This window comes from Macaca thibetana, chromosome 6 (assembly GCF_024542745.1).
Source record: "Macaca thibetana thibetana isolate TM-01 chromosome 6, ASM2454274v1, whole genome shotgun sequence".
NCBI lineage: Eukaryota > Metazoa > Chordata > Mammalia > Primates > Cercopithecidae > Macaca > Macaca thibetana.
Window position 1 is genome coordinate 168,683,989 of NC_065583.1, and position 1,153,433 is coordinate 169,837,421.

The 1,153,433-nt window shown below is 40.3% G+C and overlaps 4 protein-coding genes, 2 long non-coding RNA genes, 1 other non-coding gene and 1 pseudogene across 14 annotated transcripts; 3 read left to right on the forward strand and 5 right to left on the reverse strand.

Annotated features, from left to right (window-relative positions):
• Nucleotides 1-1,174: 1,174 nt before the first annotated feature.
• LOC126956064 (uncharacterized) lies at nucleotides 1,175-145,914 on the reverse strand. The gene is made up of 5 exons (XR_007726229.1): nucleotides 145,501-145,914; nucleotides 132,975-133,106; nucleotides 45,671-45,853; nucleotides 37,982-38,023; nucleotides 1,175-1,617 (listed from the first exon to the last, which is right to left on the reverse strand). It is a non-coding gene; the product is annotated as an uncharacterized LOC126956064 (long non-coding RNA).
• A 3,664-nt stretch (nucleotides 145,915-149,578) lies between these two features.
• LOC126957826 (U1 spliceosomal RNA) lies at nucleotides 149,579-149,741 on the reverse strand. The gene has a single exon (XR_007726982.1). It is a non-coding gene; the product is annotated as a U1 spliceosomal RNA (small nuclear RNA).
• An 89,539-nt stretch (nucleotides 149,742-239,280) lies between these two features.
• MTRR (5-methyltetrahydrofolate-homocysteine methyltransferase reductase) lies at nucleotides 239,281-270,621 on the reverse strand. 6 transcript variants are annotated; one of them, XM_050792938.1, is made up of 16 exons: nucleotides 270,555-270,621; nucleotides 269,713-269,867; nucleotides 268,839-268,992; nucleotides 266,221-266,374; nucleotides 264,362-264,479; nucleotides 261,407-261,785; nucleotides 256,448-256,570; nucleotides 254,560-254,713; nucleotides 253,602-253,690; nucleotides 251,101-251,281; nucleotides 248,995-249,037; nucleotides 247,498-247,684; nucleotides 244,564-244,682; nucleotides 243,467-243,559; nucleotides 243,176-243,358; nucleotides 239,281-240,496 (listed from the first exon to the last, which is right to left on the reverse strand). In XM_050792938.1, the coding sequence occupies exons 3-16, from the start codon at nucleotides 268,965-268,967 to the stop codon at nucleotides 240,352-240,354; spliced, it is 2,097 nt and encodes a 698-aa protein (XP_050648895.1). In that variant the 5' UTR covers nucleotides 268,968-268,992; nucleotides 269,713-269,867; nucleotides 270,555-270,621; the 3' UTR covers nucleotides 239,281-240,351. The 6 variants fall into 6 exon arrangements, with proteins under 6 accessions (XP_050648895.1, XP_050648893.1, XP_050648894.1 ...); XM_050792936.1 differs by having other exon boundaries at nucleotides 270,529-270,612; XM_050792937.1 differs by having other exon boundaries at nucleotides 268,839-269,020; nucleotides 270,529-270,612.
• Nucleotides 270,622-270,712: 91 nt separating this feature from the next.
• Nucleotides 270,713-280,546, forward strand: FASTKD3 (FAST kinase domains 3). Of its 2 annotated transcripts, XM_050792942.1 has the most exons (7): nucleotides 270,713-270,785; nucleotides 271,625-273,080; nucleotides 273,748-273,833; nucleotides 276,732-276,906; nucleotides 278,058-278,127; nucleotides 278,448-278,562; nucleotides 280,166-280,546. In XM_050792942.1, the coding sequence occupies exons 2-7, from the start codon at nucleotides 271,649-271,651 to the stop codon at nucleotides 280,259-280,261; spliced, it is 1,974 nt and encodes a 657-aa protein (XP_050648899.1). In that variant the 5' UTR covers nucleotides 270,713-270,785; nucleotides 271,625-271,648; the 3' UTR covers nucleotides 280,262-280,546. The 2 variants fall into 2 exon arrangements, 1 of the variants encoding a protein (XP_050648899.1); XR_007726227.1 differs by lacking the exon at nucleotides 280,166-280,546 and having other exon boundaries at nucleotides 277,949-278,127; nucleotides 278,448-278,476.
• A 12,077-nt stretch (nucleotides 280,547-292,623) lies between these two features.
• Nucleotides 292,624-312,801, forward strand: CFAP90 (cilia and flagella associated protein 90). The gene is made up of 3 exons (XM_050792947.1): nucleotides 292,624-293,332; nucleotides 307,878-307,994; nucleotides 311,415-312,801. The coding sequence occupies exons 1-3, from the start codon at nucleotides 293,186-293,188 to the stop codon at nucleotides 311,592-311,594; spliced, it is 444 nt and encodes a 147-aa protein (XP_050648904.1). The 5' UTR covers nucleotides 292,624-293,185; the 3' UTR covers nucleotides 311,595-312,801.
• A 517-nt stretch (nucleotides 312,802-313,318) lies between these two features.
• On the reverse strand, nucleotides 313,319-742,837 carry ADCY2 (adenylate cyclase 2). Its single transcript, XM_050792931.1, has 25 exons — nucleotides 742,541-742,837; nucleotides 725,351-725,548; nucleotides 620,060-620,221; nucleotides 509,712-509,861; nucleotides 448,910-449,058; nucleotides 443,887-443,998; nucleotides 441,088-441,215; nucleotides 434,207-434,365; nucleotides 433,242-433,374; nucleotides 431,677-431,853; nucleotides 428,105-428,148; nucleotides 423,800-423,880; nucleotides 418,181-418,250; nucleotides 415,227-415,324; nucleotides 398,740-398,824; nucleotides 384,304-384,441; nucleotides 374,820-374,939; nucleotides 368,774-368,943; nucleotides 357,824-357,908; nucleotides 352,446-352,604; nucleotides 340,125-340,271; nucleotides 337,797-337,904; nucleotides 327,573-327,687; nucleotides 320,940-321,064; nucleotides 313,319-316,773 (listed from the first exon to the last, which is right to left on the reverse strand). Exons 1-25 carry the CDS (start codon nucleotides 742,748-742,750, stop codon nucleotides 316,621-316,623), a joined length of 3,276 nt encoding a protein of 1,091 aa, XP_050648888.1. The 5' UTR covers nucleotides 742,751-742,837; the 3' UTR covers nucleotides 313,319-316,620.
• Nucleotides 392,140-433,296, forward strand: LOC126956066 (uncharacterized). 2 transcript variants are annotated; one of them, XR_007726233.1, is made up of 4 exons: nucleotides 392,140-392,199; nucleotides 395,612-395,793; nucleotides 396,158-396,293; nucleotides 432,906-433,296. It is a non-coding gene; the product is annotated as an uncharacterized LOC126956066 (long non-coding RNA). The 2 variants fall into 2 exon arrangements; XR_007726232.1 differs by lacking the exon at nucleotides 432,906-433,296 and adding an exon at nucleotides 421,322-421,656.
• A 103,210-nt stretch (nucleotides 742,838-846,047) lies between the features above and the next one.
• Nucleotides 846,048-850,037, reverse strand: LOC126956054 (endogenous retrovirus group K member 8 Gag polyprotein-like; annotated as a pseudogene).
• Nucleotides 850,038-1,153,433: the final 303,396 nt, after the last annotated feature.

The window sequence follows — 1,153,433 nt, forward strand, 5'->3', positions numbered from 1 at the left end:
ATAAAGGAGATCATCCTCTATAATGTGGATGAGTTTTATCCAATCAATTGATGGCAATAGGAGCAAAAGTGAGGTTTCTCTGAAGAAGAAAAAATTATGCCTCAAGACTGAAGCACCAGCTCTTGCCCTAGAGTTTTCAGCCTGCTAGCAAACTACTCAACAGATTTTAGACTTGGCAGCCCCTGCAGTTGCACAAGCCAATTTTTTCACACAGAGAGATAGAGAAAAACATAGAGAGTGATAGAGAGAGATAGAGATAGAGATAGATAGATAGATGCCAATTTTTCATAGAGAGATGATAGATAGAGCCAATTTTTTCATAGAGAGATAGACAGAGATAGAGGTAGAGATAGAGATATAGATAGGCAGATAGATAGATAGATAGATAGATAGATAGATAGATAGATACATACATACATACATACATACATACATACATAGATAGATACAAGTCAATTTATTCATAGACATAGAGATAGAACAATAAATTAGATAGGTAGATGGATGGATAGACAGATAGTTATTAATAGGTAGATACCCTAGTGATCTTGATAGAAAACAACACATATTTATTCTCTCACACTGTCGATCAGGAATCACCACTTAGTTCAGTCCTCTGCTTCTGGGTTTCACAAGCTATAATCAGAATGCCTGCTAGTACTGTGATCTCTGAAAGCTCATCTGGAGAAGGATTTAATTCCTTGCTCATATGGTTGCTGGTGGCATTCAGTCACCTGGGAGGCCACCTCAATTTCTTTTCCTGTGGCATTCCCCATAGGCGGCTCACAACATGGTAGCTTGCTTCTTCAAAGCCTGCAAGGAAGAGCCTCTCAGTAAAACAGATGTCATAGCTTTATGTAACATAATCCCATACACGTAATCATGTATATATTAGCATCTTTTCCAGGTTCTACTCATTTCAAACTAGTCCTACTCAACTCCAGGGGAAAAGACTGCATAGGGAGTAACACCACGCGGTGAGAAGGAAAAGGGGCCACCTTCACAGTACGTCAGCCACAATAAGTATGGCATCTCTTTGGTTCTCAAATTGATACATAGGCCCTTGTTTAACTCATATAAGAACTCAGTTTTCTAAAATTATTATTCAAAAAGTCTTTAATCTTGTAATCTTTTAAAACAATAAAGGATCTATGTAATCTGTATTTACTCAGGATTTTTGTCACAACTCACTCTTTCTTTTGTGATACTGTTAATTACATCATGTCGCTACAGATTGTCTTGCAGTTAACCAGATCTAGTCTACAAAACCAGCAAGATACAACTCATCACAATGGGTTTAAACATCAGTTAGTTAGGCAATACTTGTGCATGCATGTGTCCACATGTTTACTCTTTAAAGTTTTGATGGTGAATCAATACTTATTAAACTTTAAATACAGGCGTACCTTACATTTTATAACTGTTTTGCAATAGTAGAAAAATCTCAGCAAGAGAAATAGAGTGAAATTAGGTCCACATTATTATTTTTGAAAGGCTGATTTGCTTTGACCCTTTTTAGTTCAATCAGTAGAACGACACCAGTATTCACTGAATTGACATGACAGTATTCATAGCAGCACCATCCACATTGGAAATGCCTCTTTGGGGAAATTGTCCCTAAAGAAGAAAAACCTTTGTTTGCAATGCATACATTTCTAATTTTAATTTCACTTAAAAAAATAAATTATAAATTATATAATGTATATTAATAAAGTCTGTTATGTTTATTATGATATAGTATGTTTGTAATTTTAAGTAAATCATATATAATATTGTATATTCATAAATATATTTAATATATAAGATAATATAATATCTAACTAACCAGAAGAAAATCAATCATAATTTAATGCTTCTAAACATAATTTTAATTTAAGAAGCACTAATAAATCTACAAATAATTTTATATCATCACATGATTGCAAGAGATGATAATTTTATATCATCACATGATATATCAAGAGCAGGAAATTATTTTCACATTTACATCATTCACATAATTAATTAAATCTGAATTTGATGCATGTTAGAAAGTACCCTGGAGGTATGAAAAAAATGTCAAGATCTAACACCATTTCTCATGGCTTGCTATAGTAGAGCGGTTGTAATAAATAAATAGAAAAGAACTACAAGCAAAGCAATTTCTGATCTAGTGAATTACAGGTGATGAATAGGATGCTGGTCACTCTAGGTAAGGTTTGAAACAAGTCTATTTCATTGTAACCTATCTTAAGAATACTTAGCATTTTAGGTGTCAGCTGTGTAATTCAATCCTCCCATTTCTCAATTTATTTTGTAATATATTTAGTGAACTGCTGAAAAGATCAGAAAAATCTGATTATCGCAAAGACATAAAAAAGGCTGAGAGAGCAATGTATTTTTGATATCATGTCAGATTTTACTTTTACTTCTATTCTATGAAAAAGAATAAATCCAAAAGCTATTTAAACAAAATTAATGGAACATAGTTTCAGCCTGAAGTCTCTGGAAGATCCTAAAGAATGTTATTGGCTTTCTATCTGTTCATTGTCCCCTTTTGAATTTTACCAAGATGAAGTAGAGGCTTGAAATAGCACAGAAAAAAATAGAAGTAAATGCACAAACCTGATCTCTTAGGTACCTTGAAAATTAACAGCAGGAAGATTTAATTTGTTCAAAGTGGATTATGGACTCTATGAAGGCACAATTACTAAGAATATCTTTAGGGATTTGTTTTAACCTTGTGATTATGCTGTAGGATTTCTTGCCTGCCTTAACCCTAAAAGAGTTCCTTGTGGGAGGGGTACCTGAGTTGATCTTTGCTCCTGTTCACCTGCTGTAGTGAGTGGATGTCCAGTGTATAGGAAGGAAAAGTGCAGGATGCTGATGGTGGTCAGGGAGATCTTCTATTCCTGAATCTGTTTGTCTTCTTTTCACAGCAACTTGGTGAAAATCCAGGGACTTGCAGACCCACAGTAGACAGGTCTGGCAAAGGGACACACGCTGTTCTGCTAAGCCAATGCCCCAAGTCCCAGTGCCAATCCCTGAAAAACTGGAACAGATCATGTGGATAACATATGTGCTTGGGAGGGAGGCAGGCCTGGGGAAGGCTGAGCTGTTCCCGTCACACCTGTCCCTTGTAGGCTGGCCTGTGAGTCTGGGATCACTCTGAAATAGAGTGTTAGTTCCCATAGCCATATATGCAACAATTTGATAAACAAAATAGAATAGCATTGGCTTATAACCCAAACTAAAAAAAAATCCATAAGTCTCTACTGATAAAAATAATTCAATAAATAGATAAATGGGGGAGAAGGGACAAATCTCTTTTTAGTCTTTTTTGTGCAGAAGAATTTCAAATCATTTCTGTAGATACTCTGCTCTCAAAGAAGCAGTACGTCAATCCCATCCCTTAAATGTGTGCTGCACCTAGTTACTTCCTTCATAGGAGTTCAGTATGGAAAGTGGAAATAGAGTAAACTTTACAGTAGGGAAATTAGATTAACACTACAGTAGCCAGATGATCAAGGTCACTATCAATCAGTGGTAGTAAGTCATGTTGATAGGCTATATGTTTGATATGATGTGGTGAGAATGGCACTTTAATTCTCTTTAATCATGAGCAAAATACGAGAATAATCCCCGGAGGAACATTTTACAAAATACCTAATCAGTACCCCTCAAAACTTTCAATGTTATCAAAAAACAAAAGCCTGATTAATGGTCACATCCAAGGGGACTCTAAAGAGACATGGCTGCTAAATGGAATGTGGTACCCTGGGTGGAATTCAAGAAAAAAAAAAAAAAGAATATTAGGAAAAAAACAAGGAAGATAGAATAAAGAATGAACTTGATTTAGTAACAATGTATTGATATTCCATTAATTGTAACAAATATACCATACTAGTGCAAAGTGTTAATAAGGGAAACTTAGAGTAGGATATATGGAACTCTCTGTGCTAGCCTCACAATTTTTCTATAAATATAAATGAAACTAAAAAAAAAAAAAAGGTTGATTACCTTCTTAAAAAGTCAATCCTGGGAAAGTAGTCCAATCATCCAGAAAAGAACAGCAAAAAAAGACTTGATGAGCAGCAGCATTGTATTTACCTTTCTGTGACTCAGCAAAGTCATTTTCCATTGGGCATAATCTTGAAAAACAAATAAATAAATGTAGAGTGCACTAAAAAGCAAGAGGGATAATGAAGCTCGAAATGCTGCCTTTTTTCCTTGTAAGGCCAAATTCCAATCCATATAACAGCAGACAGGTGCACCTCATTGAGGGCAATCAAATTAGGTGATGTACCTTTAGTACGATAATCCTGACCTACGGACCATTTATTTATAATCGACTGAGAGCATCAATCCCTAATCAAATTCAAGATGAGGCCAAATGTGTAAAATCTTCTTTGCACTTTTGACTTTGCTAAAAGAATGATGCTTTAAGTGCCCTATTAATTTGGAGTTCCATCCCAAAATGGAGTCATCTGGGGTAAATAAACTATGCAATTTGAATAAAAGTCAGAATTGTTTCTCACTGGGGGCTCTCACTGCTGGGAATGGAGTTTTATAATACTAAATTGAGTTTATGTCGAATATTTATCTGGTATACTCAGCTTATCTTGATAATATTACTTCTCTTGAATGTGCTGAGAGGGAGGGAGTGGACCAGGATGAATTAACCCCATTTAATGCATTGCTGGCACACAATTGCTGTCCCAGCTCCTGCATCCTGCTCCTTTGTTCTGTTGCCCTGTCTTCTGAACACTCTCCAGAACCATTGTTGTGTGTGCCACTGTGTCTTACCTTGTGTGTGAAAGCAATAGGTAATATGTAGGATGGCATGAAAAATGGGCAGCGCATTAAATTCTGATAGGATTTTCATAGTTATCAGGCAGATTATGGTCATTCCTCTTTCAATCTTCTATCCTCTGGCCTCATTAGGTTGATGTGAAGCCTCCATTTCAGCCACGCCAGGCTCCTGCAGCCATGCCCTCCCATCATCCTCATTATCACCACTCCCATAACTTTTTGCAACTTTAAAAGCTGTGAAGGGTATTGGTATGATCATGGGCTCCTTTTTCTTAAAGATGCAGGATCTGGACCAGTCACCAGCTGTGTTGCTTGGGATAAGGCAGTTAACCAAACTCAGTTGCCAACAATGCTGCTTGACAGTTGCTAAATAGAGCCAACATTAGCTTAGTTTTTTATTTTATTTGTATTCTCCAGCAGTATGTCCAAATGTAAGCAGTTTCTAAAAGTCAAATAATTGTGACTGTCCAAAGATTCATCAATAATTTTTCTGCCACTCCACAGGAGGTTTCACGTGTCTTGATAAACATTGACAACATCCTAAGAATTAGCAATGCTTGCAACCATCCCCACAGGAGGAGGCACAAGGTGTGGCAGGGCAGTGCCTGTGCTGAGGTGAATGTCTGCACCATTGACTATCCATGGTATTTCTCAGTGGAGTGGTCCACTTCTGTGGACTCTGACAGATCGTTGGAGAACTTTTAGGAAGTTGCTAAATCATTTTCAGATCTCTGAAAGCTTATCACTTATGTCATTTCTTGTTCTATATACATTAAAATCAGCCTTTTCTATTTTCCAAAAGTAAAAATAATACAGTTCTGTAAATAACATATCATATTTTAGAAAATAGAAAATGCCAATTTTAGTATGTAAATTTATTAAGATACCATAAAAGTAATGATTAAAGGGCATAAAAAATGTACACCTCAAATTTTAACCTCTGTATATAGTGAATTTCATTTTTGCACATATCCCCATATGTATATATATGTGCATATAATTCATGTCCTTATAATAAAGTGAACTAAAAATGTTGCCTTCATTTTTTCAATAATTAGGCTATAGACTTTTTCTTCTTCTTACAAAATTTTATCAATTATTATGTTTACACTGTGTAACAGTTGCTAGGACTTAACCATTTCCTGATGTTTAGAGAAAAACTGCGGTTCAAGATTTAGAAATTTTCCCTAGAATGCTCCCAGTCAGAACTGGCACCACATTTTCCTATTTCCATACATGCTTTAGGGCCATCTTTATTGCCACTTTAATCAACATATTAAAATATGTTAGTTTATCTCTGAAATGCAGCTGGCAGTATTTCTTGTATTGCTTGGAGCTGGTGGTTTTTGCTAACTGTTTCCATTTCCCCTGCAGTGTCTCTGAATTTTTGTCATGAAGAGAGTAGAAGTACAGGAAAGGTTAGATCCATGTGATGTCAAAGCAATTGCTATTCAGGTGCCATCCCTGCCTCATTAGGAAGCTACGGCTTCCCTATGGCTCTGTGCAGATGGAGTGCTCTGTCCTGTAATGCTTCTCTCATGTTAATATGCAGGATATTATTAATCCAGAATATCAGCATTAAAGTATAGTAAGAGTACTTTAGTTGTTATAGTCTAATGAAGGGTGGTATACTGCTACTGTAATAGCTATGTTTCACATTATAGAGGTAAAATCCTGGTGGGGCAATACTTTAATAACCAGTAACCATTATTATGAAATTATGCTATTATCGTTTGCAATTCAGTGTCTAAAATTGCTGGGCTTCTTGCAACATCCAAATTCTTAGTCTCTGCCATTGCATTTGTTCGTTTGTGTGGATTGGTTGGACTAGAAATGTCTCTAGCTGAAAATGAAGATGTGGCTTTATTTGTGGACATGAGATCAGCTTGAGTTGTTTTGCTTCACTTTTTTCTCGGATAGCAAACTGTTGATTTTTCTTGCTCAGTCATGTTTTGGAAATACACAGTTTAATTGCATTTATGAAACTTAATCTGACTTTATCATACTTAACAAAACAATTTAATAGTTGTGTTAGTCCATTTTCACACCAGTATATACTACCTGAGACTGGGTAACTTATTAAAAAAAAAAAAAAGAGGTTTAATTGACTCACAGTTCTGTATGGCCGGGGAGACCTCAGGAAACTTACAATCATGGTGGAAGGGGAAGCAAGCACCTCTTTTCACAAGGCAGCAGGGCAGAGAGCAAGGGAGCAAAGGTGAAGTGCCACACTTTAAAACCATCAGATCTGGTGAGAACTCACTACCGTGAAAACAGCACGGAGAACGGCACGGAGGAAACTGCCCCCATGATCCAATCACCTCCCACCAGGTCCCTCCCCCAACATATGGGGATTACAATTTGGATTACGATTCGAGATGAGATTTGGGTAGGGACATAGCCAAACCATATCAATAGTTTAAAGTGCTTCTGTCGATATTATCAAGGGCAGGCAAAAATCCTTACCAGTGACTGGAAGAGTGAAAGAAACCTCCAGCTTTACTTGTTAGATACAAGGTTACAGATAGTAAGACCTCAAAGGGAAACCAGACAGTGAAAGGAAACAGTAGCAACCGGGGAACTGGGAGGCATCATCTTGAAGCAATGTAGCCAGACTTCTCAGTGAGTGATGTTGACAAAGGTTTGGGGATGGCAGAGGGGACACTTGCACCAGGCCACGTTCTCAGAAGTGCTCTATAGCCTGGAATTAAGTTCCACGCAAGGATTCATGCCCAGGACATGCTGGCCAGTGGAAAGTCTCCAGTTGTCCTTCCACTGTTTGTATAGATACACTCCAAATTAAACAGACTCCAACTCTCCCAGGCCCTACCTTCTGGGGAGAATTCTTCACTTGTAAAAATTCTTCACTTGTAAACATTGATTATTACTGGGAATCCTCAGCCCTCTTCTGCCACAGTCAGACTTGCTTCGGGTACCTGCCACTTCATTTTAATCTTAATTGTATCGACCAAGCCTTCAATTCACATTTGTGGTCCTGTTTGATCCTGATTCTCCAAAGCTGAGATCTTAACACACACATTCTCTGCCCTGGATTCCTCGTTCCTGTAAGGAACTTGGCATTATTCTCTCTTTGTCTGTCATTCAGGCATATTTCTCCAATTCCTTGTTTTTTACATTTTTTTGTTTTTGACATTTTCTTCCGTTATTACATTTTTGTTTGTTGTTTAGATTTTTTTATTTTGATGAACCCACATGTCTTCTCCTATAAAGCTTTTTATTAATAATTAGAAAAGCCTTTCCTATTTCAAGATTATTTTTAGCTATATCATGTGTTTTTCTAATATGTCTATGGTTTTAATTTTTAAGTGACTTTTGATACATCTGGAATTTATTTTAGTATGAGTGGTGAGGTGTGGATTCAAGTTTTGTTTTGGAATAGCTAGGGAGTTGTCTTGATCACATTTATTTACTAACCCACATTTGCCCGCTGATTTAAAAGTGAAACTCTATTTTGTTTACAAAATTCCTATATTTTTTAGCTTATTTCTAGATCCTGAATTATGTTCTATTGATTGTTTAGTCTCTTTGTGCCTTGGTGTCAGTCACACTTTCTTTCTTTCTCTTTCTCTTTTTTTTTTTTTTTTTTTTTTTCTTTTATTCTAAGACAGGGTCTGGCTCTGTTGTCCAGGCTAGAATGCAGTGGCACAATCTCAGCTTACTGCAACCACTGCCTCCTGGGCTTAAGCGATCCTCCTGCCTCGGCCTCCCAACTAGCTGGGACCAGAGGTGAACTCCACTATGCTTGGCTAATTTTTCTATTTTTTAAAAGATGGGGTTTCGCCATGTTGAACAGAGGGGACTTAAACTCCTGAGCTCAAGAGATCTGCTCACCTCAGCTTCCCAAAGTGCTGGGATTACAAGTATGAGACACTGTGCCCAGCCCACACTATTATAGTTAGTGTTGCTTTCTATTAGGTTTTTAATACCAAGTAGAATTAGTTCAGCTTTATTACTCTTAATTTTTGGCACTGCCCTACATATTCTTGCACACTTATTTTCCCAAAGAACTTCAGAATCGACTTATGTATGTGAGAAAATAATGTTGATTTTACATTCATTGGATGAGCACTGAATGTTCATTGACTATATGTATAGGCTAATTTATATAAACAGGCTTCTTGGTACCTTGTGGATCAGGTTTTTAATTTTCAATCCAGGTTTAGGATATTCATTGTCATTTACCTTCTGCTGTGTCCTTCAGTATAATTTTAAAGTTATATTTCTCTGCATTGTATACATGCTTTGTAAAGCTTATGTTATTTTGTCTATGTCTGTTATTCTTATAAATACAATATTTTGTGTCATTACATTTTCTAGCAGGTGCCTGTGTTTAGTTAAACTACTTATTTTATAGTAATTTTGTATTTACCAAATTATAGAATTCTGTAATTGATTTTAAAAGTGCTTTTACTTGATTCTTTTATATTTACTCTCCATACGGTCCTGCCTCTCATAGCTACTTAAACCTGAAATCCATTACTTATTTGTGGGTTTTCCAATATATATGTAACATAGGTTTCTTTGTTTTCTAGCAACTATTATTTTTATAGCTGCATTAGTTTGTGAGACTACCACTTATTTTCTGCTACATAAATTAGAAAATTGAAATTTGAGGGAAACTCATTAACAAATGATTATTCTCTTCCCTAGTTATTGCCTACCACAAAGGAGTGTTGTTAGAATTAAACAGATGATTTCTTCAAATTAGTTTTGATTGATACAGAGAACGGTTCCACATAAGTACTAAGAATTAGGATAAAGATTTATCTCAGTATTCAAAAACAGAGACAGATTATAAACTAAGAATGTTAAGTGGACCTGTGTGTTTGAAGAACTGATGTTGTATCTGTGAAATGGAGATTTAGGCTCTCCATAAATGATAGAGATTAGTACAGCACGTGCAATGACATGGCTTAGAGCAAAAGTCAAATATGTACTCATAAAGGCTATGTTTTTCAAAAAAAAGAAGACACAGCCAAAAATGCATGTTGAGTTTTGTGAGAATGAGCATTTAGCAGCAGGACACATAGAAATGTATTCATAGTTTGCAGGCTTCAGTAACACTAGCAGATGCCACTCTAAGCATTTCAGGTGTAAAGTGTTTCATAAAGGATTTAGGTCTTATATAATAGCTGAAAATTAGGAAATCTGCCACAAAAATCAGGGAACCTGCCCCTGGACCTCTCCGCCTGAGACTTTGAAGTGAGTCGTTCTCAAAAATCCCATGGGGATGCTTCCTTGGTGCTTAGGATTCCCTGGGGACCTACTCGCTCCCTCAGATTAGCAAAGCAGATGGCTTCCAATCTCCCCTCTGCCCCTGCTACCTTCCCCACTGGCCCCAGGAAACTGTAGTGACCCTGGTTTCTGCCCAGCAGTCCAGTTGTATCTGAATTTCTCTCTTTGTCAAATTCTAACCTGGAGCCATTCAAGAAAAGAGATTTGGAGCATTCTATTTCCTGGCCTTGCTGGCAACATAGGGAAGTTCTTAGAAAATGCAGTGGTCCATATAAGTTGACCAAAGAGAGGGCCATAAATGCACCTAATAACATGATGTGAGAGACTCTGGTTGGTGTGTGGCTTTACTGCACACGGTGACTCGGGGACCATGGTTAGTTCATCTTATGCCTTTGTTAGGTGTGGTGAATACCCGAGTTGCCGGAGGGGAATCTGTATGGGCCTGCAGCAACTTCAGTTCTTACCTCCTCGGAATAAAGAATTTGACTGAGAGGCATAAGGCAGAAAAAGAGACCAAGGCAAGTTTCTGAGCAGGAATGGAAGTGTATTAAAAAGCTTTAGAGGCTGGGCATGGTGGCTTATGCTTGTACTCCCAGCACTTGGGGAGGCCAAGATGGGCGGATCATGAGGTCAAGTGATTTAGACCATGGTGAAACCCTGTCTCCACTAAAAGTACAAAAATGAGCTGGGTGTGGTGGCATGCACCTGTAGTCCTAGCTGCTCAGGAGGCTGAGGCAGGAGAATTGCTTGAACCTGGGAGGTGTGAGCCAAGATCACACCACTGCACTCCAGCCTGGCATGACAGAACAAGACTCTGTCTCAAAAAAAAAAAAAAAAAAAAGAAAGAAAGAAAGAAAATAAAGAAAAAAAAAGCTTCAGAGCAGGAAAGAAAGGAAAGTACACTTGGAAGAGACCCAAGCAGGGACCTTGGAGGTCAAGTGTGGCATTTGACCTTTTGACTTGGGGTTTTATATGTTGGCCTACTTCTGGGGTGTTGCATCCCTTTTTCCTTCTTTCTTTCCTTAGGGTGAGCCACCCTCATGCACGGTGCCCCCCTTGCACCTGGGAGGTGAGCATGCGCGGTGTGTTTAGGAAGTTGTATGCGTGCCCACCTGAGGCTTTCTTCCCTTTTCTGGTGGAATGCCCCTGGAAGGTCATAGTCATACTCTGCCATTTTGTATCTTAATGAGCATGCTCGAGCTTACTTGCCCATTTCCTGAGATTTTACTGGAAGCTGCTGATTACCAATTTCAAGTATTTTTATCTATTGGGAAATTGCCTCTCTCTGGCGCTGACTGCAACCAATTATCATTTTAGAGAATCAGTGTGACAACTGCTGGACCATCAGGAAACTGCCTCTCCCTGGTATCAGCTGTGACCAATTATCATTTTAGAGAGCCAGCGATAACTGCCGGACCATCATCTGATGGTGGCCTGACATTCCCGGTTGGCTGGGTTGTGGGGAGCCCTTTACTGCCCCACTCATGCCTGACTAACTACCTGCTATATTACCTTCCCCATCCCCTTGGGCCTGAGTCCTCTACATCATTCAGCAGACGGTGGGTGGTTGGAGAGTTGAGTGATGTACCTGCTTTTCAGCTGCCTTGGGCTAGAAGTGACCCTATCACTTCCACTCACATCCAGCAGGCACAGACAGGTTCACATCCCCATCTGGCTACAAAGGGGGCTTGAAGGTGTAGTGCCTGATGTGAAGCTACTCCCCAGTGACCATTCCATATGATAGAAAAGGGGACAGTGACACTGGTGCATAGAGCCTAAGAAATAAAGAATCAAAACATAAACATTAAAGTCCACTTTGATATTACATTTTTAAAAATTAATCTTGGGATTAATCTTGGGATCAGTACGCAACATGAAATAATACTTTCTCAACATAGTTTCATGCTTGATATCTTAGATTGTTCCTAATATTTAAAACATTGTATTCTATACTTTGGAATATGCTTGAGTTTTGTACAGGACAAAAATATTGGCTAAAAGAAACCTAATTTCATTACATGTCTGAATTAAACTAAGGTATTATCTATCTTTTGTTTTCTGTTGTTGTAATTCACATTGGTCATAAGCCCACAAGGAATGGCCTTAGTGTTCTAAATCTTTTAGAGAATCATACCTCATAAAAAGTGATGAAAAGGTATTGAAGTCCCAATGAAATACACTTATTATTCATTATATCACACATAGTAATATTTACTTAAATTTCTACAAATATGTGTACCTTCTGTCCCTGTCCTTGGCTATTAAAGTAAGACTTTTGGCTCACCCTATTTGGAACAGTCTGTAGTCACCCAATACATTGTGCTAGGAGTGTTCTGTCATTAAGGAGAAAATAAACAAGTGCTCTTCTGAACCAACTTCTATTTAAGTCACTTAGCCAAGAGATTTTCAGGAGTTGACTTATGCCAGGAAAGTGCAATAACTTTTATCCCTAAAAACAGTTTGACTGAATATTAAATGAATTAATGTTTATTTATCTGCCTTTGGCCTAGGATTTCTGAAGCCAGATGTTCTCATCTCTTGCACTTAACAATGGCTGGTGCATTTATTTCAGCGAATAGAATGGGGACCCATGCACCTGACCAAAGGGATCTTAAATAGACATTCATCACGATAATGCAGTTGCCTTCTTTGTCCTTTACAATCCGTGAAATTCAAACCAGAGTCACATCATTGTCATCATCGAGTCACCTACAAGATGAGTTTTGAGTTAAGTTTGAAAATCACACGAATTTTTACAGTGGAAAAAAAAATTGTTACAGAGATTCATGTGTTTCCCCAAAATGCCATTACTGCTTAAAGGTTAATTAGTTGTATTATACAACTCTGTTTCCATTGAGCTATTGCCTTATTAGACTCAACTCTGGGTACCTGCTTCAACTATCTCTGCCCTAGTGACTGTCTTCCATGTGTTTGAGGTTTGAGTATCTTTAGCCAGAATTTCAGCACCGTGTGAGGCAGTAGCTACACCTGTGACAAGGATATTTTATAGATCATATATTTTCACACAGTTTTTTTCTTTCTAAAACAAGCTTGGCACAAAAGGGCTCACAACATAGGCAGCATTACCATAAAATTTTAAACAGAGTGTACTTAAAACTTCATAAAACCAGATGATGATAAGAATAGCACATTTTCACATAATTAGAGATTTACTACGGTATTATAATTTCATTTCCACAAAGCAACCTTTCATACAAAGGGTTTTCAAGCATGTAATTATGAAATGCAGTTCAAAATGCCAAGTGGAAGTGGCATGTATAGAATTTCTGAGTAGTCACGTCAGGCACAGTCTGAGCTTATGGGAAACTGGGAAGGGTTATAGCACTTGGCACTCTGTGGGTCTAAAAAGGAAGCCTGGAATGACAAAAGAAGTAATAGAATGTAAGTGAATTCCTCCAAGTGGTAACCTAAAGTGAACCTGAGTTTCCTCTGTGAATGTACAGACCTGTCATAAGAGTGTTGCTGGGGCATCGGCCCCTCTGCAAGAGTGTGCTGCCATGTGGAGCCAGTTCCTCAGTTACTACCAATTGTGCTTGACAGTCAAAGTCTGTCTCTCAGTGTGTACTATCATTAACAGCTGTGACGGGTTGCATTGTGCTGAATCCCCTCAACATTTATCTTGAAGTCATAATACCTATTATCTCTTTTTTTATTTATTTTTATTTTTATTTTTTTGAGACAGAGTTTCTCTCTTGTTGCCCTGGCTGGAGTGTAATGGTGCAATCTCAGCTCACACAACCTCCGCCTCCTGGGCTCAAGGGATTCTCCTGCCTCAGCCTCCTGAGTAGCTGGGATTACAGGCATGTGCCACCATGCCTGGTTAATTTCGTAATTTTTTGGTAGAGACAGGGTTTCTCCATGCTGGTCAGGCTGGTCTCGAACTCCCGACCTCAAGTGATCCGCCTGCCTTGGTCTCCCAAAGTGCTGGGATTAGAGGCATGAGTCACTGCGCCCGGCCACCTGGTACCTCTTAATGTGACCTTATTTGCAAATAGAGTCATTGCAGATGTAATTAGTTAAGATGAGGTCATACTGGAGTAGGGTGGCCCCTAACCTGATATGACTTATGTCTGTACAAAAACAAGTTTGGACACAGACAACATACTGGGAGACATCATGTGAACATGGAGAAGAGATCGGAGTGATGTTTCTAAAAGGCAGTGAGCAAAAAAGATCGCCAGCAAACTACCAGGAATTCAGAGAGTGCATGAAACAGAGTCTCTCTCTCAGCTCTCAGAAGCAACCAACTCTGCTGACAGCTCCATCTCACACTTGTAGCCTCCAGCACTGTGAGGTAACAATTTTCTATTGTTTAAGGCACTCAACTTGTGGTATTTTGTTATAGTAGCCTAGAAAACTAATACAATAGCATGCCTGCAACTAGAGCTATTCACGTTTAAGTAAAAAACTGCACTTTTAAATGAGCATGACATAATAGTTCAACAAAAATGTACTTGAGTAGCATTAGGTTTTGTGCATTTGCGATCTAAAATCTATCGGACAAGACATTCTGTCATTGCTCGGCATGTTTAACTTGGTCCATTAAGTCTTCGTGGATATTGGGTAGGTGAAATTCCATGAATATTTAAGGTATCTCTGCATTTTCTTGCTGAACTATGGACAAATATACAATTACTGAAGATGAGCAATAATGTCTAAGTTGTGCCCTCTTAGTTCCAAGATAGCAAAGCTCTTAGAAGATTAAACTATGTGATATGAAAACCAAGACAAATATGATTTTAAAGAAAATTATATAAGATTATTTTATCTGTGAATTAACAATAAATATTCATATTTTATTCACTAAAGAATGTCTCTTACCCATTGATTATCCTATTGGAAATGAAATAAATAAAAACAAATTGTGAAGGAACAATGTACATAATATGTGTGGTTTCCTTGAACCTGTCTGAAAAATTGTTTTATTTTTTGTTGATTTATGATCAGAATTTGGAAGCCTTTGCCTGCATAAAGACACTAAGCTGTTGTTGTGATTAAAATCTCTTTAATATTACTATTGATTGACATTTTCACTGAAAAATATTTTTAAAATGCAGAATTGCATATAATAATGATTTAGAAGACATGGGTATTGCCCTAAAATTGTAATTAAAAGTTATAACTTTATATTTTACAGAGTAGTTTTACAATCTGGTAATGTTGCCTCTCTCAAACCAATTAATTTAAATGGACCAAAGTCCACAAACAGATATACAGACAGTGCAACTCAACATATAAGAATTCCGTATAATGCCCATTCTGCATTGAGATAATTTGTATAGTGACAGAAAGTGGTTTAGTGGTTGCCTAGGGCTGAGGATGAGAATAGTGTGGGTGGTAACTGTCATTGGGTACAAGGCCCATTTGTAGGGTGACGAGGTGGGCTGATAAATGACCCGTTTCTTAATGTACACCCACTTCTAAATCTCCAGGGTCTGTTACTTTTATCTTAAATGGCAAAAGATGTAATTAAATTAAGACTGTTGAAATGAGATTACCCTGGGGTTTTCTGGTGGATTCTAGATGCAATCATGTATCTCTTTATAAGAGGTAGATTGAGGGAGAATTGACACACACACGATGGAGATGGTCATGTGAAGACAGAGCAGAAAGACATTAGTAGATTCTAGCCTTGAAGATTTGAAGGTTGAAGCGATGCCACCATAAGCCAAGGAATGCCCACAGCCACCAAAAGCCAGAGAGGTAAGCAGCAGATGATCCACCAGAACCTCCAGACAGAGCATGGCCTTGTCACACCTTGACTTGGGCTCCATGAGGCTGATTTGGACTTCTGGCCTCCAGAACTGTGAGGAAGCAAACTTCTGTTGTTTTAAGCCGTCAAGTTTATAGTGATTGTTACAGCAGACCCAGGAAACTAATAGAACTAATGAAAATGTTCTAAATTTTATGTTGGGATGATGGCTGTACAACTCTGTAAATACATAAAATTTATTTAGCTGTTCACTCAAGATGGGTAAACTTTGTGCTGTGTAAATTACATCTCAGTGAACCTGATTTTTAAAAGGATTTAACAAGCATATCAAAAGATTAAAATTTTAAAATGTTAGGTAAACTTCTTAGCTATTGGATGTTACTGCAACATAGCTGCAAATTTTTCTCATAATTTAGTTTTTCTTCCACTCCATTTATGTTTATTTAGGAATACTTTCATTCCAGAATTAAATCTAAGGTGAGAGTACTCAATTTTATTTTAAAGCAATGTTGAACAGCATAAATGTCGTTCAGCATAGAAGTTCAACAATCAGAAAATGGAAGTCATATTAAACTTTTAATACACCTGTATGAAGAACAGGTGAAAAACTCTCAAAAATTAATATTAAGACAATAACAAATACTTTTAATAAACAAGATTGGGAGGCTGAGATGGGCAGATCCTGAGGTCAGGAGTTTGAGACCAGCCTGACCAACATGATGAAACCCCGTCTCTACTAAAAAATACAAAAATTAGCCAGGCCACCTGGTGGTGGTGCACACCTGTAACCCCAGCTACTCAGGAGGCTGAGGTGGGAGAATCGCTGGAACCCAGGAGGCGGAGGTTGCAGTGAGTGGAGATAGCACCACTGCACTCTAGCCTGGGAAACAATAAGACTCCATCTCAAAAAAAAAAAAAAAAAAGAAGAAAAGAAAAATATGTGGGTGATAATTAAGCACAGGAAAAAATGCCCAACACCATTATATAGAAATGTTCTGTTTCTATTTTGGTGGTGTTTCCATGACTACATGTTTGACAGAACACATTAAACCATATTCCTTAAAAGCATGACTTTTACTGTGTATAAATTATGCTTTCAGAAACCCGATGTTCAGGGAAACTACAAAGCATGAACTATCTTTAGAGGATGACAGAAACTAATTTATTATCTTAAACACTAAGTAAAATAAAGAGAAATAAGCATTTGTCTTGCCTTTCCTATATGAATGACACCACCGAGCAACTAAATTGGAGATAAGGAGAGGTATTTAAAGAGTATTCCAACTAACAAATACAATATAAATAATAGAACTGGTGTGTCATCCTTTTGTAAGCCCAATGGATTAATGATGGAGACATTAAGCAGCAATGGTGCTGGCATCAGTACAACACAGACAATCAGATATAAACTTCTTTCTAATGAAAGAACATAACTCCAACAGCAGTCTCACCAAAGGAATGGTACTAAAGATGGCCCAGATGCCAATTTTTTTAGAAATAAGGAAGACAGAGGAGCAGGTTGACGGACAGCCACAGTGTGCAGGCAGCAGTCCTGAGCTGAGGGGAAACTCTGAAGTAAATGACCAGGATGTTCAACAGGAAGGTTGTAAAGAAGAGGGAAGGATGAAATGGACAAGAGTAAGCTGCAGTGACTTCAGTGATAAAACAATAAAACAAGGTACCTAAAAAAACGACTGCTACAAAAGTCACCATAAGAGTTACTTCTGGGAGACCTGTATCAAAAAGTGGTTTGAGTGAGAAAGACGGTTGAATTAATTCTCGGATTTTAAGATAAATAAATGTATACAAAATGTAGTATTTCAAATCATATCCAGACAATAATAATAAAAGGTATTATTTTCATATAACCTGTTAGCCCTTTGTAACATAAACATAGTAGAATACGATTTTTTAATTATTTATTTTATTTTATTTTGTGAAACGGAGTCTCACTCTTTTGAAAGGCTGGAGTACAGTGGCACAATCTCGGCTCACTGCAGCCACTGCCTCCCGAGTTCAAGCGATTCTCCTGCCTCAGCTTCTCCAGTAGCTGGGATTACAGGCGCATGCCAACATATCCAGCGCATTTTTATATTTTTAGTAGAGACTGGGTTTCACCATGTTGGCCAGGATGGTCTCAATCTCTTGACCTCGTGATCCACCCGCTTCAGCCTCCCAAAGTGCTGGGATTGCAGATGTGAGCCACCGCTCCCGGCCAAATAAGATTCTTGTTTTCACTTTGAACAGCCTGTTATTGCCCATTTCAAGCCCCTCCAGCTCTTTCTTTGACCTGGTGATATCTTCTAAAATTCCCGGTTTATGTGGATTCACCATAAATCAGATTCACCGAAAGCAATTTTCAAAGTTTGTGAGGACATTAAGATTTCCAAATGAAGCTTTTAAAAGTTTTCGTTTTGTTTTGTTTGTTTTTAGTTTTAGGCGATGTTAATTGAACATCCATTGAATGTTTGGCATGTGACATCACATTCGATCTTCACCTGTGGGGATTCAGCAGGCTAACGATGCAGCTGGTGGGATTTTCGATTTCATGCACAGGAAAATAAACTCAATAGGAATCATTTTTGCATTGATAACTGCATTTGAAACCACACCATTTAGAGAGAAAATGGCCTAATGGAGCACATTTCTGGAGCATATTTTTGGTGGCACTATCTACATTTAGTAAATGTAAATATTTATTGCAGCACTCTTCACAACATTCATTTATTTATTGCAGCACTATTCACAAGAGCCAAGACATAGAAACAACACAAGTGTCCCTCAAGGGATAAATGAGTAAAGGAAATGGGGTCCATACACACAGAGGAATACTATTCAGCCACAAAAAGAACGAAATTCTGTCACTTGCATCAACATGGATGAACTGGAGGACGTTTTGTTAAGTGAAATAAGCCAGGCACAGAAAGACAGACACTGTGCGGACTCTCTCATTAGTGGCATCTAGAGAAGGGATCTCTCCTGGAAGTAGAGACTGGAATAGTGATTACAAGGCTGGGGAGGATAGGGGGTAGGGCAATTAGGGAGAGATTAGCCAACTGGGACAAAGTTACTGTTAGATAGGAGGAATAAGTCCTAGTATTTGATTGTACAATAATGTGCCTATGGTTAACAATATCGTATATCAAAATTGCAGAAGAGAGGATTTGGGATGCTCTCACCACAAAGAAAGGATAAATGTATGAGGTGATGCCTATGTGAGTCACCCTGATTTGGCTATTCCACAATGTATACTCGCATTCAAACATCACATTGTATCCCATAAATAGGTTCAATTATCATGTGTCAATTAAAAACAAAATTAAAAGAAGAGGCGCTTGATGAAAAGGTGCTTCATTCTGTTTTAAAATCTGCTCCAGTGAACCTCCATCACTGGCTCTACCATAACAACCTGAGACTGTCCTCATTCTCCCTCTGGTCTCACCTGCCGTCACAGCTTTGTCACTCTGGCATGTGATAGCACAGCTTGCAAATAACTGAAGGCCATTCACCCCATTTTCCCTTTGGCTAAGCCCCCCGCCGACCAAGCTCATTCAACGCTTCTTATGGGAAGTAGTCTATTGAAAGAAGTGACCTCTAAAATTTTCTGTAATTTTAATGTTTTGTATTTAAAGGAAGATCTTTACATCCTATGAATTATCTCTAACTCTGTTACAGAAAAGACCATGGTGGGGCCGGGGGAAGGAGGGGGCTTGCTATAGTAGGACTCTAACCTTCTCAGGTCTGTGTCATATTTATCTTGGGCTGAAAATAATTTCAAATTTTTGTTAGCCAGAGTTTGGCTTTTGAAAAAATGGAAGAATCTTATTATAGCTAAAATATCTTAGCTGATATTCATTCCAGGAAATGTATAGAACTGCAGTGGTGTTTAATTTTATTATACTACCAGCTATTGTTCCTTTCTCCCAACACTGCTACTGAAATAGGAAACATTTTCCCCATTCCCCTCAGTGGGTGCAACGAGGTGTGGCTCACTTCTTTGGTGCCCACAGGTCAAACCCCTAAGGGGAGCATGCACACGGCAGGTCACAGGGAGAATTTCTGGGCTGCGACCCAATGGAATTGTCTAGGGCTGAGTGTTTACAGCTCCCGAAGCCCCAGTGGATGTGGGCTACAGTGGCTCTTTCAGCTTAGCCCTTTGCAGGCAGCTTGTGTTAATGGACCCAACTAGACCCTCTGCCTTATCATAAGGACAGAAAGGTTCCTCTATCCCAGGGTTCTTGCCTTAGTGTACCAGAAAAATGGGATCACACATGGGCTTGGAGAATGAGTACAATGTTTTATTGAATGGCGGAAGTAGCTCTCAGCAGATGGATGGGGAGACAGAAGGGGGATGGAGTGGGAAGGTGGTCTTCGCCTGGAGTCAGGCTGCTCAGTGGCCGGGCTCTCCTCTGACCACTCTCCACCATATTTCCCTTAGTGTCCACGTTGTTCCACTATCCATGGCCTGTCGGCATCTGTATGTTCTTCTGCCACTGTGCTCCTCTCAACATCCAGCCACTTGTGTGTGTGCCCGCCACGGTCTCAAGGTTTTTATAGGCACAGAAGAGGGGGCGTGGTGGGCGAGAGTGGTCTTGGAACATGCAACATTTGGGTGCGAAAACAACAGTGCATGTCCTCATCTAGGTCCATGAGCACAGGACCAAGAGTGTAGCCCTTGACAGGGACACAGCCCCCACCCCAGCACTTCTCTGCCCCCATCCAGTATCATGACTGAAAATGTAACTAAGAAGTTAATAGCATCTACTGAATTTGGTTTTTACCAGGTAATACCTGGCAATAACAGGTATTTAGCATGTGTGAACTGTTTTATATGCATTTTCACATTTAATTCTCAGACAACCTTGATTTCAACATATTTCATCTTTGACAGAGAAATAAGCTTAGTAATCAGTGCAAAATCATTTAAATAACTAACAAGCAGGACAGGAATTCAAGCCCAGGTCTAGGCGTCTCTGGAGTCTACCTACTTGACATTGTGCAGTTTGTCTCAGGTGTCTCAGACATTCGAAGCTCTGTTTAGATCGATTCTGAATCTGCCTCAGTGTGGGATAATCTTCATGGAAGTCATTAAAGCTCACCATAATGTCAGGTATGGTATCCTACAAATGGGGGTATGGAATTACACTTTATATTATTTAAATTTTAAAGCTACCATTGTAGCTGTCCATTTGAAGTAAAGAAAGCAAAGCACCCTTTGAGATTGTGAACGTTCTCACCTGTGGGTCTGTTGTATGAGATCCAATCTTTCTGTGATTCTCCCAGAAGGAGATGGACCATGATGCTGTTGGCATGCTCTAGGGCTGGGGATCAGGAGGATTTTGAGGAGGAGGAAGGCCATGAAAAGTCTGAGTTCTCATCCTCCCAAGTTCAAGTGGACCTGATGCGTCATGCAGACAGGGGCTGCCCTTTATTTCTCCTGGGGGGCAATATGGGGATTGGGGGCAGCAGGAGGTGACATATTAGCTTGCCATGGAGGTCAGCCAGAGTACTGCTTCTGCACATTAAACGTAATTGGAAGTCACTCCCCTGCTGTATATATCAGAAGTTATCTTAGACAGATGTGAGCAAATCATTACTGGAGAGGTTGTTGTGAAGAGGTGGGGAATTTCATTTTTCTCTCATTTATAGGCAAAAAAAAAAAAGTTTTATTAGTGACTGGTTGGGAGTTTTTAATTTTTCTATGAATCCTCTAGGTGGTAGTTCTGTACAATAATGGGAAATAAAAGTATTGACCTTGGGGATTTAGTCTATGTTCCTATTAAATTACTTTCACGCTTTTGCTTTAGGGAAGTTCCACAAGCCCTTTTTCTGAGTTTTTGATACATGCTGTATTTTCCTTTAAAATTATTGTCTATGTTGCTAGTGCTTAGGACACATTAAATAGGAGTAAAAGCTTCCCTATTTCCCATTGCCAGCTTCTTGCTGTGTTCTGATCGTGTGGTTTGGGAAGTAACAGAAAGGAGATGTGCTCACTTGAGAACAGAGAACAGTAAACTCGCCCCAATCCTCACAGCAGGTTAGTGTCAGGCTGTGGGTGGAAGGCAAGGAACGCCTGTGCCAGCGGCTCTAAGATGCTTTCCTTCCTCCGCAGAGCTACGTTCTCAGGTCTGTAGACCTTGTTCAAAGCTGTCTGGAGAACAGATGCCGCTCCGGAGAGAGTGCTGCCTTTGCTTGCCTGTGGGAATTTCTCCTTTCGTTTAATTTAGAAATGGGGCACGCTGCAGTGGTTCCGTATGGAACATTAAAATCCACGAGCTGTGAAGCATGAGATCCTCTGCCTCATTCATCACTGGTCTTCACCACCATCACTCTGACAAAGAACATCTGTTCAGGAGCTGGGGGGTCCAACATCGCCACCTCCCCAGGCCAGTGGGAGAGCCGCAGGCCTGGCTCTGGACAGGCCCAAATGAGACCTGAGCAGTTTCCTTTTTGTAGCAGGTGTTTCTGAGCTGCCATTAGTGTGATAACTTAGAAATAGAGAGTAAAAAAGGCAAAGAGAAAAAGTGACAAACCCTAACTGCTTGCTGAGTCTCCTAACGTTCAAAACTTAATTAGTCATTGTTGTCACTGATATTAAAATCTATGATTTCTGTGGGACTGATGTGCTATTTAAGCTAAGATTGCAGAGGGTTTCATATCAGAGGTGTCACACCCTCGTGAAAAATAATTCACACATGATGATAAACATTAAAACATCCATATAATCACTCTGCAAACTGCCACTTCTCATCACTGGAAGTTGTCAAAAAACAACCAAAAATGGAGGTGGGGGTGGTGGGAAAGAATACCTAAAGAGCTCCAGCTAAGATTCTAATTTATCCTTATTTTAAAATGATACTATATTTTTATTTAAATGGGGCCAGGGGAAGAGGGCAACTATCACATCCTAATTGGAATTCGGATTCTTAGAACTCAGCCAGGATACAGAAAACACGAAGGACAGATTGCAACTAATGGAATGGGGCTGCTGGAGCCATGAGGCCCACCCTGTTCACCGAGGAAGCGAGGATGCACCTGGTGCACTCACCCATGCTGGGACTTGTTCCAGAGGAACAGATCAGGCACGGGCCAAATCCTCTCACAGAGGCCATGATAGGAAGGCAATACCGACATCTCTTCCAAATGCAGAGAATCACACAACTGCAGAGGCCCTAGTAACCCAGCATAGAGTTCCTCACCCAGAATATAACAGAAGCATCCATGTACTCTTTGTAGATGAATCTGAACAATGACTTTTTTAAAAGGCAATGGCGTAACAGCCAGGTGTAGCTCTCGAGGCTCACATGACAAAAGATAAGCCTCCAACACAGTATCTTCCAAGGATCACAGAAGGGCCAGGATGCAACGTCGGAGCTGACCGTGCCTATTTGCGCCCACCTCAAAGATCCTGATGAAAGTCAGGGGCCTGCCTTCCACAGAGAGGAACCCTGGCCTTTTGTGCTGCAGTTACGATGTCTGTACAGGAGAGGTGAGGAGATGTGGCAAGCCTCGGTCAAGTCATGACCTGGAGTAACCAGGAGATGGCTTTGCCCCACAAAAAGACCATTAAATTAGTTCCATCGTGTTCAGAAGCAAAAGACACTCTGCATGTGATTCCTCATTAGATCCTCACTGCAGTCTTAAAAGTGAGCTTTATTATCTGCTCATGACCAAGAGGGAACTGAGATTTTGAGAGACTAAAAAGCTTGCCCCATATCACTCAGCTGAGAGCCAACAGAGGGAAGGATCCAACTCAAGGTGTGTCCGGCCCCAGAGTTTAATTTCTGCCAGCAACTTGTATCTCCCTCTGTAGAAACTTGGTAAAGGTCGTGTCTCCATGGTGCCTTTTCCCCAGTGGTCCAGAAGGCAACTTTCTTCACCCATAGAACAGCAATCGCTCCACTCATGTTGAACACATAAAGTAGTCAAGGTGTCAGAAAACAGGAGAGAAAGAACAGCAATGCGTACAGAGGGCCAAAGGCTCCCACATTAAAGCACTGGGGTAATCAGTCCCAGGTTGAGGAACAACAGGAAGCCATGTTTTGCAAGCTATAGGTGCCAGGCCTTTACTTCAGCTGCTGTGAGCTACTGGCATTCTCAACTATCTTTTCTTGGATGCGATGGTTAATTTTATATGTCAACCGGGCAAGGCTACAGTGCCCAGTTGTTTAGTCCAATAACAGTCCAGATATTGCTGTGGAGGTATTTTTCAGGTGTGATGAACAGTTTATATCAGTAGACTTTGAGTAAAGTAGATTGCCTTCCATAATATTGGTTGGCTTCATCCAATTAGTAGAGAGAGAAGGCCTTATGAGCAGAGACTGAGGCTTCCCGGGAAAGGAGACATCTCCTCAAGATGGTAACATAGAAATCCCGCCTGAGCTTCCAGCCCATCCTTCTGGGCAGTCATAGAGCATGTCCCCTTGAACCTCCCTCGAATTCCATTGATATGATTTGGCTGTGTCCCCACCTAAATATCACCTTGAATTGTAGTTTCTATAATCCCCATGTGTCATGGGAGGCACCCGGTAGGAGCTTATTGAATCCTGGTGGCCATTACCTCTATGCTGTCTCGTGATAGTGGGTTCTCACAAGATCTGAGGGTTTTATAAAGGTATTTCGCTTATGAGGATGTCTCTACAATGCACTTCTTTCCACACTCTTTTCTTGGAACTGGAACCGGACAACACAAAAAGTGAACTCTAATGTAAACTTTGAATTTAGTAATAATTTATCAATATTCATTCATCAATTGTAACCAAAGTACCATGGTGATGTAAAATGTTGATAACGGAAGAAAATGAGGGGAAGAGGGTTGAGAAGGAAATAGATGGGAGCTCTCTGTACTCTCTGTATGCCTAACACTGCTCTAAAAACCAAGAGAGGCCCGGCGTGGTGTCTCACCCCTGTAATCCCAGCACTTTGGGAGGCCGAGGCGGGTGGATCACGAGGGCAGGAGATCAAAACCATCCTGGCTAACACAGTGAAACCCCGTCTCTACTAAAAATACAAAAAACTAGCCGGGCGTGGTGGCGGCACCTGTAGTCCCAGCTACTCGGGAGGCTGAGGCAGGAGAATGACGTGAACCCAGGAGGCGGAGCCGAGATCGCACCACTGCACTCCAGCCTGGGCGACAGAGCGAGACTCCGTCTTAAAAAAAAAAAGGAAATAGTTCTCTATCACATAGTCACAAAGTTTAGTAAGTATAAAATATGAAAAATAACTGGTGAAATTAATCCTACCAGAACAGCATTTGTAGGGAACCAATTATTCAAAATTTATTGTGGGTGAAACAACTCCTGCGCTGGATTTTTTTAAGGATCCAGGAATATATTTCTATCAAGAGAGACACCTGTCTTGGGCTCTGCATTTACAGCTGGGGGTGGCAAACTGAGGCCCATGGGCCCAATATGGCCTACTACCTGTTTTTATACAATCTTCAAGCTAAGATTTTTTAAAATTTTAATGGCTTTAAAAATCTAAAGAATAAAAATATTTTGTGACACATAAAATTTTATGAATTTCCAAGTTCAGTGTCCATAAATTACTTTTACTGAAACACAATAAAGTACCCTCATAAAATGTTCAATTTCACCTCTCAGCCCACAAAATCTAAAATACTTCCGATTTGTCCTTTTCAGGAAAAGTTTGCTGGCCCTAATTTAGAGGGTCCACTGTATTATAAAAACAAAAATTTATGAAAGAACATATGTGCATCTTTCTCTCAAGGTCCCACATTTAGGGCAGGTCCAGTGAGAGCAAAACTCTAAGCATCTGCTTATATTACTAACATCAGTGACGCCCAGGGAAACATTTCTCCGCAACTGTTTATATCGTCGAAACAAAAGCACTTATGTCTTAATTCCACGGAGTTTTGAAGTTTGTGCTCCCAGAAGGGCTTAAAACAGACAGTGCTTTGGAGTATGGTATGGATTTGGAGAGTAACAACATCTAGGAAAAGAAAAGGCAAATGAATAATCTTGCTAAATCTTTCCTCTTACATACATAGCATAAACACAACAGACATTTACACACAAGGTATCATCCCAAGTAATGTGGATAATATACTTTCTTTTAGTTGGATTCAAGTGTGTAGTTGATTTTGGAAGTACCCCTAAATTGGCAAAGAGTTGTAATTTTCATATGGCACCTGAAGAATATTTTGCAATAATAAAAAATTCAAATACTCTTAAAATTATATAACCTAAAATATTCTTAAATTTGTGTAGTCTACAATTTTGTTAAATGTGTTTAGTCTAAGTAACTAACATGTTCGAAGTATGACATTGATTTTTTACCTTGGCAACCATTATTGGAAAAATCTTTATCAAGACAGCAGGTAGGAATACATATTGAATCAATATTAAAAATATTTAATATTAATTAAATATTAAAATCCATTTACCTTAAGAGGAATTGCCCAAAGATGCATATGCAGTTATTTAATTGCAATACATCACAGCAAAACTTGGAAAGATCTCAAATGGCCTTATATAAGGGAGTGATTTTAAAAAGTTTTGTACATCTGTACAATGAAACCTAGTTCCAGCAGCTGGTAGGTCTGTATTGTGATAGGGTTAAGCGCAAAGGAACATCATTCTAGAGCATGGAGATGGGGCAGGGGGGTGAGTATTGCTGGAATGATGCTTGCTAGAGAATGTACCTTAACCTGAGTTATTTAGAATGTTTTTTAATCAGGGACATATTTTTAAGTGTATTTTAGTTCTGGAAAAATACGCTTATGTGAGCTTAGGTTGATCAGTCAATAAATCTGAAATACTGGGTTAGAATTAGAAAGTCATCTTGTACTAAAAACGGCCCATTTCTCCCCTAGCTGTTCTCTAGTCTAATCTTCTGCCCGCTTTTTACTTCTGAATTGCATGAGAGATTTGTGGAATACCATTAGCTATGGCTGAGGAATTACTTTCACACTAAACTCTTGTTCTTAGTGCCTTCTAACTTCTTGAAAATATTAGCCAAAAACTTCTCTAGCTGTTTTTGAGCCAAAGACAACTTTTACTGGAAAAGCTTAGGAAGAAATAAGATCCCCTTTGCTCCTGTTAGCTATTTATGCATAAATCAAAGATTTTTAATGCATTGAAAGAAAAAGAATGGCATTCACATACATTTTTATTTATGGCTAACCTGAAAGGGGTTTTGCTAAATACCCCCTTAACTTGACATGGTTTCAGGTAAGCAGAATAGAACAGGAGTAACTAAAACGTTCCTGTGTTTCTGGCTTCTCTGTATATGTGGAACCACAGTGTGAGTCTTTTCATATGCAAGTATCATTCTCTAGTATGTGTTTGTTTATTTTTAATGAAAGCAGAAGGCCATGTGATTTTTCTCATATTTTTGTATTATTTCTCTCTCTCTCACTTTGGAATTTATTTAGTTCTAAATAGGTAATGCAAACAAGGTACAAGACTTCAATGAACAGAAGGGCAATAGTGAAAATTAACCTCTTCCACCACCCATTCCTCAGGCCCACCTCCTGAGTCAGGTGACAGACTGGACAAGCTGCGGTGCATCCTTCCAGGTGTCTTCCCCACAGGTGCAAGCACGTGTGCACATACAGCAGACTTCTGCTGACTCACGTGGATTTGTGTCTATTTTGCATTGCAATCCCCAAGGCTCAGAGGGCTTTTGCCAAGATGTGAGTTCAAAGAGAAGAACCATGCATGTGTGACCATCTGTGTGCTCGAGATCAGTTTCTTTATTATCTTATCAATCAGCTTCAACCAGACACCATCACCATGAGCCTTCTCAATAAAAGGAATGGCTCCGTTGGCTTTTACTGTGCCTGCCTGTTCACCTTGGAGGGAAAAGCAACACTGGATACCAAGACCCGCGTGAACCTTGCCCTCATATTTCCATACTTGGTAAAATCTGGAGGCGTGGTCTTCTGCCCTTGTGCCCAGCAGTCATTCTGAGGTCTCCAATTACCCTATCCCAGGCCTCCACCATTTGGACTCCAAAATAACTTATCCATGAATCCTACAAGGGAGCCAGAATGTGCACCCCAAGACACAGAGGAACTGAATGGCCAGTAGGGGTTATCGTCGATGGCAGCAGAGACTGGCAGGATTGCACCATGTCAACAAATAAGGGTCTAGTTGACATTTCCCATCCATTAATCCCCTGAACCTTCAACCAGAGAAGTTAGGCTCTGCAAAGATAAGGGGAAGGGAGGTCCCAGAACAACTCTATAGTCCCTTCATTTCTCCACTCACCAGTGCTGGAGTGGGAAGGAGACGAGTGAAAGAGCAGACCCCTCCCAAGTGTAGGTCCCTGGAGCCACCAGCCTGGCCATGCATAGGGGAGAGAGAAACTTTGGGATGAACATAAGATTGGGATTTGAAACTGAATGGATTTCTAAAAGCTAGTGGATATGGTCAAGATGGAATTAAAGAAACTGCTACAAAATGGTGAAGGAAGGTTTGACATAGAAGAGTTACCGGCAGTGGCTTCGGAAAACAAAGCCACACCACAGTCACCCCTTATCAGATTCAGACTGTTCACTATGTGCGTCCATAATCCACGACTTACGAGGTAGGGACAGGTGGATAGGTAGACAATTGATCTATTGTTTTTGTCAATTGATTTAACCCATTTCTCAATTTATTTATTAAAATGCTTTGATTAGAGAGTGTAGACCCAGGTGCATGATCAGATATGTTATTATAGTCTTTGAAAATTTATTGTCCAGAAATACAGGTCTTCTTCCTTCATTTTCCCTTCTTATGTGCTACACTCACACGCACACACATGCATAAGAAATACAGCTGCACCCATCAGTATGAACCACCCTGTTAAGAAGCAGGTTAAGAAGTCTGGACATAGCCAAGGAAGAGGCGCAGATGGGATTAATGTATGGGAGACACATGATGTGATGGGAAGACGGATGGTGCCTGTCCTATGGGTCTCTGGCAGATGGACGGTGCCTATCCCATGGGTCTCTGGCAGATGGATGGTACCCGTCCTATGGGTCTCTGGCAGACAGACGGTGCCCACTCTAGGGGTCTCTAGCAGCAATATGGGGTGGAATGGAGACCAGGTAGTCAAGTGTGCCAACAAGAGCAAACACAGTGCCCATGGTGACAGGGAAGGGCAAACGACCTAGAAAATGACTTAGGAGGCAGCCTAAGCACAATTTGAGACTAAATGGATGTGGGGATAGAGGAGGAGGGTACTAGGCGGGAGGTTGCCAGTGTCTGATCTTGGCAGACTATGCATCTGGATAGAGAGATGGTGACTTAGTCAGGAGAAACAGACTCGTGGAGTTTCTAGAAAGGGGGAGTTTCTGGCACCCACCACATATCTTGAAGGACCAAGGGTGTTGGATGTGTAAATTAATAATTAAATTCTAAGACCTCCACTGACTGAATGGAACGCTTGTGGCCAAGAGGACCCCAGAAAAACCTCGAAGCTGAGTTCCAGGCCATGATGGGATAGGATGTCAGACAGGCCTCATTATGCCCCTTCCCTTTTGCAATTTAGGCCCAACAACCGAACAGCATTAATGTTACAGGAAAGATCCTAAAACGGACAGAACAGACTCTTCGTGACTATAAGACACCAAATTATAAACAGAACCTAAGGCCATACCAGGCAAGGGTGAAGTCATGCACCCTGCCTTTAAAGAATAAACTATGTTCTAATCGCCAAGAGGTTTCCCTTTTTCTCCAGAAGTTAAACAAGCACTGGCCTCAAGGTGGGCAATATGAAAAAACTCTGAGGCCCCACCAGATGCTCACTAACTCACCCGCTGCTCCAGCAGCCATAACTGCAGCTTTGATTGGGCAAGAGAATGATTTCAGTAACTTTCTCCTAAATAGAAGACCACAGAGCATGGACTGCTGCTGGCTGCTTTACAGAGATTATGCACTTTTGTGCCTTTGTGTTCTGAAAAAGATCTTTTGACAAATAGGCCTAATTGCAATAGGTTTAGATGTTAAGTCTCCATCCCAGAGTGAACATGGATCATTTGTTCCATGCATGTTGGTTTAATACACATCCTTCATGACCACCTTCACAAATATTCATAGCTCCTCCTGTAACCTGTCCTAGATGTAGGTTTAGCCAACTCATTCGGCAAAACAAATCTCGTATCCCAATTCCTTCTCCTTCAAAGTGCCTATCTCTGTGCTTCAACCAGAGGCCGTGCTTCCCAGCCTACAGGACAGCCACCTTGTAGGCTGCAACTCTAAAACAAGTTTATAGATTGTCTTTTTTTTGAGATGGAGTCTTGCTCTGTTGCCCAGGCTGGAGTGCAGTGGCAAGATCTCGGCTCACTGCAAGCTCCGTCTCTGGGGTTCACGCCATTCTCCTGCCTCAGCCTCCCGAGTAGCTGGGACTACAGGTGCCCACCACCACACCCGGCTAATTTTTCATATTTTTAGTAGAAATGGGGTTTCACCGTGTTAGTCAGGATGGTCTTGATCTCCTGACCTCGTGATCCGCCCGCCATGGCCTCCCAAAGTGCTGGGATTACAGGCGTGAGGCACCGCGCCCGGCCAATTGTCTTGTGTTTTTTTTTAGTTAACAGATGTAATAGGCAAAGCCCAGGGGAGAGGCCTAGGTGAAACTCAGGGTGAGGGTGCCCTGAGCTGAAGGTGGGAGATGACATGGACCAGGAAAACAGCCAGGTTTCAGAGTGGTAAACTGTGAGCACCGGCAGAGGCCTGTGAGAGCTACTTCTCTCTCCATATTGTACAGCAGAGTTATTTTATATTCAAAGAGTACAGCCGGAGTGTTTCTGAATCATGGTGATAAAGGATTCCAGCTAGCCAGGCTTTCCTGAGAAGTTTTAGTCATTATCATCATTGTTTCTAGATGAGCTGAAGATAAGAGTAGGTTTGTGCTTGGGGTTGAAGAAGAGAAAAATTCTTAACAAAAAGAATTTCTGAAAAATGAAGAAAGTGATGCCATTTTTATTTTGATTCATTAAAAACAATATTTGGATAAATGACTTTTCAAATCATTGTCTTTAAACATTTGAGCAGGTGCAGAAAAGAATAAAACATCGCAATTTATGAAGGGCAAAACTTAAAAAATAAAGCCAAAGCCATGCATACATCCAAAAGCAGTGTTTGTTCTTGGGCTTCCCTAGTCATAGGCCAGTAGGAACGGCTGCCATACTCAGAAGGGCTTCAACGCAGCCCACCCCCTTGCATTTTCCATCAAAGGAGCAACTGTCCCTGCAAACACACCTCATAAGTCACAGTCCTCTGAATCATCTGCCTCTCTGCCAGCTCAATCACAGAAGAAAGCAGAGAGACTACGGCACCACATTCCTCCAGGGGGCCACTAGAGACAGGCACAGTGCTTTTGGTGGAACCACAAGCTCAGGCACCACTTAGTCGGTTGCCCTGGGTCCCAGCCCCTCCACCAGTCTCTCTGTATGGAGGCCCCACCGTGCTGCCTGAAGCCAGGCCGCCTGCCATGGATTGAACTCCCAGCTGCCCCAGCAGACCTCCTGTGCCCCACTCTCCTGCCCTCACTACCTGTAACCCCTCTGCCTTCCTTGCCCCAACTCATTATCCTCTCTTTAAATGACACAGAATAATCAATCTTAGCTGCAGCTATTATCTCAGTGTTGTATCTGACCATCCACTGTTTTTTGTGTTGGAAGTTAGAGAGCCACTTTGCATAAACCTGCAGCGTGATGGCTGTTTAGAGGAACACCAGTACCCTGGTCATCTGACCCTGCCTAACTCCTCTGGCCCCACCTGCCACCCCCATGCCCTCCCCTGCACACTGTGTGCACTCTGCTCCCTTGGCCTGGAATTCCTTCCTCCCACTTCTCCACTTTCTACCTCGGGGCAACCCTCTCTAGCAAGGTGGGGCCATGGACCCAGCCTGGGATGGATGCTCTCTCCTGTGCTCCTGCATAATATCTCTGCCTAATAATAAGTCACAAAATAAACAAATTGAGAGAACAGAATGGAAAGAGATGCCTCTGTGGGACTAATTATGGAAAACACAATGACTCTCTGCCAGTGCTGGAATAACGGTAGATAAACAAGACAGGCACCCTCAGTGAAGCAAATTAGGTCCCCCACTACACCCCTGTGGAGCTGAAGGAGAAAGTTTTCTGCAGGAGCCTGCAAGGTGCAGAGCCCATGATGCCTGGAAGCCTGACAGACCCAGGGCACAAGGAGGAACCGACTGACCCAGCAGAGTGCACAGTTTGGAGACAAAAAGCAAAGTTGGAGACTTAGGTTTTCGGTTCTGTGGCAGTGGGGACAATGCAGGCTGAATCCCCAGAACCCTGGGGTCTGATGTGTCTCTGGTCTCTGTACTCAGGGTGGGATGAGGGGCTGCAGACACCTTTCTCCCTCCGAGGCTCTTGATCCTAAGCCTAAGGTCCCCAGAGTGTTGAGATGCACGAGATGCAGGTGTAAACCCACTCTTGCGTCTGACTCCTGGGGACGGGAGCTTCCAGTGGGGCCTGGGACTGCATGCCAATTCCCCGAACTCAGGGCCACGTCAGGTACATGGTGGGTATCACCAGAGGAATGGTGAATGAACAAATACATGAGCAAAAGGAAGAATAATGAATGATGCTCATCACACCCTCGGGAGAGGTGGTGCCTGCAATGCTGGACAGAGGTGCCTGGACAGGAATGCTGGCAGAGTCAGTGTTTGAAGCTGATGATGTTGAACCTCCCTGCCCAGATGCCGGCTTGGTGACCTCAGGCAAACTGAAAGAGAGTCTGGAAGAGTTTAACTAACGGATGAATATCTCCACTATGAGGTGTGGCAAGCACCACTCAGAGGGTGTCTTTCAATGCAGGGGAGGATGTGACCAGCCATTCTCTACAGCCTCTTTGGGTGAATATGTGCCAGGGCAAGGGCTGCTGTATGTGCTAAGGTAAACTCTGCACTCAATATCTACAACAATACAGCAATACAGAATATCCACACCAAGGTAACAATAGAGAATATCCACACAGCAATACAGAAAATCCACAGCAATATATAGAATATCCACAGCAATATATAGAATATCCACAGCAATACAGACTATCCACAGCAATACAATACAGAATATCCACAGCAATACAGACTATCCACAGCAATACAATACAGAATATCCACAGCAATACAATACAGAGTATCCACAGCAATACAACAATACAGAATATCCACAGCAATACAGACTATCCACAGCAATACAATACAGAATCCACAGCAATACAGACTATCCACAGCAATACAGAATCCACAGCAATACAATACAGAATATCCACAGCAATACAGAATATCCACACCAAGGTAACAATAGACAATATCCACAGCAATACAGAAAATCCACAGCAATACAATACAGAATATCCACAGCAATACAATACAGAATATCCACAGCAATACAGAATATCCACAGCAATACAATACAGAATATCCACAGCAATACAGAATATCCACCGCAATACAACAATACAGACTATCCACCGCAATACAACAATACAGAATATCCACAGCAATACAGGAACAAACCTAACTCCACTCATCCCCATCTGAGTCTTCATCTTATTACCATGACAACTTACTCCATAATTTTGTTGCCAAACACATGATTAAAAAAGAACAGGACAAGGACTTTACCTAGTAAAATTGAAAATAAATCCTCAAAAGTACAAAGTAAATAGTAATCTAGTATCCAAAAGAATTAAAATTGTAACTTAAAAAGTTAATTTAGTGGTGAATAGATTTTTAAATTCCTAATATTGTTAAAGCCTTTACAAATTAATATTGAAGATACAAGTTCTCAAAAAATACAAAATCAAAAGTTAACAGAAAACAATATTAGCTTGCTCAAATGATATTTTCTGGGCTTTGGAATATATCCATGCTTTATTTTACTTACAAAGGATTTTTTGAAGTCTTGCTCTTTGTAAAACAATAGAACCATCCAGAACTGAAGAATAGAAATTGCTCCTTCACTCTCTCCACATCACACAGCTAGTGATTTGCTTTCTCTTCCCCCAGAGCAACCACTCTTAACAGCAAGCATATTTCCATATGAATAGATAGTCTATATATATAGAAAAAAGATGTCATATATATCTTATTTTATAAAAATAAAATCACTTTACAGTCATAGTAATGCATAAGAGTGCATTCAGCTATATCTCATTCCTTTTAATGTCTGTGTGGTACAACATAGTGTAGATATACTTAAATTTTTAACCATTCTCTTATTGACCAATATGCATGTTGTTTTCAATGTACCATTAATACAAAGAAGGTTGCGAAAAATGTTTTGCACATATGCCTTTAGGGCACATGGCGTGATGGATAACAAAAGTAAAAGTGCTGTTCACATGATATGCACACTCGATATTTGAAAGGCATTACTGCATTGTTCTTTAAATAGTCTATGAAATGCTATTCACAAATGAAAGTCCCCATTTCTTCACTGCTTTGTCTTCATATTTATCAGTTTATTTTTTACCAAGGTGATTGATATCTATATATGTATGTATATATAATATATACATACTACATATATTATTGATTTTTATAATTTGCATCCCTGATTACTGTGAGATAAGGCATTGTTTTATAAATATATTAACATTTTGTTGATGTGCTTGTTTTTACTCTGCACACTTTTCTATATGGTCATTTATCTACTTTGTTGAATGTAAGGGGTTACTCATTCATTATGGACCTTCAACTTTCCCCGTCATATGTGCTGTGGGTATCCATTATATCAAACCCATTCTTGTAGTTATATCTTTGTGGGTTTTTTCAAATTATATCTTTGAATTCTAAAAGTTGAGTGTTATACATTCAAATTGGATTATCAATTTCTCCTAGTATGCCATGCCATGTACTTTTTGTTTCGAGTATTCAGAAACTCTATTGGTAGCGATAGAATGAATTATCTGTGTTCTTCGTGGACTGTAATTTTCACCTCCATTTGTCCCATTTAATATTTTTCAACTGGAGTTTTGATTTTATAACTGCCAGGTTATCTTTTTATTAACCTATTCCTGATAGATTTTTTTTTTACCATGCATTTACTTTTTATAAAGGAGAGTTATTGAAAGTATAGTCTCTGGAGTCAAACTCATGGGTCAGTAATTGTGCTTAGCTCATAATGTCATTTTGAGGATTAAATGAGGTGATCCATATAAAAAGATTAGTCAAGTGCTTCTAACATACTCAGCATATATTGTGTCATTGTATTTTTGGTATGTGTCCTTGTAAATGGCTTTTAGCTGTGTTTTTATTTTGTCCAAAACTGGCAATAAACCTATCCCATTCAAATTCATTGTAAAAAAAATAACATTTAGCCTTTTCTAGTCTTCCATTTGACTCACATTTAGGGAAAAACCATTTAAACACACTTTTTAATTAACATCAGTAATTAAACTGTGTGTGAAGCCTCTCTAACTTGAACAAGACAAATCCATCACATGTTCATATTCATTAATTTCTTATTTCTCATATATTTTAAAAAATCACTTAGAGCATCTCCCTGTGATTTCTTCTAGTAATAAATGTCTATCAATGGATGAATGGATAAAGAAAAGGTGGTATATATACACAGTAAAATGTTATTTATCCCTGAAATAAGAATGAGACCCTGTCATTCACAGCAACATGAATGAAACTGGGGGAGAGTATGTTAAGTGAAATAAGCCAGGCACAGAAAGACACATACTGCATGATCTCTCTATTTATGGAAACTAAAACATATCATCTCATACAAGTAGAGAGTAGAAAAATAGTTTCCAGAGGCTGGGGAGTAGGGGGTGGGGAAGGTAGGGAGAGATTGGTCAATGGGTACAAAGTTACAGTTACATAGGAAGAATTAAGCTCTGGTATTCTATTACACAGTAGTAGGGTGACTGGTTAACAATAATTTATCACATATATCAAAATATCTAGAAGAGAGGATTTTGAATGCTCCCAATGCAAAGAAATGATAAATGTATGAGGTAATGGATATCTCAATTACCCTGATTTGATCACTGTACATTGTATGCATATAATGCTTTGAAATATCACATGGACACCAAAAATATGTAAAATTATGTGTCAAATTTAAAATCACCTAGAATTTTAATTATAAATTATTTTCACAGTATACTTCTGCATTCTTGGGAATTGTTTCTTATCAACTGGGGTTTACATTGTTTACATTGTGGCTACATTATCCACAGTTTTGTAAATTGTGAAGGTGTAAATACTTTTTGAAATTTATCACCCATTTTGAATACTGTGTTCAATTCTAAATTCTGTTATTTTCCTCTCTGTGCTATTATTGGCCTTAGTTTGCTCTTCTTTTTCTAACTTTTTAAGGTTAAAACTTGAATTATTATTCTGAAACCTTTCCTTTCTAATATAAGCATTTAAAGTGATAGTACTCTTCTAAGACTTGTTTAACTGCATTTCACAAATTTATATGTTTGTCTATACTGGGGGTGGCAATTTTTTCTGTCAAGAACCGAATATTAAATATTCTAGGTTTTTTAGGCCAGGAGTCAACATTTTTAAAATTCTATAAGTACTAACAAGAGAAAAAAATTTCACGAACATTTATTGATCTAAAATAATATAAGAATCATTCAGCTAATTATTTTGTAGGTTCACTGATGAAAAGAATGAAATTCTGATTTGGGGAATAATCTTTCTCTTTGGGGGATTCTAAGTGACATGTCATTATAAATGAAAATAAGAGCTTGACATTAGTTTGTTATGTTGTGAGAAGGTGAGAGAAGTTGATTTGAAATTGTAAGGATTGTGGCTAGGACTCAGGATGGGAAATGGAGAGAAGGAAGTAAGTGCACAGACACCATACAGTCCAGATGCTTCTCCCATGCAGTCACTCATTCATTCAACAAACGTCTATTGAGAGCCAACCATGTTCCCAGCACTCTTCTAGGAACCTAGGATATGCCAGTGAAAAACAGCAAAGATACCTGCCCTCATGGGACTCACATTTTGCAAGATGATGGAAGGAAATGTATGGGTCAAGGTACAATAGTCACTCGGTTTCATGCTTTTGCATACGGCTAGGGAGCTATCCCAGCACCATTCGTTGAATAGGGAGCCCTTTCCTCATTGCTTATTTCTGTCGACTTTGTCAAATATCAGATGGCTCATTTCTGGGTTTTCTATCCTGTTCCAATGGTCTATGTGTTTATTTTTGTACCGGTATCATATGGTTTTGGTTACTTATAATATAGTTTGAAGTAAAGTAACATGAGGCCTCCAGCTTTGTTATTGGTGCTTTCAATTGCTTTCTCTATTCAGGCTCTTTTTCAGTTCCGTGTGAATTTTATAATTTTTTTTCTAATTCTGTAAAAAATGATGTTGGTAGTTTGGTAGGAATAGTGTTGAATCTGTAGATTGCTTTGGGCAGTATGGCCATTTTAACGATATTGATTCTTCCTGTTCATGAGTATCAAGGTTTTTCCATTTGTTTGTGTCATCTCTGATTTCTTTGAGCAGTGGTTTGTAGTTCTTGTAGAGTTCTTTTACCTCCTTGGTTAGCTATATTCCTAGGTATTTTATTTTCTTCGTGGCTGTTGTAAATGGGATTGTGTTCTTGTTTTGGCTCTCAACTTGAATATTATTGGTGTATAGAAATGCTACTGATTTTTGTACATCGATTTTATATTCTGAGACTTTACTAAAGTTGTTTACCAGTTCCAAGAGAAGCCTTTTGGCAGAGTCTTTAGGGTTTTCTAGGTACAGAATCATATTGTCAGTGAAGGGAAATAGTGTATATTATATTGAATTAAACTAGATCACTTGTAATAGTCTCAGATTTAGAAATACAGAAAAATTTTTGTAAATAAGTGAAAGTTAGAAATATGCATATAAATTGTAGCTACAATTACTGTAGGAGATAACTAAAATAATTCATAGCAATTCATCCTTAAGCATATTTTACATGAACTTAGACAGACATTTTGGGAAAACTTATCATGGGATCTTTGAGGTATTTTTATAAAATTAAAAAGTAATTTATGCATTATCTTAATTTGTTGTTAGAGTATAAATGGCTATAGAAGATAAATATAATGGTTTCGACTGAGTCTTTGAGTTGCCTCTTTATTTAGAAAACAAAATTCAAACTTTCAAAATTTGTTTGTTTTCATTAACCAACAATCAAAATAACTTATTGCCACGTTAAAATAATAAGAAATAGGAAATTAAATTAATATGATACTTTACCTGATACTGAGATTGAGATTAAAGGACAATAATTTATTCACCCTATGAAGAAAGTGAATATAGAAAGATCAATGTGAAAATCCCTGCAATTCTTAAATTAATATCACGAATATTATAAAATAAGATATAAGGTGGGATTATCATTCTACTACATACAGTATTCTTTGGGAAATACTCCACAAAAATTAATTCACAATTCTAAACTGAACAAACATACTGGCTTTCATAAATTTATAAGTATTTTTTATCATAAGGCTTTTTCCACATTCAGCCATATTTTTATTTTGTTGAATGCAATGTTCTTCATAACAATTATGTAAAAGAAGTATATCATAAAATAGAAACAGTTATAATAACAGCATAACTACTTTCGTTCTGGCTGGGTATGGTGGTTCACGCCTATAATCCCAGCATTTTGGGAGGCCAAGGCGGGCAGATCACAAAGTCAGAAAATCGAGACCATTCTGGCCAACATGGTGAAACCCCATTTCTACCAAAACACACACAAATTAGCCGGGCATGGTGGTGCACACCCTGTCATACCAGCTACTCGGGAGGCTGAGGCAGGAGAAGTGCTTGAACCTGGGAGGTGGAGGTTGCAGTGAGCCGAGATCGCACCACTGCACTCCAGCCTGGCGACAGAGCAAGACTCCATCTCAAAAAAAAACCAAAACAACAACAGTAACAAAAACTAGCCTTCTACAGGAAACCATATATTATTACACAAAATGATCTGTTTAGGCTCATGATAGGAATGTCTTCAGAGATTATCGTTTGAAACAGAGCAAGTAATCTGCAATATTCCGCACCAAGTAAGATACATGCACACCCCAAAAATAAATCACCTGGGGCTTACTGGAAAGATCATTTTGGCTTTAAACAATTTCCTTTCTATTTAGCAACATTTAAAATTAAACCCAATGTAATTATAGTTAAAATGCACTTTTACTTAAAAGTTAATATTATTTTTGAAATTTTTCATTCTTTTTAATTGCGTAGTATTATGCTTTCTTTAAAACACTGATATGGTTTGACTCTGTGTTCCCATCTGAATCTCATATTTAATTGTAATCCTGAATTGTGGCTGTTGTAAATGGGATTGTGTTCTTGTTTTGGCTCTCAACTTGAATGTTATTGGCGTATAGAAATGCTACTAATTTTTGTAATCCCCATGTGTTGATGGCAGGACCTGGTGGGAGGTGATTGGATCATGGGAGCAGTTTCCCCCATGCTGTTCTTGTAATAGTGAGTGAGTTTTCATAAGGGGTTTTATAAGGGGATCCTCGCTCTTCCCTCGTAAGCGGTCTCTCACCTGCCGCCATATAAGAAGTCTTTGCTTCTCTCTCACTTTCCCCCATGATAGTAAGTTTCCTGGGACCTTCCCAGCCATATGGAATGGTGAGTCCATTAAACCTCTTTCCTTTATCAACTACCCAGTCTTGGGAAGTTCTTTATAGCAGTGTAAAAATGGACTAATACAAACATAAAACAAAATAAAATTTTTTGAAAGATAAAAACATATGCTGTCAATTCAGTTTCTTACACAGAATTGATAGGATGGCTGAAGCCTGGAAACCTTTCTCAGACTTCTGAAACTTCCTCAGGTAACAGCCCTTCTTGTAACTGTTCATCTGGTCCATAATCAGCAAATTTCTTTTTTGGGTTCCTAAGATGAGCCTGTGCCAGATACTGGGTCAACAAGACATAGCAAGACCTGTAGTGTCCATAGATGTTCACAAAACTCTAGGTGAATTACAGGATATCATCCAAATTAAGAAAATAAATACGGCCCCATGTGATGTAAAGCCTGCATGCTGGGCTGGGTGGAAGAATGAGGGGAAAGATGTTTGGAGGAGCCACAACCTCTTTCCAGTGTCTATTCTGGGCGAGGCCTTCAGCAGAAATGAAAGCAGGAGGTAGAAAGTTTACAATAGAAGATTTGGAATTAAAAGAGATTTTAGACTTTGTGATCTTTTGAGCCTTTGTAGGCTCATTTTCTCAACATTTTATACATATTAATCTTTGAATATTCATAAATGTTAATAAATATTTGTGCCATATTTATTACAGCTTTAATAAATATTGTTTTTCTGCTTGGTTCTTCCTTTCTTTTTTTTTTTCTTTTTCCTTTTGAACTCACCTCCTCTCACCTCCATTCACAGTCTGTCATCTCCAGTTTTGGATAAATTAATGAGGTGTGGCCAGTCAATCTTCTACTTTCTGTGTCCATTTACAGAGAGCTGAATCATAGCCAGACCTCCCACGAAACCCATACCAAGCGCTGGCCTAATTCCCTGTGGAACCTAAGGGAACCAAAGCCTTGAACCCAATCTTACCCCGAAGTCAACCCCTACGTGACACCAGAACAACTTCATGACGTAGGAGTAGTACATACTCAATTAAAAGAAAAGGCAGCCCAAAAGAATACTGTGTCACTTCCAGTGCCAACACAGTCAACTATCACGGTAGCCTGTGGCCATTCAGGGAATATCACCGTTCTAATGAAAAGACTTTCTGGTTAACTGAAAATCAGGCTTCATGGGGGAATGCAGGTCCAGCAAGACTGAAGCTATTAACCCTCAAATTATAAGGTTAAAATTAATAAATGTTTTCACTGGTCAGTGCTGTTTAATTTTTGCCAAAGGACAATGAGTAGGGGAGGCATCAGGAGCTACAACTTCAATTTCAATGGCGAGAATAACATTGAAATTAGGAGAGGGTGGTTTTCAAGGAGTTCTGTTCTCATAACTTACCTCTTCATGAAGAGACTCAGGGGCTGAACCAGGAAAAAGCATTCACATGTGATCCACATGGCCCCCTGGGACTCTGGCAGATGTGGAGCAAGTCATTTTACTAATAGCTGGGAACAAGTCCAGAGCCTCAGGAAGAAGTGACAAAAGTGACAAAACCCTCATACCCTGAGATGTAAATCTGGCTACTTTCCTTTTTTTTTGAGTCAGAGTCTCACTCTGTCGCCCAGGCTGGAGTGCAGAGACTGGATCTCTGCTCACTGCAAGCTCCGCCTCCCAGTTCATGCCATTCTCCTGCCTCAGCCTCCCAAGTAGCTGGGACTATAGGCGCCCACCACTGAGCCCGGCTAATTTTTTGTATTTTCAGTAGAGACGGGGTTTCACCGTGTTAGCCAGGAAATACTTACTCTTATATTGGTTACATGTTGAAATGATAATGTCTTGGATATATTGAGCTAAATAAAATATATTATTAAAATTAATAGAGCCTATATCCTTTTAATTCTTTTAATGTGACAACCAAATACTTAAAAGTGTGGCTCACATTATATTTTATTGATTCACATATATCTAAACTAACATCCTCATTTCACAGAATAGGAAACAAGGAAAGAAACAATGTTTTGGGTCCGAACTTAGCAGTGTTCCAACTGAAATCGACAATGTCCAGTGCCCAGTTGCTGCACTTCCTCCTACAATCATGACCCATGACATCACTGTACGAATAACTTTCTCCAGAATCCAAGTGGAGAAATTATGTGAAAACTGACCAGAAAAGGTCAGCAGAATAGACCAGACTTATTGTGTGTTTTCTTACTCGATATTCTTAGTACCTTTTCTCTCCTAAAACTCTTTTTTTTTTTTAATTTCTAGTTTTCTATATACATTGTAAAGCAAAAAGAAATAGTCATTATCCACTATGCCACATTTTCAAAAGACACTGAATTTTCTATAAATGTCTTCTGAATCTCAGCTTTAATAAAAAGAGACTCTTTCACCCTCTTATTGTCAGAGTTGCTACTCTCTGCTGCACATCAACTTGCAACAAGTCTATAAATGAATAGCACAAAAATGAGGTTCCTGGTATTGTCTGTTAGGTTCAACAGTCCCTGAACTCTTCAGAAAATAAAGAAATTTAAAAATCCCCCTCTAACACCAGAACACACACAAAGACAATATCCCTTCAGGAAAGTATTTTTGATTGAATGGCCTTGTTCTTAGCCTAGTTACACACCAAAAATAGTCTAAATAGCATGTGGGATGAGAGAAGTACCACAAATGACCCTCAATGATCCAGAAAGACCTGAGCTCTTTACGTCAGAGGCTTCTCTGCTTCTAAGGAGATAACACGGACACCTAGAGATAGAGGGTGGGAATCACTTGGACTTCTGAAAATATGCCTGTGATGAATCAAAGGCCAAGGACCTTTGGAGAAACTGACCTTGCTTCAATTCTTGTATGAACAACTAATTGTTCACGTTCTTGTCTTGCCTGGATTCTCTTTCTAGTGTCCTTAATGGAGTGGTTATTTCATGTCAGTTGGAAAACAAAAACAAAAACTCCTGGTCACATAAGATAGTTCATTCTGTTTTCACAAAAGCTCCAAAAATTAGAAAGTTTTTTTTAAATTAGAAAGTTCTGCAAATTTATTACTCCATTCCAGATGTAAAATCCTGTTAATTCTCTCAAAATCATATTTAACTTCAATTGTTTCATGATACTATATAGCATTAAGTTTTCCACTCGATTTTAAGTTCTGCTTATATTAACCAATTGGCAGATTAATTGAGCATTTACTGTAGAGATTTCACAGTAAATATAGAAGAAGCCTACACAATGGGATTAAATACAAATTCTGTGTACAAATAAAAAAACTCTTAACTAGAAAAAAGTGAATTTATACTATTCATTCTCATGTGTGTGCATATACACATATCCACACGTTTGAATGAGTAGCTTACTTTATAGGCTATATATTCTAAAGAGTGATATATTGAATGCTAAAACCCTCTTCTCAAACATCATCAATTGATTTCAAAGGAGGGACAGCCCTAGATAAGATCTCTCTAGACACCTCTGTATCAACACATGAGTGTCTTCCTGTTCTGTGTTGCTCTTTACTGCTTCCAAATCAAGCCCCTCCCTCCATCCTGGGCCTCCTTAACTTTGAATATCAGATATCAGAATACACTGCATGATACCCATTCTGTTATTGCCTTCTACCAACCCCCGGGTGCTAGCCCTTTACTATTTGACAATTAACTCTTGGCTCAAAACAACTCATAATTTCTCTCCCCAACACCACCCCTGCCATCACTCTTCAATATCTAGAAAGATGAACTTTTCCATATAAACTGATATTTCAGTCAATTCTTTGTTCTCTTCTCCAACCATCTTCTGCTCCACACTAACTCAACACTCACTTGGATGGTCAAAATCTTGATCTTTTTACCAACTGCTGCAATACCTTCCTAATCACAACTTTGGGAAGGCTATCTCTAACATCTACCCTCCCAGATTTCTACCATATTCCCTCTCTAGCCCCACTCCAGAAATCCTTTTCCTTACAAGGACCTCAAGTCTAGTTCTCCTCCCATCTCTTCACTGTCTAACAACCGCTGTCTCATGCCCTCTGGTCCTCTGTTATTCATCTTAAAATCTGGGATTTTTCACTTTAATCAAGGTTTTCATCCACCTTCCAGGTCTCTCTATACATGCTTCCTCAAAAGAAAAACAGCAACCACAACAGGAACTGAAAAACACAACTCTGCTCCAGTGTGGCTGAATGTGGCTGGGCAAAAACAAACAAAACAAGCTGACTGTTCTCATTTTGAAGTCATAACTTCTAATATCCAGTGACTTGTCATGCTGCCTGGTAATCCTTGTACATTTCTTTCTTCCATTTGCCTACTTACACCCTTCTCTCTTTTCTTGAATCGCTCTTCCTCCCTGTATCCTGGCTCTCAGTGGAAGACCTACTTTCCTTTCACTGAGAAAAGAAAAGCAATCTGAAGAGGTCTTCCACAAAGCTTCATCTTCCCACCCATGTGCAACTGCGCCCCATATGCTGGCTTCTCTGCCTTCTCTCCTGGAACCACAGATGGACTGTCCCAAGGCAAATCCTCTTGCAAGTAAGCTGCAGCCCATTTCCTCTTTCCTAACCATGGACATTGTTCCAGCACTTCCCTCCTTTCTCTCCTGCTTCATCAATGTTCCTCTATATATGGATCACCTCCATTAGAATATCAACAATCTCTGATTTCATGCATATTTAAAAATATATAACTGTCTCCTGGCTCCACATTCCTCCCTAGGTACCAGATCATTCCTCTGCCTCCAACCTTCCTGATCCCACCAAAGTCAAGTTTTTGATGCCACCTGTTCTTCATCAAACCTGCTCTTTCCAAGATCACCATTGGGCTCCCTGTTGCTAAATTCAGTAGTATAACATGAAACTTACTTTTATTTAATTATACTTTATTTAATTATTATTCATTCTTTCCCCAAAATGCATTTTCCCTTGTCTTCCAGGATACCCATCAACCTGCATTTCTTTTGTTATATCTTAATGGAAAAACTCTTCATTTCCAGTTCCTTCTCATCTCAGCCTCTAATTCTTCAAATCCCTGAGGGCTGCCCTGGAGCCTCTTACTTTTCTTTCTACACTCACACATTGGGGATCTCATTCGCACCCAAGCCTTTAACTACTATCTACAATCTGATGACCAAGAAATGTATCTCAAGCCTGGGTCTCTCCATGGAACACCCAATTGTAAATCTCACTATCTTCTGAGTATCTGTACTGATAGGTATAACAGGCATCTGAAAAACATAACATGTTCAAAGCAGAAACCCTGATCCCCCTAACACACACACACACACACAAATAATTACTCCAGAATTCTCTCCTATTTCAGTAAAAGACAAGCCTATTTTTAATCAGTTGAACCAAAAACCCTGGAGTAATCCTTGTCTGCTCTCTCTCACACTTACTTGCAACCCTTCAGCAAATGCTTTTGGTCCTAGATGGTGAATAAATCCAACAAATCCACCCCCAGCACCTTCTCCAAGCCCCTACTCTTGCTTTCTTGTGGATCATGGCAGTAGTATAGGAACTGGTCTTCTGCTACATTTGTTCCTTGAGTGCTGCTCTTGACACAGCAGCTGACGTCATCCTCCTTACGAGTAAGTCAGATCATCACACACTTCTTCCCAATACCTTCCAAGTCTTCACATCTTGCTTAAAGTCAAAAACAAAGTCACCGTAATGGCCTTCATGGCTTTCTGTTCCTTACAGCTGTTAGGTACCATCCTCCTGCCCTGGGCTTGCGTTTCCCCAGGCGCACTAACCTCCTTGCTCTTGTTGGAAACAGCAAGCACTCTCCTCCCTTACAGGTTTCATACTTGCCCTGTCTACTGCCAGGACACAACTATGTCTGTATGATTTGATGCATGAAGGTGCTCAGTGGCCACTCTTTGAGTGAGGTCTTCTCCACACAATATGAAAGAGTGACTCCTGCTTTTATCATACTCTGTCACGCTTATGTCACGTTCTTTCTATTACATTTACCAGGAAATATGTAATATATGTGATTATGTATTTTAATATATTATATATGCATTATATATGTATAATATATACATATAATGTATCATATATGGTACATATGTCAAATATATAGGTTACATATATAACATGATACATATAGATAATATTATTTTTTATGTTTAGTATCTTCTAATTAGAATTTTTTTTTCTCCACTAAAATTTATTCCCCACAATAGATTTCAGTCAGTTTGGTTTATTGCTAAATCCCCAGCACTCAATAGTTTCTGGCATGTGTAAAGCACGTAGTAAATATTTGCTTAATTAATCAGTCAATCCAAACCAAATTCTTATCCAGTTTATGCTTAAACCTAGTGAACAGATAATAACTACCTTTTTAGATAATGTATTCCATCCCTAGAGAATTCTGCTGGGAACTTGCCGCATGAAATCCAGCATGTTGACTTCTGATCAGCGTTCATATGTCTGTCTAATACAGTCACTCTGAACAAGTCTAACGTCTCTTCCTCCAGATTTTTCATAACAACTATCTTCATTAAGGTTGTGCAAGGAATTCTGAAGAGAAGACACGCAAAAACAAGCAAATTTTTAAGCAACGTAATGCATATGATATGACATAGCTCCTGCGGTTATATTGAGAACCCTCTTCTTGCTCTATAGCCATTGTCTGGGGTTGATCAGGAGGTGACACTAATGTTCTCAAAATTCTTTTTAAGTTAGCTTATAGTCAATTCTCTTGGCTCACTGGAGGTTTCTGCTGAATATTGTCTGAAACAGTCTTTCTGGCCAATTAAAATGCAACAGTGGTAAATGTGAAGCCTGTGTCTGAAAATGGAGCTTCCATAAAATATGTCAGTGACAGTGGTATTAAAAGAAAAGGCAATAGTAACAAATAATTGCAAAGAATTTTCAAAGTTTGGGACTCCAATAAAAATTTACAAAGCCATGTAAAGCCATGGGGTAGTAATTAAAAGTCTAGTTTCAGGAGCTAGTTCTCAGTATTTAAATTCTGACTGTGTCCCTCAATGAGCTTGTTAGATTTCAGAATTATTATTTAACAGTGAGTTATGTATGCTTACCATTTTATCCATTTTTGAATGAGGGTCCATAGCAGTTACTCTATACTTTCTCTACCATCGTATGTCAGGTGAGTGGTGGGGGAGGGAAGAGAGGATAGTCTCAAGGTCTGCAGACGGAGAAGTGCTATACTCAAGGACTTTACCCAGGGGACACCTGGAGAGCCTCATCCACACCTGAACTGGAGGCGGATGATGAGATTTAGGATTTTAAGCTGATACTATAAAGGGTTGAGACTTTGGGGAACTTCGAGGGTGATGAGTGTATTTTGCAGATAGAGGAACAACATTCCTGGGGGGGGGGGGCGGGGAGGCAAAGGGTGTGATGTGACAACCAGCTCCCAGATGGCCTCCAATAATTGCTACTTCCTAGGATTTATGTCCTGTGTATTTCCCTCACACATAGAATCAGGGCTACCCTGTGTGGAGAATTCTGTGAACAGGAAAGTACATAACTTTTGAGGCTACATCATAAAAGGCACTATAGCTTCTGCCTTGGGCTTTTTAATTGCTTAGTCTAGAAGCAATTAACATCCATGATATGAGGCCACTCAAATAGTTCTGTGGCAGGTCCTCAGTGGAGAGGAACTAAGGCTGCCTGTTAGCCATGTGAGGTGCTTCCAAGAAAGCAAATTCTCCAGCTTGGCAAAGCCTCCCATGACTATGACCTGGTTAAATGTTATACTACAATGATACAATAGCATTGCCCTATAGCAAGTAGGTACAGAATAACTGTCTGATGGTGGAGAGTTATTGAAATTTAAAAAAACCAGCTCAACACACATCTATTCAGCACCTATTTGTGGCAGGTGATATTATAGAATAGGACGTGTTCCTTGCTTTCAAGAGTCCATTGGCAGTGTCTGGGAGACAGACCTAGTCACAGGAGGTCATTAAATGTGCTTAAACAGAGGTTTTTAGAGAATATTATGGAGTAGATGTCTACGTCTAGTAGTTAGAAGGGCTCCCTGGGTAGGTTATGTTCACTTTAGGCCTTGAGGAACTAGCATGATGGTCTTCTGCATACGGACTAACCTAGGTTTTTGTCTACACAGCCTGGGAATAGGAGACTGACTTTACCCAAAAAAGCTGGCGCTTTAAGGCTTTGCAAGAAGATAGTGTTTGTGCTTAAGCAGGACATAGAAAAGGGGATAAAGAGTTTCTAGAAAGGAGGAACAGCAGAGAGCAAGCTCAGAGGCTGGAACATGCTCAGCATTTTGAGGAAAAGACCCTCCTGTGGATGGAGCATGAGGAATCAGAGTTGGAGAAGAGAATGGAGGGAGTCAATCGAGGTCAGGGTGAGTCCTGCAGCAATGGGGCCTGAAGCCACGTTTACAAAATGTGCGCATTTTCTGTATTTCTGAGGCATCACCTGAATATTTTTAAGTGGATATTTCAAGGTCAGATATGAGTTTAGAAAACATCAGTTTGACCTTGAGTGGAAGATACAATCAAGGAAAATGAGATTAAGGGGGTGATATGGTTTGGCTGTGTCCCCACCCAAATTTCATCTTGAATTGCAGCTCCCATAATTCCTATGTGTGGTGGGAAGAACCCAGTGGGAGGTAATTGAATCATGGGAGCCGGTCTTTCCCATGCTGTTCTCGTGACAGTGAATAAGTCTCATGAAATCTGATAGTTTTATAAAGGGCAGTTCCCCTGCAGACACTCTCTTGCCTGCTGCCATGTAAGATGTGCTTTTTGCTTCTCCTTCACCTTTTGCCATGATTGTGAGGCCTCCCCAGCCATGTGGAACTGTGAGTCCATTCAACCTCTTTTTCTTTATAAATTACCCAGTCTCAGACATTTCTTCATAGTGGCATGAAAATGGACTAATACAGAGGGAATGAGAGTCAATTCTACCCTAATACCTCTGACACTCCTTTAAGTGAGAAAGGATGGACGTCAGATACCAAAGCAATGAGGACAGAAACAAGAGGACAAGTCAGAGACGTACACAAGGAAGCAATAAACCAAAGAGTACGCCATGAAAGATGTAATGGGCCCTATTCTTCTAGAATAGTGAAGGGTTCACTATTTTTACTGTGTAATTACATAATAGCATATTTCCCTCCATTTTTCAGTAGACAGTAGACCAGTTACCTAGAAATCATAGAGCTACTGGTTTTTAGGCTGCCCAGGTTTAAAAAGAAACTTTCAAATGGACTAAAGGATTTAACCCATATTTAGGGCTGTTTAATGCCCAATGAGTGGCCTCACTATCTTGAAAAGGGATAATATATACCTATGTTTTTCTTCACTTATTTGTCCTGAATTTACATTTAAAAAAATAATCTGGGCTGGAGTGGATTTTATGTTTCAGTGTTTCTCATTCCTCTCACTCTTCAATGTGAATATTCTGAGTAATTTCTTTCTAGGGTATGTGTTCATCACTGGAGTCCACTGTGGGAGGCAGAGGTGGGCTTGAAGCCGAAGGCTGGTGTCAACCTTGTCCAATGCCCTAAGACGTGCACTCCGTCCAGCACCCACCAGCTCCTCTGTCCATCCTGCTTCCCTCCAGGACTGTCTCTTCCTGGATAAACCCATCTAGGAGAAAGAACTGCAGCTGCTTGATGACCCTGAGTGAAAGCCAGTGAAAAGTAAAACAAAGCACAAATATTTATTTTTTTAACTTTGAGGATGATATCATATTCTAAGTGTTCGTAGCAGAAACCACAGCACTGATCTCTCCAATATTATTAGCAAATAAGTGTCCAGAACAACAATGGGATAATATGGAACAGCTAAATGTCAAGGTCTTCCTCAGCATTCTCAAGGCAGGCTTTGAAAAAATAATCTGAGAGCACAAAGGGCCAAGATATACCTCTCATTTGCCCTCTTGGGAGGTGCTCCTATAAACAGATTTTTTAAAAACAGGTCATTTATAAATGCTCCTATAAACAGATGCATTAAACTTTGATTCAGAAAACCTGATATTAAGCTCTAACTATGTTAGTGGATTTCTGCAGAATCGAAAATAGTCACATAAGCTGAAAAATTCAAAATTTTGTAAAGTAAATAGTATTTATTGTAGTGGCCACAACCCCAGGCATACAAGAAAGAAAATGTACAACATTATATTTCTATACCTAAATGGTCTCAAGCCCAGCTCCTTCATCATGTCAGAGAGTGTAATATAGCATGCACCAGGGAAAACCAGTCCTTCCTTTTAAAAGGCCCTTTTTCAGAATCTGTGCCCTCCTTCTCCTCAGGGTAGAACTTACACCTCAAGCTTCACAAGGAACCTGTGTGTGGGGTTGGAGGTACAAGCTACATCCAAGAAGTTGCCTTGTGTCATTTCCAGCGCATTCTCTTGACCACTCAGGCAATGCCACCCAGTGTGGGAGGGGACTGCCCAAGGGCAGGAGGCTCAGTTCACCAGGCCGTTTGGACAACTAGCTACCAGGAGGCTAGCATTCACAGAGTAAAGGGTGGTGGACAAGAAGAAAGCTACCACAGTGAGGATGTGTAAGGGGTGTGGGGATTTGAGTCCTAGTCCTTTTAACGAGAGGGAGGTTTGTGACACAGCAGACAGGAGCAGTGATGAGGGAGAACCTGGCTGACCCCCACCGAGGGGATGCCACATAGTAACTGAATGTCAGTGTAATTTAAAGAGGGAACTCATCTAGTTTCTGTAATACATGTTAATATTGGATTGAGGAGAAAGGGGGAAACACAGGCACTGAGATTGCTATTTCTTCTAAAGAAAACACAATTATCGACTGTACCCCCGCAAACGGCTAAATGATGCAAGTATTTCTCTGGTACCATAGATTAAAATTAACAGTAGGGGGAAATAACAGGAACGATTGTGTTATCACAAGAAAAAGTGTGGCCAAGCTTATGCTCAGTCAATGAGAGCCTTAAAGAATCACAGCGATAAAAGAAGCTGTCAGCTTATTTATTTGGAAACCAGAAGTGTGACTTTACCTTCATTACAGATAAGGAAGGCATCCACTGGGGACATGGTAACGGATGCTGCCCATTGCAAAATGTCACAATGAGTGGTCTGTTCTCCCTGTGACCTTGTTCTGTGGTCATAACTGGATACGGGGATCACTTTGGAATCCTCAAAACCCCCGAGGCCTTGTGTTAAACCCCACGAGTATTCAGAGTCTCACAACTACGAAGCTGAATGTCGAGAGAAAAAGACAGATACCAAAAAAATGGTCTCAAAGTACCTCCTTGTTTAACTTGGCCGCCAGACAAATCAGTTCATCTCCTGTAGAAGGAAGCCGCCAGCTGCCGGTGGATACAAAGCAGCTCTGTGATGGTTGAAACCAGAAAAGAAAAGCGCCCCCTCCGAGTGTCATCACAGGAAGGAAACCTCTGTGGGCAGCAGGAACAAGTGCAATCCCTGGAGGAGAGCCGAAGGTGCCCGAGGCCCCAAGAAGGGCAGCGTGCGAGGCTGGGTGTGTGACCTCAGCCATGGAAGGGCCACCTGCCACTGGGGGGCTCGGGTGTTGGGCCTGTGGCTGTGGAGGGAAAAGCGTAGGCCACTTGCTGGAGCTGGGAACGTGCAGTGATAAGCAGTAGGACAAGAGGACTGTGACAAACAGACACAGAAGGTAAAATCGACTGAGTACAGGCTGATCCACAGGACTGTGTCCAGGGAGAGGCCTCAGGGTGGATCTGGAAATGCAGGACGGGTTCATGAAATCCTCACACACTGGCCACATATTCAAGGAGGGTGCTGTTTACTTGATTGTTTGTTTGTGCTGGTCCTGAAAACCTGACATGATTTGTGCTTATAAATGGGTGTTTGCCGTTGACTACAACTATCTTGGAGTAATTTAACAAACAACAATAGGTATCAGGGCAGGTCAGCGCATCTCCACCTGAAAGACAAAGGAAAGCCGTGAAGGCAGGGCGGGTAGTTGTGGCTCATGGTGCTCATTTCTCTTTTTACAGAAGTCCTCTTTGTGCTGAGTGAAGAGGACACTTTGTGTCACCTCCAGGGAAGGATGTACTGGGGTCCCAACTTCCCTTCAGGGTCCAAACACCCTCATTCCTTAGCCAGAGCATCAAGCATCAAGCACCTGACTGGGATGGCACATTAGCACGAAACCCCACCTCCCGCTCAGGCCCAGCAGCCTCAGGAGAAGATCTCAGGTTAGCAGGGCACTCGTGCTGTAAGAACAGGAACTGTTCACAGAGCCAGGGAGAGGTGATCAGAACACACAAACTCACTGCTTCTGATTGCTTTAGAACCAAGGCCCTTTGTCTCATAATAATGAGGTATATTTTTGAAGGTTGCCAGGACTCACAGAACGATGTAGTGGGTGGTAGGGGGACACAGCACTTGCCTAGGGCCCTCCAGATGCGGTTTCTAGACACTCGGTAAAGTGATGGCCTTGGCTAGTAACTCCATCCACTGGGATTTCATCCTCCTAAAAACAAAACAGGGTTGAGACCAGCAGATCTCTGTCTGACCTTTGTGACTTTCAGATGAGAAACCAGTTGATCAGGATTGGGCTGAATGTTGCTGATTTCACCTGTTCATCCTTCACTTATTCCATATGTCTGTAAGCCTGGAATGTGCGGGAAGCTGGGGTAGCAGAGATCTCAGGATGTTGCTGCGGCCCTAGGGCAGCCTCCACCACAATAAAGAAACAGACACACAATCGCTTTTCATAATGTTGATATAATGAAGGTAACTAAGTTCAAAATTTATCAGAAAAATGTGACCTCTGCCTGCCACCTCACAATTTGAAACATCTAGGACCATGGCCATAAAAGAGTCCACACCCAAAACCACTTATAACAGCTGGGTACTTGGAGCCAAAGTATCTCTTCACACAGCTCCTTCTGCTCAGGGCGCCAAGGGAAATCAAGAAATAGTTCCTCATATGAGCAGGCAAAATTATACTCTTTTTCCCTTCTCTGCTACACTTTTGACGGGTTATTAAACCCTGAGATAATTATAGGATCCAATTCAGAAATTAAGACTTCTAAATAGTACCCTCCAAACCTGAAACGAGACTTTAATAAACATCTGACAAACGCTCTGAATGACAGCCAACATTTTTCCCACCATCGATATGCGCAGTATCACATTTCCTTATCGCATCGAGGCAGGAGGTGCACAAGTGAGAGCAGTTGAGGTTCCAGAAGTTTAGTTAATCTTCTCAAATTCTTCCCTCTGATACACCGTGTCTACAAATTTCACACTTGGGTTTTTGAATTGGAAATGCGGTTCTGTTTGTTGAAACAAAGGACGCCAGCTCCCACATGGTTCGTGCAGAGGGCACGTTACTTCCCGGTGAGCATCGGACCTCCCACCAATGGTCAGCCCCAGCAGCACAGCATCCTGAGATGAACCCAGCCAGCTCCCTCATGGCAGCTGCTCCAGCAGCTGATGCTCAGTTTCCTCACCGCCCAGCTCTGCCCTGCGCTGCCTCTGCTGCCCCTCTGGCTTGTAAGCTGCTCTCTGCTGGCCTGTTTCCTGCTTGTTCTGCTGTAGGAGGCACCACTCTCCGCACAGAGTCAATGAGGGGTGACCATCACTCAATCCATGGGCAAAAGTGGAGGGAGAGACCTCACTTCACCAAGAAATCCACACTCGACTGTTATCAGATCATCATGGAGAGATTCAAAAGTCAAGGTTAACTGTAAGTGTCCCAGAAGGTCAGGTTTGAGAACCACCATCTTGCAATAAACAGGGAGGAGCCCCGAACAGAGCAGCATTTGCTGTGCTTAATTCGCCTGACGTAGCTGGCATGATGGAGAGTCCTGGAGGCTGAGGCTTGAGCAGAGCTCTCACCCCATTTACTCCAGCCGGGAAGGGCAGGTGAGGTGGGGGAAAGGCTTGGACCGCACCTCCTTTGCCTGTTGTGGAGGCACAGCAGAGTCCTGAAGGGATGGCTCCTCATTCCCAGTTGGGAACCCCTTTGGCCTGCCTGGGACCCTGTTCCTGGCTTTTCCCTCCATCAGCTGGGATGAGAATGTTTATCAAAGAATGCTGCTCACATGGCTTTCAGAGGTCCTTGAAGAAAAGCTGTTTTCTACATTGTACTCAATATTTACTGCAAGAGCAGGATCGCTTGAAACTTAAAGCAGAAGACTGACACAAGACTAAATTGCACAAGCCATTTCATTCCCAAGTGTCCCAGCAAATACACATCTCAAGTGCCCGATGTGAGAAGCTGTGCGTGTAGTGCTGATGCACGTCCTCTCCAACCTTTAGTGCTCCTGTGCTAATGAAGGATATGTGTTCCTGTGCTCCTGTGCTGAATGCAATCATTATGGTAATGAGGAGGTAGACAGCGCAACCTCAGCTTCCCTCTGTGTTCAACAGCGTCCAACAGGGCAGGCCCCACATGTGCTGAGGCTGAGACTCAAGGCTGATGACTCAGCAGAGCAGAGAGTGTGTGTGTGTGTGTGTGTGTGTGTGTGTGTGTGTGTGTCACAGAGAGAGATTGGATGTGTGTATGTTTGTGTCAGATTTCTAGTGCATGTTTGTGATCCTGTGAGACTGTCAATGTACCTTTGTGAGTGTTTTGTGAGAGTGAGGCCGTGTTTGATGAAAGCATGTGTGACTGTGACTGTGTATGTGTGTTCTGGGAGATGCAGAAGTAAGAAGAGGGATAGAGAGAGAGCCTCTTACACACTTTTCCCGGGAAATAATGGACCCTGGAATTTCGCCCAGTCCATGGATGTGTGTCTTGCTGTGAAGCCTCACTCTGACCCCAGAAACTTGGGAAATTGACATGGTAACCCTTCAAAATGAAAAATGAAATCCCTGTAAACACAGTGCTCCCAGTGATCCTGCTCATCCGTGCCCTGCAGGGCCTTGATCTTGGTGGCAGCTCTCAGCTTGACTGCATGGGTTCCCTTATCAATGGGAAAAAAGCCAGCTAGAAATATTGTACAATCTTCTTCTTACTTTATTTTTCAGTCTGTCTTTTCAGTCCTTTATACTTTCAGAACATACAATGTAGCACTTCAGGTAAAAAAAAAGAGAGAGAGAGAGAGAAAGAAAGAAAGAAAGAGAAAGAAAGAAAGAGAAAGAAAGAAAAGAACAATTTTAAGTTATGTTTGAAAGATAATGAAATGATTTAGAAAAGCCAATTTGCTAATTTTAGATTCTGCTTTCACACACCTATTAAAGCAACTTAAGTAACAAAATCAGCATAAAGGCACGGAGATTTCTGAATTAGCTGTTTCTGTTTTGCCCTGAAGAAATCCCCCAGAGCTGGGCACTGAGAGCTTGTTGGAAGCTCTAACCAGGGGTCTCAGCTGCCATTTGCCACCCTCGTAGGAAGAACATTCCTCCCCCTTCCCTGGGGAAAGCGACTCCCAGAAGGTTTTGCTGAGGAGCAGGGGGAGGACAGGGCTAGACAGCCACCCCTTCTGCCAAATATCTCTAAAGAAACAAGTGGTGACAGCTTGAGTCCCCCAAAACAGCTTCTTTCAATCCAGGACTTTCTGTAGAAGAGGTAAACGTGTTCACTTAGGGAGCAAGCAACCATACAGAAGAGGAAGACGGATGCAACTATTAGAACATTCCACAGACAAGAACTTCAGGCAAGGAGTCAGGACTCAAAGCTCCGTCTTCAGGCTTTTGTCTTGAAGTGTGATTCAAGTCTTTATAAAAATATTTTCATCCCTTATGGAAATACTCATTAATTTTTTGGGAAAACTTGCTTTAACCCTGAGCACTGAGGAGATAAATTCATTTTAGGAAGCTTGTTTGCCACAGATTCTTCAGACCCAAGGAAGAGCTGCCAGTGGTATCACGTTAAAGTTGGTTGAGTTCTTCCAACAATGATGCTCAGTTAAGGCCCCAGGCAAGCAGGGGTGGAGGCGATTTTATCTTCTACCTACAAGTGCCTTGTTCCATTCTGTGGCACTCTACAGTGGCTGCTGCTGCTGCTGTTCTGTAGGGAGAAAACCTAAAAGGAGAAGAGACGAAGCTGAGACAGGGAAATTTGTCACTCCTAAACTGTGACCTCACTGTGACATTTTCCTTTCTAAAAAATGAAAATAATACCTGTTCTTCACTTCTCAAAAAAGACGTTGCAATGACTGTGAAAATTGGAAGAACTGTCTATGATTTGTTTCTTCATGGATTTTCACTTTTGTGAACTCTCCAGTTTTAAGATTAAAGACAGAACCAAAGAGAAAATATCTGGTAGTACTGTGAAAAGCATTTTACAGTCATTTCTAACATGTACAGTGGCCAAGATATTTTCGTTTCTAAAATGAGCGGCATCTGCAGAGAGACTCTTGCCTTGAGCTTTTCCTAGTGACTTAAATAGAGACCCAAGATGTCTAAAACCTCTTAATTGAAGAATGTGTGTGTCAGGGGACAAGGGGAGTGACATTCCAGATATTTGTGACACCTCTGGAAAATTATCTTAGTCATCTGTAGAAGGCCTCTCTTAATGTTTCTATACAAACACCCACAAGCATGTCCTAGTTTTCCTTCAGCCTCAGAAAAGCACGCAAACATTCTGTAGCATCAGGCATATGCTACAAAGCATTATGAGGGAAAGAAGACAAAACAGAGATTCCACATTGATAATCAGTGTGTTTTCCATTATTAGGTCACGTATATTCAGATTATCACATTTCTGTATTGCTTTGTAATGATCATGCCTTGAATCCAGGGAGAAATGCATCTTTTTCAATGCAGCTGAGAATAAGCATCTCAGTTTAAGCTGGTTTTCATTTGTTATTCATTGAAAAGAAAGCAGTTGTTGGTTTTTAATAAATGTTAAAACCAATCAATAAAAAGTAAGTTGAACTTACAAAATGGTCCATTCAGGACTCATAGAATATAGATGAACTAAAGTGTTTTTAGTAAAGTGCCTGAAAGATCCAAAAGATTTTGTTTCTGGAATGTCTGGAGATTTAAAGCACAAGGGCTAGAAAAGAAAACAAAGGAAAATTCAGTTCAGATTTATCAACAACATGAAGCCAGGAGACAGGAAGTTGGAAAACAAGCAAGCTAATTACCCATCAATGAATAATAAATTAGACCGCCACTAAACAGAACAACATTTATTTAAGTCAAAATAAAAATAAAAGTACTTCTTACGTTACCTGTAATGTTGCACAGCCGTTTTAGTTTATTTATGTATTCACTGGCTTTATATTATTTTGGAAAACAGAATATTGTCTCTCTATATGCTGAAACAGGAAGGTGCATTTGAGGATTTTAGGAGGATATCATGTGTTGCCTGCACTCAGAAAAGAACATTGCCTCTGAGGAAAAAATTGCTGCTCTTAAATTTGCTGTTGCATTTTTTAGCTAAGAAGAAAAGATTGCTTAGTGGAAAGGGAACAAGACAAGGCTGAGATCCTCCGACTGCTCTAAAAGAAATTTTAAAATAGAGTAATTGTAGGTAGTAATTTCAAATAATACAAAATATTTAAACTCTTGTTCCAGTAAAAGTGTCTTCCATTTGTAAAGATAGGATAGAATTTTGAGTTTAAATTGCTGAAAATTAGTTAATGTTGAATTGTTTTTTAAATACATTGAGAAAGATACATGTCCCATTTTGTGTCCATTTATTTAGATGTTCTCTGTTTCTTAACCCATACACATTTATTTCTTATATATGTATGTATTCTATACATTAAATATTTGATGTGCATTTTATAAATAGTATATTTAGATATATACACGTCCATACATGCATACATAAATATCTGAAAGAAAGATCATTAAATTTTTCTGTGTACTGAATACTGATATTTCAAGTGATTTGTTTCTTTTTTGTGCTTCTCTGTGATGTAAATGTCTTCGTAAAATCATCACGTATTTATCTATGTCACAAGGAAAAATGTCAGACATTTTTATTAGGGGAAAAGTGTAACTGCTTAATGTGTGAGAAACAGATCTGACTCTTTCTCCTGTACATCCTCCTCTATAATATAATAGACTACCTTAGGGCTTTTAAGAAATGAAATACCTTTCTCACCCCTAGACACCACCTCCATTTTAAACTAATATGGGAAAACTAAAATTATTGTTGTTTCAATTTTATTTCTTTATAGTGAGCCACTGTATTTTTTAAGAGCATAAACCATAGTGGGCTAGAACCAAATCATTCACTGTAGATGATTCTTGCAAACTGGATTGTTGTCTAAGAAGCAAATTCTGATCCACACAAGATAGATGGTTCAATATCAGGGCCAGATGCTAAGCTCAACAATTCAAAAATCTTCATTTAAATCAATCACTGAAGAGCAAAAAAGCCCCCAACACACACATCCAACTCCATAGGATGGCTTTGGCTTTTCTTAGCACATGGTGAAAATATTTTTTTAAAACACAAAATCCTTAAAAGCCTGAGAGGTTTTAGTTTGTTTAATTAACTGCCAAAGCTGACACCAGAAATAGGAAAGTTCTCCTCATCACAGTCTGAGTTGGAGGCAAAGCACTGGAATTAAGGTCAATATTACCAGCACTGGTTAAGCTGCTTTTATCTTTTTCTTTTTGCCTTAGTACATTCTTTTTTCACAACTGTTTGCAATTTTTGTTCAAAATAAAATGCTGCTTTTTCTCATTTGCTACGAAATCTTTCTAATTTAAGATAAATTCAGGGCTTAAAATGAATTTAATTTCTTCTCACGCACAGATTAGTGAAGGCAAAAACTGACAAAAGTGCAGCACTAAAGGTTATACGAAAAGGAATCACAAAAAGAAAATGACAGGAGGAAATATTAAATATGAGAAAACCTGCTCTGAACAAACACGGTACGTTGATATCTTGGTTTCATAGCATTTCCAATACCAACAATAAAACTGTTGTACAAGGTGCCTATAATATTTTGAAAGGAAGTCAAAGGATTCAGGCACAATGGAGAGAAATCTCCATTGTGATGGAGGCTGATGCCCTTGGTGTTGGCGCCGGAACTGGCATCAGGGCCTGGGTCTCAGCATCCCCACCTCTCAGAGGATGCTCGTGGTTGTTCACCCAAGGGCCTGACATCAGCGGGCTGCGGTCATGGTGAGTGACGTCATCCAGGGCAGGAGGAGGGTGGACCTTTGGTACCAGAGTCACTTACAGGAATGGGAACACACAAACCAGTATATGTGTAACACAGACTATCCCACCCAAGGGTTGGGTCTCGGAAGGGTTCCCCTACAATCCACCCATTCCCCCTCCAGGGACTCTGCATCAATAGAGAAGTAAATGGACAGATGCCCCCTTGGAGCATCACCCTCGTTCCTGATGACGACCTGTAGGGCAGACACACTGGGCAGCAGATGCCCCCAAAGAGGACAGGGACAAGGCTGAGCAAGCCCACCAGCTCCTTCTTCCAGAGATCCAGCTCAGGCTCCGGTGAGGAGGCTGAAGAAAGCAGCACTCACACAGGAGCTCCCTTCCCAGTGGGAGAATCGAGGTGGGCCCAAGGCTTTCTTTTCCCCCCTAACATACAGGCATTAGGGTTAGACGCCCCTGATGTTGACTCTCACCCACGACTTACAACGTTGGCTGAGAACCTTGCCTGATTCCCACAAGATTCCCTTTTCTTATACACAGAGGGGGAGCACAATTAAATATGTAAAATATCTAGCAGATGCTTAAGAAATTGAAGCCAATATAGAAATTATCACGCAGTGCCTATGCAAGTTTTAATCTTGCACCAAATGTAGTCATCTTGTTTCACTGATAGCTACTCATGCGTAAACATCTGTCAGCCTATGGTTGCCGCCACACGGCCCCTCCACTCTGCCTGTCTGTGCGGATGCTAACAGAAATCAAAATTCCTAGGCAAGGATAATGGAGCCCTTTCAATCAAATACAAGCAAGTAAAACTAGTCTATAGCCAGATTTCACAACCCCTCCCGTCGGAAAAAAAAGACCCTCTTGTCAAGTCCACTTTCTTATTATGAACAAATGTGCTGCCTTTATCCGCCTTACGGGATGCAACCATGGGGCAGCCCCTCTTACCTGTCCCCCTGGATAGTCTCTGGTCACTGGTCCACTTCTTCCAATCTCTACCCCAGCTAATCCCGAGGGATTCTTCCAAAAATGCAAATCAATTTAAGATTTCTGTCTGCTGCCAGTCAAAATCTAAGCCTTGCATAACTCTTCAATTTCATCAGATGCAGTCACCGCCTGGAATCCTGGGCTCCAGCCATGCTTGTCTTCAGGAGGGGTCAGTTTCTGGCCTTCCTCTGGGCCTTGGTGTCCTCTCCTCTGCACCCTGTCCTCCTCCTCTGACCTGGTACACTTTTACCACTTTGTTTTTGTTTTTGCTTTACCTAACTGAGTATCATCAATTCCCAGATTAGAGTGACTTTTTCAGGAAAGCATTTCTTCACCTCCTGGTGCTGGAATAAGTACTTTTATTCAAGCCATCATTTTGCATGTGACACTATGCTATAACTTACTTTTCAGCCATCCCTCTCACTAGACTGGACACTCCTCAAGGGCCCAGAAGGAATCATTTCATGAGCATTTTCACTGCCAGGCACAGGGGAGAGAGGCACAGGGTATGTCTTGAGTAAACATTTATCCAAATCCACTCAGCATTGAATGAATGAATGAATGAATGAATGAATGAATGAATGGGATGTAAGTATGCGACTGTACTTTAGTGACTCTCTGCTGTTCCCAATCAATATTTCCATGTTCCAATCACTGCTTTTCCCATCCGCAGGTAATCTATTTATAATTTTTGTCATTACCCTACCCCTGGTTTATTCAGAGGTTCACTCACTCCTCTATATGGAATGGCCAGAATAAGACTCACACAGTCTTATTCTGTCAGGGTCACTGTTGGTCCATCATGGTGCAATTGGTAGACATCTCAGTGTGAAGATTAAAACTTGCACATAGAGTGAGACTCTGTCAAAAAAAAAAAAAAAAAAAAAAAAAAAAAAAAAAAAAACTTGCAGAATCTACTTGGTGAATTCCTTTGAGAACTGTTTCTTTTAGAATTTCTTCCTCATAGATTTCTCTTCTTTGATACACTATTTTTAAATCCTTCTCTCTGTATATCATAATTTCTCTCTTTTTTGGTTTGATTAATGTCTACTAAGCCTTTCACTTAGAGAGTTTCAGCTATTTAGGACACAGCCAATACCTGGGAAGATTTCTTCCTTTTGGAAGGACTGTCAGCACCACTCGCAGAAGGCGAGAGGAAAGAAATGCATGACTTAGACAAGTTGTGCAAGGAGAAGGATGCAGTGTCTCCCAAGGCACTTTTCCTTTGGTGTTTCCACATCCTATCTCTCCACAAACTATGGAGGTAAAGGGAAGCAATGGAGTGCCTCAAGGAGAGGAGCACCTAGGTGAAAGGAAGCAGGAGACAGAGGCTTTCATTCTGGGTGCTTTGGCCTTCCTGTCCTATTTGGTACCAAAATGGTGCATCTTACACTTGCACCAGACCAGTTCATCAGGTCGTGTTCCAACATTGACCGTTTGGGCCTACATTGAAAATAATAAGTGAAACATGCATTTGCTGGACTTGCCAGTTCTGTCTCCCTGAGGCCTCTGCACCGATGTCCACAGGCAGCTAGTGGAGTTTGCAGAAATCCTGAACCTCAGTAATTCATCAACGTCTTCCCATCATAGAGAATATTAACATCTCTTCTCATGATAAGTGATCTTCCCTCACCTAGCACCTTTGACCCCATTTATCTTACCTTGTAACCTCAAGTTTTGAAAGCTGTGTGAGCTGTTTTTCCCTTTCCATGGCCCCTCCCATGAGCATAAAAACGTACTCGATTTCTCACCGTCTTAAAAATAATGATTTCCTCAGCTGTATCCTTCCTTCTCCTTCTTATACAGTTGACCTATTTCTCCCCTTCATTCCTGTCAACTTTCCAGATTTCTACAGTCACCATATGGAGTATCTAGTATCTCTTCCCTTCCATTCATTGACCAAACTGCAAATCACCTTTCTTTTTCTTTCTTTCCTTTCCTTCTTTCCCTTCTCCGTCCTCCCTTCCTTCCTTCCTTTTTTCCTTCCTTCTTTCCTTTCCTTCTCTTCCTTCCTTCCTTTCCTTCCTTCTTTCCCTTCCCTTCCCTTCTCCTTCCTTCCTTTCTTCCTTCCGTCCCTTCCCTTCTCCTTTCCCTTCCTTTCCTTCCTTCCTTCCTTCCCTTCCTTACTTCCCTTCCCTTCTCCTTCTTTCTCTTCCCTTCCCTTCTCCTTCCTTCCTTTACTTCCTTCTTTCCTTCTCTCCTTTCCCTTCTCTTCTCCTTCCTTCCTTCCTACCTTCGTTCCTTCCCTTCCCTTCTCCTTCTTTCCTTCTTTCCTTTCCATCCTTCCTTTCCTTCCTTCTTTCCTTACTTCTTATCCCTTCTTCCTTCATCTCTTCCTTCCTTCCTTTTCTTCCTTCCCTTCTCCTTCCTTCCTTCCCTTCCCTTCTCTTCTCCTTCCTTCTTTCCTTACTTCCTTTCCCTTATTCCTTCCTTCTTCTTTCTTCCTTCCTTTCCTTTCCTTCCTTTCCTTTCCTTTCCTTCCTTTCCTTTCCCTTCCCTTTTCTTCCTTCCTTCCTTCTTTCCTTCCCTTCCCTTTCCCTTCTCTTTCCTTCCTTCCTCTTTCCTTTCTTCCTTCCTTCCTTCCCTTCCCTTCTCCTTCCTTCCTTCCTTTTTCCTTTCTTCCTTTCCTTTCCTTTCCCTTCTTTCCCTCCCTCCCTCCCTCCCTCCTTCCTTTCTTTCTTTCTTTCTTTCTTTCTTTCTTTCTTTCTTTCTTTCTTTCTCTTCTTTCTTTCTTTCTCTCTCTCTCTCTCTCTTTCTTCTTTCTTTCTCCTTCTTTGTCTTTTTCATTTTTCTTTTTATATAGAATCTCCCTGTTTCCCAGGCTGGAGTGCAGTGGCACAATCATGGTGCACTGCAGCCTTGAACTCCTGGACTCAAAGTGATCCTCTCATCTCAGCATCCCAAGTAGCTGGGATTACAGGTATGAGCCACTGCACCCAGCCTCAAACTGCAAGTTCGGTAATTCCCATCTGTCTTTTGAAATCATCTCTGCCAAGGTCATCAGTTACCTAAGGTCATCAGTTACCTAACTATCATTTTTTTTTTCTTTCCATTCAGGAGACATTTACTAATCTAGTTGTTAGGTTGTTATTACTAGATTACTAGATCATTTCTCCAGAAGAGTGTTGGGGAGATAGGGTACATGAAAAATCATAGTACCGGATTACATGGTTTCTGCCTCTGAGGGGCAAACAATCATCTGCACAGCCAAAGGGTAAACAAATAATGACTTCAACTCTATATAGGCTCCCGACCACTGAGTAACCACAGCTAGGTAAGGGAGGCAGTCAGTGAGACCAGCTTAATGTCCTCACAAGTTCTCTTCACTAAGGCATAGTGATTTTTAAAAATATTTACTATCTCCTTATGGGTTTACTCTTACTGCAATTCATTTTTATGAATCTTCTCTTTGGCTTTCATTTTGAAAAACAGTTTGATGTTTAAGCAGCCAATCCTGCAAGGCTTGTGTTCTCACAGCTGTCAAGGGACTGAGTCCAAGTGTTAATATGAATTTGCAATTATCATACAGGGGAGAAATGTGTATGTTGCCAGAAGTATCAGAATACCCTCATAGCAAGATCTATTTTAAAATTTATTGCATCATGGTTTTTTCCAATTCACTGAATATTTCCCAGAGCAGAAATAAATTTAAATGTGATTATTTCTTAGAATTATCTGTTCACCACCAAAACACCCTACTTCATTTAATCTAAAATTGACTGCAATTTAAGCTGTAATACACATCTTTTATGAAATGCTGTAGTGTGAAGCAAAGCTTAAAGTATCACAGGTCGTAAGTGATATTGTGTGGATCACCCCAGCATCTGCGTGCCTCTGGAGAGCCAGACAAACCCCCAAGATCTGCAGCTCTGAAGGTAGAAATCAGTTAGTGAGAGAGAAAGACAGAGATAAAAACATTTTTGAATCAATTTTATTCTCTCTACTTTCTCTTTTTGAGAGAGAGCTGATGTGTATAGCATTCATAGGTCACAACTTCATTACAGCAATAAAAATATTATGGAAAAAAGATGCACTCAGGTTTAGAAAACCAGGTTACTTATTAGAGTTCAATAAGCTACCTTGATAGAGCTTGTCTTAACTTTAAACTTGGTGTTTCTAATAAACCCAAAGTAAAGTACAAAATGAGAAACCCACTGAGGTCTGTGCCAATGAGCCAAAGCTAGAAAGCTGAAATTAGAAGGTACCCGGGGAACACCTCTACCATGCAACTGAGAACCCCTGATGAGAGAGAGAGGAAGCCAGGGTACCAGGAGGGGCCCAGAAGGCTCCTTTCAAAGGATTGCTTTATACCAGCAGACGGTCCATCCACAGAGGAAACTAAAGGAAAGCCTCATAGCAACCACAGATTTGAAGGCCTCCCTTGGAAGGAAGAGGTGACTTATTTCAGCCTGCTCCAAACTACAAAATAAGTTTAACTTTGACAGAGTAATAATTCACTTAAATAAATGCACATCTAAAAAAGATTTCAAAGCCTTGTGTTTTTCGTTTTGTTTTGTTTTGTTTTTTGAGACAGAGTCTTGCTCTGTCGCCCAGGCTGGAGTGCAATGGCATGATCTCAGCTCACTGAAACTTCCTGGGTTCAAGCAATTCTCTTTCCTCAGTCTCCCCAGTAGCTGGGACTATGGGTATGTGCCACCACGCCCAGCTAATTTTTTTGTATTTTTAGTAGAGACAGGGTTTTACCATGTTGGTCAGGCTGGTCTTGAACTCCTGACCTCAAATGATCTGCCCAACTCAGACTCCCAAAGTGCTGGGATTACCATAGCTCTCTCAGGTCTCTCTGATTTTATGATTCTATCCAACTACAATTTTGGAGGGAGATAATAAAATCACCAAATATTTTGGGGACAAAAAGCATAGACATGACATGCTATAACAAGGAGTTGGCAGTTGTTTTGGTAAAGGGCCTGATAACATTTAGTATTTGCAGGTCATGCCATCCCTGCTGCAATTGTTCAACTCTGCTGCTGCAGCAGAAAAGCAGCTACAGACTATATGTAACATAGGTGTGGCTGCATTGCAATAAAACTATCTACAAAAACAGATTTGGCCTGCAGACCATAGTTTGCCAATGTTGTTTTATAATATTAAATTGTATTCTGAACTATATGTAATTATCAGCAGAATCCAAAGCCTGCAGTTATTTATGGTACACTCTGGCCCACCTCCCAGGTGGGCCATGCGTAGATGCAGCCTCAGTGGAAGCTCAAAGTCCACCTTAGGTAGGTGACAATCACCTTCCACTCCAGTCCACTCAGCACCACACAGAACCATAGTCAGAATCCCACATTCTGCTCTTAGGTTCAGAGACAAGGCCACACTGGAGAATGTTCCAATGAGACCAACTACAGCTGAGACAGCTGAGCCACCTTTGCCAACTGAAGAAAAGTGGAATGTAAGACAAGAAGTTGAAGGCAGCCAGCACGTTAGCCCCAGGAGCAGGCACCTAAGACATATTTTACCTGAATCCAAGTTTCTAGCAAATCCTAACATGAAATGATTCTCATTTATATGCAGGACAGTTACTTGAAACTTTGGGGAGGTGAATTTTTTCTCAATATAAGGGAGATGTTGACAAAAATTAGAGTTGCCTCGCAATGCAATTGGCTGCCTGCGGATGTTTCTCTTTCACTCATGGTGCTGCATGAAGACCAAACTAGTACTCTTACATTAAACTAATTGAATGGTTTTGATGGTTTTCTCTACTTTTAAACCAAAACTTAATACATTTTGTCATTTTGGATTTTCTTTCTGTTTTACTTCTTTTTCTTTCTTTCTTTTTTTTTCTTTTTTAAATTTAGGCAAAGGTCTCTGATATGTCCTAGAGACATTTTCCCCATTGTCTTGGGATTAATGTTCAGCTCCTCCTTACTTACACAAAATTCTGTGGCCAGCTTAAATTTCTCCTCAAAAGAAGGGATTTTCTTCTCTATTGCATTGTCAGGCTGCAAATTTTCCAAACTCTTATGCTCTGTTTTCCTTTTAAAACTGAACATCTTTAACAGCACCCAAGTAACCTCTTGAATGCTTTGCTGCTTAGAAATTTATTCTGCTAGAAACCCTAAATTATCTCTCTCAAGTTTGAAGTTCCACAAATCTCTAGAACAGGGGCAAAATGCCACCAGTCTCTTTGCTAAAATATAACAAGAGTCACCTTTGCTCCAGTTCCCAATGAGCTCATCATCTCCATCTAAGATCACCTCAGCCTGGATTTTATTGTCCATACAATCAGCATTTTGGTCAATGTCATTCAGCAAGTCTCTAGGGAGTTCCAAACTTTCCCACATTTTCCTGTCTTCTTTTGAGTCCTCCAAACTATTCCAACCTCTGCCTGTTACCCATTTCCAAAGTTGCTTCTACATTTTTGGTACCTTTTCAGCAGCACCCCACTCTACTGGTACCAATTTACCGTGTTAGTTTGTTTTCACGCTGCTGATAAAGACATCCCTGAGACTGGGCAATTTACAAAAGAAAGAAGTTTATTGGACTTACAGTTACACATTGCTGGGGAGACCTCACAATCAATGTAGAAGGAAGGCAAGGAGAAACAAGTCACATATTACATGAATGGCAGCACGCAAAGAGAGAGAGAGCTTGAGCAGGAGAACTCTTCGTTTTAAAACCATCAGATCTCATGATACTTATTCACTACCATGAGAACAGCTCAGGAAAGACCTGCTCCCATGATTCAATTACCTCCCATGGGCTCCCCCAGCAACAGGTAGAAATTCAAGATGAGATTTGGGTGGGGACACAGCCAAACCGTATCACCGAGTAAATCAAATGAAATCCAGTATGACTGGTGTGGTTATAGAAAAAAGGAAATTTGGACACAGAGACCAATATGAAGACACAGGGAGAAGGTGGCAATTTATAAGCCCAGGAGAGAGGCCTGGAACAGATCCTTCCCCCATACCTCAGAGGGAAACAACACTGCTGATACCTTCATCTTGGACTTCTAGCTTCCAGAACTGGTGTTTAAGACCCTAGTTTGTGGTCTTTGTTACAGCAGCATCAGTAGATTGATACAGATGCTGAACAATTTACCCAGAACTTGGAAGATCAGAGCCTCATAGATGCCCAGCTTATCTAACAGGTGGGATGTTGGCATTATTTTCCCCAAAGGTAAGATATTATTTTTTCAACATAAAACTGTCCTTTTTGTTGTTCCCCAAGGCTTCACATAACTACTTTGCCCATTGCTTTAACTTTTTTTTTCCGCTACACTCAATGATTCTTTTTCTTTTTCCTTTTTTTTTTTTTTTTTTAACTTTAAATTTCTGGGATACATGTGCAGAACTTGTAGGTTTGTTACATAGGTATATATTTGCCATGGTGGTTTGCTGCACCTATCAACTCATCATCTAGGTTTTAAGCCCTGCATGCATTAGGTATTTGTCCTAACGCTCTCCCTCCCCTTGCCCTCCATCCTCTGACAGGCTCCAGTGTGTGATGTTCCCCTCCCTGTGTCCATGTGTTCTCATTGTTCAACTCTTACTTATGAGTGAGAACATGCAGTGTTTGGTTTTCTGTTCTTGTGTTAGTTTGCTGAGAATGATGGCTTCCAGCTTCATCCATGTCCCTATAAACTATATGAACTCATTCTTTTTTATTGCTTCATAGTATTCCATGGTATATATGTGCCACGTTTTCTTTATCCAGTCTATCATTAATGGGCATTTGGGTTGGTTCCAAGTCTTTGCTATTGTAAACAGTGCTACAATAAACATACGTGTGCATGTGTCTTTATAATAGAATGATTTATAACCCTTTGACTATATACCCAGTAATGAGATTACTGTGTCAAATGGTATTTCTGGTTCTAGATCCTTGAGGAATTGTCACACTGTCTTCCACAATGGTTGAACTAATTTACACTCCCACTAACAGTGTAAAAGCATTCTTATTTCTCCACAGCCTCATCAGCATCTGCTGTTTCCTGACTTTTTAATAGTCTCCATTCTAACAGATGTGATATGGTATCTCACTGTGGTTTTGACTTGCATTTCTCTAGTGACCAGTGATGATGAGCTTTTTTACATACGTTTGTTGGCCTCATAAATGTCTTCTTTTGAGAAGTGTCTGTTCATATCCTTTGCCCGCTTTTTGATGGGGTTGTTTTTTTGTTGTAAATTTGTTTAAGTTCCTTGTAGATTCTAGATATTAGACTTTTGTCTGATGGATAGATTGCAAAAATTTTCTCCCTTTCTGTAGGTTGCCTATTCACTCTGATGATAGTTCCTTTTGCTGCACAGAAGCTCTTTAGTTTGATTAGATCCCATTTGTCGATTTTAGCTTTTGTTGCCATTGCTTTTGGTGATTTAGTCATGAAGTCTTTGCCCAGCCTTTGTCCTGAATGGTATTGCCTAGGTTTTCTTCTAAGGTTTTTTATGGTTTTGGGTTTTACGTTTAAGTCTTTAATCCATCTTGAGCTAATTTTTGTATAAGGTGTAAGGAAGGGGTCCAGTTTCTGTTTTCTATATATGGTTAGACCCATGGCTTTAACTTTTTAAGAAGTTGACTAGGATTTAGAATATATAGATATCCCCCAAATGGAAAAGTAGGATGATCATATTCAGAAATACCTTTTTCTAAGTTAACTTTTCTGTATCCAAATATCTCTGATTACAGGTATCTTATGAAACTATAGTTTGGAGAATCAATGATCACTTAAGTAGTCTTCATTATTGGTTTTTGTTAGTTTTTTCTTTACCTTTCACATTATCCTTTAATGAGGCTTTGTTATTGATGGATAACTAATTGACCAATAGAGCGTCCTGCTGAAAACTTGCCGCTTTTAATCTGGTGAAATCTCCAGATGTTATACTTCACTTTGTCACTCCAAGATAATTCAATCATATTAGTGGTTATTCTTATAAGCCATTACAAGGCATCAATGGCTTATATATTTATAAACCACTATTTAAAAGCTTTTGGTTATAATGGCTCACCTGGTAGAGTGCCACGGAGTTTAAATTCTCTATATTATTTAGAAAGGAAATCCATCATTGCAGCACTATTTACAATAGCAAAGACATAAAATCAACTTAGGTGCCCATCAGTGGTAGACTGGATAAAGAAACTGTGGTGCATACACATGATGGAATTCTACACAGACATAAAAAAGAAGGAAATCATGTCCTTTTCAGAAACATAGATGCAGCTGGAGGCCATTATCCTCAGTGAATTTATCCAGGGAGAGAAAGTCAAATGCTGCATATTCTCACTCACAAGTGGGAGTTAGGCTTTAGACACAAATGCGGAAAGAGCAGACACTGGAGACTCTTAAGTGGGGGAGATGGGAAGTGGGGAAAGGGCTGAAAAACTACCTATTGGATACGATACTCACTACCTGAGTGATGTGATCATTCATATCCCAAACCTCAGTGTCACACAATGTACCCATGTAACAAATCTGCACATGTACTGGCTGGATATAAAATAACCAAATAATCAAATAATGAAATAACCATTTGACCAAAATGCTGATAACATGGACAATAAAATCCAGGCTGAGGTGGTCTCAGATGGAGACGAGCTCAATGGGAGCTGGAGCAAAAGTGACCCTTGTTATATTTTAGCAAAGAGACTGGTGGCATTTTGCCCCTGTCCTAGAGATTTGTGAAACTTTGAACTTGAGAGAGATAATTTAGGGTTTCTAGCAGAAGAAATTCCTAAACAGCAAAGCATTCAATAGGTTAGTTGGGTGCTGTTAAAGGTGTTCAGTTTTAAAAGGAAAACAGGGCATAAGAGTTTGGAAAATTTGCAGCCTGACAATGCAATAGAAAAGGAAATTTCATGTTTGTGGAGAAATTTAAGCTGGCCACAGAATTTTGTGTAAGTAAGGAGGAGCTGAATGTTAATCCCAAGACAATGGGGAAAACGTCTCCAGGGCAAGTCAGAGAACTCTGTGGCAGCCCCTCTCCTCACAGACCCAGAAGTTTGGGAGGAAAAAATTGTTTTGTGGGCCAGGTCCAGGGTCCCTCTGCTGTGTGCAGCCTAGGGACTTGGTGCTCTATATGCCAGTCACTCCAGCTGTGACTAAAATGGGCCAATGTAGAGCTTGGGCTGTGGCTTCAGAGGCTGCAGGCCTCAAGCCTTGGCAGGTTCCACATGGTGTTGAGCCTGCCAGTGCACAGAAGTCAAGAACTGGGGTTTGGGAACCTCTGCCTGGATTTCACAGGATGTATGGAAATGACTGGATGCCAAGGCAGAAGTTTGCTGCAAGGTTGGGGCCTTCATGGTGAACCTCTGCTAGGGCAGTGTGGAAGGGAAATGTGTGGACGGAGACTTCACACAGAGTTCATACTGGGGCACTGCCTAGTAGAGCTGTGAGAAGAGAGCCACCATGCTCCAGACCCCACAATGGTAGATCCACTGATATCTTTCATCATGCACCTGGAAAAACCAGAGACACTTAATGCCAACCCGTGAAAGCAGCCAGGAGGCAGGGTATACCCTGCAAAGCCACAGGGCAGAGCTTCCCAAGACCATGGGAACCCACCTCTTGCATCAGCGCTACCCGGATGTGAGACAGGAATTCAAAGGAGATCATTTTGCAGCTTAAAGATTTGACTGCCCCATTGGACTTCTGACTTGCGTGGAGCCTGTAATCCCTTTATTTTGACCAAGTTCTCCTATTTGAAATAGCTGTATTTACCCAATGCCTGTACCCCCACTGTATCTAGGAAGTAACTAACTTGGTTTTGATTTTACAGGCTCATAAGTGGAAGGGACTTGCCTTTTCTCAGATGAGACTTTGGACCACGGACTTTTGAGTTAATGCTGAAATGAGTTAAGACTTTGGGGGACTGTTAGGAAGACACGATTGGTTTTGAAATGTGAGGACATGAGATTTGGGATGGGCCAGAGGTGAAATGATATGGTTTGGCTGTGTCCCCACCCAAATCTCATCTTGAATTCCCATGAGTCATGGGAGGGACCGGCGGGAGGTAATCAAATCATGGGCCGTGTTTTTCCAATGCTGTTCTCGTGATAGTGAATGAGTCTCACAACATCTGATCATTTTAAAAAGAGGAGCTCCCCTGCACAAGTTCTCTCTCTTTGCCTGCTACCATCCACATAAGATACGACTTGATTCTCCTTGCCTTCCACCATAATTGTGAGGCCTCCCCAGCCATGTGGAACTGTAAATCCAATTAAACCTCTTTCTTTTGTAAATTGCCCAGACTTGAGTATGTCTTTATCAGCAACATGAAAACATACTAATACACTCTGTAAAAATTATCTCTCCAAATAAGCTCACCTTCTGAACTGGCAGGGATTAAGGCTCCAAATAGCACTTTTTTTATAGGAGATACAGTTGAAACCATCACACCTTTCCTGGAACATGGGAGTCTTACTTTATATCTAAGGATCTTTATCAGCGAAATAGGATCTTTATTTTTGTTCAGGACAGCTCATTTCCACAATCTCTCTGTCACATAATTAGACTTGACAATGCAGGGTGGCTTCCTGAGCTGTGGAGAACCATTTCATCACATGCATTCTCAGGCATTTGTGATGAGTCTATCAGAAAAATAATGTATAAATCTTCAGATAATTCCAAAGACCTCATGAAATAAAGTCTGCCTTTGACCCATCAGGAAAGACACATGTTCTCAGTGCACTGCAGTTACAGAGTTGGGGCTAATATGCCTTCAACATCTGCATTCCTGTCACACATGGTGACTGCTTTCAGCCCTTGTAAAATCTTAACTAGATGTCACCTGTACAGCACCACAGAAATAGCTCAGTAATAATGTGGCTCGACATTTCTCAGCTCTGCATGAACAGCAGCCACCCATCAGCAGGCAGAAATTGGGAGCTGAAGAAAACGTGCAACTGAGAATCAATACGGGTCTCCTTAAGTGCCCAGACTCATTAGGAATTGTCTATGCTGACTGCAGTTCATCCCACTTGACCACATCTACGTGAGCAGAAACATACCCATACACTCAGAAGGAGCCCCTGGCTAACACATTGATTCACAGCCCAGGAGACAGGAGGCTGCACTTCTGTTTGGTGCCCTATTACCACTCATTCAACACAATCTTTTATTAGCACTTCCATTTTTAGTTATTGAAACAGAGCAATCAGACTTTTAAAATATTGATGAGAGAGTGATGTCATGTTTTCACCACCATCTCAGATAGTCAAAGAACATTTTAATGAAAATACAAGTATTTAAGAATTGTATCAAAGCTTATTTTCTTTTCTGGAGTTTAGGACTAGAGAGTGAGGCACTATTGAGGGTTGAATTGTATCCTCCAAAAGTTATGTTGCAGTCTTAACCACTGGGACCTCTTAACGTCACCTTATTTGAAAATAGGGTCTTTGCAAATGTCACCAAGTTAAAATGAGGTCACACTGCATTAACCCTTTCTGTGTAGAAAAAAAAGTGCAGCTCACTGCCAGCACTTTATAATTTTACACAAACACTGTCTTTGAGGTTGAAGCAAATCTGACTGATTTTCAATGTGAAAATAATCCAGTCAGAAGTCCAATATGACTGGTGCACTTATACTCAAAACATTTCTAAAGATAACTAACGTCAAATGAATCTTCAGTCAACAATGGTTTAAGAACGGTGTTAACATCACAAGTAGGAATGCTACGTTTTCTAGCATTTGACATTTTCAGCGATCAAAAATTACTACACGTTGTAAATGGAAACAGCACTACTAAAAACAGAATGCTATAAATAGAATGATGTCTTTTGTTTCCAAAGCCAATATTCTAGAGTGATGCAAAAATAATAATAAAAGCGAGATATTTTGTGGTAAAGTTATCTCATGGGGAGTAAACACTGCAGTCACAAGTGTGCAGGCAAGCATTCTCTAGACACATGGGAAAACGGTTACAGCGAGCACTAACCCAATGACTGGTGTCCTTCTATAGCAAGAAAATTTGGACACAGAAACACAGAGAGAATAATGCCCTGTGAAGACATAAAGAGGGACAGACACAGGGGGGAGAATGCCATATGGTGACAGAGATAGACCTCGCAGTGATGCAAGCCAAGGAAAGCCAAGGACCATCGGCAACCATGAGAAGCCCGGCAGATGTAAGAAAGGAGCCTCCCCTAGACCCCTCAGGGACAGCACGTCCTTGCCAACATCTTGATCTGGGACTTCAAGCATCTATACCTGTGAGAGAATAAATTTTTGATGTTTTAAGCTGCCCCAGTTTGTGGTCATTTGTTTCAGCAATCCTGGGAACCTAATACAGGCACTAAGATGTTATTCATTTAAAAAAGGAATCATGAGTCCTTCCTGAGCTAAGTACATGAAAAACACCATGATGAATCAATCATGACTCTTTCCTTGAGGAGTTTACCATTTGGTTGGGGAAATAACGCACAAATCATTATAATGCAGATAGAAAGTCACATTGCTTTTAAAAGATACTTATCAATGCAGTTCCATTCTGTTACCTCTGAGCCTTCATTATGGAGAGTGAAAAAATAGACTGGATTCAAGGCTTCACATTGCCATCCCCCTGAATCTGAGATTTAGGATTTGGGGCATATATATGTGGGGCAATAAGTGTGGGTGAGAGGAAAAGATTGTAAGTTAAAACAGCAGGTCAGATATCATCTCTAACTATTCCTGCTTCTAGACTTTTCGGGGAGAGCCAAATTGTCTCATAGTAGATGCTTGCTTCTTCATGGAAGCACACAGCCTCAAGAAAACCAAAGCATGGTAGTTATGCTGATATCAGCCTGCCCGCTCCTCATGATGTCTGCCTTCTCTCATCCTGTTAGTGACCACTCCCCAACAGCACATGGGCCTGAGGTGGGACTGGCAATCACTGTGTTTTTTCCCAACAAGAGGAGGAGAATGGCTACAATGGAAGACACAGCATTGAGAAATGATCCAAAAACATGTGTCTGGGTCTTGCCCGAGATTCCTATATGGAATTTGAAGGCAGAGAAGTTGTCTCTTCCCTGAAAGGATAAGAGATCTAGGGTACCAGCTGCTGTTTGCTCTCAATATGGAGAAGGTCTATCTGAAAAAAGAAGCCATGCACAACCAACCAAAACCATGATAAAGGAAGAGGCAGATTTTTGTGTACCCAGACCCAGCAACACCAAAGTCTGATCCACCCGTGCACTTCTTGGCCATGTAAGACAACATACTCCATCTTTTCAGCATGGCTCCTCCATCAGAATGAGCCCCAATCTTCACAAATGTGTGGCTCTGTTAATGAACACAGCCTCACTGGCCATTGCGTATCACACCACCTTGTTTATACCCTTGCACAGAATCTCATTCTTTCATAAGTATAACATTCCAAATTTGGGGAAAAAAACCCAATGCACACATTAATTTATTTTAACCACTAATTGCAGTATATCTATCATCTATCTACCTATAAGTAGATTCATTTAAATATAGACATATCCTAGTAATGCAAGGTTAGCTTAACACTGAAATGCCAATCAGCATAGTTTTCTATATAGATGAAATAATTCATCAATAGAAAGAAAGAAAATCATTATAGTCTCAACAGTTTAAGAATAGGCATTTGACAAAGTCTAACATCTATTAATATTTTTAAAAACATCAATAAAATAAGAATATAAGTGAACTTCCTCAACCTGATACAATGCTTCTACAACAAACCTATATGTAAAATTAGAATTAATGGTGAAACACTGCTTTCCTCTTAAGAGCAGAATCAAAAACAAGGATATTTGCTCTCAGTACATTTATTAAATATCCTATTGGAAATCCTAGACAATAAGTCAAGAAGTCATGATAAAGGAAGACAATAAGTCATGCCATAAAAATTAGAAATGCCATAAAAATTAGAAAATTTGGGAGGAAGTCTCTAAGATGGGCCTTTCCCAAGATCCCTGATCCTGGCACTCATGCCTTCATCTAATCCCTCTCCTTGAGATGTGGGCTGGGCTTACCCAACTGATTCTAGCAAACAGAATGTGACAGAAATGAAAGAATGTCACTCTTGATATGAGTTCTAAAAAGATGGCAGCATTTGCTGGGCAGTCTCTGGCTCTCTCTCTCTGTCAGATCACCAGCTGCTATAGCATGAAGTCACCCAGGAGGTCTGCTGGGTGACTTCATGCTATAGTCATGCTATAGTCAAAAGCTCCACATTGCAAGAAATCAGGGCCTGACAGCCACCATATGAATGAGTTTTGAAGTAGACCTTCTGGGGCCTGGAAAGAGCCAAGTGAGTATGCTTGGAAGCAGACACCACCCTATCCGAGTTTAACCTTCATATGAGACCACAGCCCCAGCTGGCAGCCGACATGCAACCTCATGAGAGACTTTAAGCCAGAGTGACCCAGCTAAGCCACATCCACATCCCTAACCCACAGAAACTCTGTGATAATAAATATGTCATTTTACACCAAATTATGACATTTTATTTGAGGTAATTTTAATGCAGCAATGAATAAATCAAATAGGTAAGTGTACAACTGTCTTTATTTGCAGAAGATATGACTTCTATTGAAAGAAACAAAGTAATCTGTGAAAGAGATGCTAGAATTAATACATGAGTTATGCAAGGTCACAGGATGCAATATCAATTCTATTTCTATATACTGGCAACAAAAAAAGAAATTAAAAAATAAACATTTAAAGTAGAATTAAAAACATAAAATACTTAAGGATAAATTGACTAACCTATGTGCAGAATATGTAACTAGAAACTACAAAACATTGCAAGAAAAGTTAAAGAAAATCTAAATAAATTGGGAAATACATCATGTTAAAAGAGGAAAAGAATAAATAGTGTTATGATGTCAGTTCTCTCCAAATTACCTATAAATTCAATAAACTTTCTGTCAAACTATGATCAGGCTTTTAAAAAAAAACTTGACAAGCTGATTCTAAAATTTATATGAGAATTAAATGACCTAAAATTGGCCAAAGGTTTAAGAACTGGATGGAATTTTTATGGCAATATTTCAATGTTATAATTTCTTTTTCACCCAAGTGCTGTATAAAAGTTTTGTTTTGTTTTATTTTGTTTAGATTGATTTTTGTTGTTGTTCTGTTTGCATTGTTTTGACCAAACATTATTTCATAGTGGAAACTGTAGGCAGAGAATATGGCTAGAATTATTTATGCTTTGAAAATCTACTGTAATTTTATAGTTTTAATTTTTCCATGAAAATAACTTTAAAAATGTATATACTGGATTTTTGTTATTTAATATAGTGCTATAATTCAAGCCATGACTAGTGCATTTCTGTAACAAATTTTCAAAGGGAGACAATACTTCAAAATCAGAAACGTTCCTAAAAAGGGAAGTTATTGATTTTTCAAATACTAACTGTGGGCAAGTCTAACTGTGGGCATCTTGTAGTGGTTCTCCCTTACATGATCTCTTATGGGCTGAAAACGTGCTCCCCCAGACCCCCATGTTCCTAGGCAATCTCATTTTTTCCAGAGTATCTCTTTTTAAGGGCCTCTCTCCTAATGCTCTGCAGACAGTCTACTTATGCTTTTGGTCTTCTATGTGGCATTTTATCACTTCTATCAAAGCAAGGGGATATGTTTCCCATTTTTATTTAAATGATATACAAGCACTGTCTGAATAATAATACAATATTTTAAAAATCTTTTGGCCAGGTACGGTGGCTCACGCCTGTTATCCCAGCACTTGGGAAGGCCGCGGCAGATGGATCACGAGGTCAAGAGATCGAGACAATCCTGGCCAACATGGTGAAACCCCATCTATATTAAATATACAAAAATTAGACAGGCATGGTGGTGCATGCCTGTAGTCCCAGCTTCTTGGGGAAGCTGAGGCAGGAGAATTGCTTGAATTCAGGAAGCAGAGGTTGCAGTAAGCTGGGATTATGCCTCTGCACTCCAGCCCGGTGACAGAACAACAACAAAAAAATTAAGTATTATGTTTTTCTATTGTAAAGGAAAGTGTTCACAGTCAAGTTTTCTTTACATCTTTGGCCATAAGAAATGGAATTCTGTGTCCTCTATACAACCATCTACCCTCCAAATTTTTCTGGCATTTCTTCCTAGCTTCTTTAACCCTGAATTGGCCTATTTTGTGGCACCTTCCCCCTCCTCTCTGGAATATGAAATTTCCTAAGCCTCTGTGATGGTATTGCTCTGTTTCTAAGCTACTAACCGGGCAGTCATGCAATCATGTTACTAAATTCACTCTGAGTTTTCATGGCTTTCTTTCTTCCCACTTCACTTCCTTCTGTATGGGTAAAGCTCTCTGCACGGTTGTACCCACTGTCTCAGTTATGCCACATTCTCAGCAGTTGGAGGCCCCTGTCTGCCAAGCACTCCTGCCTCTGTTGTGCAGTGATGCTCCATGAGCAGGTATCTTGAGAGGTGGAGGAGGCTTCAGGGCTTTCTGATTCCCACTCATTTTCTTACAGATCAAATGCCCCAAGTTGCCTTTAATCTTTACTTATTTTGTTCTCATTTATCCCCAACTGGAACTATCTAAAAGGGTTGCTATGGGGTCAAAAAATAATGACTACATAGAGCAATGAAATTTGGCCAAATAAAGGGGTTTTTAAAATTTTATATTCCAGTTCTTCCTGCAGTTTCCTTTTCCCATCAGGACTGAGGCCACAGTAGGTGTACACTCCTGCCTGATGCCCTCCCCTGCAACCTTCTGCTGGTGCCCACTGACTCCTGTGGACTATTGACTCTCACACTTCCCTGTGAGCTTCTGAATCTGCACCAGCAAGTGGCCAGGTAGCCACTTGAGACTGTTGGATTTTTATCAAACTGTAATATTCAAGGGTATCTCTATATTCACCTTCATCAAAGAGTACTATAAAACCATTCAGTCTCTGCCAGGTTCTGAGCAGAGAGAAATCTATGCCTTCCTCTCTCTTCTTCTCTGTTCTCCCCAGACAACTGCATTCTTATACAGTCAGCTTCGTGATCCCTGCACCAGAGCATGGGGCATACGCTTAAGTATATCAAAAAAAGGAAATCAGAGGCTGAATGCATTTAACGATTGTTGTGTCGAACCATTCCTTTCAGGAACTTGTTGCCCAAATCTTATCTAAAGAGAGTGACATCATTTCAGCATCTGAGAGTGCAGCACAGATGTTTAAGGATCCAAGGAGCAGGAGTGAGGGATAAACAAACCAACATACTCCTATCTGCAAGACTTCAAAAGGCAGCTGCAGAAACCTTGAAATGCCCATCTGTTCAGACCTCTGTTCTTCTACCAACACCTTTCTCACCAGCAGGATCTGCCTCACAGTTTGCAGGGTTCAGTGCAAAGTGGAAGGTAAGGCCCTTGTTTAAAGAAGTATTTAAAAAAATCAACATACAGAGAGAAAAGCATTAAACCAAGCATGGAGCCACCTGTAATGCACATATCACATTCCCATGAAGCTGGTCCCATGAAGCTAGTCAGCATAAAAGAACACACAAGAACAGAGCAAAACTTTCTGCTGTCCCATTTATTGTTCACCTGCCAATCTGTTGCAGGCACTTATTGGCATTAAATAAATTGCTCCCCTTATTTTTTTCTGAATTTGTATCTATTGTACATTGTCAAATACATTCATCTCCATTTGGGTAAAGAGACAATTGATGCAAATCTTACAATACCACAGGTTTTCCAAGGTACTCACTATGGTCTAAAAATTTGTGTCCCCCTAATATTCACATTTTGCTATTCTAAGCCCCAAGTTGATAACATTAAGAAGGACTTTAGGAAGTAATTAAGTCATAAAAGCAGATCCCTCATGAATAGGATTAGTGCTGTCATAAGAGAAGCCTAAAGGAGCTCCTTCACCCCTTCCGCCATGTGAGGATACAGTGAAAAAGTATTCTTTATGAACCAATAGGTGGCCTCACTGAACCGGCCCTTGCCTTGATTTTGATCTTCGCAGACTCCAGAACTGTGACAAATAAATTTATGATGTTGATAAGTTACCCAGTCTAAGTTATTTTGTTATAGCAGCCTGAATGGACTAAGACAGTATCTTCATTCATCAAAGATTCTCCCTTAATTGCCTGTTTACCTGCAGCAAGATTATCATCATTGTTTATCAGCCACAATGAGACCTCTTAAACTCTAAACATAGTGCTCTGGAAAGCAGCCCTGACTGTCTTTGAGGTTTGGTTGCAACAAAACCTCTCCCCGCTTTCTACTTTCTTAGCACAGTCATTCCAAAACAGGGTAATTGCTGCATGTTTCCAGGTCCTCCCTGAGAACACAGTCAACTGTAGAGGATGTGGAGAGATGTCAGCATCACCTAGAACATTAGCCTCCAACACACTTGAGTTAAAGCAGGCACTTCCCCTGCTTTTGGTGAATCTTAGCAAGAAAGCAATTTTCTGTCCAACAGCAGTGTTTCTCAAAATCTTCCCCTTAAATTATCCCTTGAGGAAAAAGGAAAGAAATGGACCACTGACATATGGAAGTGTCGGTGCAGCTTCAGAAAAAGTAAAATTCATATTTAAATCTTCATGTTTCACCTGTAAATGTCATGTAGATGTTTATGTTACTACCTACCATATTGTTTATAATAATAATATTTTTAAGTAATGCACAAACTTTCATCACATAACCTGCAAGAAAAATTGCTGACATTTTACCTTCCTGTATTTTCTGACACGTGTGTCTATCTTTTAGAAATTACAAAACTAAAATGTGAACAAGTTTAAGAGTTAAAAATTCTAGGGAGGACCCTGATATTTGAGAGTCCCCACACTTTTTTGAACTTTACATAAAAAAGGATCTTACAATAAATATTGGAGCAGAAATGCCTTATACTTCTGGCAGGGAGAGAGGAAAATGGACCATTTTAAAATATGGCAGAGTATTCTGTTTTTCTTAACAAGGCCTTCCCTCAGAAGAAACTAGCTAACCAGATATAACCTGCTGGAGTTTATCAGAGCCTAGCTGACCTCAGGGAAAAGAAATGCCCAACTTCAGCCCTCTTCTAGGTATTCTGTTCCACCTAAGAGGAAAAACGGTGGAACATAATAATCACATATGAATATCTCTGTTCAGAGGTATAGGTGCACTGAAAGATTGAAACCTAATTACAGGACTAGAGAATGCATCACCTCCCACCACAACTTACCACCACAACTTACCACCACATTACTAAAGGCAGATTTACAGCAGTTAATTATACCCAGAATATCATGTCCAACTATCAAGAAAAAATTACGATACACATTAAAAGACAGAAAAATAGAGTTTAAAGAAATAGAATGAGCATCAAAACCAGACTCAGCTATGGCAGGGATGTTGAAATTATCAGACCAGGAATTTGAAACTGTAATAGTTAACATTTTATGAACTCTAAGGGATAAAATAGATAGCATGCAAGAACAAATTCACAATCTAAGCAGAGAGATGGAAATAATAAGAAAGAACAAAAAAAAGGAATGCCACAGAACAAAAACAACGTAACAGAAATAAAGAACATTTTTATTGGCTTATTAATATAGTAGACACGACTAAGGAAAAAAAAAACTCTGAGCCTAAGAATGTTTCAGTAGAAACTTCCAACACTGGAAAAAAGCAAAAACAAAAAAGTCTGAAAAAAATAAAGAACTTCTTTATGGAAGAGGAAGGCAAGATGGCCTACTAGACAAAGCCAGGAGGAACACCTGCCACTGAGAGACCAGGACATCAGGATAACTGGCACACTCTGAGAAGATCTTCAGAGGAAAGGCATTGCAAGTAGATGAAGGGTGGATGCAGATGCTAGACTGAAGTAAGGATGAAGCTGGGAACCCCACTTGGGGCTACCAAGCACCAGGACACATTCCTGAACACAAATGACTCCTGTGAAAGAGGTGAGTTGAACAGATGAAGAGTGGTTTGCTTTCACCAGAGACCTCTAGAATCCTAACAGCAGGAGACCCTGCAACACCCACAGAAACTTGAGTTGGCAGGCAGAACTGCTTAGAGAGGCGTAAAGGCAAAACTCCAGCCAGTGTGGGGCCCAGAGTGTTTTGGTACAGGAGCAACTGCAGTGTAGCATGGCCTGGGATGCCCATCCCACAAGGCTCACCTTCTCTCTTAGGAGACTTTAAGCAAACTACTTTTGTAAGTAAAGGAAATAATAAGATCCTTTTCAGACAAGCAAATGTTAAGGGAATTTGTTACCACTGGGCCTGCCTTACAGTAAGTCCTGAAGAGAGTGCTAAATATTGAAAAAAACAAACAAACAAACAAACCAAAAGACTGTTGCCAGCTACTACAAAAACACACCTAAGTACATAAACCAGTAGCAGTATAAAGAAACCACACAAACAAGTCTGCATGGTAAGCAGCCAACAGCATGATGACAGGATCAAATCCACACAGATCGTTACTAACTTTGAGTGTAAATGGGCTAAATGCCCCAATTAAAGGGCACAGAGTGCTAAGTTGGATACAGAAGCAAGACTCAACAGTATGCTGTCTTCAAGAGACCCATCTAACATGCAGTGACACCCATAGGCTGAAAATAAAGGGATGGAGAAAAATCTACCAAGCAAAAAAACATGGGAAAAAAGTGCAGCTGCTGGTCTAATTTCAAACAAAACAGGCTTTAAGCCAACAAAGATAAAAGAAGACAAACAAGGGCATTACATAGTAAAGAGCTCAATTCAACATGACCTAATTACTCTAAATATACAAGCACCCAACACAGGAGCACCCAGATTCATAAAGCAAATTCTTAGAGATATATGAGGAGACTTAGATAACCACACATAATAGTAGGAGACTTCAACACCCTACTGAGAGTATTAAACACATTATTGAAGCAGAAAACTAACCAAGATATTTAGGATCTGAACACAACACTTGATCAAATAGACCTAATAGACATCTTACAGAACTCTCTACTCCAAAACAACAGAAGACAGGTGGATCTTGGAGAATAACAGTGGATTATCATAACCTTAACCAAGTGGTGACTCCAATTGCAGCTGTTGTACCAGATGTGGTTTCATTGCTTGAGCAAATTAACACATCTCCTGGTACTCGGTATGCAGCCATTGATTTGGCAAATGCCTTTTTCTCCATTCCTGTTCATAAGGCCCACCAGAAACAATTTGCTTTCAGTTAGCAAGGCCAGAAATATACCTTTACTGCTCTGCCTTAGGGGTATATCAAGTCCAGCTTTGTGTCATAGAGAGCTTGATCGCCTTTCACTTCCACAAGATATTACACTGGTCCATTACATTGATGGCATTATGCTGATTGGATCCAGTGAGCAAGAAATAGCAAACACAGTAGACTTACTGGTGAGACATTTGTGTGCCAGAAGGTGTAAAATAAATCTGACTAAAATTCAGGGACCTTCTACCTCAGTAAAATTTCTAGGGGTGAAGTGGTCTGAGGCCTGTTGAGACATTCCTTCTAAGGTGAAGGATAAGTTGCAGCCTTTGGCCCCTCCTACAATCAAGAAAGAGGCACAATGCCTAGTGGGCCAATTTGGATTTTGGAGACAACACATTCCTCATTTGGATGTGTTACTCTGGCCCATTTATCAGATGACCCAAATGGTTTCCAGTGTTGAGTGGGATCCAAAACAGGAGAGTGCTCTCCAACAGGTCCAGGCTGCTGTACAAGCTACTCTGCCACTTGGGCCATATGAACCCTGTAGATCCAATGGTGCTTGAGGTGTCAGTGGCAGATAGGGATGCTGTTTGGAGCCTTTGGCAGGCCCCCATAGGTGAATCACAGCAGAGGCCTCTAAGATTTTGGAGCAAGGCCATGCCATCTTCTGCAGATAACTACTCCCCTTTTGAGAGATAGCTCTTGGTCTGTCACTGGACTTCGGTGGAAATTGAATGTTTGACTGTGGGTCACCAAGTCACCATGTGACCTGAACCGCCCATCATGAACTGGGTGCTTTCTTACCTATCTAGCCATAAAATGGGTCATGCACAGCAATATTCCATCATCAAATGAAAGTGGTATATATGTGATCGGGCTCGAGCAGGTCCTGAAGGCACGAGTAAGTTACATGAGGAAGTGGCTCAAGTGCCCATGATCTCCACTCCTGCTACCCTGCCTTCTCTCTCGCAGCCTGCATGGATGACCTCATGGGGCATTCTCTATGACCATTTGGCAGAGGAAGTAAAGACTAGGGCCTGATTCACAGATGGTTCTGCATGAAATGCAGGCACCACCTGAAAGTAGACAGCTGTAGCACTGCAGCCCCTTTTTAGGACACCCTTGAAGGACAGCAGTGAATGGAAACCTTCCCAGTGGACAGAACTTTGAGCAGTGCACCTGGTTGTGCACTTTGCATGGAAGGAGAAATGACTAGATACGCGATTATATACTGTTGGGCTGTAGCCAATGGTTTGGCTGGATAACCAGGGACTTGGAAGAAGCATGATTGGAAAGTTGGTGACAAAGAAATTTGGGGAAGAAGTATGTGGATCAACCTCTCTGAGTGGTCAAAAACTATGAAGATATTTGTATCCCATGTGAGTGCTCACCAATGGGTGACCTCATTAGAGGAGGATTTTAATAATCAAGTGGATAGGATGACTGGTTCTGTGGACACAACTCAGCCTCTTTCCCCAGCCACCTTTGTCATCGCCCAATGGGCCCATGAACAAAGTGGCCATGGTGGCAGAGATGGAGGATACGCATGGGCTCAGCAACATGGACTTCCACTCACCAAGGCTGACCTGGCTACAGCCACAGCTGAGTCCCAAATTTGCCAGCAGCAGAGACTAACACTGAGCCCTCGATATGACACCATTCTTCAGGGTGATCAGCCAGCTACCTGGTAGCACATTGATTATATTGGAACTCTTCCAACATGGACAGGGTAGAGGTTTGTCCTCAATGGAATAGACACTTACTCTGGATATGGGTTTGCCTATCCTGCACACAAAGATCCTTCTTCTGCCAAGATTACCATCCATGGACTCACGGAATGCCTTATCCACCATCATGGCATTCAACACAGCATTGCCTCTGACCAAGACACTCACTTTACAGCTAAAGAAGTGTGGAAGTGGGCTCATGGTCATGGAATTCACTGGTATTACCATGTTCCCCATGATCCTGAAGCAACTAGATTGATAGAATGGTGGAATGGCCTTTTGAAGTCACAATTACTATAGCAACTAGGTGACAATACTTTGCAGGACTGGGGAAAAGTTCTCCAGAAAGTCGTGTATCCTTTGAATCAGCATCCAATATATGGTATTGTTTCTCCCATACCCAGGAGTCACAGCTCCAGGAATCAAGGGGTGGAAGTGGAAGCGGCACCACTCCCCATCAGCCCTAGTGATCCACTATCAAATTTTATGCTTCCTGTTCCTGCAACATTACATTCCACTGGCCTAGAGGTATTAGTTCCAAAGGGAGGAATGCCGCTGTCAGGAGACACAACAACAATTCCATCAAACTGGAAGTTGAGATTGCCACCTGGAAGCTTTGGGCTCCTTCTACCTTTAAGTCAACCAGCTAAGAAGGGAGTTACAGTGTTGCTGGGTTGATTGTCCTGCCCCCATAATTCATTCATCTCTCACTGGGTCACTTCCACAAAATGTGAGAACTATAGGAGCTACAAAATGAGATTTGAGTTGGGACATAGAGCCAAACCATATCAGCAATTAAGAAAAGAGTGTATTGAAATATTTAAAGTGTTTAAGAAAACAAAAAACCACCAACTAAGAATTCTGTACTTAGTGAAATTATCCTCCTGAAGTGAAAGAGAAAGACTTTCTGAGACAAAAACAATTTAAAGATTTTCTTTGTCAGCAAACCTACCTTACAAGAAATGTTAAAAGAGAGAAGAAAAATAAATATCAGAAACTCTGATACTTATTTTTAAAAAGGAAGAGCATTAGAGAAGCACAAAGTGAAAATAATATATAAAATGTTGTCTTATTGTTATTTGATATAGTCTATAAAATAATCTGTTCGAAATAATAATAGCAAAAACATATTTAATTAAGCATGCATATACATGCTTATGTATGTTTATGAGTAAGTAGGAAATAAATGACAGCAATCTTAAAAGAGATGGTTATACAGCTTGACTCTGTGTCCCCACCAAAAATCTCACCTTGAATTGTAGTTTCCATAATCCCTAACTGTCATGGAAGGGACCCAGTGGAAGGTAATTGAATCATGGGGGCAGTTACCTTCGTGCTGTTCTTGTGACAGTGGGTGAGTTCTCATGAGAGCTGACGGTTTTATAACGGTCTTTATCCCTTTTGCTTGGCACTTCTCCTTCCTGCTGCCATGTGAAGAAGGACGTGTTTGCTTCCCCTTCTGCCATGATTGTAAGTTCCTGAGACCTTCCTCCCCCGCCTTGTAGAACTGTAAGCCAAAGACCTTCCTCCCCAGCCTTGCAGAACTGTAAGCCAATTAAGCCTTTTTCCTTCATAAATTACCCAATCTTGGGCAGTTCTTTATAGCAACATGAGAATGGACTAACATAGATGGGAAGGAGGAATTAAAATTATTTTATTATTATAAGGTACTCACATTACCCTTAAGGTGTCATAGTGCTGTTTGAAAGAGAACTTTGATTAGTTGTAAGTGTATATTGTAAACTCAAAGGCAACCTCTACAAAAAGGAAAATTTATGAGGGGTATAACTTGTATGATAAGAAAAGAGACAACATTGAATTATATAAAATTTCCAGTTAAAACCACAAAAGACAGAATAAAAGACAAAAGTAAGAACAAAGAATAAGGGCAATAAATAAAAAGGAGTAAGAATATTATAGATATTATTCAACAATATAAGTAATCGCTTGACTAGATAAAAAAAAATCTACAAAAAAAAAAAACTATAGGTAACATCATATTAATGGGGAGAAACTTGAAGTTTTTCCAGTAAGATTAGGAACAAGGTGAGAATATTCTCTTTCAGCACTGGTTTTCAACATTATACTGGAAGTCCCAGCTAAGAAAGTAATACAAGGAAAAAAAAATAAAAAACATATTTTATATGGGTGTGGTGGCACATGCCTGTAATCCCAGCTACTTGGGAGGCTGAGGCAGCAGAATTGCTTGAATCCAGGAGGTGGAGGTTGCAGTTAGTTGAGATCGTGCCACTGCACTCCAGCCTGGTGACAGAGCGAGAGTCCATCTCAAGAAAAAAAAAAAAAAGGCCATAAAAAATAAAATATGTATCGAGAAGGAACAAATAAGATTGTCTTATCACAGATACATAATCATCTGTGTATAATTTTTTTTAAAAACTAGTTTGCAGAATATAATGTCAAATACAAAGTCAATCACTTTGCTATATACCAGCAATGAATGAATAGAATTTGAAATTAAAAACACAATATCACTTATATTAGCAACCCCACAAATGAAATAAGTATAAATCTAAAATATTTGCAAGATCTATATGAAGAAAATTACAAAATTCAGGCAAAATAAATCAAAGAAGAAGTAAATAAATGGAGAGATATTCCATGTTCATGAGTAGGAAAACTTGTTATCAAAATGTCAGTTCTTCATACCATCATCTATAGATTAACTGCAATTTCAATCAAAATTCCAAGAAGTTAATTTTTGTGTATTGACACACTAGTTCTAAAATTTATATAGAGACGCAAAAAAAACCAGAATAGCCAACACGATTTTGGAGGAGAAAAACAAAGTTAGAGGATTTAAGCACCTGATTTCAGACTTATTTTAAAGCTACAGTAATCAAGACAGTTAAATATTAGCCTAAGAATAGACAGATAAATCAATGGAGCAGAATGGAGAGTTCAGAAGTAGAGCCACATAAATATAGACAACTGATTTTTAACAAAGGAGTAAAGACAATACCAGATAGATAAAAGACAATCTTTTCAACAAATGATGCTGAAACAATAGGACATCTTCAGACAAAAACAAAAACAAAATTCCTGAATCTAAAGAGGCATTACACTCTTCCCAAAAATTAACTCAAAATGAATAACAGACCTAAACATAAAATTCAAAACCCCAAATTATAAAACTCCTAAAATACAATACAAGAGAATATCTAGACTATCCTGGGTTTGGTAATGATTTTTCAGGTACATCACCAAAGGCACAATCAATAAAAGAAAAAGTTGAAAAGCTTTACTTTATTACAACTAAAAGTTCTGCTCTGAGCAAGACAGTCAAGAGAATGAAAATAGAAGTCATAGACTGGGATCAAATATTTGCAAAAGATATAGCTGATAAAGTACTGTTTTCAAAAATAAAAAAATTAAAACTCAACAATAGGTAAACAAACAACTCAATTTAAAAATGGGCCAGTCCAGGTGCCATGGCTCACACCTGTAATCCCAGCACTTTGGGAGGCCGAGATATCAGGAGATCGAGACCATCCTGGCCAACATGGTGAAACCCCATCTTTTCTAAAAACACAAAAATCAGCTGGGCGTGGTGGCACATGCCTGTAATTCCAGCTACTCAGGAGGCTGAGGCAGCACAATCGCTTGAATCCAGGAGGCGGAGGTTGCAGTGAGTCAAGATCGCACCACTGGACTCCAGCCTGGTGACAGAGTGAGAGTCCATCTCAAGAAAAAAAAAAAAAAATGGGCCAAAGGCCTTAACATACATCTCATCAAAGAAGATATACAGATTGTAAATAAGCATATGAAAAGATGCTCTATGTCACATACCATCATGGAGGTGCAAATTGAAATAACAAGATCCCAGCACATGCTTATTAGAATGACCAAAAGTCAAAACAGTGACAACACCAAATGCTGGTGGAGAGGTGTAGCAGCAAGCACTCTCATTCATTGCTGGTGGGGAACATGGTACAGCCACTTTGGAAGACAGTCTGGTGGTTTCTTATAAAATTAAACATACTCTTACCATATGATTCAGCAATCATATTTCTTAGTGTTTTTACAAAGGAGTTGAAACCTTATGTTCACACAAAAATCTGCATTTGGATGTTTATAGCAGCTTTATTCACAATTGCCAAAATCTGGAAGCAACCAAGATGTCCTTCGGAAAGTGAATGGATAAATAAACTGTGGCAGATCCCGACAATAGACTATTATTCAGGGCTAAAAATTAGCTATTGAGCCGTGAGAAGACAGAGAAAACTTAAATATTACTACATGAAAGAAGCACGTCTGACATTCTGGAAGAGCCAATACTATGGAGACTGTGAAAAGCTCTCAGTGGTTGCTGGGTTAGTGGGGAGGGGGGAATAAATAGGCAGAGCACAGGTGATTTTCTTGGGCAGTGAAGCTACTCTGTATGATACTATAAAGAATGGATACATACCACTATACATTTGTTTAAATTCATAGAGTGTACAAGGCCAAGAGTGAACCCTAATGTAAACTGTGGAAGTGAACTGATAATGATGTGCCAATATAGGTTTGTCAAATATAACAAACAACCACTCTTTGGAAGATGTTGATAAAGGGGGAGGTTCTGCATGTATGGGGATAGGTTGCATACGAAAAATCTAAGCATCTTTTATTATAACTGCTCTAAACAATTTAAGTCTATTAAAACAAAATTTTGAAAACTTATGGGATTAAGTTTCTTTGTTTCTCTTACTAGAAAAAGACATTTTAAGTGACAGGTCAAAGATCCATTTATCAGTCAATTACAGTTTAGTATGAATAAACATAGAGCTTTTCTTAAGTGAGAATGCAAGTTCTCTTTAACCCTTCTGGTTCAAACTGACTCTCACATCTCCACTTCTGGTGAGAGCTTGCCCAGCATTTGAGTGATCTTAATACTCACTTCAAAGAACGTCAACTAGAAAGAATCATTAAAGTCACTTTAATGAGGACCCCATTTCCATTACCTTCTGTGTGGGCTGCTGATGTGCACTTTTGCTACGAAGGATAGCAACCTCACATCTCCATTAATGTGAGCAGATCCAGTTCCTTCATTCTGAAGCCTGGTTAGATTTTATCTTTGTACCTCTATGTCTTCAGCCAACTTCATATCGGATTCTGATTCTTCCATCTAAAACTGATTTCAGGACAAGTTTCATTTAGAAATGAAAGACTTTATTTTAGAGATATAAAAATTTAGAGTATTGGTTTAAATTCAGAGATGAAAATAAAATATGTGCAACAATATTGCCAGAATCACAGAAAAATACAGTCTTTCTGACTAGAAAAAAATATTACTGGTAATAATAATAGTTAAGACCAACACAAATGAATTGTTGGGTTTACTCAGCGCGTCTCATACTGCAATTGCCCACTACACTCAGGAAATTTCAAAAGCAATGCAAAATCCTTCTTCTGGTCAGAACAAGAAATATGAGTCCCAGCCTCCTGCCTTGTTAGGGAACAGAGGGGACTGCTCTGAGGTCATGAGAAGGGTATTTGGTTTCCCACCCCACTGTGCCATAGCTGTTTTAGGACCTCTGCTCCTTCCACACTTTGTCTACATAATTAAAAGCCAAGTGGTGCTGATACCTCAGATTATGATGGGTACAAGGCTCAAAATCAAACTAAGATACTTTATGCTTAAATTTATTTTAAACATCCACATCAGGGTGCTGTGCAAACTATAGCTTATTTCTTGTCTCTTCACTCTTGCTTTTTCATTACTATTCAGTTTTCCATTCCTGATCCATCTTACCTTTTTAGAATGCCTAAATTCTCTAACGAATTCATCCTGGGTAATGTAAGGTATGTGAAATATGTACATAAATATATATATATATATGCACACACATATATATACACATATATATTATTCATGTTAGTAATTGTATTTTCACACTAAACTCTTATAAGAGAAAAGATCTGAACTCATCAGGTGATTACCAACATTGTTGCCATATAATTCTATCGGATCAGGGAAAATCCCTAGAGAAAAGAAATGGGAGTAAAAGGAGGATTTGATTCGTACTCAAGAGCTGTAGCCACAGAAAATCTGTCATTTATTCAACCTGTATTGAACTTGTACTTCTGAAGTGTGCATTTAATGTAAAGTTTTCAACTTTAAAAATGGCACATAAGGCAAAAAGAAATAGCCATATTTAGATATGGATGAATGCTAATCTGTTCATATGTGAAGGTAAATGCTTATGAAAAAATAAAAAGTATTTGAAGAACCATGTGTGACAGTGCAAGGGGTTTGCTCTGCTTCTTTCAATCTCTGCTTTCCCACAATTTCAGTGTTTGTAGCAGCAAGTGTTAGGTGACCTCAGGTCCTCACTTGTCCTTCAGTCAACAAAGGATAATAACAGTTGCTTGAAAGTCACTCACAGGACATTCTAAAGATTAATGAGAAAATGTTCCCCTGCTCAGTGTTCCTCTGAAAATGATGGTATCAAACTGGAAGGCGTATTGTCTCATATCCTGAGAAGAAAAATACGCAGAAATAAAGTGTTTGCTCCTTGAATGAATAGAAAGTTCTGCCATATATTTGGGCAGAAAGCCCTAATTTTTAAAGTACTGTGACTGAATAAGTTTCATGTTTGAGAAGAAGCATTTCTCCAGATTTTCATACTTAAATTTCTCATTGTCCTCTTCTGATAACTTGGAAATAAGCATTATTTAAATTTATAACTGATGCCAGAAAACTAGAAATCATGCTGAACATTAAATAAACATATGTTTATATCTGTGGATTGGTATATCTCATATAGTTCTGTTTAAGGTTGAAAACTCAATGTTTGAGGTCATTCAAATCCTCTGCATTATAATGTGATGGTCATTACATTATGATTTTGATGATAAATAATTTTATAACATACAAAATTCATTTTGTACAAAAAAATTCTTGTTTTTTCATGTCTTGGTTATTCTAGTTATTTAATTGGCCATCGTTTTCTCATGTTTTGAAGTCAATTATAATACATTATATCTGTGAAAGAATTTCAGGTAATTTTTGTATTTCATGGGGTTTTGCTAATACAAGAAAAATTTACATGAATTGGGGCCATTATATTTTGCCAACAGAATCACAAATTAACATATCAAGGCCGACTAAATTAACTCTTCAAAATTAAATGTGCTTTTGCTGTTGTTCATTTGCTTAATTCTACTCCACTTAATTAGTCCTGCTGTCTTCACTCATATCAACACTCCCTTCCCCATCTACTCTAAATTCTTAACAGCAAAGTGGTTTGGCGTTTACCAAGTGCACAGTCAACAATATTTATTTATCTGTTCAGATGTAAGAATAAATGCTTATGAAAAAATTAAAAGCTGAAAAGAATATTCTTTGAAAATATACCTTTTTCCCAGATATAGTGCATAGATTTTAAAAAGGCACAGGCTCTGATAAAGAGTTTAGGAGATTCTTGAAACACAGTAAGAATAGGACTTTAAAAAATGAAAGAATTAAATGTTTGAACTGCACCTATCTTTGTGAAAATGATTCATAAAGTGAGATATAAGATATTTGAGAACTGTGTCAAGAATAAAACCACAGAATAAAAATGTTAGGTACTCTTTTACGTCCATTTCAATGGCTGTTTAAGAAATGGCTGCTATAACCAGAGTGAAGTTTAGAATCAGTTTCCTTATAGATGCTGCACAATTTATGTGGCCACTTATCATTACGAGAGCATAAACAAATAATTATTTGAAGAAACATGTATTTCTGAATGATTGTCAGAGGAGCTCAGGAGGAGGAAAAGCAATATCATGGGGTTTGAATTTGAGGGTTTCTCAAGGTTTGCTGCATGTTAGATCCACCTGGAGAATTTTTAAGGTAACACTGATTGAGTCTGTCCCAGAGACACTGATGTGGTCATTGCAGGGAAAGCTGGGATGTAGCATCATTAAAAATCTCCCTAGGTGATTTCAACATGAAGAAAGTTTTGAGGTTTATATTTAGTTCAGTTCACATAAATTGAAGAGTCACATTCCCTGGTCTATATATTTTCTTGTTCTAACACCAAGGCTCAAACGGAGCTGCCATTTATGACTGGATTTTGGCAGAGGTCTTCTGTGTCCCTCATCCACTGTTCTCATCTGGCTGAGAATTGTTTCCCAGACTTGAGCTTCTTACACTTTTGTGGGCTTAGGAGCCACCTGGGGATGTTGTTAAAGTGCAAATTCTGTTTCAGGCGATCTGGGGTGAAGCCCACACCTCAGCATGTCTAACAAGCTCCCATGAGATGCTGCTGGGTGGATGGTCCAGGAACCACATTTTGAGTGGTCAGTAACTAGACTTTATTTGCTTAATGATTCTTCCTTCCAAACACCATTAAAATTTCTTTTGAATGCATTTGTATTGTGGGAAGAGAAGAGAGATTCAATAAGCTATCAATATATAAACCTCCTCACTAATTATTATAATGTGGATGTTGTCCACATTGTTTCTTACTGTCTATGTGCAATGCAAATATATCAACGTTCTCATTAAGTTCTGTCATTTGTAAATCAAATTAACAGGGCAGACTTCTTGCCTGAGAATTGTAATGGTACCCATTTTTTTAGGACTATGTGATGACATTCTGTACTATGATAACTGGTAGAAATTTCAGTCCCAGACTCATATGTGCAAAAAACATACTTTTATTTTTCTGTAGCACCGCTTAGTGTGGACTCTGAGTTACCAGTTAGCCAGTAGAAAGTTTAGCGCTAGCTCTTGGCTGGAAGTTGGGGGGTTGTGGGGACAGGATGCAGCTTTGAGTGCTAGGGCTTATCCCACAGCTTTGGACCATTCTCATGTCAAGACACCAAGAGTTGGGGAGTGGAAACTAAGGGTTCCTTTATCAGTCCATAAAACAGTATGCCATAACGCAGGAGCTACAGGCATGGGGCAAAGGCAGAGGGCTAACTACATGTGCAATATGCTTTGATTGGCTGATTGATTTACTATGCACTATGGGAAACATCCACTCTGGTAATTCACTCAGCCAATTTTTATTTGTAGATATATAAGATAATACTCCATAAAATAAACAATATGGTGGCCATATTTCATCTGTGAGCTTTTTGGCCAGTTTCTAGGTAGGAGAATATGTATATGCAAAGGGTTTTGATGAGAGATTATAAATGCGTAAGTATTCTTACACAATGTAAGTGCTAGTTCCAACAACCTCCTGCCAATGCTTCTACCTTTTTTTTTTTTTTTTTTTTTTTTTTTTGAGATGGAGTCTACCTCTGTCACCCAGGCTGGAGTGCAGTGGTGCGATCTCAGCTCACTGCAACCTCTGCTTCCAGGGTTCAAGCCATTCTCCTGCCTCAGTCTCCCAAGTAGCTAGGACTACAGGCGTCCACCACCATGCCTGGCCAATTTTTGTATTTTTAGTAGAGACAAGGTTTTACCACACTGGCCAGGCTGATCTCGAACTCCTGACCTCAAGTGATTTACCTGCCTAGGTCTCTCAAAGTGCTGAGATTACAGGCATGAGCCACTACACCCGGCCACTTCTACCATTTTTAATAAATTTCTCTAACTGGATAAATTTTAAACTATTACTATTTAAATTTCAAACTATTACCATTTAAATTTCCTGTTGGAAGTATTTCCCATTCATATGGCTTGCTTCTTTTTTTAACTATGATTTTGTCTTTTAATTTGGAAGGGGTATTTCTGTTATGTGGCAAGTATTTGTCTTGATTTATCTATTGTTTTAAATCTTTAATGACAAAAGATTTTTGAATGTTTAAAAATGAATTAAATCATCTATTTCTACTCATGTTTCAGTGCTAGTGCCTGCTTAGAAAATCTTCCATTACCATCTTACAATATAGGAAGCTAAATTTTCTTCTAGAACTTTTATCTTTGACATGTAACATTTAAATCTTTAATCATTCTCTAATACTTGTTTCCTCACCTTGCACCAGCATCAGTTATCCTCATTCTTTCAAGTCTTTGTCAGTCTCAATATTTTCACTTGCATTTCTGAGGCACAGCGTCCCTCCTTAAAGGAGAACCACATTTTATCAGAGAAGGCTCTGAAAACCACCCACTGAAATATGGGGCAGATTAACAAGGTGTTAAACAGAGATGAAAACACTTGGATCGGGTAAAAGGAGGATCAGAGGAATCGCAAAATCTGAGGAGCTTGAGATTGGTCTTTAACCCATTTATGCCTAGTGTCTCATTATTGGGATGCTAACCTTGTGGGAGTTGTTTTTATCTTACTGCTCAAGGTCATGGGCCAAGGTCTAATTTTTCACACATATAAAAATTGCAAACTCCGGCATAATTAGGGAGGAGAGGACCTCTGGAAGAAATGAGCAAAAGAAAGGAACTTACAGCAGCTTCTCTCCCAAGAAAACTATATTCACAGAGTCACCGGCCATGAAAGGCATGGTGCAGGGGAGATGCGAGAAGCTCTGCTTTCTGAGTTGTTGAACTTCTAGATTGCTGAGTGTGGCGTGTGAAAGCATGAGGGGAAAGATAAAGAGAACTATGAAACCAGCTTATAGAGAATCTTAAATGCATAATTAACTATTTCAGCTTATTTTATAGCCCAAGGACAACCATTGAAGGATTGCATACAGAAGATGATTCTTGCTGCAGGAAGCAAGATCAGTGGTGCAAAACCTGATTTTAACATGAGAAGACAATGAATTCACAGCTTCCATGTCACTAATTCTTTAAATTTGCACACGACAGTCTGAATTGCAACTGGCATTAAAGAAGAGGACATATTTCCTACCTAAAATGAGACGTGATCTCCGAGGAGAAAGATATGCATGAAAGACAACAGCACAAGGGTTGAGAGAACAAAGAATCTTCCGCTCAAGAAAATAAAGAAAGAATTCCGGGAAAGGGAGCAATGAGTACATGAAAGAGATTATTTCAAAGAGGTTGATGAATAGATGATGGAAAGATAATGTATCAGATACATATTAGATAATATATTTAATACATATTAGATATATATAATGTATATGTAATATGATATGTAATACATATGGATATTATATCCACATATACTTTCTGTGGATGTTATAGAAGTTAGATAGATAAGAGAAAAAAAGTTATAGAGGAAAGAAAGCTTATGACACATTTTAACAATCACCAGTTTTTAACTCAACTGGAATAGTGGGGACTAAATAGATAAATTAAAACGAGGCTGTAAATGGCCTTAACAGCCCAATTAAGGAAACCTACCTCTATAATCGCATGACCTAAGGGACTTCCTCCCCTCTGTTCAGAGGTCAGCCCTTTCCAGGTCATAAATGGGAAGAGGGAAGAGTGTACTGTGTGGTTCTCTAGAGATACCACCTCCGCTCCTGCTCCTCAGGTCCACAGCCCCTCCCGCCCTCTCTGGGTCTCCTGCTCCTCAGGTCTACAGCCCCTCCTGCCCTCTCTGGGTCGCTGCCCTCCTCCCTGGTGCTGCTGCTGCTCAGGAAGCCACTCCTCAGCATAGATAAAGGTAGAGAGGCCTCGCCTGTCCCCACCATTCTTCTTTTACTGTCCGTAGCACCACCCGCCCAAGGCTTTACATTTGGGCCAGCATTCATGGAAGTGTGGGGTCCAATTGACCCAGGACAATTCCCCAGTTCTGAAGAGATGCTTTCAAGAAGCCAAGACCTTTCAAGGCATTTTCCCTGTGGGTCAGCTCAAGTTCTACTAGTTTCTCTTGTTCACTTGTCCATAGCTATCTGAGAAAGGACACCTGCTCAAACCTCTAATGGGCCAGTCTTTACCCACCTCTCTGGAATGGCACTTAAAACTCACGAGGGTGGCTTTGCTCATGAACCATCTCCTCTCAGAAAAGTACATGTCGATATCTTTGGCATCCCTGGTACCAAGAATGTTCCCGGAAGGGATGTAATGCTCTCCAATTCCAGCGGCAGAGCCCAGGGTTGCACAGACAATCCGTGAAACAGGTGGAGCCACTGCAGGTTTCTCACCAGGGAAGGGACATGATCCAACTGGTATCAAACAGAAGAATTTCCCAGTTGCAGTGTGTGTCACAGGCTATCAGGAAGGCGTTTCAGAATGAAGTGATTTAGGAGACTGTAACCATGGAGCAGAACTAGAATGAGCACCAGGGGGTCCATCTGGAATTCGGTATGCTCACTGGAGCTACAGGTGTTGGTATTGAGAGTCAAGTCATGAAGACCCCCCAGCTCACTGTTGGGGACAGGAACCACTCACCTATGCATCAAGATTCATCCTGCACAGACACTGACTGCTGACCCAACCCCGCTGCAGCCTCCCTGCCACCTGAGGGCCACTGGCCCAGTCCAGACAAAAGCCTTGGGCCCCACTCTTGTCTGCTGTACCTGCAAAAGTTCCTCATCCCAGTGATACTTGTTGTCTTGTGCTCATCTCTTCCTAGCATTGCTAAAGGGGGCTGTTTCATGAGCCTAATACATCTCTTGACCAATGTGAGAACACAGGCACCATTTCTGGCTTATCTGGACCTGAACACTCCACTCGCCTGTTAGAGATAATGACACGGCCAAATAATAAGTGAGGTTAGTAAGCTTTACTTCTTCTGTCATGCCTGGACAGCAGCTCTGCCCAACATTTTTCTTCTCTATTTTTTCTTTTCTTTTTTCTTATTTAAAAAAATCCTTATATCTAGGGGACACAACCATAGCATTTGATCAGTGTAAAAAACCTTGAAATTATCTGATTTTGTTTTTGAACGTGGCCTTTGGGAGCCAAGGACACACATCACACAGGGACCTTCCATGAGAGGAGCCACATCTGTTTGATTCATTTTGGCCTTTTGTTTGTAAGAATCTAAATAACATTCTAAGAAAATAAGTTTTTCAAAAGTAATGATTTCTTATTTGTCAACTAAGGGACATAACTAGCATTTACTTTTTTTTTTTTTTTTTTTTAAATTTATTTATTATTATTATACTTTAAGTTGTAGGGTACATGGGCATAACGTGCAGGTTTGTTACATATGTATACTTGTGCCATGTTGCTGTGCTGCACCCATCAACTCGTCATTTACATCAGGTATAACTCCCAATGCAATCCCTCCCCCCTCCCCCCTCCCCATGATAGGCCCCGGTGTGTGATGTTCCCCTTCCTGAGTCCGAGTGATCTCATTGTTCAGTTCCCACCTATGAGTGAGAACATGCGGTGTTTGGTTTTCTGTTCTTGTGATAGTTTGCTAAGAATGATGGATTCCAGCTGCATCCAAGTCCCTACAAAGGACTCAAACTCATCCTTTTTTATGGCTGCATAGTATTCCATGGTGTATATGTGCCACATTTTCTTAATCCAATCTGTCACTGATGGACATTTGGGTTGATTCCAAGTCTTTGCTATTGTGAATAGTGCTGCAATAAACATACGTGTGCTTGTGTGTCTTTATAGCAGCATAATTTATAATCCTTTGGGTATATACCCAGTAATGGGATGGCTGGGTCATATGGTACATCTAGTTCTAGATCCTTGAGGAATCGCCATACTGTTTTCCATAATGGTTGAACTAGTTTACAATCCCACCAACAGTGTAAAAGTGTTCCTATTTCTCCACATCCTCTCCAGCACCTGTTGTTTCCTGACTTTTTAATGATTGCCATTCTAACTGGTGTGAGATGGTATCTCATAGTGGTTTTGATTTGCATTTCTCTGATGGCCAGTTACAGCCAACAGACACATAACTAGCATTTTCTTGTGGGCAGAAATGCATATGAACAAGAAGCACTAACTTAATGAGATACCCTGGAAATCACAGAGCTTGAGGCTTGGTTACCATGGAGATACTACCCGCCTCTCGCCTGCGGCACATTTGTGACAATAAAGATGAACTGTTGCTTTTGTACTTTGGTCCTTGGGTAGACTCTATCACAGAGAGCCAATGCTCTTGATTTTACACAGAATAATATGAGGATAAAGCATTCCCTTGCGGGGCATTATCCTCAGAGATTTTGGTTTACTTAGTTTCTGGGCCCAGAACACTGAAATATTTTCTAAAGCTTTCCAGGTGACAATAAAGTCCATTCAGGGTTATAACTTTCTGACTTAATGTGAGATAGGTACTTAATGGCAAGCAATTGTTCCAAAGCCTTTTCTTTTAAATCAGTCCCCAAACTAATTTTTAAAATAAGGCAGGGAAATTCAGATTTGGGGAAGATGGAGTAGACATTCTTTTTTTCTATTTCTCCAGCTGAGTACAACTGAAAACTCCACACAGTGTACATCAACAAACATGGAAAGACTTTGAAGAAAGCACAGCTAGTGAGCATTAGCACCAAGGGAGGACACAGTGATGAGTTCCCTGGGTTATTTTTTTTGTTTTCTTGTCTCATAAATTCAAGACTGGGACATAGAGAAGCCACCACTCAAGAAACAAAAATAGGCATAGAAACAAAAAGCCCCAGATAAAGCCTGCTCTCTCCTACCAAAGGACCAGGAAAGGGGTAGCTTAGCAGGACTGAAAACTCTTAGATGATAATTATTCTACTATGAACACCACAGAAAATACTGCAGCCCTACACCCACCTTCTCCAGCAAAAGCCTAGACTTCCACCCTTGCTGGGCTATAATGATGTGCCCCACACCAGAGCAGGGAATATCACAGAAGGTTGAGTGGAGGTTTTCATCTCTGCCAAACAGTAAGGGATTCCCCTATGGTGGAAGTAGAGGCCATGGGAGAACCAGAACTTCCACTATTACCTGATGGTACCAAGATGGCTCCTCCTCCTCACTAACATGGTGTTAAAGAAGGCTGCCTGGGAAGTCAAAATGTTCACCATCAATCAATGGTGATGGGGCCGTGCACCTCTACAGTCAGTGGAAGCTGTATGTGAAGTGATAATGAGGCACCTTTTCTACTTCCCGCCCAGCAGAGACTTGGCAGGAAGACTGGACTCCTAGTCTTATCCCCTACATGCCTCTCTTTCCTCACCATTTATCATGGCAATAGAAGCCAAGTGGAAAACCTGTATTTCCAGCCCCACCAGGCAGCATTGAGAAGGTACTGCTATCCCCGTTGAAGTGGTATCAGAGGAGATCTACTAAAACACACTTTAAATAAGAACCAGAGTCTTACAACATAATACCCAAAATATTCATAGTTCATTGAAAGTTATCTCATGAAAAGAATCATGAAGAACTAAACGTGAATAAGAAAAAAAAAATCAGACACAAACATTGGGATAACATAGATGTTAGCACTATCTGATGAGGATTGTAAAACAGCCAACATGAAAATGTTTCAAAAAGCAATGACAAATATGCTTGAAACCAATGATAATATTAAAAGCCTCAGGAAAAAAAATAGAAGATATAAAGAAAAACATAGAAAATTTTAGACATAAAATTCAATATGACAAAGTTTTTTTTTTTTTTTTAATTGGATGGGATTGATGGCAGAATGGAGAGAACAGAGGAAAGAGTTAGTGTGCTTGAGCATACAGCAATAGAAAATACCCAGTTTGAGTGGAAGAGAAAAAATAGACTGGAAAAAAACTAGCAGAGCCTCAGGAACATGTGAGACTACAACTAAATCTCTAACACTCATGTCACTGGAGCTTCAGAAGCAGAGGAGAAGGGGGAGTGGAGGTGAAAAGTATTTTTTTTAAAAAAAGGCTATATTTTCCCAATTTTGGCAAAAGAAAAACATCCATAGACTTAGGAAGCTGAGTGAATCCCAAAAATAATAAATAAATGTAAAAATGCACACCAGGACGCATTATAATCAAACTTCTGAAAACTAAAGAAAATCTTAAAAGCAAAATCATACAATGATTCATTTTTCACTAAATGAAAGCAGCCTTTTAATCAAAAAACATGGATGCCACAAGAAAGCAGTACTTTGTTCAAGTGTTGAAATAAAATGATTGTCAATTCAGGATTTAATATCCAGCAAAACATACTGTACCTCAGGAATTAAGATGAAGTCAAGATATTTTTAGATGAAGAAATTTGTCACCAGCATAGTTTTTCAAAAATAAAGACTAAAATAATTTATCTAAGAAGAAAGGAAATTGTAAAAGAATAAGTCACAGAAAATTGGGAGAGAAGGAAGAATACAGTAAAAATAAAAGATGAGAAATGTAAAATGTTCAGGCATTACACAAGAAGGAAGGAAAAAATGGAAAAATAATAAACAGAATAAACAGAAAAATTAAATGTTAGACTTAAACTATAACACAATCATTATATAAAACATTAACAATTTTATTAAATTGTATTACATATAAATGGTCTAACTACATTAATTCAGAGACAAAGTTTAGAAGCATGGATTAAAAATGTGACATAACTATGTGCTATCTATAAGATATTACCTCTAATATAAGAATACATGTAGGTCAAAAGTAAAGAAAAAAAAAAAGGAAAAAGATATGCCATGCAAACAAAAATGAAAAGAAACTGAGTGGATAAATTAATATAATAAAGTAGACCTCAGAGCAAAGAAAATTATAAGGACAGAGGAACATTATGTAATGATAAAAGGATCAATTCATCGAGAAGACATAGCAATTCTAAATGTGTATGCACCAGCAACAGAGTTGAAAAATGTATAAAGCAAACACCAGTAGAATTAGAAGTAGAAAAATACAAATGCACAATCATAGTTGGAGATTTCAACACTCTTTTCTCAATAATTGATAGAGCAACTAGACCAAAAATCAGCAATTATATAGAAGAATTTAACATCATTCATCAAAGGGATCTAATCAACATTTATAGGACATTCTACCCCAAAACAGTAGAATATGCCTTCTTTTCAAATGCCCATGAAACATACACTAAGAAACCATAATATAGGTCATAATACAAGCCTTAATAAGTTCAAAAGAGATAAAATCCTACAGAGGGTGTTCTGTAACCACAACAGAATCAAACTAGAAATTAACAACAGAAAGAAAGAAAAATCTCCATACATTGGGAAACTAAAGAACACTTTTGTTTTTGTTTTTTAAACAAAGAATAGCTCTGTCTCCCAGATTGGAGTACAGTGGCAGGATCACAGCTCACTGCAGCCTCAAACTTCCTAGCTTAAGAGATCCTCCCACCTCAGCCTCCTGAGTAGCTAAGACTACAGGTGCATGTCACTATGCCCAGCTAATTTTCTTTTATTTTTAATTTTGTGTTTTGAGGTGGAGTTTCACTCTTGTTGTCCAGAGTGCAATGGCGCAATCTTGGCTCACCACAACCTCTGCCTCCCGGGTTCAAGAGATTCTCCTGCCTCAGCCTCCCAAGTAGCTGGGATTACAGGCATGCGCCACCACGCCCAGCTAATTTCGTATTTTTAGTAGAGATGAGGTTTCTCTGTGTTGGTCTCAAACTCCCGACCTCTGGTGATCTGCCCACCTTGGCCTCCCAGAGTGCTGGGATTACAGGTGTAAGTCACTGCACCCGGCCTCTTTTTATTTTATTGTTTTATAGAGACAGGGTTTTGCTATGCTGCCCAGGCTAGTCTTGAACTCTTCTGGGTTCAAACATTCCTTCCACCTCAGCCTCCAAAAGTGTTGAGATTACAGGCATGAGTTACCAAAGCCTGGCCAGAACATATTGATATATAATTCACAGATGATAAAGAAAGATGCAAAAGAAATTAAAAAACACATTTAACTGAAGGAAAGTAAAAATATAACATATTCAAACTAGTGGGAAACAGCTAAGGCAGTGCTGAGAGGAAAATTTATACTACTAAATCTTATACCAGAAAAGAATAAAAGTCTCTTCAGTTATCTAATTACCCGCTTCAAGAAACAGGAAAAAGAATAAAATAAACCTAAAACAAGCATAAGAAAGAAACAATAAAGATAAAAGAAATCAATGCAATCTCAGAGAAGCAATAAATGAATTCAGTGAAACAAAAAAACTTATTTTTAACAGATTAATACAATTGATAACCCTCTAGCAAGGCTGACAACGAAACATATAGAGAAGACACAAATTAACAATATCAGGAATGAAACAGCAGAAATCATTGTAGACCCTGAAGACACTTGGAGGATAACAAAAGAATGCTATGAACAACTCTACCTACATAAATTTAACAACTTAGAAGAAATGTTCTAATTCTTAAAATAAAAAAAAAAAACTACTATAACTCAAGGTATAGGAAATAATTTGAATTGCCCTATAACTAGTATGAAATCTAAATTCATAATTTTAAATTTCTTCTCTCAAAAAGAAAGGTCCAGATTCTAATAGTTTCACTAGAGAATTTTACTGAATATTTAAGAATGAACCCACATCCTACACAATCTCTTCCAGAAAATAGAAGAGAGAACATTACCCAACCCATCACTATGAAGCCAGAAATACCTTTATACTAAACCAAAGACAGTACCATAAAGGAATAGTACACACCAATCCCCCTCATGGATATAGAGGCAAAAAAAATAGCTGAAAGAATGTAGCAACATACAAAGGGAATTACATACCATAAATAAGTGGGATTTATTCCAGGTGTTCAAGAGAGGTTTATTAGTCAAAAATCGATCATGAAGCAGAATGCCTAGAGGCGCGTCAGAGCCCAGAGGAGTTAATGATTTTACCAGAAGCCCTGAAATTTTAGGACAAACCCAGATGGTCCAAGCATCTAATCACTAACAAATTTTCAACTTGTAAAATGAAGGGGTTAAACTGGGTTATCATTAGGTTCCCTGCCAACATGCATTTTGGGTTATCTGTGTGACTGTCATTAGAGACTTCACAAATATGCATCTTCTCCACCCTCTTCCCAGTAGATGACAGGGCTGAACCTTTTCTCCCCTTTTAAAAGTGGATGTGGCCAGCCATTGATATGTGAATGGACAAGGAATATTTTACTGTAGATTACAAGCTTTCAGAACCAATTCATGACTTGCCCCATTTCCTTTTACACACTGTGGCAACTGTGAAAACATGAACTGAGTTGAAGCTTTCGTCAGCGTGAACCTTGAATAACTATGAATGGCAGAGGATCCCTGCCATCCCATCTTGGAAAACTAGTATGAGTTAGAAATTAACTTAGTTATCTTTAGCCACTGATGTTTTTAGGATTATTTGTTACTTTAGTAAAACAGTTCATTCTGACTGATACCTTATAATCCACCTTCTGAAGCTTAAAATATTTAGTGCTGACTGAGAGGGATTTGGGATAATATATGATGATAATTATGATTTTGAGAGGGTAAATATTTTATTTATTAAAAACTTAAATAGGTTTTTAATGTGTGGCAACTATAAAAATGTATTTATGACTTCACTTGGTGACTGAGATTTATAGATTTCAGTGTGTTCCTAAATTTTCTGACTCTGAGGCTGAGAACTGACAATATTACCTTCTTTTGGAAATATGTCTCTAAAATGACAGCAGACAAAGCTGTAGTGAGAGCTAATTTTGCAACTCAGTGGTCAGTGAATTAGACTTCAAGGAGAGACTTCAAGGAGGAGAAGGTTCACAGAAATATAATAAAGTCAATTTTCCCCTTTGGGATTATCTTATTAGGTTTAGCATTCTATACTTGAGATTTGTTATAGCCAATGCTTATGGCAATGAATTAGATTATATTCAATGGGATAATATGCAAAAAAATTACATGAAGAATTAAAATATCAAGATTATTTAGCACAGCATTTCGCTAATGGAAATACATGACTAATAAAAATAATTATCACATAACAGAGAGATCTATCTAAGGCTCTTTAAGCCCAGAGATACAACATATCCACCAAGAGATGGAAATAATCTAAGAGAAAAAAAAGAGACACTATTTCTAAACAGTTACTAAACAGTTTCTGAAATTGTAGGAATCTAACTGGGAAGAAACTTGAACTTTTTGTAAATGGAGAATCAAAGCCTCCCTAAGCATATCTCCTGGCTACTGTCATCCTGGCTTGACTTGAATCAAAATCACAAGTGTTCTGTGTCTAGGCAAGTCTTTGATCAAAGCTCTACCTAGTATTCTTGTCATTTCTGGTATGATTTCTTATATTTTTGCCTCTGGTTCATGCGTCATAAAGCAGGACATTGAAACGCTAATAAGTCTTTGGCTGAACTTCAGAATCACAGCAGTGACAGCAGCAAACATACCCTGCCTTTGTTCTCTTTCTTGTGCTGAAGATACTAAAATATTCTTATCTGCCAGAGCCAAATCAGAATTCTAACTTGCCTGATAGCTGGAACTGCATCTTTCTTTTTTATTATTCTTAACAGTGTGTACTTGTATTGAAGAATTACATGATAAAATAGATGGAAAAACACTGTTTGGTATTCTGAGAAAGATTTAGGAGTGAAAGTAATAGTCACTGAGGATGTAAAGTTTGAAGTAATAGTGGACAAGATAGGAAACATGAACACGATTAGGAGATATTGGCAAGATCTTGAAGGTTGAAGTGCAAATACAGTTTCTTGCGCAAGGACAGCTGGATGTAGAGTCTCAATCCTTTAGTGGAACGCTGAGATAACCACTTTCGGGTTGTTGTTCAATCATTAATATCTTGGCGAAAACCCAAATGGAATGTCTGCAGAAAAGTCTGGTGAAGGCTATTTCCAACATTTGTTACAGATGTCCACACATGTCTTGATTTTGGTATGTAGTTCTTCTGTCCATACAAGCCACGTGTTGAAAACATGTTGGGTCTTGATGCTCATCCAGACCCTCTATGTGCTAGGATTTAGGATAGAAAAATCAGCAAGGCATGGCTCTTACTTATAGCTTACTACTAAGAAACAAAACAGTTTACCATTAAAAGCAAATTATTTATAGTTTGCCATTAAAAGCAAATTCCTTCTCTCTTTTGATAGCTTAGCAGAGTTCAGCATGCAAGAGATTTCTCAACAAAAGAAGAGGCTATCAGACACTGTTCACCCTTCCTGAAAAAGCCACTTCTCAAACTAGGCATTGTCTACTAGTAATAGTCAAACAAGTGTTCCCTGTTTTCAACCCTATAAATTTGAAGAGTATCAAAGGGATGGAGGTGTTGTATACTGGCAGGCTGGCCACCACAGGCTATGAAGACTAAGATGTGGGATGGTGAGAGCCCATGGATGTGCTGTATTCGTTTTCAGCTCCTACGGTCTTCCCCAGTAAATCCCGTGTTCTAGCATTACTATGTGCTAGTGGTGTCTGACAGTAATCCCTATGTAAACTCAGGAGGGACACAGAGAAGTAAACAACCAACGCAGGGGGTGTTAAGGTAAAGAAAAAGCAATATTCTCCTTTTATTGCACAATGAGAACAAAACACTGATTTCATCTGCAATCTATGAGATGAGTTCATGGAAGTTATGGTCATTAGGCTGAGCCCTGAAGGACAAGTAGAACTGGATAGAGGCAGAGAGAAGACATTGGGGTTGACAACAGGGGTGTGAGAAGGGTGCTGTGTGCTTGGTTGGTACTATGGTCTGAATGTGTCCCCCTAATATAACCTATGTTAAAACTTAATCTCCAATGTCATAATATTAACAGATGGGATCTTTAGGAGGTGATTAAGTCATGAGGGTGGAGCCCGAGTGAATGGGATTAGTGACCTCATAAAAGAGGTACAAAGGAACTATTTATCCCTTCTATCTCTTTTGCCATGTGAGAAGACCTAGAGAGCACCATCTGTGAGGAATGGGTCTTCACCAGACATCAAATCTGCCAGTGCTTTTATCTTGGACTTCCCAACCCCTCTGGAACAGTTAAAAATAAATTTCTATCTTTTGTAAATTACCCAGTCTAGGGCATTTTATTATAGCTGCACAAACAGACTAATACAGGTAGTGAGAAACCCGGTGGATCTGGGATGTACATGTTTTTAGTAGACTGGCTCTTTGCAGAGAGCAAAGGGCACAGGAAATAAAACCTGCATTGGTTTTTCCCACAGTCCTCCTGGGAACACTCGTGTCAACAGCACAGTTATCAATAGGGAATCCAGAACAGCTGAAATGCATCTGAGATCTCTTGGAATATTTTTTCACTTCATAATGGTTTTCCACCTCTCCTTTAAAGCATTGCTTCCTTTAAAGGGGGCAGCCTTGAGCTTCTAAATATTGCAAGCACTCTGTTAAACATATATTTACCTCAATGGACACACTTTAACCATTTTCATAATTTTGTTTAGTAATCAATGATATTAGATCCCACTTCTCTTATAACCATTGGCTTTGTAAAGCTTAGGGTTTGAATTTGTTGATAAAGTATGTCTACAGTCATTAGCATCAAGGGAGAAAGATTAGTTTCCTTTAGAATTTCTAAGAAAACACCTGTGTTCAGACACTACATAAAATACATCATTTCTCTAGGACATTGCATACTACAAAATTGTAAAGTAAGCCTTATTGATGTCACTGTTAGCAGTATAAATACAGGAAAAAATGGGAAAAGTTATCCAATTACTTCATCGTAGCTTTTTCTCAAAAATGCACATATGGTTAACATGTTAGAATTTTAAATTTCAAGAAGAATTCTAGAAGTCAGGTGTTGACAGCTGTAGGTCTGAAAATAAAAATCTTAAAGACTGAGGTCAGGTCAATAATATAAATTTTATAGGAGAACACAATTTGAAATATTTTAATTTCTGCAGATAGAGCATGACTTGGTTAGAAAAAGTAGGGGCAGGCTTATCACATTAAATTAAAAATGGGTGTAATGTTCTTTGCCACACTCATTTCAACGGCTTTAATTTTTTAAATACACAGCTGACTTTGACCTTCCCAAATATCCATTCTCAGAAGTTGGGGTAACTAGTTTTTCCAAATGGGCACTGGTAGGGCAAGGGGTAAGCATTATAATTTTTACCACAAATTTCTGTAAACAACTTTCAACCTAGAATTCTACATACAGCTTTAACATGACGATGAAACAAAGACATTTTAGGGCTGGGTGCGGTGGCTTACAGCTGTCATCACAGCACTTTGGGAGGCCAAGGCAGGTGGATCACGAGGTCAGAAGATCAAGATCATCCTGGCTAACACGGATGAAACCCCGTCTCTACTAAAAATACAAAAATTAGTCAGGCGTGGTGGCGGGCACCTGTAGTCCCAGCTACTCGGGAGTCTGAGGCAGGAGAATGACGTGAACCCGGGAGGCGGAGCTTGCAGTGAGCCGAGATCGCGCCACTGCACTCCAGCCTGGGCGACAGAGCAAGACTCCGTCTCGAAAAAATTTTAAAAAAATAAAATTATATACAGCAAAAGCAAAAAAAGCAACGCATTGCCAGCAACCTGTATCAAAGAAGTTGAAGAAATTTCTTCAGTTTGAAGGATAATAACACTATGGAAATTTGCATCTATATGAAGGAAGGTAGAATCATGGAAATAGTAGTTACATAAGTAAATGTATCAGAATTTGAAACATTTATTTCAAAGCTCAATAATCTATTCTTAAACTTTTTAAGTTTTAGAGGTTTCTTTGATTCATAGAAACCTTTTGGAATCCGCAGAGGTTCACAAAGAGCTTTTGTTTATATAAGTTATAGCTGCTAGTACATTTAACATATTAGGAATGAAAACAGAGAAATATATATTAAGGATAACAAGAATTTCATATATGTTTTAAAAATCTTTGAACATAAATATAACTGTCTTTTTAAAAAAATACTAGCAAAAAGAGTGACACTATATCTTTGCAAATTTCTTTAATGTCTGACTTACAGGAGGACAGTTAGAGTCTCCTGTTTTTGCATTCAATCTGTTATAATACCATATGTTATGTAGCCTCTGAAAAATGCAAATATATGGTCTGATAGCTTGAAAGTAAAAATGTAAATAAGGTATTCTGAAATAGTTTCAACCTCATAAACAACAGAAAAGAGTTTTAGGGGTTTTAGGGATTTCAAGTATCATAATATAAAAAAAAAAATTTAGATAAAAATAAAGAAACAACAACAATAATAATATACTTTGGAGTTTAAAGCATATGTAGAAGGACAAAAAGCACATAGAATGGGAAGGAAGAAATTGAAGTACAATTTTGCAAGGTCATTACACTCTGCCAAAGCATTATAATACAATTTAAAAGTTAACCACCATAAGTCAAAATTGTATATTAAAACTCTAAGACAGTCATACTAAAAAGAGTAAAAAATGAAGAGAGTTATAGCTAATAAACCAAGAGGGAAGATAAAAATGAAATAACCAAAAGTTAATTACTTGATCCCCAAAAAGTAAAAAAAAAAAAGTGAAAAAATAACAATAAACAGGGTACACAGAAAATAAATGGCAAGAAGAAAGGTTAAACCCCAAAACAGTAGAAATTGCGTTAAATAAAAATTATGTTAAAAGTCCAGTTTAAAATATACACAGTACATCAGAATTTTTGTAAAAAGCAAGGTATTAAAACAATATTCTGAGTATAAGAGATAAGTGTTATATAAAAACATGGCAAAAGTATACCAAAAAAAGATGTATATACCATTGTAAATACTAACTATAACAAATTCCAAAAGATATACTGAAATTAAATAACATTTTCAAGACAACTATAAAAGATATTTAAGTAATGATAAAAGTTAATAAATCAAGAAGATTAAATGCTATATATTTGTATATGTATATCTATTGCAGAGCTTTCACATACATGAAGAATAAACTATGTCAAATAAAAGTAAAAAGATACAAGTCTACAACGGTAGTGGTAGATTTTAACAGTTTATCTCCTGTCAGATTGAAAACATTTGAATAATCCAGTAACACTATCAACTAAAGTGACCTAATTTACTTTTATGAAACACTTTTACCCCAAAAGAACAGAATATGCATTTAAGGGCAAGAGTGACTATAACATCGTTTTCAATAAATTTGAAAGATTGAAATTACATAGTATATGCTCTGTGACCAAACAACACCTAAATTAGGATTCACCAAAACTATCTGAAAATTTTCCCAAATATCTGCTAATTGAACAACAGAATTCCAAATTTCACATGAGTCAAAAAATAAATCACAAGGAACATTAGAAATGTTTTAATAAATGAAAAATAAATTAATACATATTAACCGTATGCAATGCAGCTGGAGCAGAATTTAGAAGAAAATAATATCTTTATCTCCTAATATGAATAAAAATAAAAGATTTAAATCACTGACCTAAGTTTATATCTTAAGAATCTAAAAGAAGAACAAGTTAAATGTGAAATAAGTAGAAGGAAGAAAATTATAAATATGAGAGCAGAAAAAAATAGAAAACAAGCAATAAAGAACAATAAATAAGTCCTGATTGGCATGTAGGCAGCTTGCAGGTCATTACCCCATTCCAACAAGTAAAAACCTAAACAAATGGAAAAATCACCAACTCTTCTTAGATCTGTCTTAGAAGTAAGGTAACAGGGCAAGTGCTGCCCCTAATATTGTAGAGGCAGAAAGATGAATACAGAGAATCAAAACTTTCCAGATCAGAAGCTCATTAGCAGAAATCTCTACAGGAGCTGGTACTGGCTTAGAAATACCCAAACTATAATTAACAAATTGCTGGAGATTTAGAATGGGCAAGGCTGAGACGTGGAAACAGTCATAGGGGCCTCCCACATTTTTATGAGTTTTATCTCCAAGACCTCTGCCATGGTTCTCACCATGAAAATCAGAGAAAAATCCCCTCCTGCTTCAGGCAGGGCAAAAAGCAAAGGAACCATTGTGCCATGATGCAGGGCATTCTTTTCCATTTAACAAAGCCAGCCTTCAAAAGAAACTATTGTAGGCACAGCCTCATCTATTGTAGTTTTATCAGAGACTGACTGGCCTGGAGAAAGGTAAATACCAAACTCTACCTCCTTGTAGCCATCCTGTACCCTCTAAGGAAGAAAAAAAAAAAAAAAAAAAAAAAAAAAAAAAAAAAAAAACTCTGAACAGCACTGTTGAAGTTCATAGCCGAGGGGCATAGGCTCACTAAAAGACTGGGAACTAATGATGAAACTGTAAAAAGATTTCCCCATATTTTACCATTATATTATTCAAAACCTATTTGCCACAGTTCCATTTACACAGTCTATTATGTCTGCTTTTACATGAAACACTACAAGGCATACTGAAAGAGAGGGGGAAAAAACACTGTTTGAAGAGGCAGAACAAGCATCAGAACCAGAACCAGAACCAGATACAAAATGAATAGTGGAATTGTCAGATGATGAATTTAAAGCAACTGTGATTAATATTCTGAGGTCTTCTAATGGGTAAAGCAGACAGCAAAACAGAAGGGCAATGTAAGCAAGGAGATGAAAATACTAAGAAAGAACCATAAAGAAAGGCTAGAGATGAGAAACACTATAACAGAAATAAAGAATACCTTTCATGTGCCCACTGGTAGACTGGATACAGCTAAGAAAATCATCTCTTAGCTTTATGATATGATAATAAAGCCTACAAAACTGAAAATCAAAGAGAAAAAAAAAAGACTGAATAAAATGGGCCAAAATAAAATTCCAGAAAGAGAAGAAAGAAAGGAATGGAAGAAATAGTTGATACATTAATGCCTAAGAATTTCCTCCAAATTAATGTCTGAGACCAAGCCACAATCCAGGAAGCTCAAAAAACACCAAGCACAATAAATAAATAAAAAAACTCTACATCTAAGTACATCATATTCAAACTGAAAACATTAGTGTCTTAGTCTGTTCTCACGTTGCTAATAAAGACATACCTGAGACTGGATAATTTATAAAGGAAAGAGGTTTAACCGACTCACAGTTCAGCATGACTTGGGAGGCATCAGGAAACATAATCACAGCAAAAGGGGAAGCAAACACATCCTTTTTCACATGGCAGCAGGAAGGAGAAGTGCCGAGCAAAAGGGGGAAGGCCCCTTAAAAAACCATCAGATCTTGTGAGAACTCATCATCAGGAGAACAGCATGAGAGTAACTGTCCCCATGATTCAATTACCTCCCACTGGGCCCCTCCCATGACACGTGGAAATTATGGGAACTACAATTCAAAATGAGATTTGGGTGGGGACACAGCCAAATCATATCAATTAGATAGAGAAACAAAATTGAAAGACACTAGAAGGAAAAAAATCACCTTATATATAGAGAAGCAAAAGTAAAAATTGCATTTGATTTCTCAGAAACCATGCAAACAGTATGACGGTGTAGTAAAATATTTAAAATGTTGAAAAAAAACTCATCAAGCTACAATTTTGTGCCTTGAGCAATTATCCTTCAAAAACAAAGGAGTCAAAATTTTTATCTTTTTATATCATGTATTCCTTAACAACATATCATAGCTTTATTTTTTAATGTTTTGACTTTTAGCCTCCATACTAAAGGCATGAATGATTTACACACCACCACTACAGCACAAAAGTATTCTAAACTTAACTATATATTTAACTCTACCAGTGAGTTTCATATTTTGTTATGTTCTTAAGATATCCTTTTGTTTTCACTTGAACAACTCTCTTAAACTTTTTAGGTAAAGCAGGTCTAATGGTGATGAATTCCCTCAGCTTTTGCTTTTTAGGGAAAGACAATGTTGCTCCCTCATTTCTGAATAAAAACTTGGCTGAGTATAGCATTCTTGGCTATCAGGTTTTTTTTGTGTTTCCTTTCAGTACTTTGAATATATCCTTAAATTCTCCTCTGGCCTGCAAGGTTTGCTGAGAAATCCACTGATAATCTCATAGGAATTCACTTATATGTGACATGTTTTTGTTTCTTCTTGCTGTTATTAATTTAATAACATTCTCTTTGCCTTTGACTTTTTACAACTTGATTATAATGTGATTAAATCTGTTTGGGAAACTTTGAGCTTTACGAATGTGAATTTTATATCTCTCTCAAGACTTGCAAAGTTTTTAACAATTGTTTTATTAGATAAGTTTTCTGTTTCTTTATCTGTCTCTTCTCCTAGAACTCCCATACTATAAATAAGTGTTCACTTAATGGTGTCCTGTAAGTCCATTAGGCTTTCTTCACTCTTTTTCATTTGTTTTGTTTTTTTTTATTTTACCCTATGACTGAATGATTTCAAAGGACCTGTTTTCAAGTTTACAGATTCTTCTGCTTGAGCTAGGCTACTGTCAAAGCTTTCTGTTGAATTTTTATTTAATTTTTTATATAATTAATTCTTTTTTGTTATTAATTCATTTCTTTAGCTTCAGGATTTCTGTTTTATGGTACCTATCTCTTTGTTAAATTTCTCATTAACATCATGAATTGATTTTCTGATGTCATTGAATTGTACATCTGCATTCTCTTGTATCTCACTGACTTTCCTTAAGCATATTATTTTGAATTCCTTTTCAGACAATTTATAAGTTTCTGTTTCAGGGGGTTGGTTACTAAGAGAATTCTATTTCATTGGTGGTGTCATATTTTCTTTTTTAAAAAACGCATTTTTTAAAATATATACTTATTTATTTATTTACTTATTTTTGTAGAAATGGGGCCTTGCTATGTTGCCCAGCCTGATCTCAAACTCCTGGCATCAACTGATCTTCTCACGTTGGCCTCCCAAAGTGTTGAGATCACAGGCATGCACCACCATGCCCTAGTCAGTTTTCTTGACATTTTGTATTGTTTTCTCTCTCTGGTGATATCTACATACATGAAAGATGGATCCCAAATAAATACACTAACAGTATGCCTCAAGGAACTAGAAAAAGAAGAATAACTAAACATAAGTTGGCAGAAAGGAGGAAATAATAAAGATCAGAACAGAAATAAATTAGTGAGTAGAAAAAACAATAGGAATATTATTTTTTGAAAATATAAATAAAACTGATAAATCCTCAGCTAGACTAAGACAAAGAGAAAAAATACTCAGATAAATAAGATAGAAATGGAAACATTGCAACAGATGCCTCAAAAATAAAAAGGATTATAAAGGACTGTTATGAACAATTCTATGCCAACAAGTTAAATAACATTGAGAAAATTAATAAAACCCTATAAAAATACCACTTACCAAAAAAATCAGGAAGAAATAGGAAGCCTGAAATGATAAATAATAAACAAAGAGACTAAAGAAATAATCAAAAACTTCCCTAGATCAGATGGCTTCATGCTAAATTCTACGAAATATTCAAAGAATAATTAATACCAATACTCCTACTTCCAAAAAATAGAGCTACAGGAAATACTTTCAAAAGCACTTTATAATGCCAACATCACTCGGATACCTAAGCCAAAAACATCCCAGGCAAAGAAAACTATAGTCCAATATATCTGATGAACATTGACGCAAAATTTCTCAATGAAATGTTAGTAAACCAAACTCAACAACACATCAAAAAATTATACAGCATGACCAAGTGGGATTTGTCTCTGGGATGAAAGGCTGATTTAACATATGGAAATCAATAAATATGATACATCACATTAACAAAATGAATAATAAAAACTACATGCTCATCTCAATTGATGCAGAGAAAGCATTTGACAAAGTTCAACATCCTTTCTTGATAAAAACATTTTATTTCTATCTTCAAACTATCGTACATAATTTTTATCAGTAATTTACTATAATTGCTGTTACAAATTTTCAAACAACCTTGTTCCCAAATTTTTGCAAACTTCTACTACAAATGTTCTTTCTATGTGAATTTTAATTTTTTGTTTAATTTTAAAATTATTATATATTTATCATGTTATTCTCTGTTTAAAATCTCCTCCAGACATAGGATACATCCCAAATGTTATATATAAGACACATGGCCTTTTATGACATGGCCTTATTTTATACATATTATTTTGTTTTTGTCCTTTTTTGCCCTGTCTTTCCTATGCAAGTCACAGAATGCTATTAGCCAGCTTCAAAACTTTTAAAAGTGTTGAAGTCATATAGACTATGTTATTTAATATTAAATTAAATTAGAAATAAGACTGATATCTAAAAAAATCCCAAATATTTGGAAATATTTTGAAATTAACAATACAGTTTAAAATAATCTACGGATTAAGAAAGAACAAAGGACATTGGAATATTTTGGATGAAATGAAAATGAAAACATGTCAGCATTTGTTGGATACAGCTAAAGCAATGCTTGCAAGAATCTTTATAGTACTAGAGCTTACATAAGAAATGGAGGCCAGACAAGGTAGCTCATGCATATAATCCCAGGACTTTGGGAGGCCAAAGTGGGCAGATCACTTGAGGTCAGGGGTTCAAGACCAGCCTGACTAACATGGCAAAATCCCATCTCTACTAAAAATACAAAAATTAGCCGGGCATGGTGGTGTGCACCTGTAGTCCCAGCTACTCGGGAGGCTGAGGGTAGAATCTCTTGAACCTGGGAGGCAGAAGCTGTAGTGAGCCGAGATTGCGCCACTGCACTCCAGCCTGGGCAACAGAGTGAGACACTGTCTCAAAGAAAAGAAATGCAAAAGATATGAAATTAATTATCTACTACAAAAACCTAGAAGGAAAAAGTAAATTAACCAAAAATAATGTAGAAAGTAAAATAAAATCGAAATAAACATGATTAATCAATATAAAATAAACAAATAAAAATCAAGGAAACCAAAGCTAATTCTTTGAAACAATTAATGAAATTAATAAGCCTTTAGTTAGAATGATTAAGAAAACAGGAGAAGACACAAATTGCTAACATCAAGGATGAGAGACTGGACATCCTTACACATGCTACAAATATTAAAATAATAATAAGGGAATATTGTGTCAATGGAATTTTATGTCAATACATTCGACAATTTAGATGAAATGGAGAAATGTCTCAATATATTTCTGTATTAAGGTGACACAAGCAAAAATAGAAAATCTCAACAGTCTCTTATTTCCTAAAGGATACAGATTTCTGCCCTGTCGGATCCACCACTCTCCTCCCACTTTCTCCAGTTAACCCTGCTGCCGCAGCTCAATTCACTAATCTCAGTTCTGAAAAAATAATCATGTTCCCCAATGTAGCTATAGCAAAAAGCTACCAACCTGTCGTCATCCTTCTGAAAGTCCACACAAGAAGTTCAGACTTTTTAAAATAAAATGAAGACCTTTAGTTATCAGATAGGAATTGAAAGTAGTGATGCTGTATTATTTCCTAGATAAGCTCCCAAATCACCAAAAAATAAATAAATAAGGAACACCTGGTGTTTGTTTCTCATTATTTCTTTCACCCACACATAGGAATGTGTGTATGTGTGTGTGTGTGTGTGTATATATATATATATACATATACACACACACACACAGGGATATATACACACACATATATACATATATATACGTATATATACACACATACATATATATTTAATGTTTATCTACCAGCATCTTTGCATCTTTTTCTCTATTTTTCTTCCTTAATAGATCCTGATTTTATTGGACATAATGCTCCCCAGGCATCCTGAGTAATTTATCAGAAGCTGATTCCACTTTCTTTGCTTCCCTCCTTCCTAGGTCCGTTTGCTCAGTTGGTATGCTCCAGACACCAATATGCTTCGAAATTTTATTTAAATATTAACTCAATACAATTCCTAATTTCAGGTATGGCCCCCAGTCATCTGAACAAATCAGATTTGGCTCCTCCGTGTGGTTTATAACTGGCTGCAGAGTGGAGATGATAGTTTAGGCCAACGGGATATAAAGAGATTCGCCACTGGCTGCAGATGAAATTTCTCCTCATTCTCCTAAGAGAGTGTCCAGGAACAGTCATCTTCATGCCCAGGTATGAATGAGGAATCCCCTGCATCTTAGCAGCCCCCATCCTCAGGAAAGCAGCCCTAGGAAGACCTAGATTGTAGACCAGAAAGCCTAGAGGGGAGGCAGAAAATCTGGGTCCTTCACTAGTCCACTGAGCAATGAGACCCGTCAGCAAGGCCAGCAACACCTTGGGCCTCCAGGGCCTGAACCCTGGGCTTTCTTACTACTCAACACAGTTAGGGGTGGCTTCACACAACTGAAAATACCACAAATATTTCACAGAAGAGAGAATCAGGTTGTTTATAATTCAGTAACAATGTACGTTCATAAAGAGAAGCACCCACTGAACTAAGTCCAGGAAGTTTATGTAAATAGGGGACCTGCTCACGAGACCAGTTCACCTTTTAATTATAGACAAATTTGTTATTTCTCCTTTCTGTGATTTAGCCTTTCTTTGGTTTTAACACTCAAAATGGTAAGAAAAACTACTTCATGGAACTCAATGAATATGTAAACGACTGGCAATACCCACACGAAGTCCATTATAATTAAATTTATCATGCTCCTAGCTAAGTCTGATTCATTATGAGGAAGTCAGTTTTCAGATGGTTTTAAATTAACACTAGAATAAAATATTAGTCCCTGGTTCCTTCCTGTGCAGCACTATTAACAGTCAGCCAGTCGCAGTGATTTAAATAGTACTCCATTAGGAAGTTAAGCCAGAGGAATGCCCCTTCAGAAGTCAAAGAAAATGAAATAACTTGACACGTGCATAGCCCTCTTTTACACTGCATACCAGCAAAGTTCCTAGATGAATATGTTTACATTATAACATCACAATATGTTGATTCCTGTCTGGTCGGAGTTCCAAGGAACTTATTCTGCAATCTTCCTTCCCAGAGTCACTGGTGAAAACTCTACATCTATGGAAGGGATGCTGGGTTATAAAGTTATTTCTGTGGGCCTGTTTGAAGAAATTAACTCAAGCATAGCAAACGAAATGCTCTCTCTTAGGACTTTATATCCTGAGCAAGTGACTTCAGATGATGGAACCAGATGGTGACTGTATTATTCCTAGAGGAAATGACGATGTTGTGCTGACCAAAATCTTCCCATGGCATGACCTTTGGTCTGCTCACCACTGTCCAGCCTACCTTGATGCCTGTTCAGTTCTCAAGCATGGACTTTCAGTTTTTCCTTCAAGCACATGAGAGGGTTCCAGTAAATCCCATTTTGTATTAAGATGGCCAGAATCAAATTCCTCTGTTAGTAACCAGAACGTGATTTCCACTGACATTCAGGCTTCTCCCTTTCCTCACATTCTCAGAAAACAATTATCATCTTGCTGGCATTCCAGTACTTTCTTCTGTACTGTAATGGGAGCAAAGAGGAAGTAAGAGAAGTTTTACTGGTGTGTCCAAGGAGCATTGCGGCAAGTAAAGTTGATCCTGGTACATCCAACTGGGTAAGACAATTGTTTTGATCCCTGCCATTTCCACTATGCACCTGGTCTTGTGACATCTCACTTGAACAGTGCCCTAGGATGTTGTAGTGAGATTTGAACCCTATGGCTTTGAAGCCAGTCAGTCCTATTTTTAATTTCAACCTTTGTCCTTGATAGTTTTACATTCTTGACATCTCTAATTCTCATTTCTTAAAAATGTATATGTTACTGAGCTTGCTTATTGAAAAAATGAGAGATGCTGGAGGTAGCAATTGGGACATCTGTGTGCACCATAAATGGTACATATTATCATCATCACCAGAGTGCTCCTTCTTCTAATCTCTCCCACTCTGAGCTTGCTACACACTAATGCCAGAGGAACTGAAGTCATATTACTTTTCTGCAGAACAGTACAATGGCAGAAGCTCATATTTTGAAGCTGACAGGTCTGCTTTAAAATTTGGACCTGACAACTTCCAGCAGAGTGAAAATTCAAGCATCAATGGAGTTCAAAAGATTGTTTATTACCAATTAGCATACACTTAATATATTTCAGCTTCAACCACTTTTCTGCAAAAGGGATATAAACTTACCCTTCTCAAGAGTTGAAAGAGTGAAATTAGACAATATTCTTAACACCCAGCACCATGATTAACTCATAGTAAATGTGCAATTTCCATTCATTTTCTCCTTCTCTTCTTTTTCTTTTCTTTTTTCTCCTTCTAATTCTTAAAAAAATAAAACAAAATCCACTCAGTCCTCAAATTCCTGCTCAACTTGCATCTTAGTCAGTTCATGCTGTTATCACAAAGTGCCCAAGACTGTGTGGCTTATAAACAACAGAAATTTATTTCTCAAAAATCTAGAGGCTGGAAGCCCAAGATCAGCATGCCAGCAGGGTCAGATTCTGATAAGAGCTCTCTTCTTGGCTGCCGACTGCTGATTTTTTATTGCTGTCTCACGTGGTGGAAAGAGTGAGCTGGCTCTCTGAGGTCTCTTTTATAGGGACACAAATACCATTCATGAGGGCTCCACTTTTTACATGGTTTGGATGTCTGTCCCCTGCAAATCTCATGTTGAAATGTGGTTCCCAATGTTGGACATGGGGCCTGGTGGGAGGTGAATAGATCATTGGGGTGGATGTCTCATGAATGGTTTAGCACCATCCCCTTGGTGACAAGTGAGTTCTCACTCAGTTCACGTGAGATCTGGTTGTTTAAAAGTCCCCTTCACTCTCTCTTGCTCCCTCTGGCCTCCCCCGGGCCATGTGATACACCAGCTCCTCTTTTGCCTTCTACCATGACTGTAAGCTCTCTGAGGCCCCCACCTGAAGCAGATGCCAGCACCATGCTTCCTGTACAGCCTGCAGAACTATGAGCCAACTAAATCTCTTTTCTTTATAAATGACCCAGGCTCAGGTATTTCTTTATTGTGATGCAAGAACTGAGTAATACAACTTTCATGGCTTCATCACCTCACAAAGGTTCCATCTTCTAAAATTATCACCGTGAGGGTTAGAATTTAACATATGAATTTGGGGGAGACACAAATGTTCAACCATAACTGCTTGGCTCCAGTTTAGCCTTCCACCTCACTTTGAAATTCCCTAGTAATGAGTCCGCCTGTCTCTCTGTAGCCATTTCTGTGCATCTTCCAATCTCTGTGCATTATGCCCCCCATCCTTGCCTCTGTCCTTGCTTCTCTCCCTCCCTAGAAGGCTTTTCTCCACCCTCAGCACCCAAGGATCTTGGCAGCCCAATTTGCAGCCTACGTCTTCACAAAGTCATCTCCCTGCTGCAGCCTCCATGAGGTCTGCCTTCACTGCCGAGCTCACTCTGTCTGTACGGCTCTTCCTCAAAGACTGTCTTGCCCTTACCTGCTGTCCCACAGTGAGGGCCAGCAATTCACTTTCAGGTGTCTGTTTTCTCACTGGCTGGACACTAGGCTTCTTGCAGGAGGGAAGGAGGCACAGTATCACACCCTCTCACACAGTGGCCACAGCAGCTTAGGGGCCCCTCTCTACCCACTGATGTTTTCACTCCTCATCTGTGCTCCGGTGGGAGACTGGATAAATTAATTCATCTTCTCTCTGATAGTTGGACAGAATGATCAATATTAAAGATGACATAAGGCCGGGCACGGTGGCTCACGCCTGTAATCCCAGCACTTTGGGAGGCCGAGGCAGGCAGATCACGAGGTCAGGAGATTGAGACCATCCTGGATAACACCATCTCTACTACAAATACAAAAAATTAGCTGAGTGTGGTGGTGGGTGCCTGTAGTCCCAGCTGCTCAGGAGGCTAAGGCAGGAGAATGGCGTGGATCCGGGAGGTGGAGCTTGCAGTGAGCCAAGATGGTACTACTGCACTCCAGCGTGGGTGACAGAGCAAGACTCTGTCTCAAAAAAAAATAAAATAAAATAAAATAATTAAAAAATGACATAATTGAAAAAGACAAATTTTATAAATTTAGATATGTAATTTATGAATAAAAAAATGAACTTCTCAGATGAATATTATTAATCCTCATTCTTATTATTTTCAGAACATAAATTATTGTACAAATGAACCAAAGAAAATGAATATTTTGGGCATCTTCTGGCTTTTCTAAATTTCAACAGATTTTTGAGGAACAGGTAGTGTTCTAAGTTCCTAAGTGGTGATTTCTGAGATTTGGACATTTTTATGGACTATTCATCACCTCGTGATTAGAGAGGTTGCAAGAGTTGTTGCTAGAACACGGTGAATCTCAGCTCTGCAACTTGCCAGGCATGGGATCCCGGCAAGGTAGGATCTCATCCCACCAGCCGTCTGGGAAGGAACCAGTTAGCACAATCTGGGATGCAAGATGAAAGTGGTGTGAGGGTGCTTACCCTTCCAATTCCAAACTCCAGGCTTGGGGCCAAGACTCTTGTTTAGGTGAGGGAGACTGGAAAAGGGGGTTTCTCTTTAGGCCTGTTAAGGCCCTCATGGTTTTATTCTCTAAAGCCACTTCTAGGCACTTGATTAATCTGAACCAGCTGAGTGATATCCAGCATCTGCAGTTCAGGCCAACTTGATGAGTAGTGGTTCATTGGAGAGGAAGGTTTTGATAAAATAATCTCTCAACAATAATCATCCGTAAGGACATTACCCCACATTGACACTATGCCAGTATGGAAGAGCACTCCCATCAGAATGATGATAAATTATCAAGTTAACTTGCTACATCCTTTGGATGCTGACAAAAGATACACAACTCCTAGGTCAGAAACAAAGGACTTTATGACTCACAGTATTGGCAACAGCAGGATCACTACCACAGTCCCACTAGCACCTAAAGCCACAAATCCCACTGGGTGATGCAGAAGTCCAAGTGGAGCTGCATGGGCAATGGGGTGCACAATAGGAGAAAAACTTTGAGCTTATGAAACCTGCTACTTCTATGTAAGCTGAAACAAACCCCATCCTGTGTCACAGAAAGAACACTTTCAGCAAGGAAGTGTAGTAGTACATTCTTGGCTGCATATTTTCTTTCTTCAGTATTGCAAGTTGCATAAACAATCCTGAGAGGTGGTACAGGTGAAAGAATAGTCAAGACATTGAGATTTTGGACCACTCAGCAAGATATGTAGGAGTGAGAGAGGCTCATGGTGAGCTACCTCCCAACACTGTCCACCAGGAAAATGCTACCTCCCCCACCATATGCCAAAACTTACCCATGGCCAAATCATTTTGTGGCCAAAACAAGGACAAGACTTTATTGCAGAAATTCTTTTTTTATTATTGGAGACAAAAGAAATGGTCATTTGATGAATTTAAAACTGCAGGAAATGAAAAGCAAAATGGCCCCATTTAAAGATATTCACTGCAACTTTTGTCACAGTATAACTAAATTTATTCCAAATTTTGCAAAAGAATTATTGGAAAATTTATTGTTTAGTTACAATTATTATTCATATAGCATGAATTTATTAGCAGACAAGTCTGAAAAAAAAATAATATAATGACTTGTAAGAAACAAATTGAGAAGTCTTGGTTTAGTAAAATGTAATCACAGCCTGGACTGTCATGAGATACTGTGCCTCAAAACAGTTTATATATCAAAATTGACAAGCAATTGTTTTATCCACATATTGCTGTTATCAAATATTTATAATTGAATTATTGATGCCTTTCAGTTGCCTGTATTGAGGAACACATCTCATAACTAATGAAAAATTTTAAAACACAATTAGAAACTATGACATAAATGCTTTAACAGATTTTTTTAATACTGTAGTTTTATAGAGGTGATATTTATAGCTTAAAATAAATTCTGAATGTAATACAGTCAGATGTGTGACTTTGAAAATTGCATATGTAAATGTTAATTTAAAGTGTATTAGTTATAGGAAGAGCACATACTGATATGTTAATAGCTACATAGCTGTGAAACAGTAAACATGAAATTCCTTCCCAGAGGTCTTGCAGAAATCTTGCTGACTCTGTCTGAGAGCACAGAACAGTACCCTTTTTATTTTAATAAAAAGGAGGCAGTAATACTATATGACACAAGTACATAGAACATATCAGATATTGTTCTAAGGATTTTATAAATGTGGTAGATAGAATAATAGACCCCAAAGATACCTACATCCTACTCCCTGAAACCTGTCAATAGGTAATCATACATGACAAAAGAGACTTTGCAGATGTGATAAAGATAAGGATCTTAATGTAGATTATCCTGAATTATCAGGTAAGCCCAATGTAATTATACAGGTCCTTCCTTATAAGAAGAAGTCAGATTGGACATCAGCAAGATGGGAAAATCAGACTTTCCAATGCTCTTTCTCCCACAGAAAAATCAATTTGAACAACTGTCCATGCACAAAAATATTTTCAAAGAGCTAATGAAACCCGGTGAGAGATTATAGTACCTAAGTGTAGCTGTGAATAACAAAAGACTCACTGATGAGGGTAGTAAGGACTGTTGTATATTACCTGCATCACCCTTCCCCAAGCCCCGGGCAGCACAGGCGGAAGAGAGTTATTAATGCCATCTTCGGAGTGGGAAGTGAGCATTAGGCTTTGCCTCAACCTTAACACCAGGCCTGCCCCAGTAAAACCCAGCACTGGCCAGGTCCCCATGACCCAAGATGCCTGGCCTCAGACTGAGCCTTGAGGCTAGACCCAGTGTCAGGCCAGATCCTACAGCCCAGGCTCCTGGCCTTGCCAGTGGGCTCACTCTCTGGACCCACCCCTCTGCCAGGCTGGCATCCATGGAACCATCCTCCAGAAAGGACACTGTGGATACAGACTCCAGGCCTACCCAAAACTAGATGAGCCCCTTTGGCCTCAGGATCCAGGCCTACCCCAGATCCAGAGCCAGGTCAGTTTATAGAGCTCCAGGCTTTGGTTGCACCCCAGTGCCAGATCAGTAGCCCTGAAACAGGCACTAGGCCTGCTTAATGGCAGGTGGGTCCTAGTAGACCCACACTCCAGCAGACTGAGGGTCCAGGCCCATCCCACTTGACCTCAGTACTGGGCTGATGCCCATGAACCCAGGCTCCAGGACCAACCTTGTGGACCCAGGTTCCAGGCCAGCCAGTACCCAAGCAAGCCCTCATGAATCTAGCCTCCAGACCAGCACCTACATACCCAGCCTTTAGAGTAGACCCCATGAACTCAGGCTCCAGGCTGGTCCCCATACCTCAGTATCTAGGCCAGCCTCTGTGGGCTCAGGCTCAAGGTGTGTCTCATTGGATACAGGTGCCAGGTCCATCCAAGTGCCCAGCTGGCTCCTGAAGACTCAAGCTCAAGGTCTATCTCAGTATTAGGTCAGTCCACCCCAGGCTTCAGGAAAGTTCCCACGTATACAGTCAAAATCCCTCCCTTCTCCTTGCCCTCCACCCTGGCCAGTGCATTCAGGCTCCAGGCACAACCCCACAGACCCAGGCACCAGGACCACCTACTTCTTGAACCAGGTATCAGGTACGAGGCCACATCTGAAGACTCAGCAGCAAGCCTACCCATAGAACGTAGTAGACAGCCTGCTTAGTATCTCTGGACAAGCTGACTGGTGAAAGGGGACTTTCCCTGAAAGAACAAGTCTACAAAGACAAAAAACAGTCCCTACTTCTTCAAATGTGCAGACAATCATACACAGCTACAATGACAGAGAATAATCAGGGAACCATGACACTACCAAAGGAACAACAACAAAAAGAGCCAGTAAATGAGCCTAAAGATAGGAAAATTTGTAAACTGCTTGACAAAGAATTCAAGATAATTTTTTTAAGAAAGCTCAGTGAACTTCAAGAAAATATAAACTACTGAACAAAATCAGTGAAACAATAAAACAAGAAATTTAACAGAGACATTAAATTATTTTTTAAAAATCAAACAAATTCTGGGACTGAAAAATCATATTGTTAATGAAATAAAAAACACAATAGAGATTATCAAGAGCAAAATTAGTCAAGCAGAAGAAACCATCAGTGAACTCAAAGATAGGTTGGTTATTTGAAAAGATACAGTTAGAGAAGAAAAGAGAATGGAGACAGCTTGCAGAATTTATGTGACAGCATAAATAGAAAATATTTGAATTATAGGCATTCAAAAAGACAAGAGAGAGACAAAGAGACAGAAATGTTATTTTTGACATAACAGTGGAAATATTCTCAAAATCTGAAAAAAAAAATCTATTAATATCTGGGTACAGGAAGGTCAAAAGTCTCCAGCAAGATTCAATTCAAACAAGACAACACTGAGACATATTATAATCAAACTGTCAAAAATCAAATAGAAAAAGAACATTCTGAAAGCAGCAAGATAAAAGAAGCATATCACATGTAAAGTAGTTCTAGTAAAGCTAGAAGTCTTAGTAGAAAACTTATAGGCCAGGAAAAAGTGGACTAATATAATCAAAGTGCTAAAGGGGGTGGGTGGAAACCCTGCAAACTAAGAATTCTGTACCTGACTATGCCGTCATTCATAAATAAAGGAGAGATAAAGTGTCTTAGCTCAATTTTTGTTGTTTATTACAAAATACCAGAAACTGGGTAATTTGTTTTTTAAAAAAATGAATTTATTATCTATATTTGTGGAGTCTAAGTTCATAGTTGGGGGGCACAATGGGTGATAGCCTTCTTGCTTATGGGGACTCAAGAGTCCCAAAGCAGCACAGGGTGTCACATGGTGAGGCAACTTAGTGTGCTACCTCAGTTCTCTCTCTCCTTATAAAGCCACCATTTCTCCTCCTGTGATAACCCAATAATACATTAACCCACTAATTTGGTCATCTACAAATAGATCAATCCATTTAAGAAAAGAGAGCCTTTATGATCCAATCACATCTAAAGACACCACCTCTCAATACTGCCATGATGGGGATTAAGTTTCAACATGAGTTTGGAGAGTGGGCATTTAAGCCATATCATTCCACCCCTGGTCTCCAAAAGCTCATGTTTTCGTCATATGCAAATAGATTTATTCTTTACCCGTAGCCCCAAAGTCTTAACTTGTTACAGCACCAACTCAAAATTTCAAAGTTGGAAATCTCCTCTGTGAGTACATGAAATCAAAAGAAGTTATCTACATTTCAGATACAACGGTATAACAAGCATAGAGTAAACATTCCTATCCCAAAAGGGAGAAATAGGCAAGAAGTATGGGGTAACAGGCCCCAGGCAAGTCCAAAGCCCAAGAAGGCAGACATTGGGTCTTAAGACTCCAGAATAATCTCCTTTGATTTCATGTCTGGCATCCTCTGCACACTGGTGCAGGAGTTGGGACCCCAAGGTCTCAGGCCACTATGGCTTGAGTGCACCCAGCTCTCTCAGACTGGCATTGCATGCTGGTAGCTCTGCAGTTCAGTGGTCTTGGTGGCAGCCCTCCTTCTATGATTCCATTAGTCATTGAACTAGTGGGGACACTCAGTGGCATCTCCAATCTCACATATCCACTCAGCATTGCTTTAGTAGGGCCTCTCTTCAGTTTCTTCTCCCCAATGACAAGTCTCTGCCTGGATCTCAAGGCTTTTGGTAACATCCTCTGAAATCTGGGTGGAGGCTGCCAAGCTTCTACAGTGTTTTCTTTCTGACAGCCTGAAGAATTAGCACCAGGTAGATGCCACCAAAGTTTATGACTTGTATATTTCAGAGCTCCAGCACAAGCCAAACCTTGGACTGCTTGGGTGACAGCAGAGCACTGTGCCAACATGTGGGTAGTAGAGTTCTGAGGCAGCCCTGGGTAGTAAGCCTTAGCCTGTGCAGAGTACACCAGGGCTGCCCTCTGAAATCATTCTGCTTTCCCGGGCTTACGGAACTGTGATGGGACTGGCAACCTCAAAGATCTCTAAAGAGCCTCCAGGGTCTTTCTTCCATTGTCTTGAAGAATAGCACCTGGCTCCCTTCTATCCATGCTAATCTCTTTAGTAAATGACCTCTGGGTTATACCCTTGATTTCCTCTGCCAAACATGCTTTTTCACTTTTTTACAAGGCCAGGCTGAGAGTTTTCCAAATCTTTCCATTCTGGTTCCCTTTTAGTTACAAATTCTGTTTTTAAATCATTCCTTTGCTCCAGAATCTCAGCAAAATTAGCCAAAATTAGTCATGCAGCTCCTTCTATATTTTGCTTAGAAATTTATTCTGCCACACAGGAGAATCACTTGAACCCAGGAGGCAGAGGTTGCAGTGAGCTGAGATCGTGCCACTGCACTCCAGCCTGGGTGACAGTGTGAGACTGTGTCTCAAAAAAAAAAAAAAGAAAAAGAAAGAAAGAAATTTATTCTCTCAGATACCCCAGTTCATTACTCTCAAGTTCAGTCTTCCACAAAGGCCTTGGACATGGACACATCTTAGCCCAGTTCTTTCCTAATTTATAACGAAAATGTCCTTTACTTCAGTTTCTAATACTTCTTCCTCAGTTCCATCTGAAACATTGTCAGAATAGCTTTTACTGCCCATATTATTCTTACCACATCCACTTACTCAGTTTCTAAAGAGTTCCGAACTTTCCCTGGTCTTCTTGACTTCTGAGTCCTCACCAGAATCTAGGCTTTTTCTAGCCTGCTCCTCTTAATTCTTTCAGTCTCTGCCCATTACCCAATTTTAAAGCTGCTTCTCCATATTCAAGTATTCATTATTAGCAACATCGCCACTCTTGGTATCAACTTTCTGTCTTAATCTGTTCTGTGTTGCTTATGACAGAATACTTGAAACTAGGTAATTTAAAAAGAAATTGAATTTATTTCTTAGAGTTATGGAGGCTTGCTTGTAAGGACTCTGTGTGGTGTCCTGAGGCAATGCAGGGTGTCACATTGTGAGGCAGCTGACTGTGCTAATGTGCTAGCTCAGGTTTCTCTTCACTGTCTTGAAAAGCCACCGGTTCTTATTCCATGATAATCCATGACTATTACTCATGAATTAACATATTAATTCATGAGTGGACTAATTCATTCGCAAGGACAGAACCTTCATGATCTAATTACCCCTTAAAGATCCCACCTCTCAGTATTGTCACATTGAGGATTAAGTTTCATTGTGAATTTCTTTTTTTAGGGTGAGGACATTCAAGCCACAGCCAAGGCTTTCCCAGACAAACAAAAGTTGAGGAAGTTTATCACCAACAGGCTTATCTTACAAGAAATGCTAAAAGAGGTTCATCAAGCTGAAAGGAAAGGACGTTAATTAATAACATAAAAACATGTCAAAATATAAAACTCATTGGTAAAAGTATGTTTTTAGTACAAAAGTTAAAAAACAAAACAATTAAAAATAATTATAACTATAATTTGTTAAAGATATATAAAAAGATACTAATTATAATGTCAACATAAAATGTAGGGGAAAAGTAGAATAAAAATGAAAAATGTTGAGTTTTTTCATGTGATCAAAGTTAAGTTGCTATCAACTTATGATGGGTTGTTATAACTATGAGTTGTTTTATGTAAGCCCTCATGGTAACTGCAATGTGCAAACCTGTTGGTAAATAATAAAAGATAAAACAATAAAGAATCAAGGCATACTACTAAAGAAAATCATCTAATCATGAAGGTAGCAAAAGAGGAAAAAAGGATTTACAAAACAATTAACAAAATGGTAATAGTACTTATCAATGAGTATCTTAAATGTAAATGGATTAAATTGTCAAAACTAAAGACATAGAATGGCTGCATGGATAAAAGAAACAGGACACTGCTATATATCGTCTACAAGAGATTCTCATTACAGTTAAGGAAATACATAGACTAAACATGAAAAAAAAATTACACAAATAAAAATCAAAAGGGACTGGAGGTAGCTATACTTACATCAAATGAAATTAAAAACCTAACATTACACCTCAAGAACCTAGAACAAAAAACAAACTAAGCCCAAGGACAGAAAGAAAAACTGAACACCATATCAGAAATAAATGGTACAGAGACTAGAAAAACAATACAAAAGGTCAGCAAAACTTTGAGTTAGCTTTTTGTAAAAACAAATAAAATCAACAAACCTTTAACTAGACTTAAAAAAAAGGGGAATAGTGAATAAAACTGCAAATAAAGAAGAGACATTACAGTTGATACCAACGAAATACAAAACTCATAAGAGGTTACTAGGAACAATTATATAGTAACAAAATGGATAACCCAGAAGAAATGGATGAATTCCTAGAGGCATACAACCTACCATAACTGAATCATGAAGAAACAGAAAATATGAACAGACTAATGAGTACGGAGATTGAATCAGTAGTAAAAAGGTTCCTATCAACAAAAAGCCCAATACCTATTGACCTCACTGATGAATTCTATCAAACATTTAAATGACCAATGTCAATCTTTCTCAAATCCATCCAAAAAATTAAGAAGAAGGAATATGTCCACTCATTTTACCAAGCCAGCATTAGCCTGATAGACAAGTCAGATAAAGATACCACAAGAAAAGGAAATGGCCATACATGATGGCTCACATCTATAATCCCAACACTTTGGGAGGCCAAGATTGGAGGATCATTTGAGGCCAGGAGTTCAAGACCAGCCTGGGCAGCATAACAAGACCCCATCTCTACAGAAAATCTTAAAAATTAGCCAGACGTAGTGGCATACACATGTGGAACCAGCTACTCAAAAGGCTGAGGCAGAAGGATCACTTGAGCCTGAGAGATTGAAGCTATAGTGAGCCATGTTCATGCTACTGCACTCCATCCTGGGTGACAGAGTGAGACATTGTCTCAAAAATAAATAAATAAGTAAAGTAAAAGGAAAAGAAAATTATAGGCCAATATCCCTGATGAAAATAATCTTGAACAAAACATAAGCAAACAAAATTTAACAGCATATTAAAAAAAGTCTTTCACCATGTTCATATTAAATTTATCCCAGGGATGCAAGGATGGTTTAACAAATGCAAATCAATAAATGTGATATACTACATTAACAGAATAAAGAACTGTGATTTTATGAAGTTTATATATTGGCTCTCATTCTTAATTCCTCCTGTAATCCCTGTTGTTTCTTAAGTTACTAAAACAATAAGCATATCTTTCATAAAAGTATTTGGCCTTTTGTCCTTGTTTTTGAAGCAGCTATAGAACAGCTTCAGAGCAATAAAAGTGAAAGATAGTCTTTAGTTACAATTTTGGGGCATGTAGGCCTCAGAAGCATGCCTCAAAAAACAAAATCTTTCTTTGACCTTCTCCTGTCCTCCTTTTTCTTGCTTCTTTTTTTCCCCAGGACAGGGCATAGGAACTAAAAGCATGCTCTAATCTTCCCTTGCCTTTCTGTCTTGGAGCTGGCATAAAGAAATTCTTTTTCTTGCTTCTTTTTCTCCCCCAGGACAGGGCATAGAAACTAAAAATACGCTCTAATCTTCTCTTGCCTTTCTGTCTTGGAGCTAGCCATAAAGAAATTCTCTGACCTTCCTTGTCTAACTGTAGGTCATAAGACTCCCATTCCAGAAGGCGTCCTGCTCCACACCCTAGAGGAAGGAATGATGCACAGAAAGGCCAAGAAGAATCCAGACAGGTCTTGCTGTGTTTTCCCACTTGGTCTATTAGTAGTAGATCATACCCTGTTTGGCCAATCACATCTCTACACAGTTGTCTATCTTCAGTCATGCCTGCCCCATGAAGTCTCCATTAACAGCCAAGACGACAGGGTACGAAATGCTTCCGCGCAACTGAGCTTTTGGAGACTTGCTGAAAGGTAAACAAGAACTCATCCACAGGGCAGGAGTGTGGCGCACCCCAGTTCCTTGGAAACAGAAGCTCCTGTGCTCCAATGTCCTTCCAGACATTGCCCTATGTTTTTCTTCATCTGGTTGTTTACTTTTATCTTTTAAAATATCCTTTACAATAAGCCAGTAAATTAAGTAAGTGTTTCACCAAGGTTAGTGAGTCACTTTAGCAAATTGTGTCTAAAGAGGGTTCATGGGAACCCCTACTTGAAGCATTTGACAGAATTCAATATCCATTTATGATTTAAACACTCTCAACAACTTAGTGATAGAAGGAATGTACTTCAAAACAATAAAGGAAATGTGACAAACTCAACCAACAACATCATACTCAGTGGGAAAAAGTTAAAAGATTCCTCTAATACCGGGAACACGACAAGGATGCCCACTCTTGCCACTCTTATTCAACACATTTCTGGAAGACTTAGCCAGTGAGATTCAGCAGGAGAAAGAAATAAAAGGTATACACATTGAAAATAAACAAGTCAAATTTTTGTTTGAAAACAAACAAGTCTATTTATAGATGACATGATCAAATACATAGAAAAACCTAAAGATTTCACCAAGAACTGTTAGAACTGATAAATTAGTAAATTAGCAGGATTTAAAATCAGCGTACAAAAATGAGTACCTTTTCTACACACTAACAAATAACTATCTGACAAAAAAATCAAACATTCCTATTTACAATATTACCAAAAAACAAAAAAAATACTTAGGAATAAATTTAACCAAGGAGGTGGAAAACTTGTATGCCAAAAACTATAAACCATTGATAACATAAATTGTAGAAGACACAAATAAATGGAAAAATATCCCATGATCATGTATTGGAAAATTAATATGTTAAAATATTCATACTACCCAAAGCAATCTACAGATTCAATGTGATCTCTATCAAAATCCCGATAATATTTTTGTATTAATAGGAAGAGAATCCTAAAATTTATATGGAACCACAAAATACCCCAGATAGCCAAAAACATCTTGAACAAAAAGGAATGAAGCTGGAGACAATATACTACCTAACTTCAAAATATACTACAAAGCTATAGTAATCAAACAGCATGGTACTGGCATAAAAACAGACAGATAGACCAATTGATAGACTGAAGAATCCATAAATAAATCCATACATTTAAGGTCAATTGATATTTGACAAAGGTACCAAGAACACACAATGGGTAAAGGACAGTCTCTTCAATAAATGATGTTGCAAAAACTGGATATCCACAGGCAGAAGAAGGAATTTGGACATCATGTTCAAAAATCAACTCAAAATGGACTGTAGACTTAAACATAAGATGTGCAACTGTAAAATTACTAGGAAAAATCATAGGAGAAAAGCTCTGTGACACTGGTCTAAGCAATGAATTTTTAAATAGGACTCTAAAGGAACCAGTAGCAAAAGCAAAAATTAACAAATGAACTTATAACAAATTGAAAAGCCTCTGCACAGCAGTCAACAATCAATGGAGTGAAGACAACCTACAAAATGGGAGAAAATATCTACAAACCGTATATCTGAAAAGCGATTAATATCCAAAATATATAAGAAACTCAATAGCTAGTAAACAATCTATTTAAAAATGGGCAAAGGTCCTGAATAGACATTTATCAAAAGAAAACATACAAATGGCCAACAGATGTTTGAAAAAATGCTCAACATTACTAATCATCAGGGAAATTCAAATTAAAACCACAATGAGCTATCACCTCACACCTGTTAGGATGGATATTGTCAAAAAGACAAAAGATAAGCGTTGATAAGGATGTGGAGAAAAAGGAACCCTTGCACACTATTTGTGGGAATGTAAGTTAGTTCACCCATATTGAAAACAGTATGGAGGCTCCTCAAAAAATTAAAATTAGAACTCCCAAATGATACAACAATTCCACTGCTGCTATACATCTAAAGGAAATGAAATCAGCATGTTGAAGAGATATTTGCACTCCCATATTCACTGCAGCATTATTCGCAATAGCTAAGACGTGAAATCAACCGGAGTATCCACCAAAGGATGAATGGATAAGAAAATATAGCATACATATGCAAGGAAATGCCATTCAGACTTTACAAAGAAGGAAATCCTGTCCTCTCTGACAACATGGATGAACTTGGAGGACACTATGTTAGATGAAATAAGCCAGAAACAAAAAGTCAAATACATGTTGTCACTTACCTGTGCATCCAAAAAACATTGAACTTGTAGAAGCAAAGAGTACAATGGTGTTTGCTAGGAGCTGGGGTGGGAAGCATGGGATGGGGGAGATGTTGGTTGAAGGACACAAAATTTCAGTTAGATAAGAGGAATAAGTTCAAGAAATCTAGTCTATAACATAAAGAATAAAGTTAATAACAATGTGTTCTTGAAAATCACTGAGAGAATTAAGTACTCTCACCACAAAAAAATGGTGTGTGAGGTAATGCAAATGTTAATTAGGCCAATTTTGTCACTCCACAATGTAGACATATTTCAAAACAAATCCTTCTTTCTCACATCCCTCACATCCAGTTCCTCAGCCAATCCTTTCTGTATGACACCAAAATAGACCCAGAATGTGATCATTTCTTATGACATCCACCACAGGTCCATGATCTAAGCACTGCTGTGTTGAGCATAGCATCAAATAGCAGTAGCTTCCTGACAGCTCTACTGCTCTGACTGGCCTTGCACAGACCCCCTGCCACCTATTATCCACAGAATGGAGGGGCCCCTTTAAGATCTAAGTCAGGTCCTGTCCCTCCTCTATCAGCTCCCATCACTCAGAGTAAAACCAGATCCTCCACACCCCAACCCACCCCTCTGCCAGCTGACCTGGCCTATCTGCCTTAGCCCATATCTCCTTCATGCTCTCTATCCTTTCCCTCTGTCCTAGGGAGGGCACTGGTTTCAGTTCTAGAACCCACAAGGCAGTTTCTATTCTTAGCTCTAATGATGAGCTCAATTGTGTATGCCCCAAAATTCATATGTTGAAATCCTCACTATCTCAGAATATGACCGTATTTGAAGACTTGACCTCTAAAGAGGTAGAGTTAAAATAAAGTCTCCATTCAATATGACTGGTGTCCTTATTAGAAGAGTGAATTTGGACACAGACATGCATAGAGGGAAGACTCTAGGAAGACAAAGGGAGAAGACACAGGGAGAAGAAGGCATCTACAGGCCAAGGAGAAAGGCCTCAGAGCAGACGCCCTGCTAACACCCCTATCTTGAACTTCCAGCCTCCAGAATTATGAGAAAACAAACTTCTATTATTTAAGCACCCACTCTCTGATTTGCTGGGACAGCATGAGCAGGTGTATACAGGGCCTTAATCCCCCTATGTCCTTCAGGTCTTTGTTCAAAAATCACCTTCTCACCCTGGCCATTCCTGAACATACTTTCCACCCCTCTACCTCTGAATGTTCATGCCTGCTTGCCTCATTTGTGTTTACTTCAAACTTGTGCATTGACCCAGACTCTCCGTGGGGCCAGCTGCAGATGTGATGGGAGTCTCTCAACATTTAGAACAACGTCAATGATATCTATGACTCATCTGGAACGTGCTGGGAGCCAACTTTTGTCCGCATGATTCACATAAATTACAACCCTTAACATCCTTATAAGGTGAGAACCCTGTTTGCTCTTGATTTACCAATGAAGAGAATGAGGATCATGGAGGTTAAATAGCTTGCCGAGGTTGTACAGTTAGTAAGAGGTAGAGTTTTTCCCTTATCCACTTTTCCCAGACTCCTGTTCTCTGGCTCTAACCATGTAACAGCAACAGCACACTACCCTGTACCTCAGGGACATGGCAGGTGTTGCTGCATAGGTCCAACAAATCCACCGCACCCGCTCAGGGCATTCCCTGTCACTGTGAGAGTCAACGGTGTGCCAATTCACCAAAATGTTCACCACAAATCAGAAACAGAATTATTTAGAGCAATTTAGCCATTTTTGAGATGGTAGAAATAACCTAATTGCTACATGTTTGTCATTAATTAATAAAATAGTTAAAATAAGGTGCCCCATATTGAACCAAATGATGCTGTTTGTGTTTACTAATTTACCCAGTATCTCAAGTCAACAGGACCTGCAAATACAGGACTAAATTAGCCTAGAAACATAATTGCGTCTGACCCTGAAATGACCTTTGCAAAAATTATAACTGAGGAAATTGTGAAAGTGAAAGACTCCATCTTGCTTCTAACCTTTAAGCTGTCTTTGTTCATTCTTGGGCATCAGCCAAACTAATCTTGGGAAGGAATTTAGTTTATAGTTTGACTCTGAAAGAAAACTGATAATAATCCTTTCCCAAAAAGACTCCTTTCTTGCCTGGGGACCAGTCTGCTTTTGTAGGGCTAACAAATTAGCTACAAGATTAGAAATTAAGGTTTAGGGGTCATGCAGCCTCTGGCTCTAAGAGTCTGAACCTCCCCAGATTGCTCCTGGGGATAACATCACTATTATAAAACCTAATATCAGTGCTTGAGATATTTTGCAGACCCTGCACTTGATGGATCAGTTGACACCACCCAGACCTGTAATTTGGCTCAATATTTTCTGCAATCCCACCCAGGAACAGAAGACACCAAGGAAACCTAAATTCAACCACCTATGATTCCATCCCCAACCCAACCAATCAGCACCCATTGGACCATTACAACCCTCTATATGTTTTTACTATGTATATGAAAAAAATATCGAGTACTTACTAAAAATTGCAGTCCAAGGCACGTGGTTTTGTTGGCGTGTAGGACTGCTCCACACAATGACTCAGAGCCCAGGATCGTTTCAACTCACAGCACACCCATCCCCAGGGCTTCATCTTCATCTGCATCCAGCCACTGTAGGGAAAAGAGTGAAGAGGAAGGTCACACATAATGCTCAGAAGCCTTGGTGTCACTTCTCATGTCCCATGGCTGTGACTCCCTCACCAGGCAGCACACGTCCAACAGCAAAGGAGGCTGGAAAATGCAGCTCAGCCCAGCACCAGGACACTGTGCCATTTCCATGCAAGGTGACAAGGAATTTCAATGACTGCCTGGAAGGTTCTAACACAGAATAAGGTAGAAAACTGATTACAGGTCAACTGGGACTGCCAACTAATTTCAGAGTTTCACAGACCTATCCACCCAGTCATGGGTCATGACCAACTGGGGCAGGCCTCTGGACTAGAGCCACCTGCCCAGGTAAGACAAAGCCTAAACCAGCAGAGCAGAACTGCCTCCCTGCAGGCAAGCTCACACCCCAGAGAAAAAAAGGGAGGTGCACAGTCAACAGTGACATTCTTCATTAACCATCAATGCGGTAATTTCATAAATCCTAGTGCGGAGAGAGGAAAGGGGGACAGACATCAGCATGTTACAATAATTAGGCTCTTTCCACACAGAAGGAAACATCCGAGCAGGAAAGAACAGTTCCGCTCTAATATCATCTTTCAAGGACAAACCCATTTTCTCCTATTTCCAAGGTAACTGACTCTCCAGGCAGAAGCAGTCACTCATTCCTCTGTCTTCCTTAAAGTCGTGGATTCTCCAGTGGAACTCGCCCTGCTTCCGTTTTGTCATACACATCTGTTTATATATTCAGTATCCCTAAATAGACTGTGCCCTTATGAAAAAAGGCTCTTCATCTCTCAGCATTTTGCATTATTTTCAGTAGCTAACACTTTGTCCTTATATACACTAAAATCTTAATGATGAACAAATACATGATTCAAAGGTGTAAAATAAGCAAAAAGTAATTGATTTGTATTTATGACAAAAGCATGGGTTTCTTTTTCCTTGTGGCACCATGAATTGCATACTCCATACATTGATTGCTACTAGAGAGAAAGTCCAGGTTAAAATTCTTCTCATGTATCAAAACCTGAAAGATATGGAACCAGTTTGGAATCTAACAAGGCAGGTCGATTACAAAGATGGAACACAAAGCCTGAGCATTCCAGTTTCGCTTTTGGATTTTTAAAATGATAAACCAATTACTCAACAGTTAGATTAGTAAACCGCATAACATAAATTGTTCACAAGTTTTTTTAAAGTAAATTTGAATATTTTCTGTTCTTGAATAACTCATTTTATTCAATGTTTAAAACAATGAATTATTAATGTGACTGAAATTATTTTCATTAAAAGGCAAAGCTTCCAAACACCTTTTAATCCCAGAAGAAGTAAATTATAGATCTGGCATTTGTAAATTCTAACTTTAAAAATGTATATATTCATTTTGTAGAGCTCAGAACATTTTGAGTTAAAGCATTAAAAGTAATATTCTCTCTTCCAATTAGGAAAAGTCAGTTGTTGGAATAATAAATTACCACATATCATTTCAGAACAAAATAAGAATGTAAACTCATGACTTTGTTATTCCCCTTTGTAACATAATTTTGAAAAGGAAATATGTCCACTACTAATAATGGTAAAATTACTTTGTTTTTGCAACTATCCTTAATTATCCACTCTGTTTACCAGGAAAGAATCTACTGGTCTGACCTTGGAAAGGCCCCTCTTGGCTCCCTCAACAGCTTATGCACGTCTCTGGAATTGCATCCACCACTTCATTGACTCTATTAGTCCATCAAGTCCATCTCCCACATCAGGCAGAAGCCCCTCAAGGGTGGGGGCCATCTCATCCAACCAGCATGTTTCCTTGGGGATGACGGATAGTTCACAACTGATATTCCTCAAACTAAGTAATGGTTCCTTGTGGCCTGCACGCCCCTCAGCCCAACAGCCCAAGCCCTTCACAATCTCCTCACTAGTTTCTCTTAGAGTACAATATGGGCATCCTAAGACCACAGAAAATCCTCCTACCTGGGCATTCCCATGTCTCAGCTCATGTCCTCCCACTTTCCAGCTCCCTCCATTCGAAGTGGAGCAGCCATATTACTCCATCATGAAGCCTCGTTCACAGACAGAGGTAGCATTCCCATCTGCTAATCTGTGATTGCCTTCTGTGCTTCTTTTTATTATGATATTCTCCATTAGAATGGGCTTCGTGTTTACATATGGCCATGCTTTTTTCTTTAGACTTAACGAGAGGTTACTTACGGACAATACCTCTGGCAGTACCAGGACATCACTCGACACACTAGCCCATATGCTACAACTATTTCTTGAATTGAGACAATTTCCTCAGTAAACTGATAATGTAGAAACAAGAATGATCTTCCTAGCATTAAAGTCCTCCGTACTTAGAAGCACCATGCCAGAAGTGATTTAGGTATCACCACAAGTTATGTACCTTTGTAAATTACCATGGGGGAACTCATTTGCGTAATCATCCCACTCTTAGAGTGCAAGTTCAAAGATGCCACAGGTTATCGATAATATTTCAACTTAGTTTGAAATATTAAATTACTATTAAAAAGATAATAGCCAATATTTCAAGAATCTAAACTTCATAGATTCAAATAAATTTCAAATAAACTTCAAATAAATTTCAAATATATGTAATTTTAAGTAGTAGTTACTATAGTTGAAGCTAGAAATACTTTCTTGAAAAATCCCATAGTGTATCCAAAATGAAATCAACTTGAAGATGCCATTTTATCAAATTCACAAATTAAAACATGATGAAACAAATATCAAATAGTCCCAATGCTGACTAAAACACAATACCAACCTCTCCCCAAGAATATTGCATAGAAAGAATTTTCAGGGTTTAAAAATGAGTGAAATAAGCATGATCTACTTTAAACCCTCCAAAGTTCAGTTACACCTAAGTAAACTTTTAGAAAGCACCCTTTTAACCTCTGTTATCTTAGAAATGGCTGAGCCCTGCTAATGTAGGCAGTCCTTCAGAGGACAGTTGTTGCAGCCATAGAAACAAGACAACTACAAGCAAAGGGAAGGGGCTGGATTAGGGACTGAACTGCGTCCACCCAAAGCCATAGGCTGAAGCGCTAACCCCTAATGTGACTGTATTTGGAGAAAGAGTCTTTAAGGAGGTAGTTAAGGTTAAATGAGATCCTATAGGTGGGACCCTAATCCCATAGGACTGATGTCCTTATAAGAGGAGAAAGAAATATCAAAAAATCTATGGGCCTGTGTGTGTGTGTGTGTGTGTGTGTGTGTGTGTGTGTGTGTGTCTGCCTCACTCTCTCTCTTTCTCCCCTCCTCCTCCTTTTTTTTTTTTTTTTTGAGACAGGGTCTTGCTCTGTTACCCAGACTGGAGTGCAGTGACACCATCACAGCTCACTGCAGCCTCAACCTCCCGGCATCAAGCGGTCTTTCCACCTCAGCCTCCCTAGTAGCTGGGACTACAGGCATTCACCACCATACCCAACCAATTTTTGCATTTCTTGTTGAGATGGGGTTTCACCATGTTGCCCAGGCTAGCCTCCAATTCCTGAACTCAAGCAATTCACCTGCCTTGGCCTCCCAAAGTGCTGGATTTATAGACATGAGCCACTACATCTGTCTTTCTCTCCTCTTTCTTTCCTCCCTCCCTTTCTCCTTTTCCTTTATGTGCTTCCTTCCTCTCTCTCTCCCCCTCCCCCTCCCCACTCTCACAAAAGGCCATGTGAGGACACAGAGAGAAACCACCAACTGCAAGCCAAGGAAAGAAGCCTTATCAGAAACCAATCCTGCCTACACCTTGATCTTGAACTTTCAGCCTCCAGAGCTGTAAGAAAACAAATTCCTGCTGTTTAAACCACCCAGTCTGTGGTATGTTATGGTAGTCCAAACAGAATAATACAGGCTGTTTGATTACCTCAATTCAAGCTTGTTTCACATCTCATCAAAACTGATGATTGTCATTCAGAAAAAGAAATGAATTAATACAGAAAAATAATTGTAAATTAATTGCAAAATGGTAAGTATTGCTAAGGAATGCTTACGAGGGTCATTGTAAACATAGAAATTTGTGTGATGTGAAGACTCTTTGTTAGGATGTCAGTGTCTTTATTGGAGAAATTAATTTGGAGGCACAAAGGGTTACTCTCTGAGGTCTAATATTCAGTGGATCAGTGGATCAAGTGTTGCTTTGGAGTAGATCATAGATACCCGACTTCAAATCTAATCTTTATATTTATCTGTTGTGTGACCAAAAGACAATTTCCATAATTTCTTGAGCCTCAGTTTTTCTCATTTCTACAAGAAGGAGATAATTCTACCTCTCTCCACTGCTGGAAAGACTATATTGTATAGGAAGAATCTAGCAAAAGGAATCATTACTATTTTTCAGTATTTTTTTTTTTAGCATTTTGCAGGCTTCCAGCATGCCAGAATTTGTAAAAGCTCTTCTGGAAATAGATATTGCTGTGGGGATTCTCACTTCTCTATTTATTAAGGTAATCAGAATATTGTTTTGATAGTAGGATCAAAAGATGAATTAAACTCAGGGCAGTACTTACTCAATGACAGGTTATCACTATTGATATAAAGAATATGACTAGACATGAACACTGGTCTTGAGACCAGAGTCTGCCACTTTTCATGTAACTTAGGACAAGTGATTTTATTTCTGGCTTCAAGTTCCTCCCATATAAAATGGGGACAACTATCCCTTCAACTTCACAGCTGTTTGTGGGATTCAAAGGCAATAAATAAAAGCATTCTAAAGTTTTTCTAAAAAGAAATTAGAGCCTAACACAAAAGAATCATCAGGTTTTCATGGAATCTCATTCTATAGTGACTGAGGACACTGCCCCATGTTCCAAGCAGCCAATATTTAAAGGAACAACACTAGGCCACGTGCTAGGCACAAAGTCCATGTCTAGTAACCAAAAGGAATTTGGTTCCTGCCGTGAAGGAGATTTCTATCAAGCAGGGCAGACAGATAATAAACACACAAGAAAACTAATATATTCATTACTCCAAGATATGAAAGGTCCTATTAGTGAAGAGATTGGACAGCCATAAAAAGAATACCTGGGGCAGGAGGACTGATTTAGACCAGGAGTCCAGGACACCTGGCAGGGTGAGGTTTATGCTGAGACGGGCAGGAAAGATGGAAGTGAGACAGGGAGAGTGGAAGAGACAGCCTAGGCACAGGGAGGAGCTAATGCCACTGTCCTCAGATAAGAAGTCATCAGGGCTACACCTCAGAGAGCAAAGGGGCAGCGACATTAGGAGACACAGGAAGAGGGCTGGATGAGGGAGAGGCAGCACCAGGAAGAGCACGTAAGAGGTTCTTTATTTGAACCCACATGCACGGGCAAATCTTATTAGAAATGTTTTGACAATTCTTCCTTTCTCTCAGAAAGAGTAATGTAATCCACCAATTTCACAAAAAGAAATGAAGGCAAGGCCTTGGTTGGTGCTAAGAGAGAAATCTGATTCGGGTTTTACTCAATATTAGTTATTTCATTGTCCTATCGAATTTCTCTAATATTAATTGCATCTGATAAGATTGTGTGATTATACTTCAGCCTCAAAATCATAAGTTGTTTTTTGCTTCTGGTATTTTTCTGAAGTTTCCCTACATGGGCCACTCCTAAAACAATTTATATTTTATTCCTTCAATTTAAGTTACAATAATTATTTTAATTATACCCTACTTTTATTTTGTAGCCAGTATTTTGGTTTCTTTTTCTTTTGTTTGCCTTTACGGGAAGTACACTATTAGTTTACCAGAAAATGGCAGGTTTCTATAACCACAACACAATAAAAATGCCATTTTAGCCTTTTTTTTCCAAGGACGGCAATTATAAAAGGAAACTTTACACTATAGTTATACCAATAAAACCATACAGGGCTTCTCAATAAAATGCATCACAATTTGGAGCTACAAAGCTTTTAGGTTTTGATCATCACCACATTTCAACTTGTCATCTCCTCTTCATTATTAATACCCCCTAAATTCCTTTCCTTCAGCCTTATCTGCTTTCATAATTCTCTATTCTCAGGGCTGGCAGGGAGGAAGGATGGCTGCTCTCACTGGGAGCACACAAGCCATCTGTAATCACTTATCCTGTAGGGGAATTTCGCTCAGCAATTGGTTCTGTAAATCCCTTTCTTTACAAGATGTGAAGTGATGGATTCATTTTGTCATGCATCTTTCATTCACTCATGTATACATAAAAATAAATTTGTAGTTTACACCATTACATCAATATAGTAGTGCCATTTTTGAATGCTGTTAAGAGTATTAGAGATGCTATTTCCACCAAATCTGTATGAAAAAATACTGAGGCCAGGCACAGTGGCTCATGCTTTTAAGCCCAGTACTTTGGGAGACCAAGTTGGGTGTATCACTTGAGGTCAGGAGTTTGAGACCAGCCTGAACAACATGGCAAAACCCTGCCTCTACTAAACATACAAAAATTAGCTGGGCCTGGTGGTGTCCACCTGTAGTCCTAGCTACTCAGGAGGCTGAGGCAGGAGAATCACTTGAACCTGAGAGGAGGAGGTTGCAGTGAGCCAAGAGTGCACCACCGCATGCCAGCCTGGGCAACAGGGCAAGACTCCATCAGAAAGAAAAGAAAAGAAAAGAAAAGAAGAAGAAAGGAGAGAGAGAAAGAGAGAGAGAGAAAAGAAAGAAAAAGGAAGGAAGGAAGGAAGGAAGGAAGGAAGGAAGGAAGGAAGGAAGGAAGGAAGGAAGGAAGGAAGGAAGGAAGGAAGGAAAAAATACTGATAACAACAACACTAGTAAGATTATATATATGCATTAGTTCCCTTCTCTAGAACTTGAGGTGTGACTAGAGCAGTAAGTAATTAAGAATCAACTTGTTTCAGGGAGATGAGCGATGTTCACCTCTCTAGTACTCGAATGAATCTTCCTAAGGTTGAAAGAGATGCTTCCAACTTCCAAAAAGCTCTGGCAGTGACCTTGCTGGGACACCAAGTCTCCCGTAGGTGCTCTCTCCTGGAAAACAGATAATTTGACCTTGTGTCTCATGTTTCCAGGCTGTTCAGAACCAACTGTACCTTGAGCTACCTGCATATAGTCAATGGTGTCAAAATAGTTTACCTTCTCTATGAGCCCCTAAAGTTCATGAAACTTTAAGGACTGAAAACACATGGGCATTTTAAGTAGTGCCGGTTCTATAGATAATACAAAATTATCCAGAGAATACATTTGGTTTTGTTTTCTCATATATAAATCTCTGTCCTCTATACAGAATAACACAATTATGAGGAGGAAAAAAAACATTGTTTTAAATCCCCTTTCTATAATGCTGCTGCGAAGTTTACGTAAGACATCTATACCACGGGGAAGGAAGAGTTGTTAGTAGACCTATTCCACAGATGAGGAAAATAAGGAGAAAAAATGGTAATTCCTCCAGGGTTCCAGAGCTCACACTTAGCAGAGTCAGATTCCAGCCACCCCACGGACTCCCAGTCCTGGTCTCTTTAACATGAACGTCCTGACCACTCCATACTGGCTATGGGCCCATGGGCCACTGTCCTTCCATGCCAGGAGCTATTGCACATTCTGTGGACTAAGGGATAATGAATGCATGAAAATCATGCATGTATTACATGATATTCCTGTGGGCATTTTTTCCTGTTATTTGACTTCATATTGAACTGGCTGCATTTAAAAATAAATACATAAATAATAAAAATTTAAAAACTATCATCAGTGTATTTTCTTATTTTGGGTCATTGTGGATTAGCTTGCTGCAGACCAACTCTTCCACCAAGAACAATTAGAAAGGCCTCGAAAAATAAAAATAAATAACTTGTTTATGTACGCCTTCAAAAAATGGCCACTTTTGTGATTTTCTTTCTGTATGTAGTTTCATCAGTTTTATTACACTGACTTTGGTGTGTTTTTCTTTATACATAGTTGATTTAGGATTTATTGAGTTTTAATCTGTGGTTTGATATCTCTCAATTGGTTAAAGTTTTAGGCCTTAATTCTTCAAATATTGATTCCCCCCTCCTTTTTTTCTCCTCCCCTATTATACAGTGCCAGTTCCACATGTACCTTTTCACCATGTCCCATATCTCTCTTAGGCTCCTATCTGTATTTTCAAGGAAAAGACTTCTCAACATAAAAAAAGAGAGGTCAGAAAACCTGAAAATGCAATATTCAGAGGGTTGAAAGAAAATAAATGTCACTTTAGATTTCTGTACACATGAAAAGCATCATTTATAAACAAAGACAAAATAAAGACATTTTCTAACAAGTAAAACCTAGTAGAATTTGTAACCAAAGGACACTTCCTAGAAAAAAACAATATTATCCCAGAAGGAAGGATAAAGACAATGGGAATAATAAAAAGCAAGAAGAATGATAAATATGTAGGTAAACCTAAAGCATATGGACTTTATAAAATAATAATGCATTTGCTTTGAAATATCTAGAGAATGAAATACAGGGCAACAAAGGTACAAGATATGAGAGGGAAGTAAGTAAATGGAGTTAAAAGGTCTGAAGATCATTGAAAGTAAATAGGAATTCACACCAGACTTCATAAATAATGGATTCATGTTGTAAACTCTGGGTAACTACTCAAAATAGAAACTGTATACATTAAAATTATTATTTTATTAAAAAAAAGCAATGAAAATATTTAACAAAAAATAGTCATTAAAGAAAAGGAGAAATATAGAACTGATGTTAAAAATAAAAAAAAACTAATCAGAAAATGATACATTTTTAAGCACAAGTATATGTTATTACATTAAGTATAAACCAATTACATACTCCAAATAAAAAAGTTTGGCAGACTGGATTTACAAAAATAAAAACAAAAATGTAAAATATCTTGCAACCTTTTTCTGAATCTGAGAAATATTCAGAAAAAATCGTTTGAAAACTTTCTACCAATATTTTGACAAAACCCTTTGAAAATAGAAATACAATGAAATTTTATGTGTTAAAGATTTACTTCAAATAACTTAAAAAGGAAAACATACATAACAAGAAACTGTTGAAACTTTGCCCTTAGATCAGGGATGATGTATGAAACAAACTTTTCTTCAGTGTTGTATTGGAGGTCCTAGCCGAGGCAATAATACAAGAAATTTAAATAAAACAGGCTTAAAGATTGGAAAGGAAGAAATAAATCTGTCACTATTTGCAGAGATCACATTATATACTTCTGCATATATTTATAGACATTATGTATATATTATACATATGCATTTATATATTATGCATATATTAGCAAAGTTTATGGATACACGGTTCTATTAGTCGGCTAGGGCTGCCATAACAACATATCACAGACTGGGAGGCTTAAACTATTGAAATGTGTTGTCTCACAGTTCTGGAGGCAAAAGTCCAAGATGGAGGTGTCAACTGAACTGGTTTCCCTAGAAACGTCTCTCCTTGGCTTGCAGATGGCCATCTGCCTGCTGCTACTTCACATGGCTGTCCCTCCATGAACACTTAATTCCAGTGTCTCTTTTGTGTCCAAATTTCCTCTTCCTCTTCACATTAGTTCTACCAAATTAGAGTCTCACCCATATGACCTCATTTAACCTTACTTACTTCTTTAAAGTCCCTAAATTCACATACAGTTATGTTCTGAGATATTGAGTATCAAGACTCCAATATATGAATTTTAAGAAACACAATTCAGTCCATAATAAAGATCAATATGCAAAAACCTATTATATCTCTGCATACAACAATTAGAAAATAAAATTTTAAAAATATTGCTTATAATAAGACATAAACCCTGAAATTGCAAGGAATAACTGTTACAAGAGTTTTGTAAGGCCTCTGTGTAGAAAATTATTTAACATAATTAAGAGAAATTTAAGAGGACAAATAAATGCATAGATATACCACGTAAATGAGCTGAAATGCTCGATAGTTTAAAGATCTCTATTTTATTCAAATTGATATATGTAATCTCAATTAAAATTCCAGCAGGTCTCTATAGAGATTTAAATTATGAAGCAAAAATCCATTTGGAAATGCAAATAGCCAAGAATAGCCCAGATAAGCTTGAACAAGAATAGCAAAGTTGAAAGAATTTTTAGAAAGATGTCAACTGACAGAGATAAATAGAGCATGGACTGTTATAGGATCTAGAAACAGACCCACACATAAATGGACATGTAATTTATTCAGAAGCTGGTACTGCAGTGTTGTAAAGAACATCATGATTTATTTATGATTTTGAATAAATTATAATGGCTAAAGTGGATATTCACAGTAAAAATAATATGTTGACCCCCACTTTATACAATGGACAAAAATCCCTTCGGAGTGGATTTTATATCTAATTCATAAAAGAACAATAAACCTTCTAAAAGGTAATATACAAGAATATATTTTAAGAACAGGCAAAACTTTCTAAACAGAACACAAAAAATTTAACTGTAAAAGAAGATAGTGATAAATTACATTAAAATTATGAACAATTCAATATCAGAAAGTAGAAGTGCAAACCAGAGTGAAAATGTGTTTTAATATGTATACTCAACAAAAAATGCATATGCAGAATTCTTTGACATCTCACAAATTAATAAGTGAAAGATAGATCAATGGATTAATATGAATTTAAGTTTCCTTGGCACCTGAACCAAATAATCAGAAACCAATCATTGTAACTCTTTCTAGTAAAATAAAAAGTGGAAGATACATGAAAGTTACAATGCAATCAGAACTTCTAAAATGTAAAGTAATAGTTTTATAAAGTCCTTCCGAAATGCAGCTTGTTTTTATTATCTTGCACTTTTTACTCATTATTTTTACATTAAATTACATGAATCAAAAAAAAAACTTTTCCAGTCATTTTCATTCTAAGGCAAAGTAGGGTTGCTAGACCATAATAGTTTATTCTTTTGTTTAATTTTTGTTCATTATATTGCTATGGTTTGAATATTTGTCTCCTCCAAAACTCCTGCTGAAACTTAATTCCCCATCTGGCAGTATAGAGAGGTGGGGGCTTTAAGTGACCACAGGTCATAAGGGCCCATAAATTAATTAACCCATTGGGTTTTCACGGGAATGGGATTGGGGTCTTTTTAAGAAGAAGAGAGACCGCATGCACCCGTCACCATACAATTGGCCCCTTTTCTTTATAAACTACCCAGGTTCAGGTATTCCATAATAAGCAACAGCAAACAAAGACATATGTATTTCTTTTTGAAACCACTGTTTATGTCAAACTCTACCAGCTGGTCATAGAAATGGCAAATGGGAAAAAAATAAGTAGTAGACAGATAGGCCACCTCATATTCAGAGGGAAGATTTTTTATATTTTCATTCACAATCATTTCTAAAATTCTGTAAATTAAAAAGATGGTGTATTTTTACAATAAATATAGAAATGTTCAGGAGAAAAATATCTCTAGATTAAAACAAAGCACAAAAGAAAGAGACTTCATCCCCTTCCAATCTATTAAAGTCTGCAAGCTATAATGAATTCATTTTCCTATTCTCTGCAATGATTATTTCAAATATTTTCACTTCTAAAAGCTCTCTATTTTTCAACAGCAGCCCCTGTTTCTAACTTCTTTGAGAGATCAGCCATTGATCTAGCTCAGATTTGTATTGCCATTCTACAAACTCGCCTGCATTTCATTCACCATTTTCTCCTTTTCTCCTGTTAACCAGGAGCAGGTGCCTCAGGTTTGTTTCAGCTCAGCTTTTCCCCAGGTACCATGGAACTCATCCATGCCAGCTCTCCATCATTAAGCACTCCGGTCTATAAATTATCTCCTTTCTACTGTATATTCAATCTATCTTCTGTGTATACGCATCAGCATTAAAAATTGTTTTAAAATCTGTCTGGCCTGGCGCGGTGGCTCTCACGCCTATAATCCCAGCACTTTGGGAGGCCGAGGCGGGCGGATCATCTGAGGTCAGGAGATCGAGACCATCCTGGCTAACACAGTGAAACCCCGTCTCTACTAAAAATACAAAAAATTAGCCGGGTGTGGTGGCGGGTGCCTGTAGTCCCAGCTACTCGGGAGGCTGAGGCAGGAGAATGGCGTGAACCCGGGAGGCGGAGCGTGCAGTGAACCAAGATCGCGCCACTGCACTCCAGCCTGGGCGACAGAGCGAGACTCCATCTCAAAAAAAAAAAAAAAAAAAATAGCCAGGCATGGTGGTGGGCACCTGTAATCCCAGTTACACTCGGAATGCTGAGAGAGGAGAACCGCTGGAACCCAGGAGGCGGAGTTTACAGTAAGCTGAGATCGCGCCACCGCACTCCAGCCTGGCCGAAAGAGCAAGACTCCATCTTTATAAAAATAAAACCAAAAAAAGCCCTCTGTATCCTTCTCATTACTCATGTAACTCTTTCTCCCCACCAGAAACTTCCTTAAAACTGCTACTTTGCTCTCTCCATTTCCTCACCCCCACCTGCAACTCAGTCCTCACCTCACTCGAGTCTCTTCTGCCCCAGCACGAAGTAGCAACCGCTCTCCTTAAGGCACCCAGTGATCCCCTGCGGCTGTATCCAACAGTGTCTCCACATCTTTCCCCGCAAAATGGATTCTGCTCCTTCATCCGCGATGTCAACAAACAAACGGCAACATGTTCTACTCCGTTCGCGTCAGAAGTCAAGCAAGAGACGGCCTGTGGCTGGAGCCCCGTAGAGAGTGTGGGTTCCCCACTCGGTCCTTATGGAATTCTGCTGTTTCCACGGGCGACAGATCGTGTGGCTTCAACGCCAAACAAAAGTTCAAAGCTTTTCCAAGTTGGTCAACTGCCTAAACTTAAATGCGGGAGTTGGTATTTCTGCTGGAAAAGCAACTCTCCACACACCTCGGACAGGACCAGAACCTTCCGGTTCCCTTCTCTCCTCAGAGCCCACGGGAAACGGGGGAGCCTGACCCTACCTGACCCGGATGCAAACGTGGCCAACGACCCCGGGGCCAGTCAGGACTCCTGAGAGTCTGAGGCTCCCACATGGAACGGCATAGGATGTCTCCGCCTGCTTTGCTATTTAGTGGCCAGAGCCCGCCCTGTCCCAGGGTCCCGTGGCCTCACAGCTGACTGGGCTGAGGACTCCCCGTCTCACCCGGAGCTCCCCAGGCCTGGATTCTGCCCTGACCCCAGCCAGGGTCCGCGAGGCTCCACCCTCCCGCCTTGGGGGCTCCACCCAGGCTGGGCCCAGCGTAGCGATGCCCGGACCTCCTAGATCCACTCTCTCCAGGTGATGAGCCAAGGCCGACCTCATCTCAGGCTCCCTAGGCAGGTGCCCGGTCCTAGAGAAGGGCTCTCTGCAGGGGCCCCGCCCTCCGGGGTCCTGTCTTGTGCTAGGTGGAAGGCAGCAGCATGGGACGTAGAAATTCCAGAGACTCCAGCTGCTCTGCTGGAAAATGGAATTGAAAACATTTTGCGCGCTCGAGAGAACTATCTGCCCATGAAAGCTTTTTGTAGTGACGCAAATTATCCCCTCCAATTCCGGGTTAGGGGTGTGCAGAGGCAGGGGAGCCACCGTCATATGCTCCAAATTCTCCTAACGATGGAGTGAACATATTAGGGACTTTCTTCAAGTAAGAAGTGCAGGGGCACCGTCCAGGTGCTCAGCGAGCTGAGCTCCTTCTGACTTCTTTCCACTCCTGCAGAGGGATTCCAGCCTCAGGGTCACAGAGGCACAGTCCCTGCTAGAGAAACAGCACCGGGTTTAACTGTAAGGAGGGCCGTCTCCGGGGTCTTCAGCCCCCATTTCACGGATCAATTAATGACACTTATAATGAACATATGGATCGTATACATATTACTATATTAATTATATATTAATCTATTAATTAGGCAAATATATTGATATATTTATAATAATTTTATAATAACAACTGACCCTTATTAATAAATTACAAGTAAGACCCATTTGCCTTTTTTTTTTTTTTGAGACAGGGTCTCACCTGGAGTGCAGGGGCACCATCGCAGCTCACTGCAGCCTAAATCTCCTTGGATCAAATGATCTGTCCACCTCAGCCTCCCAGGTAGCTGGGACTGTAGGCACATACAACCACACCTAGCTCATTTTTATTATTATTATTAGTAGTAGTAGTAGAGAAGAAGTCTTACTATATTGCCCAGGCTGGTCTGAAGTGATCCTACCACCTTGGCCACCCAAAGTGCTGGGATTACAGGACTGAGACACCGCACGGCCCATTTGCTTTTAAATTGTTGGATAATGTAAAGAAAGCATGGAGAACTCCCACTGTTGAAAGTTTTAACATTGCACGTTTCACTTCATTAGACACAAAAATGCACTTCCAGATCCTTCTTCAGGAAGAACTCACTGGTCAGAGGCAGGGAGTGGGGTCAGCAGACACCAGGTCCAGCTCTCAGCCCTTCCAGGGTCAGCCTCAGCTGCAGTGAGCCACCCTGCCCATGGCCACCCCATTTTTTGGGTGCCTATATCCAGAAGCTGAACAGGTGGGAAGCAAAGCCCTGAGCTTGCTGCAGGACGACTCTGCCATCAATTCCCCACCCCGGTTGCCCATCATGCAGGGAGACTTGGTGACATCACACCTGGACCTTACCTCTGTCCAACGCTGCCTCCTCCCTTTTGCTTCACAGGTGGTAGAGCAAATGAACATCTTGCCCCTCAAACGTCATCTCTTGCCCCTCAAACATCATCGCAGGGTCTGCACCCAGGAAAATCAACCTGAGACACAATAGCACTATTATTGTGCATTGTTTTCCATTTTTATTTTTCAGATAGTTTGACAAAAGTCTTTTTAAACAATGGAAATAATTTTTAGAAAACTATGATCCATTTTTAGAAACCTTTTACAAGAAACAATTCCAAAGTAATTACTATATTTCTAAAATAATTCTTTCTTCTTTTTTTTTTTTTTTTAGATGGTGTTTCACTCTGTTGTCCAGGCTGGAGTGCAATGGCACGATTTCAGCTCACTGCAACCTCCACCTCCAGGGTTCAAGCGATTCTCCTGCCTCAGCCTCCGGAGTAGCTGGGATTACAGGAGTGAGGAGAGATGGCCTTGGTGGTCCTCCTTAGGCTGGCAACATACAGATGCAATTGTTCACATACCAGCTTCTCATAGCGCTACCAAAAGTCTTCAATGCCTGTGGGTTTGTTTCATATCTTGAACTACTATTTTAAATAACTCTGTTATTCAATGTCAAATCAAAAGCCATTATTTGAATGGCTTTTCATGGGGGGGACTTTTCTGTGGTTTTTTTTTTCAAGTTGCCTACTTTCACCTCTTCAGCTTTTAATTTTGCATGTCTTTTTTTTCCCCCATGAACAGTAACTGGGCCTCCCATGCCAAGAAGCAGGGAGAGGCACAAAATTCCTCAGAGATACTGTGTATTCTACCTCCATGACTTCCACACACCATTCTTAGAAATAGGAGGTGAGTGTGAACAAAAGGAAAAGGCAAAATATCACTCACATCTGACCTACATTGTATCCAATAAGAGTAAAATTAGTCTCATCTGATAGTGAAATTATTGTATGATTCTCGAGATTGTAATAGTCTTTATAAATATATCTTGTTGATGATTTAAAATAACTAAATTAAATGTGTATAAAATATTATATTAATACAGACCAACTCCTTTATTTCCCATGAAATCTGATAGCCTAGTTCAGATTGCAGAGTTAGGTTGGCAGTTGGGCAAGTTATTGTCTCCAAGAGCAATTGCACAAATTTATAATTCAGGTAAAAATTGGCCTCCATTTCATGCTTCAATTATCAATGTTCACTGATCCTTGCAATTTGCAATAACAGGCAAAATAGAAAGTCGTTTGCTCCAGTCATAGGACAGTAAAGAAAACTCCAAGGATGCTAGTTCTTTCTAATAAGGGCATTTATACAAATTTTCTGGGGAAACTTTAATGCCATCTCTCCTTTTCAATTAAATAAATGAATAAAGGAGAAAAATTTACTAATTTATCCTGACATTTTTCTATGTGCACTCCTAATGTCCAGTGATGATAGAATATCAGTGGAAAAGAAGAATGTGTGTGTATATATGTGTGTGTGTTTGCATATACATGTGTATGTGCCTGTGTGTGTGTATGTGTGTGCATATGTGTATATCAGTTACTTTACTGTTATGCCCTTCAAAAGTGCCCATGGCTGAATTTTTGTTGGTGTCTTTTATGATGTTTGCTAAGATTCTTTGCATTTTATTTTCCCTTGCAGTATTTTAGACTTGGTACCCGTTAGGGTTTTCTTAAGCTGCAAGTAACATAAACTTGCAAAAGTGAGTTATCCAAACCCCTTTTCCTTCAGATAAGTGAACACTAGAGGTATACAGCTATGGATAGAAAATGGAATTCCAAACTGTCCCCAGTGAACCCAGCCCCTCTTGCTTTCTTGCTCTATGACCGTCGGGTGTGGTGCCATCCTCATGCTCACAGGATGGCAGTTTTACCTCTAGGCATCACATTTGTATTCCAGACATATGAGAAGGAAAAGGGGCCAAAATAGTGGTTCAGCTCAATCTGTATTTTTTTTCTTATTTCTTTAACTAGGGGAAAGTGTAAATGCAGTTCCCTACTGCCACAATCATGCAGTTGAGTTTATCGCATGTGGGAAAATGACAGGGGTCAGTGCATGTGGAGTGCAATAGATAAGCTTTACCCTGGGAAAATCAACTTTGTGATCATGAGGTCTCCCCTGCTAAGTGAATCTGTTTCTTTTGATCTGAAAACAGCAGTTTTCCTAGGAGTCTCACCCAAGAAAATTAAGATTCTTGTTGACCAGAACTATGTCAAAAGATCACCACTAGATGAAAGGAATCCTACAATATTGAGACTTTTAGTTGGACATGTAGCTAACCAACCAACATAGGAGTGTCCTTAGAAATGAACTAAAAGTAGTGATAAATACTGAATTGACCAATCACAGTGTCTTCCACAGTTTTTCTGTGGTTAGAATATGTTTTCTACATGGAAAATGTCTACATTTTTCTATGGTTGTTATATATTCATTTGTTACTTAATAATTGGCAATAGGTGATACAGTTTGGCATGTCCTCACCCAAATTTCATCTTGAATTGTGGCTCCCATAATCCTCATGTGTGGTAGGGAGGATCTGGTGGGAGGTAATTGAATCATGGGGATGGGCTTTCCCATGCTGTTCTTGTGATAGTGAATAAGCTTCACAAGATCTGATGGTTTTATAAAGGGCAGTTCCCCTGCACGCACTCTCTTACCTGCCACCATGTAAAACCTGCCTTTGCTCCTCCTTCACCTTCCACCATGATTGTGAGGCCTCCCCAGACATGTGGAACTGTGAGTTCATTAAATCTCTTTTTCTTTATAAATTATCCAGTCTTGGGTATTTCTTCATAGCAGTATGAAAATGGACTAACACACTGGGTATGGGTTAAAGATACCTGTAATACTGCAATTCATAATAGTTACGGGGCCAAGAGGAGGGAGCCATGATCTTCAGGGGAATCCTCAAACCCTGGCTGACTCATGTGTGGAAGAGCCACAAGGTCCTCAGATGAGGCCCTGGGAGTAGCTCCCATCTTCTGCCTGGGCTATTGCTGTGCTCGCTGGGTATCATGGTATGAGAGTGAATGGCAGGAGGGCAGACGTGAACAGGGAGAGAAAGGGCACAAGAGTTGCAGCTGGGGGGGAATGATGCACAGAAACCACATTGAAAGTCCCTCCTTTGGTTGCAGTGAGCTGAGATCGTGCCACTGCACTCCAGCCTGACGACAGAGTGAGATTCTGTCTTTAAGAAAAAAAAAAAAAAGAAAAAGAAAATCCTTCATTTGCACTGAGCTGGAGATAGAGCATCCCTATTCTCCTTGATGTAGTGTTTATCACAAAGAAGCACATCTTCCTGAAATCTTATAATCAGAACAATGTCTAATTTCTCTATAGGACACTGATAATCCCAGAGAGACCATATGATGATTATTAAAAACACAAAGAATACCTCTACCATGTGCTGGATACTGAACTAGAGCATTGATCCTGCAGTAGGGGCTGCGTTGGGTTCATTATCTACATTGTCTAACTTGACCCTTGTAACCCCTGTGGCGCAGGGATTATTGACCCTATTTTATATATTTACACCGTGGACAAGCAGGTCTCCAACTGACCAAGGGCCACTTGGTTGCAACAAGAAGTGAGCTGTCCTGAGAATAATGTCCATCAGAAGTACAGGAGAGACAGAGATACCCACAGTGTTTGAGCCCCTGGATCCAGCCATATCTGAAGCTAGACTTTTCTGTTCTGTGACCCAGTGCCTTCTCTTTTCCCATAAGCTAGTATCAGTTTGGTTTGTCTGTCAAAGGATCCTTCTTTACATTCAACATGCATCTCCTTCTTCATCATTGCTACGTGGGCAACCAACCATTCTGATTCAGAAAATGCCTTTGCAGAGAACTCCTCCTCGAAGTGTTCATGGCCTCAACAAGCCATCCCCAGTGTAGGGAAAAATAAGTCAAATACAGCTACTATAAAAAACAAAATGTGCACAAACACACCCACACACATCTTTCAGACATCAGAGAACTCTCCCAGCCAAGGTCTGCATGCTGATTTTTGAAGTCATGATTTGAAAAAACAAATGACTACTCATTTTAGATATAAAATAAATCTACTCACCATCCCTGCATAGTATTCCATCAGCTTTATCTTCCTATCAAATCAAAACAAATCTAGATTTTACAAGAACATTCCAAGTTACATTACACTGTTTTGTTTCGGGGAAATAAACATTTTCAGTCTCTGAGGATACACATAATCTTTTTTCCACATGGCATTCCTGATATGATCAGGTGAGACTGCACCTATATTCTATCCCAGGAACAACCGTAAAGATGAAAATCCCAGAACAAGCACTTTTTCCTTGGGCAGAGCTGAGAATCCTGCGTTCACCTCACTGTGATGTCCTCTCCCTCTTTGCTATCCACTGTGGGCATGAACTCAGCTTTCTCAGCACTTTTCTTTCATGCAGTTTCTTGATGCAATCAACATATTTTCTCTCTAAAATGTCCCTTTAGAAACTCTGACAACTCCTGGAACTCCCCAACCTGGCACGATTTTATGTTACCAAGGAAATCACTTGCCTTATAGGCATAGCCCACATTCCATACTCCATACACACATAATAGCAGGTCTTAGGTCTCGGGAAGGTAATTTAGTAGCATAAGTTGAGGCTAAGTGGATTTATATGTATATAAATTGATGCTGAGTTCTTTTATCCCATGGCTACTTTTCCAATATTATTCCGCTGTCATAGAACCTTAAATCCAATGAAATGAGTCTCATCTCCCCTCCTTTCCACATCTATGTTTATGATCAGATGAAAAGAAACACACAGCTTTGGTTTTCTTCAAGTATTGAAAGTATATCACTATCTTTCATGATGACTGAAATATATCACTTATTTTCCTTCTAACCATAATCTCCTCTGTTAGGACTTCACATGTCAAGGTTAAAATTAACAGCAGATTTTCAGGCTACTTGTGATGAGTTCTATGCCATACTACCACTGTTAAGAGCGGCAATTTAATTAAATTGCTGTAATAAATTGTCACCATTCCATTGACACTATTGAAACCACATTCAGTGATTTTTTGTTTTGTTTTTGTTTTCTGTTTCTTTCCTCTAAACTTGGGGTAGAAGAGTTTTGTGCAACAAATTATTATATCATGACCAAATTGTTCTTTTTTCCCATAAGGGGTTCTATGCATTATGGCCAGTCAGAGGTCAGAGATCTGTTCTTACAGATTTTGGTGTGTTTAGGTTGGGAGGACAAAGGGGAAACATATATTCAGAGGCAAAATTGTCAGACTATGGGGCATTGTCTGGATTTGTGAATTCGTGCTTTATCTAGATACGGCCACTGAGAAGTCTCTGTGAGCCCCAAGTGAACATTTATGGGTGGGAAAACCACAGATTCTTCTAAGAATTGTGACCATGAAGATGTAATTATTGGAGGTTCAGCAGTTTCATAAAAGCAAATAAGATCCAAGAGATTGATAAGGCATAGAAAAATGTCTTCATATGAGAGAGAAAGAAACACTAAAAGGAAAATCCTCAGAAATCTAGACATGAATAGCACAAATTCAATACCCATTAAAAACACTAGAATGAATCATCAAATATTCCATTTATATACACTTCCACAACCACGGGGGACTAAGCCAAGAAATCCACCAGGCTTTGTGAAGGGTCTATTCAAGAGCCCAAACCAATTTCGCCCAGTGTATTGTGACACATTGGAAGGATCAGGGGAAGGAAGAGAGAGGACCTGGCCTGTTGTGAAAAGCCCTTCCTGTGGCTCTCTCTTGGACAAGTTAGAAAGTTTGCCCTGTGGGATCTTAGAAGACAAACAACCAATACATTGGTTTGTAAAGTTAACTGACACTACAAACCAGTAAACTGGAACGTAAGCCAGGCATAACTCCCATCGATGATTTAGTAAGAAAATCATTCGTAAAATAAGATGAATTTGAGGCTATCAATGATTCCATTAAAATTAAGAAAAATAGAAACATAAAGTAAGCTGTATAAATTTAGCCTGAATCTCTGCAGATGTATTACTTGATGATTCATTGATTTTATATTTAATCAAATTATTGTATTGTTTACCTGATTCACAATCTTTATTGAATAATGCTGTGGAAATAAACAAAAGCCAACCAAATGAGAACAAGTCCAGGCTGTTATTCTTTACTTGCTAGAGCAAGAGAGTCAATCACTGTTACTTGTACTTGGCAGACTCAAAGGCAGGCAGAGGAGAGGGAGAGCTTCGTAGTGGGAAAAGGGAAGGTCTGGAGAAAGTCCTGATTGGAGGCTGTTGGCTTGGGGAAGCTGCAGGGGGGATTACCTGGAATCCAGGCACTCAGTTAGTTAGGGGTGCATATTTGGCTGTGTCTGATTGATCCTAAATTGGAAGTGGGGTCACAAATTTCCAAAGCTGTCAGTTATTAGTCAAGTTCTGGTCATTTGGGGTCAGTTGTTGCAGGGATTATTGTTTGTTTTGCTGGATTGTTTGCCCAGAGATCCTGGTCTGACACCCTGCAAGTCTGGCTTAGCTAGATAACAGGTTAGTTTCCTGGGCTGGTTGCTGCAGATCCTGGGTCACAGTTCTATTTTTATAGATGATCGGACCATTGTCCCTTGGTGTATTCAATCTTTTACTTCCCTATGACCAAGAGTGACGTGTACAGTCCATTATTTTATTTAATCTCATTTAATCCCAATATGAAGCTTTGAGAATTCCTGTTTTATAGAGAAAGAAATCAAGGCTTGATCAGTTCATGTACATGTCCAACCCACACCAAACGAGTGCTAGGGTTGGTCATCAGAGTCCAATGATCTGATCCCCTAAGTTCTGGACAGGCACATATTCCTTTGTCCCAAATTCTCCCTGGTGAGGCTGATGATAACTGTGGTATTTGGAAGTGAAGAGGCAACTTGACACCTGTTTCTCTCCATGGTTTATGTTTCCAATTCCATTGGAGATTTTAAGCACACTGTTTCAGAAAATTATCACTCTGAGTGTGGCTTTCTCTCCAGGAGTTTAAATTAACTTCTATAGTAGAGGGTAAAGCTAAAAGTCCACCAGGCCAGGCAAGCAGCCTTGTTATGTGAGTCTCCTTGAGTAGAAGGCCATCCATACATGGGAGGAGTTTGTATCTGCCTAAAGGAAGAATGTTCCCATCCCAACTCCTAGCTTTCTAATTAATTTTACCAACACTGCACTAAAAAAATCAAAACTTCTAGGCAGAAGTTTGTGACTCCAGTTCAAATTTCTGCAGTAAAATCAAGCCAGAAATATGCTAACTTAAAAGTTGGATCTAAAGTGCAATTGATTAAGAAGAATTTGAACAATTCTTAATGTACCTCCTGGATAAATACATTTTAAATTCATATCCTTTAAAAGTCAAATAATTTGACCCATATATCAAAATAATAAGAGCTACTTATGACAAACACACAGCCAATATGATACTGAATGGGCAAAAACTGGCAGCATTCCCTTTGAAAACTGGCACAAGACAGGGATGCCCTCTCTCACCACTCCTATTCAATATAGTGTTGGAATTTCTGGCCGGGGAAATCAGGCAGGAGAAAGAAATAAAGGGTATTCAATTAGGAAAAGAGGAAGTCAAACTGTCCCTGTTTGCAGATGACATGATTGTATATTTAGAAAACACCATCGTCTCAGCCCAAAATCTCCTTAAGCTCATAAGCAACTTCAGCAAAGTCTCAGGATACAAAATCAATTTGCAAAAATCACAAGCATTCCTACACACCAATAACAGACAAACAGAGAGCCAAATCATGAGTGAACTTATATTCACAATTGCTTCAAAGAGAATAAAATACCTAGGAATCCAACTTACAAGGGATGTAAAGGACCTCTTCAAGGACAACAACAAACCACTGCTCAATGAAATAAAAGAGGACACAAACAAATGGAAGAACATTTCACACCCATGGATAGGAAGAATCGATATCATGAAAATGGTCATATTGCCCAAGGTAATTTATAGATTCAATGACATCCCCATCAAGCTACCAATGACTTTCTTCACAGAATTGGAAAAAACTACTTTAAAGTTCATATGGAACCAAAAAAGAGCCCACATTGCCAAGACAATCCTAAGCCAAAAGAACAAAGCTGGAGGCAGCATGCTACCTGACTTCAAACTATACTACAAGTGTACAGTAACCAAAACAGCATGGTACTGATACCAAAACAGAGATATAGACCAATGGAATGGAACAGAACAGAGCCCTCAGAAATAAAACCACACATATACAACCATCTGATCTTTGACAAATCTGACAAAAACCAGCAATGGGGAAAGGATTTAATAATGTGGAAAGCATTTAGTAAATGGTGCTGGGAAAACTGGCTAGCCATATGCAGAAAGCTGAATTAGATCCCTTCCTTACACCTTACACAAAAATTAATTCAAGATGGATTAAAGACTTAAATGTCAGACCTCAAACCATAAAAACCCTAGAAGAAAACCTAGGCAATACCATTCAGGACATAGGCATGGGCAAGGACTTCATGACTAAAACACCAAAAGCAATGGCAACAAAAGTCAAAATTGACAAGTGAGATCTAATTAAGCTAAAGAGTTTCTGCACAGCAAAAGAAACTACCATCAGAGTGAACAGGCAATCTACAGAATGGGAGAAAATTTACACAATTTACCCATCTGACAAAAGGCTAATATCAAGAATCTACAAAGAATTTAAACAAATTTACAAGAAAAAAATCAAACAACCCCATCAAAAAGTGGGCAAAGCATATGAGCAGACACTTCTCAAAAGAAGACATTTATGCAGCCAACAGACACATTAAAAAATGCTCTGCATCACTGGTCATTAGAGAAATGTAAATCAAAACCACAATGAGATACCATCTCACACCAGTTAGAATGGCAATCATTAAAAAGTCAGGAAACAACAGGTGCTGGAGAGAGAAATAGGAACACTTTTATACTGTTGGGGAGACCATAAACTAGTTCAACCACTGTGGAAGACAGTGTGGCAATTCCTCAAGGATCTAGAACTAGTAATACCATTTGACCCAGCCATCCCATTGCTCGGTATATACCCAAAGGATTATAAATCATGCTGCTATAAAGACACATGCACATGTATGTTTATTGTGGCACCATTCATGATAGCAAAGACTTGGAACCAACCTAAATGTCCATCAATGATAGACTGGATTAAGAAATTATGGCACATATCGACCGTGGAATACTATGCAGCCATAAAAAAAGGAAGAGTTCATGTCCTTTGTAGGGACACGGATGAAGCTAGAAACCATCATTCTCAGCAAACTATCGCAAGGACAGAAAACCAAACACTGCATGGTCTCACTCATAGGTTGGAACTGACATGGGGTGGAGGAAGGGGGAGGGCTAGCATTAGGAGATATACCTAATGTAAATGATGAGTTAATGGGTGCAGCACACCAACATGGCACATGTATACATATGTAACAAACCTGCATGTTGTGCACATGTACACTAGAAGTTAAAGTATAATAAAAAAATTGAATGAAAGATGATAATTGAAAAATCATTAAAAACAGTAGTGCAATAAAAATTGGAGAGTATCAAAATTCTAATTAAATGCACTTCTGAAGTTTGTTACTACCACAGGATTCTACCTTTTCAAAGGTGAAAGTGCTCTATTCTATGTTACTGCAGTGGGTCTATAGTTGTATTAGGCCATTATTGCATTGCCATAAATAAATACCTGAGACAAGGTGGCTTAGAAAGGGAAGAGATTTAATTGGCCCACAGTTCAGCAGACAGTACAAGAAGGGGTGTGGACCTCTGCTTCTGGTGAGGGCTTCAGGAAGCTTACAATCATGGTGGAAGGCAAAGGGGAGCAGGTATCTCACATGGTGAGAGCTGGAGCATGAGAGGTGGGGAAGGTTCTGCACACTTTTAGACAACCAGATCTTGCATGAACTCACTCAGCACCAAGAGGATGGTGCTAAGCCACTCATGAGAAATCCATTCCCATGATCCAGTCACCTCCCACCAGGCCCAGCCTCCAAAACTGGGGATTATATTTCAATATAAGATTGGGAGGGGACGAATATGCAAGCCATATCAGTAGTCACTACCAAATGAAAGATTAGGGATGCCCAAATGGAATTTTTAACTTATGCAAACTATTTAAACATTGGATTCCATTTTTCTATGTGTTTACATAACAAAATTAAAAAATAATTTTTCTTTACTTAATTGTAAAATATTCTGGGCTCCATCAAAGATGTCTGAGTGTTATATTTAACAGTGTTGGGGAATATGATGCTGCAATGTAAATGCAGATCCACAACTGGGAAGTCCAATGGTCTCCAGGTTGCTCCCGTGGCATCTACCCCTGGGAATCACCAGGGATAATAGATTCAATTTGAATTCTGTTACCTATGCTTTAGATCATTTTTTAATGTTATGGTAAAGACATTGTCCTCAGTAAATGCTAGGGGAGACTTTTTTTTAAGTAGGATTGCATTCGACTCAAGCTTTCATCCTCATTAGTCCAAGAAATAAATGAGAGCTGCATTGCTGGGAGAAATTCTGGTTAGCTTTGTGAGAAAAAAATCACAGGAAGGTGGACAAGAGGTCAGTACAGATTCCAAGTCCCCAGAAGGCCATAACATGACAAAGGTAAGACATGAAAGAAATGAAAATCTTAGCACCTACATGCAGTTAGGTTCCACCAACCAGAACTCTTCCAGGAAGGAGATAAATATGCTGGATTTGAGAGCCCCTGCCTGCTTCAGTGGAGGGTGGGAGAGAAGAAATAAAAATGAACATCAACAATAGGATGATCACATGTCATATTTCCCCAAGATTTTCTCAGTTTATATGAATAGTCCTGGCATAATTATCATTCGTGCCAAAAGTGTCCTGGTTTAGGCAATAAGCTATGTAGTTAACAACTAGGGGTTCATTCTATTCTTAATGCCTGACCAGCTTGCATTCATCTGTGTTTCCTGGTGTCTCTCCACTTAAGTGAAAATGGATGGAGGTAGGGAAATGCCATCCTAACATGAAGCAGAAATTTAAAAATACCTCTGAGAGAGAAAAAAAATGTAGACACTGGTTGCTTAGCACAAATCTAGAACCCTGACTGCTTTGATTCTGAGCATAGTTATTGATATTGTTTGACTCTGTGTCCCCAATCAAATTCATCTTGAGTTGTACTCCTATAATCCTCACATGTTGTGGGAGGGACCCGGTGGGAGATAATTGAATCATAGGGGTAGTTTCCCTGGTACTGTTCTTGTGGTAGTGAATAAGTCTTACAATATCTGAAGGTTTTTATCAGGGGTTTCCACTTTTGCATCTTCCTCATTCTCCCTTTGCCTGCTGCCACCCGTGTAAGATGTGATTTGCTCCTCCGTACCTTCCACCATGAGGCTTCCCCAGCCATGTGGAACTGTAAGTCCAGTTAAACCTCTTTCTTTTGTAATCTGTCCAGTCTAGGGTATTCTTTATGAGCAGCGTGAAGATGGACTAATACAGTTATCCAGCTTGTGAAGGGCTGACTTTTCAAATGACCCTTGTCTACCAGTGCTCATGAGAGCTATAAGGGGTAAAACCTTGCTTACTACACCAATAGCTGATTCTTCTATATTTGGGGGATATATTTACAAGACTTCCATGATCTGATTCATAAGCATTCTAGACTTGGCTGGAATTACTCAGGTAATTTTTGCCCTAGGGTCCTGGGAAATCATCCTCACAACAGTTTCTTCTTCATTATATTAACCTTTGTTGATAACAGAACAAAAGCCCAATAACTTAAAGCTCAATTTGGATAGTACAGATATAGAGACATAGACACATCTCCCTTTGGAGAGAAAAGAAACACTTTCCTTCTTCACTTTTTCCCTCACTCCTGCCCCTGAAATCCTTTACTTAATTTAAACTCTGAAATGATTATCCCTGATTTGCTTCAGTGGCTCCCGTTCTGGTAATGGCCACGTACCTCATATTGGACTAGCTCACCTGAAGATGATTATGTAAACTCTGAACAAAATAAACAGGTAGTTAGTATGCTAAAAGCCCAGACTTCACCACTATACAACTCATCCATGTAACCGAAAACCACTTGTGCCCCTAAAGCTATTTACATTAAAAATTAATTGATTAATTAATTTTTTTAAAATCCAACTCTTTAAAGGAACTGTAGGACAATCAAAAGGAAGGCAAATACTAGATGGATAGGCACATGGAAAAAAGAAGTGGCACTGTATGTGCCTCCAATTTCCTCATTTTTTTAGTTTTTTTGTGTGAAAGGGAGCCTCAGTAAGCTGCCAATGACATGACTATAATGCACATGAAATCCTGCTGCCTTAATGGCTTGAGGAATAAAAGCATGGAGATTAGGGCAACTACAGCAGCTCGAAAATGGTGAGAAAAATAGCAAAAAAGAGAGCCAGAGATAGGCAGCCCCAGATTTGGGATATAAACTCTACACAAAGTTCTTTATGGGCTGTGAACCGTTCATGGGCAGGCAGATCTCAAGTAGCACAGCTCAAGTTATAAAAACTGAATTATCTGATGCCCCCCTATGAGGGAGGCAAAATTTGGAGTCTGAATCCAGTCAAGTTGACTGCCTGCTAAAGCAAAGACTCAACGCCCTTCAGAGGAACATAGCAGAATAGTCTGTACATCATATTATTCAAAATGACTAGGAAACAGTCCAAAATTACTAGACATTAAAAGAAGTGGAGAAATGTGACCCATACTGAAAGGAGAAGGTGGTCAATGGAAGCTTCATCCTCACAGATTTAAGAAGAGAAAGTAGCCGGGTTCAGTGGTTCACGCTTGTAATCCCAGCACTTTGGGAGGCCGAGGCAGGTGGATCACGAGGTCAGGCATTCAAGACCAGCCTGGCCAACATAGTGAAATTCTGTCTCTACTAAAAACACAAAAAATTAGCTGGGCTTGGTGGCGGGCACCTGTAATCCCAGATGCTCAGGAGGCTGAGGCAGGAGAATCACTTGGACCTTGGAGGCAGAGGTTGCAGTGAACTGAGATCGCACCACTGCATTGCAGCCCAGGATGACAGTGCAAGACTCCATCTCAAAAAAAAAAAAAAAAAAAAAAAAGAAAAGAAAAGAAAAAAGAAGAGGAAATGAAAAGATGCAAAAATACTTAGCTAAAACCATGAGGTTCTCTTGCCTAGAACTGCTAGATGAAGCCCTCTGCCTCAGTGTTCACATCACTTACTTCTAGTTTTCAAAGATCCACTCTTGAAGAGTTCCATTTCAAGGCCTCATCTGTTAATGCATTACCCTTTACTATCAGCAGTGGAGGAGAGGAGCACCATGCTTGGATAGAAAAGGAGAGAGAAGGTGTTCTGTTTCCCTGGTTAAGAAAGCTTGCTTTGAACCTGGCTGGGCCTGATGATATGTGGTATTTGGAGAGCTGCTGGAGAAGAACTCCTGAGTGATGGTGATTCTGCAGCTCATTTACTAAGCCTCCCTGAAAAAGACTTCAAAGGCAATTGAATTTAATCCCATCATCTAAAATTTAGTCCCAGCAAAGTTCAAGGTTGCATACAGTCATATAGCTAGTTACTTTTGGTTATGGGACTGGACCATTAGAACAGTATATTTTGCTCTTCAGCAATCTTCTACTATTCTTTTATTTACTTTTGACACATGTTTCAGAGCATGTCTACAATGTGCCAACAACTAGTCTGGGATCTGAGTATTAACATAAACAAGAAAAATTAAATCTCTGCCCTCAATCTGCTCTTTACGTTCTGTCTCCAAAGGTGCTCTTCTTGAATTAGAGTACTAAAAAGTGACTGTTAGACCCTTATCTCTTGAAATTTTTTAAACGTAATTTTAAAATTATTTTTATAAAGGCTATTTGTTAATTTTTCTAATGTAATATTTTCTCCCCCTGATTAATCCATAAGATCTTAAATAAAGCTAGACGTTTCCATAGGAAAAATAGCTGCCGCTTAACCCTTTCCTATAACCTGTTGCCTGGCATCATTCCTTTTCCTGTATGATGCTTCGAGCTGTTGTTGGTCTACGTATTTTCTCTCTCATGAAGCAATTTTAATAAATATCACAAAGTACAGTGTTTGAAGTGGTCTTTATTTCAGAGTAAAACATACAACATCTCTAACTTACCTTCTTCCTATTGCTTGTGGGCAGCATAAGAAATTAAATTATTGAACAGAACATAACTTCTTTTTGAAATTCCTTTAATGCTAATATTTATGGTGATTTATGAAAATTTACCTTTTAAATTTAAAAACATAAGATCCTAAATGCTTTCATGATTATTTCTCTTCTTTTTGTTGAAACTTGGTTATGTAAATGACATCTGTCATTTCTGCAGCTCACCATCCCTCACCCCTTATTTTAGCAATGGCTTAAAAGATCCCTTCCTTCGTTGTATCCATGTGAAACAAACCATAGCAATCATCCCACTCACTCTGGAATGAAATCCTTAAGCAGAGGGGCATGCAAGACCAGCACATCACAGAGAAATCCTTCAAAATACTGAACCTGCCAATTATTTTCCTTGTTCATCTCATTATCTAAATCATAGCCCTCTAAAAAACTTCCTTTATCCTTGATTTAATCAAGTTAATTTCTATTTTTTGAAACTGAAAAATCTTAGTTATCCTTAAATTTCTATTTCTTTTCTTAAACATTATTACTTAAAGCCAATGCCAATATGACTTATAAACGTGTCAACTTGAATTGAATGAAACGAAGACATTTAAAATAGGTGAATTTACCTTTGTAACTTAGTAAGTATAAAGAGGAAAATTCTTTGCAATTCTGCTGTATAAAAATGATCACTTGTTTATGGGCAAAACACTGCACAAATGTTGAATATTTTATAAAGATCCTTACTGATTCCCCAGCTAAAACAAAACTTCTAAAGATTAATTAAGTAACAAAAGTGGTGAGATTCCTCAAAATATCTATGCAGTTGCCACCATTACTACTGCTGCTAAAGTGCTGTGAACTAAATTAGATCATTTATTCATTATCTGCCGCATACTTAGTATTACTCTAAGTTCTCTGAGGGTACAAAATTGAACACTTGCCCACAGGCTCAAGGTATCTTCACCAAGTAAAGGGGAGGAACAGTATAAAAGCAGAGACATTAAGTTTTGTTTTCATGTTGGAAAGAACATTTTGACAAGTAAATATGTACATTGGTTTTTATTTGTAGGATACAATTAGAATAGATGGAGGAGGCAATGTTTGGAAAGACTGAGTCTAAGAAAGAAGAAATTGAGGTTTAATGAGTCCAGCTGCACATGATCGTGATGCTACATAATTTTTGACAAACTTATGCATACAGATTGACAATATCCCCATGGCATATTTCATTAGCATGAGAAAATTTAAATAACAAAATATTAGTTGTATTGTTTCAGATCACATAGCTACATAGAGATAGAAATGAGACAATCTCTTAGACCTCTGGTTAAAAATTATATTCTTAAATTATGCCATGCTTCTCAAGCTTGAATACTGTTTGAACATGTTCTGAAGAATAAAATAATTCCCAAAATGAACCAAATATCCTTATTACTGTATTTATATAAATGACGGCAGCAATATGCTACAACAAAGCCATACATAGATTTGCATTACGGTGCTTCAATATCCATATGTGAGATAACATTGTTTTAATCCTCCCAAACTATAAAACTGGATTGCCACCATTTAAGGCTTTACTTCTTTCACTGTGCACTTGAGTTGGAGAAGAGTTTTATTAACATCATTTTGCTGACTCTTCCAGTCTTTTCATTCTGCATGTATTCATAAAATAAAAAGAGCAAGAACTCTTTTTCCCAATTTAATCAACCATAGAAAACACTCTTCAAGTTCTCTTCAAAAAGCCGTTCCTTTCCCTGTCTGACATCTCACTGCTCAGTCATCAGATCCGATAAGATTAGACTTCGGCTCAAAAGGGCACCCAGAAGCCCTTGTGAAGTGCCCTCTTAGTGGAGGCGCTCTGTACACATAGAAAAGACAGAGATATGTATATATTATGCCAAGAGCAGAACATGCTCTACTCTGTGCTTGGAGTTTCAGCTAGAAATGTTGTGCTTCATCTATCTCAGAGGCAAGCAGAGACCCCTGCACGGCAGGAACTTGGACCCTCAAGAGCTGCCTCTGATATTAGACCTGATAGACGCACTCTCCAGAGGGCAGAACAAGCATCTGGCTTACCCTTCGCCCAGACTTTCATTTTTGCTAGAGAATAACACAAGTATATTCATTCAGCTCCTACTTTTACTTACTCTTTTCCTTAAGCAACGTTCATGAATGTGCTTTCACTGTTTAATTCCATGTCAGTAAATTGTAGCTATTTCCCTGTACTTGGAATTTTCAACGTAATTTTTTAGCAATATTGCTTTATTTATTAGAGTTGCTGATATAGGGAAAGTAATTTCTCATATGCATATTCTCGTGTTCCCCCAATCCTATGGGTTAATGAGCCTCTACTTTTCTGTGTCAGCCGTAGGAGCACAGCTATTTTATTCTCACTTCAGTGAAGCTCCACTGCCACCCACACAATGTCCTCCCTTTAGAAGCGAGTAACTTTGCACGTTCCTGACACAACCCTAAGTTATTTCAGTGTTGACCCAAAATTAGCAGTTCCATTAAAAATTAACTCTGACCTGCTGCTTCTTATTCAGTTGATTTGAAGGCAGTATTGTGTATGCATTCTACAATCGTATAAAAACATATTTGCATGGGTTTCCTCTTGCTGTCATAAAAAACATCCACAAACTTAGTGGCTAAAAACAGCACCAATTTATTATCTTACAGTTTCAAGAGTCAGAAGTCTAACATGGGTCCCACTGGACTAAAGTCAAAATCTCAGCAGGGCTTCCCTCCTTCTGGAGGCTCAGGACAGGAGCTGGCCCTTGCCTTTCCAGCTTCTAAAGGCCACCTGCATTCTTTGGCTTCTGACCTCTTCCATCTTTGTAGACAGCACTGCAACATCTTCAAATCTCTCACTCTGCCTTCTTCGTCCACCTCCCTCTTCCACATTTAATGTCTCCTGTAATTTCACTGGACCCCACTTCCAAGCAACATAGGACTATCTCCTTATTTTAAGAGCAGCTGATGACCGAACTTCATTCCCTCTGCAACCTTAATTCCCCTTTGCCACATAGTACAGCATAACTGCAGGATCTGAGGATTAAGACGTGGACATCTTTGGGGGCCATTATTCTGTCCACCGCCATCTAGGTTGCTGCCTTTGGCTCTTCTTATTTCTGTGTGCAAGTTAATGTGATTGGATTCACTGTTCAATTTCATCATTATGTTCTTTTGCATGCAACCAAGTTTACCAAATAAATGTTTCTTTTCAATAGTAACCACAAATTGCAATAACTGTTGTTATTTGTAAGCTGCTTCTCACGACACATCTTTCAATGTTTCCATTAGACTCAGATTTCTCCCACACTCACTGACTTCATGTTTCATGTAGATTAGATTTTCCCACGTCAGCTGCCAAGCACACATTTCCATAGACAATAACATGAGACACAGAGAAGATTTCAGGGGTAAATTTTAATGCTGTTCTAAAATGATGGTTCTTATGGGTTCTTCTAAGGCCGATTTAACTTCACTGTATCATGATTTACTGGAAACAGTGATATATAATAGAATAAGATCCGGCTGAACACCCTGAGTGTCTAATCAGGTTGATAAGGATGGATGCTCTTGGCGTTGAGGAAATCTGAACATTAATTCCTCAAAAAGTGTGATGAAAAGCTTTCTTTAACACCTCATAGTGTCCTTCCTTTTGTGCATAGTTATGTTGTTATCTTCGCTATGGGAAAAGCATACCATTTTTCCTAAGCAATACCGTAAGCGCTGCCTACTTCATTGTTATGGAGTTCTGCCTTCCTTGACAGATGAGTTAACAGGTTTTCCAGTCCTCTGAATTTTCATATCTGTTTTCCATTACTCATTTTCTTTTCTTTCAATTTAACAAAAATCCCAAGATTTAAAATTCCGTAATTAAATACCACCTTATCTACAGAAGTCACGACACTGTTCACCATGGTGCCACCACTGGCTGAATTTGATCCTCTGTGTCTGCAACGTGCTGAGTTACACCAGTTGTCACAAAATGCCAGTGCACATTTTATGCACATGTAAGTTTTGTGGAGATTGGGATTTTTATAACACCATTTCAATATACGGCATGATTGATTATTAAAAGTAGAAAAGATTAACATTCTCTTGGTATTTCTTCATTCACTTATTTATTTATTATTTATTTTTAACATCAGTAATTAAAGCACAGACCTTTTTACATTGGGATGGACATCAGAATAAACAAAACAAAGTCTCTCTGTAAATAAAGAAAAGTCTAAAAGAGGAAATATTGGATATTATATTTAGGGAAAAAGTCATCCACAGGCTAAAGCTGCCTCTTTTCAGTTAGCTCTTTCATTTCCTAAATTCTGCAGGACCACAAAATGTGGTCCTTCGATCAAACATGGTGGGTATCCCCAGTGGAAATGGGTAAAGATCACTGTAGTAGGGAGGCCAAAAAAGATTAACTTATGTTTGAAGGTGACCAAGGTCAAAGGTATCGTTTTAAAATCCAACTTTAAATAACCACTTTTGTAAACGTTCATAAAGTTTTTAAATATCTTAAAGTATGATTAATTCGTTAATGTTTGATTTATTTCAATAGATTCTAATGCATAGGCTCACACCATACCCATTATATGAGGAAAGTCTACATTTTAAGCGAAGCAATGACTGTCTGATAGCAATGACTATCTGGTGAGCGCAAAAGTAATTGCGGTTTTTTCATTGTCGGAATTTGCCGTTTGATATTGGAATACATTCTTAAATTAATGTGGTTATGTTATACATTATTTTAATGTGCATTTCTCACTTGATGTTTTTCAATAATGGCTTATACTTGTTTTTTTATGTTCATTTTAGACTATAGGAACGATGTTAGACAAAAAGCAAATTTAAGTGCTTTTCTTATTCAAGTTCAAAATGGGTCATAAAGCAGCACAGACAACTGGCAACATCAACACCACATTTGGCCCAGGAACTGCTAATGAACGTACAGTGCAGTGGTGGTTCAAGAAGTTTTGCAAAGGAGATGAGAGCCTTGAAGATGAAGAGCATAGGGGCCAAAGTTGACAATGACCAATTGAGAGTAATCATCGAAGCTGATCCTCTTACAACTATACAGGAAGTTGCCGAAGAACTCAACATCAACCATTCTGCGGTGGTTTGGCATTTGTAGCAAATTGGAAAGGTGAAAAAGCTCAATAAGTGGGTGACTCATGAACTGAGTGAAAATTTTTTTAAAAAATCGTTTTGAAACATCATCCTCTTATTTTACACAACAACAAAGAACCATTTCTCAATGAGATTGTGACGTGCAATGAAAAGTGAATTTTATATGACAACCAGGGATGACCAGCACAGTGGCTGGACAGAGACGAAGCTCCAAAGCACTTCCCAAAGTCAAACTTGCACCAGAAAATGGTCGTGATAACAGTTTGGTGGGCTGCTGTCGGTCTGATCCACTACAGCTTTCTGAATCCCAGGAAAACCGTTACATCTGGGAAGTATGCTCAGCAAACCAGTAAGATGCTTCAAAAACTGCAAGTCCTACAGCCAGCACTGGTCAACAGAAAGGGCCCAATTCTTCTCCACAACAATGCCCAACTGCACATGGCACCACTAATGCTTCAAAAGTTGAACAAATTGTGCTGTGAAGTTTTGCCTCATTCACAATATTCACTTCACCTCTTGCCAATCACCACTTCTTCAAGCATCTCGATGACTTTTTGCAGGGAAAATGTTTCCACAACCAGCAGGATGCAGAAAATGCTTTCCAAGAGTTTGTGGAACCCCAAAGCACAGATTTTTATGCTACAGGAAAAAACAAACATTTCTCATTGGCAAATATGTGTTGATTGTAATGGTTCCAATTTTGTTTAATAAAGATGTGTTTGAGCCTAGTCATAATGATTTGAAATTCACAATCCAAAACTGCAATTACTTTTACACCAACCTATAGAATTGTGATGGGCATCCATGCTTGAAATCAGTATCCACAGGTGGAACTTCCCTCCCATACTTGAGTTGCAGGAGAGCACATAGTATGACATTAGCCCCTTCTAATAAGCAACTTACATCGCTTTGCAGAAATCAAAAGATGTGACATAAGATCTTCCTTCTACACCTGCCCTGGGAAGCTGGCTGCCTATTCTGAATTAGATTGTTACTTTTCACCACTCCTTTGGAACTCGCCAAATGTCTCCCTTGTGTTCTTACATAAACACACAATACATTATGACTCCTAGAGAACATAATCTCTGATTATCGTTGAATCCTAAATAGCTAACATGATAACGCTTTGCCCATGGTAGAGCCTCCACAGTGGCTTCTGAATATGAAGGGTCAGTTCCAGGATTTTCACTGATGCTTTTAATCACCATCCCTATCCTCAGCAGGGCAATAGCAGCTCATGAACAGTTCCTTTGTATTTAAGAGATAAAATTCTTCCAGAACATGAGGGAAACAATCTTAGTTTTAGTTGTCATAATACACAATTGTGCACTGTGGACCTGCTTTCTGCTTTGTTGATAAAATACACTTGGTACAGCTCACTAGGTTTTATTGATGGCATATCTTTATTTCAGTACTCCTCTCTCTCTCTCTCTCTCTCTCTCTCTCTCTCTCTCTCTCTCCCCCCCCACATATACAGATAGACATATAGATGTGTGTGTCTACATCTGTGTGTGTGTATATATATGTATATACACACACATAAAACCTCAAACCAACATATCTGTGTGTGTATATATACATACACAGATATATATATATAACCATATATATATAACCATATATATATATATATAAAACTCAAACATATATAACTCAAACCAACATCAAGTGCAGCAGCACTCCATGAACCTGGGCATAACCCAAGGAGATGAGTAGATTGATACCTGTCCTTAATTCAACCAGAAGATGGGTCTTTTCTGCAGGCAGCAGGTATAAAATTGAAGACAGTATCAAGCACGGGTCATGGCAAATGGGCTTCTGCAGCTTCACACAGCTCAGAGCACTTCATTCCCTTTGCATAGCTGAGAGGGGGGCTCAGGGACCTAAGTGACACTGACAGAAGGCAATCCATATGGACCCTCGCACACACAGAATTTTCCAACATGTGTGGGAACAAAAACCCACTCAGGAGACTCCACCCCAGGACTCTGCACAGGAGGCAAAAGCAGCATTTGGCCATACCTCAGAAGTTGCCGGCCAGCCCTGCCCCTGCCCTGCCCATGTCCCTGCCCCAGTGAGATCTGCCACCTAGACATGCACTTTGCCCTCCTGCTTCAGGTTCCTCGAGGATGGGAGGAAAGGGCTGTCACTAGATTAGCTCTGAGTGCAAGTCAAGCTGTGGTACTTTGTTCATTCAACATATTAAGGACAAATACAGGTCATGCTGAGATTCATAGCATTGTGAAGATATTCAAGGATTTCGTAATACAGTAAAGGATGTTCCTCTGTCTAGGAAGACAGATAAAATAAGACATTTGCTGCTGTAGCCAGAAGGTTCCTGTGATTGAGGAGCTCAGGATGATCATAAATGACTGTATGACTGCAGGAGTACAAAGTACAGAGTGTCCCAAGATTTATATTTTTCTCCAGAGAGTTTACAGAAACCAAGGTCCATAGATCTTATTTTTGAAAGAGACAAATGGGAGGGATGTGCCCCTCACACAATCTGAGGCATCAAGCAGTCATGGGAACAGAGTTGTGAATGCAATGTTTGTTTGTTTTTTTATTTTATGAAGAGAAACAGTTTTTTTCCAGAGAAATTGTATATCTGCTTGAATACAGGGAAAAAAAAAATCATAAGGTGACAGAAATCAAAGAGGAAATATCACTTTAAAACACCAAAATGTTTTATGCTGATTTCACCAAAGATATCACTTTCCTAAAGATTATAAGTTTTATAAACCTCTCATTGAAATTGTTTTCTTTAATGATAGAAATTTCTAAAATCTATAGTGTATAAGTAAACTATAACATAAGAGTAAGCTACAGCGTATGAGGGAGCTACCTGTTCATCACATTCTTCTATGGCCCATTCATTGATGCAGTACATTGCATTGGGACTCCTTTGTGCCAAGACATTGCTCTGCCAGGCACTTTAAAATTGTGTGTCTCCTCAGTCTTTCCTTGAGGAGGGATGGTCATAAGACATGGTGGACACACAAATATTCACAAAACAGCACAGTGAGAGATAAGTACTACTGAAATTTTTTCTCAGTCTGCCTAGTTTATTTTAAAGCATTAACTCTTGCTGATTTCCTCAAAAAGTCTGAAGAACAGAAAAGTATGCATGATATTGTCAGAGGCCTTTGAACCAGAGCAACTCTGTCTCGAATAGGAGGTGAGCAAAATAAGGCTGAGACCTACTGGGCTACATTCCCAGACAATTAGGCATTCTAACTCACAGGACGAAATAGGAGGTTGGCACAAGATACAGGTCATAATGACCTTGCTGATAAAAGAGGATGTAGTAAAGAAGCCAGCTAAAACCCACCAAAACCAAGATGGCGACGAGAGTGACCTCTGGTCGTCCTTAAGGTTATACTCCCACCAGCACCATGACAGTTTACAAATGCCATGGCAACTTCAAGAAGTTACCCTATAAGGTCCAAAAATGGGAGGAACCCTCAGTTCTGGGACTTGCCCACCCCTTTCCCAGAAAACTCATGAATAATCCACCCCTTGTTTAGCATATAATCAAGAAATAACCATAAAAAAAAAAAAAAGCAACCGGTGGCTCATGCCTCTGCTCTGCCTATGGAGTAGCCATTCTTTTTTTATTTTTCGCACATTTAAAAAGTAGGATTTATCCTAAGGATGCAGGGTTGGTTTAACGTTTGAAATAAATTAATGTAACACACCGTATCAATCTGATAAAAGACAAAAACCATGTGATCGTTTCAATAGGGAAGGTATTTGACAAAATCCAACATCCTCTTGATAAAAACAGTCAACAAATTAGGAATAGAAGGAACTTCCTCAACCTGATAAAGGACATCAACAAAAACCCACAGTGGAGCAGCCATTTTTCATTCCTTTACTTCCTTAAAAAACTTGCTTTCACTTGACTCTATGGACTTGTCTTGAATTCCTTCTTGTATGAGATCCAAGAACCTTCTCTTGGGGTCTGAATCTGGACCCCTTTCCAGTAACAATATTGCTCCAAATTAACCAATGAGAACACAGCCCAAGTCCCCAAGGGTGGAGTCAGCAATCAGGAAGTACAAGTATTTACTTCTTTCCAATACGCCAAGCTATTCTTACAATTCGTGGGAGAGAAGCATTATTTCCAAATGTCAAGATTAGGAAGCAAAGAAAGCCTATTGAATGCTTGGCTATTGACTTGAATTGGGATGAACAGGTACAAAGTCTTTCAATGTAGTTGAGGGTGTTGAGCAGTTCAGATAAGCAAAAGAGTGTGCAGAAGGAGGGACATGGCAAAGTGTAAGGGATGCTCAGGCTACTCACTGAATGAGGCTCCTGCAAAGTCACAGGTAGAGGTGAGCCTGGAGAGCACTGCAGCATGTGTCAGAGCTGCACCGGCAGCTGGAGTTTGGACTTGGAAAGACTTTCTGCAAAAAAAAATTTGAATCATTGGAAATATTTAAGCATGAGGGTCACTGATGAAACTGGTAATTTAGAAAGAGTAACTTAGAAGCCTGTAGTACACTTATTTTGAAAGAATCTCACTGGTCTGGGGTGGAGGGAAGTGGGAATTAGTGAGAGTAAGAAACTCAGTTCTAACTTTGAAGCACAAAAGAAAGCTTATGAGTTTGCACACACAGACACACACATGCACCCACCCACACACACACATACACAGACACAGTCCAGACATGCTGATTCCTGAGCTCAGGTACTAAAACTACATCATCGGAAATCTGCCCCCGACCTGCCACTCCCACCTCCATTTCTGGGTTCTGCCTTCCTCAGTGGTGGTTTCTTTCTTGGGCACATTGTCTTCAAGGAGTAGGCAAGAAGGGTCTAGCAACTGCAAGCTCTTCCATGTTTGTCATCCGGAAGCTCACAAAGGGAGATATATGTTCTCTCCCAGTGACATTCTCCACCCCTGAGAAAGGACTCAGGTTGGTCCCTATAGGGTCTCAGGTCTCACGGAATCCTGGCAGATAGGGGTAATCAGATAAACCAGCTTAGATCTCATGCAACCCCTGTGACGGGGGAGCCAGGCAAGGGCCCAAGATTGACAGCCTGCTTTAGCTAGGTTGGGGGTAGGACCTGGTGACATGACAAACTTCCCCTAATGTCTGCAGTCTAAAGCAGCAGGCAGGCCAATGCCCACACGGACAATTCATCAGCAGACTCTTCTCTGGGCCCAAGAGGATGCAGTAGTCATCCTCATAACCTTTACCAGACACTGACAGAGCAAAAGAGCAGCATAGCAAAGGACATCCTGGTTCTTAAAACTCCCACCATGGAGTAACATGTGTCACCCCCACTCATATTTCACGGTCAGAGCAAGTCAGAAAGTCACCCTCACTTTTAAAGAGGCAGATTGCAATCTCACCATGTTCTCAAGAGGAGCCAGGAAATTGTCTAAGAAAAGCACTAATGACCCCCACGCAGTGCCCAGAATCACAGAATTTGAGAATCACGCTACTAAAAGAAAATACTATGGCACTGCTAGGTCAAGCACTGTGCTGGGAGCCTCACTGCCACACAGTTAGGAGAATAAGGCTATAGTTCAACTGTCATGTGAGAATGAGAGAAGCCAGAAGTGGGATGAAGAAGTAAGAGGGAGCAAAAATGGAACTTACATCAAAGGAATAATCATGAGGACTTAGAAACAGGATACAAAAAAAAAAGACAGAAAATTATAGTTAACACTGGGGATTTTTGTTTAGCTGCTATTTTTTTTTTATTCATTTTTGTACTGATGCCTGGAGAGGATGAGATATTGTAAACAGAAACAGAAAAATCAGGATTAGGAAGCATTGAGGAAAGGAGGATTATCAGATGCAAAATGTCTAGAAGGCAGATGAAAATGTGACTCTGGAGTAGCCTACAAGGTCACTGTCATAAGATTTTCTATAGCAGTGACTATTGTGGCTAATTTTGTCTTCCCAAATGTGTATATTGAAGTTCTAAAGCCCCCACCCCAGTAACTCGCAATGTAATCATATTTGGAAACAGGGCCTTTAAAGAGTTAATTAAGATAAAGGAGGTCATTAGAGTGGCCCCTAATCCAGTAGGACTGATATCCTTATAAGAAGAGGAGATTAAGACACAAACCTGCAAAGATGGAAGACGATGTGAGGACACCAGAGGAAGAGGCCATCAGAAGCCGAGGAGAGGGCCTGCTAACATCTCGATCTAACCCTGCTAACACCTGACCCTGCTAACGCCTGACCCTGCTAATGCCTTGATCTAACCCTGCCAACACCTGACCCTGCTAACGCCTTGATCTAACCCTGCCAACACCTGACCCTGCTAACGCCTTGATCTAACCCTGCTAACACCTGACCCTGCTAATGCCTGACCCTGCTAACACCTGACCCTGCTAACGCCTGACCCTGCTAACGCCTTGATCTAACCCTGCCAACACCTGACCCTGCTAACGCCTTGATCTAACCCTGCTAACACCTGACTCTGCTAATGCCTTGATCTAACCCTGCTAACACCTGACCCTGCTAATGCCTCGATCTAACCCTGCTAACACCTGACCCTGCTAACGCCTTGATCTCGGACTTCCAGCTCCCAGAATTGTAAGAAAATAAATTTCTGCTGCTCAGGTCACCTAGTTGTTTTATTTTGCTATAGCAGCCCTAGCAAGCTAATACAGTAACTTCAGAAACAATTTCCTGAAGGCCAATTTGGAGTTTGAAATAAGACACTCCTAATTTCATATACCACCAATTTGCACATTGCCACAGAAACTGTGTGGGATATCCTGAGGCCAGGTGCAATTTAAAGTTTCATTAATGCTTCTCTGAAGTCCACTGTGCCCGCATTGTTTGCCCTCATGCTATGTGTGACTCAAATTCTGCAACTTATATTTGCAGAAAAAGAGAAAGTGGACAATTGCCAATCCGAACAGGTAGACAATTCCCTGAAACATGGCAGGTTGATGGCAAAATGAAGATAATACTGACAACTCTCATCCGTGTTGCAGAAAGTATTTTCCCATTGAGGATGCAACAATATTTCTGGCCCCACGTGTGCTCCCCCATTCATAGGTGGATGGTTTTTCTCCTCCCCTTGAACCTGGCAGGCGAATGAATAGGACACAGTCAAAGTGGTGCACACGACTTCTGTGCCTGTCTCTCTCACCTTTCAGATGCTCTCCTGTGCAACCCAGTGACACACCGTGAAGAAGCCCTGGCCACATGGAAAAGCCACATGGAGATGTTTCAGGCAAGAGGCCCAGCCAGGGTCCCGTGTGAAAGCCCCTCATGTGAGTTAATGAGACTTCAGGCAGTTCCAGCCCCCAACCTTCAGCTTCCCAGGCTCATGCTAAGAATTTCCCTTCACTACTGTTGTTCAAGTTCACCTCTGAGTGTTGGGGGAGGCCCCTTCTCCCTTTTGGTCTCTGCCCAGCACCAGCCTACAGTCTGGAGGAACAGCAGCTCTGAGACCAGCCAGGAGTTCTCAGTGTTCCCGTGAGTCTGAAAGCAGGAGCGTTCTCCGGGAATTTCCACACTCTGCATTTTGGCCAGAGGTCATTTATCCAAGGAGAATGGCAAAGGGTCATCTTGTTTGTGGGGATGCAGGGGCACCCTCTAAGGGCTGCCAGAAATCACTTGGGGAGAGTGTCCTTGGGGGAACGGACTGATGCTCCATCACCAACTTGGAGACTTACCTAAAGGGATGCACCAACTACATCCTTATTTCATACAAGCATGGCACTGCTCCACAGGCAGGTAGGGTGATCTCTGAGTAGAGATGGTTTATGCCATTTCTACAGACAGGGCTCCCCTTATTCTAACTATATGGGCTCATCATCTCAGAGTTATTCAACATGCTAGCTGGCATTCACCAATAAGCCTGGCAAAGATGAAACATTGAATCTCTCTAAAGCTACTGTTGCACTTGGAAATAGGTAATTTGACATACTGTTGATCAAGTGAACTTTGCCAAAGAGCAACTTAGCAGTGTCATCAGAAGCCTGAAATGGGTGCTTAACTTTGACCTGGTAACTTTGTTTACAAGAATGTGTCCTTAACTCAGCATGGTGTCCATGTCTACCAGACATTCATAACAGTCTTGTTTTAAACAGTGACTGCTGGAAACCACCTCCATTTCCAAAACTGAGAATTGGCCCTCATATAAGGGAACTTACAGCTGCTGAAAATGACAAAATAGAATATGTAAGAGCATCTTGCATGGAAAAATGTGCTTGCGATAATGTTAAGAGAGAAGGAACTGGTGGCCGAGCGCAGTGGCTCATGCCTATAATCCCAGCACTTTGGGAGGCCAAGGCGGGTGGATCACGAGGTCAGGAGATCCGAGACCATCCTGGCTAACATGGTGAAACCCCGTCTCTACTAAACATACAAAAAAATTAGCCGGGCGTGGCGGTGGGTGCCTATAGTCCCAGCTACTCAGGGGGCTGAGGCAGGAGAATGGCATGAACCCTAGAGGCAGAGCTTGCAGTGAGCCGAGATTGCGCCACTGCACTCCAGTCTGGGCGACAGAGCGAGACTCCTTCTCAAAAAAAAAAAAAGAGAGAGAGAGAGAAGGAACTGGTTATGCAGCATTTTGAATCCACATTCTACCCTGTTTATCCTAAAAAACATGAGATCAAAAGGCTTGCAGTTACCACTGGGTGAAAGGATAGCACGAAATGTGTTGCTCTTTGTCTTCAAATTGTCCATCCTCAACGTCTGCCTTCCTTACAGGCTTGATTTTCTTCGGGATCACAATAGACCGAGGCAGAAAACTCCATTCCCAAACTTCCTTGAAGCTAGGCGTTCTAGTCAATGCAATGAAGCGGAGGCAGCTGCGGATTTCTGAAAAAGTCCTGGTGTGGTGGAGGACCACCCTCTCCTCATTTCCTCCTATGTCCCATCCCTCCCTCTCTCCCTTCCCGGAAAACACATAAAATACTCGGAGACGGGGCAGCCATCTTTTGACCATAAGAAAGAAAAACACTCTTTAAGAAAGCAGGGGCAAGAAGGTAAAGGTAAAAGGAATGCTGGTTCTTGAAGACATTGCTGAGCTGGCCTGGATTCATTAAATGAGAACTAAAACCTGCTAAGCCTGCATTTCTTGGGTTTCTCTTAGAAACTTAACTTTTTACTTTTTTTTAATATTTTTTCTTTACTTTTCTTTTTTTTTTTTGACAGGGTCTTACTGTGTCACCCAGGCTGTAGAGCAGGGGTGCAATCATGGCTCACTGCACCGTTGCCTCCCTGGCTCAAACAATTCTCTGACTTCAGCCTCCTTAGTGGCTGGGACTACAGCTGAGCACCACCATTCCCGGCTAATTTTTGTATTTTTGTAGAGAAAGGATCTTGCCCTGTTGCCCAGTCTGGTCTTGAACTCCTGGGCTCAAGGGATCCACCTGCCTCAGCCTCCCAAAGTGCTGGGATTACAGGTGTGAGCCACCATGCCCGGCGTATCTTTATTTTTCAGTGTTTTAATTGATAAGTAAAAGTTGTATACATTTAGCATGCACAGCATGTTGTTTTAAAATATGTATACATTGTGGAACTGTTAGTCAAGCTAATTAGCACAATGCATTACCTCACATACGTATCACTTTGTTTTATGGTGAGAACATTAAAAAACCTGTTCTTAAAAAAAAAAATACAGGCCAGGCGCGGTGACTTGTGCCTGTAATCCCAGCACTTTGGGAGGCCAAGGCGGGTGGATCACGAGGTCAGGAGATCGAGACCATCCTAGCTAACATGGTGAAACCCCGTTTCTACTAAAAAATACAAAAAATTAGCCAGGCATGGTGGCAGGCGCCTGTAGTCCCAGCTTCTTGGGAGGCTGAGGCAGGAGAATGGTGTGAACCCTGGAACCTGCGCCACAGCACTCCAGCCTGGGCAACCAAGCAAGACTCCATCTCAAAAAAAAAAAAAACAAAAATAGCTAGGCGTGTGGCACGTACCTATAGTCCCAGCTACTCCGGATTCTGAGAGAGGGGAATCACTTGAGCCTGGAAAGTGGAGGTTGCAGTGAGCCATAATCCCACGACTGCACTCCAGTCTGGGCAACAGAGTAAGGCCCTGTCTCAAAAAAAAAAAAAACTAAAAAAAAAAAAAAAAGATAAAAAAGAAAATAAAATCTATTTTTCAGCCATTTTCAGTCAAAAATACATTGTTATTCACCATAGGCATCATGTTGTACAATAGATGGCTTTGGTTTATTCCTCCTAAAAGGAATTCTGTGTTCTGTCATTTGTGAGAACATGAATGAACCTGGAGGACATTATGCTAAGTGAAATAAGCCAGGCACAGAAATACAAATACTGAACAATCTCATCTATATGTGGAATCTGCAGAAGTTGAACTCATCAGAGCAGAGAGGAGAATGATGGTTACCAGGGGCTGAGGGGATGGGCTGGTGGTGGGGCAGGGGCTGGGGAGATGTTGGTCAAAGGATCCAGAATAACATTTTAAGCTAACGATAAGTTATACAATTATGAATTTTACAATATAAAGAGTCAGCTTTAAAGGTTTTCAATAAATATGTTTCTGTATTAAAATGTTAAGAGGCAGAAGCAGACAGAAGCAAATAGAGAACATTTCTGACCATCCCCATGTCATTAACCAGTGTCGAGTGTGGGTTCCGGATATTCCCCCTTCACCGGGCCATCGTAGATGTCTATTTGCTTCCCCTTCCTGATGAAATAGATGATCCAGGTTACACATTTTCTCTCATTAAACTTCATCTCAGTTTGTCTTCTCAGCTTATTAAATTCTTCACCATTCTTAAATGAGTCCAATTTATTTTTCAAACTGTAACATGGAATTCTCCTGATAGCAAATGTTTGTATATTTGCATGTTTGCAAAGCATTTTCATATATATTGTTTCATAGGATTGACATTAAACCAATCTACTTACCAATATTTGGGATTTTTGTTGTTGTTGATCGTTTTCATCTTCTGGTTCTATTCACATTCTATAGGCTGAGTCACCTTTTCAGGTAAAGAACTTTACCCTTCTGATTTCTGATATCACATCATCTTTAAATGTGTAATTCCCTATTGCCCTGAATACACATACACACACACCCTTATCCCACACGGGTATTATAACCATGTTTGCCACATCCACATTTTTTTAAGAAAGTATTTATCACAGTAAGAGTTCAGATATACATATGCAAAGGCCTTCAAACCCGCCTACTAAAAATATTTTTATAACAATGTTAAAATACAGTATTTGCCTAAATATCCTTATCAAATCTTACTGACATTTTAGGACCTTATATTAAGTAAGTACCGCCCAGAACAGCGTATGGTAGTTGGAAATAAAAGTAGGCATTTCTGTTGGTTTACGAATGGTGACGTTTGCTATTTCCAGGTGTGTTCGCTGTCAACTAGTTGGAAAACAATGAGGACAAGCTTTACTACTTGTCCTAGGAAAATAGAGGTATTTTAGCAAAAGCCTTTGAGCTAAACAAAATGTAAAAACACCACTTTAGCAACACTATAAAATTACCTTTAGAAAGCCAGAAAATATTTTGTTTTGGTTCCCCAAAAAATGCACTTGTACCCTTAGCATCCTTTCTCTCTCTTTCGTTCTCTCTCTTTCTCTCTCTCTCACACACACACACACACACACACACACACACACACACACACACACACTTCCAAGCACTGATATATTAGCATTTATTCTGTCTAGGGAGCTGCAGGCTGTGCAATTAGGTAAAAAGCCTCACTGGGCTCCCTTTAGGCTTAAAGCAGCTCATTTCTTTGATATCAGTTCCATCTCCAACATGCAGCGCTCCCTAAACCCAAGACTGTAAGAGGCTTTAAGAACTAAAAGCATTTTCACCTTCACACTGATTTCTCCCCAGCTCCCCTCTGCCTTGTCTCTCACTTTCCCTCACCCGCCTCCTTCCGCGCCTTTGCCAATCATCTACAGAGTCTCTCCGTCCTGGACATCGGAGGAAAGCCCAGGTCTTCAGTCTGAGCAAAGCCATGTCCAGTCATTTAAAACAAAAATGTACAGTTTCTCTCCTGCCACATTTAAAATGTGTTTTATTTGTATAAATGTAAAGGAAACAAGCGCAGTTTTGTGACATGGATATATTGTGTAGCGGAGAAGTCTGGACTCATAGTGCCATCTTCACTGGAAAACAGTGTGGTGATTTCTCAAAGAACAAAATGTAAATGTGATTCTATCTGGAAATTCCACTGCTGGGTATCTACCCAATGCAAAAGAAATTGTTATATTGAAAAGATATTGGTGCTCATAAGTTTATCGTATTTCTTCCTAAGGCAGGCAGTGATCTGTGTAACTGCTGGTCACTGTATTCCCATCCCACGAGGCCCTCCGCGCGGCTTGTGGCTTAGACAGCTGAGCTGAAAAAGTGGAGCTTTGTAAAGTACAAAGTAGAGTCTCTGGGGCTTCAGCTGCCTTAAGACAAAAGAGTCAAAGACAAGAAAGGGTCTAGTCCCTGTGAAGATTTTTGGGGTGAGCAGCTGAAGAAGAAAAATAGTAGGGCGTGTGGTCCTTAAAACATAACCCAAAGATGTCTTAAAAAATATTTATAAACATGCTAAGAAAGTGTTTTCCAAGTCTCCCAAAGACACATAAGAAAACAATTATTCAAGAAATTTTAAACATGTACATCCTAAATAATTCCACAAAGAAATGTTATTTTGACAAAGTGTCTATAATTTTATGACACAAACCAATTATTTTTGCTCTATTGCTATTTCTGAATATTTAGTATTATACCACTAGGCTGATTAATTACTCACATTTATTTTATCTGACCTCATAGATTTAATTAACCCTTTCCTTCCTTCACTCCTGACAGTCGCATACCTGCTCCATGCATATTCTTCAAATACTTGTGAATTAGTGGAAAACAAGTAGATATCTACATATGCCTCTGAATTGTGTTTAAATGTAAATGATATGTATAAACTTTTCACTACAGCTAAGTGTTTTGAGTTTGAAGTTATTTAGTTCAATGAAATTGCCAATATTCTAAAGACTTATTTCAAATACTATAAAAATTCCAAATTCGTCTATTTGCAATTTGAGTCCCGCTGATGGAAACATCTCTGTGGGAAGTGCCAGAAGATTCGAGTTCTAGTCATTTCCTAACTGAGGGTCTGGAGTAGAAACATGTCAGTTTGGTTTGTTAGTTTGTTTGTAAAATAGAGATGAAAATATTATCTTCTCTAGTGTCCCATCCGAGGTTATTCTGAAGCTAACAGGAAATGACGTAGAAGAAATCTTAATAAAATATAAAGCCCTAAGCTCATGTGAAATACGGCCACTATAATCCCAATTGCTCTTTTTTTCAAATGATGTACCTTGTGTCCAACGTACAAATTCTGATGCACAGCCATGTACGGGGATTAAGAAAAAAAAAACACGGAGAGAATTTTAAATTAAAGGTCCTGTGTTACATCTTCATCAATAAGAAAATATGTATAAAAGTCAAATTCCCTTGGCCTTTTGACATGATGTTTGCCTTTGTCTACCTAGCTGATCCTGCCTTCCCACTTTTCTGATAATAGTGTCAAGATTTCCATGGAATGTTCAGGAGCAGAGAACAGGTTCCACTCCTGGACTTTGAGGGTGAAATAACTGCCTTTCGGCAGCAGGTGCAGAGGACGGTGTGGATATCAGGAACACTGTCTAGTTCTATCGTCCCCAAGGTTGGGCGGCCCCACTGAGAACAGAAACAATGCAGAGAGCACAGCAGGAGTCTTGGAGAGTGAAAGTCATGAGCCCAGCTTCAGCAGGTGTGCATGTGACTGAAACAGAAACCGCTGGAACCTCAGTCTTGGAGCGGATAAATCTCTTCTGCTCTTGCCAGTCTCAGATAGACATTTTTGAACTTGCAAGAAAGAAGGAAAAAGATCCTATCTAACAGGCATCTTGAGACACTAGCATTTTTTTAAATAAACATACTCCTTTTGGAAATGGTCTATTATGTATCATATGGTAGGTTAATATGCTTCTGCCACTAAACTTTAATAGGTTACATCCTAAATTCATACAAATATGTATAAGAAAAATTTCCCAAATGCCAAATAGAGAGCTATATTCAAGGCCGTTTGAAAATGTGATTGGCAAAATGATGTTCAGAGTCATAAACAATTAGGATCATCTAAATGTCCCTAGAGGGGAAATTTGCAATGAAATAGCCTCGCTTGTCCTCCCAACTTCTAATGCCAAGGTGTGCATCAACTTGCCAATGCAGAATGTGCCTGGAGAGGTCCTCCCCAGAACTCCTAGGGCAGCAATGTGGCTCCATTTGCATTCTCTGAACTGGCAACTTTTACATCCCAGCCACAGACACAACATATGGAGAAAAAGGTGCCAAACCCCTTCCTACCCAGTGGAGAAGAAAGACACAAATTTTTTAAATTCCATGGGATTTTTCCAAGCCTTACACATACAGTCTGTATACTCAGTAGGTGATTTTCGCACACTCCCTACCTTTTCACTTTGCTGCTGTCTATTACTTTATTCGACTACTGGTCTCAGGCCACGAAGAACGATGCTGTGATAATGGCAGGTGATGTTGCTAGCAGTTACTTTGGACATGCTCCTTCAAGGGACTAAGGGATGTATGTGTGTATTTATCAGGTACCAATGAGAGTTTCAAACAAATGATGCACAAACAGCTAAACCGTGGTTCCGCATAATTCAAAGCTTCAGCAGTCAGTCTCTAAGACATTCCTAATGTCTTATGGAATTTTATTTGAATCGTTGCAATTCTCTCAGTAAGGCAAAAAATTAGAGCATGATAAATCCCCAAAGCATTCTATTAAACCTTCCCACAGAAAGTTATTATGCTTTTGTATTCTGTACAATTCATCGAAACTTCTGACATACCCTTTTAATTTTAAAATATTTGTTTGTTGTTTTCCTGCAGCTCATGCATTTATTTTCTAGAATTAGGTTGTGTTTTCTCACTTGCTTTTGTTTCAAAAGGGAAGTGGCTTTATTGTTTCAAGTATCAAATAAGCGAATGCTCAGGAAAGAAAACCACACATTTAAAGTTATTAAATATTTCATCTGTCTTTCTAGTTTATGCACATATATGCTGATATACATGTAATTACAAAATGGATGGCAATACAATGTGTATAAAATGACCTTCCTTGTTTTAGATTCTTTTTCCTTTAATTTTGAGACAGGGTTTCACTCTGCTGCCCAGGCTGGAGTGCAGTGGTATGAATATGATTCACTGCAGCCTCAACTTCCCAGGCTCAAGTGATCCTTCCCAACATAGCACCCCAAGTAGTGGGACGACAGGTGCTCACCACCACACCGGCTAATAGTTTTTATTTTTATTTTAGTAAAGACAAGGTCTCACTGTGTTGCCCAAGTTGGTCTCAAACTCCTGTGTTCAAGCATCCTTCCTGCCTCGGCCTCCAAAACTGCTGGGGTCACCAGCGTGAGCCACCTTGACTGGCCTGTTTTAGATTCTTGAGCTAGCTGATAACATCCATTTGCCAAAGCCTGCTACTCTCTTTAGCCTGCACAGTGTCTTACTCTCATACTTGTTCCTACCTAGGTTAAAAGCATGGTATGGCCACTCAGATAGCAATGGGCTTTCTGTTTTATTGCCTTGTATCCGTTTTCTTGCAGTTGGCCCTGGTCCTTCAATTCTTCACAATCTGATTTCTGAGGCCACTCCAGATTCTTTACCACCTGCCTTCTTGGTGTACTTGTTAGTCCTGTTGGCTTTGGCTCTGACCTTCTACCTTCTTGAGTTCTTGAGAGAACTCACTTTGCCCACAGGGCTCAGAACCACAGCCTGAAATGGAATGTGCCTAACCAAATTTGTCTATCTTCAATCTGAGTTCAGCTGATGGAAATATCTCTGTGGGAAGTGCCAGCAGATTTCAATTCTAGTCGTTTCCTAACTGAGGGTCTGGAGTAGGAACAAGTTAGTTTGGTTTGTTAGTTTGTTTGCAAAATAGAGAAGATGAAAATATTATCTATACTCTAACGTCCAATCGGGGGTTATTCTGAAGGATGATGTAGAAGAAATCTTAATGAAATATAAAACCCTGAGCTCATGTGAAATATGACTGCTATCATCCCACTCACTCTTTTTCATCAAATGTATGTGCTTTGTGTCCAACATACAAATACTGATGCATAGGCATATGTGGGGATAAGAAAATATGGGGAGAATTTTTAATTAAAGGTCCTGTGTTTCATCTTCATCAATAAGAAAATACAAAAGTCAAACCTCCCTTTGCCTTTTGACGTGGACTAATGCCGTTGTCTATCCAGCTGATCCTGTCTCCCCATTTTTCTGATAACAGTGTCAAGATTTCCAGGGACTGTTCGGGAGGATAAAACAGGGTCAATTCCAGGACATTGGTGAAATAGGTGTGCCTCTCTGCAGCGGGCACAGAGGAGGGCAGGGCTATCAGGGACATTGCCTAATTCTAGGGTCCCCAAGGTAGGGCAGCTCCCCTGAGGACAGAAACAATACAGAGAGCGCCGTGGGAGGCCGCGGGAGTGAGTGATGAGCAGAGCTTCAGCAGGCATGCATGTGGCTGGGGAAGAAACCCTTGATCCGGGATTTCTGGCTGCCTTGCCCAGGGGCTTCCAGAGACTGCTCCAAGAACAAGGACCCTCACCTTTGCACATTGACTCCTATCTCAGGTCCTGGCCCTGTAATCTGTGACTCACCATGTTTAGGTTCTGACACCAGAACTAAGCATTTTACCAAATAATTAGAAATGAGATGGAAACAAAAAGATATCTGAGGTAGGACCCTAGTTTCCTAGGAATGTTGTACAAAACTACCACAAATCTGGATGTTTAAAACAGGAGAACTTTATTTTCACATGGTTCTGGAGCCTGGAAGTCTGAAAGTAACGTGCCGGCAGGGCCATGCTCTCTGTGAAGGCTCTAGGGGAGGATCCTTCCTTGCCTCTTTAAGCTTCCGGTGGCTTCAGGTGTTCTTTGGCTTTTGGTAGCATAACTTTCATCTCTGCCTTCATCTTCATATGATTTTCTTCCCTGTGTTTATCTCTGTGACCTCTCGTTTTCTTATACAGAAACCTGTCATTGAGTTTCAGGGGTACTCTAATTCCAGGAAGAGTTCATCTCAAGAACCTCAGCTCATTACATCTTCAAAGATCTTATTTCCACATAAAATCAATTCCAAGGTTCTAGATGGACATAAATTGGGTGGGGAACAGTATTAAGGCTACTACAGGCAGCAGTGTATATTTCCATCACCACAACTCTGAACAGATTTTGCAGAGTATAAGATGAAATTAAGGTCATGTCTTCAAAAACTTTTTGTCTGAATTTCAAAGCTGTGTTGCAAATGAAGTCAGCATTCCATCCCAACCAATATGGGGATACAGAATATCATTCTCAAAAGAAGACATACATGTGGCCAACAATCATATTTTTTAAAAAATCTCAACATCATTGACCATTAGAGAAATGCAAATCAAAACCATAATGAGATACTATCTCACACCAGTCAAAATGGCTATTATTAAAATCAAAAAATAACAGATGCTAGTAAAGTCATGGAGAAAAAGGAATGCTTATACACTGTTGTAAATGAGTCCAACCATTGTGGAAGACAGTGTGGTGATTCCTCAAAGACCTAAAGACAGAAATACCATTCAACCCAGCAACCCCATTACTGGGTATGTATTCAAAGGAGTGTAAATTATTCTATATAGACATATGTATGTGTATGTTCATTGCAAGCCTATTCACAATAGCAAAGATATGGAATCAACCTAAATGCCCATCAATGATAGACTGGATAAAGAAAATGTGATAGCTACATACCATGGAATACTATGCAGCCATAAAAAAGAATGAGTTCAAGTCCTTTGCAGGGACATAAATGGAGCCGGAGGCCATCATGCTTAGCAAACTCATGTAGGAATAGAAAACCAAATACTACCTGTTCTCACTTATAAGTGAGAGCTAAAGATGAGAACACATGAACACATAGGGGAGAACAATGCATACTGGGACCTATCAGAGGGTAGAGAGTGGGAGGAGGAAGATCAGGAAAAATAACTAATAGATACTAGGCTTAATACCTGGGTGGCGAAATAATTATGTACTACAAACCTCCAAGATACAAGTTTGCCTATGCAATGAATCTACACATGTACCTCTGAACTTAAAAGTTAAAACTTTACATGAAAAAAAGAAAATTGAAAGGAGCTTGCAAAAACTGAAAAGAGAAACTAAGGTAATAGTTCAATGTTTCACAAAGGCTGGTCCTGGCATAAAGCTAGATCTGTTCATTTCTAGTCCAAAAGTCTTTATTCAAAATTGCCCTCTCCAAAATTAGCTTTCCATTATTTTCAACTTTATTTTAATTTGATATGTTAATATAAGTCAACTAAATGAATGTCAGAAAAATGACTCTAGACTTGTTATCTTTCCCCACGTGGTCATCATTCCCTCTGCCCCCCTGAAGTTGAGGCTTATCTTCAGTTCTCTTTTATCTAAGCCAGATGCTGGAAAGTGTTCAGAGCCCCTTAGAGAGGAAGCGTGGGTTTACTAGTCTATGTAGGGGTTAGTCATATACTTCTAAACCCCAAATCATGGCTTCAATCTTCAAAAGGTCTTTCTCCTTGGTTGTATTTTTAAAATGCCATTATCAGAAAATTCTGAGAACTTACATTTTTTATTTCTCATCAATGCAAAATTTCTATAAACCCATCATTTCATAATTTCTATGAAGCCAAGAGTGATTTTCATAAGGCTTGATATTTAAGAAACTACAATTCTTCATAGATTCTGTGACCTTGAGTGCTCAAAATCACAAAATAGAATACTTGTCTTTCTTCAGAAAATAATGTGCATTTTCTTACAAAGTACGTTGATTGTTATTGGCAAACATTTGGCAAAATAGCCTCTGTAAGTTCAAAGTCTTTTTACAAAACTCAGCAATTTTTAACATGATTTGTCCCTATTGATATAAAAAGGGCACTTACTGACTAAACAGTAGTATTGAAAAATACTAGTTATATTTTAAAGAAATCGGTGTCTAAATTCTTAATATGTGATACATGTTTCTGTAGAATTATATAAAAATTAAATGTTTCAGTAAGACCTATTGGAAACTAACTGTTTTAACAAATAGTTCAAACACATGGTTTGCAAATTCTTTCTCCCTTTGTGTAAGTTGCCTTTCTGTTGATGGTTTCCTTTGCTGTGCAAGAGCTTTTCAGTCTGATGTAGTCCCACTTGTCTATTATTGTTTTTATTGCTGTGATTTGGGTGTAAAAAGGGTTATAACGGTGGGTCTATAAGGGGCTAATTTCAAAAATATGTAAGAAACTTTTACAAATCAATGGCAAAAAACAAACAGCCCAGTGAAGAAGTGGGCAAAGGACTTGAACAGACAGTTATCCAAAGAAAACAAGAAGTATATGAAAATATCATCGACATCATTCATTATCAGAAAAATGCAAATCCAAACAACAATAAGATAACATCTCATATCTGTTAGCATGGCTAGTCCCAAGTATTACCCTTGATGCAATACCAACGTCTGCCCACCTTCTGTTAAAGACACTTTTGCCCCCAGTGGTGGATGCCTCATTGTGGGACAGTATTATACTTGCCTCTGCCTAGACTCCTGATATCAATTCTAGACTAATTTTTGTTTGTTCGTTTGTTTGTTTGAGACGGAGGGTCGCTCTGTCACCCAGGCTGGAGTGCAATGACATGATCTCGGCTCACTGCAACCTCCATCTCCCGGGTTCAAGCGATTCTCCTGCTTCAGCCTCCTGAGTAGCTGGGATTAATGGCACACACCACCACGCCCGGCTAATTTTTTTGTTTTGTTTTGTTTTGTTTTGTATTTTTAGTAGAGATGGGATTTCACCATGTTGGTCAGGCTGGTCTCGAACTCCTGATCTTGTAATTTGCTCACCTTGGCCTCTCAAAGTGCTGGGATTACAGGCGTGAGCCACCACACCTAGCCTAGACTAGATTTTTTAATCCACTTTATTGAGCTATGAATTACATAAAATAAAAGGTACAATTTTAAGTGTATAATTCAATCAGCTTGCATTGTTTACATTTGTGTAACCACCATCACAGTAATATATAGAACATTTCCATCAATCAAAAATAATTCCCTTGAGCTTCTTTGCAATCAATATCTTCTCCTCCACAAAACACTGCCCTGCTTTCTGTCACCATAGTTTTGCCTTTTCTGGAATTTTTTATAAATTGAATTATACTTCAGGTAACATTTGTGTGTCTGGTTTCCTTCATTTAGTACAGAGCTTTTGAGATTTACCTGTGTAGTTGTGTATATATGCAGTTGTTATTACTGAGTAGCATTCAATAGCATGAATGCATAAAAATTTGCAAATCCATTTACCTGTTGATAGACATTTGGGTTGTTTCCAGTCGGGGGTAATGATGAAGAAAGCTGCTATCAATGTTCATATAAAATATTTGATGGATATATGTTTTCATTTCTTATTTACTAAGGAGCTAGTGGAAATCACTGGGTTGCATGATAACTTTCTGTTTAGCTTTATAGGAAACTGCCAGATTTTTTTGCAAAGTGGCAATATTATTTTTGCATTATTGCCAGCAATTTATGAGTTTCATTTACTCTGAATTGAATCCTTGCCAATTCATGTCATTGCCAGTATTTTTCATTTTAGTTCATGTAGTAGTTGTGTAATGGTAGCTCATTGTGGTTTTAATTTACATTTACTTAAAAACTAATGATAATATATTTTTATGTACTTATTTTAGATCTGTATCTCTTCTTTGGTGAAATGTCCATTCAAATCATTTGCCTATTTTTGAATTAGATCTTTGTCAACATATTGTAGAGTTATGTTTTATGTATATTCCAGATACAATTTCTTTAAAATATGTTCCACAAATATTTTCCATCTTTGGTTTGCCTTTTCTTAACAGTATCCTTTGATTTTTTTTTAAGTTTTCATTTTAGTTAAGTTCATTTCATTATTTTATTCTTTTATGATTTATGTTCTTTGTGTTCTCTTTAAGAAATATTTCTTAAACCAAGATCACAAAGATGATCTCTTATGCTTTCTGAGTTACAGCTCTTGAATTCAAGTTTGTGATCCATTTGGAGTTCATTTTCTTGTATAACATGCAGTAAACATCAAAGTTCAACTTTTTGCATATGAATACACAACTGTTTTTTTACTGCTTATTGAAAAAAACTGAGACGTTTTCCCACAAGGAATTACTGTGGCTGCTTTGTACCATGTATGAGTATATACATGTGGATCTACTTCTGAACCTATAACAGGAACTTGTAGTTTCTGGTCTTACTTCCCCTGTGATATTGTCAGACATGTTTCTTTTACCTATGTTAAAACTCCACAATGTTATTTTATTTAAACACTCAATTTTCTTTTGAAGAGTTTAAAAAATGACAATAATATCTTGCATTTTTCCCACATACTTACAATTTCCAGCACTCCCCCTTTCTTTGTGGAGGCCCATATTTCCATCGAGTATTTTTTCCTTCTTCTCAAAGAACTTGCTTTAACTTTGCCTTTGGTACAGTTCTACTAGCAATGAATTCTCTCAGCTTTTGTTTGACCTCGAAATTTTTAAAAGCCTTTATTTTACCTTACTTAAAGACATTTTTACTAAAATTAGAGTTCTACCTTGACAGATTTTTTTTCTTTTAGCTGCTTCAAAAATATTTTCTCCGTATTCTTCTGCTTTACATAGTTTCTGAAAAGGAGTCCGCTGTAATCTTATCTTTGTTCTCTGTACAAAATGTGTTTGTATGTTTGTTTCTCTAGCTGCTGTAAGATATTCTCTTTATCATTACTTTTTAGAAATGTGATTACAATGTCCCTTAGTGTGATTTTTCTCATTTTTCTTCTGCTTGGATTTTATTGACTTTCTGGGATTTGCAGGTTTATCATTTACACTAAATTTGGGGAATTTTTGGCCATTTATTTCTTCAACTATTCCCCTCATTTTGTCACTCCTCTGAGGCTGCAATTAAATATAATCACTTCATGCCAGTCATGTATGTTCTGTTCATTCTTTTTCTGGTCTCTTCTCTAGACCGAGTTCTTCATTTCATGTGGGATAAATTAAGAACTCCAAGCCCAAGCATGTTAAGGCAGGAGCCTCTGCCACACGGGTACTAGATCCCTAAAGAGTGAGCAGTGGGCATGGTGGCTCACACCTGTAATCCCAGCGATTTAGGAGACCGAAGCGGGCAGATCACCTGAGGTCAGGAGTTTGAGACAAGCCTGGCCAACACGGCAAAACCCTATCTCTACTAAAAATTCAAAAATGAGCTGGACCTGGTGGCCATGCCTATAATCCCAGCTACTCAGGAGGTTGAGGAACAAGAATCACTTGAACCCAGGAGGCGGCAGTTGCAGTGAGCTGAGATGGTGCCACTGCACTCCAGCCTGGGGAACAAAGTGAGACTCCATCTCAAAAAAAAAAAAAAAAAGACAGTGAGTAGATTTTTTTTTAGTCCTTATATTCTGGCCTTATATAAACAGGTTTAATTCTAGTCTCTTCTCACCAAACTCAAGAATTCTTAATACTCTCCTTGTAGGAAACACTGAATATCTAGTACTCAAGACAATCTTTGTTTCTGATGTCCCCACAGAGGTGTTCCACTCTCATGTTCAACATGCTCAATACCCACTCAGGTTTTAGATGGAAATCTCCACTCGTTTTAGGTACCTGTGGTTTTATTTTTCATTATTGCAATCTCAGCTATGCATTTTTATTTTACATTAACTATAATTTATTTGGCATTTTTCTGTATTTGGCATGTGTACATTGCTGAGAGGTTGAGGAGGAAGGCACTGCATGTTAGTGCCATCTCCCACAGACTGGAATTCTCATGGTAGCATCTAAGGGAAATGGTCCCAGAGACTCGTGGTTGCCATGGTTACTGGAAGGTCCATTGAACAAGGAGCTTGGTTCTATATATGAGTTGCCGTGTGCATTTACTGAAGAATGTCATTTTTCTCAGTATTCAAAATAAATGTAGTATCTCTTTATAGCAAAGGTGGAGATCTTCTGTGTCTGAAAAAGAGAATATACAGGAAACTCCAAAGTTTCATGTGCCTAGGTGTTGAGTACTCTGCATGAAGATCACCCTCCTGATACTGTCCTTGTGTAATTAAACACAACTGTAGTAAATTAAACACAGAAAAAAAAATGATTTCCTTGACATAACCTCAGTACAGTCTACCTTAAGTCTAATTAGCAAAATCTTCTGTTTTAAGAAACAATTTAGTTTAAAAGGTTTTAGGCATTTTTTATGTTAAAGTGTTAGCTATCATGACTTTTTCTGTAGTTTTTATTTTCTTAGAACCATTCTTTGAGTGTTACTAGAGTGGGCTACAGGAAAGTGGAAAGCTTGGATCTGGGGCATGCTGACAGCAGTACTTTGGAGGTGATGTAAAAGCAACGTAGGCCGGGCGTGGTGGCTCAGGCCTGTAATCCCAGCATTTTGGGAGGCTGAGGCAGGTGGATTGCCTGAGGTCAGGAGTTCAAGACCAGCCTGGCCAACATGGTGAAACTCTGTCTCTACTAAAAATACAAAAAAAAATTAGCCAGGCATGGTGGCAGGTGCCTGTAATCCCAGCTACTCTGGAGGCTGAGGCAGGAGAATCTCTTGAACCCAGGAGATGGAGGTTGCAGTGAGTCGAGATCGTGCCATTTACTCCAGCCTGGGCAACAAGAGGGAAACTCTGTCAAAAAAAAAAAAAAAAAAAAGCAGTGTAGACCAGCTTTCCTATGGGAAAGTGTTTCAAAACCCATCTTATCACAAAAAGGTAAACTCCATGTGATTTAGGGGATACAGTAATTTTCTCCTAAAGAAACGAAAGTTGGCAACCTTCTTTCTAATGCATCCATTTGAAAGTTAGACGTATTCTCTTGGTTTTCCACTTTAGGCTGTCAAATTTTTGTAGACATCGGTGTCCAGGTCTGATAAGGTGAATGCAGGATTCAGACGATTCAGACATGCCCTGGATTTTTCCCTCAACCCCTTCCTCTCCCTTGTTTCCAAGCATCTAATCTTTTCTTTCTGTTGGCAGAATTATCCTTGCCAAAGCGAGAAAAATTCTGTGTCCACCTGAGTTGGGTAATATCTCATTGTTGTTTCCAAATGACTTTGATAGTTTCTCACAAAGGATGACCTTCAAAAGCTCCCCAAATTCTTACACAGCCCAACGGTAGGATTAGGTGTTTCCTGGGTCCCATTTTAATTTTACTACACTGGCAAACTGTGAAGTTAACAGTGATGAGTGTTAAGATAAACAGGACAGTTGGTTATTTTCTAAACACTGAGCACTGGCCTCCATATCCTGAGCTGCAGGCTTTGCAACTTGACATTTGCTGACGCAGACAACAGAGGACCCATCTATACCGAAAAGGCGCAGTCTCCCGCCCGAGGGAGCTTTCATTCTCTCAATGCACCTATCATCTTTCTCTGGCGCTGCAATCACAGAACCTTTTCCGCCTGGTTGTGCTATAGTCATTGCCTGCGGATCTATGAATGGATTATCACTTCCCAGGGATGGCTTCCAGGGTGCAGATTCTTTCAGAAGCAGCAATTTGATGGGAGGTTTCGATGGGTGCTGGCAGCCCCTGGCCCATGGGTAATGGAACAGGAAAAGCACATCCCTCCCACCCCATGGCCATACCAACTCTGCCTTTAACTGTTCTACATATTTGTGTTCCACAGAAATGTTTTTATTTCAGAAAGAAGGAAGCTCTACAACATAAAACAAAAGTTCAGTGAAAGCCACTTGTCTGCAGGAGTGAGAGCTGCTTTTGTTTCTTTTTGTTTTGTGACAAAGGTAGACAAAGTCCTCATCATGAGGTTCTTTCAGGTCTAACTCTTCTCTTTTCTTCATGCCTCTCTCCACAGAAATGCTCTGTTCCTGTCAAACTCATCTCTTTACCACCAACCACTGCAACATGCCGCATGCGATCTCACTGCCTTTCATCCACTAATACTCTTTCCTTTACATAAAAAGCATAACTATTGATTGTCAGCATCTGCTCTTCAGGATTTGCTCAACTCTTACCTTTTCAGGAAAGTAGCCAATTATTTCTCTCCCATGGGGCTCCCTCGTGATCCCCATGGCAACTTCACAACAAGGCCTTGAGGATACTCCTTGATTGTTACTTCAGAGCTGTACCCAGTAGACTTAGATCTTCTGCACATCATTCCCCATCTAGCGCTTCACACGTGAGAATACTCAGCCAAGAGTAGGACAGTTAGTCATTAGTAAATTCATTTAAGCCTGCCGAGTGAAGAGTAGGGTAGCTAGTGATTCATAAATTTGTTTAAGCTTTGCAAAGTTTTACTTTTCACATACATACGACAAATGACTGAATTTTCAGAAAAGTATCTTTCTCTGAGACTGCCTTTACCAAGAATAGATCCATATTGAGATTCAGCTGCTGTGAAAGGTTTGACTTTTGCAAAATTATGTTTATCCAGGTAGGTGCCAGTCCCTCCCCAGCAGTGAGACATTTGGATGCAGTCAGTTGACCTGATTTGATAAATGCCTTCCATTTTGTGAAGACAAGAAGAAATGGATGATGAGAAGAAAAAAGAAAAGCACTAAACTTGGGCATTCCTTAATGAATGCCCGTCACATCTCAGCGTAGGCATTTCTTAGCCTTACTAAAATCCTTTAAAAAGTCTATCGCGCTGGTTCTTAGTAATCCAGTCATTTCCCGTGTGATCTCCACTTTTATGAAAAGGTTTTCAGAACCTCTGTACACATGCAGTGATTCTATTATTGTGTTCAAGGACAAATCATCCCACATTTGTCTGCAAACTGCACGTGGTTATGTGATGCTGTTCTCCCACGAATCCAGAATTCACTCATGCACATCCACACTTCATATCCAGTGTACACGCCAATGTTCTCTCACCCGGCTGCCTCTGGGAGAGTGGCAGGAAGTGGGTGGGTGGGTTGGAGCACTAGTGCTCATGCAGCTGAGGGCACCAGCAGGCTCACCAGGATGCACCCCAGTAAACGATCTCAAAGACCTGAGTTTCCCTTAAAGATCAAATAGCTTAAGAAATTACACTGCTCCTAGTTACCCACTCACTCTCCCTCCAGGTTTCCCAGGGCACAGGAAGCCCACACTGGTGGTGTAATTCTGGCCATGGTGTAACAGTAAATTCCTAGGGTCTCTGTTTTTCTAACTGTGTTGTGAACTTCTTGAGGGCAGATCACTGGAATCTTTTACTTCCTTGTATCAACACTGCATCTCTTGAATTACTAAAAGTTTGTGGGTTTAAACGGACTCTGCCATTTCTTGGCATACTCCAAGCTAGAAGCAGTGAGTGTTTCAGCATGTGTCAGTATGGTTAAGGTGGCAGAACCAGATGTAAGATCATATTTTCAGTTCACGTTGAGACTTGCACGTGTGACTCCATTTTACACTGCTCCAGGCACTTGGCTGGCACTAGTTGGTTTTCAAATTTCCCCAAATTTATTCAGGTCAAAAAACCACTCAAAAGCAGAGCAAAGCAAGGACCTCATAATTGATGACAGCTGGTCTTGCTCCAAGCATTTGGCCTTTTTTTTCTATATTATTCTTTCCTTAAAACAACTTTAATTTCTCTCCCTGTCTCTAACCACAGATGTACATTTCCCAGGTGCTGCCGTATGCTGTCCCCAGTGAGGTCCAGAGCTTCTCCTGGGAGGCTGAATGGATGGAAAATGCCCCAGCCTGGCCCCAGCTTAGAGGATGCGTCTCAGGTGCACTGATGCGTGCATGATTATTTTACAATGTGATCCTGATCCCTGGATTACAGCTGGGTTTCAGGGAGCTTTCTAGTATTTCCCTTGGTTCCCTCTGGCATAAACAGCACTGTGCTCTCAGAATTGGCCACCCTGAAACCTATCCCTTCTCCTGGCCATTAGAAAAGGAATTGATACACTCAGTCGCTCCAACTGCTAACCTTTAGATTCTAGGAGCTGGTTGTTGAATTCGAGACGGCTTCCCTCTCACAGACCTTTGTAAAATAAATGGTTGCTCTTGCCTATCACCTTATGTATGGATTGTATCTTTTGTCTCTTGTGAGGGAGTTAACAAAAGCCTTTCAAATCTAGAATATATTGTATGCCTATATAAATCATGTCTCCTGAGCTTTCTTTAGCCACTTTTATATCAACTTCAAAAGTTTAGGAATATATTAATTTTATAAAAATCGGCATTCTCAATTTTTAATTTTTGTTAAATCTCTGTTGGCTAAGGATTTACTTGAGGTTTCTTTGTCCCTTTTCTTTTGTTCCCACTACTATTAGAGGTCAAAATTAATCATGTCCACTGGAATCATACTCATCCTAGACTCCCCCTTCTTTTTAAGCATTCCATTCTTCACTGGATTTACAATTCTCATACAAAACCTGTGAGTGACATCTTTGGATGTCTTTCATCAGGATCTATAGTGCAATCACCAGGAGGTCTATATGTTGGTCCCTAGAGTTTATTCAAAAAGTAGCACCTGTATTTTAGATGGACATCTGGTCACCCCAGGGCATAGCTCCAATGTCTCACAGCCCAGCTCTCATACCTGATCATATCCACAATAGTAAGGACTGTTACTATTTAAGCCTGCCAAATGAAGAGTAGGGTAGCTAGTAATTAACATATTTGTTTAAGCTCTGCAAAGTTTTACTTTTCACATACATACGACAAATGACTGAATTTTCAGAAAAGTATCTTTTCTGGGGTAAAATTTTAAGAGTTCTATTCAATTTCAGGCCGGGCGCGGTGGCTCAAGCCTGTAATCCCAGCGCTTTGGGAGGCCGAGGCGGGTGGATCACGAGATCAGGAGATCGAGACCATCCTGGCTAATATGGTGAAACCCCGTCTCTACTAAAAATACAAAAAATTAGCCAGGTATGGTGGCAGGTGCCTGTAGTCCCAGCTACTTGGGAGGCTGAGGCAGGAGAATGGTGTGAACCTGGCAGGCGGAGCTTGCAGTGAACCGAGTTCGCGCCACTGCACTCCAGCCTGGGTGACAGAGCGAGACTCCGTCTCAAAGAAAGAAAAAAAGAAGAGTTCTATTCAATTTCTTATCCAAGGTCATGGAGTTCAAATATCTGTAAGGAAGATTAGGCACTAGGGGCTACTTAATTAGGAAATATCCATTACAACTCAGATCACCCTCCCTGCAGCCTATGTGTCATGCAGACTTGTCCAGCAGGCAGAAAGTTTTGCACTGGAGCTGCCCTTAGGACAGATGTGGGAGGAGGAGGAGGACTGTACCCTTCCTCACTACAGTCTCTGTCTCTGGCATAGTCAGCATGCACGGTTGATTCCACACTGTGCTATCACAGCTGGAGAAGATGTAGAAAAAGACACACACAGGCTGGACCCCTCTGCTGTCCACGATTGAAGCCTCCAGAGGAGGAGGCTCAGGTTCAAGTTAGTGGGTGAATCAGAGTGGACCATGATGGCCCATGGCCATCCACATGTCCTGACTTGATGGTGCTTGGGCACAGGCCTCACAAGTCCTGAATGGCTTAGGTGAATCTCCTCTGCTCCTCCCATCCTCCCAAATGAGATTCCCCATTCCAGCCTTGGCAAGAAGTGCATCAGCATCCACAGGGCTATTACTGACGCTCTTCTGGGGGTTGAGTAAAAGAGCAAATCAAGAAAAAAACAGAAGGAAAATGCTTTGCCAGAAATGTTTCTGGGTGGAGACACCCCAGAGAGTACAAGGGTTAATTTAGACTGTATCTTTTGACCCCAATAGGTCAGGAGAGCCTTATGAAAAAGGTGATGCATTCTCAGTTTTCACTCCCAACCTGATGACCATAGACAGCTCTTAGACTGCATTGACCTACTGCAAAGCCATTCATTCATTTCAATACTGGGAATACAAAGGTGAGAGGGCCGGGCAAGAGAGGAAGAAGACAGCAAGGATTGTAGGGCAAGAGTGAGGGCTTCGAAGGACTGCAAGGGTTAAGGAGGTGATAATCTCTGAAAGGCCCTGTGAATGGTGAGCAGTAGAATGAACTACATGACATCTGGGAGCCCGGAGCTCTAGGAACTCACTGGATGTGTATTTTGTCCCCATCAGTGGCCACTACCCAGCTCAGAACCCCTGCCCATTTCCTTCACCACCTGTCAGAGTCAGCTTCCTCCACCTTATCACCCTCCCCTCCCACTGGCCAAAACCCTGAAGGGGCCGATATATATCACTTCTACATTCTATCAACAATAAATTGCAAATGAAAGAAAGAAGGAAGAAGAAAGGAAGGAACGAAGGAAGGAAGGATAAAGTCTACAAACTCTTTAAAATTACTGCTTGTATCATGGGAAAATGCCAATGTCTGTTTTGACATATTTTTAGAACTGGCAGACTCATTTGCTTAGCAGTTTTCTACTAGGAGTTGATGACATTTGAAATGTTGGATAAGAACAATAAAGCTGTGTTTTCTGTAGCTTGACTCAACACACCAAAATGGAAAATGTTAAGATATTTAAATTCTGAAGGATGGGCTTGGGTTTTTTGACTTAATTAATGGTGTGAAGTACAAAATGTTGTTTAATTAATGCATTGAGATTTTTAAATTATAGAAATTTTCAGGATTTATAGCGTCTCTTATCACTTAAAACATTTATGATCAAGTCAAATACAACTACTTCATCTAAAAGCAAAAGTTATGAGACCTATAGAACTATCACATGTTAACATATAAGAGTTAAATATAAAAGTGTTCCCAACCCTCCTTGTTTTCTTGTGTAGAACAGGCCTAAAATCTCTCAACCTATTTTTTTTTTTATCATTTTAGTAGATAAATTTATTATTTTAAACATTTTAGGAGAGAACTTGTACAGAAAACCCAAATCTTTCTTTGGGAACTCAGATACAGGCTCCAGAGTTACAGACGACATGCCCATGTTTCTATCTGGAAAGCCTTCGAGCCATTACCAAAATTTAGAAAGACAGAACTACTGGTTTGTTGGAAAAAGTCCAGGGGTAGTTACTGCATATTTAAGAAAGAAACACAGAATAACTAGAAATCTTGCATGCATTGAACAAGCTAAAAAAATTACATTTGATCTTATTTGAATCCTTTCTGTTTATACCCATCTCTCTCCCCTGGGCTACGAACAAGGAGAACCTCTTCCTTTAGCATTCTGACAACCTTTCCAACTCTCTCCCCTGTCCAGTTCTCCCCATCTCAGAGACATGGCTGTCCCGTGAGCCCACAAATTCTTTTACAGAAACTTTAAGAGCTCTGCAATGCTCAGAATTATGTGATCATTTCCTGGTTCTAACTATGATTTCCGGGGTACAGTGAGAACTTCATGTTTCCACAAGGAAGTTTATGAAAAACCAACTAATGAGAGAAAAGCAATTTCAGATTTTATTTTTATATGTCCTACAGAAATAATAAATCAATTTTATTCCAGAAAAATAAAACTAGTCTAGATATTATCTTAAGAATGATTTCCTCTTATATTTGACTTTTACTGTGATCCAGCGAGTGCACGCAACCATTTTTGCTATCCTGAATAAGCTGGGCTACAGGAGAAAATTTAAATGGAAACTTACATTATATATTTCAAGTAGGTACAGACAGAAATTTTAGATTATATTTCAAATTGTATTTCGGGAAAAAATGAAGCAGATTCTATTAAAATTTACATGTAAAAGCATCATATGAAACCATCATTTCAGAACATAGATCACCAGAGTTGCAAAGGAAGTTTCAAAAAAAAATTGCCAAAAAGCAAATTGTGTCAGGACACACTTCTTCATCCCAATTCACCTCTAAACTGACAGAAAAAAATGTAAGCTGTTATTCAAATTCTTCAAAATGTCAATATTTTATCACCTGGAGTTTAAGATATAGTTTAATCACTATAATATGCTTGCTTCATTAGCTCATATAGCTGTAGGTTTGGACATTTTCTTTTCTTTTCTTTTCGCCTTCCTTTCAAGAGGGCCTTTGTGCACACACGTATGTATGAGTGTACGTAATATTTTTAAAGGGATTATGAATATTGAAATAAAGCTCTCACTCAAAGGAGTGATTTTCCTTAGTCAGACATGTTTGTATTCTATGTGTGGTGATTGATAGCAGCAATTCAGTCAAAACAAAGCAAGTTTATGCAAAAAAGAATGGAATTCAGTGTGCTGGAGAGAGGGTGACTATAACCCAACTCAATACACCATTCCTCAAGAGGATCTGTGTATTTGTCCATTCTTGCATTGCTATAAAGAAATACCTGAGGCTGTGTAATTTATAAAGAAAAGAGGTTTAATTGGCTCACATTTCTGCAAGTTGTACAGGAAGTATAGTGGCTTCTGCTTCCGGGGAGGCCTCAGGAAACTTATAATCATGGTGGAATGGGAAGGGGAAGTAGGCATATCTTACATGGCCAGAGCAGGAGCAAGAGAGAGAGCAGGGAGCCACACACTTTTAAACAACCAGAGCTCGTGAGAGCCCTATCATGAGAACAGCACCAAGGGATTCATGAAGGACCCTGCCCCCAGCCCCTGCAACAATGATCTGGTCATCTCCCACCAGGCCCCACGTCCAACATTGGGGATTACAGTTTGACACGAGATTTGGTGGGGACAAAGATCCAAACCATATCAATTTGACACCAACTCCTTATAAATGGAAAACCTGGCCAGCTTTCCCTGTCACACATTCCCTATTGCCATGGACATCACAGAATGATCATGAAGCTGGGTGCTCCCATTCAGTTGGCGCCATGAGGGCCTCCCCTCAAGGGGCCTTAGCATCTGAAGATCACACAGAACACTTTCCAGGGCTTTGCCCAGAGGTCATGTGCAGTCTGGCTCTGATGAATGCCCTTCTTAAAGGTTAACATGGATCTTCAAGTAGTAATCATGCCTTAGCACACCTGGGGAGACAGGGGACTTTGAGTCTATGCAAAGTAAAATGCTATTAAAATTTTTCCTAAATGGTACGATTAATTTCAAAGCTTGCCTACAATTAAATGAGACAAACAAAAACATTAGAATTTTCTTATTTTTCTTCCTAAAATATTAACCAGATAGAGATGAAGGGGGTGCAAAAGGAAGAATTGCTGCACTATGAGCTATGAATTTGTTTTTTAAGACAAATAGGTTTGGGATCTAGAAACTGGCAGTGCACTAACAGCAGTGGAGAACACGACGTTTTCACTTCTATGATAATAGCTAATGTTCTCTTACAAACAGGGTTGCTTTCCTCCTAGTTGAAGTTTGAAGCAGGTGTGAGCTGATTTCCACTAATTGGTTGGGTAACCCCACCCACCCCTTCTCTGACTTCCATAATTGATCGTATGTGGCAGGTAATGAGCTCCCTGCCTGGGCTGTGACAATTTGTGTCTTAAACTGATTTCTGGAAACAGTGTTTCTGTCAGGTGTCATTAAGCAACAAACTGAGATATAGACCTGGACAGTTCTCAGGGAGCATTGACCAGTAAATTCATGGACAGAAGAGATAAAAGTGACGACCACGAAAAATTTATATTTCTCATGTCTAATGGCAAGATATTGAATAACTATAAAAACAAGATTTTCAGAACTGGGAAAATGTATATTGTGCCCAAAGAACCAGTGAGAAAACTCAGCATTCAAACCAGGCAACAAAATTGTATTTTTTCACTTAAATAGAGGACAAAGGCAAAGCTATCTCATTCAATGAAAGGTTTATTGGGGTTAATAGACTGAATTTTTCAAATAATTTTTGAGACAAGTGAGGTCAGTAACTTCTCACACATTTATCAAGGGTCGAATTTGGCTTTGGAGAACATCCAATGACAAAATGAAACTATTCCAAATAGTTACATCACAAAATAGGCAACAGAAATTTAACACAGAAAGAGGCATTTAGCATTTCATGATATCTTCAGAAGTCACATGAAGTGGTAAAACACAAGGGTGTTGTCACACATCTCAAAGAATTCCACATTGGACTGAATTTACACATATTTTTGCAGGTGATAGAGAATTTCAGTGTTGAATCCAGATGCTCAGATTGAAGCTTAGTGTATCACTTTTAAAAGTGCCTAAGTTCAAGTTTGATGTTGGTCAACAGTCACTGTATTAGGAGAAAGTAAAACTAAGGGTGAGCTCTTCTGTAGATTTATGAAGCAGTTTGAAATTGACTTTAAAAAATAAAAATCAGGCAATGCTCTAGGTGACTCTCATTTAGCCCTGTACCATATCTATGCCAGCTGTCACCAGCCTGTGTCTGCTTTTTTCTGGACCTATGGACTTGTCTGAAGAGAAACGGTACACATTCCAGTTTCCATAGTCATCATGCTGACATTCCTAGTGTGTACTGCAGTGGTTTTGGAAGCTGTTTGTTTATTCATTTGTTTGTTTTGGGAAGGTGTAAAATTAGAGTGACATTGTATTCTGGGATGCTGAAGACTGGATTAACCTAAATTCTCAATACCCCCTGCAGCTCTTCTGGCACTATGGTGGAGAGTGCTGATGGCTTCATTGTTCATTTTCTATTCTGAATTCAAAGGGAACTATAAAATCAATTTTCTTTAAAGTACATCCAATCAATCCTCTGCTTCTAATTGAAACCAGTAACATCCAGGTGAAATGATAAACCATCACCTTAAACAAGGCACTAGCAAATTCTTGTAGGAAGTTCAGCTGTCTACACTTACAGAGAGGAAAGCCAGCAATGTGATCCTCTTAGCAACGGGTTAGAAGCAGAGTTCGGATTTTCCAGAATCCAGATCTCCCTCTTACCTTATGACTCTTTATCTAACATTGAGCCATTTTAAGTGTTTCACGTTACATAGCATCAAATTGCCAAACAGTTGAGAAAGAAAGGGAGCACATTTGAACAGCTGACCTGTGATGACTAATTAAATAAGAGGTGGAATACAATTTCTTGTCTGACCTACATTTTAGTTTAATAAATATCATAGAGTGGTTTTTTGCCACTAGCACTGTGTAAAGAATTTGTACTATTTTTCTGTTTTTCTGGTGTGAAAGTGTTCTTGACAGCCAGGCGCGGTGGCTCCCGCCTGTAATCCCAGCACTTTAGGAGGCCGAGGTGGGCAGATCACAAGGTCAGGAGATTGAGACTATCCTATAAATGGTGAAACCCCGTCTCTACTAAAAATACAAAAAATTAGCCAGGCGAGGTGGTGGGCACCTGTAGTCCCAGCTACTTGGGAGGCTGAGGCAGGAGAATGGCATGAACCCAGCAGGCGAAGCTTGCAGTGAGCTGAAATCGTGCCACTGCGCTCCAGTCCAGAGCGAGACGCCGTCTCAAAAAAAAAAAAAAAAAAAAAGAAAGTGTTCTTGACTAGCTAGCTTTATCTTGTCAACATAGTACAATAAGTTTATCTGAACTAGACCTGATATCAACTCTTATCATGAGTAATAAGCTTGATTTTTTTTTAGTGGGTGAGCTAATATGATCTTTAGAAAAGACTACATGATATGACATTTACTAGTAACTGTACAATTGGTGTCAATCTCTAAATTAGGTTTTTATTAATCTCTAAGTCACTTTTCTGCAGGAACCGTATTTTCAGGAGAGAGCAGGTTTTTATTCCTGATGTTTTTATACCAAATTTCTGAAAATAAACTAGAATAAAATTGACTAAAACATTGTTCCATCTGCTCAGAGAAATGTATAATTCATTTTAATATTAAGCTCATTTAAAAAGTGTATAAAATATTGCCATTTTAGAAATCACTGCCAACACTTCAACATTGCAGAGAGGCAATCAGACTGGGAGAATGCATCAGCTTCATTGCTTTTCAGTATCCAAAAAGAAGAGAATTAGGATTAGAACAATATATCTTCTTTGGTCTTATAGTTTCAAAGCAGATAATTTGAATGCTTTAGTTCAGTATTTATTGAGTTACAAACATTTCTTAAATCAACTATAAATCTATTATTATTCATGACCTGGATGGAGAAGCACAGCAGAAATAAATTCTAAAATGGTGCCTTGTCTGCAAATATTGTATCTAACATGACAACGCATTGTCCAATATTTAACATTACGGTCTGTGCATTTCTCAGGTCAAGTGACTATTACTCTATTTCCCCCATTTCACACCCACTGATCAGAGAAGCAGGGGACTCAGAATGTTTTTCTGGCATCTGACATAGATGATCTGCTGATTGGTAATCAAATATTGACCACGTTGTGTCCAGAGAAATCACAAAGTACACCATGAACGCATAGATGTACTGGACAGAACCAATGCAATCATTTTAAAAAGAATGACGAAGGTTTTCCACATGAATTGATTTAAGGTTGCCATTGGAATACTCTACTTATGCAGAAATGTGCTACTAAAGCTGTGGGATTAAAGCGTGAGCCTCCCAAATGGAGAACAATTTGAGTCAGATGTAGTTCATCATATCTGCTAGTGGTACCTGTTACCTGCTGTTTTGTACCCCATAACCATCTTTTGAGGCAGTAATGCTGAACTCAGGTAAAAGCAATAAAGATACTCTAAAAATCCGTGTACACACACACAAAAAAACATGGAACTGTAAAAGACACCTTGGTGCTGAAGAAAGTTGATGGCCATGGGGCCAAATTCGTGCAGGAAGTGGTGTGACAGTGTTGAAGAAATGTTCCTGATTTGTTCTGAAAGTTAGAAAAACATTTTCAACTGTCCTAAGGATATCTGTAAATCCAAACATGATCAAGCTTGCACCTTCATTGTGCGTTAAGAAAGTATTCACACAAAATGATTAGCCGAGTATAGACGATATATTTTGAGGTGAAATTTCCTTGATATTCAATTGTATGCCAAAGTATCCCCTTAGATGGCCAGGTGGGGACACGGAGACCCCCGCTGAGACTTTGTTCATGACTTTGATGGCATGACCCACTAATTCCACCAGACACTCCAGTGGGAACATTCAGCAAAATAAGCTTCGACTCCCGTGATTTTCATCCTTTTGCTGATAAATAACGAATTAAGGACACTCTTAGCTAAAACTCTGGCACTCTGGGCACTTGATCCTGGCAGAGTCCAAGGGTCAGACCCATGGACCTGTCCAGTGGGTCACGGTCCCTGGGAACTGTCCATAGCACTCGCTGGGGTGACCAGGTCCCACCTTTCCCGTCACCCACTTCTCTGACCATTTCCTCCATTTGCTTCTTTTCTCTTGGTGTCACCTGTGAGCTGAGGGGGCCAGACCCCTGGTTCATCCCAGACCACATGAATATGAAAGGACCTTCTCTAGGGACAGAGGTTTCTCCCCAGCAGGGATGCCCTCACACGCATTCACTGTTTATAATCTCCTTTCAGTTCCTCTAGAGCCTCAGCCCCACACAAACACACACATTTATTAAATGTTCTTTTTCACTCCAATATGCATGCTAACTCTAGCGAGAATCTACTTAACCAGGCTTAGGGAAACATCCCTACAAACATGAAGAAGCTGAGATGCCTCATGTAAGTCATAAGAAGCAGCAGCATGGAAATATACTCGGAGTGGAATGCGGAGTTCTGGAGGGAATGCCATGAGCCTGGAGACTGTGGCTCTTCTGTGTGGCGGAGCCTGCCCCAGTGTCCCTGAGTTCCTTAGAATTCACTGAGTCCACATCATTTAGAGGTGACAAAGCCCCAAGTTTCACCAAAGCCACATGTCCCTGGAGCTATGGGGAAGGCCACACACTGTGCAGTGTGCAGGAATTCTGTCCTTCTCCTTCCTGTAAACTGTCAGTGCACTGTAAAATCAATATTAGATGGTGATGAGTCTAACCTCAAGAAAGTACCCTGAAGAGCACTGGGAGTCACTTTCAGAGAATTTAAATGTAAGACTAAAGCCAGCTTTCTCATGAAAACCAGCCAATCTTCAACTGTATTCAGAAACAACCATAGAAATTAAACTGTGATTAATGTCATTTGACATCAGGTTCCTCTTAGAGGGATTAAATTACTTGGTGAAGTTTAAAAGTATTGGTCTTTAATTGCATTTCTTTTAGTAAAAAGAAAGATAAAAAGAAAATTAAAAAGTTATACAGAAATTATAACTGTGACAAGTGTTCCCAGAAAGTTTTGGCAGGAACCCCAAACATTCCAGTCTAAAGAAGAGATACGTTATAAAAGAGGTTCCAGTAGAGGTGGTAGATAGCACAGCATATGCCCTCCACATGACGGTTCATGTAATAGCAAGAGGAGGAGTGTGAGGCATGAAAACATGAGCAAAAGCTATAGAGTCATAGGAAAACAAAAGTTCTTCCACACTGGTGAGAATATAGCTTAGAATATAGCTAAAATTGTTCTAAACCAATCGCTCTTCTGCTAATTGATCATTTTAAAAGGTAACAACAATGACACACGACTACACACCCACTAGGATGACTAAGTTCCAAAATATTGACAATATCAATTGCCAGCGAGGATGTGGAGCAACAGGAACTCTATTCATTGTTGGTGGAAATGCAAAGTCATACAGCCTCTTTGGAAGACAATTTAGTACTCTCCTACCAAGTTAAACATAACCTTATTATATGATCCAGCAATAGTGCTCCTGTTGGTTTTCCCCAACAGATTTAGAAATGTATGACCCCACTAGCATGCAAATGTTTACAGCCACTTTTTTTCATAATCACCAAAAACTAGAAGAAATCAAGATGTCTTGGTTATGGATCTGTTTGTGAGAAATTTATCTCTTTTTTGGGGGGGGAACCTCTATGAACAGTGTTATCACACTTTGAAATACTTACCAATGATCAGTTATGATGAGACAGGAGAGTTCCCTGGTTCCCCTCACAAGGCATGCAATCCCTCACAGGGGCGCTGCCCTCTGTTCCACCTCCGTGAGCTCAAACCCCCTTACAGGAGGGGGACCACACAGACGGGAAGGTGCAGGAGCTGGGGTGAGTGCTTTGGGCTCTGGCCCCGCAATAGCATCTGGGTTGGGTGCCTAAAACCCCAGTGTTACAATGCTCTTTCAGCTCTGCCTTGCAGACAGCTTAAGTGTTAACCAGCTCTGTGACCCCTCTGCCTTTCTGCAAGGGCAGAGGGCCAGTGTGACAGCTTTCTGTATCCCGAGCTCTTGTCCAGCATCCTGGAAGAATTGGGTCACACAGGGACTTGAAGAGTGGTGAATGTGGGGGCTTCATTGAGTGGTGGAGGTGGCTCTCAGAAGGATGGATGGGGAGCTGGAAGGGGGATACAGTGGGATCTTCTCCTAGAGTTTGACTATCCAGCAGCTAAACTCCTCTCTGACCATCCCCAGCCGAGCTCCTCTCGGCGTTCATATGCTCCTCCTCTTCTCTCTTTCTCTGCTGCATCATTCTACTGTTCATCTGCTTGTCTCCTCATCTCCTCATCTGCTTCTGGAGCCTGGGGTATAGGATAGGAGACGTGGAGGGCCAAAAGGCAACTTTTTGGGCACAAAAACATGAATGCCTATTCTCAGGGCCACAGGTATCCAGGCTTGAGGGTGGAGCATTTGCCGGTGACCCACACTCTTCTACCCAGTATTTTCCTGTCTCCTGTCTGTATCAACGAGACCACGAGGATCATGAAAACCCTCACTTGCAGATACCTTGACATACCTTGGGATGCCGTTGCCTCCATACAGAGGAAATGAGGGTGGGTGAACTTAGTGGGCAGGAAGGTAGCACTGAGAGCTGAGCAACTCCTGCTTCCCTGGCTCGGGTGCAACAAGTAACAGAGGAAACCAGGAATCACATTTCGTACGGATCCAGCGGACTCCAGAAAACCAGCTTTACATAGCACTAATGCCCTCGGTAGGGGGTGATTGCCACAAATTAGTTTCACTGGGGAGATGGAAAATAAAATACTAATTTTCATTAATATCAGTTCTTTCAATATTTTTAACATGAAAAATACATGTTGCTTTTAATTATATTTCACTGTTTTCAATACTTCCCCTAATTGGCATCCATAAATAGTCAAGATTTTTCTTTGCAGAGAAAGAGGAGGTGTGGAGTCTATCCAAAAGCTAAACAAGTTGTTGGTTATTTTACAGGCTCTTCAGGATGTCACTACGGACCAGACAGGTGGGCTTCCAGGCCAACAGCATGGCAAGGAGCTCCCTGGAATGCCATGAAATCCAAAAGTCAGAGTAAGACGAGTTTCGCAGCAACCTGCAGAACACGTCCACGCTCCATTCTGCCTGCGCCTCTGCTCTGCTCCCTCCACTGGCAATGGCACAGAAACTGCACCAGGAGCAAGGCGGGGTGCCTCACAGTCTACCTTAACTTCTGCCGGTGTGAACCGGGTGCAACACCTGAGCTTCCCCAGGCAAGATTGAAACACACAAGCTGCTTCCAAGAATTCCACAGTGTTATTCAGACAGAGGAATATGGGAGATCCATGGTGAATAACTGTGTGGTCATGTTTATTTTCTTCGTTTTATCAAATGCCACTAACCCAAGCACTCCTGGGGTGGGGATGAGGGGAATGGATTCTCAGACAAAATGCCTGTTACCTCGAATTAAACATCTTGAATATTCTCAATCAAAAGTGAGAAGATGTCCTATTCCTAAAGTCTTTTTCAAATAAAAATAAGACTATTCCAAAAATATAAGACTATTATTTAAGGGAAAAAAAAAAAGCTCAAGGAAACAATCCACTTGTTAAAGGAAACTGGTGGAACACAATCATCAACTTCACGCTGTGACCTGCAGTGCTTCCCGTGGCTCCTCCAGCTGTGGTCCTGTATTATAGACTGGATTGTCACTCTGCCATATGTAATTTTTGTTGCTTTTAAAGGATGCGATTTTTGGCAAAGATGGGCACTCACGGCTTGAAGTGTGCTTGCAATATATCACTCTTCACCTCTGAAGCCTCGGAAACATGGGGAGGCACTGAGCATATTCTTAGGGCACTGGGAAATTACGAGAGATGAAAAATATAAAGGCTCCTAGAATTCACTGGAATTCATCAGAATGATCGAGACCTAGAAAGTAGGCGTTAGAAGAGGTGTTTCTGTGAGATGTGGCTTGAAGTATTTGCTTCTTTCCCCTAGAATCGTTTTATTATTAAACTCCTAGAAAAAAAAATGTTAAAAAAAAATACCCAATAAGTAGACTTTGAGAAAGAGACTGTTATGTTAGGACTCAAGTTCTCTCCAAAGGTTCTGTGATGCTAAAATGTGCTTTTCCATGGCGTTTTACCACAGATTCTTCACTCCAATAACAACTTATCATCCAGTAACTGAACTGGCAAACATTTTTCTACTTCTTCCACTCTATTTTTCTGCTTTTGTCATAATATTTTCAAGAGAAGCTAAGCATTATTTATTACAATAACAAACTCAAGAAACTCAGCAAACGCTTCATTTCCAATGAAGAGACACTTAGAATGTTACCAAGTATTACCCCATGAAGTTCTGTAGACATATAAGTAGATTTCTGATTATCACAGAGAGGTACATTCATCAGAGTTCCTGAAAGACCTTCTTCAGCTAAATTCCTCCTATTCCAAAAGTCTGAATTAGTATTCATTTGTTCCATGTGCAGTTTGTTTGAAAAGTGGCTATTGTACCTATTTCTGGATGTAACCTTCCTCATTCGTGATGATAAAGTAAGCTGAATTTTCAAATCGTTACACTCTCACAGGTGGACGGCAAGTATTGGGAGGAACGGAGGATGATGAAGACGGTTGGCATAGGCCAGCCATGTGATGGTGGGGACTGAGAGGTTCATGAATGATCAGGGGACAGGTCAGTGCCACCGCAGTCTGCTCCCGTGGCAGCAAGACTTCTGATTAACTCAAAAGGCTCCAGCATCCCAAGAGAGAATTTACCATCCAGATTCATGGAGTGACCACACAGCACTCATGTTGGAATCACATGTAGCCAAACCCATTTCAATTGTCCTGGAAGTTCACTTGGAAAGTTCTCAAGACCTCTTCCTACAGAATGTGGGAGCTCCTTGTAAAACGCGTTGCTCTTTCTCCTCCTCACCTCCGGGAGCCCAGTTCTGAGGGGCCATGAGCGCTGTGTGAGTCATTCACGATGCTTCACTTCAGGACTTTCGCTGACTTATGTGAGGAGCTGATGAATTCTTGACCCCAGTTCAATCGGAGGCCCTGGGAGTACAGGCAAACTAGTAGGAAGAAACTTTAATTACAAAAGGAGATGATGTGGGTACAACAGAAGGGGAAATCACAATGCTCCCTACGGATTTTAAGGGAAATCATCAAACGAATGAGAAAATCCTATTTGGTTTACCTAGTCCAAAAGAATTCCCTTCATCCACTGCTGTGAGAGGGGAGGTTGGATGCAGCCTTTCACGTCTCTTCAGGTTTCCTTGCAGCCTTGTGTGGAGGCACAAGTAAGACTACCAGCTACCCTTTGCTGAGCACGTTCACCCATTTAAACCCTACAGCAAGCTGGAAATACACAGCCTTTCATCTGTGTAAAAGATGAAGACACTGAGACACAGGAGGCCAAGTACCTCACCTGGGGCCATTTTGATAAGAAATGGCTGCAAGGCATCTTGTTCTAAGCCTCCGGCTATAACCAAAACATGAAATCCCTCAAAGAAGACCCCAATTTCATGAGCACTTAAGTGTCATGCACTGTTGAAGGCATTTTATAGAAATTACCTCATGAAATCCTCACAACACTGTTGTAAGTGAAGGTCGTTATCCCCAACTGATAAAGAAATGGAGGCCTAAAGGGTGTGAGCGTCTGACCCACGTTTACCAAGGTCGGCCAAGTCCAAAGCTGATGTCCTTCCCAGCCCTTCTTCCTGCAGACTAGGAGGCTGGCCCCCCACACAGAATTCCTGCTTTGAAAACTAGGGATTTAATTGTCCAATGGGGAAAAACTTACAGAGCACACCACCTCACACCAGAAATGGGAAGCACCGCCTGATAGTATGCGAGGCACTTTTACTGCACTGGAAAGAGATCTGAAGGTGTAAGTGAGAATGATACAATTGTTGTCTCAGGCTGCCATCTAGAGGCAGGTGCTGAAGTGACACCCTCCCCTCCATCCTGCCGCCTTTTCTCTGACCCTTGGGACAGGGAAGCCACAGTTTGGGACTGAGGCAGAGCTGGACATTGGACCATTGCCCAATATGAGGCAGGTCTTTATTTCTTGCTTTTCCTTTGTTCCTTTATAATCTATGTACCCAAAGTGACACACCATGGTTTCAAAGGCTCCCCAAAGCTAGAAAGGCAGTTTTTCATAAGGGGAACCCTTACCTGTCCCCAACTCAGCCACCAGCACCACCCCTACAGAGCTTTGCTGAAAGTCCCCACATTCACCTGCCTTCTGTGCACACCTGGCTGCCACTGACGCTGCCAACTCCTTACCTTGATGGCCTCCACCGAGTCGTACTTGTCCAGTTTGTTGGTGTGGTTGGTTATGCTGGTGTTGAGGGGAGCAGGAGAGACGGGGTGGATGACAGTCCCATTGTGGGACTGCTGTTGGTGCTACTGCTGTAGGTGTAGATGAGCAGGCTGAGGATGGAGCTTCTCAGCCCCACGTGATCATGTGGAACACGCTGAACCCTGGGGGGACAGAAGCAAAGTGGTGCAGGCTCCCTTCCCATCCCTTCCTTCCCTTCCTCAACAATTCAGCCTTTGGGTGCAGAACAAGGCAGGTATGTGAGAAGGGCTGCCCTAGCTCAGGGGCCTCAGCATGAGTAGCAAGGTGAGAAGCCCATCCACAGAGAGGAGCAGCCCAGCAAGAGATGTGAAATGCCTGCTGGGCATTACTGCAATGGCAGGCAAGTCCAACTGGACGCAAAGAAAAACCTTCAGGGATCTCAGGACAATGGAAAGGGCTTATAGGTTTTCCCCGGCACCCAAGGCCAGGGGTGTCTGCATCTTACCCACTCCAGCCTCCTCCCCAGGGATTCTCCCAGCCACCTTCCCTGTGCTTGTGATCCCCACCACCTGGAAGAGACTTTGTCCTGCCAGTGCCAGCCATGGGGTTTGATGTCAAAGGGTCACTCGGCCACTCTTCACTGAGTTCCCACCAGGCTTCGGTCTCCAGGGCTCTGCTTGAATCCGTCCTGAACCTCATGTAACCCTGCAGTGGCCAAGAGGCCCCACGGGAAGCTGAGCCAAAGGTCAGGAGATGCCTCTCTGTGGATGGGCTTCTCACCCTGCTACTCACGCTGAGGCCCCTGAGCTAGGGCAGCCCTTCTCACATATCTGCCTTGTTCTGTACCCAAAGGCTGAATTTCTGAATTGTTTAGGAAGGGAATGAAGGGATGGGGAAGGGAGCATTTCCTGACCTTTGGCTCAGCTTCCCTTGGGGCCTCTTGGCCATTGCAGGGTTACATGAGGTTCAGGACGGACTCAGGCAGAGCCCTGGAGACCCAAGCCTGGTGGGAACTCAGTGAAGAGTGGCCGAGTGACCCTTTGACATCAAACCCCATGGTGAGGACCTCACCAGTGCTACTGGCAGAGGTTGATTACCCCTCTTTGTCCCTAAACCCTGAGCTTTTCCCTCAAAGTTGTGCTCCTTGGCTGTTCTAGACACCGTGTTCCAGGAACCCATGACTTTGGAGCTGGATCTGCCCCCTCAGGTGCACAGACACTATGAAGGGAGGCTGCCTTCCCTCTGACTCGCTGTCAGGCAGAACTCACAAGACAGTCCTGATCACTGAAGTCCCAGTGGACAATGCAGTTCCTAGCACAGGCGCCCAATGTAGTCAGCACTAAGGGCTGGATCATCCCGGATGATAACACTAGAACATTCCACAAGTATCACCCACTCCCTGACAACCACCTCAACTTTTCACTTGCAGCTTAGTTGGTCAATGGTTTCAGAATCTTTGGCCTTTCCTGACTCTGTGATGAAGCCTCTAGGGCTGGAGAACCCCCAACCTGGGACAGCCAGATAAAGTATCCAGGGGGTATTCCAACAGCAACCACTGGGACTTTAACTGTAACACTGAAGCTGTACTTAGATAAGGAAGAGCTGATTTCACACAAGTTCTTACTTCTCTGTATTTCAGCTGCTAGCGCTCCCCAGGGTCAATGCCTTGTACCGAAGGAAATACTTCCTGCTGCACTGATAACTCATGTTTCATTATAACATAGGGAAGATGCATGACGGTCTCCATATGCAGATACTGTGTCATTAGTTAAATGAATCATTCCAGCAGGTGCCTGGGAAAAGCTTGGGCCAGCTGACATCTTTATGATGATTATATAGTCTTTGTGTCTCATGCAACTAAAAATAGCTCTCTAAGATGAAAAATGTCAGTGGAAGCACATTTTCTGCCTAGAGAAAAATAGTGCCCATTAAATCATTTTTGAATCTGCTTGAACATGTTTTTTTTTTTTTTTTTTTTTTTTTTTTTTTTTTTTTTTTTACCATTATTGGCCAGTAAGCAGGGATGGAAACCATCCTGTTGGTTAAGCAAAGTCTGATTTTTCAATAAACCAAAGAAAGTCTACGTGTCTCCCTAAGCATCCTAGAGCAGCTTTGTCAGATAATCGCTTGTTTTTAACCTGTCGGTTCTAAAATAAAATCGATCCGTTCTCCCATCTGCCTATTATGTTGATGTGTCAATATCAGCATCCTAAAGAGTTAAAACATCATTTTTGAAGATTGCAGAGTAATTACATTTTCTTTAAGTTTGATCAATATCAACATGAATTGGATAATCAGTTGGCTCTCCTGGCTCTGACACACAGAAGCAGCATTTTAGGATGGAAATGGGGTTTGTGTCATTTACCTGGTGCTCAAGGCCCTTGAGAAACTCCCACCCTTTAACCTAGACAGGGTCGACCAGAGCATCTGTGTTGCTAACAGTAAGCCCCTCTTCTCCAAGTATGGTTGACACACAGGTGAGCACTTTCATGGCACACAGACGGCACCGACTGAAAAGTCCAAATTGATTATGGATTTGAACCAAATAATGTGGTTTTTTTTTTCATCCAAGGTTGTAGAATGCCTCTCATATGTAGGTAAATCTTCAAGCTCCATTAAAATTGAGTTCATTCCAGAGGACTAGAGACTTGGCACTGACCGTCATGGACCTGCAATGCCAATGGACATAAATGCTTCAATTCTGCTTCACTCCAGTGATATTTCAACTAGGTATTATCTAGCCATCAATTATTTAAATACACATATTTACAATTAATATACATGTCACTTGGGGTCCATGGAGTGTCTCCAGTCTCAATTTTGGCCACGAGACGAAGAAACAATTTACAAAATATTTAAAAAAAGAAATAATTAGAAAATACCAGAAAGTAAGTAGGGAAATAACTGACCTCCACATGTCCTCTCTCCTAAGTCCTGGATCTTGCTACAGATTCTTCTGGGAGAACAAAGAATATGGAGGGATGATGACATTAGTGCTTCTCTTTAAAAATACCTAAGTAGTTTTTATTTGTACTTGACTTACAGTTCTAGAAGCTTATTTTATGACTAAAAATTATAATCTTAAGCCAGGTGTTGAATATTTCTACTTTGGGTTTTATGCGTGTTTATTTGTACATCTGCTTTTGGTCAGGAATACCTTGAGGGAGGATGTGAGGAAGTTGCCTAGCACTGCCCCTTGGGCCAAAATCATGGCACTGGCCTCAGCCAAGTCCCCATGCTTGCACTGGTTGCCTAGTAAAATGCACACTTCCGGCTGTGAAGCCTGGACAGTGCCTGCAGGGGTGGGCACTGTTTCTGCCTCAGCTCTTTGGTTTTATCAAAGCTGGTGTTGTCCCATTTCCTGCACAGATGGACTAATCCATGAGAGCTCAAAGGAAGTCACCTGAACAAATAAAGTCCCTCTTCAGGAGCCTATGCATGCTCTTTGCCATCCCAAATACAAAACCCACGGCAAACTGCCAGCGACAGGACACATCTCCTACGTGCTTTAGCCCTCAAGGGTAACACACCATACTGCGAGTCTAGAAATCTTTTTCTTTTGGAAGATGAGAATTGAAAATGGGTCATGAGCTGGGCTCAGTGGCATACACCAGTAGTCCCAACTACTCGAGAGCCTGAGGTGGGAAAATCGCTTGAGTTCAACATAGTGAGGGCCCGTCTCTAAATAGAAAAGAAAGATCACATCCTTACAATTTTATTCCAACACTGGGGAAACTCTCCAGAAAACTGGTCTGGGTAAAGATTTCTTGATAAAACCAAAAGTGCAGGCAACCAAAGCAAAAATGGACAAATGGGATCACATCAAGCAAAAAGCTTGTGCATAGTAAAGGAAATGATCAACAAAGTGAAGAGATAATCTACAAAATCCATCTGACAAGGAATTAATAGTCAGAATATATAAGGAACTCAAATAACTTAGTAAAAAACAAAGAATCTGATTTTAAAATGGGCATAGATTTGAATAGACATCCATTAAAAGAAGACATACAAATGGTCAACAGGTGCATGAAAAATTGGTCGCTATCACTAATCATTGGAGAAATGCAAATCAAAACTACAAATCACTTATAAATCTTACTATCTCCAATTGATATGTCTGCCCTCACCTAGAATAAAAAGCACACAACTAGCTTTCCATGGTGTTTGCAGAACACCAGTTGTAAGAAAACACTAGTTGTAAGAAAAGAGACATTACCAGAGAGAGAGAGAAGGCAGTTTCATAATGAAAACATGACAGTTCACCCAAAGGAAATAACAATCCTAAAATTTTTTGTATATAATAATAAAAATATGCATTTTCAAGATGCATCAAGATAATAAACCTGGTAAAAATGAAATAATTAAAAGATTAAATCCACAATTATAGCTGGAGATTTCAACACCCCTTTCTCAGATATTGATAAAACACGCAGACAGAAAATCAGTAAGGATATAGAAGGTTTGAACAACACCATAAAACCAACTTGAGCTAATGAACATTTATGGAAGTTTCTATACAAGCACATTGTTTAAAAGTGAACATGAAACATAACCAAGATAGACCATATTACAGGTCATAAAAGAAGTGTCAAACATTTCAAAAGTGTTTTATTATACAAAGTATGTTCTCCAACCATGAGAAATTAAATTAAAAATTCGTAACAGAAAGATACCAGGAAAATCCACAAATATTTGTAAAGTAAACAACATACTACCAAATAATACATTAAGCAAAGAGGAAATAATAGGGAAGATTAAAGTACTTTCAAATAAAGTCATGATGTATCAAAAATCGTAAGATGCTACTTAAGCAGTAATTAGAAGGAAATTTATAGTGTTAACACTTACATTAGAAAGGTTTTAAATCAGTTACTTAAGCTTCTGCCTTAAGAAACAAGATTTTGTTAAAATATCATATTAAACCCAAAGTAAATGGAAGATAGGAAAATATAAAGTTAAGAGTAGAAATCAATGACAGATGACAGAAACACAATAGATAAAACCAATGAAACTAAATCCTGGTTATTTAAAAAGATAAACAAAATTGATAAACTTCTAGCCTGACTAGTCATTTGAAAAAAGAGAGAATCCATCACAACAGAGTCTATAGACAGTAGAAGGATAATGAAGAAATATTATAAGCAACTTTAGTCAATAAATTTTACAACTTGGGTGAAAAAGACAAATTCCTTTTAAAAAAAACTAATTCAAAAAGAAATAAATTGTCTCACACTGCCAAATCTTATTCACAAAGAAATGGATGACCTGAATATCCCAATACCTATTAAAGTAATTGAATTTATAAATAAAACCCTTCCCACAAATAAAACTCTAGGCCCAGGTAGATTCACCAGTGAATTATATCACACATTTATGGAGGAAATGATACCAATTCTACACAAATATTTTCAGAAAAAGAAAGAAAGGAACATTCCCCAGAACTCATTCTGTGAGGTCAGTATTATCCTGATTAAGAAAAAAAAAAAAAAAAGAAACATTACAAAATAGAAAACTACAGGCTAATATATGTCATGGAAATAGATACAAAAGTTATTTTAAAAAACATTTCAAATCAAATCTGACAATATGTAAAAAGGATGATATGATGGCCACATAGGTTTATCTTGTTTAAGACAAGGTTACCATATTATTCAAAAATTAAGTCATTTAATTTACCGTATCAACAGACCAATAAAGAAAACCCCTAGGCACATCTCAATAAATGCCACAAATATTTAACAAAATCAAACTTCCATTAATGGCAAAGATTCTCAGCAACTTAGAAATAGAATGAAGCTTCTGAAACTGGGTAAAGGGAATCTATGAAAACCCTACAGGTAATATCACATGCAATGATTAAAAAATGAATGTTTTCCTCCAAAGATCAAAAACAAGTAAAAAAATCTGTTCTCCCCACTTTTATTCAACATTATACTGTATGTTATAGCCAGTGCAATAACACAAGAAAAAGAAATAAAGTATGTGAAGATTGAAATAATAAAGTATAATTTTCTTTACTTGCAGGTTACATGATCATCTATGTTGAAAATCTTAAGCCATTTAAAAAACAGCAACTATAACTAATAATTGAGTTATCATGGTTACACAATAAAAGGTCAATATACAAAAATCAATTACATTTCTATGCACCAGTAATGAATAATTGGAAATTGAAACTTTTAAAAATACCACTTAAAATCACATGGGAAAAAATATTCAGATAAATTTGACAAAAACTTTGTAAACTGTGTATACTAAAATTTATAAAGCACTGCTGAGAGAAATTAAATGTCTAAATAAATAGAAAAATATCCTGCTTTATGAAGGAAAGACTCAATATTGTAAAGATGTCAATTGTCTCCAATGCAATTAAAACTAAAGTTTGAGAATACTTGTATTTTGTAGAAATTGAAACGCATTATTACAAAATGTGTATGGAAATGCAATGAACCTAGAAATATCATATTTTATAACAGGAGAACAAAGTTGGAGAATTACACTACTTGATTTCAAAATGTTGTAAAGCTATAATAGCTAGTTTTCTATGGGCATAAAGATAAACATAGAAATCAATAGAACAGGGTAGAGAATTGAGAAACACAGCCACACTCTACAGTTGATCTTTAAACAACACAACTTTGAACTGTGCAGTTCCACCACATGTGGAGTTTCTTCCACTTCTACCACTCAAGAGACAAGACCATCCTCTCCTCTTTTGCCTCCTCCTCTTATTTGTATTGAACATGAAGGCAATGAGAATAAAGAGCTTCATAATAAGAGTCATAATGAAACTGATAACGTTTCCAGTCAACAGCAGGCTATTAGTAGTTAAGTTAGGGGAAGTCAAAAATTATATGTGGATTTTTGACTACATAGGGAATCAGCACTTCTAACTTCTGCATTTTTCAAGGGTCAACTATTGATGAGCAATTCAAATTTGACAAAGGTACCAAGGTGATTCAATGAGGAAAGTCTAATTGTTTAAAGAAATAGTGCTGGAGCAACTGGATATCCATTATCCACATGCATAGAAAATGAACCACAATTCTTACCTTGCATAATACATAAATATTACCTAAAAATGGGACATAAACTTAAATTTAAGAGATAAAATTATAACATTTCCCAAAGAAAACATAGGAGAAAATCTTAGAGATCTTGAGCTTGGCAAATGTTTTTAAATAGAACCCAAAAAGCACTAACAATAAAAAAAAAAAAAGGGAAAAGAACATTGGACTTCATTTAAAGATTTTTCCTCTCCAAATATGTATTAAAAATGAAACTGTAAGCCACCAAATGGGAAAAATATGTATTTGATGAAAACTTGTATTCTGAATATATAAAATAAAACTCTTACAACCTAATGATAAAATATAAAATATAGAAAACAGTTTTGAATGGACACTCTACCAGAGATGATATATGAATGGCAAGTAAACAGCTGAAAATAAGCTCAACATCAGTAGTCATTAGGAGAATGCAGGTTAAAATACAATGAGATAAGACAACACAAACATTAGAAGAGCTCAAATCAAAAGAGGTTGAGCAGAACAAGTTCTGGTGAGGATGTGAAGCAAAAAAAATAAAAAATAAAAATAAAAACCTCTCATAAAATAGCATAACCTCTTTGGGAAACACTTTGGAAGTTTCTAAAAACATTACCTTCACGTGGCCCAGTTATTCCATGCCTAGGGATCTGCTGAAGTAATAAAAGCACATAGTCACACAAATTCCTGTACACCAAAGTCACAGCAGCTTTATTTGAAATAGGCAAACACTGGAAAAACTCAAATTTTCATCAAAAAGTGAATGAATCAGCAAATCATGGTATATTCATACAATAGAATATTACTCAGCAATAACAAGGGATAAACTACTGATGCATGCAACAACATAAACAAATTTTAAAACACTTATGCTGACTGGAAGAAGTCAGAAAAAGGAAAGTACATAGCATGTGATTCAATTTATAGAAAGTTCTAGAAAATGTAAAGTACTCCATAGTGACATAAAGCAGACCTTTGGTTGTTTGCAACAACAGGGGTATTGAAGTGATGGAAAGCATGTGTTTCAAAGGGTCAAAAAAGTTCTTGATGTTCATTATTTCAACTCTGTGATGCGTAGATGTCAAAAGTCACCATATTGTGCACTTTAAACACGTGTAGTTGATTGTATGACAGCTATCGTTCAATAAAGCTGTAAAAACTGTGATTCAATAACTGTTACGGATTGAGGTATATCCCCCTTCCAAGGTGTATACGTTGAACTCCTAACCCGTGGTACTTCAGAATGTGGCTATTTTGGAAGATGGGTGTTTAACGAGGTAATTAAGTTACAATAAAGTCATTAGGGTGTCCAATATGACTGGTGTACTTATAACAACAAGAAATTTGAATACAGACATATACAGAGAAAATACCATGTGAAGATACAGGAAAGGACATCCATCTGCAAACCAAGGAGAGAGGCCTCAGAAAAAACTAACCCTGCTGACACTGATCTTCTGTGCTTCCAGAACAGTGAAAAAATAAATTTCTGTTGGTTAAGCCACCCAGCCTGTGGTAGTTGTTATGACAGTCCTAGCAAACTAATACAATAACTTACCTAAACTTTTAGAATTCAACAACATTTTCTCTTTCCAATGTCAAGTAAACATAATATTCCTGTTAAGGGAAAATGAGGAATTGATCAAATATTTAACAAAAGTTATAATACTAGTAATAAGAAGGGAACCATTTGCCTAGAACTTTATAATTTTCAAAAATACACTCCCATATCTTTTTTGTCTCAATAGAACATTTGCTGGCAGTTTTTGTATTTCCTCCATCTATACTACGAGTTAACACTTGTATAACTCACACACTAAGAAACAGAAGACCAGAGATGGAAAGCTCCAGTTAATAGAGCTTGGCTGCCTGGATGTACAGAGGAAGATCAGGGTCTTGTCAAGATGGTGTCACTTGTTGAGATGGTGTGAGAATAAATGGCTTGTCAAGATGGTGTAAGAGCCAGACTTGGAACCAACTTTGTGATTTGAGGTTCCTTGGCTTTTAAATATATATATATATATCCAGTGACTTTTCTATGGAAATAAGCCTAAGTGTTCACGTTCCCACTCATTCTAGGATCATGCACATTAATGATCTCACACCAGGAAGCTGAGGCATGTAAGCTTCCCTGTAGTATTTCAGTGTTTATTCCCATTCATTTTTCAATACTTACACCAATTTGTAAGTGATCTAGCCTAATAGTTGCCCTTATCCAAACTGCCCTTCTAGTTTTGTAATGAATTCCCCCAAGCAAAGCAGCTTTGCAGTGATGTGGAGAGACTAAAGCTGTTTGAAATGTGAGCAGAATGAGCGAGCCCGAGAGGTTTATGTGGGCATTCGTAATAGAATCCAGTTCCTAAATCATTCTCACATGTGTGGTTCAAAGTAAACATTACACAATACCACTATCATCTCCAATTTAACTGCCCTGAGGGCTAAATTCCGAAAGCCAAGGAAATAGATACTTCTATTATTAAGGTAAATTGAAGACCTTCATATACCTCTTCAATTTTATGCTTACTCCATTTGCAAAACTGCCTGCTTTGGGAACGTTTTCACTTATTTCTTCCTTCATCTCCTAGAATTATTTCCATTTGTCTGGAGGCTGGCCTTTTATTCCACTGAGATCCCAGACACCTGCAGGATAATTACAACCAGCAAAAAGAACCTCATCTTCATGGACAGGGCTTTGTTTTCTGACACCTCTCTGAAGGCTCCTCCATCCTTCCCTCTCCTATTCTAACCCCTGTCTCTGCCTTGACCCTGCCACAGCTTGGGATGGGGCCTTGTCACCTTCATCCCTTCTACCTGGGCTTCCCACAGTCATAGGCTCTTTAACCCAGAGCCTCACGGTCATATGAGTACTGTTCTGTGACTATGGATACTGCATTTGACGTCTGTCAGAGGGAAAGCTCTGTGAGGAGAGGTACTACACTCACCACAGTGACCTCAGCTCCCAGCATAGGCCTGGCACACACTAGAAATACCAATGGATGATTTTGGAATAATGAGGAAACGAGAGTTAGCAAATTGATCTTCCTTGCTGCCAGAGCACACCATTAGTTCATTCCATTTCTCCAGCAAACATTTTTGGGTAACCCACAGTGCACCACTCACAGGGATTATGAAGACGCAGTGCTACGGTCCAAGCCGAAAAAGAACTTTAGAGTTCAGCGAGGTAGCCTCCTGTGAACATTGTCAACCCAGTATGGTCACTAGGTAGTGGTCTGGTGACAACAATATGCAGTGGTTAAATCAGCCAGGTACCAAATGAACTGGAATCATGGCAGCTACACCAAGCAGCCTCTCCTGGGCTGAGTTTTGAGGGATGGGAAAATTGGCCAAGCAGACAAGCAGAAATGGGGAATAGAAGTCATTCCAAACATTGGGTACGATATTTAAAGGAAACGGAAGCCTGAAGGTGTGGCATCTTTTTCAGGAGAAACAAGCAGCTTTATGTTGCTGAAGTCTCAATAAATTGAGACTAGGAGTAGTGATAAAAGTGGCTGAAGAGACAGGCAAGGACAGTAATTCTCAATATGTTTACAGTGTGACTTATCTAACAATTTAGTATCTAATAATTTATCAATTAATATAATTGTCTCCCACCCTAGACTGTGCATTCTTTGTGGAGCACCTAGCAAGGAACAGGTTTGTAACCAGGGGTCAGTGAGCATTTGCTGAATGGAGGGAGGGAGGGAGGGATGGATGGATGGATGGATGGATAAATATGCATATAAAACTAAAAACACACAGGTCCCAGCTTTGTAGCTGAGGCTCCCAATAACGTTTCTGTTTGTACAGCTACATGGCTCCTCCTAGGGTGCCTCTGCTGATTTTCTCCAGCCTCAGGAGACTCTTCCTCTGCCCACCCAGCTTTCCCACCCAAGCTGATGCCAAGAGGTTGGAAAAGTCACCAAACTGCTCTTTCCCAGCCCCAGTGGAAGGATTCTTTCAAGGGGGGCTGAAAGGCAGCCCATGAGTGGCTTCATTAGATTCAGGTCCATGCTTGTAAACTGGAACAAGGACAGGTGCTATGGGAACGTGAGGGTGCCTCCACTCAACTATGCCTCCTGCCATTCCAGATTTGATTCCTCATTGCCATCAATAGAATGTGCGGATTCCTCCAGATGCTCGGGCGCTGTCCTGGTCCAGTAGTGCAAAGGATCCCTGTCCATCTCAGAGACACTCCATTAACATCAACCATTGGTTGCCTTTATTTTGGTGGATTTGGCAGTCAAACCAGAACATTTTTGATGCAGCCTCAATATCTTGGCCCCATAGCTGTTCCTTCACACCTCCTCTTGCTAAACACAAACTGCCCAAATAAAGACTGATAAACCCCAGAATATCCTTCTTCTAAGAATAATCTTGGACTAACTATTCCAGAAACTAGCTAAACTTAGGCTGACCCACTCACTAAGGCTCTGTAAAATTTCACCTCTCCTTCTCCAAGGCAGAATATTTCTAGGGAGTAGTTTGAAGCCTTGGTATCCTGATTAATGGTTTATATTAACCATGCTCTGTGCTCTGGTTGATTTTCATCCACTGAAGGATGCATATCCCATATTGAATGTGTTCTGTGTCACATAGGGAAAACTGAGAGACAGGGTTCTAATACAGATTTAATTGACTTGGGACTTTGGCTCAGGTCAATTCTGAAGCATTGAGGGAGAAATTCAGCCCTATTTATGTGCTATTTAAGTTATTTTAAGAGAACCAGGTCATTTACTGCTCAGTAGGGGAGTATTTTGAGTTTCTCAGCTATAATACTTTGATTAGCCAACAAGTGGAACTGTAGAGTTAATATTCGAGGGAGAAAATGGGCAAGAAATATTTTCCATTCACTTTCCCCTTATTTTTTATATTTCACATTCAATAACTTTGTCCCATAGAATTTCAACATGTGTTAATCATTGGATCTAAAATTATTAAAGCACATCAATGCATCACTAAGGACCACACATGACTGCCTAATCACAGTTTGTTCCCAAATCTTACTAGATCAAACCACATTCATCCTCTGGTATTTTCCAATCTAACTCCAAATGAAAGCATCTTGAGTCAGTCTCTCTTGATCATTAGTTAATAAGGCAGAAATGCAGGTGAGTGATAATTTGCTACAGCTATAGATCATCTGTCTGTAGTTGCTATTAAGTATGAGCGCAAATAGGAAAACAATTTGTGTATGTGGCTGATATGGTCTGGCTCCATCCCCACCCAAATTCCATCTTGAATTGTATCTCCCATAATTCCAATGTGTCGTGGGAGGGACCTAGTGGGAGGGACCCAGTGGGAGGCAATTGAATTATGGGGACACGTCTTTTCCATGCTATTCTTGTGATAGTGAATAAGTCTCACAAGATCTGATGGTTTTAAAAAGTTGAATTCCCCTGCACAAGCTCTCTTCTCTTGTCTGCTGCCATGTAAGGCATGCCTTTCACCTTCTGCCATGATTGTGAGGCCTCCCCAGGCATGTGAAACTGTGAGTTCAATAAAGCTCTTTCTTTTGTAAATTGCCTAGTCTTGGGTATGTCTTTATCAAACAGCATGAAAATGGACTAATACAGTAAATTGGTACCAGTAGAGTGGGGTGCTACTGCGAAGAAACCCGAAAATGTGGAAGCAACTTTGGAACTGTGTAACAGGTAGAGGTTGGAACAGTTTTGAGGGCTCAGAAGACAGGAAGATGTGGGAAAGTTTGAAACTCCCTAGAGATTTGTTAAAAGGCTTTGACCAAAATGCTGATAATGATATGGACAATGAAATCCAGCCTGAGGTGGTCTCAGACAGAGATAAGGAACTTGTTGGGAACTGGAGCAAAGGTGACTCGTTATGCTTTAGCAAAGAGACTGGTGGCACTTTGCTCCTGCCTAAGAGGTTTGTGGAACTATGAACTTGAGAGAGATGATTTAGGGTATCTGGCAGAAGAAATATCTAAGCAGCATAACATTCAAGAGGTGACTTGGGTGCTGTTAAAGGCATTCAGTTTTAAAAGAGAAACAGAGCATAAAAGTTCAGAAAATTTGCAGCCTGACAGATGTGATAGAAAAGAAAACCCCATTTTCTGAGGAGAAATTCAAGCAGGCTGCAGAAATCTGCATAAGTAACGAGAAGCCCAATGTTAATCAATGGGGAAGATGTTTCCAGGGCATCTCAGAGACCTTTACAGCAGCCCCTCCCTTCACAGTCCCAGAGGCCTAGAAGGAAAAAATGGTTTTGTGGGCCCGGGCGCAGGGTCCTTCTGCTGTCTGCAGCCTAGGAACTTGGTGCCCTGCATCCCAGCCACTCCAGCCATGACAAAAAGGTGCAAAGGTACAGTTCGAGCCATGGCTTCAGAGGGTGCAAACCCCAAATCTTGGCAGCTTCCACATGGTGTTGAGCCTGTGGGTGCACAGAAGTCAAGAATTAAGGTTTGGGAACCTCTACCTAGATTTCAGAGGATGTATGAAATGCCTGAATGTCCAGACACAAGTTTGCTGCAGCAACAGGACATTCATGGAAAACCTCTGCTAGAGCAGTGCAAAAGGGAAATGTGGGGTGAGTGCCCCCCACGGAGTCCCCACTGGGGCACTGCCTAATGGAGCTGTGAGAAGAGGGCTACCATCCTCCAGATCCCAGAATGGTAGATCCACTGACAGCTTGCATCATGTGGCTGCAAAAGTCACAGGCACTCAACCCTCCCATGAAAGCAGCCAGGAGGGAGGCTGTACCCTGTGAAGTTACAGGGGAAGAGCTGCTCAAGACTATGGGAACACACTCCTTGCATCAGAGTGACCTGGATGTGAGACATAGAGTCAAAGGAGATCATTTTGGAGCTTTAAGATTTGACTGCCCTGTTGGATTTTGGACTTGCATGGGGCCTGTATCCCCTTTGTTTTGGCTAATTTCTCCCATTTGGAATGGCTGTATTTATCCATGCCTGTACCCTCATTGTATCTCGGAAGTAACTAACTTGCTTTTGGTTTTAGTGGCTCATAGTCAGAAGGGACTTACCTTATCTCAGATGAGACTTTGTATGGTGGACTTTTGAGTTAATGGTGAAATGAGTTAAGACTTTGAGGGACTCTTGGGAAGGCATGATTGGTTTTGAAATGTGAGGACACAAGATTTGGGAAGGGTCAGGGTCAGAATGACATGGTTTGGCTGTGTCCCAACCCAAATCCCATCTCAAATTGTAGCTCCCAGAATTCCCACATATTGTGGGAGGGACCCTGTGGGAGGTAATTAGTAATGGAGATGGGTCTTTCCCATGGTATTCTCATGATAGTGAATAAGTCTCACAAGATCTGATTGTTTTAAAAAGGGAAGTTTCCCTGCACAAGCTCTCTTCTCTTGTCTGCCAACATGTGAGAAGTGCCTTTCACCTTTCACCATGATTGTGAGGCCTCCCCAGCCACATGGAACTGTGAGTCCAGTAAACCTCTTTCTTTTGTAAATTGCCCAGTCTGGGGCATGCCTTTATCAGCAGCATGAAAACAGACTGATACAGCAACTAAGTCCCTAAGCTGTAGTGGGTCTTGTGACAGTAGCTCACATATTTTGCAGAGAAACTTCTTACAAAGAAATGACAACTTTCTCACTTCCCCTTGAAAATACTGAAGCAAAATAAAAACTTAATAACCTACAGATATGTTCTGAAACAAAGGCAGAATTTAACTGCTCTTATACACAATGGAGTCATGATCTTTTGTTAAAGTCATCCACCTGGAAAAATAAAAACATGATTTAGACCTTTTCTGAACCTGTTCTTTGCCTGTTAACCTTTAGAAAATGAATTAAAGCTGTGAAAGGTGCTGAGTTAACTGCTACTGAATCAAGGACCATGGAGACAGATGTCTGCTCTGGAACCATGTGATGAGCTGGGCACTTGCCAGGAGAACTAAAAACATATCAAAATGACCTTGTTGTACATTAAATGCTTCTCCAAAATTCACAGCACACCCATAAACCTGGTGTTTCTCCAGGAACATTTGTAGAAGTGATAGTAGTAATAGTAATAGCAGTAACAGTAACACAAATATGCATACACTTTAAATGCTTATTTTGTGTCTGATATAGCTCTAAACACTTTACATACATTAAATAACTAATGAACCACTAAAAATTCCTACCCATTTAGGTTAATACGCCTACCGAATTACAAAGGTTGATAAAGATTTAGTAATTTCCTCAAAATGAGGACAATGTTACAAAGGCTGTAACACCAAATCTGCAAATCAAAGTTCTTGGTTACGGTAAGGCCAGTAGACTGAGAGATACAGGAAGCATTACTAAGCTTTACTCCTTTCTTTGTTTACCCAGAGCCCAGCTCAAAACACAGGAAGGATTCTTTTCAGAGAAAATGAATTAGTGTGGATACTGTTTTGAGTAGCACTTGAAGCCTTAAGTCATACAAAGTCTCCAGGCTTTTCTAAGCCAGGTTCATCATACAGTGTGAGAGGGAATAAAAGATGTGTTTTATAAATAAGTACTGAATTTGGCCTTGGCTTATATTTGAATATTTACACCAAATATTAGCTTTAGTTTTTATACATATATATAGACATTAAATAAGATAAACATTCAGAAATTAAAATGCAATTCATATATTCAGAAGTACCATCATATATATTCGAATTTGGTGTGATTAAAAAAGATACTGGAGAGTCTACCTTGCAAAACGATAAAGGAAGTTTAAGATGCCAAACAATCAAGAAAATGTACTATTTAAATGGTAGAAACAGTGAAAGGGAAGAAATGTTCTGTTTTCTAACTTCTGCATTTTAATGGAGTAGAAAAATATAGGATGTTAAGAAAATATTAAAAATTTTTAATGTTTTTCTATTATTATTTTTAATGAAATTCTTCCTGTAGCATAATAGAAAGCTCATCACTCAGGACACTGTGTTATTTATTATGATGATCCCATGTACTTCCTCTTTCAAAAGTCATGCTTTGGGTCAGCAGTGTTATCCATAACACGTTTGAAACCCAAGCAGATCATGGTTTATCACTCACATCCGTTATGTGACAAAATTCTTTTCAGTAGTAATTATGTAATGAAACATATATTAATAATGGTGGAAAAGAAACAGTTAGTAAAAATGTTTACAGTCATTAAAAAGCACAGCCAGTAAAACAGAGCCGGTAAAAATCTTTAGTCAGTTAAAAAAAAGTTTTACTGAACTTCATCTATGTATATATCATTCCAGTTAAAAATAAAAAATAAAATAAGTATTATAATTTAAATGAAAGCTTCCCATTCCAAAATGGTGGTGTAGAAGCAAGCTGGCCTCATTACCTCCTCCCCACAGAAACCCAGAAACAAATACACAGTGCCAAGATTATCACCAGTAATATTCCAGGACTCAGATATGAGAATGAGACAGTTCCTGGGGTCACAGAGAAGTAAACAAATTTTAAGCAGAAAGTAAGGGAATCAGACTTCCATATTCATAATGTCCCTCCACCCAATCTGCCCATCACAAATGGAGAGGTGAAGCCGGCTGGGCTTCTGGGTGGGGCTGGGACTTGGAGAACTTTTATCTAGCTAAGGGACTGTAAATGCACCAATCAGTGCTCTGTGTCTAGCTAAAGGTTTGTAAACGCACCAATCAGCACTCTGTCAAAACAGACCAATCAGCACTCTGTAAAACGGACCAATCACCACTCTGTAAAATGGACCAATCAGTTGTCTATAAAATGGACCAATCAGCAGGATGTGGGTTGGGCCAAATAAGGGAATAAAAGCAGGACACGGGAGCCAGCAGCAGCAACCTGGTCGGGTCCCCTTGCATGCTGTGGAGGCTTTGTTCTTTAGCCGTTGGCAATAAATCTTACTGCTGTGCACTCCTTGGGTTCGCACTGCCTTTATGAGCTCTAACACTCACTGTGAAGGTCTGCGGCTTCCCTATTGAAGCTAGCAAGACCACAAACCCAGTGGGAGGGAGGAACAACTCTGGACATGCCATCTTTATGAACTGTAACACACACTGGGAAGGTGTGCAGCTTCACTCTTGAAGCCAGTGAGACCACGAACCCACTGGGAGGAACGAAAAACTCTGGATGTGCCACCTTTAAGAGTTGTAACACTCACTGTGAAGGTCTGCAGCTTCACTCCTGAAGTCAGCGAGACCACGAACCCACCAGAAGGAAGAAACTCGGGACACATCTGCACATCAGAAGGAACAAACTCCTGACATACCATCTTTAAGAACTGTAACACTCACGGCGAGGGTCGGAGGCTTCATTGTTGAAGTCAGCAAGACCAAGAAGCCACCAATTCCAGACACAAAAGCATGTGGAAAATGTTCCCTCAATATACAGTCACTACACTGAAAAAAGTGACAACAAGGTGGACAATCAGTTTCCCCACCATTCAGGGCTCCCTAGTGGGAGACCTTTCCCTTTTGCCCTCAGAAACCATCAGTAGTGTCTGAAGGAAGAAATATCGCTGAGAACAGCCAGAGACAGAGAGGGAAGGTGGAACTACCATCCCTAGGCCTTAAAATTTTGCTGTGTAATTTGGTCAACGAAGACACTGAATCAGAGTGGTTCTTCAGTAGCATCATGCTGTAAGAGGTTCATTTCACAGGTCCACTGAGTGTGAACTCCCAGCTTTCTCATACTACTGGGATAATCCCTTTGAAACCTTATGATTTGAGATAGGTGGTACGCTGATTGTTTACTAGAACCAAGGCAAACTTAGTCTTAAGGTGTCATCTACTGCTGAAAAGGAGGCAGCAACCTAGTAGGGGAAAAAAAGAAAATATATCAAAAGGTAAATTACAAAGGATCTCTAAGAAAACATATCCAATAAAAAACAAAAATGCCAGAGAAGACTAGAATAAATAATTCTTCAACGAAAAGACACAGATGTACATCCAACAGAAACAATAGCAGATAACCATGATCTCTTCTAAATGGACAAAGCAAGGAAAAAGCAACTGACCCTAATGAAGTGGTGATATGTGAACTCTCTGACCAAGAATTCAAAATGGCACTTTTAAGGAAACTCAGTGATATTCAGAATAACACAGAAAATGGGTAATCCTAAAGAAAGGAAATTAATATATCAAAGAGATATCTGCCCTCCCATGTTTATTGCAGCACTATTCACAATAGCAAAAATACAGAATTAACCTGAGTGTCCATCAATGGATGAATGAATAAAGAAAATATAGTATATATACATAATGGAATATTATTCAGCCATAAACGTGAAATCTTGTCATTCTCAGCAACAGAAAGACAAATATTGCATAGTCTCACTCATATGTGGGAGCTACAAAAAAGTGGATCTCATGAAGATATAGAGTAGATTGGTGATTACTAGAGTCTGGGAAGGGTAGAGGGAAGAGGAGAATGAAGAAAGGTTGATTAATGGGGACAAATATACAATTTGTTAGAATAAATAAAACCTAGTGATTGATAGATCAGTAGGGTTAGCATAGTTACAATAATCTATTAAATATTTCAAAATAGAAGGGAATAATTTGAATGTTTCTAGCATAAAGAAAAGAACAATATTTAAGGTGATGGATATTCCAGTTACAGTGATTTTATCCTTACAAATTATATGAAGGTATTAAGTTAGCAGATATAGCCCCCAAAATTTATATTTATTTGGATAAATTTAAAAAAATTGAAAGATAAAAAGCCATAAATTATTTTTAATTGCACTAATGTGTTTTTTGGGAAAACAAGGGAAACTTACACCTACATATTGGTCTTACACCTTAGTGAATTATATTAGTGTCTGCTTTTGATCTGTAACTTATGCGTACTTATAAAAATTAATTTCTGTATATTCAAGTTCTATGGATGTATAAGAATTTATCAGCTTTCTTCACTCAAATTGAATTGAAAAACTTACTTCTTAAATTTTAATTTTGAAAAGTTTTTTTCACGTGGAGTCATAGATGTATGAAGACTTGAAAAATCTCTTGAGTATGAGGATGAGTTTTTCAGAGATTCATAAAAATCACATTTTACAATAAGCTCCAGAAATTGAAATACTGTTCATGTTTTTCTTTCTTCAGGGTGGATTATAATAGTTTTCAAACATCTCTGCAATAGAAGAAATTCCCCTAAGATATTTTCACCAGAAAATTCATCATAAGTTTGTATTATACCAGGTGAAAGCTTCCAAAATTTTTCTTCTCTGCTAAAAGAATATGGGAAAATGGGCTAATATTAACGAACTTGAGAATGCTTCATCCACTGCTTTAGAACTATCTAGTTTCTAGTGGAAATAATCAAAATATTCAACACATCCTGCAATTCCTTCTGCTACTGCAAGGCCAGGCGTTGCTGTTCTTTTCCCTAATATTCTTCCCAGGAATTTGATTCTTCTTTTTTCTGTTTAAATGTCATTGACTTTTTTGTTGTTGTTGCATAGTTAATAATTTTCTACACAATTTTTGTGTGCTGCTCTTCAAGGAACAATTTAAAATCTTGAGTTTCACTACATCATTTTTAGAGCTGATTTTGGCTGTTTGCAAATATTTTTATATCTGACTTACTTGATTGACAATTTCATATCAGAAAAGAAGATAACTCAAAAAAAACTGCAGCAGAGGAAGAAAACTGAGAAGAAACTCTTGTGTCCACATTAACTTTCAGAATTCACTGCCCTTGAAGTTGAGACAGACTTTCCAACATTTGTCTGTAGTGCATGCAAAGCTTCATCGTGAGCATATCATAACATCAGGGATGGTCTTTTCACACTTATAAACCACATTCTGAAGCATTTTTCATCTATGAGGTGAGACTGAAAGAAATAAACGTTTTCCAAATGTTTAAACAAAAGTCATCATGAGGAAATATTCAAGTGGTCACACACACAGTAACAGAACTAAAGTAACTCCATTTGTATTTCTTTGTGTTGTTTATAATTTCTATGCTATCATTTTAATTTTGAATCTACTGGTTTAAACGCACAGGGACTGGAGACACGGACTGCACCAAAGCAAATTCTATCAATTCTGAACTCTTAAAAATGTCTCTCAAAAACAAATCCATGAACTCTCATTCTTTGTTCATGGGAATGTAAAATGAGACAGCTACTTTAGAAAACATTTTGATAGTTTCTTAAAAATTAAAAGAAAAACTTAGCATATGATCCAAAAATCCCACTCTGATGTATTTATCCAAGTAAAATAAAAACTTACGTTCATGCACAAATCTGCACGCAAATGTTTACAGTAGCTTAATCGTAATTGTCATAAACTGGAGGCAACCAAGGTTTCCCTCAATAAACGAATGGAAAAATAAACCACTGTACAACCATACAACAGAATAGTGCTGAGCAATAAAAAGGAACCAGATATCAACTCACACAACATGGGTTAACCTTAAATATATTTCACCAAGTGAAATAAGCCTGACCCAAAAGGCTCAATGTTGTATAATTCCAGTTATATCACACAGTCTGGAAAAGGCAAAACTATGGGCATGGAAAATAGCTAAGTGGTTGTCAGGGGTTCTCTGATATAAAGAATTATGACTTACTGGAGAAATGGTTGATTCTTAACACTGGGACAGGTAAAAAACAAGGACAACCTGGAGCATTTTCGACTATCAAAAAAAAAAGTGCTGAAAAAATGAAACAAATTATACATATCTCAAAACATCATGTATAAACAACATTCATATATATGCGAAACTTAAAAAAAACAAAACTAGTTCTGCAACTGCAAAGCCTTCAAGATTGTGGCCCAGCCAAGGATGTCAGATCTCATCGTCATCAGCGCTTCCTTGTTTCCCTTTCCATTCCCCTTAACAAAATGGCTTGGCCCTCCTCCCCAACAAAAAGGGAAAGCATGGCAAAGGAACACAACAGTCACCCTGAGAGACATCACATATGATCATTCGAGCAATAAAATAAGTAATGCAGTATTATATTATAACCCAAAGTATTAAATAAATATCCATGAGTCCATACTTCCAGAAATACATGTTAAAATAAACAAATAAATTGGGAGGAGGAACAGCTCTTCCTTACAGAAGAATTACAAATTATACATGTAGATCGTAACCCGTCCAGGAGCTGCAGCTTAATTTCTCTTCCTTTGAATGTGGGCCGAACTTAGTGACTCATTTCCAAACAACGTCACATGAAAAGGGAAAAGAGTAACCTCATAGTAGAGAAATTGGCAGATACCACCTTAACCAAGATATCAGGGTTGAGATCCCTAGTGATTAATCATATTATACCATATACTCCATGATATGAAACACTGAGAAAAAAAAAAAAAAAAAAAAACTGCTAGCGTGCTCTTCTCAAAACCCAGAAACCCAATGTAATCATGCGTAAACTTCAGACAAACCCAAATAGAGGAACCTCCTACAAAATACCTGATTGGGGCTCTTCCAGGTCATGAAAAACAACAAAAGATGAGAAACTATCACAGACTGGAGAACACTAAGGAGGCGAAAGAATGAAAGGCAAGGTGATATCCTGGATGAAATTCTGGAACAGAAAAATGTTGGTGGGAAAAGTGAAGTAGGAATAAAGTCTAGGGTTTAACTTTTAAAAATCCCATGAAAATTAGTTCTACAATAATATCATTATTGTGTGGTTTAGTGAATTATTTATTATTTGATAAATTGGCTAAATTATTGTGATTCATCGTATTTAAATCACATTTTCAAACTAGATTTTCAAATTCAATAAACTCATTTTTTAAATTTTGAAAAAGTAACGTAGGAATCAGAAAACAAATTGTGTTTGCAATAATAAAATTAACAAAAGATGTGCAAACCCTGTATGGATAAGACTGTAAAATCTTATTAGAGGACACTGCAAAAGATTTAATGAAATGGAGAGCAATACTGTTTTCATGGATAGCAAGCCACAATATTTCAAAGACTTCCATTCTTCCAGGTCTATTGATTCCAGGCAATTCCAACTTAAAAATCTCATCAGAATGCTTTAATGAACTTGAAAAGTTGATTCTAAAATTTATAAGAAATAATGACAACCCAAGATAATCGACATACTCCATACTACTCAAAGGAATCTACAGATTCAATGCAATCTGAATACTGACGAAATTATTCACAGAAATAGAAAAAAAATCCTAAAATTTATATAAAACCATAAAAAATGCCAGATAGCCAAAGCAATCCTCAGCAAAAAGAACAAAAGCTCAAAGCATCACACTGCCTGACTTCAAAATACATTACAAAGCTATAGTAAACAAAATAGCATGATACTGGCATAAAAACAGACACAGAGACCAATCAAAAAAGAATAGGAAACCCAGAAATAAATTCACACGTTTACAGCCAACTTGTTTCTGACAAAGGCACCCAGAACATACACTGGGGAAAGGACAGTCTCTTTAATAAATAGTGCTGGGAAAACAGGGATATCCATTTGCAGAAGAATGAAATTAGACTCCCTCTCACCATATACAAAAATCAAATCAAAATGAATTAAAGACTTGAATCTAAGACCAGAAACTACAAAACTACTAGAAGAAAACATTGGGGAAATGCTCCAGGACACTGATCTGGGCAAAGATTTTTTGTGAAAGACCTCAAAAGCACAGGCATCCAAAGTGAAAATAGACAAATGGGAGGGATTACATCAAAGTAAAAAGCTTCTGTGCAGCAAAGGAAACAATTAGCAGAGTGAAGAGACAACCTGCAGAATGGGAGAAAATACTTACAAACTAGCCCTCCAACAAGGTATTAATAACCAGAAGATAAAAGGAACTCAAAGAACTGAGCAACACAAAAAATAAATAATCCAATTTAAAATGAGCAAATAATTTGAATAGATTTCTTAAAAGAAGACATACAAATGACCAACGGGTATATGAAAAATGCTCAACATATCATTAATCATCAGGGAAATGCAAATCAAAACCACAGTAAGATATCATTTCACCCCAATTAAAATGGGTTTTATTAAAAATAAGAAATGCTGCTGAGGACATGGAGATCTCCTACACTGTTAGTGAAAATAAATTAGTACAGCCACTATGAAAATTGCATAAAAGTTGAAAACTGTGTAAAGTTTCCTACAAGAAACATCTGCCCTCCCATGTTTATTGCAGCGCTATTCACAATAGCCAAAATACAGAATCAACCTAAGTGTCTATCAGGGGATGATTGGATAAAGAAAATGTGGTGCATATATATCAGACATAAAAGAGAATGATATTCTGTCACTTGCAGCAACATGGATGGGACTGGAAGACATTACGTTAACTGAAAAAAGCCAGGCACAGAAAGACAAATATCGCATAGCATGTACTCTCTCATATGTGGTAGCTAAAAAAGTTGATCTCCAGGAAGTAGCGCATAGAATGGTGTTTATAAGAACAGCCAAGACACTCCTTCAGAAGAAAAATAAGGCTCTGTAAGTTTATGGTGTCATTTTACTATTGAGTCATAACTGACATTTGTTACGTATATTTAACAATGTGTATTTACACACATGCATTTTGTGAATAAAATAGTATGATATGGCCAGGTGCCATGGCTCATGTCTGTAATCCCTGCACTTTGGGAGGCCATGGCAGGTGAATCACCTGAGGTCAGGAGGTCGAGATCAGCCTGGCCAACATGGTGAAACCCTGTGTCTACTAAAAATACAAAAACAGGCTGGGCGTGGTGGCACACGCCTGTAATCCAACTACTTGGGAGGCTGAGGCAAGAGAATCACTTAAACTGGGGAGGTGGAGGTTCAAGTGAGCCGAGATCATGCCACTGCTCTCCAGCCTGGACAATAGAGCAAGACTCCCTCTCAAAAAAAATAAATTAAAAAAAAAAAAGTATGACACTTTTTTTTTTAAATTAAAGGTAATGGACTTGGGATTCCAACAGATCTGGATTTGAAAGTCTGGCTATGACATTTACTACCCCTGACCTTGGAAAAGACAGTTAAACCTTCTAAGCCCCAACTGCCTCATCTGCAAACTAAGAATAATGACACATCTCATGGAACTTCAGTTATGACTCTTAAGAGACCTGCAAAAGTTTTCTGACATTGTGTCTGACATTGTGTTGAACACGGGGTAGTTAGCTCCTCTGATAAGGAATGAGCGTGGTGGAAGTGGGCAGACCCAGTGAACTCCTTGGTTCTGAAGTGAGCTTGTTATTTGACCGGACCACTCCTTCGAATAGTGAGTTACACGCACCAGAACACTCGACATAATAAATAAATCCTGGAAGAGAAACTGATCAGACAATAAAATACATCAATCTACTTCATTGAAATCCAGTTTCACATTCTCTCTCACACTAAAATAATAATTTTATACATAAAAACTTTCCTAACCTAAAAAAAAAAAACACATCACAACCTCTAGTCATAAAAATTTAATGGATGCCAAAATCAGTATTTGGATTTCCATCAAATGTAAGCCCACCACATTTAAAAAGCAAAATGTTAGCATTAAATAAAACATACATGAAAGCCTAGAATTGATTTAATGTCAGTATAAGTAATGTTAAATTAATTTACTAAATTTATTTACTCTCCATCGCTTTACAGAAAGTTCATTACCCATGATTTAAAGGATATTTTTTCTCTTTATTCTGTAAATGTGTATTATTACGTTGATTGATTTTTAAATGTTAAATCAACCTTGCATACCAAGAAAAACCTCACTTAATAATGCAGTATCTTTTTATATATTACTTGACTGAATTTGCTAATATCTAGATTAGAATTTTTACATTTCTGTTTATAAGAAATAGTAAATTACCTATATTTTTATTTTCTTGTAATGTCTAAGTTTTTTTAATAAGTAAAAATCGTATATATTTATGGTATACAAAATAATGCTTTGATGTATGTACAGATTGTGGTACCTCATCTGTAAGTTTTGATATGGTTATGCTAGCCTCATTAAAATGATTTGGAATTTAAAAAATATGTATGTATTTTACAGAAGGGTTTAACAAGGCAAGTTCTCTTTCTTTCCTAAATATTTGGAGACCACCAGTGAAGCCATCTGTCCTAGGGCTTTGTTTGGAAGGTTTTAATTCAATATTTAATTTTTAAATAGGCATAAAAATTAAAAGTATTGGTTTTCTGTTTTGCCTGTCAGTTTTGCTAAGGCGAATTTTTCGGAGAATTTGTCCAATTCATCTAGATTTTCAAGTAATTGACATAAGAAAGTTGATTATATTTTCTCCTGATTTTTAGTAAGTCTGCAGGATGTGTCATAATGTTCCTTATTTCATTCCAGATATTGGAAATAGGCCCTTTTGTTCTGGCTTATTTTTTGCTAGGAGTTTATCAATTGTATTAATCTTAACCAACTTTTATTTTGGTGGTTTTCTCTATTGTACTTTTCGTTTTTTGTATTTTATTGGAGTCTTCTCTCATCTTTTTCTACTTCTCTATCCGTGGTGCTTAATTTGCCGGTCCTTTTCTAACTTCTCAAGATGGGGCCTTTGATCATTGACTTTTAAGCATTTTTAAATTTTATAATATAAGCATGTAGCCCCATAAATCTCCCTTAAAGCACTGCTTTAGCTGCATAATTCAGATTTTGGTATGTCCTTTTATTCTTCATCAAAATAATTTCTAATTTCCCTTGTGACTTTTCTTTGACTCATGGAAAATTGTTTTGTGTGTTGCTTCTTTTCCAAATATTTGAGGATTATTCTAGTTCAATTTAGTTACAGACTTCTGGTTTAAATCTCAGAAAACATGCACGGTAGAGTTGTTATCTATCTTTTTGAAAGCTGGTCTGGCCGGTTGCGGTGGCTCACGCCTGTAATCCCAGCACTTTGGGAGGCTGAGGTGGGCGGATCACGAGGTCAGGAAATCAAGACCATCCTGGCTAACATGGTGAAACCCCGTCTCTACTGAAAATACAAAAAATTAGCCAGGTGTGGTGGCAGCGCCTGTAGTCCCAGCTACTCGGGAGGCTGAGGCACGAGAATGGCGTGAATCCGGAGGCGTAGCTTGCAGTGAGCCGAGATCACGCCCCTGCATTCCAGCCTGGGCAACAGCGTGAGACTCCGTCTCAAAAAAAAAAAAAAAAAAAAAAAAAAGACAGTTGGTCTATGCTGGTGATTACTCAGCATAAACTAGATGATAATTTCCATTCTGAACTTGTTGACTTTAGAGTTGTCATTTAGGTCCAGCTGGCTAATTACATTGTTAAAAACCTTCTTTTGAAGGTTTCCAGAGTATTTTATCTGCTTGTTCTTCCTGCTACTAAGAGTGGTATGTTAAATTTCCCAGTTTTAATTTGGGTTTGCTTTTTTGTCCTTTTAGTACTGACAACTTCTGTTTATATATTTTGAAACTTTGTTATTAATGGCATACATAGAATTTGCATGTCTTCAAATGACTTACAGTCACTGTGAAAATATCTCTAGTACTATTTCTTTCTGTGAGTCTCCTTTCTGTGATAACTACACCTACTTTCTTGTTTGCGTGGCATATGCTTTTCCAAATTTGCAAACTTCCTGTGTCTTAAAATGTGTCTCTTCTCAACATATTGGTAGGTTTGCTTAACAAATTTTCATTTGAGTTGTTTAGTACAATTACATTTAACATAATTACTGAATGCTTTCAGCAATATGTACTTGACTTGTATAGGGCGCTCCCTGTAAATAAACCTGAGAGGTATAGATTGATGGGATATGGCTGTGCAGAAAATGTTGTATTAGCTGCCTAATTTTTGGCATATAATGCAGACAATATTTGGCATACAATATAGACATCTCATGACCTAAATGGCTCCTTTTAAAAATAAGTGATACCCCATAAGCAATGCAGGAATCGCATGGTAAATCTTAGTTAGGAAGGACCTAATGCAGCAAGGAAGAACTTGGGGAATGGGTAGGCAGTCCTCTTAAAATTTCCTGTACCTTTGATATTAGTCAAGCTTGAGAATGGCTAACATTTCTGACTCATAAGTCTGGTTTAATAATCTGATCTTTTGTATTATCTCAATTCTTTAAGTGGTTGCCTGCTTCAACTACCACCACCACAATAATCCCTTTAGAAGGTAAGCTAGCCATGTGCCTCCTCTTGTTACAGGTAGTTAAGACAGGTATGAGCAGGGCAGAAGAGGGCTCTCCCACACACTAGGAATGTTGGGTAATGGTTCAGCAATTATCACAATGCCTCTCTAAAAGTGATAAATCGTGTTTCCTGATGATCTGCACCTGTTGCACTAAAGTGTTAATTGCAGACACCAGGGAGAAGCAACTTCCTGGGCATGCACATTAAGAGACAAAATTGCAGTGAATGACCTTCAGGGGCACTCCACAGGAAAAGGGAAGAAAGTCTCAGGTGGGCATGTGCACAGCTTCCTAAACACACTGCGGGTGCTCACCTCCCAAGAGTAAGGGGGGCACTGCGTGTGTGGGTAGCCCACCCTAAAGGAAGAATCATGGGGAAAGTGCCAGCCTATAAAGTCCTAGCACCACTGTTAAACAGGGCACTTGACCTTGGTGCCAGGTTGGGTCTCTTCCAAGCATACTCTCCTTTCCTTTCTTCCCTGCTCTAAAGCCTTTTAAATAAACTTCCACTCCTGCTCTGAAACTTGCCTTGGTCTTTTTCTGCCTTATGTCCCTCAGCTGAATTCTTTCTTCAGAGGAGGCAAGAACTGAGGTTGCTGCAGACCCGTACAGATTCGCTGCTGGTAACTCAAATACCTTCCACCCTTAACACTCTGACCAAATGGATTTGTATTCATTTAGAGTAAAAACCAAAATGCTATGATGATCTGAAACCATTATCAGACCTCCCCATTTGTCTTCTGTAGTCATCACTTACTAGTTTCCCCCTTTGTCACTCTGCTCAATACCCGATGCCCTCCTTGCTGTTCCAACTTGCCTGGCAGTTCTGTCACAGGTGTTTGAACTAGAGTGACTCCATCTTGAATAGGGTCAGGACAAAATGAGACTGAGGCCTGCTGGGCTGCATTCCCAGGAGGTTAGGCATTCTAAATCGCAGGATGGAAGGTCAGTGCGATTGGTATCACAAGATACAGGTTGTAAAGACCCTGCCGATAAAACAGGATGCTGGAAATAAGCCAGCCAAAACTTGCCAAAATCAAGATGGCAACAAGTGACCTCTGGTAGTCCTTACTGCTCATCATACGCTAATTATAATGGATTAGCAGCACCATGACAGTTTACAAATGCCCTGGCAACATCCAGAAGTTACCCTATAAGGTCTAAAACTGGGAGGAACCCTTAGTTCTAAGGAAATCCCCACTTCTTCTTGGGAAAACTCATGAATAATCCACCCTAGCATATTATCAAGAAATAACCGCAAAAATAGCCAACCAGCAGCCCTCGGGGCTGCTCTATGCAGCTGCCATTCTTTTGTTTCTTTACTTCTCTAATAATTTATGGACTCGCCCCAAATTCTTCCTTGTAAGAGATTCAAGAATTCTCTCGGGGTCTGGATTAAGACACATTTCCGGCAACCATTCTATCTCAGGGCCTTCGTTCTGACTTTTCCCTCCAGAAGATACTCATGATGACTGGCTCCTTTGTCTTTTTCAAGTTTTTACCTTCAGAGACTCCCTATGAAGTCACCCCAACCCTCCAAGACTGCAGGCCACACATCCCGTTTACTCTTGACTTGTCATCCTCCATAGCCCTTATCACCTTCTCAGACCCCATGCAATTCACAGATTATTTTATGTCTCTCCTCAACGTGATGTAAAGCTCCCTGAAAACAAAGGTGTTTTAACTATTTTGGTCACTGGGTACACAGTACTTTGTGAAATAGATGAATGAATCCTCCCCCGGGTATTGTTTCACCTGAATTCCATGTGTACATTTAATAATTTAAGCTATGAATCATCTGCACATGTTTAAAATGTTTCATTGTGGCCTTGGTGGGTTTTTTCGTAGTTCTTTTTATTACATTAGTCAGCGAACAAGGCTTTATGGGATTTGTTGAGTTTTCCTTTATGGCTTAGTTCATGGTCAATGTTTTAAAATGGTTCAAGAGTATTTGAAATCAACAAGGGTGCCCAGTTTGTTGGGTGTGGCATATATTATCATATAGCTTGCTGTGAAATCCAAATGCTTTTTATTTTTTATCTGGTAGTGTATGACTCAATAGAACAATTGTTTCAGTTTAAAGTGTAACTCACTTTAGAATAACCCACAAACACTGTAAGTCTGAACCACAGAACGGAACCGTCTAGGTGCAGTGAGCGTTCTAATCAGAAGTCACATTGCAGAACTGCCTACCACAAGCTCTTTTGTTAATTTTATCACTGATCCGTATGAAGACTGGCTATTAAAAATAATGAGTGCAATAGTGGCTTGTTAGAATAACAGGTTAGAAAAGGTCCCTCACTGCTAACTTCTCCCCACCCCTACATAAACAAGGTTAAAGACTTTATCTAGCAAGGCCCTAGGCTGGTGCCTGAGGCTTACCTCTGAAATAGTATGTCCAGTCACTAGGTTAGAGGATGGTTCATGGTAAGGACAAAATTTCGCCCCTGGAGTAGTCACATCCACGTTGTCACGCACCTTGAGTAAACTCTTCCTGCAAGACGTGGTGGAGTGCCTAAAGAGACAGCTGGAACTTCATTAAGCTTAGAAACTAGGTTAGTCCAACTGTTTTGTGCCCGATGACTAATAAATCACAGATACTGAGATAATACATTTAAAAAATGATAAACGTATCTGTATATACAGCAGCATTTATAACGAAATGTATTTTCACTATCACTGGCTGGTAAGGCTGCAGGGAGCAGCTGAACGATACCCACCTAAAACATAGATAATCTAGCAGTTTCTAGACATAACTTGGATGCTGTGTATAAACAAATTGGCTTAGGTCAGTTTCCAACACCAAGTTATGATTGACTATTTGTCAGTTTCTTTTTATAGATAAAAGTTTTGGGTCATGTAATTATAGATATTATTGGTAGGTGGACACAAGTTCTTGATTGTTGTATCTTATTAATAAGGAATATTGTTGTCTCTTTTAATGTTTTCACCTTAAGTATATCTTGGCTGATACATACAACTTACACATATAATTATGCATGTTACACGGTACTTGCTTAGTATATGTTCCTATCCCATATTTTTAGATTGGCTTCTATTATAAAATATATAATAATGAAGAGAAGAGATTAAACAGCCACAAAAATTTACATTTTAAGATTATGCCATTTCTTTCAGATCTTTATTTCTCAAAAGGATCAAAAACCTTCAACAGAAATTTTTTAAATGCCAAGCTATCAAATAAAAATACAACATATACTAGAACAGTGGAAAAAGGTTATCATAATCCTTTGTTATTTTGTTTTGTTTGGGCAAATTATAACAGAGAATTAGACACTGGGAATCTAAAAATACAAGGATACTCCTCAAGTCAGTATTTTAGGTACAGGACACAGCTCGAGTGGTATCAAGATAAAGAGTGTGGGAAAACCCAAAACTGTGCCAAGCAGCAGAAATAAAAGAAGTTTGAAAAGAGAAGAAAAAGGCTGTATCTTTTTACTAAACTATGTACGTTCTGGTACCTGTAAATTGAATGTAAATGTTCCCAAATTCTGAAATTGTGACTTAAAAAAAAGTAATGGTGATAGATAAATCATATGTCAGAGTGAAATTTTAAAATACATTTCATATTTCCAGCATCATGAAAATAAATCCCTTTGTAGGCAATTATCCTAAAATATTTTTTATCAGAAATATAGCTTTAGTAACAACCATTTGACAGTTATATAAACATGTAACAGATGTGCTCTACATGTGTAATTTAAGTACATTAATATGAGCATTCTTTACGGGTATACATCATACAAAAATAAATCATTTTCATACTTTTTTAAATGTTGGCACTGTAAGTTCACACGAATGAGCTACTCAGTCAGTCTCCCTATTTCAGGAAGCCTTTGCATGGAAGGACAGAGTCTCTGTGAAGTTCTCCGGGAAGTCAAGGAGGCACTGTCGGGGACTGAAGGCGGCCTCAGCTCAGGAGAGCCCACAGGCAACAGGGCAGTTCGGGGAGAGTCACAGGCACAGGAAGGCCATAGATGGAAGACGTGTAAAATCAAATCAGGAAGTTTTGTTATCTTGTTAAATAATCCAATCCCCACTCCATCTCCTCCAAGATGTGCTAAAAGAAAATTTTCTTTTGAAAATTTAAAGTCCTGGCACTAGTAAAACTGACTTCTAGTACTTTCAGTGAAAAAAGCTTAATTCTCTTTAATTTCTGGTTTTATGACCAAATATCCTGAAGATAGCGTTTTTCTTCTTTTAAAGTGGCCAGGGTTTTCATTGCTTCTAGTTTTTCAACTCCAATCTCTTTGCTTATTATTTCCACAAGGGCATCATGTACATCCTTGGCCATATTCTTAGCATCTCTAAAAAAGAAAATAAGATGATTGTTTACAAGCAGGCATTTTTACTAAATCCTCCTTAATTCACAAGTCTAATTCCCTTTGACTGTACCACCATAGTTCTTCCCTCCCTCTTCTTGGAACATCTCACACAGACCTCCCAGCCTCACTCATGCCCAGGCCAGGCCTTCATCTACGGTGACTGTTGTAGGAGGCAGAGCTGACCACACGATTCTACAGATCCCAGTCCTCCACAGGCTCCAGGTCCCGACAGTAGGCCAACAATTTCCTAGGTGTCAGAGAAGCATCTGAGGCCCCGCTTGGTTCCGGCCCACCTGTTGGCTCGTCTCTCATTCCCTGCCTTCAACTCTCAAAGCACACAGTAGACTCGTACTCCTGAAGGGAACCAGATCTCTTGCACACTTCTAGGTCTTTATGCACATACAATTAGTAACAGACACCTTTATTGAGGACTTAGTATGTGCCAGGTCCTTTTGAAGTGCTTCTACCTCTTAACTCTTCAGTTTACAAGACAGGGGAGGTACCCCTCCTGGGTGCTCTTGCAGTGCTCTATGGAACACTTCCGACGTTAGAAACGTCTGTTTATGTGCAGCTTTCTCACCAGGGAGTAAGTTGTTTGAGGGTAGGAAGTGTAACTCACTTATCCTCTGATACAGTCTGGATGTGTGCCCTCTCCAGATCTTTATATTAAAACGTGGTTCCCAGCGTTAGAAGTGGGGCTTGGCAGGGCGTCTGGGTCATGGGGGCGGATCCCTCATGAACGGCTTGTTGCTATGCTCGCTGTAAGGAGTAAGTTCTCCCTCTGCTTTCCTGAGAGATCTGGCTGAGAGTGTGGCACCTCTCCCTACCTCTCGCTTCCTCTCTTGCCATGTGAGGTGCCTGCTCCCCCTTTGCCTTCTGTCAGAGTGGAAGCTTCCTGGGGTCTTCACCAGAAGCAGGTGCTGGCACCATGTTTCCTATACAGCCTAAACCATGAGCCCATTAAATCTTTTTTCTTTCGTCTCAGGTATTCCTCTATAGCAACACAAAAACCGATACATCCTCGTATCTATCGACATCTGAATGTGCCCAAGCACTCAGCCAGCACTTGGGTGTTTGCTGAATGAAGCAAAGTGTCAGACAAGATTCCACTATGTTAGGAACTGAAAATGTCCTGGCCCCTCACAGTGACATTTCTTGAGAGGTGTCTGTGGTGGCCGTCTCACCTTTCTCAAGAGGCTCTCCCATCCGCTTCTCCCAGGAACTTATACCCCACAAGCCTGCTCCGCTGTCTTCTCCCTTGACACATCAGCAGTACAGGCTCCCTCCCTGAGACAGCACCCTCTTGGCTTTGGGACAATTTTGCTTCTTTGGTGGCTGTTCCTTCTGTCTACTTCATTCCCGCTTCCCTGATAGGCCGTCAATGTTCAAGTGACCCAGAGTTTCCTTCTGAGCCCTCTGACCACTGCTATTAATGCTTCCAAGTGCATTTCACCAATGTGAAAAGTAAAGCACCAATGATTGGGAGGAGTTATTTCTGGAATAATGTTTTAAAAGAGTCTGGACATTTAAGATATTCTCCAAGTTCTCAATTACCAGTTATCTGTGATCTGTACAATTAACTCTGCCTCTACTATTTAGAGGTGCATCTCTAAAACTCTGTATTTGACCACCGATGGCACTGTCCTCGCCAAACAAAATGCAGACTAAATACTTCATTAAAAGCTAAGGAAAATGTAAACCAAAACAATGTCTAGAATTTTTGCCCTTTATCGACCTAAAGCAATGTTTTTCAATTAGGAGTCAAAATCTATTGAAAGGACATGAAATCAACTTAGTAGCCAAAGCTAGCTTTTAAAGCGAACTAAATAAAATGGAAGAGAAATGATCAGAATGTGTTATAAAAACTAAACAGAAAATGTTAAGTTTTGTTTCATGAAACTTGTTTCAATTGTATTTATACATATGTTCTGGGTCAGGATGCCAGTATTTTGTCTTCTGCATTACAGTTGAAAAAAACAAAAGAACCTGACTCAGAGAATGTGTTGAATCCCAGGAATGTATTTGGATGAAAAAGTGAATTTCTTACTTCAAAAATTCTTTTTCACTAGCAGAAATTTTTTGAGTCTCATTAAAATAAGCAAATAAGTGTTAAACAATTTTTCTACGGCAATTATGGGTTTCTGTAACAGATTTTGCCTCAGAAAGTAGATCAAATTTAGTAACACAGAATGTTTCTGGATTTTTGTCAACTTTATCACCACGAATTATGCCTAGAAGAGAAAGAATCCTAGTATCCACATTCTCAGGGTCAAAATCATACTTTTTCTTTCTTAGTTATTAACAGTTCATAACAGCACAAATCACCTATTCTTATATACAACAAAATCAATCTGGAGATTTCAATTCACATGATTAATGTTGTAACATGAGTGTAATTTTCAGAGGCGAAAAACAGGTATGTAAATGGTACCAAGAATGTACAATGTAAGCATTAACTTTCACCACTATTTACCTGATAATAACTTCTGGGCTAGTAAATATGTCAAAATCATTTCAGAACTGTTATTTCTATTCCTGTACTTAAGAATCAAATGTCTTATCCCTACATATCTAGATTATTGGCTTCTCAGTCCTTTGTTTCTTCTACAGACATCACCAATGGCCCTCTCCTACCCGACTTAGGCACGATTAACGACTCACCCACACACATAAATACAGCCGTTCTCGTGGAGGAGGATTCTCACCACCTCCTGGCCATGAAGCTGGATGTTGTCTTGCACATACTTTGCTGTGGCTTCCTCCTCCCCAACAGGAGCATCTCTTGAGAAGGAAACCTTTAGATGAGTTAAGATTCCATGCTTAAGGAAATGTCTGAGCTCTTTTCTGAAATATAATATATAATGGATCACTAAAAGGTTGTCAAGTTGAAAAACTCTGAGAATTAGAATTGTACACTCAGTGGTTGAGTACAATACTGGGATTGTACAATACCTGAATAGATAATCCCTATCCTTATGCCTGCAGCCAAAAAACAACCACACTGCTCCAAAATTTCCATCTGGGTGTTGTTCTTGGAGTTTCTCTCTAAGTAGGAAAAAAAAAGTTTAGGTGTGTGATATAAGGAATATGTAAAACCAATCTCTTTCATTAGGAACTATCACCAACAAACTCAGATTTGTAAAATCCACCTCTGCAGTTGAACATTCAGTCATTTAATTAGCGTTTTACTCTCCACAGGCTGTCATGGCCACTCCAGCAGGCACCACGCTAGGCAAGTGTGTGGAGAAGCGGCTACATACGATGTACACAAAATGAGGACAATTCAAAGTATCACACTGTGAGATCCAGAGAGGGTTCTACACTCAATAAGATTAATGGCAATTTTATGAATACATGAACTCTTACTATGGAAAAGTGGCACAGGGCTGTGAAAGGCAGAATGTGTCAAGTGTCGATGAAATGATGAACACACCGATGAGACAGAGACAGCTGTGATGACGCTTTTGCTTCCTTAAGGAAAAACTGAAAACGAAGTAAAATCACTGTCCAAAGGACAGGACTCTACTGAGGACTAGTACCCAAGACTTGCGCATTAGTTCTTAAATATAAGCAGAAGTACAATTTTATTTTACTTATTTCATATCAAATAATTCTGTTCTGATATAAAGTTACACTTATATTCTGCTGAAAATTACTGATGTTTGAGTTTAATGTTGAAACTTTTACTATAATTGGATCTGTTACTACCAATTTTATCCAATTAAGGGATAGATACAACAGCTGCATATCATCACAGTACGAAGGTAGGCCCAATATTTGTCCCCAACCACATATGCTATAAATCACACTGTAGCTGAGAAAGGAAATAATAAAAGTGCCACAGTTAAAAAAGGAAGTTCTAGTACAAAGCAAAATCTCTACTACATTGTGTGTTTCCTTTTCCCATGCTGACAAATGTCATCACACACTGAATAATAATTTTTTATATAAAAATTTTACAATCAAAGTCCAATATCCTAAAAACGACTAAAGAATTCAAAACGGTTCCTCAGGAATATATTTTCCCATTAGCCAAAAAAAGAACATACCTATGTTGTAGGAACCCAATAAACGGTGCTATGCCAGTTCCTGGCCCCACCATTATGATGGGGATTGAGGGGTCATTTGGTAAGTGGAAATAATTTGCTGTTCGAGGAGAGATGGATATCTGAAATATTAAACCAAATGTGGTAAGCATGAAAGAAAACCTAGGAAAGAGTATATAACCAACACGATCTTTGCTAAACAAATCAGAAAGGGAAAATTCCCATCAAAGAAACATCACTAAATAGCAGCATTAGATTTTACTGAAACCATGAGCACATTTGTCACTACAGAAAGAGTTTGTCTTGCAAATTTTTCTTTTCTATTGAAATAAAAAATGTTTTAAAAAATGATAGGCATTGTGTCTTTGAGGTGGAACACTAAATAGACAATGATCAAATCATGTTTCTTGGTCCATGGATAAGATCTGCTTTCTGGTGGGCAGACAACAGTATATATTATGGAGAAAGGTATCCTAAATATGAAGACAATAAAGATTAGCATCACGATGAGGTTGAAAAATTTTAAATAAAAGTCAGGCACCTTAAAAAGAAATTAAGGGGCTGCTCCAAATATTCTAGAGAATGGTGCTGTATTTGCTATTCCGGGTCCAATACTACCCAGAATTATTTTTGTCATAACTAAATAAATCATATAACAAAATCTTTTTGTTAAAATTTCAAAATATATTTCTGAATCAATCTGAGTATGTTTCACTTCCAGTTTCACTGACATATGCAAAAGTCATAGTGAGTGGTACCGAGGTTTAAGAATGACAGGATTCCCCTCCACCTTGCCTGGCGGTGTAATTGTATACATTTTAACTTTTAACTCAAGGACAACTGTAGAAGTAATGAAGAGCCTGAACACCATACCTTTTAAATGAAGGAATGGCAGAGCTGTGTCTCATTATTGCTCTTACTTGGGAATGAAACTAGTTAACATTACATTTGCCTTATTCGCTTCATTCATTTAACAGATTTACTGAATCTGTTAAAAGACAGACATTAGGGATACAGAAATGAACAAAACAACACCCCTGTCTTTATGGAACTGACATTCTAGTGAGAGAAAAAGAAAATAAACATACACATTACCACGTATATCCACAGAATGATGGGTAATGACTTCCTAATGTCTTAGGAAGCAAAATGACACAGGGTAAGGAAATGATGGGTGTGGCAGTGAGCTTGTAATTCAAACACCAATGCCAAAGAAGGCCCATGTCTACAGTGAGACCTTTGATCACGATGTGAATCAAGCTAGTTAGCCATGCCACAGCATATTCCTGGCAGAAAAGACAACACATGTGCAAAGGTCCTGTGACAACAGCACACTTTCTATGTTTTGGGGCTCTCTTCCTCGAAGGCTGTGGTGCTGCTTCACTTGGGGGTCTATGTGGAGAGAGTATCACGGCAGCTGGGAAGAAGAGAGACAATCTATGCCACACCCACAGGCTTAGTGCTCCTGCTTAGATGTGGCAGATGTCCTTCACACAGCCAGGCTGAACACCAGTGGCAGGGTTAATCTGTGAACAACTGTACTATCTGCCGTAGTAGGGCAGGGCATGTGACACGTCTTGCAAAGGTCAACATTCTCTATAATTTGTAATAAAACATGGCACAAGCACAGGGAATTTCAGATAGTTTTAAATTATATCCTTCACATCTGCACTTCTACTGCATATAGATTGGACAGTCAATAAAAATCTGTTAAAATGGGGAAGGAAGGAGGAAGACAGGGAGGGAGAAAAGGAGGAGTAGGTGAAAGGCACCCATGCTTAGTGTTTATGATACGTGATGGACACACATTGTTTTTAACGTTCTGGAGATCATCTGCTATCTTTATACAATCACCATGTGACATATACTTGTATATCAGTACTATAATATTTCTTCTCAAAAAAGAAAGTTTCTATAAGGTTTCTAGTATTTTGATGTATAATGAATATACGATGTATAGTGAACACAGTAAAGCGCCTCTCTGTTCCAGGCAGCAGACTGGAAAAATAACACGTTAAAGGGCAACTTCAAGCAGCAATCATCCCTCATCCTCTCAAGTATATCCCAGGAAGTCCTAATTCCCCCTAAGGTCTATGAACATTTCGCCTCTAATAACTTAAAGAAACCAAACTTGTCCTAAGACAACATTCCAAGTGAATCACTGATTTCTTCATTACCATGAAGAAAGAGGACTTCATGATAAAGCCTGAAATGTTGCTTTATTTCAACCATTCTTGTGGACAACTTTAAACTGTTCCCTACACACATGGTCTCGAAATTCTGCTGAGTGCCATATCAAAACATAAAAACAGGTGTCACTAAGTCCAGGTGTAAAGTGTCCACAATCTGTTGAGAAAATCACATAACCTTTTACTCCTAGGTGTGGTAAAAGTATTTACTGAATTTGTGCCATTCTCAATAATGGCACAAATTCAGATTTCAGACGCCACAGATAACAAAAGGAGAGAAACAGGGATGTGGGAATCCTACTAGCCAAAACTGGACAATATAAAATTAATCCTTAGTTGCCCTCAGACTCCCATTGTAAAACTACTTATTTGAGAGGCAGTATACACCTTAAACATAAAATGAGACTGTCTCTCATCACCCCCCTTAGATACTTCTAGACTCTTCTCCACCCCTCCCTAGGCCGATGTACGAAGAATATCAACATAAAAGGTCCTCTTTTCCATGAATAGGACAAGCTAAGACCGTACTATATAAAATTCATGCTTGACATATTCAGAAAATACACACACTAGTTAGAGAGTAAATGGAAGTAAACAGTTTCTGCTCTTGCAATAGAGATTTTAAAATTCAAGAACAGCATAAATGTTCTTATGATAGTAATGAATGATGTGGGTGAGAAATAGTTTTTTTCTAATCAAACAAAGAGTATGAGTTAACAATGTTGAGGTGAAGGTACTAATTTCTTACCTTAGGAGCCACGGCTTTCCTGCTGTCTTCATGGGATGCATATGTGTTTGGCTGAAGAACGGAAGCAACCAACAAGGCCAGCCAGCCTGTGCACACTCCCTTCCGCAGAACCTCTGTTGGGGCAGTAGACAGAAATTCCACAACGTTGAAGACAAAATGGAGCTTCCCTGGGTGAAATAAACTTGAGCTGCAAAGATACACAGACAAGTTTTGAACTCGGTATCAGTATGACTACACACATGGGTCAAACCAATCCTTTTTTCACTCAGTTTAGAAATATTTCCTTATAGGCTCTAACCTACCTTCCAAGTCCTCATAGAGGAAAGCTATCATTACATAATTAAAAACTTCCCCCAACCCTCACACTCTCACACCATATATTTTGTGTTATTCAAGAAAGTTTCCAATTTTATTTGCTTGCACTAGGACTAGATGAGATTTATAAAAAGTAATATGCCCTAAGGATCTTCATGTAAAAGACTCATTCAGTCAATATTATAAAGACATTTTACCATGTGAAGAAATGGGGATAAATTCTAACAAATATCCATACATTATGTACCGGTAAGATCACAAAACTTGCAAGTGACTGAAGTATACACCCAGAAAAGAGAAAACTAAAAATTCAAAGTAAAAACATCTTTAAAAGACATCCCTACAAAAACAGATTTCTTTTCACATTACAGGGTATATAATGCGAAAGAACTTGAGTTCATTCTTAATTCCTTTTTCAACCAAAAGAATGGCGCACTTTCTTGTATTATTATTAATGAAAGGCAAAACAGTGAGCCAGACGGGAAAACGGCAGAGGCTATGCAATGGAACGAAGGCCAGAGGGAGAATGCTACAAGTCAGTGCTCATCAAATGTTTTTTTGTTATTGTTTTTTGAGACGGGGTCTCACTCTGTTGCCCAGGCTCAAGTGCAGTGGCACGATCTCAGCTCACTGCAATCTCCACCTCCCAGGTTCACGCTACTCTCCCACCTCAGCCTCCCGAGTAGCTGGCGCCCGCCAAATTTTGTTTTTGTATTTTTAGTACAGACGGGGTTTCACAGTGTTAGCCAGGATAGTCTTCATCTCCTGACCTTGTGATCTGCCAGCCTCAGCCTCCCAAAGTGCTGGGATTACAGGCATGAGCCACCATACCCAGCCTCATCAAATGTTTTATAGTGGAACTTTTCTGTCTCCCCTACCTTCTGCTGCCATTCAGTGACGGGGGCTGGGCACACCAACAGAGGAAGCATGTGGAGGAGCCTGAGACTCCTAAGTGGGCAAACAGTGCTGGGCCGTCAGGAGCCACCCAAGACGTTAAATTCTATGAAGTCCCAGAGGACAGGAGCTCTGTGATTCTTCTTCTGCTTTATTATGCCTGGTACTGTCTTCCATAAATCAGCTAAGTTTTCACTGAATAAATTAGTAAATCTAAGGATTTGGAAGTCTGAGTACCAAAAGATTTTGGACAATGATGCTATATATTATGTGAATGAATATTAGTACCTTGCACAAGAATATGGTCTGGGTTGGAGTTTAGGAAGATGTTCTAGAAAAAAATAAAAACAAGCAATTATTAATTCACTACTACTGAAAATAACCTTACCTAAAAAATAAAAAATCCACATCTTATTTAGAATACTCAAAATAAATCATGTTCTAGTTTTAAATCATAGTTAAGAGCATGTATAAATTCTTTGTGTTCAAGTAAAATATTACTATTTTTTTCAATTCGTAAAGTTAAAAACGAGGTAAGACGCATTTCCTTACTCTTGTCAGTATTTCTATCCAAATGCTAAATTTTGAAAGCAAAGGCTCCTAGGAATGGGTCCATGAGGTGGCTTCAGAGGCGAGGAGTCAGCAAACTCTTACTAGGTATGTGCAGTTTTCTGCAGGGAGGTGTCCAGTTTTCAGATTTAAAATAAAGTCATGATCCCAAAAGATTAAAGGCTACTCTTTCAAGAATTACTAAAAATACTTAGGCTTGAAGATTTTCCATCTTACATTTAAAATAATTAAAGTGTTTGGTTTTTAAAAAATCATAAAAAAAACTCAGTGATTTCAAAACACACAGGTATTCTTTCAAAAGCAGGTTAAATAATCTGTATTTAAATATTGAACTATCCACTAATAAACTTCGAAATGTTTTATGTTTTGGTATGTTTTATTTTTAGCAGTTACTTAACTGAAAATCTGAAAAGGTCTATGTATAATGGCTTAGAGTTTTAAACATCAAAATAAGGTTTAGTAGGGTGTTCGACTTAATATTAAGCTTTAGATATTTTAATTTTTCTTAAGAAAATTAGAAAATAATATAATTTTTTATAAGTCCCAATGACTTTAATTTTTTTATATAACTATGTAATATGTGGTATTGTTACAAACATTCTAAAAGGTAACAAAAAATCTACGAAAAGAATTGAAATAAAATAGTATATGATAAGAGAACTTTCCACTACTACTTAGAACTCCCCATCCTGTGTTCTGTCATCCTAATCCTGCTGATGGTTCCAAAGACTTCACTGGAGAGGGTGAGAGGGCCAGCCTAGGACAGGATGGCGAGAAGAGCGGCCTCATTCAGCAACATGGTCTTACCATTTTGGGGAGGTCCTAAGTGGAAAGAACACTAAGAAAAAGGAGGAGAAATCAGGCCCTGACTTGCAGAGGAGGGTGCCTTTAATTGTACTGGGCATCGAAAAGGATCTTGCTGGCCTAAGAGTAAAAAGGACAATACACATTTTGGTGTCACCAAAGAAAAATGCAAATGTTAAAGGCATGACAACTTACCACTACGGGAAAGGAGATGACAAAATTATAAGCACAGGAAAGTAATAAAGGCTTTGAAGTCCTATAAAGCACCCAGTCTTCACCCCAGTAAGCATTTTCAATCCCGTCCCGAGAGCCACAGAGAGGCCCCCGGACATCGACTGCTCAGGGAAAATGCTTAGGTCTCTTCTGTTGGAGTATGAGGACTAAAGAGTCACTCTGGGCAAAAAAATGGGTTACCTTTCATCTGAAATGGGATGGTTCTCTGCCTGGCAGTACCATGAATATGTCGACTTGCACTGGTACGACACAGGCCCCTTTTGCTCTTGAAGGACCCTCGATCTGGACTGGCTCAGATGGGGGCATTTCTGCATTCTGCACACAGCACAGACTGCATCAACCTCTATCAATTCAGTATGATGTTCATTAGCTTTGAAAAAGGTAACTTTTTAATAGAAAGCTCATTTTTAGACATTTGGCTAAACAACCTTTCTGAAAAAAGTTAAATTAGAAAAGATGCTCAATTCTGAGGCAAAAAAAGAGAATAACAAGTGACTCTATTAAGAGATAAAATGATAGTGACACTGCTGGAAGGAAAAAAAAGAAAAACCAAAAGTTTGGAAGGGGAATTGTGTGACTTCTGGAAGGGCACACAGATGTCACAGCACCCTGAGAACAAGATACAAGATGTTTACTTACCAATCACCACCATTCATTTAGATGTATTCTTTATGCATCGAATATAAAGGGTAAGACAAGAGCAGCAAATTTTCTTTACTACAGAAAGGTGGCCCGCCTGTCAGTGCACGAACAGCCACCACGGTGCTTGTGAAAGCAACTACTCACCAAGCAGGAGACTGAGTGGTGGCTGGCAAGAAGGGAAAGCGAGGAGGAGATCCAACAAGCAGGCGCAGGCATCTCGTACAAAGCGGCTATAATCGGCTGCCCCTTGTTTACTGCACAGCTCCTGCAGCCTGCGCTTTTCAGCACTGTCACTGGTATAGTCCACAAGGGCTCGCAAAAATGCCTACAAAAAGGAGCCCGCCTTAAATTATGACATAATTTGTGGGTAGAGCTATTAGAATACTCAGTTCAGTGTCTGCCTGGGGATGCGCCCAATTACCCAAGAAAAAAATGAGAAAGCCACTAGGAGCTATTGTCAGGAGGAGGGAATTTAATTTACCATTTGCTTTAATGTTGACCTGTTAGAAAAATTTCACAATGTAAATAAATAAATAAAAATAATAAAATTCTGAATCCCAATTTTCAAAGTCTAAACTCCTGAACAAAACATCAAACTTGCTAATAAGAATTTTTTTTTTATTTTCAAGCAATTACAAGCTATTAATTACATGCATACATAGCTTATTTCTCAAGGGCTCCTTAGGAACAAAGCACTTCAGTTATTATTCGCATCAAATGTTATGTGAAATGCTAATGGGTACTGCTACTTTAAATTCCATGGCTCAAGACGATTGTGTCCTGGACTTCCTTAACAGGGAGGACAAAATCACTGTTCCCAAAGGAGTCACAGGTTTCCAAAGGTTTAGCTGAAGAATCTCTGTCTAAAACACCAAGACACTAACAAATTACACCAAATGCCAAACTCAGTGTTGAACAAAAACAAGGACTCAGGAAACGCTGCTGAATGGACGCCCCAAATCTCTGCTTAGACTTTTTGGAAGATAATAAAAAAATCTACCAATAACAGTTTGTAAATTCTAAAGCCAATACAATCTTCTAAATTAAAAGCTAAAACAGTGACAATTTTAAATCCTTTAACATACTTTTTTCACTTTAGAACTACGAAAACTTTATGGTACTAAAACAGGAAATACTGCACTGTTTTTGGAGAGCAAGCTGACAAACCTGACAAACATTGTTACAATTTAAAATGTAAATATTTTTAAAACAGCAATTCTACTCCAAGGAATTTGTTTTACAAATATACTTCAAGTAAGTGTCCAAAAATTAATACAAAAAAGTTTGCCTTTCTTTTTTAATAGTGAGAAAGCGAAAATGACTCAATTGCCCATAATTATATCAACAAATAATGGTGTATCCATAGTATCCATTAAAACTCTTTCCATCCTGAAATATACAGATTCTTGATTTAAGTTAAAAAGGTAAGTTATAGAACAGCACATACAATATGGATCCCCATATTTTCCTCAGGAAAGCAAAATTCAAGTGTTAACTCTGAGGGTTTGATTATAAAATACTTTGGTTTCCTAGGTTATTTCTGTATCCAGAATTTTTCCAATGAGCATACTATTTTTGGAAAAAAAAAAAACCCAGATATACATATATATACACACAAATATATACACACACATATATACACACACACATACATACACACACACACTTTACACATATTTTAAAAGCAGTAGAGCTGAACCAAAATTGTGACTTAATCGGTAAGCTTTCATCACAGTAAATTAATTCTAAATTTACTCAAATTACATCTCAAGTTGATTACCAGGAAAGGAAGATAGAAAAATATATATATATACATATATGTGTGTGTGTATATATATATTTAGAGACAGCTGAGCCTCTCTCTAAAGTAGTTTACTCATCCAAGACTAGAAATGCGATAAACACATTAATAAATGACACAAAAACCACACTGGGGAGATGGTGGCCTAATTACAACACTCTCTATGCTCACTGATGATACAAGTGTGGCAAGGGACATGTGAAAAATTTTAGCCATTAATGGCCACTTCAGGGAACTGGTGAGAAGAAATCAGTTACAAGTAGTTTTAAAAAAACAGTTCCTGGTACAATACTGACATCTAGTGGATTGTTCTACCTCCAAGTTCATCTAAAAATTGATTATTACCTACCAAAACCCTTCCATTTTTCCTGAAGCATTCTGTTACAGCAATAAATAGTTACATAGTATTACACAAAGGAGATCTTAACAACTGTAGGAAGTTGCAAGTGGTGGTGGTGGGGAATCCTAAGCTCTCATTAGCTTTCTGTCACCAATTACAGCAGCAGCAGCAAGGTGTAGCTGGGTAACACAAGGTCAACTGCAGTCACCTCCATCACTGTGGAATGTGCTACACAGTTAATGACTAGTAAAAATAAGACTAAGAAAAAGCCCTATTTAAACAACTTCATTTCAAACAAAAATTTAAATGCAAATACAACATAAAAAGATTTGTATATGATAGTTATGATGATAGCACACACCTGTGAGAACTAATATTAAAAACATGCTATCAAGATCTTATTTTTTAAGACTGCAAAGGACAGATTCTAGATTTGTTTAATCAATCCTAAACAAAGCTAAGCATATTTTAAAATAGTTAACTGAAGAAGAGAGAAAAAAATACCTTTTTAGGAATTGCTCGGATTTCAAGACACCAGGTAAAAATGAACTGGAGAGAACATCTCGCAGGTATATGCTGGGGTAAGGCAGCTCCTTTCCAGGTAAAGACGAGAAAGGGGTTCATGACATAGAAGATAAAGAATAAAATGTTTTACACATTCCCCAAAACACAATTACTGTAGTACTTTACAGCACATCAAAGTGCAATACGACTTGTGGCAATGTTTATTCAGTCAAAAAAATTCCCCAAAATGAATACAGTGAAAAAAACTCCACCTTACAAAAAAATAAAAATAAAAGACTATAAATTCAAGATAGGCCATATAAAAGAAAGGAAAATTATTTAAAATTAAGAAACAAAAAGCTAAAAAGATAGCAGTACTCCATTAGCATTATTACTCTCAAAAAATCAATTTAGAACTAATTCAAGATTCTAAGTAAATATTTATTTTTCAAAGTATAAATATTTTATACAATAAAATAAATATTTTATTTATTTATTTATAAAATAAATAAATTTATAAAATAAAATAAATTTTAAAATATTTATAAAATAAATTTATTAATAAATTTATAAAATAAATAAATAAATAAAAGCAATTATTTTATACAATAAATGAGCAAAAACAAACATACTATGAGAAGTAAACATAATAGGAAAAGAATTTTTTTAAAAAAACCTAGGCCAATGCTTCTCAAAAACTACATTTACGCTCATTTTTCATGTCCACAAATGTCCAATAATCAGAACATCCATTATCTTCTTATTCAGTGTAATTAACATGAAAGTTAAGAAACTAGCAATACCAGTGTATGCCTATGTTCCTGGACCCTGATGCACAGCTGAGCCCCAGGCATCTGTGCGGCCACCACACAGGACACTGAACCTTAGAGCCACACTCTCACCACCAGCTCCAGTCACTGGCCCACAACACCCTAACGTCACAGCAGCAGGGCTGTACCTTTCTTCTTTGTGTCTGTCTTTATTTTCAAAAGGACATAGTGCTCTCTTTTATCTTCAAGCTGCAATCTTTGGAGTAGGCTTTGTACTTCAGAATCACTGTTAGGACAGATTACGCTGAAGGCATCTCCAGGCTGATAGGAAAAATCTGTTTTCTAGAAAAGAGCCAAAATGAAAAAAAAAAAAAAAAAAAAAAACCCATTATATGTGTTACATAGTTTAAGCTATAGGGTAACAAAAATGTAGTTTTCAATATTATGATTTTAATACATGAACTCAGAAAGAAAATAGAATTTCAAAAAAAAAAACCCAAAAAACACAATTTTAAAAAGTAAGCCCAACTAACCAAATAAACATACTTTCATTATTAGCAGTTACTATCAAAAAGAAATCTGGCAGTTATCCAGTGTTTTGCCTTTTATCATTGCATACTTAAAGAACGGAAGTCAGACCTTCCTTGTTCTCTACAAAGTAAGGTCCTATGGAGTTTTCAATAACCTGTATAAATATAAAAATCCCTCGTATAAAAACATACATGTACACACACATGAAAACATACATTATGACCAAAAGAAATTAATGATGATCAAAAGCATTGGTTTTCAATTTTCTTCTCCTTACTTCACTCTTTTCCTTTTGGGGACAGGAAAGGGTACTTTATTTCCTTAAGTTTAAAACATTACACCATCTGGCTTGATACTGGCTATGAGCAAACATGGGCTGAAAAAGCCACCACTTCCCAAGTCAAGTCTATTACTAGGCCCATTGCCTCTAAGCCCTAGAGTGGTACAGATGCAGGCTACGGCTCTGGGAAGGAGCCTCTCACAATGACACAAGCTCACATTTCTTGCCAGCAAGGGTGACAGACTGGATTAAGCACAGACCAACCCTTGCCTCTTTATGACAAAAATGTAAAATACCAGAACAAAAAATATTTTGGTGTACATAGTACTAATATTTATAGATGCAAAACCGTTTAGTTTTGACACATTATATTTGTTTTTTTCTGTTAGGAAGTTCAATTAAATCTACAGACTGCCTTAATGTGCCCTTGCTTTTCTGAAAGAACCCAGTTAACCTCTCAAGACTTTGACAAAATAAAGGGTTGAGCTAAATGACTTTGAAGAGGTACTCAAGCACTTATTTTAGGATTGTCGATCAGTTTCTTAACCTAAGGTCAATGGATTCCAGCAGGGTGTGCAGGGTGGGCAGGGGGCCCATGGACGGGGTGCATAGAGACACATCTCAGTCTAAAACTGTATGTAAATGTTTCTACATACAGTGGGCCCTCCATATCCTCAGGTTCTCCATCCTCAGAATCAACCAACCCTGGATGGAAAATATTTGGGAGGAAAAAAATAAAAAATAACAGTAAAAATAATGTAAACTTAAAAATACAGTATAGCAACTACTTACATTGTGGTTACTGTAAGTAATCGACAGATGACTTAAAGTATAGGGGAGGATGTGCACAGATTACATATAAATACTATAACATTTTATATAAGGGGTTTGAGCTTTGAGGATCTGGATATCTGAAAGGGATCCTGGAACAAATCCTTCAAAGATACTAAGGGACAAGTGTAATCATTTTTCGGTAGACCTCTTGTTATATAACCAAGCACCACGCAGCTCAGCGCACGTAACCAAGCACCACGCGGCTCAGCGTACTAACCAAGCACCACGCGGCTCAGCGTACTTAACCAAGCACCATGCGGCTCAGCGTACCTAACCAAGCACCACGCGGCTCAGCGTAGGCAACCAAGCACCACCCGGCTCAGCGTACGTAACCAAGCACCATGTGGCTCAGCGTATGTAACCAAGCACCACACGTCTTTCTGCACATCTTGACAATATTACTGTGCTGAGAAATAAATTTTGCAACTTACTGAAATGTCCAATTCTACCAGCAGAGTGGTTTTTATGGCATCGTTCGTAGTAAGTTGAACTGCCTTTGAAATTGGAACTTGAAAAATTGGATCTGCTGAAGTCACAGATGCTTGGCTTTCCTCCTTTAGAAACAAATGGGACAAAATGTAAGTGCAATTTTCAATTATACCCTTCTTTCGCTTAGTGACTATGCAAGATCCATAGGGACTTACAAAATCTCCTGGCTACTTAGTATTCATTTCCAAGGTAAATGAGTGCAGACATATGGAGCTAGCTTTTCAGAAGAGAAGCTTGATTCTATTTCAAACTCTTTATCTATTAGACATTAGAATTTCTGAAACACACTTAGAAAATACAAAATACTGGCATTTTCACATAAAGATCTAGTAGTTTTCCTAATAAACTATGTACAGGGAAACAGTATGTATGCAAATGTTTCAGGAAGGAGAGGAGATCTTAAAGGATGTGAAAGATGTTTAAGAATGCAACGTGTGAAAGATGTTTAAGAATGTATGTGTGTGTGTAGATGGTCACAGGAACTCCCTAGTGTGGGGTAATGCTGTTCATACGGCTGCTGAAATATGGCTTGTGAAATATGGCTAGTGTCACTAAGAAACACAATTAATTTTAACAAATGTTCATTAATTTAAATTTAAGTAGCTATATGTGGCTAGCAGCTCTTGTACCAGATATAGTAGGTCTTGGAAAACTGCAAAAAATCCCAATTCTTTATAATACTCCCTACTCCTTTTCTATATTCCTAAGTTTAAAAACAAAATATTTTAACAGTACTAGTCAATTAATCATGGATAAGTGGCTATATGGGAAAGCTGGGATGAAGGTCAGTTCTGGGTGTCTGGGGTGTGGGGGTACTGAGATGTACCCCTAAGAAGACTGCCTTCTGCAAAGGCTATGGCAGTGCTGATAATGACAATCTCTGCCACCTGCAAGAACCACTTCAGCATTCTCACGTCACACCTTGCCCCTGCCCACACCTCCTTTCAGAGGCAGCCCACATCCAATGTCTAATCAATGACTACAAAGGTCCAGCCTCTTTGTTCCAACTCAGGACAACTCTGAAGACCCACCAGCTCCAGAGAACCCTGTGGGATTGGCTGAGGCCTTTGCTGAGACTGCACAGCAGCTCAGCTTCTTTCTGTGCCCAATCCTGCTTCCATCCCTCCATGCCCAAAGATGATGCTGTCAAGAGGATGCCCTAAAAACATCTCATTGTTTGACTCATGGAACCAGACTGTGACAGTCAGTGCCAGGGTAGGCTAGGAAAGATGCTAAAATGGAGTCTGGAGCTGGATCATCTACCTGGTTGACAATGAGACCACCACACTAGTGAGAGAGCAGACAGATGGTACTAGCACACAGCAACAATGCAACCGTAAGTAGCAGGGAGAGCCAGTGGAAGCAAATGCATTACCTTGCAAGATCCATCAGGTGCTTGAGAACTATGGAGAAATAGTAGAAGAGAAGACTGGTGGGACTTGGGGGGGCTACTGCTAAACTTCAATCATACTTGAAAAAAATGCAAAAAGCTTAAATGATGAATCAACAATTAAGAAGTAAGTATAAAAGCCAGGGGACATCCACAGGAGCTTAGAAAGACACAGTCATCTCATACAGCTCATGACAGCAAAGGCAGAGAAAGCCAAGGACTAACTGGGAAAAAAAATCTTGAATACCCAGATTCCCTTTAAAATCTTGACTACCCAGAAGCCCTTAAAAATCCTGACTACAAAGAATCCCTTAAAGATCTTGACTACCCGGATTCCCTGAAAAATCTTACTACCCAGATTCCCTTGAACTCTTTGAGCCTGCAGATGCGGCCAGTCCTTCCCATGAAGAGTAAGAACTCCCTTCTCACATCTGGATGGTGCAGGGACCTCTGCCCACAGCATATGCCTGTGCCCCCACTACCACACCCCATCCCCTCTCCTGGTTGCTAGACCAATAACTGGGGTTGTTGCGACACCTTCAGCCACTAAAGCACTGGGCCAGTGAAGGAAGGTAAGGGCCTAACCCCTAAGGAAGTATAGGACAGAGCACTATGCCCCCACAGGAGCCAGGAGAGTTATGCACACGACAAGACAGCTGAGGTCCTAAATTGAGGAGGGCAGAACACAGATGCAAAAAATGAGCAGCTCAAAAAGGCACTGGATCAATCCTTACAATGAAAAGAAATCAAGGAGACATGTAAAGGGAGCTGTAGGCAGCTGCTCCAATAAAAACCACCCTTTGCCCTGTTTCCAGACCAGCAACCCACTGACTGTAGGAGAGAACAGGTCCCTAGGAGGAGGGACTGTGTGACACTAGAGAAACTGTACTTGGCAATGGCTTCTGCAGTCCTTCTCCCAAAGGGGAAATGGACACTGGGCTAAGGGGAATGTGCAGGCATTCCAGGGTCTGTGAAGAGGGGGTTCAAATGAATGTTGTTACCCAGGGACCCAAAGCATCAGCACAGCTCGTCTGTGACAGCAAGGCACATGGGGGGCAGGCGGTAAATGGAGTCCTGGCCCAGGACCCCCAGTGGCCACTCAGCAGCTGGCACAGGGCAACACCGAATTCTTGGCCTCTGACATAAGATCTATCATCATGGGGAAGGCCAAGAAGCAGTCTCTGAATTTGACGCCATCCTCCTCCCTAAACACCGAGATAGAACAAGACAAACAAAACAGCATCCTGAGAGAAATGACATCCTTAAAAAGCTGATGGACACAGGGGATGGTCTCTCATATCTCCATTTAATTCACCAGTTTGACCACTGCAAAAACCACACAAATCCTGGGGGATGACACTGAACTACTGGAAACTCAAACAAGTAACAGGTCCGCTGTAGCCTCTCTGCAAGCTGGTTTTCCTTGACAGAGTAGACTAGCATGGCCTCAGGTACAGGGACAATGATTTCGTCAAAGTGCTCCTTCCCAACCCTATCACTAAAGAGGATCAGAAACAGTTCACTTTGAGTTGGAACAATGTATACATTTACAATTATGCCCCAGGGCTCTCATAAGTCTGCCTGCTGTTATGAGTCTGAATACATGTGGAACACCTGCAAAGCACCACACTAACCAGCTTACTCTATCAGGGCTGCATTGTGCTATCAGACTGAATGAGCAACGAGAAGTGGTCAGAATACTGGAGTCCTTGGTAAGACCCATGCCCTGTGCAATTTAAGGGCTTGCAATGTCAGCACAATTTTTAGGGTTCTAACAGTTTGGTGCATGTCAGGACATCCCCTCCCAAGTAAAGGCCACACTAGTGCACCTTGTACCTCACTTCTCCTACAGAGAAGCAGAATCACTGCTAAGCGTCTTTAGGATCTGTGGATGGCACATCCCATACCTGAGAGGACTGCTGAGACCCAAATACCAGGTGACAGAAAAGGTCACCAGCTTTGCGTGGGGCCCAGAGCAGGAGAGGGCTCTACAGCAGGTGCAAGTGACGGTGCTTGTTAACAGGTCCTGCCGCTCTACCACACAACCCAGAAGACCCTCTGGTGATAAGAGGTAATACTTCCGCATGGGGAAAGGTACCATACGGGGCTGACTGAGGCCTCTGTTGAGACTGCATCGCAGCTCAGCTTCTCACTGTGCCAAATCCTGCTTCCAACCCCTCTGTGCCCCAAGGCGATGGTCCCAAGAGGATGCCTACAAAACATTCTTTTTTTTCCCAAGTCTTTACTCTCTCAGTATATTATTTCATATTTATATTGTCTCCCTTAAATACTTCAGATTTGTTAAATCTTTTAACTACATTATTTACAACTCAAGTCTATTTAATGACACTTTCTATTAAGAAAAAACCTAGAAACCGTTTTTTTTTTTTTTTGAGACAGAGTCTCACTCCGTCGCCCAGGCTAGAGGGCGGTAGTGCGATCTCGGCTCACTGCAATCTCCGCCTCCTGGAAAAACCCACCAACTCTTAACAGATCTTCCTCCTAACTTAAAACTCCTAGTCAGATGAATGAGTACTCGCTATCCCCACTGGCATGAACTGATCCTGTCTCTGGTGCATCACTGTACTCTGCTCCCACCAGTCCAGGCATACGTTGTCTGTTCCCAAACCAGACTGAGACACACTTACTGCAATTATCTCACTAAACACTTCACAAAATAATAAAGTACAAGTGCAAAAACAATAGCCCATAGTTGTTTATACACAAAATCATACTTGTATGACAGTTTTAGAAAGACACTATAAAAGATGCTAAAAAAAACTGCTATCATACGAGGTGTCTACAAATAGTGCTAACATACAAGACGGATGCTGCATCCAAATTATTTCTTAAATGTCTACATCTGTCTTCATTAAAAAAAGAGAACAAGACACTAAAACTGGCAATAACTGCAGTAAGGCTGTGGTTTTTGTGAGAAAAGTCCATGTGGAACTCCAAACAGCCACTCAACAGAAAGGACTTAGCTCTGGAAACTTATTTTAAGCAGGTTAGAAAAAACTTCAGAGTACCATACACTGACTATGGCGAGAAATTAGCTATCATGCAACGTGATACTCAACTAACTGCCCATACAACTTACCTCTGCTTGACTCATCTAAAATGAGAAACCAAGCTGTTAGTTCTCCAAAATAATGACGAAACTGAGTTCTTAACTATTTACTTCTTCAAATACAGAAGTAATAATACAAGACCTTTTGTAATACCTGGGTGGGAAAACTTTTACTGGAAGGGGCCAAATGCCTTAGGCTTTGCAGGCCCCTGTGGTCACCATTAACTCTGCCATTGTAGCTCAGAAGCTGTCACAGACACTACCTAAACGAAAAGGCATGGCTGTGTTCCAGTGAAATCTATTTACAAAAGAAAGGTGCTGGGCCACATTTGGCCAGTGAGCCATAGTTTGTTGACCTCTCTTCTAATGTAATAATTTACAAGCCCAAAGCAAACATTCATGATTAAAAAGCATCCACAGCATAAAGAAAAACTTGCTTACCTGGCCAAGAGACTCCTGCAGATGTACCTGCAAATATTCTGGGGGTAAAGCAGGAACATTCAGAGAGGCTTGTGAGAGTGGGGGTACCGAACGGGTAAGTGAGGACTCAAAGTCTTCAATTAAAACATTGGATTGGTTGCTGTTCACTGCATTTTGCTTCAAAACCTCAGAATCCTTTCTTCCTGAATCATCGAATCTCAGAAGCTCAACTTGTGATTCAATGTGTAGCAACTCTGACTTCACAAGGTCTGTCCTCGAGGACGCAGGTGATGCCACCGGGGCTGTGCCACTTATCTCCTCTTGTCCTCTGCTTGACCTAAAATGCTCTCTGAGGGCCGGCCAGAGTCCAGCAATCCATGGCTCAACCACAAGTTCTAAACTGGACAGTAAAAGCAAAGGAAAAACAAAACAAATGCCTAAGTTCTCCATCTGAACGCAGAACAGGATAATGACAGTCTGTCCATTTGGCAAAGTATGCACTTGTTAGAAACACTATGAAGACCATTCGGAGTACAAAAAATGCTTCATGATTAAGTTTTAAAAAGCAGGATATATTATGTGTTCATTAGCGTCTGAAAACATGAGTATGTATAAAGATAAAAGAAATGAAGAGGGACAGGAAGATATTCTAGTAATAGGATGATAGGAATAGAATTCCTCTTAACGTCCCAGAATTCGTAAACTTTATCTTAAGAAGATATAATTTTAAATAGGCATACTAATGCTAACAGAACTTAACCAAAATCCAAGCCCACCATAATGCTGCAAATGCTCATTCCATCAATCAAATGCACCTTTTTTTTTTCTGCCTAGCCGATTTACTGATGTTTTTCCTACAGATTAAAATATCACCAAGAAATCACTACAGATTAATGCCAAGTCCTTGGACTAAATAAATAATGCCTTTCTCTCAGTCCTGAACTATTTTATTTATTTATTTATTTTCATTTTAGTAAAATTCCCAGGGAAGCTGACAACAGGAGAAAAAAAAAAAGCAACCATCCTTTGGGAAAGTTGAATTCATCATAAATAGATTGTTTTAAATGTGGCAGTCCACCTATTAACAAATGATGATAACAACAGCCATTCCCTGAACAGAGAAGTAGAGTCAGTGGATAAGACCGTGTCAGGGCTGTGGAAATAACACCACTTTCAATCACAACTGAAAGGAGGTTCGATTAAATTCTAATTCCTAAAGCGAAATGAGTATTAAGAGGATGCACATTTCAGGGCCGTGTCCCATCATGACTCAGGCTGTCATTTCACTGTGCTCGGTAAGTGCTCATGTAGTACACTGCTCAAAATGTGGTTAGATATTAGATCTGCCCCGAGGAGCCTTTGTGAAAACAAGTTTATAAAATTACAGGTTCAATAATAACAGCTACATTTAAAATATCACTTTCATAACTCAGAAATATTAAGGTGATAATATGCGTTAACCATGAAGAGAGCTAACGTTCACTAAGTGTTTACTACATGATGACAGGCACTCTTCTAAGAGGACAACATGTATTAATCCGTTTGATCCTACCACGAAGCTTACACAGTAAATAGATTACTGTTATTTATTGCATAGAGGCAAAAACCGAGGAACAAAAAGCTTAAGTAATTTGACCAAGTTCTCAGCCGGGAAGTGGGGGATCAAGGATTTGAACCCAGGTATTGGACTCATGCGTGCATTCGTAACCCCATTTAGTGTGGTGGTATGTACATCAAGCAAGAATGTCTTGAAAATATCTTTGTTTCAGAAAAAGGAAAAATTGAAGTAAGGTAGTTAGGTTGAAAAATCTAAGCAGTGTAGTCTACTGAAATATACAGTCAAGCATTTTAATACTGACACCAATAAATCAACAGAGAAAATGAAAGCCTTTGAAGAGAAGTGAAATATAGATGAGTGATGGGCCTAATGGTAATGGATGACACAAGCTTTACATTAACAGTTAAACACAGCCCATACAAGACTAAGCATTTAATGTCAATGAGCTTCTGGCAAAAGAAAACTCAACATAAAGGTACAGAGCTAAAAGTGAATTCGCAAAGAAATGTCACAAAGCTTTGTCACAATCAGGAACAATATGTGTACTGGGGATGTGGAAAAAACCCACAGCAGCACAGCTAAAGGGAAAGATGGAAGAAGTGGGCACGAGGGTGAGTTCGGCAGAAATAGAGTATGCCGAAAAGCAAGACATTTGCTGAATTTGTCATTTTCTCATAAACAGATTGTTCAGTAACATAGTGAGAGAAAATTAAATTAATACATGGACCTAGTAGAAAAAAATCAAGGGTGTGTGCTTTTATCTGGCTAAAATAGTTACAGGCTAAGTAAGTTATAGGACAGTATCTGTAAGACCACTGAATAAACACATCAGGATAATTTGAAAGGTGCCACACTGGGTGAAATACTGACTTGTAAAAACAAGAATAAAAGTAATGAAAAGATAAAGCATGTGTCTGTAAACGTTTGATTGGCATGGTGGCAAATGGCCGTTCAGAGGGTAAGAGCACGCCAAGCAATGCAGCCTACAGTGCAGGCCCACAGACCCATGCTCTCTAACGGCGAAGCGTGGCTCACCAGGCTCCCTCCATGTAAAGAGCCCAATCCAAAGGCTCCGTGTGCACGGCAAGGAGAAGGGCATGCACGATTCAAGTTGCTAAAGAACAAGCTGATTTCTGCAAATACCTACACTGTTTAAAATAAAGATAACTGTACTGGGGTACCTTTTCTAACTCTTGCCATTAGCACACACTGAGAAGGATGAGACAGACACAAAAGAAAATCAGCAAAACAGGTAAATTAAGCTCTGGCTGACCCTCTTGGGTCCCAAAGCTAAAAAAGCTAACAAAAGTAAAACATGAGGAAAAGTTCAGTGTTAAATGAAAAGCCAACACGTTTTATAAATGAACTTTCATCATGTACAGAGGGCTTACTGGAATACACAGAGAACACTGCCTTACCCTACACAGTCATCTGCATGTCCAGTGTCATAGAAATGCCGGGCTCCAAGCTCTTGAAGTCGTTTGTCAATTATTTTCCCCCCATTGCAAAAGTAGGTGTATTCTGAATCACCGAGACCTAAAGAACCCGAATACATGATTAATGCACAATCAGGTTTAAATTTAAGGACATAAAGAATAGGTAAATAAAATATCTAAAATAATACTATTCCATGCTCTTTTGAATGGAGTAATAATGCACAGCCTCACATTTTATTCTCCTTGAGTAATACTATGCATGCAGATAGCTTTCTTCTATTTTACAATATAAAAGTACCAGATACAATGAAACAAATTACTTATTGGCCACTGGTGAAAGAAAAGGCTTCACATTTTCATCTCCTTGACTATGTATAAAAATATAGAAATCTTAAAACAAGGATCAGACAGGTTGCAAAACCACAGTATCTGTTATCTGTACGTTTTTTCTGATACTGAGCAGGGGTCAGCCAACCACAGCTTCTGGGCCGAATACCACCCACCGCCTTTCTTTGTAAATAAAGTTTTATTAGCAGACAGTCAAGTCCATTTGTGTACATATTATTTATAACAGCAAGAGTTGAGTAGGCCTGCAAAGCCTAAAATATTTACTATCTGGCCCTTTATAGATAGAGTTTGCTGACTCCTGATATAGAAAGGTACACCTGCCATATAAATAACCACAATAATGATGTGCTATAAATGTTTCTGTGCTGGGGAAATTAAGAATTGCTTCTATGTCTCATGGCTTTAAAAAAAAAAAAAAAAAAAAAAAAAAAAAGCTTCAATTCCTCAGCTGAGTAGTCACCTCCATGTTCTTTCTCTACAAAAGGGTGAGAAATCAGTGGTTCCACGCTTGGGCCTAACATTGACTACAACAATGGGATAGGCTTCCGCTCCTGTCCTTTCTGGATTTTTAAACAAGTACATGTTCTCTCTCTGAAAATACAGAAAGTACAAAAACTTGAGGTAAAAACAATTATAAATACTGTGAAATACTCTCTTGAACATGTTATGTATGACAGATCATTGCCAGAGTTACAATCTCAAATTTCTAATCAGTTATTTATTATACTCAATCCATCCTTTCCAGATATCCTCTCCAAAAAAATAATCCTCAAAAAAAAAAACCAATATAGGTCACAAGTCAGGAATGCGGACCCTCAAATCCCCTCTGGTATCATATTGTGCTGATCTGGTCCTTCTGATCCTTTAATATTTTTAAACTATGGTTCACAGAATCCTAGGTCAGTTTTTCTTAACCTGGGAAACACATTAGAATCACCTGGGAGCTTTTAAAAATAACGACGCCAGGGCCCTACCTTGGAATAATTACATCAGAATCACTGGAGCTGGGCGTAAGTCATAGAATTTAATAAAAACTCCCTTAGCTAATCCTGATGTGTAGCTGAGGAATGCAAATCATTCATTCTGGGAGAATTGTTCTTAGAGAAGTTATCAAAATGATTGAGAGTGTTTTGTTTTGCTTTGCTTTTCTAAACAGAGGAATGGCCTGAGAAGTTGCGTCTTCAACGACTGTTTCAGTAGGTTTAGGATAAGGCCCAGCCACTGCTACTCTGAAAATGTTTCATGGTTGCATCTGAGGTGCACCCTTAATTAAAATGCTACTCAAGAGGTTCTGCAGAGGTGTGGCTCTGAGTTCAGTCTGGGGAAGATTCAGAAAAGGTAGCACATTACATACATTTATATATACACACATATAATATTTACATAAAAAGGACAAAACCTCTATGATCACACTTCATAGTTCCGAAAGATAATTCAGATACCAGAGATAACAACAGTATACTATACTAAGATCAGAAGAAAGAGTCCATTACCCAGTAACCCATACCGCAGGTGAGCAAAGAAATCAACCGGCAGTGTTTGGTTCTGTATTTCCTTAACAAACTTGCGGGCTGTGTCGGGTGGGTCTCCGGTGCCCGTGGTAGAAACCACAACAACAAGAGGAGCTGTTTCGGTTTTTAGATCATACTACAAAACAAGGATATCAAGTCAGGGACCTAACACTGCATGCAGTTTTGATTTAACACAGCAGCAAAGCAATCAGCTTAGTTTCCTGTCTTGTATTTCAATTTTCCTCCTTGCCAGGTTTTTTGAGATGACCAGTCCAGTGACTACGTGCTCTCAGCTTAATCAAGTTGCCTAATGCGGGATGTCATTCAAGGAAACCATGCGTGTGTTTTGTTGATGCTCAAGAGGTTGGGGGATTAACATGTCTTTCTCTTCATGTGGTATAGGAGAGGCAGGGACCAGAAAGGCACAGACAGGACCCATCCCAGGTTTCCATCTAGTCCGGTCCTTCATTTTTAGAAAAATCAGAGGAAATAGGATATAGTCAATTCTTTGCCACCAAGTCATGGGCCAAACATTAACATGAGCTCTAATCTGCAAGGCAAGTCAGCACTGCTAAGAGCCAAAATGAGGCACTGTGATGAGCTGCCAAGGAGGAACAGCAGCTAACTGGGTGGAAACGTCTTTTCATAAGAAAGTAAAAAAAGAGCAAGGAAAGAGGTGTTAAAATGGGGATGGGGAGACTCGAAGTAAAGAGAACTGATACATAAGCACTCAGGATTAAAATGGCAAGACAAAGAAGCAACAAGTAGAATACTGTGGTAAAGAAAGACAGCAATAAAAACACCACAGCTCTGAGATCTTCAGCAAAATATAAAACCAGCCATGTGTACTGCATGTGACACTAAGGCAGAGAGACAACAGGGCATTTTAAAACTGGGAAATTAAGAGTGTCACTCCTTCTAAATCAGGGAGCTGGCTATCAAGAACCGCTCCTCATTCCTTCAGGTTTCAAACCCGAGAGCTGAGAGTATCATTAGCTATAAGCTCAGCTATAAACTGTTACAAATCAAGTTTATTCTTATACTCACGTAAGTTTAAACATTTCAAATAGAGCATTTCACTGTTTTAACTCTGAGAATATCATTAGCTATAAGCTGAGCTATAAACTCTTACAAATCAAGTTTCTTCTCATTCTCGTGTAAATTTAAATAATTCAAACAGAGCACTTCCTTGTCTTATAAGGACTCCACAAGCTCTACTGCCCATGAACACCATCTAATTTGGCTCCAAATAATTCACCTTATTTTTCATGCTGATAAAAGAGGTAATGACTTGAGCTAACTTTTTACCAAGGCATTTAATGCTTCCAAGACTCTATATAAGTTGTGTGTTAAACTCTGCATACAGAGTTTGTATAAGTAAAGTCATCTTGAAAAGGACTATGTGAACTAGGAAGGAGATTAGATTATGAACAGCTAGAGGAAACCATCAGCCAGGGAGGACAAACAGCATGACTAACTTGGTGTTAAAAAAATAATAATAATAAAAATTCACCATTCATCTGACTGTCAAAACACCTGCTGATCACCTTACTGAGGTCAACCACAAGGAGCCAAATCAGGACTAGTTTTATGATATTGATGGCTTTGGTTTTGTCCAAAGTAACAGATTCAGGTATTTCATCATGTGGCACTGCAATGTGAACTGAAGCTATTGCAGAATGACAGAGTCTGCTGACTGGCGGTATTCTCCAGGAAGCTCCCTTTTCTCTGGTGGCCAGAGTCACCATGGCAGGGCTGCATAATGGAACCAGGTGGGTTTCCTTCCATGAGCTGGGTTTATAATTCACTTAAGCTGCACACAGTCTAGTGGTCTGACCTAGAGTCTCAGGAAAGGCCAGATGGGGTTGTGCATTTGAGTGAGAGAGCACTGGCAGGGCAGTCTCTGCAGTGTTGAAGTGAACTTTAACCGCTTAGTGGCTGGCAAATCAGCTTGTGGTATAAAGGCCCTGCCAACTGTTATCACCTGAATTGTCTGAAATGGTATAATCTGGAGGCAGCAAACTAAATAAAAGAACATATGATTGTAAAGTTGCAAATACCCTAAGGTAGGAACTTCTGCAGAGACTGAACGTAAACAACTAGTCCCTGACGAAGCAGCCAAGTGTTTTCCAGATCCTTACACTACTACTTTAAATTCTATTTCACAAAAGAATCTAAGCAGTCCTTGATCAGGAGGAACTCTAACACGAATGGCAAGGCCTTTCTTTTGGGGAAAAAAATGGGGCACTGAGATTCAACAGACGGAAAGCACACCTGAGCAGGCAAACACACATCTCACTTGTTCTCACAGCCACCCTGTGAAACAGACACAGCATATGCTACTTCTGTCACTTACAGTGAAGGAGTTGTTACTTGTTTCAATTTTGAGACCATTTAGTCTAATTCAACTGCACACTTTTATATTAAAAAAAAAAAAAATGCTGGTGATATCTTACCATACCACTGAACAAACAAATTTCTGTTAAAAAACAAGGACTATCTGGTGGTATTTAGTGTCCTTTATTTTTTCATAAACATCACTTCCCAACCAAAATTCTTCAAAGCACAAAACGGTAAAAATCCATTGTAACAGCTCTAACCTTACTGGATTCACTAATACAGTGCAGATCTGCAGAAAATCCATGGACCACAGCTTGCTCACATATTTCTTCCGCGATGGCCTTTGCCTGTCCCTGCTGTGTAGCATAGAGTAACAGAAACCTCCTCATCACTTCACGGCATGTAACGGTGAAACTGAAAAATGGGGGAAAAAAGAGAGATCCTGTTTTTAATGAAATAGTAACAACCTAAAGGTATTGATTCTCCCTCAATCTTTAAGAAACAATGCAACAATACCCAAACGTAATATGAAATAGCCTTTTCTAAATTTGTTTTTGGCACTAATCTTAAATGAGCCTAAATAAGAATTCATCGAATTAAGGAGAGTGTAGGAATGAAACTCTAATTCTATGGCTCAGAGATCAGACTATCGGCTCGGAACTACTTGGGTTTGAATCTGTGGTTCCTAAGTGCAACCCTGTAGGCAAGCTTCCCAAATGACCTGTACCACAGCTCCTCTATCCTAAAAATGAGACTTTTACCACCTACCTGAAAAAGGATGTGGCACAAGAAAAGAACCTGAACAAAACTTGAGGCACAGTATCATTCCCAACAGTCTTAAATATATTTTGGTGTCCCCTTTCTTAAAAAATATAAAAGCAAAAATTATATTAAAATGATAGGATTCTTGGTTCCTATTTGATCCTAATGCTAAAGAAACTAATCATAGTACTAAAGGTAACTGAAGCACATCAGTTACCTTTTTTGTATTTAATGGAAATCAAAAATACGTGAGTGTATGGGCATATTACATACAGGTGCATATAAAGAAAAAATACTTCCAATCCACTTAAAACATTTTACTAACACGTTTTTCCTGAAGAGATAAGTAGCAGTAAAACAAACGATACTCACAGATTTTTTTTTCCTTACTCATCTAATGGCTAAAACTGGTGGGCTGTCAATTTGTGGAGACAGATTTAAACTGAAACCCAAACCAAAATACTGGCTTTTCGTGAATGAACCGCCCAGAACGGCACCTGGCACAAAACAGGTACTCGACAAGTTATCTGAAAGAGTAAATGAACAATATGAAAACACTACACGTTTACAGCTCACAGAAAACGGCGGAAACGATGATGAAAATCTTACTACAGCTAAAATTTCTATCACTTCCCATGAAACACACACATCCTGAGGACTTCCCGGGATCAATCAACCCCTCAGCCCTGCTACTGCCCCACAACCCGGCACCACGTTCCCACTACTCTCAAAGGAGGCCGGAGCCCCAGCAGCCCCAGGGGCGGCGCGGAGGCGGTGCGCAGAGCTCACTGCCGCGTCCCGCCACGTGGGCTCTCGGAAAATCCCCGGTTCCCCGGAGAGCGCCGCCCCAACCCGACACGTTCCCCCGTTCCTCGCGTCCCCGAGTGCGGTTTCCCTAGTCCTAGAAAGTGCCTGGAACCAAAGGCAGAACAGGCGGAGAGGACCCACACCACCCAGGAGCCCCCGCGCGCAGAGATCGACGCGCTTCCGGGGAAACCAAGGCCAAGGCCAAGCCCCAGCCCGAGGCCGAGCCCGCCCCTGCGGCGACCCCCGGAGCTCGAGGGGCGTGGGAACCATGGGCGCAAGCCGGCTGCCTCCCCCCGCTCCCCGGCCCGGGCCGCCTTTCCCTCGGGATTAGTACGGGGCCAGCGGCCGGAATCCGGAAACCGTAGCCACCAGCGCTTTTACCTGCGCCGCACCACCCGAGGACACACCTGCACAGCGCGACTTCCACCAACGCTGCGCCCGTGCGCACTGCCGTAGTGCCCATGCTCCGTACCTAGGACCAATAGGAAGTTCCGAAGGGGACCTGGGCCAATCACATTGCGCGGTTGTGAGTCGTGCTCCCGCCCCGCCCCGCCCTGCCCCGCCCCGCGTTTACTACGGTGGCCCACGACGCCCAGGCGCTTCCGCGGCCACCCGGAGTGATTGGCGGGCGGAGGGCGGTAGGTGTCCACGCGGTCTCTCCGGCTGGGTGTCACAGACCTTATCGGCTTTCTCCTCAGGCTGCGCCACCCTGCCCGTGTCTCAGCGCAGGTCCCCGGGGCGCCGAGTTTTGGGGGTGCTCGGCCCGCGGGTCCCTTTCATTCCTAGGAAGACGCGCCCCGGGGCATCACGCCTGTCTGTCCTGCACACTCGTGTTCCCAAATCCTCCTGCGGCGTCTTTAGATCTGGACTGGCCGCCACACCTTCTCCCTTCATTGGTCTATGTTGTGCTTTTTCTTTTCCTACTTTGTTTCCATTGCCGACGTAGACCCTTTCCCTCAACCCTGTCTCCTGACACCGAGGGGAAACCAACAGCTTAGGGCCTTTCCAGCGCGTTTTTACTCTTGCCTTGCTCTAACCTCGCGTAATTTCATCCACTTTACCTATTCTTTGTTTGATTTCTATTCAAATGCAATTTCTTCCTTCAACCAACATTTAAGGGCCACCCTTAAGAGCTACATTGCCTGAGTTTGAACCTTAGCTCTGCCACTTAACCACCTGCATAAACTGGGCAAAGTAACTTTGCTCTTCAACTTCTACTTCATGTAAAATGATGGTAAAGGTACTTAATCTGTGTAAGTTAATAGAAAGTGTTTAGCAAGTAGTAACGATTGTTATTGTTGGATGTCAGCCACTTTTCTAATTCTAGGATGCAGAGACCTTGCTCCTCTGGTGTTTATATGTTATCCATCCTTTTTTTTTTTTTTTTCCTGGTACTCGTTTGTAGTTTCAACATTGATGTTGGGTCAATCATGTTCTCAATGTATTTAACCTTGTCTTTTTAAATGTTTTAATTTAGTTATCAAATTGAGAATCTGATGGCATGGCATTAATCACCTTGAGGAAGAACCTTTATCGTTTATCTGATTTTCGGATGCATGGAGCTGCTTTGAAAAGTCAACCTCTAAATCATGTTCACAAGGTAGTCAAGGAGCGCGTGTGCCCTTGGTTCTGTTCACGACAACCTGAGCCTTTCAGGATCAGGTTCCATCATGCCCATTGTAAAAAGTTTAATTCGAAAAATGGAAATGACCTTCATCCACTCAATGGGCCAGTATTCTCTCAAATATCTGACTGGGTCAGGCTTGAACAAAATGTTAAAAATGGGGAGAGTCAGACGTTTTACAAGAGACTGAGCAACTTGACTTCATCAGAAGAAGTGCTAAGTTTTATAAGCACGATGGAAACCCTCCCTGACACTATGGCAGCAGGAGCTTTACAACGAATTTGTGAAGTGGAAAAAAAGGATGGTGATCAAGGGTTGCCAAAAGAAATACTGGAGAATAGCATCTTTCAAGCTTTATGTTTTCAGTTGGAAAAGGAACCCTCACAGCTGTCAAACACTACTTTGGTGACTGCTTTGCAAGCTCTGATTCTGTTGCATGTGGATCCTCAAAGTAGCCTGTTACTGAACCTGGTGGCAGAATGCCAAAATCGTCTCAAAAAAGGTGGCCTGGAAGTTCCCAATCTTTGTGTTCTTGGGGAGAGTCTGATTAGACTGCACAGTTCGGGTTGTGTGACACTAGAACTGATTATAAATCAACTGCAAGGTGAAAAATTGGAAACATTTACCCCAGAGGATATTGTGGCCCTTTATAGAATCTTGCAGGCATGTGCTGAAAAAGTGGATGAACACCAAACATTTTTAAATAAGATAAACAACTTTTCCCCTTCAATAGTTTCCAACCTGAGTCCTAAATTGATTAGCCAAATGCTCACTGCCCTGGTGGTTCTTGATCAAAGTCAAGCATTTCCTCTGATCATAAAATTGGGCAGATATGTCGTGAGACATGTCCCATATTTCACTAACGAGGAGCTTAGGAGAGTCTTGGAGGCGTTCATGTATTTTGGGTACCATGACAGATTTTTTACAAAAGCCCTAGAGAATCGTGTAGCTGCGGTGTGCCTCACGTTGGATCCTGAAGTTGTCTGCGGAGTCATGGAGTACTGCGGTAGAAAACGGATTCTTTCAAAACCCATCCTCAATGCAGTGGCAGAAACTTTTGTTTGCCAATCAGAAAAATTTTCACCTAGTCAGATCTCTGCATTAATGGAACCATTTGGGAAACTCAATTATTTGCCACCAAATGCCTCTGCTTTATTTAGAAAGCTGGAAAATGTGCTATTCACTCATTTCGATTATTTTCCACCTGAAACATTATTGAAACTTCTTCATTCATGTTCACTGAATGAATGCCATCCAGTCAACTTTATGGCAAAAATATTCAACCCTTTTTTCCTTCAACGGCTGCAAGGTGAGTTGGTTATAAATTCTGACAGTTGGAAAAAGTTAACCTTTGAATTGGCAGTGGTTTCAAGTCACATATAAAGGCAGTGTGTTGCCTTTAGTTTTTCTTCCATAGTGATCTGAAGATGAGACCTGAAGTTGACAGATGCTGGCATAAACACAGAGTTAAAGCATGCTAGGAACTCGTATAAAGGGAGGAAAGCTGTCTCAGATAAACTGACTTTTGCCTTATCTGAGAAATTGCAGCATTCTTAGGAGATACAGTGATGGTAGTGGAAATAGCCACATTAACATGTTAGAACTTTTGATGAGTGAGCAACTGTATTTTTTTTTTTTTTTTTTTTTTTTTTTTGAGAGGATGGCATCGTTCATCTCGAATCAAGGCCACCCACATATTTCCGGAACTCCATAGTTAAAGGAAATTTCCACTAATTCTGTGAACATATTTTCTTTCTTTTAATTGTACTCGGTAGCTAGGAGCTGGGTTCTTGGAAGCCAATTTCATTGGTGGCAAGAGGAGGGCAGAATTATTTCTAACAAGTTCATTTCATAGTGTCATTTAAAAGTACAATACTTCTGTCTGGAGTGTGTAAATTGGTGTTGAATGTTCATGATGTTCTCTCATACATACCTCAATTCAGACATAACTGTGACTGGGATGCTTTCTGTTTTAGGTGAAGAATCTCATTTGGACAGATTGAGTCGGGCACGACTGACCCAACTTTTCTTAACCGCAGTCCTAGAATGCCCTTTCTATAAGGTAAAAGCATGAACTGTATGTGGCTTTATTTCCCTATGGGTAGTTTCCTATTAAGTTCCTTTGCTTTTGATCTGTCTCGGTAACCTCCTGAAAAAGCAGAATTTCATTTATTTGGAGTTAGTTGCCACCAGATAGGCTTTTCTTTGATAAATTGACCCCATTTTCGTGTTCTTGTTCTTGAAGGAACAGTTTCCTGCTGTGTAAGATTTCTTAGGAGATTTTATCAAGTGCTGCAGGCACGTGAGTTACAGTATTTCTCCATTCTCTCTGAAGGTTTTACAGGGTTTTACTACTAGCTTTACTACTAGGTTTCCCATAGCTGTTTGTTATCAAAGTGTGAATGTCTGGACTGCACAAATACCTAAATTATTTGCAAGTACAGTACACTGTTAAGCCAAGCCAGAAATTTCACTTTTATCTAATAGAGTTTAGTTTACCTAGTTTGCTCTTCCCATAAAGACCTAAAATGATTTATCCTATTATCTGTCACATTCCTTATGTAGAATCAGAAATAGTGCACCAGACTATAATATTCTCTCTCCGCTTCTCTCTACTTGACTCTGAATCTTAGTTTAGAGTATCTGATTTTTGAAATAAGGTAATAAGAATGGAAAAATACCCCTTTTTAAAAACAGCTTAGACGGTACTAAGTTATATAAAGATAAGTAATAGTTAATCCCAATCTCTTACCATTTCTAAAGGAATAGTATTAAAAGCAGTTTCTGTGCCTAAATGTATACAGATACATAAACACTGTCTGTTTTTTTTTCTCTTTTCAAGGAATGAGACTGACTAATCAAAGTATACTTTGCTTTTATGTCCAGTATATCATGGCCATCCCTTGAGGCCCGTGCATACAGATCACATGCTTCTTTTTAGAAAGACATGATATTTCATGGTGTTTATTCTACTATTCTACTATCAATGCACTTGGAGGTTTTTTGCAACTTTTGTCTCTATCAAGAATGCTATAATAAACATTCTTGCAAATCCTGTCATACTAGAGCCTTTTTGGTTTTTTTCATAATAAACTAGATTCCTAAAAATGTGATCACTGGATTAATTTTTGATGGATAATGACAGAATTTTTTTCCCTAATAGTACAGATATCACATTTCCCCAGCAATGAATGAAGATGGCCATGTCTCCTCCACTTCTATTGCGGTGTGTTAGTAGTCTCTTTAATTTGTGATACTCAACGACATGAAAGAGGGCATCATATCTTTTAAGTTGCATATTAATGAGCATTAATGAAGTTTAGCATATTTCCAAATATGTGTTGGCCATTTACATTTCTTTTGAATTGCTTTCTACACCTTAATTTATTTCTGTTGGATGGTTTGTCTTTAAGGACTCATTGTAAAACAGATATTAACTATTGTGAATGTTGTACATATTTTCCCCTGATTTATACTCTTTCATTACTTTTTAATATTATTTATGATGTATTTTTAAATGTTCTGTAGTCGAATATGTCTTTTATGACTTCCAAGTTACCCGTCTAACTTAAGAACATGAATATTTTACAACATTTAAAAAAATATATCTTTTAAATTTTATTTAGATCTTTGATCTAAAAGCAAAATTGAATTTTTATTTATTTGTATATGTATTCTAATTAACAAGTAAAAGTTGTATATACTTATTGTGTTCATGTTGTTTTGAAATATGTATACATTGTCAAATGGCTAAATCAAACCAATTAACATGCGTATTACCTCCATACCTATCATTTTATTTTGTGGTGAGAATATTTAAAATGTACTCTTGCCGGGCACGGTGTCTCATGCCTGTAATCGCAGCACTTTTGGAGGCCAACGCGGTTTGATGACCTGAGGTCAGGAGTTCAAGACCAGCCCTTGCTAACATGGTGAACCCCCGTCTCTACTAAAAATATGGAAAATTAGCCAGGCATGGTGGCACACAACTGTAGTCCCAGCTACTCTGGAGGCTGAGGCAGGAGAATTGCTGGAACCCGGGAGGCAGAGGTTGCAGTGAGCCGAGGTCATGTCATTGTACTCCAGCCTGGGCAACAAGAGTGAAACTCTGTCTCAAAAAAAAAGAAAAAAAAAAAGTATTCTCAGCCATTTGCAAGCATACAATCATTCTTATTAACTATAGTCAGCATGTTGTACCACTTGGAATTTATTAGAGTGTGTAACGGATGACAGAAGTTTAGTTATTTTCCAAATAAATAACCATTTTTCCATCATCGTTTATTAGATTGCTATCCTTTTCTTCCTAAATTGGAATGTCACTTATGTCACATTTACCATTACAGACTGAGTATCCCTTATCCAAAATGCTCCGGACCAGAAGTGTCTCAGCTTTCAGATTTTTTCACATTTTAAAGTATTCTCATTGTATTTACCAGTTCAGCATCCCTAATTCAAGAATTTGAAATCCAGAATGCTTCATGAGCATCTTCTTTAAGCAGCCTGTCTGTGCTCAAAAGGTTTCAGATTTTTGAGCATTTTGGATTTTGGATTTTCAGATTAGAGAAATTAAACCTGTGTTGAAAACTTGAGTTGTGTGTACTTAAGACCCTTGGGACAATTCTTAGTTCTAGAAATGTTTCTTGAGCTGTTAGCATTATTATGTTTCTTCTCACTCCCTCCTCACTCTTTTTTACCTTCCTTCTTTACTTTTCTTTCTGTTTATAGTAACCAGTGACTACTGTAAAAACACATATAAAAGACATTTTGAACTATTAGACTTGTATTATAACAATAGACTTTGCATTGTCATTTTGAAAGAGATGCCTGTCCCAATTCCTGGAAAAGTATCATACCTATAAAGTAGTGTTATATCAAACTTTTCTACCTAGGTAACCTTCAATTTATTCTCAGTTTTTATATCTTATTTTTCTTTCTCATGTTTGTGCTTACGATTTTTTAGGGTCCAAAACTCCTTCGTAAATATCAAGTGAAGTCATTTGTTACCCCATGCTGTTCCCTGGAGACCCCTATGGATTCTCAGCTTTATAAATCTGTGAAGATTGGGCTGATTGACCTTTTAGGAGCAAAATTATATTTTGCTCCAAAAGTGTTGACACCCTATTGTTATACAGTAGGTAAGTAGTATAAGGAGTTTTGTTGTTTTAAACCTAAGCATCCTGTTCGATTTTGGAGATACATGGGACTTAAAAGTAATAGAAGGTCTCTGGAAATGCAAAATGGAATGGTCCCTTCCCTGAAGGCAAGTTGAAACAGGTGGTTAGCAGCAGAGCTGTTGCGTCAAGACTGTCTGGGTTTAAGTCACACATATTAGCCACGTATGTCCTGGGCAGAGTATTTAACCTTTTTCTGCTTGCTTCTTCCTCTGTAAAATGATAGTAATAGTGACCTCAAAGACTTATTTAAGCACTAAATAAAATAGTACCTGGAACATAGGAAATGCTCACTAATTGTTAGCTACTACTATAACCTAGGCTTGCGCTGTCCAAATATAGTAGCCACTAGACCATGTGGCTGTTTAAATTTAAGTTATTAAACGTTTAAGAAAATTCAATTCCTCAGTCACATTCCAAGTGCTCGGTAGCCACATGTGGCTCATGGCTGCCAAATTGGACAGCGCCTTTATAATGATTTCCACATCACAGAGATTTCTCCTGGGTGGCACTGACTAGAGACTCCAAGTCCTCTGTCCTTACAGTTCTTCTAACTTGATGAGGAGAAGAAAGCCTTCTCATAAAGGACAGCAGTTCATAGGCTTCAGATGGTCACCTCTCTTCTCTTTACGAAAGGAACTGCAGTTTACCAGAGGGGAAGGACAGCGAAGCCTTCTGTGCTCGCAGACCAGGTGTCTGGGTGCAGCATGCTTTCTTTACTTATCATGGAGGCGCTGCAAGTTGGAATGATGGAAGTTATGAGTTGCATAGATGTCTCACGGCTTAACTCTAGGGTTTTCTTCAGTCTGGATTGAAGGATCTCTGCCACCTGTTATAAGGGGAAAGAGAAAGCATGCGTGGTTCTTGTCATACCCCAGATAACTTCAGAACCCATTCTGTGGTTTAGTGTTATTGAGCTTTCTTAATTTAAGGCTGACTTGATTGATCATAAAGCCAATTGAATTAAAATTCTCACCATTGTCTGGTTGTGGTCATTACTTTGCAGCCTTCAGTCCAATTGATCAGTGCAATATGGAAGGAATCAAAGCAGAGCAAAGGAAGATAGTGTTTGTGAGGGTATCACACGAGGAATTTTTCCTTTCTTCTCTTACCAGATGTTGAAATTAAATTAGATGAAGAAGGATTTGTATTGCCATTCACAGTTAATGAAGATATCCATGAAAGGTACAGAAAAATATTGTGTTTTTTTGCATTACAAGACTTGTTGAGGCTAATAAGCAGTGGTATCTTTTTCTCAAGAAGGTGAAAGAAATAGATATGATTCTGGAAATTAAAATACTACATTTCAGAATACTATGTCGGGAAATTCTTTGTAATATTTTATAAGCATTAATATTCATAAGATCAAATTCATGATTCATTTGAAAATAATATTGGCACATAGTAATAGCCAAATCCCAAATAAACTTTGGCAACTAAAATATATAATAAATATTTCAGATTATTTTAAAAATTAAGTTTTTTTCTCCTTTTTTATTTTTCAGGATAGCACTGTGTATTGATGGTCCAAAAAGATTTTGTTCCAATAGCAAACACTTACTGGGAAAAGAAGCTATTAAACAAAGACACCTACGCTTACTTGGTTATCAAGTTGTTCAGGTAGAGTTTCACCTATTTTTTTTGTTTCCCAAAAGCAAATCCTAATTCGAATTTTTTTTCCAGGTTACTGTTAAAAAGTAATTTGAGGCACAGTAAAATTTTAAAGAATTTGATCAAACAGCAGTTATTGAATTGGACAGCACAAAACCCAAAATGACTTGGGAACACAAGAGGGAGGCTTTTATAGGAAGAATGCAATTACACAAAGAATCTACTTGATTGGTTACAGTTATATGTTCTTGCTGCCTTGTTTGAACTATTCTGTGGAAGGTTCCTAGTTATATAATTATTAGTTTGTGAGATGCTTCTGACTGGTTGAGCTTAAGTTCTGTTTTTCTCCAGTAGAAGCTTTTACAAGAAATAGCCTAAGTTAAATTTTGCTTAACATTTGCACTTTTAAACAAAGTTAAGGTTATTTTCAAGGCCTAACTAGCTTGGTCTGCTCAGGGATTTTTCAGGCACAGGCTCCATTTTAATTTACTTTTACAGTGCTCACTGGTCTGCCAGCCCAGTCAGTGGACCACCGATCTTATGTCTAGTTTAAATCCCAATGTTGGTAATTTGGCTTAAATCTCTTGACTTATATTTTGAAATACAGAATTTTCAGAGCTTTGATTTTTCAAAAGTGGGGCCTACCTATATTCATTATAAGCTCTGCTTAACTCTGCTGTTAGACTTACTCAATTGTTGGAATATATGTTCTGTTTTAATTTCTCCTTGATTTAATAAATAAAAGTGGACATGATAATCCATTAAAATAAGGAGCTTCACCAACACTTGATATTTAAGACCTTTTAAGTATTTTCACCGTAGATAATGTAAGAATGTCTTATGTGAGGGCTCAGCAGTGCGTGAGAAGGAGAGCTGCCCTAATTCTCTAAGCTGTCTATACTAGGCAGCACTGTGGTTTCATATCTGCTGACTTTTTTCTCCATCTTGCACATCCCCAGCTGAATATTCCTAAAACTAATCATGCCAGTGTGTACTCAGAAGCCTTCATTGTTTCTTTACTGCTTACAGAATAAAGTAAAAACTTCTCTACATCTTAACATTCAAGACCCTCCATGGCTGGCCTGCAGCCAGGCTCCTGGCACGTGATTACTACCTGGCCCCTCTGCTCCCAGCTGAGCAGGCTCTCTCCTTCGCTGAGCCTCCTGCTGTCTCTCTTCATTCCCTCTTTGTCCCTGCTGCGTCTTCCCGCTCTCTGAATACCTACCTTCCGGCAGTTTGTCGGCATCCCCACCCTCATCTAATGAAATGCCCACTCCCTCTCAGCACTAGATCACCAACCTACAGCTTGTTTTTTATATTTATTGTGTAATTTAACTTGCCACCCAAGGTGTGAGCTCCTGGAGAACAAGAGATCATGTCTGATTCTTATTTACATATTAATTCATCCAATATTTACCAAGCCCCTTCTCAGTGCCAGGCGCTGTTCTAGACACTGGGGATACAAGATGAAGCCGCTAGTTGGGATATTTGCCTTTCAGGAGCTTACATTCTGCTGTGGGGAAGCGTGTAAGAAACAAACAAGGTAACCAACAGCCAGAGGAACCTCAGATTTTGAAGGATCTTGACCAGTTTTACTTTTCTACCTTTATAGATCCCCTATTATGAGATTGGGATGCTAAAATCAAGACGTGAATTGGTGGAATATTTACAAAGAAAACTGTTTTCTCAAAACACTGTTCATTGGTGACAAGAACGAATACTGGCTTCAGAACCCAAACAATGAAAGAACTTGCATTTTTATGGAACTCAGTATTAAAAGAAGAATACAATGTGAATTAGCCACTTCGCAGAATATGTTCTAGACTGGTGATCTGGAAGCATCTATAGTTTTCCTTACACTATATATACATTTATTGTGGTAAAATGTAAAATTAATTTTAATTTAATACTAGTGTCACAGATACTTTTTTTACATCAAACAAATGATCATGTGCAGTAAAGGAATTCAATGAATAAATGTTATTTTTAAGTATTTTGTCATAGTTATCTCCTAAATGAAAGTATTTTGCTCTTTAGAGACCTTTTGTTTTCTAACAGATGTAAGGAAGAAATTTTATCTCTATTCTATGAGTGGAAGTGAGGTGTACTGTAAGGAAAAGGAGCAATGAGAAATAGAGTATAGTGCTTTGGATATAAACATAGAATTAGGCAGAAACAATCCTTTAGTTAATAAGATGTATTAGTATGGGAACTTTTTTTAAATAAACATTTAGAGAAATGGAAAAGCAATTTAGGTAGGTTTTTGGGGGAGGTGTTTGGAGGGAGGATCTTCTAAATTGTATATCAAGAATGAATTAAATCATCATTAGTTCATTGCAGATCCTTCATTGCCTCATCACAGGTTACAGTTTCAAGGAAGAAGAGGACAAGACGGCCAAGGTCACAGCACTACTTGGTGGTGAAGTCTGAGTGTCCAACCCCAAAGCTCTGCTACTCCATTTGGCCCTCTTGTCCTCATGATCATGTGCTGAGCCCATGCTGAGCATGTTAGCATGATGCTTGTATGGATCTCACATGCCTTCTGATTTAGGTATTGTTCCTATTTTACAGAGAAGTAGGCTAGCTCAGGATGAATGTTCTACCTGATATTTCATTCATCACTAGTGATGAATGTCAGATTTGAATCTTTCCCAAAAAGCAATAAAATGTAGTGGCTAAAAATTTAGGTTCAGGACTCCTACAGCTTGGATTTGAGTTCTAACTAACTGTGACCTCAAGCTTTGGTTTCCTAAGAGCTACTCTTACATTATAATGGGATTTCTGTCTTAGTCCCTTTGGCTGCTGCAGCAAAGTACAAACTGGGTGACTTAAAACAACAGAGATTTACTGTCACATTGCTGGAGGCTGAAAATCCAAAATCAAGGTGTCAGCAGGCTATGCTCCCCATGAAACCTCTAGGGGAGATCCTTTCTTGCTTCTTCCAGCTTCTGGTGGTGACAGACATTCATTAGTTTGTGGCAGTGTAACTTACCTGCTTCCATCTTCACATGCCATCTTCCCTTTGTGTCTGTGTGGCCCTGTGTCTTCTCGTGGCCATTAATGTGCGTGTGTCTCTGTCTTCACATGGTGTTCTCCTGGTTTGACTGTGTCCAGATTTCCCTCTTATAGGGATGCCAGCCATATTGGATGAAGGCTTACTCTAATGACCTTGTCTTGATTAAATCTCTAAGGTCCCTATGTCCAAATAAGGTCACATTCTCACAGACTGGGTCAGGACTACGATATGTCTTTTTTGAAGGAGGGAGGAGGGACACAATTGAACCTGTAACAGGTTGAAATGATAATTATATAAAGCACTTAGAAAAGTGCCTTGCACAGAGTAAGCACACAGTGCGAGTTAGCTAGTATTAGTCTGAATGTCCACCCCATCATGCTTTTTACTTCACTTTACTTATCTTTAGAATAGGAAATGGAAACTGGATGAGCTAAGATCACTTTTTGTCTTCAATTATAAAGAGAGACAATGGAAGCAAATGGAGATTGAGCGGGAGATAGGCACGGTAGATTTTGATGTATCCGTGTACCCAGCTGACCTTGCCGGTCATTTGGGACCCGGCTTGGAAGGATTCTCACATCTCTCTGAAATCTGGGTAATTAGCTGATTTACACTTTTTCTCAGCTCTTAGATGACTTAAAACAGGCATTCCTGACACTGAGCCTAAGATCTGTTCCAGACCACATCAGGCCTCAGAAACCCCTTTCACACCTCCTTGCAGCTAATATCCAGTCCTGTGTCTTTTTCTGCCTTTTGTGAACTCAGGTTCCCTCCTTGGCCTCTGGTCCACCCTCACTGTGCTATACACCTCTCCTTATGACTTAGCTAATTCTTGGTGCGAAACTCAACCCAGAAATGTGGTGTGAGGTTAACAGCATACAGCTTAAGGAGCAGAGAGGGACTTAACCAATTAAAGAGCCACACGAAGAGGTAATGACGGTCTGTTATAAATGCTTTGAAGAAAAATACAGCCCGAGCATTCTTCACCTGTGCTGTTGATGTAAGTCCATCTCATCCATTGCAAGCTTTTCCCTCTTTACTCATCAGAATCAGATGCTCTTCCTGCAGTTTTCGCTTGCAGCCTCGGCTGAGCCTGTCTCATTTGGCTCTCCCCTACCGTCTTCACGTACGCATTCAGCAGACACTCACAGCTCTGATCATGCTGGGGCCACTCAGTGCTCCAGGTCCAGGGCCAAGTAGGAGAAAGCCCCTGCCCTGGCGGGGCTTGAAGCAGGTGAGATTAACGGGTTAGTGAGCAGGCGATGGGAGTGGTGAGGACTCTGGCACCCCAACACACAGGCAAGGCTCTGGGAACACAGAAACCTCATGCCCGCCTGGGCAGTGAGAGAGAGCCTCACAGTGCTTTGTAAGCTGAGTTTTAGAAGGAAGAGAGCAGGGTCTGGGGATGCAATTGTCATGGCTGGAACATCCAGTGTAAAGCATACAGGATTGGCCCAGGGAGGGAAGCTAGACCTGCCTCTGGCTCTGTTCAAATTTTAATCCTGAAGTACATGAAAATAATTTAGGCTAATAGAGAAATATAAGGTTGCTGAGCGAATTTGACAAGCTTTGTCAAATCATAAAGCTAAGTCTGAATTATCAGAGTTTGTCAAATGATAAAGCTAAACTGAATTCTCAGGCTGATGAATTAATTTGTATGTCTAGACCTGTACAAGCAAAAGTGATGTGAATGTATCAGTTGCAATTACGTATTCAAGATGATAGCTCTTGCAACTATATATTTGATAATACTTTTAATAATTGCATAACCTTGCTATATTTGTTTTCAAAAGTAAAGCAAAACAAGAAAAATGAGTGAAAAAAAATTGTTTTACTTGCTAGCACAACCCTTGCAGCAACAGTGATATTCTTTGGGCCTATCAATAGGGGGCAGCAAAGTTCAGGACTTTGGGCTGCCGCAGTTGAAACTAGAGGATCTCTGTGGGAGAGAGTGGATCCTCTCTGAATGTGTGTTGTGAGTGTGTGTGTAGATGGCAGGCAGGCAGGAGCTGTGGAAGAGTGTGGTAACAGTTCTGCCTGAACAACACAGACAGTTTTCTCTACCTTTCCTTACCTTCCTCTATGTAAGGAATGTGCTTCGCTTGGGTACATGTGGACACTTGCTAAATATTTGTTAGGCGGAAGAAAATATAGGAAGGAGAAAAATTCATCAATTTGATAGAATTCTGGGAAAACAAGGAAGCAGTCAATTCCTTCTTGAAAAAAAAAAAAAAAAAGGTATACCTACTAGAGTATGTGTGCAAATCCGGAGAGGGGTCTTGGCTCTGAGGAACCAGGCCAATTATCCCCTTAGGGCTGAGATCTCTGAAACTGGGAATGTACCCAGCTCCATTTGGAGTCTAAATACTTCATGTAGAAAGTGAAATGAGACACATCTTGTAAGCTGTTTAGCCCAGTTCCTGGAAAACAGTAAATACTCAGTGAGCATTGGGTGCGATTATTGTTACTGGTACACATGTGTTCATTCATTCTCAGTTAAACTTTATTGTACAGCTTGCGGTGAGGGTTCATATAAGGCATGGTCTATAAGAAGGAACATGACTAACTTGCCGATCAGGACTTCCAGCGCCAAGTAGGAGAAAGCCCCTGCCCTGGCGGGGCTTGAAGCAGGTGAGATTAACGGGTTAGTGAGCAGGCGATGGGAGTGGTGAGGACTCTGGCACCCCAACACACAGTTGAGAGAGCCTCACAGTGCTTTGTAAGCTGAGTTTTAGAAGGAAGAGAGCAGGGTCTGGGGACGCAATTGTCGTGGCTGTATTGTACCACTGTGAGCCTTTGACAACTGCCTTTGTTAATATCATCAAGGACGTAGTGCTAAGAAACTTTGTTCTCTAAAGCTTTGGTTGTTTGAAATCAGTTCAATAAACTGGAACATCTAACTGTTGTCTATATGAGCTGAGCCACATGGGCCAATCTGACCAATGGAGAAGCAGCTTCAATATCCCCCTCAGTTGCAGAGCTCTAGACGTGGGAATTTTGCACACAACGTTCCACATTTGTCTTCCCTTTGAGGGACCTGAATCGGCTTCTTAGGCCAGGGTTACTGTTAACTCTTTGGCACACAAACTTGTTGTGCTTGAGTCTCTCCAGCTCAGCTTCATTAAATTTTACCTACTCTGTCTAGTCCTGTGTTTGACTCGATGTCTCTTGGCTCCTGTGGTGTGCACTCTCCCGTGCTGCACGAGTCAGGAAACCTGACTTTATGTTGATGTTCTCCCCCTGTTGGGCTCCATCAGAAGAAATTTTGCCTTCATCCAGTACTTGTAATCCCACCCCAGAAAAAGCCAACATCTCCCTCCCACTCCCACGGTCTCCCATACAGAGTGCGCACAGTGTGTGGGTGGAGCTGATATTTTGGGTTCTAATGTTTACAAGAAACAATCTCTTTTAATAACCCTGCTGTTTTTGCTTGTATTATAGGAAATTTTCAACACACATAGGAATTGAAAGAAAAGTGTAAGAATTGAAAAAAAAGCTGGCTCAGTGGCTCATGTTGTATTCCCACTGCTTTGCGAGGCCACGGCAGGAGGATTACTTGAGGCCAGGAGCTATGATCATGCCACTGCTCTCCATGAGTGACAGAGCAAAACTCCATCTCTAAAAAAAAAAAAAGTGTAATAAGTTCGCAAGTCCCTCTATTCAGCATGAAAAATTACCATAATTTTCCAATCATGTTTCATCTATTCTTTAACTTTTTCTTTTTCTTTTTTTTTCCACTGGAATGTTTCTAGAGAAATCCAAGCTATCATATTATTTTAGCCTAAATACTTCAGTATTCACATATAACTGATAAGCATTTTTTTTCTTTTTTTAATCTAACCATTCAGCCATTGTTACAAATAACAAAATTAATAATTATTCCCTGTCATCATTTAATGTCTAGTCTATATTCTAAATTTCCTGTACTATCTCAAAAATATTCTTTAACTGTTGATGTTTTTAAGTCAGGATCCAAAGTCCACAAATGACTTTTAGAGACTCTACCGCTGAAGTCTCTTATGTCTCTAACTGCCACTCTTTCTCACCGAGTTTTCATGTCATTCGGTTATTGACGAAATTAGATCAATTGCCCTGTAGAATGTCCCACACTGCTGATTTGGTGTTGTCTAATTTGTTTCTCTATCTATCTGCTGTATTTCCTATTAAATCAAAGGGCAGATCCAGAGACTTGCTTCAGTTTGGCTTGAATGCCTTGGGAATGATGTTTCAGAGGGGGTGCTGTGGATTTCCACAGCATTGTGCTATCATTTCATGTTAGTGATGGTCATTAAGATTTATGTGTGAGTTCCTGTGTTGTCAGCTTGATCCCTCCACTGTGTGGTCCCCACAGCCTCTTACCTGACATTTATTGCCAAGATCCATTATTTGACTAGGTGCTGCAAAATGAAACAAAAGGAAGCAAAACAAAATCATTTCCTAATTCTATCATTCTTCTACTTTTATTAGCTTGTAGTCTTCTATAACGAAGGAATTTCTCCTGTTAACTATTTGCATACCCTGAAATAAAAGTTTATTCAGAAAAAAAATTCCTTCCTTGTATCAATTTTTAGAATAAAGGGTTGGGTGGTCTAGTCAGCTTTGTGTTTGTTCTAGGATGTTTATGAACTCTGGAACGTCTGCGTATTTGTTGTGCCTCAATCCTTTGCAGTCTTCTAACTGATGCTTAGATTATTCCATTTTGGGAGAGTGGGATACCCTTCAGGTTGGCCCCTTTGTCCTTTTGACCTTGTCATCTTATTTTGGTATTTTCTTTGCAGAACAGGATGTCCCAGCTCACATTATCCATTTCCGGTCTCAGACTTGGGATCAGGCCTCTCTCTAAGGAACCCTGGTTCCTGCAGGGCAGTGGCGCTCATTGCTAGAGTTGTCAGTATTTTTTGATTTATAATTTTGGTCATTTTTATTTCAAAATCAACAAAGTAAAAAAATTAAATTTTTATTTTTAAGTCTCAATTCATAAACTTGATAGTTAAAGTTACTAACCATAGGGATTTTATCAATTGACTGAGTTGGCCTCTAGGACAAACTCGATGCTAAACATGCTTTCTAAGTCTCTTGACAATATGTATGTCTTTTTACCAGGGAGGAGGCATGAAATAAAGGCCTTGTTTAATCCCACCACAGACCGCTAACACAGTGAAATCCCGTCTCTGCTAAAAAATACAAAAAATTAGCTGGGTGTGATGGTGGGCGCCTGTAGTCCCAGCTACTTGGGAGGCTGAGGCAGGAGAATGGCGTGAACCTGGGAGGTGGAGCTTGCATTAAGCTGAGATCATGCCACTGCACTCCAGCCTGGGCGACAGAGCGAGACTCCATCTCAAAAAAAAAAAAAAAAAAAGTTTTGCAGGATGGACAATGGCTTCCTTGCTCTAGGAGCTGAGGTCATGCTATTAGTCTCACTGTTAAATAGTACCGACAGAGTTCGGAGACTAATGCCAGCAGGTTATTTGGGCTTGTGCCTTTGAGTTCATAATGTGTAAAATTTTCTGGGACACTGTATTAGTCAGGGTTCTCTAGAGGGACAGAATGAATACTATATATATATGTATATATAAAAAATATATACATAAATAGTTTATATATAAACAATACACTCCCCTTTATAGATATCTATGTATCTATATATAATATATATAAATATATCTAGATATATATCTATAAAGGGGAGTTCATTAAGTATTAACTTACAGGATCACAAGGTCCCACAATAGGCTGTCTGCAAGCTTGAGGAGCAAGGAGAGCTAGTCGGAGTCTCAAAACTGAGGAGTTTAGAGTCTGATGTTCAAGGGCAGGAAACATCCAGCCCAGGAGAAAGATGTAGGCTGGAAGTAGGCCAGTCCCACCTTTTCACATTTTTCTGCCTGTTTTATATTCGCTGGCAGCTGATTAGATGGTGCCCACCAGATTAAGGGCAGGTCTGCCTTCCCCAGCCCACTGACGCAAATGTTGATCTCCTTTGGCAACCCCTCACAGACACACCCAGGACCAATACTTTGTGTCCTTCAATCAAGTTGACACTCAGTATTAACCATCACAGACATATAGATGGGCAGTCATCCTCCTAGTTAGTTACAAACCTGTGTTTATATGTCTCTCTTCCTCCGCGCCATCATGTAACATACCAGATGTAGAGGAATTCTTATTCCAATTAATTTTAAGATATTTTAGATCCTATGAATTAAAGTCCAATCATGTCGGACCCCTTAAATGAGTTTACAGTGCAATTTTAAAATGGAATAATTGTAAAAGCTTTTAAGTGTAAAATGGAGACATTGACCTTATGTTTAAAACCTCTGCATTATCAACAGAAGAGTTAAAGAGAGAGGAGGGGAGGGAGTGAGATGGTGGTGTTTTAATGTATTCACGGGTTACTTTCCCTCCTGATTCCACCACAGCTAACAGAGGTTTACAAGGTGGGGTGGAGGAAACCTGGATGTTGCTGTGTTTCCCAGCTGGCTAGGTGCCTGGCTGAGAGTCAATGGCTAAAGCATCCTGTCGTCCAGGCCATGGTTCCGCCTCAGAGTGGTTGAGAGCCCTCATACCAGCTCTTTCTTTCGAGATATTTGTACATCTTTCAGGAAGAGCACCCACTGGCTATATTACCTGTGCCAAGTCACTTAACCTCCCTTCATGTTGGTTTTCTCAACAGCATGAAGAACTAGATAGGTCTTCCAGCTTAAAAAGTCCATAGGTTTAGATCAACTCAAGATGAACATAACATACATGCCATGCAAGGTGTAGTGAAGCCACAGCTAATGGGACATGACAGCTGCCTTCACTGGTTTCTTCTTCCCTGCCTCACATTCATAGAAAAAGCACTTCAAAATCTTCCGTTTTGTTCCGATGTCAAGAGAAATGGCAGGGGATTTCAGTTGCAGGGTGGCCTCTGCATCTCCTGAACTCTTGTGAACTGCCTATTTTCCTTCGCTGATAGGCTAGGGTCCCTGCAAGGGATATGCTCACAAGACCTGTTGGGGAGATGCAGGCAGCAGCAGTCCCAGCAGGCAGGTATCACCGTGCTGTGTACACAGTCAGGGCGCACTCAGTCAGCCTAGGCCAGAGCAGCGCAAAATGGTACAGAGATTGTCAGCTCTGAGAGCCTGTGTAAATTCGTGATGCTGGAATGGGATTTGGAGGTTGCACAACCCATAATCCTAAGGTTGTCATTAGAAACACTGAGGTGAGACCGGGTGCAGTGGCTCACGCCTATAATCCCAGCATTTTGGGAGGCCGAGGTGGGTGGATCACTTGAGGTCACGAGTTCCAAACCAGCCTGGCCAACATGCTGAAACCCTGTCTCTCCTAAAAATACAAATATTAGCCGGGCCTGGTGGCACGCACCTGTAATCCCAGCTACTTGGGAGGCTGAAGCAGGAGGATTGATTGAATCTGGGAGGCAGAGGTTGCAGTGAGCCAAGACCATGTCACTGTACTCCAGCCTGGACAACAGAATGAGACTCTGCCTCAAAAAAAAAAAAAAAAAAAAAAAAAAAAAAAAAAAGAAAGAAAGAAAGAAAGAAAAGAAAAAGAAAAGAAACACTGAGGTGGAGCTGATCCTCTGTATGTGTGATGGTTAATGCTGAATGTCAGCTTGTTTGTACCGAAGGATACAAAATATTGTTCCTGGGTGTGTCTGCGAGGGTGTTGCCAAAGGAGATTAATGTTTGAGTCAGTGGGTTGGAAAAGGCAGACCCACCCTCAATCTGGGTGCACACCATCTAATCAGCTGCCAGCGTGGCCAGAATATAAAAGCAGGCAGAAAAATGTGAAAAGACTAGACTGGCTTAGCCTCCCAGCCTACATCTTTCTCCCGTGCTGGATGCTTCCTGCCCTCGAACATCAAACTCCAAGTTCTTCAGCTCTGGGACTCAGACTGGCCTCCTTGCTCCTCAGCTTGCAGATGGCCGACTGTGGGACTGATATGGTTTGGCTCTATGTCCCCACCCAAATCTCCATAATTCCAATGTGTTGGGGAGGGACCCGGAGGAAGACAGCTTGAATCATGGGGGTGGTTTCCCCCATATTGTTCCCGTGGTAGTGAATAAGTCTCATGAGATCTGATAGTTTTATCAGGGGTTTCTGCTTTTGCATCTTCCTCATTTTCTCTTGCTGCTGCCATGTAAGAAGTGCCTTTCACCTCCTGCTGTGATTCTGAGACCTCCCCAGCCATGTGGAACTGTAAGTCCAATTAAACCTCTTTTCGTCCCAGTCTTGGGTATGTCTTTATCAACACAGTGAAAACGGACAGGGAACTTGTGATCATGTGAGTTAATACTCCTCAATAAACTCCCATATAAAAAAATATATAATATATATCATTATATAGATATATACACATCCTATTAGTTCTGTCCCTTGAGGGAACCCTGACGAATACAGTATGTTTAACCCAGCCCCAGTGTGTGTCCTTACCCTATTCATTTGCCTCCTTTGAGAGGAGGGTTTTCACGCTTCTTTCATCCTCCCCTTCTCCTGCACAGAACTTTTGAGTACAAGTACAGACATGAAGAGCCCAAATGTATCAGACTCTGTGACCTTGTATTCCACTCATGTACCTGGGAATACATAATAAGATTATATAGGAAAATACATTTTTAACAATTTTGATTATCTTAATAATCAAAATTACCACAGTCTGTCTTGCCCATGGTTTCATCTGTCTCTGGTACCCTGCCCTGCATCCTCAGGGCCTCACATCTCATTCCACCCTCATCTCTGGTGGACCATTCCGTGGGGCTATGACTCACCTCATGAAAGTAGCATCTCACCTCCAGTACATGCCCCTGTCTTTTGCTGTCAGCCCCAGGGCTCTTCGGACACCAAGGAGGCAAGATACTTCAGGGGAGCCTGTGAGGCCCCGGGGCGGGGGTCGTACAAGTTCAGGAGTTAACAATTAAAGGAGCAAGCCTCCACCAAGCAGACAGGAGCAAGCGATGAAACAAGCCTCCATGTTGATCCTCTGGGACAATTCTTCAAGGCCTTTCCAGGCCCCTCAGAAAGGTTCATGGCCAGCACCAGTTGCCCTCAGCAGTGACCTGGGTACTGCATCCTTGGTGTCTCTCCCGCTTTGCTTCTCGCTCCTCTTGGTCCCTCTCTCCTGTTTCCTGGAATTACCTCCCAAATAAACTCAGGCCCTGTCTCAGGCTCAAATATTTGAGTTCCTACTATATGCCAGACTTGAGCCATCTGTATAAGTTTGTTCTCATGCTGCTATAAAGACCTGAGACTGGGTAATTCAAAAAGGAAGGAGTTTTAATTGACTCACAGTTCAGCATGGCTGGTGTGGCCTCAGGAAACTTACAATCATGGCAGAAAGCAAAGGGGGAGCAAGGCACCTTCTTCACAAAGTGGCAGGAAGGAGACACGCCGAGTAAAGGGGGAGGAGCCCCTTATAAAACCATCAAATCCTGTGAGAACTCACTATCACAAGAACAGCATGGGGGAACGGCCCCCATGATTCAAGTATCTCCACTTGATCACTCCTTTGACATGTGGGGATTATGGGAATTACAATTCAAGATGAGATTAAGGTGGGGACACAAAGCCTAACCATATCACCATGCAAGAAAAAGATGTAGGTAACCTTGCCCTCAAGAGATCTTGGTCTAGGACATGACAAAATGTCACCTACTGACATTGAAGTTAGCAGATTCACATCTGTATAACTGCGTAAACTTTACTAATTTCTTTTATTAAGCAATTAGCTCAGTCTCAGTTTCAGCTGAATTCCCAAGATAATTGGTTTCAACTACCTTCACTTTCCAAAGTATGATACCGGGTCACCGATGCAAAGCTTACAAAGTCTTGTGACCGTTAGTTGACCTTTTTTGTGTCTTTGGAGACATCGAGAGAGGTTGAGAGAGGCAATAGATTATAAGGGCTTAAAAAAAATCGTATTTGGCTGATGCTTTAAGTATGAGTCATGCCTTTCGTGACTTCAGCCCATGGGAGAAAAATAAGAGCCCTCTTTTCTTCACTTCACATGTAGGAGAGACGGTGCTCCATCTCCAAGCACCAGGGATATGTCATCCTCACCAAGTGGCTCCAATGAGGGTGATAGGTCCCCTGGGGCTTAGAGACACAGTGGGCAGGTGTCTGACCCTTGACTCATGGCTGACTCATGTTCTGCCTGCCCATGGAGCAAAAAGATGTGTTAATGGGAAAAGAAGGCATATGGGTTTCTCAGGAAGCTCATGGGGACCCACGATAGAAAGAGATTAAAAAAAAAAAAGAGAGAGAAAAAAAAAGCGCGGTGGCACCGGGATGTCTTAAGTCCTGCCCAGAAGGATCTCTAGGACTCTGGAGACCTCTACAGAGTGAATCACCAGGTGCCTCGGAATGAGAGAGGTATCTTAAGCCACCAGCCTGCATCACAGAAGTGCAGACAAGAGATTCCTACCTAGTTGCAGGGGTGGGGAAGAAGGCAGGGCACTGCTCCTTTCATGGTCAGTCAGACCTCTCCATCAGACCCCTACTTATCTGTTCACCTTCACTTCCTACCAGTTTCTGGCTTCATGAGGCCACACCACCCCACTTCCTGCTGCCATTCAAACATAAGATTTCCTCTGCCTCAGAGGACCAAGTCAGCCTGGAGGGGATTTCCAGACTCCCAGAACTGGCTTCTCATTATTGCTATGCTTCATCTCAAACACCACCTCCACAGCCAGGCTGGCCTTCCCAGGCACCCCAGCTAAAGCATTTCCCAAGCCTTGGTCATCATGTAACTTTTTTTTTTTTTTTTAAACTTTTCTTGGCTATACACCCACTAATCACGAGTATATAGCTCAATACATTTTCAACAAACCGAACGCAGGTATTGACCCAGCATTCAGATCAAGGGCCAACATAACCACATTGGCAAAGGATTTGCAAGAACCCTGTCCACAGCAACTGAGTTTGCCAGAATCTGTAAATTCATGCAGCTTTACACCTGCACTGGCCAATACTGTAATTGCTAGCCACACGTGGCCACCGAGCGCTTGAAAGGCAGCTGGTGTCATTTGTTGAAATGATAACATTTTGGACATACTGAGTCAAATAAGAAATGGCACACATGGCTCTCATCATGTTTCTATTGGACAGCACTGCCTGGGGCCTCAGCAAGTCGTTTGGCTTCTTCATGTCTTTCATCTGTCTTCTCCAGCTGACTGTAAGCTCCCTGTAGACAAGGCATGCTCCGTTCAAGGCTCGATCTCCAGCTCCTGACACACCACACGCTAGGTGCTCAGTTACTAATGGTCACACGAACGAATGATCAGTGGGTGAAGCAGGGACTCCTGCCTGGGAAAGGTGAGCAGGCTGCAAATCGGAGGTCCGCGCGGCGTTTCCTAGCCAGGCTCCTCCCGAGGCGGAAGGAAGGAGAGACCCCGGATGTAGTCGAGGGGCCAGGAGGGAGGAGAGGAGGGTCGCCCCAACCTGGAGCGGGAATGCTCCAGGGCCGCTCCGGGTCGCCAGGCGGCGGTTTCCAGGCAACGGCTGAACACAGACGCGGGCTGGACGCCGGCGCGGAGCAACCTGAGGCCGGCAGACTCCGACTGGGCCCCTGGGCGGGCGGGACGGACCGCGGCCAAGGCGAGGGCGCTGGACGGGGGCGGCATGGAGGACGACGAGGAGGAGACCACCGCGTCCACGCTGCGGGGCGAGCCCAGGCCGCCGCCCGTCTCGGCGCAGTCCGCCTTCAGCTACATCCCGCTGCGGCGCCTAGACCCCAAAGAGCACAGCTACTACTACCGGCAGGCGCAGGTGAGGACCGCGGCGGGGCACGGAGGCGGGAAGGCTGGGCGACTGGGCAGGGGCGGGCGGGCGGCCGGCCGCGGAGGGGTAGGGGAGAGGGGATCACCCCAGCGGAAGGGTGGGCAGGGCTCTCCCTCGGGGAGAGGGCGTGGGGGTGGGGCTCACCTTAGGGACTGGGCCTGGGGGGCGGGACTAGACCTTAGGGAAGGAGGCCTGGGGGCGGGGCTCACCGTAGGGGATGTGGCCTGGGGGCGGGACTCACCTTAGGGACTGGGGCCTGGGGGCGGGACTCACCTTAGGGGAGGAGGCTTGGGGGCGGGGGTGCGCCACCGGGACAGGAGCAGGAGCTCACAGCGAGGAGGATCCCTGGGAGGGGCTGCACCGCTAGGGATGGTGACAGAGCTCACAGCGTGGTGGAGCCCTAGAGGAGGAGCGCGTCTTCGGGCAGGGACCCTGGGGGCAGGGCTTCACTACCAGGGGTGGGTTCCGAGGGGCGGGGCTGGGTGGGAGCGTGCGGGGATGAAGGGGGCGCAGCAGGGTCAGCTGGGGGGACAGGGAGGGTGAGCTCCCGCCAAGGCGCCTGGACCCCAAAGAGTACAGCTAAGGCGACCACCAGTGTCAGCTGCACCACCCCAGGAACAAGGATGTGGGAGGAGCCGGGTGCGCGAATGGGTGTCTCAGCTGCCACCACGGGCCGGGGGTCGCGGGAATGCTCAGCTGGGACCCAGTGCTCTTCGGAGGAGGGAGCGGGAGCCACTAGGTGTCAGGATCCCTGAAAAGCACAGTGGCTCTGTCGAGACAGCAGGGCGCTTTTTCTGCCCAGGGTCTGGAGGGGGTCGCAGGAAGCAGGGACTGCCCAGCGGGCTGGTCGCGGCTCCTTCTGGGGCCTGTCAGCGGCAGGCCCAGCGTAACAAGGAAACATGGCCTTGCCGCCGGGACTAGGCCTGGATGGTCCAGGGAGCGGGAAACCCTCTGCCCTCCTGCAAACAGAAGACCAGAAGGAATAGCTGGCGAACCGCCTGCAGGGAGGGCTGGACTGAGAGTGGTCCCTCTGTTCTTCCGTCCTGGCCACACTGGCCCGTGCACTTCCTGGGATGGACTCTGAGGGTCTGCGAAGGCCACTGGGCACCCTGCATCTCCCACCAGCGGCCAAAGGCAGGAAAAGGAGCAGATTCGAAGTCAGTTGAGGGTCATCTACTCCTCTCTTCTCACCATTGTTCCTAAATGTCCCCAGTTTGTCTTGCTCAGGATGCAGAGGCAGGGGAGTCATTGAGCATTCATTGAGGACCCTCAGCCTGCAGGCATAACTGGGACAGGCCTTTCTAATTCTGGCTGTCCTGGTGGCTTGAGTGGCTAGAGAGGGATATAGATTAGCCAGGTGTCTAGGGGGAAGGAGATCGTTCCCTTATGGTATATAAGGTATTCCCAGAAAATGCATCCTTCCTCTCCCCCACTCCCACCCCCACAATTGGTTAGCACACACTGGCCTGCATGCCACCCATAAACTGTAAGCACTCATGGACAGCCTCAACAACAGAAGCAAGCGTGTTTCTAGTTTAGACAGCTGCTGTGGGTTGAATTGTGTCCCCTTGAAATTTAGGTTTTGGAGTCTTAATCCCCAGTACCTTAGAATGTGAACTTATTTGGAGACAGAATTTTACAGAGATAATCAAATTAAAATGAGGTCATTAGGATGAGCCCTATTCCAGTATGACTGGTGTCCTTGAGAAATGGGAAATTTGGATACAATACAGACTGGCATGTATTAGTCCTTTCTCACACTGCTAATAAAGACAAACCCAAGACTGGGTAATTTATAAAGGAAAGAGGTTTAACTGACTCACAGTTCAGCATGGCTGGGGAGGACTCAGGAAACTTAGAATCATGGCAGAAGGGGATGCAAGTATGTCCTTCTTCACGTGGCAGCATCAAGAAGAATGAGTGCCCAGTGAAGAGGGAAGACCCTTATAAAACCATCAGGTCCTGTGAGAACTTACTCACTATCATGAGAACAGGATGGGAGAAACTGCCCCCATGATTCAGTTATCTCCAGATGGTCCCTCCCAGGACATGTGGGAATTATGGGAACTACAATTCAAGATGAGATTTGGGTGGGGACACAGCCAAACCATATCAGGAAGGATGATGTAAAGGGACACAGGGAGAAGACAGCCACCTACAAGCCTCAGGAAAAGGCCTGGAACAGGACATTCCTTCACAGCCAACTGCTTGATTGCATACTTCTGGTGCCAGTACTGTGAGACAATGAATTCTGTTGGTTAAGCCACCTCATCCGTGGTACTTAGTTTGTTCAACCCCAGCTGACAAATACAGCAGCCATAAACCTCAGCCTGCTCCCAGGAGGATCTTTGGTATCTGATAGCTCCTCTCTGCTTGGCTTTGAGCAATATGCAAGGACGGGGGGAAAGGGACATTTGCAATCAGATCTGTCTCTGCAGCGCTGTTTGCCTGTTCTCCCAGGCTCGACTATCCACTGAATGTTAAGACAGGAGGGAAACACGAGGGAATGGTAACTTCCCAATCTCATTGCCATCAGGGCCTTCATTTTGTTTTCCTCCTGGGAGCAATATGTTTTGAAAGAACTGTTACCTATACATAATTTCACTTATTAACTGAATTTTACATTTTAAGTATGCAATACTCATGTGACTGCCAATCAACTATGATTAATGCATAGCAGTAATGCACTGCATGAGATAAACAGCCGAAAAAGTAAGGAGTCTTATTGTGTTAACTTGTTCTATGCTGTTTTGTTGAAAGGAAATAAAATTCATCTGGCTGTTGGACAGAGTAAAAACATTGACAATAACGCCATTTGAGGGGCCCTGTAAATAAGATGGGGGCACCAGGAAAAAGAGCAGAACCCCATCCCCTGTGGGCCAGCTACTGCCTAGGGAAAAGTGGTGAAATTGAGCCTGGCAGGCACAGTTCATTCTTACATTTACCAGTCTAATAAATGGCGCTACCTTCCTGGGGCCAAACTAACCAAAGGGCAGAGAGATGCCTGAAGTGTGAAGTGACTGGGACTCCATCCCTTGGAAGGAGGTCCGCTGGGAGTGGGCCAGAAATCTGTCCCTTTAATGCAGGGGTCAGTAAACCGAGGCTCCTTGGCCGAGTCTGGCCAGCTGCCTATTTTAATAAATAAAGTTTTCCTAGAACACAGTCTCACACCTATGTGTTTGCGTGTCTATGGTTACCCCAGAGAGTTGTGTAGATTTGGTAGAGACCATGTGACCTGCAAAGCCTAAAACAGTTGCTACCTGGCCCTTTACAGAAAAAGTTTCCCACCCCCTGCTCTAATGTATCACTACCTTCTGGAAGGTAGGTATGGAACGTAGAACAAATTGATGCAAAGTGGATTTTTGAAAAAACAATTTTTTTCCATACAGTTTGGATAACTGAAGTCACAAACAAATTCAAGTCCTGAGGCCTTTAGTACCATGCAAAAGAAAATGATGCAACATAAATGTTAACATTTAAATTGAAACAGCCTTGAAAGCAACAAGAATAACAAAAGCATTTTGAAGCCCATTTGACAAATAGCTACCAATGGTAATAATCCACTCCTCAGGATGATATGAACTGGGGTTTAATCACCTGCATGACCAAAGAAACTGATTCTCTGACCTGGAGACTATTTGGAATAAAGAGGGTAAATTCTGTATCACAGGTTTTCTAGAGAACTCAGTTACACCTAAATTTGCTGTAAATAATTTCAGGCTCTACTTTGGGAGGCCGAGGAGGGCGGATCACTTGAGATTAGGAGTTCAATCAAGAGCAGCCCAGCCAGCGTGGTGAAACCCCATCTTTACTTAAAATACAAAAATTAGCCAGGTGTGGTGGCCCATGCCTCTAGTCCCAGCTACTCGGGAGGCTAAGGCAGGAGAATCACTTGAGCCCAGGAGGTCAAGATTGCAGGGAACCGAGACTGCACCACTGCACTCCGCTCTGGGTAACAGAGTGAGACTCTGTCTCCAAAAGATGATGATAATAGTAAGAAGAAGAATTTCAGGCCCTAATCAAGCTGAGCAGTAAAAGCAGTATGGAATTAGTTCTTAAGCCAATGCTATTGTCTGAATATTTGTGTTCCCCCCAAATACATACGTTGAAATCACAACCCCCAACATGACAGTATTAGGAGGCGGGCCTTTGCGAAGTGATGAGGACATGAAGGTGGAGCCCTCATGAATGGTATTATCACCCTTGTTAAAGAGACTCCAGAGAGCTCCCTCACCACTCCCAGCATGTGAGGACACAATGAGAATGTGCCATGTAGCAACCAGAAAATGCTCCCTCACCAGACACCAAATCTGCCAGCGCCTTGATCTTGGACTGCCCAACCTCGAGAACCTCGAGAAATAAAAGTATGTTGTTTATAAATCACCCAGTATATAGGTATTTTATTATAGCAGCCTGATGGGACTATCCTGTTTAGTTTATTTCTGTGTGACGCACAGTAGTGTGTATACCAATTAGTTGGTAGCACAGGCTGAGTAATCCTGGGTAAGAATATTGGCTCCGTGTTGACCAGCCATGTGGACCTACTGCATTAACACACACTGTTTCACTCTACCCACCTCTGAGGCAAATGTTGCCAACTTCATAGAGCTCTTATATGAATGACTTTAATTAATCAATGCAAAGCGGCACATGGTAAGCCCAATGTAAGTACAGCTATTATTATCGTTTGCTTTTGTTAGTGATATTAGAGCTGCTTTTCACTAAGTCCTAGGTCCCGGTGGCAAACCTCATATCCCTGACTCTCATTTGCTGTCAGAAATTAACACAGGTGAAGGCAAAATGTGAGTGTCAATCTGTGGCTTCTAATCCTCTGAAGCAGCTTACTTCAGGGAGCCCACAGAGTGGATGCACTGAAGGCTGCACACTTATTTAAAGCCTCAGTAATGCCTCTGAATTGTAAGACAAATTCGTCATCTAAAGCTGCCAGCAAAAATGTGATCGGCTCCTGTACTGCTCCCTAGGGAGTTCTAGTAGCGTAGGCTTTGCCCATAAAATATGGTTCCTGCGGCAGCAAAGCAGATTCCATTCAACAGTGTTTTTCAGTTCCTTTTTTCTCCTTCTGCCTTGTGCAGCATTTCTGCTGTGGAAATGAAAAAGCAGAATCAAAGGACAATGGTATTTTATGAAGGTTTGGATTAAATTCCTCAAAGTCCAAGAGCTGCATTTAAAGAAATTATAACTGGTTTCAGAATCCGCTTTCCCTCATGCTGAGGGGGCTTGTGGATAACTCTGTCTTGAGTGAGGCTTTGCTGTGAAGGCCCCACCTTAGGTTTGGTGGGATTAGCTGGCTTTTCTTCTCCGCGTATGTTGGGGACAGAAGCTGACTGTTTCTTCATGCGTCGAGGACTCTGCCTCCCTGAGCACTGAATTTCCGTTTGCCAAGTGCGGCCAAGCACGTTACACAGATGCATGTTGATATGGCAATAAGTCCCCTCCCAAATCTCATCTCCAATTGTAACCCCCACATGTTGAGGCGGGGACCTGGTGGGAGGTGATTGGATCGTGGGAGCAGTTTCCCCCTTGCTGTTCTCGTGATAGTGAGTGAGTCCTCAGGAGATCTGATGGTTGTTGGAACTCCATAAATACCTGTTGCATGAACAAATGAGGAATGAATAATCGGAAAGCCAATTTTTAAAACAAAAGGATAAGTCACCGATTTTCAAAATTAGCTTCTTAGACTAAATAGGGGTTTTGGTTTGGATTGTCAGCTGCTTTGCTTATCCCCATCCTCGTTCTCCTCCTCTGGTATCGTCAATAGCAGTGGGTTATAGTTTCTTCTCTACTTCTCCAGTTGCATTTTCACTGTCCAGTGACCTGCCCCTGGAAAACTCAGGGCTTGGGGGAATTGGGCTGAATATCTTCCTCCAGGGCAGGTAGCTCCTTAAAAAGGGGTTGGTGGGGGCGCTGAGCCCAAGGTCCAGTTTCCCTTGCAAACCCATTAGTGAGAGAGGAATGAGTGAAAGGGGGGGCAGGCATGTTCTAGTGGAGATCTTTCACATGGTATGAAACACCGAGAGTAAGGAATCCATGTTCCAATGAATCAAAACTCCTGTGTGAGCATGTCCTCTGTGTCTTTTCATTGAGTGCATGCTTGTCGTGATACGCATCTAAATGTTTTTTATACAAGAACATATTCACACACAGATCACACAGATGTGGACACATATGTTTGCAGCTTGCCCTTTTCATTTAATAATATATCTTAGTTTTTCAAAATCACCCCCTTTTAAGGGGTACAAGCAAATGACACAAGAAAAGGACAACATTTTTCCCAATAACTTTGACCAAGAGGAACGTATAAGATTGAATTCGAGTTTCAGCCCCTTTGGATCGCTGTTTCTTCCTGAGTTGTGAATTGCTGGGCTGGGGGTGATGGGGTGAGTAGGGAGCTGGTATCAGTGGAAGAGGAAAAACAATTGACTCCACAATCACCACATTTCCAACTGGTGGCAAGTTAAGCACATAGATGAATGTAGAACTCTCTGAATCAGAACACTCTTAGAATTTGACGCAGACACAAGATCAGAGGGAGGAGTTATCTTGACTTCAATCCAATGGTAGAATATCCAGATTATTTGAAAATTTATAAGAATTTCTAAAACTTGTGATATTAATGTACCAAGAGAGGACACAGAATCTTTTCCACAGGAAAAAACAAAAACCCAAAGAGAATAGTTGAGTATTGTCTTTTCATAAAAACCTAACATTGTGTCCTTCGCAAGCAACAGTCCTCTGAGATACAGAATTTTGAATGCTGTTAAAATTAATGAAAATGTCCTCATTAAGCTTCACACAATACCAAACCTCCAAGGAGATGCTCTGGATTTATAAGTAAATTGAGGCCCTTATGAATCAAAGGAAACTGTTTTGGATCACCTTGGGGGTTTTCAGTTTTAAAAGTAGGTCATTTATCCTTGGACTAGCAAACTGATGGAAAGCCTCAAGATGAGGAGGTCATAGTGCTGTGGCTTCTGAGGACAGGAAGTAAGGTAGCCCAGTCATAGGTTGATTAGCATATTAAACAAGGTGGACTAGGATGTGCTATGGAAACACACCCTAAACCCAAAGAGTCTTAACCCCCAATGTGCTGGAGCTGGCGTGTATGACTCACAAAAGCCAACTGTTAGCATTTCTTCTAAGCTCTGCATTTCATTGGTAGCCTAAAATTGACCATGATCGAAGTATTTACACCACGGAAATCATCAAATACTACAAATCAGATTTTTTTTTTCTCCAGAAAGTGGGTTGTTAAACATAGGTGCACCAATGGGCTTAACATAATAACCATGACATCACAGAGGCTTTTTTTTTTTTTTTTTTTTTTTCTCATTCATAGCCTGACATTTATGTTTCTCCCGGGAGGCTCTTAGTGCAATTGCTTGGAAATCCAGGTGCCTTCTTTTTAATGGTTTCACTATTACTAGAGCCTAGGAGTTTTTAGGACTTTAGAGTCATGTATTGGATGCTCAGAATTTATTAGCCTGTGAGTGGGGGGAGAGGGTTTGGAGGACTGCCTGGGAGTTTTTTACAGACCAGGACTAGAGGTAGAATTTATTGGAGTCACCCACATTCCTGGCCCCAGCCTAATTGTGAGGGAAACTGGGAAATGCATCTTCTGCTTGTTCTGGAAGTGGTAGTATGTTTGATGAGCACATAGCATTACCCCTGCCACAATTACATGGCAAAAGGTATTAATTTTTTTCTCCTGTTTTTTTTTTTTCTTTCTTTCTTATAGAACTTATTGGTTTAACCTTATGGTGGAGAGTGAATTAATGCTTTAAATAGTCTGAAGAGGAGGAGAAAATAAAGGACCAGGGTCCCAGTTTGCTCAAAAACTTACCCCAGTTATTTGTATGAGAGTGTGTGCAACTTCTGGGAGTAAGTGTGCTTCTCAGGTTGGGAGGAGTCATGGGGCATGATGGCTACTTCCTGCCAAGTGTGTTTGCCTGGGCTGCCACAAAATGTGCCACAGACTTGGTGGCTTAAAACAACAGAAATTTCTTCTCTTTTAGTTTTGGAGGCTAGAAGCCTGAAATCAGGGTGTTACCAGGACTTTTTTTTCTAATTTCCAACTTCTAATTTGTGAAGGATATTCAGGTTTGTTACATACGTAAACACATGCCCTGATGGATTGTACAGATCATACCATCATCCAGGTAATAAGCCCAGCCTCCATTAACTATTCTTCCTGATCTTCTCCCTCCTCCCGCCTCCCATCCTCTGACAGGCCCCAGTGTATATTGCCCACCCCCCATGTGTCCCTGTGTTTTTATCATTTAGCCCTCATTTATAAGTGAGAACATGCGGGATTTGGTTTTCTGTTCCTGTGTTAGTTTGCTAAGGATAATGGCCTCCAGCTCCATCCATGTCCCTGCAAAGGACATGACCTCATTCCTTTTCATGGCTGCGTAGTATTCTATGGTGTATATGTACCACATTTTACTTATCCAGTCTATCATTGATGGGCATTTAGGTTGACTCCATATCTTTGCTATTGTGAGTAGTGCTGCATTGAACATACATGTGCATGTGTCTTTATAATAGAATGATTCCTATTCCTTTGGGTATATACTCAGTAATGGGATTGCTGGATTGAATGGTATTTCTGCCTCTAGGTCTTTGAGGAGTCACCACACTGTCTTTCACAGTGGTTGAATTCATTTACACTCCCACTAACAGTGTATGAGCGTTCCTTTTTCTTCACAACCTCACCAACATCTGTTGTTTTTTGACTTTTCAATATTCATTCTGACTGGTGTGAGATAGTATGTCATTGTGGTTTTGATTTGCATTTCCCTAATGATCAGAGATGTTGAGCTTTTTTTCATGTGTTTCTTAGCCACTTGTATGTCTTTTGAGAAGTGTCTGTTCATGTCCTTTGCCCAATTTTTAATGGGGTATTCTTTGTTGCTTGTAAATTTAAGTTTCTTGTAGATGCTGGATATTAGACCTTTGTCAGATGCACTGCTTGCAAAAATTTTCTCACCTTCTGTAGGTTGTCTCTTTATTCTGCTCATAGTTTCTTTTGCTGTACAGAGCTCTGAAGTTTAATTAGATACTATATGTCAATTTTTGCTTTGTTGCAATTCAGCAGGATTGGTTCTTTCTAGGGGCTGCAAGGGAAGGCTCTGTTCCAGGCCCCTCTCCTTGGCTGGTTGATGGTCGTCTTCTCCCAATGTCTCTTCACATCATCTTCCCTCGGTGCATGTCCATGTCCAAATTTCTCCTTTCAATAAGGACACCAGTCATATTAACTTGGGGGTCTACCCTACTCCAGTATGACCTCATCTTAATTAATTGTATCCTCAATTACCTTATTCCAAATAAGGTCACATTCAGAGTTCCTGGGGGATAGGACTTCAACATGTGAATGCTTGGAGGACATAAGTCAACTGATCACATCCAGTGAGGTTGTTCGGCAGTGGTTCTAACCACAGCAGTGTGGTGCAGTCTCCCGTCTCGCCTTAGTCACCTGCACTTCCTCCCCCGGCCCAAGCAATTGCCCATCATTCATTCTTTTCTGCTACTCTACTTTGTGCAAACCTCTCTTGTTCCATTTGTATTTTTCTGTGGTTCATAACTAATGGGTTGATTTCTCTTCTTAGTCTGTGGTCTCTTTAAGGTAGGGACTCCCCATTTCTGTCCTGGAGCCTGGCATAGTGTCTCACACAATGGTAGGCCTAATGTGCTGTGGAGGTTGAAAACTGGAGGCCTCCACTCTACCCACATCATCTGCCCAGGTCTGTGGACCACAGCAATTTCTCAGGATCAGGGGTGGAGGTTATTGTGAGGTAAACTGAGGGTAGGTGATCAGGTACCATGACCAGGCTAAGGTTATGCTACGTTTTAACAATATTCAAAACACGAAGGGAGAGATCACAAGGTAAAAAATGGATATTTTCTGTTTTGCTTTTTTTTTTTTTTAAAAAGGAACATCATCTGTGAAATAGAGACAATTCCTTGAGGAATTTTAATGGCAAAATTTCAGTAATTTCAGAAGCTCTGTCTTGTGATTAGCATCTAAATCCCAATTGGTTTTTATTCGTATCATTTTGCTTCAAGCCATATGGGAATAAAAGAAAAAAAAAGAAAGATTAATAATTAAAATCCAGGGAAACGACAGATTTTCAGTTTGATTAGTTATTGAAAATGGATAGTCACATTTCAAAGTGAGGCTGCCTGTCTACTGATAATTTTTTTTTTTGGTCCTTATTTTTCAATGATAGAAAAATTCACTTGTACTCTGGAAAGTTCTGAATATGCAAAATCTGCACAAAAATAAGCTTCCTAAGATTCTGATCACTCCATACCCACAAGCAGTGAGATTCCTAGTAAAGACTAAGATGTAGAAGATCGTTGGCAACTAATCCAGGGATTGTGAGGCAGGCATGGCTGCTCATAGTGATTGCTTTTATAGTGTTTTAGGAGACCTGATTAGAATGAGAAGAAATAGGTATTTTCTCTGTAAAGTTTCATATTACACTGGGCTTCTTCAATATAGGGAACAAAATGAATGAACATATCCTTTCTCATTCTGATAATAGTAATTGCATTCTCATTCTGTTCTGAAGTCCTTTCTTCTTCAGAGTTTTTCTCCCAGGATAATCCAGGCTCCCCAGTGGGCGCTCACTCAGTTCAGGAGGGTTGGACCTGATTAAAATCACTGTGCAGAAGAAAATACAAGACCAGGCAGTTCCTGGAGGATCTATTTTCCCTGCTGTTCGTGCCACCCACTCTGGAGGGCTGTCTCTCAGATCTGGGTGATATGGTTTGGCTGTGTCACCATCCAGATCTCATCTGGAATTGTAACTCCCACAATTCCCATGTGTTATGGGAGGAACCCAGTAGGAGGTGATTGAATTATGGGGGTGGATCTTTCCTGCACTGTTCTTGTGATAGTGAATGAGTCTCATGAGATCTGATGGTTTTAAAAAGGGGAGTTTCCCTGCACAAGCTCTCTCTCTGGCTGCCGCCATGTAAGAAGTGCCTTTCACCTGCTGCCATGATTGTGAGGCCTCCCTAGACACATGGAACTGTAAGCCCATTAAACCTCTTTCTTTTGTAAATTGCCCAGTCTTGGGTATGTCTTTATCAGCAGTATGAGAACAGACTAATACACTGGGTGGGGGGGCCTGCCCACACGCAGGGAGCATTATAGGGTTTGAAGGGCCATCAGTCACTCCACTTTGCCTCAAGGTTCTCAGGGTGCAGGAGGAGAGAGGGCCTCCTGGCCATGAGTGTAGCTTTCTTCCAGGGATTCAGTTCTAGAGACTAGGTCTTCATTTTGTACACTGCAGCTGTTCTCCCCAAAACCCATGGAACAGGGTCAGCCAGGTCAGGAGGGATTCCTGAGGCAACAGAACACCTAGATGATGAACAAGAGCCTGGCTAATACTGAATCCCTTAAAATATTGGGTGTATGTGTGGTGGCATGGGGGTGACGGAGATCAAGCTATTAGCCAGCCAGTGGCTCTGAATCTCAAAGGAAAGGTCTGGATGGCAATGTATTTACTCTGGAGAATTTATCCTCCCTCATCCTTGCAGAGTGTGTGTGGTGTACTTGGGCTTCATGTGTGTTACTAGGTGGCCCATCCCAAAAAGGTTTGCTTAGCCTTGCAGGCCAGCAGCAGATTGGCTTCTGCACCAACAGCTGCCTATGTTATGAATGTTAAAGATACTGAGATTTCTGTATCATGTCTTAAAATGGTTTTTTAAAGTTTTCATTTATTTGATAAGCAAATGTCTAATTTGTAGATAGTCAAAGTGATTGATATTTTTGACATTTTACCTATTGTTTTCATGTGTACGAGTTTTCGAATGGGTTTTCTTTTTCATTTGTCTTATCATCCAGAATTTACTTTTGGCTATAGTGTGATGTGAAGGCCCAAATAACTAGCCAATTGTCACAATACTAAATGTTGAATGGCTTATCAATTCTCCATTGATTCAGGCTTTTACAAAATCCTGTGGGTACGTAGCTATACGGTAGGTTGCCATCAGGAGACATGAGGGCCAGGGTGGTTTGACGTGAACACATCCAGAAGTTGAGTGAGAGTGAAGACAATGATAAGAGATGCTTGTGTCTGGTAACTCATAAAATGACCAGCAGAGGCACAGAGGCAGAAGCCACAGCTCCTGGTTGGAGGTTGTTTTCCTCCTTCAAGCTGACTAGAGTAATTCTGAACTAAGACATACCAGGTTCCCTGCAGTGGCTGGCCAGGCACCTTACACATGTTGCTGTTGGAATTCTTGCGAATCTTAAAGTAATAATTCTTAAAGACCATGTTGTTTCCTTACTAGATGGCTTGTTGAGTAAGGACAGTAGCCACATCTGAGTTATCTTCTAAATTCCCCTCAGCAGGAGCACAGCATATTGCACATGACAGATGATCTGTGAATGATTTGCTAAGGATTGGCCAAAGCTACGTTATGATCTAGTTATTCCCATTACAGGCCAGAGTGCCGAGTTCCTGCAGTCACTGTGAGTGGGCATTACGTGTTTTCCAACATACTATATAGAAGTGTTGCATCCTTTTCACTGCCTACTTCTACCTCTGTATCCTCCTGTTGGAGGGAATCATTCTAGCATCACTAACTGGGAAAAATCAAAACAAAACAAAACCAACCAAGCATAAGCTAGAGACCTAATACTCCCAAATCCCACGGAGACGTGTCTGAGTTTGCTGCTGGAAAATTTAAGGCAGCTGGAATAACGAATGGCATGACAAGGTGAAGATTAAAGACCAGCTAATACACGCATTCTTTTTTTTTTTTTACTAGATACCGAACAAGGAAGATTTTCTTTTGTATTCAGAAAAAGTTGGGATGATAAAATGGAGACAATACAGATGATAGCTCTGTTAATGGGTCATTTTCTAATACATCAGAGTTGTGTGTGTATGTAAATTACATACATATGATATATACGTGTATATTATATATATGTATTCATATATTTATGGATTACCAAGTGTCACACTTATCACATATGATTAAAGAAAAAATACTTTTATCTTTCAAGAGAGGGGTTTGCACATAGACAGCCTGACTCTTGGCTAGTGTTAGAGTTCAGGAACCAACACACCAAAATATGGCGCTCTGACACTCTGGCCTCAAGAAAAGAAGGCTCACAGTCTCTCTGACCACCCCCACCCCCGGCCCTGGCTCCTGTCTCTCAACTGTTTGTCTCTCCCAGAGCACTTGATGAAGCTGATCTCTAAAGTTCGCTTATTTGCCTAAAGTCTGGACTCACCAAAGAAGAAAACAGTGACCCCTGGTAGCTTCCCTGCGTTTTCATCAACTGCACTCACATCCTGGGAAGACAGATTGAAGTCTGCTAAGACACCTGGACAGACTTTCGTCACAGACCATCATCTGCTCTGCGGGCCCAACAGACTTTCTCCCAGACCATTGTATCCCCCTAAAAATAACTTACTGCCTCCCTCAAATCATCCGCATTTCCCCATCTTCCTTTCTCGTATGAAGAAGGCTGTGCAAGCACCTGTAGCCCATGGTGTGGTGGGGTAATCACCCTGAGATGTCCCCCATGCACATTAATGAAAATGTGTCTACCCTTTCTTCTTTTAATCTCCCTTCTGTCAGCTGATTTTCAGGCAACCTTCAGAAGGCAAGGAAGACGTCTGCCCTTGGCTCCTGCACTAGTGACTTAAAAGATGACTTCTGTTAAGTTTCATTATCTTAGTATGTAGGTATTGTTTGTTTTTCAAAGAAGCTGAAGCTTATAGAAAATTTGAGGAGACAAGACAAGTAGAAATGAAGGAAAAGTACACACATGTGTAACCTTAGAGATGTGGTTTTGCTATGGTCTGAATGTTTGTGATTCATATGTTGAAGCCTCACCCGCAATGTGGTGGTATTGGGAGGCGGGGCCTTTGGGAGGGGGTTAGGCCTGAGGGCAGAGTTCCCATAAATGGAATTAGTGCCCCTATAAAAGAAGCTTGAGGGGGCTTGTTTGCCTTTCCAGCATGTGAGGCTACAGGGAGAAGACACCATCTGTGAATCATAAATAGGGCCCTCACCTGATGCCCAGTCTCATGGGGCCTTGAACTTGGACCTCGCAGCCTCCAGGACTGTGAGAAATACACTGCTGTTGCTTAGAAGTCACCCAGTCTGTATGTTATTTTGTCATAGCAGCCTGAATGGACTAAGACAAATTTTTATTTTCAAGTTTGAGCTCTAGCAATGGAGTCAGACAGCAAGAGAGCTTGGGGAACCACCTCTCTCAACAAGGGAGGAGAAAGTTGAGAAGTGCCATGAAAATGTCCCTCCTTCATCCCGGGCCTCTTAACAACCTTCTCTTGCTGGTGAGGGCTGGGCTTCTCCCTGCTCCACATCACAGCCGGTTCTGCCTGGTGAGGTGACCTTTCCTATCACATACTCACTACATGCACCTCCAGCCTCCCTTGGGAAAGAACTGGCATCCGTGCTCCATCGGGCCTCAATGACCCAGCCTTCAAATTAACCCACGGCTTTCTTTCTCTTTTTTTCCTAGACAGGAATTATTTCCCTCTATGACTGTGTTTTTAAGAGGCGACTAGATTATGATCAGAAGTTGCACCGAGATGACAGAGAACATGCAAAAAGCCTGGGACTTCATGTTAATGAAGAGGTAATATTAAGACAGAATGTTAACAAGTCGTCAGCAGATAAACAAAACTTTATACAGGCATATCCAGTTTTATTACACTTCACTTTATTGGACTTCATAGAGACTGTATTTTTTACACGTTGAAAGTTTGTGGCAACCTTATGTCAAGTAAGTCTATTGGTCCCATTTTTCCAATAGCGTGTACCCACTTCCTATCTCTGTGTGAGCATTTTTTAACAATGAAGTATTTACAAATTAAGATCTGTACATTTTTCAGACATAATGCTATTGCACACTTAATATACTATAGTATAGTGTAAACGTAACTTGTATATGCACTGGAAAACCAAAACATCTGTATGACTCACTTAATAGTGATATTTATTGCCATGGTTTGGAACCAAACCTGCAATATCTCTGAGGTATGCTTGTACGTGTATGTGTGTGTGCACGCACGTGTGTGTGTGTGGTGGGGAGTGTATGTACAGTCATGCATTGCTTAACAACAGGGATTCATTCTGAGAAATTCATTGCTGGGCGATTTTGTCATTGAGTGAACATCAGAGTATACTTAAACCTAGATAGCATAGCCTACTCCACACCTAGGCCATATGGTACAGCTTATTTCTCCCAGGCTACCAATCTGTACAGTGTGTTACAGTATAAAATATTGTAAACGATTATAACACAATGGTAAGTGTTTTTGTATCTAAACATAAAAAGGTACCGTAAAAATATGGCATAAAAATAAAAAATGATACACTTGTGTGGGCACTTACCATGAATGAAGCTTGCAGGACTGGAAGCTGCCCTGGGTGAGTCAGTGAGTGAGTGGTGAGTGAATGTGAAGGCCTAGGACATGACTGTGCACCACCGTAGACTTTATAAGCACTGTGCAGTTTGGCTACGCTACATTTATTTTAAATTTTTTTCTCCAATAATACATTAACCTTAGCTTAATGTTACTTTTTAACCTTATAAACTTTTTAATTTTAAAAACTTGGACTCTTTTATAAAGTAACACTTAGCTTAAAACACAAACACATCGTACAGCTGTACAAAAATATTTTCTCTCTTTAGATCTTTATAAGGTATCTATTTTTAATTTTTTTAAGCTTTTAAAGTTTTTGGTTAAAAACTAAGACACAAACACACACCTTAACCTAGGCCTACACAGGGTCAGGATCGTCAGTATCACTGCCTTCCACCTCCACATCTCGTCCCACCGGAAGGTCTTCAAAGGCAATGACACGCAACACACATGGAGCTGTCATCTCCTAGGCTAACAGTGTCTCCTCTGGAATACCTCCTAAAGAACCTGCTGGAGGTTGTTTTACAGTTAACTTTTAAAAATAAGTAGAAAGAGTACACTCCTAAAATAGCGATAAAAAGTATAATAAATACAGAAACCAGTAACATAGTCATTTATTATTATTGTCAAGTACTGTGAGCTGTACATAATTGTATGTGTTATATTTTATATGACTGGCAGCCCAGTAGGTTTATTTTCACCAGCATCACCCAAACGCATGAGGAATGTGATGTATTACGACATGACAACAGTTATGACATCATTAGGTGATAGGAATTTTTTAGTTGTATTAGATTTTGCCATTTTCATGGCAAAAACAGCAATTACTTTTGCACCAACTTAATATTATAAGCTTATGGGACTATCATCATATATGCGATCTATCATTGAGTAAAATGTCATATGGCACATGACTGTATGTGTATATGTGTATGCATGTATATAGGCATACATGTATGTACATGTGTGTATGTATATATGTGTGTATATGTATATACAGATATGTATATTTGTATATATTGTACATATGTTTATGTGTGTGCATATGTGTACCTGTGTGTATATATGTGTGCATGTGTGTGTATATGCATGTGTATGTGTGTGTATATATATATGTGTGTATATGTATGTACATGTGTGTGTCTGCTTGTGAATGTGTGTAAATGTGTGTATAGATGCATGCATACGTGCATATGTATGTGGATGTGTATATATTATGTGTGTATATGTGTGAATATATGTATATATATCATGCATATATGTGTATATTGTATGCTTGTACGTGTGTGCATAGGTATGTACATGCATGTGTGTGTATATGCACACATACACATATATATTTAATATTGTCCTCAATTGCTTCATGTAATTTTCTTGATGCAGCTCTCCTCTATCTTTTTGTGCCAAGAAGCTAAGGCTAAGATACTCTTATAGTTCCCTGTATTCAGTCATGTCATTGTGTATTTTTCTTGATATTGTTGTTTGGTTCTTTAGAATTTAAAAATTTAAGGACAGCAAAGCTAAGACGTTCCCTTCAACAGATAAAACAAGTCTCTGCTTCACCGCTGGGTCCGGACTTTCATAATTTTTCCAGAAAAGTTGGTCTTGCAGAGCTGAAATTGTGCACACGAGAACATTTCTTCCAAGTTTAGTTACAAAGCCACCATAAGCAGCACATGTGGTGCTTTCTAAGTTGATGCAAAGTTAGTGTTTTCCGCAGGAGAAAACTGTGGCACATAGGTTTTCAGAAAAAAGCTCCATCCTCTCAGAGCTGCCATTCCCGAGGGAAGAGAGAAAAAGTAAAGGCAAAGTAATCATGGGCTGGGTGTGGTGGCTCACGTCTGTAATCCAAGCACTTTGGGAGGCCAAGGTGGGCGGATCACCTGAGGTCAGGAGCTCGAGACTAGCCTGGCCAACATGGGGAAACCCCGTCTCTAGTGAAAATATAAAAATTAGCCGGGCATGGTGGTGCATGCTTGTAATCCCAGCTACTTGGGGGGCTGAGGCAGGAGAATCGCTTGAACCCGGGAGGCAGAGGTTGCAGTGAGCCGAGATCGCACCATTGCACTCCAGCCTGGGCGACAAGAGCAAGACTCCATCTCAAAACAAAACAAAACAAAACAAAACAAAAAGATAAAGGAAGAAAGAGAAGAAAAAAAGAAATGACGAGCAAATTCTAGGTGGTGATGAGTGGTATGTGGGAAGAGGAAGCCATGTGAGGATGTGAGAGGGGGAAAGTGAGAGGGATGAGCAGGGAGCTGGGGAGGGGCGGGGCCAGGGAGGACCTGGACATCTGAGCCAGGATCTGGGTGGTGGGAAGGGACCAGCAGCAGCAGGGTCGGGTAAATGACCAGGAAGAGCACAGAGACAGACAGGTAGAGCAAATGGTCCGGCACAGTTTCCCAACATGTCCATTGAATACACCAGCCAGCTTTCTAGCAAATTCAGCGGTTCCCCACCATAGGCTACTTCCCTGTGAAGCTGCTGGCTTCAGCGTGGAGGTCCCCTCTTGGTCTACCGTGGTGGGACCCGGGCAGGTAAAGCTCCCAGGACCAGGCTGATGGATGTACGGGTGAGCTGTGCTGGCGAATGCAGTGGTGCTGACGATGTGCTTTGATAACTTTCACCAGGAACAGGAGAGGCCGGTTGGAGTGTTGACGTCTTCTGTCTATGGGAAGCGCATCAGTCAGCCCATTGAACCCCTAAACCGGGACTTCGGCCGCGTTAACCACGTGCAGGCTGACTTCTACAGGAAGAACGACATTCCCAGCCTCAAGGCACCCGGCTTTGGGCACATGGCTCCAGCCTGAAGCATCCCTGTGGTCCACAGGGCATGTCGCGATGCCCTGTGGGCTGGCAAGGTTGCACAGCAAGAAGGTGGCGTCTGGAGCCTTCTTTCCCCTTCCCATGACACCTAGGAGCTTGGCTCTGCCTGTGTTGCATCTCTACAGTGGGACCCATGAAGGTTAGCAGCTTCCCTCAGGTTGCTGTCATTAGGAGCATGACCGAAAACACCTTCAGTACATGTGAAGAGTCTCTGGTGTGATGATTTTCAGCTGGAATTATTTTTGATCAAATGATACCGGAGACTGATTCACTGTGAGCACCTGAATAAAATGAAAACTTTGTTCCCCCTTGGTAATGGTTGGGTTGGTTTTTGTCACCGGCTCTCTACATTTGTTAGGATTCTTTGGGGAGGCAGTCACAGGAGTGAGGTGCAGTTACTTTTCCGAAGAGTTATGGGAACACAAGCAACCCTGGTAACACAAGCAACCCTGCCATGTTCCCTTCTCCAAGAGGAGATACAATGACAATTGTCTTTTGGCACAACTGAACTCTAGAGACTCCATTTTTGTTTTTCCAGAGGTCTGAGCCACAAGTAACAGAATTTAGTGCAGCTGGGACCAGGAGCCCTAGTAAGGATGGGTGGTCCTGGTGGCCAGCAGTGCTCACTGTTACCGCCCAGGGAGAGAGGGCCAGTCCTGGGAAGAGACTAGATTTCGGTGTCAACAAACTTGGGTAAAATTCTGGCTGCTGCATTTTCTACATTTGTGTTCTAGGGCAAGTCATATCATCTATATGAGCAGACATTTCCTCATCTTTAAAGTGGAGTTTCCAAACCTAGAAGAGTTCATGTGGGAGGCAATGAGCTGCCAGAGTGCAGGTACAGGCACCCAGTGCGTGCCCCACCCAGTGCCCCGTCTTCACAGCAATGACTTGACTTTAAACAGTCTTCTTTTTGGAAGCAGTCGCTTTTAACCTAAGTTGGAAATATTTACTCTGGGGATAATTTGAAACTCACCCAAGTGTTAAGGTATCAGCTACGTTTTAAATGAATGGACCCCTTGGAAGAAATCATCTCTCATCTACCATGATTAAATTCCCACAGTTTAGCAGTGAACAGGCAGGTGGCCTAATTAATTTCAATGCTGATTGCTCCATCACTGATTTTATTGTTTTGAATATGCAAAGAGGATTCTCTAAAAATAAATGACACTGAATTGCCGGCAATTTCAAGGTTGAGTGACTCCTAAATATTTCTTTATTTTTTTGAAAACAATTTTTCAGTGTAGGTGTCTTTTATTTATTTCAAACAAATGGCAGTAGTTTATTTCGAATGCCTTTGGGTGCATTATACCATATTTATAGTAACATAATAGAAAATATATAAAGTTTGGGTTATAGAAATATTTATAAATTATTCATTATTCAGACTTGATTTCAACAAAGACAAGGCATCTGTAAGTGACTGTAATAAATTAATGTCAAACTAAATTATTTTCATTTACTTTAAGTCAGACCTTACTCCCTTCACCTTCTACTACATACTGACTTTCAAAAGGCAGGGCTGTAATTGGCCAAGATTTCAAAAGATCTCACATTTGTAAGAGGAAATTAAGTGTATTTCTCTTGGTATCCCAATGTTTATCATTTAAAGCCAATGCATGAATGCTTGTTAAACTCATCACACATAAGATAATATATTCTTATATTAATGGATTGTTTTGGTTTATAAATTTTCATCACTGGGCAATTGTGTTTCTTTTTCTTTTCTTTTTTTTTTTTTTTTTTTTTTTGTGAGACAGAGTCTCACTCTGTCACCCAGGCTGGAATGCAGTGTTATAATCAAGGCTCACGGCATTCTAGACTTCCTGGACTCAAGTGATCCTCCCACCTCAGCCTCCCAGGTAGCTGGGACTACAGGCACGTGCCACCATGCCCAGCTAATTTTCTTATTTTTTTTTTGTAGAGGTGGGGTCTCACTATGTTGCCCAGGCTGGTCTCAGACTCCTGGGCTTAAGTGATCCTCTCTCCTCGGCCTCCCAAAATATTGGGGTTACAGGCATGAGCCACTGCACCCAGCCTGATGATGTTACCTGGTCATTCAGTGTATTCAGAGCAAAGGAAAGATCAATGGTTGCTGTCTTTAGGAGCACAGTGAGTTGGGAAGGAAGAATAACATCGGGGATTGATGACAAAACTTAGACACTTCTAAACAGATACGTAAAACACTGGCGTTTTTAGGTAACTGGACTGGAGGCAATTTCCATGAGAACCTTCCTGTAAGACTTTAAGGAGAGCACTGGGGAGAGAATTTTTTCTTGAAACCAATGGCACTGGGACCTGGGCTGATGGGCGATGCACTGCCAGTTTTCTGCCTGGCCGGTGGGAGGCGCACTGCCAGTTTTCTGCCTGGCCTGTGGGAGGCGCACTGCCAGTTTTCTGCCTGGCATTTTTGCTCACAGGGATGCTTTCAGCTGCCCAGAGCTTTAAGGAGCTTTGAGCAGGAGTAATGCTCTTCTAGAGTCAGGGAACAGGCAGTTTTCCATTCTAGCCTGGCCTCAACTGCTAATCAACTGTGGAACTCTGAACACATGTGCCTGAATTACTCTGCCCCAGTTTCCTCATTTGCAAAAACATTGGGGAGGGAGGGAGGTCTCAAGCTTGATCGGGGATCAGAATCACCTGGAGAACCTGTTCACTAAATAGCAATTGTGCTGGGCCCTCACCCCGGGCATCTCAGATTCAAGGTCCTCCTTCAGGTTGGGGCCTGAGAATTTGCATTTCTGACAAGTTTCCAGGGGATGCTGAGGCTGCTGCCATGGGACCACACCTAGAACGGCCCAGGTGCACACAGAGCTTCCCACAGTGGATTCTGACAATGACTCTGAATGCTTTTAAAAGCCTATTGTTTGGTAAGACTGGTGATATGGCTTTCGGAGAGCACAATTCTCCTTTTGAGTTCTTTTAGCACAAACCCAAGTTCAGTGCACCACATGGGGGAATGGGAGGGACTCTGTTTATGAGAACTTGGTGGACCACCCAGCTGGGGGTGTTCACTCAGGGTAGGTTACCCAAGGAGACCTGCGGATGAGTGTAGCAGGATGTAACAGAGGAGGAACCCACGAGGCACACCTGCTGCTCATCCTTACACATTCTACACCATGGCCAGTTTGAGCTCATGGAAATGCTACAACATCCTAGTCCAGATTTCGATTAGAGGAAAGAGAAAAGCCCTTGCTTCAACCACTGTTTTTGGAGATCTAGGGATATTAAGGCCAATGCTGAGTTGTGATTACAGGATCAAAAAATTCCCCATTGAGGCAGAATACTAAATAAGTCATGCTCTACTCACACTTCGGTGATAAAGGATGGTTATCAGCTTCGATAAGTGCCTTTTACTGGGAATGAGTCACAGTCCTGGCACAGCAGCGGTGCCCGTGCTGTGACTGTGCAGGCCCAGCCAGGCTCTCACAGTCATTGCCTCGTTTAATCACTAGCAATTCCACGAGTTGCCAATAAGGAAAGTACTCCTAAGAGGGACTAAGAGAGGTGTTCAAAGTTACACAGCTGGTAAAAAATCAGAGCCAAGAATCAAACCAGGAACTTGTGCTTCAAGTTCGAGTTCCACGAATAAAAGGCTTCCTAAGAGATCATCTGGGCCCTCTACCTCTTACAGATGCCTGCCACGAGCTATAAAAAGAAAACAAGTTTGACCAACTGGGCTACAATTTGCAGTTTTGCTTTTAAACATTAGATTACACATGATTGCTCTACTTTTCACTATTTGGCAAAGTATGATTTCTTTATGTTATAAGTACCAAACAACTTGTATTGGATTGACAAGAACAAATTCTTCAAGGTCTTCTGTCTTTAAAAATGCATGAACGTTGGCTGTGTGTCTTCTTTAGCCTTCTCAGACTTAACAGGCAGTCTGTGGGACTTAGTACTTCTCTCAGTTAGTTCACGCTATTGTGAGACTGATTTGCATAGCTGGTTCCACATTATTCTTTTGCAGTCTATTTCTGTTAGGTCTAGCAAAACATTCCTGTAGACAGGAGCATAGTGGACGGAGGGGGCACTGTTGCTCGCAGAGAATCTTTTTACTAGTAAAGTATTTGTCCCTGAAAGCATTCTCTAGAGATGCCCAAATTAAAATCAGACCACTAGATACATTCAACATGCTTGCCTGCTTTCCAGGGAGCTGAGTAACCAATTATCTGCGTCACACACTGTGTCCTAATCTGAATTACATTTCAACATTGGCTTCTGGAGAGCTCTTTCCGAAACAACTGTGTCAAAAGGGAGAACGGATGGAAAACACACTTTAATTCTGGAGCAAACCACAGAAGAAAGAAGACAGGAAAATAAAAGATACAGGCACTGCAAATCAAAGTACATAAAACTTTTAATGAATTAACTTTACAAAAGACAAATGGCATCAAAACATCAGACGAGTTTGGTACAAAACTGGTCCTAGGCTGTGAAGACTAATTCTGGTGACGGATGGCAACGTGCTGCTGGCATGAGACACATGGAGCAGAGGGACGAGAGCCGTGGGTCCCAACGGGGGCCCTTGGACACCACTGGCAATGAGACAATGGGTGAGCACAGACTCCATGTGAGGGACAGAATCAACTTATTCACGAATACTGTGTGTTTGAATATCAGACGAGCAGATGCGGTTGGCGAGCTACCATATTTTCCAGAAAAGAACATGCACCAGAAGATAATATACACCCCCTAGTTTTATTGCCTTAAGAATGTGTGTGTGTTTCACCTCTCTCCTCTTTGTTAGTTCTCTCAATGCTTTTCTTCTATCACGCACGCTCCTTTTCCCTTTTGCTTAGGAGCAAGCACAGTGCAAGTGGCAGAACGATCTGGGCACACGTCAGACACCAAACGGTATGCCACTGGGTCACGGGAACGAGTCTGCAGAGGCTCCATAGGACAGACAGAGCACGCACATCAAAAACAAGGGACAGAAGTTGCAGTCAGAAAGTGTGTGATACCTTCCTGAAAATACAGTCTTCTTGCCAAAATGAAGGTGACTCTTCAGGATGCCACATTGCTCTGGGAAAGGGACCTTGACATTTCTGTGTTTACAAAGTACGTCTTCAGGTCCCCCTTTCCTTTCACGTTGATTATTCCTCGACAGGTGCATGTGTATCCGAGGGTCTGCAGGACGAGGCTTGTCTCCTCCGTAACCTAGAAGGCACAGGAACACGGGAGAACGGGCTTAGTTAGTACCTACATTGATACAACCCATCTGACTCAAGGATGAAGAGCCAAAGAAAGGCACCATGCTCTTCAACCCAGGAATTCCACTCCTGAGAAGTCAGTAGAACAGTGAGAGTAATCCACAAGAAAGAAAGGTTGTAAAGGACAATGCTGTTTAATTCAGTGCAGGGATAGCGAAAAATTGGAAACAACCTAAAATTCAAGTAACTCCAGTGCTGCGATGATGCTATCATGGATGAGACAACATCGAACCATTTCACCCAGAAAAGGGATTGAGCCTGGATCCAGGCTATGATTCCAACCACATGATGTTATGTATTCACATTGAAGAGACCTGGAAAAAAGAGAGTGAACCAAAATAGGTTGGAGTGGTGGGATTCTGGATGATGTTTATAAATTGTCATGAATGTCTTTCATGAAATAATAAACATTAACACTCAATTTCAGTGTCGATGGGAGGAACACCCTGAGAAGGAGCACTCTCAACTCCCGCAAGGGGTCGCGTCCGTCAGGTTTGATGCCTGTGAGTGAAGGGGTAAAACTGGGAGAACTGTGGGAATTTGCACCAGTGTCCGCACGAGCATGATGTTCCCAGTTGAGTCTCAAAAATCTCCTCACTTCACTGCATTGAAACGGGGGGCTAAGGAGGGCAGCCCCTCTTGCAGGCTGCCGGCTTGACAGGACCACTTACTTCCTGCCATTGCACCGACAGGCGAGGGCCCCGGCTGCTGAACCATGTCCAGGCCCTGCCGTCGGATGACGGTGAACTTGCTGGCTCCCATGGCTTCCTCCTCAGCAGAGATGCACTGTCCCGTACTGAGCCTTGCGCTCTCTCAGCTTCGGCGTGTGCTGCGCCTTCCCTAGGACACCCTGTCTGGGACTGCGGGCCCACGCCTGCCTGTGCTTGGGCTGCCTGAGTGTGGAGGAGCTGCAAAAGCAGAGAACCAGGGAGGCACACAGGCGTGGTCTGAGGGCGAGGCCTCAGCGTCTGAGGCCGGGGAAGACCCCTCTGTTGGCTACCTGCTCCTCCACCCAGTCTCCCCAGCTGGTGTCTGAGTTTGCGCAGACAGAAAGGCCTGGTAATGCTGCTTTGGAACCGTAAGAAAAAGGCACAAAGGAGCAATCTCCTCCCACTTCATCTGAGAAGGCACCTGGCATGGCTGCAACAAGGGCACCTGTGAGACCTTGGCCACCTCCAGCACTGGAGTGACAAATCTGTGCCAGGCGGGTATGGCAGGGCTGGGCAGCTTGCAACCCACACAGCAGTGTTATGGCACAGGGCACCGTTGTTCTGGCACACAGTGTTATGGCACACAGCAGCGTTGTTGTGGCACACAGCAGTGTTGTCGTGGCACACAGCAGCATTGTCGTGGCACACAGCAGCATTGTTACGGCACACGGCAGTGTTGTTATGGCACAGGGCACCGTTGTTCTGTCACATAGCAGTGTTATTATGGCACACAACAGTGTTATGGCACACAGCAGCGTTGTCATGGCACACGGCAGCATTGTTACGGCACATGGCAGTGTTGTCATGGCACATGGTAGCATTGTTATGGCACACAGCAGTGTTGTCATGGCACACAGCAGCATTGTCGTGGCACACAGCAGTGTTGTTATGGCAAACAGTAGTGTTTTTATGGGACACAGCAGCATTGTCGTGGCACACAGCAGTGTTGCGATGGCACACAGGGGTGTTATGGCACAATTTTGGTTGTGGTGTGGCCCAGGGCAGGTGCAAAGGTGGGGGCCGTGTCAACAGCAAAGCTCCAGCCTCCTTGGGCTTGGAGACTGAGAAGGGCCTTGAGGGCAGATGCTGCTGCGGGGGCAGAGGCAGAAGTGCAAGGAAACCATGAGGGGTTGTGTTCATGAGAGCCCAGGACGGCATCCAGGGACGCCCAGAACCAGGGCAAACCCTCCATGCACAGATGTCAAGGACTGGCTATGGAAGAATCATCCACCTTTCTGCAGAGTCATGGAAGGACAGCCCCTAGCACAAGGTCCACGTGTGGGTCCTCGGGACCCTGATGAGCAGAGCAGAAAGGAAAGGGAGGCACAGGCGCCAGATGCCCAAGTCCTGCTGCTCTGGTCTGGCCCAAACCCTGGGAGGAGGGCAGGAACCCAGGGAGTGCTTTGCGTATTGGATAAGAACCGAAAGAAGATGAAGAAAACCAAGAAACTCAGGTTTGCAAATTCTGCCGTTATTGGATGAGTGACCTTCCACCTAGAGAACAAACCAATCTTTTGGTGCTTTGGGGGTTAACTGTTGAGGTATTTACCGGCGCTAATGTCACTGGCATTTTAAAACTATCCACTGGTGTTCGTCATGCCAAACCACCCGCTGATCAGCGCCGCATGATTAATGGGAAACCGGGAGGAAGAAGCTGTCCATCTCCATGCATGCTGGTTTCTATGCCTCCAGGCCTAGAAGAGGCCCGCAGGGTTGCTGAGTGGGCTTGCTCTGCTGTTCTCGGGGTTTCCAGGCTAGAAAGCATGCTGGGAGTTAAATGCCCTTTAATAAAAAGAACCTGTTCCTCAGGCCTAGGAGAAGCTTATTAATTGTCTGGGCATCGTTTTTGATTTTCCTGGCATCTCACCACTATTTTTTGCACATAAATGGAAAAAAGAGCTTACTGGAGTGAGGAAGCAAGCCACACCTTCGGGTTTAAAAACCCACCCAAATGCAGCCCTTCCAGCTCCTGTGCTAAGGGAGCAAACACAGGTCTACAAACATGGCTCCCTAGTGACAGGCAGAAACCTGTCTTCTTTCCCTCCAGGGATCAGAGACAATGGAGCCGCTGCAGGTGGCTGACCCGCCCTGAGTCACATGGAGCTTTATGAAGCCCAATATCCTCTTCGAGACACACATGAGCTCAAACACATTTCAAACATCAACCTCTAGCAGATTTACGATCTCCAGGAGGGAGCACTCTCCATGACCTGCCTCACTTAAATTGCTTTTGATACTTATCCCAAGTGCTTGAAAGCTTCTTGGGGAGCTGGAAAGCATATTAAAAACTGCCATAAATCTTTGGACTGTTCCGGGTGTTGTGTTGGGGACATGGGCTGGCCTGCAGGTGGGAAAGTGAGCCCTTGGTAGGGGCAGGCCTCTCTTCCCTGCCAAGAGAAGAACCGGGGTTGTCCAGGATTGCTGGAGCATCCCTGGGCATCGGAAGTGGCTAGCGATGTTTATGCAGAAAGTCCTGGAAGCCTTGGTACCCTCAGGAAATGATTAGACTAGGCTGCCAAAACGCCCCACGATTCTTGTTCTAGCTGGGCAACTGAGCAGTCTCCACAGCGCGTGGGAGGAGCACAGGACATGGGTACGGAATATTCTGTCACTGTCAACCTGGGCTGAACCACTGCTCTTTTGTAGCTTGAGGGATAGTTTCAGCGTCATCAACTGAGCAGTTGCATGAGAAGATTAGACTAGTTTCAGCACAGCTTTAGTAACAGACTTTTTTTTCTATTATCTTTTCAGTGATTTTAAAATACTTTAAAAAATATATTATTAGTGCTATTGTAACATACTTTAACCATGATTATAATTGATTTAATGAGCAATGGAAATAGTCATACAAAATAATTTTAGTTTTCTCCAACCACTGCTTTTCATTTGTCAGACCTTCCTTTCTCCCCCTTGGGTGGATTTCAGCACTGCCATTCATATCAACCTTCTATTTCATATCTGACCTCTCCCCAGCCTACCACTTCCCCTCATCCCAATTCAGCTTGAGAGAAGAAGGTGGGGGGTTGTGTCTGGTTTTGGATGCATGATCCCTCTCGCTTGCAAAGTCCTGTTCAAGGTATTGGCACCAGGAGAAGTAATAAAGGTGGAAGAGGACACCACTCCCGTACCGAATGCTCAGGGCTGTTGTGCCATCATGCTGGTTGCTGCTGGATCATTTGTTTCCACAAATGCAATAGCCTTTATATTGTTAGAATTTTGTTGTTGTTAACAGTCAATGCAGAAACTGACATTTCCCCAAAAATTGTTCTCCAAAAGATTTAAGTAAATTTCAAGGTTTACTTTTTTCCTTTGTTTTAATATATTAGTATCCTTATACTTATTTATGGATCCCAAGAGAATAGACATGGTTGATGAAGGCAGTGCAGACCACACACTGCATTACCTGTATTTTGTCCAGGACTCCGGTGCTGTCCATCCTACTGGCCACATTGACAGTGTTGCCCCAGATATCATATTGTGGCTTCTGAGCTCCAATCACACCAGCTATCACAGGTCCATGGTTAATACCTGTGCCACATCAGAGATGAGTTAGCAAGATTCATCTTATAGCCACTGTCTTTTTTTTTTTTTTTTTTGAGATGGGGTCTTACTCTGTCACCCAGGCTGGAGTGCAGTGGAGCAATCTTGGCTAACTGCAACCTTCACCTCCCAGGTTCAAGCGATCCTCCCACCTCAGCCTCCCGAGTAGCTGGGGCTATAGGCACACACCACCACACCTGGCTAATTTTTTTGTATTTTTAGTAGAGACAGAGTTTTGCCATGTTGCCCAGGCTGGTCTCAAACTCCTGAGCTCAGGAGATTCACCTGTCTTGCCCTCCCAAAGTGCTGGTATTACAGGAATGAGCCATCATGCCCGGCCATGGCTACTGTCTAAACAGGATGGTTTCATAGGACCATTCTTGAATCCTCATTATTAAACAAACATAAGCCCAACTCATGAAATTCTAAAACAAAGAAAAATAATTCCTCTTATTTTTCCTACTCAAAAATGTTAAAATATCTGTCCTCTTTTATCTTCTAAACCTTGATTCATGTTTATATGACCATTTGTCATTTTGCATAAGATAAAATGTGTATGCTTTAAAAAACTAAAGGATTACAGGTGCACCTGTAATCCCAGCACTTTGGGAGGCTAAGGCAGGTGGACTGAGATCAGGAGTTTGAGATCAGTCTGGGCAACATAGTGAAATTCCATTTCTACCAAATATATATATAAATTAGCCAGGAGCCAGGTATGGTGGCGCATGGCACATGGCTGTAGTCTCAGCTACTCAGGAGGCTGAGGCAGGAGGATGCCTTGAGCCTGGGAGGTGGAGGTTGCAGTGAGCTCAGATAGCATCACTTCACTCCAGCCTAAGCAAAAGTGGGAGACCCTGTCTCAACAACAACAACAACAACAACAACAACAACAACAACATCAAAACTAAACATAATACAGTGGTTTTTCTGTGTTGCTATACAGTTTTAGGCAAGAGATGATTACTATACTATTTTGCAAGTGTTTTAGAGTAAATGTTGATTTTGAAGCAAACGTTTTTATTTTAAACGGCTGCACTACATGGATGTATGCCACTGGCTATTCTGCCACTGTTGGACTTTAGGGTTCGCCCTGATTCTGTGCTGAAAGAACAAGCACAACTACCCCCGCAGCCACACCAGCAGGGCACTTTCCACTCCCCTGTGCTGTTCTCAGTGCTTTACAGATATACGTGCGCTCCTCTCATTCTCAGGGCATGCAGGCCAGGAGGCCGACGGAGTGGCCTCACACAGGGAGCAGGTGGCAGACACAGGCCCCAAAGGCAGGTGGGTGGCTCTATGGAGTCTTCTCCCGAGGCCCCGACTCCCCCAACTCCACAGCAGGCTCTGGGCACATGGCCCTCTCCCACCTTGAGGCTCGCTGCCTTGGACAGCATCCCCACTGGCGAGCCTGCTGAATTCAGGAAGAACATGTTTTTGTGTTTGTGGTGATGGCTGTCATTTCTAAACCATTTTCCAAAGGACTATCCCAAATCTGCATTGCTGCTGGCAAGGGATCCCATCCATGTCAGCATTAAGAAAGAATCCTGACATGTGTGAGAATGAGATTTTGATGGGATACAAATCTGGGGAAATTGTTCTCATGGGAAGATGACTGGCACTTAGGGGAAAAGTTGAGGGTAGAAGAGAGAAGACTGAGGGGGTCCCTGAGCACCTCCCACTTAGAGGAAATGCCAGGGCCATCAGCGGGAGAGCAACCGAGCTCTCCCACAGGAAGGGGAAGGGACACACAGCCAGGTTCCAGGCGAGCCTCGGAAAGCCTGTCAGGTTTTGCCGCTTGGGTTCTTGGCCCCCTTGAAGCTGGGCTTGACTGCTCAGCGTTCATCAGAGTGAGGAATGTCAGTCCCGGGTGACATAAGCCTGCTCACGCACTGTGTTCTCTAAGGAAACTTAACCACCATGTCTCTGGAGCCATGCTTGAAGCCAGCTCTCTTCAGCCCAGCTGGCCCAGTTCTTGTCCAAGGTTTCCTGGACCCTGGGGTATCCAGGCGTTAGATACCAAATACATATATATATATACACACACACACACACACACATAAACACACATACATATATATATACACATATATAAATTAGCCAGGTGTGGTGGCACGAGGCGCATGGCTGTAGTCCCTGCTACTCAGGAGGCTGAGGCAGGAGGATCTCTTGAGCCTGGGAGGTGGAGGTTGAGGAAGTGTTTCTTCCCCAGGTGAGCAGGTGCCCTGGGCCACTGCTAACTACAGAGGTGACAGATGTTGTGCTGACCTCCCCCTTTTAATAACTGCAATTATAAAACCACTGCGATTCCATGTCTACATCTGAGCTTTGACCCTGTGTGGAAGGTGGATATGGCTTCTGCTGTCAGGAGCTGAAGCTTCAAAAGATTAATCAACTTCTCTAATCAAGAAGCAGCCGGGGCTCTTTCCCAGCTCCAGTTTAACAGGCAGGATGGTTCCTGGTCCCATGAACTGCAAATGCGCAGACCGTGGATGTTCTGGGAGTCAGGGGAAGCAGGACCATAGATATAGAAATAGGGATACTGACACTAATTGATTCTTCCCTCTACATTTTCTCCTGGGTCCAGGACCCCCACCTTCCTGCATTAGTTGGACTGTATATTGATGAGGGTATCTCTGGAGATTTAATTTCTGACTGCTGAACTGCTTAGTCTGCTACAGCTGATTGTAGATCTTAGGCAAAGCTTTCCCTTATTTATTTATTTATTAAAATTTTTTTTTTTTTTTTTTTTTTTTTTTTTTTTTTTTTGGAGATGGAGTCTTGCTCTGTCGCCCAGGCTGGAGTGCGGTGGCGTGATCTCAGCTCACTTTAAGTTACACCTCCTGGGTTCACGCCATTCTCCTGCCTCAGCCTGGGACTAGCTGGGACTACAGGTGCCCTCCACCATGCCACCAATATTTTTTTTTTTTTTTCAGTAGAGACGGGGTTTCACTGTGTTAGCCAGGATGGTCTTGATCTCCTGACTTCGTGATCCACCCGCCTTGGCATCCCAAAGTGCTGGGATTACAGGAGTGAGCCACCACACTCGGCCAAAGCTTCCCCTTTGCAATGGAAAGTTAGGTCAGGAAACAGCCCCAATACTGTTCCAAACAGTACCTTTGCAGGTACAAAAGAGGTAAGAAATAAATTCTCCTTTGATGTTGTGGTGTACTCAGGAAAACACACTTCTGGTTTAGGCATCTCAAATAATTTATTCCAGCTCTGGCACAGGTCAGAGCACCCAGGGGTCAGCCGCTGGACACTGGCCTGCAGTTCCAGCACTGCATCTGACAGTTCAGCTTGTCTTCTGGCCACTGCTGATCCCTGCTTGGTCAGCAGCTCTGGGGGTGGGGAAGAGCCTGGACTGATTATTGCTGGCAACAGGGCCATCTCTAGTTAGTGCAGGGGTTTGCTTGATTTGTGGTTCCAACCGATTCTACAGCCTGATATGCTGAAAAGGATGCTAGGAGGGAATTCACCTCATTATTTGTCCCATCGCTTTTGTCAGCAATATTATTCTTCTGCGTTGCTATCCCTGAACTGCCTCTGGATGTCGTGGTGCATGGAGGTAGAGCAGGGAAGCCCCCTCCTGGGAGAGACTGAGGGTGTGGGGAAAGAGAGACTCAAAGGCCAATGAAACGTTGAGTTTAGGCTTCCTTAGAAATCTAACAAGGCTGATATATGGGGTTGAGGGTAGAGAGCTTATCAGTTATTGGACAATCAGGGTAAAGTAGGCATTGAGTGTCAATCAACACGACTTGACGGAGGTCCATTCAAGAGTTCACGTGAATCTGAACAATATCACTGAAGTCTAGACCAGGAAAATGGCACTTTGGATGTAGTACGCATGACTGGCAAACAGTCGTTCTGGTCCCATGCTGCAGTGCAGGGCAATATTACTTTGGTCTCTCTAAGTTTGATAATAGAAGAGGTCATTCTCCCACTGCGATAGTTAATACTAAATATCAAATTGATTGGATTGACAGATGCAAAGTATTGATCCTGAGTGTGTTTGTGAGTGTGCAGACAAAGGAGATTAACATTTGAGTCACTGAATTGGGAAAGGCAGACCCACCCTCAATCTGAGTGGGCACCATCTAATCAGCTGCCAGCGTGGCCAGAATAAAAGCAGGCAGTCCTGGCTGACACAGTGAAACCCCGTCTCTACTAAGAATATAAAACATTAGCTGGGTGTGGTGGTGGGCACCTGTAGTCCCAGCTACTCAGGAGGCTGAGGCAGGAGAATGGTGTGAACCCGGGAAGGCGAGTTTGCAGTGAACCGAGATAGCACCACCACACTCCAGCCTGGGCAACAGAGCGAGACTCCATCTCAGAAAAAAAAAAAAAAAAAAAGCAGGCAGAAGAACGTGGAGAGACTAGACTGGCCTAGCCTTCCAGCCTACATCTTTCTCCTGGGCTGGATGCTTCCTGCCCTCCAGCACCAGACTCCAAGTTCTTCAGCTTTGGGACTCGGATGGGCTTCCTTGCTCCTCAGCTTGCAGACGGCCTAATGTGGGACCTCGCCTTGTGATTGTGTGAGTTAATACTCCTTAATAAACTTTCCTTTATATATACATCTAACCTATTATATATACATCTAACCTATTATATATACATCTATCCTATTGTTTCTGTCCCTCTAGATAGCCCTGACTAATACGTTCATGTAATACATTTTTTTTTTTAAAGAGGCATAGTAGCAAAATTTGAGGAGCCCATTTTCCAAGCTGTCAAAACAGTGTAGAGTCTCTGGGGTCAAAGGGACATGCCCATGTTTGGTGTGGTCATCTCATCTTTGTGTAAGGTAGCGCCCCCAATAGGGGTTTACGATGCACAGAAGTGAGAAAGTAGAAAGAAAAGTATGGCATTTTGGGAGGCTGAGGTAGGCAGATCACTTGAGGTCAGGAGTGAGAGACCAGCCTGGCCAACATGGTGAAACCCCATCTCTACTTAAAATACAAACATAAGCTGGGTGCGGTAGCACAGGACTGTAATCCCAGATAGTTGGGAGATTGAGGCAGGAGAATTGCTTGAACCCAGGCAGTGGAAGTTGCAGCAAGCTGAGATCGTGCCACTGCACACCAGCCTGGGTGGCAGAGCAAGACTGTCTCAAAAAAAAAAAAAAAAAAAGGAAAATACGAGTAAACACTGGCAACTAATAGTACAAGCAGAGAGAAACACATCTCATTTGTGAAAGAGATGTAACATATTTTGGATTTAAATGAAATTCAGGACATACCCATAGCAAAAGAAGAAGATGGCTTTAAATATGTAGATTTCCTTTTAAAGTTGAAATTTGTATGTAAGAGAGTGTTAAAAACCATTCAGATGGAATTTGTTGCCTGAACTGCTCTTATATAAACTGACTGTCAGAAGAAGCAAAATGTGTTGCCAAGAAAACCATAACATGGTCAAGGAAGCTCTTAGAAATCTGAACGGTTGCAAGTAACTGTGCACACATCGCGACCCAGCTGTGTGTTGACTTGATGACTTAAAACACACATTTTAAAAAATAACAATTTGTAAAAGGCAAGTAATGAAACATGCTAAAAAAAAATCAACTTAAAGTCTGGTAAAAACTTAGAAATCTGGAAGCCTCTGTTTTCAAGCAAGCAAAGGTTACTTTTATTTATTTATTTTTTTTGTGACAGGGTCTCTCTCCATCACCCAGGCTGGATTGCAGTGGCACCATTATGGCTTGCTACAGCCTCAACCTCCTGGGTTCAATAAATCCTCCTGCGTCAGCCTTCCAAGTAGCTGGGACTACAGGCATGCACCACCGAGCTCAAATAATTTACTTTTTGTAGAGATGGGGTCTCATCATGTTGCCCAGCCTGGTTTCAAACTCCTGGACTCAAGTGATCTTCCCACCTCAGCCTCCGAAAGTGCTGGGATTATAGGCATGAGCCACCGCACCAGGCCTAAAGGTTATTTTTTTAAACAATATTATAAAGAAAGCTGGATTTTTATTTTTTCTCTCTAGGATTTGAACACAATCTGAAAAGCTGTCAGTTTCAGAACCTACCCCACATTTGGTGGTCTTACAACTTGTGGCCCCAGGAAGCTGGGACTGTATTGCAACAATTCTAAGACCTACCTTTTTTTTTTTTTTAAAAGAAAACAAAACATATTTACATCTCTGAAATATGGATGCATCTCATCGTTAGTGGCAGGTCCCAGTTTCATTGGCAACGGCCCATAAAATAATGCAGCTGCTCTCTGTGGATGTCTCACAGTGAATGAGCAATGCACGACAGCTCAAGGCTGTGCGTGCCGTGCTTGTGGACGGGACCTTGGCTGAGTGCCGGCAGCCTAGGTCCAATCAAAGGGGTGCTTTTTCTAATTTGTCCAAAAGTGTCCTTCCTTCTGTCATCCAGTCTTGCAACGGGATGCATTTGGAATTGTTCTACTCCAACACTGAAAGGATCATCAATGTCCCCTATGACTTACTCCTTATTCCACATCTTTGCCACAACTGAGACCTCTTTGCAGAACGTACCTACTCGCAATTTGAAGTCGTTGAAGGAGTGCTTGTTGATGGCATCCAGCTTCGCTACCAGGGCAAAGGCAAACTCCACCATGGTGCCAATGTGCATGTACTGCCGCTCGGGCTCCTGAGAACACACACACACAGGCAGACGGAAGTTAGAGCATCACAGCGGGAAACTTCCCCTTCATCCCAAACCTGAGCTTTAGGCCGAAAGGAATGCTGGCAAATTCTAATGCTGCAAGGCACGGCAGACGTTCTGTAAGAATCAAATCCCATCTCAAGGAAGCACTGTGTGGCCAAGGTGAGACAGGAGGCGCTAGGAGACACTGACTTCCGTGTCTCAGGCCCCCTCAGGCCAAAAGCATGATGCGGGCTAAGGCTGACCAGGGGGAACCTATACTGTATTAGTCCAAAAATCACCAAGGGAAGCTGGCTTTGAGGAGGGGCTGGCGCCTTCTTCCCTCTTTTCCCTTCCACAGCTGGCCTTTGCCTTTCTCTGCTGGGCTCTAGCTCTGGTGGCCTGACCGCTAGGGGGTGCCCTCTCCTTGTCCTTGGGCAGCCAGTGGGGATGGCCCATTGGGAGATGCTGCGGAAAAAGAGAGTGGGGAGGAGGCTTGGGGCCTCGTTCCTCCTCTTCCCTGCTCACCGCATGCTTTCCACAGGGGTCAGTCTTCTTCATGGAGGACAAGGGCTACTGCCCCGGGTGGCAGCTACTGTCTCTGCACTGCAGCTCTCTCTAGCTCTGGGAACATCCCCCTCCTTTTGCCCTTTTAGGCCTTGAAATGGAGGATTTTAAGCTGAATTGTGTCCCTCCAAGTTCATATGTTAAAGTCCTAACCCCAGTCTCTCAGGATATGACCATATTTGGAGACAGGGTCTTTAAAGAGGTGATTCAGATAAAATGAGCTTATATGGGTGGGCCCTAATCCAATATGACCAGTGTTCTTTTAAGAAGAGGCAGTCAGGACCCAGTCACCCACAAAGTGAAGGCCGTGTGAAGACACAAGGAGAAGGAAAGAGGCCCAACAGGGAGGAAGAGAGGCCTCAGGAGAGACCAACCTTGCTGATGACTTGATCTTGTCCAGTCTCCAGAACAGGGAGGCAATTAACTTCTGTGGTTTAAGCCCCCTGTCTGCAGTACTTTGTTATGGCAGCCCTAGCAAACTAATATAGAGGGTAACAATTCCCTCATTTACTCGTCCTCGAGGGCTGTGTCATCCCATGAGGACGAGGGAATCACAGAGCTGAAGGAGAGAAGTCCTGAAGATTTCCCAGTGGGAAGAAGTGAACATTTCTTTGCAGATTTCCTATGAATTTGTTGATCATTCCTGTTACCTGTTTATATTTAACATTAACTTGTAGCACTTACTATATTTATATTTTGAATTTCACCTTTTAAAAGTTTCCATTTTTTGTTACATTATTACTATATGCATAGAATTCATTTAATTCATTTAAATATCCTGAAGGTTCCTGCTCCCCCAATACTTAATGATTCTGTGCACCAAAATGGTGTGGAGAAGCGTTTCTGTTCCAGCCTGCCTGGTGAGCTGCTGGGCCTTCGAGGTTTCACTGACATGCAGTCCCAGGCCTGCCCGGCATGGCTGCTTGGCCGAATGGCCATCTGTGTTAGCTCGGAAGCCAGGGCTGTGTGTCTTTTCAAGTCGGCATCCCTCATTGGTTTGTGAGCTCCACCAGGGTAGAGACCTTGCTCTATTAATCTGTGTCTCCACAGCAGAATAAAGTCCCTGACAAGAAGAACTCAATAAATGTTTATTGAATGACTATACTTAGGTTGGCAGTAGGATCACCAAGAGGAAATGGCTGGGAAGAATGCAGGCAGGGACTCATTAAGCTTTGGCGGAAGGTCAAAGCTGACCGCTGTGCATTTGAGGAGCATGCACCCAGGAAGGATCATGAATGTGCCTATTACAGCAGGTGGGGCCTCCATGGCAAGAAAGGAGAATAGGATAGTAGAGGGTTGAGCTGGGAATACACCCTTGGCTAGGCCACAGGTCGAGGGGAGGGGAGCCAGCAAGGCACACTGGAAAACAGTTGAGAGAAGGCCAGGAGAAATGGAACATCAGGCTGTTGTGGGCCTTAGGGAGTGACTTCTGAGATGAGTGTTGGATCCGAAAGGGAGCTAAATCGGAGATGAAGAAAGGTCTGGGGATAAAGAGGAGCCACCTGCTGACCTTGGGGGAGCATCCTCTATGGAAAGTGAAGAGAAAGCCCAACTCTCAGAGACTCAGAAGGGATGGGTGAGAAGATAGATAGAGACTGTAGACATAAGCACCTATTCAAGGTGACAGCAAGGTAGAGAACAGCTACTCCCAAGGTGGTAGCTGAAGGGGAGAGGAAAATGAAGAAGGGGTTATTCATCTCTTCTACACAGAGTTTAATAAGGAGCATGTGGGGGATTGCACCAACGCTGGGTTTCTCAACCCTGGCACCATGGACACTTGAACTGGGTTGAACTGAGTTATTCTCTATTCTGGGGGCTGTCCTGCATGTCACAGTGTGTTTAACACCATCCCTGGCCTCTGCCTACTGGATGTCAGGGGCACCCTTCACCTCTCATTGTGTCAACCAGAAATGTCTCTACTGGCAATGACAATGCTCCGGGGGGCATGGGGAAGGAATAAAATTGCTCCCAGTTGAGAATCACTGCACTAAACAGTATAAATATGAATGGAGAAGAAGAACTAAATCTCTGGTCAAGAGAGAAAGACATCTTCCTATCCTCAGGTGAATTATATCATTCCAGAAAAAGTCAAGGGAAATAGAACTATTGCAGTAAATTCTCAACTCAGAGTCATGAGAGAAAAACCATATAACTACAAAATTGGAGCCATAAAGTTGACTGTCAGCTAACTTTGGTGGAATTTCAGAATGCCATTTCTTAAGAACAGTTAGTCTTTTCTATCATAGCTCACTAGTATTTTTTGTCTTGCGACTTATGGGGAAAACCTGATTTGGAGGCTTGTGCAGTCAGTTGGAAAACATCTTCCTCCTTAACAGGAAGCACAAGCTGTTAAATCAACGAGCAAAATCTTGTGTAGTAAAAATTACAACTGTCCAAGTAAGGAGGACATATTTGCCATGGTAGAAATGATTTTGCTTTTTACCAAACCAAGGTGCAGCAGACAAGCTCTGCCCCTTGAGAAACTATTGCCCAATCTGTTTTCACACAGATGGTTTAAATTGGAGGTTTTAAGTGACCTCAGTAATAAAAGAAGAGATTGAGTTCTGGGAATGAAGTTTAATTCAACATCAATAACTCATTTGGGCTTAGCAAACCCTAGAAAAAATTATGTTCAGTCTCTAGAAGAACTCAATTCATTTCAACAAGTCTTCATAAGTGTGCTCTAGATAAATATCTGATGGCAGTAGGAAGCAGTTATTTCTCCTATGATCTGAATAATTTATGTTACATATCCCCAGATATTTAATGGGCTTCCAGCTACAGAGAGAAACTACTCAGTTCCCTGAAACACATTTTATAAACTGGTTGCTTTGGAAGTTTCACCAGCAAGGAACATTGCTTAAAGTAGATGCATGTTTACCAAGACGATTTTATAACCCAAGTGTCTGTTTGGTAATAATCGAGGTAATCTTTCAGGCTAAAATAAACATAACTTTCCTCTTCTGTACTCTCTTCTCCCTCTTCCTTCCATAAATATTCACTGAGCATTTGTTATGTGCCTGGCCCTGTGTCCTATGCTGAAAAACTTCTGGTGTTCAAGTTCCCCTGTATCTGATTTGGAAGGGAACTGGGGATTGTTATCTAAGGAGCATTTTGTTCTCCTGACGGGCTTCTAGGAGATCTCATCAGACTTCTCAGCTTTTATGCTCAGACTTCTCCCAGCTGAGCATCAAAACTGCATGCTGTGATAATCAGCTTACCTGGGAGAGGGTTGCTAATGGAATATTGCCTGTGTCAGGCAAAAATAGATTCAGTTCCGGTTTCTGCAATCATTAGCTGTGCGGCCTTGGTAGAATCATTTAACTTCTCTGGGCCTCAGTTTTCCTCACCTGTTAAATGGGACAATAATGCCCTACCTTTTTTTTGTGTGTGGGATGGAGTGTTGCTCTGTCGCCCAGGCTGGAGTGCACTGGCACCGTCTTGGCTCACTGCAACCTTTGCCTCCCAGGCTTAAGCCACTCTCCTGCCTCAGCCTCCCAAGTAGCTGGGACTACAGTTGTGCACCCACCATGCCCGGTTAATTTTTTGTGTTTTTAGTACAGACAGGGTTTCACCATGTTGGCCAGGTTGGTCTCGTACTCCTGAGCTCAGGTGAGCCGCCTGCCTTGGCCTCTCAAAGTGCTGGAATTACAGGCACAAGCCACTGCACCCAGCCAACTCCCTATCTCATTGGGTTTCAGTTAAGATTGAATGAATGGATACAAGCAATGCATTCAGCCTGCATCTCTGGGTCTTGGGTCTTAGTCTCCTTCGTGACAGTGAAGAGATACCTGTCATTCTGCTTGACATGACAGCCGTCTAGGAGGAAGATACTAGTATTGTCTTATGGCTAAGTGTGGTACTTTCCCACTTATGTACAGCTTTAACAACGACCAATTTGTCTGACCTTTTAAGTGTCTTTGAGATTCTCTGTATGTATAGTGAAGAGGGACAGTTCATTTTCTTTCACTTTTGAGTTTCCTGCTAACAGCATGAAAGCAGAAGGAAATTTCTCTCTTCTTCTGACACATCATGACAGCTTTGGTGTTTGCACAAAAATACACAGACTTAGGATTTTTTGCTTTTCATTTCCACAGAGACCTAAGCTATTCTTGATTCTTACCAGTGAAGGGAACTGGGGCTATTAGTTTTAATGGACCCCTTAACTACTATGACACTGGTAGGGATGGTCTCTGAATGACTCCTAATTTCCTCTCTGGCCCATTTGACAGGATCCCTCTAATGTTCCCAGATTGTCTGTGCCTACCTCACACCCTGGCTTGGATTCAGTGGTCGGTAGAAAATGAGAGCACCTCAGGGAGTGTGCTCAGGGAATGAATGAGAGCCCATTTCCAGTTTAATATTTCCTTTCTTGACAAATGCCTGCTTCTTCTAAAAACAACAATCAGTTCTTACATGTAATGCAACCGTTTAGCCACATTGTTGACTTAAGCAAAAAATTGGAATGGATCATTTCATTAAAAAGTACAAATGAGGCAAAACAGAGCCAGGCACAAAAGCCCTGCCTCACTAGGTGCTGATATACTTCTATGCACTTGTTTCTCCATGGGTAGGTATGTTGTTACTGCAAACAGAACATGCAGAGGTAATTACAAATAAAGGCTAAATTTCAAAAGGCTATTACCCAGATAATTGCCTCTTTTTGGATTTAAGAAAAAGACATTAATCCTTGGGTTACCCTATATATTTTGTAAACTGAATATCTTTTGTTGCCAGACTAAAGATTTGGCTAAACAATCAATAGAAAGTATTTTGTTTATAACTAGAGAAGCAAAGATTTAAGCCCATTTCGGGCCAGTTACAAAAGGTCAAAGTGACATTCATTTCTTATAAAAGTAACTAATATTAGCATGAATATTTATCAGGTATGTTATTTGCCCCAAATCAATTGTAATGAACTTTCATTTCAGAATACATTCATTGCACTTCAAAATATTTCTAGGATGCCCTTGTAAAGAATCTAATTAAGTGCTGTAATCACAAATAGCACATACAGTACTGAGAGAATTTCCCTTCATGGATATGATGACATATCATATTTCAATGTCCTAAAACCCTTATCTCTGTTCTATTTGAGGCAGCAATGGTAGCAATATGCAAAACATGGTTCAACCACAACTATATTATTATTACTGTTAGCATTTTTATTCCTTACTATGCCCATGAAGTCGATTAAGTATTTTGCATACTAAATATAGTCTTCCCAACAGCCTCATGCAACGGGCGTGATCACCATTTCATGCATAAGGTAACAGAAGTGCAGAACACTTAGCTATAATATTAATTAATGAGCAGTTTCGTTTGACAGTCATGCTCTTTCAACTCTACCCTGAAAACAGTCATGTGTTAACAACAGTGGCTGGGTTTGAAGTCAGTAAGTCATTCAAGGATAACTAAGAAGTCAAGTTTCATTGCTGGGGCAGCTGAAGGTGGAGGAACGGGGCTCCTGGGAAGGGATTTGCTAAAGGGCTGGGAGCAGCGATGAGTGAATAGGATAGATACAAATGTCGGGATGCAGGGATGCTCAGGAAAGGGTGGGGGCTGGTGGAGGGGCAGGTGAGCCAAGGACGACAGGAGGCAGCACCAGAGGCTGCTGTGCGGAGCTCTGGACAGACAGATACACCCAGAGTGCCCAGGTCTGAGCCCTACTCTATGGCTGCTTGTTTTCCCTAGGGCATGCCTCAGTTTCTCCAACTTTCAAATGGGCAAAGAGTTTTACTACTTACCTCCTAAGCTTGTTGTAAGGGCTCAGGAGCCATTCAGTAAAGGTTCAACAAGGTCAGCGAAATAAATCAGAGGGTTTGCATTGGAAGTGGAAGGATTGTAAAACAGAGTGAAGGAAGCTACACACTGTCTGGGAGATGGAGTGGGCACAGGTGCAATCACTCCTTGAACAAACACGGGTGATCACTTAAAGGCCCTGCTGGGGACTTTGAAGGCCACTGCATAAGACACGGCACCTGCTGTAGTCTGGATGGTGACTAAGAAACATATACTTCCAGGAAAGTTGAAAATAACAGGTAGCAAACAGTGAAGAAAGGAAATACGATCTGGACCCAGACAGCCAGGTGAGGCAAAGCTTCCCAGGTCGGGGCACAGGAAAGCCTTCTGTGAAAGTTGGAGCCTTGGCATTGTGATGAGTGAGATTCTGAACGGCTCCTTGATCAGGCAGGGCGTCTTCTGTGAGCGTCAGAATCACCTGGGTGAACTAGTGGAAATAGGGGTCCCCAACCCACCCCAGAGACACAGTAGGCTTGGGGCTGTCCCTGGAAACCACTCTAACAACCACCACAGGTGGTGCTGCTACAGGACATGGGTGCACCATACCTGGAGAGGATGTGGATAGAACCCAGGTTGGTCTGCACGAAAGCACATGCGTGTTTGAGGGCTGGTGTAGAGACTGTAGGGAGAAGTAGAGGATGGGTCAGGGCAGTGGGCTGGGGCAGAGGATTGGTGCTCTGTTTCCAAAGTGGGGAGGACAAGAAGAAAATGGCAGTAGTGTTAGAAAGCAGAGTGTCTATAGGAAGCTGGAAGTGATCCAAGTCTGCCCAATGGTCAAGACAGTGGATAGAGGTTTTGGTGGAGATCAAACGTGCAGAGGGGATGGATAAAGTCTTAGGAGAGGTCCCTGACAAAGAGGGGCTGGGGAAAGAATATTACAATGTCCCACAGAGAGGGACCACAGGCTGGGGCCAGACAATGGAAGGGCTCAAAAGCCAAGGGAGGATTACTGGGCAAAGGCAACGGCCACCCACAGACAGGACGTCACCCAGGACGAATTCTCAGAGAATGTGATTGGACGGGAATTTTGGAATCTGGAAGTGTTTTTTTTTTTGGTCATCGAGAGTAGAATTCCTGATGGCACTGGTGAGGCAGGATTGTGGAGGTGTAGAGAGAAAGTAGAAGGTGAAAGGTAAAGGCAGAGGATACAAACTCTTAGTCTATAAAGTGTGGCTGCAGAAAGGAAAAGACCTGGATACTTTTCTTGAAGATCCAGGAGACTGGGTCTGATGGAGGCAGAGTTCGGGTCAGGAAGAACAGGCAGACACGCACCCTGGGCTGTAGAGTAACGGGCTGTAGAGTGACACTGAATGTGGAACAGGTCTTCACCTGGTAATGCCTCGAAAGATCTCCCACTCCGAGGCCCTGCCAAAGGATTGGTAGTTGGCCGTCCAAGAGCAAAGGGCTGGAGTGGATGAGTGGATGTGATCAGGTGAAGTGCTCCTGACGGCCCCCACTAGATGAGCTGGAGAAGCCTCCAAGTCATAGCTGGATAAGGGTGAGGTAAGTGAGGCACTCACCTCAGGGGTGAAACTTCAGAAGGTGCAAAAAGCTCAAAAATCATGAGAAATGATATCCTAGTGCAACATTTTTAAAAACCAAAATCAATGCAGAAAAATTCAAGATGAACTAAAACCATGACATTTTAAATAAAGATACTGCTGTGGACAGGATTGTGTCCTCCCTAAAGTTTATATGTTGAAGTGCTGACCTCCCAGGTGACTGTACTGAAGAGAGGGATTTGTAAGGAGGTAATTATGGTCAACTAAGATGATAAGGGTGGGGCTCCGATCCAACAGAACTCATGCCTTCTTTAAAGTGGAGAGAAACTCTCTCTCTCTCTGTCTGTCTCTCTCCCCTCCATGGGAGGCCTAAGAGAAGTGAGAAAGCTACTGTTTTTAAGACAGAAGAGGGGCCCTCAGCAGACACCTAATTTTCCAGCCTTCAGAACTGTGAGAAATAAATTTCTGTCGGTTAAGCCACCCAGCCTGTGGTATTCTGCCTGGCAGGCCAAGTAGACTAAGACAGATAGGTCCTGACAGTGTTGTGCTGAGCATTTTAGAGCCTGAGGCAATAAGAAAAATGCCTGTCTCTATACATGTTTTAATGTTATATTTTTTAAATGGTCAGTGTTTTCCAGAACATTAAAGGCATTGGAGAAGCATATATTTGTTTCCATGAAAGCCAGGAAAGCAAAATTGTAATTAGTTCTGGTTTGGATTATAAATATAATATTTAAAAGTAAAAGAATGTTGTACATTTTAGTATCTTGATTTTACATTTTTTTTTTTCAATTTTTTAACACTTTAATGTTCTGGAAAAAACCCTAATCATTAAAAATCTACAGCACCACGCAGAGGGCACAGCAGTTTTCCTTTGGTCACTGGCTCCGTAATGGCTTGAGAAGGTGTTGCTCAGAATCCAAAGGCTAGGTTCTTCTGGGGTCTGTTTTATTGTTTGTTTCTTTTATTTTCTTTATTACTGAAGTAATGCATACTCATTAAAAAATAATAATCTGAGGGCAACCACTTGAAGAGGAGAACCAGTGGAATACATATCACTCCAATTAACTGGAAGAACGCTAGGTTTCCCTCTTGTGTCAGACGTCTATCCACACTCTACTCTTTGCCCATGAATGCATGAATGTTAAGTGGGAAACTAGGACCCTCTCCTGATATTCCTGGAAGAGGGAGCTCTGTTATGGTGCCTGCTGCCTCTCTCCCCGCTCTCACTCTTCCCATGGGAGGTGGGTATGGGAGAGGGACTCATACACCGTGCTCAGCCCTTCTCTTTGGGAACCTGCCTGTCCACAGAAAGTGTGTTCTGTTTTTCTGTGGTCTGCCCAGCAGAGGGCAGGCTCCACAGCAAAGGCCACTGTCCTGAGGGGAAACGAGGTCTTTTTAACGGGCCCCTACTGATATTCCAACAAGTTACACAAGCATGTCTATGTACATGCTCTCTCTCTCTCTTTCGCTGTCTCCCTCTCTCTCTCTCACACACACACAAACACAAGAAAATCTTGAAAACCTTAGTTGATTGAGGATATTCAGTTTTGCCTAAATGACCTTTTCAATGAAATTTCCATGTGGCCAACTTGTTTTTTGACCACATTATTTTATTTTAATTCATTTTTTAGATGGGGTGTCACTCTGTCACACAGGCTGGAGTGCAGTGGTGCGATCTCAGTTCACTGCAACCTCCACCTCCCGGGCTCAATCATCCTCCCATCTCAGTCTCCCGAGTAACAGGGACCACAGGGGCATGCTACCACATCTGGCTAAGTTTTTTTGTATTTTTGGTAAAGATGGAGTTTCACTATGTTGTTCAGGTTGGTCTCAAACTCCTGAGCTGAAGAGATCCACCCGCCTCAGCCTCCCAAAGCGCTGGGATTACAGACATGAGCCACCACACACGGCCTTGACTACATTCTTTTACATCAAAAGACCTGGAAACATCCTTACTGAGTCTCTTTTAAATAACTAGCTTTCATCTTCTACTTCATTGTATATTTATCTGTATTAACAAGCAGATACTGATTGGTTTTTCTTCTCCTGTTGGGCAGCAGAAGGAGTTCTGTGAACAGATCCTCTGGCGCTAAGTCTGGAATTTTCATCTTCTCTCATAGAACCTTGACCCTGAGCTTTAGGTTGTACATAATACAGAGTTCTTGGGGCATTTCATGGCTGTTTGGGTCCCGGGGTGGGGCTGAGGCTCACCTGTGCCATTAAGTGTTCAACACATCTTACCTGGGCGTGCTCCTGGCTGGGCACAGCGCTCAGACCTGTTGCTGCCATGTATGTGCTGCCAATGGTCTTAATCTTTTCAACTCCACTGAATTTTGGCTTGGAAAGAAGCTGTGAAGCAATGACAACCATCCAGTTACTCAGCTGGATGCTGACCTGAAGCTGAGGACTTTATAGAGACATTCTCAAATGCTGGTTCACAGTGATGCCATGACTTGTTTCAACCCCTGTGTATGCACCCTGGGGCCCTGAGCTTTTCCAGGAATGAAAACTTCATGTATTTCAAACAGCGCATGTCCTTGGAGGAAAGTACAGCATAATGATTTACTTCCAAGGAACATGAATTACCGTTCAAACTTTGCTGGTGAAGGAACCAAGATGAATTATGATGCAAATGACAATGGGCTTGAAATAAATTTCCTGACTATGCATTTGAAAGGCATAAATTTAAAATTATGATTCGGTGAGTGAGCTCTTTCTTGCATGGTCAGAATGATTTATGATCAATTATTAGTGCTGAGGATTGGCTTTTTCCCTCTGAGTGCTTGAGGTGGATGGAATAAGATCTAGAATGGTTGTTATCAGCCCTAGCCCTAATATATATATTAGGAAGAGAAACCAGCTCTCTCTCTCTCTTTCTCCCCTCCATGGGAGGCCTAAGAGAAGTGAGAAGGCTGCTGTTTGCAAGACAGAAGAGGAGCCATATGATATATATATATATAAATATATATATAAAGATATATACATATATATAAAAAATATATATATAATATATATATATATATATATTTTTGAGACAGAGTCTTGCTCTGTCACCCCAGCTGGAGTGCAGTAGTGTGATCATAGCTCAGTGCAGCCTCCATCTTCCAGGCTCAAGTGAACCTCCTGCTTCAGACTCCCGAGTAGCCGAGATCACAGGCATACATTACCATGTGCAGCTAATTAAAACTTTTTTTTTTGCAGAGACAGGGTCTCCCTATGCAGCCCAGGCTGATCTCAACCTCCTGGGCTCAAGCGATCCTCCCACCTTGGCCTCCTAAAGTGCTGGGATGACAGGTACCAGCCATCACAGCTGGCCCGAGCTCTACTATTTCTTGTCTTGGAATTAGTTATCAGCATCCCACTTGACTCTTCCTTAATCTGCTGATTTAGGCTTTCAGCTGGGATGGAGGAAAGGTAGGGATAAGAATGGAAGCTGTAGGAAGGAAGAGGAATGGACTTGCGCGTGAAGGACGCCCTGGAAGGTCTATACCTGCTTGGGAGGGCAGGGTTCAAACGGTGCTGAACGGAGACCAAGAGCGTTTTCTTGCCCCTTCCTTGGAACTCCGGATTTCAGGGAGATTCCTCCAGGATTACATATCAAATAATTTAAGACAGATGAACAAATCCCTGTATCACCTATCCGCATATCCACTGTCATTCACCCGTTAGTACTGGGGAATGTTTATTTCACTGAGGAGCAGCTGAGACCCCCAGCCGCTGTTTGTCACGACGCACCCAGGACCACAGTGGTAATTGCTGGCGGCCATGACGGCACCATGAATCTCTAGCATCGACCTCACAGTGATGATGGTGGTGAGAGAAAATGCACAGGGCCCACAAGACATTTAGGAGGTTTGCCTGAAACCACCGTGTTATGTAATCTCATCGCTGTATTTCAGAATTCCATGAATCATCATTAACATATGCTCCTGGACAGATGTCAATTTTCTTCTATTTTGCAAGATAGTGATAAGAATAGTGTGGCTGCAATATCCTTAAACCAGAGGGGCGTTTGTTCTTACTGGGAAATAGAACACATTATTCTCTATGTAGAAAGTTGAAAAATGACACCTATTTCGAATTCTAAAACAGACACTCTGTCCCTTCTAAAGTATGTTGTATTATCCCCCCATACAGATTGTATTTTCAACAATAAAATGTCATCCATGCAGAGTGCAAGTTGATATCTGACAAAGGCATTGAAGTAGGAACAGACATAGCAATAATCTATTATAACTCATTATCTTTTTATGTGGAAAGGGATGGGCAAGTATTTTACCTGGAATTCAAGCCTTAGCAGAGAATCCACTAGCACACTGGATACACATTTGATTTAACAGATTTTGGTAGCTGTTCCTAGCAGTCATACCAACTTCAAAAATACAACATATTTGTCTACCTCAGGTTAGTCAGAGACCTAAATAAAGCAAAAGCCTTTAATGCCACCTGCCAGAAATTATGCCAAGGGAAAAGTTTTTTGGGATAGGCCGCTATCCCAAAGTAACTTCAAGCGCACAGGTGTGAGACTGGGGGTACTCCTGCCCTTCAAGGGCAACTCTCAGTACCTACATCATCAAAGTCAGCGATGATCTCGTTCAGGAGCCGAAGGCATTCCAAGCCCTCCTTGTTCACGTCGGATTCTGTATAAAATTCTTTGAAATCCGGAATGGAGGCAAACATGACGCAGACACAGTCATAGGACTGGTGGTATAGATCCTGCTTGGGAGAAAAGCAAGAGCTGATCACTAGGAGACTGACCTTTAAACCCTCCACAGGCAAGTGGCTTGTTTCTGCCAGGATTCACATAGACATCGCCCAAATGCCCACTCCACCTGCCCCACCCCAGCCATGGCCCAATCCACGGGCTGCCGCTGCTCACAGGGGAAAGCTTCTAATGAGCTGGATTCAGGCCACTAGCAGTTAAGAAGAGGTGCCTTGCCAGTTAAACCTCTCTGTCATATTGACCTGAGACAATGACAAGAGACCACAGAGTTCTGGCTTAGTAAAAAATGTCCTTTAAACAACTGAAGGGAAACAAAATAATTTCCCAAACTCTCAGATTGTCCTGAAGTAACTTGTTGTGGCTATAGTATTTGGATGGGAGTCTTGATGAATTTTCCTCTTCAGTGTCTCCTGCAAACAGCATATGGAATTCATCAAGTTAATTCTTATTACACCAGAAAGAACCAATAGAGCTCCTCAGTCTACTTATTCATGTTATATTAGACACTGACTATATTTATTCAGGATATTCTTTTCTTTTTAAATAGGAAGAGGCTCATAGTTCTTTATCCATAGACATGAGTTAAATTGCAATGTCTTGTAAACACAATTTCAAGGTGTTTCCATGATTTTCCCAACACAGTGACACCTTCAAATTCAATGAAGCTTCCAGAAAGGAAGAGTTGTCAGGTGGTCTTGGGGGCTAGTCCTAGGAGGATGTGCCCTTCCACTGGCAAGGGCTCCTCAGACCCCTGAGATGGCCCTGACACAGGCAGACCGGCCGGGGCCACTGTGGATGCAGTGCAGCATGGGAAATGCTTTTTTCTCCAGGAAAGGTGAGGAGAGTTCTGTTAAACAAGATGGCCGACCTCTGAGGGGAGGGAAAAATGCTAGTGGTTGGTACTTCCTGTGTGTCTGGCAGGGCGAGGGAATCCATTCTACATGAACATTATCAGTAAGCCCTGCTCTTTGGGGCACCCAGATGAACTTCTTTGCAGAAAGCAAGCACTTAAATAATATCATAACTCCAAGGTTTGGTGGCACCTCAGAGGAACTGCTCTTCCCAGTGAGGTCCCGTCACAAACCCATCAGAGCCAGGGCAACCCAACTGAAGGCCACAACAGTTTTGAGAAAAAGACGGACTCATGGTTCTCAGGACCAGCCACTCTATAATCCCTACTACTGCCTCAAAATCTGTACAAAGTACGTGAACAATGAAATCAAGGTTTTCTATTTTGTGCTCGATATGATTGTGCTGGTTTCTTGTGCAGAATTGTATTTTCTCTCTCTCTGCAAAGTTGCCTTTGTGAACACTCATATCCTTGGTAGGCAGCCTATGACAGCCAAGGCACGGTGCTGGCAATGCTGACTGCAGTCACGGGGTCAGAGAACAGGGATACATGAGTTTAAAATGTCAGTTTTATAAAAGTGGTATAAACTCCACTGACATCCCTGTGCTTGAGGAAATGGGTGCATCTAGCAAGGGGAGGACATATATCCTTCCCTTTCTCCCTCCTTTCTTCCTTTCCTCTCCTCTCCTCTCCTTTCCTTTCTTTTTGAGACAAAGTCTCACTCTATTGCCCATGCTGGAGTGGGATGGCGTGATCTTGGCTCACTGCAACCTCCACCTCCCAAGTTCAAGAAATTCTCCTCCCTCAGCCTACTGAGTAGCTGGTATTACAGGTGCACACCACCATGCCCAGCTAATTTTTTTATTTTAGTAGAGATAGGGTTTTACCATGTTGGCCAGGCTGGTCTCAAACTCCTGACCTTGTGATCCACCCACCTCGGCCTCCCAAAGTGCTGGGATTACAGGCGTGAGCCACCACAGCTGGCTGAGGACATATTTTCTATATCCTGCATTTCCCCACTCCCTGCTGACACTGACCAGAGTGCTCTTTGGGGAATGATAATGATGACAAGATTAAGCACGATAATAGCCAGCACTTACTGAACACTCACCACATGGTAGGACGGGCACTTCTCTGAACACTTTATGTGCATGAACTCACCACAATTACAACCCTATGTAGTACCCTACAACTCTAGGCTGGTACCAGAGTTTTCCATCTACAAATAAAGAAACTGAGGCACACAGTGGTTACGTTACTTGCCCAAGGCTGGAGTTATCAAGTCTGACAGTAGAATCCACCCTTGTAAATGCTACACTTCATACTTTATCAAGTCTCCGGGATGATCATGGGCTTCACTGCTTGGTTTGAGGGTAGCACGGGGCCTCCGACACTTGCGGGTCCTGTTACTTTACCTTTGTCTTTTCCTCTGGAGTCTTTAAGGGTGTCTGGGAGTTGGAGATAATGATATGCAAGACTAAACTGATGGGCAGTTTGGATCTGACATGTCATTTCATTACACAGCACCAAAGTGGGGATGTATGGGAGAATCTCTAATGGGACTTCCAAGAGGGCAGGTGCCTGCGCCTCCCCACTGATCAACGGACCCTCATCCCCTAGGCTGGGCTCCAAGCACAGGCACTGTTTTGGAAAGTTCCCTGGGTTATTCTGCTGTGTAGCCTTGATTAAGAATGACAGACTACATGAGGAAATGGAGCTCAGGGGAGCTGGGGCTGCCACCAAGGCTCCCAGCTGGCTGAGGGGAAGGGCCAGGACCAATCCCTGCATTCTCTGCAGGCCGTGAATGCTGCTGGGGAGCTTGGACTACAAATGGATCACCCACCTTCTTTGGCAGAGTGGTCACTTGGAAGCTCTGAGGGAATTCCCAGGGTGAGCTCAGGTCACTGGTCACACCTGGTCCTCAGATTCAGGGCTTCCATAAGACTATAACTACTGGGAAACCAGGGAAACTTCTAGACTTCTCAAATTCTCTGGAGCCTGAGAAACTTGCAGGGCCAAGAACCATGCCCTGCACTCATGAGAGATTCCCTCCTGTGGTTGCACTGGGCATGGGGCCAAAGAGGATTGCATGCTGACTGGTAGACGACTTGAGTTTGTCTTATACTTCCAGAGGACCTGGGGGTTGGAGTAGGGCAGGTGAGCAGCCTTTGAAGATAATTTGGAATTCAAGGTCTAGAATGGGTGACCCATGTCAGCATGTAGCTACCCAAAAGTATTACTGAGCTTTAGAATTGAAAGTGAGTTTAGATGTCTCCTCAACATTCATTCACATGTAACCATTCTGTTGAACAAGCTCAAGGAATGAAAAAATAATCACAAAGCAACTGCATTTCTGTGGTCACTACCCCTTTCAGTTTTGGAGTGTGGCTAGATCTTCCCCTGTCTTGAACAAACACCTGGGACTACCCCCTGGCCCTCCATGTCACTGTGTGCAATGCAAGGTCCTCTCTTCGATCATTAGAGGCCCCAGTCCAAGAAACAGTCAAAACTCTTGCCCTTGTTGTACCTGTGGTTTGTGCCCTTCCCCAGCGTGGGCCTTTTGTGGGTGAAGAAGGGGGATCAGTTGGCTTCTACTCTCTCTCCACCACTTCTTCTACCTCACTCTTCCGAACTTGCTAGATGGGTTTTCCAAACCATCCAGAATGGAGAACAGGGGAAGACAGAAGAGGCCATGAGGCAGGACAGCTTCCTATTAGCTGCATCCCACTCCCTGAATACTCAAACCTGGCTTTCCTCCTGTGGATGTTTTCATGGGTTTTTGGAAGACTCCCTGTCATTTCGCCCATCCCTGGACATCCCCCGACCCTTGAGTCTTACAAGATGGAGGCCATGCACATCACTCCTGCTTCTCGCTACCCTCTCAGGTCTGGGCTTTCGGGCTATTTCTTCAAGTTTCTCTGCCAAGGTCCCTTCTCTCTCCCTCCTGTCCCCCCAGGCAGCTCTGTAACAGTGGATCTAAAACAACCCTACACCAATTCTCTTTTTCTTGTTTGGTCCTTTAGCAACACTCAGCTTTGCTGTGCAAACAACTGACAGTCCAGCCATGTACCAAGCCACAGCTCCCCTACCCTGTGTGCCCAGATGCCCCATCAGCACCTGTGCTGAGCATTTCCAAGTGTCAGAACCTGCCTGCCATCTGTGTACCCCAGATGGAGATGCTTCCCAGAACCACTCAGAGACTGAAGTCATGGGGTGAGTCCAGGCTGAGCAGTGCTGGCCTGTTCACCAGGCTGGAGGTGAGGGGGGATCCCCACCTTCCCCTTTAGGACGGCCTCATCCCCACTACATTCTGTCCAAACCCTCTTTCAATCTTTAGTCTTCTGGCCAATTCATAAGCTCCCTGCAGGCCAAGGAAGGCTTCTGTAAGCTCTGCACTCTGCTTGACGCCTCCTTTGGAATAAGAGAGCAAGTGTCTCTTCGTGTCACAGGCTGAAATTCTCTTTGACACCCTGTTACACACACACGTGCCCTATCAAAGGGCCTGCTGTGTGCCAGGCTTCATATCAGGTGTTAGGGACACAGAGAAAAACAACACAAGCCCTGCCCTTAGGGAGCTTAAAGTCTAGGTGGAGAGACAGAGAAAATCAAGGAAACATAATAAAGCACAATGGGTGCTGTGGGCCCAGGTGTGGAGGTGTCTGGGGCTGTTCATCGAGGTGGGCTCGGGGGATGGAGTGTTCTAGAAAACATTCAAAGCTGCCACTGGCACTCAGGTCTTCCACCTTCCAGACCAGACTGGTGCTTTGTCTCACTGACTCGGGCTGCACGGAGGCTTTGGATCGTCCACGTTTTCCGAGTTGACCTATGGGGGAACCGTTAAGCACTTGGTGTCCCCAGCTGTCAGTTAATGCCTGATATACTCAGGGGAGTCAAATGACTGGAAAGTACAGAAGCGTCTATTGCAACCCCAGGGGCATGCTAGCCTGACCCTCCTGCAGAGGACACTTGGGCATAGAGCTTTAAGCTTAGTGCTGTTGGAGGATCTGTCCGGTCGTCACTGGGAGGGCTTTCAACAGCAGAAAGGGAGGTGCTGTTTGCACATGAGGGGCATTTCCCAAATTTCTGTGGTGGCCCCCGTGGCTCATGTGGCTTGTTTTGATCAGGCATTGGCTCTCTCTGAATGAAGCTGTCTGGCTCACAATCCTCTACCACCCGGAGACTTGACTCAGGGTCAATTTGGTGACAAAATGCAGTCTTCTCCCCCAAGTGACGAGAGCTGGCTTTGATGCCCATTGAAGGGGCTTTTCAGAAATGTTCCTGCCACACACAGAGGTGGGGAGAACGGGCTTCCAAAACAGAGAAGGCTCCCATCTGGGTGCACAGAACTCTCCTGATGAGCCTGAGGGTTGTGTGGGCTGAATCTGGCCATGAGAGTTAACAGCTGATGGAGAAGCTTCGGGAAGTTCTAAGTAACACAAGTGCCCAGGAGAAGGAAGAGGCACTGCAAAGCCAGCGCAGACACAAGCAGCCAGGTCTGTGCCTGTGTGCCCGAGCACAGGCCTATGAGCACTTCTTCACTGAAATAAAACCTTTTCAGAATTGATTGTTACGGCAATTACATCATTCTTGACTCCCTATTTCTGAAGGGAAATTAATTTCCTTTGTTCACTGATGCAGTGGGTAGGAGAGTAAAAATGACATGATCTGTGTTAATGCAGGTCTTGGCATCAGCTGTGCCATTTTCCAAGGATTGTTCCAGAAGCCATGGAGTGGAGGCTATCCAAAGACTCCCTGCCCTGGACTCAAAAAGTCATCAGCAACCACAGGTTGTGCCACAGAGAGGAATGGAACTGCCTGCCTGGTCTCTCCCAGAGCCCTGGCCTGTGGGTTTTGGTCCCAGGAGGCCGTTCATCCTCAGGGCAGTGATTCTGCCGGGAAGCAGCCTCCATCCTGTTTATGCATGAAGTGTTTCACTAGTTAAGTCAGAAAGGATGCAGGCGTAAGCTGATCCCACACAGGGAAATAAACATGACTTCAAGTCCTCTTCTTTTTTTTCGGCTTATAGGTAGACCTTGTTGTATTGTGTCTTGCTTTATTGCAGTGCACAGATATTGTGTCTTTCACAAAGTGAATGCTCCCTCGACCAAGTCTACTGGCACCATTTTTCTAATAGCATGTGCTCCTTTTGTGTGTCCATGTCAGCATTTTTTGCAACAAAGTATTTTAAAGTTAAGGTATGCACTTTTTTTTTTACACATAATGCTATTGAATACTTAATACATACAGTATAGTGTAAACATAACCTTCATATGTGCTGGGAAAGCAAAAATTTGTGACTCGCTTGATAGTGATATTCACTTGATTGCAGAGGTCTGGAACCGAACCGGCAAATTGGTGAAGTATAGCTATAATTTACTTTTGCCAAAGTCTTGTTTTCCTGTATTATTTCCAGAAGACTCACAGAGCAGTATCATCGAGAGTTTAGTGGAAATGGATTAGTGTGGTGGATGCTGGGGTAACCTCCACAGAGGGGCTGAGGGCCTGCCCCCATCCACCCGACGCCCCAGAAGCCTCCCCTGGAGCCTCTGCATTCAGAGGCACTGAGCACTCAGCATCAGGGCTTGGCCCACCCTACTGAGAGGGGGCTAAGAAGACAGACACTGCCCACAGTGCTTTTTATGCAATGCCAGGAACAGGAGTGAAGTGATTACATTGGGTTTTGTTTTCCACTTTATTCAGGCTCTAAAAACGTTGGGCAAGAGCCCTTGCTGAAAGCTTTTAATCAATTCCCAGGGGCAGTGATTCTCAAGTTTTGCATGAATCTGGGATATTTGCTTAAAAGATAGCTGACAGTATTTACTACATGCCGTGCACAGTTCTAAGAGCTTCATCTAAATTATTGCTTCAAAAATTGGTAGTGGTCTCTGAGAGGATTCTGAGGCCCCACAGCCAAGAGGTGCCAGGGCTGGACCAGATGCTTTGCTCTCAGTCACGTTGCAGGGCCTAGGAGGTCAAGGAAGGCTTGTGTGGGGATCAGGAATAGCCTGTTTAGCAGGTGCTGCAGGTAGTCCTTCACTTTGAGAAGCACTGTTCTTGTCTGCAGGGACTTCCTTGGTCCCAGCATCAGCCACCTCTGCCATGCAGGTTCAGTAAGGGGTAGGGCTTCTGCTCGGGGAAACCTTAGCGAGGGAAAGAGCTCAGGCAGGATGTCACTGTTTGGTCCTGACACCGTAGAGGGGACAGAAACCTTGGTGACAGCTATACTCTTAAACAGCATGGGCACCGTTATCATTCATCTGTGCAAGGCCATGCAATGTTAGCCCCACCTGGCCTGGGATTGCAAAGTTAATATTACATCATTAGGTCAAGGAGATAGATTCTTCTGTCCAGTGAGGAGGCTACTTTAGGGCAGCAGGGTCCAACGGCCATAGGAGACATTCCACAGAAGGGAGGGGCACGACTTTGCTATGCTTTATGCACACAGGTGGCTCTTATAACACCCTCACTATGTGTTTTCAGAAACAAACAAAACATAAACAAAACTCTCCCTTTCTGAGACTCACTGTGGGAACTCTGAGAACCCTTGGCAGGGGGTCGGTGCCTCTCTTTGTAGCTCAGGCCCTTTGTGTGGGCTCTGTTTTGCATGCAGTGCTGTTCCCATGGGGACTGAAGCCTCCAGAATCTCCCCACACTCACTGTTTCGGCAACTGGCTAGCAAACCTCCCCCGGAGGAGTACAGGGTCCTTGAGGAGACGGCGTGGGGCTGCTCTGATTGTGGTAGGGTTTGGGGGCTCCTTTTCATAGTTTAGTCCCCACATCTTACAGTGGCTGCTCGAGTAGCCATCACCCCCACTGCTTACCCTATTAGACAGAAATTGGCAGTAAAATTTGAAATGTTATAGCCAAAGGAAGATCTGCATTGTGTGATTAAATACAGAGAACCCTGCAGCCCGCCAGCCGAGCAGAATGACACGATCATCTCATTTCCCAGCACCATAGTGGGAATGATGATGCCCTGATTTAAGGTTCAGTGTCCACTCTTCTCCCTTCCAGAGAACCATGTCAGGTCAGCAGCGAAAGTGCAAGCCTGCCATGCGGGAGTCACTGGCCTCGAGCATAATCCAAACACCCTTGGCGTGCCTGTTATGGAACGCGGAGCCATCTGTGCTGGTCCGAGTCTGAAGAGCTCTGAGACCGAGCTCTTTCATCTTCCTACAGGGCTGTATGCTGCCCTCAGTCAGATGTAGATTTGAGGACCCTGTGCTTCCTGAATGAAGGAAGGAACTATCTTCAGGAGCTGCAACTGGGAGCTTGGTGAACAGGCACTGATCATGTGCAGGGGCATTTATTTCAACGCATAAGACAGGTCCCTGTGTACACACAGGGCTACAGTGGCTGTGATGACACCCCCAAGGAGTTCACCTTCTTTATTTGACAAATACAGAAACAAAGCCCAGAGCTGGCTTCATCTAAATGTTCCCATTCCTGCTTTGCTCCTGAAAACTTTCCAAGCTGCCCTTGCAGTGAGGCAGTGCCAAAACCAGGGCTCACCCCAGGTGCTGAGTCCCTACTCCGGGCTCCTATCAGGCCGTGCTGCCTGCCCCACTACTCAGCCTTACACCATGGAGCTCTCAGGGTAGTGAATGCTGTAGGAGACACTGTGTGTCCTTTTTTGTTGTTGCTGTTCAGATGGAGTCTCGTACTGTTGCCCGGGCTGGAGTGCAAAGGCACGATCTCAGCTCACTGCAATGTCTGCCTCCTGGGTTCACGTGATTCTCCTGCCTCAGCCTCCCTACTAGCTGGGATTACAGGCACATACCACCATACCCGGCTAATTTGTTTTTGTATTTTTAGTAGATATGGTGTTTCACTATGTTGGCTAGTCTCGAACTCCTGACCTCATGATCCGCCCACCTTGGCCTCCCAACGTGCTGAGATTACAGGCATGAGCCACAGCGCCTGGCTGATGCTGTGTGTCTTTAACCCAACAGCAGCACTCCGTAGGAGACTTGGAGGAAAATGTCACGTTACCCTCAGGAGCACCAGAGGGCTGTGCAGTGGCATGAAGGTCCCTGGTACACAGCAGGGCCACAGGGGAAGTGGAGGAGTCACTGTGAGCTGCCGACACCCGCACTTTGCTGCTGTCTTCCCTCTCACACGCATCCCACCTGTGTGGATGTGGGCCCCGTGCACGCCTCTGTGAAATGCCCGTCTCACCTGGGGGACTGCAGTGCGAAGGCACCATGCAGACGTCCCTCAGCCTCCCTTCTGCAACTAGAAGGCAAGGCACCATGCTTCCTCTTTTATGGATGAGGACGGCGAGGTTCGGACAGGGAAGTAACTAGCTCACGTTCACAGGAACAGACAATGTTGGAAGTAAGATTTGAGGCCGCACTGTGTAGCCCTAGGTTTTATTCTTCTTTCCCATCTTGCCTTTCCTTATTATTTCCAAGGCGGGAAACTGTATTCTGATGCTTGCTTAGAATAAGCCAAGCAAACAGGAAAGAGCAGAGAGAACCTGCTGCTTCTGGAGGTCTGGCCCAGGAAGGCTGTCAGGACCACAAGAGAGGGCTCTGCAGGGCTGTGAGGCTGAACCCTGGGGCCAGGGTACCTTCTGTGCTCCCCACTGACCTTCACAGAGCTTCTCGAGCTCCAGAGCTTTCCTCTGAGCCCATGTCCAGGAAGGGACCCTCCTATCAGCTCCCAGATTCTTTTTAAAATTTTTATATTTATTTATTTATTTTGAGACGGAGTTTCACTCTTGTCGCTGAGGCTGGAGTGCAATGGTGTGAACTCGGCTTGCTGCAACCTCTGCCTCCAGGTTCAAGCAATTCTCCTGCCTCAGCCTCCAGAGTAGCTGGGATTACAGGCACCCGCCACCACGGCCAGCTAATTTTTTTAAAATTATTTATTTATTTATTTATTTAATTTTTAGTTTTAGTAGAGACGGGGTTTCTCTATGTTGGCCAGGCTGGTCTTGAATTCCAGACCTCAGGTGATCCACCCGCCTTGGCCTCCCAAAGTATGGGATTACAGGCGTGAGCCACCACGCCTGGCCTCAGCTCCCTTGTTCATCTCCCTTTGCTCTCTTTCTGCCTGCAGCAGTGGGCTCTTCTCAGGTCTTGAATTAGGCACTTTCCTGGTGCCAATGGAAAAGTAGCCCCTTGGAGCCTGAAATGTTCTCTCCCCGTTCCTCTCTCCCCCTGGCCCCCTTCTCTCAGCTAGTTTCTAGCACTTTCTTTCCAGATTCAGAAGCCACTTCCTCATGGTGGCAGCCTTTCTGGATTACCATATTTACACCCCAGTGTCCTTGGAGATAACAGGATCCTATCCCCAGGAGGCACCCAGGGAGGATGAGGCCACCTCTAATCCCACTCATCTCTGTGTCCTGGGCAACCACCAGCCTGGCTATACGGCAGGGGAAACATGGGGACCTTGTTGAATTTAAAAACGGGATGGAGACTCTTGTTCATGGAAACAGAGGGCCCCTTAATGGACACTGTGATTTTATTACCTGTGATCAATAGGAAAATCGGGTGCTGAAGAACCCACCAAATGTAGTCAACACCAGGAGAAGAAACAGGAAAGCCCGCAGGCCATGAGACTTGCTGTGTAGCCCTGGAAGGCCCACTGTGCCCTGAACGTTTCCAGGAAGATGAGAGTGGTGATGTCTAGCAGCTCATCTGCCACCTGGCGCCTTATTCTTAACGCCAACTTCAAATCTGCTACAGAAAAATACTGTTCCAAGGCTCCTCACTGCAGGTTCCTTTGTGTTCTCGTATCATCCGGGTTGAGCTTATCCGTTAAGGAGTGCATCCATCTACAGGTGACCCCCGCCTCTTTCACATACACACTCCCAAGCCTCAGTGAAAATGTCCTAAGAACAGGGGTTACACCTCTGAAAAAAAAATCTCAGAACCCCAAACTCACTAAAAATTAAGCTTGGGAACTGAGCCATGCAAGAAACTGCCTGCTTTTTGTTCCCACGTGGATGGCGGCAACGTAGAAGGGCCACGGAGCACCCTAGGTGGCCTCCCTCACAACTGCTCAGGAAAAAATTCCTTGTGGGCCCTGAAATCTTTCAGAATAGACACTCCCCCCAAAAAACTAACCAGAAATCAGAGTTCTGTTGACTCTTATCCTGGCAATGCACATTAATAGCGGATCTTCACAGGTACTGGACAAAGAGCAGACCAGAAATCATCCCTCGACCCAAGCAGAGGAAGGCATAATGGGCTTTTCCTGACTCCTCTCTTTTCACATGTAAAATGCGGTTTCAAGGAGCACTAATCAAGTCTCACAAGAATGTAACCACCTCCCGTCTACCCCACTTCTCTTTTTATTCCTTTTCCTCCTTCCCCTACTGTGCACTCTTTCTCCTTTCAGTATTGAAGTCCTCAAAACTCTCTTTGGGAAAAGCACAGGCCACGAATCCTTGTGTAACTTGTGTTTCTTTTTCCTGGGTACCATCCTCATCCTTGGAAAATAAACCTCTAACTTGATTGAGACCCGTCTCAGACACTTCTTGGTTTACACATCTCAGACATCTGAGAAACGCCACAGAACCAAGCACAGGGCTTTGTGTATTGAAGACGTTCAGATACATGTTTCTTACGTTAAGTCCAAATGTAGACACATCTGCTTTCTCTTGCACTTCAGCAATATTAAAGACATCTCACAACATCTCTCTTCAAAAGCCATTTCAACATTTAACTGACATTGTAGTCTTTTCAACTCTAGCTAATCCATTCGGATAAACCCTCCATGAAATTCCTATTTCCATCCATTCGAATGGATGGACTCAAGTCTTTGGTCTGCTCTTGTGTAGGTAACTGCTAAACGCTGTCACACTCACTGTGTATCTGATATCTTTGAAATTCTAAGAGCCTTGGAAGGCTCTCAGGGAAGCTGAGTGCGGGGAAACAGTGGGCATGTGGGAGGTATGGTTTAACGTTGCCTCTTGGTTTGAGCCTCCATTGCGTGCTGGTAAGGCAGGCCTCCTCCCACACTGGGGAGAGAGCAGTAGCTACTTTGGAGGCATATTTGGGTCCCTAGTGCCTCATAATGGACATTCAGAACTTTACATGATTGGGGAAAAAAATCTTCTCGAATAATGAATCCACCTCCAAACTCAGACTTTTAGAGGTCATTCTAACCCACTATTCTCAACTGATATCTCTACCACCAATCAATATCTTCTTGAAAACTGAACAATTCAAGCCAATCTTGGCCATTTTGAACGCTCAGATGTGCGAAGTGCTGCAGCCCTTATGTCACTGAAGAAGCTTTCAGCCCTCACCCAGGTCATCACGTCACCCAGCCCCATCCCCCAGCCCCCAGCCCCGCCTGGTCTGACCTCATTCTTCAGGCTCCTGGCCAGGAAGTGCTCAGCGACGTGTGCGGGAAGCACGTTCTCCAGCAGCACACGGTTCAGGTTCTCCATGGTCTCTATCTCCTCCCGCTCTTTTTTGAACTTGTTCTTCCATAAGAAGTCTAACCTACAGTAATATTCATTCTGTTACAAGAGGACACAGAGGTAAAGAACCAATAGGCATCTTGTCCTGCCAGAGAGTGGAGGTTTTAAAGAGAAAACAAAAAGAACAAAATGAAACCGAAAAAAGAACCCCCAAACAGAACTACCACCCTCCCTACAAAGCCCTCTGTGTCCCTGAAATGTCCTTCAGTCAACCTCGGACACGGATTTGCAAAAAACAAGAACCGGCCTCAGAAACAGGGAAATCAGCTATATGGAGGCTTCAATTCAAAGTGCCATTAAAGCTTCCTGCAACGTTATGTTACTAAAAGATGGCTCAAATTATTTTTTGAAAAGAGGCATTGTAGAATATAAATGATGAATAAATGAAAAATGAAGAATACCTCAGTAGAGAGAGTGCATTTTTTGATGATTTGAATAAAAACTGTATTGTTCGTTTATGGCAGTTTGCCTTTAGCATTTGTAAATTAGTTTTTCCCTAACACAAATTGTATAACTATGTAATCATTGCAAAATATGGATTTTTTTTCCACTTGGGATTGTGTTGTTCTGACAGAATGCCATTCATTACATTTAGAGAAAAGTTCATTTTGATATTAAGATAGTGCCTGCTAGTAAAAACCTGTGTTCATGCTTTATAATGTATTAAAATATAACATATTTTAAAAGTAGTTATTATTAACATTGTAGGAATGGAGAGGCCCAATTACTGACCAAGGGACTTTTGGGTCTTGGCAACATTTTGTGCCTCCTATGATGTAAATAATTTAATATAATGAAATAGACTTGAATGGATCCTCCTGTAATAGAAAGGCTTAGTGGAGAGTGTGTATTTCACACAGATAGTCACCTATTGACAAATAAATGCAAAGAAGAGCTAACTGCAAGTTTTTGGTTTGCTTTGTTGAGTTGATTAATTCTACCATTGACAAGTACAAAGTAAAACAAAACACACACACACATGCACACAGATGGCCTCTCATGCACAAATGAGAATTTAAAAAGTTTAAAATCCACATTTTGAAATTTGAAAGAAAAATGATTATTCATTAGTTAGGTTTGATTCAAATTATCTGTCATACATTAGGAAAACTCCTCCTCCTCTGGTGTGGTGCTTACGTTTATCTCATGTAATAAGGCATTTTCAAAAACTGCAAAAAATATATTTTAAAAGTTTGTTTATATTTAGCCAGGATGGTGGCTCATGCCTGTAATCCCAGCACTTTGGGAGGCCAAGGTGGGTGGGTCACTTGAGGTCAGGAGTTTGAGACCAGCCTGGCAAAATCCGGTCTCTACTAAAAATACAAAAATTAGCCAGGCCTGGTTGTATATGCCTGTAATCCCAGTTACTTGGGAGGCTGAGACAGGAGAATCACTTGAACCCAGGAGGTGGAGATTGCAGTGAGCTGAGATTGAGCCACTGCACTCCAGTCTGGGAAACAGAACTAGACTCTGTCTCAAAAAACAAAAACAAAACCCCAAAAATAAAAGTTTGTTTATATTTAAAGTTTCACATTCATGCCAGATTTTCACACCATGGACTGATAGAAATTATGCTGTACAGTGACTAGAAAAGTCTTCCTACTTGAAGAATGGATTTAAAAAAAAAATAAATCAGTGGTGTGTCTGGCTTCAAACTAAAATGACAGATGCAACCAGTAGTGGGGGCATGGAAAAGACACAGGTGCGCACTTAAAATTAGACAAAAGTGAAGCATGAGATGAAACCTCCTCCAAGGGAGCAGTTAAGGCAGCAAGTCCAACCCAAGTGAGCATGACAGGTTTCCGTACGCCATGCTAGGATGTTGCTCAGGTTTTCAGACCAATTGTTATTGCATAACAGGTAAGCATTTTGTAAGTCTCCTACTAAAAAATAATCACAGTATTTTGGAATCAGCTGCACTGAACTGCAATGACATTTTGCCAAATCTATCTATCTGTCTATGTATGTATGTATGTATGTATGTATGTATGTATGTATCTATCTATCTATCTATCTATCTATCTATCTATCTATTTATCTACCTACCTTTCTATTTGTCTATCCATCTATCAATCATCTTTCACCTTCCCAAACAATGCAATCTGTTTCGAATCCTCTGCCTTCTGTGTAAGTAGCTGGCACATTAGCAACTTGTATGAAGGGCCCCCTCAAAAAATACTTTAAAAATCCCCGATCAAATGGAATACACTGAATAATAATCCTCCAAAAGATAGTTTCAAGTCCTAACCCTTGTTATTTGTAAATGTGACCTGATTTGGAAATAATGTCTTTGTGGATATGATTCAGTTAAAGATCTCAAGATAATCTCATCCTGGACCTAGGGTCGGCCCTAAACCTGAAGACCGGTGTCCTTACAAGAGAAAGGAGCCGGGGATTTGACTCAGAGACACGGCGGGAGGCCATGCACAGGCGTCTAGCAGAGGCCAGGATGAAGCCCCTGCCTGGGTGACTCGGGGAAGGCTGTGCTGCAGAGGAGACAGAGGATTCTGTGTGCAGGGGAGGAACAGGGAGAGACACACAGGCTTCCTCAGCTTTGAGAGCCTCCCATTCCTTGGATTGCCACCCATCTCTTGGATTCTGCCTGGGGCTACTCTACAGGTTTTCAGGGGCCCAGATCCCATGAAGAGACACAGAATTTGCTTTTCATTGGCTTTATTAACAATGAATGAGACAGCAGGAAGAGCCCGGGTGAATCCTCCAGGACGTGCCTGGGACCCCATGACCCTCCCTGCTGGGGCTCACATCTAGCACAGCCTCGAGGGCAGTTCTGGGCTTTTTCTGGTTCTGAAAACAGCTTGAGGAACTGGAGGGCTTCACATCTTTCTACATGGACAGAAGAACTAGTCACTGGGCTGGAGTACAGGGCAATTGGTGACCCTGTACATTCTTAGGTTCTAAGCTCTCCTACAAAACAATAGCTTCATTTTGAGGTCATGTAGACTGTCCCCTGGTTTTATAGGATACATGGATCCCACCTCAATGTGCTGCTGTTTAAGCTCTGGTGAGACACCAAGCTTCTTTCTTTTTCGAAAGAGACCCCTGAGTTGGCTAACACATCTATCATAAACTAGACTTTAGTACAGCAAGTAGCACTGTACCTGTTGCACAAGAGACGTGTTATGTTTTTATCGAGGCTACTTAGATACCTAAAGCAATATTTAGTATACTGATTTGCTCGGAAACCAAACATATCTCCATCATTTCAAAAAAGATGGTCATGGAGCAGGACGAATAACAATCAAAATAGGTTGCAAAATGCATGTACTATCATTTAATAAACCAATCAGGAAATATAATAACTGAGGCCACAAATGCTTTACTTATAGCACTTGAAAAATCTTATTTCCAGTATAGGGTGTTTTGTGATATACCTCCCCTCCTTTTGGGGGAGTACTAAAGCACTGTGTCACAGACTTCAAAGTTCTTACCCAGAAGACCTGGGGCCTTAGTAAATCATTCAGTCAATGATTTTGGATTGCAGGTCAGCCTGCTGGCTCACCTTGGTATTTCCCACAGTGTCTTATATAGATTCGGTCATTTCTAGCTGGTGTTAAAGAATGGTTATGAAGAATGATAAATCCTTTAGAGGAAGTAATAATTTTTCTAGGCCTCTAGATGTAAATATTACTTTTTGCTACATTAAAGACAAAAATGGAAAGACTCCCTATAAGACTGGTATCAAGCCAATTGTGTAAAATTAGTGCTCAATCATAACACTGAACACTTTCGATGATTTAGTTTAATTAGAGGGTAAGGGATCAACTGTCAGCCATTGGAAACCATAATTATGTAGTGGTACTGAATGTGGATCATCTCAATGACCAGTAACAAAGTTGGGAGAATTTAATTGGATACTAGGTTCTTAAAATTTGCTGCTGTGAAGGAATCTGAGTGATGATTCTAGCAGGAAAAAGCATCCCCAGCATGAAATGGAGAAACAGGTGACCCCACAGAGGGGATGGCTGCATTGTTTCCTGAGAAATGATCGTCTAGGTGATACCCCTATGCAAGGAAGTGCAATTCTCTCACGTTTAAATTATAGGGTACTCAAGGGAGAGCATGCCTGCCATATGAGCGAGAGCAGAAAGATGGCCAGTCACGAGAAAAGAAAAATGGGTCACAGGAGAAACCAGGGAAAAAGAACTGCACATGGTACAGGTTGTCAAAACTGCAAGCCAAAGAATGCAGAACAGAGAAAACACAAGGTGGTGGGGTGGGAAGAAGGGACCTCAAACAGCTTTGCATCAGGACAGGACAGCTCGGTGCTAGGGAGATGGATGAGGGCTGCATCATGGGCTCCTGGGGAGGAGGCAGCTCACATTGCTTGGGAAGCTAGAGGAGGACAGTTGTCCCAGACTGCTGGCCTGACAGCCAGATCCAGACTCGGTCCAACTGACTATGCAATTCCTAACAGCTTTCTGGTGGGGAGAACTAGAAGTCAACTGGAAGCCAGACCAAACTCATAAGTACATAGTGTACCTCTTAGACACCAGACAGATTTAATTTAATTGGCATTGCTTCTTCATGGGTTCTTTCCAAATACAAAAATCACTGCTGTTTGTTTGTTTCATGCCACCCTTTGCAGAACTTAAAACAGACTTTGGACGAGGCAGAGGTGCCTGGCTTCAGATGAGTCTTGTGGTCTTTGGGCAACTGTCTTTATTGGAAGCAGAGGAAGAATAATTGTCTTTAAAAATCCTGCACCCACAGCCTCTACTAGGAGACCAGAAGGGTTGGGGGACCAAAGAAGGAAGAACAGTTTCATTCGCAATGCAAAATAGAGCTTTTAACAGGGGATCATATTTCTAGGAATGACTGCAAATGGCAGCAAAGGTATTCAGACCCGGTTCAAAGAAGCGTGTCACATATTCTGAAACGCAAATGAAAGCCCCAGTCAAGGTGATATGTTTTTTTTTTTTTTCAAATAGTGTCAGTTATTGAAGGAACACTTTTGTAGGCTTATAAAACCTACAACATTTATTTTGAGATTTAACAGGAAATTAACTGATTAAAATTTCACCCATTCATGAAATTCGCCTTTTGTGGAAAAAAAGAAAGCTATTTCCCCTTTTGTCTATAAGCATCCACACCTTGTACTAACTAGGTTTGTCTTCAGTGATAATATGATTCTGATTCTTAGACATTTGTTTCCAAGAAGGTTAACTACAATGCACAGCACAGCACTATTAATACAGCACTTTAGAGAAGGTATATATATATATGTGCAGACTTCTTACCTGTCTACCCAGAACAAGCAGTGTGATGAAGAATATAGAGAGAGACACAGAGCCCATAGTCTTCAGGTCTTTCCAAATGCCTGGTCTATTAAAAAACAGACAGACAAACAGATAACAACACAACGAAACAACATGCACACAGGACTTAGAATTTGAATATCAACAAATGTCAGATTCTCTAGTGCCTGTCTACATCATATACCAGCCAAACACACGTTTCAAATCTCCTTCCAAACCCAGCTTGCATTAAAACAAAACAAAAATCCCTACTTTGAGGGCACAGTAAAATGATACAGATTTCCTACTTTATATCAAGCTACACCAAATATAAAAAGAAGACATAAGAATATGAACATTTTCTTTATACTTCTGGGATCAATATGGGTAATTGGATCTATGGTTTCTTCAATGTTTTCATTATTACTCTGGGAAAGAGACTGTACGCTTGAAATGAATAATCACGTGAGGTATAAACATGAAGTAGGGAACTTAATTTCTGCAAGCTACTCTCACCTCTGAATTACACAGTTTCATATAACTTTCAAGCAGTCATCCAATCTTATTCACTCATATGATTTTGTATCACAAAGGCATAACAGAGATGAAAATTCCGGGTACACTGCCCGAGTGACCTCAGGTTCAAATTGATAATAAATGACATCAGTCATTTACCCCTGCCAAGATGTCATTGCACTGGGTAGGCTCCCCCAGTCCTCACTATCACAGTCCAGGCAGTGAGCACCCACACATCCTTCAAATGCTGACATGCGAACATTTCCCATATAGGACTGTAACTAAGACCTGAAAAATAAAAGTGGATTATGCATGGATACCACGTCACATAATCAGCATAGATGGTATCTGATCAACAACAGACAGCAGGTCATCACTTTTCACTTGTGTGTTGTCCTGGCTTTTTTATTTTTCCAGCTTCTCTGGGGGGGATTCAAGGACACATGAAATAACAAGAGGCTTTGGTGTAGTATTAAAAAGCCCAGGTGGACTTTAAAGCAAGAGAGCCTGGGTTTGAATCCTGAGCTATGGGGCCTCGCATAAACCCCATTCAAACGTCACTTTCCCCATCAGTCAAAGGTGGGTACCAACCCCTACCCTGCAGGCTGTTTTAGCCACTACATTAAATATCTATATACCTGGCACAGAGCCTGACACATAGGACACTCTTTCCAAATGGTACTTGTGATTTTTAACATTAATTACAGAATGATAAGGAAGGGGAGTGGGGTGGGGCTAAGAAACTAGAGAAAAAGATAAGGACACACAGACTGGAGAATATTCTTAACAGAATGAAAGACTCAAGTGCAAAGAAAAGGTGGACTCTTGCAGGAATGAAGAAACAGAATTGCCTGGTCCCCGTGGCTTAGGGGCTTAGAGCCACAGAGAACTCTCCAATAAGGTTGTGCTTGCATTAGGAGTTCTTTCCTCTCCACCAAACCTGCGGTGGATGGAGGAATCAGAGCTCGTGAAACTGAAGGAGGTCATCATTTCTGAGAATGAGGCTGGGGAGCAGTGCCGCCTTCCTGTTTCACTGGCATTGATTTTATAAAATGAAGTTGCTGCTTTCTGAGCCTATGACTGCGGTGTCCAACAGCACAGCTGAAGTGACCGATGGGTGCAGATGTTTAAAACCAATTCTGACTCTGACTTTCATGAATTTTAAACTCTTTTTACTCTATATTGACCGTGCTCGTGCTATATTGAATAGTGAAAGTGGCACCACACAGCTAACATCCTAAGAAGCTAGTGCAGGCTGAGTTTTTAATTTGCACGCTGCTTTGTGAACATCACATTACTTTACAATTCCAAGGGGCCAGAGAAAGCATCTATGACATCCCCTTCTTCCACCCACCACCCCCATAATTCCTAAACTAAGAGTAAATCTCAGGCCAGGGTTTATAAGAGCTTCATCAGTGCAACAAATCAGAATGAAGTCCCCTTTGCATTTCTAACTAAAGGACCAGATGCCCCAAACATACAGAGCCAGCTCAGGCCCCTCTCACCGACAGAGAGACGTAAGTAGGACCCTCTTAGGCAATTCAAGACCTGGCTGGGTTTTCAGTTAATCAGACAGAAAATTCACACAAGCAACCTATTGGAAGAAATCCTGTCTGGGGAGTCCTTACATTAATGCATTTGAATCTCGGTTTATGGGGTAGAAATACCCTGCTCCACCCATCTCCCAGATCTTGAGTCTTCATGAGGAATAGCGGTGGGTGGAGGGGGAGCTTGGAGGAAGCTAGACCAGCAGAGCCTCTCCCTGCAGGACTGGGGAGTGGATTGGAAAGTGCAGACCTAAACGGATCTCAGGAATCACGAGGCACCAGCAGCCCACAGAACCGACTGGCGTACCAGTACACGGCTGCCTCTTTCTCTTCTGAAGTTCTCTGACAACTACTAGGAACTCCATCTGGCTTTTCTGGATTTCACTTGGATTTCTCAAGACTTCTTTCATTCCGTTAGCAAAAGAGAACTGCCAACTCCTACTGAAGGCCTTCTCTCTTGTGTGGGCCACTTGTGGATGGATGCTGTTAGGGTCCCCATGGTTTCAGTGACTTATTTCTCCACTGTAGATCGGTTCCTAGATCTCCTCACTCTTTGTCTGTCTGTGGGAAAGGTGGGAAAAGGAGGGGCATGGAGCATGGTGGGAGACAGAAAGAGGTACAGTAAAATCCCAGGACATCTTTCTGGCAGAGTAGTCAGCTGTGATGATCTCTGAATTAATTTCCTAGAGTCGCTATAATGAGGTAGCATAAACTAGGTGACTTAAAATAACAGAAATGTGTCATCTCAGAGTTCTGGGGGCTAGAAGTCTGACAGTAGGATGTTCTCAGGGCCTTGTCCTTCTGAAACCCTTAGGGGATCCTTCCTTGCCTTGGTCTCACTTCAGCTGGTTTGCTGGCCATCACTGGCTTTTCTTAGCTTGCCACCACGTGACTCCAATTCCTGCCTTCATCATCACGTGGCATTCCTGCATGTCTGTCTCTTCACCTGGCCATCTGCTTAGGAGGGCATCACTTATACTGGATTGGGGTCACCTTCCTTCAGCATGACTTCATCTTAACTAATTCCACTTGCAATGATTCTATTTCCAAATAAGGTCACATTCTGAGACACTGTGGATTGAAGTTTTATATCTTCTTTTGGGGGACACAATTCAGCCCACCAATCAGGTCAGCTGTTTAGAGAAATATGAGCTGCACAGCTAGTTGGGTATGAGCTCTCTCTCTCTCTCTCTCCCCAACTCGCTCTCTCTCTCTCTCTCCCCTCCCTCTCTGTTTCTTTCTCTCTCCTTTATGTTTTAAGGATGAAATCTACTTTGGACTCTCATGTGTTAGGGTGGTGCCATCACTGAGTTATGAAATAGGGAAGATACAGCTAATATAACTGAGAAAGTTTGTAACTCTATGATTTCCAATACAACGACAATGGTAGCCAAAATGTGATAGAACACACTTCCTTTCATATCTAAAAACCAGACACTGGGGACTCAGATGCTCACATGCCACACAGGCATCTGCAGTTGGCCCTCCGCCTGAGGTTGTTAATGGAGTAATCACTTTGCTTGTCAAGTTTCAGGAGTACAAAAGAATACCACACCCCAATATACTGGCTGAGGGAGATGGAGGAATTGCTCAGTGAACCAGCCTCTAACTTGAAGGCAAACACTTCAGATGGAGTAAAAAAGGACATTTTCATGATTCTCAGGAGGGAAAGCAGTCCAGGCACATAGACACAAACATTATCTTACCTTCAAAAACTTTACATTTCTGTGGGTGAATATTTTTAAGAATAAAAGTACCCGAAAGAGCCTAATTTCTGTTGTGTTGTCAACAGTGGCTAGCTGAGGTAAAGTCATATATTCTCAGGTCACTAATTGGGATAAATAAAAAAATCAGTTCACTGATCACTGAGGGCCACGACTCATAAAGACCAGAGTAACAAGGAGACAATGACTTCCTTCCCCTTCACCCATACAATATCCTCATGGTCTTCAGCTAATCTATCTTTTATCTTTTTTTCATGCCTCTAGTTACACCATTACGTTAGAAAATACCTGGCTTTGTTCACAAATGACCCCCAAATCCTCAGGAATCATCAATGTCAAATGATGCTGAAAGCAAATGTCTTGTCCAAAATGATAATGCCACAAGGACGAGTCTGCTCACTGAGCCTCACTCAGCAAGGGACTGGGACCGCAATCACAGAGCCAGAAGACAACATTGTCCCGCGTAAAACAAGGCAAAACACCCCAGAAAACTAATCTGAGGTTAAGATGCACAAGCCAAAATAAGTCAGTCCCAAGCCTTGTCAGAAAATCTTCAACCAACTCTGGCTTGAGAAGCAGCAGGGAATTGCTAAGACGCCCTCGGTCTACTTTCATGGTGCCCTCTCCTGCTGTGTTCGTTGCAGATCCTGTGGGTTTCCTCTTTGGACTCTTCTCCCCAACTTGAGTCACTGAGGCAGTACCTTCCTCCTGGCCCGTGGCAGGCTGGTAAAGTGTGAGGTCAACGGCTCAGCCAGGGTTCCCACGCTCTGTATCAAGGGCATTCCATACAAGTGTGTTGTGAGAATGAGTAAGTGAGTGGACAAACAACTGTGTTGGCTTGGAAATGGCTCGTCTTCCCTGAGGGGTTTCTGGGCATTCTCTCCTCCCTGGATTGGACACAGATGCACCAGAATGTCACGTGAACTTGCAGTGAAGATGGCCCAACATCCTCCAGGGACAGATGGCTCAAAGGCTCCCGTTTTTTCAGAGTGGTCATAATTGCCAAGCCAGACATGGCGGTGCTGCAGCAGAACCACAGAATAAGGAATAGGCTCCTGCTTCGAAAAGAGCTCCGGAGGCAGTGGCAGGTCAGAAGAGATGACAGAAGTGTGTGTTAGGGGGGTTGGACTGGGAGTGCTGGCCCTTTGCTGTGGAGACAATCATGTGTCCTGATTAATGTAGCTGTGGTTTCCTTTTGTGGAGAAGAGTGATTTTAAGTCGGAAGCCACTGCTGCCTCAGCGCGATCTGATGTGGTCGGGCTGGTCGTGGCTTTAGCATCACAAGGAAGAACTGATGATGAGAAGCATCGCACAGTCTATGGAGTCTATGCCACAGGCCCTGTGAATCCCTCCCCCCATTCTAAAATCAAACAGAACAAAACAAAAGAGCCTAAATATCGAGTTTCTTCCTGCAGATGAGTCCAAACCACAGGACATTTTCTGTTTTAGGTCAGATAGAGAAGTAGTTCACTAATGGTTGCTCTTTATAGAAGGAAAAGAAGCTTGTTAGACCCTGCATAGCCCTAGGACAACTTGCTTTGTTGTTAAAGTGATGCGGCTGGGATGGCTTCCCTCCCTGCTGCCCCGAGAGTGGGTATCAGGCACAGAAAAGCATGCTGTGCTCCTCGCTTTCTGAAATGGCACAGGGTGCAGGAAACAGGCAGAGTGGGGAAAGCTGAGATGGTAAATCTGAAAGGAATCGAAAATCTTTTCAATATTAACTTGACTATATTATAGCTTGGAATGCAAATTTGTAATATATCCTTCATTTAAAGAAAAGACATGAAAACAATGTCAGGTGCTTGGGAATATCCACAGACCATCTGCCCCAGAGCGAGGCCTGCAGCTCTTCCCGACCTCTCCCGTGAGGGGTGGGTTTTCTTGTTCTTCCTCAAGACCTTCCCTCAGTTCATCATCAATCAATCCCTCATTAGGACATTGTCAAAATAATCGCAATATCCCAAATTCCAGCCATTGGGATTTCCGAGACACTGGAAAATCAGGGAAAGCAGAAAAATGCCACAAGGAAGGTGCTTAGTTCATGCATCTCAATGGCAGGTGCAAGTCCGAGCATCTCCAGTGCTCTTCCTCATAGGAAGGCTGGGAAGGGAAACTTTTGCAGACATTTCAGCCAGTTGCCATCTACAGCTTCTGGATAAGGCTAAGCGCTGTCTATCCTTGCTGCTTAAACTCCGTATTTATGCGCTTTCCAGAAAGTATTTATTTTACTGGGCTAAAGTTGCAGCACAGAACTAATTGGTCTTTGGGGATGCTTGTGAGTTAGCTGCTCTGTTCAAGCTCTCCTGTCCCATGTGTCTCTAGAATTAAAGGTACATTTCTAGCCACCAGGTGAGTGAACATAACGGCTTGGTCCAAGCGAAATAACACCGATCCCTTGAGACTTTTCAGTTCAGCAAGAAAAAACAACTCAGGAAAAATCCGACAACTTCTTGCAGACTCAGTAGCAAAAGCCTTTGTCATGGGAAGGATAAGTGTCTTCGAGACAAAAACAGCTTCCAGCAACATCCGTTGTTATTAGTATCACTATCACCTTGAAGAGCAGCTGGTGTCTCAACAGCTCTGGCTAAGGGCTTTGGGAGACAGTGTCACAGATAGGAACCACAACTATTATCGATCCATTCACAGATAGTACTGAGGACTGCTATGAACACCAAAGAATAGAAAACATCTGAGAACCTCCTGAGCTACCTTCAGCAGGAGGCGACTTATCTGAATCACACCCCAGCAGGTCACGTTAAATACCGGGACACTCCTGGCCTCCTTCCTAATGGATTTTCAATGGTACACTCTCTCTGAGTGATCTTTCTTTCCTCCTGAAAAGTCTACTCTTCACACTCTTGAATGTGTAAGAATGTCTTAAATACCATTTTCTTAATTATTCATCAATACGAAGTTTTTCTAGCGCATCCCTCTCCTTTTTCCTCTGCCAACTCCATTGGTTTGTAACATCTTGTTGGCCCATCCACGAGCAATGTCAAGTTCGTTCTGAAAAGGCCCCGCCACAGAAGCCACGATGAAGTCACATGCAGGACAAAGTACAGAGGAAGACGGCCGGCACTGCCTTTAAACAGAGATGCCCTCCCTGAACTTTCCTTTGAAATACAAAGATACAAACAGAACCTGAAGTGGATACTAAAAGACACATCCTCAGTGATCTGGAGATACACTCTGTCTTCAGGGAAGCAGGCAAGGCGAGAGATTTCAGGAAGCCGGTGTCAGGCTCTTCCCATTGTTTGAGAGCACGACCTGCTTTTGTTCATTCATTCAACAGATTTTTGTTGAGTACTAGATGCCAGGCACTGTTATAAACCATGGTATTTGGTTCAGATCTTCTCTTCTGCATGATTCAGGAGAGTGCGTTAAAGTCCTCAGCCCATATGTGTATATCACAGAAAAGGGGCTAACAGGCAACAGAGGCCACGTCCCCTTCACCCAGGATGGGTACCTTCCACCTTTCCTGGGTGAAACAGGCAGAGGAGCTGCTTGGTCCTCCGGCATACCGAGGGGTGAAAGCCAGAAGCTTGAGGGAGGTCTATGTATTAGTCGGGGTTTTCCAGAGGGATAGAACCAATAGGATGTATGTATATATAGAAGGCAGTTTATTACCGAGAATTGGCTCACCGGATTGTATGGTGAAGCCCCATGACAGGCCATCTGCAAAGTAGGGAAAGAGAGATGCTGGGAGAGGCTCAGTCCAAGTCCCAAAGCCTCAAAACCAGGGAAATCAACAGTGCAGCCTTCTGTACTGAGAACCCTGGAGATGCTGCTGTACAAGTCCCAGAGTCCAAAAACCAAAGAACCTGGAGTTTGATGTTCAAGAGCACGAAGCATCCAGCACAGGAGAAAGATGGAAATCAGAAGACCCAGCAAGCCAGCTTATCCCACCTTCTTTCACCTGCTTTGTTCTGGCTGCGCTGGCAGCCGATTGGGTGGTGCCCACCACACTGAGGGTGGGTCTTCTTCTCCGAGTCCACCAACTCAAATGTCAGTCTCCTCTGGCAACACCCTTGCACACACACCCAGAAACTATACTTTATCAGCCATCTAGGCATCCTTCAATCCAATCAAGCTGACACCTAACATTAACCATCACAGTGTCATTGGAGCACTCAAGGCCAATGAGGAGCAGGTCTAGGGGCCTTGGTGGACAGCAAGGACACTGACCTGCCACAGTCAAGCAGGGGTCCCAGAAAGAAGACCAGAGCAGGAGAGAGAAGGCAAGAATGTGGTGCCCAGAGACAAGTCACCAAAGGGATGGGACCAAATGCTATGACTTCAATGGTACAGAAGGACTCAATCAGAAAAGGCGGTGCTGCCTGGCCATCCTGTGAGCCAGCTCCCGCCTTCAGGGACACCTCTGGCTTTGGGATTAAGTGACGTTCATTCTCAAGGCACCACACTGCACAGATTTTTTTTTAAAGGATCTCACTTTCATATTGGGAAATGTGTGTCAGCATCAATAAGCAAGGCAAAGGATGAGAAAACTGATGTCAATTATTTGATGGGGAAAAGTTCTTGGATCTCAGAAAAGAGAAGGAAAACATTAACGTTGGTTGGTTTTACCTCTGGCACAAGTCACAGGGTTATGTAAAACAGGCAATGAGGCCGGAGAAATTGGGAGGCTTCTAAAATCCCACTTTCAGAGTGGGAGTTAGTTTTAAGTGCACATCATAGAATATTCATTGATTTTGAGGTATTATGCTTTTCTGCTATTACATCAGTAAGACTCATCTTTCCACAGAAGATGCTTCTGAGAATATTGTGCAGCCTGTTCAGGGATCAGTTCAAGAAGTGCCAGAACTTCTGATCAAAATTAGGAAGTGGGAAAAAATAATGAGTAAGACCTACTATTTCATAGCACAACAAGGCGACTACAGTCAACAATAACTTAATTGTATATTTAAAAATAACTAAGGCCGGGCGTGGTGGCTCATGCCTGTGATCCCAACACTTTGGGAGGCTGAGGTAGGTGGATCACTTGAGGCCAGGAGTTTGAGACCAGCCTGGCCAACATGATGAAACCCTGTCTCTACTAAAAAAAAATATATGTAAAAAAGTAGCCGGGCATGGTGGCAGGCACCTGTAATCCCAGCTACTAGAGAGGCTGAGGCAGGATAATAGCTTGAACCCAGGAGGCAGAGGTTGCAGTGAGCCAAGATTGTGCCATTGCACTCCAGTCTGAGCGACAAAGCAAAATTCTGCCTCAGATAAATAAATAAGTAAAAAGTGTCATTGGATTATTTGAAACACAAAGGATAAATGCTTGAGGGGATGGATATCTTATTCTCCATGATGCGATTATTTCACATTGCAAGATGTATGAAAACATCTCATGTACCCCATAAATATGTATACCTATTATGTAACCACAACATTTTTTTAAAAAATAGGAAGTGAGAGACAGGCACGTGCTCCCAAGGAGGGTGCTAGCTTTACTGATGGAAGTGAAGGCAAGTCGCCGAGGTTTCTCAAGTCAGTCTCCCTAGCTTCAAGGTCATTGCAAAGACAAACCGAGCTGCAAGCACAAAAAAGCTTTAATACAGTGAATGTGATCTAAAGGTAAAACTCCTTTTCTTCAACCTGATAACTACTCTCCTGCTGTGGGGGTTCTACTCAGAGATTGCCTGTCTCCTCAAGCGCCTCACTGAGGTCCCCAAAAGCAATTCTCTCCACACCAGGAACTTGGTAATCTGATTTCTTCTTTTGCTTCGGATGTGTAACATATTCAGGGGATTTAAATTTAATAAAGGGAAACTTAGTAGGGTTATCGGCTGAGTGTGAAAATCAATAATGCTACATTTATTTAGGAATACAACACAGGCTTTCTGGATGCAGCAGAGCAATAGTAAAGCATGTTTAGTTGGCAATTTTGAGAATTTATTGGAAAATTAACTTCCATTCTCATTTTGGCTAAGGAATCATACATATAATTATGCATTTTTGCAACTCCACTGCCTGAAGCTTGATTACAGATAGTAGAGTTTCATTGTGTGGAGGATGAGGAAAATTAAATTAGGTGAAAAGAATGGGTTGCATCTTCTGCAAAGGTTCTTATTGCTAAGAAGTGTCTACACAGTGCGATGACTGCCATTCCTAACACCAGGTCTCCAGTGGAGAAATAGGTGGCCATGTACTATCAACACAAAACAACTTTCTGGAGTAATAAATCAATGCAAATATTTAAGGCATTTATATTATGTTAAAATAAATACAGAAATAGGATGGAGGACAGTGCAAAGCCCTCCTAGAAAATACTTTGACATCTGGTGGGTTCAGAAATAAACCTAACGCTTGTTAGAAAATGTTTTGTTTTTGAGATGTGATGTGGAGAGTATTAAAACGATTAAAACAATTTTTTTCAAACAAATATTCATTATAAGCTTCCGTATATATTCATATACGGAAGTAATTCGGTAACAGGAAACTGGTTATAAACCTGAGTGAGTGCACCCGGTAGAATCATTCTTGCTGCATCTAGCCTTACAGTTGAAAGACCTAAAGCAATCATATATTTTCTTGGAAGTCAATTTCTCCATAGAACAAAGAATTTTCAGGATTGATAGTTCCTCTTCCCCATAACAGTATTTTAGAAAACCTCTAGTGAGAAATATAACACTGTAAATTGTGAATACAGCTACTTATTTTTTCAATATCTTGCTTTGAACTGAGGGCCATTTTGCCTTCCTGAGGACACTTGGCAATTTCTAGAGACATTTCCAGTTGTCATGACTTGGGGCACTGGAGATTGTGACTGGCATTCAGTGGGTAGAGGCCAGGGATGTCACTAAACACCCTACTTACTACGCACAGGACAACGCCCCCCACAGAGAATTATTTAGTCCAAAATATCAATAGTGCTGAGGTGGACAATCTTAGATTACTTTTATCAACATAGTATAGGTTATAACACAGTTCTTCTCTTGAAACCACTTCACATCTTCTATGTGTGTTTGAGAATACATAATCAGATGTAATCTACAACAAAAACACATATCATCTTTCTGAGGTATCACTTCAAAGAAATTCTCTCAGAATGATTTATCAATGACAATGACATCGCTAACTTGCATTTACTCAACACACACTCACGCTATCCACATGCTAGGAAAGAACTAAAGTAAGAGAAGGAAGAGGCAGCGGCTCACCTCTCAAACAAGACCTGGCTGTAGTCGCCCAGGACGTGGGCGTGGGTGTGAAGTAGGATGGTGTTGTAGCCCACCAGCGCCACCATCATGATCAACATCTTCAGCTCGTAGTTCACCCGCAGGAACACGGAACAGGATATCAGTCCCAGAATGCAGCTGTAGATAAAGTACTGAAACAGCGAAGGACAACAGACAAATCCTTAGGATCTCTTCTAAGAAATTGTTACAATTTCTGAAACAATTACAATCAGGGGCCACCGCCAATCTCATTTGGTCAATATATAAGCCGGCTATGAAAACAGAGGCCTGTTTCTTATCTTTGATCCAGGGGCAAATGCCTGGATACATTAAATTCAGAAAAAAAAATCATCCAAAGTTTTCTGACCCAACCTTGCATGATAAATAAAAATAAGCATGTATATTGCCACTTTTTAGGAATAAAATTGTAAAAAAAACTTACATGGAAGACACATTGTTATAATCCAATGTTATTTATTTCTTGAAAATGAAAACATTGTGGCCTCCTATACATTCCTTAAATGTAAGTTAACGTCTATAGAATCTTTTTTGGCCTTTCAATTCTTTAATTCATTAAGATAATATAAATCATTACAGACAACTGTTAAAAGCAGAAGGAGGCCCAGATATTTTATTAAAAGAGAAACTGTGTGTCAGAGGGGCCTATTTAAAACAGAAGGATTTAAATCAAAAGCCTTGACCAGGGTGAGTCATGAATCCCCGGGAGTTCAACAGGCACCAGAAGAAAGTGGAAGAACCAAGTGGGAGCCAGCGAGCTCGTATCGTCCATCTTAGGGCAGAGCAAGCTGCAGGCAGGCCTGCCCCAGGTGAACCATTTCCTCACCATTTACCACTGCAGGCACCGTTCAGATAGGCTTTGGATAGCTCTGAATTCAACTCTTCACTAGCTCATTAGCTCACTTATTTGCAGCCAGTGACCTAACTTGCTTGTATCACAGTGTCTGCATGACACTGTAAAATGAGGGTAATCATATTCTCCTTGTAGGTCATTGAAAACAACAGAGATAAAAGACTAATGCACAGAGCCCAGAGTCCTGCACGCCAGGAGGGACTCGCTGCAGGGAAACAGGCGCCATCTTCAGAAAGGCTTTATTTGCTCCATCATGGGGTTTCTGTGAACAAGGTTTGTGTTACTATCTCAGCATTCCTAGAACAGAGACAACACTCAAAAAAAAAAAAAAAAAAAAAAAAAAAAAATTAAGACTTTTAATAAAACATAGATCTTATTGATTTTTTTAAACCTTGTCTTTTAAAATAGCCCAGCTTTTAAATTACTCGATTTTAATTTCATCATACTGAGTAAGCCAGGTAAGAGCTGCTTACTTTTGTCATTTGAGCTCTGCCTTTGATTTCCCCAGCTAAAGCCATCTACATTAAGCTATGTGGAAGGCTACTGATACTAGCTCAACAGTCCTGTTCCTGTGGAAGAAAGGAAAGTTGGAAATAGCAGCTTGCAGTGATCATATGGCAGGCTTTCTCTTTGTAAGAGGCACACTTGAGTGAAGGCAGCCTTAGAAATGAGTAGGAAATGAGTAGAAAAGCAGGAATGAGTAGAAATCCCATTAGTAAGGACTTCGACCTGGCACTTGGCTTCAAAAGGAAGACCAATACCTCACACTGGATTACACACCAACTAGGTCACTCTTCAGGGAGTTAAAGTCTTTCTTTGCATGGGAATGTGAAGGCCACTCTTCATTTCAGGTGGCAGCATTTTAAGGAACACTGAGTGTTGTAAGCACAGTTTCTTAGCTGCAATTGTCTGATGTCAGGTCTCCATTTTTCTGCCTCTCATGGCTTCCCACAATAGAGAACAGGAAAAGGAAAAGAAGAGACCACGTGGGTTAACGTGATAGAATCAACAGAGCTGTGAACAGGTGGACAGGCAGTATCTGAGAGGGAGGAGGGATGTAGCACGCCCTCTGAAAAGAGACCTTATTTCTAGAGAGTTCTGCCCTTGTCACCTTAGAGAAGTTACTAAGTATCTACTTTAGGGCATGTCTGAGGACTCTGATACAAGGTACATTAATGCTCTATGTTGCTTAGAACAAGACCACTCAAAGTACAGCAGTGAGTTCTGCAAGACAGGTACACAATGTGGATAGAAACTTGGCAGAGTAAGCTTGTTTCTGATGAATATAATGAAATATGAGCTTGCATTTCATATGGCTTCCTTTTTAGCTCATTTTGCTGTTAATTCACCATTACATTTTTCAAAAGCATTAGTCTGTCATAGATTAGAAATTAAAAACACAAAACAAAGCAAAATGAAAAAAGGGCCTTCACAAAGAATTTGAGAAGCCCTCATTAATAACCTAGTAGCCCTTTAATCAAGAGTCTTGAGTATTTTAAAATTGCTCCTTAAAACCAGGGAAATTGCCCCAGGAACTGGCGGGGGCAAGGCTCTTATTCAGGGATCCTGTCCCATCAGATTCCCCAAAGCAGCTGACCTTAACAAGGCAATCTGTGTCCTCCAAGAGTCACTCAAAGTAGAGATGATGATAACACCCATCTTGGAGAAGTCTCATGAAGATTGAGTAACAAAAGAGTTCAGAACAGCCTAGTCCATGAGAAACTTGGAAATTCTGCTATTATTACTACACACTAAAAGTCTTTTGTAAGTTTTGGTTTTTGAAAGAGCTCTGTTTCTAAAATTATGTTGAAAACCACTGTTATAATGAAAATTATCAACCAGTTCAACTTAATCGAATGAGAGAACAGAATAAGGAACCACTTATAAGAGGGTGTGTATGTATCAAGGGGTATATGTGGATTGTTTGGTGTGTGGGGACCTGGGGTAAAATTTTAAAGGTTCTCACAGTTTGAACCTTTGAACTATGTGTCAACACCTATAAAATATGCTAAGGTTCCACATTTCAAAATTCATTCTTAGGCTTTACATTTTTTATTTTCACATTTCAAGAACATCTACTAAAATATGTATGTTAATGGGAAGTATACTTTAGTCCATTTCTGTAAAATGGCCTTCTAGAATGCTTGGAGGCTGTGCAAGAGGTGATCTGGCATAAAAAGGTAGGTTGGGAACCTGTAAATAGCCATCCAGGGACGTGTGGGAGAGAACAGTGCAAGACGCCAGGCTGGGAGCCTGTCCTGGCTCCACGGTTTAGCCGACCAGGGAAGGCTCCAGATGGTCAGCGGTTCTGGCAGTAGGATTCTGAACCGACTTCTATTGGAGTGTACTTACTGGTAACCTGATTGCTAGTAATGTTTACCAGTTTCGACATAATCATTGAAACCAACTTGTATTTTACAGAAAGGTAACAGCCACCGCTATCGGGAGTAATTTATTAAGACTAAAGTATCTGGGTCTTAGCTTCTTCACCTGCAAAACAAGAACCCCAATAATACCTACTTCACCAGGCTCATTTTTGGGTGAAATGACGTAATGCATACCAAGTGCCCGCTGTGGTACAAACAACCTACACTGCAAAGATCCTTTATGGCTAATTTTGGAATTTTAAAAGGACTGTGTTTTCCTGCTACAGAAACAATACACCAGATGTTAAAGACTGGGAAATATACAAAAGGATATATATAAAAATAAGGGTCTCTGATAATCCCCAACATTCACTTTAGCCACTATTCATTATTTGTATATGAATTTCCAGTCTTTTTCTTTCTACTTATTATTGGCAGTATTGTTTTAAAAAATTAAGATCATACTGTTTTGTATTTTTTAAAACCATACTTTTCAATGAATAATTTATTATGAATATGCACTTATATGTCATTAATTTTTTTTACAATGTCTTATATGGTGGTTAAGTATAACCTTATCCTGTGTTACAACAAAATTTATTTTAAAATTTGCATTTTCAAATTTTTAGGTTGTTTTCTTTCTTTTGCTTTCTTTTTGTTGATGTTATATAAACACATGCACGAACACGTGTTTGGTAAACCTTTTCACTTTTAAAACTAATTTTCAAAATTAGTATTACAGGGTAAAAAGTGTGTCTGTCTTGTGCTTTTTGATAATTATTGAAATTACCACTTAGAAGAGTTATATCACTTTATACCAGCACCAGCAGTGAGCTGGGCATGCTTCTCAGCTTGCTGGGCAACTTCAGGCATCACATAACATGGGGTTTGAGAGAAATGACGCCTGTGTGGCACACACCCACAAAACGGCTTTTCAACTGTTCCCTGGGATCCTTTAGGGAGGAAGCCAGGATGTCTCCAGGCTCCTTTGGGACCGCTAAACCCGTGAGTTCACAATGCGGTTTCTGTGCAGCCAGTCCATGCAGACCTGGGGCTTCCTTGGCAACGCTGGCCAGGATCTTCAAGGCCTCATTATTGGAAAGATAGTAGCCGTTTACTAAATCCCACCTAGATTTTAGAGAACCTATTGTGTGCTTTTTCAGAATCTTTTTAAGACTGAGTAAATGTTGCCTTTCCCCACTTTAAGTTTTTAATAATTTTCTTTGACTGCAAATAAGATATTACACAGATTTACCTACATGAAATTCAAAATGATTTCCTTATTCTTTTAGGGATGCCAAGTGTGGCGAGTTGTTTGGCTCAAACATAGTGGAAGGAGAGATTTAAAAAAGTATTGCAGCTATTCTTTTTTTTTTTTTCCTGTCAGAAAGCATCTTCATGTTAAAATTTTAAACTTAAAGTGCCACGTGGATGCGAAAGGGGGACGGCTTGGTCGTTGCACTCTCTTCCCAGCATCCAGCCTATGGATCATACGGATGCCAACACCATTGGATCAAGGAGGAAGAGGCAGGCCACACCGTTAATTTAAATATTTCTTTGAAAAAGAGAGCTCCAAATGGCCCACAAATGGCCCACAGTGAGACTACATTCAATAGACTCTCACGATGACTCCAGCTTTTCACTTTTCACATAACTAAATAGAGAAGTCAACACCTAGTCCTCACTGGAGTTTATGATAACACCTCATTTGAAGGGCAGGATCTCCTGGGTAAGGGACGAACCTATACCACCCCCTCTTCCCAAGCCCATGGGGACACTGCTTTTGCACCTTGGCCATCTTGCCCATGACGTAGTCAAGGCCTCAGAAGCCTTCAGGAAAGAACACCAGAAGTCACTTCTATCTGTGCATGGAACTGTGAGCTTCCCAAGAAATGAAATGATGGGAAGGGAAGAAAGAACAGAGCAAAATATCAAGGAAGAAAATCAGAGAAGGAGGAATGGGAAAATAAATCCACTTTATTGCCATAGCTAATGGAGTTAAACATTTTGGTAGGGAATTTTGAAAGCATACATATTAAATTATCAATTTCAGTCCCCAAAATAGTTCACTTAGCATTCTCAAAACTGATTATTTGAGACGGAAACTAAACAAGCATAATCTGCACTACTTCCAGATAATTATTTGGAAAGTGAAAAGGAGAGTATCAACACTTTTTTTTTCACAAACGATGTATGGAAGAACAAAGTTGTTAAGCAGTAAATAACTGACTTAACTCTTCACTTGGAAGACTAATGTGTTAATACATTTTGAAGTTTCAACCTAGGTCTTTTGTGATACTGGTTAAGATGAGTCAGTTAGCAAGAATTACTGGGGAACAGAATCACTGGGCAACGTATGCCGCCAAAGAAGAGGGAAGAAAATGAGATGTGGGTAGTTTTATCACAGCTTTAAGGGGGATAATATTAATTCACTGGAGCAATTGGCACTGTCTCTAAGTGAGAAACCCAGAAACATGGTGCCTTATAATTGAATGCCATATGGTAGGAAATATGCTAGAAGTGCTGTAGTGGTTAAGAGAAGAAGGCAAACATTACCGGTGAAAGCATCACAATAACATTGTAAGTTTTCAGATGTAAGTTTAGCCAGTCCCCAAGGACCCGGACTTCTAGCAGAGGCTGACATTTGTAATTTCAGGACCACTCAGGGATTGATACCAGAGAGGAAATGCAAAGTCTAGAACACATATGAAACTTAAAAAGGATATATGTTAATCCAGACTACTAGCATACAGGAGAGCCACCAATGCAGTCATAATTGCAATGTTCTTACCGGGAGGAAAAATAAATTTTGCGCACGCAGAATCGCCGCCTGATTATTTGAGGCTGAAAAGCTTGTGTTTGTTGTATTGGCAGTTGGAGGGATTGTTTCCTCTGAGTCACTCAGGAAAAACTGCAAAGAGAAGGTTTTTTTTTTTTTTCAATGAATTAGTGCAAATTAGATTAAATAACTAGCATGTGGGTGTTAACTTTATGAATTCTGTGTTCCTTATGCACAGTCAACAGGATTGTTTATGTGGACTTGGGAATTCCTACTGAATAAGTAATTAACGATTTATTGTTCTATACATTCAATAGAGAATTCCAGAACTTCAAAATTCACATTAAAGAAATTAGAGACACCTCTATCAAACAGTAAATTAAAAGTACACAAAGCTCTTGGCAGAGGGAGTAGTTAGAATTACATTTGAATCCGATAACGCCTTTGAAGCCGGTATCACCATGTATACATTCAACTCTCTACCATCAATTCGGAGCCTTCAGAATGTTTTTTCCCCCAGTACCTTTGCCATCTTGGCTCAAACATTAAATGAGTCAATACAATCCTATGAATTTTTGATGTTTAGAATGAAAATTAATTTTATGGGCAAAATGCAATCGCCAGCCTCGACATTCGTATCTATTATTTGTGAGTGCTTGGCAACTCAGATCGTAAGGGGTGAACAATTTAAAAGGACGGATATTCTCAGGACTGCTGGAAAGGGGATTTTAACTAAAAAACAGAAAGGTAATGCTGAGAAAATAATGAGCTCTTATGTAATGGTCACCAATATAAGCACCAGAAGGACAGCATCAACCTGTTAGCAAGGCAGGAGAAATTTGTCTCTCTCTCTCTCTCATCCTCTCTCACCCGCTCGCTCTCTGTCCTACAGAAGCTGCACCCAGACTAAATACCCAAGGATCAGCCACTTTTCTGTCATGTGGCTAAGGGTCAGAGGAATGTTCTGGAAACAAACCAGAGAATCATGACTTCAGCCCATTCCTTTTACTGAAAGAAATTAATCTCATCCATACACCTATTGAACAACTTGTGTTTTCTGCATAGGGTTAACCATACATATTCAAGGTTTAAAAAGTGAAACTTCCTTATAGTTTCTACGGTTGCTTTTGTTTGTTTCTATTGAGTTATTTCCCTGGACTGCATAGTTCCGTCAAATACCTAAACTAATTTATTTGGATAGATAAGAAGACATTTATTTAGTCTATTCTTGGGAACATTCCCCTCATAGTCGATAGAGATATGAGATACAATATTTCTGCCCATTATATCATTTGATTAAATTTGGCAAAATGCTGATTTAAGCATCAAAGAAATATAGTAGATTTCTTTATGTATGATGAAAGAACTTGTAAAAATTGTCACATCCCTGGCCGAACTACAAATGTGCTAATATTTTGGAAAAAATTATATCAGGGATTAGAAAAGAAAATAATGGAATAATTGCTTGGCAAACATCAGGCTCCAAAAGGGTACAGATTTAGATTTAGATCTGATAGACCAAAAATCCAATTGATTTAAATATTAAAAAAATCAACAAATGGCAAAGAAAAGGAGATTGTTTAGCTTGGTGGGTTACTAGTCTTAAGTGCCAAGGATCTTAAAATAATTAACAAAAACTTCTTGATTATATCACCATATAGGCAAAAAACTAGGTAAAATGAAGTGTTGCATTCTTGACATACAAAAAATGAGTAGTTTACTTTGTGAAAAATGTGTCTTGCAAGGAGGTTTTGCAATAAATATGATGGTTGAACTTGAATAACAAGAGAAAACTCCAATCACTACACATGTTTCCTAATCCACTTCTGCTACGTCTTTCTAGTAGTTATTAATATCAACTCCCCGTAAATTCAAGAAACTCTTCATTCTGTCTAAAATCATATTACAATTTTGAATCAACTTCCCTTCCTCTGTCTTCTTTGCATTTTAAAGTAACAAACTCATATCATTCCCTAATTGTAGCCAGTCAAACACTCAAGAGAGTTACTAATCCCTTGCCCACCTTCCTTCCAGGTAAAACTACCCCAACTTTCTCCACTGAAAATATTTTTAGCATCATAACGATTTAGGGAGCTCTTCTCTGGACCCAATTTAATTTTCTACAACCTTTGTCATAATTGGGACAATGATGTCATCATTCTGAACAAAACTTCCTAAATAAAATGCTAAGGAACACTGCATATTTTTAGTTTACTTGCAAATTTTACATTTCTCAGGCAATTTAAAACATATCAGAATTACATTTTTCGAATCACATTAAACTGTGAACAGGTGCTTTTGTATTGTTTTCTGCCTGATGACATCATTGTGTTTGTCATTTGGTTGAAATTAGAAGTCTACCTGACTAGACTACTAGTTAACTATGGCTAACTCCTTGCCTGGCTGGCTCACAGATTTATATATGCTTTACTTATAATAAATTTCTTGGAAATTTCTCAGAAGAAATTGCAAAATGCTGCAAGGAATCAAGTGATGACATTCTCAAAATGTCAGGAATAAAATGGCAGCACATTCGGCCACTTATATGAGATTCTCAACAGCCAGCTGGAGACTAATACGGAAAAAACACTACATATGAAACAAACATGGACCACCAATTGTTTTTCTCCACTTTTTATTGAGGTGTTGGTATCACATGGATAAACGTCGAGTGTTTCAGATATCCCGTTAAAATCACACAATTCACTGGAAATAAAACTGACTTGGACATTTTGGCATTCAATACCAATGAGTAGTGAGACTTAAAAAGCCAGTTCTCTGAACACACGGTTCCCATTGACCCTGGCTCTTGTAAGGGTCATTAAAATGCAGGCTGGGAATAAATATTAGTGACTGGAAATTGACGCGGAGCCTCGAGATGAACCGGCCCATCCACGCAGTCAACAGCAGAGGCAGGTCAGGGCAGCCTCAAGCCGTCACACGTTATTCCTAACGCATCTCTCCCCTTTGAGGTACAGAGTCGTGGCAGACGATGACAGAGAGGCAGTTAACAAGGGCTGCTTGCCACTGGCTGGAAAAACGCAGGGCAAACGGAGGCTCACCTGCTGCAAAGGGACTGGGGCATCCAGAAGAAAAGGAACACCCGAGGGCACAATGCCAGGGGCAAGGAGCCAGACACAGAGGGACTGATATTGTGTGACTCCACTCATGTGGGGTCCCTGGAATAGGCAAATTCATAGAAACAGGAAGCAGCACAATGGTGACCTGGGGCTGGGGAGAGGGAGGATGGGGAGTGAGTGTTTCATGGAGACAGAGTTGCTGTTTGGGAAAATGAAAAACACTCTGGAGATAGATGGTGGTGATGGTCGCACAACATTGCAAATGTACTTAATGTTACTAAACTGTATGTTTAAAAATTGTTCAGTAATATATCTTATGTTATATATATCATACACAATTAAAAAATACATTAGAAACAGAAAAAACAAAGAAAGAAAATGAAAGCACTCTTCCTCTGCCTCAAAGGGAAAACTTAAACAAATCACAGGTGCTATACATGAGGACATGAATGAGGCTAGGACTTTAAACAGATGAAGTTTTCTGAGAGCAAGTTACATGCTCTTCCCAGTGACTTAAAGCATATGCACTCCCACAGCCCCCCACCTCCGCCAACACAAAGAACTGTTATTCTTGCTGAAATGTGAGTCCGATGCCTGGATTAGTCTCACTGGGTTAACAACAGCTAAGAAATAGAAATACAACTTGAGGATGGGGCTCCCTCAGTCTGGAAAACGTGTTCAGAAAAAAAAAAAATGCTGAGAAAAAACATGAAAAGCTATACTCCTTTAACTAGAAACTGCTCCCGGATGGACAGGTTCAAGTGGGACTAGGTAAAAAGAGACAGAAACAATCCTGGGACCATTGAACTGCATGTAAGTAAAGACTGAGTTTCACTCACATCCTTCAGCAGAAGGTGTCGCCTTCCTGACGTGAGTGACAGGAGCCCGCTTCCCTTGCACCGCCCTGCACAGGTGCCCCCTCCTAACCTACCTGCCTGCCTGCTTGGGCAGTCTGAGTGCCGCATCAGCACCACCTCATGAGGCATGTGGCCCTGAGCGCTGCCTCCGCCTCACACAGTCGGAGTTCAGGAGCCCGGGGCATCTGCAGATCCTCAGGTGTGGCCAGAGGCAGAGCTCCATGGACAAGTCCTGCCTCTTCTGTGATTAATAAGACATTATACACAAGGCTGTACAGCTAGGTCATGTTATTTCCTTTCCGTACCCAACGTCAACTTTCCTACAGTTTTACGTTTTTTCTTTGACATAAGTATAAGAGGAGCACCTGCGTGGAAAAGAACCACTAAGTTCATGGCACCAGGTATCAATACAAACGGTATTTTTCTGCACACTTGGAGGAATTCAGTGCCTGAGCAGCTCTGATTTCTTCTCCCCCTGCATCGATAGATAGGAAAAAGTAGGGGAAGGTAATTTAGCTTATTTCCTGCTTCTACTGCTACAGAAGGCAGCTTGGTATGTGGAAAATCTGCAGAAGGCACATTAAAAGTATTAAAAAGTGTGATGAATGATTTTTGAGAAAGAAATAAATCTCAAGGGTCATCCATCATACTTTTAATGTGTCTTCTGTGGAGGAAGGAAAACAACATTGGAGACATATTTCTGTTACCAAAGGCAGTCGTTCTCTCTCTAAAGGATCGTAGCTACTGTTGAAAGAATGTCTCCTCCTAAATGATCAGCTTGTCAAACATTTATAGACAGTGACTGAACTGTCTGTCAATCATGACTAATTACGCTACACAAAATAGAGTTAGCTTCCAAACCAGATTTGTTTCTCATTTATATCATCTTTAAGAATTACGTGATAAATTCTGGTTTTATAAGGTCAAACTAGATGTTACAAAAGGAAATGGTTTCTTATTTAGAGGGCTGTATGCTTACCTATTCACTCACTCATTCTTTCATTTAATAACTAATGAATGGAAGGCATTTTCCTAGGACATGTGGAAAAAAACCAAAGATTTCCTCAAAGTTCATTCTAGTATTATTCATAACACCCAAGATATGGAAACAATCTGTCTATTGATGGATGATTAGATAAAAAAATTTGGGGCTGGGCATGGTGACTCACACCTGTAATACCAGCACTTGGGAGGCCGAGGCAGCAGATCACGAGGTCAGGAGTTCAAGACCAGCCTGGCCAACATGGTAAGACTTCATCTCTACTAAAAATACAAAAATTAGCTGGGCATAGTGGTGGGCGCCTGAAATCCCAGTTACTCGGGGGGCTGAGGTAGGAGAATCATTTGAACCTGGGAAGTGGAGGTTGCAGTGAGCCGAGATCACCCCATCGCATTCCAGCCTGGGTGACAGGGTGAGACTCCATCTCAGAAAAAAAAAAAAAAAAAAAAAAAAAAAGAAAGAAAGAAAAAGAAAAAAGAAAAAAAAAAGAACAAAATAGAAAAGAAATTTTGATACACACACATACACAATGGAAAATTATTTAGCCTTAAAAAAGAGAAAAATCTTGTCATTTGCAACAACATAGATGGATATGCAGAACATTATGCTAAGTAAAATAACCCAGGCACGGAAAAATGAATGCTGCATGATCTCACTTATATATGGAATAAACAAAGCTGAATACACAGAAACAGAGAGTAGAATGGTGGTTACCAGGTGTGGGGGAGGCCAGGAAATGGGAAGATGTAGGTCAAAGGGTACAAAGTTGCAGTCATGTGGGATGAACGCACCTAGATTACTAAAGCACAGCGGGAGGACTTGGTCAATAATACTCTGTTGTATTTAAGATTGGCTAAGGGAGTAGATTTTAGGTGCTCTAATCACACACAAGAGGTTATGTGGAAGGCGATGGATATGTTCAGTTGCTTGCCTGTAGTAATCATTTCACAGTTTATATGTATATCAAAACATCATGTTCCACAACTGAAATTTATATAATAAGAGAGAAAGAAAAAATGATCTCACTCTTACGTTTGCGTATATGATGTTAAATGTATTGTCCCCTAACTCATATGTGCTGCTGCTGACCAGTGAAGGTCGACCTCAGGAAGTGTACTCAATTTGCTTGCATGCACGGTGAACACGCTCCTGACGGGCCAGGAGGAGGCTTCATTTTACATGCATGTGTCAGTCACCCGAGGGTTCTGAGTACATCGGAACGCTAGCTTGTGCACCCTGCTGCCCTTCAAGTGCGCTTTCATCAGCCCCTCCGCCACAGAGTCACTTCCAACCCAGTCTCTCTCACAGCTTTCATCTACCAAAGCGCACTTGGTGCTTGGCCATGCGCTCTCCTGGGAAGCTGGATCTTGGAACAGCAGCACTAACGCATACATGCAGGTCACAAAGTCGAGCCCAAAAAACCCATTTTAGAAAACACGCTCAGACTTCTGGCGTCTCAGGCCAACGCCCCTTGCCTGCCTCTCTCTCTGTCCAGGTTCCTCCCCCGTGATTTCTTCACATCCTTGCAGTATCCAGGAAATTGCATATGCAGAGAGCTGAGGCATTCTTGTGGCTTGTGGCGTGTCTGCAGAAAGGCTCTTTCAAGAAAGCCTCTCTCTTGTCCCTGTCTTAAATCTCTCACCTTGAGTTCCTCACCCTGAGGCCGTCCCCCTAAAGCAAGCTCTGGGACCACAGCAAGAACAGCACTCCCCACCACCCCTACCTCCCAACCCTGTTCTTCAGGCAGAATGCGCCCGGCTGGCCAGTCTCGCTCCCATGAGCAGGTGCCTTGAGTGGATGAATGCAGCAGGTCTCCACCTGAGCCCTGGCATTTCTGTCTTTCTGGAGCCCAGTGGTACCCCAGAAAATTGCTTGTTGTCTAGACATGGCACATTTTCCCTCTTCAGCTGTTTTCCATTCATTCTGGATTAAGCCCTAATTGGAAATAAAAGATGTCACCATCCAGGCACGCCTGAGACCTAGAAGAGGAGGCCTCCTTCCCCAGCAGAAAATAAGCCTCAAGTGATGCAAACATCCAGGAAGAAGGGGAGACCCACTTTGTGCCACTCGCTCATCTTACGGAAGGGCAGGAGGAGGGCTTCCAGTGGTGGGCCGGGCCCATCAGGACCTCTCCACAGGGGACTGCCAGCCAAGGGCCTGCAATAGCCCAGGGAGGCTGTGGCCTGCATGGACTTGCCTGCTGAGCCCCTCCTTCTCCGGCAACAGAGGAGCCTTTGAACTAGCTGTTCTGGAGGCTGAGCGGGTGGCTGGAGGAGGTAGCTGTGGTGGCACCTTTCAGCGGCCTGCATGTCTGGGGAGCCCCACAACAGGGCTGACCTCATGTTCTTTCTTGGGGAGCTCCGGAGAGGGAGCTGGGGGACACAGGCAGGTGAGGTAGGGCTGCCAGCATGCTTGTACCCAAACTCATGACACAGGAAAACCTGCAGGAGTCACACACATTCACCTCCAGAGAGCAGGGAGGACAAGCTACAGCTTATCTCTGAAGGCGCCTTTGCAGGTGTCACTAAGATCAATTTCTAGGCAACACAAAGCGATGGAGAGGCCATCCCACTCCTGCTGCTAGTGCTTGGCCCATCTGGGATCCAGGTGGTGTCACCCTCACCTGAATCTGCAGGTGTCTGAGAGGAACTTACGATCACTAGTTCCTAGTGAGAGGAACTCTACGATCTGGAGGACTGGCCCCATGTAAACATTCAAGGACCTAATCTACTTCTTCAGGTGGATTTGTTTTTCTCTACTTCTTTTTTTTTTTTTTTGAGATGGAGTCTCGCTCTGTCGCCCAGGCTGGAGTGCAGTGGCCGGATCTCAGCTCACTGCAAGCTCCGCCTCCTGGGTTTACACCATTCTCCTGCCTCAGCCTCCTGAGTAGCTGGGACTACAGGCGCCCGCCACCTCACCCGACTAGTTTTTTGTATTTTTTAGTAGAGACGGGGTTTCACCATGTTAGCCAGGACGGTCTCGATCTCCTGACCTTGTGATCCACCTGTCTCGGCCTCCAAAAGTGCTGGGATTACAGGCTTGAGCCACCATGCCCGGCCCTTTTCTCTACTTCTTAATATGAATTTCTGTTCTTGTCCCAGAGGCAAACATCCCTCCTTCTCCCCTTCCACCCACCTGTCCTTGCCCCTCACTTCCTCCAGGTCCACGTGGCAGACTCCTCCTTTAGCCCTCCAGGACTCCATCTAACAGGCCTTGCTCTCCCTTCCCCTCATGCCTCTGTTGCTGCCTTCGCCTCCTCGTTTCAGAATGACTTGATGATGAGGTTACCCAGCTGTCTGTCTCCTACTCCTAATCCTACTCCTAGAAGGCACAGAACTGTCTTTGGGGTCTGAGCACCCAGCACATACCAGGCATATCTTTATATTCAATAAATATTACATTTCACTGCATGAATGCTTTCTACTTTATAAAAACAATGTTATTATTATGAAATAATATATGGTCTGTCACCACAACCTGACTGTGGGCCCCTGGAAGGCAAGGACTACATCTCCTAACACTCTGCATTTCCCATTGAGGGAAGCCTCCACTACAGGAAGCATCAGATCTATGGCTGCTGCTGTTGATGTGAGAACAATAAGGACATGTCTCAAAGCACCGTGATGAGCCAAGTGTCTATTCTGGGGGAGATAACCAGCAATGATGAGACTGATATAGTAAGAGTGGCCATTGGCTCAATAATTACAAAATGACCAGAACTGTCCTAAGTGTGGTGGGAACATTGGCTCATTGAATCCTTAGAACCACCTTGGTAGAGAAAGTCTTGGTTCCCACTTTCAAAGAAGTGAAAATGGAGCCTGCGGAGTTCAATGAAAACGTCCTTATAGTCGCGCAGCTGGTGAGACGGGGAGCACGGGGTTGCAATCGGGTCTTTTAAACTCCAGGGCAGGACACCGCACTCCCCTTAGTTTGAGGGTTCCTTTGCCCCTCATGACTGTCCTTAAGACATTGCAGTCATTTCTGCAGCCTGTTGAGGGGCCACCATGAGCAAGGAAGTGGGGAACTGCTCCAAGGAGTCACCCCATCTCTCAAGGTGGCTCTGTGAAAGCATCCCTTCCCTTAGAGAAATGACTGCTGTAGTCATTAGATGCTAAATTTAACAGGCAGCAGCTGGTGTTGCAAAGGAGTTAAAAGCGAGTTTCCAAAATTCCACAGGACAGGTCCCAGAAGGGAAGAACGCCCTGCCTGCTGTGAGCCCTGACTCACCCTGGGGCTGACCATGTTGAACACAGCCATGGTCCGGGGTTGGCCATGTTGAACACGGCCATGGTCTGGGGCTGGCCATGTTGAACACGGCCATGGTTAGAGGCTTACCATGTTGAACACGGCCACGGTCCGGGGCTTACCGTGTTGAACACGGCCACGGTCCGGGGCTTACCGTGTTGAACACGGCCATGGTTAGAGGCTTACCGTGTTGAACACGGCCACAGTCCGGGGCTGGCCATGTTGAACACGGCCACGGTCCAGGGCTTACCGTGTTGAACACGGCCATGGTTAGAGGCTTACCATGTTGAACACAGTCATGGTCCGGGGCTTACCATGTTGAACACGGCCATGGTTAAAATGATGGCTGTAGTGATGATCGTGAGAGAGATCCGTGGCCAGGGTCGGTTGGCAATGATGCCTGAGGACTTCAAAAGCCACATGAGCAGGGGAGAGGCTTTTTTGCTGCATTGCTAGGAGAAGAGAGAAAGAAAAAGAAGAGCATTGCTAGTTTATGACTTCTCTCCAGTTTCTTGATGACAATGTTTAAAACCACAAGAAGCACCAACATTATTCATAAACATGTAGATTCTAGCCTCCCCTGGGGACTCATACCAAGTCACAAACCTTATTAAAATTATGTTGGCATCATTGCTACCAACTGAGAACAAATTAAATGCCTATGACAAAGGTACATTGTGCTTGTATGTCTTTTAAAACAGACCTGAAGTTATGTTTTTAAGTGACTCCTTTCTCAAAGGAAAAATATCAGTTAATTACATCACCCTGGGGGATATGTTGGGTCTCTGATCACAGCTACGATGAAAGTTATCATTTATTCAGCTGATTTATGTGGAAAGAGATCAGCACATCTCCTGACCCTTTTAATGCTGCATTAGCAGATCACAAGAATACAGCCCAGGCCACAGACTTAGTTTGGCACCTAAACTTATAAATACGGTATCTGAAAGTCTCAGGCATGAGGCATGATGGCTTTGTGTGATCCCGTCTGGTCTTGTGGGGGTTTTCTCCCACATGGAGAAGCTCTTTTTTTCCCCAAAAACATTTTTTAACAGTGTTGAGAAACACATAATATAAAACGTGCTCTTTAAACCATTTTCAAGTGTAGAGCTCAGTAGTGACAACCATATTCACATTGTTGTGTAACAACTCTAGGATTTTCAGTCTTACCAAATTGAAACCCTATACCCATGGAGAAACAAGTCTCCATTCCTCCCTCCTCCCAGCCCCGGCAACCACCATTTCCCTTCCTGTTTCCACGATGGTGACTACTCTAAGACCTCGTGTAAGTGGAACCATCTAGTAGTTCTCCTTTTGTGACTGGCTTATTTCTCTCAGCATAATGTCTCCAAGGATCATGATGTTGTAGCATTATGCCAAGATTTCCTTCTATTTTAAAGCCTGAATAAAACTCCATTGTATGGATCTATACTTTTTTTTTATCCATTCATAAAATGGACACTGAGTTGCTTCACCTCTTGGCTGTTGTGAATATGCTGCTATACATATGGGGGTTGGGGAAGCTTTTTTGATATAAGAAGGAATTGAGGTCTTTGGGGAACGACAGCCAGCATTTGCTCCCCATTCACTATGGGGTCTCAGTGAATGAGCTCACCCATCCTGAGGGTCACCTTTCCAAAGATTCTCACCATCTCCCAGGTATGAGTGTGCAGCAGTACACAGAGTTCCACTAAACTGTGAGTGACATCAGCTCTGCCTATGCAGATGCTGCGTGGGCATAATTTGCATACATTATCTGATATGACAAGCAGGATGTAAAAGTACTCCAGGGATTGATATCTTCACACTAAAGGAATGTGGTCCCAAGACTATGTGTCTTGGAAACAAACAAACAAAAAAGGTGATGATTTCAAGAAATTCATAAGAAGGAATAACGTAAATTATACCCTTTGATTGATACTACTAAGTTAATCTATTGGCAAACAAAGCTGGTGTGACATCAGTGAAATTCAAATTCAAATAAAGAATATTCCTGAACAGCATGAATAGGCTGTGCTTTAGTTCTCTACTTCTTTCACATCTTCTTTTTGTACTGTTCCTAAAATTATTGTTGCCCTAAGTGTTGCTGTATGTTCAATGTTGATACAGCAGTTGAATGAGAGTCTAAATACAGGAGAGAGGAGTTGAGAAGGATGAAGATTCGGCCAGTGGCCTAGCTTCAAACCTCCACTGCTGGGAAACTTGCTGCCAGTTAATGATCGTCTCGGAAATGGGGTCTCTGTTTCTTCCTCTTAGAAATGGGGATAATAACAGTACCTGCCTCATCTGTCTTTCCAGAGGTTTAAACGAGTTAGAGAAGGTGTGTGCGACAGGACTTACAAGTGTTCACTCTTTCTGTTATTTCAATGAAGAAAACACAATATTTCTTAGAAACATTTTAATGACCAAATTCCTATTTGCTTTATATCTATGTAAACAACAACGACAACAACAACAAAATCTCCTCTCTATTCCTTTCCACCATGGTGGCTTTGGTTTTTTTTTTCTTCCTTCCAGCTCCTGATAGGAAAAGATGAAGAATGTTTGTTTACAGCGCACATGCCCCACTGAAGGAGACACGGGACCAGGTTCGGGGTTCACTTCTTGGGCTGATTTTCCCGGGCCCTCCTCTCATTTCTCCGAGTACCTACCAGGGAGCTTGAGCCAGGGCTGCCCTCAGCCGCAGAGGCTGCCCAGAGCTGGACTGCTGGCTGGCGGCAGGGGGCGCCCTTGGCCCAGCTCTGCAGGGCCTCTGATCACCAGCAGCAGCAGAACCAGATCTGCACTTGACGCTTCTACTCAAGAACAGGTTTGGATAGGGGTTGGTGGTGGCAGGAAATCTGCCATGCAGTAAATTGTCCCTTAATGCTCTAAACATGCAGCATCTTAGAGGGTCAGGTAACCAGAAAACATCCACCCACAAATGGTTATCATTAAACATCCACCCACGAATGGTTATCATTATTGTTTAATGCATGCTACTTCTAATAATATTAATATCACAAAACACAGTCAAATCTGTGTTCTTTTTTTCTTTTTTCCTGAGACGTAGTCTCACTCTGTCGCCACTCAGGCTGGAGTGCAATGGCGTGATCTCTGCTCACTGCAACCGCTGCCTCCTGGGTTCAAGCGATTCTCCTGTCTCAGCCTCCTGAGTGGTTGAGCTTTTTTTTTTGGCCATTACATTTAAACCGCAATTACTTTTGCACCAACCTATAATAAAATATGAAGAGCCGAGCTTCAAATGAAATATCACGCTCATCTAACTCAGACTCCAGTGGATGATGGCATTTGGTTTGATTCTCGCAAATTAGGACAATATATTTATATTCACATCCAGATCGACTACAATTAGTATCTTTAATAGAAAATTGTTAAAATCAATGCTCTTATGTTTGTGAAATTATGATAATTTTTCATAATTCTGATATGAATTAAATTCTGAATAAAAATATGATAAATTCTGTAAACAGAAATTATCAATAGAGATGATAATGAAAATGTTAATGGCAGAACATTTAAAAAGTTTATTACTTCAGGAGAAAATGTACATCTAGCTAAGATTGCATATCGCTGTCAATTAGGTAAAATATTATCTAGTTATTACACAGACAAATTTTTGAAATTACAAAATTAAAACAAGTTACTGCATTTGAAGATTTAGAAAAATACATGGTGATAATCTTGTCAGATACGCTATCTAATAGGAATATGTTGTATTCTGCTCACAGGCTAGTAATTTACTAAAACAGACCTGGGCAGATATGCAGGAATTTTTTTTCCGTTCATGTGACATGCCAGGCAAAATGACAAATCAGCAACACTTGCAGCTACTTACTAGACGCATGGGGGTTCGGAGGACGTGGGTTTGGCACTACAGGTTCAGGATGCACTTGGTTCAGTTGCTTCACCTATGCAGTTTCCATGCACGTCTCAAAGTTCTCCCTCACAATTGTTTTAAAACTTATGCCAAATGTGTTGTTCCAGAGGTCAGGGAGACAGGTGGCTATCTTTCCTTGTTACCAAGCAGCGACAAGGTAAGTAAACTTGTTCTGAAGTGTAAAAATTGGCAAGGATTGCTGCCAGCAAGGACAAGGAAGTAGAAGAGAACAGAGAGGTGACAGTTGCAATGACAATGACGAAAGAGAAAGTGGAGGATCAAGCTGGTGGGGGGAGCAGAAGAAACCAATGATGGGGCTAAGAGGAGAAACAAGACTAAGATCCTCAAATGGAAGGAATCTGATGAAGAAAAACGGAGATCCTTGATTCAGTGTGTAGCTCTGTAGAAAAATTACAGCTTGGCTCTTGATATGATCATTGGCTTCAGTTTATCCTGTTTTTGATTAAGTATTAAAGGCCCTGGTGGAAAAACATTTATCAAAATTCAGACCATCCTAATTAAATGTTATAAACGACAACATCTCAAAGAATATTTTGGCCTTTATTTGGAAGATACTATTCAACTGAAAATGAGAAAATGCCTGCTGTGAGCCCAGTCGGTGCAGTCATTTGCTTTGATCTTTGGTTTAATTCCTGGCGTAATTTCAGTCACATCTGTTTCTTCCCTTACTTGATCATCTCACTGAACCCCATGATTGGCTCTTACTTACAGTGAGCTCACCGTGTACCTTCTAGAAATGCTCTTGGATGTGAATATCACATTCATCCACTAACAAACAAGGGATTGGTACTAAATGTAGTGGGAGATGTAATAAAAGAAGCAATATAAATTTATAGAAAAATCCTGGCCAGGCACGGTGGCTCATGCCTGTAATCCCAGCACTTTGGGAGGCTGAGATGGGCGGATCACGAGGTCAGGAGTTCGAGACTATCCTGGCCAACATGGTGAAACCCCGTCTCTACTAAAAAGACAAAAATTAGCTGGGTGTGGTGGCGGGTGCCTGTAATCCCCGCTACTAAGGAGGCTGAGGCAGGAGAACTGCTTGAACCCAGGAGGCAGAGGTTGCAGTGAGCTGAGATTGCACTGCTGTACTCTAGCTTGAGTGACAGAGCAAGACTCTGTCTCAGGAAAAAAAAAAAAAAAAAAAAAAGGAAAATCCTATCATAGAATTGATGGTGGGGATAATGAGCAGTGGGGTGTGGTAGGAAAAACGTGGGATGAATCCCAACGTTCCTAATCCAGTACATGCAGATCCTCCTCAGAAAAACAAAATGTTCATACATGCTCCACCAAAAATATCAGCCAGCTTCTCTTCCTTCCCTCTCTTCCTTTTTTTTTTCTTCCCTTGTTTTGATCCACTTGCAATGGAAACAACTGGTAGTCTCTCAAATTAAGTTAAATCTAATTTTTTCACTCTAAAATTAATTCTTCATAATTTAACTTAATCATTATACAAGTAGACTTCATTTACTGTTTCATTAGTATCCATTTTAAAAATCAGATGAGACACTTGAAGTAGAAGCTCATATTAAATAAAGTTAATAAAATGAAAAAAAAATCCAGAAAAGTTATAAAGATATCTGAGTAGCTGAGAAGCAAACTTTTATTATTAGGAAAACAAAATCCATCTTAAAATCTTGCTTGGAAAATATGGTGGTTTCGTGTTTCATATAAACATGTACTTTTGTGTATTTGCCTAAAGGAACATCTACTTTGGCATTTTAATTAGCTGAGGACCGTCCTTCTGAATGGCAGGAACAAGCCGGAGCAATAATTACTTGTAACATTTAATGTCACAAAGACTGTGATGTGTACTTTGATTATTTAATTGTCCTTTAATTTCCCACAGGAAGACTTCTTTATGCCAATCAATCATATTTTACAAAATCAACCCTTTTCTTCCCTACGCCCTGGGCGAGCCACCTCCCTGCACTGTTGCTCCACTGGGTACCACACTGCATCATTTTTGCTGACATGCTTATCTCCGGCCAAATGCAGAGCTGGTTGAGGACAGCGACCATATCGCACTTGTCTCTGTTTTCTCAGAAGCCAGTATAATGTTTGTTAAATGGTAGGAACTCATCAAATACGTGGTGATTCTATTTACTATTTTTAATGATGGACTCAAAGGGAAATTACCAGGGCACAGAAACAAAGAGAGAGCTCAGTGATAAAAGGACTGAGGCTGTGGGGTGGATCCAGGAGTGTCCTGGATCAGGGCTCAGGCTATGGCACTTAGCGGATGGCCTTTTAACACCCATAGGGAAAAGAAGATATTTCCTTGGGCCAGTAAAACGTGGGCGGCTGCAACTAAGACTCTTGAATAAAATCCAGAGCCTCAAACCGCTATTCCTTCTGTACAAAGAAGTCTAGAAGAGCTCCATTCACTACCTCAGGGAAGTATCAATAAGCTTCCAAGGATCAATCCAAACCCTAAAGTGTTGGGTGTGAAATTATATTACCTGATTCATAATGAGAATTCCAAATTGAAGGGTTGTTAATTAGGTCAAAACCAGAGAAAATCCTTGGGGCTATGGCAGAAGCAAGAATGACACTGCTTGTAAATGATACTTTAGACTACAGAGTGCAGGGATGTCCCATCTGGGGGCTGGGGCAGTTCCTCCTGAACATAGCCTGACAATAAAAACCAAATTATAAAGTACCTAAGGCAATGGACCATATGAGGAAGAGTCAAAAAACATAAGAGGTAGAATTAGCACCACGAGATCTGCAGATACGACAATAATTTGAAATAGTTTCTAAAATAAGATTAAAGTAACAAAAGAGGGATTATAATCCATATGAATGAGTGAGTTATTAAGGAAAAATAACAAGTATTTTTTTAAATGAGCCACATAAACTTTCTAGAGATGAAAATGTAGATATTGAAATTAAAACTAAATTGTTATTGAGGAACTGGATGAACTGCCCGTGAACGGGAGACGCTAAGAAACATCTCAGGAAATAAACCATAAAATAGCACAGAAAGATAAAAAAGTTGAAAATAGGAAAAAGAGACTGAGACACAGAGGATATGATGAAGAGATTCAACATACCTCTAATAAAAGTTTGAAAAAAACAGAACAGAAAGACCAGGGAAGAGACAAAACACAAGGAGATATTGGACAATGACGTTGCAGACCTAGAGCAGATTATGAGGTCTGTGGTTGAGAATACACAGCTGAGTCTCAAAAATAAAAGTCAGGCTACACTTTAACACATGGAACCTACTGCCCATGATTCAAAGAGCAAATCCTGCAAAAACTCCCACCGAGACAAGGGACCAAGTGTCTGCAACAGTTAGATGGACAGGAGAGTTAATCTCATTGCCACAGAGGCCAGGAAATTATGGAATCCTGTTTTCAGAATGTTAGAAAAAATGATAAATAATCACCATGAGGAAAAGATAAAGACTTTTAAAACACAAAATCTGAGTGGGTATATTATTTACAAGCCCTCATGGGAAGGATTATAAAAGGAAGCATTTTAGTAATATGGAAACTGAATCCAGAAAGGTGGAATGGTATTTGGAAAAAATAGTAAACAAATACATCATTTAACAAAAACAAGAATAAACATTGAATAATTTGAGCCGTTTAAATTTAGAAAAATTTAAACAATGCTAGTATGGGAGATGAGAAATTACCAGACTCAGAGCATGGTCCCTGCATTGTTCAACAAGGAAGTGGAGATATTACCAATAATACACTTTGTTAATCACGTGTACATGTTACCTGTTTTAAGGTAATAACTGAAAAAACAAACCAATATAAGTTCCAAGTCACCAGAGAGAATAAGAGAATGAACTCCAGGAGTCCAAAAGAAGGCAGAAAAGAAGGAAAAACAAGTAGAAGCAAAAAAGATACAAAGTAGATTTTAAAAGATTTTAGTAATAATTGCAATGCACATAAACCGATCACACTTGTCAAATGAGAGAGAGAGAGATGTCTGGAACAGAGAAAAGAACATAGAGCTACATGCTGTTCACCAGAGACACACCTAAAACCTATATCCTTTTCGTTGACAAGGAAAAGCTGGAAGTAGAAAGATGGAACAAGGAACACTAAGCAAATACTAACCAAAAAAAAAATATATATATATATATATATATATGGTGGAGTGATATTAACAGGAGAGAAAACAGACTTCAAGGGAAAAACACGGCTGTGGGGTAGAAAGCTTTCCTATTAGCTGGGAGTGTGACCTACTTTTCCTTTCCCAAGGCGACCTCTCTATTTGTGCTTTCATCTCTGCCTAGAAGAACATTGGTGGGCTGGCATCGTATTATCTCTGCTATTGAAAGCACAAGGTAACAATTCTTCTGATATTTTCTGGCATTTTCACTTGGTGTATCCAGCATATGCGTTCTAAACGTGTTTTGGGGGTTTGTTTGTTTGGTGGTGGAATATTTGGTTAGAGTCACTCTCTTGTATTTATCATAGAAATGTAAGTCTGCCTCAGGTAGTTTAGAAAGCTAAATGTGACTGTGAATGTGCACTTATTACTATTACTGCTACAGTGACAACTAGTACTATTTTTAATTGCTAATTGTAATGAAAATGTGAACTTGAATTTCTTATTCTAGTCTTAGCTTCTGCCTAGATAAAATGGATTATTTTCATTATCAAATAAAATAATGTCTGAAAACACTTTGAAGGACTATTATATGTATAAAACATTTTGTAAAGTATTATTATAATACTGAGTACTTTCTTACTAGATTATTTTAATCTAAATACAATTATAAATTAACTTTAAAAATATATCAAATGTCTTTTAAGATGAATTTACACTTTGCCCAGAACCTAGTTTTAAATAAATGGGACCAACAGCTGAAAAACATATTTTAGGAAACTAGAGTAGAGACGAATAGGAATAGTTACTATGTGAGGTTACCATGACTTACCAATGTGATTTTGATCAATGGGTAATGAGCAGTCACCACAAGGCAACTTTGGTGTCATGCTGGTCCATGTCCATAAGCATGGGCATCCCTGCCTAGTGCTGGGCACCGTCTGCCTGTGACTCACCCCATTCACAACCCTGGTACCCTCTGCAACCTGCCTCTACTATAAGGTTCCAAGGCTTGATTCCAATTCCAGCTCCAACATCTACTTGCTATATACCACTGGGAAGGCAAGTTATGTAGCATCTGTGAGATCCCGTTCTATGAAACTGTCAAATAGATATTACCTGCAAGGGCTCTTGTGAGCATAAATGAGCCAGTCAAAGCTAAGCACCTAGCAGAGTAAGTAGGTATTTTTAACACAACATTTACTACTTACAAACTGTGATGAGGCTGGAATCAGAACCACTCATTGGGATCTTGTCCATCATAAATAGTTTGGATTTATTCCAAAGATTCTTACCCAAGGATAAGAAGCCTTTGCAGACCTCTTAGCCATTGCATTCCTGATTCTACTCCAAAGCCTCCATTTCCATCCTCAAGAGGCCTGATTACAGCTTCTTCAGCATTTCGTGTGTGTGTGTGTGTGTGTGTGTGTGTGTGTGTGTGTGTGTTGCGGGGTTGTGGGGGAAACGTTTATTTTAAATAATTGGAAATAAAAACTCACTCAAGTGGATGGCACCTTTGGAGTCCTGGGTCCCTCATCCACAAAATTAGAGACTGGATGAGGTTATCTCTAGGTTCCCTCTCAGCTCTTGACTTTTAAATTCTGAAATGCTAAGTAGCATCTGATGTAGAAAGCATTTCAGAGTCAAGGAATCATGGTGAATGTGAGCAAGAAATTTCAATGCAGTGTGATGAAGGCCACCGACTCACCATCCCTTCTCTCATCCACATTCCTTTACACATGGAAGCACTATCCTGCTAGTGTGCCGGGAATTGGTGGGTTCTTGGTCTTACTGACTTCAAGAATGAAGCCACGGACCCTCACGGTGAGTGTTACAGTTCTTAAAGATGGTGTGTCTGGAGTTTGTTCCTTCTGATGTTCGGACATGTTTGGAGTTTCTTCCTTCTGGTGGGTTTGTGGTCTCGCTGGCTTCAGGAGTGAAGCTGCAGACCTTCGTGGTGAGTGTTACAGCTCTTAAGGCGGCACCTCTGGAGTTGTTCGTTCCTCCTGTCCGGAGTTGTTCATTCCTCCTGGTGGGTTTGTGGTCTCGCTGGCCTCAGGAGTGAAGCTGCAGACCTTCGCAGTGAGTGTTAAAGAGCCACGTGCAACCCAGGTTCCTGCCTGCGCCTTTCCCTCCACACCTCCCGGCAAGCAGGGGGAGCCGGCTCAGGCCTCGGCCAGCCCAGAGAGGGGCTCCCACAGTGCCATGGTGGGCTGAAGGGCTCCTCAAGCACCGCCAGAGTAGACACCAAGGCAGAGGAGGTGCCGAGAGCGAGGGCTGCTAGCATGTTGTCACCTCTTACTAGGACATCTGGAGAAGGTCCCTTAGGGCACATCTTTCTCTGCCTCAGAATAGTTGGCAATGGTGAGATGAAGGGGCTGCTATATGGGCCCAGGAAGGCACCTGAGGCAGAGGTGTCTAATAAGATCCAACAAGTGAGCACATCAAGATTCCAGGCCCAGATGCAGATGCTGGGAACCTACCAGAATGTGGAGCAGGATACAATGACTGTGAGCTGGATTCAGAGCTTCAAGTTCAGAAGGAGTCCAGTTGGGGTGAGAATGGGGGTGGAATGTTTTCTGAGCAGTGGTGCCAGGAAATTGCACTTGGGTGCAACCCAACATTCCTTCAAGCAGAGACTGATATTAAATATTTATCTTGTGCTTCAAGTACTAGAGTAGTACAATGAACAAAACAGGGCTGCAGTGAACTCACTGAAGATCTTTCCATCCACAAGAATGAAAGTAATAATGCAAAATGGGAATCCCAGCCAGTCAGCACGAGGGGAGTTGGTGGGGAAAAGATGGGCTCTTCAAAGTTGGGTTATGAAAGTTAGACGATGATTTCCAACTGAGGAGACAGCTGGAGGCATGTCAGAGTCAAGGAATCACGGTGTATGTGAACAAGGCATTTGGATGCAGCGTGATGAAGGCCACTGACTCACATTCCTCCTCACGTCCACATGATCATTTACACATAAGAGCCTGGCCCCATGCTGGGACATCTGGAGAAGGTTCTGTAGGGGACACCTAACTCGGCCTGAGAAAGTTTGGCCTCCATGAGATGAGGGAGTGCTAACCAGAGCCGGATGAGAGGAGAAAGTAGGAAAGGACCCCATAAAAATGCTACAGTACAAGGAACTCTATATATTCAAGGGGAAACAGAAACAACTTAGAGGTCTCAGTGAGATCTTATGTGTTGGAGGCTAAGCTAAATGATACAGATTGTCAGTCCCATGGTGTAAAAAGAAGGGCTTGGTGCAGGAGTTGGTGCAGTTTCCAGGTTTCTTGGAAGGTGCCCGGTGGCTAAGCCCACCCACGTGCACAAGAACTGAGACCTGGGCAATGTGGGGGTAGCAGGGAGCCAGCATGGGGCATGCCTCGGGTGGGAGTGAAGGGGCCGATGGAGGCAAGGGCTGGGCTTCTCACAGAAATAATGATCACAGAAAAGAAATGCCTGCCATGTGTTTGAGAACATGTCACTGAACAAATATCTGTATGATTTTTCTATCAACAGGAACAAATCTGCAATTCATTATCACCCTTATTTTTTTTTCCTATTTTGATATCTTTCTACCTTTTTATCAAGGCCAGTTGTAAAACAAGCAATCGATTTGATTTATTGGCGTTATGCTTTTTATGCAACAGAGAATGACAGAGGCAAAACTCTTGGAAGAAAACATTAGCCAGGCCGACCTCTCCTGAGCTTCCTTTATGAAGTATTACATTTTATGTTAATTCTTCATACGGAGAACTGAAAGCTGGTATTAGAGCACAAATACTGCCTTTGGCATCGAAGTTTTCAAAAAGTCACCATATGTTAATTGAAGGTAAGTTTCGGGTATTAAATACTCTTTAATAAACTAAGTATTTAATACATAATAAATGCAAATCATTATAAAACCTTACACACTGGGAAGCTATTAAGAAGCCAGGGAATGAGCAATTAGGATGCGACAATGTTTCTCCATGACCACCGTGGAATATTTGTGATGAGCAGTTTTTGACTGAATTTGGATGGCAGAGTGCGGAGTACTCTTAAGTACACTTAAGCCTTCTTAAATTGTCTGTACACCAATATATTTGATGTTGCAAATTTAAAAAATCCTTACAGAATGGTTTAAACAGTAAAAAAGTACCTATTAATGAAGTGAAAAGAATTCCTTCTTGATTTTTTCATGGATTACATCCAAGGAGGAGGAATTGCAGCTGGCCACTAGAGGGAGCCTCATTCACAGATCTTATGGAATCAAGTTTAGGAAGACGAAGTGTCATCATGTTTAGGCTTCCTGGGCACTTTGACACCATACAGGCTTCTTGTGAGGAGGAGGTAGGCACCAATTTATTTGCAGCCTTGAAATCTTCCTTTTGTGGTACCATGGAGTCAAAAGGGACTTCCTAGCATGTGGCCTGTGGAGGCCAGGGTCCTGGGAAGCTCCAGGGATGGGAGGGCAGGAGGAGCTATGGATGTCACCTTGACGGCTTACCGGGGCCTCAGGCTGGCCACAGGAGGGAACAAGAGCTATGGCAGGAGCAGCAGGGCGTGGGATTCCAGCAAGGCTGAAAGGTAGGCATCACAGGGGAGCAATGCTTTCCCACAGACTCAGCACGGTTGTTCCTGAGATATTTTTTTCTGCCCCCAGCTCTATGTTTCTTTAATATAACAACTTAGACAGTAGAAAGAAAAAAAGTCAGCTTGATACCCTAAATATACCGTATGCCCCCATATCCAAGACCAGATTCCCTGGGATAAAAATGATAAATATGGCTAGTTAGGCACAATGATGTGAACTGACTTAAATAGAACTAGGTTGGGATTTCCAATGGAACCACCAATGATGGTTCTTATTTTGAAAACCTGAGAAATGGACTTCAGGAGATTTATGGGGGTAAGGAAAAGAGCAGGGGAGCCTGTGTGCCTTTCCACCCGAGGGATGATTCTGGGAACATAGAAAACCAGGCTTCTTTCTACAATAAGCATTTTCAAACTTTGCCAAAGAGTCCCATCAGGGCCTTTCAGAGCGGATTCAAATTAACCAAGGGTCCTCCCTCCTCTATACAACCCACAATGTCTTCAGGGGGCTTCAGAACCGAGATGCTATGTGTGCATTTGGGTAAAGCAGAAACCACAGTCTCATTTTGGAAGGGCTTTCAATACAATTAGAAACATCTAAACTATTATACAGTAAACAAAATCCACACAAGTTTGCAACGGTATAAGGCACAGAGGGCAAAGTGCTTACTGTCGACTGCAGAAAGGCCGAGACAAGGTATGGAATCTTAACCAGCCTTGGCCAAACGCTTTCAGCACGTCGGACTGGAATACAATGGACAGTTTGGGGGTCAGGACTGCCACTTTTCAGAGCTTTTGAAGGGGGGACGAGGATTCTAAGAGGCCACTATCGCGCTGTCCTGATATTGTTGCTAGCAGTAGTAGTGTGTTTTATGAAAAGCAAAATAACATTGCAATAAAGCCACAGATGCAAACTGTAAACCTATGCAGAATAAGAAAAAATTCTTTCATAGAAGCCACAATAGTCCTGAGAGGTAACAGACAGACCACAAACCTCAGGAGGCTTCCTTGGCGGTGTCATCTAAATGGGTTTGTCACAGTCTAACTGGCAGAAGAAATCATGATTTTTGACAATGTGAAAATATCTAGACTATAGTCTAGAACTGCAGAACTCACATAAAATACATACATTGAAAAATATTTTAAAGAACATTTCTATTTATTTTTTATAATAGGTTATTAATTATCATGTTAAATTTTTTATTTAAAAAAAAAATCTCTGAAGCTTCTCTTGAGAATGCCCATGACCTCTGTTGAGAAGCTCAGAGTGGCCTCTCTGTCCCAGCTCATCTCCACTGAACAAAACAAAATAGTGGCTTCTCTTCAGGGCCTTCTATCCCATTGTTTGCTTCCTTAGGATGCTCTCATAGACCGATGGCCAGCTAGCAACTTGCTTTAGACTTCCAATTTTAGATGTAATCTGTATATCCAGAACCAGCATTTAAACCTGATTAGCTTAAATTAAACACTAATAAAAGATATTTTAATATATGCTTTCTTCAACTACTCCAACATTGTATAGCTTGAAAGTGACTGTAGCAATGTATTAGGTTTACTTTTTTTTTTTTAATTTTACTTTAAGTTCTGGGATACATGTCCTGAACGTGCAGGTTTGTTACATAGGTATGTGTGTGCCATGGTGGTTTGCTGCACCTATGAACCCATCATCTAGGTTTTAGGCCCCACATGCATTAAGTATTTGTCCTAATGCTACTATCCCTCCCCTTTTCCCCTACCCCCCCAACAGGCCCCGGTGTGTGATGTTCCCCTCCCTGTGTCCATGTGTTCAACTCCCACTTATGAGTGAGGACAGGCAGTGTTTGGTTTTCTGTTCCTGTGTTAGTTTTAATTCTCCTGTACACTGAAAGTCTCGTATTATACTTGCATTTGCTGCTATAAATACTCTGAAAAGTTAGAGGAAATGATAAAAATATATTGACAGAACCAAATAGCAAGAATGCAATCTTCTGATGTGACATCGAACGTTTCAAATCATCTTTGTATTTGTGTCTTGGTTGTGCGTGAGCTGTTCCAGTCTGTATTCTTGCCTATAGACCTGAAGGGTGCATGTTTCCTTAACTGGGATCTGGAGTTCTTGAAGTGGTAAAGCAATAAGCTCCTTGTTTCTGAAAGTTTTAGGTAAGAAATCAGCTTTCATGAAATGAGCATACTTTTCAAAGAAGCGCCACATTTGAATACCTACCAGAAGCTGTCCAGCAAAGCAGACGAAGAGGATGAAGGCCAGCAAGAGAAACGCAGCCCCAAAGGAGATGCCCAGGACGGACGTTCTACCAGGAAACAAAAAGTAGCAAGTCAGGGTGGAGATCGTTTCTATCATTCTGGAAAGCTACCAGTAATACTTTTGGGTTAATGAGGACTTTATTAAATTCAGACTGCAATCCTCACTAAATTTTTGAGAAATAAAAATGGAGCTAAAATACCACACACATGTCCATAGAAAAGGGTCTACACAGCGATGGCCAATCAACTTACTCTGACTCAATAAAACTGCCTCATAAGCATCAGTTCTTTATGGAGGATAAAGAATCTTTTTAAATGACTTGCCCATGTGTCTGGCAGTTTCATGTGGTACTTGGCCACATCCCCCATCTCGGTGGCCTCTTCACTGCCAGTGAGATCCTGGCAGCTGCTGCCTTAAGGACAGCCTCACACCTTGATAGCCTGGAAGTCCTCAAGTTCCACCCTTGTTCCTGTTGACCCAGGAGACACTGAGTCCTCCCCCCGCCCCCGCCAATCTCATGCAACCAGATTCAACCTATTTTGTTCAACACAGATGCAGCAAAATGTGTAGCAAGGCTTTTTACACGCTTGAGTGCACCAATGAACTCAAAAGCATCCCATGATCATGTGAAAAACACACCTACCGAGTTGCGAATTCTGCTACTGACAGATTACAGGTTTATTTATAAGAATTGTATACATATCCAAAAGGTCCTTTAAATAATTAAATAATTCAAAGCCTTTTAAAGCTGAGTTTAATGCCAGGATAGAAGTTACAGAGGTATAAAAAGGACTGAAGCACAGTGAATCATCAAAGATGAGATGCAAATGGAACATCCAAAGAGAGGTTGGATGGTGTGTGAGACCAAAATGGAACCTCATGCCAATGAGGTTGGCTAGAGACAGTGAAGAAACAGAGGATTTGGCTAAGAAGAGGAGTAACATCCCGAAACGACGACGTATGGGACAGAAGAACCAGATATAAGACAGCCACAAGCTGACATCATCCTGTAAGTGCACTCCTGTGAGCCCCACAGAAAGAGAAACAAATTCAGCAGTTAGTGCCCTGAGTAAAGCCCCTGATGCTGTCATGGTGAGAAGCTGTCCTCAACTCTCTATCTCAGATACCTACTCTATTAAGAGAGATGACTACAGGGACACACATCAAACAACATCTACAAAAACTCGAGTTCAAACCAACAATTGGACCTGACCCAATCAATAACTTTTGGGCAATGAGTCATGTCCTGGACATGATTCACAATGCTTTCAAACACCTGGCCTGATAATAATATTTGTTCAGATTTTATGAGTGATGATAAGACTCTGCGGGAGGGTGTGTATATACCAAGTACACCTAGATTGCTGACTAGTCTGATGGGCCAGGCTCATGCTAGGCTGTTCTGACACAAAGATGAGTAAGATGTGATCCTGCAGCAGCGGGAGGAGTGCCAGCCCACATCTCAGAGCTATGGAGGGTGCTTGCCATTATCCTCATGACTAAAGGCGACCACAGTGATTCATCTGCTGAGCTTTGATTTGCTATCTTCTCTTCTGTTTTTACGAAGGAGCTCTGACAGTTTTTTTTTTTTTTTTTTTTGGACACTGTGCTCTCCTAGCTTTTTCTTGGTGTCAAGGTAATGCCATATTCATAAGGCTGAGTATAGAAACAACATTTCGTCTTTTTTTTTAGACCCCAAACTGTTTAAATACTGAATGAATGATATCTTCTTGAAGGTGTGATAAAACTCAAGTATGAAATTATCTGTGATGATGATAGTGATGATGATGATAATGATGATGGTGATGGTAATGATGACGGTGATGATGATGACATAGGTGATATGGTGATTGTGACAGGGATGGTGATGGTGATGTTGATCGGGATGGTGATGGTGATGGTGATGATGATGATGACAATGAGGATGGTGATGATGGTGATGATGATGGTGATGGTAATGATGATGATGGGTGATGGTAATGGTGATGATGGTGATGATGATAGGGATGGTGATGGTGATGATGGTGATGGTGATGATGGTGATGGTGATGATGGTGATGACGGTAATGATGATGATGGGTGATGGTAATGGTGATGATGGTGATGATGGTGATGATGGTGATGATGATAGGGATGGTGATGGTGATGATGATAGTGATGATGATGATGATAATGAGGATGGTGATGGTGATGATGGTGATGATGATGGTGATGGTAATGATGATGATGGGTGATGGTAATGGTGATGATGGTGATGGTGATAGGGATGGTGATGGTGATGATGATGGCGATGGTGATAGGGACAGTTATGGGGATAATGGTGGTGGTGATGGTAGTGCTGGTGGTGTTGGTGCTACATTCTAACATCTATAGAGTATTCACTATGTGCCAAGTGCTATGTATATATGTACATATATAGTTCACTTTATTCTCACAATAATCCTATATGGTAGTTAGTATTATTACCTCATTTTGCCAGAGAAACTGATACACAGGGAAGTTGAGGAACTTGCGTAAAGTTATAGCTCTATTAAGTGATGTTGTTGGCATTTATGTCTACCCAATTCTATTCCCGATCCAGGTTCTGTTTTAGAAATAGACATGTCACATTTCTGCCATGTTTATTGGTTCTGTTTCTTGAGTCAATTTTGATAATTTTCCTAGAAAATTATCTTTTTCATTTAGATTTTCAAATGTAAAATATTCTATGTAATATTTTCTTATAATTTAAAAACTCTCCGTATTTGTAATTTCTTATGCTTAATGCCATTTTCTTTAGATCAGATTTGTGAGGTTTTGCATGTTTTGTTGATCTTCTCAAAGAATAAGTTCTTGGTTTATTATTAAGGTCTGCTTTTCCTTTCTATATTAATTAGTTTCTGATTCAACTTTTAAAAATTCCTTTCTTCCCCCTTACTTAAACTTATATACTTTATTTTGGATTGTCATTTATTAGAAAATCTTTTGTATCTTCTAATAAGTGCATTTAAGGACATAAATATTCTCCTAGTTACAGCTTTTGCCAAATCCCACAGTCTTTAATTCATAGCTACTCATTATCACTCTTTTCTAAAAAGCCTATAATTTCAATTTCCATTTTCTTTTAATACTAAAAGTAACTCAGAAGTCTGAATTTTAAATTCCACAAGAATATTATTTTTGGTTGGTTCTTGTTATTTCTAATTTCATTTGATTTTATCGGAGATTGTGGCCTCTATTATTTCACTTTGACATTTATTTTTCTTCTGGAATGGGATAAATATGCTCAACTTCTATGTCTTATGAAATTTTGAAAATTATATGTAATTTTTATGCTGGTAACAAAGTGTTTCTCTAAATATAACTATTCAAGGAACCTTATGAGTTAGTCAAATCCCTAATGGGCTGGCTTACTTGATCTGTCAATGTTAGAATATATTAACATTTCCAAAGAGGAGTGTAGGTTTGTCCATGTATTTGAACATTTTAACACTTTCTGCTTTATTTATTTCAAAGAGATTTTGAAGTGCATAAATATTTATGACTGTTAAATTTTTGGTGCCTGAATCATAATAAAAATCTTTCTTTTAATGCTGAATACCTTTCATTTGAATTCTTTATTGTCAGGAATTTATATTATCAATATTTCCTTTATTCTATAAGCTGTTTCCTGGAATAGCTATTCTATATCCTTTATTTCCAACCTCTCTCATTTTGCTTCAGCTAGATCTCCTACACACGGTGTAGATGTGGCCTTTGCTTTGTAGCCCCAATCTTTTAGCCTTTTTCCATGAATAAGACATTTTTATCCATTCACAAATACAAAATTTGTTAATATTTGACCAATTCTTTCTATCTTATTTTCTTAAAATGTTGGGTAGAATTCACACACAAATAATCTGGGTATGAAGTTTCCTTTGTGGGAAAAATTTTTAAAACAAATTCAATAAATGTAATAGATACATGCACAGTTAAATTTTCTATTATGTTTCAGTTTTTGGTAAATGGTCTTTTCAAGAAACTCATTTTATCTGAATTGTAAATCTGTTTGGTTTCAAGTAATTTATGGCATTTCATATCTATCCTGTTAATATCTGTAGAATCTGTAGTGAGTCCTCTTTTTTCCCTTAAATTGTTAGTTTGGATGCTTTGTGATTTTCTCCCTGTTTTCCTTTCTTGATCAGTCTTGCTAGTGGTTTAGGAATTTTCAAAGTCTTTTTCAAAGAGCCATATTTTGGCTTTACTAATTTTCACTACTGATGGTTTTCTATTTTATTGATTTCTTCTTGTTAGTATTTATTCCTTTCTAATTGCTTGATTCTAAATTGCTCATCTTTTTCTGCTTCCTAAGATGGAAATTTGGACAACTGATTTTTAACTCTTTCCTCTTTTCTAATTTTAAAGCATTTTAAAGCTACAAATTCCCCCCTAAATTGCTGCTTTAATTGCAATCCCACACATTTTGATACATTACATTTTGATATTTAAACATCTTTGCATTTCTCTTGTATTTCTTATTTGACTCCTGGGTTAGAAGCATATAGTTTAACACTAAAATATTTGGGGATATTTTAAAATATTCTATTGTTAATGATTTCTAATTTGATTTTAGTGTGGTTAGACATCAGACTATATGATTTTTTGTCTTCATATTTATTTCTGTATTTTCGAATTTGTGGAGATGCTTTTATGGCCTAGCATAAGTAATATCTTTGTAACAGGTTAATGTTCCATGTGCACTTTAAGTAAACAAGTATTTTTCAATTCAGTTTAGTAGTTTATGAAACATTCATTAGTTTTAGGAAGTTGATAATGTTGTTCAGACCTCCTATATATTCCTATTGGTATAATAATAAGAACTAGAAAAGGGATACTAAATATCTAATTATGTCATAGATTTGTCTCATTTTTTCTTGGATTTTGTCAGATATGCATAAGATGCTTTTATGGTCTACTGTAGGTTAAGTGCTTTCATATCTGTATTTTATAGATCTGTTATTAGGTATAAGCATGCTTTATGATTTTATGTCTCCTGGTGAAATGACCTTTTTATCATTACTCACTATCTATATTTATCTCTGTTAATATTTCTTGCCTTCATAACTACTTTGTCTGATATTAATATATGTATAGTAGTTTCCTTGTGCTTATTGTTTACATCAGATATGTTTTTCATCCTTTCACTTTCAAGCTACCTAATTTTTGTATTTAAAGTGCACCTCTTGTAGAGAGAATGTGGCTTGGTCATACTTTCCTTTGGAGTGGTTAGTCCTTTCGCATTTAATAATGTTTGAATTTAATCTTACCCGTTGGTTATCTATTGTTTATTTGCCCCATTGGTTTTATTTGTATAGTGTGGTCTGTTACATTTGTTGCTACTATTTCAAACCTGCCATTTTACTATCTGCTTTATATTTGTCTCATTTACTTTTGTTTTTCTGTTCTTCCATTATTGTCATTTTATTAATTAAATATTTTAAAATATTTTTCATTTCCTCTTGGCGTTTTAGCTGTACTTCTTTTATTTTTAGTGACTGCCCAAGAGTTAATACATCTTTTCTTAAATGAAAGATAAATATATTGTCTTTTATACTCTCATACAGTAAGCATGTCCAATACCCTCCATTCCTTCCTTAGATTCATGTTTTCTTCTGACATCATATCACTTTAGCTGAGGAACTTCCATTAGCATATCTTGTAGGTTTGCTGGTGATGAATTCCCTCTTTTTTTACTTGCAGAATGTTTTTCATCTCAACTTTGAAAAAGAATATTTGAATTGAATGTTTAACTCAGGGTTATACATGCTCCTATCAGTGGTTTAAAGATGTTCAAGTGTCTTTTGCTCTCCATAGTTTCTGATAAGAAGGCAGCCATTCATTCTGTCATTGATCCCTTGTAAGAATTGTTTTTTTTTTGTGTGTGTGGGTACATTTAATGTTTTTCTTTCTTTTTTTCCTTTGTTTCCAGAAGTGTGACTATAATATGCCACATGTGCTTTCCTTCATATTTATCATGCTTGATGTTCATAGAGATTCTTGCCTTTGGAGATTGATGGATTTTAACAAATTTAGGAAAACTTGTCACTAAGTATGTTGGTAATTTCTTTCCTTTCAAGTATGTCTCTGTCCGTCTACTAAAGACTTCATTTCACAGACTTTTTGTCAAATGTTTCTAGCTAGTTTGGCTGATGAGAGCTGGTGGGAAACTGGGAGGCAAGGGAAAGAAAGAGATTGGGTATATTTCTCCTTCTTACTCTCTACTTGGCAGTCATTTTCTGGATGGCCTGCAACTCCTACATTTCTAAATTTCCAGATCCTTGTCAGACAACACCTTACCTTCGTCTAGCTCTAGCTTTGCATGGTTCTAGCATCTGCAAGAAGGCCCAGGAGCCTGGGTTTCTGCTAACAACACCTCTATCCTGTTTCCTTACAAGTCTAGAGGTGGTAGAAAGTTTCTTCTGTTGCTACACCATGGCTACTATACTCTCCCCTGTTTGGTTTATCAGCTTTTCTATTATTCTGTAAATACTTCTTTTTATTAAATTCCCTTTCTGAAACACCCACGGCAATTTGTTTTCTTTATTGGAGCCTAATCCATTAACTAGATAAAGCTTTCTCTGGGTACTATAATATCATTAATAGTTAGGTAGAAACCTAGGGAAGAACTGTAACAGTGACTTCTCTAAATTCCTTTCTTTTTCTTTTGAAAACAGCAAAACAAAGTTGTTACTGGAATTATTTAGCATTAGAAGTATTCAGAAATATGTATATATTCCTTGGGTTATGCCATACTCTAATTTTTTTATAAATGGAACAAGGGATTATGGAATTATATTGGCCTTCAATTAAACACATATCAACTGATTTAGAGACAATTATGTGTTAATCTACTAACAAATCATAAGGTTTATTTTGTGAATCAGAGTTTAAATAATGGATTCTTGTACTACAATGAATTATATAGGCCTTTGTTTCCTAAAATGCATTTCAATGTTTCTTTTTTTTGAATAATTATTCACTATGAAGAGAGTTGACAGAGACATTCTAAAGTAAGGTCAAATAGACCTGAAAAACAATACGTGTATTAAAATGTGACTCTTCCTATTTTATAATAATATGCTGGACACAGTGAAGAGCATCCCAGAAGAGTTAGTTGTTAACAGTTTTTTGTGAATGTATCTGATGACCACTACTTACTCCTTCCTCAAATGTCAAAATCTATTAAGAGCTGATAAAGGAATACAGTGTTACTAATACAGCTTACTATCTGTTTTTTATTTTCTGTAAGGTATGATATGCCCATTTAAGCAGGGATGATCATTCTTAAAAGTATGTTGTGACACACAAAACTGACTAAAGAAGAAATGAAAAATATAAATAGGCTTACGTATAAAAAGTAAAGAGATTAACTTGGTAATTAAAAAAAATCTACTTACAAAGAAAAATTCATGTGCAGATGGCCTCACTGGTAAATGTTCCCAAACTTTCATTTAATTTTTAAATTTTTTTGAGACAGAGTCTTGCTCTGTCACCCAAGCTGGAGTGCAGTGGTGCAGTCACAGCTCACTGCAGCCTCTACTTCCCGGGCTGCAGCCATCCTCCTGCCTCAGCCTACCAAGTAGCTGGGACCAACAGGTCTGTGCTACCATGCCTGGCCAATTTTTGTACTTTTGGTAGAGACGGGGTTTTGCCCCTTTGCCCAGGGGTGTTGCCATGTTGTCCAGGCTGATCTCAAACTCTTGAGCTCAAGCAATGTACCTGCCTCTGCCTCTCAAAGGGCTGGGATTACAGGTGTGAGCTACCATGCCTGGCCCAAAACTTTGAAAGAAGAAGTAATATCCATTTTTTACAAACTCTTCCATAAAATGGAAGGGAAGGGAACAGGTCTTAACTCTTTCTGAGACCAGTATCACCCTGATACCAATACCAAAGACATCACAAAAAAGTAGAAATCAGTATCTCTTATGAATATGGATACAAAACTCCTTAACAAAATATTAGTCAATTGAATCCAGCCACAAGTAAAAAGGTTTACATACCAATACCAAGTGGGGTTTACCCAAGAAATGTAAGGTTGCTTTAATATCTGAATATCAGTCAACCTATCAATAGATCACATTAATAGAATAGAAGAAAAAACACATTATCATCTCAATAGCTGCAGAAAATGGATTTGACAAAATCCAACACTATTTCACAATGAAAACACTCAACAAACTATTACTAAAATGGAATTTCCTTATCTTGATAAAAGGTCACCATGAGAAACTCACAACTAACATCATACTTAGTGGTGAAAGGCTGAATGCTTTTCTCCTGAGATTGAATAAGAAAGGATGTGTGCTGTGGCTACTTCTATTTAACTTTGTACTGGAGGTTTTAACCAGGGAAATTGGGCAGGAAAATAATATAAAAGGCATCAGATTGTAAAAGAAGAAGTAAAACGATCTTCATTTGTAGGTGATATGGTCTTGCATATAGAATAGTATGTGACAACCTGAGATTCAGACTTGGGGTGGCTCAAACTCTCACCAATATGCTCAACTTCAGGCTGTTCAGTATTCTAGTCTATGGCATACTGGCATTTATGTTCAGATGGACCTCTCTTCCATCTGAGTTCTTATGGGCTTAATGCTTCTGCCCCCCAAAATCTATCTGTTGAATTCCTAACCCCCAATGTCATGGCATTAGGGAAATGGGGCCTTTGGGAGGTGACTGGGTCATGAAGGTGGAGACCTCATGAATGGCATTAGTGCCCTTATGAGAATTGGCTGCAGAACTAGCTATTTCTTTCTGCCATGTGAGGATACAAGAAGACAGTAGTCTGCAATCTGAAAGACAGCCCTCACCCGAACCCACCCATGCTGGCACCCTGATGTCAGACTTTGGCTTCTGGAACCATGGCTTCTAAATTCCTATTGCTCCTAAGCTACACAGTCTGTGGTCCTTTGTTAGAGAAGTCCAAAGGACTAAGACACCAGGGAACAACAAATACTGTGAGACAAAGTAATGGTTGGTCAAACGCTCTTAATTATAACCATTTATCCTGCCTGTTCTGTCAAAAGCATGTTCAGGTCCATTAAGTATACAAAGATGTTGGTGTAACTTAATCAATTTTAATTCACATCCCAGTTGCAAAACTGCTTCTTTTTAACCCTGAAGCATAACTTATTACGTATGTACTGAAAAGCAAACTTGAGTCTTCCCTGTCATGAGGCAAGAAAAATTACTTTTAGTGTTCATTTTTGACTTTGGTGCTTTACCCAAGTGCATTCTTACGGAATACGGAAGAGGCTGATTCTGGACAAGGTCCTCTTTCCTTTCTGCTTTTTTTCCCCAGTCAATGAATTGCTTAAATGTGGCCTGACAGGGGTGAGAAACACATTTATTGATGAGAGAAGCCCAGTGGAGACACACATTCCACTCAAAAAGCCTACGAAATGTATTAATTACAAGCCATCTCTCTGGGTAAATAATGATGTCTTTGGCATTCTATTGAATGTCATGACTTTCACGGCCTCTCTCCTGGTTGACTTCACTTCCCTTACTTCTTCCCTAAAGCAAGCCTCTCATCAGCTCTCCACTCACATCTGTTGCGTGGGATTCAGTCAGGATGATAAGAACCAAAGGAAGCAAACTTTTCTTTTAATTATAAGTTAGCATGAAATAAAAATTCCTCCTTTTTAAAAGATAGAACTTCAAAATGAAAGGGAATTCGGTAAAAAAGAAAAGAAGAAAGAAAGAATCAAAAGTTGAAAGGAGGAAATGGAATTTAAATATTCATCACCATTATAGTAGCCTTTCTCTGATGAGAGGACTTTAGCTTTGAGATGTTCTGGACACTTGAAGGTTCTGAGATGTAGGAAAGAAAAAAGAGATGATCTTTGGCCAAGTAAGAAGAGTTCTACCTTTACAGCAATGATAAGGGCTGAAGATCTGAATTTTCAGACACACTGTATTCCCCAGAAAGTGCAGAGTCGTCTCTTCCTATACCCTCTACTTGGGGGAGCTCATCCCATCTCTTGGATTTAAATAATCCATAGGTGCAGGTTTTTCAGATTGTATCTCCACCCAGCTCTATAGAATCTATAGCAGCTACAGAGGGTTTCACGGGAGGTTCTATAAGTTCTGTAGGTCACATACTCCCTTCTGTGTGAAACCCCAGCACCTGATGTGTAGCAGGCACATGTATCTCACGTCCAGAACAGAGCCCTTGAGTTTGCTCTCCCTCCCCAACCTGTGCCTGCCCCAGGATTCTCTCTTTGTAAATGGCAACAGTTTTTCCAACTGTTCAGGACAAAATTAAACAAAATTAAAACCCCTGCAAAACTTATTTTCTCATACTCCTTATATCTAATCCAGCAGTAAGACTTGTCTATATCATTCTGTACAACCTATGCCAGGATTTCAACGCATTTTACCACCTCTAGTATTGAGTATTGAAATAAGTAATGAAACTGATATTAGAGATCTAAGCAGAAATAATAATTCTAAGATACTTAACATTATAATTTGGTTTATTAATATCTCTTAAGTAAAACATCATTATTCTTAATTTTTCTTGGGCTAATGAAACACATGTTATTTACTTAAATTGTGCTAGAAAAAAAATTCATCCTTGTTTTAACAACTGTCCTCATGAGCGGTAAACATAATCCATTTAGTTTGGCAGATAATATGAATGAAACTACTTAAAAACAGAAAAAGCAATTCATGCTTGATCACTTTTGGTCTTCGAAGGTAGCTCACATTTTTGATAAAGTTATACTACAGGGCAGACAGAGTGAGAGAGCAACTCCAAAAAGAGGAGTCAACCAATAATTTAATTTTATCTATTCAAATTCTGAGACTACAGCCAGATTGAACGATTATAGGCTGAATAAGGACGATGTTGGGCTCCCCTTCAGGGAAACACCTCCCTTTACTGTTCCTTTCCAGGTAACAAATTTCTCCATTATTAGTTATTCATTCATTCATTTACTCACTCATTTATTTCTTTCCCTTTTCCAAAAACACGAGGCAATTTACCACAAAAAAAGCTAAACAAATGAAACAAAGCAAAAGTGTAATTAACGAGTTAAGAAAACAAGTAAAGACAGGTCAGCAGAAGTGAGAAGCACCATTATTCTAGCAAAAATGCTTCATAAAATACAACAAAATGGTTTCTTTAAATAGATGAGATAATAGGCAAGAAAGAGAGATTCCTAGTACACAGAAGGTATTCAAATGCAGATCGCTGAGAGGGGCTGATGCTAAAGGCCCAGGAGAAACCAGGGGCTAATACCTGTTCTTGGTGTAAGACTGATGTCTACCCAAGGAAGGTGATGCTCTCGGGCATTTGATTAACATGAAATTATAACTGAGCACTTGAATAAAGGCAGGGGCCCTGAAGAGCTGTCCCACCAAGAAACAAGAAACAGAAAAACTCTCCACCAGTCTGGTAATTTTTAGGGAAGATAACCATCTGACTGGGGCCATGAAGAAAAGGTCAGTTTCAAAAATTGGGATCACCAATCTTGCTCCATGCCAGTAGGTGTTGACCCAAATTCACATGACCTCCTTAGTGCAGGAACCTTAGTCTAAGGATTTAATAAAATATTGTGACTTGAATTGGTGAATCCCAGAGATACCTGGCAAAGATACACTGAAATCTATCCCATAGTGATGCCATTACAACTCAGAACATACAAGACTACCATGGACCCAAATCCTTGCTGTTGATAAATATATACACAAAATTACAGACAATACAAGGACAGACTTAAATGGCAGAATCACATATTGATCAATCCTAAGGAACACAGTAAAATAAGTGATATTTCCGCCAGGCGCAGTGATTCACACCTGTAATCCCAACACTTTGGGAGGCCAAGGCAGGCGGATTGCTTGAGGCTAGAAGTTTGAGACCAGCCTAGCCAACATGGTGAAACTCCATCTCTACTAAAAATACAAAAATTAGCCCGGCTCAGTGGCAGGTGCCTGTAATCCCAGCTACTCGGGAGGCTGAGGCAGGAGAACTGCTTGAACCCAGGAGGCAGAGGTTGCAGTGAGCCAAGATGGTGCCACCACACTTCAGCCTGGGTGACAGAGCAGAACTCTGTCTCAAAATAATAAAGAAAAAGAAATAAAATAAGTGATCTTTCCATATAACATGTTTACAATCTGCAATAGACCAGGCGTGGTGGCTCACGCCTGTAATCTCAGCACTTTGGGAGGCCAAGGTAGGCAGATCCTTGAGGTGAGGAGTTCGAGACCAGCCTGACAAATATGGTGAAACCCCGTCTCTACTAAAAATACAAAAATCAGCTGGGCGTGGTGTTGGGCACCTGTAATCTGAGGTACTTGGGAGGTTGAGACAGGAGAACTGCTTGAACCCAGGAGGAGGAGGTTGCAGTGAGCCGAGATTGTGCCACTACACTCTAGCTTGGGTGACAGAGCAACACTCCATCTCAAAAATATATATATATATATGTATGTATGTATGTATGTATCTGCAAGTAAAGGAAAACGAAACAAAACTCCATAGGCAAAATATAAAATTATATATACAAAAAGGTTAGGTTTTAAGAACAACATAGACTTCTTAGACATGAAAAAAAAATCACAAATATTATAATCTCAATGTTGGGTGAAGAATTTATCAGAATGCAGCCCAAAGAAATAAAAAAGTGGAAACTGGGAGGAAATACGACAAAACCTGGAGCCCAGGATGAGAACAAAATATGCAGTTACAAGAACTCCAGAAGAAAGAATAGACAATCAAGACAATCAACAGCAATATGTAAGAGACAGAGGCAGAGAATTTTGCAGAACTGAGCAAAGATATGTGTCTTCAGATCAAAAAATCACACCTAGTCACTTAGGTAGATGAAAACAAAAACACTTATGGAAACAATACGGTGAAAATACCGTCACCACACCCCTAAGCCAAAAAGATACCTAAAAGCACTCAGAGAGGAAAGACATACTCTCTAGAAAGGAATGTAATGAGACTGACAGAAATACTTCATTAACCAAAATAGAAGCTGTAATGCCACAGAGTAATGTCATCATAAGTCTGAGGGAAAATAAAAGTTAACCTATAATTTTATGCCCAGTTAAACTATTATTCAAGAACTGTGAAATAAGGTAGATACAGAAATTTTAATATAACTAAAAAAGGCAGCTATTGTTACTCATAAATCCCCTCTCCAAAAACCCTAACAACTCATAGACATCACCAAAAAATAAATAAATGAATTTGAAGAAACCAATAATTTTTAAAAAGCATTGATGAGCAAATTAATTGGTAAAGAATGTGGCAGATTTAAATACGCATTGACTATAATTACAGTCAGAGCTAAAAATCCTAGGAAATAATTATATTGAAGAGAGATTATGAATAAGTTTAGAATGTATTTCATTAAGCATAAATGTTAAAATTCAATTCACAATTGCCAAGACATGGAACCAACGCAAGCATTCATCAACCAATGAATGGATAAATGAAATGTAGTGTACATACACGATGGAAAATTACTCTGCCACAAAAATAAAAAGAATAATATCTTTTGCAGCAACTTAGTTGGAACTGGAAGCCATTATTCTAAGTGAAATAACTCAGGAATGGAAAACCAAATACTGTATGTTCTCACTTATAAATGGTAGTTAAGCTATGGGTACGTAAAGGCACACAGCATGATACAATGGATTATGAAGACTCCAAAGGGGGAAGGATAGGAGGAGTGAGGGATAGACAACTACGTATTATGTACAGTGTATACTACTTGGGTGATGAATGCACTGAAATCTCAGACTTCACCACTCTACAATTCATCCATGTAACAAAAACCACTTCTATCCCAAAAGATATTGACAAAAAATATATAATATTAAAAACATGTAAATATAAAATACATATTATAAACAATAATTATATATTTTTATTCTTTAACATAAATAATACATATTGAAATTTTAATGATAATCATTAAAAGAAAAATATAAATGATGTATATTCTCTAAACTTTAATAGTAATCTTTAATGAAAAAAATACATAGACTTCCTAACCAGTAAAAGAAATAAAAGAATAAACAGGCCTCTCTGCCTATGGAGTAGCCATTCTTTTATTTCTTTACTTTCTAATAAAGTTGCTTTTAATTTACCATTAATAAAAGGAATAAAAGAACTTGATCAATCCATTAGAAATCAGAAAAAAGAGAATAAAGGACCAAAGAAAAGCAAGGTAAATAAAACACAAAATAAAATGGTAGAAGTGGGTCCACTCACACCAATTATAAAATCAAAATACAGATGACAAAATAAATATAGAAGAAATTAACATGAAGAAAGATATCAAATTGAATAAATAAAACCAAAATAAAAACATGTATTGTTTAAAGGAAGCATACCCAAATAATAACAGTCAAGACGGTGGAAAATTGGGTCTACAGTAAAGAGGACACAAGGTAAACATTTGCAAAAGTCTGGATTATGGACCCGTGTGTGTTTATTATATCACACTCTGTAGTTTTTTGTATCTTTGAAATATTTTCTAGGAAGATTGTTTCTAAAGAAAAAGAAAAAAAAGGAGATATTAATACGAAAGAAACACGAAGAAGTCACAGAACAAGAAGCCTGAGGCTGTTACAGCAAGTGCAGGTCTGGGGGCTCCATTAGATGAGGCTGTGGGTTTTCCTTAGAGCGAATGCAACCTGCGTGCACCCACAAAAATAATGGGTGATGAAGCTTGAGAGAATGAACGTCCATGGGTCCTCATAAAGATGCAATACCACAGAAGAGAGACAAGGAAAACCAAAGCCAAGCCAGCAAAGACATGACAGAGATGTGTTTCTTAAAAGTGAAATCCCACAAAACGTTTTCCCTGGTTCCTGGAAGTCTTATTGCCTTCTTTGGAGGCATCTTCTAAATTGCCCCCAGTCCTCCCAGTAGGTAACAGATCCTGTATTACTTATAATGCAGAGAATACAGAAATACTCATCCAATAGGAAGATGTAGAAAAATTAATGAATCTATCTATGTAAGAGTAACAGTGAGGACCCCTTCCCTGGGTAATATTTATTCCACCTATCTAGCTTTCAAAATGCTTTTCTGCTCTATCAGTCTATAAGCCAGTGTGTACTGGGATGGCTGTTTCTCTCCAGTACCATAACAGGCCTGACACTAAGGAGCTTAATTTGTTAACATTTGTTTGAATGGAAAACTGATATGTTCACATTGGGACATTTCACTGAAGATTTTGTAAGTCCTGAAGAAGGGCTCCTTTTGCCCATGTATTACACTTCCAATTCATGGGGAGAGCGGAAGTCTACTGGAAACCCCTTCCATAAGGGAGCACATTGCTAAGGAACTGGACACACATGAACAAAACTTTCACCACTCTACAATGCATCCACGTAATCAAAAACCACTTGTACCCCAAAAGTGGTTTTTGGCTATTTGGCTCAGTGCCCAGAAGAAAATCCTTTGAAGTACAGAGGCGGAGAAACAGACAACTTCTTTGACAAAACACTATTCAATCTAAGCCGCTTGAGTTGCCCACAAAGGCTGGCTGCACCATGAGAGTTAAATGCAAGCACACAACTGAATTCTACTAGATTGAAAATGGTTGCTTTGACCTTAACAAAATAGGTTAAGAAAGAAAAAATATATGATCAGAAGGAAAAAAAATATATATGATCAGAAGGATATAGAAAGAAACTTCTTTCAATATCCCCAGTTATTAAAAGAAGGACAAGAATTTTCTTTAGATTGTAAAATGAGAATTAGCTTTCTTGAAGAAAGTCACCTGATTGGTCTTGAACAAATTAAGAAGGTGCAAGAGAAAGATGACCTAGGGATCCTAAAGTGATTGGTTTTTCACCAGTAAGTGGAGCCAGAAGGAATTCACCTCAAAGCATGAAATGTGGTTTGCTCCGATTCTCCCATTTGCACCCACGTCTCTCCTGGGAGAGGTCGGCTGAACCTTGACTTGTAACAATCAAAGACGGCTGTGGAGTGGATTTCAAAGAGAGGGCCATGTAACGCACAGAACTTGGACAAAATGGATGGGCGGGCAAAGTGTGTCTCATAGTGAAAGGCCATGCCCTTTCAATATAATATAATGCCATTTGTTTATTAGAAACCACATCTGGGGACTGCGCTCTTTGTGGGTAAAGTTTATTGAGCTACATTTCCTAGACTGTGCATCAGAGTAATACCAACATCAAAACAAGAAGGTTAAATTATTTTTTTTTAAATCCCTAGAAGTTTGAATCAACATGTCCACTTGGAAAATCCAACATTATGCTCAGGAAGACACATGGGGGCCACTTAACCTCCGAGGTCCTGGGTTACTCTCCCTTCACCACGACATGTTAAATCACCCCTCTGTCTACACATTAGCATCCTTTCACACCTTTAAATATAACTGGGCTCCAGTGGAAAGGCAACCCAGGTGAGAATCCCAATGGAAACCAGAAGTACTTACTTTGGCAGCACGAGAATCTGCACAATGAAGATACAGAAGAATATGAGACAGGCACAAGTCACGTAATACTTGAATGCTGGCAGTGCCGTGGCCCGGTACTGAAGGGGAGAAAGGAACCTGTGAGTGACGGTTCTCCAAGAGAAGAGCTGTACACAGTGACCAGCAGCCTAGTTGTACCCAGAGCATGCACCACACTCAGTAATTGTGTAGATTGACGCCAACGCGAGGGAAGGAGAAAGCCTGTTTATCTCAGCAGTGAGTGTTTTCTTCCCCCATAAGAACTGTGAAGGAGCGACTTCCAAGGACCACAGTTTATGAGTGGAACTGTTTTCAAAGCCATCTATAAGCAACTGAATCTCTCTAGTAAGGAGAGAGGTACCTGACCAGAAGGTTGAGTGAGTGAACTGTGAATCACGCCTGTGCCCTGGGTCCCATGAGGGTCTGTTGTCTATGAGTATTGAGGGAAAGGGAATGACTTCTCATATACTATTTTACTTTTCAATACTACTGAGGAAATGCAAGTCATATTCCTTTATTTTAGTATTTTATTTTATTATTTGTCTTAATGCCATTGAGAGGTGATGGGTAAAGTTACAAGACCAAAAGGTTTGCCGACTTGGTTCTTAGTTGGCTTGTTCTGAGTCTGGCCAATGGGCTCCTCTTCCTTCCTCTTGTCCAGTGCATTCAGCAGGAGCCCACATGGTTCCCCATGCCATGAATAAGCTGATCAGCGTTAGCTGCTTACCTGGGGCTGACCCTGCTTGACTTAGGCAGGATAAAAATGCCAGAGAGGGCTATACTTATGATGCTGATGATGACCCCTGCTGCATTCAGCATGGTGTCCTGCATACCCTGCTTTCCCTGTGATAATTATTCAATCCACACAACAGCCCCTATTTTTGGATGAAGAAACTGTGGACTGGAACAATTGACTACAATCAGGGAGATACAGTGCATGGGAAACCAGGACCTTCACCAGGCTCTGAACTCATACTCTCAACCTTGAGGCTCAACTGCCTTACGAAAGGTTGTATGGTAAAATTAAAGGAAATAAAATTTTGTGCCAATGCCTTTGAAACCTCCTGAAAATACTGTCAGGTTGCATTGGCTACATTTGCATAAACTCTCCCAAGTTATAGGGACACATATGTATTTCTTGCATTTTAGCCTCCCTGTTTTAGTGCTGCATGAAGGATCTCTGATGGGTCTCCAGATATTTCTCTTCTCTTAGCTCTTGCAGCCTTTTGCCCTACCTGATCCCCTGAAGGGCAAGCTGGGGATAGATGGACAAAAACTGAGCTTAAGTCTTGCTGCTCTCTAAAATTTGCTTTAAAGTAGGCATCCACAAATATGTATACATGGGGAATGTGTGCAAAAGCTGGATTTTTAAATGATCACTTTCTGTTTACTAGAATTTTGGGGGGTATATTTTGTGACTTAGTAGCCAACATAATTTCCATGCTCCTGAAGAAGCTATATTAGCATAATTGCTGAAATGTGATTACATTCTATGCCCTCAATTAAATCCTTATCTTCTAACTTCTTCAGGCCTTTGTGCAGAGATATGAGTGGGAATTTCTTTGTGGTATTAACAAAGAAATGGACTTCTATCAGGAAAGAAATAATGTAACAGCTAAGCAATAAGTAGCCATTAATATTTGCTCAAGTTATTAAGGATAAGATGGTCAATAATAGCACATTATAACAAGCATCAATTTGGTAAACTGTCTGCATTCAATGGTCAGAGTCCTCTACTTAGTAGTAGACAATACATCCTCTTGACAACCAACATAAAAAAAACTTTTGGTGTGTCCATAGATTTTGGAAGGAATTATCATATTTAATATTTCTATTTGATATTCATAAAATAATGCACTAAATTTTATCAGCATAGTTTATTATTATTATTATTTTTGAGATGGAGTCTCACTCTTCTAGGTTGGAGCGCAGTGGCGCGATCCTGGCTCACTGCAAGCTCCGCCTCCCAGGTTCTTGCCATTCTCCTGCCTCAGCCTCCCGAGTAGCTAGGACTACAGGCGTCCGCCGCCATGGCTGGCTAATTTTTTTATATTTTTAGTAGATACTGGGTTTCACCATGTTAGCCAGGATGGTCTAGATCTCCTGACCTCGTGATCTGCCTGCCTTGGCCTCCCAAAGTGCTGGGATTACAGGCATGAGCCACCGTGCCTATCAACATAATTTTAATACCAGAGCTGCAACTGCTACCATTAATGTAACTTTTGTTCAAACTATGCCTGTAAATATATAGTTGAATGATGCAAATTACTTCTAAATCTGGTTCCTTCTCTAGATCAACAAAAAACAAAAGGCAAATAAAATAAAGTTGAGCTAGAAGAATGGTTGTCCTCTCTGCAACAATCAACTGAATTCATTTTAGCAAACCCATATATAGCTTGACATGTAAAATCTAAATGTCTGCTTACTTATTTGTGCTTGAAATAGCTCTCACTTTAAGAGCCATAATATGAAAACACTTAGATACAATAACGCTTAAAAGTTCTAATTACCCTGAGAAAGCATTGAATGTAAAACTCACATTTTGGTCAAAATATTAAAATAATTTGTGTAAAGACATTGTAGATTTATCAAGAAGAATTCTGTTTTTTAAAGACTTTTCTGAGAGAATTTCACATTGAGAAGAGCAGATATTATCTCTCACATCTTTCATTTAATTGGGATATTTCACACACATTGCAGATACCATTTACTATGGAGAGGGTTGAGAATGGTGACTGACCAAAGATAGAAACTTAGTAACAAGAAATACAATAAAGCAATATATGCACGAAAGAATCACCAGAAAAGCCAGAAAGAGTTTGAATATAGTGAGAGGCAGCTTAAATGTCACATATGAAAAACATGAGCACAATTTCATGAAGAAATTCAAATTTCAGAAAACCCAATTGGTGATTTTGAAGAAGAGAAAAGCTTACCTCTTTTTCTAGTACTTTGTTATAGAAAAGCAGTGAGATTCTCTGAATGTCTTCAGACTTGAGCCATTGCCTAGAAATAGAAAGGACCAACACATCATAAAACTGAATCTCCAATCAAACATCTGGAACTATTTGTTAAAATGACTTGCACTCTTCTTTCTTTATCGTGTATCATTCCGAACAATGTTTTTTTTTTTTTTTTTTTTTAAAAAAAACAACATATAATGCCAACTAACTGGATATGGAATCTGGATAATGTTAACAGGATCTGAAAATATAATATTCCTAATCATACACTGTCCTCCTTGGAAAATTCTATATTATAAACCAGCTGTCAAATCAACTGAAACTCAAGGGATCTGAATTAAATAACAAGGGAGATAAGTTCATCTAAAGGAGTAAAGACATCAATAATGTGATTTCCCCATGTTTTTCTGAAATCATCCAGTGGTTTCACCTCCTTAAGGATCTAATTCCTAGAGAAGCACCATTTTTTTTTTTTTTCAGCTTCTAGAGGGCAACAGATGAGAGCATCCAAACCATCAGAGTGCTTTTAAGATCTGGGTGAGAAGGTTTTGCTTCTTTCAGACTTAGCAAACATACTTTCATTGTCACTTTTTTCATTTCTAGAAAGAAAAAGTCATGCTTGAATAAAGTTTTCTTTTCTTTTCTTTTTTGAGATCGAGTCTCACTCTGTCGCCCAGGCTGGAGCGCAGTGATGTGATCTTGGCTCATTGCAACTTCTGCCTCCCAGGTTCAAGTAATTCTCCTGCCTCAGCCTCCTGAGTAGCTGGGGACTATAGGTGCCTGCCACCACGCCTGGATAATTTTTGTATTTTTAGTAGAGATGGGGTTTCACCATGTTGACCAGGCTGGTCATGAACTCCCAACTTCGTGATCCACCTGCCTTAGTCTCCCAAAGTGCTGGGATTACAGGCGTGAGCCACCGCGCCTGTCTAGAGTTTTTTAAAAATTGATAAAAATACTAGTATAATAAGCAATCTGTTCAGGATAGATTGACGCAAACATAAAAACGCATGCATAAGTACTATGCATCGCTCAGTTGTTGACAAATAAATAAAAATTATATGGAAGTATGCACTGTACCACACTGTTTGACTTTTAAACACCTGTTTGAAGCAAGTAGTTTGGAAGACTCTCACTGCCAGGCACACACCAAGATTAGCTTGAACATCCCAGGAACCATCCACAGGGCACTTTCGACTGGGGCAGGGAAGTCAGTAATGTATTCTAGACTGACAGCCATTAAAAGTGAGAACAATAAAAATATCTCTTTTAAAAATCTTTTATTTAGTGCAGGTTTGTTACATAGGTAAAATTTGTGTCATGGGAGTTTGTTGTACAGATTATTTAATCACCGAGGTATTAAGCCTAGTACCCATTAGTTATTTTTCCTGATCTTCTCCCTCCTCCTTCCCTCCACCCTCTGACAGGCCCCAGCATATGTTGTTCCCCTCTACGTGTCCATGTGTTCTCATCTCTCATCCCACTTATAAGTGAGAACATTTGGTTTTCTATTCCTGTGTTTGCTAAGGATAATGGCCTCCAGCTCCAGCCATGTTCTTGCAAAGGATATGATTTTGTTTGTTTGTTTGTTTTGAGATGGAGTTTCACTCTTGTTGCCCAGGCTGGAGTGCAATGGCATGATCTCAGCTCACTGCAACCTCTACCTCATGGGTACAAGCGATTCTCCTCTCTTAGCCTGCCAAGTAGCTGGGATTAGAGGTGCATGCCAGCAAGCCCAGCTAATTTTTGTTTTTCTTAGTAGAGACAGGGTTTCTCCATGTTGGTCAGGCTGGTCTTGAGCTCCCAACCTCAGGTGATCTACCTGCCTCGGCCTTTCAAAATGCAGGAATTACAGGCATGAGCCACCACACCTGGCCGATCTCATTCTTTTTTATGGCTGCATAGTTCTTTGATTCAAGGGTATAAGCTGTAGGGAAATAAACTTTTATGGTATTTCTTATTACCATACCAGCGGCAGAACTATTATTCTGTTTCACAAGACTAGACGGAGGAATCAAAGATTGGTTGACATTAAAAGGACCAGAAAATACAAATTAAGATAAATTTTAACCATACTCACTTTCAGAACTGTGTCTTTATCAGACTATGAATAATATATGCAGGTAACTTACTAAAAACAGTATTTCCTTTACTGAGAAAAAAATATAGTTTATAAATGCTCCTGGAAAATGTCAGCTTGGGAGCAAGAGTGAAATTTAGGAAGTGAAAATAAAACCAGCACCTCCTTTACTAGTCATGCCAGCATGCACCCAGTCTAGGTTTCCATGGCCTGTGACCTGCAGGTGGATGGCAAGGGCTCGGGATCAGGCTTGCTTGCCTTAAGTCCCCAGAACCCATGTGGTGCTTCGTGAGCCCCAGCACTAGATCCATGCTTGGGGACATGACTGAGTCCTCACCAGTGAACACACTCGCCTCCTTTTGCCATAGCACGCTGGGTCTGGCCTGTGGCTTCTCCCTTGCAGCAATGATGGATGGGCCTAATTCTCACTTTGTCTTCAGAATTAAGAAGAAGCGCATATGCTTCCTACACACTTAATCACCTCTGTGAATCTTCTGAGGTGGCCTCCACTCCCACTACTGATTTAGAACACAGGTATCTCAACATCAATTTTGTAATAAGAACAGATGCATTTTGGATGGATAGTATCACATGCTAAAATGTGAAGATTTTCCCATATAGACTCTATCTTTTACAAATGTGACTTGCTGAACACATCGTGCTGTAATTTTTCTCTCTCCAGTGACACCTCAGATTATTTATCAGCAATGGACTTGGGAATATTTTGATGTGTAGAAAACAAAGAGATTTATAAATGTGATTTGGATATTTGGAAGGGAATAGATTTGTGTGTGCCAATTAGGTCAACTATTACTTGCAGGGGATTGGAACTACAGAGAAAGAGAAGAGCAGTGGAGGGGAGAGGAGAGGAGAGAAGAGAGAGGGAATTTGTGTGTGCTTGATTTAGGGCCTCCTGACATTTTTCCTGACCCCAGTGGTCTATGGCATGAAGAAAGTCAACCCCATCCTGAGTTATCGCAATAAGTGATTCTCTATTTATTTATACTAAGGTTTTTTTTTTTCTTTTGTCAAAGGGTTAAGGAAAATAAAGGAAATTCCGAATACTATGCTGAGTAGAGGGGCATGGGTATACCCACACCTGCACCAAGAATTATTCAGAAATATGTGAATGCAAGTCCTTGCCACAAAGGAGATACTAAATGAGAAGACTACTTTCTTATTGTTATGCACCGCGAGCTTGTGTCCCCCACCAAAGTTCATCTTTGAAGCCCTAACTCCCAGTGTGCCTGTATTTTGAGATGGAGCCTCTAAGAATGAAATGAAGGTTAAATGAGGTCATAAGAGTACGGTCCTGATCTGATAGGATGAGTGTCTTTGGAGTCTTTCTAAGACAAGACACCAGAGAGTTCCCCACCACCATGGCACACACTGGGGAAAGGCTGAGCAGATGGTGACATCAGTCAGCGTTTTAACAAATGCGTGTTCAATACATCAGTGAATGAATAAGCAAAAATCTGCACAGGAATCACTGTTTTATGGCAATAGCAGGAAACTACTGAATGGTACATCAAGCCCGGAGCTCCAGTTGAGTCCTCAAGTGAAAATCCAAAGATCAGAAGAACTTCATATCAAAGAACAAGAGGAGTTAATGAGTAAGGCATAACAAAGTGTAACTGAGGTTAATTAAAAATACATGCATAAGAGCTTCCATTTGAAAAACTTCCCTTTTATTTTTTGAGTACAGCACACTTTTCTCTATTTGATTTCTGAAACATGTCGGGAAAATTACAACATAAGCAGTTACATCAGCACTAAGCATTACTTTGGAATAAAACCACGTTAAAACATAAGGTGTTAACTAAACATGTATTTGAATACTAAATGACACAAAGCAAACACATAATTTAAAGGCAACTTATCAACAATAAAGCAATGCCAGTGGCGGCACTCTCTGATGATTTGTGTGGTAGGAACGTTCTAAACGGTGCATACAAAAATAATTTTAAAAGGTAGGTTTTCACCTGCGTGAACACATGCTGAGGTTGACTTTAGGAATTACTTTTTAAAATACTAACGTTATTATTATTATTATTATTATTTGCTAACTTTTCTCAAAGAACAAGATTCCCTCTTTCTTCTGATCTTGTGTCTTATTCTGGAGAGTCACACGGTGTCAGCTGCTATTTCCTCTGCTTGAATGAATGCATCCTTCTACCTATGTTTTATGAAATCAGGTGCCTCCCTAGGTTTTAGCTGCTGTTACATTGCAGGAAGTTATTTATTTCTCAGTGTGTGATGGTTTCAGGCAGAGGCGAGGTTGTTTTTCACACTGACCCTAGCGCCAGGCAAAGCAGAGCATTGGCCCTGGTGCTGCAGGTGGGCCTTGGGCACTCTGGGACAGGAAGAAGACTTTGCCTACTTGTGGCACAGGAAGGGGATCTAGACGGGTGATAATTCAGTATTCCAGCACATCCAAATGGCAACTCTTGCCTGACCGAGATGCTTTATTGCTTAGAAAATATGGGCTCACACTCACACACAAAGGCACACACCCACCACAGACACACACAACAAACTGATGCGATTCTCTCATAAGCCCTGTAAATATTCTATAATAAATACCTACAAGGAACAATCTCAAACAGGCATGCATTTTGCAAAGCCATGCACTATTTGAGACCCTGTAACTTAATTTTAGAGACAAAGAACTCTAGGTGAAAATCATTTACACTTTTCAAGAGTCAGCTTTCATGATAAAAATTAAATAGGTCTCCATAAGGATGGAAGCTTTTCTGTAAAGGCTTTTCATTTGGACCTCCTGATGTTTTCACTACAGTTCAACTCAACAAAAAGGAATGGAATGTCTGACGTGTGCCAGGCACCATACTGAGCCGTGTGCCTTCTGCTCTCCGTGGGTTCAGTTATGACACACGCACCCACGGAGAATACGAAGGTTGAGGAGCGCCATCATTCTGTCGAGGCTGAGAAGGCCATCACCTTCTTTAAATCGTTTCCCTCCCACAACTCTGGACCATAACAGCAATTTAAAACCATAACAGCAATTCTTGGCCTCAGAGGCTAAATGACATTTTGTGTCCCCTAAAATCGGTCTTCCTCTCATTGCTCACCAATGCTAATTCTCTTCTAGGATTTAGAACACAGGCATCTCAACATTAATTTTGTAATAAGAACAGATGAATTTTGGATGGATAGTATCACATGCTAACATGTGAAGATTTTCCCATATAGACTCTATCTTTTACAAATGTGACTTGCTGAACACATCGTGCTGTAATTCTCCTCTCTCCAATGACACCTCAGGTTGTTTATCAGCAAAGGACTTGGGAATATTTTCTAGGCAGGAATTAAATATTTTTTAAAAAATGAAAGAAATACTTTTAACAAAACTTTTCTGAGGGACAACTGAAGTGAAATGAATCAATGGTCTCAGAAACTTGGCTTTGTCACGGCAACTATTGCAGAGACTATGATAAAATTCATTTGGAACATAATAGAAGATGAATGATAATTTAAGAGAAAAAAGTACTCACTTTTGTGCATTAATCCCATCAATTGCTTGAATCATCCTTTCATTCAATTCTTCTTCAAATCTTTTCTTTTGTGACTTGGTTCTATATGAAAAAGGAAATATTACGGGTAAGGATATTATTAGTAAAATAAATATTAAGCCTATTTATTAGAGATACGTAATATTTTACATCCTTATGAGGTACAGATGATATTGTGTTGCATGCATGTGCAATGATCAATCAGGGTATTTGGGGAATCCATCATCTTGAGTATTTATCATTTCTATGTGTTGGGAACATTTCAAATTCTCTCTTCTGACTACTTTGAATTACACAGTACATTGTTGCTAACTATAGTCACCCTACTCTGCTATCAAACATTAGAACTTATTCCTTTTATCCAACTAAAGTTTGGGCCCACTGACCAATCTCTCTTTACCCACCCATCTCCCACCCACACACCTTTCCCAGTCTCTGGTATCTATCATTCTACTCTCTACCTCCATGAGATCAACTTCTTTGGCTCCCACATAAGAGTGAGAACATGCCAAATTTGTCTTTCTGTGTTGGTAAGCCTATTTTTCAATGATGTCAAAAGCTCTGTTTAATTCTGTCAATCAAGTAGAAAAAGAAACAACAGTGTATGAGCAGGCCCTTCTCTATTAACATCCAGCCACTCTTTGGATTGAGTGAATAAGTAAAGTTTTTGGAATAGTAAAGATGTTTCCTTATTCACTCACAGTAAAATTTACTAGGCATTTACAAGGCAACACTGAAAGACATATAGTTGGTGTCTGAGATAAAGTAACTTTCTCTCCTAAGAGATATATTAGCTTTGGACTTGCTGCCTTCATAAACTTTATTTTATGAAAGAATACATTGGTTCTAGAAATTCCCCTGTAAAAATGTGGCTTGGTTGACGAAATAGTCATTCCTTTTTCATGTTTTCCTTGGTCAACTCTCAAAAATTTTCAGAACTACAGTCTTATTTCAGGTATGTTAAATGCTCCTCAGTTTTGAAAGCACTATTCACAGAAAGCTCCACTTTTGTTTGCAGACCATCTCACTTAGTTTCAGAAGCAAATAACCTTTAGCCATAATATAAGATATTTTCTGAATAAATTGTGCCAAATAGTAAGAGCCCTCCAAGGTTAATTTGACAATTTGCATAAGAATGATGTCAGGAGGAAACCAAAATAGTACCTATTCTTAGAAGTTAAATATCCACTGCAAAGATTAAAAAAGCACAGCCTGCTAGCCTGAACAGGGCTATGCCTGTATCTTGGTCAAGGCATGAATTCTGTGTGTTATGGCTGATTAGATTACAAATGAATAGACCATCAAATCTGAAATAAAAATCACACTTTCCTGAGTTCAGAATTGCCTCTACATATAGATAAGAATAGCATTAAATATGCAAAATCACATTTATCTGTAATTAAATCTCACAGAATTATCATTAATGAAATGGATGAGTTTTCCAATTCCATCATCCTATGTTTGTGGATTTGTGTCTTCAGGCCTTGTCTTCTTCAAACAGGCTGAGAGCAGTCTTGGTTAAAAAAATAAAATGAATGATATTAAGTGATCCATCCACAGATATTGAGCCAACTGAATTAAGAAGTTTTAGTATATCAAATTCCAAGTTGTTTGAAGAAGGCAAATTAATTTTTATTTTCCTTTAAAAAAAAAAGCAAGGAACCCTTTACCAAGCAACTAGTATGGCTTGCATATTTTCATTTATAGTTGAGACCTGTAGGACCTTAAACCCTTCATTGAATGTTTATCAGTCCCACATCTAGACTTGAGTTTCTTGACTTCAATTTGATGGCTTTCTCTTCTGCAAAGTCTAAGAAGGAGCAGTGTAAGAATGTTGAGGCTTACAGGAAAATGTAATTCTTTGATATTTGTCCAGTGCTAACAGTGGTATTGCCTTTGTTAACCTGTTTTAGGATTTGCTTAGATGATGCCTGTAGAGAGCTCAACGCTGTAAATATGACACACAAAGTAGCCAATAAATGCATGCTTTCTGCATTATTTGAATTCGCTAATTATCCAGACAATAATTCTTGACATACAGACACTTTTCTTATCTCTGCAGTCTTGTGACCTCTGCCATGGAGATGATAAGGTCCCCTGGGGCTGATGATCTCCCCACCAGGAGTCTTGATTTGCCTCCAGGACTCTCTCCCGCTGACGTCCAGCATCTCTCATTTTCCCATCCTGGCACCTTCCCCTGGGCTCCACCATTGGCCTTCACACTGCTCTAGGACCCCAACCCCTGTGTCCAGCACATCTCCATTCTGTCTCCCTGGCTCCTTCCCCAGACCCTTGCCTGGGCTGTTAGGTCTAAGTAGGCACGGGAAGGGACATGTGACAGGAGTGCATGGGACAGACTGGAGGCTCAGACAGGTATCATGAGGCAGTCCACGTTACAAAGGCCGGAAGTGTCCGGGCAGCCTGGATAAGTCTGACTCAGAACTGGGATTTTCTCCAGGAGGCTTTGAGGCCACCAAAGATCAATGACTACAGAGACAAATGGGATAAATGTGGAAGAGGCCTTTAGTAAAGCAGGCAAGCCTGAAGAGCAGTTAGGAACACGTGCTCTGGAGTCACAGAGCCCGGGCACAAATACTGGCTTCATCTCCACCAGCCATATGACTCTGGCATTCTCCCATCCCTCTGTGCCTCAGTTTCTTCCCTTCTAAAATAACAGCAACAGATTCTGCCTTGTAGTAATGCTGCAGAGACCAAATTAGAGTTTCTATAGCCCAGCGCAAATAATAACGACAGCTTCTTATCATTGTCTTCCAGACAGCGCTCATCCCGGGTGACACTGCCTCACGTAATACTGGGGTTCCATGACACATGACCCATTGTAACTTCTATAAATAGACGCTTAAAGCAGGATTGCTGGGAGGGAGAAACAGATAACAGAAGAGACTGTGAATATAAAGTGAAAGGAAGTCCATGACATTTTTGTGGTCAGTTGCTCATAGATGTGCCAGCATCTTATTGACCAGAGGCACTGTGCTGTTTTCTCCAGGTGTCTTATGGACTCTCCAATATGCCTCAAATTAGCTTAAGTTCTCTTTATTACAGCATATGCGACTTACATATAATGCTTCAAAGGCTCAAGAACCAACATATCCTCATAACATAAAGACTATGAATGTTATATCTCAAAGTTAAAATGTCAAATTTTGCACAAAGTCCAAAGTAGAGCTCATCCCAACAGTCACTGAGAAGGATCCTGGGCTAATGTGCCCTGTTGCCTTGTTTCAGCAGGTTACAACCTATGTTTCATTTTTACTTGGATACAATTCTTTTTCTATAGAAAACAGGTCAGATCTCATATTTTCCCTTAGTTTCTGTGAAACTATCAATAGCTCCAATAAACTGACCTCTCTGGGGTGAAAGAAAGCCTGGCTTAGCATTTGGAACTACATCTTACACCGGTTACCTGAATGTCCTAATATTGATTTGATTAACTCCCAAACCAATATTAAAGTGAAACTCTGAGCCCGAAAGATAGAGGAACATGGGGAAAAAAAGGAGTTAGTGCATGGGATTTGACAGTGGCTGCAACAGGGCACGTGGAGACATTTGTGGGAAGCTTTTCTCTTTTTTCGAGCAGAGTGGGTAACCCTTTTTTTTCACTATAGACAGACTGGATTTATCTTACTTTTACCTTTAGAATTCAACAGAAAAGTGTAATTTTTTTCTTTTTGAGACAGTGTCACTCTGTCGACCAGGCTAGAGTGCAGTGGCCCGATCTCGGCTCACTGTAACCTCCACCTCCCGTGTTCAAGCGATTCTCATGCCTTAGCCTCCCGAGTAGCTGGGATTACAGGCATATGCCACCACACCTGGCAAATTTTTTGCATTTTTAGTAGAGACATGGTTTTGCTATGCTGGCCAGGCTGGTCTAAAACTCCTGATCTCAAGTGATCCACCCGCCTCGGCCTCCCAAAGTGCTGGGATTACAGGTAGAAAAATGCAATTTTAAGCAACATACCCATTTTAAGACAATTCATTTTTTTTTTTTAACCACACATTAATATTAAGAAGAGTCACTTTAGGAAAACAGTTTAACATTCTAAAATGAGTACCAGGTGGTGTTTTCCTTCTCTCTCTCTCAATTCTAACAATAAGACCCCAATCATTCTATTTTTAGAAGCTGAAAGCAATTTAATAGGGCTTTTCAAGAGGAGCTGCTCTTTCAGATGTAGCCTTTGAAATGACCATAATTGATGATAATTACTCTCAGAAATGAATAAAGAGCAATAAGCTTTAAAAAATCAGATAGTCAAAGAGATACCATACCTTAAGGTGCGATTTTGAAAATTATGCTGACCCATGGGCACATCCTATATTGAGAAAAAAGGTTATTAATTGTCAAAAACATGTTTCAAGAAGAATGTTGCAATGATAATGAGGTGAAACATATTTCCTCTTTTGTCATGGACAGTAACATTTAGCTAACAAATAATTAATTACTCATGTGGAGAAAAAGAGCTTAATCCTAAATCAAGGTGTAAACTCAGTTTATCTTTGGACTGTTGGTGTAATCTCTAAACTCTGGATGCTAGAAGCATCAGGATTATGGTCTGGAGTTTTAAGATCTATAGCCTGCTATTATCAGATCTGATTTCAAACAGTGGCCTGCCGGGGACTGATATCAGAGTTACCATCAGTAACCTATAACCATGTGAAAATGGACTTTGGTATCAGACAAATATTAGAAAATGCTGTAGAAAGAACAAAAATATAACCACAAAATCTGTAGTCATCCTCATCACTGAACTGGGGTGTTAAGAAACAGTACCATTGGTTAAGTATGTGAAATCACAAACCATCGGACAAAAAGAATAAATCAGCAAAGGGGTGCTGGTAGTTCCCGAAAGAGAAATGGAAGAGAAATAGTCAGAATTTATCAGTGGAAAAGCCATTGCCAAATATTCAATAATAGGCTTTCAAGGAAAGATCGCCTTTCCACATTTATAGTAGGAATGAAACTAAAAGTTGGAACAAAACTGCTCCAAAGAAACTTTGGTTTGCTGCTTTGATTTCCAAGGTTATATTAGGATATGGATTTAGCCTACAGAAAGGAAAGACGTTTTTCAAAAAGTAATTGAGCTCCAAGTTTCATTCCATACAGTAAAGTAATGTATTATTCAAGAGCTCTATCAATGTTGAATCCAGAGTGAATGGAGTTCTGCATAGGGGATTAGATAAAGGAATCACTTTCGGCAATGTCAATTGTTTGACCCTGGGATTTATAAGTGAAAACTCCAACAGGGTCTTTCTGAAAGTGAGTGAGACACACAGTTAAGTCAAAGTGGTTTGGGCTTAATGCATCACCAAAAACTTGGGACTTTCTTAAAATATGCTAGACTGATGCTAAGGCAATCCAAGCCTGGCTTTGAACCTGCAACAGGTGGGACCAGATGGTTAAGAAAATAGAGTTCGTTCAAGAGGTCCTTTAATTTTTATAAACAACTTTCTGAAGCTGAGACACTCAACAGTTGTAGCTGTATCTTGAAGAAGGCATCTTCATCAACACATAACACCAGATTAAAGTCAGATTGAAACCATTCCTCGGTCCTACGCTCAGATAATAAAAGAGACAGTCACTCTTAAGTCTTAAGACAATAAAGGCTGACAAGAAATCAACAACAACAACAATATACCTGGGAAAGTAAGCCTTTTCCCCACAGGAACACATGAAAAACAGTATGGGAAATCATATTCAGGTATTTATATATGATTCTTATTCCTTAAAAACCAACCAACCAACCAACCAATTGCTGGTGTACAATAAATCCTGATGGGAAATGTAGTTATCCAACATAGCACTAACTAGCAAGACTGAGGCTAACTTATCCAAATCATTGTTTTTCATGAGTGACAGAAACACCAGCTTTCACTGGTTGGACACTGGAGTCCTAGGATGCTGTTTCTCTAACATATCTAAATGCTGGAAGGCCCCAGTTGTCCCAGGCCTTCCTCCTTGGATTGTTCTCTTCTTGATGATTTTATCCAGTCCCATGGCTTCAAATATCATCTACAACCTGATGATGTTCACATTCATGCCTCCATCTTGGACCTGTCCTGTGAGTTTTAGACTTGCAGATCCAACCATCTACATCCTCGCTGCACTTAACTATGGATTAGAAGATGTCCAGCAGAAAATCTTAAATTTCCATCTTAAATAACCTGGTTTCCCCTTTGTATTTGTCATCTCAATTAATGGCATCATCATTGTTCCAGTTGTGGGCCAAAAAGTTTGGATTCATCTCTGTTCCTAATGTTCACGGATATCCAATCCGTCACCAAGTCTTGTTGGCTCTACTTTCATATTAGCCCCTGAATTTGCTTCTCATTTAGCAGTGGTGCCAAACTCTTAGCATAAGGGGATATCATTCTTACTAGGGACCCCTGCACTCTTGTTCCATTATTCCAAAGCCTAAATTATATCATGATCCTCTCTTGCTTAAGATTCTCCATGACTTCCAATTGCACATAGAATGCCATATAAACTTTTACCATTGTGCATCTCACCCCACGACCTCCCTTTGCTCATTGTTCATGATACTCCAGCCACAGCAGCTTCCTCTCTGTCTCCAGGAGACACCACACTCACTTTCATCTTTGGGCCACTGACTTTGTTCTTCTGCCACCTCCTCTTCCCATTCACTCATTTCGCCCTCTGAAACTCCCTCAGTTGACCTACCACAGTGGCCATTCCATTTACTCTGGATGCCATCACTCAATTTCATCTTTCCCATGACCCTCATCAGCACCTCACGTGATCTTGTTCATTTATTTGTTTTTCTATCTATGGTCCCTCTTTGGCTATTAAAATGCAAATGCTAGGACTTGTGCAGTCTTACTGATTGTCTGATGGGTCATGGTCTTCCGTCTGATAGTCACATTTACTTTTGAGTTGAAAAAAGATGAAGAGAAGTTGGGAGAAGAAATACAATTAAGCCAAAACATGAATGCTGAGCCCCTGCCTGTTGGGTGTGGGAGTGTCACTTTGAGACCTTGGGACGGGTAGGGGCCCAGGGCGACTGAAAAACTCCACTTTCACCTGACAACTGGCATGTTCCTTCTCATCAGACAATAAGAATTACGTAATATTATATTTTAAAAAATTGTAACTGCATCAGTTGTAGCTGCATTATCATTATTATTACGATAATGCTACTAACTGCATAACTTAGCACAGTTAGTAGCATTATCCATGAAATTTTACCCCCAGATAGTTTTAAAATCTAAAAATACTATGGGGATTATACTAAGTGCTTGGTTGTATTCCTTTTCTCTCCTCCTATGGGCCTTTCTATTTTCCATCTCCATTGCAGCCATCTTATCGCAGATGTCCCGGGTGTAAGGAGCTTCAGTGCTTTCTCATATGCTGGAAGTTGGAGGGAAACATGGAACCATAACAAGACAGTGTCCACTGCTGCCAACACAGCCTGGACATTTGCGCGGTGAAGAAACGGGCTTGATGATACTACTCAAACTCTAAGGGCATTATGCCTTTGTCTTTTCATGAAGAACCTCAAGGCTTTCTACTTCATGATATAAGTTTTTCTTTAAAAACCCCTCAATTAAAAAATAGTTGTATTTAATTGCTACTATCAGTTGTAAATAACACTGTATATGAAGCTATAATGCAAAAAATCATGCTAGGGTGGAACCCTTAGCAACTTCAGCATGGAGCTCACTCATACCCTGATGGCTGTTCATAAGGGCCTCTCTAAGAAGGAGAAAGTGGTAAGTTTGTTTCTTGCAGATAGGAGTTATTTTGGCAGGAGATGCCCAGCCTTTGGTTTTGGGAAGTTGGCTTGCCCCCAGGGCTCAGGCATTGGAGGCAGGGGAGGGCATACCGTGGTGCTGATCTTGCCGTTCTCTGTGGTCATGCTGTCCCTGTGATGTAGGTGTGCAAAGGGCTTGGCTGCCCCCCAGGACTCCAAGTACCGGGTCATGCGGACCGAGGCCCTCATTTTGGCTCCGTCGAGGGTGTGGCGAGGTCTGAAGAGATGCTGGGGGCTCCGTCGTTCTCCCTTGGGGTGAGAAACAAAGCATCACACCCGGCCCAGCACAGGGCCACACATGATCCTTTCGGCATCAACCTCATTGGACCAGGGTCATATTCCTCCCGACAGACCTCCATTCGCCCTCTGTGCTTTCTGTCCTTATTCCCTCAGTGTTACTGGGGAACACACTATTTGAGTTGAGGGATTTTTTTTTTCTTTTTTTCAGCTAGCAAAACATACATGTAATTGAGACTTAGAAAAAAAAAATGACATGTTAATGGACATTTTTTATTAAGTAAATTCTTAAAACAGAATGTGCTGATCTGTTTAGCTTTTCCTTGATGGTTGTGTTTTTCTAAAGTGATAACTGTAGCTGTTTCTAATGCTAAATAGCCCCAAACATCGTGTTTTGGTGTTCTTTACCTGAGCATAATGTTCTTTGTACATGTATTTTTTGAGCACCTCCCCCATCATCTCCCAGTCCCTGCTGCTTGCCACACATCTATCTCCAGATTGATCATCAAGCTAGTTGAAAGTTTGTCTTCAAAGGTGAAACTGGGGCTTCCTAGATGCTACCATAAGTAAATGTCCATAAAGTTGGTCTTGTTGATTTTATGATATTGGTTTTCATGTTTCAGAGGTCTTTCTTGCTGATATTTGCACCATTTACCAGCTGTGAAATTTGGGAAGAGTTACATAACCCCGAAAGCTTCAGATTCTCAATCTGTAAATAGTGATAATACCCATTTGGCAGGAATCTGAGAAGGGTTAAAAGAAATGAGAACTCTAAGCCCCTTGATCTGGCCTAAATGTGGTGTGAATGAAATAGGAGAGAGTTTCTCACTGTTTGTATGGGGTGGGTCATCTTCTAGGCAATAGATGCTTTTATGTTATGGAAGGTAAATATGCTTGTGCATACAGACATCTCCCAAGCATGTCTATGTAATATTTATGTGTTACTCTTTCAAATATTTCTTCTCTTTTTTTGTATATGTTCATCCTATTTTACTTAATTAGATTTTTATCTTCTAAAGCCCTAAGTAAATTATTTTCTCTTTATTTAATTTCCCAACTGACAGGTATCAACAGCTGTGCCCACTGAGAGGCTTTCAGATGCAGCATCCACCAAGGAATACACCGACTAACACACATGACAGCCTGAACCAGCAACCTGCATCAACACCCTCATTCTGCGGACAAGCAATGCATTTCAACTGCTCATTTAATAAATATCTGAATTCATGACTACAAAACAGCTTCCATTTTTAACAATTAAACCACCATATGCATTTAAAATCATTTTGGGGACAAAGAGTAGCAAAAACTTATATTGGATATTGACTAAAAACACTTATGAATATCTATAATTTGCTCCTTTTCCCTTTTCATCATAGACTCTTTACAACAGTACCGACCTTGGGGTTGATTACAAAGTAGGTTTTCACCAGGTGCTGCTTTAAATATGGGTCCCTAATGTCACCATCTCCCTCCTCCACTTTATAAGCGCCATTCAAGTGCTCCAGGGTGACGGAAGAAATGTGAACACGTCTGAAATTGCATTTTAAAATCACAGTCAAGACACAAAAGGATAAGTGTGAAGAAAGTTGTTCTATTTGCTCATGATTTCTGAAATAATGTATCCACCAAATGAAGGAAAGTCTACATGTTCTTGGGAGCACTGACCGCAATTAACTTTAATATAAACTTTTATATTCTATTGACCACTGCTTTGGAAAGATGCTATTAGAGGTCGTGCACTACTAGTTTTGGAGCTTCTCTGCACTCACAGAAACCTGCATGTTGGGTGTGGTGAATTACAGCAAATACAACTTTATTATCTCAATTTTTTTTGAGAATACCTTTTGAAATGTATGTCATGGGCATTTTAGAAGCATGCTAATCTGTATAATAGTGTAGATTTTCTTTCTCAGTGCTTTCTCTTCTGCGTCTCTAAACTATAGCCCTTGATAAGGATTCTCGACTGAAATATGTTATTCTGCCCAGAGAAGGATGCTGTAGTCACTTATTTTAATATAATGGTTTTAAAGGTCAACAGCTCTAGACAGATGCCATATCTGGACTGTATTGTAAAACATCTTTAAATCAGGTCTCTAGTCATACATTTGCAAATAAGTAAAAGTTTGTAATTTACTGTCTGATATTCACAGTCTTTGAACTATGGACAATAGGGGTCATGGTGTAGGGACTTGAGAGCTCGTCTTTATCTGCTTAATATAAGAGGCTGTTGGGCGTGAGTAACATGATACCAGCAGAGGCAACAGAAGTGATCAAAAACTCAGCACTCTGTCATTAGGCCAATAATCTGTCATTCCTAATAGTGCTGTCTGCTTGAAGAAAGAAATCCAATGCTTGGCCTTACCCAGGGACCCCTCCGGCTTCCATGTGGTTGGCCAAGGTCACATCATGTGACCACACATCATACTGCCACTTCTGCAGACCAATCACGCCGCACAGGACGTTCCCAGAATGCACGCCCACACGCATGTTGATATCAACTCCAGTAGCATCCCTCACTTTCCTAAAGAGAAGGGAAGTGAGATCATGATCAAGTAACATCCAATGTTTCCTTTAACTCTTGGCCAATTTTCCCACTATTTTATTATTCAGAATTTTTCAGACTGTTGGAAATGGCCATGAACCTTCCTAAGGCAGGAGATCACTCCTTTGAGCTAAGAAGGGTTTTTCCTTCCAGTCATTTCAGATTAGACCAATGTTCTTGCCATTAAAGCCAGATTAGGCCAGACTATAGTGATGACAAAACATTTTGGCTATAACTTTTACTTCTGCAGTGAATATGTATCAAGAAACTACCATGTGCTGGCACATGTCTGCATTTTCATACTAGAATCAGGTGACATTGCCTTGTAATGTCAGAAACAGTCTTAAACAGGGTTTGCAATTTTAGTGCTTAGCACAATGTACCTCGCCAACGAATATCTTCTGCTAATAAGAGAACAATATAGCTCATTTGTGAGCTTAATAATGACTTTAGCTTAAATAAGAATTTTTAGCAAAATAATCATGACATTAAGCCTTTTCAGTTGTGCACATTCTTTTTTTTTTAAATTTATTTATTATTATTATACTTTAAGTTGTAGGGTACATGTGCATAACGTGCAGGTTTGTTACATATGTATACTATACTTGTGCCATGTTGGTGTGCTGCACCCATCAACGTCATTTACATCAGGTATAACTCCCAATGCAATCCCTCCCCTCTCCCCCCTCCCCATGATAGGCCCCGGTGTGTGATGTTCCCCTTCCTGAGTCCAAGTGATCTCATTGTTCAGTTCCCACCTATGAGTGAGAACATGCGGTGTTTGGTTTGAAGGAAAACTGTGCACATTCTTTAACAAAAAGAGAAAAAATACTTTTTAGGACCCTATCACCAACTCATTAACGGAAAAAAATGATGAACTTCAATGAAGAAAAAATAGAAATGCTTGGCCATGCTTATTTATTCTTGCTAGCTGAATACATTAAAGTAGTATTGCAAAAGAAGTTTACAGGAAGATGTTCCTAATTACATCGCGAGAATTACCCCAAGAGGCGATGTGGAGGGAAGCAACGATGCCGACCGCAGCACAATCAAAGAAAGACACTACCACTTGTGAATCGTAGTGAAATGAATCATTAACATCTCAAAATGGCATAGGCATGTATGCCATGCTTAAATGATATAATGATACCATTTTAGCATGCTAAAAATGATCAAACGAAATGGACCCATGATGTAAAAATAAATCGCATTCTGAAAAAAGAACACAGAAAGATATTTTCCTTCCTGTTTCCTTTCCTTTTTTCCCCTCACTGTCTTCCTTTCTTGTTTTTGCAAAAAAAACCCAGCTACCCATTTGGCTCTATGCAAGTCATCCAAACCTTTCCTTCCTGCCCCACAAAATGAGCCAGAGCATCAACAGGACAAGGAGACCCGCCCCCACCCCTTTGCCCTGCATCTGCAGGCTTCCATTGTGTGAGCACCAGGGCGTCCTCATCTCCAGACTTTGCTTATAATGACTCCTCTTCCTGCTCTCCATGCCCCCAAGCCTCCCTTTGGTGTCATGTGGTCAGCTGGCATTGTTCTTCTGGGTTCAGGCACAGCGCCATTCAGAAAGGCTTTCTGTTCTCTCCCCTCTAGGTCGGTCTAGGCAGCCCTGCTGCCTCTGTCCTCTAACTGCCCTGAGGGCAATTAGCACTCCCTGTCTGTCTCCATCTCTGCCCTCAGCAGAAATTCAGCGTGGGTGGACACAATGTCCTCCAAGTGGATTGTTTCCCTCTCAAAGGGTTCAAGGCCCAGTGCAACCACTTCATACAAGATTAATAATGGACCAAGGTCATTTTTGAAAAATGTACTGTGCTTCTGTCTTTGAGCAATGATGATCCTGAAAAATTTGTTAGAGAACCCATAATTGTTCTTAACATTTTATGTTGTTGAGAGGACATTTCCAACCACGTGGCATTTCTGTTTACCAAAATAGGCCAGCAGAGAGCCAAGGAAGGATAAAAACGGAGGAAAAAGGAGTCTCAGATTGTCCATTTGATAGAGCTGAACTCCTTAATGAGCTGACTGGTTAAAACATTAAAACTGTCTCCATGTTTTTTTTTTTTAAATGAGTTGACCATGGGTTCAAATGGATCAACTCGCCACATGTTTTGTTGCATGTATATGCAACTTACGAGCTATAGAAAAATGTTGAAATCATTGCTTAAAGCTTGCAACAGTAGTAGGCAAACAGTACAGTTTAAGAGAAGGCTTAATCCCTTATAAAATCAAGGTCCTTAATATTACTTTATTAAAAATAATTTACATGTTCATGACAGAAAAAAGAAATGTTTCTAAGCATTGGAGATGTTCCAAAACTGCAGCTGAAGTGCCTCTGTAGCAGTGCCTGGGCTCGCAGGGAATGAGGTGCTGCTAAGTGTGGAGGTGTGAACACAGAGGGAAGAGCAGGCAGCCGTCTGGGACTCATGCTGCTGGTTCCTATGACACTGAGACCATCTGGCAAAAACCCAAGTGCCAGCTGTGCACATTCCCCTCACTAGCTTAAAAACTGACAGTTCCTGTCTGGTACCCATCCCACCTCATGCCTCAATGAATGGGAATGGAAATACGCGTCCTTATGTGGGAGAGAGGATGAAAGTGGACAAACAATTCCTGGAACTTGCTGAGATGCCCTCTCTGTTGCTGCACTTTCATAGGGGTGTAACAAAATAAACTTTTTTTTTTTTTAAAGACAGAATCTTGCTCTGTCGCCCAGGCTGGAGTGCAGTGGACAGTGGTGTGATCTCGGCTCACTGCAACCTCCATCTCCTGGGTTCAAGTGATTCTCCTACTTTAGCCTCCTGAGTAGCTAACATTACAGGCGTGTGCCACCATGCATGGCTAATTTTTATATTTTTGTAGAAATAGGGTTTCACTACGTTGGCCAGGCTGGTCTCAAGCTCCTGACCTCAGGTGATCGGTCCACCTCAGCCTCCCAAAGTGCTGGGATTACAGGCATGAGCCACCATGCCCAGTCCAAAATAACCATATTATTGATCACCTTGTCTACAATACATAAAGCAAACAGAGGAATAATGTGGAATTCCTTGTTCCTCAAGTGGCAGGTAATAGGGACACAAAGCCATTGCCTGACTTGAGGATTGAGTTGAGGGATTAGCAAGAATTGGGAGAGGTCCCTCAAACCTGTTGACATTACTGAGATTCTGCAGATGTAAGGTATTACTGATGCATCAATGATCAAAAAATAAATACAATGTGGTGGTATATACCTACAGGGGAATATTATGCTGTCATCCAAAGCATCAAAAGGTGCTGACACATGTCACCACAAAAATGAACCTTAACAACACTAGGCCGAGTGACAGAAGCCAAACACAGAACGAAAGATATTATATGATTCCATTTACATGAAATATCCAGAATAGTAAAAATCACAGAGACAGAAAGTAGAATAGGGATGGCCGGGAGCTGGGAAAGGGGTAATCGGGAGTTACTGCTTAATGGGTACGGAGTTTCTCTCTGGGGTGATGAAAAGGTTCTGGAAGTTGACAGTGGTGATGGTTACACAACACTTTGAATTTACTCAACATCACTGCACAGTTGTACATTTTTATGTCTCATCGTACATTTTTATATACACATAAAAATGATTCAAAGGGTAAGATTTATGGTATACATATTTTATCACAGTAAAAAATGTAATAGTATTTCTAATGAACTGGTGACATGCCAGTGCATGTAATGTAAGGATTCTTTCTTCTAAAAGATCTTCAAGACATTGGAATAACTGAAACATTATGGAATTGGAAACTTCATTCAAAAGCAGAACCAAGGCTTTGTAAATAGGTGGATTCTTTAATCCAGTGTGTTATTGATGCACATAATTTTGCCCTTCATAAGACTCTTTTCCACAACTACTTGAAAAGGAAACAAAAAAAGTACTTCCCTCCAATATTACTCATTTCACCTCATGTGGTTGTCACCAGCGACAGGCTACAAATTTGAAAAAAATTAATATTTTTTTAAATCCAATAGTTCCACTGATTGGATTCACTTATATCTAGGTCCATAGAATTATAAGTAGTTACTTACTTTTGGAAAAAAGCTAAAAGCTATTTTTCATGTATCAGAGAGTACATATGATTACTTATGGGAAGAAGCAATTATGGTTATTTCTCACACTACGCATTTTGTATAGGAAACTGAGTTCACACTAACTACTCTTTGCATCTCAACTCTCCCATCGACTTCATTTCCCTCCCATTTCTGATTGGTCCGACAGAAGCATGCAGGAGTTTGCTACAGAGCTAGTGAATATGGAACATGTGGGTCTCTCCATTTCATTGGCTGAGGCTGTGTGTGTGCGTGTGTGTGTATATGTGGTGGGTGCGGTGGGGAGGTGGCGTGGGGTGGGGGCATTAATCTTCCCAGGACTGGGCTGTGGAAGTCACCTGTTAATATTTTAGTTGCTTCAGCATATGATCAACACAGTGACAACAGGACTTGATGTATTCTCACATAAAGCCCTTTCTACTTTAATCGTGAGACATAGAAGAAGAACATCAAGCTTGTAATTCCAACTCTGTTCAGATTTTTTTTTAAAAAGTGGAGGATAAGGTCAAATCATTTGACCAAAATGGACAATGAAAAACCCAATGAAGTACAATATTCCAATCATGCAGTCAGCAAAAAAAAAAGGCTTTATTATTTATAAGAATGTTCTGGCTTCTACAAAGGGCATTACTAAAGAAGGTACTGCTAATAAAACTGTGATGCTGGTAATAAAAATTACCTTTTTACCTTATATTTTTACCTTGTAGCAGTCAATAGTAATGATATCATTATTCTATGTAAGCAAATCTTCTCTGGAATCACAGTGAAAAACATTATAGATGCAATGCAGAAAACATATGTTACAAATACAAATTAAAATTAAATTCACAGAGCTGAGCATTTTTTTTTTTTTTTTTTTTTTTTTTTGAGACGGAGTCTCGCTCTGTCACCCAGGCTGGAGTGCTGTGGCCGGATCTCAGCTCACTGCAAGCTCCGCCTCCCGGGTTCCCGCCATTCTCCTGCCTCAGCCTCCCGAGTAGCCGGGACTACAGGCGCCCGCCACCTCGCCCGGCTAGTTTTTTTTTTGTATTTTTTAGTAGAGACGGGGTTTCACCGTGTTAGCCAGGATGGTCTCGATCTCCTGACCTCGTGATCCGCCCGTCTCGGCCTCCCAAAGTGCTGGGATTACAGGCTTGAGCCACCGCGCCCGGCTGAGCTGAGCATTTTTGACTTGACGAAAATATTTTTGTATTTTTTTTTTATATTAACTGCAGTCTGGTTGTAAAAACTACCTCTTCCCTTACGACGTGTGTGAAGTCACAGAATTTGTCAGAAATTGGAAAGATGATAACATGTGCACACTTTTACCTTAAGATCAAAGAAGACATTCAAAATTTCTTTTAAAAATCACCTTTGAAACAAACAAAACCGTCCCTTCCTATAGATTTCCAACTCAGTTTCACTGTAATCTAAGGCTCATAGTAACAATACTAGGCTGGCTCAGGCAGCGCATACCTATCATGCCAGCAATTTGGGAGGCCACGGCAAGCAGATCGCCTGAGCCTAGGAGTTCAAGACCAGCCTGGGCAACACAGGGACAGCCCCGTCTCTACAAAAATTACAAAAATTAGCTGGATGTGGTGGTGCTTGTCTGTGGTCTCAGCTACTTGGGAAGCTGAGGTGGGAGGATTGCTTTGGGGTCAGGAGGTAGAGGCTGTAGTGAGCTGTGATCTGGTCACTGCACTCCAGCCTGGGTGACAGACTATGACCTTATCTCAAAAGCAAACCAACAAACAAAAATAATACTAAACACTTAATGAAGTCTTACTTTCCATTGTGTTACTCACATCCCAACAAATGGGTTTCTGCACAATTATATTTAAATGCACAATAATGTATTTAATGCCAGTAGGCAGAACAATAGAAATAGTCATGGGTGAGACTTACAACCCCAAATTGTTAGACAGTTAAAAAAAAATGCTTACTATTGTTTCCTGACTCAGGAAACAACAGACGCTGGAGAGGATGTGGAGAAATTGGAATGCTTTTACATTGTTGGTGGGAGTGTAAATTAGTTCAACCATTGTGAAAGATAGTGTGGCGATTCCTCAAGGATCTAGAACTAGAAATACCATTTGACCCAGCCATCCCATTACTGGGTATATACGCAAAGGATTATAAATCATTTTACTATAAAGACACATGCACACGTATGTTTATTGCAGCACTGTTCACAATAGCAAAGTCTTGGAACCAACCCAAATATCCATAAATGATAGACTGGATAAAGAAAATGTGGCACATATACACCATGGAATACTATGCAGCTATAAAAAAGGATGAGTTCATGTCCTTTGCAGGGACATGGATGAAACTGGAAACCATCATTCTCAGCAAACTAACACAGGAACAGAAAACCAAACACCGCATGTTCTCACTCATAAGTGGGAGCTGAACGACGAGAACACATGGACACAGGGAGCGGAATATCACACACAAGGGCCCGTCAGGGAGGGGGTTGGGGAGGGATAGCATTAGGAGAAAAACCTAATGAAAATGACGAGTTGATGGGTGCAGCAAACCAACACAGCACATGTATACCTATGTAACAAACCAGCGGGTTGTACACATGTACCCCGGAACTTAAAGCATATAAAAAAATGCTTACTAAGCAGTCCACTTACTTTATGGCTTCACACATGTCCAGTCCCATTTTCACACAGTTCTTGGCATGGTTAGGGAGAGATATAGGGAGTCCAGACACACAGTAGTAGCAGTCTCCTAAAATTTTAATTCTCATGCATTCATTCTCCTGGAAGAATAAATTACAGAATTTCAGTTGCATTAACCACTTGCAAAATGATCTAGATTTATGTAATATCATCAAGCGCCAGCTCTGCTCACACCATTCCAGGGGCGTCTGGAGAGAGCAATGAGAACCAGTTGGGCTTCCCTTCATTACCCAACCAGAATGAGCTGCCCTCCCCTACGTGCCGATTTCCAAAGTGGAATAAATAAAGAAAAGGGGAAAAAAATGGGAAAGAAGGGAGAATGTTCTGGAATGATTTATACTCCATAGAAGCAGAGAAGGATGGTGATGGGGCCAATCTCTTTAGTCTGAGCAGCTCCAAACATTTATGGTGAAATAAAACATTCAATGCACAGCTGAGTCTTTCAGAGTAGAAAATGATGACCAGCACTCAGTGTGAATTAGAATCTCACGTCCTTCCCTACTGTGCTTATGGTTTCTTTCATTTATTTTAAATCTAAAGCAGATTCTTACCTGCAGATATGTCCCTTCTGATAGACATCACCACACCTAATAAGCTACCATTCAAAACACTGCCAAGTAATTTAAAAGTTAATTCTCATCTTAGGCTCAACTGTTTTGATGTAAAATTTGACTACCTCATTATTTTTCTGGGCTAAGTTTTGTGTTTATATTTTAATATTTAGATTAACTGCATTCATACATGTTGATCCTCTATTTGTTTCTAACCCTTTGATGCAGCTTACAGACTCTTCAGTAAAATAAAAGAAAACTAAAAACAAAAAAGATGTACCAAATGCGGGCATTTTTTTTTTCTCTAACACGAACACAGGCTTCTGTATAAACTGAACACATTTGAAATAATCAAGTGAACACATCTTCTTCTCAAACGTGTGTTAGTTTTGCTGAATATTTTGCATATTTCTTTCCCTGTCTGATAGTGCACAAGCCAGGATGTACTTTCATACGTATCTATAGTACTACAGATGATGTGCGTAGTAATTCCTGATGACAATATCATAAACAAGAAAAAGGCAAACAATTACATGTTAATCAAGCTTCCCTCCCATACTTCCTAAACAGATATTCTGAGACTAAAAATCATGAAAGTTACAGTGAGTGGCAATGATTTCGAGTTCCTTAGTGTAAGGTTATGTGCTTTACACAGTACTCAATGCACTGTGTATTGGTTTGCTGACAAGAACCCCCCGTTATTGAACAGTGAGCCATGAACTCATGATGAAGGCACACTGCCCCTCTGACCAATGATGGATAAAGCCAAGGCTGTACACTCCTTTGTTCCATTGACTACAGGAAGTCATGCCGAGTACCTCTGTTATGGGTAATGAATTGTGTCCTTCCAAACTGACATGTTAAAGTCAGTCCTGATACCTGTGAATGTGAACTTGTTTGGCAATAGGGTTGTTGCAGATTTAATTAGTTAAGAGGAGGTAGAACTGGAGTTAGGTGGGCCCTTATCCTCTAAGAAGGAAACCTGTACACCGAGACAGGCACGTAGAGGAGAGAATGTCATCTGAACATTGGAGTTATGCTGTTCCCAGCCAAGATAGAAATGTTTCTTCCTAACACGAATAGGTAGTCCAACAAAAATGACCTTTTATTAGTTCAAACTTTTAAGACATCATGTAAGTTTCAAACCTTTCTTTTCCTATAAATGAACACCCATAAAACTCACCCCCTTCCTTTGGCTTGGTAAAGGAAGGAAGCAGAGCTGTGCTTTAGCTGATTTTTTACAATCTCCAGTGAGAGCTGTGTCATGGTCAGCGGAACTACAGAAGGCAAAAACCTTGGGGGGTTGGGCGCAAGAAAAATCATACTAACATCTGCAAGCCAGATTTCTTCCTAAGGGACTTGGCTGGAATGTTCCGTCTTGTTGAAAAGTGATCTAAATCACACAGTGAACTAAATTTAGGACCAATTCTTCCATAGATAAATAACTGATATTAGTAGGCATAATGAAGCATTTTTGTTGTTGTCGGGAACAATTCAAAGAGAGAATTGACCAGAAACATTTAATGAGAAGTACAGGGCTTGCAGGAAGAAACTTTTTGCCATCGATATGGCCACCGGCAACTGTGACAGTTCTAATAAATAGTAGGGTCTAGTGTGGTTTCAGATGGTTTCACGTCAACTCCTATCTGTGAAATTGTCCATGAAAGAGCATACAAATGGAAGACCCTGAACTTCCATTTCTGTTTAAGTGGCACAAGAATCAAAGGATAAAAATGAGACAAGAGTAAGGGAAGGCTTTGCATGGAAGATACCCATTCTATTTCAGGGTTTCTTCCAGGGTCCTGCTTAACAATAGGAATAGAGAATGTTGGCAACTAGAGGAGTGGAAATGATCCTTGACATGGAAATGCCTCAAAGAGCACCTTAAAATAGTACCATGCAGAGGGATTTGCAAACGGAATCTCGCTGCCTGGAACGTATTTATTATATGTGTGCTGAATTATACATAGGGGGAAGTTTTAAAATAGATAAAAACGTGATAATGATATGCCATGCTGTTTCTCATCCCTGAGACAGGTTTGAGGCTCATGAAAGACCAATAGCAAAGAAATCCAACTTTTACAAACAACCTTCCTAAAGGATGCTTTTATGAAAAAGTAAACTATTGATAGGTGGATGAAGAAAAATGAAACCAAGAGTTTAGAAATCTTCAGAGAGCAAGAGAATCCATAACACTCACCTTTGCAATTTGATCAAACTTTCCGAAGAGCTCATTCAGCATGTGAACTAGTTCTCCTGGGGAGCAGTCACTTGCCAGCCGGGTAAAGCCAACAATGTCAGCGTATAAGATGCTGTGGGAAGAAAGGAGGTGGGGAGACAGAGTTTTCCAGTTTATCCATTTTTTAAGAAAGTAATAATAATTTTGCCATTAAAATCATGTAATTTTGTTTATATTTTCATGAGTAAGATGTCATTTTTTGAATTAAGAATATATAAACATTTTTTGAAACTTGTTAATTAACATTTTTGAGGTTAAACTTTTGTGGTTAAGATGGGGAGTGAAGCAGCAAAATAATTTTAAAAAATTCTGTTTATATTGAGTCAAAGTAGAAACTGGAAAAATAATCCTCTTTTTACAAAAGATTCATTAAATGATTCTGGAATCCCTCCTATCTGCCAGGATGAAGCAGACATGGAATATCTTCCTGATGTTCAGAATTTAGCTGGGACGATGTATTGAACACATGTGGACATCAACAAATGTCCAATTACAAATCATAAAAAGGGTTACAAAGGAAAACGAGACTGTTATGAGAGAGAAGAGCAGGGGCGGATTGGACAGCGAGGAGGCCGGGAAGGTCACTCTTAGGAAATGACAGAACAGCTCCCTTCATGGGATGTACACACTAGGGAAGGCGAGTGTGAGATTCCTTAGAGCTTTTATGTGTTTAAAACAGGAAAACACAGCACCTGTGTGCACACTGCAACTTTTCCTACACACACAATAACATGTTTCTGATTTGTATCAAGGTCTTATAAAGAAGCCTAAATTTCTGTAGGTGGTTTGAGATTCACAAAGTGAATATGTATGACTTAAGATGTCCCATGGAACAAAAACAACTACTATTTCACAGCCATTAGGATGGCTCTTATAAAACATACAAATAATGGTTGTGGATGAGAACCTGGAGAAACTGGAGTACACGTGCATTGCTGGTGGGCACGTAAAATGATGCAGCCACTCTGAAAAACAATATGGTTGGTCCTCAAAAACCTTAAACAAAATACCATATGATTCAGCAGTGCCACTTCTGGGTATATATCCAAAGATCTGAAATCAGGAACTTGAATAGATATTTGTACATGAATGTTCATAGCTGTAGTATTCACAATAGCCGAAAGATGGAAGCAAACCAAATGTCCATGGACAGATGGATGAATAAACAAAATGTGATCTATCCATACAATGGAATGTCAGGCAGCCTTTAAAAGAAATGAAGTTCTGACATGTGCTGAAACTCCTGAAAACCTTATGCTAAGTAAAATAAGCCACGTGCAAAGAACAGATACTGTATGATTCTACATATATGAGGCACACAGGATAGTCAAACCATAGAGACAGAAATTCGAATGCTGGTTGACCGGGACTTGGGGGAGGGGGAGCTGTGGAGTTGTTGTTTAATGGGTTCGGAGCTTTAGTCTGGGATGAAGAAAAAGTTCTGGAGATGGATAATATTGATGGCTGTAGAACAGCGTAAGTGTCCGTGATCCAACTGAACTGTACACTTAAAAACGATTGCAATTGTAAATGTTATGCTATGCATATTTTACAATAAAAAAAAAAAAGTACAAACAAGGGCGCCAGTCAGCAGGGTCTCAGCCAGAGCAGGGCAAGACTCTGCTGTTGGCCATACTCTGCTCCTTCTGCTAAGTCCAGGATGTGTGGCTGCACCTTAGAGGAAATACTTGCTCCTCTGCTGAGGGACACGACCTATGGGAGAGCTCTGATGGTTACAGGAAAATCAGGGTTTTGAGGGCAGCTTTACTCTCCATTCTGTTCAGATGATCCCTGAGAAATCATCCCTATTTCTTCCATGCTGACTTACAGTGGCAGCTATCACAAGTGCTGAGCCATTGTGCAAGAGGAAGGATGAACCATGCTCGCTCAGAGAAAGAGTCCCTGATTCAAAGCAGTATCAGGACGTAGCACATGTGGATGGGCAGTTGACTCCACTTACTTATTTTTCACATCATCTCCAGTGCTTCTTGTGCTCAAAACTTACAGTGAACAAAGCAGCTCTGACACAGGCTACCTGCAGATAGCTTAAGCTGGTCCAAAGGTTATTTTGCAGCAAAGGGATTAAAAAGGTAAGCAGGTGGCCAGGTATGGTGGCTCATGCCTGTATTCCTAGCCCTTTGGTAGGTCAAGGCGGGTGGATCACCTGAGGTCAGGAGTTCGAAACCAGCCTGGCCAACATGGCGAAACCCCGTCTCTACTAAAAAATACTTAAAAATTAGCTGGGCACGGTGGCAGGTGCCTGCAATCCCAGCTACTTATGAGGCTGAGACAGGAGAATTGCTTGAACCCGGGAGGCAGAGGTTGCAGTGAGCCAAGATTGCACCATTGCACTCCAGCCTACGTGACAGAGTGAGACTCCATCTCAAAAAAAAAAAAAAAAAAAAAAAAGCAGCCAATTGTGATGCAAGGTACAAAGCTGCAAAGGATTATGGTAGAGAAAGTACAGTGCACTTATGGGACCATAGGGGAAGAAAACCCCACCTAGAGCCTGACCATATTGCCACTTTAGAAAGATCACTCCTGCTGTGGCAACCTGGATGCAGGCAGGTCAGTTAGAACTCTATCCTTGGAATCCTGGAGAGCCCCACTGAAGGTCTATAATGTGGTGAAATAGAAGTGGACAGACGTGGGAGACAGGAAGAATGAACTTGATTTGTCACTAATTTGATGTTGTAGCAGGGGTTGTCTGGGAGAGGGAAGCATTGAAAATGAAGATCCTATATCTGGCTGAGCGACAGAGTTCAGAAATCTAGGTTTGTGCAAATCAAAACAAGTGTGTAGGGGAAGATGACTAGTCCAACTTTGGTTGTGCTGTGCTTGATGGTGGTGTCTTAGATACACATTAAGTAGATGAGTATGGAAAGCTTATACACAGGTTGAGGCCTGTGTATAAGCATCATTTAGGTGGGAATTAAAGTCCTGGAAGAGGACTGGAGAGAAACAGAGAGGAGGTACGAGAGAGCCCCCAACATATTCTCATTTACAGGACAGACTTAATTTAGGGAAAAGAAAAGAACAAAACAGACTGTCAGAAGAAAACTAAGGGAATGCAATGTCATGAGACAAAAAGATGAGAAAATTCTTTAAGTGGGAGGACAAGGCCAAGGTGTCAGGTATACTTGAGTGGTCAAAAAGTGACTTAAAAATATTTCCCAAGATGGGAGGGGCATTGCTAATTTCAGACATTAAGGCTAGAAAGAGCCATTAATAGCATAATACACTTAGATAACTAAATGTTTCTTCTGTAATTGTATAGGCAAAATGCTCACAAACCTGAAGGCAAGCCAGTATTTTAAATAATTTTACTCCTTAACATGTGTGAACTTTCTTTGAATGTATTTAGTTTTTGCTATCATGTATCCATCCAGTCATGCTTCCTTAGTTCCCATTCATACACAAATGTGTTTCTGTTACCTCCTTCCTGATATGAGTTTCCTGTATCACACTGACATCTGTGTATGCTTGGGTATTATATAGCTTTTCTAAAATCTGGTGTCAAATGAGATTTGTCCTAACAATGTCTTTAAGTAACAGCTAAATTTATTTCTTATTAACAAGCTTCAAAAAACGTAGACTTGAAGCAGCCTGGCTCTTCTAAAAACTCTAACGACTAAACTAAGACCATCAAAACATAACAAATGAGGTCAGATACATGCACAGGTTACTTATGGTGATAACTCAGTGATATGGTTCGGATTTGTGTCCCCACCCGAATCTCATGTCGAGTTGTAATCCCCAGTGTTGGAGGAGGGGCCTGGGAGGCAACTCGGCCAGAGGGGTAGATTTCCCCCTTGCTGTTCTCGTGATAGCGAGTGAGTTCTCACGAGTTCTGGTTGTTTAAAAGTGTGCGGCACCTTCCCCTTCCCTCTCTTTCTCCTTCTCCGGACACATAAGATATGCCTGCTTCCCCTTCACCTTCTGCCGTGATTATAAGTTTCCCGAGGCCTCCCCAGCCATGCTTCCTGTACAGCTTGCAGAACTGTGAGTCAATTAAACCTCTTTTCTTTATAAGTTACCCAGTCTCAGGTAGTTTTTTATAGCAGTGCAAGAATGGATAAATACACACAGCTAGAATGCAAAGTAGTGCATTAACACACTGAGTGGATGAAAGAACAAACCCCCAAAAGAAGTGGTACTGGGAATGGGAGGGACACAGAAATCAAGATAGTCTGGGTGAGCCTCGCTCTGCTGTGGCTCGGAGACAGGGGCAGGAGAGAAATGGGAGGGACGATCCTCTCCAGCCTCAAGTGAGGCCTCCTCACAATTCCTCTCTAGAGCTCGTGGGAAACAGAAGCCTCACACCAGTCTCCTTCCCTACTATAATCCCATGAAGATAACATGTTAGTTTCCTAGGCACTGTAATTCCCAGAATGACTCCTGGGAAGTAGATATGAGTATACCAGTCTCAGAAAAGCAGTAACTTTCACAGTAAATTAACTAAGGTGCACATCATTGTTCTGTGACACTGGTCACTGGTTTTCCAGATCTGAGAAACTCCTCATGCTGATGGAGAGAAGAACACCCAGTTTCCCTGGGATGTGCTGTCTTCACAGAGGCCCTGCTCCTGCAAAGTCTATTTGGAGGACTCAGTCTTTGTGCCTGGAGATCCCAGAGACTCTCCCTCCAATCTTACTGCAATCTGACCACAGGGTTTCCAGAATGAAGACCCCGCTGTCCCCCTCACTCCTTTCTGTGACGGATGCTTGGCCACAGAAGCCAGGGCTGTGAAGGACAACTCAATCCAATACAGCAAACAGCATCCTATTTTCTCATCTTAATGTGAAGGCCCCGAGCGGCAGCAACAGGTGAGTGGGGTGGCAGAATTTGGGTGATTATTTCCCCTGTAAAGGATCCACTGTCACAAAGGAGAGACAGTGATATGAGACGTGAGATCCCAGGCAAAATGTCTCCAATCAGGCAAACAGGCTCCCAGACCAGCCAAGGAGTAAGCACGGCGTCGTACCTCACGTTGGTATGCCGCTTCACGTACAGGTTGTGGAAGTTATTTGTGTTCTCCATCTGGCCTGCCTTGGGGCCCTGCAACCTCTGGATGATCTCCGCTTTCATCTCCATGGCGATGTGGGCCGGCAGCAGGGAGAGCAGAAGCCGCTCCTGGACAAGGTGAGGAAGGAGGAACAAATGTCTCTCAGACAATGCGAGGGATGACCAAATGACACTGGAGATCCTCACTGATTTGTAGGAAGGCCAATTTGGGAATTCTTTCCCAGAAGCTAAAATACAGATTCTAGAAATATATATTGGGAATAAAAAGAGATTTTCTAAGGTCAGAGTGTATTATTATATTATTTATTGAATTCTAAGTGTGTGTTCTTCAGCATGAAGAATAAAGGCAAGCAAAGTTGTTTCCCCAGAGATTTTAAAATCTATTTTGATTTTAAAGTAGCAAAGCAGAAACAATATTAAAATTTCAGAAACCACTGGTCAGTCTAAGATAGAAAACACTCATTTTCGCCTGCTTGTTCATTTCTGAGCTAAAATGCTAGCTTTATTGCACTTAAGAAAGACAGCTGATAGTCCACCTATTGTGCATTTTTTAAATAAGATAAATACTTTCAAAGATTTCATTTCCTCTATGATAAGCACCCAATCTTCTTTAGTAATTCTAAGCTATTATAAAAATGGAGTCAGAAGTGTTAGCTTCTGTAAAATGTCATCCATTCCACAGGTGGAACACCAGGAAATGATAACATATGAGCTTTTTGAGTATTTTTGGTCTTTATATTCAGTAAGTTCAGAAAACAGTAAATATTAGTAAACAATACTGTACTCATTTAAACATAAACTTATTTTAGTTAGAGTGGCATTTTCTCATTCTCCTCAGTGAAAATACACAATAGTTTTTGGAGGAAAAGTCTAACAGAAGGGGAATCTTCAGGACGTACATCCATCCTGGAGTATTTTAATGTTAATCCATTTTAGAAAGCACCATATTCTTTAGCTATTGTAGAGTTTGGCAACTGATATTCAAGTTGATAAACAAATATTTGTTCAATGAAACACTTTATCTATGACATCTTTATCTATCACATTGTCTCTCTCTTTTTCTTTTTTTGGCAAGCTGATGAGGGATTAGGGGAGGAGGGGAAGCTTGGATTTGCTTTCAGGTTCACAGGGCCAGGTGTCAATCTCTTTGTCCACTCCTAGTGCACATCGCTTGGGTGGCTGTTGGAAAATTCCCCTGAGAGAGCTGAGGGTGGGCCAGGAGTGCATTCTGATGCAGATGGGATAATCCTGCCCCCGGCTCATCCCTCCAAGGAAAGACAAGTGCAAAGGCAACAGAAGACACAGTATGTACCCATGGGGGAACCTCAGTGTATAGTAGGTAGTTTCTCCATGTACTGGCATAACTGAGCATTGATCATTTGTTCATTCATTCATTCACTTATTCACTTATTCAGAAAGTATCCATCTTTGACCAATAAATGCCATGCCCTTTGAAAAGCACTAATGGTAAATTAAAGAAGGATGCAGAGACTCTCTGCTTTGGTTGCCCTTCTGTTTCCCAAGAGTCAGGCATTAAGCTTCTTCCAAACACCACCCTGTCTGTCTAATCTCATCTGACAGCAAGTGCACTGTGTGTTGAAGCCTTGGTTATGAATGATATGATACCAGAGACCCTGTCACATTCTTCTTTGATTTACCATTAGCGCTTTTGAAAGGGCATGGCCTGATCCCACTCTCTTCTCAGAGCCCACTTGAAAAAACCAGGGGGTTTGTTCTAAGTTAATGGCACTTCAATTGCTAGCTTTCATCATTTTGATATAAAGAACTACTCTGTCATCTACTCACATTTGGCTACTCATCCCCCAAATGCATAAACTTGCCACTTGTCTTCAATTTCTCTATGCTTTGGCCTCTGTGACTCATGAAATTGTTAGACCTTTGGGAAACTCCAAAGGTAATCAAACAAGTTTGATTACCCATGGCAGTGTTTAGCAGATAGAAGTTGTCCTATAAGTTTTAGGGGTTGAGTTCTGCTAGTATTGCCTCCACTGAATTCCATTTCTGCAGGTCCTGAGCGTACAGTACAGTGAGGCACCCTGTGGGTGGTCACTTCCTATTCTTTCTGTTTATTGAGTAATAGATGGAATAATTGGAGTGAGGCCAAAATTTTACATACAAAGGAATTATAATGTCCAAAGTCTATTCACACCAATAGAGGAAAGCTGGTGAGGAAAGTGTGAAATTTCTATCCACAAACATCAGAGACCTTGGGTCAGTCATGGTGACTGACACCTGTAGTCCCAGCACTTTGGGAGGCTGATGAGGGCAGATCATCTGAGGTCAGGAGTTCGAGACCAGCCTGGCCAACATGGTGAAACCCTGTCTCTACTAAAAATGTTTTTGAAAATTGGCTGGGCATGGTGGCAGGCGCCTGTAGTCCCAGCTACTCCAGAGGCTGAAGCAGGAGAATCGCTTGAATCTGGGAGGCAGAGGTTGCAGTGAGCCAAGATTGTGCCACTGCATTCGAGCCTGGGCAACAGAGCGAGACTCTGTCTCAAAAAAAAAAAAAAAAAAAAAAAATCAGGAGACCTGTCTGGTCATATTCTCAGACATGAACAGAGGAGCCCCTGATGGGAGAAGGGAGGCATGTGGCTTTGAGGTTTCCCATTGAATCTGTCATAATCAAAGCACGTAGATGTTGAAAACAAATGTTATTTCTAGAGCAGTGATAAGGAATATTAACATGTAGACTATAAATAATTATGGGTCTGGATCTAGGCTATCTATTCAGAAATTCCAGTAGAATCTGTGCATCTACAGAGATGTCTTAAGATTGGCTTGATTAGGTTTAAACCCATTTTGTACTCTTTCTGATGGGTGATGAGTCAAGGGCTGAGACAAAATGAAATGCACCAAGCCACAGGCGCTCAGTGTACATAACTCTCCATTAGCAGAGCTTATGATGATAACCTGTGTGTACGTGGATTCAATACCATCTTCCATTGAATTTAAAACAGTCAACATTCCCAGTGTTTACATGAGTTTCTAGCTATGCTTCTTATAGCCAAGGCTGTCAATACCCTACTCATTTCCCTTCTTCCTTGCTTGGGGGTCACTGTAGATTGTTCCTTCCTGAATGTATGGTTTCCTGTGTGTCCGCTAATGAAGAGGTAGCTGATGAATAAATACTCCAGCTTTTGCATCAACATCCCTCAGTGGGAAATGTGAGCATGGTCGGTACATCCCTCAGAGAATCCCAGGCAAGACTGAGCCCTGCTTCCATCATCAGCCCCTTTGACGAGCTGACTTCCCTCTTTGGAGGGAGCTGACCTCATGGTCCCACGCCCTCACCCTGCTAAAGAGAACCACTTCCCAACTAAGTTACTGTACCCAGACCCTTGTCTTAGGATCTGCTTGTGGTAAACCTAACAGATATTTCCAAGCATCATCTCTCCTCCTCCTATATTCTGTAATAAGATTATGCTAAGCCCCAAATCACACAGAGCCGGTCCTTCCTGAAAGATACAGATTCTATGATCAAAAAAAGAGAATCAAATATAGTAATCCTTTTCCACACCCAGAGCCTCATTTAACAACCAAATGTAAGTTAAAATCTTTATTTTAGACCCAAATGTAGAAGGATGACTGACTTTTAATAGGTGGTTTAAAAAATATAGAAAGTAAACTTCATATGTTGTACAAAACAAGAATTTTTTTGTTTTGTTGGAAGTGTTCAAGAATCCATGTGAATTTAGACTGAAATGAAGATGCTGGTAACTGCCAACCAGCCAAATAAAAGAGCTCAAGCCTTCCCCCCATCATTCAATGCTGGCACCACTGGTGGCTAGTAGATAGCACTGGACCTGGCGACAGCTCAGTGTCCATGCTTTGAGTGTGCCCGTGCCCTCTAGGTGATCACAGTGCTGGGCAATTGAATGAGTTGCCAAAAAAAGCCTGAGCTCAAAAGTGGTGAAGCAAGACTCCTTCCTTTAAATTTGTCTTTCTCCCCATTAAAAATGTTCTGATCTGAAGGAAAAGCCCACTATTATGGCACACATGATAAATTTCAATCCAATTTGTAAAATCTGACAATGTTAATACTTCCATTAATATTTTAGCTTTTTGCGAACGTAGATGTGTGCCCTGCCAAATTTTCTGAAAGGAACACACACACTTAAGTGCTTAATATACTGGGTATAACTTAGCTACATTATTTTCCCAAGTTTTTTGGAGAAATTCCTTAGGGATACTTTTGAAAAATTAAGTTGTAATTAAACTGACTGATGCACACTGGTTATTACTTTCTCTTTCTAGTAAAGCTCATGCAACTACTGAGAATTTGTCTAATTCTGGCATATTCAAAGGTTATCTGATTAATAACTTGCCCTTGATTTGGGGATTTCATTTAACACATCCCTTTGTTAAACCTCCAATTATTATTCACTAACAATATATTTTTCTTAGAACTTGTTCTTTTAAATTGTGTCTGATAAAAGAGATGCAGAGTTAATTTAGTAAATTTCAATGTACTAGTGATCAAAGTTCAGAACAATCTGAGCTCTGAAGTGTTTCTAAACTAATGAAGCAAGGCAGAGATTGTAACTATATTTTACGTCTTTTTTTAGACTATTTCGATTGGTAGGAAAATCCAATTGAAGCAAAGAAGATTTGTACTTAAATTTTGAGCAAAGATATAGTAAAACATATTATACCCTGTCCCTTCAATAAACCATGCATGGAATAGATACGTAAAGCTGTTTTACTTTCCAGAAGGGAGGATAACAATGAAACACTCCTTTCATATGAATCTTTAAGTTTTTCTCTTTTAATTCTTATTTTAAATGCAATTTCAATTACATCAGGATGCTAAATCAATGGGATAAACAGAAAAGATGTTATAAGTTTTTCTCCTTCTAAAAGAAAGAAGTTAACAGAGTGGACAAACACCAGATCCCTAAGCAGCCATTAGGCCACTTGTGGCTCCGTTATCCACGTACTTAGGAAACAGAAATCATTTCATAATGTCCTGCAGTATCAAAAAGCTAGTTGTCCATCAACATGAAATGCTGCCTATGCTGTCCTGAGAAAACAGGTGACAGAAATAGAGGACAATAGCACCTCCCCCAGCTCCTGTCACACATCTGCCCTTGCAGCAGGCTCCACGTCTCCAAGTCTCAGACAATAATGGTCCTCCTCCCGCCTCAGCCTCCACCTCCCTGTTCTCCCAACAACTGCTACTGCCGCTGTTTCCCGTTACAAAATTTAGCTTTTTCTCTTAGGTCCCTCAGTAGAATTTTTGCTTCACATCAATCAATTAAAACTCTTACTATTTGAAAGGTCTTGCTTTATCTTTCTTTGACTTAAAAAAAAAATTGGTCATCATATTCACATGGGATGGAGAGTAGAAGGCGTCGCAGTAGAAATAGCTCTGAAGTAGGAGAAGATGGGATTCCGCCCTTTCTCTGCTACCTCAACGAAATCAGTCAGCCTTTGGGGCCCAGCTTGGTCATCTGGAAAACAGGTCTGTTGGCTACGGAGTTGAAGGCCTCCATGTCCATGTAAGAGCACAGCCCTTCAAAGAACCATGGGGGGCCCTTTCTAGAACTTACCTTCCACTGTCTTAGAGATGACTACATCCTGCTGCACCCGAGTGCCCAACCACTAGCCCCATGCAGAGGAAAGAACTCAAATGCTCAAATCCCCACCCGGTGGTGAAGACTGCAAGTCCAGATGGCCTGAGGGCAAGGAGACTCCAAGTGGGATCCAGAACAAGCACCCAGGGAGGAGGCTGAGTCTGGGCTGTCTGTTCCTTGCAGTGTCTCTGACTTGTGGGAGGAGGATGAAGAAGGGCTGAGATGACTGAGGAGCGACTTTAAAGAGCAGTGTTTTCATATCTGTGTGCAGAGGGAAAGTCAACCTGCTTCTTTCACAGCCCGGAAAACTGGAATGCTTTGTGCAAATTAAAATCACTACGCACTTCAGCAAATCAGGTGCCCCTTTCATAAGACAGCAAGTGCTTTCCTTGCATACATATCTTATTTTCTCACTTAACAAACCCTGGTCACATACAATATCATTCAGATTTATACATGTTTTGACAAAAAATTTTAAAAAGGCACAACAGACATAGATGTGGCTCTGAGGGAGTGAAGGCAGGTGGTCATCACCTGCGAGTTGAGACTGGATGGAACTCATCTTCCAGCTTCACAGCCAGCTGTTTCTATCCAGCTGGATTTGCAGGTTCAAGGAGATGATCAGAACATTTGTAGAGTATACTGTTAAAAGATGGTGGAAAGAATGAAATTATCACTCACACGGGATGACTCTTCAGTTAACAGAGAAGAAAGTGCTAATCAAGTCAAATTATAAAGTATGTCTACGGTTACTGATGACAGTAAATTGGTATTTCTAAACTGGAACTGTTTATCATCAACGGTCAATTCAATTCTCTAAAATAGAGCCTCTAGGGAAATGAGAAACATTCAAAAGGTGGAAAAATATTCAATCCTTGGATAAGAGTCTATGCAAGTCCTCAGATGAGAGCTGCAGCTGTGCTCCCAGGGGTAGGCACAGGGCACCTCGTGGTGCACCAGCACCCAAGTCAGCCCTGCAGGCTGGTGCAGCTGCAAAGCCTGAGCAAGCACAGCTCAGCACCAGTGTGAGAAAATCACCCAAAGGGGAATCTCGTCCTGCAAACAAGACCACCACACTCACACACCATAAAGTGAAAAAGCAAAATGCTCCAGAAGGGGGCCAAGTCTGATTGGACCTGCCTCTCAAAGAGTATCCATCCACAGGTAAGCAACGCCATCCAGCCTGACCTGGGCAGTGCCAGTGGAGGTATGCTGGGGAGAGAATGGGTGAAGACAGACCATGCTCCTGGGCATTGGCCAAAATCCCTCAACATAAGGTACAGACGACCAGGCAGGTGGTGGCGCCAGCCTTTGGATTTCTTCTTCTGAGGAGGACAAGGTGGAGATATCATTGACAGAAGGAGATGAGAAGAAGAAGGAAAAAGAGGCAGCACATTGGTATCGATTTGACGAAAGGTCCCAAGGAGCAAAATGGAATATTTTTTATGTTCAAATGCAATCCCTCAGAGCAACTCCATGCTACAGATGACAGATACATGATGCAGTTATGTACACACTACACTTGCAGTGGACTGGACTATTGTTCTGAAATGTGTTGCCCCTCCCTCCTGTGCCCCTGGGAGGCAATGAACCTTGGTAGGACCAGTGACATGTGAGTAGCAGTGATATGTGCTCCTTCTAACAAAAGCTTCAGGAGCCGCTGTGGGCCTCACCATGCTTTCCTTTCCCTCTTCTTTGGGACCAGCCGTGTCACAGATGGTGACTCTGAGCCTGGGTCCCATTCATGGTGCAAAGTGGCAGTCCCCCTACAGTGGACAAATACAAGTGAGAAACCACTATTGTTGTCAGCCACTTTGGTTTGGGAGCCATTTTTATCACCGCCTACACTAGCTATTGAGACAGATGCAACTCCATGCAAAGATGTGCACATCAATCTATGTCCTCTGTCCCTGAGTGCTGTGGATTTTCTCAGCTGCTCTGACCTGGGGAGAGGCCACTCACTCGCTCACGTGCTGCACTCACAAGCTGTAGCTTCAGGGCAAAAGTTCTGGAAAGCTCCTCTTTCCAGAGGAAAGTTCAGTCAAGTGCTGATTCTTCTCCCTCACTTCGAGTAAGAGGAGGTTGAGCCTTGGCAAGGCCATTCCACCTGTGAGGAGTCTTCAGGGCAGGGACCTCATGACTTTGAAGCCCACACTGGTAACCCCCGCTGGTCTGCCTTGCAGTCCATGGAAGAAAAGGCTGAGAATGTGGTCGTTTCAGTGGTGTCAGAATTACACAGAGCAGGAATGATCCCAGCAAGTATGGGACAACTTTGTACCACTGTGCATTTCTTCCTCCAAAATAAAAACCAGACGTCATGCCTCTAAAAGATTTTCTCAAACTAAAACCTGGAGTCATGAGAATTTACTCATTCTACTTGGTGGCAGATGTTATCCTACATGCAAATTATTGTTGTCTATATTCTCCAGTCAAAGTTATAATTCTCATTGGATGCAAAAGTAACAGGGATTAATCAGCCAGGCTGGTTCCCATCCTTAAGAATGCTGGCAGCACGGCATCGGCATCACCATCCCAAACTCAGGGAGGCAGTGAGGCTCCTCTGAAAAGCATAAGAAAAGGAACACTATCGTCTGTCCCGAGGGGCACAGACTCCAGCTCCCTCGCTGATGATGCTGAGACTCTGGGCTCACCTCCCTTCACCCTTGACAGTCAGCCCCTCCCAGATTCAATCGTGAAGAGCAACACAGCGTGGATGACAGGCTCCTCCCACATTCATGGCTCTCCTTTGGAGTAGGCTGTGCTGCCAACTTAGAAGCTCAGATTTATAAAACCATCATGAGTGTAAGAGAAGCTTGAAGTGGTGAGGATGAGCCACAGAAGGGGGCAAAGTCATGGAAGCGGAGACCAGACCTGAAATAGCTCTGCTAACTTTCACCTTAAAGGAGGTCTATAAACTCATGTTTGTAGCGTTCAAAGTTGTTGAATGAAAAAAAACAGGTCTCTTCTTTTGCACGGAGATGCACCATCTCCTATTATTCCCAGGCGATTTTAGAACTGCTCTACTTGCATGCAGACACTGGGCTCTTCATTCAATGTTCTTTCTTCCACTCAACAAATATTTATCAACCACTTTCCACGTGTCAGTTCCAGGTCTAAACAATTTGTAAGTATTGAGTATTGTCTTGCTTAATTCTCTCAGCACTTAATAACGTAGATATTATTATTTCTCCCATTTCTATGAAGAAGAAATTGGAGACCAAATAGGTTGCATGGCTTCCTAAACAACCCAAAGTAAGAAGGTGGTGGAGTTGGGATTAGAACCAGTGGGAGGAAAGTAGTTAGTGGTTAATTGCTCTTAACCAGTTTGCTAAACTGTACCCAGGAAAAAGAGACAATACATAAATAGGCACAAGAATAAATAACATAGCTTCAGCTGCGGACAGGAGAGCAATTGTTCCATACTGAAGTGTCTTAGGGCATGACTGATTCTCTTTCATTTCAGTGGGGACAATGACCCTTTTTTTTTTTTTAACAGCTTTGAAGTCGGAGATTTGAACCCCAAAGCACACCTGCTCTTGGGGAAGAGTACCACAAGTATCCCACACTGTCGGCAGACTCCCAATCTCTCCCCACCAAGCCAAGCCCAATCCAGGCTGGGAGCACCCCCTGGGTGAGAGTTGGAGCCCAGAGCAAAATTGTAGCCAATATCCAAAGGCTTCCTTTGAAAATATTGTCAACTGGGGAGATTTCTGGAAAAAACTGCACTGCATTCCTCTCTCGAACACATGACTGAATCCTGAAGTGGTCACATACATTTTCTGCTGTGGATGCTTAGGAAGGTGAGTCTAGGACACTCCCGCCGATGTCCACATCTCTGCATACTCGTTCTGGTAAATTAAGTGCTCCATGCCCGCTCCCACAGAAAAGCCTCCAAAGATACAACCCAGCAGATAACAGCCTTTAAATATTGTGCCTGTCTTCAAACACTAATTGTCCCTGTGGGCACTGACGTAGCTGATAACAAAAGACGCACGTGTCATTTCTGTATAACAACTTTTCAGGAAAGAATAGTAAGCAAGGAAAGAAAGGCTGCAGAACTGTTCTAATTCTTACTCTGCTCACGAGGCAATGTTCTGAGCTTCTTCAGATAAGGATTAAAGATGCAAAAGGCAACTGCAAGGAAGTCATCACACCAGAAAGCTGAAAGCCTGTCATGATCCTGGAATTATATTAAATGTAACTCAATGACTGAGGCTCAAACTGAAAAATAAAGGTGCTCTTCTGCTGTGGCTCGCTTGGCTATCAGTTTTCTACACATACATATCTTATTTGTGTACCTATGCTGCTGGCACATGGTATTTTTTAAGCTTTCTCTTTGTCTTTAGAAAATGCATTCTTAGTAATTAGAATGCAGATTTTCTTTCAGGGACTCTTCCTTCTAAGCTTCACCAACAGCTTTGTCTTTGGAGAAAATCACATCAAATATTAGCTAAAAGCAGGCTCTCATGTGCCCCACTACCTGACAAAAATAAACCATGGCTTACAGCTTACAGAATTTAAGAAATCAATCATATAATGGATTTCCTTGCAAGTTACATAGGATGAAAACTCAAGTTTACTTTATACATGTAATGCATTAGGAAACCTTGACTGGGTGTGTTTTCCCACTCGCTTATTGAATCCGAGTGTGTAAGTTCTTAAGCTTCATCAAAATTTTTAAGTCCAGAGAAAGGCAACTGGCAGCCTGTGGGCTGAGCCTGGTCAGGCAGATGTACTCTGATTAGCTTGCAGAGTGCATAGTTATGTGTACATGTTTAAAGAATTTGAACCCCTTCAGATAGGTCATGCACCGTACAGTTTACCACAGTCCTTGCCATTCCCTAATGACTTGCAAGTTCACTGCACACATTTACCATGTCTGCCTATATTCTAAGCCATGGTTTCTCACCCCCAGCACTATTGGCATTTTGAGCGACATGGCTTTTTGCTGTGGGGGGCTGACGTGCACACTGCAGGATGTTTAGCAGCATCTGTCCAATAGACTGAGACGTAGACTAGACTTTAGTACTCTCTACCCACTAGATGTCAGCAAGAACCCCAACCCATTTTATGACAATCCAGACTGCTCACAAGCATTGACAACTGTTTCCTGGGGGGTAACAGTCTTCCTCTGGTTGAGAATCATTCCTCTAAATATAAGACTTCTCCTCTGGAGTTTTAACCTGACTACTTTCTCCTATATTCTTCCCCTTCATTTACCTCTGTTCCTCTCCACCTTGGACTCTGTGGCCCCATCACTTTCATTGTTGTCTTGCCCCTGCCATTCCAGAATGGCACCTCTCCAGGACATCACTAGGAGGTACACCATCACTTCTCACATGCCATTAGCTATACACAACTCTAAGGGATGCAGTGACATGTCTCTATTTTGGGTGAGACGTACCCAGCCACAGAGATCGTCTTACAACGGAGGAAGAAGAGAACGAGTACTGGGAGACAATCCATTGTTCCCTGTCACCTGCAGAGAACTCAAATGCAGCTGTTTGCAAATGGAAACTGTCACCTTCCCTCCAAAAGCTGTCCCTCTGTTTGTAATCTTAGTGCAGTCAATATCTGCCCATGCGCCTAGCTGCCCATGCAGAAACCTGCTTTCATACCTGACTGTTCTTTCCTTCTTACCAGTCCACATCCAGTGAGGCGGGCTCCTGTCTTTCACACTTCAGAACCTGCCCCTTCCTCAGCCTACTGCTCTGCCCAGTTCTCAACAACCACTGTCACCCAGAGAATCACCTCCTAACTGGTTTCCTTCCTCCAGTCCTCCTTTTCCCTCACCTTCTCTTCTTTCTAAAATGGGAAGTAGTCAAATAAGCTCTGCTCCAGCTCTGAAGGCTTCTAACACCTGGGACAAGGCCAAAGCCCTGCAGTATATTACGAGATATGATAGGCCCCAGGCATCCCACCCTCTTTATTTCCTCCTCTTCCTTTCTTTGACCCTGCAACCCAGCTCTTCTGAATCACCTGCAGCCTCAGACCCGCACTGGAGCACGCTCCCCCTGGGACTTGGATGGCTGATTCCATCACGTCATTTCCATCCATTCCTTTGCTAAGGCTATCCCCACCAATTCTCCAGGCAAGCTTTCAACCACCTCCTCCCTAAGAGCCATCCTGCACGCCCTCCCACCCACAGCTAGGCTAGGTGCTGTGTGCTGTGTGAGCCGTCAACATTCGCCCTGCTAATGGCCCCTGACCTCTGCCAAAGTCATCTGTTTACGTCAAGCATAAGTGTTAGTGAGCCCGGCCTGTGCCTTCTTCAATATTTTGTTCCCAGTACAGAACACAGAGGCCATTGCCTGGCATAGGCAGACACATACACAATAAACATTTATGGGATGGATAGAGGAGTGAATGCATGATTGTGTGACCGAATGCCTCATTTTACATTTTGAATAGATTTTCTTTTTTTTTGGGGGGGGGTTCTTTCTTTTTTTTCTGTAGCTAATTTTTCTCTTTTTATTATACTTTAAGTTCTAGGGTACATGTGCACAATGTGCAGGTTTGTTACATATGTATACATGTGCCATGTTGGTGTGCTGCACCCATTAACTCATCATTTACATTAGGTATATCTCCTAATGCTATCCCTCCCTCCCTCCCTCCACCCCACGACAGGTCCCAGTGTGTGATATTCCCCTTCCTGTGTCCAAATGTTCTCATTGTTCAATTCCCACTTATGAGTGAGGACACGGAATAAGATTTTCACTGAGAAACCCATTAAATAATCTGACTTTTCAATGACAGAAACCAGGAGAACATTCTGGCCTCAGCTCTGTCACTCTATAAGTGGACAATGGGTAAATTACATAACCTCTTGGCCTTTCGCCTGAGAAATGATGAGGTACATTATTGCTGTCTCTTTCAGTTCTAGGTGTCTCCCATTCAATAAGGTGTCAGGAGGAAATGGTAAGACATCCTTGAGGGTGACAGCAGAAAAGTAAATACGCCTTGAATTCTATTTTTGGTTACTGTTAAACACCCACGTGTTTTCTCAATTAGAAGAAATGATTGGAAGATATATATAAATATATGTATATGTTATATATATTATGCGTGTGTTACATCTCTCTCTTTTAATTTTATCACAATATGCATTATTGACATGCACACATAGATTTTCAGGGGAACTGCAGAGAAGGAAAAGTATTTCAATTCTTTCCTATGTGTTTCTCAAAGATCTTCTAATATCTGATCTTTCTAGGGCTGATGAAGCAACATTCTCCTTTTTGTTATTCTGCAGGTACAAGTCCAAGCGCTCACGTTAATTACGTTGTTGAAGGCTCCTCCCGTGGCTGACTCCAGCTACACGCCATGACGGAAGACATGTGGCCCAGAATGCAGTGTGGAAGAGCCAAAAAGGGAATGAATAACTTATAAACGGCAGCCCTGCCAAAGTGAAAAGAAGGCAAGTTTTCTGCCAGGAAACAGAAATCAAGATCAGCATGGAAATGGAAGTCATGGCTAATGAGAAAATGCTATATTACATTAAAAAATATTTATTGATTAATTTGAATAACTACATGAGTATATATAAACTTAGAAATTTTCAGCTTTGTCATGCCAACAAAAATATTTATCAAACAGTAAACAGATTTTTAACAGCACTAAACTGACGTGTGTAAAGCTGAGTCTGATAAAATATTAAATCGTATGCAGAGATTTCTAAGGAAAATAATGTGTTATTCTCACCAGCTATGCACCCACGCTGACTTGAGCTCAAGCCTGGCTTGGTTTAGGAAGCATTAATATTTCAATCATCTATTGCTGCAAAACAAATCACCTCAAAACTAGTGGTTTGGAACAACAATGATGGATGGTTTCTCCTGACTCAGTGGGCTGGGTGACTGGGCACTGCGTCCTCCTGGTTTTACCGTCGACAATCTTATGACTGTGCTCAGCTCAAGGGTGGGCTGACCCTACAAGGTGGCCCCAGTGACACGTCTTTCTGGCTGTTGCTGCTGGCCATGGGCTGGGACTTTGGGTCTTCTCCATGTGGAGGCTCATTCTCTGCCAGGCTGGACTGGCTTCCCTAATGGTGTACTCAGGGCAGCAGTCCTAGAAAATGAGAGACGATCTTCAAGAGCTCATAAGGTCTGGATTCCAGAATTCACAGTCACTACCCCATTTCCTGTGAGTCAACGCAAGTCCCAGGCCCTCCCAGATTCAATCATGTTTTCCATCTGCCACAGCTTGGATGACAGGCTCCTCCCACATTCAAGGGTCCGAAGGCTTGGTGGAGCCAAGGGTTAAGTAATTTCTCTTTTTTGTTGTTTGTTTGCTTTTGTGTTTTTTAGATGGAGTTTTGCTTTTGTTGCTCAGACTGGAGTTCAGTGGCATGATCTCGGCTCACTGCAGCCTCCACCTCCTGCATTCAAGAGATTCTCCTCCCTCAGCTTCCCGAATAGCTGAGATTACAGGCCCGTGCCAAGCCTGGCTAATTTTTTGTATTTTTAGTAGAGATGAGGTTTCACCATGTTGGCCAGTCTGGTCTCGAACTCCTGACCCCGGGTGATCCACCTGTCTCGGCCTCCCAAACTGCAGGGATTACAGGCGTGAGCCACCGCACCCAGCTGGGTTAAATAATTTCTACAGTGAATCTGGGGGCTCAGGTCCTCTCCGTAAGGGGCCCTGAGAAAAGGCAATACAGAAACTCCAGCTTCAAGTCCAGTTTCAGTTACCTAAATTCCAGTTTGAATTTCTGTGAATTCACCTTGTGTCCAGTTACATATTCAATATATTTCTCTTCTGTTCATTCTCGTCCAAACATATGGCCAAGGCTGGACTGAAACTCCACAGGATAAGACATAGAAGGATTGGTCCTCCTGAGAGGTCATAGGGTGAATACACAAATTACTATCACTCAGCTCACACTGTGGCTTCTACCTCAAATCAACACTTGGCATAAATTCTTAGAAATGCCTTAAAACAAACAAGACAGACAATGGAAATGAAGCAGCTGTCTACAAATGCAGTGACTCACTTTCAGTTTATTTTAAGACTGTTCTAGAGGTAAATCCATATGAATTATCTCAGAAAGTGGTTTTTTTTTTTTTTTTGAAATTCATGTTGACGTTTTGTCAAGAAAATAAAAGTAAACAAAAATTAGACAGGTTTGAGAAGATGTAATAAACAATTCTGAACAAAGAAAGGAGAAAATTAATGAAACAACGTTTAGGTATGTTTCATGATTCATTCTTAGGTGATCCATTGAAATATCTGGGACTGTTCTGTTCTCTATTTAGTGATTCTCTATTTAGTGATTTTACTAAAATACTTTTTTGCTAGCTGATAAAAGCATACCACACCACTACCCGTAGCAAGATGTTCTTTGCATATGATATATGCAATTATGACAGAGCAGAAGATCCTTAAAAGAAATGTTCAAAACTCTCAATTCAGTAGATGAATCTCAGGCTTTTTATGCAACCTGGATTCAAAACTGAAACTCACATCAAATATCTGATCCTCACTCATCATTTACCCAATACTGCAAAGCTACAGAATAGAGTAGCTTGTTTTAAAGTAACACATCGGAAAAGTAAAACAGAAGTATCTATTAACTTTCAGAGTAATTATTTCAAAAACATCATATAATAAATACTAGAATTCACAAATGTTCTACTGTAGCTAAATGTTCTTTATCAGGAAAACTAGACACTTGCTAGTCTTACCTTGCTAACATTATCAACATAATACCAACACCAATATAACAATATCAATTACCCAGTAAACTCACTGGTGTCCTCTACTACTGCTAAAATAACTTCAAGCCTAAACATGTCCACGAAGTTCATAATTGGATCCAGTCCTACCTACACACCTGCCCGCCATTTCATTAACATTCTAGAGAGTTGTGGCTGTGAATGAACAGGATTCTTCCCTGTTCATTCTCTCCTGTTATATTTTGTTTGGTTTTGTTCTTACTTCTCCTTTAAAATCTGCTCTTGCCCCACAATGGTAGCCGTTGCAGGGTTAAAGGAATTAATATTTACAACGGGAAAGTGCCCAGTTTGCAGAAAACCTTCAAATGTTAGCCTCGATGGGCACAAAGTCTCTTTTGACAAGTTCAAGCCTACATGCACCCTTCTTTTCTCTGAATTACGATGGCTCATAGTCAGTACGGCCTCTTGTCACTTAATTATTCTCTAACTCTTTCACTTACATTGGTCGTCCCAGTTGCCCTCCAAATCATTTGGTGGGGGAAGGGCACGCAGAAATAATGCATTTTATTTACACATTCTTTGCACTTCTAGATGTTTATTTCAGTTTTTTAATGATCAATAATTATGGTTCTATTTTTTGATAACCATAAAGACATAAATAATATGGGTGGCCAAATATTAGTGTCATATTAAAACGATTGGGCAGAAGTTCCCTACACAATACCTAACAAAATAGACCAACATTTCTACAATGCAACAAAGGACCTTCACCACTACAGCCACAACACAAAAAAGGTCATGGCTCAGTATTATAAACTTCAAAAATCAGTGGCCAAGAGGAGAAAGAAGATTCCAGAGCTGAACATAAGATGGAGGTGTGCTTGACTCTTAACCCTCCCCACCCCTCCAAGCAGCAGCTCAGAACTGACCAAGTCAGAGAATTCTTCTGAATACCCACAAAGTGGGGCCACCTAACAGCCATATTCAATTTCAGACCTAAGGATGATGAAGATCATTGCGTGGTTGGAAACAAAGTTTTTTTTAAAAATGAATAAAATGGAACAGTTTCTCTTGGTTAGAAATGAAGCCTTCCAGGCTGAGGAAGGGATGGAACCCCAAGTTTGTCCTCCATGGAAAGAGATCTGCTCCCCTCCAGGGGGTGAACACACTCGAAATGGCACAACCAAACGTGGGGAGAAAGCCAGCCCTGCTCTCCTGCGGGCGCCCTCCCAGCACCAATACTTCTGTCTGCCCGCCATAAAGCAGACGGAGCACTAAATACCCAAACTGCAACCACCCCACACCCAAACCACTGAATCGCCAGCCTCCCATACAGCGGGAAAAGGGGTAAGACGTGAAGGCCAGGAGCCTGGAAACAGGATGCACGACTTATTTTAGAGAGTCGCCTACTGGATCCCACATGAAGCAGAAAACAACCCCACCACTACCACAACAAGTGATGCCGTGGGGGCCAGGAGGGAGCAGTGGGGGTCAATCCGACACCGAAGCTAGGGACAGCTGAAGACAGACACACTGAGACTGGACCCTACCCTCTGGGGCCCCTGCTAGCAGGCGGCTGAACCCAGGGAACAGCCCTTCCTCCTCGTTCATCTTTCAGTTGATCATTGTCTTCCACTGGACACATGAGTGTAAAGGACTAAGAGTGCTTAGGTACCCTGACAATGTACATTTCTTGGGGGGTAGGAATCCCAGAACACATTCCAGTGACCTCACAGATATGCCTCAAAAAGAATGGAAACAGTTTCCAAGACACAACAGCCCTGGAGGCTGCCCTTCACGATCTCACCTCCAAACCCCCGCTGAGGCCTCTGGCTACTACGTATTGTCAGGGTCTCAGCTTCCCCTGTCCCCCACCTCTTCCCTATTGGCTTTCCTGCGGGGCCTCACTCTAAGCCAGTGGTAGAAACCAGGACAACTCTGTTCCCCACACAAGTGGATGTTGGGCAGAGCCTGGAGAAACGCTACTTGCATCCAGTGGGCAGAGGGCAGGGATGCAGCTACGCATCCTGCAGGGCACAGGGTGGACCCCACCTTGACGATGTACCCAACTCCAATGCCCACAGTGCTGAGGTGCAGAAGCTGGCTCAACAGAAGCTATCACATCAGGTTTCGTGCACATTGTAGGTTTTTTTTTTTTTTTTTTTTTTTTTTTGAGATGGAGTCTCACTCTGTTACCCAGGCTGGAGTGCAATGGCTTAATCTCAGCTTAATGCAACCTCTACCTCTGGGCTCAGGTAATTCTCATGCCTCAGCCTCCTGAGATGCTGGGACCACAGACATGTTCCATAACACCTGGCTAATTTTTATATATATATATATACACACACACACACACACACACACACACACACACACACATATATATATATATATATATATATTTTTTTTTTTGGTAGAGACAAGGTTTCACCATGTTGCCCAGGCTGGCCTTGTACTCCTGAGCTCAAGTGATCCACCCGCCTTGGCCTCCCAAAGTGCTGGGATTTTAGGCATGAGCCACTGCACCCAACCATTGTAAGTCTATAAAATTCAGTTTTGCTTAAGCATGTGATGAAGTAACTTGGTTAGTAAAATTACATGAGATTGTACTCCTGATCCTTCCACGGAGGCATGGCCTCTGTGAGGTGGGGGATGCTCTAGTGTCTCCAGCCTCAGAGGAAAGAGGCAGAGTCACAGCACTGTGGGATGACACCCCAGGACATGGAGCCTCCATTCAGGTGGAGCAGAGCAGGGGCTGGCACACCAGCCCTGAAAAGGGCCGCAAGTGAATAGTCCAGGCCTTGAGCACCATGCCCTCTCTGCCATGACTACCCAACTCTGCCACTGTAGCCTGTAAGCAGCCATAGCCAATGTGCAAATGAATGAGTGTGGCTCTGTGTTCCAATAAAACTTGATTTATGAAAAACACCCAGTTTCATATAACTTTCATTTGTAATAAAATACATATGTTTAGTTTTTAAAACATCAGCCAGAAGTGATAGCTCACATCTGTAATCCCAGCTACTCGGGAGGCTGAGGCAGGAGGATCATTTAAGCCCAGGATGTCGAGGCTGTAGTGAGCCATGGTGGTACCACTGCCCTCTAGCCTAGCCTGAGTGATAGAGTGAGACCCTGTCTCTTAAAAAAAAAAAAGGAATAATCTAACAATATAAAAACCATTCTTAGTACTCAGGCCACATGAAAACAGGAGGCAGGCCAGATTTGACCCACAGGCTGTAGTTTGATGACTCCCAGTATAGAGAAAGTTCCCTTGAAAAGTCAAAGTTAAAGGCATTGCAGACACATTAGAAGTGTCACTGACAATTGAATTAAGGACAATAAAGGTTATATCCTTCATCCAAAGGGCATTTTTACTATTATCTCCATAATCTGACACTCACAGGTTACTTAACATGTTGTACCTTGCAATAAAAGCCATAAAATGGATCTTTTAGAAAATAATAAATTTCAAGTGATCACTGAGTTCTCAGCTGAGGAGAGTGTGGTAGCTTTGGAGTCAAGAGTCTCGATCAAACCCCGCCCCGCAACACCTCCTTGTGTCCTGATAGTATGGGCTTACGCAGGGACCTGGCCAAGTCTGAATTTAGGTGACTGCTTGCTACTGAGGTAGCCATCAGAGAGCACAAAAGTCACTGCACCAAAACCAGAAAATCGAAATTCAAGTCCGAGCTCACCCACTCATTTGAATGAGACTCTAGGTCACTCCCTAACCTTCCTGGGCATCATTTTCCTCACCTGAAAATGAAGGGGCTGGACTAACACTCTGAATGTCTTTCTTGCTGTAGAAGCTGGGGAGTGTATTTTTAGATAAAGCCAAAAAAAAAAAAAAAAAAAGTCAACTTGGTGTAGCTGCAAACAAAAGTATCTCATTTCCCCACTCAATAGCTAATTCTCTAGCAGTCAGAATTCAGAACACATGTTGCTTGATTTACGGTGGCAACCAGTAATTTGTGTGAGAAAGACTTAATTTAGAAGAACGCACATGTCATTTTTTTTCATAACCAAGTAAGAGTTACAATTAGTTTGATTCATATGCTGTCACGGATGTCTCCACCACACTCACAGTGAACAATAAGAAGTTTTCAAGGCAGCTCTTTGATGGAGAGAACTATTTCTCAGTTGTGTAATTAATACTAAACATAAATCCTCCTCCGTTTCCCTATTGACTATTCCATGCTCACTCGAGCATCATTGTCTATGAGTGATCATTAAGTAGAAAAACCACTGAATATATTTGCTTTTTTACTGAATTTTATTTTGTAGCATTTTGCCTTTGGGAAATTGCCAAAATTAGTAGTGAAATGCCCCAAATAACCCGCTGAAAAAGTTGGGAAATGCCTTAACTTTTTCTCCCATTATGACACATATCTTAAGCAAAATTTTAATAATATGATTCCATTGAAAACCAGATCAATCAAAATGTTTTCTAATGTTTATTATACAAACAAAGAAGATGCAAGACTGGATTTAAAACACAAATAGGCATGCTGTTCATAGCTGAAGAATTGAAGTGCTCATGATCATTTCTAGTTGCAAAATTCCTCTCTTGCCTAACATCTGTCGGTAAAATAATTAAAATCACATTAAAGATTGATTTCATCAAGAAGAAATAAAGCACTCCCCACAGATGGAATCTTAGAAAAGTTATCACATGGGATATGGAATAGCAGATATGGGATCAATGGAGTTCATTTTAGACTAGGGATCTCCAACCCCCAAGCCAAAGACTGGCTGGCCTGTTAGGAACTGGGCCACACAGCAGGAGATGAGTGGTGCGTGAGCGAGCATTACTGTAGCTTGAGCTCTGCCTCTGCTGTCAGATCAGCGGCAGCATTAGATTCTCACAGAAGCATGGACCCTATAGTAAACCGTGCATGGTAAGGATCTTGGTTGCATACTCCTTATGAGACTCTAATGACTGATGATCTGAGGGTGAACAGTTTCATCCCCAAACCGTCCTCTCCCCCAGTCTGTGGAAAACTCGTCTTCTACAAAATGCATCCTAGTGCCAAAAAGGTTAGGGATGACTATTTTATAACACACATGTGTACACATGTTCCATGTACCACTGAGCATATATTCCTAGTATATAAACGAAGTTTTTGTTTTCTGTCATAAGGTTAAATAATAGCATAGCAGTATAGGTGTTGAATAAAGCCATTCAGTCCATGTACATTTTGTCACAAAAATAAATACAACAATTATTATTATTATTATTATTTCTTTGAGACGGAGTTTAGCTCTTGTTGCCCAGGCTGGAGTGCAATGGGGAAACCTAGACTCACTGCAATCTCTGCCTCCTGGGTTCAAGTGATTCTCCTGCCTCAGCCTCCTGAGTAGCTGAGATTACAGGCATGTGCCACCACGCCCTGCTAATTTTGTATTTTTTAGTAGAGACGGGGTTTCGCCATGTTGGCCAGGCTGGTCTCGAATTCCCGACTTCAGGTGATCTGCCCACCTCGGCCTCCCAAAGTGCTGGGATTACAGGTGTGAGCCAACATGCCCAGTGAACAATTATTTTTTTAATGATCAAATATTTTATACAAAATACCCACTCAATCAATGTTGAGAAAATGGATGTTATCTTGAGACATGAGCTTAGTCCCATCTACTTGGTTTATCACAATCTCTTAAACTAGGTAGACATGGAATAATCAAACTGGTTGGAAAGAAGCAGAGTGAAAAGCGGGAGGGGCACAACCATCCTTCACCAAAAGGCCCTCAATTCCACGCCTCCATGTAGTGTCTGCAGGTCTCATAGTCCACATGGCCTATCTTTAGGTTGATTATACAGTTTTTCATATACTGGGCAATGCATGAAAATAAATCCATTAAAACCTGAAACATTAAGTAAATGAAAAAATAATATTGGCAACAACTCATCTGTCTGGAGTGGTTACCCTGTGCCAGGCAGCAAGTGCTGGGACATAAAAAACGCAGAGAGCCCATTGTTGGGAATGGTTACTATGCCCATGAACCATTGAGGAACATGACCTAAGCTCACATTGCCTGGGGGTGGTGGAGCTTCAGTATCCCAAAGCCATCCTCTACATAACCCTACCCTTTTGATCTGTCTTCTCTCTGAAACAACAGTATCTTTCTAAATGCAAAAGCTAACCTTGCTTCTTGCAACTTTAAACTCTTCAGTGGTTCCCCATTGCTGGCAGCAGTGGCTTTTGACCTGTGTGATTAGGACTGATGGACTGGAAGAAAGCCCTGTGCACATACACACTGATAATAAATAGAGAGAGATGTAACTGGAGCAACTGGTTCCCCCTACCAAAACTTACCTTTTTTACATGAAATGCACTGACATTTTCTATTCTAGTCTATTCCTTAAAAATGCAAATTGCAACCCACTGAATTGATTTCATGACCCACTAACCAGGGCCACATAAATTGAAAACCACCCCTCTGAATGGTAAAATGTACATTCCTTGGCCTGGGATACCAAGTTTTCTGGGATCTGGATTCTCATCTCTCATTGTGACCCCAATACACCCAGACCCTCCCCTATATCATTTGATTTGCAGTTCTCTCCATGAATGGTCTCCTGAGCTTTGTGTACAAACTCATCCCTCTGACCCACCATGTCCATCTGGAAACTTCTGTTTAGACCCACACACCCGGACAGTCCTAGATTGTCTGGCTTCTCAACACCTCTTGACCCAGGTAAGTATTTATTAGTTTAGAGGGGAACAGACATTCCCTCTGCTTTACCTGGCTATTTACTCTATTGGAATTTGAACTTGGCTCATCTACACTCTTGATTCCTTTCGCTCCTACCAGTGTATTCCCTCTAATTCCTGTTCATTTCCTCCTTTTTTGAAGCGTCAGCAGTTCAGGTGATTCCCACCATATTTACAAGGTGCACTGCTTCCCACTGCCGGGCCCAGGATGGCTGCCTGCTGTGCCTCCTCATACTGGGTGCAGTTAGAATCAGGCACATTTCAATATAGAATGATGTTTCAGGAAAATAGTGGAGTAGACATGGATTCCAGGCTACTCTTAAATTAGTAAAGACTGGAGCTATGGTGGATTTCAGGCTATTCCAAAATTAGTATAGACTGAGCAAGTTGTTGGGCAACATCACATCGTCATCACACTTCACATCTTTGGGTTGGAATTTCAGAGCAGCTGGCATCTTCTGATGCCAAGCTGATCTCAGATGATGGGGAGATGAAAGGCAAGAAAACCTTTGTCTGACAAATGTCCTAGCTATAACACAAGTAATGCCATACTCTTTTCTCTCCACCAGTAAAAAAACACCCTTTCTGTTCATATCAATTATTTTTCCCCACATAAATGTATTTATATTAAAAAACAAAAACTCTTGTTTGCTAGATGGGTATTTTCAAATGTGTGCTTGTTGTTTTTAACTTCTCCATGTTATTCTTCTGATTTCTAGTGATCTCTGAAGTACCCATGTGTATTAGTCAGTTCTCCAGAGAAAACAGAAAAAATAGGATATGTCCATTTCTGTCTGTCTATTGAGAGAGAGAGAGAGACAGAGAGAGAGAGTACATTTATTTTTAGAAAGTGGCTCATGTGACTGCAGAAGCTGGCAAGTTAAGACTCCATAGGGCAGATGAGAAGTCTGAAGGTAGCCTGGAGGCAGAATTCCTTCTTCCTTTGGAGACTTCAGTCTTTTTCTCTTCAGGCCTTCAGCTGAATGGATGAGGCTCACTCGCATCATAGAGGGTAATGTGATTCACTCAGAGTTTACTGATTTAAATGCTAATCTCATTTTAAAAATAACCTTCACAAAAACATCTAGTCTTTGACCAAATATCTGGGTACAATGGCCTACCCAAATTGACAATTAACCATCACACCATAGTTTCAGACAACTTAAATAATGAAGCACATACATCGTAGAAAAAATATTTCCTCTCCTCCTCACTAATGTTTCACTGGAGTTGTTTGTGTTGAAATCTAGAGGGACCATACAATTCATTTTTCCTGTCTTATTCTCCAGGAGAGTAGCCCATTCACTGAAGAAATGGCACAGACAGGTGGCTGTCAGCAAAGAAGAAGTCACTGTTCTAGAGAAGTCACACCGGATCACCATGGCAACATCTCTGCATCCCTGATACCGTTGTATGAGCAGACCCCATGTCTATACCATCAGTGCTTAGAATGTCTTCATAATAGAGGGAGGGAGTTTAAATAAGCATTGCTTTCACTTTCAATAGCCTTTACAACTATGGAATACTTTCATTTTAATTGATTTAATTACTTAAAGGCAATACAAATTTAGTTAACTTTAGTTAGTGGAAGATGATACACAAAATTGTTATCATATACCATAGTCACTTCATTGTGCTACCCATATCAGTGCAGAATGTATTCATTCTAATAGAGAGAATGGCCTTCTCACTCCTGAACAAGTCTTGACATGTTATTTTATGAGCTTGGAAGGGAATATTGTCATGTTAAAAGTATGAAGAAAAGTCAATGAATCACACATGTTAAATACCGAGAAACAGTTACTCAAAAAATATGTAGATATCTTTTGGAGTCTGGAAGCAGATGAACAGGTACCAAGAATGCTGGTGCTCCTGTTCTGAGGTCTCTTTAACCTGAAACTTTCTGACGGTTTCACAGTGGAACACGTGACCTTTGCAAAACATCTACATACTGAAGACTGAAGGCAGAACTGAAGAAAGAACAGGAAGATGACGTGTCAGTCATCCCCACCGGGGCACCTATTATTTGTTTCCTCTTGCACTTTCCCTCATCAGGAAAGTGGAAAAGCCTGGAAGTAGCTGCAGTAATCCTCTCCCCTTCTGACAGCTTGTGAGACAGTTTATTTGCTCATATGCTCTGAATGCTCTTTTATTTACCCAAGCATGAGTCTTAACCGTTCTTTATCCATCCACCTCCTGATAAACAATGGACTATCCCATCAAGTTCCAGGACAGCGCTAGCTACCGAGGACAAACAGATGCCTAGAACACAACCCGTCTCTGAGGAGTCCTTAGTCTATGCAGAGGAACTGGGGCATGAAGCTGAGACTAGTAATTAACCAGCTACCTTGGTAGCTGTTTTGTAAGAGTTATGTTCCAGGGAAAAACGCAAGCACACAGAGGGAAGACCAACTGCTAGGGAATAGACTCCATGACCGTGACCCACGGTGGGAGAGGATGGAGCAGGGAGGCAGGAAGCCAGGAGGGCAATGTCAGCTGAGCACAGAGCCAGTGCAGAGGCAGCGCCAGCACTGGCACTGAGGACCCATGTGGGAAAGAGCTGGGCATTTAGAACCAGAAAACGGGGGCTGAAATCCCAATCCAGACATTACACACAGCTGTGCAATCTTGGACTTCACATATGGGAATCTCAGTGTCATCATCAGCCCCATAAAGAAAACGCCCGGCCAAGCACAGTGGCTCACGCCTGTCATCCCAGCACTTTGGGAGGCCGAGGCGGGTGGATCACGAGGTCAGGAGATCCAGATCATCCTGGCTAACATGGTGAAACCCCATCTCTATTAAAAATACAAAAAATCAGCCAGGCTGGTGGTGGGCGCCTGTAGTCCCAGCCACTCAGGAGGCTGAGGCAGGAGAATGGCGTGAACCTGGGAGGCTGAGCTTGCAGTGAGCCAAGATCGCACCACTGCACTCCAGTCTGGGCGAGAGAGCGAGACTCCATCTCAAGAAAAACAAACAAACAAACAAAAAAAAAAAAAGAAAAAAAGAAAAAAGAAAAAGAAAGCTCCACGCACCCTGCATGTTTTCACTGATATTCTAATGAAAACACAAAATGATCCTGGTATAACAGGAGCACAAATAAATGCTAGTTCCTTTCCTCCTGGCAGCCTAGGAAATGGCCTCTTTAACATGTCCGCGGTATATGGAGGTGGTTCCTATCTCTCATAGAATTCGGACAAAGTGATTACAGATTTTTTTCCCTAAGAATTAAAAAAACAAACAGAAATAGACCCGGAACAGACATCTTAAAGAGTAATATCAGAGCGATAGAGATGTGACCAGGCAGCAGCTGAAGTGTAAGGAAAAGGAGCAGGAGAAGGAAACGAGCCAGTGTCTCTCCAGCGATGACCTAAGGAGAGGCCCCAGGAGAGGGCAGGTGGGCTCAGGACCATCATCCATGTCCAGGTCTGACCTCCTCACGATAACGAGTCCTGAAGCTCCACTTGATCTTATTTCTGCTGGCGGGGCACAATGATGAAGATAACTGACCTGCGAAGGGGAAAGTCTCACATGGGTGAGGTGGGACTGCTCAGGGTCCGTTCATAAATAGTCTGCTTCCTCAGTGTCTACGAGCCTGGTGCAAGAGTGGGGTGTATGTTTGGGCTGCTGACAAATTACATTGCTGAGTTCCCGATGGGAAAGGCCAGCCCTGGCTGGATTGAAAGATCTGGCTGTTAACTGGGAAGCTATCTTGGTGGACATCCAGATGGACAACTGGGACATCCTGGCGGCGCCTGTGATCACTGCTGCCTTTAAATGCAGCCAAAGAAGGCAAGGAAAGGACAATGGTGTTGATGAAAAGAGTCAAACTCTGTAAAATATTTGAAGAGATTTATTCTGAGCCAAATATGAGGGACCATGGCCTGTGACACAGCCCTCAGGAGGTCCTGAGAACATGTGCCCAGGGTGGTCGGGGTGCAGCTTGGGTTTATATATTTTAGGGAGGCATGAGACATCAGTCAAATGCATTGAAGAAACACATTGATTTGCTTCAGAAAGGTGGCACAACTCGAAGCAAGGGGGGGGGGGGGGGGGGGCGCTCCCAGGCTATAGGTACATTTAAACGTTTTCTGATTGACAACTGGTTTGAGTTTATCTGAAGACCTGGGATCAATGGAAAGGAATGTTGAGGTTAAGGTAAAGGATTGTGGAGACCAAGTTGTATTGTGCAGAGGAATCTCTCAGATCGCAGACTTCAGAGAGAGGGCAGGTTGTAAAATATTTCTTATTAGACCTAAAAGGGTGCCTGTCTCTTAGTTGATGATTTCCTGGATCTAGAAAGGAAGAAGGAAAAAATGGGGATTCTCTATAGAAAGTGGATTTTTCCCACAAGAGATTTTTGCAGGGCAATTTCAAGATATGGCAAGGAAATATATTTTGGGGTAAAATATTTTGATTTTCTTGCTTGTTATGGTCAGATTGGAAAGTAAGTCATGATATACAGGATCAAATAAAACCCATGCGATGAGAATTTATGGTTTGTAGGCCATGGCTCCCCAGACCCCTTAGATAGGAACTTAGGCAAGATAAAAAGTCAGAGCTTAGTTCTCAATGGCAAGCCTGTCAAGCCGGTGCTTCCCAAAAGGGAGTGTCTCCTTTCTGTTCCTAAAGGAAAAGTCCTCCCTTACCATCTCTCTCTGAAAGTGAAAGTCTTACTGGATGGAAGTGAAAGTCTTACTGTAAAAAAATAGTTCTTTACAGTTGAAGTAAAATTTTAAAAATGAGTTTTCAATTCAGCCGAGAGAAAAAAATTCAGATGTTTTTCACATTGAACAGTTTGCGGCTATGTCCTTTAGGCTATTTGATCCCATCTTTTGCCATTAAATGTTTTTATTAGAAAGCTTTACAAACAGATTCTTTTGAAATGTTCATTTAACCTCAATTTCAATGGTTTCTATAAACGGAAACTGCTAGTGTTACCCTGAAAACCCGTGTCCAGTTTGTAGAGTTTTGTCATGCTGAACCTGGAAGCTTCCAGCTTGAGCTCAAAGGAATGGAAAGGGTATTTTAGGCACTGGGTCCACACAGTGGCCTCTCCAAAGAGTCACACTTCGAAATCCTCTTCCAGCTTGAACTTGTTCAGTTGCTTCAGATACCTTCCTGACCTCTGCAATTCCCAGTGTAGAGAAAATTTCTCATATAGCACAGAGCACAAACCTCCTTCCAAGAGAGAGTTCTGAGATATGCAAAACTCTGCAGAGGGTGTGCCTGGCCTCAGGGGTTTGTCTTTAATCTCAGGGCCCCACTCGCTAGAATCCTGACCCCAAGCCTATGGGCTCGACCAAATATGCCCCATCCAATAGCCTCACGCAGGGGTCCATCTATGGAGGGCTCTGGCCGGTCTTCCAGAAGAAACAAGGTTCAGTGATCAGGATCATGAAAGTAGCAGGCCCTAAGTCAGCCCCATTCCAGGCTCTTCCAAAGGACCTGGAATAAACACCCTTAACTAATTTCCCCAACATGAGGTTTCCGAGCTCACTAATGCAGAAGCCATGAATGTCTTCAGAGTTTCTCAGTGAAAGTGCACAGTCCTGAGGTCTGTTGGTGGGCACTGAGGCTTTGGTAGTAGGCTCCAGGCCCCTCAGTGGGAGGTGCTGCAATGGGCAGGATGAAAAATACAAAAGTGCACCCAGAGACAAAGCGTGACTCTCATGCTAGGCGTGAATAGGGTCAGTGCCTGGGGCTTCCTGGAATTGTGCTTTTCACTGGGCCGTTTACGCGTTATGTGGAGTGCCTGGGTGATGAGTTGGTGCTGGTGTGGAGTTTCCTTCTTTTCTTTGGTGTGGCTAAATCTGTATCAATCTAGAAGGTGCGTACCTAACTCTGTCTACTGTAGTAATTTAATAGATGCTTATTAGTAGTAGTAAGAATTCTGCTAGTGACATAAAAACCAAGAGATAAACAGATTGATATAGTCATTGATTCTGGATTGCTGCATTTCTCCGTTAGGTCTCTAATATCTACTTAATCCAACGCTAAACAGATGTTTGACAATCAACTGCTAATTCAAACTGAATGTATGAATTTCACTGCGGACATAAAGAGGCAGGCGTGGGGTGAAGACCTCACACCACTCTTTAAACAGACGATGGTCTGAGTAAACTGCTGTGGTTCTATCAATTTCCTTACTCGAGCTAGGATTGGACCTGCTTCCGAGCATACCAAAGACAGTGTACCCAGAACTTCTCTGTGCTCTTGTTTCCTTCTGTAAAGTCCTTTCATGAAAATCTCTTTCAGGAGATTCTTTATGCAGGCTGACAATCAGAATGGGGTGGTCTGTGTGCAATAGCATCCAGGTAAGTGAGACTAAAGATGACGAAGTAAACTGCGGTGGCTTTGAGGGTAAGAGAATAAACATTCTTGGCGATACTTTTCTAGACCTAACACAAAATGTGTTCTAAGCTGTGTGAAATGCTACTAAAACATCCATGGTCCCAGCACTATAAATTAAAAGTAGAACTGACGGCAGTGCTGCCGTGCTGGGCTGGCAGGAGGCTGGCCATGCAGAGAGGCAGGAGGACATCTGTCTGCTGGGAAGGCTGGGAAAAGACTGACCAGGCTTCTTCCGTGCTGGTGGCCACTGTGCCATGGAGAGGGGCAGCAGCTGTTATCTGCACTAGCAACAGCTGGATGAAGGAGTCTCAGTTGCATTTCTGCCTGTGACCTTGAAATGAGGAGAGGTATATTCGCCAATAGTCCCTTGCTTCCAGAACACTGATGGCTGCTAAATTTTGCACATTTGCTTGGTTGGGAAATGCTGATATTCTAACCTAAGGAATTCCATTATCCTTTAGACCCCAGTATTGTCTCCCTAAAATCTGGAAATCATCTTTTTCTTTTTGGTGTTTGTGTGTGCTGTACCACTAACTTGTATGTTACCCTTTGAGTGATGGTGATTAACAAAAGTGAGGAGGCTACGAGTGGTAGGGAGAATAATGGTTTCCCTCAAACATTCATATCCAAATTCCAAGAACCTGTGTATATGTTACCTTGCACAGCAAAAGGGACTTTGCTTTCAAAATAAACTACAGATGAGGTGAGAAATGATCTATTTCAAAGAACATGCTATGGAGATATCATCTGTGAAAAGCATGCAATTAGAAATGTCTTTTTATGTGATTTTCTTGACAAAAACACTCTAAACACTCTCATATCTGCACAGTGATATACCTTAGGAAAAGAATTTCTAAATTCAGTTAAAAATCTTCCAAATAAAGATTCAATGAGTCTTAAATCCATTTACTAAAAAATAAAAATACAATGTTTTTTGGTTGAATTTCAAGAACTGACATCAGAAAAGATGGTGACAGATCAGCTGAATTTTACCAAAACTTCCATGTCAGTGTGAACAGGACTGAGAAGTGAGTACCGTGATTTGGAAGGCAGGTCACTGAGTATTGCATCACTGAATCATTTATTCGACCATTAAAACCAAGTGTCGGGATAAACCAAACTTTGTTATAATTATAGCGTTTGATTGCAAAGTGTTAACCAAAAATTTCCTAAACATACCTTTTGATTGGGAGTTTAATCTACTTGCATTTGACATAATTATTTATTGGGAGGGGTTTCCTTTGCCATTTTGTTCACTGTTTTCTGTTTGTCTTATGGTTCTTTTGACCCTCTTTTTCCCTTTTGGCAAGTATGCATTTTCTATCATAATAATCTTACCAAAAATATTAAATAAGAAGGTTTAAAGTATTTTTGAGCTATTAAAAAGTAGATCTTTTAAAATATTTTCTAAATCTTTGTCTACCCTTAATTTTAACTTGTGATTAATAATCTACATAAATATTAGCACATATAATTTATGAATAAGCAAATATATAAAACGACTGGTTAAAAATATTTACCCATAGGTGTGCACAATCAAAACAGTTTGATGCCCCAAGCTTTAGCGGTATATATCCCTGTCCAAATCACCCTTGTTGGTTCTCAAGTAGCCAAAGAAAATTAAAAAAAAACTTTTCAGGTAAGGAAATATACTGCCTTGGGACTTAGGGAAGCCAGCCATGAAGTAAAGATTTTTTGAGTTTCTACACTGCTTGGTGTTGGGACACTCGATTCTGCCTCCAGCAGCATGTACAAGGATCTTTCCTTACCTCCCATAGCTACCCTTCCCTGCTTCTGAGCTGAGATGGTTAATTTTATGTCAACTTCAGTAGGCTATTGTGCCCAGTAGTTTGGGCAAATGGTAGAATAGATGTCACTGTGAAAGTATTTTTTTTAACATGTGATTAACATTTACAATTAGTGGACAGATTAAGTAAAGCTGATTACGCTCCAACAACATGGTTGAGACTCATCCAATCAGCTGAAGAACGTAAGAGTGAAAACCGAGTTTCCCTGAAGAAGAAAGAATTCTACCTCCAAACTGTAAAACAGAAATTCTGCTTGTGTTTCCAGCCTTCTGACTCCAGACTGTAGCATCAACTCTTAACTTATTCTCTAACCTGCTGGCCTGCCTTACAGATCTCAGATTTTCCAGCCCCTGTGATTGCATAAGCCAGTTCTTTAAAGTAAATTTCCTTCTCTATATATACACCTATGGCATTGTTTGTGTTTCTCTGGAGAACCCTGACTGCCCCACTAATCCACATGTAAAGGGAGCAAAGTCAGAGTCAACAACCCTGTCCTGCCCATGCCTCTCTCTCTCTTCAGAGGATCTGAGCAGCTCAATATAGCCTCTCCTTCTTTTCCTTTCTCACAGTCCTTCCTTCCTTCCTTCCTTCCTTCCTTCCTTCCTTCCTTCCTTCCTTCCTTCCTTCCTTCCTTCCTTCCTTCCTTCCCTCCCTCCCTCCCTCCCTTCCTCCCTCCTTTTCTTTCTTTCTTTTCCACTTTTATTTTGAGTTCTGGGGGTACATGTACAGATTTGTTAAATGGGTAAATTGCATGGGAGTGTCTTGGTATATGAAAGATCCACTCACGGAAGCAGTAAGCATAGTTTTGATACGTAGCCTTCCAACCCATGTTCCCCTCCCACCTTCTCCTCTCAAGCAGTCCCTGGTGTCTATTGTTTCCATCTTTGTGTCCATGTGCATTCGATGTTTAGTTCTCACTTATAAGTAAGAATATATATACCTACATAAGTAGCTCCATCTTTTATTACTGTGTTTACACAGGTCATCTGGTTATAGAAAATTTATTATGCACACCAGTTTGGAAAGCAAGTAGTATGTAAATGGAGGCTCTCAGTGAGTACCTGGACAGTTGTGTGTAGCTGAGCCACAGTTCTAAATGCAAAGTCAAGTTTTCCAACTACTCCTAGGAATCTCTACTTTCATGTAAATGACACAAGAATAATGAAACTGTTTCTTGTAAGTTGGGTTATTCTGGTGGTGTTGGCTCACAGCAGAGGTATTACTTATCCTTAATAACTCAATTTCCTGGTCCCACAAGTGTCCTGTTACAAGCCATGGACATAAGAGACTAACTGGCAAGTATAACTCTCAGAAACCACAGAGCTGTGGGATCAACACCAACTGCTAGAGGTTTTCAGCACGTTTACAGATAAACAGACAATGAGTTTGGTGTCAATTTAACCAGACTCTTTCCATTTCCATTTGAAAGCTGGTGAAAAGCAATGAAATAACCAACACAGTAGAGCAATCTGGGTATTATAAAGACGAATAGAACACAAATGTACACACTCACACATACACACAAAGAAGACATGTTGGTTTATGCCAAATCTCATCTTAAATTGCATTGCATTGGAGAGATACGTGTAATTAGTTAAATTACACATTATTTAACTGGAACTGGATTGAATAGAGTGAACAGCTGCAGAATAAGGAAAGCCATACCTACGCTGAAGAGTAAACCTCTGTAAAGTTTTAGCCAACGGCATTTCTTGTTTCTTTCATCTCAGAATCTGAGTATTAGCACATTGAAATATTTAGTTTTCTAAAGGCTCTGCATAAACTGCATCTTAGTGTTTTAAACCAAATCACCAAGAAAATTCAGTGTGATGGTAAATTACATGTATCAAGTTGACTGGGTCATGGTGCCCAAATATGTTGTGATCAAGCATTTTTCTAGATGTTTCTATAAGAGTTGTTTCTGGATGAAATGAGCATTTAAATTGGTGACAAAGCAAATTGTTCTTCCTAATGTGTTCAAGGCCTTCAAAGAAAAAGAGTGATTTCTCCCAAGCAAGAAGGAATACTGCAGTAGATGCGCTTTGAACTTGAACTGCAGTATCTGCTCTTCCCTTGGTCCAGCCTGTAAGTCCACCCTGCAGGTTTTGGAATCGCCAGCCCCTATAACTGTGTGAACCAAACTTAAAAGAAACGTCTTTCCATATACACACACATTTTATTGGTTGTGTCTCTGGAGAACCCTGACTAATACACTTAAGATTTATACAACATAATGCTTCTGCTTCCTTAGATTTTTGCTTTTAACAGAAGCAATACAGTAAATACACTTTTTGGCAGGTGTGGTGGCTCATGCCTGTAGTGGCAGCTACTCGGGAGGCTGAGGCAGGAGAATCACTTGAACCCAGAAGGCAAACATTGCAGTGAGCTGACATCATGCCACTGCACTCCAGCTTGGGCCAGCAGAGTGAGACTCCATCTCAAAAAAAAAAAATCTATATATATATATTTCTCTTCCCTGGTGAAAAGGAGAAACAAAAACTTACAGAAAAAAAGCAAGTAAAAATGTCAAAGAACATGCACAACCCAAGAGTGGACAAATCTTCAGGAGAAGGGATTCAAGGAATCTGTTCATGAGAAAAACCTGGAGAGGACAGCAACTATATGGAAACAGAAACTTCAGTTCAGGAAAGGCAGGGGCTCAAAACAGTCCATCAGTGCAGTGTATTGGTTGGGTACCACTGAAGATCTCCATGATGAGAAAAAGTCTTTGGCTGACCAGCTTTGATATCTGCCTCTTTGAACCTAGAAGACGGTTCATGTCAAAGGGTGAGGGCCTCCTGCATTCACCATTGGAAACCTGAGGAAAGCAGACATGTCACTGCACCTGGTGGTCCGGGGTCTGGGACACTCATTTCCAATGGATGGTCCCTCCCGTCCATTAGCCTCAGTGGAAGCTGGGAGCTGCATCCCTCCTCAGTCATAGCTCTCTCCTCTGCCTGGTTCTTACGGCTTTTCAGGAGAACTAATTGTTGGGAATTTTGGCCTTTAAATTTCAGCTGAGAGGGAAAAGTAAAGATCTGGATTGTGCATATCTGAACAGACCCCTATGACCCCTAGAAATCTCATGCTGAGGAGATATTTCTACCGTGGGGGAGGCACATCTTTTTGGTCTTTGATATGAGAACTTAGGCGATTAACTCTCACGTGTGTTTCGCCCTTAGTGCAGGAAAGAACGAAAGAGCATACCCCTATTAAGTACTTTGCTTATGCATTAAAAATTAAAAATGTGTCCTGGCATGTGTACACATGTGTGCATGGCAGGGAGATGGTGTGGGGGCGGAGCACAGGCAGAGATGGAAGATACAGGAGGCAAGAATAGCACTGGTTTGGGAAGGGAGAGTCACTGCGACATACTTAACCCTGATCATCCCTTCACGTCACTTTAATGCTCGGGGAAGACAGCATCACAGCACATAGCTCCTCCTATGTTTGTAGAAGACTTTGCCCTAATCTACACATTGCCCTAATCTACACATTCTGCGTATGCAGAAAAGTACGCGTGATGAAGGAAGCAGAAACTCAATGACTCAATGAGCTTCACTGATTTTCAAATATCCAGCACCCTGCCTCCTCAGCCCTCCAGTGGACTAACACTTTCCAAACTCCTTCATTTCGGGGAGCACGTTATTACAGGTTGAGTATCCTTTATCCGAAATGCTTGGGACCAGAAATGTTTCGCATTTCAGATTTTTTTGGTTCTTGGAATATTTGCATATACATAATGAGATATCTTGGGGATAGGACCTAAACATGAAATCCACTTATGTTGCATATACACCTTATACACAAAGTCCAAAAATAATTTTATACAATATTTTAAATAATTGCACATGATGAAATTTGTGTTAAGTACTGGTGTGTGGAATTTTCCACTTGTGGCATCATGTTGGCACTTAGAAAGTTTCCGATTTGGAAGCATTTCAGATTCTGGATGTTCGGATTCTGGATTTTCAGATTCTGGATACTCAACCCTTACTATGTGTTCAGAATTTGGCAGCTCAATCATAGAAGACTGCAGACTCTAAAATCAGATGCTTTCATTCCTAGGGACTATACCTGAACCCAGGGATTTGTCATCCCCCTTCAGAGGGATTACAATGGCACATCTGTCTGAGTCACAGTGCACTCCCTCACATCCTTCCTACTTTGCTTATGTAATGAGATGATGAAACGCTGCCATATAGAATTCTGTACTCTGGTTCGAGTGCTGTGACGGGGGACAGGACAACTGGCTGCTCAGCTACCCAGACAATGAGGAAGGCCCTCAGGGCCCCTTTGACATGAGAGACTAAAAAGTATTTATAGCTCTATATAGACTTTCTGTTCAATAATGTCATTTAGTGAATTTTCCCAATTAATTTTCCCAGAGTGCTTATTACTTGGAATCAATTGATTAATTTTGTTGTAAACAATCCTGAAAAATTTTAAAGAGCAGAATCAGCATAGGATCAATGCAAGTCATCTAGGGAAGTGTTTCAGCACTAGCAGCTGGCCGGGCGCCGTGGCTCACGCCTGTAATCCCAGCACTTTGGAACGCCGAGGCAGACAGATCATCTGAGGTCAGCAGTTCCTAGTATCTCCAGTTATGTCACCACTATAACTCTTAGAAATTGTACTTAGCATAAAATGTAACTCTTGTTGGCAGAACTACCAGCATTCTCCCCTGAAATGTGAGCCCTCCCTGTCTACACCGACAGGGCTAACAGGTTCATGGAAATCAAAACAATATCATTTCCAGCACACAGTAACATGGAAAAAGCTCAGCATCATAGAATTTATTCCTTTTGTCCATTCTAACACTTGTTTCTTCCTCTTTTTTTTTTTTCTTTTCTATACATTTCTTCTCCTTCTGGATGATATTTTATTGCTGTCTTCAGAGAGCTTACTGAAAAAATGTATGTAATAATGACAGGTCAGTGTGTCTTGGTCAGGGCAAGTCACAGAGCAAGAGAGGGTCTCTTTGTAGAAGGCAGGGGGGCATCATTCCCCAGGCACTCATGAAGAATCTCTGCCTGGCATCACCAGCTTGACTTAGCACGTGTGTAACCAAGTCAAATCAGTGTCAGATCAGCTGCATCCACCTCACTAAGAGCCACACACTCAACATCTATGAGCTTTGCACTCCTGGTGTAAAATGAGGTTAACTTGACAAAAGGAATTCTATAGATCTTGTATACAAAATTATGTAATCATTATTCAAAAGTTTACTTTCATCATTAACAGTGATAACAATTATACATAGAATACAATGTCAGTTTTTAAATAGCATATCCAAAATGCATCATACCCTAAAGAGTAGAAGGGATAATTATCTGCATTGTTGTTATAATGTTTACTATGTGGCCACGCTTTAGAAAAGATCAGTGGAAAAAGGTTTTTATGGTTGATATTTGAAAACTGGGTTTTTGTTCAGCAAGAAAAATGGCAATTGGTATCAATCTTTCTTATTGATCTCTCTGTTTCTGTTCTCTTTCTCTCTCCCATAATATAAAGGACTCAATATTTTTATACATGTCACTACTTAATGGGAAAGGTAAGGGAAGTGCCCAGAGCTATAATCACGGAATGATTTAAAACTTGTACTGTTAATAGTTCTGTTGATCAGTTTTTATGCCTGTGATAAATGTTGGCATATCTCCTGCTCAGGGCTGGAGCTCTCAGTAGAGTTAAAGTGATTTTTAGAAGAGGTGAGGCCGGACGCAGTGGCTCACACCTGTAATCCCAGCACTTTAGGAGGCCGAGGTGGATGGATCACAAGGTCAAGAAATAGAGGCCATCCTGGTCAACATGGTGAAACCCCCATCTATACTAAACTACAAAAATTAACTGGGCGTGGTGGTGTGCACCTGTAGTCCTAGCTACTTGGGAGGCTGAGGCAGGAGAATCGCTTGAACCCAGGAGGCGGAGGTTACAGTGAGCCAGAATCGTGCCACTGTACTCCAGCCTTGTGACAGAGTGAGACTCCATCTCAAAATAAATAAATAAATAAATAAATAGAGGTGAAGGTGGGAAGAGATGTTCATTAATGGACATTGTGATGGTTAATACTGGGTGTCAACTTGATTGGATTGAAGGATGCAAAGTGCTGCTCCTGGGTGTGTCTGTGAGGGGGTTGCCAAAGGAGATTAACATTTGAGTCAATGGGCTGGGGAAGGCAGACCCACCCTTAATCTGGGTGGGCACCATCTGATCAGTTGCCAGTGCAGTCAGAATAAACGCAGGCAGAAGAACATGGAAAGACTAGACTGGCTTAGTCTTTCAGCCTCATCTTTTTCTTGTGCTGGATACTTCCTGCTCTCGGACATCAGACTTGAAGTTCTCTTGGACCTTTGACCACAGACTGAAGGCTGCACAGTCGGCCGCCCTACTTTTGAGGTTTTGGGAGGCAGACTGGCTTCCCTGCTCCTCAGCTGGCAGACGGCCTATTGTGGGACCTCATCTTGTGATCATGTGAGTCAATACTCCTCAATAAACTACCCTTTATATATACATCTGTCCTATTAGTTCTGTCCTTCTAGACAACCCTGACTCATACAGACATGAAATTAAAATTTACTAGAAGAATTGGTCATCAAACAAATTGCACTTTTTTGCATTGTTTCCTCTATCTTTGGTGCCTTGGATACGCTTGCTGGACAAACAGTTTCAAAGAATGCTTTGATGCTGGGTTTCAAATCAGGACCCGTGGGTTGGGATAAGTACCTGCCACTGACCATGCAGGCAGCTACATCATCTACAAGGAGCAGAGCTGCAGAGCTGCTGGATGAATCCCAGGCTCCATTCCTCTCCACAGGCCTCCTTTCTGCCAAGTCACCAAGGAGTGGCAACCTAACCACCAAGCAACGTCTTGTCAGTAAACCGTCTATCAGCACCCTTTTATGCAAACATTACTCCCTGGGCAACCGCCCTACAAACAGAGAATGATTTCTGTTCCAGAAGTCACCCCGCCTTGCTCAATTCCATTTTGTTAGGATATGGGGAAAACATGTCTTTGTTCAACTCTATTTTCTTTTTAAATTGACCCTTACTCCACGGGGTTCAAAAGAATTGAAATTTTTTAGAGAAAATCACAGTTCACACTCTGTCCTCATTATTTCATTTAGAAAAACAGCAGCAGCAATACTGGAATATACAGAAAGCACAAGCCACTGTCCAGGGGGCAGGAGCATAGATAGGAAAGTCACAGAGGCTCCCACGCAGTGGGCTCAGGATGGAGGAAGGCCTCTGTGGGATTCCGCCATCCTGCGTCTGGAGGTGCACTTCTGCTACTCCAATCTACATTCCACTTATAGAGTTGGTACTGTAAAGTATTTTTTAAGGTATTACTATCTCTGAATTTTACTTAATCAAATCTTCTCATGAGGTACAAAAGACCAAAGGATATAAATTCATATTTATGGTAATGGCAGTTGTCATACACCCAATGGCCTCATAGTGGCAGCCATCATTCCAGACAGTTTTCATTTCTGAGCCTGCACACTCAGGGACAGTGAAATGAAGGATATGTGAAGAGGAGAAGAGCGTGTGTGTGTGTGTGTGTGTGTCTGTACCTGCACGTGGACTTGTGACCAAAGTGATGGCTTTGGGTTTCACTCCCTGGGGTTAAGACGAGAGTAATGTCAGTTAATGAACTATTTTAAAGGCTCAACGTGGCTGCTGCGTAGTGGATAGACTAGGTAAGCAGGAGTGTGAACAAGGACAATTCAGTGAGTGCTGAGGTCCGGGGAGAAGAATGTTGGCTTGGATGAGGATGGTAAGGGGGAAGGAATAGCATCTTTGGGTTTACTTTGAAGGTAGATCTGGGACCATTTGCAGATGGTTTGGATATGAGAAGTGAGAGGAAAAAGTCCAGTATGGCTCCTCCTAGAGTTCTGGCCTGGGAAAGAGGGTAAATGGAGCATCATTTACCTAGAAGGGTAAAGAGGGGGAAAGTTGGTTTAGGAGGCCATCAAGAGCTCTATTTTGGTCATGTTTTGTTTGAGATATTCTTTAATTCAAATGAAGACTACACTAGGCAGTGGGACTTCGAGTCTGGATTTCAGGGGAGAGATAGGAGCTATGGGGTTGTTAGTGTGTAGATGGTTGTAAGGCAGTGAGAATGGGTGAGATCCCTACGGGTGAATGGCAGAGAATAGACTGGAGACCCAAGCCCTGGTACACTCCGGCCTTCAGAGATATCAGGCAAGCAAGGCATCCTGCCAAGTCCTCTCCCTCTGAAGCACTGCGTGCTGTGGTCTGCAGCTTTTATTCTCCCACATAAATACAACAAACAGAAGAGAAAATATATACTTTCATTCCTCTCTTTCTTTCTCTAGAAATGTACATGATAATAGGTAGCTTAGCAAGAACCGTTTAGATACTCCAGACTCTTAGAATTTGTTCAGTTTACCATGTTTAATGAAGAACATTGAGAGCTCAGCTGTGCTTCCTATAAACTGAGGATGCACCCATAAATAAATACAATGTCCAGAGAGCTCAAATGTCCAGGCTTAATCTTATAGCAAATCAGAATGCAAGCAACCAAAATTGTTTTTAGTATCAATGTTCCAATTCACATCAACACAATATTTGTGGTTCTAGGAGATAACGGGAAACATTTAACTCAGTTGTTACCCAAATGAGGAGCAGAGCAGGAAAATGCCATTTCTTATGCTTTTCATATTTTAAACATTTTCATATTGTTAGAAAAAAGAACAAAGAAATTCTTTCAGTGAGGCTATATCTCTAAAAGTGGACCCCACTATGTAATCCGGAAGATGTAAAAATGATAGCATTTTCTTAGCCAAAGAAGTGATTTATCACAGAGCTCTCAAATTTATGAGACAGGTTTTATGTCCACTGAGTTCTAGTAGCTTATCTCCTGAGTTATCACTGTTTGCCTAAGTCATAACCGTAAGCAAAAGACCTTCTTCCAATTCTATTAGTTTTCAGAACATGACAGAAAATCTATTTTGCCTACAATGGCAGAAATGACTTGCTTCACAAATTTAAAATAATACCTTTTTTGATTATCAACATTATATTAAATAATACAAAATGGTTTTAATTCATTTTATTGATAGTTAATGTTTTCTGGATTTTATGACCTGAGACTGGTGTATTGTATACATATTTATACATTTCAATTCTCACAGTAAGTCAGTGTTTCTAACCCCAGGGATTTTACTTGGCAAAGTTTTTCTTAAATTATTAGGAGACCCTGGCTTTTTCTATTGCCATGACATTTGTCATAGTGGGTGCTTATTACCTGAAACACTAGTATGAAGAATAGTGAGGTTCTTCGACTGCAATTGATAATATTAATGGTAGAACACATTTCTAGGCAAAATCGTATTTTCTCATCATGCCATAGTATTCTTCCCTGTAAATGCAAAGAAGTTTCGCTTAAGAAACTTATATTCTTACGCTTTGCTCTGAAGAGTTTTTTATAATGAGCACACATGAGTATTTACAGTTACTGAAAATAATTAGCTAGAACGTGAGTAATGTGCCATAAGAATCGAACATTCTGCCCACAAGATAGAAAAGATAGGAAGGAGTGAAAGGCTTCCTAGAAAATACCTGAAAATTACAGTCGAAATTGGAGATACAGTAAAACAGAAAAGAAAAAAAGGCAACCAGTCATATAATTTTCTTTGAAGGCTTCTAATAGATTGAAAATAATACCAGAAAAATGTGAAATCTCATGGACTATCAAGGCTGGAAGAAAACCTATTATGGTAAGGTCCAGAACCCTCATTTTACACAGGAGGAAACTGAAGTCCAGAGAGCATTTAAATCCCTCTCAGCATTGCGCCTTTTCCCCAGGCTCCTTTAATCGGATGGAGGAAGAAGAGGAGAAGGTCCGCTTATGTGTTCTTTTGCTTTATACTTCAAGTCTGAAATATTTCAATACAGAGGGGAAAAGAGAATATTAGAACACATCAAAGTCAAGGACAGCTGGATCTACAGCAGATAGGATTGATGAGTCTTTGTAGATGTTCAAATATATAAATTTTGCCATATAATGGTGAAGAAGGAAGAGAAAGCAAGAGTAAGAGGCCAAATGCCTGGCAACACACTAGCTGGTTTGTGACCGTCATTCTCAGTACCTCTTGATCTACCTTTAGTTGCCATTTTCTTAATTTTTAAGATGTGTCAACAAGCATTAAACATATCCAAAAGCTTCCTTTGGGGCTACCTTTTCCCAAATATTTAGGGCTAATTCTGAAGTGTATATGGTACATGAATTTTGGTGCAAAACCAACCATTCACAGGTTATGGAAAGCAGGTGGAGGTGGGGGATGAACCTTCACAAGCACGCAGGGCCCGCGTGCACTGTGTGCCGGCTGCTAAGCCTGCTCTAAGTCTCTGATGCCTGCAATTTGTCTCGGGAAGAATCTTGTGCAGCAGATATTATCATTGCTTATATGGCCTGCTGTGTATCTCTGATACCTGCAATTTGTCTCATGAAGAATCCTCTGGGGCAGATATTATCATTGCTTACATGTTACAGGTCAGGAAACTGAGGGACAGAGTGTTTAAAAAATCCATAACCCCAAACGAACAGAACCAAAAATCCAGGGTTGGTCACATATCAGGCAGAGCTGAAAGGGGTGTGTTAGAAGCTGAAAGGCACATTCGCACACCTTCAAAGAAGGACAAGGAAGGGGTCTTCTTAGTGAGGGAATCCTGAATAGGATGAAGGTCTCACCTTTCTTCAGGACACAAAACTTTCCTACAATAACTTTTTATGGGGAACTGGTTCAGACTGGTTTCTTTGCTTACAATTTTTTTTTTTTCATCCCAACTTTTTTTCTCTTTTATTTTAATTCATTTTTGTTTCACTGGAGGAAATCCACAAATGAAATGCCATAATAGATGTGTGGAAGTTGCATTTTCTGAATCCACATTTGCCTGAAAGTCTTTATTTTAACCTTATTTACAAATATTAGTTTTTTACAAATATTTACAATATTTACAAATATGAGTTTAACTTCGCATATAAATTGAAGTGCAAAATACTTTTCTTAAGTATTTTTAAGATGTTTGCTTTGACAACTGTTGTTGTTTATGCAAAATGCAAATCTGACTCTTGCCCCATGGCAGAAAACCTAGTTATTTTCTCTCTAGAAGCTGTTAGGATTCCTTTCTTTATCCCTAACACTGAAATAGTAGCAGCACAGCAATGAGTCTAGCATGGTTATTTGGAAAGTCTGTTGAATAAGTGAAGACTCAGGTTCATAAGGGGAGCATCTTATCATTTCCTCATTGTTTTCAACATAAACAAATGTCTGTAAATAATGATGTAAAGAAGAATGGGGATAAAGGTTTTACCGGGCAGAAATTTATGTATTTGATTAGGAATTTGTTCACTCACTAGTAACCTGGTGATCCAACCAGTCATCCTCCTTCCCAAAGTTCTTATACCACACTGGACATTGTCTCATTGGTAATGAAGGTTGAACGTTCTTTAATCTTACTGCTTCAATGTGTCTTTCTTCATTGTCTGTTGGCTGAAAAAGTCTATCCTGGTCTTTATGGATTGTGCCAGCTTTCTTTTCTGAGGACTTTGAAGGTACAAATGCCAGCTCCGCTTTTATTATCACCTTTCAAAACTTTCCAGTGAATCCAGGGACATACCACTTAGGCCTCAGCCATCCATCTACCCTGATATTTTAAAGCATTGGCTACTTTCCATGGATTTTCTTTAGGCCATTTGCAATTCAAAAAATAGATACCTTTAATAAGCACATGCACCTTGAGTGATTATAGAAATGTGTAAGATGCCCACAACTTGACTAAGGCAGGTAATGTCATTATCTCTGCTCTACAGGTAAGGAAATTAAGGACTGGAATGATGAAGTAACTTTCCTAAGGTCACACAGTTATCAAAGGTTTCCAAGGATTCACAACCAAAAGCATGAAACTACAGCCATGCTCATAACAAGGACAGAATAGTCCCTCTCAACAAATGATTCAAAGAAGAACATCAGTTAAGGGCACTGCATTATTAACTAGGGTGTTAACAGACTCAGCCTTGTTCTGAGACTAACCGTGCCTCGGGAGGATTAATATGATACTACTGTATAGCAAGAATTTGGTGGGGCAGAGTATATGAAAACTTAAGCTAAGGGTGTAGCTTTGGGAATGGCAAATAGAAACTGACATGTAGGAAGAACTATATAACAGAGCAATTAATTGTATGGGGGACAAGAAGAGAAAGTGGAAGCCAAAAAGGGAAGTTTAGAATTGGGGTGGGAGAGAAAAAGGTGGAGTCATTCACAGAAATAGACAGGGTGATTGAAGAATGGGATTTGGGCAAAGACGGTGTTTGAACATTCTGAGTTTATGGTGTTAATGAAAAATGATCTGAAACTCAAGACAAGGTACAGGAATTACTTAATCGAAAGCCAATTATATAGACAGGATGACTAAAAATGTGTGATGGGCTAAAAGCTGGCCAGCATAAATATGGAGAAACTGTGCCCCTGTGCAGAGTCTTAGAGAATGTATGTGTTTGGTGAGAGGGAATAGAAAGGGTGTCTCCAAAGGACATGGAGAGGTAAAAAGAAGTCAGAGAACTGGACTGGTACCAGGTGATGCCCCAAGAATAGTTTTTCCCCAAGTAGACAAAAATGTGGGCAGCAGAAGGAAACACTGAGGAAATCCAGGAGGAGGATGGAAAATGCCTTTAAATTTAGGAAGTGTTTTCAGTTGAACAGTGAATTTAGATGGCAGTTCAACAGCAAAGTTAAGAAGTGGGTAAGTATTGAGGAAAGAAAAAAGAAAAGTAACTACTTTTTCAAGAAATTAGTGGTGAGTGAAAGGAATCAAGAATGAAGACAGTATTTGTGAGATATTTAAGAAAATATAACTTTTTTAGTTTATTTATTTTAAAATAAGAGAAACTGGAATGCATATCAGCAAGGGATAACACAGACATGCATTATTGGAGCCATTTAATAAATAATAACTATATTGTTAAAATGTGGTAAGGTATTCTAAGATGCTCAGAAGACATATCAGAAAAAGAAAAGAGGTCTTAAAAATCATACTTTTAAAGAAAAGAAAACACACAATAGAATGTGATTATTATTTAAAAAAATTAGTCCCTCACTAGTTGGTATGAGATTAAAAGAAACTAGAATAAAATTTAGAAAGATTAGGAAACAACACTAAGTATTAGGAAACAGAATGAGAGACATTAGATATGGTATAATAATTCTTACCACAAATGAAAATGGTCTACATTTAGTTCCCCAAAGAGCAAACTATGTTTAGATTTAAAAGGAAATCAAAATGTCATGGATTAAAAGATAAATGTTTAAAGAAACTAGAAAAAAAAATCACCAAAATATTGTTAAGGAAAAAAAGAAAAAAAAAAAGAAATGAAACCAAAACGATGAGCCTTTCCTGTAAGCACAAACACAACAAATCTGCTCCATAGAATAATGTCGTTCAACACAGCTTTGGTATCTGTGGATACCAGAAAATACAAAAAATTCAGGGGATAAAAACAAAAAAGTATAGTTTGTGGAAGATTAATGTATATGAGCTCAGGTAGAAAGCACTAGAGTGAATAGACTGAGTGTCTGGATACAAGATAAATGTACATCCCAACAGTATTCCTGGATATTATTTATAATCTGGTAAAATTCATGCTGAAAAAAATAATCTCTTTGCTAGAGCATGCTAACCTATAAAATTTCTAGAATAGACATTTAAATTATTTAGAAACTGCAGAGAAAACACTAAAAGCATGCTGATTGATTTAATGGCATATTTTCACAAATAGAAAAATCCAACATTTCTGAATGTGAAGGCTAAAGAAATATATTTGAAAATCTGAAAAAAAATCCTACCACAGTCTCTGTAGATACAGAAAAAGGATTTTAAAAAATAAAAAAAAATTCTAATTAAAAAATATACTTGAGTGTTTTTTGGTAGTAGGTATCGTTCTCTCATTTTCACATTTAGCACTCCTTTAATGAGTTCTTGAAAGGCTGGTCTAGTGGTAATGAATTCCCTTAGTGCCTGCTTGTCTGGAAAATATTTTATTATTCCCTTGATTATGAAGGTTAGTTTGGTGAGATATGAAATTCTTTGTTGGAATTTCTTTCTTTAAGAATGCTGAAAAGAGGTCCCCAGTTTCTCCTGCTACAAAGTCTGCTATTAGCCTCATGGGATTTCATTTGTACATGATCTGATCTTTTTCTCTAGTTGCCATTAAAATTTTTTCTTTAATGTTGACCTTAGACAGTCTGGTGACTATATGCATTGGTGACGTTCATTTTGTATAGTGTCTGGAAATAGCATTCTGGACATCATCTTGGGAAATAATTTATGACTATGTCCTCAAAACCAATTGCAACAAAAACAAAAACTGACAAGTGGGACCTAATTAAACTAAAGAACTTCTGTACAGAAATAGAAAATAATAACATTGTAAACACACAGCCTACAGAATGGGAGAAATTATTTGTAAACTATGCATCTGACCAAGGTCTATCCAGAATCTATAAGAAATTTAAACAATTTAACAAACAAAAAACAAATAATCCCATTAAAAATGGGAAAAAGACATAAACAGATACTTTGCAAAAGAAGACTTACAAGCCACCAACAAACATATTTAAAAAATGCTCAATACGACTAATCATTAGAAATGTAAACTAAAACCGCAATGAGATACCATTTCATACCAGTCAGAATAACTAGTATTAAAAAGTCAAAGAACCACACATGCTGGTGAGGCTGTAGAGGAAAGGGAATGTTTATACTGTTGGTGGAAATGTAAATTAGTTCAGCCACTGTGGATGGCCATGTGGAAATTTCCCAATGAATTTAAAACAGAACTACCATTCCACCTGGCAATCCCATTACTGGGTATATACCTAGAAAAAAATAAACCATTCTACCAAAAAGACACATGTACTCATATGTTCATTGCAGCACTATTCACAGTCACAAAGACATGGAATCTACCTAGGTGCCCATCAATGGTGGACTGATTAAAGAAAATGTGGTACATGTACACTATGGGATACTATGCAGCCATAAAAAAAGAACAAAATCATGTCCTTTCCAGCACCATGGATGCAGTTAGAGGTCATAATCCTAAGCAAATTAACACAGAACACAGAAAACCAAATACCACATGTTTTCACTTATAAGTAGGAAGTAGGAGCTAAACATTGGGTACTCATGGACATAAAGATGGGAACAACAGACACTGGGACTACTAGAGGGAGGAGGATGGACAGAGGCAGAGGGTCAAGAGTTGAAAAACTCTTGGGCACTATGCTCAGGACCTGGGTAACGGGATCAGTCATACCCCAAACCTATCACCCCCTGAATCTAAAATAAAAGTCAAAATGATACACATATATCATTGATGATAATCTTGCAAGATATATTCATGGTAATCTTACAAGAGATATACATATATATGCATGCATATATATACACACATATATGTATGTGTTATGTATTTATATGTATATCTTGTTATCAAGATATACATGTGTGTATATATATCAAGTTTTATATACATGTATCAAGTATCAAGTAGTGGTAATCTTGCAAGATAGAGGAAGTACTGCAATACAGCACTTATAGCAATTACAAATACAGCAATTACAACTGTGAAGTTACTGGGACAAGGACATAGAGACAAACTCCTTAATAAGAGACAGTTCCATTTGGCCTAAAATGTTTTAAAAAATTAATATATGACAAAGGAGATATCATAATAGAACAAAGCACAGAATGATAACTCATAAATAAGAGAAAAAACAGCTTCACATCTTTTACCACAATCATCTTTGTTATTTAAGTTTGAGGTGCTTGGGAATCTCTGTGTTTTTGGTCTGCATTTTTTACAACTCTAGTTTTAGCACAATCAATATAGATAGAGATTCATAGAATCTGTGAATCTCGGGGCAAATGTAATGGACAGTCTGGCTACCACGTAATCTACAAAACTATCCACATCTTTGTCAGGTGCTAAATGCCCCACCTCAGCAGCTATAAAGGACTGCAGGCATCGTAGAGTGTCTGGTCCCTACCCACATCTTTGAAAGAGGGCTTGTGACTGAAGAGCATCAGAACCAGGTCTCATAGTTCTTATAATCTCCTGCCTTGAAATGCATAGAGTGACAGGGAAGACAGGGTAAGATCAGCTTTTCAAATTTCTTATCTCTCTATTCAAAGAGTGCTCCAATGATGAAAGGCGGAACAGTGAGCAAGCACAAAACTTTCTTTGAGGCATCAGAAAAGCTAATTTTCCAAATCCATTCACAGCTGGATAATCAAATTAGCTGTTATTTCTTTAGTCTTAGAAGACAGTGTAGCCCATTATCCTCTGTTTCAAGGGTAAAGAAAGATAGCAAGATATGAAATAAACCAGTCGTTGCATAGAGACAACACCCATGAAATACCATAAAATTGGTATATTTCTATTTTTCTGCATAATAATATTCTTGATTTGATCTGCTCTAGGCTTCCCTCTTATATTGTTCATTTCCCAATTAAATGAAAAAAAAATAATGTTACCAAAGGCAGAAGACAGTAGTCATAAATGCTAATTTACATGAGAAACAAAGTTACCATTTTTCATGAAAACATACCAAAAGCAAACTTTAAAGACATTTTAAAATTCTCCCATTATTCATCGGCAACTTTGAGAGATCTGTCAATTCTCTGTAATATAGAATTTGTCACATTTTATGTTCATTTCTGTCAGTTGATGAAGTACATTGCTCTATAATGGAAAAATTTTCCTCTGTTTTTCAATAAAGCATTCACAATTCCACTCATATCTTTTCAAGAGGCCCACTCATATAAAAGTGTTGTGTCTTCAGAGCCCAGATTTTGATCATGATCTACCTGTCTCTTTAAGGGGTAGAATCTGTGGTTTGACATTTGCCTTTTTGTACTGACCTTGCAATATCCACTCGTAAATATTCCTCTAAACACTTTTTTCCTTGACTCGTGAATAAAATTCACCAGCGGAGATCTGGAATAATAATTATGTTAACTACTGTACTTATCAATGTCAAAATCTAACACTGTTTTAAAGATTCATTACCCTGCAAACTGTCGTCACAATTGCATCCCTCAGTCAAGTGTTTTAATAAAGACTAGTTTAAATGCTTGTTCTTCCTCAGATCTGGATTAATTTAACAGGCTGGGATGATGTCGAGCCTGTGTTTTATCTTTGACATAAAAATTGCATCTTTCATAACACAGAAAAAATCCGTCTACACTCCCTACTGGAAGGAGACTAATCACTTCTATAACAATAAGGTTAAAATAACTCAAGTTCATAGAAATATGTCAGCCAAAATTACACTAAAACTAGAGGAATACAGGCCTGGGAGGGAGAATGAAGCATTGTAAATCTCTGCTGTTTATCCTGGCTTGGTGTTTGAAGTTTCAAGATGACCAAGTATTACTTTTGTGAATGATGATATAAGTGAGCCTCATAATGAATAGGAAGATGTATGCAATAATATCTGAGCTCATCCAGAGCAGTCATGAGGTATGGGTGTGCAAAGATTGCATTTAACCTGCATAGAATTTAGAAAAAATAGAGGGAGAGATTTATGAATGGAGACTCTAAAGGGTGTAAGAATAACTCAGGAGTCCAAGGATTGCTACAAACCATGAGGAGTACAAAGTACTGGAAGACATGGTTTTAGGACTATTAATAAGTAATTATTACAAAATAAAAAAGCCACAGGTGGCAGCTCTAGCCATCTCCTTGGGTTAAACATGAGAAAGCAGTAACAGGTTTCCTGGGCCTTTCTCACTGCTGTGCAGTGGACTCTTGGTCATTTTGAAACTTCAAACACCAAGCAAAGATAAAGAGAAGAGATTTACAATGCTTTGTTCTTCCTCCCAGGCCCATATTTCTCTAATTAATTATATGTATGGATTAATACATATTATGAAGGTTGCTCAGAGAGAGAGAGAGCAAGAGAGAAAGAGCAAGTTAGTGCAGAACATATTTCTGTGTTTTGTCAGTTGGTGTTTGGAGAGCATATGTTCTCACTTACTCCATGCAGGGCACTGTAGTAGGTTCTAATACTCTAAAGAAAAATAATGAAATAGTAGCCATCGCCACCCATATTAGTCCATTTTCACACAGCTCATAAACACACACCTAGTTCACAATTCACAAAAGAAAGAGGTTTAATGAACTTACAGTTCCACGTGGCTGGGGAAGCCTCACAATCATGGTGGAAAGCAAGGAGAAGCAAATCACATCTTACATGGATGGCAGCAAGTGGAGGGAAACTCTTGTTTTTAAAACCATCAGGTCTCATGAGATTTATTCACTATCATGAGAACAGCATGGGAAAGACCCACTCCCACGATTCAATGATCTCTCACCTAGACACTCCCACAACACGTGGGAATTATGGGAGCTACAAGATGAGATTTGGGTGGGGCCATGGAGTCAAACCATATCACCGCCAAAGATTTCAGGGTCTAGTTTCATGATGGCAGAAATGGGCCCTAAACAGGCCGGCTAGGAAGATGATGACCCTAGGAAATGAATCGCTGAGTCACTTCATCTGGGATCAAACTCTCAGGTGGCTGCTGAAATGGCTGTCGCATTCCAGTGATGCCTGGACCAGCCAAGTCACAGGAAGAGCCTGTGCTAAGACTCCTGCAAGGCACTTGCACACATTGACCTCATGCTGGGAGTGTGTTTTGTTTCTTTCAAATGCACTTTTCTTCCTCCAATCATTGGTTCCTGCCCTGGAGGAACAGAAACACACTAGAATGGCCGAGTCCACACTACTAACTAAACTTTGTCCAAGGGATGGTCATTTCCTTCAGGGCAGAGGTCATAGGCGTGGCCTGCTGAGCCTCAAATTCTATCAGATGAGTCTGAACTCATTCTACAGTCAATGATAAAATATTTGTGTTTTTATTCTATGCTACTGGTTTAGAAAATAAAGTGTTAATTTCCCAGATAATCTGCCTCACGAGGAGCCAGAAAGGTATTGAAAATAGGACCACACACACAAAAATACATGATAACAAAGAAAATTCCATCTGGAGGCCAAACACGATTTGCTAACCTCCTGTCACCTTGAATCTGCTCAATCACCAGGTGCCCGAGTCCACAGCACAGCAGTGAGAAAGGCTCAGGATATCTGTTGCTGCTTTCTCACGTTTAACCCATGATGGCTGGAGCTGCCACCCGAGGCTTTTTTATTTTTGCATTTCAGCTCTAATAATTCCACTGGCTGCTGACTGATGTTTATCTGGAGGAGAAGCTCCTAGCCTTTTTGCTTTTTCCATTTTTATAATGAGGATTGTGCTTGTAGTTAAACTGCCCAACCTTGAAACTCTCAAGCTCTGGATAGCAGTTCTTTCCTGGAATATGGTTATAACGTGACATGCACTGATATGTGCTGATTCTTTTGCCTAGAGGATCAGTTGGTTTACTTTTAACATTTAATTTTCTATTTTTACTTTAATATGCTTCTAAAACATAGTTAAACTTAGTAGAGGCTTGAATTTCTGTCTTAATGTATTCTTTTCATGTTACCTAAAATTTTGTTGACATTTTATTCCTTTTCGTGCTTTCCAGGTTATTTGCCTAGTTTAAAATAAACTTTTCCTTTGTTTCTATTTGGATTAAAACCTTTTTAGTAGCTATTACCAGAACATTAGCTACATATACAATGGACTACAGCTGTGACTATTTAGTAAATGTAATGCAGCAAACTCAGTTGCCTTTCTTCTTCTTCTTTTTTTTTTTTTTTTTTTTTGAGACAGAGTCTCACTCTGTCACCCAGGCTGTAGTGCAGTGTTGTGATCTCAGCTCACTGCAACCTCCGCCTCCTGGGCTCAAGTGATTCTCCTGTCTCAGCCTCCCAAGTAGCTGAGATTACAAGTGCTCACCACCATATCCGGCTAATTTTTGTATTTCTAGTAGAGATATGGTTTCGCCATTTTGGCCAGGCTGGTCTTGAACTCCTGACCTCAGGTGATCCGCCCACCTCGGCCTCCCAAAGTGCTGGGATTATAGGTCTGAGCCACCACACCTGGCCCCAAACGTATTGTCCAGGCCACTGTTGACCACCATTTGTTCAAGACCAGTGGTCACTCCTTCACCCTCTTCTCACTATGAGTCTTCAGCATGTGACTATGTTGGCCACTATCCCACTTATACCTTCTTCTCTTGGCTTCTATTGAACCATTTCTCTGGCTTTTCCTCTATTGTAGTGAATCCTTACAATTTTTTGTTGCTTTGGCATCAATTTTAAATTTAGATTGGTCTTACTCAAGCAAAGTCTAATCATGTTTGACACAGTTTCCATTCCCCCACCTCCTTGCAATTTCTCAAGGTGGTCAATCAAGACATCTGCCTTGTACACTGCCTCCTGGTAACCACCTCCCCATGGGACAGCTGGATACACCCTACTAATCCCATACCCTGCATAGACTGCACAGGTATTCCACCCACGCTGACCTTCTCTCAGTCACAGCATGACCCCATAGGGCATGTGCCCTATGTTCTAAACCCACCAATTAGAAACCCAATTGCATAATGTCTTGAACCCCAGTAAAGGCTTTGGCCCACAGCTCCCTCTCTCTCTTGCTCTGCACCTGCTGGTTGACCCTGTGTGTCCTGGATGCCTCCCTGCTTTTTGCTGGCCCTGCAAATGGTGCTGCGCCCTCTCTTATCCAGATCTGTAAACAATAAACTGCTTCTGTCATTTCATGGGTTCCGATGAGTTGCCTCTTCTACCCCATCCTAACTTGTTCCTGGTCAGGCCTCTCTGGGAGAGTGGCTGTCTTGGTAGGAATAAACTGGACACAGGTCAGACGAGAGCCGCAAGGGCACGTGCCAGGATAAACAAGCTTCCCATGAGAGGGACACCTGGCCACAGGCAAGACACTTAGGTATCAGGCCATCTGTGACGTCAAAGAAGGATCCCATGAAAGGCGCATGGGAAACATCCACGACCACATCCCCAGTATCCCCATAAGGGCAGGGCTAGACTTTACAGCCACTAACATGAGAGGGAACTCAAGACCAAATTAGGAAAAAATAAATCATCTATATAACTGGTTGATTTTTCTCAGTGACTTGGGCTTCTTCGTCTTCCTCTATTCCTGCTCAAATATTCGTGTGCTTTGAGGTTTGGTCCTGGACCCTTTTTGTGTTTCCTAATCCCACTCTTTCCTTGGGGTATGTCATCTGGTTCTGTAGCTTGAAATAGCAACTATATGCTGATGACTTTCAAGTTCACATCTTTAACTCCAGATCTTATGTACAGCTGCTGGCTTGGCATCTCGAAATCAGCTGTTCAAAACTCAACTCTGGATTTCTACTCTACCTTACCTCCCAATAAATAACGTGACCAAAGATGTTGAAACGTTAGATGTCACACCAACCATCATCCCGTGGCTCAAGTTCAAAACCCAGAAAGCTCTCTTCCTTATTTTATTTTGATTTCACTCAGTATCTAATCCAAAAGTAACCCACACTAAATCAATGTTAAAATATGTCCTAAATCTGTCTACTCTCACCAAAGTTATTCCTGTCTCCAGCCTGTACTGCTGCCATAGTATGCCATGGCTTCCAAAGAGTCACCTACTGACACTCATCCTTTCTCCAACCCATCCTCTACTAGGAGCCAGAAGGATCCTCTAAGAATGGTAATCAGTTTACGTTGCTATCTTACTCAAAACTCTGCAGTGACTTCCCACTCAATATAACATTCCAAGTCCTTGACCCACCTTGCAAGGCCTGGCATGTAGTCTGGCTCCTGCCTCTCTCTCCGCAACTGTTCCACTGGCCCCTATATTTCTCAAACAGGCCACTTGGCTCCTGTCTCAAGACCTTGGTAGTTCCCACTCCTTTTGCTAGGAACACTTTTCCTCAGGCCCTCCTAGGTCTGAGACCTTCAGAAATTTGTATTTCAACCTAGATATCATATCCCCAGAGAAGCCTCCCTGCCTGGCCCCTCCAACAGGCCTCTTGGTCTTCTCCAGCCACCATACTTTGTCACATTATCTTGTTATCTCTTCTCATGAAATTATGGGTTTGATAAATTACAGTCTGTCCCCTTCTATTAGAATTTAAGCACAAAGAGAACGGGGACCTCTAGTCTTGGCTACCTCTGCATTCCCCAACCTGGGGAAATCGCCAGAACCTAACAAGCCAAAAAAACTGTAAATTTGATAAATAGGAGAAGAGGGCTTTTCCGTATCTTGCATAATCCTGTATTTAACAGAGGAATAGATGTAAAAATACTATGCAATTTGAAAAGGGTATGAATGGGTTTATGTGAGTATCATTGTCTCACATGCCTCTTGCATTGCATTCTGAGTGCATCATATCGTCCACTTTTATGACAATGTTAGTCTTGAGGAGGAATTTTCACATCCAGTAACACACAAATATTAAATGTCCCATCATATGTAAATACATTAAAGGAATCTTCTACAGAATTTCTGGGATAAAATTTCTTAAAATCTTGACAGCACTCAGATAACCCTAAAAGTAAAATCTCCAAAAATAATACCATTTGAAGACACATATGCAATTAACAAAACCTGAAGTTCATGAGTCCTAACCTTCAATTTGGTACAGATATAAATGGATACCTTGGTTCAGTAAACACATCACTAGTGCCGTAGGAGGTATATGTATCTGCAGCTGTGCTCATGGTAATATACTATTAAATATGCATGATCAGTAACTTTAACATTTTGAAGTCAGCACCAGGAAAGGAAGTTCAAAATGCCTTTCCCCCCATTAAGAGGCATAGTGGCCTACCTGTGATTACATTTGCGGAAGAAAAATACAACAGCAATCACAGAAGATTTGAGTTTTGTTTCTATATGTGACAGATATCACAAGAATGTTTAATGAAACAAAAGGGCTGATTTTAGGATTTATTTTTATTGGATTTACTGCTATCAAATGATGTCAAACTTTCTTGAATCTTTTTGCTAGATTATCCATTGCCTATTAAACATTTTTGCCAGCATTAAAGTACCATATCACAGAGTATTAAAAATAGGCAGTCCCCAGGAAATACTGAAAATTCGAGGGCCCTCAGAAACATCAAAATCAGGTGTTTTCCTTAGTATGTGACTTCTGGGTTTGGGGGCTTCTTGCGTATTATCGACAAAAATCTGCTTGTCATAATCTGGAGTAATATAACTGTTTGCAGGTGTTTCTTCAGCAAGACAGGTGAGTTGCTTCTTCACTGGGGACATGAGCAGGAGGTCTTGCTCAAGTTTCATATACAGAGGAAACTTCTAGAGAGTTTAACTTTATCATTTGGCTTTTCTACTGCCATGATGTAAATAGACACCTACATATATTTAATTGTTAAAAGAATCTCTGCTTGATTAATTGCATTAATTGCTATAATTCTTTTTTTTTTTTTTCCTTTAAAGCAAAATGTCTTTTTTTTTTTTTTTTTCAGACGGAGTCTCGCTCTGTTGCCAGGCTGGAGTGCAGTGGTGTGATCTTGGCTCACTGCAACCTCTGCCTCCCAGGTTCAAGCAATTCTCCTGCCTCAGCCTCCCGAGTAGAGTAGCTGGGATTACAGGTGCCTACCACCATGCCCAGCTAATTTTTGTATTTTTAGTAGAAATGGGGTTTTACCATGTTGGCCAGGCTGGTCTCAAACTCCTGGCCTCAGGTGATCTGCTCGCCTTGGCCTCCCAAAGTGCTGGTATTACAGGCATGAACCTCCACGCCTGGCCAAAATGTCCATTTTTTTTTTTTTTTTAAAGAATGAACAAATACTTGCTAATGTGGCTTTTGTAAACCCGACTAATGGCCTGCATTTATGTTCTTTGTTAGGCATCAAGACTGGATAGTGATTCCTGCGAGTTCCTTCATCCTCCCCCTGGATCCTGGATCTGTAACTATTGATTTCTCCTTAAAGGAGGTTGAGTGCACAGTCATAGCACAACCTTCACTGCAATCTTCGCAAATATGTGGTGATCTCAACCCTTCTAACTAAAGGACTTCTCAGAAAATACTGCACACTTGATTTAAGGATTATTGACATTTTTCTGGGGTTAATTTTCATTTCTCATTGAAAAGCACCCATTGACATCACGGCAAAATTGTAGCATTCTGAAACATCTTGTCCTGGAATTTCTCAATGAGGCATAACAACTGAGCTTCATGAGAATTTAAGTAACCCATATAATACAATGGGGTGCAAACTGTGAAAATATTTCTTGAAGTTCATTCTGATGGATTGGAATAGCAAACACTGTGATGAGAACCTTTTATGACATCTCAGCTCTTCTTTTTTTTTTGTTTTCAATTTTCAAGTAAAGTGTATATGTCATCTTCCACATCATTTAATCTTTCACTAATGAGAGTTGAGAAAAAAGCAATAACCAACACTGGCTTAAGCTATGCCTTCTGCATTGGGGAAGAGATGCCAAAGAGAAAAGCATATACTAATCATTTAATAAAATGAAAAAAATGTGGTGACCAAGATGGATGTAAGTTATGGCCTCTTTATCAAGGAAGAGATACCAAAGAAAGAATGACACAACTAATGATTTAATAAAAGATGAAAAGTGGAGATCTCAAAAACATAAGTGGGGGATGTGGGAGAGTTTAATTAATGGTCTGAGATGCCAGAACCCAGGAAAGGCCTTTGTATCTGAGCCAAACTGTACCTACCGCACGATGTGTGTTTCTCCTGTTAGGCTCTCTCTGTTGGGCATGTCCCCCAGCCCTGTACCTCAAAGCTCAGGGATGACATTTACATTAAAATGTGCTGCTTTAATTCTTCAGCAACTGCAGTGAGAAAGCCTCACTGGCTTGAATTCCTCTCACATGACTAACGTTCAGCTTGGCTTTATGAAAAGGTACATAACTGTTGAGATGCCTCAACTCAAGTCCACGTACCAACTCAGGTGAAGACAATTGGGTAAAACAATTAGTCTTGTCATTGATGAGTCCGCCTAAGGTCTATTTCATTGGTGAAAAGTAAACTGAACATGCAGAGATGGGGTTGGTAAAAGACTGTTTTGAATAACTCACCACCACATGTCCAAGCAGACAAAGCTGCAGAGTCCTCTGTTCAATCTCCTTGCCTCCAAGAAAAAGAAAGCTGATCCTGGAGGGATCTTTGGGGATGGCATGGCTGGCATCAAACTCTCCCCATGCCTCGGCATGGTCATGGAGGGAGCAGGGCGGCAGCTGATTTCTGTTGCTTCATGTTAGTGCATGAGAATTCAATGGAAGAACAGCTACTGATTGGCTTCTCAGCAGGATACAATGTTGGATGCTTAAAGTTGCTCAGAGTTGTTTCTACTCTTTGTAGGACTTCCATCAAAGAGTCCTTCATGTCCTGGAAAATCTCCAGTTAACATTCCCAGAGATCAGACCAGAAAACCCATGCAAAACCAACATGAAAGACAGAAGGGCCCTGGAAGTTACACTTACTCACTGAGTGATCTGGGCCAAGTAATGTGAATAGTTTCTTTATTCGGTTTAAATGGGAAAAGGGACTTAGTTCCTAGAGTTGCTGTAGGAATAAAGAAGACAGAGAGTGGTAGGCCGACTAACGGTCCCACAAAAGTATCTTCATCTTAATCCTTGGAATCTGGGACTATGTTAGGTTTCCTGGGAAACCACGAATTTTGTGGATGTGATTAAATTAAAGATCTTGAAATGGGGAGGTTATCTTGGATTAGCCTGGTTAGTCCAGTGTAATTATAGAAGCCATAAGAGTAAAGCAGGAGGGTTGGAGTCAGAGAAAGGGAAGAAGATGCAACAGCAGAATCAAAAGTCAGAGACAGGCCCGGCTCAGTGGCTCTTGCCTGTAATCTCAGCACTTTGGGAGGCCAAGGCGGGCAGATTGCTTGAGCTCAGGAGTTCAAGACCAGCCTGGGCAACATGGCGAAACAAATACAAAATACAAAAAATAACAAGTTAGCCAGGTGTGGTGGTGGACACCTGTAGTCCCTCCTACTTGGGAGACTGAGGTGGGAGGATCTCTTGAGCCCCAGGGGGCAGAGGTTGCAGTGAGCTGAGATCATGACACTGCACTCCAGCCTGGGTGACAGAGCCAGACAATGTCTCAAAAAAAAAAAAAAAAAAAAAAAAAAAAAAAACACGAAGGAGAGAGAGAGAGAGAGAGAAGAGAGAAAGCAATTGAAAGATTCTGTCCTGATGACTTTACATATGGAAAAGGGGCTAGGATCTGGGAGCCAAAGAATGCAAGCAGCCTTCAGAAGCTTGAAAAGGCCAGGAAATGAATTCTCCCTTCAAAATCTCCAGAGAAAAACAGCCCTGCTAATATCTTGACTTTAGCTCAGTAAGACTGATTTTGGACTTATAACCTCTGAAACTGTAAGATAAAAAATCTGTTCTGTTTTAAGCCATCAAATTTGTGGAAATTTATTATAGCAGCAATAGGAGTCTGATACAACAGTACACATAAAGTACTACATAAACTACCCGAGAAATTATAAAAACTTAAAGAAATAGTACTTGCTTCTGTTTGATTTTCCAAGTTTTAGCAGCCCAAATCTAGAAAAACTTCAAAAACTCTTCACCTTGCAAAACAAATGAGCCATAAAACGCATTCAATAAAGTCATTGTAATATCTGCTATCACATTAGGATTAAAAACAGGAAAGTTTGTCATTATCTACCCAACCATGACCACCCAAGGATCAATTTCTTGTTCCACTAAATTCTGCAGAGAGGAAGACAATTTTGTATCCAAGGACAGCCAGAAAGACTACTGGTTCACTAACCCCCACAGAGAGTTGCAGAATCCAGGTATAGCATGGGGTCCCTGTGCCTCGCTTGACCAGCATTTTTTACTAAAAGGACTGTTCTGTCATATTTGATCCACAGGATGGTTTAGATTAAGTAAATCACACACACACACACAAATTGTTAAATTACTTTAAAACAAATACAATATATAAATCAAAGAGGGTTTATTCTCCCTCTATGAAATAGCAAACCTGGCTTTTACTCCTACGGAAACAGCATTTATTTCAACTGCCTAGGCAGTTAGCAAACACTGTTTTTGTTTTGCTGTGAATCCAGCTCTCATTAATTCCTGAGAGCCTATTACATACCCCAGAGAACAACACTCACTGAAATATGTTTTCTCAGGTCTGATAAGAGCCATCTGCCACACTACCCGGTGTTCAGGAAACAGCCGCGGATTTTACTGCGGGATATGAAACTTAAGACAAAAGTCAAAACTCGAGACAGGTGAATACCTTCAGTTTCTAAAGGTGGCCTCAATTCCAATGCAATGCGTTCTTTTCCCTACCTTGTAAGAAGTCATGATTTTTATTGTTCATAATGAGAACACTTTTAAGGCAAGAACACAACTCTGAGAAAATCTCTAGCAACATTTTTCATTCCTTCTTCCCTCAAAATCTTATAGTACAAATAGCCACTTTATTCAAGCATGGGCTTTGATCTTTAGAAATTCATCTCACTTGCATCTGAAAAATGTCACAAAATTTGAAGAAAAGAAAGCATGGAGTTTTGCAATTTTGAAAAGATTTCAGAATCATTAGACAGGTCCCAATAGTTTCAATAGCCCCCCGCCCCCCGCACACTCCCATCCTGGGTGAAGAGGGACGGCTTGCTGGGCTCACCCGCCACTGCATCCTCTCCAAGGAGGAAGGACAGCAGAGAGTGGGGCTGTGAAACGAGGCCAAGGAACTCCCAAGGTGGCCGCCTCTCAACCTCTGGGAGCAGCAGCTCTCTCTGACACAGCTGCTAACGTGTACATTAAATTGGATGCTATTTATGTATCTAAACAATGACTGACACTGTTTTCTGGCTGATCAACACATATCCTTCCTGAATGAAGAACTCTGAAGGACATTACTGTTGGCCACAGTGACTGTGGATGAAGCGAAAGGTGGTTTGTGATGCAGGGCGAGCAGGAAGTGACATGTGGAACCCAAACCTGAATTTGATCCGTGGCCCTACTGGGCCTCAGTGTCTCCGGGGCCTCGCCCTTCTATGAAGGTCACACAGGTTGCCACTGGCCAGTTTTTTTGTTTCCTTAAATCTATCAGATTATACCTTACTGATGGCTTTTTTTTTTTTTAAAACCAAGATAATCTCTTCTTCCCATTTAATTACATGCTGGTCTGAGAAAAGTGCAAACACATCTCATCATAGACACATATTCTCGGAAGCCTTAACCAGAAAGGTACTGCATTCTAGGAGTAGACTCTGGAAATGGACTTCCAACGCTTGTGACAAAATGCTCCTGTGAGGTAAAGCTGTATTCTATTAAACATATTTAATATCATTTCTTTTTTCTTTAAAGTGTCCCTTCTCACTTTCTTTATTTTTAAAAGAATCACTGGCTTCTTTTCTGAAACTAGTAGATGCATGTCTTTCTAATGTCTCCCATCATGGTCTAGTTCTTGAGCTCCACAAGGTCAGTGTGGCTCCTCTAACCCTCAGCTCACTGTGGCAAGGGACGCCATGTGCTTTTGGCCGCTCAGGTCTCTTCAGAGAAATATGATGTGCAGGTGAGGTCAGTGACCTGACACTGCTTTTATCAAGGCTGTTCCTAAAAATATTAGGTTATGTAATCCGTCTACTTGGAATTTCTGTTCTCTGTAGCTTTGGTGCTATTTTGAAGGAGATGACAGAGCTGATGAAAAAAAAGTTAGACATGGCTGTCGGGCCCAAATTGCTCCAGTCTGTACTGCTTGAGAAAGGAAACCAACTCTCCCAAAACATTTGAACTGTAGCATGCGCTACAGCAGGACCACCCACAAATGCTCAGTGCTACTTGTCGAAACTGTGGAATTTTCTAGAACCCAGATGTAAAACTTACTGAAAATAGGTATATAAGGATAAACTGGATAATAGTCCCAAGTTAACAACTGTCTATGTCTCTTAATTTTGAATTCAGAATTTGAGACACATCTAGAACAAAGAAACAAACAAAAACATCGGTTCCCGAATACCTTTGCTATATAGGTGGTAAGACAAAATGTATTTTTAAAAAACAAACCATAATATTTGCCAATCACACCAATGCAAAGGCAGCGTTTACAGTTATATCCCAGTGCCTAGAGCCATGCCTGCCACAGCCTTGGTGTTCACTAAATATTTGTTGAATGAATGAACGAATATCCTGGATCTCTGTTTTCAAAAAAGAATGTGATTACCATTCAGCAGTCCACAAACAGACAAAGGACTAGTGCCAACATTTAAAGGATATATTTTTTGCTCCCACCACAATACACTTTGATGAAATTTTATAGGGTGAACTAACTCAGTACAACATAACAAACAATAATTAAGAATCCATGATATGCCAAACACTGCTAAGAGCATAGGTAATATGATGAAGGCCCAAAGGGAGGGGGAGCAGAGGGTTTATAGCCAGCCATGCTAATTATTAGCTTTACAGACTGGGTTCCCAGTGAGAAATACACAAACCCAGGAACACACAGCTGATCCGCCATCACCCGGAGTGAAGCACAGCAAATCCAGGGCCCCTCTATGGCTTCTTCTCCATGCACATCTATTGTGCCTGCTTTCCACCATGCTTGGTGATATCTTTGTCCCTGCACATCTCCTATTGTCTCCATTGCTTGCTTTCTGTAATGCTTCCTTGCAGTCTATGTATTTCCCTGATGTGCATTTGTGTCACCCACAGCAATCAACCTAGGATACCCCTGACAATGACACCTGGCTCCTCCCCAGACTCTTCAATCACCTCCCTGAGGAAGACTCCAACATTTCATCCTACGTGGGCAACAGGTGCTGTAGGAAGTGCTGCGATGATGGCACAGTGCGGTGAGCGGGCGGGGGTGGAGGGGGGGGGCTCGTACTTCTGCTGGTGCAAACGCTTGCCACAAACACTAACCAGAAGTGAGTTTCTTCACGAACTGTTCTTATTTGACTTCCCCAGCCACTTGTTGATGATGGTTGGTGTATCTGGCTGTGGGTGATCCTGGGTCCCTGGGTCTGAAGGCTGCATGGGGAAGATGCCATCTTTGCTCTTTTGATCATAACTTTCTGTTACAGTTTAGATGTTTGTCCCCTCCAAATCTAATGTTGAAATTTGATCCCTAGTGTTGGAGGTGAGGCCTGGTGGGAGGTGTTTGTGTCTTGGGGGTGGATCCCTCATGGACAGATAAATGCCCTCCCTAGGAAGGAAGCTTGAGTGAGTTCTCATTCTATTGTTCCCATGAGAGTTGGTTGTTCAAAAGAGCCTGGCACTGCCCCTCTTTCTCTGCCTCTCTCTTGCTTCCTCTCTCACCAAGTGATCCCTGCACATTACCCATTATCCATGAGTGGAGGCAGTTAAAGGCACTCATCAGAAGTAGATATGGCACAGGCTTCTTGTGCAGCCTGCAGCACAATGAGACAAATAAACCTCTTTTCTTGATAAATTACTCAACCTCAGGTATTCCTTTATAGCAGCACTAAGCAGACTAAGACACTTCCCAGGTGCAGAGCCCAGGGTGTCTTCTCTGGTTTTTCTGAAGCTCATGAATGAATGAACCACATTCAACGTTAATAGTAACAGCATCATTTTGATAATGCCTAAAGTAATGTGGATGTAAGATGAAAAACATGCATTACCTGTTGACGTTTTTCAAATTCCAACTTGATCCGGGACTTGATGCAATTACAGGTGTCCTGATATGTTTGCTGAAGAGCAAGTTCCATGAGGTGCTTATGGTAGGCTCCCGCCAGGTTCCCACAGATGAAAATGATCACATTGGCCAGGATCTAAGGAGACAGAAAGAACTGCTCAATAGGGTGACTATTTCTCACTCGTGAATATAATCAAAACGAAGCACACATTAGCAACTGTCTTCAGAGAGATAACTGCGGGAAGTTAATTTTACTTCTGCTTCCAAAGTAACATTTTTATTTGCTTAACAGAAAACATCAGTCTCCAGAAGAGTTCTACCCTGTTTTTGGATCCATGCCCTTTGGTAGACAACTTTGTAGTCCCTCCCTTGACTTTGGGCTCAGTCACGAGATCTGCTTTGCTTTCGCTAATGCAATGTGGACAGAAATAACCATGAGCCAGATCCAGATCCAGAGTGACTTGTTTTTCAAGTCACTCTCTTGCACCTCATTAGGAAAAGAACATTTCCGGGTAGCCCACCAGTCCCACGATGAGAGACACATAGAGCAGAGCTGTCCTAGTCAACCTGCAGTCTATTATTGTGTACTTCTGAGATTTCATGGTTGTTACGCAGCATTATTGCGATACTAGGTGACTAATACAAACTGCCCTCACACCAAAACTGTACTTGCTGAGCCTGGATAACTGACATTCACCCATTATCTTTTGTTTATGTAGAAATATGGTAGTCTTTCAAAACATAAAACTCATTATTCTTTTGATGATAAAAACAATTCATGTTCATACAATTTGGGAGAAAAACAAAGATATAAAGAAAAACTAAAAATAATCTGTAATTGTCCTGCCCGAGCAGAACACTCTGCTGTCCATATGGCCTTGTCTACCTACTCCGTTTTCCTCCGTGTTCTCAAAATCGGTGGCATACTCTACTTTGTCAAGATCTCTCTCTCGTTCCAAAAAGCTTCAGTTCATTCTGAATGTAGTTTTTGTCCTTTGCTTTAACATTTAATAAGATATTTTTTAGATCATATAAGTTCCATAGAAACAAGATTTTAAATGCTTAGATAATATTCAGTTCTGTGACTGGATTGTCCTTTAGATATGTCCATATTGTTTAATACTTATCAATATTCTGTGCATTTGCATTATGCTATAGTGGTCAACCTCATGTATAAAGCTTTGGCTTCATATTTGATCATTTCCTCAGACATAATTACTGAAAAGCCACAAGTATTTTTAAATTCTTGATACATATTGCAAAATTGCTCTCAGGAAATATTCCATTTACATTCTCATCAACAGTGTATGACAATAGTCTTTTTAGTGTGGCCCACTATTCACATGGAGCAAGCTCTTGTGTATCCAGGGCAAGACCTACAGACCTGTCTGTGAGTGGATAGACATATCTGGTTAAAATCCAACCTACCCTCCATTTCCATATGACTTGTATTATCACCAAGACAGGTCACTAGTGGCTTTAATAACAACTCAGCAGCATCAGTTCCAAATATCCTATGCTCCTCCCTAAGAATCTCCCCATAACACAGACCACTTTATCACATTAATCATCCAACGTGGTGAGCAGGAGTGGCTGGAACCCATCATGGGAAATTTATTCCTAAATCTTCAAGGTTCCCCATGACAGGACTGAACAGAGAATCATAGCTGTCCTCCCTCTCTGTAGGGGGGGTCACTTCTGCCAAGGAGAGCAGGAGGAATCGGTCTAACTGGAGGGCTTGGGAAAAGGATATGAACTCTCTGCATCTTAGCCCATCCTCCCCCATAAGCAGGGTCTTCCTCCCTAAAGTGGGTGATCATCTTCATGTTTTGCATTCTCAGCGAAGCAGTGGACCTAGTGGGCCACTTGCCTCTGTGCTGAGAAAGACCTTGATTTGAGGGCAGATGGCTGTAGGGAAAGATGGGTAAACTCAGGGGATAATCAGCAAGATCATTTATTCCTAACTGCACTCTCCAAATAGGTGTAAGAGTAATAAGCTGACATTTTGTTCTCCATCTACCCAATGCCTTTGTCTATCTCTCAAAGGGTTCTGAACCCAAGAGGAAAACAGTGATATTAATTATTAGCCTCCTCAAGTCCTAGAAAATAAATGTTTGGGATACAGGGGGAAAAAAAGGACAGAGTTAGAATTGGAAGAATGATGTGATGAGGTTCTCTCTGAATAAATGCAGATGCACAATAGAAGTGAGGTCCAGAATCATGCACATTAGAAGGGGCCTTCAATGATGTTTCATGTAACTCACTCATTTCAGAGAGATTTGGGGCCAGGGAGATCCTAAAGCTCACCCATATTCTCACAGCTAACCCCCATAATGTCCAGTTATGCATCTATATTTTATCTCCTCCCCATTAGTATGGATAATTAAAATCTTTACTGGGAATTCCTCTGTGTGTGTGATCTGTGTGTGGTATATGCATGTGGTGTGCATACATGCATGTAACTTGTGTGTAATCTGTGTGTGAAATGCATGCTTGGGTGATGTGTGTGCATGTGATATGCAGGTAACGCACGTGCTCTGTGTGGAAGGCATATGTGCTCACAGTCTGTGTGTAAGCGGGTGCAGCAGCCCAGCGCTTCAGAGCAATGTGGCTGTCTTCAGTGTTACTTCTACACATTTTCTAGCATCACAGGGCTCTCTTCCTTCCCAAGGCCATACTTTGACACATCACCTCTTCTGAGAATGTCCATCCTGGAGCATGTGGAAAGTCCGGATGACCTTCCTGGCTTCCGATTTGAGGGGACCCTCCCCTAGTTGAACAGGAGTTGATTTCAGCACCATGTCCAATGGTGCATTGTCAGTTAAGTCCTGCCACACTCTGCTTCTGCGAAATGACCATCTGCTTTGCTATAAGTTCTTCAGATCTTGTCATTGCTGGATATGCTTTGAAGAACAGCGCACCAAAGAATGCAGGAAATGAGAGAAGCCAACACAAACCATGCTGCTCAGAATTAGAAAATACTAACTCCTTCCTTATTAGGTGTAGCTGAAATAATAATAAAAATGACTCAGTGATTATTCATGAGAGCTTTTTCTCTTCCTCCTCAGAAAATGCTTTCGAAGCAAACCTGTCAACATTTTAGGGAGTAAATTCCTCCACAATAAAAACCAAGTGGAAGCAACAGAACTGAATGAAGCCATCATCTGTCCCTGGGCTTCCTCTGCAGGGCATAGAAATGGGGCACTTTGATACCAACACTGAGGCTCCAATGCGAGTCTCTACCCTCTGGAATGCGAGTACTGTCTTATCCTGTTTTCCTAGAATCCCACTCCCCACTTATTTCCTCTGAATTCTCTTCGCTCGGAGGCCCTTGTTGCAACAGAGCTTGCCACAGGCTTTTCTTCCCCTACATTGAGGCAGCCTGTATAGGGTAGTCCCTCCTCTGCGGCAGTAGACTGAATTTAGGGTGCTCTCCACCGTGCTGCCTGGCCCTGTGCACAGAGCCAGTGTAGCTGACCAGGCAAATGTTTCTTGTCCATTGAGAGGTTTCCAAACATTTGACAACAGAAGCTCATTCCAAGCAAGGGGAGGCCGCCTAGAGAGCAATAAGGTTTTGCACTTCTTGCTGCCTGTCTTCCAGCCAATGCTCTCCGACTGCCACATTCTACTGGCACATTTGCACTGCCACAGCAGGTAAGGAAAAACCTTCTTGGAGTAATTCATTCTAGATGCTGCATTGCTTCCAACAAATGTAATTTGAACCCCTCCTATCTACAGAGAATGGGAAAGAATGCATTTACTGATTTTTAATTTCTATATTCAAAGGAAAACTTTTAAGCAATAAACAACATAGGGCTTTAATGTCAAATAGAATATGATATGTCTTTCCTGATGGAAAACTTATCGAATTATAAGCCTGTTCCTAATACCCGGTTTCATCCCTATATTCTAAGGTTAATTGAATTGACCTTGGCATTTTGATAATGACACACATTTACAAATACAATTGATGTCCTAAATAATTTTTCTTTTAAAATGATGCATGCATGAAATGACTTTATACAAGACCTAGAGCTGCAAGAAAGTGATTAGGTTACAATTTTCTTTTCAAAAATAATATCAAAGTATTTTATTTTCCAGAGGACTATTAAGCAGAACCTCTGACAAACAATCCTATTTCCACAATGTTGAGTTTGTTTTATAACATCATACCATCTTGCTGTCTCCTTTTATCTTCTTGCTTCATTTAGCTACTTTCACATCTGTCAGAAAACAGGAGAGGAACTTGGCCTCCAGAGATCTCTTAGAAGGAAATAAATTATTTAAGGTAATAACAGCAGTCAAGGTTTACCCTGAAGATTAAAACCAGGTCTTAAAATCGAGCATGTGTGGGGTCTGGAATCTGTGTAAGTGGAACCATGCCCACACATCCTCACAGAAGGTTGCTGTCCGCACTGCTCCCCATCTTCTCTTGATGTAAATGTGGGGTGATTTGTCAACACTTCGCATGCTTCTCAGAGGATGCAAATTAATGAATCCTGTACTTCTCGGAAGCATGCTGTCTACTAGCAAATTATTATTATTATTTTGCTGCTTTCATAATGACCACCATAACCCTTCTAAATATACCTTATATCTTTTTACCTTAAGAGTACAGAGAGCAACGCAATCAGGAGAAGGGACTTGTTTTATTATTTCATCTTATAGACTGGGCAACAAAAGGTCTAAAAAATTAAGTGACCTGAGGGCTGCCCCCAGGCCGGGAGAGGCTCTCCAGACTATCCCTGTACATTCTACACAGCCCCAATTCATACGCATACGGCCAGATTTCTCCACCGCACACGCAACCCCCTCCAGGGCATGGGGAAGGCATTTCTGAGGAATTTCTAAAGAGACACATGTATTTTGTAAGAAACTGATTTTTTTCTTTATAAAGCATTTGTATTTATGCTGCAAAGTGCTTTCATCATTTAAAGTTATGTTAAGTTCTTGGAGACCATATGCCCATGGAGCCTTTACTGGTTCAGCTCATGCATCTGTGCCTGTTGAGAAGAGAGTGAAGGGAGGGTCAGGCTGCTCTCACCCAGGTTATGAGGCACAAGTGTGACCCATCTGAGGACTATTTCATCTGGGAAGAAAACATTTAAGGGTATCAGGTCATTGTCTTTAAACATTTGAGAAATTATCACATGAGTTAGGTGACCACTCAGATTCCTCCTTGTGGCTCTGATGTATTATGCATTTTAAAGAGTTTACTATTCTAATTCTTAACCTCATGTTGGGGTGGCAAACTAAAATGGCCCACGCAGATACCAGGCAGCACCCTGCAGGCTGAGGGCAAAGCCAGGCTCCTGGTAATGCGGGAAATGCCATCACTTAATGACAGTTTTTTTTTTTTTTTTTCTATGAACTAACTGCACAATGTCAAAGGAGAAAAGTTATAGCATTTGACACAGGTCATCAGCTTAAAACAAAGCAGATCATAAATATGCAAAAACACCAATTATAAGTCAAAGGAAAATAAAAGGGAAGACAAGAACATGATGAAGAGAGCTGGGAATGAATATTCAGTAAGCTCACCACATATCATAAGCATCCAATTTGGCTTACAGAAAGCAACGCTCTTGCCTGGGGGAGAAAATGATCAGGTACAGTTTTCCTTAACTGATCTCTCAGACATGGCTGCAGAGAATCCCAATCCCATCTCCTTAGCATTTCTCACAGCCCTCTAAGAATTAAATTTGCTATGTGCAGTGGCCTCAGGGTTTCTGCTCTTTATGAGTCATTTAGTGACAATCAGGAACACTGTGCTTTGGTTAATGACATCCAATGATCCTTAGGTCATGTGCTAGGATCTTCTAATTTGAAGTCCCTCCAAATGAGGAGGAGTGGAGTTAGAGAGAAAGGTATAAAGAAAATTGAAACACCAACAGTCTTAACAGTGGATGTTATTAGGGCTTTGGGCTAAAAGAGTAGAACCAAAAATGGGGAGTCCATTGCAATTTGATTTCCTATGGAAGTTTCCATTACAAAATAGATAGTACTGTTGGTCATGATTATTATTTTCTTTATTCTTTTTATACCACATCTGTTGCTATTAAGTCTTTTGGAATAGCAGACATCATGTTATTTTTCCAGATATATTTGGAATGAAGGGCTAAATCTTATAAGTTGATAGGGCTCATGTCTGGCCAATAACTAGACAAAAATAGAGTATGGCAGCTTGGAGGGCCCTTTGCTCTTCTCAGAACTGCTCCAGCAACTCATTAAAAGTCAACTGGAAGACATGAGCCTAGAAGATCCTCAGATCGTGATAGAAAGTTCCTCCCACAAATTAATTCATTGAGAACACAGTTTCCCTCCAAGAAGAGAAAGCCGAATTAACCATGCAGAAATCCAGACCTGTACTTCTCAGTTCAGTGACTGCAAACTTGAAAATGATGGGGAGAAGTTTCACTTGATTATAGTTTAGAACCAGAGAAAAGGGAATAACATGGAGTTTCCAATACTCAGGACTCCATAGAAGAAAACACCACAAGCTATGAAGATTTATGGCTTCCCTATTTTCTGCAGAGGAGGGTACTGTCACTCTGTTTACTCTTCTGTCCATTCTCTCTTTGACTTCAAGCACACAGAACAATCTTAGCTTCAGGGTTTAGCTCCTCTCCACTATGGGAAAAGAGATGATGAAACAAATGAGCTGTATGAGGAAGTTACAAAGATAAAAATGGAAAAGGAAAAAGCAACACCGTCATCAATTTCTATGATGGAATATCTTTGAAGAGTTACATGGAGCTTTACATTTCTCCAAAGGAGATTTCTTAGTCCTTTATGATAAGTTAAAGCAGAGGGAATCATGGGAATCACTATCACTGAAACTCCTATTCCACTTCGCTCGCATCCAAAATAGAGCAGATGTTTCCTTTTCATTCTTGACCTATTCTGCACATCGTTTCTGCAAAGCAACACTACCAGATCTTCTCCCTACTACCTTCTGTCTCAACACAGCTTCAAGCCCAATTCCGAGAGCATCTATACACTACAAAGCATGTTTGTGAGCATTATTAGTCTCCGTCCGGACAGCCGAAACACTGTCTCCTGACCCAGTCTGATGTTTGGATAATTGCATCTTACATTGGTCAGGCAACAAATCAATGATTACCTAAACTTTACATCGCCAATGAGACCTATAGAAATCATGATCTCTTTGGTCTTTTTGAGTTCAGATAGTTGAATGAATGTTACTTATTCCAAAGACGTTTGACCTGCTTATTTCAGAAACTCAAATTCCTGAATGGTCCTGGATCTTCCAAGAGGCTTATTAAAAATGCCAGTCTCTGTGTCTTCCCAAACCCTGTCTCCCAAAGTAATGACACAACAGGAGGACACATTTTTAAGTGCTGCATCTCAATGCCTTTCAAAAACTTAGAAACATGAAATTATACACCAATTAAAACAACAATTTTACTAGTCTTAAATCAGCTCTCCTAAGGATCCGCACCAAACAATATACACTTTGCCTGGTTCTGGTGATTTCAGTGGACTTAAATGCTTAAAAAAGAAACTTTAACACACTCTAATTCAGACTTTTCATTAATTTAGACAGATCATCTCTCTAATTAATCTGAATCAATGAAGTTTTGCTTCATTTAAACACCATTTCTAATTCTCTTCATTCACCACCACTTAATAGGTGACACATGTGGTCCACACCCACTCATTTAAAAATTTGAAAGCTGACAGGTATTTAGGTTTATTTAAAAGCATGACCAAGGCTATTAGAGACTCTGATTTATGCAGCTTAGTTTAGGAGAAAATAATACTCCATTTTAGGGTGAACATGTGGCGTATTCCCCTTCTATTAACATAGCACACAGAAGGCATAAAATGCCTTTTGTGGGTACCAGGGGGAGGTTGCATTGCTATCGCATTTGCAACTGGCATTGTGACCTACCTATAGTCGCATTCGTAATCTACACAATAGAAGGTCAATTTGGAATTACACAAAAAAAGTGCAGACTGCCCCGCTGATTATGACTGAATCAGAAAACACCTGATGAAAGGATGTGGACCTAAACGTTGACATCAAATGTAATAGGACAATGCAGAGACGAGATTGCACAGAGGTATAGGAATAACAACACAGGATGCCACGGCCAATCTCACCTGGAGATTTAAATATGATATTAGTAAGCACATCCGTAAGGAAATGACAGGCTGCAAAACGCTGCGAAACAGTCATGGACTCCAAATAAAGGAGAAAAATAGTGAGTGCTGTGATTCACAAGGCCTACTTTGAATTGGAATGTCCTTTTTGGTCTGACCAAAATATGCTGCATAAAGTCATAGTGTAATTATAAAAGGATGCATCACTGAAACCATTTGGGAAGAGGAGAACAAAAACTTTTCTATTACAAATGAAACTTTGGTTGTTTCATTAATCACACTCATCAGGAAAGGGCATGCCTGGCAACTGCTTCCCTTGATAGAATCAAAGACTGAAAGGTACTCAAAAGCACTCTCCCCAGAGTGTACTCTTGGGGTTACCCCAACCACCTTCCTTCCTCTCCTGGTGTATGTTTTTATGTAAACCATGTCCTGTAAGAATGAAAAGACAAATTTTTAAACCCATTGGCACCATACTCTGATTTTTTGTAAATTTCGGTCAGAGAACATGTATTATTTTTGCCCCAAACACCAAGTGACATCTCATGTTTTCCCAAATGGACAAGACTGCAGCTGTTTTTCCCAGACAATAGCATTCAAAGACCACAATCAAAAGGAGTGGGCTTTGCTAAATATGTGCAATAGTATACTACGACTACAACTACTACTACTACTACTAATAATAAAATACCATAGACTGGGTGGCTTAAACAGCAGGCACTTATTTCCTCACAGTTCTGAAGGCTACAGCCCAAGACCAATGTGTAGTTAGGTTTGATCGAGGCCTCTCTCCTTGGCTTGCAGACAGTTGCCTTCTTGCTGTGACTTGGCCTATTTTATGCTGCTATAACAGTAGACCACAGACTGGGTAACTTATACAAAACAGAAATTTATCAGCTCACAGTTCTGGAAGCTGTAAAGTCCAATATCAAGGTGATGGCAGGGTTGGCAGTTCTAATTCCAGGAAGGAGCCTTGAGCACAGCAGCTTCTGTAGGGGAGGAATGCTTGGTCTCCCATGGCAGAACACAAAAGATCAAGTGGAAAAAACGGGATTAACTCCCTTTTATAACGGTGTTAATCCCACCCATGAGGTCAGAGCCCTCGTGACCTAATCACTTCGTAAAAGTTCTACTTCCTAATAGTGTTACAATGGCAATTAAACTTCAACATGAGTTTCAGAGAGGACAAAAATTCAGTGACCTCACAGGGTCTCTTCTCTGTGAGCACACCACCCTGGTGTGTCTGTGTGTCCCCGTCTCCTCTTCTAATAGAGACACCAGTCAGATTGCATTAGGGCCCACCCTAAAGATCTCATTTTACCTTAACCACCTCTTCAAAGGCCCTATGTTTACATACAGTCACATTCGGAGGTGGTTAGCCTTCAGCATATGAATTTTGAGGGAACACAATTCAGTCCATCACAATATGACACTAAGTTTTAAAGACATTTTTACATATACATCACCAGAGAATCCACTTGAATATCAAAATGGGCAAGCCTTACACATTTGGGGCTGGCAGCTCTTTTGTGGAAATTCCATGTACTACTCATGATGGTTCAATGTGCACCAAGATGGGATATTCATTAAATACCCTTTAGTCGTTCCGCAAAACATTTGCTGGCATTTATTTTTAATCAATTAAATTTTGTACTCTCCCCCTAAAGAAATCAAGGTCATTAGAATAAATGCAATAAAACAAGCCAACAATAGAACTCAACAAAGCAAACAAACAATTTAGATGATGCAAGGCAGGCTTCTCATGAGCTGGAAAAGTGAGATTTTAATTGCAGCCACTAGGTTCTCAGGGTGATGGCTATGAAGTTTCTGCCATTGGGATCATCCTTAGTTAGTTTTCTATATGAGAACACACAAATACTTGTGATTGAAGGAAGACTGGTGATAAACTTCTTCTGACATTATTATACTTCTTCTGACATTATTATAAAGCTAACTGCAAAAATAAAACCACTAATGCAGAGGTTCCTGAGTTTTCCTGGTTCATAATACTCATTAATTCTTTTTGTCATGTTACTAGACTAAAGGAAATTCTTAGGAGTTTTGTTTATTACTTAGTGAGGCCAAAGCAACTTAAGTATTATGCCCAAACAACTTAGCAGTTGATGCGAAAAACCACTAGCACCACCATATATGAAAATAAAATATAATATTTTTATTTCATTCTTAGATAATCATGGTGAAATACTAATGATGTATCAGTGGCCAATGTGCCTGTTGAGTGTTGCATAACTTTACAGAACACGGATTCTGATTCAAGACTGCCACCTACATCTCCCATTGCATCTTAATATCTGCATCATACTGGTTTTTGCTCACAGCAACAACAGAAACCCAGCTTTGCAAAGACATGATGTGAACAAAGGAATGCTGCATGATCTAATGTTGAAACTATGAACTATCTCAAGAGTAGTTTGCTGAGCATCTTTGTATTTCCCTTGAAATTTTAAAATATCCTGGAGTGTCCCTGGGTGCCTTGGAACAGTCTGAAAACCACATCACCAAAGAACTAAGGTTTTGATGAAGTAAATAAATATACAAATTAATTAAATAAAACAGTTATGAAAACTATGATGAACTTGCTATCTATATTCTCTTCCAAAAATTTTGAGACAGTAGCAGATACTTCCTTTCTGTGCTCATTTTTCTTCTTCTGAGACAAGAAGCAGTCATCTAACATACCCCATAAGTCCAGATTTGGTCAAGTTCTCACTTGAAAAAGATGGCTTGCAAGAAAGAGCTATAAGTCACATGAAGTGACAGTTAAAAAGGTATTGGCAGGAAAACCAACAAGGAATTCAGAAGTACCCCAGGGATAGTAACAGAAGTTTCGTTACCACGTATAGATCTGAGGAGGCAAAGGGAGTGATATGGTCTCGATTTGTGTCCCCACCCAAATCTCATGTTGAATTGTAATCCCCAGTGTTGAAGGAGGGGGCTGGTGGGAAGTGACTGGACCATGGGGGCAGATATCCCCCTTGCTGTTCTTGTGATAGTGAGTTCTCATGAGATCTGGTTGTTTACAAGTGTGTAGCACCTCCCTGCTCTCTCTCTCTCTCTCCTGCTCCACTGTGTGAAGATGTGCCTGCTCCCCGTTCGCCTTCCGCCACAATTGCAAGTTTCCTGAGGCCTCCTCAGTCATGCTTCCTGTATAGCCTGCAGAATGGTGAGTCAATTAAACCTGTTTTCTTCATAAGTTACCCAGTCTCCAGTAATAAGGTAATGTTATGACCTTATAGCAGGTAGTTCCTTATAGGAATGCAAGAGAACAGACTAATACAGGGAGGGAGATGTTGCTAGAATCTGGAGAAAGGTGTTACTGCTGGGGAGTCAGCTACCCAACAGGAACTGGTGGAAGCTAAGTCACTGCAAACCTGTGTCCTGGCACAGGGGCTGTTACAGCCTCAATCCCCGACCTCATTCTCCTCTTGCCCTGCAGTTCCTTGGCCATGCCTCCCACTTGCCTGACCCAACCTGAAGCCAGAGGACAAAGGAGCTGGTGACACAGTGCTTCACATTCACTTCCATGGGACAGTAGGGTGAGAACAGTGACTATGGGTCTGGAGCAGCAAACAGGGACCACCCACCCCACGTTCAATACTTCAACCTTGTGCAAAATCACAGCTAACAAAACCAAAGGTGGACTTTTGGGTTGATCAGATTCTGTCTCCAGGAAATTAGGTTTGAGTATTAGAGATTGAGGGCACCAAGATGAAGACCATGTAACCTGGCAGTTGAAGCTACCATTTTGGGAATTCTGTGATGAAATTTTGTACAGACAGAAAGATGAATCAAGAAGCTGGCTTTTGGGAAAAGAAGGACAGGGCAGATGTACACAGAGGCAGACATGGGCCACTCAGAGAGGATAGAGAGATGGAGGTTCTTAGTCCTAGGAGGCCTGACCAAACTTTAAAAAAATGGGATGTGAAATATTTCAACATAACCCCCTTTCACAAATTTACTTAAACAATTTGGCTTTCTGTTCATTGTGATCTGGGGTCTCTGTTGACACTCATGAGATGTGTGAGGCTCATATTATGTCAGCTTAGAATTAGTTTTGATGATTATGGGTAATATTAAGTAAATTAAAGATACCTTATTGACTGCTCAAACTGGTCAAATTTAGAGTTATGTTAATTCTTCAAAGCCTGTCCTCCCAGTGCTCTCTGGGTTACTCCTTGAGTTCTCTTCTGTCTACAGGTAACTTCAATGTAAAACCTACTCTTCAAAAAGGCTACTCTTCTTTTGTGTAGTAAATAATATGGTTGGTCTTTGTCTTTTATTTCTTGGAAGAAGATTACATCCTGGGACTATCCTGAGTAATAGGAATGTTTTTGTTATTGGTGAGCCTCTTGGATTATACCTGAGTTTATCCTACAAGAAAGATGAGGCTCAGGATGGCTGGCCATCTGCATGAACAATCATGTGATTAGAGGAGTGAGGCTTTGAGCCACATAACATAAACCTAACCTCTGGGGAAGGGAGCTGGAAAGTGAGTTCAATCACATGGATGATGATTCAGTCAGTCACGCCCATGAGATGAAACCCCAAGAAAAACTTTGGACACCAAAGTTCAGTGGTTGATGAACACACTGATGTGCAGGGGAGGTCATGGAAATTGGAATTTGTAGTCAGTTGCTTAGAAATGCAGGTGACCTGGGGTCCACCCTCCCCCACAAGTATGGCTGGCATCTGAAGGACAGCCTGGTGGAATTCTGAGCCCTTAACTTGTGGGGTCTCCCCTAATTCTGGATGGTTAGTGCCTGCATGATTTTGCAGCAACCAGCTGGTGTCAGAAAATCTTCCTTTCATGAGGTGTCATTCATTAGGTGATAACTGCCCCTATACTAGAGACTCTGGTGATAGGACACACCACATCAGCCTTCATTTCTGTAGTTGAGCTATTTGTGCCTTCTCCATCTCTGGTTTCCTGGGATTCCTAGGGCTTCTCCAGTGTGCCTGTCTCAGAGCTCAGCTTATGAGTTAATAGCTCTTGTGTGCAATCTTTTTTTTTTTTTTTTTTTTTTTTTTTTTGAGATGGAATCTTGCTCTGTCGCCCAGGCTGGAGTACAGTGGCGTGATCTCAGCTCACTGCATGCTCTACCTCCCAGGTTCACACCATTCTCCTGCCTCAGCCTCCCAAGTAACTGGGACTACAGGCGCCTGCCACCACACCCGGTTAATTTTTTGTATTTTTAGTAGAGATGGGGTTTCACCGTGTTAACCAGGATGGTCTCGATCTCCTGACCTAGTGATTTGCCCACCTAGGCCTCCCAAAGTGCTGGAATTACAGGCATGAGCCACCATGCCCGGCCTCATGTGCCATCTTATCCAGCAGTTGCCCTTGGGTGACTGGAGCTATCTCTTAGTTTAAACCACTCTCTTTCTCACCCTTCACTCCCATTTTCCCTGCTCCCTCCCATCATCAGCCAATCCCTCATTTAGTCAATGACTGACAAACACAGGTGTACAAAAGCCCAACGTTCCTGCTTCAGGGTAGAATAAACTCCAGTGCTCCCCATGAGATCAGACTGTGGCAAGGCCTCACCCCAAACCATCACTCTGGTTTGCTCAGCTTCCTCCTTCCCTGTCCTGTCCTCCTCACTATGGTTCAGGGCTTGTACTAGGCCACCCCCCAATTTATCCCTATCTTAAGACCTGCTTCTGGGAAGCCCAAACAAAGATACCCTGTATCTGCATTTCATAAAAACCAAAAAGCCACATATTTGACTATTTTGTCATTTCAGTGAAGTACATAAAGACCTGTCTTTCTTGAGGCAATAACATGAGGTTTCCTATTTATAGTGCATGATGTTCTAAATACCTAATTAGGTGACTTCTAAATGGGAAATGATTCCTTTTTATAGGATCTAGGTCCTTTTTTTTTCTTGCTGGTATCCAACTGTGAGAAATTCAGAATCACTTCTAAGAATAAAAAAAATGGAAACTATTATGTTTTAGGGAAAAAGAAAATGTTTGATTAAGAGCTCTGTGTATTGCTAACAACTCTCTTCAGTTGAATTTGCTTTTCTAGAATAAGACGTCTCATGCGCCCTTTATTACTCTGAGACTTCTCCCATGTCATCAGGCATTGAATAGTACAAGAAAAAATTTCTGCCACATTCAGTCTAGGTCCAACTTCTAGAATCATCTCATTGTTGTGCCTAGATGAGTTTTGGATAACTTGCCTGACAAAACCATTGTGCTTTATAAAAAATTACATACTTAAGCTTACTGGGTACACTTCTCTTAGGAAGCATAACAGTGTTTTCCATATGGTGGGCTTCACACACACTTTTTCAGCTTATAAAGAAAGTAAGAGATAAACCCCCAACCCTCATTTGGAACTGTCATGGTCAAAATAAACTCTCCACTGTTCCCAAGTCTAAATGCATTTCTGGGATGAATTAACATGCTTCCTGATGGTGTGAAGAGGTATTACAAGCCAGAAATAAAACAGAAATCCATCCAAGCCTACTCGAATTTTGAAGAATGAGTATAAAATGTTAAAAATATTCATTTCCATTTTTTCCAGTGGATATATTACATAATAAACCTGCCACTAAAAAATCAAGCATAAAACAATTAGATGCTTAACAATCCAGACTAAAACTGTTAGTCCAGAGGTACCAATTTTTTAAGGACCTTAATAAAGAGTGGGCACACTAGGTAACAACTAATGAAGTAATGAAGTTTTTTTTTTTTTTGTATCATATATAAAATGAACTTTAACAGATCAGAATATTTATTTTCTCATTATTTACTTGGGAAACATTTAATATCTTTCCCATGATTTCATAAGGCTATGTCACATATAAAATTAAATAAAAGCAGCCAAAGAGTTTACTGATAGTTGAAAGGAGAGTGTCCTCAAAACTCATCTTTACACTGGAAAGAGAAGAGATACAGAGTGCAGAGCTTCCCATGGTCAGGTGGCCCTAAGAGTTGTTTTCCTAACAGAAACATTTAAATTCTGTGCTTGCTACAGGGAATAGTTTTCACACCTCAAGGATTTCTATAGCAATCACTGCAGTGAAAGATGCTGATGAGAAAAAAACCGTGCCTGGCATCAGAATCACTTGGGAGTAGAACAGCAATGAAGAAAACCAGTTTGATTTTAGATTATGCGTTTAAAAATTCCTTTATTTAGATCAAATTTGACAAGCAAATTCCATAATTTGCAAGAAAAGCACTTTTTAACTCCTTCTCAATGCGTAAGAAAACCACATAGGCCTGGACCATCACTCCATCAATTGTCTCCAGGCAACAGCGAGTCTAAGCCACTGTGCTAACTCACTCCTCACTGCTTAATGCTACGGCATCCATCTCTCCCTCTTTGAATCATTCCCAAGAGCCAGTGAGCCTACTCCTTAGCTAACAACACCCTTCCTTAACACACACATCCTTCCGTCTTCTCCATTTCTCATTTCCCTTTAGAGCTGAGCCTCTAAGACTTGTCTGCTTAAGCTCTTTCTAGTTCTTGATCCCTGTCTCTCCTGAACCCATTTCATGTGGCAACCCAAGGCACCACCGAAACCACTCTAGGCAAGAATATCAGTTACCTTCAAGTTTGCCAAACCCAGTGCCTCCTTCCTACTCTCTCCTGACCTCACACCTGAGTGGCTCTCTCAGCAGCAGCTGGGCCCTTTCTCCTACGGAGAATCCCAGCCTGCCTCAGCTGTCCTGGCATCAGACACCCTGGGGTGAGCCCATCTCACTGACTCCACTGCCTTAATTCGAATGTTGGCAATCTCCAGAGCACTACCCAGGTCTACTTCTCTTTAAATTCCCCCAAGTCCTCCCTTGCAGCATCATCCACATACCTAACTTCTTCAACACCATCCAAATAACACCAATGCCCAAAGGTATATCTCTAGCCTGCATCTTTCTTCTGAGGGCTAGACACAGAAAAGTAGGCCTCTCCAATTTAATATGTTTCTTATGAAAGCATTCTACCCTAAACTCTTTATATAACCCACCCTTGTCTGCATCTCCAAATTCTATCCATGCCCTGTCTCAGCTCTACTCTAGGCACCAAGCCCTCCTCTGGTGTGCTCCAACTTGGCCAGGCTCGACGCCTTGCACACGCACTTTTCTCTGCCTGGCAATCTCGTGCCTGGCTCTCTCCCTGTGTGGAACTCCTTCTGCTCATTCCTGGCTTGTATGTCAGGGGCTGCCTGGGCACACTATCTGAATGCCTTCCTGCTGTTTTCCAGGATGGCTTCCTGATATTTCTCCAGTATCACTGGAGTAAAACTCCCTGATACTTCTCCAATATCAGTGGAGTAATACTCCCTGATACTTCCCCAACATCATTTGCCAAAAGTAAATGTTTCGCATTTCTCCATCTGCTTATTGTCTGCCTTTCATGTTCTGCTCTATGTTCCTTCAGGGTCAAGATCCCATCTGTTTTATATTCCCCTATATATAGATTGGGTAATCCATACAGAACTTATTGGGTTATCCATACAGAGCTTATGTACTGGTAAGTATTTATTAAATGAATAAATATAATCCTACATATACCTATGATTCAGCACATAAGAATTGGAAATATCCTAATTCATGTATTGAATGAAAATATATTCTTTCATTCAACAAATATAATTGACAGCCTCTTATGTGCCCCAAACTGCTCAAAGTATAGAAACTATAATTTTAAGAAAACTTTTTAAAAAGGCCAAAGCTCTGCCCTCATGGGCTTATATTAAAATGTGAGGTTTTGCCCTGAATCAATTCAATCTACTTTTCTGCCTCTCCTATTTAGTGAGAAAGCTTTGTAGCTGCTTCAAAAGATATCATCTCTGAATTTGAGGGTTATGCCTTGATATATACCTGCCGTCCCTTCAGTAAATCCATGCAAATGATACTCAGAAGAGACATGAAGAATTTGGACCTGAACTTATCCTATCAGAGTTAAACTGGAACCATGAAGCTATGTTTTGTCACCTGAAAGGGAATGAAACCTTCCCAGACGGGCCAGATTTGAGTCTGATCTGTTGGGTAAACTAAAACATCTAAAGAAAGAATATGTGCATAAAAAAGGGGAAGTGGAAGTGGGTGGTGAATATTTCAATTATGGAAACATGGAGAAAGGCCTGTCTCTTTGGGGGCGGGGAAAATGGCACTGTCTAGAAGAGAAGGTATCCTGTTAGCTGACTTCAGTACCTGGCCCATATGGCTGGCTCATCCCTCTAGCAGAGATGCATATTTTACGCTTTCAGAGTTTGATGTCTTAAACTATGCATTCTCAACAGAGGTCATAGCACCCCAAGGGGGAAACAATGGTTCTTGGGGACGGAAACAATGCACAGGTAGATTGCATAAGGTACACATCACATAAACAGATATGCAATCTACCTGTGGCACTAAATTTCCATGAGTGGTCAGGTAGGAATAAAAATATCTAAAGAGGTTATCCACCATGATCAAGTGGGCTTCATCCCTGGGATGCAAGGCTGGTTCAACATGTGCAAATCAATAAATGTAATCCAGCAGAGAAACAAAACCAAAGACAAAAACCACATGATTATCTCAATAGATGCAGAAAAGGCCTTTGACAAAATTCAACAGCCCTTCATGCTAAAAACTCTCAATAAATTTGGTATTCATGGAACGTATCTCAAAATAATAAGAGCGATTTATGACAAACCCACAGCCAATATCATACTGAATGGGCAAAACCTGGAAGCATTCCCTTGAAAACTGGCACAAGACAGGGATGCCCTCTCTCACCACTCCTATTCAACATAGTATTGGAAGTTCTGGCTAGGGCAATCAGGCAAGAGAAAGAAATAAAGTGTATTCAGTTAGCAAAAGAAGAAGTCAAATTGTCCCTGTTTGCAGATGACATGATTGTATATTTAGAAAACCCCATTGTCTCAGCCCAAAATCTCCTTAAGCTGATAAGCAACTTCAGCAAAGTCTCAGGATACAAAATCAATGTGCAAAAATCACAACCATTCTTGCAAACCAGTAACAGACAAATAGAGAGCCAAATCATGAATGAACTCCCATTCACAATTGCTTCAATGAGAATAAAATATCTAGGAATCCAACTTACAAGGGATGTAAAGGACCTCTTCCAGGAGAACTACAAACCACTGCTCAGTGAAATAAAAGAGGACACAAACAAATGGAAGAACATACCATGCTCATGGACAGGAAGAATCAATATTGTGAAAATGGTCATACTGCCCAAGGTAATTTACAGATTCAATGCCATCCCCAGCAAGCTATCAATGACTTTCTTCACAGAATTGGAAAAAACTGCTTTAAAGTTCATATGGAACCAAAAAAGAGCCCGCATCTCCAAGACAATCCTAAGTCAAAAGAACAAAGCTGGAGGCATCACGCTACCTGACTTCAAACTATACTACAAGGCTACAGTAACCAAAACAGCATGGTATTGGTACCAAAACAGATATAGACCAATGGAACAGAACAGAGCCCTCAGAAATAATACCACACATCTACAGCCATCTGATCTTTGACAAACCTGAGAGAAACAAGAAATGGGGAAAGGATTCCTATTTAATAAATGGTGCTGGGAAAATTGGCTAGCCATAAGTAGAAAGTTGAAACTGGATCCTTTCCTTACTCCTTATACGAAAATTAATTCAAGATGGATTAGAGACTTAAATGTTAGACCTAAAACCATAAAAACCCTAGAAGAAAATCTAAGTAATACCATTCAGGACATAGGCATGGGCAATGACTTCATGTCTAAAACACCAAAAGCAATGGCAACAAAAGCCAAAATTGACAAATGGGATCTAATTAAACTAAAGAGCTTCTGCACAGCAAAAGAAACTACCATCAGAGTGAACAGGCAACCTACAGAATGGGAGAAAATTTTTGCAATCTACTCATCTGACAAAGGGCTAATATCCAGAACCTATAAAGAACTCAATCAAATTTACAAGAAAAAAAACAAACAACCCCATCAAAAAGTGGGCAAAGGATATGAACAGACACTTCTCAAAAGAAGACATTCATACAGCCAACAGACACACGAAAAAATGCTCATCATCAATTGCCATCAGAGAAATGCAAATCAAAACCACAATGAGATACCATCTCACATCAGTTAGAATGGCAATCATTAAAAAATCAGGAAACAACAGGTGCTGGAGAGGATGTGGAGAAATAGGAATACTTTTACACTGTTGGTGGGATTGTAAACTAGTTCAACCATTGTGGAAAACAGAGTGGCGAATCCTCAAGGACCTAGAACTAGAAATACCATTTGACCCAGCCATCCAATTACTGGGGATATACCCAAAGGATTATAAGTCATGCTGCTATAAAGACACATGCACACATATGTTTACTGTGGCACTATTCACAATAGCAAAGACTTGGAATCAACCCAAATGTCCATCAGTGACAGACTGGATTAAGAAAATGTGACACATATACACCATGGAATACTATGCAGCCATAAAAAAGGATGAGTTTGTGTCCTTTGTAGGGACATGGATGCAGCTGGAAACCATCATTCTCAGCAAACTATCGCAAGAACAGAAAACCAAATACCACATGTTCTCACTCATAGGTGGGAATTGAACAATGAGATCACTTGGACACAGGAAGGGGAACATCACATACCGGGTCCTATTGTGGGGAGGGGCACGGGGAGGGATAGCATTAGGAGATATATCTAATGTAAATGACGAGTTAATGGGTGCAGCACACCAACATGGCACATGTATACATATGTAACAAACCTGCATGTTGTGCACATGTATTCTAGAACTTAAAGTATAATAACAAAAAAAAAAAGAAATCTCTATGAAGAGATATTCTTTCCATTTTATAGATTTTTAAAGATCAAGACAAAAATAAATATTTTGTCATTAAAAAAAAAAATCTAAAGAGTTTCCTTAGGAGGGAGTCTAATAGAAAAAGATCTAGAAACACTGCTTTAAGCATTTATCTTTAATTTTTATTTTTTGAGACAGAGTCTCACTGTGTTGTCCAGGCTGCAGGGGAGTGGTGTGATCTCGGCTCACTGCAACGTCCTCGTCCTGGGTTCAAGCAATTCTCATGCCTCAGCCTACCAAGTAGCTAGGATTACAGACATGCACCACCACTCCTGGGTAATTTTTGTATTTTTAGTAGAGACAAAGTTTCCCTGTGTTTCCCAGGCTGATCTCTTTGAGCTCAAGGAACCTGTCCGCCTTGGCCTCCCAAAGTGCTGGGATTACAAGTGTGAGCCACTATACCCAGCCTGTTTTAAGCATTTAAATCAGCCCTCCAACTGTGTTATCTCCCTGCTCACAGGTGATCTTTGGATAAGATGGTTTCCTGCTATAGAAACAATTTAAGAGGTAGTTTCATAAACTGTCTGGTCTATCAGATAGTCATATTCCTCATGACAAATTAACAAATTGGCATTCTGAGTTTAATTAATTAGCATTCTTTTGTATCTATAATTAATTAATTCTTTTTTGCCTGGTAAGTAGTTAGAACTAATCAGCATCCCAAGTCTGGTAAAGGATGGATTATGCCTAGGATCACCCTTCAGAGCTCTCAAGGCTGAAGGCCACTCCTTCAGAGCAGTGACCTCTCCCTTGAGGATGAATGCTACCCGTGTTGACAGGTCTCCCCAGGAGACACATCTTTGGTGTGATTATATCATTCACCAAATTAATACCAATTTATTTATGACTCCACTAGCCACAGATTTAAATATGGCCTTCTGAGCTTATGGATCTTTCTCATTTGGTAATATTCAAGTTACAGCCAATTCCGTACCTAAAGTTCACCAATGCTCACAACTATAATGAATCAAATGGAAACATCCTCCATCATATATAAATGCAAATTTCGTGTAAAAACTATGCTCTGGTTAGGGAAACCAAGACTTGTAATCTTTTAAATCATGTCATCGATTGTAAGTGCCATGCAAATACATATTCTGGTTTGTTGTTAGCAATTAGAAAGGCAAAATAAAGCTCTACCAAGGTGCTTTTCTGGTGAGAGCTCATGGCTCCCCAGGGGTGCAGCGGGCTGCGCAGTGGAATCACTTAGCACTCGCAAAAGGTGCACACGTGCCTGGAGCCCACTCTGGGAGAGCCAGTGGGTTATTACTTTTTAAAACATAAACCTCCCCAAGTGAATATGTTGTGCACTACCAACAGAGAAACTGATGTCAGATAAGAAGCAGATGACTAAACGTGAATTCTTCCAGATCCAGAAGAAAGAAACAGTTCAGGTGGAGAGAAGAGCTGAGAATGTAATAATGAATGAATAATGGCTGATGCTAATGAGCGTGAGCTTCCTCCACAGGAATGCTAAAAATGTGAGACCTGGTGTAATTTTTTAAACCAAAAGAAAGTCATCCTTCCGCTAAATCAGGAGGGCTGCTGTACTGAATAGGGAAGAGAGATGAGCAACTCAGTTAAGAGAACCAGAACGTCAACTCAGATGAAGCTGAGATGCTGTGGGACAAAAAGGGAGGGAAGCGAAGGCAGAATGGGATCAAAGGGCTCAAAGAAAGACAGCTGAGGCCCAGGCTCAGGTGCCCTGCGTGTGCAGGGCAGGTGGAATTTCAGAAGACCCACAGCAACAAGTGAACTAAGAACAGGGGTGGGAATGGGATGGAAGACAGTATGGACATAATATGACATCAAAGATTATACTCTAGGGATGACAGGTTTTCCTGTAATTTCTACACGAATATTTTTAAAAATATAGTCTTTTGGAATTATAGCATTTATACATATAGTGTATGTATACATTTTGTTCTGAAAGCTAATAGCAAATATTCCATAGCTTCAATAATAAATGAAAAATCACAAGCATCAAGTGAGAACTAGTTAAATGAGTATTCTGATGTGACATATCATTCTCTTGTTCCTTTGTTTGCTGAGTATGATAGCATTGGGTTAGCAAATCTAATAAACTTGGGATTAATGAGGGGATCACACTTCAGAGCCTGCAAGAACGTGCCCAGGCAGAGCCTTCAGTAATAATAAATGTTGCATTTAAATGATCATGGACCAAATTTAGATTTAAATGTAAAATAATCTCTTCCATAATATTTGCATAAATTAAATTTTGCATTAATAGTTAATGCAGATAAAATATCCACATAATTAGTTGTGTTTTTCCAGGCTTCCCCTTCATTTTTACCTCCACATCACCATTGGACATAAGCCCAAAGGAGAACATCATCACTCAGTCAGAATCTTCTCTCCATTTAAAAACATTTTTCCGTATCCAAACCTGGGCCACATTTATTTTTCTATTTTCCAATCCAATTTTTAAAGTAAATTTTTGTCGAAGTAAAACATTTGAACAGAAAAGTACATATATCTTAAGTGTCTGGCTCGATAAATCTTTAAGTGAATAAATCCACATAAACAACACCCAGATCGAGAAAGAGAGCATGACCCCAGAATTTTCTCCTGCTGGAGAGCAAATGCCATACTGGAACCCTCACTGGCCCTAATGACGGTGTCTTCTTCTACACACTCCAGTAACACCAGGAATTAGAACATCTGTGGGTATGCTCCTACGTAGGGTGAGTTTCCTGTTTAAAGAACGCCCTTCCTCAGTCTCAACAGTAGCTCCAAAATGGCTGCATGGGCTACTCTCTGTCCGAGGAGGTGGTCACAGCACCACATTCTAAGCAGCATTCACGTGTATATTTCAAGGGGAAAAAATTCTGCAGCCACGTGATTTATCAACTTGGGAGTTAATTATTGCTTACTACATCAACAACTGCTCTTAATACTTCTGGCATTGGAGGAGATGCCAGTAAGAGGTGGGGCAGTGAGGACATGTGAGTGCCAGCACAACCCGGGTGGCAAAAGCCCTGCAGAGGCTCTGGCAACACTGTGGGGAAACACTGCTGATGAGCTCGTCAAGACCTTTCCCAGCCCTTCTACCTGGCTACCTCCCACTACGAAGGCTGAACATCCATCCACACATTGACTTTCCCGGGCTCTCCTGTGACTGGAAACGGTGATGCAACAAGATGTGAACGAAGTCAGCCTCAGGAAGGAACGGTCTCTGTGCTAAGTAGCTTTTAATGTCCTAATAAAAAGTAGCAGATACGGTTAGTGGGATATTTCTACTTTGTTACTTATTCTGCTTGCCTTGAACGTAGATGAAATGGCTGGATCTGCAGCAGCCTCCTTATGAGGGTGACAGCAAAGCCAATGGGCTCCTGCAGACATCAGCCCTGATTTTATTAATTTGCCACACCAAAGCCAGCAGCCCCCATGTCTGGACTTCCTTTAATGTGAAGTAAAGAAATTCCCATTTGTTTCATCCTCTGTAGTCTGGTTTTCTGTTTCTTGGAGCCAAATATAAGGCTGACTCATATATTTGGGACAGCCCAATTGAGTCAGTAAACACAGCCTTGCCTATGCCATAGGATAAGCTTCTGTTATATGGAGTTTGCTCAGTGAGTTTGGTGTGAAGCAAATGAATAAATTGAGACCAGCTACAAAAGCTATGCACGCGGCATACCTTAAATAAACGTGGCAAACTAGTCAGAGAAGGAATTCAGATCGACCTGAGAAAAATTAACTGTTTTATGAAGGCAATAATGCCAAGAGAAATTTAAGGGGAGAGGTGAATGGAGCGTTGTATGGAACCAACTAGAGGAGACTTCTGGCAAGTAGAACTTGAGCAAAACGTTGAAAGGTAGGAGTGAGGCTGCCCTGTGTATGAAGGTCTGCAAGCTGACAAGAGGCACATCCAGCTGAAATGGGAAAGACATCCTGGAGTGTACCTGGTGGAACAATCAAGAAAGAGCCAGAGAAGGAGAAGACACATTCTTTCCCTCAGGGAGCTACTATATGGTTAAAGAGACTTACGTATCACCAAAGGAAGGCATCAAAGCAGATTTTGCTCAGTTGCCATTCTTTGATTGTAGTGGTGTGAATGGTGACTCCCTTCTTCCACCAAAAATTATGTCCACTTGGGACCCGTGAATGTGACCTTACTTGGAAAAAATTATGCCTTTGCAAATGTAAGTAAGTTTATGATTTTGAGATAGGATCATCACAGGTTACAGTGGACCCGAAATCCAATGACAAATGTCCTTCTGAGAAAACACAATGCAGAAGGTCACGTGAAGATACAGACAGAGGTTGCAGTGATGCAGCCACAAGTCACAGATCACCCAGCATCACCAGAAGCTGGAAGAGAGAAGGGAAGACCCTCCCATAGAGCCTCCAGAGGGAACATGGCCCTGCTGACACCCTGATTTTGGACTTCTGGGCTTTGGAACTGTGAGAGAGCAAATGTCACATTGTAAGTCACCAAGTTTGTAGTAATGTGTTACAGCAACCCTAGGGAACAAACACTCTGATGCACGCGGCACGCAGCACGCATCACTGCTGAGGGAGCAGGAGGGAAATGCCAGAAGGCATGACACCTAAGGAAGGGTGGAAAGGAGAGAACGGGGTGCTTGGAACTGAGTGAAGAGAGGAATGAAGCATCTGGGAGGAACATGATGACTGACCTGAGGTTTCCATGTTGGATAATGGTGTAGATTGTCTTATTCGTTAAATGAATGATTTTCCCTTAGCAGAAGGCCATGTTGTTGAAGAAGTTTCTTCTTCTCTTTAAGGCAAACTGAGCTTGCCTCTTGGGGCTCAGTTCCATGCAGTTTCAACAGGAATGTGACTTGAAGGTGAGAGTTGGTAAGAATGATGGTTTCCAGCTGCATCCATGTCCCTACAAAGGACGCAAACTCATCCTTTTTGATGGCTGCATAGTATTCCATGGTGTATATGTGCCACATTTTCTTAATCCAGTCTGTCACTGATGGACATTTGGGTTGATTCCAAGTCTTTGCTATTGTGAATAGTGCTGCAATAAACATATGTGTGCATGTGTCTTTATAGCAGCATAATTTATAATCCTTTGGGTATATACCCAGTAATGGGATGGCTGGGTCATATGGTACATCTAGTTCTAGATCCTTGAGGAATCGCCATACTGTTTTCCATAATGGTTGAACTAGTTGACAATCCCACCAACAGTGTAAAAGTGTTCCTATTTCTCCACATCCTCTCCAGCACCTGTTGTTTCCTGACTTTTGAATGATCGCCATTCTAACTGGTGTGAGATGGTATCTCATTGTGGTTTTGATTTGCATTTCTCTGATGGCCAGTGATGATGAGCATTTTTTCATGTGTCTGTTGGCTGTATGAATGTCTTCTTTTGAGAAATGTCTGTTCATATCCTTTGCCCACTTTTTGATGGGGTTGTTTGTATTTTTCTTGTAAATTTGTTTGAGTTCTTTGTAGGTTCTGGATATTAGCCCTTTGTCAGATGAGTAGATTGGGGCCTATCATGGGGAGGGGGGAGGGGGGAGGGATTGCATTGGGAGTTATACCTGATGTAAATGACGAGTTGATGGGTGCAGCACACCAACATGGCACAAGTATACATATGTAACAAACCTGCACGTTATGCACATGTACCCTACAACTTAAAGTATAATAATAATAAATAAATTTAAAAAAAAAAAAAAAAAAAAACCAAAAAAAAAAAAAAAAAAAAAAGAAGGTGAGAGTTGGGAACAGGTGAACTTCTAGAGTCTGTACAAAAGTTACTTTCCTACATAAATATCTTAGTGCCAGATATTTCAAATCGCTTTAACTGACTTTTGCCCTGCACAGAGGCCTGAGGTATATGCAAGCGTGATGGCGTTGGCTATTTCCGAATTTCCTCTACAGTTTTTTTTTTCTTTTTAATTCATGATGGCATTTGTTTAAAGTTGAGCTATTAATAACTTAATATTAAATTGGCCTCAAAAACTACTGTCAAAAGAAAAACAACCTGGATCCGGCGGTGAGGGACAACGAGGGGCTCTAGCCTTGGGTCTTGGGCAAAAGCTATGACCACGTGGCTCCGTTCTTCGCCCTGGGAAAGGTGGGGCTGAGTCAGTCGTCCTGAATTTCAATTCCAACATCGTTCACTGAAGGCTTTGAGACTGGTCTAGAAGACTCTATAGTACCAACTTCTAAGAGATTTTAAAGGATTTCAAAATTCATGAATATAATCCACCCAAAAATTCTTGAAAAATTGTAATACCAGTGGCCTTTATCCCAATTGCCGAGGCCGTAATTCTGAACTTTCTGATTACGTGAACTTATTCTCAGAAATCTCCAATTCCTTATTATCCATTCTTCCTTTCCAACCTCCTATGGCCTGGCTTCACTCTAAACTTCACAGTGACTTAGCTCTTCAGGCCCTGCCATTTTCTGCTAATCTATCAACATATTTGATGGGAAAACATCACACATGGTCTGAATTTACATCCCACCAGACCCCTGGTGACCACCTGCACTGTGCCCAGCCAGTCATGAATCACTGATGGATGCCATTGTTTTATCCATTCTGCTCAGAGCACAATTCCAGAGGATTCCCCATGGATGTTAAGACTGAGCCGCTCCATCCTCATGGTCTCCAATCTCAGCATGCTTTCAGCACCACCAGCAAGTCACTAAGTACAGCCTTGCTCTCACTTCTGTCTCCCTCTGAGACCATCTCAGATCCTCTCCAGTCTCCCCTGTCTCAGCCCTTGCCTTTGTGCCTTGAGACAGTTGTGCCTTCTACTTCTAGAAGACTGAGGCCATCCTTTAGACCCTGAAGGTTTTGCCAATGGCTCCAATTACATTTGTAGCCATGTCCATACCAGTTTCTCCAGTCCGCTGTGCCCTCCTGTTCAAGGACAACCTCCCCACCTTGACCCAACACCCTCCGCAGAAACTCCCTCTGGAGCCTCACTACAGCTCCATCCCTTCCCTCCCTCCCATTGATTCGGCCACTGAAGGGGATGCTTGCATTTCTCCAGATTCCACTCCATGCCTTCCCTCTTCATCTCTATCAAGTTTCTCGAAAGGGAAGTCAGTTCCAATTTCAAGTGTGCACCATATTTCCTCAGGGAAGCTTTGCAGAACCCTGAAGTCCATCCCACAAAAACCCAGTGAGTCAGCATCCCAGGACCGAGCACAGGAACCTGCTGTTAACAAATGGCTTATGTGCTCCTTGTGTTGCCCGCCTGCTGATAATGTGGTCTATGCTCCTTCCTCCCTTTCCATCCTTTAACTCACTGCCCACCAGGATTCCTTTATATGCACGATGAAGTCAATGACAGCCTTCCAATTGCCAAATCCCAGGAGCATTTTTAAGCCTTTATATACATTGTTCCTGTGTTTCTTGGAGACTTTTGACATTTCTAATTCCTCCCTCCTATTTGGCGATCTCTTTCCATGCTGCACTTTGAGATCTTCTTTCACTGACGATTCCTTGTGACTCTTCTGCTCCTCTAGCTCCACACACCTTGAAACCCTCTAGGATTGCGCCTTTATTCTCACAAGATTTCATCTAAGTGACCGTGTTGGCCCCCACAGTTGATACAATCCCCCACAGTGTAATGTCCCCCAAATCTGTGTCTCCAGCCCAGAACCCATTCCTTCCACACCACTCATCAACAATCAGTAAGCTCTCACAATTTTGTTCACAAAATATCTCTTGAATCTATGTCTTCCCTTCTCCTTTACTGCTTCTCCTACTCTTGTTAATCAATCAACTTTGGATTCTCACAAAAAAAAAACTCTTATTGCCCCTGGGTTGTCCCTACTCAAATCTATCTGCCCTTGGGCTGTCGCTGTACAAATGAATCTGCCCCTGGGCTAACCCTGCACAAATCCAGCTCTCCCTGGGCTGTCCCTGTACAAATCCATCTGCCTCTAGGTTGTCCATGTACGAATCCATCTATCCCTGGGGGCTGTCTCTGCAGAAATCTACCTGCCCCTTGGCTGTCCCTACACAAATCCATCTGCCAGAAGTCACCAAAATGCAGCAAATGAGCGTAAGACCACCTGCCTCAGTCAGGACAGGTGGGCAATGCTGTGGCAATGAGCAGCTCCCAGATCTCAGCATCTTCACACAAAAAATGTCCATGTCTCCTTCAACTTTGAAGTCCACCATGGATTCCAGCAGAGGGTAGGGAGAGCGCTGCTCAACAAAGGCACCTTGGAGATCCAGGCTGACATGGTCTTCATCTCAATGCAGGTGTCCACAATCACTGTCAGAGGGGAGACGATGATGCAGTGGCTCCTTCGGGAGGTGTCACACATCACTGCTGCTCACGTTTCACTGGAAATCAAGTTACCTTAGTGTAATGGGGCTGGGAAGCACAATCCTATCATGTGTCCAAACCCCCAGCACCCACAACTAGCAGTCCTCTGCCTCGAATTCTCCAGCAATTCTCCACTGCCTTCAGGTCAGGCCCTCCCACTACCCTATGCATAATGAAGATCAAGGATGTGTGTTTAAAATACAACATTCCAGAACTCCCTGCAGAAAATTCTGATGAGTTTGAGATATAGTACAAGAATATGCATTGCAATTAACCTCCAAGGGGATTATGTTACTGGTAGCCCATGAGCCATACTTTAAGAACCTACAAGGTCAAGTACAGTGTGAACTTCTTAAAATAGTATAGTATGTCCTTGACGCTGGGACTCAGGCTTTCTCTAGAAGTCCATATTTAGGCTCACCTCTACCCTGCAGCCACCTTGTTTCTGAGGTGAGGTTACCCATGAGTCTGGCCTCGAGGCTTTGCCCTCCTTCTTGCTCCCGCTCCCACCTTTCCCTGACTGCAGGACTCAATACAGGAGGCACTGAAAGACGAAAGTTTTCTAGCTCCCAGTCCAGCCCAAGCTGCAAAAGGTGGCCCCTCTCATGCACTCTACCACACCACGTGTATCTTGTTTTTCAGTTGACCACTAATAATTGTGTACATTTATGTGTTCCATGTGGTGTTTGATCTACGTATACGTTGTGCTGGGCATGTTCCAGGGCCTGGCTAGGGGCTGGATTGCTGACTGGAGAGGAAAGCTCCTTCAATAGAATTTGCCACTAAGACATTGCAAGGATTTTTCCACTCCCAAGCACAGGGCAAGGTACACAGAAGGTGTTCCATGAATTATCATGGGGTGAATGGGTGAGAATGAATGTATGAATGTATGAATGAATGAATGAACATCTATTCCAGCTCTATGCTACTACTGCTTTTTGTGTGTTTGTTTTTGAGGCAGGGTCTCAGTCTGCCACCCAGGCTGGAGGACAGTGGTGCCATCATGCAATCATGGCTCACTGCAGCCTCAACATCCCAGGCTCAAGTCATCCTCCCACCTCAGCCTCCTGAGTAGCTAGGACTATAGGCACAGGTTATTATGCCCTGCTAAGTTTTAAAGTGTTTTTATACAGGCAGGCTTTTGTCATGTTGCCCAGGCTCATCTTGCACTCCTGGGCTTAAGCAATCCACCCACCTTGGCCTCCCAAGGTTCTGGGATTATAGGCATAAGCCACTGCACCCAGTGCTTATTCTTTACCCTGCCTATTCTACTGCTCCTAAGGGAAGCATCATGAATGGCAGGGTTAAGCCCCGGAAGCAGCAGGGGTCTAGAAGCATTCACTGCAGCTCAACCTCCTGCTCCCTGGAGAGGGGGCCTCTGGGCCCAGCTGGGCGCAGCCTGAGTGCCCAACTTCTCAAAGAGGTCTCCGTGCAGCTTCTGCCTGCACTGACTAGAACATTTGCTTTGAATCCAGCCCAAACCGCAGCCCTGGCCTCACCCTGGCCCTGCTGCTGTTCCCTCTCCTGCCTTCAGGCATAAGCCAGAAATAGCAGCTGGCAGAGCAAAGAGGGAGCAAGTAAAAGCCTAATACTGTTTCCTTGCCCTTCAGACAGCTAAAAAAAAAAAGGACCAAGATAAATAGAAATTTCTGGATTTTGCTCCCTGGATACCTGCAACTGGAGACAAATCTTTTGGGTTCTTACAGGAGCTCAAAAAGTGGCTCATGGAGCTGTACTTCCTCATTCACTAGTTTTCCTGGACTCCCTTTCATACTTGTAGAAATATGTTTAACTTGGCTGTATTGTTTGTATGTAGCCCTTCTTAATTCCTGTTTGAAATGAAATGAAGATGAAATTTTTTAAAATAATGACCACTCTAATTTACGGATTCAGTATAGGCCCCAACCTTTAGATTACATTGTCTGTGGCATCTAATTCCACGAGTACTAGTTAATAACAATAATAAAATAATTGCAATAACAATAGTAGCAACAGCAACAACATAGGGGGGATAGATGCAGCTTTTACTATGAGCCAGGCACTGTTTCCAGCACTGCATATTTATTCATTCATTTAACAGGTTTAACTCCCATCTTAAAGATGAAGATATGAGGATAAAGGTGTGAGGTGACCTCCCCGGGGATCTCCAGGGAACTGCACAGCCTGACTCCAGAGCTCCCAACTCAGCCACCCACTCACTTGCCTCAGATGAGGGAATTACACACCTAATTTTTAGAAATGTTGTTGTGATTTTAGGTATTTCGTTGTTGTTCACATTTCCTCAACTCACTAGAAGACAACTCCTTTGACACACTAATCACTCAAGTAATCAGATCACTCCATTGTAAACAACAACTGTATTGTTGGTGAGGAAACAGTGGAGACATTTATTCGCATGGATCTAGAGTTCTGTGTTGCCTTGGGTTCTGATATCCCAAAGGTGGACTAACTGGTGAGGGGAAGTTTTTGGATCCGGCATTTGGTTATCATCAAAATGCATCCATTGACAAGGCTGTTACCATTTTGTGTGTCTAGTTATCCATTTGAGAAATGAACATTAAAAAATTGTTTTGTACCTGCAAGAGGAACTATGATATACAGCTTACCCACTATGGAAGACTGGAAGAGACAGAAAATAAATAAATTTCCTCAGTAAGGAAAGGAAAATATAAGTGCAAAATAGCATCTACTGAGGATTTAAATAATACGTGCTGAGAATTTAAATACCACCTACTGAAAATTTAAATAATACCTCCTGAGAATTTTCTAAATGCACGCACGGACATACACACATAGTTTAAAAGCTTTTAACTAAGAGGCCATTAGGCAAGAATGGCTCCAGGGTTTTTAGTTCCTGGTAAGGAAACTGTAGCCAATTGTAAACAGCAAAACCAAACTGGGGACTTGACCAATCTGAAACCACCAGCTAACTCCTATCTAGGATCTTCACTGTAACCAATTATATGCATTTTCTTTCTTTTCAATTAAAAACATTTTAAATCAACATAATAATTGTACAGGTTTGTGGGGCATATAGTGATGTTTTGATACATATCATGTATAGTGATAAGATAAGGGTAATCAGCATATCAATCAGCTCAAACATTGATCATTTCTTTGTGTTAGGAACATCCAATACATTCCTTCTAGTTATTTGAAAGTATATATTATTGTTAACTCTAGTCATCCTACAGTGTTATAGAACACTAGAACTCACTCCTCCTATCCAGCTGTAATTTTGTATCTTCTTTGTCTTAGTTGTGAGTTCAGCCTATAAAAGGCTCACAATCCACACTGCTGGAGTGGTACTCTTAACCTCTTCTGGTTCTGCATGCTGCCTGATTCATGAATCCTTTGATGCTCAGATAAACTCTGTTAAATTTATTCTGTCTAAAGTTTTTCTTTTAACAATATATAAAAACATTTCCCCATATGGGGAAGCTAAAGGGGGCTTTCAAGTCAGCCAGTGCTGGTAGACACAGGGTAGGGTGTTGTCCACCACCCTGCCCCACCCCTGCAGGGGAGGGGACTTCCTAAGCAGGGTTGGGTTCCTGCAGAGATATCTTGCTGCAGAAGGCCTCTGGAAAGAGTGTCGCTAGACTTGGAGGAAGCTAAGAAAGGATTATTTTAAACTAGCATCACCATATAAAATTTCTCATACGTCTATATAATTTGCTACTACAGTCAGCCCTCTGAATTCATGGGTTCCATATCTGTGGATTCAACCAACTGCAGATCAAGAATAGTTTTTAAAAGATGTATGTTGAGTCTGTACTGAACATGTACAGACTTCTTCTTGTCATAGTTCCCTAAACAATACAGTATGCCAACTACTTACATGGCATTTACATTATATTCGATATTATAAGCAGCCTAGAGATGACTTGATGTATCCAGGAGGATGTGCACAGGCTGTATGCAAAAATTACACCATTTTATATCAGGGACTTGAGCATCACAGATTTTGGTATCTGTGAGGTGAGGGGTCTGGTAACCAATTTCCTTTGGATAGTAAGAGATGATTATATTTAAAAATTAAGTCACTTGTAATGTAGAGACACCAGAGCTTAGGAGATGTCAAACACTCCTAAGTTTTGAACATTAGAGAGGAATTTCTCTCTCCAACAAGAAGATATGCGAGATAAAAGAAAATAACAGGATGGTTGTTCCTTGAAGGTTCATGCTACGTTTTTAAAAATAAAGCCAGGAACTAATATATTTCATGTATATTTGGGAGAAATAGATTTAAATGCTCCAAAACATTTTGAAGGCTTAAAAATTAACACAAAGGTTTACAGGTAATGACTCATTACAATATTAATACAGTATATAAGTATTAAAATAAATGCCCCAAAATTAGCAATGGCCAATAAGGAATGTGCTATTTAATTTTGAGAAAAGCGAAGCTAGTATTGACTCACTCTTTAATAATAACACTGTTGTTTTTAAATTTATTCCTGCTTTATTTCAAAGAACTTGCACTGGGGTGTGATCAGGTGTTTGGGTACCTGTTGCAATGTGGTCATTATAAGGGAATAATTATAAATAGATAATGAACAAAACCACTATCCCTTTGTAAACCACTTTGCCTCGGAGGACAAATAAAACAGATTAAAAGAAGAAGGGAAGGCAAACCAATTTAGAATGATATACCAATATGTCAAATAATTGGCTTAGAGAAGCACGAACAGATAGCATTTAAAAGCAGGCTCTGGACTCTGTCCTTTGAAGCTGGCCTTGAGGCTCTGTTCTTCCTTAGACAAAATCTTTCTTCCTGCTATGAAATAAGGTTCATGATGTTAGTCTAAGAGGCTAACGGGGCCAGTTCTTTATATAAGAGCTTTGGATATTTTTCTTTCATAATTTTATATCCTTTCTTTTGGATGAATGTTTCCCAAATATAGAAAAGCCCACCCACCTGGTGAAGTTTTATTTATTTGGTCATTTGTTCATCAAACATTTTATTGAGGACAAGACAGACAAGTCCCCTGCTCTCATCAAGATTTATGTATTGGTTGGGGACAATAACAACAAACGCATAAACTCATTAATTAAGTCAATAATTAATTACAGACTGCAGTGTGCAAGGAAGGTGCTGTAGAGAGGGCCACACAAGAGTTCTTGGCTACTTATAAACAGCGACATTTCGGCAAAAGACTGTTTGTTGTTTCAAAAACTAGAAAGCATCTGGGGTTTTCTCTCGAATGGTATTTGAGCTTCTCAGCTTCCTTTACTTTCAAAGGTTGACCTGGTACTCATCTGCCCAACATCCCCCAAACCTTGGGGTCCTACGAGCTGCCTCTGGCTCTCTCTCATTCTCCACATCTGATTGGTTGGAGTATTTAGATATTTCAATGTTTGTGACTCCTATACTGAATACCTCTTACCACTTCTATCACTAATGACCAGGTCCAAGCCACCATCACCTCTCGTCTGGATTTGCAGTGGCCTCTAAACTGCCTTTGACGCCCTGTCCTCGTCTCCACCTGTTTCTTCCCAGCACTGTAACCAGTGCCAGATTGGATGAAAGTCAGATCTTGTTGATCCTGGCCAAGGTCATTCACATGCAAACAGAAAAGGCATGGACTCTGGGGTCTTCCTCTGCCAACCCCATGAGCATATTCACTTCTCTCCTCCTGTAATGTCACACAGGACTTCGTTACCAACAGGGATGGAGTGTAGGAGAAAGAAGGAAAGGATAGGATGAAAAAGGGAAAAACAATAGCCAAAATCTGCTAAAACTCACTCAAAAAGAAGAGACTGGAACTTTCCTTGTTATGGAATACTGACCCAAACAGATACATATCCATTCAAAAATATCCATTCAACATAGATTAGCTAAATGCCCCCAGGATTTTCTCATAATCCTTCTCAAATCAACACAGAGCAAAAGTCAGTGCCCCTAACACTGCCTCCCAAGCTATTTGTGGTCCACTCATGTCCACCTCTCCAATCTCAAAGCTGGCTTGCTTTTTCTTGTACTGCACACTGGTTTTCTTGTGCTTCATACCTAGAGTTCTCTTAACCTAAATATCTGCATCCTTCAGTTCTCGGCTCAAATGACACTTTTGCATCTCCTCTCCAGCTCTGTATAGCATTTCCTGCTTTACTTTTCCTCCTATACAATTAACACACTCTGCCATGTTATTTTTTTCACGTTTGCCTATTGTCTCATCTTCCCCCAATTAGAATGTGTCATGAGAACAGAGTTTTTGTCATATGTGTGTATAGCTTTCCCCAACTTCTTGAAAAAGTGCCTGGGGGCATTTAGCTAATCTATGTTGAATGGATATTTTTGAATGGATATGGATCTGTTTGGGTCAGTATTCTATAACAAGGAAAGTTCCAGTCTCCTCCTTTTGAGTGAGTTTTAGCAGATTTTGGCTATTTTTTTTTCTTTTTTCATCCTATCCTTTCCTTCTTTCTGCTATGCTCCATCCCTGTTGGTAACAAAGTCCTGTGTGACATTACAGGAGGAGAGAAGTGAATATGCTCATAGGGTTGGCAGAGGAAGACCCCAGAGTCCATGCCTTTTCTGTTTGCATGCGAATGGCCTTGGCCAGGATCAAGCCAACAACCTCTTTAATTAAAACTCCTGCAAGACAAATTCACTTTCTTGTCACGTGTCCTGTTCATGAGCTAGTTTCACATTTTACACTGAAGTAATATAGAGGTACTTTTGTGCGTGGGTTGTGTGTGGGTGTGTTTGGTGCTCTATATAATTGAAGTAGGATTTTCTCCACTGCCTAGTCCCAGATGAAGCCCAGAATTTTTGTTCAAATTTACTTCATTCTAAAACTTCACTCCTTCAAGGTTTTCCTCGATTTGTGCTCATCCCCCAGAGGGCGCTGGGCAGCTGCTTCCACAGCTCTCCCTCCTGCTATTGGTCCCCAAACCGATCTGCATTTTATCTTCCAGATACAAAAGGCTTGGTGCCAAAAATATCTACCTATAGAATGTGAGTAACATAAAACCTCAAGCTATGCATACTATCACATATAACATGGTAAATCACACAATTCCAGGAGGAATTCTCTTTTTCCTTAAGTTTCGCCTTCTAAAGGAAATAAGTTGTACTCTGTTACTATTTAATAGAGGTGATGTAATGGGCCGGATGGGGGGACGCATTTCATGTTCTACACAGTTAAAGGAGGATATTCTCCATTGCCTGGTATAAGATGAAGCCCAGTTTTTGTTCAAATTTAATTCATTCCAAAACTTCTCTCCTTTGGAATTTTCCTCTGTTTATGTTTATTGACAGGATAACAGGATAACAGTTAACTGATGATTGTTTTGGCATCAGTACTAACCTTGATTTCACAGTATGTTATCATTACACAGAAGCAAGGTCTTCCTTACTACTTTACTTATAGTTTTCTTGTATGTTCTCAAGAATTTTTCTTTTGTAAATTTTACCATTTTTTTTTTTTACAGTTCCAGGAAAGATGAACACTGGACTGGAATTGACGTCGGTGCATTAGATAGGAAAGGATGGGCACCGCTGGGCATTACGTCTTCCCACTGGGAGTCTCCATTGCCATTTCTCCAGATTTCATTTTCTTTCAGTTGAATTATATTTTATTTTCCTATAGGTGCAGAAACATTCTATTTGAATCTATTCCTTATTTAGTTCACCAATCATTATTAATAACAATTTTTTACTACAGAATCTTAGTTTTTATTCATCCAACGATATCAGCTTCCATCTGAAAGAAAACATTTCTAGAGTCTGTTTTCATAATATTTAAAAATGAATTCCAGATGAATTATATTTGAATGAAAAAGCAAAAGTACATTAATAATTATTTAGGAGACCCTCTTTGTAATATTGGCAATGGGAGATATTTTTCTAAACAAGACTGAAACCTAAAGGCAATAAGAGGAAAGAGCCATGTGTGCATACCACATGTTTAAATTGAGTAGCAAATGCCACTGTAAACAAAGGCAGAAGCCAAATGGCAGGCTTGGATAAATATACTTGTGACACATATTAAAAATAAAAGTGAAACATTCCTATTAAATATGTAACTTCTACAAATTGAAAAGGAAAACAATGTTATGGATAAGAAGACTGAAAAAGTTACTTCAAAGACAAGGAAATCCAAATGGCCAGTCAACCTATAAACAGAAACCCAGTCTCACCAGCAGCCAGGAAAATGCAAAGAAATTAAAATGAGATACCATTTTCACCAGTCCTTGGCAAAAACTAAGAGGCATAACATCCAATGACTTCTAATCCAGGTGTGTTTGCTTCTATGCATGGATTGCCTTCCTGGGGTTTTGCCCAGGGCTGGAACATCTGGTTCTCCTGGTTTGAGGGCTCATGGCTGAGACCCAGTGCCCCACCTTTTCCTTCTAATTCTCTAGCCCTGGAGAGAGTATTATAGGAAGGATGAAGACTTACACAGTTGTTGTATAACCATCAACATGATCAAAATGAGTCTTTTTAGTACTTTGAGGTAGACAGATAACAGACATTAAATATTAGACCTAGTTTGGAAATGATCAAATTAAAATAAAAGGCCTCAGAGGACTCATTCATAAGTAGCCTGTGGATGGGAGGTTCCAGCTTAAGTGTTCTGACCGCAAGTTCCCATCACTGTCCTGTTCATGTGCAGAATCATAAATGTGATCATTACATTCTTAAACTTTCTGATAGAATCTATACTGAAAGGGTGGTGTTATACAAAAATCGCAAGAGTATCATCTTAGGAGTAGTAAATTATAAACAAGTTTCAATGCATAAAAAGCCAAAAAAGAAAAAAAGGTTCTGTCTCTGAGTTTTCTGACATAGGTATATCAACTCATAAATATTTTATTTTCCCTTAAAAAATGTAAATCGCATGCTTTAGATGGTGATCAACTGAATTAAGTATAAATCCATAAACTATTCTAATTAAATAATGTCACCAGTAATCACATGAGCAATTTCAAAAGCTAAAAACAAAATCATTCCAAAATTTGCCTACTATAATTTTGAAGATGTGTATGAAATCATGATAAAACTGAATTACCTTTAAAATATAAAAAGACCACAGATTTGAAAAATAACCACTTTTTCCATTTGAATATTATTTATTTTTCTAATGTTAAAATATTTTAAAAACCAAGTACAGAAATAAATAATGAGTCTTGACTATATTAATAGTTAAGATAAATTAATATCAAACTTTTTTAATGCCTAGAAGCAAAAACATACTGGACCCTTTTCTCTATATATTAAACATAACCACATTTACATTGTGGATTCCTATGGGCTGACTTTGTCCACACCATAACGTTCATTACTTTTGGTATTATTATGAAACTATAGTATGGTCTTGTCAAATAATTTTGTGTAATATTTCACCTTTTCTGATGACAAAAAACCAGGCAACACACTTAAACTATTAAATTATCTACAGAGAGAAAAATCTTGCTTTTTTTTTTTTTTCTTTTTTTAACATGGTCACAAGTGAACCACTTATTTTTTCCCCTAAATCCAAACAAGCACAAAAGTCTTGATATTTAAATATGGCTTTGGATAAAGAGAACATAAGGATCCTAGAATGACTTACATGGTTATAAAACTATTTTTAAAAACAGAATTTTAAAAAGAATAGCCAACATTTAAATGTAATCTAATTTTGCAGCAGTATGTCTCCAATTTATTCTGTTCTCTGTTACATCTGTCAAGAAAAACTTCTATCATTATCTGAGTAAATGAAATTAGATGGCAAAACAAAAAGATTTACAACATCAATTAATAATCCCCATATTCTATGGTCTTTGGTAAGTGTCCCAAATTTAGCTTTCTTATACCTCTCTTCACGTTATTACTCCTTTTCGTCCTTCGCACTTAGTTGAAGCGCAGTGACTCCCCAAGAGACTCATTTCATTTTATGTTATTTCCAATAGCTCCTGTCGGCTTTGATTTTGGTTTTAGCAGGTGGAGTCTAAATACTTGCTTGGCCATGGGATTTGGGTTTCTCCAGCAGCCAGATATATCAGTGTTGGCCATACAGTTGTGAGCCACTTGTGGCTAAGACCTAAATAGATAGGTAAGGATGAAGCAGTTCATGACCAAGAGGCCTTTTGGAATCAGCTGTGAAAGGACTCATTTAATGTTGCATAACCCAGGCTTTACTTCATTGGATGGCTTTAATGTATCTGGGAGAGGAAAAAGGGGATTTAGTAGTGTTTCCTCTGGATGCATAAATAATGAAAAGTGCTGTGAGCTCCCGAGTGCTGCATCATTGGTTACCCCCAATAGCCCATCTCTGTCCCCTGGAGGAGCAAGAGGGAAACTCTTCACAGATGCTTGAACTTTGGTGGACAAACAGGAGGAACACTCAGGAAAACAGGGGCAGAATTTAGGGCCCAGAGAGAGTCCCTTTTAGACTTAGAAATGTCTTCCTCACTACAAAATTAGATATTCACCAGTATGTCTTTCTTTCTTTCTTTCTCTTTCTTTCTTTCTTTCTTTCTTTCTTTCTTTCTTTCTTTCTTTCTTTCTTTCTTTCTTTCTTCTTCCTTCCTTCCTTCCTTCCTTCCTTCCTTCCTTCCTTCCTTCCTTCCTTCCTTCCTTCCTTCCTTCCTTCCTTCCTTTCTTTTTTTTCTTTCTTTCTTTCTTTCTTTTCTTTCTTTTCTTTCTTTCTTTCTTTCCTTTCTTTTCTTTCTTTCTCTCTCTCTCTCTCTTTCTTTCTTTCTCTTTCTCTCTCTCTCTCTCCCTCCATCCCTCCCTCTCTCTCTCTCTTTTTCTTTCTTTCCTCCCTTCCTAACCCTTCCTTTCCTTTCCCTTCCCTTCTCGTCTCTTATCTTTTCTTCTCTTCTCTTTTCTTTCTTTCTTTTGCCAGTGGACATTGTTCATTTCTTTCCAGTCGTTTTTACTTTGTCTATGTATTTCGTAAAAACAAAATTGGAATCTTTTTTTTGTTGGTTACAGTGTATGTTTTTCATCTGTTTTTCCCAGCCTTTTACTAAAGTCTTAAAAAAATTAGACAGTAGCAAACCTTTTAGAAAATAAATTGGGGTGAATAAGGCAATTTAATGCTATTAATTTTTGTAATGGTCAAGGCTATTGTGTAATTATCAAGTGGCTATTAAGGACCATTACAGTGCCTTGCAAATCGGTTAGTTTTACCTGCTGCATTTCACTCTTAATTTTAATCACTTAATTTTTTTACACTTAACTTTTTATTTGGAATTTATTTTAGCTATTGGACAGTGAAGGTTTAACATAATTTTTTCTGTCAATTATGGAGTCAACTCCTAACACCTGTTTATTGGATAACTTTTATTTTCCTCCTTTACAACATCTTCCTTACTTACATGTTGTATTACGTTTCTTTGCTCTTTTATCTATTCCAGGGACTGGCAAACTACAAACTACAGGCCAAATCAGTCCTGCAGCTTGTTTTTGTACAGCCCAAGAGCTAAGAATGATTTTTACATTTTTAAATGATTAAAATAAAATTCCCAAGCAACATAATGTTTCGTGACACATGAAAATTACATAAATTTCAAATTTCAGTGTACATAAATAAAGTTTCATTGGAACAGAGCCATGCTCATTTACGTATTGTCTCTGGCTGCATTTGTGCTAAAACAACAGAGATGAGCAGTTTGACCCATGAAGCCGAAAATGTAAGTACTGTCTGGGCCTTTACAGAAAAAGCTTGCCATCAATGGCAACAGTCCGTTGATCTATCTAACCCGTAGTTGATGGTGCATGTTTTAAGATACCATTTCTGGTTTACTTTTAAAAATAAAATACAGCATTATTTTATCCAATTACCAAAAAAGGCCCAGTGGGCTGTTGATTAGTATTTTTACCATTATAAATAAATCTGGCAAAGATTGGCCTTGTTGTAATATGTACTATTTCTACCCAATAACATGGTATGTCCACACTCCCTATTTATGTGGATTTTTAAATGTGTTTCAGGAAAGAATTTTAGTTTTCTTGTACATGTTTTCTATTTTTCTCGTTAATTTTTTCTAAAACATTGCATTTTAAAAATATTTCTGATAGAATCCTTTCTTTTATGACATTTTTATAACCATATTACTGAAATAAGGAAGGCTTATCAGCCTCTTACATTGCTTCTAATTACTTTTCTGGGGGTTTTCTGGTATCAACATATTATTTGCAATAACAATAACAGGGATTATAATAGTAGTAATAATAAATTTATACTGTCTCTCTAATACAGTTTTTTTCTTTCTCTTGACTAATTGCATTAGCTAGCATTGACATAATAATTTTAATAAGACTGTTGGCCTGTCCTTGTCATTTTAATGGGAAAGCAGGAGAAGAGACATCAGCAGTCCCAGATTTCTGGCAGCTCAACCCCTAATCCACCAATTCTCTCAATGTTTCCATATCCCCTTCTACAACCCTGTATTTATGTTCTCTTTTATTTGCTCCTTCTCTAAATCTTTCCCTCACTTGTCCATAACATAAATAGCAATCATTTTTCTAAATTAATTGCTATCATTCTGAATAGAACTTCATTCTTAAGATGAAGGGCTTCATCTGTGAAGTAATCCAGGCAGGTTTTAATCCGCTACCATGTTCCAGGCACCTGCTCCTACCTAAGATTCAAGGAATGCAAAGATACATCCCACCTGTTCCTTAAAAGGTACAGGAGCCCATCCGCTGTGGAACTCTGGGGGAGATCAGTCTGTGAGAAGGAAGACTTTTTTATTTTTTTTTTTTTTTACTACATACATGTATCATATTTATAATAGATGTCAATGCTTTGACTTAAAGTAAAAATAAAATTGAAATGAAAGAAAACGCTACGTGTCATCAAGCATCTCGCAACAGAGTAGGGAAGATGCCACATAAATAGATCAAACTCACCACACTGCTTAGTGCCGCTGGACAACAATTAGACAAGGATTCCTGATTGATCAACTGGGAGGAGGGATGCCACCTCAGGAAGGAAGCAGGGCAAGTGGGGACTCCTTGCAACAGGTGATCCCTGAGTTAAGTCCCAAGGGATGAGCTGAAGTTAGTCCTGTGAATGATGGCATGGTGCAGCTGAAAGACAGCGCTTCCGGCGTGGGCAGGAAAGGGTTTGGACCTGACTCCACCTGTCACTGGGTCTATTACTCTCGACACTCTCTTCAAATCTGAGCCTCAAACTGTTCACCCATAAACTAGGGGATTAAATGATCTATATCGTCTATATCTATGTCTTTGTCTATCTTTGCCTATCTATATATGTGTGTGTCTATGTACAGACATAAATACTATCTCTACAGATAGATAAATTAGATGATACTGCATCTACAAATAGGGATCTGCAGGGATAGAGAGATGGAGATGTGGCGATGGATATAAACATGGACACAGACATAGAATAGGATCCATGTAGGAGCTCCATTCAAATGACCTTCACTTGCCTTTGCTGTAAATTAAAGAGGACTCTCCACAGCTCACCTGCCGCAGTCCACACACTTACACTGCCACCCGGCTGCAGGCCTTTCTCAGCCACTCTTGCGTGAGTTTATCATGGGCCTGTCTGGGCAAGCTAAAGACAGCCGGTGAGCTGCCTGAAGACATCCCCTGAGATGCACAGCACAGCACGTTCCTGTCAGCGGCTCATTAGACGATCTTGTCTCCTATTCGAAAATGAAGACCTGCAGCAAATGTTACGGTTGAATTAACTGCACAGATCCTTCCCTCACATTTGTCCGAACTCAGGAATTGACATAGAACTGTTTGGTACCGACATAGGCCTGCATTAAGAAGATCTGGAAAGGAAGACGGGAGGATGAGAATGGATGAGGGTGGGGGAAGCTGACGGGAAGGACAGTGCTGTTAATGTGGTTAGGACCTTGAAAGTGACTGTTTTAAAAAATTACCATCCTGTCTTGAATTTCCACATCAATAATTTAATATAATTTTTTTTTCTTAACCTTTAAATGCCATGATCAGCTTGCCATGGATTAATCCAAATTTATCATATTGGTTTGCCAGAACAAAAGGAAAATGAGATAAATAAAATAAGTATATTATTTTCCCTTTCTAAATATAGTGATAATCTTACCCACCAGTCATGATACAGGGAAAAACATAATCTTACCTACCAGTCATGATACAGGGAAAAATACACACCAAGTTGGCTGAATTTCACTTTACCAGTTACTAAAATACAAGGTGTGTGTTAAGAAAAAATGATGTATTTTCACTAAATGAGTACTCGAGTTTTAAAACGTGATGTCAGCACAAAATAGTCACGGAGTTGAAACGGCCCCTGTTAGTGTTATCAAGAAAAATACTTTCTTGGTTGCTTTTAAAAGAATGCCAACTAAGAAAATGTAATCTTCGATAATTGCCGTTGAAAGATTTTCAGTAGCAGTATGGTAATTTATTGCAAATATACCAGAGGACAAAGGAAAACAAACACCTACGGGAATCTTTTTATTTATTTACTTATTTAATATTTTTGAGGCGCTGGGCACAGTGGTCCATGCCTATAATCCCAGCATTTTGGAAGGCCAAGGCGGGTGGATCATTTGAGGTCAGGAGTTCGAGACCAGCCTGGCCAGCGTGGCAAAACCCTGTCTGTACTAAAAATACAAAAATGAAAGTAGTGAGGCATGGTGGCAGCACCTTCAATCCCAGTTACTCAGGAGGCAGAAGCAGGAGAATTGCTTGAACCCAGAAGGTGGAGGCTGCAGATAGGCGAGATTGCACCACTGCACTCCAGCCTGGGCCACAGAGTGAGTGAGACTCAGTCTCAAAAAAAAGAAAAAAAAAAAGTCAATTTTGTATTACTTAGTTACCCAACAGTGCATCGCTTCCCCTTAATTTCCCTGGGCCCTTTTTCCCTACATAATTTAAAAAAAAGGAACACATCCACATAATTGGGGTTCAGTAATAACATAGTTTTTGGTCCATTATGTTAGGATAACTTCTCTTAGAGTGAGAAAGGATGATCTAACGCTTTTCAATATATCCATGGAAGAGGGCAAGTAGAAAGCCCTGGAAAGAACTTGAGTTCTCCTTTTTACTAGACAAGCTGCATAATTTGCCATCAAGCTGCATAATTTTTAGAGCCTCCAGGTAAAAACAGGGACATCATCTATTTTGTAGAGTTGGCTGGAGGCTAAAGAGAAGTGCTAAGGACAGCGATTCATGAATCAGAGTTGCCCTGGTTTCACTCTCCGCTCTCTCCTTTCCCGCCGTGGCTGCCTACCTGACCTGTAACGGTAGGCACTGATGTGCTAAGAATCCTGACGATGACAGGGAGTGGGCAAAAGTGCTTCTGGTGGGCCAGGGGCACTTCTGACTGATTTTCCTGTACTAATTTATTCAATTCTCATAAGACTCATGCGAGCAATTCCCACATTTCATTACTATTACCCACATTTTATTTTCTTAACTACTATTGAATATTTTGTTAATTTCTCCCTGATATTTTATTCTGAAAATGTTCCAACATATTAACAAGAATTGAATGGTGAACACTCAGAGGTTGACAATGAGTGGTTTTTGTTATATTTGCTTTATCATGTATCTTTTCCTTTACTTACTTCTCCGTCTCTTAATCTATCTTATTTTTTAATGTATTTCAAAGTAACTTGCAGAGATCAGGACACTTTACCCCTACACACTTCAGCATGCACGTCATCGAGTGAGTGGAAAAATTGGTTGTGATTCATTTTTGAAGTAAAATGGTGCCTATAATTACATGTATTAACTCTTTTCAAGAAACTGTATATATTTAAGGAGTACAGGGTGGTGTTTCACCATGTACATACAAATCGTGAAATGATGACTGCTGTCGGGTAAGTCAACACAGCCATTGCTTCACATAGTTACCTTCTTTTGGTGGTGGTAAGAACACCTAAATGCTACTCTTAGCAAAGTTCTGGTGTGCAATCCAATGGGTTTGGATACTCATCCTGAAAGATACAAACTTGAATGCCATAATCCTAAATGTTGAAATCCTGAAAGCTGAATTCTGGGAAGGGATTAGTGTATTTTGGGTTGTAGATAGGATAATTATATCATGTTAGTTGCATCATGTTAGGTGGGACTATTAACTTTTTATTGTCTTTATTTGCCTTTGAGAGAAAATTCCGATTTGTAGATTGGCTATGAAATACAGTAACTATGGAAAACTTCAGTCTAAACATGTGTCATTTGCCTGCGTTAGCATTCCTTCCAGTTGATGACATTCCAGGAGCATTTAATGAATTAAAACCACATTTGCCTGAAGAAGCCAGTGAAGGTCCTGACTGGATTGAAAATAATCTGTGCCTGCTAGGGTAAAGGGACACGCAAGATACTGCTATTCTATCACCATTATTGTTTCCACTAAATTTGTGGTCTGTGGATGAATGCTTGTGGAATGGTTTCCACATACACAAAACAACATGGAGGCATGGCACAGACAATGGGAGAAATTGGCAGGGAATGCTCATCTTGGTGTATATTGACCAAATCATAGAAGAATTTAAAAAAATCAGAATTGCCACGTAGAAAATGAATGTGAACAAATTCTCAGAGGAGACCCAGGTCCTAAAAGAAAAAAAGCAGCTCTTCATTGTGATGAAAGACTTCTAAATATAGTTAACGATGGTGAAATTTGGCCACGTCTTATATACTATGTCTGTGCCCATAGCCCCCTGTAATATACTTTTTCATAAGTCAAATATTATTTTTAGATTTTTAGTTGTTTTCTTTTTAAAAAACTTTTTTCCACGATTTTAAATTGTCAGCATTATTTTTACAATTTGTGATGCTGTGTATTTCATCTCTGCATCACTTTCAGTGGAGAAGGTTTAAATTGTGTAGAGGCTTTTAGAGAGTTCTAATTCATTTCACGCATTTTTGCAAATTTGTGTCCACAAAAGTGCATCATCACAAAGTTAACTTTCTGTGTATTGTACATATTTGTAAAAATGTTGAAACTTTCTCCATAAGTGAAGATATGATCTTTTTGTACACCTGCATTTGTGAGAATAAAAATTTCACAAGATCTCAGCTCTTTGGGCAACTGCGGTGGTGGCCCACCACAATTTTTGATCAATTTCAGCAAAAGACATTTTTACATAAAGACTTGGGTTGCTCGTCATGGCATTTCAGAGAACCACAGTTACAAAGCTGGGTGCACACAATCTCCAAACATAGTGATATATGTCTATACATTTTTCTTTTTGATCTATTTCTTTATGAATACAGTTCATCTGCTCAAAACTATTACAGTCATATTAGTGTCCTTATTATTCCTAGGTATTTATGCAAAAATATGGATTATTGCCTATTTTATTGTGCAAAGTGACCTATGAAATGTTCTGTCATGTTTTTATATTTTCTCAAGTAAATTCCCTTTTAGGAATATAAATAAATATCTTTAAAACTTATTTTTTCCAAAATGATATTTTTGGGGTTTTGTTCCTTCAGGATTTCAACATTCATTATCATTGTTTTTGGGATTGTGTCTTTCAGGACTATAATCACCTCCCCAATCCAATATTATTAATTATGCTTTACATTAGGTCTTTTGTACCATTTAATAATTTTTGACAAATGCATCCATCAGAGTGAAGAAAAAACCCTGTAAAGATCTGGAACATTACCACTATGGAAAAATCACCCCATTCCCAGTCATTCCCTTTCCTTCTTTCCTAGAGGCAACCACTGTTCTGCTATTTTTCATCCAAAGTCTTACCCTTATATACAAAAATCACACAGTACACTTTGCACTGGGCTTCCTTTCACTTAGCATATGTTTTTGTGACTTATCTATGTTGCATGTAACAGTTGCTTGTTCCTTTTTACTCCTCAGCTGTATTCCAGTGTATGATTGCTTCATAGTTTGTATAGCCATTATTCTGTTCCTGGACACTTCAGCTGTTCCTAGTTTTTGCTATTTGGAATCAAACTTATGTGGTCACGTTTTTATTTCTCTTGGGTACATACCTAGAAGTTGAATTCCTAGGTCACACAGCAGGTGTGATTAGTTTTGAAAGAAATTGCCAGACCTTTTCCCCAAATGGCTATACCATTTTGCACACCTACCATCAATGTATAAAAGGTTCAGTTATCCCATAACTTTGACAATAACTGGTATTGTCATCCCTTTAAATTGAGTCGTTTTGATATGTGGGTAGTGTTATCTCATTCTAGTTGCAATTTGCATTTCCCTGATGACTGCTGAATTTGAGGCCCTTTTGATGGGTTTACGGGACATTGATCTATTGGTGGATCCTTATGCTAGGACCACTGCATCCTGATTACCAAAGCTAACCAAAGTTAAATACTTTTAACTTCGTTCTACTTTTACAAGATCACTGTGATTACTCTAAGTCCTTTGTATTTCAATATAAATTTTACAATCAGTTTATAAATTTCTACAAATGGACTGTTGAGCTTAACATTAATATTGATTCACTATGTACAACAATCTTGAGAAAATTTCCATCCTAATACGTTTGCAGTTTCCAATTCATGAGTAAAGCACATTGTTCTGTTGACTTTGGTCTTTTTAAATATGTCTTAAATGTGTAATTTTAAATGTAGAGATCTAATTTGTCTTTTCTTAAATTCATTATTAGATATTATAATTTTTGAAAAAAAACTGTAAAGGAAACTAGATTTTTACTTTTATTTTACATTTTTTCCTACCAGTATATAAAACACAACTGATTTTTGTACATTGACATTGTATTCTTCAACCTCGCTACACTTGCATATCAATTCTAGTAGTTGTTTAATCGAATTTTTACAATTTTCTATGTACATAATTGATTTACGAAAAAGGCAGTTTTGCTCGTTCCTTTCTATGTTTTATGCCATTTATTTTTTTCTGGCCTCTCTTTATTTGCATGCCCTGCAGTAAATATTAAATAGAAGTTCCTTGTTCCAGACTTTGGAGGAAAAGTGTTTAATATTTGACCATTGAGTAAAATGTTAGTTTTATTTTTCTCATATATGCCCTTTATCAGTTTGAAATTTCTACTTTCTCTTCTAAATTACTGAATGTTTTAATCATATAAGGGGGTTACATTTTGCCATGTAATTCTCCCATTTATTGTAATATATAGATTTTCTCCTTTGTTCTGTGAATGTGTTAAACTATTCTTAGAATAAACTCAATATGTTCAAATATATTATCCTTTGTATATACTGGTGGATTTTATTTGCTAAGATTTTAGTAAGAAATTTGGAACATAATTTGGAATTATATTCCAAATAAATTCATTTGGAATATGGGTCAGTCACTTTCTTTTCTACTATCTTTATTAGATTTTGGTATCTAGGTTATGCTGGCCTCATAAAATGAGTTGACAAGAGTTCTTTCCTTTTTAATTTTTGAAAGGGTTTGTGTAAGATTGGTGTTATTTTGTTCTCTAAGTATCACTGGTTCATTTTAAGAGGATTTATCTCTTACTCTTTTTAACAGTTATTTTCAGGTATATATTTTAAGCCCATACATGTTCATGACTGTTATGTCCTTCTAATGAATGAATACCATACAATGATATCATTGTAAAATGTCTGATAATGATCTGTCTTGAAACCTACTCTAAATCATGTTAACATACCCACTCCAACCTTACAGTGCCTGTTTGCCTGGGTATCTTTTGCTGCCTTTTATCTTTAACCCATGTATTTATATTTAAAGTGCATCTCATGCAAACAACATATAACTTGGTCTTGCTTTTTACCTATTTTGAAAATATCAGTCTTTTAGTCAGTGTTTTTAGTCCACTCACATTCAACATAATTATTCACATGGTTAGAATTAGGGCTAATATTTTACTAGTTGTTTTATGTTCATCCTATATGTTTTACGTTCCTCTGTCACCAGCCTGGAGTGCAGTGGCACAATCTCAGCTCACTGCAAGCTCTGCCTCCCAGGTTCAAGCGATTCTCCTGCCTCAGCCTCCCAAGTAGCTGGGACTACAGGAACATGCCACCACACCCAGCAAATTTTTTTGTATTTTTATAGAGATGGGGATTCACCAGGTTGGCCAGGGTGGTCTCGATCTCTTGACCTCGTGATCTGCCCCCTTTGGCCTCCTAAAGTGCTGAGATTATAGGTGTGAGCCACCATGACTGGCCATTCCTCTTTCTCTACTTTCCTCTTTCCTTCTGTAAGTTATTCTTTTTAACCGCATTTCAGTTAATCAATTGGATTTGCAGCTATACTTCTTTGCATTACTACTCAAGTGATTGCTCTAGTGATTAAAGTTGATTTAGAATACTGTACACCTAATATAATAGGAGAATCCTGGAACTGTATGTGTTCATTCCAATTCTACTGTACACTATATATGAAATATATGTACGTGTATGTGTGTACACACACACTATACTATCCTTGTCATGTATTACAATGCAAATATTATAAATTCTTCAATATGATGTTATCATATCCATCTTAAACTTCCATATGTGTTTTTCAAATTAGGATAAAACAGGTTTGTTTTTTTTTTTTTTAAAGAAAATGTACACACATTTTACAATTTCCAAAGCTTGTTCTTCCTTCCTGCCAATCCAACTTTCCATCATTTCAACTCAATCTGAAGGAGTTCCTTTACTTTCTCATACAGTTCATGTCTGCTGGTGGATAACGCTGTTAGTTACTGTTCATTTGAAAATGTCTTCATTTTGTGTTAATTCTTGAAGGATATTTTCACTTAGAGCTGTGGTCTAACACATTTGTTTTCTTTTAGCATTTTAACAATGTTATCCCACTCTATTGTGGCTCCATTGATTTTGATGAAGTGGCAACAGTCATTCATATTATTTCCCTTCGATATGCCATTTTCTCTGGCTATCTTTGAGATTTTCTCTTGGTTTGCATCAACCTGACCATGACATGTCTGGTAGAGGTGTTCTTTGTATTTAGTTAGCCAGGCGTTTACTAAACTTCTTGAATCTGTATTTTTATCCCCACCCCCACCCGCCCCACATTTTGGATACATTTAGCCATTATTTCTCCAAATGTATTTTCTTCTCCATCCTCTCTCACTCCCTTTCTGTGACTCCATTACAAATATGTTAGAATTTTTGTCATACAGATTACTAACCCTTTGCTGTCTTAAAAAAATCATTTTTCTCACTGTTCTTCAGATTAGATAATTTCTAATGGTTCCACTCATGTGCAATACCATTCTTCTGTCATCTCCAATATGTTGTTAATCTCACTCATTAATATATTAACATTGTAAATTTAGATTTCCAGTTCTAGAATTTTAATCTGGTTCCTTCTTATAGTTTCTATTTCTCTGCTAAATTTGTGTCTTACTGTTCACACTAAGCATACTTTCTTTTGCTTCCTTTTTAAAAACTTAATTAAACCACTTTACATTTTTAGAGTGATTATCATTTCTTTTTTAAAAAGTAATTTCAACTTCATTTTAGATTCAGGGCATACATGTAAAGGATTTTTACGTGGTATTATTGCAAGATACTGAGGTTTGGGTACAACTGATCCCATCACCCAGGTACTGAGCATAGTACCCATAGTTTTTAAACAGGTGTCCTCCTCCTTTCCCCTTCTAGTAGCTCCTAGGGTCTTTATGTCAATGAATACCCAATGTTTAGCTCCCACTTATTACTGAGAATATTTGGTATTTGTTTATCTGCTTCTATGTCAATTCACTTATGATCATGGCTTTCAGTGGCCACTTAGGTTGATTCCATGTCTTTGATATTGTGAAGAGTTACAGCCACTTTAAAATTCTTGCATGCTGATTATAGATTATGTGTAATAGTCCCATTGGATTCCACCGATTGTCTCTTTTTTAACATGGTCATTTTTTCTTTGTTTCCTATTATTTCTTTTAATTTTGAATTGTATACTAAGCATTATGAATGACATGTTATAGAGACCTTACATTCTGTCACATTCCTCTGGAGAATACTGATTGTTTTGTTTCACTTTAGTAGGAATCAAACTCCAAATCTGGTCTCTCCCACAGTGGGCAGCAGCTGAAATCTCCATTCTGTTCTTTTATCCTCTCGTCTGTGGTCTCGGGATGCTGGCTGGATCATGCTTATTTCAACAGTCTCAGGTGTGGAGTTTATATGCAGTATTGGCTATTCTCTCTCTCTGTGGATCTCTTCTTTTTAGGGTTTTCCCTCATGTTTAGCTACTATAGTGATGTTGAACTCTTTCTTCCAGTAGTATAATCCAGGGAAAACATGGATTTCCTTTTTAAAATTTTATCCATCCCAACTGGCACTGAGTGGGGTTTCCCCTAAGGCCAAAATCTATAAAAAGCGAAAGGTCATCCAGGTGCTGTTTGTCTCCTTTAAGTTGTTGACTCCTATGTAGCTCTGTTTCTTTTGGGTCACTTCCAGTGCCTTCAGGTGGTTTTGTTTTATATTTTGTCCAGGATATGTATTGTTAGGTATAGAATGATTGGCTTGACGGAAGTGAAACTATATTACCCCACTGGAAAAATGAGGAGACTGAGACACAGAGACTAAAGAACTTTCCTAAGACCTATCATTCCAAGATAAAATTTTTATATTTAAAGACAATGACTTTCTCAATTCTATAGGAGATATGTCTGAGTGGCTTACGTGGAGTCCTTCCTTGTTTGCCCTAGTCCTAACCCAGTGTGCTGCCTGGGTTCCCGTTACTCAAACTAGCCAACCAGGATGGACCATATTTGGACTCAGAGTGGCTGTGTGCCCACCGTGAAAGACCTCCCACCACAAGTTCGCAAGGAACTTACTCTGTTGGGAGCATCGAGGAGCATCAGGAATGGGAGTGGGGGTTGTCAGGCACTGTGGGTTGGCACGTTGACTGTTCAAATATGAAAACTGGAAATACAGAGGAGTCTCCTACCTTTAAGACAGTTCCTGCTTTGGAGTTAGGTAAAAGTAAGCTCCTAAAATAAGATGCCCACAATTCCAAAATATTTTATTTCTTCACGGAAATCAGATAAACAAACAGAAAATTTATTGCAAAAATACGTAAACCACCACCATAACAACAAAATGCAAAATACATCAACAAACAAAAACTTGCTAAAAAGAATAATTTCTCTTTTAAAAATACCTAGGCAGCAAACAGGAAGGTGTGAAAGATATTTCAGGGTGTGGAAACAGTGAGAATAAAGAGCTAAGTGTTTACACTGGGGAAACCTCCGTGCTGTATTTATATAACTTTCTCAATAAAAAAGCACTGGAAACACACTCAAGACTTCTGTTTCAGTTTGACCACTGGCATCGCATCAATGCACAGTTACCATTTCAGAAGGCCTCCTCTGGCTGGAATTTCTCAAAGTGCTCTCAGACATTACATGCCAAGAAACAAAACACCAAGTCATCCACATTAAAAGCATTCTCCTTTCATGTATCTTTCAACGATGAATATTATGTTCATATAAATTTTGCAAGGTTGCACAAGATACACAGCAAGGAGCCTTCAGTCTGTTGGCTTTTGTTTGAGATAGCTGGAGAGATCTCTGTTGAAAATGTGACGTCTTTTCTGAGAACTAAGGATAGTGGTGATGAGAGACACAGGTAAGTGTGTTCCCACCAGCCCTCCTGCCTTAGCTATAACAATGACAGGGTTAAGACCACGCCAAGAGCTGGGAAAATCTTTTGTCCTTCTCTGTTACCCATTTCACTCCATCATGGGCCCCGGAATTTGATTTTCCTTTCACTCTTGTCAGCCATCAAACTGTAAGTGCTTTTAACCAAACATTTTTCTTTTCACTGGTCCATGGGAGTCAAGTAACAAACTCAAAATTTCACCTTGTCTCCTGTTTCAGAGGTAAACTACGGCCCTTGAATTTTCTAAGTTTTGTTGTCATTGATTTATTATTATTAACACTGGTAATTCTAAAAAAGTAGTCTAGGGGACACGGCACACACAGAGGGTATTTATAATGCCACGAGACAGTCTTCTCCTGTTTCATTAGCGGTTCTTGACTCGTGACTGGAGCCAGGCTCACCGCTTCTCCCAGCCATTGGCTCCACCCCCAGTGGCAAATTCACTATCAACTTACTTTATTCTTTGGGTACAAATCATACACACCCTTGCCTTTTAAAATACATCTCTATCCTAGCTATATCAAAATCCCATATACATATGTAAATTGCAAATTTGATGGATAGTAACATTGTTTTTAGTACATTATAAATCGATTATTCCAGTTTAAAGTCCTCTACAGACCACAGAACAGCTTCATGCACATGGCTTCAAGACTGTCTTACTTTTTTTGGTAATACATCTGATATGAAATTAAAATGGAAAGACTCTTTCTGATCCTGCAGTCTGAATAAGATGTCACATCTTTAAAATGCTCTCCTTGTCCATCCTGGAATACTTTAACAGCCACATTTCTCTGGGTAGCAGAGACTGACTAATGTTTGGAATATCCAATAGTCTATGAAAAAATATAGAGAAACTAACAATCTTTGTATCACAAACTAAAGGAAAACAGAATCATATTCAGGGCAAATCCGTGAGGGAGGAATTGAGTAGCTTGAGGTGTTGGGACTGCTTAATTAAGATATACATTAAGCAATGCTATGATGTAAAAAAGTTACCTTTTCAGTAAAGAAAAGTCTATTCAGGAAAACCAGACTTGCACATGTATTTTCTTTAAAATAGTCTGCCAATTTTAAATAGGTTCCTAGTTCTACTTATTAAGCAAGTTCTGTTTAATGTTTGGGGATGTGCTTAGAATAAATTTCCAGTTAGGAAACCTCTTGACAGTATTGTTGGTGGGGAAGGGGGTGTGGGTAAAATGGTTCATTTTCTGTCTTCATTTACAAGCTGTGTGACCTTTAAGTAAGTTATTTAAATTATCTGAGCCTCAGTTTCATATTCTGCAAAGAAAAAATAGTACAGTTTGGTTCATTTAAAACAAAATAATGTGTTGAATAATACTGCCTTGTCTAGTGTCTGGCACACAGCAAGCACTTTCAAAAGGGGCTGTTATTATTTACCCAAGAGCCCTTGCAATTCTTGGATTATAATACCAGCTTTTACAGAAGGTATCACGAAAAGTTGCCTTAGTTTGTATAAGCCTCTTTCACCTAAAACATCTAGCATGTCACCGTCCTGTTCATTCTAAATGCCAACCAGAAAAACACAGATGCAACAGAGAGGAATGGGAAGCGTTTTCCACCTGTAATTAACGGGCTTGCCTCTGCCCGTTCACCTACTGGAGCATCGCTGGAGTGTACATGAATACACTTGCCAGCCAACCCTGTCCCTCCCCCAAGGAGTCATAAACCCAGGCTGAAGATTTAGCACAGAACCATCTGTGGAGCCCTGTGACAGCTCTGTTACTGCCACCCGCCTCCTGGGAGGGCCTGTGTACAGCACAGTGAGCCAGAAAGAAAACATTTTCGGCTCCGCTCCAACAGGGGCCTGGAGGAGGGAAGGCGGAGGATGCCCAAACACACAGATTTCTGGTAGAGGAGTCTACAACCCAGAACACCCTACCCAGTCAGAGCACCAATTTCAAAATATCTCAGTCTAAATAATCCTTCCTTGTTGCTTTAGAAAATAGAAAAGAAGTATCTCCAGTTGCCAAAAATACACAGACACACACACACACACGCATTCACAGACAGGCTTAATATTTCTTAATTACTGAAAAACAGTAATATTATGTTAGAGGTAATTCATTTTAAAGATGCAGATTTTGTTTTCTCACAAACTTGATTATTTACAGTAAATTACAGGGTTTTTATTAGCATTGGTGTTAGAACATTTTGTTAAGGTTGGTCTATGGTACATATTTGAATATAAAAATACAGTTTAAATGACTTTAAAAAACTGATCCATAATTGGATAGGTAGAGGTTGGCAGTTTTCCAAAAGATTAAATACAAAATGAATGGCTCCATCAAAGGTATGCACAGCAAGAGAGTATCTAGGACTGTGGAATATTTAGGACCAAGGAAGTCCTAAATCTTCGGAATATTAAAAATAAGAGATAATTTTCAGTTAAATCAACAAAACAAGAACAAAAAAGGAACCAATAAAAAATAAATGCAAGAATGAATAAACTGCTGACAAATGAATGCAAAAGCACTGCACTTCCAAAATTCTAAATCATCTTTATGAAACCTAAGCAATCATACATTACTGTTTCTTGAACATCTTTCTTACGTTTAAATAAATTAAAACTGAGGCTTTTTAAAAACAGTTTTGTGTTTTTTCATTTATTTTAATGCATGGGAAACAGACAATCCAAAAGAAGAAAAAATCACCAATAATGTCACCACTCCAATGTGCATCCTTCCAATGATTATATTAAAATGCAGACATTTTTCTCTTTTTTATTTTTTAATTAAAAAAATTTTTTTATATAGAGACAAAATCTTGCTATGTTTTTCAGGCTGGTCTCAAACTCCTGGCCTCAAGTGATCCTTCCGCTCTAGCCTCCCAAAGTTCTGGGATTACAGGCATGAGTCACCATACCCTGCCACAGACATTTTTCTTTACACAAATGGAATTGTACTATTGCTATCATTTTAAAATCTGTTTTTTTCACATAATGATATAATAATTTTCTCATATTGTTGGTCTTCACTCTCTTTATATTATTTTATTTGGCTGTAAAAAAATGTCTCTAATCCACTCCCTAGTGTCAGACACCTAATTCTTTCTAATCTTTGCCATTCTAATCCAATAACCATTCTTAGAAACTAAATTTTTGCATGCATTCATTGGAACTTCCTTGGATACATGATTACAGGCTTCCCTGGTGACTCAATGGATGTCCTCCATGTGAAAAGCATTGCTATGTTTTACTAGATGGTCCTCTACATCTGGGATCTAACTTAAAGGTCATGGGTAGTATATGAGAGAATCCACCTGTATGGGTCTCATCAACTTTAGATATTACATAGATTTGAACGCTTTGCCACTTTGCCTGAGGATGTTTTAATTTAAACATTGTAAAAAAGATATTTGCGTCTGTTAGCTACAGTATTTGTACGTATGTGTGACAGAGCCAGTTACTCCATGCCCATTGTTATGGGTTTGTTTTTTTCCTCTTGCCCCATTACCTTGTTGTAGGAATCTTCTGGAAACATTTCTTTATCCATTAAGAAAATCAACCCTGTATCCCAGAGGCTGCAAATGTTTTCCATGTTTTTTTACGTAACTTATATTGTTGATTAGAATAATTTTAATGTACACAAATAGTCATGTAGTCAAATATACATCTTTTCCCCGTGGCTCTCTTTCTAGAATCATGCATCCATGCCTGTGAAATACGTGAGCACACACCCCTGACACCCCCTCCAGTCACCCTCCACAGAGAACACCTTCAATCCTTCTCTCACACTCTCACACTTCATGTGAACATGAATTTGCATGTTTACCATGTGCTTTGTTATATTACATCACTAATTTCAAAAGATGAATTTTAAAGAAAACAAGCTTCATGTCAAGTAAGGGCAAAACTAATATTAAACCTTATTGCATTCGTTTGCTAGCGGTGTCATAACAAAGTACCACAGATTGGGTAGATTAAATCACAAAAATTTATTTTCTCATAGTTCTCGAAGCTAGAGGTCCACAATCATGGTGTTGGCAGAGTTGGTTTCTTCTAGGGCCTCTCTCCTTGGATTGCAGATGGCCATCTTCTTCTGGTGTCTTCATATGGTCTGCCTTCTGTGTGTGTCTGTGTCCTAACTGCCTCTTCAAATAAAGATGCCAATTATATCCGATTACAGCCTACCCTAAAGACCTTGTTTAACCTTAATTACTTCTGTAAAGACTCAATCTCCAAATATAGTCCCATTATGAGGACTAGGGGTTAGGACTGCTACATATAAACTTTGTGGGGGAAAACTGGCTAGTCATATGCAGAAGATTGAAACTGGACCCCTTCCTCACACCATATACAAAATTAACTCAAGATGGATTAAAACTTAAATGTATAACCCTAAACTATAAAAACCCTAGAAGACAACCTAGGCAATACCATTCAGAACATAGGCACTGGCAAAGATTTCATGATGAAGGTGCGAAAAGTAATTGCAACAAAAGCCAAAAATGACAAGTGGGATCTAAGTAAGCTAAAGAGCTTCTGCACACCCAAAGAAACTACCAACAGAGTAAAGAGACAACCTACAGAATGGGAGAAAATTTTTGCAAACTATGCAGGTGACAAAGGTCTAATATCCAGCATCTATAAGGAACTTAAACAAATTTACAAGAAAAAAAACATTAAAAAGTGGGCAAAGGACATGAAAAAGACATATATGTGGCTAACAATCATATGAATAAAAAAGCTCATCACTGATCATTAAAAAATTGCAAATCAAAACCACAATGAAAAATAATCTAACACCATTCAGAATGGCTACTATTAAAAAGTCAAAAAAGTAAGAGATGCTGGCGAGTTTGTGGATAAAAAGAAACATTGATACACTGTTGATGGGAGTGTAAACTAGTTCAAACATTGTGGAAGACAATGTTCAACCAGTGTGGCAATTTCACAAATACCTGAAGATAGAAATACCATTGAACCCAGCAATCCCATTACTAGGTATATACCCACAGGAATATAAATTGTTCCATCATAAAGACACATGCACATGTATGTTCACTGCAGCACTATTCATAAGAGCAAAGACATGGAATCAACTTAAACACCCATCAATGATAGACTGGATAAAGAAAATGTGGTACATATAAATACACCATGGAATACTATGCAGCCATAAACAAGAATAAGATCATGTCCTTTCGCAGGGACATGGATGAAGCTGGAGGCCATTATCTTTGGCAAACTAATGCAAGAACAGAAAACTGAATACTGCATGTTCTCACTTATAAGTAGGAGCTACATGATGAGAACACATGGATATACAGAGAGGAACAATAGACATTGGGTGAGGGTGGGAGGTGGGAGGAGGGGGTGGATCAGGAAAAATATTTAATAGGTACAAAGATTAATATCTGGGTGATAAAATAACTTGCACAACAAACTCCCATGACACATGTTTACCTATGTAACAAACTTGTACATAATGAACTTATAAGTGAAAAATAAAATAATAAAAAAAAGTTTGAGATGGGTGACACAATTCAGGTCATAGCATTAACTAATACAATCCTTAATACAGAAGAACGAACTAAACAAAACTTTAAAAATTGCACCTTAACCTACCCTAGTCAGCTGCCTGCTAGAAAAACAACAAAAAACAATCGATATATTTCCTTAGGGTTTAAACAAGACCCAGAATTGCATCACATAATACTCAAAATGTTGAAGAATGGATCCAGAATTCCTTAGAACATTACTATGGTTTGAATGTTTTTGTCCCCTCCCAAAATTCATGTTGAAACTTAATCCCCAAAGCAATAGTATTGAGTGGTGTGGCCTTTAGAAGGTGATTGGATTATGAGGACTCCTCCCTCCTAAATGGGATTAGGTGCCCTTATAATAAAAGGGCTGGATGGAAGGACTTTATCCTTTTTAGCCTTCCACCTTATGCCTCTCTGGAGGACACAGTGTTCAAGGTATCATCTTGGAAGCAGAGATGGGACCTTCACCAGACAATGAATCTGCTGGTGCCCTGATCTTGAACTTTCCAGCCCCCAGAACTGTACGAAACTTATTTCTGCTCTTTACATATTACCCAGATCATGGTACTCTGTTATAGCAGCAGAAAAATGGGCTAAGACACACACCAAGGACAGGAAAAATCACAACCCACAAGTAAAAGTAAAATTAATAGATACCAGTCCTGATATAACTCAGACGTTAAAATCATTAGACAGAGACTTTAAAACAGTTATCAAAACCAAGCTCTGACATGTAAGGAAACACTTTTGACTTAAATGGAATGATAGAAAGTCTCTGGAAATAGACAGATGACATAAGAAAGAATGAAACAGAGATTCTAAAACAATAATACAATAACTTTTTAAATGTGAAGTTTAAACTACTAATACCAGAATTTTATTGTTGAACTATGTTAATGATTTCAGGTTAACATAATTTTTTAATTTCTAGTATTCTTTTATACTTAAAAAAAATACTTGTTTTCAGAAATTCTCCAAATCCTGCAACCTCTTCCACCCACATTATCTCAACTTGCTGGTTTTCTTTTTTAAATGAGAGCCATCCTAAAATTTTCTCTGGAAGAACGTCTCCTCTGTGTCTTCTCCTAGGCTCTCCTCTCCTCTCAGAGCTTCTCTATTCTTACCATGTTGGTCAGGCTGGTCTCGAACTCCTGGCCTCAAGCAATCCACCTGCTTTGGCCTCCCAAAGTGCTGGGATTACAGGAGTGAGCTACCATGCCCAGCCGCTTCTCTATTCTTGACACTGATGTCATGGAGACTGGTTTCAGCATGGCAGATCCCAGGGGAAGCTCCAGGATGACTTTCATGGACAGACTTTTAAAGGGAGAGACTGACAGTGATACAGACCAACCAAAACATAGGTTAGTTATAATATTCATCTTTCCTAACGTGAGAAATATACTTTCTTCACATCGTGCCCTTTCGCTGAGCTGCAAAGCAATGGTCCGTAAGTCCATCAGCACTTCTGCTCAGCTCCTACAGCATAGATGTTGCCCTGAACATTTAGAAATCAATTAAAAAATGGGATTTTGTTCTTTCTGATTTAAAATAAAACAACAGGAAAGAGTTTCAGTTACAGTGAAGAAGTTGTTGAGTAAAATTACTCTCCATAGATGAAACCTGAACTTCAGATTCTGTGATAGTTTATGTGCCAAATTGATCACACTAAAGAATGCCCAGAAAGCTGGTAAAACATTCATTCTGGGTGTGTGCATGCATGTGTTTTTGGAAGAGATTAACACTGAAGTCAGCAGGATGAACAACGAAGATGAGCCTCACCCATGTGAGTGGGTGTCATAAAATCCATTGAGGGTCCAAACAGAACAGAAAGGTGGAAGAAGGGCAAATTCATTCTCTCTTTGCTCGAGCCAAAATGTCCATCTTCTCCAGTCCTTTGACATCAGAACTCCTCCTTCTCAGGCATTTGGACACAAACAGGACTTAACACCCTTGGTTTCCTAGTTTCCAGGCCTTTGGACCAAATTGGACCACTGGCTTTCTCGGTTCTCCAGCTTGCAGATGACAGATCATGGAACTTCTCAGCCTCCATAACTGCCTGAACCAAGTCTTACAATAAATCTCTTCTGACACATATCCAGAATATATACTGCTTCTATTTATGTGGAGAACCTATTGGCTCTGTTTCTCTAGAGAACCCTGACTAATATGGATTCCACACCAAAAAAAAAAAAAATTCCCATAGCATATATTTACCAAAGTGTAAGTTACTGCTTCCAGTTTTTACAGTAAGTCTGTAATAACATATAAGCAAAGCCGATTGCTGGTAGAATCATAATCAATGCATCAACAAGGAGAGTGTTTCTAAACCTAGCAAACCTGAAGGCCTAGGGTTTCATAATGAAAGAACATTGACTACAGTCAAGGACAGTTGTCAGTGCCCTTCTGTGTCACAATTTTAAACACAAATAAATAGCATCAGAGTTTGATTCCCATGAAATTAAGTTGAACTAATACAATATTTGAATTGCGGTAAATTTATTGCGACTTGAAAGAAAGTTTCTAGAAGCCACATTCTTGAAGGGAGGGTGAAATTCTGTTAGTGTGGAGTTCAAATATATTTAGACATCTTTTTGTGGCTTTGTTTTTTACTCCCAAACACAAGCATTTTTTTTTTTTTTTTTGGTCCCTTGACTACTCCTTCACTTACATAGCTATGTATTATCTTCTTTTTTCATGCATTTTTTCTTCATCTCATCCTCATTTCTGGTCCACTTTTAGTCACTCCTACCCATGTTCAGAGGCGACAAAATACTGCTTCACTTTCTCACAGCATACTGAAGTAAGAGGGAATGCCTGCTCAATGTTGCCTAGTCTTACAGAAGTTTAAATTGCAGTGGTTACGTCAAATGTTGAAGGAAAAAAAAGGTTTTTAAACTGTATGTATTACAACAAAATTACAGGATATTAAAATATTTGAGTTAGTCCATTTAAGTTTCTCATGATGATATTGAACACACAGTTCAGCCGTTCTGGTCAAAAAGTCAAGGCACCAACAAGTGGCTTGATCTAAGATTTTCTATGTTTTTATTTTGCCGCTAGAAATATGTGACTGTCAGACCTTGTAGTCACAGCCCCTCAACGAACCTAATTATGATCTGATTGGAAATTTAATCATTGAGGGAAAAGCTTCAGTGAAATTTTCAAGCAGAAGTCATAGGGTTACACTTACAGTGATCAAAAGATTGTGTGACCTTAATCTAGTCATTCAGTCAATCAGTCTCCTTTTAGAAAATCAATGGTACTGGTTTAGAAGATATGTAAGGTCCCCTGCACTTTCAAGATTATTAATGGTTTAATAATTAATATTTGTCCATTGAAAATTCTTCATTTTCAAACCACAGTGAACTTTCCCATACGTATGTGAGTAAAGGACTGAAACAGCATAGCTAAATTAAGTTGAGATTCAATGCTCAGTAACCCCAGCTGGGTCAATTACATCAGTCTTCTTTCCTTCTCCAAAGGCAGACAACCAATCTTTCTGTCTCTCTTAAGCCTGAGCAGTTCACCATGTCAACTATGGCCTTGGAGCTCAGGAAGTCATAGTCATATTGGGGCCGCAGTTCAGAGGAATGATTAGGTAAGAAGTTAGGCAAATGGAATATGAAAAAGTCTTTTATATTCCAAGTGGCTTGGTGACCTAGGGTTGGAGGGAAATTATGGAGCTAACTAACTTGAGTACCCTGGTAACTGAAGAAGCCTAAATAAACCTCTAGGGTAGCAGCTGTGGAGTGTGTAGATGACAGGTGACTAGGCATGTTCCTCAGCAATCCTGGATCATATCCTTACATTCTTTAAAGCAATTAATTATCTCTTTAGTTCCCATAATGCAGGCCAAATTATTTGTCATGAACTATGTGTGTTTTCCATGATTTGGCCCAAGTCTTTTTCAAGCCTCAAGCACTCACCCACATCCAACAGCCAGGTCAACCCACCCTTAGCAGTTGTGAGATTCCTGAACATACCTGCATTCTTAGATCTCTCTGTTATCCAGATTCTGTCCTGCGGTATCTTCTGCTTTAGAACCATCCCCACCTGCCTTAGGTGTTGGTTAGGTGTTGAAAAGCTCTTCCTTTGGTGTCCGTAGTGCCTCGCTCACATCATGCCCCACACCGAACTGGGTTGCTCATTTCCATCTCTGTCCCTCCATGAGACCATATGGACCCTGCATGATGAGCTCTTCATCTATAGCTACCAAGTAGAATCAACCGCTTAATGCAAAACAGCTTCTGTATCAGCAGTACATTGCAGTCTACCACAGTCGTCAGTCTATTTGACAAATAGCCCATGTACAGACACGGCGGGTTTTACTGTCCAGTTTAATTGGAAGAGATGGGAAGTCTACAGATGTTCACTTAGACTCATGCAGATTCATGCCATCATGGCTGACAAACTGAGAAAAAAAATGTACTTTACACGCAAGGAAAGCTATGCAGCTAGAAAGAATAAAACATTTTCTAGAACAGTTGTCAGTTGAATAGAATGAAATAAAATTTCACCTGGTTTATGCACTGTGTTGTGAGGAGAGGTGATACATTTTCTGATTTAACTAGAAAACTCTAAAGTCTCCTATTTTATCTCCAAGAAGGGGAACATTCCAGTTCTGGTAGCAGCAGCATCCAACAGCCTATCTGGTGTGAAACTATTGCCTTTATTAGAAGCCAACACTATGGTCATGCATCAGCACCTCCCATCTTGGACTCTGTTTTCACTCCCAGTGAGAAATTCCACCATTAAACTATGGAACACCTCTGGAAGTGAAACAAAGCACTCATACAACATAATTTCCATGACCCAAGAGAAATAACTTTTTTAAAAAAGAAAGGGCTGTCAACAGCTAATTATTATACCATCATTAAGAATAATACCATGTGCTTCTTCAACTTTCTTTTAAATATATCTTACTAAGGATTAATTAAGAGGTATGCATCTGATTAAACCATATCAAGACTGAAAGACTGGAGTGCCAAAGATCAGAGTCCAAAAAATTTAAATCAGTTAATGTAGTATCAATTAGGACTGCCAGGACCATGTGGACATGAACTGGCTGTGAAATAAATGCTGCTGGAGAAATGAATGTGTGTGAATAAAAGGAAAACTGTAGTTTGATTCTGAGCTCTCATTCCATACTACATTGAGTGCCAAATGAACAAAAAGTGAAATATTTCTAACAATCAGATCACAAAATATTAAAAACAGAACCCAGAATGCTGTTTTCTCTTAAAGGGGTAGAATCAGTTCTAATGAAAAAGGTGAGCACACAAAAAGAAGGCAGTCAGAGAGAGAGAGAGAGAGAGAGAGAGAGAGAGAGAGAGAGGAAGACAGAGCACTTTGTTGCATCTCAGCTTTGTACATCCATCGTTTTTTGATAATTCAATGCAGGTTAGATTTTTCTTTGCATTTCTGTGATCTAACATGGTGAATTCTTTCACAGATGCTGACCAAATAAGAAAACGTGTGTTGAATAAATACAGGAATGAGGCAATTACATAAATGTTATGTAATGCTGTACAGAGAAGCCCAAGAAAACCAAGACTAAACAGGAATTAGGAAACATCAGAAATAAATATGATGGGTAGAGTCTGAATTTCCAAACTGCTTAAATAAAGCTCAACTCAACACAACCGTATTAACTTAGACTCATGCCCAAGTCATTATATCACAGCTGAAAAACTGAGAAAAAGTTTATACTTCACACAAAGGAAGCTATACAGCTAGAAAGAAGGCCAGAAGATCAAAGTTTATACAATATGAACTATAAAGAAGAACACAGCCCTTGAAGAAAATGTCAGCTTAATTGGTAATTAAAGGAAAAAGGACACAAATTCCTGAAGTATCAGTTTTAACTTACCATTTTAGGAAAAAAAATAAGCAAATGCTGAAATCTAAGCAAACGCTGAAATCCACTGCAGATAAGTTAATTGTGCTTGGATCAACAGAAACCAGAGAGAAGTCTTTTAAACTAATTCTACTTGTTCTAGAGAGCTAATTCAAAATACATAAGCAGCAAGAACGACTGCCCTTCAATTCAAAGATAATACAGTAGTAAACCTTTAAAAAATCAAAGTCTGCAGCAATAAAATGGTAAGCAATAACTTATTTAGACACATACAAAAATTTATCTAAACTGTTATCCAAAAAGTAGAGAAATGATATTTATATCATGATTATCTCTAAGAAAACACTACGCCAATGATACACACAGATTGAAAAGAATCCCGTAAATGTAGATATCTGTTAAGTGATGAATTATCAATATAAGCTACTTAGAATTATTTTAAAATGCATTTTACAAATACGTCACTTGAAACTGGTCAACGCAAACTTGAAATAAACTAGAATGAAAAGTTGCTCTTTTCTTAGCCATTTTAATACTTCCTCCCAGGCCAAAACACTATGATATTTGGAAAGTTCCAAACGCTACTTTGCAACTTGACTGGCAAAATCCCAGAACATTTGGACAACCATACAGTTACTAATTCTGTTTTTCCTTTGTTTGTTTGTTTTGCCACTGAGGTATCTGAGGTCCCATAACCTGACACATTTAGTATCTCACCTAGAAAGAACTGGCTCCTCTATCCCATACCATCTCATGACACCAAGCCTCTTGGCTGCTGCGAAGTTTACATCTACAAAGTGGGGCTTATTTCTGCAAACACACTTAGTAAGAAGAAACGGAGTTTGAGAGTGTTCTATGAGTCTGTTACTCATAAGAATAATGTCCCTTTCTCTCTCTTTCTCTTCCTCTTTTTAGAGACAGGTTCTTTGCTCTGTCACCCAGGTTGGAGGCCAGTGGCTTGATCATATCTCACTGGAGCCTCAAACTCCTGGACTCAAGTGATCCTCCCACCTTGATCTCCCAAGTAGCTGGGACTGCAGACATGCAACACCATGCCTGGCTAATTTTTTTTTTTTAATTTTTTTATTTTTGTAGAGACAAGGTCTCGTCATGTTGCCGAGGCTGGTCTCGAACTCCTGAGCTCAAGCAATCCTTCTGCCTTGGCCTCCTAGTGTTGGGATTACAGGCTTAAGCCACTGTGTCCCTTTCTCTTAATGTTGATGGGAAGGCATCTTTGGACATGAGTATTTGACAGCTGCCTTCAGAATGTGCTGACCCACCTTGGTGCAATTCCTTGCTGAACCCAAGTTATTCTTCCCTGATAAACACTTACGTAGTCGTTTCCCTTGCTCCAAGAGAAAAATCCTTCTTGCAAAGTATGTTTCGCTCATTATTATGAATATAAGACTAGAGTTACTTTTTCTTTCATTTGGAAAAAGCTAAGTGAGGTTTCTCAAAGCAGGTTTCTGAGAACTAGGGATACTATTAGATGTTAAATGGAAAAAGTTCCCATGGTCCAATACATTTGGGAAAAGCTGGATTGCTCAGGACTCAGTGCTCTGGCATTCTAAGGGCTATCAGTCATCATTTGGTAATGGGGCTTCTTAGGGGAGCAGACAGTATGTGGCCATCTCCCAAAACCATCTGGACACAGGCTCTTTGCCTGTCGAGGTGTCCTCAAAGACTTGGGTCTGTGAACACATTTAGCAGATACTGGTCTATGTTGTTATACAGTCACATGCCCCCTGGACTCTGTGCTAAGGCAGTCACTGGCCTACAATTAATTTTATTTGTAGCTCAGACTACAATTGTGTGAGCATGACTTCGTTTTTGAACTTTGGGATTGCCACAATCTGTTTCCAAATCTTGCAAAGCAAACTGATGTTGGAGAAAATAAGTGGCTCAAAATAGTGTTTACCGAGGCTTCATTTTTTCCCTATTGATATTAAAATGGAGGGCATAAAAATTATTATAACCAAGGGCGTCTGTAAGTTCTCAGGTTATTTTAGCACATAGGAAAGATAAGTCTAATGAGAACTCCTCAATTCTGCATTCATTTCTCTAGCTTTGAAAAGAAACTGAAAGCACTTTTGATAAACGTCTTAATGAGTTGCCCAGAATTTCATTTATGTGTGCTTTGAAAGGCTCTTGAATAAAGTGAATTTATCAAGTGAATTTGCAACTAACTTCTGAAAGTCAAAAGACCGACCCTGAAGGAGCCCACCAAGGAGAACGGAGAAACTTTTCCTTCTAGTCCAGCATGTGAGCTGGGCCACCGGCCTGAGGGCGTTATAGCCCATGTGCGTTTATTCCAGGCTCTGCGTGGCCTGGAGATGAGCAGGTTCACATCCACCTGTCCACCTGCTTCAGCATTTCTATTTGTTAAGTGATAAATAAAGTGATGACTGTTACATGTGCATCACTGCTAGGACATTTGTGTAAACCTTAGAGAAACCTTTATGTAATGACGCGTGTTCTTGAATTCACCATGATTTGTGGTCTCTGATGATGCTTTTTCATTATTTCTTGGTAATAGTCCTGTATACCATTAGGTTATTATTTTTGTGAATCCTCAAGAACAGAACAAAACCTTCCACCTGCTTTGGGGTGACCTTCACTATGCTTTATTTGACCTCTGTTGGGCAGTGGCGGTGCCTGGGACCCCAGTGATTTATAATGTACCTTTCCTCAAAGCCCAAGGCCCTTAGAGGCAGGGTGGCAGGATAAGCATTTCAGATGCAGGGAAAACCAGTTCATAATCTAGAGAAATGATAACTATGAGCAGAGAGCGATTCGAGTTTGCAGAAGCAGCCTGATGCAACTATGAAGATCACAGGCAGAGACATGGCACACAGGACAGGCTTCCGGTTTTAATATCTGCCTGCTGGGTGGCCTTGAATGAATCAGTCACCCTCTCCATGCCTCCCAGGCCTGCTATAGGGAGTGAATGGGTTAATATATGCAGAGGGCTAAGAAAAGTACCCAGCATGCTGGCAACCCTGTAGCAGGCCATGGTTATTGTTTGCACTTAGATCACGATGAATCTCTTGAAATTCTCAGTAAGTACATTACTCATATCATAATACATCCCTCATTACAAAAAGAAGAGAATATTAAATGTGTCATCCCCTTAACCTAGCATATAAATGTGTCCTCATGCTGCATGGCTATGGTAGCTCACAGAATAGGAAGAAATAGCACCAGACCAAGAGATAACCAACCCTAGTTAACTGCTTTTGGGGGAAATGTGTTATTTAAGTAACTAAAGCTACCATGTTCAAGGGGAGAAAGAAGGTCTTGAATATATTTACAAAGACTATGTTTTACAGAATTAATCTTCAAACAAATGATCTGTTTAGTTAAATTCACTTGCAAATCAAATAAGAATAAGGACATAAGCATTGCATGTGACCAGAATTAGTCTAAATGTGCAATCTCCATATGAGAAGCGACTGGGATGGTACTTATGATAAAAGCAAGAGGAGTCTTTGTTTAAATCAACTGCAGTACCCAGCCTATTTGATCATGCACTCAAACAATCAATATTTATGGAACATAAACAATGGGTAAGGGGCTGTGGGGTTACTAAGTGTTCTTATTCCCCTAAACCGTAGGACATGAAGAGAACCAACAGCAATACGTTCTAAGAAAGAAAGTAAAATTGAGGCAGGAACTCGCAGAGTAAGCACTGGATGCCATAAAAAGCTATAAAGCTTCCGTGTTCTCATTTACGATGCCTCTGCCTTGTGCTTTTCAGGTGGACCCAAGGTGCATCCTCATAGGGATATGCTACTTTTTGTCTAGGTAAGAGAAAGCTCTATACATGAAGTTCCACTCTACTCCATATTCATGATTAGGACTGCTATGAATGTGTTATAAGCAAGACTGCGATATATGCAGCCTGCACATTTTGATCTTAAGAATCAAGCAGGTGATTCCAAAAAAACGGGTGGCTTTGGAGCAGATCCTCATAGTCCAAGTCTCCAGAGCCTGCCAGGCTCACAGAAGCTTCTGGTGGACTTAGGGGTGCCTCAGGGTAGGATCAGCAGCTTTCTTTTGCAGGATAAGCTCATCCCTAGTCTCCTCTGCATATTTTATTTTTTACTCACCTGCTGTGAAGTTCTATATTGCTGGACCCTAGAGTACTGTGGATAATAGAAGATTTCCCTCAGTCACAAGGACAGAGATACAGATGGAGTGCCATTTATAAATAGCAAGTTCACATTGGTGCCATTAAAACCATGTAATTTGCTAATTCCTTTTAACTCTACTTTCTTAAAAACAAATATCAGAGATCACCTCTTTCATAAGGAGATCTAAGACATGGTGAGATCAAACACTAAATGTCTCCAAGATGTCAAGAATGAGAACAAGACCAATATAATGCATTTAAAACAATGAGCAGGATAGCAAAATAAGCTGATTAAACCTGAGATAGAGAATTTAAAAAAATAATATATAAGGAAATGTAGTCAATAAGAATGTCTTACCATTTTCCTTAACTGAAAGGAGAACCTAATATTGTCCTACAAAGGCGGTTCTAGCAAATAGAGAAAAGAAAATCTGATGACTTCTTAATGGAGTCCCAGGCTTGGTCTAGAAAACAGTTCATAAAACCACTGAGAATAAAGAAAAGGACACCATTTGGTAAAAACTTAAAGTCTTGGAGTTTCTAGCTCAACTAACAGCCTTTGCTATTTTGAAACCTGTATTCATCAATGTCATCTGTTTCCCACTACTAAGGCTGTGTGTGTGTGTCTGTCTGTCTATGTCTGTCTGTGTACATGGGTGTGTCTGTGCATGCATGCTCCAGGATGGTGATGATTCAAAGAAATTACTTGTGTGAACTCTTTAACTGAAATAGAAAGGACTAATACATTTCCTGCTCAGCACAGAAAATGACACTAGTCATTTTGTACAACAATGGCCCTAAACAGTGAGTCATCACGGTAAATAAAATTCTACAAGATCGTACTGAAGATAAGCAAGAGAGTCCCTTCCATTATGATCAGATGCTATAAGGATGCTCACTCTTGCCACTTTTATTTAATATCTTTCCCAGAGTTTAACTTCATCAGATACATAGATACAAATAAAAAATAAAATCAGGGATATAAATATTTAAAATTATTATCAATTATAATATAATTATACCATGTCATAATTCACAGACATGTTCATCTACGTGGAAAAAACAGAACCAAAACAATAGGATTACTAAAAGTTCAACTAGTTGACTTGTTAGAAGCTCCAAATGTTAAAATTGAGAGTTTTTCTTATATAGTGACAATAGTTAGAAAACATAATTTTTAAAAAATTATAAACCCATTCACAGAATCAACAAAATAATATAAAATACTCAGAAATTAATAAGAAATGTATCAGGCCTACATACATACTACAAAATCTATGGATGTATACAGAAAACATCATGTAAATACATTGCTAAATGTGCACTATGATATTCCTGAGTTTTTGAAGACTGAGCATTACAGAGAATCAAAATTAGCTTAGACCTAATCAAAATTGGCAACTTGGAGAACCTGAAGAATTCAGTGTGGTTGGAGGAAAGACAGCAAGGCATAAAGGTAGCTGCAATGACATCATGGCAACAATATGAACAGTTTATTTCTAAAAGAGAATGAGTCCCCAACAGAGTGACGTGTATCTTCTTAGATGCCAAACATATAACTTGTGTAATATCTAAAGCAGATATTCTCCATTATGTTACAATAACCAAGTTTCAAGACCTTGCAAATATGGGCATTGGTAAATTATTTATACATTCCAATATTACTGCAAGGATATATATTTATTGTTTGTCTTCCTGTTCTAAAGTTCACATTTTATACAGCCATGCACTGCATAACAAAGTTTCAGTCAATGGCAAATCACATAAACAACAATAGTTTCATCAATTATAATATCATATTTTATTGTACCTTTTCTATCATTAGATACACAAAAGCTTACCATTGTGCTAACTGCCTACAGCATTCAGAACAGTAATATGCTGCATATGTCTATGGCCTAGGAGCAATAGGCTGTGCCACACAGCCTAGGTGTGTAGCTGGCTACACCATTTATGTTTGCGTAAGTACGTGCTATGATGTTCGCACAATGATGAAATTGCCTAAGGTTGCCTTTCTCAGAACAGATCCCTGCTGTCAAAAAAATCATGATGATATTTGGATATATTTGTAACAAGCATTGAAAAGGCAAAAACTAGAAACATAAAAAATGAAAATCACTAAATAGTATCAAGTTTCAGAAGGAGCCCAAGCATGCCAGCCTATGTCTTTAGGTCATGCTTCATCATAATCTTAACCTTTCCTTATGAACTGTTAAAAGTAAACGGGAACAAAATATCAACAATGAAAACAAACTACGAACTTATTTTTAAGAAGAAAGAACAAGCAGGCCGGGCACAGTGGCTCGTGCCTGTAATCCCAGTACTTTGGGAAGCCGAGGCAGGTGGATCACTGGAGGTCAGGAGCTCGAGACCAGCCTGGCCAACATGGCAAAACCTGTCTCTACTAAAAATACAGAATTTAGCCAGGCGTGGTGATGCATGCCTGTAATGTTGGCTACTCAGGAGGTTAAGACAGGAGAATTGCTTGAACCTGGGAGGCAGAGGTTGCAGTGAGCTAGCATGGCGCCACTGCACTCCAGCCTGGGCGACAGAGCAAGAATCTGTCTCAAAAAAAAGAAAAAAAAAATGATAAGAGTTAAATATCAGATATCAGAAAACTGTTAGTGAATTTGAACAGACTTTTTTCACCTTACTGTTCTGCGTAAGAAACATATGTGAACACCTTCAATTCAGGCTGGTGCAGAAGTCTCAAGACCATAAATTCCAAAAAAATAATGCTAATAATGATATATGAATATGAAACATGTGCATAAAGGGTCAACACCACTCAAAAAAAAGACAGGCAGTTATTTCCAGGTAGATATGAGATAAAGACTTTTTTAAGCGGCATTTTCTCTCTTGAACTAGACAATTTGTTACTATTTTTTAACTGCTTTTTGAAATTGAAAACATTCAAAAGGCAGAAGAGTACAGAAAAAATAACATAGCAAACACCTTAAACTTGCTATCATACCATCCTGAACAATGACACACCACACAGTACCATCACCGGTTAGTGAGCAATGCCTATCCTCCCTGTCTCCAGAGAGGCGACTGCTATCCAGTCTCTTTCCACACATTCACCTTATGTGGATCTCACCACAAACAAAATGCAGGGCTGTTCTCTATGTTTTAATTTTACAAAATGGCATCTTGACATTTACCCAGTTTCCAGCAATTGGCTATTTTTACTCAATTTGATGTTTTGAATAACTGTCTGTTAGTGCACATATATCTAGTTCATGCCATCAATCTCTGATTAATGTTTTTGTATTTGAATAAACCACAACTAATTATTCACTTTCCTATCAACGGACACTTATTAGCTGTTATCAATTGTTTGCTAACATAAATGATGCTGAAATAAATATTCTAAAATCTGTCTCCTTGGGAGAACTCACTAGTCTTTCCAGGTATAACAGGCAAGTGCCATTTCTGCTCCAAAAGTTTCATAAAAATTTTACCTTTCTGAAGTAGTTGTTTTCATTTTCACCCCCAACAGCAGTATGGTCATTCTCACTTCTTCATATGTGAGAATGCTGGAAGCATTCCCCTCGAAAATCACCACAAGTGTCCTCTCTCACCACTCCTGTTCATCATAGCATTAGAAGCTCTGGCCAGGGCTATCAGGCAACAGAAAGAAATAAGGGGCATCCGAATAGGAAGAGGGGAATTCAAACTATCCCTGTTTGCAGACAACATGATCCTATATTGAGAAAACCCCATGGTCTCGACCCGAAAGCTTCTTAAGCTGATAAATAACTTCAGCAAAGTCTCAGGATATAAGATCAATGTACAATAATCATTAGCATTCCTATACACCAACAACAGTCAAGCCGAGAGCCAAATCACAAACAAATCCCATTCACAATTGCCACAAAAAGTATAAAATACCTAGGAACACAGCTAACTATGAAGGTGAAAGATCTCTACAAGGAGAACTACAAAACACTGCTCAAAGAAATCAGAGATGACACAAACAAATGGAAAAACATTCCATGCTTCTGGATAGGAAGAATCAATATCATTAAAATGGCCATATTGCCTAAAGTCATTTATAGATTCAATGCTATTCCAGTTAAACCATCATTGAGATTCTTCACAAAACTAGAAATAACTATTTTAAAATTCATATAAAACCCCAAAAGAGCCCAAATAGCCAAAGCAATCCTATCCGAAAATAACAAAACTGGAGGCACCATGTTACCTGACTTCAAGCTATACTACAGGGCTACAGTAATCAAAACAGTATGGTACTGGTACAAAAACAGACACACAGACCAATGGAACAGAATAGAAAACCCTGAAATAAGACCACACACCTGCAACTGTCTGATCTTTGACAAACCTGACAAAAATAAGCAACGGTGGAAGGATTCCCTATTCAATAAATGATGCTGGGATAACTGGCTAGCCATATGCAGAAGATTGAAACCAGACCCCTTCATTACACCATAAACAAAAATTAACCCAAGATGGATTAAATACTTAAATATAAAACTCAAAACTATGAAAACCCTGGAAGACAACCGAGGCAATATCATTCTGGCCATAGAAACTGGCAAATATTTCATGATGATGATGTCAAAAGCAATCATAACAAAAGCAAAAATTGAAAAATGGAGTCTAATTAAACTTAAAAGCTTTTCCATAGCAAAAGAAGCTATCAATGGAGAAAACAGACAAACTATATAATGGGAGAAAATTTTTGCAAACTATGCATCCAACAGAGGTCTAATATCCAGCATCTATAAGGAAGTTAAACAAATGTACAAGAAAAAAACAAACCATCCCATGAAAAAGTGGGCAAAGGACACAAACACACACTTTTCAAAAGAAGACATACATGCAGCCAACAATCGTATAATAAAAAGCTCAACATCACTGATCATTAGAGAAATGCAAATCAAAACCACAATAAGATACCATCTCACACCAGTTAGAATGGCTATTACTAAAAAGTAAAAACAAATAGGCCAGGCACATTGGCTTGTGCCTGTAATCCCAGCACCTTGGGAGGACAGGGCAAGTGGATCTCTTGACCCCTGGAGTTCCAGACCAGCCTGGGCAACATGGTGAAACTCCATCTCTACTAAACGCACAAAAATTAGCCAGGTGTGATGGTGTGCGCCTGTAATGCCAGCTACTCTGGAGGCTGAGGCACGAGAATCACTTAAACCTGGGTGGCAGGGGTTGCAGTGAGCTGAGATCACACCACTGCACTACAGTCTGGGCAACAGAGTGAGGCAGCATGTCAAAAAAAAAACCCAACCAAAAACAAAAAAACAGATGCTGGTGAGGTTGTGGAGAAAAAAGAATGCTTATACGCAGTTGGTGAGAGTGTACATGAGTTCAACCAACACAATACGGCAATTCTGCGAAGACCTAAACACAGAAATACCATTCGACCTAGCAATCCCATTACTGGGTATCTGGGCATATACTCAAAAGAATATAAATCATTCCATTATAAGGACAGATGCACATGTATGTTCACTGCAGCACTATTCACAATAGCAACAACATGGAATCAACCTAAATGCCCATCAGTGGTAGACTGGATAAAGAAAATGTGGTACATTGTGGAATACTATGCAGCCATAAAAAGAACAAGATTGTGTCCTTATGCAGGGACAGGGATGAAGCTGGAGGCCATTATCCTCAGCAAACTAACCCAAGAACAGAAAACCAAATACCTCATGCTCTCACTTATAACTGAGAGCCAAACGAGAACACATGGACACAAAGAGGGGAACACATGCTGGGGCCTATTGGAGGATGGAAGGTGGGAGGAGGGAGAGGATCAGGACAAATAACTAATGGGTACTAGGCTTAATACCTGGGTGATGAAATAATCTGTACAACAAACCCCCAGGACACAAGCTTACCTATGTAACAAACCTACACACGTACCCCTGAACTTAAAATAAAAGCTAACAGACAAACAAACATGTTGTGAGGCTATTTCAGGTATGTGAGACTTTAACATGTTGCCAGTCCCATGGTTGTGCAATTATACCTCCTCGTTATTCAATTTGCATTCTTCTGATTACTAGGGAGGTTGAGTATCTCTTCCCCTGTTTACTTGTCATTTAGATACATTCACTTAAAAATAAATGCCATCGATTTTCCATATATATGAGTTTTATGTATCTATATCACATATATCAGATATGTGTGATTATTATATATATTATATATATAAAGTTTATATATATATAGAAACTGTGTTTGCTTCATGATTTATAGGTAAGATAACTTTTATCAGCTGTATTCATTGCAAACATCCTTTCCCGGTCCTGATTGTTTCTTTACTTTTAAAAACGCATCTTTGCACAAATGAAATTTTAAATTTTAGTGAACTAAAATGATCTATTGTTTCTTTGCAGTTGGTGCTCTTTGGGTCTAATTCAGCAGCCCCCACCCTTTTTGACACCAGGGGCCAGTTTTGTGGAAGACAATTTTTCCATGGATGAGGTGGGGGCAGGGGGGTTGGTTTCGGGATGAAATTGTTCCACCTCAGAATATCAGGTATTGGATTATCATAAGGAGCACACAACCTAGATCCCTTGCATGTGCAGTTCATAATAGGGTTCCCACTCCTATGAGAATTTCATGCTGCTGCTGTTCGACAGAGGCCGAGTTCAGGCAGTAAAGCGAGCTTGCCTGCTGCCCACCTGATGCGGTGCGGCCCAGTTTCTAACAGGCCATGGACCGGTTCCAGTCCGCAGCCCTGGGGTTGGGGACCCCTGGTCTAAAGCTCTCACAAAAGCATAAGCCATAATGGAAAAGATTTTAAACTCAAAATATGTAGTGTTAAAACTTCCTATATGAAAAAAGTTACCACCGACAGAATTAAAGCTTGACATACTGAGAACAGATGTTTACAATCATAATACTGGCTCAACTAATACATACCTAGTAAGAACTCTTGCGATGCAAATTTATTCACAAATTTACTGTTCATTCATTCATTCATTTTTACTCTGTTAATTGTTTACTTTCTAGAACATACATCTCATGGTACCAGAGATCTGCAACTATTTTTTATTTATTCCTGTAGAGCAGTTCTAGAGACATAATGGCTTCTCTACACTATTCACTGACTGATGAATGAATTACTGCACACAAAGGAGATACAATCAATATGTGTAAAAATTTGTATATAAGGTTGTTCATTACAGAATTATTTAGAATATTGAAATAGTGGGAATTACCTAAATGCATAGCTATAGGCGGTGGGTTACATAAATTATATTCTTCCAGTATCCAATATGGTAGCTTCTCACCACAAATAAGTGGCACATGTGGTTGGGAAATTAAATTTTTTATCATTTTTACCTTAAATTTAATTTTAAATAGCCACATTTGTCTAGTGGCTACCATATTGTGCAGTACAGGTCTATATCATGAGATACAATGTAAAGTTTTTGTTATATTCATTTGAATTTTATTGTTGATTTTATCACCCAAGAATCATGCCTCTGTGTGTGTATGTGTGTGTGTGTGTGTGCATGCTCACATATGTGTCTGTAAAAGAACGGAGATCACTGATTTTCCTGAGTTGAATTAGAATTTAAAATTAAGTCTAATTATGAAAAGATATGTATAATTCAAAAAGATACATGAAAAGATACATGCAAATGGTGCAACCACATAGATTTATAAGATACAAATGAAGCTTAAAGTTATGGGAATGCCATATTCCTAAAATAAATTGTACATGCTTCGAAAGTACCTAACCCTCTCATTTTAAATTCATCTTTCAAATTAGCTTCCTGTGTATTTAAAGTGCTTTTTGAGTATGGACATATACAATTATATTTAAATAAATATCTGTAACATACAAACAGTTACCAAATAAAACATGTGTTCTATATGGAGTTAAACAACTGAAATTATACAATGAATTAACTTTCACCAAAGTAAAAGCTAAAGATCTGAACAATTTGCCAAAAATTCATTCCTACCCCAAAACACAAACAAGCACCAATATTGCAAAACATAAATATCAAGTGCCACTTAAATTTTCATAATTTTTACTAGAATAGGTTCTTGAAAGCAAACATTAAAATATGTAGCAGGCATTCAGTGGATATTTGCTGAACACATGAATGGAGGTAACTGAGTGCAAGATGCATCTAACTCCCTGTACAATAAAACTTTCCAATGAAGAGATCCTTGTAGACCACAGGCAGATTCAACAGGGCCATCATATAACAGTAAGTTGGATACACGATTGTCAAGATGTGTCTTAAAACAAGCATAGAAAGGGACATTGACGAATCAGTGCACACCCACTCATGTATTCATGACATAAACAAGGCATGACCTTTGATCTGAGGATGAACTGATGATGAAACTGCCACTTCCTTCCTTCAAGCACCTTGTGCGGAGGGAGAAAGGATACAGTTTGGATGACACCTGGGAAGCTGAGAGAGGACCAGGTTGCAAAGCAACAGCATAGTTCCAGTTCCTTCACATTCTGGGGATAGTCACTTACCTCTATGAATAGCTAACAAAAACTGTTGAAACATTTTCATATATATAAGATATTTCACAGAATTTCAGAAGGTTCCTAGATCCTATGAACTCTATCATGAACCACGTGCTCTAGGCTCGAATTTCCAGCCAGAGCCTGACACTTGACCTGCAAAACAAGGCAGATTTGACCCTCCTTACTGGAACTTAAAACAAAACAAAACAAAACGAAACAAAACTTGATGATTAAAGGAAGCTGGTCTGGCCACCGAACAGACATACTTTTTGGCCTTCAATGATCAAATCTGCAGTCTCATGAGCTTACAAAGAGCTTAGTACATATATTTTTTTTAAAGAACCACAATATGGAAATGCACAACCAAACCCCACCCAGACTCTTATTCATGGAAAGTAAACATTTGTTGATTATAATTAAAATCAAATATGTACTTCCAGCTCCCAAATAACCACTTCTTTATTAAGAATAGCATATTGTCCCCATTATGGTTAAAATGCAAAAATACGTTTACTGTTTAGAATGTCATTGGAACCCTCGAGATTTCTCATGAGGGACCAAAGTGCACAGAATAACTAATGCCTCTGTTGAAAAATCAAGACAAATCTCTTTATTTACTTACTTTTAGTTTGAAAGAAGAAAAATCTAAATTTAAGCACATTTGAAAACATTTGACTAATCATTTTCTTTTCTTTTGTCATAACTACTTTGGCATAACTACTTTCAGAAGTGAAATCACTAATAAACAAATTCCTATTTATTTGCTTGTCTGTTTATTTAAACCTGCCCTTTTTCTCCAATGCCCTTTTTTAAAGACACAAGATGCTTGAATGGCTGACTTTCACTTGTATAATTTCTAAGCCCTCCACGTTTCTTAAGTAATTCATGCCATAGCGGGATTTTCAAAGTAACTCCAGCAAGAACTCATTGTTTGAACCTTAACATGTTTGCTATTCCCTTACATTTTCCTTTCCATATTGAGAAGGAAATGCAGGTCTCTCTTGTGCTTCTAGCTCTGTGCCCCACTGGGAATACCCTGGGTAAGGCGCTCTGGATTGAATCGGGGGGCTGGGTGCTTCCAAGCACTGGCTGGGGAGAGAGCAACCTTCAGTCCCTGACCACAGGGTTCATGCACAGTGGGAGTGAGGCCATCTCGCCAAGCCCTGGGGAATCCCACAGTTAATAGCCACCATACCCTCCTTGCTTGTGTCCCCTCAGCTTCTCTGAAGCAATGTCATGCTTGTCTGCGGGGTCTTGGTGATGCTTCTCAAAATCATTATCCAGGCCCAACTGACTTTAGTTTAATTTAAGACCATCTGGAAGCAAGGGGGCAGGTGAGCTATTGTTTTATAGTCTGGCCACTTTTTCCTTATTTTTCTTTCTTTTTCCTTTCTGAGAACCCTGAAAAGAAGACCCCGACTTTCCTAACACAAGTTGAGTCTGAACAACTGATGCTCAAGCCTTTTCTTTGACCTAAGTAGAAAGTCTAGAAGAGCTTTCCACATGGCGCATCAAAGGCCAGCAGCCTTCAGAACTGCACTCCTCTGAAGACTGCAGTGAACGCCACTGTGGTTAACCTCACATGCAATGAGATGCAACACTTTATGTGTACTTTTTGATGAGTTTTGATGAATCTTGGATGCTATTTAGGCACCAGAACAGTCAAGATATGGAACGTTTCCCTAATGAGTACAAAGATTGTGGGTTGACACTGAAATGCTAACTTAAACAGTTCTGTGGCCATCTTCTCTTACCAGAATGTTTTTGGGCTTAAGCATCTGTTGAGAAGACTCAACCTGTGTGAGTCTGGGTCTTAGCAGGTTTTCCAGAAAGGAAAAGGACACTGAAAGAAACAAAAAGTGGTCAGACTACAAAACAATAGCTAACCTGATCCCCCAAGTGGCCAGTTTAAAGCCCCAGGCTTGACCAGCACAAAAACAGCCTTTTTCTTTACTAATAGGATGGAAGGTGGCCACAGAAGGTCCTCCCATTAAAAAGAGTAATAATAAATAATGCGTTATCAGAAAAACATTTAAAAATACCATGCAGGTTCTAAAGCTTTAGTACAAAATGGCAACCTAAGAAAAAAATATAGCCTTTTTTAAAACCCTGAGATCTCCTAAAAGTTAATAAGGCCAAGTTATTTGGTACATTCATAATTCAAAATAATAAAATTTTATAAGAATCTACTTCACACTTCTTTCTTCAGAGCTCATTCTACCATTTTACTTGAGTGACCTAAAAGTGATTTCTGGGGATCAGAAGAAGTTGCCACAGAACAGTTATAAGAAGTATTGTGTTCAATAGATATTTCTGAACAAGACTAACGTTACTGTATTCAAAGTCTTCCAAGCAAGTGAGGCACAACAGATCCAATTTCTTCTAATATTCTTAAATATAGTATGTGGATGATTATATTCCCTCAGGGGAAAAAAAAAGATTTGCAATAAAGAAAGACGGCTTCTCCTTAGTCCTGGCATGTGCAGAGAGGCTGAAAGAGTCTGTCAACCATCAAAATACTGCTTCTCACTGATGAAAGACTCAGAATCCCAGACCCTCATTTTCAGATGGATTTTTTTAAAAACAATGTAATTAAAATGTAGATTAAGGAGAAAAGTTTGTTTTTCACTGTCTTAACAAGTCAGTGTATTTGAAGAGGTTTATCCCAGTACTTCAGCTGGTTTCATGAAAGCACCCTTTCTATACTTAATAGGAAGCTCTGTTCACTGAAAGCAATTATGACCAATTTATTAATCTTTCCAATCGATAGGTCTATTAAAAATCTACCTCCAAATATTATAGGATTCTCATTAAACCATTGATAGTAATTTTAATTAAATGGCACAAGTCTGTACTGATTTCATTATTTTTAGCTGACATATTGTTCAGGTAATAAAATAAAGCATACATAATGAACAAATAATACATCTCCCACAGGCATATATGTACAGAAAAAAGATATTGGGCATAAGTTTAGACAAGGTTTTGTTATGGAGTGGCTTTCAAAGGCATCTGTGACCTCTGTAGGTCTCTCCAAATCTTTTTCAACCAGTTAATAGTTACATACTGGGCATTCAAAGAAACATATCTAGTAGTATGTGATAAAAAAAGATCTATGGCATCTCTTGAAATAAGCTTCCTACAAAAATACAATCTGCCATTGCTGATAAGACTGATACTGGTTTTGTTTGGATATCAGTGTTGGCTGTTCAACCCTTTAGAGGCTGATAATTCAACCCTTGGGAATCACTAGTGCCCAATACACTGTAGACTTTCTTAAATATTTGGAATATGTAAAAGAACACATAGATAAAATTATTAATGTATTCTTAAAGGAAAATCACAGACATTATTTCTAAATACTTTTGAGTCTTTAGATGGAAGTTTGTGTCTACTGAGATACAGGACAATGCAAAATAAGAACACTGACCTTGACGCTTCCCTGCAATGGAGACTTAGTTGAGTCATTTCAACCCCCTGAAGCTCAGTTTATCAATAGTTACAATGGGACAGTAAAAGTAACTTTATCAATTGTCAGGAGGATTAAAGAATTGTGGACATACATAGTGCAGACTCTGAATCCTAAATGCATGAACTCAGAATAGTTTTCTTTCCTTAGCATCTTCCAACCCCACATAAGATTTTTAGAGCCACCAAGAGCATATAATTTGATACAGTGATGACTGATTTTTGAAGACAAGGAAGCTCTATTCATTAAAAACAATTATGACCCCTGAATACAAGGATCAGAAGGTTAAAATTTTTGCAGAAGATTTTGAATTTTTGGTATGTGTAGGTCAAGGAAAGAAAGAAGGAAGGAAGGAAGGAAGGAAGGAAGGAAGGAAGGAAGGAAGGAAGAAAGGAAGGAAGGAAAGGCTAGCTCTCCTTGTGAGTTGTCAAGAAATGCTTCTTAAATCAAGTGACTCTCAAGCTGATTTTAAAATGATGAATAGAAATTCTGAGAAAAGAAGGGCACAGAGAGAGAATGCCATGGAGTGCCCAGTACCAGATTCCAGGGGCCCCAGGGAGCAGTTGGCTCAGGCATTTCTAAGTAGATCAGTGTGATGTGACTGAGATGCTGAGTGTGAGTGGAACTGTGCAGTTGAGGATGAAGGGCGTGGGATACCATGCTGGGATGGGCGCTGTTTCAGGTAAGTGATGAGGGCTCACCAAGGTGTAATGCAGGGAGTGGACTGAGCCCAGAGGCAGGGAGATGAGACACAGGGATGCTGGTTGTGGGGCAAGAACACTCTTCCAGAACAATAGACAGCAGGAGAAAACAGAGTTCATGGCCAAGAGGGACATAGACATTTCATGGGGTCCTGACAACAGGCTTGGTCATCCCAAAGTTGACAGAGATGTCTAGAGAGGAAATGTTTATCCAAAGTACTTCTTCATATGATGCAATTTTCACTTCAGGGTCACTGCCATTGAGATATTCCCACAGAACAATGGAAGGGTCAAAGTCTCATTTTCCACAGTGATGCTCGTTTCGGACTCATACTTCTTCTTTAATGATACTCCTGGGGACAGGGATTTTTGGACCCAGTAGACTGTTAATGGTTAACTTTCTCTTTAATAAGTAAAAAGAAATTTATAGAAAAATCAAGATGTGCTTTTTTTGGTTCTTTAAAAAAAACTCTTCATCAATTTTGTAAAACAAAGAAGGCTTGGGTTCCAATTTTAATAGTGAAAAAGTGCTTCGTGTTTGAGTGAAAGGTGAGCCACTCAATTCAATAGAGAGAATTTTAGAGAGGGCCATGGTGGGTGAGGATTAATCTGTATTTTTACTTTTGGAAGGCTGGAATGCCAAAACAGGACCTCAGGATTCTATTTGCAAAATACCCCTGGGGTTCCGGGAAAACCAAGTGGAGAGACACAGCAGTCAGTTGTTGAGCCACTGGATGAGAACATTCAGAATTCCAAAGAGGGAAGCTGTGAGAAAAACAAATCATGCAAGTCCTGGAAATAGACTTATCTGAAGCAGGAACTGACAGAAAGTTTGGTCTATCCAGGATCCGGTGGACAGTGGCTGGAGAAAGCCACTTCCGGGTATGAGCTAGGGCTGCATCCCACTACTCACACGCCGCCTGGCGTCCTGTCGGGGGACTGCATCTCATGTTCCTGCACAATGAGAACTTTTGAAGGGAAAATATCCGGGCTACTTTGCAAGGCCCTAAAAATGAGAAACGAATGTTGGCACTTAAAACAAGACTATCAAAATTTAGCCAAAGGAATCATCATCACAGGGAGAGAACTCTTCAGATTCCAGTGGTGGTGAAGCCAAGATGAGCAGCAAATGAGCACTTGCTTTTGAAACTGTCTGAAAATGCAAAGAAAATTTGAGAGGGTGATACCTTCCCATCCCGTTTTCTTCAAGCATGGTCCTGTGACTTGTGATCCCCTTCCTACTCGGGGAATTACATTTCCCTGCCCAGCTAACATAAAGTTTGGCTAAAGTATGATCAGTGAAAGTGACCAGAGGCCCTTCTGAGCAGAAGCTTTAGGGACATCACAGGATTCTACCATCTCCCTTCCATTTGCCGTGAGCCCAGCAATGCTCCAGATGGGAATGCTGCCTCCGCCAGAGATCTGGAGGAAGGAGGATGGTGTGAGAACTGCAGCCCACTATCCACAACAGAAACCTAAGGTAGCAACAGAAAGCAGCTCTGCTGTCAGTCACAGAGATCTCAGGGTCATTTGTTACAGCAGCATCACCTCACCACTCCTGCTTCATATGCCAACTTCATGGCACTGATGGTCCCTTGTAAGAACTAGAAGAAAATGTGAACAGGACAGAGCCTATAGCAGTTATATAATACTACCAGCTTCATGAATGTCTTTCTAACTTGTTTTTTCAGTATCATTATCCTCGCCTCCAAAAACACCACCTGTAATTATCTACTGCTAACTGCAGATGCAGTAAGAACAACTCAGCTCTAGGGTTTCAGGGCAAATGAATGCACTCAGCCTACTATCTCTCCTCCCAGAGTGCGAAACAAAGGCAGACAAGTAAATATTATGGTTGCATGTTTATTTTTAATTTCACAATGTTCATTTGTATGCAAATCACAGATGGCTTTGGGGTTCTAGGCAAGCTGCCAAGAAGATTCTTCAGGGCCTAAAGTGTGGACACACTGTGTCGACTCGACTCCATTTTCAACATATTTTAGGGATTAGAGCACTTCAACTTGAGAAAAGATTTCAGATCCACTGCTATTAAGAAAAAAACTATTAAAGTTACTGGCAAACGGTGAGATTGCAATAGCTTATTCTTGAAGGGACAGAATAATTAGGAGCTGCTGGTGCAAAACTGAAATAGAAGTTGTTCATGCAGACACAGACATACAGCACAATGACATGCAGGTTCATGCTCGTTCTGCCAGCTGTTCTAAAAAAATTCGCTACAAATCTTTACTCTTACAATGATTTCTATGTGGCATTTTATTTTCTCACCCAGTTTTAAATTATTGGCTTTTACATTATGTTATATATACATGTACACACACACACACATATATACACACACAATTTATAACATAAATTTACATATTATCTATACTATAGTAATATTTATAAATATATTTACAAAGTAGACTCTTCGTGACTACTTTAAGTAGATAATGCTATAAGTAGATAATGCTATTTTTTCTTTTTATACTGAAGATAACAATTAATTTTAAAAGAAATAGTTCATCTATACAAACTTCACCAGCTAACATTTGAACTTCCCAGACAAAACTGACGTGATATGTTTGTTTAATTCGGCCCTATACGGAAAAGAAAACAGTTTCACAAAGGCTGCTCAGATGCAGCCCTGAGATGGGCAGGTGTCAATGGAACCAGAGGCAGTTTCATCTTAACTGCACACAGATCCCAGAGGGAGAATATGGGGTTCCTGGAAACTACCTTCTGAGGAATTTACAAAGGAGGAGCAGTGTGCTGGGGTCACTCCCATAACTAAGACTCCTGAGTCTCAGAGCACAGGAAATAGTGTAATGCTATCCATGGGCTTCACCAGTGGAAAGCAGTGAGCTGTGGGAAAGTCCCTCCAGGATGGACGACTGCGTGGTCCCTCCGCAAGCAGTCTGACATGGTGAGGCTGAGGGGAGGAGGAGCTGCATTGTTAAAAACTAAAGCATGGGAGCAGTGACTGAAAGTAGATAGCAGGTCGGCCCCTGCTGACACACCTACTCGCTACAGAATGTGTCAACTCCGAGAGAGGCACAGCTAAAGATCACCTGCTTGGAACTCGGTATGCCAGGCATGCCGTTGATAACACAGGGAACAAGGAGGCAGGCAAGCTCAGAAGCTCCTTAATTCTGGAGGCTTATAAGAAATTCCTGGAAAGCCCACCTTTCTGCATCTGAACCAGGGGCAGGTGGCAGGTTCTGGTCTCCCCAGACATGCCCACCTGCCAGCATGTGTCCTCAGGTAAGAAAGACACGATGTGAAACCCATACCTATGACTGCTCCATTAGGCTTTTCAGGATCTCCTGGACTGCATGAGGGCCTCTCCACCCATGCCACCCAGGCCTGGTGCTCAATTTCATCAGCAGGGAAAGAAAGGGGACTACTGTAATTATCCCAGTATGTCCGTTTTGTCCATTAGGTTATGAATTCGGAGAGCACGAATTCATATTTCCTGAGTCTGTATTGAAGCCCAGGCACCGTAACATTGGATGAGAGAATGAATCAAATAAGAAAGCCAGAAGTCTCTGCTGTGGGTCCTGCTTTTACCCACTGGTGGTGTCACACCCCCAGCCTTCCCTTGAGGAACGTCCTATTTATGTGTAGTTCCTCATCAGTAGCAGCAGCTCTGGGTATGCACCATTTGGGAGTGTGCAGGAGTGGCATATTCTGAGAGTGGATCCCACTCTCATATACCCATGGAACTTTTAAAAAAACAATGGAAAGAAAGACACTGAACAAATAATGATGTAAAGTTGTTTATGGTGAATGCCAAATGGGGTCAGGAGAAGGAACATGGGGGCTTGTCTGGGCCATAAAGTAAGGTTTCTCTAAGGAGGTGACAATTTCAAGCTGAGCCCCAAGGAAGAAGAAGGAGCCAGGAAATGCTGCATTGGAGGAGGTGTGGTGCATTCTGTAAATGAAAGAAGGAGAAGACAGCTGAAAGAGAGGCGAGTTGGAGAAGGCACAGCCCACGGACGGCCTTGCAAAGGCATTTTGATTTTAGTCTAGCAGGTTGTGCATCTGAAGCATAACACATGATCCAGTCTGCTTCTGCAAGAGCTAAGTGAAGGAGTGAGGGAAGGAAGCAAGTGTGGAGCCTCATGGTATATTCTGGAATGACCCGGACTTGGAGCCTGATTGAATGCTCTGGAGAAAGGGGAATCATTGGGTGTGGGTGCAGGAGGTGGCATCTATATGCCTGCCCCCGAATCCAGCTCTGCCACTTACACACTGTGTGCCCTGGGCCAGTCACTTCATCTCTCCCAGGCTCGGTCTTCACACCAGAACAAAGGAGGTAGGGACCTCATTACCAGTATTTAACAGAACGGAACATGTCAAACACCTTGGAAACTGCTCGCTCCAGATAGGAAGCCGTGAATAAATGCTGTTGTCAGTCACTATCTCTATTATCATCGATGTATTTAGTCATGCATTACCATTCATTCAAAGCCAACTCTGGACATGGCTGGGAAAATAAAGACCTAAGAGAAAGCATTAGATGAACTGGATTTCTGTTTTGTCTTGTAAAAGAAAGGACCATAGGAATCAGTACAAGAAAACACAACCTTATTAGGGTGCTTTTCTGAAAACATTTCATGTCCTCTAATGGAGGGCTGTATGGTACCCGTATCAGAATAGGTGAAAGGAGTTACTGATGGCAGGGAAGAAGCTTATGTTTAAGGGATGGCTTCCTAAGACAGAAGAAGTGAATTTCTGTCAATACTTCTGGAAAATGATCATTAGGAAATAGAAATTTCTTCAAATGTCTGATCTGCAGTGATCCCCCTCTGCACACAGTTACCCCCTCCCAGCCTCCAGTTACCATGGCTGAACTGCCCACAGGGAAGGGATTACCTGGGAAGTACAATTGTGGAAAAGAAAGAAGGAGCAAAAGGGCTGGTTATCGGTTGGCGTGGAACCCACCAACTGTGTGCTGAAGGACTGCCACGTCACTGTCAGAATCACCTTCCGAAATAACTAACTGCCCTTCTGAAGGACAGGCCAGCTTCTCCAACCACAAAATCGTAGTCACTTTAAAAATAAACGCTGTAGAAATAAACCCCTTTTCTAAGCTGTGACTTTGGGGCGGGGGCAGCATAGGTCTGGACAAAGTGTTCATTCACTGGAAACTTCTACGGGTCGAGAGCAGAATGGGTGCTTGTTCCTTGGCCACGCAGGCACAGAGATCCTCCCACAACCAACTCTTTCATTAACAGGAAGGTGAAACTTCCCCCTGGCTTTTAAGTATCTGGGACACTCACTCACTCACCAGTAGGAAACAGGTTCTCTAATAAACTATTTTTCTTTTCCTTGTAGAAAGGAGAGAGACCAAAGGCACCACATTAGTGGATACTGACCCTGGCAAATCCAATATGGTTCTCAGAAGCACTGTAGAGAGGGATGTGTGAGGACACCAAGCGGAGGGGCAGGCATCTGCTCAGCCAGTTTCCGGGATGGTGCCCAAGATTCCCTCCTACTGATATGTGTGTTCTGATGTTATTCCATCCACTTACGGGTGAGACCCAGTAGCCTCCTTCTTATGAGCAGAATAGGGGAAAGTGATGGGTCAGATGTCACTGGTCAGATTAGGCTGCACAAACTACGACTCCCATCTTGCTCCTACCTATGCTCGCTCTCTTGCTGGTCTCTGCAGCCCTCTTCCTTGCTAACCCTGAGAAAGCCAGCTGCATGGTTGTGAGCCACCCCACAGAGATGGCCAACTGGCAAGAAACTAGGTGGGGCCCCTGGCTAACAGCTCCTGAGAAACTAAGACCCTCATATCCATGGCCCATAAGGAGCTGAATCCTGTCAATGCCACGTGAGTAGGTTTGGAAGTGGGTCATCCCAGGGGGAGCTTTAGGATGCCTGGAGCCCCAGCCAACACTTTAGCTGCAGCCTGGAGACAGACCCGAAGAGAGAGGGCTGAGCTAAGCCATGCCTGGATCCCTGACAGAAACTGGGAGATCATAAATGTTGTTGTGAGCCCCTAAGTTTTGGGGAATTAGTTCTGCAGCAACTGCTAACTAATACACACCATTTCCTTTCCTTTTCTTTTTTTTTAAATAGGTTTCTTTTTTTATTATTATTATACTTTATGTCCCAGGGTACATGTGCACAACATGCAGGTTTGTTACATATGTATACATGTGCCATGTTGGTGTGCTGCACCCATTAACTCGTCATTTACATTAGGTATATCTCCTAATGCTATCCCTCCCCCCTCCCCCCTCCCCACGACAGGTCCCGGAATACACACCATTTTCAAACATAATTTAATACAGGTCATTGGTTCCCCAGCAATGGAAGAATTAGGAGAAGGCAAGGTTAGAGGAACAGGAATAATGCAGCCCAGAGATGGAAACAGAGGAAGCCCCCCACCCCTGCCCCTGCCTCGAGGCTGGAGGGGAGGGGACAGAGGCAATGTTAGCGGAGCCCAGAGGTTCTTGTGCAGAACAGAGCTGGGTGTGTTCATTGCGAGCTGGCACTATGCAGGAGAAGCAACTCTTCAAGTTGTAGAAGAAGGGGAGAAGCATTGCTTTGTTTCCTCTGCCTCCCAATCGCCTGCCAAGGCTGGGGTGGCCTGAACCTAGCAGACCCCAGAGCCTGGGGACCCTTCCTGCTGGGTCAGTCCCTGTGACCCCGGGCAGACAGGAGGCAGCCAGGGATGGACTCAGGGTAGGCAGGCCCAGGCCCGGCCCCAGTGCACACCCATCAAACACTCAGGATTCCTTGTGCTTTCTCCATGGGAGTCAGTCGGGTGGGGACAGCCAGGTTTCTCCTGGGTTTCATTTCTGTTTTATTTCCGCATGATTTCCTTTTCTCATGTCTCCACAAGGAGAGATTTCCCTGGAAACTCTCTCCAACTCTTTTCCTTCATTTTACTCACCTCTCCTCCCAGGAGGGTGTGGGCCTGAGCGTGAGTGGAACAATCTCCCCATGAGATTTCCACGTTCTAATCCCCAGGGGTGGGCTGAGCCATGGCCCCTCCAACGTCGTCCACATCCTAATCCCTGGAACCTGTGGATGCTGCCTTCCATGGCAAAGGGGACTTTGCAGACATGATGAACCTCAGGAGCTTGGGATGGAGAGAGCATCCTGGATGACGCAGGTGGGTCCAGTTAATCACAGGGGTTCTCATAAGAAAGAGGCAGGAGTATGAAAGAGGAAATCGGAGATGTGAGGATAGAAGAAAGGGGTGGAATGATTCAGGAATGCAGCAGCCTTTGGAGGCTGGAAAAGGCAAGGATAGAGATTCTCTCATGAAGTCCCCAGAAGGAACCAGCCCTGCCAACACCTTGACTTTACCCCAGTGAAACTGGCTTTGTGTTTCTGGCCTCCAACACTGTAAAATGTGTATTGTTTCAGGCCACCAAGCTTGTGGTAATTTGTTACAGCAGCTTTGGAAACCAATGCTGCCTGCTGGCCTTGGCTGGTCCTCAATAGCTCTGCAGGATCTGCCTGTTTCTTTCCCATCGGGAGCTAATGTTGTGATGAGTGGGCTCCTTGTCAAGGGGAGCAACCCAGGGTGGGGCAGGGAAAGGATGGGGGTTAAGCGCTAGGGAGCTGACTTGCTCTCGGGCCTAATGGGGACATTTTAATCTCTGTCCCTGCTATTTATGAGTGCATCTCTCTCTTGGTTTTGGAAGAGAGATCTAATACGATATGCACCTCAATTATTAAGTTGGTGCAAAAGTAATTGTGGTTTTTGCAATTACTCTTGCACCAAGCTAATAAAACCTTCATCAGTTTCACATGTGTGAAGGGACGCAATAACTGTTGGGGAACCTAGGACTGGCAGCTGAGCTCACTTTGGGTTTAAAGCATTTTAGAGCCAAAATAAAATTTAGGAATTACATATTACTAACTGATCTAAAAGGGTCAACTCAAATGCAAGAAGGTTTATTTTTTCAAAGAAACAAAGTAAAGCAAAATATTGAAATAAAATACTAATCCAATTAATTAAAATATTAATCAATTAAGATATCAATTAGATTAAAATATTAATTAGATTGAGATGCTGTACTGTAATAGCATTATGGTCAACATATTTATTTTAATGATGCCTTTGAATGTGATGTACACCAAGCAATGTAATAAAAATTTGCTTGATACCTTGTAAGATTGTACTCAACACATGTGTTGTACGTGTTTGTATATATCTATACACATACACATACATGCATATTTTTTATTTCCTCTTTTATGATCTTATCATATAACATAGGATGTACTAATGATAGCACAGTATTTAAGTTACAGGATGTAAAAAAGTGAACAGCACCCCAAGGACTCTGCACACCCCTCTGGGGATGGCAGTATATTTTCAGTAGTATGCAGGGCAGTTGTTTCATGCTATGAAGAGACATGGCTTTGTTACTGTCTTTGTCTAGAGAAACGGTTTAAAGGGGATGTGCCTGAGTGTCCAGTTGACAAGGGGTGGACTGTGATAGTTTTATGTGTCAACTCGGCAAGGCTCTGCTACCTAATTATACTCAATTATCTAGCTGTTGCTGTGGAGGTATTGTGCAGAAGTGATTCACATTTACAATCAGCTGACTTTAAGTAAAAATGGAAACCCTTGATAATAAAGGTAGGCCTCACCAAATCAGTCAAAGGCCTTGAGAGCAACACTGCAGTTTCTTAGCGCTGTTGTGTGGCGAATGCAAAGGTGCTACCATCTCATAGACATACCACTACCAGGCCTTTCACTTCTCAGTGGACCATGAGTTTCTTCCCTCTTCCTTTTTTACACAGTTTTTACATAAATGCACTACACTTTGTTCAGCAAATCATGGAAGGACAGAATTGGAACAGAGCTCAGGATCATTTTCTCCAAACTCCTCATTTTAAATATGAGGGCATTTGCTCAGGGCTTCACAAACATAATTGAATCAGGGACACTGGCAATGGCTCAATGGCCTTGAAGAGACCCTTTTTTTTTTTTTTCTGTAATATTTTACCTGTCTTTCTTGTAAAGTATAACCCAGTTATGGGCCCTGTGACAAAAATAAAACTCATCCCCAGTCTGCCATTAAAGTCACAGAAATCAAGTAACATTTTACTTTCAACACATGAGTTCTGAGAAAGCTGAGTCTCCTATTTGGACCACTGAGAACATCAGAAGAATGGGCTGATGGGGTGTACTCTGCAGTCAGCCTTCCTGGGTTCGGATCCTACATATTCCACTTATAAGCTGAGCCACTGAGTCATCTGTGGCCACTCCCTCTGAAGTGGAAGGGGTGACGTGTCCTGCTTTGTAGAGTGTGGACGATCACATAAGTCAGGAGGTGTAAAGTGCTTGGAAAAGTAAATGCAAGTTAACATAAGTCAGCTCAATGCTAACTAATGAGTGAATGTTAATCCACTCATTATTATCCATCCATTTCATGGAAATAGTTGCATTTCACAGTAAGAACATTAAGATAAAGGCTCTTGAGTTTGTATTATTTCTTTTACATGATTTTTATTATTTTTGTTCTAATCTTCAACAATTTGTCATGTGTTCTAACCAGATGAAATCTCTTTGGACTCTGTATTCTATTTCCATCAGATTTAGTATCTCCTCCAGACTTGTGACATCACTAGCTGCTCTAGGGCTGCTCTCAGCATTTCCTCTGTCACCCGACAAGCCTTTGATCTAAAATGCAGGGCAGTTAGAGCCAAGGGTGACCCCTGAAAGGTGCACCTGAAAATTCCCCTTCGCAAGGATATGGGTCACCTGACTACTGTGGGCCACCTGGTCCACTGGGGCCAGGTCCCCAGGTGATGCAGCCTTCTCAGCTACACTAATGTCTTATCCTTGGGGAGCTCATGTGTGAGCTCATCGAGAATCTGGCTCAAAGACAGACACCCTCTACCTCTGACATCCCCCTGATCAAACAGCCCACTGTGTGTCTACCAGGAGCATGTGTTCCCATCAGATCTTTAATAAATGGGAAAGGATGTGTATTCTGGTGAATATATTTTCATTTCACAAGTCTTGCATTTCACACCATCTGCTGATTTGGGCACTTCTCATGCTGCCAGTCAGCTTAAATTTTATTTTTAGACACCAGCAGACCATGAAAACCCTGCAGGCTACATTTTCAGATATTCTGTACAAAATATCTCAAGGGTCTTTTAAGACCCCATGAAACTGGATTGTGACTCAGGAGCTTAAGTCACTTAGAATCACTTGCTTATTTTATGAAGAGAGAAACTGAAGCTGATGCAAATGTAAATGGCTCCAGTAACTGATACTCTGTGCCAAGATCATGCACACTGGTTGGGAGGGTTGACTATAGGCAGGCCATTGTATGGGAAGCACAGCGTTAGGAGAACGTTCTCAGCTGAGAGAGTGAAACCTGAGAGCTGAACAAGCAGACTGCTGTGACAACTCCAAAGTACAGGACGGAAGTCCTAGAGTGCCTTTTCATCTTAAGAAGGCTCTGATCTTCCCTTGCCTCCCCGCTGAATCCGGACCAAATTCAAAAGAGAGAATGGAAGGTGGGAAAGCAGGAGAAGCACTATGCGTCAGCCATCCTTTAGTAAAATAAAGGGCAGTCTTATTTCACTGACAGGAGCCTGTCTTCTTCCAATGCAGACCCCAGCCGGGACATGAACTGGGAGAAATGCTCACCAGCATGTCCCGGAATATACTGAATATTCGTTCTGCTCTGTGGAGACTCTTTGGGGAAATATTTAACAGTGCCCTGCAAGCTGAAAAATTACGGCATGTGTGCCTAAATTGCCCAGACACTTCCACGGTGTTGAAAAATGTAAATGCGCTTCATGAAATCCAAAGCATCTGCTTAAAATCCAGCAGAAGATGTTCAGACACATTTGGGGTATTGCAGAAATTAGAGATGGCAAAAGGATAAAAATCTTACAGCCAGAGTGGAGGTGTTGAGACCAATTAGATAAAAACTAACCTCACATCCACTAGGGATTTAACACAAGTGAGCTTATTCTGAGAGAACAAACAGATGAGGGTATATTTTCTTTCTTTCTTTCTTTTTTTTTTTTTTTTTTTTTTGGTTTATTACATAGGTAAACATGCGTCATGGGGGTTTGTTGTGCAGATTACTTCATCACCCGGCCTAGTACTCACTACTTATTTTTCCTGATCCTCTCCTTCCTCTCACCCTCCACTCTCTGAGAGGCCCCAGTGTGTGTTGTTTCCCTCTATGTGTCCATGTGTTCTCATCATTGAGCTCCCACTGCTAAATGAGAACATGTGGTATTCAGTTTTCTGTTCCCGCGTTAGTTTGCTAAGGATAATGGCCTCCAGCTCCATCCATGTTGCGGGGGTTATATTTTCAAGAGAAACAGTTGTTTTGGAAGCTGCATATTATAAGTTTTTGAAACAATAATTAACTGTGTTTAGTAACATAATTTTAACAGTAGACAGTTAAGGACGTTGGGGTGATAAATTATTCTACTGAAAGTAGAAATACGATTTTGGTTTATTATCCTAGAGCAGGCCCATGAGCCAAGCCTGAACACTGCCTATGTTTGTACATAAAGTTTTTTGGCCAACAGCCACCCATTTGCTGACGTGCTGTCCTTAGCTGTTCCTAGAGCCAAGCTGAGTAGTAGCCACCTACACTAGATGGTCCCCAGTCTGAAAATGCCTCCTCTCTGACCCTTCCCAGAAAACGACTGTCAATCCCTGTTCTGGAACATGCTCAAGTCTTGTATTGCTGCTCATAATCTCACTCAAAATATCTATCGACAACTTCATAGTTGAGTGATTGGAAAGATGATTGGAAAGACCCAATGCTATTTTAAGGCACCTTCTTGGTTCTAAATGCAGAATCTGGTATAGTATGCATGACTTGACTATGGCTAATTATTTAGTGAACAATTCTATTATAAAGGAAGCAATTACTCTCTGCAAACTGTAATGAATCCACATTTCTGGAGGTTAACACCACAGGTTTCCTAGTAGATGCTAAGGTGCATGAGGTTTTATTTGTGTTTTTAATCCCATGCATTTTGGTAGCCCTTTAAAAAGTACTGGAATATAGCAGTTGCTTAAAATGTGTCTGCTGGATAGATCAATGAACTTGCAATTGACATCAGTGTAATGAATTATCTTAATCAACAAGAGACAGATTTATCAAAACTGTAATCTGATTTGTAAAAATATAACATAGCTAAAATTTATACTCAAGAGGCCCAGTGCAGTAGCTCACATCAGTAATCCCAGCACTTTGGGAGACCGACGCGGGAGGATCACCTGAGGTCAGGAGTTCGAGACCAGCCTGGCCAACATGGAGAAACCTTGTCTCTACTAAAAATAAAAAATTAGCTAGGTATGGTGACATGCTGTAGTCCCAGCTACTCGGGAGGCTGAGGCAAGAGAATTGCTTGAACCTGGGAGGCAGTGTTTGCAGTGAGCTGAGATCGTGCCACTGCACTCCAGCCTAGGTGACAGAGTGAGATTCTGCCTCAAAAAAAAAAAAAAAAAAAAAAAAAAAAAAAAGAAATTTATATTCAAGAAATTTGTTTTGAAAACCAGTGAAACTACTTTTTCTGTACTTTTTCTGCTCGCTTTTCATGCTACATAATGGTTTCTGCAGTTTTGTACATTTAATTGTTGATCTAACTGACACAATGTTGCATTTCTTCCCACTAAGGTTCATATGATTTATCAATTAGCTGTTCTAGAAAACCATTATGGGATATCTTGCTTGATGTTTAAATGTATTAACATTGAAAATGTTAAAAGTTTAAATGAGAAAACTTAAATGTTTTCTCCCATTTAAATATCTTTCCTAACCTTAGAGGCTGATGATGTATGTGTTATCAAAAAATAAACAAAAAATAAGCCAGAGAGAAAGACAGCCATAAACTAATAAATAGCCCCCGCTTATTGGACACTTAACATGAGCCAAGCATTCAGCTGGGAATTACATACTTCCCATCCCTAATCCACAGTCATATTCCATTATTGGTTCTCTTTTACAGATAAGTAAACAGATGGCCAGGGAAGCTAAATCACTTACTAAAATTCATACAACCAATTCATGCAGAACCGGGATTGGAGCTCAAGGCTTCCTGACTCCAAAATTAAAGCTGTTTCTATTATGCATCATGCTATCTTTGAAAAAGGGAAACACGTATTTTAGTTCTGGGAGAGTCAACAAAAAATCTTGTATATTATGTCTGACCAGTAAGCAGGATCTGCTATGTACCCGAGATCAAAGACAAAGTTCCTTCTCTCACAGAGCTCCCAGGGTAGATGGAGTCAGGAAAGAGAGTCCAGTGTTACTCAGGTGAAAGAGAATTATGACTGCTCTGAGAGCTCAAACGTGACCTCCTGGGGTGGGCTCGTGGGCTATCAAGGACTTTCTGTGGGTGACACCTAGGCACTGGCCAGGTGACAGTGCTGGCATGCCCCCAGATGGAGACAGAACAGAATTAAAAACAGCAAGGAGAGGAATGGCCAGTCACAATCAGGGACCTGTGAGGAGCCCAGCATCTGCAAAGCTCAGAATCCATGCGAGGGAAGCGAGGAACCAGGCTGTGGAGGCCGCAGAGCCATGTCCTACAGGGCCCTCATGCTGCGCCAAGAGATGTGGACTACTTTGTTCTGCGGGTACTGAAAAGCGATTAACGATTATAAAGGCAGACTTAAGTTTTAGAATGAGCACCTGGAAAGCAAAGGATGAGACTGGGGGTTCCTGCAGCTCCCCAGGCAGTAAGTGATGCATTTCTGATCCAGGGCAGGGGCAGAGGATGAAAAGCAGAAGGTGACTTGGGAGGAGAGCAAAGAATGTGCACTCTGGTTCCTAACAAGATGGAAGGGTGAGTGTGATGGGGGAGGCCACAAGTGGGTCTCAATTGAAAGGTTGGGAAGTCCAGAGGATGGTGGTGCCATCTACAGAGATGGAGGACCCTTGAGCAGGAAAATACTGAGTCGAGCTTGGGAAAGGCTTAATTAGAAAGCTTATGGGACATTGAAGTGGAGACGAGTTTTCTAACACTTAAGACAAACACGTATTGAAACCTGGAGCCAGGAATAAAAATGAATTTTAAATTATATATAAATCAAAAGTCCTGCAATTAAATGGAAATGTTTTTACTTTGCACATGTTATGAATATTAGATTTTAAAACATAGTAAATAAGAAATGAGAATTTTAAATTGATCCAAAATATAAGTTCCAAAGAGTTTGTAAGATTTCCTATAAGAATCTAAAACCAGAATAAAATTTCTACACACTCACTTAGACTTTTAATCAAAACCCACAAAATCCTTTTATTTCCATAGGATACAGAATTAAGTAAATAACTGTGATTTACAGATTACTTTAAGACAAATTTTGTTTAGAAATGACAATTTTTACTCTAAATATGTTAGATCAATGTGAAACCTTATTTATAAGAAAAAAACTATTCCTGCACCCATCAACCCATCACCTACATTAGGTATTTCTCCTAATGCTATCCCTCCCCTAGACCTTCACTCCCTGACAGGCCCCGGTGTGTGATGTTCCCCTCCCTGTGTCCATGTGCTCTCCTTGTTCAACTCCCACTTATGAGTGAGAACATGCAGTGTTTGGTTTTCTGTTCTTGTGACAGTTTCCTGAGAATGATGGTTTCCTGTAACAAAACTGCACATTCTGCACATGTACACTAGAACTTAAAGTATAATAAAATAAATACATAAATAGGAAAATAAAACTCTCAAAAAAAGAAAGAAACAACTACTCCTGACCAAAACTCCACAAAAATCAACAAATCACTGCTAGATGAGTAGGTAAAGGTAAACTCCAGTTGAGTCAAAAATCTAGAATGGGCTTTGATATACAGAAGATCAAGCAAGAAAAAGAACTAAAAATGTTGGGAAACTAATTTGCAATGATATATTGAGGTATTGCATGGATAAGATCCCAGTTCCTAAAGTCATCTGAGAAAGTTCTTCAAGGGAGGCAATCAATCAAGATGAGAATCAACTGACCCCATTGTTCCTGAACTAACTCTGGGGGATTTGTGGGCGGGATGACAGTGATGAGTGGTACACTCCACCTGCACAGGTGAGGGCTTCCAAGTCACCTCTTGTTCTCAGCTGGGATCCATCCACCCCTGTCTAAACGCCCGTCATCTCCAGTACTGCAACGGCAAATCTGCCCTACACGACTGGTCTGAGGGTGGAAATGTATTCCACTGGGGCACCCCAGTGTCTGCAACATAGGACTTCCACCCCATAAGGGTCTGGATAATCTTTAGCAAGGAAAGTCTGGAGGATTGGCTGGAAGAAAGCTCAGCTTTGCCTCAGAGAAGCTCCTTTGTACTAAATCAAGAAACACAGTCTTCAACCTGTTAATAAGCCTTAAATCAGAGTTTTATAAGCCACAGCTTGGAGCAGTAAAGTACTGCACTGACAAAACTTCCTGAGCTAGGTGTAAGAGAGTTTACTTCCAATTAATGCCCTCAGCGTCTCCTATAGTATTTTTGAAAATGCCTTTTCTTCTATATTAATAGGAAATTAAAATAGTGACCTTCTCTGACTAGTTAAATAGCTAAAGTTAGGTGATCTCTATTGCTCCAGAGACAAACATTGCGGGGGCTGCTTGGAATCACACCCCAGCCTTGATGCTTTCTGTGGGTTAGGTTAATATCACTAGCAACAGTTCAAACTTAGCTCATTTTTCTGCCAGTGACAAGAAATCCCAGATCTTTGAATCTCTCTTTGTATATCTGATTTCCCAGTGCCTCAATCACCTTCGTATCCTTCCTCTGATCCCTCTATAATACTAGGAATGTGAAGCGCTCAGAAAGAGATGTAAATCCATGTACGGATCTGACTCGTCTTGAAGAAGACAAGAGAATAACATCAAAGTTTGAGGATGCCGGAGGCGTGGTCATTTTTCATGATTACCTTCAAAGGATGCCACTAACTCAGCTACTTTACATTTAGCTGCTATGCTTGGAGGTGGTGAGTGCAACAGGAAAGAACTGCCCATTATTCCCCTGGTTGGGTGATTCTGAAGACACCTGGAGGCTTGTCATGCATTAGAGTGCTCATTCATTCAAGCATTCTAGATGTAGTCAAGCATGTATCCATTTAATACTATGTGCATTCAGTGCAAATAAAACTGTTATAAAGCTTTGGTCACTTTGGGAGGCCAAGGCAGGTGGATCACCTGAGGTCAGGAGTTCAAGACCAGCCTGGCCAACATGGTGAAACCCCGTCTCTATTAATAATACAAAAAAATTAGCTGGGCATGGTGACAGGTGCCTATAATCCCCGCTACTCAGGAGGCTGAGGCAGGAGAATCACTAGAACCCAAGAGGTGGAGGTTGCAGTGAGCCATGATTGCACCATTGCACTCTAGCCTGGGTGACAAGAGCAAAACTCCATCTCCAAAACAAGCAAACAAACAAAAACAAAGCTGTGGTTTCTGCCAAAGATCTCCGAAGCTCATCTTAAGGCCCAGGGAATGTGCAACAGAAGGAGAGGTGGGAAAGACATAGAAATAAGCAGGGTGACATATGATATGACTATGATACAGGGATCCTGTAGAAACTAATAATAACCAAGAGCAGGTTACAGCAGGAACATAACAGGGGGAGGCTCCCACCATGTCAACCTGTATCTTGTGATCAGTGATTTACCACTGGCTACTTAAGTCCAGGGACACTAACACCGCCACTGCCTTAACTCTGCTTCTCGTCTGCCCAGAAAGAGGTCTGTTTTCTGGCAGATGCAATACAAAAGAGGAAAAGAAAGCAGGAATGCCCAGGGATTAGAACATCAGGTTGAGTTGCATGAGCCCTTTAAACACCACTGAGACTCAAACCTGCTAAACTTCTACTAAACCAGATAAACCAGCCAATGGCTAGAGATCTTAGAAGAGTATCTCAAATTATGATAAAACTGCTCACTCACTTTATCTTTGCTTTTCTTCATTCCTTTCTCATCTTATGTTTAATATCTCATTCTAGAGTTTTAGGTTCAGACGTGGATAAAAAGTAAATATTTAAGAAATTAAAGAAAAGGTCATTTAACTAATGAAAACATTAATTTAAAAATCAAGATAAAAAGGGTAAAACAATACAAATAATAAATATATCCAAAATTCATTTCTTGGAGCAATAAAGTAAAACAAACAAATCATCAGCCAGATGAATCATGAATCAATGGAGAAAGAGCAAATCCCAAAAATAAGAAACTAAAGACAAACCATTTCCAGTTAGACACACAAAGACAACAGTTCCTCTTCTCCACCTCGGAATTATCCAGGACACCAAAGAGAATGAGAAACACGCGTGCAACTTATGTTTCCAACAACATTACATAATTGACAGAGCCCTCAACCACCAACATGGGTATGATGGCTACCAAAAGCTAGCAGTGCCTAGGAGTAGAAGCCAAGAAAAGACATGAGAAAAGAACACAGATTAGAAGGCAGGTGTCAGCAGGGAGCAGAGATGTGCTTGTCCAAAGTGAGGGGCCTGCCCAGAGGTGGAAAAGCCAAGTCAATGGGTTGACAATGGTATGAATGCTGGCAGGATTCCCTGCTGGATTCAGGAGACTCAGAAGGCTGGACTCCAGAGAACATAATATTTGTAAATATCCAGGAATATTTGTAGGAGACAGTCTATCTCAGCAGCACAAAGACCCCACAGTCAGCATGTCCATTGGCTATGGGAACCACTAGGACTGATGAGTACCACGTGATGTGAGGATTTACACACAACGAATGCTCAGTAAGTTCTGGTGCTAATGGTGAAAATAAGCAGGAATAGTGGTACCAACATGGAGTTCATATTATAAGAACACATTTACAAAAAAGAAAGGGCATAGACAATTTCTAATCTTAATGCAGTAAAACTAATAATACAAACAGAAAATAAATCTCCTATTTCCTGAAAACGAAATACAGGTTTCTTGATGTCAAAAGTGAATCCCAACCCAATTAGCAAAATATATAGAAAATAATGATAATGAGCACATCAGAGGGAGAGCCATTTTTGAAGAAAAATGTATAGCCTCAATACTTACGTAAATAAATGGGGGAGAAAAAAATGTGTGTTAGGCATCTAACCTTAGATGTTAGAAATACAAAACAAAAGAGAACCAAAATGAAAACATTAATTAAAAAATCAGGATAAAAATGGTAAAACAATAAAAATAACAAATATATCCAAAATTCATTTCTTGAAGCAATAAAGTAAAACAAACAAATCATCAGCCAGATGAATCATGAATCAATGGAGAAAGAGCAAATCCCCAAAATAAGAAACTAACCAGGCAAAAGCAAGCACAAATACAGAGGGATTTACCATTGAGAAGAGATTACTCAACTTTATGAAATACAGTTTAAACCTTGAATGAAAGAGACTGCATTTATAAGAAAATATTTTTGACATAAACAACATCCTGAAGAGAAAGTAAGTCTAAACAGAAAAATTTTCACAGGAAAAATAGAAAATAGTATTTAATATAGTGTGTATAAACATATATGTATATATGTGTGTATATACATATATGTATATATGTATATGTCAAACGTTTATATATGTATATATATCAAATGTTTATATATATACACATATATTTGTATACATAAAAACATCTGACATTAAAGAAGCTCATGAATAAAGCACTCAGAATCATCTCTGACCCATGGCTAGTGCTGCATAAGTGTTTGTTACTATTATTATTATTGAGATATATGAAAAATCCATAATGAGTTATTGGTCAAAAGGATCAAGCCACAAATTAAAGAAAAACACAACATGACCTATTGAGGAGAATTCTGAAAATCCATGAATTGTTCCACATTACAAAAGGAGAGAAATCATACAGTCTTGTCCACGAATGATTTGTTTTAAAAAGTCTTTTGATACAGCTCTAGATTTACACTTAAACCCCAAAAACAAAAGAGTCTCTAAATAAGAACCAATGGCTACTTCCTTCACACTATAAAATTTATTTAAGTTAACCCAAAAGCCAGGAGATAGCTTAAAGGGAAAACATTAATCCTACTAAACAAAAAATTAGACAAATGTGTCTACTATGACTGCCTTGACAACTCTTTTCTCCCTGGAGGAACAATGCAAAGCAGTTGGAAAGAGAAGAAAGTTTTAAAACATGTAAAGTGGAAATCTACTTGAAAATGATGTCTGACTACTTACCTGGAAAACCTAAGGGGATCAAATGAAAAACTACAAACAATGAGAGAACTCACAAGTGGCTAGAGAAAAAGCGTATGCACTGAAAATCCTATGAAACTCTGTCTCCTTTTTTTTTTTTTTGAGACGGAGTCTCGCTCTGTCACCCAGGCTGGAGTGCAGTGGCCGGATCTCAGCTCACTGCAAGCTCCGCCTCCCGGGTTCACGCCATTCTCCTGCCTTAGCCTCCTGAGTAGCTGGGACTACAGGCACCCACCACCTCGCCCGGCTAGTTTTTTTTTGTATTTTTTAGTAGAGACGGGGTTTCACCGTGTTCACCAGGATGGTCTCGATCTCCTGACCTCGTGATCCGCCCGTCTCGGCCTCCCAAAGGGCTGGGATTACAGGCTTGAGCCACCGCGCCCAGCCGAAACTCTGTCTCTTTCTCTTTAATGTGAACATATCACCTGTTTGTAAAATAGGCAAGAGTATTAAGAATAGAAGTTCAGTTGCCTTACCTATCTGCAACCATCCGGCAAGAACGCTTTCTCTGTTTGCTCTATGGATGATAGTTTTGTTTCAACAAGGGTGAAATTCCCATATGTTTCTTCACTCTGAATTTTTGTAGTTTTGCTTTATTTTCCTATGTTACCATAAATACTGACGAAGAAGCTGTCTTCATATGTTGTGCACTACAGAGCTTAGCAATGCCTGAGCAGACAAGAGAACGGAAACCCCACAGACTCTCTGGCCTTAACGAATACATGGAACAGTCTGCAATAACCCATGGAGGGAAAGAAGTACAAGCGCAGTCCAACTGTGGGTGTTGGTATCTGTGTTGGGGTGAAAAGTAGACTCGCTCAAAACTTACATCCACTGGAAACCTCAAAATATGACTCTTTTGGAATAAGGTCTTTGCAGAAGTAATTAAGTATGCTTCAAGGAGATCATCTTGGATTTAGAGTGGCCCCTAAACACAATGAATCATGTCCTTATAAGAGACAGAGGAAAGGAAAATGCAGCGCCAAAGAGAAGAAGGCCATGTGAAGACAGGGGCAGAGATAGGACCTATAGAGACTGAGGCGAAGGCATGCCGAGGACTGCCAGCTGCCACCAGAAGCTACGAGAGAGGCATAAACGCAGTCTCCCTCACAACTTCCAGAGGGAACCACCTATGCCAATACCTTGGTTTTGATTTCTGTGAGATAACAAATGTCAGCATTTGTAAATCTTTGTTGTTTCAAGCATCCAAGTTTGTAGTAATTTGTTACAGCAGCCCTTGGAAACCAATACCGTTTCTCATCTGGACTGTGGTAGGAGAGATTCAAAGGCACGGAGCTGTAGAAGTGCATGTCTTCAAGACACAAAACTTAGATGGAGCATGGTCAGATCCATATTATATCAAGGTACCATGAAGCTGGTCAGAGTTAGAGGAAAAGGGCAGCCCTCCAGGTTGTCTGGGTAACAGAAGTGGGCTTCTCCAAGAAACAAAACACTCTAGACAAACAGTGGCATGATAATCTAAGACAACCAGCTCTCTATATGCCTACTCTTGTATTTCTCCCTCTTATTTATGCCAAGGAGTAATTTGAGGAACTGTGTCTCAAGGGTTTTCAAAGCCTGCTATTCCATTAGCCTTCAGGAGCTCAGACCCTCAGGCATTAGCAGAACTTTCTAACTGCACTCATCAGTGTAGTGTAGGCTTCTAGTACCTTGCTAGAATGAAGTTGAGTGCCTTGAGTCCGAGTAGGATTCACCACAAGGCAGTCAGTCAGAACCAGACTTGACTCTGAGGGTGTTACACATGTATGATCCAACTCTTGCCTTACTGAATTCACAGGTCATTTGGGTTTTGATTATGAACATATTTCCCAAAGCATTTTTACACCCAGTTTCTAAAAGCTTATCTAAAATTATGCAAATTTAGCAAAATACATTACTGCTGCTGCTGCCTACTACTCATTGATGGCTAAGCACCAGATTAGCTTGATTCCGGGTTCTTCTTCCAGGTCATCACATCTGATCAGCACCAAGGCCAGAAACCAAACAAGGAGGTTGGCCATTGCTGCTGCCATTTTGCAGATTCGAAAACTGAGCAAGCTAAAGAATTAGGCTAAGCTCATGCAGTGTTGCAGCTTGGGTTCTCCAGGAAGCAGATTCTGAAACGGGGTTCAGTGTTTATTAGGGAGTACCCTCAGGACCAGTTCCCGTGGGGAAAGACAGAAGTGGTGCTGGGCACAGGGAGAAGCTAACCTGCTATACAAGCCCAACAACTGGCAAACTCACAGACACCCTGGAACGGAAATGACTGTCAGAATTGCCTGCACTTGACCAACATGGAAGGAGTTTATACCCCTGACGCTATCAGTCATGGATGTGGGCCACCCTCACAAGGGCACAACCTCGGGCTGGCAGGTGTTTTCAAACATTCCCCAAAGAAGCTGATGGCTGAAAGTCAGCTGCAGACAACACTCCCAATGGCCAGGAAGCCAAGGATTCCTTGAGAGGGGACCTGGGACATCTACCTCCATGTTCACTGCACGCAGCAGTGAAGTAGGAGAAGCAGAAGCCAACCCAGATTCTGCCCGAGGCCAAAATGCTTGCTCTTCCCACCCTCCCACACTTGCTTCCATATCCAGACATTCATGAGATGCTGAGAGGGGTCTCAAAAATAACTAGCCCAGAGTCTGGCCATTGGGATCTCTCATCTCCTAGGAGAGGTAAAAATTGATGCACATTATTCTCAAAGAAAGCATGCTCCGATTATTGCTGCAAAAACAGAAAGCACATCCCCTCCCTCTGCTTCCAGCCTGCCCAGCTTGTTTCACCCTGAAAACATAATAATGTTGTGGTCTACCATCAAATAGTGATTATTTTTAATACCTGATGCTTCTGAGCACTAACTATGCACCTGGCCCACTTAAGTCCTTTTCATTTATCCCTCATTTCCTCATCCCTGCTGCCGCAGGAAGAGGCCATGACAATCATTTCTGTTTTACAGATAACTAGGATCAGCCCAGCTCTGTCTCTCCCTGGACTGTCTCCAAGTGATGATGTGTACATCCTCCTTCTACGGCACCAGCTCACTGGGTTTCTTCTTACTCTTTAAAGAGAATCTCTTAGAACCAGAGCAATGCTCTTGTTAAAGTCAAGCTGCAGATATATGATTCTCTTCAGTTCATATAACTTAGCAGATTCATCATTCTGTGCTGCAAGAACACAGGAGGAGTCTGTCCTGTGTGACTCGCATGGGGGATGCTGATTTTCTCATTGTCTTATGGAGTTTCAAAGAGTGATTACTGGTGGTTTAATGGATGCCTAGAATTAGTATCTTTCACAAACTACCCCCTCCCTAAAAAATAAACATTTGGAATGAGCAGAACCTCGTTATCTTTGTAAGTAATGGACCAAAGATGCAAGGATTGGTGAAATTAAGAGGAAAATCACTGCCAAGATGCCAAGTGAAACATTAGTGAGTGATACCTCTAGCCAACATTTAATCAATTTATAGTAAAGTATCATATTCAACATAAACCCATCGCTTAGAATAAGCAGAATACAGGGTACAGGTGACGGAATCAAGAAGAGGACAGAGACAGTTAATGGATGGCTGTCACTTTTCATTTTTAAAGAAATTCTTTTTTGTGCTCCTTTGATCAAATCTCCAAGAGAAATTCATGTTACGATAGGGCTTCCCTGTACCTCCGTTCCCTCAATGCCCTCCACAGAACAGCTCCAAAATGCTGAAAATGAACCTAGGTCTCATTCTACCATTACGGTCAAATTGTTAGTTACCAACATGAAAGTTCTATGTCTTTAATTTTCTTGTATTTTTGTTCTAGAAATTGCCAGTGCATTTTTAAAGTCTGATGTCCTGCATTACATGTTACTGCTGGTGTTTTGTTCACTGGCCCTACCAAAACTCTACCTAGGTATAGGTGTCAGGCCTGGGAAGGGACCAGGGAGGAGAAAAGAAAGCAGGGATGAGAAATGCATTTAGATTTGCTTTAGGATTTAGTCACATTAGGCACGTTCCTATTTTTAGTTCCTCCTGATCCTTACTCCCATTCCTTCCAATTTTAATGCCTTTGGAACAGGTAAGCAATGGCTTGCTAAACCTAAGAGATGGATTCTACTCAATCAACAGTTTCATGCTACACAAAATGGACAATGATACGGTCTTTCTCTTTTCCTGTGAAAAAAAATTAATACCCTGAAGACAAAACAGTGAGAACAGAGATCCAAATTCCTAACAATTAGTCTCTCCCACAGCCAGAAACCGGGCAGCTGGTAATCTGCTGTCTTTCCTTTGAGCTTCTCAGATTAGATCCTAAACGCAATTTAATTCCAGACTCCAATATACACTTTCTGAATTATACTTAAAAAGACTCAATTACGTAACAAATCCACATTGCTATTGATTACACACTTGGCATAGATGATTTGTATTAGGTGCAATCTAAAATTTTTCAAATTGTATCAAAACTTAAATCTATTAGAGCATCCACAGTGTAAAAGAATCCTATACAATTTCTCTAACATATAAGTAATCCTGTTATAAAATCAATAAGCACCCCTTAGCTTTGCTTCTTTAATAAATATGGATTCTCGCATAACTGGCTTGCTTAAGTAAATCTATATTCAAATTGCTCTCTCTCTCAAGGGAAAATAAAAGATACATGAAACGAAAATTCAGAACGTGCTATGAATACCAAGGAAATCAAAATATAAGAAAAGTGAGTTTCACATACAAAGTGCAATCATGATGTATAAATAGGAATATATGGAAATTCCTGGGGGTTGGCTCATTATTATGCCAACAGTGATACTAACCTACAAAAGTACAGCAAATGAAGAACAGGCACGATGTATATTTACGATGAAATAAGCACTAAACAAGCACAAGCTTCATGCTGGACCGAGGCTCCTGACCTTTGGACCCACTGAGCCTGGCTGGAAGGCATGATCCCAGCCTCTGATATCCTCTGAGGGCCGCACCACTGCCACCACCCCTGGGGCCCAGGCAGGAGGCAGCCGCCACAACTGAGGTGGGTGGAGAGGAGGGTTTCACGTCTTCTTTACCTAGTCTCAATTTCCCTTTGCCTTGATATGACGGTAAGCAAAAAAGACTCCTTGCTGCTATCATGGCACTTACAGCCAAATGCATGTTATCCTATGATATAAGTACAATTTTTATTTTCTAGTTAATCATGAATTACTAAGGGCTTTTGGTTTTTATGCTAAATGTGTCATGTAGAAATGATATATTCTTCTTACATGGATAATATAAAACTGTTTCTCTTTAAGTTTTCTCATAATTAAATATTGTCTTCCCTCCATCACTAAGGGATTCCAGTATGTCTTCATAATCCCAGACTCCAGAAAAATGTTTCTTTGAAATTCAGTTAGGATAATAAAGAGAAAACAATTATTTAAAAAATTTGCAGAGAACAGTATGAAATAAATCGGAGAGTGACTGAAAAATGTCTCTTCCTCTTTCACTAATAATTGCTGTGTTCAAAATGTGTTAGTTCTCTTTCTGGTCCTACCTTTGCTCCCTTCTTTTTCTCTTCTTTATTGATATATGAGTTGTACATATTTTGGGGGTATATATGATATTTTGATACTTGTTTACAAGGTGTAATGATCAAATCAGGGTACTTAAGGTAGCCCTCACCTCAAACCTTTATCCTTCCTTTGTGTTGGGAACAATTCTTCTCTTCTAACTATTTTGAAATACATAATGAATTGTTGTAAACTATAATTTCCCTACCATTTATCAAACACTAGAACTTATACTTCTCTCTACCTGCATTTTTGTACTTGTGAACCAATTTTACCACCTGCTTCCCTTCCCAGCCTTCTCTTTTCTTCTTGTCCTTCTCCTTCCTTCCAGAATGATTCAGGCCTAAAACCATCAGACACGGCCCTGTAAGGAAGCATCTGCACCAGCAGTGGATGCGGGAGGCCAAATTCATCCAAAGATGACAAAGTTGGGTGTGAGGTACATCCGGAATGGGAAACCCAACCACAGGGGGACAGAGCCTGAGCAGAGGAGGGGATACCTAGGTGCAGGGCAGCCCCACATGCGTGGGTGTCAGAGCTGAGACAGGGGAGAGGACACCCAGGTGAGGGGCAGCCACACACGCGTGGGGTATCAGAGCTGGGACAGGGGAGGGGACCCACACATGTGTGGGGTGTCAGAGCCCGGGCAAAGGAGGGAGACGTGCTTGCAGGGGACAAGCTGGGTACAGGGATTGGAGCAGGAACCAAGGGAGGAGGCATCTGTACATGAGGAGGGGATGGCAGTAGAAATAGGAGGCTGGTTACAGACACGAATTGGTCCGATAAAGGAAATCTATCATAAATCATGGAAGCTAGATATTTTTTACTGTTAGTCAAAGGAGCTACAGTTGAAAGGGCAAAAACTGAAGTGAAACCTATGGTTGCTTGGAAAAGGAAATGTCCTTGTGAAGTCCTGACTATTAGTATACACACACACACATACACACACACATCTGTAACGTGGATGTAAATGCGTGTGGGCCTCACCTTGGTATAGTGACACCCAAGACCTAATGCCTAGATCATGTCTGTAAATGCTGTTCACTGAAAAAAAAAAAAAAAAATCAGGACTCCTGATTCTTTCATCAGAATCAGCACCCTAAAATCAGAGAGGGCTGATTTTAGGCCTGGGGCAGGAAGGAATAAGATCAGCCAGAAAGATCTTGTTCCACTAGAAAGCAAGAAAGGGCTCCAAGGATAGTGGGAATGTGTCAAGAGGACACCGAGGCCAGCTTGAAGAGGTGCCCACTGGACAAATCAGAGACAATGTGGGCATCAAAATAAACAGCGATGGTGGCCGGGTACAGTGGCTCACCCCTGTAATCCTAGCACTTTGGGAGGCCAAGGCTGGCAGATTGCCTGAGCTCAGGAGTTTGAGACCAGCCTGGGCAACATGGTGAAACCCCGTTTTCACTAAAATACAAAAAAGAAATTAGCCAGGCATGGCAGCGTGTGCCTGTAGTCCCAGCTACTCAGGAGGCTGAGACAGGAGAATTGCCTGAACCTGGGAGGCAGAGGTCACAGCAAGCTGAGATTACGCCACTGCACTCCAGCCTGGGCAACAGAGCGAGACTCTATCTCTATATTAATTAACTAATTAATTAAATAGTGATGCTAATGGTGTATAATCAATTTAATAAAATAGGAAAAAAGAAGACTGTATAGATATTAATAAACAAATAAATTGAAGCAAGATATATACCTAGTTTCAAAGTGCCTTTCCACAGAGTATGTCTTAATTATAAGGAGGAAAAGAGTAATTTCTATGTGAAAGAGTTGGATGGACAGAGCCATCATACAAGTGAACACCATAGGTAAGGACACAAAGAGAAGCGATACAGCCTTGATTGTGCTCCGGGAAGACACACCCACCATCACTCTGTGATTCTTGCCAAAGATGCAGAACCAGAATCTATTCATGAGGAAGCATCGGACAAACTCAAGTTGAAAGACATATTACAAAATAACGGTCCTGCAGTCTTCAAAAGTGTTAGGATCATAGGGCCAAAGAACCATTAAATAATTGTTCCATCCTGTAGAAGATCAAAGAGACTGGAGAACACATTGCCATGTGTCATGCCATGCATCTGAGCTAGGTCCTTTTGTGACGAAAGACGTTGTTGGGAAAGCTGAAGGAACTTAAATAGGGTCCATGCATCAGATGGCAGTGACAGAGAGATGTGGACTTCCCAGCGTTGGCAGGTGTCTTGTGGTTATGTAGGAGAATGGTACTGTAGGAAATACACACTGAAGCATTTGGGGTGATGGGGCATCAGATTGGCAACTTACCTCTAAATGGCTTAGCAAAAAAAAAATAATTCTCTATACCCCATTTGCAACTTATTGGTAAGTCTGTTATTGTTTCAAAATAAAAGTTACAAAATATATTAGTGATTACACTTCAGGTTGAAAATGTGTTAAGGAATACCATCCATAATTTTCAGTTATTAATTAAATTTCCTCAATTAGGTGATATATCATAGTCTGAGAATGCCTTCTACTTCAAGGCAAATACTGGTAAAAATGAATTTCCTGAGAACAATGAACCCTCTTATGCAGCAGGGAAGGAGAATATGGATTTATCTTAAGTGAATATTTTGATTAAGAGATAAGCTCTACGTGCTATCAGTGGATTGCCAATGTTCAAAGAAATAAAATGAAACAAAAACTTCTTAATATGGATCTGTGCTAAACAAAATGCACTCCTCCTTTGACGGCTTAGAAGGCAGGGTGATACTGACTATCGTTTGTGGGCAACCTCTTTCTTCATATCAGGACAGTACCCTTTATTTTACAGATAGTGTTACATTCAACAATTACACTGCAGCAATGCAACCACCAAATTTGTAACATTCTAATTTATACATACCATGCATAAAAATATTCAATAAAGTGTTTTTCTGGAACCTCAAACCAGTGGTATTTTTAAGTTATATTTCCAACAGTGGCCAAGGGTACTGAAAGCTCCTTTCTTCATTACTGTGATGTTTACCTACAAACCTCCCATTTCAAATCTGTTCGCATGTTCCACCTTTCCCAGCTCTTGGAATTACTGTGAAATTGTTTCTGAGAAAATGGGAAATGGACTTCATGTTATTCTGTTATTTTGGGTGTTGTTCCTTTATAAAATACTATGGAGTGAAGCATTTTTATTCTTTGTGCTATTCTAGAATTACCCCATCTCTGGCTGTTTGCTGATAAGATGTATTTTTCTTTGTCAGTTTTTGAAACTGAGTAAATAAAAATTTAAGATTCCATCTTTCCCACTTTTTTTTTTTAACCAATGCAGGAAAATAAAAAAAATTTTTTTTTTAAAAACCCAGCTCAATAAAGAATACAGTATTCAGTGACCTGCAATACATAAAGTTCTTCATGCAGCACTTCCTTTTCCCTTTTTTGTTTTAACCCTATTTGATGCTTACCGACAGGTATTAAAACTTCTGAAATATTTTTTGTCCTATTACATCTGCACCAGCAGACACTTCACTTATTCCTGAAGGAGCAGAAAGGATAAGTACAAAGTGTTCAAGGGATGTGTTCCAGGGTACCTCAAATGGTGAAAGTGCTGTGAGCCATGGCATATTTGAGTGTCTGACTGCTCATATGAGAAGGGATTTCCCACAGTTATTTTCAGCATGTAAAGTAGCTGAGCAAATTGTTTTCTCATTTCTACTGCAAAAATATGCCCACCACCCTGACCCATATGTGAACACCTAATGTTGAGCTTAACAGCTCAAATAAATGAGAAGATGGAAGAGTGGAATTTAGAGGAGAAAGGAGAAATGCCCCACAGACATCCTCAGGAGAGGCTCTGAAGTGCAGAAACAGGAAGTGAAGGCTGGGGTAGACATAATATACACAGGGGTGTTTCTTGCACTTCATCCCAGGCAAGGCTGGATTGTTCTTTTGAGCAGAAGGGTAGTTTCCAGGGGCTAGGGGTTGGGGGAAACCGGGAAAAGTTGGTTAAAGGCTGCAGGCTTTCTGTGATACGATGAAGAAGTGCTGGGGATGTAATGTACAGCGTGGGTGGTGATAGATGTGTTCATTAATCTGAATGTGACAACCATTACACAATGCATACATCTAGCAAGTCATAATGTTGCACACCTTGAATACATACCATCTTCATTTGTCATTTAAATATTTTAAAATTGGCCAGGCGCAGTGGTTCATGCCTGTAATCCCAGCACTTTGGGAGGCCGAGGCGGGCGGATCACGAGGTCAGGAGATCAAGACCATCCTGGCTAACACGGTGAAACCCCGTCTCTACTAAAAATACAAAAAATTAGCTGGGTGTGGTGGCGGCACCTGTGGTCCCAGCTGCTGGGGAGGCTGAGGCAGGAGAATGGCATTAACCCGGGAGGCAGAGCTTTCAGTGAGCCGAGATCGCGCCACTGCACTCCAGCCTGGGAGACAGAGTGAGACACCATCTCAAGAAAAAAAAAAAAATTTAAATAAACATAAAACACCCACCTTCATTCTCTCATTGGATTGGTTACTGGCTGGCCTCTGTCTGTGTCTCAGGTGGTGCAGGTTCCTAGCATGTGTCAAAGGCAATGCAGAGAGGAGCCATATGGCCTTCCTCCCCCTCCTCCTGGGAGCGGGCGCTTCTTAGTCATATCCAAATGAGCCGGGGTGAAACGCTAGCCCACTGTGTAAAATCAGAGGCCACTGCCTCTACAGTCAGTGTGGACAAAGGATGCTTAATGAATGCAGGTTTTCCTGGCTACTCTTAATGAATGCGATGTTATAAGCAGTAGCAGATGAGCACTGAAAAAAGGGATCCCCAGAAAGCTTTCCAAATGAGAGAGACTACTACAGACCCAAGAGTAAGCCTTCACTTCCACCTCAAGTTTCCAAATGAAATAGCACATCAAGCGAACGAAAAACTGCTTTCTCAGACCCAGAAGGGCTTAGGTGACCTGTGCCTAAAGTTCCTTTAGAATGGCACAGTGCTGTCACAACTGTGATTTTCTCAGCCCCACTGCATTTTATGCCCTGGCTGCATTTGTTGCAGTTGATCCCCACAGAGCAAATTAAACGTGCTTTTAATAGGTAAAACAGAGAACATTAGGAATAGCTCCAAATCATCCTCATGTTTGTAGGTGTACATCATGAGAAATCAGACAGCTTTTAAAATGCTTTTAACTAAATAGAATGGCTTCTTTGAAATGCTATTTATTAGTAAGGCAAAATGTATTGTTGTAGCATGTTAAAGAATTACTATATCTTTTAATGCTCATAGACCTGATAGAAAATTGTAAAATGAAGAAAATTTTTACCTTTGTAAAGAGGGTTTTGAATGTCAAGGTAGAGCGAAGGTGGGAACAAACTATGAAATTAATCGTATAAGTTACTTTGCTATAAAAATGAGTGCTGAATTGTAACATATAAGAATACCTTTTGATCATCAAAATTATACCACCAATCAGCAATCGCAAAACAGATTTGTCACATCCAAGTTTCCTGCTACCATTACTTTTGCGGTTGCTAATTGCTAAGTGACTGTGGATCCCACCAATGGCAGTAGAGCGGGGCTAGCTCCTCGGTGTTGTAGGGGGTCAGCCTCAAGGGGCAGAAAGAGAACAGCTGCGGGTACCACACTACACACACCCTGAATGGGCCAGCAGCACCCGCCTCAACCCCTGGTGGGATGTGGAAAGTCATTCTCTGAGGATGTGAGGTGCACCCACCTGCCAGACCAGGTGCTCCTTGCCTCCCGGCGTTGCAGACAGGCAGACGCTAAGCACGATGGTGTGGGAGGAGGAGGTGAGGACACTGGCAATGATGGCGTCTCGCATGTTGAAGGGCAGCATGGTGTACACCACGAAGATGATGAAGAGGAAGAATGATACCTATGGGCAGAGAAGAAGAACAATGAGAGTCACAAATATTCTGGTTTCTAAGAGCCTTCTGTTTCCATCCCATTAAAGGCTGCATAGAACAGCATGAGACATGCTCATTTAAGAAATAATCTGTGGACAAAATAGGGCAGTCGATGCAAATAAGTTCACTGGATTACAATAACAGACTAATCGTTGCGATGGAGAAAAGTTTGTTTTCAAAATTTTGGGACTTCACTTTGGTATCCAAACCACTCCATGAGTATGGATGCAAAGCTGGTCCTAAACTATCAGGGTTCTGTATCTTTGCTTTAGAACACGCACTGAGGATTCTTGAAGTGATCTACCAAACTGCAAAGGGAGACCCATGGAGGAGGGACAGGCATCATCAGGGACGGCGGGGACAGGGGAGACCCATGGAGGAGGAAGAGGTGCCATCGAGGGGAGTTAGTAAAAGCAGATGCTGAGAGCACAGGTATGTAACAAACAAAACAAAACAGTCTGCGGATGGCTCAGCTGCCGTGGAACTCAGTGTGGCAATTCCCCAAGAAGTTAAACATACACAGTGGTTCTACTCCCGCGTACATTTCCAAAAGAATTGAAAACAGGTACTGAAACAGATACATGTACACCCATTTCATAATAGCATTTTCTAGTAACCTCAAGGTGGAAACACAAATGTTCATTACAGGATGAATAAACAACATGTGGTATATCCACACGATAGAAAATTATTCAGCCTTAACATGGAGTAAGGTGACAATTCATGCTACCATACAGAGGAACCTCGAAAACATGGTAAGTGAACAAAATCTGGGCAAAAGACCTCATAGTGTATGATTCCATTTACATCAAATATCCAGAATAACTAAACCCATAGGGATGGAAAGCAGATTGGGGGTTGCCAGTAGTTGGGGGAAGGGGACTGGGTGGGGAATGGAGAGTAGCTGCTGACTAGGTACACAGTTTCCTTCAGGGATGATGAAAAATTCTCTAAAACTAGATTAGGTATTGGTTGCACAACGTTGGGAATGCCACCTTAATTGGGTAATTTATGTTGTGTGAATTTCAGCTCAATCAAAACAATCAACATGAAACCTCTCAAAGAAATGTTTGGCATGAAAAAGAAAATGGTTTAGTAGGTAACAAGAAAAAAAGATCACTTTTATCATAAAAAGAGCAGAGACAGAACATCAAAAAGGATGAAAGGTGAACAATCCAGTTGGAAGGGACTGAGGTCAGGAAAATAGGGAACGGGACATGTGGCCAGCTTCCCACGCGTCTCTTGACTCCAGACAGAAGGGAAGCTAAGGAAAGTGTGCCCCATTTTCACAGTGTGACCTGTGTCACCTGAAGGGGACGCTCAGGCGCTGCACAGTTGGAAGGATGTGGTGCAATCACGCCAGCGCTTCTGGTACCAAGTCTGGACGTGAGCTCCTGAGAAGAATGTGGGCAATGAGCCGGGCTCCCGACGGAGTTAAAGGGGGAAGCCTGGGAGAACACCAGGCTTCTTCCCTCCTGGGAATCTGCACCACGTATTACCACCTGAAAAGAAGCATCTGTCACCACTTCACTATTCCAGGGTGGTGTCTGATCAGCTGTATTTGTGTAATCGTCATACACAGAAGAGCACAGGGAAGATTAAGGAGACATAGCCTAAAAATAAACGTGGGTCCTCAAAAGGCCCTCTTCTATTTGGCACTCCACGCTTTTTGGAACAGGCTTGCTGAATGAATGCTTGTTAAGGCACTTCGACCTGAAGAAGCATTCATTCTGCAAGCCTGTGTGAAGCTCCTGTGAATGCAGCCAGGTTCTGAAGGTGGAGGGCGCAGGACAGAGCCCCGGCTCTCAGGGGCCTCAGGGTCCAGCAGATGAGACAGTCATGCACGTAGCTGTCATCTAGTAGTCTGTGTCCTGAGAGAAGGGCACCTGCTCTCACTGTGAGGAGACGACCGGGTGGACGCTGAAGTACCTTCTCTAATTCTTGTGAGTCCAGCCGTCTCGGGACGACAGCCAGGAGAAACCCACTGTGAGTGGGAAAAATGACCCGGAATCCTCATCAGGAAGCCCAGATTGGGCATGGACCATCTGCTTCATGCCCCCGTCTCCTCCCATTCAATCTATATTTAAAAGGGCCCTCAGGCCAAAAATTGTGGGGGAACACATTGCCATAGCAATATTTTTTTTCTGGTAAATATTTTTTCTTTCACCTCTTTAAAAATAAAGGCTCTGAAGGTTTTTTCAGTAAAGCATTATTATTTAGCATCATATGCATTCCACTTGTTCCATTCCATATTTGGGACGTGAAACCAAGGCAAAAACTATTGTCTTAGACCGTTTATGTATAAAAATGCAAAGTTTGGCTAGGAAGACATATCAGGCATGCCTTTGGAGGGACTTGTAGTAAGGGATGCTTTATCTTCACAGACAGGCTGGCGCACCTCCCTCACTTCATCTTCCCAAGGAAGGAATATGCATGAATTCTAGCCCCAAAATTATCTTCCAAAACCACTGATAGCTAGCAGCAGCACTCACTGGGAGTTTGCTGTGCAGATCCCTTCCCAGGTCTCCAGCAAGTCTGACTGAGAACCACTGAGCTATCAGAAAAGCTTCTTTAGGAATGGGAAAATCAATGGTTGTGTACTTACAGCTTATTGAGCAAATGAAATTTACTTTGGAATCTCTGTATTACCCTCCCAGTTTACAGAAAGTATGCTCGATTAAGATACTGTTTTTTCGACACATAACATTTATGTAAAATCTTATATCCCATAACGGGTATTACATGAATAGTTTCAGGTACCAGAGTTGACAATTACAAAAGAGAACCTCTCTTTTATGATTACATATTTGCTTCTATGCAAAAACCTTTAGCATTTCTTTAAAATTATCACTTTCGAGTAGCTTAATTTCAGATAACTTTAAAATTCTAATACCATCTCCATTAAAATATACTTCTGCAAATATTTTGAGCCTTGAAATGGAAGTCTGTGGAAGACTTATCCACGATAACCAAATGGAAAACAGATCTTCAGTTTTCTGAACACAGGAGCCCCTGTTAAGTATTCTTCATGAGATGGCAAAATTAATTTTCAAAGGTCAATTGTGCAAATTGCATTAAATCAAATCAGAGGTTTTAGTGGTAGTATTTCGGGAGTTTGGCTAGTGGTGCTTGGGGAGTGTGCGGCGGGTGGGACAGTGAGGAAGAAAGTCAACTACAGCTTCGAGTCCCATAGGGAGAATGTTCTTCACTCCTTATTAATCCCAAAGAGTTCTCATTTTTTTTAAGCCTGCTTTCCAATGCAACTTCAAACAGGGCCATATGTAAAACTAAAATGGATTTGGCACATGTAAAGAATGTGTGGGTAAAAAGCTCCAGAAAGTCGAATGCTACCTCTTGGGTTTCCATGTTACCATGGGGACATCTCCCATGGCTGAGATTCCTCTTAGATATAGCTCTGTCCAGAGGGTAAAGAGGGCAGAGCCAGGGATCTCATTCCTGTGATCCTGCACAGAAACCCCAAGTTTGCACAATAGCTGAGGCGTCTGCACTCATTCCAATAAAACAGTTTCAAGTGTGTCTCTTAAGTCCAGCTCCACACTTGCCTTTTGCAAGACATGCCTATCTTCCTACATATCTTCTACTTGCATCTCAAGCTTCACAAGTTTCAAATCAACCAAGAGCTTCTTTATGTTTTTAAACCTGTTTGTCTTGCAGGATAACTCAAGTCTGCCCATGATGGCTCTGTCTCCAATAACCCAGGTGCAAATCCTTGAAAGTCACCTTTGAAAATTCTCTCCTCGCACCCACACTCAAAAACACGGTCTTCTCATTTTAGGATTCCAGACCAGTGGGTTGTCTCTGTCTGTCTGCTTCTCTCCATCCTGAACTCACTGAGCTGGTTCCTGGCATTTCTGTTTGTTAGGAAATACGATTTTATACTCTTTCCCTCTATGCCCTGCTGCCAAAACAAGGGAAGCAGAGTGTGTACCCTTCTCCTTCGTGTCCACTCCATGCCTTTCTCCAAGCCTTGGGTAACCATCAGGACTCTACAAAAAACCATTGCTTTCTTCTTTCTGGCCATGTAATGTAATTGCACTTCACTGTTGTCATCTCAGTTAGGTGAGAGGCGAGTGGAAACTTTAAAAGCTCACGCACTGTTAGCCATGTCCTCCTCCCTCCCCGGCAACCATGGAAACATGGAGTTGAGGCTTCTCCCAGTCTAGGTCCCCATGTGAGCAGTACAGCCTCTCAGCTGACCTACACAAACCTGTGTTCACGCGAGTGGTTGACAAACCTTTGTGATGTTCAGCCCCGAATTCCTAAGCACAGTTCAGCTGGTCCTGTTACCAAGCTTACAGAAACACACATGCACGCTCATGGGATGTCTTACTGATGTCATATTTATAATAATTGGGTGCTTTTATATATAATACCCTGCAATTTGCATTTTGTTCCATTAACTATATATCATGGGCCTCTTTCCAGGTCTATAATCACAAATATATTATTTACTTTTTACTAGCTGCAAAATGTTCCATGGCAATGGGTACATCATCTTTGACTCTAGTATTTCCCCACTGATGCTCTCCCTCCTGGCAGGATGTGTGCCCTTGTCTAACTGCTGCAGTAATGCTCCTTCAGTTCTTCCTTGCTCCAACACCATTCTTTCTCTAATCCAGATGGCATTCTACTGCCAGATTCATGATTCTGAATGCACAGGTCTCATGTGTTTCTTCCTTGGATGAAAACCTCCTGTAGCTTGCCTCATACCACCTGCACGAAATGGAAAATCCTCCCCTGCCTCCACCCACACCCTCTAGTCCTCTTCATTCTCTTTACTTATTCAGAGCATTTACAGTCCCCATTTATTTGTTAATTTTCTCCCCTCACATGGGTAAGCATAGTGACAAAACCAGGAAGTTGATTCACTCATAGCCAAGACCCCAATGCCCAGGACAGTACCTCACATATGGCAGATGCTTCACTGAATATTTGCTGTCTGCAGGAAAGACTATTATGCATCCTAATATGAACCAAGCCATAACCACCTCATTAGCATCTACTTACCAAATGCTTCTCTAAAAACATTCCAACATCCTCCTTGTTCCAACTGGACTTGCCATTAGCTATAGACATGTTAATTTTCAAATTACCATTTCTCTATTTAGTAGATCAATTACATTGAATCACTCAACTGGACAGACATTTGTCAGATGCCTGTGGCAGGCAACAGCAGATACTGGGTTGAATCAGGAGCAGCCTCAGTTTGGGCGGCCCCTGTTCTCAGCCTAGAGAAGCTGTCCCCTTGCAAATCCCCCACTCAACTCTCTTTACTCAGCACATCTGCTCCTGCCTATCCCAAAACACAAGATCTTCCAAAGAAGGCCAATTTTGAAGAGTTTGATACAATGAAAACTCAACTAAGCAAGGAGAACATGAACACTGTCACCACTTTTTCATGAAGAAAGCTCTTTTGTGGAACCAAGTTCAAGCTCATCTTCTTTCTGGAGGGTGGGCATAACCCCCTCGGTGAGTGTGCAGTAAGAGCTCCTTGTGCTAATGAGATTCTGAGCTGGATTTTTTAAGAGGCAGTATCATAGCTGTGCAGTCAAACAACGGTGGAGTGGAAGGGACCATTTAATCCATCTCTTCCAAGGCAGGCTGCAGAAAGCATAGGACTTGGAAGATGAGCTGCTCCAATGATTTCATGGCTTCTTCAGATCATGCATCAAATGCATTAGCTTCTTGAGGCTGCTGTAACAAATTACCACAAAGTAGGTGGCTTTAAACAACAAAAAAATTTTCTGTCACAGTTGGGAGGCTAAAAATTTTAAATCAAGGTGTCCGCAGGGTTGGTTTCTCCCAGAGGCTCTAAGGAAGAATCTATTGCAGATTCTGGTGGCTCCCAGCAATCCTGAGCAAACTCTGATCATTCTGCTGCCATCTTACCTGGCCTTGCTCCCATGTGTCTGTGCCTCTGCACAGCGTTCTCTTCTCCCTGTATCTCTGTCCAAATTTCCCTCTTGCTATAAAGACCCCAGTCATTGGATTGGGGACTGACCCTAAATCCATTATGACTTCATCTTAACCTGATGACATCTGCAAAGACCCTATTTTCAAATAAGGTCACATTCACAAGTACTGCAGGCTAGGACTTCAATATATCTTTCTTGGAGAACATAATCCAACCTGTAACATTAGGTTTATGCTGTAATCAAACCAGGGTTTAGATCTCAAGTATTTTCTGCCCACTTCACATCCCATGTTCCATTCCTGAGTCAGACATGAAAGGCAAGTGTCTATAATATCAAGGCTACTTACAATTTATAAATCCAAACTAATTTGGTAGAAATATTCTATTTTTACTTTTTGGACATAAAATTACTATGAAAATGGAGAAGAGTTGAGGTACAGCTTAAGCAAAGGTAGACCAGGCTCATGGATAGGTCCTAACTTGATTCTACACACATCAGGTCTATCAGGGTTCCACTCTGTCTCAGGCCTCTGCTTCAAGGCCCATGGACTTTCACAGTGTGGCTCAGTCTTTCTTTCACAGTGCAAATATTCCCAAACATGCCAATCATAGATTAAAAGATATTCCCAAACATGTCAATCATAGATTAAAAGATGAAGCTTCTGGTTTTCTCTTTCAAATGGCTCTCAACTTTAATATACAAATGGAGTGTTGCCATTTGTTGCATTCTCCCCTGGATGTATAAACAAGTAGAATCATCAGCAAGCTAATCAAGATTAGGTACAGAAAGAAAGCACAGCGGTTCTGTGGAGAACACACCATCAGAGAACTATTTCCTATTTTTGTTAGGCTAGTAAATTAAAGGAAATAACATCGCAGTGAACATAATGTATTTTATAACCAAAGGCAGAGCAATTAAAATCATTTTTCTCTCCAAAAAATCTAAGAAATTAGAAATACCATAGTATTTACAGTAGTAACTTAATTTTCAAAGACACAGATTTTACCAAAAACCATAGGAATTATACCTTCCAACAATAGTACCGGGGTATAGTTCTTAAACATTGTATCTTATTGTTATTGCAGAATACAACCAGAAATGCCAAAATTTAGTAAATATTGTCTGAGGAAATTTAGAATTTTTAAATACATTAATCTAATTGAGCATTCTTAATGGTAAGTTACGTCAGGCCTCTGAGCCCAAGCCAAGCCATCACATCCCCTGTGACTTGCACATATACGCCCAGATGGCCTGAAGTAACTGAAGAATCACAAAAGAAGTAAAAATGCCCTGCCCCGCCTTAACTGATGACATTCCACCACAAAAGAAGTGAAAATGGCTGGTCCTTGCCCTAAAGTGATGACATTACCTTGTGAAAGTCCTTTTCCTGGCTCAAAAATCTCCCCAACTGAGCACCTTGTGACCCCCACTCCTGACCACCAGAGAACAACCCCACTTTGACTGTAATTTTCTTTTACCTACCCAAATCCTATAAAATGGCCACACCTTTATCTCCCTTCGCTGAATCTCTTTTCGGACTCAGCCTACCTGCACCCAGGTGATTAAAAAGCTCACACAAAGCCTGTTTGGTGGTCTCTTCACACGGATGCGCATGACAAATTCTAAGTTCAAAGTAATGTATTCTCATTGGATGTCATCTATATCTCAAAGAATTGATGACTTTGAGAATATTGATGACTTTGATACCATTTACTAATCAGGAACACTGTTTAAATTTTTTGGAAACATAACTAGAAAGCTGTATAGTAGAAATGTACTTTAACATTTTCCATAACCAAATCTGTAAAACAATAAATATGTTTTCACCTAGATGATTATTTTCTTATCTTGTTCCTTGATAATACTTCACACAAGGATTACTCTGAGTCACAAATATATTTTTTATACAAACATCACAAACTGTGTAAAGGCATCTTCTGTTTAACTGGGGGAACCTCATTCATCCCAATGTCTTATGCTAAACTGTTCACTGGCTCAGTTCTAAGGTCTAACTCCTAATTCCCACATTCATATACTATAGTGGATTACACAGACCTAATGACCAAATTGTTGTTAATATAATTTACAGGAAGACATGACATAGAGACTCTAAATTACCAAAACAGGCCTGGAGTATGTGGATGCAGTTTTCACAAGGGATATTTTATGCCCCAACTCCAATGAATCTCTGTCCTTCGTGTACTCTCTCCCATCTCATTTAATGAAACCCCTAGTCCCCAAACCTAGGAAGTGTTCTTAATAGTTTTCTCTTCCTCATTCTTTCCACCCCTACAAAAACATCCAGAGCCCATCTACTCCCTCCTGCCTGTGTTACAACATCATCCAAATCACATGATCATCCCTGGATTCCTGCAACAGCATCCAAATAGCCTTTCTTACACCAGTGTCCCCTAGAATGAATTTTACGCACAGAAGTCAAAGCAATTTTTTAAAAAGTTAAATCTGATAACAGTAATCCTCCTCTGTTTATAGCCCTCTGATGGTTTTCTTTTCTTTTCTTTTCTTTTCTGATGGAGTCACGCTCTGTCACCCAGGCTGGAGTGCAGTGACGTGATCTCGGTTCACTGCAACCTCTATCTTCCAGGTTCAAACAATTCTCCTGCCTTAGCTTCCCGAATAGCTGGGATTACAGGTATGCACCACCACGCCCAGCTAATGTTTGTATGTTTAGTAGAGACGGGGTCTCACCAGACTAGTCTTGAACTCCTGGCCTCAAGTAATCCACCCACCTCAGCCTCCCAAAGTGCTGGGATTACAGGTGTGAGCCACAGTGCCTGGCCCCTCCAATGATTTTCTGTAACACTTAGAATAAATTTGAAGTCCTTATAATGCCAATAAGGGTCTCTCATGATCTAGTCCTGGTGCTATCTCCAGTCTCGCATCCTATCAACTCCCATCACCGCCATGTTCATACTCCCTCCACACCGGCCCTCCTGCTGGTCCCTGAGGAACCGCAAGGCCTTTGCAATGGTTGTTTTTCTGCCCCAAAGTCCTTCCCCAAATCTTTCCTTGGCTGGCTGTTTCCTGTCATTCAAGCCTTACCACTCAATTGTCACCTCCCCAGAGAGAATCCCCCGATCTCCCTATCTAAAAAAACCTTTCGTTTTCTTTTTTGCTAATCACACTACTTTTTTTTTTTTTTTTTTTTTTTTGAGACAGAGTCTTACTCTGTCGCCCAGGCTGGAGTGCAGTGGTGCGATCTCAGCTCACTGCAGCCTCTGCCTCCCGGGTTAAAACAATTCTCCTGCCTCAGCCTCCTGAGTAGCTGGGACTACAGGTGCACGCCACCACACCCAGCTAATTTTTTTGTATTTTTAGTAGAGATGGGGTTTCAGCATGTTGGCCAGGATGGTCTCAATCTCCTGACCTTGTGATCTGCCCGTCTCGGCCTCCCAATTACAGGCGTGAGCCACCACACCCGGCCCCTACATTCTTTATATCATTATTGCAATTAGAATGTTTATTTCTACATCTTTCTTTATATTTTTGAAATTTTGTATCTTCTGTCTTCCCCCATACATATGCAGGCTCTATGGGACAAGGACACTGTTGGGACGCATCCCTGCATCTGCAAATTCTACACAGCACCTAAAAAACCTCAACGCAGATTTGCTGAAAGAAGGAAGGAAACACCTCAGGTGTAGTTATACTTGAAAGTTATGAGCAGGGAAGCCCCAAGGAGGCTGACTGAGCAGAGGCAGGTTCTCAGCGACGTGGAAGTCCAGGGCACGTGTCGGGTGCTGCACACGTGTTAATTCCCTAGTGCCTCAGGCAGCACCTCGATGGCAGTCATTTTATCCCTGCTCATCTTAACCTCTCTTCAGTAACAGAGTATCATAACTCTTCATTTCATATTCTTCACTAAAAGATCCACGCACACTATAAGTAAGTAAAACCACCTTAGAAGAAGTAATGAAAATTAAATCAACTCCTTTGCATCCACCGTATGTTCTGTACATGTGTTAACCTAGGTGTCATGACTTTTACCTGCAGAGATGCACTGTCTGCCCTTTTCTCCCAGTTCATTGAGAGAGTGGGAGGTACCAGCATCCTCAACATTTCCCATGATTTCCTGGAACAACAATGACCCTGCATCCTATTTGATTTTGTGGAGCTTGAGATCTTTGTTAACACCAAGTACGGTGCTTGGGCCCGAGCCTGGTCATGCCTGGGAGCTTGTTAGGAATACACTCTCTTGGATCTCACCCTAAATGGACTGAATTAGACTCTGTGGTAACCCTGCTTCCCAGGTGCTGTGCCTGTGACCTACACCGCTCCAAAGGGTTGTCAGCGAGTCCCGTGATCAGAGTTACTCTTGCTATAGTGACAGCCACTGCAGGGGAGTTTCCAATATTCCAACCAGATACATAGGACAAGGATCATGCATTCAGCTCTGCCATGCAGTTCTACTCAAGGTCTGGTGCTAAATAAATGTTGACTAAATCAATGAATCAGTGAACTAGGAAGAATGATTATGCATCTTTTAACTTGGTTATTCGTTTCTATTTCTTGACACCTCCAAACCAAGCCGATTTTAAAATAAAAACCATTGAAAAGATATATATTTCCTTTAAATTTCATTTCTACTTAATAAGAAAAAGGACCACACCAACAATTACAGAGGACATGAGACTCTGGCCTTTTTCAGACCTTCTCTGTGTCATCATTACCCCATTCTGCTGCTTCTGTTTTACTGATGGAGAGCTCTTGTTGCAGAAAAGGTAACCAAACTGTCCGTTTGCGTCACCAAATAATAACTCTTACTCAATACCTGACCATTTTAAGTAGAATGCCATCTTTCTTACTGTGAAAAGCATAATTGGAAATTCTTGGAAATTCACTTTATACTATTTAATAAAATCTTTTATAATCATAATTCAAGATAAAAGCTCAGGAACATGTTGATGACTAGATTGTAAAAAAGATTCTATCCTTCCCATACAGTTAGCTTAGGCTTAGAATATCAACTCTATAGAATGTGAAAATATTTCTTTAAATGTTATATTATTAAGCGAAAGAATACATATTATGTTCTTTGAAGGAAAGCCAGGGCTTCAAAAGAGTAATGATCAAATCATGAATCACTGGGTAGCTTTCATTCTTCTTCTGAAAATGTTATTCAGAGTTAGAGAGATTGATGATGGAATCAGAGGTAAAACAATAACTTTCACTGTGCTTTTTTAAATTTAAAATAGGTAGGAGGTATGTCATACATTTTTAAAAGCTTGAGAAGAAGAATAGTAGGATATAACATTAACAAAAATCGGTGTCCTGAGGGAATGCAGACAGCTGACTGTCTTCTCCAGCTCTCCATCTGTTCTGAACCCTCAGTCTCGAGGCTGGGCAGAAGGACGGTGGCTGTGGATTCCGGCCCTATTTCTCCTCCTCTTCTCCTAATCCTGATTCCTTCTTTTGCTGTGAATATCCATGTACCATATATGTCATCTTCCCTCTCCATTCACCATGCATGCATTCACTTATTCACCAGTACCGATTTTAACTCTACAATATACAGGCATTTTCTTAGCTATTATTGATAACACAAGGACCCCGCTCTCAAGATCTCTGAAGTTTCCCAGAATGAAGCCCTATCTCCAAGCTTGTCCATTTATTTTCTGTACCTTCTTTTTTTCCCTCACACAAACATTACAACTTCAGGATCTCTCTGAAAGCCTAATTTGTTTAGTTAAAGTCTGCAAACCTTCTGCCAATAATTAACAAACAACTGTCTTATGACTGAATGTGGGCTCTCATCTCCATCTTCATAGTTAAAGCAAACTCTGTTCCTTGGGCCTGGAATAATAGTGCACTGTTCCCACATAGTACTCCTGTGTCCCCCAGTACCTATTCAGATTGTGAAAGACTTCTTTTGGAGGGGGTTCTCTTGGCCAACATGAGGATGAAAACACAACGGTGCCTTCTTGCATTGTCCTCAGTTTCCTAATGTAGAAGATGTGGTGGAATGCCTGATCAGCCCACAGTTCTTTCTCCTTCCTCACCTGGCCATGGAACCCGGCAGATGGAGTGTGCTCCTCACCCACCTGAGCGTGGACCTGGCTGTGTGACTCACATTGAGTAACAGAATATGGGAGGCAGTGATACCTTGCCAGTTCAGAACTGAGGCTTTCAGAGGCCTCAATCCATATTTTTGCCAGCCCTCATGGAGCTCTGACTTTCCACAATGAGGCAGTTGTGGTCCAGAAAGTTGCATCTCTTCAACTGAGTCCTGGATTAAAGACACATGGAGCAGATCTGGACCCAAACCAAATTCCGGAGTTCATCCTTCCTGCTGAGCTTGTGGAGAAGGCGAAAAGAGATCAGACAAACTCAGCCGACCTGAAGACTAGTGAGTGTGAAATATGAAATAAATTATATTGCTATAGCCACTGAGATTTGCGGCTTGTTATTCAGCATTATTTATCAGAGCAGAAACCTAACTAATACAACAACTTTTGTCAGAAGTAAGGTGCTACTGTAACAGAAACCTGAAAATTGGTAATTATGCCAGTGACTGGCAAAAAAGGACTCAGGCAAAATGTTAATCCATTGGAAAAATAATTGGTAAACACAGCTTCTAAGATAGCCATTTACCAATAATGCCCAGGCATCCCAAGCTCTTTGAATTGTATGATAAAGTCTTTAGAAACATCAGAAGAAGAACTGAAAAAAGTGAAATATTACACAAGTATCTCTCAGTACATAGAAAAAAATGTGTCTACCTGAAAATATTTTATAAGCGGGCTTTACTGGCAAGTTTTTTTTTTTTTTTTTTTTTAATTTTACAACTGGGAAAAACAAGGTACTGAGGGGTTAAGTAGTCGTCTAAAGTTATAAGGCAACATAGAAAGAGGCCATGATCTGCTGAAGTCAAACATTATTCCTACATAATCCCTGAAGGGTAATGGAATACCATGAGGTAAGCTCACTCAGTACACGGGGTATTGACGTCGTTCAAAATACAAACAACCTTGAGAATCTCTCTGCCCTAACAAAAACACCTCGTTCCAACACCAGGAGGTCCTTTTCCTTAAAAATTACCTTTCTCATCAAATGCAAAGAAAGAAAGTTTATTTGGAAGCAACCAGGTAAGGTAATGTTTATCAGAAAGTGCCTCCTTCTTATTTTTTCTAGTTACATAATTAGGAGAAAATAATGTACCTTTTGATGATTTTTTTAATCATTTATTTCAGAAGGTAGTAAATAACTTTCTACCCTAAGTTTTTACAAAAGTGGCTCTGTTACCATTTTCATCTCTCCCTGGCTCCCTTTTGATGTGCACCAGCAGAACACAAGCCCTCCCGCATGTGAAGAAATCCCCATGCCTCTAACTTGGCATGTAGACATCAGTCAAGAACATGGCAGGCAGATCACGAGGTCAGGAGATCGAGACCATCCTGGCTAACACGGTGAAACCCTGTCTCTACTAAAGAAAAAAAAAAAAAAAAAAAAAAAATACAAAAATTAGCCAGGCATGGTGGCGGGCGCCTGTAGTCCCAGCTACTCGGGTGGCTGAGGCAGGAGAATGGCGTGAACCCAGGAGGCGGAGCTTGCAGTGAGCCAAGATTGCGCCACTGCACTCCAGCCTGGGCGACAAAGCGAGACTCCATCTCAAAAAAAAAAAAAAAAAAAAAACAACGCATCACATATTTACCCCTTTGTATCGCAATTATTCCAACTTCACTTTCATTAGTATTCAGATTCAAATTATACAATACACTGCCAATAAATCAAGGATTTATTCTGAGCCCACGTGTTCAAAGAGAAAGTTACAGCACTTAGGTAGCTAGTATTATAAAACAATACACTCGGACTTAGGATTTACTTAAATAGCAATACATTGATGATTCCATCAAAACAATTAATCAATCAAATATCACAGTGCGCTGGCTTTTCTTAAACCATTTTTTTTTTCCTTGGGGAATGGTAACCATGGCCTTCATTTTTATTTATTTTTCTTTTCCTGTTCAAATGCCAGCTGTTTCATCCTACTGTTAAGGACTGGGGATAAGGGAATCTTTGCTGCATGTTTGTGCAGTATATAATAACATAAGTGTTGTATGTATGAGGGTTTTTAACTTTTAAATCACTGGCCTATATATAAAAACATCTAAAAATAGTCTGCGTATTTTATATGCAAAAACTAGTGATACATTTTTGAAGGTATATGATCTTTTTTTAACTTCATTTTTGGCATTCTTCCAACTGTTTACACACTTTGTTGAGTGTTTGGCACCATGCTAGGCTGAATCTATGGCTAACAGACTATGCCATTGGCAAATACTACCTTATTTCTCTTTATGTAAAGGAAAATAGTGATGCGTGAAACAATTTGGAAAATAAGTGATCACGCCCTCAATAACAGGTAGGCTTTGTAGAAGAAATGGTGTCCTGGTAAATTGCTTTGAATTATACCATCTCAGAAGTGGAGGGGGGGGGAAGATAAAGTCTTCATAAAAAAAAATAAAATGTTATATAAAAGGGCTTTTATTTATATTCACTGTTTTGGTCCTTATGAATATTCATGTCCATATTCTTTTGAAACATTAAATTTATTTAATCTGAAAGGCCAGCACTTCAGATGAGAAAAGCTCATGCAGGGAAAATGAGTGAATTATTCATCTAAAAACAAATATTGTTTTGGGACTCCATTTTATACTTGTGTATTCAACAACGACATAAATCAGCATCTAGTGGAGCAGTGTATTGCAGAATGGGCTCTTACCGCAAAAAGACCCTCCACGTTCTAAATGCCTTTGTTTGTTTTTCTCCTTACTGAAAGAGGACAATCTCAATAGAAAGGATGCATATCCGTGAGCTACGAACACGAATTATTTTAGCATCTGCGTTGGCTCAGTGGGGCTTTCTTGAATTACATAACATCTTCCTGCACAGTCCTCGGCTCCAACACATCAGGGGGATGGTCGCCTGAATCCTTGTGCTCTCCTCTGTATGTTCATGCCAGTGGGGCCCCTAATGAGCAAGTCTACTGCCTGACAATAATTAAAGCTCCACTGCCTAGTGCACCAGCAGCTCCCTCACATTTCTATGGGACTCCATGGTTTCCACAGGATGTGGTCTTTCTAAGCCTTATTTACACCCAGGATTAAGTTTCAGGGTTATATTACCCTTACGACATGTACCATGCTATTTAAAACAATGAGATTCAATCACTGCTATCATGAAAACCAAAAAAAACTACACACCTTAACAGGCTTTGTATTACTTTAAAATCACTCCAGGCCAGGCATGGTGGCTCGCACCTGTAATCCTAGCACTTTGGGAGGCCAAGGTAGAAGAACTGCTTGAGCCCAGGAGTTTGAGACCAGCCTGGGTAACATGGTGGAACTTCATCTGTACAAAAAATACAAAAATTAGCCACAGAAAGGCGTGGTGGTGTGCACCTGTGGTCCCAGTTACTCGGGAGGCTGTGGTGGAAGGATCACTTGTGCCTGGGAGGTTGAGGCTGCAGTAAGCTGTGATGGTGCCACTGCATTCCATTCCAGCCTGGGTGACTAAATGAGAGCCTGTCTTAAAAAATAAATAAATAAACCCTCTCTTCCTCTGAATGCAGTAGTATAATTTAAAATAATAATAATAATAATAAGGCTGCAATTTTCAGTCAGGCATGGTGGCTCACACCTGTAGTCCCAGCACTTTGGGAGGTCCAGACAGGCAGATCTTTTGAGCCCAGGAGTCTAAGCCCAGCCTAGGAAACACAGTTAAACCCTGTCTTTGCAACAAGCCAAGATCGCACCACTGCACTGCAGCCCAGGCAACAGAGCAAGACCCTGTCAGAAAGAAGAGAAGAGAAGAGAGAAGAGAGAAGAAAGAAGAAAGGAAAAAGAAAGCAAGCAAGCAAGAAAGAGAAAGAAAGAAAACACTTCAAAGATAAGCAGGCATGGTACTTCTTGCTGAACAGTGTTTATTTTTAAGGTGATAACGACTTTGCTATTACCTAAATATTAATAGGTGTATATAAATTCCTGCCTTCATAGGCATTATGTTCCAGAGTTCAATGTTAACTATGGAAATGGGAAAATTTCACACTCTGCATATTTTCACAATTCTATCCCTTTTAAAAGGCAGATGTTGAAAATAGACTCAATTGGTTTTATCAAAAGAATACTGTATTCTAGATTCTGTAACATTTGATATTTGGGTTTGCATTTGAGTCCATTTCATGTTTTTTGTTTGTTTGTTTCTGGCTCATATGGGATTTTGTCTCTGTCGTTTCACAAACAGGTTCTTCATTTAAGACGTAGCCATGAGCACACATTTAACCCACACCCGGAACAACATGAAGCTCTAGGAGTCGGAATGCCTTCGGCTGATGTTGTTTCTGGAAGCCCACCAGGTGTTTTTCTCAATCCCAGAAGCCAGGGCAGCTGAAATAGCTCTTCAAATAAGAGCACACCTACATCAGGAGCACAGCCGAAACCTCAGTGAAACGTGCCTTTCACTGATTGCTTTCTGTGGCGGTAAACTCCCGCAAAGGACAAACCCAGGACAGTGAGCGGGTGTGTCTGCTGCTCTCAAAAACGCCTGTGCTTTCCTGCATTCTGTTTTCTCTCCTTGAAATGCCACCCCTGCCTTCTTTTAAAAAAGTAGTTAAATGATGTTAAAGACTTGCTTTGACTGTGGGTTGAACCAGGTGTCTATGCAATGTGCTCTTGTGGCATGAGTGCCCGCATGCACACTGGCACTGATCTCTACTATCGAAACACTCTTCCATTTCACCACAGCTGTGTGGGCCATGCTTTCTTCCTCTCTATGTTAACAGTCATCGACACAGCTGACGTAACTGTGCGATAGTCCTATGAGTTATTTAATGGATAAGAAAACAGAATCGAGAGGTAAAGCACCTTGTCCAGGTCCCCGCAATGGCAGGCGGTAGCATGTGGGTCAAAACCTGGGAGTCTGGCAGCTTTCTTGCCTCTATGCTCAGCCTAAAACTCACATGCAGTTATTAAACTGACATGACTTTAGGATGAAGCCTGTCTTACTTAAAAAGTTCAAATACATTAATAATCATCTGAAAGAGTACGCAGAAGTAGGGGTGCAAGCCATTGGTTTCTCATTGTCACCTCTACTTATAAACATTCACCTCTGCCTCTGTTGTCATGCACTTGAATGGCCAAGTATTTTAATACCTAATTCACTGCATAATTCTCAGGCACTTCTCAAATCTTGAGAGGAGAGTGTTAAGAACAAAGAAAAGCACTTATATGAGACTGACATGAATTCAGGGGAAATCAAGGAACAAATACTCTGGGTAAAGATGAAGTCCGGTGAGATCAGAGATCATTTCATTTCTTCATTCATTAAACCATATTTATCAAGCACCTTCTGTGTGCCCAGCTCTGCACTCCCTGCTGGCTAACAGGGGGAGCACAGGAAAACGAGTCTCAATCTCATGGAGCTGGGGCTGCAGTAGGCACCAGACAAACAGCTCTGACAAAGGCACAGGAGTTGCAGATTATCTGCAGGACATGCCACAGGAACCCGGCAGGGCAACAGCTTTATCATATTATATAAATACTGTATCAATACAACTGCCTCAGGAAGAACTTTCTGGGGAGAGGAACGATGCCTGCAAAGCCTGGTGCTGGAGATCCTTCACATGGAACGATTTTGCTCTGCTGATATCCATGGACACTGGGTGATTTCACTCGTGTCAAGCACAGTATTGGGAAAAGCTAGATTAGTATCAGGGTCATTCACACTTTTCCTGAAAAGCTTCAAAGGAGCTGCTAGAAAAATGTATGGGTGAATTGTCCTGGAAGAGAAGTGTAAAACCATGAATTCACAGAACATGAGCATTCCATTAACCAGTCTTTAATGAACATATATTTGAATGACCCCTAAAGTTAATTTCCTTTGTTGTTAAGCCCATCTCTTTCTCTTGGTACCATCGGGCGTCAGGACCAAGAGATCAGCCCGGAAGCACAGAAGAGGGCCTTGTGATGCTGAGGAAACTGGCAGTCTGAAGCCTGCCTCTCTGTCCCGGGCGACGATGGGAGTAAGAAGTGGCTTCAAGGTGAGGAAGGCAGTGTAAGATGACGGATGCCTTCTCCACTCTCTGGACCAGAGCGGTTTGGTCATCACTTGCTGACAAAAGTGCCCATAGCAGGGGCTGCTCCCTGGCCTCACATGTGGGGCTCAGGTGGGAAACAGCCTCTAATGCTGCCCTGCCTTAATTTGGGGACTGCCACCAAGTAAATAGCATAGTGTGCTTAGGCAGAGGGCGAACACAGTCCCACTTGCATTTGCTGTATGTGGTTTTCATCAGGGATCACATCCTTTTTTCTGATCATCGTTGCGTCTTTGAAGAAGTGTGAATGTAAACACTGCTCTGTAATCACAAGGCACACATCAGGACCAGAGAGCAGCTTTTAATTCATCCACCAGCCTAGCTCCTTCTCCAGGGTACAGTGTGGTTGTGTCTGGTTTCCTTCCCAGGTAGATGAGCCATGTTGAAAGTCTCCCATTGATTGTGAGTAGTAATTCCCCAGCTTAGGAAAGAGACTCTCTGCGTCTTGGTGAAGGAACCATTTAGTGTGATGCCTGGGTGTTGCAATGACAAGGGTGTGGGTCCTCCTGTTAGTGGACCTAGCCTGAGGGCAGGTGGAGGAAGCAAAGAATCCACTGATCCTGCAGGCTCCCTGCCTGGTGGAAGCCCCTTGGATTTCCAGGCCAACCAAGGCTGAAGGTGGACTCAAGGACAAGTGAGTCCCCTCTCTTCAGAAGTCTCCACCCACTTCCCCCTGCAACATTCTTTTTCCTTTGTAACATAACTTGAAGTTACTAGGGTGGAAAAATCTCATTCTTTTTTTTGAATAGATATGAGTAAACATCTACTCCTATGTCACTATCATTCCTCATGGTCTCTCACCCGCCGAGTTTCCTAAAAATTATTTCTGAATTTTTATTCTCTATTGAAACTAAACTTCTTCTCAAGCCAGATGACACCATTTAAAAATGTAACTAAAAAATGTCAAAAAAAAAAAAAAGCCGACATTGAAAAAGATCCATGATTGTGATTGAAAAGCATCCATATCTTAATAATTTCTTTTGTTGAATAACTTACCATCGTATGCCTCCAGGTTGTTAATCTTTAGAAATCCTCCTGCATGTTTAAGTATTTCCATCGAGTTTACGCTGTGCATGCATGCATAGGACCTCTAGGGAAAGTAGCCACATTTGACTTTGGCTTCTGCATTCCTCTTGCTTCACATGGAAGCATAGAATAGAATAAACACTAAACAAAACATCTTGTCAACAGCCTCAACAGGAAGTCCAATGAAGGAAAAAAATGTAGACTTAAAAAAAAAAAACAACTTTTATTTAAATTGTAGCTGTTACTTGCGAACAAAAAAAGATGTTGAAAGTCGTCCTTAAAAACACACATAAAGACGTTTTCAGAAACCGTACACCATCATTCCAACTGTGAACCTGCTTGACGAACTTAGAATGCTTCCCCACTTCAGAAACACAGTTCTCCCTGCTGGTGAAGCTTGTGTTGATCATTTTCAAATAATGCTTTTTCATCTCAGACCCAAACCAAGAACTTCTGCAAGGATCCTAGTTTCTTTAAGGGGAAGAATATTTAAGTAGGAGCTAGGTGTGTGGAGTGACCTTACCCCAGGGTGCCATGTTTTTCCAGTCACTTTCTATGGCCACAGCTAAGAAACACATATGTAAATATTTATTAGAAATAACTACATTCCATTTAGTCCTCCTGTTTTCGGAGTGTCCTCCTGGGCCTGACAATTCCTCAGACTTTCCTCGTTTTTGATGACCTTTACAGTTGTGAGGAACACTAATAAGGTATTTTGTAGAATATTCCTCTACTGAAAGTTGTCTGGTGTGTTTTTCTCCTGATTTTACTGGGATTTTGTGTTTGAGGGAGAAAGACTACCCGGGTAAAGTACCATTCTCATCACATCATAGCATGGGGACACACTGTCAACATGAGTTTTTGCTGTTGATGTTGACCTTGGCTAATGGGCTGAGGTAATGCTTGTCAGATTTCTCCTCTGTAAATTACCCTTTTTCCCCTCACTTTCCACTGTACTCTTTGGCAGTAAGTTACCCAGTGAAGCCCATACTTAAGGAGTGAGCGATTCTGCTCTCCTTCCTTAAAAACAGAGTATCTACATGAATTATTTGGAATTCTTCTGCAGGAAAGAGTTGACTATTCTCCTCATTTATCTATTTAATCACTTGTTTATTTCAGTGTGGACTCATGATTATAATCCAATGGTATTCAAATACTTCCAGCTTTGATTTTCCTTGGAGAAATGGCTGATTCTAGGACTGGGGCAAGAAACATCCAAGATCAGCTGTGAGCCTCTTATAGTACACGTAAGTGCATAAAAACAAACACAGATAATCCCACAATAATGAGGCATGTGAAAGGACCAAAACATAGGAGACAACTGAATGTTCTTCTTTGTTAGCCTTCCGGAATCACTTTGAGTCTCTTGTAAAAAGCATAGAGTTAAGTTTTATTTTATAGTTCTTTTTTTTTCTTCCTCTTATAAGTGAGTTAAGCCCATTTACATTTAGTGATATGACTGAAAGTTTCCAACTTGGCCATGCAGTTTATCTTGATTTTACTGTGTATATAATATTGTATTTACTGTGTTTTTTCTCTATACGGGCAGTTTTCTTTGCTTTTTCATTATATTTATTTGTAGTTAGAATATATATTTTGTATTTTTTAGTGGTAACATATATATATATATATATATATATATATCTCCACCCACATATATGTACTTCTTTAGTGTTCTGTTCCTAAATAGGTATGTATTATTTGCTTTGTTAGCTTTAAATTATATCCTTTGACTCCCATTTATTACTTAAGCAACAATGAAAGAACTCACTTTATTTTTCTTCTCGCTTTTCCTCTCAGTTGTGAACCTTTTATTAAAGTGTGGCATCAAAACACAAAAGCACAAAATTTCTAACTGCACAGAATGATGGATTTTACAAAGTGAACACAGTTGTATAATCAGGACCTAGAAACAAAATATCTCAAGCATTCCAGAAACCTGTCTTTTTGCCCCTCTCCCTCTAGCAACTACCCTACAAAAATAACCACTTGGCCGGGCGCGGTGGCTCACGCCTGTAATCCCAGCACTTTGGGAGGCTGAGACGGGTGGATCACGAGGTCAAGAGATTGAGACCATCCTGTCCAACATGGTGAAACCCCATCTCTACTGAAAATGCAAACATTAACCAGGCGTGGTGACACGTGCTGCTAGTCCCAGCTACTAGGGAGGCTGAGGCAGTAGAATTGCTTGAACCCGGGAGTTGGAGGTTACAGTGAGCCGAGATCACGCCACTACACTCCAGCCTGGAGACAAAGTGGGACTTCATCTCAAAAACAACAATAACAACAATAAAACAACATCAACAACAACAAAAAACACTCTGATTTCAAACACCATGGATAATTTTGGCTGTTTTTAACATTTACATGAATGGACTCATATCACATATATCCTTTTATGCTTGGCTTTTTCTGGTCAACATTATCTTGTGAGATTCATCTATGTCTTTGAATGTAATCATTATGGTTGCTTCATTCTCATCACTGTCTAGCATCCCATTGTGTAAATATAGCACACTTTATTTAATTGTTCTTCTGCTAGTGGACATGTAGGTAGTTTTCTAATTTAAACTACTACCACAGTGCTGCTGTGAACGTTGTTGTACATACCTTTGATGAATATATTTTAACAATTATGTTGAATATAAACTGAGAAATGAAATTGCTGTGCAGTATTCTGTATACATGTGAACTATAGTAGATACTGATTCACAGTTTTTCAAGTAGTTGAACCAATTTATATTATCAAAAGCATTATATAATAGTTTTACTTACTCTATAGCCTTGTCAATACTACTCCCATTTATAAGTTTGATTATCTCTATATTTTCAGAAATTATAACACTTACATATACCGTTCTCCCACACTTGTCTCTACTTTCATTTTACTCTCAGATCTACAGAGTATCCATAAAGTTTGAAAAGAGATAATATTGTCTTTACTATTATTGTTTTGTTTTACAAAATGAAGGTGTTCTAGAAAACACTGTGAATGTTCACCTATGCTTCCAGTCTCAATGAATACACTGCAGAATTCACAATATTCACTTATTCAGTGGATATCCTGAGTCCTTTAGTTTATGCTTTTCAGCCATTTCTTCTTAGATAAATCTGGTCCTTCAGTCTGGTGCTACTCAAAGTGTTGTCTACAGACTGGTAACTGGTTAAATAAATATAAGAAACTTGTGCCAAATTAAATAAATTATTTCATTAAGAACATTGTTCAGTGCAGTCAACTTTTTTTTTTCTGTGCAATTTCTTCCTAATTCCACTTGGACATGGTTTCCCTATCTGTCTCTGCTGGTAGCTTGTAAGTGAAAGTTTATTTCTCAACATAAAAATTACGTAAGTGCTTGCTAATTTCTCTCTCCTCATTATGGATCAATTATGAATGACTTTTGGATGTTTTAATTTGCTCTCCTTATTGATGTAACTTTTTTGGAGGGATGTGTGAAAAAATTTAGATTATGAGGCCGCCTCAACTAGATATTACTGACACTAGAATACTGAAACTGGAAACTGTAATTTCCTGTTTTTATTCCCAAATGGTTAGCTAACACTTTTTTTGAAGGCTCAAATTAATTTCCCACTGATTTGAAATGACACATTTATACTTGAAACTATTTCTGTTCCAGCTATCCATTTTTATTCTTTTAATTATAACCTTTATACATTTTAATATCACAAAAAATTCAAGTAATTCTCTACAGATCTGCTTTATATAACTGCCCTGGTTATTCTTGTTTGTGTATCTTCCATATTGTTAGTGACATGAGATTAATCTTCCCATACTTACATGTGTATTTTGGTTGAGAGTGCCTTCAATTGAGAGGTTGAAGATGGGAAATTTGATACTTTTTGAAGAACACTGCATTTTCATAAGTGGGAATGTGCTTTATCTTTGAATACACTAATAGCTTCTCTTATGGCATTCCTTAAAGTTTTATAGTTTTCTGCACGAATTTCTGAATAATACAAGCGTATTTGGGAAATTAATAAGGACCTGAGTCTATATATTTAAGGATCAATTAAGCACCTGAGAAAATTGACCTAAAATGATTAATGCCAGGGAAATTCTGACCATTGCTTATGTTTATTCCTAGATATATTATTGCTGATATATTCATATAATATATTCCTAGATATATTATTAATGTAAGTAAAGTTACTGCCCCATTATATTTGTTAACTTTTTGTTCCTTATATATTGGAAAGCACTTCAGCTTCACACAGGAACTCCTAACATAATTAATCTCTCCATTAATGCTAGTGGTTTTCAATTGAGTCTCTGGTTTATCAGGAGCTAATACTAAAAATGACTAAAATTTACAGAAGGTATACTCTCTGCCAACTATTTTAAAATAGTAATCTTATGGGCATTATCCAATTTATCTTAACAACAAACTTGTGAAGTACATGGTACTAATATTCTCAATTGAAAAATTAAATATTAATGCTTAGAGAGGTTAAATAACCTGGCCAAAATCATTCAGCTATTATATATCAAGGTCAATGTGTAATAGCCACAATTAGTGATCATTCTTTCTAATCCTTTCTGTATACTTTCATTTTTCTTCTTGTTCAACCAGCTTGGTTAAGTACAGCATTATCCAACAGAATTAGGAGCACACATCCTCTTTGGTCTTCATCTTAATGATAATTCCTCCAATGTTACATTCCTAAGAATTTGGAGTTAGCAATTTTTATTAAAATGTTGTTGTATAAACATTTTATAAAGTGTATAGGAAACTTCCTTTTGATTTTTTATCTTGCTAAGAGTTTCTCCCCTATAAATTAGAGTGGATTTATCAGAACTATTTTTCGGCATGCCTTTTTGCGTGGCGTGTTGTTTGCCTTCAAAATAAAATATTTAATGAAAAATCATAAGTCTTAGACAACCTGATAGTTCTAATCTTTGGTTCTTACGTTTTAAACAGGCCATTCACACTTTAATCTTGGACTATGCAGCAGCAACAACCACCCTTCAGTGCTCTCCTAGGAAAACTGCACTTACAATGGGTTACTTTGCAGAGAAAGAACACGCATGTATTGGTAGGCGTGAAAGAAAATTATTTTTATAAATTCAGTCATCTTCTACATGATTACTCCTTTTTCTAAAATGACTGAAAACTTTCCACTGACTGGCTAAATAATTCATTGAAAGTGCCTCCAAATCTATTTCTAAATTTAAGAAATGAAAAGTATTTCACAAACTATTTTTAGATAAGGATGTCAAAATGTTCAGATTTAGCATACTCGCATAACGTTCCAGAGGGAAAAAAAGGTACAGTATGATTGTTCCAGGTTTACTTGTAATGAGACCAACTGCATTGGAAATAAAACACTATTTAAGAAGAAACTTTTATTACCAACAGATGAAATAACTTAGTCTCCTCCAGAATAAAAGCAATTCATAAATACACTCATTTTAGGTCATTTCGTGTAAAAATAACTATCCTCCTTTGCAAATAGATTTAGATTCATTTTCTGGGAACAAAACAAAATTTCTGAATCTAAGGTCTGTTATTCTTCTGCAATAATATCCCCTTTTATGCTTATAGCACTAATTTCCAAAACTGATTAATTTATCCTATCTTAAGAGTCCATGGTAGCAGACTAGTGTCTTCCAAACAAAAGAGCTTGATGATGTAATGAAGCTCGAGATTCCTGACACAGAGATATAGGCATTTCCTGGCACACAAAGAACGAGGGCACAAGTTCCCACGAAGCCAATTTAACTCCTTTTACTTAGGGCATATTTGTGAGTGAAGTCAGATGCAGGACATGTAGGTGAGGCACAGGGGTGATTAAGGCTCACATACATGTGTAGGCACCTAAACACGGCTAACAGACTAGACCGCACCAGAGATAGTCACCAGGATATTAAATATGGGTTTGCCTGAGTTTTGTTTTATCTTTGAAATAGGGAAGATTTGAGCAAGAAATGGTAAAAGCAAAGTGGCAGCAGAGATGAGGAACAGCTAGACAATTCCCCAGATGGGTGTGACCAAGCCCAGGTGCAGTCACTGGCACATCCACCACATGGCGGCTAGTCCAGTGTTCTCTCAGACAAGCCTGGTTTAGAAGGATGGGGCCAACAGTTACAACACCTTTTCCACTGTCTAAAGTTTAGTCAAAGCTACAAGTTCAACTAATCCAAATGAAGTCTGTTTCTTTCTTTTACTTGTTCTTCACACCTTGTTGAATTCTGTTACTTGACACCTTGGTAGGTCTCCAGGCAATTCACACTTTGCTGGAAACCAACAAGAGCATTACCAAGTCCTTACTGTGACATTAAAATGGAGCTGAGAGTCTCTGCCTCTGTAATCACTAACACTAATTAAAGAGTTCACCCCCATTAGCCTTGAGCCCTCACCATCTGCCAAGCCTGAGGAGCCCTTGGAAACAGAATCCAGACCTTGCTCACTAGGATGGGTTAAAGATGGTGAAATTTGAGCACATGTAAGAAGTACCCAGCTCCGTTTTGAATAACAGGGAAAATACTACAAGAAGCACAATGTCCCATGCAAAGACTTCAAAGTAGAATGCAGTGTGTGGGGACAGCATAGAGTTGAGAGCAGAGAGAGGAGAGGCCAAAGCACCTGCAGATTCACAAGCTTCAGCAAAAAGTTTAGAATTGATCAGGGGCATAAGGAGCTACAGAAGGGTTCCAAGAAGGGGGCGGGATTTGATCACACTGGAGTTTTAGTAAGATTACCTGCCCTGTGGGTTGCAAAGGCTTGAGCTGGAGGCAGGGCAACAGCGGGAAGCTGGTGATTCCCATGGATGGGTGGACCAACTGGAAAAAAGCACTTGAGGGCTGCCAGCAAAGCAGGGTGCATCTCAGCACTAGAGCTCAGCACCATCTTGTGCCTCTCCTTACTGGGGGCCCCTGTCTGCACATATTTGACTGCTGAGGCACAACCAAGCCTACACTGCACAGAGCAGGAGGGACCTGGGGACCTTTCCTCTCTGCAGCTCGGCTTTTCCAGAGGCTCCTCCTCTGGTTTCCACCTGGACATGGAAGAGAATGTTATAGGGCTGGATGCTGGGTTTATGGACCTGGGCCACGGGTACAGACTTGCACTTATTTGACTCAGTTTCCTTTCTGCCTCAACCTGCCTTCCCATAGGCCAGGGATGCTAGAGATGGAAGACTTCCTCTTTTGCTTAGGATGAATCAGCAACAATTGGTGTATCTCAGAGCAGTTGTTGTATCCCGTGATTGAACTCCTAAAGCTCCCAGCTCCACCATCTCTCCGTCACTTTCTATGTATGGTCCTATCTCTCTCCACTAAGAAAACAGAAGACAGCAAGAGCCAGTCTCCTCAAATTCACACTCCTGCCATCCCAAAGCTGCATGCCTACTGTCTTCACGTCTTCTGGGAAGGGATCCCCCTCTAACCCCACATCGCAGACATCATTGTTTCCAGCCTTAAACAACAGAGTTCCAACAATTATTTATTCCTTGTCCATCCATGTTGGTGTCCATTTTCAGATCCTTACAGTTTCAAAACAGGCTCTTGTTTCTTCCTTTCTATATAAAGACACCCGACGCCCCCTCTCCTCTCTCCTTCACTCCCCTGTCCTCTCCTTAGAGAAGTAACAGGCACTCACTTCTTATTCATCTTCCTGCCATTCCATGCAAAGAAGAGCTGCTACCCTCAAAGCCCTGCTGAGAACCTTCAGGAAGGCTGCCCATGCCCTCATTGACTGCTCATGGAGAGATGGATCCAGGCTTTCTCTTCACTGTCTTTCCTCCCAGCCTTGCAGATCAGTGCTGACTCCTGGCTTTCCTTCCATACCTCTTACTTTACTTTTGCTTTGCTTTTCTTCATTTAACTCCTTGACCTTCTCTTACATCAATGGTTTGCAATCTCTCTGCCGTTAGCCACTGCCCTGAGACACTGAGGAAGTCAGGCTGTCTCCTCACAGCCACACTCTTCCCAGGACGAAGCTCAAAAACCCAGCTGAGCACAAGAGCGATGGCCATGAACTGAGGATGCAGCCCGGGCCCTCGCAGCTCCTCACCATGTCCTTTTTCCTTAGCAGGGATCTCGTCATAGCCACAGCATCACCACTGCACCACTGAATGCAGGTGGAACAGTCTCTGATCTACAACTGCAGCTCACCCTCCTCAGACTTCCTGAACTACAGTGTCTCCTACTTACCCTTCATTACTATTATAACACCTTCACCTCCCCCAACTGGACTCTGCAAGCCATTCCATTAACCTCCCTCCTCTGGCCTTTTTCTCCTCTCAGATGCAAATCTCTGTTAAAGGCACCACCCTCCTGCCTGGTGCTTAACTTAGGAATCTCAGAGTTGCTCCCACATCTAACTGGTCTATAAGATCTGGCAGCTCTATGATTCAATTCTCCAAATATCCATTGCCTCTGGTTCCCTTTCTTGACTCCTACAGTCCTTCTTTAATATCTGTTCATCTTCTCATGGCTTATTACAGTCATTGTCTAACTGAGCTCACAGGGGCTGGTCTTCACGTCCTGCAATCTAACTTCCCCACAGCAAAACTGCTGAAACATGGATATGATCACATTCATCCACTGCCCACCCCTACAAAAAGATTGGATGATTAACTAATGCTTATGCAAAAAATTCCATCCTGTGGTGTGACATTAGAGGTCTTTACAATCGCACCTCCACCTACCATTGTGGTCCCTCTTCCAAACATGTCACTGACCTACATATACCCTGTAATGTGGCCACAGCATGACACAGTGATATGTGTTCTCCTCAGCTCCATCCTTGTGATGGTACCTTTCTAGGTTCCCCCGTGCCCTTTCAACCTGGTCAAGAATTTCCTACTTAAAACTCAAGGCCAGTGCAGGAGGGTGATACCTGCTGCTGAGAAGCAGACATCTACAGCACCTGGCACCCTGGTCCACATGCCCTCCACCCTGTGACACCTGTGCTCTTTCAGGGCAGAGCCCCTGTGTTACTCAGCACTGTGCAACAGATAGCCTGGCACACACAGGAAGTTCAGTTCGTTCTTTTTAAAATTTAATAAATGACCACAACGTGGAACATGGAAACAGAATATCATAATAGATAGATGAATAAAATAAAACAACTTGTTAGTTAGTTAGTTTCATATTATAATATGATGTCAACAACCCAGTTAGGGGCTATAACTTATTTGTTATATAAAGTAGTGATTTTTAATATCTACTTTAGACCTTAAAATATCAGTGGCTTATGTTTTAAATTATCTATCAAAATTATATAAACTGTTTTCCTATATATAATGCACAGAAAGAAAAATGATTATTCAAAGTAAAAATAATAATGGGTTAACTTGCTCCTTTATGAGATTCACCAGGGATCAATTTTATATAATTAGCATTTTTATTAGTTTCTAAGTCCTCTTACAAACACAAAGATAAATGGAAGAAAGTAGGTAATGTGATAAAAAAAAAAAATACATCATTTGAGCCTGTAATCCCAGCTACTCAGGAGGCTGAGGCAGGGAGAATCGCTTGAAGCCAGGAGGCACAGATTGCAGTGAACTGAGATGGCGCCATTGCACTCCAGCCTGGGCAACAGAGCAAGACTCTGTCTCAAAAAAAAAAAAAAAAAAAAATCATTTTTAATTAGATCATTTTTGAACCAAGCATAGATATGTGAGAATACATCTTGAGTATCATATAATTCAAGTTATTAAAGAGATAAAATTATAATTTGTTGATAAACCATGTAAAACTCTCAGCTACCATTTATCAATTATAGTAAGGCATTTCCCTTATTTAATTTTGTACCTCTTGGATGGCCACATAATTAATCTCATTTTGGGCATTTTGTGATTTTCTTACTAGTATTTTAATTGTAAGGAGCATGTTTTTTCAATGCAATTGCATCATCCTTTCCTTCATGTTTATGTTCTCAATTACGTATATTTCATTTTCAAAGTTTCTATTTCCTACTAGTATCATATTAAATGACACCATTATTTAACAGACACTTGACTTAGGGTGACTGATTTATAACATTTTTAATGGGTCTTGTCTAAATTTCCACTTAAGTGACATGTCTGTTCAGGTGGCCTTTGGAAAGGTTGCTTGGTATACCTTAAACCAAGTAGATTTAAGACACTTAACCATCTGTCAGGCAATAACATCCCCAAAATGATGGTGTGCCTGTGTGTGTGTGTGTGTGCGTGCACGTATGTGTGTGTGTGCGTGCACGTATGTGTGTGTGTGCGTGCATGTATGTGTGTATGTGCGAGTGTGTTTAATGGCTGGAGCCTTTGAAACATACGTGCTGATTACATTTCTATTCCTTACATTTATTTTTCAGATTGGGACAATAAAATCAGACTAGAATTTCCATGTCTGTGTATGTACTAAAGCCTCTGTGGCATCATTGCTCCTAATTAGTCTAGTGCTAAATTCACCTCATCAAGGCCGTTCTACCTCTGAGTGGCAGGCATATCTCTGTTGGTGCATTGCTCCCTATTCACCCTACAGGGGTCACGAGTGGGTGAGGTACACGGTAATCAGCTTGCAATGAATTATAAACAGTAATTACAAACTCTCCTTTGAAAATAGTTCCATTTAATATCATGGAAAGTAACTTCTTAAAGATATAAACCATGGTATTAATGGAATAAAAGAACAACTCTTATAGAAGCTATTCTTATTAAACAACACCTACTAGTTGTAAAAGGGAAAAAGAACTAATGTCAATTATGTATATTTTAATCTATGAAAACTCTTTCTTACTGTCATAGTAATAATGAACCTCCAATCACATAGCACATTGTCTCTTCTCAGAAAGAGTACCCCAGTCCACCAAGAGTAATTTTTACCACTCCATTCCTTAGAGTCTTTACTTCTGCATTATGTGAAATGTTAAGTCTGTCTTCAAAATTCAACCAAAAAGTACAGAAATCAGGAATAACAGGATAGCATTCTAACGCTGAAGCTATACGCAGCTCAAGTCTCCACATCAGTCACCCCATCTTAAGTCATCACGGGACAGCTCGGGTCTGCTACCGTGCATCTCCAAGAGTGAACCTCCCCCCACCCCACCAAACACACACACACACACACACACACACACACACACACACAGAAGCAGAAACAGCAAAGGCAAGTGCAGAGGGCACTGCATTGAGGATATTCTGTTTTACATCCTGGGTCCTCTCAATCCAAATGTCCCTCCTCCAAGTGGGGTTACAGATGCATACCCAAGACTGTGTAATTTATCAAGGAAAGAGGTTTAATGAACTCACAGTTCGGCATGGCTGGGGAGGCCTCACAATCATGGTGGAAGATGAAGGTACAGCAAAGGAATGTCTTACATGGTGGCAGGCAAGAGAGCCTGTGCAGGAGAACTCTACTTATAAAACTATCAGATCTCATGAGACTCATTCACTACCATATGTCTAGCCAGGCACAGGGATGTCACAGAATCATGCCAAGATGATCCAGCAGTGGCCCCAGGATGAGCCAAGAGATGAGGGCAAGAAAACAGCCCCAGCTGAAGAAGCAACCCAAGGAGGGGCTGAGTGGCAAGGTGAACCAAGGAAACTGTGACACTTAATATGTAAGTGTGTCAAAAAGAAAGGAGATAGTGGAGGGTGCAACAGTCCCTGGATCGGCGAGCGCATCCTAGGAGTGCTAGGGGCCCTGCTGTCCTACTTGTCCTTGTATGTTTCCTGTAAGAACTCTGCTAACAGGCCTCAGAGACTCAGGTGTGTAACTGGAAAGTTTGCAACAAAAGTGGGTATCCAAGACACCCAAGACACATGTTTCATAGTAGAAATGGGAGTGGGACAGCCGGGCCTCAGGAGTGCTCTGGGTAGGGCAGGAAAGTCAGTGTTTTGCATATTTTTCTTACAGAAATGGTAAACTGGGGAGAAGGCAGGGCCCAGCTATTTGAATAGGTTCACATTAAAGCAAGTCAACGTGTCAGTTGCTGATGAGGGACAGATGACTCATTTTTCATGGCAGGCTCATTCGTGGGTCCCTTGGGGTTGCACAGGCAGGTCTGGACTAGAGATGAGCCTGAGGAGGAAATTAGCAGCTTAATCTCTCCCAGAAATCTTGGTGTTGTGGGCTGGGCACTGACAAGGAGCTTTGGAATTCTAGAAGAAATGGGCAAAGGGATCTAGGGGCGAGGATGCTCAGGACACTGGCCTCGTGGGAAGGGCCTTGGGAGAAATTTCCATTGGCGGTCAGGCCCTTTTGATCACCTAACTTCCATTTCAACGTGTTCCCCACTGTTGTGTGTCGTACTCTCTCCATTGCCCCTAAAAAAATGAGCAGACAAAACAAAAGCCACTATGCAATGCAGCTTTGATAGAGGAGGGTTAAAAATTTAATGGAAGCAGAAATTCTGAAAGAGAGCTAAGTAGGAGAAATGCAAGTCTCTTAAAACATGCTTGAGAGACAAGGGCACAAGGAATTCCCCACAAGACAGGGGGATGGAGGAAGTCGGTGACCCCCAAGCCCACATACCTCCTGGAAATCCTGGTGAGATGTATTAGTCAAGATGTATTAGACATACCCAAGACTGGGTAATTTATCAAGGAAAGAGGTTAAATGGACTCACAGTTCAACATGGCTGGGGAGGCCTCACAATCATGGTGAAAGATGAAGGAAGAACAAAGGCATGCCTTATAAGGCGGCTGGCAAGAGAGCTTGTGCAGGGGAACTCTATTTATAAAGCCATCAGATCCCATGAGATTCATTCACTACCATATTACAGTATAAGGGAAACCCCTGCCATGAGTCAGTCGTCTCCACCTTGTCCCACCCTTGACACATGGGGATTATTACAATTCAAGGTGAGATTTGGGTGGGGACACAGCCAAACCATACCACAAGACCACCTGGTTACTTTTAACTTTTATGATTAATATCATAATGTTTTTGTCTTTCCTTTCAGTAGGAACCCAAACATTAAAAAGCCCTTTTAATGATGTGTGTTCTGAATACACAAGTTTTCACCTACACCACTCAGAGCTTTCCAATAAAAGAATCTCTAAATAAACAGCCTGAACTTGTCACATAAGAATGCATATTTTGCTCCTGAAAGAAAACACAGAAATCAATTTAGATGATGACTCAAAAGTACCATATTTTAAATGGTTTCATGTCAGATGGATTATTCTCATCAAAAGTGGAATAATCTTCATCTTCTCCCAGCACCATGTCTTCAGGCAACATATTTTAAATGTCTCATTGGGAAAATGGGAATAAAATAATGACTTCATGGGGAACCAAATGCTTTGCCACTGAGCAAACCAAATGTGTTATCTGGGGGCTGAGTACATGAAGAAGATCCAACATGGCTCATCGGCAGTCTCCTCACCCACAATAGAAAGCTCTCTCTGTGTTAGACTCTGTCAGGCTCTGGGTGGCAAAGAAGAGATTGCTTCTGCCTTCCCAAAGCTTCTGGACAGGAAGAGGAGACTTTATTTTAACAAATGATAACCAAAGACATGGTTATATGTTTATGATGAGGCCCATAAAAGGAGAACTGTGTGCTATGGTAACAAACAGCGTTGGGAGAGGAATGTGGACCTTCATGGTTGGGTGTGGCAGTGGTGACAGTGCAGGTCATTTCAGAGAATGGGGAGGGCATGAGCCGTAGCATGACAAGCAGGAACTGGGACTGCCAGGATGGGCTGGCACTTGGCTGTGATGGTCTGGAGAAGGGATGAATCTGGAATCCAGAGATCCAGTATGGGTGGACAGCTGTCTCATATCAAGGACCATAATACTTTCCTGAAGGCCCAGGCCAAGCAATGACACACACAGCCTTTTTTTTTTTTTTTTTTTTTTTTTTGAGACAGAGTCTTGCTCTGTCGCCCAGGCTGGAGTGCAGTGGCCGGATCTCAGCTCACTGCAAGCTCCGCCTTCCGGGTTTACGCCATTCTCCTGCCTCAGCCTCCTGAGTAGCTGGGACTACAGGAGCCCGCCACCACGCCCGGCTAGTTTTTTGTATTTTTTAGTAGAGACAGGGTTTCACCGTGTTAGCCAGGATGGTCTCGATCTCCTGACCTTGCGATCCGCCCGTCTCAGCCTCCCAAAGTGCTGGGATTACAGGCTTGAGCCACCGTGCCCGGCCACATATAGCCTTTTTAAGACATCTTGAAAGACAGATCTTTCATTCAAAGTCATGAACTCGAACTAATGCTTGGACACCACTGGGAGGAAGCCTGTGTCAATGACACTGCCACCTTAGCATGGTGTCTGGTCCCCAGAGGCATGCTGTCTTCCACCACATGGGAGACTGAGGCCATTCCCTTGCAGGAACTGGCCTTATCAAGGAACCCTGACCTCCAACGCACGTGCCACTTTATTCTGATTTGCCTACCTTGGAACTGTGCAATCACTGCCAGGCACTGTCTCTCAATTTTAGCTCACATCTAACAAATTTCTGATCGATCTCATTTTACCTTCAAGTTAGCTTGCTCCAATGGCGGTGTGTGCTCCCAAGTCAGTATTTTTTTTTGGTAATTTTCTCCTTGTAAAATGTCAGAATTTATGGAAGCAAGAGATGGAAGTTGCTACATGAGCAAGGTGAAGCTAGTACTTCAGGCACCCCACCCCATTTCCCATAAAGCAAGGTCTGTTTCCACAGTGACAATCAGACTAGAGGTGTCAGAGACGTTCACAGTGGCTCACACAGCTGTCAGCTGCCGCAAAGAGCGGGTGTTGCCCTTCCCTAAACACTGTCTGAAACTCTCAGCTTCTAACACAAAAGTTTTGTTTTAACTGCCCGTAAAATTCGTTTTAAAAATAACTTGGAGAAACTCACAAAGTTTATAAACCAAGTATCAGGGATGTGCCTGAAGACTCAACTAGAAATATGTGTATGTACATATGTATGTGTGTGCATGTTAACTCCTGTGTGTATAAGCATGGAAATATATGTACATTTGTGTGCACATTCACATATGTGTTTCATGTTTGTGTATAAACTTTGACTATTATGATACTTCATGAAACTCTTTAAACTTTGCAAGAGCACTATAATGAAGAGATAGAGAAAGTCAGGCAAGTCAGGCAGTACACACTTTGAATGCTCACCTGCCCCTAGGACAAAGTTTCCTCAGGAATTCATTCAATTTCTCCCATCTTATTTGTTCTTAATGAATAATATCACATATATCTTCACCTTGGATTTAAACTCAGAACTTTCTCTTATAAGGATGTTGTGTTTTTTTCTATTTCATTACTTTATCTTCATAATAAGATATTTATTAAAATAAATGTGAAAGATTCAAATGAGGGGGACTATCACTGTAACTATCTCTAACATCCATACCCATAGATCACTCCTTTTATTATCTGGATATTTCTCCTGCTATCTGTTTTTCTAATATAAAGAACAAAAACAAGATTGTACTACATATATTGTTCTGTAATGATGTATCACATCTAGAATGTTAATAAAACTTTATATCATAGTTTATGCTAATGTGTCATAGTTTTTTTAATGTAATGCTTCTTTATGGCAGAATGCTTCTATGAAGACTCAGTTATATATTTTGCATATTTGTATAATTATGTTCTTAGGATAGTTCACCAGATGTGGACCTGAGGTGTCAAAAGAAATGCACATTTTAAGATGGAAGAAAACATTCACCAAAATCCTTTTCATGAATGTGTAGCAACCTTCACTCCATCAGCATTATATGTGTGTGTCTCTTCCACTTTGCATTATAACTCTGTTTTGAAAGCATGTCATATCCCTGACATGTTAGTTTGAATTTATTTATTATTGGTGAAACTAAATTTCTTTCATGTTTTTTGTTCCATGAATTTTACATTCATGTCTTTGTCTACTTTATTTTGATTTTATTATTAAACATAAAAAGCTCTCTGTATGTTGAGAATGTTAACCTTTTGCCTCTCAGACAACTTTCATGTACTTTCTTCCATTGACAGTTTATTAAAATTCTTTATATGTCTATGTTTTCTACTTAGACTTATAAAAGTTTTAAACGTCTGCATAACCGTATCTATTCAAGTTTCAGAGGGAGAAAGGAACTCCCTGTGTATACCAGGTAAAAAGAAGGCTGATAATTGGTCCACTGGATTTAGTTAGTGACATGTAAGTTACTGGTGACCTTGTCAAGATGACCTTAAGTGCAGTTTCGCTGAATGGGCTCCTTCTGTGACCTGTACTCTCCTCTGGTTCCTCTTACCTCCTTTCTGATGTCATCCATTCCAGATTGATATGGGGTCTAGGGAAGACTGGGACCAAGAAGCACAGACAATTCTTTCAAAGAGTTTCTTATCAATGAGAAGAGAGGAATGGGATGGCCGTTTATGGGAAATGGGGTCTGAAGTGCTGAATTTTAACATGTAAGAAGTAACACGTAAGTGTGCTGAAGGAAAACATCTAGCAGAGAGATTTTTAGGATGCAGAAGAGAAAGGGAAAAAAATGGCTGGGTAGCTGAGAATACCTGAAAACTGGTGCCCAAGAGAAGCTGGCTCAAGATCAGAGAGCCACAGGCACGTCATAGTTCATGATAGAAGAAAGACAGAGGATAGAAGTGTAGTTACTTGGATGTGGTGGTAGAAGCTCTTCAGATTGCTTAAAACTTTCCAGTGACATAGGATAAGGAAGAAAGTCATCATCTGGAAGTGAGAACAGAGAGAGGAGAGAGGATGTGGAATTGGCCTTTGAATGTAGTTACATTCTGAGAAGTTCCTGGAAGGGTAATGGAGCTTGGGTCTCTCTGCAGCAGTGCCCCATCATTCAAGGCTTCTTTGAGGTCAGCAGGCACACACTCATACAATTTCATTATTTTCCCTGGGAAGATGATGCACACTTGTTATAAAGTGCATTCCTTAAAAACCTTTTAGATCCTGCAAATTGGATTATTTTTTCCTAATGCATTTTCTAATTGGGTACTGCTAGATTATGAATAAATTCTGAATGCTGTATATTTGTTGTTTATTTAGCTGGTCACTGAGAAGACCTCTCAAAGCACCGACAATCATCTTTCCAACTCAGTAGTATATAAGTAGAATAAAAGCCGGGGACATTACAATTGATTTAACGTTATATTTTGTCAAGAGGAAGACTATTCCATCAATTGACAGATAGATTAAAGTAAATATTGATGTCTTACAGGAGCACCATTTAACTTCTCGGAACCCGGGTTTCCTCACCTTTGAAAGATAAAATCTAGTCTATCAATATAATCTGATAATCCGATAATATCAATCTGATCTCAATAACTTAAGATTTTCACAAAAATATTTGTAAATTTCCCAGTAATATGCAAGCAAATAATACTGGAAATACTGGAAATTATTAATATTAGTTAAGAGAGAGAACTGCAGATCAGCAAAGCTTGATAGAATAAAAGACAACTGAATCACATTTTGTGTATTGATCCAGATTTGGGGAGGAAAAGATGAAACAGGAGGCCATTCATAGGAGGAAGGAGAGGAGGCACAGGTGTATTCCAGTGGGGGCGCATGAGACCATGGACAGGGCCAGCAAGGCAGCACCTCTGAAATGTCACTCAATGGCACATTCTAGCACCTTCTACCCGGCACTCCCATCCCATGTCATCTCCCTGGGCTCCAAACACCTGAGGTCATGCCAGAACAGTACAGAACTGTCTCAATGTAAAGAAGCTTTCAAAATGCATTACTTTTTAATTTGTTGGTGACCCTCTTACATTTTTACATGACATTCATGAAATGAAATGTTTTCAGTACTCTGGTTAACAATGAAACAAATGTCACTGGTCTCTCTAAGATGAAATGCATTTTTTTTTTTTAATGTACTGCAGTTGTCAATCACTGAAAGGCTAGCATGTTCTCTGAAGGATCACCTAAACTGCAAATCTTGAATCACAGTCCCAGTAGATGACTACTCTCAAAATTTTTTGATACATAATAATTGCACATACTAATGGGGTACATGTGATATTTTGATACATGCATATAATATATAATCATAAAATCAGGATAGTTAGGATATCTATTACCTCAAACATTTATCATTTTTTTGTTGGAAATATTCTAATTCTTCTCTTCTAGAACTATAATTCTAGAATTTTAACATGTAAGAAGTAACATGCAACATTTCTCTTCTGCATCCTAAAAATCTCTCTGCTAGATGTTTTCCTTCAGCACACTTACATGTTACATGTTAAAATTATTCTCTTCTATAACTATAGTAACGCTATTGTGTTACTGGGCACTAGAGCTTATTCCTTGTCTCTAACTGTATGTTTGTACCCATTAAGCAATGTCTCCTCATCCCTCTTCCCTCACACCCTTCCCACACCCTGCTTACTATCATTCTACTCTCTACTTCATGAGATCAATGTTTTTAGCTCACACATAAGAGTGAGAACATGTGATATTCGTCTTTCAGTGCCTGGCTTACATCACTGAACCTCCAGTTCCATCCATGTTGCTGCAAATGAGAGGATTTCATTATTTTTGTGACTGAATAGCATTTCATTATACATATATATGTATATGTATAATCTCATATATATATGTATATGTATATGTATATCTCACATTTTCTTTATCCATTCATCAGCTGATGGACACTTAGGTGGATTCCATATTATGGCTATTACGAATAGTGCTGCAATAAACATCAGGGTGCAGGTGTCTCTTTGATACAATGACTTCTTTTCCTTGGATAAATACCCAGTAGTGGGATTGTTAGATTGTATGGTAGTTCTATTTTTAGTTTTTTGAGAAACCTCCATACTGTTTTGCATAATGAGGGTGCTAATTTATACCAACAGTACCTAAAAGTTCCCACCAACAGTATATAAGAGTTCACTCCACGTCTTCAAGCACAGGCAACAACAACGGAACAGACTAATAGGACTATTTTAAACTAACAAGATTCTGTATAACAAAGGAAAAGATCAACAGAGTGAGAAACAGCCTGAAGAATGAGTGAAACTATCTGCAAACTATTCATCTGACAAGGGACTAATATCCAGAATACACAAATAATCCAACAGCAAAAAATGAAGTAAAATAATAATAATCCCATAAGCATTGGGCAAAGGATCTGAGCAGACATTTCTCAAAAGGAGATGTACAAATGAACAACAGGTATATGGAAAAAATGCTCAACATCACTGTTGGGTAAATGCAAATCAGAACCACAATGAGATACCATCTAACCCCAGATCAGTACTTTTTGAAAACTTAAATCTCATACCATTTCTGAGTCAGGAGGGAAAATACACATATTGACAGACTTAGAGCTATTATAATTTACCATAAATCATGACTTCTAGAACTTCATCTCAAACTAACTTCCTATAAAATTGGACCATCTTAGAAATAAATTTAGAAATAAAATATAGTGCTTCAAACTATAAAACTACTAAAGGAAAACATGGAGGAAACACTCCAAGACATTGTGCAAAGTTTTCTTGGATAATACCTCACAAACACAGGCAATCAAAGCAAAACATGGACAAATGGGATTACATCAAGTTAAAAAGCTTCTGCACACACACACACAAAATCAGCATGGTGAAGAAACAATTCATTGGATGGAAAAAATATACACAGACTGCTGTTCTGACAAGGAATTAATAACCAGAATAACAAACAACTCTATAGGAAAGAATCTAATAATCAAATTGAAAAATGGGCAAAAGATTTGAATAATTTCTCAAAAGAAGACATACAAATGGCTAATAGGCATATGAAAAGGTACTCAACATCATTCAATATCAGAGAAATGCAAATCAAAACACAATGAGATATCATCTCACCCCAGTTAAAATGGCTACTACTATCCTTAAGAAAGGAAATAACAGATGCTGGCAAGGATGTGGAGAAAGGGGAACCCTTGTAAAATGTTGGTGAAAACATAAATTAGTACAGCCACTATGCAGAACAGCATAGAGGGTCCTCAAAACTAAAAATAGAGTTACCATATGATCCAGCAATCTACTCCTCGGTATATATCCCCCCAAAAGAAAATTGGTTTGCCAAAGAGATACCTGCATTCCCATATTTATGGCAGCACTATCCACAATAGCCAAGATTTGAAAGCAATCCAAATGCCCATCAGCAGATGACTGGAAAAAGAAAATGTGGTACATATACATAATGGAGTACTATTCAGGCATAAAAAAGAATTATATCTCTGACATTTGCAACAACGTAGAAAGAACTCATCATTACTATTTTTAATTCAACTTTTATTTTAAGTTCAGGGGTACATATGCAGGTTTGTTACATAGGTAAACTTATGTCATGGGGGTTTGTTGTACAGATTATTTTGTCACCCAGGTATTAAGCATAGTACCCTTTAGTCATTTTTCCTGATGCTCTCCCTTCTCCCACCCTCCACCCTCCAATAGGCCCCAGTGTGTGTTGTTCCCCTCTATGTGTCCATATGTTCTCATAATTTAGCTCCCATTTATAAGCGAGAACATATGGTATTTGGTTTTCTGTTCCTGTGTTAGTTTTCTAAGGATAATGGTCTCCAGGTCCAACCACATCCCTGCAAAGGACATGATCTCGTTCTTTTTTATTGCTACACAGTATCCCATGGTGCTTATGTACCACATTTTCTTTATCCAGTCTATCATTGTTGGGTATTCAGGTTGATTCAGTGTCTTTGCTGTTGCAGATAGTGATGCAATGAATACTCCAATACATATGTCCTTATAATAGAACGATTTGTATTCCTTTGGGTATATACGCAGTAATGAGATTGCTGAGTCGAATGCTATTTCTGTCTTTAGGTCTTTGAGAAATTGCCACACTGACTGTCTTCCACAATGGCTGAACTCATTTACACACCCACTAACAGTGTATAAGCACTCCTTTTTCTTTGCAACCTTGCCAGCATCTGTTATTTTTTGATTTTTTAGTAATAGCCATCCTGACTTACGTGAGAGGGTATCTCATTGTGGTTCTGATTTGAATTTCTCTAATGATCCGTGATGTTGACCTTTTTTTTCATATGATTGTTGGCTGCATGTATTTCTTCTTTTGAAAAGTGTCTGTTCATGGCCTTTTCCCAATTTTTAATGGAGCGGTTTGTTTTTCTAGTAAATTTGCTTAAGGAACTGGTCATTATTATGTTACATGAAATAAGCCAGGCACAGAAACACTAACTTTGCATGTTCTCACTCATTTGTGGGAACTAAAAAATAAAACAACTGAACTCATGAAGCTAGAAAGTAAAAGGATGACTACCAGAGGCTGGGAAAGGTAACTGGGGGGATTTACGGGACAGTGGGTATGATTAATGGGTACAAAAATTACTTAAAGAATAGATAAGACCTAGTACTTGCTAGCACAACAGGGTGATTATAGTAAACAAAATTTAATTGTACATGTTAAAATAACTATAAGAGTATAATTTGTCTGTAACACGAAAGATAAATGCTTAGGGTGACAGATACCCCATTTACCCTGATGTGGTCATTATGAATTGCATGCCTGTATCAAAATATCCCACATAACCCATAAATATATACACCTATGTACCCACAAAAATTAAAAATCAAAATTAAATGCAGTGATTGCTCCATTTTATTATTGATGGAAAATATTTACTAAGCTGTGAGATCACAGCTAAAATCAGATAACTCTTGAGACAGTTGTTGGATTTTCTTCTTACATCTGAGTAAATAACCTTATGATCCCAGCACCGGAATCATAAAGAATGAGCCAGTACGATGTTTCTGGGACACCATGGTTTATTTATAATCTTATCACTCTTATTCAAATTTGTCCCTTTTTAAGAAGTTATACTTTTATTCCGTAAGTCCTCATGCTGGATTTTAACTGCGAAACTCATCAACGCATGAACTATAATTCATGAACCAAGTATATAATAATCTACTTTAGATTCCAAGGATATCACCAATAATACATCGTAAATCTATGGTTCTTGCCAAGTTTTAATCATCCAAACCCTGACAATAATAGGAGCTATAAAAAATTATGCCCTTAAAAAATAAAAGATAAATATTTAATTCCATAAGAGCTTTTTAATTCTAAATTCAGGCATTTTACTTGTATAAATGACATACAAAACTATCAAATTAAACTCAAAAGCATGTACATTCATGCTGGATCACAGACTGTTACTAAATGTACCGTATGCAGCTGTGGTCATGTAGAAGGATTAGTGTTTTACTCTAACTCTAATACATAATGTAAAATCTATCATCCTTTTGGATGATTCTAATGCATCATCAATGCAAAATAAACATACTTTTGGTATCAATTCTTTTTCAGGCCAGGAACTTTCCCTTTAAAAAAACATCATCAGTGTGTGTTGAATTTAGTTATCCTGTACAAATACAGGTGCTTTTGTGTGCTTTCAAAGATTAGCCTTACCATAAAACATTAGCTGACAAAACAATATTACCTTATCAAATATGTTTCCCCTGTCATTCAAATGGTTCAATAAACATTTATTAAACAACAAAGACACAACATTCATTCAACAAATATTTGAGTTTCTGGCATGTTAAGTATATTCTGTAATTATAAAGAGTTTATATATACACACTTATGTATACACAATGTATAAGTACACATATGAGAAATTAATGTAAAAGGTGGCACTATTTTTATATGGAATAACATTTCCTCATATGCTGCTTCAATTGCATATGCTAGTTAATGGCCACATTAGTTTACATGTTTGTTTTAGCAGAACCCAGATCCTTGTTAACCCTTTTGTTATCAGTCAACTAGGCCTAGAGTGTACCCAACTGCTCAGAGAAAGAACCCACAAAGGCAACCCTGCTCACCTGGAGGAAGTAGGTTATAACTGCTCACAGAACCCTAGGAGATATTAATAAACAGGCCCTGAGTCTATGATATTGATAAATTAAATGTACAAAGTTACAGAAGTACCACACCACTGTCACTTATATCAGCCAACATTTTATATTCATTTAGTCAGTCAAGAAATTCTTTCTGGTTATTTTAAATCTTCCAGGCACTATGTGGGTTAAAAGACTAAATACAGTGAAGTAAATGTCCCTAGGTTCACAGATGTGTCCATTCACAAAAAGTAATTGCTGCCACCAGGATAAATGCACATATCTGATGTAATTAAATATTTTTGTTGCTTTATTTCAATCACTAGATGTTAAGAGTACAGCAGTAATATGGTGATGATGACAGATTCAATCCCTGTTCACATCAGTTAGTTTCACCCAAAGATGGTTTCAGTTCTCTAGACTTAGTTCTGATCAGGCCTCAAACAATATTTTACACAAAGGTATTTTATCTGAAAACACAGAAATGCATGTAAACTGAAGACTGGATAAGAGCAAATCTTTAAAAGTTATCTAAAGAAAAACACCAGGGCCTTTAGGAATGGCCTGAGCTGTCTCTGGTGCACATTTAAGGTGCTGAATAGAAGTATGCAAGGTTAGAGATTTTCTCTCAGGTGCTGTGCTTTCTGGCACCTGCTATGTGACTGACAGCAGGTGCTAGATGGTGAACCAGAGAAGAGCTCCTCTATTTCTAGTTTACCCTTCAACTCAAGGTTGAAAATTCTGCAAGTAGAATATAAATGAATGCACCATTCCATCTATGTATTCCTTTAAAATTGACAGTTCCAAAATATGTAGACAATACTCTGAAGCACATAGTGAGGGCATATGAGAAACTAGGCTAGAATAAAGGATATTAAATAGCTTTTCTCTTTTCATATAAAAATTCAATATTTTCTGTCTCTTGATTTAGCCTGGCTCTTTTAATGGGGCTCTTTGTAAAAAAAAAAAAAAAAAAAAATTCAAGTCTTCTGCAAAAGGATCCTTCTGCCTTTATAATCCATTATCATTAGTAGAGGAAATAGAGAAGAAAGTGGAGATAAACATAACTATAAGAGCAATAGTGAGGTAATGTTACATGTGGAACAAGCTTTACTAGATAAATTGATGCTGGAGAATGTATTTGCAGAGCTAAAATTTTATGGTTTTCAAGAAGTACTCAAGTTTCTTGGACACAAAGTAATATTCTAGGTGTCAAAGAAAACCGAGACACAATATTTCTTTTTCTGCTCCTCCAAAGTTTGACTACTCCTGTCTGATATTATTACTGCGTTGCAAAAAGTAAAGATGGTGAACTTCAAAAATGTTCTCAATTAGATGCACTATATTTTTGCTTATATATTAGAAAACAAGACACTGACTTATACATAAGAGAATAATGTGAGCAATGGATCTTTTGGAAATGTAGAAATGAAGAGATTTCTGGAGATTGTCCATTTGCTGTTGATCTTGTCCATCCTTATGAAGACAAGACAGAATCATAAGAATCAGCTCTGAGAAGCAGCTTTTGGGAAATCTGGATCTCTTCAGGGGTCACCATCTGTAGGTCACTGGGAACTTAAATTGGGAGCAGACTGGTGACCTGACACTGAGAGGGTTCCTGATGATATCCAAAGGGAAGGGCCTAGAAGAAGCCAGTTCCCAGCATTTAGAACATGTACATGTTCCAGGGCTACATTTTGACTTTCTTCCTGAGTCCCTGAGGAGTGTCGGGCTCTGTTGACCAACTCCCCACACTTCCCTCTCAGGACTCCGTTTTCCTCCTACCTCACTGGCTGCTCCATGTTCTGCCACAACAATGTCCAGGTGTGGGGAGGCCTGGCCTGTGGGCTGGGTCTTCTCCACCCATGCTGGCTTCCTTGGGGGTCTCACCAGCCCCAAGCTCCAACATTCATACATTTTTTTTTACCCCCATCCAGAGCTCTCCTACTAAATGTGGAACAAGCTTTAGCAGATACATTGAATCTGGAGAATGTATTTTCAGTGCTAAAATGGGTTTTCAAGAAGTACTTTTAAAGTTCCTGGGCTTACAGTGATACCAAAAGTGTCAGAGCATGGGAAAACGTGGTATTTCTTTTCATGCTGTCACCGTCTGTCTACTCCTCTCTGGTATTATTAATACCAATGGGTTGAAAAACTATGGTGAACTTCAAAAATGAGTTCTCATTAAATACATTATTCATATATGAGAATTTTTTTAAATTAGAAGTATGTATATATTAGAATTATGACGTTGCCACTTGGCTGTTCCAAAGTCCACTCAGACTTTAGATCTCCAAAACATCATTCAAGCGTCCTCCCTCGAACTCAGTCCCACCACGGTCTCCCCATTTCGGAAAGGAGGGCAGGCTTCTGCCCTGCTCCAAAGCCTGGGAGCTGCTCTTCACTTTGCCTCACCCTCCAAATCTCACTCAACAAGTCCCGCTTGTTCTCCCTTAAAAATACATCTCACTGGGTACGGTGGCTCATGTCTGTAATTCTAACACTTTGGGAGGCCAAGGCAGGTGGATCGCCAGAGATCAGGAGTTCGAGACCAGCCTGGCCAATGTGGCAAAACCCCATCTCTACTAAAAATACAAAAATTAGCCAGACGTGTTGGCGCGTGCCTATAATCCCAGCTACTCAGGAGGCTGAGGCAGGAGAATCTCTTGAACCTAGGGATGGAGGTTGCAGCGATCCAAGATGGTGCCATTGCACTCCAGCCTGGGCAACAAGAGCGAAACTCTGTCTCAGAAAAACAAAAAACAACAACAAAACAAAACAACACAAAAACAACAACAAAAACACATCTCAGTTCCTCCCTGTCCTCCAGCACAGGACCTCTCCCTGCTCCTGACTTCACAACTGCCCTCTCCATTTTTCAGACCACGGATACAGTGACCCCTCAGAGGAGATTCAGGCCTTGTTTGCCTCAGTGCTGCCCACTTGGGATTTTCTCTTTACTTCTGATCTTCTCTGCACTTCTGGTCTTTGCACTTCCGGTTTTCTCTTCACATCTGCTCTCCGCACTTCACCTGTGTGCTGGAGAAGTAACTGTCAGAACTGGCCAATGGGTGCCTTTCCATGTTGGCTTCCGACGGGGTTTCCCACCAGAGGCCCAGGCAGGAGGTGGGAGGACTCCCCCTGCTGGGTCCCCCAGGCCAGCGACCCTGCCACCAAAGTCATGGCTCCTGGGAGCTCTCTGGAGGCTTGTGGCCCAGGTCCAGGGATACCCTTCCCCACTCAGGCTAGGGTGGTAACAGCTGTCCACTGTGGCTGGCCTGGGGGCTGCATCATCTGAGTTATTTTCTCTTAAATTGGCCTAGGCCTTGTTAACACCGACTTCATTAACACTTTCCAACCACGTGACCAGAGCGGTGTTATCTGTTTCCTTTAGGATCCCAGTTGATACATGAGTTCTTCTACAATTCACCAGCCACTTCTCAGTGTGCTTACAGTAAAACCCAAGCTTCTTTCTTTCCACCACATCCACAAGCTATAAAACCTGGCTCTGCCACCTCTGTCCTGCACTTCTCCTCAGGGGGTCTCTCTGCCGGGCTCAGTGGCTTTTTATCCACTCCTTTAGCAGTCTCCTTGCCGGATTTCTTTGATATCCTCTATCTGGAAAATTGTCTCCAAAATCCTTTCCAAACACTGTCACAACCACAACTCCTAAGCCTTGCTTCTTTTCAGCCTTCAGATTTCTGCACCATTTCATCTCCTTAAGAGCATTGTCCAGTACACCCCCTCTCCCATATCAGATCCTTCTGACTCCCTATTACAGCATCTTGTTAATCTTTAGAGCACTCCCATTTTTTCCTTCATTGCGTTATTGTTTTATTTTCTTACATGTTTGTGAGCACCATAAAGCAGGGCCAAGTCTGTCCTTGTATGCAGTATCTTCGTGAGAAAGCTCTGTACCTAGCTTCCTACATGCTCAATCTTGTTTTGTTCAACAAATGAGCTAATGAATAGATTCGGAATGTAAAGTTAAGTAAATAAGAGCTCTGGTTTCTGGTTAGAATGCAATTACCTATAAAGAGCATTGCTCCCAGCCTATCACCAAGAAAAAGCATAATAACTTACAAATTCATACCATCCCTTGAACTCTTCAGAGAGCTGAGGTCACAGAGCAATGAACTGGCCTAAAATCTTAAGAAAGACAGGTGCTTCCCAGGGGAGGATGGCATGAATACTGACTCATTTGTGGCTGAATGAATGGAAGACAGGGCCACCATGCAGGCAGGTAAGATGTCAGCTGCAACTTTAATGAATTGCTAAGACCAAGGGTGGGCTAGCCCAAAAGGAGAGAACCCTGGGAATTGAGATGCAAGAAGAGCACATTCCTGTTTACAGGCTTTTCTCCACAGGCCTCTACCAAGCATTCATAAGAAAGATTGGGAGCTAGAAGGGAGGCAGGTTGAAATCTCTCTTGATAGTTCAAGTCTGGGAGAAGAGAATGCCTGCCACTGCAGAAAGGAAACAGAGGACTGATCCTTCTCACGTAAAGGCCTTAAATTGCTAAGAAAAGGCATGATACCCTGTCATTCCCAGGGTGCAGGTGAAGATCTATTACACCTGGGAGAAAGGCAAAGGTATTTCAAAAGAGCCCTCTGATATGATTTGGATATTTGTTCCCTCCAAATTTCATTTTGCCATTTGATTCCCAATGTTGGAGGCAGAGCCTAGTGGGAGGTGTTTGGGTCATGGGGGCGGGTTCCTCAACAATAACTTGGTGCAGTCCTTGAGATAATGAGTGAATTCTTGTCCTATTAGTTCTCACCACAGCTACTAGTTCAACAGAGCCTGGCACCTCCCCCCACTCTCTCTTGCTTCTCTCTCACCATGTGATGTCTGCACATGCTGGCTCCCCTACTCCTTCTGCCATGTTGGAAGCAGCCGGAGACCCCCACCAGAAGATGCAGGTGCCATGCTTCTTGTACATACAGCAGAATCGTAAGCCAAATAAACTTATTTTCTTTACAAAATACTCAGTCTCAGGTATTCCTTTAGAGCAACATAAATGGACTTTGACACCCTGTATGCCGGGGAAGGGGCAAGAAAGCATCCTGTGTGCAGATTATAAGAACGTGCCTTATGCTGGGGGAGGTGCAGGACTACTGAGAAACCCATCCCAGGGTTCCAGGAACACAGAGACTGCTGAGGCAGGGTCAGTACAACAGAGAATCCCCCTCCTCTGAGACCCACTATTGGGCTTGCAAGTCTGAGTAAAAAGTAGGAGCAGTATATAAACCAATTCAGGAAGGGCAAGAGTGAGAACAGAGATCCTCTCTGGGAGAAATGATACACAGGAGAAGTCTAAAGCTGAGAGTGGAGCAGGAACCAGTATAACCCTTTAAAAACTCACCAACCAACAAATCAGAACACACCCTAAGGACAAGGTAAAGTTAGAGAATGTGGTGTACTGAAGTTGCAAGACAAAACCCAAACCAAGTAGAATGCTTAGCAAGATTGATTCAGTCCTCCATAACTAATAGCCTAGCTGAAGGAGAGGCATGCTAATTTCTAGTCATAAATTTGATCTGTCTCAGTCTCTGCTGTCCTATTCATAAAGCCTAACATTCAAACAAAAATTATGCAAAACATAAAAATGCAAGGGAAAAATGAATTGATAAAAGATAAATCACACATATATAGACTTGCATATATATATATGCATATTTCTCTTGCATCATGTATTATATATGTATATCAGAAAGGGAATTTAAAATATCTATGATTAATATATTAATGACTACTGGAAAAGGTAGGCAAAATCCATAAATATATGGACAATTTCCAAAGAATCTGAAATAGAAAAATTAAGAAATAAGAAAGAAAAAAATAAAAATGCTAGAAATAAAAATATGAAAACAAAGTTTAAGAACCCTTTGATAGATTCACGAGTGGATTCAAGAAAGTTTAGATAAGAATCAGTGAAATCAAAATAGGCGAATCTAGCTAATCTTATGTGAGCACAAGGAAAAGAAAGTCAGAGAAAAACAAGCGGAACATTGCATTCCAGAGTTGTGCAACAATACCAAGCAGCCTAACCTATGTGATCAGAATCCCATAAGGAAAAGACAGAAAGAATGGGACAGAAGAAATAATAGCTGGTAATTCTTTGACAAATAATGAAATATGTCAAGCCATAAGTCCAACCAGGAAGCTCAGAGAAAACCAAGTTGGATAAGTGAAAATAAAATGAAATAAAATCCAAACACATCAATTTCAAGCCACTGAAATTCAAAACAAAAAAAGACAACAAAAACAAAAACAAAAAGAGGCCTCCAGGAAAGGTGAAAATACATTACAGAGGGAGGAACAAAGAGAAGAATTACACCTGACTCCTTGTTAGACACTATGCAAGAATGTAAACAATGACGTAGCATCTTTAAAATATTGAAGAGAAAAAGCTGCCAAATCAGAATCTATAAAGAAGAAAATGTCTCTCAAATTGATGGAAAAATGACACTTTTTTTTCAGACAAGCAAAACATAAAGAACTTATCACCAGCAGAGCTACAGTACAGAAACTTGGATCTACACAAATGAAGATCTCCAGAAATAAAGTACATGTAAAATATATAATCATAAACACATTTTTACCCTTTAAAATAATTCTAAAATATAATTTATTTTATCATAGAAAGATAGCCACATATTGTAGATTTGTAGCATATGTAAAAATAAGATATTTAAAAATAGCACAAAAATGGGAAGGAGAAATTGGGAGTATATTATTATAAGTACCTTAAATGCATATGAAGGGACATAAAATTACTTAAAGGTGAACTATAATTAACGGTATCCACCAAAAATTTTAAGAGGTATGAATAAGCCAAAATGGGAGATTTTTAAAAATCATTAAAAATAATCGAGAAACAGGCAGATAAGATTTTTAAATGCCAAATGAACATAAAGAAGAAATAGAAAACAGCTAGCAAAATTATAGTCTTTAACCTTTCCAATAATTATGTCACTGTTAAATGGTTAGACACACCAATTAAAAGCCAAATTGGATAAGAAAGTAATACCCAACATGATGTATGCTGTCTATAACTCAGTTTAAATATAAAGACATTGATAGGGTAAAAGTTAAAAAATTTTAAAAAAAGATAAACCCTAATTGAAAGAAAACTAGAGTGGCTATATTTTTTTCAGACAAAGTATATTTTGGAATGAGGAATATTATTAATAATAACAAAGGACATTACATACTGATAAAGGAGCAAATTCATGAAGAAGGCATAAGAAACAAACATGCATGCACTTAGCAACACAGCTTCAAAATACATAAAGCAAAAGCTATCGATCATCCTCAAAATAAATAAACTCAAATTGTAGTTGGAAAAATCAACACCTCTGTCTTAATAATTAATACATTAAGTAGACAGAAAATCAGTGACGAGGAGAAATCTCAAAAAACACCATCAACCAACTTACCCTAATTCGTTTACAGAACATTTCATCCAATAATGGTAGACTACACTTTCTTTCTTTAATTACCAATAGAAGGAATATTCATCAAAATAAAACATGTTCTGGGCCATTAAACTACATATATATATATTTGTATATACACACACACATATAATAGTTTTTAAAACTATATATACATAGTCTAACATATGATTACATAGTCTAATATATATAATATATAAATATATTAATTGTAATATATTTATATAATTTCATATTAGTTATAATTAAAACTATATATAGTCCAATATATATCATCTAATACATACATTAGATAATACATGCTTTGTGCTTTCACTACAATCCATGAAAAAGCCATCTATGAAAAAACGAATAAAAATAATTCTAAAAGAGCTAAACAAAATGTAAAAAGAAAGAAACTGAGATGTATGCAGAAATAACAAGTGAGTCCTGAGAGACAAAAACACTAAAGAATCCAAATACTGAATTACAATCAACCACTATCCTAGTCACATTTGATGAAATTCTAGAGGCATGTCCATAAAAATCACCACAACACAGTAACACCACTAGCAGTTGTGCTATTTATTGTTCTCTAAGGTCTAGGCAAACCAATGAGATGTTAAAAAAAAAAAAAAAAATCATGAGAATAAAACTATTGGAAAGTCAATGAAGACTTATCTTTTCAGAATACTAATAAAAATAAGTGAACAAGTATTCAAATCAGTAAAGTAAATTTGCCAATTATTTAAAATATGCACAAAATTAACAATACCATTAATGACAGAAAATTTGGGTAAAATTTCCTCATGCAAATTTTGAGAATAAGATGGGTCTGGAGAGAAATAGAATGAAAAGCTATAGAAAGTGCATATAGAAAACAATGAAGCCTTACCAAATCAGAAAAAAAAAAGGAATGAATTAATAAACAAATAAACAAAAAGTTTCATTGTGTTCTTATACAGGGTTATCGTGAATTTGTTATTATTCCCAAATTAACTTTTAGCTGCTTTGCAATGCCAATAAAACTTATAAAGGAATGTACAGAAAAATGTTTCTCGAGTGATCCATGAAAAATAAACTAAAATGAACAGGTAAAGAAAACCATAGAATAAAAAAGGATTTGAATTGTCAAACATCAGAATAGGATAAATGAAATAAAACTAAAGCCAAAGCTAAAAAAAATGTGCAAGCTCTTTCTTCTAGAAATAGCACTTACAGGATTTTATTCTATGAAATGATCTGGGAGATATATATATAAAATATATATATACACACTCTAAACCTGCAGAGATATATATGTGTGTGTGTGTATATATATGTGTGTGTGTGTGTATATATATATATGCAGGTTTAGAAAAAGACTGGAAGTCAGTCAGGTGATGCACAAAATGTTATGACAAATAGGATAGAACCATTCATGTCAGAAGAATATTATTAGGATTACCATCTATAATGAATAGAACATTCATCATATATTATAAATAAATTTTGTGATCACAGTTTTAAATATAAAAAAATGAATGTACTCATACAGTCACACATATTGACCATTCATGTCAGAAGAATATTATTAGGATTACCATCTACAATGAATAGAACATTCATCATATATTATAAATAAATTTTGTGATCACAGTTTTAAATATAAAAAAATGAATGTACTCATACAGTCACACATATGGTACAAAGCAGAGACTACTGCATCTTACCACTAAAAAATTAATAGTACTTAGGAATGGCTGGTTAGATAATTGGTCATTTTATTTTTTTAATGTTGGTCTTTTGCCTGGGTTATAAATTTTCTGCGAAAAACCTAGGTTACATTTATAATCAAGAAATAAATGAATGCTACTTATTAAAATTCCCAGAAAATGGAAATTGTCATAAAAGTAGCCACTCACTTAGGGCTATATTACTCTAATAAAGTAAAGAAGAAGACAGATTTGACCACTCTTCTGCCTTGACCTTGTAAGGACAATATGGGTTAATCAAATACTGTGGAGTGATATAGCTTTGGCATGAATTTACAAGGCTGTTGAAAAATTACATCATAACCTTTCCTGGACATGAAATACTCCAACATTTTTTGAAGGTGTTATTTATTTAAACAGTCATTTTAGCATTTAGTTTCCAATGACTTGAAAACATGAGGAATTTAAATGTCTGGCCCGAAGTCACAAAGTAATAGAGTTCTTACAATAGAGTGAATTCACAGCCTCTGTGCCCTTGCCTTTTATGCTGACTTCTAGACATGGCAGATAAATAGGAGGGTTTTAGCTAAGCAGCAAGATATAAATTCAGAGCAATAATTTCCCGCGCCCTGCCCCCCACCATTAGCCTCTTCCTTTTTCAGCTAACAAACTTTTGTGATTGGTGACATAGTATTAACCAAGTTTCATAATTGCAAAAAAAATTAATAATTATACTGCATCAAACTGAAAAAACTATCACAGAATCATACCTTCAATGGCAATACAAATGAATATATTTGATCTATCATTTACCTCTCAAACTGATAAGAAATATGCCCAAATTATTTAAGAATGCTTTTTCTTCTCTCCTACTGGGCAGCTTTTCTTTAGGAATGTCCTGACCTAGCCAAGTGCATCACTGTTCTTTCCTCAAAGAGCACGTCACAAAGAGTCCTTCATTCATATATTTACACCTCGTTTTCTGTAAGTCTCTCATGCACTGTCTCCAATTTTAATTCCAATATCATTCTATCTCATCAAATTTGATCCTCCCCAAGTATATTCTTCAAAAGGCTATTGATTTATTTGTTGGCATTTAACCCTATTTCTGATTAAACCGATATCATACAAACTTATAACGAAGGGATTGCTTTTTTAAAATTCTTCTCCTGAAGGACAACTATAACAGTCTCTATAATCAATACCACACACAGATCATTCATGGATATTTTTATATTTAAAGAAAATGGGAAGTTCATTTAACTGTTCTTCTTATGGAATTATGGTTTATAAACCAGTAGTTTTTCTTCCCATTGTATTTGCATAAAGTGGTGATATTTTTGTTAATCTACATTCATTCTTACCTGGACCTCTCTCAAGCAATTTGCACTATCATTTAACCAATTGAAATGCCAAGATGAAGTTCTAGAAAAACTATTTCCCAATATGCATTAGAAAACATCATTAAGGAAATATCCATGCAGTAATTATTTATTTCATCATATGCCCTCTCCTCTAAGGGATTATATATAGAGAGAAATAAGACAGTCTTCTCAAGGAGTTTTAAATGCAAATAAATGTAAAAATAAAACTGTTTCTTTGAAAATTCAACTTATTTTTGTTAGAAAGATCCTATAAATTATTTCCTTCTTCTCCACAAAAGCCATTTATCAGGAAACACTGGCAAAGCACAGAATTTTTTCTGGAGGCAGAAATCTGAGGATTCAAAGCTGGATAAAAAAGTCATGAGAACTTTGAAGGCTAGTTAGCACAAGTTGCAAGTATGCACAAAACGCCCGCCAGTCCATGACCACGTGGCAACACTTCTCCATGGTGGTCAATGCTGGCGGTAATCACCAAAGCTTCCTGGACACTAAGCACGTGTCAGGCCTCGCGCATCCTGCAGAGAAAGGGCAATTGCCTGGAAGTGTAGAAGAGGGAACTTGGATAAAAACATAGTTGGCTGATGTCTCAAGGGCTATCAGCACCCAAGAGTTCTGCTTCTCTGTAAGTTACGAACCTGTTTGTTGTCATTGTTGTTTTAAGAGGCAAGATAGCTGGGCGGTTAAGAGCACAGGTTCGAAGCCACTATCTGGGTTAACAGCCTGGATTTGCCATGAACTGGCTGGCATTTGGGCAACTCACTTAAGCTCTCTCTTATCTCCAAACAGGGGCAGGTGCTCGTCCACTTACAATGGGGTTACATCCTGAGAAGCCCACAGGAAATTGAAAATATCCTAATTCAAAAATGCATGGTGAACCAGGAGCCATGGCTTGCTGGCAATGCCCAGCATCATGAAGGAAGGATGGTTTCTACTAAATGCACACCACTTTAACACCACCATGAAGCTGAAAAATCCTACATCAGGAACTGTCTGTGCCTCATGGGGTGGGTGTGAGGATTGAGCAAGTGAAAGTCCTCCATGAGAATGCTGTCAGGCACACAAAAGCAGGGTGTGCGTGTTACTTGCTATTATTATTTTTCATTCCTTAAATTACAGTTGGCCCTGATTCAACTTAAAATGATGTGGACTCTATTATTTACATTTTTACCTTGAAAATACCATCAAGAGAAACTCATCAAGTTCACCAGCCTCCTTAAATGATGGGCTCTAGCAGCCAGTCTGTGGCTTCCTAGGTGAGCTGTGGTGTTTTCCCTTCTCTTCCAAATGCTCATTGCGAGGTAGGATAGACAGAGGCTCTAGAGCTGGCCTGGCAGGGCTTAAAAGCAGGCTCTGCCACGCACTGGCAGTGTAGCCTTGGCAAATCACTTAACACCTTGTGCCTCAGTTTCACCTGTAAAAAGGGGTGCTGATATCACCTTTCTCACTAGAGCTGCTGAATTGAATAAATAAGTGAATGTGTAAGGAATCTAGGGTGGGCTTGGCACATAGAAAATACTCCATAGATATTAGTTGCTATGTACAAACAAGTCCGGGACTATAGGAATAAAAATAAAAATAATATTCCACAGGCCACCACATGAGGTTACGACAAAAGGAAAACTTGGAGGCATATCTTGAGGATTTTACTAAGAAAAAAAATATATAAGATATGGCTGAAATTAACATTCAAAGCAGCCATAGATAAACATTTGTCTTATATTGCTAATAATTTATCATAGCAGCAGTAATAAAGAATTTCATCTTAAAATGTTTTACTCATTACTGGCACATAATAAAGATTCTTTGTTCTAAAAAGAGGAAAAGCTATTTTAAAGAGGTAGGACTCATATAGCTGGGGTCATCTGGAAAGTAGAAAATAGACTTTTTATTTTCTAAGATTTTCTCCAATGACATATCAATGAAGAATGTCTAGATGTCTAGGATCTTCTTTCCCCAAATTTCATTGACCTTTCAGTAAGCACAGGTTAAAAAACATGCAGATGTAACTAACCCCCCTCTTCAATGAAACTCCCTGGGCAAGCCAGCCAGCCCCATTATACATATTCTAAGCTAAGAGAAAGGAGGATTTATTCTAAAATACTTTAGAACTGGTATATATTTACAGAGCTATCTATACATATACATATGTAAAATTTCATTGAGCTGTAAAACTGTCATCCTAACATTCACATACTTTGCAGCATATAAGTAACACCTCAGTAAAAATAAAAACATGGTAATTAAAAAGGATCTGTGTAGCTTCTATCTGAAAAACCATAGGTGTCCGCATTCTCAGGGACTTCATCCCAAATACACCTTGTACCTGCTCTGCAGAGCCTCTACCAATAGCTTGCAACACCTGTGCACACGTTGTGAATCAAAGAAGCACAGAGTTAGACGGAAGCTTGTGGAGGGCTTTAGGGACAGGAGAAAACGAAACTAACAGCCTGGAGAAAGTGGCTTACTTTGAACAACAAGGAAGGTGGATACTGACTCAGTTTTAAGGTGGAGCTTACTGGATTTAGGAAGCATCCATATGGGATGTGAGAAAAAAGACTTTACAGACCTCCAGCTGACATTATGTGAGAGGAAGGAGAGCATATGAAGGAAGTTCTCTTTAGAAGGAAAGATAATGATATGGTTTGGCTGTGTCCCCACCCAAATCTCATCTTGAATTATAGCTCCCATAATTCCCGTGTTGCGGGAAGGACCGAGGGGGAGATAATTGAATCACGGGGTTGGTTCCCCCACATACTGTTCTCATAGTAGTGAGTCTCATGAGATCTAATGGTTTTTTAAGGGGAAACCCCTTTTGCTTGGCTCTCATTCTCTCTTGCCTGCGCCATGTAAGACGTGCCTTTCACCTTCCACCGTGATGGTGAGGCCTCCCAGCCACATGGAACTGTGGGTCCATTAAAAATTACCCAGTCTTGGGTATGTCTTTATCAGCAGTGTGAAAATGGACTAATAAAGATCATAAATTTAATTTTGTGATATTAGTTAGATATCCAAAGGGATATCAAGATTTTAACCAATTTAATATTGTCAACACAATATCCCATCAACTTCTCACACCTAAGATCTCCTCTTACCACCACCTACTCTTGTCGTTTAGATTTGGTCATTTTGACTCCTTTACACCCAATGTTCAATCAGCTACTTTTTTGAGTGCATATCGAGTGTAACAGAGAGCCCTGCACCCCATCCCAGCTCTGGTCCATGCCCTAAGCTGAAGTGAACTGACCTTATTGGTTCCGCTTACTACTGCTGGGTAACAAGCTGCCCTCAATCTTGGAGGCTTCAAACTGCAATGGTTATCTCACAATTTTGCAAGTTAGGAATTGGGCAGGGCCAACCTGGGAGAACCTATTGTTCCATGTGACATTGCCGTAGGTCAGTAGATGGCACTCTGACCTATGGTTTGGCTGGTCTGGATGGTCCAGGACAGCTTCACTCACATGTTTGGCACCTTATAGGATGGGTGGAAAGAGGCACTCAGCTGGGACTCTGAATCAGAGCTACTGCACATGGCCCTTCAGTATGGCGCTCTCAGTGTAGACAAATTACACAGCAGCACAGAGCTCCCGAGAGAGAGAGAGAGAGAGAGAGAGAGAGAGAGAGAGAGAGAGAGAGTGAGTGAGTGCTGGAGGACAGCAGGCAAGGTGCGTGCCTGATCTGACCCAGATTCAGCCCTCAAACAGCTTACAATGAAGAGGAAAGGACAGACAACACACGCACACAAAATATACAGGATATTTTCGGGAAGTAATTAGTACCAATAGAAAAATAAAATGAGAGTACAGTTTGTAGAATGAACTTCCTAAAAAACTATTGATTTATGCCATTTCTCTATTCAAAATCTCCAATGGCTTCCTTGGATACCAAATAAAATGCAAACTTACTTGGCTGTTATTATACGACACATCAAAATACAGCAGCCAAAATGGAGAACGTAGGACCCATCCCCTAAGTCATCTTCCATTGCTTTCTTTGTAGCTTTGCTGTTGCTGTTACTTCCTCCAGCATTTGTCCCTTCTTCCTGTGCTCCTATCCCACCTTTGAAACCACTGTGTCCAAGAAACATTTTTAATCTTTCAATCAAATCCATTCTCTTCCTCCTTTCAACTGCCATGAATTTTTCTGGAGGGTAAGAGTAAATAATATTATACTTTCTTAACTATGTTATTACAGAGACATTGACAAGCTTAGCACATTCCTTTTCAGGACGATCTCATTTGTTTTTTGTTTTTTGTTGAGACGGAGTCTCGCGCTGTCACCCAGGCTGGAGTGCAGTGGCCGGATCTCAGCTCACTGCAAGCTCCGCCTCCCGGGTTCACGCCATTGTCCTGCCTCAGCCTCCCGAGTAGCTGGGACTCCATGCGTCCGCCACCTCGCCCGGCTAGTTTTTTGTATTTTTTTTTTTTAGTAGAGACGGGGTTTCACCATGTTAACCAGGATGGTCTCGATCTCCTGACCTCGTGATCCGCCCGTCTCGGCCTCCCAAAGTGCTGGGATTACAGGCTTGAGCCACCGCGCCCGGCCTCATTTGTTTTTTTTAATCCATCACCTTGTGCTTTCAGCATAAGCCCATCCATGTGATGATAAATGAGAAACAACAGTACAGCTTCAAGTTGAAAAATCTGAGCTTTCGAATTGAACTGATCTGGGTCTACATCTGGGCCCCAACAGCAAAGAGCTTGATTATACCACCTCTTTGGGTGACAGTCCCCTCAAGTGCAAAGGAGGGGACTCATAATAATTACTTTGCAAGGGCCAAAAAGAAACACATTCCAGGCCTGTGGTGAGCACCGCTATACCATATGCACCATGGAACGATGACTCTTTTTGTCCTCTTCATTACTGTGTGATGGACACTGAATAAATCCTCACTGAAGTCAGAGGAACAGTGTTAGCAGAGACACAATGATAGCATGAAGATTTTAAAAGACTTTAGCAGTCCTTTGATGTGGGGAAACCAAAAAAAAAAAAAAAAAGGCATGTAATAGGCATAGGTGCTGTACTTGGTTTCAAAAGCCAATTTTATAGGCATGTTTATTCAAACAATTTTTTTTTTTTTTTTTTGAGACGGAGTCTCGCTCTGTCACGCAGGCTGGAGTGCGGTGGCCGGATCTCAGCTCACTGCAAGCTCCGCCTCCCGGGTTCCCGCCATTCTCCTGCCTCAGCCTCCCGAGTAGCTGGGACTACAGGCGCCCGCCACCTCGCCCGGCTAGTTTTTTGTATTTTTTAGTAGAGACGGGGTTTCACCGTGTTAGCCAGGATGGTCTCGATCTCCTGACCTCGTCAAACAATTTTTTTAAGAAAACACTATTGCTATTGACTCCAAGGAAAACATCAGCCAATTCAAAAGGAAAAGTTGGGTTTAAATCTCAAGTTCATGGACAGCCCAAAGCTGTTCAGGTATCACAAAGTCCTCACTGTTACTCCCCTTTCGGACGCATCTCTGGAATTCATCCCCTCTCCTTTCGGGCTTGCTGCATCAGCTAAGGAGATCTCATCTGCTCAATCCCTTCTTTCCCTGGACACTGCAATATCCTCTCAGAAGGAATCCACCCTGCCAAGAACAAGGGCCACAGATACCAATCAATGTATTTAATGTCTATTTTCTAATCCAACCCACACACATGATCAAATAGGGAAACCTGCCTAACAGAGAATTGTTATTTACACCACGAATGAGCACCTGACCCTCAAAAAGAACTAAAATAAAGCAAAGCTCATACTAAAAATATACTGCATATAATGTCATCACCCTAACAATTCAAAAGGTAGTTCCAAATCTTTAGATACTTTTGGTAATAACTGCCATTAGTTACTATTATTGTCTTAAAAGTTTTCCTTAATAAAATGTCAAATGATTTAATTTTTGGTAGCTATGTTTAACACTCTGCATTTTTTAATAACAAGAAGTATTTCCTATAAGAGATATGAAGTGTCAACTATATTACTTATTAAGTTTAGTCAATGTCAAGAAGATAGCAGTATTGGGAGTGCCATTTAATCAAGAAATTAAAACTTGGCGACTGACCTAGTATTATCAATCAGTAGCTGAAAAATGCAATTTGGGGACTGACATGTTTATTACTTTCATCTGCCAGTATTTTTTAAACATTTCCATTAATTAGTCTGAGAGATTGATGACTCTCTTCCAAGTGTTATTCAACTGCTACTTGAAAATAATAAGGTTAGACGCACTAAGAGACAGTGTTTGGGTTCTTGTGCTGCTGTTAATTAAAACACATTAGCCCTAATTGAATACTCAGGCCGCATTCTGTAGACAATTCCACCTGCTCTATCTAAAGGAGAAAGAGTGAACAGAAAGGATCTGCTATCAAAATGTGTAGACACCGTAAACTGACAGACAGGAAAAGCATCATTACCAAGAGTATTCATCCTCACTTCTCACCAACAGATCAAATCATAGACAAGAAAGTAACCTTGCCCTCCGTGGCATTCCTTCTCAGGGAGATTCTGACAATGTTGCAAATTTCCAAGAATGAGAAGACTTTTCCTTTAATGTGTTTTCATTATCACAGATGCTTAAATATGAGATCTAAACAGAAATCATTTCTGTTACTAGCAATCAAGTAATATTTCAAACGTGAATTCAGAAATAAAACCGAAACATTTTTAAAGTTGCTTGAACAGTGCAACCAGCATTCATCACTCAAATTCACAAGGAAGATTAACTTGAAGATCGATCTAACAAATTTCTACAACAAAACGGTAAGGAATTTCCTCCTTTAAATCCAAATTTCATTTTTCCATAAAGATCCCCAAACAAAAGAGTGGCTCAATGAAATTCCCAGCTCTTTTTCAAAACATGGTTTGACTGGCTGGGAAACGACGTCGGATTCTAAGATGTGCCAAAGGCACATATGTGGAAGCAGAATTATAGCTTCAAGGCAGCTTATAAAATAAATAAAAGCTATGAGAAGGCAGAATATTATACTCAATTATTATGCACTCTGAATGTACCTAAAATGTTGGGATTTGATGCATATCACAGTGGACATCCATAACTACACATTCAGAATGTTTTCTAAAGACAAACTGAGCAATGTGCATTGAGGCAGAGCTTGCCAGTTGCCTCCAGTATTAATCCTTCCCTTCTTGTAAAGAAAAAGAAGCTCATTTCTTTGCTAACTCAGCCAAAGAACTACATTCCCTAGTCCCTTCCCGACAGATGTGATCATATGACTAAATTCAGCCAATGAGAGACAGACAGGTCTCTAAGATTGTGAGGTTTCTTCCTGGAAGTCTCTTTGAAAAGAACAGACAGAACCCTCATCCCAGGCTTCACGCCTCATGGTGGCCTCAGAACAGCTGCTCCTGAGAAGATAATGGGAAAGGGGGCAGTGAACAGCAAGGAGTCAGGCCTCTGCTGGGCCATGAAGGATCTCTAGCAACTCAGGATTCCAAACTCTGGACTTGAGTGATGTGAGATAGAGACAAACTTCCCTCCTATATAAACAACTGTGGCTGAGATTGCTTTTCTTGTAAATGCAGAGGAACCTATTCTCGAATGATAGAAGCAAAGCTTAAAGAAAGAACTTATAATGTCCATCCCCATTCCAGGACACTCCCATCACTACCTCCGACTACTTGCAAGGTTGTGTCTCCTCCCTGCCCTTCTTCTAAAGGAAGAAAGGCTCAGAATGTTACAATAGTTTCTACATAATCCTGTAAGAAATACATACTCATGTATACAATTCCATGTCCACAAAACAAAAATTAAGACACTTAGTGTACAAAAGGAAAAAACTAACCCCAAGTGAACCTACATTCAGGTCCTCCTTGACACCTTCATTCTGAAGATTGCTTGTAAGAAACACACCAACCATGGCTCCTGAATTAATACCATGCTCCTAGGACATTAAGTATAAACTTCCAAAGATCATAACTCAAGAGTTTTAATTTTGATAATACTGAACATTTACATTTATATTTCAGGGGAAAAAATTTTTAAACTATAGTAAAAGAGCCAAGTGTATGTGGGCAGCATTTTATCACTGTATATAAAAGATGCCTGTTTAATCCATGGTAGCATGGACCTGTAGTCCTAGCTACTTTGGAGGCTGAGGTGGAAGGATCACTTGAGCCCAGGAAGTCAAGGTTACAGTGAGCTATGATCGCCTCGCTGTGCTCTTCAGCCTGGGCAACAGGGCAAGATCCTGTCTCAAATAAATTAACTAATTAAATGAAAAATGTTGTTTAATTGTTAAATGATCCCTGCTTATCAATTGTGCTAAGTAGAATTTTAGAAGGCACACAGCCCAGCAGATGTAATAGGATTAAATATTCACTTTGCAAAAAAACTTTTAAAAAATTACCTCTTAAACTGCTATGGATAGTTCATTTATCTGACTTATTAAGGTTATATGTTGCTAATGTTATGTGCCATATCTAAAGGTTTTTATTTTTAAAGTACATTACTAAATATACACGAAAATAACATAGCCTATTTAATTTTGGAGTTAAGGCAAGAACATACACTAATCCCAACTACTCTTCAAGTTGTCAATACTATTCTTAGAAGACATTCAGCCATTTCAAGATCGTCACTACTAAACAAGACCCCCTCCTTGGAGGCAAATTGTTAGGAAAAGCAAATCTCAAAAGTGTCTTCAAAATGTGAGCTATGGGTTTGATGCTAACCATCAGAATGTGAATTGACAATAAACCTTACATTCACCTGTGCACATCCATGAAAAGAAACATCAGCTGCAAGACACCCCTGGCTCTTCTCGTCCTACTTAACAATCCTCTGGACTGGGGTTAGACAAGTGTTCACTCTGCTCCGGCTCCCTCAATGGGCAGAGAACACTCCAGCACCCTGAGTCACAGCCTGGGCCATGTGACTTGCTGGGGCCAATGCATTGCTAGTGGACTTGATGAAACACTGGCTTACATTTGCTTGCAGAATTGGCCTGGTCCTTTTCCTGTGTTCATCCCCCAAGGAACTCCCGGTCCACGGAGAAAACAGAAGTATGTCAGAAGATCTACACCCACCTACAGCCTCGAGTGAGGGGCAGCTGAGAGTCGCCAAATCCCAGCCAATGCACAAACCTGAGTGAAAAACGCATTCTTCATGATTTAAGGCATTGGTCTTGGGGCGAGTGGTTGTACAGCGTAATTGTGGCAATGACCACTTGATACACCACCCAAAGTCATTCTGGCCAGTCCCTGGAGCAGCTGTCCTAATGAGCAGACCTCTGTCAGCCCTTCTGGTGTCAAGTGTCATTACTTCAATCAGGAAACTTTTTTTCAGGCTAAAGTCAACCCCACATAACTGTTTGCCAAATAGCCCATGTGTTCTTTGTTTTGTGTACTCTCGAGTCTTAGGTAAACGGTCTTTGCCATATTATCTTGACTTCTGTCATTGCTTTACAATTGTGTGATAATGGTGATATCTGTGTTGTATGGTATCAAACTCCCTGTGGGAAGGCACTTTTTCTTGTATTTCTTTTAGAGAGCCACAATGTTAGACAGAAACGCCATTAACATATGCCAGCTGGAAATGATTAGAACTTGGGAATGAGAAAGCTGAAGTTCAAAGTAGAGGGACAATATCACAGAATACATGTTTTATTTTTCCTAAACGCATATTGGAGAGAAAAATAAAACAGCATCTCTAAAAATATAAATTATATCTTAAATATTTCTGATCATGATTTGCAAATAACTGCTTTATCTAAATAACTAAATAACTGCAAGTTAATGCAAGTTAATATTGCTTCCTCATTATACATTATGCTACAAAACTGTTCATTACTCTCATTAATAATTTAAAGTATAACATGAACTATTCAAAACTGATGTATATGTAAAATAAGAAAAAGGACTCTATTATTTTTTGACCCAAAGCTCATTAATCAAGAATATATTTTTTCCTACTCTTTTTCTGTTCTTTTACTTATCATGCTCTTACAATGTAAGCAGCAGCAGAATCCTATGATAATACTATACATTACTCAAGTCTATTCATGATTATTATATACCACCATTCCCCTACTTTCCCTGGGGACACGTAAAACCAATAAATTTCTATGCAAAGTGTGCAGGTCATCATTTAGAATAATATGTTTTAGAAATCATATAGGAAATCCAGGGCCAAAAGTGAGGAAACTATGCTTGAAATAAAAGGCGTATTTGTACTGGGTTCTACTTGGTTTTTTTGTCTGCTATTTTTAGTCAAATTTTGAGGTTTATTTTACTTTTGCAAACATGGTGACTGTCATCCTCACTGATGACAGGATGACGTGGTGACTGCGAACACACTGTGTTCTGTTTTACCGATTGCCTCTTACTTCTCAGCTTCAGAGAAAAATGAGGAAGCCTTATGGTCACCACTCTCGATCTGAATGGACTACAGAACAGAGGGCCAGAAGTCCTCAACCAATAGGGCATTAGTCTTGATCCTCATCTGCAGGTGTGGGCAACTGTGTGCAAAAATGTTATCCCCTCCCTGCACCTTCTCCCCTTGAGGGTGTGACTTTGCATCCCCTGCCCTGAAGAGGTGGAGTCCTTTCCACCACCGCTTGACACTGGGCTGGCTTTGAATCTTGGAGTCGTCAACAGAAAAGGACAGAGGGAGCACAGGTGGCCTCTGAGGCCTTGAATGCACCTGACATTCTCTAGGAATCCTGGAAGAGCCTGGAGCCGCCTGCTGCAGGAAGGAAGGCCACAGATGGGGCAGACTGGGCTCTGCAGCTGAGGGCACCCCGAGCTCTCCAGCCCCCAGCTAAATAGCAGCTGACCACATGCACAAGGAAGCCCAGCCAGGCCAGAGGAACCACCTGGGAAGCTCGCATGCTTGTATAACCACTAATTTCTGGGGTGGTTTGTTATACTACCAAAGCTAACTGATATGGCAGGTTTTCATCCAAAACCTCAGTCTATTTCCTAAAACCTGAAGCATCAATGCAGATGAGTATCATAAATTTCAAGTAGGGACATTCTGTAAAAAATTTCAATGTTCTTGGTTCTCCAACTGTCCTGTGCATCAGAACCATCTGCGGAATTTGTTAAATGCAGATTGCTGAGGCCTCCTCTCAAGTTTCTGAGTCAATTGTTCCGGGGTGGAGCCTGAGAATTTGCATTTCCAACAAGTTCCCAGTTTTTGCTAATGTTATTGGTGTTGGCCCCACACATTGACAATCACTGTTTTCTACAAACAAGCAGAATAAGAATAAAAGATTCCCTCCCTTACAAAATCTTATTCTTATAAAACTAGAAGAATAAACACATCTCTTTCAAAAACCCTGTTACAGTAGGAAGTCCTATCAGATTTTAACATAAAAAAGGAATTACATTGATTAAGCAGACATGCTGGGCAACATGAACATTAAACTGGAAAACAATAAATTATACCTCCTACAGTCATCAGCACTTCATGAATTACCCCCAATACAACAGTTTATGATCCTATTTAAAGCTTTTTTAAAACAGTGTAAAGAATATGAATCACATTAAATATTATAGCAAGAATAAGCAGTATTTCCATATACTATCAATATTTAAATTTAAAAAATCACAGCAAGTGGAGCATTTATTGCTTGAGCCCGATCGCAATAATATTTCAGATAGTATTCATGTTGTTGATGCCATCCATGGTTTATGGAGTGTACACATTTTCATTTCAAGTGTCTTACTTCAGTAACTTAAATATATTTGCAGTCTCTGAAGCTCTGAGTTTTCCTGGCAGTAATTCCTGACTTTTTTTGAGGCACAGAAAGCTATTTCTATCCAGTCTCCTTCAATCTGTGCATCCAACAGATCCTCACCGAACGCTGAATCCCTAAAGACATACAATTCTTCAATGTCAATTCATTTCGTTTAAATCAATACCAAATTCATAATTTAGAAAACTGACTTTTACTTTTAAAATGAGGATTATTTGTTCTGTTTTCATTTCAAACTCATGATTATTAGTCCAATTTAAGGCCACTTTAAATTTCATTATTTTATAAACTATAAATATAGCTAATGACTAATTTTAAAGCAACTACTATTTTATATAATAGGACTACTTTCCATCCTGTAGACACTATAAAATAGTTAATCTCAAGGCCTAATTTCTTAAAAATGAAAGTGGCATATACAATTTTTATTTACAATTTTAAAATTGTAAAGTTAAATTTTTATTTAAAATTTTATTCGTACTATGCTTTCCTAATAATTTATATAGCTTACATATTATATAAATACATTAATATGTTATATTATGCAATTCTATAACAATGTACATTGTAATACATTATTATAAAGAATATGTAGTATGCCATTATAATTAAATATATTATAATAATGTATAATATGTTATATAATATAGAGCATATATATTTACTATATAATACATACTGTATATCATATATTATAACATAACATAATTATGTTAATAATTGATATAACATAAAATATATATAATTATATATTTGTCATAATATATACAGTGTATATACACATACCATATATAACAAATATACAATTATAATACATATAATTTATGTTATTATATTTCATTATATTCCTACATGTTTTATAATATATAATATGTGATATTTTAAAACAAATTATGTAAGTTTGTGATTATGTTTTTGATTGAATAGGTAATCACATAATTTTGATCCCCTATAATAATGTGTGATACCACATTTAGTGAGAACTTTTCCCTCAAATGTCCATAGTTTAAGGAGACTTTCATCAACTGTGTTGCAAATTTTAGTGGAAGAGTATGTAATCACTGACCAGCATCTCAGACAGACTTTTAAACCTAAATCTAACTTGTGTTTTCACACAGCAGCATAAGTCTAGCCTCTCTTTACTAACAAAATATCAACAGTGACAGCAATGTAAGTCTAACTGTGGTGCCTTAGCTAATTTTATTCTTCTGTTGTATCCTTCAAGCTGACATTCATTACAATATACAACACACAAAGAGAACCTAGGAAAGATGGCAGTATGCTAAGTTTGTGCAGTGGGAAAAGAAGAAAACCCAGTTTCACAGGTCAGCTACAGAATGTGGAAAGTTCTGGCAAAGCTGTTGGATGTCTACTCGATAGCCATATAAACACTCTTTCGGACCAGCAACTTCACTTTTACATTCAGTGCTAAAAAATGACTGGCAAAAAGCACATAAGAAATGCTCTATACATGAGGAGGATTTATCACAACATGATTATAATAATGAGAATATTTGGAATAACCTAAATATCTAACAACCAAAGGACAGTTACATATATTGTACAAAAAAGTAACACTGACGAAGAATTTTAAACACATGTGAAAAAAGGCAAGCTACTAAACTGAAGATAGAATATGAACTCAAATGCATCATTAGTGAACAGAAAACATCCCAAAGGAACTTCCAAACAAGCATAGTATCAGCTCTGCGAGTTGGAATTCTCTGAGTTCTGTTTCCTTCATTGCCTATTGAGGTACTTACATTATAATTTTTGCAACAAAACATTATTTTACAACATTGCATGAAGAAATACTTTTATAAAAATCTTTTGCCAGATTATATGAAAAAAGAAGTGTTCACCAATATTTGGAAGAGGCAGCAAGATAGGAATCAAGGATAAATTTATTCTTTAAACTCTAAAACATCTGAAAACTGTTTTCTCCACTGGGAATTGAAAAGTAAATGGACGCATACATCACTAATATTGCAGGCAGGGCTCCACACCATTGCAATAAAGAGAATGCCGAAATCAAGCGGGTCACGCCAATTTTTTGGTTTCCCAGCACAAATAAAAATTATGTTGCAACTACACTATAGTCTAAATAGCATTACTTAAAAAATGCACATACCTTAATTTAAAAGCACATTATTGCTAAAAATGCTGTTAACTGAGCCTTGAGCAAGTCATAATCTTGTTGCTGGCGAAAGGTCTTGCCTCAATGTTGACAGCTGCTGACTCAGGGTGTTATAGAAAACAGCTGGTCAGACACGAACAGGGCAGGAGACGGCACCCCCCACCCAACTAGAACTGTCAGGTGACCCTCAGGTGATGTTCAGGCAGTTAACTGTCTCTCTAAAATAATCATTGGTTGCAGCCGGTACCAGGGAAAAGCAGGCTCCCTGTAGATAGAAAAAACCTGAAACTGGTAACAGTCGCTTCTTAATAAGATCTCAGGAGTTGGGTGTGTGGGCTCACACAGGTGCATTAAGAGGAAAAATGGTGGAGTTTAACTGGTATATGACCTCCTAGGGACACTCAGTTGGTCAGGGAAGATTGCCCCAAGTGAGCATTAGTACAACTCCAGTAAACACACTCTGCATGCTCCCCTCCCAAGAGCTGGCAGGCCACTGTGCATGCAAACTGCCCACCCCGAGGGAAGAGTCAGGAGAGAAGGCACACTGGAAGTATGCAAACGTATAAAACCCCAAGTCAAAAGGTCAAACTGCACTTGTCTTTCAAGTTGCCCGCTTGGCCGTCTTCCAAGTGTACTTCCCGTCTTTCGTTCCTACTCTAAAGCTTTTTCATCAATTTCACTCCTGCTCTAAAACTTACCTGGGTCTCTCCTTCTGCCTTCTGCCTCCTCAGTCGAATTCTTTCCTCTGAGGAGGCAAGAATTGAGGCTGCTGCAGACCCATAGTGATCGCCGCCAGTAACAAGAACTATGGTTGCTGAAGGCGGGGGTGGCTCTGGTAATTTCTTACAGTAACACTGATCTTTGACAAAGCATACAACAATATAAATCAGGGGGAGAACACATTGTTCAGTAAGTGATGCTGGGTAAACTGGATAGCCACATGTGGAGGAATAAAACTAAATCTGCACCTCTCACCTTATACAAACATAAACTCAAGAAGGGTCAAAGACTTAAATCTAAAATCTGAAACCATAAAAATTCTAGAAGATAATCCAGAAAAAACTCATCTGGACATTGGCTCAGGCAAAGAATTCATGACAAAGACCCCAAAAGCAAATGCAACCGAAACAAAAATAAATAAATGGGAGCTAACTAAACTAAAAAGCCTCTGCACAGCAAAAGAAATAATCATAAGAGTAAACAGGCAACCTACAGAATGGGAGAATATATCTGCAAACTCTGCATCCAACAAAGGACTAGTATCCAGAATCTACAAGGAACTCAAATCAACAAGGACAAAAACAAATAATCCCATTAAAAAGTAGGCAAATGACATGAATAGACATTTCTCAAAAGAAGATACACAGATGGCTAAAAAACTTATGAAAAAATGCTCAACATCATTAATCATCAGGGAACTGCAAATTAAGGCCACAATGAGATACCATATTACCCCAACCAGAATGGTCATTATTAAAAAGTCAAAAAACAATTGATGTTAGCATGGATATGGTGAAAAGGGATCACTTATTCACTGCTGATGGGAATATAAATCAGTACAAACTCAGTAGAAAGCAATGTGGAGATTTCTTAAAGAATTCAAAGTGGATCTACCATTTGATCCAGCAATCTCACTACTGGGTATCTCTGGAAAAGGAAAGAAGTTATATCAAAAAGACACCTGCAAGCATATGTGTATCAAAGCATATTTCACAATTATAAAGATATGAAACCAACTAAGTGGTCATCAACTGATGAGTGGTTAAAGAAAATGTGATATATATACACCATGGAATACTATTCAGCCATAAAAAAGAATGCAGTAATGCCTTTGAAGCAACTTGTATAAAACTAGAGCCCATTATTCCAAGGGAAGTCACTTAGGAATGGAAAATCAAATGCTGTATGTTCTCACTTGTAACATACAGTGGAAGCTAAGCTATGAGTGTGCAAAGGCATGCAGAGAGATATAATGAACATTGGAAACTCAGAAGTGGGGAGAGCAGGAGGAAGATGAGGGATTAAAAAAACTACACATTGGGGGCTGGGCATGGTGGTTCATGCCTGTAATCCCAGCACTTTGGGAGGCTGAGGCAGGCAGATCACCTGAGGTCAGGAGTTCGAGACCAGCCTGGCCAACATGGTGAAACCCTGTCTCTACTAAAAATACAAAAAAGCCTAATGTGGTGGTGGTCGTCTGTAGTCCCAGCTACTTGAGAGGCTGAGGCTGGAGAATCACTTGAACCTGGGAGGCGGAGGCTGCAGTGAGCCGAGATGTGCCATTGCACTCCAGCCTGGGCAACAGAGCAAGACTCCATCTCAATAAAACAAACAAACAAACAAAACCTACATATTGGGCCTAATGTACACTACTTGTGTGATGAGTGCATTAAAATCTCAGACTTCACCACTATACAATTCATCTATCTAAACAAAAAACCACTTGTACCCCTAAAGCTATTGAATTAAAAAATTTAAAAAGGATAAAGACATAATAAAATAAGAACAAAATTAAATTTGTTCCATCCATGTACTCCTTCTTTCAAAAAAAAATTTCTTTGTAGCATATGATACTAATTTATAGCATTTTACCCACACTAGAACTTCCTTCAAACTTGCAGTTAATTCTCTCAAATCCTGTCACTGCCTTATCAACTACATTTGTGTCATATTATAAATCCCTTGTTGTCATTTCAACAATGTTTATAGCATCTTCATCAAGAGTAGAGTCTATCCCAAGAAACGAGTTTGCTCATCCATAAGAAACAACAACTCATCCATTCAAGTTTTAACATAAGATTGCAACAATTCGTTCACATCTTCAGGCCCCACCTCTGATTGCATTTCTCTTGCTGCTTTCACCATATCCACAGTTACTTCCTCCATGCCTTGAACAAAGACGAAGTCATCCATGAGGGTTGAACTCACCTTCTTCCAAAATCCTGTTAATGTTTACATTCTGACTTCCTGCCATGAACATGAATATTCTTAATGGCATCTGGAATGGTGACTTGTTTCCAGAAGATTTTCAATTTACTTTGCCCATATCCAATAGAAGAATCCTTGTCTATGGCATCTATAGCCTTATAAAATGTATTTCTGAAGTAATAAGACTTAAAAGTTGAAATTACACCTTGATTCATAGGCTGCAGAAGAGATGTTGTGTTTGCCGGCATGAAAATGATAGTAATTTCCTTGTACATCTGCATCAGAGCTCTTGGGTGATCAGGCTTGTTGTCAATGAGAAGTAATATTTTGAAAGGCATCTTTTTGTTTTTCTAAGCAGTAGGTCTCAACAGTAGGCTTAAAACATTCAGTAATATGTTAAGTTCATGCAGTTCATGAATATACCAATAGCATGCCGCAAACAAATACACTGTCCTCTAGGCTTTGTTGTTCCATTTATAGAGCACAGGCACAATAAAATTAACATAATTTTAAGAGCCCTTGGATTTTTCAGAATAGTAAATGAGAATTGGCTTCAACTTAAAGTTACCAGCTGCATTAGTCCCTAATAAGAGATTTAGCCTTTGAACCTTTGAAGCCAAGCATTGACTTCTCTCTAGCTGTGAAAGTCCTAGATGACATCTTCTTATAACAGAAGATTATTTTGTTTACATTGAAAATCTGTCATTTAGTGTAACCACCTTCATCAATGATCTTAGCTAGGTCATTCAGATAATATGCTATAGCTTCTCCATCAGCATTTGCTGCTTCACCTTGCACTTTTATGTTAAGGAAATGACGTCTTTCCTCGAACCTCATGAAGTTACCTCTGCTAGATTCCAACTTTTCTTCGGCAGCTTCCTCATCTTTCTCAGCCTTCATAGAATTGAAGAGAGTTAGGGCCTTTCTCTGGATTAGGCTTTGGCTTAAGGGAATGTTGTGACTGGTTTGATCTTCTAGCCAGACCACTCAAACTTTCTCTATATCAGCAGTAAGAGTTGCTTTCTTGCCATTCGTGTGTTCACTAGAGTAGCATTTTTAATTACCTTCAAGAACGTTTCCTTTGGACTCACAACTGGGCGAACAGCTTACTGCAGGAGGTCTAGACTTTGGCCTACCATGACTTAAGACATACCTTCCTCACTAAGTTTAATCATTTCTAGCTTTTGATTTAAAGTGAGAGACATGCAACAACTCTTCCTTTCATTGAACACTTAGAGGCTACTGTAGGGTTATATAATTGGCCTAATTTAAATATTGTTGTGTCTCTGGGAACAAGGAGGCCTAAGGAGAGGGAGGGAGATGGAGAACAGCTGGTCAGTGGAGCAGTCAAAAGACACACACAACATGTATTAAGTTCACCGTCAAATGTGGCTGTGGTTCATGGTGCCCCAAAATACTTAAAATAATATCAAAGATCACAGGTCACAGGTCACTATAGCAGATCCAATAATAACGATACTTTTCAAATACTGTGACAATGAACAAAATGTGACACAGTGACACAAGTGAGCACAGGCTGTTGGAAAAATGGCGCCAATACATTGGTTGACACAGGGTTGCCAAAAACATTCAATCTGTAAAAAATTCAGTATCTGAGAAGTGCAATAGAGCAAAGTACAATCAAATGAGGTGTGCCTATACTGTATATGGAGTTGGCTGTTGCCAGTGTGGAAAATCAACTCCTTTTCTTTCCAGCTCCTATAGTGAGTTGTTACGTATTTCAACAGGGGAATACAGATTTTCCATTTCGTTTTTATGTATTTTTTGGCTATTCATATTCAGTAGCACAGCCTGAAAGTGAAGCTGGCACCTCTTGGTTGCTCTTGTTCTGTTTTGTACTAAAAAGCACCAGGCTGATAGAGGTCTGCATAGGAAAAGGTAAGGCAGAGGTGCTCTTTTGTTCATCCAAGTATCAAAAATAGTACCGAATACACTGAAAACACATTTGAAGTACTCATTTTAAGAAGAATGATGTTTTTGTTTCTCAGTCTATTTGGGGGGACAACATTTCTTTAAAAAATTTGCTTGTCCTGGATAGAATGAATGAATTGACGGATTTGCTTCATAAGGTTCTGAACTAGAGAAGATAACAATCATTAGAGAAATACAAATCAAAACCACAGTGAGATACCATCTCACACCAGTCAGAATGGCGATTATCAGAAAGTCAAGAAACAACAGATGCTGGTGAGGTTGCGGAGGAAAAGAACATGCTTTTACACTATTGGCGGGAATGTAAATTATTTCAACCACTGTGGAAGATGGTGTGGTCACCTCAAAGATCTAGAAGCAGAAATACTATTTGACCCAGCAACCCCATTACTGAATATATACCCAAAGGAATATAAATCATTCTATTTTAAAGATACATACACACATATGTTCATTACAGCACTATTCACAATAGCAAAGACATGGAGTCAACCCAAATGCCCATTGATGATAGATTGGATAAAAAAAATGTGGTACATATATACCATGGAATACTATGCAGCCACAGAAAGGAACGAGATCATGTCCTTTGCAGGGACATAGATAGAGCTGGAAGCCTTTATCCTTAGCAAACTCAGGAACAGAAAACCAGACATTGCACGTTCTCACTTATAAGTGGGAGCTGAATGATGAGAATACATAGACAAAAGTAGGGCAACAACACACATGAGGACCTGTTGCAGGGTGAGGGAGGGAGAGCAACAGGAAAAATAGTTAATGGATGCTGGGCTTAAAACCTAGATGATGGGACGCTCTGTGCAGCAAACTGCCATGGCACACGCTCACCTGTGTAACTAAGCTGCACATCCTGCACATGTACCCCAGAACTTAAAAGTTGATGGAAAAAAAAATGAATGAATCTGCTCAACACCAACACACCTACAGCTGTTACAGGCCTTACATAAAATAAGTCAGAGCCATCTGCTAAACAGACAGAGACTCAGAGGAGAATCTCTTTGCCCCAGAAACCCTGAGCACGAGGGAAAAGGACAGACAGCACCTGTCCTGGGTCTGGCATGCGACATTCTTCAGAGACCCTTCTGCATCTTGAATGTATTCTCCTGATAACTCCTTGAGACAAGTAGGACAGAGTACTTACCTCTTCATATTGAAAGAGCTCCAGAGCTGCAGCTGAGAGAAGCCATGACCAGAAAGACCCCATTGCTACCTCAGGGTCTTGTGGGATTAGAAGAAGCCAGAGTTCCAGGTGTCCCCAGACAGCACACAGGGTTTGCACACAAGAGGGGCTGTTGTAAGCAGAGCAACTTCAGAGGGATGCTTGTGCCAAGATATTTGGGAGGCCTCCTCAGGGGATACCCTCTGGTCCCCGTGTCTGCAGAGGTCTTGGCCAAGCTCTGCAGCTGCCCCCTCCCTTCTGCAGGAAGCCCCGGGTCCTCAGGAAAAGCTTCTGCAGCCCCAGTAGGTCCTGCTCCTTATAAGCCCCTCCCCTGGCTCTGCTCTGGCCTTTTGGACACTTTTCCTCTGGATTTTCCCTCCGGCCTCCCCACTAAGCCAACTGTGAGTACGAGAAATTCTGCTGAGATCTGGTACAATAGCACCTTCCTTGGCCCTGGAAGCCCCTTGTCTGCAGGATCCAGTTCCCCACTGTGCCGATCTCTTCTCGCTCTCGAATAGCCTCCTCCTGCCTCTCGACCTCTTCACTGTGCAGGACCCCCTGACTTCCCACTCAATGCCCAGCTGCAGGCTGTGGGAGTGAACATTTCTGCTAGAAGAAAGTCAGACAAACAAAGCTGAAAAAAGAAGTCACATGAGGTGGGGGTAGGTCTGGAGGTGACCTGACCAGAAGTCACCCTGTACCAGCACAGAGCTGGACAGGCCCTGAGGTCCGGGCTCTCAATTCCCTGAACCAGATTCTAAAGTGAAGGGATCCCTGTGAGAGATTTGCTCTCCCACTGCCAGGATGATGCTGCAAGCCCTTTCCTCTGAGGGGCAGGAAGAGTCGTGGCCAGGCAGAGTCACAGGCAGTTAGACCTCAGCGTGCAGGGCCGACCAGGCCAGAGACATCAAGAGCCTAAATTACAGGTGAGACCACCGGAGAGACCCCAGAGTTGCAGAAGAGCTTGGGGGATTTTGTTCTGGAGGGATCCCCAGAACAAGCTTCCGAGTAAGGTTGGGTGGTGGGCACTGAGCCTATTTAACTTCAGCTGTCGTACCAGATGACCAACCGAGGGAGAGTGATGACAGAGAGGGTAACTGTGACATGCTCCAAACATGAAGAAACACATGCGTCACCAGCAGCTAACAAAACAAGCAGCATCCTTCAGAATTCAAGGATGAACTTAACATGAGAGGGCAGGGTCTATGTTTACTCATTAATTTTGGTAGTGCTTATAAAAGCAGGAAGCCAATAGTCCTATCAAAGAGGTATTGGAGAAGAACATTGCAGAAGAGTATTCACACAAGGCAACAGCAAGAGAAAAACACAGTTCTTTCTAAGCACCAAAAGAAACCATCTCCTCTTTTAAAATAAGTAAATAAAACAAAAGCAAAACAAACAGACCACATGGCAAGACTACGTATCTGTACTGTGCGCACATGTGGGTATGGATCCAACTGTGCGTTCACTCACAGCAGAACTGAGGCCAAGAATGATGACTGTATCGATATATGCAAATAGCCCTCTCTCATCTATTAAAACAAGACTTTCAGGTTACAAAACAATAACTCTATTCTGTATACCAAATATTCACATTTATGTATGTGTGTGTGTGTGTGTGTATGTATGTATGTATGTATGTATGTATGTATTTCAGAGACAAGGTCTTGCTCTGTGGCCCAGGCTGGTCTTGAATTCTTGGCCTCAAGCAACAGAGACAATTAAAATATCCCAGAAAGCTTAAAAACACAGGAATGTAAAAGAAAATACCAGGCAAAAGCAATAAAATATAATCTGAGGTTAGAATTTGATATCAGACATCATGACATTTAGGATAAAAACTATTTAAAAGAAGACAAATACAGGTGCTTTATAATGCCAGAGACTACAATGAACAATCAAATTTCTTAAATACAGTTGACAATATTCAACGATCTATGAAATTCATTTCCAAAAACATCAAAAGGCATTTAACAACATACAACAATTCTTTATAAAAACACCCGGTAAAAGAGGAGTTGATGGATGCTTACTTAACATTGAATGTAATTATGTAAATATAAAAATTTTAGTCCAAATGCCAGCTCTTACTTAATATGGAAACACTGGAGAGATTCCTACTAGAGTGAGAAAAACTGCACAGATGCCAACTGTCGCCACTATTATTAAACATGGTAATGGATGTATTAGACGATGCAATGAGACAAGAGAAAGCAATTAGAGGCACCGGAATTGAAGGAGAAAAGACATAAAACAATCTTTATATGCAGATAAAACTGGGTGAAGACTCAAAAGTGCATTAAAAGACTTGAAAACAATATGAGGATTCTTTCAAATAGCAGAACATGAATTTTAGAGAGAAAAATCAATAAACCCAATTTAAAACAGAAAATATATTTAAAAAAAAGAAGACACAGTGTCAGAAAATATATATAATAAAATAATTGAATGAATGAATGAATCACAACAAATGCAATGCTTTGGCACATAAAGGAGATACGTGCTAAGCCTAGATGAGGAACTGAGAACACTCCTGAAAGAACGATTCGTGTGGCTACGCATACACGGAAAAAGTAATGTTTCTGGATGAGATCACAAAGTCACCACTTCTCTTTAGGTTTAGTTATAATTTTAATGCAATCCCCATAAAAACATCTACATGTTTTTATTTTTTTCTGAGGGTAGGAAGTCCATTATAAAATGTGTAATATTATAAAAGATCTAGCAGATATTAAACATATAATTTCCAAAAATAAAAGAGTGGTCCTGGCACCCACAGAGGCTAACAGAAGAAAATGAATCGATGAAAAGACCTGAGTGAAGTGAAGATGAAGCACAGGAAAACAGGGTGACCTTCCAGTAAACAGTGCTGGGCCAGCTGGGTAGCCACATAGATAAAGATGACATTAGATCTGCATGTCACACTTTCCACGGGGACAAATGCCCCATGAATCAGTCATCTAAGTGTAAAACTGAGCTCACGAAAGTGCACTCCTTTATAACCCAGCAGTGGGGGTGAGGGAAACAGACTTCCTGAACATGTCTCCAAACACACTATAAGATTGATTTACTTAACGACATAAAAACTTACAATAGAACTTTTGTATGCAAAACATCACACCAAAATGCAAAAGACAAGGTAAAAACTGGGGAAAACTTTGCAGTTTAAATCAAAGGTAAATGACAAATATCCCTGTGAATAAAGAACTCTTAAAACTGGAGAACAACCTAATGCAATAAGGGCGAGACCATGAACGAACAGTGGAGAGGAGAAAAAATTCAAAAGTCCTTTGGACACATGAAAAGCTGGTCAAGCTCACTTACAACAAACAAAATGCAAATCAAATCTGCCTTGGGATGTCGTTTCTCTAACTGTGTGACAACGTACTCTCCTGTTTGGCAAGCTGCAACCCAGGCACTCTTAGGGACTACTGGGGAAGCAAAGCAGTCCAAGCCCAGGGGAGGGAAATCGACAATATCTAGCAATATCATGCTCATCCTTTGCCCTAAAAATCCTATTCCTTAGAGACTATCCCAAAGATACACGGGCAAAAATGGAAAAAAATATTCATTGTAGCATTGCTAAGAGTAAAAAATTGAAAATAACTCCAATGTCAATCAATATTGGAAAGATTAATGAATTAAGATAAACAGTTAAATGAAGCATGTAGCCAAAAAATGAGCTCTATATACTGATACAGAATGTTAGCTATAGAATATCATTTAGGAGGAAAAAAAGGAGTAAGTAAAAAGACAAAAACCAAAGCCAGCAGAATTGGTCACCAAAAGGGGCTTGAAGAGAACAGGACAAAAAGAGCAGGTATGAGGAAGATTTACCCAAAATCTCTCTGAGATTATATATAGATAGCCATATAGTTATAAGTTTGGAATTACGCATTTTATATATCCAAAAAGTCAAATTAAATTTTACAGATGAAAACTGCTGAAAATTTAAAACGAAGTCAACACAACTCTATATCAGGGAGAATCACAAAAACACCACGAAAATATTCCAAGGGATGTCAGAACGCAATGTTCTGACCCTATGTATTTTGTGAAATGCAGCTTTAGAATGGAGACAACAAAAAAAATCTTAACACTCAATCAGTGGTCATAGTACTAGTGTTAATACTGTTGTTTCAAAAATGTCTATTATATATAAATATGTGTATGTGCTCACATATGTGTTCTAGAATAAAACAAGAATAAACAATTATTTAAAGGTGTTGAGTACATAGATTTTAAATGTAAGAGTATATTCAGGCATAAAACTGAAGTACCGATCTCATAATTTTAAATTTAAAGAAGAAATGTCAGCACAAACTCATGGTCTCTTTCTCTTCAAAAACACTTCATTTCTAGTTCTGTCTCCTGAAAACACATGAAAACAATGACATGGAGCAATGAGCTCTCCTTACCCACCATTCCCATCCCTGCTGTGGAAAAGGAAAGGTGGAGGGTGTGTCAGGGGTATTTGGTTGTGCAGAAATCCAAAAGCTAAGAAAGATTAACGGGCTGTGTCCAAGAATGCAGAAGTGAATGTCATGGGGCTCCGACTAGCCAAAGAAGGGATACTTTGAGCATCAAAAATAATGGCTGTAACTGATAGAAACACATCAAATACATAAAAACATTTAGGATAATAATCAGGAGTATCAATCTAAGAGTTTATGTGATGCCCTCCAAAAAGAAAGCACCCCCCCCCACCAGAAAAATTAATCACCGAGTAATAGGGCACAGATTCCTTACTCTGAAAATTAGCAGTTGTTGAGAAAGTTAACAATTTATTCTTATTTGCCTATTCAAGTTTCATTTCAGATAAACTAATTAGCCCTCCTCATAAGTGAAAATTCCTTACACGAAAATTTCAAGAAAATTAGGGAAACAAATGAAAGAAGGAGTCCAGACCAGGGTGAGCGAGAGATGAAACCAGGAAATGAAAGGGCAGTGAGAGAGGGAGCGGTGGAGGCATCAGTTTGTCACCCTCTGAGTCCACTGATCCATCTCAGTCCCAGGAAGACAGGGACGGAAAGACCCGCTACGTCTCCTGATCGCACCCAATGGGAACACACACCACCAGGGCAGCGTTTTTGCCCTCACCTCCAAAAAACAAAAGTTAAACCAAATCTAATGAAGCCATTAGAGGTACCATTCAGTTTACAGAACGTATTCAGTCCAAAGACCCAGACCCAAGCTAAAAGCCCAAGGAGATAGCAAATGGACAAATCCAGAATGAGGTATCGTACTGCCCAAGACAGAGCTTTTAAGATGAGCAATTTAGAGGTATCAAGTTGGATAGGAACAAAAGAGGAGAGACTAGTCTGGATGAGAAAACACACAGGAGGCACAACATGCAAATGCAATTAATGTCCCTAATGTGGAATTTGACTACATCAAACCAAATGCAAACAACAGACGTTTTTGAGACCAACTGGGGCAATCAGGATACAGACTGGATTGTGTCATAGCAAGCAGACATTGTTAGCTTTGTTAAGTGTGATAATGGTATATCAGTCAGGGTCCTATCACAGAAATGGAATCAATAGGACCTATACCAGAAAAACAGAGAGAGTTAAAGGAATTCACTTATGTAACTGTGGTGGTTGCCAAGTTTAACATGATGAGGGAAGGCTGGTGGACTGGACACACTGAGGCAGGAGCTGAGGCTGCAGACTTGAGGCAGAATGTCTCTGCTCTGGGAAGCCTCCAAGTTTGCTCTTAAGGCCTTCCAGCTGATGGGATGAGGCCCACCCAGAATTTCAAGAACCATTTCCTTGAAGTCAGTTGATCATAGATGTGCCACCATATCTACAAAATCCCTTCAGAACAACACCTAGATGAGTGTTTAACTGAATTACGAGGTACTATGGTTAGCCAAGTTAATACATAAAACTAACCATCACAAATATCATGGTGGTTATATAAGAATTTTGGGAGCCAGTGGCAGCTTGAAATGAACCATGGGGGCATAGTTACGCCTTGGAAAACAGCAACCACTATAAATCAGGGCCTTTTTTCTTTATTTTTTTTTCCTCTGACAGGTGGTTTGCCAGCACGTTATCATTCTAGTCATCCTTTATCAAGTCAAGAAAATGTGTGTACATGTCCATTAACTTCTACATTGACTGATACAGACTGATACATTGACTGATGGTTTTTAGGGTTAAAAACCACGAAAAATAATTAAATGTCATCAGTACAACATGCAGTATCACTCAGCTAAGCATCTTCACTGGAAGGCACTTATTGATACTTGTTATACCCCAGTTTAGGGATTTCAGCCATCAGGAAGTAGGCTGTGACAATACCCGCTGCTGTAATTCCATCCCCTGTCTCCCATGCACCAGTCCTGCCACACTGCTTTCAGTGGGCAGTTGATCAGACATTGCTGAACGCCTCAATTCCAAACCTTGGAAAACCCCAGAAGTCAAGAAGTTTGTGTCCTTCAGTCACTTGATTTCTTTTTTCAGGCATTCAAAATTCCTTTCTTCCTAAGAACATATTTCCACAAATGTCCTACCCTCTACACCCTGACTGTAGCCTCCGGCTGAGATCACATTCTCCAAAGGTACAAAACCATGTTCGATCTCTGCAGCTCCGTTCCCCGCCTGCGCTGACTTTCTGTGATTTAGTTTGCTCACCTGTAACGTGGAGACGGCAGCATCTTCTACCTCAAAGGGCTGTTCTAGCTCCAGTGGGCTCCTCGGCTCAGCCTCTCATAACCCTCCATGTGCCTGCCTCTTCAGCTCAACTCCTGGGCCACACTGCTCTTTTTCTGGCTTATCCGACATGGTTATATGTCAGCATTTATTGATTTCTTTTGTATCATAAATTCTGTTGTTGACATTTTGAAAAACATCTGCTTCTTCCTAGGATTTTTCCTATCTCTAAGAAATTTCTCACCATGAAGGATGACTGGCTTTTTAAATCCTCATTAGTGGATCTGTCACTGTGTTTCCTCCTATAAAGCAATATGATGGTGTTTGGGGGACTCTGGAAGGGCGCGCTGCATTCGGCTGAATAAGGGATGGAGAATGCTGTTTCCATGTAGCTTGTGCGTACAAAAGGCCTAGACTTAAAATGTTCAGGATAAAATAGGTCCCGTTAATCATTCATCTGCAAAAATGCATGTTTCAACTCTGAAACGCAAAATGAAAAGATTTTTTTTTAAAGTAGCTTAGGGAAAAAATACTTGAAAGGCTTCTGCAATTAAACATTTTAGAGCGTAATCATAAAAGCTGAGTGCGCACAGTGCATTTCTTCAGTGAATCATCTAGCTCCCTGTGAAAGAAAATCAAGAACATCCTTTGCTAAATAATTTAATGCAATCTCTAAGTGATGGCTTATTTTTAATAAATATAAAAGTAATGCATGATGAAATCCTCATCTCGACTGGATAGATGTCCACTCTGTTATAACAACTTGAATTTAAGCCAAGCCTGAGCACCCTCTCCTCAGACCTAGGACTTCTTGACATCTGTCCTTATTCTCACCATTTTTAAATTCTCTCGTTTCTGACATCACAGACACTACACATAGCTGGAACTTCTCCTGTGATGTGGATGCTGCTCCCCTCTCTTCTCTGTACCTGTCACCCATCTTATTCCACGGCTTTGGAAAAATCGTAGGTTTACTTTTAAACCAACCTTTCTCTTGAGGTCTGAACTCTCCTCTCACCCCCGGAATTCTTCACCTGTAGAGTGGGAAACTCCTTCACTCCCTCCCACCTGTGTCTCCCATTTCTCCTCTCTCCCATATTCAAAACTTGCAGCCAGTTAGCTCCTCCTGCTGTTCTCCATCCTCATCCATGACATGAAGTCCCCTGGACTCTTCCATAATGTCTCCTACAGTCAGATGGACTGTGTATAAAATATGGACTCTGGAACTTTCTCTGTGACACTTTCTCATTAATAGTAGCTATCATTATTCCATTTTGTTTGATATGAACTTAATAAATTATAAGCCTTCTAATAGAGAATAGTTAATGTTGATTAATGAGGTTACAATATGCATAATGTATATGTACACACTTACTCGTGTGTGTGTGTGTGTGTGTGTGTGTGTATCTTAACCCAATTTGGCTGTGTCACCACCCAAATCTCACCTTGAGTTGTAATAATCCCCATGTGTCAAGGGTGGGACCAGGTAGAGTAACTGAATCCCCGCATACTGTTCTCATGGTAGTGAATAAGTCTCATGAGAGCTGATGGTTTTATAAATGGGAGTTCCCCTGCCCAAGTTCTCTTGCCTGCCACCACGTAAGACGTGTCTTTGCTCCTCATTCACCTTCAGCCATGATTGTGAGGCCTGCCCAGCCATGTAAAACTGTTAGTCAATTAAACCTCTTTCCTTTATAAATTACCCAGTAGCTGGTATGTCTTTATTAGCAGTGTGAGAACACCCTAATACACTCTACTTCTTTATAAAATGATTTTCTTAAAAAAAAGATCATACATAAGAAGTCTATCTCATGGCAATGATGTCTTCCTAATTCTGCTTTCCCTCTGTGGTCACATCAACAACAGAGAAATGTACTCACAGTGTCCAGGTATTGGTACATTTTGCAGCATTGGTGGGAGACAAAAGACAGGAAATGAGGACATGGCCCTTGTGTTGCTCCCAGGTGAGCTGGGCTGAGAGCACTGGTCAACCTGCTGTGTCCTGCTGTCCTCTCTCAACCCAGGGGACCCTGAGGAGTCTCACATCAGCTGGCCAGCCTCACAGCCCAGGGCAGAATCAGTCCCTTCAAATACCACCCTGCTGCTCCTAAGAGAACCTCCAACTGTTCACTCAGCATTTTCTCTGTGACACATTCAGTAAATACTAAAGGATTTATTATCCATCAAATTTGGAAACTGATCTGTGATGTTTCATTATACCCATTTTACACATGAAGAAAATGAGGCTCAAAGAAATTAAGTCACATACAGTGGACGAGCAGTAAAACCAGACTCAGAGTTCAGTGTTTGTGGCTATTGCTGCTCCAGCACTCACACCTCCCTGTTGTGCCCCTAAACCATGGCCACACCCCTGAGGCCCTCTCTTTATAGGACATTGGGCTCCCACATCATCCAAGTCATCATTGCAACCCCCACCCCAGCACTGCAGTCTCCCTCATATTATTCGCTTATTTCCCCCACAGTACTCGCCATCTTCTAACAAGTATATAACTTACTGAGGCACTGCATGTTATGTTTGCTCCTTCTCCTGGTAGAGTGTAAGCTCCATGAGAGCAAGAGGTTTCATTCCTTCTGTTTCCTGCTATAGCTCCAGGGCCTAGCCTCTCCATAATTACTTGTTGAACTGAAGTAAATAACAGTGGGTAAGAACAATGCCCTAACAAGAACAGGAGCCAGTTTTGAGGCTTTCAAAAATATCTTGTCCATCACCCTTCCATCTGGAATCCTCCAGTGGACCTTCTTGGCTGAAATGCAGTTGACATTTACAACAATGTAAGAAATGCCTCTAGCCAGCCAGGCTACCACACAAAAGGGAAATAAATAGATTGCAATCAGTGAGCTGAGTTATATGAAAATGCCAACACATTTCTTTTCTTTTCTACCAAGATGATCATTGCACAGGGTTTAGCCTAAGAAATGGTGGCCAGACCACGGGAGCACAAAAATCTTGCCAACAGGGTCAGAAGAAAAAGGAAAGGAATATTCTGAGAGCTATGCTTCATTCAAAATTCACACACCGCTGTCATTACTGCAGAAGTTTATACTCTTCTTGTGCTTTCTGATTTCAGCAAATAAATTTTGCACAAGAAATATTGTTCAAAGTGCTAATTAAAAAGTTACTCAAATGCAGCCTAGATCCCACTGGTATCAGTATCTTTGTTACTCACCTGTTGAACAAAGGAGCTGCACCACATGCAGAGTTCAGGAAAAGATACTCTGGGACACAGGAAAACTCACTGCAATCATGAAAGTACCTATCATGCTGTGCCTGGCACTGTGCTAAGAACTATCCTTGCAAACCTCCCCACAGCCCTCTGAGCTGCTGCTGTTACGATTATGATTTTATAGATGAAACCAAGGACAAGTGGTTTTCCTGACCAGGGTCTTCATAACATTGCACAGTGACACTGAAAGTGGCCTAGTTCAGTGGATTGCAGACCTGTGCTCTTAACTTCCACTCCACACTCCTCACAGCAGTGTGCATTAACACCTGTGGTCTGTGGCTCCCCAGTTTATCCTCTCACAGGGGCCCAGCTCAGGAAGGGAGGCTGGAACATGTCTTAAAGTTGGGTTTGCAAAGCCAATACCTTCATTTTACATAGCTCTGTAGTAGCCTGAGGGGGTTGAAAAAGATCACAGAGGAGGCTGAGCACCCATAAGCCAATCCCTTACATGCACGGGCTGCTGTGGAACACCAGCACTTTATAAAAGTCCTGTCCAGCACATTGTAGTATGTCCGAATGACACCTCCTGGCCTGAGTTCCTGCAACCTTCTGCATGATGGAGGGAAGCACTGGCCCCACAGCTGGTGCCTGCAAAGCAAAGCTGGGCCTGATCCCAATGGCCCCTTTAGAGGGTCCCTTCTCTCCTTAAATACCACTGGAGAGACAGAAACAGCCCCTTGTGAAGGTGGAGCTGATTTCACACCCCTCAGCACGGGGAAGGCGGCTCGGCTCCAACAAGTTCAGCTGTCCTGACATCAAAAGATTCCCCTCACATGCCCTGAGGAAGAGGTAGTGGTTTTATCTGGATCAGACCCACTCCCATCACAAAAGTGTCCCAAACAGGCTGCACACGCCTGGCATGTTATCCTTAGGCTCTCCGTTATACGGCTGTCTCAGGAGCCCATGAGAGTGCCATGAGGATGAGTCACCTGATCAGCCACCTGCAGGCAATTCTTTGCCAAAGGTACCGGCAGCTGATGAGCGAATGTCACTGTCAACATCCAGGGATCATTTATCAAAGATATGCGGACTTAAGGATCTTTGTCTCAGAATTTTAATCCTGAAATTCCTTAATCGCATGGACCTGTTCTTCAGGTTTTCTAATACAATCATGGGTTTACTATATGTCAACAACGGGCTTAAACTGTTGAGTGGGACAAAAACACAACTCACAGAGATATCAAAGTCAAGGCATATACTGTTTCAGTACATCCGATATGAAAGTGGAGAAGGCAACGATAGAGACAGAATGTGAAGTCAGCAACTGCAATGTCATTTCCATAGGTTATTTTATTGATATTTGCCATTGTTCACTTCTCCCAAGCTAAGGTAGGGTCAATTCTTATTACTTGAGGTAGTTATGTCTATAAAGTTGCCATGGACACTCAATTAAAGAAAACTGATCCATTAAATACAGGGTTACATTCCTGTGCACCCCTGGTCACAATATTTTCATCAACAGATCAGTGCAGAACCTTGTTTTATGTGTGTTTCTGTTTAAAGATACTGTATTTAATATAGTGTTGATTAATTATCATTGAACTATGTGAATGACACCAATAATTAATTTTGGAGTTACAAAGAAATTCCAGAGAATAGGCAAATTCACAAATGTGGAACCTGCAAATAATGGAAACTGACTATATTTCCACCCCATTCTGACTCTACTCAAAAACCAAGGTTAAAATGTTGAGGTTTCTGAAGGCTTCTAAAATTTTACAGTGTTTTCATTCTACAGAAGTCCACCATTATAAAGTCACTGTTGTGCGGCGAAAAAACTGCTCAGTTATCTGAGAACTTTGTTCATGTCTAACAGCTCTAAATGCCCAAGTCTGATGTTAAATTCTGTTGAACGTAAACATCCCAGCATAGTGAGCAAAGCTGAGCCCTGTTTCGTCCTACTATTGACACACGTGGACAATGTCCTATACTCAAAATAGAGTTTGGCTAAAAATAAGAAAGAAACCTAAGCTGGTCTTTTAATAGTCAACACATTCTCCAACTACTCTCAGGCCCATGATTTTCCAATTGGAACTATAAGAAATCTTTTTGGATTCTTAGGAAAAGTATGTTCATGTAATTAACAGCTTATATGCAATGAGAGTGTTTCCTGAACTTAGAAATAAGCTATTGTATGTCCTGAACTGTCCCTGCTGGCCCCAGAATCTAGAACTTGCTGGACATTTCTGCTGGAAATTCTGATTATGTCTTATGACTAAAAGGATAGGTTCTCCCACTGGCAGATGTGTTAAGTCATGAGTGAAGAGGCATCAGGCAGCAAGAAGAAAAGCTGTAGCCAAAACCAAGCCCAGGGTTTCCACAAATGGCTAAGCACAATGCTAATATTCCAAAAATATTCATTCTCTTCTCTGGGCCACATTTAATGTAAGTGAGCTTACATCAGTTCACTTGAGAATGTTGGAGAAGCATTGACACTGATCTCACAGAATCTTCATGTAACACAGCCCAAGACCATGGCACAACATAGCGACCACATAGTGTGACAGTGATACTCCTCGGATTCTGTCGTAGCCTGAAGAAAACACACAACGAGAACTCATAATCCCCTCAGTTCTTATCTGATCCTCAAAACATACCCGACTGAATGGGTTTCCCAGGTAACCTAACACCAGAAATAAGATATTTTGGTTAGCAATAGGAGCACTCTCTTAATAGCAATTGAATAATAAATTGGCATTTGGATGAGAGTAAATTAATTCACCATTCTCAGATCTTCCCTATAAAGCTAGGAAAGAGATTCTGGACCCATGCAGGCCTCCCACAGCACAGACGCTGAAGGAGTCTTGGCTGAGACCATTGGCTCTTTATAACCACAATGTGGGAGACACATTTTGTAGAATCCCACTTCCATCTTGCATGGGCTAGATCCCTTTTCCTCTCTGTGAAACTCACAAATAGTCAGAGGAAAGCCTGCAGAGGCTACACCAGAAACTAGCAGGTAGATACGCTCCCAATTATAAAAGCATGCTTCTGCATTTATTAAATAGCCTACTACAGCACTTAAGAGTTTGTGTGCACATCCTAAGAATATGTGGAGTTCATATGTCCTACACTTGACCTGGGTGGCTTCCAATTTTCAATGAGGAAAGAAGTGTCCATGTCATATCCAAACTCTGATCCCATCTTCTTCAAAGCTGTCTCTAAGGTGAAGGTGGCTTGGAATGCAAGGCAGTGAATGCAGCACACACAGCATAGCATATCTGCAGTTTAACTATGCCCTATATGTTAAAAGAATAAGGGACACCTTCTGATATATGCAGATGTACTTTATTCCTTTGACTTTAATTTAGCATTTCATTGGATGAAAATGCTAAATTGATTTATCTAGTTCCCAACTGATTACCATTTAGGCTATTCCTTTTTTTCTCTTCCTATAATAGACAATGCTGACACGAACAAACGTCTCCCGGAGTCCCATGCATGCATGTAAGACCAGTGGGTAGCTGCAAATATGCAGAACTAATTAGGATGGGTCTTTTCTTTTGCATTTATTTGTCATCATTCTTGCTTTACTTAAAATATTTGCTTTTCATGCATATTTAGGAAACTCTTCCCTATATTGACGTCATGGAGAGATTTCCCTCTGCACTTTTATGAAAACTTTACCAGTTTGCTTTTCTCATCTAGATTTTAATACACCTAGAATTTGTATTTTTAACTGATTTGTATTTTAGCTAATTTTTAATTTGCGTGACATGAAGACATGACAGGACAGATGTAGGAACCTGATTTTTTCCAAAAGATAGTCAATTTTTTTCTTTTGTTATTTCATATATTCATTTTTTAAATGTATCAAGTACTCCCTCCTGTTCTCACTGTTTTAATTTCACCCCTGCCACATAAACAGGTCTCTTTCCGAGCTGGTCATTCTGTTCCCATGGTCTCTTTATCTGTATCTGGGCCAATACAATACAGTTCAATTCCATTATTTTATTTGATTTATTAAAATAAATCTTCCATTTTTTTCTTTCTTCAAAGAATTTGGCTTATCTGCTTACAAAAACAAAAGTTATCTAATTGTTCCACAATTTTTGGAGTAATGTGTTTTGTGTTTTTTGTACTTCTTATAATATTTCATTCTTCAGCTATGTCCCTCATCAGGAAGTAAACACTGTGATAAAAGTAATTTTTGCATTTCAGGAATATTAAAGAAATATAGCTTGGTAACCTAGGGATTGTATGTGTGCACGCGCACACACACACACACACACAAACCATATACAATTTTTTTAAGTTAAAGACATTGAAGAGATACTGAATTTTTTTTTAAAACTCAGCAACTGATTTAACAATCTTTTAAAAAATTAACAAAATATGCATTTGCCCAAGTAATCGTTTACTCCTTAAGTAGTCTTGATAAAAATAGAATTACTGCCATTTTCTTAGAACATCTCAGTAACTTTATTCCACTTCACAATCCTTGATAAAGGCAAGGAAGAGGGAAGGCTAAGAGTGATGGAGTGAGCATATCTGAATGGAAAGAAGGAAGGAGCAGTGATTTCCAACCTGGACATGTTTTTGGCAATTCACCAAGTCTCTTTTTGTATCTCATCCTTGTTTTGTTTCATGTTTACAATGTGAATAATACCTGCTGCATATATGTATTAATAGTTTGAAATGAAAAATGTGAACGTTCTTTGTATGCGACAAAATCCTGTACACCATCTTACACCCTTACTGAGGTATAACTGATGTACAATAAGCAGTACATATTGAAAGTGTACAATTTGATGAGTTTTGACATATGTAAATACCTGTGAAACTATCACCACAATTGAGATAGATAAAGAACACAGCCACTACCCTAAAAGTGTCCTTGTGCCCATTGTACCCATCCCTCTATGTCTTGGTCAACACTGTATACAATCAGCTTTTGACTTTTAGCAAATCTACATTGTATGTAGCAGTATTTCATTGGGCTCTGTATCTGCATTTGCCTAATAGGTAAGAATGAAGTAGGATTCTTTCCCTCACTCCTTCATGGGCAGGAACTGAAGTGTGGGCGCTGGAACTGCCAGCTACTTCCAAGCCAGCTGGGGCGAACTCCAGTCACTCAAACCTGCTGTGCTCAACCCCTCACGGGAGGCAGCACGCAGGTGAGCAGGTCCAGGAGCCAGGGTGAATGCTTTTGGGCGCTGGCAGGAACAAACTATGTACCAGCCCTGCAGCAGCGTCTGGTGGGGGTGCCTGCGACCCCTGAAGCCACGGAAGGAGTGTTACAGTCAGGGTTCTTTTAGCTTTGTCATCAGTGGACAGCTTAAGTATTAACAGCTCAGTGGAAGGTCAGTGTTACAACCTTTTGCACCCGCACGCACATTCCTGTCCAGCGCCCAGGAGGAAAGAGGTCCCACGAACAAACTGGAGATGGTCAATGAAGGAGATTTTATTGCCAATGAAAGTGGCTCTCAGTGGGAAGGGGAGCTGAAAGGGGACAGAGAAGAAAAGTAATCTTCCCCTAGAGTCCAGCCATCCCCAGCCGGACTCCTCTCCAAAGCTACACTGTCAGACAGCTGTCCCTCTGAAGTCAAGACACTTCTTTCCAACGTTCAATGGTAGTCTGACATCCAGCTGCTTCTCCTATCTGCCAGCAGAGCCTGAGGTTTTTATGGGCACAGATTAGGGGTGGGGTGGCCATGGGTGGTTTTGAAAAAGGCAACACTCCAGCAAGAAAACAGGGACGTATGTTCTCACTTTGGGCCACAGTTTCACGCTTGAGGGTGAGGCCCTCACTGGAGACCCACCCTCTTCTGCCCAGAATTTCCCGGCCTCCTGTCCCTATCAATAATATTGAGCATGCTTTCATGTGTTTGCCATCCATCTGTCTTTTGTGATAAAGTATTTTTTGAAGGTTTTGCTAGTTTTTTGTTGTTATTTGTCTTATGATTGTCAGTCTGCTTTATATATCCTAAGTAAAAGTCCTTAGTCAGATTTTGTAATGATTTGCAACTATTTTTTTCCTGCCTGTGGTTTGCATATTCATTTTCATAACAATGCCCTTGAATGGTAACAGTGTTTAATTTTGATCAAATCAAAGCAACTTTAATAAAATTTTATCTATCAGGGTTTTTTTTGTTGTTGATAATTCCCACCTTTTTGCGTGTTATATTCAAGAAATCATTTTCTAACACAAGGGTACTAAGAGCTTTCTTCATGTTTTCTTCTAGATGTTTAATAATTTTCAATCTAAAATTTACATCTATGGTCCATTAACTTTTATACATTGCATGAGGTAAGGGTAAAAGTTTAGGTTTTGCACAAAACCATCTGTTTGTTTTTTTTCAGCAGCTATTACTGATAAGCTTATACTTTTCCCACCGAATTGGCTTAGAACATTGTCAAAAATAAATTGACCATATATGCATGAGACTTATTTCCGCATAGTCTAGTGTATCCCCTTGGCCTAAATGTCTGATTTTACACTAATATCATGCTATCTTGATTACTGTCGTTTCATAATAAATCATGAAATCTAGTAGGGTAAGATCTCCATGTTCTGCTTTTTCAAATTTTAGGGGGTATTTTGCATTTCCATATACATTTTAGAACCAGCTTCCTACTCTCTATGAAAAAGCTTGCGGGGACTTCAGTTGGGATTGCACTGAATCTCAAGATGATAAATTTGGGGAGAATTAACATTTAACATTGTCATTGGATCCATAAACAGAATGTCTCTCCAGTTATTTAGCTCTTTAATTTCTCTCAACCACGCTTTACAGTTTTCTGTGCAGAGAAATTGCACATATCTATTCAAATTTACTTCTAAGTATTTCCTATTTTTGAGTTTATATTAAATGGTTTTTTTCAGTTTCTAACAGGATGATTCCAATATATAAGAATACAAAATGCCTTTTTGGCATCTGTTGAAATGGTGACACACAGTGCACCTGTTGAAATTATCCTTAAGGTGGTGAATCATGAAAATTTGATTTTAAAATATTAAACCAACTCTGCATTCTTGAGATAAACTACATTTGTTCATGATATATATATATGATATATATACACACTATATATGTATATGTATATATACATCATATATACATATATGTATATATAAATATATATATTGTTCATGATATATATATCATGAACAAATGTAGTTTATTTTATATATATATATAGAGAGAGACACATACACATGTATATATATGTGCAGTAATAGATTAAATGTAGTAATCACTTGATAAATTTTGATTTGAATTTTGTTTAGAATGTTTATGTCCATGTTCCTGAAAGATACTGGTCTGTAGTTTTCTTTCTTTGGAATGTCTTTGCTTTTATCAGAGTAATGGTGGCCTCATGACATGAGTTGGGAAATGTTTCCTGTTCTATTTTGTGGATGAATTTCTGTAGAATTGAGATTACTTATTCTTTAAACTTTGGTATAATTCACCAGAGAAGCCATTTGGACCTAGGGTATTCTTTATAGGAAGATATTTAACTACTTATTCAAATTATTTTCTACATATAGAGCTATTTCATTTATCTATTTCTTCTTGAATGAGCTTTACTGGTTTGATTTTCAATAAATTTGCGCATTTTATCTATGTTGCGAAATTTAATGGATAGAGTTGTTCATAATATTTCCTTATTAAAGTTTTAAAGTCTGTAGAACCTACAACAGTAACCCCTTGCATATTCCTAATATTGATAATTTTATCTTCTATCTTTATTCCCAATCAGTCTTTCTAGAGTTTTACCAATTTTACTAACCTTTCCAAAGAACCAGTTCGGATTTCATCGATTATTGTTTTCCTGCTTCCAATTTGGTTGCTTTCTGTTCCTTTTAATTTGTTTTCTATTTTCTTAAGATGAAAGTTTAAGTTACTGATTTCAGTCCTTTCTTCTTTTCAGCATAAACACTTAATGTTACCACTTTCCCGCTAAGCACTGCCTTAGGTGCATTCCACAGATCGTGACACATCATGTTTTCATTTCATTGAATTCAAGATACTTTCTAATTTCCCTTTAATTTCTTATTGGACTCGTGGGTTATTTAGAACTGTGTTGGTTAACTTCCAATTGTTTATTAATTTTTCAGATTTTTTAATGTTATTGATTTTTAATTTAAGTCCATTATGCCCAAAGCACATACTTTGTATGATAACAACCCTTTTAAACTCAGCAACACTTTGTGGCCCAGAATATGGTCTATCTTAGTAAATAAATGTTCCACATGCATTTCAAAGAAAACACACTCTTCATTGTTGGGACGTGTTCTATAAAGATGAATTAGGTCAACTTGTTTAATGGGACTTTTCAAATCTCCTATATCTTTATTCATTTTCTTTCTTTTTGTCTCAGCAGTTATTGAGAAATGGGTACTAAAATCTCTGAGTAAACGTGGATTTTTACATCATGTATTTTGAATTTCTCTTACTAGGGGTGTAGGTATTTGAAACTGTTAGCTCCTCTTGATGTACTAATTCCTTTCTCAGTAGGGAATGTCCCTTTCTCACTGTACCTGCTCTTTCAGGGCCTGTGTGAGTACCAGAAATTATTTCACCTGCTCTTTCCTGGAACTTTTTTCGTTGGCCTCAGTAGATTGCTCTTAGGCATGTGCCTGTCAGTACTCTGCTGATGAATTGGTGGGGCCCTCTACAAATTGCTGGAGAGCTCTTTCTCTCTCTCTTTCTCTCTCTCTCTCTCTGCAACTCTTCTCACACCTCTTGGTATTCCATCCTGAGAATTTCAGCACCTTTGTCTTCCCAAACTCAGAATTCTGTTTCCTCAACTCAGTGTAATTAGCTAGGCTCTGTTTGGGTCCCCTCCCTGTGTCACAGCCCACGGACTCTCTCCAGAAAGGAAACTGGAGCAATCCTTGAGTTCACTTTTGTTTTCCTTCTTATCAGGGTCAATTTCCCATAGTATCCTTTGACCAGTATCTTAAAGCCATTGTTTCCTGTATTTTGTCCTGTTTTTTAGCTGTTCAAGGTGGGGAGGTAAATCAGGACCCAATTTCTGCATCATGTTTGAACATGAACATAAAAAACACTATCTACTTGGGAATGAAATTATCCCCTCACTGGTTTTAACAGAATACTTATTAATCTCAGCTTTGAATTTATTGGACAATAAAATTACTAAACCCAGCTTATTGAAAAATAATTCAATTTAACATAATTTGTACCAGTACACAGAGTGGTATGTATTAATGGAAACTTGGGAACTAAAGCTTTTCTTTAAAGTGGAAGCTGAACTTAAGCAAATGAAAATGGTCATAAATCATGTATCATGGAGTGAAAAGACATTTATTTAGCAGAACAAAAACTCTACCCTTGGCTAAAGATAGTTTTTGGTGTTTTTACCCCTAACAGAGACAAGCAGCCACTTAAAAATTATGCCTTGTTTCCTCTACTTTTCTCATTGATTCTCTCTGAGGTAGGCAACATTCCCTGTATTTCAGATGGCTGGAGATTCCCTCCTGCTAGTATGATTTTTCTGCCTGAAGCAAAGTCATGATATAGAAAATGTAAGTGGTCCTCAGATCTCCATCAACCTGCTACCAGCAGTTCAAACCTAAAATCTGAAAAGCTGAAATCACCTTTCAGCTCGCCAACCCCTGCCCTCTGCATGATAGCAGACAGGCCCAGCTCCCTGGATAGTGGACTGCGCAGCCTCGCACGGCTCAGTCTTAGAGGGGCCTGCCTTTGGTGAAATGCTCTGTAGTTGCTGTTTTTAAATGCTTAATAATTTTTGAACAAGGGGCTCCACAATTGCATTTAGCACAAGGAGCCATGCCATATGGAGTGGATTCTGCATACAGACTAGGTCTAGATGTGAATTTTAGGTCTGCTGGGGCTTCAAACACTCCAAAGTAAATGGAAAAGTAGAAATAAGATTCTCACAATTTCCACATCTGAGTTCCTTCCTTGGTACTTGTTACTGGTTGAATTTTGGTCCCCTTCCCCACCAACACAAAGATATGCTGAAGGCTTAACCCCCTAGAACCTCAGAATGTGACCTTATTTGGAATAAGGTCATTGTAGATGTAATTAGCTAAGATGATATCATACTGTTGTGGGGTGGCAATATGGTTTGGCTGTGTCCCCACTCAAATCTCATCTTCAATTGTAGTTCCCATAATCCCTATGTGTTGTGGGAGGGACCCGATGGGAAGTGAGTGGATCATGGGAGCAGTTTCCCCCATGCTGTTCTCGTGATAGTGAGTGAGTTGTCACGAGATCTGACGGTGTCATAAGCCTCTTGCACTTCTCCCTGCTGCTGTCTTGCGAAGAGGGTGCCTTGCTTCTTCTTCACCTTCTGCCATGATTGTAAGTTTCCTGAGGCCTTCTCAGCCATGCAGAACTGTGAGTCAATAAAACCTCTTTCCTTTATAAATTACCCCGTCTTGGACAGTCTTTTACAGCAGCATGAGAATGAACTAATACAGGTGGGCTCCTAATTCAATATGACCGGTGTCCTTGTAAGAAACTGGCATATGAGGACAGAGACATAGAGGAAAACACCACGTGACAAGGGAGGCTGAGATTGGAGTATCGTAGCTGCAAGCTAAGGGACACCAGTGACTGTCAGCAAACCACAGAATATTGGGAAGATGCAAGAAGGATTCTCCCACGATTTCAGAGGGAGCATGGAACTGAACCTTAATTTCAGATTTCTGACCTCAAGAACTGAGGCATTTCTGTTGTTCTAAGCCAGGAACTTTGTGGTACTTTGTTCTGGCAGCCCTGGGACATGACTGCAGCAGACAACCACAAATATTGCAAAGTGGCATATTAACACAGCATCCTAGCTCTGTTCACCACTCTTGGCAAAGCTTTTCTCTCCTAAATTCTGTGCCTGGTGAGCCTCCCATGGCCATTCCTCATTTGGGTCACACTCTTTAGAGATGGCAAGAGGAGCCATGACCTCAAAGCCATTACAGAGGGTGGAAGCCAGTGCTGGCAGCTCTAGATCTCCTGGGGGAGACCCAGGCATATTCCACAAGCAGAGAGAAATACCAACATCTCCATGCTTATGGTGCTAAAGCTAAGATCCGGCAATGATTACAAACTCACAAACTCCAATCCAAGGCTGCCACGGTTTACATGTTTATGTCCTCTCCAAAACTCAAGTTGAAACTTAATCCCCAGAGCAACAGTGTTAAGAGGTGGTGCCTTTAGGGTGTGATTAGGCCCTCACAACTCCACCCTCATAAATGAAATTAATACCTTTGGAGTGCTCAGATAGCTGTCTGGCCTTTCCATCTCTTCTGACATGTGAGGACACAGCAACAAGACTGTCTTGGAAGCAGAGAGCCATCCTCGCCAGACACCAAGTCTGCCAGTGCCTTGATCTTGGACTTCCTAACCTCCAGAATTGAGAGAAATAAATCTCTATTATTTACAAATTACCCAGTCTGTAGTATTTTGTTATAGCAGCAAAATGGACCAAGACAAAGGCCAAATAGTTCTAAAAAGTAAACAATGAGAACCCAATATTCACCTTTAACTCAGAGAAGTATTTCACTCTGGCTAAAACTCCTATTAGACGGCACTAATCTTTGGACAAAAATAGAAGGTAAGCTGTCTGGCCAGAGCAGTGTTTAAAAGAATGAAATGGACTTTCCTTATGCAGGATGGGGCCTCTCCACCTCATCTCTGACAACTCCTCCAGGGACTTTATTACCTCCCCTCTGAGTCACATGCTTGTCTCCAGCCTGGGGGTTGGGAATACCAGTTCTGAGCAAGATGACACAAAGGCTGGGACTGATGGGAAGCTGATGGTACAGCAATGAGTTAATTAAAATCTACAGGGCCTGTTAATACCCAAACCCATTCTACGAATAGGAAAATTACAGTTCCAATGAGAAACACACATTAACAAGGCACTGTAAATGTAGAGAGCAAGAAAAAAATACCATGATAGTATAAAATATTCAACTGCTTTCCCCCATACTTATTCAGCATGAATCTAAAAGTTTACTGTGAAGTCTCCGATAGGCAAATGCCTTTATTGGATTTGCAGGTGTGTACTTCACTCCTCCCTTTATGACTTGAGTGAAAAAAATATTAGTTGCTGCTAAGAAAAAATATATTTGAAATACAGAATACCAGAGTTTAGTGAAGTGTTGCTTAGCAACTTTTCATAGGAAATAATTTAAACTCTGAATTTATTTTTTCCTGAGAATTTGCTGCTCTAGCCTGGAGTCTAGAATTCACTCTCTTACATTCCAGCAGGTTCTCTGCATGCCTGCCTGGGTACATACACACAGCTCTATTCTGATGGAGACGAAGTTGTATTCGTCACAAATTATCTAAAGAATGTTTCTTGGGATAGCACAACAGCATCCAAGACTTAATGCTTGAGTAGTTGGAATTCCATGACAAACGCAAGGGAGATGATGCAGAAGCCCTAAGACAGCTGCCATTGAAAACACCTCCATTGAAACTAAGTCAAAAACAGATGTTTGGGAAGCTCAGAGAACATTTTTCCTCCCTTGTAAAAGTCCGGCTCTTTCAGGAGAACACTACAAATCCCAGACTCCACTCACGCCTCCTTGTTGAGCCCTTGCGTTGCCTTCCCTAGGAGGCTCTTCCAGATGCCCTGAGAGCTGCACACATAGACAGTGAGCTCTCGAGACAGTGAGCAGCACTGGGCAGGCTTCAAGGGAGGTCACAGGACCCATGGCTGGCACCACACAGGGGAAGCTGGCAAGTGGCTGGACTGAACCCTGTGTGGCATCCTGGTGAATGCCCTTCCAGTGTCCTTCGCACCTGCTGAGGTTTTCCTACAGGGAGGAATGGGGCCAAGCACAGGCATATAGGAGCTAAGGCAGACCCAGATGAGAACACCAGCACAAAGAGGTACAATTATAAGGACTCCATGTATAATAAATCTCTTTAGAAGAAAGTAGAATTTCAGTTTTAGTTGATTCCCCAACAGTAATGCTGCCTAATATATATGTGGGCTATTATTATTCCTTGGGCCAAGTTAGTCCTATTTCTCTTATTGATTCGTGTGAGGAGTGAAAAATACCTCCAAATGGAAATATCATCTGGCAATTCGAAACAGTGACAGTACCATATTTTTGGCATCTCTGAAGAAACTGCTCCCTTCCCATGAAGTTTTTCCAAATAACATCAACCCAAAAGTGGTTCAAATAGAACAATCCAGATTCACAAATATGTCCCTTTCACATCACACAATAATCTGTCATGTGTCAGGGCACAACATTGTAGGGGATGCCCTAGTCACCAATGACAGTGGGCATCTGGAGAGTCCACGTGATGGTGGCAGGATGCCAAGTTCAAGTTCTGGTCCTCTTCCTCACTGTGTGACTTTGAGGAAGTTGGTTAACTTCTCTGGCCTTCAATTTTTTCATCAGCAAGATGCAAGTGATAATAGTATTTACCTCACAGGGTTATACAGATCAAATAAGTTGTGTATGCAAAGTAACTACATGGTGCCTGCTACAGAGAGGCCCTTGGAAGTAACTCTGATCATTCTATGGTAGAAGAGGCAAGCGCACAGATGCAGTATTTGTGCACTCATTTGTTCCCACAATTTTTGCGATGTGATCACTATGTGTGTGGTGCTGTGTTGTGCACTGGGAAAAGACCAGCAAGCAAAATGTCTCAAAGACCATACAGTCTTTATTTATTTATTTTTATTTGTACAAAGTTATGGGGTACAAGTGTAATCTTGTTGCATGCATAAATTGCATAGTGGTGAATCAGGGTTTTAGGGTATCCATCATCCAAATAATTTGCATCGGACTCCTTAACACACACTGGCTATAGAGGTGGAGGTGGAAGGAGAATCACAGAGCCTGTGTGCAGGACAGAGGACAGTTTAGTCACGATGCCAATTTTCAGTACCTGGAGCCCATGCTCCTCTTAAGAAAAGCACTACAGGGAAAATGAGAAGCAGAGAGAATTTTCCAGAAAGACCAACAGAATTGTCCATTCAAGCAAGATCAGGTCTGGGAAGGCCCAAGTGAGGGTTAGGGTAAATCCTCAGCTCGAGGCACAGCCAGTGTATTAGTCTGTTCTCACGCGCTAATAAAGACATACCCGAGACTGGGTAATTTATAAAGAAAAGAGACTCACAGTTCCACATGGCTGGAAAAGGCCTCACAATCATGGTGGAAGGTAAATGAGGAGCAAAGTCATGTTTTACATGGTGGCAGGCAAGAGAGCGTGTGCAGGGGACCTCCCCTTTATAAAACCATCAGATCTCATGCGACTTATTCACTATCACCAGAACAACATGGCAAGGATCCACCATGATTCAATTACCTCCCACCAGGTCCCTCCCAAGACACATGGGGACTATGGGAGCTACAATTCAAAACGAGATTTGGGTAGGGAAAGAGCCAAACCATATCAGTCAGTTTGGTTTCTCAACACTCTGGCTGGGAACTCACAGTCGGGATAACTCAGAAATGCTTCCTGTGCTCCAGAGAGCCAGAAACATGAAGGTCTCCCAATAAACACACTGCAGGCTGAGCCCAGATCAGTTGCACTTCCCTCAAATGCACAGGTGTCATCAGGATAGGCATGGTTATTAAACAACAAAAACATATCCTCATCTTTATTGTTAACGGAAATAATTTTAACTACTTTTTAATTTTTCTCAGGTGTGTGCTTCTTCGTAGTAAGTCCAAACGCCCCCACTGAAAAGCCACCCTGGCACACAGCAGCACACAGAGAAGAGTTTCTTGGGTGCACAGAGGCAGGCTTTCCAGGTTGCATTTTTCTACTTTCATTCATATGCTACTCAGTTCTTCCAGTGGTAAATACATTCTTTGGTCGCATTCCAAGTGACTGCACTAAAGGGAAAGCAAAAGGATTCTGCACCATTCCAAAGGCTAAGAGAGGCCTTTATTTTCTTTCATTTTCACTCATTTTCAATTAAAAAAAAAAGATGTTTACACACTGATGTCCTATTTTTGTAAGAAAGGACACATATGCACATGCTGAATGTCTGACATCCTTTTAGGTAACAGGACAAAGAAAGTCTCTTCTTCCTAGAGAAAAATGTTAGCCTTTCAAGTTGGTGGTAATTTAACAGATCTGTTAAATAACTTCAGCGTGGTCTCCCTGCCAAGGCTGAAATGGGGTTGTCAGGAATAGAAGTTTCTATTGAACTCTATTCAATGAGCCTTAGTACGAGAGAAATGCTGAAAGCTGGAGTCGGATGCAAATATGGGTCAGCTTTCCTATCCTTCCTGACCACCGTGATGGCTCTTTAACCCCATGAATGAGCAGAAGACATTCCAGGCAATCCAGCCTGCCTGAAAAAAACCATCTCAGAGGAGGGTCCTAAGTCAGTAATTATCAGCTGAGATGAAATGGATCCATGCTTGTCAGAAAATCATTAAACAGGCTGGGCATGGTGGCTCACATCTGTAATCCCAACATTTTGGGAGACTGAGGCTGGAAGAATTGTTTGCGGCCAAGAGTTCAAAACCAACCTGGGCAATATAGCAAGACCCCATCTCAATTTTTAAAAAAAGAAAGAAAAACAAAATCATTAAATAAAATGTCACCTAAAAGCTTAGGGTTTACAAAGTGAATCAAACTTTTTGTTTGTTTGTTTGTTAATGTAACAGGCAAGAAGGATTTAATCAATGTCATGAATGTAAGAATCAACAAGAAACACTTCCATGACAGGAAGGGCAGAGATAAACCAACAACGCCTAGCATGCTAACGTGCCTTGACAGCGCTCTGTTTATTTACACGGCAGTGTGATTGGACCAGTTATTTTCTCTTTACACTCATGAGTGTTGATTTGTTTCAACATGACATTCACACACAAGAACGTCTCTAATTCCTTAGAGACACTGCTTTGTATGACGGCAAAAACCCCAATTACTTTTGCACCAACCTGATAAAAGTCTCAAAACTTTCATAGCCCACATTTAATTTCAAGGTGGATTTGAAGTTTAAGGGAAAGCTGACATCGAGAGCAATTTCCAAATCTAAGAAGGATGAGTGAACCTCAGAGCAGCACTCCACAAGATGGAAATGCCTGTCCTACTACCAGAGAGTACCCACTTAGGGTGCTCTGTTAGGAGTTGAACTGTGTCCCCTGAAAAGATAGGTTCAAGTCCTAAACACCAGTACTTGTGACTGTAACCTTATTTGGAAACAGGGTCTTTGCAGAAGTCATCCAGTTAAGTTGAGGTCATTAGGGTGGTTGTAATCCAATATGAATGGTGTCCCTATAAAAAGAGGAGAAGGGCCACAGAGGAGCTACCACGTGAAGACAGAGGCAGAGCTGGAGTGATGTGTCTACAAGCCAAGGAATGCCAGCGACACCAGAAGCTGGAAGAGGCAGGGGAGGATTCTCCTCTAGACTCTTCCAAAAGAATACAGCCCTGCTGACACTGTGATTTCAGACTTCTGCAGACTTCTGACCTCCAGAACTGAGACAATAAATATCTTTTATTTTTTTCTAAGCCATGGAACACAACTTGGAAGAGGTTTGGTTACTGCAGCGCTAGAAACAGATCCAATGTCTACCCATGGGACAAATGAGTGCTCTTTTTGAAATCAGTGACAGGGCTCCAATAAACACATCCTGGAATTCCGAGCTTCTCTGTTCCTCCCGGTGGGGCTGGTGGGCGCCACAGCAATTATGGGTAGAGATCTTTGCTGTGTTGTGTAATTGAGCTGGACAGAGAGGGAGAGATACACCCAATCACTTATTTCTTAAAAATAAAATGATCCCACTTACTAGATGCACCAGGACAGAGAAAACATACTCCTCTGCTAATTCTGAGTTCAACATGTTCACGTATTTTTAAACCATTCAGAAAAATGAAACACAATCGCAGCATCACCCTCACAGCCATCCGAACAGCTCTATCAATGGGGAACTGGAAGCACAAATGAAAGTCATTTCACGAGGCAGTCAGGCAAGAAGCAGGCCAAAAAGACTTCCGTGTCAAATGCAAATGCTGCCCTGACCTCCTGGAGCCGGAAACTCTGCAGGTTACTGCGCAGACTTCACTCAGAGGTTACACTGTTTTAAAAGTTTTCATCGGGGAGGCAGCTACGTGGAACGGCATCAGCTGGGTTGAGTGCCGGTAGCACAGAGCAGAGGGAACCTTCCGGATGGGGGTGGTTTGTGCCGAACTAAAATAACGATGTTTGGGAAAACCCCACCCCTTACAGTCAAAACCTGTGAGGGCAAATCTCTTGAAGGTTTGGGGTCGTTTTCCCTCGATTTTCCTTTTTTTCCCAGTTACTCCTCCCAAACCAGGTTGTTGACCCACCCCCAGGGTCTCCACCCTTGTTCCTGCCTATACTTTCTCAGGGTCACACACTGAAAAATCACTCCTTTTTCCTGATCAAAACTGCCAACGTCACTCTTCAGTCATGCTCTGGCAACTTCATACAATTCCGCTCAGTGAGGGCTTAAGAGCTGGTTATTTAAAAGGCATTACAGAGAGGCCATGATGGGTGATAACGCGGGCTTCGCAGGCTCGGCACCGCTGAGTCTCGGGGCTGCATAATTCTTTGTCCTGTGCGTCGTACGGTGATTAGCAGCATCCCCAGCTTCTGCCCGCGAGATGACAGTAGCACCCACCCATACCCGTCCAAGCTGTGACAAATGGAAGACGTTTCCTGACACAATCACACGTCCCCTGGGGGTGCAATCGCTTCCGTTTGAGAAGCACAGGTCTCCTGGCTGAGAGCCAGCCTCAGCAGGCAGACCCCCTTGGGCTCAAGTTTCTTTGTACTTCAGCCTTCCTCCTGTGCGTTCGTCTCTGCACTTAGAAAGCTGGGGTAGGATGGTGCCCCGCTCATAAACGAATGAATGAAGTCACGTAAGGGAAGCCCTCAGAACAGGGCCTAGCACTAGGTCCAGACCATGCACACGCTAGCTGTCTGTGCTTCGTGCTCTGCACTGGCGATGTTGCTGACTATGAACTGCACTCAAGTCACTGTACAGTTTAGAGTTAACCTTATAAGAGGTCTGGCCTTGCCCTCAAATGCTGGAAGGTGATCTAGGCCCTTGGAATGTCCTGCCTGAGAAGAGTGTGTTTACGTATCTGGTGGCTTAGACCCCAGGACAGTCTGAATGTGATTTATGATGGGAACTTAGAGCCCTGTGATGTCAGTGCTGCCTCCAGAGGGGCTGGAGAATAAAAGTGTCAGCCTCACCTGTGGAAGGCTGGAGACTAACGGTCAGCTGTGCAGGCAGTACATGACTGAGCCCCAATGGAAACTCTCGACATCAAAGGCTCAGCTGAGCTTCGGCAATAGATAATTCTCTTTGGCAATTGTCACACGTGGTTATAGGACAGCAGCACCATCCATGACTCCACAGAGAGGGGGACAACAGGGGCTCTACATCTGGTGGTTTTCCTGGGCTCTTCTCTTTGCCAGAGTGTCTCTGTATTCTCTCCATGTAGCAATCCCTAATCACAGCGATAACAGCTGTCACAAGTTCCATGGGTTCTTCTAGAAAATTGTCCAATCTCTGGGTAATCCTGGAAACCCTCCAGCTTGCAATTAGTATCAGCAGTGAGAGTGGTCCTTTGTAGACTGTTCCCTCTGACTGTATAGCAGGCTCATTCCTGCATCACTTTACAACTATGTTGTTAATTTAACCATCTTCCAGTGGGAACCATTCTATTCTAAAGGATACTGAAAGCAGCCTGCTTTCTTAAGCACAGTGCTTTCCTAAGCAAAGTGAACTTGCCGCAACACTTCCTAATGGCTAATTAAGGGGTGTACACATGTGAAGTCTGTAGTAAAAGACACCAGGGCTGGGCGCAGTGGCTCATGCCTGTAATCCCAGCACTTTGGGAGGCCAAGGCAGGCAGATCACGAGGTCAGGAGTTCAAGGCCAGCCTAACCAACATGGCGAAACCTGTCTCCACTAAAAACACAAAAATTAGCCGGGTGTGGTGGCACGTGCCTGTAATCTCAGCTACTCAGGAGGCTGAGACAGGAGAACTGCTTGAACCCAGGAGGCAGTGGTTGCAGTGAGCAGAGATCGCACCACTGCACTCCAGCCTGGGCAACAGAGTGAGACTCGGTCTCAAAAAAAACAAAAGAAAAGAAACCAGAAGGTAGACTTTTGCTTTTAATTTCATTTTAAATCCCCATTGCCATAGAATGGATGGGGCAGCTAGAAGTGTTGGGCAGGACTTCAAGCTCTAGGAGGGGCAGGACTCAATGTCTCTCCAAGGGGCGTGAGCCAGTCCACTGCATGAGGCACACACCCTGCCATTGCTCCTGACTTAGGAATAGTGGCCAAAAATAGCTGCAGCCACTGAGCCTGGCTGTGGCCTTTTCGGAGCATCATGCCCTGGGTGAGAGGACTGAGCAGACACAGCTGTGCACCTCCCAGAAACATCCCCAGGTCACGGGTTGAGCTGGCCTCCAAACCTGCAAAATTAACATGGAACACCCGGGCTGAGCCTCATATACACTCACGATCCAGGGCCCCAGTGGCATGGGAAAGACAACCACAGAATGGTTAGGGTTATATTAGGGGCAGAGGTGAATATATTCCAATTCAAGATGTACGTAAAAGCAAAAATGTCAAGGTACACAGGGACAGCTAAAACCGAGAAATTTGGCCAACAAATTCAACACCTGAGAGGAGTCAGTCTTGAGAAAATGACTATGAAACAAGCATGTTTATGATCCTTGGAGAGATCTTTAAAAGCAAGCAGATAGTGTCAAAAAAAAAATACATGTTATAAAACAACAACAATAAAAACAGGTTAAAATACAAACAATAACAACAACAATCCTGAAGATGAAAATACAGTCATCTGTCAATGAACATAATCAAATGAGTAGCGACTGGCTGCCAATGGCTGGACAGCATTCTGCTAAGGGCAAGGATAGGACACTGGAGAGACAGTCACATCCCTGCCCAGAAGCTTATGTTCCAGCAGCAGACAATCAATAAACAAAGAGAGGGGTGTGTCCTATAATTTATGGTTCTGTAAGTCACCCTAAGTGCCATGGAAACACTGAAGCCAGGTGAGTGATGTTCCCTTACGAAGTGACAGATGGGAGTCAGGAAAATCGTTCTAAGGACATGCAACTTGTGGACAAGAACACAGACAAAAGGACCTTATCCTGATTAGTTGGTTCTATTAAAAATAGTAACAATGATAAAGCAAACATTATATTACTGGAATCTTCCATGTTCCCATCAAGTTAAACATCTGATGCCACTTACACCCTGTCCTTCCACACTGCATTAGAAATCCAGGCTAAAATAATTAGACAAAATACTACATCAGAATAAGGTAAACTGAGGATATGAAAGGGAGAAAGAAAATTCTAATTATCTGCAGATGACCACACTACCTATACAAATAAATTGAGAGTCTCAGATCAACTCATAGAACTCAGAAGAGCCCACTGACACTGTAAGGTCAACATAAAAACAACAGTATTCTCATATATCAACACTGACCAATTAGAAAAGGTAATTTTAAAAATTCCGTTTATAAAACAGCAAAAAGACCTTAGGTACCTAAGATTGTGTCTAAGGAAAATTATTATTGATTTTATAAAGAAAATAGAGTCTCTGGAGGACACAAAAAGTAATCAGAATTCTTTGAGAGACACGCCATGCCATTTGATGAAAAGACTAAACACAAAAAGAGCATATTTCTGGATGTTTTCTATACTACCCGCTTATTAATTCTTAGGCTTTAAATATCTTTCATAACAAAAATTTAGAAATTCAAGATAATTTAAATCCAGAACCCAAATGGACTTTTCATTGAACATGACAAACTGATTTGTAAGAAAAAGTGAGCTAAAAACATTCTGAACAAGGAGGAGGGACTTGGCCTTCCAGATAGTAAGTCTTCTTAGAAACCTGTAACATTAAAACAAGATGGCTTTGGTGCAAGGAGAGACCATCAGATTCAGGCAACAGACCAGCAGAATCTTAACTGTTCTCCTATTTACATTACCTGGGCACCAGTATGCCTGCAACAGGATGTCCAGGCTGCTGGGGAAGAAAATGTTTAAACGGTAATTTTAAAAATTACCTTTTATAAGTGTTCAGGGTTGATGCACAAGAATACTATTGTTTTTATGTTGATCCTGCAGTCGTGGTGGGCTCTCTTATGAGTTCTGTGAGTTGATCTGTGACTCCCAGTTTATTTGTATAGATAGTATGGTCATCTGCAGATAATTAGAATTTTCTTTCTCCCTCGCATGTTTACCTTACTGTTACGCAGTATTTTGTCTAATGGTATTAGCCAGGATTTCTAATTGAGTGGGGAAGGACAGAGTGTAAATGGCATCGGTAGCACAGAGGGTGAAGAAGAGAGCGGGGAGTGTGAGGGAGAGGAAGAAGCCAAGCAGAGCATGGGGGCCTGTGCCCAGCCCTCCAAGGGGCTCTAGTGGGAGAGTGATGAAGGAGAGATGATGGCTCCCGCCAGGTCTTGTGTCCACTATGCGTGTCCTCTTAGAGCCAGGAAGACTAACTTGAGTTCACTTAGTCCAGCCTCCTCCCTTTGCACAAGAAATGGAGGCACAAAGAGAAGAATGGCTTGGCAGAGGTCACATGACTACTTACCAACAGAACCCACTGGCAAGCTCGTCTTTGGGCTCTTTCCAACTGAGGTACACCAACAGTATTCTGTCCCCTGACATGGCATTTGAGCCATTCTGTCCACACCCTCTGGAAACCCTCCCTGTTTCACCTCTACAGCAGTGTACCCTCACTGGCTCTCTTCTCCCCATCATGGCCCCTGTATTCCTTTCCAGATCCTGTTGCTGGCACACCCCTGGCTCTCAATGTCCCCACCAAACCTGTGGCAGCCCTCTCAGCTACTCAGTCACCCCCTCCCTGGATGGCTTAAAAACTCCACGTCTTGGTTGACAAGCTCTAAGCTAGTAGCTCACATCTCAGCCTAGGCCTGTCCCCTAGACAACACACCGTTTATCATGCTGTCAGATGAATACGCTGGGAGCAGCCACCCACATAGCAGCAGCACTATGGAAAAAAGCCAATAGTTAGACAACACTTTCCTCAGGATATGACCTGAGGCCCAGAGCCTCAACCGGTGCAAAGTGAACGAACGTGGGTTTTTCGGTAAGTATCCGAAGCCACCCTTTCAATAGCTTGTGACCATGTGGAGGGAAAATCAGTGTCACAGAATTAGGAAGGGTCTTTAAGTAGGAAAATTCTAGTAATTGAGAAGGAATTTAAAGACAACAACCAGTCCTAGAGGGTTGCAGGCACCTGGAGAAATAGGAAGCCTAGACAAGGCACTCCGGAAACAGAAGGACTGAGCTGTCGAAACTGTGGTTCGAGATGTCAAACAAGGCTACGGACAGATCTGAAGTTCAGCTATCCCAAACAAGTGACAGTATGAGGCCCCGGCCAGCTCCTTGGTTGTGACACGATGGGTTTGCTAAAATGGAGACAGAGTGACTTTGACCACGAGTCAAAGACAGCTATTTCAAAAGCCTTCGTTCTCTGTGCCTGGCTTATTTCACTTCCAGTTAGACAGGAGGAATAATATATAGTGATCTATTGCATGACATGCTGACCATAGTTAATAATAATGTATTGTATTATTTCAAAATTGCTTAAAGAGTAGATTTTAAAGCTTCTCACCAAAAAAAAATATGTAAGTGACATGTTGCATATAATTAGTTTCATTTAATCTTATATTAAACATATATGTATCCAATTATACACACACATATATATACACATACATCTATACATATACACATATATACAGATATAAATACATATAGATTGTACCCCATAATACATACAATTATAATTTGTCGATTAAAAATAAATTTTAGAAATAGAAATTTAAAAATTAGACTCCATTCTCAGTTATAGAACTCCTCTTTATAGTTTAAGGCCAAGTTGTTTACAGAACTAAGTATGTCACAAACCAAAACATAAAAGAAGTACAAAAAATATTTTCACACCTTACCTGGTCCCAGGGAGAGACGGTACCTCCAAAACACATGAACAGGTATCCCATGGCAACAAGGCATATCCATATCACCAACGAGAAGAGGCGCAGCAGCTTCTTAAACACAGACTCTATGCAGACCAGGATAAATATCGCAAAGAAAATCGCCAGGGCGGTCGGAACTGTTATTAGAAACGCCACATGGTCTTCAACTTCCTGAGGAGAGAAAAAAGTACATGCAGAAGTTACCATTTAGAGACACTGTGATACCAATGATTTATGTTGTTAACATGTTATCAACACTTGTCAATGTCAGAAAATACTGGGTTTAAGAAATTGTTTTGAAAGTAGAACAGTTTGAACATTTAAAATTCAACTTTCATAATAAATAAACATGTTTTTCTAAATAGATAATCCAATGTTGGATATTTAAAATAGGAAAAACAATATCTCATCAAAGTTACATCTTCCCTGATCAACGCAGAACTGGATTGTATTCAGAAGTGAATGTAAGAACACATTAATGCCAGGAGAAAATAAGACAACCAACTTCCCTCCCTAAATCAAAGGAGCAGAAATACCCTGGCCTTAGAAAACTAGCTTCCAAATGGATTTTAAACGTTTTATTTTAAAAACTTTTTTTTAATTATCTCAGTCTTTAAAGTGATGAGCTTTTATTTTAATGCATGGCAATTAATGTTTTGACAGGATCATAGGTTAATAGAAAAGGGTCAGAAAGTGCTGAATGTGGAAAGTGAGGGAGCAAGAAATGCATAGAGGAGGGCGCCATGTTTGTGATGTCTCTCTCAAGAGAGGTGGAGAAAATAAAATAACAAACATGGCAAAAAGAAACAAGCAAGCAAAAAGAAAATGGGCATTTATTATTCACTTCTTACTAACGCATTTATTTACATTTATTTTGGCACACAGTTTTTTTTTCTATTTATCTCTTCCTTACCACATGACAAAGACCCACTATTTCCATTCTACACAAGTTCGGCTCCGCATACAGACATTATGTTTCATTTGATTACACAAGCCTGGGCTTAGGCTGTAGCTTCTGCAAAACACTGCGCTGGAAGCTTGGTATGGACAGCGTTTCCTATGGATCGGAAAACAGTGTAAGGTCTTTACTCCTCACCCAAACGTGTTTAGTTATGGAAATACCCATAGACACTTCTATTTAAAAAAAAAAAAAAAAAAAAAAAACACACAGCTGGGACCACATCTGGGACTTACAAAGGGACTGTCCGTCTGGTGATCTCTATTCTTTACAGGTGGGCACAAGGTTCATTCCACCCACTGGCAGCTCTAACTTCACACTGGAAATGGCTCCATGCAAATACCAGGCACTGAAGCACAGGGAGATGGGGAAACAGAGCAGACCAGCCAAAAATCCACACAGAGTCCTGGTTCCCAAGGAGGGGAAAAGCCAGCATCCAAGCCCCCTTAACTGACGTCATTTCCCTTTCTCTCCCACAATTATGTGTGATAAATGATGCCTGGGAAAGAGGCAAGAGGAACAACAAGAATGGTAAATGCTAGTAAGTGCTTCTTGTGCTAAGCAGGCTTACATATATTAACCTCTTTAATCTTTACAACCACCATCCTGGTGGGGGCAGGCAGGGTGGAGGGCACTAGTGTTAGTTCCATTCTACAGTTGAGGAAACTGAGGCATGGAGAAGGGCTGCCATGCATTGTCCAGCTGGTGGGGGAGATAGGCCTCCAGCCCAGGGATCACCTATGGGTCTGTGGTCCTGCAGCAGACAGCGAGCTCAACCGAATGGGGCCAGTTGTTGCTGTGGCCAAAAGAACGTGTGTTTTCAGAATTGGCAGAAAACAAGTAGATCAAATGAGATGTTCTTATTCTCTCCCTCCACTGCTATTTTTATCCATGATTAAGTGCCCAAGTTATTACTCTTACCCTCAGACACAGCTTACAATTACTGCAAAAGGGTATTAGGTGTCTGCCAGGCTGCGAGCACTCCCCAGCACTCAGACACCACGAACAAATGGACACGTGGGACATGACAGCGTGTCATCTGAGGACATCAAATCTGAGATTACGATCACTACACACATGGAGCCATGAAAACTGATTTAATTTAAACCTCCCCAAATGAACCTCACTGAGCTGTGGACAGCAAACTAACCAGTAAATAATCAGGAAACCTATTTCCTAGTATGACTTTTTTTTTTCCAGTCATTTCATTACCCCAGCAGGGGCGAAACAATCATTGACTTTACTGGCTCTTAGTTCTCCAGAAAGACTGAAAAACAGTGCAAAAATATGCATGACTGTAAAGTGAAAATTAGGAAAGCAGGCAACAAGAAGACGGTGATATAGCCCTTCCAGGAAGCAGAGGAGAAATGGAACGACCTGTAAGAGCTTGCCCGTGCTTCTCTTTTAAAGGATCTCTCTGTCAATAAGACAGAGACCCAATGTCTTATTTTTCTGGGTAAAGTATGTAAGACTTGATTTTGATTTTGGCTCTAAATTGTAAACTCTCTATTTTTTCTCTCTCTCTTTTTTAAAAATCAGATCCCTGAGATGTGATTTGTCGGGGCTGCAGTTGACTTCCCACCATTAGTCACAGTGAGCCCAGTGTCTGGGTCCTACAACCCTCTTAGAGTCCTGCAAAAATGTCTAAATTTCTTTCAAAATGAGAGCAGCCAAAAAAGCACAAACTCTTAGGGTGAAAGATTACATACATCTTTATGACAATGCAGTTGCAAACTATAAAGAGGACTTCGACCTCTGAAGTCCTAATCCAGGTCATGATCCTCGGTGGCTGGTGGTGTGCCTGCCCTCACCAGGTGAGTGACGTTAGCAGGTGGGTTCTGCACAGCAGAGGAGGAGCGTCAGCCTCAGACCATACACCCCCACCTCAAAGCGTGAGCCAGAGGCTCAGATGGCCAACGGCTTGAGACAGTCAGCTGCTGCTTGTGAGGCCTGTGACCCTAACCTTTGCAAAACCTGGGCCCACTGAGAAACAGAGACTCTTCAAGGAAGAGAACAGCCACCAGTTTATTCTGTATCTGCCCTTTGAATGCTAACTCTGAAGTTTTAAGAACCTTGCATGAGGATGTCATGGGAAGAACAGAAGAGTATTCACTAGAGGATGTACGAGCTTACAGGCCACAGTGTTCCCTGGCCTCACTGCCTGCATCATGCATTTTTCTTAAGGCTAAGTCAATGGAATAAAGAGACACCCTCAGACCTAGGATGACAGCTCCGCCTCTCTCCTGTCCATCTCCCAGCAGACGGAGAAAGGAAGGAAGTCAGCAAGGTACACCCCGAGGCCCGTGTTCTGATTGAGTTGTTTGCAAATATTAGAATATAAAACAGACTACTTTAAAATAAGCAAACTAAAACATTAAAACCATCATCAATCTCAATTAAATATTCCTATGTATCCTAACCCCTCCTCCCTTTGTGGAAAAAAAATACCATATAATGCAAACTAAATAAAATGTACTAAAATCCTTTCAATATTACCTAAAATGTACTAAAATGCCTTTTTAAAAATGGCTTTAACAAGGTAACATAAAATTTACCATATAATGCATACTAAATGAAATCTACGAAAATGCCTTTAAAGCACGATATTTTAACTATGGTATCATCCACTGTGATGACAATGGGTTCCTTCCACTCTAAGCATTTTATTCCTTCATTTTCCATGCATTTTCTGGTAATTTCAGATGGATTCTAATTGCTAGGCCTATTAAATACCCATCACTTTTATTTCTTATGTGACAACTCCTTTGTTTCTTAGATGTTTTTCCATGCAGTAACAGCTTATCCTTATTTTCTTTCTTTTCAACGCACTTTTTCTTTTTCTTTTTGTTAAATAGTACTATTTTGCTTGTAGGTAGTAAAGGACAGTCTAATGTAAAATATTGCCTTTCTATTTAATTAAAAAAAATGATATTTTAGTGAAATGCTTTGAAGTCAGCAAGACTAAAGGTAGAACGATTTCCATCACTTCCTGCTGTGATTTTTCAGTGGGAGAAGCCGAATGTCCCTCTGCCAGCTTCTTCACATGCAGTCATCCAGATTTGGTGTGGCTTCTGGGTGTTTCATATGTCACAGGTGTACCACAAATGGCAGTAATTATTAGGAGACATGAAATCAGCCTTTAGCTCTGATAAACATTTGACTACAAATGGATGTGTGGAGATACGTTTTTTTATATGCATATAGATACATAGACAATTTTTATTCTTATCTACATACATAGTCATACTCCATTTTACCATGAGGTGTGAAAAGAATAAATAGGCAATTATAATAATTTTAAACATCTGTAAAACTAATAAAATAGCCTCAAAATGTATAAAGCAAAAATTTACAAAATCAGAGAAAAAAGTAAACTAATGTACTAAGAGCAGACAATTTCAACTCCCCATCTTGCTATTGATAGGCCAAGCAAATAAAATAAAAATGCAAACAAGAAAAGATGTAAAGGATTTGAACATCGTAATTAGTAATCTTGGCCTAATTGAAAAACAGAATTCCACACGCAACCATTAGGTGGAAGAATATTCTTCTGAAGTGCATGTGGAATATTTATAAAAATCATGTGCCAGGCAACCTCCAAAGATTTCAAAGAAGTATCACACAGACCCATGTTCTTTGATCACAGCATAATTTTTTTTTTTTTTTTTTAATTTATTTATTATTATTATACTTTAAGTTGTAGGGTACATGTGCATAACGTGCAGGTTTGTTACATATGTATACTTGTGCCATGTTGCTGTGCTGCACCCATCAACTCGTCATTTACATCAGGTATAACTCCCAATGCAATCCCTCCCCCCTCCCCCCTCCCCATGATAGGCCCCGGTGTGTGATGTTCCCCTTCCTGAGTCCGAGTGATCTCATTGTTCAGTTCCCACCTATGAGTGAGAACATGCGGTGTTTGGTTTTCTGTTCTTGTGATAGTTTGCTAAGAATGATGGATTCCAGCTGCATCCAAGTCCCTACAAAGGACTCAAACTCATCCTTTTTTATGGCTGCATAGTATTCCATGGTGTATATGTGCCACATTTTCTTAATCCAATCTGTCACTGATGGACATTTGGGTTGATTCCAAGTCTTTGCTATTGTGAATAGTGCCGCAATAAACATACGTGTGTGCATGTGTCTTTATAGCAGCATAATTTATAATCCTTTGGGTATATACCCAGTAATGCGATGGCTGGGTCATATGGTACATCTAGTTCTAGATCCTTGAGGAATCGCCATACTGTTTTCCATAATGGTTGAACTAGTTTACAATCCCACCAACAGTGTAAAAGTGTTCCTATTTCTCCACATCCTCTCCAGCACCTGTTGTTTCCTGACTTTTTAATGATTGCCATTCTAACTGGTGTGAGATGGTATCTCATTGTGGTTTTGATTTGCATTTCTCTGATGGCCAGTGATGATGAGCATTTTTTCATGTGTCTGTTGGCTGTATGAATGTCTTCTTTTGAGAAATGTCTGTTCATGTCCTTTGCCCACTTTTTGATGGGGTTGTTTGTTTTTTTCTTGTAAATTTGTTTGAGTTCTTTGTAGGTTCTGGATATTAGCCCTTTGTCAGATGAGTAGATTGCAAAAAAAATTTTCTCCCATTCTGTAGGTTGCCTGTTCACTCTGATGGTAGTGTCTTTTGCTGTGCAGAAGCTCTTTAGTTTAATGAGATCCCATTTGTCAATTTTGGCTTTTGCTGCCGTTGCTTTTGGTGTTTTAGACATGAAATCTTTGCCCATGCCTATGTCCTGAATGGTACTACGTAGGTTTTCCTCTAGGATTTTTATGGTATTAGGTCTAACATTTAAGTCTCTAATCCATCTTGAATTAATTTTCGTATAAGGAGTAAGGAAAGGATCCAGTTTCAGCTTTCTACTTATGGCTAGCCAATTTTTCCCAGCACCATTTATTAAATAGGGAATCCTTTCCCCATTTCTTGTTTCTCTCAGGTTTGTCAAAGATCAAATGGCTGTAGATGTGTGGTATTATTTCTGGGGACTCTGTTCTGTTCCATTGGTCTATATCTCTGTTTTGGTACCAGTACCATGCTGTTTTGGTTACTGTAGCCTTGTAGTATAGTTTGAAGTCAGGTAGCGTGATGCCTCCAGCTTTGTTCTTTTGACTTAGGATTGTCTTGGAGATGCGGGCTCTTTTTTGGTTCCATATGAACTTTAAAGCAGTTTTTTCCAATTCTGTGAAGAAACTCATTGGTAGCTTGATGGGGATGGCATTGAATCTATAAATTACCTTGGGCAGTATGGCCATTTTCACAATATTGATTCTTCCTATCCATGAGCATGGTATGTTCTTCCATTTGTTTGTGTCCTCTTTGATTTCACTGAGCAGTGGTTTGTAGTTCTCCTTGAAGAGGTCCTTTACATCCCTTGTAAGTTGGATTCCTAGGTATTTTATTCTCTTGGAAGCAATTGTGAATGGAAGTTCATTCCTGATTTGGCTCTCTGTTTGTCTGTTACTGGTGTATAAGAATGCTTGTGATTTTTGCACATTAATTTTGTATCCTGAGACTTTGCTGAAGTTGCTTATCAGCTTAAGGAGATTTTGGGCTGAGACAATGGGGTTTTCTAAATATACAATCATGTCATCTGCAAACAGGGACAGTTTGACTTCTTCTTTTCCTAACTGAATACCCTTGATTTCTTTCTCTTGCCTGATTGCCCTAGCCAGAACTTCCAACACTATGTTGAATAGGAGTGGTGAGAGAGGGCATCCCTGTCTTGTGCCAGTTTTCAAAGGGAATTTTTCCAGTTTTTGCCCATTCAGTATGATATTGGCTGTGGGTTTGTCATAAATACCTCTTATTATTTTGAGGTACGTTCCATCAATACCGAATTTATTGAGCGTTTTTAGCATGAAGGGCTGTTGAATTTTGTCAAAAGCCTTTTCTGCATCAATTGAGATAATCATGTGGTTCTTGTCTTTGGTTCTGTTTATATGCTGGATTATGTTTATTGATTTGCGAATGTTGAACCAGCCTTGCATCCCAGGGATGAAGCCCACTTGATCATGGTGGATAAGCTTTTTGATGTGTTGCTGAATCCGGTTTGCCAGTATTTTATTGAGGATTTTTGCATCGATGTTCATCAGGGATATTGGTCTAAAATTCTCTTTTTTTGTTGGATCACAGCATAATTTATCTTAAAAGTTCATCACAAAAATGTAAATTAAAAGGTACCACATATAAGATAACTTATATGTTCCCCTCTATGTGTCCATGTGTTCTCATAATTTAGCTCCCACTTACAAGTGAGAACATGCAGTATTTGATTTCCTATTCCTACATTAGTTTGCTAAGGATAATGGCCTCCAGTTCCATCTATGTCCCTGCAATGGACATGATCTTGTTTTTCATGGCTGCATAGTATTCCATGGTGTATAAGTACCACATTTTCTTTATCCAGTCTACCAGTGATGGGCATTTAGGTTGATTCCATGTCTTTGCTGTTGTGAATAGTGCTGCAATGAATATTCACATAAATGTGTCTTTATAATAGAATGATTTAGATTCCTTTGGGTATATACTCAGTAATGGGATTGCTGGGCCGAATGGTATTTCTGTCTTTAGGTCTTTGAGGAATCGTAACGCTGTCTTCCACAATGGCTGAACTAATTTACACTCCACCAACAGTGTAAAAGTGTTCCTTTCTCTCCACAACCTCACCAGCATCTGTTTTTTTGTTTTTTGAGTTTTTGTTGTTATCGTTTGTTTGTTTGGGGTTTTTTTGGTTGTTTTTTTTGTTTGTTTTGTTTCTTTTTTTACTTTTTAGTAATAGCCACTGTCTGGGCACAGTGGCTCATGCCTATAATCTCAGCACTTTGAGAGGCTGCGGTGGGCGGATCACGCAAGTTCAGGAGTTAGAGCCCAGCCTGGCCAACATGACGAAACTCTGTCTCTACTAAAAATACAAAAATTAGCCAGGCATGGTGGCGCATGCCTGTAATCTCAGCTAGCAATAATCCCCTTCCCTGTATCCACGCCCATGTGTAATTCTCTTCTACACTGAGTCCGGCGCTAGCCATGTGGCTCCATTTGGCCAATCTAATGGCAGGTGCATGGCACAGGCAATGACTTGAACAAAGACTTGGGCAGTAGGGCTTGCCTCTTTCCTCCTGCTCTTTGGAAGCCCCTGAACTCCATGCAAAGAAGCTCAGGCTAGCCTGCCAAATGAGAGGAGACAGTCGAGTGACCTAGCACTCCCCTCAACAGCCATGGTGGACAGCCTGCCAACTAGCCACACACATAAATGTGGCTATTTTGAGTAATCCAGTGATTAACTAACATGCCAGTAGACCACACAAACATGAGACAGACCAGCAGAGATGAACTGAGAAACCTAGGTCAGAAGACCCAAGACCTGACCCACACAATTATGAGCTAAAAAAAAGAGTAGTTCAAATCTGTTAAGTTTTTAGTTGTTACACAGCACAAAGTCAATTGATACAACCTTCTTCCAGGCATATGAAAGTTTGGCATGGCTATGTAAGGTAACATAGCAGATAGTATTTTCCACACATGGGGGCAATCTACATTTCATCCCATGTATGCTTGACATTCAGTTAGGTTCTATCCCCTTGGACTGACCACCCACCTGAGAGGGTCTTCATGATGCCTCAATTAATAGAGTATGGCAGAATTCCCTGACTTGAGAGACAGGGTCATAAAAATGCCATGCAATTCCATCTTTTTCTTTTAGGATGATCATTCTTGAAACCAGCTCCCATATCAAGAGAAAGTCAAGCAATCATGTAGACAGGCCACATGAAGGTGTTCTGGCCAGCAGTGCCGGCTGAATCTCAGCTGCAAGCCAGTATGACCACCAGACAGGGAAGCGAGCAAACCTTCAAGACACAGCCTTCAAACCACCCCAGCCAATGCATGGGGCAAGGAAGAGCCACCACTGGCAAATGTGCCCAAACTGCAGGTTCAGGAGGAAGATATATGATGGTGGTGTTTCCAGTCACTAAGTTTTGTGGTGGTTTTTAAAGCAACCAAAGACAACTAAGAACATTTACTCTGGCCAATGAAAAATGAATGAAAGTGATGCGTCATTTCCATGTGGAAAGTGTTCATCGCCAGTAGTTAGACATGGAAGCAAGCTTTTCTTCTCTGGTGCAACAATGAGGAAAGAAGTGTGTTGTGGGATGTGCCCTCCTTCATCCTGAATCCCTGAGTGACGGGGCTGCCAGCAGAGTCCCTCTACGGACTCATCTTTACCGTGTATCCTGAGCAAAATATAAACCTTTGTTGTGCTGTGTTAATCCAGGAAGACTGTGGAGTTGTTTCCATGACATAATCTAATATGTTCTGACTGACGTAACAGGAGATAATAAAGATAAAAACACACACAAGAAAAGTAATGGATAAGATAAACAAAGAAGGACGGTTCTTGAAAAAGCTAAAAAGAAGACTTCTGGTGAGATTATACAAGAAGGCATATAAAAACAATATTATAAATAAAAATCAAAAATAAAGCATATGTAAAACATCAAAAGGAGAATATTATTATCAAAATGAGCATGCAGTTAAATTTGAGAATTTGGATGAAATGCAAAACTTCCTAGAAAAACATCTTACTGAAACTGACCCCAGAAATAAAATTAGAAATACTAGACAATCTTACTACTATCAAATATACTGAAGCAGAAGTTTCAATCTCCCCATAAATAAATCAAAAATACTTATTACAGAGCTTTAGTAATTGTGTGTGTGTGTGTGCGTGTGTGTGTAGCATTGAAAGGATAAAAACAAAACAAAACAAAAACTTAGTCAATGTGGCAGAACAGCCCATAACCAATCAACCATATGTAGAATTTTGATATATGACGGATGTGAAGAAAGTAATTGAAATGGATCGGTGGCAATTGATTCTCCTCAAGGAAAAAATAGGTAAATGAATCTCAATTTCTATAACACACCACACATATATATCATTTATATGTATGTGTCTATATATAATAAAATGAGCCAAAAGACAAGTAAAAGAACGATAAAACTCAATTTCAATATGAAGTTTACATTTGAGGATAGAGAGTAGAATGGAATGAGTTAAGCATATAGAAAAAAATTTGCTATTAGAGATATTCTACTTCAAAATGGATTCATGAAAATTTATTTTACTATAAATGAGCCACATAGAGATCAATGAGGATTATGCCTGAGAATCAAATATTAATCAAATTATCAAATGAGTAATTCTATTTTATGCACCTAAAATTCAATTCCAAAGAGTATGGAGGTTATGTATTTGAATTCACTGCAAGTCAATGATGGGAAAGAGTTAGACATTAGGTTGACCATATGTCTGGACTGTGCTAAGATTTCCTCATTATCTGTTTTATTCATGTTAACCTGATCTCCGTATTTAATTTTCAATATTAATAACTTTAATTCATTCTAGTAATGGACTAGTCTAAAATTTTATTTCTTTCATAATGTCCATATATCATTAGTAACTTGATATTTTAATTATTTACTCTTGTTTTCTCTATACACCTAAAAAAATAATACAGGACACTAAACCCTCCCCCCCACACACACATATACACACACATATATATACACACATAATATAATTCAGTGTTAGGAGTAAGCACACAGGAATAAAAAACCAGTATCTTTGAGCTCTGTCTTGTCCTAGCTACAATACCCCAGCATCATTATGTCTGAGGGACAGCAAAGGACATTGATATAAATGGGTAGAATTCATAATTCCAAGATCTTGCAGTCAGGGCTCCCGTTACAATAGTGCTGATCTGCCATCTTTTCTACCAGGAACTTTCTATGGGGTGATGACCCTAGAGACCTGATTTATTCACAGGACTCTCCCAGAAAATAATGATCATCTTGAGAAATCTTCAGAATTTCAATATTTTAAAAAGAAACTATAGTATTATACTTTCTGTCTATATGTTTCAAATGCAAAAAATTATTTACTCAACATATTTTAATTGCCCTATAATTGAACTTTCCCATTTCCAGCACCAAGCTTTTCAGAAGTGACTTGGTTCAACTCTGAGATACAATCTGCCTTACACATCTCTATGAGCCATGGTCAGGTCTGTGTTTTCATTCTCTTTGTCTTGGCACAGTTGTTCTAGAACTCTGGGCAGAGTCAGAAAACTAGCTGGTAAAGCTGCCCACAATGGTTTTTTGGGTTGAGGTTTTTCTTACTGTGTCTACCCCACTCTCACCTGTGTCTGGCTCCTAGAGACAGAAGTATAAGCAGAAGAAAAAAGAGGGAACCAAAAGAACTATGTCTAACATTGCCAAAAACAGCTGTACAAACGAAGTCTTCTCCCAACCCTCTTTTCATTCTCTCCCTTGTAATTTTTTTTTTTTTTTAATCGTATCCTTATACCAAAAAAGGACTGAAGAATTAGCACAGGCTTAATTTTGTCAAATGGACCAAACCCATGAGCTAACTTAATAATCCTTTTCTGTCCTCCCAAACGTTTGGATATAAGGCACAGAGATGTGGAAGAGACTTTAAGATTAGGGGAGCCACTCAGGAAGATCCAGAAAGTGGAGAGGGTCAGAGGTGAATGCCCTCAGCTCTTGTGGTCCTTAGATATGATAATGATCATGATGATAGCCTGCCCTAAAGCAGTCAACAGTATTTAAGGGATCATGTCAACATGCAGGGGTGAGCCAGTTCAGGGTGGAGTGCCTTCCAGGGTGATGTCAATCATGGTGCTTGCCCCCCGCCCACCTCCCCAACCCAGGTGCTCTAAATACTCAATGAAGGAAGAAATGAGTCGGGTTCAATGAATTGTCTCGAGGTCAATACCAAATGGTAGGAAGAACCCGTATACCAGTGGAGTATGCCCAGCATCCAGCTGGGACTCTCCTGTCACTAACAATTTCTGATGAAATACATCACACACAAAACACCTTCAACACAGCTCTAACAGGGTTGTTCCATTTTTAGTAGAATATTCGGTTTTAAATTATCAGTAAGAATCACGGCTTAATAGGAATGATTCTCACACCCATGGTGCATATGCCAGGACTTCTCAGACAATAAAAGCAGAGCCACAGTCAAGGCTCCACTTGATGGGGAAGACACTGGGGACATTTAGCATAATGAAAATAAATAATGCCAGCAAGTCAGTGAATTAATTACGAGGAAGCATCTCGACGGAATTCCTTTAACTCTGGAAGAGAAAAAGCATTGAAAGTTAACTCCATTACACAGAATGAAGATTGAGGCTGTTCATATTAGTAAGAAATTTCAACAAGAAAACCTGCTATTTTCCAAGACCAGAGCTGGGAATTCTAGACCTGCAATGTTCTCTAGCAAAGTTACCCAGGGAAAGTCAAAAGCCCTGTGACCCTGTGACAACGTAGCAGTTGCATGACCTTGAAGAGATGAGTTCACTTCTCAGGGTCTCAGTATCATCATCTGTAGAATGAGCACCTTTCTGGCTCTAATGCAATGTGACTACAGTATTCTTTCACAGTAACAGTGAAAAGGCAGCTACGAAGACCTAGGAACAGCTAACAGTCCTGGAGGCTTACTTTATGCCAGGCATTGTTCTAAGGACTTTGCATGTACTAACTGAGACCATCAACTTACAAGGCAGGGACCATGCCATTTTACAAACAAGGAAACTGAGACATAGGTTAAACAATTTTCCCAAGGTCACAGAAGTGGAAATGGACAAAGCCACAATTCCCACACAGCAGATGCTCTCAATCATTTCACTCCACTGTCCTTTTAAAACAGGAAAGGAAGGTGCCATGTATATATTTAACCACACATTTCAGTATCCAAAGGATGCTTCCAAACCCTTTCTTGCTAGGCCCCTAAATTGCAACCATCTTTCCTACAGAAAATTACAGTTTTTCCATGGCCTTTGTTATAGCACAAGTAAATTATAACTAAAACGACTTAGAGAATTACTGGTTGCAAATTACAAGCACCTGCAGAGTGAGATTTCTTGCGTGTATAGAAATGCATAAAAAGATGAATCTTTAGCTACCTTTACTGCAATACCTAAGAACATGCTCTATTCCCTTCCACACTCAGAATTATGAAACTAGAGAAAGCATGCACAGAATTTCCTGTTCCTTAGAGCGGATGTTGGGTACATCTGTCTGCCCTCCCATACTCCAATCCCCAAGGAAGGCGGTGATTCTTCCACCTACTGGAGTGCTGAAAGATTGTCTGGAATAACAAAGTTGGTTGCTCTCTAGAAATAATTGGGTATGCTAATTTGTTTTGGAAGAATAAAATTCTTTCTCAATGTACAGATAAAGGAACCTCTCTGATAAATCTGCCCTTCAAAAAAAATCTGATGTTGGAAAATTGATTCATAATAAAAAATACTTCTGGTTATTGGTCTAAATATCTAGTTCATTGTATCACCATAAAAGAAGCAAGGTGGGTCATATTCTCAGTCACATATATTACCTATTTATAGTTAATAAAAGTGCATACTCTTATTTTAGTATCATACTAAAAAACACAAATATCTACTTTATTTCTCTATCTGACGACTTAAAATTATGGAATACAATTTTTTCATTTATATTGAAATATTGACTATTCCTAATCATAAATTTTAGCCAAAACAAACCTGGCTAGAGCCAGCTGGTATTCTGACAAAATGAAAAAAAATTATGTCAACCTTTCCTAACACTGACAGGCAAATTTTGAAAACAGCTGGCTGATTTTGGATATAATAAATGAGAGTATTAAATTCTGAAAAAGGATTTTCATGCATTCAGTAATAAAAACCAGTTCCAAAAAACAAAGTAGAAAAAGAAAAAACAATGAGAACAAGAAAAAAATTAAAAACCAAGTTACATGATAAGACTTATGACTTAAAATTTCATTTCATTAGTTCTAAGTTTTCTGATGCCAGGGGTCAAGTTTATTTTGTTCCCCATGCCCAGAATTATTGTCGTTCCTGGCACTTGGTAGGCACTCAACAGGCTGATGGTGAAAAAATTATAAATCAGATTTTTCATGAATACTCTCCATGATAAACAGCAGAAACTGTTACTCATATTATTAAACAATATTTACATTCAAGACATGCCATTGAATTTTCTATTTACTGAGTTTCATGTCTTCAGATAATTCTTCACAAATATGGGATTAAAACTACTTAATTGTTTTCATGTAGAAAATAACCAATTAACCAAGACTGTGAAGTTTCAATTCAAGGATTTATTTTTACGGTATATAAAACTTTGAGGATTACTTTAATTTTAGGGCCAACAATGCAGAATCATGAATTGATGTTGAAATTAAATGAAATCACTTTGTGAACAATGTCAATTAGGGAAATATTAAATCAAAATGAAGCTTGCTTTTTTCTTTTTAGTATGTATTCCGAATCACTTCTACAAAGGCAATTACATACAGCAAAAAAAAATCTCTACATACTAGCATTATGCTAAGAGCATTTTGTAGTCCAAATGCTTTTTTGCTCTAGGAGGCTAGGGATGTGCTTTAAGAAAATTGCCAAACTTCTACAAGAACCGATGAAAGTCTAATGGAAATCAAAATCAGGCAGATTCAGGGGGAAAAAAAGGAATCTGTCCAAGATTTTAGGCAGCAAAAATAGATCTGCTTAGCTCCTGAATTGCATGGCAGCCCAGCTATTCAAGTAAAGTGCTCCAGCATGGAAACCTTGGCAGGGTCCCAAAGCAGCCATTCCCACCTCCCAAGGTAGACCTCTCTGAAACCAAGCTCTGCCAGCCCAAGAAATGAACTCACCTCTAATTAGACGAACACAGCTTTACCTTAGCCTACCTATTCTATCTTCAAATGTCCCTACCCCAGCCATCGTTGACTATCTAGATGGAGAACATGTTTTAGAAAGCAGAGATGTTGGTTATGGTGCTTCCAAAATCAAAATAGAAACAGGCTGTTGGGGGCCCAACATCATCCCAGTCCTGACTCAGGTCCACTTTCAGAACACAGGGCACATTGCTCCTAGGCATAGCTCCTTCCGACTTGGTCCTGCAGCTGGTCTCTGCCTGAAGGTGGCTTTTCTACCAGACTGAGTTACCCCCCCTGATTCTGGAACATTTCTGCATAGCTCATCTCTTTGAAGGGTGCACATAGTAGACATGAGACCATGAATTAGGTACGGCCAAGAACAGGATTCATTTCACTCTCTCTGGACCTCACCATAGGTGACAGCCATGCTGTGGGAAATGCCCACTTCGTGCTTAAAATGATTTAGCTGAAGGCAAGAGGAGCATGAAAATGATTGATTTATCAAGAAAAGTAAAGATGTTTGGATAACGTTGTGAAAAGAATACCACTCCCACAGTTGCACCAAGCAAAAAGGAACATAAAGGAATTGAATATAGAAACACAAATATAAAGAGCAAAGACCGTTCAAAGAAGGGTACTTTAAACCCAATCATGCTAAATCTGAGTGACCCATTCAAGAATCTCCATCAACCAAGTTTAAGAAATTAGAATTCTCTGTCACAGAAAACCAAGTAGTGTGTACAGGGGAAGCATGAACTTCACACTTGTCTTTAAATATAATTAATGCTGCTAGAAATAGGTCATCACCTGCTCCTTTCCATTTAGAAGAGAACAAGCCAGAGCAGGTTTGAATTACAGGTTCAAGAGAATGGCAAGCCGAAAAGCCCCAGCAGAACAGATTTCCAAAGGACAACTCTGATGTTTCTTTTCTTCCTGGCAAGTAAAAAACAATAAGTAGATGTCTTTAGAGATCCTGCTTGCCCATGAGACTGAGCAGAAGTCTCTCCCCAAGTCCTTTTTGTTCCTAAAAGTAGTAAAGAGAAATAAAAATGCCATTCCAGAGAGCATAGAAGGCCGGTTCCATGTGGAGAGAGTGAGGGCTGCTCCGGACACATATCTAGACTACAGGGATCAAAAGGTACTCTCTGCTTTAGGTTTGATAGTACAAGAGCCGGTGTGTGATCTGTGACTTCATGGCCTCCTACATTCTATTTTCTATTCTTACCTCATTGAACTCAATCAGTAGACAGCTACCATTGAGTGGTGTGGGGAAATTTTTTTATTTTTTAAAAACATGATGGTAACAATTCTTCCCATGCATAACATTTGAACACCATCTGGCTCTGGATATCCGAAACAAATTGCCAAATACCAAGGACAGCTATTTTATGCATGGTGAAACATAAGCAAAATCCACTTCTTTGGTGGTGGACACATATAAATATAGGCACATATTTATATTCTAAGCCAAAAAAAAATCACCCAGTGGAGACATTCACAGATCAACCACTGACTAAAAAAAAAAAAAAAAAAAATCTCGCTGGATAATCGATGCCTCGCACAAAATCTGCACATGCATGTCACAGGCAGTGCAAAAGTTTGAACCACACACTCAGAGATCAGTAACAGGAAGTTATCGCCATCTACAGACTTCCCCTCACTTTTCAAGGGAGGGAGCCAAGGATTTCTGCTGGAAAAATATAAACTGGCAAAACTGGCTGTTGAGCTGCATTATACTCCTAGTGATGAAATCCACTTTAATAACCTGTCCAAAACCCTAACCACGTTACTTCTCTAGAAACAGAAAGCAACCGTCCATCCCAAACGCTTCTTAACTGTAGACCCTGAGATGAAAGATTCACAAGTCAACACCCCATCACTTTCTGTCTATCGGGCTAAAGGGCTAAATGATTTTAGCAAAGGCAAAGATGTATACTTAATTTTTCTTCTTCATTTTCCTTGTCATTAACCACTTTCCCAAGGCAGGCTTTCTGCAGAGTTGAATAACGCCCAATCCAAACTAAAATGCCAGCTGCGGGGCCGTGCCAGCGGAACCGGGCAGGAGACAGCCACTCGCCCAGGAAGCCCAGGGCTGATTCTGGGGAGACCTATTCGAGCGCTGCGGGCAGCGGCGCCCGGCAGAAAGCGCAGAGTTTACCAGCGGTGCGCAAAGATGCAAAAAGCACACGCCCTGCCCGTCCACCTGGTGAACACCTCGGCAACTTTATTTTGGGAAGAGCCTTCCCAGGAAACTTTTCTCTCGCCCGCAGCCCTTGCCAGAGACCACCGGGCTGCGGGCCGGCAGGAGGAGCAGGGAGCCGCGGGCCGAAGGGTTGCCGCGGGCCGCGGGGCAGCCCAGAGCGGGACGCGGCTCGGCTGGCCCGGGTCCTCTCGGGGCCGGGGAAGGCGAGGCGCTGGATTCACGGGGAGGCCACTCACCAGCCCGAGCGCGAAGAAGACGGCGAGCAGGGCGAGGCAGGCGCCCATGACGATGAGCAGCAGGAAGACGATGAGCGGGTGCTGCTGGCTCATGCAGTAGTAGGACTCGTAGAGCCAGTCCCGGGACCGCGGCAGCCCGTCTCCGCCGCCCGCCGCCTCCTCGGCGCGGTCCCGCAGGTAGCGGCGGCGCCGCATCGCCTGCTGCCACATCGGGGCCGCTCACAGGGCGCCCGCCGTGCGCGCCCGGCCCGGGCAGCGCCGCTTGCCGCGACCGCCCGCGTCCCACCCCCGCGCCGCCTCGGCCGGCCCGGCTGCCGGCGCCCGGAGCTGCGCGCAGGGGCCTCCGGCGCGGGCGGAGCTCGGCGCCCCGGGCTGGGCGCGTTGACGCGCGGGCGGGGGCCGGGCGGCGGCCTCGGGGGCAGCTCCCGGCGCCGCCGCCGCCACCGCCACCTCGCGGGAGGGGGCGGGTTCCACAGGGCCCTCCGCCCGCCGCTCCCCGCCCCGCGCGCAGCCGGCCTCTGTGCAGGGGCGGTGTAGGCCCCCACCCGACGGCCGGACTGCAGGCTGGGGACTGCGGGGGCTGGACGGTGGGGGGAGTGGCTGACTTGGGGAGCTCTCGCTGCGCCCCGGCCAGGGGTCGTACTCGCCCGGCGCCCTCCCACACTCAGCCACCGGGTCGTCCACCTCCTCTACCCTATCCGGAGTGCAGCGTGGGTGGGGTGGGAGGGACAGCCCTCCCCACTAAGAAGTGAGAACACAGCCTAGGGGGTGGAGGGAGGGAGTCCCACCCCCCGACTCCTCCGCCCCACCTGGCTCGGAGCACTGCGGGGCTCCTAAGCTCCTCTCCAGTACCTCAAGGGCAGCGGGCAGGGAGGCTGCCGCCCTCCTGTTCCCCACCCCTTAGCGGGCTGCGGGGCCTGCTCCCACCCTCCCCCACAGTCACAGAGCACAGCCGGGGTCAGAGGACCCGGGGGTCCCTCCTTTAGTACGCGGGTCAGAGGACAGCGGGGGACTCCCTCCTTTTCACTCTCTTGGGGGCCCTGGAGGGGATTTCCCACCTTTCCCGCCTCCCCGCGTTGGGCACGGGTTTACCGTCCAGCCCTTCTTCCCCTCAGCGCAGCGGGGTTGAGGGCTCCCCCAACTTCTCCACGCTTTTGAGAGGGCCGGGGCTCCCTGCAAGGGCGGCAGGGCGCGGAAACGCCAGAGGACGCTAACTGGAGGCCTGCACGATGTGGAAGTGAAGCGGCAGTGACTGCAAGGGGAGCCCCCGCCACGGCCTCGGGGTGCAGCCGCCCTTGCGCCCTGCACGCTCAGCTTCAGTCACACTTTGTAGGTGCCATGTAAGCCTGTGGTAACACAGGTTTACAGAAGTGCCCCGTGGCTGGTCGTGGTCCTCGCCGAGCCCCTCTGCCGAGCGGGAATGGTGGCAAAGGGGCGCTGGGGAGAGCGGCTGGGCCCTGGGAGTTTGGGGGACTGGACGCAGGAGGCGCTAGAGACCCGACAGGAGCCTTGGGAGCATATGTCATCAGAGACAGTGTCCCCTCCCGACACACGTGGGAGCGGAGGCCGCTGGCCCTCGCCCTGGGGGCTGAAGGGACTTCATCGCTGATCACCAAAGGAACCCACCCTTCTGGAGGTTTCCTGCTGTTCGAGTGTAGTCCGGCCCAAAGAGCCCCCAAATCCCACCTCCTCCCCCAAAGCCTTACCCTAAAGAATCCAAGGCACAGGAACCCTCCCTTCTCCTGCCACCAGCGAGCAGCCCAGAGGGCAGCCCCAGAGGGCTGTTCCATATACTTTTCATCTCTTCCAGGAGATGACCAGTTCTCAGGACTCAGCCTTTGTCACCACCTAAGACCTTAGAACCTTCTCGAATGGCCCCATGCCCCGCCTCCCTGGCTGTCGTGTCCTCCTCGCTGCAGAGGGCATGTAAGTTAGGTAGCTGTGTTACCCTGAGCACAGGGCCAGGCCGGGCACGGAGACCCAGGCGGGATCCTTCCAGAGGTTTTCATTTTAGCAGCAGTCAGTGCCCACGGGGCCTAAGGGTGAGGGCTCAGGAGCTGCACAGCTCACGCAGATCTCACACAGACCGGAGGCAGGGAGGTGGCCGGGGAGACTGGGCTCAGGGCAGCGTGCAGGACATCAGGTCCGGCCCCACCAGGCTCCATGCTCCCTGGACTTCCCTCCTTCTGAGGACCTGGAGGCAAGGAGTGGAGGAGGAGGCAATGGGTAGGAGGGGGTCCTCCTGAAGCATCCTGTAGGTCCCAAGGCTCACCTCCCACCGTGGGTCATCCTGCCCTAAGAGCAGAAAGAAAATCTCTTCCCTGCTGGGTTCGTGGACTGCCGCCTCAACCCCTACTCCAACACCCTCCTGCGACTGTAACCCAGGTAATTTCAACCTCAGACCCTCCCATCAATCCTCACTGGGCTGGGTGCTTTGGCTCAGTGCTTTGATGTGAACCTGAGGATGTGATTACTACACTCCCAGATTTTAGGTTTCTAAAGGTTCTGAGAGCAAGCTTCAATGACAGACAACACTGATGAATCCCCGGTATAAATATCCAGAACCCAATCCCTTCCAAGGAAACATGGTTGAGTGGGAAGCTGGACACGGTTTCTATTGTGTTGGTTCTGTCTTCCTCCTGCTGTGTGCTTGGTCTTTCTGGGGTGGGCAGAGTTGCACATTTCCAGTCCTTTCCTGTGTTAGCAACAGACTAATTATTTGTCTTCTCTCCAATCCTTGCTTCTTCTTTACCCCTTGTATTGATGTTTGCCTTCGCCCACTCAAGAGGGAAGAAAAAAATAAATAATCTGTCATTTAGGTTTATGCTAAAAGAGCCAAAAAACTCGTGAGGAAAAGGAAATGCTTAATTACTGCTTCCTTCTTCCTAGTGGGGAAGTGGAATCTTAAATATCCATTATCTATACCATATATATGTTCTCTGTATGGTAAAGGGAGTCTTTAGACGTTTAAGAAACGTTGTTACAACGTAATGACATGGAAATTATTTTGCCCTTGACCCTTTTGAGTTTTTTTCATTCACTCATCCTTTCATCAGTCATTCAACTAACATTTTGTACCTACCATGTGCTGGATGAAGGGGGCAGGATGAGGGGGTGGGAAAGACAGGGATCCTGGGACCCTTGTAATAGTTTCCAATTTACTTTGAAAAGTAGGGCTACAAGAAGTGAAACAGGAACAAAAATCAACATTCCTACTCCTCCTTTCCTCCTGAACACTACAATTTGAATTTCATCATCATAGACACACGACTTGGAAGGAAAATAATATACAAATCAAGAATATGTCAGGGCTTCTCTGAGGCTTTGTTGGATCTTTGTTTTGTTTTGATGCTTATTTTTATGGGGGCTTCTGTCGTTGCTTTATGTTTAATACAAAAAAAAAGTGGAACAGTACGATCATTACAGTTGCTGTATTTATGTTTTAGAGTAGAGTGCGCTAAGTATGCATTTTAAAAAGTTTTCCACAACGGTTTCTATTTTAAAAAAGGAAAAAAAGAAAAAAAGAAACAAAATAATAACTCACAAGCCATATGAAGTAAAATGAAAAATGTCCTTTAGTACAAAGCCAGGAGTGTGAAATACGGACTCTTGAAACTAAAGGGACCCCGAGGAGTCCTGTGGTTCATCTCTGTGCCTCTGGGTAGCAGGGCCGCCACTCCAAGGGTAAGGCGTGGAGAGCAAGGGGTTCTCCCATAGATTTACTCTGTAGCAATTTATTTGTGGCAAAAAGAAACCTGCTGGGGAATCTCTAACGGGGCCTGTGGGAGAAAAAATAAAAAGCAAACATCAGGAAACAGAAGTCCTCTTTCCTGTAACGCTAGAGGGCAGCCCTCTATCCTCAAAACCCAGCAAGCGAGGCTGACTTTCTGGGTCTGTGACTCGTGCAGCTGGTTTAAGGTTCTGCTGTCACCACCCTGAAATTCTTACAAATTTTTGATCAAAGGGTTCTACATGTCCATTCTGCCCGTGGCCCTGCAAATTAGAAAGACTGTCCTGGTAACAGGTCACACTAAACAGCACTCCAGTCTGGGCCTGCAGGCAGAGCCTATGGCAGGCCAGCCAAAGCACAAGGCCTCCTCTGCCTGTGAACGCAAGCCACCTATCCCCTCCTAGTCTGGTCACCGCTCATGGATTACATACACACTAAGATACACCCAATCGATTATAAATCTAAGCAATCACGCTGCAGGATAGTTTTATGCATCAGCGGGTTTTGGTTTAAAAATAACCCATCTTCTAGCTCCTATTTCAAATCCAGTTAGATTAGCTCAGTCAATGACGCCGTCGTGTTCCTCTCAACATCCACAGGGTTCTGATTGATTAAATCAAGGCAGCCCAGCAAACTGCGCCAAGGACAGAAGCGGACGTGTGCCAGCCAACCCGGGGCAGGTTGCAGAGCTGAGCACGGAGTCTTTCCCCGTGTATTCATTTTTCTCTCTGGCAAATACATTACTAAAATTTATATAATAAAGTATGAACAGTATGTCAACAGATTCATTATCACCATGAAATATGCTTTGTGTACCCAGATAACATTTACGTTTTTATTGAACCAGAGTCTGGGAATATAGAATCCACCCAACCCAAGCCAGTTTATGGCTCTTAGAAGTCAAATTAACTCTTTCAGTTCATTTAAGCACTTCTTTGCAGTTCAGTTTCCAAAGCATCAACAAAACGTTGCTGACTGTAACATTAAATATGTTCATTTTCTTGTCCATCCGGTGCCAAATGGTCCTTACATGCCTTGAAAAGACCCTACTTTATGGGCTTATTTGATCAATTAAATTTTCAGGGACGATACCAGAATCAATATTTCAAAAAATCATCTGTAAAACCTGATTTGGGGTGACTCACTGAGATTTTTGCCCCTTAACATGTGAGAAGATGGTACTGGTATTCCAGAACAGACCTTTCACAAATGCCCACTGCCGTGGAGAAGTTTACTCCTGATACTCTTTCAAAATCCATGGACATGCTGCAGCTCCTTTCATGGGCGCTGAGAGGAGTGACAATAGGTTAATGACTAATCAGTTTCCAGCACGTCTGCAACCTTGTGAGAGATATCGATTTCTCGGCTCTTGCACGGAGAGTGTGATCTAAAAAGCAATGACTCATGCCGCCGTGGAGACGTGTGCTCAGGATCAGTTGCCTAGAGAGGTGCAGGAAGAGGGGCTTATTTAGCAAGCTTACGGAAATGGGTAGTTCGGATACCTCGGCTTTTATTTTTATACCCTTGTAGGTGTCCCTTAAAATAGTCATTAAGGAGTAACTTAATTATGCTCTAAAATTTAAAAAAAATGCATATCAAGGGACAAGACATGGCGTCTATGGAACAATGCTGAGATATAGTTCATGCATATTTTTGTCCCATTTCACCTTTCCCACTCAATTCAACCAACGTTTGATTTTAAGCCACTTCACGTTTTGATTCATGATTTTTTTTTAAATCTGAAAATAAATCAAGTTCACTTCTAGTCTTATTCCACTCTATAGTGAAGTAATTATAAATATTCTCAGAATTGCTTCCTTAATGTACTGGATTTTCTTCCATCTCTGATATCAACTATACATCCTTGGAGAAGTCACATAAGATCTCCAAGCTTCAGCTGATTTATTTTTGAAGTAGGAAAATAAAAAATGGATGAATTTTTCTAAGACTCTTTCAAACATGTTTGTACCACTGCTGGGTAAAGGGATGGGTTTTAATCAATATTTTTAGACTGAAAGGAAAAAAATTGTTTGCATTCAATTAAAAAATATATAAATAAAATAAAATTGAACTGCACCAAGAAGATTGTTGAATTTTGTCTAATTATTTAATAGTACTATTTCCTTTGGTATAAAGCAAGAAAAAAATGTATTAGTGGTGTGTCATAACAATTAGTAAATACCCACAAATCTTACTTTTGTATTAATATGGCCTGTGTTCCCTCACTAAAAGGTAAGTTCTGTCAAGGCAAAATATTTTGTTTCTTTTGTTCATTATGTTCCTATTACCTGAAATTGGCAAAACACATAATAAGTGCTTAATAAGTATGCGCTATATGAATGAATGAATAAATCAAGAAAGACGCAGACAACTTCATTCTTTTAAAAACTGAGTTCAATTGACGAATAATGGCAATATATTACTTTAAGCAAAACTTCATTTGACAAAAATATTTCCAGGTCCTGAAGGGGTTGTCTTTATATGTTTGCTATTAATACTCTATTAAACAGTACCCTCCACTATATCTTTAAAAACCTCACAGTGTTTTCAAATTTCAAAGTGGCAAAGTTGTCATGAAAGATTGAACACCTATTGCTACCAATTCCACTTGACCAACAGAGCAAAGGATAACAGTAGCACATAGAAGATGAGATATAAAGAAATAATGATAAAATAAATGTGTCCAGGAAAAGAGATTATCTGGAGAAAATATCACTGAGGTTGGTTTTTAATCAAGAAAAATGGCATCTAGTACTGAGTTCCCAGCAACACATCTTGGGCAAAACGTGTTGTGTGTTCCCAGTAACACATCTTGAGCAATATCAGTGAGGTCTCTCAGGATATATAAAGTGATAATTTAAAACTTCATCCTCGTTGAGGCGCAGCGGCTCACATCTGTAAACTCAGCACTTTGGGAGGCTGAGGCAGGTAGATCACAAGATCAGGAGTGAAACCCCATTTCTACTAAAAAAATACAAAAAGTTAGCCAAGCGTGGTGGCAGGGGCCTGTAATCCCAGCTACTCGGGAGGCTGAGGCAGGAGAATCATTTGAACCCAGGAGGTGGAGGTTTCAGTGAGCCGAGATCACGCCACTGCACTCCAACCTGGGTGACATAGTGAGGCTCCATCTAAAAAAAAAAAAAAAAAAAAAAAAAGAACTTCCTCCTCTTTGCAGCTTCACTGTGTTGAAACACTGACAGCAAGAAGGCGGAGGTAGGATGCAGTATAATATGTGAGCTCCCTGCATGGCCACACTGATTGACAAGTGTGAAGACCAGTGTAGGGGGTAGAATGAAGAACAACGACGGCTCAGAATAGGCTTGTTGTTTGCTAGATTTTGTTTGTTCATTATGCCTAGCATTTGTGGAAAATGTGATATATTTCTAAATTTAATTTCAAATGCTATAAGGCCCCATGTTCATGGACTGAGTTACAGATTCCCTCTAATAAATCCAGGATTTTTTGCTATTAAATGGAAGACTTCAAAAAGAAACCATAATAAATATGTTAAGTAGCATATTTGAGTGCTGCAGCATGCAATACATATGAATATCTTCACACCTAAGTTGCTGTGCGATTCTCTTCCAAATAGTATCCCAGCTACACCCTCAGCTCTCATCAGTGATGAGTCTGAAACTGAACTCAATGTCCCAACCTAACGAACCTTCTCCTGGCTCCAGGAGGCTTGGATTGTCCTACTCTTACTCTGTCACTGGCCCACATCCAAACAACTATTTTTCCTGTCAATGTTACCCAGTATTTTCTCAAGTCTCTCGCAGTTTCTTCCCCCACCATCTCCTTCCTGCTTGCAGCTGCCCGGCTTTGCCCTCTAATGCCATTATAGCTCTTGCTTTAGGCTGCAGAAATAATTGCAGGGAGCCCCCTGAGGTTCTGCCACACCCCACTCCCACCATTTCTGGACCTATATCCCTGTTTCTTCCTTTGTCTGCAATGGCACCCTTCACCCACACCCCTTCACACCAACTCTCACCTACCCACCACCCTCCACTTCCCTTGTGCAGAGAGCTGATTCTCATCGTCTACATTTGGGGCTCTCCTTGACCTCCCTCCTTCACCCACTCTCCGCGCCATTAGCTGATTATAACACTATTTCAATCCTGATCACTGTCCTAAAATAGCAAGCCACTACTGTTAAGCAGTATTTTGAGTATTGGGAGGGTTAAGTAAAAGACATGTTGAGAGTACATCTTTTTAGTAATGCATTATGACGATGACTAGCATGCAGGCTCGTTTTGTCCTTTATTATTTAAAAAGCATGATCATTTATATCACTATGAGCAAGGAATTCTAAACACTGGGATTTTTTAAATAAAATGAATACATAGATAAATAGTGACAAAATTTTTACATAAAAACTAGTTAAGAAAATACTGTCAGAGTAATAATTGGTATTTCAAATGAATAATCAATTGAACCTTCCTGAAAGAGACAGAATCTGCTTTTTCCTGCACATAAGCCACCTGAAATGTACTTCTCTCAGCTCTTATTTCAGTGCAACCTGGTGCCTGGGACAATGTTTAGGGAAGGTTGCTGGGCTCCTGTGGCCAATTGCCTCCAAATGACCATATATGGTTAATGTGCGAACTCTATCAAGACAAGCTGTATTTACATTGTTACTGAGAAACGTTGAAGACATTTTCATGCTCAGCAGGCAAAAGGAATAAAAAAGCAATCTTCAACCGAGACCCTCGTTATTGCATTATAGTCTAATAACTAATACATGGGGAAAAAAATCTGTCTCCCTGCTGCAGGGAGCTGTTCTACTAAATATATTCTTCCAAGGAGCCAACAAATGGAAGACTTATCTTAAACATTTAGAACATATACACTTAGAAATCTTAAAGATATTAATATTAAAATATCTAGATTAAAATATAGAAAATATATATCAGGCTTGGAGGTTGCTCAGTGTTAATTCAAATTACGTTATATCAAGTTTCATTAGAGTGCAAAGTATCTACTCTTAAGATATACAGTTTGTAATTATGTATTGTTACAGGGTTGCATTTACTTTTTTATATGAAGAGAAAAGTATGTAATTATATTTCGTCTTTAAATTTGCACATAATACAATTATGTCTGTTTGGGACAAAATTTTACAAATGTAAGTTGTAAGTCCTTGTTGCCAACCCTCTACATTGACGGTGTAGAAAAGTATCCACTAGCCGTCTTCTTTGCCTTTTTCAATGGTGTTTTATAGGAAAATTCAAGGGATAAAGGACTTGCGAAGTTTGACATCAGGAATCACAGGTGTAAGTGCATAACAAAATCAGATTAGTCCAGTGATTCATACATTGCCCATCAGATGTCTTCTTTCATTGGGAACCTTTCAGAATGTTTTTGCTTCCTGCGAGTAAAGTATTCTTGACCCAAATAATATTCGGCCCTTTTCTTCTTCAGGGTCTATCGGTCGTGTTTCAGTGAATTACATCTAAACAAAAGGGCAAAATGGAATTTATAAAATGATTTTTGTACTTAGCCTGGTACTTAGACTTCTTTTAGAGCCCAGAGTTTAAGAATGGGCTCTTAGGCTGGGCGAGGTGACTCAACGCCTGTAATCCCAACACTTTTGGTGGGTGAGGTGGGCGGACAGCTTGAGCCCAGGAGATCGAAACCAGCCTGAGAAACATGGTGAAACCCCATCTCTACACAAATACCCACAAAACTTAGCCGAGTATGATGATGCACGCCTGTAGTCCCAGCTACTCTGAAGGCTGAGGTGGGAGGATAGCTTGAGCCCAGGAGGTCAATGCTGCAGTGAGCCGAGATCACACCACTGCATTCTAGCCTAGGCAACAGAGCAAGACAAATAACCATGGAGATTTGTATTAAGAAATGCTGAACTGCTATCGTCCAGGTATGTTTCTTATTAAATAGGTTGCCATAACCAGAAGCAGAAAGGATACTGGTTCCACTCAACACTTTCAATCCAGTGATTGTTAGATGCATAAACCATTGAAATGTCTAAAATGTTTTAAAGCATTTAAAAGATGATTACTCGTGCTTATTTACCTTCTTTATGATCATTGCTCCAGAATAATTTATCATATTCTTACACAAGGTCTTATAGTATAAGACCTTTAGGGAAAGATCCACACTGTTCAAGCTGCTCAGACAACTGGATACTCCACATTCATGATCTTGTTTAATTAATTTACTTATTTTTACTGTAATACATATGTAATCCTGTAATCCTTTGAGTTTTGTAGCTTCTTTTAGCCATCTGGAAGCTTTTCTGTTTTTTTAATTGACTAACGATTGATCGATACCCTACCCAATTCCCAAGAAGGATTAGTGGATTAATGGCAGTCCTCTGATTGTTCTATTTCAAATAGTGCTTAATTAAAAAGATAATTCCAACTGGTTTAAAAATAGGTGGAATATAAATTTCAATTAAATAATAGTGGGAGTAGGGAGTAAGCAACTAAAGATAATTAAAACATAGCAAATTTTAAAATGATTAATGAGCACATACAAAATCTAGACTTGATTATTTTAGAATGTGTATTTAATTTCAGAAATGAACTCTAAGAAATGATGGTGGGAAACTAAGACCACGGCAATACGAGTAACCAAGCAGAACCTGGGCTCAGAATCTCTATGTTGCACAGTGTGCCTGATGGAGGTTTCTTTCGAGGTGTAACTCAGAAAAAAATGCTTCCCAGCAATACACTTCTCAAGTAGAGCTCACCTGAGCTTTATTTTTCTATAAGTGATTTCAGCTTTTCACAGAGCCCCATCTCTGAGGTAGGGAGGAGAGGAAGTTGTTGGAGTGCAGTGCCTGCCATCAGTCGGGATCGGTAATAGGGTTTGGCTCTGTGTCCCCACCCAAATGTCATCTTGAATTTTAATAATCCCCATGTGGCAAGGGTGGGACCAAGTGCAGGTACTTGAATCACAGGGGTGCTTTCCCCCATGCTGTTCTCATGATAGTGAGTGAGTTTTCATGAGAGCTGATGGTTTTACAAGGGGCTTTCCCCTTCACTCGGCACGCATTGTCTCTCCTGTCACCTTGTGAAGAAGGTTCCTTGCTTCCCCTTTGCCTTCCACCATGATTGTAAGTTTCCTGAGGCCTCCTCAGCCATGCGGGACTGTGAGTCAAGTGAACCTCTTTCCTTCATCAATGACCCGGTCGCAGGTATTTCTTCACAGCTGCGTGAGAACAGACTAATATAATCTGTAAGTAGGGTTACAGAGTGTATCACATAAGATTGCGTTATATAAAGGGGTTATGTTTATATACAAATAACCCCTTATTTTTATATATATATATCTATGTATAATGCCCTTTATATATAATATAAATATTATATAAATATTAATATTTATGTAACCCCTTTATATACAGATTTATATAAATTTGTATAGATATATTTATATATAAATACAAATTTATATACAGATAAATTATATAACCCCATATGTATGGTGTTACAGATAGTATCATAGAAACTTAAGTTATATAAAGGGGTTATATTTACATATATTATATATAATATATATATATCAGTATGAATACAGATTGTATTTATGTAAGATTGGGTTATATTATTATTATTGATTATTATATATTATTATTATTGATTGGGTTATATTATTATTATTGAAAAATATGAATAAAGGTTTATTTACACTATCTTGAATTTTACAGATTGTATTTTTATGAGATTGGGTTATATAAAAAGGTTATATTTATATTTATATAATGGGGTTATATTTCTATTTATATAACCTCTTTACATAATCCAATCTCTGAGCTGACAGCAGCAGCTCCAGTTTCAAGATCTGCCCACCCTTCCCAAACTTAACCAAAGTGTCCCCTAGGATTCAGGGGAAGGGGAGATTCGATATGCAAGAGGAATCTTAGCTTCAGACCCAGGGGCTTCTGTGATCCTCACTTGTCAGAAAGGCTCACTGTGCCGGTGGCTTCGCAGGTGTGTCTGCCTTGGGCATTCCATTAGCACTGGCTGATGGACAGTGTAACTTGTGGCCACCCCAGTCAGGGTCTGGCGACACTCCAGTCTTGCCGGACTTCCATCAGCTCTCACGGACTCTTTTCCATCACCCTTGACTGAGGTAACTTTGCCTGGCACCCTGATAGACCCAGGCAAGATGGCCAGCTCTCACCCCAGCTGTCTTCAGGGCCTCCTGACATTCAGAGGCATGCAGGGATTTTTGAGGCAGAAAATTCGGTGTGTGTGTTGTGGGGGTGAGGGACAGGTTCTCAGGAGCGAACGGATTCTCCCCCTGCTAGCCTGCCAGGCGCTATTGGTGCTGCTCTGATACAGCACCCTTTGTGAATGCAAGACAGGAGTCCACACTGAGGGCTGTGCCCGTGCCATACTGATTGTTGAATGTTTTCACTATCACACATGTCCTAAATTTTTCTAACGTCTGCTTCCTCCTATGGAAGTTCTATGAGAACACTTTACCCCCTTCCAAATCCTCCGTAGCTCTCCCTCCTTTCTTTCTTCTTACTACCCAGTCTGGGGCTTTCCACTTCCTATTCTTCGTATGTTCTTTTTCTCTGTCCTTGGAATTCAATGAAATTCTTATATCTGTGTCTGCAGGCTTGCCTTTTGAAGTGCTAAAAGTGCAATAGTGGTTAGGATGGCTTTCAGCATCAAGGAAGAGGATTCCTGATCATCCAAGACTCAATTATCTAGATAATTAATAATTTCATCCAACAGGATGTCTGGAGGTGGCTTCATGAAGTCCTATATTCCCAGGGCCATTTATCACTTTGCTGTACCATCCTTGGCACAATGAATACTCTTCCCTAAATTTGTCACCTGTTGGGTACAAGGTCACCACTGCAGCAAGAAGTGTCCTGTACTCCCATAACAGAATTCTGAATAGAAAGGGCATGAGAACAAAAGGGTTTTCGCCCCCAGGACATTTTAGACAGAATTCTCCCTGTAGCCATTGGCCAGAACAATGCCATGCACATATCTTCCAACCAGTCACCTGAAGAGAAATGAGATCACCATAATGCCAACATCCACGAGGATTCACTCTCTAGAGCCTACCTCTCCAGAGCCTGTGCTGACCAGATGCCTAAACAAAATCAATATTGGTTGAGTTATCAAGGAAAAAGGGAAAATTTCTGGTGAAACTGGCAAGCTGCTGTGTCCATCCCAGAGGAGATAAAAAATTTATAACAGTCATTTCTCTCCAGACAAAGCCTTTGACAATCATTACTTTGCTAAAGGAGTCAAGAAGGTCGATTTTAAAATGAAAAAGTAATTAGTGTTCTCTTTGTTTTTAGCAATGTATATCCTTACCTCTTCTGGGGTTACAGTGGCACATGATTTCGAGGAAAATTTTTTTTAAAAACTTCTGGGGTTTTTTTTTGTAAAATTAAAGAGCTGTTTTAAAATATTTTCTGGCTTGTGATCTCATCATTTATCTAAATAGTGGGTATACAGTAGGAACTGGTATTGAGCTCTGAGTTAACCTCTGAAAGAAGCTTATCTGAGAAGATTCAATGAGATAAAATTGAAAACGATAATTTGAAAATTACGAGAAATACACCTTGGTACAATAAAAGAACTTTTCTCCTTCTGCTAGTTGTTTAAGATATAACAGATTCTCTGGGGAGTTGGTAACTGTGAAGAATGAGATCTGTGATGGACATAGACTGGACAAGATGACTTCTGATTTTCTGATTTCAATATTTTAAGACACTTGGACCAAATCTAATAAGCGTGACCACCACAAATTAGCAAACAAGAAACATTATCCTGCTACTCTATCGGAGTGCTATTTATGTTAAAATTCTGAATATAATACCATGAATTTAATGTGTACTTATCCTTTGGAATATAGAATAGCTGACTGACAGCAGATCTAGTTTTATTACCACTTATTCTTAGAAAATTCACACATGGTAAATGTCTAACCCTTACCATATGTTTTAGCCTGCCAGCGAGGCTTGACATATTTTCATGGGATCTATCCATCATACAGATATAATATGTGTAACACTGTGAGGCTGTTTCCCAAGGAAACACTCCTCAATCCCCAAAAAGAATACTTTTAGAAAATGTGAAGCATCCATTTTAATTTGAGTTTGGATTATAGAATCAAGACACCAATAGTACTAGAGAAAATGAACAAATAGTAGTGATCACCCATATTGTGTATTGTCATAACATTTTTATTTTCTTTCATACTTACAAGAAACCTGGGGTAACTTGTTTTATTCAACTGAAACCAATTAAATGATGTATTATGATACTTGATAATAAAATATGTTTGCATTTATGAATTATATTTTTCTGTTGACAACCTTCCCTATCAACTAATGATTGGTTTTAGAATTCCATAATTTTATTTTGCAAAGATAAAATGAATTTAGGCCAATATAAATAATGATGAGAATTATTGTTAACTGGATATCAATTCCAGTGTAAGGATTAATTTAATGGCAATCTTTATTGGCATTATAATTTAGTAAATGTAATATTTTTACAAATATACTTTTGCTTCAAATATACATTTAATTCTCTTTTTACTACCTGCCTGGTACATGAATTTGAAACATAATAATAAAGGTTCATTTATGTTATCTTGAATTATCAATATTTTAAAAAATAGTACACTAAGAGTTATTTCTATGAAAGAAGAATGACTATCTTGGAACAACCCTGTTCAGAAAATAATGCACAACTCTGGAAATCAGCATGCCATACTCATATACACACATACACACACATGCACACAGACTCAGACTCATTAACTGAGAAGTCTATATCAAGCAAAACATGAATCTGAAATGAAGACTTTTAAGATAAATAAAATCTGAAAAAGATTAATCACCAGTAGACCTGTACCACAAAACATTTTCAGCATGAAGGAAAATGATACCAGATGGAAATGTACATCTACAGAAAAGAATAGAAATATGTAGGTAGAAGCAACTGGCAGGGTGGCTCAAGCCTGTAATCCCAGAACTTTGGGAGGTCATGAGGGGTGGATCACTTGAGGCCAGGAGTTTGAGACCAGGCTGGCCAACATCGCAAAACCCCATCTGTTCTAAAAATACCAAAATTAACCACGTGTGGTGGCACACGCTTGTAATCCCAGCTACTCAAGAGGCTGGGGCACGAGAATCTCTTGAACCCAGGAGGCAAAGGTTGCAATGAGCTGAGATTGCACCACTGCACTCCAGCATGGGCCACAGTGAGAGACTGCCTCAAAAATATAAAAATAAAATAAGAAATATGTGGGCATATGTAAAAGATGACATTTTTCCTCTATTATTTTATCTAAAAGAAAACTAAATATTTAATGCAAAGATGATTTAATTGCAATGTGAAATTTATAGCAAATACTTTATAAAATTATGACACTAGCAAAACAGGTGGATAGGTTAATTTATACACTGACAGCTTTTATGCTGTATGTGAAGTAATATTTATAGTTTTAAGTAGATAGTGATAAATTAAGAATGCATACTTTAATTCCTAAAATAACCACTACGAAGAAATATAATGTACAACTAAAAAAGTATAATTTAAATTATTTTTCTCATTTGGTTTGGACTATTTCTACTGTCCTACTTTTAATTCAGTGTAAGTACAGATTTCAGTTTAAATATTGAAACAAAATTCAATCAAAGTATTGAATTGGAATTCTAATAACAATAATCTAACCCAAAGTTTTACAGGTAGGGAGAAACAAAGGAATAATAGACACATGAGACAAAATGAAAATGCATTGCAAGGTGGAAGAACTATAACCAATCGTATCAGTAATTGCCTTAAATATAAATAGACTGAAAACTCCAGTTAAAAAGCAGAGACTAGAAGATGAGATAAAAAAATCAGGTTCAGCAACATAATATAAAGTCTCAGATAAAGAACTGTGTAAAGATGGAGGAAAGATATAGCATACAAAAGTAAGAATAAGGAAGCTGGTAGAATTGGATTAATATCAGATGAAATTGGATTCAAGACTGGAAATATTACCAGAGATTACAAAGGACTTAAAAATATATTAAAAGGCTCATTTTGTCAAGAATACATAACAAATCACAAAAACATTAATTTAAGATGGATCGCTGCCCTAAATGTAAAAGTTAACATTTGAGAGCAGCTAAAGTATATTAGAGCATAACCTCAGGACTTTGGTGTAGCAGTGATATTTAGTCCACAAAATGGACTCAGCATAAAAGAAAAAATTTGATTAATTGGATGTGATTTTTAAAAAATTCTGTTCATAATATATGATTAAACAAGTGATAATATAAACCACATAATAAAAGAAAATATTCAGAATATGTATATTTGAGGATTGTCATAGATCCAGAACTAATATAATTCTTAAAGCTCAATAAAAAGAAAAAAAAATTCAAAATTAAATAGACAAAATACTTAGACATATATTTCAAAAAGAAAATGTAACAATGGCCACTAAGCACATGAAAATATGGTCAATATCATTGCTCATGAGCTAAACCAAAATTACATTCACAATAAGCATTTCATACTACTCCAATGGCTAACATTAAATAGATCAATATCACCCAATGTTGGAGTGGTTGTGGAGCAATTAAGATTCATACATGCAAACTGTTACTTTGGAAAGCAGTTCAGCAGTTTCTGATAAATGTAAACTTACACCAACCCTAAGATCCAGCAATTCCACTATTAGCAGGTATTTACCAAAAACAAACAATAATGCCCACAAAAAGTCTTAAGAATGTTTACATTTGCTTTTCCCATAACAACCAAAACTGGAAAAGGCCATGTGTCCATCAACAGAAGAATAATGTAAGAAGTTGTGGTATGTTTATACACTGGAATATGATTCACTAGTTTAAAAAAATACATGGACTACTGATACAAACAACAGCATGAATGACTCTCAAGAACTATGAATAAAAGAAGCTGAATTATGCTCCTGCTTGCTTCCATATATTGAAATTCAAGAACAGGTAAAGTCTTGATGCTACAAACCAAACTGGTGGTTGCCAGGAGCATCACCTGGAAGCAGGTGTAAGAGAATTTTTTGGGGTAACAGACATGTTCTCTATCTTGATTGATGTATATGTTGCTCCATCCTCATTGCATTACACACTTAATATCTGCATGCGAAAAGAAAAGTAGGAAGAAGTATTTTGTAGGATGGAATATTTACATAGAAATAAATTCAGCCAAAATTATTCTAAAACAACAACATTATTAATATATCATTTAAAGGACTGCCAAGTTTGACTGTGGTATATATAATATCAAACATTTTAAAATTACATTTTAGGACATGTATTCATTTCAAACTTTCTTAGACCATGATTTTTCCTATGTTTCACAAATATTTGTGTTGAAAATAGTTCAATATGACATTTTAACTTCTGGTTGGAAACTCTGGTCTGAAATCAAGTTATAGTATGGGTAGGAAATTAATAGTGAAACCACTGTCAAGAATAGGAATATCTGAGGGCCTGGCACAGTGGCTCACATCTCTAATCCCAACTCTTTGGGAGGCCATAGTGGGAGAATTTATTGAGGCCAGGAGTTCGAGACCAGCCTGGGCAAGATGGGGAGACTCCATCTCTACGAAAATAAAAAATAGAGAGTAGGAACATATAAAATGTTCAGTTTAATATACAATGTGTGAAAATAAAAATACATCTTTCTAATAGATACCAAAATAAATGAAAAAGTAATATATATAAAGCTAAAACATCAGTGTTGATCAAAAATGACGTAATAGCAATTTTCAGTAATAAAGCTCCTATCATTAAATATTCATCCAACAAATCTCGTCTTGAAATAAATGTTTAATTTAGTTGTGCTAGGTAATGGCCTAAAGTATAAGTTATTCACATAATAAAGTCATAGGTCTCTAGTAAGTGCATACCACAATTCATTAAACTTCAATCCTATAGAGTATTTCTCTCACTTTCTGATTTATTCTCTTTCCTTCCCATGCCTCTTCTCCATCTCAGTATGGTTACCTTCCAGAATCTCAGAATCCTGAGGATAGGGCCCCATTCTTTTCAGAGGTTTTGTTCTTGGGAGCCTCAGAAACCTAGGTCAGCTAGAGGCTGTGAGTGGGAGAACGTGCTTCACATAAGCCCCCAGGTACAGCAAACTCTAAAGGCCTCTACCCTCTTCCTTTCCTGGGACACAGAGCCACTCTCTCCCATCCCGAGTGCTGTCCAGATGCCCCTGAGGCCACGGATCCTCCAGTGGAACATAGACACATGGTGAACCAGAATGAGTGTCCACGGCTGCCCATTCGTGACTCTGCCTTGGAAGAGGAGCTTACACACAGTACTGAGCTTCCCCACTCATTCCTGAGAGGAGGAACGGTGTTCTCAGGGCTCATCCAAGTAGTTCTTTGATGGTCATTTTCCTTGAAGACCTCCCACAGAATGGCAGTTGTGAGTATAGGCGTGCATTTCCTCTGTGGTTTTATCTACTCATCTCATATGTTGTGCAAAGATTTTTGTGTGCATTTGTGTACATGCATTTGATAATGTTTACCTAAATCATACATGAACTGTCTTCCTGACGTTCTTCTTTCTTAAAGAATGTTATTTGTGGCTGGGTGTGGTGGCTCACGCCTGTAATCCCAGCACTTTGGGAGGCCGAGGCGGGTGGATCACGAGGTCAGGAGATCGAGACTATCCTGGCTAACACGGTGAAACTCCGTCTCTACTAAAAATACAAAAAATTAGCCGGGCGTGGTGGCGGGGGCCTGTAGTCCCAGCTACTTGGGAGGCTGAGGCAGGAGAATGGTATGAACCCAGGAGGCGGAGCTTGCAGTGAGCCGAGATCGTGCCACTGCACTCCAGCCTGGGCAACAGAGCTAGACTCCGTCTCAAAACAAAACAAAACAAAACAAAAAAACACATGTTATTTGTTAATTTGTTAGAAGTTTGAAGTTTGAAGGACCATGCAGTAAATCTTCTCATATAATAGCTATAGTGTGTTTTCACAGCATTTTGTAAGTTGCCTGAGTGTACTTGCAGCCCATTATAATTACTTCCTGTTCACTTTGAGCACTTTAGAGAACTCCAAGCTCAAGCATATACTCCCCTATTAAAATGATTGTCATTCATCTCCCTGGAGTGGTGGGTTTAGTTGCCTTACCTAACTTAGGAAAAACAGAGAACCTAGAAAGTGTCCAATGAAAGCAATATGAATTCCTACACTTTACTAGAAAATGAACAGTGTCTCTCTTTGTATGTAACCTACAACTAATGCTGCAGTTACTTAGATTTGTTTTTCTGTGTCAAATCCAGTAACATATTTTCATTGTTACCTTTATGACCAAGACAATACATATTTGAGAAAATTGAAGTTATTAAGATATGAATTTACGCTGTTATGAAAATGGGATGAAACGAGATGAAACTCGTCTTATTTGCACTTCAGTCTGAACCATGGAGCCTCCCATAAGATATCATTCCAATTGTAGGTCAGAACTTACTCTTGTGTCTTCATAAACTTGGGCCTGCAGTGTTAGCGCTCAGTTCCAACTGAATTATTTGTTGACTAATATCAGCCCTGAAATGATGGAAAAGAACATGATTCATCATATGCTTCTTGAATGCCGCCAAGGGGGAGCGAGAAAGACACCCCATGGCTGAGTGAGAGAAGAAGCTGTCCAGGCAGATGCAGCACTCAGCTCACCAGTCATTCTATTTCATGAAACATGATCCTCAGTGAACATTTACTAGATAGATTTTCTGCAAGATATTTGAATAGCGCCCTTTCTTAATAGGGCTATGCTGTCTGCATATGGCTGGCCAATATTTTTGTGTCTGCAGTGTATATATGTAACTATTGCTTCCTGAGAATAATTTGCATAGAACTACTGACAATTGGGGAGAAAAGAAAATTTTGCAAGAATGTAGGGAGATGACAGTGATTAGGAAGTGGGAGAAGATCACCCCCTTGATGCTGCTTCACTCTTTGTAACGGCCTGGGGCCATGTCTTAACTTCTTTGAACCTCAGTTATAAGTGGGTGTGTTTGATAAAGTGAGTTCATGGGTACATGAAGCATCTAGCAGTAGCTCATGACCTGACAACGGTAGGTTTTGTTGATCTGACTTCCTCTCCTGCCCCACCCTTATCAGAGAAATACAGAGAATGAGCCAGGTAGGCTCATGCCCTTGAAGCTATCATTCTGATGTATCCAGCCACATCCTCTGCAGGGCAAGGAAGACCCAGGCCAGTTCTTACTGGTCTTGCAGGGTCATTGTCCTGAATATTTCAAACCAACTGTATTTTGGAACCCTGTCTTTAAAGTTGATAGAACCTGCATCCCAAGACCAGCAAGATGGAAAGCTATTATCTCAGGATTGAAAAGAAAAAAAGAAAGAAAGAAAAAGAAAGAAGAAAGAATGAAAGAAGAAAGCAAGAAAGAAAGAAAGAAAAAGAAAAGAAAAAAAAAGAAAAGAGTGCTTGTGATAAGAATCAGAGTCTTTTCGGCTGGGATCCAAAGATGGCTTTTGGAACATTACATTTACAAAATATGTTTATTCCTTCTTAATTCTAAATTATCTCAACCCAAATCCTTTTAACACATAAAGTTATTTTAAAAGTACGCTGTCATTTCCTGCTGAAGGCCAATGGGGAACTGCTACTATAATAAAACTAGAAATAAAAAAAAAAAAATCAAGCTACATCTATGAGACAAGGAATGTAGTATACATTTTGTGTATTTCCTGATAGAGACTCGGAATTGGATGTGCGTGCCTGTATACATTAGCCACATAAATCAATGTAGTCTCGAGCACTAAAAGAATTCACTCTAGAACAAAACAAAAGAGGAAATTTATTTAGAAAATCTCAGGCATCAGAGAATTAAAATATTTAATTAATTATCCTCCTATTTCACTGTCCATTTGGTGAGGTTTCCATAGGAACTGGTATTTCAGGGCATTAGATATTTAGTGGTGCTGCGGATGGGTGAGCTGGCTTGGGGCCGGTACCCTAGGAACTGTAGGAGGCCAGAGGACATTGTTTTCTGCTTGGTGAAGATATCACTGAATTGTATTCACATGAATCATATAACATATAACATATAACATATATAACATATAACATGTATAACATATAACATATATAACATATAACATATAACATATATAACATATATAACATATAACATATATAACATAGCTACTGGAAATCAGCACGATTGCTGAAATTCGTACAAGTGCAATCAAGGTACACACATTTAGGGGTTACTCAGTATCTAAAAGGATAGTATGAGATTGAGCACATAAACTAAGCTATCCCTAATGTTCGTGTTTTCAAAAAAGTTGGGAAAATTATTCTATAGCATTAAATGAATAGTTAGAATATTGATCACTCATTATTTCAAAAGTTTAAGGTAAGCACACAAGCAAACCTTATCAGTGATAAACTGTGGATGGTGGAAGTATTGGTGACTTTACTTATGTGTACAATTTTTTTGTTTTTTGACTTTCCCCATTTTCTGAAACGACTATGGGTTCCATTTATAATATATTTTTAAGATCTTCAAAACAATAAAGAAAGCATTCTGGTGTTAAGTCAAGGACTAGAAATAATAACAAGAATATATTCATTATTCATGCCAATGTAGACATATCATTTAAAAGCAGGGTATTGCTTCAAGTGCTTACTGTGAATTAAGGAGAAGTAAGTTGTTTTTGACATGGGTCACCTGGTAAAACACCTGGTAACAGCCTTCGGGAAACCAAGTTCCAGTTCAGTAAGTAACTCAGAAATATACATTGCCTTGTAAGCACGTCTTTGAGATGCCATTGGTGAAATCTCTACGTTTGAAAGATAAGGGATTAACTGCTTAACAGACTTAATCCATGCCCAGCTGTCAAGCAGAAATTAAATGTGTTAACTCTCTCAGTGAGGAAGTAATGAAAGAATCAGGAATGTCGCTCTTTTATTTCTCAAAAACCATTAATAAAAATCTAGAGAAGCCTTCTGTGTTCTGCAACATAACAAGATGACTCATTGGACATTCCCCTGTGGCAGACACCTCTGCATGGTATGGGGTAAAAAGAGCTAAAGAAAAATAAGATACAAATAACTTCTTCATTTTGAGTTCCACTGGAAGCAGCAGTCGAACCTTTTCAATGTTATTAAGTGCAAGACGATGATCTTGCTGCCTTTACAGTTTTTTCTCTTTCTCCGTCATCTTTAAGCATGAAAGAAGAAATATTTTACTCATGATCATCCACAATTTCTCCCCAACCAATTTAGCTTTGGCCGTGGTAAGAACGTGTTTGCACTGTATCAGCATCCTGAATCATTATAAACACATCATTCATTTTAGAGTTAGATAACTAATGAAATTGCTTAATCTCTTTCATTCCTTGCTGACTTGAGAGTCAAATGTGTTCATCATGCAGTATACTATAAATTAGTAAAGAGAGGGAATCACAGGATTATTCTTTTTTAATTCCTTACTTTGAAGAGAATAATGAAGATTTAAATTCTGTATTTTCGATTAACTCAACTCTATGAGTTTTCTGGTTTGGATATAGGAAGAAATGGTGATGTCCATGTAAATATTGCTACATAAGCTTATATCTTAAATAAATTTAATATCTCTACATATTTTCATAATGTTTTAATAATATGCTATGATTATTTTGATTTGACATTGTTACTCACTTATTTAAGAATTGGTTGCAAATAACAAAAACAGAAGATTCTCACCTCTCAGATGGCTAAAGCACAAGCAGATTTGATACAGCTGTATTTTTTAGATGGAGTCTCACTCTGTTGCCCAAGCTGGAGTCAGTTCACTGCAACCTCCACCTCCTGGGTTCAAGTGATTCTCCTGTCTCAGTCTCCCAAGTAGCTGGGACTGCAAGTGTACACCACCACGCCCGGCTAATTTTTTTGTATTTTTAGTAGAGATGTGGTTTCACCATGTTAGTCAAGATGGTCTCGATCTCCTAATCTCATGATCTGCCCTCCTCGGCCTCCCAAAGTGCTGGAATTACAGGTGTGAGCCACCACACCCGGCCTGATACAGCTGTATCTTTAAAGCCCCAACATGTGAGGAGGTTCAGCCTTGAGGGGCCTATCAGGAACCAAGAACCACGACATTTTTTTCCTTTCTGAGGTCATAGCCACTGTAAGTCTTTGCTTCTCTCTCCATCTGTGAGGCCATCTCCCTTTCTGTAGAGCACATCACCTTTACTGATGCACCTGCATCTGGTTCAGACTTAGTCACCCAGCCCTGAAATTATATCATATCACAGGTCAGCCTCTGAGTCTCTTAATGTGAGGTCTTGAGAGAAAAATCAACATGCCTTTGGTTGGATGAAGAACAATCAGCAAGGTGGTGGTGGTTGTGGTACAGGTGGTGGTGGTGATGGTGGAGGTGGTGGTGGTGATGAAGGTGGTATAGTGGTGGTGATGATGGTGATGGTGATGGTGATGAAGATAGTGGTGGTGGTGTTGGTGGAGGCAGTGATGGTAATGAAGGTGGTGCTGGTGGTGGTGGTGTTGGTGGAGGTGGTGGTGGTAATGAAAGTGGTGCTAGTGGTAGTGATGGTGGTAGTGGTGGTGGTGACGGTGGAGGTTGTGGTGGTGATGATGGTGGTGGTGGTGATGAAGGTGGTGGTGGTAGTGTTGGTGGAGGTAGTGGTGATGGTGGAGGTGGTGGTGGTGATAATGGTGGTGGTGGTGATGAAGGTGGTGGTGGTGGTGATAATGGTGGTGGTGGTGGTGGTGATGGTGGAGGTTGTGGTGGTAATGACGGTGTAGTGGTGGTGATGATGGTGGTGGTGATAAAGTTGGTGCTGGTGGTTGTGATGGTGGTAGTGGTGGTGGTGATGGTGGAGGTTGTGGTGGTAATGACGGTGGTAGTGGTGGTGATGATGGTGGTGGTGATGAAGGTGGTGGTGGTGGTGTTGGTGGAGGTACTGGTGATGGTGGAGGTGGTGGCGATAGTGATGGTGGTGATAGTGGTAGTGATGAAGTTGGTGATGGTGGTGATGGTGGAGACAGTGGTGGTGGAAGTAGTGAAGGGCTCTATGGTAGAGAGAATTTCCAATTCAGGGTGGTGATGGGAGGGTTTATTAAGAAAACATTAGGAAACAGAGAGGGTATTCCTGGTATCTCTGAAATAGTAATAATAATTTCCTAGGTCTGTAATAATGCAAAAATCAGAACTGGTCGAAACATAAAACTCAGGTAAAGAAAGCACATTTTAATCAAATTCCAAATCATATCTGTCCATAATATTAAACCAATTTCTTGCCTAGCCTTATCAGTCTTTGTGCATTTTTGTTGTTGTCGTTGCTGTTGTTTTGTTTATTTTTAGAAAAAGCCTCACTCTGTCACCCAGGCTGGAGTGCAGTGGCACGATCATGACTCACTACAGCCTTGATCTCCCGGGCTCAAGCAATCCTCTACCTCAGTCTCTTGAGTAGTTGCTACCACAGGTGTACCACCACACTTGGCTAATTTTTATTTTTTTTGGAGATGGGGTCTCACTATGTTGCCCAGGATGGTCTCAAACTTTCTGGGCTCAAATGATCCTCCCATCTTAGCCTCCCAAAGTGCTGGAATTACAGGTGTGAGCCACTGACCTTGGCCCATTATGCATGTATTGAGTTAGATTCCCTAGAAGCAGGTCCACAAATTGCACCACAGTTACCCTGAATCAGGCCAGGTGGCCAGCCTTTGAGACACCATGGTGGTTGGCCATTGGCTGCTGGACACCCTACCTGAAGGGAAGAGGTGTATGTGGTCTCCAAGACAAGACAGTCCCTGTCCTGCAGAAGGCCATAAACAGAGAAGAGGGCAGCTGTGACCCATCAGCTGCCAAACTCAGCAGCTTGCGGCTGGGTGCAGCTGTTAGGAGAGAGACCACAGTGCTTACCACACACAGTACAGCACAGAGGCTCAGCATGACTGGTACTGCACAAACCAAATGCAAGGTCCAGTTGGATCATCTCAATGCCACCTCCTCATTTTTCTGTACACCCTCCCCTAATGATTTGCTTCTGGAGCTCATCACTCTGGGCTAGACTCTACCATGGCCTCAAAATCTCCTGTAACCTGGAACTGCCTCCTTCTCCTGCCTCATTCCATGCCCTACTACAGCTGCCCATTCTCTCCAGTCACTCGGGCCTTCTCTTGTTTCTTCACTGGACCAAGTTCCTTCCTCTCCCAAAGCCTGCACACAGGCTCTTCCTACTGGTCACAGAACCCTAGAAAGCTCTTCCAGGCTTTATCCAGACCAGTCACTCCTGCCTTTGATTCCTAGGCTCAGAGGGACCTATCTTTTTCCCACTCCCACCCCCTTCCTTAGAGCTTTTACATCACACTTAAAAAATGACAGTTGTTTTGTGACCAGCCCTTTAATGTCCCTCCAGGATCCTACCACAAAATTTGTGATTTTTAAATGCTCAGTTTGTGACTTATTTGGGAAGGACTCAAGACATCAGTTTAGTGAATGGTGACAGATACTTTTAATAACATTAGAATACATTGTAAGAGAATAGGAAATAAGAGAGTACAATGCACTTAGTAAAATGCATATTGTTGGTGACACTTTAATTCCGGATATCTATATTTAATTGTGCATGTGTTTGTGTGTGTGTATGTGCGTGCCTGTATACCAAATCATGATGTAAAAGCTATTCTGACTCTGGGTAAGAGTCATTTGAATACATTTGAAAGTCACTCTACTGAATTGTAGGCTCCATCTTTGATTAGATATGTGGCTTTGGACACATTACTTGACCCTTTCTGTGCCACAATACCCTTTTTATAGAGTCCTTGCAAGGATCAAGTGAGTTGAAATTCATAAGGTGCTTGGGAGAATGCCTGGTGCCTGTGGAAGTGCTGTGTGAGTATTGCACAGCATTACATTTATTTATGCATTTTGTTCGTTACTCTGTCCTCCTTGCCTATCTTAGTGCCTGGCACACCCTAGCTCTCAACAATTGCTAACTGAACAAACAGCAAGGAGCCTGTGGCATGAGCCATGTTGTATGTACCTACGGGTGAGAACACGGCACATGTGGATTCAGTGCGTCTTCTTAGTAAGTGGCTGAGGAGGTTTCAGGGTGATTTCGTGCTGGTGAATCTGCCCCTCTTCCTGCCCCCACCCCCCCACCCCACACTTCCTCTTACTGAAAGTCAGCCTGGGCCAGTATGTATTTATCGATGTGTCTGGCAACCTTTAAACATTACCTAAATAAGTAAAGGGAACCCAAGACAATGGGTGGGAATGTCTTCATTTATGAATGAAGTCAAGCAAACCTCAAGCATTCTTTCTATCCTTTTTCAGAAGATGCTCCTTTGGGGCCAAACCATAGGCAGCTGCACAAGGAGTTTACGATGTCTGATCTAGGCACAACTGAAGTGTTCATTTTATTCTTTTTTTTTTTTTTTTTTTTTTTTTGAGACGGAGTCTCACTCTGTTGCCCAGGCTGGAGTGCAGTGGTGCAATCTCGGCTCACTGCAAGCTCTGCCTCCTGGGTTCACGCCATTCTCCTGCCTCAGCCTCCTAAGTAGCTGGGACTACAGGGGCCCGCCACCACGCCCAGCTAATTTTTTGTATTTTTAGTAGAGATGGGGTTTCACCTTGTTAGCCAGGATGGTCTCGATCTCCTGACCTCGTGATCCACCCCCCCCCCCCGGCCTCCCAAAATGCTGGGATTGCAGGCGTGAGCCACCACGCCCAGCCTCATTTTATTCTTAAATCTTCCTCCACCAAACCTAAGAGAGACCCAAGGGAGGCGGCAGGAACTATTAACATTGTTGAGAACCAGATGGTTTAATTCAGAAGGACCAATTATATTTCTATTGTTCCAAAGACAAGAGTACAATTCTGAGTCCCTTTTCACTGGAAATAGGCTAATGGTTTCTTGGCTAATGGTTTCTTTCCCGTTTTGACTGGCTGATCCAGGAATGGTCACTCATACATCACATCCAACTTTGCTCCCTGGCCGCCTTCTAGGGAAGCGGACCCTGGAATATGCCAGTGACTTTGCTTTCTTATCTCACGAAGGAAGAATTGGTGGACATTACATGAAGGCAGGTTTAAGGTTAACTAAAGGACAATTGAGTTGGCCGGTGAAAACCAAAACCTAAGAAAAAAGCTGTGGCAGTGTGAATGTGTATCACTGAACAAGTCCACCCGAGGACCAGATGACCATTTTTGTCTGTTGCAGGGGTTTCCAACGGGGATGTGTTAGTCCACTTTTGTGTTACTATAAAGGAATACATGAAACTGGGTAGCTTTGTAAAGGAAAGAGGTTGATTTGGCTTATGGTTCTGAAGGTTGTACAAGCATGGCACTAGTATCTGCTGGGCTTCTGGTGAGGCCTCAGGAAGCTTTCAATCATGGTGGAAGCTGAAGAAGGAGCTGGCACATCCCATGGCAAGAGAGAGAGCAAGAGAGAGAGGAGAAGGTATGGGGCTTTTTTGTACGAACTAACAGAGCAAGAACTCACTCATTACCGCAAGGACAACACCAAGCCATCCATGAGGGATCTGCCGTCATGACCCAAACACCTCCCACAAGGCCCACCTCCTACATTGGGAACCATATTTCAAGATGAGATTTGGAGGGGACAAACATCCAAACTATATCAGGGGATTCTAAGGTCTCTTTCTCACAATTCTCAGTGCTGCAGTAATTCTGCCGACCTCATCCCCATACTTGCCATCCTCTTGCAGGGGTGTAGGTTCCAAGGCTGGCCTCCATGGGGTGCCTCCACCCTCTTCTCTTGCTGTGTCTTTAATGTGATGTACCAGGTATGCCATTACCTTTATCTATGTGTTAGGTCCAAAGCCCTAGTCTTTCTTTACTCTGCATGTGAGAAGGTGCCTGTGCACCCTTGCCTTGGTGAGGGAAATGGCTGTGTTCTTTGACAAAGATCAGCTTCTCAAGGTACATGGACACCAAAGCTTATAACCTATTTATATATCAGAGCCTGTTGTCATCATTTTTGTGTGGGAGTAATTACCATATCTTAGATTTTTCTTTTTAAAGTTGAAGTTGGATTTGCACAAAATGTTAAGAGCATTTTTACAGCTTCTCTGTTGTATGAAGAATATGACTTTGAACATATGAATCTGGATAAAGGATATAATTTTGTGTAGGATGTTGATTCCAAATGAAAAGGTAGAGTTGTCATTTTAAATAGGAGTGGAATTTACTTCGTAGAAACCCACGTACGTACTAGATGGTTTAGTTTTTCCAAGTTTTCTTTGCATTGAAAAAGAAATGTTTATTTTAGAAAGAATTTCACACTTTATTGAATGCAGATAGCCTTCAGACAAATTCCACCATATCACTCCTTAAGTGTTCATTGAATAAATGAATCCATAACAAGAGTACTTATGTCTAACGTTTTTACAGTTTTGGAGGATGGGAGAGATAAAATTGTGATTGGTATGAATAAGCAAATGTTTTCCAAAATACCCAAACTATTTTAGAATTCATGAATTAAATTAAATATCTAGTTTTTCCTTGAAAAGAATTATCAGAGAAGAGATTGAAGGAAGAAAAATAAAACTCTTTTCTTTTGGGCACAAACATTTTAACACAAAGAAATACTCAGACCTGTCTGGTTTTATTTACTCAAGAGTTATAAAATGTTACTTTGGATTAAATTAGTCCAATTATGTATGCCTTCTATTGAATTAAGCACATATTCTAGAAGATGGATTATGTGTACATAAAATTTGTGCTAACTAAAGGAATGAAGAAATGAATGTATCTAAAATGAAAGGCATTGTTATTACTTTCTAACCTGATATAATACCACTCCTCAAAATGAAATACACAGAAATAAGTTTCTGAGAAAATTATATTTTAGAATTTGCTCAAGAATTGTCAAAATATACTCAAAACCGTATGAGCTGTGGTTGATGTAGGTTTTATTTTTCAGTTTTTATTACATGAGAAATTAAAACTGAGGGATTTAAAAACATATATTCATTTATTTAAACTTAATAAGCCAATCACATGTATACATAACTTTTTTAAATGAAAAGTATATTTTCCCAAACCAAAAAAAAAAAAAAAAAAAAAAGTGATATAGGTGGTATTGATTCACATTTTTGCAAGTCTATTTGATGTTTGGTTTAATAAAAGATGCCTGGATTCTCATATCTGCTTCTACATTCAATCTGTTGTGTTATGTCATTTTGTTTGAAATATATGAAGAAAATCTGGCTGACTACAGATATACAGATGGAAAAGGGAGAAATATTTTAATAGCCTCCTCAGATAATTGTGGATAGTCTTTTTGGTTACCACATCAAATCTCAAAATGTAGTAATTCTTTAAATGTTAATTGCAATGTAAAATCTGAAACCATAACAATGATCTTTCTGTATTCTGTATACTCATGAGATTGAGAAACCAAATACTGATTTTGGATTATTAAGAAAAATTTGGAGTCCCCAGTTTTTCTCACATAACACTGTGAGAACTGTTGTTTTAAACCCCGCCCTCCCCCCCCCCCCCCCCATTTTGCTGTAGTAGTTTGGAAGGTTAAGTATAAAGGCGAGAAATTTTTTAAATACGTCTTAACAATCCCAGAAGACTTCTTTTGGAGATAATAACAAACACCAAATTTGATACTAAAAATTACATTGAAAGGTAAAGAACTCAGAACAAGGAAGGCAATCTTGAAAATGAATAACCTTGGAGAATGCAGTCCACAGTCCTGTTTTGTTTTGTTTTTTTTTTTTGAAATGGAGTCTCCCTCTGTCGCCCAGGCTGGAGTGCAGTGGCACGATCTCAGCTCACTGCAAGCTCCGCCTCCTGGGTTCACACCATTCTCCTGCCTCAGCTTCCTGAGTAGCTGGGACTACAGGTGCCGGTCACCACGCCCGGCTAATTATGTTTTTGTATTTTTAGTAGAGACGGGGTTTCACTGTGTTAGATCACCTTGTGATCTGCCCGCCTCAACCTCCCAACGTGCTGGGATTACAGGCGTGAGCCACCGCGCACAGCCCTCATTTTAAGAGTTATTGTACAGTTACCCTGTCATCAGGATAGTGCGATCTGGTTTCAGGATAGATGAATGAAACTGAATACAGTCCAAAAGCAGATCTGCATGTATGCAGAAAGATTAATTTTGACAAGTGTGCCAATGTCATTCAATGAGGGAAAGTCTTTTTTAACAAATCATACTAGAACAACTGATTATTTGTATAAAAACAATTGAAACTTTATCTATCCCTAACATGAAACTGAACAGAAATAGATGGATTACAGATGAAACATAAAAGCGAAAATTTTGAAACTTTCTATAAAAAACCTGAGGGGAACTTTTTTGTGATATATGTAGTCAAACATTTCTCAGAGAGATTGCAAAAACACTTTATTAGAAAAAAAGAAAAGTAAACTGGATTCATGAAATTTAAAAATTTCTATTCCTCAAAAGAGTGCTAAAAAATAAAAAAGCGCATCACAGACTAGGGGGAAAGTTCATAACCTATATATGACAAAGGACTCGAATTTGAATTACATAAAGAACAGCTACATTTCAAAAACAGTAAGACAGGCAATCCAATACAAATGTTCAGAGGACTTGGATAGATATGTGAGCCCCAAATATCTGAGACAGGTCTCAGTCAATTTAGGAAGTTATTTTGCCAAAGTTAAGGACGCACGCCAATGACACACCTGATGACATGTGCCCAAGGTGGTCGGGGCACAGCTTGGTTTTGTAGACTTTAGGGAGACGTGAGGCATCAATCATATATGTACACTGGTTCCATCTGGAAAGATGGGACAACTGGAAGCGAAGAGGGGGCTTCCAGGTCACAGGTAGATAGGAGAGAAACGGTTGCATTCTTTTGAGGTTCTGATTAGCCTTTCCAAAGGAGGAAATCAGATATGCATTTATCTCCGTGAACAGAGGGATGACTTTGAGTTCCGTCTGTCCTTTGTCCAGGAGGAAATTCCTTGTGAGGGAGGTGGGTCGCTTTTCTATCTTAGTAGCTACCACTTTTAGGAATAGAACAGGAGGCAGGTTTGCCCTAAGCAATTCCCTGCTTGACTTTCCCCTTTGGCTTAGTGATTTGGGAGTCCCAAGATTTATTTTCTTTTCACAGATATTTCAAAAAAGAAGATATAAACATGACCAAAAAAGACATGAAAAGATGTTTAACCCTGTTAGTCATCATGGAAATGCAAATTAAAACCACCATGCAGACACCAGAGTGGTTTAAATTTGAATGACTTCCAACACCAAATGCCAGAGAGGACATAGAGCAACTGGATGTCTCATGCTCACTGGTAGGAATGTAAAAAGGTGTAACTTCTGTAGAAAACTAATTGGTAGTTTCTTACAAATTAAATGTGCCCCTACCTTATGATCCAGCAGTTTAACTCAGGTAATTTCTCTAGCAGAAATGAAAACATATGCCTACACAAACTACTTGTACACTAGTGTTTATTGCAGCTTTATTTATAATAGCAGGAATGTTAAACAATCCAAAAATCCATCAACAGGAGAATAAATAAACAAATTGTGGTGTATTCATACTATGGAATAATAACAGTAGAAAGAAATGAACTAGTGGTACATACAACATGGATGAATACCAGAAATACTATGCTGATTGAAAGCAGGCAGATATGATATCTAGAAATCATATCATATGATATCTAGATGTTTCCTTTTTTATGAAGCTCTAGAACATGCAAAGCTGATCTATGGGAACAGTTCAGCATGGTGGTCTTTCTGGGTATGGGAAAGAGAATATATGCAAATAAACATGAAAGACTTTCTAGGTGGAAGGCAGTGCTGTATGTCTTTACTGGATGTTGGTTCCATGGGTACATACATTTTTAAAAAACATCACAGTATGCACTTAAGATCTGTGCATTTTACTATATGTAATTATACCTCAATAAAAATTTTTAAAAACCCTAATTATCACAACTGTTATGAATATTTTCTTGGTTTATTAAATGAGGCATTCAATCAAATATGCATTTTGATTGCATTATGAATATGAAACATGCAGATTACCAATTCATATTCATTTGGAAACCTACAGGCAGAAGGGAAAACTACTGTGTGTGACAGGAAGATGGACTTACCCAACCTTCAACGTTCTCAATCTCTTGTCTATTAACATGGTAATTGCCTTTAATGACTTTGTTCTCCTCGGTGTAATCACACAGGAAACTTTAGAAGGAAGATGCATAAATTATTCTAACTCCTGCCAGGGAAAGAATCCAGACTTTAATCAACTTCTGTGCATTTTATTCTTCATATTAAAAAGTTTCCTTTACATTTGGACTCAATCAACAAGCCCTCTTGTCTAGAAGAACAATCTTTGCTTTGTGCTCCCATCAGTAGGACGATGTCCCCAGTGTAGAAGACAAATGGCCTTCTTGTTCAAAGAGGGTCATCTATAGTACTGAAAGTTATGCAAACTCATCTGGTTCTCTCTGCCCTTTTCAAATAGCATCTCATAACAGTATCAACACTACTTATGGTGCTAGTTTTATATAATTCTTTTCAGTGTTTGAAACATTATGCATTCAAAGCAAACATCTGGGAGGAAGATGGGAGAAGCGTTCTTGCCCCGGTTCTACAGAAGTAATTGAAGTTCATGACATTCAAGCTCATTCATCAGTAAATGAATTTGGGTCATGCTTTATGTCTGTTGTAAGCACAATGAAAATTTGCCTCTGTTCCTGAAACCTTTCTAGATTGAACTTCCCTCACTTTTTGAAAACCGTATACAACCCACACTCTCAATATTTGAGACACCAATGAGTTGCTGCTTTTAAGTTCTCTGACACAGTAACCCTGGCCAGGAATTGGATGGGAGACTTAGGTGGAATCCACCATGGAGCCAAGGAGGATAGAGAACAATGCATGATTTTGACAGGTCTTATTTGCAGTCTGGCCTACAAGCTGTGTCACAGTGAAGTAGGTGGTAAAACAAATGAACCCCCTTCCTTCTCATTCTGAAACAGGCTGCCTCTTCTATTGATCTGCAATTCAGCACTTACTGGGTTAAGGAAACACTAAACATAAATATTCTATTTAATTCTACACCACATTATTCTAAATGCTGATTGTCAAAGAAACTTCCTATACAGGGTATCTTTCCTGTCCAGATATTTCCAGGAGAACTCAGTGCACACCTATATTATAGGAAAAAATTATTTAAGATAGCACACATTGTGGTGCAAAGAACTGTCACCAGTGTAGAATATGAATTTCAGCCTTGGAAAGAGTTTGGGGTCAGAAATGAGTCCAGGTATAAAGCCTAACACTGTTATGCCCAGACCGTTTATTCCCCGAAGAAGACCACCAGAGTCCAGAGTCAAAGCTAAGCAGCAAGGATCTTTATTACAGGTTCGAACCTGGAACTCTCCCTCGCTCGTGAAACGAGACGGGCAGGAGAGCTCCCCCACTGAGCTCCGAGCAGTGTTATATAGTCTAAGAAAAGTGGGCATAGAGTTATTATACAAATCAGATATATGATTGGCTAGTGTTTGAACAAGGCGATTTGGCTAACTATGATTGGTTCCCGCCATTTCTGATATTTTGGTTCAAACTTTGAGGCGGGAGAGCAGGTTTATGGCAGCAAGAGTTTATCTTACTTAAACACGTCTCTTGTGACCTTGCCTCAGAACTTACAAAATCTCTGGTATGTGCAAAACAAAATCTCTGGTACGTGCAGAAAACCAGGTACTCACAGAACTTATGAAATCTCTGGTATGTGCAAAGATTAGAGAGCAGAACAAGGGTGTAGTGGGTGGGGGGTGGGTACACATCTATCTTTGTGTCCTTTCATTTCCCCCTTCTCATAAGTAACTGGATGTGCAATCTTGGATTTCCAGAGTCTTATAATATAGCCTCACTTTCTGGGTGCAGGAGAGGCTGGTGATGGCTACGGAGGACCATTAGTTGGATGGTATCAAACCTTTCTCTGACAAATTGTAAAATTTTATTTACCACACAGGGGCCTATAGTGAATAGAAGTAGTAAAGACATTAGGGGGCCTAAAAGGGGTGCCAGAAGGGAAAACATTGAAGAGCTCCACCATTTGTTAGCGGCTGTAGTGAATTGTTGCTTTTTCATTTCTAAGCTTAGTTCGTGTAGGCGTTGGACTCTTTCCTCAACTAACCCTGACTCATTTATATAGAAACAGCATTCTTCTTTGAGGAACATACAGGTATCTCCTTTCTCAGCCGTGAGTAAGTCTAAGGCTCTGCGGTTTTGAAGGGTGACCTGTGCTAGGGAGGTGAGCTGCCACTGAAGGGAGGCTAGGGAATAGGCGGAGTCTTCCATAGCAACAGAGAACTGTTGTAACAGCTTGTCGTTTTCTATCATGGAGTGTTGTAGGGCCCCTCCTGCTAACCCCACTGCGACGACAGAGGTGGTTAAGGATATTCCGGCAATTAGTGGTAGAAAAACTGCTCGTCTATGTCACGCAGTTTCAGTTGGGGCAGTCCCTGCCCAGCCTATGAACTCTGCCGGGGTCAGCAGGGTCAGTCGGGGAACTAGTGTAACAGGGATGCACAACTGTCCGTCAGAGATGCTTTTGGACAGAGTTTTTAACAGAGTCATATTACACCAGAAGAACACACCAGGGGGAGCACGTATGGGGCTATTAGGGTATGTAGCCGTCTGGTTGCAGAGGCTGCTACTAAATGCTGAATAACAATAGGGGTATTTCTCTTGGTATGGGTCACGGTACAGGGCTACATCAGGTATTGCAACTGTTGATGAATTAGAATCTGGCATATAGTTTGTGGGTGGGGAGGAAAGGGGAACCGCAGTTAATGGTGGTCTTCCTAAGGTTGCACACATAAAGCAAGAGGACAGGTCGCCTAAACCGGTGAGGTTGGCGAATGCTAGCCCTTCTTGTAATAGGGTTAGCCAGAAGAAGGGCTGCAAGTCTTGTGATAGCTTGGTTTCCTGTCTGTGGATTTGTGTATGGATTAAGGGTCGAATCTGGACTAGACTCCGCCACAAGTACAGGTGGCTACTAGGCCAGCTACTACTGGCATCGTAGTAGACTGCCCCATGTTGGGGCGATGTCCACCGGGAGTGCCCTGGATCTGTTATTATCCAAGTGAATATGTTGGGAGTCCCTGTCGGGTAGCGAGTCCTGAGGAGGTTAGACTTTCTCGGGTATTCGTCCCATACCCTGGCTGAGTGCATTTTACAATAGTGGTATGGGCAACCTGCATTCTGGTGCCACCAATAATTCTTACAATTATATTCAGTCTGATCATATTCAAAACAAATCATGGGTATCCCCGGTTGGGCAATTTGGAAATTAGTGAAATTGAGGTAAATTGGAGTATTGCACCCGGAGAGGGGGCAGTCTGCACTAGCTAGCAGTTTACCCGCTTGGGGGGTTTCCCCGGGGTGAGTTTTGTTCTCATAGAGCCAGAACCTCCAGACATAGGGATTAGACGGCGCAGCAGTTAGGAGAGTCAGATGTATAAGGCATAAAAGCATAGGCAAGCTAGACATGGTTACGGCTATGTGGGTGACGGCGCAGGGTGAGCTTTAAGGGATTGTTCTTAGCTTTGTCTACAGTCCATGTAACCGGTGCTCCAGACGGCTCGAGAAGGTCGGATGTTGGGTCCACTGGTTTGACGTGTGTGTGTAGTGGATCCACGAAGCGATGCCTTCTACTTTGAGAGCGGTGGGAGTAGTCAGGAGTACTTGCAGTGGTCCTTTCCACCTGGGTTGAAGAGTTTCTTGCCGGTGGCGCTTGACTAGGACCCAGTCTCCTGGCTGGAACGGATGAGGCGTCGGCAGAGGTCCTGCCTCATACAGTTCTCGTAGTCTGGGCCAAATTTCCTGGTGAATTTTCTGTAAGGCTTGTAAGGAGAACAGGAGCTCAGAGACATTTTCAGTTTCAGGTTTGAGTAAGTCATCTTTTAGACTGGGGACCAGGGGTGGGGGTCTGCCATACATGATTTCATATGGTGTGAGGCCCAGTCTGTAAGGGGTATTTCGGGCCTGGAACAGAGCGTAGGGGAGAAGTACTACCCAATTAGCGCCAGTCTCCATGGTCAATTTAGTTAAGGTCTCCTTCAGAGTCCGATTCATCTTTTCTACCTGTCCTGAGCTTTGGGGCCTATAAGCACAATGTAATTTCCAATTTGCCCCAAGAATGGAAGCCAAATCCTGACTTACCTTAGCAACGAAGGCTGGTCCATTGTCTGACCCTATTTGGACGGGAAAGCCATACCTGGGGAGAATTTCTTCCAAAATTTTCTTTGCTACAACCTGAGCAGTTTCTCTCTTAGTTGGGAACGCTTCTGTCCATCCTGAAAAAGTATCTACAAAGACAAGTAAGTACTGATACCCATATTTTCCAGGCTTTATCTCAGTAAAGTCTATTTCCCAATAGATACCAGGCCTAGTTCCTCTACACCTAATTCCTGCGGTGGTCTGGGTTTGGGGGCAAGCGTTGTTTAGTTGGCAGGCTTTGCAATTTGTTGTGACATCGCTGGCCAGTTCAGCTATGCGCCTGATTCTAAACTTGGCGTGCCTGATTAAGTCCATCATTCGCCGGGCACCCAGGTGGGTTGTCCGGTGGATGTGTTCCAACACCTGCCGTCCTAATTTTTCTGGTAGGATGGTTTGGTCATTTATATCAGTCCACCACCCATTTTTAACCTGTTTTAGGGGAAGCATGTTCATCCATTCGCGATCCTGTTCGGTATAGTCGGGAAAACATGGCAAATTTCGCGGGCCAGGATCGGGGAGCTGGAGCGCGAGGAGCTGACTGGGAGCTTTTGCTATGCTCCTTGCGGTTTGGTCGGCTAAGAAGTTGCCTCGAGCAATTGGCGTAGTTGGTTTCTGATGCCCAGGGCAATGTACGATAGCCAATTTCTTTGGTTTCCACAAAGCAGTTAATAGAGCTAGGATCTCTTGCTTGTTTTTTATTTCTTTGCCTTCGGCTGTTAATAGTCCCCTTTCTCTGTAGATGGCCCCATGTATGTGCACAGTAGCGAAAGCATAGCGGCTATCCGTGTATACTGTTAGTTTTTTCTCTGCCCCTAGGGTGAGGGCCTGTGTGAGGGCTATCAGTTCGGCTCTTTGGGCCGATGTCCCTGGAGGCAAGGGTTCCGCCCAGATTACCTCAGTCTCTGACGTTACAGCCGCTCCTGCATACCGCTGGCCTTGGTGGACGTAGCTGCTGCCATCAGTGAACCAGGTGAGTTCTGTGTCGGGGAGCGGATGATCTTGCAGGTCCTCCCACACCCCATGCACCTGAGCCAGTATCTCAGTGCACTCATGGAACGGGGCGTCCAAGTCTGGATTTGGCAGCAGTGAAGCAGGGTTTAAAGAGGTTGGGGGCAGAAAAGTTATTCTGAGGGGGTTTAACAGCAGTCCTTGATAGTGGGTGAGCCGGGCGTTACTCATCCATCCATCGGTCTGGCGGCTGCCGGAGGACGCCTTCAATGGCATGCGGGGTTATAACACGCAACTCTTGCCCCATGATAAGTTTATCAGCGTCTCGGACCATTAGGGCGGTCGCCGCGATTATCCGCAGGCAGGGTGGCCAGCCAGCAGTCACTGAATCTAATTTTTTTGACAAATAGGCAACTGGCCTCTGCCAGGGGCCTAGGTACTGTGTTTACACGGCTTTTGCAACACCCTTACTTTCATCTACGTATAATTGGAAGGGCTTGGAGACATCAGGGAGCCCCAGCGCGGGGGCTGATAACAAGGCAGTTTTGATTTGTTGAAAGGCCAGCTCAGCCTCTTCCGTCCAATTGAAGGGCTGCCGTTCCTTTGTTGCCTGGTATAGGGGCTTGGCTAACTCAGCAAATCCGGGTATCCATAACCTACAGAACCCTGCTGACCCCAGGAATTCTCTCACTTGCCGTGTCGACTGGGGTCTAGGGATGCGTAGGACTGTTTCCTTTCGGGCTTTGGTTAGCCAGCGTTGCCCCCCTTTTAATAGGTACCCCAGATAAGTTACCTCCGACTTGCAGATCTGAGCCTTTGTTGCTGAGGCTCGGTAGCCTAGCTCCCCCAGAGTCTTCAAGAGGTCCTCAGTCCCTTGAACACAAGTTTCCGGGGATCTGGCTGCTATTAAGAGATCATCAACATATTGCAAAAGAGTTATTTCAGGGTGTTGCCGCCGGTACTCACCCAGATCTTCATGAAGGGCTTCATCGAACAGGGTTGGCGAGTTCTTGAACCCTTGTGGCAGCCTGGTCCATGTTAGCTGACCGTTGATGCCCCTCTCAGGATCCGTCCATTGAAATGCAAAGAGTCCTTGACTTTTGGGAGCCAGAGGAAGGCTGAAGAAAGCATCTTTTAGATCAAGAACGGTATACCACTGTTTTTCGGGATGTAAAGCACTCAGAAGGGTGTATGGATTGGGCACAGTGGGATGTATGTCCATGACCCTTTTATTAACTTCTCTTAAATCCTGTACTGGCCTGTAGTCCGTACTGTTGGGTTTACGAACAGGTAACAGTGGAGTATTCCAGGATGAGTGGCAAGCCCGTAGGACTCCCTGGTCTAGGAGTCGGTGGATATGGGGCGTAATTCCTTCTCTTGCCTCCAGGGGCATAGGATATTGCCGAACCCGAACCGGGTCCGTCCCTGGCTTAACTTCCACAAATATGGCAGGTCGATGTTTAGCTAGCCCTAAGCCCCCAGTTTCTGCCCACGCTTCAGGGAATCGCTGGAGCCAAGAGTCAATTTCCTGATCGGGGGGCTTTTGCTCTTGATGGAGTCTGTACTCATCTTCTAAGGTGACAGTCAGGATAGATATTGGCCTGTTTTGGGAATCAGCTATCTTGGGCCCTTCTGGCTCAAAGTGGATTTGGGCCCCCATTTTTGTCAGCAAGTCCCTCCCTAGTAGAGGGCAGGGGCTCTCTGGGATGACTAGGAAGGAATGGGAGACTTTTCCCATTCCTAAGTCTACAGTCCTCTGGGTTGTCCAGGGGTATTTTTTGATGCCTGTGGCCCCGTGCACCCAGGATGTTTTCTTAGACATTTTTCCAATTGGTTTGGTTAGGACTGAGCGTTCCGCCCCAGTATCGACCAAGAAGTGAACTGGGGACCCCTCCACTTGCAAAGTTACCCTGGGTTCGGGGAGGGGGTCCGAACCCCGTCTTCCCTAGTCAGAGTCCTGGGTAACGAGTACGGAGGTAGGGCTAGCTGGTCTCCGTTTCTTTGGGCAGTCTTTAATCCAGTGACCACGTTCCTTGCAATAAGCACACTGATCCTTTTCTAATCCTTGCCTAGAGCCTTGCTTTGTCTGCTTTCTGCTTTGGCCATTCCCTGCCTGGGGGAAAGCTGCTACTAAAACTTTGGTCATTTATTTGGTTGCCTTGAACTGTTTTTCTTCTGGAGTATCCCTATTATTATAAACTCGCTGGGCCATCTGAAGGAGGTCCTGAATCTGCTTTCCCTCTAAACCTTCTAATTTCTGGAGTTTTCTTCTAATATCTGATGCTGCCTGGTTTACAAAGGACATTACTACCGCAGCCTGATTTTCCGGTGCTTCCGGGTCCATAGGGGTATACTGTCTGAAAGCTTCCATTAATCTCTCTAAATACACAGCGGGGCTTTCTGTCTTACCTTGTAACACAGAATATACTTTAGCCAAATTGGTGGGCTTGCGAGCTGCAGCCCGGAGACCCGCCATTAGAGTCTGACGATAAATGGGCAGTTGTCCCCTACCTTCTGCCGTGTTGTAGTCCCATCTGGGCCGGGTCAAAGGAAAAGGCGCGTTAATGAGGTCAGGATTTGCAGTTGGCTGGCCGTCATCTCCTGGAACCAGCTTTCTGGCCTCAACTTGGATTCTTTCCCGCTCCTCCGTTGTGAACAGGATTCGGAGGAGCTGTTGACAGTCATCCCAGGTTGGCTGGTGAGTAAACATGACACTGTCTAACAACGAGGTTAGATCTTTGGGATTATCGGAGAACCGAGCATTTTGGGACTTCCAATTGTATAAATCACTAGTGGAAAAAGGCCAATACATGAGACGGGAGAGCCCGGTATCATCGAGCGATCCTATTTCTCTGAGAGGCAGGGCTACGGTGGAGTCAGGGAGTCGGGAAGCTTGGTCCCGCTTTACGCGGCCTCGCGTTCGGCCGGCCGGCCCCCCCGGGTTACTTTCGCTCTCGGCTGCTTCCACTTCTCGGTTTCCGTCTACGGAAGCACCACCCTGAGGGACTGGGTCCTGCGGGATAAGGTGCGGATATGGTGGGGGAAGTGTGGGTTCTAACGTTAGGGGGTCCTGGCTGTCTGGCAGCACAGGGGCCGAGGGAGCAGAGGGAGTCCTTTGTCTTGTAGGTCGCATTACTAGGACCTTGCAAGGCTCAAGGATGAATGGAGTTATCCAAGGCGGTGGGTCTTCCACAAGATTTTGCCACACTAGAATATAAGGAATTTGATCAGGATGTCCTGACTGCCCTGGAAGGAAAATCTTAGTTTTTACCTTAGTAATAATAGAGAGACAGAAAGTTCCTTCGGAGGGCCACCCTATGCCGAAAGAGGGCCACTCCGAACGGCAGAAAGTAACTAGCTTTCCCTTCCTTAGTTCTACGCTTAAGTTACGCCCCCGAGCCTTCACATCCTTAAAATTGGTAACAAGGAGTGAGAGCGGCGTGCTCTGGTTGTTGCCCATCTTTGGACTGCTCCTACAAAGAGAAGGAGGGACGAAAATGAGTGTGAAGCAGAGGGGAGTATCCGACAGGTCCGGTCCTGGAAGGGGACGAAAAGGTTTTATGTTTCGTTTTGGACTTACACTTAACACTTAACAATAACGGACAGACAGTGAGAAACAATGAGCCTTCGCGAGCGCGTGTCGGACTTCCGACCTGAGTCAGATGGGACAACCAAGGATGGAGGCCCCCAGATCGGCACTGGGGGACGTCTCCCACCACTCCCGAGTGGCTGTCTTTTAGCGCGTCCGCCAAGACCATGCCACTTATAAAACAGACCAATACAGATTACAGATTACAGATTTCGTGAAATTTCCGGGAGACAGACAGAGACAAAGACAGAGACAGTGACAAAGCCGGCTTACCTACAGATTAAGATCCATTGACTTGGGGGTCTGGTGGGCTTGGGGGAAATCCCGGACGAGCCCCCATTTGTTATGCCCAGACCGTTTATTCCCCGAAGAAGACCACCAGAGTCCAGAGTCAAAGCTAAGCAGCAAGGATCTTTATTACAGGTTCGAACCTGGAACTCTCCCTCGCTCGTGAAACGAGACGGGCAGGAGAGCTCCCCCACTGAGCTCCGAGCAGTGTTATATAGTCTAAGAAAAGTGGGCATAGAGTTATTATACAAATCAGATATATGATTGGCTAGTGTTTGAACAAGGCGATTTGGCTAACTATGATTGGTTCCCGCCATTTCTGATATTTTGGTTCAAACTTTTGAGGCGGGAGAGCAGGTTTATGGCAGCAAGAGTTTATCTTACTTAAACACGTCTTGTGACCTTGCCTCAGAACTTACAAAATCTCTGGTATGTGCAAAACAAAATCTCTGGTACGTGCAGAAAACCAGGTACTCACAGAACTTACGAAATCTCTGGTATGTGCAAAGATTAGAGAGCAGAACAAGGGTGTAGCGGGTGGGGGGCGGGTACACATCTATCTTTGTGTCCTTTCAACACAAGGACAGCCTTAGATCAATAACCTAGACAAATAGTGTCTTTAAAAATCAGCTTCCTCATCTGAAAAATGAAGATAATGATATAGTCCTATCTGTAACCAGGGGGAACCTTCCATTGAATTGCAGAATAAACGGAAGGCATTTTTTGAAGCTTAGAGTCATGTACAGCAAAACTTGTGGTTTCCACATGTTTTTGCTGTTGTTTCTCAGCCTTTCTGAAGTTGCTGATGGGTCTGGACTTCTTCTGGACTCATCTCTTGGGTTATATTCATCCTTTTAAATACCACAGGCTTCTTCTAATAAACTTTTCCTTAGAGGGCCATTGCTGACTTTTTGGGAGTTTTTAAGGTGCCTTTATTTTACACCATCTTTTTGAATGCTCAGTTTGTATACATGAATGCCCACCCTGACAGCAATGGTGTGTATATAAGCGGAAAAGAGAAAATAGGAACTGTTTCTTTCCCACAGAGGAGTCTTAGTTGCCAGTAAAATGAGAGGAGGAGATGTTTTGGCCCATAGAACGGAAGCGTCCAAGAGTCTGCCAAGACATGACTCAAGGGCACAGATACATCCTCAGGATCATCTCGGTTTCACTTTTTTCCCTTCTCAGTTCTGCTTTCTTTGGTGTTGGCTTCATTTTCAGAAGGACTTAGGTTCTCCCCTAGAGGTCTCCGGATGGCTACTCCTCCCCAGCTCCCGGCTTACAATCTGTCTTAGTATAATAGCTATCCAACTACAGAGAGAAATCCTCTTCCCCGATGGCACAAGCAAATGTGTGGCAATTAAGTCTCACTGACTGGAATGGTTGTCTGGCTTGGGCCCCTCATCATACCCACAGCAAACACAGTGACCAGGAGCAATTCAGGGCACCACTGTCTCAGGTCCGGGTCACATGGGACTTATGGTTAAAGGACAACCCCATCTAGACATTTCACAACAATTTCCTTTCTTTAGAGATTCAATGAAAAGTGTATGTCTTTCTTTGATGAAGGTAGTCAGGCAGCAATTCGTTTTTCAGACACTTGCATGTTCTGGTTTTGGTTGATGTATTAGCATTCTATGTAACAAATTACCACAAACTCAGGAACTTAAAACAACACACCTTGCTTAGTTCACAGCTCTGGAGGTTGGAAGTCGGACATGGGTCTTACTGGGCTAACATCAAGGTGTCAGACGGGCTTGCCCTCCTGGAGGCTCTAGGGGAGAATCCTTCCCTTGCCTTTTCCAGCTTCTGGAACAGGAATCGCCCTGCATTCCTTGGCTCAGAGGCTGCTCCTCCGCTTTCAAAGCCAGCGCTCTTACTCTGACAATCCTGAGTCCCTATCGTCTTGCAGCTTCTGTATCTTTCTTAGACCTTTGATCATGCGTGCTTTACTCCCTTTCTCAATTCCAAACCAAGTAAGTCTTTAATATCACCAGCATTTTCTATCAAATATACTTGAAAATAGAGAATTTATTAAATTTGTTTAGATGTATTCTTTTAAGCCTCGGATGCATAATAATTTGATAAAATAGAGGCTAACCAACAAAACTATGTGTTATAAAGTAATGTAATGCATTTTTTTCCCTCAAGCCCAATTACTAACTCAAGTTTACAGAAATAATTTAGTTTAATTATCAAATCCCAGGAAGAAATAAGAGTAGAAATGAAAGATGTATGAGCCACTCTACCAATGAATGTGGTATTTGTTAATGCCTTCATTTTTAATAGGATTCTTTTGTTGCCCAAAAGAACATGTCTATGGATTCGTGGGATTTCTTAGAAACTGATTTTGCCCATGACATTAAAATGGTAGACAGAAGTTTTATCATGTTTATTTTATTTGCCAATAATTAATGTGTCATGTGGTGCTTCATGCATGCTTTTTATTTTCCTTTTGCTCTTAGAAATTTTCTAGGAATCCCTTTTAGGAAATTGTATAGATTTAATGTTTAGCCTTGAATTATTACTTAGTACCGTGTCTTTTCAAATAGTACAGATAAAATAACATGTTTAAATTATTTTTAAAAATCTACCTACCCTTATTGAGTTAAAAGATACACATTGTGTTTTCTTTGTTTTACAAAGGACATCCAGTGCCTTAGAAAATGCCAATACTGAAAGTTCTATGCACTCCAAGGTCGCAGAGAAAGGCGGAGAACCTGCAATGTGCCTAGAGGATGTCCTGCATCCTCTACAGCCAGTGTTCCCTGCTCCTGTAGGAAACAGAACAGCACATTGCTTGCATCTTGCATGATATAGCAATTACCACGAGGCAGAAGAGCAGAACTGTCCCAAAGGTAACTTAATCAATGCATACTTTAGATGAGCCTCCAATCAGGTGAAAAAATGTCTTCCTATTGTAAAAAGCTTATTGAAAGGACAATAGGAAAATTGCAAGACTTCCTATGTTGGTGTCCCTATACTTGTCAGAGTGTTTCAGTGGTTTCATTTTATTCAATTATTAACTAAAGCATACAGCATTTTTGTCACAATATGGAAAATCTTTGGAGAGAAGTAAATGCATTAAGTCCTTGCTGCTTCTTTTATTATATATTCTTCTAAAACTGCTGAGCTAGTAGGATCTATAAGCACAAAGCAGTGTGTTAAAAATGGCCTCAGTTAAAAGCAGGTATAAGGCAACAGCAGCAAGAATTATGTAGCATTCTACAGACAAACTGTGTGATTTGAGGAGGAAGTGTGAAAATTTGCTCCTTTTTTCTTTTCTTTTTTTTTTTTTTTTTAGAGAAAACACCCAACAGATGCTTTGAGATTTTAAAAACCTTTTCAGTTGCACAGGAAGAGAGTTTCTGCAGAAAGGTTGAAATTATAGAGCAATATCTAATGCAGACAATTTTGTGGTCAGACCCAGATTAGTGGTGCAGGGTGCTAAGGTTTGTACTAAGGATGTAAAATTCTGACTCTATAGGCAGATACATTGCAGGATGTAATAAAATGCAGGTATATACTTATTCTGATGAATGGTTCCAGAAGCAATAATTAAACTGGATTTCTGAAGTATTGTTTATTCAAGGAAATATTGTAATAGAACAACAGTTTTTACCCAGGTTTTTTAATTCTTCAAATATGGTGACTGTCCTACCTCCACCTATGGTCCATTCCCTCTTGCACTGGTGGCGGCTTATGTGTGACCTTGGCCTCCCCAAGTCATCTGGCAGCAGCTAACAATTCTATACCATTTCCCACTCTTTCCTCAGATACCCAGCTATGACCTATCAAAGAACTGCCTTCTCTAAGGCAAAGAATTTAGGTCCTGAGCTCTCTCTGGACTTTAGTATAGATGGCATGAAAGTGGATAACTTCTTACTCTTGAGTATAATTCTTACATAAAGTAATGTGGTTGTATTTACAGCTGATATTTCCTCGTATTGCTGGAAAACTTGGTAAACTTTACAATAATAGGCTGTATGCTATGCTAACAACATTTCAGTAGACAGTCATGCCCTGGTATCACAGGGATTGGCCCCAGGTCCCTTGTGGATATCAAAATCTGTAAATGCTCAAGTTCCTTATATGAAATGGCACAGTATTTGCACATAACCTATACCCATCCTCCTGTATACTTTAAATAATTCTTAAATTATGTATAATATTTAATACAGTATTAAAGTATTAATACTTAATAATTTCTCCTTCCTTCCTTCCCTCCTTCCTTCCTTCCTTCCCTCCTTCCTTCCTTCCTCTTTCTTTCTTTCTACTCTCCCTTCCCTTTTCTTTCTTTCTCTTTCTTTCTTTCTTTTTCTTTCTTTCTTTCTTTCTTTCTTTCTTCTTCCTTCCTTCCTTCCTTCCTTCCTTCCTTCCTTCCTTCCTTTTCTTTCTTCCTTTCTTCCTTTCTTTCCTTCTTCTTTCTTTTTTTCTCTTTTCCTTCTCTTTCTCCATTTCTCCCTTATTTTCTTCTCTAGTTTTCCAGGAAGTAATATCAACTATACATACTTTTAATCCCAAATTAGAAACTGTGGAGTGATAATTATATCATTGACTTCTTTTGATGGAGAACAAATATACATCCCCAGAGTTCTGACTATCCTTCTCACACTGTTCCCAGGCAACTGAAATTGAGAAATGGGTCTTTATCAGTGACTCTTGACTCATGCTCAAGAGCGTTAGAATTTTAAGTCCGTGGTAACTCCATCTTTTTCTGAAGGTTTGGCTGGAAAGTGCACGCACAGAGTATATATAGAGAGTGTATGGAGTGTGTATTACCTACTGCCTTTATTCTGCTGCCTTTCTACTAAAGAGGTTTCCTGTTTGCTTTTGGTTCAAAGCCAAAATCTCCCATCTTGACACCCAAGTTATCATTAAACACACCTTGCAACAATCCAATGTTCTCTTTTACTCTTCATCCCCTCCCCTCCACCTTTAGTTCTAAATAAACAGCTTTTATTCTATTAGGCATCCTTTAAATCCAAAAACTCCAGTCTTGTCTCATCTCCTACTTCTAAAATCCATTTTGGATGGCTGTAAACTCTTCTGCCCCTGTCAATTCGAATCCTGGAGATTTTTTTAAGTCCAAGATGAACATTCTGGACATAGAAGTAAACTATTATAATTAACTCTGTTTTGGAAGCCTCTTTCCCTTGCTTGGAGGTCTTGCAGCATAGAAGTATATCCTCTACACTACCTTTGCTTTTCTTCATTTTCATATTAGCCCCTTAATTGGTAATTAGCATTTTTGTTTGTGTATCTCATTTCTCCCGGAAAGGATAGTATCGACTTCTTTGTAATCTCTTATAGCACATCGTATGATTCTCTGGTACACCACGAGTTCATAAAAATCTTACTGAATTGATTTTTATTGTACAATAAAAAATATTGTCTGGCGAATGACATTTTATTAAACTATTATGATTTTCTCAACGTAAGATTTTTCTACTGAATTTTTAGTGCCAATCTAAAAAGGAGCAAAATAATGAAGATGATTTCTGAGAAGTGCAGTTTCGAGGAAATCATCTAGTATTAATACATATACGTTCTTCTCACCTGTGCTACTTATACTCAGTGGAGAGAATCAAAATCCAGAAGGTGATGCAAAAATCCTTATCCAAATATAGTTACTCAGTAGCATTGATAAAAAAGAAATTAATGCATTTAATAGAAATGTTTATGACTGAGACAAATCAGACTTTTCATTTTAAATCTCTGGTATCTTAATCATTATTTTTGTCCAAACATCTACATATTGATGGATAGTTTAAGTCAAAGAGATTTCACTGGATATAAAATTTTAAAACATCAAAATAACACTTAATTTATATTTTTAGATGTTAGCACAAACAAATTCACAGCTGCTTGAGAAAATCTTCAAGTAACGACTTTAAAAATAGTATCATAGAACCATGCTTTTTTTGCACTATTTGTGCACCAAGGCCAAAATTTTAATTTCCTATGGATCACAGACTGATACTTTTGTAAAATACAAAACTATGTTTATGGATGCCACAGCAATGTTAAATTACTATAAAACCTTCCATGTGGTTTCTGTCACTTTCTGCACTTATTTAATGGAGCAGCAACAAATGATTCATGGGAGCCAACAATCTGTAGACCACATTTTGAATAGCAGAGCCATGGACTTCACTATAACAAAAATATCATCTCAAGGAAAGAAAAACCAGATAAGTTTTTGCAAAAGAAGGAAACAGAAAAATTCGAAAAACCTCTATCCAGACAAGTAGATTCTAAAGTTTATAGGCAGAGGCAAAAGACCCAGAATAGCCTACACTATATTGAAGAGTAAGAAGAGAGTTGGGGGGCCAGGTGCAGTGGCTCATGCCTGTTATCCCAGCACTTTGGGAGGCTGAGACAGGCAGAGCACGAGATGAGGAGATCGAGACCATCTTCACTAACATGGCGAAACCCCATCTCTACTAAAAATACAAAAAATTAGTCAGGCATGGTGGTGCACACATGTAGTCCCAGCGACTCAGGAGGCTGAGGCAGGAGAATTGCTTGGACCCAGGAGACAGAGGCTGCAGTGAGCCAAGATTGCACCACTGCACTCTTGCCTGGGCAACCGAGTGAGACTCTGTCTCAAAAAAAAAAAGAAAAGGACAGAGTTGGAAGACTGACACTGCTCAACTTGAAGCCACAGTAACCAAGACAGTGTGGTATTGGTAAAAGAACAGACAAATAGATCAGTAGAATAGAACAGAGATCCCAGAAACAGACCCACATAAATTTGGTCAGCTGATGTGTGACAAAGAAGCAAAGGCAATAGAATGGAGGAAAGGTACTCTCTGTCCACCAATCGTGCTAGAACGACTGGTTATTCACAAGCAAAAAATAAATCTAAATATAGACCTCCTAGTCTTCACAAAAATTAACTCAAGATGGATCACAGATCTAGATGTAAAATGTGAAACTATAAAAATCCTGGAAAATAATATAATGGAGAATCCAGATAGCCAGTGCTTCAGTAATGACTTTCTATACACAACATCAAAGGCATGATCCATTAAAGAAAGAATTGACAAATGGGACTTTATTAAAATTAAAATAGACTGCTTTGTGAATGATGCTATCAAGAGAATGACAAGACAAGCTACAGACTGAGAAAAAATATTTGCAAAGACATATCTGATAAAAGACTATTAACTAAAATATATAAAGAACTCTTAAAACTTAACTATAAAAAAACAAAAAGTTTGATTTTAAAAAAGGCCAATGATCTTAACAGACACCTAATGTAAGAAGATATATAGGTGGCAAATAAGCTTATTAAAAGATGTTCCACATCCCATGTCATCAGGGAAACGCAAGTTAATACAACAATAAGATACCACTACATACCTATTAGCATGGCCAAAATCCAGAACACTAACAACACCAAATGCTGGTGAGGATGTGAGCAGCAGAAACTCTCAGACACTGGAGAAATGCAAAATGGTACAACCCATTCGGAAGACAATTTGGGAGTTTCCTGCACAGCTAAATATACTCTTACCATGTGATCTAGCAATCATGCGCCTTGGTATTTACCCAAAGGAGCTGTGTTGGTAGAAGAGCTGAGGCAGGACTTGCTAGTCTGACATAATATAGAAAGAGCCTTGGAACATGTCCTGGGTCCAGGGTCTAAAACCCCTTATGGCCTATGGAACACCAAACTCTGTGCTTAAGGGTGGAAGGCTGCCCCACTGCACTACAGTCTAAGCCCAGGGCATAAAACCCCTTGTGGCTTGGATGGAATCCAGGGCTCAGGGCAAAAAAACCCTGGTAGCCTCTGGAATATGTTCAGATTTGCTGGCTCCTTGCTTCTTGCTCTCCCAGGATCATAAATGAATTGTATCTTGAGTTAGAAGGACATGTTCCCCATTATCTCAAGTAGCCAAACACGTTCCATATGCTTCAAAGGAAATGCTAAACTGACACAGCTATAGATCAAATGCTTGATGCACCGCTTCCTTTTGACCTCCATGTCCTCACTGCTTGCTTCTTTGTTTGATCACCAGTAAATAGTGTGGTCTCCAAGAGCCTGGGACCTTCGCAGCCTCCATACTAGCGTTGGCCCCCTAGACCCACTTCCATTCTTACCTCGTCTCATTCCTTTGACTCCCATGGACTTCGTAGTCCCCAAAGCCTGGTGTTGGGTCTGATCACCCCAACAAGCTGAAACCTTATGCTTACACAAAAACATGTGCATAGATGTTTACAACAGCCTTACTCATAACCGACGAAACTTGGAAGCAACCAAAGTATCCTGCAGTAGGTGACTGGATAAATAAACTGTGGTACATTCAGACAATGAAGTATTATTCAACACAAAAAAGAAATGAGCTATCAAGCTAAGCTATAAAAGACATGGAAGAAACTTAAATGCATGTTACTTAGTGAAAAAATCCAATGTGAAAAGGCTGGTTACTGTACAATTCCAAATATGTGACATTCCGAAAAATACAACTATGGAGACCATGAAAACGTCAGTGGCTGCCAGGGGCTGGGGGTAGTGGGGGATGACTAGACAGAGCACAAAGCGTTTTTAGGCCAAAGACCGATACTTCTGTAAAGTCCAAAACCATGCTCATGAACACCACGGCAATGTGAAATTACTCTGTGTGACACTCCAATGGTGGATACAGGTCAGTATGAATTTTTCCAAATCTGGAGAATGTACAACACTAAAATTGAACTGTAATGTAAACTATAATCTTTTAATGATGTGTCGATGTAGGTTCACCAGTTTTAACAAGCATACGCCCTGGTGGGGGATTTTTACGATGAGGGAGGCTGTGCAAGTATGGGGGCAGAGTGGGTACATGGACAATCTCTGTACCTTTTGATCAGTTTTGCAGGAAACCAAAAGATGTGCTAAGAAACAAAGTCTATTAAGAATTATATCCAGTAAAAACAAAATAAAACTTTAGTAAAGAAGTATTTGCAGATAAAGTTGGGATAGTTGCAACTCTGTAAAAGACATAGTTATTCGGCATTAATCAAGGCAAAATATTCTAGGCAGCAGGTTCCATTCAGTCTGAACAAAGTTTACCAATGCAAAAGGAAAGGGACCAAGAAGTCTACAGCAGACTGCCAACCTTTCTTGTGAGAAGCTGTTTTGCAGGAGAACAGAAAAATAAACAAGATGAAGTTGATGAGTCAACCAGAGGTAGAAATCAGGTGTACAGGTGCATTAACTCTAAATATCCTTTGATGGTTACCAGATAGTTTAGGCTCTGATGCTCTACAGCCTTTTATTTTCTCCTCCACTACAGCGTATACTCTGTGTGGCAGTGACCAAGAGGCATGAGATGAGATGACAATCACCACATGGTCAGCTGATTTCAGGGCAGATCTCCCAAGGTACCCAGCCTTGCAGGGGGCCAGAGCCCAGGGTCTTATCCTCAGCTTTGTGGGTGCAGAAATTGATTTCTGTGCATGGAGTTAGGGTTGAAGGGTATCCATTCACAGCAACAACTACACAACCTTCACAAGGGTCTGACGTGTAGACAAGAAAGCCAACTTATTAACTGAAAATGGGAACTAAACTGGCCAATAAATGACCACGTTTGTTAGCTGGGGAGGTGGGTAGACACATTTGCTCCATCACATAGGTGCTAAAGGGAAATCAATAGAAATTGTAAGATTATTTCATGTGCATAATGTGAGAAAATTAGGAAATAAAATGTTATTTGAATGGCCAGTGTGATCAACCTAAAAATTTAATGCAATAATGTATTAATATTTCCCTTTCTCTCTCTGTCTCTTTCTCTGTCTCTCTGTCTCTTTCTCTCTCTCCTCATAATATAACGTGTATGTATAGACATAATTTTTATTCATCAGGTTGCTTGCTCCATTGGAAACACCAGGGATGTGATAAGCTTCAAATCCTCACTTTTTGGAATCCCACACAAATAATTCAATTTTAGCATTTATTAACGACATTTTGTTGGTTACATTTGTCTTTCATATTTTGTCCAAAATGTGGTAAGAATTCTACTTTGACTTGAAAAATATTCCCTCCTTTAGGAGAACTGTGCTGAGAACTAACCTCTGCATGGATTTCACTAACTCAGCTCTCAAGGGACAATATTTTTTGCAGTCTTCACAAGTATTGGCATCATGAACCAATTACTTCTTTCTTAAGTAAATGTGTGTGCCCTTATATCTTATAATCACACATATCATATAATTTTTAGCACAAAATGTGAATCTGATTTATCACTGCTCACAATCCATTTGTTATCAGGTTTTAAATTTCAATCTGATTTGGAAAAAAGAAAGGGAAATTCTATTCCTTGGACATAAAATATGATTAATAGATGCTCAGCTTAAGTTTCACTTAAGTTTCAAAATGTATAACTTGAGTTAAGAAAACTCTTATTCCCCAGCTACTTACCATTATTATTGTGACAGTAAAATATAAGGAAATAGTGACAAAGCAATTATAAAAGTAATGTTAGGTACAACTAGAGTAAATTACAACTTAAATTTTGTTACTCTAAGAATAACGTAGGAAAATTTATTGTTATTTTTTTCCAAGACAACATCTCACTTTGTTTCCCAGGCTGGAGTGCAGTGGCATGATCACAGATCACTGCAGCCTTGACCTCCCAGGCACAAGCTGTCCTTCTGCCTCAGCCTCTCAAGTAGCTGGGACTACAGGAGTGCACCACCACACCCAGCTAATTTTTTATTTTTATTTTTTGTAGAGATGGCATCTGACTATGTTGCCCAGGCTGATCTTGAACTCCTGGGCTTAAGCAATCTGCCTGCGTCAGCCTCCCAAAGTTATGGGATTGCAGGAGTGAGCTACTGCACCTGGCCTGGAAAATTTATTTCTAAATAAGAAAGTCATAAACCTTTAATTGGCAACTCATCATGTGATGAGGTCTTACTGTAATGAACTTACACGAGAGTTTTATATTTTTAATTATATATATGTATATATATACTTATATATGTGTGTATGGTGTATGTGCGTGTGTGTGTGTGTATATCATACACACCTGACTATATGTGTGTATATTTATATGCATGTGTATATATATATAAAGGGGAAGGTGTGTGTGTCTTTGAAGTGGCATTGTTGTCTGGGGTAAATACCTGGGGCTCAATGTCTCGTGCCAAGAAGATTAATGACATAGGCACACATGTGGAGTGGGTTAAGGAGCAGAAAGTTTAATAGGCAGAAGAAAGCAGAGAGGAGAGCAGCTCTCTGTCTCTCTTGTTAGAGACGGGCGTCTGAGAAGGAAAAAGCAGTGGGCCACAGCAGACTCTATAGACAGGCTTGAGGAGGTGGTGTCTGATATATGTAGGGCTCACATATTGGTTCCACCATGTGTGACATTGAAGTGGTGCTCAGGGAAGGCTGGTGGCCCCAGCCTAATCTTATTATGCAAATGGGCTTTCTGCTTGGCCAGTGCCATCTTCCCTGCTCCTTGCAGTACATGTGACTGGCAAAAAGAGAAAATGGAGCCACCATTTTGAACATGCCTAGTCACAGGTAGTATATTCCTATTGGCACAACTGCCAGCATTCATCTGTGCAAGCTTCCAGCTTGCTTGTCTATGTCTGCAGCTCAATTTTACAGGCAGCTCTTTGTTAGAAAAGAAAATGATTTGGGGGCTGCTTTGTATTAAAAGGAAAACCTTACTGGGGACTCCATACAGTCGTTATCTGCCTAAGTACTTTCTTCTTAGCTCCTGTATCATCTTCATTTCCAAACACACATAGAAGTTAGCATACATATGAGGAAATGAAAGCACAGAGCATGCTTATTCAAGGGACACAAACAAACAAGAAAACTGAGTGGGCTTTTCATGTCTCAGAACAATTCTTAAAGCTCTCCTTTCACAGACTGAAGAAACAGAATACAGACCCCAGAAAGAGACACCTACAAACATGCTCAACAGGCTTTTGACAAAGGTGTGAAAACAATTGAGAGGAAGAGGGAGGAGGGAGAGCCTTTTCAGAAAACGGTGCTGGAGAAACTGGGCATCCATAGGCAACAACAGGAACTTCAATGAAACCTCATATCTCATACAAGAATTGAGTCAAGGTAAGTCACGGATTTATATGTAGACCCTAAAAAGATAAAACTTTTAGTAAAAAACAGCCAAAAAACAAAACTTAGTAGACTTTGGGATCTAGGCAAAGAGTACTTAGACTTGCTGCCAAAGTACAATCCATAAAAAAAAGGGTAAATGAGGCCTTGTGAAATGTAAAAACTTTTTCTCTGAGAGGGACCATGTGAAGAGGATGAAAAGGCAAGTGGCAGACTGGGAGAAAATCTTTGCAAACCACACATCCAACAAAGGACTAATATTTAGTGTATAAAAAGAATTTCTGACTCAACAGTAAAAAAACTGAAAAATCCAAATTGAAATGGGCAAGATGCCTACAGACCTTCTGCCAAGAATAATATACAGCTGGCAAATAACCACATGAAAAGATGCTCAACATCATTAGCCATCAGGGAAATGCAAATTAAAACCCTCATCAGTTATCACTACACACCTACTAGAATGGTTAAAATAAAAAGTAGCAACAACACTAAATGCTGGCAAGGATGCAGAGAAACCAGATCACTCATAGATTGCTGGTGTGGATGTGAAATGGTATGGTCTGGAAAGCAATTTGGCAGTTTCTTATAACACCCAGCATGAAAACAAAATAACCCAGTAATTGCACCCATAGGCATTTGTCTCAGAGAAATGAAAACTTAAGTTCACACCAAAAACTATACACAAATGTTCATCACAGCTTGCTTTATAGTAGCCCCAAACTGGAAACAGCACAGATGTTCTTCGAAGGTAAATGTTAAACAAACCACAGTATATCCAGATCACAGACCACTAGATAGAAAGCGGTAAAAGGAACAAACTATTGACACACCTGACAACTTGGATGAATCTCTAAGGAAATACATTGAGTGAAAAAAACTAATCCCTCAAAGTTTACATACCGTATGATTCCACTTGCATAATATTTTTGAAATAACAAAATGTTAGAAATGCAGAGAAATAGATTAGTAGTTGCCAAGGCTTAGGGCCTGGGAGGTGAGGAGTGGGGCCAACAGAAGGTGGGTGTGGTTTTAAAAGAAGGAAAAGCCATACAGAATTGTTCTGTATCTAGATATCTAGATTGCGGTGGTGCATGCAGGAAGCAGGAGCCTACATGCATAATACAATTATACAGAACTAAACACACACACACATGCCATACAAATGAATACAAGCAAACCAGGAAATCGGGGTCAGGTTGGTGGATTGTATTAACATCTATATACTGGTTGTGATAATTGCACTATAATTTTCCAAAGTGGGAAAATGAGTAAAGGGTAGAGAGGATCTCTCTGTATTATTACGTACAAATGCAAGTGAATGTTCAATTATCTCAATAAATAGTTCAACTAAAAAAAAAAAAACTCTTTCATTGATTTCTTCAATAGATGCCATTTTGGGGCTGCCTTTCAATGGAATAGAAAGAGAACGGTTGCCCTTTGTCAAGGCAGAACTCGGATCATTTTCATCAGGGTGTGGAGCACACATGGACGGCAGCCTGCCTGTTTAGCAAAGCACAGCCTTGAGAGCATTATTTTCTCACAGCCAGCCGTCCATGAAGAATACCCAAATGGTTTTACCATTTTCTTTTGCTGCTAGATTCTTAAAATGGATCCCAGGAAGAGCCTACTCTGCTGTCTTGCCTGAGGACTGGCCCAAATCTCTGAATATTTTACCACATTCATACTTTTGCTTGTATTATCTCGTGAAGCAGTCTCACTATCAATACTGAGTTTGTTTTAAAAATTATATGGAAGTTTGTGTGTATTCTGTGTATTTTCCAGAGCCCCCAGTGAGTGCCCGAGCCCATTAATTTCAGTTCGAATCAGAATGCAATTTTACACTTTTTTTTTTTTTTTTTTTTTGAGACGGAGTCTCGCTCTGTCGCCCAGGCTGGAGTGCAGTGGCACGATCTCGGCTCACTGCAAGCTCTGCCTCCCAGGTTCACGCCATTCTCCTGCCTCAGCCTCCCGAGTAGCTGGGACTACAGGCGCCTGCCACCACGCCCGGCTAGTTTTTTTGTGTTTTTAGTAGAGACGGGGTTTCACCGAGTTAGCCAGGATGGTCTCGATCTGCTGACCTTGTGATCCACCCGCCTCGGCCTCCCAAAATGCTGGGATTACAGGCGTGAGCCACCGCGCCCGGCCACAATTTTATACTTTTAAAACTGTAACAAGTTCAAGGGCATTCCCAATACTTTTGTGATAATAATAATTTTAAAAAAGTATTGACTTTGATCCTATAAATATAGGCTCTGAATCTTATAGAAAAAAAATTTCACGCATAATACAACTGCAGCATAAGCCTGTTCTGAATAATGCAATTACTATATTTAGTTACACACATTTCTTCCACTCCACAACTCCCAACACTCCCTTCTTCTCTCCTGTCTCATGAAGAACAATACAAAATTATATTCCCCTGAGTGATTTCTCATTCTTTCCATTTTGAGGCAGCAACATGGCTGCCCCCAGAGGTTCCCCGGGTTGGTGTTGGGTGGGGGTATGGGGAATGGGGGGTGGATAGTGGGGGATGGGGGATGGTGGGGGGGGGGGGAATGTATGGGGGTGTTGTGGGAGGGGGAGGGTGGAGTGGGGAATATGTGTGTATATGTGATGGGGTGGGGATGGGATGGTTGGGGGGGGGGAGGGGAGGGGAGGGGGGTAAATGGGGGGAGGGCAGGGCTTCAAGGACATCAATTAATTCAGTAGCTAGGCAGAGGGTTTCCTTTGAGAGGGACTGTTACATAACGTTGAATGAAAGGAGATGCAGACAGCTCCTGACTGCTGCTCTCAAGCTCAAGTGAGAGAATTAAGACAGCCTCATAATTCACTGCTCAGCACTTCCTTTGCTCTGATGATCATCAGAAATCATCCCAGTCTTCCTTGCGTTGGTCCTTCTTTTCCTGAAGTTCAGATGCTCCAGCTTCAATCCTCAAACGTGGAAGAAAAAAAAAAAAAAAGGAAATATCTGTAGTCCTTGCAACTGCTTTCTGAAGTTGTGCTCGGGCTCCTGTTGTTTCTCTATTGAACCTCGCAGCATGCTTTCATAGGAGCTGGCCCCTGCCCCAGCTGGCACCAGCCCTCAAAGACTTTTTTATTCTAACATAGCCCGAGTATGTTAGGAAGCTAGAGCTGCATAACCACTGCCTCTCAACTCTGCTAGCCCTGGCATCTTATCTGTACGATTTCTGCAGTGATGGGAGGGAAGCTGGTAGCTCTCTAGTTCATTAAATGGAATGTCCGTCTAGGAAGCTACCAGGAAGATATTTTATAAATGAATATTGATATTTTTCCTTCCAATGTAATTAGATATTGTTTCAATCTAAGGCTCTTCTTACAGGCAAAAGTAAAATTTCAAACATGATACAGCTGAGAAGATTTCAGCATCCACATAGAAAGAAAAGCAGGGCAATGCACCCTCCAAGCTTAGAAAGGAGGCAGCCAGAGGACGCCTGGCTCCTTTGTGGGGTGAGAGAGCTGCTCTAAGGAACTCCAGGCCCAAAAGAGAGAGCAAGTGGGGTTAGCTGCGTATTGTGTAAAGTTAGAAAGGGAAAATAGAATTACAGTGAGGGGTAAATGGGAAAAACAGATGTGTACATTTGCCAACTGCTTTAGAAAAAAAAATCTAAATTCATATGTGATTTTGTATCTACTTGTTTCCCGTCTCTACAAGCTTCACTGAGAAGATGAACTTGCCGATGAGGTGTGCAGAGAACTTTGGCTGCACAAGTTAGGAAGAAGAGGTTGAGTCTCAGCTCAGAGAGGGCTAGTAATGCCAAACACAGCAGAGCTGCCAGAGGGATCTACTTGGAATCTGGGGAGGCCCTGGGGAGACTAAGTGGCTGTTAATCTGGTATAATTTAAAGACAGGCAAAGTAAATGATATGCAGGACAATCATGTGAAAAGCCTGTTGCCTTACAGGATGCACTCCAGCTACTCAGTGGGACGGGCTGTTGGGGGCTGGGTTTTGGGAGGGCAAGAGGGCCCCAAATGGGGTGATGGACACTGTAACCCACTAGTCGGCCATGCAATACAGTCCAGATTGTTCAACAACTCTGAGAATAAATGCCTTTTTTAAAAAAAATATAGTGTCAAACCTACTGTACTGGGTTGATTGAAATTGAAATAAGTTGTATATAAAATATCTGGCACATAGTTCTGATCAATAAATATTAATCCTTTCCCCAGACCAATGTTATATTTTCATTTCCTGGGCATATGCCTCATTGTCTAAATCAATGTTTTATTCACTCATACATCAAAGATAATGGAAACATTTTGTATTTTAGAAAGAACCTACTGTACATTTTATGTTCTTTTTGGTAAATTGAATAAACATTCTTCAAAGATACATAAACTTATATTTTCTAATAGAGTTTGCATTAGAACATTGGAGGAAGAGAATGAACCAGAAAATCTCCTCTTTATTTTTAGGTGCCCACTTCTGGGCTTTAGTCCTCCAACCCCTCAATTTAATTACCCAGCCCAGAGTTCAGTGGGGCTGTGGGTGAAGTGGATGAGCTAGCTCCCTGAAGCACAGGCATGGGGGAGCCATATCTCTCTGACCTACTAAATCATCCTAGCAGGGGTGTGGGGGACATGCCAAAAGGGGAATATAGATGCAGCGAAAGTGCAACTGGGCTCCCTCTGGAGTCTTACCCAGTTCATAACTCAACTATCTCTAAGGAATATGCAGAAAAATATGTTTATTTATTTATTTATTGAGACAGAGTTTTGCTCCATCACCCAGGCTAGAGTGCAGGGGTGCAATGTCAGCTCACTGCAACCTCCACCTCCTGGGTTCAAGCAATTCTCCTGCCTCAGCTTCCAGAGTAGCTGGGATTAAAGGCACCCGCCAACAACACCTGGCTAATTTTTTTGGTATTTTTAGTAGAGACGGGGTTTCATTCTGTTGACCAGGCTGGTCTTGAACGCCTGACCTCAAGCAATCTGCCTGCCTTGGCCTCCCAAAGTACTGGGATTACAGGTGTGAGCCATTGTGCCTGACTAGAAAAAAATAAAATGTGTTTAGAAGAATGGACATTTGAAAAAACAAAACTAGTAATTTGCAAAACATCTAAATAATAATAATAATGTCAACCCTGTTTTGACTGCTTTTTGCATGCCAGACAGACGCTGTTCTAAGCGTTTTATATGTATTCACTCACACAATCTGCCCAACAATCCAATGAAACAGGTACTATCATCATCCTCATTTTAGGGATTAGCAAAGGAAGGCACATGGGACATTCAGTGAATCATTCAAGATCTGAAGCCAAGTGGCACAGCAAGTATTTGAATCCATGGTACACCAGGTTCTGAGCCTAGGCTCATGACTGTTCATTTGTTTCACTGATTAACATCCTAGGGATTATTTGTACAACTTTTTGCCCAAAGAAAAGCCCTTCACTAATTCCCAAGTTTAAGTTGGTAGATTTATTTTTTTTTAATTTTTTTTTATTATACTTTAAGTTCTAGGGTACATGTGCACAACATGGAGGTTTGTTACATATGTATACATGTGCCATGTTGGTGTGCTGCACCCACCAACTCATCAGCACCCATCAACTCGTCATTGACATCAGGTATAACTCCCAGTGCCATCCCTCCCCCCTCCCCCCTCCCCACGGTAGATTTTTAAAAATCAGTACTGGTGCAGGGTATTGAGTAACTGGAGTAGTTTCAGCAAAAAGCAGTTATAACTTCATTTGAAATCCAAGTAGATTAGGCATTGTTGATTTTATTTCCAATGGAAAAACCTTTCAGTTGGGTTTATTGGTCATTGTTTTTCAGTGATTTGTTCAATGCCAAATAAATGCCATTGACATTAGTCATGTTGTATAACAAAGAAATGTCCATTAACTTTCATTAATTGTCTCTTAGGCTGAAAGTCCTAACCATGCAGTACTCCACTGACACCACCTGAAGGGCAGAAGCAGAGGGGTAGGCTTTGGGATTGAGAAGAGCCTTTGAATGCTCATTTAACTGTAATTTCAGAAGCACAGACAAGCAACAAGAAGACAATTATAATAAAAACAAAATAATACAAATAATATCAGTGGCAGCCTTTACCCAGCAGTGGCTGTGCCCAACCTGTTGTGTGTCCTGAGATGTGGGAACTCATCCAGCCTCGTCCTAGAAGGAAGGTCCAATTCATCCTCCCATCTTGCAGAACTCTAAAAGTTATCCCAATTTTACCCAAAGTAAAACCTTCATGGCCTTATGGCTTTGATACAGTCCTGAACACCACCATTTCTGGAGGTAAGTTCACAGCAAAGTAATGTCCTTGAACTTCAGCTTCCCATATCGTCCTCAATTCTGCAAATGGCAATACCCGAGCTGCTGATGTGTTTCACGAAAGAGCTCTAGGGAAGTAGAGAAGTGCTCAAAGGATTCCTGCCACAAGATGGACAATAAATGGAAGGCATTATTATTGCTATCTGGAATGCCCTAAAAAATGATCAAGCTGTGGCTGGGCATGGTGGCTCACACCTGTAATCCCAGCACTTTGGGAGGCTGAGGTGGGTGGATCACGAGGTCAGGAGATTGAGACCATCCTGGCTAACATGGTGAAACCCCGTCTCTACTAAAAATATGAAAAATTAGCCAGGCATGGTGGCAGGTGCCTGTAGTCCCAGGTACTCAGGAGACTGAGGCAGGAGAGTGGTGTGAACCCAGAAGGCGGAGCTTGCAGTGAGCTGAGATGGCGCCACTGAACTCCAGCCTGGGCGACAGAGCGAGACTCCGTCTCAAAGAAAAAAAAAAAAAAGAAAAAAAAGATCAAGCTGAGACTGTGATTTAAAGTTTATCTAAAACCTAGTTTTTCCTCCGAGCAGCTTCTGATAATGGTGCCAGGAAGGGGCTCTTGGTGTCAATCCCCTGGGGCTGCTGTGACAACAGGCCACAGTCTGGGTGGCTCATCACAACAGAAATTCATTCCCTCCCAGTGTGCAGGTGAAAAGTCAGAAATCAAGGCATTAGTAGGCATGCTATCTCCCAAGGCTCTATGGGAGAGTCTGCTCCAGGCCTTTCTCTCAGCCTCCAGTGTCATTGGCTGTCCTGGGCATTTCTTGGCTTGTGGACGCATCACTCCCATCTCTGCCTTTGCCATCACGTGGTGTTCTCCCCATGTATCTGTGTCTCTTTCCTTTCTCTTGTAAGGACACCAGTCATATTGGATTATGGACACCCCAATGACCTTATTTTAACTGATTATATCTGCAAAGACCCTATTTCCAAAAAGGTTACCTTCACAAGTACCAGGGGTTAGGACTTCGGTATACTTTTGTAAGGGACACTCTTCAATCCTTAACAGGTGCCCTGCAGATTGGTTAAGAGACCTGTCCCTGAGGAGGCAGGGGATATGATTCTAGAAACTAAGTTCTATTAGCTCTGGGTGCGCCAGTCTTTGCTTAGTATATTAGTCTGTTTTCACGCTGCTGATAAAGACATACCACAGACTAGGAAGAAAAAGAGTTTAATTAGACTTACAGTTCCACACGGCTGGGGAGGCCTCAGAATCATGGCAGGAGGTGAAAGGCACTTCTTACATGGCAGAGGCAAGAGAAAATGAGAAAGATGTAAAAGCAGAAACTCCTGATAAAACCCTGAGATCTTGTGACACTTATTTACTACCATGACAACAGTATGGGGAAAACCGTCCACATGATTCAAATTATCTCCCACCAGGTCGCTCCCACAACACATAGGAATTATGGGAGTACAATTCAAGATGAGATTTGAGTGGGGATACAGAGCCAAACCACATAATTCTGCCTTTGGCCCCTCCAAATCTCACGTCCTCACATTTCAAAACCGGTCATGCCTTCCCAACAGTCCCCGAAAATCTTAACTCATTTCCGCATTAACCCAAAAGTCCACAGTCCAGAGTCTCATCTGAGACAGGGCAAGTCCCTTCTGCCTAAGAGCCGATAAGATCAAAAGCCAGCTAGTTACTTCCTAGATACAATGGGGGTATAGGTATTGGGTAAATACAGCCATTCCTAATGGGAGAAATGGACCAAAACAAAGGGTTACAGGGCCCATGTAAGTCTGAAATCCAGTGGGGCAGTCACATTTTAAAGGTCCAAAGTGATCTCCTTTGACTCCAGGTCTCACATCTAGGTCACGCTGATCCAAAAGGTGGGTTCCCATGGTCTTGGGCAGCTCCGCCCCTGTGGCTTTGCAGGATACAGACTCCCCCCTGGCTGCTTTCACAGGCAGGTGTTGAGTGTCTGTGGCTTTTCCAGGTGCACACTATAAGCTGTAAGTGGATCTAGCATTCTGGGGTATGGAGGACGGTGGCCATCTTCTCACAGCTCCACTAGGCGGTGCCCCAGTAGGGACTCTGTGTGAGGGCTCCAATCCTGCATTTCCCTTCTGCACTGCCCAAGCAGAGGTTTCCCATGAGAGCCCCACCTCTGCAGCTAACTACTGCCTGGGCATTCAGGCATTTCCATACGTCTTCTGAAATCTAGGCAGAGGTTCCCAAACCCCAGTTCTTGACTTCTGTGTACCCACAGGCTCAATACCATGTGGAAGCTTCCAAAGCTTGGGGCTTCCACCCTCTGAAGTTATAGCCTGAGCTCTATGTTGGCCCCTTTCAGCCACGGCTGGAGCAGCTGAGATGCTGAGCACCAAGCCTCTATACTGCACACAGCACAGGGACCCTAGGCCTTGCCCACGAAACCATGTTTTCCTCCTAGACCTCTGGGTCTGTGATGGGAGGCACTGCTGCAAAGGTCTCTGACATGCCCTGGAGACATTTTCCACCTTGTCTTGGGGATTAACTTTCAGCTTCTCATTACTCATGCAAATATCTGCAGCTGGCTTGAATTTCTCCTCAGGAAATGGGATTTTCTTTTCTATCGCATCGTCAGGCTGCAAATTTTTTGAACTTTTACGCTCTGTTTCCCTTTTAAAAGTAAACACCTTTAACAGCACCCAAGTCACCTCTTGAATGCTTTGCTGCTTAGAAATTTCTTTTGCCACATATACTGAATCATCTCTCTAAAGTTCAAAGTTCCACAAATCTCTAGGGCAGAGGCAAAATGCCACCCGCCTCTCTTCTAAAACATAACTAGAATCACCTTTGCTCCAGTTCCCAACAAGTTCCTCAGCTCCATCTGAGACCACCTCAGCCTGGACTTCATTGTCCATATAATTATTAGCATTTTTGTCAAAGCCATTCAACAAGTCTCTAAGAAGTTCCAAACTTTCCCATATTTTCCTTTCTCTGAGCCCTCCAAACTGTTCCAACCTCTGCCTGTTACCCAGTTCCAAAGTTACATCCACATTTTCGGGTATCTTTTCAGCAACACCATATTCCTGGTACTAACTTACTGTATTAGTCCATTTTCATGCTGCCTATAAAGACATACCAGAGACTAGGAAGAAAAAGAGGTTTAATTGGACTTATAGTTCCACATGGCTGGAGAAGCCTCAGAATCATAGTGGGAGGTGAAAGGCACTTCTTACATGGTGGCAACAAAAGAAAATGAGGAAGATGCAAAAGCAGAAATCCCTGATAAACCCATCAGATCTCATGAGACTTACTCACTACCATGAGAACAGTATGGGGGAAACTTCCCATGATTCAAATTATCTCCCATCGGGACCCTCCCACAACATGTGGGAATTATGAGAGTACAGTTTAAGATGATATTTGGGTGAGGACACAGAGTCAACCCGTATCACTTAGCTTATGTTTTTCTGACTCAACTTTATTCTTTATCAAGAACTGCAAGACAATAACCCAATTTTTAGAAAATTCACGATTACACTGGAAAAAGAAAACATTTTTCAGTTATTAACATTAAAAACACTCAAGTCTGAAGATAGACTCACGTAAGCCAACAACAATAGAAAATGTTCAATGAATCCAGCTCCAGTATACCTTCAGATTTTGATGTGTTTCTAGTTTCTCTTTGCCTGTGCTTAACTGTGGTGTTTACAACACCTGGATGCAATTAGCACCAATATAAATCCACAAATACCGAGGAGAGAAAAACTAAGGCACTAAACAATTGAATAATTAGTCCACAGTAATTACTTTAAAAAAATTCAATGAGAGCCTTTCTTCCCCTACACTTCTCTGTTGAAGACATTGTGGAGCATTGTTAGGGATATCTGAGTGGGAAGGAATTGAGCCAAGTTCTGTCTACTGATAGATGGTCAGCCCAAGCTCCCAGCAGAGCTTTATCTTCATGGCCATTCTGTTTTGAGCAGGCATCTGTCTCCTCCATTGTCGGACCAAAAGAAGGGGTGAGGCCACAGAGCCCATTGCTGCCAGCAGGGAGGGATACTGTCTCCCAGAAAGCACAGATGCATTAGAGATGATCCAAAACATGAAAGTTACTAATAGGGAAGTTGAAGCCCCACCACACAGCTGAAAGTTCTGAAACCTGGGTTTCCCTATGAGTGGAAACCCCATTTTCCCTCAACGTTTTTCTCCCCCAGCCCTAAGCACCCAGTAATTACTTTCTGTTTCTACAGAATTTCCTATTATGAAATGGTAATGGAATGGATAAAACGGTAAATGGAATGGATGATAAATGAATGATTATTTGAGACCCCTTTTCCACTAGGGCAGTTCCTATGGATTTCACGTCATTGTCTGGTCCTCTCACTAGTGTTTTCCAAGTGAGAGCAGAAAACGGAACGCATTACTTGTTTATCTCTTCACCAGTTTTATGTTGCACCTGATGAATTCTGTTTCAATCCATAAGTGTTTTACATGAGCTTCTCCCTAAGCCATGCTCTGTGCTGGTCCCAGAGATGCAGGAAATATTATTTATTTATTTATTTATTTATTAAAAATTTTTTATTGTAAAATATTTAATTGATGAAAATTGTATATATTTAGGGTGTACCATGTGATGATTTGTATGCACTCTTCCTGTGTGTGTAATGATGAGGACACATAAAATCTGCTGTCTTACCAAATTTCAAGTAAACAATGAAGTGTATTCACAGTAAATGAGATATAGAAATTGTGTCCATCCACAGATAATGGATAATGAAGATATGGCAAATATATACACACATATACACACACATGTAAGGGAATATTATGCAGCCACCAAAAGGAAGGAAACTCTGCTATTTGGGACAATGAGGAGTTGGTTTCTGCCTAAAGGACGCCATGCACATGACCAGGCACTCACTGCGGCAACATGAGCGATCACCAGCATGTGTTAGGTCTGCAGGTCCTGTGTGTGTCAAAGTCCTGATACCAGGATATTCAGGAAAGGCATTGGATGAGGATCAATTTAAACTCCCACTCACTCTATTTAAAAACACTTGTTTCGTTTTTAAAGAGGAAGAAAGTAGTGGGGTGGAATATCCTTTTATTTTAGGGCTTGTTAATTTTTGACTTGACTAGGAATAAAAGACAAGTGAATTAAGTTTTCTTAGAACGTATCCATTATTAATCCATTTAAGCAAACACTTGTGAAGTGTTCATTAGGTACAGGGCATGAGTTCCCAGGCATGAGAACTGCGCAGTCCACAGGGCACTGAACTTAGAAGGACACCAAGCTGGATTTAATGCTCTGCTATTCAATGCTTTTGAACTAGGGGGTCTGAATTTCCATTTTGCATGCTGGGCCTCACATACCGTGCAGCAGATTCCAGGTGGTGTCGGGCGCCCTGCACTGGGAGGATCCTTAGAATGCCACAGGGTTCCTTCTTTGAGAGATGACATCTTTTCTATTTGCTTATCTGCGCTCTCTAATCACTGCTGATGAACCCAAATTGCTGTCATAAGAAACAAGTTGCCTTTATTTAAAAAAGACTTATGCTTTTACAGATAAATATATTTAGACTTGAAAATATTCAACAGCATGATTTTAGTTCAAAAAAGAGAATGCAAAATGTTTCCTGTATAATCCCACTTCTTCAGTCATATTATATGCATTACACTTTTATTACATGTTAGAGTCTTTAGAGGCAACGCAAAGACCGAAGGGCCATTCTGGTTTGTCCCCTTGAAACATTTTTCTACAATGTTTTCTTCATATTTGTAATTCAGAAAAAGAACACAGGATCTATCTAGCCATGAATATTTTCTTTCTTCACTTTCCCCTTAGAATGCTGTAATCTCCTTTAACAATGCACACATAGATCTTTCTCCAATTCAGGAATATCTTCTCTCTCTCCATCTTATTCTCTGCGTCTCTCTCTCTCTCTCTCTCACTCTTGGTCTCTCTCTCCCTCTCTCTCTCTATCTCTCTTTCTCTCACCCTCTCTGTCTCCAGAATGTTGAGATATAATCCACTGCCATGCAATTCAATTCATTCATTTGAAGTATAACATTTACTGGTTCTAAGCACATTAACAGAGTTATGCAACCATCACAGCAATGTAATTCCAGTGCATTGTTATAACTCCAGAAATAAATAAATCCCATACCCATTAGTATCACTCCTTATTCCTCTCATCAAACCTCTCCCTACCTCTCCCTTAGACAGTCACTACTTTCTGTTTCCAAAGATTTGTCTATTCTAGACATTTCATATGAATGGAATAATATCATTTGTGACCTTTTGTGACTGTTCCTTTTATTTGCCCTAATATTTCCAGGGTTTGTCCATGTTGTAGCATGTTTCAGTTCTTCATTCATCTATATTGCCAAGTATTATTTTGTTCTATGAATATACCATGTGATATTTATCCATTCATCCGTTGGGGAACATTTGTGTAATTTCTGATTTTTGGGCTATTATAAATAATACTGTGATGAGCATTTGTGTACAAGTTTTCACTTCTTTGGGTATACACCTAAGAGCAAGTTGCTGAGTCATATGGTAACTCTATATTTAATAGTTTGAGGAGCTGTCAGAGTGTTTTCCACAGCAGCCACATCATTTTATATTCCTACAATCAATGCACAGGGCTCCAAATTCTCCACAAACTAGTCAGGACTTGTGGTTATCTGTATTTTTTAATAAGCCATCCAATGAATATGCAGTGGCATCACATTGTAGTTCTGATTTAAATTTCTCCAGTGACTAAAGGTATTGAGAAACTCTTCATATGCTTATCGTCCATTTGTATGTCTTCTTTGGAGAAATGTCTACTCAAGCTCATTGCCTGGTATGGTTTGGCTGTGTCTGCGCCCAAAATTTTATCTTGAATTGTAATCCTCATAATCCTCACGTGTCAAGGGTGGGACCAGGTGGAGACAATTGGATCACAGGTGTGGTTTCTCCCAGGTTGTTCTTGTGATAGTAAGTGAGTTCTCAGGAGATCTGATGGTTTTATAAGCATTTGGCATTTCCCTGGCTTTTACTCACTCTGTCCTGGCATTCTGTGAAGAAGGTGCCTGCTTCTCCTTTGCCTTCTGCCATGATTGTAAGTTTCCTGAGGCCTCCCTAGCAATGCAGAACTGTGAGTCAATTAAACCTCCTTCCTTGATAAATTATCTAGTCTTGGGTATTTCTTCATAGCAGTGTGAGAACAAACTAATACATTGCCCATTTAACATATTGAGTTAGTTATCGTTCTATAATCTCTGCTGTATTTTTAAAATTATTGGTTGTATGTAATTTGTTCTGCTGTGCTCTCCAGAATCAGCTGGCTGTATGGTAACCTTTTAACTTAGAATGTTAACTGTTATTTCAGATATTCCTCTAGATGTTGCAGTGGGCCATTTTTAGAGGGAGGCTCTTTCATGGGGCACTTTTCCAGGGGCCTCCCCCTAACTCTGCAGGCAGCATTTAGTATTTATTACTAGACGGGATGCACTTGGTTCTGCTTTCTATCTCCATAAGAGATATTGCAATTTGCAGGTCAAAGCTGCTGAAGTGTGGCCATGACCTGCCCAGTATGCACTGGTCTCCTATAGCTCTGTGCACAGAAGAGGCGCCTCCCTGAGACTGTTTCTGACATCTCAACAATGTCCTGTTTTTGTCCCTGCTTCTGCCTACTGTCCTTCACTCTGGGCTCCTCTCCCTCACTTCCTGTCACAATATCCACTCTGGTCTCCTGCGGAGAGTGAGACCTGTAAGACCTCTTGGTGTGTGCAGGTGGCAGAGGCTGTTAATGGCTCTCTGTGACTTTCTAGGCAGTTTCTGTTTCACAGAGTGTGGCCAGGGGCTGCAGTGACACGAGGCCTTAAAGTCAATGTGATGTCTGCCAAGACTTGCCCAATAGGCCATCTGCCTTCATTGTCAGTGTGTGAGATTTTCTTTTCATCTTGTTATTAGTATCTTGGTGTCTTTAAAGGTATTGGGGGAAAAGTTTGGAGAGGTGGTATTGAGGGTTGCTAGGTAGGAATGCATTATAAGTAGAAAGTTCCATAAACTCCATTTCAAAATGTAAAGCATATCTTTGTATTTTAGTAAAACAAGATAAAGGCTCTCTCATGCTTTAAAAAAAATTACGACATATTTCTATGCTATGGCTAAGCCAAGGGAGATGCTTTGATCATGTGTCTGTCCTCTATATAATAGGACAGTCTTACAAGTGAAGGAAGTTGTATAATGAAGTTCTGGTCTTTTCAGAAATAATCATCTTCAGTAGAGCAAAAGAAAGAAAGGCTGCAGCTTTTTGGATAATAATGTTAAAATGAATTGCTAATCACTGATCATGATTGGTGAGTACTAGCTGAAGGTCTTGCACCTAAGAAACCAATCCTTTAGTGCACTGAGGTCACGCCAATGAACTAAGCCTAGAATTAGAAGTGATACTTTTTTACATGTGAATAGCTTTACAGCCATTTTTCAGCTCCTAAAAAGTGTACTGTTAGCTCCAAAAAGTCACTCTCTCCTGATGAATAATTCTTGAGGTCATTTGCTGCCATCAGAAACTGAGCTATTGAAGCCTCTCTTATCCCTTCACCAGCAGGCAAATAGAGAAGTTACTGGAATTGTTGAGTGCTTCTCTTCTGGCAGCATGTGCTGTTTATTCTGCATAATTTTAATCTAAGCCATATAGCCACGTTCCCAGTAACCAGAACTCATAAGCAGAGAAGTGAAGCTAGAAGGCATGTTATCCATACACTAGGGGAACTTTGGTTTGCAGATTTCTTTTCTAGCACAGGTTCTCAATCACCAACGACCACCTCCCATAAACATTATCCTCTAAATGTATGAAGCGTACTCCATCAGGAAGCATAATTTAAAGCAGAAAGGGTACAGATACTGAAGCAGAATCCCAACTTCATTATTCATGCAACAAGCATGTATTGTCTATATTACAGGTTCAGTTCTGCTGGAAGGAGAGTCTAAGATGGAGATGTGTATGTAGGACGTTTATAAGGTTGTCTTAGAATTGACACCAATAGGAGGGAGATGGAGGAGGCCAGACTGGACAGAGGGAGAAGCTGAGTGGTGATGCAGTCCCAAAAATGTTCTTGGCAAGCCCTATAGGGTGCTCTAAAGATGAGAGGTCCTTCAAGTTCTCTCAAGTTGGGGGAAGAAGGTCATATATTTACCCCTCCACATTGACCAGTCATGGGATATGGCTGTCTTTGGAAGGAGGCAATTCCCAAAAAGGACTGAAAATGGTGGGCAGTCTCTATGGTGGTATGCCCAGGGGCTGGGGGAAGTCATCACTAAAGAGAAATCTGGATGGCACTTGGCAGCATTCACTAAACCAGGTGACCTTGGGGAAGTTCTGTGTCTACTCTCACGGCTTTAGTTTCTTATCGATAACCAGATTATAACGTCTCCCTTGTAATGTATATGTAGAAAGGAATCCTAAGTAACAGAACAATGGTGAAATGTTCAGCTCAATAAGTATAAGTATAGAATTATTCCCCCCAATATTGACCCTGGAAAATGAAAGAACAAGCAACATTATTTAAAGAATGCTTCATTCTGGTGTAGATCCTACAAACTCTCCTGTTATGGTACAGGTTTTTAAACATAAATTACTTCTCAAACTATCAAAACCTTGCCATGTTGCTATGATTTGAATGTGCCTCCCAGATTTCAGGTGTTGGGAACTTAATCTCCAGATTCATATGTTGATTAGAGATGGGGCCTTTGGGAGGTAATTAGGATTAGATTAGGTCGTCAGGCTGGGACCCCTCTTATGGGATCAATGGCTTTATAAGGAGAGGAATAGAGGCCAGAGCTAGCACACTTGCTCTGTCTCACCATGTGATGCCTCCTGCCATGTCATAACACAGTAGAAAGGCCCTCACCAGATGCTGATGCCATGCACTTGGACTTCCCAGCCTCCAGATCCATTAGTTAAATAATCTCTATTCTTTATAAATTACCCAGTCTGTTGTATTCAATTATAGCAATAGAAAATGAACTAAGACACAAGTACTAAAGTTCATTTCTCAGTAATACTTTTTGACCCTTTCCCTTTTCAGATGTAAATTGCCCTTTACATGAAATTCCTGTATTAGTCTCTTATTGGCTACTATTACAAATTACCACAAACTTAGAGGCTTAAGACAACATACAGTATTCTTTAACAGTTCTGGAAGCATACAATTTGAGTCCAAAATGAGTCTTGAGGGCTAAAGTCAAGGTGTCAGTTGGGCTGGTTCCTTCTGGAGGCTCCCAAGGAGAATCTGTCTCTTTCCTCTCCATTGTCTGAAGCCTGTCCTCATTCCTTGGCTCTTGGCCCTGCATCACATGGCCTTCTCTTCTATACTCAACTCTACCACTGCCTTCCTTTTACAAAGACACTCATGACTGCATCTGGGGCTTCCCTGGATAGTCCAGGATATTCTTCCTGTCGTATGATCCTTAATCACATCTGCAAAGTCCATTTTGCCACTTAAGGTCACATTCACAGGTCCTAGGGGTTAGGAAATGAACATCTTTGGAAGCCATCATTCAGCCCCTCACAAACCCATAAGCCCTTTATCTTTTAAGTCAGATTGTAATCTGCCCATATTGGCCTGTGAGCTTCAGAAGAACAGGGAACCACATTTGGGTTTTGCTTACAGGAAAAGCAAATGTGATACACATAAGATGTTCAGAAATGTTTGCCACATTGAATCCAATTTTGTTGTCTCTATGTTAAAGCATGAAGTTATCATGTGGAATTGATAGACTCAAGCTGATAGGCTCCTGTGTGTGAGAAGCTAAGGTAAGAGGTACTTTTGTCCTTTGAAAGTATAGGATAATTGCTCAGGGGTATTGGCAATCAATCTGGGCACTGCCTTGAATCCATGGTCGGTGACAACCCTCACTTTAGGTAGTCAAGGAGCTAGTTTACATGTAGTTGAACCACTGATCCTATGTGAACTTGCAGGCATTTCTCCTTATTTCAACCATGGTGTGACATCCCAATAAACAAATCACATCTGGGATCCAAGGTCCACACCAACACTCATCTCCTCCCAGCCTCTTACAGAAGACTCAACTGTGCTTTCAATGATGGAAGCTATCAAAATGTAAAACTACAATTTGTAGATCAAGACTATAGCTTTACTTTACTTTCAATACAAAGTAGAACTTGAGAAACTAATGTTTTAAATATTTTTAAATATTTAGGCCCTTTAAGGCAATCCTTTCTTAATGGAAATCTTTCAGGATTAAAGCAGCAGCATCGTTTTCTCTGATGTTTAGTCAGACTCCCAGTGTTCTTATCTTGCACAGTGGATACTTTCTAAGGATTTTAAAAAGTAAATGAAGAACAGAATGAATCATCACAAAACTTATTTCCAAAAGACAAGGCAAAATTAATTCAACAAAATGATTTGAATTCTTCTAAAAACACAAGTGATTATGAATATTGTTTTTAGGCTCAAGAAATAGACTCAAAGCAAACACTCAACCATTCAGTTGATGGGTACAGTCTAGGCACCAGGAACCTGTGGTACCAGGATTTGTTTATTTTTACCTGTATCTAAGTGTTGAGGACTATTGCACCTGTCTATTTTGAAGAGCAATGTGCCACTGTGATGAAGCAAGTTGTCAGATAAAATGTTATTCAATAGCTTCCATCATTGAAAACAGAGTTGAGTCTTCTAAAGGAGTCCAGGAAGAGATGAGTCCTGGCATGGGCCTTGGATCCCAGGTGTTATTTGTATAATGGGGTGTCACACTTGGGCAAGGGGGAAAGTGAGCCAAAGCACAGAGGCCAAAGTGAGCATGGATGGGTGGTGAGGAAAGAACACCCACAAGAGACCATTTTGCTTGGAAAAGACTGTTTGCTTTACAGGGCTCATTCTGGAATTCGATGCTCTCTGTGATCTGAAGGGGGGACTTTAGGAGTCCAGTTGAAGGGATGGTTTGCCATGGATCCCTGAGGCTACAGGGAGGCCTGAAACTCAAGCAGGCCCATCTTTGTGACCCATCCCCTTTGACAGGGGGAACTGTCCAAGTGGGCAAAGAGGTCAAGCAGGGCCAATGAGAATTCCTCCACAGGCGGTGTGATGGCAAACTTTCCTGGGACACAGGGTATGCAGATATTTGGTTAAACATTACTCGGGAGTGTCTGTGGGAGTATTTCTGGATGGGATTAACATGTGAATTTGCATACTGAATCAAGAAATTGTCCTCCCCAATGTGGGTGGGCCTCATTCAATTTGTTGAAGGCCTGAATAGAACAAAAAGGCTGAAGGAGAGAGAATTTGCTCTGCTAGCCTGTCTTTGAGCTGGGGCACAGCTCTTCTCCTGCCTTCAGACTCAGCCTGGAATTGACATCATCAGCTCTTCTGAGTCGTGGGCCTCCTGACTCTCATGGGAACAAGACCATCAGCTCACCTGGCTTTCCAGCTTGCTGATGGCAGGTCTTAGGAATTCTTAGCCTCCATAATCATGTCAGCCAACCCCTTATAATAAATATCTATCTATCTATCTATCTATCTATCTATCTATCTATCTATCTATCTATCTTTCCATCCATATATCTATTCATCTATCATCTATCTATCCATCTATCTATCATCTAGCTAGCTAGCTAGCTACCTATTATCTATCTGTCTATCTTCTATATTCTATCTACTATTTTTTCATCTACCTACCTATTTTTTCTATTATCTATCTTTATCTATCTATTATCTATCTAATCTATCAATCATCTATATCATCTATTTTCTATCTACTTTCTACTATCTATTTTTTCTATCAACTTATCTATTTTTTCTATCTATGTATCTATCTTCTATCTACCTATCTGCCTACTATCTGTCTGTCTATCTGTCTACTCTCTGTCTATCTATCTATCTTTTATTTGTTCTGTTTGTCTAGAGAACCCAGAATTATACAGGTAGCTTTATGGATTCTATGCACAAGAAGTCCCTTTTCTACTGGGATTCTTAAGTTAGTAACCAGAATCTGGGACTGTGGCTGGTGGAGCTCAGCATCCTGCAGTTTTTCTCTAATGCCCTTAACACCTTATCCTGGGCAGCCCCACAGACCTGACAGAGGAGGCTCCCCCAGTCTCTTGCTCTGTGACAATGATGGCCCCAGAACCCTCCTGCTTCCCCCATCCTGCTGCTGCCAATTTTGTACACCAGGGTTTGTCACTTAAAACTTTTCGTTTCCCAGTACTGCAAGTATCATCCTACTAGCATAAATTAAGTGCCTGGTGTCTACTACACAGTGGGCACTGCTAAAGGCCTTATTAAAAAGGAAAGCCTGGCCACTTCCTTGAAGATATTTCCAGGGTAGTTAGGAAAGACCAGGCCAACAACTTGTCAAAAGAAGCAAGCTGAGCATGGAAAGAAACTCAGTACTGCTGAGAGGGCTTCAGAGGACAAATGGATCAGACAGGAGGTCTGACGGAGCTGAGTGCACTTTTTCTGCTGGACTACGGCCACCTGACCATGTTCTGGCAGCAGTGCTTCTTCCAGTGTTGCCGGGACAGGAACTGAGTGCTCTGGGGCTACAAGTAAAAACATTCATGGCGAAGTAAGACAGGTCACAAGAAAAAGGAGGAAGGAAAAAAGAGAGAGAAAGGATACATTTGAGATTGTGTATAGTTAATAAAATGTGAGTTGGTTTATATGGATATTATATTTTATATATTACAGATTTCTATTTTATAGACTTAGCCTTAATATGAACACACATTAGAGCTTTCCCCCTCTGCTCAGGGCAGTTCATGCTGAGTCCTACAAAATCAGTGGTAGCAAGATTCATGCAATCCCAAGTTCTAGTTTCTCAGACCTGTTTTCCCACTGGGCTGCTTTGATTAAGTCACTCTTTTTCCTGACACGATGACACCAGTTAGCCACCTAAGGCAGAGAACATCTGAAACAGAGACTAGCAGTGCATGCTTCATGGCTCTACTCTCTCACCATCTTTGGAGGAGAAATTGCAATAGAGCCCCCGTGAAACAAAGCATAATGACTTTGATGATGAGTCTACACTGTGCTTCCTAATGAGGTCAGTGAGACTCCGCAGAGCCATTGTCTGAGAGCGCTCTTTGCTCTGTCAGCAGTAATTCGTTCCAGGGCTACCTGAGTTCAAAGGAGGGTCCTCAGGGGACACCACAAAGGCTCTCGAAACACTTCAGCCCGGCAAAGAGAGAGAGCATGCGCTATGCTGCATGTTCCCTGCCCAAATGGAGAAAAATGGCTTCAAGTATTGAACAGATTGTTTCTTGTTTCTCCCCTTAAAGAAAAGGCAACACGAAGACTGTACACTGACCTTTGAGGGGACAAAATTAAACATCCCCAATTCTCAAATTCAAGGTAAGCACAAAACATTTTAGGAACATAGATGTCTGAGAAAATATTTTCTACATTAAAAACAACAAGAATTCTTGTATGACAGATTGAGTATTACATCTCCAAAATGATTAGGACCATAGATAGTGTTTCAGATTTGGGATTTTTTCAGATTTTGTATAGATGCATATGCAAAATGAGAAATCTTTGGGAGGGAAGCCAAGTGTCAACACAAAATTCATTTGTTTCATTTACACCTTATTCACATAGCTTGAAGGTAATTTTATACAATATTTTAAAGTCATCTTGTGCATGAAACAAAGTTTGTGTACACTGAAGCATCAGAAAGCAAAGGTGTCGCTCTCTCAGCCTCCCGTGGGGACAATCTTGTTGTCTGGCATCTCTATCATTCCTGACTCTGAATTTATGTGCTACTACTGATAAGCAATCATTTTCTTACACTTACTCACACATAAGTACTTAGCAGTAAAAAATATGCCATACCTTTAATACCATGAAAAGATAATGTATTCAGGGTAACTAAGCAGCACAGTAGCATCCCCAGAGCACTTGTATCAGCTGTTAAACAACCTCAACGACAAACAATGCAAGCTTCCAGTCTCCACCTACATTGCTGTGTTTTGATTAAAAGGTTCCTGCACACTGAATTTATTTTTTTAGGTGGGAAAAAACATCCGAAGCAGTTGAGGGGCCAGGAAGCGAGTCCTCTAGGGATGAGGAGGCATTCTCCTGGGTGGCTTTTTAAATGATTCCTCCAGAGTTATCTCAGCCTCATTAACAACTGTTTTTGTCTTAAAAGTCTCTGATTTTGTAAGCTGACATGATTTGTTGGTATTTTAAGAATGCACACTTCTCTAGTTCTTCAATAAGCCCATCACACATGTTCACCATGCCATCTTTAGGTACTTTTCCTGCAGTGTTAACAACGTCATCTTTATCGTCACTGTTATCACAATCACCTTAATTCAGAACCATTTCTGCCATTTCACCACTGGTCAATAAATAAACAACAGGGCTTCATTATCGATGCTAAAAATTTCTGTACTATCCACTTCTTTCAGTTTACTGACAGACTCTGAAGGTGCATGTTTTGCATATGTAAGGAGGTCAGACGTCATTTTTTTTCTCACTTGACATGTGAATCGTTCAAAGTCACCACTTTGTTTATCATCATCATCGAGCATAGTTACAGGACAGAGGTTGTGCTAGTCGTGCACAACCTCTTGTGAAGGCGTGTGTCTTTAGTCACTGTGTTATAGGTGTTGGCGACAGCATATCAGCAGCCTTCATGCTAAACTCCTTTTAAAAATCTTCCACACCTGTGCCTCTGTTCACTGCTGCTAGTGTGCTACCCAAGAAAGCGTTTTTCATATGTACTCTTCTTTGATCTAAGAATACCTTGGTCACATGGTTAAATTAATTAAGTCAATTTGGGAGAAAGTACATGGCATAGTTTTTTTATTATTATGCTTTAAGTTCTAGGGTACATGTGCACAACATGCAGGTTTGTTACATATGTATACATGTGCCATGTTGGTGTGCTGCACCCATTAACTCATCATTTACATTAGGTATATCTCCTAATGCTATCCTTCCCTGCTTCCCCCACCCCACGACAGACCCCAGTGTGTGATGTTCCCCTTCTTGTGTCCAAGAATTATCATTGTTCAATTCCCACCTATGGGTGAGAACATGTGCTGTTTGTTTTTTTTGTCCTTGTGATAGTTTGCTGAGAATGATGGTTTCCTGTTTCATCCATGTCCCTACAAAGGACATGAACTCATCCTCTTTTATGGCTGCGTAATATTCCACGGTGTATATGTGCCACATTTTCTTAATCCAGTCTATCATTGATGGACATTTGGGTTGGTTCCAAGTCTTTGCTATTGTGAATAGTGCCACAATAAACATATGTGTGCATGTGTCTTTATAGCAGCATGATTTATAATCCTTTGCATATATATCCAGTAATAAGATGGCTGGGTCAAATGGTATTTCTAGTTTTAGATCCTTGAGGAATTGCCACGCTGTCTTCCACAACAGTTGAGCTAGTTTACAGTCCAACCAACAGTGTAAAAGTGTTCCTGTTTCTCCATGTCCTCTCCAGCACCTGTTGTTTCCTGACTTTTTAATGATCGCCATTCCAACTGGTGTGAGGTAGTATCTCATTGTGGTTTTGATTTGCATTTCTCTGATGGCCAGTGACGATGAGCATTTTTCATGTGTCTGTTGGCTGCACAAATATCTTCTTTTGAGAAGTGTCTGTTCATATCCTTTGCCCACTTTTTGATGGGATTATTTGTTTTTTTCTTGTAAATTTGTTTGAGTTCTTTGTAGATTCTGGATATTAGCCCTTTGTCAGATGAGTAGATTGCAAAAGTTTTCTCCCATTCTGTATGTTGCCTTTTCACTCTGATGGTAGTTTCTTTTGCTGTGCAGAAGTTATTTAGTTTAATTAGATCCCATTTGTCAATTTTGGCTTTTGATGCCATTGCTTTTGGTGTTTTACACATGAAGTTCTTGCCCATGCCTATGTCCTGAATGGTATTGCCTAGGTTTTATTCTAGGGTTTTTATGGTTTTACATCTAACATTTAAGTCTTTAATCCATCTTGAATTAATTTTTGTATAAGGTGTAAGGAAGGGATCTAGTTTTAGCTTTCTACTTATGGCTAGCCAGTTTTCCCAGCACCATTTATTAAATAGGGAATCCTTTCCTCATTTCTTGTTTTTGTCAGGTTTGTCAAAGATCAGATGGTTGTAGGTGTGTGGTATTATTTCTGAGAGCTCTGTTCTGTTCCATTGGTCTATATCTCTGTTTTGGTACCAGTACCATGCTGTTTTGGTTACTGTAGCCTTGTAGTATAGTTTGAAGTCAGGTAGCGTGATGCCTCCAGCTTTGTTCTTTTGGCTTAGGATTGTCTTGGCAATGTGGGCTCTTTTTTGGTTCCACATGAACTTTAAAGCAGTTTTTTCCAATTCTGTGAAGAAAGTCATTGGTAGCTTGATGGGGATGGCATTGAATCTATAAATTACCTTTGACAGTACAGCCATTTTCAAGATATTGATTCTTCCTATCCATGAGCATGGAATGTTCTTCGATTTGTTTGTGTCCTCCTTTATTTCATTGAGCAGTGGTTTGTAGTTCTCCTTGAAGCGGTCCTTCACATCTCTTTAAGTTGGATTCCTGGGTATTTTATCCTCTTTGAAGCAATTGTGAATGGGAGTTCACTCATGACTGGGCTCTCTGTCTGTTATTGGTGTATAAGAATGCAAGTGATTTTTACACATTGATTTTGTATCCTGAGACTTTGCTGAAGTTGCTTATCAGCTTAAGGAGATTTTGGGCTGAGACAATGGGGTTTTCTAAATATACAATCATGTCATCTGCAAACAGGGACAATTTGACTTCCTCTTTTCCTATTTGAAAACCTTTTATTTCTTTCTCCTGCCTGATTGCCCTGGCCAGAACTTCCAACACTATGTTGAATAGGAGTGGTGAGAGAGGGCATCCCTGTCTTGTGCCAGTTTTCAAAAGGAATGCTTCCAGTTTTTGCTCATTCAGTATGATAATGGCTGTGGCTTTGTCATGAATAGCCCTTATTATTTTGAGAAATGTCTCATCAATAATGAATTTATTGAGAGTTTTTAGCATGAAGGGCTGTTGAATTTTGTCAAAGGCCTTTTCTGCATCTATTGAGATAATCATGTGGTTTTTGTCTTTGGTTCTGTTTATATGCTGGATTACATTTATTGATTTGCATATGTTGAACCAGCCTTGCATCCCAGGGATGAAGCCCACTTGATCATGGTGGATAAGCTTTTTGATGTGCTGCTGGATTCGGTTTGCCAGTATTTTATTGAGGATTTTTGCATCGATGTTCATCAGGGATATTGGTCTAAAATTCTCTTTTTTTGTTGTACCTCTGCCAGGCTTTGGTATCAGGATGGTGCTGGCCTCATAAAATGAGTCAGGAAGGATTCCCTCTTTTTCTACTGATTGGAATAGTTTCAGAAGGAATGGTACCAGCTCCTCCTTGTACCTCTTGTTGAATTCGGCTGTGAATCCATCTGGTCTTGGACTTTTTTTGGTTGGTAGGCTATTAATTATTGCCTCAATTTCAGAGCCTGCTATTGGTCTATCCAGGGATTCACCTTCTTCCTAGTTTAGTCTTGGGAGGGTGCATGTATCCAGGAATTTATCTATTTCTTTTATATTTTCTAGTTTGTTTGCATAGAGGTGTTTATAGTATTCTCTGATGGTAGTTTGTGTTTCTGTGGGATTGGTGGTGATATCCCCTTTATCATTTTTTATTGCATCTATTTGATTCTTCTATCTTTTCTTCTTTAGTAGTCTTGCTAGCAGTCTATCAATTTTGTTGATCTTTTCAAGGAAACAGCTCCTGGATTCATTGATTTTTTTTGAAGGTTTTTTGTGTCTCTATCTCCTTCAGTTCTGCTCTGATCTTAGTTATTTCTTGTCTTCTGCTAGCTTTTGAATGTGTTTGCTCTTGCTTCTCTAGTTCTTTTACTTGTGATGTTAAGAGTGTCAACTTTAGATCTTTCCTGCTTTCTCTTGTGGGCATTTAGTGCTATAAATTTCCCTCTACACACTGCTTTAAATGCGTCCCAGAGATTCTGGTATGTTGTGTCTTTGTTCTCATTGGTTTCAAAGAACATCTTTATTTCTGCCTTCATTTCGTTACATACCCAGTAGTCATTCAGGAGCAGGTTGTTCAGTTTCCATGTAGTTGAGTGGTTTTGAGTGAGTTTCTTAATCCTGAGTTCTAGTTTGATTGCACTGTGATCTGAGAGACAGTTTGTTATAATTTCCATTCTTTTACACTTGCTGAGGAGTGCTTTACTTTCAACTATGTGGTCAATTTTGGAATAAGTGTGATGTGGTGCTGAGAAGAATGTATATTCTGTTGATTTGGTGTGGAGAGAGTTCTGTAGATGTCTATTAGGTCTGCTTGGTGCAGAGCTGAGTTCAATTCCTGGATATCCTTTTTAACTTTCTGTCTCATTGATCTGTCTAATGTTGACAGTGGGGTGTTAAAGTCTCCCATTATTATTGTGTGGGAGCCTAAGTCTCTTTGTAGGTCTCTAAGGACTTGCTTTATGAATCTGGGTGCTCCCATATTGGGTGCATATATATTTAGGATAGTTAGCTCTTCTTGTTGAATTGATCCCTTTACCATTATGTAATGGCCTTCTTTGCCTCTTTTGATCTTTGTTGGTTTAAAGCCTGTTTTATCAGACTAGAATTGCAACCCTTGCCTTCAGACGATCAAACTTCTCCAAGCTAAAGGAGGAAGTTCAAACCCATGGCATAGATATTATTTTTGATGAAAATTTCACCTGAAAGATGAGCAGAACAATTGTCAAGGAATAAGAAAATCTTGCAGTCATTATCCAGTCCAGCTTCTCTGCAGTGAGCATGAGCCACTGGTACAAAATATTTGTAAAACCAATCAGAAAAGATGTCCCTGGTGATCCATGCCTTTTTATTACATCATAATGAAATGGTAAGATAGTCACTTCTTGAAAACAATGAGGCCACAAGCTTTTGCCTATCACAGCAAGCTTACACTTATGCATGCCTGCTGCATTGGCACATCCTAGTGTAGTTATTCTGTCCTTGGCATTTTTAATCCCTGCAGGAACTCCCTCATCAACTGTAGTCAGTATCCTTCTGGGGACAGTAACACCAAAGCAATGATGTTTCCTCAGCATTATAGATTTGTTCTGGCATCAGATTTTGAGCTTGGCAAACTCCTCAATGAATTTCTCCACCTCTTTGTGATCAGCAGATGTTTTATTATCACAAATCTTCAATAATTTTATGCTGTGTCTTTTCTTAAATTTCTGCAACCCGCCTGTTGAATATTCACAGGTCCCTTCAATTTCCAGTTCATCATGATGAATATTTACTTTTCATGATTAGCATTCCATTAGGCACATGTGTTCGGTGAAATGCTGAGGCATCCATTCTTTCAATACACGATGGAGGTTTTCATCTGTAGCTTGATTAGCAGTGTTTTTCTTCTTTACATTAACTTTTCTTCATTGCTTTCAGCACAGAACTTCAACAGTTTATTTTTCTGTTTCCTCAGAAGGATACATATGGTGGTAACCATCATACTCACCTGTAAGACCTTTCCACTAATGCTGCTGTCCAGTTTCACTAGCAGCTTGACTTTCTGTGGTTCAAATAAACATAAATGTCTTCTTTTTTCCCACTTTACCCCTAGGAGTATCCTCAGGCCTTTTTGACATTTTCAACAATATACTTATACCATAGAGAAGAGAATAAGCAACAAAAATTATAGTAAAATATGCACATATGTCTTGACTCTACGTAGTGCATGGTGGGGAGCCTGCTGTTGGTGCCCCTGGCCCGCACACATGCCAATTTAGCATCCTTTGTGGGCTTGCTTGAGTAGGGAAATCTGGATGTATGTGGAAAAGATATATCACAGCTGAAGGGGGCTGGGAGAGTCTTTTTTTCCCGTAAGGACACTGAGTAAACTGTTGTACACTTGTATTTTGACTGCAACCCATTGCATGATGTCAGGTGTGGAATTGTCCACTTGTGGCACCATGTTGGTCCTCAACAAATTTTGAATTTTGGAGCATTTTAGATTTTGAATTTTTGGATTAGAGATGCTTCCCTCGTATAAGACCTAGAGTCACAATAATTAGCCTCATAAAAATATTTATTTAAAAACATTTTTTTGAAAGGCAATTGAAGAAACATTCAAGGAGAGTAGGAACAGAAAACATTTTCTGTTCTGGAACATTAGAAGATATATAAGTTGCAGTTGTAGCTTTCACTTTTATCAGCAATGTGCAAGTAAAAGAAAACTATGGTGCTTTATGCTATGAAGATGTAGCTGAAGAATCAATGAGGTAGAGAGGTTTGTAAAAATGAATTTATTTTTTATTTCCTTGACTTTTGTCACTACAGTTCCAATAAGACTCAGTCCCGCCAGTGAGATGCTCTCACAGGAGACTTTGAATTGGAGTGGAGTTGTATGGGGAAAGATTGGTTCCCATTTGTTGGCATAACTGGTGACAGAAGTGTCAAGGATCTGTAGCCTGAAATTATAGCTGTAGTTTCTGAATTCATGAGGTAGCTTCTGGATGCTTCCAGATGCTTCAGAAGCATTAGGGAGAATTTCCTTGATTTGGGCAAATGCAGTTCTGCTATCAGAAGCAATCCTAAAAATTCCTTGGTTTACCCCAGAAGAGAAGAGTCTGGTAACAGAGTTGCTTCTGAGAGCACCCCTGGAATCTGTTTCTCTTGCCTTTGATGATTTTGTATATGTATACTTCTTTGTATTAAGTATCTTTTTACTTAAACCCAATAAAGTGGGCAATAGCATCTGCAACCACACCCTAATCAATGTAAAAGCGAAGCGTTGGCCAAAAATGAATTCCAAATCATCAAAGTTATGCGAGTCTGAATGTACACACATGTTTCTTTGTGCAAACAAGGCAAATAATGAAAAAAGACCTTGCATGAAGGTCCCAGGGCACATTTTCTGTACATCTCTGAGTCAAACCTCAGTGGTTATTATAAGTGGTTACTATCAGAATTGAACAAGGGTAGAAGTCTCCAGGCTTCTCTGTGAATGGCTTGGTTTCTTGGAATAGTGTGGGTGCTCGATGCCTGGGGAAAACACTTCCTGGAGATGAGCAGATCCTGAGAGCCAGCAGCCATAAGAGTCCAGGATCCATGTGTACAGGAAGCACACTGTTGGGGAAGAGCACTCCAATCCTTCTTCAGAAGGTCTTCTGCAGATCCAGGAGGCCCTGCTATGAAGAGATGCTCCTGTCAATGATAAAACCTTGGAATCTTTGAGGATTACAAGAGACTGGTTTAAAGATGCTGGGATACTTTGGCCAGAAGTTGTATACGGAGCTGTTGGTAGGTGTTCTTCACAAATAAACCCATGACCAATTTGGTTCTTCCTGCTACAAGGGGCTGCCCAAAGTCAAGATCATGAATGCTGTCTTGATAAACTGTACTTTCCAACTTTTATACTGTCAGACTATAAAAGTATAGGCTACTTTTACACATTTGAGACTGATTAATGGTGGTGATTCAAACAAGCTGAAGCAGTATTATGGAAATTTTCATTTCATTTAATACTTTTTGCCTGCAGATAAATTACAAAGTTAGCAAATTTTAAATATCCAGGTCTTGTACCAATTCCCTCATATTTATTGGTCACTGGAAGTTTCAAGAATTTTGGAGCTGATTGAAGAAAAGACAGGACTTGAAGATGACAGTATTGTACAACAAGCTTTATTGAGTGGCACTTGGGCAGGGATGATGTCGCTCAGCAGTGAGGTGGGGCGTCTCTGGGTCACGGAGCTCTAAGAACAGCAGAGGTTTGGGTCTTTTATAACTACAGAGTTTGTCTTATCTATGGCTAGCAGATGTTGACTGCACTCTCACGGGATATGCAAAGCAGACAGGCTCTAAATAGCTAAAAAATATGCTTATGTGAGCTATATGTAAGTGATTGAATGTGTAAAATTTTGAGTTTGGTGCTGGTAGGTTTTGAGTTTACTGTCCTATTCTGAAGAAGTAAACAACATAGCATCCAGTATACAGGGTTCCTCTTTGGCCAACTTACACAAGAGTGTCCACACAGCTCTTGGTAGCCTAGGAGTGTGTGAGGTTTCTCAGCACTCACCCATGCTTGCTGCTTCAGCAAGATGAGGGGTCAAGGAACTCCATGTGCCTCACCCTCTCCGTGGTTTCCAGATGATGAAACACAGATCTTTTCTAGTCTTAGTTCCCAAATTGATCCAGAAATTCTAAAAAAAAAAAAAAAAAAAAAAAAAAAAAAAAAAAAATTTAAAGTGAATCATAGAGTTGGCAAGAATTCCACAGATGCTAAAAAATTAAAAAGTTTAGAAAACTTTGGAGGCATGTTCTGGGCCAATCTCTCAGTCAACTCCTCCTCAATAGTGAGGATGATCTGATGACTTATGCTTGCGTACCCAACCACCTCATATTTTCACCCCACGTGCAGTTCAATTTCTCCCATCCCAGAGCCAAATAAAATCAAGTTTATTTATGTGAAGATAAACTATTCTTATGCCAATATGCATTAACTCTTATTATATTTTAGTAGTTGGAGTATTTACAATAAGTGTGATAAAAAGAGTATTGAAATTAAATCTGGTTAGGTGCAGTGGCTCAAGTCTGTAATCCTAGCACTTTGGGAGGCCAATGTGGGCAAATCGCTTGAGGCCAGGAGTTCGAGACCAGCCTGGCCAACATGGTGAAACCTCCTCTCTACTAAAAAGACAAAATTTAGCTGGGCGTGGTGGCTGGCACCTGTAACCTAAGCTACTCGGGAGGCTGAGGCAGGAGAATCACTTGAGTCTAGGAGGTGGAGGTTGCAGTAAGCTGAGATTGCACCATCACACTCCAGCCTAGGCAACAGAGTGAGGCTCCATTCCCCCCTAAAATAATAATAAAATAAAAAAGAAATTAAATCTGTTCCCGAAAATTAAATGCCTGGTATTTTCATCACAACAAATATTGACACAGGAGAGTAACTAATTTACTCAATAAATGCTTATTAGATGTTTACTAAATGCTCACAATATTTTATACCTAATTAATGAATGAATGATAATTTTTTTTGAATACATCTTTAAGTAAAAAATTTCAACCTAGTCCAATTATTTTAAATCTTCTTTTTATAGAGAGAAGTATTTGTTGTCTGTGGTGAGAGGTTATTTTCCACTAAACATTGTTGATGATGTAATCTATCATGAACAGATCTCACTATTTCTGTAGGCTATTATTATTTTTTCTAGTATTTTGATAAGGTTTCAAGGAGGAAAATAATGGTAAGCCTAACATCCTTAATATTTCATTCATTGATCAGCATATCTGAAACATGGATTTGTTTTATAATATACAAAATAATTATGTACAAGAATATTGGTTTATCTGCAGGTTTTCTCTTTTTTTGTTTGTTTTTTTTTTTGTTATTATTATTTTTTTTGAGACAGAGTCTCGCTCTCTCTCCCAGTCTGGAGCGCAGTGGCGTGATCTCGGCTCACTGCATGCTCTGCCTCCCGGGTTCACGCCATTCTCCTGCCTCAGCCTCCTGAGTAGCTGGGACTACAGGCACCTGCCACCATACCTGGCTAATTTTTTGTATTTTTTTTTTCTTTTTTTTTTGTAGAGATGGGATTTCACTGTGTTAGCCAGGATAGTCTTAATCTCCTGACCTCATGATCCACCCCCCTCGGCCTCCCAAAGTGCTGGGATTACAGGCGTGAGCCACTGTGCCCGGCCTACCTGCAAGTTTTTAAAGTGAAAGAAATATACCTCTAAAGAAGAGAAAGCCCATAACCCAAGTAAAATATCTCAGGGCAGCATTTAAGTCTGTGAACTCTTCTTTGCTAAATCCACTCTATTTCTGGAGAAAAATCCAGAGCACTGATATGAAGATGATTGAGGTTTTATTTTAGCTTTTCAAGACACTTTGTGTTGAAGAAAATGTGCTACCATGGTTTAGCAAAATAATCCAAGCCCACTGATGTTACCACTGAATCTATAAGCAGTAAGCACAAAACTACTGAGGCAAAAAATAAAAGTGGGGTGGGCCCAGCAAAACTGAACTAAATGATCTGGACTAGAATGCTAAATCTCATCCCTTAGAAATCCAGTAGCCAAGGAATTGGCTGTACAAGTTTATGAATTCAAAAATGTCATGAATTCAAAAAGTGTCATCTTGTAAAAGTTACATTATGGAAGTGGAAGTGTATTTGTGTGTGGGCTTCTAGGGCCATCCATGATGTTATCAGTTTTAGGTTCAGCAAATAGGCCCTGTGTCTTTCAGCGACCTTCCATGAGTGGGCCAAAGCCTGCACCCTCCTCACAGCTGATGTCAGTCCATGCACAGCAAGAGAACTGAGGACCCACCAACTACAGAGGGCTGTGTATAGAGTAGTGTTTGTTTCAATGGAGGAGGATATCGTATGTAAGAACAATGCCATCATATATCAGATTTTTAATTTATAAAAATAATTTAACTCAGAAGATATCAATCTCTTTCAACATTTGAGTGCTAACTAACCATGTTTGCTCCATCTCGTTTAATTCCTGTTTTTAACCAATTAGGCTTTCAAGAAGTAAGCACTGCGCTCAATTTTACCAACTAGAGATATCAGGGCCAGGATTTGAACCTAGATCTTTGATTTGTCAATTCAAGGCTTTAACGACTACACTAGCTGCCACTTTCTTTACAGTTAATCCCACAGTTCTCTCCAGAGTCCTTACTCGGGATGTTACAGACACCGTGATGTCATCATTGCTTCAAACAAAGGGAAATTCAGTAGTATTGCTTGATAAGCACATCTCAAATATCAATATTATTTTAAATTGGGTTTCTTTCAGTTTCTTCCATAGATTGCAAAGGTTCTGTTTAATTTGATGATACTACTTGATGCACTGATTTTGCTAAGAAACTTTATTCTCCATATACTAGACGCTTTCTGCTGGGGTGAACCCCACACCACAGACTTTACGTGGTTCTCATCCCTGGCAACCTTGGCCCCTTGGCATTTGTAACCGGTCTGTTTCACAGCTGTAAGAGTGGTGAGGAAATGTGTGCTGTCTCCATCTCCATTTCTCCATCTCCATTACCGCCGACTGCATCTTCACGGCTGCAGGGCAATCCATCAAGTAGGAGAGCGTGGTGGGGGCTTGCTCTAATAAATGTGCCTCATCTGTAGGTTTTCCCAAAATATCTTTTCTCAGTTTATTTTTTGAAAATCACCCACACATTTGGATACTGTTACTTTCATCAATGTTGAGTTTTGTGATCCACGATGTCCCCATTTTTTTTTCTTTTTCTTTTCTTTTTTTTAATTTGGAGATGGAGTCTCACTCTGTCACTCGGAATGGAGTGCAGTGGCGTGATCTTGACTCACTGCAACCTCCGCCTCCCAGGTTCAAGTGATTCTCCTGCCTCAGCCTCCTGAGGAGCTGGGACTACAGGAATGCACCATCACACCTGGCTAATGTTTGCATTTTTAGTAGAGATGGGGTTTCACCACTGGCCAGGCTGGTCTCGAACTGCTGATCCCAGGTGATCCACCCACCTCAGCCTCCCAAGGTACTGGGATTACAGGCGTGAGCCACCGTGCCCGGCCGATGTCCCAAATTTGTGAAATAATTAATTTTCCAAAATATCAATTTACATGTTCCTATGACAGTAACAATCAAGAACTTAAATATGCCATGATGTTAGTCATTGCCTTATGCAACGAGATTTGTGGAAATGAGAAAACATTGTTTTTATTTAATTGAAAGATTTTCCTTTCTGTGTGACAAAAAAAGTTAATAGAAAAAGGATAAATGAAAAAAGCATAGATAATACATATTTGTGTTTTGTGGTTTCCATATAATACCTTAAAGTTTCAATTATGTAAATATAATTATTTTCTGAATAGACACATTTCATTGGTTAGGTATTAGGATTCCTCAGCATCTACTGATATTTGGGGCTGGTTAATTCTCTGTTGTGGGGGCTGACTGTACATTGCAGGGTGTTCAGCAGCATCCCACCAAACCCCAATTGAGACAACAAGAATATCTCCAGACATTGCCCAATGTCCCTGGGTGGGGGACAAAATCTCTTCCAATTGACAAGCACACATGCACACGCACATCTTTGTTTTGACTTTAATATTTTTCAAGCTATACAATTGTAATGAGAAAAAAATCTGCTATTTTAAGGTACAAGGCTAGTATCCCTAAATAAAATCACTATATACATATACAACAAATACAATAATAGGAAAAAAATTCTTTGATTTAGTGATCACACTGTATTAATTGGTGTTGCTGTTTACTGAATTATCTCCAAACATAGCAATCTAACAAATATGTATGATCTCAGCCTCCGTGGGTCAGTAAATCAAGAGTGGCACGACTGGTGCGTGATTCTGGTCCAGATACCAGTAAGGAACCCAGTTGTCTCAAGGTTCACCTGAGGCTGATGGAGTCTCTTCTAAGCATATACCTTTGGGCCCTGGACAATGTCAGCCCCTCCTGGGCTGCTGGAGGGAGGCCTTAGAACCTCACCAGGTCATGCTGGCTTCTTCACAGGGCTGCCTCTGCAGCATGGTGACTGGCTTTTTCCAGCATGAGCCATCTGAGAGAGAGAGAGAAAACGCATACCCCAGATGGAAGCCACATGCTTTTCATCATCTGCTCTGGGGACTGATATCCCATCATTCCTGGGACAGTCCATCTCTTAGAAGGGAACCACTGTGACCAGCACACACTTGTGGGTGGATCATAAAGTGTGTGATTAGCATGTAGGCTGCCAGGGAGGCTGCCTGAGACAGGCTCCTTTATATAAACAATTCACTTCCTTAAGAAATGAGGGTCAGACTTCTCCTTCGCTTTGCTGGGACCTCTTCTCAACAACCAGGGCTCAGCTGAGACAACACTGCTTTCTAGGACCATGAGTTGTGCTCAACACAGCCAGGGAGTCTCCTGAGCCACGTTGGAGTGCAGTCCCCTATTGCACACCCATCAATGCCCATCAGAACTCCTCCCATCAGAACATCCGGTGACCGGCAGGAATCACCATCAGGGGCCCAGCAATAGGGGAGATTCTCCTTTTCTGAGGGGGTTGGAGCAGTAGACAAGGAGATGGCTCTGAAGGCCTTAGGTGCAGCCCAGTTTCCAATCCAAGCTCACCGTGTCTCCTCAAGCCTCTTATCTGGCTTCTCTGACCTTCAGCTTTATGTATGTATGTATGTATGTATGTATGTATGTATGTATTTTATTTTTTCATTTTTGGTAGCTTGGGACTAATACCACCTACCTCTTAGGACTATGGCAGGAATGAAGTGAAGAAATGCATAGAAACATCCCAGGACATGGTAGAAACTATGAAATAAATGTTTTCTTACTGTCGTTGATTTTCATAAGGGAATAGTTGTTAGTGATGTTTCATATACAGGGCTCAGCATTTGTGTGAAATGACAGCCAAGTGCTGTTTGAGTTTATCAGGCTAGCCTGGGCTTTAACCAGTAGTGAATTCTGAGTCACATTGGGGAAAATGCTCTGAGTTCCAAAGTGTCTGGCTTGGAGTGAGCTTTTGAATAATAGCTTCTGTTAATTTGGGGACAGCCTGTGAGAGTTCGATTTGCTTCCTGTACTTACTAATGATTTTAACTAGAACTCCTGACAGAAACATTATTTTAGTCAGAGTGCAGGAAAAATTCCTGGAATACAAAACAAGAATTCTGGAACCCGGCCTGCTACCAATTGTGGGGGTCATTCTGGGCAAGTGGCTTGATTTCAGTTGGCCTCATTTTTTCCAAGTTTGCAATGAAAGAGGCATATGGATGAGGCAATTTCCAAGGCCACATCTGATAAAATTCTATGCTATTCATCTTTTTCTAAACAATCATGTCATGGAGAAAATCACCCAGTAAAGCAGAAAAGATTTTCTAAAATATCCCTGTAACTTTTCTGTGTCATTTAGAAAGAACGGATAGTCTCTAAGTCAAACCAGGTTTATTGAGTCAGATGATTTTGCTGCTGCTTGCAAATCACAATGGAAAGTGACAGAAAGTCTTTCTTTAAGAGGAACTGGTAACTGTTGGAGGATGTTAGTGACTGACTTATTTTGAAAACAAGTAAGGTAAGGGGCAGAATAAAAAACGTACAGTGTTTTTCTCAGATTGATGGTACCAACGGCTAACCAAACTGTGGATGACGAGGTTTTTGTTTCTAGTATTCCAGCTAATAAATGAAGAAGGAAGGGCAGAGTTAGAAGACGATCATTTCGTGATCCCAATGAATTAATGGACCTAGGCATTGACCACCAACAGCTACTAACGTCATTGAATGAGAGATGGCCCAACCCTGTGCACCTTCTCACGGGGGTTCATGATTCCACCATTAAAGTCCTTTTGGCATAAAAGTTGAGCCTGAATCTGATGAAACTCCTCTAGATCCACTTCCCTGTATAAAGAAAATACACAGGGAGAGGAAATATGTAAATAACAGCATGTAGAAGCAAACAGCAAAATTCAGTCTGCAAAACACTCTAGAGGACAAACTGATCTGTATTTATTTTGCAAATATAAGGAAAACATTATATGAAGAGAAAACTCAACTGATTAAAAGAGACATAAGAGATAGATCAATTAATCATAATGTGTGGACACAAAAAAATCCTTTGTGTGTCTAGGATCAAACAAACTGCAGAAAATGTAAAGAATGACATTTGTGACATTTTCGAGACAATGAGAGCTTTGAATACTGACTAGATATTCATTATCTTAATATTGATGATATTAAGAAATTATAATTTTAAAGATATAATAGTGATGTTATAGTTATGCTAAGGAAAAGAAGTTATTTTCCTTGAGATACAGTCTGACGCACTTGTAGATGAACTGATAGATTTTCTTCAAAGTAATGTGGAGTGGGAGGTAAAGTAGTGAGCGCATAGATGCAGAAATGGTGCAGGTGAGGAAGTAAAATTTGGGGGCAGAGGTGAGACTAAAATGGCCAGGAGTTGAAATAGTTAAAAGTAGGTGATGGACACAGGGAGATTTATTTCATAGACCTGTCTATCTATATGTTTGGAATTTCTCACAGCAAATAGTTAAAATACAAGTAGACACCAGCAATTGAAGAAAATTAAATAGAACACATTATCTTCAAAGTCCATTCTGTATGTGTAAAGCCAACTGAAAATTGAACTTGTTTGGGTATCTAAATTTAGTCTAAAATGGACTTTCTTTATAAAAATTCAACTTTATAATCAATAATAAATGTTAACTTTCCGCCTCAGAGTTGCAAGTGGGATGTAAAGAGTGATGCATTGGAACCAGCTCACAGAAACTCAGGAGAATCTGTGATTAAATTTTTCAGTTGTTGAACAATCATTATTAATATTAAATTGTATATTTATAGTGAAATAAATTCTATATGTTTAAAGATAGTAAGTACAGTAATCAAAACTCCTCACTTCTGAGTTGCTTTACTGGACTTTCCCACTATCTGTGCTCTCAGGGTTATTCTATTGAGTATGTGATGGTGGCAGTGCTAAAGCGTGGTGGGTAGGGCAGTGCATCTCTTCACAACTCCATATCTAATGAGGTCATGTTGGTTATAACTGGACATTGTACGAATATTTATTCTATGGGAAGTGGGGAATGCTACACACTAAAAGCCGGTTGTTAAGAATTTATCAGCACACCACTTATATACGGAGTTGTTCATTTGATTCTAATGTAGGTAATATATGGATATAACACTTAAAATTAATTAAAGAAATACTGAAGAACCAACTATGTCTATCACTAAACTGTCTCATTCTTTGAAACCTATGCCTGTATGTGTCTGTCTCCTCTATTCATCCGTGAGCTCTTTGAGGGTAGTGAATGCATTTACTCATCAGTCTATTTTATTCCTAGTACTAGAAGAGTCGCTGATACGTTTGGCTGGCTGAATGATGAATGAATGAAATTCTATTTATTTAATGTCTTCAATGAGCTCATCATTGTACCCAATATTATGGAGATTCAGAAGAGACTTTCTTTCCCATCAAAACTTTTTTGTCTAATTGGGAAAACCTACAGGTAGATTACACCATAGTAACAGTGATATATATTAATGTGCTACTTTATTAGATGGAAACCATAAATTCTAAGAGAGAAAAATGAATGAGAAGGTCAGAGAGGGCAGTGAAATGTTAGTTATCTTGGGTTAATTCTCACCAATTTCAGTTCCTTGTTGAGGAACTTACCATATACCAGGCATGGTACTAAATAGTTTATATATATAATATTTTATTTAATAATCATGTTACTCTATGAAGATATTGCCATCCTTTATTTTGTAGATGAGAAACTGAGCTTTAAAGAGGTCATATAATCTTCAGCAAGAGGTAAGGCTTACATTTTAACTCAGGTTCCTCTGCTTTCAAAGTGCATGACTTTCAGCATGTTATGTAATGTCTTAGAGAAGAGGAAGAGTAGAATTCGTTTCTGAAAGATTTGGTATAATTTGAAAAGTAGAGAGAAGGAAAAGATATTGTATATAATAAGAGAAGAACCATTATCAAGATAAGACATCAGGAGTAAAGGGGATGTCTGGAGCTGTGAAGAGCCTGTCCTGGGGAAGCGGCTGACTCATTTTGGGAGAGGATGACTATGTGGCTGGCTGGCAGGACTGATTTTCTTGAATGATTTGAAATCCAGGCAGAGAAATTTGGCTCTCAAATGGGGAGCCATCGAGGTTTCTGAGCTAGAGAGTACTATTAACATTATGGAATTCAAAGCACATTAGAAAATATGCCAGGTGGATTGAAAATGCAAGAATGGCAACAGATGTTGTGGTAATAAAGGTATGAAGCAACATAAAACTGAAATAGAATAATAGGCATTTTCTTTTGGCTTTGGGAATGTTCTTCATAAGTTATTGCTCTTAAGCAGTAATAATGAGGAAATCACAAAACAAATTCCCATAATTGAACAGGAAATAACTAGTTTTTTTTTTTTCTTCTGGTAGTCATAGTAAAATCCAATATGCTACCATAAAGGAGACTGAATCCTACAGCGGCATCTAGTCTCTAGCACACTGCAGGTCCTTTCAGTGTATTTTGAGTGAGCAGGCTCTTGAGTAAGAAGTAGAGCATCTTTTGTTTCAGGGCACCCAAAGCCAGCATTAGACCCATTCCTACCACTTGCTGGCGCTTCCCTGGCACCTTCCCAAATGTCCCATTGGGAGGATAACCATTCCCAGTGGAGGACCACACAGGGTAGCAGACCACCTCTTGAATTCAGTTGCTTGCTCTTTTCCCCAGAAACATCACATCCACAGAGAATGTTTCATATCAAACAACATGTATTTCATTACCAGGAAAGACTTTATAACGATTTAATTATTCGTCACTTTGACCTTCCAAGTCTCTGACCAGATGATTTGGTTGACCTCATTTGAAATGTTTCTTAATGACAAAAAGGAGAATTGCATACAAGTACCATGAATATAATTTCACAAGAGTAAGTACAATGTATAAATAATCATTCATAATAATGAAGCCATAACTTATTCAGGTTGCAAGAAATTTGAGGTGAAGAATCACTTTAGCGGACTTTCAATACAGCAAAGGAAAAAGAAGTGTAAATTCCTCTGAAGAAAAAGAAAGACGAATGCAGATTGAACGTGACCAGTCGGTTTTTAAACAACTTATTAAATCTGTCAATGAGAACCAACTTTCATGCTTTTAGTTTGTGGAGACTGATTGCATTTTCAAAGTCCCAAAGTCACATTCAAAATTTATGTTTTACAAAAATGAGTAGGTGGAGATGAATAGGTTTTACTGATCTCCCCTAGCTCCAACTCATTTGCTGCTGTAGTTCACAGGAAATGGCTCTGCAGCCCAAACCCCTCCCTTTCCAAGCTTCTGCGTTCAAAAGTTCTAACAGTCTACATGCCAGAGGGACATCTTCATTCTTTTTACCAAAAGCTTCTCACCAAATTCTTAAAATGCACTATTGGTAGAATCACGGGCAATGGATTAGCAGGAGATGGGTATCAAAAACGGGGTAAAGAAAATTTTATCAAACCAAGGGGTTTAGAGAGGGAGAAGCTGGAATGAGTTGACATGCCTGCTGTACAGTCCCTGAGAGGACAGTAGGATGATGGGAGCTGCTCAGGTGACAGGAGCTGTCAGGTCTGCCTCTGAAGACAAAGTCCAAGCAGAGCCTCTCTTCGGAAAGGGAGGAAGCCTAGTGTCAGCCCTCAAGGAGCTGAGAGCCTGCTTAGTGAGACTGAGCTCCAGCATTTGAGACCACATGACAGAGAAGAGTGAATGCTGCTTTAGGAAGACGTCAAAGGAAGCAGGGCCCACCAATGCTTGGAAGGTCAGGAAGGCTCTGTCTACACAGAGCCTGGATCTGGTAGCATTGATGCCCTTCTTACATGACCAGGTAACTCTAACTAGTGCAATATTGAGTATTGTTTAGTATTTGAATACATAAATTTATTTATTTATTTATTTATTTTTTCTCTTAAATTAATATTTTTATTTTTTATTTATTTATCTTTCTTCTCCACACAGGAGACATGGAGCCCACTTACAAACTAGATCCAATTCCATGAAATCCAATGTTTTTACATAATTAATTTTATGTATACTAGTTTTTCAAACGTGCCAACAATTTTTGTGGTGTCAGGCTGACATGTAGCTTTAGAAAACATTATTTCTAGAATTATACACATAACATTGCATTACAACAAACAAAAGTCATTTTTAAATAGGAATATTCTAATGAAGAAGTGTTGTGTTTCATTCTCTAACAAAATTTAGATCCTTTAAATACCATATTCAACTATTTCATTGACATTCTGGTGGGCTTCCCTGGGTTTCTCTTACCTAATAATAAATTATCAGGGATTATTTTTTTTAATTTCTTTATTATTATTATACTTTAAGTTCTAGGGTACATGTGCATAACGTGCAGGTTTTGTTACATATGTATACTTGTGCCATGTTGGTGTGCTGCACCCATCAACTCGTCAGCACCCATCAACTCGTCATTTATATCAGGTATAACTCCCAATGCAATCCCTCCCCCCTCCCCCCTCCCCATGATAGGCCCTGGTGTGTGATGTTCCCCTTCCCGAGTCCAAGTGATCTCATTGTTCAGTTCCCACCTATGAGTGAGAACATGCGGTGTTTGGTTTTCTGTTCTTGCGATAGTTTGCTAAGAATGATGGTTTCCAGCTGCATCCATGTCCCTACAAAGGACACAAACTCATCCTTTTTGATGGCTGCATAGTATTCCATGGTGTATATGTGCCACATTTTCTTAATCCAATCTGTCACTGCTGGACATTTGGGTTGATTCCAAGTCTTTGCTATTGTGAATAGTGCCGCAATAAACATACGTGTGCATGTGTCTTTATAGCAGCATGATTTATAATCCTTTGGGTATATACCCAGTAATGGGATGGCTGGGTCATATGGTACATCTAGTTCTAGATCCTTGAGGAATCGCCATACTGTTTTCCATAATTGTTGAACTAGTTTACAATCCCACCAACAGTGTAAAAGTGTTCCTATTTCTCCACATCCTCTCCAGCACCTGTTGTTTCCTGACTTTTTAATGATCGCCATTCTAACTGGTGTGAGATGGTATCTCATTGTGGTTTTGATTTGCATTTCTCTGATGGCCAGTGATGATGAGCATTTTTTCATGTGTCTGTTGGCTGTATGAATGTCTTCTTTTGAGAAATGTCTGTTCATATCCTTTGCCCACTTTTTGATGGGGTTGTTTGTTTTTTTCTTGTAAATTTGTTTGAGTTCTTTGTAGGTTCTGGATATTAGCCCTTTGTCAGATGAGTAGATTGCAAAAATTTTCTCCCATTCTGTAGGTTGCCTGTTCACTCTGATGGTAGTTTCTTTTGCTGTGCAGAAGCTCTTTAGTTTAATGAGATCCCATTTGTCAATTTTGGCTTTTGCTGCCGTTGCTTTTGGTGTTTTAGACATGAAGTCTTTTCCCATGCCTATGTCCTGAATGGTACTACATAGGTTTTCCTCTAGGATTTTTATGGTATTAGGTCTAACATTTAAGTCTTTAATCCATCTTGAAGTAATTTTCGTATAAGGAGTAAGGAAAGGATCCAGTTTCAGCTTTCTACTTATGGCTAGCCAATTTTCCCAGCACCATTTATTAAATAGGGAATCCTTTCCCCATTTCTTGTTTCTCTCAGGTTTGTCAAAGATCAGATGGCTGTAGATGTGTGGTATTATTTCTGAGGACTCTGTTCTGTTCCATTGGTCTATATCTCTGTTTTGGTACCAGTACCATGCTGTTTTGGTTACTGTAGCCTTGTAGTATAGTTTGAAGTCAGGTAGCGTGATGCCTCCAGCTTTGTTCTTTTGACTTAGGATTGTCTTGGAGATGCGGGCTCTTTTTTGGTTCCATATGAACTTTAAAGCAGTTTTTTCCAATTCTGTGAAGAAACTCATTGGTAGCTTGATGGGGATGGCATTGAATCTATAAATTACCTTGGGCAGTATGGCCATTTTCACGATATTGATTCTTCCTATCCATGAGCATGGTATGTTCTTCCATTTGTTTGTGTCCTCTTTTATTTCACTGAGCAGTGGTTTGTAGTTCTCCTTGAAGAGGTCCTTTACATCCCTTGTAAGTTGGATTCCTAGGTATTTGATTCTCTTTGAAGCAATTGTCAATGGAAGTTCATTCCTGATTTGGCTCTCTGTTTGTCTGTTACTGGTGTATAAGAATGCTTGTGATTTTTGCACATTAATTTTGTATCCTGAGACTTTGCTGAAGTTGCTTATCAGCTTGAGGAGATTTTGGGCTGAGACAATGGGGTTTTCTAAATATACAATCATGTCATCTGCAAACAGGGACAATTTGACTTCTTCTTTTCCTAACTGAATACCCTTGATTTCTTTCTCTTGCCTGATTGCCCTAGCCAGAACTTCCAACACTATGTTGAATAGGAGTGGTGAGAGAGGGCATCCCTGTCTTGTGCCAGTTTTCAAAGGGAATTTTTCCAGTTTTTGCCCATTCAGTATGATATTGGCTGTGGGTTTGTCATAAATAGCTCTTATTATTTTGAGGTACGTTCCATCAATACCAAATTTATTGAGCGTTTTTAGCATGAAGGGCTGTTGAATTTTGTCAAAAGCCTTTTTTGCATCTATTGAGATAATCATGTGGTTCTTGTCTTTGGTTCTGTTTATATGCTGGATTATGTTTATTGATTTGTGAATGTTGAACCAGCCTTGCATCCCAGGGATGAAGCCCACTTGATCATGGTGGATAAGCTTTTTGATGTGCTGCTGAATCCGGTTTGCCAGTATTTTATTGAGGATTTTTGCATCGATGTTCATCAGGGATATTGGTCTAAAATTCTCTTTTTTTGTTGTGTCTCTGCCAGGCTTTGGTATCAGGATGATGTTGGCCTCATAAAATGAGTTAGGGAGGATTCCCTCTTTTTTCTATTGATTGGAATAGTTTCAGAAGGAATGGTACCAACTCCTCCTTGTACCTCTGGTAGAATTCAGCTGTGAATCCATCTGGTCCTGGACTTTTTTTGGTTGGTAGGCTATTAATTATTGCCTCAATTTCAGAGCCTGCTATTGGTCTATTCAGGGATTCAACTTCTTCCTGGTTTAGTCTTGGAAGAGTGTAAGTGTCCAGGAAATTATCCATTTCTTCTAGATTTTCCAGTTTATTTGTGTAGAGGTGTTTATAGCATTCTCATATGGTAGTTTGTATTTCTGTGGGGTCGGTGGTGATATCCCCTTTATCATTTTTAATTGCGTCGATTTGATTCTTCTCTCTCTTCTTCTTTATTAGTCTTGCTAGTGGTCTGTCAATTTTGTTGATCTTTTCAAAAAACCAACTCCTGGATTCATTGATTTTTTTGGAGGGTTTTTGTGTCTCTATCTCCTTCAGTTCTGCTCTGATCTTAGTTATTTCTAGCCTTCTGCTAGCTTTCAAATGTGTTTGCTCTTGCTTCTCTAGTTCTTTTAATTGCGATGTTAGAGTGTCAATTTTAGATCTTTCCTGCTTTCTCTTGTGGGCATTTAGTGCTATAAATTTCCCTCTACACACTGCTTTAAATGTGTCCCAGAGCTTCTGGTATGTTGTATCTTTGTTCTCATTGGTTTCAAAGAACATCTTTATTTCTGCCTTCATTTCGTTATGTACCCAGTAGTCATTCAGGAGCAAGTTGTTCAGTTTCCATGTAGTTGAGCGGTTTTGAGTGAGTTTCTTAGTCCTGAGTTCTAGTTTGATTGCACTGTGGTCTGAGAGACAGTTTGTTATAATTTCTGTTCTTGTACATTTGCTGAGGACTGCTTTACTTCCAATTACGTGGTCAATTTTGGAGTAAGTACGATGTGGTGCTGAGAAGAATGTATATTCTGTTGATTTGGGGTGGAGAGTTCTATAGATGTCTATTAGGTCTGCTTGCTGCAGAGATGAGTTCAATTCCTGGATATCCTTGTTAACTTTCTGTCTCGTTGATCTGTCTAATGTTGACAGTGGAGTGTTGAAGTCTCCCATTATTATTGTGTGGGAGCCTAAGTCTCTTTGTAGGTCTCTAAGGACTTGCTTTATGAATCTGGGTGCTCCTGTATTGGGTGCATATATATTTAGGATAGTTAGCTCTTCCTGTTGAATTGATCCCTTTACCATTATGTAATGGCCTTCTTTGTCTCTTTTGATCTTTGATGGTTTAAAGTCTGTTTTATCAGAGACTAGTATTGCAACCCCTGCTTTTTTTTGTTCTCCATTTGCTTGGTAAATCTTCCTCCATCCCTTTATTTTGAGCCTATGTATGTCTCTGTGTGTGAGATGGGTCTCCTGAATACAGCAGACTGATGGGTCTTGACTCTTTATCCAGTTTGCCAGTCTGTGTCTTTTAATTGGAGCATTTAGTCCATTTACATTTAAGGTTAAGATTGTTATGTGTGAACTTGATCCTGCCATTATGATATTAACTGGTTATTTTGCTTGTTAGTTGATGCAGTTTCTTCCTAGCCTTGATGGTCTTTACATTTTGGCATGTTTTTTGCAATGGCTGGTACCGGTTGTTCCTTTCCATGTTTAGTGCTTCCTTCAGGGTCTCTTGTAAGGCAGGCCTAGTGGTGACAAAATCTCTAAGCATTTGCTTATCTGTAAAGGATTTTATTTCTCCTTCACTTATGAAACTTAGTTTGGCTGGATATGAAATTCTGGGTTTAAAATTCTTTTCTTTAAGAATGTTGAATATTGGCCCCCACTCTCTTCTGGCTTGTAGAGTTTCTGCCGAGAGATCTGCTGTTAGTCTGATGGGCTTCCCTTTGTGGGTAACCCGACCTTTCTCTCTGGCTGCCCTTAAGATTTTTTCCTTCATTTCAACTTTGGTGAATCTGGCAATTATGTGTCTTGGAGTTGCTCTTCTCGAGTAGTATCTTTGTGGCGTTCTCTGTATTTCCTGGATTTGAATGTTGGCCTGCCCTACTAGGTTGGAGAAGTTCTCCTGGATGATATCCTGAAGAGTGTTTTCCAACTTGGTTCCATCTTCCCCCTCACTTTCAGGCACCCCAATCAGACGTAGATTTGGTCTTTTTACATAATCCCATACTTCTTGCAGGCTTTGTTCATTTCTTTTTCTTCTTTTTTCTTTTGGTTTATCTTCTCGCTTCATTTCATTCATTTGATCCTCAATCGCTGATACTCTTTCTTCCAGTTGATGGAGTCGGTTACTGAAGCTTGTGCATTTGTCAAGTATTTCTCGTGTCATGGTTTTCATCTCTTTCATTTCGTTTATGACCTTCTCTGCATTAATTACTCTAGCCATCAATTCTTCCACTTTTTTTTCAAGATTTTTAGTTTCTTTGCTCTACGTACATAATTCCTCCTTTAGCTCTGAGAAGTTTGATGGACTGAAGCCTTCTTCTCTCATCTCGTCAAAGTCATTCTCTGTCCAGCTTTGATCCGTTGCTGGCGATGAGCTGCGCTCCTTTGCCGGGGGAGATGCGCTCTTATTTTTGGAATTTCCAGCTTTTCTGCCCTGCTTTTTCCCCATCTTTGTGGTTTTATCTGCCTCTGGTCTTTGATGATGGTGATGTACTGATGGGGTTTTGGTGTAGGTGTCCTTCCTGTTTGATAGTTTTCCTTCTAACAGTCAGGACCCTCAGCTGTAGGTCTGTTGGAGATTGCTTGAGGTCCACTCCAGACCCTGTTTGTCTGGGTATCAGAAGCAGAGGCTGCAGAAGATAGAATATTTCTGAACAGCGAGTGTACCTGTCTGATTCTTGCTTTGGAAGCTTACTCTCAGGGGTGTACTCCACCCTGTGAGGTGTGGGGTGTCAGACTGCCCCTAGTGGGGGATGTCTCCCAGTTAGGCTACTCAGGGGTCAGGGACCCACTTGAGCAGGGAGTCTGTCCTTTCTCAGATCTCAACCTCCGTGTTGGGAGATCCACTGCTCTCTTCAAAGCTGTCAGACAGAGTCGTTTGCGTCTGCAGAGGTTTCTGCTGTTTTTGTTATTTTTACTGTGCCCTGTCCCCAGAGGTGGAGTCTACAGAGACAGGCAGGTTTCCTTGAGCTGCTGTGAGCTCCACCCAGTTCGAGCTTCCCAGCAGCTTTGTTTACCTACTTAAGCCTCAGCAATGGCGGGCGCCCCTCCACCAGCCTCGTTGCTGCCTTGCCGCGATATTGCAGACTGCTGTGCTAGCAATGAGGGAGGCTCCGTGGGCGTGGGACCCTCCCGGCCAGGTGTGGGATATGATCTCCTGGTGTGCCTGATTGCTTAAAGCGCAGTATTGGGGTGGGAGTTACCCGATTTTCCAGGTGTTGTGTGTCTCAGTTCCCCTGGCTAGGAAAAGGGATTCCCTTCCCCCTTGCGCTTCCTAGGTGAGGCGATGCCTCGCCCTGCTTCAGCTCTGGCTGGTCGGGCTGCAGCAGCTGACCAGCACCGATCGTCCGGCACTCCCCAGTGAGATGAACCCAGTACCTCAGTTGGAAATGCAGAAATCACCGGTCTTCTGTGTGGCTCGCGCTGGGAGTTGGAGACTGGAGCTGTTCCTATTCCAGAATACATAAATTTAAAACGCCCAATTCTATTGAAATATTTAATTATGATGGTCCATTTTACAATGGCTTGGACATTTTGAGTTGAACTCACTAGTCTTCCTACAACCCCTTCTCTCTGTTCTATTTTCAACACATCATCCTGTGATCCTTGGAAAAGACAGGTCAGATATCCTTCCTTCCTCAAATCCCACCAATGGCTTCCCATGTCATTGGTAGCCACAGCTGAAGGTTTTGGAGTGGCTGCCAGAGCCCCGCCTTGTGGGACCTCTCACTTCTCTGACTTTGTCTCCTTCTACCTCTCATTACTGTCTGCACCAGCCTCATCGTATCACTAAGACACATTCCCTCTAAGATCTGGACCTAGGCTCTTCCCTTATCTTGGAATTCCCTTCTGCTGTTGTCTACCTAACTCCCACCCTCACCTCCTTCAAGTCTTTCCTCAAATGTCACCTTCTCAAACCCCTCCCCTCCCCATAATCACCTGTTGAAAATGGCAGCCAGTCTATCCTGTGTTCTCCTAGTTCTGCTCTAGGCTGTCTTTTCTCTCTACCCCATCCTGGAGCACTGATCACCCCAACATGACATTAATTTGTTTTTGATGGTCTTAATTTACTGTCAGTCTCCACCCCCTAAAACAAAGGGATCTTTCCTGATTTGCACAGTGCTAGATCAGAGACAAGCGCATGTAGACATCCAATATTTGTCTACTGAGTTGACTCAATTCACCTTCTCTTTACATCTGATGGGCATACCGAGGGTGTCCAAGGCTGAGCTGTAAAGAAACACAGTGAAGTTCAGAGTCTATGCAGGGCGGCCTTATTTTCTGGAAGACAGCCTGCTTCTTTTGGAGCTGAATGTCGACATCCTCAGAAACCCCTGCTTTCAGATGCTGATTATCTTTCTATTTCCTTAGCTGCTTTCTCCCTCGCAGCACATCAATCACTCACTCTCGCTTTCTTACATGATGTATAGTGCTGACAAAGCCCATTTTCACTTCATCATGTCTATTGTGTCCAAATTTTGCACAACTTACATTCAACACCCTTTCCCATCTGACCACCTGGAAATGCATAGATTTCAGTATCACCATTTGCAACCTCCTTTGCTAGCCTGGAGATGTGGGTGGCAGCAGGAGTAAAGAGTTGCCTGCTTGAATCTTGAACACGCTTTCGTACCCTATACACAGGCAGTGGGAATCAATTTTGTATGCAGTGTACATTATCTAGTTAGGGACTATTACTTACCTGATTTGCCAGGTCTCAGCACAGCAGACTTGACCGTAGTTAATTGGACCCACTCATTCAGAGACTTCTTAACAACTCCTTAAGAGGTTCTTGAGCCTGTATAACAACACCATAAGGAATTGCCTTTGAGCAAGTGAAGATACAACACACAATGAACTAATGATAATTGAATGACTAAATCCTTAAGCACTAATATAAATATACAGCTGTAACAACAGTGTGATTCATGCATTTACCTGATTGTTCCATTAAAATGAAGGCCTCATGGGGGCAAGAACTGGATTGGTCCTGTTCCTCACGGGGCCTCTGGGTTGGCAGATAGGGGCTGAGTAATTCTTGCCGAATGGGCAAATAGTGCTTCAGGTCCAGGGAGCATCAGGGCTCCTTCTGGTTATGAGCATGGGCTCTGTTCCTTTGAGGGCTCTGTCACCTGGCCATGTGTGTCAATTCACAAGTTATTTGTGGTCCCTGTGCCTCAGTTTCCTCATCTGAAGAACTATGGGTGATACTAGTTTTTGATTCATAAGCATGTGTGAAGACGAAATGTATGAATGTGTGTAGGACCTCTGGGATTGGTGAGTGGCATAAGGTGAGTACTTATAAATGCAGACTCTTGCTGATACAGGATTACCACTGGGCCACAAAGACCTTCCCACTGTGCTTTCCACAAGGCAACCATTGCGGGCATTGTGGGGCTGTTAGGCAGCCTTTCAGTTGGTGAAAAATTGCTCCTGGAGGCTTCCCAAATTGTCAGCATAAGGTTCCTGCTACTGTTTCAGTGTCCACAAAGCTGGCCCTGGTCCCATTTGTGGCTGCTGGCCCCTTTCTATGTGGTCACCATCGGTGATCCACAGATAACACCCCTGACGGCACTGTCCAGACCTTGGACCATGAGTGACCCTCAAGGCTACTTTCTTTGGCTGACAACCCTGATGAGCCCCTGATTTTACATTTTCTAGGCCCCTGGGCCTTTGCCCTGGTGCTCTTCCCATGTGGACTTCCCCAAGGGCCTTGGTGCTCCCGATTCCAGCACCCTGGCTCTGCCATGTCTCTGTCTGAGTCTCTCACCAACAAGTGCAGGATGGCAATCCCCTTGTGGTGGGGCTGATAGAGTAATTAGTGGACTCTCAGCTACCCACCCTAATGATGCTCTTTTCACACTTAAAATAAGCAGTTATTTAGTGCAAGCTGTTCTGTTTCTAATTGTCACTTCCTAATTAGCTCTGCCAAGCTTTTGTGGTTGTTGTTTTTACCAATTGGTCTCACTCTGTCACCCAGACTGGAGTGCAGTGGTGTGATCATAGCTCACTGCAGCCTTGAGCTTCAGGGCTCAAGTGACCCTCTCAACCTCAGCCTCTGGAGTAACTGGGACTACAGATGTGCACTACCAGGCCTGGATTTTTTTTTTTCTTTTCTTTTTTTGGAGAGGGGTCTTGGTATGTTACCCAGGCTGATCTTGAACTCCTGGCTTCAAGCAACCTTCCTACCTCTGTCTCCCAAAGCATTGGGATTACAGGTGTGAGCCACTGCACCTAGCCAACTCTGCCAATCTTGACCTAATAGAAAAAAATATTCTGAGGTTGAGTATCTTTAACAAGAATACTCCTGGTCATTCTGAAGCCACATACAAGACACCCCAAGCTGCACCATCAGATTCTCCCCAGGCTACATGCACAGACACTGTGCTTAGAGGATCATGGCAGAGTTACTGTCTGCAGTTACAGGCGAAGGGCAGAGTTTCCATGTTTTCTTATTGTGGCAAGTTAAATACCTTTATTCTCATCAACTTGACACAATGATATTCTCATCATCTATAGTGTTACATTATGTGAATCTACAGAAGGATTACAAACTGATATTAATGTTGGTAGACACTTCTATCACCAATATAACTAAACTTGTTAGTACATGAGCCACACAAAACTTGAAGTGACAGGTGTATTTGAATGCAACAAAAATTGTATTAATGATTCTTAAAATAATTGATAACAATTCGTTAAAGTATTTGGGGAATTATATCTAGTACTCTCTATATATTATAAATTGAATATTTATAAAAGGATATTTTATTCCCAAAAAGAAATCTTGTAATCAATACATTCAATGACTAACTGGGGGATAAAGAAAGGTATGTTAAAAAGTGCTCATGGCCATGTGTGGTGGCTTACGCCTGTAATCCCAGCACTTCGGGAGGCTGAGGTGAGCAGATTGCTTGAGCTCAGGAGTTTGAGACCAGCCTGGGCAACATAGTGAAACCCCATCTTCACAAAAAATACAAAAATTATCTAGGGGTTGAAGGGGTGGCCTGCCCCTCCACACCTGTGGGTGTTTCTCGTTAGGTGGAACGAGAGACTTGAGAAAAGAAATAAGACACAGAGACAAAGTATAGAGAAAGAAAAGCGGGGGCCCAGGGGACCGGCGCTCAGCTTACAGAGGACCCACGCCGGCACCGGCCTCTGAGTTCCCTTAGTATTTATAGATAATGATCTTTACCATCTTAAAGATAAGGGAGTGGCAGGACAATAGGATCATTTTTAGGGAGGAAATTAGCAGTAAGACATAAGAACAAGGATCTCTGTGACATGAATAAGTTTAAAGGAAAATCCCGTGCCTTGAGATAAACCTTTTAGCAACGTTGTTTCATCCTATCACATGGGGATAAACCTTGGACAATACCTAGCTTTTCTAGGAACAAAGTCACACCCTGCACGCCCAAAATCCATTAAACCACAGCACATGTCTCTTGCAAGGACAAGGTTAGGGGTAGGGTCAGAGATTAACAGCATCTCAAATACAGAACAAAATGGAGTCTCTTATGTCTACTTCTTTCTATATAGACACAGTAACAGGCTGATCTCTTTCTTTTCCCCACATTTCCCCCTTTTCTTTTCAACAAAACCACCATTGTCATCATGACACCGAGATTACATACTTCACAAAGTAACAGAATATCACAAAGCAAGTGGAGGCAGGATGAGATCGCAGGATGGTGTTAAAATTAAAATTTTTGGGCATGCATAGCCATGGATAACATTTTATCAGAAAACAGGGTTTGAGAGCAGACAACCTGTCTGACCAAAATTTATTAGGTGGGAATTTCCTCGTCCTAATAAGCCTGGGAGCGCTACAGGAGGCCGGGGCTTATTTCATCCTTCGGCTTCAACCGTAAAAGGCGGCACGCCTCCAAGGGGGTCGTTTATAGGCCTACCCTCAGAGCGCATTCTCTTTCTCAGGGATGTTCCTTGCTGAGAAAAAGAATTCAGCGATATTTCTCCTATTTGCATAATGAAAAGAGAAGAAATATGGCTCTGTTCCGTCCGGCTCACCGGCGGCCAGTTCAAGGTTGCCTCCCTTGTTCCCTGAACATTGCTGTTATCTTATTCTTTTTCCAAGATGCCCAGATTTCATATTGTTCAAACACATATGCTCCACAAACAATTTGTGCAGTTAAGGCAATCATCACAGGGTCCTGAGGTGACATATATCCTCCTCAGTTTACAAAGAAGATGATAGAATTAAAAGATTAAAGTAAAGACATAAGAAATTACAAAAGTATTAATTTTGGAGAACTAATAAATGTCCATGAAATCTTCACATTTTATGTTTTTCTGCCGTGGCTTCAGCCAGTCCCTGCGTTCAAGGTCCCTGACTTCCCGCAACGTTCTCCCTCCCTTTTCCTCTATATAAATGTGCCATGGTGATGAAGGCTTGTTCGTCAGTCAATGGTGCTCGATTGCGGTGTTTCCGTCTCCGTGGAGGCGCTTTTCTTTGCATCTCCAATGGGTTCATTGTAGAACTTCAAATGTTTAGTGGGTATCCAAACAGGAAGCTGATTTGCTCCTGGTGAAACACAAGCAAAACCTCTTCCCCAGGTTATCACCTTCCCTATTTCCCATGTCTTATTTTTGTTGTCTTTCCACCAAATCAGTTTTCCTTCATGTGGACTGTTCTTTTTACCAGTAAGATGTTGTTCTGCAGAAGTAGTAGTCTGATTTCTATAAATGTTTAAAAAATTTAAAGTATAGAGTGCTAGATTAAGCTGCATCTGAGGAGTGGTATACTCCTTACTGTCTCCCCCTTTTTTTTGTTTAACTAACTGAGTTTTGAGTGTTCTATTAGTTCTTTCAACTATGGCCTGTCCTTGGGAATTATAAGGAATTCCTGTTGTATGTGTAATATTCCACTGATTTAAGAATTTTTGGAAAGCTTTACTACAATAACCTGGTCCATTGTCAGTTTTAATTTTTTCTGGAACTCCCATTACAGCAAAACAAGATAATAAATGTTTTTTAACATGGGAAGTACTTTCTCCTGTCTGGCATGTTGCCCATATGAAATGTGAGTAAGTATCAACTGTTACATGAACATATGATAATTTTCCTTGAATAATGGCCTTACACACAGGTCTGCTCTTAGAGACCTGACTTGCCCAATATGCAGCCTTTCCTGTCTGATCAGTGCTTCCGAACCCTCCTGTTCTTTTTATCTCACTGTTTCCAACTTTAATATAAGGTAGGAGTAATAATTGAGCAATCCTGTCTCCTGGACTGGCACTCCAAGGAACTGAGGAACTAATAACCAATTGAATTTCGCCTTTAAAGTCTGAATCAACCACACCAGTATGAATTTGAACTCCTTTTAGATTTAAACTTGATCTTCCTAAGATTAGTCCTACAGTCCCCTCAGGCAATGGGCCATATACCCCTGTGGGGATTTTTCGAGGAGGCTCCCCTGGAAGCAGAGAGACTGCTTGTATGGCGCATAAATCTACTGCTGCACTGCCGTTTGTGGTGGGGGATAATTGCTGTATTGTGATAACTGGCTTATTCCCTGAGACACTTGTGGCAGTGGGGGTTGTTGTTCCTGAAAACCCTGAGGAACAAAGGGCTGAATTTGGAATGCCCCAGTTTGTTGCGGGGCCTGAGGCTGGCCCCTCCTCTCGTTTCCCGACAGTGGTTGCCCATTTTTATCAAATTTAGAACGACATTGATTACCCCAATGTTTTCCCTTTTTACATCTTGGACATAGGCCAGGTGGCTCTTTATCTGTTCTTGTAGTAGTTTGAGTAGTTACATTTTGTTTATTTGAGACTAGGCAATTCTTTTTTAGATGATCAATTTGACCACAATTATAACATCTTCCCCCAAATGTTCTAACCTGTCCTCCTAAAGCAACTCCTGTGATTGCTTGAGCCATAAGCATAGCTTTATGCATAGCTCCTCCAATTCCATCGCAGGCCTTAACGTACTCTGAGATTACATCTGATCCTGCGGGAACCCTTCCTTTTAATGGTTTAATGGCTGATTGACAATCAGGATTGGCGTTTTCATATGCCATCAACTCCACTATGACCTTACGGGCATTCTCATCGGTAATTGACTTTTGAGCAGCATCTTGAAGTCTTGCTACAAAATCAGGGTAGGGCTCTTTAGAGCCTTGTCTTATTGTATTAAAGGAGGGGCAGGCGGTTCCTGGGTCTTGGATTTTCTCCCAGGCCCTAAGGCAGATAGCCCTGATTTGCTCAATGGCCTCATTTGGCATTATTACTTGTTGGTCAACAGTGCTCCAATTTTGACCTATTCCTAATAGTTGATCTGCATCTATGTCAATTGGAGGATTGGCAGTCCTATTTTTTCGGACCTGTACTTGTGCCCCATCAATCCACCAAGTCTTAAATTGTAAAAACTGAGAGGGTGAGAGTGAGGATTTTGCCAGAATCTCCCAATCATAAGGAATGAGTCTATGTCCATGAGCAATGGAATCTAATAATGTTCTCATGTAAGGAGAGTTGGGTCCATACTGTTTTACTCCCTCTTTCATTTCTTTTAGCATTTTTATAGAAAAAGACTTATATCTGGCTTCAGCTACGGGAAGCTCTCCCTCTTGGGCCCCTTCTCCAGGTGGTCTTGCTTCTAATATTACTGGGAATTGCCACGCCTCAATATCTCCTTGTTTTCTTGCCTCATCAATAATTTTATGTAACGCACTACCCTGTGTACTAGGCGGTGCTGTAGGATTAAGTCTCATGGTGGGCGGTTGAGGATATGGCACCCTGCCCTGTGGCGCTGGAAATGTTCCTGGCTGTCCACACAGATTTTCTGGGGGCAACCGATACTGCAGTTCGGCTGGCAGCCAGTATTGATAGGCTACTGGCGGCTGGGTCTTATCTTCTACCGGCTGATATTGTGGACACTGCATTTGGAATGGCATTGCCATGACAGAAACTCTATCTTTTTCTATTTGATCTTCTTTTGGAGTTTGTACTTGTTTAACCTGCATTTGAGGTTGTAAAGTTACAGGCATTTGAGCTGCTGGAAGAGGAGTTGGCCATCGTGGTTTAGACTCTGATGGCTCTGCTAATTCTGGATTTTTTTCTTCTAATTTTAACGTTTCAGGATATACTACCTCCTGTAATTGATTATTGTCAACATTTTGCGTTGACCGAGCCATAGCCGGCTCTGATACACATTCACAGTGTGAACTTTCCTTTCCTTTCCGGGATTCTATCCCTGCCTCTTTTTCACAATCTACTGCACAGCTTTTAGGGACATCAGAAATTGGAACGCTATCTTCTTCTGTTTGAAATGGTTCTAAAGCTACTTTAATAATGACCCAATCATTCCATACTGTGAGCGGAATGATTTTGCCTTCCCTGCTTGCTTGTTTTAATTCTTTGCCAATTTTTTCCCAATCTTTTAGATCTAAAGTTCCCTGTTCTGGAAACCATGGACAAAACTGCTCTATTGTTTGAAATAGCGTAATTAGATTTTTGGTAGAGACTTTAACTCCCCCTCTTTTTAAGAGAATTTTAATAAAGCTGCGATAAGAGGCATATTTACTCTTAGTTTGCCCCATTGTTACCCTAGGTTCTTCCGAGCGCACAAGCTTACCGCAAGGCTAACTGTAGACGTACTCGGGAGTCTCTCGTCGACTTGTCCTCAATGACCACGCTCCAGCGTACCTTCACCTTAGAGAAAAGCTTCCACGTTGGGCACCAGATGAAGGGGTGGCCTGCCCCTCCACACCTGTGGGTGTTTCTCGTTAGGTGGAACGAGAGACTTGAGAAAAGAAATAAGACACAGAGACAAAGTATAGAGAAAGAAAAGCGGGGGCCCAGGGGACCGGCGCTCAGCTTACAGAGGACCCACGCCGCCGGCACCGGCCTCTGAGTTCCCTTAGTATTTATAGATAATGATCTTTACCATCTTAAAGATAAGGGAGTGGCAGGACAATAGGATCATTTTTAGGGAGGAAATTAGCAGTAAGACATAAGAACAAGGATCTCTGTGACATGAATAAGTTTAAAGGAAAATCCCGTGCCTTGAGATAAACCTTTTAGCAACGTTGTTTCATCCTATCACATGGGGATAAACCTTGGACAATACCTAGCTTTTCTAGGAACAAAGTCACACCCTGCACGCCCAAAATCCATTAAACCACAGCACATGTCTCTTGCAAGGACAAGGTTAGGGGTAGGGTCACAGATTAACAGCATCTCAAATACAGAACAAAATGGAGTCTCTTATGTCTACTTCTTTCTATATAGACACAGTAACAGGCTGATCTCTTTCTTTTCCCCACAGGGTGATGGCCTATGCCTGTAGTCCCAGCTACTTCGGAGGGTGAGGTAGGAGGATCGCTTGAGCCTGGGAGGTAGAGGCTGTAGTGAGCTGAGATCATGCCACTGCACTCCAGCCTGGGTGACAGAGTGAGACCTTGTCTCAAAAAAAAGGGCTCATTATTGCATAAATAATATCAAATATATTATTATAAAGCAAAGGTGATAGAGTAACCAAGAGTAACATTCGCAGAGGTCTCTTACATTAATAGCTCTGAAACTTCTAAAAATTAAAAAATTGTCAAATAAAATTTTACAAATGTACAGTATTTATTTGAAAATCAAATCAATTATTCATTATTAATTTCAGCTGCTTTAGATGTCTATAATTTGAAGAAAAATATTAGTTTATGAATAATATATGTTATAGCATCTAAAATTAATCATCTGTAGTTTGGGATCAATGTATCTATTCCCACAAATGAGAATGTGCTAGAATTTAGTGAAATAAACAAACAAACAAAAAATCAAGCAAATGTATATAGGTGGTTGATGAGTTGTGCAAGGAATTTAATTGGCATTCAAGAGGGTTTTAACTTGGATCTATTGTGAAGATAGAATATAAATAATACGATGAAGTCACCTATTTTGATCATTTTATTGTGTTATGGGATGAGTAAAAGGGATTGATGATCAAGAAGTAAGTCATTAAAGGCCAAAAGAAGGATGGAAACCACATATGAAAGTTGGGAAGGATTGCTATATCCAAGCACAGCATAAATGTTGAGTTAGAATTCACATCCACTCATCAGGAGCCTGCCACACTCAGGTGTCCTTTATTGGCACAGACTCATTTAAGTACAGAAAGAAATAATTTTGCACAAAGAAGGCAGAAAAATGTCTAGGAATCAGATGATGCTTTATAAAAGAGAGCTAAGAATCAGGCTAGCTACAAATAGGGCATATGTAAATGAAAACTGGGATGCCATGGTGTGATGGCAAGCTCTCCTGATAACACGGAGCTCGTCCCAGCAATGGTGTTAGGCTTGCTTCGCTAGCGTCAGGGAACATGATCATATCTCTATAGTTAGATTTTGAGAGATGGAAGAAAATCAGGATTCCTCAGCTTATAGATGACAAGAAGAACTTGAAAAGTTTTGATGGAAAGATCCAAAAATTATTCATGGACTTGGAAAACAAAACAAAACAGATTCCCAGAGGAGGAAATAATTGTTTAGCCTTAAGAAAAAGGACTGAAGAGATAGTAATGTACAATAAGTACCTCATATATCTCTATCTCAGTTTTATATACTATATATACACTTTATATGCACAAATTTTTACGACATATATACACACTATATATATATATGTACACACACAATATGAATTATTTATATATGAATATAAAGATGGGGGTAAAACCTCCCACCTTTATTTTGAGACTGATTAGATGTTACATTAAACTGGAAAATAGTGGAATCTCTTCTTTCCATTTGTGTGTTGAAAAATAGGACAAATTCCTATTTATTTGATGTTGACATGGATATGTCCTGGAGCAATAGAAGGGCAGGGGTGGCCCTTTACATGCTCTCTACCTCTCTCAACCTATAATTCTCTGGTTATACATTCCTTTTATTAGACCAAGTTAATAAAATTGTCCATGAACAAAACCAAGCTTTCCTCCTTGAATAGATTGACTCAAAGTATTGAGAAATGTAACTGCAAACCCAATTTTCCTCTTGGTTCCTTTAAGGAAATATAAAAAAAAAAAAATCAATATCAAGAAGATTGGTCTTCTGACCAGTGAAAAACACCTCAATTAATTGCATGTGAAAAGCAGCTTTTTTTTTTTTTTTTTTTTTTTTTTTTTTTTCTGTCAGCTGCTAGTGATCATCCTGAAATGCCTGCCTGTCATTTGGCCCTGGGAGTATTAGCATGTGACAGTGGAACTTCAGCGCCCCTGTTTTCCCCAATACGGAAGCACACAGAAATCACTTCTCCAAGTCAGAGGAAAAAAGGAAAATGAAACTCACATTAGTGAAGCCAATTCTGACCTTATGAAGCATCTACAGGTCTATTTCCTGGGCTAGTGCAAGGAAGTGTTCCCATTTGAACTTAACACATGAAAAAATGAAGGCACAGAGAATGAACGAGATTATGTATGGGAACACGTAGCTTTCCACCTCCAAAACTTATACTCTTTACTGCTACCTAAATCTGCCATGCTGATTAATTACCACAGATCCTACAAAACATAAGGCACCTTGATGACTAATGTGTGATTACTTTATGTTTTATGGAAAGTGCTGGCGGCATTGATATCTGCTTTGCCATTTACCATATCAGCCAAGACATGTAGTCATTATAATTTGTTATTGTAGCCTGATTCCCCCGCCAAGTTATTGCTGGGTAACAGTGTATCCTTTGTAGATAAACTTATCTTCCTGTCTCCCCCAGAAAAATCCCTGATTTTACTAGGCTTGTTTAGCAAACTTCCTACTTTTAAAATATAAGTGCTGAACCATTCATCATCGGCGTAAAGAACAATTCTACATGATGTGAAATTACATAATAATGTGTAGATTTCAAGCTTTGAGCAATCAGAAAGTTAACAAGAGAGCTTGTCAAAAAAATAGTACATAGATCAACATTTGAGGTATAAGAAAAACACATATTACAAGGGGAAGAGTCCCTAAAATAAGGTAACAATTAATCACTGTTATAGCATAGGTATGATTATAGAAATATAAAGATTATCATATAAATAATTCATTTTTCCTAAGAATTTTTGAATCATTGTATCTTGGTTTTACCAAGATTCTATTTTATATAGTTTCCCCCTTTTCTGCTTCACCTCAGACAGCAAATTTTTTTGAGTTATTCTCAAAATTGATGACAATTAAAACCTCTTGTTCAATTAAAAATAAATTGTCTATAGACTAAGATTTATTCCCAAAATCATAGATATCAAAGAAAGCATTGAAGTAAGTTTTCTTTTAATTAAAGTTTGGCGTTTTGATTTTTGTCCTTAGACATTCTAAACTACGTGTATTATTTTGAAAAACATAGGAGTCAACAAAAGCCACTTTCCTCTAGAGTTTGTGGGAATTTTCATTAGAGTCTCTTGAAGTACAGAAATCTTGTTTGTCCTTCATCAGGGTCTCCAAGTGGTGGACTGTGAAAGCCAAAATAAAATGTGACTTGTTGCACCCGTGCCCAACAGAGATAGCAGCACACTACCACGTGCATCCTGTTGGTAAAAGCCCAGCGGCTGGATGAATAACATGTGGGCATGCAGGGAATAACTTGTTTTCTTAGATAAAGGAAATTGACATAAATAAGGATGCATTTAAAACCTCTAACCAATCTTAGGTGAGAAAATTTGAGGGCTGCATTTTTTCAAAGTCTTGGTGAGATAATATACACAAAGGAGTAGCAAAATTCTCCAATATTTATCATTAGCTCAGGGTCAAACTGTCCTATTTTTATTCAAAATGAGGAAGAAAGAGATACTGGGATCGTGGAAAAGTGTAGGGTGGAGAGTCAGAAAGAGAGAGGTTTTGTTTGGAGAAACTGTTATTAACATAATTTAAGATCTATTATTTTTCAATAACTATTCTCCCCCATGACAAATAGGATAGTTTAGATTCATTCTTTATGGTTAATTCTCTCTACAGTTCTGAAAGGAAGTGTTATTATTCCCACTTCACAGGTGAGCCATCTGAGGTTTAGCTCGATTTAATATCTTGCTCAAGGTCACCCAGCCAGCTCATGCCAGAGTCAGATTTTGGCCTAGGTCTTCCAGACTGCTAGCTCTGGGGACTTTCCTCCAGCATCCCACAGTGTTGCACTTAAAGTGGGCATCTCCCAGCAATATAGAAAATTAAGGCTTATGAGCTATAATTTCTTTAAATGGTAAGTTCCAGTATTATCTCCAAAGTTTATAACTTATTTCACTTAAGAATTCAAGACACTTCAATTGAATTTTAATAATTTCGAATTTACTGGGCAAGAACCAGGTTGAATGGTTCAATTACTAGCTGACAAAATATCCAGTAGAATGAGTTTTATCATATATATTGCAATGACATATGAGTTATATACTTTTTTATTTTTATTTTTTATTTTTTAGACAGAGTCTCACTCTGTCACCCAGGCTGGATTGCAGTGGTGTGATCTCAGCTCACTGCAATCTCCACCTCCCAGGTTCAAGCGACTCTCCTGCCTCAGCCTCCCGAGTAGCTGGGACTGCAGGCAGGCATCACCATGCCCGGCTAATTTTTGTATTTTTAGTAGAGACAGGGTTTCACCACCTTGGTCAGGCTGGCCTCAAACTCCTGACCTCGGGTGATCCGCCTATCTCTGCCTCCCAATGTGCTGGGATTACAGGTGTAAGTCACCACGCCTGGCTGAATTATAATTATATACAATATATTACATAATATAGAACATATGATATTTAATATATACACGGGTATTCAAAGGGTATATACCCTTTGTATAAAGTATATCCTTTTAAAAATTATAAACAAAATCATTTCATTTTTATTAGTCTTATTAATAACATTTTAGAAAAGCACTTTCTACTATTTAAGAAGAACTGTCATATGGTTTCTATGTGTACACATTTGGGAATCATTTCTTACACTTTTTTCCTTCAGACTGTCCATTTTCTCTTTAAAATTTCTTAATAAGATCCTCAGTGCTGTATATGATGCATACTTATAATTCAAAAAATAACTTCTAATCTCATTAAGAATAGCTCATGTTAATTAATTGTATATATTATAAAAAAGACAAAAATAATTATAGAAAAGAAATAATCACCTATAAACACATCATTTTAAAAAATCTTCTAATATATTTGGTGGAAATGATCCCAATCTCAAGTTTTTTTTGCTCTTCTTAAATATACATGTATTTTATTATATGGCTGTTAATTGAGATATGTTAACCTGCTGTAACAAATACTCCCCCTTAGTGTCTTAAAAAAGAATCACATTATTGGAACCTCACACAACAATCTGAATGAAGGTGGGTGTTTCAGGTTTTCAAGGGTCTCTGTTCCACACAGTCTTTCAGGGATCCAGGTGATGAAGATCTTGTCATTCAATGTGAGTTTGTCAGACTTGCTCTATCCTTGATATTTTAGTCCTCTGTCTGGTTAGAAAGTGGAAAAGGAGAATGTAGAAGACAAGATTCAATCTCACTGCCCTGGGCTAGAAGGGACATATATGCCTCTTGCTCTTATTTCATTTAAATAAACTCAGAGCCACAGCCACATTTCACTGCAAGACAAGTTGAGGAGTGCTGGACAGTCTGTCCCATCTATAAGTCTAATTTCCTACTGAAAAGGGGATGAGGGTCGGACGTGGTGGCTCATGCCTGTAATCCCATCATTTTGGGAAGCCAAGGCAGGTGGATCACCAGGTCAGGAGTTTGAGACCAGCCTGGCCAACATTCATCGTCTCTACTAAAAATACAAAAATTAGATCAGTGCGGTGGCAGGTTCCTTTAGTCCTAGCTACTCAGGAGGCTGAGGCAGGAGAATCGTTTGAACCTGGGAGGTGGAGGTTGCAGTGAGCTGAGATCACACCATTGCACCCCAGACTGGGTAAAAGGGCTTGACTCTGTCTTGCAAAAAAAGAAAAAAAAAAAAAAAGGAGTTGAGACCTTCTGATGGATACAGCAAAGTTTCCACCACTGGCAACTTGGTCATATTTTCACTGTTGAGTAATGTTCTGTAACCTACAAAAACCAGTTCATTGATAGAAACATAACCAGTACAGTATAAATTAAAAACACTTTATTTTACTAGCATTTTTACCTCTCTCTGATGTATCTTCTTCTTTTCCATTATCACACTGACAGGTTCCTTTCCAGCTGACAAAGCTTTTAAGCCAGTTGCAAATTTCAGGCACTAACAAATGGTCTCTTTTAAAATGGTGTTTTAAAGGCAAGACCAATCTAATATGAAACAAAACCATCAATGTCATATTCAATTTAAAGCATGTGTGACCTTCCTACTTCTCTCTCTTTCCCCTTCACCTTGTGTAACTAAGTTTTGTCTATTTTATTAGTCTCAAAAAGCAGTTTTTCTGTATTGATAAGAAAAGTACTCTTTTATGGTTATTCATTTTGTTAATGTCTGTTTTTGTTTTCATTAATTCCTACTGTTCCCATTCTTAGTAATTGTTTTATTGCTCTTTTTCAATTTCTTAGCTTGAAAATCTATTTCATACTTTGCATACTCATTAATTTCTTTACGGCCAGGCGCGGTGGCTCAAGCCTGTAATCCCAGCACTTTGGGAGGCCGAGACGGGCGGATCACGAGGTCAGGAGATCGAGACCATCCTGGCTAACACAGTGAAACCCCGTCTCTACTAAAAATACAAAAAACTAGCCGGGCGAGGTGGCAGGCGCCTGTAGTCCCAGCTACTCGGGAGGCTGAGGCAGGAGAATGGCGTAAACCCGGGAGAGGGAGCTTGCAGTGAGCTGAGATCCGGCCACTGCACTCCAGCCCCAGCGGCAGAGCGAGACTCTGTCTCAAAAAAAAAAAAAAAAAAAAAAAAAATTTCTTTACGAATGCATTCACAACTATAATTTTTCCTTTAAACTCCAGGTTCATCACAGTTTCAAAAAGCTATTGTCATTCCTTCATATATACATGTACACACACATACACACACACACATATATATAGATTGTTTGTTTTTAATTTCTGGTTTTATTGCACTTTGGTGCAATATTATTTCTCTAAAATTTATTATGCTTAGTAAACAAGGCCTGTATTATATCAATGATTGGGAACTTTGAGCCCTTGGAGATCAGAAAACTTTAATATTCTACCCTAATACTGAAATTACATTTCAAGTATGGAATTCTAATCCAAGTTATTTCTCTTAGAGATTTCAAAATGTTTTTATTGTCTTCTCATATATGTTGCTACATTTCTGAATTCTAATGCTCATTTGGTGCATTTACATTATTGTGCTTCATCTTTTTTTCTAGAAGTTGAAAAGTTGAAAAGATTTGTATTTTATACATGGTTTTCTGAAATTCAATTACATATGCCTACTGGATCTTTTTTTTTAAAGTACTTTCTAATAAAAACTGAGAGTCCTTTGAAATTTCTGCCTTCTCTTCCCCTCTAGATCCTTCCTTATTACTTCTCTTCACCCCGCTTGTTCTCTGTACCCTCTATTCCCTCTTCTGAGCAGCACAGGAAATGAATGTTAGAATCTGTGAATCTGTTCATGATGCTTCTTAACATTTCCTTCTTACTTTGTCCTTATCCTCTCAGGTCACCTTCTGGAAGAATTCCTCACCGGAATCTTCTGGTCAGCTAATTTTTTCTTCAATTGTGTCCATTATGTTATTCAGCTGATGTGTTGCACTTTTAATTTGCATGAGCAAGTTTTTAATTCTCACACTTCTTATTCACACGAGATCCGCCTTCAATGTCTCTGAAGGTCCAGCATGTGGACTTCTCATGGCTGCCATCTGGTTGTTCAGTTATCTGTGTTTCATGGGTGGGCGTCCTCCCCTCAGTTCTCAGGGTTGTTAGTTCTCAGTCTGCCCACCACGTTAGAATTTGGCTGTCATCTGTATGAGAAGGCCTGTTGCCTCCATTTGTAGGCTTCCTAGGAAAGGGAAGGAGGGCTTCTGGGTCCTTGGTTGTTTCCATGAGAGTAGGAGAGGCCTAGATCTGCTGTGAGCCGTGCCATCTTGGCGACATACCATAATCCCTTCCAGCCTGGGGCCCTCTAACCATTCGAGGCACTTCCCTGCTTTCAGACCCAAGCTCTCACACTATGCAGATAGTCCCTTTACAGCAACCTGGCCCAACAAGGTATGCAGCTGGCAGGCTGTGGAGCATGGGCAGGAGCAGCTGGAAGCCCCTTCTGGTGTCACTTCCCAGGTTTCCAGGGCCCCTCCTGCCACCGCCTCTAATTAAGGTGTGATTTTGTGCTTTTCCCACAATTTCATAAATTTTTAGTTTTCTATTTCAACACGATTGATGTCTACCTTAATACCTTTCAAGGATTTCTCACAGTTTTTAGAGCCAGTGGATGCTTTCTTGTTTTCCTTCTGGTTTTGGATATTTTAAAAAAACTTTCAATCATTTCTAGAAACGTGGAGTATGAGAAACTCCACTGTGGTATTGATATCCCTAACTGTGTTAGACAAAAGGAACCTGAACAAGTAAAATAGCCAGGGGACAAGGCAAACTTGGGGAGTCCATGCCCTGGCTTTATTCATATTGAGATTTCTTGACTCTTGGAACGTAGCTGTTGTTCACATGAAAAGAAAGCATTAAGGTTAGCCAAAGAAGGTTTAAGATTTGACATTTCAAATGCATAGCAAATTTATGAAAAGAAGAATATTCAGGGATAATGCAATTTCAACTGATTAAAAAGAATCAGTGCAAGGTCAAGAAGAATCCATCTCCATCTGCCACATTTGAGCTGATAATCAACGTAGCACATATTAATTGAATATCCATCCACACATGTACAACACACTGAATCAGTTATAAAAGATAGGAAGTAAAATGTGTAATGCTATAAAGGCGTGTGAAGTTTAAGGCATCAAATACTGCATTGGCTTGGGTGATGCTAGATACTCTATCAAGCAGACTCCAAACTGTACAATGCTTAATCACAGTAAGACTTTATTTGTCATTCACATGACAGTCCAAAGCTGGCCCGTGAGGGTTGTCATTTCCTGTGTTCATGTCGGGATTTTGGTTGAGAGAGGTCTGCCATGTTCCATGTAAGGCTTTTATGGTGGTTTCGTTGTCTACATTCCAATCTACTAGAAGGGTAAAGAGTATGACTAGCATCTGTGGGAAGTTTTGGGGACCAGGACTGAGACATGGAAGTGGCACAAACCACTTCGGTTCCAACTATGCTACCTAGAACCTCATCACAAAGCCAGACCTAACTGCAAGGGAGGCTGGGAGATACTGTCTAAATGTGTGCTCTAGAAGAAAATGAGGACAAGGATTCTGTGAACACAGGCAGTCATGGCCACAAGTTGCTTTGAATAAAATGAAATAGTCCAATAAGGTTGTCCTCAAGGATAAACTGAAGTTTGTTGGACAATAGTGCCATGTCAACAACAACAAAAACCCTAGTAAGTATAAGCCTACATGACTGGATCTAAGAGAAAGTCTGCTACCTGGTCTGAATGCCAAAACATGACTCTCACCTTTAAGCTTATTCCACCTTTTCCAAAGAAACAGTCTCTTCAGAATCATCAGGCACCCAAGCAAAGATAAGGAAGTGATAAGTTGAAGGTGGGAGCCTGTGTTCAAAAATGAACTCCAATAACCGTGCTGCCGTAACAACAGCAACAACAATAATTATTCTCTCACAGTTCTGGGGGCTGGAAGTCCAAAGTTGAGGTGTTGTCAGGGCCATGCTTCCTCTGAAGCCTCTAGGAGAGGATCTTTTCTTGCCTTTGCGTCTTCCAGTAGCCACAGATTGTTCACTTCAGTCTCCACCTGCACCCCACATGCTATCTTCCCTGTGTACCTGTGTCTTACAGTATTCTCCTGCATGTGTATATGTGTGTGTCTACATGTTCTTCTTAGAAGGACATGGGTCATGTTGCATTAAGGCCCATTTTAATAGTTTTATCCTTAACTTTATGACAACTGCAAAGATGTCACATTCACAGGCACTGGGGCTTAGGTCTTTGACACATCTTTTTGGGGGGGGACACAATTCAATCCGTAACAGAGTGCAGTAAAGGGAACTCTGCTTTGCCAAGCAGAAGTGTGGGTGATGGACCTGAGACCTTTCGTCTTGCTCCGGTACCAGTGAGCGACTCCTTTAGCTGATAAATTTCCACAATGAAAAGTCAAGCTGTCTCAGGAGAAACCTGCCTCTGTAAGTCTGATAAGATCTGCAGTCTTCTTTTATTTCACTGAGCAGTGGTTTGTAGTTCTCCTTGAAGAGGTCCTTTACATCCCTTGTAAGCTGGATTCCTAGGTATTTTATTCTCTTTGAAGCAATTGTGAATGGAAGTTCATTCATGATTTGGCTGTCTGTCTGTTACTGGTGTATACGAATGCTTGTGATTTTTGCACATTGATTTTGTATCCTGAGACTTTGCTGAAGTTGCTTATCAGCTTAAGGAGATTTTGGGCTGAGACAATGGGGTTTTCTAAATATACAATCATGTCATCTGCAAACAGGGACAATTTGACTTCTTTTCCTAACTGAATACCCTTGATTTCTTTCTCTTGCCTGATTGCCCTAGCCAGAACTTCCAACACTATGTTGAATAGGAGTGGTGAGAGAGGGCATCCCTGTCTTGTGCCAGTTTTCAAAGGGAATTTTTCCAGTTTTTGCCCATTCAGTATGATATTGGCTGTGGGTTTGTCATAGATAGCTCTTATTATTTTGAGGTACGTTCCATCAATACCGAATTTATTGAGCGTTTTTAGCATGAAGGGCTGTTGAATTTTGTCAAAAGCCTTTTTTGCATCTATTGAGATAATCATGTGGTTCTTGTCTTTGGTTCTGTTTATATGCTGGATTATGTTTATTGATTTGCGAATGTTGAACAGCCTTGCATCCCAGGGATGAAGCCCACTTGATCATGGTGGATAAGCTTTTTGATGTGCTGCTGGATTCAGTTTGCCAGTATTTTATTGAGGATTTTTGCATCGATGTTCATCAGGGATATTGGTCTAAAATTCTCTTTTTTTGTTGTGTCTCTGCCAGGCTTTGGTATCAGGATGATGTTGGCCTCATAAAATGAGTTAGGGAGGATTCCCTCTTTTTCTATTGATTGGAATAGTTTCAGAAGGAATGGTACCAGCTCCTCCTTGTACCTCTGGTAGAATTCAGCTGTGAATCCATCTGGTCCTGGACACAAACAAATGGAAGAACATACCATGCTCATGGATAGGAAGAATCAATATCATGAAAATGGCCATACTGCCCAAGGTTATTTATAGATTCAATGCCATCCCCATCAAGCTACCAATGAGTTTCTTCACAGAATTGGAAAAAACTGCTTTAAAGTTCATATGGAACCAAAAAAGAGCCCGCATCTCCAAGACAATCCTAAGTCAAAAGAACAAAGCTGGAGGCATCACGCTACCTGATTTCAAACTATACTACAAGGCTACAGTAACCAAAACAGCATGGTACTGGTACCAAAACAGAGACATGGACCAATGGAACAGAACAGAGTCCTCAGAAATAATACCACACATCTACAGCCATCTGATCTTTGACAAACCTGAGAGAAACAAGAAATGGGGAAAGGATTCCCTATTTAATAAATGGTGCTGGGAAAATTGGCTAGCCATAAGTAGAAAGCTGAAACTGGATCCTTTCCTTACTCCTTATACGAAAATTAATTCAAGATGGATTAGAGACTTAAATGTTAGACCTAATACCATAAAAACCCTAGAGGAAAACCTACGTAGTACCATTCAGGACATAGGCATGGGAAAAGACTTCATGTCTAAAACACCAAAAGCAATGGCAGCAAAAGCCAAAATTGACAAATGGGATCTCATTAAACTAAAGAGCTTCTGCACAGCTAAAGAAACTACCATCAGAGTGAACAGGCAACCTACAGAATGGGAGAAAATTTTTGCAATCTACTCATCTGACAAAGGGCTAATATCCAGAACCTACAAAGAACTCAAACAAATTTACAAGAAAAAAAAATAAACAACCCCATCAAAAAGTGGGCAAAGGATATGAATAGACACTTCTCAAAAGAAGACATTCATACAGCCAACAGACACATGAAAAAATGCTCATCATCACTGGCCATCAGAGAAATGCAAATCAAAACCACAATGAGATACCATCTCACACCAGTTAGAATGGCGATCATTAAAAAGTCAGGAAACAACAGGTGCTGGAGAGGATGTGGAGAAATAGGAACACTTTTACACTGTTGGTGGGATTGTAAACTAGTTCAACCATTATGGAAAACAGTATGGCGATTCCTCAAGGATCTAGAACTAGATGTACCATATGACCCAGCCATCCCATTACTGGGTATATACCCAAAGGATTATAAATCATGCTGCTGTAAAGACACATGCACACGTATGTTTATTGCAGCACTATTCACAATAGCAAAGACTTGGAATCAACCCAAATGTCCATCAGTGACAGATTGGATTAAGAAAATGTGGCACATACACACCATGGAATACTATGCAGCCATCAAAAAGGATGAGTTTGTGTCCTTTGTAGGGACATGGATGCAGCTGGAAACCATCATTCTTAGCAAACTATCACAAGAACAGAAAACCAAACACCGCATGTTCTCACTCATAGGTGGGCACTAAACAATGAGATCACTTGGACTCGGGAAGGGGAAACATCACACACCGGGGCCTATCATGGGGAGGGGGGAGGGGGAAGGGATTGCATTGGGAGTTATACCTGATGTAAATGACGAGTTGATGGGTGCTGATGAGTTGATGGGTGCAGCACAGCAACATGGCACAAGTATACATATGTAACAAACCTGCACGTTATGCACATGTACCCTAGAACTTAAAGTATAATAATAATAAAAAATAAAAAGATCTGCAGTCTTTCTTCTGTCTCCTAATTTGCCATAAAATGGCCTAAGAATATCCCTTGCTACTTTGCATGATCAATAAATGTGATTTTATAAGGAGAATGTACAAAACTACAGCCTCTTTTCTCCTGGGACTTTTCTTCCTTCCTTCACTATTCTTGTCTAATTGCATCACTAGGATACAGACAAGATCTTTAGCTTTTGACTCAGCTACGACCGGCCAATTCTGGCTGCTGCTACCCCAGCAACTGTGGTCTCTGCCTCTAAATCTGCCAAGTCAAACAGCAGTCAGTGCAGCCTTCGTCTGGGCTCAGTGTTTTATGGGTGTGAGAGCACCATAAGGAAGCTGAGCTGCAGCCAGAAGAGGAATTATCGCACGATTGACATTTTATCTGTGGGGCATTGAGTTATTCTAATGGACGTCATTAAATTTCTCTTCTCTTCATTCCCAACTTTTCAGGGAAGAGCACCTTCGGATCTGAGAATTATTTCTTCAAGTCATGTGGTTGCAAAGAGAGCAGACGCGTTATTTTTACAGCCCTGACACCCAGCCCCCAACAACTGAAACTGGAAATATGCAAAATGCCTTTGACTCACCCATTGAATTGCTTGGTGGGGCGACGGGGACTTGCTATCCTAGTGCTGGGAGATGGGATTCTGTTGTTATGCCTGATCCACTGTACACACACCTTATGGTTCAGGTTTTTGGTGGAAAACACATCAACTAAGATAGTCATTTAAATGTCAACTAATTTACTTTTTAATATTTCTCTGAGAAAATATTTAATATTTAATAGAAAATAGAAAATAGAAAAAATATACAGAAAAATAGAAAATACAAAATATTTAATATTCCTCTTTAATAACAGGAGGAAAACATCTTTAATTGTTTAAAGAAACACCCTCACTAAATTGTTTTGGCAAAAAGAAAAAAAGTACATTATAAAGAATTTAAACAGTGAAGAAAAGTACCAAAATAGCAAAAGAAAATATGACTCTAAATCCCATCATCAGGGAAAACCAATCATTAATATTAAGTAAACATTATTTAATGTTTCTGTCCATATATACAAATGTAGATAGGGGATACATGAATAGTTAGACAAACAAATAAATAAGCTTTTATAATTATTTCTCTATGCCTTTACCAACATTATACTTCATTGAATTAATATAATTTTATAGTATGTCTTAACACTTGTTGTCGATTTTTCAAAATACCCATTGTTATTCTGGGATGTTTATTCTTCTGTAAGAATTTTATAATTTGACTTTTGGAGTTAATGACGGCATGTTATTGAGATTTCCCATTTATTAACTTTACTGGTCCTGTGTTCGGTTCTTTTATCCTTTGGCAAAGTTTTGTAGTGTCATCTATTAAGTGCTTGTACATATTTTGTTTGTTGGTTCATTCTTAAATATATTATCATTGCTATTGTGAATATTTGTTCCCAAATAGTTTCTGCTGTTATTGATGTTTATATGTTCATCTTATAGACTCATCTTGCTCTTTTCATCTGTTAGCTCTCTCAGTTGTAGACTATTTTCAACAGTCTACAATTATGACACATTGGGTTCTTCTGTTTCACTCCTTACATCCTCTTTTTCAGTCATATTATATATTATATCACATATTACTCAAATGTTTAATACTAGTGAAGACAGAGAATATAATACTCTTTACTTAATGGGAATTCTCCTATTTACAAATGGTTTTTGCATGTGTTTTGATTAAGTAATTCTCGTCTTCTACTTTGCTAAAGTTCTACATTTGTTAAAAATCAAAAGGGAGTTTTGAATTTTATTCTAGTGTTTACAACCGACATGTTCATTTGGTTGATGTTCTTTCATTCATTGTTGTAGTGAATTATAATTGATAGGCTTCCCACTGTTATGCCACTCTGTGTTTAGGAGACAAATCCTAGTGTGTCTTGAAGACATTTTTCATAATTATACTGCTGAATCTCCCATTTAAATTTAGACTTTTTGTATCTATTTCATGGTATATATGGTATGTAATTTTCTTACTCAGTTCTTATTCAGAAATGTTATCAAGGTTATATTAGCCTCATAAAAGGAACTTTTGCTCTACTTTGTGGAACAGTCAGCGTAAGGGAGGACTCATGCAATAAAGATTTACTCACACACAGCCAGGAACCTTCTGGCCCTGGTATCATTTGGGGGTAAGAGAGATTAAATGTTTTGCTCTCTATTCCAAATGTTTTTAAATGATGATTAGGTTATCAAGGTAATCACATCGTCTTGAATCTATTTAGTTATCTTTTAGCTTTATAGAAATTATCCATTTAGTCTTTAGTTATCTATATTGTACGATTCTATTATCTATGCTTTCAGATGTATTGGCATCATGTTACTAAATTATGGTTTTCACACTTTCCCCTCCAGGTGCAGCTGTGACCTTCCATGCATTCCTAACATTATTCATTTGTTAATGTTCATTTGTTAATGTAGTAGGAGAAAGCCTACTACCTGGTCTGAATGCCAAAACGTGACTCTCACCTTTAAACTTATTCCACCTTCTCCACAGAACAGTCTCTTTAAAGTCATGAGGCACCCAAGCAAAGATAAGGATGTGATAAGTTGAAGGTGGGAGCCTGTGTTCAAAAATGAACTCCCATAACTGTGCTGCCATAACAACAGCAACAACAATAATTATCTTCTCACAGTTTTTGTCTTTTTCTTGACTACCTTTGTTAGTGTGTGTCTATTTTATAGTATTTTCAAAACACTAGATTTTTGGTTTTAAATATTTCTGTTTTCTACTTCTGTGCTTTTTATGTTACTCATTCTGTTTATATCTATTTCTTTCCTTCTATTACCTTTGGATTTAATTTGCTGTCCTTCTTCTCATTTTTTCAGTGGGAATGTTGATAACATTGATTTACAATCTTTCTTGTTTCATAATCATGCAATATTTAAGTCTTTAAATTTCCCTCTAATCACGCCTTTAATTTTGAGCCATATTTTGGTATGTAGTGGCTTACTGTCATTCAGTTTAAAATGCTTCTTTAACCTTCTATTGTAATTTTGGTGGGGACATTAGATATTTAGAAGCATAGTGCTTAATTTCCAAGAGTGAAGATACCCTAGTTATCTTTTTTGTTATATTTAATTTAACTTCAATGGCGTTAAATAACATGGTTCTAGATTATTCCACTTGAGTCTGAAAACATGTGAATTCAATCCTTAAAAATTTACTAATACTTCCTTTATGGCTCAGCGTATGTACAGTTTTGGCAAATCATTTGCATGCACATGAAAAGGTTGTATTCTAGAGATGTTGGGTAAAAGTCTATATACATTGTCAATCAGATCGAATCTGTTAATCTTGTTCAAAATTTTAACATTATATTAACTTTTTCTGCTTATTATTTCAGGTGGGTTAAAAGCATTTTTCTTCTTATTCTATCAGGTGGTTTTGCTTATCTTTTTATTTCTGGTAAATTTTGCTTCTTATGTTTTTGAAATATAAGCATATGCAGTTCTTATGTATTTTTAATTACTAAACTTTTATCATTGTGAAATATCCCCTTTATTTCTAGTAAGGCTTGTTGTTTTAAAGTCCATTGTGTTTCACGAGTGGAGTTACACCATCTTGCTGTCTGTAAATTGTATCTTTTTTCATCATTTTTCTGAGTTTCTTTTGTTGTGTCTCTATAAATTGCATTTAATTGGCATGCTTTTTTTCTAATGTGTGTATCATATTTTCAAGGTTTATCCATGTGTAACTTGTACCAGAACTTCATTCTTTTTTACTGTCAAATATTTCATTTACCCATTCATCAGTTGATTACTATTATTACTATTTGCATAACATATATTTTTCCATGATTTTGCTTTCATCCTATTTGAATTAAAATATGGCTACTCTAGACAGCATTAATTGGCTCTTACTTTTTTCATCCAATCTGACATTATAATCCCTGCCTTTTGATTTACTTATTTTATCCATTCACATTTAATGTTATTATTAATATTGTTGAATTTATGTCTGCCATCCTACATTTTGTTTTCTATACATCAGGTCTTTTTTTTTTCTCTAGTTTACCCTTACCACCGTCTTTTGAATTAAGTGACTATTTTAAGGCAACAATGTAATTCTCTTGATAATCTTTTCACTATTTTTTGTGAGTTAATTTCTTCCTGATTGTTCTAGGGATGATACTATGCATATTAACTTGCCAAAATTAACTTCAGATTTATACTAACTTAATTGCAGGAAAATATATAAATGTTATGTATATGCCTACTATTTCTTTTCTTTTTCAGTGTTATTACTACTATGTCTATTATATCTATAGGTGTTACAATTGTGACAGAACACTATTACAGCTCCTGCTGCATAATTTCATGTCTTTTAAATAAGGTTAGGGAAGAAAAAAGAGAAAAGCTGTACTTAAAGAGTTGTTAAATAAATGAGCCAAAGATAGCTCTTGTATGTTGTCCCTGTGGTGTTTACTTCATCATGGCAGCCTGAGACATTTAATGGAAAATTTTCTTTTACACAGGTTTTAATTATAGCCCAAGGAAGCAAAAATGTGGGCATTTACGGCCTTCCTTTTCTGACTAACCCACAAAACTATTCCCAACACCAGCTTGTAATAGATAAGCCCTGGGCAATAAAAATCCCAAACCATTGCTGCCTTGGATTTCTCTGACCTGGAGACCCTCCCTCTCCTCATCCTGCTGAGCAATAGCCTCTAGATAGGTGAGCACTCTCCCCAGTTCCCCACTCCTGCAGGAATCCCTGTGTACTCCTCCCCTCCTGGGCTGTGGCTCTCTGACATTGTGTCTAGAAGACCTCAGGCTCTGAGGGATTTTCCTCTCCCAGGCAATCCTATCAAAGCAGCACCAGAATAAAGCTTGTTGTGCTTTACTGCCACCTCGTGTTCATATATTTTTTCTTGCTAGGCCCCAAATCCCTCAAACTCACTGTAAGAGTTTTCATATTAGACTTCATATTTACCTTTGTGGCTTTCTCCGTTGTTTTCTTTCATTTTCAAGTTACTGTTTGGTATCATTTCTTCACCCCAATATAGCTTTGGTCCCAACCACATCCTTGACCAAATATATTTCTATAGGTTATAAGCTCAATAATATTGCTCTTGTATGTTAGTTAAGAGAAGAAAGCATAAAAAATAGGCAATCATGCCACCTTTTATAAGTACATGATGGCCTTTGCTAATGATCTGTGTTTTTATGTTGCGGGGAGGGATGTGAATTGCTAGTCACTTACTTTCAGTCTGAAGCTCAAATGCCATAGAATCTCACTGTTCTTGGTGAGAATTAATAGATTTTCTTGAATAAGTGTTCCTTCATTTGTTATATGCCCTTAGGATAATTCCCAAGGGCATTCCAAAGAGAGAGAGAGAGAGAGCGACACACACACACACACACATTATATATAAAACTATACATATCAAAATTCATGGTGGTTGCTTGTTTCTATAGATCTCTTTACTCTGCCATTCCAGAGTCATTCTCTCATCTTTGTCTAATTTTATTTATTTATTGTTTTTATTGTTTTTTTTTTGAGTCAGAATCTCGCTCTGTTGCCCACGCTGGAGTGCAGTGGTGCAATCTCGGCTCACTGCAAGCTCTGCCTCCCGGGGTCACGCCATTCTCCTGCCTCAGCCTCCCCAAGTAGCTGGGACTACAGGTGCGTGCCACCACGCCCGGCTAATTTTTGTACTTTTAGTAGAGACAGGGTTTCGCTGTGTTAGCCAGGATGGTGTTGATCTCCTGACCTCATGATCTGCCCGCCTCAGCTTCCCAAAGTGCTGGGATTACAGGCATGAGCCACCACACCTGGCCATCTTTGTCTAATTTTAAAGTTATTCTTGTTGTTTTATTTTTTTACCTGATAAACCCTTTGTACCTAAGTGTGGTTTTTGTTGCATTTATCCTCTGTGAGGTTCATGTATTCCTTTTTGCTTTTCCTGCCTGGGCTTGCATCCACTGTCTCGCCATCTTCAGCCTAGATAATTTATTTCTAATTTGTCTTCAAGTTCATTAATTCTCTCCTCAACTAAATCTACTCTTGCTTTAACATTATCTGTTAAGCTCTTTTTAGTCATTCTATTTTTTAATTTTGGAATTTTCATTTTTTTGTATTCCCAAATTATCTAATTCTCCATTTTGTTTTTAAAAATTCATTTATTAACATTGTGATTTTAACATCTGCATATAGCTACATTAACTGGATTTATTTTATTTTTTCTGTTTTCTGTCTTTGTCCTTTGGTTTTCATTAATTTTGTTTTTTGGATATCTGATTTTCTGTGATTGTCATATATTAGTTGTAGAGATAATTTTAAGCTTTAGATTATCTTATATTTCTCCAAAGCATTCCCTTTGCAACTGGCAGGAAACTAGGCGAGTATCATTATCAGTCTCAGAGCACTTAACCCCAACTAAATACTGATACAAAAAAAATGTGAGCTTCAGTCCACACAAGAGCTGACCGTTTCCCATTTAATCCTTGATCCCACACAGAGAATTTCAAGACCCTAAGCCAAAGCTAGTGTGTTTTCCGGGACTTCCACTTCTTGGTAGTCTTACCCCTCTTGTCTTGAGTCTTTCTGTGGGTCTTGGGCCTGAAATTTCTCTGTACTTGGTAGCTCTTCAGTGCCTTTAGACACATTTTGTTTTATTTTGTTCAATTTTCCCTTTTTCTTTTCCAGTGAGAGAAAACCATTTCCAGTGTGCCATTACTAAAAATTAAACTTCATAAATGTTTTTGGTGATCACCACTTAAATATCTCTTAAGTAAAAGCCACAGGGATAATACTAACGTATAACCCATTAAGTATTTTTAATAAGGTAGTATTTAATGAATTCTAGGTATAGTATTTTCTGATTCTCTAAATAAATATAGGACTAGAGCCTAAAATTCTGTAGATACTGATATCTCACATTTCTCCTAGATTACCACTCCCTAATAGCTTACTTATACTTTCGTTAAAAGTACTTTTAAAAATCTACAAAATGCCAATTCAAAATTCACCACTTTAGTGTACTTGGAATACAGATACCCCAAGATTTTATCGCATGAAGAAATTGTTTTGTCTGGAAACTTCATGATTACCTGTTCCCAATCAGAGGCATTAACTTTATAAATTACATGAACACTTCTCATCATTCTGATAAGTGTATATTAGAAATACAGATATCTGCCCTGCAGAAACGAACTCTGTTATATGAGTGCAGATAACAAAGAATCATAACCTGGCAAGATGGCGTATCAGCAATGACTTATCCAAAGGAAGAAATACAGGAATTAAGGGAGCACCAAGACAAACATATCAGGAACAATAATGTGTGCGAATGCCTGGTGACACTGAAGAAGTGACACATTTTTTGATGAGCTGAAGTAATAATCATAAGTTATTAAGTACTCTAAAAGACTAAGTGAGAGTAGTATATCCTGTGATTACAGGATATAAAATCCATGCAGATGGAAAGAAACATTTTGGATATTGAGAATAAAATTAGAAGTGTAGGATAAACAGAAAGCTGGGGAAAAGTTGTCATACATAAAATTTAGAACCTTTAAAGGTCTTGGTTAGAATAACTCCATTTTAGGAGACAAGGCTGTTTTAAGGAATTACGGTGGTATATATTGGAGATTGTCAATATTTACACGTTAAGATCAAAGGCCACAGAAATAAAATATTGTTAAACCTAAATCAATGTTAGAGTTGCAGGAATTTTAACTTTGGTTTTCTACTTCATTTTCATTTTGAGTGTTGTGCTGGATGGGGGCATGGTCCCCCAATATCTGCTCTGCAAGTGTCCTTCAAAAAGCAATTTTTTGTCAGCCACAGCTTGATAGGCTGCCCATCTTCCTTTTTAGAAACCTATCCTTTTGCATCATATTATTAACTGCCCTCCACTACCACTGGTAGGGATCAGGATAGGCTGAACAGGTGAAGAATTCCTAGTAGTTGTAAGCACTCAAGAACAGCACATGTTGTAAGTTTCATGACATTGCAGAGATGTGAAAAACTCTAGAAAGAGATGAAGTATCATTCCTAATGACATTTTGAACCAGATAATTCTTGGTGATGTGGGCTTTCCTGTGCATTGCCCAATGGTCAGCAGCATCCCGAATCCCAGCCTCTAGGTTCAGCAGCACCCTTCTAGTTGTGGCAACCAAAACTGTCTTCAGACACAGCCAAACGCACCCCCCTCCTGCAACACACTTAGATCAAAACTGTCCCTCTCATTTAGATTTCAAACTTAGTGTTTTACTGTTTTGCTTTGATTATTACAATTGTTATTGAAAATTTCTATAATGGAGACTGTTAGTTTTGTGTTTAATTATTTTAAATATACTATTAACTTCCTCCAATCAACAATTTCAGTTTTGGAACTTGAATAGAGGAATATTTGTTTCCATCACAGCAAAAATGAAATGTTCCAAAATTAGCAATTGGTTAAACAAATGTGCTATGTACTTAGGAAAAATTTTGAAGTATTTATTACAAATATATAAGAAAAAGACCAATTTACATAGAAAAATACTCCTGATACGTTGCAAAGTGAGTAAAGAAAGGTTCAAAGCAATGTGCAAAGTGTGATATTAAACTATGTATGTATCTGTATTTGTATACACTGCAAATATACATAGCACACTATTGAGATGGCATTTTATATAATTTTTGTCATTTTTATTTCCTTTGTGCATCTGTGTTCTTTATCTTTATGCTTTAGAAGTGTATTACATTGGCAATGACAATAAAAGTAAACCGTAAATGCTGTTCCATAAAATGATCACATTTGCAGAACTTTGTGTGTTTTGTATTTAATATCTACTTACTTCTGAAATAGTATGACTGAAATCAGCATTATATTCCTATAAATCACACCAAACCTACACATACCTCAAAGGATTTTCATTTTGAGAAAGACATGCATCAACCTAATCACCCAAAAGCTCAGAACTACTAATTTAAAGTAACTAATTCTTAGCTTTTATAATATGAGGCTACCGAATTTCCATGTGATTAAGAGAAAAAAAAAACACATTAAATTGACTGTTAAATTGACTAGGAAAAAAAATCCCTGCTATTGTTCCCTGACTCCCTTACTACAAAGGCAACAGATAATTACAAAGAAAATCACATTAAAATACAGAGAGAAAATGGACAAGTTTTAACAGTACCATTTCCTGAAAATGGAACTTTGCAATATATATTATTTTTCTGCTTGGATAGTGTTGCTTGAACATTCTGTTTACAAAGGAAGTTCAATAACAATGGCATAATGGACTATTTGCTACTAAGAAAATGGAGACACAATGATATCTCCAAAACAATATAACTAGAGAATATTTGAACTATTTGCAGGCAGTTATCATTTTACACCATCCAGGTTGCATCAAAAGATGAACTGTTGTTTAACAGCTCTGTGCTATTACAATATATGACTAATATGCTAACTCTAGTGACCATAAAACTTATCATTAATATTTAAAACCTTCTTAGAAGTCTAAAGTTCATTTTAGAATTATTTGAATAGTGCCAACCTTAAAACATGTCCAAAGAAGTATATTTGTTTTCTTACAATATATTCCAAAGAATATCCAATAAATAGACACTTAGTATAATTCTGCTGTCCTTAGACATTTTCTCAAAGTACCATAAAGAAAAACACTAAAGGTTGGTACTATGATTTAAATGTCTGTCTCCTCCAAAATTCATATTAAAGTTTAATTGCCTTTGTAACAGTAGTAAAAGGCAGGATTGGTGGGAATGTAAATTAGTGTAACAATTGTGGAAAAGAAAACGGAAATTTCTAACAAAAAGGGGTAAAAATAGAACTATCATAGAATCCAGCAATCCCACTAACTAGGTATTTATCCAACGGAAAGGAGATCAGTATATCAAAGGGATACCTGTACTCCTATGTTTATTGAAGAACTACTCACAGTAGCCAACATATAGAATCAACCTACATTTTCATCAACAGATGAATAAAGAAAATGTGGCATATATACACAGTGGAACCTAGCATTCTATTTCATTTCAATTAAAAATTTCAAAATTCAGCTATCCAACAAATCCAACACTTACTATTCCATCATCAAAAATAATAGAATCCTGTTATTTGAGGCAACATGGATTAGTCTGGAGGACATTATATTGAAAGAAATAACCAGGCACAGAAACATAAATATCACATGTTCTCAGTCATCTGTAGGAGCTAGAAAAAGTAGAGTAGAATGGTTGTTAGTAGAGGCTGAGAAATGCATGGGAGGAGGGGAGAATAGGGAAATGTTTGTTAATGAATACAAAATTACAGCTAGATATGGTAAATATGTTCTAGTGTCCTACAGCACTGTAGGATGAATATAGTTATCAATATTGTATTTTTTAAAAAAGGTAGAAGAGAGTATTTTGAATATTCTCAACATAAAGAAATGATAAATGTTTGAGGTCTAATTATTCTGATTTGACCATTACATATTTGTACACATGTAGCAAAATATCACTCTGTATCCCATAAATATACACAACGATTGTGTGTCAACTAAAAATAAAATGAAATTTTACAAGGAGGTGAGACCTTTAAGAAGTTATTAGGTCATAAGGGACCTGCCCTTACAGGTGGAATTAATACCATTATTAAAGAACAAATTTGGCTTCCTCTTGCTCTCTCACTCTTGCACTTTTCACTATGTGATGGCACAGCAAGAAAGCCCTCACCAGATGCCAGCACTTGATGCTGAACATCCTAGCCTCTACAACCATGAACCAATACATGTTTGCTTATTGTAAATCACCCTATCCTTTGACAGCAGCGCAAAACAGATTATGACAGTTGATATTTAGAAGGGATCATCTAATCTAATCTCTTCAACTCAGGTATTAGGAAAATAAATGCAAATGTAAGATGGGAGTGTATTTTAGTTTTATATGAAAAGAATTTCCATGTTTACTCAGGGATTAGAATAGTGTGGCTGGTTATGTCTTCTATTATGATTAAAGGAAAACCATATATATTACAAATATCATATAAATATATCTTAAAGACATTTATATAATTAGAATCCCAGAAAAGAGACTAGAAAGAATGGACTGGAAGCAATATTTGAAGAGAGAAGGAAATAAATTATGAAAAACTATGAAAAGGACTATATATTAAAAGTGAATACCAAAAAAAAAAAAAAATGCCGTCACTGAGGTGCACTGTAGACAAACATTAAAAATCTGAGAGAAAACCTTAAAAGGAGAAAACAACCCACATCACTCTCAAGGAAATAACAATCAGAGTAATAGATGAATTTTCAACAGAAACTGGAAGTTGGGAAGCATCATTAAAACTTAAGAAAAGCATCTACACTTCTCTACCTTGAGAAAATGTCCTTGGATATGAAAGTAAAATAAAGACATTATCAGATTAATCAAAGCTGAGAGACATTGTCACTGGCAGGTCAACATTCTAAGAAGTAATAAAGAAAATCCTACAACCTGAAAGAAACACAGAATCTCAGAAGGGAATGAAGAGCATTGGAAAATGTCCATATGTGTCTCTGTAAGACAAAATGTCTCCTTATGTCCCCTTGTCATTTTTTATAGTCCTCATTATTAACTAGCAATTTTTTTTGTTGTCACCAAATAACATATTTTGTATGACTTTGATTTTTATACATCTATTAAGGCTTGTTTTCTGGTCAATAATATGGTCTATCTTGGCAAATGTTCATGTTTAACTGAGGAGAATGTGTGTTCTATCATTGTTATTGTTCTATAAATATAAATTAAGTCTACTTGGTTCATAGTGGTGTTCAAAACCATCCTAAGAATAAATAAAAAATCTATATATTCCTATATTTACATTGTTTCCATAATTTAAAAAAATACTTAGAAAGAAAGCTACAGGCACAGATGGCTTCCCTGCGCATTCTAACAGACACTTAAGGAACAAATCATACCAATTTTAAATAAAAATGCTCAGAAAATGGAAAAATATAAACCATTTCCCATCTTCTTTCTAAATGCAAGATTAATTTTCATACCAAAATCTGACAAGAATATTACAAGTCAAGAAGATTCTAGACCAATGTCCTATTAACAGATGTAAAAATTCTTAATAAAATATTAGCAAATCAAAGCCTAGGCTATATTAATGGATGATATTCTGTCACCCGGTAGAGTTTATTTCATGAACAAGAGGTTGATTTCACATTTGAAATCCAGTCAATGTAATTCACCCCATGGATAGATAAGGGAGAATATTCATATAGTCATCATCTCAACAGATATAGAAAAAGAAGTTGATAAAATTCACTACCCAACCATAATAAAAGCTCTCAAAAGGTAGTAATAGACAATTTATCAATCTGATAAAGGGCATGTCCGAGAAATCTAGAACCCAAAAGTAATACTCTTTTATTTTCAGATGACATGACAGTGCTCTTAGAAATCCAAAAATAATCTAAAAACGAGTGGAACTAACAAGTGAATTTAGCAAAGTCATAGGATTCAAAGTCAATATGCAAAAATAAGATATATTTCGAGGTTATTGCAGTAAACAACTGGAAAACTAATAAGAGTGTTAAATTTCAAGTATTTTCAATAACATCAAAAACTCAAAAACTTAGGAATTAATTTAACAAGGATGTGCCAGATCTCTGAAAACTACAAAATATTACCTAGAGAAATTAAAGGAGACCTAAATAAATGAGTGAATAAATAAATAAAAAGAAAAGGTGCTCAGCTTCCATACTCACTAAGGAAATGCAGATGAGAGGCATGATGGGATATCACACACACCCTCTGGAAGGCCATGATTACAAATGCAAGTATCGGCAAGGATGTGGTGCATACAAGCTGTTGTCAGTGCCCTGGAAGTGAGAAATACATAAGCACTTTGGAAGACCCTGTTTGACAGTTTCCACTAAAAATAATATTAAAATTAATTGACCCAGCAATCTTACCTTAAATATGTAAATGAATGTAAATATATTCTAAAGAAACATTTTCTGGAATGTTTATAGAAGTTATAGCCATAGCAGTCAAAAAGTGGGAAAAACCCAGATACAACAGGTGAATGAATAAAAAATAATACCCAGTGGAATAGTACACATCAATGAAAATAAACTATTGGTCAATGCAACAATCTGAAAAGCTCTTGGATGTATTAGTTGAGTGAAAAAAAGCCTGATATATGAAATCACATATTCTGTGATTTCATTTCTGTAAACTCAAAACAAAACAAATTTAAAACAAAAACAAACAAAGCTAGAATGAATACATGCTCACAGAAGTCAGAATTTATAGTTATTTTTAGGAACATAGCACTGAAAGATAACCAAGGAGATCTTACCGAGTTCTGAAAATCTATCTTTTTAATCCTAAGGGCTTCACACTTAAAATTATTGTAGTTACTTTATATATCTCAATACAATGTTTTAAAAGACGTCTGAAATATTCAATAATTTTTCATTAAACTGTGGAAAAGACAAGGATATTCACTGTCATCAAGCTGCTTGCTTCAACATTGTATTGAAGGTTTTAATGAGTACAATGAAACATTGTTAAACAAAGTTTGTTTTAATCTAGAATTGCATAAGAACAACAAAAAATTCATTGAGAAAAGCAGGTGTTCAGGTTAAAGTACAGTTTACATCTGTAGATAATCTGACATTTTTAACGTGGTGAAGAGGTGACTGCAGTATGGCTAGAGGCTGATCTCTCTTCCCTGGATGTCTACAGAGGTTCTTTAATTAGTGCTGTCCTTTAGAAATATAGCATGAATTGTACATGTCATTTTAAAATTCTAGTAATCACATTAAGAAATTAAAAAGAAATAAGTGAAATTAATTGTAAAAATATATTTTTATTTAACCTAATACCTTAAAATATTACCATTTCAACATGTAATCAAAAATTTTAACTATATTTTATATTCTCTTAGACTCAGTCTGTGGAATATGGGGTGTATTTTTTACCTGCAGCACATCTCAGTTTGGACCAGCCATATTTCAAGCACTCAATTGCCTTACACAGCTAGTGACAACCTCATAGAGCAGCAGAGTCTTAGGAGGCGAAGGGAAGTCTCCATTCTAGTTTTATGATAATTTTTCTGAGTGGGTTGGAGGAGGTAGCATGGGAAGAGAATGGTGGCAGAGGCACAGAACCCAAATGCATGTCTTTTAATTTGCACGTGTTGATCAACAGTCTTTTCTCATCAGATTCAGCTCATCTTACACACGTTTTGAACCTGCGTATATTTCTCAATTTTTGTTTACACAATGAAAGACTTAAATATACATACCGACTGTGTTTAAAAATATAGTATATACCTACTATATTAAATATATAGTTAGCATAGTTATTTAATATAGTAGGCGTATATATAATATATATAATATATACCTACTATATTAAAAAATATAGTAGGTAAGTGATGTCTATGGTATTCTTCTTACATGTCTGTTCAGTAACTCTTTAAAGAGAATGATTTGTCATGCGCTCTTTTTAAATTCCATACTGATGGAATTTACTATGTGTTCAGTAAAACCTTCTGGAATCCGTTGTAGGGAGTTTTAAGTTTTTGATCTCTAGTTGGCAGGGACCTGTTTTTGTTTTGTTTTTTTTCTTCATTACAAAAAGGGGCGGGGGTCCTATTTACTCATTTCTAGCACTCTTAGATTCTTCACATTCCCTGTGATTTCTCAGAGATTGTTGAGTTTCTGACCTCACATCTTCAAACCTGCACTCACAAAGAAGTGAGGTACCTTCTTCCCGTTTTCTCTCTCACTAGGACGTCTTTGCCTCTTACTTGTGTTTCTGTCTCTTATGCTCTTTGATGGAAAAGGAGAACTTGTTGTTAAATAGTTCTACCTCCTTTCTTGCCATCTGTTGAATTATATAATCTTCCACAAACTATGCTGTCATCTCCATTTCCTCTTACCGCAAATACAGAGAGAAACTAGGCATATTATCTTAATATGTTTCACCAAGCCTTTTATCATGTTGAGAATTAATCTTCCTGGAAGATGAGCTATAATCGTTTCTCCTTGTTCTTAGATCTTTCTAGCTTTTAATCTTTTCTATTTATTCCATGAAAATTGAAGCTGAACAGAGATGTCCTGGTAAAGTCATGTTTACTCCACAGAATCAGAGAAACAGAAATTAACCAGCAACAACTCTGTGCTCAATAACATGGCAGATTCAACAATGAATACTTTTTACAGTCAAACAGCTGACATGTGTAGAGGCAGAATATCATCAGCTCCAGAGTCCTGTCTAACTTTTATTATTATTGGTGTTGTTATTTAAAATATTATGTCTATTAGGTCATATGCTCTGTGGTTTAGCTCTAGCCTATGCTAGAGGTTCTTCCTCAGTCCCTTAAAAATAAATCTTTCCTGTTTGGCAAGACAAATTCTGGACAGTCAAGGGCAGATCTGTTGATGCAAATCCAGAATGAGAGAAAATTCTAAGCAGCAAAACCATTTTAGGAGACTTTCTTTTAAAAGATGTCGTTGGGAAATATTATAAGAAGATAATCCTTTTTGTATTTAATAACCACAAAAATTCTCTTCTGCCTATAATAACTTTGTAAGGTTGTTTGTAAAAGTCCATTTTGGATATTTGGATTTCAGAGATTTAATGTATTTCTTGTGGAATGACAGTATTTAATCTCTTAAGCCTCTTATTCAAATTGGTCACCAAGGGTAACAATATTAAATTGGTGTCTTTAACTCTCAAAAGAGGATAAAGGGTCCTTGTTTTTTTTTTTTTTTTTTTTTTTTTGTATATTAGAAAGAAGAGTCTTAGACCACCATGTTCTCTTCTGTCTTATTCTTCCAACTAACTATACCAAGGACTCTGGTAGGTTTCTTAGCTTAAAATAATGTACACCAAAATTTCATTGTGTCCACTTGGCATCTGCACTCAGTTGGCTGGAGCCAATTGGCAGATAGAAAAAACTGTGGGTGTGTGGCATGGCCAGCAGCACTCAGCCCAGAGGAGCTGCTCCTTGGACTCTATCGGCACATTGCTGTCTCTGCAAGTCTCTAAGCCATGGATGAAACTGCAGTGATGAAATACCTGCAGAGCCTGTACAATTGAAGAAATGGAGCTGAGAAAATATAAACATCCATATATGTATTTTCTTTTGGTGATGTATTCATCAGTTTAAGAGTAATCTTGCTGAACGTTTATTCTTGTTTTCTTTTGGTGCAAATAATTTTTCATGAATTTGAAAATTTGATGAGACACAAGTACCTTCTTTCTTCTTTAAACTGAAGAATACATTTCCCAGTGATGGGAAGAGGTGATTTTTCAATCACTAGTAAGCTAAATAGAACGCTGACATCTGTAGGACCAAAACCATCACAATCTCAATGTCAAATTATCTCTTCTGACAACTATCTAATCTTTCAGCTCACTGCTTTCAGTACCCCAACAACAGCAATGCTTCTACCTGCTAGGAGTCTCATTCCATTCCATTTCATTGTCTATCACCATTGTTGTAGTTTTTTTTTCCCTTATCACTTTAAAACTCAGCTTAATCCTATAGTCAGTCATTCGCTCTTAACTTCAATTCCATTTTCTTGCTTTTTTTTTTTATGTGCTAAGCTAAAATGCAACCTAGGTAAAATTCAGTTCTTCCTCTATTTGCATGTACTCACTCAGCAGTATGTGGCTGGAAGAAAACACAAAGGCAAGTTCTTCTCATTTCAATTCATGATCACTAAACTCAAGACAGCAGATCACCCTCCAGCCTGGTTATCTTCTGACATTTTTCAGCTGGTGTCTCCTATGCTCCTATATTTCCTGACTTTCGCTAGTTATCTTGCCCACAATCTGATGGTTTTACTCTTCTCAACCCCAATCTTCTCCAAACTCTAGCAGTTTCTCCCCATATCTGTGAGAGTCTTCCCTCTCATATGATCACCTGCTTTCCTGTTTCACCAAGAAAATAACCCCTACACATTCCCCTTCACCACACGGGCCAGCTTCTTGCATCTGTGCCCATATACTTCCTTCACCTTGCTGCTGGTGGTGAACTGTCCCTGCTCCTGGCTTAGCCCAGCTCCCAACCTGTGCACTGGCCTCCACCACCACTCATTCACAAAACACAGTTCTCCAGCCTTCTTCTCTTCTGCCTTCTGCTCATTGATTTACCTCTCTCCTCAGTCATTCCCACCAGCACACAAATAGGCTGTTTTTCTCCCATGTTAACTAGGCATTGAGCAGACATGGACGTAAATATGGGAATAATTGACACTGTGAACTACTAGAATTAGGGGGGCTGGGTTAAAAAACTCACCTCTTGGGTACTCTGCTCACTGCAAGGGTGATGGGATCCATACTGCAAACCTCTGGATCATGCAATATTCCCATGTAACAAATCTGCACATGTACCCCCTGTCTCTAAAGGTTGATTTTTAAAAACTTCCCTTTTGTCTTTTCTCTCCAGTTAGTATCCTATGTATTTCCTTCTCCTTAGGCCAAAACTCCTTAGAGAACCATCCATGCTGGTTATTTCCAGTTGTCTCTGATGCATCTCCTCTATCCTTTCTCAAACTCACTACAGTCAGGCTTCCCTGCTCTATCGCACTTCTCACCAACCTGGGTCTTGTCTGTTGGCCAACAAACTCCATGTTTCTACATCCAATAGCTGGTTCTCCATCTTAGGCCACATTTGGCACATTTAGCCACATGTTTTCTTCTTGAAACACTTTTCATTCATTTTCTAGGATGCCATTCCTTTTTCCTCTTACTTCTCTGAACCCTGCTTCTCAGTCTCCTCTTAATGCTCCTGCCTCAACCACCAAATCTCCAAATGGTTGAGTGTCTGGGGCTCCGGTCTTGGCTTTCTTCTATTTTTTCTGCATATGCTCACTGTCTAGGTCACCTTATCTATTTGTATGACTTCAGATCTGTCCACATGCTGATTATTCACAGTAAAGCTTCCAGCCTAGAACCGTCCTTTACGCAAAACCTGTATGCCCAACTGTCTACTTGGCCCTTCCATTTGGACATGCGATAGACATTTAACGCAAACTCCTCACGTACTCCTGCTGACAAACTCCTCCCACATTCTCCCCCATCACAGTTAATGGAAACTCAAAACTTGAATCACATTTGTCATTTCTCCCTTCAAGTATTAGGTCTGTTCAAAAGATCCATTCACTCTACCTTCAAAATGTACCCCAAACTGACAGCTCTTCACCCCCTACACTGCTCTCAACATTGGCCATTGCAATCGCTTCCTAACTGGTGTCCCTGCTCCTAGGCCTGTCTGCCTATCAGCAGCCCAGGATCCACAGTGACCTTTTTTTTTTTAAAGGAAGTCACTGTTGGTCACTGGTCTGCTCACAGTTCTCCTGTGTCTCCCAGCATCACTGGTCATGAAAGTCAGAGAGCCCCACTGTGGCCCCTCCCTAGGCTCATTGTCTTCCTGAAGTTGTCATCTGCTCTGCTTCTCCTGTTCACCCTCTCCACCCACGACAGCGTCCTCACTCTCCCTCCTTGGTGCCAGCTGCTTTCCCTTCTGCCTAGATATCTAGGTGGCCACTCCCTCCATGTTCCTCAGATCTTTACTCAAAAGCTACCTTGTCATGAGGGCTTCCTGGATCATCTTATTTCAAATTCCAATTCCTCCTGAATGCTTCTACCCCTTCCATGCCTTCCATTTTACCCTTAGCACTTAGCACTATCTAGTATAGTACATATTTAACTTATTTACATCATTTCTTCTCTATCTTCTGCAATGGAGTATCTGTTTGCTCCCTGTCCAGGACACGGACAGTGCCTCACAAGGAGTAGGGGCTCCAAAAGAATGGGTTGAATGAATACATGAGAAACACACAATCAAGACGCAAGTACATGCTGTTCTAAGTGCCATAACCCAGGAAGCAAGTGGTATGAGAAGTAAAGAGAGAGACTTGTTTATTTGAGAAATTAGGAGCGGTTTCCTGGAGCCCAGCCTGTTACATAGTGGCCTTAAGTGAAACAGATGTTGATGGGACAGAAAGAGCATCCTGCCTGGCATGGCGGCTCATGCCTGTAATTCCAGCACACTGAGAGGCCTGGGAAGGACTGCTGGAGGCCGGGAGTTCGATACCAGCCTATGCAGACCTCATTTCTACTAAAAATTAATTTTATTATCAGAATTTTTAATTTTACATCTTCTCCACCATCTTGAGCTTTAGTCAATGTTAAGTTGACTCTAGGGAAGGATTTCAATTCCTTCTCTCAATTGTTTGAAATAAACGCTTTTAATTTCTTTCCTGTTTTTAGCTTTGCCTTTCTTAGTTGCAGAACAAGGCAGTATCTGACACTTCTCCAAATAACACAGGTATTTTACTGCTTTGCATCTGTGGCTCTCTCTGCCTTGGCTGATAGCCCCCTACTCACGTCTGTCTAGCTGAGGCATCAGCTTCTTCATGGAGTGTCTCTCCATTATGAAACAGCCTGTGGCCTTCCTCCTTCCCCTACCCTTCTGATCTCTATTAAGGAACTGGTAAAATGTTATCAACTTTTTTGTTCACATGACCTGCTCCCCCTTCCATGGGGTTCAGGGATCATGTCTTGTTTCTTCGTGTTCTCAACATTTTTCCTAATGCCAAATAAATCAATAAACATAATCTGAAGGATCAGTTACTTGAGCCAACCCTTCCATTGACAGAATTCAATGATGTAGGTCACACTTGCTCTAACACCAAATAATTTTTCTGCATCACCAACCACTTTGCCATGCATGACTGATTCATAGTAGTTGGTGACCCTAAGGTGTAGGTGAGTCTTGTTTAAGGTTCTTGAGCAACCAATGATTTGCACAATAAAAAGGGCCTCACACTTTCCCCCTTTCAACCAGTCATTGATTTTTTTTATTTTAATTTTAATTTTTATTATTTCTTTATTTTAATTTTACTTTAAGTTCTGGGATACATGTGCAGAATGTGCAGGTTTGTTACACAGGTATACGTGTGCCATGGTGGTTTGCTGCAGCCATCAACTTGTCATATTTACAAATAAAAATGTCAAATATCACAGGACTAAAGAATCAGAACAAACACAGTGCTAGTCTGAATAGCCACATGACCCTCTTAGCAGATGGTTTCTCTTCATTTCCTTTCATTCTTCCATTTGAACCATTCCTTCTTTCTCATCCAAGAGATACAGCAATAGAGCACTCCGTTGTGGGATGTCATTTTAATTTTATTGGTTTGGGGAAACCATTAAAGCTCTTAAAAAGTTATAGCATGGGTCTGTGCTCATTTTTGAAATAAAAACCCAAGTTTTTGCAACATATGGGAGTCATCATTTATTATATCATAAGCTCATTTTTATACAAAATAAGTAGAAATTTAGAAAATGTCAAAAATTTGCATCAAGGGAAATATGAAATATAAATACTTCTTTTAATTTTAAATTTTAAAACATAATTGATGGCTGATTCTTCTCGTTCCTGTCCTCTTTGGATATTCCGTGGGAGAGCGCCCAGCAGTTGTGGTGTAGGATGGTTGTGTTTCATTGAATTACCAGAGCTGGGGCTTTGAGGAGTCTTCCCATGACATCGGAGCAGCTCTGTAGGTGGAAAAGTAGTTACTAGGGAGGAGGCCAACATATTCCTTCCAAACCACCCACTGACACTTTTATAGAAATCATTTCATGTTGGAGAGAGGGCCCCAGGGTAATGTTAAAGCAGTTTTAATCATAGCTTCTAATTATGAACAGTAAGTCACTTCAACAATTTCTTGTGTCTCAAATATAATACAAGGAATAATTAACAGCCAGCAATAATTCTCAGGCTGGTACAGTTACACAGACAAGGAATTTGAATTTTGCGTCTCAGTAAAGTAAACTCCTTTCTAGAATTTATTATTTATTTATTTATTTACAAGAGACAATTAACTTCTGGTCATACCAAGAGCAGGTATTCCTGCAAGCACTCAGGATGTTACCCACCAACTGTGGAGGTGATTAAGGCTCCTGGACACTGGTGCCATTACTACAGATAGTTAAGTTTGCAAAGCAGGTTAGTGCAAACCACCCCAGGAGAGCTCCCAGTGTTCATCTGTGTTTGAAGCAAATACTACTAAATCTTAGTAGTGGCTATTCAGTAGTGATCCTGTCAATGCTTTCATTTTTCTTCTTTATACCTTTATTGTCTTCCAAGTCCTGCGTGATGAGTTGGTATTCCTTTTACAATCAGAAAGCAATTAATGTTTCATACAAAAATCCCTGAGAGGCACTTAACATTTCTCACACTCTTCAAGCTGCAATCCCAGCTGATTGTCCCTCCTCTGAGACTTTCCAACCTGCCCATGCTCTCCAGCCTCTGTCCCTGGATCCCCCAGTCTCCTCGCTGCTCCTTGCCTCTGGGCTTGCTGTCCTTAACTTTAACTTTCAGCACTGGCAGAACAGTTAATGGAAAACTGCATGATTTTACCTGTTGTAAAAAATAACTGTAACTCAGCCGTCCCGCTTCAAGTGCTCCTTTGAAATCTTGGACTTCTCAACTTCCAGCTATGCAAATGGGAAGAGACAAAGAGGATATCTGGGAGATGGGGCTTATGGTCAAACCTAAGACTGGCTTCTATTACATCTCTTCAGATTCTGTTGTCCAGAAACCAATCACACAGCCCCAGCAGAACTGCAGGGGAAACTGGGAATTGACTCTCTTTGTCTGCCCAGGAGAAGCAAATGGGGTTGGAAATGGGATGTCATCAGGTTCTGTAGCACAAGATTAGAGTCCAGATGTCAGGTCTTGCTGCAGCGCAAGACCACAGGAGGAGTCGACAGTGCAGAGGTCGGTGTTCCCCGTGGGCCCATTGACTGTGCTCTGGTCTCCTGACCTCAGCTGATGTGGGATCCACTTCCGGCACACTACATTAGGGAGGCCATTATTCCTCCTGGAAACTCAAATAGCCAGGCACTTAATAAACAGCTCAATCCCATTCTTACTTCAAGCCATAAGGATATCTATGTAGAGTCCCCAAAGTAAACACACAAACTAATGACCGTGGGTTGCAATAGACATTTTTTATTCCCAGTATTTCAAATAACATCCTTTCTCCCACACTCTGCTAGAATTCAGCTTATTAGAAATTTATTTATTTTTCTTCTTCTGTGGAAGTAAAGAGAGAGACCTGCTTGGAACCATCCTCAGAAAATATGAAACAGCTTTGAGTGCAAATGTATGATGCCTGCTCTCATGCCTCTCACTTATGATGTAGGGCAAGATGTTCCTTATTGTTATTTGCTGTGGGTCTTGGCTGAGCTTGTGTTTGTAGAGTGCTCACTTAGTCTGAGATGTTCTTCAGAGCATCTATGCCATGATTCTTCTGCAGCTTCCACCTGCCCTGGGTGACGCTAGCCTGGGACTAAAGCTTCCTCCTGCTGCCTCACTCAGCGTGCCCCCAGCCAACGGCCTCACCCCTCCATGCTCTGCAGTCCCCAGGCTCCAACTCGATGATACCCTTGCATCTTCCATCATCCTCGTGGGAGTGAAGGGGGATCTTGTCTAATCTGCCCTGTCCTTGAACCACCTTCCCTTACTCCCTGTGGATGCGTCTCATCTCTTGTTTCCCTTTCTGATTGAAGGAAGACACTATAATGTCTGCCTCTTATACTCAGCTTTCACTCAGTCTTCAATAAATGCCTTCTCCTTATACCAGAGATTGCCAATGGTCTGTCTACAGTGAAGATCACCTGAGCTCCTGGCTTATGTGGAAGCATCTCATGTTTATGTCTTTCCAACGTTCATGTCCCACATGCATCTCAAAGACACTGTTTCCTAAAACAAATTCAGATGTCCAGGGTGGCCATCTGGCTGTCCTGCTCCTGTGTGACCTTAGGTCATTTGCCTATCCTCTTTGGCTACAGTTTTATCTTTTGTAAAATGGAGATGCTGTGGGATTGTAGAGAGACAACACATACCAACTGCTCAGAAAAAATAAAAATAAAAAAATGCTGCCAGGTAGGTCTTACCTGATTTGCTTGTTATTTCTAGTATTACTGTTATTTTCTTTACTGCCCCAAACTGCTCCTTTTTCAGTTGTCTCTTTTGCAGAGAATGGCACCCCAGCTGCTCAGGCTCCATACCCAGAAATCTCTCCCACCCTCTCATTGTCTCCAATAGCTACCTTCAGTATACGAAGTTGCCTCTGTCTTTGGCGTTCTCTCGTCTTGCCTGGATTGCTGTGAGCATCCTGGGTGCCCCCCTTCCATTCTTGCCCACCCCAATCCACTGGAGTGACCTGGATCACACCAGCCCCAGCCACAAAGCACTCAGTGGCCCAAGTTGCTCACATGAGACCCCCTCACTAGCACCTTCTGTGGCCTCTGGCTCTTTTCCTTAATTACCCCTCGCAGATCCTGTCATCTGCCTCAACCACCAAACTACAAGGTTCCAGAAGGCAGAGCAGAAGGCTCACTGTCTCTACTCTGTCCCAATGATCAACATGCGAGTGGGCACCCAAGAAACATATGGTGGAGTAAAAATTGAAAACTTCTACTTATTGAATTAACATGGGCCCTCACCTCTTCTTGGAGCTATTCCTCCAAGTGGCTGAAACCAATGCCTTTTCTTGCTATTCATTTTCACAGCACCATCCTCCTGGCTCTTGGCCCACTAATGGCTTTATTTCTGCTGGAGCTATTATTGAAGCTTCCTTCTTCCTTTTTTTTTTTTTTTTTCCTTCTTTATGCAGCCAGGATCTACTGCTTTATCTGCCAGAACACATTCAGATTTGGGTGAAAATGCCTCTTCTTCCATTAGATCCTTCCTGCCGTTCCTCAATCACTGGTTGCCTGTGCTTCCTGTGAGTGCCCTGCCACGTCGTGTTTGTCCTTTGGAACTTGGCAACCTCTGCCTTGTTTGGTATAGACATTTATGCATGTTTGTCTGACCCCAATGGCTACTTGTTCCCACCAATCCAGGATGGCTCTGCTCAAAGCGTAGGCATTTAACATCTTCTATTATTTGTAGTTCTACTCTGGGGGTGAGAAAAGCCAAAGTAATGGCAACATGCTGGCCGTGAGGGACTCTCAACGGTAGCGCAAAGAAACAGTTCATCCTGCCCATGTGTTCCCACTGACTTCATTCCAAAACATGTGCTGTGGTGTGGATACAGCTCCAGGGTAAGTTTTCACTGTTTACCTAAAAATATTCATCCTATATTTAAAATACTTACTTGATATGTGGTCACAAGTTTTTTCTTAAGATATACAGAAGACTGAGTCTATCATATCTGAATAATAAAGTTACTAGTTAATGATTTGTTATAAAGTAGTCTGTTTTCAGCCATCTAAATACATGAGTTCTCTAGGAAAACAATGCTCTGTATGTTTCTCAGCTTAATATAATGTAGCTTTAATATTGTCTAGCTTTTAAATAGATTCTAACTTTAAATCTAGAAACACACGCACACATATGCAGAGTTTATTGTGGCCTATTACATTTTTTTCAAAACTCACTCCATTTCCTAAAGAATCATGAAGTTTAGGAGACGTGACTGTAGTAATAAAAAATTAACAGTTCACTTTTTTTAACCTTAAAAATCATATCCTACTCATATTACTTACAACAACAGTTATGGGAGCATTTTCTGGAATATTGCATTACTGCAAATTATAAAATATATGGCATTGGAATAATATGAATGAGAGTACATATTTTTTATCCTGGATGATGGAAAATTTACTCAGCAAAAATGTATTTTCAGGCTACTCTATTATGCTTTCTCTTCCTCTCAATTCCACTGGGTTTTAAGGAATACAGATATATATTTATTTTACTTTTCTCTATTTCTTTGCAGCTAACTTTCAATTGCTGCATGTGTTATTAATCTTTAGGGTCAAACTTGGTTTTTGTTTCATAAAATCTCCGCCAGGGTGCAAGAGATTATGGTCATCAGAAATAGAATATGAAACACAAAAAAGTCAATTTATATTATTTCTAAGTAAGTTTATGTTGCTTAAAATGTAGTCTTATCTGAGTGTGTCACTTAATTAAATAAAGGTGCTATGAACAACTAAATATTTGAATTAAAAATTTCATTTCTATCATGTTCAAAATCTTGACTCATAGGATCTTCCTATGAATTCAAAGACCGTAAGCATTGACTTAGCTAAGGTCACTGCTGTCAAAGCTTAGAGGGGAATGCCCTTTAGTTTCCAATTAAGTGAATGTTTTTGAAGAATGTGCACATGAGGCATAAAACAAGGAAGCAAGATAATAGCAGTTACAGAAGACAAAGATATGTAGTGTGAATTACACCCTCATGTATCCTGAGCCACTGATTAAAATGCTTTAGTTAAAAATAGACAGCGCTCATAAGTGATAGATAGATAGATAGATAGACCAACAGATAAATCAATTACACAGGAAGGCAAGGTCCTAGAACAGCTACAATTACTTTGAAAAAACAAACTGAAGTGAATATTTTACCCAATAAATAGGTAAAATATTATTTAGCCATTAAAAGAATGATATCCTATCATTTGTAGCATGGATGGAACTGAAAGTCATTATGTTAAGTGAAATAAGCCAAGCACAGAAAAACAAATACTGCATGTTCTCACTTATATGTGGGAGCTAAAAATGCATCTCATGAAGACAGAGAGTAGATTGGTGGTTACCAGAGGCTGGGAAGGGGGACAGGATGAAAGGGATAAAAGGAATATAAATGTATTTATTACCTACAACTGTATTTATTACCTACAACTACAACTTTAAAAATGGAAAAGATGGTAAAGATGATAAATACATGGCCAGTGCAATAAAACTAAATTAACACAAACATACAGTTTAGGTAGCTTGAAAAGCCTTTTGTTTAAGAAAAAAAAAAACCCTCAAATCATCTTGATTGTGAGCATTTTAGTTGCTTTGATTTTCTAAGTTCCTTTTTAATTCCCTGTCATAATGGTTTGGCATTCCTAATCTCTTGCTGAATCACGCATAAAATATTCATTCATTGGTTTTGTACTATTCGTGTTCTGGCTTAATAAGAATTTATGCAGCAAGACCCTGCATTAAATTGTGAACAATTAATTAATATTTCTGAAGTTTCTGCCACAAATTCCATATGTAGGACTTATAATTCTCATTTTTCTGAAAAACAAGAACATCACACATGCATATTACATGTTTAGAAAAATAAATGCAGAATAGGGTGAAACTTGTTAATCTTATGATTGCTATGCAATCCACATGTGGCCCAAGCAATGCTGTTTCTTTAATTTTTAGAGTTTTAGCCAACAAAGGCACAAGAAAGGAGACCAGGAAGGCAAAAGACAAGAGATAGGCAAGATTTTTAAGTAAGAAAATCCCCCAGCATTTCTTACCTCCTTCCTACTTCCTAAACAGACACCCTGGGCCTTCTCCTGCACTCCCATCCTTCATTCGCCACAGATGAGCCCAGTGTTCCCTTAAAACACACAACAGGCCTGGAGCAGTGAGTGGCTCACGCATGTAATCCCAGCACTTTGGGACGCTGAGGCCGGTGGATCATGAGGTCAGGAGATCGAGACCATCCTGGCCAACATGGTGAAACCCCGTCTCCACTAAAAATACAAAAATTAGCCGGGCGTGGTGGCATGTGCCTGTAGTCTCAGCTACTCGGGAGGCTGAGGCAGGAGAATCGCTTGAACCCGGGAGGCAGAAGTTGCAGTGAGCCGAAATCGCGCCACTGCACTCCAGCCTGGGCGACAGAGCGAGACTCACTGTCAAAAAAACAAAAAAACATACAATTAATTATTTCACTGTCTCCTTAAAACTCATTGTGATGTTTTATTATGCTTTGAGTAATATCCACATGCCCTATCAAGGCCTGCCACTCCCCCTGTCTCTCAGATGCTGTCTTGGACGGCTGGCTAGCTTCTCAGAGAGTCCTTCCTTGGCTATTTATTTAAAGGCAGACCCCTCAGCCCTTCTCTGTCGCAGGGCTCCGTGCGTCTGCTGTGCATTTCCCCGTTTTGCCCATTCATCTTTTCTTATGTATAATTTGTTTCCCACCTCTGTGCTCTCAATGAATTTAGCTCCCATGAGAAAGGCCATCTACCTTTTTTACAAATATACTTACAGTACCTAGAGAAGTGGCTGACACGTGGTATGGTAATACATAATTGCTGACCATCCAATAAATGAATAGGGAACCCTGGTGGATTTCCATATGCATCTTGAGGTGAATTACTATGAACAGTTAATAAACAATTTACATGTAAATGATTCCTTATGAAAAGATGCCTTTCCACTTCTGAGGTGCCGCTTCTGGAGAACCAGCACTCAAGGAGTCAAGGACAGGTCTATGGTTCCAGGCTCTGCCCACAGGTTGGAACATGGCATGGTGGCTGCTTCCCAGGTCCACTGTCTGGGCTTCCAAACTATCCCACCCACTGCACCCACGGGGTTGAGGCTGGCAGACAAACTCTCTGTCTCCCTCCTACACACCTGTACACAGCTTTGCTCCTGTTTGCACTTCGTTCTCTGCTACTCTGAGGCAGGGGTAGCCTTCTCCGTTCCCAAGCCTTCCGGCTTTAGTACAGACAGCATCTCCTCCTCTCTGCTGGGCTCCCGAGAGCCATCAGTGATCTTCCTCCTGCCTGCCAGTCCTCCCTTCATCTTGAAATTGTTGAGCTCTCATCGTGAATGAAAAGGTCCCATCGCAGCTCTGTTGTCTGAGTTCCAAACTACTTTCCTTCCTTAGTGTTTGCTTCACTGCCTCACTTCCTGACAATCGTCTCTTCTCAGCATCCTCATTGCCACTTCCATCCCCTCAAACCTCAACATTCTGCCTTCTGTCCATAAACTCCACTGAAAGGGTTTCAGTAACGTCACCTCTTCATGTCAAGTCCATTGGCTTTCCTTGCAAATTCTGATTGCATTTGAATTCAGTGAGCAAGTGGAATTGCATAAATGCCTCTTTTATCCACAGATATCCAGTTATTCCAGCATCATTTATTCAAAATCATTAATTCCCCCATTAAGTTGCTATGACACCTTTATGAGAAACCAGTTGATCTTGTAAGTGAAAGTCTATTTCTGGACTTTTTATTTCTTTCGTTGATCTTCCTTGTCTTATACCAACAACATACTCTCTTGATAACTATTGGTTTTTATTAACTCTTGACGTCAACAATTTTAAATCTTTCAACTTTGTTCTTTCTCAAAATTATTTTGGTTATCCTAGATCCTTTACATTTCCATATAACTTTAGAGTCAACTTGCTAATTTCCAAAGAACATGTTCTGGCAGTTATGATTAAGATTGCCTCGCCTGTGTGCTCGATTTAGGGAAAACTGACTTCTGTATAGTACTGAGATTTCTCAGACATTAACATGCATCTATTTTCATCTTTGATCTTCCTAAACTAGAGGTGGTGGCAGTTTCCCATTGTTATTACACTCTGGGTTACTTTCCCATCCTGTCTGAGTTTTCACTTCTTCCCTCACCATTTGTATAACTGGATACCTATATTAAGATAGATTTGAAAGAATTCTGAATTGTTTTGGAATTCTAAGATTCTAAATGAGCCGCACTGGAATCTCCTCCAATCCCTTCCTCAGAACCCATGTGGTACACCTGGTCAGCTTCTTCCAGACGCGCGGTGTCCAATGGACTTCCCTGCTTACCTACATGGCAGGTAACGGCAAATCAATACCCAGCTGCTGCCTTTGCTCTTGCCCCACCCTCATTGTAGAATGAAAGTATCAGGAAAATTGGAGAAATCATGTCACCATACGTGATATTTAAAACAAATACAAACCAGCAAAGAAGTGTGTGTGAGCTGCCGTGAAAGAAATCCCGAAAAGGCCTCTGAAGGAAGAGAATGATAGATGTGTGCTCTGGCTGCTGCTTCATCAGCACAATGGCAAGGCCTCCTGCTATCAGGCCTTGGTGAAATCTCATTATCCCGGCTTCCCGCAGAGCAACACTTACAGACGCCACCGTCTCTGTACCCCAACTCCAGGGCGATTTTCTACACTCACGAGCAGGTTTTAAAAGGAAACTTCCATTTTCATGTTTTCTCCGGGGGAAATGATTTTGATGTTGAAAATATAGCCCTGTAAGAATATGACAAGGTGATGGTTTCTCCTGTCATTCTTCCACTGGAAGCTGCAAACCAAGGCCTCTGTGTCCAGCACCAACCGAAACTGATCACGGGGAGTGAAGCTGTTACTGTGTGTGGTTGCCAGTCACTGAGTAAAGCACAAGCCACAATGAGTGCCGAGAATGCAGGGAAGTAGGGAAACCTGCATTAACGTAAAAGTCACTAGTAGAAACCCATGGGCACCTGATTTTTAGTTTTCTTTTTTTATGATACGACAGCGAAGCATGCTTACGTCGAAACCTTTTGAATATACACAAAACATAAGGGTACAATGAAAAGTACTTATAATTTCATCACCCAGAAGCAATTGCTGCTAACATTTTGGTGTTTTTCTAACCAATATTTTTAGAGAACTTTTTAAAAAGTGGGTGCATATAACATTTTGTATCTTCATTGTTATCTTTTCGCCCTGTAGCAGCACTGCTGCTGATATTCTTCAGCATTTACGAATGCTCCTCGAAGTCTCACGTTTTATCCTATGCTCTCTTCCATTGTTGAACCTCAATAGGTTATTTACAATATTTAACTTTATATAGAACACTATTGGGACCACCTTTGTCAAGACATTGAAGTATTTCCTTACATGTTTCCTCAACCGTCTTACATGTTATGTCTTCAGGAATTGAAATTACTGTTCAAACAAAAACAATTCTAGAGGTTCTAGCTACATATTTCCAAGTAATTTTCCAAAAAGTACCGATTCCTGCTACCAAAGTGTTTCCATCTCTCCATAGCTCTGCCAGCATAAAGCACCATTAGTACTGAAGTATGTTAAATGCTGTCTAATCTTACCTTGTTATTATTTTGAACTGCGTATCTCTGTTCAGTAGTGTGGATATTTTTCACCTCTTTTTATAATTACATTTTTATTTTTGTGTTGTCTTTTTATATTCTTTGCTTTCCTGTGCCTCTTAAAATGGGTCCTGAATGAGTTTTTAATTATAATCTGTAAATATTTAGCATGTTAATTTTTTATCATATTTTCCCAGATATTTTCACAATGTTTTGATACCTAGGCTGTGTTTAAAAAAATTTATGTTTTAAATTTTTATGAAGGGAAACTAAGTTTCCTTTGTTACTCAGACACTTTAAAAACAAAACTGACACAACATTCTGAAGTACATATTTCTCGTGAAAATATTTCAGCTCAATGTTACCATTTTACTATGTGGGATTGTCTCAAAAATACCTCTTCTGGTAACATAGAGTTTTGACATAAAAATAAAGAAATATGGTCTCGATCTTCTGACTTCGTGATCCATCCTGGCTAACACGGTGAAACCCCGTCTGTACTAAAAAATACAAAAAACTAGCCAGGCGCGGTGGCGGCGCCTGTAGTCCCAGCTACTCGGGAGGCTGAGGCAGGAGAATGGCGGGAACCCTGGAGGCGGAGCTTGCAGTGAGCTGAGATCCGGCCACTGCACTCCAGCCTGGGCGACAGAGCGAGACTCCGTCTCAAAAAAAAAAATAAATAAATAAATAAATAAATAAATAAATAAATAAATATTCTTATAGACTATCCAAGTGGTTTTGCTTCCTTATGTTTTTCTTACTTTCCAGTAGACCTCCGTGGCCCTAAATTCTCTGGGGTCTGGCCCATGAACTCTTACGTGATTTTACCCAGACTTAGGCTTCAAATGATGTGAAAGTGGCATGATTATTGTGCTTTTAAGGATCACTATTAAAAGTAAAATGTATAAGATAGATGCAGGCATTCTTAAAAATGCTTTAAACAATATGTAGCAAAAAAAAAAAAATTCCTTTATTTAAGAAGTAGAGCATCCCGTATGAGTTGGCATTATTCTAGTATCACTGCCAACACAGGAGACCTGGCTGGGCCTGCATGCTCTATGCCACCACATCAGGACCTTTGCTGCTGGCTGGACAAGTACAAAATGTTATAGCACCAATCTAAAGTGTGATCTTGAATACACCCTGCACACACACTCCTCACAAGTCCTGCTCTGTAATCTCTTCCCCCCATCAAAGTGAGACTTACAGAAGTTCCCAGGCAGCCCCCTGCCCAGGGCAGAGCTTTCTGGGACCCCCTTTATTCCCCTCCCTGTATCCTGGCTTAGCTACACCCCACCTATGTGAGGTTTGCAGGACCTGGAGAATGGAGGGCAGTCATTATTGAAAAATATATAGAAACTCAGACTAGACAGGAGATCTGGGCTTTCATCCCACTCAGTAACTCACAGTAAGACCTCATGCAGCCCTAAACCTCTCTTGGCTTCTGTTTTCTGGTCAAAAGGGAACATGAGATACTCTTATGAAGTGCATTAAAAACACAGTTAAAAAGAGACTAAGAGGTATTAACTCATAAGGATTCTTACTAATCATCTTTCAGACTCAAACCTCTTTTCCTTACCTTTTTTCAAGTGTCAGCTTATTTCTAAGTCATTGCCATTTTCAGCCTGTATTCCTTAAACCTTGGCTTACATAAGGAAATTGTTTTAATCCCTTCACAGACAGATGTATCTGTCTGATTTTTCTGTCTGGCTTCCTTATTTATAGATTAGGTGGATGAAAGCCACAGCACTGCACTCATTACCACATAGTAGAGATTTCTTTGCATTCATATGGGGCCGAATTGAGAAGCAACACTCCCCAAAAGTCACCAGGACAATAGCCGTCACATCTCTGCATCATGTGGGGACATGCTGGACATGCCGAGCTGCAGGCTACAACATCACAACCTCTTCCTGACACTGCTGCTCTTTGCACAGGAAGAACATGAAAGCTACAGAGGTGCTGGCAACTCGAAACTATTTCAAACCTAAGCCAGAATACCTCATGCACAAAGCTACATCATTGTCCTGGTTATGAGCCATTCCTGCACCCTAGAGAAAGAATCTGAACATTGTCTCTGGATGGTGTTGGCTGAGCAGGCAGGACCTTGAGTAGGTCTCAGCAGGGACATACAGACTTGGACCAACATGATCTCTGTCATCCAGGTCCCTGGCTCTGCAAAAGACCAGGGCCGGCGAGCATGAGACTGAGCAGAAGTGGATTTCCTAGTGGGCGAGGGGCCATCTCTGGGATGTCTGGGGAGCTTCTCTAGGCAGGATACAAAGTTATGGCCAGGCTTCTGAGCATCAGGAGACAATCAGGGTGGCATGCACCCAGAAGGGCAGGCATCCAGTGTCTGGAGAATGAGACGCCTAAGCAAGGTCTTGGCTGATGGAGCATCAGTAGGGGTGGGATATGAACAAGGCAGGCAGCATGAGGGGATGTCACATCCAAAATCTGGCTAGGTCAGAAATTTCTTAGGGAAGATTTCTAGATCCTAAGAAGCTGAGTAGAGAACCTCAAAGAGAATGGCAGCGAAACTTCTTCATCAGGTGTGCAATTGTTTCAGATTCCATCTTTAAGAGGCCAGGAGATGAACAGTTATTCAAGAGATTGAAATGTAACATTTTTATTTGAAACATCACAAAAGTAGATGTTTGGGGGCCAAATGGGCAAGTGCTACTCAGTTGAAGGAATGTAGGAACTCAACATTTCAGAATCATCCCTGCTGGGCTTTGACCATCTGATGGAATTTTGAGACAGCATGAGGAGACTAGTTCTAGGGTTACAAAGACGCACTTTTATGTCACCTGAACATAACACTTCAGATGAGGGTGATAAACTTTTACACTCACGCAGGTTGAAGCAGGAGGGGAGCGGGGTTTCTGAAGCTGTGGCACATGGTGCACGGGTCCAGCAAGTTCTCAGGTGTCAGCAGTACCCACGGTGGAAGACAGGCAGGACAGACGAGGGTAGAGGAAGCAGCCCAGGGCAGAGCCAGGACAAGGCTTTCTGGACAGTGTCACTCATGGAGCGTCCCCAGCTTCACCCCATCTGTGACAAATATTTTCAAGATGTCCGTTTAAAAAAAATTATTGAAATGAGTGTGTGCTTTTCTGTCTTTAAGTGAGGTTAAATTTCCAAGAAAGATTTATAGACAGCCAGGCCCAGAAGCAAGTGGGGCTGACAGCCAGAGGCACCGTCCTGAGAGGCAGCTGCCACTGTAAGGGTCTGTTGCTTGCACAGTGGATGAGCTTGCAGCATCAAAGCCCATGTATAAAACTGCAACTCTTAGAGGGTTGCAAAGCCAGAGAAAGAGAGATGGACACGTTCTGCCTCCTCCTAGAACAGGGAACAACTCGAGTCTGCCTTGCCTCTGAGAAATATCTTCAAGGAGAAATTAAAATTCCAGACCACAGTCTCACCTGAGTAAAAAGTTCACGTTTATGCTGCACAGGTGGCATGGGACAATTTAATTAGAAGGATTAATATAAAAAGTGGTCCTAGGCCACTGATGATGCTGAGTCATCTCAAATAATTAAGCCAAAAGCCAAAATTAAATGGAGGAATATTTTATCCATTGAGGCTTTGTGGGACTGACACATACAAAACAAGCATGACTTGAAAATTATAAAACACATGTGGAAAAATCCTATATGAAAGTCTTACAGAAAGTACAACTAAGAGTCCTAATACCAGAGAAACTTAAAATCCTAAAATACTGAGTTCAAAAACTTCAGAATACATAGACTTTAAATTATGTAAAATACAAATGTAAGTTATATAGGCTATTTTCAAAAACACGGTAAAAAAGAAAAAAATGTTTGCTAAGAAAAGAAAGTTAGCCATAAGGAAAAAAATAACATCAGATATCTAATTCACACAATATCAACAAAATTCCGGATGATTAAAGATTTAATTGTAAACATGGAATGCTAAAAATTTGAGAGTTCTGTTTTCTACTCAGGGATGTAAAGAGTTGGAAGAAAGACTGCTCACACTGTTACAGCAAGAACAAAACTGGACACATTGCAAGTTCCTGATGATTGAGTTGCACCCATCAGAGAGCTGAGGTCACAGAGCAACTAAAGAGCTGAAACTCTAGGGCGGAACCAGTGTCCATAGAAAGAGTGAGACTCCAGCACCTGCTTCCCTGGCTCAGATGCATCTGGACCCAGTAAGTAGAATTCTGTAGAAATAGTCAGTGAATCCTGGCGAAGGCCAAATGCAGGCTGGTGAGAGCCTGTGCTGCTCCTGGGGGATGCAGATAATTGGGGTGGGGGTGGGGAATTGCATCCTCCTGAATTATCCTCATCTTTTGACTAGATTAACAAAACCCACCACAGGAATGAATGAGCAAAAGGAAAGGTGTACATAGATCTATTTACTCAGTGTTGAAGTATTCTAGATGTCTTTCAAGCAGAAAAAAAAAAGCAATAAATGTCCCAAGATACTCAACAGTAAACAAAACCAGACTCAGATATGACACAGATAGTAACTGACCAAAAATTTTACCTATTATGAATATGTTGAATTTTCCAATATAAAAAGTATATACCATGAAAGATCAGATGAATAATATTAGCAAAGAGGTGGAAACTGTAATAAATAATCAGATAGAAATGTGACACATGGAAAATGCTGTAACAGAGATGCAGAATGCTTTTGATGGACCCGTAACACAGCTAAGAGGTGGATCAGTGTAACTGACAATATGTCAATAAAATTACTCAATGGAAACTCAGAGAAAAAGACTGAAAAGTAAAAAGAATGGGGCATCCAAAAGCTATAAAAAATATCAAATCGTTGGTTATGTGCATCACTGGAAACTCAGAAGGAAAAGAGAAAATAGTGTGTAGGAAATATTTTAGGAAACAATATCTGACAATTTTCCTAAGTGATTTTCAGACGTCAAACCACAGACCCATGAAGCTCAGAACCCTTCTGCAGAATATATACTAAAATATAAAACAAACACAAAATGTCTCGACACATTTTCAAATTGTTGTAGACCAAAGATAAAGAGAAAGACATGAAAAAGGACATATAAAGGAACAAAGATAAGAATGTCAGCAGGATTCTTGTCAGAAACCATGAAAGTAAAAAGAAAAACAATGCATTGATGACTTTAAAGTGCCAAAAGAAAATAAGGTTTGTCAATACAGAATTTAATGCTCTGTGAAAATATCCCTCAAAAATGTAAGATAAATACTTTCTTAGACAAAGCCCAAGAGAATTCATTGCCAGCAGACCCACTTTACAAGAAGTGGCAACGTCAGCTCTGCAAGGCAGAAGAAATACAGTACTGGGTGAAAACTTGAATATACAAAGTAAAAGAATGTGGAAAATGTAATCAATGTGTTATGAAATTCACGTTTTTTAATTTTCTTTTTCCTCTGAATTACTCTGAATAACTGTGTAAATCAAAAATTGTAGCACTGTGTGATGTGTTCACAGTATATGTAAGAGTGAACTGTAAGGCAACAATATCACAAATGGTAAGAGGGAAGGTTTGGAATATACACTTTTATGATTTTTATACTTCACATAAAGACACGTAATATTAATTGAATATAGACTCTTATTATGTAAGGATCTACATTTTAAACCCTAGGCTAACTATCAAAAATGTGAAAAGAGTTATAAATAATAAATTAATAATATAAATAAAAATTGAATCATAAAAATTGCTCAAAAAACTCAAGAGAGGACAGGAAAAGATAAAGGAAGTAGGAGATGGAACAAATAGAAAACAGCTAACAATATGGTGTCTTTTAATGAAAATATCAGTAATTACATTAAATGTACATTGTCTTAACAAGCTAAGTAAAAATACTGTTAGATAGAACAAAAACAAGACCCAATTATGTGCTATACAAGAAACTCACTCTAAGTATAAAGACATGGGTAAGTGAAAATTTAAATATAGGAAAAAATACACCACACAAACACCAATCAAAAGAAAGTTGGAGCAGCTATATTGATTTCACACAAAGTTCTCTTCAGAACAGAAGTATTGTCAGGGATAAAAAGAGACATTACACAATAATAAAGGATTTAATCTTCTAAGCAGGCAGAATGATAATAAATGTGTACCCCGTAACACAAGAACTTCAAAATAGATGAAACAAAAATTGATATCACTGAAAGGAAAACAAATCAACAATTAGAATTGGAGTCTTCAATACTTGTCTGTCTATGATTAACAGAATAAGTTAGGACATGGAATCACTGAAGGACAACTTGATAAACTGGCACTTCATTTGAAAACAGAAGTATATACATTTTAAAAACTGCATATGGAATATTTATCAAGATTAATCATACTCTGGGCCATAAACAAAAGTCAACAAAGTTAAAAGAATAAAAAGCATACAACATATTTGCTCAAGTCTAGAATTAAAACTAGAAATTAATAACAGAAAGATATGTGGAAAAACCTACAAATCTTTGGAAGTTAAACAGTATATAATATAATAACTTGTAGATCAAAGAGGGACTATATAGGCAATTTAAAAATGTTTTGAACTGAATGAAAATTATGAAGATACCACACATCGAAATTTGTGGGAGCCAACGAAAGCGGTGCTTGGAGGGATATTTATGTAAAAAAAAAATGCTCATTTTAGAAAAGAAGAAAGGGCTCAAATCCATAATCTAAGCTTCCACCTTAAGAATCTAGGAAAAAAAGAGAAAATTAAATACTTTACTCCTATTAGTACTTCAGTTTCTCACAAGCTATAGATTAGCAATTCTGAACAAAGAAACCCAAACTGAGGGAAATTCTCCAAAAATAAAACTAACCAATGCTCTTCAAGGGTGTCAACTTCATGAAAGGCAAAGAAAGACTGAGAACCTGTAAAACACAGAAGGAGATATGACAACCAGATGCAATGTGGGATCCTGCATCGGATTCTGGAACAGAAAAGGGACATAAGTTTTAAACTCTGGTGAAATCCAAAGTCTGTAAATTCAAAGTCTATAATGTCATTTCTGTTGATAAGGGTAGCTGTAGTTTATTCATTTTCTTTACTACTTTGGATTCTATTATTTGCAGATTTCATAAATTATCAGGTGTAGTCACACAGAAAAAAAAAAAGTATTTAAAATCATAGCGTAAAATGTCAGTATGGTGTATCTTAATGGGAAAATTATTTCAACAAGACACAAAAATCACTGTCATGAAAAAGACGGATACATTTGACCATATTAAAATTAAAACTAGATATTACAAATAACACTGGACATGCAGGTGAAGGGACATTCCACAGACCAAGAGAAAACACCGTTTGCACATTTAACTTTAAAGAAAAAGATTGTCTAACCTGTTCAATCACTCCTGCTTAGATATATACAAAAATGCAAATAGTGTATTTGGGGACCAAAAATAATTGTGAACAAATTAAATACAGAAAAAGGTACTGAATGACCAAAAAGGAGGAAAGATGCTTATTATGAATCAAGGGTCTGCTATTTAAAATGATAGTTCTGTTTCATACGCATCAGATTGACAAAAACCAACTTGACTTGCACACCCCACAAGGATGTGAGAGATAGGAAATCTATACCTTGCCGAGGTGAGTGTGAATTAGGCCAACCATGCTGGGGAGAAGCTTGTCTGTACCTGATGTATTAGTCAGGATTCCCCAGAGAAAGAGAGTCAAAAGGATGTGTAGATGGAGAAGTGGATTTTTTACAAGGAATTGGCTCGTGCAATTATTGAGGCTGGCACGTCCAAATCTGACGTGTGAGCTGGCAGGCTGGAGATCCGGGAGAGAGGATAGCACAGTTCCAGTCTGGAGTTCATCTGCTGGAGAATTTCCTTTTGCTAGAGGAAGCTGGTTTTTGGTTTTATTCAGGCCTTTAACTGATTGGATGAGACCCAACTACATTATTAAGGGCAATCTCCTTTACTAAAGTTGACCAATTTAAATGTTAATCTCATCCAAGAACCCTTCAAATTGACACTTAAAATTAACCACAATACTTAGTGAAAATACCCATCAAATCCACCTGTGATATCCATCAAACCTTGTTGCACAAGAAAAAAACATGTACACACATAGATGTATATATGCATACATATATATTATTAATAAATCTCAAAAAATGCTATGTAAAAACTGAACATCAGAAGTATGCATTCTATGCATTATATATATATAATCACATGTACATGTTATAGATATAATCAAATACAGACAGTCCTTGACTTTTAATAACCCAAATTTTCAACCCTTTATTATAAAATACACTTTTTGTTAGAGGATTTTGCCTAACTGTAGGGTAATGTAAGTGTTCCAAGCACAATTTAAGGTATACTAGGCTAAGCTATGGTGTTTGGTAGATTAGGCGTATTAGTGTATTTTCTTTCTTTTTTTTTTTTTTGAGACAGAGTCTTGCTCTGTTGCCCAGGCTGGAGTGCAGTGGCACAATCTCGGCTCACTGCAACCTCCGTCTCCTGGGTTCATGCCATTCTCCTGCCTCAGCCTCCCAAGTCTCTGGGACTATAGGCGCTCGCCACTACGCCCGGCTAATTTTTTGTATTCTTTAGTAGAGACGGGGTTTCACTGTGTTAGCCAGGATGGTCTCGATCTCCTGACCTCGTGATCCACCCGCCTCGGCCTCCCAAAGTGCTGGGATTACAGGCATGAGCCACCGCGCCTGGCCAAGTGTATTTTCAATCTGTGGTATTTTCAAGTTACAATGTGTTTTTCAGCATGGAACCTAATTGTAAGTCAAGGAGCATCTATATATATAACTCATACAAACATGCATAGAAATGGTGTCTCTCAACCTCAGAAGAGCAATTAACTACCTATGGGAAGGAAGGGGATTAGATTTTAATGGGCTTTTTAACCCTTTACTTCTTTTAAGAAAACTCAGGAAACTAACAGTAATTTTCTAAATTTTAAGACTTATTAAATCTGAGCACTTGAGTTTATAGGTGATTATTATGCTCTATACTTGAAATGTTTCACACTTTAGAAAGAAAAATACAAAGATCAATCTGCAGCAGCTTGGAGAGTACATTGAAGAGAAGTTAAGGTGAATGGGGTATGACCTTTTAGAAAACTACTTAGCCAGTTTGAGGGGTGGCTTCAAGGCTTTCATTTGGCATGCTATATTAATTTTTGAGAGTATAACATTCGATTTTCAAAATTATTAATTTTTTTCTTTTTATCAGTCTCTACTTGGTGTAAGGGAACACTGGTACACGCACAGGGAAATCTCTGGCCCCAGGCAAACAAACACTCGGCTGGCGTCCAATTTCAGTTGTTATGCTGTTATTACTAGGCAAATAAACAGATAGAACTAGAATTTGAGTTAGATCATTCCTTATTAAATTATCCAGTTTTCTATATGAAGGATGTGGCCAGTTCATACCCCATAAGGGAAGTCAACCTCAAGAAGACTGGGTTTTCTCTTTCCTGGAGCTGGTCCTTTTGCAACTCCAGACTTGTGTGTCCTTGGATGCTCAGTTACAATGGAGTGGACATCAGAAGGGAGCTAGCCAGCTGTCATCTTTCACAATGAGACAGTATCATGTCCCCACACTGGAACACCTACAAGTAAAATGACAGAATGATAGCCTGGAACACCCTCCGTCCTTTTCCTAAGAAAATTAGATGTGGACCGGAAAACTGCTTGTCAATATTTCAATGTGAATTTATCCCTTTGATTTTTGCATTTCCACTCAAATAGTTTTAAAGTTAGTTTTGTGCAAGACTCCTACATTCAGGTTAAAAATTCCAGCATGACAACTCAAATTGGACTGCCAGCTGAGTGTTATTTATATCAAAATTCTATAATTAGCGGGAGCAATGACACCTGGTCTTAGCGGTTTGTGTGGCTGTAAAATAGAAGAACCTGGGATGTGTTCACAGAAACAAAGTGCCTTCTGGGTTGTTTTTGTTCTCACGACCTCTGAACCCCTTTCTGTGCTCATGCATCACTGTTCCAGCCACAATTATTGCCCACATGACTGGTCAAGGGGAACTCTGCTGTACTTGGATCCTAGGAGCACCCACTTTCAGTTGATTTCTCTCTCCTGAGGGGAATGAGCAGAGTGACTCCCTTGAAAAGGGTAAATGTATTGTAGGATGAATGATGCTAGTGATACTCATTCAACTAAAGCTGAACTGTGCTTTACTCCCCACTTCCTCCACACAACCATCATAACAAGGAATGCACACAATCATTGAATTCCAAGGATGTCTTTCTGTTCATGCATTTGTCCACAGTTCACCGAGTCCTCCTCATGTGTCAGAGATTCTGGCAAGTGCTGGGGCTTCATGGGGAAACACAGCCCCTGGCCATGAGGAGTCCTTTGCTCAGTTGAGGTCACAGACAACTCAGCAAGAGGATTTCAGGAGCCAGGGGAGAGGAAGGGCTGTGGGAGCATGTGGAAGGGGGTCTCTGCCTTGGTGGGCAGGCACATGGGAGGCACCCAGAGGAGCTGCTGCCTGACTTGGTCTCTGAGGCTGTGGAAGGAGCAACAAAAATGGTGAGGAAGGAGGAGAAACAGAGTTCAGACCGAGGGAGCAACCAAGGTACAGAGGTGATGAAGAAGAGCCTTGTGCTCAGGGCGGTTTATAACTGGAATGTTAGATGAGAGGCCAGGAAAGAAGCCTGGGTGAGAATCCACGGGCAGAAGAACTTAGGGGCCAACCCACTGGAGAGTAATGGATTCCAAGTTGCTGGAGGAAAGATTTATCTTTGCAGTAAACTGTCTCAGTGTTTTTAGTCTGTCAGTCTTATTATATCACAATGCCACATGCATCCACCTGAGACCTATTGTACAAAATGTATGAGACACAGCAGTGAACATGATTCTTGCACTCCTGGAATTTCTGCTATTCATCTCTGGCAGTTACCTAGGGCCTTTTGCAGACTCAGGGCATCCATGTGTACGAACATTGCTTTGGTCTTTTCTTCTAGGCATTAGAGCTTGAAAAGTTTACCACTGCGCTATCGTTACATTCTTTTGTAGGGATTTTTTTCGAAGACATAATATTTAAGTGCCTAAATGCAGAAAGATCCTTTTCTTCCACAGGAGTTTTAGATAAACTCTTGTTTCTGAACAAAAATGATCAGATTTAAAACAGTACACCAGTAGACTTTATAGGTATGTTCAAGAGCTGGGTAGTTGAAAAAACAATATCACAACACCTGAGATTATCTAATCAAGAAGAAATAATACATCCAGAAGTGGGGACACATCATCTTGGAGGCTTAGGAGATAGTAAATACTTATTCAAATTATGGTGACCACTGCCAGCAACATCCCATGCATCAATTTCACCCCCCATCATTTCCTATGGCCACCCACCCCTCCAGAATTAAGGCCCAGAAAGAGAAAAAGATACATGGTAATAACAATAATAATGGTGATAATGATGATGATGATGATGATGATGATGACGGTGACGATGAAGGTGATGTGATGGTGATTATGGTGGTGATGATGGTGGTGTTGGTAATGATATGATCATAATGGTGATGATGATAGTTATGATGATAATGATGTTGATGGTGATGACAAAGATGATGATGGTGATGGTGATGATGGTGGTAAGTATGGTGTTGATGATGGTGATGGTGATGATTATATGATCATGATGGTGATGATGATGGTTATGATGATAGGATGATAATTATGTTGATGGTGATGAAGAAGATGATGATGATGGTGATGGTGATGATGAAGAAGATGATGATGGTGATGGTGATGATGACGATCATGTTGATAGTGATGATGATGATAGTGATGGTGATGCTTATGATGTTAATAAAAGAAGCAGCTAATATTTAGGTAGCAGGTGCTCTGAACTAATACATAATCCATACTTATTGGCCTTGTTGATCTTCACAACCCTCAATGAGGTAAGTAGTGTTTTTCTCAACATAATATAGATGAGAAAAGTAAGGTAAACTCTACATTTGGATTTTATAAGAGTTACTTTATGGAGAATTGTTGTCTTTTCTGGTCTCAGTGTTCTTCAATGGTAACTCATGAACATGCTCTGAGCATGTCTGTAAACAGCCCTCCAGAGCCATTCAGGACTTTGAAGATATGATCAAATGCAAAGGGAAAAGTAATCTCTTTTCCCCAAAGTACTAAAGAACACAGGCCTGATAATCTGAGGTTCCCAGATATAATATGTTTTTTGAGCTGAGAATGCCTCAAACATTACAGTTAAAAGTAACTTTTACCTTCAGAAAGGTAACTGCTTTGTCTTTGACAGCTCTCCAGCTATCAAAGAAATAATAGTAATAGCTAATGTTTATTATGTGGTCACCCTATGAGCATGGGAACTTCAAGTCACATAGCTGGGTTATGATGGCAGAATTTGAGCTCTGGTAACAGGGTGTATAAATTTAACTTTATACCACAGCTGTTTCACATAAAAGCCAATGTCTATGTTTCATCAGAAATCACTGAAGTGGCTGAGATGCCTACAAAATAGCTTTAGTGGATTCCAATTAGCATCTTCAATAGTTTCTTCCCATTCAAGTTGAGGTTGTAAGTCTCTTAGAAGAAATGCTTACATTCAAAACCACCCAGAAATAAGAGAGGTTTATACCACTTAAATAACACAATGAGCTTGCAGTATGATGCTAGAAGTCTTTCTTATATTTAATTTCACTGCTGCAGATAATAGAATTTTATTGATGCTGACACAAGTTGGGAGATCATCTGCCCTTTAGAACAGGACTTCAGGTAATTTTTCAGTTGTCCCTACCAAACACTACCAAATGTAAAAAGTAATAAATTTCTGGCCGGGTGCGTTGGCTCATGCCTGTAATCCCAGCACTTTGGGAGGCCGAGTTGGGTGGATCATGAGGTCAAGAGATCAAGACCATCCTGGCCAACATGGTGAAACCCCATCTCTACTAAAAAGAAAAATAGAAAAAATAGCTGGGAGTGGTGGCGCGCATCTGTAGTCCCAGCTACTCGGGAGGCTGAGGCAGGGGAATGGCTTGAACCTGGGAGGTGGAGGTTGCAGTGAGCCAAGATTGCGCCACTGCATTCCAGCCTGTTGACAGAGCAAGACTCCATCTCAATAATAATAATAAATAATTTTCTATATAAGCTGCCAAGTTAGTGGTAATCTATTCAACAGCAATAGGAAACTAATACATTAGCGAGTTGGAAAATAGTTTCTTTAACTACTCTCCTTCATTTTAGTTTCTGCACTTAAGTTATTCTCACGACTTCATCTAAACCTAATTACCTCCCAAAGTCGTACCTCCAAATACCACATGGTGGGTTAGGGCTTCAACATATGAATTTTTCAGGAAGCAAACATTCAGCTTATAACCCCATATACATGCTTCTTGAAGAAAGTATTTTGAATCTTTTTCATCTTTTTTTCCCACAAATATCAGAACACTCATTATATAGTAGGTACTCAAGAAATATGTAAATGTGGTACTAAGTCTCGCTCTCTAGGGTACTGTATTAACTTGTGCTGTGGCTACACAGGAATGAACATTAATTATTCCAAATGGTTTCTGGAAATCTTTCATATCTGAGTGTATCTGTTAAAAATGGCACTTAGGAAGTGAGGCACTTGGTCATGTGCCCAAGGAAAAGGTATATTTTCTGAGAGAGATATATGATTTTATGGTTTGGTTCCTTATAGTTCTAAAAGAAAACTATGATACCATACGTCTATATCAATATTTTTTACCAGTTGTTCAAACTGACAGGAAGATTAAACAGGAGAAATTTTTTAAGGGATTGAATTTAGTTTACAGGTACATTTCATGACAAAGTCTCTGAATAAATATTGTGCATAACACAAAATCTGACTGAATAAATATTATTTAATAAGAAAGTTATAATGTAAGCATGATTTAATAAATAATTTTTTCCAATCACATTGAATAAGTTAGTGCTAGGGAAAGATTGAGAAATTTAGCCAAAAAATAGGGCTTTTTGAGCCTCTTGAGACAATGGCAGTAATTTGAAAGTTTCTGTAAAAATCTAATGTACAGGTCAGATATCAGTATGAAGAGAGGATCTGAGGATTGGAGGTTGAATATTAATGTGGTCTCTTCAATTGGCAAGCCCTGTAACCTTGTAAGATCACCACTTAACCCTCTAGGGCATCAGTTTTCTCAACTGTAAGCCAAGGAGACTAAAGTTGGTATCTTTAAAAATTTTTTTATTTTCAAGATCCTGTAACTCTGATATTAAAGATATTATATTGGGAATTTTTATATTTTATAAAGATAATAATACACATGAAATCTTGCTTGGTTATTGAAATATTGGTTTAGCTGCTCATTTTTTTTTCAAACTCTTATTTTTAAAGAGAATCAACTTATAGTAAAAGAACAAATAGGAAACATTTGGTTCTTATGATTTGTTCCAAAAACAGTTTGAAAACAAGGTATCTTTTGAAAGTGATGGTAGCACATCACAGATCCCGGGATTTGAGTTGTCTCGAAACCTCGCCAAGGATCTGTAACCTGATAATGACATTCACACTAAGTAGAAACCTGTCCAGCAAGGCAGATGGCCTGCACAGAGGTGTGAAAGAATATTTTGTACTATTAAAATCACAACAGTAGGTCATTAACACTTTAATAATGATGAAAATGTCAAATTGTATATTTCTTAAGAAGAAAAAACGTAAAACATTTTAGTAAGTGTTTGTAGGCTTTAAATGCATTGAGAATATTTGAGGATTTTAAGAAGGAATAACCCCCTGTCCTTCCAAAAATGTTATAGCAACTTAGGGTGTTAGAGTAGATTAAATAGTGTCCTACCAAAATCCATATCAGCCTGGAATCTCTGAATGTGACCTTATTTGGAAATTGGGTCTTTGCAGATGTAATAGGGTACATTACGATGAGGTCACACTGCTCAGACTGGGTCTCAAATCCCATAAAAGGTGTCATTCTAAGAAGGGAAAAGCACAGATAGACATACATAAGGAAGAGGCGATGCAAAGACAGAGGTAGAAATTGGAGAGTTGCAGCCACAAGCTGGGGAAAACAGGATTGCTGAAACTGCAGGAGCTAGGAAGAGGCAGGGAAGCATTCTCCCCTGTACCTGTCAGAGAGCGTGGCCCTGCTTACATCTTCACTGTGGACTTTTAGCCTCTAGAATATGAGAGAACAAATTCTCTTGTTTTATGCCACCAAGTTTGTGGTAATTTGTTACAGTAGCCCTAGGGACTAACACAAGTGTTAACTGGATAAAGTAATAGAAAATGGTGGGAGGAGACTACATATACTGAAGCCCGGGTGTAACTGTGCACTTTTCACACTTCATCCAGTTTAATTCTTATAATAACATTATAAGATAAGTATTATTATCCCCATTTTACAAAATTAATAAATATATGTTCATGATAATATAGCTGGTAAGTGGTGGATAAGGCTGAAAACCAGATCCAAGTATCAAAGTCATGCTTTTCCTACTATAGTCATTAAGAGGAACACAGGGCTTGGTCAAATATCTCAATATACGGCAAGTGAAGGAAAGCAATCCAGCTTTGGTTATTCAAGAGGAAAAATAGGAAGATGAGTGGTCTTTAGAGGTAAAAGATGGTGAACATGAGTCTTCATTGGAGGCAGGAAGTGTGGACACCCATGTTCACTGGAGGCAGCAGGTGTGAACCACCATGTTTACAGGAGGCAGCAGGTGTGGACACATGCTCATTTCAGGCAGGGGTCATGGACACATGTGTGCTTTCAAGGCAGCAGGGGATCAATATGAAGTTAGTTGCCCCGTACAGTGGAAGTTGCAGAGGGACAACCTGAAGGCAGCCTGAGCCCCCGTTTTCCATGAGGGTATTCCCAGGCACTGTCTCTGCTGGAATGATGAATCTGTGTGAAGAAGACATATGTAGAAAATGGAACTGTGTGGTCACATAAAAACAGAAGTGGAAGAGTTCTGTGTATCAAACTTGCCTATTCCGATTGCATTATGTCTTCATTATAACTGGCACTGCCGGTATCACAAAGATGTGTACAATTTTTAATCCAGTTCTGTAGTGTAATGGAGAATAAGTCACAGATAGACACAGGCAACTCATTCGTAATCACCCTCACCGCCACGCAGACTGATGGTGTGACTGTGGATGCACCCTTCTGGTTTGAATATTCAAGGCCCAACTCGGTGACAATGGTGTGCTTTCTAGATTTACTGGAAATCTATGTCCCTGAGTCAAAAGTTAGATGTGGATGGTCCCCTGTGTTGCCCTTTTTAATACATGGCTCACTTTATGAAATCGTCACTCAAAAAATCTGCCAGGGAAGTGTATTATCTATGGACTAAACAATTTTCCCATTTGATTATCTGAGGAAATCAGGATGCTGGAGTACTAAGATTGAAAAAGATTACATTTCAAAATATAAAACCTTGGATCTATTCTTGAAGAGGAAAGAAACATTTTCTGGTCTTGATTGTACTTAACATGTGACATCAGAACTGCTAAGGGAAGTTGTTCCCCAGACTCCTACAAGATCTGGCCGGCCTTGCGGTGGCCTCTGAGCTCTGGTCCTTTCTGTCTGTATTTTCTGTCTTGTGATTCCTGAACACCATGGATCAGGTCTCTGAATCTCCATAACTCCTGGCACACAGAAAGCATTGAGCAGTACTAATTAACCCTGCCCCACCCAGCCTTATTTAAACATTATCCAAAGCTGGATAATGGCAAAGATGGTGAGCATATACCTGGTGATCAAAGGTCAAGTCCGCCTACTCAGTCTTAACCATAAATTCTATTACAAAAATATAAACTGCTTACTATTCCAGACAGTCTCCCTGTAAAATTGAGTACCTTCATGTAAGGGCCAATTTTAGAAACTGTCTGTATTCATAACTTCTAAAATCAACAAAAACCAGGTATATGATCCCCCAAAAAAAAAACCTGCCTTCTATGTTCAAGAGGAAACTGTTAGTGAAAATGTTTTGAAATGGTGATAATGTCCGAAGCTTAGCCTGTTGGCAGAGTAACTGAAATTTCAGCCACTTCACTCTCCACCGCCTGTTAAATGTATTCCCCCATCCCCAACTCAAGTGGCTGATAATGGCCTTAATTATAGTACATTTAGGCTCCAAAAGTGGGGGGAAAGGAGAAGAAAACACTGCTTGGTTCCAGCTTACTGGTCAAAGCCAATTTAAAGTGATTTATTTTGTCTAAGAAATAGCAGTCTCATGCAGTGAGTGAAGATCAAATAACTTCATGTTTGTCAGAGAAAGGAAAGGACACTGAGTTCCAGAAATCTCATCTGGAACAGGAAGCTGAGGGGGCTCCTCCGGGATTTATCAGACACTGGCAGACATGGACGTGCTCAGTGGAGCAGGGACAGGTGCCAGCAGGGGCTAGACCGAGGCCGCTTACCTGGACATGGGCCTCCTTAATAAGGCGATCAATCTGAAATCAGGCTGGGAGAGGAACCAGGCTCTGGATGTTTTATTTTCCATTCTCCTTTCCCTGTCTATTGCCATTCAGGCCTTCACTCCTATAAATCTCTCCGTTTTCCTCTAAAAAGCATGCTTCCTCTGCCCTCTGGTCCGAATGACTAGGTGGGAGAGTTTTTTAGTGTGTCTTATGTGACCACTGCCTCTCAGACTGGAGGGCCTGTGGGTCTGTGGGAAGGCTGCTCAGGGGCCCTGGGTTGGGGGTGCCCACAGGAAGACCCCCCACTTCAGAGGGGTATAGAGGATCGAAGTCTGACTGCTTGTTGTGGGCTGGTCCCTCTCTCTCAATCAATGGGATGAGAGTTAACTCTGAACTGAATATGAAGGAATCAGTATCTCCTGGGCCCACGAGGGAGAGCTGGATCTTTACACACAGGGGTGAGCTAGGTCTGGGCCCACAAGAGTGAGCTGGGTTTGAACCCACAGCGGTGAGCTGGTTCTGAATCCACCCGGGTGAATTGGGTCTAAACCCACAGGGGTGAGCTGGGTCTGGCCCACAGGGGTGAGCTGGATGGGCTGGGTCTGCACACAGCCTGGAGACCTTGGCTGGAGGGGATGGTGAGCAGCTGCAGGCATTTCAACACATTTTTGTGTTTGGTTTGGACCAGAGACACCTGGGTGAATGACCTGCCACTCAGTAGCTGTGTGGCCTGCGGTACCTGAACCACTTGTCACTTCCATTTCCTCATCTGTAGAATGAAAGGAAATGGCTCCTATGGCCCATTGCACTGGCCCTCTGAAGCCACTCCCCTCATGCTCATGGTCAGTCCTAGAACTACCATTGCCAGTGATTGGAACACAGCCCATATCGCATTCTAAACCCCTCAATTCTCAGACAGTGGTTTCCAAACCTCACAGCTCACTTTCTCTTGGGGTGGGTGGTCAAATTAAACACAAGATGCCCAGTTAAATTTGAATATTATATAAATAATTTCAGTTTTTTAAAGACTAAGTATGTCCATAAAACCCTTGGGACACACTTATTCCAAAATATTATTCATTTTATCCATAGCATGACTCTCAATGGTGAGAATCTCTGGTCCTATGGTTGGTTGTTAGAGAAAGATGCTGAAGGCTGCGAACCACCCTGAAGCCCTGTAGATCACATGACATTTCCAGTTATCTCTGTACAGGGGACTCAGTGAACCAGGATAAAAAGTGACATTACAAAAATTAGATACATATAACACACCACTTGCCCAGGGTTACAGATATCTTGTTCTTATCATGTACCCATATCCAAAACTTGAGCTTGGCACTGCATCAGGGTAAAAACATGGAGGACCTCAGCCTCTAGGTAGTTATGCACATGTTATAGTTGTTGAATCCTAAATGCTTTGGTTTAATTACAACAAAGGACCCAGAATTGATTATTTGGATCTGGGCTGCTCCTGAGCACCACTGTCTAATGACATTGTGAAAAATGCAGCTGAGACTTGCTTAGAACACAAGCCCTGACCATTGTCTACTAACAAGGCACAATCTAAGGTAAGGAAGGAAAGAAAGGAGGAAGGAAGGAAGGAAGGAAGGAAGGAAGGAAGGAAGGAAGGAAGGAAGGAAGGAAGGAAGGAAGGAAGGAAGGAAGGAAGGAAGGAAGGAAGGAAAGGAAGGAAAGAAGGGGGGGAGGGAGGAAGGAAGGAAGAGGGGAGGGAGGGAGGGAGGGATGGAGGAAGAGGGGAGGGAGGGAGGGAGGAAGGAAGGAGGGAGGGAGGGAGGAAGGAGGGAGGGAGGAAGGAAGGAAGGGGGGAATGAGGGAGGGAGGGAAAGCAGGAAGGAAGGAGGGAAAGAAACGAAAGTCTATGACAAAAAATATAAAAATTTGATGTAACTTCTGCCTCTAAAGAATAAATAATAAGCAAGCAACTCTATTTGTTTTCATTTATATCTCATACTCTTCCACTCCATTAAAGTCTAGGTTGGATTTATTTGTTTATTTTTGACATAGGGTCTTGTTCTGTCATTCAGTCTGAAGTACAGTGGTGCAATTATAACTCACTGCAGCCTCAAATTCCTAAGCTCAAGGAATCCTCCCACCTTGGCTTCCCAAAGTGCTGGGATTACAGGTGTGAACCACTGCACCTGGTCTAGGTTGAAATTTAATAGGCAATGCAATGAGGGCTTTAAGTATGCCCTCTAGGATTCCCAGAATTCAACCTGCACCTTCCTCTGGGCTTTGCCAACAGCAGTGGGAGTGCCCAGAGCACCACATGTTCTCGGTAAACTTCTCTGCTCACTGCCTTTATGCCCCGTCCCCCTCTTCCAAAAAGATGTCATTCCTTCTAGAACTCACACCACAAACCACCTGAGACATCAACCCATGAAAAAATGGATTATCTATGTGTGACTAACCGACCACCGGCAGCAGCCCCCAGCCTTGCGCCATCCCCGTTTCCTTCAGCTGAGATGCCAGCAACCCCTTAGCACCACCCCTGCTGCCATCCACACTTGACTTCGACATCCCCAGATTTCCCATCCTTCCCTATTCTCTACCCCACCCCAGCTTTACCATGGGCCTTCATGGGATGTCAACTGCAGAGGCATCTGTACTTTTATTTATTCTTTTATTATTTTTTAATTTTTATTTTTTTTGAGACACAGTCTCACTGCGTCGCCCACGCTGGAGTGCAATGGTGTGATCTCCACTCACTGCAACATTTGTCTCCTGGGTTCAAGCAATTCTCCTGCCTCAGCCTCCCAAGTACCTGGGATTACAGGCTTGCACCACCACGCCCAGCTAATTTTTGTATTTTTGGTAGAGACAGGGTTTCACCGTGTTGGCCAGGATGGTCTCAAACTCTTGGTCTCAAGCTATCCACCTACCTTGGCCTCCCAAAGTGCTGAGATTACGGGCCTGAGGCACTGAGCCCAGCTCATCTGTACTTTTAAAGCCTTCTCTCGAGATCAATGCCACGATTAACTGAAACCTAACTTTACTTCAGGACCTGCTTCTCCTGCCAGCCTCTCAAACGGAGCCCCCATTTTCTCCTCCCCAATCCCACATACATCTGAGTGGGAGGAAGGTATCCTCCTTGTTCCTCATTACATCCAGGTAGATATGTCTTCTTCCTTCTTCTCTCTTAAAAATCCAGGTTCCATTGACATGGGTGTCATCAGAGTGTCATTGGCCACCCTCCTTGGAGGCTACCTTTCCATGTGGCAGTTGTATACAATACATCCAGTCTCCTCCCACCATTTGCTGGGGATTTTGGCACTTGACTCACTGGCTCACCCTGTCCATCACTATTCTTGTTTTCATTCTTCACAAATTTAGTATCTGTCAAGAAGAAGATGGTCCCTTCACAGCCTTGAATTTTGAGCTCCTTGGTCACTCCTCCCAGCCCTCTGAAGCCACTCCCCTCATGCTCATAGTCATTCCTAGACCCCTCATTGCCAACTGTGATGGTTAATATTGAGTGTCAACTTGATTGAACTGAAAGATGCAAAGTATTGTTTCTGAGTGTGTGTGGAAGGGTTTTGCCAAAGGAGATTAACAGTTGAGTCAGTGGACTGAGAAAGGCAGACCCACCCTCCATCTGGGTAGGCACCATCTAATCAGCTGCCAATGCAGCTAGAATAAAGCAAGCAGGAGAATATGGAAGAGCAGACTTGCTGAGTCTTCTGGTCTTCAGCTTTCCCGTGCTGGATGCTTCTTGCCCTCAAACATCAGATTCCAAGTTCTTCAGCTTTTGGACTCTTGGACTTCCACCAGTGATCTGCCAGGGGCTCTTGGGCCTTCAACCACAGACTGAAGGTTGCTCTGTTGGCTTCCATACTTTTGAAGTTTTGGGATTTGGACTTTCTCGCTCCTCAGCTTGCATACGACCTACTGTGGGACTTCACCTTGTGATCACACGAGTCAATACACCTTAATAAACTCCTCTTCATGTACACATCTATCCTATTAGTTCTGTTCCTGTAGAGAACCCTAACCAATACACCAGAAATTGGAACACTGCCTGTATGTCTCCATAAAGCCCTCAATTCTCAGACAGTGGCCTCCCAATTTCACAGCTCACTTTCTCCTGGGGTGGGTGGCCAGATAAAACACAAGATGCCCAGTTAAATTTGAAGTTCAGATAAACAATTTCAGATAATTTTTTAAAGATTAAGCATGTCCATAAAACACTTGAGGCATGCTTATACCAAAATATTATCCATTTTTATTCTAAAATTAAAATGTAATTGGAATTCCTGTATTATTGGTTAAATCTGGGAATCCTACCCTGCACCTTAATCCCAACAGTCTCTGACTGCACTAAGAGCTTCAAGCCTTTGTCCTAACCTTTTTTTTTTTTATCTCTTCCTCCCATTACTTAGATTCCACATTCCCTTCTTGCTCACTACTTCCATATTTGCATGGCAAAGTCCCAACATTGGTTAAATCCAATTCTCTGCCCACTTTGTGACTGCACCTGGATATATGGATTCATAAAAATATAGAATTTTGCTCAATGATCTTTTTTTAATCTATGACCATGAATCTTAAGTAGATCCTTAACACTGTCCAATAATTCTACTATATTTCTTTTGCAAATTGTGTTTACGTTCCTAGAGAAGCTGGTTCAAATATCCTGATTTTTCCATAACCTCTAACTACCAACTTCCCTGCTTATTCTCAGTTAATGAATCTGTTTTCCCTTTCACTGAGAAAATGGGGAAAAAATGAGAGTGACTGTATCTTCCATCACAAGTGAACCAACTCTTCCTGCAATGAGGCCCTGTGCTCTGTCTTCCCTCTTGTTTCTATTTGGGCCCATCCCTCCCCTTGTATCCAGGATTCCTTGTCTGTTTGCCCACTTTAGGTCACTGCTTTTGCTATTAACTACTTTTTTCTATTGTTATTAAACATTTCCATCTTTTTTAAAAAATGTCATCTTTTATTTCAGATACAGGGGATACATGTGCAGGTGTGTGTCGTGGGTATACTGCATCCGGGTAGTAAGCATAGTACCTAATAGGCAGTTTGTCAACCCATACCCCCTCCCTCCCTCCCCACTCTAGTAGACTGCAGTGTCTATTGTTCCCATATTTATGTCCGTGTCTGCTCAATGTTCAGCTCCCACTTATAAATGAGAAGACGCAATGCTTGGTTTTCTGTTTCTGTATTAATATGCTTAATATTGTGGCCTTTGGCTCTATCCACGTTGCTACAAAGGACATCATTTTATTCCAAAGGAAAATAGATCCTTATACCAAAAAGACACGTGTTCTTATTTGTTCACCACTGTGCTATTCACAGTAGCTAAGATATAGAATCAACCTAGATACCCACCATGGTATACCATGGAATACTATGTAGCCATAAAAACTGTTTCCTTCTTTAAGAGATCATCCCAATCAGCATGAACATGCATTGTATTAGGGCCTAACTTAAAAAATAATCCTTACCCGACATTTCCCTTTGCTATCATGGAGGATGGCCTTGTTTCTCTCATGCATGCAGCAAAACTCCTCAATGGAGTTGCTGACCAACACTTCTTGAAAGTGCATACAAATAATCTACATACTTTTCTGAAATTCAGGCTCTGATTCAGTAAGTCTCCAGCATTCCTGTACTCTCAACTACCTGCTGAGGCAGGAGGATCTCTTGAGCCCAGGAGCTTGGGGTTCAATTGTGCCCTTGAATAGCCACTGCACTCCAGCCTGGGCAACACAGTGAGACCCCATCTCCAAAATAAATAAATAAATAAATAGAGAGAGAGATTCTGAATACTTAACAAGTTTAATAGGCTCTCAGTTCTCCACCAAGGACCACGCCTTGAGGAGCAAGGGTCTGTAGGTACTTCCTTTTCTCTTTTTGAGCCCCTCCAACCAGGCTTCACCTCTCTCCATTGCCCCCTTGGGTTGCTACAAACTGCCCTGGCCCATTTTAACGTCAGTGCTAATTTCTTCTTGACTGTAGAATTTGACTCTCTTGAGAGGCTTTCTCCTCTTGTCTTCTAGGACCCATTCCTATCTCACTGATTTTGCCTGCTTTGTGAGGCCTGTTTCACTGATTTTGCCTGCTTTGCTCAATCTTTCCAGTCTACACAATGGAGGTTCCAGGGTGGAGACCTCCCTTCTCTAGCCATGCTCTCTCCTTCTTTCTGTGTGATTGCATCCAGATGCATGGCTTGAAATCCTCCAAAAGCTGATAATTCCTGTGTTTGTACGTCTATCTCTAACATCTCCCCTGATCATCCAAATGTTTCCTTAATAATTCTACTTGGAGATCTCAGGAGTCTCAAACATGTCATGTGCAAAACAGAATTTTTAAATTCTCCCCCATACAGAATTTTTAAATTCTCCCCTGAGAGGGGAGCTGTCCTCTCAGGAATTAGTACCATAATTTACCCAATTTCCTAGACTAGAAATGCAGGATTCATCTTTGTCTTCACTCTTTCCCTCACCTTCCTCATACAGTTTCATTAGCAAATTGGGCTCTCAAAATATATCTCAATTCTGAGACAACCTTCTAAGATACTACAACCCTTATCCAATCCTTTATCCTCCCTTTTTGAAATGATTGTACTCATCCTTAAAAGGGATTTCTGCCTCTACTGTGATAAGGCATGGGTCCCTCATAAAAAATTATTTTCAAAGACATCGTTGACATACAGAGGCTAAATGCCTTCAAGTATCCTTTAAAATGTTCAGAATGATATTGGTAAATATCCAGCATGCCCACCTTCAAGTCATTGCTTTTGTATTGTATCTATTAATTTTAGGTGAGCTTGAGTACTTGTATGTGATATTCCCAAATGAGCTATCAGCAACACCACTCTAAGAAGAAAGAATACTATATTTTCCCTTTTATCCACTGACGAAAAATATTGTCTTCACTTCTGAAATATTATCTCCTAGAACAAGGCAATTATTTTCATTTCCAAGTGTTTTCTGAGAACACAGTCTCATAAACTGTTATACAGAGGAGCATATGAAGGAAAGGTATAACTTGGGAAGCTGACATTCTCAATATTTCTCAGTCCACTTTAAAAATATCAACTCTGAAACCATAAAGTCAGGAAAAACTAAATTTTGTCCTGAGATCTTTGAGGTCAACAAACTCCAATTCATATCCCTGCCTTTAAAAGTACTTAAGTTAAGCTGTTAAAAATGGAAGTCAGATCCAAGGTACTATATTGATTTTAAGGCTATATTACTGTAAACTTAAATTTACCCATAGCTAAATTTTCTTTTTCTTTTTTTTTTTTTTTTTTTTTTTTTTTTTGATGTTGCTGTTGTTCTTCTTCTTTTCTTTTTTCTTTTAAGAGAAGATAGATGTCCAATAGCACACCAAACCTGTCTTTCCGGGCTCAGCAATCTATGATCCACTGCCAGTTTTTGTACAGCCCACAGGCCAAGGATGGCTTTTACATTCTTTAAATGGTCTCATGTTACGTGTCTAGATGAGTATCTATATAATATCCTTGATTGTACCTTTTGGTCCATGAAGTCTAAAATATTTACTATCTAGTCCGGTGTTTTTTGTTTGTTTGTTTGTTTGAGACGGAGTCTCATTCTGTCGCCCAGGCTAGAGTGCAGTGGCGCAATCTTGGTTCACTGTAACCTCCATCTGCCAGGTTCAAGCGATTCTTCTGTCTCAGCCTCCTGAGTAGCTGGGATTACAGGCCTATGCCACCACGCCTGGCTTATTTTTTTGTATTTTTAGTAGAGACGGAGTTTCACCATGTTGGTCAGGCTGGTCTTGAACTCCTGACCTCTTGATCTGTCCGCCTTGGCCTCCCAAAGTGGTGGATTACAGGCCTGAGCCACCATGCCCAGCCTTTTATCTAGCCCTTTAAGGAGAAATTTGGTGATGCTTATACTCTAAGCTCCCCTGAGAGTACTTACTTGAACAGAGAAGTTTTCTGTATATTTCAGATCTTTCATTCTCCCAAAGGTTGTTGTTCTCTTTTTTTTTTTTTTCAACTTTTCACTTTTTCTCTGATAAATTACAATGAGTTGCTAGTCTCCTCACTATTTCATCTACAGATGAGGCTTCACCCACAGCTGGGTGTCTCCTCCTCAGCACTCTGAGGGCCCCCACCCCTTGATCTCCCAAGAAAGAAGAGTATTGACAAGCATCTAGCAAATGTCAGGTTAAAGAACATTTCCTGGGATCAGGGCACCTGGAGGTGGAAATGCTGGCATGATAGTTGGGGAAGTCAAAGATGGAGTAGTCTTATTTTCAAATGGCAAATGGCTCTCTACTTCCAGTCACCTGAGGCAGAAGTAATGAGGGAAGTGCCTTTGTGTTTTCCATGTGTATTTCCATCCATGATGGATGACTCCATCATGGCACAAGGTGATTCCCACATGGCACGAGATGGCTTCATCATGGCATGAGATGAGTCCATCATGGCATGAGTCCATCATGGCATGAGATTAGTCCATCATGGCATGAAATGAGTCCATCATGGCATTACATGACTCCATCATGGCATAAGATGGCTCTATCGTGATATGATATGACTCCATTATGGCATGAGATGGCTCCATCATGGAATGATATGACTCCACCATGGAATGAGATGACTCCATCATGGCATGAGATGAGTCCATCATGGCACGAGAGGGTTGGTTGGAACCATTTGGATGGTTCTCAGCCAAATACTAACATCAGAGGCACAATGCACAAGACAGAGGAGAGTGGGTTCTGCTGAGTAGAAGTGTCTGAGTCTAAGCTGCTCTGCCTGCCACCCTTTCCTCTGGTGTTGCTGGTTAGTAGTTCTTCCTTCCAGGGTTGCTGGTTAGTGTTTCTTCTCCTCTGGGGTTGTAGTTAGTACTTCTTCTCTCTAGGTTGAACTAATAATAGAGCCCTTTTATACTTATTTGCCACTCCCCAAAATGCTCACTGATAATATACACCCCCACCTTTTCTTGAATGCACTGTTGATGCCTAAAATGTATTCATTTCTGTTATGGAGCTATGCTGCATGCTTGGTGTCGCGGTTCTTTATAGCTCACATGAGGTTGCTATACATTATATGATGCCAAGAGCTCTGGAGACAAACATCTTTGATTAGTGATGATTCAAAAGAATGCCCACAGTTACAGTGATGGACAACGGCTGGAATTCAGAGAGAATCATAAAACACTGTAATGAGAGAAGAGTCATCTTATTTCCCCATAAGTTATATGCCTTTTTTCAAAACACACCGTTGTTAAATAGTTATTCTATCTTCTTAGTCTATGAGTCAAATATTACAACATCAACAAAATTTTCCAAGAAGTTCTAATATAGACAGACCAACCAAAAAGAGATTCTCAGACGAATAATAGAAATGCCATCAACTTCTCAAACCTGTGTGGCCTAAGTAGCTAGCAATGGATCATTGGGTAAGGACCCATCTGTGTGCAACTGGGAACTTTTAAAAAGAAAGAACTTTTATTGAAGATATAAATGGTGGTTCTGTATTTCTAAAAATGCTAAAATTTTCAAGAAAAAAATATACTTTAAAATTTTCTTTTTATTTAAGTATAAATTCAGTCACATTTGTGATATTGGTCTTCTGAGATTGGATGCTAGGAAAACCTTGTTGTTCAGTATTAGTGCTGTAGATGCATGGCTGGGAGAAGGTAAGGCAAGTGATATCTACACCCTGAATCTACCTTTTGGAAATAAAACAACAGCAGTAAATTTTCCAGCATCACATATGTGTTCATGATATGCCTGCCCCTCCTCACTTTCTCCTAAAACATAGTTGGGAAACATCGTGTAAGGACTGTTTGGGAAATCTAGCAGAGATATAGTACCACTTGTTTACTCTGTGCTGGGCATCTCCTCCAACCTTTAACTTATTCAACAACAGTAAATCCCTATTCATTCCGGCTTTACCATGTTCTAGGCACTCTCATAAGCATGAGGGATACAGGAGACAATTAGGCAGACAAGGTCTCTGTTCTCATGCATCTTCAATTATATGAGCTGCTCATTTAAGAGGAGTCTCATGGGCTGAATTGTGTCAGCCCCTGATTTATATGTTGAAGTCCTCTCCTCCAATACCTCAGCATGTGGCTGTATTTGGAAATACAGTAGCATCTTTAAGGGGTAATTAAATTAAAATAAGGTCATCAGGGTAGACCCTAATCCAATATGACTGGTATCCTTGTAGGAAGAGATTAGAGTAGACTCACAGAGGGAAGACCATGGGAAGACGCAGGGAGAAGATGGCTACTCCACACATGCCAAATGGAAGTCTCTTTATTCTTCAGAACACCTCGAGGAGCCATCCTGTGCAAATGTGGGATGAGATCCTTGTTCTGAATAAGTGAAAGAATGAAAGAAAGGACTCTTCATAGAGCCATCTTGAAAGGAGAACTTAAGAACTGGGAGAGGTGGATGAGAAAGAAGCCAGCTGGGCTGAGGAAAGCTGTTCCGCTACACTGAGACCCTCTCCCAAAGTCCAAGACGTTCCAAAAGCTCATTAAACTCAAAATCAATGGCATACGTGGATTTCTCAAGAAAACTGGTGAAGGGACTTTGGTTATGTCTAAACTCATGTGGGATAAAACAGAGAGAGTGGACAAAAGCTGGGAGGAGTTGGAATCTTGAGAATCTAGATCTATTAGCTTTGCAGATGCTGTGGAGAGGATCATGAAATGTCCAGGCAATAAAATGAGAGTGTAAACCAAGTTTAACTAGTTTTTGCCTCTCTTCTCTGCTATATGATTCTACTTTGCAGAACATGAAAAGAGCAATATACTGTCTTGGCCAACATGGTAAAACCTCGTCTCTCCTAAAAATACAAAAATTAGCTAGGATTGGTGATGGGTGCCTGTAATCCCAGCTACTTGGGAGGCTGAGGCAGGAGAATCACTTAAACCTGGGAGGTGGAGGTTGCAGTGGGCCGAGATCATGCCACTGCACTCCAGCCTGGGTGACAGAGTGAGGTCCATATCAAAAAAAAAAAAAAAAAAAAAAAAAAAAAAGCAATATATGTAATTAAATCCAAAATGAGTTTTGGATTTTAGATCATTGAACGCGAGTTATGATATGTGTGTGTGTGTGTGTGTGTGTGTGTGTGTTTACAAAAAGAGTAATGAACACATTCCACACATCATCCCACATCTATAATGGGAGCAGCTGTGACGATGAACTGTTGTGGAGGTGAGGCAGAGCAGGTTGAAGAACACCAACACAGTAAGTCTACGTTTTGACAAAGAAAGACCACGTTCAATCTTGCTGGACCCAGCATTGTAAAACTAAGCACAACTTTTTCTTCCTTTGATCAATAGCAATATTTGGCAAAAATCCAAACATACAGAGAGTTGAAAAAGAAAAAAAACAGGTGCTATGGGATAGTGCCTCAGAGGAAACAGAATTCTAAACTCCAGCTGCCATTCAAAAATTATGGATGAGTGTGATATCTAAAGTATTTTAAAAACTATCAAGATGAGCTTTATAGGAAGTTTCTGGAGCTTGGTATTTCTTGGCACCAAATAAAAATAAGCCATTTTGAAATTTCTGGAATGATTATGTGATATTGAATCTCTCTACTGAATCTCAGGAGAACAAATTTTCTTTTTGTCTTGATGCCAGGTTTCTAATGCACTTGAGTATTAAACAAAAAGCATCTTATTTTACAAGTTTATGAAAACTATTGCACTGGCTATTAAAAGGCTCATGATGGTTCTACATGTGCTGGGCAAGTCACAGAAATGGTACTTGCCATATCGCAGTTGAGTCCTCACAGTGAGCAAAACAGCTGGAACGTGGAGAGGGAGCGGTTGTCTTTGCTCACCTGGCCCAAATTCAAAGCCATCCATCTACCGTCTTGATGGCAGTAAGAATTACAACCACTTGTATCTATACAAGATTTGCCAATATTAACGGCTTAAAAAAAAAAAAAACAAACACACAGCCAACATTTTACCCTAAGCAAGCAGGACATGGCAAATACAATTTTCTGTATAACCAACATGGCACATGTATATATATGTAACAAACCTGCACGTTGTGCACATGTACCCTAGAACTTAAAGAATAATAATAAGAAAAAAAGCAAATGTGGGTTGGATTTATAGTTCACACATGAAGAATTTTTATTTTTCAAAGCCTTGAGTTGACCTACTGGCATCTGATCACCTTACATTGGACTTTACAGTGGCTCAGGGAAGAGCTAATTCATGAATGATGAAACACTAAAAGAAGCCTTGTTTATCCTTCACAAATATGGAAAATAACTAAATGCAGAAGCTTTGTACAGAGAGTCACCCAGGGGATGATGAGGGACACATGTGTTCTATGTAAGGTGCGTCAATTTTGTCTTCAATTGTGATGTCGGAAGCTGAGTGAACGCTGGAGCTGCTTTTGTCTCACTATCTGGTCCCTTAGACTCGGGGCTGGGAGGAAGTGTTTATCTCTGTGCTGTGGGATGTCCCAAGAAGCACTCTCTCGTCCTCAGCTTGTTCCCTTTTATTAGGTGTCCTCTTATCAAGGAATGTTGCTCTGAGAAGATAAGAAACTCTCAGGTGGTGTTACTAATTACTGACAATGTGACCTTGAGCAAATCACTTCTCCTGGCCTCATTTCCTTATCCTAAAATGAGAATGGAAGGCTGGCTGCAGAGGCTCACACCTGTAATCCTAACACTTTGGGAGGCCAAGGTGGGTGGATCACCTGAGGTCAGCAGTTCGAGACCAGCCTGGCCAACATGGTGAAACTGAATCTCTACTACAAATACAAAAATTAGCCAGGCATGGTGGCAGACGCCTATAATCCTAGCTACCTGGGAGGCTAAGGCAGGAGAATCACTTGAACCCGGGAGGCAGAAGTTGCGGTGAGCCAAGATCGCACCATTGCACTCCAGCCTGGGCAACAGAGCAAGACTCCATCACAAAAAAAAAAAAAAAAAAAGGAAAGAATGAAAACAGTGGCTGCCACATAAGATTTTTATGGGGATTAAGTAAAACCGTGCTTAGAAAGCACTTGGCAGGAGCCTGATACATGGCATATTTTTTCAGCAAGTCGTTGCCTTATCTTTTTATTTATCATCATTGCGGTTGTCTTTTCTCAATCCAGCAACCATTTACTGAAAGGCAGCTTTCTGTCATATAGCAGGCTAGCTTTTATTTCTTTAGCACATGCGATACCCGTCTAGTTGGTTTCTTCTCTGAGTCTCACAATTAATCCACAGAGTCCTGCAAACCTTCAGAATAGGCAGGATATAACATTTATTAGCACATTATCTTAACATTCATTTCAGCTTTATCCTTACCAACATTCATCCCTGGAGATTTGAAACCCCAAATGCATTATCAGTGCCTAAACATTATGAAGAGCTTAAGACCAGGAGCAACTGAACATGGGAATAGGTCTTTCACTTAGTAATTTCCCACTAAAGTAAAATAGCATGAAAGGTGTTTTATAATAAAAGGGGAAAAAGGCATTAAAAGCCCAGGCGTTATCTTTGGATTGATAATAGCTGTGAAGTATTAATTCATGTTTATTTCTATGCATGTATTATTATCCTAACACATTTGAAGAGAAGGGCCATGTCTGCTGTGTCCATTTGCTGAAGCTCTATCTGAAATGTGTCTCTATGGAGCCAATTTGCCTCTGTTTTATGTTTTCTGTGGATTCCTGAAATAGTTAATGTAACTTCTTCAGTAAAGCACAGTACAAGCATTGGGAAAAATCAGAGGTACTCAATCCATCACTCAGTTCAAACTGTATGTTTCACTGATGAGAAACCTATGTGTCAGGAGAAAAGCATGAGACAAATACAAATTGAGGCACATTCCGCAAAATACCTGATGAGTGTTATCAAGGTCGTCAAAACAAGGAAAGTCTGAAAAATTGTCACAACCAAGAAAATCCTAAGTAGCCATGATGACTAAGTGTAATGTGGTACCCTGAATGGATCCAAGAACAGAAAAAGAAAGTCAGATTAAAACCTAAGGAATATGAATTAAGTATGGGCTCAAGTTAATAACGATGTATCAATATTGTTCCATTAATTGTGGCATACAGATATCACACTAAAATAAGCTATTAATAATAGGAGAAACTCGACCAGATGTGGTGGCTCACGCCTGTAATCCCAGCACTTTGGGAGGCCAAGGCGGGTGGATCCACGAGGTCAGGAGTCTGAGACCAGCCCGGCCAACATAGTGACACCCTGTCTCTACTAAAAACACCAAAAAAGGTTGGGTGCGGTGGCTTACACCTGTAATCCTAGTACTTTGGGAGGCCGAGGCACGTGGATCATGAGGTCAGGCGATCAAGACCATCCTGGCTAACACAGTGAAACCCCGCCTCTACTAAAAATATAAAAAATTAGCCGGGCTCAGTGGCGGGCGCCTGTAGTCCCAGCCACTCAGGAGGCTGAGACAGGAGAATGGTGTGAACCCAGGAGGCGGAGCTTGCAGTGAGCCGAGATCGCCCCACTGCACTCCAGCCTGGGCAACAGAGCGAGACTCCGTCTCAAAAATAAATAAATAAATAAATAAATAAATAAATAAATAAATAAATTTAGCCGGGCATGGTGGTACACGTCTGTAGTCCCAGCTACTCAGGAGGCTGAGGCAGGAGAATCGCTCGAACCCGGGAGGCGGAGGTTGCAGTGAGCCGAGATCATGTCACTGCACTCCAGCCTGGGCAACAAAGCAAGATTCTGTCTCAAATAATAATAATAATATAATAATAATAATAGAAACTCTGCATCACTTTCATTATTTTCCTATAAATCTAAAGCTATTCAGAAATAAGAGGTTTATTTTAAAAATATGTATAAAATGTTCATGATGGAAATACCAAAAGCAATGGCAACAAAAGCCAAAATTGACAAATGGGATCTAATTAAACTAAAGAGCTTCTGCACAGCAAAAGAAACTATCATCAGAGTGAACAGACAACCTACAGAATGGAAGAAAATTTTTGCAATCTATCTTTCTGACAAAGGTCTAATATCCAGAGTCTACAAAGAACTTAGACAAATTTACAAGAAAAAACAACCCCATTAAAAAGTAGACAAAGGACATGAACAGACACTTCTCAAAAGAAGACACTCTTGCAGCCAACAAACATATTAAAAAAACCCTCAACATCACTGATCGTTAGAGAAATGCAAAGCAAAACCATAATGAGAAACCATCTCACTCCAGTCAGAATGACTATTGCAAAGTCAAGAAACAACAGATGCTGGCAAGGTTGTGAAGAAAAAAGGAACGCTTTTACACTGTTGGTGGGAATGTAAATTAGTTCAATCATTGTGGAAGACAGTGTGGCGATTTCTCAAAGATCTAGAAGCAGAAATACCATTTGACCCAGGAATCCCAGTACTGGGTATATACCCAAAGGAATATAAATCATTCTATTATAAAGATACAAGCATGCGTATGTTCATTGCAGCACTATTTGTAATAGCAAAGGCATGGAATCGACCCAAATGCCCATCAATGATAGACTAGATAAAGAAAATGTGGTAACATATGCACCATGGAATACTATGCAGACATAGAAAAGAATGACACTGTATCCTTGCAAAGGATGGATAGAACTGTTATCCTCAGTTTGCTGAGGATCCGTGTCCTTTGTTATCCTCAGCAAACTAACACAGGAACAGAAGACCAAACACTGCATGTTTTCACTTGCAAGTGAGAGCTGAATGATGAGAACACATGGACATGTGGTGGGGAACAACACACACTGGGGCCTGTCAGGGGCAGGTGAGGGGAGGGAGAGCATCAGGAAGAATAACTAATGGGTGATGGATTTAACACCTAGGTGATGGGTTGATTTGTGCAGCAAATCACCATGGCACATGTTCACCTATGCAACAAGCCTGAACATCCTGGACATATACCCGTGAACTTAAAATAAACGTTGAAGAAAAAAAATCTATGAAATTAAATGCAAACAAGTGAATTAGCTACTGAAATTAAAGAAAAAAATATGTTCACGAACATTTTTGGACTAAAGCATATACTGTTGCCTTAATGTCAGGGATTCCCACAGGTTATAATAATAGCATTTGTGGTCTGGAGTACTGGAAAGGCTGTGAGCTAATTTCCATAGATCTGTGTCTCTCTGAATCTCACTGCACTCAGTAGTCAAACCATAGTAATCATAACCACTTCCTAGATTATATGTGAAGATTCAGTTCACCACCATGAACCTCCATGCATAGTGTGTGATGCACAGTAGGTACTCAGTTAATATGAATTATCTTCTCATTCCCTTAACCTTTTTTAAAATATGGGATTAGTCGTGCTCTGTTTTTTATTTCTATCATAAGGACTTGATCAAAAATTACAAATTGTCTTGGCCATTCTATGCACTGATTGTCCAATAGGAGATAAATTCTCAAATGTTGAAACCTTATTGATTTTTAATCATCTGTGAACTGTCTGAAAACAAACTCAGAAACTCTAAAACTAAAATGTTAAAAGGCTTAAAAGAATCTGGTTGAGATGTTGCTTTTGCTTCTTGTTTTGGAGAGAAAAAAATTCAGGTAGAATTTGAAGTAACTATATGTTGCAAAAAGACAGTACTGTGTAGAAATAAATTAGTCTACCTGCATTTACAATTTTTCTGAATTAGGAAAGATAGGTAGAGAAGGGAGAGAAACACACCTATTCCAATAATCCATAGTTCTCCCTTGAGAGACGTGGGTGATTCAAATGGAATTTTATTTACTCTTTTAAGCAACTAACTTTTAAAAAAACTTTTATTTTTAGGTTCAGAGGTACATGTGCAAGCTTGTTATATGGGTGAATTGCGTGTCTCGGGGGTTTGGTGTACAGGTTATTTTGTCATCCAGGTAATAAGCATAGTACTGATAAGTGGTTTTCGATCCTTACCTTCCTCCCACTCTCCACTCTTAAGTAGGCGTTGATGTGTGTTGTTCCTTTCTTTGCATCCATGTGTACTCAGTGTTTAGCTCCCACTGATAATTGAGAACATGCAGTCAGGTTTTCTGTTCCTGTGAGTTCATTAAACAACCAACTTCCAACAACCCACTAGATGTGAAGTTCCTTGCTTGATGCCAAAGATAGAGGCAAAGGTGATCTCAGCTATGGAGCTGCTCACAGGTGGTCTAATAGATTCTACATGGTAAGACTTGATCCTTCGCCAAGGTTGCGGGTCAGGGAAGTGCTTGACAGTTCACAGTTCTGCTGGGTTTTAAAGGCTGTCTGAAAGGAAAATGGGCATATGAGGAGGATGCAAATTTAACCCCAAAGCCCACTCCCCCAATTCCCCCAACTGCAGACTGCTGCTGGCAGAAGTATAGAATTTAAAGGGATGGCTGGCAGATGAAGCCCAAGAGCAGGCAGTGGCCAGGGCTTCAGTTCAGACTTGCTCAACTTGGGAGTTAAGAGAAGAGTCATATGCCCACGATTCTAGTGTAGACAGAACTGTGACTGAAGCGTGGGGGATGAACTGAAGTGGGCTGATTGGAAGCAGAGTGTGAAGACTCTTGATAAATCTCAGGCAATAAGTGATGATAAATTAAATGACATAATGGCCAAAAGAATAAAACCAAAGCCTGTGTTGGCATTGACGACTTGGTGACCAACTGAATATGGAACCAATTCATCCATATTGAATGAATGAATTCATATTAAATAATATGGATAACGCATATTGGATAATAACCTTTCTCAAGAAATTCACATTTCATCAATTATATTAACATATTTCTGACATTCTATTAATGTTTCATGGATTAGAAAGTGCATGTACATATGTGACCTTATTCATTTTCAAAACAGCATTTTGAGATAGGGTATCTCCCAGGTTTCTGACTCAGGCCACTGAGACAGAGTGAAATGATCAACATAGGAAATGGAACAGGTGTGGATGGGAGGACAATTATGAGAGCTTCAAATATGAAAATGCTGAGCTTGAAAAACCTGTGAGATATCTGAAACACAATGGAACATACAAGCAAAAAGAAAGCAGTAACTCTCAAGAAGAAGATAGTGATGGCAATAAAAGCCATTTGAATTGGGCGGGAAATACCAGGAAAGGTGCTGATAGTGAAAAACTTATTCATGGTGATTTCTTTCTTAAATAGGAGGAAGTGAAATGAATTTCAATAAAATATTGGCTGTAAGAATGTAGATCAAGAAAGCATTGTTTAAGAAACAATTGAGAAAGAGAGGACTCTGGGACCACTAGCGGAGAGGTGCTACTTAAAGTGTAGGTGGGAATCCGTACTTCACAGGAAGTAGAGTAGGTTCATGGGAAAATAATTAGTCTGTATCTTTGGCCTGTTTTGCCATGCATTTGAAAAATGTATAGGACTGGTTTCAGAGAATTTTCTTCAAACTGAACAGTAAAGCTACGATGCAGAAAGCAGATTGAAAATGTTCTGGCTGGGCACGGTGGTTCACATCTGTAATCCCAGCACTTTCGGAGGCCGAGGTGGTTGGATCACCTGAGGTCAGTTGTTCGAGACCAGCCTGACCAACATTGTGAAATCCCATCTCTACTAAAAATACAAAAATCAGCAGGGCATGGTGGCGCATGCCTGTAATCCCAGCTACTTGGGGATTTGCTGAGGCAGGAGTATCACTTGAACCCAGGTGGCGGAGGTTGCAGTGAGCTGAGATCATGCCACTGCAGTCTAGCCTGGGCAACAAGAGCAAAACTCCATCTCAAAAAAAAAAAAAAAAAAAAAAAAAGGAAATCTTCCAAGATGTCAACATTTATCCTCTTCATGCTCAGTGATCCTGTCCCTGCAAACTGCCATGCATTGTCCACTGACAATGGCAGAAAGAAACAAGATGTGCAGGAGTTTCCATCTGAGCCTCTACCACACAGGAGAGTTGAGATTGGATTTCTAGGATGAGTCAACATTGATTACAAGCAGAAGCAACACTCCACAAAAATCATGTTCAATGAAAACCAAACTAAGAATATAGCAATAAAATAGAATGTTGTGTTTACTCAACTATTAGAAAACTTTATAAAGGTATTATGGAAAAAAGCATTGACAGAAAACCCAAAATAACAGTGGCTTAACAGTGGCTTATGGGCCTGTGCACCATGATTGTCAGGACCTCAGGCTCCAGCCATGGAGTTGCTCCATCATCTTGAACATGTGGCTTCCACCTCCTGGCCTCTGGTGTTCCAGTCATCTTACACACATTTAGGCAGAGGGAAGGAGGCAAATACCTGCTGAACTTGGACAGGAGATGTTCCCCTCCACCTACTGCTCAGATCCTAGCCACATGGTGAGGTCTAGCTGCAAGGAAGATTGGGAAATGCAGTCTTTCCTCTAAATGGCCATGCACCCAGCTAAAAATTGAGAGTTTTATCACCGGGAAGGAAAGAGGAGAATGTTTGTTAGAAGAATGATCATTGTCTACTACACCATGCTGTTTAAGACTGGGATGATCAGATTTGAGAAAGTGTTGAGGTATAGACAGACAGACAGGCAGACATATAGATAGATACACACACATCCATATATTATATTCCATCCAAATATTACATATTCAGCCTCTATGATGTACCAGGCACTTTGTAGGCAATAATAAGGAAGCAGCAGTGAACAAAACAGAAAAGAAAACAACTTTGTCCTCATATAACTTGAATTTTAATGAGACATTGCTCTATTTTTATCCTCAGGATTAGGCCTATATTTATTCACAACTGAGACAAGGGGTGCACAAACCTTGTCTTTTTGTGGTTGAACTAAGAAGAAGATAAGGTTGACAATCCCAAGATCAGTTAGAATACCTTGCATCTAACACACGACTTCATTGGAGAAGAATAATACTTTCCCAAAACAATGTAAAGGTGAGCCTCTCCAATCCCAGCATGGGATGCCTTCAAACCCTGTATCTGTTGAACTTTTAGCCACAAAACAAAGAGGTAGCAGGGTTCAGAATCTCCCTTGTGTCCTCTGTCATGCTACTAGCTGGTGTGTGCCATTATGGAGTTCTTTGGTCTTGCGTGCCATGAAATTATTTAGGGTGAGAATGGTCCCTTTTGGGCTCGCCATGTAACATGGGGTCATCAGGTGCTGCTTCTTGGCCCACAATGGGTAGAACAGGGTGTAATTTTGAACTACTCTGGAAAGAAGAGGGAGGGGTCAAGGTTTAGATATAATATCAGGAGTTCATCTGTCCCTCTTGTGTCTGTCACTAATTACAGGTCCATGAACTTTCCATTCTTCAGTCTAAGAATCAATGAAAAGCAATGTGGAATAATTGAAACTTTGGTTTGCTATATTTTCATGAGCCAGTTATATAGATTATTTGAAATGTAATTTTATCATCTATAAATTTTAAAAAGAAAAAAATAATATTTCTTATCTCAAAATGCTGTTTACACACTTTCTAATCTGTAAAACATTAATAAAATGTCAGAAATGTGTTAACATTATTAAGAAATGCAAATGTCTTGAGGAAGATTATTAAATAGATTATTAAATAAAATTTTATGAGTAATGTTCACCATAATTTATCTTTTTAGAAAAGATAATCATTCAAAGGGTTTTTATTTTTAGTAGGTGTTTAGATAAGCTTAGCTGACCTTTTCCCAAATCTTGACAATTAGTGATGAAACAAGATACTCCCTGCGAGAAGAACACAGGGTGTACTTTGCAGCCCTAATAAGACAAACAGGAAAGCCAATACCGGGGAGATTGCTGTGAAGGCAATTAGGCTTTGAAAAGGGTGACAGTCCCACCTTTGACCAAGCAAACAGCAGTCTCTGTACCAAGTGGTGCTTTGATTTGCCACAAGTCCTTTTATTTTCACCAGTGAAAGAGCTGAAGTTGTTTATGCTGGATAAATTTCCTATTTCTCCAGAATAAAGTTTATTTTTGAGTTAGATATTCCAATGCCATCAGGTTGGGGTCATCTTTTACATTTGTGGAGTGTTCTGGTGGCTGCCGTGACTAAGCTAGAAATTGTGTTGAGGCATGTGTTGTATTTTTACAGATACAATGGGCTCTTACCCCCACATGAGGGGTAGGCTGGAGAAAGGGAATGCAAAGGTTAGTGGATGGCAGCAGACAGAAAATCCTGAAAAGAATGGCTGGGAGAAACAGAGACCTAGCAATGCAGAGTTCTTCAAAGCCAGAGAGATGATGATTCTGACCTGCTGTTAGAAGGAACAGTGTTGGCCTTCTATTGCGATCGTTAGTTGCTTGCTTTGATGTTTTCTTTTAAAAGGCTGACACCATGTCCTTAGAAGACCAGCCCAAAGTTCTGTTATCTTAGCATATTATACTGATTTTTTTTTTCAAGAAAAAATAAAAATTGGGTTAGGCAAAATGACAAGGCAACAAAATATCTTGCTGGTTACAGTATCACCAAGAGATCAGAGAACTAGAAAACTCATTAATGATTCCTAGAAGATGGAAGAGTTACCTGTCAAGAGAGAAAGAATCCAGAAATATCTGTCCTGAAAAGGTCCTGGACAGGCCTATATGATTTACTAAACCTTCTTGATTCCAGAACCTCAGGAAAGACACCTCAGGGAGATGAGTGAGGCTGTGAAAGGGAGAAGTCAGGCCCTGGGACATCCTGTAGCTGCCAGACAATCATCTGAGAGTGACGGTGAGGTGGACACTCCAAGCCCAAGGTGAAGAGCCCTCCAAGGATGTCCCTGTTGGCACTCTAGCCCTCTGGAGGACCCTGGGGGCTTCAGGGCCAATGAGCTTCCTGTTATTAAGTGGCCCTCCCATGGAGCGTCTATAGAAACAGCCCCTCAGTCTTCCCCTAATTGGAGTTCCACCTCTCAGCACTCCAGAGACGTCCTCAGTAGAAATGGAAAAGGGTTTGGCCCTAGAGCACAACTTGAGCGAGTTAAGTCTTCCCCTCTGCACAATCAGATTTCCACATTTGGTGGAGATGATTCTGCCTTCTCTTTAAATTATAATGTTCTGAAGTCTAAAGAGCTCGTTGTGCAGGATGCATTATTACACAGAAAGGAAATGCTGCCCAGAGAGAAATCCATTTAAAAGGAATTATCCTCTCTATGAAATGTGCCAGAAGGCGGCGGTGGGAGGTGGGCAGATAGGAGACTAGAGGGACTCGAACATTAACTTAGCTTTCTAGATGTAATACTTTTTAAATGTGTTTAATGCCATTTACAAAGGGAAATACACAATTGTCTTAGGCTTTCCTTTTAAGATTTGGTCCTTAGGATGCCAAGTGTCTATGACTCTCACGACCCCTGCAACATGTCACCGCAGCCCCTCTGTTATCATCCTGCCATGTGTTGCCATGTTTTGTTTTGCATTTTACACCAAATATTCCAATGAAACTGTGATGACAGAGCCACCATTTCCTGTCTCAGGAATAGCTACTGATGGAGTCCTGCCCACCCAAGAGTTATCACACACCACGAGGCAAGCCATTCTCTCCGAAGCTATGGTAAAGTTAAATTAGTGAATAAGATAAGGAGAACATGTATTCAAATAGTTTTGAAAATGTACTCAACATGATTTTTACTAAATGAATCCAGATCTCAAAATTCAAAATTATGAGTAGATTCAAATTAATGTTTCCCCACTAAATACTACTATCAATATTTTATTTTATTTTTCATTTACTAGCAGACAGGGTCTTGCTCTGTCACCCAGGCTGAAGTACAGTGGTACCATCATTGCTCACTGCAGCCTCAAACTTCTGGGCTCAACTGATCCTTCTCCTCAGCCCCCTGAGTAGCTGAGATTGAAAACTTGTGCCACCATGCCCAGCTGTTTTATTATTATTATTATTATTATTTTGGTAGAAAGAGGGTCTGGCTCTATTGCCCAGGCTGCTCTCAAACTCCTGGCCTCAAGTGATGCTCCTGCCTCAGCCTTCCAAAGCGCTGGCATTACAAGTGTAAGCCACTGTGTCTGGTCAACTATGCATACTTTAAAACTAGTTGTTGTATTTTAGTGATTCATATCTCAAGGAAAGGGGCATATTTCAATATGGAGAAGTGAGAGAGAGAGAGGAAGGTGGTATGAAATAACAGTGGAGCTGTGGCCTTACAAGCTACCTCGACTTTTTAAGATTTCTCTGTGTGACTTTTTATTGTTTTATCAAGTTAAGCACAGAAGCCCATTAAGTAATCATAATCCTCCAGTTATAGGGTGTCAAACAGCACAGAGACTCAGCAACTCAGAAGAGAAGACAGAAGCCTGAGGAAGTGCACTTCAGATGCTTGGAGGACAAGGCACATCCATCCATCGCTTGTCCTCAACTTGCTGTGCTAATGAACTGTGATCAGTATTGACGCTATGTATTGAGTTTTCCATCTCCTGTTTTATCAAGCACCCATTGGAAAATAATTGCTGCAGGCACCTGACATGGAAATGACTCATGTGATTCATATCCAGTGGACTCTTTTTCTTTCCCATTCAACATAACAAGAGGGCTTCTAGTTACCTCTGTCTTTTTTGACCCTAATGTTTTACTTGCATCTTAGCAAGCTTTAGATTAGTATTAATGTAAGCAATATGAAATAATTTTGTTGCTATTAATTCCGGGATCTTAACACACATTCTTGTAATTTTCTCTCTATTTATTCCTCCTGTATAGTGGTTACTAATACCAGCAGGGATAAGTCAGGCAAACAGAGGTAGATAACCAAATATTTTACCTTACTAGGCAAACATTCTTCCTCTTCAGGCATAGATATTGATAGAGACCAGTCGTGCAGTCAAACATGATCACATGATATTCTGTTTTCTAGTGACTTGACTCTTCATATCTATGGGAAAGATGAATAAAAGAAAATGATGTTCACTTCATTTCCTAGTTGCTTTAGAGTCACATAATCATGATGCAACAACAAGAAACTGGGTAACAACATGAATGTCATTTTTGATCTGCTAATAGGATAATTTTATTAACCAAATTATGTAATGCCATAAGAAAGATAAAAATTTAGACTGGATGTCAGGAAATGTTTCTTGATAATAGGAAATATTTGATTAATAGAAAGTCTCTGAGGAGAACGGATAGAAAGAAGTTCTACCACTCAGGACATTTCAAATTAGATCTAAGCCAGAAAAATGAAAGCTGGGCTTTGTTTACATCTACATGTCTCTTGGGCTTTCCTTATCCAGATCATCCAATATATGAGTGAGAATATTCTATGTTAATCTGGACAACATTGTACAGTAAGCAGGTTGTTGATGGCAATATTCTTCTAATACTAACTGCACTTTCCAATTTCTGAATGAAGGCCATCTTTGCAACACAATTCAAAAGGAATGGTTTCACTGAAACTAGGAAAACAAAAGGATTTACAATATACTGTGGCTTAAGGCCTGGGCCTTTTCTTACATCCTTTATATATGTCCATCATGACTTTGAAGTTGACTGTGAGGCAAGATCTCCTCTTTTCCATAAGGACTTTCAGTCAGCTTCTGAGAGTACACGGGTAATCTCTTTCAGGATTTAAAAAGCCATCACTTACTAAACACATTGATGCACAGCTGTTTTGCTCTTATGCATCGATTTGCAGCACTCTTTACATAGAAAGGCTCATTGGATTGCAGCGCCCACTCTGTGAGATACATAGCAGGCCTATTTCTTTAACCTTCCACTTTAATCCTTATTTGAGTTCTTGAATACATTTATATGTTTAAATATTTAAACAAGGAAGAAATGCAAAATAAAAAGTTAAAGTCTTTTCTCTCGCACACTTACCATCCACACTCAAGACTGGTATGCATCATTTCAGAACCTATTCTTTTAATAACTTACACATACACTTACATGAACAAGCAACATGTTTTTGACTTAAATAGAATCATTCTATTTTTATTGTTCTGTATCTTTCTGTTTTCCATTAACAGTGTATCTTTGAGATTTTTTTCCCGACTAAAACATATGAATCTATGTCATTCTTTAAAAATACTACATAGTCTTCAAAATAATGGCATTATTTATATAGTCATTTCTTAAATTAGCAGACATTATTTCTAATTTTTCACTTGTACAAAGAATGTGGTAATGAATATTCTTGTTCCTGTATTTTATGCCTGAGCATGAACATTTTATAATACCATATAGCATTTCCTATATGCCAGGCATTATTCTTTGCATTTGCAAATATTATTTTATTTATTCCTTACAACATGCTTATGGAGCAGATACTGCTATCATCCCTAGGTGAGTAAACTGATGCAGGAAGAGGCTGATTTTACCTGCCTACAATGGTAGCTGGGATGTAAACCCCAGCATACTAGTACAGAATGTAGGCTTCTCAGGTTCTGCTCTATCTCCAGTATAGCAATATTTTTCAGTATTTGTTGCTCCTACAGTTGGGACCCTTTTTCCATGAAATATTCTAATTTGCTATTACTGGTTTATTTGAAAACTGTTTATTTTCAAATATCAATATTGTAGTGAATATTTGTATGAAACTTACTCACGATTTAATCATTTTGGTTGTTTGCTATGATTTGTTTTAAAAAGGTTCATTGGGATATAACTTACACCTACTGTAAAATTTGCCTGTTTTAAGTACACAATTGATAACTTTTAGTAAATTTACCAAGGTATGCAACTAGTACTATTAACTAATTTTAGAACATTTTTATAACTCTGATAAGATTTATCTTGCCTCTTCATAGTGAATTCATTCCTGTCTTCAACCCCAAGCAGCCCCCAGTGTACTTTATGTCTCTATAGATTTGCCTTTTCTGGACATTTCATTTAAATGCAATCATGTAACATGTAGCCTTTTCTATCTGGTTTCCTCTATTTGGCATAATGTTTTTGACATTTATTCATGTTATAGAATGTCAAAGTATTTTGTTGCCTTTTATTACTGAATGTTATTCCATTGCATGAATAAGTTACATTTTGTTTATCCATTTACCAGTTGAACTTTTGGATTTTTCCACATTTTGTTTATTATAACTAATATTGTTATGAACATTAAGATGATACTTCAATTTGAGTTCATGTGAATTCATTTCTGAATTGATCTATCAACTATCCAATAGTAGACATATGTTTTCACATTCTTGGGTAACTAACTAGAAAATAAGTACTGGATGATATGGTAAGTTTATGTTTAATTCTTAAGATACAACTAGACTGTTTTCCAAAGAACTACATTTTATATTTCCACCAGCAATGCCTAAGGGTTTGATTGCATTGATGTTCTAGATAAATAATTCATTTTCTTTTTACAGACAAGAAAAATCAAGGTTTAAAGAAGTTGAGTAACTTTTTTGGGTCCCATTCTGTAAGTGGTAGACTTAAGAATCAAAGTTGGGTCTTTCTGATTCCAAATTTTACACTCTTAACTATGGTAAAATTATCAATGCCTTCAAGATAATTGTCAACTATTCTCTTGAGGGCAAATTCAGTGTTTCTAATTATCTGTTTTTCAAAAAAATTTTAAATCATGTACATATAAAATTGTTAGCAGTCTACTTTTACTTAGTGGAAGGAAGATGAGACATTAGAAGGAAAGAGAAAATGAGGAATGACATTGGTGGAAAGGACCTATGTAACGAAGACAGGTCAGACGCTTCCTCTCCCAAGTAGCTCAGTCTCTGTTCCTGCTGATTCCTCTGTCTGGATCATCACAGCCCCACTTCCCTCCTTTCATTTAGGTGCTCATGCTTGTCCTTCAAGACTTAACCTTTGCATAAGAGGAGAGCAGGCTAATGGGTCACCCATTCATTGTTGATGTGAGCAAGTTTGAACTGAGTGATGGTGTATAACCTAAAATCCAGAGACAACATCCTGTCTTTACCTGTAACATCTCTCCTGAACAACTGCCATCCAGTGGCCACCGGCCTAATGCTGTCCTTCTCAGCATAGCAACGTGTCCTGGCCACAGGGAGCCCAGAGAATGCTCTAGCCCACTCTCTGGATGATGTGATTAGTGCTAAGGCTTATCTAGCTTAGTTGGACTCTTAGAGAAAAAAAAACCCAGAGATTTCTACTTACCTCACTAAGTAGGCCTTATTTTATTCCAACATTCCCAATATTTTCCCACTTTTTCCCCTTTTAGGAGCTACTGTATAGTTGATAGATCAATTTAGAAATTGATTCACATGAATTTAAGGTGAAGTATTACCTTATACATTAAATTGAATCATTGAAAATCTCCACTATACAGGGCAAAAGCAGGCAAATAACTGCAATTTCACATGGTTCAACCAAATAATTGAACTTATCTCAACCTATGGGTAATTCCATCATACTCATAACACAATACTATCCCAAGTCTGCAACATGCTGTGCTGACTTGGATAGTATAATAGAAGAGCTAAGTTGAGAATTATAACAAGCCTTTTATCCAAACAGACAAAGCATTGGTTCTCTCTGACTATTCTAGACATTGGTTTATTAAATCTATGAGTTAAACACCAGCTTCACACAGGGTCTTCACAAGACTTGCTTTATTCTAAACAGTTTTAGGAGAAACTATATGTGCAAATACAAAGAAAGGGCAAATAAGATGACTTTCTAGCAGTAACACGGATCATTTACTTAAACTCTGTCAACTGAACAAATATTTTTCAGCATGTCTATTAAAAATATAGATTGGTTTTCTCTGAATCCCTTGGAATTTTAGCAAAAATGCCAATGATACACTCAAGGAAAATATGCATCTGGCTCAGAGGAGCTAAAAGGAGACAGAATGGTTTTTAACACATCCTTTTCCCCATCTCTGTCCCGTAGGGGTTTAAAAAGAAAGCAAATGATGTTAAATAAACCAAACGAACAGCCAGGAAGAAACCAGAGACAGCTGTGGGGGATACATTTTACATTTTGCCGACGGTTTCCAAATTCCACTGGTGAAATAATATGTCGTTGTTGGAAGGCAGCTTCCACGAGGCGTTTCTGGTATTATTTCAACAACTTGATCTTTGGCTCTTCCAACAAGTAGCTCATACCTGACATTCCTTGGTGAAATTTTAGGAAATATCTTCTTTTCAGTCACCTATATGTTATTCATATTTTGGATACCAAATATATTTGGTTTAAAAAAAAACAAAGATCACGCTTAAAACCAAAACAAAAGCTCATCCCATTTACAATAGCTACAAAACAAGAAAATCACTAGAAATACATGTAACCAAGTAGGTGAAAGATCTCTATGAGAAGAACTACAAAACACTGATGAAAGTCATAGTAGATGACACAAGCAAATGGAAAACCATTCCATGCTCATGTATTGAAAGAATCAGCATCATTAAAATAAGCATATTATCCAAAGCAATCCACAGATTCAATGCAATTTCTATCAAATTACTAATGTCATTTTTCACAGAATTAGAAGAAACAATTCTAAAATTTATATGGAATCATAAAAGATCCTGAACAGCCTAAGCAATCCTAAGCAGAAAGAACAATGCGGAAGGCATTATATTATCTGACTATAAATTATACTACAAGGCTATAGTAACCAAAACAATATGATACTGTGCATAAAAAATAGACACAGAAATCAGTGGAATAGAATAACAAACCCAGAAATAAAGCTACATACCCACAACCAACTGATATTCAACAAAGTTGAAGGATACCTTGTGCAAAGGACACCCTGTTTAAGAAACAGTGTTGGGAAAAATTGGATAACCACAGGCAGAAGAATGAAACTGGATCCCTATCTAACTGTATATGCAAATTAACTCAAGATTGATTAAATATTTAAATGTAATGCCTGAAACTATAAAAATTCCGAAGGAAACCTAGGGAAAATTCTTCTGGACATTGGCATAGGCAGGTAATTTATGACTAAGACCTCAAAAGCAAATGCAACAGAAACAAAAATAGACAAATGAGACTTAGTTAAAATAAAGCTTCCGCAAAGCAAAATAAATAATCAACAGAGTAAACAGACAACCTACAGAATTGGAGAAAATATCTACAAACTATTCATGCAACAAAGCACTAATATCCAGAATCTACAAGGAACTCAAACTATTCAACAAGAAAAAAAAACAAATTACCCTATTAAAAAGTGGGCAAGAGACATGAAAAGACATTTTTCAAAAGAAGACATACAAGCAGCTAGCAAACATGAAAAAAATGCTCAACATCACTAATCATCAGAGAAATGCAAATCAAAACTACAATGAGATTTCTTCTTCCACCAGTCAGAATGATTATTATTATAAAGTCTAAAGAAAACAGATGTTAGTGAGCATGCAAAGAAAAGGGAACAATTGTACACCATTGATGGGAACGTATATTAGTACAATCTCTATGGAAAAGAGTATATCACAGCCCTATTCACAATAGCAAAATCATGGAATCCACCTAAGTGTCCATCAACAGAGATTTGGTAAAGAATATATATATATATATATATATACACACATATATAAATTTTGTCTGAATTATTATAAATCTTGTCTGAATTCAGCCATATAAATACTATTCCATTATATATATATGGAATAGTATTCAGCGATAAAAAAACAAAATCATAGTTTCTGCAGCATCATGGATGGAACTAGAGGCCATTATTCTAAGTAAAATCACTCAGGAACGGGAAGTCAAATGCCACGTTTTCTTTTATAAGTGGGAACTAAACGATAGGTACATATGGACATACAGAGTAAAATAATAGACCCTGGAACTCTGCAGGTGGGAAGGTAGGAGAGAGGTGAGGGTTGAAAACTACCTATTGAGTACAGTGTTCATTATTTGGGCAATGGGTACAACTAAAAGCCCAGAATTTGCCACTGCACAGTATATCCATATAACAAAACTGCACTTGTATCCCCTAAATGTATAACAATAAACAACAAATAAAATGAGGGAAATGATACTATACAAAAAAGGGGGCTTCAAAAAGTTAATAGAACATGTGTATTATAGAAAAATCTATGCACGTATTTCAAAATTTTTTGCACCAAAATAAACTCCTACTAACTTGTTACTACCTGACTGAATAGGATCTAGTTTGAGGCATGAGGAAGCATAAGACATCAGTTTTAAAAGATTCCCTACCAGAGCAACATAAATTCTACTAAAATTGAAGCAAAAACGAACATCAAATTTATGGTGAAGCTGGGGTTGAAGAATAGTAAAATCATTGACGCTTTACAAAAAGCTTATGGAGGCAAGACTCCCAAAGAAATCGGCAGTTTATAAATAGATAGCTTGTTTTCAGAAGAAACGAGATGATGCTGAAAATGAGGCCCACAGAAGCAGACCGTTCACATCAATTTGCAAGGAAACAATTTAACTTGTTTATGCCTTAATTGAAGAGCACTAATGATTAACAGCAGAAACAATAGCCAACATTATAGACATCTCAATTGGCTCAGTTTACACAATTCTGGCTAAAAAATTAAAGTTAAACCAACTTTCTACTCAATGGATGCCAGAACCTTTGTGCCCAGGTCAACTGCAGACGAGAGCAGATCTTTCAACGGAAATTTTAAACAAGCGGGATCAAGATGCTGAAGCTTTTCTTTGAAGAATTGTAAGAAGAGAGGAGACAAGACTTTACCAGTATGATCCTGAAGACAAAGCAAAGTCAAAGCAATGGCTATCAAGAGGTGGAAGTGGTCCAGTCAAAGCTAAAGCAGACCAGTCAAGAGCAAACGTCATGGCAACAGTTTTTTTTTGTGATGCTCAAAGCATTTGCTTGTTGATTTTCTGAAGGGCCAAAGAATGATAACATCTGCTTATTATGAGAGTGTTTCGAAAAAGCCAAAATGTTAGCAGAAAAACACCTGGGAAAGCTTCACCATAAACTTCTTCTCCAGGACGACAATGCTCTTGCTCAGTCTCCTCATCAAACAAGGGCAATTCAGCAATAGATTTTCTGGGAAATCATTAGGAATCTACCTTACAGTTCTGATTTGGCTCCTTCTGACCCTCAGTTCTTTAGGGATGAACTAAATAGCTGGTATTATTGCTTACAAAAGTGTCTTGAGTTTGAGACCGGGCTGAGCAACATGGTGAGACCTCTGTTTCTCTAAAAATAAAAAAATTAGCTAGATGTACCTACACGCACCTGCAGTCTCAGCTACTTGGGAGGCTGAGGCAGGAGGATTGATTGAGCCCAGGAGGTTGAGGCTGCAGTGAACTATGATTGCACCACTACACTCCAGCCTGGGCAACAGAGTGAGACCCTGTCTCAAAAAATAATAATAATAATTGTCTTTACCTTGATGGAGCTTATATTGAATAATAAATTTTATATTTTTTACTTTTATCTTTTAATTTTATTTTCCATTAACTTTTAAAAGTCCCCTCACTTAAGAGGGTTCTTTTGAGAATTAAATGAGTTAATTAATGTAAATGCTTATAAGAATGCCAAGCATTTATTAAACACTGTATAAACCTCAGCTATTATTATTAAGATCATATACACTTGTAAGACAGGTGGGTAACTTGTTAAAAGTAACTTGTGGAAGTTCCAGATTGCCGATAAATGAGCACTGGGAATTATCATGTTTTATATACGTGCCTTGCTATTTTTCAGGTCTGGGAGAAAGCACAAAATTTGTCTAAGAACAACTTTCTAATAACTTATGATAGAATCTTCTTGGAATAATCCAGTGGCTGACTAGTCATCTGACCAACTGACAAATGCAATTTGTCATCAATAACAAGCATCCTTCAGTTGATGTAATTTACAATGTTATTTATTAGCTGGATGAGTTTGGAAAAGTTACCTAACCTCTCTGAACATCTGTAAAATTGAGATGTGGTACGTGGCATCACAGATGGACAATTACATGAAAACTGTGTAGTCTGGATGTGGTCGTTCACACCTGTAGTCCCAGCCACCCAGGAAGCTGAGGAAAAAAGATTGCTCGAGTCCAGGAGTTTGAGTCCAGTCCTGGCAACATAGTGATGACCTCGTATAGTCCATGTAAGCCACTTATCAGCTTCTAGTGGCATAGATTCATCACCAGATAGTCCTGATTTGAACTCTCAGTTCTGAAGATGTCAGGGATTCCTGTTGTATAACTGACCCAGAGATGGCAAACTGTTATGGGAACTCTTCACATCATAAGTGCCTTCACTGGAGCCAACTCATCTTCCTCCTTTCCCTTGGGAAATTATTGCTGCTATATTACTCAGAGTTCAGCCAGGGAAACAGAAACTGCTCGAAGTATGTACAACAACAAAACAGAGGATTTAATTCAGGAGACTGGTAACTTGACAATGAAAGAAGTTGAGAGGCCAACAGGACATTATGGGGAGAGCCAGCTATTGGCAAACACATGAAGTCACTCCCACTGCTAGGCTTGGCTGACCTACAGAGGAGGCAACACTGTGAGTCCAGAGACAGGAGTGGGGCCAACAAGGCCTGTCTGGTGGGATCTGGTGCTGCAGTCAAGGCTGAGATCACACCTGTTCTCTTCTTTCCACCCTTTTATCTCCTGCCATTGGCTGAACTAGGTCAGAAGCCATCTGAGCTGCCACCAAGGCAGAGACTGAGGATGTGGAGGAGAACAGGCATGGGATGCGACTGGGGGGAAACGGATAAGGGCTGGAGGATTGCTTGCTTACAGTGTTCAGTACAAATCCCTGTTCACCACAAAAGCCACACTCTGGAAACAGAAAGCTTCATTCAGTAGACAGAGGCGCACAGGATAGATTTTATATAGGAAAAAAATGTTATATGCAGCAATAAAGGCCTGATGGGATTTTATGCCTTATCTTTCAGCTCAGATTTGGAATTTTCAAATGTTTAGGGTAAATATAACCTTAAAGAACTATAAAAATGTTCTTTTCTATCTCCTTAAATGGTGGCAACAAAGTATTCAATTAGTCTTCATTTTATAGAGGTGGCTAGCTTCCTCTAGATAAAAGTGTACAGAAATGATTTTCTGTTGGTTTACAGTGCTTTTACAGTGGTTTCTAGAAATATATTTTCAAGCACTTTAGTGTATTCCATAAAATATATAGGTTGGTCTAGATGTGTGCAAAGTCAACTCTCAAAATTTGGTTCCCCCGTGCCTTGCAAATTCTTATAATCTACTATTGCTTTGTAATGATTCATGTCTTTGGTAATTCAATATTTATTGTCTTTAGCTTTGTTTGATATACAAATATGAGTAAGAAACATGCTGCCATAAAAATGTATAGTTTATTTAGCAAGGAATGTAGGAAAAAAGAACAAGAAAATTATGACCTTAAAGTATAGTAAGGTAAAAAACAAGAAAATCCTAACATTTTCAACAACAACCAAGAGGACACAGGTTGAGTGAAATAAGCCTGGAATAGGAAGATCTGTATATGATCTGCCTCATATACAGAAACTTAAAAAAAACAAATTCATAGAAGCAGAAAGTAGAATGGTAGTTTCCAGAAGCTGGGGGTGGGGAGAGACTGGGGAGAGGTTGGTCAAAGGATACGGAATTTCAGTTAGACACAGCCGACAAGTTACATGATCTCTCTGAGCGTTTCAGCATGATCTGTGGTGATAATTAGAGAATATGAAGCATCTACTGTAGGCCCCAACCTCCATTGTAAATACTTAAACAATGGAATACTTTAAAGATTCTGCAGAGCTGGGAATTTTTATGTGTTTGTTTTGTATGGGAGAAATGAAGACCAAGAAAGATTTGGTTTCTCTAAACATATTATAAAATAATAACTGGTTCTTGATGCATAATCAACCAAAAATATTCAAGTGTGGCCCAGAGATTTCTTGGTACCTCCTTCCTAGCACTGGATAGTGGGTAGGGCTATGAAGAAAGATGCTGCACACCTCTCAGCATGAAATGGGAGAATCTCTCATGGGGTCAGAATAGGAAAGCTTCCTTCTGGGGAACTAGGGCCTTTGCATCCAGTGGACCTGACAAATCCATGCCACATTTAATGGGATAGGCTGGGCTCTGCAGGCTACAATCCTGGAAACAAATAATTTTTCCAAATAGGCTTAGCCAGTTCTCCCTGTGCTGCCTATGAAAGACACCTTGGATGGATTCCAAAGATTTTGCGTTCGTTTCAGGTATTAGAACAGTCTCATTATCAGATATAATAACATTAATAAAATCTTTAAAAATTCCTGTTTTTCTTTTACTTTTCTCTACACCAGAGAGAGGAAAATGTTTAGTCTTTTCTAGAATTTACCTTGCTGCTTCTCTTTTTTCATTGGATCCACCTTCAGGATATAGGATCTGGGATAAGAGAAAGAAGAAATAGAAAAACATTAATATGAGACATTTTATTCAGCTGGTGCTTTAAAAAATTATGTTGGCTACCAAAGGCTGTCAGGAGAGACATACCAAAGGGTTCCTATGCTTTGGGTGCTTGTGTGACTCTTTGTAGACACCCCTCTAGGAATCACAAACCTGTGCAGTTTCATGAGCCAAGTGATGTCACCTCAGCAGGCCTCTCTCAATGCTCTCTCAGCACCTCCCCGCTGAGGTCCCACCACACAGGCCCCTTGTACAGGCTCTTTCAAGGCCCCTTGGCTGCCCACCTTCCCAAGGCATAACAGAAAAGGGGGTTTTCCCTGCAGCCCTCTTACCTGGAACCTCCATTGTAGCAGCCCCACAGCCAGCTTCCCACCTTCAGGTTTCTGGAGGCAAGGGGTAGATCCCAGTGTCTACACCCCCCAAACAAGTGGGGGCACTAGTTCAGCTATTGTGCTACATTTGAATAGCACCATTTGTAACAGGGTGGGCTTGGAATAACCCATGGCTCAGCAGGATCCAGCCAGGATGAGATGCTACCCTTCCTTTTTGCAAGCCACTCTCCTCCTCCCTCCTACTCCCATGTCTACCTTTTGGCTTGGGGAGGCTGGGAGGACATGAACATTGGAAGATGAAAGAAACAATGTCAACTCTCTACCTCTTTAAATGAATTTCTTCCACTGAAGCCTTGGTCTTCTCTTAGGTGGTTATTGGGGATAGTGTTCATGAGAACCAAGTTGGCCATCACTGGGTAATTTGGTAGGAAAGTATCCAGTGCTTCCCTTTAGAATGTGGGCTAACTTAGTACCCACTATTCTCAGCTTCAAGACATTAGGCAAAATTCAGGACAGCAAAAAGCTCTCATTCTATGTTTGAATGCGTTAGAAATGTACACATTTTTCATTGTGGAAACAGGAAAGCACAAAAATTCTGCAGCTCCCTGGGAGGGATGGTTCCATGCCTGGAGGGCATTGACTGTTGAAGGCTTCACCATATTCTCTTTGCCTTATTTTTCCTGCAGCTCAATTTCATCATTTATTTGTCTTTAATCTGTTGTTTCATGATCCTATGTTGAAATAAGGTAGGATTTAAATAAGTCCATAAATGTGATCACTAAATTTCAGTCATTGGTTTTATAAAGCATAAATGAAGAATACAGCTATTATTATCTCCCCTTTACAGGTGGGGACCTGGGGTAAAGTTAGTTTAAGTGAGTTGCTCGAGGTCACCAAGCTAGTGACTGGCATTCCAGATACAAACACTTTCAAGTTCTGGAGTCTGTGCCCCCAACCCTGTAATATAAATATAATTTAAAAGGAAAAATAAATGAGACACAGCCTTGATTATGTGCCCTGACTCCATTGGGGCAGGTCTTGCTCTAGAATGTTGTCCTTGTAGCATACTTGTGAAAACTTAGGTGCCCATAAAAGCATGAATTTAGCTTGAATCCTCTTCCCTCTGTTGAGAACCCTGCCAGAGACTTAACTGAATATATAAAGTCTCCCTGCAAATCCATGGCCCTTTTATCCCTCCTAAGAGAGGTCAGGAGCTCCATGGCACAGCTTATCAAATCAAATGCTCCAAGTCACAGAACACATGTGGGCTAGCTTCCTGGGCAGGCAGTTGGGATGGGGTGTGGCAAACTGGGAGCAAAATTATTTGGATTGTCGCAGGCTCAGTAATGAAGAAAGACTTGTTTTTCTACTTTCAGTACTGCTCCATTCATGTAAAATCTGTCTGCTTATACATATATTTGGCAGAAGTTGAAAAACGAGGTATAATAAAATGTGCTTGGCATCACCTAATTATTACAGCAAGAACATAAGAATAGCTTCTACTTGATCCAACTCTCCTTCCCACTTTTGTCTGTGAAAATAGAACAGATATCTACTTTATAGAAAAAAAAAATTAAAAACCATCTCCCGGCTATCTGCAATATGACCTGGGTTGTTCAATTAATTTTTTTTTTAAAAAAATACACATATGTCAGCTTTCTGGGGAAGTGGACAGAACATTTTTGTAGGACTCAGGAAATCTAGATTTTAGTACAGCTTCTTCCACTGACAGATACCTTTAACTTAATTGCTATGAGACTGGAATTCTCAAATGTAAAAATAGGAGAGAAGGACCAGGTCCAAGATTTTTAACTTTCTTTAACACCTATTTGAAAAATTTCAATTTTACAGCACAGTTGTAACTATAGTACAACCATACGAGCTCCAGGATCCCATTTGCCTAGATTCATAGACTATTTATATTGTCACATTTGTTTATTTCTCTTTATACAACAACAGCAATAATAATGGGAGTGTATAATTATTAATATTTGACAGACTACTTGAGAGTAAGTTAGAGATCTTTTGCCTTTCAGGCCAAATACACATACTCCTGTGTACATGAACAAGAGTGACCACTTCCAGAACCATAATGCAATTATCAAATTCAGAAAAACTTACATCAACATCATGGTTAGTGTAAATTAACCATGAGAACTTTAACTCACAATCCATATTCAAATTCCACCAAATGTCTTAATACTGTACATTGCAGCAGTTTTCCCCAGTCCTGAGTGGAGCCCAGGAACTCACTTTAGCATGAGTCATCTTGCCTCCTTGATTTCCTTTAGTCTGAAGCACTTTCTCCTAATTCTTGGTCTTCCATGACATTGACCTTGTCGAAGAGTACAGAGCAGAGATTTTATAAAACAGTCCTCAGTTTGAGTCAGTCTGAGGTTGCTTCGTTCTCAGGTGGCGCTGAGCATTTCGGGTGAGGAGACAGCGGGAGTGAAGTCGTCTTTCCCGTACATCTCTCCAGGAGGCTGAAAGACCAGGTTGTCTTGTTGGTGACATTCACTTTACTGACTTGGTTGGAGAGGTGTCTACTGTGTTTCTTCACTGCAGAGTGACCATTTTTCCCTTTATATAAGTAGTAATTGATCCATGTGAAGACACTGTAAGGCTGGGTACATATTCTTTCCTCAGGAAACGTGCATCAATGACTTAAGCGTTCTTTGATGAATCATGCAGGTAGCAATCAGTCTCGTGATGGCTGTATAGTTGATTTTTTATCCTTTCTTCTATATTTGCATATTGGCCTTCTGCTGTAGGAAGAAGTTTCTCCTGTCCCATTTAGTGACTTATTGATCTATCTATTTATTTTTGATCATTATGGACTTACGGTTGAAATTTTGACATAAACAATTTTTTTAAATTAATTATGTAATGGACTGGCTCCCTAGTGGAGAAAAACACACACAGACACTAGCCAAAGTGCATATATTTTCCTGGTGCTAATGATCTTTGAAGTTTATTCATGTCCCAAACCCTCAGGTACCTTGAACTTTGTATAGTGACATTTCTGCCTCTATAATGCAATGATACTCCTGTCCCTGTTGAAATGACTTGAAAAGAAGCAGATCGTTGTCTTCAATTAGAAAAGTTTCTTAGAAAGCAGGCCATTTGGTTTTTTCAGCGAATATTCTGCAAAAGTGCTTTCATCCGTACTTTGAAAGCTTTGCAGTTTGATTTTACTGCTCAGAAAGTTAGAGAAACCCTCCCTTTGGCTCCTCCTTCAACTTTTGGGGGCCTCAGCTTTTGGGTCCCTGTTGCTTGGAGAATGGCGTGTGCAAGCTCTGCTGATTCTATCACAGATATGTGAGGCTCCAAGTCATGTTTCATCCTCAGGCTGCAGGGGATGGCAGGAAGAGATCTCCCAAGAGTGACCTCCACAAACTATGTCACATTTATGTGAAAGGAGGAGAATATGGTCAATAGTAGAAGTAATTAGTGTCTCAGGCTCCGCAAATAGACAGACCTTAGTTCCAGCCCCAGGTACAAGTAGAAGTCCCTAGTCTCTGCCAGATAAGCCTGAGCCCTAAGTCTTCATTTGCTCACATGGGTAATGGGGACCATAACTGCGTCCCTGCATTGGGTGGTAGCATGTAGCAAGCACACCAGGGATGATACCCTTGGATCCTTTTTTGCCACATGCCTGGGGCCTCCCTGCTGTACACTGTGTGTGGGCAGCTCAGCCCAGCCCTGTTCGTTTTGGAAGGTTCTCCTGGACCTCGGCTCCTGGTCCATGTCTCCTTCCACTGCCTGGATCGCTGTGAGGCTTACATCAAATGAGCCAAGTTTTGGTCCTCAGTCCTTCAAACTCAGCTCCTCTAAGCTTTGCTAAGTGGTAAGTAGCTAATCTGAAAAAGAAATCTAAATCATCCAACTCCTGCTGTTCCTCTCCTTGTTCAACCCAGAGGAGTGGAGGTGGCCATTGTGGAGCAGGGAGGGCAGGCTTGCAGCCATGGAGGGGGAAGATGTGGGCACTGGCAGTGACTCAGTCTTATGGAATGCAGGGTCCCCACCTTATCGTTCAATCTTTTAATCTCTCTTTCCTTCCTTTCTTCCATCAGCAAACATTTACGCAGAGAGACTATGTGTTGGTAAGTATATGAAGTACCGGTTCTGGCTCCTTATATTAAGGAAAAAATATCAACTATAAATACAGTAATGACTTCTTTGAGAAAAATTAAGCAGGTTCTATGCTCCTTGAAGCTTTATCAATGTCAAGAAATTTACTGGAATATAATTTCTAGAAATGCCTTATGGGTCTACATGACCATGTATTGTTCAGGTCACTTATCTCTACTGTTCCTCATTTTTTTCCCATCAAAGATGATTTTGGGTAATCATCTCATTATCTTCATTATTATAATATTCTTACTCTTTTAGCATAAGGAGCAGAAATTTCCACTGCCCACACTTCCTCTCATTGGCAGAAATTTTCTGCTTCTCTGACAAAGAAAAATGAGAAAAGAAAGGGAAAGACTATGGAGAAAGACTGGCACTGGGGAGCATCAATGTGCCTGTGAAAGCGAATGATTCATTTAAGAATATATCCTCAAGTAATAAGCACTATACTAGGTGTCTAAATTATCCAAAGTGTGAATTCAAGTCTCTCTCTCTCTGTGTGTGTGTGTGTGTGTGTGTGTATCAAAAAGACAAATCAAAAGACAAGATTGTATACAATCAAAAGACAAGATTGTATTACCTGTTTTCTTTTTTTTATTATTATACCTTAAGTTTTGGGGTACATGTGTAGAATGTGTAGGTTTGTTACATAGGTATACACAGGCCATGGTGGTTTGCTGCATCCATCAGCCCGTCACCTACATTAGGTATTTCTCCTAATGCTAGCCCTTATCTAGCCCCCAACCTCCTGAAAGTGTGTGATGTTCTTCTCCCGGAATTCAAGTCTTTACTTCCAGATTATTCACTCCTTGATTAAAAAGTACATGTTCTTATGTCAGAGAAATTCAGAATCAGATAGAGTCTACACCACATTCGCCCAGGATGGACTGGGGTAGTTGGTGGAAAGGAGGGACCTTTGTTGGAAGGAGTGGTGGGGTGGGGGTGGGAGTGAAGGAAGGGGCTGGGAGTGGGTGATGAAAGAACTCATGACTTGGAGTTAAATTAACATCTGGCTCAGTCACTTCATAATATTGCTACCTTAAAATGGGGATCAAATGTCCTGTGCCTTTACTACATGGACTATTTGTAAAAATCAAATGAGGCAATGTAGGATGTTTATATAAACTTTAATGTGATGGGCAAATACAATAACTTTTAGGAAGGGTTTTCAAATTCTGGAGAAATACCATATGATCGCCATATGGCCATAACATTATTTGGTTTATGTGCACTCAAGGTGAAGAATTACAAATGACATTCCCTGCAAAAATTTGCACGTGAATGAGCTTCTTGTTCTAGCAAACATGCCATATTAAACTGTTTTAAGACAATTGGATGAAACTGGTGTTCATCCACTAGTGGACTAATCACTCAGCTCCGATGGAATTTCTACTATCATCTAAATACCAGGCTAGGGATTCAGAAACCACAGGACAAGTGTCAGATGAGAACAGACAGCAAGGGAGGAAGTGTAATATGGCTTGATTACTAGGGACACGGCTTCGGGGTGGTAGTGGAACTCCAGGAAGATTTCCTGAGGGAATGAGGCTGGCATGGAGACAGTACTGGCTAGAAGAGAAGGAGTGAGAGAGACAGAGGACATGTGGTGGGCTGAGATATGAGTCCAGGTAGGAGAAGGATCATGTGCACCAACCAAGGTGAACTTAACAGTCCCCTCAGCTCAACTAAACTGTAGACAGGTTTCTTCCTGACTCTAGGCCCCTGGCCTTTCTTTTCTCAGAGTATTTACTTTAGAAATCTTGCCTCTATACATTTTTTTTCTACCCCTTTCAAATGTAAACCTTTTCCCAGTCTCTTGTTAGTTTTACAACCCAGTAAATGTCTTCCTGGTGGATCTTGGAGCCAGGCCTTTGAAATGTAATCACCAAGAAAGACAGGGTGCCTATCTTCAGTCTCCTTGGGAGGACAGGAGCCTAACTTCAATAAGCACCAATTAGCAAGCGTAGATGGCCTCATCACATCAACCAGCCTCTCTCCCTGATAGACACTTTCAATACTTTTCTACTGACTCACCCCAGAGTTTAAAAACCTTCCCATCTTATGTTATAATGGAGTTGAATTCAATCTCTCCCATTGCAATAGTCATGGATAAAGTCTTCCTTGCCCACTTAACTTGTCTGGTGCCGTTTTTCTTAGACAACGCCTATGGCCCTGATCCACTCCTTTTGTTCATCACAGGAAGCAGAACATTCTGGATGGCAGATGTTTTATCTGCAAGCTGCCCATTCTTCCAAGTCAGCAGGAGCAATGCCCGCTGGTACCCTGGATCCTTGCTAATTACATTGTTCTGCCAATCGAAGATGACACTATTTGCTGCAGTGCAACACATGGGAACTCAAGGAGGCATCTGGGCCACAGCACTGGTCAGGCAGAAGCTCGTACCTGTACTCTGGGGCTGAGCCCCTGCAGAAATCCTGAATCATTATTAGCAGAAATCACAACACCACTCTCATTTGAACTGACCACAAGCTGGGAGGCCAATGGTTTACCAACTCCCTGGGCTGGATCTGACATCTAGTTCACTTTGGCATAACATCACTGGCATCATTTAGGGAAAAAAAAAAAATGAGGAGAAGTTAGTTTGTATGAAGTCCTTCCGGAGCTTTAAGGCTTTCAGAATCTAATTCCTATCTACAAGTAAAGAAAGCCCAATGTGTAAACTATTTGCAGGCGTTAGTTTGAGGTTAATTCAGAAACATATAACTTCTTGATCAAAAGTGACAAGTAGGTAAGAGTTATGGGTCTGCATTTTTATACTAAGCTTTCCCATTTAGGAAGAAGTCTTAAAAATTCTAGAAGTAATATCAAGGAGAGAAAAAAATGAAAAAGATCTTGTTAAGAAACAGGGTTTTCAAAATTTACTAGAAGAGCTTCTTTGTACATCATATTTACAAGCATATTAGAGAATTTTAATCAACTCAGTCAAATTTCTTCTGTGATCTGCATGAGTTTTGTCTTATCAAACAACTCACTAACTCAAACCACTAGATAAAACGGTCGCAACTGAAATTTCATTAAAATTCAGTTTATGTGTATACACATACACTGTATATCACTAAAGATTTATGTTGAACATGAATTTAGTGGGATCTCTTAGAAATTCATGTTTAATATTTCCTTCAGTGGTGTAAACAAGGTATCAATTCAGAGTGTGAGTGGAAGACACCAATACTAAATAAGAGAACGGCAGAACATTTTGTCGGCATCATCACATCCTTTTGTAAAATTTTGATTCTGAAATAGTCAAAGAGAATGACCTTGAAATCAAAATATCTGATGTTGTCTACCATGAGGAAGGTAATGGCAGAAAGCAGCAAGCTGAAGGGTTGGGGCTGCTTCAATGCACACTGCCTCAGTTTCCTCATTTGTAAAAAGTAGATATCAAAAGTCCCTATCACAGTTGTGTTTTGTGAGAATGAACTACACGTGATTACAGTTAGTATGGGTAAGGTGTTTGGAACAGTTCCTGGCACATTATAGATGCCCAAGAAATGTTAGCAATTACATGATTTTTGTTAACTACTGAAATCCTGTTATGGGCTACAACATAGACATTTCCAAGTTCCTTCATGGGTCCTCTCACCATTGTACACCTAGATAAGTATATGCCCGGACATTGGAATTATTTGTATATATTTAAACAAAGAAGGAAGACACAATCTGTGTCTTCACAGAGACATAATGTCATTGTGGTGGGGAGTACTGGGTCTCCCCAGTATCTGATCTGCCTTTTTACCTTAGTGAAATAAGAATTAAGACTTCTGACTGTGTACATAGCTGCCAAGTTTAAAGACCACATTTCCCAGCCTCTCTTAGGCTAGGGATGACCATATGAGTAAGTTGTGGCCAAGAGGAGGTAGGAGAAATGTTGTGTTCAACTTCCTGGAACTGTTCTTAAAATTGAGGGCTCACTCTTCTTCACCTGCTTTCTCCTTCCTGTGCAAGGAGCCCCAGCACTGGGCAAACAAGCCAAGGATGAACAGTCATCAGGGAGGAGAGGTCTGGGTCCCCGATGACCACAGAGAAGCTGGTAGTCTGTGGCTACTTATATTGGGTCTTCTTTATGCAAGATTGTAAAAATCTTGTTTAAGCCACAGTTTTATTATTACTTTTGCTTGAATTTTTAATATTTTTTAGCTGAACCTAATCCTCCTAGCAGACACTGTCTTTTTCAAACTGTAATAAAGCATTCCATTTCCACCTTGTTTGAATAAATTCCTTGCATCTCTGCAGTCATACTACTTGGTAAAGTAATTCTAATCAGTGGGCACAAATAAATATATATCACTTATAATACCTTTCTTAGCTCTGTTGCCAAAGATAGATCCAAGCATGTGAACTCTTATAACTTATGGCTTTATTTGTCAAGGAAATATGACATATCACCTTTTCTTTTTATTACTCTTATCTTTCCAGGAGATTATGGGAGTGATGGATGACCTTATCTTTGAATAAATGAATATTGGCTTTAAAATTAAATTTTAAGTGGAAAAGGATGATGGTGTGTTATATAGAGAACTTAGTGAGAGAGAAAAAAGTTTTTTTGAAAACAATTATTCAAGAAGTTTAGTTTATCTATAGGTAGACAGTGATTTATAACAGCACAAAAATAAAAAGATACCCAATAACTCAATTTGTAGGTAATAAACATGGACTACAATCTCCAAAATAAAGAAAAATTGGTAATTAGTGAAGATATACTTAGGTCTATGGTTATTCCAGGTGGAAAAAGAAAAAGCAAAATAATTCAAATTAATGTAAAACAAATAGAAAGTGGGTGAGGTCTATGAATCCCGAGGCCAGGTGGCAGGAAATCTCTGTGACATAGCACTACCTTAGCCTCACAGCAGAAGCTGATGCTGAAGGGATGATGAGCATGGGCTATTTGGTCCATGGCCAGTGGGTAGGAGCTGTGAGAGGAAGAAAGATCAGTCCACTGTTACCAGAAGAAAAATGGGGAAGAGTGACCAAAACAGTGTTACCATTCCCCTCAACTTGACTAAACTTTCAACAGGTTTCCTCTTGACTCTAGGCTTCTTGCTTCCTGATATGGTGTGGCTGTGTCCCCACCCAAATCTCATCTTGAATTCCCACGTGTTGTGGGAGGGACATAGTGGGAGGTAATTGAATCATGGAGGTAGGTCTTTCCCATGCTGTTCTCATGAGAGTGAATAAGTAAGTAAGTCTCATGAGATCTCATGGTTACTATAAGAGGGAGTTTCCTTGCAAAAGCTCTTTTTGCCTGCTGCCATCTAGGTAAGACGTGACTTGTTCCTCTTTGCCTTCTGCCATGATTGTGAGGCTTCGCCAGCCATGTGGAAATGTAAGTTCAGTTAAACCTCTTTCTTTTCTGAATTGCCCAGTCTTGGGTATGTCTTTATCAGTAGTGTGAAAATGGACGAATACACTTCCCTTTTCTTTGGGCATTTACTTGAGAAAACTTGCAATAGTAAATCATTTCTTTGGCCCTTTGAGATGTAAATCTTCGCCCAGCCTCTTGCCAGTTTTGCAACCCATTTCTGTCTTTCTCAAGGACCTGCGATTCACCCTTTTGAAATGTAATCATCAAGGAAGGTATCATCGCCCCATCTTCCAGTCTCTGTGAAAAAGCAGGAGCCTAAATTTGATAAGCACCAATTAGCAAACACAAATGGTCAAATTTCACTGATCAATTTATTTCCTCACAACCTTGAGTACTCCACTAGCCCATCTCAGCACTTCACTCCCTCCTTTGTTTCCACAGTGTTGAATTGAGGCTCTCTCCCCTGTTGTAATCATCTTGAATAAAGTCTTCCTTGCTTGTTTAACTGGTTCAGCATAATTTTTCTTTTATAAGCCAAACACAGAGGAGTGAGGACAGAGAAAGAAAAACAGAAAATTAGAACAAACATGGATGAGCTGTAGCTCCTGCGGTTGCTGTAGCTGCTTAGATTCTGACCTGCTTGTAGTTCCATGTTCCAGGGCCTGGGCTTCCAGGGCTGTCAGGTATGCTGGCTTGTTCAGCTACATCTGCCTTGACAAGAGGAAGCTCCATAAGAAAAAATATGAGGGGAACCCGCCCCCAATAGTTATCTTTTCTATTTCCCTAAGCGTCAGCTGGTCTGAGAAATAAAGGGAAAGAGTACAAGAGAGAGAAATTTTAAACCTGGGTGTCCAGGGAAGACATTACATGTTGGCAGGTTCCGTGATGCTCCCTGAGCCATAAAACCAGCAAGTTTTTATTAGCAATTTTCAAAATGGGAGGGAGTGCATGAAGAGGGTGTGGGTCACAGAGATCACATACTTCACAAGGTAATAAAATATCACAAGGCAAATGGAGGCAGGGCCAGATCACAGGACCACTGGATGGAGTGAAATTAAAATTGCTAATGAAGTTTCGAGCACGCCTTGTCATTGATAACATCTTATCAGGAGACAGGGTTTGAGAGCAGACAACCTGTCTGACCAAACTTTATTAGGCGAGAATTTCCTTGTCCTAATAAGCTTGGGAGCACTACAGGAGACCAGGGCTTATTTCATCCCTTCGGCTTCGACTGTAAAAGATGGTAGCCTCCAAGGGGGCCGTTCATAGACCTACCCTCAGGGCGCATTCTCTTTCTCAGGGATGTTCCTTGCTGAGAAAAAGAATTCAGCGATATTTCTCCTATTTGCTTTTAAAAGAAGAGAAATATGGCTCTGTTCTGTCCGGCTCACCAGCAGTCAGAGTCTCAGGTTACCTCCCTTGTTCCCTGAACATTGCTGTTATCCTGTTCTTTTTTCAAAGTGCCCAGATTTCATATTGTTCAAACACACATGTTCTACAAACAATTTGTGCAGTTAACGCAATCATTACAGGATCCTGAGGCGACATACATCCTCCTCAGCTTACGAAGATGACAGGATTAAGATATTAAAGTAAAAACAGGCATAGGAAATCACAAAGGTATTGATTGAGGAAGCGATAAGTGTCCATCAGATCTTCACAATTTATGGTCAGAGATTGCAGTAAAGACAGGCATAAGAAATTATAAAAGTATTAATTTGAGGAACTAATAAATGTCCATGAAATCTTCACAATTTATGTTCTTCTGCCATGGCTTCAGCTGGTCCCTCCGTTCAGGGTCCCTGACTTCTTGCAACAACAACAACAAAAAACATTTCCCACATCATTAGGCAGAGATAATATGTAAATACCCTGAAGTATACACCCACCACCTACCAATGCCTGATTCAGAAAACTAGAGGACACTTTCCCAAAGAATGCAATTGGCATTGGCTTTGAGAAAAAATGTCCCAATTTTTAAACATGGATGGATTGGAACTTTTGTGCTCTGTAACTGGGTTAAGGTGCCTCAGTGGCACGGAGAGATAGTGCAGTAATAAGAAGAGAAGAATTGGGAGTTAGAATAGTCAGAGTGGTGTGCACAGGAAAAGAATCACGCCCTGGTCTCTTCATCATTTGTGCATTTCTTATGGTGTCCCTTGGTGCAGTAGTTACAATTCCACCCCCAGTTTGTTCTTCAGTGGTGCACTCAGGTGCTCAGCAGTTAACTTAGTTGACCTGCTAGTGGCTAGTGATCAGCCTGGTCTTTTGAATCACCCTGGATTCCAAGTCACCAGTGCTTTGTAATGGAGTTACCTGACTAGACATAAGAGGGACCTCAACCATCATTGGTGTTTCTGGGTGACCCTGGTGGATGGTGGCTGTGTGGCCAGAATTGAATTTTTTTGACAGGCTTCCTGTGGCAGCTCACTATCCTTAAGATATTGACAGTCATCAGCCATTGTTGGTTATATCTGATCATTGGTATGCACCAGCATTTTAAACTTACATAATCTTTTACCTGTGTTGGAATCTGAAAGACCAAGGTGTATAATCAGAGGCTTTTCATAAAGTAATATCCAGTTAGGACTGCAGGTACTTTTTCCTTCTAGTTGCTGGGAATTGAAGGAATAATATATCATAATAATTTCTGCTCAGGTTTTCTTTTTCTCAGTTATAGCTTCTAATGTGGTAGATCTTCTGAACCTATTTTCCCTTTCCTGGCTACCTCAAAAATGACTTTCTGTGTTCACAATCTATAAATCAAAGATTCCCCTAGTCATTAACTGAAAGTTATGGGTACTTGGGAGGAACAAAAAGTTTCCCAGTGCTGGAAGGGTATCCTTCAGCCCTCAATGGAGCAATAAGGCACTCACTGATTCCTTAATAAGTTCCCTGCACCCTAAATCTACTAAGGAAACTGAGGAGTCTATGCAAAAAAAAAAAAAAAAAAAGACCTCTATTTAAAGATGGCATTAATGAATCCCAAAATTATTTTTGGAACTTAGCCTCTTTTGAATATCTCTTTTCCTACAAGAAGAAAGGCTTGGTGCTTGTGGGCAAGGCTTAAATGGGTGGTGAGTTTAGGATGAATCCTGCCATTGCATTGTCATGTGGTCAAAGGTGAGCTCTTTAGACTGTAGGTATCTATGATGACTTTGGCATGGGGTCCATTTTGGTTTCTCAATACTCAAGCAATATGGGCAGAAATCAGGTGTTTTTAAAATGCCCATCTCTTGGCAAAATTCAACCAAAATTTGTTTCATTGAAAAAATTCGAACACATTGAAGGAGAGTCCACCTTGCTGAAAAATGTTCATACATTTTTTCTCAAATATTAAATCCTGAAATAAAAGGTAGTCGTAAATCAATCTGTCAGTAGCTTCATGTAGAAACACTAAATAACAACTTTAAAATTGACATCACCTGACACCCAATTCTGTGAGTAGAAAATAATCATAAGCAATAGGATAGGCAAATCCTTTGCCTGCAAACAGATGCATGTTTTAACTTCCCCAGAGAAAGGATCTGGCTGGTTTGTCTCCCCCAACTTTTCCCTCACCCCATGATCTTCAGGAGATCACCTTATGATCTTCAGTAGCTTATTCTAGTATTTTGGTCAACTAGTTGTCAGAAAGTTCCTCCTTAAGTTTAATCCATGTGTCTTCTATTTTAATTTAAACATTATTTGGGTTTATTTTAGCTGGTAAATAAATATCTGTCTTAGATTTCTTAGCCCGACATAACAAAGTGCAATAGACAGGGTGGCTTAAACAACAGAAAATTACCTTCTCACAGTTCTGGAGGCTGGATGTTCAAGATCAGAGCACCAGTAGGGTTGGTTTCTGGTGAGTGCTGACACAACCTTTTCTCTGTGCAAGCAGGCAGAGATCAGAAGATCAAGCTCTCTGGTGTCTCTTTTCACATGGGCCCACTAATTCCACCAGAGCACAGTGCTACCCCCCTGGCCTCATCTAACCCTAATTACCCTCTAAAGGCCCATCTTTAAATATCACCATATTGGGAGTTAGGGCTTTCACATAGAAATTTACATTTAGTCCATAACAGCATCCTATCTCTATATTTCTTTCCTTTAGGTTTAATAATTCTGAAATTCTAAATATTTCAGAAGACTTACTTTGTATTCCTTGAAAAAAAATTAATTAATGACTCTTCCTTAGTCCTCTGTATTTCTTTCACCTTTTTAAACATGTGATGCTGCACAACAATATTTAACACATATATACACAAATACATATACATGTGCAGGGTCTAGCTAGCATCTAAGAAAAAATGATAAATTTGGATTCATATTTTATTGCTTATATCAAATAACCCCCAGACAAATAAAAAAGGCAATTTAAAAAACTAAACCTTAAAGCCAGGCACGGTGGCTCATGCCTGTAATCCCAGCACTTCGGGAGGCCGAGGCGAGTGAATCGTCTGAGGTCAGGAGTTCGAGACCAGCCTGACCAACATGGTGAAATCCCCTCTCTACTAAAATAAAAAAATTAGCCAGACGTGATGGTGCATGCCTGTAATCCTAGCTACTTGGGAGCCTGCAGCAGGAGAATCGCTTGAACCCAGGAGGCTGAGGTTTCAGTGAGCCGAGATTGTGCCGTTGCACTCCAACCTGGGCAACAAGAGCAAAACTCTGTCTCAAAAACACAAAACGAAAACAAAACCACAACAACAAGAGCAAAAACCAAATCTTAAAAAGTACTAAGAGAATACGGAAATTTTTCTAAACTGAGAGTTAAGGAGGATTTTAAGCAAAATTAAAAACTCAAATCTGGCAAATGTTACGATAGACAACCCAAAAAGTTAAAATTTACTGCATGACAAAAAAATGCCAGAAATAAAGTAAAATATATATATATATATTCAACGAAAAAGATATTTATAGCATATATTACACACAAAGACCTGATATTTTTAAAACACAGAGCTTTCACAGATCAGCAAGAACAAAAAACAATCCAATAGAAAAATGGGCAAAAGATGTGAAGAAATACTTTGAAATATATTTTTTGAAACTCAATCTCACTTATTAAAAAATAAAATAAAACTAACAGGGACATCATTTTCAAATATTAGATTATCAAAAACATCTGTTTCAATGTGATAAATGTTGGCAAAAGTATAGAGACATCTATTAGTATATGTTGCTAGTTGAAGCATTCATTAATGTTGCTTCTTGAAGAGTAATATGACAATACTGTATTATCATACTTTAGAAAGCTGGTATCCTTTGACTTGGTGACTCTCTCACAAGAGGTCAACCTGTGGACATGCTCACACACATGGGAAGTCATGAGGCCCAAGAACCGATGCTGGAGCATTGCCTGGAGTGACAAAGACTAGAAATCATTCCATGCTCAACAATATCTACCTGGTTTAGCAGTTAATTGCGTTCAGTGAAATACCATGCAACCTTTTAACGAATGAGAAAGGCCCACTTTTTAAAATGTTTTACAATGTGAAAAGATTTTCTTTTCGTGTTTTACATTAAAAACAGATGCAACAATTACAGCCCTGATGACACTTTCCGTGGAAAAGAATTCCATGCAGGAATATAACCAGCCTGAAACATCCCACACTCCTTGTTTCCAATTAAGCACATCTCAGAGTTATGAGTGTTATTGTCCTTAATTAGCACTTGTTCATTTCCCATCTGCCCAATGGATGAGACTTAATGTATTGATGAATGAATAGTAAATACGCATTCATTATTGTCAAGGGTCTATTTTGTATCCATTATTTTGTATTTTCCACAGAAACCTACATGTGCTGAATGCCCACTGTGTACCAGCCCTTGCTGGATACATAATGCTAACACTAAAACAGAGACAGGGAAGGCGTCATAAAAGTCCAGTTGGTAGCAATAACTCAGTTTGAACAAAACTTCCCCAATAATTAGGTAATAAATAGGACTTCCTTGGGGAAATATTTTTGTACATCTCAATTTTCAAAGTCGGAAAAAATAATGTAATAATTATTTTAATAGCCAAAATAAATTTTTTTCTTGTGTAATAATAATGGTAATAATTCTAGGCAGTTGGAAGTTGTGAAACAACAAAACAGAATACTGAATTTTGCTTTGAGGTTCATTATTTGCTCAAATTCTTTTTCTAAGGTTCAAATGGGCTTTTTTTTATTATTTCTTTTTCTTTTTCTTTTATTTTTTCTGAAAAAAGCAGCTAAGCCCAACTAGGTCAAGATGGTTAAAAAAGAAAATCATTTTTAGCCAGTTAGCCAGAAAATTTGTTGAAAGTGAATATTCTACCATCAAAAAAGTGCTGTGTAATACTGCATTTTTTTTTTTAAGTACATGGTATTTGGAATTTTATTTCCTGGAACACATTCCCAGTGGAGGAAAGTCCCCATGACTTCTTTTTCACATTGTTCTGTTTTGACTCATCTGCTTTTAAAAATACTGTCACTCTTACTAATGTAGAAATGTCCAAGTGTGGATTATGTTAATGTGAATTAGAGTAATTCTTGACATTAATTATCAGAGAGCAAATAATGCAAAATAATGATTTAATTAATATGTATTATAAACTGTATTAGCATCCCATTATTTTTATTTAAAAAGTTAAATTTCTAAAAAGAATTAAAGAATAAGTGTGTCTTTTTTTTATAAATGACAAAATTTGCAACCTGGAAAACTCCAAATCGTGTAGTGCTCTGTGGCTGTGCCCTTGGAGATGTGAACATCTAGATATATTTTTCAATAAAAAATGTAATTAGGAGACATCATAAAATCATTATGTATTTGAGCTGACTGGAAGCAATTCTTTGTTCATTTTCTCTCTTGCACTCTGGGATATTAACCTTCAGAATATTTCCCAGCAGACTAAAGTCATTACTTTTATAGAAAAGGCCAATTCAGCTTAGCTGTGCAGTGTGGTTCTATATTTACCACTCAGTAGATGCAGCTCTGGGTGGAGCTGAGATGTTTAAAGGTGAATCAAACACTGTCAAGTCTGGTTAAAGGAGATGCATCACCCAGCACTGTGCTGCTTCAAGGAGCAGCAGCAAAACTCACGTGTCCCACCCTGCACATGGTCACCCAAAATGTCTGGACAGGAAAGGCAAATACAGGGCTGAGGGGAACTACGTGTGAAGCTTCCTGTGGGACAAAAAGACCATGATGCTTTCAGCAGAGGCCAGGTGGCCTGAAAAGGGGTGCAAGTGGACGATGAGATTATGGATGTGGGGTAGTGGAGGGTAGAGTTCAAGAGAAAGGTGGATTGAGACCCCCATATCATAGACCTGGGACTGTTGGATAGGTACTGGTGTTATTAACCTTGGATTTCTAAAATACACTTGAAAGTACTAAAAGCCTCCAAATATTAGGAAACAAGTCAATGACAAATACAACGAATCACTCCTACACTATAGAATTGCCTCTCTGCCATCAGCCACATCTATACCAATCCTCAGGCATGGAACATTGTCATCATTGTTGTCATCAGTAAATAGATTCAGTGATGCCACTGATGATGTTTGGTTCTGTATCTAAGAATCCTCCTTTGTTCTAGGAAGTGCATGACCCCTGCATACAGCAGCCCCTGACTGACTAAGCTCAAGATGGCATGGCTAGCATCTCTTTAGATGTGCTCCTGAGACCTCTCCACCTTTAGGGATAGTCTGGCTCTAGCTCACAGGTGTACTAAGGTATGTTTTCAAGGCTGTACCAGGCTGATGATCCTCCCTTCAGTGCACAACTTCATTCAATGGCTTTCAGCCCCAGGCTGGTCAGAATCATTTCACAATTGGAGAAGACCAGGGGCCCAAGGCTATAGCCCCCTCAACAGACTGTGGAGGAGCAAAGGTCAGGGAGCCACAGGCAACTTTACCCTATTGCCTCTATAGCACCACTAAAGATCTCTATAGGACTCTGAGTTTAATTAAAAATAGGGGTTGTGAAAAGGGAATTATATATATCATCAGAAGAGAACATTATAAACTATGAGTCTCAAATGATTGTTCCCTTAATTCAATGAAAAAGCCCCGATAGAAGTTAAATTGCATCTGGAGGACCCTGCATCCTGGCTGTGTGTCAGGCTCTGCCCACTGCTGTTGTTTCTGCCTCTAGGATGGGACAGTTCCCACTAGACCCGCAAGAGCTGCATTACCTCACCTAGCAGGTGGTACAAGGACACAGAAATCCCCAGCAGAATCTTTCCCCTTGTAGTCAGTTCAATTGTGTCCCCTAAAATGATATTTCCAAGTCCTAATACACAGGCAGAGATTGGATTGATGTGGCCACAAGCCAAGGAATGCCAGGAGCTACCAGACCTGGAAGAGCCCAGGAGGTTTTCTTCCCTAGAGCCTCTGGAGGGAGTGAGGCCCTGCTGGCATCTTGATTTTGAATTTCTGACATCCAGAACAGTAAGAAAATAAATTTCTGTTGTTTTAAGCCATGAATTTCATGGCAATTTGTTGTGGCAGCCCCAGAAAACTTGGAAAACACAAGCTTGTGTTTTTTAGTCTAGGATAGCTTAACATCATGGCAGGGAGAAAAGAAAAGTGGGCAGAAATTAGTGGAAGGGGCTGAGCCTCAGAAGAACACCAGAGGACACACCATGTAATGACAAATTTAGTCTTATGTCAAGTACTTTGGGGCTGAGCATGAAACATCATTTTTCATATACATTGAACTGAATAAAATTGGACTGAATTGCCACTGAATCAAAGACCACTCAACAATAACAAGCAAAGGAGGAGAAGGTTCCTTATTCAATAAATAATACTGGAATAACTGGCTAGCCACATGCAGAAAAATGGAGCTGGACACCTATCTTTCACCATATACGAAAATCAACTCAAGATGGATTAAATGTAAAACCCAAAACTGCAAAAATCCTAGAAGGAAACCTGGAAATACCATTCTGGATATTAGCCTTGGCAAAGAACTTATGACTAAGTTGCCAAAAGCAATTGCAACAAAAACAAAAACCAACAAGGGGGATGTTAATTCAACTAAAATTTTCTGCACAGCAAAATAAACTGTCAACAGTTTAAACAGACAACCTACAGAATGGGAGAAAATATTTGCAAATTATGCCTTGATAAAGATCCAATATCCAGAATCTATAATGAATGCAAACAATTCAATAAGCAAAAATACAAGTAACCCTATTAAAAATAGGCAAAAGACATGAACAGACACTTCTCAAAAAAAGACATACATATGGCCAACAAACATATGAAAACATGTGCAACATCACATCACTAATTAGAAAAATGTGAATCAAAACCGCAATGAGATACCATCTCACACCAGTCGGAATGGCTATTATTGAAAAAGATGAAAAATAACAGTGTCAGTGAGGTTACAGAGAAAATAAAATGCTTATACACTTTGAAGAAAATGTAAATTAGTTCAGCTACTGTGAAATGCAGTTTGGAGATTTCTCAAAGAATTTAAAACCGAGCTACCATTTGACTCAGCAATCCCATTATTGGGTAGATACACAAAGGAAAATAAATCATTCTACAAAAAATACACACGCACCAGTATGTTCATCACAGCATCATTCACAATAGCAAAGACATGAAGTCAACCTAGATGCCCATCAACAGTGGACTGGATAAAGAAAATGTGGTACATATACACTATGGCATACTATGCAACCAGAAAAAGAAGAAAATCATATCCTTTGCAGCAATGTGGATGCAGCTGGAAGCCATAATCCTAAGCAAATTAATGCTGGAACAGAAAACCAAATACTTATAAGTGGGAGCTAAACATTGAGTACACATGGGCATACAGATGGGAACGATAGACACTGAGCACTGGGAACTGCTAGAAAGGTGGGGTGGGAGGAGAAGTCTGAGGGTTGAAAAACCACCTTATTCAGTACCATGCTTACTACCTGGGTGATGGGATCATTCATATATCAAACATTAGTGGCAAACAATTTACCTGTGTATCAAATCTGCATGTGCCCTTCAAAACTTAAAAGCTGTAAAAAAACTGTTCACTTACATATCCCAAAGATACATCCTGAAAGAGGGTGGGGTCTATTTCAACATAGAGGAAGAAAACCCTTTCCCCAGAGGCAGGCAAACCTACTGAACTCATTTTGCAGATAAGAAAGTTGGACATTGAGAGTGACTTGGTCCAAGACACACTGTGCTACGAAACAGCAGTGATTCAGTCAACCTGTTCCCTTAGATGGGGACTCTTATGAGTTGGATTGAGTCCCCCAAAACAGATATGTTGAAGTCCCAAAGCCCCGCAACCTGTGAACGTGATCTTGTTTGGAAATAAATAGGGTCTCTGCAGATGTAATCAAGTAAACATGAGGCTGTTAAAATGGGCCCTCATCCAACATGATCAGTGTCCTTATAAGAGGAGGTCAGAACACAGACATACAGAGGAGAAGGTCTTCTGAAGACAGGCACAGAGTGAAGATGGCCACAGGATAATGGAGGCAGAAATGGAGGTGACACTACCCCAACCCAAAGAACACCTGGCTCATGCAGAAACTGGAAGAAGTGGGGAGGGATCCTCCACTAGAGTCTTTGGAGCAAGCAGAGCCCTGCCGGCACCTTGACATTGGAATTCTGGCCTCCAGAACTGAGACAATAAATTTCTGATGTTCTATGCCACTCAGGTTGTGATACTTTGTTACAGAAGCCCTAGAAAACAATCATAGAAATCTAGTGAAATTACTAATTTTTATCCTATTTGTATTTATATTTTTTATTGTGAAATATATTTAGAAAAATAATAGACCACTAAGTAATGAAGCAAGCACCCTTGTAATCATCTCCCAGGTCCAGAAATACACAATTTTCCAGGACCTCAGAAGCCTCAGAAGCTCCATGCATGGATAAAACTATTCCATATTTTACAGTGATCACTTTCTTGCTTTTTGTTTTGAGACGTGTATATATAAGACATGGTATCTTTTGCACTTGGCTTCCTTTGCTCACTACTACATTGATGAGATTCATCCACACTGTTGCATGGAACTCACCAGTAGACAAAGTTCTCTCACTTCTTCCTTCTTTAAGAGGCCTTGACTACTGTTGGCTTTCTTTCAAAAAATTAGAATTAGCTTGCTAAGTTCCATTTAAAAACAGCTGTTGGGATTTTTATTCCATTTCGTTGACTCTATAGATAATAATGAGGAGAACTGCCTCCTTTGAAACAAATATTCTAATATAGAAACTTCTAATATTCTATTAGAATATTCTAATATAGAAATCACCTATTGATTTGTTTACTTCTTGGTTCTTTCTTGAACATATTTCACAGATTACTGGGTAGAATTACTGTGCCTACTTTATTAGAATTATTATTAAGTACAATCATTCCTTGGTATCCATGGGGGATGGGTTTCAGGGCCCACCTCCCACTCACAGACACCAAAATCCACAGGTGCTCAAGTCCCTTATATTAAATGTGCTGTATTTCCATATAGCCTATGCACACCCTCCCATACGCTGGATATCATCTCCAGATTGCTTATAATACCTAATACAATGCCTACACATCACTTTGTTCTCATGGATTCAAGGTAGTACTCAGCACGTGGCAAATTCAAGTTTTGCTTTTTGGAACTTTGTGGAATACTTTTTTGAATATTTTAATATTTTGATCCACAGCTGGTTGAATCCACAGATGCAGAACCCATGGACACAAAGCTGACTGTACTTGCTGCTTTCATGATTTTATATATTTTTTAATTTCATGTTTTGCTTGTTTCTTATATATGGAAAGAATTTATTTTTTTAATTGACCATGTCTTAATATCAGCCAAACATGTTAAACACACTTATTAACTCTAATAATTTGACTAGATTCTGTTATATTTTCTGCATATTTATATCATTTACCAGTATTTACTTTTTTTTCTTCCTTTCTAAAGATTACACGTTGTTTGTTATTTTCTTCACTGCACAGGCTAGGACCTCTAGTACGATGCTAACTAGAAGTGGTAAAGTGAGGATTCTTGTCTTGGTCTTAATCACAGAAAGAAATATTCCAACATTTTGCTATTTTGGTGATATTTTCGTTTAAGTAAACCATGTTTACTATAGTTTTTAAAAATATATCTTTATAAGTTTAAGGAAATTCCTATTACTGGCACATAAAGTTTTTTTTTAAATAGCAAACACTCATTATTATGTACCATATTTCCTGCATCCATTGAGATGATCATACTATTTTATTATGTCTTCAACTCTATTCATGTGCTGAATTAGAATACTGATTTTAAAATGACCATCAATTTTGCATTTGTTAAATAAATCCAGTTGATGGTGATATACGGTCATTTATATTTTAATGGAAAAGTCAGACATTTTCAGGAGTGCTTCCGTCTTCAAGGGAGCACATCTTTCTCACCACGTGAGTTACAGTACCAGAAAAACATTAAAGGAGTTACTTATCCTGGGCAAAAGCAAAACCAGTGTGTGAAGAGTCTTGTGAAGAAGGAAATGATAAAGTAGTGATGACGATTCTCATGACGATAGGGTGAGGGTGAGGAAAAAAAAGAAGGTAAGAAAATGAGCTCATGTTGAAGAAAATGAAGAGGAGTGTGAGGAGGAAATGAGACACCGGTGGAGAGAAGGGTGGGGACAGTGATTGGGCAAGTGAGTGACAATTAAGCAGAGATGCAGGTTTGGATCCCAAAAAGAAGTGGAGCATGAAGACTAAAAAACTGTCCACTTGAATTACATAATTTCTGGCTTCCCCAGAGTTCCTGGAGGAAGCTGGTCTCTAAAAGTTTGCCAAGGGTCAACCTTTAAAAAACTTCCCAAAGTCAGGCTGTTCTTGCCCCTTGCACACCGAAGGCTGAACTGTGTAAATAATGGTCCATTTGGCTGTTCGCATACTCCACATGGTGGATAGAAAACATGTATACATATAGGTGAACATGGCCAGCCCTCCAAACGCAATTTCTAATCTAAACTAGTAAGTATATGCATATCTTATCAAGTAGTTTCATTTTTAATAAATATCCCATGTCTGTTCATCATTGCCATAATGAAATAGGCGATATCATATTATGATTGTGGGAATATAAATTATTATAACAGTTTTGGGAAACAAGTAAGCATCATTTACCAAGACCCCTCCCATTTTTCTTTCCTCTTTCCTCATTAGTGCTGGCCATAGGTAATTATATTAAGGAAATGATCCTTTAGAGATGTGCACAGAGACTTGTATTCAAAGATGTTCATCAAATTATTACAGATAGAAAAAAATTGCCAAAAGCAACTTAATTATACAAAAGAGTTGATTGGTGAAGTCAATGGTATGGGTGACCTAGTCGTTTTTGCTGCATAACAAACAATTCCAAAGTTTAGTGGCTTAAAACAATAACCATTTATTCTGCAGTTTGATAATTTGGGTTGGGCTCTGCAGGGCAGTTACTCTGGCATCCTCTGAATTTGGCTCTCTTGGCAGCTTTGCTTGTCATATCTGATGCATCACTGGGAAGAATGGGAGGTCTTGGACTTCTCTCCACATGGTCTTCATCCTCCAACAGGTTAGTTCGGCACCAACATGTGAGTGTGGAAATGTGCAAAGGCTCTGTAGGCCCAACCTCAAAACTCACAAAATATAATTCCAGCCACATTTTATCAGACAAAACATTTCACAATCCAGCCCAGATTCAAGAGTGAGAGAATAGACTTCATCATGAGAGGTGCCCATTTTTGCCTTCTACCACAGGAATATTCTCCATCATGGTTTTTGGATCCCAACAACTAAAATACTCTGAAATCATAAAACATAGTGTCCGTACAGTCACATTATGAAAAAGATTTTGGCAATGTTAAATGAAAAAAACAGGTCAAGTGATAGATGTATTAATTAGCTTGTTTTCATCATTGCACATTGTATATATGTATCAAAACACAACATTATACCCCATAAATATACACAATTACTATTTATGGATTAAAAATAAAAATTTTAAAAAGTGGATGCAAATTTGAATATACAACATAATAAAAAGTGTATTAAGTATAAGAACTTGCTATAAATATAGGAAATAATATAGTTGAAAGTTAACAGTGATTGTATTTTGGTGGCAGAATTATGGAAAATGTTTCTGTTCCTTTTTTACATTCTGTACTGTAGGAGTACTGCTATACATGTGAACACTTGTTTCTGTATATGTGTGTGCAGTATTATACACTATCTTGCACTATCTCTAAGTGGATAGACACGTATTTTGTGGCAGAGTAGGGGTAGGGTGGTGACATTTTCAAAATGCATTGCAGCTCAGCTGCCTCACTATTTACAAAAGCAGTTGTGTGCTCCTAATAGGGAAGGGAAAAACACTAAATCCACCTAACTGCTTTCAAATAGTGTGTCAGAAAACCTTTAAAAAAAAGTTACAAGCATCATTAAAAGAGCACATATAATTAAAACGTAAAGAGGAAAACTGAGAACAGCAGGGACCCGATGCAAGCAGCATGGATGCTTTTCCAGTGGAGCTAATGTTCTAAATATACGTGCGGTTGAATTCTTCCTCCGGGAACACAGAGCCGCAAATAAGAGCCCACGATACCCAATAACACCGTAATGGGCCAAAAGAAGAGCAGAGAGCACGACGTAACGTCTGGGAGGTGAAAACCCAAAAGGGGTACCGTAACAGCTGCTCACTCAAGCTCTAAAGGCCTAAATCACAGACAGAGCCGAATGTTGGAAAAACAGATTATCTGTGGAAGAGCAGTCCTCCAACCAGTCCCGATGTTTATAATGAAAATGGTCAAACTAAATGTCTTTTAGACAGAAGAAAAGCCAGAAGCCCATCATGAATTAATTACTAATTAATTAAGTAAGTAAGTAAAGAATTGTCTTCTCACTGCGTCCTCACATAGCAGAAGGAACAAGGAAGTCTCTGGGCCTCTTTCATGAGGACACTTACCTCATTCCTGAGGGCTGCACCCTCACACCCTAATCACCTCCCAAAGGCCCCACCTCCTAATGCCATCACATTGAAGGTTAAGATTTCAACATATGAATTTGTGGGGAGGCACCAACATTCCGTCTATAGCAGAATAGATCATGAAGACGGAGCCAACATACTTAGCTGAAAGACTTAAAATGTGGGGTGTCAAAATACTGAGCCAAAACTTTTGGCCTAAGCAACTGAAGTCCCCTTTCATTGAGATAAGCAATAGTAGCTTCTTGGGAGGAAATCAAATTATTTTAAAGGCATGTTAAGTTTGAGATGTGTCATAGACATCCAAGCTGAGATCACAGGTCAGCTGTTGGATCTACAAGCCCAAAGTTCAGACAACAAGGTAGGAGCTGGAGATAAAAATTTGGAAACCATAATTATATAAATGGGGTTGAATGAGACCACCTGAGGAATAGATGTATAGAGAGTAAATCATGAATCACATGGAGATAAATCTTGTTCACAGAGAGAAAACTAGTATTATAAATGTCACTTCTCTCTAAACTTACCTATAAATTTGATGTTACTCCAATCAAAATCCCAAAGGAATTTCTATGGACCCTAAGCCACTAATTCTGAAAAGTATATGCTGGTGAGCTCGCAGAGAAAGGGAATACATATACACTGCAGGTGGGAATGTAAATTAGCTCAGCTATTGTGAAAAACTGTTTTCTGATGTCTCAAAGAACTTAAAACAGAAGTGTCATTTGACCCAGCAACCCCATTATTGGGTGAATTCCCAAAGGAATACAAATCATTCTACTATAAAGACACATGCATCATACATTCATTGGAGCACTATTCACTATAGGAAAGACATGGACCCAAACCCAAATGCAAGGGAACAACACACACTGGGGCCTACTTAAGGGTAGAGGGTAGGAAGAGGGCGAAGACTGAAAAACTACCTATTGGACACTGCTTATTACCTGGGTGATGAAATAATCTGTAGGTCAAACCCCTATGACACTCAATTTACCTGTATAACAAACCTGCACATGTACCCCTGAACCTAAAATAGAAGTTTTTAAAAAGTATATCCACCTATTTCAAGAGGATTTGGCTTCAAGTAACAGATAATCCAAAGTAGTTTAGGGGAAAAGACTATCTTCTGGATCATTTACCTGAAAGTTCAGTGACGGAACTACGTTAGATTGATTTGTTTCATCAGGTCAGGATTCATTTTACTTTGAGTTGCTGGGCTGTATTTTCCTCTAAACACTGTCTTCACCCTCAGGCTGGTTTCTCTGAGTGCAAAACTGATGTTGCTGTCCTAGCTTCATGGCATATTGTGAATACAGTCCTGAGAAAGAAAGAACACCTCTTATGGGTCCTCTAGAGATTCCCTCCTAAAGACAGGGAATCTCCCCCTGGAGCTCCTCCCAGGAAACCTGCTTGTGCTCATTCTTGGCCTGCCCAGGGTGACGCACCCATGAATTACCCAATCCTGGGACACAATCAATATCATGTGGGTGCTCCAATCAGTTCCTGGAGCGAGACTGCTTCAACCTGTCCTGAGCAACACGGGTCACCTGGCAGAGGCGAGGCCACTGAATGAAAATTGGCATATACTTGGGGGAGTAAAGAGGGCAATGGGTACTGAGTGGGAAACCAATAATTATATTACTGCCTCACAGAAAAAAAATGCATGCAAAGAGCAAATAAATGTTTAGAAAGAAAGACAAGAGAGATTTACATTCCTAAATAACAAAACAACCTATAAAACTATAGTCATAAAAATGTTGTCTCTTGCTATAGGATTGGACAGAGACATCAGTGAAAGATAGCAGAGCCCCATACAGACCCCGATACAGTGGACAAGTTTAGTACATGACGGACAAGGCATCTGAAACCAGTAGATAACAAATGGACCATTCAGTGAATGGCATCATCTGATCATCTGTCCATTCGGGAGAAAATCAAGCTAGTGCCCAGCTTCCAAAAAGACACAAAAATAAACTCCAAATACAAATAAAGGGTTTAGGATAAAAGATGTGTCTTAATTCAAACAGAAATGAGGAAGTATGCTTACAATGTTTTGGTGAGGAAAAGCATTTCTAAGGAAGTCACAAAGCCCAGCAAGCGTAAAAGAAAAGGCTGCCTAATTTAAGATATGAAAATTGAAAAAAAAATTGGATGACAAAGATGACATTCCAGATTTAAAAGATACCTTTGGAAAAAAATATTGGCACTTATGGGAAGATAAGTTATTAGTTATTTAACTGATATTCAAAATACAGAAAGAGCATCTATGTACTTTTAAGTCAAAGGCCTTCAAACTAAGAGAAGTCCCTGCTCATAGCTGACCTTTTCTGGGGGGCTTTGGAGAATGTCCACAGTTGATAGAAGCTCCTCAGAAATCCCCCAGAAAATGCCTGACAGAGAGAGCAGGCAAAGGACCAGACTGCCTCAAAGAGGACCACTCTGTGGTGTCACTCAGAACCTTCCGCCTACGAACCAGGCCCGGTTGTGGCTGAACACCCCCTGTCGCTTCACCTTGCTCAGCTCTTTCCCTTCCCTGTCCCGCTATTCTCCTTTGCTCACTGAAGAGCCAGCTCTCAATAATTCCATGCACCTGCATCCCGTGGCTTCCATCCTCAGAACCTCCCTGCCCCTACTGCCTTCTGTATCCTTCCTCCTTCAGATAAAAGTCACTCCAAAGGGCATCCCCCTGACCCTCCAGACTAACACAGCTCCCTCCGTTATGAGCTCCATAGCTTCCTGAATCTTTGAGGTGAGACACTAGCAGGAAAAGGTGAGCAGGGGGCCGCAGAAAATAATGCTGCATGCCAGCAGCTCCCTTCAGAGGAGAGGCAGGGAGGCCAGGGGTTGGGGCAGCAGAGGCATCGGAGAAAGTCCATTTCTTTCTTTATGTCTATATATCTATATAGACACACACACATACATGCACACATACACATATATACATACACACACATATACTCACATACATGTTTATATATACTTAACTCAAGCACTTCAAAACTGATTCAAAAATGTCACTGCTTTAAAATATAATGTATTGTTGCTTGTTTATTTCAGTTAAGACTATGTTGCTTCTATAAGATACAAAAATCTTTTACAGAGCCTTGGCTTAATCATTGAATGTGTTTGAATTAAAAAGGAAATGTCAGATACTGCATGTTTGCACTTAGAGGTGGAAGCTACATAATGTGCATGCATGGACCTAGATTGTGAACGAAGCATGGGAAGGTCGAGGGAGGATGAGTGCTGAGAAATCACTCAATGGGTACAGTGAACACTGTTCGTGTGATGGCTACACTAAAAGCCCAGACTTTGCCACTATGCAATGTATCCATATAACAGAACCGCACTTGTACCAATTAAATTTATGCAACTTCTAAAAAAGAATAAAAAGGAAATACACTTAAACATGCGAGAAGAAAATCTCCAACCCTCACGTCACAGGTAAAAGCTAAGATCTGGTAAAATTTACATTAAATGTAAATATCACTTAGCCCTGGATCCCAAGCCCACTGTCCCCAGACTAGAAAGGGAGGAGGCTTCTGAGTCTGGATCCCAGGTATCTGCAAGTGGCTGAGGTAGGATTCACCCCCACTGCCAGGGCACAGGGAAAGGAGAGACCATATGAAAGACAGGCCCTTTCTCTTCTGGGTCCTTTGGGCTTCTTGGGCCTAAATGTTCACTGATGGATGAATGGATAAAGAAAATGTGGCATGTGTATGTAATGGAATATTACTCAGCCTTAAAAAAGAAGGAAATGCTGACACATGCTTCAGCATAGGTGAACTCTGAGGACATTATGCTCAGTGAAATAATCCAACCACAGGGGGATGAATACTGCAAGAGCCCACTGATATATCTAAAATAGTCAAGCACATAGAAGCAGAGAGTAGAATGGTGGGTTCCAGGGGCTGGCAGGAAGGGAAAATGGGGAGTTGCTTATCAATAAGCATGAAGTTTCAGCTAAGCAAGGTATGTCCTAGAGGTCTGCTATATATCATCATTCTTATAGTTAACAATACTGTGCCCTGAAAAATTCATTAAGAGAATAGATCTCATGTCAAGGTTCTTACCACAATACAATACAACACAACACAACACAACACAACACAACACAACACAACACAATACAATACAATACAATACAACACAACACAGTACAGTACAGTACAGTACAGTACAATACAATACAATGCAAATTTTAAAACAGGTTTTTCCTGCACTAATGAATCCCTCCTACATCATTAACTTAGAAAATCATCACAAGCACAGAATCCAAAACTTTTTATAACAAATATGTGTATTTTACCTAAGTTTAGGTTGTTTAGTGTGTGTGTGTGTGTGTCCCATGTGTGAAATTACATTGAACAGTTTTTAAATTTTCCTCTCTTCATTCCCATTTTCTTTCCTCCCTCCTTTCCTTTCTTTTCTATCAATAAAAATATACAAAGCCTATACTTTACACTAGTCACTGTTCTACGCCCAAGGAGTGCCACAGTGATCAAAACACACAGCAATCTCTGCTCTATGACTCTTGCAGTCAGGCAAATAAATGAAACATGGAAGAGGTCAGTGGGCCACAAGTGCTATGTGGGCACAAAAGTCTAGGGAGGGAGCTTTAGCTTATACAGGTGAATATGGAAGGATTATTGCTTGTGCATGGTACAAAGAAAACTCCAACATTTAATTTGTAATATTGTCAAAGTTGGGCCAGCTCTGTACATATGATTGCTGGTGTCTTAATTCACACCTGAACTGGATAAAAAGAAAGGTACTAATGGAAGTTCCCTTAGTAATATCTCCTCATGATAACATCTCTCCTGAAATGATAAAAGAGTAACAAAAAGGCTCAGGAAGTAGAGAGAAAAATGGCAAAAACACCGAGAAAGATTGCCATCCAAATGAGTAAAGTCAAGTAAACTCCTCAATTCATTTCTGAGAGCAGACTAGATTGAAATCCAACTGTAGTGAGTAGAAACCATTCAACTACTAAATCGGTTTTTTTAAAAAAACAGTCAAATGGACAAATAACAGAAAGTATGACAGGAGTGGTGGAAAAAAATATAATGAGTCCTTTGGAAAATAGATCTAACAGCAAAGAGAGAGAGATTCCCCATTGTGAGAAGTCACCCTCATTCTTACAGAACTTTCCTTGGGCACTTCACTGGGTCACTAGATCTTAGTGACAGGAAGATGCTATTAGAATGAACAAGAAAAAAACATAAGCTTAGGGACTGCTCGTGTCTCACACGGATAGCCCATTGGACCAAATTTTTTCATCTCTTGAATGAGACTCTCTTGACATACAAAGGCCGAGTTTTCATGTACTTAGTAACTTTTTCTCCTGCAGTTGTGAATTCGCCCTCTCCACATCATCAGTTAACCTTAGTTGTCTTACACAGTTGGAAGGATGCTGCCATGGATTTGAATTATTCATTAAATTATCACAAACATGGGAGTGATTGTTTTAAAACAAATTGCTTGAATTGAAGGGAATTCTCCTGAACGTAAAGTCTCAAAATACCTGCATAATTTCCCACAAAGGAAATCTCCAAATCTCCAAAACAGAAGGAAGCTAGCAGGCAAAATATCATAGGCAGGAGGGAAGTTAACTGCTTAATAAATGTTATGGAAATTATATTGCATACACATTGCTGTGGAACTGTGAAACACTTTTCAGACTACCAAAGACAAAAAGAGACTATACACAAATACATACATATATATCAGATATATTATATGATATATATAATTACTAACAACTGTGAATTGCAGAGATTCAAAACAAAACCAGTAAAATGATTAAAATGCATTTTAAAGATAAACATTTCCATTCAGATTCCAATTAATAATTTTTAGACAATGTTTACAGACTTTATTTTTTAAAGCATCTTCATTTTCACAATAAAGTTCAGAGAAAGGTACAGAGACTTCCCACAGACTCTTGGCTTCCGTACATGCATGGCTTCTCCCATTATCAACGTCCCCCACTGGAGTGACACATTTGTTACAATGGGTGAACCTACATTGACACATTATTATCTTCTAGTGCCCACGGTTTACATTAGTATTCATTCTTGGTGTTGTACCTTCTATGAGTTTGGATAAAACTATAATGACATGTATCTGTCATTATGATATCATACAGAATGGTTTCACTGCCCTAAAAGTCCTGTGTGCTTTGCGTAGCAATCCCTCCCTCCCCACTAACTCATGGCACCACTGACCTTTTTACCGTCTCCGTCTCCGTAGTTTTGCCTTTTCCAGAGAATGATGTAGTTGGGTGTCAGTCTATTCAAGCTTCTGTAACAAAATGTCAAACACTAGCTGACTTATAAACAACGGAAATTTATTTCTCAGAGTTCTGGAGGCTGGGAAGTCCAAGATCAAGAAACCCACAGACTGGTGTCTGGTGTGGAACTACATTCTCATAGGTATCTGTCTTATTCTGACCTCATATGGCAAAAGAGTGTGGGGTCCACTCAGGTCTCTTTTATAAAGGCACTGATTGCATTTATGGGGACTCTACCCTCATCACCTAATCACTTCCCAAAGGCCCCCACCTCCTAATATGGGGGTTAGAATTTCAACATATTAATTTCAGATCACAGCAAGTTGGAATCATACACGTAGCCTTTTCTGATTGCTGCTTTCACTAGTAATATGCATTTAAGTTTCTTCTATGTCTTTTCATGGCTTGATAGCTCATTTATTTTCAGCACTTAATATTCTTTTGTCTGAATGTATCAAAATTTATTAATCAATTAACCTACTGAAGGGCATCTTGGGTGCTTCCAAGTTTTGGCAATAATGAATGAAGCTCCTGGAACCATCTGTGTGCAGTTTACGTGAAAATACAATGTATTCTCTTTGGGATATGGCCATTTTCCAAAATAAAAATGATAGAAACTGACCATTCCCACTGGGCTGTTAATGAGCTAATGTATGTCTGTGTGTTAAACTCAGAGCCTGGTTTATGTGGGTGGTGAAGAAATGTTACTTTAAGGTGAAGAGTTATCTTTCAGCCCTTTGTTAAGAAATACCAAGAGGCATCGCCTTCCTTAGGGTCAGCGTCTCTGAGCAGTTGGGCATTCCTACACATGTCTTCATATCCTCCCATATCTTCCTCGCCATTTCCTTTATCCTCACTTCCCTGCTCTTACACCTTCCAAATAAAATATCAGCACTGTATTTTTTTGTTTCGGGTTTTGTCTTTCTAAAGGAAACTGAAACACCATATGTACCAGACTAGCATCTGACAAGCATGGCCACAGGCATGAAGAAAAGTTCCAGTAGCATCTGGATGTTGAAAGACAAATTGAGTAGGATTTGCCCTGGTCATTATCTGGCCTGGATTTTTAAAAAAATAATTCATGGGCAAGAGAATTGGATGTTTAATATGAAGGCAATATGGTATATTATTTACAAACTATAGCATAAAGTCACAATTACATAGGTATTGCTGCAAATAGATAAGTGAATGCCATTTATTAAAGATTCAGGTACCTAGGTTGGGTGATAAATAGCATAATGTAAAGTAGAGCCCAGTTGGGGATTTTTCTTGCCTGAATGAGTTACACATCACAGTAGAAACGTCTAGGAAACATAAAACCAGGCAATGTAAATCACTCCCATCCTAAATTCAGTACACTGAACCTGTCAGTACTAGGCTGGCACAGTAAATCACCTGGATTTGTGATATAAACTATCAGCGGTCTGTTGACAAATGGCTCTAAAGATCTTTTGTCTTTCTTAGCAAAAGAGAAATATGAGTCTATTGTCTTTGGCATAATAGTCTGATTTTTAGAATTCTACAGAGAAACTCTTAGAGAAAAGGAAAGCTGTTGTGTAGGTCAAAAATTATTCTCACGAGATGATGAACTAGCAGCAAGCTGCAGCCTCAGAGGGAACTAAGTCTTACTTTTCAAAAATGTGACAGTGAAATCAAGCATGATCAGGAAGCTGATGACATCAAGTTTTTTACAAAACCCAGAAAAAGATTTTAATCACTTATTTATTAAACTTTCATTTCTACTGTCTACCCACTGTCCCCATTTACATTCTGAGAGAAATAAATACAAAATTAGACATCATTTCTTTCCAAGTTAAAAAATAATAAACCAATAAAAATTGCCACGCAGTTCAAGTATAGTTTTAGCAACTGGTTCACTACATTTATGTATAGACTGCTAATATATTCCACCAGAAAAAAAAAATGTCACAAACAATTGCAGCCACGCTTTCTGCTGAAATGCAGAATGAATCATACGAATCTGTTACATTGCCCTTTTTAAAAATCAAGGTTATCCTACACAGAAACTTCTGTTGGAAGAGAAGAGAATGACTTCTTGGTCATTTTACATGTGTCCATAAAGAAGAGAAAAGTGTCAGAAAATTTTCTCTAAATTAACCGAAAGAATGATTCAGACACTAGAAGGCCTTAAATTATGTCTACAGGAGTCTCTGCTTTAAGTTCACACTTTTTGAAATGCCTCACATTATTTTCCAAGTTCTTTCACGTTTGCTGTGTCATTGAAGTTGAGGAATTTGGAGGGAATAGGCGATAAGGTAAACTTTTTAATTATTCCCTCGATTTTATTGATATTCTGAAGATCCATTTCACAATATTTGATTTGAAAAGACCTATTCCAAAACTCTCGGTCAAAAGTAGCAACATGATTCAAGGGTGATGTTAAGAAATACAGACCTTGGAGAGATTTTCTGGTCTAAGATTTTGAAATTCTCTACTGTGTTATTTTTATGTCAGTTAAGATCTTTCCAGAGTAAGAAAGGTCCAGATTATAACTGGACATCCTAATTTTTCTTTCTTTCTATTCTTTCTATTTCTTTCTTTCTTTCTATACCAGAGAGAAAAATTTACTTTTCTCTTATAAATCATTCTACTATAAAGACACATGCACATGCATGTTTATTGCAGCACTATTCACAATAGCAAAGACTTGGAACCAACCCGAATGCCCATCATTTTTCAAAATTTTGATCTGTTATTCATAGCTTACTTCCTCTGTGAGGGTTAGCTGTATTCTTCCACAAGCACCGGCACCATCTTTTATCTTTTATTATCTTAAAACATTTGTGACAGGCAAGGGTCAAAAAGAAGCCAAGACATAGGACATAGTGTCAGACAAAACTACCAATAATATATTGTTGGTCTTGTTTTTCTTGAGTGTAGCATTTTTACTTTGCACTTAAATCTTAAGATTTAAGCAAACTTAAATCTTAAAAAAACTGCTTTTGTAACATTTGTAATAAAATTCTGCTGGACAGAATTTGAGTTCAGTGACTACAGAATCTCTAATTCATGTAAATGATGTTTCACTAAGTGACAGCCATGAAAAATCAGTGCAATTCAGTTAAAAAGTGTGGAGAGGGCTTGTGACAGCAATGATTCAGGCTAACTGACTTATCAATCACCCATTTATCAATATCCTGGTTTCTATCCTGCTGCTGTTTTCAACCCACTATGAACGGAAGAACCCGTAAGGATGACTATTTCTATACTTTAGATCTAATTTCCCTAGAGGAAGGGTCCCCAACCCCAGGCCACAGACCAACTGCAGTCTGGTCTGTTAGGAACCAGTCAGCACAGCAGGAGTGCAGCATTTTAGCTGCTGGCAAGTGAGCAAAGCTTCAACTGTATTTATAGCCACTCTCTATCATTCACATTATCACCTGAACTCTGCCTCCTGTCAGATCAGCGGCAGCATTAGATTCTCATAGGAGTGCAAATCCTATTGTGAACTGTGCGTGCGAGGGATCTAGGTTGCATGCTCCTTATGAGAATCTAATGCCTGATGATCTGTCACTGCCTCCCATCAGCCCCAGAGGGGACCATCTAGTTGCAGGAAAACAAGCTCAGGGCTCTCACCAATTCTACATTATGCTGAGTCGTATAATTATTTCACTATATACAATGCAATAATAATAGAAATAAAGTGCACAATAAATGTAATGCACTTGAACCATCTCAACCATTCCCCCACCCTACCAGTCCATGGAAAAATTGTCTTCGATGAAACTACTCCCTGGTGCCAAAAAGGTTGGGGACTGCTGCTCTAGAGGTCAAAAGACATGATGCATTTAGTTACCATATACTGCAGGGTTAAAATTAACAAAGAATATAATCAATGACTGAGTTTGCTGCAAAGTGGTTTCCAAACTCTTTCAGTACTTTAAATAAAATACTAAGACTCTGTTTTCAGTGATCCATAGATGTAATATTTTAATCATTATTAGCATTTACCTTTTTAAAGTAGTTGCTAAAGTGCCTGCTTATAAAACAGAAAAAATAAAATATACATATAAAAGTAGCATAGTTGTCCAGGTGTGGTGGCTCACACCTGTAATCCCAGCACTTTAGGAGGCCGAGGCGGGTGGATCACAAGGTCAGGAGATCCAGACCATCCTAGCTAACACGGTGAAACCCCATTTCTACTAAAAATACACAAAAATAGCCAGGCGTGGTGGCGGGCGCCTGTAGTCCCAGCTACTGTGGAGGCTGAGGCAGGAGAATGGTGTGAACCCGGGAGGTGGAGCTTACAGTGAGCCCAGATTGCGCCACTGCACTGCAGCCTGGGAGACAGAGCGAGACTCTGTCTCAAAAAAAAAAAAAAAAAGTAGCATAGTTGAGGTATTATAATGTTACCCTATTAGCAAAAAATACTGGATTACTTTAAAGTACTTTAGAAACATCTGCTGAAAGATCTTCATAAAATTTCGAATATTTGTCTTTAAAAAATGTGCCCCACTAGAATAAAATGTCATTTTATATAATTTTTTTGCTATGGGAGTTTATCACAAAAGAACATGGCATTGATGATACAGGCTGTTTTAAAATATATATATATATATATATATATATCCTAATTTAAAATGCATATTAAAACAAAAATTATGTACATATCAATAAAAGCTATTCAGAATCCAATAGTTTCGAGGAGTTGACAGGAAACAACACAGCATAGTGAAATAGAAATTCGTAAATCTAAAATAAAATTAATTTTTAAGCTTTGAGAGGTGGTAGGAACAACAGGATAGAAAGATAATTATTAAAAAGGAAATAAATATACATTAAAATGGTGAAATATATATATATGTTTCACATATATACTTAAATTTATAAATGTTACTGGTTACTGCTAACACCAATACTACTCTGTCCACAGAATCCATTCAAACTAAGTAACTCGTGACATTTCCTGGGCCATGCTTGAGAGAAAATTCAAAGTTCGGAATCCCCAAGCCTAATAGTGTTGTCCTCCTGTAAGATTATCACCAGTGATCTAAGTTAGCAGACACATGGTATGTAATAATATTCCAAAAAATTAAAAAAATTTTGACAAAATGCGTAAGTATATAGATCTGACAACATCTTATCATACGTAATGCCTGTAATTCACACATCAAGCAAAATCCTTTCTTCTTTTGCTTGGTGCACTTGAAAAGCATGGTTAATACAGAAGATACCCCTGCCCACACTCACTCATAGCTCAAAGTCATATTACTAGAAGTAGATAATCAGGATAGATCCAAAGTCCACCATAGTACCATTCTTACTGCTATTATTTCACTATTACTTGGTTCTCTCATAGAGTCATTTAATCCTGACTGTTCTAATAAGACTGCTCCCTATGATTTTAATATTCATATTTTAAGGGTTAGTGGTTATCACACAATTATACAAAGATTTTCCAAAGGGTATTATAATAATAATGTTTATAATAATATAATCATAAATTTGTTTCTGAAATTAACTCAGTAATTAACAACAGATTTGTAAAACCAAAATTAAAAAATGGATGATTTAATGTGAAGTCTCATCAGAAACTGTAACATTCTTTCAAGTAATGCTGGAAGATAATGTTTTAATAATTATATTAGAGGCGATTAGGTCCAATGTTATGATCAACTGACAAGACCATGGACTGGAAAAGTCTGGAAACCGCTTCTTCAGGAATCTGAGTTATAGCAAATCCCAAGAAACTATTAAAATCCTATTGATCCAAATACTGATTAGAATAACAGGAACATAGTGATGTTGAAATTTTAACCTTGTAATCAATTGACAAACAAACAAGTGAAAAAGGAAAAGACCCTGAACCACAGCCCTCCAATTAAGCTGTTCCCAAATTCTTCACCTGCAGAAACTCTGAGATAATAAATGCAAATTATTCTAAGCCACTAAGTTTTGAAATATTTGTTAACAGCAATAGATAACTAATACAACAAACCTCACAGTGTATATATGAATATTCAGTGAGATAATGTCTATGAAAATCCCTGGGATAGAAATATTTAGTAATTTAAGGCTTTACATAAATCTGCAGTAATCAAGATCATCTATATAGGGTAGTAGCTGTAGTGGCAGTAGAACAGTTCCAATGCTCTAGGAAATGCGCCCATACCAAGTTTTTAACCCATGAAGGCAAGAGCTATAGAAATCCTCCCTCAGTTCTTCAGAACTGATGCCATTTCTGAAATAGAGTAGCTTATTACTAAAGATTTGCTAAGTGAATGAATCAACCAATTCTGAGCAAAGCATTCATATTCTCTGAACTCCTGTTGTAAATTTTAAAAGTTGCACTAAATGGTCTCAGATATTTGTCTTGGCTGAAGTTATATTAAAAGGCAGTAGGATAGAATCACATAATTACTTTTTACATTTTTACATTTTTATTTTTTTAGAGATAGAGTCTTGCTCTGTTTCCCAGGCTGGAGCACAGTGGCACAATCATAGCTCACTGTAACTTCAGCATTCTGGGCTCAGGCAATCCTCCTGCCTTGACTTCCCAAAGTGCAGGGATTACAGATATGCCACCGTGCCTAGCCTTGTCTTTATTTCAAACATTTATTGAGTTCTTGCTATTTGCTATGTGCCAGGCAGTATATTAAGTGTTATGCAGGTGTCTCCTTAACTTATCCTCTCAAACACCCTATGAGATGAATAAGATTATTTTCCTGATTTAACAAATAAGAAATTTGTGGCACAGAGGAGTACCATGCCCTTCCTGAAATTACACAGATGGTAAGTGTGAACTAGAAGACTGACCATGATAACCCAAAGATTAACCCGTTTGAAGTCTTTGACTTGATGGTACGGTCAGGTAATATGTCTTCATGATAGATGCTAAGTTTCTTAGGACAAGGGAAGTTTCTTATGAATCATTGTATTCTAAATGCCTAACATATAGCAAATTCTTGTTAAATGCTTATTGAATAGATGAATTCAGGCATGCATGAATGAACAAACGCACATGAGATGTGGATATATCTTTAGCTCACACTAAATGTGGTTTTTTGAAGTGATTAAGAAGTTAAATACTTAGAATTTCCTAAGTTGTTCAGTTGTTTCTTGTTAGTTACTAGGACTCCTAATGAGTGTTATAGAGAAAGCTGACCTTCTAGTCCTCACCCTAAGCCCACCGAATCACCAGATTGTTGCTATACACTCTGCTAACATAAATGAGCCATAATTTAGAGAAATGTCATTACTACATTTCAATACAGGGAGTGGAGTAGGTACCAATCATGAAGTTGCAAAAAGTCCCAAAGTTTCCTCTCTCTAAAGTGAAGAGATTCCATCAAATGTGCCCTGATCATGGCTGTTGTTAGCTTGAGTATGGAACTGAAGCAACTAAGAATTGATGAGAATCTATACATAAGAATTTAAAATTTCAAAACTAGCTGTAATTTGAATATTATATCCCCCATTTTAGGAGATTGACTACTGAAGTCACCAGAAAGGATGGCTTCCAAATTGTACTAAAACAGCAAATGCACCACCAGGATTTTTTCTCTCTCAGAACCATGAGGGAAGATGCATGGCAGTCTTAGATTAATGACTTTGGGTTGAGAGAGCTGTCGGAGAAGAGGTGAGGTGACAGGCTGCGTCCAACATGCAAGCTGTGCTTAGGAGGGACAGACATAGAAGCCCTGCCCATAGAGAGGGCACAATACTGTGGACAGAAGTAGGAATCTTGCAACAGAGGAAACAAATGATAATAAACATGACATTCTAGTCTCCATGTGATGAACTGTACTTCCAAAATTGTGTTCTGTGAGAAAATGTCAAGGTGTGTGTATGTGTGTGTGTGTGTGTTTGGAAATGAAGACAGACCTCACCCTGGCTCCAGACCTATAAGTCATTTTGGCTCAGTTTTATGGATTCTATGCTTTTCCCATTGCTTCTTTACTTGAGTTATTTACTTTGATTCTTCATTAATTGGGTAGATTCATAATCTAGTCTTTTACTCAATAAGGACTCACCAGAATTGCATCTCCTAAGCTCTTTTGTGCTTACATGTCTAAATCTACAATGATGATTTGACATACACTAATATTCTTTCATTCTTTTGTTTGTTGGGATCATTACAGATACTGAATCTTGCTCTGGAGTAGTCATGGCCCAAAGCATCTTCCCCCTTACATCTGACTTACCATCTTTTCCTTTGCCCTTGACATCATCCCTGAATTGGCTTTGTGTTAAAGATTTCAGAGCAATTCTTTTGACCCCAGTATGCATATCAAATCTGTGAATTCAGTTCCTTTTCCAGTTCAGGGATTTTTCAAGTAGCTTTGAAGACTACTGTGATTTCAATCTCAAGGACAGCAATTAAGTTAAATTGTAGTCTACTTTTCATATGTACTACCTTCTCTTATAATGAAATGCTTGTTTTGATTACTCGCACTTTGATCATCTCTGATTGCCTCAAATCTTCTCAGTGCATAATCTGATTTTAGTGTGGGTTCCATTCTTTTCCTCGCAGTCTCTTATTTTATGTATTATTTCAGTAAAAATATTATATTCCCTAAATGTATTTTCTTGGGCATGCCATCGTCCTTTTCATATCATTGTCTTGTTTATTCATCTTGTCTTTGAGCTGGGATTTCTTCAAATATTTGTGTTACTAACTTGTCATACACATGACACAACTGTGATGTATTCTCTAATGAATCTCAGATTTTGTTGCCTTTTTGATTTTTTTGTCTGTCTTTTACAGGGTGTGTTCCTCTTTCCTGTGTTTTGTGACGAAGTGTATCTGTAGAGTTCCCAGATGGGTATCTTTCATCTTGCTCATGATTGGACAGCTGTGCCAACGCACTTTAGACTCTGCTCTGATGTGATGCTGATTTCTTAACTTTCTCTTCTCCTCTTGGATCCAGAACAGGTTTGTTTTTCCATTTCAGCTTGAGTTGGAGGTCTGGGTATGAGGGGTGCTATTTGCCCTTTCTGTGGCCTAAGGGCATTGACCAGAGAGAAAGAGAGTTTGGCTGATAAGGTGGTATCTCTTCTCTCACCTTTCACATTGCTCATTCTATTAAATGCCCTGTACTTGACTGGGGCTGAAGTACAGCCCATTCTCACAGGGCGATGCCCCTAAGCCTCAGACCTGGGCCCCATGCTGTGGACCACGGAGTCCTCACTTCCCTTCCTCCCTTAGCCCCCTCACCAGTTTCTCCCCAACAGCTCTTTCCAATGCCTGTCACTGAGGAGGGGAGACCCAAGGATGCCTCTTGGCTTGAGTAACCACAGATTTGATGAAGTAGAGACACAAATCTCATGATTTGTGAAATTGCCACATTGGTTTTTCAGCAACACCATAGAGTTAGGAGTGAGCAAAGCTGTACTTTACTCGGAACCATAATCTTTTTTTGGTTTCAAATTTGGGGTGCTTATGGAATGCCTGAAAGGGAATGATATCCCTTCTTTGCTGTAGGTACTTTAGGGTGTGTGCTGGGTTTCTACTAAATGTTTGCTCTTCAGATACAAGAGGAGAGATCTTCTATAATACAATTTAAATTACTATCTTAATTTGCAAGCTGATCTTTACAGCAAACCTCCAGTATCTTTATTTTAAAACTTTTCACTTTATTTTGGGTATCTTTTTGTGGCTTTATCTTTTGTAAAAAAACACATGATCCCTTTTTGAGATGATAGTGATATAGCTGCCTTGGCTGACTTAAGTAAAGAACTCCACTTTTTACATTTCTCCTGTTATTAGAATAAATATAATAAATGCTCTTTGTAGAGTTGGAAAGGAAATGCAAGTGATTTAGATGCTAAAGTGTATTTTATATATGTTAACAAAATAATTGAGAGGGAAGAGAAGTCAGATTCTTCCTCTGTTCTCTTTGCCAACATTCTAGCAGAGCAGAGTGACTGTGCTCTTTGTGGATGGGTGGACAAGAAAAGTACATGAGAAGGTGGACTCTTGCTGCTCCCCTAGCCATCCTTATGAGTCTCAAGAACATTGGAGAGTCATAGTAGTCCCTTACAGAGCACGTGCAGCCTTAAATTGGCTATGCAGTTCCAAGCTTTGTGTCTGGTGGCCTCTGTGTCATGGCTGACCTTTCATATCCAGGCACACAGGTGTCCTTGCTGCTCTTCCAACCTGCTGCAGCCTTTCCCACCTCTTCTTCCTCCCTGCAATATCTGTCCCCAGCTTTCCCAGCAGCAACTTCCTCATCTCATCGGGCACCTCCACAGGACTCCATTCAGTGCCCTTGCAGGAGTCACACCCCTCAAGGGAATCCACATCATCTGGCATTTTTCTCTTTGCCATCCCTGTGAACATCTGCAGTCGCTGCTTCATTGAGGCATTTGCTGTATCCACTAGAATGTGAACTCTGTGATAAGGGAGACCTGATCTGGCTTGTCCAATGCTCCATTTTCAACATGAAGCAGGTGTTCCTTATCAGATGAATAAAATGAATTTCTGAAACATCACTCAAGTCTGCAGAACTGGTCCTGGGCCTCAGCCTCCTACCTGACTTTCAAGTTCTCACCCAGCTTCTGAGCTCCCTAAGCCCACCCCTCACTTGGGACCTCTCTATTTTCCTGGCTCATGCTTTCCCCTGGGATCCTGCTCAGCCCTGAACACCCACCCCAGCCAGCAGCTGTCCTTACTGAGCCCAGTGAAGACCCTTATCCACATGCATCCCTGTAGTTGTGCCTGCATCACAGTGACACTGCCAGATCCCTGGATCTCACCAGGTCAGGTTGGACTCAGTGAACGCTTCAAGGAAATGAGGGGAGGGTGACAAGCAAAGGGTAGGTCACAGTGGCCCACTACTCTGATTTTAGCTCACATCTAAAACCTTTCCTGACCACTCTGGGATAGCATGGATGGTCTGAGTTTGACTTTTTGAACACTCTGCGGCCAGAGAGGAAAATTCTCTGACCTGCTGCTTAACACCAGCCACTGGGCCTCCTCTGTACTTTACACCAGATTCCCCAGTGCTGAAGGATAGAGTTGGCCACTCTCCTACAACACATTTCACTGTCGAGTTGGTATGAGAAAGCTTTAGGAGCAAGGTACCAACTTTGTTTTTGTTCTAGCATGCAACTCTTTGCAGGAGAATGTTGTTGCAATTCAGAAAAGAAACATCGATGGTGGCTTTGTGTCTGTCACCATTTTTCATCGTATCTTTGGTGTTCAAGCCTATGACAAGTCTGCTAGGGCTCGCATCCAATCGCCAGGCACAGCAGGAGAGCTTTGGTTTCTGAATGTTGTGGGTGTTCCTTGGAGTCAGCTGGTGAGGCCTGCTGGAGAGGCTGGACTACTACATTGATAGAATCCAAGAATCCCGTCTAACATAACAGCCGAACCAGAATGCCTGCAGGAGAATCCCCTCTTTTGTCTCTCCTCCAATTGATGGGCAATTTCCTCCTAGTAGAGTCACGTCCCAGAAAATCACCTCCAAGAGGGCTTTGACTTCACAAGACTCAAATGGCGAGGAAAAGAAAAAAGGGGATTGCCTAGCTTCTCTACTGTCCCCAAGAGATCAGATGAAATTATTTTAAGCTCACGTGTGGAAATGTATGTCAGACCGTTTTCACCTGCCAGCAGGAATAAGCTTCAGAGGGAAGGTTTGGGTGGAAATACAGGATTAGGCACAGAAATAGGAGTCAGCACTGAGTGACACACTCATTGCTTTTTGTACTTGAAGAGCCAGATCGCCTTTGCTATTTATTCTATTTATAAAACTTGCTCCTGGTGAAGTCACTTTTAGTACCTGCTGGAAATTGGAAGTGGATGATTTCTGGCACTGTTACCTCTCTCAACAATCAGGAGAGTCTCTTTGTTACAGCTTTTAGACAAGGAGAAGGGGCGATCAGCACAACAAGAGGCATGGCTCGGTGGGGCCTGCAAGTATTACGAGGGTTTGCACAAACAAGCCAGCCAACACGAACCAAGGAGCCTGCATCTCACACCCAGTCCTAGGCTAGAGGCTGATGCTGGGAATCAGAGACAAATACAGCTGATGGTCTTTAGCCCAAGGGAGTGCAGCAGTTCGCAGGTGAAGGGGGTTCCTAGGTGACTGTGAGTGATGGACATGGAATTCCAATCAGAGAGAAGTTCTGTTTACATCTCAGGGGAGCTGAATGTTGAAGTTCTGTTGTACTACACTTAGAGTATTTTATACCATTGGTATAAAATCTATCTATTTATTACTAATTGGAATATTATTTTAAACATCTATAACCTCTGGAGATCCTGCATGAGCTATTAAACTTATTAACTCTGTTTTAAAACAGCATTTCTAGTGACTGGGACATCAATAAATAGCTTCTTAACTACTGGTAACCTGAGCAATAAAAAGCTAAAATAAATAAATATGATCTAACAATTAAAGAAGATAAAAGAGCCGGAGCACTCATTTAAGAACATTTTACCTATTTATAATTATTTTCATCAGACAGATTGGCAGATTTTTTGTGGTCAGATTTGTTTTTAAGAAATTGGATTTAAGTGGAGTCTCAGCCTCTACCACCAATGTTTTCAGGCATGTATTTACATGTATACATGCATGTGTAGGTGTATATGTGTGTATGTGTATCTGTGTATGTGTGCATTGTGTATGGATATGTGTAAGTGTGCATATGTGTGTGCATCTGTGTGATAATGGGTGTATGTATCTCTGTGTTGGTATGCATGCATGTGTATGTAGGCATGTGTGTGCATGTGTATTTGTATGTATGTACATGTGTGTCAATGTGTGTGTGCATATGTGTATGCACATGTGTGGTTGTTGTGTATGTGTCTGTGTGTAGGTATGCATGCATGCATACATGCATGTGTGCATGGCTAGGTATCTGTTTACATTTGCATATGCGTTTGTCAATGTGTGTGTATGTGTGTGTGTATATGTGTCAATGTGTGTGTGTGTACACACGCAGTTCTTTGCACTGTGATCTCATATGTGACCACCACCACAATCAGAATACAGAACTGTTACATCACCAAAAAAGGCATTCCTCAGTGCTGTCCTTATAAAGTTGCACCAACCCTCAACTGTGTCCCTGTCCACTGGCAACCACTAGGTGGTCTCCTACTTAGATTTGATCTTAACTATCCTATTTGGCCCACCACTCTGGCTTGGTCTTGACAGAAAATCTCAGCTAGACTGCTTAACATCCAGATGAATTAAACCTTACGGAAAAATCAAAGTGAGACAGGGTAACCTTCTAGAAAACTGAAGGAGGTAACTCATTTACTTTGTTGGTCTTTTCTTTTTTTCTAGTGAATACATTTTGGTTGCTCTTTTCTGTAAGTGCAGAAGGTAAGCTCTTCAAAGAAAATGTAAAAGGAAAAGGTCAATTTATAGAAAAATATAACAGTACAATTTCATTTAAATTACAAACAAATATATTCCTCAATACTTTAGCAAAACACCAATCTTAAGGATGATAACAAACATTATTCTGGTAACTTAACAAGAGTTTCATAACGTCATTATTCTCCCAATTGGTAGAAGAAACTTCAAATTCTGATCTGACCCTCAAGTCATTCTTATCAAAATCACTTCTTACCATTTTCAAATAACTACATAAGAAGTTCCTAAGGGATGTTTCAGCATTCGTAAACCAAAAAACCAGCTTGAAACATCTGGATATTTGTAATTAAGTTTGTAGTTTTAAAAGCGTTTTCACTCAACTGTTTGGCAAGCTTACATTTCTAAAGTATAATTATTCTTATATAATATTTACATGGTGGTTATATGGTTACTATGTATATGTACAATAATAATATAGAACACATTTATGTTAATGTTATATAACACGTATTTAAATATGACTATTATGTTATATTATTATGTAGTACTAAGGTGTATATTTTATACATAATACAAATATGTAACACAAGTCATTATTGTATACAGTACAAGTATATATAGTGCTATGTGTAGCACTTACTATATATTTATACATTTTATATGTAATATGAGCCATTCGCAGCACACAAATTTGAGAACATTGCTGTATATTTGCATTTTGCATTTGATATGTGAAAGGATAGTCAGGTAATCAGTTTTGCAAAGTGACACCAATGGCATTTGACAGGGGAACAGACCTTGCATTTTCCACAGGGTGCTGAGCACCTGAGTGTGTAATTAGTATGCGTTCATTCAGCTTTTTGACTGGCTCTGTTAGGGCCACATCTTACTGCTTTCTGGATTCAAATAATGTCCAATCACAGTGTCTATTAGGTATGTAATGAATGGGCAAGTTGGATAAATGGTGGTTAAAATATTCCTACTGAAATGAAAAACAAAATTCAGTCTAAAGATTGGCAGGGTGCTTTCTCCTGTAAAAGCCTTGAGGTTTCCAGTGCAATGTGAAGGGGGTAGTGACCCATTTCTTCGTCACTTGTCACTGTCCTTGGTGCTGACCATAGCTCATTCTGCCGGTCCCAACACTAACGCCTAGCAAAGGTATTTTATTTGGGCCCATTTTCTAATAGAAACTGTTGTTCCTTGCAACTGTTCTGCACTTGTAACCACGAATTATGTACATCATTGAGGCTAAATATTTAATTCAGTCTGACTACACTAGAAAGTGCTTTCTTACTTCTTTTCCAGCATTTCATTTTAAGAATATTCAAACAGACAGATACCCATACAACTACCACTTACATTCGATTATTACTGTTTTTTTTTTTTTTTTTTTACTATATTTGGCTCATCACATGTCTATCTATCTATCAACCCCTCTATCCGTCTATCAGTCTATCCTAATTTTTACACATTACAAGCTGTTGGCATCATTACACATTATGCCTAAACCCTTCAGCATATGTTTTATAAATTGGAGTTCAATATTTTTAATAGTTATTTTTATTAGAACGCCTTGTTTATAAAAGCCATTCCCCCCATAGTTTGACATTCAGCTATGAGTATTACAGGTAAAATTTAACATCACTTTTGGTGATGCATATTGTTTGGTTGAGATATCTGGGTGTAATTTCAGACAAAGTAAGTTGAGATCACCCCAAATGCACAGTCGTGGGCATGTTCCTTGCCTTCCTGAGAGGGAACTCTATAACACTCCTTCCCAGGAGTCTCCTTGCAGGGTCAGCCAGTATAAGGCTGTCCTGGTGCCATTGCAAGGGGCCACAGCTCCCCTCTCTACCTGAATCAGGGCAGGGTCCCAGTGGGACCCAGGGACCTTCTAGAAGAAGTTACAGCCCTACTCCCTGCCCCAAACATGACTTTCCTACACTGAGAAAAGGGCTTTGGGGAAAACTACCCTCTAGCCTGCGTGGAGCTCATGCATCTTTAGATCTAAGTGATGCGTCCCCATGTGCTTCTTCCTCTGGCATTAGCGCTCCAAGTTTTCCTATTACTCATTTCCTATATGGGCTCCCTAGAGCACTTTCTTTAAAATGGGTGATCTATTAATTTGAGATTATGGTGTACAAATAAAAACTGTGTGATTCCTGTGGTCTGTAACAGAAACTGGCCTTCTGGTGAGCCACATTTTGGATTACCAAAGGGGCCCATCTCCCAAGGACACACAGGTCCCCAGACTGGATGTCTAGAATTTTCTCAGACTTAATACAAAGGTTTACTATGTTCTATAGCTTCCTCTTTTTCTAACAGAAAATGAAACAGGTCATTTAATAAAGTTCTTGGCCAATACCTCTATATATTGGTTTTGAGTTACTTCTTTTTATGGGACACATCAAAAAGAGCCTAGAGATTATTTTGTATGAAAAGATTAATAACAGCAATACTGTAGAGGACACATTAAGCACTAAAATATGCCAAACCCTATCTAAGTGCCTTAATTATATTAACTTATTGAATCCTTTCAGCAACCCTATGGACTGGGAACACTTACCATCAATATCTTACAGCTGTGGAAACCGAGGCCAACCTAAGAAGAGTAATTTGTTCATCCAGAGGCACACACTGAGGGAGAGGCCAAGCTGGGGTTTTAAACTGGGTCACTTGCTCCAGTTTAATGCACTGTGCTGCCTCCAAATCTAGGTCATAAGGAAGACACCTTTCCCAAGAGAAGAGGCTTTAAGTGCATCCTTCTAAAGTGGATCATTCTATCATTTTTCTGAGCAGTCGACTAATCCCATTCTCAGCTAGCTTTAATGGAACAGAGTCTGACTCTGTTCTTGATGTTTCACCATTGACTTCTCTGTAAGCCTCACCCTCCCTTTCCTTTCCTGCTCCACGTCTTAACAAGCCCTTAAGAAGTCCTGCACCGTGGCCTCCTCCACTAGCTCTGGTGGGGAATTGAAACCTCCTTTTCCCTATTCCCGCCTGTGAGTCATTAGATGGGCCATTCGTTTGGTTTCCTCCATGCCAGCCTGGACCTGAATGTGCTGCCCAGATGTCCCAGGAGTAGCTTCTGTGACCCAGAAGCTTCCTCTCCAATTCTCTCTTGGTGTGTAAAGTGTCAGAAGCCTCAACATCCCAGCCAAATTTATTTTAGGGGGAAATCACACCAATTCTGCCAAATTCCCACAGAACACTTTTAAAATCTTGGTTGGGCCCAATGTTTAGGTCTTTATTATTCACATCATCTCTTATAATTATACAAAATAGAATTAATTAAGATGCATTAAGGTAACGACATAAAATTTTACTCTCCCAAAACTGCTATTACAATTTTCTCCAAACTGCTTTTTATGAGTCTATTGTTTCAAATCACATGTTCCTATTAATCTCCTGATCTCTTTATGGCCTCTTTATCTTCTGACTGCCACAGTATCCCTGGTGCAGAGGCAAGGGTCACTGAGTAATCAGGGCTTGCCTTGATCTACACAGGTGTCCCTGCCACTAGAAGGCCGAAGTTCATATGTTGAAGGACTTGCGGGTGGGGAAGACCTGCAAATGTCTTTATGCTCAAGGGACTCTGCAGTGCACAGAGAAAAACACTGGTTTCTATCACAAATTGCAAGAAGTATGTTGTGGGTAATCTCTAATCTCATAAAATTCCTGTATCTGCAATTTCATTAAGGGGACTGTTTCTCTCCAACCTGAAACTCTCCTAGAACGACAGCCTCATCTATACAATTGCCTACACCTCATTTATATTTGGATCTTGAGACAAAGATTGGGGATCGTCCCTCAAAATTTCAATGAGATAGACCCCCAAGTTGTAACTGGGCAGAGGGCCACTCCCTCAGAGAACACATATCCAGCCTCCCTTGCAGGTGCCTGTGGCCTTGTGACTGCATGTGGCTGATGAGGTCCAAGCAGGTATGGTAGGCTTGCCCTCTGCTCCCCTTTCCTCTCCCATGGCTCAAAAACATGTGTAGGAGGAGAACCTAACCCCCAGGAAGACAGGGTGGTGGGACAGCAAAAATGGAGGAAACTGGTTCCCAGATTACCCAATGGAACACAGTGCCTGCCTGCATCTCCAAAGCCCAGGGCCACCCGGGCTGCCTCTGCACTATGAATGGTGTTCCATAGGCAGAAATCACTCAAAACTCTTGCTCTTTTGGGCTGCCTGTCTTAATAGTATCTACATCCATCCAGTGGCTCAAGCCAAAAACTGCAACAATCGTCTTTCCCTCATTGCTCACATTTGGCCAAATTCCATACTGTATCTGTGTCACCATTATCTCACATCTTATGGCTTCAGTGGCTTTCCAAAATTATCTCCCTGCCTCTCCTTCCACCCTCCATCCCAAATCAACCCTCCACTTAGCATTCAGAGTAATCTTGCTTAAAAATCTGAATGCAGTTGCCATTCGTCCCTGTAAAATCCTCAGATAACAGCATTTTACTTTAAATGAATCCAAATACCTTACCCTAGTTTATATTGGTGTGAATTTTTTTATATACTGAAGATATGTAAAGAGACGATTAATTATAACTAATTGGGTTATAAATCAATATCCAAATGACCAAGGAGGACAAACTTTACAAATTAGTTTTCCTTAAGCCTTTAAGTTCCAGTTGTAGAGCTGTTTATATTATCAACACAGCTAACAAAATAAAAACAATCATCTTCTGATAATTATTATTTTGTTAATATTAGACTAGCTCAAGCCTTAGCCTGACTAAACTTCCTTAAATTATTTATATCATTTGTAAATTTATCTAATTAAATTTCCTTGGAAGTGTTAGCTACATTTATACAATTAACGGTCTGTATTAACTAAATATTTCCAGTAACTGACTGGGCGAGTGTAAGATCACAGTAACTTTCCAAGCATTGACAATTATGTGCCTAATACTGAGAGCAGAAAACTATGGCCCCCAAGTCATACCCACCTGCTGTCTGTGTTTATAGATAAAGTTTTATTGGAACACCAGCACACTCAATTGTTTACATGTTCTCTACGACTGCTTTTGTGTTACAGTGCAGAGTTGAGTAGTTACAACAGAAACCACATAACCAAAAAGTGTTTAATGTCTGACCCTTGAGAGAAAAAGATTGCTAACCTCTGATCTAAGATTTTTTTTAAATATATGTATATAACAAATCTCAAATTGTTCTAATTATTATATTACTTCATACAAACTAAAATCCCATCTCTATTAAAAATACAAAAAAAAATAGCCAGGTGTGGTGGTGGGTGCCTGTAATCCCAGCTACTCAGGAGGCTGAGGCAGGAGAATTGCTTGAACTGTGGAGACGAAGGTTGCAGTGAGCCAAGAGTGTGACATTGCACTCCAGCCAGGGCAACGAGAGCCAGATTCCACTTCAAAAAAAAAAAAAAAAAGAAAAGAAAATCTTCAAACATACAGAAAAGGTAAAGAATTATACAGTGCCTACCCCACTGTCTCTAAAACTTTCTATCTTGCTATAATTGTTTTATTGCATTTCTAGCCATCCATCTACTTTTTAATCTGCCCACCAGCTCATCTCTTGCTTGTTTTCCTTGGATGTATTTCAAAGTTACATATCAGTACATTTCACTACTAACAAACCAGGCCCCACCCCTCTAAGCTACCCGCTTTACTTGGAATTCTTTTTCTAGATCCATATTTGCATGGCCAGTTCCTTCCCACTATTTAGGTCTCAGCTGTAATGTCAGCCTTCAGAGAGGACTAGTCCAACCTTGCAATCAAAAGAAGCATTCTGGTTTTGCTGCTGACCATTTTTCTCTTTCCCCTTGGATTCTGTATTTTGTTGTTTCACAGTTTTCTTTCCTTCTTATGCCTTGCAGTGAGGCTGTGTCTTTTTCGCTGTTGTAGCTCCAGAACAAGGCTGGGGCAGAATGAGTAGACAGGGCACACTCCACGAATGAGTGAAGGAGTGAATGAATTAATTAATTAATGAGTTGGTGATTTGCTTTTATTTGATAGAGCAATGGTCTAACATTGACTAGAGCTAACATTTCTCAGGTAAACAAAACAAAGGCTAACCTAAATAACCCATCTAAATTTCAGATCCGGATAAACTATGTCTATTTAATGGCCCCGCAATTTAGGAAAAATCTCCACATTGGTAATATGATGGTCTCCTTGCCTGAACTGCTCCTTGCAAGGGATTTCATATCTCTAAGACTGCTGTCACAGGCCAGGTGGCTTCAGTCATCATTGTCTGGGCTCCACTTGCTTGTTCGGTTTGTTTTGAAGACATTCTTTGTCCATGTGGGTAAAGGGCTTTGAAATGGAAATGAAGGTGGACCTGGTAACATTAGCCCTGGGACATTCTATGCCAACCACTGAAACCTGAATGATAAGCCATGCCAATCAAAACACTATCCAGACCTGCCAAGGAAACATTAATAGGATAGACACAGCAGAGATGTGTACAAGCCATATGTCTGCTGTCCCAGAGCCTGCTAGTTTTTGTGCAAAAGAGAAATCAGAATTTTAAAAATTCAAGCAAGTGTGTATACTAGAACTGGAAAATAAATAGGGGTTACAAAAGAGGGAGCTGCAAGGCATGTGAGTGCATTCTTTTTTTAAAGAAATCTGAACTCACATCTTCCAAAAGAATCTCAAATCCTAAAACTAATGGAATTTGAAAGTTGTAGCTGTATTTCTTATTTCTAATTCCCATTATGACATCTTCAGGATATAATGGCCAGCTGTATCCAGCACTCACATTGGTGAGCTAATGCTTCTGCGATTTCAGACGTTAATTAAGCATTAGCTGAGGGTAGATTGTCATCAGCTGCCTACTGAGGCTACTGAGGCTAATGACAGACATGGCGGAACATGTGAGCAAATGTGGGCCGTTATCTCAAGGGTGTCGTGTTGAATTGTGAGAGTAATTACAACTCCCTACTCCAAAAAATACAGCATCCAAAGACTCAGGAAATGGCCTCTTATTCATTAGTATCACAGCATCTCAGGGAAGAATCCAAACACTCCGTGAAGAATGTGAGCATCAAAGACAGAGAAAACCCTGACTATGATATCCCCTGGATCACACAATTAAAGTAATAAGGCATTAAATTGTTTAATACCACACATTCTCACTTACAAGTGGGAGCTAAACCTTGGGTTCCCATCAACATAAAGATGGAAACAATAGGCCAGGCACCATGGCTCACACCTGTAATCCCAGAACCTTGGGAGGCTGAGGCGGCAAGATCACCTGAAGTCAGCAGTTCGAGATCAGCCTGGTCAACATGGTGAAACCCCGTCACTACCAAAAATACAAAAATTAGCCAGGTATGGTGGCAGGCACCTATAATCCCAGCTACTTGGGAGGCTGAGGCAGGAGAATCGCTTGAACCCGGGAGGTGGAGGTTGCAGTGAGTTGAGGTTGCACCATTGCATTCCAGCCTGTGTGACAAGAGCGAGACTTTGTCTCAAAAAAAGAAAAAAAAAAGATGGAAACAATAGACACTGAGGACTCCAAAAGGAGGGAGGGAGGCGGGAGGCAGTGGAGTGTAAGGACTGAAAAGCTTCCTGTTGGGCACCGTGTTCACTATCTGGGTGATGTGATCCACAGAAGCCCAAACCTCAGCATCATCTGATGTGGAATTTTTCCTGGCCCCTTCACCAGACTTGCAGAAGGGGCATCTCGTTTACTCAGCCTGCTGTACTCAGCCCCTTGTGGGAGGGAGCACATGAGTGAGCAAGTGCAGGATCCAGCCATTTGCTCCAGGTACTGACACAAAACCAAGCTCCACGCAGGACCCACGGCCAGACCAGGCATGTTACCTCAAGGGGAATGCAGCAGCACCCAGGTGAGGGTGGCTGCAACCCCAAAGCCCCAGAGTGGGTGTTACAGTGCTCTTTTAGTTCCATTGTTAGCAGTCCAATGGATGGCAGTGTGTTAGCAGCTCAGTTGGCCCCTTGCTTCATCAAGTGAGGCAGCTCCCTCTGCTGGCAAGGGTGAAGGGCCAGTGTGACAGCCTTTCTGGGTACCTGCACTCAGCGGACCCCAAGCTCTTGTCCAGTGTCCAAGAAGAATGAGGTCATGTGGACAAGTGAAGGATTGTGAAAACAGAGAATTTTATTGAGTGATGAAAACAGCCCTCAGTGGAGAAGGGAATTGGAGAGGGGAGCTGGAGAGGGCACAGGAAGGGCAGGTCATCTTCCCTGAAGCCAGACTGTCTCTTTCACAAAGTCAAGCCATCTCCCCTTTCCACCAACTGAGTCCAAGGTCTTTATAGGCACAGGATGGGGAGTAAGTACTGATTGGCTAGTGAATATGCAAAAATGGTTAAAGTGAAGACACCACTCAAAGGTGGGCATGACAGTGTAGAAAACCAATTAGGAAAGGGTAGATATATATAAAATAGGTGAAGGGTGGGGATCAATCAGAGGAAAGTGTGCCCAACAGGAGGACAAGCTCTCAACCCAGTCAGAAGATTTAACTTATAGTTTAACTTTCAGGCTTTAAACTATCTTCAGCTTGGAGGTGGAGTTTCACTGGGTACCCACCCCATCTGCCTAGGCATTTGGCTGCCTTCTGTTGCTATCAATGCCATATACCTTTGTAACAAACCTGCATATGCACCTCTTGAATCTAAACAAACAAACAACAAACAAACAAAAAACCCACATATTTTCAAAAAGCATTTCATTTTTATCAACTAAAAGAAAACTACGACCAGATTATCACAGGCCTTTTGCCTATTACCAATGGGTCTATTACCAAACTCCTCTTATTAGGAAAATCTTCAGAGTGAAATGAAAAATCACAGGCTTATGTCAAGGATCTCTATGAGCCATACAAGAATTTACCATACAGGAAAACTTTATAAGTCTTTTAAAATGTATCTTATCTACGTCCATTCTCCAAACTTAAACATGAACCCCAAACATATATCGTCAGGCAGCAGAATGGAAAGCTGGCACTTTGCAGATAAAAATGAACATTGGAGTAAGATGTAGGTGTTGAGCTGGGGATCCTTGACCATCTTAAGCAGAAGGAATAGATGTCCAAGATTTCTCATCTTTTCTGTTCGCTAACATCTGTAGGAACTCACCTTGGGGGTGCAACTGCAAGGAGGAGGAACACAGATATTTTTGTACCAAACCACAAGGGTTAGAACAGGCAGCCCCTAAATCAAGAACAGTAGCATTCAAGTATCAATTTGAATTGTTCATCCTCTTCCCCCAATTCATCATTCTCAGGCCTGATTGCAATCATGTGAATCAAATAAGAGGAGATTTTTTTGAGGGAGGAATGAAGAAGTCAGAATTTAACCAGGCCCACTTTTCCCTCCATGTCGCCGGGGCATTTTGTTCCCATTCAGGTACAATCAGTTACCATGCCGAGTTTTACCGAGTGGAACCTGTGCTGCCTTCTCTACTCCCTGAGTTTCACAGAGGCTGGGAGGGGCTTCATTGTCCCCCTACCCTTAGCACTGTGCTCAGCAACCAGTAGATTATTGTTGACCCAATAAATATGAATAAACTGCTGATTTTGCAGTGAAGTTTTTACTGCTAGATGGTCTTGATTACAAGTAGCCCAGCTTCTTGGCATGTTGAACACAGAACTGGACAAAATGCACAACTGCAGCAATGAAAGAATGAAGCACAGATTTGTTGAAATGAAAGTACATCCCACGGAGTGGGAGCAGGCTTGAGTATGCAGCTCAAGAACCCTGGTTACAAAATCTCCTGGGGTTTAAGTACCCATTAGAGGTTTCCTGTTGGTTACACCCTATGCAAATGAAGGCTTGGCCTGTGACCAATTGGAGGCTGAAGTCGAGGCTCCCTGTCTCCAGACCCTATGCTTCTGCCTCAAAACGAGTTTGTACTACATGGACAAGGAATTTTAAAAGTACAGTCACAGCAACAGGAGAAGCAAAAATCTAGATGATCACTTAAAGAACATAAATGTGAGTATATTTGGAGTCTCCTGAGATCTGGTAAGAGGTATCAGATGTTCTGTGGATGGTAAAGAAGTCACTAGTATAGCATCTGACTGATATTCATTATTTCTCTGACGCCTAGAAATCAGGCCCCCACGTCCCCTAGAAGTTCTGTCTTCTGCCCAGAGACCTCGCATAACCAGCAGGGCCATCAAGCAGGCTGGAGGAAGGCAAGTAAATGGGCTGCCACAGGGAGTCATTCTCAAATGCAATTTTGAGCCTTAGGAAAACGTTAAGTCCTTATGATCAAGCATTGGATTTTTCATAAAGTCCGGGGAGCAGGGTTGAAAAGTCTGCCTTCTTTGAACTATTATGCCCACAGTCATGCCAATGACAACACAGTCAATCACCAAAGTCATCAATCCTGACCCAGCTCTTGCAGGGGTTGGGTGTGGGCACAGGGGATGGGGTGTACAGGGCACAGCTGCTGCTTCTAGCACAGGCTGGCTGCTGTAAGATTCAGAATCAGGCAAGTGTTCCACGCTACCCCACTCGGAATGCCTACAGCAAAGGTATTGTTCATATCCACAACTTATCAAATTGTCTTTCATTGTCCCACCCATCTCAGAGAGCCCGAAATGCACTGGACTCCCTCTGCTCCACTAACTCCACTGCACACAGTTCTTTTTAGGTTGCTTGTCTGTTTTCATAGAAAACAGCCCTAAATGTTGCAACAATGTTGCATGTATTAATAAATAGGTCACATGAGATTCAAGTGACACAGCCATCCTAACAGTTGGGATGAAAGCAAGCAGTGTTTAGAGAACATACATTAAAGAGAGCTGCTTTAACACAAATGGTTTGCAGCAGGGCAAATCGTATCAGCTGCCTCTAACGAAAAAGTGCACAGCTGACCAACTTTGCTTCAAGCAGCAGGTCTGTGTTTGTTGTTTCAATCTGGAAGCTGGTGGATTCTTAGAAAGGAAAAAAAGAAAATTCCCCTCCCTATGTTTTGTATACTGTGCAGAATTTTTGAAATTGTTTATTAAGCCTTTCTCAGTGCCTGTAGAAGGCATCTCACTGCATCCAGACACAGACTCCAGACCTTGCATGTGATTTTTCCAGCTTCCAGACCTTTGACTTGTTATTCCCTTTTGCTCAGATATATTCTCCAGATCTTTACAGAGCTCCCTCTTTCTCAAAATTCAGGACTTTCGGCCTATTTCGTCTACTCAAAGAGACCATTCCTGGTCTCTCGAAATAAAACAGCCCTCAACCACTCATCCATCCAGTTACTCTGTTAGGTTTTCTTCAGAGCACTTGTTCACTATTGTGGCTACTTATGTCTTTGTCTTTTTTCTCCGTGGACAGAAATGCCACTGCTGTGAGGGAAGGAGGTGTCTGTCCTGCTCCCTTTGATTCCTGTGTGCCTGGCATAGAAGGGAATTCTCCACAGGTGTTTCAGAAAGATGGGGAAAGGATGCCTCTGCTCCACATCCTCATGCCCCAGAGACACTTTCAGGACGAAGACTTTGCATGTTTCCCTGAGCCCCGCCCTTTCTTCCTCAGTGTCCACACTGCTCTCACATGTGGGGCTGCCTGTTTTTGCTTGTTTCTGGGGGAAAATTAAGGTCTAATTTCGGGTAAACTAATGGCAAAAGGAAGGTTAATAGTGTGACAAGCAATGCAAATCGTCTGATTTATTTTTCAAACCCCCCTCGCACCACAGATGCTCTGAAAAGCCATTTACACATGTAAGGGTCCCATAGAGTTTCACTGAAATTAAAATGACAAAGGGATTTAGGAAGCACAGATTCCTCTTTCACTTTGCTTTATTCTTCTAAAACCTTAAAACAAATGGAGAATTCAAGCGTTAATCACCCAATAACTGTTCCTCGAGTGATGAGTTCATGGGAGAACATCTGAAGTAGTTTTTTGCTTCAAGACCAAACTTAATTTCTAGGATCAACCGTCAAGAAAGGGAACCCACAGAATCCGTAAAAACTGAGTCCTGTTTCCAGTTTGTTCCTCAACAGGTGAACATTTGCACCATTAGTAAAATTAAACAGACATCAAGCCACCAAGGGGGATCTTGGTTTTCATCACCCTAAAACATAATGGGATTGACCCTAAAGTCTCCTGAATCCATCTCTAAAAGTAGCTTTATATTGCCATATTAATTAATGCTTCTTATTTTTACTTTCTTTAATTTCTCCTTTGCAATCTCATAAATGAGCATTTGCTTTAGGTGTTAGGAAACCTAAAACAGCAAGGGAAGATGGTTTTGTTTCTCTGTTCTAACCTGGGCAGAAACCAACCTTCCTCTGACTTCTAAGGACTCTGCTCCTCTTCCAAGTTGAATAACCCAGTACACTAGGACTTTCTGCCACCAACATTGTGTGTTTGGCTTATAAGTCATGTTTTTCATTGTTATTGTTAATTTTTATTTTTGAATAATTGTATATTTGCAGAAAAGGTGCAAAGATAGTACAGAGTTCCCACAGTGATGAAAACTATTTGGAACTAGATAGAGGTGATGGTTGCCCAACGTTCTCAATGTACTCTATGACGCTGCATTGTACACTTTCAAATGATTATTGCTTTTAACATACTTGTTTTGTGTCAACTGCCTTCCTAAATTTATACTCACTAAAAATAGGTTTTCAGCTGCCAATCCATTATCTACAGCCAAACCATTGTCTTCCTATAATGCTAAGTTTTCTTTTCACATTCAGATCTTTTTTTTTTTTCCTCCTTGCATTACACTGGTTGGAACTCCAGGATGCCAATAAATAATATCAGTGATGGTGGACTTTCTTTTATTTTTTAACATTTAAAGGGGCATTCTTCTATTGTTTCTGCCACATGGTTCCACAAAGACATTTTTGGAGGTAAATGTTGTCGTTGAATTATTTCCTTCCTTAGTTATTGATCTGTTTTCTTCCATCCTGAATTGGACACTGTTCTCTGTTCTGCTTCTGCCTTCTTTTCACATTCCACTTCACGCTTTGGGGAACAGAAGCAGCCCAGCCTCAGAGTCCTTCACACTCTCAAGGATGCTCTTAACTCCAACTGCAAACATCTGCCCTCAGGCCACTGCTCCAGCCTCCCTCCTACAGCACCGCCAGCCAGGGGACGCTCACTGCCCTGCAGTGCTGAGCTTTACTGATGCTACCCCAATGGATTCCTCCCCTTCCACCCACTCCCTGTCTTGGAGACCACTGCAAGTGCACAGTCTTGTTGATGTTTGGGTTGAGGTAATGATCCCGAAGTGCATGCTTTACGCTATAGGTTTCAAGGCACTATTGAAAGTTTTAAAACGCACAAATGAATGAGAAAAGTGGTAGTTGGGAAGAATACATTTTCAGTGGCAAGCAGGAGGGTATGTAGAAGAGGTGCCAGCACAAATGCCGAGGGCTGTGTGGAGAAGATAGAGGAGGATTATGACCTCTGCCCTGATGTAGCTCATAATCTTTATTGGCAGGCAGAACTAGAGCATATAAAATCATTTCTGCTGTTCTCTGAAATTAGCTGGACACTGTCACTGTCTAATAGGGGCTCACTTAATCATATAACCAAAAAAATTAGAGCAATACCTCAGTAAGTTAGTGGAATGAATGCACAAGAATATTCATGTGAATTAGTAAATGCAAGATACTGAGCAATGTGACCTTACTGAAAACTTGAATCCTTATCACGGATACCAAATGAAATTGAAAAACAAAAACAAAAACAAAAATCAGGGGAAAAAAGACAATAAGGCCTCAGGAGAAGGTTGCCACTCCATTATGGAGTATTGGCCCTTTTACAGACCCACATCTTTGCCGGTGATCTCCCTATGCATGTAGCGGTTTAAGAGGAAGGAATAGGAAGCAGTTTGAATTTAAGGATATAACATGAAAACAAAGGGTGGATCCACAGAAGCGCCCAAGTTAGACAGTGCTCAGCTGGCAGTGTTGCTGTCAGGAGGCAAAGATCAGCAGGAGAGCCACCGTCATGCCCACAAAGCCTGCAGAGCGGCCTGAGTTTGTGAATCAACGCTCCGTGTGTGTGTAGATCAGCTTTGCCTTGTCTGCTACCTGGTTCAGTCTGCATTTTACCTACTGGCTGCCACTTTTTAATTTTTCTCGATGTTAAATTATTTATTGTTTAAAGTTCTTCATATTTGCCCGGAAGGGGCCATAAATTACTCCTGTTCCTTTTCCCCTACTCTATTTTTTTGACTAGCATTTTCTTTTACTGCAATTACCCTAAGGTATTAAATGGATATATTATTTCCTTACAAGAAACTAAAGAAGAAAGCAACATAAGAAGAGAAAAGCAGCGTGTGCTTTCATGAAATAAAAGAATGCCAAAAACAGAGAAATATAGACCAAATTTGTCAGCACTGTTTACACAAGAGATTGCCTCATATTTTAATGAAAATCCTTTTTTATAAAGGAAATTACTAGGTCAGGACTATTTCCCCAAATATGCAGAAAATGCACTCAGTGGAGCTTCCTATATAATATTATAATGGATGCTTCTCGGGTGCAGTCTAGGGTTGTTACAAAAATAGGGCATGGTGTTTAAAACAAGACTGGTTAACAGTAAGCACGCACACCCCACACACACACACACACACACGCACACGCACACACACACACACACCACACACACACACGCGCGCGCACACACACACGCGCGCACACACACACACACGCCTCTGAAAACAATATAAAGAGGAGTGAAAGATTGTGACCTTCCCCCTTCTGGGAAGGGAAGGCTTTTGTCAGAATTCTCCCTGTGGGCTCTCTGTGGACGTGCCATTCTCCCTGCTTAACAAGGAGAGACCACCTCAGAATTGAATCGGAAAAATGCCCCCTACAGAAGGTGTGTTTCCCAGTGAGCGAACTGTTTTGAAGGGAAAAGGGTAATATTTCCTTCTGTAATCAGATATGCAGCCTCTGAGAAAGGTAAATGTTGCTGGCAAAGCACTTTGAGCCTCAGATGGTGAAGCCCCTTGTTCTATGAAGCTGCCAAGTCATCCCACACAGGATGCTGTGGCTGAAGATTCAGGGGCGTCTCCTTCAGGAGAAATTGTACCCTTTGGGGCCTACTCAAACCTTTCAGGTTTCTTTAAGAGTCCAAGCAAAATTTTAAAAACGAATGGGTTGATGTGTCAGTATTAATCCAAAGTTTTAAAATTTTACAAGCTACAAGAAGTTTGGAAGAAAGCCATGGTAAGTGGAAAAAGAACCCAGGAAAGGCTCTTCCGACAGACACTAAGGGTGTCCCTGGACAGAGACATAGGAAAAAAGGAACAAAAGAAAATTCACCAAGACTGTGACATATGAATCACTGTTATCTCTGGGTTATCAGATTGTAATCAATTCTGAGGCTGCTTGAATCCTTTTGTAATCATCAGCAAGGGGTTTGTATTAATTTATCACAAGGGGGGAATCAAAAACGAGCTACAGATGTTCGGTTTTAGACATGGCAAGGTTTTTTCCCTCCTTTCCAGATCACCCACAGGAAAAGCATTTTCAGTTGAGAGTTAGGAGCAGTCAGTGACTGGGGCTTTCTCCCATGTTTGAGATGGAAGGTGTGACCTCTCCAGGGGAGCTGTACGTGGCCCAGCGGTGCCCTCTGCTGATAACTGGGTCGTGGCTTACTTAATTCATACATTCTTTCACTCCGTCACTAATTTGACACAAAGCTATTGAGCACTTGCCTGTGCTAGAGATGGTGCCTCCTATGCTGTGTGTACTAAGAGAACCAGAAATGCTTCCTCTCTGTCCACAGAGCCAACTGGCCAGGGCGGGAGGAGATGTGACACACTGGACTCTGAATCGTAAGAGAGCCTGGCCCTGCCAGGCTTTGCAAACCTGCACGATACCTTTGAAACAAACTCCAAATGTAAGTCTATGCTTTCCATTCTTAATACACTGAGAAAAAATATCGCCTGCGGGCAAGGTTACTTCGCTTTCACTATTATCTCCTTCGGAAACACTGTGTGCTTGTGCTCAACTCTTTAAAATTAATATTCGTAAATCTCATTCATTCAAATGCATAAGGGGAGAAACAGAACAGATAAGATGTATTTTTTGACCCCAAAGAGCACACAGTCTGGGAGGAAGGATATCCTGAATTTGAAGGAAACCACTAGGAAAAAAATACATCCTGAAGTGGAGCACGAGACATTTATATCAAAGAGCGGTGAGGAGGTGGAAGAAGTGGGCAGTGCATAGGGTGAAGTAAGTCAGGAAAAACTTCTTGGAGATGGAACATTGCTCTCTGAAAGGAAATGAACGTCACAGTAGACAAGGCTGTGGAAGCTTCAGATCCTGGGAGGGGCTAGTCTTGGAGGTAGCAGAGCCCTGCTCACTGGAAGGGGTGTACCTGGCTATACAGGCTCCCTTTGGCTCACACTAGGGCATCTGTGGGAACCCAAGTTACCACTGTCTATGCCTCATCAAAATCTGCCTGCTGGCTGGCGACATCACGCTCCGGGCCTGTCTCTAGGAGCCCTGTGACTGAAAGCCAAGAGGGTCTCCAGGGAGCTCTCACCTGCCTGGTTCGCACCTGCCCTAACCTCTGATTGGTTATCCACACTCCCACAAAGTTGTTTCACTCTCTGCTCTCAAACAGTACAGGATTTCTGGTGGCAAGGGATGTAGCCTCCATCACCAACCCCCCAACACAAAGCAGAGGATACAAAACAAATGGAGGCTTCATATGTTTTGGCAGCAAGTCCTCACCCAGAACTCTGGAGACACAAACAAAGGGACCCTCAAACAAAACTCGCTAAACGTGCTGAGTGGCCACAAGCCCATCCAAGATAAAACTAAACTGGAAAACATCTAAAGGCACAGAAGAAGAGAAGCAAACCAGGCTCGCAGCACCTGGCTATAGAGGAGCTCAGCTCTGAAGCGCAAGGTCTGTGGAACAGGAGAACGGGGAGCCTGGTCTCCGGAGCGTGGGAACCACACCTGCCTCCTCCTGCCGCGCACCCGTGGTGGATGCTACAGACAACAAGACTAGCTTTATTAGAAATGTTTATGTCTCGGTGCCTTATCTCCTGGGAAAACCCTTGATTACTTCGCTCTACGACATCCCCACTAAGAACTGCCACCAGCTCTACAGGCGATCAGTTTTCACTTTAGGACTCAAATGGAAGAAGGCTTTCCCCAAAACTTGTCAAAATTTAACATTCAAACTCGTATAGCTAACCGCATCCGATTCAACTCACAAAGAATCTTCTCCAGAACCCAGGGGCTCTACAAGAAGCCAACAACTTGCATGTGCTTAGAAATCTCTGAGCAATCCGGGGTTCGTGTGTGCGTCCCTGGACACAGGGACTGCCCTCGTGATGCTGGAAATGGGCCCCATAATCCCAACTGCTAAAGCGCTTGCGAGCAGCCTGAGGAGAGGGAAGCGCTGCGAGTGAGCCTGGAGGGAGCCTGGGATCACTGTCCCAGGGTTTGTGCCTGAAACCTCCCCTGGGGGGTGCCACGTCAGTAATCCAGAAACCCTGGCACCATCAGGAGAAGATGGTGAAGGGAGGGGCGGTGGGAGCCACTGAGGACGGAGCCGGGTGGTGGTCCACCTGGTTTCTTGCCTCCCTGAGCAGTTTTTGACTGAATACTGCCTTTCTAGATTTTGATTTCCTCATCCTTCAAATGCAAAAGACCTGAATTAGATATCCCAGCTGTAGCATTCTCTGACTGGGGGAATTTTAAAGAACAGGATACTTATGCATGCATCCCTTATGGAATTTCTTATTCGACAGAATTCATCCTAGAAACCCTATTCCTGCACTGGCAATGGATGTTGAGAACATGACGGGAAAAGGAAACTTATTTTGTTGGTTTTGAGTTTATACTCTATAAATGATATTCAATTAATATAACCTAGATAATATATTAATTATATGTAATACATGAATAATATATATTATACTCTATATGTCTAATTATCCTATATATGTATATACTTGTTATGAATAGGATATGCATACGTAGTACCTGTATAGACATAGTGTACATACACTATATGTATCTATTATAGATATATAACTAATATGTACTATATATTATATAATATATGTACTATATATTCTATGTTATATTGCATATAATTATAAGATATATGTTATATAATATATTATATAATTTATACATGAATTAATGTAAGATTTTACATGAATATTAAGACATTTTGTCTGTGTTCGTTTCTTTTAAAACTTTTTTTTCTGAATGATGAAGCTCCCAAGAAATAATATTAACAATGTAGTTTGTTTTTCCCTAGCAAATTTCTCTGTGAATCTTGTAAAATTTCTCTAGAAAGTGATTCTGGCCTGAGTTGCAGCACGGCAAGTAGATGCTGACATATTTCTCCCAGATTGAATTTTTTAACCCAAACGAAAATTCAGATGAATTGGGGGAAGTTCCAAGAATGAACCTCTTGCCCAGCAAAAAAATACTGGACTGATACGTTTTTTACTCATTTGTTTTTTACCAATCCAGCCCTAAAAATCATATTGACACCTCACAAAAATAAACGGTTTCTAATCAGTGGCAAAGCACAAGAGTAGAAAATATATGGTATATATTTTAACACTTTCCATTTTCTAGGAGGCTGCCTCAACAAAGCAAGATAGGAATGTACCATCTCGCGACAGTCTTACGGTCTTACAAGGTAGACCATTACTTTTGTCATTCTTAAGAATTCTGATCAATATAGAAAGCCTTGCTGATGATTCATGACCATACTCTGAAAACCTGCACAATACCTTTGAAATAAACTCCAAATATAAATCTATGCTTTCCATTCTTAACACATTGAGAACAAAATTGCTTGCAGGCATGATTACTTCATTATTACTGTTATTGTCTTCAGAAATACTGTGTGCCAGTGTTCAACTTTTTTCAATAAGTGTTCATAAATCTCATTCATTCAACAAACCATTTAGTGAGCATGTACTATGTAGTGGGCATTGTGCTATGTGGTGGGTAAAAAATAAAGAAACACTCCTGGCCATAACTAGCACACAGCAGCTGGGGAGAGGCATTTCAACACACAACAGGATCTCAGCATCAGGAGGCCTACAGAATAGCATTGCTATTTCTCACTGAGGGAGGCTAAGAGGAACAACAGCTCTGGAGTAAGAGAGCGGAGTTCTGCTGTATGAAGGGCTGATTTTATGAATTTATAAATCATACAAATTGAAGATCAATAGAGATGTGGGTTTGCATCTTGGGAGGATGGGCTACAGAGTGCAGCTAGAATGCAGCTGATCTCAGGATGCCCAGGATTGAGGGCCTGGGGCAGGGGAGGCCTGAGATGGACACCAGTTAGCTGAGCGGCATACCTGGCCCATTGCCTGTCTCAGTGTTGTCAGCTGAATTGAGAGCACAGATACACAAGCTTTCATTTCTATTGAAAAATAAGTGTGTGTGTGTGTGTGTGTGTGTGTGTGTGTGTGTGTGTGTGTGTGTGGTGAGCAAGCAGACAGACAGGAAGCAGGCAGAATCATTTGGCCTCATTTTAGTTAAAACACCCAGAATGGGCCATTTAGCTACAGCCATCATTTTCCCCTTCTGATGAACAAGTGAAGATTTTAGACAGAATGATTAACTTTCTTTTCCTTGTTTCTCCATTACAACCCATACACTAGGGTTAGACAACCAGTGATTTATGAGTTTTTCTCACCTTAGATATCTGTACTCAAAATGAATTCAGTTATTTGTGAAAGTGCTTCATTTCATTTTATCTTCGTGAAAATTCAGTTTAAATGTATCCCAGTTTAAATTTTTTAGGCCGGGCGCGGTGGCTCAAGCCTGTAATCCCAGCACTTTGGGAGGCCGAGACGGGCGGATCACGAGGTCAGGAGATCGAGACCATCCTGGCTAACACGGTGAAACCCCGTCTCTACTAAAAAATACAAAAAACTAGCCGGGCGAGGTGGCGGGCGCCTGTAGTCCCAGCTACTCGGGAGGCTGAGGCAGGAGAATGGTCTAAACTCGGGAGGCGGAGCTTGCAGTGAGCTGAGATCCGGCCACTGCACCCCAGCCTGGGCGACAGAGCAAGACTCTGTCTCAAAAAAAAAAAAAAAAAAAAAAATTTTAAAGGATGGAGAGAAGGAAGTTCTTTTTAAATTGGTATTTTTTACTCAAATCAATTTTAACACAATAAAAATAATTAAAATGTTATGGTAAATGAAATACAGCAGGTGTGTAAAATGAATTTTAACATGATTTTTATCTTGACGTTCCTAATCATTTAATTCCATGAGATTTCCAAATTAAAGATTTGCTATACATATTGTGATAAAAAAAAATCCACCTGGTATCCACCCAAAGATTCATATTTTAAGTATTTAACTCCTATATTCATGTGTTTATTTGAGAAATAATTTGGAGGAGCCCAACCAAAACACCAAAACCTACGGCAAAGGGTTATGAATTTGCAGTTAGGGAAAAGAAGAGGAGAAACCAAGGAAGAATAGAGTTAGGGTTGAAATAAAGCTAAGACTGTCCTCTGTGACAGCTGGAAACACAGACCTCGCCTCAGAGTGGGTAACATTTGTAGACATTTAAAATATCAACAGTAAGGACCCAGACTACTGGGGGCCCTGAGGATTTACAACTGCCTGTGGTACTGAGATTGGAAAGAGATATCTGAATGGTTGGCACAGAACATGATCGGTGCCCTTCACAAGTACCTCAGCATCCTCCAGTGGGCACTGCAGGGGGTATAGGGCTGGGTTTTTGTTTTTGTTTTTGTTTTTTGAGATAGAGTCTTGCTCTGTCACCCAGGCTAGACTGCAGCGATCTTGGCTCACTGCAATCTCTGCCTCCCAGGTTCAAGTAATTCTCCTGCCTCAGCCTGCAGAGTAACTGGGATTACAGGCATACTTTTTGTATTTTTTAGTAGAGACGGGGTTTTACCATCTTGGCAAGGCTGGTCTTGAACTCCTGACCTTGTCATCCACCCACCTCGGCCTCCCAATCTCACGGCTGGGATTACAGGCGTGAGCCACTGCACCAGGCCAGGGCTGGTTCTTATGAAGACCTTAGGACAGGATGGGGGCTCTGGCGCTATGTATGCATGTGTGTGGTGTCTATGTGGTGTGTGTGGGGGGGGGTTGTGTGTCGGTGGGTGGGTGTTTCTATGTGTGTGAGTGCATGTATGAGTGTAAATATGTGTGTTGTGTGTGTGGATATGTGTGTTAATTGTGGATATGTGTGTGGGGTGTGTGAATGTGTGTCTGTGCTTAGAAGGAATGTACAGCCTGACCCAATAGTGTTATCCCACTCTCTGCCCATCTGCCTTGATACCAGGATTTATCTGTGAGCATCTGGGTCATTAGGCTAATTTTCTTGGAATACTGTATTTTTTCTCAATAGAGGCTTGGATGACGATCGAACGGAGAGATATTAAAAACACTCTTTTGTACGTGGTCAAACAAAAGATGTTATATGATTTCAGCTGAGCCTAGCCCTGAATATGGAGTCTGGATGGAAGATCACACACCTTCCGCATGCGCAGGACCTCAGAGCTAGTCCTGCCAGCAAGGCAGGGCTTGTCTTTAGAATTTAGTTTGAGTCTCCTCAATTTCACAGTGGAGGATGGCTGAAGCCTCACATGGCTGGTCCACCTAGCATTCCCAGAATGGTTGTAGCTAAACAAAGTTTAGAACAGGCTTCATCAGACACCCACCTCTGTGAAAAGGGAACCTCAGTGCTGCATCCCTGAACATCCGAGCTTTGAGCATTGCTACTTCCCTGTACAACCTCTATGGTTAACTTTTTGAGGACACACCAAAGATCAGCAAACGAAGTACTTTGCCCATTATTATCTATGTAGGAGTTACAAGCTAGAAAAGTCAATACCAGATTGACTATGTGGCTCTGTCATCCCTCCTGGAAATAGTAAGATAGTGGCATTCATTCAACTGAACCTTCCAGAAAACTTGGTAAACTCTCTTTTTCTCTACGTTCTCAGATACATAATCATCAAAGGGGAAATGATCTGAGAGGAAAACCGCTAGGTCAGGGAAATGTAGGTGTTTGTCTCAGCTTCATCATTTATTAATTGTGCTCTTGGCTAAGTCCTCTCCATGCTCTCCCTTCCTCATGGAGGTGGAAGGGATGAAAATGTCCCTTTCGTTCCATTTGCATGGGTGTCGTGATCTTTACATAGAAAAATTTAAAGTGTGATATCACTTAATTTCTCTGGCTGCAGAAGCCATGACTTTCTTGTAAGTTAGGTAGTAAAAGGCTTGAGATGTCTTCTTAAAAATTGGGTCACTTTAGAATCCTTAGAATAAATCTACATTAAAGAACCTCTCGAGAAAATGCTGGTTCTTCATTCAACCTCTGTCACCTTCGCCCACCCACATGTCTCTAAGATTACCTTCCGGGATTCTAGTGATTTATTGGTAAGTAAGGCTAATGGTAAGCAATTTTCAGTGACCACAGGGTGTTATAAAATGCAATTTCCTTGAATTCAGCCTGACCATGGGAGGTAACACAAAATTGTGCTGATTTGCTCAGAGGCGTATCTTGAGTAACTTGAAACTTCAGCCCGAGTTGTGTTAGGCCTAATTGGAGAGTGTATGTGTTTGCACATTCAGATTTCACAGCAGTCCACAAAATGAATTTTCAAAGAACTAAGTCTGCAGAACTATTTTAGTCTCACGTCATTGAAAAAGTCTGTTCCTGCAGATAGGAAGGGGGCTCATTTCCAGGTTTCTACTTGCCCTCATCTCCTCCAAGTAGTAGGAAGAAGGGTGGGTGTGTTTGTGGGTGAGCTCATTCCTGTAGGGACTGGACTGGTTTGTGTAAGGTGAGGGCTTTGATTCCATCAAATGATGCTTGAGTAGGAAAACTGATTTTTAAGCATATCATGTGACCATGTTTTCATGTGAAAGGGTCACATGATAGTTCTGAGAAGACAACTGTGGCTAAGAAAGGGCAAGCCTAGGTAGCAGGCTGTAGCGGAGGAAGGCCAACTTCAACTGCCTGTGCTGTCTCTTTCTCTTTCCAAATTAATCCATGATACAGATGTGAAAAGGTGGCAATTTTAGTCATGAGTACATGACCATTTTATTATTCTTTTTTTTTTTTTTTTTGTATTTGTTCACTTAGAAAAAGAAAAGGAAAACCAGATGCACTGGCTCATACCTGTAATCCCAGCACTTTGAGAGGCTGAGGAGGGAGGATGACCTGAGGTCAGGAGTTCAAGACCAACCTAGCCAACATGATGAAACCCCGTCTACTAAAAATACAAAAATTAGCTGGGTGTGGTGGTGCACACCTGTAATCTCAGCTACTGAGGAGGCTGAGGCAAGAGAATCACTTGAACCTGGGAGGCGGAGGTTGCAGTGAGCTGAGACTGTGCCATTGCACTCCAGTCTGTGCAAAAAGAGTAAAAGTTGATGAAAAAAAGAAAGAAAGAAAGAGAAAGAAAGAAAGAAAGAAAGAAAGAAAGAAAGAAAGAAAGAAAGAAAGAAAGAAAGAAAAGAAAAGAAAAGAAAGAAAAGACAAAGATAAGGATGACCACAATGAAGAAAATAAAGGAGAAGAGATGACTATGATGACCGTTGGCACAACTGTCAGATGCAGGTCACGGTGGTTAAATGCAACAAAACCCAGAGATGTCTTGCCTGCCTTTCCTTCCTTAACTAATCAGCAAATATATCCACAACCAGTTGCTTTTCATCAGGATTTGCTGGGTGCTATAGACTGAATGCTTATGTCCCCCTCACAATTAGGGTATTGAGTGTCCTCATAAAAGAGACTCCAGAGAGATCCTGCATCCCTTTCACCAGTGTGCTCCTCCACCTGTCTGCATGTTGGTTGCTGCATCCATATGAAGTGCTGCAGGGATCTTTCGAGAAGCTAATAAGACAAGTCAATGTGCAAATACCCTGCAAGGACCTAAAATGAAAAATGTGAGCTCTTCTTCCCCAAGCAAAGAAAAGACCCAAATAAAAAATAACACATATGGAGAGGTTATCTATGATATTTTAGATTTTATGAGCTCTCTATAAATGAACATTTGTTACCTTTGTTCCTGAAATGACACCATTACCTGTTTTTCTTGTTTGCCTTTTCCAGCCTATCTGCCAAAAGTTACTTTATTTTACAAAATGTCTTCCTAAATTATCCAATCCTTTTCCTTCTGAACATTTAAAACCACCCCAAAAAAAATCAAAGTACATTTTGATCTAAGCAATTAAGTTTCTTTACATCAGTAACCCCAATGTCATGTTGCGAATGTCATTCTAGAAAATGTCCCACAGCAAGTTTCTAATGGCCTGTGAGCAAAGGCTCTAAAATAAGAACATTTTTAAATGCTGGGTCAAGAAAAACTCCAGTGAGTCTCCAGCCCCTGCCACAACCTTTCTGCTGACATGTCTCTGTTGATGCCAATATGGAAATCCATGTGTTCCTAGGCTTTCTCTCTTCATACCTCACTAGGATTCTTACTGTTACAAAGTCAAACCACTGCCAGGATCATGAAACATGAGGCAATTGAATACTCTAAAATCCCACACCATTATTCATTTACTCTCTTTCCATCAAGTCACCAAACCAAAACGATCAAAGTGATTGTGCAAGGCAATAGATATGACAGAGTTAGATGCCCAGAACAATTTTTGCAATCCTTCTTGGGGGGTGGGGTGGAGATCTGAAAGTGTATCCCTTCTAGGTTTCTCTAAGGAATCAGAAGAGCTGCAAATTATACTTTTGTTTTTGCCAAACTTTTAAGCTTGACATGATTGAAACTTCTAGATTTCTCCAGTTTGCTCCTCTAAAAGCAACACTGCCAGCTAGGTTTAGCTGCTTCGCTGGAGAGCATGCTGCAATGCACCCAGCTAAACATGATGTCCCAGACATTCTTTAATATACAGCTAGCATAAGCATGCCTATTTTACTAAGGATTTTAATTTAATTTTGTGCTTCTACAAAACTATCTAACCTTGGACAGTATTACAGATGACTCATGGTCACGTGAGTAGGCCAGGGATAAGGGATTTGGATATGGGGTGCTCCTTAGGATTTCACTGCCAAAGCATTCCCTGCTGGTGTGTTCCAATCACAAAAGATAGTAGTGCTGTTGGAAAAGACGGTGGCATTTTTGCCATCCAGGATCCAGATGCCTTCCTCGCTCCTGGGAGGATAGCAAAAACACTCAAATCTTCACAAAGTAAATACCAGCATTGATCTTTAAGTTCAGCGATGGAATTACTCTAAGAGGCTTCCGTAACTAAATTGAAATCTCCCTAATTCAAAATTTCAAAATAGAGTTTTCTTCTTACCCTCTGTTTTTGTCTGAATGCAGTTCCGTCTCTCTCTCCACACCATAACAAATCTCGGTGGAGAAGCCTGGCTTCCCCAATTTCCACCAATCGCCCAGCACCGGAAAGTCTAGTTTGTGCCCCCACCGGACCACAGTGACCACCTCCATGTGGTTAAGCCAACCTCTGCTCCACGTGGGGGCCCCTCTGGCCACGCCAGGACCTTTCATCTCAACCACCCACCGAAGCAGGTGTCAACATCTTCTTACAAATTTGCATCAGAAATATTAAGAAATGTTACTACAGACAGCAGAAGAGTCATTCCTTACCGCCTGTTAAAACATTACGAAAGAAGGAAATGTGTGGGGAAGAAGAGCATGGGTTTTTGTATTAAATCTCAGAAGAGCAGCTTTTCAAAACTCTCTGTCAGGCTTGGGAGACAAAGGAAATATATCTTGACCTCACAGAAAGCATTCAGGTGGAAAAAAGTGATTTTTTTTTAACTTGAAATTTACATTTAACTAAAATGAATTTGTTTCACAACGAAGAAAGATTAAATAAATCATGGTATAGCCTAAGTGGAAAATGGTTCCGCCATTAGAAATCCACATTGATAAAAGCCATTCACTGACATGGGTAAGGCAGGAGAACAAGGTCTGGGGGGAGAGAACATAAGGCCAATTCATACTGATTTCCTAGAACTAAATCAAATGGAAACACTTCAGTGATGACAGGAAATACCCTCCCCATTTACATAGGGCGTACACAGAGTAAACGACTTTGTAACTTTACTTCATCCTCTTCATTACATAGGGCGTACACCAATGTAAACCAATGGAAGTAACCAATGGAAACCTCTAGAGGGTATTTAAACCCCAGAAAATTCTGTAACTGGGCTCTTGAGCCCATGTGCTACAACCGCTCTCACCCTGTGGAGTATACTTTCATTTTCAATAAATCTCTGATTTTGTTGCTTCATTCTTTCCTTGCTTTGTTTGTGCATTTTGTCCAATTCTTTGTTCAAGATGCCAAGAAGCTGGACATCCTCCACTGGTAACGTGGGGAGATTTGTGTATGAAATGAAGTCAAGCCAGTTAGGACAGGGTGTGCTGCAGGGACAAACAGCCCTGATCTCAGTGGCTCTGCACACTCACAGCTTATTTCGTGCTAGCAGGAAATCTGATGCTGGGTGGGACTCTCCAGCCTGGCTCCCCTCCATGCAACTAGGAAGTGCCTGATGTGGAAATGAGTGTGGCAGGTTCTGCAGATGGGAAACTGGAAGGGAATGGCGTAATGATCAACAGGGCAAAGTGGGGAGAAACGTTGGGTGGTTAGGGCAGGGCTTCCCACCTCCTGCACTGTGGATATGTGGGCAGATCCTCCCTTGCGGTGGGGCTGTCCCTTGCCCTGCGGGGTGCTGAGCAGCCCCCTTGGCCTCCCTGCACTCAATGCCAGCAACATCGCTCCTTCTAGGTGTGGTGACAAAAAATGCTTCCAGACACTGCCAAGCCTCCACCTGGCCTGTTTGGGAACCCCCAGTGCAGGGTGGGATGAGCCTAGGAAATGCATTTATATTTGACTGGCACTGCAGTGGGAAGCCAGTGGGTGGTAGCAGAAAGTACAATGATGTGACCAGATCGACACCTTAGCAACACGATTCCAGGCAGCACAGGAACCAGTGAGAACACCTACTAAGCTGTTTCTGTTGTTTCATCAAGACACGATGACTGCTTTGCTCAGGAAGGCGGCAGGGTAGGTAGGTAGTGTCATTGGTCAGATTTGACACCTATGATGTTGGTGGAAGCTACGGAACTTGCTGGTGTTTAACATTACATGTGAAGGAAGGAGAGGAGTCAATGATAAAGAATCAACAATCGTGCTATATACCCATGGCTCCCAGAAAACTATGTTTCAAATTGAACTGAGTTGGTTTTATAAGAAACCCCTAGGGAGCTTGTTAAAATTATAAATTCTTGAGTTGCACAATTGAAAACCTGAATTTATTAAACCTGGCCAGTGGCCCAGGAATCTATTTGTAACATATTTCTTCAGGGATTCTGAAAGGAAGTTGGTTTTAGGGCTCCTGGCAGGCATCCTGTGAGTTTATGTGGGAATATACTTCTGGTGGGTCACTATTGTATATTATTCTGTTTATACAGTAACATCTCAGAATAATAATTGGAGCTGCTTCTGAAATATGGAACTAGGGGTTCTTTTTGCCTTATTTTTCACATCTGTCTTAATTTCAGGTTAGTAATGAGCAATGGCTAGTTCATAATCAGAAAAAATGTATATTACATATAATAATATGGCTAGAGTCTACAAAGAAACACCTAAAACCTAAAATACAGTAAACAAAATGACGTTTAGCATACTTTCAAATACAGGCTCAATGTAGATGGTATGAAATGTTTATTTGGTGTGGGTAATATATTTTTAAAATTCATATTATGAGCCTGTTTACTAAAACATATATGCTGAGAAATATAAGATCCTTAATCGAATGTTACCGATTCTTTAGGAAAAGTATCTGCCACTGAAAAGTCTACTCAAAGGGAGATTTACATAGACATTGAAAGCACAGTCTGTGAGCACTGAAAATACAGCTGGAACCATAGCTGCGTGTCTCTCAGAGAAGTATTCTATTTCTCAGAGCAAGAGATATTTACACGCTGACTCACATCCTTTCTTCTCTACTTCCAGGAGTAAACTCCCTACCCTCAAAGTGAATGGCAGCCATTTTTCTGGCTACAGAAGAGCAAAGGACCATACCACATGCTCCTCCAGGATGGAGCTGTCCTTGCTGATGCTGTCTCTCCATTTCTCTCTTCTCCTCCTTTGATGATGGCGGGTGCACATGTTCACACAGAGATGTCCAGGATCCAAACAAGTGGCCTGAAAGCCTGAGCCACAGCCCAAGGGGGCAGGCACCCTGCAGGAACCCAGACCCACAGCGGACTTTGTCCAAGCAATAATGTTCCTATGTCACACCACTGAGAGTGTGGTGTCATGTGTCACCATAGCATAATCCAGTCTAACCTGAATGATACCTCTATTTTGAAAACAAGGGTATTTTTAATTAACTGCTGCAGAATTGCATTGGGGGTTCAATGCATGATCAAGAAATTCACTGGTGACCCTTTGAGGCATCTAGACTGGCATGAACTGTGTCTCAAGGGAAGAGAAGCCACTGGCATTGAAATGGTTAATACATGTGATAGAAATTAAAGCAGCAACCTCAAAAGACTGCCTTGGATATTGAGAGAACATAAAAGAGTTTGTAGAACACACCAACATGAAGTTTGAGATATTCAAAGATCACTGAAGACTTCACAAACCTGGTCTGTCTATTGAGATGTCTACCTAACCTTTCAGAATGTAGAATATTTTCAGGAAGAAGAAATACTCTTAGGAAATAATTCGTATTTGATTCACCAAGGTGACGTCTAGGATTGTGATCTTTGTTCTCATTCTCTAGAATCATGTACCCTTCCCGTAATACTGAAACGTTGAATTTGTGTTCAACAAAACTTGAACATAACTTGAACAAAAACAAGGATCCTACATTAAAAATCCTCACTACAATGAGAAATGGATGTGCTTACACATCTCCAGGACGAAAAATAGGAATGTGACCACAGGAGTGATTTATCAAGAATTCCCATCAATACTTCCATAATATGTTTTCACAAGGGCTTCTTCCAAACTCCATTGATGTTGAACTGCATTTTAAAAGATTATAATTGTCCTGTGGCTGATGCTAGGAGAAGCTGAGCTATGAAAAGCAGCTGAAAATATGCTTGTTGGTGAACGGCATGATGCTGAATCTCATGGTCAAGGAGCTGGCTCAGCCCGTGGTGATCTCTGCCATCCCAGCCAAGTGCCTGTTCATGAAGGCCAGCCTTACAACAGCGGAGTATCTTGAGATTTTCCCACGAAAGCTAAATACAATGGAGCTACTTTAAGGAATCAACCCGTAATCATTAGCCTATCTGAATCTAAGCTCCACCAAGTTCCTTGGAAGTTATAAACATGTCTTTGAATAGATAAAAATAAAGATGCTGTTTTTCCGATCATCTCTACATGTGTTGTGAGCCCCACAATGCCAGGGCCTCCCAAACACTTGATACCGTCAGGGTACTATCACTGGCGCAGAAGTGTGGGAGTGATACCACGTGCATGGGCCTCTCCTGGGTGCTTTTGCTGAGGGAAGAATTTTTCTAAACTTGACCTTGACTGAAGTTACAGTTTATTGTGGATCATGCTTCTGGAGATGCTCAAAATCAAGACTCAAGTCTTTCCATGGGACTTTTCTGGGTCTCGTGGAGAAGGGGATAGAGAGGTTTTACTCTAGGTTGTGGCATGGTATTTCTATTTATTCTATCATGGAATCACTAGAAAATAAAATCCTGGAAGTCTGCTAGTATTTTGCTACATCGGCTATCCAAAGGAAAAAGAGACATGAGATATAAAATCTGCTTACGTGGCCATATCAACACTTCTGATGTTACTGCCACCCAAGATGAGGTCCACTTGCATGTGAGTCTCACCACCTCCTCCAAAGGACTTCCACCATGTTCCTCCCACAAAGTGGAGTGCTGTACCAGTCCATTATTGGTTAGAAAATTCACCTCGTAGGACTAAACTCTCCAGCTTTGGATATTTAACATGCCATGGAATCCAATCTGAATTTACTTTGGCAAATTATTAAAATATATAAAAAATTCCAGTTTTGTATCCTTTATGCTTCATCCTTTCTTATTAGAAACACTAGCTAGTATCAAAGTGTGTTTCTCAGAACAACGCCAATTATGAACAAATAAAGAACTTTTTAAAAAGTTTCCACTAGCCAGGCACAGTGGCTCACACCTGTGTTCCCAGCACTTTGGGAGGCTGAGGCAGGCAGATCACTTGAACTCAGGAGTTCGAGGTCAGCCTGGACAACATAGTGAAACCCCATCTATACTAAAAATACAAAAATTAGCCAGGCATGGTGGAATGCGCCTGTAGTCCCAGGTACTCAGGAGGCTGAGATGGGAGAATCGCTTGAACCTGGGAGACAGAAGTTGCAGTGAGCTGAGATTGCACCACTGCACTCCAGCCTGGGTGACAAAAAAAAAAAAAAAAAAAAAATTATAGAGCAAGACAGCAAGACAGTTCTTAAGTGCCTCTAAGATGTTCTGAAACTTATACTATCTGTAAGTTTGGTTTTAGCTTCTTCTTTAAAAGGGTTATTATGATAATATTGTTTAATGCAAGTCACAAATACAATTGAGGACTAAAGCAATGAAAGTCAGCTGTAGCTTCCCTTTCAGCTACTACTGCTTTTACAATTGAGAAGATGGTTCTAAGTTTCTTTTGTGTGTATTTATGCACTTAACATATTTTAAATGAGGATACATTGTATATATTATTTTATTATTAGCTCTTTTCATTTGTATTACTCATTTTACATACATCCATTTACTATATAATTTCTTTACATATCATATATCATTTTTGCATATCGAGTACACTTTTCCAGACAAAAAATTGGTAAATTGGCAAATTGATAAATTATAAATATAAAACACATTATTACCATACTTCAAAATGTAGGATTTTTGAAATGTACAAGTTAAACCCTCTTCCTTCCATCATTAACTGGATAATTATATTTCAATGAGACTTCTAAGATGCAGGAAATTGGCTGAACCTAGTGGGTCTGACTCTTTCCTCTCTTTTGTTCTCTGTGTAAGGACAAATCCTTCATCTGAATTTCCTCATAATTAATGCTGTCTCAGGCCTCTGAGCCCAAGCTAAGCCATCATATCCCTTGTGACCTGCACGAATACATCCAGATGGCCTGAAGCAAGTGAAGAATCACAAAATAAGTGAAAATGGCCAGTTCCTGCCTTCACTGATGACATTTCACCATTGTGATTTGTTCCTGCCCCACCTTAACTGAGCAATTAACCTTGTGAAATTCCTTCTCCTGGCTCAGAAGCTCCCCCACTGAGCACCTTGTGACTCCCATCCCTGCCTGCCAGAGAACAACCCCCTTTGACTGTAATTTTCCACTACCTACCCAAATCCTATGAAACGGCCCTACCCCTATCTCTCTTCACTGACTTTTCAGACTCACCCCACCTGCACCCAAGTGATTAAAAAGCTTTATTGCTCATGCAAAGCCTGTTTGGTGGTCTCTTCACACGGACGTGCGTGACATTTGGTGCCGTGACTCAGATCAGGGGACCTCCCTTGGGAGATCAATCCCCTCTCCTCCTGCTCTTTGCTCTATGGAAAAGATCCACCTGCAACCTTGGGTCCTCAGACCAACCAACCCAAGGAACATCTCACGAATTTTAAATCGGGTAAGCGGCCTCTTTATACTCTCTTCTCCAACCTCTCTCACTATCCCTCAACCTCTTTCTCCTTTCAGTCTTGGCGCCATCCTTCAATCTCTCCCTTCTCTTAATTTCAGTTCCTTTCCTTTTCTGGTAGAGACAGAGGAGACTCCTTTGTTCCGTGAACCCAAAACTTGGGCGCCAGTCACGGACTCGGGAAGACAGTCTTCCCTTGGTGTTTAATCACTGTGGGGATGCCTGCCTGATTATTCACCCACATTTCAGAGGTGCCTGATCACCACGGGGACGCCTGCCTTGATCCTCCACCCTTAGTGGCAAATACCACTTTCCAGGGGAGCAAGCACCCCCCCACCCCCCTCTCTCTCTGTGTCTCTACCCTCACATCTCTGGGCTTGCTTGCTTCACTATGGGCAACCTTCCACCCTCCATTCCTCCCTCTTCCCCCTTAGCCTGTGTTCTCAAGAACTGAAAACCTCTTCAACTTACACCTGACCTAAAACCTAAATGCCTTATTTTCTTCTGCAATACTGCTTGACCCCAGTACAAACTAGACAATGGTTCCAAATAGCCAAAAAACGGCACTTTCAACTTCTCCATCCTATAAGATCTACATAACTCTTGTCATAAAATGGGCAAATAGTCTGAGATGCCTGACGTCCAGGCATTCTTTTACACATCAGTCCCTCCCTAGTCTCTGTTCCCAATGTGACTCATCCCAAATCCTCCTTCTTTCCCTCCCGCCTGTCCTCTCAGTCCCAACCCCAAGTGTCACTGAGTCTTTTCAATCTTCCTTTTGTATCAACCCATCTGACCTCTCCCTTCCTCCCCAGACTGCATCTCAGGTCGCTCCCCATGAGGCTGAATCAGTCTCCAATTCTTCCTCAGCCTCCACTCCCCCACCCTATAATCTTTCTATCACCTCCCCTCCTCACACCCAGTCCAGCTTACAGTTTTGTTCTATGACTAGCCCTCCCCAACCTGCCCAATAATTTCCTCTTAAAGAGGTGGCTGGAGCTAAAGGCATAGTCAAGGTTAATGCTCCTTTTCCTTTATCCGACCTCTCCCAAATCACTTAGCATTTAGGCTCTTTTTCATCAAATATAAAAACCCAGTCCAGTTCACGGCTCATTTGGCAGCAACCCTGAAATGCTTTACAGCCCTAGACCCTGAAGGGTCAGAAGGCCATCTTATTTTCAATATGCATTTTATTACCCCATCTGCTCCTGACATTAAATAAAGCTCCAAAAATTAGATTCTGGCCCTCAAACCCCACAACACGATTTAATTAACCTCACCTTCCAGGTGTACAATAATAAAGAGTTGCAATTACTTGCCTCTGCTGTGAGAAAAACCCCAGCCACATCCCAACACACAAGAACCTCAAAACGCCTAAGCCACAGTGGTTAGACATTCCTTCAGAACCTCCTCTATCAGGATCTTGCTTCAAGTGACAGAAATCTGGCCACTGGGCCAAGGAATGCCCACAGCCTGGGATTCCTCCTAAGCCATGTCCCATCTGTGCGGGACCCCACTGGAAATTGGACTGTTCAACTCGCCCGGCAGCCTCTCCCAGAACCCCTGGAACTCTGACCCAAGGCTATCTGACTGAGTCCTCAAAAGATATTCTCGTCTTAGCAGCTGAAGACTGATGCTGCCTGATTGTCTCAGAAGCTTCCTGGACCATCACAGATGCTTTCGGTAACTCTTATAGTGGAGGGTAAGTCCATCCCCTTCTTAATCAATACGGAGGCTACCCACTCCACATTACCTTCTTTACAAGGGCCTGTTTCCCTTGCCTGCACACTTGTTGTAGGTATTGACAGCCAGACCTCTAAACCTCTTAAAATTCCCCAACTCTGATGCCAACTTGGACAACATTCTTTTGTGCACTCCTTTTTAGTTATCCCCACCTGCCCAGCTCCCTTACTGAGACATTTTAACTAAATTATCTGCTTCCCTCACTATTCCTAGGCTACAGCCACACCTCATTGCCACCATTTTCCCCAGTTCAAAGCCTCCTTTGCGTCTTCCTCTCATATCCCCCCACCTTAACCCATAAGTATGGGACACCTCTACTCCCTCCCTGGCAACTGATCACACACCCATTACTATCCCATTAAAACCTAACCAGCCTTACCCCACTCAACGCCAGTATCTCATCTCACAATAGGCTTTAAGGAGATTATCACTCTCCTGCTACAGCATGGGCTTCTAAAACCTATAAACTCTCCTTACAATTCCCCCATTTTACCTGTCCAAAAACCAGACAAGTCTTACCAGTTAGTTCAGGATCCGCACCTTATCAACCAAATTGTTCTGCCTATCCACCCTGTGGTGCCCAACCCGTACACTCTTTTGCCCTCGATACCTTCCTCCACAACTCATCATTCCATTCTTGATCTTAAAGATGCTTTTTTCACTATTCCCCTGCACCCCTGGTCCCAGCCTCTCTTTGCTTTTACCTGGACTGACCCTGACACCCGCTAGTCTCAGCAATTTACCTGGGCTGTACTGCTGCAAGCCTTCATGGACAACCCCCATTACTTTGGTCAAGCCCTTTCTCATAATATGCTTTCTTTCCATCCATCTGCTTCTCACCTTATTAAATATTTTGATGACCTTCTACTTCATAGCCCCTCCTACAAATCTTCCCAACAGGACACTCTCCTGCTCTTCCAACATCTGTTCTCAAAAGGATATCTCGTATCCCCCTCCAAAACCCAAATTTCTTCCTCATCCATTACCTATCTTGGCATCATTCTTCATAAAAACACAAGTGCTCTCCCTGCTGATCATGCCCGGCTAATCTCCCAAACCCTAACTTCTTCTACAAAGCAACAACTCCTTTCCTTCCTAGGCATGGTTAGGTACTTCCACCTTTAAATACCTGGTTTTGTCATCCTAACAAAACCATTATATAAACTCACAAAAGAAAACCTAAGGCCGGGCACAGTGGCTCACACCTGTAATCCCAGCACTTTGGGAGGCCGAGGCAGGTGGATCATGAGGTCAGGAGATCGAGACCACCCTGGTTAACACAGTGAAACCCCGTCTCTACTAAAAATACAAAAAAATTAGCCAGGCATGGTGGTGGGTGCCTGTCGTCCCAGCTACTTGGGAAGCTGAGGCAGGAGAAGGGCGTGAACCCAGGAGGCGGAGCTTGCAGTGAGCCGAGATGGCACCACTGCACTCCAGCCTGGGCGACAAAGTAAGACTCCATCCCCCACCCCGCAAAGAAAAAAAAACACACACACAAGAAAACCTAGCTGACCCCATAGATCCTAAATCCTTTCCCCACTCCTCTTTCTGTTCCTTGAAGACAGCTTTAGAGACTGCTGCCACACTAGGTCTCCCTGACTCATCTCAACCCTTTTCATTACACAGAGCCGAAGTGCAGGGCTGTGCAGTCAGAATTCTTACACAAGGACTGGTACCACACCCTGTAGACTTTTTGTCCAAACAACTTGACCTTACTGCTTTAGCTGGCCATTATGTCTCCGTGCAGTGGCTGCCATCGCCCTAATACTTTTAGAGGCTAAAAATCACAAACTATGCTCAACTCACTCTCTACAATTCTCATAACTTCCAAAATCTATTTTCTTCCTCACACCTGATGCATATACTTTCTGCTCCCCACCTCCTTCAGCTATACTCACTCTTTGTTGAGTCTCCCACAATTACCATTGTTTCTAGCCTGGACTTCAATCTGGCCTCCCACATTATTCTTGATACCACACCTGACCCACATGACTGTATCTCTCTAATCCACCTGGCATTCACTCGATTTCCCCATATTTCCTTCTTTCCTGTCCTCACCCTGATCACACTTGGTTTATTGATGGCAGTTCCACCAGGCCTAATCGCCACTCACCAGCAAAGGCAGGCTATGCTGTAGTATCTTCCACATCTATCATCGAGGCTACCACTCTGCCCCCTTTCACTATCTCTCAGCAAGTCGAACTCATTGCCTTAACTCAGGCCCTCACTCTTACAAAAGGACTAGGCGTCAATATGTATAGTGACTCTAAATATGCCTTCCATATCCTGCACCACCATGCTGTTATATGGGTGGAAAGAGGTTTTCTCACTATGCATGGGTCCTCCATCATTAATGCCTCTTTAATAAAAACTCTTCTCAAGGCCACTTTTCTTCCAAAGGAAGCTGGAGCCATTCACTGCAAGGGCCATTACAAGGCATCAGATCCCATCACTCAGGGCAACGCTTATGCTGATAAGGTAGCTAAAGAAGCAGCTAGCATTCCAACTTTTGTCCCTCACGGCCAGTTTTTCTCCTTCTCATTGGTCACTCCCACCTACTCTCCCACTGAAACTTCCACCTATCAATCTCTTCCCACACAAGACAAATGGTTCTTGGACCAAGGAAAATATCTCCTTCCAACCTCCCAGGCCCATTCTATTCTATCGTCATTTCATAACATCTTCCATATAAGTTACAAGTCGCTTGCCTGCCTCTTAAAACCTCTCTTTTCCTTTCCATAGTAAAAAATCTGTCCTCAAAAAATCACTTCTCAGTGTTCCATCTGCTATTCTACTACTCTTCTAGAATTTCTCTGGCCCCCTTCCTTCCCTACACATCAAGTTTAAAAATTTGCCCCTGCCCAGGACTGGCAAATTAACTTTACTCATATGCCCTGAGTCAGGAAACTAAAATACCTCTTGGTCTGGGTAAACACTTTCACTGGATGAGTAGAGACCTTTCCCACAGGGTCTGAGAAGGCCACCATGGCCATTTCTTCCCTTCTGTCAGACGTAATTCTTCAGTTTGGACTTCCCACCTCTATACAGTCTGAAAACAGACCAGCCTTTATTAATCAAATCACCCAGGCAGTTTCTCAGGCTCTTGGTACTCAGTGGAACCTTCATACCCCTTACTGTCTTCAATCTTCAGGAAAGGTAGAATGGACTAATGGTCTTTTAAAGACACACCTCACCAAGCTCAGCCTCCAACTTAAAAAGGACTGGACAGTACTTTCACCTCTTGCCCTTCTCAAAATTAGAGCCTGTCCTCAAGATGCTACAGGGTACAATCCATTTGAACTTTTATATGGACACACTTTCTTGCTCAGCCCCAGTCTCATCCCAGACACCAGCCCTCTAGGCAATTATCTTCCAGTCCTCCAGCAAGCTAGACAAGAAATTCGCCAAGCTGCTAATCTTCTCTTGCCTACTACAGATTCCCATCCATATGAAGACACCCTAGCTGGACAATCAGTTCTTGTTAAGAATCTGACCCCTCGAACTCTACAATCTCATTGGACCAGACCCTACTTAGTCATCTATAGTACCCCAACTACCGTCTGCCTGCAGGATCCTCCCCACTGGGTTCACTGTTCCAGAATAAAGCTGTGTCCATCAGACAGCCAGCCTAATCTCTCCTCTTCCTCCTGGAAGTCACAAGCCCTCTCCCCTACTTCCCTTAAACTCACTCACATTTCTGAAGAACGGTAATAACCCTCATGAGCCTAATACATCCCTTCATTCTGTTAAGTCTACTCATCCTTACCCTACTTTTTGCAACAGGGCTTTACACAGTCACCCCCACTACTTCAACTGAACCCCAAAAACTTGTCATCCCTACTATCTTCTGTCTAGCCATACTCCTATTCACCATTCTCAACCACTCATAAATGCCCTACTCTTGTTTACACTGCCAGTTTACACTGTTTCTCCAAACCATCACAGCTGATATCTCCTGGTGCTATCCCCAAACTGCCACACTTGATTCCCTCTTGGAGTGGATAGATGATCTTCGCTGGCAGGGCACCCTCCAATACTTTCACCCTGATGAAGTTCTATTCTTTACTTTTATATTCACTCTTATTCTCATTCCCATTCTTATGCCACCCTCTACATCTCCCCGGCTATCTCTACCACACTATCAATCTCACTCACTCTCTAGCGTTTCTAATCCTTCTTTAACCAAAAAATTGCTGGCTTTGCATTTCTCTTTCCTCCAAAATTGCTGAGGCCTCAACTTATTCACTGCTAAAAAAAAAAAAGTGGGGGGACTCTGTATATTTGTAAATGAAGAGTGTTGTTTTTACCTAAATCTCTCTGGCCTGGTATATGACAATGTAAAAAAACAAAAAAAAAAAACCTCAAGGATAGAGCCTAAAAAGTTGCCAACCAAGCAAGTAATTGTGCTGAACCCCCTTGGGCACTCTTTAATTAGGTGTCCTGGGTCCTCCTAATTCTTAATCCTTTAATACCTGTTTTTCTCCTTCTCTTATTGGACCTTGTGTCTTCCGTTTAGTTTCTCAATTCATCCAAAACCGTATCCAGGCCGTCACCAATCACTCTATATGACAAATGCTCCTTCTAACAAACCCACAATATCACCCCTTTCCACAAAATCTTCCTTCAGCTTAATCTCTCCCACTCTAGGTTCCCGTGCCCCCCCAATCCCACTCAAAGCAGCCCTGAGAAACATCGCCCATTATCTCTCCATACCACCCCCACCAAAGAAATTTTCACTGCCCCAACACTTCAGTATTATTTAATGTTATTTTTCTTATTGATATAAGAAGACAGGAATGTCAGGCCTCTGAGACCAAGCTAAGCCATCATATCCCTTGTGACCTACACGAATACATCCAGAAGGCCTGAAGCAAGTGAAGAATCACAAAATAAGTGAAAATGGTCAGTTTCTGCCTTTACTGATGACATTCTACCATTGTGATTTGTCCCTGCCCCACCTTAACTGAGCGATTAACCTTGTGAAATTCCTTCTCCTGGCTCAGAATCTCCCCCACTGAGCACCTTGTGACCCCCGCCCCTGCCTGTAAGAGAAAAACCCCCTTTAACAGTAATTTTCCACTACCCACCCAAATCCTATAAAATGACCCCACCCCTGTGTCACTTTGCTGACTCTTTTTTCGGACTCAGCCTGCCTGCACCCAGGTGATTAAAAAGTTTTATTGCTCATGCAAAGCCTGTTTGGTGGTCTCTTCACATGGACACGTGTGATGATGCCATGCTGGTTGTGGGCTCTGCAGTTTTGAAGATGCATTTGTCCCCAGTCCTGGAAGAGAAATGACTGATCCTGATGCCAAGGAGTTGCGGCTGCAGCATGGGTGCTCTAGTGACATGTTCTCCACCATAGGTTTCTATGTTTAGAAAGGCCTCCCCTGCTTGGCTCTTCAGGTGACAGAATCACACCCTTACTTAGGGGGTAGGGCGCTCAGTGGAGAAATGGCCTCAGAAAAACCCAGTCATTACACCGTTAACAGCAATGTTTCACAGCAAAAGATCCTTCTGGGATAGGCAACTCGCTGGCTCAGAAATTGACATCTAATTCTCTTGACTACATCTGACACATAGTAGGAAGTTAAGAAGTATGGAATTAAATAAAATTAAATGCCTACATTGTTCAAATACTGGATTAAAATAGTGTCTGACTAGTTTTCTGTAAATGTTTCTGAAAAATCACATTAATTTTCTACTAAGATCTAAAGAGAAAAACACCTGCCCAGGATGTAACTAGGATGTATAGTCAACCAGTCCCCAGAATTTGGATGAATATCCACTAATTATATGAACAAATAGTAGTATTGAAAAGCAAACAAAAAAATAGATTACTTCTCCCTCTGGGTAAACAAGCATGACTATCAGAAACTATGATGATTATTGAGGGAAAAGTCAAATTCTGAACAGTGTTCTAAAAATACTGTATTCACCACTCATTTTTACCTGAAGAGTACAAAGAAGAAAAGGATGGCTTTTCCTAAATCCAGTAGGATATGAACAGGTTTTATTCCAGTTTATTCCACTTACTAGTAAGGTCAGTGAAATATTCAATTGGGTAAATATTGCAAGATTCAACTTTCTGACACAGGATTATAATTATTAACTAGAATTTCCAACAACAAACAAGTAAAAAAATGAGCAACTCAAGGTTAAAAGTTCTGTAGGAATCAGTGGAGTTAAAGCAGCAGAGTTTCCTGCAAACAAACACTCTTATGGTGACAAGACAGAACAATCGTCATTGATAGAAATACTGATAGAAAATCTTGTACACTTCCACTTTGCTGTTCTTTATATTCTCGTGTTGATAAATACTTTCCAACTTTATTCTTTGCAATAGGAAGAAGAATAAGCCCCCTTACCCCCACCCAAAAAGGTCTCCACTCTAATCCCCAGAATTTGTGGATACTTTACCCTAGATGGCAAAAGAGACTTTGCAGATTCGATTAAGATTGGGAACCTTGAGACAGAGAAATGATCCTTAATTATCTAGGTGGACCTAATGTAATCACAGGTGGAGATTTTCCCAACTGCAATGAGAGAAGTGATGACTGAGGAAAGATCAGAGATATGTGATGTGAGTCAAACTTGTCATTGCCAGCTTTGGAGATGGAGGAAGAGGCCATGAGCCAAGGAATACAAATTTCCTCTATAAGCTGGAAAAGGCAAAAAAATAAATTCTCCCCTAGAGCCTCCAAAAAGAAATACAACTTTGTTGACTTCTTGATTTTAACCCAGTGATGGACACAAGTTGTCAGACTTCTAGCTTAAAACAACTAAAAAATAATAAATTTGGATTATTTAAAACAGTGTGATAATTCGTTACAGCACAATATAAAAACTAATCACTCTTATCTATAAAAGCAAAGCAATGAATAACTTGGAGCATTTTACTATTCATGTCTTATGTCAATAATTCTGAGTTTCTCCATATTTCAAGAAAATTTTTACTAGAAGGTGTGTTCCTTTTTGTTAAAAATTCATTTAGCTTTTTACTGCAATTATAGGTGAATTTTAAAATGTGTATTTATCATTTTTAATTTGATAATAAAAAGCACTTTGGGCCATCTGTGCTTTGGAGTTTAGAAATACAAGCTCTTTACCACTCAGAAAAATGTTCAGTTGTCCCTTTTCATCTTGGCTGCTACTTCTAGAAGCAGCCTTACTTCTGATCTCCATCATTGCCTACATACATCTGGAGGCAGCAGCACTCTAGAAATAGTCAGGGAGAAAGTGGAGCAAGACAGACAGGAAGAAGCACATTGCATCTTAGGAATTTCATTCTACAGTGTAGGTAGGAACAAGAGCAGAAAGAACAATGGTGGCACTAAATGCTGGAGATTATAATGGGATTCAGCTGTTTCAATTTTGGAATGCAAGAAAGTCAGGCAGAATCAAGAAAAAAAAAGAAACCTAGAAAACTGCACAAAATGTGAAAAAGAGATAGACACTACAAAAAAAGAAAAGAAAAAAATGAAGGCATCATGAAAAGTCAAAGAAAATCATGTCTCTGAAAAAAAAAAATAGCACTATAAACAGAAGATAATTTAGAAATGTGTTAGGTATAGTTGCTAAAATCCAAGGTGATATGTCCTCTGCCAAAAGGAGGCAAAAGCCATTAGGGGAAAACAGCCTGAGATGATAAGGCAACCAAAAAGTGATAGAAGAAAAGACTGCAGATGAATTGAATAGTCAGTAGTTGATTCAGAGGAACAGTAGAATGCTCAATATTTGATTCAGAAGCAAAGAGAAGAAAAATTCAGCACAGAATATTAAATCAGTGACAGTGGAGTCAATTGATATGTTCCATGTGCATAGAAAGAAAAGAAGGCGGCTCATGCCTGTAATCCCAGCACATTAGGAGGCTGAGGCGGGTGGATCACCTGAGGCCAGGAATTCAAGACCAGCCTGGACAACATGGTGAAATCCTGTCTCTAGTAAAAAATACAAAAATTAGCTGGGTGTGGTGGCAGGCACCTGTAATCCCAGCTATTCAGGAGGCTGAGGTGAGAGAATCACTCAAACTCAGCAGTTGGTTGCAGTGAGCCGAGACTGTGCTATTCCACTCCAACCTGGCCAATAAGAGTGAAATTCCCTCTAAAAAAACAAAAAAGAAAAGAAAGAGAAGAAGAAAATTTATAAAATGATGGAGCAAGCAGCAGAGATGGGAGACACAGAAGGCTTATTCTAGCTAAGAATTGTAAGTCATTTCCACAGAAGAAACTGAAAAAATTACAATGAAGACAAAAAGCACAGACATAATCAAAAACATTTTACCAAGTTGAACAAATAAGTTTTTACAGAGGTTGAAAGGAGTTATCATCTAGCACTAACTACCCTTCATGGTTCCACTCATCAACACTCTGTGTACTTTGTTAACTCTTTTTACAATCAGTACATTTGTTGTGATCTCCAAAATTTGAAAACACATAGGATGAACTAAAACTTGATCCTGACCAAACTGGGTTTCACTGAGTAATTTTTGATATATTTTTCTGTGTTTTCACAGTTTTCAACAATGGGTATATATTATTCATAATCATAAAAAATTACAAGATTTGTAAATTAAAATACACTGATATAGTGTTTAACCAAACAATTAGGCACTGAAACCTAGCCTAGCTGACAAGTAATCACTATCACAATGCTATCTCAGGACACAACTCTGTCTTCCTCAGCTGTCACTCACACTCTCCACTCTTCATTCAGCTACAGTAAAGACCTAGAATGTGGAGAAAGTGTGTGCTACTTAGTCTACTCACGAGTGTTGTTTAAACATAAAAGCTTTTATGGAGAAAAAGTAACCTGTCACCCAGGCCCTTTCGGAGCCATCCATCGTCACTGGGCTCCACGATAACTCTTGTGTCTTAATAAGGAGGATGCTACACTTCTCCTCTAACCACCACAAATGACTTGCCATTTCATTTTTTTGTTAATTCACAAGTAATTAGCATATATATTACATATTTATGGGGTACGAAGTGAGGTTTTGATATGTGTTTACATTATAGAATGATTAAGTGAAACTAATTAGCAAAATATCACCTCACATCTTATTTTCTGTGATGAAACAAAAATTCATTCTTTCAGCAACTTTGAAATCTACAGTCCATTATTATTTATTTTAGTCACCATTCTGTGCAATAGAATGCTAAAGCTTATTCCTCTGGTCTAACTGAAATTTTGTACCCTTTGATCAACATATCCCCTTATTTCATCCACTCCTTCCCTTAGCCTCTTGCCATGACCATTCTACCCTCTACTTATGTGAGCTAAACTTTTTTAGATTCCACATATGAGTGGGATCATGCGTTATTTGTCTTTCTGTGCCTGAGTTATTCCACTTAGCATAAAGTCCTGTAGGTTCATCCATGTTGTCACAAATGACAGAATTTCCTGTTTTTAAGGCTGAATGGTATTCCATTGTGTATAGACCACATGGCTATATCCATCATGTAACACAGATGTCTCAGCAAAGTTTCATCGAAGATGTTAGCTAGAAGGAAATCATGTGATGTATCTTATACACGACTGGATCAACTTTCCCACATGTGGGGGGCATTTTAGAAGTTCTAAGACTGGTTCCTGGCCATCATAAATGACCTGCCATTTCTTTCTGACATTCGCAGTAGTGAAGAATTGTCTCAATGAGATCAGCTCATCCTTGTTTTGTGTTGTTTTAAATGCTACCTAATACAATACTAATATATTTCTAATTTTTTTACCTCTTGAGTTTTCAATGAGGCATGGAAACTCTCTCTAATCAATTCCAAAACATTTTGTGATGAAACTCAAGACCCATTCATGTTCTGAAGTAGTCTTCTCACGCTCTGCTATAAATCCACTCTGTGAAAGTTGCTACTTGGAGAATGTTAGTAAAACCTTTGAGGAGGACTCCAGAAATCCTTAAGCTTCCTTTTCCAAGGGGATCATCTGCATCCTCAGTCAGCAAAATCTGAAACATTAATATCCAGGGATACTGACTTCTGCAATTTTCAGACTCAGAAACAAGGGCCAGCTTTGAATCTTCTCTCCTTCATTGTTTGAACTCTTTTTCTACCTTAAGGCAGTTGGGACTCAGCCATAAATTTTGATTAGCAAGACATTAAAAGTTACTATCAATGCTTAAGGGAGATTCGTTCTTCCCTTTAAAATCTTATTTTCCTCTTCGGCTTAAAAATAGAATTGAACTTTGTAATCCTGGCCTCATTTAAGGATTATGTTGAGACTCATAAATTGTCAATGCCGGTAGGCTAGTTTGCATACCACAAAGATAGTACAAATTACATTGGTTTTTATTTAAAAAATTTTTATTCTGATTTTGCAAGGTCTAGTGGGATTATGGAATATTCTAATTGGACATGGACACTTTTTGAGAATTAAAATGCACATGAGGTTATTTCTTGAAGTATTCTTCATTAAATGTGCAGTGCAATGTCTAAAGAAATAACCAAAAGACATTCCAGGGAAAGTTTTGATAACATCAGCATTAGCCTTAAACACCATTTTTCTAAAGACAATTACTTGACCTGTCAGTGTTAGAGGACATATGTAGTTGAAAGATTGACAGATTGGCTTTGGACACCTGCATGAATATGTGTACTTAGGAAAGAGAGATGGAAACATGAACAGTATATAAACCTGTTTTCCAGGCAGAAAAAAGATCAGGTTAAAAATAAATTGGTTCTCACTAAATAGTCATGGAAGCTTAGTGACATTTTTTTTTTTTTTCTGGCAAACAAAAGCAGTGGAATGTCCAAAGGAAAAAAGTTGGAAGTCTTTAGAAAGGTGCACATTCATTTCCTCTTGAGACATACAGTATTGTGGTCTGGAGGAAGTGAACATACTGGGGCATTCACATTTCTGTGTCCCTTCTGACATACTTAAGGAAAGGAATTTTATTCATTAGAGGAACACCTTGGGGACTATTCTGGCTGTAAGGTTGCACCCACTGGCCTCAAGGAGCTTAAGGGTGGACACAACTGCAGGCTCCACGTGCATCTGTAAGTTGAAATGCGCCTTCCTCATTGTCCAGAACAGAGAAAACATGGCGGCAAAGTTCTAACCTATGCTATTTCTAAAGGAGTTTCTAGCAACTGAAATTCCAAAGTTGATGAAACTAACAGGAATAATAATGTAACCTTTCATTTGTTTTCTTCATTACCTTTGGCTTTGCGGATATCAACGGGAGCCAGATTCATTGTTGACATCATTATTATAACTGTTAAGTATCCATTTTATTGTTTTTGGGTATGTGTCTCAAGGCACTAAAATTGAGTACAAACAACACTTCAAGTGTTCACTCCTTAAAATTACTTCACATAAATAACCATTATAGTGCAGTGTCTGCTAACACGCAAATATTCTTTTTGTAAAAGGGGGTTTTTTCCCCTATTACTCTAATACCTCTTCTATTTCTGATAGACTTGGGAATAATAATCTAACACAAGCAGACATGTATGTAACTTTTCCAATGAGCACATTTCCTGCAAAAAATGCTCCCTCTTTTTACAAAGATGAAGTCTTGGTGCAGATTGTGTAATTTTCCCTTGAAGACAGAATAGCTAGGGCAAAGGTGCCATACAATAGGGAGAGAGTGGCATTCAATTCTCCTGAATTATGTTGTTATTTTTCATTTAAATTTATTTAAATGAATTGCTTGGCTCTCCTTCAAAACATGTATTTCTCCTGTTGACTTCTATGAGCAGTAAAGTCGCTCTCAGGGGCCAAAGAGTTGGAGATTTACAATGCCCTGCTGGAAGCCTAGTTTACTTTTCCACACCCCGTTTGGATATTGTCAAATATTAGTCTTGGCAGGATGGCAGGAGCTGTCAGGAACAGCTGGACAACTTGATGGCTATCCCGGGCACCTTGTCCAGTGATGGCAGAGGTGTAGAGCCTGCCCTCATCACTAGGGGAGAGCAAATCAGCAAATCAATCAAACCGGCTTTCACAATTGTGCCGGACATGAATGATGTGGCACATTCTGGCCAATATACGCTTGGTGACGATGGCCGAGGGGGCTCCAGAGAGTTCTGCAGGGCTCCTGTTACCAAGGGTATCAACTGCAAGAGTAATGTCCTTGGGGCTTTTTTCCTGCCCAATTTATAATACAAAGTTGTCATATTAGATTATTTTTTTCTACAATAATTCTACCAACTTTCACGTCTTGTTTTTGCTCAATAGAAACCAACTCTCATAGTGACCTAAGCCAAATAGAATCTGGAAGCCACTATCCAATGTCTTTCAAAGTCAAAAAGAACTTAGGATTTCAACTAAAGTGTGTTTCTCTGCTTCTTTATATCAGCCCAGATAGAACTGATGCATTTGCAGAAATATGCAGCACTAATGTGCTAAAAACAAATCCAGATGTTTAAAAGATTTTTATAAAAACCAAGATGTAATGAAATGGAAACACACACACTGCTGAAGGAAATGTAAATTGATGTAATTATTCTAGAAGATAATTTGGCCTTTTAAGCAAAGGCTTTAAACAGATTCCATACCCTTTGATCAGAAATATTATTTTTATTTTTTATTTTAAAATTTTAGATTTTATATCAACCCTACAGCACCTGGTATTCCCATGTGGTCTCCCATACCAAGTCCTAACCAGGTCTGACCCTGCTTAGCTTCCAAGATCAAGCACATTCAAAGTGATAGACCAAAAATTTTATTTTTAAGAAAGTATGACAACAGCAAATTATTTTCTTTTTCTTTACATATTGTAAGGTTGAATATCTTAGGACTTTTATTCCCCCTCAGGACATGAAACTCTCTTGGGGATAAATAATGACATATCAGTGCATCTCCTTAAAAAATTGAACGCTAAGTGCTAGTGAAAAAAATCTCAGAAAAATAAGAAGGCAAAAAAAATTCCCTTTTTCCTACAGCTTGAAAAAAGCTAATATTGTTCTCTGACATATTCTGGTTCAATAAACTAAGAAAAATTGAAAACACGTCTGAAAATTTGAGTTCTCATTCTCTTGCCCAATGTGAAGGCTTATGATAAAATGTGGAATGTTGTTCTGTTGCACATGTGACAATTGTCCTTCAGTGTCTTGTGAATCTGGGACATGAAGACCTCAAACATTTTTGTTGCATCCTGTGAAGCACGACCAATAACTCTAAAGCCTGAAACTCTGTCTTACATAATATGTGTCCTGATTATAAACTGTAAATTGACACCTCTGTTTTGCAAAATGGTCAAATACTTTTTGAGTTATCTCTGTGAAGCTCCAAAAGACACTTAAGGGCATGTTCTTCCTTTGCCACGTGGCTGGAAGTAAAATTAACTCACAACTCTGTTGGAGTCTATGATTAAATTGAAAGTTTCAGAGGTTTTTTTTTTTAATTCATATTAATAGTGTCTAAGGAAAAATTGTAAAATTTTATTTAAAAATGTGTGCCCAGAATGCTTTTGAGTGTTGTTAATAATACCTTTTGATCCAAAATTTTATTTTATTTTATTTTATTTATTTATTTATTTATTTTTTGAGACAGAGTCTAGCTCTGTCGCCCAGGCTGGAGTGCAGTGGTGCGATCTCAGCTCACTGCAAGCTCTGCCCCCTGGGTTCACCCCATTCTCCTGCCTCGGCCTCCCAAGTAGCTGGGACTACATAAAATTTTATTTTTAAGAAGGTATGATAGCTGCAATTTTTTTTCTTTTTCTTTACTTATTGTAAGTTTGAAATTCTCAGGACATTTTTTTTTCCCCTTAGGACATGGAACTCTCTTGGGGATAAATAATGACATGTCAGTGCATGTTCTTGAAAATCAAAGACCTACCTCCCTAAGTGCTAGCAAAAGAAATCTCAGAAAAGTAACAGGGCAAAATAGCTATGAAAATCAGCCACAATGTTGATGGCCACAGGAGAAAGGTTTGACCATTTGCCAGGTCAAACATATCTTTACACGTACAGATCAGGTGATTGTGTCACACTGTCCAGTTTATTCAAAATGTGGTATATACCAAAGGGATGATAAAACAGGACACAAAACTCTAAACACAGTCAGAGCTGAAGGTTTAACAATCTATATATACACTGTGGTTGGCATTAAGTGGCAAAATTATGAGTGATTTGAGGGTTTTTAAAATAGTCATCTAATGTTTTCACTTTTTCTACAGTGAATATGATTTTTATAATTTAAAGATTATTAAAATATATTGAGAAAACTCAACAAAATAGTCATAAGTGTCCCATACTTAAGCATGCCATATAAAAACACCATCTGATTTTAGCTCCATCTCTATATTTCAGAAAAGTCAGAGTCTAGATGGGAGGTTGATTTATTTGCACTGATACTGTCCTTCAAATACTGACTGACTGTCCTTCTCTATCACGCTCTGCCTCTCTCTGAAGGGAGGGAACTATTGGTAAGAATTTGGATTTTTCTCTGACAGTTTTTTTCTTCTTGTCAATATCTAAGAAATCTGCACTGAACAAAAACAAATTCTTCAAAGTGTTATTCACTTCTTTCATTGTAAAAATAATCCAAAAATGTATATAACTACTGAAGACTGGAAAAGTATATAGAATTTATGGACCAAACTGTGGACCCATTGAAATCCAAAAATCGGTGGTAATGTCCTAATTTTTGAGACATTTGAGCAAATCATGGAAACCATACCTAATTTCTAGAGCAATTTATTAGCCCTACCTGGAACTCCATGTAGTGGGTTAAATCAGAAATAGCTTCTTTTTGAAAAGATGACGCTGTACACATACGGCACCGTAGCATTGAGCCAGGAACCTATTAACTTGCTTCTATTAACTTGGTATCCTTTTTCATATTTTTCATTTGGGGGCAGTTGCCTTTTCCTTAAGATCAGATTCATTTCCAAAAGCAAAAATCTCTGGTAAGTCTCTCTCACTGGTCTGCCCATGGCCCTTCAGAGCCATCAATGCTCTCTGGAAGGGAGTCCCCCAGCTCCAGCTGGTAGCGTTTGGAGTCACAGGTTTTCTTGAGTGTTCCAGACCCACCTCATGAGTGCAAATAAAAGCAATTCTTTTGTCAGAGGTCCCCAGCTTTGCTGTCAACCACTGTGAAGCGTGAAAGAACTCAATGCCCCTTCCCCAGAAACATGTTGGCCTGAAACAAGAGAGGGGCCGGTAGAGGGTCCCAAGAGTAGCAGGAATGGAGCAAGGCAAGCAATAGAAAAGGTGCATGTTGGCCAGACATGATGGCTCATGCCTGTAATCCCAGCACTTTGGGAGGCCAAGCGGGGTGGATCACTTGAGGTCAGGAGTTTGAGACTAGCCTCACCAAGATAGTGAAACCCCGTCTCTACTAAAAATACAAAAATCAGCCAGGCGTGATGGTGTGTGCCTGTAATCTCAGCTATTCAGGAGGCTGAGGCAGGAGAATTGCTTGAACCCAGGAGGTGGAGGTTGCAGTGAGCTGAGATCATTCCACTATACTCCAGCTTGGGTGACAGAGCGAGTCTCTGTTCAAAAAAAGGAAGGAAGGAAGGAAGGAAGAAAGGAAGGAAGGAAGGCAGGGAGGGAGGGAGGGAGGAAAGGAGGGAGAGAGGGAAGGAGGGAGGGAGGGAAGGAGGAAGGAAGGAAGGAAGGGAAGGGAAGGGAAGGGAAGGGAAGGGAACGGAAGGGAAGGGAAGGGAAGGGAAGGGAAGGGAAGGGAGAAGGAAACACAGAGCAGGGTTCATGACTGTTTCTGGATTTAGGATTAGGAGATATTGGACCTCAGCAAGGAGGCTTTCCCTTAAATATTAAAAAAAATTTGCAAACTGATAGTGTTGGCATGAGTAAAACTCACATGCTCATTTGCAAATTACTGTAAAATGCTCACAACAGAATGGAGATTTGTAGCCACTCAGCAATCCTTGTCGTGTGGTGAAAGAAAGTGGAAATACAAATATTACATCAATATTCTCACAAGTGTATAAATATGAACAAGTTTACTACAAACAGAGTTTACTATGCTGGGAAACCAATTCTTTTAAAGCATAAGGTTTGTGGAGACAAACTTGGCTATGAAAGAATGTATGATTTTAGCTCAGGAACAAAGAGACAGGAGTGCCTGTCGAATTTTTTCTTGATTTTCACAATGTGTGGATCCACATCCTTTCATATCCCTGATCTGCTAAGGATGGATGGTGAGAACAAAATGACCTTCCAAACTTGTTCTTTGGATAGTCACATCCATCCAGAAACCGTAGCGAGTCCATCACTGAATCAGTCGCCCGTTGCCAAAGTCTATAAGGACTTGGTGGTGTCTATAGGGACCCCCAGGAACAGGCACGGACCCGGGAAGGAGGCCTTTAGAAGTGCACAAGGGAAAGAGCAATTGTAGGGTCTATAGAATTACAAAGAGAAACAAGCAGAGCAAGAGAAACTGCTGGTGGAGCTTCATGTAAAGCCTGAATTCAGCGACTGCATCTGTGACCTGTTCTCTGTAAGTATAGTTACAATACAACTCTGACCCACAGAATGGAGGAAACATACAGAGAAAATTGTTAGAAACACAACCAACCAACCAGGAAAGGGAGAGAAGAGGGAGGTCTGAGCAGATGACCCCGAGCTGCATGTGAAGAGGTCATGAGTGCTTATAACAGATGTGATCAGAGGTAGGCCAGAAAGTCTCCCAAAAGATATAAACCTCCTTATCCCAGAACCCTGTGAATGTCACCTCATACAGTGATAAGGGATTCTGCAGGTGTAATTAAGTTAAGGATCTTGGGATGGGGAGACTGTACTGAATTATCCAAGGGACTTTCAATGCAATCCTGTATATCCTTGTAAGAGGGAGGCAGAGGGAAAATTTATACCCATGTAGAAGAGGAAGAAGCCATGTGATCACAGAAGAGAGACTGGAGTGACGTGACCATAAGTGAAGGAATGCTGGCAGCCACTGGAAGCTAATGGAGGCCAGCAGAGGATTCTTCCCTAGAGATTGCAGAGCAAGCGCAGCCCGGCCAACACCTTGGTTTTGAACCACTGATGCTAATTTCAGACTTCTTGCCTCTAGAACTGTAAGAGAAGAAATCTCTGTCATTTTAAGCCACCAAGTTTGTGGTGCTTTGTGACAGCAGCCACAGGAAACAAAGTCATCTTTGCAGTTGCATGTCTTAATATTTTGAGTTAGTTATAATTGCCTGCTTAAGTGTGAGTTCAATAATCTGCTAATTATGTTGTCAATATTATAAAGACACACATTTTTACAAGTTTTTAAATAAGATCTCAGTGGGATATCTGGACCAGGTGAGAAGCAGCAACATCACCTAGAACTCCATCCCTGAGCTAGGACCCTATAGCAGTAGAGTTCCTTATCCTCAGAAATAAAACACACAAGGAAATACCAATGCAGCAGGTCTTTTTAAACCCTAGTGTGGGATCTCACTATCACGTGCAAATGGAAGTCACTGAGGGCCGCACGGGTGGAGTGAAATGATTCTGGCTGTTGACTGTAGAAAAACTAGGAAGGGAACAGACCGAGAGCAATAGTGCGGGTTGCTCTTTGCTGCAGAAAAGCATTAACAAAATGCAGGCACTCCACAGACTATTTTTCATACAGTATCCTATACAGTACTACTATTACCCCTATTTTGTACACAGGGAAACAGTCTCAAAGAGGCTAAGTAATGAAACCAAGGTCACACAATAGCCCTATACTATAGTAGAAATCTAAGTTTGGTCTGACTCCAAAACCAGTGCTTTTCTCTTTGTTTTAGAAGCTCAGCCTTCCATACTCCACCTGCCTCCCAGCATTGGCATCAGTTACAATTGCTTGTTTAGTGCACGAGTTATAACAGCAAGATAGGATTGCTACACTAAAATATAACAAAGAGCAGCACAGACACTTCATAGATACTCATTTTCTGAAATTATAATTACAGTTGTCCTTCGGCAAACATGGGGCTTCGTTAAAGGACCCCTGTCTATACCCAAAACTGTAAATACTCAAGTCCTGCCATCGGCCCTGCAGAACCCGATATAAGAAAGGTCAGTTCTCTGTATATATGGGTTTCACATCCCAGGAACACTGTATTTTCAATCTGCATTTGGTTAAAAAAACCACATAAGTGAATCCACATAGTTCAAACCTGTGTTGTTCAAGGGTCCACTGTAGTTAAGCAAAGCAAAGCAAAGAGAGCAAAACCCTATGATCCCAGCGTGTCTGCAGCAGAGTTTGCTGTCCTCAGTGGGCTCCACTCGCATGAACTTGGCCATGGAGGTGCCCTGCCTCGTCACAGTACTGGCACATTCTCTGTTCAGGTTTTTCTCAGAAGCTCGTCCGCAATGGCACTCAGTGTACGAGCACGCCTCTGTTGTTTGGAACACGTTATTTTTGAATGCTTTATTTTATTTAACCCCAATTTTAAAAATCTTTGATCTGAAAACACTGCTTCAGAACTCTTCAGAAGTGACCTCTCCCGTTGCCCAGCTAAGCGTGCAGCCTGCCTCAGCAGCCTCCCCTCTTCCCCATCACAGAATAGCCTCACACATGAAGCTCGCCAGGCCCCGGGCTTTTGTTTGCTGCCTGGAACTTTGTTTAAAGGCCTGGGCCTTTGAAACTTTCTACTCATCCCAAATCTTTTTAACCAAACAGAATGCACACCTCTCCTAACCCTCCTCCTATAAGGAATTATCTTGGCACAACTCAGGCCAATACCTGAGAGTCCTGGGACCACTCCCTTCTCTCTCGTCACCCCTCAGCCAATTCTCTCCCAACTGCTAACTCTCCCCCTCCAAGCCATTGTCTCTTTGCTGCCTTGAGGATTCACCAGGGTCAGGACAGGCTTATCTTCTGCATGGCTCCTCTCTTTGAGCAACTAAGACCTTGCCTGGGGGTCTTTGCTGGTCCCCTAACTTCCTGTAGCCTCGACCCCACCTTTCATTTAGTTCATCTTCCATGTTGGTGCCAATGCGATTTTATCAAAACAAAACCTATATAAATTCCTTCTATGAGATTTCATTGTTTCCATACAATGAGTGCATCCATGCAGCTACTGATGAGGATCTCTCCTGACCTGTCCCCAATTACTGTTCCCATCCTTGACAGTTACAGGTTGCCCTATGACACAAAACTATCTAGAGTCTCCTGGATGAGGTGTGCCCTCTCCTGCCCTCCTGTCTTAGCTCAGGACATTCCTACTTCCTTCGACTGAAGGACTCTTCCCCAGCTACTCTGCCCAATGAATCCCAATTTCCCCCAAGGCTACACTAAAGCAGCCTCTTGAGGAAGCCCTTTCCCACTTCACCATACTGGGGGAGCTTCAATGCACTGGCCATGACCTTCATTGCAGCATCCAAATCCCGAGCTCTGATGGGTGGTTTCTTTCTCTTTCCACCACTAAGACCTGCTTAAGGACTTTTCTGTCCCAATATATCCTCATTCCTGGCCCATAATGGGCATTCAAGTTCTGTGGAATAAACAAGTGTATAGATGGTTCATATAATTATATGTATCACAGGGAAACCTAATCAGTCCATGTCCTACTTATATTCAGGGAATATGAAGGAATATACCAAGTTAAAAAAGATATCAAGGTAAAGAATATAATGTGAGTAGGATGAAGGCAAGAAGAGGGAAGTGTATTGCCCCCCAAACTGGATTTATTAAAAAGGGATTCTTAGGAAGTAAAGCAAGCTTAATTATGAAGGTAGTTTCTGTCTCTAGTTAGCAACAGAAACAGCATCCTAAATTACTTTGTGTTAAATTAAGTAGACTGGTAATCTACAAGCAGCAGGTGGTCTAAGAAATGAGCAATTACAGCTCTTAAGTAGAAAAGGTGATATATTCTTGGCTCCTGTATTCTCAATTAAAATCTCCTGCTTTTCCTCTAATTAAAAAGGGCCCAATTCTCCTCTTTATTGTGCCAGATATGCATTGATTAAAATGAATAAAATGTGTGCTATTTCTTGACTTCACTGGAGAACTGTGTAGAGATGCCTGCATCACCTGCAAAAAGTGTGCCCCAGCCCACTCCAGAGAGAGAAGGGTTGACAGTGGCTCAGGAAGCATGATTATGCATTCAAACTTCTTTATACTACACTTTTTAGACTCAACGTTGACTCCATGCTTAATGAGGGACAGTTTTAAAAATCCAAGAGTTTGGTTTCCTTGTTTCAACTCTCACTTCTTAACTGAGTTCTGATTTGCAATGTCTTACTCATCCCATTAATTGGGAACCAAGACTTTCCACACTGCCTTCTTCCATTCCCTTCTAAGAACCAGCAGTTTATTCTCATAATCTTTAAAGAAATTGGGCCTGGAACAAGCACAGGATATAGATTTACTCCCCAAGGTTTGCCTTAACACACAAGCAGCCTCTTCTCCCCCAACTCCCACCACAGTAGATCTTGAGTGCATTCACAGGCAGTCAGAATTGTTCTTCCTCCTCAGTTAGAATTAGAAGGAAGGAAAGCATTGGGCAGAAAATCAGACATGACAACCTGCCTATGACTCCTTTTCAGTGGAGTCATTAGAAGATCAATATTCTCCTCTTGGTTTTTATTTCCCGATAATCCCTTTTTTTTTGCCTGGAAATGTAATGGTTACCCTCATCAGTCTAATATTACTACCACAACCACTAACTCAATTTGTGAAATGGCTCCTTCATTGAAGAGCAGAATCTCTTACTTAAAGATTAATATTGGCAAGCCAATAAATAAGCAACACAATTTCTGAAATGGCCTGCCTAAGCAAAACTATTTACATTTCTGGGCCATTTTTTTCATATAATGTAAACAACACTTAGACCAATATGGGACATCTCTCCTGAGGCAGCTAACTCACCGAATGTGTAAGAAATGTCCGCAAAACAAATATGGAAGACTCCTCTGCCTGCTGTCCACAAAGAAGGGAAATCAAACCCATTAACATGAGAACTCTATGTGTCTTCTTTGCAGCAGTTTTGATCAACAAATTGTTAAGACATGTGCTTCATGTGCAAAATGGTGTTAGTGCTTGGGGATTATTTAAATGACTTATTCCACATAAAACACTCATACCCATTCTTGGTACATGATACGCACTGTATGACAGGTGGTAGACTATGGAAGGGTGCAAAATATCTGCTGGAAGAAGAGACTTATTAGCAACCTGATGTACCCCAAAATATGGGGATCCATTAAGACCAGGTACAAGCCAAATTCCAAAAGAGGGACTTTTTTTTTGAAGTTCATAGAAACCAAACTATTATAATACATCTATTCTCCTTTCCCGATTTCACATCCTCCTATGATCATGTAGCAGTAAGTGTTGCTGGTAAAACTTTGTGGAGCTTCCTCCTTGCCACAGAACATTTCAGATTCACACTACCACCTGCAAGATTGAACATATCAGTAGGGTTGGCTTTCATCTGGGCAATTGTGGAAGAATTATTGGTATTTTAAGGTAATAAACTTCAAAATAATGGAAAGTTGAAAGGGTTGATAAGGAAGTCATCTTATCCAAGTCTTTCCAGTCAAAATTGTTTTATTGTCTGCCATGAAGAGTCCGTCAGGAAAAAGAGACAGCCAGAAATTTCAAAACTATTCTAACTAAATCTTTTATTCTCCTTACATTTTAATGTGAGTGCTTCTTATGAGAATGAATGTTTTACTAAATACAAATGCTTTTTTTCTTATTTTGCTACATTAGGTAATTGTTTTTAATATATTGCAAAAATCCTGAAGTACTCAGAGATTTGAACCAATAGCTTTTCTTTTGTCATAACTTTTCACTCAAAACAGCTATTCTCATTCAGGCAGACATAAAAATGGGACCATTATGGTACTGGATTTCACCTTCATAAGCTTTAGCACCAATTTTCCTAGCTCTAGCCCACTATGAGAAAAAAAACATCTCTCAGAATTTTGGAGGTGTACTTTCATTAATAACCTTCATAGAAATTGAGATATTTCATCTCTCATGAAGATGGAATAGATTAGTCTAAACTATAAAATAGTCCTGGTGAGCCTGGAAAGCAAGTAATGAGAGTAAACCAGTCACTTTATCATGGGCTCAGTGTAATCACAGGGTCCTTATAAATGGAGAAGCTTTCCCAGTCCTGACCAGGGAGAGATGTGATATCACTGACGTCTTTGAGAGTGGAGGCAGGCACCACACACCAAGAGATGCAGGCAGCTTTGAGAAGCCAGAAAGAAGGAAATTGATTCAGCCTGAGAGCCTCCATAAGGGAATGCAGCCAGGCTGGAGGCTTGATTTGAGCCCAGGAGGCCTGTGTTGAAATTCTGATAGCCAGAACTGTAAATTAACAAATTATGTTATTTGTAGTAATTTGTAACGGCAGCAAGAAGAAACGAACGTTTCAGTCAAAAAGCAGATGAGCCCAGCAAGGATGAACACAAAAAGCAGCAGCAGCCCTGGCTGCTTTTCTCACAGCAATGAGCTGAGCTAGCAGATAAGCAGCAACCATCTGCGTGTGTGTGCGTTTGTGTGTGTGCACGCACACACATGGATGTATTCATGCACACGTGTGTGCTACAAAACATGTCTGTGTTACACAAGGCACTGTCCTTTCTCAACATAAATAACAAAATGACTCCTGCTTCACTCCCAACCTCCAAATCTCAAACAACAAGGCCTCTTGTGGCCCATGATAACTGGGAATGTACTGGGAGGAGAATTCTGGGAAATATTTTTAGTCAAGCCACAGCAACACCTTCAAATCCACCATAGTCCACCCCTTGCCAAATTATCACTCATACAAATCTCTCTAAACCATAACTAATTTTCAAATAAAGAAAATAACAGCATCATGCTTTAGACTAACGTGATAAAACTATCTCATGTACAGCCCAAAACACACTAATATTTTCCCCAGAAGACCAGGTACTTATCTCATGCATGTGGATTTGCTAAGGATGCCATAGAAGCAACAGAAGGAGGATGACAACCTTAGCTGGTATCATGGGCGGATCAGCTCAGTATGAGCGGATGGGCTCTGTATGAAGGTGTAAGCCAAGAGTAGGTGGCAGCTTGCTGCAGCCTCTCTCAAGTGTGGCCTTGAAAGACAGTGGAAAGGAAAAGCTTTCTAATGGGCACGGCTTTGAGCAATACACCTAGCCATCCACTGTGTGTAGAGAAAAAAGTGACCAGAGGGTATAGATGTATGGGCAGTGATGGATGGCCTGACCAACTGATCAGAAACACAGAACATAGAAGATTGGATGGTGGGCACAAGGAAGTCTAGGTAGAGGCATGTAGAAGGACGTACAAGTGGGTAGACACAAAGTATGATCATCTTCATATCCCATGACAGCATCCATCATGGGAGAGGCACTAAGCATCCACATAGACAAAATGACTCAGCTAACATCAACCATTCTTTGTCATTGGCCAAAACCATAACAGATTCCTTCAGACTCTGACCTCTTAAGGTTAAGGACTGTGTCATATTGATTGATCTTTGCATGCCGGGTGCTTTCCATCAGCTCTGGCACATGTAGGCACTCACCAATGTTCATAGAAAGAATGAATGGCTTCTACTTCATCCTCCTCCTTTGGTTTGTTTGTCTTTGTTTTCCATTTTCTTCTGCCCTCTGCTTGGAAACAAGAGAAAAAAAAAAAACTAATGCATTGAAAATAACTGTGCAGTGTACAAATCATTTTCACATCCAAGGACAAGGGGGATTTGTCTCCCAGAAAGTATAACAAGACAAGCTTGGTTGTACTTTTTATTACCTCCATGCCTAGGCCTTGAGTTCAGAGAAATGAGTACCTGGCATGCTTGGTGACAATAAGATAACTAAATGCCAAATTTTTCCACACACCATAAACCACGCTCAGGGACTCCAAGATACTGAAAATGTGGAATAATAAACTCATATTTATGTTTTAGTTAGAAGAAAACCTTACTCTTTTTTTTTTAGGTAATAATTACATCAACCAAGTTTGACAGCCTAAGCCTGTTTTTCTCTTTCCCAGACAAGGTCTTTCTTACAGTAAGATATAAATAATGGCACAACATTTTTAGACTCAGTAAGCCCACACATACTGTAAATTTATAGTTGTCTTCCATCTGTGAGGACAATAAGAGCATCTTGATAAAAAAGAAAAAAACTTGAATTTTTTCAACTCTATAAACCCACTCCTTCATTAAAAATAAAAAGGTAAATCCTTTCAGCCCAAATGTTGTTAATTTTACCTTGAGAAATTGTATAAAAATACATTGGAAATTTAGTTTACATTTTAATTCAAGAGACAAAAAAATTTAATCATAATATATGGTAGTAGCATGGATAATAAAATTAGCTGTTCCTACATGCTTTTGTGGTTTGGAAAACAGGAGTCTTCAGGTATCAGGAGTTTGGATGATGTGCAGATTTTGAGCAGCTCTCAATTGGCACTTGCAACGAATGCCTTGTGCTGTGTGTCCATGTTACATTTTTTGTCTAGAGTTGGCCAAATACAGCCCAGACTCAACTATGAATTCCCCACAGTATTCAGCCCACTGCCCTAAGCAGGCAACAATACTTGTTCCATGAACAAATGGATTCTAAAGGCCATTTGCAACATTACAATTTTTATGTAAGTCGAGAGAACTGAATCTACAGCCTTCTTGAGTTTTTCAGAAACCAATTTTAATTTCGAAAATCATTCTACTGGCCGGGCGCAGTGGCTCATGCCTGTAATCCCAGCACTTTGGGAGGCTGAGGTGGGTGAATCACAAGGTCAGGAGATTGAGACCATCCTGGCTAACATGGTGAAACCCCGTCTCTACTAAAAATACAAAAAAAATTAGCTGGGCATGGTGGCAGGTGCCTGTAGTCCCAGCTATTCAGGAGGCTGAGGCAGGAGAATGGCGTGAACCCGAGAGGTGGAGCTTGCAGTAAGCCAAGATCACGCCACTGCACTCCAGCCTGGGTGACAGGGAGAGACTCCGTCTCAAAAAAAAAAAAAAAAAAAAAAAATCATTCTACTATAAAGACACACGCACAGGTATGTTTATTGCAGCACTGTTTACAATAGCAAAGACTTGGAACCAACCCAAATACCCATCAATTATAGACTAGATAAAGAAAATGTGGCACATATACGCCATGGAATACTATGCAGCCATAAAAAATAATGAGTTCATGTTCTCTGCAGGCACATGGATGAAGCTGGAAGCCATCAGTCTTAGCAAACTAACAAAAGAACAGAGAACCAAACACTGCATGTTCTCATTCATGTGTGGGAGGTGAACAATGAGAACATATGGACACAGGGAGGGGAACATCACACACAGGGGCCTGTCAGGGGGTAGGGGACAATAGGAGGGAGAGCATTAGGACAAATACCTAATACATGCAGGGCTTAAAACCTAGATGACGGGTTGACAGGTGCAGTAAACCACCACGGCACATGTATACTTATGTAACAAACCTGCATGTTCAGCACATGTATCCCAGAACTTAAAATAAAATAGATAATGAAATAAAATAAAAAGAAAATCAAAGTTATCGAGAACAGATGACAAGTTCATCAGCCACATTTTCATCTACATGGCGTATTGCAATGATGTTCCATGTCACATAGACACATGATTTGCCAAGGGTTGCTTTTTGAGCTAGGGTATCGTTATTTTGAAAATTGCTGCAAGATGGGAAGACAGAGGTTAAGCCAGTGAAATGGCCCTGACTCCCAAAGTCACAAGGCTGGTAAATAGCAGAGTGGAAATTCAAGCTATCAACTGCCTAATTCTTGGGACTACACTCTCACATGCTCTGGAGACACAATTCTAACACTAAGCTGTCTGATTTCTAAGAAGAGAATGGGAGAGGAGCAAATTCCACCATGGCCCCTGGAGGTGGCCAGTGGTGTGGCAGTTACAGTCTTCATCCTTGAACACTTCTTCCTGGAGGCCAAACTCAGGACTTCTTGCTGTCCTATTTACTTAGAAATGCTTATTTTCTTATTAGTAGTAAAGTTAGACATCTCATGATATGTTGATTGGACATTTCATGATATGTTTAACATCTGTCATCTTTATCTTTCTTGTTTATAACCATTATCCATTTTTCTGTTAGGTATTTGTTCTCCTCCTCCTTGTTGGATCTTCATAGTGTTCAGGTTAATTCCATCTGTAACACATCATAAACACACTCTCCTGGTCTGACACTTGCTGTTAATTCTGCCTATGCTGTATTTTACTCCAACTCTTTCTTTTTGATGCAATGAAATGGATTGTTTGTATTATATTATTTCTTTTGGATTTTACTTTTCAGAGAAAAACGTAAGGTCTTAAACTCTTGTATTGAACAAAGATGAAAAATTTAATGCCTCAGTTGCCTTTCACTAAGCAAAAATGCAAATTATTGAATAAGTTATTTATTGCAGTGTATCTCTCCCTTTAGATATAGTAATGTTTTCTTTATATAATGGGAGCCTAAATATTTATAATTGTTATATCCTCTTGCTGAATTGATCCTTTTTTCATCATATAGTGACCTGCTTTGTCTCCTTTTACAGTCTTAGGTTGGTAGTCTCTTTGATCTGATATAAATATAACTATGCCTGCTCTTTTTTGGTTTCCAGTTGCAGGGAATATCTTTTTTTACCCCTTCACTTTCAGTCTATATGCATCTTTGTAGATGAAGTGGGTTTCTTTTAGGCAGCAAATAGTTGAGTCCTGTTTCTTCATCCATTCAGCCACTCTATGCCTTATAATTAGAGAATTGAATCTATTTGTATTCAGTATTATTATTGATAAAAAAGGACTTACTACTGCCATTTTGTCACTAGCTTTCTCTTTTTTTTTTTTTTTTTTTGTAACTCCTCTCTTCCTTTTGTTCTAACTGTCTTCTTTTGTGGTTAAGTGGCTTTCTCTGGCACTATGTTTTAATTTTTTGCTTTTTATTTTTAGTGAATCTATTATAGGTTTTTGTGTTGTGGTTACCAAGAGGCTTACAAAAAAATCTTATAAATATAACAAGTTATTTTAAAGAGAAGACAACTTATCTTAAATTACAAAGAATAGAAACAAAGGAAAATGGAAAAAGTTCTACACTTTAACTCCATCCCCCCATATTTTGACTTTTAATTGTCTCAATTTACATGTTTTTATATAATCTATCTCTCCCCAGATTGCTGTAGCTATTATTGTTTTTGATAAATTTGTCTTTTGGATTTAATGCTAGACTTATGGGTAGATTGTACACCACAATTACAGCAATACAGTATTCTGGGCTTGTCCATGCACTTAATTTTACCAGTGGGATTTGTGAAAGGAAAATAAATCTTGGGGCCCCAAAATCACTCAGCTAAAGGAAAAAGTCAAGCTTGGAACTGCTTAAAAAAGACCCATCTCCCATTCTATTCAGTCATCATCCCTCTGCTCACTGAGATAAATGAATATCTGATTGTCTCCTTTGGAAAAGTTAATCAGAAACTCAAAAGAATGCAACTGTTTGTCTCTCACCTGTAACCAGGAAAACCCCTTTCTGCTTTGAGTTGTCCTGCCTTTCTGGACAGAACCAAGATACATATTACATATATTGATTGATGTCTCATGTCTCCCTAAAACATATAAAACTAAACTGTACCCCAACCACCTTGGGCACATGTTGCCAGGACCTCATGAGGCTGTGTTACAGGTGTGCATCCTTGGCAAAATAAGCTTTCTAAGTTAACTGAGACCAGTCTCAGATATTTGGGGTTCACATTTCGATAACCACAGAGGGATTCTGAGTGGAGATGCCCCTGACCTTTGACAAATCTCTCATAGCTTGGCACCAGCTTGAGGTATCTTTATGGCTCAAACCAACAGGAAAATTTGTTGTGGCCTGGAAGCACCCCCTCCAAAGATTCCCTGATCTCCTAAAATTTGGTTGAGATCTAAAGTTTACTTTGCTGTACAACTCCTTTTTCTTGGAGTTTACTTGCTTCCAACACAAAGAAGGCAAGTTTTCCTGCTTCTCTGATGATGGAAGACAGTTAACTCCTTTCTGGAGTTTGAGCTTGCTGCCAACAGGGAAGAAGAGTTTGAGTTTTTCCTGCTTCTAGGATGTAGCAAGCAGTCTTCAGCCTGAGGCCCAATCCTAGGTAAGTAACTGAATTAGGGTTTGTCTTGGCTAAAGTTAATATTAACAACCAGCCGGTCTTAATTTCTCCTTACTATTAGAGTACTCTGTAATCACATAAGTTGTGTGATCATTTGTTTGTTTTGCTTAACTGTTTTTTGGTTGTTGTTTATTTGTTTGTTTTTGTTGTTGCTTCAGTCTTTTTCCATTGGGTTTGACCAACTCTATCAGACTTGATCAAATCCAAAGGAAAGTTCCAAATTATGGAGAATAAGGCCTCTGAAGTGGCTAAATGCCCAAATACCCACATACAAAAAAGGTGGTGTGGTGGGGGAAGAAACACGGCTAACAAACGAAAACAAAAACAAAAACAAGGAAAGATTTTTTATTTTTACTACTAAAGGGTTTTATTTACATAACAAGGCAACCTTTTTGTAAGCCAGGACAAACTGCAAGAGCTGTCACCCCATGCTGCCGTTCCATAGCTAACGTTCTGCCTTCTTTTTTCACCACGACAGCCGGGGTTTGGTTCCTAAATCAAGCCCTTTCTGGTTTGATACATGCTACTTCTAAAATAGCAGCAATTTGTCCCACTTGAAATATGGTAATGAAATTTAAAACAATTTTTTTAAGGAGCTCTATGGTTAAAAGTCAGCTTCATTAAAAGCTAACATCCAAGCTGTGTGTGTGTATGTATGTGTGTGTATTTTAAAGGCTTTCATGTTTTTGTTTTTTCTCTCCTAAGACCTTGTCCTGTTTGGTTTTTTTTTTTTTTGAGCAAAAGTTTTTTCTTCTAAGTTGACTGAATTCTGTTTTCTTCATTTACGTCTGCTGTCTCTTCTTTCTCTTGCACCCTCTGCTGCATGAGGAAACTAAAATAGTTTATAATAGCCTGGGATTCCTCCCTGGGGTTACTTGATAGCCTGGGGTTCTGGAGAAGATTGCAGTCTCCCTTTGGGGGAGAAACCTCTGGGTTTTTTTTTTATGGAACCCCAAGAACATAAACAGATAAGTTCCTCTCAACTCTTAAACTGACTGCTTTTGTATCGTATTACCTGATTTTTTTACTAGAATAATGATTGCAGCAGAAGCTATTCTTACGTTTTTAAGGAAGAATATAGACACTTAGAAGTGTCTTTGTTTTAAAAAAAACTTTTAAGTGCAGTATAAAAGCATCACATGGTCTAGTCTCATAATAATTCTCCCTTTTTGGAGACCCAGGATTCAGTGTAGGTTCTGCCCAGAGCTCAGAGTTCCAGGTAAAAGACAGGTAATCCTTATCTAAATAAAACTGGTTTCCTTATACAATCCAGTGATTTCTATAGTTTTATGTTTAATTTGGCATCCATCTTTAATCTCCTTTTAGCACAAGGAAACTTTTTCTCTCTCTACCTTGAGATGTAAATTTTCCAATCTGATTTTTCATCTAAGAGTTATTTCCTTATATGCAGATTTAAGGCTATTTAGCTGACAACTGCCAGGGCAATGAAATAGGTTATCAAAAGTTTGCAAGTCTAAGAAAGGAAAAAATGAAAGAGGAGTTCTTAGGAATCTATAAGATGTTCTTCTATCAATATGCCTAATACGTCTATGTATTTATATGTTGTGTACATAATGTTTTACTATTAAAAATATATAAAAGAGCTCTAATTAATTGGCTTAAAGAAAAATTAAAGTGTCTAAATAAAATACTTTATCAGAAAAAAGAACTAGTCAAATGCTTTTTCAAGTTTATGTGACTTAAGTAAAATCTTTAATAAATAAAAATCTTTAATAAATGCTCTTTAATAAAATTATTGGTAAATTAATATTAGAAATGTCATAAGAATTGTCAGCATACATTTTGTTTGCATTTATTAATCAAGCAACTTCATACTTATCCCTGCCAAATACTATAAGGTGTCAAAATTTGGCATAGGGGTTACGAAACTATAAATCCAGCCCAAAACATAATGATCTTTTTGCTTGTGTGATTTTCAATAAATAAGACATTGATGAAAATAGCAATCTCCTTAGCATGTACTAATATAATAAATAGGAAAGTAAATATAATTTGTGGAAGTCCTACTATGTGCATGCCCAATGCTGGGCATTTTCAGTGTGATTTAATCTTCACAAAACAAATTTAAAGGCAGCTGTATTGATTTCTATTTTTAAAAAATAGAAAATGATACTTAGAAAGTAACTTAAATTTTCCAAGACCCAACTAAACCAAGACAGCTATTATGTGACAAGGTAACAATCCAGCCAGTACTCTCTCTATAAATGGTTACAGTGATGACAAATAGAACTCATATGTGCAGGACTATAATCTCAAGAGTATTAAAAAAAATTATCGTTGCTACACAGAGGAAAAAAATGACATAAGTGCATTCTCATTAATAATTTACAATGGCAGCTAAACTCCAGAAAAATAAAGGATTATCAAGTAAAACCACTGTTTATTTATCGGAGGTTAAAAATGGGAGTAGTAATAGTAGTTAGCTCATGAGATTAAACTAGATAAAGGACTGTGGTTAGCATACTGCTTTAAACAGAGCAAGCACCTTAACTATTAGCTATAAAGATTATGGAGAGGAAGAGGAAGGGAAGACAGAAAAATAGATCCAGAGAAGGATACATGAAGAGAAAAGGGAAAATTGATAATCAAGAAACTTTGAAGTCATATGATTTTGAGTTGCTCTTCTTAAAATTAAATTTAGCCACGTCCTTGATCCTCAAAACAACCCTAAGCTAACTAACATAGATGGTATTTCCATTTTATGGATAAATGTAGATTTTCAAAGAAGTTAATTAACTGGTGTGTACTCGCAGTGGTATTAAAATGCAGACTTTGTTACATTGTCATCAGCAACAGACTGATGGGAAGGAATCATTTCATTAGAAGCCCAAACCTTGGCATCACACAATATACCCATGTATCTTCTTAACCTAAAATTAAAAATATAATGAAATTTAAGAAAAAATGTGTTTTTAATTCTGGGATACATGTGCAGGATGTACAGGTTTGTTACATAAGTAAACATGTGCCATGGTGGTTTGCTGCACCTATCAACCCATCACCTAGGCATTAAGCCCAGCATGCCTTAGCTATTTTTCCTAATGCTCTCCCTCCCCCCTCCACCCCCTGACAGACCCCAGTATATTTTTTTTACAAAATACGGTAGTTATTTCCATCTCCCAATGGTAATATAACTGCCAGTTGCTGATTAAGTTTACTGCTTAAGTTACATGCAATGGTTCCTCTGACCTCTGCAGCCATTCATTCATCTGTTCAGTGACTATTTAATTAAACTTTCTAAGGGCTAGGTCCTGGGCTTGACACAAGGGGCATGGTGGCAAATGCAACAGACACAGACTCTGCCCTCATGAATCTTATAACACTGAAGCAGCAATAGGCATAAACCAAGTAATGATTAGAGTGATGAGTGGACTTTGAACAGGTGCAAAACTACCCCAACCTGTGAAGGAAAGAAACACTTTCCTGAGAAAGCCATATTTGATCAACCAGGTGAAGAAGCAGTTATTTCAATGTTTGGGGGAAAGGTGGGATCAAGAAAGAGGGAGACAAAGAGAGAGAAAATATGATACACAGTAGTATCTGCTAATGTAATCCTTGAGGTGATTATATGCCTCAATCTATTAAAGTTGATTATATTATTTGATTTAACAAATGGAATGTGAATGAAAATAACATAATTTACTGTTGGATAGAAATTTCTGGAGCCAGTGAGAAGTGTAATATGCTCTTCTTTCCTTGTTCCTGTGATCATACAAGCACATGTTCAGATGGAAACTGTCAATCTGAGTACCTGAGTGTCTGATACAAAGAGTACTGTTGCTGACCATAATGAATACAAATGAGAAATGTCTTTGGGCCGAGCATGGTGGCTCACACCTGTAATCCCAGCACTTTGGGAGGCCAAGGCAGGCAGATCACCTGAGGTCAGGAGGTTGAAACTAGCCTGGCCAACATGGTGAAACCCCATCTCTACTAAAAATACAAAAATTAGCCAGGCATGGTGGTGGGCACCTATAACCCCAGCTACTTGGGAGGCTGAGACAGGAGAATCACTTAAACCCAGCAGGTGGAGATTGCAGTGGTAGTGAGCTGACATTGCACGACTGCACTCCAGCCTAGGTGACAGAGCAAGACTCTGCCTAAAAAAAAAAAAAAAAAAAAAAAAAAACAGAGAGAGAGAGAAAAAAAAAAGTGTTTGAAGCAGCAAGAATAAATGAAGGGTTATGAAGCCATTACAATAGTCTTGGTTAGACATGCTGGTGGCTTAGCCAAAGACAAGAGTAATAGGGGTAGGAAGAAATTGATACATATGAGAGATATGTAGAAGTAATCAGTAAGGTCTGCAGAGGTGATTGACAACATGGAACTAACCATTGGGAGGAATTAAGGACAATTTACAAGCATCACCTGTTAGTGGCAATAATGTGTACCTGATAATAAGAAGCTCTGTACAAAAGTGCTAATCCTGAACTTACTTTCAATTGTTTTAATAGAAAAATTATGATGCACTATATCTTAACCAAAATCTTTGACCAATTCCCAAAAGTGTGCATATGACACAGTATAGCAGATAGACATAAACTGCACCTCTCCTATGACTGAACAATTACTATTGTGAACAGCAGTTGCTTTTAATTTAGTAATATGACCTCTCTCGTGGCCAGCTACACAGCAGATATATGACATTTTTGACAAGTGATTTGCCTTTCAAAAAGATCACATGCACACCGGTCTTAAGTTCTGCCAATTGATTATATATAACAGATTTATTGAGATATAATTTGCATACAATACAATCTACCACTTAAAGTGTTCAACTCAGTGATTCTTAATACATTCACAATATTGTATGACCATCACTATAATCAATTTTATAACACTTTTGTCACCCCTCCAAACAATTCTGTACCCATTAGCAGTCACTCCCCATTTCTCCTCAACACTCTTCAGCCTTAGGCAACCACTAATCTATTTTATGTCTTTATGTATTGCCTATTATGGACATTTTATAGAAATGTAATAATAAAATATGTGGGCTTTTATGACTGGCTTCTTTTACCGAGCATAATGATTTCAAGGTTCATCCATGTTGTAGCAAGCATCAGTACCTCAATCTTTTTTCTTGCTGAAAAATATTTCATGGTATAGATATACTACATTTTGTTTATCCATACACCAGTTGGTGGGTATTTGTTTCTACTTTTAAGTCTTTTATGAATAATTTGTCTATGAACATTTGTGTATACATTTTTACATGGCCATATGTTTTTATTTTTCTTGGATATGTATCTAGTAATGAAATTACTGGGTATATCACCACACTAGTTACCACATAGGCAACTCCATATTTAATCTCTTGAGGAAATGTCAGACTGTTTTCTAATGCAGCTGCACTATTTTACCTTTCTATCAGCAGCTTATGATAGAAACATCCCACTCTTGCTATTATAGCTTTCCATTAATTATAGAGATTCTGGTAGGTATGTAGTGATATCACATAGAGTTGATTTGAATTTCCCAGGTTGCTAATAATATTGAGTTTATTTTTACGCTTTTAAGGGTCATTTGTAATATCTAATTTGGAGAAATGTCTGTTCAGGTGCTTTGCCCATTTTTAAATTGAGTTATTTGTCTTTTATTATTGAACAGTAATAATAGTTATTTATCTCTCCTAGATACAAGAAGATTTACTCCCATGTTTTAGAGTTTTCTGTTTCTGGTTCTAGCTCTTATATTTAGGTTTATGACCCAATTTCAGTTAATCTTTCTATGTAATATACAGTTGCTGTCCAACCTCATTATTTTGCATATGAATATTCAGTTGTTCCAGTAGCATTTGTTGAAAAGACTATTCTTTCCACATTCAAAGGTATTGGTACTCTTGTAAAAACAGAAAATTAAATCACGGATTTGTTTATGGACTCTCAATTCTATTCAACTGTCCTATATGTCAGTATGTCAATTTTATACAAGTAGCACACTGTCCTGATTACTGTAGCTTTGTAGTAAGTTTTGAAATCAAGAAGCATGAGGTTTTCTCATTTGTTCTCAAATTTCAAGATTGTCTAGGCTATTCTGGCTTTCTTGAATTTTCAAATAAATTTTACATCAATCTTCTGATTTTTGCAAAGAAGAAAGCTGAAATTCAGCTAGGTATTGTGTTGAATCTGTAGATCAGTTTGAGATGTATCATTACCCAATCCACATATATGAGCTATATTTTTATTTACATAGGATTTTAAAATTTTCATTCAACAATGCTTTGTAGTTTTCAGAGTACAAGTCTTATACTCCCTTTTTTCATGCTTTTTTTAAAGTATTTTATTATTGTTGTTGCTATTGTGAGATTTTCTTAATTTAGTTTTTGAATTTTTTATTGTTAGTGAATAAAAATGTGATTGATTTTACATATTTATCTTGTGTCCTGCAATCTTGCAAGACTCATTCATTAGTTATAATAACATTTAGTGGATTCCTTAGGATTTTCTATATGCAAGACCACGTAATCTCTAAGTAGATAGTTTTAGTTCTTCCTTTAATTCCAAGTACCTTTTATTTATTTTTCTTTCTTTTTTACTTTTTGCCTAATTGCTGTGGCTTGAACTTCCACTATAATGTTGACTAGAAGTACTGAGAGCAGAGATCCTTACCTTGTTCATGATTATAGGTGATATTTTTCAGTCTTTCACCATTAAGTATGACGTTAGCTGTGAAATTTCATAGATGCTCTTTATCATATTGAAGAAATTTTCTTCTGTTTCTAGCTAGTTGAGTGGTTTTATTATGGAGAAGTGTTGATGTTTCTAACACTTTTTCTGTGTCTATTGAGATCACCATGTTTTATTTTTAATTCTATTGATATGATGTATTATATTAATTGATTTTCAGATATTAAACCAACCTTACATTCCTGGCATTAATTTTATTTGCTCATAATGCATTTTTTAAATGTTTTACTGGATTCAGCTTGTTGAATTTCATTATGTTGAAGATTTTAATATCTACATTTGTAAGAAATATTGGTCTGTGGTTTTCTTTTCATATGATGACTTTGGTTCTGATGTCAAGGTAATTTTGGTCTCATGAAATAAGCTGGGAAATTTTTCAGCCACTTCAACTTTTTGGAAGATTTCATGAAGAATTGGTGGTATTGTTTAAATATATTTTGATATTATATGTTGAATTCACCAGTAAAGCCACCTAAGCCAGAACATTTCTTTGTGGGGAAATTTAAATTAAATTTAAATTTAATCTCATTACTTTTATAGGCCTATTCAGATTATTAATTCTTTCTTTATACTAGCAATAAGCAGAACTAAATGGTATACATAGCCAGAGATAAGTATACACTATCTTAGATGCAAATCTTTGAATTAAAACAAAATACTTCATATATACTCCCAAATTCTTGTTCCTAAATAGCCTAAATTTTCCCAAGAAATAAATATTTCAATTTGTTATTTCAAACAAGAAGAAAAATATGGAGAAGAAAGAGAACAAGTGAATATATTATTTATCACTTTGAAATTTGAGATTTTACTATATGACATAACCTATCTTCTCAAAGGTCAAAATCTAAATTGGCCTAATGACTAAATAAATGATTTCATTAGAGTCAGAAAAATGTTCTCCACTTATTATTATCATATAATGTTGGTTTAAATTAGGCATGAAGTAAAATTCAATAGCTCCATGCTCTTTATCTCACATTTGGATTTCAAGTTGGGAGGAAATATGAAATATCACCTGTATTCCAAAACCCCTCATGTCACATATTCAGTTTTTCTCACCTTTTCTTATTGGCAGAGCTATGTTGAGAACTAAGTGCACTACACAAATGAGTAATTTTATCCTCTTCAAGCTAATATTTTAAAGACAAAAGTGTTGTGAATGAAACCATAAAACATACGGAAAAGGCTTCTTGACATTTATTAGGGCAATGGATTTTTTTTGGATATTACAGCAAAAGTACAGGCAACAAAAGCAAAAATATACAAGTTAGACTGCATCAAACTGAAAAACTTCTGCACAGCAAAGGAAACAATCAAGAGAATGAAAAGGCAACCTATGAAGGGGGAGGAAATATTAACAAACCATATATCTCATAAATTGTTAATATTCAAAATATGTAAGGAACTCAACAACCAAAATAAATAGCAAATAAATAAAAAACCTGATTTTAAAAATGGGCTAAAGATCTGCATAAACATTTTCCCAACATTTTCCCAAAGATATACAAATGGCCAATGAGTATATGAAAAGGTGCTAATCATCAGGAAAATGCAAATTAAAACCATACTGAGACATTAGCTGACACTTGCCAAAATGGCTATTATCAAAATGACAAAATGTAACAAGCATCGGCAAAGATATAAAGAAAGAGGACACTTGTACACTGTTGGCAGGAATGTAAATTGGTATAACCATTATGGGAAATATTATGCAGCTTCCTCAAAAAATTAAAAATAGAGCTAACATATGATCCAGTAATCCCACTTCTGATATGCATCCAAGGGAAATGAAATCAATATGTCAAAGAGATGTCTGCACTCCTATGTTCATTATAGCACCATTCACAATAGCCAAGTTATAGAAACAACCTAAAGGTCCATCAACGAATGAATGAATTAAGAAAATATGGTATATACATATAATGGAATACTATTCAGCCTCAAAAAAGAAAATCCTGCCATTTGCAACAACATGGAAGAAACTGGAGGACATTATTCTAAATGAAATAAGCCAGGTACAGAAAGGCAAGTACCACATGATCTCACTTACATGTGTAATCTAAAAAAGTCCAACTCACAAAAGCAAAGAGCAGAATGGTGGTTTCCAGGGGACAGGGGCATTGAGGAAATGAGCAGATGTTGGCCAAAGAGTACAAAGGTTTAGGTACAAGAAATGAATAAGCTCTGGAAATCTACCATACAGCATTGTAACTATAGGTAACAATACTGTATTGCAGTCATGAAATTTGCTAAAATAATTGCTCTTAGGCAATCTCAACACACGAAAAACTTGTAACTATGTTAAGTAATAGATAAGTTAATTAGTTTGATCGTGGTGATCCTTTCACAATATACATCAAAACATCATGTTTCATGCTGACATGGAAGGGGGACAGGGAAGTGCTGGCTAGAGAAATCCAGGTCACTGGCTAGGGCTCCACCCACAGGCCTGTGCCCATAGACCTAGGTGAGGAGAGGCGCTCCTGACTTCATGCCCAAATGTTGCATTTCCCAAGATCACCCTGTCCCACATACTCCTATCCTGTGTCTATAAAAATCCCAAGACCCTAGCAGGCAGACACACAGGTGGCTGGACATTGAGAGGTGCAAATTAGCAGAGGAACACACAGGCAGCTGGTCATCGAGAGGAACGTACTGGTGTAGGAGCACACCAGCATGCTGGTAGGCCATCAACCAGTGGAAAGACGCAGAGTTTGGCTTGGGTGGTTGGAGAAGAGTCAGGCCGCCAAGCAGCCTTACTCCTGGAGAAAACCTTCTCCCTTCTGGCTCTGCTGTCTGCTGAGAGCTACTTCCACTCAATAAAACTTTACACTCATTCTCCTAGCCCGCATTTCATCCGATTCTTCTGGTACACCAAGGCAATAACTGCGGGATACAGAAAGCCCCCTAACCTTGTGATAAGGCAGGGGTCTAATTGAGCTGATTATCACAAGCTGCCTATGGATGGCTAAACTAAAAGAGCACCCCGTAACACACACCCACTGGGGCTTTAGCTGCAAACGTTCACCCCTAGACACTGCTGTGGGGTTAGAGCCCCACAGCCTGCCCGTCTGCATGCTCCCCTCGAGGTTTGAACAGCATGGCACTGAAGAAGCAAGCCACACCTCCATCACATACCCTGTGAGGGGGACAAGGACATTTTTATCATTTTTTACTGGGGGCTCATCCAGGATCTCAGAAGGTGAGTATGAGCAAATGTGAAACTGTCAGGTCTGCCTCTTTTCCAAAACGCTGCCACCTTCTCTCTTTCCTGTGAGTAAGAGGTTCTGTTTCCCTTCATGGAGTTTTAAACCACCCTAATCAGGATGGTCAAAATCCCCAGACTTTGTCTCTTTTCTCCCTCACATGGTTTGAAATGGCTCTTATCTCTTCCTTTATAATGTTAAGAGTTTTGCTACAGGCTATGGCAATGTTACTAACTAAAATAAGCATTTGGATCAGCTGCCAAAGGTGCAAATCAGATGAACTGTTCTTAGAGGTATGGTCTATGACTCCACCACCATAGCTGCAGACGCATGGCTCAGGGCACCTCCCTGTCAGCTCAGGTGCCTGGGCATGCCCACAGCAAGCAAAGGCAGAGCCCAACAGCCACGATGTAGGAAGGAGAAAGCTGCAGTGGTAACTGTGACCCCACAGGTCTAACAGATGGTTGCTTCTCACCTGCTGTGCCAGTGGAATCTTTCCTCCCCTGGCCAAGAAATTCAACCTGGTTTGAACTGGGGGAAAGTCATAAAGGTTAGAAATGCCAAGTTGTACTAAGCAAGGGGTTCTTCCCTCTGAATATCTCCCTTTTTACCACTTAAATGATTTTTCTCCTTTTTCCTTTTCTAAGTGAGAAGACCCCCACCCCTACTCTGTTTCTGATAGGGAAGTTAACAGAGGAGCAGCCCCTGCTGGCTGAGAACTGCAAATTTGGCAGGGCTTATTTGAGACACTAAAGGGATACAAACAGCCTCTGAAACACATTTTCAGTCCCAAACTTGATTCAAAGCTTAAGGCTGAGTCCCTAGAAAGAAAAAAACCAGGTCTGAGGGACCCAAGTCAGGCAACAGGCACAATGTAAATGGGCAGGACCAATTCCTGCCGACTGAACCCCACCCCATGGAAGGAAGCCATGCTTCATGGCATAAACAGGCCCAGGGAACCCAAAGGTTGTCAACAGCAAGGAGAAAGGGAGGCATAGGTGATGGCAGTTAATTCCTATTTCCAGGTTTTCCCTGCTTCATGGATACATACTGCATTGGTACCTATGGCCAGCACCTGCAAAGGTCACTGGGGCTCAGGGATAAGAACTGGAAAGTGAAGGGAGGATGCTCATTTTCTCTCTCCACCACACTCTGAATTTTCACTGAAAGAAGGAAGGGAATAGGGATGCCTCTATTCCCTCTTTCAGAATAGGCAAGCAGTTCTCTTCACCGCCCCCAGCTTATACTCCTCTGAAGTGTATCCTGAACCATTGGGACTGCTTTGACCCTCAGAATCTGGAGTAAAAAGCATCTCCTAGTCCTCTGCACAAAGGCTTGGCCAAATTATGATTTACGGGAAGGACTGGCTTGGTCTCAGGAAGAGACCATTCATCTCGATAGCATCAGCAATTGGAACTTTTCTGTAGATGAGATGAGAGGACAGATGGTCTGAGGCCCCATATGTGCAGGCTTTCTATACCTTGCAAGACAATCCAGACCTTTGCTGACAATGTAGGATTGATCCAGCCTTCCTGTTTGCAGTCTCAGGAAGGTTGCAAGGGGCAAGCCCAGGGAATTAAAGATACAAGTCCCAGAGGAACTCCCAGCAGAGAATCCAGTTCCTATTCAGCTTCAGCCTCTCACTTGCTGCCTCCTAGAAATCCTCACCCTAAAAACAAGCCTCAGTCTCACTCTTGCCCCTCCAACAAATGCCCAGTGAATTTGGGCCCAGTAAAGTCCAAGTTCTCTTTTCCCTACAGAACTTAAAGCAGTTTAAGGGGGCTCTTGGCACATTTTCAGATGACTCTGATAGATATAGAGAGGCTTTTCAAAATTTCACTCGAACATTTGAACTTTCAGGAGGTCCTCTAATGTACTATCTGGTCCCTGGGCCTGTTTCTTGTACAATACACCTGTTTAACCCATGCATACTTAACTTCATATAACTTGTTTTTTTCTCTCATGCCTAGAAGCCATCAAACTCCAAACGGTCAGGCAATCAGAGCCTCGGACAATGGCTCCCCTTTGCTAGAAATCCTTAGCCAGACCTCTGGGAGGACTCTGACTGCCGTTTTCCCCAAAACAACATCCACTGTCAGCAGAACGGTCATCATTCATATTCTAATGGAAGTCAGATGTACCTCTTCAGAGTGGGGAAATGATATGGAAGGGGGGCAGGGAAGTGCTGGGTAGAGAAACGTGGGTCCCTGGCTAGGGCTCCACCCTCAGGCCTGTGCCCATGTACCTAGGTGAGGACACGCACTCCTGCCTTCTCACTCAAATGTTGCATTTTCCAAGACCACTCTGACCCGCCACGCCTGATCCTGTGCCTATAAAAATCCCAAGACCCTAGCAGGCAGACACACAGGTGGCTGGACGTTGAGAGGAGCACATCAGTAGAGGAACACACGGGCAGCTGGATACCAAGAGGAACACACCAGTGTTAGGAGCACGCCGGCATGCAGCAGGCCATCAAACTGGCGGAACAACATGGAGTTTGGCCAGGCGGTTGGAGAAGAGTCGGGCTGCCGAGCGGGGGAAAACCATCTCCCTTCTGGTGCTCCCATCTGCTGAGAGCTACTTCCACTCGATAAAACTTCACACTCATTCTCCAAGCCCACGTGTGATCTGATTCTTCTGGTACAACAAGGCAAGAACCCCAGGAAACAGAAAGCCCTCTGTCTTTGTGTTAAGGCAGGGAGTCTAACTGAGCTGACTAACACGAGCTGCATATGGATGTCTAAACTAAAAGAGCACATGCCCACTGGGGTTTCAGCTGCAAACACTCACCCTTAGACACTGCAATGGGGTCGGAGCCCACAGCCTGCCCTTCTGTATGCTCCCCTAGAGGTCTGAGCAGCAGGGCACTGAAAAAGCAATCCACATTCCCATCACATACCCTGAGAGGGGGATAAGGGAACTCTTCCCATGTCTATGCTTTAAATAGGTAAAATTTTCATTTGTGAAGTATACCTTAATAAAGCTAGGGGTAAGCAGCATTGTGAATGTTGATTTGGGGCCATGCACTTTGTGGAGAAAGAGAAAGCCAACACCAGGGGCAGTGTTCACTTGCCCCCTAATGCCCTCTTAACCTCATGGCACACAAAGCTGAGGGCCAGAACCTGCAGGCAATGTCACTCTGGCATGTTCCATGGTGGGCCCAGCCCCTACCTCAAGTAGCTTATTAAAATATTCCTGTCATTTACTTCTAACTGAAAATAGTTTTGGCAAAGCAAGTTCTTTAAGCTGTTATCATTATGAGATATTTCACCATTCTTGTGGCAGTCAGCTCTCTTATATTGGCTCTATAAGGCCTTATTAGGTTTCCCCTCAGTGAATACATGCACCATGCATATATAATGAGCTGAATGACGCTGTGAGCCTTACAGATAATCACAACCCACACTGCCAGATGGCTGATGTTCCACATTTGCCTTTGTGGTATCAGAGTGTTAAAAGCTCTTGTTAAAATGCATGTGTGTTATTTGGTGTGACCAGTGCAGGGAGGGGTCGGTCATAAATATGGCATCTCAATTAATATTTAGACTAGTACGTCAATCAACAAACATTTGAATAACTACAACCAGCCTTACCAGAATTGAATATGAGGCCAATGTGTTTCAAAAGAGACAAGGGGGAATACTGTGTGGAATGCCACGTTGAGAAGTTGCAGGGAGTCAGGAGTTGGCATTGACAACGCTAGAAATAGTCGAAGAGATCTGGGAAATTATGGATGTGGAAAAAAAGAGGTAGGGGAAATTAAAGTTAGGTGAAGGCTAATGGCAAATTCTGCAGGACTGAATCCAAGGAAGACTGACTGGTAGGATACATTTAGTACTACTCCCTTAATAGATTCAAAATAGATCATCAGGTTTGGTGCATTTCATTTTTCAAATAAATTCTCAGTCATGTAGTACTCATTCTCCTTTTGACGTGTTCTTCACCTAGCTACAATGAAGCAACAAATTTGTATGTGAAAAACTACTTAGTTTAGTGTCCTTGGATTTTAGATAGCATTTATGAAGACATACTGTACATTTTTTAACAAGAGTTAGAGGGACATAAAAATAATAATTCTAAGATCCTATTCTTCACAAAAGTAGAGGTCACAGCCTCTACTTTTCAGGGAAAATGTTCAACTCTCCACATTGGTCCTTTTCCATTTAAACAACACTGTTTGCTGCCCTCACATTTCAAACAGAGTTGAAGGATTAGAGTTTCCCTAACTCATACTATCAGACACTGGGAAATTTAAATATAAACAGGCTTCCTTGTCTGTGATGTTTTAAGACAACTGTCTTGCATTTTCCCATTGTTTACTAAGCTGTTTCTGGGAAACGGCAGATCTAAGGTGTTCTGGGGCCAATTAGAATTCACTTAGCCATGAAACGTTTTAAGTCCAATTCAAGAAAATAATCCATGTTTCTTACTTTTTTTTCCAATGAGAGTATTTAATGACTATTTTTAATCATGTCCTTTAAAGGGTAGCTGTGGAGGGATGTGATTCTGAATGTCTTTTTCTTCCCCAGAGTTTTTCTGACTGTTCCTAGGTTATATGAAGAACTAACCTACAAAGACCAGAAAACTAATCACCTTCTAGTGATTCAAATGGCCTGGCCTCAGAGAGGTGTTGGCCATCTGGCCATCACACCATCACACCATGGAAACCCTCCAGTGACCCAGGTCCAATGTGACAATACAGCCACACGGCTGACAGTTCGCTGCACAAGGTGGTCCCTTAGGTCCTGTCTAGGAACATGCTGAGTTCTCCCGAATTTCAATTGCTTGTGAATGCTAACTTTTCCAACCTGGGAGGAGAGATGCAACTCTCCCTTGTAGTGAATGGCAAAAGGCCTGACTCCTTTCTTCTGCTACTCAAGACTCTAAAATTCCTTGGAAAATACTATCTCAAAATGATATACTTTTTTTTTTTTTTTGAGACAGTTTTTCACTCTTGCTGCCCAGGCTGGAGTGCAATGGCATGATCTCAGCTCACTGCAACCTCCACCTCCCAGGTTCAAGCGATTCTCCTGCCTCAGCCTCCCAGGTAGCTGAGATTACAGGTGTGCATCACCACGCCAGCAAATTTTTTTATATTTTTAGTAGAGAAGGGATTTCGCCATGTTGGGCAGGCTGGTCTCGAACTCCTGACCTCAGGTCATCCACCCACCTCGGCCTCCTAAAGTGCTGGGATTACAGGCGTGAACCACTGTGCCCAGCTATGATACACTTTTTTATATCAGGCAGCCCACTTAGCTATTTGGGCCCAATACAAGGTTTCTGTTTTATAGCCATGACTGTGCTCAGACGTCAGGTGCAGTCAACTCCTAGTCCCATCCTGGGGATACCAGGGTTTTCCTTTTTCCGATTTTACTCCTTTAACCCCTGCAGACCCTCCCAGTTCCAAATACTACTCTGTCCCTTTTATTTTCCCTTCTCTCAAAATATAAGAAAAGCTGCTGTTTAAGGCAAGAGAAAGGGACATGGAGCAAAATATCTCCAATTTCTACTGCTGCTTTTTCCCCCACATCCTCAACTTAACCTGATGCACACACATGCACACACCTCATTGGGAAGAGGAAGAAGAAAAGGAATTAAAGGTGAAGAAGGGAGAGACAAAAACAGCCCAAATGTTGGTTGGTATTAGATAGAAACGACATGAGCCATGAGAAACAGGATGCTGGAATTTCAGTGGCTTAAAACAATTTGGGGTATGTTTTTTCTCCTCTAACAAGGAACCTAGAAGTAGTTAACTGCTCATGTTACTTTAGAAGCTCACTCCTGTTAGAGACACGTACCGGTGGGAAATGCTGCCCAACTCCACTCACAGTTGCCAGAGCTGCCACAGTCAAGGCATAAAAACATGGCTCGAAGACAGCCTCAGCCACGGGGTCTCCTTTTCAGACCTCTCCCTTCTGTTTCCCTCCCATAGCTCATGGGCAAATCCTGGGGCCTATGGTCCCTCCTAGGTACCAAGGAGGCTGGAAAAGCAACTATTTCATCGGGGGTAGGCACAGTGCTGGTCTAAGCAAAATTAGGTGCTGCTGACAAGGAAGGAGGACAGGCCGAGGACCGGTGCTACAATCTCCTCTGCTTTACCCACTTCCCTGGCTCATCCTCATTCCTCCCACCTTACCCAAGGACTCTGGAATTCCAGGTTCCTGGCAAACTATATGCTAGCTGAGCTGGTTTATGTTGACTTGACAAGCCAGTCATTGTACAAATAAGAAACTCACATTTGAACTCTTGGAGTACAATTTGTTTGCGCATTTTGGAGTGTCTGTCTTTTAGGTACAGAAGAGGAGTCCCAGAGTCAATTTGCAAAATAGCAAATTATAAAAAGCTGCCTGTAATTATCAATCTATATTTTTGTGAAAGCAATAGTATGCCAATTCCCATGATTATGCAGTTTACCAACTGTCGCTGTAAAAATTTATTTTGTAGTAAGAAAACTAAGAACATGCAAAATTAAATCATTAGAAAAATAGAGAAATTACCCAAATTAGCTTATTTTAAAATATAAATTTTTTTAACCTTTTGACTTTTAAATTGTTACTTTGTTACTAAATATATTTATAAATTCTCCTCTTAGTTAAGGTAGTATCAAATATTAAAAGTTGTATCATAAAGTAGCAGAACCTATTGAATGGCTCAGAATTACAAACCTAAGGATAGCATTGTCTTCATCAGCAAAGGAAAATTACTGAACCAGAAAAAAGACATGTGGTAATTTTTAGTTCCATCCATTTCTTCAACAAATCAGAAAAACTGAAAAATATAAGTAAATAAACAAATGCTCCTATACAGTTTTTTTCCTCCAGAAATATGTTCTTAAAGAAAGAACAACTCAAAATTATAAATCATCAAGTGCAGTGTGTCTTCTGAGATGTACACATATACCAGCTGACACTTCAAAGAATAGAAAACTGCTTTCTCCTTTTTAAAAAAACATATTTTGTGTTTCATGAGACTTCATTTTATGTGGCAGTTGGATCAGTCCCACATCTCTCTATCGTTAACCAATAGTTAATTCACAGTCAGTAAACAGATTGCTATATTTGGCAATTCCCTCAACTCACACAGATATCTTCGATATACCAAATAGTGTTTAAAAAGTTCATTTCTTGTGAGTTGACTGATTTGCTTCCAAGCTTCTTAACCACATAATGCTTGATATAAGTGTATTCAGTGTACTGTTCCCCAAATCTAAATTACACTATTCATATACACTCAATTTATAATAGTACATATCCCACAATTTCGTACTGTGACAAAAAACTAGTTACTCAAAGACATAAAAATACATAAAGTCATTGAAGGGAAATCCTTTATGACGATACCAAGTGGATTGGCGAAACCATTTGCTTCTGTCAGCCTAATTTTTCTTATTGTAAAGTTGTTACATTTAAATTTAGAATTATTTTAACCTAAGTCATGTTGAGTGTATACCCTAGCCATGATCATTTTCTCTAATCGTATTGTCACTAAGATATTATTCATGAGTATTAACAATAATAATGACAATAATAACGACAATAGTAAGAGATATACAAGGAAATAGAATGAATTCTTACTATGGAATATTAAGGTATAATTAGCATTTGATAGAATAATTTTGCAAACTAAGTCTTTAAAGCCTTGGCCTATTAAAATTTAAATAATTATATTTATGAATTAGTACATTGTTGTTTCCTCCAACAATGACAGAAATTGGTTTTTTTTCCCTTGTGGAAAGTATTATTTTTTTAGATGAATAAAGCATACATAACTATGAAAATGGGAAGTGAAAAATATAAAGACTAATTAAAGTTACCTCTATTCTAACATGCTAAGATTAATATAGGACATTTAAATCCACGAGCTTCATTTTTTTCCATCCATAAATGTAGGGATAATAATCTCTTCACATGGTTGTTGGGTAACAGAATGAGATAGTACAGAAAATATGGTATTTTTAGTTCCTGACATTTTATGGTAGGCATGTCTTAGCAGAGGCAGATATCATTGATTGAACCCAGGTTGTTGTTATTGGTAATTTTAATATTCTTTATGACTTTTTAACATTTGATACAGGCCGGGCGCGGTGGCTCAAGCCTGTAATCCCAGCACTTTGGGAGGCCGAGATGGGCGGATCATGAGGTCAGGAGATCAAGACCATCCTGGCTAACACGGTGAAACCCAGTCTCTACTAAAAAATGCAAAAACTAGCCGGGCGAGGTGGCGGGCGCCTGTAGTCCCAGCTACTCCAGAGGCTGAGGCAGGAGAATGGCGTAAATCTGGGAGGCGGAGCTTGCAGTGAGCCGAGATCGCGCCACTGCACTCCAGCCTGGGCGACAGAGCCAGACTCCGTCTCAAAAAAAAAAAAAATTTGATACATATTACTTTTATAATCATAAAAAGTTGACATACTTTTAATATTTTGAAATACACATACAAACACACAGAGAGAATCATGATTGTTGTTCTTAGTATTAAAAGTTTCTAATTAAAAACAGACCTATAGGCTAAAGAAACAGAATAGAGAGCCAAGAACAAAAGTATGTATACATGGTAAACTGATCTTTGACAACAGTATCAAGAATACCCAAGTCAGAAAGGATAGCCTCTTCAACGAATGGTGCTAAGAGACTGGATATAGCATGCAAATTGTACCCTTGTCTTATACCGTGCACAGAAACCAATTTAAAATAAATTGAAGTTTTAAATGTAAGATCTAAAACTATAAAATTCCTAGAAGAAAACATAGCGTAAAAACTTCATGGCATTGTCTGACCAATGATTCTTTGAATATGATAGCAAAAGCACGAAAAACAAAACAAAATTAGGTAAGTGAAATTAAACTAAAAAGCTCTGCACAGCAAAGGAAACAATCAACAGAACAAAAGCAACCTGCAGATCAGGAACCATATATCAGATAGATTGCAACCTGCAGATTGCAAACCATATATCTGATAAGTGATTAATATCCAATATATGTGGACCTCCTACAGCTCAATAGAATAAAACATATAATCCTATTCAAAAATGGGCAAAAAATTTAAAGAGACATTTCTCCAAAGAAGACAAGCAAATGACCAACAGATATATAAAAAGATGCTCAACATGACAAATCATCAAGGAAATACAAATCAGAACCACAATTACCAGCTTACAATTGTTAGAATGGCCACTTTCAAAGAGTAAATAAAATATAACAAGTGTTGGTGAGGATAGAGGAAATCAGAATTCTTGTAGACTGTTGGTGGGAATATAAAATGACCACAGCTACTATGGGAAATGGTATGTAGGTTCCTCCAAAAACTAAAAATAAAATCACCATGTGATCCAGCAATCCCACTTGTGGGTATATATTCTTTAAAAAAGAGAGACTACAATATAAAAGAGATATCTGCACTCTCATGTTCACTGCAGCATTATTCATAATAGCCAGTTCATGAAAACAACTTAAATACCTATTGACAAATAAGTGGATAAGGAAAATATGGCATATACATGCAATGGAATACTAACCTTTAAAAAGAGAAATTCTATTATAACCAAGCAACATGGATTAACCCAGAGGATATTATGCCAGGTGCAGTAAGCTCGTCACAGAGGAACAAATACTGTATGGTTCCACTTATGTGAGGTATCTAAAGTAGTCAAACTCATGGAAACAGAGAGTAAAATGGCAATTGCCATGGGCTGGCAGGGGGAGGAGGAAATGGAAAGTTGCTCTTCATGGGTATAATGTTTCAGTTCAGCAAGATGAATAAGTTCTAGAGATCCACTGTACAACATTGTGCCTATAATTAACAACACTGTCTTTTACAATTAAAAATTTAAGGAAGAGTAGAATTTAAGTGTTCTTGCCACAAATAAATAACAAATTTTTAAGTCCCTTTTTCTCTTTCCAAGGTTCTGAACCAAAACCATTTGTTTATGAGCTTAACCTACTCTAAAATGTAATGCTATCAATCAAACCAAATATTTTGATTATAAAATACCTAAGGAATGCCGAAGGCACTTAGGTTTATGAACTCTATATTAAGAGGGCTGATATGGTCTGGCTCTGTGTCCCAACCCAAATATCATGTTGAATTGTAATCCAAATTGTAATCCCCATATGTTGGGTAGGGACCTCATGGAGGGGCTATTAGATCATGGGGGCAGTCCCTCTCTCCAAGCTGTTCTCATGATAGTGAGTTCTCACAAGATCTGGTGGTTTTATAAAAGGCTTTCCCCCTCCCCCTTCACTATGCACTTCTCCTTCCTGCTGTTATGTGAAGGACATGTTTGCTTCCCCTTCTGCCATGATTGTAAGTTTTATGAGGCCTCCCCAGCTATGCTGAACTGTGAGTCAATTAAACCTCTTTCCTTTATATATTACCCAGTCTCAGGTATCTCTTCTCTTAATAGCTGTGTGAGAACAGACTAATACAGAGGGCTATTTTTGTGACCTCACAGCTGAGGTCTGTGTCCCAAGATGAACATCTCCCATGTCCTTGGAGCTCAAGTGTGAGCATGGATGATTCCTAGGGCTTATCCTCTTATGCGATATGATCATCATACCAAGGTTTACTTGTCAAGCCTTTTATTTTCTTATGGTAATAATTAATATTGAACTGCACCCTATATTTTCCTCCATATCAGTTAAAAGAAATTGGATTGTTCTTGTCACACCTCTCAAACTTGTGACACTGTCTGGGGTTACATTAATAATATTTGTCACTTATTTAAAAGCAATAATTCTTAGTTTTCAAAGAAGAGAGAAAATGGATGTTACAGTTCTACAATATAGGCAAAAGTGAAGTCCTGCTAGAATCTAAGTATAGGTAAAAATTAATTAGAAAGTGACCAAGGTTTTTTTCCTCATGGCCTTTTAAGGAAGTCATCTTCAAATGTGTAAATATAATAGCAAACATCCATGGGATCAATGATATTTACAAAGTCATCAAGAGGGGTATGTAGGGTATGTAAAAAAGAATCCAAGAATCAATTCCGTGACACTCTGCCAGCCTCCTCTTTTACCTTCTTCCCTTGGGATTCCCTTTGCCTCCTTTCTATTATTCAAAGAAGCCCAGCACCTTCCCATCTCAGAACCCTATATATGCTGTGTCCTCTGCTTGGGATTCTTCTTCCATACCTTCAAATCTTCTTATCCTGTCAATCTTGACTTTAATCTCACTTCTGCAGAGCTTTTCCTGTTCACTCTCGTTACTCCTACTCGTGGTTCTCAGCCAACCCGTTACTCCTTATCTCAATTTTGGTATTTTCTTCACATCTTTAACCACAGAAGATTAATACCTTATATTTTACTTTTAATTTGTAGTTATGCTTATGTATTACCTCTCCTTGTCCTGGAGGCAAAGTTTTATTAGGTCTGCTTATTCCCCACTCCCTCACTTCAGCACCTAGAACAGCACCTGTGCCAAGGTAGTGCTTAACAAATACAAGTGGAATGAAGAAATAAATGAATAAATGAATTCTATGTTCACTACCTACTTATTTTTGGAATCAGAAATTCAAGTGTACTTACAGGCAAACATGACAGCATGTCTGGTGCCATTCACATGATAGAATATTTAAGCAAAGTAGGTTGAAGGTGTTAGTTCTTCATGTATACACTTCCTGCTTGTTTCTGAATTGCATGTAGGAGCTAGAGTTCTTCAATGGCCAAGTTCCCCTCAAGAAGAGTAAGCTGGTTGGGTCACATGGAGCTTCAGAGGGCTTACAATCTCAAATCTGAAGTCTACCTTCCTGGTCAGAAATCATATTGAATTTTAATATGCTGTCAGCAGCTTCTTTGTCTGGCTTTATATCTAAAGAAATTTGAGGGCTGGAATTTCTGAACTTCTCAAGATCTTTGCCCAAAATAAGACAGGACTATAAAGATCACATTCCACCCACTCCATTTTCTCCATGAAAATCAGAATTGGAGCACACTTTGTCTCTCCTTTAGGGACTGTGACCTGTGGGCCATCTCAAGTCGGTGTATAACAAAAGGTATTAACCTCAACAGATAACATTCCATGCCATGAATCTGAGTATAGAGAGCATCCCTTCTGCACTGTTGGTGAGAGATTACATGGCACACTTCCTGCATTTGTAGCCACTGCTTGCTCCAAACCATTCTGGTCAGAAGACATTCACCTTCAAAATTATTATTACATATGTGGAGTGCAAATAATAATTACTGACAAATTCAAATCAAGTAAAACCTCAATTTATTCACACATATGCACATACCACATATGGACAAACACACACAAATATGTACAAACAGTATTAGGAAAATATTTTTGCATACCAGTGACAATTTTAAGCTCATCAAATGTGCACTAGTCTAACCATACAGCTTATTTTGGTTTCCAAAACATATTTTAAAGCTCCCCATAATTTTGATGGAGACATTTTAGTTAGGGGTCAGAGTACAGTCCCTGGAGCACTACTGCCTAGACTTGAATCCCAGGTTTCTCTCTTCTGCATATGTGATCTTGGACAATCACTTGAGCATCTCTGAGCCTCAGTTTCCTTTTCTTTAAAATGGGGATAACAGTAGTGTCTACCTAATATGTTTGTTTTGAGATTCAAAATAAGTTAATATATTTGTAAATTCAGAGGTTTGTAGCACATTATAAGCATAAAAGATAAATTTGTTAACTAAATAAAATGTCGCATTTCTCAAATTAAGAATTTTACCCTGTGTGCTCAGCTACGTGCCTTGGGGAGCTCAGCACCACAGCATGCACACCAGACATCTTGCTGATGTGTCAACTTTGGTCCACGATAGGTAATAAAAGATACCATTTTTATTTTTAAATAAAGAAAGATACATTATAGAGTAGACATTTTAAGATAAAATATGAGCTTTCAAGAGACTTATTTCCCACAGCTGGCTCCGCAGGCTACACTGCAAGACACTCATTTCTGTCCATTATATCTTTCATGCCTTCCCTACAAGAATCTGAATTCCAACTTGACTTTCAGTTTTCTGGCAACATCCATACTTTCCTATACCTGTAATTTTGTCACCATTGCCTGTGATGGCCTCTTCCCCCACAGTGTGGATGTCCATGGAAATCCAGCCCCACTTCAAGAACCACAAAACATTTCACTTGCTATGGAACTTTCTCAAGTCTGCCATTATGGATAATTTCCCTACCCTGAGTGGCCAGAACACTGTGTGAGTATTTCATGGCAGTTGTCATATGCTGTATAATAATGTCTGCATGTATGTTAACACTCCCACTTCCCCTGTCAGGCTGTAGGTTTCTTGAGTTCAAATACTCTTCCCATCACTTAACATCTCCCTCTTCCCATCCCCCAAAGTCCCTAGCACAGTGCTTTTCTATTTATTAAATATTTCTTGAAGCAACTATACCTCAAGCCTCCTTAAGAATAGCCTGGTACAGGGCAGTTAGAAATCATCCATCTACTATCACAATGATATCAGTGAAAAGATGACTACATCCAATGGGTTACTGACTACAGTTCCATAAAAGTACTAAGAACAAACGCTCGGCCGGGCGCGGTGGCTCAAGCCTGTAATCCCAGCACTTTGGGAGGCCGAGACGGGCGAATCACGAGGTCAGGAGATCGAGACCATCCTGGCTAACATGGTGAAACCCTGTCTCTACTAAAAAATACAAAAAACTAGCCAGGCGAGGTGGCAGGCGCCTGTAGTCCCAGCTACTCGGGAGGCTGAGGCAGGAGAATGGCGGGAACCCGGGAGGTGGAGCTTGCAGTGAGCTGAGATCCGGCCACTGCACTCCAGCCTGGACGACAGAGCCAGACTCCGTCTCAAAAAAAAAAAAAAAGAACAAACGCTCTAATTAGTCATTTGACCACAAACTTGTAATGTTCAGGTGAGCCCAGTCTGCTTTCCCCCCGGGAGCCTGTTAGGTTGGCTCAGTATCTGCAAAGAGAAGTGATCCAATAAAGTAAGCAACACCTTTAATGAGCAACTTATTTGCAACAAGGCCTAATTCACAACAGAATGAAAAGGAAGACTAAACAGTCTTCCTGGAACATATGTTGACTGGTCTTGGTCCTTGGAGATTCTACCCAGGTCCTTGGAGATTCTCCTAATTTAATCTTTATTTTGCTGATTTTCTTTGGAGATAGTGATATCAGAGTTTATAAGAAACAACATAAAAGCATTAACTGATTATAAAAACATATTTCTGGGATGCTCACCATGTACCAGACACTGAGGTAGACAATAAAGAACCAGAAATGTTCAACATGGAGCTTATTTAAAGTCAACTGTGAAATTAATACCACTACATAGAAAATACACACAGACTGACGTGTGCCATGACAATGGTCACACAGTTTGCCAGAGGAACACATAGGAGCTTGATTCAGTAGAATTTGGTTATTGCTTGTAGAGTGTAAGAGAAATCAAGGAGAAATCCTAGCTTTTTGTTTTGATCACTCAAGGAACATTGGAAAAGAAGTAGTTTCATGGGGGGAAAGGGTGAGAATTAAGGCTGAGACGCCTTTGATGTTGGGCAGATTCATAGTGAAAGGTCACCAGGACATTTAAGTAGAAATGAGCAATAAAAAGCTATCATCTCAGGAGCTTAGAAGAGAGAACACAATAAAGATACAGATTTCTCTGATACAAAGCAACCAGTGGTAACCGAAACAGTAGAAATGCTTGAGATTGACAAGAGAAAATGCTTTTTGAGCAAGCAGAGTAATGGAGACACTCCCAAGAAGTGGGAGGAAAGCTAGTAGTAATAGACTAGATGTCAAGGGAGGGGTTTCAAGATAAGGCTGACTAGGCACCTCCAAATCTACTGAGGGATCAAGAAAGATGGGCGCTGTACAGGGGCCTGGGATTTAGGCACAAGAAATCTATGGGAATCTTGAATTGTGTCATGAAGTAACAGGGACAATATCCAGTAAGATGTGGTGAGAAGTGACAGAGCATGAGTAAAACAGAGATGCTAAGTGTAGACAGCCCTTCTCAGAGGCTTGACTGTGGAGGAAAGAGATCATTTCATCCTCAAAAGCAGACCTTGGCACAAAGAAGGATTTTTAAATGATATTTGGGCCTTAAATATTAATATATTTAAGTACTTATAGAAAATAACCAGTAGCAAGAAAGAGGTTAAAATTTCAAGAGAAAAAGGGAACAGTGTATGGAGTAGAGTACCAGAAGACTGGACACTCCTGGTCTAGATGAATGGTTCTCAACACAGCCCATGCAGGAGTATCAGCCATGGATCTTCAAAAGGCAAATGCTCCATTCCGGGCATGGCCAACCAGGATCTCTAGAGAGCAGCCTAAGGATAGTGTAGCATGTGTCTACTCTGCAGCCAGACATACGGACACTAGCTTAGCCAGCACTTAAGCCCTGTTTCACTAGTGGCCATGTGTTTTTAATACCTTTTTCCTAAACTTCTGCTTCATCTTCAGACTTCCCAACAGCCAGCTGAAGGTTTCTGTGTTTTCCCCTTTCAAACTTCAGTTACTTGCATTTTCTATCTTATCCAGACATCACTAACGTCTGCTCATAGCAAAGCATAAGTTATAAAATTGTGCATGGCCAGTTTTTTCAGTTCAATAGCTCATTCTTCCCTCTCCTAAGTTCCTTCTATAATAGGAATTCTTGACTTTTTTTTGGTAGTGGACCATCCTAGAGAATATGATGAAAGCCAACAGATACTTCTCTTACACATGTACATACATGCATGTCTACAAATTACATATGGTTTGAGAGGTTGGGGAGGTTATAATTCACCTGAGACAAAGCTACCAGTCTAAGAATTCGTGATCTGCAGCCTTACTACTCAAAGTCTGGTCTTCAGATCAGCAGCATCACCTAAGAGCTTGTTAGTTACGCAGAATTTCAGGCTCCACCCCAGACCTACTGCACTAGTACGTGGATTTTCACATATGATGTGATCATATTCACATTGAAGTTTGAAAGACACTGGACAACAAATTATACAATAACAATTAATTTCTACACATAGTAATAGGCACAGTAAGTTATTCAAATCCTGTTTTGTCTACTACAAACAAGGATGGTATTTAAGCAGTTCCCACTCTGGGGTCTCTCCAGAAGGAACTGTGAAATGAGAAAAGACTAGAAGAGACTGTCTCAACGATTGTCTGCCAACAAGGCAAGACCGGGTGAGATTCTTCAAACACTTTCCCCTCCTCACCTGGGCTCCACTGCCCCTTCTTTCCATCTTTACCTTATAAATATCCACAATGAGCACCTTCCTTACTGAAATCTGACTCTCATGTAAGAGGAGCAACATTCAAGTTACCAAAGTAACTCCTTCTACTGTTCTTTGAACTTCAAATAATAAATCACAATTAAAAATGGTGCTCTCTCAAAACATTTCCATATGTACTGACAATATGAGTCCATCGTATCATTTGCAAACTTCAGATACCAAATTAAAATCTGTATTTATTTCATTTCTTTGGTATGAAATGACCCCAAAGAGCCTGACCTTCTCTGAATGTGGCCACTACTGACAAATCAATCTCGTTACAATGCACAGTAAGGGAGACACTTCTTTGCTCCTTGAGCAGCTGAAATGTACATCTGTCTCTTGTGCATATTTTAGTTAGAGAGTTGTATTAATCTATGTCCTGTGGCTTTTGGGAAGGGAACATCTTCTAAGTCTCATGATAAAAATAATGATATTTCTTGATGCAAATTTATGCAACAGAACACAGGTGTCGAACATTTTCCACCTGGACCTCCGTGTCACCGTTGAAGGATGGCAATGTTAGTTGTCAGGGCTGAAAGTTAGAGAGGAGAGAGGACAAAATGAGGTAAAAAGAAGACAGCATGTACAATTTCAGAAACGTTGTTGTGACCTCTAAATTTCAGCTGTTCTCTTTCTCCCTTCTACACTCTAAAAGAAAGCATGGAAGAGGAGAGTCCAGTACATTTCCAAGTTGGTTACCAACTTTTAAAAATAATAGATAACATTCTATTCTGCTTGATCTGGGTTTCTCTTTCTTTGAACTTTAAATATCATACAATATGACATTAAAGTACAATGTGCACTACAGACAATTAAAACCAATTCAACAGTAAATAATTACCTAATGTCTCCCCAAATCTGATGAAGCAGATATTTTGGTAAGAATGCTCAAAACTGTTGAATAACTAAGAGGGATTATAAAATCAGAATTCATTTTTCTAAACTCCTTTTCTGAAACTGATCATGATATTGTGTCCTTATAGTCACTTGGTTTATTCCTAGGATATTTCTTAATGAGATTTATTTTGAATGTGAATTTTGTATTTGAGTGTCATCTTAGTCCATATGAGTTGCTGTAACAAAATACCTTAGACTGGGTAGTTTATAAACAACAGAAACTTATTACTCACAGTTCTGGTGCCTGGGAAGTTCAAAATCAAGGCGCCAGCAGATTGGGTGTCTGATGAGTCTCATTCTCCACAGACTGTGTCTTTGCCGTGTGTCATCACAAGGCAGGAGGGGTGAACAAACTCCCTCAAGCCTCTTTTGTAAGGGTACTAATCCACTTATTAGACTGAATTATCTCTCAACGGCCCTACCTCTTAATAATATTACATTGGGGACTAGGTGTCAACATATGAATTTGAGGAGACGCAAACACTCAGACCATAGCAAGCATCCACTTTAGAAGGTGACCAATTCTTTATTATTTTTAGTTCAAATTACAGAGCTCTGCGTTACAGAGGGACTTTTCCATTTATCCAGGGTTAGGAGAATTTTCTTCTACTATATTACTGGCCAGTTGATAATTGACTTGCCTCTACAATATCCCTAGAATATGGCTACATAACTCCTTTTTTTTTTGCTACTCACTTTTTGTTTCATAGATTTAAATAGGTGAGTTCCATGATTTCATGTCTTGAATTCCCCTGGTCAACAGGCTATTGCCTCTGTCTTCCTTCCCTCTGTTTCATCTCTCGTTCTTGAAAAGGAGATACCATGAGCACTCCCCTTCCAGGACATACCATCAGCGTAGGTACAAAAACCTCACCTTCCCACTTAAAACAGAAGGAACCTTCTCCAAATCATTTCAAGTGCAATCCTCACACCCTGTCCAGCCCCACCCCCAAACCGCTTACATACACATGTACACACACACACACGCACACATTCAGACACATTCAATAACATTTTCAAATACTGGATAGAAATGCTTAATGCATGTAGAAAGATTCAAAATTGAGTGGACGATATAAACACGGCTGAAAATTAGTATTATTTTTTGTTCAGCAGCCTGGAGAAGGTGAGGAGAGAACAGACATGGGTCAGAATGTGTTCTGACTTTAATTTTTCTTTTTTTTCTTTCTTTTCCTTTCTTTTTACTTTCTTTCTTTACTTCTTCCTTCCTTTCTTCTTTCTTTTTCTTTCTTCTTTCTTTTCTTTTTTTTGAGATAGGGTCTCACTCTGTTGCCCAGGTTTGAGTGCAGTGGCACAATCTCAGCTCTGCAACCTCCCATGCACAAGCAATCCTCCCTCAGTCTCCCAAGTGTACCTGGGACTAAAGACATGCACCACCACACCCAGCAAATTTTTTGTAATTTTTGTAGAGATGAGGTCTCACTATGTTACCCAGGCTGGTCTTGAACTCCTGGGCTCAAGTGATTCATTCACCATGGCCTCCCAAAGTGCTGAGATTACAGGTATAAGCCACCACACTTGGCCTAATAATTACTGTTTCATTGCTTCTAACGTAATGAGATGCTGAAATTCTCTTTGTCTTTGATTCCTGGTCCAAATCTTCACCTCAGACAGTGGCAGCCCCAAATCATGAATTTCCCCTACATACCTGAAATTGTAGTAAACTATGATACATGACCATGGGCAGTTTCATACCTCTCAGTTATCATAGCTTATGCATGAATTTTGAGGATATCCCCCTGCCCTGGATGTCTATTTTAAATTGTGACTTTTTCAAAGATACCAATGGGTTGTATTAGTCAGAGTGCTTGATGTTGAATACTAAAACTAACTTTCTCCAGATCAGGAGAAGAGGAAAATCACATGTTTATTTCTCTCCCACGTGCACAATCCAATGACATTTGGGAGACTTTCTCTCAGGAATGAGCACAACAGCCCATGTTCTTTCTGTCTTGTGATGTTATCACCTTCAACATGAGCCCTATCAAGACTAGCCTGGGCAACACTGCAAGATCCCATCTCTAAAAAATTGTTTTTAAAACATGAGCCTGAGGGGAAGAGAATTCATGGAGAGTTATGTGGGCAACTTCAAGTCTGGGCTTGGAAGTGGTCTACATCACTACCATCCTCATCCCAGTGGTGGGACCAAGCTGCAAGGGAAGCTGGGAAATTCAGTCTTCCTGTGTGCCAAGAGAAAGTCATGAAGTAGGACTTCCCTGACCTTCTTTTGGCTCTCCATGTCACAGTTTATTGTCAAGTGATACCCAGGGAACACTGCTGAGCTTAACCTCACCTCTCAATGTGACATTATAGAAAACTGTCTGTAAATTTCACGGAAAGCAAATACATGAATGATTTCCCCAATATGCATGCTTTAATTTCAAGTTTCCCCTGCTACTATGCACATGGTTCATTTTTGCTAAAGTAACAGCAAATTGTATGTCTCACTCTGTGTGTGCATGTGTGTGGTGTGCCCCTGTTAGAGTGTAAACTTCTCTTCTGAGAAGCAAAGTTTTATAAGAATATTTACAAATACATCTTTCTTGAGAATCTTTGGAAGTCTAAAACTGTAAAGTTTGTATTTCATTTTGCATTTTATCTAATTTTGACCAGATTGTATTCGTCTCACCAACTCATCTCAGATTCTCCATGCCCTTCTCCCCACAAGCACATAGACTTCCCCTGAGCCAGAGGGCCTTGTTTGAACTAAAAAAATAAAAAATAATTTGATGCTGAAGGATGAAAAGTATTCAAATCATTACAAATAAATTGAGTACAGAGTTGACCCAGAATGCATGAAAATTCAGTTCATGGTAAAGGAGTTTTGGGTTTTTCTTTTTCTTTTTTTTTTTTTCTTTTTTTTTTTTTTTGAGGTGAGTCTCACTCTGTCACCCAGGCAGGAGTACAGTGGTGCGATCTTGGCTCACTGCAACCTCCACCTCCCAGGTTCAAGCAATTCTCTGCCTTACCCTCCCCCAAGTACCTGGAATTGCAGGCTCTCACCACCACACCTTGCTAATTTTTGTATTTTTAGTACAGATGGGTTTCACCATCTTGAGCAGGCTGGTCTTGAACTCCTGGCCTTGTGATCTACCTGCCTCGGCCTCCCAAAATGCTGGGATTACAGGCATGAGCCACTGCACCCGGCCAATAAAATAGTTTTTTAAGAGTTATTTAAAAAGAATTATTCGATAAATGGTATTAGTGCAAGTAGTTTACTGTTTGAGTAATAGGAAAACATAACCTCACCTCACTCCACTGAAGTAAATTTCAGATAAAAAGTAACATTAAAAACTGACATCACAAAAGTTCTAGAAAAAAATTACAGATAAATTATGATAGTAGAGTTAAAGGGGCTTGGAAAAATAACAGGTAATATGTGCAAGTTACATTAATAAATTTGACATTGTAAGAGTTTAAAACTTCTTTATTACAAATATATAGAAAACTGTTTGCCACTCACTAGTCTTTTCTGTAATTTAGTGTTTCATAATTTTAAATATTCACATGCCCAAAATAAAGAGGAATCAAGAATATCTTTTAGTACCCTAGGTTTAATACTCTCAAATTGCTAAAAGCGTATACAAATCAATAAGACAAAGATAAGAAAAGGCTAATCGAACAACAGCAAAGAACTCTGATTGACATTTATAGAAAAAGAGATGACTGATGACCCACAGCCATCAAAAAAAATTTAACATTCAAAATTAAAGTAATTCAAATCAAAAGTAATAATGACGTGTCATTCTTTCAACCTTCTAGATAGGATGCTGTCCTTATCAAAAAGGAGATTAGGATGCAGACAAATACAGAGAAAAGCAATATGAAGACCCAGGGAGAAGACAGTCATCTATAAGCCAAAGGAAAAGGCCTCAGGAAGAACCAATTCTGCTCACAGAGCCATTGCTCTTGGACTCCCAACCTCCAGGACTGTGAGATAACAATTTTTTTCTTTTCCAAGCCACCCAGCCTGTGGCACTTTGTCACTGCAGCCTGAGCAAACTAACACAGGCTCCTTGGGGTGCTTTTAACTCAGCCCTCTTCCCACAGTATTATAAGCATTTGTAGATGTTCTCATCTCCCCACACACTAGACAGGGAGATTTAAGGGAAGAAACGTTATTACTTTTTGTTTCTCTAGGACGAAGCAGACCTGGCCTCCATGACTCTAAAACTGAAGTCTCCAGTCAGACCCTAGCAGCTCCTCCATTCTGTGCTGACATTTATGCATTCATCTTGCACAAAACCACTGTGTTGTTTATTATCATTCTTAGCACTAACTGGTGTCCAGTGTCTGTTATTTGGGCGCCTACAACTCTTCTCCCTGCATTCCCCTGTGATGCCCAGTTCAGCAGTCAGTGCCCAGTGGGCAGTCAACAGTGATTGATGACAGTCTTAATGGGAGAAGAGAAGCCTGAGAAAGCAGATCAATAACAATTTCCAAAGTAAAAGAGTGGCTGGCATAGTGTTCTCTCTTTGTTCTACAATGAGACTAAGAAATAAATTTACACATCATGGATTCAGTTTAGATAACTGGGAAATGATACAGACCTGGGAAGCACTCTGTCTGGTAGTTGTAACCACATGAGATGGTTTCAATGAATGTGCAAATTAGACTTAATAAAGAGCCTAACAAATGCCATGGCCATCACGGTAGCATCCCATAAATTCCCTGGCAGCTCACACCGGCTGGTGTTGCTGACCATGAACATCATTGGTCCACATCTGTCTAAGAGTCAAGCACAAAGGAGGACAAAGACAACATTCAATGCCACTACCATACCTCAGCAACCTGTCAGAGGAATTACCTTCTGGAAGCAAGAGGAAAGCACAAGCCCCAGATGACTGTAAAAAATGTAGGATATGGGTTTTTACTCTTTGGGCTCACGAACATGTTTTAGAAAAGGCAAAAGTAAACATTGAAAATATGAAGTCCTAAGTGGTTACAAAGTGAGCAAAAGTTCTTCAAGATTTGATGAGAACAGAAACACGTAAGACTAGGTACACATGAGATTTTTTTGGAATCTGTGGTAGTCTTCAGACAGAGAATTTTGAAGGCCATTTAAACAGGCAGTCCTATTCCCCCACATAATCTTTTCTAAACTCCTGCCTGCTTTCATCCCATGCACACTCAATTATGAGTCAGCCTGCATTTCTTTATTCTTGCTTTAGCCTTTTCTTCCCACGTTAACTATTGTTTTTCTTCTCTTACCTGCAGCAAATACACCCCAATTTCTATACATATTCATTCCACACCCACTGTACCTGTCTTGTCTGGGGAGTTACCTGTCATCTCTGAAGTAGTGTTATTGCCGTTTCCTGTTTCCGTGTAACCCCACATAAGGTATTGTATATGATATGTAGTACATCATTACTCAACAATGAAACACCAGGAGAGATGAAAACGAGTTGTATATGCACTTTAGAACAGGATAAAGCTGATTATCCTCTTGGAAAATGAGAATTATCATTTACTGTATTCTGCTATTCACGAATGTATTACTTATCAGGAGCTCAAGGCAAGCATTGGGAAATTAACATAAATTCAAGTTTCTTATATTGTCTGTAGCTTACAAGTAGTACTCTTAGGGAGAAAAAGTAATAAAGCATCATTACCAGATGTTCTTTTTGGAAGTCTTTCATTACTTCCCGATTGCTTCCTGCCTTTTTAAAGATATCCGTCTGAGACAGCTCCTAATTCATTCTTGTCTGCTTTCTTAGCCACTGGAGAGGCCTCTCCCTGAGATTAGAAGTTCTTCATCTGTGTCTGCTGTTCTCCATGGACCTGGAATGACAGAATGTCATAAGCACCTCTAGCAAATGAGCTCAGGGTTTGGAAATATATTGGGCAAAAACATCCTGTGTGGATAACAAAAGGAGAGAATTGTGATGATATTAATCTCAACAAAAACACCAAGAATTAAGAAACAGAATATGGTGGCTGTACATAGGACTGAAGACTCACATTCTTCACATACCATGACTGTTTGGCTAGGCTCAAGAAATACTGATAATTCAAAACATGTCTTCACTCACATTTACTTTTTATCTGGAAACTCTAGTCTTATCAACTAGGTGATCACAAAGATTGTTTCCCCCTGTTTACACTATTCCACAAGATAGAGAAAGAAGGAACCCTCCCTAACTTATTTTATGAAGCTAGTATCGCCCTAATACCAAAACCAGAAAAGGACATAACCAAAAAAGAAAACTACAGGTCAATATCCCTGATGAACACAGATGCTAAAAATCCTTGATAAAATACTAGCTTGCCAAATCTAACAACATATTGAAAAGATAATCCACTGTGATCAAGTGGGTTTCATGCTATGGATGCACGGATGGTTTAACATAGACAAGTCAATAAATTTGATCACACCACATAAACAATCAAAAACAAAAATCACCCGATCATCTCAATAGATGCATAAAAAGCATTTGACAAAATCCAACATCGCTTTATGATTAAAACTCTCAGCAAAATTGGCATACAAGGCATATACCTCAATGTAGTAAGAGCCATCTATAACAAACCCACAGCCAACATTATATTGAATAGGAAAAAGTTGAAAGCATTCCCTCCGAAAACTGGAACAAGACAAGGATGCCCACTCTCACCACTCCTCTTCAACATAGTACTGTGTCCGGAATTTATTCTTTCCAGTGGGTTCTTGGTCTTGCTGACTTCAAGAATGAAGCCACAGACCCTTGCAGTGAGTGTTACAGTTCTTAAAGAGGATGTGTCTGGAGTTTGTTCCTTCAGATGTTGAGATGTGTCCAGAATTTCTTTCTTCTGGTGGGTTCATGGTCTCGCTGACTTAAGAAATGAAGCCGCAGACCCTCGCAGTGAGTGTTACAGCTCTTATAGCTGGCATCCGCAGTTGTTTCTTCCTTCCGGTGGGTTCATGGTCTCGCTGACTTCACGAATGAAACCGCACACCCTGGCAGTGAGTGTTACAGCTCATAAAGGTAGTGCGGTTCCCAAGAGTGAGCAGCAGCAAGGTTTATTGTGAAGCGCGAGAGAGCAAACCTTCCACAACACCGAAAGGCACCCGGGCAGGTTGCCGCTACTGGTGGCTGGTGGCCAGCTTTTATTCCCTTATTTGGCCTCGCCCATATCCTGCTGATTGGTCCATTTTACAGAGTGCTGATTGGTCCGTTTTTACACAGTGTTGATTGGTGCATTTACAAACCTTTAGCTAGACACAGAGCGCTGATTGGTGTATTTTTACAGAGTGCTGATTGGTACGTTTAGAAACCTTTAGCTAGACACAGAGAGCTGATTGGTGCGTGTTTACAGAGTGCTGATTGGTGCATTTACAAACCTTTAGCTAGACAGAGAGCGCTGATTGGTGTGTTTACAATCCTCTAGCTAGACAGAAAAGTTCTCCAAGTCGCCAACTGACCCAGAAGCCCAGCTGGCTTCACCTCTCAGTACTAGAAGTCCTAGCAAGAGCAGTCAGACAAGAAAAGGAAATAAAGGACATCCCAACTGGTCAAGAGGGAGCCAAACTGTCATTGTTTGCTGATAATATAATTTTTACCTAGAAAACCCTAAAGACTCCTCCAGAAAGCCCCTAGACCTGATAAATGAATTCAGCAAAGTTTCCAGATTCAAAATCAATGTACACAATAGAGTAGCTCTTCTATACACCAACAGTGACCAAGCTGAGAATCAAATCAAGAACTCAACACCTTTTACAATAGTTGCAAAAAAAAAAAAAAAATAGGAATATACCTAACCAAGGACGTGAAAGACCTCTATAAGGAACACTACAAAACACTGCTGAAAGAAATTATAGATGACACAAACAAAAGGAAACGCATGCCATGCTCACAGATAGGTAGAATCAATATTGTGAAAATAACCATACTGCCAAAAGCAATCTATAAATTCAATGCAATTCTCATCAAAATACCACCATCATTATTCACAGATTTAGAAAAAAAAAATCCTAAAATTCATATGGAACCAAAAAAGAGCCCACATAGCCAAAGCAAGACTAAGCAAAAAGAACAAACCTGGAGGCATCACATTATCCAACTTCAAACTATACTATAAGGCCATAGTCACTAAAACAGCACAGTACTGGAATAAAACTAGGCACATAGACCAATGGAATAGAATAGAGAATGCAGAAATAAAGCTAAATGCAACTGATCACTGACAAAGCAAACAAAAACATAAAGTGGGGAAAGGACACCCTATTCAACAAGTGGTGCTGGGATAATTGGCAAGCCACATGTAGGGGAGTGAAACTGGATCCTCATCTCTCACCTTACACAAAAATCAGCTCAAGATGGATTAAGGACTTAAATCTAAGACCTGAAACTATAAAAATTCTAGAAGATAACATTGGAAAAACCCTTCTAAACATTGGCTTAGGCAAGGATTTCATGACCAAGCATCCCAAAGCAAATGCAATAAAAAGAAAGATAAATAGATATGACTTAACTAAACTAAAGAGCTTTTGCACAGCAAAAGGAACAGCCAGCAGAGTAAACAGATAACTCACAAAGTAGAAGAAAATCTTCTTAAACTGTCCATGTGACAAAGGACTAATATTGAGAACCTACAATGCACAAATTAGAAAGATAAAAACAAATACTCCCATCAAAATGTGGGCTAAGGACATGAATAGACAATTCTCAAAAGAGGATACACAAATGGCCACAAACACGAAAAAATGCTCAACATCACTAATGATCAGAGAAATGCAAATCAAAATCACAATGCAATACCACCTTACTCCTGCAAAAGTGCTCATAATAAAAAAAGTCAAAAAATAATAAATGTTGGCATGGATGCAGTGAATAGTGAACACTTCTACACTGCTGGTGGAAATGCAAACTAGTACAATCACTATGGAAAACAGTGTGGTGATTCCTTAAAGTACTAAAAGTAGAACTACCATTTGATCCAGCAATTTACCTACTGAGTATCTACCCGGAGGAAAAGAAGTCATTACTACCTGGAAAAGATACTTGCACACACATGTTTATAGCAGCACAATTTGCAATTGCAAAACCTGGAACCAACCCAAATGCCCATCAATTAATGAGTGGATAAAGGCACTTTCCACATATAATGGAATGCTACTCAGCCATAAAAAGGAATGAGTTAATAACATTTGCAGCAACCTGGATGAGACTGGAGACTATTATTCTAAGTGAAGTAACTCAGGAATGGAAAACCAAGCATCATATGTTCTCACTCATATGTGGGAGCTAAGCTATGAGGATGCAAAGACATAAGAAAGACTTTTGGGACTCAGGGGGAAGTGGTAGAAAAGGGGTGAGGGATAAAAGATCACAAATTGAGTGCAATGTATACTGCACAGGTAATGGATGCACCAAAACCTCACAAACCGAACACCACCTGTTCCCAAATAACCTGTGGAAATAAAAAACTTAATTAACTTAATTAAGTTAATCAACTTACTTAAAAACTTAAACAAACAAAAAAGAAATAGCAAGGAAAATTAGAACACAGTCTTTATAGACAACTACTAGTAAGAAAATACTAATTATTATTAGAAAAAAACTTATTTTGTTTTTTATACTTACTCTTCTCTCAGTATAACAGTGTAATAGTAAAATTACATTAAAAATAGATGTAAGACTATTAAGGTATTTCTCCTAACTGCATGCTAAGAAGCCATACTGAGGCTTCCAAATTTAAAAGTTTCCTCACATTCTAACCTTTTTGAAAGTTTAGCTCTAGGATAATGTATTTTCAAATTCTCAGGTTTCTGCCGGCCCTTTGAAACAGAGTCATTTTTAAAAGATTACAGCCTTTCTGTACTTGATTTAATGACTTAAAGTAGAACCAAACTACCAGGAAAGCAGTAGTGGATGCGGTGGATGACATTTCCTTTTTGGACTAACCTGAGAGATTTATTCAGTTTCCAAAAAGGATGGAAAAACTGTCTGAATCAATTTTTATTTTTGTTTTGAAGATTTGTGGCTCTGATTTAGGGTGTGTAAATGAATCCCTCTTCAGAATGTAAGGACAGTTCATCCAATTAAATAGATTAAACATGCCTTCTGAAGTACTGTTTAAACTGTTGTGTTATTTAGCTAACTTTCTCATTCTTAATAGCACAAGCATCAATATAAAATTTTCTACAAGTGTGCAAAATTCGATATAAGTTGATATTAATTAGTGAAAATGTGCTACATATATTCACTTTGACCTTAAAAAACACTTTGATCTTAAAACTAAGATTTTAAAAATCTATTAAAAATAGATATTAAATTATTAAAATTTATTTTAAAATAAGATACTTGGAAGCCAAATGTGCTTTAGGAAACTGAGCAAGAGTGTATACTCTTTATTTTTAATGGGATAAGGATGAGCAAGGGTATAAGATTTTAAATCAGAGACTCACTCTTGACCACAGACAGATAGAAGCAAAATATGCTCAAAGGAGGTGGTGATGGATAAGTCACATTAGGAGGACATATCGGCAATGCTGCATGCAGAGGATACTCAGCCAGCATTGCCTCTGAGCTGCCGATCACCCCATCAAGCCATTTGCCCTTCCTTCCTCAGCGACCTTCACAACCACATTCAGGCTGACAGGAAAGATTGACACACCTGAATGGTAATAATTGCAGCTTCAGTTAATTCTAGAAAAAAAAAAAGGGTATCTCGCTCATAATTTATAAACAGAGTTTCCTAGTTTAAGCCATTCTAAAGTTTAATCATTACCTTCCACTTGTCTGAACTTAAAAACGATTGTTAAAAATGTAAATCACCAAGTTACCTAGAATATTTCAGGTTCTTCTCAGTATCTACCTTTTTTTCTTACAGAATAAATACAATGCGCATTTTATACATTAAGCAAAATAATGTAATATGCATCGATCAAGTATAGTGTGATTTTTTTCTGAATGTTCTTGCACAGTTACTATAATATGAAGAAATATAATGGTTTGAAACCACTTATGGTAGAGACATCAATGAAGCCAATGTGTCATCACTTGGGGAAAAAAAAAGTTTTGAAATCGATTAAAATAGTTGGTCATGCTTAACATTTATTGAGAAGAAAAAGTCCTCCAATATATTTTAAGTACTAAACCCACATGTATTTCAAGGAGCAATTGAGCTTCCACTTGCAAAGATGACAAAGAAGCTTATGAGAGAACATTATTCCAGACAAGGACTACTAAAAGCCAAGGTAAAATTAAAAGTACATCTCTTGGAAGGGATCTGCGAGCTAACGAAGCAACAGACGATAGAAAAACCACACAGAAATTTCAGACAACGTTTTTCCTGGAATACTTTCCAACCCTGGAAAGAGGACAAGTGGTAGAAGATGCAGTCCTAGGGTCCATGCAGAAGTCACTACTGAAAGACAGCAAGGCAGCAGAAATGTTCATAACCTCATGAGACTGGAGAGATGGAGAGTAGAAACAAGAGAGGACAGGGTGGCTGTGGGCAGGGAGGGGCAGGAAACCGAATCCCATCCTACACTAGTTTCACCCTTAAGACATTTTCAGATATCTTAAACTGCTTTGAGAATGAGGCCAAGAATTCAAAGAGAGCTGCGTTTGGAAGTCTCGTGATGTTAAGGAGATATACAGCAGAGTCCAGAACCAGCTGGGGGACAGAACCTCACTGAACACCCCAGGCTCTCAAATGGGACTGCTGTAGAGTGACACCCAGAATCAAAGGTGAAGCGCAAGTCAACAAAGACTGGAAAACAACAACTCTCATTCAGGGCAGCTCATTTCCTGACTTTGGCTGTTAGTCATCAGTCCCCAGTCTAGCTCCCTGCTGTATGAATTAAGCCCTCTCTAGGGGAACATGACATTGTCCAGAGGCTCTGTAACTTTTCATATACAATGTGCAGCAATACCAGCATGCCAAGAGACATGGTTAATGCCCAATTCCAAAACACTGGAAACAGACTCAAGCATTATGACAGACTGTAGTTATTAGAATCAACTTTAAAATAGCCATGATTGGAGTACTATTCAGACATAAAAAGAATGAAATCATGTCTTTTTCAGCAACTTTGATGCAACTGGAGGCCATTATCTTAAGTGAAGAAACTCCGAAATGGAAAACCAAATATTGCATATTCTCAGTTGTAAGTGGGAGCTAAGCTATGGGAATGCAAAGGCATACAGAATAGTATAGCAGTCACTGGAGACTTAGAAGTGGGCAAAGTGGGAGAGAAAGTAGTGGATAAAAAAGTATCTATTGGATACAATGTATACTATTCAGGTGATGGTTCACTAAAAGCCCAGAATTCACCATTATACAATTCATCCATGTATCCAAATACCACTTGTACCCCTCAAGCTATTACAATTTTAAAAAGTAAATAAAATAAAATAGCCATGATTATAATGATGAAAAAAGGAAAAAATACAAAAAATAAATAACTTAGCAAAATAATTGACTTTTATACGAAGAATCAAATTTATATTTTAGAACTGAAAATACAGTAAAATTAAGGACTAGAAGGATAGAATAAATAGTAGACTAGACACAACAGAAAAGAGGATTTGTGAATTAGAAAATAATAAGTCAATAATATATACTATATACTAGTTAGACTGAAACAGAGAAGAAAAGGGAGGAAAACGCAACAACAACAACAAAAAAGTACAAGAAACATGTGAAACACAATGAAAATATCTAACATAAGAGCAATTGTAGTACCAGAAACGGAAGGGAGAGATAATGAGGCAGAGGAAATATCTAGAAAGAAATGGTTGAAGACTTTTTTCAAAACATATAAAAAATGCCAACCCATAGACAGATTCAAAGAGCTCTGCGAACATCAAGCAGAATAAATACAAATAAAACCACACCTTGACAAATCACAGCAAAGTCGACTTAAAAAAAAAAAAGAAGAAGAAGAAAACCAGCCTGACCAACATGGTGAAACCCGTCTCTACTAAAAATACAAAAAAAAACCATCCAAACCTGTAGGTGCATAGTCCCAGCTACTCCAAGACTGAGGCAAGAGAATCGCTTGAATCTGGGAGGCAGAGGTTGCAGTGAGCCAAGATTGGGCCACTGCAAGTGACGAAGAAGAAGAAAGGAAGCGGGGTGGGGGGAAGGACGGCGGTGGGGAGGGAAGAAGGAGGGGCTGGAGGAAGAGGAGGAGGAGGAGGAGAAGAAGAAGAAGGAGAAACAGGAGGATGGAGAAGACGGAGACAGGAGAAGACCAAGAGAATACTACTCTTAAGGCAGCATGGCTGGAATGGAGGGGAGAGACACATTATCTTCAAATTGGCAACAATAAATAACTTCTAAGTAAACACAATGGAAGGCAGAGGATAATGGAATGACACTTTAAAAGTGCCAAAATATGCTTGCCAAACTAGGATTCTATACCTAGCAAAAATATCCTTTTAAAATGAAGGCAAATTGATGCTCTCAAAAGCAAGAAAATGAGAAACGTTTTTACCAAGAGAGTTTTTTCACAAGGAAAATGATCCTAGACACATGCACAGAAAACCAACCAGGGAAAGAGGGCAATGGAAGGTGCAAATGTGTGGGCCATGTAGTAAATATTTCAGGCATATGGGCCGCATACTCCATGTCGTGACGATTCAGCTTCGCCACTGTAGCGCAAAACCAGCCATGGCTGCTTTTTTAGGCATGGCTGTGTTCTAATAAGGCTTTATTTACAAAAACATGAAGTGGAAAAACATAAAGTGGGAGAGGTAAAGTCAGGATTGAAGCAGGAAACGTCAAGTCAGGATTTCACTCAAGAACTGCTGTCTACCAACCCTGCTACAAAACAATGAAAATAATGTCTTGTGTTGTTTAAATCTTTCTGAGCTCTGTGTGTGTATATATATGTGTGTATATATACATGCACACACCCCAAAAAGATTTAAACAACATGCAAAATTACACATACACACACATGTATATATGCATTTATACACGCACATACATATATATACACACACAAGGTATTACTTTTTAACATAAGCACTTTAATTGTGACAAATTACTGAAAACACTGCATATAAATGTTTTCCTTAATTGAGTATCTTGAAATAAACTATCTCTACAAGATGATCATAACATATATAGTTATATATATTTAGTGTATATATGCTATATACACTAAATACATACATATGATCTAAATTAAACTAATAGTATAAAGCAGGGATTGGCAATCTTTTATTGTAAAGGACCAGACAGTAAATATTTATATAGCATATACAGTTATATACATTTATATAATACACATTTATATATAGATACACATTTATATGTGTATATATAATACACACATATATGTTATATATATATATATATAGCTAAAATCTATGATCCTAGCATTATCTAAAAAGTTGTAAAATCAATGAACATATATTCCACACATGTAGGTTAACTTTAGTGTAGTTGTTAAAGTTCTCCTATGTTCTTTTCCAAATAATGTTCTCATCATTGTGCCTAGTGAGCAAGGTAAGAGAAGTTTTTTGCATGTTGCAGAGAATGGCTTATTTTATTTACTTCAGATTCATGGTTACTGCCCTATGTGCAATTATCTAATGCTATGCTCTGTCTTTGCCTTCAGGCTTTTTATGGTATTGCATTTTTAATATAAGCACCTTAATGGTGATAAATTACTAAAAACATTGCATATAAATGTTTTCCTTTATTGAGCATCTTAAAAGAAAGAATAAACTAGCTCTACAAGATAATCATAAGTCACACATACACACACACACACACACACACAGAGTAACTGAATAACTGAAGTCTGAATTGAGTGATCTCCCCAAGTGAGTTCCTTGCCATAAGATCTTATGCATTTAAAATTCCATGATCATCTGTAAGGTTTTGCTTCAGAGAGACCATCTGGATTCATAGCTAGAGCATGGAAGTAGAACCGGGACACCTGAGCTTCAGACTGACATTTAAGTTCCTTGAATGTCAACTTGCCCTACAGTCTCAAATAGAGAGAGTAAAATCTGCTGCTCTTTTACTTTCTAACACATTATTTATAGAAAGACACTGAACTCTTAAGAAAAGATCAACTCTTGTAGGCTGGAAGGGTAAGAAAGTATCATTAACACACAGCATTCTAACTTATAGGTTATTTAAACAGTTGTTCCCCAAAGAATTCAAAATCGGTAAAAAAACAAGAATTGCCTTTTAAAACATCTTGTGAATCCAATGAACCCAATACATTTTCCAAATTAATCCATAGCTTCATAAATACTGATACAAATAACTCAGTGTACTCTAATAAGCAATTAATATGAGAATTATTTTTTCCTAGTGCTCAGTCCCAGCCCTGGTGAGCTAAGCAATAAACCCAACACCCAACTTAGAGATTTCCAATTGGAACATTTTGTAATTGGCAAAGTTATAATCCCGGAAAATTACTGTCAAAAGCATCAAGCATACAACAAAGAGGTTGGTTGAATATAAGAAGTCTTATTCTCCTATAAAAATATATATACTTAAAAATTGGTGTTTTAAAAGTTACTGAAACAAAAACTAAAATTGCAAATCCCTTTCCTAAATAGAGCTATGAGTCATTTATTTCAATATAAAATATTTTGAAAAAGAAAGATTTTACAAATGATAAAATTAGCCTCTTTGTTTGAAGAATACTTGGTTCATTGTTTGACCAAAGTTATCACAGCATTTATTCCCTGTAAGTGCCCAAGAAAAACTGAAAATGTAGATTAGTAATGTAGCATTTTACACCCAATGATAAATCTCACCTGTTAACCCCAGGCAATAGAAAAAGAAGTAATGATTCTTTTCAATTTCCCTTCATTCGCCTTGGTTCCTTTATTCTAAGTTTTAGCACATTCTGAGTGCCCAAAACCCTATACTGTTAATACTGTTATCTAATTTCCATCCTTTTAGTCAATGTGATGCCTGCTTATCTAGGCTAGCCTTGTCCACATCAAATCTGAATCCTTTGACCCATTCAAAAGATAGCACAAAACAAAACTCTTAAATTCCTAATAATCCAATCTTTCAGCATAGCATTTAATAACAGGAGCAAATTCCAACAAATCATCAAACTACTTCATATTACAGCAATTCTACGTAAAGAATCTCACTCTCTGTACAGTGCTTGAGGCTCCTCACCTAAAATTCCTTGGGACCGGGCGACCTCATTCTCATGACTGTTTCTCTTTAACTACATTGAAAATGTCCTAGACATCATCAGTCTCCAGTACTCACGATCACACCTTCCCAATCATCCCTCTGTCTTTCTGACTCACTGGGAGGATTCCGTGAGGGTTTGGCTCAGAGTCGTTTGTTTCTCTGTAAGTCCAATTCTCTCCCTGAGAAACTTCACTGCCCGTATGGGAAGCCCATCCAAGATGCTTGCCTCAAAGTTTTTCCACTTGTTTGGTTTCCATGACCTCCTTTTCCATTTTATCGCAGGGATTCGTTCCCTTGATCACATCCTGGATCTTGTTATTACCTGGAAACTCTTCACATGCTAAAAAAGAACCTGAAATTATCACAGTAAGTACAACTTATTCCTCTTGTCCTCTCACTCTCTTTTTCCCCACCATCTATGTATTTTAATTTTACAATGATAGCTAATTATTTAATTTGCTCTCACTAATTGGAGGTCTCACCAGGACCTCACTGGGGGAATGTCCTCAGCTCGTTCTTTCTTGCCTTTTGCTGAGTCTGCTTAACAAATGCTGCAGCTGGACCAATCCAGCAGTCACCCCCCTGCACATGGAGCTGATTCCTGATGAAAAAAGTGGCAGAGTCCTATGTACCAGAGCCGATACAAATTCACGCTTCCTCCAATACTTCGTGTCAGGTCAGTCCCTCTGCTTCCTGGGGACAACTACCTCCACCATTTCCTTTGCTGACTCATAACCTTGAGTTTTCTCCACATTCATCAGTTCATATATCTATTTGCAATTAATGTTTTTTAAATTTTTTCTTCCACCTATTCTTCCATTTACTCAGCCATTTATTCAGAAGTGTTTATTAAGAATCTACAATGTGCTGGATAGTATACTGTATTGGAAAATAGCATAAAAATACGTAACATGAAGTGCTTATTTTCAGGAAGCTCACGGTTCAGCAAAGGAGACAAATATCAGTAAAGGAGACAAATATGTCAATAATTGCACTCCGTGTTTCAGAGCTTGTTATTATGTTAATGATCTTTCTGACCGTTAGAAATGGACCCTGAACATATAAATAATACAGCTTTGAAACAGCCTTTCTTTCTTTATCTTTCTTTGTTTTCTTTCTCTTTCTTTCTTTACTTTCTTTTTCTTTCTTTCTTTCTTTTTCTCTTTCTTTCTTCAATTGCAGTTGAGTTTTAGCTTACACTTTGTACTTATTTATATTTATTCTAAAGTTTATTAATTGAGTTTTTTTTTAGACAGAGTCTTGCCCTGTTGCCCAGGCTGGATTGTAATGATGCAGTCTGCAACTTCCACCTCCCAGGCTCACACAATCCTCCCACATCAGCCTCCCAAGTAGCTGGGATGACAGGCATGCACTACCACGCCTGGTTAATTTTTGTATTTTGTGTTGAGATGGGGTTTCACCATGGTGCTCAGGCTGGTCTCAAACTCCTGGGCTCAAGCCATTCATCCAAGTCAGCCTCCAAAAGTGCTGGGATTACAGACATGAGCCATTGCACCAGGCTTGTATTATTCTTAAAATAAGTGGCAGGTCCAAAGAAACTAATACACACGCACGCGCACACATGCACACACACACACACACACACATATATATGTATGTATATTTCTTTTTTAAGGAATTGACTCATGCAATCATGCGGCTGGCAAGTCCAAAATCTGTAGGGCAGGCCAATGGGATAAAAGCTCAGGCAGGATTTCTGTCAGTCTTGAGGCAGAATTCCTTCTTCTCCAAGAAACCTCAGTTTTTGCTCTTAAGGCTTTCAATGGTTTGGATGAAGCACACCCACACTATGGAGGGTTATCTCCTTTACTGAAAGTCAACTTGTTGTAATTGTTCATCACGTCTACAAAATACCTTCCTAGCAACATCTAGATTAGTGTTTGACCAAACCCAACAACTGAGTGTCATTGCCTCGCCAAACTGCCAAATAAAGTGTAACCACTACAGGACATTATTATAAAAAGAGAGAGAGAACAAGGAAAAGACAACCTATTAAAGGCAACATTTGGGAAAATATTAATTTTTCAATCTTGGCTGTATATCCAACTTGCCTGGGGAACGTTTAAAGGTCCAGTTTCTAGGCCCTGGGGATTCTCCAGGTAGGGTCCAAGGACATGTACTCCCACAGAACTTTCTGTTTGGAAGTGGTCTAGAAAGCAGCTGCACATCCCAGAGGGTTTGTGAAATGGGACTGTGGTTTCTTCTAAGAAGAAACCATGAAAATTTTTTATTTCTATATTATAGAGTTGTATCTTAAAAAAAAAGAATTTTGGCCTGAATTATATTTAATATGTGTATTCCACTGGTACCCCCTTTTCAGCCCAACATCAGCTGATCACAGGTCGCATGTGGATAGACATAGGACATTGTGCAAATAGAATGAGACTCCCGGCTGGATGGGTTAACAAGTGATCCTCGCTCCTTCACTCACCCTCAGCAAATGCCGCCATTGCAGTTATGTAGGCAGCCAACTTGCATATCATAGTAAATAGAATTATGGATACAGTCAAGTATAAGTCAATCCCCACAAAATGGACAGCAGGCATTAAAAGATTCCAGTAAAGAAAGTACTTTACACAAAACTTACAGTGCAATCACAAGTGACTAACAGAGGAAGGGCAGGTTTTCTGGAAAGTCTCCATTAACCTTCCATAGGAGGCAGAGAATGATGGTCTACGTTCTCACTTGTAAGTGGGAGCTAAATGATGAGAACACATGGACATAAAGAGGGGAAAACAGACACTGGGGCCTACTTGAGGCTAAATGGTTGGAGGAGGGAGAGCATCAGGAAAAATAACTATTGGGTACTAGACTTATTATCTGGGTGATGAAATAATCTGTACGACAAACCCCCATGACACGCGTTTACCTATATAACAAGCCTGCACATGTACTCTGAACCTAAAATAAAAGTTTTTAAAAAAGAATGATGGTCTAATCAGGTCTGGCAAGAAGTCAGCCCAAAACATTCAAAATTATCAGAAAACTGTTAGCAGTACAGATTTATATTCATCAACATTAACAAAGATACTGTGCATTGAGCTATTAGCAAATGATAGTTTGACACTGTGGCAATTAACAAGAGATTTTTAAATTATGTTCACTTTCTCTTTATCATAAGATATTTTATCTCTTTTGGGGGATATGTTGTGTGCAACATATAATACATAAAATACAAACATATAATACATATAGTACATATTAGCACATTAGTACATATACAGAGTTTAGAAATAGGTACATTTTATTGAAGGTTCACAATGAGAAGATTTTCATGAATAGCAATGCAAAGAAAAAAGCAACAAAGAAACATGGGGAGCTGTATTAGTCAGCTTGGGTTCCCATAGCAAAATTTCATCAACTGTGTGGCTTAACTTCAGAAATTAGGGGGTTTTTTTACAGTTCTGGAGGCTGGAAATCTGAAAGTCAAATCAAGGGGCCAGCAAGGTCAGGTTCTGCTGAGGGCGCTCCTCCTGATTTGCAGGTGGCCGACTTCTCAATGTGCCCTCACATGGCAACAAGAGAGAGAGAATGAGTTATCCAGGTTCTCTTCTTAGAAGAACATTCACCCTATTTGATCAGGGTCCTACTTTTATGACTTTATTTAATCTTAACGACCCATGAAGGCCCTATCTCCAAACAGTCATATTGGGAGCTGTTATGGCTTCATCAAATAAATTTTTAAGAGACACAATTAAGTCCACAGCTGGGACGATTGAATTAGAGGTACAAAGTTTGTTTGTTTTTAATTATTTATTTATTTATTTATTTATTTATTTATTTATTTATTTTGAGAAGGAGTCTCACGCACTTTCGTCCAGGCTCCAGTGCAGTGGCGCCATCTCAGCTCACTGCAAGCTCCGCCTCCCGGGTTCACGCCATTCTGCCTCAGCCTCTCAAGCAGCTGAGACTACAGAAGCCCACCACCACGTCTGGCTAATTTTTTGTATTTTTAGTAGAGACGGGGTTTTACTGTGTTAGCCTGGATGGTCTCGATCTCCTGACCTCATGATCCACCTGCCTCAGCCTCCCAAAGTGCTGGGATTACAGGGGTGAGCCACCCAGCCCGGCCCAAAGTTATTTTCTTTAATCTGCCTGGTGGGTACATATCAAATACCTTCAAATTTGTCTGCAATTGTCTTGTATTACATTTGTATTTGTAAAATGTTATTTCAATAACAGTAACTAAATAAGTAAATTTAGTGAAGGCAATGTTTTTAAAGGGTAGTTCTTACCTGCTCTGTCCACTTTAGTTATATGAATCACGACTCAAGAAGTCAGGAGGATTCTGCCTAGTCACGATTTGCTCATTTATTGATGCCTTTATTTTCTTGTTCAACGTATGTATGTTGAGCTCCTCTTATGGACTGGTCATTATTTTAAGCACTGAAGATATCACAATAACCAAACCAGCAGTACTCCTTGCATATCTGGAGGTTATATTTTAGTGGGAATAAATAAACAAATGAAGCCTGAACACATGTATGTCAGGTAGTGAGAAGTGCATGAAACAGAGCAAAACGTATGGAGAGCTTTCTGTGTAGTTGGAACTTAAAGCCCTGCATATGTGTGAAATTACCTACCAGGTAAACATAGCTAGAAGGTCATGATCAGCTCCAAATTCATGCTGATCTTTAGAGGAATAAAAGAAGGAGACTGAGAATGAGAAATTCCAGCAAAGCCACATGAAACAAGGGTGTGGAGAGTGAGGTCGGAGCACTCTACCAAATGCTGCTGAGGAATGGAATAGAACGTCACACTTGGGGACAGGGAAGAAGTTGGTGACCTTGACAATAATGATTTCAGCGGGATTCCTGGGTCAAAGTCTTGCTTGAAATATGTTCAAATCAGAATGAGAAGTGCTAAAGTAAAGACAGAAAGAGGCAACTCTTTTTAGGAATTTTGCTCTAAAGACAGCAGTGAAATGGGGTAGTAGCTGGAGGGATAATTCTGTCATGGGAAGGATATTTTAAAGGAAGAAAATATAGCATTTTATATGCTGATGTAAATGACCCACTAAAAATTAAAATTTGATTATATAACAGCTAAAGGAAGTAATTTTAGTCACAAATTTCCAGAATAGTAGAGAAAGAAGGAAATCCGGCACACCAAGGCATGTTGGGTAGCGGGGGCTGGACTTTGCTAGGACAAGAAAAAGTCATTCTCCTTGGAAAGGTGATGAAGTTTATGGATATGGACCCAGACCATCAACATGTTTGGCAGAAGATGATGATGAAGTCTCCTATGATTGCTTCTCTGTAAAATCAGGATCAAGTCTGTCGGGGGAAAAGTCTACATACGCCAATAGCTATCTGTACAAGTTCTTCAACTAGTGACCAAAAGATGCTTCTTGGTGAATGATGATCTACATCCTAAAATAAGTAAAGTCTGCAGTTTACTCTAATTATCTTGACTATCCTCAAACACGGTATGCTATGAATAATGGTGCATTGATTTCCAATTTCTCTTTATTATGGAGTTAGAGTAAACTCCTAGTTATCTCTTTCTGGCCCAACCCACTTCATATATTGTCTGGTTCCACTGATTATCTTTCGTATCTTGCACAGCTCTCATCCCACTCTGGTCTACACCAATGTCATGTCCTCCTATCTGGACTCTTATTGCCATTTTCAGAAAACTCCAGTCTTGCTCAAGGTTCTCTTAAAATAGATTCAGCCCAACTACACTGCTCCATAAAATCATGTTTGTGCCTCAATATGTTGTCAGATGCCTGTCCTGGCTGAATCCTTCTCTTTGCACAAAGCTGCAGGATCCTTCGATTCTCATCTGTGGGTCCCCACCAGATGCCTCCTGCTTCTTCTGACCAAGAAAAAGAAAAATACTTCTAGATTGGGTGCAATTTGAAAAACAAATGTTTCATTATGCCAACAGCCTATCCATCAAGATAATGACTGCACCCTAGTGTGGAGTAGCCCTCTGACTGCAGAGTCAAGAGTTGATCATGAACCAGCTTGGCTCTCAGTGCCTTGTTGGCATGGGCCAACAGGAGCAGGTTCAAGTTGATAAGGAAGAATGGAAAAAGGCCTTCGTGAAACTGACTGCATGCTAAGTGAAGAACCTGACCCCACCCAATGGCACTCATGGTGAAGTTTTAGAAATCTCAGTGCCTGCTCCACCTGCTTCCTGTTCATTTAGCAGACTAAATACACCCTCTTCTCATTCATGCTCCCTCTAGGACTCTTCACGATGATTTTTTTCACTCTGTGCACAAACACAGGGAATCCTGGTAGTTAAAGCAAGTAAAGGACTCCAACTTGAATGTTCATTTTGAACAGCACTCTCTGGCAGTATTAGAGCTATTAATTGTGGCAGGAAAAGAAAGTGGAGTTATATAACCTGCCTGTTGTCAAACTTATTATTTTTATTTTGACCACTCAACACTACCTGAATGTAAGCTACAATCCGTAAGAGTCCTTTTTGCAAGACAGAGCATGGCAACTTTAGGCAAAAGAAATGTGGCAAAACACAGCCCCATAGACGTAGATGCTCACAAAAAGGAATATGCAATTCAAGGCTGAATCTGTGGGCTTCATTTTGCTAAAAGCAATTCTTGGCTGAGGGGCTGGACAGAGATGTGGCCCAGGGCAGCATAATGTCACAGGGTTATCAACAGGAGACAAGGGCAGCTGTGCTGCACTGGATCTTCTGACCTTTACATGAAGTCCAGCATGTTTTCATTTTGTCTCTTTGTACTAACTCACTTCTAGTTTTCTTTTCAGGGAACTCTATCTTGACCGACTTAAAATTGCTGACTTGTCATGTCTTTTTTTATCATGCATCCCAGAGCCAGTTGGTTGTAGGCAAGGAAGGAAGTCCTTGAAAAGCTGTAAATACACCTAAGTCCTCTTCGTTATTTTTTTCTCCTTTCACACTTAAGTCTTGAGGAAAAAAATTCATAAGATTTTTAACAGAATGTCCTTCATTCTTTGGTCCATGGGAGTTGCCAGTGAAATGCATCAAACTAGGGAAACATGAAAATTGCCCAAAGGAGGGTTACAGGTGGCCCAGGGTGACTCCCCAGCAGGAAAGAGCATGTGAATCCCAAAGAACTAAATATTTCAGTTTTCCAAGAAGCCAAAGAATTTTTTTACATTGCTTATGCAAATACTACTAATGATTTGTTTCCTACCCTAACCAGGAAAGCCTAACAAGGTTAAAAACAGAAGTTAATATCAAATTCCATAGGCACCTATTTTGCTGGTACCTAGAAAGAACAAAGCGCTTCAAACAGAATAACAAAAAAGGACATTAGTCATTTACCCACAACATTTGTTCATAATCAGTATAAAAAAATTCAGACAAAACAAATTTTTTAGACATTGGTTTCTTAGGGAAAGCAATTCAATTCGATAAATTTTATTAAAATGCCAAATCAGTTGTTAGACTTTGGTCAACCTGCAAGATTCATGTTTACTTTACTGGTCTTAAACTTGATTTAATCTTGCTGTCATTTTTATATTTAGTCACATACCAAAGAGAAGAGTAAAATTTAAAAGTTAGCAGCCCTAAACCTTCACCGTTTGTTCCCACTAAGGTTTTTCTAGCTGTGGTTTAGATCAAGTGAGAAAGTTATTGGTTGTTTGATCGCTTGGTATACTTAATTCATTTGGTGCTGCCCAAAACTGCCAATAAATACCTGTCTGAGCACAAGCACAGATATATACATTTTTCTTTCTAGTCCTAGGATTTAAAATCTAGAACATGTTCCCTTGGCAAATAGAAATTCAGAATCAAAGAGTGCATACCAACAAAGAGAGCAGGGGAGAAATGAAGAGGAACAAAAATAATACAGAGGAGGATGAAGAAATGTGTATTCTGAATTTAGGGGAGGAAGTGGCTACAGTGGGCTGTAGAACACTGGGAAGAATTTCAGGTTTAAGGAGAATTGAACTGAGTCTTGAGGTCTGCAGTCATACCACCCTGAACACACCGGGTCTTGTCTGAGCTGAGCTTTGAGAAATGGACTGGCTGTGGAGAAGTGGGGTTCATATGGAATAAGGTTTAGAGTGGAAATTCTCATTAGAAAGGGTGAAGAGGGTTAGTAAAGTCAGAGGCTTAGGACAACACAGAACAACTTTAGAAGGTGGTGTAGCAGAGGCAAGGGTCCTCTAGAGAAATGTAGGACTATAAAGACAGACCACACTGGGTCATGGAAAGCCTTGAGCACCAAGCACAGGAACTTCACCTTGATCTAAATAGACAGTAGGGAGATCTTAAACACTGTAAAGTTGAATAATGACCTAATAAAGCATCAATTTAGGAAGGTTAGGCTATGTCAGCATATGTCACAGGGTGGGGTAAGAAGCTTTTAATTTGAAAGCCGTAATACCAGTGTGAGGTTAAAATGACCTGCACTGAGAGAAAGTGGGAAGGAAGGAGAAGACGGAAGAAGGTAATAGGGCTTCATGATGGGACACACTGAGTGAGCTGAGAGTCAAAAATAACAACTTTCACTGGACAGGTAGAGAAAATGGTAACAATAAGGGGATTCGGGAAATCGGAATGAGAAGCATCTGAAAAGAACCTGAACTCAAATTCAAAGGCATTGATGTTGAGATAATAGGCGAATCACTGCAAATGCCCTGGATGGACCAGACTGGGGATGGAAGTAAGGACTGGAAATTGATTTGAGAGTCACCTGTGTAGTGTTGAGTCCTCCAGGTAAAGACTATGGAAAGAAAAAAAAATTGATAAAATCCGAATCTTAGATAGAAGCAGCCCTTGGAAAGGAGCAGCAAGAGAAAGTTATGGAAAGAAGCTAGAATTACAGAATGTAAAGGAGACATGAGCACCAAAGAAAGAATGGTCAGTCAGGTTGAAGACTGGCGAGGGGTCAGAAAGCAGGCTCTGAGAAGGCCATCAGACTTGGTGGTAACTTCTGAAGCATGCAGGTGGTTTAGTAGGTTGAGGGGGCAAGGGCAGGCTTGCAGGGGAAAGAAGTGGAGAATAGATAATCTGATTGTGCTGTGAGGTAGACCATGAAAAGAAGGCAAGACTTGGGATGCAACCAGAGGAGATACAAGGCCTAAAAGAGGCAATTAAAAGTAAAGGAGGATGAGCTAATGTAGTGAAGAGCCTAGAAAATTAGGTGGTTCCTAGCATTGAGGGTTAATGGAAGGAGTGACCATTTACCTCTGATACCTGTTGGAATATAACCTGTCTACAGACTCAGGGCTCTTCTGCTTAGAGTTGGACACACTAGTAGAGTAAGTCCTCTGGAGCCACTATTCAATCTGTGCAGGCCAAAGAGAGAGTTACCTACCCCCTTCCAGACACTTCACGGAAAGACAGTGAGAGAATGAGCCTGGGAGAACAGCAAGGTATAAATGAATGCAGTCAGCAGTGGGAGGAAGGAACATACAGAGAGAGCGAGGTTCACAAACAGCAGAAAAGGACCAAAAAAAAGGACATTCATCCAGTTGCCCATGACTTCAGAGTTTTGGTTAATCTAATTTTTATCTCTAGACCCTATCTTGATGGTATTCATTAATTTCATTAAAAAATACGGAGAATTGGTGAAAATATATGAGAAAATAAACTTTTTTATTTGTATATTATTAGTCATTTAAAAATAAACATACTGTTATGAGTGCTTTTGTTATTTTGTGAACCAAGGTCAGGCACCTAAACCTGCTAAATAAGTGTTTATTGAATAGAAGAATGGATGCATGCATGGATGGATAGATGGATGAATGGATGGACAGATGAATGGATAGATGAACGGATGGATCGATGGATGGATGGATGGATGGATGGATGGATGGATGGATGGATGGATGGATGGATGGATGGATGAATACTAGGGTAGTGTTAGTTCTTGTGATATGCTACTAGAACCAGGATTTGATTCGCAGTAACTGTTTGTATCTTAGAGAAGTATGTCTTTAATAAAAGGAGAAAGGTTAACAAGACGGAGATATCATACGACCATGGGAATCTTCCTTCCATCTGAGCATTTGGAACCAGGTTCAACCACATGACTGTATGAAGCAGTTGCCACCTAAACTAGGAGGCAGGAATGAGGGACTTAGGCTCATTCAGCTCTGTTCACCAGTTGTGGTACTTATTGCACGTCCCTGGCCATCACCAGATTCAGCTGCAAGTCGTGATAATTATGCCCTCTTTTGCTGGAGGCAAAAGATTCCTTAGAGTTTATTTCCTTGCCTAAGGCCTCTGGTACAGATAATAAGAAGTGACAATCCTTCCAGTTCAAATATAGTGGGTAGAATATATATACCACAAGCTCTAGTTCCTTCTAAGCCCTGCTATAGCAGACTAATGGGATAAAAAAAAAAAAAAAAGAAAGAAAAGAACAAAGCCTCATAAAACCACAAAGACAAAGCAAACAGAAGGGAAGAAAGCCGTGAGTGAAAGATGTCAACAAAATATTGAGAGCTGGAGAGCAGGTGGACAGGAGGTAACTGATTTAGCACAATGGAGAAAGTGTAAATTAAGTGCATACTGAGGGGAGAGCAGGGGACAGTGGTGTCATGTCCCACAGTGAGGAAGATCCAGCAACACAGTCACCACCTACAGAGAAGCATCTGATAGCACAGGTGGGAGACACAGAGCCTCCGCCTGCACTCCAACCTAAAAATGCAGTTTGCTTTCTGGAGTGGCTGAATGAGAGAGATTCTAATCTCAAGGCACTAGGCCCAACCAAGGGCAGGTTGCCTTCCTCAACGTGAAGCAAAAGTCTGAAACAGCACTCCTCAAATGAACCTTCAAAAGTTATGAAAATGTTCTGTATCTGACCTGCCTAACTATTCAAGAGCTAACTCTGGCCTGTGGCTCTTAAAATATGGCTAATGCAACTGAGGAACTAATTTTTTATTTTAATTATTTTAATGAATTCCGTTGTAAATAGCTACGTATGGCCAGGGGCTGCTGTGTTGGACAGCACAGGTCAAGAGACTGCGAGTTGACATCTCTGCGGCCAATGCTGACCCAGAGCCTGCAGCAGTCAGGTTATACCCCAGGCAGGAGACGATGGCAAATTTCTCCTGGGACAACAGACCAGCTCGAGACAAAAGACTCAGAGACAGATACTGTGGATTCTCCAACAAAACAGTGAAGTCCCCATTGAGACCAACTGCAGGCAGCCCCCGGTCAGAAAGGCACTCCCATGCACAGTGCTTCTCAGATTTCTATCCACTGACTCCCTTTCACATAAAAGCAGACAGCCAAGCATCACTGGTTACCTGGAGAAACTCTCCAACGTGTAAGAACAAGACCACAACAAAGAAAATTTGAGAGAAACAACAATAACAACAACAACAACAGGAACTCTAAAGGAACTGACATGACTCAATGTCTATAACCAAAAAAATCACACACCCTAATACTCTCAAAGAGAAAAGAGAAGATGCTCCATCCAGGAAGACATGATGCCAGGGGAAAGGGAATATTAGAGCAACAATTGCAGAGCTGGGGAAATTAAAAACCAAGGAAGAGAACAACTCAAGAGTTATCAGAAGGTAAAGAAGGCGGGGAAGTCCCCCATGAAAGGGCTGAGACCACTACGAACAGACGGTGTGCATGAAGAAGCCAACTTTGTGAGGTCAAAAAGACGTCAAGCCTGCCAAGTTCCCTGGAAATGCATGGAAACTTCTTAGGCAGCTTGGCCTCCCACAGACGGTACAGTTGCTGGGGCATAATAATGGAGTGGGTCAGGAGATTCAAGACAAATTCTCTCACCCCAAAGGGCTGAGAAATTGTAGCTGACATTGGGAATTTACTTTGAAAATGAAGTGCATTCGCTCGGGAGCCCAAGTGCCAGAGTCCACCAGTTGCCCCCTGTGTGGTGAGGGGGAACAGTCCTGCAGGCCAACTGCCCCCACATTCCATGCATAGCCCTGAGAGGGCTGGGTTTCACACACTGCCTCATGAAGTGGGCATCTGACAATGAAAACTTCTCAATCTAGAGCCGCTTCGAACAAACATTTATTTAGAACAAGCAGATAATGAGTGATTATTTTCATTTGTAGAACATCACAGATGTGGTTCATTAGGGTATGTCAAATAAGAATAATTCTTTCATGCCTATGAGCTCATTTTCAAGAATTCCCAGGGTTTCATTTGAGCAAAACTGAACAACTTCTGCATAACCCAATTCTAACATCTAAGGAAGCCACGGAGGCGGGGATGCAGAGGCTGGAGAGAGAGCCCACACTGAGACACAGCCTTTTCATTTCAGTACCTTGCAATCAATAGAATGCTTTTCTAATTGATTTCTGCACAGGGTTCATTTTTGGTAAAATGTGTCTCAAGGTGAGTAAAACAACCTCCATATTCTAAAAACAGAAAGCATGACTAAATGGCATCTTTTGAACTCAAATTCATTGCCAGCATCTCTAACATGATCAATAAAAAATAAATATTTAGATAAGCCACAGAAAATCTGAATGCAAATCCCAGCTCTGATAGGTGCTAGGTCTGTGACCTTGACTGAGCCACGTACCCTATTTGGACTTTGGTTTCCTCTCAGATATGAGGCATTGTGCTTTAGACTAAAAAAATCATAAAAATGAAGGTATTAGTCATTGAAGAAAGGGCAGATTCTGGAAAAAGTATGTGTGTACCCTAGCAGTATGGATCTGTGAATATTAATCAAAACTTAGCTATCCAAAGAAAAGTATGTCAGAATTACTTGTTTAATTTAACAGGTTATATTTAATTCACTGTAGTTACTGCTTTCCTCAAAAGACATTTGTCAATATTTGCATTTCATTTTCTTGCTTACGTGAAGTTTCACAGAGAAGTGCAATTGGTATTTTGGTATTTTGTATAAAATTAGCAAAATGCCTCTTTCCAAAATTATTTAAATAAATATTACCTTTTTCTCCCAAAACACACACACACACACACAAATTCACATCCAGAGTATACCTTACAAAACGTTATTTATATAACTGGTTTAGCCTGTTGTAGAGTTCAGGCATCTCCTCAACTAACATAGACAGATTCATAAATAAAGAGATAGATAGTAATTTACATATACATTATTCATTTTCTCCTGTTGGTATTCTCTAAAGACTATGATAATGTACTGCCAAACTTTGGAAGAAATAGCTGTTGCAAAAACTGCATTTGTCGCTTAATTCAATGTACTCTATGATATTCTTAATGTATTAGTCCATTCTTGCACTGCTATAAAGAAATACCTGAGATGGAGTAATTTATAAAGAAAATAGGTTTAATTGGCTCACAGCTCTGCAGGCTATACAGGAAGCCTGATGCTGGCATCTTTTCAGCTTCTGGGGAGGCCTCAGAAAATGAACAATTATGGTAGAAGGCAAAGGGGAAGCGAAATGTCTCACATGGCTAGAGCAGGAGGAAGAGAGAGAGCAGGGAGCTGCTATACACTTCTAAACAATTAAATCTCCTGAGAACTCACTATCACAATGACAGTTCCAAGGGGATGGTGCTAAACCCTGAGAAACTACCCCCTTGATCCAATCACTTCCCGCCAAGCTCCACCTCCAACACTGGGGATTAGAAGTCAACATGAGCTTTGGGTGGGGACACAAATCCAAACCATACCATTCCACCCCAGCCCCTTCCAAATCTCATGTCCTTCTCACATTGAAAAATAAAATCAGCCCTTCTCAACAGTCACCCAAAGTCTTAACTCACTCCAGCATTAACTCGAAAGTCCAAAGCCTCATCTAAGACAACTCAAGTCCCTTCCGCCTATGAGCTTGTAAAATCAAAAACAAGTTAGTTACTTCCAAGATACAATGGAGGCATTGGGTAAACACTCCCATTCCAAAAGGGAGAAATTGGCCAAAAGAAAGGGGCTACAGGCCCCACATAAGTCTGAAACCTAGGAGGGAAGTCATTAAACCTTAAAGCTCCAAAATAATCTCCTTTGTCTCCATGTCCCACATCCAGGGCATGCTGGTACAAGGGGTGGGCTCTCAAAGCTTTGGGCAGCTCCGCCCCTGTGACTTGGTGGGGTTCAGCCCCCACAGCTGTCCTCATGAGCTGGTGTTGAGTCCCTGTGGCTCTTCCAGGTGCATGGTGCAAGCTGCCAGTGGAGCCACCATTCTGGGATCTGGATTACTTTGTCTCAGATAACACTTTGGACTTTGGGCTTTTGAGTTAATTCTGGAATTAGTTAAGACTTTGGCCAATTGTTGAGAGGGGATCATTGTATTTTTCAATGTGAGAAAGACATGAGATTTGGGAGGGGCCAGGGCTAGAATGATATGGTTTGGATCTGTCTCCCCACCCAAATCTCATGTTGAATTATAATCACCAATGTTGGAGGTGGGGCTTGGTGGGAGGTGATTGGATCATGAGGGTAGTTTCTCATGGTTTCCTTGAGAAAAACTATTCTCTTGGAGCTGTCGCCATGATAGTGAATTCTCATGAGATCTGGTTGTTTAAAAGTGTGTAGCACCTCCTCCTTCCCTCTCTTACTCCTGCTTCAACACATGTGAGATGTCTGGCTCCCCCTTTGCCTTCCACCATGATTGTTTGATTCCTGAAGGCTCCCCAGAACCTGAGCAGAAGCCAGCACGATCATCCTTCCTTTACAGCCTGCAGAAATGTGAGCCAATTAAATTTCTCTTTTTATAAATTAACCCATCTCAGACATTTCTTTACAGCAATGTGAGAATGGACTAATGAACTTAACATGTGTCACAAAAGGCCCCATGAGAGGTGGTGACAATGTGAAACAAAAGTAGAGGTTGATGAGTCTAAAAGAAGGGTGAATGCCTGAATGTAGAGTCAGGGGCTTAATGACAGAATTGGGGCACTCTTGAATTTAAACTTAAGTGGTCTTCAACTAACAGTCCTTGGAGGTCACTTTGAGAAGCAAAGTCCTTGAAACTTTAAGGTGAGCATCTTGTGGGCAAAGAAAACACTTTACACTTCTCTGGGCATCAAAACCCTCCAACGCAATGCCCAAAAGCATGTCCCAAGCTTCTCTGGTGACAAGGATCTCCAGGACTGTGCTTCTTCAGTGCTGATGTAATTCAAATTCCCAGGAGGAAGAGGGGTTTTGTTAAAACATGGGTTCTTATTTGGTAGGTCCAGGGGGCAGCCTGGGAGTCTTCATCCCTAACAAACTCCCAAGTGACATCCACAGTGTTGCAGGGACCATATTTAGAACAGTCATAGCGTGGGGATTGTAGCGTAGGTCCCAAGTATTTCTCATTATCAAGGAAAAATAAGGACTGGATACCCGCTTAACACATAGCAACTGCTAAGTAGACGCTTATTGAAGGATGGATAGATTGATGGATACAATCAAGTGAGTAAATAAACTACTAAATGAAATAATCTGAGAAGCTTTCTGAACTTCAGTTCTTCGGTAAGTTGGGGCAACACCTGACTTAAAGGTGCCGGTAAAACTCAGAAGCAGTCAGTAAAAGAAGAGTCACAGCACAGACTTGAGTCCAGCTCTGTATCTCCACATTTCCTCTCGCCTCCACGATTGCAGTCCCTGGTCACCCCAGAAAGTCCAGCTATGTCCCTGCTTTGAGTTAAATGTTTTAGTCACTTGAGAGGAGGATGAATTTTAACGAAGGACCAGAACAGACATATTAATCAGCCAAGCATCCCTAAAAACATTTTTGCCTTTCAGAATATAGGCCACATTGCAAAACATGAAATCCAAAAGGATATGAAAGTTAAGTTAATAATAAAATACTTAGGTCTTAAATTACAGCAACGGTAGAAGCAGCACCTACTCTGAAGCAGCGATAAGGATTAGCGCAGCATTCTTCCCAGCCTGCCAAGGCGAAACACACGGACTTCTGCACCCATGACAAGAAGCAAGCAGCCTGGCAGAGCTGAAAATAGACGGGGATCTGGGTTTTTCACTATTGCACCAGTTATATCGCCTTAGGTAAGTCACCTACCCACACAGGGCCTTAGCTTTCCTATCTGTGAAATGGAGACCTCTGGCATTTACTTTGTATGTCTCATCCTTGTAATCCCACCACTTGGCAACATGCATGTGTTTTTAATTAAATCATAGAGAATTTCAGTTGGAAGAGACAACATATATTACCTGGTGTTAATCTTACCTGCTCACTTTAGCAAATTTGATCGCATCATTCAGAATTTATGGTACATTTTATTGGCAGTACTTTTTGATCTTTGGTCTGGTAAGACATTTCTTAGACATATGATAATATTCTTATAACTATATGCCTAAGAAATGGCATGAATTCGTAAATAACTTGTTTTGATATTTTACTAGTTCTACTCTGCTTTTTCATTAAGGGCTGTTGAGAGGGGAGAAGAGAGAGAGGTAGCAAGTGAGAGGGGCTTGGGCTTTGAAGTCAAATTCCACCTTTGCCACTGACTTTCTTTGTGCCTTAGTTTCTGAACCTCACCAATTTTCACTTTCTACTGGTGCAAAATGATAACAATGATAGTCATGGAAACATGGTAAGTGAGGTGACAGGTTTTTCGTATGTAAGGGCTTATTACATAGTAAGTGGTTCAATTCTGCTGGATATAAAGAACAAAACCTGCAGAATAAGAAAGTCTCATAAAGGAAAATGCTTTGAAAAGTAAAATCTTGCTGCTTTGGAACATTACCCTTCTTCAGAGAGCATGGCAAAGGGACTGATAAAATTTTCTTTCTTCCCTAATCAATGTAAATTTTGCTAAGATGATAGGGATTAAAAAGTGTTGCTGTAAACTTAGGACTGGTGCTTTTAGGAATGATCAATATGATATCCACACACCCAGCCTTTAACCTCTAGGACTATTTCTACAGTGTTTATATTCATATTAATAGGCTAAGATTTTACCAGTATATCATACTTTAAAATGTATTCCGATAGTATCTACATTGCTATTTTGAAAAACTGACTATCTAAGGTCCTATTTACTATGTTTTTAAAGTTAATAATCAAGTTGTTCTAATTATCCAATATAAATATTAAATTGTTAAAATACTGGTATAAGAAGTTTTTTCACTTCATGCTTTGACAAAAGAAAATCATTGATTTAACATGTAGGACTCAATATTTAAAACCATCTGGCTTTATAAAAATTTTCTTGGCCTGGCACGGTGGCTCACACCTGTATTCCAAGCACTTTGGGACGCCAAGGTGGGCAGATCACAAACTCAGGAGATCAAGACTATCCTGGCTAACACGGTGAAACCCTACCTCTACTAAAAATACAAAAAAATTAGCTGGGCGTGGTGGCGGGTGCCTGTAGTCCCAGCTACTTGGGAGGTTGAGGCAGGAGAATGGCGTGAACCCGGGAGATGGAGCTTACAGTGAGCGAGACTGTGCCACTGCATTCCAGCCTGGGGACAGAGTGAGACTCTGTCTCAAAAAAAAAAAAATTTCTTTTCCTATTTCATTATCAAGACAGAATACCCAAAGTACAGTATAGTCAGAAGGGGCTTTCTCAATTCTTCAACAACACCCTTTTTCTCATACTGGTGTCTGGCCCAGTAGGCCATAAAGCCGGCATGCACTTTATGGAAGTGAAATATATAGGATGGGGCTCAAGCAGGCCCTGAAGGCACAATTACTTGCGGTTCAAAATAAGTGGCCCAAATGTCCATAGTTCCCATCCCTGCCACACGACCTACTCTCTCCTCTCTTCTTCTCTCAGCTGAGGATCCAGAGAGAGGTGGCTTCCTCACAGCCACACTACTGGGTCAGTTCTGCTGATTCCAAGCCCAGTGCTCCTTGATTGCTCTACTTCATCTAGAATCCAATAGACACAATAATGTCCAATGAGCTGGCCTTGAACTCTGATAAACATTAGAAGCAGGCATGAGCACACCATGTTATTGCAATTCTACCACAGCAGAATTCTGAATTCTTTCTAATTTTATATTTTAATATTTGACAGTGCTTTGAATTGTAAGGGGCCTTATTCATTTGCAAATAATAAATATTAAAAATAAACGTTTATGTGTCACTCCTAGTGTTTTGAGAATAAATATATCAGTGGCTCCATTCTTTTCAGGCTATCATGGGGTAACAGAAATGTAACTGCCCCAGCACCACTGCTTGCCTTTGTAAAACACAGACACACCAGGACAGAGATGGCGAGACTGATGCTACCAACAACAGCCAAGAAGCAGAAACAGCCAAGAAGCAGGTGTCTTTGTCAATTACTTGCTCCTTGACAGCCAATTAGAGATTTATTTACAACCCGTTCTTACAAGCATTGTATTTTATTTATTATATTTTAACCATTCCAATGTTGAAATACCTAGTCTCACAGTAAAGAAAGAAAGAAACATCTGGTCTTGTTTATTTTTCATCGTGCATCAGAATATGTTCCTCAGAAAAATAAATTGTGAATAGGAGTATTTGCAAAGAGCAAGGTGTTCCTTAAACAAAAGGAGTGAGTGATCATGGTGTACAAACCCCATTAAGTTCAAATCCTATACAATATGTGCTTGAATAATTAACTTTGAGAAATATGTAAGGAGATGCTTGAATCATACTTTTGGCTAAAAGTGAGTAAGCAAATGACATTTAAACCATGTGAAAGAAGCTGACATATTGTATAAGGCTAAATGCAATCTCAGGACATATAGTATGATACATTGAGTTGAGAATCAGCACAATGACATTGATTTTTAGGTAAAGGTTAGAATTATACAAATTAAAGATATTTCATTCTTTCCATTATAGTGGTCTGGATCCATCTTGTCAAAGGAAAACTCCCTTTAAAATCTCTGAGCTACTACCAGTGATCAACTGCTCAGTTGTAACAATTGGTAAAATAAAAACATTCTATGATAATAAAAACAACAAAATACTCAGGGACTAGTTTAACAAGATATGTGTAGGGCCTTTAAGAAGAAAAGTAGAAATAAAAATAACATAAAAATATAAAGTGTGATAATAGGAAGATTGACCACTGTAAAGTTATTTATAAATTTCTTCAAAATTAAAATCTCAATAGTATATTTTTATAACATCACAGAATGGACTTGAAATTGCTTTGGAAAAATGAACAAAGATAGGTGATTAAAAGTACACTGTAGGATTAATGAACAAAATTTTCCTACTGCATATTAATACTGAATATAAAACTGCAACGAAAAAGCAGAGTAGAACTAATAAGAAAACAAAACAAGTTATTTATGAATGATTAATTTATGGATAGTTTGGTTGGACCCTTTCATATTTTTCAGTGATTTACTTGGTGACTGTGAAATTCTTTCATAATTAGACATAGCACATTTTAAAAACAATAATAATCATTACCTCCACTCTCCTGTCTCGTTTGTATTCGTTTCATAGTTTTATGTGAATTACTAACTTAATTCTAACAGCAAATCAGTTTTCCTTTTCTCTACTTTTATGTCCATCAGTTTATAACTATCTTCCCATACTTAAAAAAAAGTCCTCCCTTGTCCCTCATACCACCTCCAGCCTCAGTTCCCCTTCACAACACATTTCTTCTAGAAGTTTATCATTAGTGCCTCCTACCGCTTACATCTCATTCCCGCTCCAACCATTCCCACAGGTCTTCTTTTCCCATCTCTTGGCAACATCGTACTTGGATCAATTGATGTTGGTGACATTGACCTTGGGAAACCACCAGTGATCCCCAGAATTCAGAATCCAGTGGTCACATCCATGTCTTCATTTCACTTCACCTGGCAGAAGTATTTGCTACCGCTGACCAGGTGGTTTTTCTTGAACCACTTTCTTTCTTGACTTCTATGACTTTACACACCCTTTATTTTATCATCCATTGTATTATATAGCTCGTTATATAGTTGTTATCTTTTCTTATGTGTCTTCTCCAGTTTGCTGTGAGCTCTCGAGCAGACCACAAATTAGTCACTGGTTGGATTTACTTTTAATAAAAATATTATAATGAATTCATATTTCTGAAACGCCCATCATAGATTAATGGTGGTATGAGGAGGATCTAGAAACGCCCATCATAGATTAATGGTGGTATGAGGAGGATCTAGAAACGCCCATCATAGATTAATGGTGGTATAAGGAGGATCTAGAAAGATGACACTGGTCAAAATGGCAGGTGGGAGATAGCATAAATACTATGAAATATCTAGCAAATAGTCCACACTGGTACATAGCCAAGGTCTAAGTTGAGTGACAAAGACTACAATTTACCTAAGTATGCCTCATCCTTGTAATCCCATCATTTGGCAACACAGATATGTTTTTAATTAAATCATAGAGAATTCCAGTTGGAAGAGACAATATTTATCACTGGGTGTTCATTTTACCTGCTCACTTTAGCAACATTGGCTAGATCATGCAGAATTCCTGGTACATTTTATTGGCTGCATTTTTTGATCTTTGGTCTGGTAAGACATTCCTTAGGCATATGATAATATTCTTACCATTTTGTTCTCTTTCTAGACTTTATATAAGTCATCACCTTTTACTATACCAGAAGTTGCAAATACATCCATATCTCAGCTTGTATTAGTTGTGATATATTGTCCTGGGCGAGACTGGAGAGAAATCCTAAATCTTTGAGGAGATAGGGAGAGAATTCTACTTTCAGCAGTAAGACAAGCTCTGTGAGAGATTTTGGGACTCTTTGCACATGCGAACACAGATACACTAAAGACTGTCTTCTTCTCTCTATGTACCTTTAGCAAAGGACTAGCAAAGAGCAGGGGGTAACACAGAGCCTTGCACTTCTGCGTAGGGATCTTCTCAAAGTCATAAACAACGAAGAAATACTTCTCTAGGGAATAAAACTCCACATAATATCCAATCGTCTTCTAAAAAAAAACAGATACACCAGTCATTTGGAACCTGGTAAACACAAATTGTATTATCCCCTTCAAAGTGGAAACAGCAGTATCTGGACTAGTGAAAGAGGAAATAAAATTCCCTCCATTGATATCAATCCAGCTGCCATCCATGTCATGGTCTGGAGAGGGCTGAGACAGTCCTAGTTGAGCTTCAGACCATGTTACAATATTGCAGATGTGTAATTCACAGATCAGATAGCCGGCAAGAGTTACTTGGCTTGTCATTTTATTGGAATATTGCTCAAAAGCTCATTCATGTAGAAATGACTGCAGACCCCATAAAAATGTGCATAGCAAGACTAGTCTTGGTCAGTTTATTTCATAGTGCCTATTTGGCAATTAAAGCTACACTTAAGACTAACAGATAAGTAATTAGAGGATTTATTAAAAGTTCCAGGTGCCAGTACCCAAGTGAGTCAAAGAAATATCCCCACTTTTGGTAGGTATATTCATTCCTTTTTTTTTTTTTTTTTTTTTTTTTTTGAGACAGGGTCTTACTCTGTCACCCAGGCTGGAGTGCAGTGGCAAGATCCACGTCTCACTGCAGCCTCCAACTCCTGGGCTCAAGTGTACTTCTCACCTCAGCCTCTTGAGTAGCTGGGACTACAGGCATGCATGACCATATCCAGTTAATTTATATTAATTTTTTGGCAAGACAGGGGTCTTGCTATGTTGCCCACGCTGGTCTTGAACTCCTGGCCTCAAGTCATCCTCCTTTCTCAGTGTCTCAAAGGGCTGGGATTACAGGAGTAAGCCACCGCACTCAGTCCCCTCTGTTTGCTCTTCAGTGAAATTCTTTCATGATTAGACATAAATTCTTTCATATTAGACAGATTACATTTTTTAAAATAATAATTCCCTCCACTCTTCTGTTTCATTTGCATTTGTTTCATAGTTTTATGTGAATTATTAACTTTTCTAACAGCACATCAGTTTTCTTTTTCTCTACTGTTTTGTGTCCACTGGTTTATAAATATCTTCCCATGTTAAAAAACAAAAACCTCCCTTGTCCCTCATATCACTTGCAATCTCAGTTCCTCTTCACAAGACATTTCTTCTAGAAGAAGTCTATCATTAGTGCCTCCTAACACATCTCATTTCCCCTCCACCCATTCCAATAGGTCTTGTTTTCCCATCATTTGGCAACATTGTACTTGGAACAATTGACGTTGGTGACACTGATCTTGGGAAATCACCAATGATCCCCAGAATTCAGAATCCAGTGGTCACATCCACGTCTTCATTTTGTATAAAAGGAGTGATATTTTATAAAAGGAGTACTACAAAGAAAATGTTGGTGGGGATTTGGCAAGGAAGAGCTTGGGTGTTCAGCAGCATCTGCACAATGACAGCTTTGCCTGGCGGGTGACAGTCGGTGTGGAGACTTACTCATTAATGTGACAGCACAGCCGCTCTCGGCATGGTTGGGAAGGCCCACCTGACACCCTGTAGTGGATTAGTCACCCCATCCAAGTCTAGCTGTCAGCAGGAAAGTGAGACTATTAAGCAAAATAGTGCATTGGCAGGGTATTAAACATAAATCAATGAACAAATTACCTCCGTAAATCACTTCGCTGAGCAGAGCTTTAGAGCCTGTGCCCAGTGTTTGATAAAACAAACAAATGACAAGCCCAACAACAAAACCATTTTCTCCAGAACGTTTTACACATTTACTTTAAATGGGCTCCAACTTGTGACCAAGACAAAATGTTTGCCAACTTTTTAAGAATGTATTATGAACGAATTCACTGATGAATGAGCATTCCTGAGAACTCACCCACACTATGCTGGGCAGTAGATCTGCAGAGAAAGGCCTGGAACGTACAACCACTGCCTGGCTTATGTTCTGAAACTCTCCCTGGCTGAGGACCACGGGCTGGGGACGTGTCTCCTCTGTGTCTCCTCTGCACCTCCGCTTCTTCGCCTAGGCAGTGAGGTGGGTAGTAATAGCTACTTTATACAGTTGTTGTGGTAACTAAACGGGTCAGTTTGGTAACATATCCTTAGAAAAGTGCTCAGCAAATTTTTTTATGGTTGTGGCAGGGGTGATGATGCAGTTGGAGAGGGAAATATACAGAAACAAAACTAAAACCTAAAGTTCTAAGTGTGGACTGCCACAAGACTACAGAGGAGGGAAAGAGAAATCCCGCCTGGGAGCATCAGAAAATTCTCCCCAGTTTGAGCTGAGTCTCATTAGTCAAAGTCCCCTATACAGAGAAGGGCTGAAGGGCACAAGTCAATGAAGACACTGTTAGCACAGTGAGAAAATGATTAGTACAAAAAAAAGGTTTATCCTGGTACATTTAATACATCTGTGCACCTCACATGTATGTGTTTGTGTATGTGTCTGTGTGTGTGTTTGTTTATGAGTGTGTATGAACCTGTATGTGTTTGTGTTTGTGTGTAACTATATTGTGTTTGTGTATGCTGTGTGTGTCTGTATGTGTGTTTTATGTTTGTGAGTGTGTGTGTGCCTGTGTTTGTGAGTTTTTGTGTTTGTCTTCATATGTATGTGTTTGTGTGTGCTTGTGTGTGTCTGCATGTGTGTTTGTATGTTTGTGAGTGTATGTAGTTGTGTGTTTGTGTGTATTTGTATGTGTGTTTGTGTATGCGTTTGTGTGTGTGTGTTTTGGTGGATGGGGGTAAGGGGTATGGAGAGGATGGGGCTCCATACAGCCATGAGAACATGACATATGTATGTATGTATAGCAAAATTTGTTGCAATCCAGGTGGAGACTGAAACTATAAGACTGAGAATAAAATGGGACTGCCTCAAATTCTCTATCATGAATCCTCCACAGGCTTTCTGTGTGTTGCTGTGCACTGATATTTCATGGAGATATTTGGCCTTAAGTTCCTGCTCCCCCTAATTCTTGACCTCACTCACACTCCCCCTTTTTTTCTTGCATTTCCTTTAAAATACAAATATTCTCCATAGATCCAGTCATGAAACTAAGCTCTACTGCCTTGATTTACCCCAAATCCTAAAAGGACTGTACAGGCATCTATGGGACTTCAATAAAGGTTTACAGAATAATTTTGCATCCATAAAAAAGGATAATATTTTATCAAAGGAGTAATTAGAAAGAATAAGGTAATTAACAAAGAGCTTTTTTAAAATGGGACAGTAGAGTGCACGACTAAGAGGGAATTGAGAGGAGACCAGAAGAACGACTTGAATTTAATAGATCGAGAAATCACCCAGGCCCAGAAAATAGAATGAACATGACCTCCCCAAAAAATGGAAAATAGAAAGACAATATCGGACAAGAAGAATCTGGTAAGTTTAGGATCTAAACAATAGAATTTCTAAAAGGAGAACGCAGAAGGAAAGGAACTATCACATAAACATATAAATATAATTTTGTAACATTGAAGAACATGATTTCCCACATTGAAGGGGCCCACACAATGTCCAGTCCAGGGATTTTAAAAATGACCCACACCAAGGCACAGAACTGGAATCACAGAACATCAGAGATGCCAAAAGTTGAAACAAAATTTCAAGAATCACAATGGCATTGGGCTTCTCAGTAGAAGGGCTGGAATCTAGAAGTTAACAAATAGAATCTTCGAAATACAGAAGGAAAAATCATGTCCAAACCAGAACTCTATACCTGGAAAAGAAATTTCCAGATATACAATGTCTCTAAAATAGTCACTTCATGGATCTGCTCTCCGGGAGCTACCAGAGGACATGCTCCACCAAATGACAGATCCAACCAAGAAAGGAGGAAGCATGGGGCCCAGCAAACAGAATTCAATGTAGGAGTGACAGAGACAATGAGAATTCCCAGGATAGTGATGATGTGGGGCTTCAGTAACCCAGCTCTGCAGGCTCTAGAAAACTCCAGATTGGAGAAGAAGAATAAGCGGCTTCAAGAGAGATGTCTGCAGAGGGAAACAATAAAATAAAATGAATAGAATCCCTGATGTATTTGACCAGATAAGAGAGATCTTATTTATAATTCTGTAGGGGAGATGAGCGTGATTAATCCTCTGGCATACAGAAAACTAAGCAAATAAAATACATGGCATGATTAACACCAGGGGAAAAGGTGCAATAAAATAAATACAGCCCTAGGACACTCTGCAGCTCAGTGGTGGGACATTGCTTACGTACAAATAATAACACAATCTCCAAACACGGTTTTGCCCCCAAACTGACATATAACCATGTGTATGTTGGGGATAGGTAAGACAGTCTTAAATCCTCACTTTTGGTGATATGAAGTCAAAATAAATTCTTATAATTGGAAATTCAAGCAATGGAAATATGGAGTCAATATCAGAGGAAAGAGCCTAAAGAAACGAAAGTGGTTGTCTCTAGGGGAGAAGACTCAAAGATGGTGAACAGCAGAGTAGAAGCCCACTATTTTGTTTTTGTTGTGTTTTGCTTTTTTTAAAACAGAAAATTGTTCAAACTCTGTCTGTGTATGACTTTGATAAAAACTAAAATTCTATACAAAACTGAATTAAGCAGATGAGACTCTTCTATTCCTAACTCCAATATGCCTCACTTAATCTGTAATTATGGTGCCCATTCCTTCAATTAACCACTCCTCAACCACCTGGTCAGCTTTTAGCCATAATCTAGTTGTGCCACAGCCTATAAAATTCAGATACTGAAAATATGCTCTTAGTAAATTGGCAGTAAAGACCTAGAGAAATGAGAAAAGGAGCTTGATTGGTAATTCCAAAGGTAATGAGGACTGTTTGTTTTATTAGCACACCCTACTAACTAAAAACACCAGTGTGAATGCAAATTCAATCAAGGCAATTAAACTCTGTCTTTCTGAATTTCAATTATAAAAAAAATCAGCCTGTGCTCCTTAACCAACTGAATGAAATTGTTTGTAGAGAAAAATTAAACAAAAAATCAATATAATTTAAGTGTAAAGACTAATGCATGCTTCTCCAACATATTAGTAATTTTACTCAGTACTAAGGATTTTCCGTTGTTACACTGACCATAATTTTTTAGTTTTATTGAGGTATAATTGATATACCCCAAAAGCACAGATTTAATGTACATACCTTGAATCATTTGAACAAATGCATATACCTGTGATACCACCACCACAACCAAAGTACTAGACATATCCATCACCTCCAAAAATGTGCTCGTGTTCTTTGTTGATTTTCTGTTTGGTTGGTTGCTTGGTTGGCTGGTTGGTTGGTTAATTGTTTGGTTGGTTGGTTAGTAAGTTGTTTGGCAAAATCACTTAATATGAGATCTAGCCTCTTAACATATTTTAAAATGCAAAATACTGTATTCTTAACTATAAGTACTATTTCATAAATCAGATCTCTACTCTTTATTCATCTTGGATAACAGAAACTTTACAGCCTTTCAAGAACAATTCCTCATTTCGTCCTCTCTCCAGGACATAATTTTTTTATTTTTAAAAATTGTTTAATTTTATTTATTTATTTTACTTTAAGTTCTGGGATACATGTGCTGAATGTGCAGGTTTGTTACATAGGTATACTTGTGCCATGGTGGTTTGCTGTACCTATTAACCCGTCATCCAGGTTTTAAGCCCCGCATGCATTAGATATTTGTCCTAATGCTCTCCCTCCTCTTTCCTTCCACCCCTGAACAGACTCCAATGTGTGATGTTCCCCTCCCTGTGTCCGTGTGTTCTCATTGTTCAACTCCCACTTACGAGTGAGAACATGCAGTGTTTGGTTTTCTGTTCCTGTGTTAGTTTGCTAAGGATGATGCTTGCTAGTGTCATCCATATCCCTGCAAAGGACACGAATTCATTCTTTTTATGGCTGCATGGTATTCCATGGTATATATGTACCACATTTTATTTAACCTGTCTATCATTGATGGGCATTTGGGTTGGTTCCAAGTCTTTGCTATAGTAAATAGTGCTGCAATAAACATATGTGTCCATATGTCTTTATAGTAGAATGATTTATTATCCTTTGGGCATATACCCAATAATGGGATTGCTGGGTCAAATGGTATTTATGGTTCTAAGATCCTTGAGGAGTCGCCACACTGTCTTCCACAATGGTTGAACTAATTTACACTCCCACCAACTATGTAAAAGCATTCCTATTTCTCTGCATTCTCGCCAGTATCTGTTGTTTCCAGACTTTTTAATGATCGCCATTCTAACTGGCATGAGATGGTATCTTATTGTGGTTTTGATTTGCAGTTCTCTAATGACCAGTGATGAGCTTTTTCTCATTTTTTTTGTTGGCTGCATAAATGTCATCTTTTGAGAAGTGTCTGTTCAAATGCTTTGCCCACTTTTTGATGGGGTTGTTTTTTTCTTGTAAATTTGTTTTAAGTTCTGTGTAGATTCTAGATATTAGACCTTTGTCAGATGGATAGATTGCAAAATGTTTCTTCCATTCTTTAGATTGCCTGTTCACTCTTATTGTAGTTTCTTTTGCTGAGCAGAAGCTCTTTAGTTTAATTAAATCCCATTTGTCAACTCTGGCTTTTGTCACAATTGCTTTTGGTGTTTTAGTCATGAAGGCTTTGCCCATGCTTATGTCCTGAATGGTATTGCCTAGGGTTTATTCTATGGTTATTATAGTTTTAGATTTTACATTTAAGTCTTTAATCCATCTTGAGTTAATTTTTGTATGAGGTGTAAGGAAGGTATCCAGTTTCTGTTTTCTGCATATGGCTAGCCAGTGTTCCCAGCACTATTTATTGAATATGTAATTCTTTCCCCATGCTTATTGTTGTCAGGTTTGTCGCAGATCGGATGGTTGTAGATGTGTGGTATTATTTCTGAGGCTTCTGTTCTGTTCCATTGGTCTATATATTGGTTTCCATATCAGTACCATGCTGTTTTGGTTGCTGTAGCCTTGTAGTATAATTTGATGCCTCCAGCTTTGTTCTTTTTGCTTAGGATTGTCTTGGCTATACAGGCCCTTTTCTGGTTCTGTGTGAAATTCAAAGTAGTTTTTTCTAGTTATATGAAGAAAGTGAATAGTACCTTGATGGGAGTAACATTGAATCTATAAATTACTTTAGGCAGTATGGCCATTTTCACGATATTGATTCTTCCTATCCATGACCATGGAATGTCTATCCATTTGTATGTGTCCTCTTTTATTTCCTTGAGCAGTGGTTTGTAGCTCTCCTTGAAGAGGTCTTTCACTTCCCTTGTAAGTTGTATTCTTAGGTATTTTATTCTCTTTGTAGCAATTGTGAATGGGAGTTCACTCATGATTTGGCTCTCTGCTTGTCTATTATTGGTATATAGGAATGCTTGTGATTTTTGCACACTGATTTGTATACTGAGATTTTGCTGAAGTTGCTTATCAGCTTAAGGAGTTTTGGGGCTGAGACGATGGGGTTTTCTAAATATACAATCATGTCATTTGCAAACCGAGACAATTTGAATTCCTCTGCTCCTATTTGAATACGCTTTATTTTCTTCCTATTGCCTGATTGCTCTGACTAGAACTTCCAATACTATGCTGAATAGGAGTGGTGAGAGATGGCATCTTTATCTGCACTGGTTTTCAAAGGCAATGCTTTCAGCTTTTGCCCATTCAGTATGATATTGTCTATGGGTTTGTAATAAATAGTTCTTATTATTTTGACATGTGTCCCATCAATACCTAGTTTATTGAGAGTTTTTAGCATGGAGCAGTGTCGAATTTTATCGAAGGCCTTTTCTGCATCTATTGAGATAATCATGTGCTTTTTGTCATTGGTTATGTTTATGTAATGGATTATGTTGACTGATTTGCACATGTTGAACCAGACTTGCATCCCAGGGAGGAAGTCAACTTGATCATGGTGGATAAGCTTTTTAATGTGCTGCTGGATTTGGTTTGCCAAATTTTATTGAAGATTTTCACATCAATGTTTATCAGGGATATTGGCCTGAAATTTTCTTTTCTTGTTGTATCTCTGCCTGGTTTTGATATCAGGATGATGCTGGCCTCATAAAATGAGTTAGTGGGGAGTCCCTCTTTTTCTTTTGTTTTGACTAGTTTCAGAAGGAGTGGTACCAACTCCTCTTTGTACCTCTGGTAGATTTCAGCTGTGAGTCCGCCTGGTCTTGGGCTTTTTTTTGGTTGGTAGGCTATTAATTACTGCCTCAATTTCAGAACTTGTTTTTGGTCTATTCAGGGATTCTACGTCTTCTTGGTTTAGTATTGGGAGGCCGTATGTGTCCAGGAATTTATTTATTTCTTCTAGATTTTCCAGTTTATTTGCATAGAGGTATTTATAGTATTCTCTGATGGTAGTTTTTATTTCTGTGAAATCAGTGGTGATATCCCCTTTACCTTCTTTATTGTGTCTATTTGATTCTTCTCTCTTTTCCTCTTTATTATTCTGGCTATCAGTCTATCTATTTTGTTTATATTTTCAAAAAAAACCAGCTCCTAGATTCATTGATTTTTTGAAGGGTTTTTTGTGCCTCTATCTCTTTCAGTTTTGCTCTGATCTTAGTTTTTTCTTGTCTTCTGCTAGCTTTTAAATTTGTTTGCTCTTGCTTCTCTAGTTCTTTCAATTGTGATGTTAGGGTGTTAATTTTAGATCTTTCCTGCTTTCCAATGTAGGTATTTAGTGCTATATATTTGCCTCTAAACACTGCTTTAGCTCTGTTCCAGATATTCTGGTATGTTTTCTCTTTGTTCTCATTGGTTTCAAAGAACTCACTTATTTCTGCCTTAATTTCATTATTTACCCAGTAGTCATTCAGGAGCAGGTTGTTCAGTTTTCATGTAGTGGTACGGTTTTGAGTGAGTTTATTAATCCTGAGTTCTAATTTGATTGCACTGTGGTCTGAGAGGCTGTTAGTTATGTTTTCTGTTCTTCTACATTTGCTGAGGAATGTTTTACTTCCAATTATGTGGTCAATTTTAGAATAAGTGTGATGTGCTACTGAGAAGAATGTATATTCTATTGATTTGGGGTGGAGAGTTCTGTAGATTATCTATTAGGTCCGCTTGGTCCAGAGCTGTGTTCAAGTCCTGAATATCCTTGTTAATCTTCTGTCTTGTTGATCAGTCTAATATTGACAGTGGGGTGTTAAAGTCTGCCACTATTATTCTGTGGGAGTCTAAGTCTCTTTGTAGGTCTCTAAGAACTTGTTTTATGAATCTGCGTGCTCCTGTATTGGGTGCATATATATTTAGGATAGTTAGCTCTTCTTGTTTTGTTGATCCCTTTACTATCATGTAATGCCCTTCTTCGTCTTTTTTGATATTTGATGGTTTAAAGTCTGTTTTATCAGAGACTAGGATTGCAACCCCTGCCTTTTTTTGCTTTCCATTTGCTTGGTAAATATTCCTTCATCCCTTTGTTTTGAGACTGTGTGTGTCTTTGCATGTGAGATGGGTCTCCTGAATACAGCATACCAATGAGTTTTGACTCTTTATCCAATATGCCAGCCTGTGTCTTTTAATTGGGGCATTTAGCCCATTTACATTTAAGGTTAATATTTTTATGTATGAATTTGATCCTGTCATCATAATGCTAGCTGGTTATTTTGCACATTAGTTGATGTAGATTTTCATAGTGTCATTGGTCTTTATATTTTGGTGTGTTTTTGCAGTAGCTGGTACCAGTTTTTCCTTTCCATATTTAGTGTTTCCTTCAGGAGCTCTTTTAAGCCAGGCCTGGTGGTGACAAAATCCCTCAGCATCTGCTTATCTGTAAAGAATTTTATTTCATCTTCACTTCTGAAACTTAGTTTTACTGGACATGCAATTCTGGGTTGAAAATTCTTTTTTTTAAGAATGTTGAATATTGGCCCCCACTCTCTTCTGGCTTGCAGCATTTCTGCAAAGAGATCTGCTGTTAGTTTGATAGACTTCCCTTTGTAGGTAACCTGACCTTTCTCTCTGGCTGCCCTTAGTAATTTTTCCTTTGTTTCAACCTTGGAGAATCTGATGATTGTGTGTCTTTGGGTTGCTCTTCTTGAGGAGTATATTAGTTCTGTGTATTTCCTGAATTTAAATGTTGGCCTGTCTTGCTAGGTTGGGAAAGTTCTCCTGGATAATATCCTGAAGAGTGTTTTCCAACTTGGTTCCATTCTCCCCATCACTTTCAGGAAACCCAATCATAGGATTGGTCTTTTCACATAGTCCCATATTTCTTGAAGGCTTTGTTCATTCCTTTTCAATTTTTTTTTCTCTAATCGTGTCTTCACACCTTATTTCATTAAGTTGATCTTCAATCTCTGATATTCTTTCTTGTGCTTTATCAATTCAGCTATTGTTACTTGTGTATGCTTCACGAAACTCTTGTGCTGTGTTTTTCAGCTTCATGAGGTCATTTATGCTCTTCTCTAAACTGGTTATTCTAGTTAGCAGTTCCTGTAACCTTTTGTCAAGGTTCTTAACTTCCTTGCACTAAAGAGTTAGAACATGCTCCTTTAGCTCAGAGGAGTTGTTATTACCCACCTTCTGAAGCCTCCTTCTGTCAATTTGTCAAACTCATTCTCAGTCCAGTTTTGTGCCCTTGCTGGAGAGGAGCTGCAATCATTTGGAGGAGAAGAAGAATTCGGTTTTTGGAATTTTCAGGCTTTTTGCACTGGTTTTTCCTCCTCTTTGTGGATTTGTCTACCTTCAATTTTTGAGGCTGAAGATCTTTGGATGGGGTTTCTGTCGGGGTGGGGAGGGTCTTTTTGTTGATATTGATGTTACTGTTTTCTGTTTGTTAGTTTTTCTTCTAACAGTCAGGTCCCTCTTCTGAAGGTCTGCTGCAGTTTCCTGGAGGTCCACTCCAGACGCTATTTGCCTGGATATCACCAGCGGAGGCTGCAGAACAGCAAAGATTGCTGCCTTCTCCTTCCTCTGGAAGCTTCATCCCAGAGGGGTACTGGCCTGAGGCCAATCAGAACGTTCCTGTATGAGGTGTCTGTCAATCCCTGTTGGGAGGTCTCTCACAGTCGGGAAGCACGCGAGTCAGGGACCCACTTGAGGAGGCAGTCTGTCCCTTAGCAGAGCTCGAGCACGATGCTGGCAGAACCCTCCCTAGTCAGGATCCACTGCTGTCTTCAGAGCCAGCAGGCAGGAACATTTAAGTCTGCTGAAGTTGCACCCACAGCCACCCCTTCCCCCAGGTGCTCTGTCCCAGTGAGATGGGAGTTTTATCCATAAGCCCCTGACTGGGGCTGCTCCCTTTGTTTCAGAGATGCCCTGCTCAGTGAAGAGAAATCTAGAGAGGCAGTCTGGCCACAGCCACTTTGCTGTGCTGTGTTGAGTTCTTCCCAGTCCGAACTTTCAGGCCTTTTTAGCGTCATCAGGGGAAAACCACCTACTCAAGCCTCAGTGATGGCAGACATCCTTCCCCCTACCAAGCTCAATCATCCCAGGTCATCTTCAGACTGCTGTGCTGGCATGGAAAATTTCAATCAGTGGTTCTTAGCTTGCAGGGCTCTGTAGGAGTGGGACCTGCTGAACAAGACCACTTTTCTCTCTGGCTCAGCCCCTTTCTAGGGGAGTGAATGGTTCTGTCTCTCTGGGGTTCTAGGCACCACTGGGGTATGAAAAAAGAAAGAACTCCTGCAGCTAGCTCAGTGCCTAGCCAAACAATTGCCCAAACAGGTCCCGGGGACCTGGAGGTGTAGGCTTATGAGAGAATCTCCTGGTCTGCAGTTGCAAAAACCATGGGTAAAGCATAGTATATGGGCTGGATAGCACAGTCCCTCAAGGCTTCCCTTGGCTGGGAAAGGGAGGCCCCCTGCTTCCTGCACTTCCCAGGTGAGGTGACACCCTACTCTGCTTCTGCTCACCCTCCATGGGCTGCACCCACTGCCTAACCAGTCCCAGTGTGATGAACAGGGTATCTCAGTTGGAAAACACCTGCCTTCTGCATTGGTCTTGCTGGGAGCTGCAGACCGGAGCTGTTCCTATTTGGCCATCTTGCCATCCAGCCCCCCAGACCATAATTTTTTAATCACAAAATCAGAAACCATTATCTGAGTGTATTTATGAGAATAATAGTAAAAGTAAATACTTGAAAAACCTGTAAAAATCACCAATTTATATATGACTCAAGTATTTTTGTACATGAAAGTCATTCTAGATTAGTTATACTTGTCATACGTTATAAAACTCTTGCTCATCAGAAAGCTGGAAGTTACACTGGTGGAAAAAAACGAAGTTAAGTGAATCCAGGATTAAACATTGTGTCAAATTATCTTCCTAACACTGGGAAGATGAGGAATTTTTTAAGACAACTATAATACAGCAATGAGAGAGATGTCCTTGTTTTCATTGGAAACCTAATTTCCAGGATTATGCTTTCCATACACGAGGAAACAATGTGAAATCACAGCAAAATTAAAGCTGCTTCAAGTTAAAATATGCTGGTTGTCAATCATTTTACCTTTTATGTAAATTTGAGCCTTGGGCTTAACAGACAAACAAACACAAAGAATATTGGCACACTCTAATAGGATTTTGCCGATGTTTGTAAAGACAAATGACAAGTCACACTAGATTTGTTACAAAATACTTTTGTCCACCATCTCCTGGGGTCCAGTGAAAGCAAAATGCAGCATTGAGTGATCCTTAGGAGTTTTGAGCAGGAGAGAAATAAACAGAAAAGCAGTCATTGTCTTGGACAGAGAGAAAGTTTTGTTTTCTGAATTCTCGCCAAATTACTAATGCTCTATTTTTCACTTACAAGTGCCCTGGGGGTTTCCAGTAGCACAACCTCATGGCCACCGAGGAAAAATACTCTCCTTGTTCTTTAGGAAAGCCCTTTCCAGCTTAGAGTGTGGATTTTTCCATTAGAAAGGTTAGAAATTCATTTCTCCAGCTTCTTCCACTGAGTTTCCTAATGGACTCAGTCTCATTGGATGGAGTTAAATAAGACAAAGACCCCCTGAGCAGAAAGCTAAAAGTTCACCCACGGGGAAAAATGGGACTGTGACCTGCAGAACAGCTCCTCGAGATTTGCTTTATCCATCAGATTCCAGTTTGCTGCCTAAAACTTTGATTAATGTATTTTTGAGAAGAAAAATGACACCAGTAAGGAATACAGTATTTGTCAAGAATTTTCATAAAAACACATATTTTGGCGACTGGGTAACAATAATCAGAAAATAACAAAGATCTGGGAATCATTGCACCTGCCAGTGAGGGTCGGGCCAGGCACTTTTGTGCCTTCTGACTTCTTGAACAGCCCCACAGATGTTACCAACAATGTATATTTTCCATGAAATGGGAGAGCATTAAGCATTTCACTACAGAGCCTGGCACTAGCAAAGGCTCAGGCTGACTAATATCTCCCTGTGACTCAGCAAGTGAATGCACATAAAGTTTGTGGCTACCTCCAATCTGTTAACGACCAATCCAATTCAGTGAACACTTTCTCTTGTTATAGTTCATAAAATAAAATGAAGGTATCTACCTGTCTGTGGCCTGCACCTTGGATGGGAAGCTTGAACATCTGAACATGGCTGGGGCACTGTTCAGGACCAGCTTCTTTCCTCAAGATGTACAGTTTGAGCAGCAATCTTTTTCTTTTTTCATCAGACGTCATTATCAGTAGAGAGATTAAATACCTCCCCCAAACCATCAGCCAAAATCAAAGAGCACACACAATTTACAGCCATTTGGAGGACACAGCTATAAAAGATTCATGTGTGCTGTGTCGGTTCAGGTCCTCTGTGAAGCAGACACCAGGAAATAATTCTACAGGCAAAGGATCATTCAGGGAGATGCCATGAAGGATAACAGGGAGGGATCAGAAGTAGTGAGGAGAGCTTCTAGATTGCAATGCAGCCCTGGCACCTGTGAAAGAAGAGAGAGCAGGAAGGATTAGGTAGAAAGAGGCTCAGACTCTGGGGCAGTATTGAAAGAGCCTTGCCCAGGCAACATGGCCGAACTAACATTGCCCAATAGAGGAATCCTGCATCAGGCAGCAATGGCCCAATTCTAGTATTCTGCCTCGCTTAGTCAGTGGCTGGGAGTGGCCCAAATGAGTGGAGAGGGGTCCAAAGAATGGCATCTGGAGACTGCCAACCAGTCACCTTCCAGAAGTGGGTACTCTGAGCAGGGCCCCACGACAGCCCTTCTCACTTCTCTCTCTTTCGTTCCAAGCCTCTACAGTGAGGGCATCTGTGGGTTTTGCAGCTCAGCATTCATTTCCCTGCCTTATGGTCACTGCACTTAGATTTTCCTTGGGAAAATCTCAACTATGTTCTAGTCCATTTGTTTTTGGTGAAACAGATTCTCTGTTTCCCTGCAGATGTGGTCGTATGACCCTAGACAATAAGAATGTGGTGTGCTTCAACCTCCAGGGATGGATACCACACATCCAGAGCCACTGAAATCACCCATGGGCTTTTTCTGTGGATGTTGAAAGCAGAGACTCTATCTTTCCACTGCAATTGTGGAAGTAAGAATAAGAAAATAAGAATAAGCCGGAAGCTACTGGGAGCAATCTTGACCTCACAAGGAAGAGCCTACCTGAGAATGGAGCCAGAAGAGAGAAAAGCAAGGCAGGCAATGGAGAAAACCAGGCTTAGATATTATGATGGACATAGAGTGCTTTGTCCCAGCTCTATTTGAAGGCAGGCCTTATCCCCTGTCCTCTGGGCCCTCAAATACATTAGGTCAGTAAAGGTGGCAATATTATTAGACCATCTGAAGTAATAGCTTTTTCTGTCAATGACTAATTTTCATAGTCAAATGGCTTTACAAGGACAATGAACTCCAGCTCTAAGCTGTCCTCCCTTGATAACTCAAGGGCCCAGATTTTGCTATGTTATTCAGTCAATGAGCCAATATTCCCCCCTTTTTACTTAAGTTAAATTTTGTGTCACTTGCCACCATGAGTTTTGATTGACATAACTATGTGTCACAAATAACTCGGGTGGTTTAAAACCCATATTCTGGTCCTTTTGTAAGAGATTAGGAATGCAATTTTAGGCACCTTTAAAACAATCTTTAGATCACATTTGCATTGCCAATGAAATTGCTGATGTGGGAATTTTACTTCACATCGTTAGTGATGTCATCTATATAACTCAGGGCCTGGGAACCATACCCGTTAGTGTAAGAAAGAATTTAGTATAAAGAACCATTAGTTAGGTGGAAAGAACTGCTAACTAGGTAACTAAAAAGACAGAGAACACTAAGGTGTCCCATAGGAGCACTCAACTATCACAGCCATCACCACTAGGGCTGAGAGAAAAACAGGAAAACACTGGAATCATTAAAACTTGAAAGCTGGAAACCATCATTCTCAGCAAACTAACACAAGAACAGAAAATCAAACACTGCATGTTCTCACTCATAAGTGGGAGTTGAACAATGAGAACATGTGGACACAGGGAGGGGAACATCACACACCGGGGCCTGTCAGGGGTTGGGGGGCTAGGGGAGGCATAGCATTAGGAGATATACCTAACGTAGGTGACAGGTTGATGGGTGCAGCAAACCACATGGCACATGTATACCTATGTAACAAACCTGCACATTCTGCACATGTATCCCAGAACTCAAAATATTTAAAAAAAACCTTGAAGGCTTAGAGGGAGGGACATGTGGTACTGAGCCTGAGACCTCACATGAGGGTGTCTGTGAGCTCAGAGGGGCCCCATGGGCCTAGTGGCCGGACTTCTCAAGAGGGGGCACCTGTTGGCTGGCACTGCTGTCTCTGTGAAGGGTGTGATAAGCCTCCTTCAACAAGTATTAAAAGAAAACCACATCCCAGCACTTTGGGAGGCCGAGGCAGGCGGATCATAAGGTCAGGAGATTGAGATCATCCTGGCTAACACGGTGAAACCCCGTCTCTACTAAAATTACAAAAAATTAGCCGGGTGTGGTGGTGGGCGCCTGTAGTCCCAGCTACTCAGGAGGCTGAGGCAGGAGAATGGCGTGAATCCGGGAGGCGGAGCTTGCAGAGAGCTGACATCACCCCACCGCTCTCCAGCCTGGGCGACAGAGCGAGACTCCATCTCAAAAAAAAAAAAAGAAAAAGAAGAAAAGAAAACCACCAACCAAATTCCACTCTTTCTATGGGAGGTCAAAGGAATGTGCTGGGTCAAAGAGCATAGGCAAGAAACCCAAAGAGAGAGTGAGCTGCGTCTTCCCCCCGTCTCCAGTCTGTCTCTGGCACCCCACATTGGCAAAGCCTGTGTTGACTCAGCAGGCAAAGGACTAACATGGCTTCCAGAACAGAGAGGTGGGCTAAAAACTGAGTCAGAAGCTTAATGGCTGGCACGGGGTCCAGCAAACCAGCAGGTCCAGCAATTATGAGACAAAGGTCATGGTTAAGATGAAGGACAATAGGAACAACGAGGTATTGACATCCAGAGAAGTAACGTTGTGCTTGACTGTCCAGGAAATGCCGAGAAAGACTACTTCCAATGCAAACAGGTTTTGTGAGTCCTGGGAGCAAGTTCGGCTGACATATCAGTGTAGCAGAAAGTTCAATCGCTAAGTAAGCAAAGACATCAAAAAGTGCTGTGATGGGGCCCGAATTTCTACCGCCTTCAGCTTCTCAGGCGGTGACTGCAACCTGTACATGGGACCTCTACTTTTTCTTAGTGTAATCTAAGAATTATTTGCCATGAGGTTTAAAATTAAAGTTGAAAGATAGTCTTATCTTTTTAAATAAAAGTCATATATATTAAACTAATGTATTTTCATCTATTAACTCAGGCAGAACACTGTAAAATGCCAGACCTCTGAATGAACTGTTTTTCTACTCAGCACAATTTATGAGGAATAATTATATTCTAAAGCCCTACATGAAGGTGGGGTTTTTATTTTTCTCGCCTTAAAAGATGCATGTTTAATTTTTCTGGGAGGCGGTCCTGGTGCAGCACAGTTCTGTTTGCCTGTGGGTTGTTCAGATATCTAAGGCTGGGTTATTTAGATAAGGATGAGTGGGTTTTTTTTTAAATTCAACCTAACAGTGATTTAATGCCATCTTCTTCCTGGGGGATTTTAATGGTGAAAGACGATGGGGCAATATATCCAGAGCATTTTTGTTGTCTCCAATACCCAGACAGTCAGGGCATAATCTGCCATTTCTGCTGACAAACCAGGCACTGTGTGGGGACATTATGCCAATGTGCATGTGCCTGGGTGGGTCCCTGGTGGAAGAAGATCTGATTAAAGTCCATTCACATGGCAGTCCCCTGTCCCCGAGTCTCCAAATGCATTGGATCACTGAAGGTGGAAACATGATTAGGCCATCTGAAGCAATAACTTTTTTCTGTCAATGACTAATTTTCATGTTCAAATGTCTTTACAGGGACAATGAGCTCCAGTTCTAGACTGTTCTCCCTGCTAACTCAGACACCCAGCTTTTGCTAAGATTTCAGTGACCTTAAGCAATTATCTGGAGAGTTTTGTTGACCTTCATTTCAATCGTAGTAGGTGTCAAAAAATTGCTTTTCCTGGTATTCAGTAATTTTGGTCTCTAAACACTGCAATTTTTTTCAAAGAACTTATAGGGTTATGAACTTTGCTCTAATCTTCTATGTGCAGAAGAGCTGATAACACACTGCTTATTTCCTATAGTGCTGACACTGCTTGTTCAATGCTAGGGATATTTTTAAGTTCTTTGACTCTCTGTACTTCAAAACACTTGGAGTTTTCATCTATTCATTTTAACATCATAAGATTCCTTAGGATTACCTGGAGATGCAATCATGTTGATCATAAATATATTCTAAAACAAAGAAATAACACCTTTGGATAGTTTTCCTGAATGCCAGCCACAGTCAGGTCTGTTACGCACATACTCCAGGTAGCAAACTGGAGTAAGCTCTGGGATCCAAGGTGCATGACTCAGTTGCCATGCTGAAGACAGGACTGTCCAATTGATAACCTGAGATAAAACAACTCAATATTTAAAAAGCATTAACTCTAGAAATAGGAGCTATTGCACTAACCAAGGGATGACTTCCAGAGAAATACATTTTGTAATCTCATCTACTCGCTGCTTTTGGAATATGCAAATTAGCTACTTTCTGGAGTTAATTTCAAACAAGATGCATTTCTTGAAAAGACATTATCTTTATTTTTCAAATAAGCACAAAATATCACTTTCTCATAAACTCCTGAAGCAGATAAATACCAGAGTGGTGAGGGAGAGCAGGAGGCATGAGGAGAAGAGCTATTGGATGAGGGTCATTGAATGCAATTTGCCCTCTGTGCCCCTTATCCTGTGATCCCCAGATCCCTACATCAGAAGGATCTCACATTTTCCCACTTAGAGGAAAATCCTCACCTAGACCCATCAGTCCTGTGAATATTTGATCCTGTTCATTGTGGGCTCCCTGAGGGGGAAATAGATCTCAAAGAGAAGAAAGTTTAGCAAATCAATACAGATGAACCACTTTACTGCCTCACAAGGTTGCCCATCATTCTCACACCTTCTCCCAATGTCCTGTCTCCACAACCTGGGAACTGCCTAAAGACAAGGACATCATCATAGATTTCTTGTGGTACAATCTGAACATCCGTGAATACCGTATGTGCACACTGGATTAAATTAAAGTAAGTTATAATCTAAAAACGAGGCTTCTGAAAAACTGAGGGGAATACTATGCTGGAACCTCTTTCGTGTCTGAAATCTTACATGAAATAAATTAACATTGCTGGCTTAAAATTTGGAGCCAAGTCAGCTTCCCTCTTTGTGACAGTGGCAGGCAAGCACACTGGGAGAGCGATTCTTTGAGTGGATTGTCAACATACTTATGTTTCCCCTTCCTTGGCATTATAAAACTGGATGAACCAATGTGGAAAATCATGCTCTGTCCAATATAGCAAGTCAACAGCAATTTCTCAGCATGTAGCCTCTTTAGTAACCTAGAAAGGGGACAACCTGCTCCCTGGAGGATGCCCAGATGGCCAGGGCAGGGGCAGCGAGTCCTGGTGGGTCTTAATGCACCTGGCAAGCAAAGTCACTTAGTCATGCTTAGTCCAGCCTCCCCTCTACCCTCATCAAAAAAGAAGCTCCAAGAGCCATAATTAAAAATCAGTCTGCAAGGGCCTGTGAAGAACATAAATTGTGAAAATTTCATGGACATTTATCACTTCCCCAATCAATACTCTTATAATTTCCTATGCCTGTCTTTATTTAATCTCTTAATCTCATCATCTTCGTAAACTGAGGATGTATGTAGCCTCAGGACCTTGTGATGATTGCGTTATCTGTACAAATTGTTTGTAAAACATGTTTTTTTGAACAATACGAAATCTGGGCACCCTGAAAAAGAACAGGATAACAGCGATGTTCAGGGAATAAGGGAGATAACCATAAGGTCTGACTGCCTGCAGGGCTAGCAGAACAGAGTCGTATTTCTCTTCTTGCAGAAAGCAAATAGGAGAAATATCGCTGAATTCTTTTCTCAGCAAGGAATAGCCCTGGGAAAGCAATGCATTCCCAGGGGTGGTCTCTAAAAATGACCACTCTGGGAGTGTCTGTCTCATGCGGTTGAAGACGAGGGATGAAATATGCCCCGGTCTCCTGCAGTGCCCTCAGGCTTGCTAGGATTAGGAAATTCCAGCCTGGCAAATTCTAGTCAAACCGGTTGTCTGCTCTTGAACCCTGTTTCCTGTTAAGATGTTTATCAATGACAATGTGTGCCCAGTGGGACATGGAGCCTCATCAGTAATTCTAATTTCACCCTGGCCTTGTGATCTTTTATTGCCCTATGAAGCATGTGATCTCTGTGACCCACTCCCTATTCAAACCCCCCTCCCCTTTTGAAATCCCTAATAAAAACTTGCTCGTTTGTGGCTCAAGGGGCATCACAGAACTTGCCAACATGTGATGTCACCCTGAGAGGCCCAGCTGTAAAATTTCTCTCTCTGTACTCTTTCTCTTTATTTCTCAGACCAGCAGACACGTAGGGAAAATAAAAAAGAACCAATGCTGAAATATTGGGGGTTGGTTCCCCAATACATGGGTAACAATTCCATGAGACACTTCCACATGGGAATGTGGGAAAAGAATTTGGTAAGTTCAAATTTCTGGTATTCACCAGTCCAGGCAATATATATATTGGCTCTTCTCAGTCACTGTTGATGCAGAGAATTGGGAAGATTCCCTGCTGATATGGTATGAAAGAACTCAAATTAAAATGTGAAGACATTCACATTTTGCAAAAATGTTTTCACATCCACCTTCCACAAACGTTATTTCATTAGTTTCCAAGGTGACCCAGTACAAGAGACGTCTTCCTTTTGGCAGAGGAAAAGGAAGAAAGGAAACACTAAAAACAAGAGACATCAATTGGGTGACTGGAGAGGCCCAAGAAAGTCAAGAGTTATCAGGATAAGTGATTATTGCAGAAACTGCGTCTAAGATTCATTGGGTTGTGTCCAGTGGGTGCTGACTCAGCACACTAGGATGTCCTGAGACTTGGAGCGAAAGTCGTGAAGCAATACCGTGTAGATGCATTCCTGCTCTGTTCTCTGGATACTGCTATTCAACTGTCTGGACCAGGATTACATGGCTCCAAGGGCTCCCTGACAACAAGTGCCTCCTGAGAACTAAATGAGTTCTGAGAATGTGGCCTTAAAGCACAGAAGAGTGATCTTTCGACAAGATCATCCTCTGTTTGGACTGCAGAGAGAGTAATGGAATTGATTAGCAGCCATGAGGTAATGTGGGTCACCAAGGTGACAATACTCAATATGAGATATTGCCAGGGACGTACTGCCAGCATTCAGCACAAACTGCAGCCTGATACTTAAGAACCGAGGTTCACCCGCAGCCCCCAGGAGCTAGGCCCTACCAATGCAGAAAGGACTGAGGAGCTCTCATTCAGCTGGGTGGAGCTGAGTGGGAGTGTAAAGATGGTGAGGAAAGGTGCTACCTGGTCAGCCAAACATAATTTCCATGATGAGAGGAAACAGCAGTTCAGAGTTCAAACAGTCAGCAGAGGGGGCCATTCTGACAGAAAGAGTGGCCAGAAGGCTGCAGTGATGGGGAAAGTCACTGAGAAATACCTGGACACAGAGGCCTCAAGGCAGCCTGCAGTAAAAGATCAAGGTCCTCTGGGAATAGGGGCAGGACTACAGCCTCTGGAAGGGAGAAATCCAGAAAGCATTCAGCTTGTGGGGGGCTTCACTTGCAGTCTCCCATGCAGTGCAATAAGATGCTGGCTGAGATGCAATTATCCAAGGGCTCAGCTGTGCTGGATGTCAAGGTGCTCATCAGGTGACCATCAGACAGGAAACTCAGTTCCATTCCATTTGAGCCTCCACATTGGATTTCTTGAGCTTTCTTAAGGCATGATGACTATATTCCAAGAGGGAGCCTCCCAAAAGGGAAGATGTTGATGGTGGACACCCAGGGGAATGGAAATGGAGCCACATAGTCTCTTGTCACCTAGTTTTAGCTGTCCCAAGATATCACTTCCACCGCATTCCCTTGGTCAAAAAAGCCATGAGTTCAGCCCAGATTCAAGAAGAGGAACAATGTATTCCATCTCTCAAATGGAAGAGTAGCAAAGAATGTGTGGTCATCTCTGTTCTCCATAACATCTTTACTGAAGAGCATCCAATTATGGCCGCCTATGTCTACCTCAAAGTTAACCATTTTGCATAAATGACAATAGATTCAGGATCCTTCAAAATCTGCAAGACATCAACTTCGTCCATGTAAATGAATTTCCACCAATCCCAGACAGTCCCTGCAGATGCAGAAGAGATAGCACCAGCTTCCTTGTGGCAAGTCCATTCCTTCTAAGATGGTGCCCCTCCCTTCTACAATCCCCACTGAGTACCACAAATACTTGTCATTTTCAATACCAGGCAGCTTGATAGATTCCCTTACTTGAGCCTACATTGAGTCTCCAAGGGAAGCTTCTAAGAAGAGTTTCAGAGAGTATTGTCCATCCTTCCATCTCATCCCCCAGGATGCCCATCTTATTTGGGAAAAGGAGTTTGAGAAATTAGAGATGCATAAAATATTAGGTATTAAATCGGTTTAGAATTTTTCGTAGATATTTATACTTTAATCCAAACTTGGTCCAGATACGAGAAAGAGGCCACTGAAAAGACACCATCCAGATTCGTTGACAAAAATGGAGCCATTGTTGTTAGTTCTGCTTCCTCCCACCTCAAGAGCCATGAGTTTCCATGTTCAAAGCTGATAAACACAGGAATGCTTTGTTTGGGGCAGGTTATTTGGATTTTCCTTATTCTGCACTTCGATTACAGAACTTAGTTTTGGAATCTGTTCAATCCTCATACCATTCCCACTAAGAAAATCAGGATTAAGCTAATATGTGCCTGCCAGGGTTGTTGCAAGAACAAAGATTTCACACATTAAAGCACTTAGTGCCTAGCACACATGCAGGATGACCATGCCAGCCTGTTCTCCTGGCCATTGACTTGGCCATGTCCCTGGCACCAGTGCCTTCTAAGCCAAGTTGATTCTTAAGTCCTGGGATACACCTCTCAGGGCCAAATACAGTGTGAAAACTGCCAAAGATCAACACTCCTCACTTTTGAACACTTCCTTTATGTGTACATCGTGTTTTCCCTTCTAGATATTTGAGTAAGATTTTAATAAAATAAAATGTTCCTTCTAAATTCATGGTCAATATTGACAATATGCTTAGATAACAGTATATTTACAAAGTTTCCTTAGAAATTAATGCTACATTAATAGAAAATGTAGCCATGAGGCACTTCTAGGATTAGTCAGGCTTATTATGGAATGTTCTAGTTTTGCTATTCACATCAGCCTCCTCAACAGGCATGCACAATTTGCACTTTTACAAGAGACTGGTTCTTTAAAATATATTTATTATTATCCTAAGCACCCTCTGAATTTCTCTATATAACTATGTTATTTCAATAAAGGCCAGAAATACATCTGGTCATTTGGCTGTTACAGTGCTTCCAAACCTTCTAAACATTTTTTAAATTTTCATGGTAGCCAGAGGAAATTATACAGTTCAGATCATTGATATAAATGTTGGGACTGCTAACAGCAAGAGCTAACAGGCCTGGGATCCAGCAGATCCACGGACTGAGGGAATCTATGAGTGCCTCCCAGCACGAAGGTGGGGAAGCTCCATTTTTGTTGACTGCCATTGGTGATCACTGACCAAATGAGAGAGGCGAGTACTTTCCAAACCTTACCAGCTGCAATGGACACAGACACATCATAAGGATGACAGCCACCTTCAAAGAGCTCACAATCACACTGGGGACACTGGGATTGTCACAATCATATGAAATAAATGAAAGGATTAAAGCCATCAGAGCAAAATACACAGAACAGACCACAGTAAAATTGTGTATTAAACTGCAGGTAACTTCTCCATGATGCTGTGATGGAGCTGGGTAAGGAAGGCTCAGTGAAGGAGGCAGGACTTGACAGGACGTTAGAGAGAATGAGAGCAATGTGGATAAATAAAGGAGAGGAGGATTCCAGATGAGGATAACAGTGCTAGCAAAGCGTCAGTGGGTGTTGGAATGGCTGTGATGTCTTTGTAGAATCTGGCTAGACATTCAATGAGATTATGTTTGCAAAATTCCTCTGCAAATTATAAAGCACCTATCAATCAAGACATTATTGGGGGTGTTTTTATTATTGTATCAGAGACAACAAGGCATTGTGGATGTTGCCATTATCCTGAGAAAAGTTATTATCTCATCTTTCCCTTTACACTGGGTATATCATTGTAACAAGTTACTCAAACTATCACAGCTTCAATTTCATTGGATATATAAGGTTCTTGGGGTGAGGGTGGGGATTAGAGATTCTACATGTAATGTGTTTTCCTCAGTTCTTAGAGATGCTCATTAATGGCATCCAACCCCAATGCCACAACTTGTGCCGTTGTTGTACATTTTATCTTCCATTGTATCAGGCAGGTGTTTCAAGTCAGGGCTGGAAGGAACCATTTGAAGGGGTCATTTGAAACTTCTGGATTCAGTTTGCTCTTGATTTTCCTAAGTGTTTTTATTGTCCATCCCTTTGATCAACATTTAGTTAAATTGATTAATCTGTAATTGGAACTAAGCCAGGTAGTGAGTTGGCCATGCTGTTGCCCATCTACAGCTCCTGGAGAACATCCTTAAACGGTGCTTCTGAACTTTTTTGATGATAAGATCCAGTGGGCTTCCTGCTGGGTCCTCCCCTGCAGCTTCTTAATCAGTGGGTCTGGGATAAGTTCTTCCAGTTTATCTTGATGATCAGGCAAGCTTGAGAAGATGTATGTAAGACCTGCAATATACTCATGCACACAGGAAATAAAGAGTCTGGATAACTCAGATCACAAACCCCTAACATGCTTTTGTGAGATTTGTGGGGCAACAGTGATGCTGTGTATAAAATTTTACTAGCCGAACACAGTGGCTCACACCTGTAATCCCAGCACTTTGGGAGGCTGAGGCGAGTGGATCACAAGGTCAGGAGTTCAAGACCAGCTGGACAAGATGGTGAAACACCGTCTCTACTAAAAATACAAAAATTAGCCAGGTGTGGTAGCGGGCACCTGTAATCCCAGCTACTCGGGAGGCTGAGGCAGAGAACTGCTTGAACCCAGGAGGCAGAGGTTGCAGTGAGCTGAGATCATGCCACTGCACTCCAGCCTGGGTGACAGAGCAAGACTCTGTCAAAAAAAAAAAAAAAAAAAAAAAACACCTTACTAATTTGGTATAAAGAATAAAAGTGGCAGAAGACTACCTTGACTTAGTACAAATGTATAAAATTTTAAGTCTACCTTTTGTCACAGGATGCATTTCTTTCTTGTGAAGCTTAGTAGATAAGATCGTCAAAATTAAAGTACACTTCAAAGACTTTAGAAAAGGCTCATTTAAAATCTTGAGGAAATACTGATTTTCATGTCTTTTAATATGATTTTACTTTATATCTTGAGTTTTCTCAAAGCATAACTCACTTGAATTTTTTAAATACAGTTTTTATTATTTTCAATCATAATGCAAATTCTTCCTCAGATTTAGTCCCAAGAGAAAGCCTGTGCCTTCTGATAGATTAATGAGACTTTCTTTTATAAGATGATAAAGCAACTTAACACCTGACTTCGACATGATCACAAAACACTTAACTCCTAAATACAATCAACATGTAAATATATCTATGTAAAACAGCACTATCTGTAAACTCATCAAAACTGGCTGACCTATCATGTATATTTTTCTGACCCACAGTCAAAATACCTAGGAAAGAAAATTCATGAGCTCATTCCTGCAAAAACTAACAATTTGCCCCTGGCAATTTGCCCCTGGCAAATTGGTCCAGATACGAGAAAGAAGCCACTGAAAAGACACCATCCAGATTCATTGACAAAAATGGAGCCATCGTTGTTAGTTCTCCTTCCTCCCACCTCAAGAGCCATGAGTTTCCACGCTCAAAGCTGAGTTCATAAACACAGGAATGCTTTGTCTGGGGCAGGTTATTTGGATTTTCCAAATTGCCAGGGGCAAATTGCTCAGTAGTTGCTCAAGAGTTATACACATTTGAAAGCACCATAGGCCTATTGAACTAAGGGGTGGGGAAAAGCTTATCTACTTCACAAATAATTCAACACAAAGTTTACAAACAAATCTAGAATCCTGGGATTTTGTAGATGGGTCACCATGGAGGGCAAACCTGAATGTCAGAGAGGTTATGGGATTTTTCGCTGGCTTGACTAGTGATGGGAGCATAGGGACTGCCTGGTTTGGAAGCCCGGGACAGAGACAGGGCCTGGGAAACTGCAGCCTGGAGGGGCCCAGGACAGCATCTGCTGACTCCATGCTCCGAGTCTGGCACCCAGCAGGACCCTCATTAAGTTGGATTGAATTCAATCACTCATCTCAAAATCATCAAAATTTTTGAGGAAAAGATACCATAAAGCATAAAATTCACTCTCTAGGAAAAAGCATTTTTATGGATATTTCAAAAAGTAGAACGAACAGAGTAAATGGCAAACTGTTTTTTGTTCTGGAAAAGACAAGGGAGGAGGAGGCAGCACCGTGTCAGCTCAAGCTCTGCAGATGTTGGTTAATTTTGGATCTCATTTATTCACAGAGAAAACAAAATATGGCCTCATTACAGTCAAGAAGGGGGTTATTTGAGGCCAGCAGCAGATTCAAACTTAGTAAACACATACACACACCAGAAAGTGTACATACATGTGGAGATCTATGCCAAAAATAAAAGTCAATACTCTCCCCTCAACTGTCCATATTCACAGCAGAAGTGGGTGATCCCTGAGTTCCCACAAACTACTGCCCAGCATAGCAGGCACAGACACAAAGGAGCAGCCATTCTACAGATTCAGGGACTGTGAGATGTTCCTTGTAATTACTCTTAGCCCAGGATCATAACAAGAGAATGACTGGCTAAAACAACTGTATAATACACATGTGCATAGAAAATATTAAGCACGGGGACCAGGGAGGAAGACTGATACCGTTCACTTTGACCTCAGCAACTGATAGAGGGGTTGTCAGGTCCTTCCAGCAGTGCCTCAGAGTCCTAAAATGTAGATACAGCTACTTTGACTGAGACCATAGCATCCCAAAAGACCTGCATGCCCTGTTTTGGGGAGCCACATTTTTGCAATTAATCTCTGCATGGAACATAGACTACAGAGACAAGCTTGGATATGCATTCCTGCTCAGTTCTTCATTAGCTACATGACCTTGAGCAGGTTAGCTAATGTCTCAGTTTCCTGGTAGGGATAATGATGTCACCTGCTTTATAAGATTATGGTGAGGAGTAAATGAGTAGATGCATGTGCAGTGCTGGGTGCACATTACCAGTGAAATCAACAGCAGTTACTATTTTTATTACACAAATACATAACCTTGGGAAATAAACACAGCACAGCATTGGAGGCAGTGGGGACAAGGGAAACACTCGTCTCCCACATCCTGTACACCACGCGTCCCCATCTGCAACTCCCTTCCTTACGTGCTGGTTTCTTCATTTACCCATCCCACCTTCCTTGAATCTCATGTCTTCTCCACCATTATGTCCCCAGCGGATGATTAAGGCCAAATTAAATGCTTGTTGAATTAATGACTTCTCTCTGTCATTGTCTGACCTTTTTCTCTATCTTTGTCCATCTTCTGATGAAAAGCGTTAGTGGGAAGAACAAAATAGCTGAAAAAAATCCCAGAAGGAACCCAAACCTGGCTTGCAACGTCCTGGAGATAAAGCCTGGTGATGCCACTGCACTCGCCCTAGGTCACCCCAGTAAATAAGAGATTAACAATGAAAGTAGGAAGGACAGCTAAAACGGAGATCCCAAACCACCCATTTCCTAAAGAAATGAAAATCCCTTGAGAATAAGTGTCCCAACTCTCAATGGCCTGGCTCCCCCAGCACATTCCGGCTCCACAGCCCCCATACCTTCAGGCTGCTCCCCTACCCCCAGCTGTTGGTGCCTGTCCTCACATCCCTTGTGAAGCTGGTGAGACCCATGCTGACCACCTCCTTTCATTCACCCTACTCTTTGCCTCCGGGACGCCCCGTCCTGCCGTTGCAGGTAAGAGTGGGATACGGGTGTTCACCGGTATTCTTTCAGGTCAAATATCAGATTGCAAAGGACTGATTAAGGGAAGAATTTTAAAGTTAAGTAATAACAGTGGCAGTTATCAGGAAGGTTTCCTTTCCTTCCTTTCTTTCTTTCACTTCTTTCTCTCCTTATTGCTACAACTAGTTGATTTCTTCTTCCAAAGTAGCATCTTGCCAGCCTACTTAGAGCTCAGGATGAAAATGCCAAATTGACCCTGGTGCCCTCCTTCTGGCCCCTTAGACCTAAGGATCCTGCCTGCAGATAGGCAGCCTCTTTCCTAAATGTTTTTATTACAGAAGGAACCATAAATAGGAATACAGCTTGTATCTAACAAAGGAAAGAAGGAAGGGAGGGACGGAGAGATTAAAAACAAAACCCTATATATGGCCTGTACAAGATTTTCGTCGAGCTCTTAAAAATTTCTAACATATGGTTAAGAATTTGAAAACAAGAAAACATGGGATATGACTAGCATCAAAACAAGGGCAATCTCCGCAGGGCCCTTGGACACAAGAGTCGAGCCTTCCTCAGTGTTCCCTGCTTGGTGTTTGAGAGAATGCCTGGTACATGCTGTCTGTTAAATGAATAACCACCTTACACAACAGTTCAGTCTTTCACAAATTATTTTAAGAAAAGAAGGAGATAAATCTCAGAAGTCCTTTAAAAATTTCTTGTAGCTAGTTCATCTTCATCCTTCCTATCTGCAGAAGCCAATAAGCACAGTTGGAACAAATAGGTTAATAAAACCAAGCCAGATGGCCAGCCATGAATTTTCCTGCTTCTCTGCAGCCGTTACAGATTTATCTTTTAAAGTCTTACACTAATCAGAGTGTAAATTCCCCTGAAGCCATTTGGTGCCTTGGTAAGTAAGCTAGACCCATGAATTTCTTAGAATATTGAACCCACATTTCTCCCTATAGACTTCTCTTCATCCTTTTAGGGATCACAAAAAATCCACTGCCTTCAAAACACCATTTTCAAACCAGGAATTTAGGATTACATGATGATGCTATACTCTTTCATTAATTTTGATTTATCTCACTTGAAATCTGAGACCCTTAGAATAGTGTTTCAGTTTACATTTGAAGTCTTTTGGAAAGGGAAAGAATGAACTTACAGTCTGGATGGTGTGATGAGTTCATATTTCAAATCTCCCCTCCCTCATTCATCACCACCATTGCCACCAAACACATAGAAATGACAGAGAAAATGCAGTTGAGAAAATTTGCATAATATCATAGTGCAAAAGTGAGACAAGCATCTCAGTGGCCAGAAAAGGGAAGAAACACAAAGGGGAAACTGAGGCTGACCTCACATCTGCTGTGTTCTGGCTCTGAAGGCAGATAGAAGCAACTAGGAGGGATCACAGCTAAACTCCCAGTTTGAACTCATTTGGATCAGATCCCACTTCCCATTAGGGAAAGACAAAAGTAGGAACAAGTGTGCTATGGCTGATATTAGCTACTTAGCAAAGACGGCAATGGGAAGCTGACCCAGGCTTGAAGGTAGAATCTGAGCCTGGGCAACTCCAGACTGCTTTGTGATAACATTGGAGATATCCCAAGTATTACCATGGAAGCAACAGAATAAAACTTGGTCCTGGGAGTGGGTTCTGGGGAAACATGGTGAAGGCTACCACAACATGACTAGACAGCTGGGCAGGTTAGGAGGGGAGGAAGGGGTTGAAACCTGGAGAAAGGGAGAGAATGAATCTCAAGGTGAGTCCACAAATCAAAGCTGAGAAACACGGACCCTGAGAACAATCCCTAATAAAGAGACGCCTGGTGACAAAAATAAAATTTTAAAATGTAAAATGTGGCTTTAATATAAGGATGTTTTTGACACTCAGAGATTAAAGCAAAACATGGCATTTCATGAAAAAAAGACACATTCTGAAACTAAAACAAAGAATAATAGCTATGAAAAAGTCAATTAAAAATTCTGGACATAAAAAAAGTTTTTTAATGAGAAAATATGCAGTAAAAAGCGGCTGAGGCCGGAGAATGGCGTAAACCCGGGAGGCGGAGCTTGCAGTGAGCTGAGATCCGGCCACTGCACTCCAGCCTGGGTGACAGAGCGAGACTCCGACTCAAAAAAAAAAAAAAAAAAAAAAAAAAAAAAAAAAAAGCATAAACAGACATCATTATTTTAATTACAGAATCAGGAACTGTTTTTGAAATGTGTTTATAATATGGGACACAGACATAAAAAGCATAAAATATTAGAAAGACATACAGAATCCCTCCAAACATCATTATGCAAATATAAAGCATCACTAGTATATTAAAAGTAATGAAAGTTACCAGACTGAAAATACTGATTATCTACAAAGAAATCAGCAATTAGTTTGAAAGCTAATATTTCATCAATGACAACAGATGACAACAGATGCCAGCAAACAATATCTTCACAGAACTCAGTGAAAAGTAACATCAGGTAAGAAACCATCAGGTAAGAAGCTATCATTCTAAAGTGAAAAGAAAGTGAAGACATTTTCAAATTACAAAAATAAGAAAGTTTACCACCACCCCCTTGGCTATTTCTACATAATAATTTAAAACTATTAAAGTATGTATTTTAAAAGCGTAAAAATAAACCTAGAATAAATTAATGGTATTCAAGAAACAACGAGAAGCACAGAAATTGATTAAATAAGTTGGCTGACCAAAGTAACTTTTAAGCATTTTTAAAATTATAATAAGAAATTATTGACAAAAATTAAAAGGAATATGAAGGGAAGAATAATTCAGAAATCGGAGGAGGGAAAGTTAAAGCATACTGAAGTCATTGTATTTTTTAATAAAACAAAATAAATAAGAGTAAATTTAGACCATATTAGAAATTTGTATATTGATGTATATATCTTAAAAAGCTAAAGAAACCTTTGAAGGAATAGAAAGGTAATCTATAGTTGCCAAGCCAGAAGAATGAATGAACCAGAGAAAACTAAATCAATCCAGTAAAAGACAGAAGCAACCGGAAGAATTTTTTTAAAACAAGGTTAACAGAAAACACAAAAAAAGAGTTAATACTTATAATCAAACAATGTTAGTGTGGACTCCCAAGCAGACCAGAGACAGGGACTTGGGCACAGGTAGTTTATTTGGGTGATGATTCCAACAAGCATGGTGAGAAAGGGGAAATGTGATCAACCTAATTAAGGTGCAGCGATGAGCTGGTTAGCACTTGGGGAATCTGTGACTCAGTCCCCAGGGGGTCCCTCTGAAACCGTGAGAAACAAGCTGCAGAATCACCCATCAGATTGGGGAGGCATTCATGCACTGACTCACCACGGTTGCCTCCGTGTGGCTCCCTGTGAAATCTCCTGATTTCACAATAAACTTGTCCATGGCAGAGCAAGTTCCTGCAGCACCTGAGAATGTCCCCTAGCAAAAAGGAGGGCTGACCCCACCACTGTAGAAAGAGATGTCAGAACCCGAGTGCAGGAGAACTCAGGTGGGCAGAAGGGATGGACAGCAGCAGCAGTGCCTGCTACAGCCCATACCAGGACTGAAGCTGCCTAGTGAAAGACAGATTGCCAGGTTGATTTAAAAGAAATAGTCATATGATGTTCACAAGACACTCCTAACAAAATGACATGAAGTTTCAAATGATGAGACTGGCCAAAAAAAAAAAAAAAAAAAATACACTGGAGAAAAATCCTCACATCTGGACGTGGGAATATGCACAATGGTGCCTGCTGGAGCAATGACTGTAATGCAGCAAATCAAATATCTTTATCTTCATCAAAAGGGGAAGAGCTAAAGGCATTGCAGGATAGTCATATAATGGACACTACACACCGTCTACACCCAGAGTATAAAAATTAATTGGGAAAATCAAGTGGAAACACTGTGCCAATCTCATCTGGTCAACAGGACTTAGAAATGGTAGAACTGAACATGAACATAGATAATTTATATTTGAACCTGACTTATAATATCATTCAACATTTTTGAACTCTGCATATACTAAATATTTATGACTAAATATATTACTAATAAATTTTCCCTTCAATTGATTTGCCATCAAAAGTTTTTCAATAAGAAACAGAAAACTTTTAAAAAAGATATTAGTAGTCCTTTATTTAAAAATTATATACATAAAGATGTTCACTGTCTTTACTACAGTTAAAGATTAAAAGTTCTACAGAACTAAATGGTTGCATGTTTTCAAGGGATGGCAGCTGTGAAAATAAAGCTTATTATAAGGAGAAAGTTTATGACATAATGTGCACAATATGATTCTAATTACATTTACAGAGAGAGAAAGATGGAAATTTAAAGTAGGAAAGTCAACCTAGGATGAAAGAAAAGAATTCAATGATAGGCATAGAAGCAAATTAAACATATTGATTAACCTAAAAGCCCACCATTTACCATAGCACCAAAAAAGAAATATTAGTTTTACATAAGCAGAAGATTTGCAAGATTTCTACGATGAAAACCACAAAACACCAAGGGAGGAAAAAGTTCCTGAATAACTGGAAAGATACATCAAATTCATGATTAGAAGGTTCAATATTCTTGTCTGTTCTTTCCCAAATTTATCTTTAGATTCAACGCAATCTCAATCAAAACTAAACAGCAGAATTTTTCTTGAAATTGATAAGTTGATTATGAAATTGATAAGTTGATTATAAAATTTATACATAAAGACAAAATAACTAGAATAATAAAAACAATTTTGAAAAATAAAGAAGAACCACTTTTAAAAACTCACCATGTCCTGATTTCAAGACTTATTATAAAGCCACTTTAATCATGATAATGTGGTATTAATGAAAGGGTAGACATATAAATCAATGGAAAAGAATAGAGGGTACTAAGAGAGACCCCACACATACATAAACAATGATTTTCAACAAAGTTGCAAGGATAATTTGATGAGGAAAAAATAGTCTCTGCAACAAATAGTGTTAGAACAATTGGGCATCTATATGCAAATAAATAAATAAAGCTGACCTATGCGTTGCACCATTTATAAACACTACCTCAAAATTTAAACCTAAAACTATACAATTCTTACAAGAAAATGCAGAAGAGAAAATATTTGTGACTTTAGGCAAAGATTTCGTAGACAATTACATGGAAATTAAACAACTTGCTTCTGAATCACTTTCAGGTAAATAATGAAATTAAGGTAGAAATCAAGAAGTCCTTTGAAACTATTGAGAACAAAGATACAACATACTACAATCTCTGGGACACAGCTAAGATAATAAGGCAGTGTTAAGAGGAAAATTTATAGCACTAAATGCCCACATCAAAAAGTTAGATAAATAGGCTGCTAGCTAGACTAATGAAGAAAAGAGAAGATTCAAATAAATACAATTAGAAATGGCAAAGGAGATGATACCACTGACCCCACAGAAATACAAATAACCATCAGAGACTACGACAAACACCTATATGCAAAAAAACTAGAAAATCTATAGGAAATGGATAAATTCCTGGATACATACACCCTCCCAAGACTGAAGCAGAAAGAAACTGATTCCCTGAACAGACCAATATGGAACGCTGACATTGAATCAGTAATAAATAACCTACCAACCAAAGAAAAAACCTAGGACCAGATAGATTCACAGCCAACTTCCACCAGATGTACAAAGAAGAGCTAATACCATTCCTACAGAAACTATTCCAAAAATTCAACAAGAAATTTGTATTAGTCAGGTTCTCTAAAGGGGCAGAACTAAGGGACCAGATATTTATATAAAGGGGGTTTATTAAATATTAACTCACACGATTACAAGGTCCCACAATAGGATGTCTACAGGCTGAGGAGAAAAGAGAGCCGGTCCAAGTTCCAAAACTGAAGAACTTGGAGTCCGATGTTCGAGGGCAGGAAGCATCAAGCAAGGGAGAAAGATGTAGGCTGGGAGGCTAGGCCATTCTCTCTTTTCACGTTTTTCTGCCTGCTTATATTCTAGCCACACTGGCAGCTGATTAGAGTGTACCTACCTAGACTAAGGGTGGGTCTGCTTTTCCCAGCCCACTGACTCAAATGTTAATCTCTTTTAGCAATACCCTCACAGACACATCCAGCATCAATACTTTGTATTGATCAATCCAGTCATGTTGGCACTCAGTATTAACCATCACAGGACTCCTCCCCAACTCACTTTATGAAGCTAGCATCATCCTGATACCAAAATCTGTCAGACACACACACACACACACACACACACACACACACACACACACAAACAACTTTGGGCCAATATCCTTGATGAACATTGATGCAAAAATTCTCAACAAAATACTTGCAAACCAAATCTAGCAGCACATTCAAAAGCTAACCCATCATGACCAAGTAGGCTTTATCCCTGGGATGCAAGGTTGGTTCGACATACACAAATCAATAAACATGATTTATCGCATAAGCAGAACTGAAGACAAAAACTACATGATTATCTCAACAGATGCAGAAAAGGCTTTCAATAAAATCTAACATTCCTTCATGTTAAAAACTCTTAATAAACTAGGCATTGAAGGAACATATCTCAAAATAACAAGAGTTATTTAGGACAAACCCACTGCCAACATCATGCTGAATGGGCAAAAGCTGGAAGCATTCCCGTTGACAACAGGCACAAAAAAAGAATGCCCTCCCTCACCACCCCTATTCAACATAGTGTTGGAAGTCCTGACCAGAGCAATCAAGCAAGAGAAAGAAATAAATTGGCATCCAAATAGAAAGAGAGAAATCAAGCTATCCCTGTTTGCAGATGACATGATTCTATACCCAGGAAACCCCATAGTCTTGGCCCAAAAGCTCCCTGTGCTGATAAACAACACACAAAATTAATACACAAAAATCACTAGCCTTCCTATACATCAACAACAGTCAAGCTGAGAGCTAAATCAGGAACACAGTCCTATTCACAATAGCCACAAAAAGAATAAAATACCTAGGAATATACCTAACAAGGGAGATGAAAGATCTGCACAATAAGAGTTACAAAACACTGCTCAAAGCAATCAGAGGTGACACAAACAAATGGAAAAGCATTCCATGCTCATGGATAGGAAGAATCAGTATCATTAAAATGGTCATACTACCCATGACATTCTTTAAAGAACTAGAAAGAACTATTTTGAAACATATATGAAACCAATATAGAGCCCAAATAGCCAAGGCAATGCTAATCAAAAAGAACAAATCCAGAGTCATCACACGACCCCAATTCAAACGATACTACAGTTGTTCTGTAGTGTCATTTGAAGTATTGATAGGCCAGAAATAAGGCCATACACCTACAACTATCTGATCTTCAACAAACCTGACAAAACCAAGCAATGGGGAAAAGATTCCCATTCAATAAATGGCGCTGGGATAACTGGCTAGCCATATACCAAAGATTGAAACAGGACCCCTTCGTTACACCATATATACAAATCAACTCAAGGTGAATTAAAGACTTAAATATAAAACCCAAAACTATAAAATATCTGGAAGACAACCTAGGCAATACTACTCTGGACATAGGAACTGGTAAAGATTTCACGATGAAGACACCAAAAGCAATCTCTACAAAAGCTAAAATTGATGAATGGGATCTAATTAAACTAAAGAGCTTCTACACAGCAAAATAAACTATCAACAGAGTAAACAGACAACGTACAAAATGGTAGAAAATATTTGCAATGTATGCATCTGACAAAGGTCTAATACCCAGCATCTATAAGAAACTTAAAATTTACAAAAAAATAAAATAAAATTAGAAAGTGGGCAAAGGACATAAACAGACACTTTTCAAAAGAAGAGATACATGCAGCCAACAAGCATAGGAAAAAAGTTCAATATCAGCAATCATTACAGAAATGCAAATCAAAACCACAATGAGATACCACCTCATACCAGCCAGAAAAGCTATATTTAAAAAGTTAAAAAATAACAGATGCTGGTGAGGTTGCAGAGAAAAGGGAACACTTATATACTGTTGGTGGGCATGGAAATTAGTTCAACCATTGTGGAAACCAGTGGAGTGATTCCTCAAAGAGCTAACAAAGAAATACCATTTGACCCAGCAATCCTATTACTGGGTATATACCCAAAGGAATATAAATTATTTCATCATAAAGACACATGCATGAATATGTTCATTGCAACACTATTCACAATAGCAATGACATGGGATCAACCAAAATGCCCATCAGTGGCAGGTTGGATAAAGAAAATGTGGTACATATATACCATGGAATACTATGCAGCCATAAAAAAACAATGAGATTATGTTCTTTGCGGGGACATGGATGGAGCTGGAGGCCATTCTCCTTAGCAAACTAATGTAGGAACAGAAAACCAAATACCACTTGTTCTCACTTATAAGTGGGAGCTAAATGATGAGAACACATGGACACAAAGAAGAGAACAACAGACACTGGGGCCTACTTGGGGAAAAGAGAGAGGATCAGAAGAAATAACCATTAGGTACTAGGCTTAATAACTGGATAACGAAATAATCTGTACAACAAACCCCCATGACACAAATTTACCTATAGATCAAACCTGCACATGTACCCCTGAATCTAAAATAAAAGTTTTTTAAAATGAGAATAAATTTTAAAAAGCTTTCTTAGACAAACACAAAAACAATGTAAGAAACAAATCAAACAATTGGTCTGCAATGAAAGTAAAATCTCCTTCTCTTTGAAGGACACTTAGTAAAATGTTTAAAAAGTAAGCTGCAACTGGGAAGAAAATACTCTCAAGGAACATATTTGATAAAGAACTCGCAAAGAGAAGGCATAAAGAACTTTCAAAATTCAATACAAATAAAAAACAGAAAAATATTTGTATAGACACTTTACCAGAAAAGATATGTGGATGGAAAATAAGCACGCGAAAAAATGTTCACATCATTTAGCATTAGACAAAAGCAAATTAAAACCACATGAGAAACCATTAAACACTAGAAGAGCTAAAATTTAAAAACAAAAATTTTTAAAATAATCATACAAAGTACTAGAGACATACATAGCCACTAGAGCTCTCATATATAGCTGGCGGAAATGCAAAATTTTGTGAATACTTTAGAAAATCATTTGGCAGTGTGTTACAAAGTTAAATATGCACTTATCATATAACCCAACAATCCCACTTCTAGGTATTTACCTAAGCAAAATGAAAACTAATGTCCACAACAAATCATGCATATGATTGTTTATAGTGGCTTAATTTATAATCATCAGAACTGGAAATGACCCAAATGGTCTTCAGCTGGTGAACAGATAAACAAACTTTGGTACATTCACAAAATGGAATACTACTCAGAAACTGTTAAAAAAGAAAAGAACCACTCTTCTTTTATTAAAAAAGAAAGAACCACTCTTCTTTTATTAAAAAAGAAAGAACCACTGATACATACAACCACAGAGGTGAATTTCAAATGCATTCTGATAAGTGAAAGAAACAAAATCCCAAAGACTGTTAACTGCATAACTCAATGTATATGACGCTCAATGTATATGACATTAAATAAAAAACTATAGGGGAAGAAAACATACCAGTGATTGTCGAGGGGTGGGTTGAGTGGAGGGGTTGAAGATGAAGTAGCATGACAACCTTTCCAGGAAATGGACCCTTCTCTGGCTTGGGAGAGTGTTTTAAATCAGGCAATTTCAGGTTAAGAGGCTGATTTCCATTGGAAGGCTGAGAGAAGCATACCCTAAGTAACAACGTTTGGAAAGGGTCAAGGGCAGAGGTTCTTCCTCAGTGGCACACTAAAAGAAAGGTATAAAGATGACATGGACTCATTAGGATATTCTGTGTTTTATCAGAAAATCCAGAGTGATACAGAGGTGATATGGTTTGGTTCTGTGTCCCCACCAAAATCTCACCTTGAATTGTAATAATCCCCACCTGTTGTGGGAGGGACCCAGTAAGAGGTAATTGAATTATGGGAGTGGGTTTTTCTGTTGCTGTTCTCATCATAGTGAATAAGTCTCACAAGATCTGATGGCTTTATAAAGGGGAGTTCACCTGCCCATGCTCTTGCCTGCGACCATGTAAGACAAGTCTTTGCTTCTCCTTCGTCTTCTGCCTCAATTGTGAGGCTTCCCCACCCATGTGGAATTTTAAGTTCATTAAACCTCTTTTTCTTTATAAATTAGCCAGTATTGGGTTTGTCTTTATTAGAAGTGTGAGAACAGACTAATACAATAGAAATAAAGTTTGTTCAGTGAATATAAGAGATTCCAAACCATTTGTGCTGGTTTCTTTCAATAACAAGCTTAAATAAATTAAATTCTACAAATATTGTCAGAGTCTGAGCTAGCCCTGGGAAGCCAGCTCTGAGAATACCGCTTGTTAGAGAACAGTTCCCCTCAGCTGCCCAGTTCAGTGAGCAAACTCAATAGACTAGCGTCTTTTGGAGGGCTGCCCCACAGTCTCTCTGTTCCCAGCAATGCCAGGGAGAAACTGCACCTCTTAGAAGATAAATAAGCTTTAGATTCACAGTGCACCTTGGATACATGTGCCTTGTGCATGCTGGCAGCAGCCCAAATTCTTCCTATAAACCTGGCTTTTAATTGGCTTGAACTGCATACATTTCTTAGAAAATGGAAAAGTACGGATGGTCAATATCTCCTCTGGGTTAAAATATAAGGATGCCTCCAAATGATGTTAGGTTGCTCTGAGAATCTCAGCAAATGTGAAAGGAATCCCAGCAAAGCTTGTTTGTACCATGTGAAAAGATGAGAGTTAAAATAGCAGAGGGCCCCTTTCATCATCTCTCCCCCACCCTATCAGGCCCATCCGCTTTGCTGATTAGAATAAATTGAGAAGTTCATTCAGTTCGTGTTAAAAAATATCAGGGGCATGTGTTTTATCAGAAAATCCGGAGTGATACAGAGGTAATATGGTTTGGCTCTGCGTCTCCACCAAAATCTCACCTTGAATTGTTATAATCCCCACCTGTTGTGGGAAGGACCCAGTGAGAGGTAATCAAATCATGGGAGTGGGTTTTTCTGTTGCTGATCTCATCATAGTGAATAAGTCTGCACACAGATGTTTATAGCAGCTTTATTCATAATTTACAAAACTTGGAAGAAGCCTCCAAGCTTTCCTTCAGTTGGTGAGTAGATAAGTAAACTGTGGTACGTCAAGAAAATAAAATATTACTCAGAGCTAAAAAGGCATGAGCTACCAAGCTGTGAAGGAACATGGAGGAACCTTCAATGCATACTGTAAGTGAAAGAAGCCAGTCTGAAAAGGCGGCGTAATGTCTGATTCCAACTACATGACCTTCTGAAAAAGGCAAAACAGTGGAGAGAGTAAAAAGACCAGTGCTTGCCAGTGGTTGAGGGGAGGAAGGGATACACAGGTGTGCACAGAGAATTTTTATGACAGTGAAACTAATCTGTATGATATCATAATGCTGGATATATGTCATACACATTTGTTCAAATCCATAGAATGTGCAAAAACAAAAGGAAATCCTAATGTAAACTATGGACTTTGGGTGATAATTAAGCTAGTATAGGGTGATAATTGAGATAACTGGGTCAGTGTAGGTTGATCGATTGTAACAAACATTCCATTCTGGATGGGGTTGACCCCAGCAGAGGAGGCCTGTGCCTGTGTGAGGCAGGGAGAAATCTCTGAACCTGTCACTCAATTTTGCTGTGAACCTAAAACTTTTCTAAAAAATAAAGTATTTAAAAAGATATAGGCCACAAATGCACAGAAGACCCAAGTACTGGGCCACAGAAATAGAACAATGTATAAGGTATATTAAAATGATCATCAGTAAAAGGTAAGAAAAAAACCTGAAACATTGGATACTACACTTTTTAACAAGGCTCACATCTCTAAGTCTACACACAGAAAATGGCAATTCTAATATACAATAGCTGGCTTTTGCCGCTAAAAGTCTGTTCATGTTAATGAAAACATTAAAGCATTTCTTTGTAAAATAAGTTTGGAAATGAACCTATTACTAAAATATTCACAAAACAGTATTCTGTAAAAGTGGA

What these genes read in the sequence shown, in the direction of transcription:
- MTRR (XM_050792938.1), bottom strand. Translation starts at nt 268,967, where the DNA reads ATGAGGAGGTTTCTGTTACTCTATGCTACACAGCAGGGACAGGCAAAG. An exon ending in TGGTAGAATTGGACATTTCA is followed by an intron (nt 254,714 to 256,447) that starts GTAAGTTGCAAA and finishes GCTCTTTTCTAG; the next exon opens with AAAACAGATTTTTCCTATCA. An exon ending in ATTGGGTTCCTACAACATAG is followed by an intron (nt 243,560 to 244,563) that starts GTATGTTCTTTT and finishes TTTCCTACTTAG; the next exon opens with AGAGAAACTCCAAGAACAAC.
- FASTKD3 (XM_050792942.1), top strand. Translation starts at nt 271,649, where the DNA reads ATGGCATTAATCACCTTGAGGAAGAACCTTTATCGTTTATCTGATTTT. An exon ending in TTTCCTTCAACGGCTGCAAG is followed by an intron (nt 273,081 to 273,747) that starts GTGAGTTGGTTA and finishes TTTCTGTTTTAG; the next exon opens with GTGAAGAATCTCATTTGGAC. An exon ending in TAGAATGCCCTTTCTATAAG is followed by an intron (nt 273,834 to 276,731) that starts GTAAAAGCATGA and finishes ACGATTTTTTAG; the next exon opens with GGTCCAAAACTCCTTCGTAA.
- CFAP90 (XM_050792947.1), top strand. Translation starts at nt 293,186, where the DNA reads ATGGAGGACGACGAGGAGGAGACCACCGCGTCCACGCTGCGGGGCGAG. An exon ending in ACTACTACCGGCAGGCGCAG is followed by an intron (nt 293,333 to 307,877) that starts GTGAGGACCGCG and finishes TTTTTTTCCTAG; the next exon opens with ACAGGAATTATTTCCCTCTA. An exon ending in GACTTCATGTTAATGAAGAG is followed by an intron (nt 307,995 to 311,414) that starts GTAATATTAAGA and finishes AACTTTCACCAG; the next exon opens with GAACAGGAGAGGCCGGTTGG.
- ADCY2 (XM_050792931.1), bottom strand. Translation starts at nt 742,750, where the DNA reads ATGTGGCAGCAGGCGATGCGGCGCCGCCGCTACCTGCGGGACCGCGCC. An exon ending in TTTCAAAATCGCACCTTAAG is followed by an intron (nt 423,881 to 428,104) that starts GTATGGTATCTC and finishes TTTTTCATATAG; the next exon opens with AACCAAGTCACAAAAGAAAA. An exon ending in CCAGCCAGGAGCACGCCCAG is followed by an intron (nt 327,688 to 337,796) that starts GTAAGATGTGTT and finishes GTGTGTTCTCAG; the next exon opens with GAGCCCGAGCGGCAGTACAT.